The following is a 990,018-nucleotide window of genomic DNA, read 5'->3' as shown; positions in this document are numbered from 1 at the left end:
AATGATGACTTGCCTTTGAATACTGGCATAACTCAGGCTCCTCAGGATGTGTACGAACAGGTGCAAATGGGAGAATGGGTCCAGGTCCAATTTCATGAACCTTGTTCTACTCTGGGAAAGGAGGAAGCACCAGCCCAAAAAGTTTAAAATTCCACTGGCAGACACTACCTGCCAAGGAAATATCTCTACCCTCAAGATGATTTGCAGTGAGCATTCTTTCTAGTGGCACAGTAACTGCCTCACATAATTGCTATGGAGATTAAATAAGGTAGAGCTTGAGAAAGGCCCCATTAAACCGTAACGTGCTATTCCCTTTTAGGTATTGTTATCTTCAGAGTCATCAAATAAAATTTGATTTGTATAAAAAATATTTACTGTGGTCCTACCAACACGCCAGGTACCTTAAAGTTGTGAGTTTATTTAATCCTTAGGATGACCCTACAAAGCAGGTATTGGTCCTTGATTTTGTTTTTAAGTGAAGGTAACTTATAGCCTGTCTATAAAAGATGTGCTTGCAAGTGTTTAGAGTTTGGGTGAGATTTTCTGTGCATGCAAAGTAGCTCTAAATGGAACCCTTGAATACCACGAGAAGAATACGCATGTAGAGTTTGGATTTAGCTGGACTGCGTCGCTAAGCCTGGAGTTGAGTATCCAACACATACGCCCTTGGACCCTTATGGCAGGAAGGGAGTTTGGGGTCAGCAGACATTCATTCTCCAAGAAGAAAATACAGAAAAACAAGAGTGCACGATGGAAAAGAGAGAAAGGGCACATTTCTCAGATTACCTTAGCTGCTAGCTCCCACCTAATTGGCATTAATGAGAGAAGGTTAGCTAGGTCTTCCCACGGTTTTCTCAGTCGCTGGTCTGGGAGAATGGGAAGACAGGCTTACAGCGGGGGTGGCATTGAGTGAAAATGCGGTGGGGACAAGTTCAAGGTGAAACCAGACTCTTCAGAGGAGCCGCAGGCACTGTGACTCCAAGTGCTGAAGAACTTGGGTCACACCCTAACAGATTCATTTACTGGCTGCGTAGGTGGGCCAGGAGCTGTTCGAGGTGCTGAGAAAGGGCAGTGGGTGGATCCCAGCACCTGCCCTCACGTTGGTCCCTAAAGGCAGGGAGTCAGACGGGTAAGGGTAGGTTGTGAGACAAAGGACAGAGCTTCAACAAGGAAGATAAAGACCCCGAGGGCCCCAACAGCCCAGACTTAGCTTGGCGTGCAGCTGCCTGAGGAGCTGGGTCACTGACCCCGGATCCCACCCCTGTCCTTATTTTAAAAGCATGAGAGGTACGAAGATGACATACAAATGGTCAACAAATGTATGCAAAGATGCTCAACATCACCGATCATTAGGGAAATGCAAATCAAAACAAACAAACCAACCCCAGAAAATAACCAGTATTTGTGAGGATGTAGGGAAATTCAAACTTTTGTGCACTGTTGGTGGGAATGTAAAATAGTGCAGCCACAAATTAAAAATAGAATTCCCATATGATCCAGCAATCTCATTTCTGAGTATATATCCAAAAGAACTGAGGCCGGGTGTGGTGGCTTATGCATGTAGTGCTAGAACTTTGGGAGGCCAAGGTGGGAGGATCGCTTGAGGCCAGGAGTTTGAGACCAGCCTGAGCAAGAGTGAGACCTCATCTCTCCAAAAAATAGAAAAATGAGCTGGGTGTGGTGGTTCAAACCTATATTCCCACCTACTTGGGAGACTGAGGCAGGAGGATCACATGAGCCCAGAAGTTTGTGGTTGTAAGGAGCTATGACAATGCCACTGCACTCCAGCCTGGGCAACAGAGCAAGACTCTGTTTCAGGAAAAAAAAAAAAAAAAAAGGCAAATGCTAGAAACTCAAGAAATTGGGGATATAGGAAGAGATGTCTTTGCTCACAGTGCCACGCTGTCTCCCCTTCTCCAGGGAGAAGCCCCACCACCACCCACTGTGGGTTTGTCCCCCTCCTGAAGTCTGGGGACAGCACTTTGGGGAGTGCTGTCGGGGTTCATGTTAACCTATTTTTCACATGGATAAAAATGTTCTCCAAAGAGAGGTGGGCCACACAGAATGATCTAGCAGGATCTGGCACCCTCAGCCCAAAGGAATAACAAAGACAGTTCTGTGCTGATGGCTCCTCTGGCTCCTGCTGGGGGCCTGCAGCCTGCAGTCAGGAACGGTGGCATCACAGACTAGGAGAACCCGGGTGACCCTTTCCTTAACCTCCTCCATTCCAGCTCTTTGGGGGTGTTGGAGATCCAGGGCTTTCATTACTCAGAGGGGGAAATGAACCCTGTCATTATTATATTTTGGTAATGACATGTCAGACTTCTGAAAAGTCCTTGCTAGAGGACTTGTGATAGACTACAATGTTATTACATGCGAAGAAAGACCACTTAGTTTCTCCTGTGCTGGAGACAGACATGTTCTAATATTAGCCTTTGGAGGCCTTTGACACTGAGACACAAACATGGTGCCCTCATCCCCACCCTCCAGATGAAATTAAATCACAAAATTGAAAAAAAAAAACAGAACTAGAATAAGAAAATCCACCAAATTCTTATTTTTTCCCATGATAACTGCTTAGAGGAGCTTTTTTAAAGAAGAATTTTTGTTTACATTAACAGACTTTATTTTTTAGCGCAGTTCCGGGTTTATAGAAACGTGTAGTGAAAAGTTCCTGTCCATTCCTATGGCCGCAGGCACACAGTTTCCTGTTAACGTCCTGTGCTGGCCACATTTGTAACAGCTGATGAGACAATACTGATACATTGTTATTAACTAAATACCACAGTTTACATTAGGTTGCGTGCTTTGTGTTGTACATTCTATGGATTTGGACAAATGCGTAAGGAAATGTATCCGCCACTGCGGGATCATACAGAGTAGTTCCACCACCCTAAAAACCCCCGTCCTCCCCTTAGTCGTCTCCCACTTTCTCCCCCAAACCCCTGGAAACCACTGAGCCTTTTACTGTCTCCATAGTCCTGCCTTTCCCAGGATGTCTTAGGGTTGGAACCATAGCAGTATGTAGCCTTTTCAGACTAGCTTCTTTCACCTACCCTGGGATTCCCGGCTGCTGTCATCAGCACTCACAAAAGATGGAGTCGCTGAATTAGAGGATGATGAAGCTGTTCACAGAATCCAGAGCCATCGGGCCCAGCCCTCTCCCCTCCGGCAAAATTGCACTTAAATGAGCCTAGGAAGAGAGTTATCTATTCATTCTTAAGGAGCTTTCTGAGAATAAAATCCCACAACCTCCCTTGGCAACAGTCATCCTTAAAATTCTTACCTGTTACAAATTTCTCTGGATCTCACACGTGTAGAAATGTCAGTTCACAGGGTCCTGGGATCCCCACATAGAAATGCTAAACAGGACCTTAAGGGTCAGCTGGTCTTGCCTCAAATTTGACAAATTAGAGGCTAAGACCTAAAGAGGTTGAAGAATGTGACTGAAGTCACACGGCTAATAAGGGCAGGGCAGAAGGTCTCCCAGAGGCTACTTTCTGCCTGTTCTCTGTCCCCTCCGGATCTCCCTGGCCCTGCTGCTCTGTGTGTTGACTTTGAGCAAATGTTAGCAAAGCGGGTAACAGAAGCACGGTATTTCCCTGCCCTGCCTGGGGCCTCGAGCATTGGCTCAGGCTCTCCCCGGGACCAAGCCTGGTTCATTCCCTCCTGCTGTATGTCAGTATTAACGTAACACACATCTGCACACGGCTCTGTGTTCCACCCTGAGTGGCAACGACACTATTACTATCCTCTGGGTGACTCCACCCAGATGTCAACTGAGTCCCCTACCCCTTGCCTCTGACCCACATCCAGGGCAGGGAGAGCCAAAAGCTGAAGCGAATCTCCACTTTCTCCTCCTCCTCCACGTCCTCTCCCTCCTCTTCCTCTTCTTCCTTTTCCTCTTTCTCATGCGCCACTGCCATTCCGGTTCTGCCCTACAGTCCTTTGGAGCTGGGCATTTCAGGGACACAGGCTCTTCCCTGAGAGCTGCTGGTGACCAGGAAGGGCTCCCACATGGGCAGCTCCTCACCCCCTCCACCCCACAAGTCTGTGCTCCCAGCCGCCTGGGCACTGCTTTGGGAAGGGAAACGTAGGCTAATCCTGAATCTTTTATATCTGCAAGCTGCAAATCACAGTGAGAACCTTGAATTCTGCCTGGGGAGTATGGGGGTAGGGTATGTGTTTGGGGTGGGGAGACGGTTCCCCTCTAGATTCTATTCCACAAACTGAGATATGGATTGTGAGATTTAAGGAATAGCAGGAGAGAATCAGGCTGAATGTTTCAACCCCATGAATAACTAGAAAGCCACTCAAGTTGTGCAGGCTGAATATCTCTTATCCAGAATGCTTGGGACCAGCAGTGTGTCAGATGCAGGTTTTTTTCACATTTTGAAATAGTTGCACATACATGATGAGACATCTTAGGGATAGGACCCAAGTATTAATAAGAAATTCATTAATGTTTCATATATACCTTATACACATAGCCTGAAGGTAATTTTATAGTGTTTTTTAACCACTTTGTGCATGAAACAAAACTTTGACTTCCTTGTGATTGTGACCTGTCACATGAGGTCAGGTGTGGAATTTTCTACATGTGGCGTCATGTCAGTGCTCACAAAGTTTGGGATTTTGGCGCATTTCAGATTTTCAAATTTTGGATTAGGGATGGTCGGCCTGTATTTTCTTCCTGTTGGAGGTCAAAGGTCCTGATGAGAATGCTGTGCCCCTGCCTGAAGTGACACGTGACTCCAGTTTCTACTCACTTTCCTTCTGCCTCTTTCTCCTCCTCCCTCCCCTCCTGGGGAGTTTGACCCCTCCCAGCTGCTGCCCTCCCAGCCTCCCCAGCTCAGCACCCCCCGTGCAGGCGCCCCAGTGGCTGGTTGCAGCTGCTTCTCCGCCCAGCCACAGAGCAGGGTCCCCCCGAGTGCCACTTCTCCGCACAAACCCCAACAGTAGACATTTCCTGTCACTCACAGAGCAGGACCAAACCCCTCCTCTTGGCCTGGCCTCTGCCTCCTGCCCGCCTCACCCTCCAGTGGCCTCCCCTGCTTTGGCCACACGTGCCCACCCTGGTTCCCAAGCTCGCTCCCACAGAGGGCTCCTGTCCCCTTCCTCTCGGGGAGCCGCTGCGTGCCCTGTGCCCTCCTGCCCTCTGCTGTGCTCAGCTGCTGCCCTGCCCGACCACCCTGTCTACGCAGCCTCGTACACACACAGGTATGTGCGCATATGCCTGTCCCCACAGGTTTTTAAAATTAATGTATTATATCAAAACCACTAAATTGTATGCTTTAAAATGAATGAATTGTATGGAATGTGAATTACATCTCGATAAAGCTGTTTAGAAAAAACAAAGCAAGGATTCTTATTCTACTGAGGGTCGTGTCAGCTCCATGAGAATGTTAGGGTTCTTGGTTTGTCCTTTGAAAGGAAGGTAGAGAACTGCCCGGGCTCTCTATGCTCCTCTGTCTCTGGGTGGCACATCTGCGTCCCACCCCGCTGGAGTGCTCTGGCCATGTGATGCGCTTATGGCTCTGCCGGGGCTGGGCATGCCAGCCACCCTGCCAGCCCCCCAGGAGCCGGGTCGGTGGGGCCCAGAGGCCAGCGCCAGCCAGTAGACCCCGCAAGCTGAAGCTCAGGCAGCCCGCGGGGGCAAGGCTATTTTACAAACATGATTTCATTTCCGTGTTAATCCGGGGATTAGACACAGCTGTGTTCCTTCTGCTGGTTCTTTCATTTCAAAGCGGCTTCACGCACTTTGATCTACAAAAGTCCAGTTTGTCAAGGTGGGAATTGTTCCTCTTAATTAATCATTTGCTCCTTCATTGCAATTTGTTCTAGATTTGTTCACTTTCAAGAAGCTACTTGGGCACCTTGTCTATTTCCAGCACCGACGAAAGGAAAGCACGGGTTATGTAACGTGGTTTCTAGGCACACGTGACCAGTGACTTCTCCTGACTTGCACCTTTCGTCTCTTTCTAAAGCTCTCCAGGGAGCGGGAAATGTGTCCTAGGGGGAGGGGAGGACAATGTGCTCTGTGGACAGGAGGGCGATTGACTGGGTGTCTACGTGCTTTGCAAGTCCGACGTGGGCCTTTAGGGAAAGTCCCCTTCCCAAGAGCGTGCTTAGGCAGGAGTGACCTACAGCTCAGCTCACCTGCTCTTCCTCTAAAGAGTTACTAAAGCTGGTAGAGCCGATTTTTTACTAAGATATTTGCCCTTACTCTAAAACACTCATTCCAGGGACAAACAGCCATTTCTGGAGAACTTCCAATTCTTGACAGTGTCATACGTCTCCAGTGCAACACTCATGTGGACACACTCACACATACCACGTGCAGGTGTGCACACACACAAACTGTCTTCCAGTTTCGTCTTTTGTTCTTCCGAGATTGTCTCCCCCAAACCATCAATCAATCACAATGAGCCCCCTGGAAGTGGAAAAATCTCTACACCTGATTGAATTTAGAACCCTTACAACCAACGGTACAGCAGGCGGCACCAGGCCCATTTGACAGGTGAAGACACTGATGCTCAAAGAGGATGAGGAACTTACTCAAGGCCACCGGCCTTTGATCTGTGTACAGCCCTACGGCACACGCTCTTTCCATGAAACCGAAATGCCTTTCCAGTGGTGCAGTGAGGGACGGGAACCACAGGGGACAAAGTACCTCTCCTCATAGGGCTGATAGTAAGACACACAAGCATCCAACACCCAGCCTCTTGGCACAGAAATTAAAGTTCTGTTACTATATGCCTGTGTGTCGTCTCGTGTACAAAGCAAAGGTACACTTGGTCAAGTGGGAAGATTAGCAACACTCTGATGTCACGCCATTGTCACTGTGAACCATTGTTTCATCATGGGAACAGATGAAAGAAACACCATCCACAGAAACACCAGCCATCAAGGACAAAAGTATTGTTTTCTGGGCTCATGCCATGATCTTGGCAATTGGACACGCTATGTCTGCTTGTCACATAGGTTATTACACACAGTAGTGTGCACGTGTGTGTGCATGTGTGTGCACATGCATGTGCTGTGTTGCTACTGACCGGAACACTTGTATGTCTGCACCTACCAGTCCCCTCCTGCTTGGCAAATGCTGATTGTTTGACTATTGAGGACCTATCCCAAGTGATAGATCAGTTGTTGAAGGCATGACCCTGTCTAAATACCTGTTTGTAACCTCAACATGTAGGATGCCTTCTTCCACACAGACATCGACAATGTGCCAAATTCACCCTCCTCCATATTGAAGCTTTAGTTGAGGATCTGGGTGAATGTGACCCAGGGAGGATCTTCCACTGTGCCTCCATTTCCCTGTGCTCAGCACGCTGGGCTCGGGCCCATCCTGCCTTCTGGAGGCCCTGGCTGAGTCAGTCTGCTGGGCACCCCCAATCCTCCCTGGCGCAGGGCCCTGAGCTTCCAGCAGGCCAGGGGCCAGGAAGCTAGACCGTGGCCCCAGGTGCCAGCTGAGGTCTCCAGGCCAGCTTTCACAATGGACAGCTTGATTTATCACGTCTCCCTTCCTGAACCCTGTGTCTGTCCTCCAACTGGCTTGTGATCTGACATGAGCTAAATTGGAAAAGTGGCATATGGGGACTAGAATTCATGTGTGGAGAGGGCAGCTCGTGGCTGAGGCAGGGCAGTGGCTTTGAGCTTTGCTGCCCCTTGACCTTGGTGGTGTCAGAGGGACAGTGCTGGGGGTCACCAGTGACAGGCGAAGACATGAGTAAGAATCCTGCCCAGGCCTCACTTTGGCCTGACTTACCCAGGTCCGACTGTGCCACAGCAGGGACTAGAGAACCAAGAAGAGTCTCTGTGGCCTGGCCAAGCAGAGCTGCCAGGCATGGGCTGTCGGGCAGTGGCGGGCGGGTGCTTTTATTAGTTCTCCTGGTTTCATAGCCAGGCCATTATTTATACTAGGAGATATTTTGGTATTTTTCTCTTCATCGTGTCTGACCTTTCTCTAAGGTGAAGAGGGATTTATCTGCCATGATGCAGCTTCTCCTCATTCGCCCTGACATCCAGAAATGTGTTCACTATGATTCTGGGTTTTGGCAATGAGAGTGCGGCTTTACCCACGGGATGCAGATTTTACTGATGAACAAATGGAGCTGTGCAAAGAGCCGTACTGGAGGGAAATGGGGACGAGTAGAGTTGAGTGACATTCACGTAAATCTAAAGGCTCAGATGATGCTTACCTGAGACTCGCATCTGGAAGCCCCAAGCGTGGGAAGGGGACGGTGCAGGCACCAGGAGTCCTAGGATGGCCGTTAGAAAAACTTCTCAGGTGGTGCTGAGAACAGGCAGAGTTTGGGGGAAGAGCAGACGGCAGAAGCATCGGTCCCACCAGGTCACTGGCACGTCACAGTCAACAACAGCAGCTGCTATTCAGGAATCTGCTGTGGGTGATTCTCCTGTCAAAATAGATGCCGAGGAGAAGAGATAAATTAGCCTCCAAGAGTCGGATTTCACCGGCTAGTGCAATTCTGCAGCAAGAGGCAGTGGTAGTGGCAGCATGGCCCCAGGTGCTGTCACCAAACAGCCCATGCTCAATGCTGCACCCAGGTGCCAGGGGCACAACGCTCAAAGAGAAGTGGGAATTACATGTATTTATATACTCAGAATGTGCAAAACAGAACCCGAATGAAGCTAAGACCTAGTGACTGGCGTGTCATCACAGCTCCCTAAATTTTGCATGAAAACAGGTATATCTCAGATGTTACTCTTTAATAGAGGAAACACCTATGTTTGGCTTTTGTTCTTGGTATAAGACAGCTATTGCTGCAAAAATGCTGCTTAACAAACAAGACCGGAACCTCAGTTCATATTTCTTAATCAGAGCTGTGTGCAGGTTTTGGCTCAGCTGGGCTGGGCTGGGCTGGGCCTGGCTCAGGGCAGTGGCCTTGGCTCAGGTCCGCTCACTGAATCTCCTCATTCTGCTTAGAACAGCGGCTAATGGGGCATGTCTCTTTTATGGCAGAAGGGCAGGAAGCCAAGACAAACCACGCAGGCACTTGGGAGGCCTCTATTAGCATCTTGTTTACTAACATTCCATTGGCCAACAAAGCAAGTCATGTGGCAAAGCTTTCAATCAACTGGAGATAAGTTATCCCCCACATATTCCGCCGGGGGCACCCACCAATCACGTGGAAAAAGTTCCAGACGTATAGTCTATTTCGGAGAGGGGGTAAACGGTAATCCAATCTACCACTTTCCCAGTAGATTTTTCCAAGCCAGTGGGGGACTGTAGGCTCTGGTTATGCACACCTGGTTATGCATATCTGGCACAAATGCCTGGCAAGAGCCAAGTCAAGAGCTTTCTTTCACATTCCCTCTGTCTGGCCGCCTTCTTTCCGGTCCACGAGCCTCAGGACAGCCTTTGCAAGTGCTGCTGGCTTTGCATGTTTGGAGTATCTTGGCACAGTCTTCTGATCATAGGACGGAGTCTCTGGGGAGCTCTGTCGAACGTCTACCTAGCTGGACATAATGGAATAGAGAGTGTATTTTCAGTCTAGAGCACAGTATGTCATGGGGCAAATTTGATTAATGCACTGTTCTGCACCATGTCAAAGCCATGCTGGGGAAGAGGCTAGACTGATCGCCATCAGTCCCTGGAGGATACACAAAGGAGAGTGGTTCAAATTAGGGAGTGGCCTTGTGAAGACGAGAGGGCACTGGTCTCTTCAGTGGCTCTTCTCTCCTGGAGGGTCCAGCCACAATGTCCTGGTGGGCCACAAGTCATATCGTTAAGCCCAACAGGCTGAGAACACAGCACGCAGGGTGAATGCCTGTTCTTCGCACACGTTTTCACAGAGGGGAGATGCATCGGTCAGTGTGGCCTGGGGTATGCTGCAGTAACAAACAAGTACGAAATCTCAGGCTTGAAACAACACGGGTTCATGTCTCACTTCCTCTGCATGCCAGGCCAGGCGGCTGCTCTGTTCCACCTTGCCCTCACCCAGGGGCCCAGGATATGAATATTTCGGGGTGTGTCTTTGGTGAACGTTCACATGTGTTTCTGCTGGGTGCCTACCTGAGAGTGTGGTACTGCCAGGGAATGAGGTGTAACTGGGCATGTGGACATTCAGTTTCCACAGTGGTCACGTCCACTTACACTCCCACTGGCAGTGCTCGAGAGGTTTAACAGCGCCAAACTCTCACCAGCGCTTAGTCTCTTACCTCTCGTTTTTGTTTTAGCCCCTCTGTGGGTGTCTTGTGGTTCCTCGAGGACCAACAAGGATGTGCACCTTCTAGTGTATGTATTGGCCTCTTTTGTGACAAGCTTGGTCATGTCTTTTGCCCACTTTTAATTGGTTTTTCTCTTTTTCTTATTGATATGTAATAGTTCTTCATATTTTTTATGAGTTCTACATCAGATACACATCTTGCAAAGGCTTCTTCTACTCCATGGCTTACTCTTCTCCTGTCATCCTTTGCTTTCCTGTTTTAGCCAATGATATCTCAGACAGAGCTACCTCCTCATGCCCTGGGAATGGCCTCTACGCATAGGTCTCTGTGCAGCAGCTGTGGTTTAATTCCCTGGCCCTGACTTTTCCGGTTGTTACCCAGCACCCTACAGATGGGTTTGCAGACAGGTGGCGCAGCCTCGCACTCCTCCTGCCTCATTAGTTAATGCTCGCAATTCGGTAAAATGTGTAACTTCCCAGACGGGACCCTGATGGGAAATAGACTTTTACTCAAAGGCATCATCCACAGTTCATATCAATCTGCCGTAATCCAGGCATTTTTAAAGATAATTCCATCGAAATGACTGTTTGTGTCATGAGAGGCTGTGAGCAATCTGGATCAACGGGAAGAAGGGAAAACATTCTGCCTCATTTGGAAACTTCTTCAAGGTTCCCAGCTCACCCACGGGACCCTGAAGTCACTTGCACAGCGAAAATGGGACAATTTTGGTTCTATAAGAAAGGGGCAAAAGAAGATCATTTCCCTTATTTTAACACAAGGCGGGAGTCACACAGGCTATTCAAATGCAGAGTGGGCGTTTGAACAGGGAGCACTTTTCACCCTGAGCGTGGGACAGGGAGCAGTTCCAGTCTGAGACCACTGCAGAGTCCACCCGAGCGGCGTGTCAATTTGGAAGGTGACAACCAAGACAGCAACAAATAACAAATAGGCTTGTGAGGAGAGTGTGTGAACAAGCTGCTCCTTGGGGACGGCTGGGGGAGGAGAGCCCTCACGGGGCAAGCCCGGAGGGCCATGGAGCCCACCCGGGGCCTCCTCCCCAGCAGCTGCAGAAAACCAGCCTCAGCTCCCGGGGCCCAAGAGCACCCTTGGAGACTGCTGTTCTGACAAAGCCCACAGCCGTCCCGGGAATGTCAACCGGAGGGGACACCAAGCAGATGTGGTGTCTCGGCCTTGGGAACTTCTGAGGCTCTTGTTTCTCTCCCAGGAAGCCCGCGATGCCCTGCCTGGGTTGTGGGTGCACGGGCATTCCCTGAGAGACGGGGCGCTCCGCCCGGCCAGATCAAGGACACTTGAAAGAGGTGGGTGACGGGGCTGGTGCCACGCCTAAAGCTGCCCACAAAACCCTGCTTAGAATAAAACAAAAGCTGACTGAAAATCGTAAGATGGCAATACTCTAAGTGCACATGTGGTTTTAAGGAGAGGGGTTTTCGCCTCCTACGAAGACCTGGAGGAAATAAATAAACACGTTAAATTGCCAAGTGTGAGGAAGTGGCTTTTGAAGAACTCTCAAAGCAAGTCAGTGAGGCCTGGATGGAAAACGGCCTCTGACTCTATGACGCCGGAGGCGCCTCCCGTTGCCTGCACACGCGACCCCGGGTCAGCGCGAGCCTTCCCGGGATGGAGCAAGAGTTGCGCTAACTGGAGGCCCCCAGGAAACTCCAGGAAAGTGGCAAACTGAAGCGGTTGTGCCCTGGGTTCCTGGGCCTGGAGCCACTGTGCAAATCAAAGGAGAGAGAAGGAAGTCCCCAGGGTGCTCGACCAATGGGTTGCTTAACGGCACGGCTCAGAAACACAGTGGGGAGGAGGACAAACTTCGACAGGTGTGGCAGCCGTCCTTGGCCAGTGCGCAGACGTGTTCTCGCGGGTGCGTGTTTGTGTTCTGTCCGGCAGGGCTTCAACCAGCTCGAGTCGGGCCTCGCTGACGGTTGCCCTCTGCGGGGGCTGCATCCCCAGGGCAGGGGACCTCCGAGGGCAGGGGACCCCAGGCTGTCAATGCTGCGCAGCCCTGCCTCAGACCCAGCTCTGCCCACGGCTCCCTCCACGGACGCTGCCGGCAGCCTCACCAGAAGTCCCTCCAGAGTGCCGTGCCTTGTAAATCCAGATGCAATTGTAAATGGACACTGGCCTGGTTTTATACAGAATTTGCAAATCCCCAATTAAGATTCTATCATGGGGTTACAAATGACATTTACTAGAGCAAGAAAATAAGGAGACTAGATTTCCTTTGCAGATTTTGCACTTGGTGGGAGCTGAGTAGCAGGGGGAAAATTACATTTTTGTCTAATCTAATAAATGTCTTGATCCAATAATCTAGACCGTCTCTACGGTAGCTCAGTCTCTTTCGTGCCACGTGATCTTCGATGGCCCCTCTCTCCCTGACGCCCGAAGGTTGTTTCTGAGTATAAGGGTGTGAATGATACGGCAGCGTTGGCAGAAATGGCAGCCTAGGGCCTGGAGTGCGTTGTCGGGTGGTCCGTGATGTGCGGTCAGTCTGGGTTTGTCCCTAGATGTCCTAACAAATGCTGTTGCTGAAGTCTCTGGATGACACAACTCATGGTCTGTTCCCAGCTTGGTCACAGCCCAGTGGCTCTCTCTGCAGATGGTGCCACCTTAGCTTCCCTGGCATGTTCCCCTGAGTCTGATGATGGGGTACGTTGTCTTTAGTTCAGGTGTTCGGCCCCGTGTCTGCCCACAAGGTCCTTTTACCCCACTCTGGCCGCTCCTCTGGGAAACTTTAGTGACCTCTGAGTGCCCCACAGGTGTCAACAGAAATTTCTAACTGCCTTCCACACCTGGAGGGAGCCAAGGGCATCTCGGAAGTGTTGGTCTAGGATCTTTCTCAATGTGCCCAAACAGTCTCCTCCCAAGTCCTTAGCGGGGAGTGACAGGAAAGATCCTCTGCTTGCTGCTGCTTGCTTTATCCTCACTCTTCACTCTCCTCCATTTCTCTCTCTCTCTCTTTTTTCCTTTGAGACAGGGTCTCACTCTGTTGCCCTAGGCTGAAGTGCAGTGGTGTCATTGTAGCTCACTGCAGCCTCGAACTCCTGGGCTCAAGCAATCCTCCAGCCTCAGCCTCCCAAGTAGCTGGGACTACAGGTGTGCACCATCACACGTGGCTAATTTTTCTATCTTTAGTAGAGATGGGGTCTTGTTCTTGCTCACGCTGGTCTCAAACTCCTGAGCTCAAGTGATCTCCCTCCTCAGCCTCCCAGAGTGCTAGGATTACAGGCGTGAGCCACTGTGCCTGGCCTGATTATTAATTCTGATCCCATTACAAAGATTGTAGTTCTAGGCCCTATTTTACGTGCCTGTTAATTTCTTTTATGTTTTTGTGTTGCTTTTAATTAAATTATGCAAATTACAGATTTACTTGTGCTTTTAGTTAAAATTCACACAATATGGAAGCATAAAAGTGAAACTCTTCCTTCTCCTGTCAGTATTAACGTATTTATAATGTTCTTTTCCTTGACTATGTAGCAATAGTTGTCAAATACACGTATTATAGTTCATTCAAGCATTTCCCAATGAATGGACATTTACATGATTCCTGGTTTTATACACTTACAGAGTTGCATTGTACATTTCTGTGCATGTATTATTTCACACACGTGAGCATTTCTATAGGAAATTTTCCTAGAAGAATTACAGAGCCAAAGGGCATACGTCTTTAAAACGTTAGCAGATAATACTAAATCACCCTTCAAAAATTCTGTGCCAATTTATAGTCCCCAAACTAGAGTGCTTATTTCTTATATTCTGTTGGCTGTCATTGGGTAAAACCAAATCAGATGAGCAAAAATGTTATCTTTATTCACATTCTTATTTCTTAATAAATTTCCAGTTTTTGAATATTTTTCTCTATTTTTATTTTTCGTGTTGCTTGTTTAATGTGCCGAAGTGCCGTTTCTCTTTTAATTTCTTCCAACAATGATAATGTTAATTTTATTAGATGCTTTATTCTCCCCTTGAATGATCGTAGTTTTATTTAAAAGATGGCATATCTTTTTATCTCCTCAAAAATAGAAAACTACCCCTTTATAAGATTTTCCTTTGCTCCATGAAAGAAATTTCAGGGAGAAGGGTGAACAGTTTCCTCTCGGTTGTCACAGCAATGACTCTGGTACATTTCAAATATTTATTCTCCTATTGCTGTTCTCTGCTTGCCTCATTCTTGAAACATGGATGTTTTCATTCATTACTGTAACTTAAGAATATGGAAGGCCTGCTTGTTTTGTTATGAAAAGTATCAAAAGTCACAAAAGTGTCTCCACAAAGACCCCATTTACCATCACCCAGACTCAAATATTATTAGGAAATTGCCATAATTCATTTATTCATTTTCCTTCCTCCCTTCCACTTTTCCTCCTTTTTCTTCCTCCTTTCTGAAATATTTTAAAGCAAATTCTAGATATCAGACCATTTCATCCTTACCCTCTTCAATATGCATTTCTTTGTTAAAAATGGGCATTTTCTTACATAATTAATAATAATTCCTTAATATCATCCAATACCCATTTCAAATGTCCCTAATTGCCTCAAACGTGACTATTACAAAGTTGGTTTGAAAGGCTCTGCTTTGAAAACCTGTTCTCAGTTGCCTGTTTGAGTACTGTGGGCTCTGCTTGCTGGTCCAGGACCGGGGAAGAAATTAAACAGGTGGACAGTCCCGCCCCGATTCCAGCCCGGTCAGCTGCCCCACCTCCCTTCCTGTGAGTGAACTGCAGAATAGCACTAAGAATGGTGCCAAGTACTCAGGGACAGTTTCTAGGATGAATATCCCATTTGCCAGCTTCGTTGACTGAGTGATCCCAGGAAGCCGCGTCTGTCACGGCTGCCCTTCAGCCCCAGCAAAACCCAGCCACGTGGCAAGCCCAGCGCTTAGGCTGGTGAGGATAAAGCATCTTTTTTTTAAGTTTATATCACCTTCACTTAAGAAATTTCTGAAGGCTGGAAAACACTTTCATTGTGCAAAAGGTTAAGAATAAAGAATTCGGGCGTAGTAGCATTTTTCTAAGGAAAAAACAATCCGGCAGATCAAAGGGCAGATTATGCAAATTGTAGTAATGGATTTGGTATTTCCCACAGTGATCACAGAAGCCTGGATACGGAGAAAGGCGACTATATGTCTGAAAATACCCTGATTAAGGACCGACAGTGTCCACACAAGTGGAAAGGCATTACCTCCCTTGACCCGCCGAGGTCCTTTGAAGATACCACTGCCGTCCGCAGCCGCCATGCTGTGGAGGAGAGCGCTGGCGAGGGCAGGAGCTGGGCAGGGTCTCGCGGCTTTTCAGAAGCCTCGGACACAGCTCTAGCTAAGAACCAGCAGCTGAAACCAGTTGCACTGAGGACCAATTCCCACACCAGGAGTTGAGAGTTCAAGGTTCATTCTAGGCTCGCCCCAGCCCCCATTTTGGTTTCAGACACATTATTGGAGTTCCCTCTGTGAGCACGATCCTTCTGACTCTACTTCCCACCTATGCATCCATTGGTCACTCAGCAGGTACAATGCCATCACATCCGCACAACAGAGGGACCATGGCAGCACTTTTGTGAGTCTCAGGAAGTCACCCTAACTTGTTAAAATGCCGCTCTCTCTTTCCTCCATCTCTGCCTAATTAATTCCAGCAGATCTAATGGGATAAAGAAAGAACAAGCTTTTCCTGGGCAAGTCATAGAATTTCTCCAAGTCCTTGCTCCCTTTTCTGCACAGCAGGGTAACGGTGCCTACCTTCCAATTGTTCTGATGAGTAAATGAAATCCTACTGGGGGCTTGGTAATAAGACCTGGTTCCCTCATTAGTTTGGTTTCTCTCATTTAACCTATACTGCTCATAGCTCATGAATCTCATGAATCATTTAATTTCCTTACACGCAGGTGCTCTGCGGTTCAACATCTCTGTGGCCTTACAGCAGGGAAGCCAGGCCACCTGGGTGATGTCCCGGAGGGGACTTTCTCTTATACTTGTTCCTGATCCCACTTCACCAGCCCTGCAAAGCCAGGGCCTCGCCTGACTCGGAGGTTTAAAAACACCTGCTGCCCTGACACTGCCCAGTGCCCCACCTGGTGCCCATGGGACAGCCAGTTCCATCAGTAACGACTGTCCCCTCTTGGTTCTCTCTTCCCAGAGGCTTTAGGCTGGGTTGGACCCACAAACCGAGATTGGGGGGAACAGGTGGATGTCCCTCAAAGGTTGGAGCAGGGGAGACTGTAGTCTTGATTCAAGACTCTTTGTTCCCCTCCTGCCTTGAACAGCGTCCTGTGGGAGGAATGCGCCTCCCTCCCCACTAGTTGGGCTCAGCCACGGGACTCGCTGTGACCAGTGGATGTGGGCAGAGGTGACGGTGTGTCCACTCTGAGCAGAAGCTGTGGGAGCGTGGGGTGGAGCACTGGCTTTCTTGCACCCCCACCGTCCTCCTGGCCAAAATTCTCATGCTGAAGAAAGAGCTCTCTGCCTTTGTTCAGATGACAGTTGCCACTTACAAATTATCTGACCCAAATTTGGCACCAACCCCCTCTTTTTCGTGCCCCTTGGCATGGGTGGGCCCCACTAAGGCACCTCTGGAGTGGCTGGAACATGAGCCTGAGGCCACCCCCCCAAAGCCCTGTCTTTCTCCTTGCCTCATCTCTGAGGCTGTAAGTGACCGTATGAGTGACCTTATGATCTGAGACGAGGCCTGAGATATGACGGCTCTTCCACAGTCCCGTGAGGTTTCAACACCCACGGCCTCCTTCCAGTGGGCCACTCCTCCCCTGACCTCCTTTCAGTCGCAGACTTTCATGGAGGGAGCCGGGTGACGCCTTTGCCTCATGAGGGGAGCGGGGGGTACTCTGGGGCGGCAGAGTCTGGGTGTCTGAAGCTGGTCCTGCCAGGCTCAGGCAAGGGTGACTCCCAAGACCCAGGTCCCCGTCTCGGCTCTGCACTGAGCTGGCTCTGAGGAGCTCCGGGCAGGGCCCCCTAATTCCTGCTCACTTATCCTGCCCACCTGGTCGCCCCACCCAGGTGCAGCCCTGATTTCAGCACGGCCCTTTCAGAAGCAGGTGCCAAGTGTCTGTTTTTCCAGCACCGAGACAGTGAGGGCAGCGTGGGCACCGCAGCGCTGAGAGCATCCCATGCCAGGCTGCCCAGGCTCCAGGCCGCCTCCTCCACTCACTGGCGGGGTGACCTTGGCCCCCTGACCTCTCTCTGCTTCAGTTTTCTCATGAGTCCCACGGGAATCGTGATCGCAGGTAGAGCGAGCACCTGCCGGGTGGGCGGGGCTGTCCTGCTTTCTGCCCGTTGTCCGGGCACAGTCACTGGAAACCCCTTCACACTCAAGTGCACCCGCAGTTGTCAGCAGCCGTCGGATGACAGAGTCGAGGCCCCTGAAACTGTCTCTGGCTCGCAGGAAGGGCTACTTCCCTAACCAACGACACCTTCACAGAGCCGTCCGAGGCCAGGCTTGTCGGGGCGAGGTTGCACAGCTCCCCCGGAGGACGGGAGGTGGTGCCCTGTCCCCTGTTTGCTTTTGTGAGGCATTTTAATTATTTCCTCCATAAATCCTAATTAAGGGAGCTTAATTGGGTCTGTGTTTGGAGGTAAGTGGGCAGAAGAGGGACAGATTATTTGGGGCGTAAGAAGGCGGGCAGAGGGGGCAGGGTTGGGGACTGGAGGGGACAGAGGGGCGGGAAGGGAGAAAGGCAGGTAAGCAGCAGGCTGAGGACACACGAAATGCCATCGACAACCCATGAAAGACGACTTGAAAATCACACCCCAAGTCACTTCTTTTGTTTGTAAAACTGTCGTAAAAATTGCCTGAAAGGAGCTTGTGTCTAAATTGGTGCCCAGTGCCCAGCCACGAGGTAGGACCCAGGAGGCACAACTGATGACATTCTCAGTCCGGCCAGGGTCACCCTGGGAGAGGAGGGAGGCCAAGGACCACCTGCCAGGCCGCTGAGCAGGCGAGGACATTAGGGACTTTGGGAAGCACAACCCTGGAACCAGGCTGACGATTCGAGGACACAGACGTGTCTCTGCTCCCCAAAAGAGATGGCTTTGGTCTGCGGAGACACAGCCAATCAGGAAATGAGATTTATGTTCTGTTAGTAAGATCGATCATTGTCCACCTGGCGATGAAGATGGAGAAACTCGTGCTCCAGGGCGAACGAGGGGTCCAGGCTCCGGACCAGCCACTGCCGGGTAGCACTGGCGACTCTCACGGGGTGGGGAACCAGGGCTTTCTCCAAAGCCACATGTTAGCGAGGACAGGACAGAAGACGTTAAATATATTTTTAAACGATCTGTAGTTAATAATATTATTTTAACCCTTCAAAAGAAAGACAAAATATAAAGGAAAAATGCTCAATGTGTCTGTCAAAATAGGTTTATTGCAATGTTCAGATCATGTCTTTATTTCTTATCTCTGGCAAATTCTGAGTTGCATTAATGTCTTGCATTGTTACTGTGTTTTGAAATTTTCTCCTAGCAATTCTAACAATTTGCAGCTATACATATTTCAGTGCTGTTTTGCTGTGTAGCAAAAGGTTCATGACTTTCCACAAACCATAGCATTTTTATGGAGTATGAAGACAAGGGCTAACGAGCAGCATTAGCTTTTCCTTACTTGTAGAAGGAAAAGCTGCGGGACAACCGCCTGGACTCCAGTGCAATGTCCTTAACCACCAAATTTGACCAAACCACACGAGATGCACAGGTATCAATTTGCTCAGTGATTTCACTGATGTTTTCAGAAATTCAGCCAGCATCATTTCCCTGAATGTAATTCAGTCATTTTGTGGAGCTCATTAAATCTTCCAAGATATTAGCTGACAATTTCTTAAATGAGGAGCTCCCCATACAACAGGCACAGGGGCTCATTTATACCCAGACAAGCGTTTCTCCTCTTGGCGAGGCTTGCTCTTGTTCTTCCCAGAAAATTTACCATAAAGACTAAAAACTCAACCACAGTTGGGATAGTTTCAAACGAGGTCAAATCAAGCTGCAAATTCACTTTTTGCCTTGCTAAATAACACTTCATCCCACACAACAGGGGGGAAATTTAAACACATTTCAAAGTCTGGGTTCATATGTATCCATATTTGGAATTTGATATTTTATGGAATTTGGAGAGATAATAAAAGGGATTTTTTTTTTCCTTTTGACATCCCTTTTCCAGCAAAATCTTTTTTTTGAGACAGAGTTTCACTCTCTTGCCCAGGCTAGAGTGCCGGGGCGTCAGCCTAGCTCACAGCAACCTCAAACTCCTGGGCTCAAGCAATCCTCCTGCCTCAACCTTCCAAGTAGCTGGGACTACAGGCATGCGCCTGCCATGCCCAGCTAATTTTTTTAATATATATTTTTAGTTGTCCAGCTAATTTCTTTCTATTTTTTTAGTAGAGACGGGGTCTTGCTCTTGCTCAGGCTGGTCTCGAACTCCTGAGCTCAAATGATCCTCCCGCCTCGGCCTCCCAGAGTGCTAGGATTACAGGTGTGAGCCACGGAGCCACCACACCCAGCCCCAGCAAAATCTTTTTAAAAATATCCTTATATATACTTTTATGCACTTGAGCTACCATTTCATAACCACAAACTCCTAGAAGTGGAATTCTATTGACAAGTGAGAAACTTTAAGTTTTTAAAAATAAAACATAATTTGAAATTGCTCTTTGAAAAGCTTATTTCAATGCACACGTTTAGTGTGTAATAGTGTCTATTCCCCACACCCTCACTGCACCGGATATTATCAATGTCTTACATTTCCAGTCTGGCAGAAAAAGGTTTCCTCATTTTAATTGGAATTTCTTTAATTGCTAATAAGCTTAATATTTTTCTAAATTTAATAGTCATTTGTATTAGTATTTCTTCTGTCAATTGCTTGTTCATATGCATTGCTCATTTTTCTCTTGTTATTTGTTTTTTTTAAGAGCTGTGTATAAGAATATTAATTTTTGTCATATTGATGAGGTTTTTAAAACATTCTATATTTCGTGCATTCTGTATTCCTTATGCATGCATGACCTGTCTGAGTTTTTCTTACCAATGGTTTCTCAATACAAAAAGACACTGCAAAGTAGGTTGGTATTGTTGTTCTCACTTCACAAATGATAAGAATGGAACTCAAGGAGGTTAAGTGCACGTAAACCAACATAAAAAACCAGGATCATGTTCTGAAATTCCATCCATATTTTGTCTTCAGTCCCCCAAAGCCTTGCTGCACAGCTTTGTCACCAGAGCTCCTATTGCTTTTTGCCACTGACTTTGATTTAACCCAAAAAATCTGCTGCCTCAAGAGGCCTGAACTCCTGAAATCCTAATCTAGGACCAACTTAGTTTAAAGTCCTGCCGCCTTAAATTCATGGAGTTTCAGTTTTCAAGACTATCTATGTTCAATCTTAGAGGAAAGTATATGATTTTGTTTCGGTTTGGTTTGTATTGGAGAAACCAGAGCACAGTTAAGTGCTGCGGGTTGGGCTCGTCGAATGACCCCCGTTTGGCGTTTGCCGTGAACACTGGTGAGCTCTGATCTTAATCACGGAGCCTTCACTGCAAATTTCCCTCCAGAGACTGAGGCTGACCAGATACGCGTATCTTGTTATTAACAGTCCTTTCCCGATGCCAGCCTGCTGCACCGAGCAGCCGGGGAAAGCCAAAACACACACGGTGTCCCGTTTCACTGCTGCGGCACAAACCCGGCGTCTCTCCTTTGGAACCACCACGTCTCTTTGGTGAGTGGACGTTTGTGGACTGGGGCAAGCTGCCTCGCCCTGTCATAGAAGCCAAGGCCAACAGCCCAGTAAAATTGCAGGGTGGCCGCGCTTGTCTAGCACCATAGTGCTACCGTAGGGCCACGGAGGCGCTTTGTCCAAGTGCCCCGTCTGCGGACATCCCTGTCCCATCTCCAGTTATAGGTGGTTTGGACGGTTCACCACGGGTGATTTCTAGACCACTGAAGTTCTCGATTACATTTCGTTTATTTGTATTGCTGTGGTCGTTAGAGACTCGAGGAAGTGGCCACAGTGAAGCAAGAGAGACTCCGGGCAACGTGAACTTCTGTACCGCGAATGCCTTGAGTGCAGGGAGGAGTTGCTTGCTAAGGGAGTGGCCGCCCGAGACACGTTTGCTGAATTCAGTTGACTCCATATAAGGCTCACGTAAGAGGCAACAGCATAAGCTCGTGAATTAGAGAGGGGCGTGGGAGCAGAGATAGAGGCGTGCGTGTGCAAACCTGGAATCCGGGCACCGGCTCGACACGCGGACTACACACCACACGGCAACCCTGGGCAAGACGCCTTGGCTCCTCTGTGTACCTCAGTTTCCCCATCCATCACAGATCCCACCCCGAGGGTTATTCTGAGGATCAAACTGGATAGCACACTCAGCCCTGCCTGTGCCTAGCAAGCGTCAAAGACAGGCTGCTGTCACCACCGTCACTGCAGTGCTCGCCCCTCACTGGCACCCACTCCCTGGCATGGTCCCTGCCTCGCCAGGGCCTCTGCCCGTGTCTGCCCTGCCCGGTCCTCTGCTGGCCCAGCGTCCTTCAGCTCCGGTTTCAGGGGCAATCAGACCCCCTCTCTGTTTTGCTTACAATCCAAGTATAAACATTGGGTTTGTGAGTTTAAATTACACAAATTTGAAATTGCGCACCACTTATATATTCATAAAATTTAACCATATGCAAAGATTTGAAACAATACAATTCATTAAAGCACAAACATGCATGAGTCACCTAATTCCAAGGCTGGCAAGCTGGACTTTGAAGGCACGTTCTTGCCATCGCTGCACGGTGGCGCTGTGGGCTGGTGGCAGCCGCCTGCACTCTGCGCAGGTCACCAAGTCGGGCAGATTTTAATCATTCCATAGCTCAGCATCCTTTCCACAAAGGCTTCTTTCTGGCCTGTGTCACTACGGCTGCTCCCGGTCATGCTCCTATTCCTGCTACCGAGGCTTAGTGCGAGTCACGGCGCTTACGGAACAATTACTTTGCACCAGGTCCTTCGCTGGTTGCTGGAGGTATGACACGCAGACAGACCTCAGTGGAGAGCTTGTGCTCCCAGGTGAAGAGCGGCCATAAATAGATGGCCCCGCAATGTGGCAGGTGTCAGCAGGAAGCCCGCGGGTGGGTGCGTGGAGGGTGACCCACAGGGGCTGCAGGGGCTTCCTGAGAAAATAACCCGAGTCGCTAAGGACCAAAAGGGATTACCCAGGTAAAAAGGGGGAGAGGAGGGAGGGCCGAGAAAAAAAAAATTCAAGGCAGGTCTGATGAAGAAAACAAGCTTTTTCCTATCCTTACACTCAACCCAGAACACTTCACCTCTGGGCCCCAAACTGTGTGTGGGGATTTTTCTCCACCAAAACCAGTTCTGCAGCAGACACCAACTGGCCGTCCTATGATTCAGTTCACTTCTGACAGCGTCCACCTGGAGCCAGCATCAGATCCCGCAGGTTGAGGGCTCAGTCCCACAGGACTGTCCCCTTTCATCCGCCAGTCACAGGCAGTAGGTTGTCACCTGTGCTTCTGACAGACCAGCTATACATCAGGGTTCCCACGCCCCCCGCCGCTGTCTGGGAGCTCTCAGTCCTTTGGGGTTCGTGGGGGCTTTCTTCTCGCAAACTCGGGAAGTCAAGGATATGTTCAGCTCCCACTATATGAACAAATGTTGCCTTCCAAGGTTTGAGTTTTGTTGGTTTTTTTTGAAAAAGATTTTTAGCCCTGTCTTTCTTATTCCATGTAGGGCCATTTTAAGAACATGTATTTAAAAGCACAAAAACTCAGCTGCCTGAGTCTTTAGGCAGCCACTGCGTCCCATGCCACAGTGAGTCCCACGGGTAGCCTTCGTCTGCTGCGCCTGGTACCCGGGCCCCACGTGAGATCCTCCTTGAGCTTCAGCTGCAAAATAAAGATGAATCTCCTGTCACAGATTTATAAATCTGAGATAACATCTGTAAAACATATAGCATAGTTCTTGGCACATAGTACATGTAACGGGAGCTGCGATGATTATAAATAATACTTTTGTGTGTTTAAAAAATACTAAATATTTATATTTACAACCTCTTCTTTTTCATATGGTGCAGAGAATTTTTTTACAAGATTGTGAATCATCTTTAAAAGAGTCATAGTGACCCTGGCCGCCATGGAGCTCCGTCTCCTGGCCACGAGAAGTCCACTTTGATCATCTGGGTGTCAGCACTCGCTGTCAGCATTCTTGCTGCATCATATGTGAACTGAAAACACTGCAGATGCTTTTAGTGTGCTTATTAATAGGTTTTGCTAGAATCCCACAGAGGCTGGTTTCTGGCCCTGACCGCCACAGAGCCCACGGGGTCTGGGCCGAATTCAGCCTCTTTCTCCCCAACACACAAGCTGTAGGTGACAGTCATTTTAGTCATTAGAGGGGCTTTTCAATGCTTTCAGATTAGTAAATCAAAACCACTTCCTATCCATTTTAGGGTTTTCACATGTGCAATTTCCTTTGAGTCTCTGAAATAAATAGGACAGGTTCGTTCTCACTAACAGACAAAGAAATCGAGGCAGAAGGGAGGTGTGAAGGACCACCAAGCTGGGCAGGGGAGGATTCAGGTGAGGCGGTTCCTGCTCTCTCGCTCTGTCCAGGTGTCGGTGAGGGGCTGTGGCTGCCTGGAGGTGAAGCTGGTCTCTGTCCTATGTGACTCCACCCACACAGCCACACCTGGGCCAGATTTTGACCTCAGGAATATGAGGTGAAATGCAGTTTGGCTAGCGATGCACCTCGTGAAGGTGGGAGTGTTGTATTCCCCTCAGGTGGACCGGGGAAGCAAAGCAAGCCGTCTGCAAGAGAAAGCAGAGGCGGCCAGCGGCCCGAGAGCAGCAGAGAAGGGCCAGGGAGAGGGTTCTCCCTCGCAGAATCCCAGTCCTGCACCGGCTCATCCCAGCTCTCAGCTCCCAGAGACACCCCAGAATCCATATGATGTAACCCCACCTTTCTATTAGCCTATCTAAATTTTACTTCTGATCCATATAACTTAAGACCCTTCCACTTTTCCCTTAATCTACCTAAATGTTATTTCTGTTGCTTATAATTTAAGAACCTTAACAGAGATACTATATTAGTTCTATGTGATTTGCATGCCCAAATCTCCAAATATTCCATGGAGACTTTTCTAGTGCCCCTTTGGTGATGAGGAACATCTGAGGTTGCAACAAACAGGTCAGGCTTAGCTGATTTCATTACCTCAAAGATTTACAAAGTGAAGCATTCCCTTTTCCCTATAGCACAAAAATGCAGACACCTAACACTTAGTAAATGATAATTACGAAGGAAAAATGGGGTCTCAGATGGCACCACCCCAGCACATACAAGAAAACAAACAAAACCAAATCCTGCCTTGTCCTGTAAGTGAAGCAAAGTTTCAATTACACACAACTAAATATACAGTACTGAGCATTCTAGAATGATCTGATTTCCGGTCTATAGCAGAGACCTGAAGCTGAGCCTGGTGGGAGGTGTAGGATTTGGGAGGGGGTAGGTGCCACGTGGGTGTATTTGGGGCCAGCACAGAGGCAGGACCTGCCCTGGGGATTAGGAGAACCCGCAGGCCTGGAGAGCTTTATCTGCTGTTTGTTTTTTAATTTGCTGAATGCACAAATAAGGACACAAGAATGTAAACCCTGTCTCACTGATTACCTAAGTCATTATTATTGCTACTTAATTTTCCAGGGTTGCTCACTCTATTTTAAACCATGGAAATGCCAGGTGAGAGGGGGCGAGGCCTCACCAAGGGGGGCCGGCTCCCTGCCAGATGCTGACAGCCTTCTCCCAACACAGTCTGAGACATTGCGGCAGAGTCCCCTGTGGTCCCCGCTGGAGATGGCCTTTTGTCATGACGTCAGCATTTCAGGACGTGTGGACTCGGATTTGGGAAACTCTGCTCAGGAGTTGCAGTCCGAGTTCACCCACATCACGAGGCACCTGCAACACTGGGCAGCTGCTCAGGGTTAGGAGGAGACGAAGACGGGAGGAAGGAAGAAATGGAAAGGGGTGGGGGAGACGGAAGGCTGGAAGGGGAGGACGGGGAGCCGAGGAAACAGGACAGCAAGGCAGGGAGGAGGCACGGAGGCTCCCAGGACACCCAAGCCCCGGGAATCCTCCTGGGAACCTCGGAAGCAAAGCCTTTTCTCTTCTCTTCTCTTTCCTTTCTTTCTCTCTCTTTTTCCCTCCCTTCCTTCCTTTCTTTCTTCTTTCTTTCTTTTTTTTCTATTTTTTTCCTTCTTCAGATCCTCAAGGAAGAGTTGGTAATGCTTCATCCTAAGGAATTATGATAAAGAATTTATCTATTTTCAAAACAAGGCAATAATTAGATCACTCCAGATAACTAATATCATGTTTTCAGAAGCTCTGAGTAGATGATAAACTAATATTTGTACCATTGACCTTAAAAATGTGACAGTTCAGAAGATCTTGGAGAGATGCCCAGAAAGGCACCGATTATTAAAGGATTTAGCCATGCTGTGTGGAAAGGAACTTTCAGAGTTCTTTTAAAGATACATTTTCAGTTTTGTAAATCACTATGCTAGAGTAACTATGAAATTATTCTATGACGGTATAATTATGTTTTAATTGTATAGCAATTATGTGTTCAATAGTCATTAAGGGGAAATCCAGCACTTACTGTCCCGAGATATAAAGGCTTTGAGGTTCACGTGGTGGAAAACTTCCGTGTCCTGTGGCTGCGCCAATCTTAGCTGTACTCGAGCATTCACAGAGTTGGTGAGGACTCTCTCAAAGGCATTTGAACACTCAAATACCCACAAAGAAACAGCCATTGTCCATCAAAAATATAGCTAGAGGCTATTTTACAAAATGTTCCGAAGACAGTTTTAGGAAAATATTCCTTGTTATGCAACCAGCTCCCATGGGACAACTCCGTCTACAGGGACAAAAGGAAGCATTTTGTAGGGGGCCGGGCTGGGTGCAGGAACCTCATCCAAGATTCTCCCTGGATGGTCCCATTTAGAACTGTTCCTCCTTTCTTTCTGCTCTAAATGTTAAGTAATTCAGACTGGAAACCGCGTCTGGCACTAATGAGCGATGAAATGGTCCTTAATCGCAAGGATCTGTGTATTATTCACCCCCCCTACCCATTTTTTCACATTTTGTGTTTTCCTCACAGATCTGCTGTCTGGGCTCTGAGGACTATAAAAATGACAGACAAACCTTTTCACTATAAGCTATTTTCCAAAACACTAAGTTTCTCAAATACTAAATGTTTTATCTCCATGATAACTTTTAACCCATGTTAAACCCACGTATAGGGATGTTCATTGCACCTAACACAATAGTCGTGGCATGTGGACAAACGGGAAACTATTAGAAAACTCGAGTCTGTTTTTAATGTGGATCTGGATAGTTACTATGAAAAATTAAATACTAACTGATCTATATTCTTAAGGGGAAGAGAAACAAGTCATTTCTGAACTTGAAGGTAGGACCAAACTAAACCCAATCAGATGCAAGAGAAGGGAAAGGAATTAGCTGAGGAGGATGTAGGTAAACTTGACCTCTTAGGGTGATTTCAGCAAGTCCAGAGGAGGGACCTTCTCATTGCTGAAAATGTTTAACAAGCCAGCTGTCTGGGGCAGGGGGGCGGGTGAGGGGACGTGTTTGCCAATTTCTGTGGTGTAAATACTCCTGCCATGGCCATTTTCCAACTCCCAAGGTGACACCACTGAGTGCTCAGGAGGAGAGAGATGTACCAGTTTCCTTTCACAACACACACTCTCTCTCTCTCTCTCTCTCTCTCTGTCTCATTTCTGGATTATCTGAGAGTAAGGGGAGAGTTTGTGTCCCCCTAAATATTTTAGATCACCCTGTCCGATGAATGTTAACAACAGACAGACAGACATAATGGGGTCTTCAGGTTTGCACTGCATGGGCTCGGGGACTCAGCTCCTGCCCTTAGGATGTCCCTGTGGTTACCGTGGCCACGTGGTCTTATGTTGCTATGCACAGCAGCGGCTCAGGTCATCTAACAGCTGTTTGTAGAGAAGCAGCATGTTTATCCTGTAACACAAACTACACTTTACAAAGGCAAGTTTTGGGATTTTCACAATTGAGTGGTGGACCCCCCCAAAGCCCCCTGGTGTCTGTGGACCTCGAGTGAGAGCCCATTCTGCAAGGAGTTAACGAGATCCGGATAGGTTAACTGCAACGAGGGGCGTCTGAACTCTCCCACCTGTGGCCTTCCCCAGGGAGGGGAGTAGCGTTTATTGCGTGGTTGTTAAACGTGGCCGCCACGAGAAAGGAACGCCAAGGACCCAAGAAGTTGTGTGACTGGCAACTTGTAGTCGTAGAGCCTGAGTTAAACCCGGATGCCGGGGCTGAAAGTCTGTGCCATTTCCTCTCCTGCAGCAGACGACTAGCAGGACTTTTCCAGACTCTGTGTGTGTGGCGTTGGTGGGGAGGGGACAGTTGGGGGGAAGGGTGCTTTCTTGTGCACAGAGAATGAGATTATAAACTAGGACAGTTTCTATAAAAAGTGATGAGGTAAGATGCCACAAGGGCCCTCAGATTATCCACAATCTTTGTCCACTTCTGCTTCCAGGAACCCACCAATGGGACCCAAGCAGAGATACGGTCAAAGCTTTTAACTTCAAGGTTGTTTATTTCAGCTTTATTTATAAAAGCAAAAATTGGAAACAACCTAGATAACTGAAAGGGTGGAGATGATTGGAAAACTATAATGTACACCTCTGTGCAGCCACCAAAATCCATGTTAGTGGCAGGAGAAATTGCTCACCAGACAATGTTAAGTGAAAAAAAGGACATAAAACTATATTCAGTGTATCAGTTTTGTGTGAAACAAAAAAAACGTTAAGAATGACTCTATCTGGCTAGAGGGATCATCGGCAATTTGCAGTGTTTTCCAAAATCTCTGCAATGAGATTTTGTAGAGAATCTATGAAATTATCTTGTGCACATTTTAATGTGTTAAAATAAAAATGAATGTGTGTAGTGATGAATCTATGTAGTCTGGATCCCAATATTGAAAAATAAAATGTTCTGATAAGATTGGCTTAAAAGCAAAAATAAAAAACAAATTCTGACGAGAGCCCTAATGACCAGAGATGCTGGGTAGAAGCCGCGGAAAGCAGAAGGAAGCAGATGTCGAATACACATAGAGGACAAAGTGGCAATCTGTTCAGAAGAGGAATCTTATTGTGAGAAATCTTGTCATTTTAAAGGAATGAATATAGAATTAACCAGGGCAGGACATCTTCGGACCTGTGCTCGAGGCACCATGGCGGCAAGCCTGGAGTTGTGGAAAACCGGGTGTGAATTTGAGCAGGAACACTGACCTGCTACCAGCCAGAGGAGTCTGGGGACACCAGCACGTCCCTGCACCATGTTCTCGTCCCTGACAATGGAAATTCCACCAGCAACACCACACGGCTGTTGTGGAATTCAGTGAGCCGTATGTGAAGGCACTCACACGGCAGTGGTTGTAAATAGCAGCTCAATAAATTTCCTTTATTTCATGTGCTGAACAACATGGCAACAAAATATGTAAAGAAAAATTTATTAGCCATACGAGGGCAATGGACAGAAATGCAATCATCACACGAGACTGTGACTCGCTGATGTCCAAATCAGACAATAGCAACCACTCAAATTGCCGTCTGGGGATCACGAGGGATGCAAAAGGGTTCTGCAAACTGTGAGGCGGCATAAAAGTGTTAGTTATTTTGCCAGATGCAACATAATATTTATGGGAAGTGATTACATTTTTTCCCAAGGTCATAAAGAAATTCTCAATAAATTTTAAAGCAGAAATACATCGATCCATATTTATGACTTCAATATAACATATTTTAATATTGGTCATTTGTATTTAAAGTAGAGAAATTCCATTTTCTCTAACATTTTCAAGCGCTCTCTTGAATAATACACAACAAATGAAATAAAGAATTTAATAGTAAATTATTGGGAAAACATAGAAAATAAACCACTATCTATTGAAACAAAATTATAATAATAAATCAAATTACACCTGAACAAATGGATTTGAATATTAGAATTTGGATGCAGGATTAATTTATGAGCTTTGATGTAATAAAAAGATCACAAAGGGGATGTTCCAAAGATTTGGTAATAAAAAATGTTTAAAATATACAAATGAAGAAAAGGCTGAGAAAAAGTACTATCAGAAAATATTAAGCCCATAAAGAACTCACAGAATTGATGAGAATTAAAGACTCAAGAGATAAGTGGACAAAGGATTTCACCCCACAGAGCATACCGTGTGACTAACAGATGCAAAAGCAAACAAAAATACTGACTTACGTATTATGAAAGTTGTCAGAATCAACACAGAGTCACTAATGTTAAGAAAACCCTGACAAATAGAGCCAGGGAAGGCCAGGAAGAGAGTTCTCACGCATGTACGCCTGGTAACAAAAAAAAGACTACAAAAACCACAACCTTGCACAAAGCTCACCACCAACTTACACAAAAAATACTTCTACAAGGACCTCTGCCCAGCAACTGCCTGTCCAATCTCGGGCTGGTGCCACCCTTGTTATTGGTCTTTGTAGCCGAGGATGATTATTTCAAAATAATTATGTAATTTTCATTTTATCTAAAAGCCTTTGTTTTCCTTTATCTCCCTGAATGCACACATGGTTTGCTAGGCAGGTGTATTCCCATTGCAATGCCGCATTCCTCCATAAACACCTTTGCTTTCAGAGAGCCTCTCTCTGCTATTTAGGTTGACAACAGTAACATGTTCTCCCACGTGCTGGGCAACATTCTAAGCACTGGTGTGTTAGCTCCTCTCACCCTCACAACAGCCCTCTAAGGTAGGATAATGCGATTGCTCTTTTTTTTTTTGAGACAGAGTCTCACTCTGTCACCCAGGCTAGAGCGCAGTGGCATCATCATGCCTCACTGCAACCTCAAACTCCTGGGCTCAAGCAATCCTCCTGCCTCAGCCTCCCAAGTAGCTGGGACTACAGGCATGCACCACCATGCCCGGCTAATTTTTCTGTTTTTTGTAGGTACATACGGGGTCTCGCTCTTGCTCAGGCTGGTCTTGAATTCCTGGCCTCAAGCCATCTGGGGAAGTTAAATGGTTCATCTATAGTCACACAGCCCGGAAATAGCAAACCCAGGATTCGAGGCCAGGGTCTATTTTCTCTTGGACACTTTATTACACAACCAAAGTTGATGGTTGTGTAACAGCTGTGTCCATAAATATGTGAATACAGCAAGATTTATAGTGGTTAAAACAATAGGAACAACCAAAAATGTAGGAATCCTGAAATAAGTTACACCAACTGCAGAACGTTTATACTGTCCCTAAAGTTATAATTAAGCCAACTTTGACCGACATGGCGGATAAGATGTTAAGTGAAAAGAACACAACTTGCATACGCAATATGTTTGCAATAACGTAAAACACGCATGCATATAGAACGGGGACAGGAAGGACGCGTGGAAAGTGAAAACAGTCCATGTGATAAATTGTTCCCATGTAATGTCAAATAGGGGGAGTGGTTGGGGAGGAAAGGTTAAACAGTGTTTGCCACTCTGCATTTTCCCCAAAACAGCACCCCCCCTCTCATTTCAGGGGTTTAGGAACCACTGCTTGTCCCCCTCTTTGAGGCTACCTGCTACCCATGTCTCCTTCGGGGCGACTTGCCTGGCCGTCCTCAGCGGCTCTGCGGCTTCCCGCTCCTGCCCATGGTAGGGAGCCACACCGCGCGGGGCAGGCCCTTCCCCTGCCTGCAGCGCCCGGTAGACCCTGGAGGCCGCGTCTTCTCACTGTGTAGCCTCAGCACCTGCCACGGTGCCCAGCCCAGAGTCAGAGCCCAGGGTATATTTGTTGAAGGATGCAGCCATCTAGGTCCCGCAGATGAAGTTCTAATAACTGCATAACATTCATGGGGAAATGCACAGTTTCCCTCCCAGAATACTGCAGATTTCAACCCAGAATTTTGTATTACAAATTAACCATTCCAGAGCATCATAAATGGGAAGATTGTAGGTCATCTTTTCATACTGAAGGTGACGAAAGACAGTACCTGCCTGTTAAAATTGAGATGTCAGATCATTTTGAATCTTAATTATAAGAGTTCCACTGTAATAACAACACTTATAACATTTGCACACTTTTCTAAATAGCAAATTTTGATATAAAACATTTTAATGGGACTTCGCTCTGTTAAATGGCCCTGGGAAGTACGTGTTTTTATCTGTCTCATTTTACCGCTGTGGTGCTGGAGGCTCGGGATGCTGTTGTGGGTGATGTCACCGGCCTCAGGTTGCTCAGCTTCAGAAAAATAAAAAAAAATTAGTATATACCAAATGGCACTTAGGAAAAGCATTTAAAAGTGAATTAAGCAGAACGCAGACTACTCCAGCTTTTGAATGATAGTAACAAAATCAGTGGTGGTTCACACATGCATGGTACTTGGTCATTTTCAAAGCAACGTCATGTGTCCGCTGGGTTTCCATGTGTAGCCTCTGCAGTGGGGGGCTGTTTTCACCTTATTTGACTTGGCTCTAATGAGGCCAAGAGGTTGAGAGCTACGCCCAGTCACAGTAAGAAGCCTTCCACGTGTCAACCATGGCACTCTCAGCTGTCCTGCGTCCTCTCATCTCACAATAGCACCTTGAGTGGGGTGTGTTAAGATGCCAATTTTATAGATGCAGGAAGTGAAGATGAGAGAATTTAAGTAGTATTCCTAATATTGCAAAGCTGGTGAATGTAAAAACCAAGACTTGAACTCAACAGTTCCGGGTCTGAATCCACAACCAGCTGCTTAGCCACGAAGGCAGGGGTTCCAAAGTGGGATCCCTGCCCCAGCAACATCAGTATCATTTAGGAACTTGCCAGAGGTGCAGATTCTGGAACCCCACCTCACACTGCTGTACCAGGACTGCTGGAGGTAGAGCTCAGACATCTGGTGATTTTGTTGTTCTCATCCACATATTTATCTAAATACGAATGTATATCTATCTCTGGCTCTTAACTGGTGGGATGAGACTCTAACCCAGGTGTTTGGATTCCTGAGTCCACATACTCTTTCAACGGACTGTATCAGCTACTCTCAGTCCCACCTGAACATTGAATCACTTGGAGAGTTTAAAAGCAACTCATCAACAACAAAAACAATAAACACAAAGAAACAAACCAAACACATTGTCCAGGCCCCACCCCAGGACAATTATGTCAGCATCTCTGGGGGAGGCCCTGGGCGCTGCCTTTGTGGAAAGCTCCCAGATGCCAAGCAGCTGTTTCCCCCAGGCTGTCTGATAATCCTCGGCAACCGGTTTCTATGGAAGAGCCAGGCCTTGAAAGCAGACTGCAGGCTCTAAGCGCAGTGTGTGGGGGGGGGCTTCCAGCTGTGGGGTCACTGTAGGGATCAGTCTTCTCTGTAGGGTTATGGGCTGGGCTGTATCCTCGGGGAAATTCCAATGTTTGCATTCTGAGTGTTCTCTCTTGGCGTTGGTAGCCTAAGATGAGCATTCTAAGTATTCACCTCTGGCTGACCAGAGTCCCTGAAGAAGGTTCCCCCAGTCTCCTTCCTGGAGCAGGTGTCAGGGGTCAAGTGAGGAATGAACCCGGGGCCTGGGGCTATGAGCAACCTGCATGGAGCCTTTGGGGCTGCAGTGGGCATCATATTGCTTCTCTGTGTCTCCAGTATAGGTTCACCTGCTTATACAATTCTATTGCTGTTCTCTCTTCTTTCACATTATCCTTGTGGGTTTATGATTTTTGAAAACAAAACACCTTTTTTATTGTTTCAGTGGTATTTCAAAAAGGAGGGTTATTTAATGCATGGGCCACTTCTAACTAGAGGTCTGTACAAAACTTACTACCGGAGTCCCCCTTGATCCCCTTACGCTCTAGACAGATACCTCCTACTCTCATACACTTACATTGTCCTCTCCTGCCACAGGGCCTTTGCACATGCTCCCTCTCTGCCAGGAAGATCTTGCTTTGCATTCTGCTTGCTTAACTCCACTAATCCTTCAGAGTTTGTTCCAAGATTTATTCCCTGATTGGAGCCTTCCCTGCAGCATCTGGAGCTGTGCTTGCTGCACAATGTAGTGTGATTTAATTATTTGATTAATGTCTGTTTTCCCAAACAAACCATAAGTTCATGAGGCCACAAGTCTGGCTCACTGTGTGTGCCATTGTATCTATCTCCTCTATCCAATAAATAGAGGAGAATGAATGAATAAATGAATGAATGGGCAGGCGGGAGCTTGAAGGTAACCCAATTTGGGCAGTCGTGTGAGTGCAACGTGAACTGCCTTCACAGGCTGGCGAAGTTGGCACATCCCAGAACTCTCTCAGCAGTACAAGAGCTGCTCAGAGCTACCTTGACCTACAGTCAGAAACTGAAAGCAAACTAAACCAGAGTTTTAATGAAAATATCTCTAAAGCTAGAAAAGCATGAGTAATCACACCCTCCCCTTACACTCCTATTTAATAGCTAATTTCTACCATTAGCATCCCAGATACAGCAGAAAGTCAGGCCACCTACGTGTGATCCATTCTTTTACTTCTTACCAATAGTATGGCCATCTGCCGTGTCCAGACCTCAATGAAAAAAGAAACCAAATCCACGGGCTGTTGATGAGTTGATTTTTGCGGCAAACTTTAGGAACATTCATAGCCATAAAACAAATGAAGCTGAAGCTGTCATGGATGGAAAAAGTGCTGCCACGTGCAGTGATGAGCTGTGGGTGGTTGAACACCCTTCTCTGAGTTGAGTTCCCCCCGAACAGCATCCTGTCTAGGAAACAGTGGATGCAAGTGACGGCCCTGTCTTTGCCATGGACCGTTAAGGATTCCTCAGTCTGCTACCACATGACACGCGCATGGCCCCGGGGCCAGGGCCCCACTGCCAGCCTTCCTCTGGACTGCGCCCTGCCTCACGCCCACACCTCCCAAACCGACAGTCTGAATCTGAACCTTTCCCTAACCAAGGCTTCCTAGTCTTCTACTTAGCAGCTAAATGTGGACTGGACAGGAATCCAAAAACCTGAAATTTTACATCATGACAATATAAGGAGTATGTATTGGTTTCCTATTTCTGCATAACAAATTACCCTAAAACTTAGTGTTTTAAAACAACACGCGCCCATTTCACGGTGTCTGTGGAGCATGAGTCTGAGCACAGCTGTACCAAGTCCTCCTCTGCAGGGTCTCTAACCAGGTGCCAGCGAGATGTTCGGCAGTGAACCGAGGGCTCGGGAAGGACCTGCTTCCAAGCTCACGTGGTTGTTGGCGGGACAACCTGGTGCCTGACGCCACAAGGTCGGTTCATCTGATCCCAGCAGCTTCGCCACATCCCGCTGGCCAGGAGCCATCGCTAGGTTCAGCCCACTCAAGTGGAGGGGGGACCAACACATTTCTCCATCCTCCTGGGGGGGCATCTCCCAGGGACAGTCAGGCTTTGCGTGGCGCCAGCTGACACACTGAGAGGCCACTAGAGCTATAGCAGTTTCCCGGGCTGCCCCAAGAGAGTACCGCAAACTAGGTGGCTCAAACAACATAAATTCATCACCTCACAGTTCTGGAGGTCGGAAGTCCAATCTGACAGGGTTTGTTCCTTCTGAGTGCTGCAAGGGACAGTCAGGTATCCTTGGGCATTCCTCACGTGTCTTCTCCCTGCGTCTGCGAGTTGCTGTCTCTGCATCCAAATTTCCCCCGTGGATAAGGCCACTGGCGGTACTGGATCAGGACCCATCCCAAAGACCTCACCTTAACTTGCCCATCCTCAGAGACCTTATTTCCAAATCAGGTCACATCCACAGGTTCTGAGGGTGGCGAGGGGCAGGATTCACCCACGCCAGCCGCTAACACAAGTATTTGTTTGTCTTCTGACTTCAACCATACTTACCCAGGGTTTTGACTTTTTTAAATTGTTTTGAGGGTTTTGTTTTTGTTTTGTTTTTCCCAAAACATTTCACACTTTTTAAAAACACTGGGGTGAAATTCACATCCCATAAAGTTAACAATTGAAAAGCGAACAATTCAGTGATGCTTAGTGCATCATAATGTCATGCATCCACCATGCCTACCTGGTTCCCAAACGTTTTCATCACCCCAAAAGGAAAGTCTGCAGCCATGAAGCAGCTGCTCCTGTCCCCTGCCCCAATCTCAGCCGCTGCTGTTGAGGGACAGTTGTAAGTCCCCTGGGCTGACTCTGGCCCTCACTGTTATGGGCCCAGATGGAGACAGCTCTAGCTGGTTGGTAACAATGTTACCCCCTTTTCAGAGGGGAGAAGACTTAGTTACAGGGACGTTAAAGTCACACGTCCCTGGAGAGGTGGAGGAGCCATTTGAACTGGGCCATCTGGCTCCTTGGTCCACACTCCTGCTCCATCTCAGAGGCCTGTCGACACTCCAGCCTCGAGTAAACTGGAGACGACGGCTTCCGTGACGACGGCTTCCGCGGTGACCACTGGTCCCTTCAGGCCGGTGAAAGAGACGTGCTATTCAAGGACGACATGCCCCCACCCGTCCCTCTGACCTCACAGCCTCGCCCACCTCCTTTCTCCTCTTTGACCAGCCACTGGGGTCTCTTCCCAGCTGCTGGGTGGCAGGGAACTTGCAGGAAGTCCCTCCGTGTCTCCCGTCAGGGACCCCGGTGGGTTCTGCCTGTCTTGACTGCTACCACCCACAGCGCACTGTAGCGCTGTATTTCACCTCTGTCCCTACCTTCCTGGTGTCACCCTGCTCTCTGGCTGTGCCCTGTGCTCTGCCTGGCATCTCCCAACCACACACCCTCTGAAGTCAGCCACATCGGGGTCACCGACAAGCCTAGCTGAGACCACCCGGCTGACAGAGCCCGGAGAACTCACTCCCTTTCCCAGGTCTCTGGGAATGGCGTCAGTCTGGCCGGTCCTCCCCCCTTGCCCCTCGTCCCCCAACAGCCCACAGCATCCCTCCGTGCCCTGCAATGCCTGCCTCCAGTCCCCACGGCTGTCCAGGCATGTGGAAGCCAGTGGCAGGAAACCCCCCTCCAAACCTGCCCGAGGCCTGGACACTCCACATTGGCTGCCCCGCGGCTGGAGCAGGGCCACCTGCTCAGTAACCACCATTCACGTCTCTACATGCCGTCCTGCCATGCCGGAGAATGACCACGTGGGATTTTCAGGGGTCTTAACCAAATGGCTCCAGAGAGGAGGTTTCAGACGGACCCCCTGCTCTGACGTAAACTCCATCTCCAAAGCCTCGATGTGACACTTAGGAAGTGACATGAGGGGACTGTGGAGAGAGCTCGCGTCCCCTGGAGTGCAGGTCATCCCTCAGTGAATGAAGCCACGGTGGTGAGAAGGAAATGGAGTTAGAAATCGAGAGCCGAAAGGCACCTTTGGGACCGCCTCATCTTATATTCCTGTTACGGGTGAAGTCAAGGGCCTGAGAAACGAGCGTGTCTGTCCCGGCCGCCGTCTGGCCTGCCCACCCGGCCTCCTCGATGGCCCAGAGCCCAGGCCTCGGGCGGGAGCTCGTCGCCCCCGACACACTGTCCACAGGGGACAAGGAGGCAGCAAACAGAGACGCTGCCGGTCCAACAAACAGCGACTTTCCCTGGTCCCGACAGCTCAGATCCGCAAGGATATTTCCGGACGTGTTAGTTAAGCGTCTCACAACACAGAGTGCTTTTCAAAGGCGAATTTCACAAAAATGCCAGTCCAGGAGGAGACAATAGAGGGTTTTCAGAAAAAGAGGAAACCAGAATGGCTGAACATTTCTGCTCTCTTTGAAAAACCACAGAAACCGCAGCAGGAACAAATGTGACACATGAAGGCTTTCTGCCAGACGAGGAGGGGGACAGAACTCTTCCCTTTACAGCCGAGACAGAGACCAGGCCTCTCCCAGGAACAGGCTATTCCCACGGTCACAGAGCACACCCATCTTCCACGAGACGACTGGGGCGACCCGCCAGCCTTCAGCCGTGGGGTACTGCGGCTCAGTGCTCGCGAGGCCGTGCAGCAAAGGGTGACTAAAAGCGGGAGCTCAGTTCCGTGTGACGTCATCCCGAGAACCACTCACTCAGCTGTGACCATAGACAAGTGACAGCAAGAAATGGCATCTATTTACTAAAAACTAAACAGAGAGTTTGTTTTTTCTTATCAAGCTTTACATTAAATTCAGTCTTGTAGGAGATTTAAAATATCTCAGGAGCCACAAATTTGCTTCTAGCTCCTGATGGATGGGTTTTGGTTGCAGCCAACTGTCCCAGCCAGCGGCTCAGCCGTGGTTTTGGCTGCTTGAAGGGAGGAATCCCAGGTACAGTCCTTGTTGGGTAGCAACAACGTCTTCCAGCCCTACAGCTGATGAGCTCAATTTATGAGCTGATTACCATGGCTGAAGGAGACCCAAAGGATATTTTGAGAAATGGCTCATAAAACACATTCAGATAAACTAGAAATAAAAAGATCCCAGGAACCACATTTTTGGAAACGCCAGCAGGAGGAAGGGGAGCTGAGCTGACATTTTGCACAGGCACCCCTAATTATATCTCACCCCGGTTTTTTCTTTGCAGCTTTTTTTTTTTTTTGTTCATACGAACTGTAATAATTGCTACAGTGATCTCAGACAGAGAGATAATGATGCAGTTGTTTTAAAATGACAATAGTTAAGAGAACTTCAAGAGCATTTTATCCAGGGTAGACTGTAATTCTGAAGAGCCCTCTTTGGAACATGAGTTTAACATTGCAACTTTGGGGGAAAAAATAAAAAGTTTGGAATAGTTAGCCAAATTAGCTAAGAGAATTCTAAGAGCATTTTTATCCAGGTTGTACTACAATCTTGAAGAGCCCTCTTTTGAGCACCAGTTTAATGCTGCAGGCTTGGAGGAAAAATGAAAAGTTTGGAACAGTGGACCAAATTGTTTGTCCAAATCTCTCCCAAAGAAAACACACTTCCATACTCAGCACCCCCATATAGTCATGGAATTACCTTCAGACAGTAGCATAGAGCAACAATAGATTAAAGAAGAAAAAATATGTGATTATCTCGACTGATATGGAAAAAGTATTTAGTAATGTTCAATACCTATTAATGAAAAAAAATTCCTAGCAGTCTGGGAGAAGAACTGAACTTCATTAACTTGATAAAGTTTTACACCAAACACTTGCAGCCAATCTTATTCACGACGGAGAAACTTTAGACATGTTTCTTGCTAAGATAACAATACAAAAATGCCCATTTTTACTGCTACTGTTGAAGCTATTGTCAGAGGCCCTAGCCGACAATACACAGAAAGAAAACAAATAAACAATCTAAGAATTACAGAGGAAGAGCTAAAACCGTCATTACTGAATGATCATCTACCTAGAAAACCTAACGGGTGCTGCAGACAAAGTATTATCGCTAAAAAGATTGATCATCAAATTTTTGATTGCTTGATTAACCTTCAAAAACCAATATCATTTCTCTGTTACTGAGCAATACAACAAAAATTATAATAACAAAAAAAGTCCATTCACAAGGACAACACATTCTTAAGTATTTAGAAATTAGCTTAACCAAAGTTTCTGTGGTGAAACTTCAAAATTATGATGAAGGAAATAGAAGATGACATAAATAAATGGAGATATGTCCTACTTTTGGGTGAGATCATTTAATGTTATGAAAATGTCAAGTATCATCAAACTAATACATAAATTCAATGCCATTCCAATCAAAATTTGTCCGTTTTTTTTTAAGAAACTCATTAACTTACTTAAAAATTATGTGGAGAAATAAAAGTCCATCAATATTTAAGTCAATCTTACAAAGGAGAAACAAAGGATTTGCCTTAACAGATATTAAAACATACTTCAAGTTCGCAGGAATGTGGCATTGGCTCTAGAGCAGACAGATGTGGGAAACAGAGAGCTCAGGGAAACACAGTGCTGTGGGGATTCAGTGCATGTTAATGACACATATCTGCGGAGAAAGGACAAATTCAGCAGAGGATCCTGGGAAAAACTGGCTCACTATATGGAGAAAAACTAAAGTGGGTACCTAGATCAAACCACATTGGAGAATGGACTCTATTCAGATTAAAAACCAAGTGTGACAGGTAAAATGATCAAGTAAATAGAAGAAAATGTAGCATGATATTTTTGTGACTTGGGTTAGAAAAGCACTTCTGCAACAAAACTCCAAGAGCACACATTGTATGGCTAAACTGATAAATTTGAGTACATCAAAAGTAAGGGTTTATCTTCAAAGAAAGACAAAGTTATTTGACAGCAGAATTGCAATGTCTAAAACTGACAAGGGAGGCACATGTACAGCGTACAAGGAATTCTTACAAATCTAGTAAGAAAATGTGCGAATAAATAATAAAATGGCAAAAATGTGAACAAGTAAATTACGAGGAGAAAACTCAAAAAGCTAAACAAAAAAGATGATTGTTCAAATTCATTAGCTTGTATCAGAAAAATGCAAATTCAAACAACTGTAAGAAATCACTCTACAGCGACATGTAGATGAGCACAACCTAAAACCTGAAAATGTGGGGTGGTAGGGCCCCTGATCCACTGCAGAGAGAGGGCAGAGTATCCTCCGCCAGCCAGCTCAAATCACCGGGCATTACCTGGCCAAATTAGATAACACCACACCACACGAGTCAGAAATTCTGTGCCTGGGTAGGTATCACCAAGAAGCCTTACACAGCTGTGTGGGAGTGTGCGTGAAGATACTCACTGTAGCGTTATGTACAGGGTAGGGCATAGGAGGCACATTATGCTTCAGTGGGGTGGATAAAAAGAATTAGGAGAATATTTGCTAATATAAATGAATCTTACAAACACGAATGCTTGTGAAAAATAAGAAACAAAATAAAAGGCACATGCACATTACATCACAGTACCATTTACATAGAGAGTTGGCGCTCCGTGTCCACGGATTCCTCATCCATGGGTTCAACCAACCACAGACGGAAAATATTCAGGAAAAAAACAAAGAAGGTCTGTACTGAACATATTCGGACATGGTGTTTTTGTCATCATTCCCTAAGCAATACAGTGTAACAGCTATTAATATTAACATGCCATTCACACTGTATTGGGTATTATAAGTAACCTAGAGATGATTCAAAGTACATGGGAGGAAGGGCATAGGTCATACATAAATGTTATACCATTTTATATCAGGGACTTGAGCATCCACAGGTTCTGGTTTCAGCAGGGAATCCTAGAACCAGTCCTCCAAGGATACCGAGGGGTGACTGTGTTAAAAGATGCATCCACAGAGTTCACCTTCCAGCATATTCTCATTAAGTTGTTTCGGGTCAACCATCCCACTGAGAAAAACTTTAACAGTTGAAGAAATACAGACAGCATTTTTTGAAGAAGGATCCAGAAGAACGAAGCCAAGAGCACTGAGCCTAGCACCTGCGCTGCATTTGGCCCGCCCAGTGAGGGCCAAAAGCTGAGACTGCAGAAGAGCTTTTAGAAGTCCCTCCCGTGTGGGGACACAAAAACTGGTGTTCTGGGCCTAACCACAGGGAGGGATGCTTTTGAATGCACCAAGCTTTCAGCTGGGACCCAGGACTGCCCCCAGCAGGAGAAGTGAGTGGACAATAGTTGAGTTCACACAGGTACCGACCACTCTCCAGCACACAGGCATCTTAATGCCTTGACCAGCTGAGGGAAGGTGCTTCTTCTAGAAGCAAATCAATCAGTCAATCAATACAGCCATCTCTCTGTTACGAGACAACATTGTTAAGAATTTAGGAATACGGTTTGTGGCCAGGTGTGGTGGCTCAGGCCTGTGATCTCAGCCAAGGTGGGAGGATCACTTGAGGCCAGGAGTTTGAGATCAGCCTGGGCAACATAGTGAGATCCAGTCTGTACAAAAAATTTAGAAATTAGCTGGCCTGATGGTGCATGCCTGTAGTCCTAGCTACTCTGGAGGGTGAGGCAGGAGGATGGCATGAGTCCACAAGTTCCAGGTTATAGTAAGCTTTGATGGCATCACTGTACTCCAGCCTGGGTGACAGAGCAAGAACAGGGAGACTCTGTCTCTAAAAATAAATAAATAAACACCCTTTGTTCTTTTTTCTCAGATTTTGTTCATCTGGAAATATCTTTGTCTTCACTTTTAAGGGATATTTATTCTATTCGAAGAAATTCCACTACACGTAATCTTTATAGCATGTCCCTTCTTTTTCTCAAAACATTTCTTTAATGTTTTCAACCCTTTAACATCTATGTGCTTGTTCTAAATATTTTCCTCCAATCTGTCTTCCAATTTGCTAATTCTTTCCCCACAGTACCTAATCTGCCCTTCAACCTTATATATGGAATTCCAGTTGGCAGTTACCATCCTACTGCACTTGGAAGGTGTTCCATTGTCTTCTGGCTTTCAGTATCAGTGGAGGAAGGATGAGTTAGCAGCAGTCCTACTTTCTGTTGAGAAGTTAACAGTCTCATTTTTGCTTCTTTGAAGCAAGTTTGTCATTTTTCTGGCTGTCTTCGTGCTTAAGGCAGAAGGTAAATAATTCCATACAGAACTCAGAAATGCAGGCGGAGACGCAGAACAATGGAAACGGTGAATAAGCCGGTAGATGCAAGATGAATACTGACCGCATAAGAAAAAGTGATTATGGGTTTTAAAACAGATGTAGAATAAAATACAGGACAGCAACAGCACATAGGGGAGGGTGGTAAATAAATTAGAGTATTCCATGGTCCTCACGTTGTTTTGAAAGCACTAAAAATACTAATTTATGTTATACACTAAAAAGTCAAGGATGTATGTTGAAATCTCTGGGGTAACTTTAGAGTACAAGAGTGTATAAACAGCAAGCTAACAGAAAAGAAAAAGAAAAATTTTTAAATACTTAAAAAAAGAGAAAAAAGAAAAGAAAAAGGATCGTAGAACATGTGGAACAAATAGAAATACAATAGTAAGAGGTAGAGTTAAAATGAAATACATTAGTAATTTATTGCATGTACACAAATTAAATACTACAATTAACAAAGATGTTGAAGAGGGAGGGAGGGATGAGTAAATGGAACATACAGGAATTTTAGGTCAGTGAAACTGCCCTGTATGATCCTGTGATGGTGGATACATGTCATTACACATTTTATACAACACAAAGACTGAACCTTATTTCAGCCTATAGATTTTAGTTCATAATACTGTATTAATGTTGGCTCACCGATTATAACAGATGTAGCACACTAATGCAAAGTGTTAATAATAGAGCATACTAGGGCAGGGCGGGGGTTGATGGGGGTACACAGGAACTCTCTATACTTTCCATTCAATTTTTCTGTAAACTTAAAACTTCCCTCAAAGAATAAAGTCTATTAAGACAAAGCTGTTAAACTGGATAAAATAGCAAATGCTAACTATACGTTTCTGACAAGAGACACATTTAATACAAAAACACAGAAATATTGAAATTAAAAGGATGAGAAAAGATATAACATGCAGGCACCAATCAAAAGTAGGCTGATGTCGTTACCAGACAAAATAAGCCATAATATAGGAAGCATTACTAGAGGAAGGTAGAGATAGTTCATAATGAGGAAATGTTAGTCCACTAGGAAGATATAAGAATCCTAAATTTGAATACATCAAATAGTATAGATTCAAAATGTTAAAAGCAAAAAGTGACAGACCGAAAGGCGATACACACAATCCCAGTGGAACACTATAAAAAACCTTGCTCAGTATCTACAATCAGACACACCCTTTAAAAATCTGTAAGGATATTGATTTGAACAATATTGGTAACAAACTGGAACTAATTTATGGCAACTGTGGAATATGTATTCTTTTCAAGTTCATGTGGAACATTTCCCAAAATTGACAATTAGTTAGTCCATAAAGAAAGGTTTCAATTTTCAAATGAATTAACTCATATTCTCTGTCCACAGTGGGTTTAGGCTGGAAAATGGTAGTGAGAAGATAGCTGGACTCCTACAAGTTTATAAAACAAGCAGTCCACTTGCAAATAATCCATCAGTCAAAACAGAAGTTAAAATCAATATCAGAAAATATTTTAAACTGAAGGTGGTGAAAATACTACAGATCAAAACTTATGGCATGCAACAAAAGATGATCTTTGTGAGAAATTTATAGCTTTAATGCATGTATTAGAAAATAAGAAGGGTTTAAAATCAGTGCCACCACTCATCTGAAGAAGTTTGAAAAAGGAGAACAAACTAAACCCAAAGAAAGTAGAAAGAAGGGAATAATAAAATCTATAGACATTAACCAACTAGGAAATAAGTGGGCAACAGAGAATTGATAAAGCCAAAACTAATTCTTTGAAAATATTGATAAAGTTGAGAATCCCTGACCAATACTGTTTCAGAAAGAATAGAGGGGTGGGGGGAGAGTGAGCGACACACACACACACACACACACACACACACACACAGTGGAGGACGTCACTACAGCATCTCCAGACATTAAAAAGATCTTAAGAGTATATTTTAAAGCAACTTTATGTCAATACCTTTAAAAATTCAGAAAAAAATTGACAAATTTCTAGGGGGGAATAATTCCAAAGCTACCCAAATCAATAGAAGGTAGAAAAAATAGAAATAATTTTTTATTCACTTAAGAAATTTAATCCATAATTTTTAAACAATCTACAAAGAAAATTCCATTTTCAGTTGGTTTTGCCAGTGAATTCTTCCAGACATTAAGGAAGAAATAATACTGTTCCTCTACAAATTCTTCCAGAGAACAGAAAAAGAGAGATTTTTAATTCATTTATGGGTCCAGCATAACCTTGATACCAAAATCTGACAACGGGATGACAAAAGTAATATTGCAGGTCAATCTCACTCAAGTATACAGAAACAAAAATACTTCTAAAAAAGTTTTCGCACCAAATACAGTGATTTTCAAAAGGGTGATGTATCATGGCCAAGTTGCTTATTCCAGGGATGAATTTTAAAACCTATTGCAGTGTTTCACTCCACAAACAGAGTAAAGGAGCACAATCACGTGATCATCTCACTTGAAAAGATCTGACATTCATTCGTGTTAAAAGCTGGCATAAACCGAAAATAAAGGGAACCTCCTCAATTTTATAATCTACGCACAAAAAATTAAAAAAGAAAAGAAAAAAAAACCTTGTGGTTAAAGGTGAATTGTTGAAAGCTTTTCTTCTGGATCAGGAGCAAGACAAGGATGGCACTTGCCTCTCTCCTATTCAACATCGTACTGAAGCTCTCACCGATGCAATGAAACGGGGGACATGAGGACATAGAGATTGGAAAGGAAGGTATAAAAGTGCCATTGCTTGTGGACAACATGATGTTATTTAGAAAAACTAGACTAAATGTTAAAACTAATAAGCAAATTTATCAAAGTCACTGGGCACAAAGTCAATATTTAAAACCTAATTTTATGTCTTTATATCAATAGCACTTAATTAGAAAATTATATTTTAAAACATTTTCAGTGACATCAAAAGTAATAAGTAACTAGGAATGGATCTTACAAAAGATATTCAAGGCATTTATAATTTAAACTAATAAATCTTAATGAGATACGTTTAATAAAACAAATAAATGGGGGGATATACCATGTTCATGTATTGGAAGGCTCACTATTATAATGATGTTGGTTTAATTCAAACCGATCTGTAGATTCAGTGCCATCCCACTCCAAAGTCTAACAGGGTGTGTGTGTGTGTGTGTGTGTGTAAATTGGCAAGTAAGTGTTTTTAAATATATATAAATATAAAGGGCCAGGAATAGGCAGAATTATCTAGACTAAGGACAGCATTGGTAGATAAACTCTACTGTACTGAAGTAAGGAGAGGCAGAAAGAAAAATGGAACCAAATAAAGAGTCCAAAAACAGATCCACACATAAGAAGATATTTCATTTGTGGCAAAGGTGGTCTTACAGAGCAACAGGAAAGTGGGGGTCTTTTCACTAAATGTGCTGGATCTGTTAGAAGCCTGTATGGAGAATAATGACTCTCCATTCTTTAACCATAACTTCCATTTCAAGGAGTGTAACTCTAAATGCGAAAGGTAAACAATAAAACTTCTGAAAGAAAACAGAGAATATCTTCATGATCTTGAGATTGCAGAAGATTTATTAAACAGAAACCAAGCAGCATTAACCATAAAGGAAAAGATAAATTATACTATAGTATAATCCAGACTATTATAATTCAACAAATGTCACCATTAACAGATTAAAGAGGCAAACCACCCAGTGAGATAAAATGTTTGCAAGACATATAACTGGCAAAGGGCTTGTATCCATGATAATACAAAGTATTCTTACAAATAAATAAGAAAAAGACAAACCAAAAGAAAAATGACAAGAATTTCAACAAGCACTTCACAAAATGAATTATCAAAATGGCCAGTGAACACAACTAGGTTCTCATTCTCATTGGTTATCAGGGAAATGCAATTAAAACAATGAAATTTCACTCGGCACCCCACAGAATGGATATAATTTAAAAGATTGACAGAACTGTTGATGACAAAGACGTGAAGTGATAGGAGCTCTCATACATTGCCAGCGAGACATATAAATTCTACAACCACTTGGAAATCTATTTGACCCCACCTAACAGCAGTGACCATAACCTGTGATTGCACTGCTAGGTTTATACCCAACAGAAATCCATCTATATGTGCATAAACAGACATTTTTAAGAATCTCCATAGCAGTATTATTTGTAATTGCCACAAACAGGTAACAACCCAAATGGCCATCAAAAATAGAATTGATAAATAAATTGTGGTATAGTAATACAGTAGAACAGTACACAGCCAGGAAAACAAATTAATCTATGTGCATCAAGATGGATGATTCTCAGAAATATATTACTGACCTAAAGAAGCCAGCCACAAAAGAATGCATATTGTATGACTTCATTTATATGAAATGTAAAAGCAGGCAAACTAACCTTCTGGTATTGGAAATCAGGATTGCAGTTACCTTTGAGGACAAACTAGGGAAGAGCTATTCAGGGGATGCACCAGGGAGCTTGCGGGGTCAGGTGATGTTGCACCTCCCGACATTGTGCCTACCGCTTCACAAAGGTTGATTAAGCTGCGTTACACACTAATGACTTTCGTAGCAACAAACTGGAGGAAGATGTTTGCAGTCCACATATACATAATGGAGCAGAGTCTAGAATATATATTTAAAATAAACCCAACGAATCACTTTGGAAAAAATATCAACAACCAAAGAAAAAAGGGGAAAAAATAGAAACAGACATTTCATAGGAGAGAAAATGTAATAAAATACAAGAATATAAAAATGTGAAAAGATGTTCAACTTTGCTAAAAAGTGCACTCAAAACAAAAATGTACATTTTTAGGAATACATATGAACAAGAAGGTAGATATTAAATACATTAGAATGGTTGCTTATAGGAGGAGGAAAATGGGAGATTTGGAATGGGAATAAAAGGATAATAAAAGAAGCACTTTGCATGAAATAATAACAAAAATGTGCCACCATAAACCAAGAAGTGTTATTAACACTCTTACCCTTTACTTAAAAAGACTAAAAGGTTAAAAAACAAAAAGAAATGAAATGATAACAAAGGACCTCACTGTATCTGCACAATCTGAGCATCTAGCAGACACCTCAACGTCAGCAACTTGGTTTCCGCATCTGTCACGTGCCACACGGATGGTCGCAGACTTCCCCGGTCTCGTTCCCAAACAGTCGCATCTTACTTTAGTGAGTGCAATTTTTCATGTATTTCTTGCTCTCCTCTTCCAAAAAATGAATTGAGGTGATTTACCAACTACTTATGATACAAAAGATAAGAATAAATATTTGCAGAAGTTAAAGTGATTGTAAAATATATACAGGAAGAAAATATAGATTATTGCACAAAAATATCATCATTTACTTGTATGTTGGTGAAGGTGGTCACGGATTTGGCCCTGAGCTTTTGGCAAAGAAAAGAGGAAACTCTGCCACTGTATATACCATAAAAATACAACTGTTATTCAGGGCAAGTCCAATGAGGTTTTTAGGTAGTTGTAACTCTAAGAGATGGAAATATGAAATTAATTTTAAAAAACCCACTTAGAACTGTATATTGTTGAATATCCCTTTCCTTTTCAGTTCTTAATGATGTCTTCGACAGAACCCAAAACTTCCCAGTTGCTTTTGGGTATGAAAACTCAATCCAGTTTAAAGCCTCAGTCTCTGGCGTGATTTACATCTTCTCCCCTCCCCAGAGCAAGTGTTTGAGCCCACACTCTGCGTGTCTGGATAGGGGGGCAGGATGTGCTGGTGCAGAACAGGAAGAAGTGACTCCTTCCCAGCTGCTGAGTTGATGTTGGTTGGCTGGCTGTCTCTGCTGTTCTGCTAGTCACCGTGGCTGGTATACCATCTGTGGGGCAGGGATGTGAATCCGGCTCTCTCTTGGGGTCCACAGCCTTCCTACACCATCACCCCCTCAGGCAGGAGAGCCGGCTCCCACCCAGCCCCTTCCCCACTAACTAGCACCCCCCAGCACCCTGCGGGGCTCCCCTCACTCCACGGCCATGGCTGTCCCATGGATGAAACAAAAGCCCTGCGTGCTGGTAAGTGCTGAACACTCAGTCTCAAAAAAAATGTCTGAATACACACACATACATCAATAATACATAAGGTTATTATAAATTTTACTAATACAAATGAGTAACACACAATTTATAAATAATAATACAATATACAATACTCTACTGTAAAACCTATGTGGCCAGTTGACTCAGACAGAATGCTTTCTTGGTTTTTGGTGAACTCTTGTATCCACGGCCGGCTGATCCATAGTTCAAGTGACAAAGCAAAATGTAGTTTGGAGATAAATGTTGGTTGATATTTTCCTGCACATTAAAGGATAAGACAACAAGACAACAATGCAGTTGTATGTTGAAACTTAGCTTGTCTGTCAATGGCTTGAGCAACCTTTCTAGCATTAAACACTGAAAGAATATTTCCTCAATTTTTTGTGCTCTTCATAATACAATGGCAACAGACACACCACACGTTTAAATTTAATCTATACTATTAGCATTTTATCCATCAATTTCTTAAGTCTAGACAATCAACAAAATAGTAAATTAAGCCCTGGTGTGTAGCATTTGACAATTTCTGTGGTGTAAATATCCCAACATGGCCAATGTCAGGGTACCAACCTGACATAGTAAATGCATTATTGGGAATAGAGACGCCAATACATGGGATTTCTACCATCGGGATAGGTAATATCTATCATTAGGCATAGCTAACAGTAAAATGTAGTAAAATAATTAGAAAATGATGAGTTTTGTATATTTATTACCTTTGTTTTTAATATAATTTATTTTATTGCAAATTTACATAATTTAATTTTTAATCATGGCCATAGTTAATAATTGGCTCACAAAATTTCTGACAATTTCACAGTTGGTTCTCATGAGCAGAACCAAGCCAGTTCCAGCCCTCCACTGGATTAAGCAACTGAGCAAAATGCTTCCTGGCGTGCCAGCCTGCCCACACCCCTCTAGAGGCACTGGTCTCATCCACAGCCCTGCTACCAATGGGGCCTGAGGGTGTGTTGGGGCCCGGTGACACCCCCCATCCAGAGCTGCTTGGATCAGATAGACACTGAGAAAGATTCTCTGCTCCTCTGGATTAGAACCAATCTAACCGAAGGGAACTATATCATCCCAGGTCAGAGAAACTATCAGCATAGAAAGTAAATGTAGGCCAACATATGCATTTATACAATATGTGTCTGTTTCCTTCTCTGTAAAATAAGGATACCTCGCAGGGATGTTGCCAGGCTCATATAAGATCATGGGTTCATTCATTCATTTATTCATTCGCTCATTCAATACTCAGTGAGGATGTACTGATGTGGCAAAAAGCCCGTGGCAGCTGCTGGGCTCCTGGCTACAGGCGTGAAGAAGTTCTGTTAACCGTACATCACGATGCCTGTACAAGGTATTGCTTCTCATTATTGTTTTACATAGAAACAGGCAGTTTATAAAGAATGTGATTAGAGAATAAAGACAATTTAGAACTTAACTGTGCAAAATTGCATCAACCCCATGGCCCAGGGCCTAAAAAAAATATGCCTTGCTTGAAAGCGACCCCCTCTGAGTCTGGGGCACTTCCTGGAGCCCCCACGCTGGGGGTCTCAAGTCTTGCCCCAGAGAGGCACTTGCCACTTCCCACACTCCCATCTCCATGGACACAGGGAAACCACATTTTTTGCAAAGGTTGGACTCTGGAAGGCCTTGCATAATTCAAGACCAATTTTCTCACAAAAATAATTTAAAGAAGAGGTCTGCATTTTGGCAAATTTTGTGCATAAGGTGAAACTAGACTTAATAATCTTACATTGTGCTACTTCAAAAAATATCACATAATTAAATTTACATAAAAAGTCTCTGCACTGTGCATTGTCTGGTGCAGCCTCCCTGATACCGACCTCAGGGGTGAGGACCTTAGATGCTGCACTACCCACCCCCCACCTGACACCCCCCCCACCTCTGCGGGCAGGTCCTGCCTCTCCCAGGTGGACAGCCAGCTCCTTCCACCAACACAGCCCCTCGCCCTTGGGTGAAGGAGAGCTTCCCACCGAGCCCCACAACGCACTTTCTGGCCACTTTTAGAACTCCTTGAGAAAATGAAGTAAACATTTTATTTAAAAAATAAATTCTGAGGTTTGAAAATAAAAGTAGATAATTTTCTTGGGGTAAAGAAAGGACAATTTCTAAGATATTGAAATTTAAACTTTGGAATCATCATTTCAAAGAGCAGAGAATCAAATAAAATATGTGTGAAAGAAAAGTGCTTTGAAAATATAAATTATATTTCAATATTAATTTGCTAGTATCACTCACTTATTTGCTTGTCAAAATAACTTTCCCAAGGCGGAGACTTTCATACAAGGTTCGAACTTATTACAATGCCCTAGTTTGATGTATTGGTGGATTCAATATAACAGAATCCGCAAAGGTAATGCCCATGATTTAATCATGCCACAGCTTGGTGAATAAATTCACTCTCCTATGACACGCATAATTTACAGTGGTTATCAGGCAACGTTTGCTGGAAAAAAATTTACAGTTGGAAGTTAATAAATGCAGACCTCCACATTAAGCATTTTAACAACATGCAGTTTCTATAATATTCCTACACAGGCTGGAGTTTACCAGCCGGCTCTACTTTGAAGACAAGTATACATGCAAACCTTGAAATCCTGCAGGGTAGTTCCTTGCCCCTTTTGTTATACAAATGCAGACATTTTTGATGGCAAAATAGAGTACAAGCACATATTTAATTTAAATTTTATGGTTTATGTTTATAAATATTCTCCTCATTCCCTTATTTTTCTAAAGTAGGGATGTTGCTAACCAAAGGCTTCATGTTCTCAAAAGCATTTGTGAATATCATAAAAAGCTTCTCATCGAGTTGTGTCTATACTTGTAGCCCGAGTTTATACAACTTTTAGACTAAGTCTCGATTTCGGCATTCGAGGCTGATGAATCTATCCCACACACAAATCTCACTCTGATGTCCAAAGCCATTGGGGTCGCCAAGGTGACAAGCCCAGGGTGCCTAAGAGCCGTTGACTCCGCAGCTTTGCCCCTTAGACGCTTCTCCGCCTGCTGGCTTCTCTGACGCCCCTTCTTTCCCCTCGGCCTTGCTCATGTTTTGCTTTGCTTCCTCCTCCTTACCTCCGCCCCACATCACATGCAGCGGAACAAGGAAGCAGCGCACTCCAAAGTTGTAGAGTCCCGGCTTACCCTACGGCTCTCTGGGCGGCCAAGAGGGCGTTTTGGTGGATTCCCGGTATTTGCGGTAGTTATGGGCTATAAAGCCACCGTGAATACTGAATTAGTGAATACTGAACCATTGCTCCTAGGGAAGATGCAGCGTTAGGTTCCTGGGAGCCTCTGGTCACATTTTAGTCAACCGATCAATATATAACCTTGTTTTATGTTTCTGTTTAAAAGACACCTTGTTGCATATGTGCTGTGGATTCACGAATGCTGAACGCACAGCCAGCAGCACTGCAATGCGCCACCTCAGCAAAGCTTACCTCACACACACAGATTTTCTCTGTGAGGCACATCACAGCCCAGTGCGTAGGAACATGAGACAGCATTTCAGCTACACCTGTGGGCCATTTTAAACAGCAAAATCACCAACAAAAAGGACAAAGTGTTAAAAACAAGGCACTGCCAGCTGAGTGGTACATGCCTGTACTCCCAGATACTCAGGAGGCTGAGGCAGGAGGACCTCCTGAGGCCAGGTGATCGAGGCCAGCCTGGGCAACACAGCGAGAGATCCTGTCTCCAATTTTTTTTTTTTTTTAATTTAAAAAAGGCGCTAAGTAGACTGTGAAAGGGACACTTATTTCCAGTATGAGAGCTGAAACAAGAAGGCAGTGTTGCCTCATTCGCCCTTAGCTGGGAAAATGTGTGTTGGACGACTCAAATTTGTCACTGCTCAGTGCCTGTCTGCCAATTACCACAAAAGTGCTGAAGTAATTGATTTTAGGGTTACAAATAAATTTTAACGAGCAGGCAGATTTCACAAACATGGAACCAGTGAATGATGAGGATCAACAACTACATTTCAGTCTCCTTATCTGCAAAATACACTGGGGGAGAAGGGAGCGGGGTGTGGCACTGGATGGTTTTCAAACCATGGTCTGGGGTCCCTGGGATGAGGGCAGGGGCCTCGGGAGCCGGGAAGTGGGGGAGCCTGCGCACTCCTCCCTTTCTTCCCGGGGCAGCCCCTCCTTCCTGGCAGAACTGCTCCTCACCTATGCTAACCACGTGTTGCTGCAGAACAGAGATTTGCTGCACAAACCTCCTGCCAGCAGTGGGCATTTGACCCAATTTGCACCTATCTGAGAAGCTCGCCTCCCTCTGCTGCCTTGTAATTAGCCCAGGGGAGCACAAATGGCTGCAAACAGGGGCAGAGAGGGGCCCTGGGAAGGAAATGCACTGTCGTTTTTTGTCTGGATCTTACCACAAGGACACTGGGAGCCTAGCATCGCTGTCAGCCACCTCCTGCCTGGGAACGATGCCATCGAGGGGAAACACGGAGCCAATTGACGGGGCGAGGGAGAGGGGGAGAGGGAGAGAAAGGGGGAGCCCGCACAGGCTGACAGCAGGGTCCAGTCCCAGCTCCGCTGTGCTGAAGCCAGTCAACCCTTCAGATTGCCCAGTAAATACATTTAAAAGAATGTTTTTCCTTGCTTAAGTTAGTTTGGGACGGATTTCTGCACTTGGAGAAAAGCAGACACCCTGTTTGCCCAAGGGGCTGGACAAGTTGGAGCTCACTTAGGTGGTGGTGATTTCATGATTCTTTCTCTCTATAGTTTTATATTTTGCCTCTTTTTCCCCGGTTGCCCTCCTCCCCTTTACACGCCCACAGCATGGGGTTGCAGAAGTCAGTCCATTATGTGTCATGTTTCTGCAGCCGAGTTTCAAGTCTATTTTTACCATTTTGAAAAGCAGAGGGACAAATGATTTCTCTAACTCTTTTATTAAAACCATGGGAAACTGATTTCTCCCTGAAAGTCATGATTGATTTCTCCCCCCACTGCCACCACCATAGGCGATTGTCCTTTAATTTTTAAGCAGGCGTACAACAGCTATTTACCCTGTGATTAAAAAGAAAAACAATTTCCTGGCTCTAAAGGGCAGTCAGGGTGGGCTCCGGAAAGCAGCGGGCGTCCACGGTGGGAGAGCAGGATCCCAGTGTCCCCGCGTGTCCAAGGGGGCAGATGACTGTTGTACGCCTCGGCTCGCTCCTGACTCATCCTTCCTGTAGCTCTCACTCCTCTGATCCCCGAGTGGCATCCTCCAGGCGGTGTCTTTCTGATACAGAAGCCACAGATCTGGCGCAGAGCTTGGCAGCCACTGTCGCCACTCGCTCCCCCAGAGCTGTCATGAGACCTGTGATTCATCAGAGTGGCGAGCCGTCCCTCTCAAACTGCTCCATCATTTTTAAACCAAGGACTTTTTCTCATCCACCAAAGCTATTTGACATCATGTGTTTGACCTGCCAGACCTGGAGGATCTATACTTATCCTCAGCAGACAGAAGCACTAGGTCTAATACACACTTTACCTATTTGTAATTGTCTGATCTGCTTCTCACCAACGTAGAACAATTGTTACCATCTGCTGCGTTCATACTATGCGTGTGTGGCACATTAAATATATAAATTCAATTAATTATCACAAACCACATAAAGAGTAGGTATGTTTCTGGTACTTTAAAGACTAAGGTATTGAAACTCAGAGAAGTTAAGTAATTTTCTCAGGATCACACAGCTAGAGATGACAGAGCTGGGACTGGAACCCAGTCCTGCCTGACTCCAAGCATACTAGGTTGGACGCTGCCACTGGTGACCCCCGGCTGTGGACTACAGAGAGAATAATTGCCCTTTCACTTTGAATGAAGAGGATGGAAAACTTGTAGGGATGCAAAGAATTAATCTCCTAATTACATTTTCCCCTCAAAGAGGGAGAACTCAATGTGTCCCTGTTTTCACCCTAGCTGAGCTGCTTGGGTTCCAGAGCAGCCGGTGCTGCAGGTTCGAGTCTCAGATAGGTCTATTTTGTTGTCATTTGGTGCTGCAGGCAGGGATGGGGGCTCTTGGCAAGGAGGCCGCTTTGAGAGTCGCGTGAGCAGAGGGAACAGCAAGGAGGGGAAGTGTGCAGTGAGAGCAGGAACAGAGCTGTGCCGGGGTGTCCAGTGCAGCAGCCACCGGCCGCCTGGGGAGGCTGGACGCCGGAAGGCGGCACGTCCAGGCTGCACACACAGCGGGCCCTGAAGACTTAGTACAAAAGAGAGAATGTAAAATATCTCATCAACAACTTCTTTACGTTGATTATATGTTGAAATGATATGTTGGATATATGGGGTTAAATAAAATGTATCATTAAAATGAATTCCACCTGTTCCTTTTCAATTTTAATGTGGCTCTCGCCAAATGTTAAATGACATGTGTGGCCTCCATCTGAGCCTCCCTTTACGTTTCTATAGGACGGCCTTGAACTAGACAGATAAACATGCCAGAGCAAGGTAGCATGACAGCACCAGAACCTTCCGAGGCTTAGAGGGTTACAGGCTGTGGGAAGAGCAAAATTCAGAAGAAAGAACCCTCAGGATAGAATAGGGTACTTTTATGAAATCCTTAAATAATTAGACGGTATTAAATTTATAACGCTCATAAGGCTATGATGAAGAATCTGTAGCAAGTTAGAATGAAATGCATGATTAACGTCGGAACCTAATTAAAGCTGTAGAATAATTGGATCGATGGCGTAGCCTTGAAGGCTGTGCTGGTCTTCTCCCTGGTCCAGCCCCAATCTCCACGCTGACTCTGCCCCGGCAGGCACGGGGGCCTTGTCTCGCTGGGCCGGATCCCCAAGACCACAGCTCCTGGCAGATGGCCTCTCCTAGAGCCACAGCCAGCTCTCCAGGCCAGTTCCATTCTTCAGCCCAGGGACCTCTGCCACACCTTGCTGCCTTCCCTGAATCCCGCCTGCTTCTCTTACGCTCCCCTCACTGGCCCCTTCTGAGCAGAGCACCACCCCGATGGATGCAGAGCGGAAGACGAGAGCACACATTTTGTCTGGGGATGGATTCAACCACGCCCCGAACAGACGGGAGGCGAAGCAGGCAAAGACAAAGCGTGAAACCCACAAGCAACTAAAGAGACCCCGAGCAGAGTGAGGGGAGGGGGCATGGAATGCACCAGAAAGGAGAGGGTGGGTGCTTCTCAGCCCAGCACACTGGGGTCTGGGCTGTACCAGCTGGGGCCACCTGTGTGACCATTTCTACTGCCCTGCTCTGGCCCTATTTCCCTCAGTTGCAAGATGGGGACCGTCACCTGACACTCATGATGTGCTGATGTCCCCATCAACTCCCCGTCAGAATGTTCTCAGCACCGTATCCCTAACTCTCTTCCCTGGGCCCACCAGAGCCCTGCAGCCACACCATGTGGGCACTGTCTGATGTCTCATAAGTCCCTTCTCTCGGGGTTGAGACCTGGGGTCTGTGCCCCTTCACCTTGACACAGCCAGCCCAGCGTCCCTCCGGCCTCGGTGGGGTGGGAAGCGGCACAGCTGGAGTCTGCTTGAAAGCGGCAAGGACTCTGCATCTCCCTCCCTGGTCGCTGCTATCGTCTGGGTTGGCTGCGGCCCTGACACGGCGCCCCGTCTCCTCGCCTCCACGAGCCCCTCACCTCCAACGACCTTCCCTCTGTGTCTCACTCTCAACAGACGACCCCACCTCCTGCTTCACAGAGGAGCCATGAGCTGGGGCCGCTGTGGACATCCTGCTGCAAACCTACAGACCCCCGGCTTCTCCAGCCCCTTCCACCCCGTGTCTGCACCCCAGGAGGGCCCTGCCCCCACGCCCTGCCCCTGCCCCTGCCTTCCAGAGCTCGCCCCTAATCTGTCTCTCTCCGTGTCTTCGCCTTCCCCACTGCGCTCTCTCCTGGGTTGTCTTAATCAGGGTATTACGCTCAAATCTCTCCGATCTTAACACAAAACTGCCGCGGCCCCGGCTCCTGCTCCAGCCCGGCTCCCGAGGAAGCTATCAAGGGTCACCCGACCGTATGACATTTGGGCAGAGCTGGAGGCTCCCCCGGGCCCCCCAGAGCCCACCTGGGCAGCTCTCTGTGGTCTCGCTGCAGGTCGTCACCCGAAATTTCGCTTCTCTCCACCACCACCTGCCTCCACCGCCCAAAGCACCGCCAACGTGAGGCTCACAGGTGTGATCCACCCCCAAATTCCAGAATCCCGTGCTTCCTCACCAGAGGACGTCTCTCCTGACCACGTCCTCTGATGTTTTGGGTAGGCCTTTTCCCTCCCCTCCCTCCTCTCCTCCTCACCCTGGACCTCCTCCCACCTGCGAACCCCAGTCTCCCCGAATGCGGGAGTCCAAGCACAGAGCCCGAGGCACTGGAGGACAGGGTTTCAGCGTGGAATTCCGGTGGACACAATTCAGCTCATACCGGATATAGTGTCATTCCCTACTGTGGCTTCAAATACGGGTCGTGTCACTTTCTAATTGTGTATCCCTGGGCAAGTTCTTTACCCTCCCTGAACCTCAGGTCCCACATCTGCCAAGTGCTGGTGACGACAGCCATCCTACAGGGCACAGGGAGGACGAAACGAGACAACGTGGGTGAAATGCCGGTGCCGTCACTGCAGGTTCCCTCCCTGCGACCCCCGTCCCTGTGTGTGCAGACTCGAGCCTGCCTTCAGTTTCACAGGAGAAGCGTCCCTTGTCACCACAGTGACAGGTTGCTAAGGCACACACGCCCTCCCCCAGGCCTCTAATCCAGCTAATGACCCAGCAGCTTCCCTGAGGGTTCGGTCCGAATTGCGGAAGGTCAGAGGGAAGTTGCTACACTTTGTTAGGGCAGAAACCCTCGTTTATGTCTGGAGCTAACGAGGAACATACAGGCATTATTTTAAGTTCCTGTTACAAAATCCATGATACCAAAAATTCCTGCCTACTCAGAAGTCACTGAAGGGTTACAGACAGGCCTCCTGTTGTTCTGCTTTTCCATTTCTCAGCTACTATTTTTGAGGTGACTTTTCTATGCTTTCAGATTTTTCTTCTTCTCTTGGCTAAACATGTATCCATAATTAACATATTGTCACTGAGCAGACTTATGTTTATCATCATTATTTATGTCCCTCTCCTCTTCTGCTTTTACGAACTGAGAAATGAGATATTTTTTCAACTGGTTAAAAATTACTTTAAGATTTTATTTCAACCATAATTTAATTTTTAAAATGTTTACCCTATCTTCTCCAATTCTCCTGCTTTGTTTTCAGTTTTCTTTAAATGGACAGAGGACTTTGAGAAAATCAAAATATATTTTACAAATAATACAGTTTCTCCTCTACCCTTAACTACATATTAATGGTATAGCTTGCTTCTCAGAATCTAACTACTCTGATATGTTTAATCTTATTTCTACCTTTTAATAAATCCATTCTGCCTGGGCTCATAAGAATTTCATTAGTTCAGCACAGTGTCTACAACACCCCACCTAGAAGTGCTGTTGCAGTCCTGCTCTTGCGTGTGTGAGTCCAATTTGGGTCACTACTAAGTAGAGACACCTGCTAAATGGTCACCGTCTCTTTCCAGTGGCACCCACCAAAGACTCGCCATAGAGATCTGTGAAGGGGACTGATTCATGCGTCCAGGAGTACTTTGCACTAAAGGGCGAGGGAAGCTCTTTTCAGTCCTGGGGTTTTAACAGTCTATAAAATGCCTCACTATCTAAATTAAACTGATGTTTTTCTTTGCCGTGTCAACAATCCATTCTCTTATGGTCCAATACTGTCACCTTTTTAAGGTATTCAGCACCAAACCTTTCTTCCAGGAAGAGTAAGAAAATAACCTTAACTAAAAATGGAAAAATTCAGCTTTAAAATGAAGAAATATTGCTTCCTAGGGCTGGGTAAATCCAGTGAGATAAATCATACAATTGAAAAATAGGCCATCGGGAGTTTTGCCCACGACTTGAGCAATGCTCAGACTGCTGCGGTGGAATCTGGAGGACGTGGTTTATCTCGTCCTACCAGACAGGATGGGAGCGCACCTCACAGCACCCAACACGTGGTCTCCACGACCTCATGGTCAGTGACTTGCAGTCTAGTTCTGATGGCCTAAATGTAGTAAGTGAGGCCGGGTGCGGTGACTCACGCCTGTAATGCCAGCACTCTGGGAGGCCAAAGTGGGAGGACAGCTTGAGGCCAGGAGTTCGAGACCAGCCTGAGGGAGAGTGAGACCCTATCTCTACTAAAAAAAAAAAAAAAGTATTATGCGAATAGATGTACCTGGGTCTGGACCTCCACCGGACAGCATCCGAGCATCTATATCTTCTCCCTCTTTGGGAGACAAAGAAACTGAGACTGAAAAAGATCGTGTAACTTGGCTGATGTCTCACAGTGGCAAGATTCTATTTTCTGACCCACAAGGTTTCTCAACAACTCTATTCCCCGCTGAGGAGAAGGGGGCACAGATCAGATGCGGAGCCCCAGCTCTGCCCTATTCTGTCCGGCCAACCCCTTCCTCATCCACAGACGGGACGAGCTGCCTGCCTCGCCCCTGCCTCTCTACAGATGGGGGCGAGGGGTCGGCCAAGGAGACCCTGGGGAGGCTTTGAAACAGTAAAGCAACATTAAACCCCAGCTGCCCACATTATTTTACTGGCAGCTTCTTTTGTGTCTACTTGAAGCTACTGAAGGTGATATTTCCTTCCTAATTTTAGTACAACTGGGTATTTGTTAGGAAAACTTCCTCCTGGATGTCTCTGAATTATTTGTTTCATGTTTAAAGACCTAAGCATGGAAAGAATGTAGACTGACCAGTGAATGTGAACTTCCAGCGGCACCGTACCATAACCTGGAATGCCAGGGAAGTTACGAAACAAAGGCTGTGGGTGGCTGGGACACCACACAACCTCAGTGGCCCCCGCAGAAACGTAAAGTCTTGGAGGAAGTTAGATTTTGGTTACACGTAACCACAAGGAACTTGGTATCACAAGTTGCCACATGGTTGTCCTACATCTATTAAGAGGCAGATTTTCTCTGGGACTCATGAGTCATTGTCCAAAATCTTTGTTCTCCTCTTGATGGCATGTGAAATGAGATTATCTGTTTATGTGTTATTCTTTTTTCTCTCTTTTCTTTCTTCTTTTCATTTATATTTTTTGTTTATTTGTATTATTCTTAAAACTCTAGTATAATGGAGCCCATGGGAGGCATGTGCTTCATTCCCAAGCTTTTGGATTCCTTTGTCTGAGCTCATTGCTGCCAACTCATTAGTTCAGAAAGCCTGAGCCCTTCCATGGGATTGTGTAAGCCCCTGAACTCACGTCTCACCTATCAGATTGGCCAAAATTCACAAACTTGACAATTCACTTTGTTTACAAGGCTGTGGGGAAACAAACACCCTCATGCACTGCTGGTAGGAATGCCAATGTGGTGTGACCCGTATGAAGAAGAATTGGGCAATATGCAAAAAAAACTACCTATGCATTTGGCTTTCGACACAGCAATCCCTAGGAATTTACCCTGATACACCTCCAACAATGTGAAAATACAGATGCAAAAGTTTATTCATTGAAGCGTTGGTTTATAATGGCAAGATATTGGAAACTACCAAAATGTCCAAGCAAAGAAAAAAAAAAAATCTAATGAACCAAGGAAATTGGTTCAGTAAACTCTGGCATATATATGCAATGGAATAATATGCGGTTGTTACTCAGTTGTAAAAGGAATATATATATGCATGTATTTCCTTGCTCTTTTAGCTGAGAGAGCCCAGAAGCAATGACACCCCCATAACAATGAGCACCCCCTATTGTCAGATCTTGGTTTATAATACTGGTATCCAGTAAAAGGAAGCCGCGCTCCTTGGAGAAATGGCTGATTCCAGGACTGGGGCAAGAAATGTAGAAGCCAAGCCTGAAACATCTTATAGTGCCAGAAAGTAAGGAAGTGCTCAAAACCAACCAAACAACACACACGCAGAAATCCACCACAACAGGACATGTCAAAGGAACCAGGAGTCCAGTGAAAGAGCTCCCAATGGCTAAAACTGGCATAATTTAGGACTGAACTATAGTAAGTAGTGCTGGAGTATAACCCAAGTATAAAATAAATATCCATGAATCCATGATGGTTAAATAAATGATGGAATAAATAAATAAATGGGGGAGTAGACAAATCTGTGGAGATGAATTCCAAATAATTTTTATAAATATCCACCCCTAAGTGGGGGAAGCATAACTCCCCAGTTCTTAAGTTTGGGCCACACAGGTGACTTCCTTCTGCAGAGTCCAGTATGAAAAGGGGGGAGTAACTTCACGGTGGAGGAACATGACAAACATTAGCTCAACAAGGTGATCGAGGCCAACATCATCAATAAGGCGTATTGATCGCAGGTACTCTTGATTGATGGGAAGAGAATGGCACTTTATCTGTGTAATGTCCTCCCCAAAAGTCATAACCCCAGTCTAATCATGAGCAAAACATCAGAAAAAAACAAAAAAACAATTGAGGGACCTTCCCATAAAACACGTAACCAGTACTCATCAAAACCCTCAAGGTCACAGCCAAGAGGAGCACATGGAGGCACGATGGGCAAATGTAATATGGTATCCTAGATTAGATCCTGGAAGAGAAAAAGGACCTTGGGTAAAAACTAAAGAAATATGAATCAAGTATGTACCTTTGTTAATAACAAAGTATCAATAATGGTTCACTAATTATGACAAACGTGGCATCCTAACGTAAGATGTTAATGATAGTTGTGATATTAGTTAATTTTATGTGTCACCTTGGCTGGGCTGTGCAGGGAATTTGGTCAAACATTATTCCGGGCATTACTACAGGGATATCTCTGGATGAGATAAACATTAAAATCAGTGGGCTTGAAGTACAGCAGATTGCTGTCCACAATGTGGGTGGGCCTCATTTAATCAGCTGAAGGTCTAAATAAAACAAAAGACCAGCTCTCCCCCAGCAAGTGAGAGAGGTTTTCTCCAGGAGCAGCCTTTGGACTCAAACTGGGACATTGGCTTTTCCTGCCTTTGGGCTCAAACTGCGACATCAATTCTTCCTGGGTCTCAAGCCTGTGGGACTTTGGGCTGGAACTACAGTGTTAGCTCTCCTGAGTCTCCAGCTTCCTGTCCCACCCTGCAGATCTGGGGACTTTCTAAATCTCTTTCTATATATATACATGCTATCAGTTCTGGTTCTCTGGAGAACCCTAAGACAATAGGGGAAACTGGGTGTCAGGTATATGGGAAGTTCCTGCACTATCTTTGTAATGTTTCTGTAAATCTAAACTATTCTAAAATTAAAAGACTATTTTTTAAAAGTCCAGAAAAAATAAATTAAAAAAACAAAAGAATTAGGAAGATCTCTTTGAACTAATATGGAGAGATTTCCAAAAGACATTATTAAATGTGGGGTGGGAGGGAGGAAACAACAGCATTTAGGCGGAAGTTTATAGCACTAAACACCAATATTAGAAAAGAGGAAAGATCTCACATCAATGAGCTCAGCTTCCATCTCAAGAAACTAGGAGGAAGAAACCAAATTAAACCCACATAATAAAGGTCAGAGGGGAATCAAATAAACAAATTAACTGAAAAAATAAAGTAAAACCAAAGCTGTTTGTTCAAGAATCTCAATAAAATTGGTAAACCTCTGGGTGAAGTGCTCAGAAAAACAGAGAGAAGCCGTAATCTACCAACATTGATAACGAGCAAGGTGACATCACTACAAACTCTACAGCTATGAAAGGTACGTTAATGGATTATTATGAACAATAATGTATATTTCTATAACATTGCATTCTCTCTCCAGGCAGACCTGCATCATAAACCAACTAGAACAGAATGAAGGGAGGGAGGAGGCTCTTCTCTCGCTGCACCTGTGACAAGCCACACCCAAGCCAGTCTGCAGTTCAGCCAGAAGAGGCTCCACAAAAGAAAGCCTGGTGACAGGAAGGGAGACATGTTCTGGGAACTTAGTGTACCCCTGTCATAAATCCAACGGCCCAAAACAGCCACCCTGGAAAGTGCGTGTGAACCAGGGGCAAGGCTTTTCCTACCCTGGGGTCCACAGACCCTGAAGTTTACAGAAACCACAAACAGGTTAAGAAATTCATTGCAAAAACTGTGCCCGGGAGAACATGCCTGCATCTGGAGGGGGTGTCTATAGCTCCCTTCAGTGATCAGCGGGGTTCCCAAGACCCCGCATTTACCTCTGCTTCATTCGTGGACTTGTAGGTAAACAACCAAATCCCTACTCACAGATTCATCCCATGACAGCCACAGCCTGTGGAAACCTCATGGCCAGCCACAGCACCCGTCGGAAGTGCAAGAAGGGCTCAAAAGTTATGTCTGGGCCTTTTCCCGTATGCACGGAAGTAACCTGGGGCGACTCACATAACTCTTTAGCAGAGAGAATGTGGCTGATCTGTGGATGTCGACCCCGAGCAGCGTCAGGATGTCACACGACACTCACTGCCCCACGCGGACAGACACCAGCCCCACCACACTCCTTCCTGCCCCACGCGGACACCTCTCTCCAGAACCAAGGTCTGGTGTTCTGAGCTCACCTTTTCTCATTTTTAATTCTTGCCAAGAATGAAAACTTTTGAAATGACAGTTTCGATGTTGAAATTGAGTTATTTTTAGGAATTGGGTTATAGATTTATTTTTAATCTGGGATGTTTCATGAAAATTGTAGTGTTTTAATTTCTCAAAGATCTTTGGGAAGCCACCCTTTTCTGAGAAATGCATACATTTCAGAAAAGGGATTAACTATTTTCTAGGCAAAGATATACTTTGGATAAAACAATGCCAAAGAATTGTCTAGACACATGTGAGTCACTTTCCTTTGCTCTGAGATTTTAAGGAGTCTGGCCTGTTTTATGCCTCCAGCTTTGCTGACAAAAGTCAACTTTGCTGTTTCTCTACACACTCCCCCTGTGGAGCAGCCTTTCTGCCTTAGTGGAACATGTGCCAAGTGTGACTAATTAACAAAGAGTCTTAGCAGGATTTACTTCTGATCCTATTTTGCATTTGTTCCTAGAACTCCAGTACGATAACAAGGACATTTGCTTTGCATAATTATTTGGATACCCAATGATTAACTCTATGTTGCATACAAAAGTGTTTGTTAGAATCAGGGCTGGGCCTCATGCTCCTAAAGTGGGAGGGGTTTGAAAACCTTCCCCCAACATATCCAGGGAATTCAGGGTTTAAATGCTACGGTCAAAGGTTGACCAAGGCCCTCTGTTTGTTATCCATGGTGGTATTGCAAATTATCACAAATTTAGTAGCTCAAAACAACATACATCTATCATCTCATACTCTCTGTGGCCAGGAGTCTGGGCGTGGCTTAACTGGGTCCTCTGCTCAGGGTCTTACAAGGCTGCAGTCAAAGTGTCAGCCCAGGCTGAGGTCTCATCTGAAGGCTCAATGGCGGGAGGACACTCTTCCAGGCTGGCATGTTGGTGGCAGGAATCAGTTGGTGGCAGGTTGTTGGACTGAGGACCCCGGGGTTTTGCTGGCTGTTGGCTGCTCTCAGGTCCTGGCCACGTGGGCCTGTCCATATGGTGCTTCATCAAAGCCAGCAAGGAAAAGTTTAAATAGAGCAAAACTGCTAGCAAGACAAAAGTCATAGTCTATTGTAACCTAGTCACAAAAGTAACATCCTGTCATTCTAGCTATATTCCACTGGTTGGAAGCAAGTCAAAAGGTCCAGCCCACACTGGTGAGGAGGGGATCACACAGGGTGTGAACATCAGCAGGTGGGAATCCTCACTTAGTGGCCGCCTGCCACACCCTCCAAAGTTGTGTCTATCTGCAGTCTCTTTACAAGGAACCCGCAAGGTTGCAAGTTCTTAAAACTTACCTGTGGACTGGGATGGCTCTGTCCAGAGTCCGGATGTGAGAAAGAGCAGCAAGGGTTGTGGCAGTGGTGGAAATAAGATCTGCTGCAGGGAGGGTGACTGCCCACGTGCCACGCCTCTGACCCACCACCACATTCTTGTAGAAGCCACACATCCTATGGCTGCTCCCGGTCAGGGCCTGAGCACTGTGGGGGTCCTAATGCAAGCACGTTCCTGCCAGATGCACGACTCTTACAACAGGTCACTGTTGGCTCAAGGAGTCCCCATCAGCCTGGCCATGCAGTTCTTAGGATGGCACCGCAGTCTGAGGCTGTCCCCACCCTGTCCTCCCTCCTGCCTTCTCCTTCCTTGGGGTCGGATCTTCACAGTGGCCAGTTATATTTGGAGATCTTGAAAGAACTTGCTAATACATATTAATATTTCCTCTAAGCATACTTTTTAGATTGTAGTAATTAACATTTTTGTTGATGCAAGAGACTTCCAAACATCACACACAATAGGAAGGGTCTACTGTGTTCACAGTCTTATTTTGTTTTAAATATTCTATGCAAAATTAACTTTTCACCTCCTCCTCAGTTTTATTTCCACATAAAACAAGTAAGGCTGAAAATATCAGGCTAGTGTTAAGGAATTGCTAACACTGTTTTTTCAGACAGTCCAGATCCTTGCATCTTTGTGCTCTCAGAGTTGGCACCACGGTCAACAAACGCAGGCGCTCGCTGTGCTGCCCTGTCCGGCGGCTGTGGTTCCTGCCGAAATCCAGCGTGATGAAAAGCCTTTCATCCATGTGACATGTCAGCAGAAACCACGGGTTGGCAGAGCTGACAGCTATGCCCCTCCTCTTCCTCCCTTGCCAGCCTCTACTCTAGAGGCCACAGCAGGGCTGGCTTCCTGGGCGTGTGCCAGCGCAGTCACGCAGTGCCGTGCCCTCAGAAGGGACCCCTGTGTGGGGTTTAACCCTCTGTGGCCATCATCTTAAAATGCTTAATAATTTTCTCTTTGAATTTGTGTTTTGTGAATGACATCCAATGGGACCATGGAATGTGTGGCTGGGGCTTAGAGGAGTCTCGGCTCCCGGGCTGCCCTGCCTTCCCCTCCCCCCTGCCCCATCACCAGTCCTCAGCACCTTCTCCCCACCCCACCCAGCAACTGCAGCCGGGCAGCGGGGCTTAGGTGTGGGGAGGGCCGGGCAGGTATGCCCCACACTGAGTCAGGAGGCAGGCCTCGGGCACCGGGAGTGGCCGCACTCACTCCGTGAGCGTCCCCATCTGCAAGGTGGCACGGCATTAACTAGCAAACAGAATCACCATGGCAGGTGGAGAGAGACTGAGGAAGACAGGAAAACTCTTCCCTTGCTTTTTGAGCACAAAGCCCTGGATTTTCATTTGGCATCAGAGCCTGCAAATTCTGTGGCCAGCCCTGGCCATGGGCAACGAAAACTCTATATCCCAGCCTCCCGCACAGCTCAGCGGGGGCCGAGTGAGGCAGGTCTGCCCAAAACAGCCCACGTGCCGAACGTAGCTTCCTGAGAGCTAGAAATGTTTGTCTTCTTCATTGCTAGTTTCCCAGTGTAGAACAAAGAGCAGGTGTTGAGTATCATTTGATGGAACATTCGCATTATATGTTTGTGTGCTTGCGAATATATTTATTCAAGTGTTCCCATCACCTTTTCTGTTGGATGTGTCCTATCTTGACAATGAGCTGTTATCTCTCAGTGTGATAAACTTTCAGCAGGCTCTCCTTCTAATTCTCATTATGCTTTCTACGTGAGACAGCTATGTTCAGTAGATAAAAATTTATATGCAAAGTGCTTTTGGATTGTACCTTTTATTAATATAAAAATTCCTTTATCCTTTTAATGATTTTTTTCCTTAAATTCTCCTTTGATGAATTGTGCAATATTAGCATCAAAGTAGAATTTAGGGTAAAAAGTCTTAAATTCTGAGTAAAATATATCAAACTAGGATACACACACACACACACACGTGTATATGCACTCCCATGTGTGTATTTAGCTCATTTATCTTTGTCCATTCTTCACTGACAACTTCTTATAATTTTGATGGGTCACTTATCAATAGCATATAGCAGAATTTTTTTTTTGTACCCACTGTAAAACTCTTTATCTTTCAACAAGGCAATTTATCCAATTTGCATTTATTGTGGATACAGTTTTGTATGTGCTTCCTATTTGCTGAGTTTTTAAAAATTGCCTCTTTTTCCTTTCCTGACTTCTGATGAATTAAAATTTTTTTATATCGAACTTTGCTTGTTCTTCCTTGGGTTTTACGGAAGTGTTAGGTCCTATGTTTGTGTTTGCAACTTAATTTTTTACAAGTATGTACACAAAGTCCATCTTTCTCTTTCAGTGTCAAGGATTAAGTACCAATAACCTCCTCTCTTAGAAAGACAAGTGTGTTGTCAAGTTTTCCCTTTCTGTTTTCCCGCCAGCCATATCCTTACTGCCCCGTTCTGGGTTCTGTGGCAATCGTCTCATTTTTACTGCAAGGCTGATCTTTTTTTATTAAGAATTCTTCCTTAAAAATTGCATTAAACCATCACTACATTATCAAATATTATTTAGGCATTTATCAGTTAGATTAGTTTCCTTTTTTATACTGTTTCTTTCATATTATCTCCCCTTTTGTGACATTTTTATTCTGATTTATTTTTCAACTGCTTTACTACTTCCTTTGATAGTCTTTTCATAATGAGAACAACTGTGGTGTATTTTCTGAGCCCCTAAATATTTAAGGATAACTGGACCTTCCATATGAACAATAATTAGATGGGGAATAAAATCCCAAGGTCACAATGTTTCTCCAGAGTGCTATAAAAGTCACTACGTTTCAATTTGTGCTGCAATTGAGAAGCTTAACAAAAATTTCACTCCTTTCATTCCAAACAACCTCTTTTTCACTAACTGAAATCAAGACGGACTGTGTCCCTGTAATGGAGATACAGACACGTCACCAGGATGTGGCCGAGTGGGACGCGTTTTTCAATAACCCTCACTAGAAACCTCTTTTATATGGACCTTGCAGTTCCCAGATCGCTCCCTACATTAGTTCAATCTTTTCTTTGATAATTTTTTTGTCCTTTTATCTTTCATATTTTATGTTTTTAAGGGAATTTCTCCACTTACTCTTCCAAATTCTTCATTTGGTTTTGAACGGTGCCCACCCCACCTACACTCTCTCTATTGAGACCTCGTCCTGCTTGTAGTAACCACCTTTCATTGTGTGACTGTGATAAGCAGTGAGCTTGGACACGTGACTCATCACCATTTTGTCACCTCCAGGCTTCCCACCTGTGGGAACGCACCAAACGCTGGAAGAAACAGACCAAGAGTAAGTTTACCTTTCCAAAGGTGTGGGTGGGCTGGGAAAGGACACCAGGGTGTGTCACCATGGACCAATAAGACAGGTGAGTTCAGGGGCGGTTGGGTTATCAAGGTTCCTGCAAACCTGGTTGGCTAGCTATGCTGAGTTAAGAATGTCCATGGGGCGAATGTTTTTATGTGGGGATTTAGGGGAACCCCAGAGGCTTTTTTCTTACTTAGCCAACCACACCCATCCCAGCCATTCCTCCAGCTTCCAATGGAGGAAGTTTGGGTGCCTGGGTCCACCCACAGTGGGACTCACCAGGAGGAGAAACTTAAGAGGGTGCATTAGGGCGGGGGCATGCCATTCCTTGCTCTTCCTCGTATTTGCTCATTGAAGCCAGGGTGAGTGGAAGCAGCTGCCCTTATTTTCTGTCTGACCCCATATTACAAATCTTTGCCGTAGACTCCTAAGACCAAGCTCCACCTCCCCTTCCTTTACTTAGCAAATAGTCCACACAAAAATTAATTTCGAGATCCTCAGCTTCTAGTATGGGGCATTGAGGCTGTTCTCAACCTGAATCTCTCAGTGTCCCCTTCCAGCCCCTCTACCGCCCCACCTTTGGCAAAAGGCTCGCTTTCCTGGACTGGAGGTTCTCTGGGGGCTAACCCCTCACCTCTTAGGCAGGCGCTTCGCGGTTTGGTGCCTTCTCTATCCTGGAACATGCTTGCTATTTTATGTCATTCATTTCTTCATTGGGCGACTGATGGACACTGTCCCATGACAAGTGGCCGGCACACGTGCTGCAACTAACTCTCCAGTTTGGGACCCTTGGCAGACATCACTAATCAATCACGGCTTACTTGGTCTGAGTCTAAACCTGGCCTTGTTTTAGTTTTCTATTACTGCAATAACAAATTTCCACAAACTTATAACTTAAACAGCATAAATGTATGAGCTGACGGTTCTGTAGGTCTGAGGTCCGGCACAGGACTCACTAGGCTAAAATCTAGGTGTCGACAGGGCTGTGTTCCTCTCTGGGAACTCAGGGGGGGTGGTTCCCTGCTTATTCTGGCAGCACAGAATTTAATTCCATGCTGTTGCAAGACTGCAGTCCCCATCTCCTTGCTGGCTCTCAGCCGGGTGCCACCTTTATCACTCAGTGGCCTCTCCTGGGTCCTCGCACGCAACCCCCCACAACTCAGCATCAGTCTTTCTTGCCCTGCCCTCTCTCTGACCTCTTTTGCCCCCTCTCCCACTTTTAAGGTCTCATGTGATTAGATTGGGCTACCTGAATAATCCAGGAAAATCTCCCATCTCAAGGTCCTTATCCTTAGTCACATCTGCAAAGTCCTTTTTGCCATGTCAGATAATAATGGTCACAAGTTCCAGGGGGCTAGAGTGTGGACATCTTTGGGGGCCATTACTCTGGCTACCACACACCAAATCTAAATCCTTTTCAAACTGCACTCCAGGAGGTCATTGCAAATCGAATGATGCTGGCACTGAAATGAAATCTACTGGCCATATTTGAATACATAGATGGGTATGTCCAACTAATCGGCACCCTCCACCCAGCATGAACTTCTATATGTTCGTTCCTCCTGGAGTGAATTGTAAGAAGACTGACACTACCAGGAAAGAAGACGGTAATTAGATGGCCCTGTCACCACTGCAGCGCCTTCCTGGGTTGCATCTGAGCCTTCTTGATTGGTGCCACCCCAGCTGGGAGCATGTGACTCCCGCAGCACCAGCTGCAGCTGCCAAGCTCCGCTGACACCACTTGACTTCAAGCCATTTAGGGATTCTGAGACCATAGCTACCTGACATCAAAATGGCCCATCAGTTTCAAAAACTAATAAGCAAAACAATTATAAACAAAACAGCTGTTTGAGCAACTGTGCTTTTTTATCCTTTAACGGATTGCTTTGTCCACTGACAACCTAGAAACAGCCTTTGCGAATGAAAGATGCTAGTTAAATAATGGATTTTTTGTGCTGGGAATAACTTCGTGGATAAGTGTGATTGACACCTCCATGGCTCTTGGATAGGCAAGGACGTAACTAAGAAGCAGCTGATGTGGCTGACAAATCTCCCTCGCTTGGGAGCACTGATGCTGGAATGAAGTTTATTCTTGGCAATCAAACCAGCTTCCAAATGAACCATCTCCTTCGCTTTTCCTCTGTCAGTGTTGATTTCCTTTCCTTACATTTTTAGACATGATTCCTAGTACTTAGGCTTTAATGGTTTAGCTATGAAGGGATTATGTATGACTACTAATCTGTATTTCTAGAACTTTATGTCTTTAACTCGTTTGTTGTTTGACAAAATAAAACCTGTGCTTTGGTTTAAAGAAATCAAAAATTTCTACAGGAGTTCTAATGACAGGCAACAAACTCCTGCTCCATTCCTTCCTCCCCAACTCTTACTCTGGAAGAAACTTTGTTTAGTTTTTGTTCTTTTTTCCTGATGGCCACTCCACGTCTAGATACTGTGCACGTACCACTCAGTCCTGCTTCATCAACTCTATTTGCTGGTGGCTTTCTGTTATGATGTAGCTCCTAACATCAGCACCGTCTCCTTCCCCCCCCCAACCCGTAAAGTTGCATCACTACCTTCCGTCACTTTTATAAGTATGACCCCCCCCCATGACCTCTTCCACTCCTACTTCTGTCTCTTAATTCTGTCTCAGCCTCTGCTTCCCATCTAGCAGAGGTGGTGTCTGAGAAAGCAGGTAGTAAGATGAGCTTTGGATAGGATGATTCAACATCCTGAAAATCTCAGTTCTCCCCAAAGCTAATTTGTAAATTTAACAAAATTCCAATAAAAATATCAACAAATAGTTTTATGACACTAGAAAAGTTGACACTGAAGTACATATGGAAAATTAAACACGCAAGAATAGCTAGGGAAACGGAGGAAAAAAATACTATGATGAAGCCTTGTTTTTCCAGATATGAAAACATTCTAGGAGGCCTCTTTAAGTAAAACAGTGTAGCCTGGGGCACAAATAAGCAGCCAGACAGGTGGAATAAAAGTCCAGAAACAGACCCAAGTATAGATGGAAATTTAGTATATGATCAAGATGGTATTTTGAATCACCAGAGCAAAGATGAACTTTTCAATAAATGGTGCTAGAGCAGTAAGATTCTATTTTTTTTCCATTTGGGAAAAGCTAGAATTAGATCCATACCTCACACCATATTCGAGAATAAACTCCAAATGGATCAGAGATCTGAATGTAAAATTTGAAGCCATACACGTACATGTGTAAGCATGTGAACGTGTTAACTTTAGTGTAGGAAAAAGCTTTCAAGCTATAACACAAATTGAAAAAGCAATAAAAGGAAACAAGGATAAATTTGACTCCACAAACATAAAAAAATCTTTTGCATAGCAAAATCATCAGAAATAAATTCAAAAGATAAATGACAATCAGGAAAATATTCACAACATCTATCAGAGTCAAAGGGTAATTTCCCTAGTATAAATAATTCTTTAAAATTGACAGGAAAATTACCAAAAAACTGATGGAAAAATGAACAAAAGACATGAACAATTTACAAAAAGATATAAAAATGACCCACAAACATGAGACTATTTTCATTGTCAATCATAATAAGAGAATGCAGATTAGAAGTAAACGGAGAGGGTATCAAGGATGCATATGTCCAAACTCATCAAAATGTATACATTAAATATGTGCATTTTTGTATACCAATAATACCTCAATAAAGCTTACAAAAGAAAGCAAATTTTCCCCCGAAATAAAAAATAAATAAAATTCCCTAATTAGTAGAGAGATATTAATATATCATGATCATGCATTGAAAACTCAACATAGAAAAGTTCTTAATTATCTCCAAATTCATCCATAAAATGTCAAAACTATATAGAAAGAGATTTAGGAAAACGTAAATAAAAAGAAGAGACACAATGTTTAAGGATTTGAAGATTTTATATTGTATATATGTCTACTATTTCTCTGTTGATCTGTGGATTCAATATAACTATAAGTGAAATGCAACAATAAAAAAAAGAAATAGCATAAGTTGATACTAGAACTCATGGAATGATTTTTCTGGTAAATGCAGAGTTCTTTAAATTTGTCTGAAAGGGTAAAGAAGTCAAAGTCAGATATTTTGGTAGAATAGTAATATTCACACAGTGAGAACTAAGGTTGTATTGGAAAGGGATAGTAGCCAATTAAAGAATTGGAGCTGGTGTCCCATAGCCCTAAATGCATAACAGGAATGAATATTTGGGGGAAAAACACTTTTTAATTTGGGAGAAAACCTGATGGATTCCCCACACGATTGTGCAGGGACTAAAGGGAAAACTGCTGAACTGCTTTCTTCAAAACATGTGTCTAACGCCCTACAGCTCATAAATAGGGGAAAAGTGGAAATCTCCCAAAACATAAAGAGGAGGAAATAAATGCTTTGTGATAAATTTAACAAAATATGTGCAAAACTTGTATACTTCAAACTACAATTGCTATGAGAAATTAAAGATCTAAATAAATAGATATATACCCTCCCAAAATAAAAATAAATGAATAAAACCACACTGAGATTCCACTCCTCACACATCAGATTGACAAAATTTCAAAAGCATGACATCGTGTTCTATTGGCAAAACTGAAGAAACAGGCTCCATCCTGTATTGGTAACGAGAACACAAATTGGTACAACCCTTACGGAGGGGAATTTGGCAATATCTGACAAAACCACATGTGTGTTTACCTTTTGATCTGTAAATCTGAGACACGGTTATTCATTACAGCACTGTTTGTAATGCCCAAATGTTACCACCTAAAGGCCCATAGCGAAGACTGTGGATGCTAAACCATGGTCCAGCCACATAACAAAGCACTATGAAGCTGTGCAAAAGGAAGACAGAGATTTCCATATCTGGGATATGGAGGGATTTCCAGAAAAAAACATTATTAAGTTAAAAAAAAAAAGGTGAAGTTCAAAAGAGGACAAAGGGAGAATAAAATATATGTATATCGGCTCATTTGTGCAAAAATAAACACAGGAAGGAAAAACCAGAAACTATCGGCTTTGGTCACCTCCAGGGAGTGGGGTGAAAGGGCAGGGAAGAGAGTTTGCCTTCCAGAGTTTAGTTCTGACTTTTGGAACCATATTAATTTTTCATATATTTAAAAATAATTAAGAATGAGAAAAATGAAGGTAACAGTGAAACACACACAGAAACAATCAACTTAACTATTACGTGATTTCAAATGAATAACATCACCACCTTGAAGGATGAGGAGGAGGAGCAGACCCAGATGACATCTGCACCCAGTATTTGGTCCATGCTTAGGCTCAGGACAGAAAGAACAGTAAGCAGACACCGAGCTCGAGCTGGAAGTTTGTTTTTTCTCATTGGTATGGATTAGTGCTGCTCAAACGACTGTCTATATTCCAGCATCGTGGGGCCACAGTTCTCATTATCTGAGAAGGAAATTGTAAGTATGGAGAGAGGGAAAGTTAGAGCGAACCCTGAAGGAATGTATTGGAGGTATCAGTAACATGGTTTTTAATATAAATACGTAGCTAGAAAGATAGACGTTGATATAAATATTTCTGTTTTTCTGTCTGTTAAGAGAACCTAGTGAGCAAATCCTAGATCTTGGTTTCTAAACCCCCCAAAACAAAAACAAAACAAAACAAAAATAGCAGAATTTCTTAGAGAAATGGCTGGTTTCTGTTCTGAAGATGAAAAACTAAGCTCAGCCTGGAAGGCCTGGTGCCTACGGGTAAGGGTGCGCTCTGAGGACAATGGGAACCTGTGAAAGGACAGGAGACTGACTACCTTGAAGGCTCTCACTAGCCAGATCTGGGACAATTTGACCATCAAAACAAATAATGATAAAATACTAACATAAGCAAATAAAGGGAGAAGAAAAAAAAATCTCCTCCCTACTGTAGAATACTGACTCATACATGTGAAAAAATCATGAAATTAGAAAACCGCCATCTGGCTACCATCATCCTAAATCCTGATTCAGGATGTGACCAGTTATTTAATAGCCATGTGTCACTGCAGACAGAAACACCGCCTAACCCGATGGGAGGGGATGACTTACAGGACAGCTACCGGAACCAGAAGGCTCTTCCACTGGGAAAACCCAAGCTGGGATGGAGCGCGGGCCTGATGGCTGATCAGAGAAGAGCTTTCTTTGTTCCCTGTACTACTGTTGGGTTTCCCTCGGGCCCCATCACAGTCAGGCACAGGAGATGAGATGCCCGACGTGGGTCTGAGGGAGGTTGGGGGTGTGTTCACCTACGAGCCGCTTTCAAGGACGCCCAGGTAGCAAGCTGGTGTGGAGGAAGCCCACATTCTTCTGCAAGCCAGTAGGTCGATGATGCTGATGCAGATGCCAGACCTTCTCCCCTTTGGAAATAGTCGCAGGGATGCGTTAGCACCAGCAACCTCGCCTCTCCAGAAGCACGCGGTTGTAATTCTCAAGTCACAGGCTTCCATGCCTGCGTGCGCAGTATCCGGTGACTTGCAGTGTCTTTCTTACACTGGGTGTTCCTTGCGGCTGCTCAAAGGAAACGCATCAAGACAGTCATGGGGTGGGCACCGCATGCGTAGCCCCCTGTCTCTGGCAGGCCTCCTGAATGACACTAAGGAGAGTAATGACATTCTCCCAGACCTGGCTAAATCATTTTAATCACATAAACCATAAGCACCCCTGCTGCTAATCCCAGCTCGGGGCTTCCCGGCTTCTGAAGTCAGCCTGGTAGGGAATTCAATTAATGATCCACCCTGGCGGAATGATTTCCTCAGTTGCTACATCTGGGACAGAGATTCACAGCAGAGAGAAAGGGAAATTGTAGGTTTCCACCCAGCCCCTTTGTGTCTCCTAACCAGCGGCACTGCCTCTTCGAGGAAGGATGGAGGTTTTGTTTTGGTTCATTTCTCAAATCGGAATTTCCATTTTCTTGTCTATTCACTGGTTACCATCTGTTTAGCAAAGGGACTATGAAGACTCTAATCCCATGTTTAGTTTTTTGGAATGTTTATGTGTCTACTTAAAGAGTTTTGCTTCTTAACGTTTTTTAAAGGAGAAGGAAAACCGTATCCAATGTGTGACAGCAGCACTTTCTTCCTAAACCGTAGAAAGAACAGCAATTCAAAACTTAAAAGCTTTTGTTTTAATTTAATATGAATATAGTTTAGAGGTAGTATCCAAATAGACTTTCTTTTATTTAATGTTCTGAAATCCTTTATCTTAATACTTTTTGAAACTGCCAGTTTTACGAATCTCATTTATTTCAGAACAATTAAAAATGCTGGGGATATTTCCTTCTCTTTTGTAAGTGAATGTATGGCCTTCTTGGAGCAGTTGCATATAAGCACACTGGAGGAAACAGAGAAAATAGAAAATATTATCCACAGCCCCAATGTCAGAACACAAATGTTCGATATTTGTTAGAACTATTTTGCTCCAGTCTGTTGTTTTGCATTTTGATTTTTACACTTTTTTACATTTGCAGGTTTTTATTTTTATTTATTTAGATATCACTTTTAAGCTTAGGAAGGGTTAATGAAAAATCAGAGACATGATAAAATTTTGAGTAAGAAGCAATTCATGAATTGGAAAGCACTAGACTGAAAGAGGTTTCATGTTCCAACGATAAATTGTCAGGGGCAAGTATTTATGGGATAAATGTGGAAGCAAAATAAAGAAATTATTTGATTGGCTCACAATCACAAAATTGCCCTTTTTTGGGTACATCATTGGAAAGTCCCTAGTCGTCTAATCAAGCTAGTGGCTGTAGTGGCTGTTTATGATTAGTTGGGGTCATGTTTGGTTCTAACATAAGCACTTTTTAGAAAGACCCAAGTTATGTTTCACTTATGTTTGCAATCTAAGCAAAGTTATGGTTATTTTTAAAGCCTATTTGGTTTTGTTTGCTCAGGAATTTTTCAGGCCAAGTCTCCATTTTAATTTTTTTTTTAAACAATTCTCCCTTTTTGGTCATCCTCCCAGTGAGCTGAGAGTATGACCAAATAGCCCAGCATTACTCTCAGTTACCACTGCTGAGGGAGCCACTGGGACCAAAAGTCGGGTGGATGTCATCCTTATTGTTAAAAGATACGCTGGAGTCACCCGGCTGCTGCCAGGAATGACACAGTCAGTGTGATTTCCTCGAGTTGCCTGAGCCCCGCGGAAACCACACGACATGCCAGTGGCTGCTGGACAGTGTTTAAAACATTTGCGAGAATGCAGTGCCCCGGGGGTGCCCACAAGAGCCATGAGGGGAAGGACTGTCAGAGACGAAGATGCTCCATCTGAGCAGAGACTTCCAGTGGTCAAGATTTACCCAACTGAATAAATCCATGGAGGAGGCAGTAAAAAAAAAAAAAAAAAAAAAAAAAAACCTCATAATTACTCTTTAAGATCTTTTAGATTTAGGACAATTTCTAATTTATTAACATAGAAACAAGATATTTTATCAATACGAGAACAAACTTCTCCTTATTAAGTTGTGAAGGTATCAAGAACTTCTAGTTTGGAGTACCATTGAGAAAAAAATAAAAATGAACTTGGTGTTCAATTCAGATTGTATCGCTGGAAGGGAATTCAAACTTTGTTGTATAAAAACAAAAGAAAAACAAAGGTTAACATTTGGAGCAAATTATGATCTTTCTCAGGCTTTGAGTGTGAAGGGCATCTCATAAAGATTTTGAGTCTGAGTTTGAAGCATCGTTAGATGGTGGAATGAAGAGGGCAGTTGAATATTTCTAGATTCAATCCAGTTTACAGGGAAGTAAAATCTCAAAGCAAATGATCAGGACTAGAATTTGGTAATGAGTACACTGTAGTTTTGGAATGCAGTCTTCTTTATAGTTACTTTCATTTTTACCAAAAATAATCCAGTTAATCCTCTGTGAAAAGCCAGGCATGGTGGCTCTCATCTGTAATCCCAGCACTTTGGGAGGCTGATGTGGGAGGATCACTTGAAGCTGAGAGTTCACGACCAGTCTGGGCAACATAGCAAGACTCCATCTCTACAAAAAAAGTTGAAAAATTAGCTGGGCGTGGTGGAGTACACCTGTAGTCCCAGCTTCCCCAGGAGGCTGAGGTAGGAGGATCCCTTGAGCCCAGGAGTGTGAGGCTGCAGTGAGCTATGATCATACCTCTGCATTCCAGCCTGGGGAACAGAGCAAAACCTTGTCTCTAAAAAAAAATGTTTTAAATAAAAGTCTCTGTAATATTGGTTTCCCTCTTACCAGCATGTTCCTGAGGCCTTGGGGAACAGTGTGTCCTCGTGCCTTCCCATGGAACATGGAACGTAACACTCCAGTGAGTCTTCTGGCGTCTGCAACCCAACAGGGAGCTTGTTAAAAGAGTCCTACATTGGGAAGAAATCGACAGACTCTGGTGTCGCAGCATGCTGAGTCGTTGGCTGAGGGCTGTCCAAGAAGAACACGGCCTTTTCTCCAACACCAATGCAGGCCCGGAAGACGCTAACTGCCGGCGTCCATCAGCCAACTGCACATTAATGGCGAGTTCTTTCTTGAAGCAAAATTAAAGCCACACGCCTCTAGAGTTGCCACATCTCTGGTGTGATTACAGGTGTTCTCATAATTATCTTTATTCTTTTTGTAGTTTTCATGTGTTCTCAAAGAATATGTGTTACTTGTATATTCAGAAAACCTTACAAGCGCATTTTATAAAAATCAATTGATCAGTTTGGTGCATTTCCCACTGTACTTTGCATTCGTTGGTGACCTTGGAATTGAAGGCAAATTGAAGGCAGTGGCTGGGTATCAATTCCTTGATCAGTGACATGGCTGTGCCATTACCTCCTCACAGAGTTTGTGCGACGGCCATGTGAGACATCCTGCGTTATCTTCCAGGGCCGGGACTGACACGCGGCAGGTTTGCAGTGTGGGGTCACGGTGCTTGGACACCCACACAGGAGGGGACCGGGGCACTGGTGAGGAGTCATCCGCTATGACAAGAGGGAAAGCCGAAAGGGTGGGCACACGGATGGCACTGAGGTCGCCAGCAACTGAGGTTAGATGGGGAGATCTTTGCAGATGCCCCTTGGGAGATGGAAACAACATGAACTACTGAAAATAATCATTATCACCCTGCAGCTAAGTCCCCCACTTGCCCTCCCTGCTCTGGAGGGCTTGTCTGCAGGGCGTCACGCTGGGAACCCTCTGGTATTCCCGTTACTGACCTTCTGCACACTCTGGGAAGGGGCATCACACACCCCGACCTTCGTTCTATGAACGGATAAACCAAGGGAGAAACACCAGGTTATTTGCTTACGAGCAGGTGTTGAATAAGCCCCCGTGTTCCTTCCACGGCCACGTTCGTCTCAGGCACACGAGTGGACAATGAAAACCACGTGTCCTTTTTGCTTTGTGCTTAGGAATCTTCACGCCAAATTCAGCACCCAGTCGTGGTGATTGATGCATCTCAGCTTTTTATCTCCTGTTAAATATATTTTTAAATTTCTTTCTAGGTATTTATTTTGCTTTATGACTTTTAACTCTTAAGATGCCTTAAATCTAATGGATATAGGAGAAGTGTAATTCTCAGTAAAAAAATAATGGTCTCATCCAAGGAATATAAAGATTAACGACTTAATATTTACATAAAACTTTGAGAACATTGGATATAGTATTCTGTAATACCAAGTCATCACCAGAAGTATTATAATATCCTCTTCCACTCTGCAAGCTGGAGAATCTGGTTTACTCATTAATTCCCAGTTAAGGAGAGCATGGTTTACAGCTGTCACCTGGCTCTGAGGCAAATTAAGTTTCCCTGGGAAGCTTCCAGTGGGCTCTTTTTCAAACACACACACACACAATGATGAGGGAAAGAGCGATCTGACTGAGGTTTTGTCCCTCCCCAGGCGTTGTGATCACCTGCCCACAGCAACGTCACCCAAACTGCGTCCTCCTCCTGCCTCAATCTCCTCAAGCCCAGTGAGTGGGCTGGGGAGCAGATTTTAACTGGTTTAAGGTCACACGTCCTGGAACTGCCTGACCAAAGCCACAGATCTTGTCCCGAGAGAAGCGCGATGTACGGCATTTCATGGACAACGTGACGGAGCCCGTGGAGGGAGGAGACCCGCCCCGCAATGCTGGCTAAAGAGCCCAGTGATAGCTCGGGTCCCTCCCAGCTCTTAAGTCTTGAAATTCCAAGAAGAACGTGCTCCTTTGGAGGAAGAGGAGGAAAACCAACAGGCGTGTCTCAAGCTGCCAGCTTTCCCCGAGGTGCAGCTGCCCTTTTCACACCTCTCTGGGTTTCATTCAAGTTAGACGCTGGGCACACTTTATGTTTTTCTCTAAGAACACACATATTCCCACGCTTTGAAATTGTTATTCCTTTTTCCTAGTAAAAGCTCGAAGTGTCCCCTGTAAGTTATGCCACCCGTCATTATATTCACTTCAGTTTCACATCTAAGGCTTCCTGGTGGTCACAACCCTCGTTCTACGCTTGAGTCCTTCACTGACCGCATGGGTGCAAAGGGCACTCACTGGAGACAAGTTTTAGCCAATGGCTTTACATTCCTTGTTGGTGTAGGACAATGTCATCCCTTGAGTGTAAATGACACAGGGACACCTTGACTCTAAAAGGGATGTGTCTGCTCAGGCATTCTGGTGACAGACAGAAGCAGACAGCTCTGGTGTCTGGGGGCTGTGCTCTGGGTCGAGGTTCCCCGCACTGGCAAGACTCCTGGGATTATTCTCCTAACCTCCCTTTTAGGCAAGACGGCCCACCCACTCCTGGCCTTTGGCACCTCCAATTTTCTTGTAACATCCTCAACGATCCCGACCTCACAGGTGTACCCCACGGGGCCCCGTCACCTGCCCTGGTGAGCAGTACTCCTCTCGGTGGGGCTGGGTCCTGCCCCAGACTGACATGACGTTGAATGTTTTGAAGTTTTGAAAGTGAAAATTCTGTGTTTGCAAGTAACAGAAACCCAGCTCAAAGACGTATAAGCAAACAGGGGGATGTAGTTAAAGAATCCTGGGGTATCTCAAGAACACAACAGTAAGAATCCATGTAGACTCCAGAACTAAATGTGTCTCGAGGGAAACATGCTCTCGGGAGTCTCTCCGTCCCTCATCCCCGCGCCCGGCTCCCTTCCCTTCTTCAGCCCACGTGGCAGAGGCCACAGTTGCATGTTGAAGCTCTGGGCACCTGAAGGAGGCTGCCTTCTCCACCTCAATTCCAAGTCCAAAAGCCCACAAAGCACTCTTGCCCACCTGAGTCAGGTGATCCAGGTGGACGCATGAGCCAGTCCACGCAGTCCATGGTGCCATCGTGGCAGGTGACACGGGGAGTGAGAAAGGGCACAGAGGACAGAGGAGCAACGTTCCCAAACACGGGGTGGGAAGGTGCTGGAGGGGGAGAACTCCCTCTTCCTCCTCCTCCCCCTCCTCCTCCTCTTCCTCGTGCCCCGTAATCACCAACCCACTGTTCTTCCAACCCCCTCTTTGTAAATACTTATATTTATGTAACTCTCTTAAAAGAGGTTTAGTTCCCCCAAATTTGTCTAACTAGGACATCCCCACATAGACTATGTAATGGGCACTAAATAGAAAATTGAGGTCATGTACCTCTCCCAAGCAATGTCTTCGTGTGTGGTGGCAGGCAGGTGGCCCCACAGAGTGGGCTCTGCCACCTGAGCCCGTTCCTTTTTCCCAGCCCGCTGCTGTCAGCTGGAAGCAGAAGTTTAGCAAAGGCCACCAGTGTCGGAATGAAGGAATTCACAAAGCCAGTGAAGGAAACAAATTCAAATTGCCATCGGCAGAACATCCTTGCACGTCTCCATGCTGAGCAGGTCATACTGTCCCTGTCACTGCCCAGTGCACAGCAGCAAAAGTCCGTCCTGCCCCCTGACCACACCACCGCCCCAGGGAGCCGGCAAACAGTGCGCCCCTAAAGATGCATGTGTGCTCAACGCCGCTCTGACTTCTGCTCTAGACAATGAAGTTGCCCTGACTGCGAGGCAGTTTACAGTTTCTCTGAGCAACAGAGAGTTTCCACACGTAGCCCCTCTCCAGTGCTGGAAAAGCCCCTCCAGGGTGGCAGCTCTTAATGTGGGATCTTTGCCCCACGAGGCCTCTGGATGGTGCCCAGGGGAACCACGACACTGTGGCTGTTATGTTCAAAAATGCACGTGTGTCTCTCTAGGACATTCTTAGCTGATTCTCAAAGTGATCCGTGCACCGTGGGATTGGTGTTGGCTGGGACGACCACAGCCACCCTGGCCAAGCCCCAATTCTAATGTGAGAGGAAGGACAAGGAAACAGACTCACACAAGGAATAAGGGGGTAGGATGGGGGATTAGAGGCAGCGCCTATTTCCGGAAGCCTCTCTGAGAAGAACATTCCAGACAGAGCGGAAGCTGGTGGGTAGGTGCGGCAGGAATGCTCCGCAGGGCAGCGTTTGGGCGGATGTCAGTGCTCAGTCCCCTCTGGCTGCTGGTGGGACCTGACTGGTGCAGGCTGGTGCTGTGGCCCAGGCCACAGCCGGGGCAGCCAGTCTAGTCCTGGGCTCCGGCCAGGCTGAAAACCGGCTCCCTCCCTCACTCACTCCTCCTGACATCCCAGCACTCTTCCTTTAAAACCTGTCTCCCTGTGACAGCTTCTCCCCCATCACAGCGGCCAGCCTGCTCCAGACACCTGAAGGAAAGGGTTAGCATTTTGGGAAGCAGAATCCGGTTTCAAAGAAATCAGCTCCACAACGCCAGGCTGCCCTGCACCCACCCACTGCTGTCAGCACCTACTGACCCCCATGGCCAACTCCTTGTCCCCAAGGAGCACCCCCATGGGACATTTCTCTTTCCAAAACCTTCAGTGACTCAGTCTCTCTCCCGTTCTCTTTCTGTCTCTCTCCACCGTCTCTCCATACACATATATTTGAGGACAAACTAGAGAGCATTTAAGGGAAGATTTTAATTGTTTTTAATCATCTGCGGCAGGTTTCATTTGTTAGCAATAATGCAAAAATTGAGAAGGCAGAATACAGACGCAAGAGGGACAGTGTTTTCAAAAGATGTTTTGTGAATTTAAAATCAATTTAAAAATAGATCCGTTTAAGTAAGATCCCTCAGGCTGTATTTATGCACCAAATCCTTCATCTACGTGTCATTTGATACCGACAGCGTAACTGTCATCGCCAGGAATTCTGCAGGATAAGTGAAGAGAATTTCTTTCCTCCTCTTTTACTGTATATTGTTCTGTTCCAGTCTGTAAGCACTGGAATATTGCATCACAGATGAAAAATGAACAGAATGACTTGCTTGTTTCTAGGGAGCAAACCTGCGCATGAAACGGCAGCGCCCAGCTCTGCACCAGAGGATGACAGGAGAAGCTGCTTTCTCAGCCAACGGCCTCTCTCCTCAACCAAAAACTGCGAAGCTTTAAAAGATTTTGTGTCTGATATTAATAAGCTCTTTTGGCATTCAAAACGAGCACAAAATACCCTGATCTACCAATGTAACAGGATGAGAAAATACCGTCTTGGAGTGCAAATATGTTAGTTACATAAAAAACTTAGGTTCAGATACCGAGCCATACGCTCTAATTACACAATTTTTCTAGTAACTCTCCAAAAATTAATTTCTCAAATTATCCTAAAGTTATGCATATTTTTCATATCTCCTAAGCCAATTCTTCCCCCCTCAATCTACATTTCCTGGAGTTCTAGTGAAACAACAATTTAGAAAAACACTTAACTAAGTTAAACATAATTAGCTAACTAATCTAACCAGGTTGAACACGAAGTTTTCTAGAGTTTGAATTCCCTGTCTTCTTGGACACGAAGTGTCACTCTCACTCACCAATGGGCATTTCTTTTTGGCCCTGTGAGCTGTGCCCCGGGATGCTGGGCCCTGTCCAGTACTCAAAAATTAACTCGGCCTCTATTAAAGAAAAGGCAAAGTGCTTCGGGAAGGGTGGACTGTGTGATTTCCAAACTCAGATGACGTAATGTCAGCAAGGCGAGGTTTGATGACTGGGGTGTGCTGATCAGGACGGGGACGCTACGCAGTCCACAGCTGCCCTCCAGCCTGGCGAGGGGCTGCCCGCAAGCTGGGGACATCTGCATTCTTGCCTTTGCTGGCCAGTGACAGCAATCTTTCCAGCCTCCATCTTCCAGGCCACCTTGGTTTTCAGAGCCAGCGAGGGTCTGTGAACAGTCCACACAGGGCTGCTGTGGGGTCTGGTCTCCTCAGCAGAGCCTTGTCCAAGGCCTTGGCCACCCCTCTCCCTTGTGGCCCCTCCGTGGCTGGTACGGTTCGTGCTGGTGACCACTGGTTCGTGCTGGAAGGATTTGCGGAGAGGGGGCTCTGAAGCTCAGGTCCCAGAGAGCAGTGCTGTGTCGGACAGCTTGCCACAGCTCTTGAGAGCCAATTCGCACATTTTCAGGAATTTTGCAAGCCAGTTGTTAAACCATTGGTAGCTTGAAATCAGGCACAGTGGAAACATTTACACCACCAAAATCAGCAAATGCTAACAATTAGGGCTTTGGTTGCTCCTTATTGTTTTTTCCCCTCCCACGGAACCCACCGTTGCACCATTGTTAAACATTTACCAGCATACCACTGGGGCTGGGCCCTGTTTTGGCTAAGGGAGAACCTGACACAAACGCCCTAATTGCTTTCTCAGGCTACTGGAGAGCCCAAGATGGTGCTGAAAGGGAGCAGATTTCCCAGAAGCCAGGTTATACCAGAGATGCTCTTCCATTTGGCACCTGAAAACAGAGTCCCTTCTGCTGCCTTTCACGGAGTAAGGTTGCACAGTAGTTGTCTGGGACAACTTGAAACACCTTCCTTTTCTCTCATTTTCAGTATTGCTTCTCTGAGAATCTATGGGATGGCCTTGAAGGTAAAGGTGCCATTGAAGTAAATGACTAATAAGGTCACTCTGCATTCCATTTCCTGGGAAAGAGGTGAACTTCTGGGTGAATGCTTAAATGACACCCAAGGTTAATTGCAGGACAGGAGGATGGTGAAAATGCATTAAAGGCGACGTACTTTATGCTGCATACTCTCACTGCAGGGATGCCCTCCTCCTGCCCCCATACAGCCTTGGGCCTTACATTGTGGTGAATGCCCGCCTTACCTTCAGCCCTGCACCTGCAACTGTTTGCCTGGAAGCTTTCTGCTGGAAAACTTAAGCCCCCAGGGATCAACCCTCTACCAAAGACTGATGGGAGTTGGTGTGTAAATATCCCAGCACCTAGGTTAGCATATCTCTGAGGAACATTCCATGCTGTCACTCAGGGTTTCTCAGCACATTGAAGGTCCAATAAGGTTTCGAGATACAAGATCAATATTAAAAGATCAATTATGTTTCTCTATATTAGCAATGAATAATCCCAACATGAAATTATGAAAGATAATTCCATGTACAATAGCATAGAAATTAATAAAATATTAAGGAATAAATTTAACAAAAGAAGTGCAAGACTTGAACACCAAAAACCATAAAATATTGCAAGAAATTAAAGAAGACCTGAATAAATGGAAAGGTAATCCTATGTTCATGAATTGGAAGATTTACTATTGTTTAGATGGCAGTACTCCCCAAAGCAATCTACAAATTCAGTGCAAATCTTATCAAAATCCCAGCTTCCTTCTTTTGCAGAAATAAAAAAGCTGATCCCAAAATTCATATAGAAATTCAAGGATCTAGAATAGCTAAAATAATCTTTACAAATAAGAACAAAGTTGGAAGACTCACACTTCCCATTTTTCAAAATATACTACAAAGGGTTAGTAATCAAAATAGTGTGTTTCTGGCATAAATATAGACATATAGATCAATGGAATAGACTTGAGAGTCCAGAAATAAACCCCTACATTATGATGTATTGATTTTTGACAAGGATGACAAAATATTCAATGGAGAAAGTCTTGTATTTTCAACAAATGGTGCTAGGACAACTAGATATTTACAGGCAAAAGAATTAAGTTGGACCCCTATCTCATATCATACATACAAAAGTTAACTCAATATGGATCATAGACTTTAATGTAAGAGCTAAAATTATAAAACTCTTAAAAGAAAATATAGGACTAAATCTTCATAACTTCCAGTTAGACAAAGAGTTCTTAGATAAACATAGGCATAAGCAACCAAAAGAAAAACTAGATATATTGGATTTCATCAAAATGAAAAACTTTTGTGTTTCAAAGGTCACTGTCAAGAAAGAGAAAACACCACCCACGGAATCAGAGAAAATATTTGCAAATCAAATATCTGATAAGGTTCTAGTCTCCAGAATATATGAAGAACTTTTATAACTCAACAATAAAAAGAAAAATAATCCAATTTAAAAATGGGCAAAAGGTTAAAATAGACAATTCTTTTAAAAAGATATACAAATGCCCAATAAGCACATGAAAAATGTTCAATATCATTAGTCATCAAGAAAGTGCATATCAAAAATGACATACCACTTCACACTCACTAGACAGTTAAAATCAAAAGGATAATGACAACTGTTGGTGAAGAAATTTGAACCCTCATACATTGTTGGAGGAAATATGAAGTGATGCAGTTGTAGCATTTGACCCAGCTATTTCATTCCTAAGTATACACCTAAAAGAAATGCAAACATACATTCATACAAAAACTTATACCTGGATGTTTATAGCAGCATTACTCACATCAATCAATGAATGGGTAAACAAATACGGTATAGCCATTCAGTGGAATATTATTTGGCAATAAAGAATGAAGTACTGGTCCATGCTACAACATAGATGAACCTTGAAAACATTGTGCTACACAAAAGCAGCAAGTCACAAAAGACCACATCTCATAGGATTCCATTTATGGAAATGTCCAGAATAGGCAAATCCATGGAGAGAGAAAATAGATCAGTGGCTGCCTAGAGTTGAAGACCGGGGTGAAATGCAGAATGACTAATAATGGGGTGTGGGGTTTCTTTTGCCGGTGATAAAAATGTTCCAATATTAGATTGTGGTGATGATTACATAATTGTGCAAACATACTGAAAAACATTAAATTCTACACTTTAAAGGGATGAATCATATGGTATGCGGATTACATATTGATAAAGCTGTGCTTAGAAGTGGAGGGACTGGGCTGCCCTTGGGGAGAGAGGTTCAGAGCACGAGAGGGGCTCATTGCTGGTGTTGAAGGCAGGAGGAAGCCACCGAGAAGGAAGGAGCTCTAGGAGCAGAAGGCAACACAGTCAGCAAGGAAACAGGAACCTCGGTCCTACAACCGCAAGGATAACCCCAGTGATCCCAGAAGCAGATTCTTCTCCAGAACCTCCGGAGAGGAATGCAGCCCCAGTGATGCCCTGATTTCTGCCTCACCAGCCCCTGAGCAGAGAACCCAGCCAGGCCCCCCAGACCTCCGACCTACAGAACTGTGAGTTAATAAACGAGCAGCTGTTTTAAGCTGCTGCGTGTGCGGAAAGTTGCTCTGCAGAGACAGAAAAGGACGACAACCTGCTGGTTTATGACGTGGGTTGTCCCTTTTCCTGCAACACGTGTCTGCAAACCTGTAGACAAAGAGTTTTTACAAAGATGACGCTGATCAGCTCAGAAAATGCAATTTTAAGGGATTATCTAGATTTGCCAATTTAAAAAGACATAAAAGGACATGAGAGAAAAACAAAATTGGAATTGATAAAAAATAACGTCATCAAAAGATAAGAAGTGTTATAGTAAATGGGGTAAAGGACAAGGCAGTAAAATGAAATTTGAATATTTTATCAGCCAATATAAAAATAATAAATTATGATATGAAAATCAAACACACAATATTATAAAGAATAATGTAGCATACCAAAAGGCATTTTTTTAATTTAAAAGGTATAAAAATTGACATTAAAAAAGATGACAAGTGAAAATATAAAAGAAGTGCTTAAAACTTTAAAGTAGACCCCTTTTAAAGGGAAGAACAGGAGCTCTAAAACTTCTTAATTCAAAAATAATTAGAAGTTCAGTGAAGCGAGCAGTACCAAACAATCAAAATCATTCAACGTCGGTGGAACAGTACGAACACCCCAGAGGCCACTCAAGACTAAGGTCATTGAAATCTACGATCCCCAGAGGACAAGGGAAGGAGATGAAACCGAGGCAGGTAAAGCCTGCAGCGCGCCCGGCCCTCAGCCTGGGGACCAGCCTGAGTGACACCCAGTAGGACCCTGATACCCAAATCCCCGGCTGTTTCCCTTTCCGGCACGTTCCTGCCTGCTAGTGCAGGGTCGTCCAGGAGAGCAGGTGCCTTGATGAGCCCTAAGCCCTCCGAAGAGTAGCTTTTGTCTTTAGCCACCCTGGGCCCAGGAAGGCCCTCACCGTCCCGGCCTCCACCGTAGCCTGGGGTCTGTGTTCTGCAGGTGGGGAGCCGGGAGCTGTAGCTGTAGAGCACGTCTGTGCCCTGCACTGGGGGGTGGTCCCCCAGCCCCAGGCAGGAATCTGGAGTCTGGCCGGCATCTGTCATCTGCCCTCACCCAGACTTCTCTGCTGAGGCCTCTCCTGCGTGCAGTCTTCCCTGCACACTGCCTGCCCTGGCATCAAAATCCTTCGTAGGACTCCGACTCCCCTGGACACAAAATGCCCATTACTGACCATGGCCTAACCCCGACCCCAGGGAGACTCAGACCATGCCCTCCACAGGCAGGAGGAGATGGCGACTCAGAGACTTAACATGACCCCGAACCCCACAGTGAGCAGAATTTGGTTAGTTTCCACGGTGTAAGACAGGACAAAGTGAGTCCACAACTCTCAGTTCATTGTCACTGGGGCAGTCACTCTAGGGGAGCCCAAATCGCACGAGTCACACATGAAAATGAGCATGCATGTGCGTTCCCTCCCCACCCAGACGTCCATGTCCAAAGCACTGCTGGGCGCTCACTTAGGCTCTCTTGGCGCCCGCCCACCACCGGGCAGTGCCTGCAGTGGGCCCCGCTCCCTGCTCTCGTGCAATCGTCTGCGGCTTCCTCTTTGCAGGATCACCATGAGCAGTGGCGGAGGAAGTGGAGGAGCCATTCTGCAAGGTTTCCAAGGTCACAGTCAGACAGAGACTCAGCTTCTCCTGCAAACGTGCTGGATCATTAACAACCAGCATGGATCAGTCAGGGCGCAGGAATTGCCCAGCCCTGCCAGGCTCAGATTCTGCTGCTCAGGGCCATCGTCATCAGACGCCACCAAGCCCTGAGCCAAAGGAAGATAAAACTATAGTCCAAGGCAAGGCAGGGATAAAAGAGCCACCCTTCTCTCAGCTGAGTCTGAGGCCCTGTATACATCCAGATAGCGAGAGCTCAGCCACCTCCGAGGGGAGGCACACAGGGTCCCAGCCTTGGAATGGGGCATAATTCCCAAGGAGGGGGGAGAAATTGGATCCAGAACAAAAGAACATAATCATGGGAAACACCTACACTAAGAGATGCATTCTAAAATATACATGTAATTAAAAAGCAAACAAATGAAGGCATCCCCAGCTCAGCAGCCAGCTGCCAGCCCCCAAAAGTCAAATCATTTTTGTCTTCATCTCTGTCTCCCTAGTTCTTCAGACAAATAAAAACTGGGTCAAGGCCTCGTGGCTGCGGGATGCGACTATATCACCATCGTGTCTAAAGACAGAGTCACCTTATCCAAGATGGGCCCACGTGAGCCTGGGGTGGCAGAGACGCAGGACAGAATGAAAGACAAGTTGGCACTTCGAACGAGGTTACCGTGCCCTGCAGTTAAGGAAACCATGGCGACTGGATCAGTCAGAGTCTTGGCAGGACACGGAGTCCAACTCAGATGGTTTAGGAGCAAAAGGAATGAAGTTCCCATTCACAGAGCTGTGGGCAGAGTACGCAGGAGCATCAAAGGACGCTGTGGCACCCACACCCATCCATGGTGGGAGTTGTTACCATACACCTGGGACAAAGGGTCAGGGGAGAGGACAGCCCAGGTGTGGTACTGGCCCAAGAAAACCCCAGCAAGAGTTGGAGCTGCAGGGAAGGGGCTGCCTGAGAGGAACTGTAACCCTGCAGGACCACTACCAAAGTAAGGCAGCCTGGAGCAGCGGGGAGAGAGAGCCAGACGCTGCTGGAGTGCAGTGGTGTGATCATAGCTCACAGCAACCTGCAACTCTGGGGCCAAAGCGATCCTCCTGCCTCAGCCTCCCGTGTAGCTGGGACTATAGGTGCGAGCCACCCTGCCTGGCTGGATTATGCATCTTTTAATAATTGCATTCACACTTTCATGTTTATTGCAATGATTGATATATTGTGGACTTATTTCTTCTATATTGTTCTCTATTTTTTAACCATGCTTTTTTTTCATTCTAGATAACTGAATCTCCTCTACATCTCCAAGTTTCTCCCCAAGCCTAGTTTCTGCTTAAACATCTCCAGCTTAAGGCCACAAACCTCACATGTAGCGGTTAGCTATTATATTGGTAAATAATCAAATTCCCCTTAATTTCCACCTGGTGGTCTCCGAGTTATATCCCACAGAACAAGTCCCACCTACCATCTACCTGACAACACTGCAGGTGCTTGATGAGCCAGCATGCTCTTCCTCTGTAACACCTTCCGTTACTCCACATCTTTCCCCAGGACATAGTTTCAAGCAAGAACCATTACTCCATTCTGGCAGTCCCTTTAAAGTGTGGTGCCCACATCTGAAGAATTATCCCTAGAGATCTGTTCCAAGAAAAATGAAATGGCCTGCCCCTGCATTTCAGACAAAACCCCACCATGGCAGGGGCTTGGCTTGCCGCGGCCCCAGGGGAGCTGAGAGGCACAAACGCGCTGTCACCCAAAGCCTCTGGCTTCCCTGTGCTGCAAAGCCGCATCTCCTTCATCTTGCGGGTTACAGCCGAATCGTCTTAACGCAAGGACCCCACTGAGCAATTATCCCCAATCAGATCTCGTCTTGTTAGAGTCCATCCACTGCTCAAGGCTGTCAAGATATCTTTGGATTTCCCCCAACACTGTGTCACCCACAGGAGTAGATGTTTTCTTTGTTCAGATTTTCTCTCTGCAATTTCTGTGGCCCCAGTTCAGTAATTCCTCATATTCCTTGTCTTATTTATAAGAAATAGTCATCTCTGTTGGCAGTTTGTGGAGGGGGGAGGGGAGGAGAGAAAGGTGCCCCCAAGAATTTGCACAGGGGTCCTCCCTCTGGGCTCAGTCAGCAAAGCTCTCGCACGAGGGGTGTGACCAGCCGTCTGCAGAACAACAGAGGCTACTAGCGTGTGATGGGACAGTTTGGGGACACTCAGAGTACCCAGGGGAAGGCATCCTGGGAAGGCAGGACTCACTCGTCTGTATCAGAGCGCGTTTGCATAAGCAGAGGGCAGACCAGCTATGGCCGTGTGCGGGGAAAGTCTCGGATTCTTAGAACAAAGGCTATCGGCGTCCTGGATTCAATCATGGTATGGGCTGAATTGTATGCTGCCCCCCCAAATCCATATGCTAAAGTCCTCCCCCCTGGGGCCTCAGAATGTGACTGTATGTGGAGTTAAGATCTCTAAAGAGGTGATTAAGGTTGAACAAGGCCACTGGGTGGGCTTTACGCCAGTACGGCTGGTGCGCTTACAGGAAGGGGAGGTCAGGACACACGGACAGAGGAGGGACCAGGTGAGGACACGGGCGAAGGCGGAGTCTACCAGCCACAGAGAGAGGCCTGAGGAGAACCCGCCCCTGCCAACACCTTGATCTCGCGCTTCCAGACTCCAGAACCGTGAGAGAGCGAGCGTCTGCAGTTTGAGCCACCTGGTCTGAGCTACTGTGTGATGGCGGCCCCAGCGCACTGACACACACCCTGACGACGGTGTGGTGGACCCTCCCCCGAGCTGGGTGGCAGCGACTCGGCACCTTCCTGAGGGCAACAGCTTCCTTCGTGCTGACTCCAGGCTCCTGGGAAGCCGTCTGCTCTAGCACAACCCCTGCGGCGGGACAGGACGGGCACTGTGCTTGGCGGACCGTCCCAAGCATTGACCCCGCAGGCACATTTCCCCTGACACGGGACGGATCGGCTAAGGTTTGTTCACGTAGGCACACGTGCACACGGATGTACTGGTGGGCATACCTACGTCTGCATCCACGGCCTTAGCAGCCTCGGAGGGACAGCCAGACCCGCCGCTAAGGAAACTCACCCCCAGTGCATTGGCAAAACCGAGTCTCTGTGTAAGTGAAGTTAAGGACCAGCCCTGGACATTAGTGAACAAGGCAAGAATCGTTTGCCATTTTATGGGACCGTCTAAATGGCCAGAAGGTGATCCCAAGCAACAGCCTTCATCTCGTCACCTATGAGCTTCGAATGGCAACAACACTACTGCAACCTGGAGGCTTGCTTCGTTTTTTAAAAGCAAGAAGATGTGACAATTTAAAAATTCAGATGGACATAAAGGAAAGGAGGGAGGGGGCCAGTGATCCGTGGCCTGTGGGTCTGTCTCGACATCTGGGTCCACACTGAGTCCTGCCTGTGGCTTCATGCAATTGGCCCAGCGAGAGAAACTCCTAGTCACAAGGGTCCTGGGTGACAGGGCTCTTATTCGCTTGGTCCTGCTTTGTTTTACACAATGAATTAGAGGCACAATTGAGGTCAGTCGGTTCAGTACTTTCCCGCTGGCTCCCCTCAGCCTCTGGGTGCTACAAGGAGGGTCAGGTGACCAGAGAGGCCCTGTCCCCAGCACGGGGCCTGAACTCGGGGCCTTCGAGGAACTTGGGCACTCTCTACTCGGTACAACATCAGGTGCCCCCGGGCTCCTTCCTCCCTCTGGCTCTTCCTGCACGGGTGCTTGGAGGCCTGGCAAAACGCAAAGTGAGTACATTGATCTCGCTGCCACCATGCTTGTGTAGACACACAAGACCTTCCAGGGGCTTCCAACTCCTCCCTGTGGTCTGTGGTGCCCTACACAGTCTGGCCCGAGGCAGACCCCCGTTCCTAAATGGCTGTGGGTAGAAGCATCGTATTAGTCCTCTAACAGAGCAGTTAGGACATTTCAAGGCCGGTGTAAGTGGCAGCAGCAAGAATCAAGGCTAATAGCCTGACAGTAAGAAAAACAATATTAAAATAAGCAAAGAAAAAAATGATTCTCTTGATGGCTTAGGACTGTCACTTTGAGCATGGCACACAGCGATGTCCTCAGGGCTCCGGCAGCATGAGGATGTTCATCTCTGCGCTGCACGGCCGGTGGCTGCTGCTTTTCTTGTAAGTCAAATGTTGTCCCTGTACCCTCACCTTACAAAGACAACGTAGGCAGTGCACTCTGAAAGGATTTCCACCTCGAATCATTACAGTGTTTTGGTGCTTCAGTGATCTAGAACAGGACCTGGCAAACCTTTTCTTTGTGGGCTATTCGACTCAACACTGCCACCGCAGCGTGAAAGCAGCCACAAACTAAGTAAAGGAGCGCGGCTGCGTTCCAATAAAATTGTATTTACAGGCAGTGGGCCAGATCTGGCCCCTGGTTATAGTTTCCCAGCCCCCATCTGGAGCATTCATACTGGGGGGCCCTCACTTCCTGACAGCGGCAGGTGAAGGAGTGAGGGGCATCTTAGTCTCAGGGCCTGTGGGCAGGAAAGGGCCTCGGCTGTCATCTCACCACCCCCTGGGCGGTCCTTGCCCTCCGCACTCGATGGGAGCCGGAGGTGAGGTCGGAGACTCCCCCTCGGCCCCAGCACCTTCCCAGTCCCAGTCCCGCCAGGCCACGTGGGGTCCTCGTGAGTCATTTGGATGAGGATATACAGGCTGCAGACTCCGTCCTCTCCCAGAGGAAGCCCTGTGACCATGAATCGTGCACTAATGAGTCTCGCTGCCTAATGAAGAGCGCTGCTCAGCTCTTAATAACACTGCTAATTAAAGGCAATGCCTCAGTCCACCAGAAGAAGCTTGTTTTGCCACTTTAACCACGGGACTTAGTCTAAACGAAAGCTCCTCTCACAGAGAAGTGATATGAAATATTCCTGCATGAACTCCTCATGCTCACCCTTGCGAGTCCCACAGCTGTTCTTGTCCTTTGCCGTGATAAGCCTCTTCCTCCTCCTCCTCTTTCCCCTCTTTAAACTTCAAGCATCGTTGCCAAGCCCAAGCTGAGGTGGTTAACACCAGAATTAATTAACCATAAGTTAATTGCCATCCTAAATAGTTCTGGAAATGACTCTGGTGGCCGTTAATTTAGACTTCAGCGGGGCTCATCGAAGGCTGCATTTTAGGAGGGGATCGGAGGACTTGGGACTGCCATCAACACAGGACACTGAAGGGGCAGTGTCCCTCTTTGGGGCTCTCTGCTTGAGGACACAGTGAAGTAATTTGTGCTTTAACACCAGAGAAAACATCGTTCAGAGAAAATTGCCGGGAGAAGCAATTTTCTACTACAGAACAGGAGCCCTGGCTTTGGAATTCCGGAACCGCCAGGTCAGTGAGGCCTCACTGATGGTGCTTTCTGGGTAGTTAATTTTGGTCTAGGTTTCCCAGAATATCTCTAGCTCCAAGAGGACCTATTTAGGCAATAAAAGTAGGACTATTTTGTATGAGCTGGGGACCGGCACGAAGGAGGACAATTTCAGATATTTGTTAATCAGATCTTGTCACAACGAGGCAATAAAATAGGTCAAACCAATCTATAGAGTTTAAAAGAAATTTAGGGTCATCCCAAGGCCTCTCATTACAAGGTTCAATTTGCTATAGATGTTAAGAAATTAAACAGCCATAGGGGCTTCTCTCTCTTCAGCGCAGAGACTCGGAGGCCTGCAAAACTGACACTGCTCGGCCAACTCCGCTCTCCCCAGCCCTGCACACTGGAAACACTTCCTCTGGATTGGAAATCAAATTTGGAAGGAAATCGAGATTTTTTTTTCAGAACTATTTAGAGGAAAATCCCAAAAAAGACTAAAGTTGAATAGAGAATAAAATGTGGCTCTCTGCTTCCATCTGAGATGCAGAATGGTATAGTGTCCCGCCCACCCTTATGATGAAAAAGTCCAGGCCAGTTACACAATCATGGCATTGCTGGACCTGTCAGAGACCTGTGGGTGCCAGTAACCGGGTATCCTGAAATCCAAAGAAATGCAGGTAGCTCCAAGCTGGGACACAGCATGTGCTCACCTGTGGCACACACGAGGGGAGGAGATGCTGGGCACCATGCAGGCAGGTAAGAAGGATTCAGGAAATTCTAAGGTTGCATATGGGTTTGCATGAGAATATGGAGCCTCAGCAGACACAGGGGAGTTCATGCCCAGTTGAAGGCTCTTTTCCACTGACCTCTGGCAGATACTTAAAGATCCGGGGTTGGGGAGATGGAAATAGCTTCCTCAGTGGTACAGGCCTGGAGAAAGGGAGCAACCACAGACACAGGAAAGACTTGCCTCTAGAAGAAGATTGCTGCTTCTTGCACCGGGACCTCATTCCACTAGTAACAACAACAACAAAAGGCTTAAGCCTTTGGAGGAGGCACAGCAAAGACCATCTCCCATACAGTGCAACAGAGGACCCACAGGGGCTAGGAGAAAGGTAAAAATAAAAGTCCTCTACTCCTCTCCTTCTAAGGAAGAGAACCGTGCTGGGCCCATGACCCTATACCAATACCATTGAAGACTCCCCCATAAAAGTCTCACCAAAGACACAAAGCAGAGTTTGGCCACCATGGGGTGAAGGGGCAGCATCACTTTGAAAGCCACAGACTAAAAACACTGGCACATAGGCCTGCCTAAGATGAGGCTTGGCCAGGACAACAGAGAACCCAATCACCACAATCACCAGGCTACCAAGCACCAAGAAACAAGAGTCTACCCTGAGAGAAAGCTGAGGGCCTGGAGAAAGACCCTGTCTGTAACAGAGGCACACAGAGAAGGCCTACAGCCGAATGCAGAGCAGAAACATTGAGAAAAACCCTCCAGCCCCCAAGACCCCTCCATAAGTAGAAAATAAAACCTAAGTAATTTAATGAGGATGATGGTACATTGAACATAACCACACCAAGAAGAAAACTCAAACCCAGCTCAACTTCTGACCACTGTGACTCAATCCCACGCTAACAGTATAGGAGGAAAAGTTTGCCCAATCCAGGCATAATACCATTTGCCTCAGTCTCTACTAGTCCACACATGATGTCCAGCATTAACACAAAAATTCTGAGACACAATAAAGCAAGAAGAGGCCATCTTTTTCCAAGAAAAAAGGAGATCAACAAAACCAGATACAGAGATGACTCAGATATTGTTATGATTGTATAGGAAATTTAAAATAATTATAATTAATAAATCAAAGCTCTAGTATATGAGCAGATATCAAAATTTAATAGAAAGATGAAAACTAGAGGAAAATGTTATAAATTAAAAACAAAAAATAAAAAACTTCATGATGCGTTTGTCAGACTCATCAGTAGACCTGACAAAGGTAAGGAAAGAATCATTGAAATTGAAGACAGAGCAATAGAAACTACCCAACCAATGCACAAGAAAAAAAAGTTAGAAAATAAGAAGAACAGAACACTCAAAAATTGTGGGACAATATCAAGAAGCTTTATGTATAAATAACTGCAATCCTTGAAAGATAAAAGAGAGAAAATAAGGCAAAAGAAATATTTGAAGAGAAGATAGCTGAGAATTTTCCAAAGATAATGAAAGACTGTAAGCCACAGATTCAAGAATCTTAGAGAACTCCAAGCAGTTTCACTTCCTTCTCTCATGAACTACCTGGTCATATCCATGGAGTAAGGCAGAAAGGATGTGTTGATGCTCACACTGCTCAGTGTATGGACAGAAGACCAGACTCCAGACCCTGCAGCCTGAAGGTCCACAACCATACTGGAAGTGCCTAAATGTTAAACAAGCCTCTTGACAAACATGTAAAAGCAACAGAAGGTCAAATTCAAGTGCAAAAGACATTACATTTTAAACCAGTAAGAGCTGGGTCAAAACTCTGGAAAAAGTTCACAACTGCATTACATAAAATATTTATTCATTCAACAAGTATTTTACATTTTTTCTGTGTCTTTGGTATATGGTCTTTTTCAATCCTTTGTCCATGTCATGTAAAGCTGTCAAATCCATTATTTATAAAATTTATTTATAGTATCATAATAGCTTATTATCCATTAAATGTCAGGATTTATAGTAATTGTCCCCTTTTTCATCCCTAATCATGGTAATCATATTTTCTATCTTCCTTTTCATGCTCACTCTTACTAGAAATATATCTATGAATATTTCTAAAAGATCCAACATTTGACCTCATTGTTTTCTTAATTATAAGTCTATCTCCTATTTCACCAATTTCTTCTGTCTTTACTCTTATCATTTCTTTCACTTTCTTTTTTCTTTTGCTTTAGTTTTCTCTTTTATATTTTCTTGAGAGGAAAGCTTTAAAAATTGCCTTTTAAACTTTCTTGTTTACTTATATTTAAAGCTGTAAGTTTCCCTGTAAATCCTTCTTTTGTTACCCCCTCTCTCTCTGCCCCCCACCAGCCCCTCTCAGCTTTCCAGCCCCTCCCTCAGTTTCTGAACCACCAGGCACCCAGGAGTCCCATGACAGCAAATGGGTGAGGATTATTAGCCTGCTTTGGGGTCTTCTCCCAACTTCCGCCCACATGACCAGCCCACGTGGCCATTAAAGTGCCCCTGGCTCGCTCTTTCCCACAGCAACGGTCCCTGTCTGCTGGTCCTCAAATGTACCTGCTGCCCTCAGTGGGCAAAATGCTTGCTGATGTCCACTCCCACAGGAATGGTTTGTCTTTGTCTGGAATTTTGTTCCTTTAGACGTCTTTTCAACCTCCTAGATAGCCTTTTAAAATAGACTCTTTTTTGTGTGTGTGTGTTTTTTTTGTTTGTTTGTTTTAGACTTTTCTAGTTTCCATGTTGCAGGGAATGGCCTGTTGTGAACTTCTGCATCCTAATCTAATCAACCCACAAACAAATACTGATTGATCGCCCATGGCTCAGGATACAGTGCTGAATAAGACAGAAGATCAAACTCTAGACCAGAACATCAGGATGCCACAGCACTGTTTCCAGAACAATCAAGAGCTGTGCTTAAGAAGAACTGCTACTTCCCAGGACAAGTTGTTATGAATCTAAGGAACCTGATTTGTGTTAAAAGTGGGTGATTTTTTTAACATATGCATTCAACGCCATTTTTATTGTTTCTTTCCTAACCCCCTATTTTTATGCAACCTTAAACTTGCTACCTATGCAAGTGTGCAAAACTGCACACTTCTTCCCTTTATTTTCCCCATATCTTCTCTGCCCTTAAAAAACCTCAGTTAAAGCCAACCCAATCATATCACTCTTCATAAAATATAGATAGCTGTTGAAAAGAACAAATATTAAATGTGTAAAAATATTAGCAATAAACCCTATTTCTAGATAATTTTGCCTCTCTAAACCTATCATTTGTTTGGTTTTGCATTTTTTTCACTCTTAAATAAGATAAAACACATCAACTGAGAGTTAATATTTATATCACCACCACTAAATGATTGGTAGGACTGTACAAATGCCAGGTGGCTGCGTGTTAAATAAACATCATCGAGGTGGTGCCTGTAAATTGAAAACTTCGGTCTGTTTGCTTTGTTGGACATAACAGTGCAAATGCTTGGGCTGCTGCTGCAGAATCAATCGGATGTTCTACCATGATCAATTACCCAGGAAACTCTCCCAGGGCGGAGGTACCCCACACCACCCTGGTGGCTCCCACAGAGCAAGCGGGAACAGCATGCTGGATTTGGAATTGCACACCTAGTTTTCCTCCAGGTCCGCCACTCAGAGCCGTATATCCCAGGCAAGTTACTTCCCCCCACTCAGACTCCACGTCCTCATCTGTCAAATGAGGAGGTGGACTACTCAAACATCTCCACGCCTGCCATCTGCTGCATTCCACAATGTTGGTGACTGGCCATTAGTTGTTTTGGATATGTACACGTTCATTCTGGGTTAGCTCAAAAGTGAAATGAGGAGAGCTTGCCTTTGGCTTCCCCGGTCTCTGCATGTGGGCTCCGGTGACTCCCCGAGTCTCCAGCCCAGAACCCTTCCCTCCTCTTTCCCACCATAACCTCTCTAGAGAGAGAAAGGAGAGGAGACTACTGAGCAGTGTCGGGGGCAGGGCTTGGAAATCAGAAGTGCCTGGGTCCCCTCTGCTTCTTCCAGCTTGTGCTGCAGCAAGTGCCTTACACACTGCAGCAACTTCACGGGGTGTTAAGGAGGATTAAATGAGAACATAGAGCCCACAGAGCTATGTTTGACATTAATGAGGACTCAACAAATGTTAAATATTGTTACTGTGATTCCTCTTCGGCAGGAAATCACCAAAACATTAAGATAATAGAATTAAGTTATTTGATAGCCTGAATTATTGTTCAGAAATTGTTCTCTCTTCTCCCTTCATGCTGTGGATGGTGTACGCTGCCCACTGAGGTTGAACGTGGCCACGCGCCTTTCTCTGGTCAGTGGGTGTTAGTGGACACGACGTGTGCGGAAGCTTGAAACGTGCTTTCGCAGTGTGGCTTGGCCTCTGCCTCTAATCTCTGCCAGGGGAAGAACGAGCCCCAGTGGCCACCACCCATTCAGTCTGGGAGCCGGAATGAGAACAGATCTGAGCTCAGCCTGCAAACTGTAGGAAAAAGTCCAGCCTAGTCCAGCTGAGTTGCAGTCAGCCCAGGAGTGTAAGAGTAAATGATTGTTGTTTTAAGCTGCTGAGTCCTGGGGTAGCTTATTACACAGCATTACTGAGCAGTTGCTAACTGACACATGTCACAATGAATCAAAGTCTGAAAATAAGGGAAGGTTTCAGGTGTCAGTTATGCTTCCTGTCCTTATTTTCCATGCATCTACTTCCTTTCCAGTTCTCTGAGCTTGGGTGCACCCCCCCCCAAAAAGTCTTCATTGAGTACCTCTGCCAAGCCCTAGGAATACAATGTAAATGATACATTATCTTTGCCCTCTTACTGTCTAATGAGAGCCATGGGTAAGTTAACAAGAAATAATAATTCAGTGAATTAAGGTCCATTATAGAAAAATGTCAGAATGCTAGGGGGCCAAACAGAAGGGACATTTATCCCTAGGCTAGGAGGTCAGAGAAAGTGGCAAAGGATGAACGGAAACCCAGAGAATGAGTAGGAGTAAGGAGGCTCAGAGTGGGAGGAAGCATCTCACTCTGGGAGGCACGTAACTGGTCCCAAGCCCGCCAAGATGGAGTTCCTGCCCCGAATCCCTGCTTTGCTCCCCTGGTGAGCCGGGTCAACCACAGAGAAACCTGAAGACAGATTCGTGCTTGCGTCACTCTCCCTTGGGGAGCTGTGTGGAAATACCCGTGCTGGGACCCACTTCTGGAAAGTCTGAGTTTGCACATCTTGGAAATGGCTCGGGTAATCTGCTTTTTAAATAAGCTCATGGATGACGCCAGGGGTCGCCCAGTGTGGGAATCACCGATGAGTGGCCCCCTCCATCTCTCCCGCCCCGGGGGCTTCCCTCTCCTGTGAGCCTGGGGGCCCAGAGGAGGCTCCCGACGCCCATCGCTCCAGGCCAGCGCCAGGGAGGAGGCGAACGGACAGGGAGGCTGGGGACCCAGCGCTTCTCTGTGCTTTTTCCCCCAGCACAAAGCTTCCTCCCCACAAACCAGAGAGCCCCTGGAGGCCCTGGGGTGGGAGTGACCCTCTGCTCTTCCCACTGAAAGCTCCCAGCAGGGGCGACGGAAGTTTCTGCCGCTGCCAAGATGCCCACTTCCACAGGGGCCGTTTGCAGCTGGTATTTGTGGCTCCCACACGCAGAGCCTAAAAACAGAGTCTGGACAGGAAAGATTCTGAATTGGGCTCGAGGGTGTGGGAAGATGCTAAATCTGGAAATCTGATATCATGCTGCCTCTGGGCTTTTAAACCCAGATTTTCATAGAGAACGTGCATTTGCCGCATTTACTCAGACACATTCCTGGAAACCAAAGAGTTTCGCTAAATCATTTAGGAAGCTGACTGTACTCAGCTCTGTTCCCACATGTGTGATTACTGCCTCTCCCCACCCCTTCATCCGCCCGCACACTCACACACTCACACACACCCTGCACACTCACGCTCATGCTCACACAGCTGCGGAACCATGAGGAAGAGACAGAGGTCAAAGCTACCACTGAGCTTCAGCAAACACAACATCCATTCGCACCTTGGTGCCGTCAGGATGGGTGGCCCTGTGGGGGCTGCACGGGGACCTGGAAGTCAGTGATCTGCGGGGGCTCATACAGCCTCCTCCGGGTCATTCCTCCTCTAGTAGAGAACAGTCACTCAACTCTATGCTGGACGTCTGATTGCCATGGGGCGTCTGGCTTAAGGGAACAGGGGAGTGGGGGCAGCAGGGACGTGGTGGCTGTGTGTGGTGTATTGTGTGATTGTGTGTGTTTTGATACATATGCATGTGGCATGGTATGCATGCATATGGTATGATAGGCGTGGTGTGGTGTGTGTGCATACATGTGACTCTGTGTGTGGTTGTATTGCGTGCTGTGTATGCGTGTGATTATGTGTATGTGATTATGTGTGTGTTTAATGTATATGCCTATGGTATGGTGTGTGTGCCTGTAGTAGGGTGTGTGTGGTGTGATGCTTTGTGTGTGGTTGTATGTATGCGATTGTATGTATCTGTGGTTGTGTGTGAGATTGTGTTTGATATATATGTATGTGGTATGATGTGTGTGTATGTGATATGGTGTGTGTGGTGTGGTGCCTTGTGTGTGTGCGTGCATGTGGTTGCACATGTATGCTTGTGTTTGTGGTTTTGTGTGTGTGTACATATGGACAACAGTGTCCAGAGCAGCTGTGCGTCACTGAGAAGGGAATTTCTCCCTAAAACCCTATTGTCCATGTTTTCCCATGTTTTCCAATTTTCTTTCTGACTGTCATTTTCCCAGCTTGGCCCTAACTTTAAGGTGAACTTTTTTTCTGGAAATAGAAATTATCCAATGAACATGCTTCTGAGCAACATTAGCAAATGCAATTACAGGGCAGATTAAAGTTCAAAATTTCTCAGCAATTTCCACGAACACGTTAGATTCTGAAACACCAACACAGCTCCCTTCCCCGTGAGAAGCTCCTCCCCTTGCTGGAGCGGAGTCTCGGAGCCCGGCCACGTGGAGGCTGCGGGGACCTCGGCCGTTCTCTTCCCACACACCTGCCTTCAGGCCAAATAGTGCCCATCGGGGTTTTCCTTCTCCCAAACAAACCCCAGTTTGCCAGTCCGGCGGGTCTCTGGAGCCCCTGCGTGCGAACACCTCTGCGCGGGGAAGCGGAGAGCGACACACAGCTGTGCCCGTCCCACGGGAGCACCGGGCACATCACCGACCGCGCAGGGCAGGGAAGGGCAGGACCGCGCCCTGGGACGGCACAGTGGCCTCCTTCACTTCCCGCTCTCATTTGGGGGCAACCAAGAGGGTGGCAGGGCACAGGCCATGGAGGACCCCCGACCCCAAGTTAGGTGACAGCCCAGGAAGGAAAAGCAGAGCCGTCTCCAGGCAAAATTTCCAGGGAGGAGGACGAGGAGGGTGGACGATGGTCACCCCCAAACAGCCCAGCAGATGCTTCAGCTCAGCCCCTGTTCCCGCCCCCACGTCCAGTCTGTGCCTTTGCCCAACACCGTCTGCCCCAAGGGCGGATGGGCTGGGCCACAGTGGGGGCCTTGCCTCTGGACACAGTGGGGCTGGCAGGGGGGGCCAGGGCAGGAGGCGGGTGTGGACTCTGCTCTCCAGGGTGGTGACACAAGGGCTGGCTGCCTCCCTCACCTTCAGAAGTAGCCCCTTAGCAAATTCCTCCAGCCACCCAACCTGAGCACACACCATCCCTGTCTCGCCAGCACCCTCCTGATCCATCCAGGCTGCACAAACACCTCCTCTCTCATTTTCTCCATTTTTAAAGTTCGATCTTGTCCAACCTTCAGGAAAAACATGCTCACTGAACTAACTCCCAGGAGCGTCCCTACACCTGTAACCCCCCAAACGTGCAAGGCGGCTGGTCACAGCACAGCTGTCACCTTGGCCGCCACCCCCCATGCCAGTGTCTCCAGCCGACTCCTCCCTTTCTGCTCTGTCTCTGCTCCCCCAACACCCCTCCCCTCCAAGACTTTCCCATTTGCCTTCTGAAACCTTGTTCCATTGAGAACACGTACTTCAATATCACCGTTCCCCACAGACGCTCCTACCTTCCGGCTTTGGTGAAACCCGGCTCCATAGGACACGCGGGCCACCAGCCGGACCAGGAGTGTTGGTGTCCGGGTCTCCACCTCCCCAGCACACGGAACAGCTCATGGGAACCCCATGCCCCAACCCACACCACTGTGTCCAAAGCCCAACATCCTCTGTTAAGGCAAGTCCCCAACCCCCAGCAGTCTCACTGATCCTAGACTTCATAGCCAAGCTTCAGTCTATCTTTGACAAACTCTCCTTTCTCTCTTTATTTTATAGAAAAACCTCATCAACTTGTGTCCTTGAGGGTGATGAGTCACCAGGGCCCCAAACATTACCAAGGTCTGTGACTCACAGCCCAGCCAGGGAGCTCTAAAACGATCATCATTCAGCACCAAAAGCACCAGCTAAGACACTATTTAAGAATTAAATCAGAAGAAAATATTTTATCAATGGACTCTAGACAATGTCAAAGGCTTGCTCCATACCAGGAAATGAGACACGCATTAGAGTTTGAGAAAGAGATTGGCCATTTCGGCTAACAGCATTTTGCCAATTCTAGACAGTCATTATGAATTTGATTTAAAGTAAATGCTTTTCCTTTTATTAGGAATGGTGCTGCATTTAAGAAGATCTAAAAATAAGATAAAAGAATAGAAGTTCCTGGTTTTATTGCTGGGACTGGAGACTGCTATGATTTATTATGACATTATTAATAAAACAATGCTTTGCCTTAGGAAAGCAATTTTTCTCCTCGTTCACGGAAGGGTGGCACGGAGGAAGAGAAGGTTGTACTGTCAATAAATAAGGAAGAGGAAGAAGTCTCCAGAGCCGGCCTTGGCTGCTGGCGGTTTGGATTGGGTCGTCACGAGCAAATCCTGGCAGGCGTGTGGCGGAGGAAGCGCGGAGCCCCTCAGCTCCTCTTCACTTTGCGCTCGCCATTGAGTTCGGGTCGTAAGGGCTGCTTGTCTTCTCATGGGTTTTGGTTTTGGACGGAAGTTAAAGATAGTAATATTAATAATTACCGTTTACTGAGCACTTTCCACATGCCACATACTGTGCTGAAGGCCTTGCTTGCCTCTTCTCACAAAAACTCTTCAAGAGAGTTATTATCTTTAAGGAGCTGAGGCGCAGAGAGGTTAAGTAACTTTTGCAAGATCACACAGCTGGTGACACGGCAAGTACCTAAACTCAAGTCTGTCTGACTGTAAAACTTATGTCCTTAACTACAACCTGAAGCACTCAAAGATCTCAAGACACAATCCCCACAATGTCAAAGGTGCTCCACAGCAATTATTTGACATTCGTTCATGTGACAAATATTTCTGAGGCCTACACTCTGTGACACGTGATGCACGTGACCCAGTGAGTTAAGCAGTCTTTGGCGCATAAACACCTGGAGCAGAGGTAGTACCTGTGAGTGTGTGGGCTGAGAAGTCCTAGGGGGAGGGGAGATCTCTGCAGCAGGGTGCTTGGGGAGTGGGAACAGGGGAGATGGGATGAGACCCACGGTCAGGGCGCCAGGCACCCCAGGCGGATGGGAGACGGACGACAGTGGAGATGTGTGGGGTGTGCACAGGAGCAACTGAGCTCTCAGCTGGCGCAAGGGCAGCGTGGGCGGAGCAGGACACTCAACGTGGAAGGAGCAAACCCTCACCAGACCCTACCAAGCTAAGAAACGGGAATTTCATGTTACTGGCAAGACATCTATGAGCAGGGGAAACAGCATGGTCTGAGCCGGCCTCTGTGCAAAACTCCAGCCAGGGAGTCTTCAAGAAGCACAATTGGCCCATCCTGACTTCCCCACACTCATCCTAGAAAACCAGCCAGATCATTTGGACCTCAGTAAAGAGGGGTGACGATAGATGAAGTACAGTCGAGGGTTAAAGATGGCACCGTGAAGTCTCTGATCCAGCCCCAGAGCTACCCTGAGAGTCTGGACAATAGCCTAAGGCCTACGAGACAGGGAAGACAGCAGAGACCGGACATGGGCGGCCGAGGATCCAACCACTGCAGGCTAGGAGGGCAGCTTCCCAGCACCCGGCTACCTCTCTCTCCTACAGGTCTGCCCCTTCTATAAAAAATTGATTGGCTGTTTAATAGTTAAGGAGAAGTGTAATCAGTCCAACATTTCCCTCTTCCTCCTGAAGTGATTGAAAGATGAGAGCACAGCGACCTCAACGGTTTCCAATAGAGCCCATCTCAGCCACTAATCCCAAACAAGCGTCAACAGAGAAAAATGATGACTAAACGTATTAAAAGACTTTGCCAGTTCCAAAGAAAAGATCAAGTCCATCAAATTTAAGCCCAGTAAAAAGACTTCTTGCAAGTACAAGAACAAATTTTTTTTAAACTCTAGTATATTCATGATATGATTTGAAAGGACTTTACATCCTTACAATCAAAGCAGGCTATCTTGAAGAAAGAGTTACCTCAAGTCAAAAAGAAGCCTACATGAAAAATGTGATAACCGAACATTTTCACTTCATCGTGGTGGCAAACAATTGATTGCATATATCAGAAAACAAACAGCAGCCTGAAAGGGCAGATGGAAAAATGCTTCCAGAACTGGAAAGAGAGAGAAAAGATGGGAATTGGGAGAGAAGAAATGAGAGATTTCATTTATTCACGCACATGCAGGTAACAAACACCTAGGTGAGCACCTGATGTGTCCCAGCCTCCGAGCTGGGCACTTTGACACATCAGTGAGCACAAGAGACAAAGACACCCCCCCCTGACAGTTCCCAGTCTAGCTGGAGGGACAGCCCAGGAAGAGGGGCTACAGTCTGTTAGAAGTTGTTGACTGTTACAGGAAGAGGAATGAGCAGGACAGGTGAAGGGATTGGGAGTCCCAAGGATGAGGGAGACAGGTTGAAGTCGTAAATATGGTGGCCAGGTTGGACCAAATTGGGAAGATGCTTTTTGAGCAATGACTGGGTGAACATGGGTGTATCTGGGCACGAGCATCCCAGGCAGGGGAATGGCAAGTACAAAGGCCCGGGAACAGTAAGGCACCAGGGTGGTAGTGATGAGGGGCCAGGTAGCTGACAAAGCCTGGGGATTTGTGGGGGAGAGATTCATGTTGGATTTTGGGGAGCATCATGAGAGTTTTGGCCTATTTTCTAATGAAATGGGAAACCACCACTATGAGTTCATTTTTGAGCCAAGGAGCGTTGTGATCGTATTTAATTTTTAAAGATCACTCTGTCTACTGTGTTGAGAAAAGACTAGGGAGGGGAGGAGATGGGGGCAGGAAAGGGCAGAGAGGCCAGCCTAGTAATTGAGGAGAAAGATGGCAACATGGGGCCGTGACTAGGGAGCAATGGGAAGTGGTCAGGTTCTGGGCCTACTCTGAAGCCAGTCAGCCACCAGTAGGATTTCCCGATGGTTTGGATGTGCATGGAGGGTGACAGAAAAAGAGAAGTGAAGGAGGTATCCAAGCTTTGTGGCAGGAGCCTCTGGAAGTTGCCATCCACTGAGAAGGGAGGACACTGGCAGAGTGGGCTGTAAGGGCTGCATCCCATTCAGTCTTGCACATGATCAGGTTGCGTTGGCTATTGGATGACCAAGTGGGAATGTCAGGTTGGAAGCCTGCAATTCAGGAAAGAGGTTGAGGCTAGCCATATACACTTGGGAGTCTCAGCCTCTAGACAGACTTCAAACACCCACCTGTCTTAAATCTAGAATGTTGTACTCTATGCTGTATTATAGGACTATGTTATATTAATGAAAACATAGTATACACAAATGCACAATTGGAGTCATGTTGTGCTTTGGAAATTTCATTTGTAGTCTTCTTATGATTAGTGCCATATATTAACAAAAACCAATTATGAGTTATGTAAAATGTTTTAAATGCCCACAGATAGCATCACCTCACTGCAAGAGTGGCAACTGCAATCTACCATCTAAATTTGCATCTGGCCAGGTGTGGCCCACCACGCCTGTAATCTCAGCACTTTGAGAGGCCAAGGCAGGAGGCTCACTTGAAGCCAGGACTTCGAGACCAGCCTGGGCAACCTAGTGAGTCCCCTTCTCTACAAAAAATTAGAAAAACTAGCCAGGTGTGGTGGCACATGCCTGTGGTCCCAGCTACTGGGGAGGCCAAGGCAGGAGGATCCCTTGAGCCCAGGAGTTAGAGGTTACAGTGAGCAATGATGACACCACTGCACTCTAGCCTGGGCAACAGAGTGAGACCCTATCTCAAAAATACAATAAAATAAAATAAAGTAACAAAATAAATAAATTTGTGTCTCCCATCAATACTCAGAGCTTTGGTACCACAAAGAGAAGCACCTAAGCCATGTCCTGGTGACAAACGAATGCTCCGTTTTAGCCAGCCCAACTACTGAAACTTCGAAAGAAAACTTCAGAAGAAACATATCTGTCAGACAGTGACTAACAACCAAAAGAATAACAAAAACATCACTAAGTGGGGAAGAAGGTGACGAAAACGGAACATTCCTATCAAGTCACACAATAGGACATCGCACAGGCTGGGTGGTTTGTGCCCATGACTGTCAGTGCTCGAGCCCCGCCCGCCTGTGATCACAGGATGCGCCGTCGTGAGCCATCAGGACAGAGACCGTCGCTTCCAGGTAACGCCACGTCCTGGATGGAATTACACTGACTCTGCACAGGCTGGGAAGGTGGACCAGACTCAGCCCCCACCGTGTCCCAAAAACCATGTGTGGTGCCACAGACATGAACATAAATCATGGCCCATCTCTCCCCTTGTCCCCCGCCTCCCTCCCTGGCTCCACTCTGACCTTTTAGCCCTGGAAGACTGAGAACAGATTCTCCAAGACGGGTCACACGGATCCCACATCACCCCTAAAGATGGGGAGGAGAGTTACACACACCCTCCCTCTGTCTTTGGTTACCCCCCTCGCACTGTTCCCATCTAAATCCTGCAAAAATGACCCCAATGGATTGGCCCTATTGACCCTGAAACCTCTCTTTCAAGGGGAAGGGAAGGGAGAGTGTCCTCCAAGAGCAGGTGGCCGCTGGGGTCCAAAGCCAAGGTTCTGATCACAACCCCCTTTCCCCAGGGCATTTGGCAATATCTCAACTGGGGGTAGTGGGTGCAACCAGTGGGTAGAGGTCAGGGATGCTGCTAAACATCCCACAAAGCACAGGACAGCCCCTATGACAAAGCCCAAAGCCCAAAAAGTCACTAGTGCCGAGATCTGAAGAACCTTGGTCCAAAGAGATTAAGCTGGATAAGAGATCAAGACAAACCCACACTGTCCCTGGGGAAAAATTCAAGCAAATGCTAATTCACCAATACTATATTTTCGAATTAACTAACTCAACAATGCTACTACATGTGCGTTACTCAGGCCTATTCCCAGAGTCGCGGCATCACTTACATGTGTTGGATGCCCTTCCGCCTTGGCAATGACCTTGGTGGAACAGAGGTCAGAATCAGGGGCGGGAAGGAGAGCCTGGCATACCTTAAGCAGAGCTTTTTCTAACCCAGCCGCACGAATGCACTAGATTTTTATACAGACCTTCTGCCTCGTCAACTTCCATCTCGTCTCGTTCAGGCTGTTCTAGAAACAATTCTGCTCCCCAAACACAAGCCCTGCCCGAGATCCGTACTGATTTAAAAGGAAAACAGCAATGAAAGCTGGCCAATTAAATTCTTTAAAGGATTAGTAAAAAAAAAAATACAGGCACACATTTTACATAGAATAATGAGTAGAGAAATTGGTTGGACATTTTAATCAGATGTCAAGCTTGATTTTTCTGAGTATTTTATTGCTTCCATAATAAATGGAATCTAAATTAGAGTAGATATAAAGCCAGAGTTGATTTTTACATTAAAACTGCCTCATGTGTTCAAAAAGCTCTCTGTGAAGGCTCCTGCCCCCCCAAGATATCAATAATGCAGAAAAATATTAAGAGCTTTTGACTGCAGGGTTATTTCTCCTCTGTTCATCCTGCTGCCGTCACAGTAGCCTGGCCACACTGTTCAGACGCTACGGGTTATAATCCGTGCCTGGTAGTCTGAGGATTTTTTTTTTTTTTTAGGTTTATGGGTTGTACGTGCTTGGTTTTGTCTTTTGATTTTGTCAGCCATAAGAAATAATGTGAATAGAAACATAAAAGGAAGCATTTCCTTTGGCACTGTCGGGGAGTGCCGTGTGCCCAGTAAACATTATTTAATGAACCGCTTTCCCTGGCCTGGGCTTCACCGAGGGCGGGATCTCAGAGAAGCCATAGTGAGGTCCCACCAGGAGCTCCCCCAGCATCACTCAGGTGTGTGTAACGTCAGCCCAGACACAGAGTGGGGGGCGTTTGCTGACAAGAGACATCCCACGGAGACGATGCAGTCAGCTGCCGAAGCCTCACACTTCTTCGTTCAGACTTGGATCTCTGAGTCACTGAGTAATCGACACCTTTGCACTTGCCTCAAACCAGGTAGGTGTGATGTAGGCCAGGACATCAGCAAGACATCCAGAGTGGGAAAAGAGGCCCGACTGGTGGCTCATGCCTGTAATCCTAGCACTTTGGGAGGTGAAGGCAGGAGTTCAAAACCAGCCTGAGCGAGAGTGAGACCCTGTCTCTACTGCATGGTGGCACGTGCCTGTCGTCCCAGCTACTCAGGAGGCTTGAGGCAGGAGGATGGCTTAAGCCCAGGAGGTTGAGGTTTGAGGTTGCAGTGACCTATGATGATGCCACTGTACTCCAGCCTGGGTGACAGAGCGAGACCCTGTCTCAGAAAACAAACAAACAAACAACAACAACAAAAAAAAAAAACAGTGGGAAAAGATTGACGATGACCCACTTAATGGTCACAGGTGACACAGACGGATGCTTAGAAGACTGAATTTTCCTGCAATTAGAGTCCTAATTTCCAAATGCACAAGACAAACTGATTTTAATTTAATATTTTTCTGTGACATTGCCTTAAGGGCTAAGAGTGTGTTGTCAAGGGAAGTGACAAGAGGCACTCAGCATTTTCTGTTTGGTATAATAGTGCTCCTGAGGGGGAAAGAAGAAAAAGAACCACTACTGCGTCCCTTAGGTGCAGACCCTGTAGAAGGAGCCTCACCGACGTTCCTTCTGTCCCCACTGCCCCTCGACAGCCCTGCGGGGTGGGAGTTGCCGCTAGATTATGACTTGCACAAAGTCACCACAAGGTGTAGGTGGTGGAGAAAGAGGCCGAGCCCAGGTTTGCCTCGCTCCGAAGCTGCTCCAAAGCCCGTTGCGTGACGTTTGAGACATTCCAACAAGCGCCCGTGCAGGTTGGGGAGGAGAGAAGCGTACCTGCCCGTGTCCCCCAGGGGCAAATTCACCTGTGGGGGGCGGCTCCTTCCCCGCATGTCCCAGTGGCACACGGGTGGGCTGAGTGAGGGCCGTGGCCTTCACACCTCAGCCACGAGAGCGAGCACGGAGCAAGAGGCGTGTGACCGCAGGCGAGGCGCTGTAGCGTTTTTCCTGCCAGCGACACGAGGGACTGGAGCTGCCACCACAGGCCGCAGTCTCGCTCCATGACTGTAGCCCCACCCTACCCCCACGCCCTTGCTACTGCTGGGGGTAGCACATGATCCGAGTCCCACCAGGCCCAGGTGCTTCCGCGTGGCACTCAGCACGGTCATGACGTTTACTGCGCGTATCAGAGAACGGATGACAGGGCTCGGCCAGCTCGGGAGGGGCCCGTCCGCAGCATCTCCCCGGAGGCTGAGGAGCAGCACCAGTCCGGGTGGGCGGCCCCGGAGCCCCATGAGCTGAGTGGATTTGGACTGGAAGCTGGCTGAGGGCCTTTCCCACTGCGGTGGCCTCTGCCCACCTGTCCTTGAGTGCTGTCTTAGCCTCCTGTGCCGCCGGAACAAGTCACCACAAACGGGTGGCTGAGAACAGCAGAGGTCTGTTCTTCCACACGGAGGAGGCCGGAAGTCCACAGTCAAGTGTGGCGGAGCCAGGCTCTCCCTGGGGGCCCTGGGAAGGATCCTTCCATGCCAGCGGTGGCCGGGGATCCTTAGCACCCTTGACTGACTTGCAGCTGTGTCACCCCAGTCCCTGTCTCCGTCAACATGCGGCCTTTTCCCTATGTCTCTGTATCCAAATCTCCCCTTCTCGCAGGGACACTAGTCACTGGATTTAGGGCCCACCCTAATCCAGAGTGACCTCATCTTAACTTGGGCACATCTGCAAAGACTCTATTTCCACATAAGGTGCTCCACTCCTGGGCACCTGCTTGGGAAACAGCCACCTCTGTCTGGCATGACTGACCCCACAGCTGCCCTTGACCCAGGGGTGGGACCAGTACTCACTGCACATGAACCGCGTTCCTGTCTACGTCCGAGCTATAGGCACTGTGGCTGCGGTTATCAGCAAAGAAATCACGGGCAAAGGAAATGAGTTGCCAGAGGTCTGATCTGAGTATTGCTTTCCTCTCTCCAAACAGAGATGACAAGTATTTAATATTATACACGAGAGAAGACGTAGGAAAGGCCCGACTGTGGGCTTCAAACCCTTGAAGGCCTTTGGCTCTCACAGGAGGCCCTAGCCCTGTCTGTGTGCCCAGGAGGCTGAGATGAGGTACCAGGAGCAGATACAGGGGGGGAGTTGCTTAAGGCAGGTAGACAGGCTGGCATTGAACCCCAATACCCCACTTCCCAGCGCACAGCCCTGAGCCATTCCCTTAGCCTCGCTAAACCTCAGTGATTTTATCTGCAACCTGGGGTAACAGTGGCGTTTACTTCAAACGCTTGTTGCAAGGACTGGATGAAATAATTCCTGCTGGGTGCTTAGCATCCTGCCGGGCCAGCTGTATCCCAGGAGGCAGCTTGGCGTCAGTAAGCACCGGGAGTGAGGAGGAAGGAGGCGTCCCGTGAGGGAACCACTGTGACCACAAGCTCTGCTGCCACCTTCTCAGAGATGCTTGTCCGGCATCGAGGGCATCAAAAGACATGGAAGGTAAAAGTGGAAGGGCAGCACACCACCAGGGTCATAGGACCAGGGTGAAGGCCCCACTAGTCAAGGATCAGACAGAGCTGCGCTGGCCGATGGGCAGCCACTTGCCCCAGGGGGCTAGTACACACTTGAATGTTGGCTGGTCCGAGAGCCCAATATGTACCAGATTTTGATGAGTTGGTAGGGAAAAATATAAATATTAATAGTTTTATGTTGATTATATTTTGAAATGATATTTTAGATATAATGGATGGCATATAATATATAATTGTATTATACATAATTTTATAATATATAATAAAATATAGTATTAGATTTCATTTCACCTGTTTTGCTTTATCTTTTTTAAATGCGGCTACTGGAAGATTAAAATTACAAACGTGGCTCACGTTTGTGGCTTACAATGCCTTGCTATTGGACATCGTGAGGTCGCGATCATTCCTTCTGCGGCAGCACTTCCCAAAACGTGATCCCGAGATGAGGAGTCCGCGGGGTGTTCTCCACCACAGGCTTCCTTGGCAGGTAAGTTTGAGAAGCGCCGTGTGTCCCCTCCCTCCTTGGAAGATGCACGTGCATCCGCACACAGTGAGGGCCCTGGGTAGTCCTGTGATGACACCTGCTGAACCTGTAGGTCCCAGGTAACTGCATTTTCCTCTCTGCCCACGAACAGCCCCCGGAACCGTGGGACGCTCTGTGCTTGGAGAAACGCTCAGCCAGCCCTCGGGGAACGAGGCACCGTGGCAGCGGAGACCTCTGTGTGGAATCCGTGAGGCTCCATGGGACAGGCACAGAGGAGAAGGCGATTTTGCTGTTCCGGGTCAGTAACGCCCAAGCTCGGAGTTAACGTCCATGGAAGGATTGATGGCAGCAGGACGGACGCTCCAGCTCTTCAGTCACCGAGTGAATGGCCTGAATGTCTTAATCGCAGCCCGCTTTCCACGGGCAGGGAAATTGCTTTGGAGGGAGCCAGCGTGATAAACATTCAACACCCTATGCTAGAAACATCCACCTGTGTGGTTACAGGCGTAACATTGTGACTATTTCTGCTCATTTAGTAAAATACTATTTGCTCTCGGCATCCATCGGCTGCTCTCGGGCAGGGTAGGGGGTCTGTGACTTAAATGGTTTGTAAAGCCCTCGAAATTGTCAACTGACGGTAGGAGAGTTACCAATATTCCACTCTCTGCTGCCTCTTTTAGCGGGGTCCGGGTTGGCAGGAGAGGACCGCCGTTAGCACCACTGCGGCTTCCCTGACTTGGTGGACAGCAGCCACCTTGGTCACCCCAGACTGACTTCTTTGTCCTGGGAAGAACACTCGGGTGACCTCTCCCTTGCCCTGGAAATAGTGTCATCAACTAGCCATGGCCTTGGGGAAGGGGTGGTGGGACCCTTCTGGGTGGCTTGATCGAGGCTGGGAGGAAGGGTCCTGAGACCTGGGCCTCTTCCCTCTGACACATTGAGACAGTCACCAGTCACAGCATCTGCCCGGCAAGGCGCTGTCCCCTCTCGGAGCACCCGTCACATCTCACATTGTCACAGTGGTGGTCTTGATTGCAGCAAAACAGACATTTCTGGACGCCACAGACAGAATCAGTTAAAGGATCTTCTCTGTCCTCCTTACCTATCTGATGTGACTTCATGCTCTCCCCAGAGGCTGCCAACCCGCCCGACCTCTGCCCAAAGATGCTGGGGGTGGCCTAAGCCCCAAAGAGTGTCTCTGAGGGTCAGAGGTTGTCGCACAGCAACCGAGGAGGGATGAGCCACCTGTGAGCCCTGCGGGACGGCGAAGGTCCCCTCCAGCATACGGGTAGGGGGGTCCCGAAACTTCCCACCCGGCCCTGGCACAGAAGGCACAGGGACACAGTTACAGGGCCGATGCTAACTTCCTGGGTCCCTCTTTGGGATGCAAAAGGTAAGGTTTTTCATAACCTGTGCGTGGAGGCACCCATGTAGAAGAGAGGAAGGAAAGAAGGAAGGGAAGGAAGGAGGGAGGGAAGGAGGGAGGGAAGAAAGGAAGCAGGATGTTTAAACACAGTTCTCTGCTTGAAGCACCTGAGTTCTGGGATGTGCTTGTCTTTCCTCACTTGGGATCCAAGCAGCTAGTCTGAGCGGCATGCAAGCTGGACGTCACTTAGTCAAGACAGTGTTCCCACTGTTAGTCTCACCTGTCCCAGTCAGAGGGTAAAATGGTCTCCTAAGGACACCCCTAGGGCCCTCCCGAGGCTCCCCAGCAGGAGCCGGGGAGGGGTCCACTGTGGGCAGGGGTCTGGGCCCGCAGTCCCATCTTGCAAGGAAGAGCTGTCTGGGAGGGCAGCACTAATGCTGGAAGGTGCTCCCACCCCAGCCACCAGGCAGGACAAGGGAGTGTGACATACAGAAAGGTGGACCCTCACAGGCCCAGGGCTGGGCCCCACCACGCTGGGCAGGGGTCTGGGCCACACCAGCCAGACACGCCGCAGGAGGCAGGGCTGCTTCCCGGCCATGCAGGAGCTCCGTAGCCACAGCCAGGGTGTGCCCAGGGCCCAGACCACCCAGCTGCCCTCCCTGGAGGTGTTTAGAAGCAAAACTGGCTGCTCAGCAAAGAAAGCCCCAAGATTCTTGGCCAACACAAGGTGGAGGTCTTTTTCATTGGTAATATAAGGATTTCTCAACTTCATCTTCAAGGCAAGTAGGGCTATAATTATTTCCCATTAATTATTATAGGTGGCTCCTGCCTGTAATCCCAGCACTTTGGGAGGCTGAGACAGGAGGATCGCTTGAGGTCTGGAGTTTGAGACTGGCCTGGGTAACATAGTGAGACCCCATCTCTACAAAAAATTTAAAAATTAGCTGGGTGTGGTAGCACATACCTGTCATCTTAGCTACTTGGGAGGCTGAGGCAGGAGGATACTTGAGCCCAGAAATTGGAGGCCACAGTGAGCTATGATCATGTCACTGCACTCTAGCCTGGGTGACAGAGTAAGGCCCATCTTGGAACGAGAAGAGAAGAGAAGAGAAGGGAAGGGAAGGGAAGGGAAGGGAAGGGAAGGGAAGGGAAGGGAAGGGAAGAGAAGAGAAGAGAAAAGAACCTAGGTAAATACTAACAGTGCTATGAAACTCCTTTTTATTCAGGGGAGAGTTCCCCCCAGAAGGGTGGGATGGTGTCCAATTTGTGCTCCAAATGTTCTCTTCTCTTGCTGTCCACCAGCCACGGACTTGCCCACTGAGGGCACTGAGCTCTCGGCTAGCCTGGAGCAGCAGCTCTTTCCTCTTGAACTGTAACCCAGGCTCCTGCGCTGCAGGGAAAGGAAGGAAAGTCCAGGAGGGACTCGGCGGTTGGGGAAATCAGCCTGGGCTGCCCAGGTGCCCCTTGCCATTCACAGCCCTGCCACTGGAAAGCCACTCAAAACCCTTCTTTAGAACATTTTGTTTTAGAACAAGATGGAAGAGCAATCGAATGTATGAACTTTTAAAAAGGGCAACCAAGCTCACCCTTTGGCCTTATTAGAAAGTGATGGCTTGGGTGGGAGTGGGAAAGGACGAGCAGAGGGGCTGGAATATGCCAAGCACGCTCACACCCCCAGCTCCCAGCTGACACTGTTGCCATTCCACTTGGCCCTGTCACTGAACGAAGCTTTCTGATTCTTCGTGGCTTCAACTCACACCCCTGGATCTGGCTCCTGCAACTCTCTGCTCCCAGGATGTTGAAGCACCTTCTGGCTCCCCATGTAAGGACAGCTTTGTGACCACCCAGCCCGAAACAGAACAGGGACAGGGGCCACCCCAAGCAGCCATCAGCAAGTTGGGAAAGGGGCTCACAGCTGGCTTTGCAAGTCCAGTGAAAATCCAGGGCGCCCTTGGCACATTAGCCGAGACCCCTGCATTTCCTCACCTAGGAGCTTGCCGCAGGGAGGGAGGAGCCACGGAAAGCAAAGCCATTAAGGGGCACGAATGAGCTCATTAGCTGGCAAAGTGCTGAGCAAGGGTTTCACGGCGTTATTTTAGTCAGGGGTTTTGACGGTGATGTGGGCACCATTACAGAGGGGTGTGTCAGCTTTCACAAGCTGCCTCATTTAAGCCCAACAGTGCTAATTAGCACCGTCCCAGGTCAGGCTTCCTCAGGCAGGAGCCAGCACAGGCCACCAGGGTAAACCAGCAGCGGACAGGGCTGGGGGGGGCGGGGGGCATGGGCTTAGAGACCACAGGCTTGATGACCTGCCAGCCCACTCCGCCCCAGCCAGTGTCCCTGCCCTGTGTGACAAAGCTCTCGAAAGGAGTTATCCAACCAAGGGCCTCCACAGCCTCACCTTCCACCCACTCTCCACCCCATTCCAATGAGGTCTTCTCCCCATCATGCCACCAAATCCAACCTCCCAGGCCACCAAGACCTCCATGTCACCAAATCCCATGGGCGGCTGAGTACCACACAGGTGTGTCCCCTGGGCTTCCTTCCACGTATCTCCAACAGTCCACTCAGGAGCATCGCAGACCCCCTGGGCCCAACACAGACTCTTATCCTCACTCCTCTCACCTGCGTCTCCACCGGCCCAGCCCACAGCAGCAACCAACCAATCAGGCCCAAAATGGTCTCCTTCTTAACTGTCTCTTTCCTCCCACTTCTGCGTCCAATCTGTCAGCAAAGCATCCAGCTCTCCCTTCACATTCACCCAGACTCTGAACAACTCTCACTCCCCCGCCTCCACCACACAGTCCAAGGCACCCTCACCTCTCCAGGGAAGTTTCAAATACAGACAATCCCTGACTTAATGCTGGTTGGACTTGCAATTTTTTGACTTTACGGTGGGTTCATCAGGATATTAAATGCATTTTCAACTTCCAGTAGGTTTGTCAGCACGAAGCCCCACCACAGGTCGGGGGGCATCCGCACAGATCTCCAGATGGGTTGGAGCCTGGGGATCACTTCTATCCCAAGTACCTGTCTGATTCTGACCTGCGGTCAAGTGTGGGCACGCTGCCCTCCTATGGACCCTGGCTGCCAGGCCCTGTGCCCTCCGGTGTGGCCGGGAACTGCGGGGTGACCTGCATCCTCATTTCTCCAGCACTGCGGATGAGTTCTTTCTGTGGGCCAGGAGTGTGCTGGGGCAGAGAGGTGGGGAGGCAGGGGAGGGAATTTATGAGAAATTAGTAAGACAGGGTGCCTGCAATGAAAAAGCTCATTGCCAACTGCAAATAACAGAAATATGAATAAATCACGATTGCACCCAGTGCACAGGTCTCCATGAACGTACTGCTAGAGTTCCATTAGAACTCAGCAAGGGAGAGGCTAGTTCTGCCTGAAGGTCAGAGGTGGCACCCAGAGCTGCATCCTGAAGGACAGGCTGACCACACAGACAAGGAGAAGGGCCAGCCGCTGGCACCGGCCCGGTTTCTCCTACTGTCACTTTGCGGGGCTGTAAGGGAGGCCATTGCCAGGCTAGTTCACAATTTCTAAAATCAATTTCCTGTGATCGTATATTTAGGTTGCTTCTGATTTTTTCCTATTCTGAACCTACTGCAAACTTTCAGAATTAAAAATAATATTTCCCTCTGGAAAATTCCACATCATACAACTGCCAGGTCAGAGTGCTGTACTTGGTTTTAACATTTTTCCTAATCTGTGTCAGTTTCAAAGGTGAAAATTTAAATACTGCTTTGATTTCTATCCACGAGATGATTAATAAATACATAATTTTAGAAATATTTATTAGCAATTTTTATTTCTTCATCTGAGAATTTTCCTAGTCGGTTGATCATTTGTCCATTGCCACGTTTGTCATTTTCTTACTAATTTCGAAGAGTTTTATTTAATCTTATGAAGATATTGGCCCTTTATTGCATATATGTAATACACATTTTTAAATATTTTTAAATTTGTATACAATGTGTTTATTTTTACTGTTGTATATGATGTGTTTGGGGATCTAAAGTTTTTTGTGTGTAATAAAATCTGCCAATATTTCTGCTTTATGGTTTCTGCTTTGGTTGGCAGTACCTCATTGCTAAATTACATTTTTAAACTGCTGTGCATTTAATAGCTTCTGCTATGTTGTGCTGTATTATATGCCTTATCAGTATATGTTATCATTAAATATTGATTGAATCCATTCTTAATGGACCATTTTAGTGCATCAAAATTTTTGTCACTGTATAAGCAGCACTAGTTGCTCAAAGGAATCAATCAACCTACAAATATGAAAAACCTACCTTACGGATGGGTTTAAGTCAAATGTCCTTTCTAATAGCTACAACAATCATCATTAAAGAACGTATGCTTAAACACATCAGTCTAGCAGAAATCTTTTTTTTCCTTCTATAACTGTCTTGCGGAAGTGTAGTCACCATTCAGTGTAGCACGCAATCGAGAAAAGAGAACAAATTAGAGAGAATCCTTGCTCCGCAGCTAACCTCTTGCCCCTTGGTGTCAGACCAGCCTCTCCTGCACTTCCTGGCTGAGAACTACTTTCTTCCCACTCTCAAATCCCAAACCGCTAAAATAGCTTTCCAGTGACCAGACTCAGCAGGCGCGTCTCTGATCCATCTGCCGCGTGTTTAGCTCTGTCATCCAGTCGTCCTTTCCCATTTCCCAGGCCCTCCCTCCTGGGCGTCTGGGAGCCGCTCCTGCTGGTCCCCTCCCTGCACCCCCACCCGACTGCATCGAAAGCCCTCCCCACCCTCTTCCTCCCCACCCTCTCCCTTCCTCTGATGAGCTCAGCTCCTCTGCTCTGCCCCAGTTGTTCTCAAAGTAAGGACCAGCAGCAGCAATTGGGAGCTTCAGAGAAATGCAAATTCTCAGGCCTCACCCCAAACCTACTGAATCAGGAATTCTGGAGTTGGAGCCCAAGTACACTAAAGTCTGGAAACTGTTGCTGTACGTAATCTCATCGAAATTTCCAAACCATTTTCTCCAGGCCAAATATGTCTTGCGAGCTCCAGACCAACAAGTTAACACTCCCCACAGGACGTCTCCTTTCCTGACGCCTAAGGGGGAACGTGCCTGTGGAATCACGCCATCATGTCACCCCCAGCCCGCCACCCCTCCCGTTGTTACCTCCATTGTCACCTTTCTGGGTGGCACCCACAGCCTCACTCCTTCCCGTCTGCTCGTACCCCACCTCTCCTGAGTCCTGCCCTATCACTGCTGTTAAGCCCGCAACCTGCCACCCACCTGCTTCCCGAACCCCCCTACCCTGCCCATCCTTCCCCCCACAGCACTCGCCACCTCTCTACACAGTCCCCCTTCATCATGTCCACTGTCCCTTGTTGAGAACAGAAGCTCTGTGAGGGCGAGATCTTTCAACGTTTTGTTCACTGTGTACCCCAGAAGCCCAGAACAATGCCGACGCTCAGGGAGGCCTCGTTATCTGCGTAAACGAGGAAGGAATCTGTCCGATTCAGACGACTTCTACCAAGTGCTTATTGCCGTAAGTCAGACTTAGAAAGATGACTGAGACATGACTTCACGAGTTTCACAACATATTGCTGAGTGGGAAAAGCAGATTACAGGACACTCTGCTTAATGTGACACATTCCTTTGCAATGTGTGCACAGGCAGGCTACACGTGGGCAGCCTTAGAGCCATGTCCAGGAGGAGAGTCACCAAAACATGATCTCATTCTCACTCCACCTCCCGCACGCGGCCTTCAAAGCCCACCGTGCCACGGGCCACGGATGAGCCCCTCACCTCCAGCCCCCGACGCCATGGATGAGCTCCTCACCTCCAGCCCTTGATGAGATGCCCAGTCGTTATCTCCAGAATCTCAGCTGCTTGGCATTGTCACCTCCTCTTAGAAACCCCTCCGCACACTCGTCTTCTACACGTTGCTCTTTCTTGGTCCTCTCCCTCCCTCTCTGGTGCCTGTGCTCCTCCGCCCCCAGCTCCCTAATCACCACCTGCCGACACCAGCTTTAAACGCTGGTTCGTCCTAGGGCCTCGCCCACCCCGTGACCCTTCTGGGAAGGCCCACCTGCTCCCAGTTCTACCCCACCTGCGCGGGTCCATCAGGATTCCTGGCTGCAGCCTTGCGTATCCGATTCCTGGCAGCACAGGTTTCACCTGGCCTCTCAAAGCCGTGGGCACGTAAAAAAACATTTCTACAACTAAAATCATTTTCAGGATGTTCCTGACTGTTCTCGTTTGTTTGTTCTTCCCAGTGAACTTTATAATCAACTGATGTAACTCTGGGTCCGGGGGAGAAGCTATGGGCATTTTTATTGGGATTGTGTTAAATGTATAAATTAATAGGTAGAATTTTTATCTTTAAGTTGTCAAGTTTTTCTATCTAAGCAAATGTATATCTTTCCATTCATCTAAGTTCTACTTTTGTGTTTTCCAGGAGGGTTTCAGGGCTCTCTTCCTGCAGGTTGTAGATATTTCCTAAGTTTATTCCTGGCTGTTTTATGTTCCGACTTGCAGTCACAACGTGGGTCTTTCTCCGGTTACATCTTCTGCCTTGTTCTGTTTGTGTATACAAAGGGATTGATACTTACATGTGAATTTCAGAACTGGCCACTTCACTAAATTCTCTTTTTTATAGTTTTACCATCAATTATTTTGGGTTTCCCAGATATAAAAGCATATCATTTTATATGTTCTGGAAGCTTTTTCTTCCAGTACTGATGCCTTTTATTGCTTGCCCTTGTCAAACACATGGGTTAATCATTTGACGCGTTGTCAAATAGTAGTTGAAATAAGGCAGACTTGTCTTACTGTTCTCTTTAATGGGAAAGGCTTTAGTGTTTCCTAATTAAGTAAGGTGCTACTTTGGGATACACACACACACACACACACACACACACACACACACATAATCATATTACGAAAATATCTCTCAAGTCCTGTTTATTGAGAGGGTATTGGCTTTCGTCAAATGCTTTGGCTTTGGTTTTGGTTTTGCATCTTTTGAGATGATTTTGTGACATTTCTCCTCATTTCTCTTAGTATGATGGATTATGTTAACGGATTTCCTAATATTGATTCAACATTGCTGTACTAGTTATTTATTGCAACACAACAAATAATCTCAAAACTTACTGTCTTAAAATAACAATAAACATTTATTTTCTCATAGTTTCTGAGGATCCGGAACTTCGGAGCAGGTTGTCCGGGTCATGGACGGCTGTCAATGTCACCAAAGCAGACCATCAGCACTGTGTGCCTCCCGGCGGGACAGCACAGCACCACGGAGGAGGGGGTTTGTTAAAAAGCTGAACTCAGGTCTGATTAAGCCCTGACCCAGCCACCACTTTGTGGGAAACACGAAGGAAGGACAGAAGGACGTGTGAACAACACCGTGGGGAAGCAGTCAGCAAATGCCAGACCACAGGAGACAGATAATTTAACTTTCCAGCACATAAGTATAAAGGAAAAAGAGAAAGGGGTATAGGGAAAAACCTGTAAATATTATAAAAAAGAGGTTTGAGAGACATATGATTCAATCACAATATATGGATCATATTTGGATCCTGACTCAAAGAAATCACAAGAAAAAAATCATGAGACAATTGCAAGTTTGATCACTGGCTGAATATCAGGTCATATTAAGGAATCATTGTAAATTTTTTTAGCTATGATAACAGCATTTTATAATAACAGCTTTTTTTTATTAATTCATCATCTTTTAGAGACTAAACTATTAATGGATGGCAGGCTTTGATGTCTGGGATTCGTGTTCAAACGCTATGGAAGCGGGAGGTGGACAGAGTGTAGCAGAAGCAGGTTGGCCGTGACTGGTCATTGCTGAAGTCAGGTAATGTGTTCGTGGGGCTTCCTCGCCTGCCCAGGGTTTCGCACGTGTGACATTTCGCCTTATAAATAGCTTCCTAAACATCTGCACACACCGTGCTCTTCTCCCATTCTGACCTGCTCCTTTCCCTGAAAGTTTTATTGCAGTGAATGGCGTCAGCTTCCACCCAGGTGCCTCAACCAGAAAGCTGAAACACACCCAGTTCTCCCCTCATAAAGTCTGCCAAATCCTGCATTCTATGTTTTGTATCTTCTATGTTTTTCAATTGAGGTGAAATTCAGATAACACACAATTAACTATTTTGCAGTGTGCAACTCGGCATCATCTAGTGTTTTCGCAATGTTGTCCATCCACCACCTGTCTTAGTTGCTAAACTTGTCATCGCACCAGAAAAATACCCTGAGCCCACTAAGTAATTGCTCCCGTTCCTCATTCTCCCCATTCCCCCGTGACCGTGACTGTGCCTTCCAGCCCCACGGATTTGTCTACTACGCATTTGTCACATAAAAGGGGTCATGCAGCCTGTAGTCTTTTGTAACTGGCTTCCTTCACTTAGCATCATGTTTCTAAGGTTCACCAAAATTGTAGCATGTGTCAGTACTTTTCCTAAATTTTCTTAATTGTTCCCTTTATTTTTGTCTCTGCCCCTCTGCTCTGTTTACACCAGGCCCTATCCTCTCTGCCCTCGTTCTCTCTTCCCTCTGCCCTCACCGTCCCCTGAACTGCCAGGCGGGCTCCCTGCCTCCTGTCTTTGCCCTCCAGCCTGGATTCCAGGTGTGAGCCACCGCACCTGGTCCACTCTAACTGTTGTGACATTTGTGACGCTCCTTGCCACCTTCCTTGCAGTGTTGATTTCATTAGCCCATCAACAGGGGCAGGGTTGGAGCAATGACATTCCATCCGCAGGATGGAACGTGACAACTATGCAGCTGTGAAAGGGAAAGAGGCCGGAAGAGAGTGACTTCAGGAGCCTCCTGACGTGCGGCACCGGGAAGAACGCAGCATCGCTCACGCAGACTCCTGCCGAAATGAATTACCTGCCTCTAACAATGAGGAAACAGTCAGATGAGCTCAAGTCAAGAGACATTCTACAAATGTCTGTATGCCTTAGAAGACATCAGTGTCATCAGACACAGAGAGAGGATGAGTGACAGCTCCAGACTGAAGGACTAAAGAGATATGACAACCAAATGCAATGAATGACCCTGGATTGCATCCTGAATTGGAAAAATAAATTGCAGTTTGAAACATTATTGGGACAACTGGCAAAATATCAGTATGCACCATATTATTAGATAGTGGTATTACGTGGATGCTAAATTCCCTGAAAACGGTCTGTACTCTGCACGTGTAAGAGGATGTCTCTGCTCTCTGGAGCTCCACACTGAGATATTTAGGGTAAAACAAGATGATGTCCCCAACTTGCTCCCAATCCTTGCTGTATAAACCCCACAGCTGTTTGTGTGGGGCGGCTGGTCAGCTGGTTGGTTGGCTGGTGTGTTGTTTGGGTGACTGGAATGTTTATTTTCTCAAAACCATGACTAGAATTTCTGTCCATCCCTCCCCCTTTGGCTTCTGCTCTCCGTATTAGAAATTTGGAATTTTCACTGGACCCTTTCCCCTCCCTCTGCTTTCACATCAGAATAAGGTCTTGGATGGTCTACACATCAGGGGAGAGCACCCTGCAGTCAGACCTTTTCCTTAATGCATCTGGAAACTGTGCTGAGTTATTCTAGGAGTAAAGAAGAGCCCAGTGTTTCAGCCTTTGGCTGACATTGCTCAGAGCAGGCAGAGAGGGTGAGCATAATCGCAGGATACAGAACACGTCTTGGGCCAGGCTGTTGTGGTGGTGGATTTCACACGTCACTCGACTGGGCCATAGGGTGCCCAGACTTTGGTCAAATGTTATCCTGGATGTGTGTGAGGGTGTTTCTGAACGAGATCAGCATCACACTCGGTAGACCAAGTAAAGCAGATGGCCCTCCCGAGGTGGGTGGCCTCGTCCAATCAGGCGACGTCCTGAACAGAGCAAACAGCCTGACGCCCCTCAAGTAGGGGGGTTCCTCCTGCCTGGCTGCCTTCCAGCTGGGACATTTAGACTCAAACTAAAACATCAGCTCTTCCTGGGTCCAAGCCTGCCGCTGTGGGGCTGGAACTGCACTCTCAGCTCCCTGGCTCTCCCGGGCTCCAGCTCGCCAGCGGCAGACCCAGGACCTTGTCAGACTCCACAGTCACATGAGCCAGTTCATTACACACACACACAAACATGCACCCTTTTGCTCTGTTTCTCAGAAAAACCTGGGCTAACAAGAGTAAACAAATGCACTCATTCTACAGAAGAGATCTACGGTCTAGAAATGCAAAGGGGACTTGGCAGAACTCACAGTCCGTGTCAGGATGGGATTCGGGACCAGGTTTCCCCCTGCAGGGTGTGGACTTCCCCTCCGTGCTCGTTCACCACGTCACACTGCTGTCACCTCCTTGTCTGCCGTGGTGAAGGATCGAAGTAAGGTGATCACTGGAAATGGTTGACTATAGGTGACAACAGACCCAGTGAGAGAATGTCAATTTCCTTAATGGCGAAAGGTCCCCCCACATCCGGAGGTGTCCTGATGTGCTCCAGATGCTGCCGCTCCCCACACCTGGCAGAGCCCTCACTGCTCGTGGGGGGCTAGCCACTCGCCCAGCCCAGGGTGTGCAGCTCTGGCTTCTAGAAAGCACATGCTGGGCTATCTCCTGCCTCCGGCACACCTGGTTGCCTGTCCTCCTCTACGGACTGTGTCTGTGCTGTCCTGTCCTTGAATCACAGTGCCCAGGACCATAGTGCACTCAGCTATTCAGCTAGAAAAGAAGAGGACCTGAGGTCTTGATGATGAGGGGCTGGAATCTCTTCCACCATGTGCGTCTCTGCAAGACATGCCACGTTAAAGCCCTCAAGGAAGGGCAGCAGTCCAGGGTCCCGCTGTGCTGAGACCCTCCTCCTGCCACATGCCAAGAGAAGTCACTGAGAATTGAACCCTAAGGATCCCCCAGCATTGGAGAAAACGCTAGCATTTGTCCTCTGAAGCTGCAGCTGCACGAATGTGCCACTGCTGGTTGAGTTCCATGGCTGAGGCGGGACCCCTGCCGGACAGGGGCTGGTCAGTACCGGGTATAAGCAGCGGAGACATGGACAGTCTCAGGTCGGGCGGTCAGAGCAGCGATGGGCCGTCTCAGAGAGGAGCCACATCTGGGAAGAAAGATTCCTGCCTGCCCCGGGGAGAGGGAGGGGGAGAGGGACCGAGCCACACAGGTGGGCTGTCAGCAGACAGTGATCTGAAAAGGAATTGCTTCTGAGACCAGGGCAAATCCTGGGGCAAGCTCCCCAGAAGGGGTAGAATTTTCAGTTGGGTAAACTATTGGGACATAGAGAAGACACATTATTGACAGGAGAAGAATCAATGAACTCGGTGATAAAAGATCTGCCAGTTGCTGTAGGTTGGTGAGCATGGTACCTGAACTCTCTGAGTTCCAATGTCTTCAACGGTGACATGGGCTAATGGCACCAAACCACCAGTGTTGTTGTTGGGATTAAAGATGAAAATTCATTCTGTAAACTATTATTAGATTGTTTCCATCAATATTAAGGTCTAATAGTCTGGCCCGTGGTAGAGTTCTGGGGAAGTGTCTGTTGAAGGATTCCCAACCACCATTTTATTGAGGGCTACTATGTGCCGGATGGAATTTACTTCTGTAGCTATCCTGTGAGGGGAACGCTGTGAGCCCCCGTTACAGCTGAGGGGACAGTCTCTGAGAGCATCCAGAACCCACCCCCAGGAGCTCTGGTCCATGCCAAGGGACGATGGAGCCCTGGGCCTGCACCCAGCCATCCTGCCCACCCCGCTACCTGGCTTCACCTTAGGCTGCTGTCTGCCATTCCTGCCCCTTCCTTGGGGAAGTGTGAAAGGAAACAGCCTCACCCTGCTGATTCCTGCTCACAGGGGGCGTTTGTGTGCACGGCCAGGCCAGGCGCAGCACGAGACCCGCGTGGCAATCGGGACCTTCCCAGCCCGCGCCTTGCCCGGTCTCATTAGGGCCCCTCTGAGCTCCCTCCTCTTCTTTCTCAGCATTGTCCGAGGCCGTGCGGAAGAGAGGCTTCCCTGAGCTTCCTGCAGTCAGGGCACGTGTGTGAAGTCACCAGCCTGCGAAGAAAAGGCCTCTGTTTCCCTGGGCGATGGGGCTCTATTCCGGGACGTGCACTGTGCAGCTCTGGTCTTCACAGATAAAGTCGCAACTGTTTGGTGCATGTCATCTGGCCTGGCAGCTCTGAGAGGGGACATTGCATTTCCGCACTGCGAGTTCCCTCCTGCCCTCTGAGTGGCTCTGAGGCTGTGTGGCCACACGATGACCCGGCTGCCTTGCTGCCAGGATGGCGTGAGCCACCAGAACGAAAAGCCCTGATTAGCACTTTCCCACGCAAACCACATCGTGGTGGGGTGTCCGCTGTGGCAGAGGCGTTCCTGGCGGCCATCTGGGTCCACAGTGGCTCTCACCGAGGCCCAGATGACACACTCTTGCTTGCAGGGAGACCAGAGACGTTGCCCCGTCTTGGCTCCTGGGGCTGAGGCCGTGGGAGCTGTAAGCGCGGACCTGGGGTGCCGGCCATGGCGGGGCCAGAGAGGCAGACGGAGGGTCCAAGTGTCCGCCAAGTGGCCAGCTGTTGGGTCGGCACAGAGCAGACGGCAGATCCCAGTGGGACAAGACTGAGACCACTCGGCCCACACCACGGCCAAGTCCAACAGCAACGAGCAAAGGGAAGTGTCCACACCAGGGGAGGAAACCGAGGCCTGTCTTGATCAGCTTCCCGAATGGGCTAAGGGCCACCTGGTCAGAATCGCAAAGCAAGTCTGTTAAGAATCCACAGTCCTGGTTCCCAGCCCAGACCAACCTAAAAGAAGCCTCAGAGCTCTGGCTCGTAACCAGCGTCATATGAAGAGCTCTGGTGGGACGGCTGAGCTTGCTGACATTCAAGTCTACAGAAGTGGGTGCAAACAAGTTCATGGGCTGCTTTTGCTAGACAGTAGAGAGACCAGAACCTGACAAAGTATTAAGAAACTATCTCCCTTCGCTCATTTGATTTATTTATTTTGTCCCCTTTTCACTTTTCATGACTTTAAGGATGAGTGCCTCGAGATGGCAACTCTGGTTTCATTGTCACAAATGTCCATGCCCTGCTCCCAGGCCCCTGACACCAGGCTGGGCCCTGGGCTCCTGGGTGTCCCCAGGTGCTGTGGACAGGAAGGGGCAGAGGACACGGTGTGTGTGGATGGTGGCAGGCCCTTGGGAGTGATCTCGCATGACCTGTCTCTTTGCAGATGAGGTCCCTGCGCGCTGGGAAGGCCCTGGAGGGCAGGTCAGTATGACACACCCCTCTCAGCCTGCAAGCTTGTGAAAATACTGCTCTCTACAATTGTCTAGTATGGTCTATTTTTAAAAGGACATTTGCTCATTATTGCATTAGACCCTGAGTACCTTCCGATGAAGTATTCGAGGACCCCACCATTAGTTCCATTCTAAATCGCAGAGGTGACATGTGGTGCCCATCACCCCATGGCCCGTGAGTGACAGGCAGAACTGGACAAAGACCTCAGGTCTCTGACCTACAGCAGGGAACCATATCAGTCCGCTGGGTCTCCCATAACAAAACACGACAGACAGGTTGGCTTAAACAACAGAAACTTATTTCTCGAAGTTCTGAGGGCGGGAAATCCCTGACCAGGGTGTGGCAGGGGTGGTTTCTGATGAGGGCCGTCGTCCTGGCTCACAGCAGCCAGAGACGCTAGAGAAAGAATCCTTTACAGAGCTGTGGGCGGGATAGGAGACCACAGAAGAGACAGTGGAACCCAGAGACGTCCACAGTGGGCAGCGCTACCGTCCCTATGGCCAAAGGGACAAGGGAAGACAGGTGCAAGCTGGAATGCAATGGGGAGGGCTGCCGTCACGAAGGGCCAGAGCTGCTATCAGAGACCGGATGTCAAGGAGGGGACGAGGGGGAAGCAGCACCCCGGCCTCCCTCTACCTGCCCTCCCACCGATGGCAGGTCTCTCACCCCCGACCAGAAGCTGATGGGAAAGGGAGGCAGGAGACGCGACTGCAGGGGTTGGTCTCGGGGGCACAGAGCAGGCAGAGAAGGGGGATGGATGCTGCTAGGTGACCAGGTGTACCTCCTGCTCTACGGCCTGCCTCTGTCGCCGGAGAACCGCCGTGCTTCCCTGGACAAGTCATGAGGTTTTTGTTTTCCTCACCTAAAAATGAACTGCAAAATGGAAATCTTCTAGAGGATGATCTCTACCATCTACTTCAACTTTAATAATCTATGGTTTTGGAGAGAGACATAAAAATAGAAACACCAGGATAGGATATAGATATATAAAATATATTCAACACACGGCAGAGCCATATGTTTGTTTTCTGTAAATATATGTAGTACTGTAAAGTGGCGTCTTCCTAGGCATCCTTGTGTATAAATATAACGACTGGGTTTCCCTCGGTGCACATAAATCAAAGCCGACTTCCACAGCGTGAGAGGAAAATCGGCCAACCACGGTGTGTCCCAGCATGCGGTCAGGCCAGACTTCTTCGGTGGGGGGACACTTACGTGAACAGCTGTCATAAAAAAATAATGAAGCCCGTGAAGCGAACTGCACTCCAAGATGACAGTGTGCTCCGCTGACAGGCCATGAATTTACTGCAGGGGAAACAGACAATTGCCAACCTCCGCACGAGGCAGGGTTTTTGCAAAGATCAGTGGTGGCGTGTGTCTCCCCGGGGAAAGGGAGTGAAATGAAGCCTCTCAGCGCGGGTCCCAGACGGGCCGTGGAGTCTGACAGTCGCTAGCCCGGTGCTATTTCCATCTGTGTGATCGTCTAACAATACCTTTGAACAGAGATTGACAGCCATCCGCACCAAATGAAAATGCCATGATGCATTCGAGGGCGTAATGGAAGCTGGCTTTCTGCTGTCGGATGACGTCCTCAGTCGTTAACCCTGTGGCCCTGGAGCTCCGGGCTGCTCCCTTGTCAGAGACGCCTTTTGGACTCGTGCCATTTGGACATTGTCTTCCTCACCGTTGCAGCTGTGGTGTGTTCATCCCTCCCAGCCCAACACATGCAGTCTGCCGTGCCGGAAACAGAGGGATTGAACCCTCGGAGCTGGGACTTTGCTCTTACTCTAGGAGGAAGCACTCGAGTGCATCTCTAAGAAAAAGAAGTTCTGGCCAGGCGAGGTGGCTCATGCCTGTAATCCTAGCACTCTGGGAGGCCAAGGCTGGAGGATTGCTTGAGGTCAGGAGTTCTAGACCAGCCTGAGCAAGAGCGAGACCCCGTCTCTACTAAAAATAGAAAGAAATTAGCTGGACAACTAAAAAATATATAGAAAAAATTAGCAGGCATGGTGGTGTGCACCTGCAGTCCCAGCTACTCAGAAGGCTGAGGCAGGAGGATCGCTTGAGCCCAGGAGTTTGAGGTTGTTGTGAGCTATGATGACACTACTGCACTCTAGCCCAGGCAACAGAGCAAAACTGTTTCAAAAAAAAAAAAAAAAAAAAACAAAGAAAAGTAAATGAAGGTCCCCATCTGTGAGAGTCTAAGTCCTCAGCAGAACAGAAATACACATGGGGAAGCCAGGCTAAGTCCCCCAGAGAAGCATATGGCTGGAGAAAATGAATTTTAAATATTTGGAAAGCAGTATTATGGTTTAATGACTGGCAGCCACGTCAGTGCTGACCACTGCAGTCAGAGAAGGTAACAGATTCGGAGAGAAAATCAGCCCACAAGAGGAAGAATGGAATTTTCAAAAGGGTCCCTGGCAAGGATGGTCCGCAAAAGGCTCTTTGCACTATAGAGAACGTGACAGTCATGGTGGGCACCATGGCCAGGTTTCAAGGTAGTTACCAGAGGAAAATAACAACTGATTGAAAGGGGCCGGTTGTTAGTTTAAAAAATGAATATATGCATGGAAATTTCTGGAAGGATACACAGGCAGCAGCATATCCCCTGGGAAATGACAGTCTTTCCCAGGGGAAGGAAAATTGAGGTCTTGAGGTAGGAGGAAGAATTTTGTCTTCATTTTATATCTTAGTCCTGTCTAAATTTTTGACACGTGTGTGTATGACTTTTTCAATCACACACACTCTTCTGAGACATCCGACCATTCCACAGGCTCTAGTCCTCAGGTTTGCAATGAGAAGATATTTGCTACAGAATAGTTTTTAGAGAATCTGCCATGTGTTTGCACATAGCACACAGCCCTGGTGAAGGTTTGATGAATGAGTTGGCTCAGAATTTATAAAATCAAAATAAATAAAATCAGAAGACTGTACAACATCCAAAGAAAGGCCTTTCTCCATGTGCTGAAAGGCACAGCTTGGGGCATCCGACAAGCTCAGCTTGCAGTGGCAACTAATGACATCAAACAGAATAGACGGTCCACCATCAGTGAGCTGCACAGGAGAGTGGATTTTCTCTTGCAGAAGAAGACATTATTGCAGGCACAGTGGCCTCTGCCAGCTCATCCTTATATACATGAGATTTCCGCTGGTGGATCCCTTCTGCTGTCAAAGCCTTCCATCAGCCCCTGGCATTCTTCCAAAGAGCAGAAGGATAGCAGAGGCGACCTCTGAAAGCCTGTACTCACCTTGGATTTGGATACTGTCAGGCATTCTCTCCGCCACCTTATGACTCAGGGATGCCACCCCTGGGGCGGAATTTAAGGTTTCCAAAAGCCATGATTTTGGAAATACTGAATCTTGCCCATTTGACCTGTGGCCCCAGCCCATGACGACCTGTGCTCTGAGGTGCTTCTGACCCTTTAATTTCAGGCCCAGTGGCCCTCTGTTTCATTCTTATTCCGACATCCTGACTCCATCCTCTTTTCCAAGCTCGCAGACTCTAGCTCATGACATAACGCTGGCATTTGATCACTTTCTCTCTCTCCCTGTTTTCAGATGCTACAACTCCTTGGAACGAAAGTTCTAGGTCACCTGTCTTCCTCCATCTCCAGGTAATCTAGCCAAGAAAACTCACTGGATATGAATTAGAAATTTTAAGTGAATTGAATGAGGAAAAAATTCTGAAAAAAAAAAAACTGGTGCAAAACCATCTTCATGGTGCATGAAAATTACCAATACTCAAAATATCGCAGGCTTTCATTGCTAACAAACCGTTGTCTCCACCGATTGACCAATTTGCCTTCTGCCAAACAGCATTGAAGCAGGTTGCTTCCCGCTATATCATTTGTTATCCTGCCCCTCAGCCTAATCTGCACACAACTGGATAAATCACACTTCCACCCAGAACGCTGCCTCCCCACCTACCCAACTGTCCACTCCTGCATCTTCCCGTCACAAAGCACCCATCAACACCCGCCCTGCCTCAGGCCGGTAAGGGACGCCCGACTGCAGCCCTTCCTGTGGCCTATAGTCCCGCACAGCCCGGGAATAAAAACACTGTTAAGTCTCCACCAAGCTCCCTACACCAACGCCTGTCCTCCCACCACTCTATTCCATGAGTTATTTGATTTCTCTCATTTTGGGACCTTAACACCCTCGTTCAGCTGTACAGTTCTGAAGGCGGCCATCAAGGAACCACAGCACCTGGGATACCCGTGCGGGGGCCCACACCCAACACCTCCATCCTACAGAACCTTCCCCAATGTGGAGGGCAGGTCCCAGGATCAAGACTTTCTGAAATGACATTGAGGACAATCCTGTGGGTCATCACCATGTCATGGAGGGTTCTTCCCTCTGGTCTGTGATTTTTATTGGGGTTTAGAATCCCTCTAACATGACTTGAAGCTAGAGAGTGAAACTCATAGAGAAAGAGAGAAAGGGAGATAGAAACCTGGATCATTGGAGTATGTTTGTCACGGGATTTCAGACACACAAATGACCTGAAGCATCACGTCCAGCTGCTGCTGACGTACAATTTTCCTTACGTCGGCTGCTACGTGAAGACCTGTGAGTGCAGGAACTGTTTTCCCATTTCAGCACTTCCTGCTCTTTGATTCTTCATGTCTTACTTATTCTTCTCTATTTTACACTCAAAATGTCTTGGTTTTCTGTTGCAGTTTTTTCCCCTCCTTTTAACAAATACCTTTTTTATTAACGATAGTTTCCTTTTACGCATTTAGTTTTTTTTTTTTTTTTTTTTTTTGTAGACAGAGTCTCACTCTGTTGCCCGGGCTAGAGTGAGTGCCGTGGTGTCAGCCTAGCTCACAGCAACCTCAAACTCCTGGGCTCAAGCGATCCTCCTGCCTCAGCCTCCCAAGTAGCTGGGACTACAGGCATGTGCCACCATGCCCAGATAATTTTTCTATATATATTTTTAGCTGTCCATATAATTTCTTTCTATTTTTAGTAGAGACAGGGTCTCGCTCTTGCTCAGGCTGGTCTCGAACTCCTGAGCTCAAACGATCCGCCCGCCTCAGCCTCCCAGAGTGCTAGGATTACAGGGATGAGCCACAGCGCCTGGCCGCATTTGGTCTTTATTTCTACACATTACTGAAGATTATTTTACTTGTTAGCTGCAAAAGCCTACTAGCTGAGAACAAAAGGGAGAATTTATGGGAAGAACGCTGTGATAGTTCACGCAATGGAAGGAGAGGTTGACGAGCCCGAGCTTAGGAAAGTCAGGGTGCACCGGAAACCACCAGAACCCAAACCCACATGGTGCGTGCCTTTCTCACTCACCTCTCATCTCAGCCTCATCTCTGCTTCCCAGTTTCATTCCCTTGGTCCAGCCTGGCTTTCCCCGTGTGGCTAGAAATACAGTGGCCAGCGCCTACCAAGGCTGACTTCTTGGGTCTCCCACCGTCAGAGACTCACCTTACAGGTGCAGTATGGAAAGTCCTAGGGAGGCGTGCTGAGCGGCCCGGCTTGGGTCAGGTTCTCGGACGAGGTCAGTCAGCCTTGGCCTGAGCTCTTGGCCCTGACTCCACTAACTGTAGGGGCTCAAGCCCACTCACACACAGGAAGGGAAGTGCTATCGCCAGGAGAGAGTTGGGCAGACAAAACAATAGGTCTTCCCTACACAGATGCACATTTCATGTAATAATCATGAGAATAGCTAGGACCACAGTAGGGAATATTGTCTGCCTAAAGTGGGCCAGATTCCTAGTGCAGACAATAGAGCCTTCTACCAGTATTACTGGCATCTGGAATTACACTTGTATAGTATGAAAGGAAGAATAATAGTCCCCCAAAGATGTCCATGCCCTCACTCCCAGGACCTGGGAGTAGGTTACATTACACGGCAAGGAGGAATTAAGGTTGCTCTTCAGCCGACCTTAAAGTAGAGAGATTATCCTGGATCATCTGAGTGGGTCTAATGTAATCACCAGAGTCTGGAATTGAGTGAAATTGCAAGTGTGAAATTGAGAGGCAGAGGAGTCAGGGTCAACATGACGTGATGTGAGAAAGATTGGACATCGCTGACTTGGAAGACAGAAGAGGACCACGAGGCGAGGAATGCCGACGTGCTCTAGGAGCTGGGGACAAGGCAAGAAATTGATTCTCCCCTGGGGGCTCATAAGGAAAGCAGCCCCAGCCCTCCCAACACCCTGATCCTAGTCGGTGGGGCCCATTTGGGAACCCGTCTGCGTAACTTCTGACCTGTAAGAGCTGTAAGGTAATAAGCTTGTACTGCCTTAAGCCTCTGAGTTTGTGATCATCTGTGACAGCAGCAATAGGAAACTAACACAAGCCACTCCACAATGTATACCTGTTTCAAAAGTCACGTTGTACACCATAAATTTATACAATTTTCATTTGTCAATTAAAAACATACAAAGGATACAAAAAAAGGAATTAGTGCGTGCAGTAGTAGGGTTACAGAGGGAAGATTCTGGTTCAGGGAAGAAGGTCTTCGTGGCAGATACAGTTTCCTTCTGCAGCCCTGCTCTTTGGGGCCCTGTGCTCAGAGGGTTTGGGCTGGGAGCTGATAGAACTGCTCTCATGAAAGGACCCTGTGGGCCTGTGGGCAGAGCAGGGTGTTGAGGAGCTACGAGATAAAGCATGGTGCCCAATGGGGAGAAAGGCCCTTCTCCCCACAGCAGCTCTGAACCCAGTTCCACTCCTGGCCCACAAAGAGCCATCAGCTCTGGAAACATCTGAGGCAGCACCTGGGCATGTTCCAGTCTCCCACGTGACGGAAGCCCTCAGCTAAGGGAGCTGAGAGGTTGCACAGGCAGCAGGAGCCACTGGGTGGGCGCCAGAGCAGAGCAGGAGAACAAAGGAGGTGGATGCACGCACACAAAGCACTGCAAACAATCTCAGGAGGTACCCATGGAGTCCTTCCATGAAGCCAGCCCAAGACCCCAGACTAAGAACCACTAGGACTGTCCTTCCTTGAATTTTCCCATCAGACTTGCTCAGTTCCGTAGGATAGACACAGCAGCCAAAGAAGGAAAGCTGTGAGCGTGCTGAGCCCACCACGGCACCCACTCTGATGTTCTTTGCTTATCATGGCCTTGATCTCATGCTGAAGTCCTGTACTCTTGGTATTTTAACGCTGTCTCTCAACATTTATGCATAGGGTTTAATTACTTGACCACTTATCATTTTAATCTCAGTTTTCTATAGTGTCTCCAGCGAGATTCTCCCCCCTCTCTCATACACTTCCCTGTCCTCAGACCCTGGACTGGTGCCCCAGTTCCAGGCAAGCCCAGCCCTCCCAGGAGATGGGCACTTGCAGTAATGAGTAGGCTCTGACCCAGATACTTGCCACTAACTCAATTCCTGGAGCCATTAGAAGCAATGGGAAAAATAAAATCGCCCAAATTTAAAACAGTCCACAACTTTCTTCTTCTCCAATAATGACTGATAGTATTAAAATGTCTAATTTTAATTTGGTACATTTATCAGTATTTCTTAACTCTGATGAACCTATTCCAACCCTATTATGCAGACACATAGATTAAAATACATCTCTGTAATTTATAACAGTTAATCCCTTCCTGAATCCAGTGCACCAAGGCTAAACCTGACTTTGTGATGTCAGAACCAATTAATGACAGAAGGCTAATGCTTGCTGAGTATGAATATTTCAGTTCATTCCTGCAACTGCTCTCCTTGCCATTTTTATCGGAAATCATCCCCCAACGATTTTCCATTCCTCTCGGAGGAGGACTAGCACAGTGAGAAACCACAATCTTTGGCATCAGACAGACGTGGATTTGAATCCCAGGCCTGCAGTAACAGCTGTAGGGTCTGGGCAAACAAATTACCGTTTCTGAGCTTCCTTATCTGTCAATGAGAATGTGGTTATTTACCTCTCAGGACAGTAGCGAGACTTACGTATCTGTGTCTTCATTGTGCCAAGTTCGGGGCCCCGTGTGCTTCCCCATGGTGTCTGGTCTATTCCCCACCACCACTGGCCCCAGTCCCACCCACTGCCTTTCCAAAAGCTCAAGCAGACTCCTGAAGGGGAACCCTGAACTCTGCCTGGATCGCTTCCAATCAGAAGGAAAGAATGTTCTCCTACCCATTAAAGGAATGTGGCATTTTCTTGCACCCATCGATCACAGCTCGGTAGGTTCTATTAGAAACTTGATGTTCCTTAGCAACCCCCTAGCAACGGAAGCTTACCTGACATTTCATGAGGCTTTCCAGAAACTGTTTTCTAAAAGGACATTTATACCTTCCCAACATTTTTGTTTTGCCCTCAAGAAAATAATTTCTCTTTATTGCTTTTCTTGATTACCAAAGTAATACAAACTTGCTTTAGAAAATTCAAGCAATACACAGAGAAAGTAAAAATTCCTGATGGATACTACTCTCCTCCTCCCACCCCACCCCACCCCACCCCAAACACTATTAAACAAGTTGGGGGGGGTTGTTTGTGTGTTTGCTTGTTTTAGTAGTTTAATTACTTTCATGGGCAATAGGTAACAAAACTTTTTTTTAGGTATCAAAAACAGAAAACAACGTCTCTTTCTTTTTGAGGAAGTTACTACCAGAATGCCTGAATTCTAGGTTCTGTTATTGTCATTGTTTTCCTTTCTTTCCTAGACTCTAAATATTTCCTTTGAACTGAATTTCAATTATCTATCCACCAGAAATTTTATTTAATAAGAACAGATCAGAATGAGACCCACAAAAGCGCAGACTATGTTGAACGGCTGTGAATAAGTTTGCCCAGTTCGGGAAGCCGCGTTTGAGTGTGTGGCAGAAAGGCCAGCGTGAATTCACGTGAAGGCCAAGACGGCTGCCACTCAGCAGCTCTCATGCCAAGATGAGCTGGAAGCTTCTGGACCTGAGAATAAAAAAGCTGCTTTTTAAACCATAACGAGAGTCTAAATGGTTGCAATTAAAGCTGGAAGGAAAATAGTTCCTCTCTACCTCACATACCTCGTAAAACACTCCAGAGTTATTCTCTTTCAAGCTGCAGGAAGACTGAGCTAGTGGAATTTCATATCAACTGGCACAAAGGAAATTTGTATCATCTATTAAGGTCTGGACTCTGACTTTACAAAAACAGCATCTTAACTCCAATTTTTTGTGTCCAAAATAAGTCATTTTGACAGATAGCTCCACTGGGAGAAAAGAGATAAATTTAAAAAAATAAGTCAATATTAAAGGTCATTTATCCTATATGGGTATAGACAAGATTGAAGTCATGTTGAAATCATCATGACGGCAGTGAGATTTCCGGAATTTCCAGAAAATCAAAGCTCTGGAGCCCTGTTCCTGCAGGTAGCACCCACCCTGTCTCAGACCCGGAATGTTATCATGTCCGAGGTTCATTTCTTTTGGATCTTAAAGGCAACCAAGGTTTGAAACGCTCCTCAGTGCAAATGACCCTGGGAGTTGCAAGCCCTGAGGTTGTGAGCTGCAGCCTTGGGCTGCCCAGGGCTCGGACTACAAAAGGCCCTACGGGAACCAGCAGAGGGATGGAGGGCATGAAACTCAAAGGTTTTAGATAAAGTCTAGAAGTACAGATTCTAATGTATAAAACATATAAAACACAGGCCTGTCTTATCGAAGCAGGTGGAAGAGTTTGTAAACCCCCCATATGGAAGAGAATAGATAGCATTTTTATATCACATCCTGGCTCTGGCACTCATATCTCAGGGCAGGCAAGTCACGTAATCTCTCTGGGCCTCAGTTTCCTCAACTGAAAAATGAGAAAAATAATCTGTGCCTCCCAGACCCATAGGGTTGGCACAAAGCATGTTGGGTGCGCTGAATCTCGAAGGCACGATTTAAATAGAATGTGTTGTTACAAGAAAGGACAGAGGAAACTTTATCTACTCTGCTGTCCACCTGCAGCAGGGTCAGAATGGGAAATCAGTTCGACAACTTCAGAAACTCAATCCTGCTGCCTCCAGCCTGCCTCACAGTTCTGAAATTGTAGCTTCCTTCCCTGGTTGGAAATATCCTTGTAATACCTACATCGTGTTTAAGGCTTTAAACACTATGAAAGCTTACGTGGGAGCCCCTCGTCGCTTCTTTCCTTCCCAATCCCCTCTGGGAATTCCCCTCACAAGGACGGAAACTTCGCTGGCCCAACACTGAGTCAAAGTCATGCTTTGAGAATTGGTCAGTATTAGTACATATAAAAAGGACTGTTTGCCTCAGCAGTATTTTGGTCTATAGAATCTGAAAGACCTAACATTTCTTCCAGGGCCCCCTAAGATGAGAAGGTGTATTCACATGACAGAACACTATGTAGTCATTTTAAAAATAGATCTTCATGGCAAGATATTCAAAGTCTATTTTCAGAGTTAAATGGCAAATGATTGAAGAATATATTTAGGGTAATCTCAATTGTGTTTTGTGGTTTTTTTTCCTAAAAGTGCTTATAACTGAAGAGAAGATCTACAAGGAGAACTATCTCAGGAATAGGGCTGTGTTTACGAGGGGAGGGTCATTTCTACTTTTCAGGTTATACCCTTCCACACTCTAAAATGTTTCTACCCTAAGCGTGTGTTCATTTTACAACATGAAGACTAGTATGAAACAATCCTCAAGCCTAGAGCATTAACTGTAGAAAACATATCCACTGTTGGTTGGTACACTGCACATGTTCTGTGTGTTTCACGCTTCCCCAAGTGGATCTCTGTAAGCAAGAAGCTGCTTTAGTGTCATCTGAATGTGGGGCTTTTTGTTTGTTTTTTTGTTTGTTTAGATAACACTTGAGGAGTTTCAAAGCACCTGAATTAGTCAGGACAGACTCAGCTACGCTGCAGTAACAAACTCCAATAAAGGCTGATTTCTCACATGCTGGTTAGGCAGCCCCCTTTCTCTGTGGCTCCTAAGGTCATTATGGCAGAGGAAGGGAGAGAACTGGAGGATGTTCTTAAAGTCAGGCTTAGAGGTGGCGCACGTAACTTCTGCCTACTGCCCACGAGCTGGAACCCAGCCACCACCTAACATCAAGGGAGACCAGAAAGGTCTGGAAGAAGGATATTGGGCAACCACTGACAGTCACAGCTAGGGCATCCTAGTGGGTGTCAGGCCATTTGCACCACTAAGATCCCTGCGAAGTAAAAGGGGAAGGTATCATTATCCCCTTTTATAAGGAAGGAGCTGGATGGTGTATTCAGCACACAGAGAAGCCCAGGGGCAGGGAAGTGACAGTGACTGGCTTGCCACATGCCAGAGGGTCTGTGCCAGGGGCTTGAAGTCTGGGATCTTGCTGAAAGTCTCACAGGAGGCATTTTTCTTCTTCCTGCTTTACAGGGGAGGAGGTGGGAATTCCCTCGAGAGCAGCATCTGGCAAGGAGAGAGCTCTCACGAGAGCTCAGAGCCCTGGACCTGGGTGTGATCTGCCACTCTGAGTGGCCAGCCCCCACCTTCCCCAGTCACCTTGCAGTGGCAGTCTCAGCCCTTCCAATCCTGGCAGAGAAGAAATTATTAGGAGCCTCAACCCTGCCAGTGTGTGGGGAAGACACCTCTTCCCTGTCCCCTTCAGCCTTGTGACTAAGCAGCAGTTGATCTTGGTTTCCTGCTGGGTCCTGAGACCATCTCTGAATCCCTCCCAGGCTGAGGGCCTAGAAGCCTATAAAAATCTGCCTGCCCTGACCCCTCTGCACACTCCCCCCATAACTGCCATCTCTGGACAGGCCGATGGCCAGACCCCTGGAGTCCCTGGCCCAGCAGTCCCCCACTCTTGAGCTCTGGGTACGAAAGTCCCACCTCCCTCAACCTCAGCCCACAGGCAAGCAGGGGCTGTGATCTTTCCTGGGTGTGATCTATATCCCATAACCGCCTAAGCCTGGGCTCCAGTGAACCAGCTCTACATGCTTATGGAAGCAGTGAAATGCCTCCTTCTTTTCCTCCTGTCTTGTTGACTAAACATCCAGGTGTACTCCTGGCTCCATGTCAGCCTGCCGTGGGGGATGCAGGCCAACCTTGGACATGGTCTGAGATCTGAGATCTTAACACCCCACCTGCTGTGTCCCATCACTATTTAGCCCTGCACCTCCAGAGGGTCTCCGTGGAAGTTCAGCTTTTCCATGTGTTGCCTATAAAGTAATCTATATTGCAACAGAGGAATTTGTAAATTACTAGGGAACAAAACACCTTTTTTAAGGATACAGAATGCAAAAGGAGTTTAGGGAAATTTGGTCAGAATAGTAAATGATTTTTTACTGTTACTGAGCTGCTTGGAAAAGAGTCTGGGGAAATTCTGGCGTGGTTGTGGAGAAGCAGTGTCCAAGGTGGGTGCTGAGAAGGAGCCGGGCACTCTGTCCCTGCAGAGAGGACCTTACTGTCTTGTCTGCTCACTGCTGGGGCGAACCCTGCGTTGTCCATCTGCACGGCCCACTGGGAGGCCCGGCTTTGTGTGTCTTGATGCTGCGCACCTGACCCAAGCCAGACCGAGAGCTCTTTGTGTGGGGAGGGAGGCCGCACTTGTGCACTTAATCTCTGGCATTAAGGAGGGTGTGTTTAATCTGAAATTTACCAGGATTAAGTCTACATGTGCATGGAATTTGGAGGTGAGACTGTTGCCCTGTCAGCCTGACTCTCGCCCTGAACGGAGCCACCTTGGGGGCTGTTGGGGGCGCCATTTGGGGTCGTGTTCACCGGGATGCTGGGGTGGCCTTTCTGCAGCAGAGGAAAGGCTGATGCAGGGACCAGGAAGAGAAACCAGAGTCCCTGGTGGTCGTCGTCCTCAGGGTCCCATCGAGCCCCAAGGCCTGACTCCATTCCTCTCTGAAGCTCAGTAGCCTCCCCGGCCTTGGGCTCCTAGAAACCCCTACGTCTTTAGCGAATTTCTCCTCTTGCTTAAGCAGTCCACACAACTTTCTGTGCTGTGCAACCCAAATTCCTACGTAATACAAACTGTAACTGAGGCAGGCCGCCACTGACCAATCTGCCATCAGAATTTCCCACCAATACTCTCGAGAACATTTACAGCAGTGGTCCCCATCCCTTCTGGCACCAGGGGCTGGTTTCATAGAAGACAATTTTTCTATGAACTAGGGATGGGGGGGTGTCATTGTCGGGGGTGGGGGGGATGGTACAGAGCTCAGGTGATGACAAGTGGCCTGTGTCCTAACAGTCCATGGACCAGTAACAGGCCACGGCCCTGGGGGTTGGGGACTACAACTTTATAGAATGTTCCTAAACTGTGAACAAAATAATTCTTCACTTAGGCAGCAAATATTTATATTCCATGAAATTATTTACTACTCTGACCAAGCTTTCTTGGAATTGGCTAACGAATTATTCCATTAAATCAATTTCACTTACTGTACACAAGGCAAATATATCGGTAGCACAAGCTAAGTCGCTGTTTTTAAGGTAATTGCCTTGATATCTCCGAGTAACATTTGGGTCAGTAACTGCAGTTTTCACCACTGTCCTCAGCCTCCTATATGCATCTGTGACTTAAGGCATCGCCCATCGACCTGCAGGGTGATCTCACTGGAAGGCCGTGATGGCATTGGCACTAGGTGACAGAAACAACTATTGTACAGGTTAGAAATGACCATGAGGGAGAAGGCAGAAGAATTCCTATGGCCACTTATAATTATAATATTTTATCTTCTTTTAAAAAAGTAAGTAAAGGAGAAATATTTTCCTGCAAGAGTACTGACTTTCAGGAATTGGGATAGAGCTTCCGACCAACGTACCCTGTCAAGGATAACATACAGCTGACCTGCCAACAGCACCACACGGAGAGCGTCTTTGCTCAGCTGACACCTCTCCATTTTAAGGTAATTGCCTTTGACTTTTTGGCATTCTACATTTTTTTTTTCTTTAGCAGAACCTGCCAGTCAGCCTTGGTTAGTACAATCTCCAGTTTCCTGAATTTCAAACTTGAAGATTATTTTTACCACAATGGGAACATGCACACCTGATCGCTTGCCCAACACCTAACAGGAAGGAGGAAATTGGCTAACAACAAATTCAGTGAATCCTGCCCTGGCCCTTCCCCAGGGATGTGTGTTTCCGGAATGTGTTCGGTGGCTGCGTGCAGTTCCCCTCCGCAGGTGCTTACCTCTCCCTGCCGCCTGCCGGGCTCTGTGCCAGCCGCAGGGACGCGAAGATGAGTGCAGTCGTGCCCTGGCCCTCCCTGGGCCACACAGGGTCGTCAGGAAGAGGGACAGGTGGCCAGGAACCGTGATGCCACGCGACGGGCCCAGAAGAGCTCAGTCTCCGGGCACACAGATAAGAGAGTGCGGCAACCTGCCAGGCCGCTCGGTGCAAACCACAGAGAAGAGTGGGCGTGGGGGGCTGGGCCTGCTGGCGGAAGGGCAGGTCTGCCAAGCGGACAGAAGTCGGAAGAGCCTTCCAGTGAGAACGTGGGCAATGGAAGGACCGTGCTGGGAAAGTGCCTGGGAACTTGAGAAATGGCTGGAGGACCTGTCTCCTGAATGACCTCAACCCCTGCGCCCCATAAGGACAGGAGCTAGAAATGCCCGCCTGCCTTTCTTCCCTTCCATTCTTTTTTCATTTCTTTTTTTGTTTAATAACTGTTTTATTGAGATACAGTTCACACAACATAAAATTCATCCCCATTTCAGTGCACAATTCCGTGATTTTTTAGTATATTCACAGTGTTGTGCGACCATCAGCACTACCTAATTTAAAAATATTCCATCATCCCACAAAGAAAATGCGCACCCAGCAGAGTGAGAGTCACTCCACTCCAGCCCCTGGAAACCACTCATCTATCCCATCTCTATAGGTTTACCTATTTTAGACATTTCATATAAATGGGATTCTATAATATGCAGCCCTTTGTGGTGACTGGCTTTTTTCACTTAACATAATGTGTTCAAGTTTCATCCATGTTGAGCATGTGTCTGCACTTTATTTATTTTTATCAAATAATATTCCATTGTTTGTATGGATCACATTTTGTTTTTCCACTCCTCCGTTGATGGACATTGGGCTGGTTTCACTTCTTATGTACTTATGTACTTATGTACTTATGTATTATGTATGTGCTGCTATGTGCAAGTTGCTGTGTGGACGTATGTTTTTCTTTCTCTTAGATACCTGGGAGTGAAATTGCTATGTCATGTGATAACTCTATTTAACATTTTCAGGAACTGCCAGACTATTTTCCAAAGCAGGTGCACCACTTTACATTCCCACCAGCAATGAACGAGGGTTCCATTTCTGCCACATATTTCCCAATACTTAATATTTTATTATTATTTTACTATTACAGCCATCCTAGTGGATGTGAGGGGCTATCTCATTGTGGTCCTGATTTGCATTTCCCTGATGACTACTAACATCGAGCTTCTTTTCATGTGCTTTTTCTTTTTAAAGTTCCTCCTTCAGTTCAGTAAGATTTTGACTTAAGGAGCTAAGGGGCATTCAAAGATTGGGCAGGTGAGTCCTCACCGAGAAATTACCTGAGTGTTGATCACAGATGTCAAGCTGTGTGAAGACCCGCTGCACAATGTGAAGGAGAGAAGCTCTGAGAACCCATTAATGTCTCTAATTCCTAGTATTAAGGGGGATTTTTTAATCTGAAATTTACTGAGATTAAATATATTATATCTGCCAATGTATAATGTGTTGGAAGGCCCTTTAATACAGAAAAAAAGGCTGGATATGGTGGCTCACGTCTGTAATCACAGCACTTTGGGAGGCCAAGGCAGGAGGCTCGCTTCAAGACCAGCCTGGACAACATAGTGAGACTCTGTCTCTACAAAAAAAAGCATAGATCAAACCTAAATTTTATTACGATTCTTCCATTTGTCCATTATATGACTTTGGGCAAGTTACATAATCTCCATAAAGCTCAGCTGCCTCGTCTATAATACAGGGAAACAGACACTTAATTCACAGACTTATTGTAAAACGTAAATTAAATAATATATTAAAAGGACCTGTCACTTTGTAATCACCTAATAAATGTGGTCCCTTTCTCTTTTTTCTAATTCTTGACTAGGGACAGTTTTGCTGCAGCACACTGTCATGAATTTCACATTTGTTACATGTTTCATAACAAGGAAAGACTCCCTAGATCTAGGAGAGGAATTTCCTATCGTATTTGCTTAATTGTTTGTCGAGGGCTGATGCTGGGGGAGGGAGGGCCGATCCAATCAGCAAACATTCCCGAGCCTCCCCCTAGCCTGGCTCTCAGCAGCTGGGCAAGGTCAAGGAAGAATCTAATTGCATTTTCCCCTGACCTTAAGGACCTCAAAATCGTAGTGTTGACAACACAAGGAGTGGGTGAGATGGCTCAGATGGTACAGGGAACACGTGCTGCGTGCTGGGGGAGGAGCTCCCTGGAAGCCCGAGTTTCCGGGAAGGTTGAGGAGAAGCTGGGAAGAGGATGGAGAACCGGATGGTTGATGAGGGGCAGCATTGCTTCCCCCAAAGAGAAACCGCTGTGTGACCGGGGCGTGGGCTGGGAAAGCGGTAGGAGGTTGAGCGCACAGTACATTGGAACAGAGTGGGAGATCCATGGTGGCAAGCAGCCTCTTCCACCGTTTGTGGCTCCCTTTGATGAAATGTGGCTGTCAGGGGTCTCCTGGGTGGCCCTGCTGGTGTTCCCAGTGACTGTCTGGGAACCGTGCTAGGCAGGTCTGCGGGATAAGACAGGGACTCCCAAAGCTGGCCCTGCAGTCGGTGCCAGCCAACATCCACTGGCAAGCCAGGACAAAAGGTCTTTGTCACTTCTGCTCCCCCCGCCCCTCTCTGCAGCCCCCTCGCTCTGGCTGGGTGTTCCTGACTTTCCTGCCCACTGGATTTTAGGCAATAGTCGAAAAAACACAGCTTTTGAGTAAATATATATATACAAAATGTATGGTATGAACTGAATGTGTGTGTCCGTCCAAAACCCGTACACTGAAGCCCTGACCCCCAGTGCGATGGTAGTTGGAGATGGGGCCTTTGGGAAGGGAGTAGGATTAGGTGAGGGTGGGGCCCTATGGTGGGGTAAGTGTCCTTATAGCAGAGACAGGGAAGAGCCAGCTGCCTCTCTCCAGGCTCATGAGGAGGTCCCGCGAGCACACGGCAGGACGGCAGCTGCCTACAAGCGAGGGAAGAGAACTTGGAGTAAAACCCAGCTCTCAGCACCTTAATTTTGGACTTCTCAGCCTTCGGAACTGTCAGAAATAAATTTCTGTTGCTTTTATAATTAATTTATCAGCTTTTAAAGTAACAGTTAATTTTTTAAGTTGCTTTTCAAGAAACCCATATAGCATATGACAAATGGCCTCTTCTGGGACCGGGGCATTGAGCGAGTTGATGTCACACGTTCACATCACGGCTCTTTGCATCTCAAGTCTTCTTGCTCTTCCACGTGACTCAACTCCCTGACAGAACGTTACCCTGAGCTCTCTCTCCGTGCGAAGCACTGTGCTTGTACTTACCTATCTATAAGAAGACTTCAACTTGTTTTTAAATTTCAAAATATTAAAGAGGTGCAAAACACGGACACACTCTGCGGTGCTGAAGTCGGGGTTTTCGGAGCCCACAACCAGGAGGGTCTCGCTGTGCCCAACAGGCAAGTTTTCATCCCTCTCCCCGTCCCAGCCGCCCCCTAGAATACTTCAGCTGTTACTAGTTTCCTTTTTCTGTTTTTCAACTGCTTGCTAACTCCCAAAATGCTATATTAATTTTATGGCATTTTGGGACATGTGTTTTTCCGAATAGCATAAATTTTTAAGTCTCCAGGAAAAAAAAAAAAGTTTCTCAGCTGAGTCTGTTTGCTGCCCAGCATGCCGGGGAAATGCTGAGCTGGAGACCTGCTCGGCTCACGCCTGGCGGAGAAAATTTACCAGGTGGGAACAGAGGGTGGTGGAACGAGCCGTGCCTCTCTGCAGCTATTCACGCAAAATAGCGTTTCCCGACAGGCACTGCCTGTTATTTGAGTGTGAACGATACCGTCCGCCTAGATCCAACCCGTCTTATCGCCTGGCTCTATTTTGATAGCAAGTCACCTTTATCAGGCCACGCACAGTTCACATCTTTCTTTTCCAGGTATGTGAAGGTGCTAAAGACTAAACAAACTTCAATGTCAAAGTCTTTGGCCTGTTGCTGGTATATAAGGAGATTTTCATAAATGTCTTCAATAGCTATGTCATTAAAAATTAGAAAAATTATATAATTAGCCACCCTGATGGCTTGAGAATTGTGGGGTGCCGAGGGACTGGTTGTCCCTTCATTTGCGCCTCTCTGCCGAGCCAAAACCGTTTTGCCACTGCCAGCCTGACTGTGCCACGTCTGGGCGCAGCGTCAGAATCTGCACCTTGTTCCCTCGCTGTTCCCGCCCTCTCAGCCATAGAGCGTCAGAACCCAGAGGAAATCCCAGACTCAAAGTGTCTGCGATGAAAGGGACCTCGGGGGTCATCTGTCCAACACTTTTACAGGACATTTTTACAGGATGAGGACATTGAATTGCAGAAACGTGAAGTGACCTGCCAAGGTCATTCAGCAAGTGTGAGACTGATCCCGGATCCCTCCTGCATCTCCTGACTTCCAATCTACCGCCCTCCCACCACCCTGAGTGGCCAGGTGGTGACTTTCCTCTTCCCGTCATGGCGCGGCACAGGGAGAGTGACAGCGGTCAGGTGCAGCCACGGCACCCTCAGCAGCCCAACCCTGGAGCTCCTGTTACTCTCCGTGCAGCCAGCCCAGGTGGGGGCATCCTCCCCATGAAGTTCCATTTAGCTAATAACCACATTACTCACTTAATTAAGTGGGAAAACACAGCCGCCACCCCTGCCTTTCAATTATTTCAATGCATCCTGTTCCCATGGTGTTTTCACACCTCCTCCCTCCCCCTGCTCCACCCAACACCCACACCTACCTCTTCTGCAAGGAATAAATGTACACACTGGAGCTGTCTTCGCAGTAAGAAGGCAAGCTTCGGAATGGGGGGTGCAGCTATTAAAAAAAAAATGCTTTTGCCACATAAGAACAGCCAGAGCTAACATGGACTCAGGATTCAAGTAGGTGATCAGGGCACAGCTCTTGAATGAGATTTTAAAAGCAAAAGGAACAGTCCATTGTGAGAAATAAGAGCATTTCACTTTGGCTTTCCAGTTCAATCTAACAAATATTTAATTAGCACCTCCTGTGTACAAGTCTCTGGCTGTTTTGGGGAAATAAAAGATGAAGATATATTAATATTATCTCTGGCTTCAAAAGATCATTTAGTTTTGTGTAGGAAGAAAGCATATAAAACAACAACTCAAGGTACTGCTAAAAATAAAAAAGAAGCACGTACCCAAATAAAGTGTGTTCACACCGTGCTCATTATTAATGTAAGTCAGGAAGAATTCTCAAGCAAGCCAAGCGGTAGAGACGATGCTTTATCTGCAGGATGGAATCCATGTCTGCGAAGGGTGAGACAAGGCCCCTCACCTGGGGGACACACACAGCATCCTCAGCACAGTGCTGGCCCTGGGTGCAAGTCCCTGGCCAAAGGCTCAGGTGTGGCTTCTATGTTACTGGAGTACCTTTGTCTTCCACACACTTTCACTGTGACAAAGACGTTACGGTTCCAAGCACGTGGGATTGGACACATCACTAGGGGCCTCAGCCAGAAATCCTGCCTGTTTTGAGTGTGTGTTTTCCATTCTGATCATTCGGGGAAACTATGGGGATAACTTGGGACGCTCCTTTGGGGTCAGATTTAGGGACTGTGGGTGTCCTGAAGCCCCACTTGCATAAGAAGCCCAAAATTCCACGAAGAGCACCTTAGAAGATTTAGACCTCAGGTGAGGTCACCTGCATCTAGGTGAAGACCCTCTGGTTTTGACAACCAGCAGGAGGAGATGGGCAGCTCACAGCAGGCCCGGGTGGGACACCTGGAGAAAGAAGGGGCTCACTCTGAGCGGGAGAAAGTCAGAGACCCACGTGCTGAGCAGCAGAAGCCCAGCGCCAGCTCTGAGGCCTGATACGGTCCACCAGTCTCTCTCTGACCAGCTGGTCTGTCCCTCCCCCACTGTGCCCAGTGCCACATCGACCCGGCCTCTGGTGCCCTCCTCCATTCACAGACTCCACCTCTGTCCCTCCCGAGCCGATCTGCTTGGTGCTCCCGACTTGCTCCAAGTGCTCCGAGCACCAGCCTTGTGATTCACGTCCCCACTGTGCCCTCCCGCCCTCCTCCCCTGAAGACACTCCGGCTCGAGTGCTGACTCTCAGGCGTGACTCCTCTGCTCTGCTTTAACATATTTCAGTGGTTGCAAGCGTCAGGCTATTTTTGCATCCTCATAGCATATCAAACCCTACACATGTTGATTTCTAGAGAAATAAAAGATCAGCACCTTGAGGCATAAGTGACCTGCAGGTGTTTCCCTTGATGAAGGAAAAGCCTAAATATAGAAAATTCGGCTGTGGGCACGAACTCACCCCGGTCGGTGATGTGAGCGTGAGCAGGTTTTTCTTCCTGTGCTGGTTTCCACGTGACCTGCGCGTGCGGTGCAGTTGTTTGGGAGGATGTCGGGCTGCGGGGTAGTTTTCCAGTCTGCGCTCAGCCGCTGCCTCTGTTTCTGGGTCACTTGGCGCCCGCATGCCCACACCATCCTGTTGGCAGGCGCCCAAGGGAAAGACCACAGTGGTTAGGCGCACAAAAGCGAGTTCGTGCCAAGAACAACGTTCGCACCGTTCCCACTTCACAGGACGTGACTTGACCCAAGGAGACAGGCTTTCTCCCCTCGGAGAACACAGCCGAGAAAAGCGCGTCTTGCCCAGGACACACTGAGACATTCCTGGGACTCCCAAAAATAACTCCCCTGAAGTTGGAAGGGACGTTATTCACACGCGTGTCCTACTCCCAACTGAAAATTGAATCACAGCCCAGTATATAGTCTCCACAGTGACCTTGAAAGGCTTCCTCGTACATTTACGACCTTTTTGCAGGTTAAGTGGTTACAGGGGAAATGATTTTGTAATTTCAAAAAGAAAGGGTTTAAGTTCAGTAGTATAATTCAGTTCTAAATAGTTTGCCATAGTTTAAATAAGAATTATTCTCATTTTCCACCCCAATGGGAGCTGCTCTAAGCTTGCATGGAAACTGTTGGCTGAGTCAGGCAGAACTGGGCGCTTGCAGAAGTGCTGTGAAGAAGGAGAGGAATCCCATTTGGAGAGGGGAGCAGGGACGGGGGAGAAGGCTGGTTCCAGGAAGGGAAAGGGAAGGGAAAGTGCCTCAGGAGGCCTGGCCTTTCCAGGTAGGTGTATGATTCCATCATATACCGAAGTTACCCCACATTATACGTCCTAAGTCATCCTACATCTTACTTTCTAAATCACAAACCTGTCACAAAAGCAAAGTGTGCTATGAAATACAGGGGGCAGCTCAGTGTCCCCCAGGAAGAGTCTCTGAGAACATCTTAGCTAGTTCCAACAGCAAGCTCACTGCTGAGCAGGTAGCCAAGGCCACGAGAGGAGCCGACACTGCTGGCGACAGGCTGAGCAGCGTGGACGGGCTGGCGAGTGACGTGGCAATGGCAGGGCTGGGGAGTCAGGCCGCCCCGTGTCTACCACAGCCCAGAGGGACCTGCACAAAGCCGGTTCCACAGCGGACCTAAGCTGAGCAACCGTGAGGAGGACAAAAGTCCCCAACCAGGGACAGACTCCTACTAATGAGTAAGGAGGCTTCAGATTTTTACATGCTGACCAGGACAGGGAGAAGCACTGTGGGAAACCCTCCTTCGTGTGGATGTTGTGCGAGTAACTGACATTCTGCGGGTACCACTTCCCAGCAGCTCTGTGCGATCGTGTGAACTACAGCCAGCCACAGTGTGAGCTCTGTGCATAACGACATCATGAAGATTGTAGGGACCTCCTGGGGATGTGTTTGGGATCCCATGTTCTCCTCAGCTGCCCCCAGTCTCCCTATCGGGTGTGCACAGAGGCCCTGCTTGAAGAACACTCGCTGCTTCCTAGTGTCTGTCTCACAAATAACTCTTTAAAAATAAGATCTTAAGTTTTTCAGAAAGCATGCTAAAGTTTCTACTAGTCCACACCCCTTCTCTATTTCAGATGTCTTCATTTTGTACCTTCTTTTGTCTTTGGGCACACACCTCATTGTCATCGCCACCTCCAGCACTGGCCAGAACAGTTCATCCTCACTGCTCTGCAATGCAGCACTTCATTCTGTTTCATTCACCTCCACAGACACTGCACTGAGTACCCACCATACCGTCTGGTGCTCAGCTGGAATCTGAAGACAGAGGAATATACAGTCAGGAGGCCCTGTTCTCACTAAACTTACAGGAGAGAGAAATTCTCCATGTACCCTGGTAGGTTGTTGTCAGAGACGTGAGTTACTGAACATCACCTGACATCTGGTCTTGGGGGCACATGCCCCGTGGGGGACAGACTCCAAGACAGTGGCCATGATCTCAGCCTCCTGGTATTGGCATTGGAGTGAAAAATGGCACCTGATGTGGTCCCCTCTGCTTGAGTGTGGACAGGACCTGTGACTTGCTTCCAACTAACAGAGTATGGCCAAGGTTATGGGATGTCACCCCTCGATGACACAGCATTGTATAAGGCTCCATCTCAGCAGCCTGGAGCTGGAGACTCTCGTGAAGTGTTGGTAAAGTGAGTGGCCACGCTGGTAAAGTCCACACTGCTGGGAACTTCGAGTGGGCCTCTAGACATGAGAGTGGCCTCTAGGAGCCGAGCACAGCCTCCAGCTGACAGCCAGCTCTCTACAAAGCCAGAACCTCAGTCCTACAACCACAAGGAAATGAATTCTGCCAACAACACGAATGACTTGGAAGAGGATTCCTCACCAGCCACAACTCCGGATGGAAACACAGCCCAACCAGCCCGGCCGATATCTTGATTGAGCCTTGTAGAACCAAAGCAGAGAAACCAGCAAAGTCCTGCCAGGATTCCTGATCCACAGAAACTGTGAGATAGTAAGCGTGAGCTGTTTTAAGTTACCAAGTCTGTGGGAATTTGTTATGCAGGAGATAACTGATACACACGCCTGGCCAGCATGAGGTGGTGACAGCTGGAGTCTGATGATGGTATTGTCCTTCCGTTGAGCTCTTCTGTTGGATAGTCAGGAATAGAAAAGCCCTGGTAAAAGGCCACCTCAGTCTACACACACGCTACACACACAAACTCTTCCGTGAATCATTCCCTTTTTACAGTGGGGAGGCAGAAGGGAACTACAGTAAAATCCTAAGTCCCCCAGCTGACTAAATGGACCCCCTCTTGGCCAAGTGGATACCTAGCTAAAGCCGAGCTGCTGGCCCTGAGAAGAGAGGCCAGACAGGCCTGGTCATGCCCTCTCCCTTCTTGGAGATGTCCTTTGTAATTCATTAACAGGCCTAAGGCTATGCAAGACAGAGCTTAAACCACACCTACAGTTCATCAATTTACTTAACAGATCACTTGAGTCTATGTACCATGACTTATCTCTGATTAACAGACTTCCTTATCTTCACTTAAAACATTCAAGCCTTTAGGCAAAGCTTCATTTCTTTAATCAATTACAAATTAAAGAATCTTTAAACTCACCAATAACCGTAATGCCAGCTTCTAGATATCCTGCCTTTTGGGGCCAAACCAATGTACACCTGCCATGTATTGATTTATGACTTTACAAGTAATTCCTCTCTCCCTGAAAATTATAGAACCAAACCGTAACCCAACCATGGGGAGTCCACTTGCTCAAGATGTCTTGCGGGTGGCTCTCTGAGCCATGGTCACATGCATTTGGCTTGGAATAAACCTCTTTAAATTATTTTGCAGAGCTTGGGTTCTTTTCTATTGTCAGGGTCAACACTTAACCATCGATCCAGTGCTATGGCATTTGCTCCAGGCTGCATATGGAATTAGGACTGCAGTTTCATGAAGCTCGGTTAGAATAAATCAACTGTGAGAGCACAGTTCTTTACCCAGGAGCCAGAAGATCTGCTTTGACGCTAAACATGGGGTTTTACATTTCTCTTGCTTGGATTTTTTTTTATTCCACCCATTGTCCTAGTTTATTTAAATAATTTTAACCCTGGTCATTCAACCAACCTATCTTTCTCAGATCTGTGTCATTAGCAATGTCCAACTGCAAGTTTTCAAATCACCTCCACGAGTACAAGGAGCATGACTTAGCAGCAGATTATGTTGGAGGTGACAAGTTCAAAGACAGGGCTGCCATGTATCCAAGTATTATCTTAGGCTGTAACGATCGGAGTCCAGCATTCATCTCAAAGCAGGTAACAGTGTTCGGTGTGGTCAGACCATGCCTGTTCTGTGGGGCCTGTTCTGGGGAGCATGTTTGAAAGGAGACTTTGAAAGAGACCAGGAGCGTGTGCAAGGGAAATCTGGCCCAGACATGCGAAGCCTCCTTCAAATGGAAAATGACAGTTGGAACTTGTAAGAAACCAGGAAAGGACAGAATAGCTCTCTTTAAATACTTGAAGGGCTGCTCTTAAAGATGGAATTCCAATCACAGGGAAGAGACTGCCCCGTCTAGCCACATCCCACCCCCAGCCATTGCAGGTGCTCCCCTTGCCTGGAGCGTCCTCCCTCACCTCCTCCACACTCTGACCCAATGTCACCTCTTACTGAAGCCTTTTCTGACCGCCCAGCCTCACACCCTCCCAGTCTGGTACTCCCTGTCCCTCCCCTACTGTAAGACGTAGCCCCAGCTGACATATCAGTGTTTTACGTGTATATTTGTGTCTTACCTGTTTCTCCTGAGCACAGTGCTAATCCCACAGGGGCAAGTGTTGCAGCAAGTGTTACATCGGGTGGTCCTAAGAACAAACCGAGTGGCACACGGAGACACAGAGAGTCGGAGAATCAAGGTTTATTCGCCAGCAGGCTCAGAGGGGTCTCGCCACCAAATTCTGAGCTGGTCTACCCAGGTTTTTCCCACCTTTATTAAGTTGGGGTGGTCCGAGGGGTGGGGTCTCAGGTGTCTAAGGTAATAGGTTAGTTGATGTGTCAGGAAATGGGTTAGTATTATGTTGATGCGCCAGGTAATAGATTAGTTGATGGGTCAGGTAATAGGTTTAGTGTTATGTTGATGTGCCAGGTAATAGGTTAGTATTATGCTGATGCGGGTCTTCCTTGAGGGGTGGGGGTCTCAGGTGGCTGATGGGGGTTTTCCTCATCACAAGGACTTTGCCTTGTTCACTGACATTTCCCCAGTACCTCCATTTGTTCTTTGAGAGGACGTCGTAGTCATTCAATAAATATTTACAGAATTACTAGGCTAACTAATTGATTAATCAATATTATTAATGTTATCCTGCCCTCCAATGGAGCCATTTGTCATCCTCATCTCTAGACTACAGCTTCTTGAGGGCAGAGGCTTTGAGGAACCTTTCAGATTCCCTAAGAAATTAGAAAACTGATGAAGGACTGAATGAATGAATGTGCAAAGAAATAAACCATCCAGGGCCCAAAAGGCAAACAGCTTATTAGAAGAAGTGGGGACCCATTTGGAAGATTTTGAATAGAGGCTCAGAATTTCTTCTTAAAGCCAGCACGGTGGCTCACACCTGTAATCCTAGCACTCTGGGAGGCCGAGGCAGGAGGATTGCTTGAGGCCAAGTGTTTGAGACCAGCCTGAGCAAGAGCGAAACACTGTCTCTACAAAAAATAGAAAAAATTAGCCAAGTGTGGTGGCATGAGCCTGTAGTCCCAACTACTTGGGAGGCTGAGACAGGAGGGTCACTCAAGCCCAGGAGTTTGAGGTTGCTGTGAGCTATGGTGACTTCACCACACTCTAGCCCAGGTGACAGAGCAAGTCACTGTCTAAAAAAAAAAGAAAAAAAAATTTCTTCTTAAAGCAGCAACTCAAGCCTAGCAAAAGGTCTTTTCCCTTCCAGCTGGTCATGAAACAAACAAACAACAAAAAAGAAAACAACCAAGGTTCAAAGTCACCGCACATTTTTTCTGATTTCTCCAGGGAAGGCATTTTTGCAAAGCTGTTTCACTTCCGGCACGTGGCACAGCGCTGGCACTGCCACCCTGCTTCCTTCCAGAGGGGTTTGAAATATCAAAGTCTGCCACCTCTATTGGGAAAGGCAGGCTTGGCTGAGTTCTTCTATCAAAAGCTTTAATCAAAATAGCACATTCAAGTTACATAAGCATATATATCCAGAGAGTTTTGGGGAAATGTAAACCAAAATGCTTGTATTTTGGTGATAAGTCTAAAACCCTTTGGTGGTAAAAGCTTGTCAGGAGCAAAGGTACAGGGGAAGGTACGCAGGCAGCAGGCCCCTCGGGCTAGGTTGTGTCGGGGAGTGGGGGGGGGCATTGGAAGTGGGAAAGGCAGGCTGAATCCAAACCACAAGATTTTCGCTATTAGGCAAAAAAATTCGATTCTGTAATTTTTCCTTCTATCTCCTCTCCACACTCTCCACGTTTTTGACAATGTGCATAGATTGTTCCTGTATTTAGGGAGAAAAGAAAATAAGTGCTTTTTTTTTAATTGGGAGGCTCAAACATATCCTTTGTACAATAATAAAATAATATTTTTAAAATAATATATATACCATTACATTACTTACATTCATTAGTTGCATAGTAAGCTCAGGAAAATTGACCCAGTTATGGAAGCCAAAAGAAATGCAATAATTACTTGTATTTAATGGGTTTCTCTTATGCATCCTTGGCATCTGGGCTCATCTGTGGAGAATAATTGAAGTGCATAGTCACGTCAGTAGTGTTTTCAGTGGCATAGAAAAGACCTAAGGCACGAGCCTGTGTGCACGTGATCTCTCCCAAAGAACGGAACTTCCCCTGAAAAGCAGAAGGCTGAGAAATGGGAGTGACGTCAGGGTCATGAGTCTTCCACCTGCAGGGGCAGAGGTCGTGAGGAGGAGCGCCGGGGGTCCCCAGAGAGATTGCAGGTGCCTGAGAAAAGGAACACTGATCTCGTTCCCTCTCTGTACGCCTGCTGGTGAAGCAGACCTGCCGGTCTCGCCCTGTCCACCAGGAGGACAGGAGTATCACAGCGGGCGGGAGGGCAGAGAGGGAGCAGCCATTCTCCCACCATGTCTCCTGGCCGGGATGCCCGAGCTTCTTGAGAACCAGGTGGCCGGCCGTCACCTGGGTCCTGTCGAGAGAGCTGCCTGCCCGAGAGGGTGTGAGGTGTATGGCCCGGGTAGCCTCTGAGTGGGAAGAGAGCAAGCAGGAGTCCTGCGATCTGGGCAGTGACAGGCTGCAGCCAAGCAACCCCAAACGTCCCATGTGTGTCCCAGGAGAGCAGTGGCCTCTGGAGACACACGGGGTATCCACAGACACCAGGGCGCCCAGGGCGGACCACGGCAGCACCAGTGAGTAGAGAGACTCCTCCCTCCCTCCTCCCAGACTCCCACACTGGAAGGGAAAGAGAGACCCGGGAGACGTTCCCCTTGCAGGTGGCTCAGGACAGTGCCTGGCTGGCGCTGGAGCTGGCCATGAGATGGCAGCTCAGCCCGGATATCGGCCAGTCTGGAAGGGTGTAGGCTCTTCCCCAAAGCTGCAGACGGATACAAAAGGGTAAGTCAACGCAGGAATACAGTGACCAAAAATCATACAAAATCGAGTCTTACCCTCAATATCACGCTTCTTGATGTGTGGAGTGTGAACCTTGCAGCAGAAAGTCCCAATTCCTCTGTCCCGTCCCTCTGCTTCTGTGTCGTTCACTGTACTTTTTCCACGCTCCAGAAATACACAGCTACCTTGCTGCCATTTTCGCTTCAGACAGTCAATTGTCTTTTAGTGATGAAAGATAAGAACCAAATGTTCTTCTTACTTCCATGTGTATTACTTTAGCACCCTTTGTTTCCTCGCAGATCCGAGTTTCTATCCCTTCACAATCCTGCTTCTGCCTGAAGAATTTCCTTCAACATTTCTTTTGGTAGAGGTCTCCTTTTAACAAGTTCCCTCAGTTTTTGCTTTTCTGAAAAAAGTGTTTCTATCTTCTTCATTTTTGAAAGATATTTTCTTAGGTACAGAATTCAAGATTGACAGGTTTGGTTTTTTGGGGTTTTTTCCTTCAACACTATAAAGATGTCACTTCATCATCTTCTGGCTTTCTTATTTCTGGAGAGAATTCTGCCACAATTCTACGCTCTGTATGTGCCTCTCGCCCCGTGGCCGCCTTCACTATCTACTCTGTAGTTTTCAGTAGTTTGAATATAACGAGTCTAGGTGTGGTTTTTTTGTGGGTTGTTTTTTTTCTTTTTCTCATTTATCCTGCTTGGTATTGACTCTGAGATTCTTTGATATTTAGATCATTGATTATTTTTGGAAAGTTCTCAGCTGTTCTCTCTTTCCATATTTCTTCTGCTCATTCTCTCCTCTCTTTTCTTGCTGGGATTCCAGTAACACATATGTTAGGCCATGTGATACTGTCCTACAGCCCTTGCATGTTCTCTTCTATTTGATTTTTTTCTGCCTGTGTTTCAGTTTAGGTTAATTTTTCTTAACTTGAAAACGTACCTAACCGTTACAATGAACACCATCTGGGTGATGGGCACACTTAGAACCCTGACTCAAGCATAACAAAATAGATACATGTAACCAAAAACATTTGTACCCCTGTAATATTTATAAATAAATTTTTTTAAAAAAAAAACAAAAAAAAATTTTTTCTTAGTTTATCTTCATGTTTACTGGGGTTTTTTTCTGAGCTATATCAAGCTGTCTGATGAAACTGTCAAAGACAATCTTCATCTCTGTTACCATGGCTGGTTTTCCCCTGACATTTCTATTGGATTCTCTCTTTATAGTTTCTATCTCTGTGCTGAAATACCACGTCTGTTCATGTATGTTGTGTACTGTTTCCACTAGAGGTTTTATGTATTAATCATAGTTATTTTAAATTCCCTCTATATTAGTCCCACCCAACTTCTGGGGTCATCTCTAAGTCTCACTCTATCAATTGCTTAGACTCTTAACAGTGAGCTTTTCTTAACTTTTTATATGTCTTGTAACTTTTGGTTGCAAAGTGAGCCTCGTCAGTAGCCAATAGAGACCCAGGCAAATCTTATGTAGGCCTTGGAATAGACACGCCCCTTCTTCTAGGCCTTTGGTGCAGGATGCTGAGCCCGTCTAGTCAGTTGAACTGGGTTTGAGCTTTCTTGTTGCTGTGGTCACCCTCGGTGCACCATCAGCTTCGAGCTCCTCCGGGGTTACCCGATGCCCGGGTGTAGGCCAGAGAGTTTGACCCGATGTTCCTGCTCTGTCCTCAGCGTCAGGATTCTCCTGCGAATGTGCCTGGAAGGATGTCCCCCTTCCTCCTGCTCGTTCCTGCCTCATGGAGATGGCTATCCTGTGTTAGTCCTGGTCATTACAGCCTGGGAAGGGAAAGGTGTTTTTGTTGCCTTGGTTCAGCCTCAGCCTTGGGCAGACCCTGTGCCCCCCCAGTCTGCGGGTGGGCTGGGGGGTTCTTTGCGTTCCTACCTTTGCCCCACCTACTGCCAGGAAAGATCTCTTCTGTTCTGGGTCTTTGTCCCTGCCCCTTTCCTCCAGACAAAATGCTCTCCACCTGTGCCCCAGGGAGCAGCAGGGTGTGCTGCTCTTCCCCGCAGTTTAAGGCTCTGTTTTCCGTGTGAGAAGGTCCTAGAAGGGAAGCGGGGAGTCTTTGGGCCTTTCTCTCAGCAGCAGCTGCCCCTCCTACAGGCCCACACCTGATCCCCTCCCTCAGTCCGTCCTGTGAGCGGCTGTAAGGTCTGCAGAGAACCCGCGTGGGCGCACACCGGCCCACGTGTTCTACGCCGCAGAAGGGCCCACACTCAGCCTCAGAGGATCAGTTAGAAGTTTTGGCTGGAGTCTTCTGCCTGCTGGCGGGTTGGCGCTGCCCTCCCGCGCTCTGATTCAGGTAAGCCGGTGCTCACGCCCGGGTCTGTCCTTAGATTCCGGATCGCTGTTTGCATGTTGACCTCAGCACTCTGATGGGTGTGAGAAAAGCTACCTTTTGTAGATTTACCTGTTGCTAGGGAGAGAGCACTGCTCTTCCTACTTTTCATCATCCTAAGCAGAACGTGGAAGTTTCTCTACCTTTTACTGAAAGAAAAAAGAAGTTTATTAAAAGGATTCAATGTAACACATTTCTGTGAGCGCCCTCTGAGTTTCTTTGGTTTAGTTTTCTTTTTCATGAACGTGACAGGATTTGGGGGTTGTGCAGTTCGTTTCATATGATGCCTTCACACATCTCAAACAAAAATTCCAAACTCCTGTGTAGTGTTTTACCACTTACAAGAGGCCTTCCCTCGAGAACATCATCAGCTGATCTTCCCAGCAACCCGGGCGTCTGCTTTCTCCACCTCACACACAGGTGAGCGGCGGAGTGGCGCTGGTGACCCGGCTGTCTGAGGCCAAGTCCTGTGACTGCTGACTTGTAGCGTGCTGGTCCTTGTAACAGTCCCACACGTTATACAAGCCACATGCTATTTTTCTTATGTTACTGTAATTAAAAAGAAACCTAAAGCAGCTAAGGTACTTGCTGAAAGAGCAGAACTGAGTTCAAGGCTGGCTCTGGATCCTCACTCTTGGATCAGTAATGACACATTGTGTGCCCCATGCCCAGCATGGCATTACGTTCAGAATTAGTGTTCACTGAGCCCAGCTTGAAGTCGGGCATTGGCTACACTCTTCCATTGCCAATCCATTTGATTCTTAAAACAGCCCTATGTGACAGAGACCATTATATCCATTTCAACCAAAACTTTTTGTTTTTTAATTTCTTAAGTAATACCTATTCATCCTCCATTCCAATTCTTATGTTCCATAGGTAACCACAAATAGGTTATTTATCCTACATGGGTCTCTTATATATTCTTCAAGATGTCTACACACACAGAAGCATACCCACACATGAATATATTCGTATTTAGTATATTTGTGGGCTGATACTATTTTGCCACTGATTTTCTCCCCTAATAATATATACAGGATATTTTCCTTCTCATGCTAATAAGCATCTATGTTATTCTTCCAAGTAGCTATGTAGGATTCTATTGAATGACTGTTCAAAAATTTATTTAGCCATTTCCCTAATTGACTGATGAGTTATCTCCAGATGTTGCGATTACCTCCAGTAATGTAATAAATTAGCTTTGTGATTTATGGGCAAGATATCAATCCCTCTCTATCTCAGTGTGCTCATCTGTATAATGGGAATAAACATAGTACCTCCCAAAGGTGGTTGTGAGGATGAATTGAGATCATGTAAAGCACTCAGAACAGTGCCTGGCATGTTGTAAACACTCAGTAATTGTCAAATATTATTATTATAAACCCTTGTGTTCTTTTGCAAGAATAAACAAAACATTTCTGTAAGTAAAATTTATATGTAAAGGAATATGTGTAGTTTTAATAAATGTAGTCAAATTGCTTTCCTAAACATTTACTCTAAAGATGTTCAACCTCACTCATAAGTAAATGCAAATCAAAACAACAATACAATACCATTTGCTACCTACCTGCCCTCAATCTTTATCAAGCAGTTGGAAGATAACCAGTGTTGGTGAGGATTTGGGGGAAGGCATTCTCATACTAAGTGGTGGCGTTTCTAAGATACTCCCTTGCTAATTTGGTCAGGCTGTTCTTGATATATCTACATGGTTTCAAAAAATAAAAAAACAATTGTGCAAAGTCTAGTCTGGCTTCCAGTGGTCCAGCAGCTGAGGGGGTCACGGGTAGTGTCTCTCCGGTGAGAAAGCCCCTCCCAGGTGCCTTGGGCTCATTCCTGGAGCCAGGTGGTTCCCAGTGAGAGGGTCTCACGTGATTTCAGCTCCTGTAAAGCATGGATTTTCCCTTCCAGCCACATATAGGTGCACATGCTGTAACGTGAAAAGTCCACATGCAGTAACATGAAAGATCTACATGCAGTAACATGAAAGGCCCAGCTCTAGCACCGTGGCGCTTATGCCTTAACAAGGCTGAACAATTTGTTTTTATTTATTTATTTATTTTTCTTCTTTTTTATTTTGTTTTTTTAAATTTTTTAATTTTTTTTCTTTTATGCTAAAGAAGCAAGTTCTGAAGGGCTGAACAATTTGAATGTGACCCTTGCCTGTGCCATGGAGTTATTGGGGACATTTGGTGGGATAATGTGCTGTGATCCTGGCACCTGGTATGAGTTAACCAGCAGTTATGAATATGGTCATGACAGACGTGAACTCTTGGTGTAGAACAGAGACTAACAATCCTGGTGGGAGGACGTGCTCAGTCTTCCTCCCTTTCTAGTTTCCAGGGGGAATAATTCTTGTTTGCAGCACCTTGAAGAGAAAAGCCAAGGAAGCTAGAGAGTCAAAGGCAATGCCGCAAAGTGGAACTGGAACAGAACGGGTGGGAAGCGGGGACAGAAAGGCTGGCTGGCCACATGCTGGGAGGAGACAGCGTGGGGACGAGGGACTGGAAGTGACAGAGCACCCTGGTTTCAAAAAAATCTCAGTTTGTGGTTGAAGGGGGAAGCCAGAGGCTGACAGGGCGAAGGTCAAGCCTGTTGGCTTCAGGGGCCCCTTCCAAGACCCTGGGAGGGGCCAGGTAACATGTTGACAGGGTCATATGTGTTTCTGAAAATTTTGCAAAAAGTTTTAAAAGCAGCTAATTACGACCACTCTCTCTCCCCACTCCCCTCCCTCTGTCAAATTCTCCTTGTGACAGTGGCATTAGAGTGCCGTGGGCAGATTCGAGATCTGAGAGGAAGTTGCCTTGGTGATATACTTAGTTGGGCTTTGATGGATATATTAATCTGGGTTGTGGTTACTTTTGTGTATAGCTATAATACTTCCAGCCATCTCAGCATCGGGATGGCTGCCAGGAATAATCCTATCACCCCTTCGTGACTCACCTGATGGATTGACTGGGCGATTACCTTGAGGAATGGAGGTTTCCTTGGTTTCCAGCACCACGAGTACGTGGGCAGAAGAGTAAACACAAGTTTAAAGTAAGAAGCCGGTAGCTACCTGTGGCAAATCCGGTCATTGCAGGAGTGAAATTATAAGCTGGGGGATTCCGTTCGCAGGGATGTCTAAAGTGGCGGTGCTCACTCATAAGGAATATACCCCGTCACGCCGCATGGACAGCTGTCAACAGACCATATTTTTCTTTACTTGGGAATCATGTAAACAGAGCTTATCAGAGTTTGTGTAAGTAGGCACCAACCTGCAGCAGTAATACAAACAGTAGGCATGTCTCTGTGTAAAGATGCAGTTGGGGAACTTTGGAATCGTGTTTTCACACATCTGACACATCCTGTCCTTACAAAGTCTACGGCTCCAGATGAAGCTGCATGCAGAATCGCTGCCCACTCAGCAAAACGGCTGCAGTAAATAAGGTTTTCACTGAAAACATGGTAGTTTTCTATAAGTCAGTATTGGTGGTATGAGAGCAATTCAATTATAAAACTATGTATAATCAAAAATCTATTGCAATTTGCTCTTTAAAATATCTATTTTTAACCTAATTTTATATTCATAGTATTGTATTCTTCTTAAAAAGGCCCTCTAAAATCATATAACCTTCAGGCTCCACAAATCGGGATTTGCCCCTGAGTGAAGTCATGGGGAGAGGAAATATTTTCCTTTAAATGTTTTATTTTGAATTAATTTTAGACATAAAACAAAGTTGTAAAAGTAGTATGTATGCTGTGCTTCCAACTAATGCTAACAAAACCATAGTTTGATCAAGAACAGGAAATTAATATTGCTATGATATTAACTAAACTGCAGTCCTTATTAGAATCTCACAAATTTTTCATGAACGTCCCTTTTCTGCCCCAAGATCTTACCCAGGAGCCCATGTTGCAGTTAAGTTAGTTCTCACTAGTCCCCTGCAGTGTGTAAAAGTCTTTTCCTGCCTTTCACAGACTCGGCACTCCGGGAGAATATTGGTCAGTTATTCTATAGAATGTTCCTCAGTTCAGGTTTGCCCAATATTTTCTCATGATTCGAGCAAGGTTTAGCAGGAATGTGGCAAAACGACACTGCATCCTTCCAGTGCACCTTAGCCAGGGGTTCACGATGCCAATGTGTGTGACACTCACCTTGATCTTTTGGGTAAGTCTGAGGCGCTCTCTAACGTGAAGTTACTATTTTTCTCTTCTTGGCAGTGGAGATACTTTGAGGGAGATATGTTGAGACTATGCAAACCCTATTTCTCCTCAAACTTTCTAATTTTAGTTTAAAACTACTTAGTTCAGAAGTTTCTAAGTTTAGTAGCTTCTAAAACTACTAATTTTATCATCAGTGGATCTTATCTGCAACAATTATTAATATTACTGAGATGTTTGCTTAATGGTTTTCCTCTGTTTCCTTCTTTTTCTCTTAGTAATCAAAATTCTATTTCTTCCCCATTTATTTACTTATTTATTCAATTATTTATTTATACCAGCATGAACTCATGATGACTTTTTATTTTATTCTATATATTAAAATTTAGTAATATCATCATTTGTTTTGTTGCTCAAATGTTTCAGCTTGGGCTACTAGCGGTTCCTTTGGGTTCACTCCAGCATTGTTTTGACAAGCTCCATCTTTTCTTGAGCACTTTCTTACTTTCTGGCATCACAAGATGTTCTGGGCTCATCTTGTATTTTCCCTGCCCCAGCACCACTTCCCCTGCTGCCTTTTATTGGAGAATGGTGTATAGAGACCAAGATATAGGGACAGGTGTGCTCACTGTTACTGGGATGTCACCAATTCTAGGCTCTCTCAGTGGACAAAGATAGGAAATATATGCATGTATACTAACCCGTGCCTATGCACACATCTATATTTCTCTATCCATCTATTATCTAGCTAGCTAGCTCTACAAAATCATGATTTTTGTGCTGACACCTCTGATTCTAATCCAACACCACAGGGTTCATTAAGACTTCTCTAGGTAAGTACACGGGGGAGCTACCAGTGTTATGGAAGTCACAGCAAAACCAATCCTCCAGAAACCTGCAGTCCACCCTCTAGCCCCAGGGGCTCATGGACACCCCGCAGGGGTACACCTCACTTGACCTGCTGCTCTGGTGCCATAGCTTAAGATAGATGTGGGGGCTCAGCCTCAATTGGAAACAAATATACAACCTTTGCCTTTTATTTTCATTTTATTTTCATCATAGAGCCAGGGACACAAAGTAGAATGACAGTGATCCCATTACAATTGCCAGTTCTCCAGATGTTATGACTGACAAACAGTCAAAGAAATTAAGATATTTGTATCATGCTGAGCTGAATTTTATCTCTAAAATTATACTTTCAGTGGACATTAGAGCTCTACCAATCCATAGCAATTCATTGTGTTTCAGGGAAAGAGTTCTATATAATTTGAGTTAACACTTCGATAAGGGTGATTGGAAACCCAAAGGCTTAGATGGTCATGTGATGCTTACTGCTTGCAAGCTATTATAAGACTTGTCAACGATGACCCCAAAATAGTGCTAAAACTCCTCCTTGATAATAAAAATAGCATTTGGAATCTTCCTCATTGCTACACTGGTTTCCATGAGAGGAGCTCTCCCTACACACTCTGGTTCCTTGTCCTACCCCTTACTTTTCCCAAGGGAGTTGGGGTCAGTGACTTGACAGAGAAGTCAGGGAAAGAGATGGGCATTCATAGCTCAGCCCCACCCCTCCTGCCAGCAAGAGCTGATCTTTGATCTGCACCTCCAGCCTGGAGCTTTCCTGGTTGCTGTTCTTTGTCTTTGCCTGTGGTTAAACGGATAGGTCTAATTTCCAGCCTGGTGCTGCAACACACCTGAGCCATGATTTGGTACAGGAGTCCTTTTTTGGATTGCAAAGGGCACATGTCAACTGAGGCTTTAGTGAGGACAGGCCTTGCAGATTTGGGATATTAATGGTTTCTAATAACTTCTGCATCCTAGACAAGCAGATTTAAGAGCATTCAAGAGAGATTTGATTTTGGAGAGTCACTGCAGCTTTGGGTAGTTTTATTTTTAAACTGGAAGGGCAGTGAGCCCTGACCTTGACCAAGTACAGGCTACCCACACCTTAGCAAATGCTCCCAGTCTGTCACAGCCTAAGCAAACTTGGGCGGGTGGTATGAGCCACAGGGAAGCTGCACAGACCCGGGGACGTAGTGAAGGAGTGTGCCACAGGGACCAAGCAGGTGCATTAGCCAAACATGAGCTGCGTGGGTGGCCTTGGCGTGCCAGCTGCTAGGGCTTGACTTTGAGCTATGCTGTGAAGACACGCTGAGACATGTACACGGCATTGCAGGTGAGGCTAAGGCTAGAGGAAGTCCTCCTTGACCTTGGTGGATAGAACATTTTCTGCTTTTAAACTGTGAGGCAGCCGAGTTCTGCCTTCACTGAAGAGAGATAGTTCTAGCTTTTTAAATGTGCCAAGGTACCAGGTACCAAGCCTGGGGAGATGGGCAGTAACAGACATGCTGCCTGATTCCACTCTGCATGCGTGGCCAAGGAGAAAACCGCAGGAGTTAAGCTGAATCGTGGACCCCTCCACAGGGTCTCAAGTTGGCTGTGTTCATTGCAAAAGTTCTAATCTTGGCATTAGACTTCAGAGACCCAAACTGACTCACTCTCAGGAGGTGGTGGATTTTTAGTAACAAACAAATTTTCAAAAGCCAAGGGTCTGTGATATATACACTACCATTTTGGGTTAACGTAAAGAAACAACTGGTGAAACTGTTGCCAAACCAAAAGCTAGAAAGGCCTTGCCTATAATGTGATGTCTCTAGGAATCATATTTGCTCAAAAATCAAGAAGAAATCAGTGTGATATTTAAGGAAACAAAAACGCTTTAAGCTTCAAGTCAGAACAGCAGCTTTGGAGAAATGAAAATAAAATAAGGCCGACGACTGAGAGGATTCAACTAGAGAAAGAAATTTCTTTATGAGACAGGAGAAAAGGTGGGATTTTAGCCAGACATCCAAAAAACAGTACTGAAGGAAGAATCGAGGTCTAAGGTCTAGGAAAGACAGGCACAAACAGGAAAGAGCAGGTGTGACTGCAGTTACAGGGGAAACGGGAGATGCTGTTGTCAACAACACGATCTTCGTCACTAACAGATCAGAAACAGTGATGGTGAACACTGCATGAAATCTGACAGCTGTTCACTCTCGGGAGCTGTGCTGGAAGCACCTCCTTTCCCGGGGGGCCCACTTGGGGCATCAGAGTCTATGGTAAGAGCAACTGGAACTGCCATTAAAGTTTGGACAGCTGCTCCACGTGGTTGCAGAAAGTCTGACCAGACTGGAGGGAAGGCCGCCTCTAAGATGAGCATGGAACTCACACAGCACCGTCCGTAGGTGCATTTCAAGATGACACAGTCAGCGTGGTACAAGTCCTGTGCCCTGTGAGAAGAAGCCCCAGGAAGAAGGACTCTCAGAGGAGGAACAGCCAAGATGTCCTGAGCCAAGCAGGACCTTAGGACTCCTTGCCTGGCTTCAATAGTCACCTTATGGGAGAACATCACCTGGGTGGAATTAGCCCACTCAGGGAGTTGTAAGAGGACTAGAACTTTTTGAACAACGGGTGGTGGTAACAGACTCAGAACATTTTCATTTTATTTTTCACTACGGCAGCCTCACAGGGCAGAGTATGAACGAATAAGTTAGAAAAACCAGCGCCACAAGGAAATAGAAGGAGGGAAGGCACTTAGACTAGGCAAAAGAGACTATCCTTACATGCTTAATTTGGAAAGTAAAAAAGAAATTAAGAAAAAAAGAACAATTAAGAAATAAGAAAAATTACATGCTTAATTTAGGAAGTAACTAGCAATTCTAGAAAATCAAGGGTGCCCCCCTGCAGGAACAGGACAGCAGCGGGAAACCCCCACCAGCCAAACACTGGGAAGCCAGGCCCTTGCAAAGGGAGCATGCGCAGTGGAGCCTGGGTGCAAGGAGAAGGCAAAATCAGAGCTTCCTTATGCAGAACGGGGAAAAGAGCTGTCTCAAATAACAGTGGAAATGGGGGGTACACCTGCTGTAAATGTGTTAGCTTTGCAGGAAGGCAGCAAAATCTCAGATGTGCAGATGAGACAAACACAGCATCATAAAACTGCTTTGATGCAGGTTTCCTCAGGGGTCAAGGAAGGACTTGTGCCAAGTGCCAGAGACTGATGGGCATCGCCAGAGGTGAAAGCAAGGTTCTCCCCATCGCTACCCCTCATTCACACGCCCCTGTGTGGCTGCGAGGCTGCCACTAGCCTGTGTCCTTAAGGCAGTGGGTCTGACCAGGGTGCTCTGTTATTCTTGTCCTTTTAACTCGTGGACTCCTTAATGAAGGTGCACATGAGAAACCCACTCAACTTCTTGAGACCTAAATCTGTTTCTCAGCCATGACTGCACATTGGAATCATCCAAGGAGCCTTGAAAAAGTGCAATGCCAGAGAGGGCATCACTCCAGAGATTCTGAATCGATGGGGGGATGGGGGTGGGACATGGCCTGGGCACAGGGAGTCATGGACACTCCCCAAGTGTAGTGGGACAGAAATTTGGGTCCACCTAGAAGCTCAGAATGTGACCTTATTTAGAAATAGGGTCTTTGCAGATGTAATTAGTTAAGGATTGAGATGAGACCATACTGAATTTAGGTGGGCGCTGAATCCAATAGTAGTGTCCTTATGTAAGAAACAGAAAAGACACACAGAAAGGTGTGGGGAAACCGAGGCAGAGGTTGGCAGCGTGTCTACACGCTGAGGAACACCAACAGTGGCCAGCGACCACCAGAGGCTGGAGAGAGACCTAGGACGGTTTCTCCCTCGGAGTCTCCAGGAGGAACCAACCCTGATGACATCTTGATTTTGAACTTCTGGCCTCCAGAGCTACGAGGGAATAAACTTCAGTTGTTTCAATCCACCCACTTGGTGGCCCTTTGTCACGACAGCCCTAGGAAGCGAACACACCCGGTGCCTGCCCTCCGGGCTGGGGTTGGAACCCTGCCCTTTCCTGCAGAGGACAACCCACCTGCACGAAGGACTCTGGGTCCACCCAGGCATCCAGCACGAGTGTTTCTGGCTGAGCCAGAGAGAGATTAGAAACCGGGGAGCCTGATGTTTGGTCTTTAATTTCTTTGACTTTTAACTCACAAGGGCAAAAAAAAAAATTGAATTCCAACTTCGATTCCCTTGGACTTTCACTTCTTTGAACTTTAACTTGCAAGGCAACTTAATCTTCTGGTTTTAATTTGTCCCCAGGAACTTCTTAATGAAGAAATGGTTTATATTCAACTATGAGGTGACTTGTTACTGCCTCTTAAATTTCGGAGCATCTTCAGGATGTCATGTGATCGCTTTGCAGAGCCTCTGAGGAGTGACGTCAAACAGCATGGTGAGCTATGGTTCGAGATGAGACACAGAAGACAGAGTGAGTGTTCCGCCCTGGGGGAGAAGTGACCTTGAGTTGATTTAGCTCATGTGATGTTCCGCCTGACTTCAGAGCTCACTGGGCGAATCCATGAAATCCCAGTGCTGGTGCTGGGTGGCATCACGTGAAGGTGGGGGCACATCTGCCCCGACACACTGCGGGTCCGTTCGCTCCGAGAGGTGGGGCTCGCCCTTGGCCGACCACTGGCTTGACAGGAAGCCCAGTGGGTGAAGAGGACAGGAAACCGGGAGGAGGGAAGCCACCCCTCCGGCTTTCTTCAGGAGGGTTTTCCCAGAACGCTCCAGGCCCGCTGCCCACCCCCAGCAGCAGGGCGATCTCTCCCCACACAAAGCCCCAGCCCTGCTGCTCCGCCTCATGGAGCTAACCTGTCTCGGCCTAAGGCCCGAGAGTCATCTTGCCCCTTCTCTTCCACTCAGACCAGTGTGAGGGGGGACGGGGTACAGGTGTCGGCAGAGTACAGACTCAAACTCTCCCCCCGAGGCCTGTGCTGAGTCCGGACTACGGGCAGGGAGCTAGTGGGCTGTTCCTTGGAGCAGACCTGGAGCTCCCATCTGCTGACTTAGTTTACTGTTGTTCAGAAGCTGGGGGGAAGGGGAGCACCGTTTATTGACCCTGAAAGCCACACTACAGACCCGTACCAAGGGCCGGCTCTGTGCTGGGCTGTGCCAGGGACATTACAGGCATTGTCCTGAATCTTCCCACTGTCTGAGAGATGGGCAACCCATCAGGGCCATTTCACAGATGAGTAGACTGAGGTCCAGGCTGAGTGAAATCACACCAACGGTGAGTGGAAGAGCTGAGAGTTGAACTCAAGCAGTCTGACCCCCAAACGCCAAAGTTAATGAAAGAAGGCCCTATCTGGATAGCACCAAAACCATTTTTTGGCAATATGTATCATATATATCTAGAATATATATATCATATGTGTGTTATGAGTACATGTATACTCATAAGTCTTTTGATACATATATAATACATAGTAAATAGGTGTGTGTTTGTGTATCCAGCAATTTCTCTTTCAATAATTTATTCTAAGAAACAAAGAGCTATGTAAACAAAAATGTACAAGGCTGTTCAATTCAGCTTTGTTATAACAAAGAAGGAAATAATTTAAATATCTAAAACAATAGTTGATCAATTGAATGTATTACAGTAGAGGCACACCATGGTAAAAGGATTGTTTTAAGGCGTATAAATAAATGAAACGGAAGACTAGACAACAGCAGTACAATGTGAAGTTGGAAAACAGCCCGGTGAGTGACGAAGACCCAGCAGCGCTGGGAAAACGTTTGCAATGAGAACGCTCAGATCCGAGGTGCAGAGTCACCTAAAGGTCTAGGGACCGAGGGCACCAGGTGCCCCTGGACGTGGGGTGAGCGGGGGCGGGACATATGGAGCTAAACCAAGGGGAACTGGGTGTGAGTTGGTGTAACCACCACTCAGCTGAGAGATCCCTCTCCCCACCCTGCAAGTGGAACCCCAGACTGGGCGCAACAGGGTGCCTGGTGGGCAGGGCCCCTACTGCAGTTTGTTTGCTGGATGCAGAGACCCCGCCCCTTCCTCTAACAGCGCCTGCGCACGGCTGCAGGACCCCCCCCCCACCCCCACCCCCACTTCAAGTGGAATGTTAGAGGCTTCTCTTCTGAATACGGCCCAAGGATGCCAACATCAGGGCTTCCAACCAAACCGCGCCGTCTGGAGAGCTGAGTGGAGGTTGGGATTGAATTATGCCGAAGGGAAGAAGAGGTGAGCCTGAAGGGACGGCTACCTGCCTGTGCGGGGCTCTTGGGTCACACCTACCTCTGTGTTCACCAAAACTGGCCTGTTGCAAGTTCTCAAACTGAACACGATGAGAGTCAGACAGACGAGCTGGGGTAGGCGGAAGGTTCCATAAACACTGGTGGAAATTACACCCTCTCTGAAGACACAGCTCAGAGTCACGCTGCTGGGGAGCAAGGGTAGGAGAGAAGCTGTTGGTCTGTTCGCCCAGGAAATGGGAAGGGTGCCAGTACCAAAGGACCAGGATTAAAGGGAACAGAACTCAGAAGAAACAGGCATGTGCTTTCATGGAGAAATAAGTTTCGGATTTATTTCATAAGGAAATAAATACAGCAAGGGAACAAGTATCATAACTCAAGTGGACCAAACGCCAGTGGTTAGAAAGAATTTGAGACTGTGGAGAGGAGATTAAAATAGATCTTACTCATTTGGGCCAGGCTTGGTGGCTCACACCTGTAATCCCAGCACTTTGGGAGGCCGAGGCTGGAGGATGGCTTGAGCCTAGGAATTCTCAACCAGCCTGGGCAACATAGCAAGACCCTGTCTTTACAAAAAAAATTTTAAAAATTAGCCACCATCATGGCATGTGCCTATAGTCCTAGCTACCTGGAAGGCTGAGCCAGGAGGATCGTTTGTTTGAGCCTGGGAGTTGGAGGTTGCAGTGAGCTGTGATTATGCCACTGCACTCCAGCCTGGGCGACAGAGCAAAGCCCTGTCTCTGAAAAAAAAAAAAAAAAAAAAAGATAGGTTGAAGTCCTAATCCCTGCTACCTGTGAATATGACTTGAATTGGAAATAGGGTCTTTGCAGATGTAATTAAGATGTAAGTCAAGATGAGGTCATACCGGCATAGGGTGGACCTTTAATCCAATATGACCGATGTCCTTATAAGAAGAAAAGATGCAGAGACAGACACAGGGCGGACACCCTGTGTCAACAGATGCAGAGCCTGGAGTGATGCATCTACAAACCAAAGACCACCAAGGATCACTAGCAAAGCTGAGAGAGACATGGAACAGATTCAACATCTGAGCCCCCAAGAAGGAACCAACCCTGCTGACACCTTTGATGTTGGACTTGCGACCTCCATAACTGTGAGACAATGGAGTTCTGTTGTTTTAAGTCACCTGGTTTGTGGTACTTTGCAGACCGAGGACACTAACACGAAAGGGTTCAGAGTGGGACCCAGGCTTGGAACCCACTTCCCCAGCCCCCCCTCCCTCCATCTGCCTCTGCTCACCTAGGAGCCCCTTACCAATGCTTCTCAGGTGGGCTGGGTCACACAAAACGATTGCTCCACTCGAGAGAAAATGCTGAAGCACATGGATTAAGAGAATTGGATGTAAACAGAGCCATGCTCGGGCATTCCAGCGTTGACAAGGCAGCCAGGCCAGCTCTAGTTACAGATTTATATTTCTGGTACTTAAATAAAAGACCAGAAGGCCTCTAGCCTGATTTTCAAAATCCAGTATTGGCAGAGGGAAATTATCCCTTGTGCTTTATTTCATGGAAGATTTCTCTGTTCACAAGCAATTCAAAATGAATGTGGAACTGGCTGGTACCTACTTCTCAAAGCCCCATTTCTGACTCTAACTGTGCTCTACTGCTGTTCAATAAAGGACAGTTAGGCCGTTATGACCCTGTGGTCCCTGAGTAGCCACGGGTCTATGGGACTCACTGTGGGGCACAAACTGGGCCTTCTTTAAATTTCTTATTGATTAGATACCTCTTATCGGAACACCTGTCCCCGTGGGAAGCCCTAACAGCTGTGCTAAGCATCTCAGGGGTCTCTGCTGCCTGTGCCTGCATTCTGCGGGGGCCCCGCCCAGGTGCAGCCGCAGCCGGGCAGGATTCCTGCCACACGCTCATGGGGACAGGGAGCTGCAACGGCTGGTGCGAAGTCTGCCTCTGCCAAAGAGGGGAAACTGTCCCAGTAGCGCTGCAAACTGAAAGAAAGAACTTCAACATGAGACTGAACACCTGCCAACTTCATTTTTTTTTATTATTTCTCTTTTTATTTTACTAACTATTGTTCCAGTGTTTTGTTCTAAAACAATCTCAGAAACTCTGGGGAAAGAACTAGGATGCGTTAAAAGGACGAGAGGAAGAAAGGAAAGAAATTAGGGACAATTCAAAAGCAGGTCCATTCTTTGAGCGGATGGAGGGGCTTCTGGCCACACATGCATGATTTTTTTTCTCTATTGTCTAAGAATTTCAGGGACAATAGGAAATCAATATCTCAAGGTTCTAAAGTAAAGCTTCAAGACACATCCCCATGGGACTCAACCTGTGTCAACCAGGTAGGTTCTGCAGCCCTCAAACCACTCCCGCAAGCCGGCTGTCTAGGCAGACGCTTGAGTGTATTATTCAGAGATAGTTGGTAGGAATAAAGAACAAACTGCGGGGGGGGGGGGGGGGGTGCTGCGAAAAAGTGCTTTCCCATGACTCCCACTGCAAAGCCCAGAAGTCTCCAAGGGAACCCTCCTTAGCAATGGCTGGGGCCTCCGCCTCACTCCCACCGAGCAGTGGCTGAGCTGCAGAAGCTCGGGCCATCCTGGTGCACTGGGATGGGGCTTAGGCGGGCAGCCTGGGAGAGCTGGAGCCTTCTCCCCCTGGAGGGCTCCGATGGTGGGGCCGGCTGGGGCTCCGTGATGGGCGAGGGGGGAGGGCGGCTGCACACATGCACAGACCCCCGACATTTGTCCTAGTGTGAATGCATGAGTTTTGGGGGTGAGGAGGCGAGTGGATGCTGAAAAGATAGCCTGACTAGAGATGATGTAATGGGAACCCACCCAAGAGGGCAGCCCTACAAGGGCGTGGGGACCTCAGCTGGGAGAGGCTGGGGGTGGCGCCCTGGGGCAGGAGCTGAGGAGAGCAGCAGTAAGTTAGAGAACTGGCCCTTCTAAGAGCCACACCTGAACATGGTGGAAGAGCCAGCATTTGGACCCCTGCCAGGGCCAAGGGCTTTGCAAGCCAAGAGAGAACTGCCAGAGAACACCTGCAAAGCTGGAGGACTTAGCTGCTTTCTGCCAGACCCTCCTCTCCCAGCCCTGACCCAGAAGGCTCAGAGAGGAGAGCCCGTCTTGAGAAAGGAGCAGGAGGGCAGATGGGGCAGGGTTCGGCTGAGGGAGCCAGATGGAAGTTCTGATATTGGGCTGGCCTGGATCATGCAACCTTAGAAAGGGAATCAGTGTTACCTAAATGAGGCTGTGACAGCTGGGATGGCCAGAAAGCTGTGGCTCCGCCCAGAGCAGTCATCGAGGGTGGGGAGATGCCATGGAGCAGGGCTGGGACAATAGAGACAGTTAGTTCCCAATGCTCCCCTTGGAGTTCGCCCCTTCCACACGCTAGGTACGACCTCCTTGGCAGACAAGGGTGGCTTAACGCCCCCAACTATTGGTCGCTTCTCAGTGGTGGTACCAGAAATTCTGCAGCAATTTGTCTTTATCATTATCATTATTATTATTATGATAAACCCGAGATTTTCTCCCCTTTGAAAATGCAGGTCACTGTGGGAGGGACCCCTGGGGCTTTCCTGTGATGAGCAGCTGACTCAGTCCTTTCCCGGAGTGAGGGGGGAGGGCAGGCGTGGGAGGCTCAGGGTGGGTGAGAGTAACTGCGGTCTGTGATGGGGTGGGCAGGTGCCCGGGGGACGGTGCCAAAGCTGACCTCAACCCCAGCCCCGTTTGCCTGGAGCTGGCTCCCCACGAAACCTTTGGAAAAATCTGTGTGTATGTAACGTGTGTGTGTGTGTGTGTGTGTGTGTGTGTGTGTGTGTGTGTGTGAGAATATGTGTTTAGTTCTAAAAATCACACATGCCAATCCTTCAACTGTCTTTCTATGTCCTCTGCCATCATTGTTAATTTAAGTTAAATATTAAGGTCAAAAATAGAATGGGAAACAACAAGGACCCAATTGCCATCTTCTGTGCTAAGGTTAACGAATAGATGCTTCTGCTAAGTAATCCTGAAGCTCTGAGACACTGTAACTAGAGAATTCTCTAAAAGCTCTCATAAAGATATAGTTTCCCTACAATCTATGGAGCTCAGCAAAGCATTCAGAAATAGACCCAAAGGTACATGGGAATTGAACACATGGTAACGGTGACATTTCAAATCTAGGGCGAAAGATGCGTTCAGCAGATGCTGTTGGGACACCAGGTATTGGGGGCACAGGGGAAGGGAGCCTCACCAATCTCACCACCCAAATAAACTCAAGATGTGTGGTGTGCAATATCATAGCTGCTAGTCTCGTGTGGTTCTTTAAACTTAAATTAACTAAAGACGAATAAAAGTAAAAACTCATTTATTCAGTTGCATTAGCCACAGTTCAAGTGCTCAAGAGCCACATGTGGCTGGTGACTGGCATATTGGACAACACAGGACATTTCCATTGTCACAGGAAGTTCTACTCAGTGAAGCTGCTCGAGATGATTCAAATGTTTAAATGTAAAAATGTACCTTATTAAAGCACTAGAAGAAAAATAAACATGAATTTTAAAATCTTGGAATGGAAAAGTAGCTAAAAATAACTCAATAACCTAGAAACTAGAGAAAAGGCATTCAAATTGCTAAATAAAAATTTTAAATGTTCTCTATGTGAAAAATAATCTAATAAACAGTTTCCAATCATGAAAAACCAGAATATGTATAACCTACACACAGATTAAGTACTAATTTCCTTAATAACATAAAAAAGGACAAAAATCCAACAGAAAAATGTGTCAAGGACTAGACATTTTATGGAACCAAAGATATAAATGGCCAAAAAATATATTAAGAGATGTTTAACCTCACTCATAATTAAGAAAATGCAAATTGAATAATGATAGTACCACCACTAAATAATGGAGGAGACCACTTTTCAACTATCATTGGCAAAATTAAACAGTTTGCATGCATCATTAGCTAGAATGTGGAAAATCTGGTGGCTCATACATTGTTAGTAGAAGAATAAACTAGAGAAACCTCTTTGGAGGCAGTTTGTCAGCAGAAATCAAAATTTTAAATGCATATTACCTTTGACCCAGCATTTCCATCATTAAGAATTTACCCTACAAATATACTTGCAAATGTGCAGAAAGTTATGTGCATAAAATGGTCACTTGCAGCTTCATTGGTTACAGCAAAACAAAAGAAAAAAACCTGAAACGTCTATTAAAGAATCTATTTAAATAAATTATGCTACAGTCATAAGTGAGATATTTATGCACCCATTAAAAATATATGTGCTGATAAGTAAGATCCCCAAGATATATAATTAAGTAAAAAATGTAAGGCTGGAACAGTGCATAGGATGCTCCTAACTTGGTCTTGTTTTTAGGGTATACAGAATATTCATATAGATTCTGCATATATGCAAATACTATAAACACAGGGGTACACAAGAATTTGCTAACAATTACTCCCAGGGTAGAGGCATAGTTTTGTTTTTCTCTTTAGATCTTTTTGTGCTTTTTGCCATATGCATTCATTGGTTTATCTTTAAAAGAAAATAGATTCAAACAATAAATAAAGACGTTATATAAATAGAAAATATTCATCACTTCCTTTTCAAATTTAATTCCAAAAGGATGGTGTGCCCCTAAGGAATGTAGACAAATAGAGAGACTGTATGAGTTTAGGGGCCGTGAGAGGGACCTCTGCCCCAGTGCACATTGAAAGCAGGAGTTGCTGCTGCCAGGCCCCGGGGAAGCAGCAGCAACCCTGCTCCTGACGTCTCAATGTCAAAGCCGCCAGGCCAGGTATCACCTAACTGCAGTCACTGCAGACGCAGAGAGAGGATTCAGCTCTGATTCAGAGAAGGATCTGGTTCCAGGAAATTTTGTCATGAAGAGCAAATCGAGCGACACCTCGATGGGAGAAATGCTGCCCGGTGCAAAGCTGTGGAAAATTGACGTTGGTCTTGGCTCCCGGCTTCACAGAGGTTTTTCCATCAACCAGAGGTGAGCTCAGGTGCGAGGTTAATGGAAAGGTGCAGAGCAGGCTGCCAGGGACTGCAGCGACAGTTCACGCTCTGTGTAGGAAGCAGCTCCTGTGACAAGTGGATGTTCTCTTCCGTTATCAAACAGCCCCTGGGACCCAGGCATCAAAGGCCTCTTGTGGGCCTGGGGACGCTCGGCCCGGAGGCGACAGGCTCTGTGAGGACGGAGCCCGCCAGGCTAAGCCGCGTTTTGTTCTCTGCAGAAACAAGGAAACTTCAGTGCTCAGGAAATAATGTTTAAATTCCCTAACATCCCACCACCCTAAGTTAATTAATTTTATTTTGACACATTCTCTTCCTATCCTCCTTTACATGGGTACATACTTCTAATTAAAATACCCACAAAATGTAGCATTTTGCCTTTTTAAACCAAATAATATAAAATATATTTTTCACATCTCCATATGACCTCCTACTTATGGTTTTACTGCAGCATAATTTCACCACGTTGACATACTGTTCCCCGTTGTTGGGGACACTTCTGATCGGGCAACTGAACTGTGGGACACTTCTGATCGGGCAACCTGAAAAGATATTACTCCAGTGAGCAGCTCTTCAATGTATACATTTTTTTCCTCTCCTGTTAAATCACTTCCTAAAAATACTCAGAACTGAAGTCACAAGGCCAAAGGCATAAACATTTTTGCAACGTGTTCCCACGTTGCTTTCCAGCTGGGTTATAACAGTATTTGGTGCCTATGAGTTGCTGGGAGAAATTGCTCAGACACAGCTGGAGCCTCAAAGCCAGGAAGACAGGTAGCTATTTTAGTGAGCTTGGGCTGCTCTAACAAAATACTATAGACTGGGTGGCTTAAAACACAGAAATGTATTTCTCACGGTCTGGAGGCTGGAAGTCCGAGATCGGGCTGCTGGTGTGGGCGGGTTCTGGTGAGGGCTCTGTTCTTGGCTTGCGGATGGCAGCCTTCTTGCTGTGTCTTCACGTGGCCTGTCCTGGTGTGTGCACGCAGAGGGACAGCAAGGTCTCGTGTGAGGCCACCAGTCCTGTCAAATTAGGGCCACATTCTTGTGACCTCATTTAACTTTAATTACCTCCTAAAAGTCCTTTCTCCAAATTGGGGGTTTGGGCTTCAAGATATGAATTTGGGGGGACATGATTCAATCCACAGTAGTAGTCCTGCCCACAAGGGAAGTTTCCAGACCATTTGAGCCCAGCTCCATCCAAGAATACACCACTGTACCAGAAAAGCCAGTGTAATGTGTGAAGAGGGAACATGAGCTCTGCACCTTTCACAGAGTTTAGGGGAAAATCAACAAAACAGAGGGGTGGGCAAGGTCGGATTTCCATATTAAGACCAGGAGACTGGTTTCAACCTAGGTTGTTTGTAATCGATGACCACAGGATATGAGCTCAGCTGAAGCACATTGGGGGTGATGTGATTCCATTCTAGACCTAAATCTGCGACTCAGCAATCACCTCCTAAGCTCCTGCCACCTCCAGTCTTTTTAGATCTTAGTTCAACCTGATACCATCACCAGCCTCCCTGGGATCCTGGGGCAGGGTAGCGCAACGAAGACAGGTTTGTTTGCTTTAGAGAATCTCTAAGAGCGTTACTGGCCTCTTGACATCTCCAGCACCTTGGAGACAGGTGATGCAACCCCTGAGGCTGAGCTCCGAGGAGCAGGCTTCACACAGGCTGGTTTGCGTTGCATCACCTGCTGCAAATTGCCCCCAGCTCAGTCCTCACCCCCTCCCATCACCGTGACCAAACAACCCGTTACCAGCAAGACGCTCTTGTCTCGAGGCAGGACGGGGAAGTCTGCCTGCCAACGTGCCCCTCACCCATGTTCTTGGCCTCTGCAGTGTTGGGCTGCTCCAAGTGGGTCAGCACTTTGGCCATAGGGATTCTTCCAGAGAGCAAACATACTGCACTTGAGACCAGAATTGGCACATGAGGCTGCTCGAGCAGCATGGCCAGGCTGGGAACCCCTGCTCTGACCCAACCTACACACCCGCACCGGGGAGGCCGGACCTGTGAGCGGTGCTGCCTGGTCTGCCACTCAGCCTCAGCCTCCTCCCATCCAGAATACAAAATACACATCCAGGTCCAATGCATCTGCAAGCAATGCAGATTTTATTGATTTTCTATAGAAAGAAAAGAATGCCATATTTTTTATTAAAAAGGATCACATGCCATACAGTAAAATTTAATGAAATTTCCCCATTAGTCAAATTGCTTCTCTCTCTAGGTTCTAGACCCAACTACCCATTACTAGGTCTCTTCTCTCCCTATCGCTTCCACAGAGCCTTCAAACCCCACCTCTTAGCATCTGAGTCTTTTTAACGCCTTTCTTCTGCAAGCATTTATTCCCTGTCTCCAAAACAAACAAAACCCGTGTCATTTGCCAAAACTCGACCAGCTTCTCCTCTTCTAGCCTGTTCCTGGAGCCTCAAGTCATCACATCCATGAAGTTCAAGGTCAGAGGGAAGTTCAGGTGCCACAGGGTAATAAATGCATGAACCAGAGAGAAAGGAAAACAAATCTGGCCTCAGACCCTTGGGCTATAGACACCAAAGCAGAGGTAAAGGGTGACTTACCTCAAGTCCCTGGGGCACACCCTTCATGTTAGTTAATTAATGATGAGAGGGTATTAGCTTCCTCTCCATCTGCCCTGGCAGCTCTGAGCAGGAAGTGACTTTCTGTCTCTTTTGTCATGGTCCCCGAGTCTCTGTGCCTCGCATAGAGCAGGGCTCAGGAAACATGGGGCAGTTAGTTGACTGGCCCCATTGTTATCCCACTGCAACGCAGCCTAATAATGTGCATACCTTGAAAAACAGAATAAGATTCCAGAGGGCGTATTTAACCTAAGTTTAGTTAGATATACTTTGCGAATAAGTGTGAAAGGACATTAAACATTGTAATTTCACGTGTGTAAAGTTACTAATGTCGCTAATAAGATTGTGGGTGGGAGTGATTCCTAGAGACACAATCTTACTTCTGCATGGGGTGGGTGTGTTAGTGGCTCGATGCTGCAGATGAGGAAATCAGGGCCTGAAGGAGAGAATGAATCTGCCCTGAGACCACAGCTGACCATGGCAGAGCCAGGTTTTGAATCAGGGGAACTAGCGCATGCAACATTCTGTTTGTGGCTGGACTTAGGGGTTCCCCAGAGAGGGGGCAGAGCAGTCATCTTGTCCTGCTCCCACCTCTGCCACTGACCTTGGGGTGACCTGAGGCCAGCTCTGAGCCTCATCTGGAAGTGCTGCACAGGTCTGGCCGTGCGGGACGTCACAGCATCCGACGGGTTGGGGCGACTTCACTTCAGGAAGAGCCAGCCCTCGCTGCAGCCCAGGCTAAGCGACTCAGAAAGCCAGAAGCCAAGGACCCCGAGGCTCTGCTCCAGGGCTGGGGGAAGAGAACCGGCTGGCGTTCACCTCACCCCCGCGAGGACATTTCACTCCATAAACCTGGGAAGACTTTCTGCTTCTACCAACCAGGCAGCCCGTGTGGGGCAATAGCACAATCAGGACGCTGGATCCCGGAGAAATGCCTTTCAAGGGAAAGAAACAGGGGGTGTGCTCATTTCTGTGAAATTCTGGGAACTGCTTTGGTTTTCAGGAAGACAGTTAGCTTCCTCCAACAGGGCTGTGGTCTCAAACATTTTAGAGAGAAATTTAATAGCAAGGATTAGGACAGAAAAACCTTTTCCACTGGCAGTTATGTAAGTCATAAAGGCCCGGTATCATCCTGCCTGACCGGAGATTTCCCATGGACTGGCACCTACAGCCTGGCTGCCCGAGAGCCACACACTGCCACCAACAGCCTCGCTGGGAGCCTGTTAGAGGTGTGGAATCTCAGACCTTACCAAGACCCACTGAGTTAGAATCTGCATTTTTAAATAAGCCTCCAGGTGGCTTGTGTGCTCATTAAAGTCTGAGGAGTGTGGTCTACAGGTTCTCTGGTCCAGCTCACACTTTCCAATTGAGGAAACTGAGGCCCAGAGAGGAAGTCATTTACCCCAGGTGACAGGAAGTTGGTGGCTGTGGCAGTGTAGTCCCTCACCCACCATGCCCCCACCAAGGCAAAGACCCCTGCCCCTGCCATCACCCCAGCACCCCCTTTGCAGTTACAAGACTCTTCTCCTGCCTGCAGCCCCGGAGACGGAGGGGCTGGGCTGGCTGGCAGCCTCCCAGAGCAGCGGTCTGCGAGGGACACGAAACACCTTTGTCACTTGGGCTTGGGGAAAGGCTGGACAGAGGCCAGAAGGAGGAGGCTGGGCCTGGACAGGAGAGAAGGAGGGAAGGAAAATGGCATTGGAGAGAGGTGTCAAAGTGGAAAACAAAAGAGGAGTCTTCCTCACCAATTCCCTCTGTGCCCTGTCATTCCTCTACTCTGTCACCTTATGCTACCAGGTCAGCAAAATGCCCCAGGTGGATAATGAAGAAGTGTCACGGGGGTCAAAGTATTTAAATACCTAGGAAGTAGTTTAACACCCAGTACTGGATTCACTTTCTCCCCAGGTGAATCTAATGGGGAGCCTCATATATTAAAAAGGCAAAAGTGGAGCTTTTATGTAAAGGGTGTCAGGGTTGGGGGCTGGGAGCAGTCGAGTGGCCCAGCTGTAGGTACCAGCCCGCCGGAAATCTCTACCGAGGCAGGATGATGCAGGGCTGGGGTCTTACAACCTACACAGCTGCCAGTGGGGAAAGGTTTATAAAATCCCCCCCGCCCCGTTTGTGCAGGCTCCCAGGGGTGAGGAGCTCCAGGGAACACAGTCTGATGACCGTGGTTCTGAGAAAAGGAGGAGGGAAGCCCAAACAAACGGCTGCAGTTCCTTTCCCAAAGGCACGCACGTTCCTGGGCTCTTGGAGAAAGTCGGCCAGCCTGCCACGTGACGAGCGTGGCCGTGGCTCCCGGCGGGGCAGGCGTGGTGGGCCTGCCGTGGTGTGTACTCACAGTCTGAGCAGAGGGACGTGGTGCGCTGGCACGCTGCGCTGCGGGGGCCGTACTGCTCAGTCAAAATCTTTGCCTGTGAGATGAGAGAGCAAACCTGTGGGAGTAGAAGTGCTCCTCAGTGATACAGGAAACTGCACACATTAATCTAGATACGCTTCCTGGTGGGCTCGTCTTCCACAGCACAGAAAATGCCTCTGCGATTATACTGATGAAATATTCCATTGTGTTTTTAAAATTAGGAAAGACGCTTCACTTATGGTGGAAGATGCATGTGCCCACACTCAAAAAATCGGGTTTTAAATTCTAGGTGTGTCTTTCTGGCTGTAGCCTTGGGCAAATCTCGGCCTTCCTGACCTCCAAGGCCTCATCTGTGGACAGTATTGGTCCCTTGCAAGGTCTGAGAAGGTTAAATGAGGTAATGTTGAAAGCCCAGCATAGTAGTACTTCGTGGCAGTTCAATAAATATTTAAACTGAATCTATTTTTGGAAACCAGGTGAAAATTGAAGAACAGAAGAGCAATCCTTTGCGGTGGTGGTTGTTTTGTGTGTATTCTACTCAGAGGGTCCATCAAAAAAACACAGCTTATCAAATGCGTTAAATCCTAAAGTTTAACAATAACTCCAAAGATATTATAGCAGATGACATACAAAGCAAATGAAAGCTCAAGTGCAAGGATTCTTACAAAAATATATGACAAACGCGATGAGAAAAATAAAGGTGATAAACATTACAGAACCCCCCCCTTTTAGCTGCCTCAGTAGATCCTTTCTAAATCAGTTTCTTGGTTTTCACATGATCTGGGAGATGATTATACAATTTCAAAAGTGTCTGTAAACTACTCATTTGCATCTGATTTCTCAATGTCTAATTTGTTCATCAGCCAAAGCTATGTGTATAAAACCAGCTTTTTAATCAGCTCACAGAATGTGTATAAGCAAATTAATCTTCCATTTTATGGGAGAAGAATTCATACACTCAGAATTATCATGCATTTTGCACTCGATGCACAGAGGAAATGATCTACACAATTGTGTTAGCGTGTGTCTCTATAAATACCCACTTTAAACACTGCTGCAAAGGCAAGGCGCGTGTGCAAACTACTCATGTATTTTAAGTTGCCTAGTAGATGGTGTCAACATGGACTGGTGTTTTCACGGCACATGCAGAAAGTGGCTTGAGGAGGCTGAAGATTAAGGCATCTTTGCCCATGACCTTGAAAAGAGAAAAAGAAGCAGCGTCTGCCTCAGTGGGAACATTGTAGGGAAACAGTCCTTGCGTGGCCGTATTCCTATCTGACAAGGGACAGGGGCATTTCCTCCCCCCCAGGTGGAATTTCTTCATCACTTTTTCCTCTTCCTCATCACCGAGGAGGCTAGCCCCACCCTCTGCGCTTGGTGATTGGACACCACAAGCCTTTGGGGTCCGCAGCCAGCTGATTTCCACCCTTGGTGGCTTCTCAGGCTCAGTTCTGCTCCTGGGTCTGTGTCTGACGAGCAATGTGATGTTAGACACACCAGTGGGGACCCAGTTCCCTCACTGGTTTAGAAGAGGAACTCGGAGGTCCCTTTCATGGTGTCGATTCTGCGACACTCCTTAACTGAACACATCCTTCTACTCTCGGGCACAGATCTTAGGAGCTGTTACCCTGGGCCGAATGGAGACAATTCGGTGAAGCTGAGCTCTGACGTGCCACTAAAAGGACTTGTCCTATCCAGCAATGTCACTTCTGGGTATATACTCAAAACAATCGGAAGCAGGATCTCAAAAAGATATCTGTACACACATGTTCACAGCAGCATTACTGACAACAGCCAAAAGGTGGAAGCAACTCATGTGTTCATAGACAGATGAATAGATAAGCAAAATATGGCATATATATATATATATATATATATATACACACACATAATGGAATATTATTGAGCCTTCAAAAAGAAGGAAATTCTGACACACGCTACAACATGAATGAATCGTGAAGACGTTATAATCAATGAAATAACCCAATCACAAAAGAGCAAATACAGCATGATTCTATGTATATGAAGTACCTAGAAGAGTCAGATTTATAGAAACAGAAGGTAGAACGGTGGTTGCTAGGGGCTGGAAATGGGAGTTGTTTCATGCGTGTAGAGTTTCAGTTTTGCAAGCTGAAAAGAGTTCTGGAGATGGCTGCATAACAATGTGAACACACTTAACATTACTGAATTATGCACTAATAAATGATTAAGATGGTAAATTTTATGTTATGTTTATTTTGCCACAATTTAAAAAAAAAGACTTGCCTTAGAAGACCCTAACCCTCTGCTTGGGCTGGGCACCCTCCTCTCTGCTGTGGCCTTAAAGCAAGTGGTCTGTGAACTTGAATGAGAAAACATTTACATCTCTAGTTTCACTCAACTCTTATCGAAATGTAGCATTTCCTTCCATCAAGAATGTAACAAACAAATCATAGTATTAGTAATACCTGCAACTTTGTCACCAAGAGGAATCAGATATTTTCTTATCATATTCAAATATTGCAAATATCTTAAAACATTGTTTAAGCTCATTAATAATTCAAAGTTACAGTAGATAGAACAGCTGCTACATCTTGTTAATTAGTTATTAAAGAAGCACATATATTCCTGTATCACAAATGGCTAAATATCTTGATAACTGCATTTCAGTATAACTGGTTTCCTTAATAATCCTATGCATTATATTAAATACATTTTAAAACACTAAATTAAATTAAATCCCTTACTTTAAATGAAAACAAAGAAATTCCCCCCGTGCTTGCATTTTCCACAGACAGGCTGGTTTTTGATTAGTCTGTCACCAGGTATGTGCTGGTGTGGCTATGTCCAAGGAACATCCCATGATGACTTTCGGTGAAATATGCAAAGCCCATGTCTGTTCCCTTGTGTTCTCAGCATGAGTGCTAGGCAGAGTAAAGGCTCCCCAAAGATGTCTATGTCTTCATGCCCAGAACCTCTGAAAATTCACCTTATATGGCAAAAGGGACTTTGCAGATGTGATTACATTAGGACTCTTGAGATTATCCTGGGTTATCCGAGTGGCTCATTGTAACCACAGGGTCCTTGTGAGTGGAAGAGGGAGCAGGTGGGCCGGAGGGAGATCTGAAGTTGCCACGACGCTGTACAGGTGGAAGGAGGGGACATGAACTAAGCACTGTGGGCAGCCTCTAAACGCTGGAAAGTAAAACAGATTCCCCTCTAGAGCCTCCAGAAAGGAACAAAGCCCTGCCCGACACCTTGGTTTTAGCTCAGTGAGACCCACTTTGGACGCTGTCTTCCAGATCTTTAAGATGATTAAATATGTATTAAGTAACTAAGTTTTCAGTAATTTGCGACAGCAGCCACAGAAATCTGATCTACCATGGGAACTCCAGAATAGTTATCCTTAGGCAAAAACACCCAGGGAGAAGGCAGGGCGGAGGTTTAGCTCATATGCTCGTCCTCTGAGAAGCAGTAATTCTTCTCTGTCTCGCTCAACAATGAGGTTTCACAGAACAATTGTTACTCCGGACTGTCCTGGCCCCTACGACCAGCGACACACTGCCAGCCCAGCCTGACCTATGTCTTGATAGGATGGGTTCTCACCCTATTAAAAAATTCTGACCCACAGAAGTCATCTCTGAGTAATTCTCCTTAATTTAGGAAAATATGTGAGTATCATAAGATATCACGGTTTGGAGCAAATTCCTTCCTGGTAAGTCAAGAGGAGGAAACTGGGGAAAGAGGTGACTGCCCTCAGGAAAAGGGAGGGGACAGGTGGGGGTGGGGTAGGAGCTGGGTCCTTGGGGCAAAGGTCCTTGAGGCATGAGATAGCTGCTACCAGATGGCCATGACTAAGGAACTTTCCAGAAAAGCTGTGTCTAGTATTCGGTTTTCATTTGCCCCTTCCATCATGAACTCTGATTTACCCTCGTCCTACCTTCTGTTACCCGTAAGGCTTTCTAAGGGTCTTTAAGATCCACACCCTCATTTTAATGGCACTTAAAGGAATAAAACTTGGATTTCATCCAGGCATCATTTGCATTTTCAGTGAGATTTTGAAAATCTTGATAAAAGCTACATATAGTCCATTAAATTGATTTTAAAAGATATCCAATAAATATGAAAATCTTTTAAAAAGTGACCTTGGGCCATATGGTACTACTGCTCACTTTGTTTACTTTGTGCATCAGGAAGACATTCTTTTAACCCACACATGAGGACTGGCTGACCTAAAAAGCTAAGTGCAAAAGAAATCCAAGCACAGAGGCTTTTAAAGCTCGTCGTGCTCACCTGTGTTTCCGTTGCCATCACTTTGGGCTGGGTCCTCGAGGTCCTGCTGTGGGGTTCAGAACACATGGGTGGAAGGTGACTTATCAGGTCACACAGAGAATACGAGTTCCGAAGAGCTGCCTGGCAGCAAGGCGGGGGGGGGGGGGTGTCCAAGCCTGATTCTGGCAACCAAGGTTTCTTTTGAACATTCTTCTAGTTATGCGTAGATGTGGATTGAAATGCAACTACTGTCACACTGGACAACACCAGACAGTCAACAGGAAGTGCATATTGGACAGTGGCAAGAGTTTACCAGTGTGTCATAGGCAGAATAACACCCCTCCCCCAAAGATGTCTACGTCCTCATCCCTAGAACCCGGGGGCACGTGACCCTCCACGACCAGGGGAATTAAGGTTCCCAATCAGATGACCTTGCCGAGGGGAGACCCCCCTGGATTATTAGGTGGGCTCTGTTTAATCACAAAGGGTCCTGAAAAGTGGGAAAGGGTGGCAAAGGAGGGGTCAGAGTGACGTGATGTGACAAAGACTCAACACACCTTTGCTGGCTTTGAAATGGACGGAGGAAGGGGCCACAGCCAAGGAGCGCAGGCGGCCTCTAGAAGCTGGGATGGCTGGGAAACAGGTCCCCCAGAGCCTACAGAAAGGAATGCAGCCCTGTCACACCTTGGTTTTAGCATGTGAGCCTCGTGACAGGTTTCTGACCCACAGAACTGCAGGATACAGACCTACAGAGTTTAAGCCACTTCGTCTGTGGCAGCAACAGAAAACTAATAATACCATTTCAGAAGATGAGGATGGGCATGGTGGCTCACTCACGCCTGTAATCCTACCACTCCGGGAGGCTGAGGCAGGAGGATCACTTGAGCTCAGGAGTTTGAAGTTGCAGTGAGCTATGATGATGCCACTGCACTCTAGCCTGGGTGACAGAGTGAGACGCTGTCTCAGGAAAAAAGAAGAAGAAGAAGAAGAAGAAAGAAGAAAGAAGAAGAAAGAAGAAGAAGAAGGGAAGAAGGAAGAAGAAGAAAGAAGGGTCGTGGCCGTTGGAAAAGGGCTGCCTAGAGATGCCAAGCAGAGCCAGTGTAGGAAATGGATTCTCTCTCAAGGAGTCCCTTATTTGGGGCAAACCTGTGGCCTATTACAACATGCGATGCTTGATAAGTCAAGAAGTAAAGATGTCTTACACTTGTAAATACTCTCACACATAGCCCACAATTTTCACAAGTTTTCACAGGGTTGCAGGAACACTATTAGTATCTATTACTGTAGAACAACAATTATTCCAACAACTAGTGGCTTAAAATAATGATAATCACTTGTATCTCAGAATTTCTGTGGGTTGGGAATTCAGACAAGTCCCAGAGGGGACAGTTCATCTCATTACACCACATCTGGGGTATCAGCTGGAAGACTCGAGGCTTGGAAGTTAGAACCACCTGAAGGAACTGTTACATACAGCCTCTCACATGGCTTGGGCTTCCTCACAACATGGTGGACAAGGGCAAGTACAGAGAGAGGAGAAGGGAGGGAGGGAAGGAGATCGGGGAATTGAAGCTGTACTGTTTCATATGCCCCAGACTCGGAAATCCCACATCCTTGCTTTTGCTGCATTCTATGGTTGGAGAAGATACATGCATAGAAAATATGGACACCATTGCTCTACTGCTTCCCATAAACCATAAAGAAGTGGAATAAAACAGGGAATCAAATCCTAGTTCAGGCACTTGTTAGCTATGTGAGTAGGGAGAGTTGATAGCAGCTCTCTGAGCAGCAATAATTGAATGTTTTAGGTATTATACTCTTATCTTTTACACGTCAGAAAACTGAGGCTTAAAGAGCTCTGTGGCTCCGGTGCTGGGATAACATCTCCAGTCTACAAAGCATCAGCACACACGTCTTGTTTGGTGTCTAACGCCACCTGTGAGACATCATTGTGCTTTTCAGTGGGCCAAAGTACTGAGTGAGGAACACAGTGGCAGCTTAATGGCTTACGTACACGGCCAAGGATGGTGCAACAGCCTGGACCAGCAGCCGGTTCTGTGCTACCTCCTAGAAACAGGATTATGCACCCATGCCTTTGCCGTGTCCCTTTGCAGGTCCCTTTGCCATACTGGGATGTGCTCCCCTTCCCCTGACCCTGGGCTCCCTCTTGTGACTTGCTTTGGCCAAGGGGACATGGGCTGACACAAAGGGTGCAGACACACTGAGACGTGTTCTCTTGCACTCCTGCCACTGCTAAGAGACGTGCATGCCTGGCGTAGCCTGGGGGTGCCAGGTGCAGAATGAGGGCTCCGTGAGGTACAGCTGAGAAGCCCAGCAGAGCCCAGCCCGGATCAGCTGACTCCCAGCTGGCCCTGGAAGTGTGAGCAAAATGAATGCTTAAAGCTGTGTGCTGCTGAGATTTTGTGGGTGTTATGTGGCATTTTGGGGGGGGGAATGCTAAGTGATACAGACGGCTTGTGATACCAATACGTAGTCAAATGCCCAAACCACAAACTGCAAACACAGTCTGAGTGTGTCTGTCTTCACTGCAAAGTCATTTCAGCAAACAGGGGCAAAATGCGAGAGAAGGAAATTTTCTCTGTGGCACTTTCTGAATTCTTCCTCCTTGCTCCTGCTCTCTCTGCTGCCCCCACATGAACCCCTCCCCTTTACCAAGAGCCCAGAGCCTTGATGAGACCCTGGTTAACCAAAGCTCCCACCTCCGGGCTTCCCCGACACCTGCTGATGAGCCTGTGTTATGAATCAAGCTGTGTCATGTGACAGTCTACACCCATGTCAAGTAAAAGTCTCACGGAGCTCTTCAAGTGTGGAAAGGAGTCTAAGGAAATTAGTGCAAGCTTGGTCAAACAGACAAAGCACACAGAAGTCCACACACTCATAATGTTTCATATGTTTTCTAAAGCACTTCTTAGAGACCGTTTAGGTGGAATAGCTATGTAGCTGTGTGTAAGAGCAGCTCTGCAGCTTTGGGGAATGGGGAGCATTTTGATGTTTAAAGTAATGGCCTTAGAGTATTCCTATGAAGGACCCAACTCACACTGCTGTGGTTTAAGTCCCCACCTCCAGGTCGCAGACTGCTACCAGTCCGAGGCCTGTTAGGAACCGGGCTGCACAGTAGGAGGTAGGCAGTGGGCAGGTGAGCAAATGAAGCTTCACCTGTATTCACAGCCACTCCCCATCGCTCGCATCACCGCCTGAGCTCTGCCTCCTGTCAGATCAGCGGTGGCATTACATTAAATTCTCACAGGATCTTGAACCCTGCTGTACTGCACATACAAAGGATCTAGGTTGCTCCTTACGAGAATCTAATGCCTGAGGATCTGAGCTGGAGCTGAGGCAGTGATGCTAGCACCGGGGAGCAGCTACAAATGATTGGCAGAGAGGTTTGACTGCACAGAGACCATAATAAATCAATTGCTTGCAGACCCATATCAAGCCCGATCAGTGAGTGGCAAGTGACAATTAAGCTGCCTCTGGTGGGGGGTTTTATAGTGGCAAGTGAGCATCTTACATCAATTGTACAGCTGCATCTGGTGGCGGCTTTAGGTCAGAATCTGACACTTATTTTAGTCCGAGCATGGCCCACCCATTATTTTACTTATCACTTCCATCCGCACCTCTTTCTCGCACTGTGCACTTATCTCAGTCTCAGTTTCGATAAGCCCAATAGCTAACTCTAGCAAAAATGTGTGAAAAACAAACGTCGCTGGAGAGCTTCTTTGAGGAGGGAAAATGACCTAATGATGAGACAGCAGAAGACTCTAAGACTGCCAACAAAATAAAAGCTGCATTTAAAAGAAAATACCAAGAATCCTACTTAAATTATGGGTTTATTGCAGCAGGTGATTCACATTCTCCAAGCCCATTTTGTATAATATGTGGCGACTGGTTATCCAACAAAGCCATGAAGGTTTCAAAACTGCTTCGCCACATGGAGACCAAGCATCCTGCTTTAAAAGATAAGCCTTTGAAGTTTTTCAAAAGAAAAAACATGAACACGAAGAACGGAAGCAATTATTGAAAGCCACCACTTCATCAAATGTGTCTGTACTGGGAGCATCATTCTTAGTAGCTAACCGCATTGCTAAAGCTAAGAAGCCTTTTACTGTTGGTGAAGCATTGATCCTGCCTGCTGCTAAGGACATTTGTCATGAACTTTTAGAAGAGGCTGCAGTTCAAACGGTGGCACGTGTTCTTCTTTCGGCCAGCACCATAACTAGACGAACTGGTAAAATAGCAGAGGATATTGAGGCACAATTGTTAGAGAGGATTAATGAGTCACCATGGTACGCAATCCAGGTGGACAATTCCGCTGATGTTGACAACAAGGCAACAATGCTTGTTTTTGTGTGATATATTTTTCAGGAGGCTGTGCATGAGGGTATGTTATGTGCACTTTTGTTGCCAGCCAACACCACAGCCACAGAACTATTCAAGTCTTTGAATGATTATGTATCAGGAAAACTGAATTGCTCATTTTTGTGTCAGTATGTGCACGGACAGAGTGGCTTTCTGGTTTCACTACTCAGATCAAGGAGGTTGCTTCTGAATGTGGGTCTATGCACTGTGTCATCCATAGAGAAAGGCTGGCTACGTGAAAAATCTCACCTGAACTAAAAAATGTTTTGCAGGATGTGATTAAAAGTATCAACAACATTAAAGTACATGCCTTTAACTCACGTCTGTTCATGCAGCTCTGTGAGGAGACAGTCACAGAGCACACACGCCTTCTCTTATACACAGAAGTGAGACGGCTTTCTAAAGGTAGATCACTGGCCAGCGTTTTTGAGTTATCAGAGGCACTCCAGAGATTCTTCTAGAAAAAAGTCATCACTGGCAACACATTTCAGTGACACAGAATGGGTTGCAAAACTTGCTTACTTGTGTGACATATTCAACCTGCTCAACGAACTCAATCTGTCACTTACTTCAGGGGAGAACGACAACTGTGTTCAAGTCAGCAGATAAAGTGGCTGCATTTAAAGCCAAACTGGAATTACGGGGGCGACGAGTGAACACTGGGATTTTTGACATCTTTCAAACATTAGCAGAGAGTTTGAAAGAGACTGAGCTATGGCCTTCTTTCCCCCAGCTGGTGCATGATCACCATCTCAGCTTTCCAAAGAGTTCCAGCATTTCTTCCCCACCACAAAAGACCCCGAACTGGGAAGGAATGGATCTGCGACCCATTTGTGAATAAGTCAGGTGAATCAATTTTGTGCTAGAAGAGGATCAACTGCTTGAGACTGCAAAAGACAGTGGCCTTAAAAGTGTGTTTAGGACAACTGCAAATCTCTATATGTTCTGGATTAAAGTCAAGGGAGTGGAATATCCTGAGATTGCCACAAAAGAACTGAAAAGCCTGCTTCCATTTCCAACATCCTATCTTTGTGAAGCAGGGTTTTCTGCAGCGACAGCAACCTAAATGAGACTATGGAGTAGACTAGACATAAGCAACACACTTCGGGTGTCACTGTCTCCCATCACCCCAAGATGGGACTGTCTCGTTGTAGGAAAACAAGCTCAGGGTTCCCACTGATTATGTATTATGGTGAGTTGTATGATTTTTTCATTATGTATTACAATGTAATAATAATAATAGAAATAAAGTGCATAATAAATGTAATGCGATTGAATCATCCCAAATCCATCTCCTCCCGTCTGCCCCATCCATGGAAAAACTGTCTTCCATGAAACCAGTCCCTGGTGCCAAAAAGGTTGGGGACCTTTTTGCTGCCTATCAGAGGAGATCAGGACACAGATACATACAGAGGAAGGACCCCGTGAGGACACAATGAGAAGACAGACATCTACAAGCCAAGGAAAAGACACCATCCCTGTCGAAACCTTGCTCTTGGACTTCCAGCCTCCAGCATTGTGAGCAGTTTATTTCTGTTGTTCAAGCCACACAGTCTGTGAAACCTGGTTATGGCAGCTGGAGCTGATTAACCCAGTACCCAGGAGTTGTGAAAGGCAAACCTACATTGGTCTCTCACACTTCTGCACACCTGTGAGCAGAGGCACTGGCTGCCTTCGTTCTGGGCTATCTTCCCAAGCATGTGTGTAGAGCAAACAGCCTTGGAAGATAGAGATAGTGTCTCCTGCCACAGGTAAGGGCAGACACTTTTACCGCCCATATGAAAGATTTCAGCTCTCTAAGCTCAGGGTTCCTCTCCTATAGGGCAACCTACTCCAAGTACAGGTGTTACCTGGGCCTCATATTGTCCTGTGGGAATTGGGGCTCGGTGAACTGGTGCATGAAAATGCTGTTACTTGGGCTACTGTTACTGCTATGAATAATAAAGTCCTTTGTTTCTGACCCAGGAGTCTCCTGTCTTCTGCCAGCACACATGAAATTGTGACAGGCTAACTTGCTAGCTTAGGAGGGGGAAAGCTGAGACCCTGCACAGCTCTTGATAGGAACTGACGCCTGCAGGGTTTTGGAGGCCAGATGAGATGGAAGTCATTGGAGGGTTTTGAGCAAAGGCATGACATGCCCTGACATGTGTCTTGTAAGCGTCACCAGGGCTGTCTTATTGAGAACAGAACAGGTAGGAAGGGAGAGATCAATTGTTAGATCACTTATCTAGAAAAGACCCAAGGGCAGAGTGGTGAGAAGTCCCAGGATCCCAGATCTTTTGAAGGTGGGGCTGACATTATTACAGATATGACAGAATGAGAGGGAAAAAGGATGGCACCAGATTTTCGCCCTGAGCAAACGGAGGCCTGAAGTTGTCCATGACTGGGATGGAGAAGACTTTCAGGAGAGGCAGGTGGAGTGGACAGCAGGAGTTCAGCCTGAGACATGCTGGACGTAAATCACAGCTGGGCATCCGGGAGAAGATGTGAAGGAGGCAGGTGGGTATGACTTGGTTATTCAGGCATCAGGTCTGAGCTGGAGATAGAAATTTGAAGTTTAGTAACCTGTATATGATATTCAAAGCCATAGGACAGAGAAGATCACAGCAAATAGCAAAGACAAGAGGGCAAACGATGAGCCCCAGGACTTTCTGTAGTTAGAGGTTAGAGGGGTAGGACAGAACCACAAAAGAGACTGAGAAGGCAAAAGTGGAGCTGGAGGGCCTGGTGAGCACGTTATCACAGCGACCAGGAGAAGGAGGGGTTTCAAGGAGGAGGAGTGATCAGTTGCTGCTAATAGGGCACGTAAAATGAGGCCACCTGCCTGCATCTCGGTCACTGCAGTCACTTACAAGTGCAAAGCCAGAGGCACATCACAGGGTGCCTGTGTGTGAAGGGGGATGCGAGGAGAGTCCCAGAATGCTATTATAAAAATGTCAGCACATCTCTCTGGGAAATTGTGGACCCCAGGGCAGGAATTCCACGAGGCTGGATCCCAGAGAGTCTAGGCCATAAGCAAGCTGCGTGAGAACCAGGTGAAGACTCAGCAGGCTTTAAACAGGGATGCCCCCAGTGTTTCAAAAAGACCACTCAGTTCACGTCCTTTGCCCACTTTTTAATGTGGCTGTTTGATTTTTTTCTTGTTGATTTTCCTGAGTTCTATTAATATATAGATTGTGGTTATCAGCCCTTTATCGGATGTGTAGCGTGCAAATATTTTCTCCCATTCTGTAGGTTGTTCGGTTTGTACCTCCGTAATATTCTGAAATTAAGAAAAGAAAGACCACTGTGATGGCTGGGGGCAGGAATTCGGCCAGTGCGCACAACCAGGGCCCTGCAGGGCTACCCTGGTGCTTCTGCAAATCTGCGGGTCCCATTCGCCCCTAGGCTGCGGGATGGGCCCTCCGCTGCAGTGCGGTCCAGCTCTGCGGGGTCCCCGGGGCTGAGCTGGCGCAGGCATCGGCGTGGGGCGGTGGGCAGGGTCTCTGGACCCCGCAGAGCAGGCGGCGGCGCTCAGGACGCAGCAGCTTGAGATCCACAGCTTAGGGTTTTTTTTTTTTTTTTTTAAATATTAAAGGACGCCTACGAAGCCTCCGTGGCATTTTGTCGCACCTCGCACCCCTGTCTCAACTTCAGTTCACGCGTGGAGCGTGAAGCCCCACGCCACATGGGCTCAGGGGGCTCTTCGCCTTCGGGAAGAAATTTATTAAGAGCAAGCGCGCGTGCCGCTTTCAGAAAAGGAGGCCGAAAGTTAACAAACGGGGGAGGGGAGACCCCGCCACCGAGGAGAGGTCGCAGGGCACTGGCCAGTCGCAGAGGCTCCTCGAGCCAGCCGCCCGGAAACGAACGGAAACGCCGGCGGGCGACGCGCACACCGCCTCCCGATTGCCGCGCGGGGTCCGGCCGGCGGGAGGGTCCGCGCCCTCTCCCCGCGTGCCCGCCCGCGCGGGGGCTGCAGCGCCGAGCGCACCCCTCGCGCGGCCCGGCGGGCGCCGACGCGGCGCGGACTACAAGTCCCAGGAAACCCAGGGGCAGGCGCGGGGCGGGGCCTGGCGCAATTCCCCGGGATCTGGCGCGCCGGGAAGCGCCGCGGAGGACGCAGCGGCGGCGGCCGGGGCGCGGGCGCGGGCGCAGGCGAGGGCGGGGCCGACGTGGGCCGGAGTCCTGCGTGCCAGGGAGGGGGCCGGCCGGGCAGGCGGCGGGCGGCGCTCGGAGCGGGCTCCGCGGCTTGCACGGCGCCTGCGGCTCGGTCCCGGCTCGGCGGGCGTCGCACGGCGGGCACGGAGCGGGGGCCCCGCCGCGCCGGGCGGCACAGGACGCAGCGCGCGGACCCACGCCGCGGCCGGGCGCCCGGAGCGGCGCGGCCACTGCCCGGGGGCCGGCCTTCGGCCCCGGCGCTCGGAGCGCGGCGGCTGCCTGGGCTTTAATGGCTGCTCGGCGGAGCAGCGCCTAGGGTGGAAGGCGGCTGCTGCGGAGGAAGGCGCCCGAGCTAGCCGCCTCCCGGGCCGGCCGCGCCCGCCGCGGCGCGCTCCATGGGGGCGCGCTCCCCCTGGGCGGCCCGCTGACCCGGGGCGCCGGGGCCCGCTCGCTCGCCCGCCGCGCGTCCCGGCCATGAACTGAGCCCGCGGGCCAGCCCCGCGCCTGCTCCGCCCGCGCCTTTCTTCTCGCGCCTCCTCTGCCCGTCGCGGGCGGGCCCGGCTCCCCGGGGGCGGCGTTGCCCCGGGCTCGGCGGCCCGCGGGCTCCGGGGCGCGGGGCGGCGGCGGCGGCGGCGGCGGGGGGCGCGCGGCTCCGGGCGCGGCGCCTGCACCATGAACTACCAGCAGCAGCTGGCCAACTCGGCTGCCATCCGGGCCGAGATCCAGCGCTTCGAGTCGGTCCACCCCAACATCTACTCCATCTACGAGCTGCTGGAGCGCGTGGAGGAGCCGGTGCTGCAGAACCAGATCCGGGAGCACGTCATCGCCATCGAAGGTGAGGGCCGGGTCGCCGCGGGGCTTCTGGAAGGCACAGGGGAGCGGGCGCCCCCGGCGCGGCGGGGGTGTGCGCGTGTGTGCGTGCGTGTGTACACACGCGCCGGGCCCGGGTGCGCGGCTGCCCCGCCGGGGGAGCACTGCGGTGCTTCTTGCCCTGTAAGGCCGGGCGAGTGTCGCCTGCGCCCGGCGCGCCGCGAGTTCTGCCAGGAAGATGGATCTTCAGCGTTAATTTGATAATGGACAATAGAGTCTCTCCTGTGAGAAAGTGGCTCCGAGCCGCCGCGTCCTGGGCCACCCAGTGTCCCGGGCTTGGGCCCAGCTGCCGCCTGGGGCACATGGAAGGGGTGGGCGCCACCGGACCCGTGACAGGTTGCCAGGCCAGGCCCTGAGCGTCTTGCTGGACGTTGAAGGTGTGTTTTGAGAAGTGCTGCTGCGGGGGCTGAGGCTCTGGCCAGCGTGTCAAGGCGGTGCAGGGCTGCTCTCCTTAGTGTCTTTGCCCAGTTCAGGGGAACGGCGGGGGGCAGTTGAAGTTAGCACGCACACACAGCCAGTTAGGGCGGCAGGAAGCATCGTGTCCAGGTGCAGGTCCACCTGTCCCTGTGCAAACGCTGGCCTCCATAGCGTGTTTTGTGTCAAAGTCCTGGCTCAGATTAGAAGAACCCTACCAGGAGGGCAGGGCCTCCAGTTTAAGGGTCTCACTTTCATAAGCCTGGCACTTGGGGACCTTGGTTGTAAGCGTTTGGGGAGTGGGGAGGGAATGAGGAGGGTTCGGGTAGAACAGCCCACTTCCCCCCATGTCAGGCAGGGCTGTAGCTCTGCAGGAGAGGGGCAGTCACAGTCTGCCTTTCCTGGGCTGTGTCGGCTCTGCATTAGCAGTGGCTCTCATTTCTCTGCTTCTGTATTGTTTGCCAGCTTTGTCCCTTTGGTCCTGCCAAGACTCACCTGGGGGGCTAGGTGGCAGGTAAATGGGCAGTGTGGAGTCGTACCCTAGACACTGTTGATCAGCACTCTTCCAGCATCACCGTTGGCCAGTTGACAGTACAGGCTTGCAGGGTGGCTTGTCCAGGATACACACTGTCCCACCCAAACGCCAGTAAGACCTCTACTGAAGAACATTGAGAACGTTCCAAGGCCGCAGGGCTGTGTCCAAAAGCCTGGTGTGGGCGTTGCCCAGCTCCCCTCCACCTGCGAGTGAGGGCGTCAGCCCACAGGATGGCTTTGGCTTGGCACTTTGCAGTCTGAACTACTAACCCCAAAGTGTTTTGGTTTGAAACTTGGCCAGTTAGGTGGAGAAGGTGGATGTAGTGTTGCTGATCCCTTTGGCATTTGGCACCCTGTAGACTTGAACCATGTCCCAGCCAGGCGGGCTGGCTGGTGGATTATAACCATAGGGGACTTGCTAATTCCAGGGGACAATCTAAGCAGAGCTCCAGCCTTACAAGGGACTAGCTCTTAGCGTAACTCACCCCCGAACCCCCAGTACACCAGGTTGCCCTGTTGGTGACTTAAGATGCTTCTAGATTCCTCAAGAGGCAGGGCCTCTATGTGCCTCTGACAAGACAGTGAGACCTGCACCCATCTGATGGTTGGGACATTCCTCCAGGGCTTCAGCTCTGGGTCTGCGGTAGCAGTGAAAGGTGCACCGTGCTCATTTCAGATGTTTCTTCCCAGCTCTCCGGTTGCATCCACAGAAGTCTGATGAAACACTTTGACAGCCGGTGCCAGGCATTGAAGGCACCTGGCTGAGAGCCTTTTTGCTGTATGGAGACTGCAGGCTGAGTGCGATTCCCGTTCTTGAAGCCGAAGCCGAGCTCTGGGGTCTCGAGCACTTCCAGCAAAGCAATGTGACTTCTAGCAAGAGGATGTGATTGCATCCATCCATCTTTCTTTCCTTTCTTCCTTTCCTTTCCTTCCCTTTTCCATTTTCCCATTTCCCTTTCCTCTTTCCTTCAGTATTTGCGTGGCTCCTAGATGATGCTTTTTTGATAGTTTGATGCCTATCTTTGGGTGAGACTTGAGGCCCCTTCTTGGGTAGAACCCTTGTCATTTTTAATAAGGCTGCAAATCAGTGGATGAATCCTGTTTGGGGCTTTGATGATGCTGTTGTTTTTCTGTTAGGAATAGAAATGTCTATATTGTGTAAGGGCTGTGGTTACTTTAGTGAGGCTTAAGAACCATTCAGATATGCTTCTGTGCTTTGCACTGTTACCAACAAGGATACCACCTTTCATTTGTATAGAGCTTTAACAGAAATACTTCTGCGTTCACAATCTCATTGTGTGGCTGTGAGAGAGGCTGGGCCAGCTTCATTACCCTCATTTTATAAAGGAGGGGGTGGAGGTTCAGGAAGGGATGATGACCCCCTGAACGTTTGGCTGGGATTGTTTAAAGTCTGGTCGGAACCAGGGGATCATTGAGTGGCGTCCAGGTCTCCAGACTGCCCGTGCATTGGAGGAACCCAGTGCTGGTGACTAAGCCTGTGTCTGCAACGTCACATCGCCTAACTGAGGTGGGCTCCACCCCGAGAAACATACCCAGATCTGCCCCTGCCTGTGAGTGAAGCTTGGAGGTATGGATGATATGCAGCAAAATATAAACCTTTCCAAATTTTAAAATAGAACCATTTCCAATCAGGAAAAGTATATGCACATGATACCAAATAGTTTAAAAATCACTTGTTCCACCAGAGAAAACTGCCCTAATTTTAGAGGATACCCAGCAAGGGTTTCCCCCCATCTGTCTGTACATACACAAAATTGGGGTCCTACTTACAAAGCTTCTTGATTACTCTAATGTGAGCGCTTTTTAGTGTTTTGAAAAACTTTTGAAGATATGATTTCTCTTGTTGGCACAATATTCCAGCATTTGGTTGTACCATAATTTATTTAAATTTCCCTGTCTTCTAGCATCTTCAGGAATTTTTGCTGTTCGAGCAAAAGGAGAGGTTGTTTTGGCTAATGCTCATTTCACAGTGGGTTGATGTGGGTCTGGGTTGGAAAAACCTCTTAATGTTGGACTACATTTAATTTATTTTAGTTGAAAGAGCCCACCAGGATTCCCAAAGAAAAATAGGTTGGTAATCCTGTTTGTAGGCATGGGATACACGTGATTTTGCTCTCAGTCTTGTTTTAAAATATTAGCTTCTCAAAAGAGAAGTGTTTTTTTTTTTTTTTTTTAAATCTTTATTTCATACTTTGAGGGATTTATTTTTTTTTTCTCCAGTTCTCTGGAGTTTTAAGGAAGCATTGCTGATCATTTCAGATTTACCTGATCGGATCCCTGGGATGTCCCACAGGGCGTGGCGTGCTGTGAAAGGCAGCCACGCAGCTGGAGCCGTCTCCTGGGCCTTCCCTGCCACCATGCCCAGAAGGGAGCCTGGGACCCACCCTGCTGCCAGTTTGAACAGTGCGTCTGAGTCTTCCCCTCCAGTTCTCCTTTAACAAGTCTGCCTGGGGTTGATGGGTTTGAGGTAAATGAGTCAACTGCCTTTCTTCTTCTTAAATAAAGCTTGTTCTTCTTTCAAGGATAAAGCCTCTGTTAGCAATCGCACATTGTAATCCAGCTCGCTGGCAGCAGAACTGTGATGCGATCACCCAGCCAGCTCCTGCAGCCAAGGCAGGGTGATTCCCAGATTCCCAGGCACCACCGTGGAGTTTGGCCTTTCCCCGAGGCTGAGCCCCCAGCCTGAGCCCCCAGCCAGTTTCATGCCTTTACCCTCACCTGCTGGCTGGAGAGGAAACCCAGGCTCTCCACTGGCCTGGCCTGGTCCCTGGCAGAACTGGGCCCCATACCTCTTAAGGGCATTTTCACTGGGGAATGTGGGGGCTCCTTAGTAGCGTGGGGCCTGGGAAGATGGGATGGGGGCCACTTAATCCCTTGATGTAGCTGCTTTGTTGAGCCTCTGTGCCTGGCAGAGTGCCACGTGTTCAACCTACATCATCTCAGTGGTGATCCTGTACGTAGGTGCCACGGCTGAGGTCCAGAGAGCATAGAAAACCTGCCCAAGATGGGTGAGCTGGGCCCATCCAACCTTGTGCTGGCTCTCTAGCACCCCATGAGATAGAAATGGGGACCCCGTTATTCATAGTTCCCACAAGCCGTATGTGCAAATCATCCCAAGCTTGTGTTTCCTCAGCCCAAGATGAGAAGGGTTCGAGAATGTCCCAAATAACCCAAAGTGTCTTGTTCTCTGTAGAGTTGCTTACCTTGGCCAAACTTTTATAAGAGTTTGTTTTCATATAGGAATTTATTTAGTCTGCTTTCTGCAGGTGTGTATGTTTAGAGAAACAAATATCTTCTTCCTGCCATGGATGAGTGTCATTTTTCTTTGTCACTGTCAACTATGTTCATAATATTTCAAGTTTACTCAGAGGTTGCCGGCTTGCGGTCTCCTCCTTAAAAATGAGGCTTGGTTGGCTGTGAGTTGTTTCCATGTGAGATCCCATACCTTACTGGCATCCAAGGCCCTCCATTGTCTGGCTGTGCCTTACCAGTCCAGCTTCGTGCCTGTTAGTTGTGGCTTGTGTGCCCCTTTGAAATGCCGCCTTTTCTGCCTGCTGCTCGTCCTGCAAGGCCTGGCTGTGTCGCATCACCTGGGAGGAGTCTCACCCCATCAGCATTAGGCCTTCTGCCCCCCCGACCCCCTTCTTACCCCACCCCAGCTGGAGGACTGGTGGCTCTTTGTGGGCAGAAATCAGGTCTCATTCATTTTTATATCCTCAGTAGTTCAATGGATCATGTCTGGCTCTTGAAGGATGCCCAGGAGTCGTTTGTTGATGATTTAACTTGCCGGAGGGGCTAAGGTTTTCTCCTGAGTGTAGGTTCTTTTGCTCCTCACCGTTATTGGTAGTTGAAGCAGTGTTTATCCTGTGGCAGAAGTGAGGGCATTTTGAAACTTGTGTCCTGGGCACAGAAGTTAGGGCTGGGCTCCTTTTGCGTTTGGTGGGTTAGCTTGGATAGAAACTCCGTGTCACATGGTATTTGGGGTGGAAGTGACATTTTCTTTAGTGTAGGTAGAGGAAGAAAAAGATCTGCTTGCTAAATCTTGGCAACTCTTTCACATCAGCTATCTGCAAAAGGTTGGCGTTTCTTTGTGTTGGGTGCAAGTGAATTTCAGACATAGAATCAGTATCATTGAGAGGAGCGAGTGAGTGACAGACTGTGTTGCTGCCATAATATAGTACCTTCAGTGTCATGCCGAGAGCAGTGATTCTCAGACTTGAGTGTGCAATCAAAGCATGTCGAGGGCTCACGGAAACAGATTGCTGCCCCTTGCCCCCCGAGTTTCTAGTTCTGTAGGTCTGGAGTGGGGCCTCAGAATGTGCATCTCTAACAAGCATCCCCAGGATGCTGCTGCTGAGGTCCGGGGACCACACTTTGAGAAGCATTGCTGTAGAGGGAAGGGCGCAGTGTCTTCTCTGGGTGATCGCTCATTCTTCTTGCATGCTCACAGTCAGAGAGGGTCTCCCGCTCTCAGCCTTCTCTGCAGGTTATGGGTGAAGACACCAAGGACCAGTGGCTCAGGGAGTTGGTTATGGTCACAGTTTAAACATAGTGGAGGAGGGATTTAAACACACGCACGAATGGCTTCAAGTCCTTGTTCACGCCACCTCCGCAGTGCTGTTTGCAAAGGAGCTGAGCACCTGTGAGGGACAGTGTTTCTGGAAAGTGATCAACTGGCAGGTGGACATTGCCAGGGGGTCCAGGCGGGAGGTGGAACCAGCTCCGAAGTCTCAGTCTGCGGTCCTGAGGCTTTTCCTTCCCGTCTTTTTTGGAGATTGTTGATAGTGTAGTCTCATGTGTACTTAGATGGGGTCCAATATTCACTTATAATGATAACTTGGCAGATGACACGTTTGGCTACTGACGCTTCCAGGCTAACAGCGTTTCTGTAAGGGAGGAGCTAGAAGTTACTGGTAGCTTAAAAGAACTGCTGGAGGAGCCCGAAGGAAGTGACTCAGGAGGGAGAGAAGCGGCAACAGCAGCTGCAGAAACCTTCAAAACAAAATCTGTGTCCCTGTTGCTACCACCTCTGTTTTTTGTCCAAGCCAGAGTTTTTATTTTGTTAAGACTAAAATCCCTCATTTTGCATCCTACCTTTTTTTTCCCCTGTAGACCCTGCAGGTGTTTATAGTTTGTGAGTCTTGCTCTGGCTTGTTTTAACCACTGACTTGGTTTTATCTCATGTTTCTCGACACCCAAACCTGTGTCCCCCTCCCTGCCCCCCACCCAATCCTCCAGAACCTCCCAGTCCTCAGCTTCAGTGATTGAGTTGGCAAAGCGGATGAGGCTTAGCTATTTTTAAAATCCAGGGTTTGAGGTTCTGATCTGGTGCTTAGCTACATAATTCCTTCCCTTTGTTAAGTACCTTTCTGTGAGAAACAAAATGCACTCTACAGATGTTAATCTCTAATCTTTGCGGCATCTGTTATTTTTGTTCAAGGGTACGCGTGCAAGGCTTTGTGTGTGCTGTGGTGAGCCCTGGCCTTCCGGAAGCTCTGTGCCTCTGAGGGTCTGTGGTCCCATATGATAGTGTGGGAAGCCTGTACCCAGGCTTGTGCCTTTCCCAAGATGCAGTGATGTGACCCATCTGGGAGCAGGGCTGGCATTATTCTTTGGGTCCAGTCCTTCCATCTTCTAGAGCTGTTTACTTGCAACTGACCAAGGTCCAAAGTGGGTATCTTGGCTGTGTCTGGGGGCTGGGGAGGGAAAGAAAACAAATACCACCCCCTGCAGAAGAGATTGTTAATGGATCCTTTGAATAACCAGCCAAATAGCTTGTTTGTGTGTGAGGTCGGGACATTTTCCATAAAGAGCAGACTAAATATAGGCTTGAGGGTGGGGCCCAGGCCCCAAGAGGGGGCTGTCACCGCACCAGTATTGTTTCTTCCATTGGTAATCAGAACTTGCCACCAGCCCAGAACAGGTGGCCACCCTGAGCTCTCTGGGAACAGATTGGTGTTTTTGTTTAACCAGGGGCTCATTTGCAAATTTCACACTTCTCCCGCTGTTTGATAGGGATTGTCTTTTTTTGGGCTGCAGTGTTGGAGTATTTGTACAGTGTTTCTACACAAGCAACTGTCTAATCTTTAAAACTGCTCTTGCCGTCTGGTTGTCATTAGCATCATGGTTAGAAGCGCTTTTTTTTTTTAATTTTTATTTTTTTTTTGAGGGTGGGAAAAGACTTTTCATGGTTCTGGGAGAAGAATTTCAAATAATTACCGGCCATGTTACAAATGATTTATGTTTGGTCTTAGAAATGTCAACATTCAACAGGCTCTAGCAAACAGAACCATGTTGGTTTCCAGCTTAGGACACGGCCTCACGGAAGCTACTGTTACCAGATTCTCAGATAATAGTCTTAAAGGGAGAACAGTATCTTTAGGAAGTGAATTAAGTTCTAATTCTATGAGTTTTAGTTTTCGTTGTTACAGACTTGCACTATTGAGGATACTTGAAAGGAAGAAGCTAGAATTTTTTTATTTTTATTTTTGTGAATGCCTACAGGAAATAACCACAAGAACTACCTTCATTTCATGAAAGGGTTTTTACTTCTTAAATGTAAGCCGGGGGCATGCTCTCTGTGTGATGGTGGCCTTCAGCAGGTTGGTATTACTGGTAACTGCTTGCTAGCATTTGTAATGAAAAAGAAATTGATTTGGGAAGAGCTGATTCTCTGAACTTCCATGCTGCTTGTATGTTACGCTGCCCTTTTCTGGGACGGAGGATCTAGTGTGTTTTCCGGGAAGGCCCTTCCGGAAGGCCGGCTGCCCACCCTTTGTTGTTGCTTGCAGAGGTCGGGGTGCTGCTGGGAGCTGCGATGCACTCTCTGCTCCTGTTCTGACACTGCTGCTGTTGGGAGTTCAGGGTGGTGAACCTGATTTAAAAGAAAACATGGTTTTAATTTTAGCTTCAACAGACAAGCCTGGATCTCTGAGTATCCAGGTATCGTTTGAAGTTTGGGTTTGGAATTGGTGGGATTGAGGCCACTTACAATGCCCTCATTTTTTGGGAACTCTTTTTTGATGTATATTGTAAATGGGGAAAGATACCCAAGTCCTAAAGGAGGAAGTTTTCACAAACCAACCGTGTGTGTAACCAGCATCCGGATCAAGAAATAAAACACAGCCACACGGCGAGAGACTGGTCTGTAGCATGTGCAGTTAGAAATTACTGCCTTTGTCTATTCATCTCGGCTGCTGGTGATGGGCGTCAGTGTCGTGGCCTGTTTGGGCCGTCACGAGTAGCGCTGCTGTGCACCTTCTAGTTCGTGCCTCTTGGTGCCCAAGTGGCCTTGTTCCTGCTGGGCCTGCCGGGCGTGGAGTGCTAGGTTGTGTTGCTTTTTCTCTCCTGGTTAGACGTAGCCGCTCATGAAACCGCTCCACCAGGCCAGCGGCCTTTATCTGGAAAGACTTTTCGTTGCTATTCAAGGTTCACTTTATGACAGTCAGGGTGGCCGTTTAATATGTTGCCTTTCTCTGATTTTCATTCTTTCAGTTGTTTGTTTGTAAACAAATATTTGAGTGGCTAATACATCTCTGGCACTGTCTTAGAGATTAGGTTTTTTGACTTTAGGCTTGTCTGCAGACTGTTAATTCCTTGTTAGTGGAGCTCTGTTCCATGAATGGAGCTGTGTGAGTATAATCCCTCACCAGGAAGTCCTTTCCTTTAAAATGTGGATGGTACAGGTCCCCTGAGACTGGAGCTAGGGCCCCCCTCGGCTGTCCCTGGCTCCTGGCAGACATCAGTAGTCACTGGGAGACTCTTTCTGGCTGAGCCATCTCTGTGCTGGGTTTTAGATAACCCTTTACTTTGCCTTGGTATTTGAAAGTAAACTGTTGGATGGTCTTAATAGTTACATATTAGCACTATTCAGTTTCTGTTGTTTGTAGCAATTATGCAGAAGACACAAAAGGAAGAAAGAAAAGCTAAGCGTTGCCAACTCTGTTATTCTCAAGGGGTTATTGTCTTTGTTCCTGCTGCTGTGTCCTGGGAGCTGCCCATCCCCCTCCACAGAGGCCAGTGCCAAACAAGGCCAAACCCAGGAAGGACATGCAGGGCGAGGTTTGGGGGCTGTGTGTGCTTGTGTGAGTTTCTCTGGTGGCTTTGCAAAGGCAGGTGTTTATTTTGAGGGATGGTGGTGGGAGGCCCGAGTTTATAGCCACTTTGTTTGGTGTGGGAAGTGGCTAACTTGAGACCCAATACATGATTTTTTTGAGCCCTGCACTGGGCAGAGCTGGAAGGACAGGCAGATGTGTGGAACATTCAGGGCCCTTCAGATCTCACCCCAGGAGGCCACCAATACACAGAGACCAGCAGCCCTGCAAGGCGGTATGGGGAGGGCCTGAGGGGTGAGGTTAACCAGATGGGGTGGAGGTTGGAAGGGTCAGAGTGGGTTCAGAGGGTTTTCGAGGCCAGTGCGTAATGGGAGCGGAGCATCCCTGGGAGTGGAGCATCCTGAACAGACTCTCCTCGGCCCGAGGGGAACAGGGGAGGGGAGGCCAGAATGATGGGGAGAGCACCACAACCTCATGGGAGCCCTTTTATTGGGCAGAGCAGTGGGAATTATTGATTATTGATTGCTGCTTGGAGAGGGGGTGCTTTGATGCTCAGCTGTTCCCGTGTGGGATACAGAGGTGGTGGCTGAGGGGCTGGGTGTGGTAAAGGGGAGGGGCAGGGAGTGTTTAAAACCAGGAACAGCATCAGGGCTGCTGTAAGGGGGTTGGGAGGGGGTGGGAGCCTGAGCAGGGGACTGGGAAAAGAGGCGGCCCCAAAAGATCACAGGGAGGTGCAGGCCAGATTGCGGGTGAGCCTCAGGGTGGAGGAAGGAGGGGCTGAGGTTTTATCCTGGGAACACAGGAGTGGGGGCCATGCAGGGGATTCCACCTTTTGATGCCCTGAGGTTCGGGTGGAAATGCTTGGCAGGATTTGTGGAGGTGCCCCCAGTCCCTGTGGGATGGGCCTGAATGTGTAGGTTCAGGAGTTACCCTGCCTGTTGAACAGACTGAGAAGCAGGCACATCAGGAACCCTATGACAACCTCTTCCTCATTTGCAAATTCTTAAATGGGTGTCTGAGGTATACATCAGTCTCTTATGAGTGTGGCTAGTGTGTATCCATCTCCAGGGCTGAGTCAGCCCAGAGGGGACTTACGTGATTTGAGATTCTGCATGCAGACCCTGGGCTGATGGCCCCTGAGCTCCTGCTTGTATAGCCAGGTCATCTCCTGGCCAACTCTGCCTCTTTCAGAGCAGTGCAGAGCGCACGCTACATAATGCGTGATCGATGTTTCTGTCTCTGTAGCCATCTGTTAGGTATGTGTATATTTTCACATAATGGCTTTAATCCACAGAATCATTGAACCAGGTGCTGGGACTGCAGAAGTGAACAGGCATTTGCTCTGCAAGGATAGGGCAAGTGCACGCTTCGTGCCAGGTGCGTAGTGGGCTAGGAGAGCGGCAGGGGGTGTGGAGTGAAGAGGCCCAGGGGCCTCCGGGAGGAAGCCCTTGGGCCCCAGAAGATGGGAAGCTTATATTATCATGGGGTCTTGACAGGCACCATGCCACCTTGCCTCTGAGGGAGGGCTTGGAAAACTCAGCTCTGCCCAAGGAAAGGCCACTGTCTTCACCCAAAAAAAGTCAGTTTTCATTTTTCCACTTAGAAGTTTGAGTTTTACCCAGGCTTCTCAGTCTGTACTTATCTTTCTGGTCATCTTATACTGGGGAATGAAAAATTATACAATATATTGCTTTCTGCCCACAGTCTAAATCTAGACGTTTTTTTCCATCCCCTGAACTCCCCAACCCCGCACTGTTTCCCAGACTTTTGGCTTGCCAGGAGGGTCTGCGGTGGTGCTGGGATCATGGGCATTTGCGTTTTGTGCATCTCCGTGTGTGTCTTTGTGTCCAAGTCCACCTGCCTGGAGGGTGAGCTGGGCTTCGACTTAGTGGCAGTGCTGCTTTTCCTGAAAGCAGTTCAGAATTTGGACTGAGACAATGTAGCCGATGTGTTTTTCTAGAATCTCAACTTCCACTACTTCTGATGGAATACGGGCTGTAGTGATGCACCTCAGATTTTAAATTTTCGGGTTGCTTGTTTGGAGATTAAAGAATCTTAGAGTGATGCACAGTCTTCTTATTCATCTGAGAAGATGGGGTTCCTCCACTCACTGACACAAACATTGGGGTGCTTAGTGCTGGTTGGGGTGTGTTCAGGGTGCACTGCTCACCTGAGCCAGCGGAGCCCTCACCCACCTGCATGGAACTTGAGGCACCTTTCCCAGCGCTTGTGTCTGGGCTGGCCTGGGGGGTAGTGTTGCCACGCGCCTATGCTTTGGGAATTGTGTGAACTAGAAAGTTACTACTAAAAAGAGGTTAAATTTGCTGGTTAATCCAACTTGAGGGGATCTTTTTCCCTCAAAATTTTATGATGAAAAATTTCAGACATACTGAAGATCGAAAGAATGTATAGAGTGAACCCTTAAATACCTACCACTTGGAGTCTGCATGTCAGTGTGTTGTATATTTCCTTGTCCATCCAGAGGATAATTTAACTAGCATTTTCAATAAAACGCAAAAGTCTCTAAGGCTGATCCAGTTTTGGGTTGGAATTCAAAGGGTTTCTAGAGATGGTGCAGTTCAAGGCGTTGTTAGATTCCAGGTGCAGTGTGAGCAGAGTGGGGACAAGGTACTTATTTAGTGTCTGTTGAGTGCCACGATGTCTCATTCTGTAGGAGATGAGGGTTTAACTTGCACTTTGGAAGGACAGTTTTTGTCTGTTAATCTTGATACAGTTCAAAAGAAAACTCATGGAAATATCTGACTTGATTTTTCTGGCCCTGAATGTGTGTATGTTTGGGAGGGCAGCCCCTCACTTGGGCGTTAGTGGTTTTGGAGTTGGGGGCAGAAAGCCCTGTGTCCCAGGACTTTGTTTTTAGGAAAGATATATTGATACGGAACCTAGATATTTTCTTGTCATGCTAAGACTGATTTCTGGAAGCAGAATGATGTAAGATAGGATTGCAGCCATGCTGACTGTGTGTCCTGTAGGGACAGAAAACCCTGGCCTGGGATTCGAGACAGGTCCCTGCCTCACTGACTTGCCACAGGACCCTTGGGGAAAGTGCTTGTCCCTTTGGGCCTAGAATTGGTAGGGTTGAACTTTGGTCTCAAGGGTCCTCCTGACTCTAAAGTGACTGTCACTGCTCCATCCATTACTCCTCAGTTCCTGAACTCAGGACCAAACTGACCTGGTCTGGTCAAGGAGGAGAGTAGCAGTCAAGGTCAGCAGAGGCCAGATTGCCTCAGTGTATTTTATTATTTCACTCACAGTCCTCTTCCCCCAACACACACCCGCCAGAGAGCAAGATTCCATTCAGCAGAGTGATATTCATAAGAGGAAGGAAGCACATTGTGTGTCTGTAATTTGTGTAGTGTGTGGCTGTTCTGGTACTGTGTGTCTTACGTGACGTGCACACACTTTGAAGGCCTCGCCACAGCACCTGAGTGTATGAACAGGTCTCCAGGAGGAAATTGCTGGATGATCGTTGCCAACACCTCCGTAACACACTGGTCCCGCCCAGACGTAACCATGGATGGTAAGAAATGGGTGTGAACCTGTCCGTGACCCTGGCGATGTGTGTTTATGTTATCGTTGCAGGGAACACATGGCAAATACTGCATATGCAGATGCTCCTTGACTCACAACGAGGTTATGTCCTGTTAACCCTTTGTAAGTTGGTAGTATTGTAAGTTGATAGTGGATTTAATACTGTTAACCTATGGGACATCATAGCTTAGCCTAGCCTACCTTAAATGGGCTCAGAACACTTAGGTTAGTCTACAGTTGGGCAAAATCATCTAGCACAAAGCCTATTTTATAATAAAGTGTTGAATGTCTCATGTAATTTACAGACCACTATGCTGAAAGTAAAAAACAGAAGGGTCATATAGGGAGTGGAAGTACGGTTTCTACTGAGTGCTCATTGCTTTTGCACCAATGTAAAGACAAAAAAATAAAAAAATTGTAAGTCAAGGACTGTCTGTATCATCAATGAATCTGCGTTGTATATGTGTGTGGCGTGGATGGGTTTGTAAGGCAGACCCTAGAAGTCTAATTCAGCTCCGAATCGTATCTGTGGTTCATGAGTTTTAGAGCATCGGCCTCCCCTCCACAGCTGGGGCTGGAGTCTGGTGTCTCTGCGGTTGTCATTCCAGGGTTAATTATGGAACCTGGTAAGGCCCTAGTTCCTGTACCCATACCTGACCCAGATGGGGGCCCTTGAGCTGGTGATGACCCCACCACAGGATGATAGTCCCTCACCTGACCCCTACAGCTCTGCCCATCCTGGCCAGCGAAGGCCTGTGACCAGACAGCCTTTCTTAGGGATGGGGGTTGGGGGGACTTAATTGGCAGCATCATCTTGCATGTCTTTGCCATGCTCTGTGCTGCTGTCAGAGCACATCTCCGGGACCTCCGGCTGTGCGCCCTGTCATGGGGCCAGTGGGACCCTGTTCCCCACAGCCCAGCCCTTGCTTCAGCACCGAATTTCCATTTGAATAAGCTTGTGGGTCTAAAATTTTTAGCCAAAGCCAGGGCTTTTAATTTGCATTTTGTCATGATTATCTCTTCAAAGTCCAAGCAGGCTTTTTAGCTGAGGGGCATCTATGGGAAAATCCTTTCAGTTGTCACCTCTTTAATTGCAGTTAGGGTTCCCATCTGTTCCTAACAGGTCCTGCCTCACAGTGTCTTCCCTCTCCCCACCCTGCCCTCTCACTTTCACACAATTGACTGCCCCTCCCCAAGGTGAGAAAAGCTTAATTTTTGATCCCGTCATCTGCTTTTGGGACAGGATTCTTTCGTACCCACAGTTCACTTTACATGAATATAAAGCGTTCCAGCCTCGTCATGCATTTTCATGGTAGAAGGAGTAATCGGATGACTTGCGTGTCCTCAGATAATTTCAGTGATAGGCAACCAAAATTCTCCTGACTTTCTCCAAGTTGTGAAAGTCCCCTGTTCTTCCCCAGGGAGGGCACCTGGGCGTTAGCCACCCCACCTAGCTGGATCCCCGTTCGTTCCCATTCATTCCCCACCCAAGCGCCCATAGAAGCTTACCGTGTTGATAATCACACGTGTGCACGTGTTAGGATGTCTTCCCCATGAGGGAGGCACGTCTCTCTTGTTCTCAATTTTATCCCTCGAGCCTGCCCCAGAAGTCTTGGCAGATGCTTGTTAGCACGTGAAGAAATGCATGGCCCCGTGTCTTGGTTGGGGTTTGCACCGCCTAGTGTTAGGAGTAAGATTCTCCATCCTGCTGCAACCACATGTTGATTCACGTTGACTCTTAACACGGCCCCTCCCCAAGGATTCTGTAGGAAGACACCATGCAAAGCTAATTGCAGTGAACTTTTTCAGCAACTTGTGTTTAGAAGATCTATTTTCCATGGTTACTGTTACCTTGGCTCTTATTACATAACCCATGTCAGATACTGGGTTTTTTTTTTTTTTTTTAATCTTGGGTTCCAATATTTAAAAAAATTTGAAACCATGATGACTCTGCTATTATCTTTTTGAGGCATTCTGGACATAAAAACATGAATTTTACTTAGAAACTTGAGTTTATTTGACCAGGATTTCCTCTCTTGGTTTGACAATATGATGTCACTGGGAACATTCTTGGTCAGGAACCTCCAGAAACTGCATTTATATGAGCAGGGCCACTGGGACTTAAAGCCCGGCATGTTTTTGTTTTCTTCAACCCAAATCCATGCTAATCTTCTTTCCTCTGTGGACAGTTTACAAAAGTGAGAGGAAATGAGGGCTGGGGTGGGTGGGCAAGGGAAACAGCAGAGACGGAACAGTGTGCACGGCCTCCCTGCAGGGTATGCCGGGTAGGGTGCCCGCTGTTTTCCTCCAGTCCTTCTGCATGAAGCTCTCTAGCAGGACTCCAGCCCTCCTGAGCTTGGAGGAAGCTGGCGTTGCAGTGGCTGCTTGCCGATCTTTCTCCCTGAAGCCGTGAGGGCAGCAGGCCACACTTGTGCTGGACCGACCCTTCCTTAAAACTTCCTGCTCTTTCCTTGGGGGATGCTTTGCAACACTACCGGTCTGTGTCTTTTTTTTTTTTTTTTTTTTTAATGCTGAGCTGCTGTACCTGGGCAGCTCTGAATGAAGCAGCTGCTCAGAATTGGTCTTGTCATCGATAGAGGGACAGCTGCCGAGTGTCCTGTGTGCCGGGCCCAGTGGCTGATGCTGAGCCGTTGAGGAGTCGTGTCCCCTACCCGCCCGCTCCCCTGTGCTTCCATTCAGATTTTAGTTTCGAATTCACGTTTAGGGGGAGAGGACACGCACACTGAGGAGAGTAAGTGGAAGCCAGCAAAGGCCTTGGTGGTGACGGGTGGGGACTGCTGGCCGGGAAGTCTGGGGCACCCGCTGGGCTGGAGAACAGCTCTGTCCCAGCAGCCCCTGTGGTTTTGCCTTGTAAATGACACCATTGCCTGCAGGCATCTCTGACAGCTGCTCCTGCTCCAGATTCCAGAAATTTCTGTTAAACACTTCATGAACCATCCTTTTTGGTTTCTCCCCTTCCTGCCTTTGATAAAATCCATAATAGCACCTACTGTTTATTGAGTGTCTGCCAGATGTAGGATCTCATGTTCCGGGCTGGGCATACTTTGTGTCATTTTATCATCCTGGTCTCCCTAGGGCAGAGGTGGTAAACTCCTCTTTTGCAGGTCGGGAGCCTGAGTTTAAAGCCTTGCCCACATCCACTTACTGGTGGCTGAGTCAGGATCTGAACTCAGGACCCACAGACATTAGCCTCTTACTGTTTTGATGTTCTCAGCAAAAAAGGAAGCCTCTGGGATCAGCACGAGAGTCTGCTGAGTACGTGGAGAGTTCTCTCTGCTGTGTGCCGCTCTCCTGTGGATTTCATTTTGTGACTTGAAACTCGCATTCACACTCAGTCTTTTACTCACCGAGGTTACAAAGAAAGTAACAGCTGTTGGTTCCCTTTTATCGCATTGCTGAGGGCCGGTGGCGGCTGGGATGCTGACTGCGGTTTGGGTTGTGCGGCGTGGCGGCTCGGGGCACGTTGGCTGCTCGCAGTGGCAGGTTCGCTGCCTGGGAGGAGGGAGACTTTCCAGGCAACGTGACTTTGAAAATTCACCCGAGTTTGAAAAATCTGCAACACCTTTAATCCTAGCTGGCTGAAAATGTAGCTCTTAAATTTAAGCCACACAAATTCTGTGACGTTTTAATAATGGAGATGTGAGCAAGCAGTTAATTTTTTACACATATAAATAGAAGTTACTTTCCCCCTATGCTATAATTAGCATAGTAGGGAGAAATTGATGCTCTGAGACTCTAAGTGATTTGCCTGAGGGTCACACAAAGGACGGTGGCAGAGATGGGAGTGGCAGAATCCCAGTGCATGGTCCTGATGCCAAGTGTGGGCCGTCAAACCGTGCACTACGTTAGTGGGAAGAGGAGGAGGTGGCTGCACTACCTTATCCTCACCTACTGGCATCTTAGCCGTGTCGGGAGTGTGGGTGCTACCCAAGAGTGCCCACCTGGAGCAGTCCTCACCTTACCTGCTTGAAGCAGGATTTGCCTGGAACGTGGTGTGAACTCCTGTGATGCGAACGGTTACCAGCAGTCACCATCTAAAGTGTTGGTGAGTTTTGTAGTTGCAGTGCTCTTCTTACACTCACTTGATTTCTTTCCCTGCAGCTTTATAGAGGTATGGTTTGCACAAGGTAAACTGCAACGATGGAGAGTTTACAGTTTGATGAGGTTTGATGGACGTGTGCACCCATGAAACCACGACTGTGCCCATCACCCCCCGACATGTCTTTGTGACCCTTTGCAACCTCTTCTGTCCCTGTCTAGTTGCACTGGTCTGTTGCCTCTCGCTGTGGATTGGCTTGCATTTTCCAGAATTATGTAAAATGAGATCATGCAGTAGAGGACCCTTTCTTTGTCTGGCTTCATTCCCTCACATCATGGTTTTGAGATTTCATCCAGGTTGTGTGTCTGTCAGTAGCTTGTTCTTTTTCATTGCTGAGTAATATTCCATTGATGGACTTACCATCATTTGTGTCTCCTGTTGATAGACATTGAGGGAGTTGTTTCCAGTTTGGGGCTTTTACAGGCAAAGTTGCTGTGAACATCCACATTCAAGTCTTTGCACAGGCATGAGCTTGCATGTCTCTCAGGTAGATACCTAGGAGTGGAGTGGCCTGGAAATGTGATCAGTTTATGTTTAACTTTTTAAAAAACTGTTGAACTGTTTTCCAAATCAGTTGTTTGATTTTACACTCTTGGGGGCAATGTGTGAGAGTCTCTACTTTGGGTTTCAGTTCAGCAGAGCAGGCTTTTGGCAGAGGCTGTTTGGGAGCGGGTGGCACCTGTCCTTGGGAAAGAGGGTTTGCCGTGTTTCCTGGGCTGTGAAGTGTCTTGTACTAACAGGGGAGGGAAGTGGGGGGCTGTAGGGGTGAGGCTGAGGAGGGGAAGAGGTACAGACTGAAGACCAGCTCAGGGTTGCAAAGCCCAAGGGAGAGTAGCCAGTGCGCCTCTCAGTGTGACCCCTGGCCTCAGTTTCCCTGTCTGTAAATCCAGGTGCTTGGCCAAAATCAGTGGTTTTCAACAAAGTGTGGTTGAGGGGAGTGCAATCACTGTTGTCCCCCGAAGGACATTTGGCAGAGTCTGGAGAAAATTTCCGTTTGTTCCAACTTTGAGGGAGGTGGGGTGGTTGTTACTGGCATCTGGTGGGTGGAGGCCAGGGATGCTGCTACCGCCCGGCAATGCCCAGGGCAGCCCCGAGTCTCAGCAGTGCAGAGGCTGAGGGGTGCTGGTGTGATGGGCTCTGCGGCCCCTCAGCCTCCGTTCTGCGGCCCAGAGCTCTGTGCTCACCGAGGGCTTCTCTGGCGTACTTTCTGTTTCCGGGGGAGCTGGTGGAATTAGGAGGTGTGTCTGCCTGGGTGCCCCAAGGGACAGAGCCCTTCTCAGTGAGCAAGGATGCCCCTTCCCCTCAGGGAGGGGACGCCAGGGGCTGCATGGGGCTCAGTCAGCTCTGCCTCCCCCAAGTTCTCTAGGAAACTGGCTCCTCCTCGGTGGGGATGTGACCTCACTTCTTTCTCTCCTCCAATGGCCCGAGTAGGCAAATTCCACCTAGCTCTTTATGACTAACCGCCCGCCTGGCAGCCTGAGCTCAGGGCAGTTCTTAACGAACTTCTTTGATTATTAACCTTTGTGTGGTGCAGGGAAATTACTTACTTATTCTCTGGCCAAGAGAAAACCTCCTGGAAACTTCTATATATAAATCTTTTTTGACAACCCCACATTCAAGAGAGTTCCTCTGGCTGTTCTTTTACTTACAGGGTGGGGTGAAAAGCCCCATGTAATTTCCCCAAATTGTGGATTTTGTTCCTGCAAAGCTTTCCATAGCTGTGCTCACAGTGGGGTCGAGGATGTGTGTGTGTGTGTGTGTGTGTGTGTGTGTGAGAGAGAGAGAGCGTGTGTGTGAGTGTGTGCGTGGCCGTCAGCGTCCGCATCACATCAGGGGCCACTTCTCGACCTGACTCTGCATCAGTGAAATGCTGGGGAGCTGACTTGTGTCTTGGTTGGGAGTTCAGGTACCTGGGTTTTTATTTTTGGGTGGGGGTTGGGGAGAATACCAAGGATGGGAAACGCTGGTTTTGTTGACATAAGAAAATCTAGAACAGGCTAGGCTGGTTTTAATTAAAAAAAGAAAAGAAAAGAGAGATTAAGAAAATAATTCATACACTTTCTCCCCCATTCCTGCCTCAGTTTCCCTGTTAGGACTGGCCATAGTGTGCACGGCTGAACCAAAAAGACATAGATGACGCATTCGCTGGTCCTCCTGTCCTGCCAGCCCCTGCCCAGTGGCCAGTGTGCCCCGCAGGCTGCGTGACCTTTGCACCGGCCGGAGAACCTGCCCTTTGCCGTCCTCTCCAGGAAATTGTTAAGATACACGAGTGAAAATGTTATTCTTTTAAGTGCTTTGGATGGTACCAAAAAGCATGCTGTGCTGTTAATAAGCACGCAGGCTGCTGACGGATGGCAGCGATTGTTCAGAGTTGAGCGTGCCTCGTTCTGGTCAAGGTTATTCCTCAGTTCACTTTGTGTCAATTCTGGTCACTTTTCAGAAAATCTAGTTTGCTGTTTTATTGGGTCCATTTTTGCTTTTCTAGTTCAAATGTGACTTCGTTAGCTTTTTTTTGATATCTGATGGTCTTGAAGGTTTGAGATCAGTGGTTCTCTGACTCCAGCCTGCCTCGGGGTCACCCGGAGGGTGTGTTAACACAGATTGCTGGGCCCCACCCCCAGAAGTTGTACTTGGTGGGGCTCGGCTGGGGCCTGAGGACTTCCCTTCCTGGTACGCCCCCCGGTGCTGATGCTGGTTTGGGTACTGCACTTTTGGGAACTGTTGCTCTAGGGTCTCCCAATCTAGGTGTCATGGCATGAGGAGTGGGGAGTGAACTGAGTCCTGGAACCTGGACGATTCCTGGATGGCGGAGAGACGATCACCCAGCGAGTGCCCGGCAGGGTTGGGAAGCGTCAAAACGGATCTGTTGTCACGATGCCCCTGAGTTTGGATCCCTCTTGGAGCTTTTCTTAATTAAAAGACCAAAAATACCCAACAAGACACGGCCCTCTCCCCTACCCCATGCTCAGCTTTCTTGGGAATGGTTGAGTGCTTCCAAATAAGTGGTGATTTTGTAGCTTTTCAAGTTTTAACAGTTTGATCACCTCTAGGATCCTGTTGAGCTGTTTTATGACGAGCATCCTAGGTTGTGCGTCTCCCCTGTATCTTTGATTCGGGTGCTTCCTAAATGTGGATGTGTTTATGGGACGCAGCGCAGGTGACCCTGAGTCTCACCTTGGTGTGTGTCAGCGTGGCCTGCACACGCACACATGGACGTCTCCTCTTGGGGAACACTGATGTGCCAATTTGTGTTTGACAGCTTGGTTAACCCATAAACGGATTCCAAAACATAAATCTGGCCAGGACTCGCCCTGCTTAAGCCTTTGAATGGCTCACTGGGTCTTTCAGAATGAAGTTGAAATTTCTCCATCTTACCCCTGAGCCTTTTTAGAATGAGTCATGGAGTAGATAAAGAAATGGAATGGGAGTTCTTTTTTTTAGCTCCCCAGCTCCTGGCGATGGGCCTGCAGCTCTGCAGCCTGGTCTTGCCCACCGGTGGGTACCTTGGCTGCGGAGGGCACTAGGCACCACTGACCCACGGTTCCTGGCAGGCCCCTCATCTGCCGGGGGCTCCGCCTTGAGCTCTCGGTGGGCTGAGTCCTGCTTCTTCTCTTAACCCAACTGACACCTTCTCAACGCTTCCTTGAGGCCATTCCCATGGCTCCTGGTGGTGATACCAGTGTGGGGCCTTTTTCCCATGGCTCCTGGTGGTGATGCCAGGGCTGGTTCTTTGGCCCTGTGCTCTCTGCACTAACTGTGGACTCACATGTCTCTCCCCTGCATGTGCTCCAAGTGCTCAGGGACTGTGGTTTTGAGACCAGACCCAGTATCTCATCCAGGACTGGATGTGCGCTGCGAGTTCCATGGAGCTTGGCTGTGTGAGAGCGGATGGCTGAGCTCTGGTCTTGAAGGCATCTTCCCTTGAATGAGTCTGTGTGTAGCAATAAGGAACATACCAGATGTTTAATGGAGATATTAAAGGACTCATATCCTGGGGAAGAGGCCCACAGCTGTGACAATCAGCTGGCGAGGCCGTTTGATTGGCCGTTGCGATTGCCCCGGCCACCATCTTGGGAATCTTTTTTTTGGAAATTACCATCAGAATTGGAGACACTAAAAAAGTCCTTCAATTTAGGTGATCTTTGCCATAAGCAGGTGGTCTTTACCTTTTAGAACTGTCAGAATTTGTTTGCCATTCAAGCTGGAGGTGGTGGTAGGTCAACTGGGTCCTTAGTTGAAAACATCAGAATCCCGTTCTGGCCAACTCCAGCAGACACGGAATTCATCAGAAGGATGTGGCGGTGGCTTTGAGTGTGGTAGTGTGGGGACAGATGGAACCCAGGGGTCCAGGGCACAGGCACAAGTTGCCCCTGTCTTCAGGGCACCACTTGGGTTCCCTGGATAGTGTCTGATTGGCTCATATTCTGTCACCTCTTGGCCAGGGCGGGCAGGTCACTTAGATTGACAGCCCCATCAGGATGGTAGCAGAGAGGAGAGGGGCAGGCCCTCAAAGGAAAATTGAAATGGTTCTCGGAAAGACAGGGATGTAGGTCCTGGGTGGGCCAGGACGGCGCCGGCCCACTGTGGTGGGGAAGGGACACAGGCTGTTCTGTCGAGGGTGAACGTTCATCGGGAGTCCTGAGTTTCATTTTATGCGCCTGCCCCCGTCCAGTCTTTCCTTGTAACTCTGTGTGAAAAAGTCTGGTTATTGTTGAGCCAGACATTGTGCAGTACTTAAAAGATAATGTGATGCAGTCGTTGGTGACTTTTGCCACAGATGCCAGTCTTTAAGATGTGCAGATACCATGTGCAAACTGTAAGATACTTCTAACATTTTGAATGACTTCTTGCAGATATGGAGGATGGAAATGAAATGCACAGACAGCTGGGAAAATGCCAGAGGATGGTGTTGCCTTTTGAGTCTTAGTGGAAATGAGATCCTTTTTTGGGGGGATGGGGTCAGTGACAGAGTGACATAAGGGCCGGCTACGGGCAGGAGAAGTTGCTGGGCTGAGTGTGGCCTCTGTAGCCCAGTCGTGTTGTGGACCCTGCCGGCCCATGGACCCTGCCGTTGCCGACGCAAGCCTGGTGGTTCCCACGGGCTCCCCCTTGCTGACCCTGCGGGGCAGAGATCGCAGCCTGGCAGGCTGATTGGCAGGGGGTGCTGTGGGCAGCAGAAGGGGGTGCTGCCCGTGCCAGTTGGCTCAGGCAGCCATCACAAATAATGCAGCGCGGGGGCTGAGACGACAGAAGTGTTTTTCTCACGGTTCTGGAGGCTGGAAGTCCAAGATCAAGGTCTAGGCAGGTTGGTTTCTTCTGAGGCCTCTGTCTGTGGCTTGCAGGTGGCGCCTTCTCACGGTGTCCTCACCTGCTCTTTTCCCTGTGCCTGCGCATCTCTGGTGTGTCTCCCCCTTTGTGTGAGGACGCCAGTCACGTTGAACTAGGTCCCACCCTTGTGACCCGATTTAACCGTAATTGCCTCCTTAAAGGCTCTGTCTCCAATTGCAGTCACTTTGGGGTGTTAGAGCTTCAACATAGGAATTTGGGGGGGTGCAATTCAGTCCATACAGTGTCCCCCACCCCTCCATATCACCTGTCACTGACATGGCATCATGAGTGTTTCATTGTTCACCCAGGCTGGGGCTTGACTACATGGCTGCGTCGGATGCCGCCAGTGCCAGGCGGGAGTTCAGCCACTGAATTCCGACGTGAGTGGAGATAGGGGATAGCGAATTTCTGACCCTGAACTGAACTATTTTCTTTATTTTCTATGTTGTAACTTATATTTATTTCTCTGTATCATTTTCATATATATTTATTTTATAATATCTGTATTTTTATATCTTTATTATAATTTTACTTTAATTGAGTTTGCAGAGACTAAGTTTTACTGGGAAAAAAGGATTAGCCATGAGGTTACTGCTTTGTAAAAAATTGAAAGGAATGTGTGTTTACAGCAATGTTTTTATAATATACAATAGATTGTGAAACTGTATAAAATTTGGTTTAAAGAAAGAAGCCTGATGAAAAGTAGAAATAATAGTTGACATTGAGACTTAAGTCGCAATGCCTCACTCTGTGCTCACGCCCCGACTCACGGATGAGGACAGGGACCCCCAGGCAGGCCGACACCCCAAAGTCACAGAGTGGGGACTTCTATCCAAGAGCTGGCCTGGAAATACCGTCCTGGAAGAGGCAGGAAGGGGTGTGACCATCTTCCCTGTGCCTTAAGGCGACTGTTCTGCCACATTCCTTTCTCTGTGATCGGTTCTTTTTGTAACTCTGGTATTTAATCTAAGTAGAAACAATTTAAATGTTTATACCATTTGATTGATGGACAGGTAGTATCCAGAGTCTCCAAACACAGCTCTGGGCTATCTGATGACCTTGACTTCTCCTTCGTCCACCAACAGCGATCTTTGAATGCTCTTTACAAAGGTTTTAGATAAAGGATATATGAAGTGACAGAAATAAAATTGGCAATCAGGCAAATCCCACACCTCCAAAACGACCTCCCCTGAGGCTTTTTGTGATTATGTGCACCCCTCCCCAGCTTGGCAGTCGGCTTCGTAGAGTTTACTTTGATTTCCTCTTTTTCTGACATGAGAGCCAGGATGGCAGTTGCAGGTCAACTGTGTCAGCTGCTCCCCACGGTCAACCTTGGGAGCCTCGGGAGTGGTGCTGAGCTGTGAGCGTGTCTCTCCAGCTGGTGTTTTCTGCTGCAGTACAGAGAGAAAGAACGAGCATGTAAAATTTGGAATGTTTTTATAGGAAAGCAGCCTCCACTTACACACAAACCAAGAACAGAAATTAACAGTTGGACATCACTTTTTAATCCTCAAAATCATGTTAACTTTCTGTATCATAAACCAGAGTCCGACATCTCGAGTACACTTGGTGCATGCCTGAAGCTCCTTCAGCGGACGGGTCTCCTGTCCCTGGGCCTCCACGATGGGGCAGCAACAGGAGGCTGTGCCTAGCTGTCCCCAGCTGTCCCCACACTGTTCTAGGAGAGCAGAATTGTCAACAAACATTGATACCATTGAAATTAGAACCATGTATGACAGCAATTTGCAGGTTATGTGATAAGAATCATGTTAGTTTATATTTATTCTTTGGTTTAATCCTTGCAGTAATTTATATAATTCCCAATTTATAGGCCTCAGAATTTGCGACAAAGAGTATTGACTGATAAAACAGTGTATTCCTCACCTCTCCAGAAAAAGTTCTAAGAATAAGCATAGAAAATGCAGAATTTTATGTATGTATGTTCATGTGTATGTGTAGATGTACTTTATGTGTGTAGAAAGTGAAGGCAGAAGAAACATTGAAGCTTGAATTTTTTAAGTTAAGAATTATTTTCTGAAAGTTACAAAAAAAAAAAACAAAAAAACCAAACATGTATCTTTATAGAACAGTGTATTGACCTCCTGGTACACATCACCCAGCCAGCTTCAACAATTATCAGCCCAAACCAATCTTGTTTCCTTTATACACCCTGCCACTTACCAGTATTATTTTGAAGTGAATTCCACTCTGTCTTTTCATCTATAAATCTTTCAGTATCTATTCTCAAAGATGGGAACTTAAAAAAAAACACACATGACCACATTACCATTATCACTCTTAAAAAAATTTAACAGTTCTTTAATATCATCAAATATCCATTCTGTGTCCAAATTTCCAGCTGTCTCATGATTATCATAATTTTTCTCTTGAGTTTGTCTGTTAGAGTCAAGATCCAAATAATGTCCACATGTTGCAATTGGTTGATACTTCTAAATCTCTCCTAATGAATAGGTTCCACAGCCATTGTTCTTTTCTTCCCAGGTAATCTATTTGTTAACAAAGCTGGATTGTGTTCTTGTAGTGTGTCCCGTCTGGTTTTCTTTTCTACTGTATCTCCTTGGAGTCATTTAGCATGCTCCTTTGTCTTCTGTATTTTCCTATAAATTGGTGGTTATTTGGAGGCTTGTTTAGATTCCAGGTTTTGTTTGGTTTGGTTCGACTGCTTCCTGGGTGGTGGCGTGTGCTTGGTCAGGAGCAGCGTACCCTGTGTTTGTCTTTCCCTCGATGTTAGCAGTCTCTGACGATCGTGATCTGGACCAGTTAGTGCGTTTGCAGAATGAGGATTTTGTAATTCTGTTGTTTATTGTTTTTTGTCATTTGTTTAAGATGAAATACTTCTATAAAGAATACCTTTCAGGTTATGTAGGAAAGGCAAGGTAACTCCCTTTATTTGCTAATTTTAAAAACAACAAGTTTTGGTTTAGTAGAATCCTCCTAAGAGTCACTAGTTCATTCTATATCGTTATGAACTCACACAGTTAAACATTTGATGCCTTTTAAATGAAGTTATTGTCAGATTGTCCCATCTTTGGCCCATGGAAGCCTTTTCAAGAAGGCTCCTGTGTTTTCTTGCTGTGACATTGACAGCTTCCTCACTTTCTGATGCTCTGGGAGGGCTGGAAAGATGTTCCAGGCTCATTTGGTACATTGGCCACTTCTCTCCGGAAGTCAGGATCTTCAAGGACACTGACGTAATTCCTCATTTGCTTTGGCCACAGACAGTCTCAGAATAACAACACCAGCACAACTACCAACAGTGTGATTACCAGCACTAGTTTACACTTTTTTTCCATTTCTTTTCATCTTTGAGGTGTATCTCACTTTGGGTTATAAACTGCAGTTATCGTGTTTAAAGTCACCTGTCATTGGTCTTCTCTGTGATCATGCTGTCCTGGTGGGTGCATACTTAGGTTCATTTCCTTAATTTGTTCTCAATTTTTAGGGATTATTTTTAAAACAGTCATATAATTAGGTAACCTGTTTGTATGATATCAATGTCAAATCACCAAAAGGAATTCTAAGAATCCAGGCTTTGATTTTTAAAGATAAATCCAAAGACTCCATCTTTGTCACCTCTCCACCCTGTTTTCTTCCCTTCACCTACAAATAAAATATTTTTAAAAAGTATTGTTTATACTTATCTCTTAAAATAAGCAAATATGTGTGTATGGGTAGTCATATAACCTCTTCTTAGATGAACGTAGCTTTCCATGCACTTTTTTTTCATTTGCCTTTCTTACGTAGGAGCGTGTTCTGGGGACCCCTGTGGTGCAGGCTCCAGGGCCACATGTGGCCTCCGGATCCCCAGATGTGGCCCCTCGACCAAACCCAAACTTCACAGGACAAACCCCTTATTATTAAAAGGATTTGTTCTGTAAAATTTGGATTCAGTCAAAAGGCCTCAGTCCAGGGTCCAATAGGCCACGTGTGGCCCCAAGGCCGCAGGTTCCCCACCCCTGCTCTAGAACATGCCTCGTGGTGAGACTGGTCCCAATTTATTAACAGGTCCCTTATTGATAGACTTTGGGATATATCTAGTTTTCTGGTTTTTTTTTTTGTTTTTTTTTCCAACTGCTTAAAAGTAGTGCTGTATAGGGTACATTAGTCTTTTTCTTATTTCTTATCAATACGCTTTTGAGATAGATGCCCAGGAGGTAGGATTGTTAGGGCGGAAGGGTAACAAACATGTCATTTTGCTGGAGGCGGCCGAGTCCCACCCCTGAGTGTGCCGCAGCGACGTACGTGAGCGCCTGCTTCCCCGCAGCAGGGTGTTGTCAAACTGCTGGGTGTTTGCCAGTCTGAGAGGCTCACAGCTTGGTTTTTGAATGTGCTGGATAAAATCAGGGTGTGTGATCTTTTCAGTTCCTGGAGGTAGGCTGAGCTCCAAGCAGCCTACGACGTTTCTTCAAGAAGCCTGCCTCTTTAGAGGAGATGAGTCTCTGGCAGTAGACATTGTTCTGTGCTCACCTTGTGCCTGGCTCCGGGATAGAAGCCGGAGATGTCTACAGGGAGCCTGGATGGGGTGTTGAGGGTGTCAGGGTGGGTGAGGATTTGAAGTGGCCTTGGTGAGGGCAGGCGCAGTGGCTTTTGGAGAGGGGTGCCAGCCAAGCGCGGCTTGTGCCCGCGTAGCAGGGTATAGCATCAAGGAGTGAGGGCTCTGCGGTCAGACCTCCTGGGCTTCTGGCTGACGTGACCTGGTCAAGGCCTCTCTGCCTGGCAAGATGTCAGCCTGTCTGTGCTGGAGGGGGTGGGGTGTCGATAGTGCAGCCAGGGCCAGCCTTGCTTTGGCCCACGAGAGGCGCCATGTTGATGGTGGTGAGGGTCGTGATGGTGGCAGTGAGAATGAGAGGTGAGGAAGCAGAGACTCGAGAGCAGCCGAGACCCCTGAAGAAGCCAAGCTGGGGAGGAAGGAAGGTGTCTCAGATGGGGGAGACCGGAGCATGGTGGGTCCTTGGTGAACTCCGGCCTCAGCGAGGGAGAGATTGCGGGGCTGGGGGATGCTTGACCATTGAACAATGTGAAGGTCTCAGGAAGCTGGCCACAGGGGAGAGGGGCACACCGCGCTGGGAGGGGGCCGAGAGGGGTGTGCAAAGAAGGCCAAGGAAAGCAAGCGGAGTGTCTCTGCAAGGCTGGAATGGCGAAGGTTATGGGCTATCTGCCCGGTGTTGCTGGGCGATTTGTCCTGCATCCCTGGGCAGCTGGTGGGCAGAGGAGGAGGAGGATGGAGCTTCCTGGTTTCTTTTGGGATTGGCGGTCGGCATGGTGGATGGCATGTGGGAACAGGAGGGTGTCCTAGCTCATACTGCTGTAACAAAATACCGAAGACTGAGTGGATTAAGCAACAGACATTTATTTCTCCCGGTTCTGGAGGCTGGGGACCTGGGGTCAGGGTGCTGGCATGGTCAGTCTCTGGCGAGGGCTCTCTTCCTGGCTTGCAGACGACCGCCTTCTTGTGTCTTCACGTGGTGGAGAGAGAAAGAGCTCTGGTCTCTTCCTCTTCATGTAAGGACACTGATCCCATCGTGGGGGCCCCATCCCATGCCCTCATCTAAACCTAATCAACTCCCAGAGGCCCCACCTCCTAATACCATCACACTGGGCATTGGGCTTCAGCACGTGGATGTGGGGGGACACAAGCACTCAGTCCCTAGGGGGTAAGGGTGTGGTACTTCAGGTGGAGCCTTCCCAGGAGACTTTTGGGAAGAAATCTTTTATTTCCCTTTGCTGGCCTAGTCTTTTTGCACCTTTGGAGTGCTGTGGTTGTTGGTGCATTTTGGGGGAGGGACGGTCTCCTGCCAGCACCTGAGACAAGGGCTGAATTTGATGGACAGCACAATGGGGGTGGCTCCTTCAGGATGCAGGCTGTCTGGGGTGCTCCCTCGCAGCCCTCCATCACCCCACCGTGATGAGCCAGTTCTGAGAAATGCTTTTTCCCCACCCAGGGACAAAAGAACAAGTGTTTGTCTAGTCATGCATCAGGGAGGACTGGACGTCTGCAGGGGAGGCTCCACGTTGGCACAAGGCTGTGAGCAGCCGTCACACGGCCCTGGGTTGGATGGCCCACTGACCACTGTGTGACCTGGCCAGGGTGTGGGATCATGTTCTACTTCCCCATTGTCCATCCAGAGGGGACGTTGACACTTACTTGCTCTGAGTACTGTGGTGAGGTTGAAAGGGTGAGTCACTGTAGATACTTAACCAGTGTTTCTGATTAACGTCGTTACTGCAGACGTCCGTGGAGCACCAGCCTCACATGGCCTGGCCGAACTTGGGTCCCTGTGGCGAGTACTGTGGACCCCAAACCCAGTGACACCTAGGAACTCTAGCTCTGATGGGAAGTCCTGCCCAGAACGAGCTGGGTCATGTTGGGGTGAGGTGGTGGCGGGGATGGGGGGTGGTGCACAGGCCTAGTGTGGCCCAAGTGTAACTTTAAGTCCCTTCTCACTTTCCGGTTTGGCAAGACAAATACAGGGTGGTTAGCAAACTGCAGTGTTGTGGGAGGTAAAGTATCCATTTGTAGCCAACATTTCTGAGCTGGGCTGCTGGTGGGGGAAGGTTTAGAGCTTTTGGGCTGAGACTCTGCAGAGAACAGTGGGTGCAGGAGGGCAGTCGCTCATAGTTGGTGTTAGAAGACAGGGGCTCCAGCCAGCTGCCACGTGTAAGTACAAGCCCCAACCCCATTACCTTCCTGTAAGGCCCGCGAGTGGACGAGTTGGGCTGCACACACAGCCTCACACTGTCTTCCGGTAAAAGTACTCATCCTGTAAAGTGGGAAAACAGAAATGTCATAACTGGAGAGAATGTTTAACAACAGTTCTTGCTCCTGGAGTCAGAGAGGGATGCTGTATCCAAGAGAAAGCCTGGTGGCAGGTACATGCTACCCCTCCTTTTTAGGGACCTTGTTGGTTTGCCTTGGATGGGAACATGATGAGTGGAGGTGGCAGGTGGGGAGGGGGAGCCCTTCAGGGAACAGCTGTGTTGAGCTGATTCTTGGGTGTTGTTGGTCAACTAGTTATTTAATTCTAGAAAAACTAATTACAAATTCTAGATAAAATGTCTCTGCTGCAATAGGAGTTTTCATTAAAAAAAGTTTTAAAATGTATCATGTGCTCCTTAGTCTGCAATCACCTTATAATGTCAGGGTTCAATTTCTTACGGTTAATGGATGAGGCAGTCATGAAATTTAGCAAAGAAAATTGAGATTGATTTATTTACTTTCCCTTTTTTGGGGTGGTGACTGTCCATTGCTAAATTTGTATTTTAGGTCAGTGCCTCCTTTGAAACTCGAGAGATTGATGTGATTTTGAGCAGATGTCTCTGTTATGAGACAATGGGCTATAGACTGAAAGGCAGTTATCTCTGGATGGCTATTTTTCAAAGTCAAGGCCACTCAGGCAAATGAACCCAGAGGCATAGCTGGGTTCTCTTGACTGATGGGAACCTGTGGACCTGCTGTGTGCTCCTGGCCGGTGGCGTCTGTGGGGAAGGATGTGGGAAGGGCTTTGGTGCCTCACACATGTCTGGACCCATCTTCTCCCGTGGGAAGGTCGGGCATGGCTGTTGCCTTTGCTTATGATTCATCCCTGTTTACTTGGAGATTGTGAATTAGATTTTTTTTTTTGCAGCAAGAAAATCATTTGAAATTGTAGACTATCCCTTGCAATCCTGTTACATAAAAAGATTTAACAAGCCTCTTGTGAATAAGTTCAGGTGACAAGGAATGAATTATTTGGAGATGAAAAAAGCCTTAAAAAAAAAAAAACCTTACAAGCAAAAGGAGTTTTACAAGATTACTGTGCATAAATTAATGTCAAAAAGGGATACAGATGAGGACTTGAACAGTGTGGATGATGTGTAAAAGGTCATTGCTGTCCTGAGGTTGGAAATTGGAGGCACTTGTTTCTTTAGGTTCAGAATAATTATGATTTATAATAAACCTAAAAGTTGAAGTAACACTATTTTCTCTCAAATCATAGGTGAAAGTGGGTGAATTGTGTCCAAAAACCTTCAGGCAAACTTCCACAGATGAAATGAAACAGGGGAATAGATACTGTGGTTTTTGTTTTAGGAAGCATTTATCTCTGTCTACACTTTGGGGTGGAGGTATTCTGGTCTTGTTTTTCTCCTGAAATGGAAATACCGTCAGACTTGGAGTCTTCCATGAAACTGTATCAAGCAAAAGTGAAACAGTGGTGGTTCTGTGTCCAGTTAGTATTTATCCCTGACAAACAGTGATCAGTAGAAATAGATACAGGATGAGATATTGGAAAATCCCTTGGAAACAGGAAATGGTGGGTGCTGTGTGATTAGAGGAGGAGGATTTGGGAGGAACGCAAGCCATCACCCAGGCATTGCTTCTCAGTGTGGGGGTGTGGCTGCTTGTACATTTAAATGGACCTAAATCAAGGAGTTATTACTAAGTGGGGATAATGCCTGAAAAAACAGCCCTCACTTACTGTTGTCTATAAGGGCTACCCTATTATTTTAAAACAGACTTTACTTACTTTAAACATCTATAATTTGTATTCATCGTAGGTTTATTCAAAGTAGACAGGGAAAAAAAACGCCCGTAGCCTGGCATTTCGAGATGCAGTATTTAGGTTTTTGTGTGTGTCACTTTAGATGTTCTTTACTTCTATTCACATCTTACAACAAAGCGGCTCCTTTGCGTAAAGGTATGCAGAGAGCCTCGTCTAGAGCATCTTCACCAAACTCTGCCTGTCATCATTTTGAGTGAATGGATGTTGGACATTTGAGTTGCTTCTCAGTTTTTGCTATTGTGAATCCTGCAATGAGGGCATTTTCATCATAACCTCACTGAGCCCTTCTTTGTGATGTTGTCCTAGTGGGTAACTGATCTGTCAAAAATTTGTTTTTAATAAAAACAACATTGTCGCATTAGCTCCAAAACGTTTGTACCAGTGGACCCCTTCCCTGTGCCCCCGCACTTCAGAGGGAAGCTGGCCGGGTGGTCTGTACTCCTGCTCCGTGCCAGGCACCTGGGGGGGTGGTCATTCTTTACCAAGCTGGGGTCGATCCGCCATCTGTGCACTCAGCCCCCTACCTCTGCCACTTCCTGCCTTCCCCTGGTGTTTTTTATTTCTTAGGTTTCATAAGGATATTGGTTATGGACTTTCAGCTGATTTCGGATCTAGAATTAGAGAGTGGGATGGAAAAATGCCAAAAACACTGGGAAAAGTTGAAGCGCAATGTGTGGGAGTTGTATACGGAGAGATGCCTGAGAGATTGTCATTTTTTAGACGGTTAAAAGACATGGCTTCTCAACAAATTATATTTGTCAGACTTACATCATGCAGTAGCTTTGGAAGAACACACCTTTCCAGCCTTTTGTTGTGAACCTTGGTGTATGTGATTTATTTTTTTTTAATCATTGTTTGGCCGTTGGTTATTACTTGATTATCCTACTGTGTTCTTTCCTTTCTTTCCTTATCTGCAGTGCTGGTTGTTTTTGAGGGCCACAAAACACCCAGTCCCCCTGTTCAGGAAGCTGTGTATGGGGAGTGGCCCCCAACTCATAGCTCTGCTGCCTGGTGACTTTTCTCGCTGTTCTGTGGGAAAGCTTCTGTGTCCATGCACGTGTTACCTTGGCATAGGTATGGCACCTGCATATGGTAGAAAGCAGATTTTTCTAAGTCCTGTCAGGGAACTGGTCATTCTGTAGTGTATTCCAGAGGCCATTCTGTGCTGGTGGACATCTACTATGTGCTGAGAATTTCATGTACATTGGTCACCTCTCATAGTAGTCTGCAAAATCCATGCCATCATTGTCATTATAGGGATTAAGAGACTCACAATGTGGGCCTCACTTAAGGTCTTGCAGGTGGCAAATGGTGAATCCAGGTGTGGTGTCCAGGTATGCCTGACCCCAGAGCCCGTGGATGGAGATTAAACTGGCAGGCGCTGCAGATCATGTAAGCATGTTGCGTGTCTACGGGGCAGGGGACAGAGGGGTGTATCCAGCGTAAGGCTGGCCAGCTCTAGGGAGTTAATGCAGAACACTAGAGGGCTCAGGCTCCCCACATCACAAAATCCAAGACTTGGAAGGGAGCGATGAGTCTCTATGCTTAGGTTATCTTCGTCACTGTGTTAATCTGTCCCCACATGGGTGATCCCCCATGTGAGGTGCACATGTTCATTTGCATGTGAGTGCTCTTTGGGACCGCTGTGCATTCCGTCCCCTTGGCCTAACCTGTGAGCCAGGGCTCCTGGGCAGTTTGGAAGCAGTGGTCAGGCAGAGGGGGAGAGAAGAGAAGCCCAGTAGGCAGAACTCCGGCCCCCAGCCTGTTTGCACGGCTGGGAGGAGGGCAGGGCACTGGCCTTGTGCAGTAAGTACCTGGCCTGGGCAAAGGCCGTGTCCGCCTTATTGGGGATGGGCAGGAAATTCAAGAAATACCTCAGTGTGGTTTTGAGTCAAAGCTGGGCTGGAGAGGCAAGAATGAGCCCACAGACACTGAGAAGAGAAGACACAGGGCGACCTCCGTCCCCCGCTGTCCTGAAACTGACAGCACCGGCGAGTCTTGCACCACTGACCACCACAGTGCCACCCGGAGGAGGTGTCCAGAAGATGCAGTTACCTCAAATGCAGGTCATGTTATCGCCAGGTTAGCAGACTGACCGGAGCAAACTGCTGCTGAGGCTGAGCTCGTTCCCAGTCTTCGTTATTGACCAGTTGCGATGCACTGTGGATTTGCTACATGCCAAATATCCCATGAGATTGTGCTTGTACTTTATGTCCGAAGATGTTCACAGGGTCCCTTGCGATTTTGGTTTCTGTGTCAGTTTCTTATTGCTGCTATAATAAGTTATCCCAGATTTAGTGGCTCATAACAACACATGTGTTCAGTGCTAGAGGTCAGAAGTCCTAAAATCAAGGTGTCAGCAGGGCTGCATCCCTCCTGGGGGCTCCAGGGGAGGATTTGTTTCCTCACCTTTTCCAGCTTCCTGGCTCACGGCCCTTCCTCCGTCTCCCAAGCCAGTGGGGCAGCATCCTCCAGGCTCTCCCTGACTTTGTTTCCATCCTCACGTCTGCTTTTCTGACTGTTCTTCTTCCTTCTTCCACTTTCTAAGGACATTTGTGTTTACATGGGGCCCACCTGGATGATCCAGAACTGTCTCCCTATTTCAAAATCCTTGGCTTCATCACATCTCCCAGGCCCCCTTGATTTCTTAAGGTCACATAGTCACAGGCTCTGGGGATTAGGATGTGGGCATCTTTGGGGGGGCCCTTGTTCTGCCCATCTCAGTCCCCTTCCTCTGTGTTTCTCCCAGGGCCGATGCTTCTCTCGCCATGGGAGGCCGTGCACACTTGTCACTGGGTCTGAGCCAGCCCACGTTGGTGGGGGCCAGGGGGGCCCGGGTGAACCTGAAGCTGTCTGGTGGTCCTCACCTTCTTGCACTTCAGTTCAGGAAGTGCAGTTAGAAAACCAGTAGCTGAATAAAGAGCTGGGGTATTTGGCACAGCTCTGCTAATGCACGTGTACACAAATCTAGACTCAGCGTGAGGGGCCGACTTTGGGATCACAGCTTGTTCTCTGGTCAGTGATGCCTCTGGGCACTGTCCTTCACTGGCTGGAGCTCCCCTTCGTGCGGCGAGGCATTGCACCATCCTGAGAATCATGGGATCGCCGGCCCTTTTGCAGCCAGCCTCATGCCACTGAGAGGTCTCGCTCCTTCCTGCAGCTTTTCTAGCTGGGCAGACTCTTGCTCTGGCCCCTCACCCCTTGCCTGGGAACACGGTCTATCCTTTTGGCCCTGCATGGTGGCTGCAGTCCTCATCTCCCACATGGGCTTCTCTTTTCAAGTCCATAGCTCATGAGTCCCCTCTCCCATGTCACCTGCCACTCCAGCCTCGAAATTTGGTAATGATTCATGCGTGTGTCCTTGTTTGTGCACATCCACCGTGGGACGAGGGCATTGGGAGACCCCTGGCTCTCTGCTAGCTTTGCCTCTAGCTTTGCCTCTAAACTGCAGGCAGGAGCCCCAGCCCTGAAAAGGGGCTGCCTCCGCTGGACCAGACGCTGGGCAGATGCTCGTCAAAGTTTTAGAATTTTAAAAAGCAAAAAGAATATGGGAGAAAAGGTGGAGTTGATCATAAAAAGTAGATTTTTCAGGAAATGAGTTCAGCTGTTTTTAAATTATTATTAATGTTTTATATACTAATATAGAGAAATGGGAGACTATAAAGAAGAAAACAGTCACCCATAATTCTTTCATCTGGGGACAACTGCTGTTACTCTTGGGGTGTTTGCTGTTTTTCCGCCTTTGTGTTTTATGAGGGTTGGGTGCGGACACACATACACAATGGTTTGTCCAGATTTTTTCCTACTTAATCATTGTAATAGTGACATTTTCCTGTGTCTTCACCTTTTCATAAACTTTTTTTTTTAATGGCTGAATAATACTTAATCATATGGATGTTGGGATTGACTCATCCCAAACTAGATTTTTTAAAAAAACTTTTGGAATGTTTTAAATAAAAATGACAGAAGTTAATGTTTTAAAAGAAATGAAAAGAAAAACAAGTGCCCCTGCCTCAGCTTACCCGTTATTTTGTACCTAGGTACAGCATGGCTGTGGGTGTGGTGGCCTGTGTGCTGTGCTGGTCCCCCCGGCAGCTGGTGTCTGTCTGGCCAGAACCCTTGGTATTAACTGTGCACAGCCGTAGTCTCCGATGCACCACCTGATGCTGCTTCTGTAGGTTAGCGAACACGGGTTCTGCTTTCCTTGGTTTGATTCTGTCCTTGATGTTTCAGACTAGTCATGGGATTATCTTCAAATAACAAATACATGTCAATAAATTGCTATTGATTTTTAGAAAGAAGAATACCCCAGCCCATAGCCATGTAGTTGGTGTTAGCCATCGTGGGAGTGAGTTGGTGTAGAACAAGCCGCAACTGTGGTCAGGCAGGAGCATCAAGGATGTATATAGACTTACAGCCCTGCTGTGGGTGTTTTTAAGAAAAAGAAAGTTTTTTTTTCTCCCTAGTAATAGCTCATTAAAATCCAGAAATGATCAAGCTCACTAAAAACCACACTCAGCCACGTTCTGATGGAAGAGGGTTTTGACTTCCTTCTTGTTAGTATTAATGAAGATTCAAATGTTTGTGGCAGGCAGGAAATCCAGCAGATTTTAATAGGAAATTATGTAAGAAAGCTTAATGACTAATTTTTCTGGATCAGACAAGTGGAGAACGGTCTTGGGGAAATGTGTACATCCAAGACTCGTTAGTTTACTGTATTATAATTACCATTGTATAGAAGTGTATTAGATAATTAGAAACTGGGTGGCATTTTGTGCAAAGCATCAAAACAAAGATCTTACTTGGAATGTTGAGTGAAATTATGCTCTGGCTGAGATGAAATGCGTGGCAAGCATCCTACTCCAGTTTTTAAAACCATCATCTAGGCTTTATTGTACTCTGTTGGTCTTTTTTCTTTTGTCTTTTGCGCTAATGAAAAGGAATGCTTAGAAAATGGCATTGGGAGGCCAGCAGGAAATCAGTGTTGGGATTTTCTCATGTGTGAGGAACTGTTACTGCTCCTGTCCCCTTGGGTCCCTCCTCTGCTCTGCACATAGGGGACCGTCCCCACCTGCCCCTCTGTATTGGAGGCATCCTTTTCGGGTTTGGGGCCAGTGATGAGAGTTGGTTGGTTTGGGCTGTGGGCTGGGCAAGAGCGAGCTGCTTAAACTGTGTTAATGGTGGCTTCTTACGTGCTGGACCAAACCAACATTTCATGCAAAGAACTTCTCCGGGGCGCGAGTGGGCGGGGTCCAGGTGGGCTGCATGGGCAGTACCCTAACTGACATTTCTGTAGCCCTTGCCCGGAGCCTAAGGTTCTCCCTCCATACATCATTGCCATCTGCGCCGTAGCGGTCCCATGGACTGCAGAACGGGCACTGTGTGTTCTCAGTGATTTTCCATATTCCTGTGAGAAGCAGCGTAGTATGTTCAGATTCCAGCCCTCCCTGACCCCCTGGGTGGCTCGAGCAGAGGGCTTAACAGATGCTCAGTATTTGCAAAATGAGACAGATTCGAGCCAGTTGTGGAGAGTGAAGGTGAGGAAGTAAAAAAAAGTACCTGCTGCCAAAGTACCTGCGCACAGTAAGTGTTTAATATTAACAAAAGGTAGCTGCTCTGATCGTAATAGGGGGTTGGCAAGGCATTTCTACTCTTCCAGAAGCAGCGTCCCTCTGAGGGCTCGTCTGATGAAATGTGCACCTAGAAACTACCGTGGTACCTGCGTGCAGCGCCCGAGGCTGTGCTGTTGCCAGATCTGTGTTTTCTGAAGATGCACTTTTGGTGGTTCATCGCTGGGCGGATATTTTTGTCTCTGTAATCTATTTCAGCTTCAAGGTCATTTACCTTCTCTGATCAATGCTTGAAGCTTGATCTAATCAGAAGTTTACTTATATGTACGTGTTCATTTATTAACTGTATTACTTAGTTTGATCATAATATGTGTCCACTGGAAGTCATTTCATTTAATGTCAGGGATGTGTTGTGCCTCAGTTTCCGCATTCAGTAACATGGGGGTAGTAATAGTACCTCTTCAGAGCAGCGCTGGGAAATTGAAATGCAGAAATCCACGGACGTGCTAACAGCAGCCCGGTGCACGGATAAGTGCCTAAGGAATAGTAGCGGTCTTTTATTTTCCTTTAATTGTCAGGGCATTTTGTTTTAGCCTCACTCTGCCCTCTTTGGGGCTCCTTGGATGAGTTGACAGTTGTACTGACATTTTCTTCAGAAGTGTCACTGAAGTGAGTGACAGTGGGAAGCAAACACCAGGCCCTCGGGAGCACCCCAGGAAGGGTTTTCCTGCCCATTTCCCTGTCCTGCCCCACTGGAATCCCAGCGCTGTATCGGAGACGTAGCAGGGCCTGCCACCAGGTGCACAGATTTCCGCCGGGGTGTGTGCGGGAGCCGAGGGCAGCCTCCTACTGCCGGTGCCCTGGCCGGGTGGCTCTCCGTCCTTGGTGGCAGCGAGGAGCCTCCGGAGAGCCTGTTGGCGCCCTGGCGGCTGCTCCCGTTTCATCTGAGCCGCTGTCGCGGAGAGCGTGCGCGCGGACTGCCAGGCGGAACTGAGTTCGGGAGAGTGGAGTCCTGTGCCTGACGGGCAAGTGTATGAAGAGGGTGTGGAGGTCGCGGAGCCCGACCCTCATTATGTGAGTCGCTACCAAATGAAATTAGAACTGCACTGTCCCTCTGCCCCTGCGGAGACACAGGAGGAATTGATCTTAGGATAGCATTTTGGATTTAAAAAAACACATGAAATGAAACCTCTGTCCTCTTTATCCTCCCTCTCTCTGTTCTGCACGGCGGGGTGGTAAGGAGCGGTGTGGTGGCGAAAGGTTTGCTCAAAGGCCCTGGGGGCCGGGCGGGGCTGAGAAGGCGCCGGCCCTTTAATGCGCTTTGCCATTCAAGCCCCTCACTTTCATTTCTGCAGAAAAGCCTTTCTGCCGCCTTTCACTAAACTTGTATTTTCATGCCTAATAAGTGAGCGTGTGACATGCAGTGGGCTCAGACAGTCTCCACATGCCCGCTTTCCAGAACCTTCTGGGAGTGGGAGGCACGCACTTGGAGCCCACGCCCGGCCCTGCCCGGCCTGTGCCACTCTCCAGGGTTTGGCCGCGGAGGCCCTTCCTGCCTTGACCTGCAGACGTGGTGGCCTCTGCGTCCCTCTCCGTGCCGGGTGCGACCCGAGCCGGCCTGGCCTTTTCCAGCTTACATTGCTGAGCTGTGTTTCATTTCTCCTTGCTCGTGACGTTTTATCCTTCGACCAGAATAATCTCCCTTTCCATTAGTTGAAGTCCTGATAATCTTTTAAGGACAGATCAAATATTAACTTTTCCACGAAAACCTTCTCCGTTAGCCCTGGGGGAGGGTGTCGGCCTTCTGGTTCTTTCCTGTGATTTCCCCGCAGTCCACACCGCGGGGACCCTGGTGGGAAACCCACAGCCACCAGGACTGTTTCCAGTTCCTCCTTGTCCCCCACACTGTACACACCTTGGAGGTGTCACTATGCAGTGAACGGGGAGCTGGGCTGCAGATGACAGGGGAGAATCCGTGTGAGCGTCACATAAACTCTGAGGCTGGTGGGTCCAGTTTGAGTGTCATCTTTTCTTAGTTCCCAATGATGGTTTCCTCTCTCCTTCTGCTCCTGCGTCTCTGCTCCCACCTCCTGTTGAATGGACCAGCAGGTTCTAGGTCCCATGACAGGCAGGGTGGGAGCCTGGCCAGCCCCTCCGTCTGTCTGTCTCAGTCATTCATTCCTCCGCAGCTCGGCAGGTCCCTGCACTCTCTGTGCCGTCTGGGCCAGGTGTTGGGGTTGCAGCAGTGACCAAGACGACACAGACCTGGCTTCTCCGAGCAAATGCTTTTGGAGACACGTGGAGGATATAAACAATAAACGATTCAGCAAGATGTATGGTATGAAAGCTAGCAAAACCTGACAAGGAAAGAAATGCAGCAGGGAAGGGGTGTGGGCGCGCATGTGTGTGTATCTTGAAAATACGGGGGGGGGGGGGGACCATAGGAGGGCTGGCCGAGAAGGGGACTCCAGACTGCAGACTTGCAGAAGGGGAGGGTGCCAAGGATGGAGCCGTCCTGGACGGCCTGGGTGGGGCTTCCAGGCCAAAGAAGAGGGAGGCAGAGGCCTTGGGGAAGAAGGGAGTGTGCAGGCAGAGGGCTGGCGATGGCTCAGGGAAGCAGTGCAACCAGGCTGTGGGGCTGGGGGAGGCTGGGAGCCTAGGATGCTGGCTGCTTGGACTGCGGGGAGAGAATAGCACCCAGTTGACCTTGCACTTGGGCTCACGCACAGCTCAGCAGCCCCATTGCTGGGCACGTGTGAAATAGAAGGAATCTTAGAAGGTTGCAGCTGTCCGTGTGAAAATTATCCATTTGATTCTTACTACTGCTATTAATATTGCTGAACCTGTAGTGATTTTGCGTCCAATCGTTGAGCTCTGAACCCTGCCCAGTAATTATCTCAGCAATTGAGATACCACTGGCTGTGGGTCATGGATGTTTTCAGGCTAAAGTCACCAAGTGATGTGAGGGACTCGTTGTTGGCAGTCACTTGGTGTTTTTTTGTTTTTCTGTTTTCTTGTCTTTTGCCCTCCATTTTTCTGCACAGTATTAAGTCAGCTGCATTTTAAATTTTGTGCTTCTGTCATCAGAGTGTCTGGCATGCTTTCCCCTAAATAGCAGGCCCAAAGTCTTTTTCTAACATTTTGTACCAGCCATACTAAGTGGCTTCATGTTAGCTGCTAATTCGTATTTTCTAGAGCTGCTAATATGCCTGATGCCGTCATAGCTGTTGCATATTCAAGATAAAAGCTAATCTCAGCTTATACCCTGTTCTCCCAGGATATATTCAGAGAATGACTATAAACTCTAATCCATATTGTGATGTTGTTGAAAAGAAAATAGGGTTATAGGCTTATTTGGAGCCTTTGAGTGTTGATGGTTGTACAAGTTGGGTGTTACTGACTTATAATGTACAATTTTGAATTTCCAGGGCAAGGACAAGATTATGTTTTTTGCTGAGGCATGTTGTTGCTGTGAGACTGTTGAAGGAAAAAAGAGCATCTGATTTTTATGTGGTTAGCGTTATTGGATCCCAGAATCCACTGGATTGTCTGAGGATATGCTTGCCGCTCCTGGGATTTTGAGGCAGCTCCTTAGCCTGTGTGTGTGTGTGTGTGCGTGTGTGTGTGTGTGTATGCATGCATGCATGCATGTGCATGCCGGTGCACCTGTGTACAGATGGTGGGGAGGGGGCTGCGCCAGGGGTCTTGTTCTCTGAAGAGTTCTCTGCATAGGCGTCCACATGCCTGCTATCTGCCTTCTGAGGGCGTGGAGCACATTACCACCTGGTGGTCCTTCCCTCTGCGGGAGACCACACTCTTCCTCTTCCGTCCAGACTGAACCGGCTTTACTCATCTCGCAGAGCTTCTGTTCCTGTCTCCTCAGCAGAGTCCCTGCTTTCCATGGGTCTTCCTTGCTGAGGACATTTAGAAGTGTGTTGTCCAAGACAGAATTTAGTATTCCAGAGCAGGGCTTGGAATCCCAGTGTGGGAAAATTGGATTACCAAAGGGAAAAACTAAGAGGAAAGATGATGTTTTAAAAACTTAGTTTATCATAGCATCTTAAAACCATTTTTTCAAGTAAGTGGAAAAATGTTTTTTGAACCTGTTATTACTTTATTATAGCATTTAGAACCTTTTTTTTTTCTTGGTGGGAGGCAGAAAGAAAAACTTGGTCCTGTCTCATTTGCTCCTTCTTTTAAGTGAGAGTTTTATATCATGCTTTATTGTCCACAGCAAAGTAGCAGCTCCATTTTTACCTATAGACTTTCAGACAGAGTAAGAAACCACAGAGAAGCAGTGCTTACACCTGCCTTCTCCTAATTTAAAATGGTGATCGGTGTTGCTCTGGAAGACCCTGGGCAGCATTGCAGAGATGGGTATGTCAACATCCGCTTGCATCGAATAACTACTTTTTCTGCAACCTCTGCTCATAGGAAAATTTCCATTAGGAATGCTATCTTCTACGACCGGACTTTAATGACACACTGGATTGTCTCTGTCTTGGAGATATCTTTAAGGGTGTAGAGCAGTAACAGTGCTTTGGAGTCTTACAATGTGCCAGGTAGCTGATCTCTTAGGGAGTTTGCTGATTGCACCTGTGCCTGTTCTTGAGGTTTGGGGATAGGCAGTGGGGCTTGTCCCTGCCCAGTGCTGCCGCCTGAGGGCCTTCTGGCCCGATGAGAATGAGGGATGCTGGTCTCCTGCCTCCCGGTTCCTGCTCCTTTTTAGGGAGCCACGCTGCCTCCTTCAAGTTGTGTCTGTTCAGTAATTTTTCTCTTCCACCCGCTCCCCCATGTTTCCCTCTAAGGTGGGAGGGAGGAGACTCAGGTGTGAGGTGGTGCAGTTTGCCAGTGACCCAGTGTCCCACGGGTCCTGATGAAAGAGGGATCGACTTCTCTTCCCATCAGTCGCTTGTTTCTGAGAGGAGAGGCTTAGAGCGAAGCTGCGTCAGGGAGGGCTTGCTTGGGGACCACATTAGTTCTGGGTGCCAGGGTTGGGGACGAGGGAGGCAGGGTGGATGGGAATGAAAGTGAAGACGTATTACGGGAAATTTAGGTTTCCTTTCCACTAGTGTTTTGGGCATAGGAGATTAAGCCCTTTTAGTCTGGGGCAAGGAAGTATTTGTGCCTCCCCTTGGTGACCCACCTGGGTCCCCTTGGGTCTCTGTTTTGGCCGATGGGACTGTGGACCATGAAATCCTGTCCAGGGAACTATGCTCAGCTCTACTTCTGTCCTTAGGAAGTGGGGGGTGGGGGTGGGGCAGGCAAGGGATGGGCAGCAGCAGCTGGATGGATGGATAGTAGCAGGTGGGGACACTTCCATTCTCATTGTCTTCCCTGTCAATCCATTTCTTATTTATTTATTCATTTTTTAGAGACAGGGTCTCACTTTGTCACTCAGGCTAGAGTGCGGTAGCACAATCATAGTTCACTGTAACCTCGAACTCCTGGGATCAAGTGATCTTCCTGACTCGGCCTCCAGAGTAGCTGGGACAGCAGGTGTGCGCCACTGCACCTGGCTAATTTTATTCATACTATTTTCTTTTATAGTGATGGAGTCTTGCTATGTTTCCCAGATTGGTTTTGAACTCCTGGCCTCAAGTAGACCCTCCTACCTCAGCCTGCCAGAGTGCTGGGATTACAGGTTTGAGCCACCATGCCTGGCCTCAATCCATTTTTTATTCTTGTTCAGGAGAGAACACTTTTTTTTTTATTTAATAGGATCAAAAAAGGGAAAAGAGCCTGACTGTCAGAAATGCAAAAGAACTGAAGTTTTTGAAGATGCTAGAAGGCTCTGCTTACTCCTTGGTACTCTCTCTTTGGAGGGTGAAGACTGGAGAAAATCTTTAGAAAATCTTCTTACAGTGGCTGGGAGAGAGCAGACGGTAAACAAATGTGTGTTGAGTTAAAATGGGATGAAGAGGCCATTGTGGAGGGAGGAAGCACTCGGGGATACGGGGTTATAGGCGCCCACCTCGCCCCCCACACCTGGGCGGCATAAGACGCGAGGAGGAGGCAGTTCAGGGCTGCCGCGTAAACTTCATGTTGGAGAAGGAAAGGATTTCCTGTGTTTGGAGGACATGGAATTAAAAAGTTGCAGATTCGGGGGGATGTTTGCTATGGTTTTTTGTCCAACGTAGTTCTTTATGTGGTCATTTAGTTGCTTGCACAAAGTCTAGGTAGGCACAAACTTGAAGAGAATTTATCTTTTTTTAAGTAAAAGTAATATTTGCTTATAGTAAAAAAAAAAAAAAAGGGAATATCAACATCAACAATAATTACAGCTAATGATTTGGGAACATTCCAGAAATTTTCTGTTCTTACGTGAGCGTGTATTTTGCCTGCTCTGAGACAGTGAAACAGTCATTCTGTTTAATGGTAACCAGTGGGCGTGGCCCTGCGTCCGTGAGCGTGGGTGCACGTCACACAGGCAGGAGGGGACGCAGGGCACAGACCGAGGGGTAGCCCAGGTGAGTGTGCTGCACACCCACCGTCCAGCTGACCCCTGGAGGAGCCCACCTGCTTCCCCACCGAACGTGCCGCCACCTCCCTCCACAGAGGAAGCCGCCTTCCCGTATCTTCTGTTCATTATTCCTTTTTTTCACTTACAGTTTTAACACTTAATATATGTGTGCCTGAAATACATATTGCTCAGTTTTGCCTGTTTCTGTCAACTTTACATAAATGTAATTTACCTGTCTATGGCTCCATGAGTCACTTTTTTGGCTAAACAGGATTCTGCATAGTGAGACACGATAATGCACACAGCCTGTAGTTCATTCCTTTTCACTGCTGTGTAATATTCTACCTAATGCATTATACGGGATGACCACCCTTAGTACTGTCTTGTTCTTTCCAATGGCTGCAGTATTTATTTTTTCTGTTAACGCTGGGTATTATTTGACATTTTTAGATGGGTAAGGGCCTGCATTGTGAATGATCAGTTTGTTCCAGGAATGAAGTTGGTATTCTTTGTGAAAGCAGAATTATTGCCCTTAATGCTGGAACTGTTTGTGTGCTGGGTCTCTTTGGCTTTCATTTATGGCAACAAGACTTCAGAGCAGGACCCAGGAAGCAAAGTGCAATCGAAACAGTGGGCCCTGGGGGGCAGTTGTCAGAGAGCCTGGGGTTCAGTGTTTGAGGCGCGGGCAGAGACCCCCCCTGAGCACTGGGCTGGGCCGGGCCGGGGCCCGGGCGGGACTCTTGGCCGTGGCCTTCAGGGGGCCCTCCCTTGAGTGCACAAGTGGAAGTGGATCCTTAGATGAAAAGGAAGCACTCAATGGTGCTCGTTTCCTCCTAGTTTCGAGGCAGCACCCTCTCTGTCAGATCAAAAGAGCTCATCAGCTCACAGCCTCCCTCTCCGAAAAATAAAACCTCGCTTCTTTCAGATACCAGGAAAAATCCCAAATCTGTAAATCCTCCTTACCCACCTGATATAGTTTATAAAACTGTATATTTTACATACAGAATCATTTTTAAAAAGTAGTGTTCTGAGAATTTTTTTCAACATGATTTTAGAAAGATGATTTTGAGACTTTTAAAAACCAGTTTATTACATTTGCTTTATCTGTCTTTATGGACATAAATTTATATGTTTTTGCTAAACTGTTTGAGACGCTTGCAGGTACCTCGACACCTCAGCCTCAGGTGCTGCTGCAGCGTCTCTTGGGAACGAGCCCTTCTCCGTAGCCGCTGACCGTGGGGCGCCAGGCCGGGGCCACTGACTCCTTGGCTGGCCCAGTTCACACCCCTGGTTTTCCCTATAATGGTCCTAGTGGCTTTTAAAAGAGACTTTGAATCTTTCACCTGTGTGACTGGGACCATCAAAGTGGAAGGGCCCACTGCAGTTGGGATTTTGTGCTTTTTTGTGATTGGGGATGTTCTGGAGTCCTCACCTGGACATCCTGTGTGCTGAGGGCTGGCTTCCTCCGGGACCTGCTGGGCGAGTTCCCTGGGTATCTCCGACCTGCCTGCTGTGTGTCCAGTAGCCCAGGCTGCTCCTTCCCCGCTGGGGTGCAGGCCAGTTGTCATGACAGCCAGAGTCACTCAGTGTCACCTGCAGGTTCCTAGTGGGGACTTGACTGAGCCGGGCCCCTGTGTGCTGAGGCAGCAGTAAGACATCCCTGCGGTGGAAATGTAGCCATGCATCAGGACGAAAGTCACCTCCTTCGCTGTTCAGTTTCCACTCCCGGGAGCGTGGAGTCTGCTCGGTAGGAAGTCGTTACTTCCGAGTCTGGAATCTTGGCGATGTTCTCTGTCACAGTTTTGGGAAGAGCTGCTGGCTTTGAATCTTAACCTGGGGACAGAGGACATGCCGGAGCATCCTGACAAGAAGCTGGGGCTTGGCCTGGTCACGCAGGAGGAAGGATGGTGCTGGGTTGGGCTCCACGGCAAGGGTTGCCTGTGGTGTTTTCTGGGCCTCTCCCCAGACCTGTGCTCTGGCCCAGGTGCCTGAGGAGAGGGGAGGGAGGAGGTCGGCCTCACCCTCCACAGGGCTCTTTGTGTCTCCTGGAGCCCTAATTCACGGACCTGGGAGGCTGGACCAAAACCACCCCGTTGGTGGGAAGCCTTGCTTATACGTCTGCAGGGGCAACGGTGGGAGCCTTGGTGTGAGGGTGTGGAGGAGGCAGCCACTCTGAGCCCACGCTGTCTGAGGGGTGTACCTCCAGGTATCCAGAGGCGGGATGCACCCTCTGAAAGCGCAGACTCAGAGGGAGTTGCAGGACGATTCTGCAGTGACAGCTGGCTGGGGGCTTGCTGCAGATGGCAAGACCCCTGTCTGCCACCGACAAATAGCTCAGACGTGACTTTCTCTGGTTTTCAGGAGGGAGGGGTCCCCCTGTCCAGCGGTGCAACTGGGGAGGATGGGGCAGTGTGGCAGGAAGCAGCCAGCAGACTTCCTTTTGTTAAAAATGTGTGAGAACCACACCGCTTGGGTTTGTGCCGCCTGGCATTGCCTTACAAGGTCCTGAATTCCGCAGGGATTGACTTTCTTCCCCTCTGGACGTGCCTCTGTTCAGTCTCTGCTGTGTAAGTTTCAGGAGGAAAAGGATCCTCTCTGGGACTCGACCCTCCCCTCGGGGTGAACACATGATCCTTCCCCAGTCTTTGTGGCCGAGTTGCTCAGTCTCCTAAAGTCCAGTTCCCAGCGCCTGGTGCCTGCCAGGCCGACCACGTGAGCCCCTTCCTCTGTTAGTTCTGGGTGAGGTAACCCAGGCATCTGTGGCCCACCAGGGCGGGACAGCGGGTCCCGGGCTGGGTCGGGGTGGAAAGGCTGGTTGGACATCCTCCCCCGTTGTAGGAGCCCAAAACATGAGGGCTCCTTTTCACCCTGAGCCCTGTGCTTGAGGCCCTCCCACACTGCAACTGTTAAACTTGAATTTCCAGTTGATTGAACGGGAAAATCTATCTCCTTACTGGAATGTTGACTTGAGGGAACCTTTTGTCTCAGTTTTCAGAAGTGCTTTGTTTCCTCGTGGTTAAGGCTGGTCCAACGTCACACTGCGTCTTCTCAATTGTCTAGTATTCTGTGGGTGGAAGTTTTTAAAATAAATTTTAAACAGTTTTTAAATTTTGGCTTGCTTTAAACAACATTCTGACGAGGTAAGCTGTCATTTCGACATATTGGTAGGTCTCTTACGCCTTTTATGGTGGAGCTACCGATTTTCTAAACCTTCCCTCTCTCACCCTGGTCATCGCCACTTTGCTGCTCAGATCACAGTGTGTTGCGGGAACTGGGACTCCATGCAGGGCATGGACACTTGCAAAGCTGTTCTAGATGACAGCACTTAGGGTCAAAGGGCATGTTAATAACAGTGCTGTTGGTTAAAATAGCCCTGGCTGTCACTTCCTTTTCATGTTGGAAACAGTGCAGGTATTAAAGAATGCTGTCAGGAAAACAACTTGAACCATATAACCTGGGTGTGAGTTTGCTGCCCTGGAAAGGAAGGGGTGATTATTGCAAGGCTGTAAAGTTCGAGAAAACCATGATCCATCCCGGCTACGGTTCTGCAGGGCCAGCGTATGAAACCTTAGCTAAAGTTTATTTAAGTTTGAGCCAAAACCTTTCTGGGTCTCTTGCAACTGCAGAGAATGAAGCAGGGGAAACTGTGTGACGTTCTCTGAGTCTAGCACATGGTCAGATTCGGTCAGACTCCACCACTGTTTCCTGAAGCCATTTGCTTCCCCCAAATGCTGGGTGTCCTGCTGCCCCATCGTGTGTGTCACCTCCCCTGGTGGGGTTCTTTCCCGGCAGCTCTCCCTGCTGCGTTGGTGCCCCTATGCTCCTGTCACCTGCAGTGATGCTCTTACTCTGGGCCTGCCGGATGTGGCTTTATGGTGGATGGAGCTGGACTCTGCTTTGGCTCTGCTGGTCCCGCAAGTGCTCGAGGCCCAGGACCACCGTTTACATACCTCATTATCTGCCGGAGCACCCAGCATCACTTGGCACTTGCTGAGTACGTGTTGGACCACTGACTGCTGGGCACAAAGCAGGGGAGGGTCCCCATACAGGCGGGGCAGGCAGGGCCCATAGGGAGGCAGCTCCTGGGCCCAGAGGACAGCCAGGCCGTAGATGGCGGGCACCCCCCTGTTGGCAGAGTGAGCCTGCGCTTGCTGCCTCAGCCACTCCAACTGCTTGTTCCTTTATAGCGCCCATTCCCAGCGGGGCGGTATTGCTCCTGAGCAGGCAGAGCTTAGTTCTTGGCACAGACAGAGGGAGGGGAAAAAATCCTAGGTATTATAACAGTTTGTGGCCCTCCGAAGGGCCAAAGACATAAACAGGTGTACAATATATCTGTGCTATTAAAATTTCACAGGGTGGGGGGAGGAGAACAATTAGGAAGAAAGTCTGCAAAGGCTCCTTAGGGCAGGTGGTAATGAGAAATAGGTTGAGAAGTTTGCTTGAGACCAAGTGAGTTTCTCACCTGTAGGCTGTTTCTTATGGGATGCCACCCCCTCCAGTCGCCCCAGGGCACCTGCCCTTCCACCCTCATTCTTCAAGATTGGGCCCAGGCCTCACCTTCTGTAGGGAGCAAGGTAGGTTCTGCTGTGTCCAGTTCAGCTGTGTGCTTCACACACTGGGCTGTAACTGTCTCGGGGGGCGGGCAGAGGGCAGAAATTCAGGGACATGGGAACAGCTGTCACCAAAGCAGATCAAACCAACCTGGGCTGTTCCACCAGAACTCAGTTGATTTCTCATCGTTGGGTGTGAATACCGCTCATCTGAGCCAAGAGTGGAGTTGCAGGAACCCCACGTCCGAGTGCCCAGCGGGCCCTCAGCTGCCCTGGTGGAGGCCATCCTGCTTCTTCAGGGCCTTGGCTATCCCTCGAAGAGAAATGGGTGGCTTAAGTCTTTTTTAGAGTCAGAGGGGACAAGAGAAGTGGAGGTTGCAGCCTGGAAGCAGCCTGGTTTTTAGTTAGCCAGGCTGAACTGGTGGTTCCTGGTGTCCCGTGGAGAGGGAATGGTGGCCCCAGAGCCACACCTGGGGTCAGCACACCTGCTGCAGAGCTCGCTGGGAGGCGAGGCTGGGGCCCTCCCAGGTGCCCCTGGTTTCCTCCCAGGGTTCAGGTTCTTCAGCAGCTGGTGGTGGTTGGGGGGGGCGAGTGTGAGAGGGCCGTCAGCTTGTCTTCTCCCCGGCGGTCCTGGAGCCCAGAACCACGCGTGTAGCCTCAGCGTGGGTCGGAACGAGGAACTGTTGGTCTGAGGCCTCTCAGCTAGCAAGTTGTTTTACCTCTGTCGTCTTCAGTTTCTTCTTTGACAAAATGAACAGATTTCATCTAGATGCTGCTGTGAATCTTGAAGCAGATTAAAAGAAGGTTAAAGAAAGCCAGGCAGTTTGTGGAAGCAGACTGAGAAGGCAGCTTTTTGCAGTATTCAGCTCGCGATCCGCGTGGACCTGCTGTGCCAGCCGTGCCGCTGTGCAGAGGTGAACCACTTAAGCAGAAAGATGCTACCCACAGAGATCTAGGAGCCTTTGACTATTTATGTAACAGAAAAACCCCACACTTTTAGGACCGTGGTGTAAGGCCCTGAGGCAGAGAGATGCTCTCTCCCCTCCCACACAGAGCAGGGGGTGGCAGTGGACTTGGGACATTGTCGCATGCAAGGAGATGGATTTGCCACCTGGTACCCACTTAGAGTTACACACTTTCTTCCGATGATTGTTAAAGGCTTTAAGAAATCTTCAGCAAGTCTTTGCCTCTTTTAGTATTGTTTTTTCCTCCTCCCAATACCTGAATAAAACTCCAGGCAGCAGTACACTACTTATATTGACTTTTTTGAACAGTTTCCCAAACTCTTGTCACTCAAGAGAATGTGCCTGGGCTCCTCCCCGCCCCCCCGCTGGGGCTTGGTTAAGTGAACATTGTTTTATTGCCTGGAGCGTCTATAAAATAATAAGAGAAACAAGTCACATGCTTTCTGCATTTTCCTTCGGCCACCCTAGGGAAACTGAACAAAGATGAAGGAGATGCCAGAGCTCATGAAGTCATATTTTCAACCTAGCACGGCCAAACCTGTGGCTGCTGTGAAAATCTATTACCATGTAGATTAGCTAACTTTCACTGAGCATGTCCGATGGAAGGGAATGGGCCTAAAATGTTCCGTCTCCTCTGTTCCCTTTGCCTCCCTTACTATGATTTATATGTCTCCCTCCGCTCCCCCCCCCCCCCCCCCCCGCTTCTTTGCAAAAGCATGTTGGATGTGCTGAGATTCTGCACGGTGCTCGCTTGAAGGGATGTCACGGTGAACATGCGTCTCGTGGTGTTCTGTTTAGAAAGGAATCTGCTTCCTCCAGGAATTGCACAAGTCTCCATGATGCCAACCCTCTGACACCTCCTCTCCTCTCTCTACCGTGGGCTGACCCTCTTTCCCCTTGCCCCCGTAGGAAGCTGCATTTGCAGGTGTGGGCTGCACTTGGTGGTGGAGGTGGCAGGCGGGTGCTTAGTGTCTGTGCATCGACCGGAAAAGAGCCCGGTGAGATTCCACGCCCATCTGTGTTTAACACACTGTTCTTGAAAGGGCTTGAGAATGTGTATGCAGTGGCAACAGAACAGGTACGGTAAATATTGGTTAGCCAAGCCCTGGGGAAGTTAGCCTGTGGCTGCCGTTTCTGCCCAAATGTCAAGAGAAACAGATATGTTCGTTTTAGAGCATGAAAGCAAACAGCATGATTGCTCCACGGTTCCTGTAGTTCTAGAGCAAAGTCAAGCCCTTTGGGACTAGTTCAGTGCTCAGTGGACTGACTCTCGTCTCCCCGGGAATGGTGATGACGGGTGCTGCCCTGTCCCTGGGATGGGCCGTCTTCCCGCAGTCCTGCTGTTCCAGAATTGTGATGAGTGTCGTAAAACTCCCTGATAGCTGGTGCCTGCTGGGCTCGCTTTCTCCTGTTTCCTTCTCCACTTTAAGATTTCTTTCACCTGCCCCAGCTTACTTTCAGAAACACTGATACATGAAATGCTCCCAGCCCCTTATTGGGAATTTGAAAACTCAAAAGCTTCTCATTTCCCAGCACATGTATTTGGCATCAAAATCTAAGATGCGTGTGGGGAGGCTGCTTGTCGTCTTCACGTGTCATGCATGTGAAGGTGCACATTTGCCTGCAGAAGTGTCCGTGTGTTTGGTTAAGGAGCGCTCTAGAACGGTGGTTCCCACCCTTTTTAGCACTAGGGACCGTTTTCATGGAAGACAATTTTTCCATGGACTGCGGGGGGTGGGGGTGGGAGTTGAGGGGATGCTTTCGGGATGATTCAAGCGCATTACACTTATCGTGCACTTGATCATTATTACGTTGTAATGTTAATGAAATAATTATACAGCTCACCATAGGTTGGGGACCCCCGCTCTAGAGTGCGGATCAGCAAACTTGGGCCCAGGGCCCCCTGCTTTTGTACATAAAAACACGGGAACACAGGCACCGTCTGTTGAATGCACATTGCCTGTGGCTGCTTTCGAATCTGGCCCTTTACAGAAAAAGTGCCTCCACCCCTGCCCTAGAGAGAAACCACCCTGTTTGCAAGGCGGTCCAAGTTTGCGAGGAAAGTGGCGTGGTGGGACTTGTGCAGAAATGTGACTTTTCTCTATAGAGAAACAGCCTCGGGGTACTTGGAGCGCATGCTGGTGGCTATAAATATTTCAAGGCTTCCTTTTCTTCTTGCATTTTATACCTCACAGCTCTTTGAGGACGGTGTGCCACGTAAATGGGATTTTCCAGACCGTTGGTGTTTAGGGAATGTGGAGTTAGACGAGGCTGGCTCCTGTGGATGTTAACGCGGCGAGGATGGGGCAGCACCAGGGAGTGCATCCTGCGGAAGGGCGTGCAGGTTTGCAGACTGCTTACGCCTCCTGCCCTCAGGGACCCCGGAGAGCATCCCCAGCCACTCAGAGGTTTAGAGCAGATGCAGGGTATTATTCACTGGCCAGCATGACACCCTCCACGTGCAGCCTGCATTTTTAGTTGCCTTTCTGTTCTGTTTCCTGGGAGGCCTGTCATTGTATGGAGTTGCATTGCTGGTCAGCCCTCCACATGTCTGCAGACAGCGTTTGTTCCTTTGGATTTTTTTTTTTAAAAAAACCCTTTCTACCATCTAATTAAAAAAATGAGCCTGATACTGTTTACATTTTGGCACATATTGATATACATATTGATATTTCTGAGCACTCACAAGTCCATTTTATGAAAGCCCTTAAGCAGTTCCTGTTCTATATAGAACCATTTTTTAAACCACTCAGAATTGTTAATTCAGGCAACAAGGTAGGAAATGCGGACAACACCCTAGTGCAGCTCACAGCAGCCCCAGCGTTCCCTGGGAGTGTGGGGGTTGGTGGAGCGAACATCCTGCCCAGGTGATTAGGGCTAGGGTGGGGGAGGTTCTCGGGTGACCACAGGTTGAAGTGGGCCTCAGTGATGGAGGAACAGGGTGGGCGTTGGCGCTCGGCTTGGCTCTCGTGGACGCAGCAAACTCTGGTTGACCCACAGCGGCAGAGATTGATGAATGTCCTTGTATTTGTCTCTGTGATGCTGTGTAAATTTTTAGGGAGGACTGGTAGGGTTGCTGCCCTAGAGATCTGGTGGCATGACCCTGGAGGGGGCAGGACCAGCTTCCTGACCGCAGCCCTGCACCCGCTCAGCCCGTGTTCGTGGCAGGTGTTGCAAATGGATTATGACTGAGCACACAGGTGGCCCACAGTGTTCTGGGCAGCCCTGGGGTAGGTGGGTGAGTCTCCACATTTATGCCCCGAGGTGGGGTCTGCTCCGGCATTCTTTTCATGTGCTCTGTGGTTCCGTTGCCTTTGAGCCCTTTGTAAAGTTGCTGGTGACTCCTCACCAGCTGGTCATCAGTAGGAGTCAGCTGAGCGTGCACACTCGCCGCTCAGCTCGTGGTCCAGCTCTGCCTTCTTCGCCCCACCAGTGCCCCTGGGAGAGCGTTGGGAATGCAGTTCACGGGCCCCACCCCAGGCCTGCCGCCTCGGGGCTCTGCATGCTGAAGCTGCGCACGCTCACGCCGTAGCTGCACACACAGGGGCCGCAGTGGTGGGGTCTTCTTCCTTCCGGCACCTGAGCGGGGAGCTTGGGCACGGTGCTGAGTGGGTGGTGAACCGTGAGCCTTGGGGCTGAAGAGTGAGCTCTTTGATGCAGGTGAAATAGTGTTTCTTAAAAGCGAGTTTACGTCCACAGGAAGAGAAGTGGCAGGCTCAGGGTCCTGGACCGGGGCTTCCAGGCCTCGGGGTCTCCGGAGTTGATTCTCTGGGGGTGAAGAGAGGAGCTGGACAAGTTCTAAGGACCCTATGTGAGATGAGTTACAATGTGTTTTCTTTCCAAGGCACAGGGCAGGTGGTTGCTGTTTACTTCCTGGAGGGCCCATGCCAAGGTGGGCCCCTTTAGGGAAAGCAGGACATACTGCTGGGGGTTTCTCTGGTGTTGCCTTCGCTCTTCACCTTGGCCTGTGGGGCTGGGAGGTGTAGAAGGGGGTCTCTGGGGAGTCCAGGTGAGCTTTGCCAAGTACCTGGAGCTTCAGGGGACGACAGAGGGGGGCCGAGCAGTCCCCAGCTGTGAGGAGCCAGGCAGTGCCCTCCTGGTTTGTTTTACCCGCTTTTAAAAAGATACAGGTAGTTTGCAAAGTTTCTTGAAAGAAAGCTAGAGTTGTGCAACTAATGGTTTTTCTCTGGCCGCTGCCACCCACTGAGACAGGACTGTGAGAAGCTGTTTAAGTCACCACCACTCTGGCCACGCTCCTCTGGAGGTGGCTCCCGGGTCCACTGGAGGTTCTGTGCTTGCTGGCGTTGAGAAATACACTTTGTGCAGGAAGGAGAGAGAAGTTGGTGCAAAGAAATTCTATCGGGGGCATTTTGTAACTTGGAACACTTCACTGGTGTCCCTGTAATGCAAGTGGGATTTCCTTGTGTACTGCAGGCTTGGCGTTGTTGGAGGTCAGGAAGACCACCTGGGTCAAGTGGAGCCGTGGGCTGCTTGAGGGCAGCGCAGAGCACTGGGAAGTGTGGAATTGTCCCCATCGCTCCTGCATTCACACCTTCATCCAGTTACAGTCATCAGCATCCTGGCAGCGGTGGAGGTGCCACTCCCGCTTGCCAGGTGGTGGGGACGGGCAGGTGTGCACACCGGGCAGAGGTTTGGAGATGGGCGTTGCTGACAGGTGCGGAGCTGCTGTGGGTGTAGAGAGGCTCAACCCTGTGAATGGGGGACGGTGACACCAGGAGGGTTCAGAGAGGTGGGGGGAGAAGCAGAAGAGGGCAGTGGCCAAAATCGTGAGGCATTTCGGGAACCCAGCTGCAGAACGGAGTGCCCGATGGGCAGCGTGACGGGCCCTGTCCCTCTCACCTGAGCCGGGTTCTGGCTCTGCAGAGCATCGGGGGCTTGCTGTGGGCACAGAGAGGCAGCTCCCCCCTCAGTACTAACTGCTCACACACACACACACACACACACACACACACACACACACACACACACACACACACACACACACACACACACGAGCGTCCGACTGTGTGACCACAGCGAAGATCACACAGCCTCCTCTGGGTTTCAGTTTTCAATCGGTCCCTACCCCTGTGTCGTTCCTCTGAGCCTCTGTTTTATTTAATCTGCAAGTGGTGTTAATACCTGTCTTGCAGCTTTGTTAGGATTAGTTCAGAGGCTGATCTGAGGTCACTGGCACGTGGTCAGTACTTAGTGATGGCCTTTGCTGGAATCGCTGTCGTCATCACCAGTGTTAAGAAGGCAGGTTGAGTCCTCAGCGTCTCCGAGCGTCTCCCTGCCTTCTTGGTTGACATTTGGAAGCAGTGGGTTCTGCGTGTGAACTGCTGGAGCCGGTTCCACTTTACACCTGGAGTCACCGCGGGACTGTAGGTCAGACAGTCGTGTCTCGGGGCTTTGGATTTGGAGGGAGCCAAGGGTAAGATCTCTGGCAGGTGTGGTGGCCTGCAGGAGCGGAGCCACTCAGGGCATCTGTGAGCACGGTGACATCTGTAAGTGATGTAGTATTTCCTTTTGATAATGGCTTAGCTTTGGTCACTTGATGTGTGAAAGGAACTTCACTTTAGGGATCCGAGACGGACTGCGTCATCCACCTCCCACCCCAGCTGCTGGGGCCCGGCCGAGGCCGGCCCTCCGGGGCCCCTTAACTGGGTGGACACAGGCTTTTTTCCTCTGAGTCACCTCTGGCCGGAAACTCAGGGAAGCTTATTTGTAACTAACACCTCGGAGTCGCTGCAGGAGACCTGCGGAAGGCTCTGGGGAAGGTGATCTTCAGAAATAGAAAGGTGTGTTGAAGGCAGGGCTTTGGGGAGGAGGAGGAGGAAGGAGCCTGTAAGACAGCACGCTAATTTGGCAGGTAATTAGGAACCCTGATCGTGAGCATCTCATTTTAATTAGCACGGCCCTGCCTGCTGCGCAGTGTCCACGCTGAGGCTGAGAGTGTGGCCTGCTTCGTGGCTCCACACCATTTATTCACCGTTTATTCGGGTTTCTTATTCAGGAAGTTGGGGTGTGACTGGGGCGTGTGACATTTGTTCCCGGATCCATCCCCAGGGCACCTGGGTGTCAGGAAGCCCAAGCTGAGCGCTGGCTGGATTTCAGCCCCAGGTGGGGTGGGGCACCAGGGCTCTGGGAAGGAAAGACCCCCCCCCCCCCGCCCCCCCATCTGGAAGGCTCCAGCTCCAGCTTTAGGGAGGGAGCAGCCTGTGGTGGGAAGTTCCAAGTGCCTCATAAAACCCTGATGCCATTTGGAACTTTCTCGAGTTTTCCAAACAATGCCTTCTCTCCAGCCAGTAAAATAGTAGAGGGTTCCTGGAGGGGTGGTGGGGCTGTTGGCGTCTCTGTGTCCTGGAGCTGGAGAGCCACAGCGGGCGGGTGTGAAGGTGAGGGTCACAGCCGGGTGTGAAGGTCAGGGTGCTGCGGCAGGCACGGGAGCCCCGGTGCCCTGGGCAGAGCTGCGGGGGCTGCTGTGGTCATTGTCCCCATGCGGGTGTTTCCTTAGCTGTCTGAGCCAACAGGAGCAGTATTTCCTAAAGGAGCCAGAGGTGCGCCTGCTCTGAAAGGCCACTCTTCTCGCTGTCCCCGCCCTTCTGGGATGCAGAGAGCCCACTGTCCTGCTCACAGCTCCCGTGTCCTTGTGCCCACTGGACTCCGTCTCTGGTGTCTGGACGAGGGCCGGCCCCAGTCCAGTGTGTACCGCCTGGCCACGCGCACAGGAAGGTGCTCGCAGATGTTTGGCCTCTGCCGTGACTCACCTGCGCCAGGGCACAGGCACTCGCGGGCGGGTCGCTCCACAGGAGCATTCAGGGCCGGAGCCGGAGGGCTCGCCAGTTGCAAGGAAAGAAAGACACCCCCATGCAGAGGCTGGGCCGTGCGTGAGCTGTTCATCCTTGGCTCTTTTTGTCAGATTACTTTTGGCAAAATGTGAGGAGTTGACCCAAACCACATCTGTGAACTTCTGCTTTGATCTTGGCCGTCTCCCGGTGTGATTCACGCCAGAGTGAGGAGCGGAGTGGGGCTGGCTGGAGGGTGCAGGGGCAGAGAGCGGGGAGCACCCTGGTCGGGCACGTGCCGTGTGTCTGAGGGCCAGAGCTGGCCGGCTTGTCGAGGAGACGGTTGGTTGGTTATGTTATGGTGCATTTGGGGCACCCACTCTGTGCACCTGCCCCAACGAGGCAAAGCAACACAGGCCTAAACAACAAAGCCACAAGGCCCTGCCGCTGCATCCTCATGTTTCTGCCCGTGGCTCAGTGGGAGCTGCGAGGAAGAATGGTGTGCCGCAAGAGCCTGGGTGACGGGCTGTGGCTTTGCTTCTGGAAGTTTCCCAAAGGATGGGCAGGTGGACTGAGACTTGGAGGAAGGTACATGTGTGAAGGTGGCTGGAGGGCAGTCTGGTGGGGCCGCCCCAGCACACCTGCTGCTGACCAGCTCCTTGGAGCTGCCTCCCGGTGAACTTGACCCATCGTGGGGAACTCCTCCTGTCCAGCCTGGATCCAAGAACAGGCCTGTGACAGCTGGGCCCCCTTTGTCCTTGACCTACACCTACCGTCTGCACTCTAGGGCTCAACCGCTGTTCCAGGGGCTGCAGAAGGGGGTGGGGCAGGCTGACCCCAGGGCCCACACTGGTCTCTTCCCAGTGCCCCTCCTAGGCCTGCAGGCCCCAGACTCCTTCTGCAGATGAGCTTTGGGGGAATCTGTGGCCACACAAACCAGAGATGGGCTTCAATAGAGAGGCCATGAGTGCCTGGACTCTTCTTACCCATCCCCTGGGCAGACCGGGCACCTGGGCCCGCCCTGACCTCTGGCTGGGGGGCAGCTTCTTGGGCCTCTGGCTGAGTTCAGTGGGAGGTGGTCTTTGTTTCCAGTGCTTTGGTCCCCCCTCCCTCATGTGTGTTTAGATTAATACAAACCAATATGTATTAGTTATATTAATACATATTAGTGCACCAACTGCCTGAGAAAGTGCAGTAAGGTGAGTATTGCAGGTTGCTCTACTGGACTGTAAGGTCCAGAAGCCTCGAGTTTAGAAGTCATTTCTTGTTCAGTCAGGCAGTGGCACTTGTTTACCCCTGAGTGAATGTGTTTCTGGAAGTTTGTATTGGCTGGAACCTGGACACAAGCTGGTGTGGTCTTTTGCTCTTCTTCACTGGGAACGTAGACGTTAACTTTGAACTGAGGGCTGTGTAATTTTGGATCTGGGCTTGACCGTTTCTGAGGACAGTGAGCATTTAGTGGGACTGTTGTTGCCCCGGGGCCGTCTGGAGATCCAGGGTGAGTGGAGAAGGGCGGGCTCGTCTTCCTGGCTGGTGCCCTGACCTGGGTTCTGTCTGCTGGGGGAGGGTCTGCCTCCTGCTGTCAGAGCAGAGCCTCAGGACATGAAGCCCACCTGTTCCTGGTCCTGTGAGGCGAAGCCCTGAGGACGTTCCCACTCGGGGAACTAGCCAGGAAGGTGGGAACCGGCGGTCATGGGGACACCCAGACGCTCCCCAGACCCTCTCTCTTTCTGTGATTCCCAGACATCTCTCCTCTTGGAAGCTGCTGTTCGCTGTGTGCTGCTCTTATTCAGGGCTGGAAAGCCCTGCTCACCTACCGCAGCTGGGAAGGCCAGTGGTGGAGCTACAGGAGTTAGGAAGTAACTGAAGACCATGATGCCAGGTACAGTCTCGAGGTCACTTTGATTTGGTAAAGGCATCGAGTCTGAATTCATCCCCCAAATTCTGGCATTTGAAAACTTATAAAAAGAGAACTTATGGAAAATGAGAAATGATGATGATGATGTCAGTGAAGATTTATTGGCTTTTTCTCTCTGCCAAGAACTCTAAGTGCTTGACCTAAACAAGCCAACTTAATCCTCCCAGCATCCTGTCCTAGAACTTTCTCTGCTACCTGAATAAGGAAACTGAGGCACAGAGGGTTCATGAACTTGCCGGGGTCCACCCAGACAGGCCCCAGAGTGGGCCCCCAGGTTCTGCCTGGCCTGTGTGTGCCTTCGTGGTGTGTGTTGGGTTGTACCTTGTGGAAATGACTGACCTGGCTGCATTTCCCAAAGGGCAGAACGTAGATTTGCAGTTAACTGTTGACGGCTGATTGCCCTTTGAGAAGCCTGTGGGGCTTTCCTCCAGCCTTTCCTCATGAGAGTGAGGTTTTGTGGCCCTGGGTGGCCTAACTCCCCTCCACAGGCCACCTGTTTGTAAAGTGACAGGTTTGGACTAATAGCGGGGTCCTCAGGGACAGATGTGCCCGGGGCAGAGTCCTGGCTTTGCCTGTTTGTGACCGTAGGCTGCATACTCAGCCTGGCCGAGCTCAGGCCTCGGGTCTGTAGGAGGGTGGGGTTGCGGGGAGGGGTGGTGAGGAGGAGGAGGAGGCTGGAGGCCTTCCCTGCGGGGAGAGGCCTAGCTCTGTGCCTGGTCCACCAGGGTGTGCAGTGAACGCCCCCGTTGATGGGGCCCCTTCAGTTCTGCGGGGGCTGCGTGCACCTGTGTGTGTGTCTGTGTGTGGAGGGGTGTGTGGCGCCCAGTGGAGATGGGCCAGGGCCGTCCCCTCCTGTCACCTCTTCCTTGTTGCCATGAATACACATTTGCTGTCTGTCAGTCTCTGGCAGCAGAGTTCTCTCTGGACCTCTGTGTGTCTCCCTGGCTTTGGTTTCCCTCCGTCCCAGTATCTCTGATGCATAGGATTGATTCTAAGAATAAAGTGTGACCAGGAAAACCACATGTTTTGAAATCTGACCTTTTAAGCCCTTGAAAATACTCAGAGCCCTTCCAGAATGTTCTCACGTCTCCCTCAACTTCCTCTCCCTTTTTGCTTAACCTAGCTACCCTCCAGCCTTCGCCTTCTGGAGAAACGAAAGACCCCGGAGAGTCCAGCCCACTCTCCCCCACGCTGAGTTCCAGGAAGCCTGGTCTGGTTTTCCCATAGGAACGGTGTTATGTTGGGATGGGGCTGCATTCCTGGCCAGGGACTCCGCTCGCAGCGTTTGATCAGAATGACGCAGCCACTTGCTACCGCGGTAACTTGCAATAATGCAATTACGCTCTAAGCCGTAAATATACTGTGCAAATTGATCTCACAAGGAGCCACGAGGTGCTGTGGGTAGGAGCAGAGCATACACACATTGGAGCTCTGAAATAATGACCAGAGTCTTGAACAGGTCTGTTTTTAATAAGGGGAAAAATATTCATTACACATTTCATTGAGGATTTTTTTTTTTTAAATTTGCTGTTTAGACTTTATAAGAAATGATGGGGTGATTTGGGTGTCCCGAGGTGGGAACGTTGTTCAGGGGAGCAAGCGCTGGTGTGTCGTGTCCTGACCCATTGCCCTCCAGCAGGCTAAGAGGCCTTGCACTGAGCACACCTTCCGGTTGCTGGTGGGTGATGACGTTGGTGCCAGTGTCTCCCTCATTGTAAGCATTATTCTCTAAGATTTTAAATCACTTTCTCATTACTAACATATGTATACTCACTGTTCAAAAAAAAAAATTAGATAGCACAGGAAATGCAAAGCTAAAGGATATGCCTTGTCCAAATCCCCAGACGAACCACAGTTGTGTGGTTGTGAGTAATGTTAGCTCCTTCCAGAAATTTCCTATGCCCATGAAATTTAATATGTAATTTTCTACTCTTAAATTTTTTTAATTGAAATGTAATTAATATAGCATAAAATTCACTTCTTTAAGGTGTACAGTTCAGTGTTTTGGTTTTTTTTTAGAATATTCACAAATCGGGCAACCATCATCACTATCTAATTTCAGAACATTTTTGTCACCCTCCCCGCAAAGAATCCTGTATCCCTTAGTAGCAGACGCTCTTAATGTCTTCCTCCCCCCAGCCTTCGCAACTTCTAATTTAATTTCTGTCTCTATGGATTTGCTTATTCTGGTCATTTCACATAAATGGAATCATAGAATATGTGGTCTCTTGTGACTGGCTTCATTCGTATTGCAGCGTGTGTTAGAATTTCCTACCTTTTTAAGACTGAATGATGTTGCATTGTACGTATACATTGCATTTTGCTCATCCATCATGTGTGGATGGACACTTGGGTTGTTTCCACCTTTTGGCTGTTGTGCAGAAGTCCCCACGGGCCGAGTATGAGGGTTCCGATTTCCCCACGTCCTTGCCAGTCTTTGTGCTTATAGCCGACTTAGAAGGTGTGAAGTGGTGTCTCATTGTGGTTTTGGTTTGCATTTCCCTGATGACTAAGGGTGTTGAACATTTTTTTAATGTGCTTGTTAGCTGTTTGTATATTTTCTTAGAGAAATGCCTATTCACATCTTTTGCCCATTTTTAAATTGAGTCGTCTTTTTATTGTGATATGTAAGAGTTATTTATGTATCTTGGATAACAGACGTGTCTCAGATACATAATTGGCAAATACATTCTTTCATTCTATCGTTTGTGTTTTCATATTCTTGATAGTGTTTTTTGATGTACTACAGTTTTTAATTTTATTGAAATCTAATTTACCTATTTTTTCCTTCGGTAGGTTGGGCTTTTGGTGTCATATTTAAGAAATCACTGCCTAATCCAAGGTTTATGAGGATATAGTCCTCTTACGTTTTATTCTTAGAGTCTTATGGAATTTTATGTTTAGGTCTTTGATCTATTTTAAGTTAATTTTTGTGTATGGTGTGAGATGGGGTAGTTCTTCACTTTTTAAAAGAAAAATGAAATCCTTCTAATATTGTTTTACAGTTTGGTTTTTCCCATTCACAATATGTTTGTGCATCTTCCACATGTGTATGCTTAGATTTCTTTTCTTTTTTTTTTTTTTTTATAGAACCTGTGCCTTTCGGTCCTATGGCTATGCCATTTGTTTAACTAGACCCCCGTTCAGAGCTACTTGGTCCGTCTCTTTCTTCAGTTACAAGGAGCATAACAGGACTTGAGCATATGTCAAGAAGTATTTTTAGGTGTAAGAGTTAACCTGCTTTCTCCTCTCCCCTTCCCCTCCTGTGGCAGAACAATGGCCCACAGAGATGCCCATGCCCCAGTGCCCAGAACCTGTGATTACGTTTCATGGCAAAAACTTTGCAGGTGTGATTGGGGTTAAGAACTTTGAGATGGACCACCTCGTGGGCCCAATGTAGTCATGAGAGTACTTAGGAGTAGAAGAGGGAAGGGGGGAGGAGAGGCAGAGAGGAGCCGTGACTGTGGAAGACCCATGTTGGACTCGTGAGCTCCAGAACCGAAAGACAGTAAATTGGCACTGTTCTGAGCCACTGGGTTTGTGGTACTTGATTGCAGCGGCGATGGGAGATGAATGCATGTCCTTTTCAGGTGCTTTCAACTGCAGGTGTGGACTTCTCCACTAGGCCAGGCGATGCTCCAGGAGACCTCTGGTCACCACTGGATGCTCCACCCCGTCAGTTTCTCATGTTCTGTTGCAAAGTCATAAAAAGTGTTGATCAGACTGTCAGCACAGACAAAAGATGTGAGAGTGTTTCTTTGAAGTGTGTGCTGCTGCCTTGTGTTTGGGCTGTGTGGAAAAGGCCCGTGGAAGGAAGGGGACCCTGGAAGGTGAGAGGTGACCGCTGTCTCCCGGGGTTGGTGCTGGGGCGGCCCCACCCGCAGTCCTTATTCTGAGCTCCTGCGTGGGGTCAGTTTTCTGAGTCTCACCTGGCTCCGCCTCTCAGTCTGTGTTCTTTATGTGAACATGGTATTTCTGCATCTTTGTGGGTGAAGGGGTTCAGTGAGCTGTCTAGGACCCGTGTTTCCAGTATTAATATTTCCTTGGGAAAAGTATTCTGAATTCCCAACCACCAACAAACAAATGACCTGTAGAAACTCTACAGGTGGGGGCTGCCAGGATGTGTGGGGGAAGAGCAGGGGTTTAGGAGGCTCTGCCACTGATTCAGGGATGGGGTTGGGGGGCGGGAGATGTTTCCTGACATGGTAGAATTTTTCTTAGTTCCTGCCAGTTGATTCAGGTGTGCAGCTAGTTACACCTTTTACCTGGGGCTTCCACTGGCTGCTGACCTGCAGGGCTGCTGCAGGAGGGGAGGCTGGGGGCCGGGCATGGGTGGGCCTGGCTTCCTTCTCGGGCTGAGGGCCTGACCCACAGGCACGGCCCCAGGCAGGGATTCTTCAGCTCATCCCGATCTGCCTGGCTGGCGAGGACGTTGACAGGACTACACAGCTAATTCAGGATTTGGGAAACGTATCTGTAAACTTAAATAAAGGCCCATTAAATACCTTTTTGGATTAGAACTGTAATTGACTTCGTGTTTAAGGCAGAATCGAAGGCCTTTGATTTAAAAACTGTTGACAGATTTGAGCCTAAGCTGCTTCTGTTTGTAGAAGAAAGCCACTGACTTCCAGTCAAGTTGAAACATAACTTCCTTTCTTCCCTCCCAAGTTTGACTTTTGGCATATTTTACAGAATATCAGGCTTTTAATTTCAACTTATATTTATGGCTTTTCCACGGACTAGCTTAAGGTTTTTCTCCAAAGCAAACTAATACCTTGATGTTGTCAAAATGAGCAAAAACACAAATCTCAACAAATGATGATAAAATATTTGAGCTGAGAGATTGGGGTATATATAGTACTTACATTTTTGCATATAACAGATTATGTCATGCAATGTTTTTAAAGGAAATCAGTGTTTAATTAAGCTTTAAGGCTATTCACATGATCTAAAGTGATTCCTTTATTCATCTGTTACATTAAGAGTGATTGAAACTGTGCCTTGATGATCCCATGTCCTAGTGAGCAGCAGTGTGGTTGAATCCTCACACATTAGGACTGTAATCGAGGGATCATAGTGTGCGGTGACCACTGTGGGGCTGAGGGACGGTGAGGGATGGTAGGTCTTCTCTTACCCTCTGGCCACTCACCGTGGGGAGGGGCGTTCCCTGCAGCTCTCTCCCTTCTGCATTTTGGAGCAGAGCTCACTGCTGTCCAGCAGCACGGATTGCACGGACCCAGGGCCTGGTGGCACGCGAGCATCAGCCTTCCCCCTCCTACAGTCATCCCCTGTTGCTGTCCCCCTAGGTCCCTTTCCACACCTCAGTTCTTTTTCCCTGCCCCTCTTTTTTTCTGTCTCTGGTTGTTTTCTTTTTTTTGAGATAAGGCCTTGCTCTTTCTCCCTGGCTAGACTGTAGTGGTGTTGTCATAGCTCACTGGCCAGAGCCACCATACCTGGCCTATCTCTGGTTCTTTTGTCGCTTGCCCCGTCTTGAATCTGCTGCCGCTCCCGGGCCCTCCTCTCTGGGCAGCAGCTTTCGTTCACACTTGCTGTGACTCTTGCCCAGATGACTGCGGCGGCCCCGAAGGAGCTTCCCGAGCCCGTGCTAGTCAGTCCTGGTATCCTCCACCCCGGCAGAAACTAAGATGCTTTGGGAGGAAATTCATGCATTAATTGGATCCAGGGTCCTTAATGAACACTGTTCTACTTTTATAATCGGACAAGAAGTTGTAGTTTTATAACTTTCTCTTGTGTAAATTATAGCCCCGGGACTTGGATTGTTAATAAAGCAATCATCCTGTTTTTGGGTAGAGTGATTTTTGCTTTCTGGGTATATTCTAGGAATTTGCCACATTCACTGGATTGTAATTAACTTTGCTGCAGCTTTGGAAGGAGCCTCTGAATGGAGCACGAGAGAAGGAAACTAGCATTTATTGAGTGTCTGGTATGTGCTAGGCACTGTGCCGGCTGCTTAATTGTGTTGTTTGATTTAGTCCTTGTCACGACCCCTGTGAGGTCGGTATTGTTACCCTCTCTTACGCATGAGGAAACTGAGGCTCCTGTGGGTTAAACAGGGGCTCCAGGTCGCATGGCTGTAACCGGGAAGCCGGGCCATGGGTGGGAGTCTCTGATTCCCAAACCCCCGGTCTCGGTGCCTCCTGTAGCTAGGCCTCTTGGTGCGTGTGTCGTTGCTACTCTAGCCCTCCATTTAGAGGAAATTATCTCTGGAGGAGTCGATAGGTCTTCCTCTTCGCAATTACTTTTTGTTATGCACATTTTTTTCCAGCCCACACAACCTTTTAAAATCTATTTATGATCATGACCCTGGCCTGTATCCATTGAATCTTAAAGTGGTCCAGCTACTAATGACCAACATGTGACAGCATGTGATGCTTTCCTTGAACCGATAGACCTGATTTAAATTAAGACCGTGAGCCTTGCTTTTGAGCGGTCAGACTCCCGGGGGATGCTGTTACTATGACTGAGCACTGTTTTCCACGGATATTGATTTTGTCTGACATACAGTAGGCCAGGGAGGCCTCAAGGTGCCTCACATGGGGGAAGGATCTCAGTCCAGTTGCTCAGGCTAAGATACCTGCGACCAGCTCCCAGCTCTCTGCAAATTCTGTGCAAGCATTGCTACCTCTGAGTACAGCTTCAGGTGCTACTCTGCAGTTTAAGGTTCTTGCATTTTCTACCCATTTAACACGTAGTTGAGGACTTGTCTGCCTGGAACCAGACACAGGGCCCAGTGTGCGCCTGGCGCTGGTCCCAGGCTGTGCGGAGCTCTGTGCCCCTCGCCAGCATTTTAAATGAAGGTGAAGGGGTTACTTAGCTTTGCAATGTCTGTTTTATGGGAATCAAGATACTTTAAAAGTTCATCTTCTGTGTGTTCTCTTCACTTTGCGTGTGTGGTTGCACAGCTCCTGCCTCCCCAGCATGATTCACAGTGCGACGTACAAAAGGGGTAGTTGATAGGAACTAACCAGGGATCCTTTCTTGTGTTTGAATGTTATTAGGGAGATACTTTGCCTATTTATTTGTGATGAGAATATCCTAAAAAGTCCTGTTTTAAAGTGTAAATCACAGAAGTTTCTCATGTTATTGGTATTTAAAAATGCTGTGGGTTCCTGTAGTCCCAGCTACGTGGGAGGCGGAGGCAGGAGCAGCTCTTGAGGGACAGGAGTTCGAGACCAGCCTGGGCAATATAGTGAGACCCATCTCTAAAAAAACTTTAAAAGGATGTTTTGCCGGTGAAGTATTTTTTATAACATTTTATTATGAAACATTTCAAACATACAGAAAAGTGGGAAGAATTTTATAGTGCGCACTTGTACCCTGACTACCTACGTTCTACAAGCAACATCTGACTGCTTGCATTGTCTCTTATCTGTCCATCCCTCAATTGTTTTATTTTTTTAATGCTTTCTAAAGTCACTTGCTGACTTAAGTACTGCTGAATGCATATCACCCGTCTATTATTAGCTGGGATCAATACTGATTTACGGTTATGTGTTTTTCCCCCAAGCTAAGCATTCATAAACAGTGAAATGCACAGACCAAGAGCGCCGTGAGTTTTGACCAGCACTTTACTTTATGAAACAGGCCTGGATTCTCCGTGTCTCGAGTGAGTAGGTGCCGTCTCCTGCGTCTCATATTTATGTCATGTGCCCGGCGCTTCCTCATCTGGCGGGGCCCAGCAGACCTTCTGGGAGGGATGCGGTGTGTGTCCAGGCAGGAAGTTGTTATGATTAAACACGAGTGAGCCCTGGAATTCCCTGCCCACAGGGCCCCGTGTTAGTGTCCTGTGGCTGCCACAGACTGGGAGGTGCAGGCCCCTTTATTCACTCACAGTTCTGGAGGCCAGAAGTCCAAGGTCAAAGTGTGCATAGTGCCGTGCTCCCTCCAGAAGCCCCTTTCTTGCCTCTTCTGGCTTCCGGTGGCTCCCAGCAATGCTGGGCATCCCTTGGCTTGTGGCTGCATCACTCCCACCTCTGCCTCTGCTGTCACATGGCCTTCGTCCCTGTGTGTCTTCTGGACGGGCATGAATTTTGGGAGGAACCACACTGCCAGTGTGCCCACCCCCAGGGCAGCGGGCAGCTGTTGGCACAGGGTGCGCACACAGCTTGGATGCGCAGGCTAGACGTCTTTGCTTCTCTGCTTTCCTGTTACGGGTTGAGGCAGAAGGATGTTCAGAAATGGAGATCCAGGAAAAAGGTGGGGAAGTGATCTGGAGAGGCCTGCCCTGCCAGGTGCCCTCAGCTGACCCACGGCCCTTTCCTTTGGAGACTTGTGGCTTCCGCCCTCAGCTAGGCGATGGTCATCATTTAGCTCCATCCCTACTCCTCCCACCCACACCTGTGCCCTTGCTTTTCCTCCCGTGGGCGTTCTCACACTGCACGTCCCTACGGGGCTTTGTGAGAGGAAACTGAGATGCAGAGAGACCCTTGGTGGCCCCCAAGGAAGTAAAGGGCAAAACAGAAAGTGAGCTTGGCATCTCCTGTCTCTGAGCCTGGAGTTCTGCCCTCCTGCCTCCTGAGCACAGCCTGTGAACAAACCTCTCTGTGGACACGCTCGGGGGTCCTCAGGGGAGGGCAGCCCTGGAGGAGCTGTGCACAGGTGGGTGTGTTTGCTGTGCCCGCGGGTGCGGGTTTGCTGTCTCACCTTAGCACAGGCCTTCTGGGTTTCACCCATCACAGGACATGCAGGTCTGTTTGTGGAGCCTGTTGGTTCTGAGACTTGCACCATGGGTAGTTGTAATTTCTCAGGCTGTCTGGAATTCTCTAGAAGTCCCATTGCTAATCAGTAGCTGAAAGTGCATGCTATCATTTTGCAGATTGAGAGATCCTTTACTTCATCCAACAGTGAAAGTTTATCAATGTTTATGGAATTGAACATTAAATCCAGATTGTGTGTCTAAGGGAAGAACGGTTGACTGGCCCATGATGAAAGATACTTGGAGCCTGTCGTCCTGGCTCTAGTCTCTCTCAGTCCTCTTCTCCTTTCTGTCCTTGTCTCCGAGCCTGTTAGTTTTTTTGCTTTTTAAAGAGAAATCCAGTGGGAGACTCTTTTATTTTTGTCCAGAACGAGTCCCCAAGGCTGTGCTTCTATTCAGTCTTTTCTTTTCCTTGCTGGGCTGAGCCCGATCAGCAGGAACTTTTGTTTTCTTCCTGAAGGAGTAATCCTGCTTTCGTCCTGGTGGGGAAGGCTCAGGCTGCCTCTAGCCAGCAGCTGTTGCCACCGACCAGCCCCTTTATTTATAGGGCCTGGGTGGGGACTGGAGGTTCCTTTCAAGAAAACAACAGCTTCCTTAATGCTGCTCTCTCCCTTGCGGGCCAAAAAGGAACCTGAAAACTAGATTTTATATTATAGTTGTAATGCATGAGAGAGTCTGCTTCTTGAAAGGGGACAAGGACTTACACTAACAGCTTGGTGGCTTTAATGTGAAAAGTACATTCCATGTGAGCTCGCCCTCCGTTCTGTCTCTCTCTGCGGAAACTGAGGAAGAAGCCGTGTGCTACCTGGGCAGTGTTTGGTTCCTTTTCGGGTATCACAGTTTGAGGGTTGTTTTAGCACTGACCTTTGGTTGATGCATTATAAACTATTCAGTAGTTTCTTTTCAAATTAATTTTCTTTCCCATGATTCTTTTAAAATAGCTCAGAACGTTTTTATCGGGATGAAGTGTGATAATGCACAGGGATCAGGGCAGTGCCTGGCAGGTGGTGCTGCTCAGGAGATCCTAGGTATCTCATCATTGCTAGGAAACGCTTCCAACATGATTACCAATGTTTTCTAGCTCTGTACCCTCCAGTATGGCAGCCACTAGCCACGCGTGGCTATTGGGCGATTGAGTTCTTCCAGCCAGCCACGTTTTTCAGGTCCAACAGCCAGGTGTTGCTGGTGGCTGCTTTGCTGGACAGTGTGGGTAGGAGACATTTCTGTCCCTACTGAGAGTTCTGCTGGCTAGCGCTGGTCTAGCTAAGGTCAAAATATTAACTGCCTGCACTTCCTTTTTATCTAAACCCATTTCTTTGGCTCTTTTCCAATACTTACTCTGCTTGTATAGCTCTGTGTGTTATAGGGAAATTGGGACTTTTTGTTTTAAAGGCAGCTTTTCTGGAAGATGTGGATTGCTTGAAGGGAAGAGGCAAAAACATGCCCTACTGTATTGCCAGCACTCAGGGAGGGAAAAGGGGCTTTCTCTCCGTCCTGCAAGTTCACGGGTCTGAGTTCTGCTCATGGTTCTGCTGCTTCTGGCTTTGTGGGGTTTAGCCTCAGTTTGGGTTTGAACTTCATTGCGCTTTGCTTGACAAGTGCAGTGGAGAAGCATTAGCCACATAGCACTGCCAAGACCCCCTGCGGGTAAGGAAGAGTGTGTGCTGTGCCCCATGCGTGTGTCAGCCGGCCCCAGCGTGTGCTGTGTGGCTCAGGACTTTCCATAGTCACATAAGTCCAGGAGTGACGTTTGTTGTGCATGGAGCTCCCTCATGGACCACAGCCTGGGGGCCTCCCTGGGCCCTGTTCCCTGGAGGGCTGGGGTAGTTCCCCAGACAGTGGGGGTCCCGCCAGCCAGGTTCTGCCACTGGGTCCAGCTGCCCGGCTGGTGCTCCTGTGCCCTCCAGATGTCCTGCACCTGCTCGTGTACCTCCCCACCCTGGGGCTTCCTGCCCTCTTCTCTGCACCTGGGGTTCTGCCCACGGCTCATCTCACCCCTGTGGGAAATGGTGACCTTCCTCATCTCCTTGACCAGAAGTCACATCTCAGCCTTTGAAATGCCATAGCACCTGCCCCTGGAGCTTCCACGTCCCCACCTGGTTGGCTGCTGTGTGCCACTTCATTGACATCAGCCCCACCAGCAAGGACTGGCTGTGTGCCCAGCACGTGCTGGACCCTAAGGCTACAAAAATGAACAGGACCGAAGCCCGGTTTGAGGGAGCTCCTAGGACTCAGGGGTTGAGGGAAGGCTAGCAGATGCTCTGCCTGATTCTTCTCTTGGAACATGAGTAATTACATGTAAATAAATAAGAAACGGAGCATAACGGCTGCTGTTAGACACTCCCTCATCTTTGAAGTTGTCTCGGCCCACAGTTTCCTAAACTTTTTTTTTTTTTTAAAAAGCAACTTCATTGAGGCTTCCCAAAACATTTAACTTGATTTTCATAGGAAAAAACCCTCTTATTTAAGTTCTTATTTAATCAATGTGTGTAATGTTTAATCAAATGATGTAATTATAGTTACTCTTATTAAAACTCCCATTTAATCGATTTATGCGATATTTAATTAAGTGATGTAATTACAGTTACAAGTAAGCGGGTGGAAGGTAGTTTGGAAACCACACCGCTGGCACTTGAGGACCGAGTTCCCTGCTGGTCGGTGTGGAGGGGCGTGGGTGAGCCCCCTACCAGCTCCAGTGTGGACGGCGGGCGTGACAGGTGTGTTTTAGGAGAAAAAGAGAGCCTCCGCTGATCTGGAGAGTCGGGTGAGGGGGTGGTTGGTCAGGACAGCTTTACCATATAGAGTGTGCATTGCTGAAATCTGAACACTTCCCTCACCCCTGTCCTGACACCGGCCAGCGGAGGCTGGAGGCCCCGTGTGTTCTCATGGCTGTCGCCGTCTCTGGGCAGGACCTTCTGGCCGGTTGGCCTCCTGCTCCGTTGTCCTCGCCGCCGGCACCATCTCTTCCTTGCTCAACCCTTCCTGTGCTGGCCAGGAGCACTCTGAGTTCCCCAGCCCCGGACTGTTGGCTTCTCGTGAAGGCAGGGCCTGGCCTGGTAGAGGCCCGTGACCTGCAGGGACATCGTGTGAAAGTCGCTGTCATCTTTGCAGCACTCAGTCTGAGCTGGGCAATCAGTCTATGAATGGATTCTGCAACCCGAAGTGTTTGGGGCTGCGTGAACTTCAGATTCTCAAATGTATGTAACTGGTAGGATAATTATTCTAAAAGTACCTATTAAATTCCCACTCCCAACTCTTGCTAACAGGTATTAAAATCTTCTGAAGAGAAAAGCTAAAAATGTCCCCTTACCTTAATGGAAAGGCCTCAATAGATTGATTTAATTATATGAGCATTTTTTTTTTTCTTAGCTCAACACATAAACTGTTTAACAAAATATGATTAGTCAAGGTGTATTATCTGAAAAAGTAAATTTCAGCCACTGGTTAAGAACCCTTTATGGCAATGTGGGTTCTCATTTTAATAGCAATGATCAGATCATACCTTTAAATCTCTTTAAACGTTTCCCACCACTGAAGTCTTTGGTTTCCTTAATTTGAAAGTTCTTATCAGGCTGTTGAGAAAGTCAAGCAACATCCTTTTGGGTCCTTTCTGGTTCTGGGTGACAGTCGTGTGTGTGCAAGAGAGGGCCTTTTGCTCCCTAAAGAGACTGTATCAGGAGCAATAGTGGGCTAAGTAAACCAAGAAGGAAGGAACAGGAAAAATCAAACAAGTCCGAATAACTAATTTTGAATGTTTTCTGAGATCTTTGGTTTAGACTGTAAACTTTAGATAAGTGAGAGAGAATAAAGAGATGGTTTGGATTTTTGGATTTGTTGTTTTTCCAACTGCCTAATAGTTCTATAAAACGTAGCTTGGTGTGATTGGGTTTTCCTCAATGGGTGTTACATGTGATGTTTGTTGATTATTTGTTTATGTTTTAATATGTATTTGGACGACATTAAAGGTGTGAGTTTGTAAGTATTATTGCTTAGGATAAACTTAAGGTTTAGAAGAACTTAAAGTTGCTCTGAAGAGAGATTGATTAAGCAGGTGATACTATAGTATCTATCTGTCTGTGCTGCTCCGAGGACTAGTACAGGTTGGGGGCCTGTGAGGAACTGGGCTGCACAGCAGGAGGTGAGCAGGCGAACAAGTGAAGCTTGTCTGTATTTACAGCCGCTCCCCCGTCGCTGGCATCACCGCATAGGCTGCGCCTCCTGTCAGATCAGCGGCAGCGTCAGATTCTCATAGGAGCTCGGACCCTACTGTAAACTGCGCATGCAAGGGAGCTAGGTTGCGCACTCTTTATGAGACCCTAATGCCTGACAATCTGCAGTGGAGCTGAGGCGGTGATGCTGGCTCTGGGGAGCAGCTGCAAATACAGATTATCATTAGCAGAGAGGTTTGAGTGCACAATAAATGTAATGCGCTTGAATCATCCGAAACCAACCCTCCTCCTCCCCCTGGAAAAAATTGCCTTCCTTGAAACTAGTGCCTGGTGCCAAGCAGGTTGGGGACCACTGAAATAGGTGGTATTTGAATGTGGCAGAAGTGACAAAGGTGGTACATGAGTGCTTGAAGTCTGGGAAGCGGATCCAGGACACTTGATTAAGGCTTGGCCCTTTAAGGACCAGTGTGATTGTAAGCTGTGGAGGGCAGTGTCCTGTAGCTCTGTCCCCTGGTGAGCTGTGCTTGCTGGTGGCCGGGTGTTTGATACCAGCAACCCTCAGACGTGCTCAGACACACACCCTCACGTCTGTTCATACAGCCTGGGAGACAGGGCTGCGGACAGGTGCACAGATTTGTATGTTTAAAATCATAGAAGTTTTCTTTATCAGAAAGGTTCTCTTTAGCTTTTTTCTTTTCAAATGTAGATTTATCTTTTATTTTGTTTTGAGCTAGGGTCTCACTCTGTTGCCTGGGCTGGAGTGCCATGGTATCATCATAGCTCACAGCAACCTCAAACTCCTGGGCTCAGGTGATCCTCCTGCCTCAGCCTCCGGAGTAGCTGGGACTATAGGCGTGCACGACCACGCCTGGATAATTTTTAAAATTTTTTGTAGAGACAGGGTCTCACTATGTTGCCCAGGCTGTCTCAAACTCCTGGCCTCAAGTGATTCTCCCACCTTGGCTCCCAGAGTGCTTGGATTACAGACATCAGCCATTGCACCCAGCCTTAAATGTAGATGTATCTTGGTTTTATTCTGTTTCTGGTTTCCTGTTTCTTTCTGTAAAATAACTCTTTCCTGAGATTGAGAAGCAGAGTCTGTCTCCTTGGAGTTATCTCCTGTTGACATAAGATGAAACATTCCCTTCTTTCTGTTCTCTTTTCAAAAGAGAAGAAGAGGTAGGAAAATGGCATTTTTTATAAGACAAGTTGTACCCTCAAGTAGCTCCTTGGGCACCTTCCCTTTGTCCGAGGGACCTAAGTGTCTTTGATTGTCACTGTGCTCAACCTGTGATAAGCCGCTGTAATGCAGAGACCAGCAGTGGGTGATCTGCTCCCTGAGCCTTGCTGTGGCAGGCAGAGCGCCAGGTGTGCATCTAGCATGACCTGGGCCTCAGGTCCCCACTGGCAAGGGCAGGATGGGGGCTTTGGTTGCTTCTGTGCTGTGAGTCTTTTCCGGTTTGTCAGTTGCCATATTTATTTTATTCTGCTGTTTGGGGGCCAGGAAGTGGAAACTGGGTTTACTGGGCGTTTATCAAGTGCTGTGCCTGCGTTTGCAGTTTCCCCTGAGGTTTGGCGACCATGGTGTATTCTATTAGGGAGGCAGACAGTGCTTGGGGAGTGTTTGCTCTCTGCATGGGCTGGAAGTAATGCCTGGTATTACTGAGTTGACTTAGCATCTGGTTTTAAGAACTTTGCTGAATGTGTCATTGGCTGCAACGTTCACAGTGGTCACACTGTGTGCTAAAGGTTGCTAGAATCTCACAGGCCGTTGAGGGCTGGCTTGAGTACTGGGGATGTCGAGGTGGAACTCTAGAGAGGGGAGGGACACCCCGCCAGGCCCCCTCCGAGGAAGGACTGTTGCCCCAGCTGCATCTAGCACCATGGGCTACGGCCCCTTCCAGGAGAGATGCCCAGCTCAAGGGCACATCCTCTCATGCCCTCGTGCAGTGACTGATTCTGCCAGGGTGTGACGGCCATGCAGGGGGCTGGGGGGCGGATTTCAGCCCACCTTGGGATGATTCCGATGGCCATGCATGCTCCAGAGCTCCCGGTGAGGTGTCCTGGGCCTGCAGCTCAGCCTCTCCGGCCAGTGCTGCTCCCTCCCTCCTTGCGCAGGGATCCGCCTCCCGTTCATACTCGGAATGCCAGCCTCCACCTCTGCATCTGCACCCAGGAAGGAATTTCTGTTGTCATGAAATACTGTCAGGACCTTCTCGAGGTCCCCCAGCACCTCTGTCCAGTGGAAATGGAATATAAGCCAACATAGGTCATTTAAAATGTTCTAGTAGCTACATTAAAAAGGTAAAAAGAAAGAGGGGAAGTTTAGTCCAACATAGCTGCACTGTTATCCTCTCAATTGCAGTTACGTGGCATTTGTTGGTGAGGTGTGTTACATTCCTTTTTGGTACTACATCTTTGGATGGTGACGTGTAATGTACACTCATAGCCAAATGTGGACCAGCCATGTGTGAAGTGCTCAGTAGCCACATGTGGTAGCGGCTACTGGACTGGACAGCACGGCCTTAGGGTTTTAATTTAAACCCGATTCTGTTCTCTTGACCTCCTGCCCAGAGCCTTTGTCAGACGAGACGTTGCCTTTCGTTAAGTGCCTGCGTGAAGTGGGGTCTGTGTTTTTTGGGGAATCGTCTGAAGTTCCGGTGTCCCTGGCCGCTTGCTGGGTTTGGTGGTGACCAAGAGTCCCTTGCTGCCCAGAGCATGGCTGCGTGGCTGGTGGGCAGGTGGCGATTTTCCATCCCCTCTTCCCGTAGTTGTTTTTGTTTGCCCGGTTAACTCTGAGCATTCTGAACATTCGCTGAGTGCAGAGTGCGTGTCTGTCGTCATCCCCTCGAAGGCTCTGCTAATTGAGCTGGTAAACAAAAAGTGCATTCAACACCGGCGTGTCTGCTGCCCGCCCCCAGGAGAGAGAGTAGGTTTGCTATTCCTGAAATGTAATCCCTCTTTCAGCCCTGCACAAAAGCCCCATGTCTGCGGGCTTGGACCTGATAGATTGCCTTTGTGCTGATGAAAAAAACCAAAAACCGAGCCTGGTCTGAGCAGGGCTGTTTGAGGAGGCTCCGGCTGCAGAGAAGGGGTGCAGCGTCTGCAAAGGGGGGGGACTGCACCTGAGTCCGTCTAGGTGCCTGCTTGTGGTGGTCATATCAGCCAGGACCGTCCTTTGTGAGAAGCAGGGTGCTGCTGTTAGCTTGCCCCAGAGGTCAGGGGGCCTGAGCATGACGGGGGTGCAGCAAAGAGCTCCAGAGGAAGCCTCAGTTGTGGGACTGCTGTCGGTTGCTGGAGCTGTAAAGGACACCTCGTCCAGCCAGGACTTTGTCCCCCCAGTCACGACGCTGCCACTGTCAGAGCCAGACGGGGCCATGCAGTGCCCATCTCCTGCCTCCTGCACTGTGCCCCGTGCCTCCCTCGATGAGGATGGGCCCTCTGCTTCCTGTCCTGTCACCCAAGAACAATGCCTGTTCTCCTCACCAGCCCCAGGTGCTGGGGGAGACATCAGTGACATGATTAAGACCTTTACAAATTACAGGAAGCATACAACAGTGTGAATGCACGTACTGCCACTGAACTGTACAGTTAAAAAATGGCCAGAATGGTAAATTTATTGTTACATGTATGTTATCATAATTTAAAAAATTATAGTAAACTATTTAACTAAACATTTGTGTTATAGCCCAATAGTTTTTCAACGTTTAGGGTCAGAATTACACATCTGTCTACTACCTATCCATCTGTCAGTCGTAGAGATGGATGCAGTGTAATTTAAATAATCTTTTTCTTTCCTTTGATAGTCTAAGCCTTAGAAGAATTAAGGGTTTTATTATTACTGGCTAACGTTGAAAGGTGCCCTCTTTAATAATCTTGGAAAGAAAATCAGGAAACAAAATTATCATCATGAAACAGCCTTCCTCAGCGCTCGTCACAGCAGAGCACTCGTTTTCACGGTTGTTTACCGTTACAAAACTTCGTGTAAAGGCGCGCTGTGTCCGAGTGGCTCGGGGAGGACTTCAGGAATGAAAGGTCCTTCTGTTCACGCCCAGCTGGCTTCTGCTGAACCGGGCTCCATTCTTCCCCCTGGGGCAGCATCTGGGAAGGCCCTGAGGGTCCAGCTCTGGTGCCAGATGAGGAGCCTCCCAGGGCAGTCGGGCCGCTCGCTGAAGCAGCCCTTGTCCCTCCTGGAGGGTTTGCCAGGTGGCCCTGGCGGACACCGGTTAGTCCTTCCTGGCAAGGTGACCTTGCACTGTCTTTCCCAGGCCCCACGGTCACCAGCCTTTTCATTTAAAATATCTCCTTTGGGCACAGCCGGTCTTCATGGCCTTCAGTGTAGCTGTGGGCTGGGATCGCGGGGGTGAAGGGACCCTTTTGTTGTTGCCATTTTTAAGAAAATTATTATTGAGGCAAAATTCATATAACATGAAATTAACCATCTTGAACACTTTACCGGGTTTTAGTCCATTACGGTATTGTGTAACCACCACCTCTGTCTGGTTCTCAAACAGTTTCATCACCCCAGAAGGAAACCAGGTACCCTTGAGCAGTCGTTCGCTGCTTGCCCTCTCCCCGGCCCCTGGCAGCCACCAGTCTGCTTTCCCGCTCTGGAGTTCCCTATTCTGGACATTTCATATGAATGGAACCATACGGCATGTGGCCTTTTGGACTGGCTTCTGTCACCTGCTGTCCAGGCAAAGGTAGCTTCATCAGTGCTCCAGTCCTCTCGGTGGCTGACCGCCGTTGCATTGTGTGGAGGGACCACATTGAGCTTCTCCGTTCCCGGGTTGATGGGCATGTGGGCTGTGTCCATGTCTCGGCTACTGTGAACGTTACTGCAGTGAACACAGGTGTTGAGTCACCTTTGTTCAGTTCCTTGGAGTGTGTCCTTAGGAGCCCATGGTTGGGTCACGTGGTAATTCTGTGTTTGACTGTTTGAGGAGTCGCCACACTGTTCTGCTCATTGTTTTTGTCAGTGGTGAGGATATATTAACAGATGCTGGCCTTTTGCCGGGTTGATTTCTTTCTTTGTTTTGTTTTGTCTCCTTCATGGTGGCAGCAGCTTCTCCACTGGTGCCGGTTAGCAGTTAGCGGCGGTGCTGGGGCAGGTGCGCTTTCCACTCGGGCTCTCTGGGTGTGTTCTGGAGGCAGAGTGAGTGGGACCAAGGGTGCGTCCCTCTTGGAATAAATGGCTTTGCGTTTTAGAGAACAGATACTTGTGTGCTTGCGTCGATGGGCATTTTCAAGTACAGGAATCATTTTGGTGAGCTCATCTAGAACGGTTTTATTAATTGATGATAGCTATCATTTTGTGTTGATTTCTTTTTGACTTCTTTGGCCTTTAATATTTTGACAGTGGTACTTAGATAACAACCAACAGTTGCAACAGCAAAGGAAACCACATAGCTCAACTACTAAACAAATCCAGAGAGAAGCTTGGAGTCTGCCTTGGTGTGGGAGGAGCACCACCTTATTTCTGAGCAGTGGGTTCTTGCTCTAGATTTTTTATTTTTAACATTTTTCTTGGTCTAGATCTTATGGAGTAATAGTCCCACTGCTTTCATGGTGACTCACAACTACTAACTGCCGGTGACAACATGACTTTCCACTTTGCAAAGCACTTTGTGCATATTGTTGTGTCCTTTGATCCTTACAATATGCCTGTGAGGTGGGAGTGAGGATTTCCTATTAAGAAACTGGTGCTCAAGGAGATGGAGACTTTGTCACACACTCTAAATGCAGGTGCTAGGACTGAAAGCTTGTTCTTGGTCCCCAACTTTATAAGAATTTGATTGTGCAGTAAGATTGGCAGCACTATTCTGTTTTTAATGGATCCAGTGTGAAACTAATGGAAATACAGCAGTGGAGGCCATTTAAAGAGAAAATAGGTTACCATGGACGTCCTGCAGTCACACTATGTTCTGAAACATGACAATGATTGGCGTCAAAACTGGAAACGTGTAAGAAGAAAACTGTGGACTGTGACTGAGTAGCATGCCAGGGAGGTTTTATTGTCCAGTGTCCACCCCAGGAGATCTCCAAGGCCTGAGATCTTTAAAGCAGCCTTGAGGAGACATGAAATGTTCGTCCCACTCAAGGAAGACACGATCATGGCAGCTGGTTGTGATGCCATGGGCTGTCAGCCCTGTATGGGGAGTGGAGACACCGGTCCCCAGTGGTTGCTGCTGGTCACCAGATGTGGGCCCAGAGCTTTCCATTGTGGTTTTGATCCATTCGGCCCCACCCTGAGCCTGACCTTGGACAGGTGGAGGAGTGAGCTGCATTTTGCAGCTCGGCTGGGTGGTGCTGCCCTCAGAGGCAGCGTGGCAATGCCAGGATTGCCCAGCCCTCGCCGTGTGCTGCACAGGCCACACATGGTGTGGAATTTTCTTGCCCGAAATGCCAGTGGTGCCTCTTTGAGAAACCTGGGGTGTCTCCTTAGGCACCCTGGCAGCTCACTGCACTGACAGAGCCCTCTAAGGCCACGTCATGGGGTCAGTCAGGTGTGTAATTACGCAGTCAGGTTTCAGGTGGTGTTTTGTGATTAAAAGGACACTGAATTCCGAGCTATTCAAATAGAAGAGAAGGATCCTTTTGGGAGGACCTGTGCATATTTCTCAAGTGTGATTTATCACAGAGGCGTGGAGTGGACTTCAGGAGGAGGAATTTAGCTGCCGGAGTGATGGGCTGACCGAGCCCCAGAGATGCCAGGAAGCGGTGACTCATGGTCCTTAGCTCATCTCGCCATTGCTGTTAGCAGGGGCTGGTGCCTTGTCCTGCCCCCCAGCTCCTGCGATCCCAGCCCTGCCTCCGAGTCCCTTTCCTACATTTGCTTTCGAACACTGATGACCCCGGGAGGCGGCTGGCAAGGATCTGGGTAAGTCTTTTGATGGAATGTGTTTCTGGAATTGGGTGGAAACATTTCAAACAGCTTTCTGTTCATTTTACATGGTTGGGGATTTGGCTCTGAACCTGCCAAGTGCCTATGTGATTGTAAGTTGAAATGGTTCTCTAGTGAACTGGCCATCTCCAGAACCACTTGTATGTTTTCTGGAATAATCCGTGTTTATCCTTGATTCATAGGGGGAAAGGCCACAAGCCGAGGGCCCTGGGGCACCCCACGTGGGCCAAGGTCAGGCGGGCGGCCCCAGCCTGGATGTCGCATGTCTGTCCTGAGCCTCACTGTTGCAAAGCCCTGGCCAGAGAGGCGTGTTTGGACCCATGTGACTGTTGCAGGCTGGTGGTTATCAGCCTGGAAGAGGGCAGGGCGGTGTCACGCTGACTTCTTGCCTGTGAAAGGGGCCAGGTGGCATCAGCTGTCCCCGCCCCCTGCCACGTCCCCCTGGGGACTGAGCGGAGCTGAGGATTTGTCCTCCCAGTTTTCTCTAAGTCCCCTGGTGGCTCCTTTTCCATCCCAGAAAATCCAGTGCTGGGTTTTATGCAGGGCCCTGGTTTTAACTGTCGTGTTCTCCACGCCGTGTTACGGGCATTGGGAACCCAGCCAGTAGCACAGCATCCTGGAGGGTGTGAACACAGATCATGACACACTCTGGTCCAGCCCTGCCTTGTCCCCTAAAAATGAGCGACACGACCTCAATAAGCTATTTCTTTTCTGTGGATCTCTGTGAGGGGTTGGAAAGGCCAAGTGTCCGGGCTGTCCTCGCAGGTAGGAATTAGTCACAAGTGAGTGCTTTAAGCACGAGTTCTTCCTGCACCCTTTGTTCCTGTCAGTACAGGGGAGAGAGACTATGTTGTGGGTTGAACCGTGTCCCCCCAAGAAGCTACGTTCTGGCCCTAACCCCTGGTAGCCGTGTGTGTGACCTTACTCAGAAGTGGAGCCTTTGTAGGTATTGTTAGTGAAGATGGGGCCACGCTAGACTAGTGTGGGTCCCAGCCAGTGGTCAGTGTTCACATAAGGGAAGCAAATTTGTACAGGGACACGGTGGGAAGGGCCAGGTGGTGATGGAGGCGGAGTTTGAAGCCAGGGACTGCCAGGTAGGTGCCAGGGAGGACCCTCCCCGATAGCCTTTGTGAAGAGCACCGCCCTGCAGATGCCTTGGTTTTGGACTTTGACCTCCAGAACCGTGAGGGGGTGCATGTCTGTTGCTTTAAGCCCCCTGGTTTGTGGAGCTTTTGACAGCAGCTGTGAAACTCCCCGAAGTCACCACAACCTCTGAGTCTGCATCCTGGCCACTCCCTCCTCCCATTGCCTTGTGGTCTCTGCTTTTATCACTTTTCCCAGTGGAAACTTTGAGGTCATTGGCTGTGTGGTTACCACGTCCACCCCGGCTTGGCCATGACCTTTTTTTAAAAAACTCCTTGTAGACATTTTTTTACCCCCATAAGTCTGGTGCTTCTGCTAATCCCTCTGGCTTCTTGGAAACTTCTTTCCGGTCCTTTGGTGGAGCTGCTGATGGGTTTCTGGAGCTCTGGCCTTTTTCCGTTCTGGTTTTTCTCTTCTTTGGCTGTGTGTGTGTTTCCTATGGCTGCTGTACCAAATTCTCACACACTTAGTGGCTTAAAACAACACAAATTTATTATCTTACAGTCCTGGAGCTCAGAAGCCCAATGTGGGTCTTGCAGAGCTAAAATCAAAGGCTGCGCTTCTTCCAGGGGCTCTGGGGGAGAATCTGTTCCTTGCCTTTTCCGGCTTCTAGTGGCCGCCTGCATCCCTTGGCACCAAGCTCTGCTTCCCTCTGCCCTGCCACCTCCTTAGAAGGATCCTGTGGTCACGTTGGGCCCACCTGTGTCATCCGGAATCATCTTAAAACCCTCGTCACAAAATCTTTAACTTACTTGCACGTAGGAAACGTCTTTGCCATGTGAAGTCTCAGTCACCGGTGCCAGGAATTAGGGCTTGGACATCTTTGGGAGGCCATTGTGCAGCCTGTACTCACACCCCAGGTCTCAGTATTTTGTCCTGTCTTGTATTTCTACATTCAGTTTGATTCTTAGGTCATGACCTGGAGGGAATGGGTAGGTGATTTTCGGTTTAGGGTTTGAAGGAGTAGCTTAGAAGGATACCACAGAAATTTGAGTCCCGTTTTTACTTGAATGTACTTTTAGCTTTCTAAAACCTTGTAGGTGGAAATCAACAGGTGCATTCCTGCTGCTCACACACCTACTTTGAATGTCCATGGTGTTCTGACTTTGTTGTTGAATTGGCTCGTTAATTTTGTGCAGGCCCGAAATAAAGCCAATCTCTTTTCTGTTTCATTGGAGAGTGTCTTGAGATCACAGGTGAGTTGTTAAAAAGCTGCCACCGAATGCTGCACGGATTTGCAAACCAAACTTAGAGGGATTGGTTAAACTCTCAGGTTGTGGGATAGCAGCTGCCTCTGGAGGGGCGTATTTAGACAGGTTCTGCAAAGGATTAGGTGTGGGCTTGAGTGGGAAGGCGGGTTCCAAGCTTAATCAGCTAGTCAGAGGCAGGTTGTGGAAGTGGCAGCTGAAGAAATACCTCCTGGAAAAAGCAGTGGAAGTGAGGGTTTTAGCCGACGCTTGGCTCAGTGTGAGTTGACACTGCAGCGTGGGTGTGTACCCGTAAGTACGCACATGGAGTTGGATGAGCATTCTGCTGCCTTAGGGGCGTGTTATCTGGGAGAGAGAGGGAGAGAGGGAGACCCTCTGCAGCCCCAGGCCCAGACCACCCACAATGCCCTCTGCAAACTCACTCCAGGAAGGATGCAGGCAGGCAGGGATGGCAGGCTCAGCCCATGCAACCCGGTGGGTGTGGAATTGGGAACAGGATGTTGAGGCTGAAGGAGAGGCTGTGACCTCCCCAAATACTTGGACTCTCCCGTGGGAGGCAGATGCCGTGTGGTGCCTGGGCCTTGAATTCACAGCAGTCAGGGCTGCCTGACACGGGCGTCTTGTGCTCTCTGTGTGTCCTTGGGGAGTCTGGACGCCAGAGGATGCTGCGCAGGACAGCATGGCCCACAGGCCCTTCCAGGCTGAGGTTTCTCGGTGCTACATGCTGCCCTGAGTCCTGGCTTTGCAGCCTTCCTGTTTTGTGTTGTCCGAGTGAGGCTGTGCAGGACTCTTCATGTAGAGCATGATTTTTATATGGGAATAAAACAGACCACTAGGAAATGTGACAAAGGTGTTCCAAAATTGGCCTGGGGCGGGGGGAGTGCAGGTCCTCCCATCCCTAATAGGAAAGGAGGGAGCAGTTGGCAAGGGATGACCCAAATACTGCAGCTTTTCTTGGGGACGTGTTTTGTTGGAGTGTAATTCACATAGGGTTCATACAATGCCCAGCTCATCAACATACAGCTGAGTGAACTCACACGTGTAACACATGTGTACCTAGCATCCAGAGCAAGATGCAGGGAATGACCGGGTGACAGTCATGTTGACCGTGTTGTGCTCTGTCGCTAGTTCATCCTTGTGCAGTGCGGCGTGACAGCGCTCACTAAATCCTTTCTTGAATGGATGAGTCAGTGGCTTGAATTGAATTATTTTTGAGCCGTTTGTAGGGAGAAGGTAGTACCCAAATATAAACACGGTGAAAATGATAGACTCACTTTCACTTGTTAACTAAGCAGACACCCGTTAGCCCCTCATTCTGTGCAGAGCATTCTAGGCAGAAAAGTAGGAAAGAGTTTCTGAAGGAAGGAGGAGCCCACGTGGCTGGAGAGTGAAGGAAAACCAGAGAGGGCGGGTTGCCTTCAGGCGCGCCCCTGCCTTGTAAGGGTCACGGGTGCAAAGTTGAGATTCTGGGCTGAGGTCAGTGGGTGCTCACCGTGTGCTTCAAGGAACAGTGAATGCAGCATTTACTTTCTCTCAAACTGTTTGACCAGAGTGGGGGCCTGAGGCTTGGGGGAAGGCCACACACCCCGCCACCCTGCTTCCCAGGAAATGAGGGGTCATGTGCTGCTGGGTGTTAGAAACGCTCCTTTTGCTTCAGCATTTTGTTCTACCTCTTTTTTTGGTAAAATTTAGCAAGCATTTATTTTCATCTCACACATTTTATTAATGAGTTTTGGGGCTCGGTATTGGGTTCGGGTGTTGCAGTTGGCTGTGAATGAGAGACAGAAGTGCAGCTTTAGAATTGGCTGTAGACGACTCCAGAAGTACCTGCAAGTGTAGGTGGGGCCTCAGTACAGGTCACCTAAGATTGCTTCTCTGAGTCCTATTTTATGTGTATGCTTGGAATATTTACCATAAATGGTTTTCATTATGAAGTCATTTAATCTATCCAGAGTCAACTTTCTAAACAATACACACAGCACACACTGGTGCCTGAGGGCAGGTGTTAAGGGGACAGCACCTTCACTGTTAGGTGGGACGCACGGGGTGGCCCACGAGTTCTCCAGGGTGGATGCCTTCTCTCTCCCTAGGCTGACGGTGCATCAGTCCCGTGCCAGGCCCCTTACCCTATGTGGTAAGAAATATTCTTTTTTTATTAAAAAAATTTTTTTTCCATTTATTTTTATATATTCATGGGGTACAAGTGCAATTTTGTTACATTGATAAGTTGCATTATGGTGAAGTCCCGGCCTTTAGTGCATCCATCACTGACAAATGCACATTGTATCCACCAAGCAGCCTCCCATCATCCGCCCCCCCACACCATACTTTCTACCACTGTTAAATGCACATGGTTAGGCGGAGAGTAGTTCTCAGGATTCATCATGTGTAGAATACCGTAGTACAGAAGGGAGACTGGCCTTTCTTCTCCTTCCACCACTCCTCTACAGTTCACCCCTCCACCCTTTCTTTGTTGAGTGCCAGCCTCGCCCCTGCACCAGTGACCTTCCCGACCCTTGATGCTGACATGTTGGGGCCTCCTGAGAACCCATGAATCGCTATGGCCGATGCACCCTGGCCCGATCTGGCCTCTAATGGTTAACCTCTCTGAATAGTAAAATCTGGGTAAAAAATAATTGGCTTTTTGTAGAGCCATTAACAGCCCTCTGTAGCTGAATTATTAATATTAGGAAATTATACTGTGTTTTGATTCCTAAATTCTTTTTGGGGACAATTTCTGGATTCCCTTAAATTCACAGAGTGACACAGTAGTTATTTTTTTGTTCCTTTTAAATCCACCTTTTATTTGGAGATTAGCAGTGTTAATTATAGAGCAGGAATACCATAAGCTGGGCTTGGTGATGCACACCTGTAGTCCCAGCTGCTCAGGAGGCCGAGGCAGAAGGATCGCTTGATCCCAGGAGCATGAGACTAGCCTGGGCAACATAGTGAGACTTTGTCTCTTTTTTAAAAAAAAAAAAAAAATTACCAAAATGTTATTAACCAAAATTAACTGCTAGACTCTGCAGACACAGTTGTGCCCCCTGTACTCAGTACGTTGGGGATTTGTCACTACTGACGAGAGCTTTAAGGAGTGGTCCAGCTGAGAAGGGTCTCAGGTGGCTCGTTTTCCTAGCTCATTCCAGAACTTTAACTGGCCCTGGGTTTATCAGCAGTTTGGGTTTCCTACTGTTCGTGCTCGTGCTTGCTTGTTTTCCTGTTGAAATACAGCTGTGTCTTACTGACCTCGACTACACCTCCCAGCCACACTTCCCCAGTGCTGCTTCCTCTGGGAGGCCCTTCCCCGGCCCCTCTTGGGGAGGTTGGGCAGAAAACCCGCTGTGAGATTTTGAGCAACACCTTTCCATCGTGGCTTGTTTCCGAATTTTCTTTTTCAGCCCAGCTGAACTTTTCAAGTGTAACTCCTGGCTCTTCTGCACGGGCAAGAGGACCTGCCTGCCCTTGGTGGCGTGCTCTCTTTGGGAAGCCTTTCTGTTTTGAAGTTATTTTAGAACGGGGATGATGGAAAGTGATGGTCATTTTCGTGTTTGTGTAGCGGGACGGAGGAGGGCAGGGTGCAAGCTGGGCACCCTCACGTTGGGGGCAGACGGGATTCCCGAGCGTCTGGGGCAGGGAAGAGGCCGAGTCGTAGGGAAAGGTTTGGGAATGGGTAGGAAGTATTCCTTCCTTCCTCTCACGGTTACCAGCTCTCCAGTTTTTACTCAGTGGTAACTTTTTTAAGGTTCTGGCTTTAGAAACTAGTTTGCCTCGGTTTTCTCATAATACAAACATAACTAGAAACATCCATAATGTCTGTGCCCAAGGATGATGGTTATTAACCCTTTGGTGCCCATCCTTTACGTGGGGCACTGGGTTGGCCAGGGAGTGTCCTGACTCCTGGGTGATAAGGAAGGAGCCCTGAGCCCCGAGGGTGGGGCGTGGTTGAAGCCTGCAGGGAACAGTCTTGGATAAAAAGCAGCATAAGGCTAGCACTGACCAGTGCTGGTGTCAGGAAAGCTGAGCCTGGCTGAGAAGCTAGGAATGATTTTAGGACCAGGACGTTATCTGTTGTTTTTGGAATAAGGTGCAAAGAAAGGGCAGCCTCCCTGCACGGGGCTGCTGGTGGGTGATGAAGTGGCAGCCGGTGCCCCCGCCCCTCACTCTCCAGGGCGTTGGAGTCCCCTCTATGTCTCCTCGAGGTGACGTTGGAGGCAGGGACCAAGCCTGGAGTCACCGCAAAGCCCAGTGCTGCACCCTCAGCCACAGCCTGCCCACCGAGTTGAAAGGTTGCAGCCCCTGCCAGGGTAGGCCACGCTTTTTAAAATTAATGCCATGAACAGCCACAGGAGTGAATTGACTCAACGAGATGGAACGGAGTAGCGAGTAATGTGCCGCCTGGTCTCGGGTCTAGAACCCAGTGGCCCATGTGACAAAGGCGCGTGGGTTTGGGTTTGGGTTTAGAAAGTTAATCACTTTTTCTTAGCATGATGTGGTTCTGAAGAAGCAAACGTGCCCAGGCCGTGCCGTTGTGGTTGGCCTCGAGTCTAAAACGAGAGTCTGGCTGATCGAACCGAGGTGGCTCCGATTCCCAGGGGTCCAGGCCTGGCCGACGGGGCGCTGTGTGGAGGGCGGGTGGCCAGGAGCTGCGCTCAGCAGCCCCGCTCTGGAGCCAGGGAGGCCCTGCCGTCACCGCTCAGGCCACTTGGTGTTGCATTTAATTCTGGACACCACGCTGCCAGAGGAGAAGGAGACTCGCTATAGTTCTGAGGGGAAATGAGCACGATGGGAACCCCGAGGAGAAGATTCCGCCTTCCCATGCTTTCGGGGGGCCGGCCTCCAGGAGGGGCTGCCTCTAGGGCTGAGAGGGGACTGGGGGGACACATGCTCTGAGGGCTCTCCGGAAGGAAGGAATGTGTCGACAAGGTGATTGCAAGCAGGCTCCCCCGGTTTACAGGTACAACAAGCCTGCGAGGGGTGTTGAAGGTAGAGGCAGCAGACACCCTTCACTGCTGCACCCGAACGGTGAGTCTGGGCTGGGACGTCAGTCCTGAAGCCTGCGTCTGGCTGAGGTCATTGGGGGACGTGATGGCAGGAGAGGCTGTGCCCTCGCAGGGTGAAGGTGCTGGGGAGGCTGCTCACCCAGGAGAGGGTGGGCGTCTCCCGCTCGGCCTTCAAGAACAGCGACCTCCCAGGGAGGCACATTTTGTCTCAGCAAGAGGAGAGGCTGTCTGACAGCTCCAGCTAAGGATGATCAGATGTGCGTGAGGGTGCTCTTGAGGGCTGCTGAGCTAGAATAAGCCTCAGGTGAACCCATTCTGCTGCGGGGCCCTGTTCACCTGGGCAGGTGTGAGATGGCTGGGAAGTGATGGGGGCATCCTGTGTCGAGATCAGCCACCCTCAGCCTGCAGCGTAAATCAGAAGTACCTGTGACTCCCACGCTGGTGCCCGGATCAGCAGCTCTTCCTGAGCGCTCTAGGAGAGTGTGTTGTGCACCGGATGGGAAGTGTCGGACGTACAGACCGTCTGTCCTTGTACGTGGATGGATGGCGTCTTCCAAAGACATAAGACCCATCACAGTAATCAAACACTGGAGCAGAACAACAGCCTGGTTTCAAAAGCAGTGGCTTAAAATTTGTTTTAGAATGAGTTACAGTGGTATTAATGAACTTTCCAGGAAAGGCAGAATTTATTTTAGATCATAGAATTTTTTCTTAACTTGGTTTACATGTTAAATGTTTCTGATGAAGTTTGCTTAAAAAAAGTCTTGAAGGTTTTTGCTTCATTTAAGCAAATGATGTATGCTCACTATACAAGATAAATACGGTTTTCTGCGTATATGGACATATACTGAAATATACATATTGTGTTTTGGCTTTGAGGTTTTCAAACAATGTGTTCAAATTGTGTCGGAAAGCAGGAGGCTCATTACAAGATGAATCAGAGTCCACGGTGAATTGGAGTTTACATAAATTAAACCTCTTTTGTAACAATCATAGACTCACATACAGGAAGGATATTTTTCCAGTGACACAAAAGAAGTGGAGATTGAGATGTTTACATGGAAATTTTCAGGTTTTGAGCTTTTGGACGGACTTCTAGCACTTGATCTAAGAGACAGAATGTCCTTACATGGCCTTTAGGATGCCGCCCCCTTCTGGTGATTAGCATGATTCTAATATTTTCTGTTCTTCGTAGCAAACAGGCATTCTGGATTTGGTTTTCATATTTAAATATTATTTTTATTATTTAACCAGAAAAGCAAAACGAGGATCCAAGGTGGTCCCTTTCCTTTCCCCTTTCTAATCTGAAACTCAGGAATAACTTTCAGGTCTCCCTGATGCTCTGGGTTTTTAAGTGACGTTTCCTTTCTTCCTTTGGCTGGTGAATGGAGCAACTCAGGGTGCCAGGCACCGTGTTTGGCATTTTGTGAGATTTAGAAATTTTGCTATCTTAAAGAAGAATTGAAAATATGATGTGTAATCTTCCAGATTGACATTTTTTTCCATGATGTAAACATGATTATAAAAGTATCAACCTATTTTTTAAAGAAAATCTAATCTCACCCTCTCCAGAGGAGGTAGCTGGAGCCAGGACACCAGGTGGGCACTGACCAAGAGGAGAGTGTTGCATCCTGGGTCATGGAGGGGGACAGCCCAGGTGAGGCAGGTGTGGAGCCAGAGGGGGCACCTATTCCAGGCCTGAAGAACCCGCTCTGATTTCTCCAGGAAGGGGGCAGCCTTTAACAGGAGGCTCTGGAGAGAGAGGAAAGTGCAACCTGGCATCCGGGGGAGGAGGTGGAAACCGAGGGAGTGTGAGGGACCTGGCCGGCGTGGTTGTGACGCTTGGTGACACCTGCTCTGCTCAGCATTCAGCACTGATGCTCCGAACAGCAGGCTTCTCGGGGCACTTGCCCCTGCAGGGCCAGAAATGGTGAGATGAACCCACAGCACCCCAGGTCTAGCGTCCACGGAAATACATCTCAGAAAGTGAATGTTACTGACGTCTCGAATTCACCTTACTCTCCCACGCGGGTCTGCGACTGCCTTCGTGTGCCTGCTCTTGTGGCTGTGACTTTGACAACTAAGCGTAGCACGTTAAATCACGCTGTTATTTATAACTAAGTAAGGCTGCGTCAATTTGTCAGTGCCAATTATTTAAAAACTGAAGCCTGGAGTTTTTGGGGGACTCATTTTCAGCAGCCGCCAGCAGGTGGAGGGAGTGAGTCGTGTAAACAAACTGACCGTCACTCCTGCGTGGTGTTTGTGTAAATCCATCGCTAAAGCTAGCTGGCTCACTAATAAATCCCCTGCTGATACGGCACAAATATTTATAGCTGATGATTTATGTGAAATTAATAAAAACTAGCTGTTGACAGCAGCGTGAGGTGGCGAGGGCTGTTTAAGAGTGTTTCAGTTGCCTTTGAAAATTAAGAAAAATTTATACATTTACTCTCTTAAGAACCATTTAAGAATAAGTCAACATAAACTAGGGTAGGCCATTAAAATATGATGGAAAACCACAAGGTCAAAATGTTTGCTTTTCAGAAGGAAGCAGTTCCGTGTTGCTTTGCGTACGTTGTGCAGTGGACGGCAGGTGTTTCTCATGCTCATGAGGTCATGTTCTTGGAAGTGGTCGTGAAAATCGCAGTGATGTGGCCTCATCTCCCGCTGTGCTCTCCATGGGAGCGTGAAGGTTCCGGACTCCAGGTCTGGAGTTGGGTAGGATGCCCCTCCAACCACCAAGGCGGGGGCCACCTTGGGTGTTCCCTGTCAGGCCTGTCGCCAGCCTGCAGCACAGAGCTGGGGGCGAGCAGGTGCTCAGAGCAGGCGGAGCAGAGCTGGAGAGAGCAGGGCTCCGTCCTGCCTGCACGCGCAGCTCCCAGAGACGAGGACCGGGCTGGCTCCATCCAGAGCCACACACCTTGACCACCCAGCAAGTGCCCCTTGCTTTGCTGCTCTTTTGGTCACTTTCGTTCCTTTTACTCCGTCACCTGGGATGAGAGTCCCGAACCCTGGAATACTCAGGATCCAGAGCGGCGGCTGAAAGTTGCAACAGTGTCCGTTCCAACGCACCTTGTCACACAGTTGACCCATGTTGTTTTATGGTGACTTAAAAATGTCCAGCAGGTCCCCTGATAATGCTGTTTTGTTAAAACATTGAAGAGGAAAAAAAATCAATTCCCAGCGGGGGCCCATGTCTGTGTGGGTTTTCTCTGTTTCTTGGGTCCTCGCCTTCTTCCACGTCCCAAAACTGTGCCCGTTGGGCTACGTTCCTTGGTGTGTCTGATTGTCCTGCGTGTGCGTGGGGGTGTGTGGGAGTGTGCCCTGCGACGTGTCCCAGCCAGGGCGGGTTCCTGCCTGGGGCCCTGAGCTGCCAGGTGGGCTCCAGCCACCCGAGACCCTGCCCTGGAATAAGTAAATAACTGTCTTGCTAGTTCTTATTAATCTTTCCTAAATGTGTCTATAGCTCACATTTATTTCAATGTTGAGTATTAGAAGTGTTTCGGGTCTTTATTTAGAAGTTTCATGATGTTTTTGTGACCAGAAATCTGCCATAGGAACTTAATTCTTGTTTATCTCAATGAGGCTGCGGTAAAATTGGTTTTGTTCTATGTTTTGCTTAAAGTTAACAGTTGCCAAGAACCTATCAACAGTGTTCAGTGAGGACTTAACTGTACTACGTAAAATTAGTTTTAAGTTTCTTATGCTCATCACTGTTGGATTACTCAGTTAAAAACTTAAATTTGCCAGATTAAATGCAATGACATGAAAAGGAACTGCTTTGAAATGTGACAGGTGTGTTTTGCTGTCCCAAATCCGCCCTCTGGGTCGTGGCTGTGGCACTCAGTGTGGTGACCCGGGTTGTGTGTTTGGTGCACTGTGGGACGTCTTAGTTCCATGCTACCTCTGTTAGACTCGTGGCAGAGTCTTTAGTTTTTTAAGATATATATTTTTTAAGATTCTAATCAAAATGAGAACATATTTAAAAACACACATGACCCCTAAAGGTTGTTGAGACGAATTCTGCCGACCCTGTTTTGAGAAACTTTCTTTAGGGAACTTCCTGGGGAGAGTTGATGAGTCTCTGAGCGTTGCCCCTTAAGAACAGGCACATGTTGCAAAAGTAAAGTTACAGGGAGTTGGGTGTGGTGGTCAGAGACCTTGCATTCGAACAGCCGTGGAGTGTGAAGCCCCTAAGGATGTGAGTGACTTGCTCCTGGTAGTTAGGAGGACGCCCACGTGCATGACAGGGCTTTTGGGGTGTCACCTCGTGCAGATGTGTCTGGGCTGGTCTGGGTGGGTCTCAGTGCAGCTGAGGAGTTGGGGCGTTTTCCTGGGAGACATCAGGAACCGTTTGCTCACATCGGGAGGCAGGTGTGTGGTGGTCCGGGGCAGATGGGAGAGACACGTCAGAGTCCCTTCGTCGTCCCTAAAGAGCAGCTCTCCCTTGGTGAGATGCACGTGCCTGGGGAGAGAGGAGTGATTTGGTTATTTCTCACTGATGGTCAGAGACATGAGCTGGGCCCTATTCCCCGCTCGCTTGCTGTGTGCACCAGAGTAATGGCGTTATTTAGAAAGCACACGAGAAACTAATTCTTCACTCACTGATCTAAATATTTAGGGCTGTGGATGGGCTCAGCTGCTTTAAATATTTGGCTGGGCGGAGTGAGTGGGAGCCTGTCTTCCTCTTGTTGATGTTTGCCTGTGTGGTGGTGACACAGACGAGCTCGCTGTTTTCCTCGGCGCAGGTAAAAGTGCACTCACTGGATGCCTTTGGCTGCACGTGCTGAATCAGTTTGAAGTGCTGCTCTGGTCTCACTGCAGCACCTACTTAGGCCAGCGTGGGAATTTCTGGCCGCCTATGGAGGGCGCCCCAGTGCACCACGGCTGCGGGTGCCGCGAGAACCCACGCAGGGGCCTGTTTGCAGAGACCGTGGGTCTGCGGGCTGGAGTGCGCTATGCCCTGTGCCCAGGAGGAGTCAGGTGATGGAGAAGGGGGGTAGGCAGGGGGAGGCTGGGGAAGCAGGCCCTGCGGTGGGCTGTGGGGGGCCCAGCGGGTGGTGTCGACTGGAATGGATCCGGCAGACGTGGAGGGCAGTAACGTGTGCCATGGGAAGTGACCACGAAGTCACGTTACTGTTCTCCTTGGCTACAGAGATAAATTTAGAAACAGCCTCCACCAAGTCAGGTCTGTACAGAGTGGTCCTGCTTTGGAAACCACACGTGACTGCGGATGCCCTACCGTGGCTCATGTGCCCCCAGAACCTTCCAGGAATGGCTCTTGAAGTCTGTTTACCATCCTTACGAGGGGCACTTTCAGGCCATGCAGGCATCGCTCCTGCCGTCTCCCTGCTTGAACCCCACTTGATTCCTCCTGATCACATACGTGCTTCCTGGGCAGACTCGGCTCAGAACCAGTCAGGCTCTTCCCCAGGACGCGGCTGAGTGGAGAGAGCACCCGCCAGGGCTGGCAGAAGCCTCTGTGCACAGACCTGCGGGAGTCAGGCCGCGAGGACGAGCAGGGGTCCCAGGACCCGACGACACCTTTACCACAACGTGGGGCCGTGAAGGACAAGGAAAATAGTTCTGTGTAACTGACTTGGGGAAGCCCGTGTGTTCAGGGTGAGGGTTAACTGTCATCTGAAAACACATCATTCCCCCAGACAACTTGGAGGACCAGGAGGTGCAAATTGCGGCCACAGTGAACTTGGGGTTGCCAACTTCAGAGGAGCATGAACAGCTTGGGGATCTCCCCCATCCCCCACCTTTGTGGTCCTTCAGTTATTCATCCTGCAAGTGCAGTTCAAGTTGCTCAAAGTACAAAAAGCTGTGACCATGGAATATTCTGTAACTCATTCGGCTGCAAGCCAGCACGGGTGATCTACCACTTAACGACCACTGTTTACCCACCTTGATGTGAACATTGACATTTCCCTGCTATCACGTACTTGAGTCCGGGGGCTCCCTTTCTGTCTTCGTGCGACTCTGCAAAACGTTTAGCAGCAGCTCAACGAGCCCCCACCTGAAGCCCCCACGCCCCACCCCATGGGTTCCACCTGCAGCCTCCCCCGTCTCAGGTGTCGGTCTCTTCATTTTTACGCTCAGGAGTTCATGCCCCAGATGTCAGGGTCATCCTTAACGCCTCTCCTTTTCTCACTGCCTCCCGTGTGCGGCCACGCCGGGAGGTGCTGCTGGTCTGGCCTTGGTACCTGAGGGATCCTGCCAGCTCCTGCCACCTCCACTGCACCCCACTGTCCTATTCCACCTGGCGGCCACAACAGGAGACCGGAGACTGGGAGGCTTAAGCAATAGAAATTTATTTTCTCACAGTTACAGAAGTTGAAAGTCCAAGACCAAGGTGTTGTTTCTGGGGAGGCCGCTGCTGCTGGCTTGCAGACAGCTCCTCCGTGTGTCCTCACACGGCCTTTCCTCCGTGCACGTGGGCGAGGGAGCGGGAAGGAGAAGATAAATCTGCTGTCTCTTCCTCTCCATACAAGACTGCCACCAGCCCTGCCAGGTCGGAGCCCCACCCTGATGGCCTCATCTAACCTTGTTTACCTCCGTAAAGTCCCCGTCTCCAGTGCAGCCACACCAGGGGCCCGGCACGGTTCAGTCCCTGGCAGCCACTGCATCTCACCTCCGAGCTGGTCTCCCTGCTTTCCTCCCCACCCCCGACGGTCCCTTCTCAAAGGAGATTCCAGGGTGACTCCTAGAGCCCAAGTCCGATCACGGTGGCTCTCTGTAACACTCAGAACAAACACCGAGGGCCTTCCCATGGCCTCCAAGGCCCCAAAGCAGGCGTCAGCAAACTACGGCCCACGGGCCAGATGTGTCCGGCCACCTGCAATGTGTGGCTCTCTAGCTAAGAACAGTTTCTATAGTTTAAATAGTTGGGGAAGAAAATAAAAAATATAGTTTGTAGTGCATGAAAATTATATGAAATTCAAATTTCAGTGTCCGTAAATAAAGTTTGGTTGGATAACATCCATGCGTGTTTGCTCACCTTGATGGCTGCTTTCGTGCTACATGAGCAGAGTTGAGTAGTTGCGACAGAGACCTACATAATTCCCTTGTTGTGTCTCTAGGCCTGTGCAACCTAAACTGTTTACTCTCTGGCTCTTGACAGTACAGCTTTGCCAACCCCTGCTCAGGCGCCTTTCCCCCCTCACTCCCTCTACTCCAGCCTCGCTCACCTCCCTGCTGCTCCCCCAACAAGCCAACCTCGGGGCCTTTGCACTAGCTGCACCTGGGCCTGGAGTGCCCGTCCTCCTCCTGCATCTTCCATTTCTTTCAAGCTCAAATTTCAGCTTCTCAACAGGGCCATCCTGTTCAGCACTGCGATGCATCTTCCCCCCTCCCCCACGGTTCCTCTTACCCTATCTCTATTTTCTATGGCGGTTATGGGCGTCTAACATACTTCTTACTGTATTGGTTTCTTGTCTGCCCGCCACTGCCAGAGCATAAGCTCCCAGGGGGTACTGATGTGTACCAAACACTGAGATCAGGATGGGGTGCGCTCCAGTGCTCCCTACAGGTTTGTTGGATGACTTACTGTAGAATAAATAATCACACAATTTAGGTGCTTAGAGGCAGCATAAAAATCAGAGCAAACTCTTTAAAAAACTCTATACACTAAATAATGTAGTTTTTGTGAGATACCTTCTCTTGGTTTGTAAAAAACATGGTAGATGCTGTAAGTATGAAACTTTCAGTGATTTGCTTTTTTAAAAGAAGTGGTTTTTTATCTTTTCCTCTTAACGGTGAGTGTTTCTCTGTGAAGTATTGTCTTCTCTCATACTGTGAAGTCTTGCTTGTGTACGTTTTGGCTGTGAAATGTTTCATGGGCGTTTGGGCACTAGAATTCTTGGTAGTTGCTGGGGTCGGTTTTATCCTCGTTTGTCAGAAAGAAGTGCATCCGGTTGGTGTCTGTCTCTGAGCCACAGGTGGGTGTGCAGAGCCTCGGCGCGCATATCCGTCAGAACAACACACTCTGGTGCTCCGGTTCTTTCTGGCATGCATGAGATGAAGGCTGTGTTTCAGTGCTCATTCCCATGTTGATTTTTCTTTTGCTTTTGGAAAACTTAATAGATCCCTAATCTAAGAATTTAGATGAAAAAAACCATTGCATGACAGGTGGATCTTGTTAGAAGCTCTCTAGCCATGCAGTTAGTTCATCTGTTCATTTTGCTTTTTCCTTTAAGATAAATATAATTATGGCCCTCAGAACTGATGCAATTTCTGCAGCATCAGGAATGGAATTTAAAAACTTCCTTTGGTTTACATGTATCATTCCTGCTCCGGTTGGTATGTGTAAAATGAATATTGCTTGCCCCTGCACTTTTTATGCTGGTTCTTTTAGTTTACACATTAATATCTCTTCTGGCAGCTAATATTTGATAATAATAAATCAGTGGGGCTAACACTGAGTGCTTTCCATGTGCCAGGCGCTGTGCTGTTATGCATTTCACATTTATCATCTTCATTAATATCCTACTATCCCCATTTCATAGATGAGGAAAGTCGGGCTCTGGGAGTCTGTGACTGTCCCAAGGTTGCACAAGTAATAGCCAAAAGAGCAGAATTTCTGCACATGCAATCTAATCCCAGAACCTGTTCTTGTCCAGATGATGCCAGCCCTCCTGCCCATCTTTCCGTGCTGTGTCATCGGGCCCCCTGTCACTTATATCACTGTATCATTTATCTTCTCCGTGCCTTGTTGCCAAGTAAGGTGTGGATGCATAACAGGGGGAAACACCAAATATTCCAGACCCCGTAAGGGAGAACATAAGGAAAGCAACATTTAGGAATTATAAGCTCATGTACAATAATTTAAAAATTTTAGACTCGATTCTCCATCAGAAATAGGGAGGTCTTTGAAGATGCTGCTTTTGTAAACATTGCCAGCTCTACCCGATCCGCACATTTCTGTTGTCTAACATTTCTTCTCAACCAGCAATTAGTCAACGACGCTAGAATTTCAGGCACAGATCTGAAGCCTACAGAGGATGCGGTGCACACCCTGTGTTGCCATGGCAACAGAGGCACGCAGCATCATCTTCCTCCCGCAGCTTCAGTGTGGTGGTTCACAGAGCTCCGATTGTTTAAACGTTGTCTACAGACAAAAAAAGATGTGTTTTCCTGGTGGAACTGCAATGTTTTTCTTTCTTCTTTTAAGAATTTTCTGGACTTTCTCCAATAAGTGTGTGTTTCAGAATGAAAACAACAAAATAGGCAAACTTGTTTGTGTGTCTGCAGAGAAGAGGGGTTCTTGTGGACGTGATGAATGTTCCTGAATTCCCAAGGTTGGCCATTCCTCAGCCTTTCGTAGGTGTGAGGTGAGGCTTCTGCTCTGGCGGCGGCTCACTTGCCGTTTATCACCCTTGGCGTTGCCATCCAGATGTGTTTGCAGCTGCTCTGCCAACTCCTTTTTTTAACCTCTTGGTGAACCTGGTGTAGGAGGCAGGAGAGAGGGCTGCTGCTCTCCCCCACGGCACAGGCAGATGCTGGAGCTGGAACGTCTCCGTTTTTAAGGAAGGCACAACCTGTTTGCCTAATGCAAACATGATTCACTCTCTGGCCAGCCGCCGGCGGGTTTGGGGGTTTGGGAGGCAGGGGTGCACCTCTGACAGGGAGGTAGCTCTCAGCAGTTCAGACAGCAGTACCGGCTCTGGTTCAGCCATTGTGGGGCTTATGCTTGGAACGTCTAGCATCAATCTGGAAGGAGCCTTTTTATGAAAAAGTAATCAGGCATCACAGTGAATCCTGCACTCCACCAAATGAATCTGGAAGCAGTCCTGAGTAACAGAAGCAATGAGTGGTGCCACGGAATGTAAAGCAAGAGGCAGTGCTTCCTCCCTTGAGTTATGATGATTTACAAACTTACATCACACACATTTCCTTATCTGCCTGATGAGACTGGCCGGTGAGAGAAATGGGTATCATATTCTTGTCTACACCATGTGGACAGAAAACTGGGTCAGATGGGTGAGGCAGGGTCGGGACCAGTGTGAGTTCTTGTGTCTTTAAATCCAGAACCATCCTCCCTATCCTGACCTGGGGCTGCCCCCAAACTGGGCAGAGGTGTCTTAGGTGGGAATTGGAGGACTTTGTAGAAGACCAGTGCATGGTGTAGCCCATCGATACTTGGATTCTAATATTCCAATGTGTGCTCAAAGCAGTCTGCTTGGATGGGACATCACCTTATCACTCATGCAGTCTAGCTGTTATATGGGAACAGGGCTTCTGTTTTATGGGATCGTGTTTGTCCACCTTTGTTGCTCCCTGCAGCAATGAGTGAGCACACACAGCCGGGAGAGAGCAGTCCTGGTGCCAGGCGGCCTCTCTGGGAGCCTGTGGGCCTGGCCGTTCACTGTCGGGGGGACAGAGAATGACCCAGGACCTCCCTCAGCCTTTTCTTTGCTGCATTCCAACCCTTGCAGGACCCCTTCAGCCTGCACGCTGGGGAGGACAGTTTGGAGTCCCCAAGGGGACTCCGTGGACCCTGCTTTGAGCACAGGTTTGGGTGTGGGAAGCTCCAGGCCAGCCTCCCGGCAGCTTCCTGGAGATGGAAGGGCGGGGGCGGGGGGGCTGCTGTGTTGGGGGAGGTTTGGGTTCCCAGGCCCCAAGACACTATAGTGGGAACATTTTTTGAGGGTTTATTATCAATAGTATTTTATAATTTTTTAAGGATAGATAACATCTAGATGTTACATTCCACCAAAACAAATATTGTTCTTTTGAAAATATGTTAGACTAGAAAAATGCACTTAGATCTTCTCATTTTGACTGGGAAGTGCATGGAGTGAATGCCCACTGTGTCCGAGACAGGAGGTGGCCGATAACGAGCTGCCCCTGTACTTGTAGGATGCCCTGTTGTGGAGCGTGGGCAGGTTGGCATCTGCTGCACGTAGACTTTGTAGTTTTTAACTTTGCTCACTTTTTATATTGGGCTTCCTGGCTCTGCTCCTCTGGAACGTCCCCTTGCCGAGCCTCGGCGTCCCTCCACTGCCTGGTACACCTCTGGCGTGCCTGTTCCTTCTTGTTCTCACAGGGAAAGAGTGTTGGCAGACGGTACCGGAGACTGTCCGAGTCGGAGCGGGCTGGACTCGTGGCTATATTCTGTAAAATTCCGTTGTGTCTTTTTTTCCCCCTTGTAATCTGGCTCTGGAAAGAAACCTGCTGGGTGCAGACCAGCCGAGAGGGCTTGGCGGGGATTCCGAAGGGTGGGGCCTTCGGGAGGTAGAGCTGTCTAGGCCTCAGAGACCTAGAGGTGGTCAGGGAAGGGCTGGTCTGGCCCTGGGTCCCTCTGCCTCTCCGTGTGGCCGGCCCTGCCCTTTGCACGGACGGGGAGGATGTGTCAAAGCCGATGAGGCTCGGAGAGGTTACGTGGACAGGGGACTCGTCTGGGGCTGTGGACCCAGAAAACGAGCCAGGAGGGGAAAGGGGGTCCCCTTGATTCCTGAGGCTCTGCTGCTACTTGGCCTTAAGCCAAAAAAATTGTTGTACTTATATTTTTAGTGGGAGAGAGAAGAGTGATTTTCCATGATATGTAACTGATGGGAGGCCTTAGGGTCCATCTCTTGGAGGCCTGGGGGAGCAGGGACAAGGATTAGACCAGCAGAATGTCAGGGAAGGCTTGGCCTGATGTAACCCACCCTCGTTCATAAAACCTTTCAACTTCAGCTTTGTTTCCCCTCCGTCCTGAAACCCCCAGCTACGCAAATGATAGTGATGGCAGTGGTGCTGGTGGTAGTGATGACATTAATAATCACAGAAGAGCTAATGGAAGAGACCAGGGAGGAAGGAGGCGGGGGGGTGAGTTCTGCGTGGAGGTGGGTTTTGCACAGAACTGTGTCGTTTTGGAAGATGCTTATGACGGAGTTTCTTTCTTTCTTGCCTTACTTTTGGTGGTTTTCTTTCCTGATGGACGGGGAGAGAATTTGTGACCAGGCCCTAGTGAGGAAGTTCTCCGAGCACTTTTTCTTGATCTCAGATTATTACCAGAAAACAAGCTGTGGGGGAGAGGGAAGGAAAAATCCAAGTGATCAGCGGCACTCGGAAGGGAAGATAATGGACTTGAGTCCCCAGAGAGAAGCCTGTGTTGAAACGGTGGAGGGATCGGGACACGGGGCAGGAGGAGCTTTGGAAGGAGCAGGAAGCCCCAGCTACAGGTGGAAAAATACAAGGGTTGCTGGGTCCCATCATTTGGGATTTAGAGAAGTAAGAAGAAATAGGGGCTGGGGGTTGGGTGGGGCAGTGACGTGGGAGAGGCTGTGAGGGAGGGCGGGCTGGGTGGCTGCAGGGACAGGCCGTCTCCACGCCTGGGCTGGGCGGCGTGGGGTCTGCCTCCTGCCCTGACCCCAGGTCTGCATGTGCGTGTGTGCTGAGGACAGCAGAGGGGCTTCTGCTGGCCTTGGTCCCTCGGGGTCTTTATTTTAAACATTCCTGGTGCTGTGCCAGGGGAACGGGAGCTGCAGAGGGCCTCGTGTTTGCAGTTGGGAGGGTTTGGAAATTTGGAGCATGGCAAAGTTGAAGGCATGATTCCTGGCTGCCTGTTTCAGACGTGGTAAATGGGGACTTGCTCCCTGGTTGCACGAGGTGAATCCACTGGGCTGGGGGCAGGAAATAACTGGCCAGCTACCTTAGTGTAACTGGACATCTCCTCCTTTGGGTGCAGGTGGGCATTGGGTGATACCGCCATTTGCCGCAGGGTAGAGTAAGTGTTACGGTGTTAGCAGGAGCCCTGCCTTTCCTGCTTCTCCCTGACTGCGCAGGGCCAGCACCTTGAGCTCTTGGTCACAGATAGACAGCAAGAAAGATAGGGTGACAAGCTCATCCCCACCTGTGGAATAAGCCTCAGCCTGGCCCCTGATCTGTGTTGACTTCCCTGCCTCATGGGACCACGCTAACCCTCTGTGCCCTGTGAGAGTTGGCACTGTTTTCCACGTTCACGGAACACCATGCAGACTCCCTGGTCAAGCGGGATCTGCCCTGCCCTGATGCCCAATCGGCTCAAGTCTGCCTTGTCTTAGCTTGGGCTGCTGTCACAAAATGTCATAGACTGGGTGGCTTAAATAGCAGAAATATATTTTCTCGCAGTTCTAGAGGCCGCAGGTCCGAGATTGTGATGTAGCACGACTGGGTTCTGGTGGATGCCCCAGTCCTGGCCCCTGGACGCCCACCTTCTTGCTGCGTCCTCACGTGGTGGGGGGAGGGTGAGAGAATGAGGAGTGCACACATGCCCTCTGGCATCTCTTCTTTTTTTTCCTTTTTTAAAATTTACATTTAATGCATTATTTTATTTTATTTTTTCCCCTACCAAGGATGGTATCCCTTCTTATAAGGGCGCCAGTCCCATCACGAGGGGCTCACCCTCATGACATCATTTAATCCTAGTTATCACCCAAAGACTCCATCTCAGCTGCCATCGCATTGGGGGTTAGGGCTTCAACACACAAATTTTGGGAGGACCCGATTCAGTCTAGAGCACAGCAATTCCCGACACATCCACTCAGCAGGTCTGACTTCTCCGGTGCACGCTGGGCTTGCCTGGGCTGCCTGCCCCGGAGCCGAGACCAGGGTCTGGGAGGAGGTGCCCTGGCCAGGGCTGCAGGTGTCCTCTGGCTCGGAATATTCTTGCAGGTCCTACTTCCTGTCCTGGCCTCTCCCCCTCCAGCCTTCCCATTCTTGTCCTGTTGCCTAGTCTTGCCTCACCTGCCCCACCTGCCTCACGCCTGGTGTCCCCTTCTCTGCAGCCCCTCTAAGAGCCGCTCGATAGGGTGGTTGACTGACTTTCCCTTGGATTTCTTCCCAAGGCCGTCTTACGGCTCTGAACCCAACATCACCTCCTGCGGCCTGCGGCCCCACCTTCCTTTGGTCCTGTAGCCAGGTCAGCTCGCTGGACGTTGTGTCCCCTGTGGCCTAGTGTGTTGACCCTCTGTTGCCCCAAGGGGAGGACTCTGCCCTTACTTGGGCCTCTGCCTCTCACTTCTTTTTGCCCATTTAAATGTTTCCACACCCAGCTCAGGGACCACCACTTTCATGCTGTCTTCCCAGAACACCTTCTCGGGCAGCTGCAAAGGTAGTCTTGGTTTGGTTCCCTGGTGACCCATGTCTCACTTGGTCTGGAGATGAAGTTTCTCCCTTTCAGATTGCAAGCCCTTTGAGGGCAGGACACTGCAGTGAATGCAGGACTAAAATGATGGTCGTATGTCAAGGTCATGGTCATCTTCAAGGCAGCCTTAAGCATTTTCGTAATGGATAGCTGTCTTTAAGGAGCTGATCTTTGCAGGAGGGGTTTGCCTGCAGTTGCACATGTGCGTGACAGCACGGGGGGTGGGCCAAGGGGGTCCTGATTCTTGTTCCGAGGCTGTGATTTATGATGCCCGTGTGCTTAGCTGTGGTGCTCAGGCCTGCAGATGCAGACTGGAGTATAATTAGAGAATCCCTCTCCATATGCGTTTCCTGAGCAAGGAGCCCGAGGGTGCATGGGTCTCCCGATTCATAAGCAGGGTGCTGAGCCAGTTGTGAGTAACATCTGTATGTACATTACAGTGAGAATAAAAAAATACAATCTTGAGTTTCTGCTGAAATCTCAATTTGGTATAAATGTCTTCATTTCTTTAAAGAGCATTCATAAATTATAAATATGATTCAACGTTCATACCTGTGTAGGAGCTTTCACATGAATATGTTTACATACAAGACAAAGACATCCTTCGCTGTTCCAGTTTTGGAACATATGGCCACCGTTCCATGTCTGGAAGCGTTGCCGTCTCACGTGTTTGTGGCTACACCTTCGGGGGCTGAGACCACATCTTCGGCCACGGGTCCCCCTCCCAGGCAGTCCAACATCAATATTGATGTTAATAATTATGTAAAATTATTCCAGTCTGCAGCCTCCAGCCTCATTGGAGAACAATCAGACTTGCTTTATTTTCTAATTGTAGTCTTAATCTGAGCACGATTTCAGGACTTTGTTTTCCAAATTGCTTATTGTTTCATACATTTTCTTTTCTTGGTGAAGCCCGAGTGGTCTGCGTCTGGCGTGTGTGCTGGGCGGCTTTGCTGTGCTGGAAGGGAGGTTGTGCAGATTTAAGACCAACATTTATTTCCTCTTATCTCAGCAGGGGCTTGTTAATTGATTGCACCTCTCGTGGGGCGCAGGGGTGGTGCCTCTGGATTAGGTGGCCTGGTTAAAGTGGGGCTCAGATGCCCCTTCTGCACAGACAATGCGAGTGCGTAATCAGAGGGCCAGGACTGCAGTGAATAATTCATGTCAGCTGGGGCTCTTGGCGCTGGTAATGAGCTCTCGGGGGCAACGCCTTGAGTGCCCGGACCCTTCCAGATGATCTATGAATTGGTCTTTGCCTTTGTGCTTATTCAAACTGACAAATAAATACATCCTTAACAGCTAATTGCATTCAGGTACTAAGGGGAAAGCATGACTTTGCGTGGGTTTCCCTCTGACTCTTTAGAACCTACAAATGCACAAAATTAGTGTGAGAAGAGTCGTGGTTCAGATGGACAGAATCTGGGAGTTCTTGGCCAGTACATTCAGGGTCACATGGGGGTTGTGGCCACCCTGCAGGTTTGCAGCGGGGACACACACCCAGCCTCTACTTCTGGGTTGTCCAGCCACCAACATTGCAATCTTGTGGAAGGTGTGACCCAACATCCCCAGATCCCTGTGCCTGCCTCCCTGAGAGACCCTGAGCTCAGGCCGTCTTTGTGAACTCTCACCTTTCACAGGTGAGGCATCTCTGTGGCTAAAGGTGTTCTTCTGCTGTGCAATTGACTGTTTCACGAGGTGAGGTTAGCAAATGAATATAAATTGTAATGAAACAGTGTTGCATTTAATACTCTTTATATGAGATTTTTGAGGCAAGCAGCCCTAGAGTTCTAAGTACCTTATAATTTAGCAGCTTATTTTATAAGAAAATGGGCTCTACCTTGTAATCTAAACTTGTTTACACTTAATGCATATGTTCAGAGCCCTGTATCCAAACAGTGTGGCTTCCTTTAATTGAAGTGTTGTGTCTGTTTGAGTAGAAACTGTGAATTCAGAAACCAGCGGAACACTCTGTTCCCTTTAAGGAGGTAAAGGCCTGGGCAGGAACTCTCAGCTAAATGCTAAAGTGTTCCTGCCTCTGGGCATCCCCTTTCTCTCCCTGTTCTCCCTAAAACCTGCTGGAGATTGTGAGGAAGGGGAAATTAAATCCCAGGTAAATAGAATCACTTTAGTGCTTATTATTCCAGGTGATCTGCTGATATATTAAAAGAAGGATTAAAATAAACTGGTAATTACTTTAAAATATTCCTTTGTGAGTGTGCCTAATTGGTGCAGCCCTCCCTGTAGGGCGGTGCTCCTCCTGCAGCTCTGAGGGGCGGCTGTAATTAACAGTGAATTAGCATATAGCCAGGCTGGGCGGTCTGTGGGGTGGCCTTGTCCATCTGCTGTGTGGGGAACTTAGGTGACACCTGGCTACCAGTGGTGGCCTGCAAGCATCCGTTGTTAATTGGGAATGTTACGGATGAGTCAGAATCTTTGGTATGGTTTTTTTTTTTCTTGCATGTGTATGTATTCTGGCCAAATAATCATAAAAGCACCTAAGTTTTTTCTCTTGGTGCCTGTTCATTTATTCACTCATCAGATACTTATTGAACATCTGCGAATGTGCTATGGACCCTACTGGTGCACGAAAGCAAGTGAGGTCTTTGGCCTCAGGGTACTTGGAGTCTGGGAGGGAAGGTAGCACTGACCTGAGTCACCGCAGTAGCTGTAAAGTTAGCAGTGGTCAGTGTCGCTTAGAGGGGAGGTGGCTGGTGCCGGGCTGTGTTATAACAAGTGGCTGGGAAGGGGCTGCAGGGAGGTGCGAGTTACCTGGTGAGCTGCTGCTCTTCCTTCAGCACTCCACGGGGGTAGGAAGGTGTGTCATCTCCGAAGGGGAACAGCATGTGCAAAGGCCCTGTGATAGGATGGATGTATCTGGGGAGATGCAGCTCGGGGGAGAGAGAGAAAGGAGAAGCATGGTGACGGATGAGGGGCTTTGCTGTGTAGCCCACAAGCAGTGAGAGCTCACTGAAGGACGTCTGGTGTGTAATCTTTTGTAAGTTTCACTTACCTCCAGAGCACACAGGGTGCCTGCAGGAATGTGGCTCAGCTCCCCCACCCCTGTGGCAAACTGGCTTGGGATGTGCCAGACTCATAGGCAGACACCTGTCTACCTGGTTGGGGAAGAGGCTAGGCTGGTTAGGTCAGTAGGCACCATGAGTTCTTTCTTGTGAAATAGAACAAAACATTGGGTGCCAAGAGGTGTTATCTTGTCACATTTTCTTTGCCTCTTAGGGAATGTATTTGATTCTGTGGCTAATAATTGTTTAGTTCAGATGTCTTCTCTGCTTGGAGCACAATGCCACGTGTAATATTTTACAACAAATTTGGTTCACTAGGGCTGACTTGGAAATAGTCAAAGCCCAAGTGAACATCTGCCTGTGCGTAGTGTGCTCACATAAAGAGTGCAATTTGAGGAAAGTGGTCTTTCTGTTTTTTAAAGGTTAATTTCTAATCAAATGCAAATGATCTGAGCCTCTTCTGTGAAGAGTATTAGTGGCTCCTCCGTGCGGGGACCTCGTCGCCTCTGCTCCTGCCTTGGGTTATCACAGTGGCCCACAGAGGCTGGTTTTGTCACTTCCACTCTGTCTAGCTTGCATGGTCCAGGGACATTCCAGCTTTGGTTGGGTTGTCCAAGGTCACAGGGCTGGGACTTGGAGACCCAGACTTCAAAGGGCATCCGACTGCAACGTAGATCCTCTCTCCTCTGCCTCGCACCGCCTTTTAAACGGGCCCCACGGAGGAGCTTGCCAATATTGTTAAAAGTGGAATGATCTAATATGACCAAAAGTTGGAACGATCCCATTCTTTTCTCACAGCCTGAGATATTTTTTCAAAGCATTATCTCTCTAGTGTTTCTAGGCAGAGAATTTATTACATTTTGCCTAAATTTATCTGTAAGCGTGGATCAAACGTACATCTGGCACTATTCTCAACTCTGAGCCATTGTAGCCTATTTTCTATGCCAAGAGAAAGTATTTTAAGGAAGCGGGGTCAGCCCCCCTGCTCCCCTGACTTCACAGGATAGCTATGCGTTCTGCCTCTTGGGGAGCTGGGTTATTGTGAAACTAGGTCAAATTATTGTTTTCTCTTTTTGCCTATAACCATTCCAAAGACAGAATTCTTCCCTCAAAAAAAAAAAATGAATCTTTTTGGATGTTCATATATTCTTGGGGTGGACATTAAAGGCAGAAAATAAATGAAAGAGGTTGCTTTGACAGCATCTGAACGACTTCTGAACAGCACACTTTTTAAGCAAAATTAAAAGACCAATAAAAAATACTTATGTGATGGAGGATTGTCTTTTATATGTAAACAGTCCTTATAAAACAAGAAAAACATTCCTCAACAAATGGAGATGGGCACAAAATTCATAAAAGAAGAAATAAAAGGGTAATTAAGATGTAAATATATTTGGCTTCATTGATTAAAGAACAATTAAAATGATGAGGTGTGATATCTTTCTTTTTACCTAGTTAAGTTCAACATTAAAAACTAAGACTGCATATTGGCAAAGGTATATGGGAATAGTTCTGCTTTTATATTAGTAGAAAGAATGTAAATTGGGATAGACCTCTGGAGAGAAATTTGGCAAACTGTAATAAAAGCCTTAAAAAGGTGTTTGGCCTTTGACCTAGCAGTTCCATTTCTGCCTGTCTACTCATAACCTTAGATTAATTCTACTCATTAAAGAAAGCGTGTATATGGCTTCCTGACCCACCTGAGGTCTCATCCTGTCCAGTTGTGTTCAACTTGAAGATACTCAGTGGTTTAGGTGCCTGGCACAGAGTAGATCTTTAATAAATGTTTTTGTCCTCAATAGATTTTTAAAAATTAATAGTGAAAAAAGAATTCTGAATGTATAATTTAGAAAATTATTTTGTAGCTTAAAAGCTTGGGAAAGATGTACTTTTTGTTGCATGGTTGAAGTGAGCGGGATATATTGTGTAACTTCTAAATGCCATTATTAACTTCCCTAGAGATGCTTGTAAAATGAACACATGTGAATCTTTATTTATTTTTTTGTTAGCTTCGAATGAATTGAAAAGTCAAAGTCACATCAGCTCTCCAGGGATTGGGCTGGGCTCACATTTTATGAATTTGCAGTAAAGAAGGGAAACATTTGCTTTCATTTTTGGCGTGCTGAAGTGGCCTTACCAGGGGATTGTAACTTTAAGGATGAATTGTAATGTAGGGGGGAAAAACATTCTTAGGGAACAAATATGTTTGAGTGGACGAGGAACAGCAGTTAGAAGAATAATTTTTAAAAACTAGGTTAAAATGTCCAGAGAATTAGATTTTGTTCTAGCCAAAGCACAGCAAAGAAACACTACTTTCTACAAACGTTTCTGAAAATGCTAGATTTTAAGAGGAAGGTGAGGATAGTGGTTGAAATTATTAAGCCCTAAAACAGCAGTGTGCTTGCTGCTACTTTTGTTTTTGTAAAGGACATTTGCTTTTCAGGTATAATCTCTGTTTCTGTGACCTGGCTAAAAGTTTGGGTAAAAATCCATTCAAGAGGTGTTTTGTTTTGTTTGTTTGTTTTGTTTTTTTTAACAATCAAAACAGATTTCTTTTAGTAAGTAATGAAGCAATGCAGTGAATGCAATGGATAGTTTTAGAATATGCATGCACTTACTTTTGAATTTAAATACACAGTAAGTTGGGGATTGGGGGACCCTTTGTGGTGTGTGGGTTGTGAGGGGGAGAGAGACTTTAGTGACATTAGTTAAGTAACCAGCATTTCATGGAGCATCAACTGAGAGCAGGCAGGTTATCTGGTTTGAGAAGATCGGCCTTTGGAAGGTTCCAGTCTGTATGTAATCATACATACGTGTTTTGGGTGGTTGTATGCAGTTGGTCCTGGATGGACACGATCTTTGCTCCCTTTTGCTGGTACCACAGTTGTGATTTGTAACCCATTATATCCATGAGTTACTGGGATTTTGGGGTTCTGTTCTGGTTGGAACTCAGAGCTCCAAATACACGGGATGCTAATTATTGTTGTCTTATTGTTACTAAACCACAGGAGCCGAAAAATTCCAGTAGGTTTTTGCGGGTGATTTTTGGGAGCAGTGGGCTTTTGTGGCCTCCACACCTGCTCTGCTGAGTGAATGTGGATAGTTGTGCTGTCATGGGACACCTGGTCTGTTCTTGCAATTGGAAGCCTGTATCTGTGCCTGCCCAGTGTAATTGGCCTCCTGCAGGGCTGGTCCCCTCCCCGCCTCCCTCTCTTCCTTCCTTGTTTTCTTCTAACCTTTACTTTCTGGTAGACTCATTCTACTTTTGCATTAGCAAAAATTTTCAGGCTCAATTCAGGGACAAAGCTTCAAAGTTAAGGATTTATAGACTAAAATAGCTTTAATTATTTTATCATTTCATTAATAAGATCCACTGTTAACCTTATATTTAGATGACGTACCATAAAAGCTTAAAATTAGAAGACTTTAAATTTTAATAGTGACTGTTAATCACTATTGGTAATAAGCTCTTGATCGTAATATTTAAAGTTCACTGAGCTCTTGTTATGTGGCATATATAATCTTACTTAATCCTCAGAACAAAAGCAAAAAACCTGGGTGGGTAGATACGGGAGACAGAATAATGGCCCCCAAAGATGTCCACGTCCTTATCCCTGAGCCCTGTGGCTATGTTACCTTGCATGGCGAAAGGGATTACATTAAGGGCCTTGGGGAGGAAGATTATCCCGGATTATCTGGGTGGACCCAAGGTAATCACGAGAGTCCTTGTTGGGGGAGGCATGAGAGTCAGATTTGGGTGGGACTCAGGGGAGAGATGTGAAGCTGGAAGCAGAGGTGCGGTGAAGGGGCCGCGAGCCCAGGTGCGGGAGCCCCGGTGCGGGAGCAAGTCTCCAGGAGCCGGAGAAGGCGAGGAAGTGGATCCCCCCGTGAGCCTCCGGAAGGGTCACAGCCCTGAGACACCGATTTTGATTTTAGACTTTGGATGTCAGTTGAGAGATTTGTGTTTTAAGCTGCCCAGTTTGTGGCGATTTGCTGGAGCAGCAGTGGGAAAGTGACACAGTAAGCACAGGTGTCACCCCCTTTGCTACGAAAGAAACCAGCACTGGGAGAAGGTAAGTGACGTGCCTGAGGTCACCTGCTGCATTGCGGGGTGGAGCTGGGATTCAGACCAGGGCTGAGCGACCCTGGGGGCGGGAGTCACACTCTGTCTCGGAGGAGGGGAGAGGCTCAAGGCCAAGGCAGTCCTCTCCCCAGTGCCCACCCCTTAATTTCGTGGGTGTCCCAGCTCGGCTGCTGGAAGCGCACCAGACTGCGGAGAGGCAGCCAGCACCTCCGTCTGCTGCTGCTGAGACAGTGCACGAGTCCCGTCAGCTCCGGTGTCCCCTCTCCTCAGAGCTCAGACGTGCAGGCAGTTCTTTCTCCAGTGCAACCAGGGCCCCTGCTCTGTTTTTTCTGTGGGGTTTGTCCGGGATGTGTTGCTGGAGTCTGTGCTGGACTTGGCTTTCCTGAGATTTGGCGGCTGCTGGGCCCCCCGTCCTGGGCTAGTTGCCCTATGTGGCGCGTCTCAGGGGAGAGCTGGTGCCCCCAGCTGTGGTACTGCCCTCCTGGGCCTCTGCAGCACCTGCCCTGGGCCCTGGGCACCTTATCTGACGCGTCTGAAGCCCTTCTACGCTGGAGACTTGTCCCTTTCTGTGCTGGCGACAGAATCACCTTCTAGGAACCAGCAAACCTCCAACTCTGCCCTCGAAGCATATCCTGAATGCGATGGCTTCACGGCGCCTGGGCTGTTAGCACCCTGGCCCCGGCAGCAGCGTTGCCGGGTGGGTCACTGCTCTTGTCTTCTAGGTGATGCTGCTGCCCTCTCCGACAGTCTGCAGCCAGGGGGTCCTCAAAACCCAAGTCAGGACTGGACGCCGTCTGCCAAAACCTCCCCCAGCTCTGAAGGTGTGCTGTGGCATCGGGCCTTGGCACTCACTTCTGGCCACTGTCCTCTTGCTCATTGTCCTCCTAGTCCTTCAGCAGGCCACAAGCTCCTGCCCATCGTGTCTGTGCCCCGTTTCCTCTCCCTGGTCAACCCTCCCCGGGATGTCCCCCACCTTACAGCTCAGCCCTCACTTCCTCTGGCCTTGGCTCCAGTGTCATCGCAGAAGCGTCCCCCACACCCAGCACCGCTCCCCACGCCCCTCCTTACCTGCTTCCTCTTTCTCCATTGCACTTACCGGCTGGACCTCGTTTGGACCATAGTAGCTAATGTTTGTTGAGCACTCACGTGTGCCAGACTCTGTTCTTAGCATGAAGCCATTTATCCCAGACCCTGTCACACAGTGAGATTTCAAGGAATCTCACATGTTGCTTCCTGCACACACACACTGGACAGTCATTGTAGGAAGTAAGTTGTGGTGTTTATAGTCTCTTCTTGCAGTCAGCATTGCTTCAAGGAAGAGGATGGGATGTAGGACCATTGAATGCCTAAAGTCATGGTGGCCTGGGACCCATGCTCCAAGCCCTTCCCACCTGTACCCAGAGGGAAGTGGGAGCCGAATAAAGAGAGCCTCAACTACAGTGACCATCCCTGGATTTGAGCATATTCAGGGGTTGAAAAGTAGAAGAGGTTAGAAGCCAACGTGGACATCCTTTTGTGGGTAACAAATGTCTTTCTTGCAGCCGGTTTTCCTGTTGATTGCCTGATGTTCCCCAGGCTGCCACAGCTCTGATATTTTAAAATAAATGAGCCTTTCCTTTCCTTTGGAACTTTCAACGCAGCTGCAGAAACAATGCGTCTGAATGGATGGGCTGCTCTGGGCATTCGTGCACGTTCTGCAGGGTGACCTCTGCGTGGAGATTGCAGCGTGTTGAGCACAACAAAGGAATCCATGGGCGTCAGCCTGCAGATCCGGGTTTGCTTTGCTTCATCGTGTAAACATTAGCAGAACGTATTTTGGGGATGGAAAATTAGTTAATTTGGAAATGGTGGGTTATTAGACTTCGCTTGTTCTGCAGGCGGTGGCTCTGAGATTTGCTGCTTCAGGGTTTCAGGATGAAACGAGCCGTTTGGTGCCGTACGTTTGCCTTTGCTCCTTGCTCGTTCCTCTGTTCTCCCTGCGCCACCGGCTCCCCTGCCAGCTGCCGGTGCCGGGGGCCCTGGAGCCGGGCTGGAGTGAGTGGGAGGGTAGGGTGCCGGCCACAGGCCTGTGATGAAATTGCGATGCATGTCTGGACTTTTAAATCTTGACTCCTCCCCTCATTTTAGACGTTTTCTCAGAATGAATGACACATTTTTGCTTTCAGCCACCCTGTGCCATTAGTTTCCATGTCAGATTTTTTTTTGAATCTTGTAACTTTTTTTATTATACAACACTTAGTCTTTGTAATGTAACAAAAGATGATATTTAATAAGGTATAGTGCCCAAGAGGAATATTTTTGTTTCCGTTTTAAAGATGATTTCAATCTGAGCTGTCTCATGGATAAGTTAGATCACACCAAGTGTGCCTGTAAGCGGTCTTGGGGGACCCATGCCTGCTAATTACTAACAGAAGGACGCCTGAGTGCGGCCAGCCTGCTCCCAGGTGGGATCCAGGAGAGCCGATGGCCAAGTGTCAGCTCTGCACCCACCATCCCAAGTGGTGCTTTGCTGAATGAACCTTTTACCTTAATTGTTGAATGTATAAAATGGTTCAAATGCTAAAAATCAGAGAGAAGACCATGATGAATGTCATTTCTCCCTGATAACATTTGACCATATTTGCTTCATCTGTATGTTGTGTGTGTGTGTGTGTGTGTGTGTGTGTGTGTGTGTGTGTGTGTGTGTGTGTGTGATGTTTATGAAGGGAAACGTTGCAGGTGAGTGGGAGGCCCGGTACTGCCTCCTCAATCCTGTTGAAGATGGCTTGTGTCTTTCCCATCAAGATGACTTGAGTGTGTGTCCTTAGGCAATACATGTTTGAGAGGTCAGAGCCTACAGTGGTGACATACTGGAGAGGTCCTTCTGCAGTCTGAATGGAAAGAAACATTGTTACATGTTGCTCTGGTTCTTTCTTTTTTACCTGCTCCAGAGTATTCCAATTAGAACTTAAAATGTTTCTAAGTTTAAATATTGTGTTTTCTGCTGTATGTGTATGCCGTGCAGTGTACACGTGTGTGCACGTGTGCTAGTGAGAGTGGTACTGTTTGTGCCTGCGTGTTGTGGGGAAGGGGCAGGGGGCTCCGCTGTAGCCCCTCAGGTGGCAGCGGGGGTGACCATTTGAAGGGAAATGCTGGCAGAATCGCTCCCGGTGCTTGATCCAGACTTGACGTTGCTGCCTTTTCCTCCATGACCTTGAAGTCTCTGACTGCGGCAGACAGCTCTACACGGATACCACGCGGGTCACTCAGGTCTCCAAGTCTGGGGATGACGCCTTTGAGTGGAGGGTGACTTGAGCTCTGACGCGGAAGAGGCGTGAAGACCTGCAGGCCATGCACAGTGAAAGTCTGGTTGACACAACCGCAAGAAACTCGTGGGGGTCCCAAGTTGCTCAGGTCAGGGCTGGCTGCAGGTGTGGGGAGAAAGGTGCGTTTCCTGTGGAGGGAACGGCGGGCTCGGATGGTCTGAAAGAGGGAACTGTGCTTTGTGAATTCACTGTTATTAACCCGACTGGACTGCTGATTTTGCAAGTCCAAGTTGCCAAATTTTAGTTCTTTATGAACTTCAACTTTAAAAGGGAGTTAAAAAATGACAGCATACGTGAGGGCGGGTGTGTGTTTAGGAAGTCTTCAAACTGTGTTTCTAACACAATTGGCTGTGACTCGTTCTGCTGGAGATGAAATAGTAGTCTGACAGACATCACGAGGTTTGTTTTTAGCTTCAGCTGAGTCTTTTCATTGTAATCATGGCTTAATGAGGTTTCCAATAGAAGATTACAATAATTTAGGAGGTTGTCACATACTATTGGTAGGATTATATGTTGCCCAGTCCATCTGGAAGGCATTGTGACAACATGTGACCAAAACATGAACACTGTTCACATATTCAATCTAGAAATTCCACACAGAGAAAGGTTTAATGGGAAAGTAGAGTATTAGCAGAGGTGTTTGCAAAGAGAATGCACAGGTATTTGTTGCTGCATTGCATAAGAGCAAAAGATTGGGAAAATGTAAATAACCCTGTTGGTTTCCATACTGTGTAGTGAGCAGGAATCACTGAATTTGGCTAGCATTCTTTCTCGTAAGTTGGTTTGGTAGATTATTGGGGAGACCCAGGGAGGCCTGCGGTGCAGTGCCTGGCACGTAGCAAGTTTGTGGCACAAGTTAATGCTAGTGTTTTTTAAAAACTGTCTATGTATATATTAATAGAAACCTGGAAAGACGTATACCAGGATATTTGTGATGTGACAGTGAATTTTATGGGTGATTCCCCCTCCTCTCTTTTCCCCTCCCCTCCTCTTCTCTTCCCACAGGGTCTTGTTCTCTTATGCAAGCTGGAGTGCAGTGCCATCATCATAGCTCACTGTAGCCTCCCTCTCCTGTGCTCAAGTGATCCTCCTGCCTCAGCCTCCTAAGTAGCTGGGACTATAGGTACATGTCACCACACCTGGCCAATTTTTTGTAAAGGCGGGGTCTTGCTATGTTTCCCAGGCTGTCTCAAACTCCTTTCCTCAAGTGATCCTCCCACCCTGGCCTCCCGAAATGCTGGGATTACAGGTGTGAGCCACTGCGCCTGGCCCTTTAAATTTTTTTCATATGTATGTATATATTTCTCTTTTCCTTGCTGAACACATACTACTTATATAAACAAAGTTATTTAAATAGAAGTAACTTGAGTGATATTAAAAGTCTATTTTCTGAGGGGAAAGTGGAGTTGAAGTAAAAGGTTTTTGTGTAGAGGTCAGCACACACTTTCTGGAAGGGCCAGGTGGTGACTATTTTAGGCTTTAGGGGTGGTACAGTCTCTGGCAACCTCTGGACTGCGGTGCAGGGAGAAACCCACAAATTGGCCTGGATGCGTTTTAGTAAAACCTTATTTGCAGAAAGCACATGGTGGGCTGGATTGGCCCCCAGGCCACACTTCTGACCTCGGTTGTCCCACGGTGGACTGTAATATTTGAAATCCCACAGTATTGGGCCAAACTAGCACGTTTGTTGTTTTGTTGGGTTTATTTTCATTGTCTACATAAAGTAAATTTGAAACTAAACTGTTGAAAAGTAAGAAATAATGTGGATCGTTGTTATTTTTGTTATTTCATTTGACACTGTGGCGTCCTTTTGTCCCTAAGGGACAGTGGCGCCACCCTCTGGTCTTTGCGCACCGGCCGGGACTGTTCTGAGTTCTGTGTTGGGCGCTGCCCCCCGAAGCCCTCAGGTTCTGGTGGTCTCGGTTCCGAGTCCAGTGCTGTGGGTCTGTCTTGGTGGCGTGAGGGAAGTGGCAGCATTCATTGCTTTTGTGGTCCCTGTCCCCAGATTTCCCAGCGTGGTCACAGTCCAGTGCTCTGTCCCCGGCAGAGCCTTCGGTCTCCCGTCGTGGTATTCCCATTTAAAATGGCTCAATATTGGGGCTCACGTTTATTTCAGAGAAAGGGAAATGGCTTTTCTTGGCTGTTTTTCTCAGTGGTTTGAATGTTGTTTTTGAGTTCTGGCCAGAGGGAGATGGGACGAGGTCAGAACTGGAAAAATGTGTCCTGGAATCTTATCGACTGGAGAGAGGAAGAGGTTCACGAGGAGCGTGAACTTAGGAAAGGAAATGGAGAGTTTGGTGGAAGGGAAGCGGGGTAGGCTGGGCAGGCAGGGGGCTCTGGACAGATGCAGGGAGAGGGTCCTGGCCCCCTACTCGCTTACTGGGCAGTTCTCCCAGGCAAGGCAGGTCTGCATGTGGCGGGAGGCGAGGGGACGCTCAAGACCCACAGGGAGCCAGACCCAGCCGCTGCACTGGGGTAGCTCAGTCGCCCAGTGTGGGGAAGGCAGAGCCAGCCTCGCCTCCATGCAGTGGACGCAGTCCTGGGCACCTCTGCGTATCACCTGTGGTCCTTTCAAAGGCACGGGACCGGTGGCGAGCCCTTCACTGGCCCGTGGCAGAGCAGCTGTTGGAGCAGAGGACGTTGAGCCTGGCCACCACCCAGTGCTTGTGCCTGTGTTCCCAGGGACGCCGAGCAGGGATGCGGGGAGCAGGGTGGGGCTGGAAAGGGGGAGTTCTTTGTGTGGATTTCTGGCAATGGGCTTGGCAGAAGGGAGGCCTACAGAGGAGCTCCAGGCATAAGAGCAAGCAGCTGGAAGTGCCCGGGGCCTGGAGAGCCCAGTGGAATCTTTGAGGGAAGATGGAGACGAGATTGGGTGGGGCCTTGGATGCTCTGGAAAGATGAGGGAGCTGCGATGTGATCACACTTTCAAGGGAGTGAGGAGGAAGGTGGTGGTTGGGCTGTGGCTGTACTCAGATGCTATAGACCAAGAAAGGAACAGGGCAGACATTATAGATCAGCAGGTGAGCACCACTGTCCAGTGTGGGGACCAGGTGTCCAGCCTGGGACCATGTGAGGGTTTTCAAGAGTAAGAAATCATCATTGGGGGGGCTGACGCCTGTGATCCCAGCACTGTAGGGAGGCGAAGGCGGGAGGATCACTTGAGCCCAGAAGTTTGAAGTTATAATGAACTATATGACTGTGCCGCTGGATTCCAGCCTGGGCGACAGAGTGAGACCTTGTCTCTAAAAAAAAGAAAAAAATCACTGTTGATAATGTGACATCAATAGGCTTCATAGAAGGCAAGAAATGACCATTCCGCAGGGGATTTTTATGACGTCTTATTAATTAAAAGGATTATATTCCAAAGCAGATATTAACCACTTCATCACTGTATAAAAAATATCTGATTGCATTTAATTTTTTTCCAGCAGGATAGTAATGCATGCATATGAACCTTCAAAATACATAACTGTACAAAGATTTTGTGCCAAATAAAACACATATTGAGGGGGAAAAGTGATTTTTTGAAAACTTGGGAGTCTTATCACACATCCTTATTAATGTTTTGGTGGAATTTCTCCTAAATATTTTCTGTACATTATTTTTTAAGATGTTTGAGATAGAGTTTGTTGTAGCCTGATGGCACGAGCACTTTCCCATGTTGTGTTACAATATAGCAAAGCCATGTTATTCGTAAACTGTAGCGGCTGGTGCGAGCTTCGACTCTTGCAGCCATGACTGCATCCTCCGCTGTTGAGGTGCGCTGTGCCGCTCAGCACGGCTCAGGTGCGGGTTTGTCCTTCATTGGAACATGACCACCTTGCCTTGCTGCCGCCATGGCAACGCTCAGCCCCGCCGCTTCTGTTCATCGTTCCTCCTAATTATTTGAACCAAGGTCCGTGTGCTGGCCCAGCCCATTGCGGGTCTGCATAATGTATGAACGCGAGTGACAGCCAGCCGTAGCCCGATCAAAACAAAGAGCCGCCGTTGCGATGGGCAGATTGCGGAAACATATTGTGAACGCGTTCTCTGGTAACTGTGAATCACATCGCAAAACGCATCTTTGGCCTGTCAGAAAATATTTTGACAGGGCCCGCAGTCTAGCTCCTTCTTATGCAAATGTGCCGGGAAAGCCTGGATACCCGGGTGACAAACCCAGGGGAAATCCACTGGGCCGGGCGGGTGACGTTACCAGGGTTCATTACTCCTGCAGACAGACACGTTGGAAATGCTGCTTCCAGTGGGAGAGAGCACACTGGGGGATCCTAATGCTGCCAGCTCCCGGGGCAGTAAATGGGTGACCCGGGAGGACTTGGAAGGGCTGGTTAGGAGAGTTAATCGGAAAAGTGGAGTGTAGCACATGGAAGGGTGATGGGTTGGCCAACCCTGACCGCCGGGCAGGAGAGAAGGCAGACCCCGGGAGAAAGGTGTCCCGCTGGCCGGGCGCTGTTGGTGGAGAGGGAACCCAGGTACAGTGTGGGCTGGGTTGTGCCTGTAAGGTCGGTCTGCCAAGCCCCTCTTTGAGAAGAAGCACTCACAGGGCACCCCCCTCCCCCAGGACCTGTCTTCTGCTCTCTGCTGTTTCCCAGGGGGGCCAGCCCAGCTGGGCTTGATTTCTGTGTGAGCCTGGACGAGTCACTCAACCTCTCTGTGCTTTGCTGCCCTCAGATGGAAAAGGGGGTGGTAATAGCTGCTCCACATGGTTGCCGTGGAAATTCAGTGTGGCGACGCCTGTGGCAGGTGGGAATGCTGATGAAGTTCAGGTTGTCGTGAGTGCGGCTCCGCAGCTACTGTTAGCCGTGGCCACTCCCGTGAGATGCACCTGTAGGTGTTTGCAGCAGCTTCTGGAAGATCTCATTAAAAGCTGATGGGTCCCTTCGTCCCTCCCCCCTGCTGCTCCATCTGTTCCAGCACGCATGGTGATGGCAGCCACCGTCCCAGACCACGGCAGTGAGGGCCACGCTGGCATTGGAAGGGGTCTGAGTTTATGGCGTCACCAGCCTCCAGGGACAGCCCACCTGGAGATTTTATTAATGTGTGAGGGAAATACCTTCTGTCTTGTTTAAACCGCTGTTTAGGGGTTTTGGTTGTATGTGGCCAAATGATCCTAATTAATACCCAAAGCGAGAAGGTGTTATCTGCAAGACCCGAGAGCTTAGCCGCTCTGGCAGTTAAATGACTTAAGGGGAATTAACAAACTGGCTTTCTGACTTCATATCCCACCACCCGAGCAGGGTCCCCGGAGGCAGCCCAGCCAGCCGCCCCCACAGGCTAAAGAAGTCAGTTTCTGAGTTTCAGAGCCGCTGGCCATCCTCTGGGGTGTGGAATTGTGTCGGGGCAGAGCCCCAGCCTTCCCTCCACCTATGCTTTCTCGATTGCTGTTGCAGCAGTGAGCAGTTGCAGCAGTGAGCTTTGCATGCCTCGTGGGCTTTGGTGAGCCGGCAAATCTGAGATACACCTGGGGTCATCTAACGACCATCTGCTGATGGCCAAGTTTGATACGGTTTCTTTCCTGAGCTGAAATCAGGTGGGGGTCATGGCTGCAAGTGGGGGACGTGGGTTGCATCAGGAGCTCAGTTTGTCTAGTTCCACCTGGCCTCTCTCTGGGGATCTCTGCTCTGTCCTCTCTCCTGCTGTTTCAGTGGTCGTGTTTCCCATGCGAAGCAGTGCTGGCTGATTTAATCAAGACCCGCTAGCCGCCACGGTGTTCAGCTGCCCAGTTTTGCATGTGTGGCACCTGGTGCTGTGTTGGTGTGTGGTTTATAAACGTGCTCTGTCGCTTTGATTTTCCTGGTTAGATTTATGTAACTGTCTCCAGCGAGGTGTGGGAGCTTTGCTGCTGGGAAAAGGGAGGTAGCCGCCTTGGCCCTAGCTTTGTGGGAGGGGGGTCTTAGCCTTTTTAAAAACCAGAAACCTAGTTTGCAGCCTCTGAACCCCTTGCTCTGGGGAGCTCGGTAGGCTTTTGAGTTCTGCTTTTGCTTGAGCTTATAGGGGCAGAGGGAGTGACCCTTTTCCTCCCCATTGTACAGGTCACGGCTGGCACCCCATAACAAAAGACAGGTTAGCAAGAGAAGAGCGTAACAGATTTATTTGATCATAATTTAACGTGGCACAGAAGCCTGCAGAACGAAGGCCCAGAGATGCAGGGGAGCTGTCTGTGCAGCGGTTCCGTGAAGCAGGGCCAGCCGTGCAGACCTGCGGTTGCACAGAAGGGGATGCGCAAACGGTGGCAGATTGAGAAGGGGACCCCTCAAGGTCCCCCTCCTGCAGTGTTTCTTCCTCCTGGGTACAGGGTAGGACCCTCTGGAATGAGGGTCTTAATTTCTTCATGGCCGGCTGTTAACACAGGAAGGTGGGGGAAGGTTAATATTTTAGGCTTTATGACTGGCTTTGCAGAAAAGAGGTTCCGGTTTCCATGACCTGCCTTGGGGAAGAGGAATCCCAGTTTCCATGGCTTATACATCAGGGGAGCATGAGGGGCCAGAGACGGGGGCGGGAGATGGTCAGAAAGAGACTTTGCTCTAAGGCTGCATCTGAGTGAGGCCTTTACTTTGGGGTACGTTTCCTGAGCCCCACTAAGCCGCTCCCTGCGAAGCTGCACCCCGTGCCCTGACTTTCTGGAAGCCTTGGGTGGGCAGACCCGTGGGTGTGGGAGGGAAGGCTGGAGCCCGGCTTTAAGGCGAGTTGTGGGGCCTCTCACTTGATTTTCCCACAGTCATGTCTGTCTCCTGAGTTTCTTCTTTGGGTCCTGGTAATCACTTACTGTGTATTTTCCAAAACACACGTTTGAGTTTGTATTGGTGCATTGCTAAGTGAAAGCTCTGCTTTGGAGAGCTCTGTGCGTAAACAAGTCAACTGTTTATCTGTGTGTGTTTACACTTCGTCTGCACATCTTTTGGAGTCTTCCACATGAGCATTGTAGTAATTACATACCCCGTGTGTGGTGCTGTTTACGCCCAGACGTAGGATTCCCTGGAGCCTCCCTGAGATGGCGCTGGGTCCTACCACAGGCAGCGTCAATCAGAAAACCAGTTTTTGTGTCAAAACGGAGTCTCTCGGGCTGTGAATTAAACACGTCTCTCGTCACTTCAGCCACCCATGTTGCCAACCGGTTGTGTCCAAGGCACTGCAAATCATCCAGCAGAGGCCGAGCCTCTGGGGGATTTGGAGACATCGGCACGTTCTTCCTCAGCACTGCGTTTTAGCATGAGGTTTGTGTTCCATGTTTTCGTAGCTTTTTCCTCCTCGGATTTCTCCACGTTCTTGCTTTAGTTCAATTCAGAACTGAGCACGCTGTTTTTTTTTTTTTTTTTTTTTTTTTTTTTTTGGTCAAAATAATATCATCTTTTCAAAGTGTTGAAAAGTTTAATTTTCAGCAAGAATTGAGTTTATGTCCAATGAAGGAGGCTTTGTTTTGTTCAGAAACACCTTTTGGCTGGTTGTGGGTGCTCAGCGTGTGTGTTGTATGACACGTGGGTGGAGTGGACGGCCCCTTGTTCACCTGCACCCCGCACCCTAAGCTCCACCCCCTTGTGGTGGTGGCCAACCGTATGTCCTTGGATCCACGGGGGATTTTCTGTGGCACTTCCTCAGCTTGGGGACCGGTTTCCCTTGTGAAGCATGAACATTTCTTCTCCAGCTGGGAATCTTGCAGAAGGTTCTGCTCCAGGGCCTGGTGGTCATGAGGTGCCTTGGTAGCAGGACGTGGAGACAGGTGTCCTGAGTTGGAATGCGACCCTGACCCTGCGGTGTGGCAGTGGGTAGGGTGGTCAGACCTCTCCAAGCCTCCGTTTCCTTGTCTGCACATGGGGATGAGGATGTCTACCAGGGAGAACCTGGGAAGGAAGTGCTGTTGGTCCACGAGCAAGGTGTGCACGCTGCCATCTCCTTGCGATTGTCCTTGCGGGACGTTTCTTCCATTTCTCTTTCCCACTGTCTCATAGGATCGACTTTCATCTTGCTTCTGTCATCCACCTGGGAAAACACGTTGCTCTGAAAATTTATTATCTAGGTCTGTCTAATAGATTTATTCTTTTATCCATCATTGAACAAGTTCCATTGTCTGAGACCAGTTAAAATGATCTGAAAGCCATGGGGTAAGTCTCTGAGAAACAAGACAGAAGAAAGAATGCACTTTGGTTTTACTTTGGAAATCTCCTAGATCAATCTGCGAGATCGATGACTTTTCTAGGGCAGAAATCAATTATCCGTGGGGTCGTCTCCAAAGCCGAGCCGTAGAGAGCCGTGGTTGCCGAGAAGTGTCATCGCGTGAGGCCGGGAAGGTTGAAAATGGGGGGTTTCGAAGGTTTATCGATAGATTGTTCTGGGTGGGACAAATGTTTTCTTTTCAGTGCTTTAAAAGTCTCATCTTATGGGCAGAGGAGTCTAAAGAAAAAAGCTGGCCCTGAAATTTCATCTACCTCAGTTCTGTGTTCTTGTGTTGTCCCCCCACCCCTCTGGACACCTTTCCAGGAGTTTACCTGGCCATGTGCAGAGAGACAGGATAGTGTCCCCTACACGGTGGTTTTTTGGGGAGACTTTATTAAAAAATGAACACACCCCTTCAATGAGTTTTTGTGGGATCACTGAACTCAAAGCATTCACACCAAGGAGAAAGCTCTTGGCTTGTGGAAGTGATCTTGGCTGTGGGAAGTGAAGTTGGACATCCCGTCTCAGGCTCTCTGGATAAATGTCGGGGATGTCAGGAGCCAAGAGATGTCATCGAGCCTTCCCCCGTGGAGGCCCCAGTGCCCACTCCTAGACATTTCTCACCTCCGGGACCCTCCATGTCAGCTTGCAGTGACATCGGGCCAGACTCTAGCTCTTCCAGGACTCCGCCGGCTGGAAGGGGAGTCGGCCTGAATGCTGTGTCATAATTTGTGTTGAATTATCCCCCCCTCCAAATTAACATGTCGCAGTCCTAACATCCAGGACCTCAGAGTGTGACCTTGGGCTATGATCCTCAGAGTGGAAATGAGGTTGTTGCAGATGCAGTTAGTTAGGATGAGGTCATGCTAGAGTAGGGTGGTTCCCTAATCTGTGCCCTTATAAAAGGAAATTTAGCTGGGCGTGGTGGCTCATGCTTGTAATCCTAGCAACTTGGGACGCTGAGATGCTAGCCCAGGAATTCAAGACCTGCCTGGACAACACAGCAACCCACTGTCTTTAAAAAAAAATTAGCCGGGTTTGGTGGCTCATGCCTGTAGTCCCAGCTACTCAGGAGGCTGAGGCAGGAGGATTGTGTGAGCCCAGGAGTTTGAGGCTGCAGCGAGCTATGGTTGTGCCACTGCACTCCAGCCTGGGAGGCAGCACGAGACCCCCATCTCCTTAAAAAAAAAGTTGGGGGTGGAATTTAGACACAGATACACACAGGGAGAGCGTCATGTGAAGTTGAGGCAGAGACTGGGGCTGTGCTTCCACAGGCCAAGGGTGTCCAGGATTACCAGCAAACCACCCAAAGCTAGGACAGAGGCCTGCAGCAGCCTCCCTCGCAGCCTCGGGAAGAACCAGCCCCGCTGACACCTGGATTTTGGAGTTGTGGCCTCCAGAACTGTGAGAAAATACATTTCTGTTTTTGAAGCCACTCGGGTTGTCGTATTTTGTTACAGCAGCCCAGGAAGCTGAAACACCCCCGACTCACTGATGGAGTCAGCGTGTCGTACGTGGCAGTTCCCCAGATCTCAGTTTCTCTATCCGTGAATTGAGGATAAGGACCTGCCCTGTAGGGTGGTTGTGACAGTGTGCCCACTACCCTGTGGTTATTGTTTTTAGGAGGAAGGTGAAGGTGGACAGTCCGGGCTGAGGGCAGTCCATCTCAGACCTTTCCAAACTGGCAGAGGAGGTACCAGGTTATAGGAGGAAACGAGCGTTGCCTTGGTCAGGTTCTCCAGGCGCTCAGAACCGAGAGGAGACGGGTGTATGTGAGAGGAGATCTGTATGGGAACCGGCTCATCTGATGATGTGGCTTGAGAAGTCTCGCGGTCTGCGGTCTGGCCTGGAGACCTGGGAGAGCTGTGGTGTGATTCCGTCTGAGCTCGAAGGCCCAAGAACCAGGAGCGCTGACGTGTGAGGGCAGCAGGAGATGGATGTCCCTGCTCAAACAGCGAATTCGCTCTCCCGCCACCTTTTTGCACCTTTGGGTGCTCACTGGTTTGGATGAGGCCCACCCACGTTGGTGAGGGAGGTCTCCTTTATTCAGTCTGATTGAAATGTGCATTTCTCTCTTCCGGAAACACCCTCACAGGCACATCTAGAAATAGTGTTTTACCAGCTACCTGGGCATCCCTTAGCTCAATCAAGTTGACACACAATGTTAGCCATCACAGGTGTGGACAGACAGGAGGTCGAGATTCTAGTTGGTTTGGTCACGTACTGCAGCAGCTTTATGGCCTGGGGACAGTCCTCTCATCGCCCTGGGCCGCAGTGTCCTTGGCCGTGAAACAGGAGGTTAGACCAGATGACCCTGTACAGCCCCAAATGTTACGGCTCTGAGAGGTGAGTGCGGCCCCATCACAGCCACAGCTCTTGAAAGGGGAGCAGCCTGGAGGTCCCGGGCCTTAGTCGGGCCAGTGTCTCTGCACAGAGTGGTGTTCCATAAACATGAGCTGAAACAGCGAAGAAAACTGGAGTGTGCCTAAAGAAAAAGTTGTAAATAGAGACCAGTTAAAAATAAACATCAAAATGATGATGGAAAATATTAAGTTAAAACAAATTACAAAATAGGTTGAATATCATCTCAATTTTGTAGGAAAAAAAGTACATTTTTTTTTTAAATAAAAAACTATCACTATATATGTGCCTAGAAAAAAGGAAGACAGCACAGTGTTGATGGTGGTTGTCAGTGAGTGTGGGTGTTGCGAGTCACTGCCCTGCTTTCCAGGATCGAGGGAGGAATACCATCTGGAGTCCAGTGATTGCTCTGGCTCCCCGGTGGAGAGCAGGCGGGAACCTGCCTCAGACAGGGCGTTTCAGCTTCGGCACTGTTCGTGTTTTTTCCAGATAGTTCTTTGTTCCGGGGAGCTGTCCTGGGCACTGGCAGATGTTGAAGAGCATCTCTGGCCTCCGTCCACTGGATGCCAGGGTCCAATGTCCTGATGAAATCTCCACCGTGGGCAAAGTTGCCTATTGAGAACTACTGGCTAAGATAGTGGCTGTAGGATGGAGAGAAGGGGGCGGATTCTTAGAGCGATTTGAGAGGAGGCTTCTGTGGGGCTTGGGGCTTGGATTTGGTCGAGGCCAGATGGGGGTGGGGCTTGGGGCGGATGGTGGGGCTGCTCCGGTCGAGGTGGCACCGGGATGAGCTCAGCGTTGGCCGTGCTGCTGTTGAGAGGTTCCTGTCGTTTGGGGGGCTGCGGGTGACTGGCTGCCAAGCTGGGGCCTCCCTTTGAGGGTGATCTGGAGAAGGAAAGCACCGTGGGGGGCGCTGAACATCCCCTGGTGTGTGGCAGGGGCGTCGGCTGGGGAGTCCCAGCGTTTCCAGGGTGGGCAGAGGAAGAGGAGGCTGAGAAGGGATTTTATTCCCTGGCCAGAGCTGTTGCTCAGCGGTTCCTGGCCAGCGAGGACGAGGCTCTCGAGCAGATGTGGAAACTTGCCGCGGGTGATCTCATTTGGGTGGCACTTGCCCCGTTACCCGCCCAGCGCGCCCCCAGCCTTTACTGGTGGGGCTGTCTGCTGTAGTTCTGGGGGGGGTTTCGTCTGAGGAAGAATCGCAGGGAATCTCTCTCACTCTTCGGAAGCGGCAGAACTTGGCTCGCCACATCTCATTCTGTCGAACAAAAATCTACACGTGGCGTCCACTTCTGCGTCTCAGAACTGTGAGAGAGACTTCAGGGCAGGTTAACCTGTTCTAGGACTTCCTTTTTGGATTATTTGCAAGGACTTGAGGGCTCCAGGAACTGTGATAAGGTCATCAGGAATACAGTTTCTCTTTTGGGAAATCTGCATCTTTGTAGCTGTGATTTGTCCGTTGTGGGAGTCAGAGACCCACAGGTGGTCAAAAACGGTCCTTGTTTTCCTTGGCAGAGGGATCTCCACTGGTTTTTGGTTTCCCCTTAGATGTTGGTTTTTAGCTCCCAGGGCAACCTGATTGCATTACTCTGTTTGTAAGCACTTAAGCTCGTCCCTCTCAGGGACACACTAATGCCATCAGTCACTGATACTGTCCGTCTCTGGGCGCTTGTAGTCAGAGACTCACCTTGCTGTTTTCAGCTAGATTCCCAGATAGGGAAGGACATTGTGCTGTGTAGGCTGAAGGCCCTATCACATCTCCTGCCCTCTGATTCAGACCGGCCCATCTCTCTAGCTCTGGCTGTTTACCCTGCGGTTAAAAAAACAAAAGTGATAGCAAACATCCATACGGCCAAGGCCGGGAGGGAAGGTGCTGGCCCAGCACAGGGCAGGACTGTCTTCCAGAAAAGGAATGAACTATGCATTACCCATCTCAGAACTAAGGAACAAGGAAATCCTAAAACTCCAAAGTACCATATTTTTCCACTGACAGGCCCAGCTTAATTAGAGACCAGTGAGGAGTTGCGTTTCCTGGTTGTTTACTGGCTGTTCTAGTCCATAAACAGCTTCACTCTGTAATTAGGCTGTCTGGGAGTGACTGCTGGAAAAGCCATGAATGGGACAGGCTGGCCGTCCTCTCTTTAACCCTTCTGTCTGCTCTATTACCTGCCACCGGTTTTTTTAGTCCCCTGTCATCTTTTAAGAATGTCTTGGGGTCAAATTCCAAAGCATAGTGGCAGACAAACCCTTTGAACTTCACGTTGGTAAAACCTGCCTGAGAGTGAGTCTGGGAGGCAGGTTTCTTTTCTTTCCACGTGAAGGAGAAGTGTCAGGAGCTTGGTGGATTGGAAAAGATTGGAGAGAGAAGTCCAGAAGTCCTGATCTGTTTAACTCAATTGAGGTGGGCTGTCAAGCAGTTCTGACCACTTCCACGTGTTCTCCTGCCTAGCAACAGCAGCTCCAACTCTGCCTTTTTGCAATGACTGGCCTTACGCCTTTGCCTACAATAGTTCTTTTTTCTTCTGGGAGTTTAACTCGGGTTATGATTGGAGGGTGTTTCCCATAAATCACCCAGGCACATGTCCTGCCCACCAGCCCATTACAGAAGCCCAGTCGGGCAGACCTACACGTTCTCTGAAACAATGTATAATGGGAGTTTTGAACTCTAAAAGGATAATCTCTAATCTGACAGATATAATTCAGGCAAATAAAACCATGCGGAAATATGTATAGGTCCCCAAATAATATGGAATAATTCTTTTTCTAAGAAAATGTGTCCTGGCTGTATTTTAGAGAAATCTGTGATTATAAAAGAAATGCCTCCACCCCACCCCCTTTTTGGGTAGAACGCCTGCCTTTCCAGTCCAAGGCAGTACTTCAAGCAGCACTTTGGTAAATGTCAGAAAGTTGGAGCCGCAGAGCCGGTTGCATCACTGCCCGTCTGTGCTCGTGGGGCTCCTCTCCTGCCCACGCGGCAGCCTGTCTCCCTCGGAGCCTGCTCTTCCCGTCCTTGTCCAAAGGCTTTCTGACGTTGTCTCTTAAAGAGCATACTTTTTATTTATATCACAAACAGTTACTGTTGCAATATGTTTACCGCACTGTAGGAAATAAGCATGAAAGAATGATTTCCCTTGATCCAATTTCAACAAATTACCTGTTTCCTTGTTCTGTGTCCTCTTCCAACCTTGTTTTTCTTTGTGCGTAGATATGACCGTGATCAATGCCTTTTAGGAATTGTGGTTAGCGTTTTCTATGTTGCTACTTATCCTTCACAATTGTTGTAATAGTGGCACAAGATTCTCTCAAACTGTTCCTTTGTCTTCATTCTCCTTTTGTGAGCATTTATGTTGTTTACTGTTGAGCATCCATTTTTTAAGGTATCTTCTTATATCTTGATTTTTTTACTCAGCATAAAGCCCGCGAGTTGATTCCTGGGTCTGAGGCGACGTACGTTCCTGAGTTTTTATGTTACTTCCTGGTGGGTCGTCCAAAGGGCAGCCATCCGTGGTGTGTGCCTTGCCCATGTGACATGGCCTTCCTGCCACTGGAGAGTTGCCTCGTACATCTTGCTAGCTCCTTGCAGGAGCAGTGAGATCTGTTTCCTAAGTCTGCACTGGTTTCATCGCTGAGGTTTAAGGGCATGCAGTGGGGATGATGTGCAAAGAACTTGACACTGGGGGCCTTCTGCACCCTCCTGGGGCCTTAGGGCTGTGACCACTGGCATTGATTAGAAGAGAGCCTGGTCTCAGCGTAAAGAGCCTTCTGCATTTATCTGCAGGGACCGTCCCTAGTGGGTCCAGGAGAGCCTTTGGACGGCAGCCGTCCTCCAGGGCGGGGGTTTGGATCTTGGTCACACCGAGGCTCCCAGTGGACAGTGTGCCTAGACCTGCGCCCCCCCCACCCCGTCCGGACTCTGTTTGTCCTGACAGCTGTTGGGAAAGGCATCCGCAGGGCCAGCTGTTTGAAGGCAGACCCACCCTCGAAGGTGGGCTGGTCCCTGGCCACCACTCCAGCCTGGGGGTGAATCATCGGGTGCCCCAGCTGCCACTTTCCCAGGGTCATTTTACTTCAGGACGTCACAACAGTGGTTGAGGACTGTGTTTTTGAGAGAAATGCAGCTATAATTCCTGCTTTTAGAAGGAGGGAAAAAAAAACCAGGAAGCCCCTAGAGAGGTAGTCACCTCACTGTCTTGGAATAAAATCATTTTGCTTTGCAAAGACCAGGCGAATCCCAAGTTACTGGGGTTTGGCAGCATCTCTCGTGGCCCAGACTGTGGTGTCTGGGGCTGCCCGGATGTGACGTGCCGTGGTGGTGGGGCCTGGTGAGCGGCAGGGTGTGGGGGTGGGACTGGGCGCTTGGCCTCAGCTGTCCACCAGGCTCCTTCGGGGGACTTGGAAAGACACAGAGTTGGGACAGGCCTTCTGCCGCAGAGCAGGAAACTGAGGCTCAGGGAGAGTGACTGGCCAGGAATATGTGGGTTCTTGGAAAGTTTAAAGGACACTAACGGTTTCCCCACATTATCTCTCAGTGTTTGTCAAGGAGCAGTGATTGTTGGGGCACAGGGGAGCTGGAAGAAACGGAAACCCTCCCTTGGTTTGACATAAAGGATTACGTCTAACAGTTCAGTGTTGCCAAAGGAGACTGGGAACATCTCCACTGGGAAAGTTGTTAGGATCTACCATATCCATCTCTGGGGGCCCAGGGAGAGAGCGTTATCTTGTATATCCATCTCAGCAAAACCCTGTTTCTCTTTCTTTGAATAGGAAGCCAGAAATTGAGCTACACACTGTTGAAACATAGCTTAGAAATACTTTGTTTTAAAAAAAACTATTTATCTTTCCCATTATGCTATCTCTTAACAGGGTCCCTGGTATCTGAGCCAGCACACACATTTGGTTCTTCTGTGTCCTATGATCTTCCTCTGAGGGAAAACTGATTATCTAATCAAAGGAAGCAGATGACAGAGCCCCGTGATGTGTGCTGCCCTCGTTTCTTGCCTCTGTAGTGAGGGAGGTCTGGGAGGAGCAGAACGATGGCTCCCCTGGCCACAAAGGGGGTGGCCACAGGATCGCAGAGCAGCCTCGCAGTCTGGAAATAGGGAACTGTTTGAGCCACAGAAGGTCAGACCTGCAGACTCGCAGATGTACAGGATTATTTGAGCTGCTTCCGCTGCAGGTGGTTGGGAAGTACTGGATGGAATCCTTGGAGGCAAGATGAGAGGATGGGAGAAGGTCTGGAGGAACAGTTAGATTTCTTCGTGATTAGATAATAGTGAGAGTGGGAAGGAGGGAGTGGAGCCTCTTGCCAGTACGGTCTCTTCCCCGGTTCACCGTCACGTGGCCTGCTCACAGATGCGTGTCTCTGGGGCTCCTCTGAGAATTGTTGATGTTTGTCCCTTGGACATGCTGGTGCTTACACGTGTGTTTCCAAGGAGTCTGTCCCCTGAAACCACAGAGGAGCGAGCGTTCCTGCTCATCTGAGAGTAGCTCGTTGTCCTTCTCTGCTCTGGAATAAACAGCCGCTTGCAGAATCTTAATCCCCAGAATTGGCGATCCACCGTGTGTCTCCACTGGGAGGGAATCATTCAAACATCCCCGTTGAATTAGCACGAGGAAAAGCTGTCAGAGGCTCCAGCCACAGAGGAAGTGGGCTGAAGGGGCTGTGGGCTGCGTGACTTAGTTGACGGGCATCACAGGGCACCATGGTGGTGCAGTTCCACCAGCCGGGGTCGTGTGCATTGGTACACTGCAGACTGCTGATGGAGAACGCCTGTTTCTCATGTGTCGACTTATGTGGAAATACTTTGAGTGTTTGTCAGCTTTACTCTCTTGCAAGCATGATTTGCATAGAACACATTGAAGTCTGATGGGGCAACACCCATCCAGGCACGAGACTCCCAATCTTAGACCTGTGTCCTGCTATAAACAAGCAAAGTTAGAATTAAAGTTGAAAAGTAATTAACTGTACATGAAATAAAAAATAAAAGGCGGGCTCACATGACAGTTTCAGAGATGCTCAAGAAGGTGGATTTAGCCTCTGTAAAGGAGGTTAGGTGACACGATTCACGAGACGTGAAATCTCTGGCTTTGTATTTATTAGGGCACTATTGTTAGTAACAGATAAAACCCAAAATCTCAGGGATTTAACCAAATAGGTGCTTATTGCACTTTCACATTAAGTTTGAAAGAGACGTTCTTGTTTGGTAGGGGCTTCCTCTTTGACGGGACTCAACCGTCGGGGTCACCTTGAAAGGAGAAGAGCTGGGGGGACGGTGCACTGGAGGGTTTTATGCCTCGGGCCTGAGGCGCACACAGCACACACCCCGTTCCATGGGTGGGACTCAGCCAGGTGACCCCCTCCCCCTGCAGAGGGAGGCGGGGAAACACTCTGAGGGTCTAGGGGAAACAGGAAGTGGGTGCAGGAACACCTAGCCAGTCTCTGCTTCCTATTTATTCCCTTTATTATGTCAGAAACGTCAGAATTTATAGGACGGTGACTTTTTAACTGGCTTCAAGAGCTTTTATAATTTTGGGGTGATGGTCTGGCCTGAAAACAACAGCTCAGGGTAAGGACTTCAAAATCCAACAATTCTTTGCTCCATTGCTACAATTTCCCCAAGCCAGAAGTGATGCTCTCGAGCTTTTGGGTTGACGTCATGAAGATTGCTCTGTTTGGCAAACAGAAAAGGATTCATCGTAAGGTAATGAGTCTTTATTTAAAAATTGTGAATAGACGCTATCAAGATGCAAGATTAATCTATTAAAAGAACTAGATGTGTTTTCTCTACCAACCTTATTAGCAGAACTTGAGATACAGGTGATTGAAATGCGAGTGATGCTAAATTGTGCCTTGGGAATAATTTTATTGACCGAAACCAGGCGTCAACTTGCACTCTGGTTGATTAAGTCTTTCTCTCCAGTTTGGAATGGGGAGCATTTCAGTTAGTGCTCGCTTCTCCTGCGTGGGGGTTTGCTCAATTTTATCATTGAGCAAACATCCTAGAGTGTACTTACGCAAGCCTAGATGATTTAGCCTACTACACACCTGGGCTATATGGTGTAACCTATTGCTCATAGACTGTAAGTCTGTACAGCATGTTACTGTACTGAATACTGTAAGCAACTGTAATATAATGGTAAGTATTTGTGCATCTAAACATATCTAAACACAGAAAAGGCACAGTAAAAGTACAGTACACCCAGACTTTTCTCCCTGCTCTGTGACGTCTCCATCTGTCATTCTCCTAAACCATGACGAGAGATGTGTTTGGAATTGGTGCTGAAACTGGGTGAACGGCCACCCTCACACCTTGGGAGCCGCAGACTGAGGCTTTGCACACACACCCCTGGCAGTGTGGAGGGGCTGGGCTCCCAGGTGGGCAGGATAAGGCCAAGTTCACCCTCATCCCGGTGAGTCCAGGGTCCTGACTCTGGCTGTTGCCCAGTAATGGGAATGGCAGCTTTTTGTTTGCTTTTTTAAGGTGCCAGTGAATTGTCTGATCGAAAAGGTTTTGTAATTATCATGTTTACAGTTGATCACAGTCTGCTCGCTGTTAAGGTATTTAAGTGACCCGCTGACCCTCTACCTGAGGGCACCTGTGAAATGGGACTGGCTCGTATCTCACCGAGGCCTTTGAACTTGCCTTATAGAGGTTTCCAGTTAAGGAATCACGTTCGTAGCCTAACAAAGAAATCCCAGTTTAACATTATAGACTTTTAGGTGTGCAGTGAACTTCTGTGATAGTTCCAGTCTGATTTCACTGTTATTTTATTGTCCAGGCTCATGGCTGACCAGGACTTGGGGACTGGGGTGGGAGCCTGGGGGGTCCCCTCTTTGCCTTGTAGACCACTACCCCGCCACTCACCTCCCCCGTCAGTCTGGATTAGAACTCACTGTTGTCATTTCAGGGAAATTTAAACCAATCATAGAAGGAAGTCAGGAGTATTGGGGTGATTGAGATGAGTACACGTGACTTCTTATCTTGGGGACTCCCCTCCCCCGTTATTAGCGAGCTGCACGGAAGCCAGGCAGCTGTGGGCTAGTGCTGAAGTCTTTGCCTTTAAATAGCGACACCATGGGAGAGACTGCAGCCGCTGGTGATGTCGATCCTGTTTGTTCAGTGCAGTTCAGTGCTGCACCCCTCTCCTCCTCCCTCTCTTCTGGGCAACTTGCTCCAACACCTGCCCCTCGACCTCCTCTTTTTGTCCTGCTGTTGTTTAGGGTTGTGAACTGGTGATACTCCAGCCATCCCTGCACTTGGCTCCGGGGTGGCCTGGATCCAGCTTGTGTTCCCTCCCTCATCAATGGAGAGGTACACAGCAAGGGCCACCCCCCACCCCACCCCTTGCACCGTGAGGTCTGTAGATGACAGTTCCAAATTTGCTGAAGTTCGACTGCCTTCAGTCAGAGGCTCCCTGTCCGGCTTTATGTTCCTCCTGTGGAAAGAGGACTTTCCATCCACATTGTGCATTCAGCCATGGCTGGAAAAGCACACCGTCCTCTTTGGGTTAAGATGGTCTTATAATTGTGATCTCAGTTCCCAGGACTTGAGAACCAGGGCACCCTCTCCTGCACCCTTGCTAAGGCCGCCACAGTGGCCTCCTAGTTGGATCTTGGAGGACACAGAACAGTTTTATCCCGAGGATGAGACTTGTGAGTGTCCTAAATGAGGGTGGCTAGACATCTCTAGAAGGTGTATTTAAAACCCTAGAACGTGCCTTGTGTTGGAGTTCGGCTGTGTTGCTCTCTGCAGGGACAGGCGGGCAGCACTCGGGAGGGGTGGGTGTCCTCACTGAGCCAAGCTCTCCAGGGCGGGTGGGAATATCCATCCTCCCAAGCCCGGGAGCGAGTCTAGAGGAGATGTTTATTTTCATACTAGAAGATAAGTCTAGGTGACATTTTGGGTGCAGTCTTGCCTCTACTTCCATTATTCCATCATTGACTTTGCCACAGTCTGAAAGCTTCTCACACTTGTACATGTCTCTTTAAAATGCGCTACTTTAATGATACTTTGAATGATGTGCTGTCTTCCAAAGTGTGGGGGGAATGAGGAAGGCTGGGGAAAAGAGAATCTTTGTTTTTTTACTAAATCAGCCGTTTTAAGACATTTGAGTAAGGTGTTTATCTAAAATGTATGTGCTATATCTGCAGTGTCAGAAAATACACTGGCACGGAGATGCACAAGAAGCCTCTGGAGCCGGAACACAGATTCCCGGCCCCACCCGGGAGGTTCTGATTCTGTGGGGCTGGGTGGGTGGACCCTGAGACTCCGTGTTTCTATCACGTCCCGGGCTATGCCGATGCTGCAGTGCGGGGACTGTCCCTGGAGGAACGCTGTGCTGTATGTCCTATAATCGTAAAGGGACTGTGAACCAGACAGTGCATCAGGTGTCACGCATTTAAAGATCTGGATGTGCCTAGTTGTCCTGGAGTTGATGAAAATGAAATCAATTAGAAATAACTTGGGCTTCTCCATTCAAGCATGAGCTGGCTGCTCATATTTTTACTGTGGAGTGTCTCTTACATCAAAGCAGTGGCTTTTTAGCATCTACTTTGGGTTAATTTATGGGATTTCCCGGGCAACAGAATTCCGTAAATCATACTGGATGAACATGCCATGTGTGATCAGAGAAATATCTTCTTGATTGGAGGGTGATCTTTGGATGGGAAAGATAAAAATAAGAATGGGTTAGCCCTAGGGCAGTGAGGACCCTGGGAGGTAGCCCCTTGCAGTTGGGAGTTAGGTCTGCTTGTTGATTTCTTCGTCCTTCCATCCTTTCACCTGCCCACACATCCCTCCTTCCTCTCTTCCCTCCACCCACGTATCCACCCGTTAGCTGTTAGTTGAGCTTGTTCTCTGGTTCGGTCCTAGGCACTGGGGATGCAGCAGAGAGGAACGAACGGGAAACTCTGCACTCTCTGCGTGTCATGCCATGGCACGCGGTGCCTTCTCAGGTCCTGGGTCTTGCAAGTGAGCTTGCCCGCCCCTACCCTGTTCTGCTGAGGAAACAAACCTGGGCAAATGGGGCACAGAAACTCAACGTGAAATAATGTACCAATTTTCAGGGTAGGAAAAAGTGTGGTTTTTGCAAATTATAAACCTATGAGCTAGGCTTCTACTAAGTTAAAAGCCTAGAAAGACTTAATTAAGGAACGTTCCATGGAAAGAGCTAGCGTGTGCTCTGGAAGAACTGGGCCTGGCAGTCCAGCCTCTGCAATGTGTCGCAGCGTGGAGGGACGTTGCAGGCACCGATGCCTTTGCGGGGCAGTGCTTACAGCCGAGGAATCTGGTGGGCGAGATGGAAACGACTTGGTGGCTGGTGCCAAATGGGAAGAGGATCTGGCACCACTGACAAACCACGCTGCAGACACCTGCATCCGTAGTCTCATAGTGCTCTGGTGCTGATGTACTCTGACCCCCATTTTGACGAGTTTAAGGGAAACACATTTGCAGTGAATATTAATAGGCAAATGGCTATTCCTGGTGTTTAAAGAGCTCATACAAATAGATTACCAAAACACAGAGATTCCCACAGGCAAATAGACAAAAACCAGTTAATCCACAATGCTGTTATTGAACAAATAAGCAAAGATTAATAAGTGATGATGGTGACGTAGAAATATCCAGTCCTGTGGCCACAGGGTGCGGATGGGGTGGGCTGTTAGCAGAAGCCTATGCGCTGGTGGGTGGGCAGGGGGTGGGCAACAGTGAGCACCCCCTCTCCCCAGTAATGACAGTGGGAATGGAAACCGTTGACCTTTTCTAAAAAGCAGCTTGGAAATATGAACATACTGAAGGTTCACGTACTGTGACCAGGAATTATGCTTCTAGGAATCTAAGCTAAAGCGATTTCCACGGTGGTGGATGGATTGATTTACATCTATACCTGGCCTCATTTCAGAAAGAGTATAAAGCAGGCCACAGGGGTAGATGGGTATCGAAAAGAAGATGCTATCTGTGAAAGCGTTTTCTGTTAATGAATGGAAAGTAGCCACATGTCACACAAAGTGTCTTATAGTGTGAAATTCTTAGGGCTTGGGGCAGCCCTTACGTTTTTGGAACTCTTAGTTTTTTTGATGGTTGTTTAATTGAGAGAGAAATACAGACTGTTGCTAACCATGGCTTGTACTGGGGGGGTTGGGCTTACTGTCATTGGAAGGGCCACCTGGATTTTCGGGAGACGAGCTGACTGGCTTTCCAGATGGTGTGGAAGCCTCCGGACTGACTGTCCCGATTGCCGTGCTGTCCGCGTGATCCAGCCTACAGCGTCCCTCTGGGAGCAGCCTACCTGGCACTGCTGTGGCCCCTCCGACAGGGCCCTGGCTCCCATGGCTATCAGGGGACACAACCATGGTCCCATGGCTACCCTCCAACCTTCTGCCCAGCCAGCCCCGAGACCCTTCTGGGCCACCGTGTCCCTGGAGGCTCCCTGTCTGCTGTACTCGTGTCCCTGGTGGCCTCCTCAGCCTCAAGGAACCACCCTAAGCAAGTTACCTGGTCACCTGTCTGGGGTGACAACACTGATTCCCTGGTAAGAGAACAGTGCACTGCTGGGGGATGCGGGAGGAGTGTCCATGTGATGTAGGAGACCCCAAAACGTCATTTCTTAGAAATCACCGAAACATCAGGGAAGAGAACTCAAGGCTGGAGTGGAACGGGGGCACGAAAGGTACCAGTGGGTGCTCTTTGATCCCTTGACGGCCTGGGAGGGAGCAGAGCACTGACGAGGGGAAGGGGTGGGCTCTGAGTCCCTCCTCAGCCTTGCGTTAGCCTGGGCACGTCCCTCAACCTCTCACAACTTGTTTCCTCCTCTGTAAGAAGGAAGTGTAATACCCCACCGTCGCGGAGCGGGTCACCCTCTGGCCTTGCTCTGCGACCTAAGAAAAGGTGTGTAGACTCACGGGTGTCGCTCTGGTCTCTTCTGCCCGGTTCATCCCAACTCTTTTTATTACTGGACGGATTGAGTAGTGATGGGGAAACTTTCCAAGACAGATTTAAACATGGTCAGTTTGAGCAAACCACAGAGAGAGATGTGAAGATAGGTTTAAAAACATCATTTACGTTTTGCTGGGAACATAAACAAAATTGTTGAAAAGCCAGTCTACATGCAAGTTTAAAAATTAAAATAGCCTCTCTTATTAAAACCAATGCATGTGAATTTTAGGAAATACAGATGAAGAACCCAAAGAAATATCTCAGTCATTTCATGGCGATTATAATCGGTGTCTTTGGGTCCGTTGGTTGCATGTGTCAGCCTGGCCTGTGCTAAGGGGTTGACAGCCAGTGGGAGGGATGTCACCGGTAACCATGGATTTAATGTAATCTGGGTGTTTGCTTTCCCACCGCCTCTGCAGCATGTGAAGCCTTTGAGAGGAACCCCAGTGGATCTTCTCCACTCAGTAATGTGTTCACTGCCGTGGTATTTCCTGGACAGCTGGGGTTGCTTAACCATGTAACTACAATAGCAAGATAAAGGAAACAGATTTTCCAATCGACCATTTTAATAAATGATGGATTGGGAAAGGTCACAATATTGCACGTCATGGGTGCCGCTGATGGAATGATGACAAGAAGTATTTTAATAGGGGCATCATTGTGGGACCATAAAGGAGAGTGGTCCGTCAAGGTGAAGGTCATCGCAGATATCCCTGGGTGTCTGTTAGTGGAGATGAAGTGATCTCAAGACGGTGACACATTTAAAGTGACATGAGCTAGATCATTAGTAGTCAGTAGTCCCCCCGGCCACTCCTAAAGAGGACATGCTTCTAATCATACCCACAGGATTTTTTAAGACCCCTTTTTTCCTCTTTACAAATGACAGTGCTTGACGATAATTCCGTCGGAAAAGTCTCCGTCTTGGCTCCCAGCTTCCTTCATGTAGGCAAGTGGTCTCAAGAAAATCAGAATCAGAATCTCTGAATTGTTTGTTCTTCTCAGGTATGGGTGGACCAAAATTAAACAATTACAAGGAGTCAGCGGTATGTTTTCAATCCCTGTGTTGTCTTTGTTTCTGTGATTTGCATTCATATGGGACGCCCAGCAAACCCAGAAAGAAAATGACTTTCTGATTGAATCATATCATTTCAAACAAAGCTCTTTCACGAATAAAGAATATTAATTACTACATCCAGAGTGATCCTCATTTTTTTTTTTTTTTTTGAGTTGTGTGTTAACAGAAACATTTGTGCGTTTGCTCCAAGGTCAGCGTAGATTTAAAAGCAGACGTGAGCTTTGAAAATGTATCCCTGCTGGAATTGAGAACATGGAGTTAATTAAACGTACCGAAGCTGGAAGGTAGATGGGTTGTCATCTCCATCTTTAAAGCACTTTATTGGGAGATCACAATTTGGTAGCCTGGTATATGCATTTTTTGTGGTGTATGTTAATAAATTGAGTAGGTAAAAAAAATAACAGATATAAAGTTGGAAAGTGCTGTGACCTAATTTCTTTCTAGGTAATTTTAATATTAATGATGCCCAGGGATATCTTTCAGAGTTACAGAGTGATACCTGGACAGCCCGGTCGCCAGTCCTTAATTGCGTGATGGTCTCCCATGTCTGTAAATTTTGATCTTTTTCCCTGTATTTTACCATTATTATATTTCCTACACCCAATTTCCACAGTGAACGTTGGTGGGGATATCGGGCCTGTGTTGAGTGCTTTCGTCTGGTCAGTTAGTAGCGCTGAGAGTGTTTCTCTGGCAAGGCTGCCTGTGCCTTGGATCCTGAGTGGAGCTGTTGCGTTCCGGCAACGCAGGCGCTGTGTGTGCTGCTCTGCAAGTCGCCTTGGAGCGGGGCTCCGTATTTTGTGAGGGAGGAATCTGTAGTATCATGCATGTATTTTTAACACATTTCCCAAAGTGTGATTTTTTTCATGCTTAAATTTATTCAGTGCGGATTTCTAAGTTTTTTTTTAAAGTGAGGCACCCTGTCCTGGATGCCATGTGCGGGTGTCTGGGTTGGAATGAGACCCTGGTTTTTGATCTGGAGATTTATAGAAAAGGGAGGGGACAGGGACAATGCATGGCGCAGCAAGGCGGTTGGAGGTCTGATACTTCCAAAGGTGACTAGCAGGGCTGCACAGACCCTACCAGGAAAGCCAGGAAAATGTGGAGTCCAGGGAAGGCAGTCCATTGTGCTTCTCTTCCTTCTCTGCAAGGACATAGCACTGTCCCTCACCCAGGACACTGCAACCCCCATCCAATTGGCCTGGGGGCTGCTCCTGCCGGTGATTGCTAATGAGGACAAGCAGTAGAGAATATTGCACTCGTTCATTCCGGTGCTTTATACCGCTGTGGAAGCAGATACCCGGGTTTCAAGAAGACAACCTTTTTTGCAGGGCAGACATTATGTGCTTGTTTTAACGCTACTCTAAGAAGAAAAAGAACAAGAAATACCAGTTTTAGTCCTGAGGTATTGATTTACATGAAACTAATGATGCAGTTCTTTAACATAATAGTTATAAAGGAAAAAGAGAAGCATCCCATTCAGTTTGCATTAGGGGTCTTAGTTGAAATTGACCACAATCTATGATTTAGTATTTGAGCAAGACACGCGTGGTTCTAAATGAATCTAATACATATTCCATGGAAATGTGGAAACGAGAGAACAGATAAACTGACCCCAACCTGCACGTGTGCAATTAATTGTCCTGCTTTCCCCAAGAGTAGAACAGTGAGATTAAGCCATGAGGGACTCCGCTTTTCCCAGTGGGAGGAAGCTGGACTTCATCCTTAGAGGTCGGAAATCTCATGTCTCAGTCCTGCGTGTCTTTCCAGCTAGTAATCGTCATTCCGGTTGCAGGGCGCTGGGTAGCCCAGGAGTTGAGCTGTGCAGGGCAGGACCTTGTTTATGTTGCTGTTTCTTTTCTACTGAGACATGGGCCTTTTGTGAATCCAGATGTGACAGGTAAACACCGAATGCTCCATTACTTTAAGAATAGCTACTGTTACTCGACAACCTGTGAAGATGACTCCAGTTGGCTAAATTTGTGTCCCCCAGAACTCAAGCGTTGAAGTTCTAACCCCCAGTAAGTACCTTAGCACGTGAGTGTACGTGGAGATGGGGTCTTTAAAGACGGAATGGAGTTAAAATGAGTTTATTAAGGTGAGCCCTAATCCAACATGACTAGTGTCCTTATAAGAAGAGGTTAAGACACAAACACACAGAGGGAAAACAGCCATCTACACTCCGAGAGAGGCCTTCCAACAACAGGGTTGACCAGCCCTGCCAACAACACCTTGATCTCAGCCTCCAGAATTGTGAAAAACTGTTTAAACCCCCCAGCCATCCAGCAAACTCATATAGTGATGGCTTCAAATATTACTGTGAACGTTAAAGTGTTTCTCTTGATAGTCAAAGTCATTAAAACCTTGGTGGCCAATTAAATATTTATGGAAATTTTTGTTTCACTTTTCTTGATCCCTTTTAAAAGCATTTTTTCTTACTTGTGTGCATCTTTTCCTATTAGCCAAATGTCTTCCGTTACCAGAAACGACTAGACCTCGACTTAGAAATAACACCCCAGGAAGGTCTGGATGTCATGTAAGAAAAAAGCAATTTTTCTAATGCCCAGGCCTTTGTACTTACCTCATTATATCCGGAATGCTCCTGACGGTAAGAATTTATGGCTGTATAAGTGAGTATTTCCGCTTTAGGAAGGGAAGTCTACAGTTGAAAGACTTCCCTGCTGCCTTCCAGGGTCAAGGTCAGGATCCTGGGAGGAGGTGTGGAGCAAGGTAGCTGGTGGGGCAGGGGGCTGGGGGCAGGCACTGGGCAGGCTGGGGCTGGGCGCAGAGACTGGGCCATGGACTTGGCCACTTGGGGCCACTGTTGGGCTTCCTGGGAGTCGTGGGGAGGGGCAGAGCCAGCCCGGAGTCAGCGTGGGCCAGGGGGAGCCCGGGTTTTGCTCAGCCTTTGGGGGAACTCTGGGAGGACAGGGGAGAGGACTGAGTCTTAAGGGTGGGTTTGGGGGGTAATCCTAGTCTCTGGGCTGATGCTTTGTCCTTTGAGATTCAAATGAAATGGGAGCCTGTTTTACCCCAATCATCCTTGAGCTTTCAGCACCCCACCCCTTGGATTTTCTGTGAGGGGCCTTCTGTTTTTGCTGATTGCCCCCCCTCCTATTTAACCACCATTTCTGCCCAAAGCTCCTGGACCACTTCGCTCTTCTCCCTTGCCCCTTCCTCGCGACTCCTTCCCTCTCCAGACGCTCTGTGCTTTTGCCCAGGCCTCCCTTGTCCCCTCCCAGCCCCAGCTTCCACTCCAGCCTCCCTCTGCCCATCCTGGGCAGGTGCTGGGCTCTCCCTCCGGAAGGCCCTGGGGCTGCCCCCACCACACCCCCCTGGGCAAAGTCTCTGCTTTTCTGTGGCTCTGCCCGGTGGGTTACGGGCTGCAATCCAGCCCCTCTCTCTCCTGTGAGATCCAGGCACCCTTTCAACCTGGGACTTACTGTCTGTGTCTGTAAAGTAGGATGATAATGGTACCTACCTCACTGGGACATTTTGGGGATAAAGTGGGTTAACTGAAGTGTGCCCCGTGCTGTGCCTGGCCGTGGCACGTCCTCCTCAAGCTTTGGCCTTGGTTGCAGTAGGAAGGGAGCCTTGGACTGGTCAGGCTATTCACCTTTTACATCCCCAAATTTCTGAGAAGTGTGTGTTGAGTTCTCAGTCAAGGCTGGGCCTCTGTAGATAAGCCCTGCACCCTAAATCTGAGTGAATCAGCCAACCGCCTCCGATCGTGGGCCGGTCAGGGACTCTTGGGTGAGTCAGCATCTGCCTTGTTTCACATGGGGGGCCTGGCAGGGGCCCAGGCCAGCAGGGTGGGCAGGGAGGAAGCAGCCCCTCTGGGGACCCCTCCACCAAGGGCTTTCCTGAGGCGCTGGGCCACCCCCCTTCTCACCCACACCCCGTTCCCTGAAAGGAACCGACTGCCTTCGGGCCGTCCTCCCCAGGGAGTCACACTCCGGGGAGCCCCCCAGTCCCCCCGCATGCACAGCAAGCCCGTTTTCATGTTTTCCACTGAGGGAGGGAAGCACAGGCTTTCTCAGGGGGCGGCCACCCAAGATCAGCTGCAGCTGAGGATTTTTGTGGCCAGGGGAAGAGATGAATCACCCTCTTCGCTGTGTCTTTCCCTGACCGCCGGAGACTTCGTAGATAAACTGGCGGGGAGGTGTGGGCGGCACTTTGTGGTGTGGAGCAGTGTAAACGGGCATTTTGGGGGGTTAGCGCAAGTCAGACCTCGTTATCTGTGACTCGACTGGGGCACCACTCCTGTCTTCCAGAATCAATCTCAGATCAACTACCTGGATTGATAGTCAACCACTGGCAGCATTTATTAAGCAGAAGAGTGATAAGGGCTTGGGGTTCAGAGATAGCAGTTGCCATCTACTGGGGGAGGTGGTTTTGTAGATGGAAGTGTCAGGCAGGGTGATTGATGCTGAGGAGGAGTGCCCAGGTGTGCACAGGTGTGTGCAGGTAGGGGGGCAGGGCTGAGGCCAGCAGGCAGAACATCAGCCTCCAGTGATTTGTGGGGTTTAGTTTCCTCCTGCTGGTTCCAGCAGGAGACAGAGGTGAGACTGGGCATGGCCTGGTGGGAGCCGGAGAGGAGGTTGGTGTGTCCCAGTGAAGCATCTGGGATACGGCAGACAGCACACGTTTGTTTTAATCACTGGAGCAGTTCATATATGCCGTCACATTTGCTTGTCACAACGACCTTGCCATTGTCTCCTTATTGCAGAAGCAATAAACCTGACACACAGGCTCAAGGTGACTCTCCTGAGGTCATTTCCTGAGGTCACGTGGGGTTTGCATCCTTCAGGCGGCAGGGAGCGTGTCGGGGGCCTTGAATGCTTGTTAAGGAAATGGGCATTTTAGCCTACCCGTGACGGGGACTTACCGAGGGGTCTGATTATTTGTACCCTAAAACTCCATTGCAGGGTAAGGGGGTGGTTTCCTGGGAGCAGGCCATACCTGGGGGTGCAGCCAGGACAGTCTGCTCTGGAGATCCAGGTGAAGGGTGAAGAGGGCAGGAAGTAGAGGAAGGAGGTGGGCTCTTGAGGAAGTTAAGAAGGTGGGGGTGGGAGATAGGTCTTGCAGGTAGAAGAGAGGCTTGTTACTAGTTTTTATTAAATGGGACATAATCAAGTGTTTTCATACACTGGTCAAAGGAGAGGAGATGATTGTGATTGATGGTGCAGGGTCCATTTGCCAACTGTGAGTGGGATGTGGGCAAGAGACCTTGAGGGCTCTGAACGCAGGGTGCGAGGTTATCCTTACGGGGAGTGGGGCAGTGGCAGTTTCAGGGAGGCAGCAGCTCCGGGCAGCAGGATGGGAAACGTCGGCAGGGGCTGCAGCGGGGCCTGCGGGCTGCAGAGCCAGTCCCAGCATGTGAGCCCCACACCTGTGCCTACCCGAGAGTCTCCAGAGTGTGGGGTCAGGCTTCTAGGTGGTGGCCGTGCTGTGGGTCCACGGACTGTGTGTGTCGAGCACTGATCCAGTGGGCCGGAGCTTGGATGGACCCAGCTACAGGGGGTGCCCAGATGTGGGGGCTTAGAGGAGCTGGGATGGGTGGGGCAGTGTCTGGAGTAGACAGGGACGTCCCTCGGTCTTTGTTGGACAGAAAAGGAAGAGCCAGGAGGCGGACCGGGATTGGGATGGAAAAGATGCTTGAGAGTGAGCCTCCCAACAGCTGTAGGGGAAGTTCTGGAAAGAAAGGACGGCCAGCCAGGGAGCTTGTGGGCAGAGAACAGGCTGTTGGAGGCCAAGACTGAGGGGTGACGTTAGTCCTGGGTAAGTCAGGGTGTGGCACTGGGACGAGGCCCTAGGAACTTGGTGAGAAAAGACCACTGGAGTCAAGGCTAGTGTGGCTGAGAAGGGGGGTAATCAGGAAAGAGGGGACCCCGGGGCGATGGCACATGAGCCCTGGCTTTGTGCATTCGCTCATTGCTAAGCCAAGTAGCAACATCTTACATCATGACAGGGCTTTCTAGTTTAGAGTCTTTTCAGACAGCCCCGGTCCCCTGACCATGCTCAGAGCTGGGAGATTAGCAGTTGACCCATTTCCAGATTTGGACAGTTTTGTCTCGGTATGTGACCAACCAGGTCACCACCTTAAACCACACTCCTAGGGGCAGAACGCAGCCTTGGAGGGGAGGCTCTGTGCAGATTTTGAAGTACTGCGAACTTTGTGGCCGTCACAACTGAGTTCGTTGTACCCCACTTGGTGGACGATGCTGGTGTTGGTTGTGATTTTGAAAGGAGGCAAGGATAGCCCAGCACGATAGCTCGGTGAAGATGCCCAGCAGCTGCGGGGGTTGCCTGGGCTTCAGACTGAGCCTGTGTCCCCCACCACAACCTCATCTGGCTGCAGGAACACCACACCCTGCTCTCTGCATGCTGGTGGCGGCCGACCGGTGCGTGGCGAGCGGGGAAGAAGACACGGAGCTTTTATTCCATTTATTGTCTGTCAGATGTGATCCTGGCGTCCCGGCTTGCTCCTTTCCCAAAAGCTCCTATGCAGATTGGAGCTACTGAGCGCCATGGCACCAGCATCCCGTGGTGTGTTTATCCTCAGCCTGGGGAACACCACGCAGGTGACAGGCTGGCTCCTAGAGGCAGGGGAGCGATCACGTGCCTCCCTGCGCTGAGACAGGAAAGGAGGGTGGGGTTGGGCTTTGAACAGGCATCGTAGACATTTTGTTTTTGACATTTAGAGGGGGGAAAAATCACATATTCAAGTCTCTGGGCACAGATAAAAGATTTTCAGATATCTCTGCAACCAAGTCCCGAATGGATGCGGAAGTGACAACGACGAAACAATATGCTTTTCCAGCTGCTGGGCTTTGTAACGGGGCCCATAAAGATTCCCAGGGCAGCATTTGTGGCCTTGATTTTTGATTTTCATGTAAGTCTTGCATTTCCTAAATCTTTGGGGTCAGTGGATCTAAAGAAAAGCTTGGTAAACAGCGAGATGTTGTCAAACACACTTAAAGTCATTGTTCTCTGACAGTCCGTGGTATTAGTTTCTACTCTGGGAAACTGTCAGGAGAACCCGAACCAGGCTCTTCCTTCCCTGTGCTTTGACGGGAATGTCTGTGTGGGGACGATCTTGGAGATGTGATTATCAGAAGAGACTCCTCCATCACATCCTGCAGAGGGAAATGTTGCCAGATAAGCCTGGTCCCCACGCACTGGAAGACGAGGAACATTAGGTAATTCATGGGAATTTCATGGCTTTTCTACACGCAAACTCTGGGGCTGCTTTGCAGCTGTCTAAAGGACAGATGCAAAATTGTGTGTTATCCTTGACCCAATCCCTCCAATTCCTGAATCTTCCCTGGGTTGAGGTCGAAGGCTGGGTGGAGGAAGGGAGGCATTCTTTGGGGACACTCTGGCTGTGGCCAGTGCCCGGCACCCAGCGAGGGGCTATACGTGGGAGCTGCCACGGTGTGTAACGTGGCTGCTAAGTGTTGGTATTTATTTCTGTAAAGTGATGGTTAATAGAACTGATTTTAATATCTTAAGTCACTTTTGTCTGACACTTACCAAGAAAAAACACCAAGGAATTTCTGACATTTTCCTTTGGGAGTGAGAATCTATTCGCAATGGACACTTGTTGGCGTATTTTAAAGCCGAGACTTAGACTGGCTTCTCATTGACCCGCTGAAGAGGATGTGGAGTTTCAGCGCAGGGCGAGACACTTCTGTTGGTGCATCCTTCCCAGGCTGTGTGGCGGGACGGCGTCTCTCTTGTTGCTCATGCAAGCGTCAGACTAAAGTCTCTCCCGCTGTGACTCGGCGTTTCCCCTTCGCAGAGGTGCAGTCTGTGGGAGTGATGCCACCGTGACCTCGGCCAGGTGCGGGAGTAACATGGGAGCAGACGTGGGCAGGACCACGCCCACGGGGTCCAAGGGCAAGCCGGGAGACCTGGCTGAGCTGCCACTGGGTCTCGGGTGCTCTTGTTGCCGGTCGGTGTTGGCCACATTCTCTCCTTCACTGGTGTCACATGGCACCTTCACGTACCTCACTTACACATTTTCTCTTTAAAACTAATGCAGCGTTGCTTTAGAGGTAGGCATTTTCCACCACACTTCCAGCCTTTTGATCATGTCCATGAGGTTGGCTCATTTAAAATAATTTTCACCGATGACTTGTCTATCCCAGAATGACGACTGACAGGTGGCCTCATCTATAACTCTTGCTGTTCTTTCTATTTTGGGAAGGATTACTGGAAATAATTGCTTCTCTTCTTATGGAGAGACCTTCTGGAGCTTTTCATTACTTTATACAGAGGCGGGAGGGGATGGTTGAATTTAAAGAAATAGTGAAATGAAAAATTGGGTAAATGGCTTTTCATTCCCATATTTTGACTGTGCCTTTGGAGCAGGCATTCTCCATCTGTGGCAGTCTTGCCCCCCAGGGAGCATTTGGCAAAGTCTGGAGACAGTTTTGGTTGTCACAACTGGGGAGGGTGCTACTGGCATCTAGTGGGTAGAGGCCAGGGATGCTGCTGGACATCCCACAGTGCACAGGACAGACTCCACCGCAAAGAATTATCCAGCCCCAAACGTCAATGGCACCGAGGGTGAGGCAGCCTGCTCCCAAACACTCCCTCCCTTTTTTGCCTCCTTCTTACATGGTAACCCTTTCTTCTGGTTGTTGGCTGTTTATGGCACGGTCAATCCCCAACCACCCTGCTCCCCGCCGGCTCCCCCTTATCTGTGAACAGAGAGATCTGGGCATGGTTGGTGCTTCACACCCCTGCTTACCTGCTGGACACCAGAAAATGGCAAATGTGGGTGGACTTCTTGTTGAAATACTGAAGTCAACGAAATATTAGGATTCACATTCCTGCTTTGCCCCAAAGACGAATCCTCTGCAGGCAAAGTGTGAGGGCCCCACGCTGCTGCTCTACACAGGTGTGTTTGCTGATTGTCAACACCGTGTAGCATTTATCTGTCATCTAGGAATTTGTGGGAGGGCCTCCCAGAGGAGCCGTCTGACGGCAGGATCCTGAGCTAGACTCAGGGTACCGCTGGGGGGCTGAGGCAGTGGGTCCCTCACTCCCTGCCTGCCCTGCCTGCAAGGGCACCCGGCTTATCCCTCCTAGATCCCTGGATGCCTGAAGATAGGATCTGCACGAAGACACCCCCTCTTCAAGTTCATACCGCATTCAGTTTCGATAAGTAGTCCTGACCTGTTATCCTTATTGTTCAATGTCTAAAATGTGGTGTGAACAGTGGTGCCCATTAAATAGATGACATCGTGGAGCCTCTTATTAAAAGTGAAAAGAGCGTGGAGGGCAGGCGCTCCCTCATTGTCGTCATGCCTGTGTGTGGTGTGTTCTCACGCACGCGACTGCTCCAGCGCTCTGTTGGCAGGGCTTGCGTTCCTTATTGGTCCTTGGGGAAAAGCAGAGGAAGGATGCAGGTGTTCAGAGGACCTTCTGGGGTCTGTCTTCTTGCTGGGTCAGAAGGACAGCAGAGTCATCCTGCTCTAGGGGAGGTACAGAGTATACTTGTCCTTCCTCGACTGGCAGATGAGGGTCAAGTCCTCATCTCTTTTATAGCTCCACTTTTCATCTTCAGCTTTTAAAATAAGAAAAACAGAGTCCCCAGTGAGTTAGACTGGAGTGTCTCAGGCAGGAGTGCAGAGTTGTCAGTGTGTAGAAGCTGTGTATTGTGATAAATCTTAGATCAGAAACCATCTCAAGCTTAATGACCTGATTTGAGTCTCACACGAAAAGGTAAAATATAAAATTATTAATAAAACATAACTGTGGTGTCTTTTTGGTTCTTACACGTGTCTGTCAGTCAACTGGCCACCAGAAAGAGCCCTTGGAGTACCCCCGGTGGGCTTCCCGTTTGGCTCCTGGGTGGGCATGGTTGGGCCAGGGCAGGATCAGTGGTTGGCTAGTTTCAGTTGTCAGCAGATGTGGTTCTGCTAAGATACCGGGAACGTGATTACTAGCTGTCAAGTTCTGTTATTTGGAAAGTCAGCTTTCATAGCAGATGGCTCTGCTGACTGACTACCAGAAGTTTCCTTTAAGTAAGGCTTATCAGCTCTAGTAACACTTGTGAAATAATATTCTCATGGAGCATGTTTGATTTATGGGTAGCTAGAAGTGGTCCAGGATGGAGGAGTCGTGGGAGGGTGGCCAAAGGATCTCATAAACTTGGAACTAAGGGAGCGAAGCCAGCTGCGGAGGTGGGTCGATGGGGGTGAGGGGGGACTGACCCTGCACCCACCTCTGCAGTCCTTCCCTGGAGGGCGGTAGGAGGCCCTGCAGCACGGAGGCGCTGCCTGGCTGCTGCTTGTTCTGATGTAGCAGTGAGATCAGCCACAGGCTTTTTGTTTGTTTGTTTAAAGCCATAATGGTGATATACTCCATGGCATGGAAAAATTCAAGAAACGATGGTCTTAGTGGGATCAGTTTTAAGAAGCCACAGGAAAATAAAAGCTTAATGCTACCTGAAGATAGATAGTATTATTTTTTTCTTTTTTAGAAAAGGCAGGGCTGGCTTTGTAAAGGGATTTGGATTTTGGAGTGACAGATTCTGGGGCATGTGTCTCCTTTGCATGGTAGAGCCCATGTCGCCAGGGCAGTGGGGAGAGGCAGTTTTCTGCCACCAGGGTTTTCAACCCTGACAATCAGGCCTGACTCAGAATCACGATGATTGGCGTGGAAAGTAAGTGCTTCCTTCTGAGGCCGAGAGTGCTGAAAGATGGCAAACACACTGGCTATGCCTGAAAGAGGTTCCCTGGAAGATTCAGTGTCATCTAAGGTAGATCAAATGGATTCTTCTACTCTGCAGCCTGCATCCTCGTATGGCAAAGCGCAAAACCTGGGGTGGATTTTAGACAAAGGTACAGCAATCAGGAGATACTAACAGTCCAGTGTTTGAGTTCTAAAGGAATGCTGTTTTATTATTTTTTTTTTAACTTTGGGCTCTATGAGTGCCTCAGATAACAAGATAAATTTACATATCTTAATTATAGACCAGTTACTTTCATGTTACAGTTTATCTCAGTATTTGAAAGTTGCTGTAGTCTCAGATAGGGAGACTAGACCCCCACCTAAGTTAAGGAGCCCTGGGACTGGTCCCACCGTTGCCCCTAGCAAAGATCTCTGTCTCTACATGGGGCTGAGTTTCCGTTTCTCAGCTTACCGACCTGGTGACCTTTAAGACTATACAGCTTCAGCTGTAAAGCTTTAGGCTTTTGCCAAATTTTATTGGTGCTCGTTCATTAGACAGAATGCTGGACACTCTAGCCATTTCTGGGATTGTCACCAAATGCTTTTATCTCCCTTACTGTCTTTTTGTTGTAAAATTACAACCTTTAGTGGTTTTTCGAGAGTTTGTGAATTCTTTGAGGACAGAGACCCTGCCTTGTCACTGTATAGCATTGCAGTAAATACACAATATATATTTGATGTCTAAATGGACCAATAGGAGAATGAATAATCAGTGCAAGTTTGCTAAGAATGCTACCTGGTAGTGACGGGATATCATTTGTGCTTGACCAGCGTCCAGTTAAGTAATATTCACATATTTGCCTTTGCTCTTCATTGTCAACAAAGCAGAATGCTGATGCTTACTAAGATAAAAGAAATGATGTTGTGGTGCAGGAACGGGCACAGGCATTGTGACCCCCAAGACCCCAGGTTTCGCTCTCACTGATGGGCTGTGTAGCCTTGGGGGAAGCACTCACCCTCTCTGAGCGTCTGCATCCCCCTAACCCAATGGGCTATAGAAATGTCACTCTGATAGATGACTTTAGAGGTTGGTGGTTCTCGGGTCTCATCAAAGAGGGCTTCTTTATTGAAACTCAAAAGGTAAGACAGTTATGTCATGGGACCCCTCCTTTCAATGAGAATATACCATATAGTCCCAAAGCCCTGAAGTTTCAGGAGCAGGTGGACTGAGCTTGTGACCCTGTGATGGTGGACATCATGTTGTTGAGGTGGACACCACTGAGGGTGGTCAGGTGTGTTTTAAAGTATTTTTAAAAAATAAAAAATGAATCACCTATCAGTCTGATTTATTTCTGAATATTTAATTTTACTCAGAGGTAAAATCCAGAATTCCCAGGCTATAACCTCTTTCAAGAGGCCTTACCTGATTCATCTTTATGCCACTTTCTGTGCTGTGCTCACAGTGGGCACCCTATAATATTTGTTACGAGATTAAAGGAGGGAGAACTGGCACTTGACCATCTCTGCCTGCAAACGGCGGCTACTAGCACCTTGCCTAGAAACAGCCTTTGGCAATCTCTGGCAGTTCCAGGCCTGGAAAAGGCTGTGTAAGCATCTGGCTTGATTAGTGGACATTGTATTTATTATATTTTCCTTCTGAAACTTTTAATCAAGCGATCTCTGAAACAGTACATCTATGTTCAGGACAGCATGAGGAGCCAATGTGTTGATCAGCTTATGTACAAGGATTTTCTGCATCAGATAATATCTAAGCCCAGTATATGCCAGGGTCATAGAGGTAGCAAGTCGGGAAATTTGATGGAAAAGAAATTGACCTTTCATTACAAATGGTGAATATTTAGTGCTTACATAGAATGCCTGGCATGTTGTATTTTAACTGATTTTCTCCTTACTAAGAATGGTTAAAGTTTAGGTGCTGTTATCTTTATCCCTGTTTTACAGGTTGAAAAACAAGTGGGTTAGTAAGTGGACAAGCCTGGCTTGGACGGGCAAGTCTATCCTCCTGCACTTAGCAGTTGTACTTTCCTGCCTGCTGCCATGGGTAGCAAGTGCTTATCCGGAAGGAACCTTTCCCCACACATTGAGAAAATACCCCTGATAAATTATCTTGGGAGAGAAACTGTGGTCCTCCCCTGGGAAGGCATTGATTGGCATGCACGGCATCCGCTATCCCGTCCCTTCTTTGTTCTTTTCTTCCTGGAAGGCCACGTGTTCCTATGTGAAGTTGGGGGGAACAGGTACCAAAGATACCTTGTTTTTTAAATGAGTCATTTGTTTGAGTTGCATCTTCAAGGCTGCATAGTTAGGAAAGATGCCCCTGCTAAACCCACAGCAGGTGAGAGATGCCCCTTGTTCTGCTTTTGCAGGCCAGGCCTTGGAGTGTGTGTAGGCTTAGGGTGCAGGCGGGCGCCTGGCTAGGCCCCTGGAGGCTCCGGTCCGCGCACCGGCGATCCATTCACGGCGCTTGGACCTGCCCGCCGGCCGCGCTCGCCGCCGCCGCCGCGCTCCCGGGACTCGGCCAGCCGGGCTGGGCGCGCGGCCCGCTGTCCCCACACGTCGGCCCCCGCCCGTCCGCCCCGCCCCGCCCCGCCCCGGCGCGCATTTCCATTTTAAACCACCGCCCGCCCGTCCCTCGGCCGCAGCCGGCGCAGCTGCCCGCGCGTCCCTGGCCCGGAGGGTGGCGGAGGCTGCGGAACCGCCGAACTGTGCAGGAAGGGCCCGAAGATGGGAACGGGCCCCGCACCGTAGACAATGAAGCCGCGGGCGCCGCCGCCCGCCCTGGACCCTGCGCGCCGCAGCCGCACCTGCCTGCGAGACCGCCCCAGCGCCTGACTGCCCGCCCGCCCACCCGCCTCCCCACCTGGCCCCAGCCCCGCCGGCCCATGGCTTGGCGCCCCGTGCCCAGACCCTGGCACTCGGGTCGCGCGGCGCACGGGCCGGCGGGTGCCAGGGGCGCCGTCCCCGCTGCCTGAGCGCCGTCCTTGCTGCGAGTGGGGGGCGTGGGCCACATTCCCGGCCTGCCTGCTGTCCCCGTCTTGCACCGCGACCGGCTCGGTCGCGGGCTTGCTGGATGCGGCGGGGCCACAGTGGGCGGCGCGGTGGCTGCGGCCACGACCCCGGGCGACATGTACTTGTTGGACGGCAGCGGCGAGCCCGCGTCGCCGCCTGCAGACGCGATGCCGCGCGGGACGCCCCCCAGGAAGACCGTCTACCGCATTTCCGTGACCATGGTCAGGAAGGAGCAGCTGGCAGTGCCAGGCCCCGGAGGCACCGACCTGCGTCCAGCTCGGCGGCCCCGGCCCGCGCGCTCCCCGGACGCGCCCGGGCGGCTGGAGGAGGAGGCCGAGGAGGCATCGGACCCTGAGGACCCGGAGGGTCGCCAGCCCCACGCCTGGGACGTCCGCACTTTCCGCACGCGCAGCACCGGACAGCTGGAGCTTGGGCGGCTCCGGCCGTGCGCACGCGGCCGGGAGCCCGGGGACCCGGCCGGCAGTCCCCCAGCTATGGAGGAGGGATGCGGCTTGCCCGCGCCAGGCAGCCCCGACATGGAGGGGGCCCGGGCCGCGCCCCTGCGGCGAAGCCTCAGCTTCAGGCATTGGAGTGAGTCCGAGGCGCCGCGAGGCCCGGCGCTGGGCGGTGGGAGGCGCCACAGCAGCGCCGGGAGACTGGCCTGCGCTGCGGGCGACGAGGCCGCGGCTGGCCCCGGGGCCGCCGTGGAGCCCGGGGCTGCCGCGCAGCCAGCCTCGGAGAAGCGCAACACCCTGGACGTGGGCGAGGTGCTCAGCAAGAACGACGCGCTCTCGGACCTGGAGCGCTGGGAGCGCAGCAAGAGCAAGAACCGCACGCTGGACAACAGCGACCTGCAGCGGCTGGAGCGCGCCCGGGCCGCGGCCGCCGGTTCCAGCGCGGCCTCGGAGCACCGGCTGCTGCGCTTCTTCAGCGGCATCTTCGCTCGCAGGGACGGCGTGCCCGGCGGCGGGCCCTCCCCTCGGAGCGGCGCTTCGCGGCCGCGCGGCTACTTCAGCCTGCGGCGTGCCCCGGCCGACACGCAGTCGTCCAGTGCCGAGAGCATCGACGGGTCCCCGCGCAGAGGTGGGCAGCGCGGCCGGTGGGCCCCGGGGAGGGGGAGGTGGGCACCGGCCCGGCTCCGCGGGCGCCTACTCGGCAGGGCATGCTGGGGCTTGGGAGCATTTAAGGGACACGCCCTCCCAGGTCACAAGTGGCCCCGATGGCTGTGAGCTCGGTACTACGGCTTTCCCCAGCGATGCGCAGCGATCTTGAAGTTCCTCGCTGCTCCTGTGCCCCCCCCCCCCCCGCCACCCCGCCGTGTGCGGGTGTGCCCCTTGGGTCCGCCGTCACCTCTGCCGTGGCGAGCTTGACTGGCAGAGGTGGCTTGCCAGACCGTCCTTTTCCCCCGCGGGTGCTGGCCTGGCCTTCTCCAAAAGCAGGACGTGAGCTCGGGGCAGCCCAAGGGAGCCGGTCTTGGGCCCGGAAGCCGCCGCACAGGTGCCGCTGCCCGGTGGGGAGAAGCCAGCGTCCATCCTGGTTTCTCTTCCTGCCCAAGTCCGGTCTCCCTGCTGGCGCTACCGTCCGTGAGTGCTGTGGTGTGGCCTCAGCCCACGGTAAAGGCAGTTCACTGCGGTGGGAATGGAGGGCGAGGGGCAGGGAATGGGCCTTTCTCCCCACAGCTTCCCTGCCAGGTGGTATCTTCGTGAGGAAAGCACGTCTGGGAGAGAATTCTGTTTCCTAGTAACGTATGCCAGCAAACAGGCAGGAGAATCACAGCACCGCTGCCCATTCTGAAATCTCAGTTCCCTGTTCTCTTGTGTCCTCTGACAGGGACCTTGCAGGGAAGGTTCCAGAGGCTGTTATGATATTCTCCTGCAGGAATCAGTTAACCTTCTGGCAGCATTTGGTGATTAGAGCCTCCAGAAACTGCAAAACATGGCCCCCGTCTCTCCACATCACCCCAAAGGGAAAAGGCTGGGGGTGGGCAGTGGGGCTAGATCTTACATCCTACTCACATGGGAGGAGGGGGGTGTATGCTTAAAGAGACTGTAGCCACAGAAGTGTGGCCATGTATTTTACCACCGAAAAATCATTAACCATATTTCTTACCCTAATAACCCAACTCTGCTGCTGAGTAGGTAGTTGAAGCAGGGTTTCAGGCTTTTGATTAGCATTTCTCACCTGCTATTTAACCACCCCTGGAGAGAGGATTCTTCCCAAGTGGACTTAACAAGTTAGCTGATTGCCCTATTTATGTTAAAACCAACCAGTGCAGAGAAATCACTGCCCTTATTTTTAAGGTAAACTGAAGACAAAATGGTCTTGTTCTAATGTGCTTCTAATGATCCTCAGAATGTGAAAGAGAATGGTTGAAACCAAGCAGTTGAATGTGCAGTAATGTTAAAATTTGAATTTTTGTTTTTACCAGTGAGGCTGTGAAGTTACCTGTTGACAGGCTTGTGCTGGTTTAGCTTGCCATACACATCTTGTTTTAACCTGCTTTGGAGCACTTGTTTTAGAAGGCACTTGACTCCAGCCATCATCCCATCCCTGCCTGCATGCTTTGAAAATATTACAAAATGAAGTGAGTTATTTTGTTAAAACAGTTGGTTTGCGCAGAGTTGCTCCTGTCATCATTTGTGATCAGAGGAAGTTCCAATCTAAAAGACCCAGTTCTCCCTCTAATAACAGGCTTGCATCTTTGTTCTTGTGGACTTGGTAGAAAATAGTAATTAGCTGCCTGGGTTCCAGACAAGTACACATCATGGAGAGCCATCCACAGACACGGTTTACAACAAGCGAGTTGCACCGTGGCACCTACTGATGCGAGTTGAAAGTGTTTGGGGTTGGAGTAGTCCCTGGTCAAATAGAATGATAGTAGATTTGGAATAGTGAAGGTGTGAAGTGTGCTGGCATTTTTCCCTCTAGGGCTGTATAAAATAATAGCAGTAATGGTGATAGTAATGCTTGGTTTATTTGTCCCTGTGGTCATTCATTCTCAGGGCTGATACTTTGGTCTGAGACATAACAATACTACTAGCATTGTGGGTTGTACAGAAAAATGGAAATTTGATGAACTAGGTTACAGCACCCAGGGTAAGAACTCTAGGGCCTCACTTTATTCTGAAGTTCCAGGTAATCACACAAAAACAGCTATATGTTTCACCTGGATAAAATCTTTGTTTTTGGCTACAATGTCTGAAATGTCAGTGTTTGTAGGATTTTGGTAAGGCCAGTATCTGTTACAGGTAAAAGGTGCAGTCCCACAGCTTTTACAACTTCTCATTTGATTATACTCCTTCAGTTTTTATGTATTTGCTTCCTATGACATAAATTATTCAGAATTTAGGTACTATTTAAATGAGGTTTTGAATTTTTATAAAAGTCTCTGAGGTAACATTCAGATGGAGTGGAGCCTGAGGTTGGTTTCCCTATAAATGTCCAGGGGTTGCAGGTCCACAAAGCACTGCCCAGACCACTGGGGCCAGGTGGGTTTGTAGGACTCAGAAATTTTGGATTTTAGGAGGGTGAGATGGTGTGTGTTGTAGAATAGCACTTGTGAGGTTGGGCAGCACCCTGTAATTACACACTAGAATTTTGCAGCAAAGCCTGGAACATTTACACTCAGCGAAATAAATAGTGATTAAAAATAGCCTCATGCCAGTTCAAGTCTAGTTTTGTCACCAAAAGAATTTGCTAAACATTCTCAGACCTTTTGGGAGTTCAGAATTACGATAAGGAGTTATAGACCTGAAATGTGATACACATCCTGGGGAGCATCACTGGCTCTCTTTAATCTTGGCCATAATATTTTAAAATTTGGAGTTCTTGAAAATATAAAGGAAATTAGAAGTGACATCAGCTTGAGCAGGTTTTCTTTGTTAGAATCTTTCTGTCTTTTAAAACAGCTATTATTACATGAAATAGTCTATTTGGCTTGTTAAAGTTAAATGCTTACTCTTAGACAAGGTATCTCTGTTAGCATCGGGAAGCAAGATGGCTAGAGTCTTTTTCTTTTTTGAGATGCAGTCTCACTCTGTTGCCTGGAGTTCAGTGGCATGATTACATTATAGTTGACTGCAGTGTCAAACTCCTGGGCTCAAGCAGTCCTCTTGCCTCAGCCTCCGAAGTAGCTGGGACTACAGGTGTGTACTACTATGCTGGGCTAATTTTTCTTATTTCTTTTGTAGAGATGGGCCTTTCTGTGTTGCCCAGGCTGGTCTCAAACTTCTAGCCTCAAAGAATCCTCTGTCCGTGGCCTCCCAAGGAACTGGGATTACCATGTCCAGCCACAGGCTCCCATGGTTGTGCACCTTTGGTTTTCCTGTATTCTTAACTCAAGGCATTTAGGGAGAAAGGATTGAAACAACTACCTTTGTCAAATGATTCTCTTGTGCATTCTAATCCTTGTTGGAACTTGTCTACTTAGGCTCTTCCCAGTTCTTCCCCTAATGAGTAACAGTCGCCTCCCAGGGTTCCAGGGCTGATCCTTCTCTGTAAGGCTCACAGTTATTAGCGAACCAGCAAACATTTCAGAAAGACCTGGTGTCAGATGAAGGGCAGTTCGTTTGACCTGATACACATGTATTATGGCAGAGTCTGTTGACACAAGTATAATTTAATACAAGAACAGATCACATAATAAATGATTAATGACATTGTAAGGTGTCACTTTCCCATAGCGCATGTTCTTTGCATCCCAGTGGATGCTGTCTGAGCTGGCCAGCTAACATTCTTGGAACCAGCCGCTGGGTGAGTGAAGCCAATACCACCAGCATTGCCAGTCCAGAGCTTTCCTGTCTTTAGGGTATTCTCTTGCTGTCTGGGAGGATTGATTACAGCAATAAAGTGATTCATTGGTACCTCTTACTGAGGGTAACTTTAAATTAGTAATTTACAACTGATTTTTGACAGCACATTTTATGAGTGGCTTTGTTCTTTAATTTTCAACTCCCTTGATTTGTATCACTCAATTAGTGTAGGGTGGTGGACTTTTTTTAAAAAATATATATAGTTTAAAATAAAACCTTCAGTGGAGAAAATGAGGAAACAGCAATTAGATGAAATAAAATCACTGAAATAACTTGATACATTTTTATTTTTAAACTTGGCTTGTTACTGAAAAGGATATGTAAGTTGTAAAGAAACTATGTAACTTCATTTCTCATTTGAAACATTTTGAACTGACACATGCTGTCAGTTCAATAATAACAAAATAAACAATTCCTCCAGGGGTGGTGGCTCAGGCCTGCAATTCTAGCACTTTGGGAGACCCAGGCAGGAAGATCACTTAAGCCCAGGAGTTGGAGACCAGCCTGGACAATAGTGAGACCCTGTCTCTACAAAAAATAAAAATTCACCGGATGTGGTGGCATGCACCTGTAGTCTCAGCTGCTCAGGAGGCTGAGGCAGGAGGATGACTTGAGCCCAGGAGTTTGAGGCTGCAGTGAACTATGATGATGCCATTGCACTCTAGCCTGGGCGACAGAGCAAGACCCTGTCTCAGGAAAAAAAAAAAAAAAAAAAAAAGTCCTAGATAGAGTTCACTTGCTTTTTATAAGCGACTCCAGATAGCAATTTAGGAAAGTCGCCATTGTTTTTGTGGGCTTAAGTGGCTCTCCTGGAGATAGAGCAATTACACTGGAGTACAAGAAAGATCTGCCCTGAAAGTCAGCCAGGGAACCTTTCAAGGAACCACTGGGGGCTCAGCTCTGTCTTGCTGTGTTTTTTTCCTCGGGTTGGAGCCCAAGTTTCAGCACAGGTCACCCATTATCTAATCTTTCTTCATGATGAGCCAGGCTGGAGTATCCTGTATTCAGAAGTACATCTGCTGCAGAGGTCCTCCAGTTTTAATAGCACCTTGCAGCAAATAGTTTGCTTATATAATTAGCAAATACCTTTGTTTGGAAGTGTAAGTCCCAGTTATAAAGCACTGGAAGTATTTTTTTAAAGTCATCTTACTGATTTTCTAATGCATTAACAAACACTTACTTTCTCTGGTGTGTTCTGCATTTACTAGGCAGCAGGGAGCTAGAGCTAACTAAAGCACAGTTCTCGTCTTCAGAGGTCAGTAGCTGCTGGGGGAGATGGAAAAGTTCCAGTGAATCACAACCTCACGGGGTACCTGGGGGAAGATATGACTGTATTTCCCTGCACAATGTAGCTCCATTAGAGCACTGATTCCTGTGTGTAATAACAGCCTCCTTTATGTGTCTGCCAATTCTAACAGTCCTTCCTGGGCATGGAGTATGTGTTATTTCTCTATGTACCACAGAGTTAAGGGCGCTGTGTTTGGCACTGGACTCTTTGTAAATTTTTATGGGCAGAATTAGTGAAAAAAACTAGGGTGACACAGAAGAGAGAGCAAATGTTCTTGAGTTAATGGGAAAGAATTAATGAGAGCCTCACAACGGGGTAAATGAGCTGGATCTTGCAGGATCAGTAGGAGTTTACCAGGTAGAGAAGACTCTCCACCAGCAAGTTGGTTGGGATTTCTAGAGTTAATTGCTACGAACTCATTTCTGTTCTCTAAATCTATGTGACTAAGGCCAACAGTAAGCATAAAACAGGATGTTACTATTTCCACAATGAGCTTTTTTTTTTTCCTCCCTGAGAAAAAAAATATTTTTAGCATAAGGCTTTTGTTTCTAATAGGAATTCTCCTTTAGGGTAGTGTAAATTTTTGTTTGTAGTGATCTGAAACAGTTACATTAATTTGAAATGATGTCACAGTGAGTAAAATAATGAAAGAAAAGGTTTTATTTGTTGAGAGTAGTCTCCTGATGGAGATAAAGCACGTTCAGCTGTGGTGATATCTCCAGGTGATTAAGAGCAGAATTGGTATTAAGGTCAACAGATTAGCAAAAAGAGGAGAGATTATTGTCTTTTCATTATTTTGAAAGAAGTACCATCTGCCCACGATAGTTTTGGCTTAGGTTTCATTGAGTCCAAATTAGAATCCACTGTGGTGTTGATTTTTACTTGTTTTTGTAGGTGACAGCTTTAGAATTCTGTTTCTTTTTATAGGTTTAAGTTGATACATGTATTCATCTCTGTTCTCTTTTCTCCTGTTAACTTAAGGCATTAATGTAGATGTTCCTGTCATTTAAAAAATGTTAGTGCACGCATATTCATTCGGCTAGTTTTAATTCAAAGAGAGTCTTGGCTCTTTATTTTCTTATAATCTCTTATTATTGTCATTTTCCTACTTGATTTTCAATTGTAACATCACTAACAGATCTAAAGACACAGCTCACCAAAGAGTAGGCTTCCCTGGCTCAGAGGGCGGGAATACTCTGCTCACTCATTCAGTAACAGGGCGTACCAGTGAGAGGCTTGCGGAGAGATCATTTTGCCTTCTCCTTATCTAACAAATGAAGATAATTTTACGATGTGCATTTTGACGTGCAGGAGTGAAAGGGAAAACAACGTTTGCTTTCTGTACTGTCCTTTGTTGTGAATGGCTAAGAATTATTGAATCCATTCCTGGTGCGATCCTTACATTGAAGATTTTACATGATGTAATGTGCTGGTTGTTTTGGTCAACACACAGGAACGCTCCTTTGTTCAGTGGACTGCCTTTGGGGACCAGCAGAATACCAATTCATTTGAGTGGATGTTCATTTGTTTGAGATGGTTGTCAAAGGGAATCTTGTGTTCCCTCTTGCTCTCTGTGCCTGTCGTTGCAAGGGCTTCCTTGAGCTGGTCTTCTGACTGTCAGACACTTGAGGACTGACTCTGTGAACAATGCCACCAGCCTTTCGGGCGCAGCCCCTGCCCTCTCTTCTTGCACAAGGTCAGAACTACTCGGATGCCACTTCTGTTGGTGGCGACGAGGGAGGGATATTTATCCAGTTTTTGCCTTTGTGCCGTAATTAGCTCAAAAAGCAAAACCAGTTCTGTGAAATACGCAAAACAAGATTTTGATCTTAAGGATGCATATTTGTAACTTGCTTTCCTGCCACTTAAGTCCTGCTGCCTTTAGCAATGGGCACAGTTGCTTGTGCTGCTAGTGGCCTGTGCAACGCTGGTTCTCTCTCCTCTGGTGCCGCACAGCTCATCAGTAGCTCCAGGACACGTGGGTATTTCATAGAATTCTGGTTATTCCAGTTTCCAGACTAGAACCCCAACTCTCTGAGGGTCTGCTCTCTTTTGGATTTACGAATAGGTACCTATTCTCCTTCCCTGATCTGGTTCACAGGAGACTCTGGAAGCCAAGTTCATAGAGGACACGGGGCTTTATGATTTTGGAAGAGAACACTGGGAACACGGGGGACTTCCCTCCCTGTATTTGAGAAGCAGGTTGTAAAAAGGACACAGTAGTTAGCACTGACTAATGAAACTTAAAGGGAAAGGGATTTTGACTCAAAATTAGGAAGTCATTTCTCGCAAGCAAAGCCTCACCCACTTTGGAATAGGCTGTCGTCTTGGGTGGAGGGTTCCTGAGCATGGGGGGCTTCCAGGCACAGGTGAGTCAAGGGGTGTTGAGAGGGGCACAGTGGTGGTTGTCTTGGGGGGGGAAATTTGATGGTCTTCAATCCTAGCTCAGTTTTCAAGGTCTAGAATCTTTTCCTAGGACTAGGAAATTGATTTCTCCTATAGACTTAAAGGAAGATACATTTGTCTAGAATTTCTTTGGACTGTCCTCGGGCCTGCCCCCTTCTCAGCCCCACTTTTGGATGCTGTTTTATTCTGCTGGCTAATCTGGGACTTAGGGTTCTGCTGTCAGCTGGAAGGTGGGAACCTTTTAAATTGCCACATGGAGAAGTGGAGCATCTTGATTTGGTGGAGTGGGTTTAGTTTTGGCTGCAACACGTAGGGTTAGCAAGGTGACCCTGACAAATCGTTTCTCCTCCCCAAGTCCTGTCTACCTCATGCATTTAAATAGGTGTTTCACTGTGCACCTGGGCGGATTCCCCAGAAGGTGCAGGAAGGACGCAAAACCAAGTGCTAACCTATGCAGGCCAACGTTGTGTCTTTGCTTTACTTTATTTACCTATAATGTGTTTTGCAAGAGACCTAAAGCTAGAAACATCTCATCGGTGGTTGTGCTTGTTCTTATAACTACTATGAGGTATACCTTGCCCAGGTGGGTATCTTATATCCTGAAGCTACAAGTATAAGTTAACCTTGTATTTCGTTTTCACTACTTTAACCTGTATTTTATCATGATCTTTGGTTTTACTACTTCTTTTAAAATTGTTGATCATTATACCTTAAAATTATAAATGGGGAGAACAGAGTCATCTTTTTTCCTTTGGCTTAGGCCCCTGTGTTCATGTAACTCGAGCCGTGGCTGTTACCTTGCAGTATATATGGATCCATTTCATTCCTGGTGCGAGCCCAATATGTGTGTATTTCAGAAAGCTAGTCTGAGTGCTGCGTCCTGACGTTACCTTTCCTAATCCCCGCCGTGCTTTCTTCCCGGAAGGACGGCAGCCAGAAAGCTGGCTGCCTGAAAAGCACAGTAATCAGTATTCTTCAGATTTTGGTGAACAGTGATTGATGCTCCTTGTTGGGAATGACTTGCAGTATTCAGAGTAATAAACGACCCCCTATACAGTGTACTTATCAAGTTTGTTTAGTGAAGTAAAGTGTAATGAAGATCATTTGGTGAATTCCATATTGTCAGATATTTAGGTTTTCTGATATAGTGATGCAAGTGGTGTCACTTGGATCTGTGTTTTACGGAGGCTGAAATTTGACCATCGTTTGTATGTAAAGTACTGCGTTGGATAAAAGCACCCTTGAAGATAATGTTATAAACCCCTGGGCATCGTTACACCAGCCAGTAACCCGAGTGGGGGGAACTTGAGGTTTACACGTGAGAGGTCAGAGCCTAGGGAGCTGGCCCCATGACTGGGCTTCCTTGTGGGGACCCACAGCCTAAGACTGAAGAGTGACAATTAAATGTATTCACAGAAGATTGATGAAATCTGCATTGTCATTGGAAAGGAGCTCAAATATTAAGAACTGAGCATCTTTGGGCAGGACTTGGGCTTTGATCTGGCTGCAGGAGAAGTGCTGGGTCTGAGCTCCATGGGAGTGGGATGGGGCGGGGGTCTGAGTGTGAATGCTGGTGTCCAGAGGGGTCGGGTCCCCACATCCCCTTCTGGAAGCTGCAACTTGGGAAGTGCCCTCAGGTCAATTTGGACCAGTCTTGTGTAATTTGGTAAGTGATCTTCTTACCTCTTTTCCATGGCTCTCCGTGGGCCACTGAAAGCGGACCCAGGCAGCCTCCTGAAGCCATGTAGGGAGGCACGGAGGCTGGCTTCCCCTGGCTCCTTATCTTTGGAGCGGGGCAAGTGATGTCCATGTTGGCTGATACTGACGTGTGCAGCGTGCCTAGATCGGTGCATGCAGCTGGCTGTACCTGCAAGCAGCATCCCCATGTGTGGCACGTGTCCCCCACTGCCCAAGCTGCAGCTTATTGGGAATGTTGTCCTTGCACAAACCCTCATCCTCAGGCATCATCAGGAAAAGTCCCTGCCCTGCTGGGAAGAGAGTGGCTGTGGACTGCCAGAGGCTGGGCTCAGAGTCACAAGCTCCCCGTCCATGCCCTGGGCTGAGAGTGGGATTGTGAGCCCGGACGGGATGAGCCGTGCCCACGGCTGCGGTTCAGGCGCAGCTGCCATGTTTCCCACCCTCCTTTCAGCCGGGCAGTTTGTTGGCCTCTGCGCACTTCAGTCCCTTCACCACTTACCGCGCACTTTGACAGGTGGCCTCGGTGGCAAGCACGTGCTGGGGCAGGAGAGAGTTATTTCAGCCCGATGCTTTGGTCCTAAGCTCGTCTTTACTCCATGCTAGTTAACTGCCTTGTCTGTCCCCTTCCCCCGAGACGGCCAGGCACACAGACAGCTGGACACAGCTACTGTCAGTGCCGGCCAGTGCTCACCGGCTAACTCGCCTCGTGACTCCAATGTGCTCTCTGACTTTGAAGACTAGATTGTTCCTAGATGAGTAGGTCAGGAATTTCGGTCTTGTTGAAGTTACTGTTTTCCTCCACACGTGTGCACATTAAGTCGTGTCCTAGAGAGGGACTCAATTAGTTTGCGTATTTTACACTGATACCGCATTGCTGTTTTGTGTTGGTTTTAATATGGAAATAACAATAAATACATCGTGAACTCCTTTCAAGGGGATCATAATTCCTTTTCACTCTGAAAAGCCCATGTAGCTTGTTGGCTAAGAATGAGGCATCTGGAGCCGGAATCCTAGTTTTGCCATTTTCTAGGTGTGTGACCTTGAACAAGTTATTTAACCTCTGTGCCTCGGTTTCCTCATCTGAAAAACTGGGATCAATTATAGCACTTAGCCTTGGATGTGACATGTGTGTGTGTGCTGGAGTGTGCATGTGTGTACGTGTGGCCCACGTCAGCACGGCACACAAAGGAAGTGTTCTGTGCACATTGCCTGCCGTGCGGTTCTACATTCCTTCTTGCTGGTGGACTCATCCCACCCCCTCCAACAGCAGGAAATGTTCTGGAAGGAAGTGCTGCTGCCCCGGCTGGCTTGGAAAGCTAGGTCCTGTGTATGGGAAATCCTACTCTCCTGGAAAGTGAAAAATAACTTATTCCCTTTCAGGTGGAATGGGGAAAAATAATGATCCCTTGGAGAGAAGTAACTATTTTGGATTCCATTAGTTATTTTTTCTTTTTTGAAATGTACTTGCCTCTCTCCCCGAATAGATATATTTTTTAAAAATTCAATATATTAAAATTCAGTATTTAATCTGTATTGTATTTCATATTTATAAATGATATAAATATATAAAATTTATAGATTATAAAATAAGTTTAGTATTTTTAATATTTAAATTTGCTAAAGTTTTAAAATTCACAAACAGCATGTTAGGTGCAGAAGCTCTGAACGGAAGGTGGCGTGTGCGCTGAGGCTGAGCGTCTGCCTGCTTTCTTCACAGCCCCCATGATGCTACCTCCACCTGGGCCTGGTGAAGAAGAGGTCCTAGGATTCGCTCTCAGCTGGGTAGAAATAACAGTGGCCGGGACATCTCTTCCACGTATTCTTAAACCTAATTATGGGGAGCACTGTGTTTAGTAACAGAATTTGTTCAGGAGTTTGTCCTTGTCCATGGTTTGGGAAGCTGTAAGTTCTGTATTGGAAAATCTTTGCTTGCAAGAATAAAAATTTTGATGCCCCCTGTATTATATCATGGGGATTAAAATCACTACACTTGTGGCTAGACCGAGGTGCTCATGCTTGGACACAACTGTTGACGTATTCAGATTCGACTTCCAAATGCTAATGTAGAGGAAGGCATTTTGAGTAAGTATCTTCCTGTTTTTCCTTCTGCTCAGTCCCCATGCAATCCCGATGAAACCCTCCGGACTTTACCACATATGAGATTGCTCGTGACGTGCAGATTGAGGGCCAGGTTGGTGAGGGCTGTTGACACTCTCTCTTGGCCTCAGTTTCCTCGTGTGTTCAATGAAGGGCTGCACTCTGGTTCTAAAAGTGAACGTTTTCTCAGCAGAAGAATCTGGGCGTGTGCTGTCAGATTCACACCCTTAAGGCAGTTAATTTTCCACATTGCAGGAGATACTTGTGGTATTTCCCTTTGCTTTAAAGTCTAAGATGGATATTGATCCTTTGGAAGGAGGTTAAGTTCTCAGGTTCCGTCGGGTGTAAGGATTTCAGTTTTAATGTTCCTAGGTGGGAAGTGTGAACCAAGACCTTTCATACCTGGGCATTTCATCCCCATGCAGAACTTGGGAACTTTATTTGTAGCTAACATACCTTTGGGGGTGACAGTCTGATTTGTGTACATAATGCCAAGTACATCGTGACATTTATTCATCTTAGATATCCGTTTAGAATCCATTTTAGGTGAGTTTCCAGGTAGATTTATTGGACGTATATCAGTTTAATACGATAAAACATGCAGATAAAAATGTGTTACGTTTGGTGTCTTTTTTTCCATACGAGGTCCACTGTTTGAGACGAAGGTTCTTTATGTGACCTGCCAGCTTTCCATTTCATCTGTTCCGTTAAACAGGACCACTCCCCTCCTGCAGATCAGCTCTATCTTCATTCACAGGACATGGCCAGAGATCAGTCTGAGATAGTGGCAGGCGTGAGGCAGTCAGGTGACGCAGGGCATTCAGCATCTCTTCTGAGGGGAAAGCACAGGTTCCCTGGGAACCCGGGCGCTCCGGGAGAAGGTTGCTTCCTGGACTTTCCCTCTTCACCTCTGTCTCGCTCTTGGGCAGTCCAGCCTGAGCCTTCTGTGTGCCTGCTGATCTGTGGACGGGCAGAGGCGCCGGTATTGTAGGTTTCCAACTGCTCATTTTGCTTCCTGGTGTTTGGGGTCCTGAGTGTTTGTGGAGCTTGTGTGCAGGGAAGAATCTGCTCCTCCCTCTGTTCCCATCCCAGCCTCGTCCCTTCATTCTCTCTAGGAGGTCACCAGGCTCCCCTCAGCTCACATTTCCAGAACTTTCTGCCTCTCCCTGGGTCCTTCGTGTGTCCTGCAGATGCAGGCTGCTTTCAGAAGAGACCAGATCCCGCCACGTCAAACGCCCAGCCCTGCCGGAATCTGTTGATCCAGTGTTTCTGGTTGCAGGTGGGAAGGGACGTGGGAATTGGCCTTTTTCCCTTTTGTGGAGATTCTTGTCATGAACGTGTGCACACCCGTTACGACTAGACAGGGGAGTCGCCACCGAGGTAGAAATCATTGTTTATTTTGTTGTGCGTTGGAGGAAATGGGTTCTGGAGAGCTTTGGTGACAGCTTGGGGGAGCATAGTGGGGCAATGGCAGGGCCAGGCCTGGGTCCCTTGTCCTGCCCCTCTGTCACCATGGTGCCATTGAGGAGTGGAGCCTTCGGTGGCTGTGTGTAGACTGGCTTGTTGTGGCGCCACAGTAATGCAGTCACAGCAGCAGCCACACTGTGATGCTTCCCGGGCCAGGCACCGTTGGAAACGCTTAGCACACATTGGTGCGTTGGTTCCAGCAGCAGCAACCCCGTGTGGCGGGTTATTGTTCCATAGATCAGCGGGATTGAGTGGTCGTGTGTAGAGAGAGATCTACATTGACATGCGTGTATAGAGAAGGCAAGAAGTGAGCCCCAGGCTCCCCCGTCAGCCAGGAGCTCCGAGGCTCCTGCTCTGCCCCGGACGCTCCTCTTCCCTGCCTGGCCTGAGACTGTCCTGGGCGCTCGGAATAGAGAAGTGAGGTGCCGTGCGCCCACGCCGCTGCAGGGCTCATCGCCAGCCTGGCTGCAGCTCGCTGCACTTCACGACCTTTGGAGTCTCCAAGACGATATCTGGCACCTTCATTAATGAGCAGAAATTAGTGAACTGGTTATGTTTCCGAACAGCCACAGAGCATGGCGGGTTTGCGCGTGGGGGCCGCTGTCCTGTCGTTTCCAGGTTCTGAAGGTCTTAAGTCTGTTTCTCTGCTGCCTCTCGCCTTCCGTTGGCATTTCTGACCCATGGTTTCCCAGGGACTCACCGTGGGGTAGGGCCTTCCCTAACCATACCCCTCTGTGTCCTCAAGCCCGAGTACTGACAGCCCTGCGGCATTTCCACCCAGGGAGACCCCCACTTTCCAGAACAGCGTGCACGTGCGCCTGCGGCAGGGCCCAGGCGGTTCCGAGAGAGCAGCTGGACTGCGAGTGGGCTGGGGTCTGGCGCCCCCTTCCTGAAAGTTCCTGTGCCGTATCAAGGACCTTTAGTGGCAGTCACTGTTGTTTAAACAATGCTTCTCCTTTATTTTCCTTGGAATGATTTCTTTCTGATGGTAGATTTCTCGCTGTTGCACGTACTTGATGAAAACGGTGTTACGGTAAATGCAGGAGTGAGTGGGAACCCTGAGCCAGGGCCTCGCTCCTCGCGGGTTTTCACACAGTGTTGATGGTGACTCTTCTCAGTCACTGGTGGGTCAGAGGTTCCCTCTGTCCCTCTCTTCTACCACGCAGAGGACTCGGTTCACATTTCTCACCAACAGCCCGGAATGTCGAGACTCCCTGACCCTCCCCACCTGCCGCTTTAGGAGGGCTGCCTGGGGTGGGCTGGGCGGCCGCAGGCAGGGGCAGGAGGGAACCCGTCCCAGGCACCCTCACCCCAGGTCTGGCTCTTCAGGTTAAATTTTGTTCCAGAGGCAGAGCCCACACTGGAGCATTGGATGTTGTGCATTGGAAACATTTAGATACAGCTTCCAGTTTAAAATAAAAGTGATGACCAAGAGCAACAGTGTGGTGTGATCCTAGCTTCCTGGTGAGGAGGACCAACTCAGACACCTAAGCCTCAGCATACACGTGGGGTGCAGATTCTAAGGCAGGAGAGTTGTTAAAATCCAGGATCTCAGCAGAGTGCTTGTCAGAGGAGCTGTGCTTGGCCGGATGCCCCTGGGGGCGGAGCTCTCCCGGGAGAAGTGCAGCCTTCCGGGGCTGTCTGTAGACTCAGGTCTGCTGGGGATGGGTGGTTGATCTTGACTCTGTTCTTCTTCAGTATCTTTGGGTGAAGTCATTATGTTTCTTCGTGATTTATTTTTTCCTCCAGTCTGGTTGTAGTATTGGTTTTGAGAAGTCGAAATCAATGGTTTTATTTTCAGAATTCTAAACCCAGCCATATAAATACTTTGGGTCTGGGCTGAGGGTTTGGCACAGATCTGTGGCTGCTATTTTAGATGTGCCAGAAGCCGCCTTGGAAGTTGCTCACCACCGGGTTTTCTCCAATTAGGCTGTGAGTTTTGGGTTCTAAGAACACTCAGATTAGCGCCCCAGGAGCACTGGGTGGTAGTTGTGGACAAGAAGATTCTACCCCCACCCGGATTCTGTTGCCCGGGCAGGAGCAGGACCCAGTAAGGAGGTGATTCTGTGGCCTGTCCCTTTCTGAGAGACCCTGGCTCTGCGATGCAGGGTGCTGGGTGCCTTCCTCCCCTTCCACGCAGCAACACTGGTCTAAGATGATCACATGACCATGGTCATTTGCGAATGTGACCACAGCAAGGTCACATGTTGACAGGTGCTGGACAAGGGCCTACCAGGGAAGCCGCAGTATGAGTTACCTGTTGCTCTGGGCTCACACAGTGCAAGGGCTCCAAGGGGACAGAGCCACGGGTCCCCTTCCCTTCCTTCTCTGTCCTGGATGGGGGCTCTGTCTTGTTGACCCTTCCACTCCTGCCCTGTCTCCCATTCGCCCACAAGGATGAAGCCCTGGTTTAGGGATAAACTTGGGGACGACGGCTGGTGACATCTAGGAGAGGGCACCTCTGGGCAAGGTGGGGATGCAAAAGTAAACTGGTAGAAACTCACCTGCCGTGTATTGTGAAACTTCCCGGAGATGAGCACCATCAGGACAGCTCCTTACCCGCTTGCTAGTTATCAAGGTAGTTCTTGGTAAGGTCAAGCAAGTTACCAAAAATCATAAAGCCTTCTCCAGAGGATGTAGATCAAGTAAACCAAATAAATCTGGACCCCAAGTGTGCGTATTGAGCTTGATTTTGAATATCCATCTAAGCAGCTCTTGTATATGTTTTATGTGTCCACAGCCAAAACCAAGGGGGGTCCCTGCAGATGCTCCTGTGTGCCCGGCAGTCATCTCCTGTAGGTGTGGACACCCCACGTAGTTACGGCTGCTGCCCTGCCCCTGCTCCTCTGGCCTTGCCCCCATAGCAGAATGTGGTGCCAGCGGACACCTGGTTGCCACCTCTGGCATCTGGTCCTCCCGCGGTTCTGGGACTGCCTCCTCCCCCCATGCCATCTTCCCCATCCCGGTCCACATGGAGTCTTCTCTCGCTAAGCAGGAGGGCCTCCCACACCAGCCAGAAAGTGTGACGCATGTCACCTCCCTCCAACCCTTAAAAGCCACCAGGTGACTTTGCTGTCATTGTAATAAAGCCTAAACTCTGTACCCGTGTCAAACTGCTCTCTTCCTGCGCCCTCTCCTGCCCTCCTCGGCCGGCCGTCCTTTCTGCCTCAGTGCTGACCATCACCCCCCAGGTCCCAGCTTCTAAAGGACAGCCCCTCGGAGAAGCCCCCCGACTAACACGTGACACCCCCCCCACCTCCCCCACTTATCCTTTACCGCCATCGCCCTGAGTTTCTTGCATGGCATTCGCCAGTCTGTAGTCTCAGATCTGGCTGTGGACTTGGCCATGTGCTCCGGACAGACGCTCTGGAAGGCGGGGATCAGGCTGTGCAGGTCATGGATATCTTGCTGGTGGGTAGTGCAGCGCCCGGCCCCAGAGATGCCGAGTGAGTGAGTGAATACCGTCTGCCGCTGTGGGCGGTTGTGTCAGTGGAGTTGGCAGGTGCTATGAATGGCAGAGATGCTGTTACCTGTGGGTCGGTGGCTGAGACCCTGTAGTCTGTGGACTATCGGATATAGATGCTCTCCAATTTGGGCTTCTTAGGCTTCCTGTTCTGGGAGCCTTCCTGACGGGGGTGGGGTGGGGGGGAGGTGTGCTCTGCAAATGCTATTCGGCAGTTACTTTTGGAAAAGGTCCTGCTGGAGGTCAGCTCCTCCTCGGGAAGCAAGCTCTAGAAGGACAGTGTTGGGGGCCCCACGGGAGGGTGCATGCGGGACGTTTCCTGACGCAGGACTGGGAGGGGGGTGGTTCTGGGTTGCAGTGCAGTCTCCACAAAGGGTGAGGGACCCTGAGGTGGCGGTGGGGACTCAGGGGCCAGGTGAGCTCTTAGAGCCATCCCCGATTAAGCAAGAGGGGAGGGGTGGGCCTTTATGCCATTGCCTGTCCTCCACTGGAGGTGGTCTGCCCTCCAGGGCTCTTGTCCTTGGGCTACACCACTCCCCAGCCAGGGCAGTCACTGGGAGGGGACTCTGCTTAGAGGGCCAGTCACCGGCACTGCCTGCAGCCAGGCCCGAGGGCTTTAGCCGAGCCCACCGACCTGGGAGGGGAAGGCATTGTTTAAAGCTGACATTGAGGGAGCTTTAGGAGCAGCAGTACTTGCCATTCCAGTAGGAGGATGTAGAAATTGAATGAAAGAGTTAACTGAGAATGGATCTTAATTAGCTTTTATTCACACGCAGAAAATCATATTTCTGCTGGAAATAAACTTGATTCCTCTGATGTAAGTGCAGGTCCTATGCGTTGGTCCCTGGCACTTTGTAGTTAATGGTGTTTCCCTTGGAAAAATGTGGCAGTTTCAGTGATGGCTAATTTTACAGAGCGTATCATGCACATTTTATAAAAAGTAACAGAAATCACCGTCTGATTTTGGGGGCCTTGTGTTACCGTTAACGGTCTGTTTAAGTTTGGTGATATAAAGAATAACGAATAAGAACACTGGGAAGTTCCTAACTTCTTCCTTCCCAGGGGCATTTGTTCCTCTTTATTTGTCTCAGGAATCTCCTCGGGACTTCAGGGAGCGTGTCCTGGGTCCCTGTGTGCCTCACTTTGTAAATACAGGGGACGCTGTTCTCCCTGCTGAGAAGCTGTGCGTGATTAGAAAGCAAACTGGTCTCAGACGTGGAGAACAAATTCCTGGAGGTTAAGGAGGCACCAGGACATGCGGGAAACTCAGGTTTCACCTTCTGGTTTGGTCTGAGTGGTGGTGACAAGGACGCTTGGTGGGAGGTGGGAGATGCTGGCCCCTCCCCCATAGATGGGGAACATACATGTGTCAAAAAGCATATGCCTGTTATTTTACTGTGAAATAGACCCTGTAATTTCAAAACCAGGTAAGACTCTTTGACATGCATGATATGTGGAATGAGAAGTAGGGAGATGATGGGAACATTTTCCTTGTGTTTCCTCCTTAATTATGCTCTTCAGTGTTTTTAACATCCAGGCTGACCTCTGCAGGCATCACGGTCTGCAGCCTGATCACCAGGTGCGTGAGTCATCTCACACCATCCTAGTTCTTAGAGCCATAAAAAGGAACCACTTTTGTCCATGAAAGTACCTTTATTGCCTTTTCTTATTATAAAAATAGTAGATGCTCATCGTAAAGACTTAAAACAGGACGGAAATTGATAAAAGAGAAAAAGAAAATCCCCCGGCATCCTCCTGCTCAGAGATAGCCGCTGCGGTGAGGTCAGTTGGATGTTCTTCCAGCTTCCCTGTGGTTGTTTATACACTAATTACTTACTTACTTGGTGTACAGACATGGACTCAGGTTACACGTGGTCTCCAACCCAGTTTTTGTGCTCAGTATATTATACTGAATCTTTTGTGGAACTTTTCCATGAACAGACAGCTTTTGCTCGGGGTGTGGTGTTTTGCGGGGCGAGGTCTCCACCTGGGTGTAACCTACCGGCAGAGCCTAGTGCCGGTGAGGCGGGCGCACCCTGCTGGGTGAGGGAGACAGCAGGCGGGTGGCAGGTCAGGCAGGGCACAGAGACCACGTGTCTGCGTGGGAGCATTCGAGCACCATGCCTGGGGGAACAGGTGAGATGAGCTGAGGGGAGTGGCTGTCCTTCCCAGGGGCTTGAAGAGCCGTGGACCGAGGTGGAGGCTTCTCTGGACGCTGTGCAGTGTGGTCGGGGAGGTGCTAATGGTGGCTGATCCTTGCCAACCCCTCTTTTGTGCACTTTAGGTTTTACCTGTTTCCCTTCCGTGAACCACAGGCAATTCTGTGCGAGAACAGAGGCGGCTGAGGAGGGACTGGCGTGGGACAGTCAGGGGTGAATGGCTGTTGCCCTGACAGCAGCCCGCAGGGCTGTGTTTTCCAGTTTGCACTGTGACTCTTGTCTACCCTGAGCAGTGGTAGACTCTTGTCTACCCCCAGTGATGGGGACCCCAAGAGTTCTGTGAGGCCATGGAGTGCACAGTGGACATCTCATGTGAAGGACGGAATCGGTGTCTTGGCTTCTGCCAACTCCCACCTGGATCACTATGTCTTGTGAGGCCACAGGCCGACCCCGTGGGAGGAAGGGTGGCTGTGTGTGTGTCAGCCGGCCCGGCAGAAGCCACTGCGAGGAGGCGGATTAGATTTGCTGGGCATCACAGCCTGATGGGCAGTATTTGTTTCAATCATGGAACGCAGCCAAAATTGCCAGTGGCACCGTGAAATCACCGCCCATTTCCTGTGCACGGGCTGCAGATTTATTCCCTGACTCCAAAAGTGATCTCCATCTTCACCCTATAAAGGAAAATATCCTAACATTTTCTGTTTTGATTTGCATATATCTACATTAAGTCAAGGGCTATTTGGCTGAAGGCCATTATGAGGCCGTGTGAAGGATCCAGGGTCCCTGAAGCCCTCTGGGCAGCACCAGCCCATTAACCAGAGAGAAGCTGGGACTCCCCCAAGCACCAGCCGGAAGTGTGTTCCTGCTAAGAGGGACCAAATGCAGCCCTCCCATTTCACAGATGAAGAGACTGAGGCCCCAAAAGAGTAAATGACTTGTGGAAGGTTGCCCAGGTGTTCCATGCAGAGCATGGATTGGAACAAGCATTGCCACATTGAGAGGGGGAAGTTTGGTTTGCATATTAACTGTTGTATTTACATGTAGTTAGTTCCCATTTGAGGTCTGCAGAAGTAGTTCAGCCACACTGGTACTCACCTGCCCACAGGGCCCCTTGCAATCCCAGATGAAACAATTCTCTGTGATAGACGGCAAGGTGACTGAGACCTAGTGGACTCTCTGTACCTGTCACCCCTGCATCTGGGATGCATGACCCAGGGGTCCTACGGACCACGCTGCCTCTACACTCTCCCACCCCACTATCTTCTTAACACATTGACTGCCACTCAAAAACACCAGAAACTTTTCCTTGGTTCCGCAGTGTTTTATTACAAAAATAGAATAAAAACTTCGAGTGTAATTTAAAGGTTAAACATAAATAGAAAAACAAAATTTATTGACTTCTATTCATTTAATCCACATTTTTAGAATTAAATTGTTACAATTACAATAAGAACATCAACAAGTAAGATTTTACACAGAACTAGAGTGAGTTACATACAACTCTCATGGCAGTTAATCTGCTGTTTTGGCCTAAATTCTGGGGCAGCGGGGAACAAGTTAATGCTGATTGCTGTTTCTGTAGTAATCTTCTGGATTTATTTTCCTCTATTATTAAGCCATCCCTTATTATAAACATTAATTTCACCATGAATTAAAAAATATTACTGACAGTGTTTATAATTCTGTATGGAATGGAAACTGTCAGGCCCAATTAATATCTAGCACATGATGGACAGAAGTTGGGCACATGAATTGTAAATATCTTCTGTCCTATTTTCTCCAGTATTTGTTTTAACCGGGGAAATTTTTCTTGTGTATTTTAGCCTTGTCTTAACTTTGACAAAGTGGCTCTTACATACCACTGGCATCTAAGCTGTATGGCAGAAATTACTTTTTAATGTATATCTCCACTCAAACTTCAGTAAGACAAGTGGCTGTCTACTTTCATATCTCAGAAAAAATGGCTGTGAATTTAACCTACAGATTTTGTTTTCTCTAGCAATTTCTAACTCATTCTGTTTCATAAATGTTTTTATTTTAACATTTTTGTTTTTAAGAACTGCACAATTTTCATTTTAGATGTTAAAATGTTTTGAAGAATCCTCAAGATTTGTTTAGAATTTTAAGTCTTATAAAATTTAGGATTCTGGCTTTGGTCTAAGGTGACAGTGTTCTGCTTCGTAGAGGTGGCAGGAACCCCTGGCAGGAGGCTGTGTGTCTCCTTAGCCGTGACAACTGGTGGTGGGGCTTGACGAGGACTGCATTTTCTCCAGCATGTCACGGTGAGGGTGTCCACACTCTGCCCGGCTGTCAAGGCTCAGAAATTAAAACTGGAAGTGAGACCTGTGGTGTAACAAGGAAGCGGTGAGGTGTGAGGCTTTGTCAGAAGTGCCAAGGGGTCACAGAAAGTACTTTGGAGGCCTGCTCGAGGGCGGTTCTTCCCAGGACCTCGGTGTTGGGAGACGGTCGCTGTTTGGGGCTTGGGGTCTGGCCTGCGTGTGCAAAAGTGCTCGTGTCCCGTCACTTGGCTGACAAGCCCGGGCTGGAAGGTCATGCTGCGTGTGGATCCAAAACCTGCCCTGGGAAGATACTTGCAACAAAACCCATTATCGCCTTGGTTTTATCACAATGAGATGGAAATTGGATGGAATTAGGACACAGGTTTCAGGGCTCTCAAGTTATTATTTATGAGTAAATTATTCTGAAACAGCCTCAGCTAACGAAACGCACGTCCTTGAAGGACTGTGGGGCAGAAAAGCACCAGCGCTGCACGGGAGAGTGAGTCAACGTGGGGTGTCCTCCCCTCAAGGCTGTGGGTGGCCCGTGTCCACACTGTAAGAGAGAAAGGGGAATTTGCTTCCTTTTTCACTGTCAAATCCTCACACCGCCTACTTTGCTTCTCTCACACATGAATCCTTCAAACTATGCTTTCCACACCCACAACAAGAAGGGTGTTTCAGGGAACACCATGGTTCTAGAGCAAGGGGTATTGTGAAGCTCTTAGGAACGATCTTGAATAAAATGCAGTGAAAAGGAATCCCGCATCCTCTAAGAAGTTTCACCTTGCAGATCCTTCAGGGCTCATCTGGGTTAGCAACCGTCTGCCTTGGGATTTCCTTAGGGGAGGAGAGAAAGGACCCAGTTTAAACACTGGCGGTGTTGTGAAGGATTCTGAGTTTCGTCAGTGCTCAGGGGAAGGACACTTGGGATTGCAGGGCGGGCATGGTGGCATCTGGGTGGCCTGGTGTTCGTCACTCTGCACTGAGAGGGCCTTGTGAATGTGAGGGGAGGGGGGTATGCCGTCAGGGGGTGTAGGGTAGGAAGACACCTTGTATGTGGATCTTTGGGGCCCACTGAGAAGCAACCTGAACTTCCAGGGAAGACTGAAACTGATCTGGAATCCCAAAGGTTTATGCTGTACTTCATTTATCCTAGAAATCCAAGGATTTTCAAATAAGAAATTAAGTCATACCATTGGAAACTGTGCCAATGAGCTTCTGTTAAGTCCTCCTTTTGAAAGTCCTCACCGTGCTGTGTAGTAACCGGTTTGCAACGTGCTCTTCTGCTGCTGCACTGAAATGGATTTATCTGTTCTGTACGGCCGTCCACTTCCTGCCTCAGCACAGAACTGCTATGGCCACCGGAGCCCACTTGCCCTGTCTCTGTGCGGACATGCTTTTTTCCACTGTTGTTTTATATTTGGGGACTTCAGAGTGCTTTAAACTAAAAATAAGTGCTGCTTCACTTTTCTGTTGCTAAAAAGAACAGTTTTTTTTCCTCCCAAGGGAGCCTTGTGGAAGTTAAGGTTTTCAAAGAATTGTCCCAATTCCTGAGATAATAATATGTTGTCTTAAAAATTTCACCTGTGATTTCAAGTTCCGTTTTGACCCTTGTGTATCATTTCGTGTGTTTTGTCTGGAGCGTGTGTTCGTGGTCAGTGGAGCCAAACAAGGTTGGAGCGTTGTGAACGGTGCTGCGGGAGGCGGGAAGTCGTCCTAATTGTGGCCGCGCTGCGCGGCTGGTTGATGACTTGGAGGAGGGAATTAGAGCCCGTAGCTCTCTCGGGGAGTCAGCCCCACCGGCGGATGATGGCGGGTTCCACATGAGGAAGATGCGGTTTCGGTGCCCTCTCCTAACGGAGGATGCGGAGAGCCTTTAGCTGAGGGTTCTGAGGCCCTGCGCGGGGACGCCGTGGAGCTGGGGTCTGACTGGAAGGACACCTCCCCGGGCCTTTCACAGCAGGGACCCTGCAGGCTGGGAAGGTGGAGTTCTGTCTTCGCAGTTCAAGTCCTCTGAAAGATCTTTTCACTTGTCATAGTCCGCTGGCCCCCGTCCTTTGATGCTGCCATTTTTTGGCTGAGGTAGGATACTAAGATAGGGTTGGTGGAGGCATTTTCAGGATTATTCTCAACTCCATAGAATTTCTGATCTATATTAGTAATCAAACCACACGGATCACTTTTTTCTACGTATACTTATGTGCTGTAGGTTGAACCATATGAAATTGCTGTTATTCAACCACTTACCACCTTCAAAACAGTGAGTCCATGTGGTTCAGTGTAATAAATTGGCCTCAGGTGAAAACTAACTCCAGTAATACCTTCTATTAATAGCTTGTTTTGCTCGCTTTGGAGTTAATGGGTCTCTTTGAACTGATTTTCTCCCTCTCTCCGTTTTTTTTTTTCTGAGACAGAGTTTTGGTCTGCCCCGGTTAGAGTGCAGTGGTGTGATCATAGCTCACTACAGCCTTGAACTCCTAGGCTCAAGTGATCCTCCTGCCTCAGTCTCCCAAGTAGCTGGGGCTACAGGCATGTGCTACCATACTTGGCTAATGTTTTTTATTTTTTATTTTTTTAGAGACCGGCTCTCCATATGTTACCCAGGCTGGTCTAGAACTCCTGGCCTTAAGGGATACTCCCACTGCGGCCTCTTAAAGTGCTGGGATTACAGGTGTGAGCCTCCACATCCAGCCAGAACTGTGATTTTCCATGGCTGTGATGTGATTCCTTGATCAGGACTTCTTGAGTGTGTGTTATTAAATGATTAAATAATTCAGTCTTCCTGTGGCCCGTTGTTACCTGTGGCCCCAGCCCCACAGTGAGTTCAGGTAGCCTGTGTCCATGTGTCTCCAAGCAGGTTGCATTCCCTACCTGGAGACGTGTGGCCAGAGCACCCAGGAACCAGGGCATCAGACGCCTTGCTCTTTAATCACACCCCCAAAGGCAGTAGGGAGGCTGCCCCCATGCATGGTCCGGCCCTGTCCTAGGCCCCCGGCCACGTTATCTTGAAACATCCCAGCATCCCTAGGAGAGAAATACTTCAGTTTTGTGGGTGAGGAAATTGAGTGTTAGAGAGATCAGGAAAGTTGCCCGAGGTCACTGTCAAACCCGTGGCTCCCGGCTCCCAGGTCCCTCGCACAGGTCCCCTCTGTCTGCTCTTGGCCTTCCTGGGCCGTGGGCCTGTGGACACTGGGCGGAGAAGCCCGGCGCACGTGTGTGGTCCGTGTAACAGTCCCCATAACTACAGCACTGTTTATGACAGCCTGCGCTCCTTTTCACACTTCCTGAGAAATTCCTGCTCTCCAGATTGCACTTCTGTGACATCCACTTAGCGAATTTTGAAACACCGAAGACATAGAGTAATAGGGTGTGGGCAAAGGCATTCTATGGTGGTTCATTAGAAGTGCATATTCCGAGGTTCTCATCTCTGGAGTCCTGGCTGACGCTCACCTGTTGCCAGCTCTGCCTGGTGTCCCAGGTGAGTGTGAGGCCTGCACACTTGGAGGAGCACAGCGGGCAATGAGGGAGGGAGGGATTTGGAATTGGCACTGCTGGGGGGACCTCTCCCAAGTGGCCCACCCTGTCCAGCTCCACTCCCGGGCTGTGGTGGTGGTGGCTGGGCTGGCCCACGTGCGCTCTCAGGAGATGATCGTTAGTGTCACCAGGGTCTGTCATTAGACACAGTGAAACACTTCTGAACGTGGGGGCGTTGTCTGTGACATTTTATTGTGGCTGGTCCTGTCCTGGAACACACACACGCATGTACATACTCAGGCTTGTGTACTCACACTGGTACACACACATTCACACGCATGCCCAGAGTGTTCCCTGAAGCACGTGTGTACTTCAAGTGTTGCTGCCCCCTGGAGCTCAAAATGCAATAGGGCACTGGCCCGGCTGGGTCCCTGGCGGTCTCTCCCCTCGTGGTGTGATGCGCTGGCCTGCGGAGGGGCTGTGCATTGTGTCCAGCCTACGGAAAGGGTAGGGTGGAGGAATATTCTGGTATGTAAGTCTGTTACTGAATTTTTTGTTGTGTTTCACTTACTCTGTGTGAGGCAGCATTCCATTCTAACTGGGTGATGACGGAGGAGTGAAACTTTTTAAAATATATGGTCTTTAATGGAAGACGAAACACTTTTCTTGCCAATTAAGTCAAGCATTTATTTTATTAATCTAGTTGCCCTAAACACAAATATATTCCATTCAATTGAGGATGTATTTGAAAGTAAAAAGATGTCACACGTTCTTCCAATGTTTCTGTAATCATGCATCTTTGTTTAACGGAGGCCTGTTTCATTTACAATGGATAGTTAATATTTGTTGTTATAAACTTAATATTTCGGTGATATATGTTTAAAAATCAGCAGTGCATTAATGAATTGAGCTCATTTTAATTCACACTTTACTTTCTGTGTTTTACTATTAAGGTTCATTTTTAAAACTACATCATTTAATTTCTTACATGGCAAATGGTATATAATTTAAAAGGTACCAAAAGGTAACAGTGACAGGAAAGTCGTCTCATCACCCTGTCCTCAGCCATCTACTTCCCTAACCCTAAATCAGTGACTTAAGTTTTTAATCTTACCAGAAATGTTCTCAGCCTCAACAAGCGTGTGTGTATTTTACACATACGCCTTCCCCCCACCATACCCTTAAAAAATGTGTGTGTTAGGATCCTGTTTGTCTGCGTCACACCTCACTGTCATCACTTGGTGTTAGCTTGGGGATCTCCGAGGGATGGTTCCACTTCACACGATGAGACCTCAGTCGGTTTTATTGACTGTTTAGTGTTCTGTTATATAGATATATACAACTTTACTTCACCAGGGTTAGAGTTTGTTAAAAGTGCCACAGCAGGGTGACCTCCTGAGAAGCTGGATGTTGTCGAGACATGGATTTGGGAGGGTCACTGTGATTGACCTTTCCGTCTCCCTGGGACCAGCAGGCTTACCCTGCAGACCCAAGGGCCACATTCCCATTTTCTCTAGAGAGCAATTGGTGACAGAAGACCAGTTGTTTGTGACTTGATTGGTAAGCTTACCACTAACATTAGAAAACGATGTTAGTTACCATTTACTGAGCATCTACTGAGTGTCTGGCCTGTGCCTGACAGTGGTCTGAGCTTCATCTCATCTGTTCATGGGGATGTTTTTAGGTGGGTTTGTCTGGCCAAAGGGTGGAGGTTCAGGTGCACAACTTACCTTGTACCCCCCCGTATTCAGCCCCGAGGAGGAGTGGGGAGGAATAATGACCGGAAGTCTTTGAGGGCAGTGCAGGGAGACCCCGTCTCTTGGCTCTGCTCAGAGCCCTTGATCTTGCTCCCAAGCCCCTGTAGATGGGCCTCTGCAGCTGGGCAGGAGTTCGTTTCGTGCCCCAGATGTGCAGTGCTCTGCTGTGGAACACCACTCCCTAGCAGCTTGCAACTGACCTTTCACGATTACTCCAGACGTCTTACCGCCTTGTGTCACTCCCAGCTTCTTAAGGCCAGCTGGTCTGGCCTACCCAGGCGTCCCTTCTGGTAGCAGGAGCTTCCTCTGCTGGGGCATCTCACCTCCTCAGCATCTGGAGACCTCGTCTTGGACATTGCGGGGTCCCTGGCATCTGGTGGGCCGTGGTTGCCCATCCTGTTTTGTGTCCCCGTGGACTGTGGTCCCCTAGCCTGCCTGGCCTCCTGAATGTGTTTGTTGTCCTCCTGCATCATGTGCGTGATGGAGCCACGTGGCCAGGCTGTTGGCTTTTGTTCCCACGTCCCACGCCCGATTTGAGTACCATGCACCTGTTTGAAGGTGACGGTTTTTCTTGACTCTTAGATGTTGTGTGAATCTCTGTACTTCTTGGACATAACGGAAACAAGTGTCAGCATTTGAGGGAAACGCGTTAGAAAGGGAATGCCATTTGGAAAAGGTATTTGCCCTCTGTGGGCGGATTCACTGCCCCCCTCTGCCCAGCCCACACTCTCCGTGCTGACGGGGCTGCTGTGTGGTCGTCAGGACGTCTAATGGGTGTCATTGTGGGGTCTCATTTTTGATAAGAAATGGCACATGGGGGGTGTGGAAAATCAGGGGGTGAGTAAAGCCATGGTTGTTTGGGGCATCTGAACCGGTGGGTGCCCTGGGGACGGCTGGTCAGCGGAGGTGGGGGCAGGTGCCCGCCCAGGGCCAGGCTGTGTACACAGCCCCACGGTGCCTGGGACCCTCATCTTTCCCACATACCCTGCTCTGTCTTGGCTGGATCTTCAGTGTTTAATATCTTTGTGAGGATTAAATTCCAGTGCCAAGTCTGTCTTCTAAACCTTAGTTGCTTGTCTCGTGACCAGTTAGATTTTCAGAATCCAATCATCATTTCTTATACATTTTTCGTGGGATTTCAGAAAAATGGCTATTTTGGCGGTGGGGGGGGAGGGGAGACCAACTGAAAGTTGACCAACTGGCTCTAACAGGGTCACTTCCAGGAGAGCCAGGCGCCTCCTTCAAGACCCCATGCTTGTGAGCGGGTGCAGTCAGGAGGGTCTGAACATACACGCTGGGCAGTAGGACGGCCTGTGGCCTGAGCCGGGAAACGGGCAGTTAGGCCTTTCACAGTCGCTGGACGGAGTGTGTCACAGACCAGACTTGGAGTCGGAGCGCCAGGCTGGCCTCTGGTGAGCTGCGTGAACTTGGGCAAATGGTGGCATCTCAGGTGGGAGTGACACAGGGAGGCTGGTCTGCACCGTCTTCAGTGGCCTTTCTGTTGGAAACATGGTGCGGTGGGGGCATTTTGACATGGCCTTTTGGTGAGCTGTGACATCTGACTGCTTTTGCCCTCCTCTTTTACAGACGCCTTTGTGAACAGCCAGGAATGGACGTTGAGTCGCTCTGTCCCGGAGCTCAAAGTGGTGAGTGCCTCCTTCTGGCCTTGGCGGTTGTTGTCCTCCACCTGCGGGGAGGGAGGGGCTCTGCAAGGGGCAGATGTGACCACGTGAGAGCACCCAACCCCCCATACCTGGGCACTGGTCATCCCCTGGGGCCCAGAGGTGATGTGTGACTCTGGGTTTGTCCCTGGGAAGGTTCAGATGTAGCTGACAGTTTGGGGCTAGAGCCCTGAGTGTACCTGTGACAACCACAGCAGCCACCCAGCTAGGGTGGCGTCTGTCCATGTGCCGGGCAAGAGCCATGGTCATCCTCTTGTGTCCTCCCTGTGTGTGTGTGTCTGTCTCTCTCACTTACACACAGACACACACACACACACACACTCACTCACACAGCCACAGGTTTATTTGCTCTGTGCAGGATGTCATGGAAGGTTTCTGTAATGAGCCATTGAGCTTTGAAAAAGTGACTATTTACCTGTTACGAAGTATTATTGGCATAAAATTAAAACAGGAGTTTTGTCTTTTATTATAAAATTTACCTTTTCAATTAAATTATTTAAACCTTAAAGTGGGTGTAAGTAAAAAGTGGTTTAGCACAGCCGCCCCTTTGAGCCCCTCCCGACTGCACTACCCCACCTTAGGATGGAAGGAAGGGAAAAATGTAACTTAAATAATCGTGTTCTTTGTCATGAAATATGTGGCATTTGTGTGTGTGCATGTGTATGCCTATATATGTGCATGTCTCTGTACATGTGTATGTGTGTCTTTGTGTGTATTTTTATGTGTGTATGTATATAAGACTATATATCTGTGTATATGTGCATGTATATGCATATGTGCACATATTTATGCATGCCTATGTGTGTATGTCTATATGTGTATGTATGTCTCTGCATATGTCTATATGTATGTATGTATACATGTCTCTGTGCCTCTTTGTGTATATATGTGTGTATATGCCTGTGTGTATGTATGTCTGTGTCTCTATATGTGTATGCCTCTGTATGTATGTGCATATATGTCTATATGTGTGTCTCCATGTGTAAGGTTGTGTATGTATATGTGTGTATATACACAAGTCTCTGTATATGTCTATATGTATGTGTATGTCTCTGTGTGTATATGTCTCTATATGCATATGTGTATGTGTGATTGTGTATATACACATGTATATTCCTCTGTGTGTGCATGTCTATATGTGTGTATGCATGTCTGTATGTCTATGTATGTGTGTATGTGTCTCTATTTGTATGTATGTATGTGTGTGCATGTCTGCATATGGCCATATGTGTATCATTTGTATATGTGTATGTTTATATGTATGTGTGTATATGCCTATATGTGTGTATGTGTATGTATGCATATGTCTCTATGTGTGTGTATATGTCTCTATATGTGTGTATCCATATGGCTGTATGTGTGTGCATGTCTATATGTGCGTATGTCTATGTGTATGCGTGTCTGTATTCATGTATGTGCATGTCTATATGTGCATGCATGTGTCTCTGTGTGCATGTCTATGTGTGTGCATATATCTGTATGTGTTTGTATATATCACTGTGTGGTGTGCATGTCTGTGTGTGCATGTGTCCATATGTGTATATGCGTATGTCTGTGCATATGTTAGTGTGTGTGGTGTGTGTGTCTGTGTGTCCATATGTGTATATGCATGTCTGTGTGTGTATATGTCAGTATGTGTGTGGTGTGTCTCTGTGTGCATGTGTCCATATGTGTGTATGCATGTCAGCATGTGTCTGTACATATGTCAATATGTATGTGTGCATATGTCTGTGCGTGTCAATATGTGTGCATATGTCTGTATCTGCATGCATGTTTGTGGGTGTGCATGTCAATATATATGCATGTGTATGTGTGTGTATATGTGTTCATGTGTGTCTGTATGTCTCTATATGTACTTGTGTGTAGATTTATTTTCTAATTTGCTGAGTGATGGGCCCTGACTGTGAAAGGACGGCAGATGAGCTCTTGTCTTGCAGCAGATATTGATGGAACGTGGCTCCAGTGTCTCTGTCCCCTGCATTTATGTTCACGGCTCCAGTCTGTCTTCCCAGCAACCCAGCCGGGCCCCCAGGCCTGTGGACTTCTCCTTCCCTTGGCCCCAGCCTCGTGGGTGCTTAGAGAATGGAACAGGGGCCTGGGGACGACCCTCAGGTTTCTCATGTCGGAGATGGAGATAGAACTTTCAGGTTTTTGAAGAGAGCTTATAGGACTTTTCTCACCAGGACTTTTCTCACCAGACTTAGGAGGTACAGGATGATGAGTGGGAGGTGTCCTGAGACGGGAGGGCGCTGGTCCCCACACTGTCTCTCCGCCAGCCTCTGACAGGCCCCATCCCCCCTGCGATCAATGGGCCCTCCTCCTTCCTGCTCCCCCTGCTCCTCCCTCTATGTTGCCACCCTTTCTCTGCGGTGCCTCCCGGAGGGCTCCTTTCCTCGTGGGAGACAAAGTGCCCGTCAGTGCCCCTGCCCCAGCCAGGGTTCCGCAAGACTGGCCTTGAGACAGCACCTCTTTCTGTCTTTCGTGTGCGCCGTAACCACTGTGCCGGTGCAGTATTAATCCCACGGGAAACATTCAGGAAACACTTGTCCAGTGGATGATATGAGGTTGGCAGTGCTGTTACCAGGAGGTTTTCACAAGATTTGCCAGTTTCAGATACGCTCTGCTGAGACAATTCGAGTGCCACTCAGGTTCTGCATCCAGCGTGGAGCAGCAGGAATAGTGTTTCACGGATGGTGACGATGTTTATGAAACACTGACTTTGTTCAGGGCATGTTCTGAGTGTTTTACAAAATTATCTCATTTAACCCTGACAGCCACCCCACAGGTGGGGTTTGGTGGGGACCGTTATTATCCCCATTTCACAGATGAGAAAACAGGCTTGGAGACATTCAGAACTTGCCCAGAGAGCCGCAGCCTGTAAGTGGCGGAGCTGGGGTTGGACCTGGGGTTGGTGCTTCCACCCAGCACTGCCGCGAGACCTTTCTCAGCAGTGGAAACCTGTATGCACCTCCCAGTGTGGCAGCTGCTGGCCCCGTGTGGCTGTGGAGGGGTTGAAATGTGGCCAGTGTGACTGAGGAGCTGAATCTTAGTTTTTATTTAAGTTTAGTTTTTTTAAGTTCAGACAGCCCTGGGGGCCAGTGGCCACCCATTGACAGGGTGTTGCAGACTGACTGTCCATGTGGAACCATCTGATCTAGACCAGGTTGTGGCCATTCAAGGTGTCAAGTGTTCTGAGAGGGCCCATGTGATCGTACCAGCCCATAACTGAGGGTGCTTACTAGCTTCTCTGCAAGTATTTCAAAAGCACCTAATTTTCCAGAGTATCTGCCCAGAGGTGCAAGAGCAATTTTGTGAAAAGGCAGCGTGGGCTCTCGTCCTGCAAACCTGACCGTCTCAGGCTTGCTTGAATTTGTGAAGGGGTTAACTCCACTCACGGACAGGTCAGCGTTAATGGTTCTGCGGTTCGATAGGAGGAAGAGTCCTATCTCCTGACCTGTGTGTGGAGGTACCCGACCCCGGCAGGACCGCCAGCTCGGCTCTGGGCCGGGCACCGTCCGGACATGGCGCCCGCAGGCGGCTCATCCTCATCGCCACCCTCTGCCCATCCCTCGTGTGCCGGGGAGCGCCGGGCTCTGAAGAAAGTGCTCCTTTGTTCTGCAGGGCAGCCCCCGAGCACCCACAGGGCTGCGATTGTTTCCCCCAGCGCAGCACCCCCGGGACAGGTGGCCCCTTAGGTCAGCGCCTTAGGAGCCCCTGCCCCTGCTTCGCAAGTGCGGCAGTGAAGTGAGGTCATAGCCAGCCTCCAATGGACTCTTTATGTAACATTTTGCAGTAAATCTCCTGGAACCCATCAGAAAAAAAGAAGTTCAATGTTTGCTTTCTTTTCAAGAGTGGTAGTGCCATCCTTGTTTTGTGGAGTTGAGTTGTGGCCCGATCATCCGGGACCAGTTAGTTGCCTTTGGTGCTGCAGGGGGCCCCAGTGATGGGCGCTGCAGCTGGGTCCGGCAGCGCAGGCTCCGTGCGTCCGTCTGCTGGAAAGAGTAAACGTACCTTAGACGTCTTGCCTTGGAGGGGACATCAGGCGCCAATGCCTCACGTCCTGGGTGTGTGTTTCCATTGAACTCCCAAGTGGGATTTTTACCAAAAGCCTCAATTTCCTTTTCAGCAACGCTCAGGTTTAGCAGGTAAGTGGTGGGGTGTGGGGTGTTGGAGAGAGGACTCCACGCTCCCTTCCATCTCGTGACACAAAGGTGCTAGGCTCCGACCCTGGCTGTTCGTAGCCCTGCACGGATGATTTGGGGTCCACGGTGAGCTCTGTCACCCGAGCCCGCGCAGTTCTGCAGTTTTCAGGACACCTCAGTTTCCCCCGACAGAGCCCTGGGCCTGCCCTGGGTCTGTTCTCTCCTCTCTGGTTGACGTCCAGCGATGGTTCTCAGCTTCACGGGAGCCACATCACAGTTTAAGGGACGTTTTGGTCCCATATTTTATCTCTTCCTCACAGTCAGTTGTTAGCTTCCACCAATGTTTCAAATAAAACAATGCTCATGATGTACGAACATGATGTAAGATGGTTGTTCAGACCAAATAAAGCCCCTTCCCGCTCCGTCCCCAAGGCCGATGCTGTCCTGAGGGTGACTCACGTCCTTGCCTGCCGTTCACACAGCAGAAGGGAGGAATGTTGCTCCCAGAGAAAGCACAGGCTGAGCAGTGTTTGATTTCTGAGCATTTTCTTCTTCAGGAGAGAGAAACTCTAATCTTAATTAAAAATTTAATTTTGTGGCATACTGTTGTGGATTTTCTCAGCACGAAGCTGACACATAGCAGGTGCCCTTGAGCAAAAGAATAATTAGTAGGTAGAAGTTCTCAGATTATAGAGGCCCAAGGTAAAAGAAGACATAAGTCAAATCAGGAGGAGAAATGGCTTTATTTAGGATCTGTCCACGTAGTCTGGCTCTGAGCCCTGGTAGTGAAGCATCTCATTCGTCCTCACTGGGCTGGCACTAGTCACTCACTCACTCTGCCATGCTGTTGAGCGTCACCCGGGGCTGGGGGATGCACTGGGGTACAGGGAGCAAGATGAACAGGACACAGTCCCTACCCTTGGGGAACTGTGAGCGCTGGAGAGGGTCAGACCCACGTGCTGGTGCTGATGAAGTAACATGTCAGTCTCAGCGTAACCTGGTGAGCAGAGGACGAGGGTGGCTTTGAGGAGAGGCATCCATCTGAGACTGTGGCATTCGGAAGGGGCCTTGTTCTGTTCAGGCTGCTGTAACAGAATGCCATGAACCGGGTGGCTTACAAACAGCAGAAATGTATTTCTCACAGTTCTGGAGGCTGGGAGGGCCAGATTCAAGGAACTGGCAGATTCGATGTCAGGTGAGGACCTGCCTTCTGGTTAAGACAGCATCTTCTTGCTGTGTCTTCACACAGTGGGAGAGGAGAGAGGTCTTTCTCAGGCCTCTTATGAGAACACTAACCCTCTCCTAGGACCTCATCACCTCCCAGAGCCACCACCTCCTAATACCGTCACCTTGGGGGTTGAGTTTCAACATGTGCGTTTTGGGGAGACACAAATACTCAGACCGTAGCAGAAGGGGGCTCAGAGGAGGTGACCTCTGAGCTGGTTGCCGACCCACGGATAGAAGTAGGATTTCGGGCGGTGATTGAAGTGAAACGGTCCAGGCATCTGCAGAGAGCAGGGCCTCTGGGATGCGATTTGGTAGCTGGTTTATGGACAGCCAGGCCGGGGTGGGCGGCCGAGAGACTGAGCGCTGAGACTGATGTGAGGGGACAGGGCAGGCTGTGGGTGTTGGGAAGGGACTGGTGGAAGGACAGGTGATGCTGGTAAATAACCTAGAACTTTGATTTTCTGCAGTCTCACGCTGAGTTTGTCACCGTCTGTTTGGTCTTCTAGTTACTGGCACCATCGTCCACTCAACTAACCTTTCTTCCTCCTTTCTGTCTACACATTTCCTTCCTTCCACCCACCCATTCCGTGTTCCCAGGCACTTTGTTGGGACCAGGAACTATGATAAGTGTCCAGAGACGTAGACCTTGGCCTCTAGGGACCCGAGTGTGGTGGGAGATGGAACCAAGAATGTCACCCATCCCAGCGCAAGGCCTTGGGGGTGTGTGGGGTGGGGGGGGCAAGGAACCTCCCTGAGAGAAAGTAAACTCTCACCAGGTGAAGTGGGGAGGGGCACCGGCTGAAGGAAGAATGAGGTGTGGCGTGGGGAGTCCACGGACCTGCTGGGCCGGTGTGTCCCAGCAAGATTGTTTGTGAGGATGTGGAGGGAGGCAGCGTGTTTCTAAAACATTTGACCTTTGGCCTCGGGGCAGTCAGAGTCTCCTCGAGGGTCATGAGATGAGGGAGTACCATTTTCTCATTGTCTGTTTCCAAGGACCTCGCTGGTGCTTTCGGGGTGAACAGGGGACTCCTGGGCAGGGAGACGACACACAGGCCCCTCCTGCACCCTGGCAGCTACCAGAGTCTGCAGTGACGTGAGAGCCAGGGTGCTCAGAGGCAAAGGACTCTGGGACTGTGGGCTGGGGGGCTTCTGGGTTTCTGGTTGGAGAGGCTGGGTGGGGGTGTGGCCGTAGCAGGTGCTGGGCAGATTGGGGAGAGGGCCAAGGTGTGCGTGCGCGGAGGTTTGGGTACCGCTGCAGGTGGTGTACGGGTGTGTATGCAAAGCCTGTGTAGTTCTGGCGGGAGCTGGGTAGGAGCACCTGGAGCTGGGGCAGAGGAGAATGAGATTTTGGAATCTGGTTGCTTATTGATAGAAGGTGGATGTGTATGGCCGCCCTTGGGGACGTTAGAATTGAGGAGCACCTGGAGATGTGGGGGAGGAGCCAGGAGGGCACCTGTGCTGGGGAAGGTGGAGGAAGAGCCCATGTGGGCTGGGAGGGAGGTGGAGGGGGCCGCCAGGGCGAGAGTGGAAGAGAGAGAATCTTGTCAGTACCTTCCAGTGCCCGGGCTGGGTCAGGAGCTAGAAGGACCAGTAGTTTTAGAAATGGTAGTTGTGGGTGGTGACTTTGTGGGCAGCTTCTTTGTAGTGACAGGGTCAGGACCGCCGATTGTTTGGTGGAGGCAGGAGGTCGTCATGGGAACAAGAGCAGCAGAACTCTGGTGGGCAAAGGGAGGCGATGTCCACGGGGGTCTCTTCTCATGTTTTGTTTTTCCTAAAGGATTGACTGGATCTTGCTTAAATGCAGATAATGACGTTCTAGTGGGGGAGGAAAAGATGAAAATACGAGAGGGGATTTTTGAGGAGCTGCTCTCCAAAGAAGGCAGAGAGCGGGCATTGAGGTCTCAAGCACAGTCGAAGGGGAGGCTTCCTGCGGGGCTGGCCCACCTGGAGGCCAGGTGTCTCTGCTGTGTTAACAGGGAAGTTTCCTCGGAGGCGGCCCCTGTGGAGTCAGCCTTGCCTGCCAGGTTCTAGAACTCCTGAGGGTTATTTTCTAACCCAGTACAGACCTGCACCTCTGCCGCCTCTCGCACCAGCCCCGCGCTGCCCTCTTCTCTCAGTGGTGCTGCCGTGGACCGTGTGTTCCTGAGAGGCAGGTCGCCGTCCTCATCTGGCTGCCCCTGCCAAGCTCCCCCAGCCCGGTTCTCTCCAGCCCACTGTCCTGCTCCCCTAGCCCTGCCCCTCATCTGTCCCAGCCGCAGCCTCTCACGATGCAGCGTGCCAGGTTCTCGCCACTGCCCTGACGTTTCTCTGTACCGCCATCCTGTGCTGTCTCACCTGGTGCCTTGCTCAGCATGGGGATGGTCCACGGCGAATGTTGGTGGCCAACTCGGCATACACAGTCCGACGTACACCGCACCCTGGTCGTCTGGATGAATGCCAAACCGGGGTTTGCACCAGCAGTCTTGATGCCCTTGTAGCTGCCGAGGCTGGTGAAGACCTGAGATGCTAATTGAGGGTGGTGGACTCCCTCTTACCCCAGAAGTATTTAATGAGCTCATTTTTGGCCTTCCAGCCAACTTGGTTATGTTTATGTTTAGGGTTACTGTACATTTTAACCTCTATTTGCAGAATGCCAACTAGAGTGATCTAATTATCCTTAACGTTTGTCTGCTTCTTTGCTGCAGGGAATTGTGGGTAACCTGGCCAGCGGCAAGTCGGCGCTGGTGCACCGGTACCTGACCGGCACGTACGTGCAGGAGGAGTCTCCTGAAGGTATGCTGTTTGGCAGGCAGTTGCGGGCTCAGGAATGTAGCTTGTAAAATTTTTCCTTAGCATATTCTAATCATTGCTTTGATGTATCACATGTCAAGAAAGTAATAACACATACCAAGCAGTAAAAATCCTTAAGTATATTGTTTCTTCTGTAGTATTTTTAGCAAACCCATTATATTCACTTTGGCATTGGGAGTGAGTAGAACCCTGGAATGCTGTTGAATTGATTTCTTATCTAATATAGATGTTCTGTCCTCTCAAATGTCCTTTTTAATCCACTGTTAGTCCTTTAAATATTGGCTGGACATTTCTCTGATCGGGAAATTGACTTTAGACATAATACGTGTATAATGTTACTGAGTCATAGGTAAGAGCTGTTCTAGATGAGACTCTCAGATTACCACCACCATACGTTTGAGTATGTTTCCCCCTTATATTGTATTATAAACATTTAATAATCATTTTGCATGAGAATAAGATATTTCTTTTGCCATGAGGCATTTACTTCTTCAGTTAAACATATTCATGTTTTGTTTTTTGCTTTAAATAAAATTATGATGATAATGGCAGGAAACCATTGAGTTCCTGTGTCCCCTAATCAAGGTGTAATTCACCAGCAATTTTCTATATTATATTTTCTCTCCATGTAACCTTTTTAAATCCAACTTTGAGACACTGAATTTCTGGTTCCTTCTTTTTCTTACTGGCTGTTCCATTCTTTGCAGACATGGACGCAGGTAACTATACACTTTCTTCGTGGCGGCGCTTGTCTGTTTTGGAGAGAGAGGAGAGGCACGACTTTGTACTGTAGCGTTCCCTTCCCTCCTCGTTCTGTGTCTCATCGATTTTGTTTCATTTTATCTTTTTTTTTAAGTTAAACATTTCACCCTGTTTTGTCCCTTAGATGTCTTTTTAGCAGTAGTCCTGAGTAGCTTCACATGTTTCCTATAACACCTGTTCTGGTATTTAACTCTGTCCCGGATACCGTGGAACCATCCAGAAAAGTATGGAATTCTCTGGCGGGCTTTGCGTGGGGCTCTGTCACTGTTTTGCAGAATTTTGTAATCATGTAAGCTCCTCATGGTGATCACACCAGGGGAAGGCTTCCTTTTTTTGTTATCCATATTGCAGTGATGGTGTGGGAGGATTGGAGGTTACAATTAAGGGCTTGGATTTCCCATGAGAAATATATATATACGGGTGCAAGAAAATTGCATGGTTTGGAGAAGTGAGAAAAGGTGCCATTTCCCCCATTGTCTTTCCAGCTCCTTTCCCGAGATCGTCCCTGGTTTTTGCTGGTTTTGTTGGTTCCTTTGTGTCTGGGTATGAATTTTAGCCACAGCCAGTCTGCACCCAGAGAGTCAGAGCCTTTTCCATGGGTGTTTTACTTACAGCTCAGGGCTAACTATTGCAGAGGTTATGTAGAGGTTACTCAAGTGCAAGTGAAAGGATCTCCTTTTCCTAGTAAGTCTGCCTTCAGGCCCCATGATCTCTCTGGATTTCATTCTGAGGTTGCTGGAAGGTACGTGGCCAGGCCCCACTTAGGTTGCTGTCGCTCTGGCTTCTCTCGCCCTGGGGTTCAGGTGTCTGGTGTGGGCGGTGCTGGTATCACTGGCTCTCTGGAGTAAGAACAAGGACCGCATCTCACTCATGACATCCTTTCCCCTATGCGGCTGTTTTGTCATTGTGGTGGCTTTTTGCAATTTTCCCTTTGTGCACTCACAGTTTGTTCCGTCATATTTGGGCCCAGCTGTGATCTCTCTGTGACACATAATGGGCCCTTATGTTTTGATTAACACAAAAGCATTTCCCTTGAGTGCTCAGACATCAAAAGTAAGAACTGCATCCATTTTACTCTGCTGAAATTACATAGTATCACATACGGTTTTAAAACAGGTTATTTTTAAGGATAGGAGCATAGGTGAGTGCCACGAGGGACCACCCCCTTTTCTTCATCTGCAAAGTGGGACTGTCTCATCCCTTTGTGGGTCTGTGTGCCCCAGGCCTCCTGGGTGGGGGGAGGATCATCCGTGATCTTTCCTCACGCCCTGCCGGAGCTCACGCCAGGCACCTGTCCTCTCACCTTTGGACTCAAGTCGAGGGGATCGTCCTCAGGGGCGCAGGGAGCTCACACCAGGCACCTGTCCTCTCACCTTTGGACTCAAGTCGAGGGGATCGTCCTCGGGCGCAGGGAGCTCACAGCGGCACGGTGCCAGGGCGTGTGCAGTGGTATGCGCAGTGGCGTGCGTCAGGAGCCGCCGGTGCTGAAAGAGTTGTGAGTCCAGGCCCTGCCTGTGGCCGGTGCGCTCACGCTTCCCGGGCCCGGGCCTCCAGCCTGGAACTGAGCAGGTAGCCACTGTCTTTGCCTCTGTTAACAAGACCACTCCTTGTCCTCGTGACCTGTGAGTTTCGTGGCAGCAGCAGGAGGGAGCCATAACTGGCTGTTTTGGAAAGAGAACAAGTGAGAAAAGCCACCATGATCTTGCCCTCCTGAAATTCTTCCTCATGGTCAGGGAGCCCCGAGCTGGAATGTGATTTCACTGCTTGTCGAAAGAGTAGACGTGAATCAACTACCTGTGCTTGGTTAATTGCGAAGCCTTCTGTATGGAGCGTTGTGGATTTGGGATGTAATTTACTGTGTTGTCGTCTGGTGCATGGAGACTATCAGAGAGATGTGAGCCATCCCGGGCTGCACCCCAGCCTCACCTGTGCTGGTCACCCACGAGGACGTGAGGGCACGGCTGATGGGGGCTGTGGTTGGTGCCTGGCTGAGGGATGGGGTTTTGAGTGAGCTGTGCGAGCTTTCCGTTTCCTGGTGGTATTGTTACCTTGTGATTCCTCCTCCGTTTCTCTGACAACTGCTGGAGTGACTGGGGGCAGCTACTTCCAGGGAAAGGCATTTTGCTGCCCTGCCTATCCAAACAGTTTATTGGCTCCCGCCTGCCTTAATTAACATCTGTGCAGAATTGTTCTTCTGACTTAATGGCTGTGCAGGTACCCCCCCTCCACCACCGTCCTGATCCTGACCGCGGCTGCGACTCTGAGATGGCAGGGAGGGCGTGCTTGCCTTCAGAGGAGAATTCTCTCTGGGTGGAAGCACTGCTGGTGCGGAACCATCTCCAGATCTGAGCCTACTTTGTATCAGACACATCAGATGAATTTTAGCTCCATCCCAGAGGGCAACATCTGTTGTCTTTTAATTGTGTGATATGTTTTGGCTGATATTTTATCCTTGTAGGGAAGAGAGCCAACTCACAAGATTTAGATAGTTTTAAAGATGCAGTTCAAATGATGGAAGGGTTTAAATATTACGTGTTTTTCAATTAGTGAATTAACAACGCAAAAGTGGGTAACTCAGTGGGGAGCCTGCGATTCCATGAAAAGGCAGGTAACCTCTTAACTGTGCATGCTGTGTACGTACATACGTATGTGTGTGCTGTGTGTGTACGTGTGTGTGTGTGTGTGTGTGTGTGTGTGTGTGTGTGTGTGTGAGAGAGAGAGAGAGAGAGAGGCCTAGGGGGTGCTGGAACAAAGTACCACAAAACTGGGTGGCTTAAAACAGGGATTTGTTGTCTCCCGGTTCTGGAGGCCGGAAGTCTGAGCTCAAGGTGCTGACGGGGCTGGCTCTTAGAAGAGTCTGTTCCGCACCTCTCCCAGCTTCTGGTGAGTGTCAGCCTTGGCGTGAAGACATCTGACCCTGGTCTCGGTGTTGCACTTAGAACTGGTGGCATTGGCTCCATCACTTCTTGGCGGTCAGGGCTCTCACTGGCGATGGCTCCGCTGGTGTTTCAGAGCCTCGCGAGGACGGCATCGGCTCGCATGTGACCTTCCGAGTGCCGAGGAAATTTCACAGCTGCCGTTCAACGTCCCATAAAGAGAATCAGAGGAAAATTACTCGTTTGCCATTAGTGCCCCGTAATGGCTGCGATTAGAGTCGGGAATGACGTTATGGGCATGTAATTTGAGTTTCCCCTTCGTGTGTTTATGAGCTTAACATCCACTGTGTGCCCCACCTGCCCCCACACAGACCCCACGGGCACCCCTTAGTTTGTAACTTTCCCTTCAGATAAACAAAAGTAAGTCGAAGGAAGGAAAGCCAGGCTGTGGAGGGTTAGTGTGTGGGAATTGGATAGGAAATGTAGACCTGCCCTAGATGCTGCCCCTTGCAGGGGGCACCGTGGAGTCCTCCAGAGAGTTTTCGGCTGCAGTGCTGAGGCATTGCTTCTAGACCTTATTCCCCGGACATCTCTTCCCGTGTTAACACCTGTCTCCCTCGCACCGCGGGTTGTCGGCCCTGCTGAGCTGTGCACAGCAGCCCGTGTGGCCACAGGACCTGGGGACCAGCACAGCTGAAAGCCAGCAGCTGCCTTGACGGTGGCCATGTGTGTAAATTCAGTGGAAAGGCAGCCCCCCCCAGCGTTCTAAGACGTCTTTCCCAGACGAGACTGGGCTGTGCAGTGGATTGAGTGCAAGACTGCAGGGTTGGTTGAGATAAACTTGAGAATATTCATAGACCGTCTTTCCAGTGTTTATAAAATGAATTCGTATCTCATTTTTAAAGCAACTACAGGCTACCAAATGGGGCTAAAAGTGCCAGGATGAGGTTGTGCTGTCTGACAGTCTCCCTTCACCCCGAAGTGGAAGTAAACCCACATCCAGGTGTGGAAGAGGTGAGAGGTGGGCAGGGGCCTGCCTGCCACCAAGGCCCAAAGGCCGTCCGGGAAAGTCAGCGAGGGAGTGAGGAACAGCGAGGGTCAGTGGTGTCACCTGCTGCAGCCACTCGAAGGGATTTGCAGGGAGAGGCCTTAGCCAGGCGTGGCTTTGGAGCCATTGATTCTGTCATTCCCGGGTCCTCCTGAACTTAATTCCTCAGGGCCTCATTCCTTCAGTGACGGAATCTTGAGTTTCTCTTTGGCTCTTATCCAGCTCAAAGTTTGGGGCAAACAGCTAGCTCCAAGACCATGGCAGCCCTGAATCTGTGTAGGCCAGCAACCAGCAGGTCCCTGGCCAAGAGCCTGGGTGCCTGTGAAGGCTGCACTGGGCCTGCCCCTTCCCCCTGGAGGGTGACACTCCAGCCCTGTGGCCAGGCCCTCCCTTCTTCCCAGTGGCAGCAGCACCCTCTCTCCCGGAAGTGGAAGATACTGACCGTAACTAGGAAGTGTGCTGGTCCTCATTCATTCTGCCAGTGGAACAGCCTAAGACAGCTCGAAGAGTATGGACGAAGAATTAAGGCAGACCTTGCCCTAGGAACTTGCTGGAGTACAGAGGGGAAGCCAGCGTCTTCCCAAGTGGAAAAGGTACATGGGAGTTTTTCCCGTATGAGAGAAACATCTGAAATAGATAAGAAAACCTGAATATTCCATGTTAGGTAGGAAAAGTTTTAGGAGAAAATGTCAGGTGCTAAGAGTAACTGTTACTGCCAGGTGAGGACAGGTTTGGTGTGTGGGAGGAGATGGGTGAGGTGGTAAGGTAGGCAATTCGTGTAACTCGAGATAGGAAAGTGGGATTTTTGAGCAAATGTCATGGGGAATTCTAAAATGCACTTTGGTTTTGTACCTGGGTAGCACAAAAGTACAGTGGACACATCTCGTCTTATGTCTCTCCAAGAGAAGCCTAGTGCTTGCCTGTTTTGTTTATCTGGTTTGCGTCAGAGCTTGATGAAGACTTGGGGTTCTGTGGGAAAGCGGGGGGCTGCACGCTCTAGAGGAAGGCGCTGTCACGCAGAGCCTGCTCTTTGTGGACTGTGGAAGAGCTGACTGGTTCCAGGAGCTGGGCCTGGCAGGAGGGAGGCAGAGTGGTGCATGGTGAGCTGGGAGCAGCCTTCCAGAAGGTTCCAGAATGCTGGGGTGCAGGTTCTCAGGGCTGGAGGGGCTACCCCCACCCCCAAATCACCACCAAGGCTTTTCCTGCCTGCACTTTTGGGGTCCCTGTGATGGACTCAGGCTGGCCTGGGCCTGTCGGAAGTCGGGGCTCCCAGCCTGCCTCAGGGACTGACTAGTCTTGTGACCCCGGACAAGTCACCCTCCTCCTACACTTCGGCTTACTGTTCTCTGCCTCGCAGTTGTTGCAAGGGCTAAGTACCATAGTATGTGTAAAAGATGTGGCGTTAGCTCCAGGCAGCGAGGAAGGGCTCAGTGAGTAACACCTTTTGAAACATTGCTCCGACCTGTCAGTCTCTGAGGAGCAAAAGGTGTCCCCTCCCACGTGTGGGCCTGCCGACGTGGCCGTGTGGCCGCCAGCGCGAGTCCTGCTCTTTGCTGCTTCACATCGTCTCCGCCCTCGGCTGTTCCCAAAGGTGCAGTGTCAGCTCCTGATTCCTCACTCTGACCGTGCTGCAGGTGTCTGTTCCAGGACCTAACGTAGAAAAATCAGCGCACGTGAGGCCGCCTCTCTCCATCAGCGTGGCTGTTCCCGCTGCCCAGAGTAAAGGTCGTGTCAGTGAGAGCAGAGCCCTGTACAAGTTGCCCAGGACGTAATCGTATGGTTTGCAAACTAGAGAAAAGAATAGATCGTAAAGTGGGCCGACCACCCCTCTGACCAGTCATCCTAGCCTGGGGCTGAGCTCTGTGGGGTTCTTCTCACACCCGTGGGGGCTGGGGGTGCTGTGGTCCTCACCGATGTGTGCGGTCAGGCGGTGCTCTGGCTGGAAGGATGCTGAAGGCCGGGTACCGGTCAGTCGGGGTGAGTCAGCAGGACCCCACTGTCTCTGAGGGGAGACTGTGCCCCACCCGGGCTAAAGGGCTCCGGCTTGTCCACTGTGCTGATTCCTGCAGCCTGTCCTGGCCCCGCAGCCCTGTGCTGGAGGATGCGCTGCAGGAGAGCCCTAGTGGGCACTCGCTCCTCGCGCCAGGGCCTGCTGGCTGGGCAGACCCCGCCCCCGTCAGCCTTGTTCTCTGCCAGGACCCGGCCCGGAACTGGTAGTGAATGCATTCTCAGAAGCATGTGTGTCTTAAATATTTTGTTAAAGAATGTTTGTTTAGCTTCCTAGAAACAAACCATGTGGTAAACACCCAGCCTTATTTTCAAAGACACGTGAAATGCATTTAAGCTGTCAGCTCCAAAAACCCTTTCCAAATCAAATAAGCTTAAAAAAATTTTTGTCAGCTACCACTGCTTCGCAGATGTTAAGGCTTATTTCTAAAACCGTTCGTTCTTGGGTGCTGTTTAATGTTTCAGTGAAAAAAAAAAATCTGTAAGACTCTAATAAAATCTGATGAGTTTTGAAATTTAGCTGTTTAAATTTTTCAACATGAATTTTACCATGTTATTTGCAACCAAGTGATTGTAACCACATGATAATTTTTTAATGAGGAGAATCTGTAAACTTTGAGATGATGAGCCTGCTGGTAGGTTGGTTTCACAGATAAGGCGGAAGTCCAGTGATTTCAGGTGCGAACCGGACCCCTACCCTGGAGATACCCTCTGTCTTCATCTGCGTGACCTCACTAGCTCTACCTCTTGACTTGGAAGCTGTGTGAGGATCAGGTGATATCGTCTGAAATAGGTGAAGGATACTAAAATTATTACTAGGACTTCAAAGAAGTAATAAAAGGGAAGCATGTTCTATTTCATTTTGAACGGGGGGAAAAGCTGTAAAACCAGAATAAGGAGGTTGTCATGTTTTTGGCATTGACAAAATTGGCAGGACAAAATGTGTTTTTGAGTTGGTTGTTTGGAACTCAGAACACATCGTCCCATATTGTTATAATTAATCCAACAGGAAGTCCAGGGCTTACTGAGAGCCAGGCACCGGGCCTGCGGTGGAGCGTGCGTTCCAGAGAGAAGAAGTTTCTGGATAAATAGCTGTAATTCAAGGTAGCGACTTCCACCTGGTGCACACCCTGACGAGGGCAGGCACAGTGGCTTCTGCCCGGGCACCCCAGCTTCTCAGGGCAGCCCACGGTGCTCATTGGTGTCCCAGAGACAGACAGCGCATGCTGTTGACACAGCTGTAGCTTTGCTAAGAAACCCTGTGATGTCAGAGGTTTTAACAAAACCATTCTTTAATGGGAAAAAGGAGACTAGCGTCTCAGTTTCACATTTGCCATTCACAAGTCATTTTTCCTGGAGAAATCTTACTCTGAAGGTGTTTTAGAGCTATACATGCATCACCTTTTTATCGCAGATTAACAAATAGTCATTCGATCTGTCTCAGCTGAACCCTCACTGGGTGCTGTCTCCTGGGTCCATGGCTCGGTCTGCTCGTGTCTTTTGGCCTTGATGGTGCCGTCTTCTCTGGAAGCCCGGATCCAGCTTCATTCTGCAGCTTGCCAGGTAGCTCCTGCTCTGACCTGGAAGCCCCAGGGCCTTGTTCATTGTGCAGACTAACACAAGGGTTGTCAGGAAGAGCTGACCAACTCAAATCAGCTTAAATAGAAAGGAGGGAGGATTTATTAACTTGCATCCCTGGAACAGTCCGAGGGGATGGGATGGATTTAGCTTTGGAAAGACCGTAATCCCCTGATGCACTCGAGCTCACGAGGAACCCTCTCTCCCGCTTCCTGCCTGTGTTGGGCTTTGTGCTCAGCTAGGCTTCCCCAGTTGGTGGCAACCCCTTCATGGTGGCTTCATGACCACATGGATGGTCCTTAGTGCTCACATTTGATGCAGAGGAAAAGTTGCATGTTTTTCTCAGTAGCTTTGCAGAAGACTCACAGGCAGCTCCCGTTGGCCTCCCTTGAGTCACACCCTCCTCCCTGAAACAGTCAGGGTCTGGGGGGATATTCTGATTGTCTGGTCCCTTGGGTGGGGTAATGAGGTCAGCCTAATTGTTATGGACTAGGGCTGGGGAGAAGGTGGACCGCAGAAAAGGAATGGGGGCCAGGTCCAAACCCTGTGTCTGCAACATTCTTTCACTGTTGTGTGTTAACCAGCAGGGGGCTATGTGCTGCAGATCTTTCCCCTAATGGACAGAGCCCGGCAGACTCTTGCACTGCGGGATTTGGGCTGCTGTAGGAGACGGGCCTGGGGCACTGTCCGAACTCTCCCCAAAGCTGCCCCGGGTAAATGTCTCTCTGTGACTTTTGCAATTTCACTTGGGCTGTGGACCTCTGACTTTTTTAGACAATTTTTCCCTTCTTAATCTTCAAGGGTAGAAAGCTTGGTCTTTGGAATGTTCTGCATCATTTGGATCCGAAAATGTCAGCTCACAAAATTACTTTTCTGCATCCTCCACCAGCATCATGTTTGCTCACCACCACTGCTTTCCCCGCACCCCCCACCCGGCCTAGTTTATTGGTCCCAGGGCCTAGTTTATTGGTGCCAGGGATGGGGAAAGACCAGCTGCTCGCAAGGCACCTGGATCGATCCTAATATAGCCATTTCTAGACTGGGACAATGCAGCCAGCAGGGGGAGAGGTTTTCTGTGGAGGGCAGTGCGGAAAGGAGGGAACCGGCCTCTGGGCAAGCCCCGGGCAAAGGCAGGGTGGGGATCCTGAGCCGGTGGTGAGATTTATATTTCAGAGGAGGCCAGAAATTAATTTGAATGTTTGGAGTACACATTCTAGTCATGCCTGGTTAGAGGCGGAATTGCCAAAGTTCTGCGAAGAAAATGCTACGCCCTCTAAGATCATGCCACACTATAGATGCCCGGATACTAAGTGCAGCTTCCACTTGGCTCATGGCAAACTCCCAAGGGCGGGGACATGGAAACAGGAGGTAGAAGTTGAAAGAAAGCACTGACAGCAAATTAGGTCAAGTGCCAGAAGGAATTACATAAGCAGAATCTGAGATGTGAGGAAAGGGCCCTCCTCCGTCCCACATGTTCCTGCAGGAGTCGGCTGCCACTGCCGGACAGCAAGGCCTTGGTGGCTCCCCACCGCGGGGTCTGAGATCTGGGCCAGACTCTGTGTGTGTGTGTGTGTGTGTGTGTGTGTGTGTGTGTGTGTAATCTCTTAAACCGGTACAGATTAAGCCATATACAGCTGCCAGTATCTACAAAAGATGACAATTTCATATGGTCCAAGTGATTTAACTTAATAAATTCATTAATGCTTGACCCAGACCAGAAATGGAAACCAGATCCAACGCACAGTGTGGTCCTCTATCCGTCCTGGTGGCTTCCTGTACATGCTGTGTTAGGAAGGATTCTGAGGCAGGTCTGGGTGCAGGGGACACCAGTGTGCTGTGTTGCTAACGCCAGCCGAGTCTGGAAGCTGCTGGTGCTCTGTTCGTGTAGCCCGAGGGCACAGCATTTCTTACCATTTTCTGAGCTCCATTTCTTACTGTTTTGCTAATTTTTTAAAAATTGTGACCACCACAAACAAAAGAAGAAAAAAGCCCAGCACTTGGTCTTTGAGGGCCAGATAACGTTGCAATGAAGACCCATGCAGTGGGGCCGCTGGGGCCCGGGAGGGGAAGCCGGCCGCGGTGCGCCTTCGCCTCTGGACCCCAGGAGAAGAGGAGAGGGTTTCGGGTGGGTGAAGAAGGGAGGTTTGGAGCCTGGGCGAGAATGGGGTGTGTGCAAGAGCTGTCAGAACCAGGCGTGGTGTGACTATGGCTTCTGGAAGTGGGGCAGAGAGAGGAGGAGGAGGCCTGTCCGGGGATCGTAGGGGAGGCTAGGCTCCTGGGCTCTGGCCACGCCAGCGCTGGCTTTGGAGGGGACTTGAGAGGACAAATACGAGGGATCCCAGGCCACCTCTGGACCCTGGAACTGACTTCCACAGTGGTGGGAATGAGCTGCTGGAACCTGTCACTACCGAACCCTCCACACCCGGCTCTCGTGCCCCATTGGGAGTGGCAGGTGCTTATTAGGTCTAAGAAAAATTGGCTGCAGGGAGTGTTTGGGCTGTCCAGGGCCCTGTGCTGGGGGGTCTTGGCCTGGAGGCCTCAGGGAGCCCAGCAGTGCATCAGCAGCAGATGCAGGAGGTTCCTGGAGGACCAGTAACCCCTTGCCCTGGGGGGAGGAGGCCAGGGGGCCTTTCTGGCCCCTGCCAGTTGTGGATGGGAGGAGGATGGGGTCTTGGTGCTTTCCAGCTCAGGGCGCTGGTCCACTCGGGGGTATTCTTGGGGACTAAAATCCCCACTAGGATGGAGATAGGGCCCTGGAAACAAAACCTGCAGGACTCCTTCCAGTAAAGTCATTACACGGTTACCATAGTTTTGTAACAGTTACAGGTGAGCCCTGGGAGAAAATGGAATATGGCAATGAGAACAGTAATGTGCAGTGTTGACAAAAGAAATATCAAAGGGGAGACCACGGCCCGGATCTGTCACCTCACCTGTGTCATTACTGCCTATGAGCTAAGGAAGGTTTTCACATTTTTTAAAAGGGTTGTAAAAATAAATAAATACAAAGAAAAAGGCAACCCACGAAGCCTAAAATATTTACTCTCTGGCCTTTAACAGAACAGTTTGCTGACTCCCACTGCAGTATATAAAACAACATAGAATAGTAAAATTGCACAGGATTTCTTGGTTTCTCCACAGGCTCTAATAGCAACTACCCTGTTCTAGTTTCTTGAAACAAACACCTTATTTATAGTCAGAGAACTGTATGTGAACAAACAGCTTGTAAGCCGGCACTTTTACATAGTCACTTGCAGAATTACAGATCCAAAAATAGCGTTTATGTAAAACCCATTATTTTTTAATATGAAGTTATTTTTACACAGGGAGCACTGGTTTAGAACAATAAAATCGAAGGGAGTAAAAGCCATTTGCCCTCATGTTGGCAGCTGAATAGCTGGCCAGGGGCTCCTGGTGGGCGCCTTGCAGACTCGCTCTCACACGCTCGCTCCTGTCCCCGGCTGTGGGTCTCCTGGGCGTGCGTCCCCGGCCATGGTGGTCGCTGGGCAAGGAGGCCTTCTTCAAATACCCTTGATGAGGAGTTAGGCTCTTTCTCCCAATTCTGCAATACTCTTTAGTTTACTTTTTTTTTTAATGCTTAAAATAAATGTGCAAAATATTAAAAATAAACAAATAACCTTAAGTACATTTTCCCTGAAGAACCAAATGTGCAAGACTAAATATATTAAGTTTGCCATGCAGGCTATTTCAGAGACAGTGGCAGATGCTGAAATATTCAAGCACAACCACAGTGGTAGGTACTGGAAGATTTTCAATCAGCAGTTTATTTATCTGGTTGTAAGTTAGATTTTATTGGGTGGGGCCCATCGTTTTGTGGTGATTGAAAACCAGCCCCCGCTGCACTCTCGGTCCAGTGGGTTCTGGGGCACAGGCTGCGCCTGCCCAGGGCTCCCCAGCACCACCCCCACAACCAACCCCACCAGCCCAGCCCTCCTGTCTAATGTGAGTCCCTTTCCTCCTTCCCCTGCTGCCCCTGACACTAAGCCGAATTGGGGCAGAGATTCACCCTGTTGCTAACTGTTGTGTGGTGGTTCAGATGAACAAGATTTTCTTGGCCCAGTGTACGGTGGGACTAGGGAGAAGTTAGCCATGGGCCTCATGGAAATAGTTGAAGTCAAGGAGCCCACATGCTAAATATTAATACTAATAAGAACTAAACTGTTTCATTGGTTGACTATGGAACAGATATGCCCCTTTGTTATTTTATCACTTACTTACCTGGAAGCTCTGGTCTGAGGTTAGAAACGTGCCATGCACTTGGATAAACACTGAGACTCCATTAATAGAGACTTTCAGCATCTTCTCCCTGGAGCCCTTTGAGAAGCACTTGTCCAAGTTTTCATAAGCTGTCTTGACTTGGGAGTGGGAGGAGAAGAAGGATCCTGTATCATCCAGAAAGCATGGAATTTGACTTTCAGTACCAGAAAAAGGCCTGGTTTTACTGTGGGAATTTGAATGTAAGACACCTATCTTTCATTATCTGGTTGTTGCGGTCTTGGTTCTTGTTGTTCATTGAATTTGGTGTTTTGAAACTCTCTTGTTATGTGTGAGTTTGCATTTGGAAGTGATAAAGTTGATCTTACAACATAGCAATCATTACTTGATTTTTTTATGAGCCTCTTGAAGCTGACATGGATTAGCACATTTTCACCTAAGGAAATTAAGGCACCAGAGGCCATGAAAGCCACACTGGGTCACACAGCCTGGAGGCGCGGGCCTGAGGTTGAGCCTCGGAAGGCAGCTCTCAGCCTGTTCCTCTCCACTGCCGCCCAAGACGGCCGCCACGTATTTTGTGGGTCAGCAGATGGTCTGAAGAGGCTCAGGAGGACCTCTGCTTGCCTGTGGGCCGGGGCCGGACTCAGGCACTGGGCTGTGCGAGACTCCAGGACAGCTGCTGAGTATTGAGAGAAGTGGGAGTCCTGTGGAGTGTAGTATGGGGGCTCTTTGGGAGTTGGGGGCTTCCTTCCATCAATGGATTTGCCCGAAGTTTGCAGCAGGTGAAGCTGGGGCACCTGAGTGGCCAGGGGCTCTCAAGGAGGCCTTGCAGGAGGCCAGGCAGGGGTGGGACCCCGTGGCAGGCAGCAGGCCTGGGCTGGGAGCCCAAGGAGGTGAGTGGTCATTCTCGGGCAGGATTCTCTTTCCAGAGGGCATTCCCTTGTTTTCAGGCCCTTACTCTCAAAGTGAAGTCCGTGCAACTTCACCAGAAAAACAAATGCTTTGGACTCCATGCACACTTCCTTCTAAGGGCTGATGCTGATGCAGGGTATGTTATATTCTTTGCCAGTACAGCCATGTGTCGCTTAAGAACAGGGACACATTCTGAGAAGTGTGTTGTTAGGCAATTTTGTCCTTGCGCAAACATCACAGAATGTACTCACAGGACCCTAGACAGTGCAGCCTGCTCCACACCTAGGCTGCACACCTGTGCAGCGTGTTACTGTGCTGAATACCGCAGGCAGTTGTAACAGTGGGAAGTTTTTGTGTGTCTAACACATCTGTACGTAGAAGAGGTACAGCAAAAAATACAGTATCACGATCTACAGGGCCACCGTCACCTATGCTGTCATTGACTAAAATGCCATGATGAGGCATGTGACTGTATCTGAGATTCCGCAGCTGTTGTTAGAGAATGTTTCGTTGAGATAATGCTATTTTATAGTAATTTTAGATAGTGTTTTTTTTTAGGGGGGAACCTAATAAAATGGAGTGAATTTGTTTTTGCTGACAGTGGCATGTCGTTGGACATTGATGTGGTTGTTGGCCCACGAGAACCAGCCTAAACCACTTAACTAGGGTTTTTGTTTTCATTTTAGTTTTAAGAAGACATTATTTGGAGAAGAGAGCTATTAACGCATTTTATGTGTTAAACTGCTTATGTATGTTTTCCTCAAAGTTCTTGGAAGTTAAGATAAAAAGAAATAGAATTTATTGGACAAGAAACCATTTCCTCAAACATCAGTTTTCTAGTTTCTTTTGAACAGCAATGTCATATATTTCAAAAATATTTTAAGTCAATCTCCAATACCTAATATATTTCATATAAAACTTCTGCAGGTTCCGATTTATACATTTCTGACTCATTTCTTATGAAGACAACAATGAAGCTATTTTTATGAACACAAAATAGGACCTTAGGGTCTCCCAAGTTTCTGTTTTATATCTGCTTTTCCATCTAATTGATTTTTATTTTGTTTACTTCGTATCAAGACTACCTGAGCTACTCAGGTGAGTCCCCCCCACCCCAAAGTGTCAACCTACTTGCAGTTTCCTGGTACTCTTCAATTAAATACAGCCAACGTGTTAAAGTAACAGGGATTGTGGGACTTCAGATATTCCAAGTTGAATGCAGCCACTCCCATTCCTCAGAAGTTTTTAAATAGAAGCCTTCTAAATCCCGGTAAGTGTTAAATCCACAGTAACATACTCCAAAGAGTCAGTTAGTTAACAGTTAGTGCTTACCTGACTGTGTCACTCACAGAAGCTGAGTTGTCACTCCTGGGAAGGTGGGATGCCTCCCGTAGCAGTGTACTTGTTTGCATAATTTTTAGGTGCAAACATGCAGGATGAGCTGGTTAAAAGGCCAGTTTAAAGCTGCAGCCTTCCCAGCAGTCTGGCCTAAGCCATAGCAGGTGGGTTCTGTTTGCACAAGAGTTTAATGACACAGCCGCACCCACGTGTTCTTGGTTTCTCATTTAGTGGGTAGGATACTTATGAGTACAGACTGGTTGCTCTTATGACACAATTTCAAAAACAGTTATACATATTTAAAAATAGCTTAAGGAGCCATTTTTTAATTCCCCGAAGCCTCCCTGGAGGAGTGTTCCTCTCCTTGGAGCACACGTGGGAAACCCTGCCTGCTCCACAGCCTGGGAGCTACGAGGAAGCCCCACCTTGGCCGGCAGGTGCAGTTTTCACCGGGCCTTGGTTTTCTCATCCGGAATATCACACGCGCTTTCGACCTGATTCAGATCTTTCTCATCTCAGGAATATTCCTTTGTCTTTTTTCTTTAAACAGTCTTTGAGTTCTTTTGTTGAGAGATAGCATTTATCCTTTTGTTTAGGTCCACGTGTCTGGCGATGAACTTCTCTCTTAAAATCTTCCTCTTTACTCTCCTTGACTATGCCCATTTCAAGCCATTCCTCTGTGTCAGAAACTCAGCTGTCAGCCTTGTTGCTTCTCCTCAGTGTTTCTGATGTTATTCATTCGTTCCCCAATGTCTGGGTCCTCAGTTCTGGAGGTTTCCTCTTCATCTCATGTTGTTTTAGACCCTCATCCTGGATGTCTTGTCGTGTCGAATGCCTGTTCTCTGTTAAGTGGCGTTGGGCGTGGTTGTGGGGGTTTCCTTCTGCTCGTTGGCTTCTGTTTTCTTCTCCATCGGCTCCTTGCCTCTTGTCTGTGCCCTTTGACCTGCCTCTTCCCCCGGTCCCCTTTCCCTCCTGTGGCAGCTTTGCATGATGTCCTCACCGTTTCTCTCCAGCTTTCTCCGCTTGGATGTCTCTTCCCAGACATCCTCCTCGCTGAGACTGTTGCTGGCCACCAGGAAGGTTTCACACTGGTCCTGAGTCACATCTGGGCAGGAGGGGGCTCCCCCCATCTTCCTATGGCAGGAGAAAGTGGGGTGGGGGAGCTGCCTGTCATCCTGGGCTTGCTGGAGCTGCAGGGCCGGGCTGTTCTGCACCATTGGCATTTGCTGCACCTTGACCACCAGCCCCGTCAGCTGTAGGGGGCACTTGGGCATCTGCTGGGCCTCGCCATCCGCCCCGTCAGCTGTAGGGGGCACTTGGGCATCTGCTGGGCCTCGCCATCCGCATTGCAGGACTGGGGCATGGTGTCCTCTCCCTGGGGAGTCTGCTGTCAAGTGAGTGTATCTTGTCCCTCTGTTGTCTGAGGCATTGGCTCCAAACGAAGGTGGTCGCTCTTGATTAGGGACCACTGACCGAATGTGTGTCACCCATCCTGGAGGGGAGGGGGTGCACATATTATTCCCCTTGGGGTGCCAGCTGCAGGGGGTCACTTCTCCAGCTTACCGGGTAAGGTGGGCACTTTCTTTGCCCCCAGAGAGCCCTCACTGGCTGCTCAATTCCAGGGCTTCATGGTTTCCACTTCCTGGTCAGGAGATGGAAAAAACAAGGCCATGTCTGCACCTTCTGTTTCTTCCCCGCACGCTTTGAGGTGACTCGACCCTGGGTGTGGTGGGCTCAGCGTGGGGGTGGGAAGGGCAAGTTCCCAGTTCCCATCTTCCCTTTTATTCCTGAGGGGTGGTGTTTTCTAGGTTGATTATGTAAAGCTATGCCCCTTTTTCTGTTGGATGGTGAGTTTTCTTCCTTCTGGTTTTTACTTTTCCCACCCCTCATTTTACTAGGAATAGAGGGCAGGAAATTCAATTATAGTGAAGTTACAATCTGCCATCTTAATTTGGAACTTTGACTTTTCCATCTTCCTTTTTGGTCTTACTTGGATCTGGGTTAAATGAAGCCAGGGAGACCATGGCCCAAGGAAATAGCGACTTAAACATTGTTTCACCTCAAGTCAGAGCCCTGGAATGTTTCACAGCGGAGATAGCAGTTTCCATGGGTTAGATCCTTACTCACCGTTAGAACATTGTTATAGTAGTTATATTTTATTTCACAATGTAAGTTTAAAAAAAAATTGGCGAAGGAAATGAAATCTGATTCAGTTAAATTTTGTAAACTAATATGTTACCAATAAAACCTTTTTCCCAGTGTAAAAATAATATGTGGTCCAAAATTCCTTTTAAATGTCACAATACAAAACTTTTCCAAAACCCCAGTGTTAATAAGTTACTGGCTTCAGTATTTTTTGCCAAAGTCTAAAAGGCCAAATTAATTTTTTAAAAAATTTCTGGCACATTGATGATTTCTTTTTTGTTTTTTAATTTTCTCTTAGGGAGAAATAAGGTTCATAGTCCTTTTCAATATATCTCTCTCCTTCCGCTTTTTAAAAATAATTAGGAAACAGTAAATTTTGCAGATATTCTTCCTGTTTTATCATGGCACCGTGTAAGAAAGAAGAAAAGTTCAGGTGAATTTTGAAAATGTTTTCATGGAAGGGAATCTAACCCATGACAGGAGGAGACCCCCACCTGCCTTTCAGTCCCCTCTGTCTCCCTCCCTGCGAGGCTGACCCCACAGTGCTGACCCCGGACAGGGCTGGCCCGGCCTGCACCTGCCCAGGGACGCCCAGCTGCACTGCGTCTGGGTCAGATGCGAAACTGATGCCCTCCCCTTTCTAATGGAGAAGGGAAATTGTGTGCTCTACAAATTCAGTTTTAAACTCAAGAATAATTGTTATCCTTTGCTTATACATGAAAAAGTAAAGGTAAAAATCCACAGTAAAAAAAAAAAAAATGAAAGTTCTAGGCAGGTGTCTTTCTTTTTGAGCACAGTGATGCTTTTTGGAGCTGAAGGTAGGGGCAGCCATTCCCCAGCTGCGGGTGGAGTAAGGACAAGCCAAACCCTGTGCATCTTCAGCGTCTGCCCTGTGAAAGCTAGAAGATGACCCACTGCGGCTGCTTGCTGGCCGGGGGGCGGGCGGATCTTGGTCAGCATCTGAACCTCTTTTCCTCCTGAGATTGGGATGTTGACAGTGAAGTTTGCATCGCAAGGTGTGGTGAGGGGTAACAGAGGTGATATGGGAAGGAGAGCACTTTGTAAAGTGTCATAGGTGTGCTAGCGTTGCCAGCACTGTTGCCTGGAGAACTGTTAATGATACGTTAATAGCTTTCAGTCCAATTAGCCAAAATGATAGAAACAGAAATGTCAAATATCTGTTGCAGTGTTTACTCCCAAAAGAGCTCTTTTTTTTTTGGAACAGGAAAATTCAATTTGCTCTTTTCCCTCCACCAAAACAGAAATGACAGCATAGACGAGCCACTTTCTGTCTGTCTCTGTGTAGACAGCACTTGTATTCTAGAGGGCTCCGTGTAGCCCCTGCCTAGCTTCAGTGGGAATACGTGAAGGTATCCAGCTGTGTTTGCCTTCTCCAGAGTCCCACATCTGAAGCTGGTTCCCCAAGCATGAGGCCAGGACTCAGAACAGCAGCCTTGACATTGCCTATGGATGGATTGTAAGGGACACCCTGAAGACTTCAAAAAAGATATTTTAAAAGCAGAAGAACATGACTTTATCCTTTTTTTCCTGGTGTGGTGTTGATGTTTGGTGAGCATGACCACTGCAGCGTCATGGTGGGCATGTTCAGTTCCACCTCTCACACACTTTTCTCTCTGCAATGTCAGCTTTAGAGAGAAATTAAGACCTTGACTCACTCAAAAATGCAAGCTCAAGGGCAACCCAGGCAACCAGGGCAGTTTTCAGGTTTTCCAGGAACCCTGAAAACTTGCCTTTGGGGTAAACTGGAAACCTAATAAATTGCACTTGAGGTTGAGTTCAAATAAGAAGTCTGCACCGCTCTGTGCTGAAGCAGCTCAAAAGAGATGAAAGCTCCTGATTCTGCTGTCCAGTGAGACCCAGTTCAGAAAGTCAAGCCCGGAGAGGGTGCTTAGTTCTGTCCTGCACTGACCTCTGCCCGCATGCGGGATGCTCATTGGGGGGCTGTTTGCCACCAATGACCTCACTGCGTCTTGGGGAAGCAAGGATTTACGTGAGGGAGCTGCTCCGTTTTCCCGTTCCTGGTACCACGTTAGGGTTGGGCAGCTGTGGCCCGTGTGTCCAGTTCCCCAGATGGGAGGCCAGCTGTACGGGGGAGGGGGGGCTCTGCATCTCTGGGGGCAGCCTGCCCAGCTCACCTCGCACCTGCACACAGGTGTGCTGAGCCGGATGCGTGTTCATGCTTCCGATACAGAGGCCAGGTTTGGGGAGACTGACAACCCCTTTGGAAAATAAAATTATCCCTGATGTAATTTAATGTTAAGTAATGATAACTGGCAGCGGAGAAGGGTGAACGTCACTCATGTGACAGGTTGACAGTACGGCCATAGGCAAGGCGGTGCATCAGGTGCTAGGAATACGTAGTTGGGTAAAACAGACCAGGAAAGTGATTGGCAGTTGGATATAAAATAGGCATTTTAAAATCTAATCTAAAAATGAAGTTGGATGTGGAGTTTGGTGATGTCCTATAAAATTTTGGTAGAAAAAAAGATAATGACTGGGATAAGATGGTGGGTTTGAATTTAAAGCAAGTGGTGGCACCTGCTGAATACCAGCTTGGTGCTAGCCACGCTGCATCCTAAGGGTTCTCCTTTTGTGTTCAACGTAAACTCTAGAAAATGAATTTTAAATATTACTTTGTTCACCTGCTAGTCCATGTCTCTCCAGAGCCTAACAGTGCTGTTCCAGCCGAGCCTGCTGCCTGGAGCTTTTATCTAATTATTAAACCTTTGGGTTCTTGGCAAATGCATATGAGTATTTACTTTTTGTTTGCTGTTTTCAGCGTAATACCAGAAAAATCATACAAGCTGATGGCCAGTGTCTAGTGTTTGAAATTGCAAAACATTGAAAAGAAATACTAATTATAGCCTGTATCTTAGTGGGGGGATGTAAGGTTATTTGAGAATTGGAAGAGGCCTTTTCTCTGGAAGAAGGAATCACCCCCCTCCTTTCAGAGGTGACGCAGGTTAGGTCTGGAGTCCTTTGCTCAAAGTCACAAAGCCAGAGACCACAGGAGAGAGCGAGTGAGCAGAGCTTGGTGCCTTCCTAGGAAACCTGTCCTGACTTCAGTGCTGTGATTCGACCATCGAGAAGTACCATTTATGTAGAGGATTCTGCAGAAACATGCTAGAGGAGACAGACATGTGAAATTCATCCAACTCATGCTTGCCCGACACCCATAAGACGGGTGGGGGTGCAGCGATGCATGCGAGGAGGAGGGCCACCCCACATGGTGTCATTGTCGTTCCAGGAGAGCTGGGGCAGCCGAGGATTCCTCAGAGGTTCAGGGAACTTGGGTGGCTACAGGGCCAGGCTCCCGCCTCCCCTCTTGATTTGGAGGTGACCCAGTCTAGCGATTGAGGGATGGGGCATGGGACCAGCACAGCCTCATCGAGGGGGAGCCCCAGAGTCCCTCAGGCAGGGACGGCCTCCACGTGTACTTGTGTTTGGGGACCTGCGGGGAGGGCAGGGCTGAGCGGGGGCTGTCGGAGACACGGTGTCTCGGGGCACAAGTGTGTGTGTGCGGCCCAGGACACGGGTCAGGATGGTGTCTGGCTGTTGGGGGCATGCGGAGGGACCGAGGCTGGGAGTGGGTGCAGGGCAGGAGGAAAACCTGTGCAGAAACCTGCTGGAGAGATGTGGTTGGTTTCACTGAACACAAGTAGGAGGGAGAGAAAAGGGAGATCTGAAAACGTCCTGGATGTCAGATAGTGGGGGTGGGGGCGGGGCTGGCGGTGGGGACTGTGACGATCTGAGTGTGCTGCGTCCTCGGTGTCCTGGGCAGGGTTCTGAGCTTTGTGTGTGAACCCATTAAAGACAGCTGGATGCGTCATCCCCGTTTCCCGGGTGGGGAGACAGGCACCGCGCAGTCCGGTAACTCGGCAGAGGTCACCGAGCTAGGAAGGGCTCGGCAGGGCCTCGCACCTGGTGCACTGAGGCCCATGCAGCGCTGTGCTCGCCGCATTGCCTGTGAGAGCAAAGAAAGGGTGAAGCCCCCTCCTCCCCCAGCCACCGGCTGTCCTCGTCCTCCAGGCTGGTCCCTCGCCCCTGGCCCCCCTCCAGCCTCACCTGGCTCAGCCACTCAGTTCCGTCACTGCCCCCCACCCAGTGCCCCCTTTTCTGACGGCTGATTTTTCCAAACATCTCCCCCAGTGAAGCATTTCCAAATAGGCCTTCCAGGTGGAACTCACTCCTGTGCGCCCATCCCCTCTTTTCCTGGGGATATCGAAACTTCTGTCTCCCCTTTGGGACTTGGAAGATGGTGGGAGTGGGGCAGGAGCCCATTTTCCTGCATACAGCAGGCACTCACGAAGGGGGTGAATGTGTGCACAGAGCTGCAGGCCTGGCTACCGTCTGGGTGGGTGGTTGAGAGGTCAGGATGGCCAGAGTCTGGGCCAGAGATGAGGCTACTCCTCTGGTGCCACAGAGGACGTCCAGGGGGTCCCCCCGTGTGGGTGCCCAGGCGTGGGGTCTGGCCGCGGTGCTGACTTGGGAGCCGAGGGCCGCACGGCTGGGTGGAAGCTGCTTCCCAGGCAGGTGCGCCGTGGCCGTCACCGGACTCGGGTTCCCGTCAGAGGTAGAACTCTTAGACTGAGGCACTGAGAATGGCAGGAAACATTTTTAAACCTTTGCACAAATTCCTGTGGCTTTCTCGTTGCTGCTGGTGGGTGTGACTAATCAGACCTCTAGGAACAAAGTGTGAAGGGAAAGATTTTCCCCAAAATAAAGAGTAACAGATTTCCTTTTCAAACGTTATTTTTCCTAAAAGGTTGAATCCAGTCCATCTCGCCAAGAAAGAGCTCTCAAAGAGCTTTTAGAAAAGGATAATAATATCGGTCACTGTCCTAGCTTTTGCACGGTTTCCCGTTTTAAGCAGGTTTGTTAAACGTTAAGTGTATCTTTTATAAAAGCAGAAGTTGTGACTAGCACTAGAAATCCCCGCCAGCGAGGCTCCCGTGGGCTGGGCACTGCTCGGGGGCTCTGTCAGCTCATCCTCCTCATCCCCACTCACGCGGGGACACAGGTGGGGGAGGCCACACAGCTGTGCACCCACATTACTCATTCAGACAGAGCTGGGCCAACGTCAGGGGACGACTGTCCCAAGGCTGTCACACCACAGGGCCACGTCTGCTGCGTGTCAGATGTTTCCTAGCTTATTTTGTAATCACAGTGGCTCTGCTGGAAAACGGGGGTCATCCCCTTTTACCGGCGAGGGGTCTGCGATTCAGGGACCTTAAGTCATTTTCTGGTCCTCCTGCCGCTGGGGCCGGGCTGGCACGGAGTGTGTGGCTCAGCGTGTCTGGGTCCGGTGACCCGGCCGGCCCGTCCAGTGGATCCACCTGACCATTTTCTATGGACTCTGCCCTCTCTTTTCGTTGATGGGGGACATTAGAATGAGAGTTTATCTGCTTCATCGTAACATTGGAAGGTTTTCTGTTTTTATTATTGAGCAAACTGAACACCAGCTAAACCAAATGCAGGTACCTGTCACCATCGTTGTAGGAGCGAGTGTGAACACGCGTGTGCGTGTGGGAGATCGCAGGGAAAGGTCGATTTCCCAGCACTCTCTGGCCGCAGAGGGTAGCCGCCCATCTGTCGGGCCTCCGACACGTCTTCAGGTTGGGAAAGGTTGGGCTGAGGACTCGAGTTTCTGTTTCTTGGCCATTAACGTGGCCCAGAGCCAGGATTCTAGGATGGGAGGTTCCCGTCGCAGGGGAAGGTATCAAATGTGGCTCTGGGCGGCAGAGGGCCAGCAGGCAGCCTCTGGGGTGGGTGGGGAGGTCCCAACGGCACCGTCCTCCGGAGTCCAGTTATTTGGGGGTTAGATGGGGTTCCTGGAAGGCGTTTGCATAGAGGAACTGAAAGTCAGGGTAGGAACTTGTGCGTTCTCTCAAAAATAAGAATTGCAAGTCACGTGAGGGTTAACTAGCATGGACTTGGAGTCCAGACTCTGGACAGGTAGTTTGTCTTTGGAGATGGCAGGGGACCCCAGAGCGGAATCTTTCTCGCTGTGCAGGAAGGAGGGGGTCCGGCGGTCCTGCCCGGGGTGCCGCGGCAGCTGTGTGTCCTTGGACCCCTCGATGGCCGCCCACCGTCCTCTCTGTCCCCGTTCCAGCAGGGTCCCGGTGGTTTCTCGCTAACCCCGTGTGGTCTCTAACGCCTCTCGTCAGCCGCTGCACCGCTCTGTCCCGCCCTGTGCCGCGATCCCATCCAGTAGTCTCTGTGTAACACGTGTGTAGTAGTTGCGCATCCTTCCCTTACTCGTGACCTGTGACTGCAGAAACACCATCCTCATGATGTTCCATGTTTGCCTTTCAAGAACTGGGTTTCTCTTGAGGAGAATACAGGTCTCGGCCCTTTAATTTGCCAAGCGGTTGTAGACGAGGCACCTGTGAAGCTTGAAAAATTTGTTCCAGTTTTGTGAACGCAACAAGAGAATGACAATTTCGGCGTTCTCTGTTTCCCAACTAGGGAGAATTCCTGAATTTGCACTTAAAGCCTACTTGAAAATTCCACACTTCTTGGCCATGAGCCCCTGGCATTGCGTGGGCGGCGGTGCCTGCTAACTGGAAGTGAACATGGGTCTTAAAGACAAATACTTAAATCTGAGTTCAGTTCTTGTAAAATTCAGTGTTTGCGGGAGACATGGAAATCCACGCTAGATACTCACAGTTGGCTCCCTCCAGGGCGACAGCCCAGGGTGTATTTTTCCACAAGCGAAGCCCACGTCTGTTTGCTCTCTCTACGCTCTGTTTTTCTTCTGTAACAAGGTTTTTTCTGTGTGTGGCAGGTGGCAGGTTCAAGAAAGAGATTGTCGTTGATGGACAGAGCTACCTGCTGCTGATCAGAGATGAAGGGGGCCCCCCGGAGGCACAGGTGGGTATGACGTGTATGCTGGTAGCCGGCTTTTGCCTTTGTTTTCTTTTTAACGTTCCGATAAAACAAGTGGTTCTAGAAGTCATTGAAGTGCTTTCCAAACAAAAGGGGAAATCCCATAAAAGTCCTTTCTATAACTGCAGTTTTTCTCATCTCTAAGAAACAAATGCTATTGCTTTTTTCAGACAAAATCCTAGAGAGAAGCTGGGTCTGTGTGGCTGATTTTTTTCACTTTTTTGTGTGTTTTTAAGAAGAAAGGTAAAAGCAGACTCTGCCCTGATTTGTCAATGCAGTTTTTGTTTTTTGGTTTTTTCCTTTAAGTAGTTTGCTCCCTAGAGCGCCGTGCCCACTTAGGAAGTGTGCGGGTGGCATTTGGAACCGCGGGCAATGGCCGCCTCGGCCCGAGGAAGTCTCCGCTGCAGACTGTGTGCAGCCTGCTGCCATTGCTTTGGGAATTCCTTAAACAAAGGGCATTCTGGAAATAAAAAGCATGAGTGTGGAAAACCTCTTTCTTTGGTTTACTTAATCCAGTTCATTGTTCCACTTACAACGTAATCTGCTAGCCAAACACTTGGAAGAAGCCGAGAGCTAGTAATAGCCAGTGATCCTTAATGCAGACTCAATATTACACATTTCCTTGGCATTCTTTCTTGAACTTACCTTTTTGTGGAAGCAAAGCATAGAATTGTAAGATGGCAAAAGGAAAAGATAGTGCATATAGGGATTGTTAAGTGTCTAGTGCTCCTCACATGGGCGGACTAGGCAGCTATTCAGGAAATGTCATGGATTTGCCATGTTTTGTTGGATCTGAAACACCACTGATTGTACCAATATTTACATGAAAAATGCTGCCAGTTAAACTATGAGACATCAGTAGTAAGGTGTTCTGATTTCAAAGATGTTAAAGTGTGAAAAATTTTTTTCTTAGCATTGACAATACCATATACTTTATCGTAATAAGGAAAGATATTGAAGACACGTTAAAAGGGGAAAAAGTTGCTTACAAAGTAGTTTGAGCCCGGAGAAATGCATCTTTTATAGAGCTTAAGATGCTGAGAATAGGTAATGTCATTTGATAAAAAGAACATTTTCCTTCCTTTTAATCATTATAATTAAGGAATTGTTTTAAGAAAAACAAAACAAAACATTAAGTCCTGTGACAAGCAGTCGCCCCTTGCTTGTTCTCATGCCTCGGAAGCACCCACATTGTGAGCTGAGTCCCATAACGGTGACATTGGGTGAGTGCCCTGTGCCGCAGGTCACTGCGACCTTCCCGTTTAATCCCTGAGGTGCCCTGGGGCAAGGTCGTTCCTTGTTCCCTTGAGGATGCTGGCACCCCAGACATCTTACCCAGGTGTGGACGGCTGGGACGTGGTGATGGGGGTGCAGACCCAGTGGCCTGCCTGGGATCCCCCGCAGCGCTGGGGGTGCAGCCAGGACCCCCAGGAGCTCTGCCTGGCCTCTGGCTGGGAGAAGGTGTTTACTCCGTTTCCCAGATGATGAGCCCATTGTTCTTGCAGAAGCTTGCTTGTAGTGACAGGACAGATTTCTGTTAAATACTTTGGGGAGTATCAAGATGGAGCCTTTCGAAATTATGGACAGGATTTCTTTCTCTTCATTATTATCAATCATTTAATACAGTCTACCTAAAGATACTGACTTCACAAAGGAAATTGCAAGACTTATGGCTACCAGTGTCATTTTAGCGTAGTGTAAAACTCTGCCAACTAACCAACTAACCGGCAGTTTTTTTCTTTCAAAGCTTTGATTTTCTAATGAGGAAGCCATGGGGGTATATTTATTGATGCCACCACACACGAGGTGCTGGGGAGGTCAAATGCACTCTCAGGAGAACGTGCTCCGAGTTTCCTCTGTGGGGTCAGATGTGTCCCAGCTTCCGTCTTGGCAGTTGAGTTCCGGCTCTGGGACGGGACAGCCAGTGCCCTTCACGTGCTGGTGCTTGGGGAAGCTGATTCCCTCCTTTCTTGGAAGAGAGGGGAAAACATCCCTCGAGGTAGAGAAAAGGAAGAGGAGATCCCTGCTGTGGCCTGGGCCCTGTGCTCCCTGGGGGAGCCCTCTGGTTTCCACCGGTCTGCCCCAGGCTTCTCGTCTCTGAGTTCTCTTCCTCACTTAGTTTTATATTTCTCATTAGAACTTCAGGTTTTTAAAAGTTTTATCATATAATGTTTTATGTATAACTGAATGCCCTTTTCGGTTACATGGGGAAGTCAGAGTTTAAGCCGTAAAAAATTTGCCCACATGTATTCGTGATACCTTGGACATAACTTATCTAGGAACTGCAGCTTCTTTTAGGGAAAGCAAGCAGATTCATGTTTTTTCCATTTCCAGTTGGAAAGAGAAGGGTCGTTGGTGCCAGACAGATCCGATCTCGCGTCTGCTATGCCAGTTGTAGGGAGAGTGCAGGAAGCTACTGACCTGCAAGGAGCTTCCGTTCGCTGAGCTCCGGCTCTGCAAGCTGGTTATTAGTACCATTAATAAATGAGATCACACACGCCTGACAGCATCAGTCCTTGTCAGATAGGATTTGATGTAGGTTATGCTGAGCGCTGGCAAAACAAGAGTAGGATGGCAAGAGCCAGGCCATTGTGAGGTTTCCCCCTAATTTTTGTTAACTTCCCTAAGAATAAGCAGACTGCCCTCGCAGGGGAGCTGCAGGAGTTTGTCCACCACTGGGGACACTCTGACAGCGAGGGCCGGAGCTGTGGTGGTGGTGGGAAGGACGGTGGTGGGTTTCGGCTCAGGCCTGGGGGCCCAGCAGCGTTCCTGGAGTGTCTGAAGAGGAGGCTGCTTGTAAAACAGAAGGTTTCTGGGGGCTGAGAGGCTCTGGCGGGAGGGGAGTTGGCCTGCTCTCTGCAGGGCTGCCGTCGCCTGGGTCAGGACAGCGGCTGTATGTTCTAGGAACGTAAAGACAGTGGCTTGGGTGGGGCAGGACAAGGGCTGTTCCCGAGGGCAACGCGGAGGCCTGCGGGGCTTGGGAGGAGGGTCAGTGATGCCGCAATGCGTAATAACCAAAGTCAAAGGACAGCATGAGACGGCGACTGAGGGGTATTCCCGGGCCCCCACCGGCCATGCTGGGCTCTTGGAAGTGGTCCAAGCCCTGCCACTCCAAGCCCAGTCTCACTCGGCTCCTCTCCTTCTCCTCTCCCCAGTTTGCCATGTGGGTGGACGCTGTCGTGTTCGTCTTCAGCTTGGAGGATGAGATAAGCTTCCAGACCGTTTACCACTACTACAGCCGGATGGCCAACTACCGGAACACGAGCGAGGTCCCGCTTGTCCTGGTGGGGACCCAGGGTGAGTTGACGTCTGCGCACGGATTGCTCCTGAAGGACTCAGACAGTTGGGCAGTAACCGGATTCGTGGTCTGTATTTTTGGTATGGAGGAATTTAAAAAGGGCTAAAGAAAGAATAATTGCCTACTGAAGGCTCCCTTTTTATGAGAATTTATGAAACTGAGATTAACTGTCACATTGCCTGATCTGATTCTATGGAGAAAGAACTCAACAACCTGGAAACACACACACACACACACACACACACACCCACCCAAGTACTTTAGAAAAGTAAAATCTATTTTCTCTTGTTTTCTGTGTTACAATATTTTAATTCTCTGTGGTATAAAATTATAAGCAATCAAAAAGCTTATTTTTTAACTATTGGTGCATCTTTAAAATAATGTTGATTTCTGACATAGCAGTTTTGTTTTATTCTGTTCTATTTGTCAATGTCTTATAATCTATATCTTATTTTAAATCTAGCAGGTCCCTCAGTATAGAACCACACTGGGCACATTTCTTGTTTTCTTCTAGGTCACTTAAAACTTGTTCTCAGTAAAGGGACCGTCACATGGGATCAGACACAGCATCCTTGTTCTTGGTTACAGAGTCATTGTTGTACTGGGTGGGTGTACCACTGGGGTCTCACTAAGATGTCACATGGGATGTTTTAAAAAATCAGGTGAATGGTAACCTTAAAACCGCTTTGTCAGAAACATGGGTAACTTAACAAATAATCATGTCAAGAAAAATTGTATTATCTCTCTTTTTTTTTTTTGGTTAACAGAGTGGAATTAGCATATCTAGTATGCTCTTCCTGACGTTAGCCTTTTCTCACTGAGAATTAGCTATGTGGGGCCGGGCGCGGTGGCTCATGCCTGTAATCCTAGCACTCTGGAAGCCCAGGGTGGGAGGATCACTTGAGGCCAGGAGTTCGAGACTAGCCTGAGCAAGAGCGAGACCCATCTCTACAAAAATTAGAAAAAATTAGCCGGGCGCAGAGGAGTTTGAGGTTGCAGTGAGCTATGATGATGCCATGCACTTTAGCTGGGGCGACAGAGTGAGACTCGGGGGTGGGAGGTGACACAGGCATCGCACTAGTCGATTCGGGATGTCGTAAGAAAGAGGGCTCAGGCTGGGCAGTTGGCTGCCGAAGCCCCGGCCATGGAGGTGGGCATGTGTGTTGAGGGAAATAAAGTAGCCTGAAGTAAACAGAAAGCATGTTCTCAGTGTGCTAGATGTAAGATTGTTAGAGTTGGGTTTTCATGGATAGCACCCGTGTCCCCCTGCTCCCCCCGCAAGATTCCCGATTTTGAAATCAGACAGGTGTCAGGTGTCCTGGGATCTCTCTCTCCTGCAGCCTTCAGAGCGGGAGGCCTGAACAGGTTGGTGCTAACCTGGGCTGGGCAGAGATTCTTTGTGCCTAGAGCGCCCTCTGGCGGTCACCAGGCGGCAAGGCCACACAATAAAAAGTCCTCGGTTTCTTGTTACCAATATACAGAATTGTCATATTTGCGGTGGCGTCTTGAAAATGCCTAATAAGTCATGTTTTAAAGTGGGTACTTCTCTCAGGTGGATTCTGCTTAAAGCTGCCTTGAAGTTGTAGAAATTAATTCTGAATAAGCACCTCTTGCTGTGGCTTGGCCGAGACGTTCCTGAGCGGAGTCAGTCGCTGTGGACTCACCGTGGGGAGTGGCAGTTCTGTCCCCAGCTGGGCAGGAAAGATCCGCTTTGACCAGTGTGTTCCAGCGCACACCTGCGTTGTCAGTAGGCAGTGAGGTGGCGGGGACCCCAGGTGTTGGGGCCACCTGCGCCTGGGTGTGGCTGGTGCTGGCCGTGTGACCTTGACCTCTGCCTCTCTGGGCGCTGGCAGGTTACACAGAGGAGCTCGTGGGGGCCTCCGTGCATCACGGGGCACATGAGGGTGTCTGACGCGAGTTGCTCTTGCTCCTCACCTTTCAACGTGTGCTTCACTGAGGTCCTGCTCCGGATCCAGAGCACGGCTTTCCCTGTCCCTGCCCCAGGTGAGGAGGGTGGCTTGTGTGTCTGTGGAGAGGAGGCCGTGAGCGGCTACTCAGAGACTTTGGGGAAACACTAACGAAACCGACATCCCTGAGTTAAAAGAAATGACTCCCTTTTATTTCCACTAATTCTCTGAACATCTGTCTATCAGCTGTCGAATCCCCAGGAAGGCCACAGGTGAGGCTCTGAGTCTGGGCACAAGGATGGCCCTCCGGGGGAGCTGGCAGGCCTCCCCAGTGCCTTGTAGACTCCTCATACTCCGGCTGTTCACTGTAGCCCGGCCACGCCCCAGGTGAACAGGGAAGGGGTGTTTCAGTTAGGGGTGCCCTCCCCACCCACGGGACTGTCTGGGTCCTTAACTAGACCTGCAGAACACCCTGGAACCCCAGGGGGCAGGAAGGTGGGGTGAGCGTGGGCCTTGGGGTTGGGGGCTCCACGTGCAGGTGCAGACCTGCATCCCCGAAGCCCATGCATTCTCGCTGCTGTTGCACTTGCGCCTCAGGATGCCGGAGACAAAGGGCAGGTTGTAGAGGGGACCTGCGGTTGCCCTCCCTGCTGGGAGGGGTGGGTGGCTTTAGAGGTCAGAGGTTTTGGAGTGAGAAGGAACTGAAGAAGGGGTTAAGTTTCTTCCTTAAGGACACCTGGCGTGGGGCCGGGTCTCAGCCCATGGTGGGGAGCGGCCCACAGGGGCGAGCGCTCGTTCCCGGCAGTCCTCACGGAGCTGCCTGAACGTTCATACCTGGACGGGCTGTGACTGGTGAGCCAGCTGTCTAGTGTTTGTTAACCAGGCTCTGTTTTAAAGACTTGCAGATTAAATTGATTTGAGGGGAAAACAGTATCTATAGAAAGCCGCAGAGTTAAAGGTGAAATGAAAAATGAGACTGGTATAGAACTGAAACTTAGAGCACAAGTCTAAAAGTCTGTCTCCTTGCGCTGACAGAAGCCAGCTTGGTGCACCTTGAAGCCGAGATTTGACAAGAGCTAAGTAGGATCCCACTGAGGACAGAGGGCCTACGGGATTGCTGGCCCAGGTTGGATAAAGTGGGTGCTCTGGCCCTGGAGTCTCCACACTGTACTAAAGCATTGACAATTTACAGATGTTTAATTGTTTTACTATATTTTCTTTAAAAATGTTCATACCTTCTTATTTTCCTTAAGTGTTGTGAAATGCAAGTCAGATTTACTAATCGGTAAGACAAGAAGACAGGAGGGGGTGCTCTTTGACTCTGTCCCCGGGTAAGGGGACAGAATGTGGAGGCCGTGGCACCGTCAGTGAGAGCCCTGATCACAGGTAGTTTACCTGAGGGTCATCAGGAAACATCAGTTCAGACCCATTCCACAGGGCTGACGGGGAAAAAAGATAGGAGAAGAGAGAATGATGGAGGGAAAAAATGAACCAGTTATTTCGTCAAGACGTCACTTTTTCAATATAGTTCAGAAACTGGAGTGCCAAATGCGCTTCCCACACAGAAGTAAACAAAATCTAAAAGGCTGTTGCTATCTCGTGTAACTCGTGTTGCTCTTCCTTTGAGTAGCAGGGGAATCTGTTGGATTTTTGTTTAAAGAGTTGCCGATTGTTTTTTTCTGCATGAGCTCCTCAAGCCCTCTGAACAGCTTCGGGTTAGAAAGTCCGTGACAGGTGCGTGGGCGTAGCACTGTTGACATTCCTGTGAGCGCAGTTGGGATCGCGTGCACAGGCAGGGGCTGGTGCCGAGACGTCTCTGCACAGATGCATCCAAGTCACCTGTGACCCCAGGAGTTCTGTCATAACCTCAGCGGCTCACTCCACACGTGCTTGTGGCCCTCGGGGGCTCCCCCTCCACACACCTCACTCCTACCCTCCCCCTGCATCTCCCCGAGACACACCTGTTGCCCTGCGTCCCCTGCCTCAGGTGCTCTGCCCAGGTAGTGCCCAGCCGCCCTCACCTGCTGCAAGTGGGGGGGCTCCCTGAGCCCTTCCTGTAAAGCCAGAGCCACCCCAGCCTTCTGAACGCCTTCCCTGCCTCCCTTAGCACCACGCAGCTCACACCCCTAGTCCTTCCTCACACGCTGCTTACCTGGGCTCTGCCCCCTCTCTGGGCAGCAGGAACGCGCATTCCCTGAGAACACGGTTCTGTCTGTTGTGTTCACGGGGCGTCCTTGTGCACAGAGCGGGCCCAGACACCTGTTGGGGGCTCGGTGAGCATTTGTTGAATGGGTGACTGGATAAGAGACCACACCTGGAAGCATATGCCCATACAAGGAGTGCATTTAGCAAGGTGCTCTGCACAGAAGGTGACCTGGTGACCTGCAAATAGTGACTGTGGTTTCTTTCTTTCTATTTTATTTAATTAGTTTCCTCTAGAGCCCTGTGTAGCTCTTACTCCTTCTGATCTTTCTGGACATTGTTTTATTTCCGTTTCAGAAGCTCTCCTGTAAGACAAATTTCCGCTAATGAGTGAATGACTATTCTGGTGTTTGAGACTATTCTTTGGGAGGTAAACTATGTCTTAAAAACTCCAGATTTATAAAGGAATTGCATCTCTACTGAGAAGGGGACGAGGTTTGAGCGACCTGGGGACCTTAAGTTGTAGGAAGTAATCAGAGCCGTTTATTGTCACCGTGTTGTGACTTCTTGGTCTTCTCTTCCAGATGCCATAAGTTCCAGCAACCCGAGGGTCATCGACGACGCCCGGGCGCGGAAGCTGTCCAACGACCTGAAGCGCTGCACGTACTACGAGACGTGCGCCACGTACGGGCTGAACGTGGAGAGGGTCTTCCAGGACGGTAAATGCTCGTTGCTGCGAATTTATTGTCACTTTATGATACGGGAGGCACTTCAAGGGAACCGTCCTGCCTGCAGGGCATCACTTGTGCGCGTGAGTGGCAGGAAAGTCATTTGACAGGCGGGCTTGGGATCGAGAGGTGAGCACTCCACTGGAGGGGCGCTTGTCAGCTCTGTTCCGTGTAAATGACGTGCTTAGTGGAGACGGCAGCCATCTGCCCAGAATGACCCTGCCTGTCGCATTACACGACCTTTCTGTGTACGGGATGAAAATTCTAGAGTATTTATTCGCCTGCTCCGTGAGACCTGCACGTGGCTGTTTCTTAATCATCATTTATCCAGTCCTGTCTTTAAGAAGCATTTAAACATCTGATGTTAGGCTTTGAGGGAATAAACTGAAGGGAGAGCTAAGTGGGGACCGAAAAAGAAAGAATCCCAGGACAGGAGAGAGCAGCGAGGACCAGCACTTGGGAACTGGTTTATGTTGTTATGTCCCTTATCGGCCACCCTCTCCGAGCACAGCCGTACCTCCGACGGGGACTGTCCCAGAGGCGCGTGAGGCTCCGCAGTGGGGATGACGTAGGGTGCAGGGTTGCGATGCCACATGCCAGGCTGTGGGGGGCTTGCCAAGGGGTGTGGGGTGGGTTGTGGGGGGGGTCGCACCTGGGGCAGGAAGGTCTGGGATAAAGTGGCTCTTTCAGAGTTGGACACTTGGGAGAAGCCTGCCTGTGGCAGAGGGTCCCGTTTCTGATGGCAGTCACGGTAAGTCAACCCTAGGCCCCTCTCCCCTTCTGGGTTAAATCCATGAGGACAGAGCCACTTCTGTGCCCCCTGCTCTGGTGCCAGGTTTGTTGTCAGGGAGCAGAGCAGACAGCCAGGCAGGGACTCTTCAGAGACTGCCTAAACCCCTCCCCTGCACTGATCCCAAAGGCAGTTTGTTAATATTAATAAAAACACTGGCTATACAGTTGTTCCTGGTGGGACTTGGGCAACCTGTGCTTTTCTTTTAAATAATTAAGTTAGTTTTCTGGCGAAATCATAGGAATTCCACGCTTTCACTATTTTACTAACGATTGTGTCGGTTTGCAGACTTTGCATTTCCTCCCCCTCCTCTAACAGCCGGGTCCCTTCCTCAGCTCATCTCTTCCCTGTTGACCCCCTCACAGCTCACCTGTCTTCTCACCTGTCCCAAAGCCGGTTCTGAAGCAGCATGAAGTTGCTGGGCCCCTGTAGCCTCTTCTCCCTCCCGCTCAGCCTGTGTCCTGGGCCCCTCGTGCCGGCGGCACTGGGAGCACTTCCTGTGGGTAGCACACCTGCCTTGCGAACCGCGGCACGGGCCACGCCGGTGTGCGCAGCTCCTTGAGCGTTGCTGAGACTTGTGCAGTCACGTGTGAGGAAGCACCTGGGGCTCCTCTAGGAGGGGCCTGACAGGGCAAGGTCACTGTTCGCCATTGCGTAGCCCAAACCCGTGTGGAAGTTACTGTGAATGTTGTAGACGAAGGGTCCCCAAGCTGGGGACCGGCGACCCGATCTGGCCCTGCCTGTTGCTGTGAATACACCTTCCTTGAAGCACAGCGGTGCCTGTTGATGGGCTACAGCTGGGTTCAGGCCGCTCCCCGGTGACAGCGGCAGAGTCGAGTGTTGTAACAAACTTTACGGCCTGTGAAGCCTGCAATGGGCTTCTGGCCCTTCACAGAGCTTGCCGGCCCCTGATGCAGGTGGTCGAGCTGAGCTGTAGGTGTGAGTTTATTCCCCACACTGATTGCTTTGCTTTTACCTTTATCATGGTCGGCAAATACGAATTTTCCATAATTAAACGAATTCATCTTGTCAAAATAATCATGTAAATTAATTAATACGGGGGGCCCGCCAGGGTATGGCACCTTCCTGTGATCGTCCTGTCCTGGCCCATTCTGGCTGCTGTGACGCGTGGCCGTGGACTGAGTGGCTTCAGCAGCGTTCATTCATTCCTCACAGTGCTGGAGGTTGGGGAGCCCAGGATCAAGGTGCAGATCTGGGGTCTGGTGAAGTCCCCCTTCCTGGTTTGCTGTGTGCCTCGTGGTGGGGAGCAGAGGGAGGAAGGTCCCCCTGTCTCCTGTCTGCTCTCGTAAGGGCCCTGATCCCCCTCATGGGGGCTGCACCCTCGTGACCTAATCACCTTCCTGCGCTACCACCTCCGAACACCATTGCACCCAACCCACTGGGGGTCAGGACCTCAGCATGCGATTTGGGGGACGAAGGAGAGGCGACACAGATGTTCAGTCCATAGCACATCCAGAATGTTCCAGGCAGTGATCAGGAGGTCAACTGTGTATTGGAAGCGTTTCCTTGTCCTCTTCAATTAGGGTGTTGGCAAGAGGAGAAAAGGCAACGATACTTCCAAATGTCATTCTTTTAAAATATTAAAGTATTTCCCTTGCCGGGATAGCTCATGGGGTGATGCTGTGATTAGTGTCGGTTTTCACAGGCTTGGGAGATACCCATTTGTTTTATTTCTTATTTTTAGAAATAATACATTCCTGTTAAATATTTGGATTTTATAGAATCTGAAAGGGACACAACACCTGTGATGCTACAAACTTCTGCGATTCTTGTGATTTTATTTCTTCTTAAAATATTTATATTTATATGAAGATACTTTTCAAAATAAGAGTTACCCTATATGTTTTATGTATTTCCCTTTTTTAAAAAAATTTAAACCACAGATTCTTTCATTGTCAGTGATCAAAGTAGCTGGTAACGAGGTAGGGGCTGTGACCGGGACTCAGCCATCCTTAACAATGAGCATCCTCAAGGGGAAAAACTGTAGGGTTTATAGTTGAAGAATCGAGGCTCAGAAAAGTTCTGTGACTGGACAGGGTGCAGAGGCTGGATTGTGTCCTCCATCCGCGACCGAGAGCCTGGACTTGGCCGCAGCACTGGGCCGTTTTGTCATTAACACAGAAGCAACCCGGGTCCTTGGGCCCGGAGGATGCACCGGCCCCACCTGCAGGCCTGGGGATGGCCGGGCGGAGGGTGCGTCCAGCCGCAACGTCACTACTGCTCACGGTTCAGTTTGTTTAGATTTTGACTTTGACTTTGGCTTCTTTTATGCCCGAGGGCTTATTTGTACTTACTTTTATATCTTTATTTCTCTGTAGGAAGAGAAAATAAAAGGCATATCATTTTCGTGTAATATTTAGCTTATAAATAAGAAAGCAAGCCAGGTGGCCCTTGGGGAATCCGAGCTCCTGGTTGCTGGCTACCCAGGTTTACTTAATGAGACAGGGACCTCATTCTTTGCTGCTTTAACTTTTGACTTCTTAGTGTCTGACAACAGAAGGAAAATTGTAAAATTCACAGAGAATCATAGCATCTGTTTGCTTTTCTTTCATCCCTGTAGTTGTCAAACAGCTACTAGCACGTGGCTTTTGGGTATTCCCAGGTGGATGTCTGTTCAGTGTCCTGGGTATGGAGCAGACGGGCAGGCTGGTTCATTCATCCACTCACTGTGTCTGCTCGTTTGAGCACCAGCCGCCCCCACACGCGTGTCTGGTCGGGAGGTAGAGGCAGAGCGGGAAGCACAGGTGAGCTCTCAACTTCCATGAAGTTACGGTCCACTCCGTTAACCTGGAACCGTCACACACAAACGTGAACTGTGTCCTGCCCAAGGGTGCAGAAACAGCATGCTGGACCCGGCTGCTTTCTGGTGGTCCTTCCCGGCAGTCTGGGGGCGTCCTCCCTCCTGCCCGCTGCGAGTTTGTTGGCTCGCAGGACAGGACAGTCTGGTCTCCACGAGGAAGTTCCTTCAAATAAGATTGACCTTTAGAGAATTAACAGACTCCCAGTTTCTCCTTGACCTGGGCAGCAGGCTCTGACTGGGGACGTGGTCACCATCTGTTTGTCTGGGTGCCCGGCAGAGCCCTGGGGGCGGTGGCAGGCTGGACGTGGGACTGGGCACCGGGGGCTGCAGGCACCCTCGTTCCGAGACCCACCCCCAGCCGCTGTCTCCGTCCGTCAGATTCCGCGTGGTGCTGCTTGGGGTGTCTGGGAGATTAGCTACACACAGGCTTCTGTATTTTCAAAGATAAAATGGTGGTTCCTGTGTTCAGCATTACATTTTTTGAAAGTCCCTGGTCATTTGTCCTCTTAGGCCCTGGATTCGGGAAGATACAGGATTACGGAAAATAAAGTTCATTCTTGTGGATGTTGTTTCTCTGGTGCTGCAATTTTTTTAAAGACAAATTTCTCCCACTTTCTATAAAGGAACCAACTTTTTGAGTGGCAGAAGCTTTTCTGGGAAGCATGTGTCTGTGGTAGCGTCATAGTGAGGTCTCTGGGAAGGTCAGGAAGGGTAGTGTTGCTGAGGGTATTTTGCATCCTACCTGTCCAACAGTGACCTAAAATAGTTATAACTTCGCGACAAAACTCAGTTCTTCCCAAGACCCAGGCAGTGTGAAAGGCGGAAAGCCACCCGGTGCCTTGGAGCCCTGCACTCGCCCGCCTGGGAGGGGGACAGTGGGCCCTGTCCGTGGTCTCCTGCTGGCGCGCTCAGGATTTTAGTTCCCTGCAGTTAGATTTTTAGAGATTGCAAATTTATTTTCAAATGCTTTAGAATTTCTCACCGGACTGAGCACCCGTGTCGGTAGCTTGTTTGCTGCAGGTGACAGTGCTGTACAAGGGACACAGGGTGAACGCAGTGATTTGTGTCACAGTGTCTTATTCAACCCTATGATGAGACAGAATCAGTTTTTTGTATATTTTGACATTTTGTGGAATAGAGCCAATAGACCCTCGGTTTTATTGGGCATACTTTGTGATTTTGAAACTGTGGTGTATTTGTGGTAGCTGAGGGGTCTGTGGTACCCGGATGCCTGAAGCACAGTGGGCTCCCCTTCACGGGGGGCATGTGAGGAGAGCCAGAGAGGGGTGGGAAGAGTAGTTGTCAACTTGGTGTCCTTCCCTCCCCCGCTCCCCGCGTGGGTTGACGTAGATTTATCTGAATTGTAAGCAGCATTGTTTAGTTTATGGGTTGTTTTATTAAGCCTCCCAACATCAGTTTTGTATACAAGGTTTAATAATCTTATGTGCATGTTTTAAAAATTCTAGTTATTTGTTAAATCCCAATTCACAGCATCACATTATACATGTGACAGGCATACTCCCCACTAACACTTTAACTTGGTAGCTTCTTAAGCTTATATTCGTAGGACAGTAGGAAAACCTACATGTAGAATTTTGGTCTGATAATAGTTGTTAGATCACAGGACAGGCCTGTGTTATTCACGTTGGGAGGGATAGTTGGGTTCTAGGTATGTGGGGGCAGCCAGCCGCAGTGTCACGGTTCTGTGTGCCCCTTGCTAGTGGGGCCACAGCCTTACTGATTATTAGGGTTTCCTCTGACGACTGCACGCCACGTGCATCACCCTGCAGGGTGGGCGCTTCTCTGGTGGAGCAGTCCCTGTTCTAGGAAGATCTGTCTGTGCCAGTCCTTTGACACCATCACCTTGGCTCTTTGTTTGTGTTGCAATTAACGTTCTGGAAAGCACTTTTTCAGAAGCCATTCCATTTGGTTCTCACCCCTGCCTGGTGAGGGCTCACCTGGGCATCTCTAACCCCTGGCAAGAGCCTGAGCTGGGGCGAGGTCATGCGGGAAGTCAGAGAGCCTCAGCTCGCTTCCATCCTTGCTTTCCGAAGGTTGAAATCCTGGTGTACAAAGACTTGCATTTCCCATTAAATGTCTGCAGCTGCTTGGTGCTAATTACAGGAGTGCCCAGAACAAGGGTGGCTATATTAATGGGCCCGTTTGTACAACCTAATTGCATGTGCTAGAGCATCATTAAATGTGAACCGTCTTCTGGGATTTTTCTCCTGAGTGCTGCATCATCTTGTACCATTTAGTTTTGCTGACACCACAGTCTTTTGTTGGTGCCGTTAAAAGATATGTCAATTAGGCCTATTCTATTCTTTCCTGAAACCAGCTTAATTTTCATTGTTGGGGTGACCTTTTTTATTTGTTTTCATTGCTGTTCTTTTTTTCCTTTATTATGTTAGAGATTAGCTTGGAGCTAATGTGTGTGTGTGTGTGTGTTTGACAAAGGAGTGCTACCAAAAATGAGATTTTTCACCTTTGAAAGCAAGTCATATATATGTGTACAATCAGGCATTGGATGTATATTGAAAAGGCAAACTAATGAGTCATTAAGTGTTAATTTTTTTATCATTTGTAGTAATGACTAATAATTATATCGTAGTTTAAGAGCTTATGATGTAGGACAGTAGATCTTATTGGGCCAGTTTGCAGCTGGGCACCACATTGTTGGACATGTTTGCTTCCAAAGTCACGTAGTGCGGCTGGTGTCAGGTGAAACCAGCATTTCTAGTTTCCACTGTGCATCTGTCCCTATCACTGTCACCATATTCTACATCCTCTGTCCCTTCTATGTTGAAAAGTCACATTTCTATGACCTCCTGGGACAGATGGGTGGTTCGTTTGTATTAGGACAGTGCAAAAAAGGCTTGGCTGCTTAAATTATATTTTGTTAAAGGAGTTTTATATTTTAAAACTTTCTAAGAACAAAGAATACATAAAGTAAGGTTCTCATCTATGTAAGGCTCAAGTAGCACTTGTGTGGTGGCTATGCTAACACACAGAGAGAAAAACAGTGAGCACTCCTTGGCCTGGTGCGGTGGCTCAGGCCTGTAATCCGAGCACTCTAGGAGGCTGAGGTGGGAGGACAGCTTGAGGCCAGGAGTTGAACACCAGCCTGAGCAAGAGCGAGACCCTGTCTCTACAAAAAACAGAAAAATTAGCCAAGCATGGTGGCATGTGCCTGTAGTTCCAGCTACTCCAGAGGCTGAGGCAGGAGGATCACTGGGGCCCGGAAGTTTGAGGTTTCAGTGAGCTATGATGATGCTACTGTACTCCCGCCTTGGTGACAGAGCAAGACTCTGTCTCAGGGTGGGGGCGGGGAGAAGTAAGCATTTTTCAAGTTTCTCTGAAGTTAATTGATTGTCTTATAAGGCCTGGTCTGAAGGCCACCCTGGTGTCAGCATTAACTTTAGGGTCATTGGCTGTCATTGCCCATTAGCTTTTAACGTAGTGTGATCCAATGGAAATTAGAATGTGCAAGTTGCCTCCAAAAGGCCCACATCTGGCCCCTGGTTTATAATCTCTCACTAAATGGGAAAGATACCTATCTGGTGTTGACGTCAAGTAACTTTTGATTCAGCCTGTTGGTGAGGGAGTGTGTGTGATGAAGAAGGGTTTGTGTGGTTCTCTTTGTGCTGGAGTCCTGGCTCATGTTTGTATGGGAGTGTGCATAAATGTATTAAAGCCATTATTTTTATAAAGCATGACATTGCCAATACTGCTTGCATGTGCGTTTTCAAATTCACTCAATTTCTTAACCAAACAAGCTGCTTCTATAACAGGGTTAAGTCACAAATTGAAATAATACCAAAACTAAAATAAAGCTTTTTGTATAGTAGACTATATATTCAGAAGTTTTTTTTTTTTAAAAGGCACAATGAATTGAAAACACTTTTGAGTTAGTATTTTTAGAAAAACATTAGTTTGGGTTCAAAAATTCCTATAGTTGTGAAGCTGCAAAAGCACGTGTTTTACAGACGAGCCACACATCTGGCACAGAAGCTGGGGCAAACTCTTTCACACACACTCACTAAATACAGATGTATTAAGATGAAATTAGTTACTGGGCTGCACCAAACATTTTCAGGACTAATTTGAGAATGTGTTTGAGGTGATTGTCCTTGAATAGTCCAAGTGTTTCTTAATAATAGTTCAATTATTTCATATTACAAATATGATTTAAGATTCACTTAAAATCACCCATCCAAAATAAATTTTTAGGTTGGGGCGAGTCTGAACTATCCTTGTGCTCCGTATTCCACAGACTGCAGCGGCCTTCACAATGTGGATCAGGTATGAAACCTGATAATGTTTAAAATAGCCTATGATACAGATACAAGGAATGTTTAAGGAAAGGCATTTTGATTCTTTCAGAAATGATGGGAAGAAGTCATCTTAAACTTGTAATCAAGGTGATACTACAAACACCCAGAGACAATAAGTAATCTTTTACTTAGTAGTGTTGTAGAATAATATGTTAATAGAGGCTTTGATCTTTTCTGGCAGTTTCTTACCCTAAGTCTAGAGTTTTTCATGCTGTGCTTCTCGTACTGGAAGCATTAAGTGTGCGTGGATTCTCGTACATGTGCACAGAAATGCCCGCGTTAACCCTCACACTGCCAGAATTCGATCCGTAAACACACTATTAGCAAATTCTCTCTGTTTTGATGTTCGTGTTAAGACTCATCTCTTTTGCTCATAGAATTAATTTTATCAATGACACAGAAAATGGTTATTTTAATACTTTTCTGCACTGTGGCATCATGGCAGTGTTTTGCCCCAGGATTCCTCTCTAATGAGTTTAGCCAGCTTGAATTAGCTTGATGTATCATTAATGCATACAAATGGCTTTTATTTTTGTTCATAATCTGTTCATAATGCCATGGCATTCTGCTCTTCCTAATGTTTTTAAAATGATTAAATGGTGATGTACTTTTTGACCTATTTAACCCTCCATGGAGCCTTTGCTCAAAAGAATAAGATGATATTACTTAACTAGGATAGTCGGAAGTTGTCACAGTCTGTAGCTGGTGTTTCCCAGTTATTTTGAAGTCTTCTATAATTTTTTCCCCTTAGACAATACGGACATAGCCATATTTTGAGTAACCTTCATTCATTGTTAAGGAGCTACCCACAGACCACTAGGTGAGCAGCACTGAATTTGTTCCGTTCATGAAAGATTAGTAAAGGTAATCTTGTTAAGTTCTTTGACCTGAGAAAGGGTGGCTTTGCCCCGTGGACTTGGATATTTTTCACATGGTTCTTGCAGGGGCGCCTGGCCAGGCCTTTGCTCCCAGAGCACGTTGGGGAGTGAGGCTCGGGGCAGATCTGGGGCGTCCCTGGGATCTGGGGTCAGTTTGTGTACCTAGCGCAGTCACGGGAAATGGGGTGACAAGGGGAGCAATTATGCCAGCAGCCTTATCCGTCTTCCCTGATGTAGGTAAAAGTAAACTGTGAAGAGTAGATTTCAAAATCATTTGTCTAAAAGAAGAGTATATCGTAAAAACTTTGAGTTAGTTGGATTTTTTGAAATTTGCCAAAGAGAAGAGAGAGATGATTTTTAAAGGATATGAAATATGGAAATAAAAACCACTCTTAACACACTACCACCCGGTGGCAATTAGTGTCAGGGCCTGGGGTGTGTGTGTGCCAGCCACATGCTTGAAAGTGACGGCTTGTCGTGCATCATGAGTTTAACAGCCTCCTCTTTGACATACAGGTGGAGCAACCCTCATGCAAAAAGCCAAAATTGGAAATGCTCCAGAATCTGAAACTTTTTGAGTGCTGACGTTATACTCAAAGGAAACGTTCCTGGGAGCATTCTGAATTTCAGATTTTCAGTTGAGGCACGCTCAGCCTGGAAGTAGCCTGAAAATATTCCAAAATCCAGAAAAATCCCAAATCCAAAACACCTCTGGTTTCAGGCGTTTCAAACAAGGGATACCCAACCTGTAAATACTTTTTCTGCACTATATAATTGCTGATGTTTGCATTTCATTTCACTGAGTAAGTGTAACAACTTTTTGGCTCAGTCTCCTATTAGACATTTAGTTGGATTCTTCCCCCATATGTTTCATTTAGGATCAGTGCTTCAGTGCATGGCTCTCTTTACAGAAATCTTTGTCTCAGTCCTTAATCATTTCCTTAGGTCTCTAGAAATGAGACTGTTGAGTCAAGGACTTGCCTAGTTTTAAGGCCTTGGATCCTTGGTGTCCAGTCGCTTCCTATGAAGCTGTTCCAATTCAGGGCTCCTGCAGTTCCTGGCCATGCTGGGTATTTTCATTTTGAAAACCTTTATCAGTCTATAGAGAGAAAAAAATCAAATATTATTTTAAGTAGGTCTTCCCTTACTATAAAAATAAGTTCACCGTCTGCAGTCAGTTGTTCTGTTAGGAAACACCGGTCTGTGTCAGGTGGGAAAAGTTGTGGCATGTTGAGGACACGTGGGGACCAGCAGGTCGTTGCTGCTCTTATAAACATGCCTTGTTGGGTTCGTCAGGTGGGTTTGCCAAGGCTGAAGAGCCCAGCTCCCCCTGTGCGAACGGCCCCGAGCGTGGGTCTTGGGGTCTGTGTGCAGCTGTGACCCTGGGAGGTGAGCCACATCAGAAGTGGCTTCCTTTCTTCAGCTCTTCCAGCTACTGGTGGGCGGTTTGATCAACACCCTGAGTGTCGCCTTAGACAAATATCTGGGGTGAAGTAAGTCCTGAGGGGAGCAGAGAGAAGGCGAAATTCCTAGTTACCCGAGTGTGGTGCTGCCCTGTAGCTGCGCATCCTGAAGCCCTCTGAACTCACGTTCATTTCCACATTCAGAAACTGAGTTCTGGAGAAGGGCCGTGGCCCGCTGTGGTCCCCGTGCATGTCAGTGGTGACCATGGCTTCAGCTTCCCCCGCTGGCTCACGTTTCTTCCTTCTCTGGGTCTCCATGTGGCCCATCTGGACAGGGGGGCCTAGAAGGTCGCCTAGACCCATGTTTCCCAGACACTTAAACACATCCCCTCTTTGGTGAACATACAAATCGCACTTTGTTATTCCACATGTGAACCATCTGGGTCACTGTTGCGTTATCAGCCCGGGTGCCGCGAGCACAGCAGAGCAGGTGGCATCCGGTGCGTCCCTTGTCCCTGGGCTGAGGGGTTGTGTCCCCGGTAGAGATGCTCAAGGTGCTGTCACTCGCACATGTCTGTGTCTGCAGGAGGGGCTGGGAATCGTCCCCAAGTGCAGCCATAGTTCAAGGGAATTTTTTTTGGTATGTGAATTTTGGAATTTCAGAAAACTGCATCTTATTTAATTTTGTGTGTAAACTGTAATAAAAAATGTTAAACACTGATGTAGTCATCTGGATGCTAGGAGATACTCCCATCCTTGCCCCAAGATTTTGTTATTAAATGAAAAATCAAGGTAGTGTCTGCATGTGTGCTGCTTTCTTGCCTGACCTACAGACTTAGAGAATTTCGGAGCTGGGAGGACTGAGACCGTCTGGCTCGACCCCTCCCTCCACAGAGGAGCAGGCCGGTTCTGGCAGGGAGCCGTTCAGTAGTGAGGCAGGTACTAGAAGTCAGGTCTGTGTCTCTTGACTGCACAGTCTTAGCTCTGTTTTGTAAATGTTATGCTTAAAAGGCATTGATTACATTTTAAAACCTGGTAGTGAACTAAAATGGTCTTTTAAGTTATACTTATTTTTCATAAAATGCAAGACATTTTAACACTGAGGGTTCTTGAGTAAAATGCAATACCTTAATCGACATATAGATTATTTCTGATAAACTACCTAATAAAAACTCGCACAGTTTTCTTCCTGTAATAAAATAAATACGTGGATCACAGAACCAGATTGTGTCCACGCGCCTCTGTAATTCAGTAAACTGCCACGAGGGGGCAGCGAAAGCACTCGTAAGGCGTATTCTCATTCCCGTATTTTTTCTTTTCGCTGTCACCATGGAGAATACAGATATAATAAAACTAACACCCTGGTTTAAGAGACCATTTAGACCTGTAATAAAATACACTCCATAAAGTGTGTGAAGTTACTGGATCAGCAGCACACGAAGGCAGAAGGAAAGTTTCGCTGGAATTGAGGGGGGCACAAAATTAAAATGATGAAATTACTGTGGTTAAAGGATTGTGGTCCAAATTCCTTCTTCCTTTTTGCTCTGCAGAAGAATGAAAATTTGGCCAAAGATATTTCGTTATGGACTATAATAAATAGATTTGTCATTGTTTAGTCCACCATTCTCCTGTAATAGAGCCCACCGAGCGTCCTGCGGGCGTGAGGGACGGCCCAGGCCTCTTGCTTCAGTGTCTGCGTCCTGGGATCCGAAGGCAGGTGGGCACAGGCCTCTGGTCCACGCCAGGGAGCACCCGGCCCGGGCAGGGAGGCCGGGGGTGGGCGTCAGCCATGTGTTCCCTCCACACGGGGCCGTGGGCTGGGGCCCAGCAGGGGTGAGACTCATATATATTGTATTTGTCTGGGTAGGGCATTCTAGTTTCTTGAAGGTTTTTTTCTTTTCCCTCCTAGTTTTGTTCCCCCTAGGATGGCTCCTCCCTGACACTTTCCATTTATTTTTTGTTTTCACCCGTTTTTTAAATACATGAAGTCCATTAAAATTTCAAAAATTGTAGCATCTCAGATCAGAAAAAAATTCAATTTATTTGTAAAGGGGGACTAATTATACTTTTGGTACCTCAAATGAAAAATATATCAAATCACAAACTATTCTTTTAAAATCAAGTTTTCTTTACTGGAATACTTAGAAATTGAGTGTCTAGATTCAGAATTTATAAGAAAAAATATATTTTTGGAGAGTTGTACAGTTTTCAATCCCTGGAATAGTGAAAGTTTGGCAGAAAATCATGAGAAGGAAGAGAAGTACAGTGGGAGGTTTCGTCAGAATAGAGAGTGACACCCCTTGTGGCAGGGTGGCTTTCGCAGAGCACTGTCTCAGTGCCACAGAAGAATGTTTTACTGGCCCCTGAAAATCAGGATGTGGGGGGGAGCCTGCCCAGGCAGAGCTGTGGCCCCAGCTCCGGGGTGACAGTTCAAGAACGTGCCAGGCGCTGAGAGGAGCACTCAGACCCGGCAGAAGGTGAGGTGCTTGGTGGTGAGGCTGGGCACAGCCGCTGTGGGCTGCACGCCTGCTCTCGGCACCGTGGATAGTCGACACCGTCCTCGGAGCACTTGCGGTGTGAGTGGGGACGAGGCCCAGCCGCGAGGGCCGGGCCCAGGTCAGCCAGAGCCGCTGGCTCCGCCTTTCCCATTAACCAGAGTTCCACGGGCCCTTTCTTATGGAAGAAGAAACACCTGCTGCTAAAATGGTTTGAAAAACATTGATTTCATACGTATGCTCCCTGATTACAGACCTCAGCAAATATCCTAATATTAATAATTATACTAAATGTACTGAAAACTCTAGTAATTCAGGATAAATATGAGTGAAAATTATCCTAAAATCAGATCGGAAATTGATAGCATTGGATCCTCTCCTGGACATTGTGTTTTGCTGAGTTTTTTCCCTCTGGGCTCTTGGTGTGGGGGTCTTTGTAGCTCCCGCCAGACTGTCTTGCTGCTGCCTGGGACGGGGTGGCGGGGGAGGGGGGAGCGACAGCGCACTTCCTGCTCACCTGTACACATGGAGGAGCCAGGTGTGTCCTTTGCACCAGGAAACCCAGCACCGTCCCGGGGCTGCTGAGCAGGGCGAGCCCAAGTCTTTGGGTTTTCTTTTTCCTTCTCTAACGGCAAGGTTTGCATTATCATCTCCCCTTTGCAGAAGATTGTTTGCATCGAGTCACCGTCTCATGCTACTAGCTGGTACTTAAACAGTAGAGCTGTGCGAGAGAGGTTGGGACGAGCCACACCCCCTCTCCTGTTTTCTGCCCCTTCCTTGGCAGGCTCTTTCCCCACGTGGTGGTTAAGGAGACACTGTGGTTCCAGTTCACGCTGTTGTGTGATATGAGAACAATTAGGAAGCTCTTGAAGAAATTTAATGATATACAAAGGAAATCTTTGCAACATAACATATAATTAACTTGATTGCCATAAAATATGGTCCAAATAGGGGAGTGGTGAGAAAAGCCAGTCCACGTGCCATCCCCCGGTCAGTCGGCCGGTCGCTGGGGAAGCTCGCTGCTGGTCCCTTTGTCCCGTGGTGTGGCCGGCGGGTCCGGGTGCGTGGCAGAGGCAGCCTGGCTTGTGCTTGGGTGAGTTCTGCCCTCGAACGCAGGAGGACGATGCCTGGGCCTGCTAAAATGTCACCCAGTCCTTTGCATGGACTTTCGTTTTTCAAAGTTATGCTTCACATCTGTTTGTTAAAATATGCACTTATGTATATTTTACATATTATCTACTTGCCTATATTTAAACATTCATATTTGATTAAAATAACTTTGTAAAAGTACAGAAGACTATCAAACCAGTAAAAATCACCTGTGATCCCACCTGCTAGTAATAACATTACAAATCTGATCAGTTTTCAAAACTTTTTAAGTAAAACTGGGTCTTTATATCCTTTTTAATAACTTGCTTTAAAAAGACACGAGACTACTTATTTACTGTTACTTAGTTTCCACTGGAACCTGTTTCTGCGACTTCACAGCGTTCCTTTCTAAGCTGGCGTCTGCCGGCCACGGCTGTTCCAGCCCCAGAGGCACCTTCGCTGGATTCCCCTGTGCATCTCTGCGAGCCTGCCGTGCAGCAGGGCCCTCCCCTGCTCAGGCTCTTAGCGTTTAGCTCAGGCAGGGCCAGCCGTGCACGTCCTGGGCCTGCCGGGAGCACCCGCCATGGGGAGGGGAGCTGGTCCACGGTGCCCCGCGCTGTGGGTGTGGATGGACAGTGGCCTCTCATGGCCTCTCTCCTGCACCCTGGTCACCAGGGAGCTTCCAGGTCGACTTTACTGCAAGGAGAAGTTCATAGCCAGAGGATGATGGGATTTCTCATTGGAAATAGTGGCGTCGATATGATTAAAATACACACATTTGATGAAAATCGCCAGGGACTAGGTAGGCTTTTATGGATTCCCCCTTTTGCTGGCAAATTACACAACTAAGCCAGATTTTGTAAGGACCCACTTTTAAATCCATGTGTGTATTTACCCGATAATAAAATTATCTGAAGTAGAAGATTTAAATAACATAGAAGCTTAAATTGAAGAACAAGTCTTTGAACACTCAAAATCATTTCAGAATTTTATTAAAACGACTGAGAAAACCTGATGGATTTAGAAAAGAAAATTGCCTTTGGTGGATTATCACAGTCAATGCCAGGATAATCAAAGTGACAGATTCCAGAGCTTCAAGGAATACTCGATCCCTGTACCAAGTTGGTGTGGTGGGTGGGAAAAGAGATAGCCATGTTCTAATCCCTGGACCCTGTGAATATAGTACTTTTAGGGCCAAAAGTAGGGTCTTTGCAGACATGATTAAGTATCCGGAATGTGTCAGCCCCTGCATGCAATCCCACATGTCCTTGTAAGTGGTGGCAGAGGAAGCTTTGTCACACAGGGCGACGTGGAGGTAGAGCAGAGAGATCAAAAGATGCCCTGGTGGGAGTAGGTGTGACGTGGCCGCAGGAGTACCAGCAACCACTGGAGCAGAGAGAGGCGAGACTAGGTTGTCCCTGAGGCCTTTGGTGGGAGCGTGGTGCTGCCGGCACCTTGATTTCAGCCAAACGAGAGAGATTTTTGACTTCAGCCTCCAGAACTGTGAGGACATTGTTTGTAGCCGCTGGTTTTGCAGGAACTTGTTAGAGCAGCCTCAGGAAGCTAACGCAGACAGAGGCAGGGTGGTTCAGGAAGGCTTCAGGAGAATGCTGGTCTGTGGGCTGGACTGCAGGTGCAGGAGGACACCTGAGCAGCTATGCACGGCACACCAGGGAGCAGCCACACGACTGCAGCCAGGGGTCCGAGGGCTGCAAGTCAGGTTGAGGGTCTCTGCCCAGTGGAGCTGGTGGCCGGTGCTCACGGAGACCAGGGGGCAGCAGGAGAGCTCCCTTTGGTCTGTCTCATCTTCCCAGAGGCACGAGCCCAGCCCAGAAAGCTGAAGCAACCTGGGGGGCTGTGAGGCCACTGGCTTCTTTCTGGCCATTTCTGTTGATCCCCTCATCTGGGCCAGTTCCCTCTTCTGGAATCAAGGAAGGGTCTCCCTGTCCCGATTCCTGCCTCCCTCTCCCTGCCTTGCTCCCCCCTCCAGCACTACCCATCTATCCCAGCCTCACCAGGGACCTTCCTCCCTGAATCCAGTGGCTGTCCCTCCTATTGCCCTCACCCGCTCAGGAGACCTTGTCACACTCCTTCTCCCTCCGAGTCGTCTTGTTCTTCTAAACCCAGGGCAGCTGCTTTTTCTCTCCCTTTGTAGGTTTCTCCTTCTCTTCCTGGCCCTTTCAGGATGGAATTTCTTAAGATCTGGTTGTAGGCATGAAATCTTATCCCTCTCCAGTGGTCTCAAACAGAATCCAAATTCATTTCAGTGATTTAATACATTTTGTGTTGACCGAACTGCATGAGGTGCTTCTGCTGCGCGGTGCAGAGAAATGCGGTAAGCCCGGCCCCTCGGCACGTGTCCGCCGCCCTCCTCCACCCGGCAAGCATGTGCAGCTGTGTGTGTGCCCGCGGCCTGACGCTGCACTCTCGTCCGCAGCCCAGAGAGGGCAGTCAAAGGACTTAGGCTCAGGGGCACCTGGCACTGCCCCTGACCGACACGCTCAGCCTTCCTGGTGCCCAGCAGCTGAGCCTCTGCCCCTCCAGCCTTTGCAAAACAGGGAAGAAGACATGTTGAAACCAGAGCAGCTGGTTTGAGGTCTCTTGTAGCCCACTACACAAATACTTGACTGAGAGTCCAGGAGGCAGAACTTTTCCTCATTTTAGCCTTACATTTCGTATTTCATTCAGTCTTTCTACTTGATTCAAAATAAGTGTGATAAATTGAAACAGATGCATCCAAGTTTTCAAAAATGAAACTCAGGTGGAATGATTTAGCTATTCTAGTTAGAAAATGAAGTAAATGAAACCCCCCAAAGCCCAGGTGATTCTTGTAACTTTGCTAATGACAAGGCAAGCTGAGCCAATGCTAATGACGTGACGCAGAGAAACTGTGATTTCTGTTGAGAAACTTCCATACAGACAGCTGTGCTCCAGTAGCAGCTACTCCCCGGGAGGCCTGGGAACTCGATACACACCGGATCTTCATCTCGGACGTCGCTCGGTAGCCAAGAAGCCAGCACGCCCAGATCGTGGCCCACGGGCGAACAAATGCTGGATGACAGAATCACCATTCGTGATGATTCAGCGTCTCACTTCCTCAGTTTACCCAGCTGTGAAATGGAGGTGCCTTCTATTTCCTCCTTCTGGGAATGCCCATGGTAGCAGAAATGCAGCCGTCACCTGGGCCGGGAAGGTGGTGTGAGCACAGAGACTGCGTCATCACGGGATGCAGCAAATCCGAGCACTTGTGCTGGGCCTCACGCTGGCGCCAGCTGTGGGCAGACAGGCAGAGGCGCCCGCGGGGAGCAGCCCCCCGGGGGGGTGCGCTGGCCTTGCTCTGCCCCTGGGGAGGTCCCCGGGTCCTTCTGGGCCCCAGGCATTCTTCCGCTGTTAAACGGAGATGTTGGAATGGCTGTGCCTGGTTCCAATGGGATACGGGATGGAAAGCACCACGTCCTTTGAGCCACTTTTTCCCTCTACTTTAGGAGCCTATTAACTTATTATGAAGTCTGATCCTTTCAAGTAACAACACTGGCTCATTTATTAAAAACAGCTGTTGGACCTGTTAAGCGACCAGAGTGGTTAATCGTGTTCTCCTGTGTCAACGTTCCCTGCATGGCAGGGCACATGCTCTGTGCGTAGCCACGGTTTGTCTGCTAATTACTTGAGTGCCCTTTGTTTTCCTTCCCTATCATCGCACCTAAAAAAGAAATTAAATTCTTCTTGAAAATATTACCAACATTCATTGATGAGATAATTTTTTTCCTGCTTGAAGAGGTATTTTATGTTTGAAGACAGCCATTTCTTCGTCTAGCCTGCTGAACAATTCAGCCACTCTTCCCCCAGGATTTTTAGTAAAAAGAAACAAGACCAATCGATAGCAGTTATTAATTACTACTGTTGTGACTGCTGTGAACTGATCACGCTCACATTGTTTTAATGTCCAGAGCCACAAGCAAACTATGTTGTAGAAAGTCTGGGAAGTTCAAATAGTAGATAAATGTTTTCATTCTTAATATCATAGACATTTCCCCCTCCAAATATGGCGCATGTCTAGTTAAGAACCCACGTCGGGAAAACGCGGAAGGTGGAAATACCGGCTGCCCTGTGCACAGCCTTGGAGCAGTCCTGGCTCCCACTGTCTGAACCGTGTACGAAGGGGGCTCCCGAAACTCGCCTGCCGTGGCACTGAGAAGATGCGAACCCACTTCCTTCCAGTTTTTAAAAACTGGATCTGTGGGATCCAGTGCTTCCCTTCAGTTAGCGCAGTCGGTCCCCCCGAAGCAGTGTGGATTCAGGCACAAGTAGGCTAATGGGAAAATAAGAATCAGAAATCAAAACCTTCAAGTGTAGTAGCCTAAAAATTGCTGATAGCAAAGCGATTGAGGGCTGAGAAATGTAGCGTTTAAAATGGGATGAAGCCCAGGCTCTGAAGCAGAGCTCGGTATAAACGCAGTAATTAAAACAGTTGTCGGCTGCTCTCAATCCCTGAGCTAGCCGGCCTTTATCTTCACGATTCCAATCAGGTTTCAAATGAACTTATCTTGGTATTTCCGGTGGAGTCTCGGAGTAGAAAACAGATGCAGTCCTAGAGTAATTACTAACCATTTTTCATCTTGCGAGAGAGAATTCAGATGAGAGAGAGGCGTGTGGAATGAGAAAAACCCCGGCGAGATGATCTGAATGCAGGGACGCATCCGTCCATTCACCCACCTCCTGGGCTTGTCCCTGGCTGCAGGGTGACGCCACCGCCGCTTGCTGGGGGCCTGTTGACACTTAACAGTGACAGTCTGGGGGGAAATTCAGAGCTGCTCTGAGAGTCAAATTTATTTTTTCATGGAAGGGTTTCCCTGGTGAATTCTGAGGAAGGTTGAGAGAAAGTTCCAGGAGTAGTGAGAACAATAAAAAGGGGTTAGGTGGAATGTTTGTGCTTAAGGGGCGTCCGGGTCTGTCTTGCCTGCCTGCAGCCCGGGGGGTGCGGTGGGACCAGAGCCCACAGAGCTGCAGGTGTCTGAGGATGCCCCAGTGGTGAATGGGGACTCGGCGTAAATACATGTTCCCATCTCACACCGCGACGTGCCATTGTGCTCGGGACAGGTCTGGGCTGGGTCACCCTCAGCGAGAGGAGGTTGTCGTCGATGTAGCCGTGTTTGGTGCACTGATGACTGAAAGAATTGTTGTGAGAGCATTCTAAGCCAGCAAAGAGATAACTTTATTAGGGGGGAGAATAAAAGCAGTTCTCTTAAATCACGCCCGTAATGACCTTGTTTCCGATGCAGTGAGAACATCCTCCTTAGGGTGTGAGCACGGAACAGGACGAGTTGCCGTGGAAAGCTTAATAAAATGTACTTTCCCCATCTCGTCAGCCTGGGTTTCCCTGTCGGGAGATAGATGCTTAGTAATGTGTGGCCACTGGGAAGTGTCACAGGCCCACTCCCTACCCTGCCATGCAGGGCCTTAATCCCAGTGCGTTCCTGGTTATGCTCTAATTTAATAATGATCGTACTTTGCTATTACAAGTTTTCTCCGGGGATTGAAGAGCCTTTACTTTGTCTTAAATTCTATGTACATGCCATTAATCAAGACATTGATTAATACTCCTGGAAGTGTTTCAAAGATAGAAAAATGTTAGAATTTTAGTGGTTCAACTCAGTTTTTCTAGGAGGTACTGTCGTACCGGGCTGGCAGTAAGAATTGGATTTGAAGACAGCTATGGAGTCCCCTTACGCTTGTAAGTTTCACTGTGCCTGGGATAGCCTCGTGGGCGGCCACTAGCTTTCGTCCTCTGAAGATTTCGCTACGATATTTCCCTAGTTTCATAGAAGAGTGTAGACACAGGATGTTGTACAAATTAGGAGACTGTGTTTTGGTTTGAATATATATTAGATGGGAGACCCTCTCTCTTAAGAAATGGTTTTGCTTTGACTAGACCTACAAGGACCGAAGTGCATCTCTTTCAAACTTCTGGTCACACTGTCTGGCACGTGGTGAATTCTCCGTAAACGCAGTTTCATAAGAATGACAAAGGAGGAGGGGTCCCGAGGCCGTGTGTTGGGTGGGGAGGGTGGTCTTGCCTGCAGGCCACAGCCTGCCTCCCCCTGCTGTGTGCAGGCCCCGCTGGGAGCCTGTCAGTTGCACGGGCTTTCCTGCTCACTGGTGACACAGCTCAGGTAGGATTTGTTCTGCTCTGGAGCCTCTAATGACTCCCTAGCACCCGTCACAGTGGCTTCCAAACTTGTTTTTGGCCGTGAACCCCTGTTGCCAGGGTTTCCCAAGTGGAAGGCCAGGGTGTAGGGCAGCAGGCCTCAGGGGAGCTCGGGTTCCTGCCTGACTGCAGCTCCTCTCGCGCCGACGAGGGTCGTTCATGCGTTCACGCAGGGGCTCTCCCGGGCAGCCTGTGTCTGAGTGCCGTGCCCTCCTCGCCCCTCCCCATTGGGGCGACAACCACCTGCCTCCCATCCCTGTGCCCTTCCCTGTGCACACCTGGTGCTGCAGGCACACGCGGCGTAGCCCCTGTCACCTGCTCCGCCAAGTGAGGCCCTCCCCATGCCCCGGACATCAGCTCCAGCTCAGGGCCCTTCCCCAAACCCCGGGTTCCCCCAGCCTGTTGGCCCAGACCTCTCTCTGCCGTGGCCACTGAACCAGAAGCAGCCTCAGAGCAGAAGACCGGGCTGTGCTCACCTTGGCTCCCGTGGCCCGGCGCGTGGCAGGTTCTCAGCACGTTTTATTACGTGTCTGCTGTTGGGAGAGGATGGTCCGAGTCGCACAGAGGAACAGGGGAGTAAAGGCAAGAGTGATTTCCTGAGCGGCTCCCAGCTGAAGAGACGCGCAGCCGTGAGGAGCCCTGAGCGGGGGAAGGCCCCGTGCAGACACAGAGACCCCTGGGCACGGGTGGGAGTCACCACGTCAGGTGAGAAGCCGCCACTGCCCACCACCAGCCAGGCACCTGGTGTGTTCGCCTCATCCTGCCAGGTGGAGGACGCGTCCCCGCTGTCCTACCTGTGCCCCCCCTGGCCGCCATTCAGACCCTGACCCCAACACGACACGTTGTCCAGCTCGTCCAAGCCTCCCCTCCACTGTGCCGTTCCCTGGATGTCCCAGTCCCAGTGGCTACGTAGGAAAATGTCCTTGTGAAAGTACGTGTTCAAGTATTTAGGGCCGAAATGAAATGTCTGTGACTTAATTGGCTCAGTTAACGAGTACAGTGGTAAACATGGGAACATACTTGGGTTTTTGGAGGTAGGTGGTGGGGTTACAGCTGTTCTCTGCACCGTTCGTTACATTTTCATCTGTGTGAGGTGGTCGGGGGCAGGTGCTTCTGGACACCCCCTGGCTGTCCCCGGGGCCCAGGCGGACTCACAGGTGCGTTTCACCGAGGCTCTCGGGTTTCTGCCAGCTGAGATCCCTCTGAGCTTGAGCCGTAGGTATCAGCTGCCTAGTGGACGAGTCCGCTTGAGGTGGCCTTTGCGCCTGGCCCCGGCTGGGTGGGGAGCAGCTCCCGACTCCTCCCTCTACTTGCACACCGAGGCCCGTGACCTCGTATGACCCTTGTCCCAGCGCCCTGGCCTGAGCCGCCATCCCCGGCCTGGGTGTCTTTCTGTCTGTAGTGGGGGCCACTCAGCACAGTGCTAGTGACCACGAAGATTAAGGGGATGAAGATGTCCCACGTGTGAAGGCCCCTGAGCTTGTGGCGTTTACCGTCTAGGCCGAGGACAGGGACATCGGACCAGTCACCGCCCTGCCGTGCTGAGCCCTTACCTTGGGCCAGCACCTGTTCCAGGCATTCAGCGAGTGCTCTGGCGTCAGCCCAGCTCCCAGGTGGGGAACCTGGTGCTGCAGCCCTGGCCGCACTGGGGGTCTTTAAATTCAGGTCTAATCAGAAAACACCTCCTTAGGGTCTTTCCTAGCCCCCCGCTGTGCTCGGGTGGGGACCCCACTCTGAGTCCTGAGACGCCTTCCGGCTGCTGTGTCCCCACTGCATGGCCGCCACTCAGTTCTTAGAGTCCCTGTCCTCGTCCTTCCTGCTTGGTGCTCTTCCCTCCTCCCCAGACTTCTCAGTTGCTCTTCGTCCTTGAGGTTTCAGCTCCACGCCAGAGTCTCAGGACAAGGTTTCTTCCCTCCTCTCCTCCCAAGTTCAGTTCCTGGCTCTGACCTGCTGGCTGCCGTGCCGCCCCTCAGCCAGGGCTGTGGCACCAGGTTCCTCACCTGGGAGCCAGGCTGACGCCGGAGCACTCAGTGAATGCCTGGAACAGGTACTGACACCAGGTACGGCTCAGCACGGCTTGGCGATGACCTGTCCGATGTCCCTGGCCTCGGCCTAGACGGTAAACCCCACAAGCTCAGGGACCCTCGTACGCGGCACCACGTCTTCATCACCTTCATCTTCGTCATTACCTGCACCGTGCTGGGTGGTCCTCACTGCACGAGGCCAGCACGCTCTCTGTGCCTCCCCCTCCCACACGTCTCCTGCATGTAGCGATTACAGACAAGGAAACTGAGGCACAGAAAAGGCAGGTAACCGGCTGAAGACCCCACAGGGCATCCCCTGCAGAGCTGAGGTGGGAACCCAGGCGCTCGGCTGCTGCGTTCACACCCCTCCTTCCTGCACCCCGCCCTGGGTTAGCGGACAGAGGTGGAGTCATCTGCTAAAATCCTCAGCAACATGAGAAACAGGAGCCAAAGCACTTGAGAAAGAAAGTCCTTATGGGAACGTTGATGGAATTTTGCCTTGTTTTGTTTCTTAAATAACAGCTTTACCGAGATATAATTCACATACCATCAAACTTTATGATTTAATTCTGCTTTTGAGGTTTGTGTTTGGCTTTTTTTTATCCCTTGCCTCAACTTTTCTTGGGTTACTTGTAATCTGAAAATACTTTGCGATTAATACCGTTTACGTGTCATACCATATGGAGCAAATACTCTTCTTTAAATGTCATATTTGGCTGTTCCGGAATATGTCAGAACCCAGCAGTTTGCTGTGGTTCTCCTGAACGTTGCCCTTTAACTCGCGAGTTCTGCTGCAGGTCTCAGGAATCCTGCCCGGCGCCCCAGCCGCTCTGGGGCGAGCCCGGAGATGACAGCGGAGCCACTAGATGGCAGTGCTGTCGTGGCTGGCGGTGCCCTTGGGCCGACGTTCCCGCCGCGGTTTCCTTCAGGTGAGATAATCAGTAACCTATAGGCTTGGCGACTGAAGGTGGTAGCGAGTTAATGTGCTACATCAATTTTAATTTGAAAGATACAATTAATTAAATTAGGCATAAAGTGGATGTGATGGAAACCTAGAAGCTCACGGCTGAAGCACAGTCAGCGGATGAAATAGCACAGCCTGAAGCTCTGGCTGCGGTAGCTGCTTTGTAACCTGCAGCCGCAAAACCTCGCCGGCTGCTGTCTGTGCAACATAAAGTTTGCACCGCTAGAAAAATGCATAAGGAGTCTGCGTTTCATTAAAAAAAATTGGGCTGCACAATCTCCTTAGAGAAAATTTGATAAAGCTGTTCATGTGGGACTCAGAGTGATATTATCGCCATGGTAGCCTTAAAAAAAATTGTTTGAAATAGAGGGGAACATTCCTGGAGGGGCGTCCCTCCCACACCCCCGTTTCTGCCGTCTCTTGATACAGTTGTGCCCAATCTCATTTCAAGAAGAATAATAGTTTGTTGGCTTTTTTTTTTTTTTGGTACAGCTTTAAAAAATAAGTTGAGGAATTTAGGTTTAAAAAAATTAATAGCTACAGGTAACTGCGAAAGATATTGGCAGATGCAGCAAAAAAATATATTTCCACAGAAAATTGGATTTTGCACATAAAACTTAGTAATACTAATAAAGACAGGTCATTACCAGTTTTAAGCCAAATAAGCAAACTCAAAGAGATCTGCTGTCAGTGTGATTCTCGGTGGCGTTTTATTTTTTTGAGACGTGTAAATCAGCTTTAGTGTAGCAAGTGCACCGCGGATTTGCTCAAATCATTCCTGCCCCTTCCGCCGGTGGGTAGAGTTGCCCAGCCGAGTAATTTACGGTCCTGTGGCAAGGTGTGTTTATGTTTGAGCTGTGCAACGGTGTAGCTAATGAGAAAGATAAGAAATTTATAGTCGTTGGTGATTGATAGGATTACTGCCTGGGCATTAATTGAAATCTGAGGGCTCACAGCTGTGGGTTTAGGTTGGGGGAAAAATTACTTCAAGTGAAGGAAAACTTCTAGATTTGTTCTTAACGTTTTAGAGACAGTTTTCCTGCTGACAATCTGGTTGGTGGTGGAAACAGTTGATCGTCACCAGGGCTGGGGTAATGACACTAAGATAATTATGATATTTGCTCTGTAACCTCCCCATGGTAGGTGGTTTATAAGTGTGGAAAAAAATTAAATACCATGGGGTTTTTAAATGGCTTTAAAATTTTACATGTATAATATTATGATAAAATTCTCTATGGCTACTCTTTGCTAAATATTCTCTGGACTAGTATTTAAGACATTTAAGAAAGGAAACCCAAACTAATAATGACAGAGGCAAGCCTGTGATAATAGTGATTGCCTTAAAATTTCCGCTGATTGCATTTAATCTGGGTATGTCTACAGCAATCTCAAAGACCTTTCCCTACCTGTCATTTTTTAAATGTACCATTCTTGTTGAAGCTCAGCCTTGTGAAAATGTCTAAATTTTCCCATTAAGTGCTTAAAAAGTAATAAAACTAAAGTCATTAGACTTCACTCATCAGAGCTATATCAGGAGAAATATTCTTTGGTGCAATAAATCTGAGCAAGGGTTCGACATTCATATCCCTTGGATTCATTCCCTGGAAATGGACGTTTGAAGGTAAATTGCTTAAGTAGGGCAGTTTAAATTTTTAATACAATCTTATTGTAACTGTTAGCACATGATTAAAGTGCAAAGGGGCCTTATATGTTTTGTAAGATTTATAATAAACGTTCTGTGATGCCTTTTCTATGCTGAGTTATAGATGTTATGACAGTTAAATGCTTATAGAGGCCAGAAAGGCACAAATGAAGAGTTGAGTCTTTATTGGAGACTAAATCACGCTTTCTGCGTGCAGACGTTTTTTTCATTGGACACCTGTTCATTCCTGTGTTCGTAATCTCTTGGGCATCTAGAAGCTTTAATAAGCCAAGTGGTATCTGATGCCTCTTTGTTCTGATGCAGTGGGCTCTGGAAAGGGAAGGCCTGAGACAGTGGAAGCTGTTTTGAAAAATACCCAAGGAGCAATATACTGTTTCCATCACCAGTTGGCTGTTTTAGGATGTAAATAATCTTCTCATCAGATAACTTTTCTCTGATGGAGTGCCTCTAGTGTGCGAGGTGTTCCGGCATTCCTTTCATAGGGTCAAGGAGACTGTGTCTTTGTGAGTCAGGACAGCTGTGATGCTTTTTCACTTTCTAGACCCAGTGAGACAGTGTGTGATCCCTTTGGTCGTCTACTCTGGCCCTAGTTGATTGGATTTGTTGTTTTAAGGCCTGTACCTGGGCAGCAGGCCTGGCTCTTCGCTGGGGAGGGCGGGCGGGCCTGCCGCCCAGGCGATGGAGTTGGACAGCTGCCGTCCTCACGGGAGGCTGCAGGTGACACGCAGAACACCAAGAGCATCAGCTTCTGCTTCAAAGCCATGGTCGGGTAAATTTTTAATATATGTGAAGGATAACTTTAACTACTGTACGATACTTATACTCTTGCCCATTTTTTTTTTGTATTTTTTCCATCATAAGAGAAATCCGTTTTGAAAACAAAGGCAATACCTTTTGTCTTCTTTTCTTGTTTATATTTCTTTTTTTTTTTTTGAGGGAGGACATAAATACCCAATTTTCTAAATTTTGACAGTGTGGTCACTTGCCACAGTAAATTTTCCAAGCTGTAATCTGCCTTTTACTAGTGTGACTCACCCACAGACAGACTTTGAGTGTCTATAGTATAGCATCACTTCCAGACTGCTTCCTTTAATCATTAAGATAGATGCTAATGATTTGGGTTATTAACTAGAAAAAATTTGGGTCCTTTTTATCTACCCACATTGGTTTTTTGCCTCCACATGAGTTCCCAAAAGCTTCACTAGGAAAGCTTATATATAAACATATATATTACTAATAGATAAAATGTGATGTATAGCAGTATACATCACATGTGTATGAACTCCAAACTCCAGAAGAAAAGTCTACCTTCTTTGAATAACTTAATTACAAGTCATAATCAGCTGTTACTTCTTTGCCTTTAAGTTTCACCCTCGAATGGTGTTAAAGTAATGGCATCACATGCTTAATTTTCACAGTGTTTGACGTCGAGGTAAACCTAGTGGTGTGTTGGAGCTGAGGTGTACCTGGCAGTGATAGGATAGTCATCTGTTGGTATACAAACGATATCGTTGTGACCTGTAGAGGTGTGCTTCTGTGTTTGTGTGTAGGTTGTGGTGTGAGGATCTTCATCTGTGATTCTATGACTCGTTTTTAAATTGTCCACCATGGAATTTTTTTAGTATCATTTTTTGCAGTGAGTTTGAACCATGATGTCACAATATATACAACATATATTCCTTAGTTGTTGTTAATGAAGGATATTTTCTTAGGGTAGATTAAAGCAAGATTTTTAGGTAAAGAAGAAAGGATTTTGAACTTTTGCTCTGAAGAGTCGTCATAACCTTATATCTACAGCTAACACTTATATACCCCAGGTCAAATAAATTTAGAAATAGCCTTAATGTTCTAAAAATATGAGCACTTTGTTCCTTTCTCATCCGTGGCAGGACCAGAGAAGTTATTGGTAATCAAGTAGTACTTTCTTCCTGGTAGATCACCATGTTCTCATAGAGTCCTGTTAAGGAGATGAAGGACTGCGGTGTTTCACTGGGAAGAGAAAAAGACATTGCACTGTCCCTTTCATCATGTAATTGTAGTATCTCGGTATGCCAGTGGTGAAGTTAGTTTGAAAACTCATTATTATGGGTGTATGTACGACATGCTATGCTGAGTGAGAAGCATACGCAGAAAAGAGAGATTCCATTTCTATGAAGTTCTGCCATGGGCAAAACTAACCTGTGGTGAACACAATCAGAGGAGTGAGGGGTGGAGAGGGGTGGGAATGGTCTGTATTGTCATTGTGGTTTGGGTCACACAGTATTTGTCAAAATCCATGCACTGGTACAACTAAGATTTTAGCATTTCATAGTGTGTACATTTAATCTGAAAAAAAGAACCTTCAACAGTTTAATGGACTCCGTTAATCCTGTGCATGCTGGAATGTGTGTGGGTGAACTGATGCCTGCACCATGTTTGAATTGCATCAGACAATGAGCTGGATGGATGGGTAGTAACACAGCAAGTGCATAACAACATGGTAAAAGTATAAAATCTAGGCGGAATGAAAAGGAATGTTCACTCTCAACTTTTATGTATGGTTAAAATATTGTGTTATTAAAATTTAGGGGGAAATCAAAATAATTGTTACTGGATTTAAAATTTCATTGTAAGTTTCTTACATTAAGATGGGTCCTGATAAACTCAATTTAATGTGAAGTACTTTCTCACCCACAGGTGGAAGTGTATAGAATTATTGTGAGCCACAATTTTTAAAAAATGAGACTAACTAGAATTAAAAGGCACATACATGGTTCCTTGAAGAATTTCACTAATTCGTAGAAACTGCAGTAATAGAAAAGGACCTTTGACTTCCTCACTACTCCTAAATCACAGCAGATTACAAATTCAAAATCAATCAGTATTCTTTCCTGAACTGTAATTAACACTTAAACATTATTAGTCACGAATGTGAAATCTTGATCGGAGATGACCTCAGGTATTCTAAATGTAAATAAAATTAGATTTAGATCCTTTTTAATTACCTGAGGTGCTGTGAGTAATTACAATGGCAATTGATAAACTTAATTTCTTATTAAAGGAAAAAAAAAACTTAACAGAGTTTCTCCCCACTATGTACTTAACTCTTCGGTAGCCATGGCGTGTGCAAAAGAATATTATCTAGATTTATATGTTAATTATTTAGAATTAAAGGTCATTTTAAAAATTTTATTTGGGCCCTCAAATTCATCATGTATCTCATAACTTAAATGGCTGTTGTTACTGTAATATCACAAAAGGCAAAACTTCTCCAAAGGCATTTGTGCATTAGAAAAGGTAGGTTTCTGGGAGGTAGTGCCAGTTAAATAATAATGGATGGGTGGTGGGGAGAGTATTACAATGACTTAATGCACAAAGCCCTCTTGAAGACCAAGTGGAAATCTGTTTTGTCATCTCATCCTTCTTCCTAATTGCATCACAATACATTGTATAATTCAACCTGTGTGTCACTGTCACTTCTTCCAGAGGCCTCCGTGCAAGGGGCCACCGCTGCTAGCTCATTATTAACAGAGCCCGGAGGAGAGGGATAATTTCCTCAGGTCCAACCAAGACATCTTCCCCCTACTTTAAGAGGAAAATGTCTTTTTTATGGAGATTGTTGTAAGGATAATTATTTCTGGGAATAGGAAAACAGCTTCGGTTGTGATAGATAAGTCCATTTCTCTTGAAAGCTAAAAGGTATCCGAAGGAAACTATGCTTGTGACAAATGGGAAGATTAGAGAAGTTTTTAAACTCCCCTTTTTTCTGTTAGCATGTATATCTTAAAACAGGAAGCAAATTAGACCTGATAAATTTGGTTAAGCCTGTATTAATCAAACTATATTAATTTTTTAAAAAGAAAACCAATTACTGTACTTAACTATATCTGTCTCAAGGTTTCTGATTTCAAAATCTACTTATGGCTATTATGTCTTTTGTATTCTCTTGTTTAGGAAACTTGCCATCTTCTGTTCCTCATTTATCTTCATCTTCTCATCTATTTTTCTTTAAAATTTAGTTCAATTTCTTTAGCTTGAATAGTTTAGCATAATCAGTGTGGTGCTCTATCTTTTTTGTGATATCTTTTCTTTTTGTGTTTTAAAATCCTTATTGCAGTCGCTTTTTCTCTATATTGTCTTTATAGTGTATTTTATTCCTCTGATATCACTATATTTACCTGTATTTATCTTAGGTATTTCTTTCTTTTCACTGGTAAACTGTGTTAATTTATTTTGTAACCCATAATTTGGCCTTTTAAAAAAAACAGTGGGTCAAAGACATAAGTCCTGTAGCCTTCCCAGGTGCAGAAAGAATGGTGAGGGGCCTTGCCATGCAGATTAAAGAATCACTGGCTGAGCCTTCACCTTCAGGGGGTGTCAGAAACATTTCTGCTCCGGAATCATCAACTTTCTCTGCGAAGACAGCTTGATGAGTTGAGAAGAAGTGACAGGTTCATTTTTCCCCTCTTTGGTTAAGCCATTTATCTTTTAGATCCTTGCCTGCCATCTAAATTGTATTGCCAATTTATTGGGATATTCACTTGCCTCGTCTTAGAAGACGCTGATTTGCATCCAAGTTGAGAATAAGTGAGAGAGAAGGTTAATCATCTCCTGGCCTTTTGAGCAGATTTGTACTGGGTTTAATTGTAGCATTTGAAATGTTACATGTTTTGCAATGAGAGTCTCTATTCCACTCCATGTTAACCTGTATCACAGTGAGAATGTGTCCTAGTCCGTAAAGCTTTGCTCTTTGGAAGATCTTTAATCTATATTTTTTTGCATGTCTTTACACTTTAGGTTAATCTAAGCTATGTTAGCTGCTTTTAAACCCTGCCTACATGTTTTAATGATTTATTCAATGAAGTAGAATAATTAATAATGAATGCTAGCTGGACATTGAGTGAAACGATACCCTCAGCCTTCTTATTTTACCATATGATGGGAAGAGTGAAGCTTTTTTACTCCTGAGCAGATGAGGTCGTGAAGGAGAAGCCCATTTGTCCATGAGATCCAGGAGACCCTCCGGAGTTCCAGGCCGTGGCAGGAAAACATGTGTCCCCCTGAGTGCCGTGCCCTGGTCCTGCTGGGCTTCAACACCAAGCACGCCATTTGCTACCTTCCTTGTCTTGTCTTTCTTATTCTCTTTGACATCTTTCCCCAACATATTTTTCTATATCAAACATCTTTTGAGGGACCCATTGCCCCATTGTCAGAGGCTTGGCATCTATCAGAAGTTCCAGCTCCTGCCACCTCCACGTACACTTGGGCAGTGCGCAGCGTTGAGCTGGCCTAGCGCCCATGGCCACCTCGGCTTGTGACCAGTGGTCAGCAACAGCTTTCTACTTCTTGCTTTTAAATTTAAGTGAGTTTTTCCTTCTGTGTCTGTGCAATATTCATAATTTCTCAGTATTTCCCTCATGAAAATTACTGTTTTGTTTCTATCTTAAAATTTGTACCTTTTGTTATAGCACTTTTTGTACTGCCACAGGTTGTCACTTATCTGACACATTGGGAGGGGAAAAAGCCAGTACCTGGAATGAAGCATTGAATTCTAAAACAGGTGAAGAAGAGTGAGAGATTTGGGGGTTCTGGGCCAAGATTGATGAGTGCTGCTTCTTGATACCTTCTCCGGGACAGTATGTGAAATGTCTGTTGCATAGGATGCTTTGACAGCGAGGGTGGGAGGTGTACTTAACATTCTCATTGTTTGCAGCTGGCAGATTTGTCTGGATTTCACAATCTCTTCCATCTGGCAGGTTGCCTGGCACATACTAGTTGCTCATTGAAGTAATGAAAGAATCAGTGAATAAGTGAGTGACAGATGCTGTAAAGGAGCCTCCCTTGACACATTAAAGGGAAAAGCAGCAAATTTCACATCTTAAACATGGAATGGGCAGCAATTTGCTTGTTTGCTTTGAGGCCTTGCTTAAGTCTGGTCACTGACCAAGAGCATTCTGGGACCAAGAACGTGACCGAGAGCATTCTGGGACCAAGGACATGACCATGAGCATTCTGGGACCAAGAACATGACCAAGAGCATTCTGGGACCTAGGACATTACCAAGAGCATTCTGGGACCAGGATCATGACCAAGAGCATTCTGGGACCTAGGACATTACCAAGAGCATTCTGGGACCAGGAGCATGACCGAGAACAGTTTGGAACCAGGAGCATGGCCAAGAGCATTCTGGGATCAAGAGCATGACCATGAACATTCTGGGATCAAGAATATGACCAAGAGCATTGTGGAACCAAGAGCATGACCAAGAGCATGCTGGGACCAAGAATATGATGTATGACCAAGAGCATTCTGGGACCTTCCTGAATCATTGGCGTCAGTGCTGTACCCTCTGGGTCGTGCATGCCTTGTAGATATCATCCTGACCTAACCTGCACCTGAGGGGTAGGACTTGAGTAGGACGAGAAGTTTGGAAATGACACGATCATACACAGTACTTGGCTCAGTAAATGGAGCACCACTCTGGGACCCTACTGGACAGCAACCCAGAGATACAGGCTTTCAGACACAAAATAAAGTCCCTCAGGCTGGAGTTCCACTTAGATAAACAAACTTCTTATCCTTAAGGATAGTAGAAGACCTGGAAGATTTGAAGACTATTATTATTATTATTATTATCTTAGAGACCGGGACTCTCTATGTTGCCAAGGGTGGCCTTGAACTTCTGGACTCAAGCTATCCTCCTGCCTCAGCCTCCTGAGTAGTTGGGACTACACGTGCACAACACTACACTCAGCAGATTTGAAGATTTTCAACTGGGGAAGTATGTTGAGAGGAAAACCAGCTAGGAGATAGTTGGGTTGGAAAACTGGAGAAGGCATGGATGCGAGTGATGCTGACAGAGGTGAGGTGAGGAGAGGAGAGTTGATGGGGACTGACCCTCTAGTGGACGTCCTGTTGGCGTGTGGGGTGGCCTGGAGATCTGGAGAGGACTTGGGACAGTATCGATTGCAATGCCCTCTTCCCTCCCCGCCCTGCAAGTGGTAGAGGAGAATTGCTGATGGCAGCAGAGTGGAGCCCACGGAAGCCCACGTTCAGACTAGCGTCAGACAAAACCCCTGAAGGGCAATACCACGTTAGGGTATCGTGAAGCTCCTTTTTCAGAGAAGTGAATGTTTGCAGTTTGGTAGGTCTGGACATGGGATCTGGCGTCTGGGAGGACTGTGCCAATCCAACATTCCTGATTTCTGGCAGCCCAACTTTGGGATTCAATTTTAAGGAACCATCGTGCTGTGAAGAGATGCATAAAAGCGAGAGGGATGCGCGTTTCCTGCAGTGTGATTTGATGTCCCCCTTGCCGCGAATCATAACTTTATATCAGAATTGGACACACGTATAAAAAATGTCGACTAGACCATATTTGCTTTGGCACCTTTTTTTTTTTTTTTAACATTTTATGTTCTTTCCCTTTTTCTCTGAAAGGAAAAGGGAAGTCCAGCTGCCTTGGACACGGTAGAAATTTCCCCTCATTCTAAAATTCTGAAATTAATGTCAGCAGCCTTGACTTTGCTCCGTCCTGAAGGTAACTGTTTATTACAGTCGGCATTTAAATCCCCCGATTAATAGGAGCAATTAAACAATAGCTTCATTTCCAGCAAATTAACAACCCTAATAGGTAATTGCGACATAAATGAAGATAAATTTGTTTTAATACAATGAGATAAAAAGAATACAGACAAGAACTGAATCTCAGATGAAGAACTCAGACTTCATTATTTCAGGAAAAACCTGAAAGCTTCACTAGAAGAAATTAAGGCAAGCTTGGGTTTTTTAACTATGACCTGTCTTAGATTAGGGGGTTGCTTTAAAAATATATATATGTATATATATGTAATAGGAATATTGTTATGTTTTATGCTAAAATACACAGAGGGTAAGTCATTGAAGGACTGCCACCCACCAAAACCTTTCTCTAATGACTTGCTTGGGGCACGGCGAGTCCTAATGACTTGCTTGGGCAGTTGATCCTTGGCCAAGGCCTCTCATTAAGTTTTCACTGACAAGGAACCAAAAAGCAAGTGCACACGAGAGCGTTTCCTGTTTGCACACCCCTAAATTAATTTTATGACCTGTTCAGTTGCAGGATGTCTTACCTTCCTTATTAGTATTTGTTCTAATTGGGAAATTATTCTGATGGTTGGTAGTTTGTTCTGTTGAAATGTGGAAGTGATTGGGCCAGACCTGATTTTAGAATGATAAACGTGGTGTCTGTGCAAAGGATGGTTTGGAAAGGGATGAGACTAGATTCAGGGTGAATAACTAAGTGCTGATTTTAAGGTAGTGGCAAGAAAAAGGATGAAAGCGTGTTCTAGAACAAGGATAATGAATTTCTCCTTGTGGGGTCACTGTGCCCAGGGGAAGATCAAACACATGTTAAAGAAACTGTTGGGGTTTAGCTAAAACCATGTCCCGGAGCTTATATCACCTTATAAGAACTCTTTGGTAGCTTTGAACCATCAAATGATGTGTAATCAGCCTAGAATTCTATACCCCGCCAAAATATTAACAAGCAATAAGGGTTGGGTAACAGCAGTTTTAGATACAGGAATCTCAAAATAAAATACCTGTGTGCTCTCCGGGTGCTGTGGGAGCCGGCTCCTGAGTCTACACCTGCAACTCTGTCTCAGCCCTCCCCCAACCCGTCCCACACGCCCGTTCTCAACCATCCGGGGAGACGTGATCTGCATCTTGCTAACCACACCAGGTATTTTTCCAAAGCCTAGACCTTGTCACTTGTCCTTGAACAATTTTGATGGCCCCCTGTTGCCTTAGGGATGTCACTGTTTGCATCCCAAGTCCTTAAAAATGTGTTTCTAGTTGTCCTTTTCAGCTTCTCCTCCCCCATCTTCTTACAGCCTCGCCTGGTCCCCATGGGTGATTCATCCGTTCTCTCATCAACCCAGTTGGTGTGTGCTTGTCCAGGGCCCCAGGAAGGTAAACCGTGTGGCCTCTGGCATTTCCAGAATAGTTCCAAGCTCCATGGAATTGCCCTGTTGTCTTGGAACATGCACTGACTGTATTTCCCAATTGACAGCAGGATTTGGCAGGACCTCCATGGGTGTTTCGGTGCTGGGCCATGCTGTGGGTCCCGGGGTTCACAGATTGTCATTCAGCAACATGTTGTAGCCAGGGAACCCAAGAGACCTCCGAGAATGCGTGTGCTTCCCCCACATTCTTTCTCTCTCTCTCTCTCTCTCTCTCTCTCTCTCTCTGATTTTATTTAGTTTTTCTGGTTCAGTTTCCTTGATACCCAAAATATAGATAATATGCAGACACATCTAGGAGATGAGTTTGGATTACTAACAGTACAGCGTACACCTCCTTTAACATTTATTAACTTTGGGATTTTCATGATGAGAAAAATTTCCACTTCAGAGTTCTTTTCATTCCTAAGTCACACATTCTGAACCACATAGATAATTTAGTAATTAATTTCTTCTTAATTAATACGATAGTTTAATGATCACTGTACTGTAATTTAAAACTGAGTTGAGACATTAGAGGATCTTTTATTTGTTACTGGAAGATTTACGTCTGTAGCGGTTTCATTATTTATGGGAGTCCTGCGGGTAAGCCCCCGCGGTTCTCACACAAGAGCCTTTCGGCGAAAGGTGCAGGAATGTTACCTTCGGGTGGTCACGCCAGAGATAAAGACAAAATGTGTAATGACTGTCACCTTCATAAACCGTGCTTTTAAAGTATTTTTGAGCAGATTAGTGTTTTTATAAGTGTGTCTGTCATAAACATTTTAAGGACTGTTGTAGGGGTTCCCATCACGCTATTGTTCCTCCCCTACCTGCTCACTCAGCACAGCCCCTCCTCCCCAGCTGCTGCCTCCCCTCCACTCCAGCTTTCTCCTGAGCAGAACAATGGTCTTCCTCAAATTTGGCTTGATTTACGCTAAATCACCAGTTGGCATCTAATTGTGGCTCTTCACGGTCACTCAGATCTGGGCACTCTCACAACGTTGCCCCCACTCTGCCCGACACGTCATCTGGTCCCCCACGCAGCTTGCACGTGGGACTTACCTGAGCTCTCTGCTTACCGAGCAGGGACTGCGGTGCTCACACCGTAGTGCTAACGTGGGTGACCCCGGGAGTGGGGAGACCGTCCTTCACAAACACGGAAGAGCCCCGTGTTGCTGAGGAATTGCGGGTCTAGAGTTTGTACGACCAGAGCTGGTGAAGAGCTGCAAGCGGAACAATGCCGTGGTCGGCTCTGCCTTAGCTAAGGTCACCCTGCCGCGTGTTCGGGGCCTTTAGGCTGCAGTCCCGGGACTTCTTCGGAAGCTGCTTTGGTCACCAGCCGTGGAAGGATAAGTTCTTGGGTCAAGGCAGCGGCAGTGAAGATGAATGCAAGAGAAATCCTGGTCGTGGAGTCAATGATCTGCTGTGTCCGTGCCCAGGGGATAGGTTGTAGCATCGACTGAGAAGGTTTGGGAGAGGCGGGGCGGCTCAGTCCAGCCAGCGCGGCCGTGGACGTGCCTGTGGCCGTGGACGTACATCTCCCCTTATGTCCGCGGACGTACATCTCCCCTTATGTCCGCAGGGAGATGCCAAGGCGGTCACGGGATGTGTAGCTCCGGGATGCAGGAAGGATACACGGCAGGGCTGTTTAGGGCCGTGCTGGGAGCCCTGAGCGTTGAGATGGTGACCAAGACATCGACAGGGACAAGCTCGCGGTAGCCGCTGGGCTGGGCCCTCCTGGTGTGGCCAAAGGCCGTCCTCCTCCTCGTTTAGTGTGAACAGTTTAGAAACAAAGTGAAAGTAGGAACTGAGCATCCTGTCAGGATTTAACGAAGTCTTATATTGGGAGCTGGGAGTCTTATTGGGAGTCTTATCCACTAATTAAAGGTGCCGTTTATCTTCTATCCAATAGAAAATCTAAAATTTGTGGAGACAATAAATACATAACGTACTTTTTTAGTTGTATAAGTTCTTAAACTTCTTTTTCATTGAAGAATGGAAACACATGCATGAAAGTGTAGTTCGGCTTTAAAAAGTGTCACAAAATCCTCCCCATGTCAAGAAGGGGCCATTTCCTGCCCCTGGAAGCCCCTCGAGCCCTCCCCGGGCACCAGCCCACCTTCCTCCCTGAAGATTGATGCCCTTCTCACTCTGACGCCAGCGACTGGGCTTGTGTTTGAACTTTGTGCAGCATGATTGTACATGTACACACACTCTCTCTCCATTAAAGGGGCTAATTAAAAGGTATCTTTCATGTTATCCAAATACTATTTTTAAATTGTAGAGAAAGTGACTTTTAAAACAGCACTATGGAAGTGCCAGGAGGGTAATTAAATCGGAACCATCAACGGTAAAAGAGCAAACATTTCGGTACCTACTCGTGACACCATTGTAGATTTAGGAGTAGCTCCTGTGACAGTTTCATAGGAAAGCATGCCACCAAATTGAGAATATGTCAAATCTCAATAATAACATTCCAGATTTTTCCAAGTGAGTTCAGGTGATTGTGTTTCTGATACATTTACATTAAACATATATGTGTTTCCATATGCATTTATATAAAATATGTAGCAAATTCATATTTGAATGATCAAATGTAGATAAAACCTAAATGGTTATAAAAATTGCCCAGCCAGCATAGTATGGGGTAATATTCATGTTTTAAACCCATTGACATTTAAATGTTCTAAATATCGTGAGCAATTAACGATTGTAGTTACAGAAGAACAGCTCCCTTCCCCCTTCCCTCCCTGACATTCCATTTCCTTTGCATTGTTTTTTGGGGGATGTGGGGGTGGTTCATCTGCCCACACAGACCTTCCCAGTTCTCCTGGCCAGGAATTCTGAATTCACCCAGACGTTTGCATACTGGTGTGAGGCATGGGCCATGGTACTTTCTTGGATGGCAGTTGTCACTTTAGTTTTCCTCCTCCAAACCTATTCATTTAGGGTTGTCTTCAGTGAGGCCTCCAGAGATACCCGCCCCCCCAGGACATAAGTAACAGCAGCAGTTAGCAAGTTTGTGGCTATCAGTGAGCAGTGGGCTCTGTAGTAGATTTGCGTTTTCATGGCAGGGAGAGATGGGCACAGCTTCCAAAACAGTCCCTCACCCCCTTTCCTCTTCCTCCTCAAGTCAGATACTTTTTGTTTTTCATTAAATAAGTTTTCCCTTATTCTTACGGAGTATACTGTAGTTTAAAGCAGTCTATATATTTTTGAATAAAATATTTATAAATCATTTTCTTTCATTTGTGTAACAGAGTAGGAAAGACGTAAAAGTTATGAACATGCTTTGTACATCTTGTCTATGGTTTAATGAGGGGCTTTATTGTAAAAATATTCACTTTACTCATGAATTTGCTCTTCCTGGTCTCCAAGTAGGAAGGATAGAACATTCACTTGCATTGGAAGTTTCATAACATGAGGATTTAATAACATATTTAACTTGTCTTTGGGAGTTTCTCAGATCTACCCCTCGCATGGGAAACATTTATAGAAAATGTCTACAAAGCTCTCAAAGCATGCATCCTAGCCCTGTTTAGTTCTGACATTTGTGCATTTCTTATGAGTTTAAAGATTAAAGTCAGTGTGACCATCGAGCTGAACAGGAACTCTGAGGCTGGGGGCAAATGAGAATGCAGTATAGTTGATAATCAGAAGTCCCTTTTTGCTATTTTTTCAGAAAAAAACAGAAATAAATTGGCAATCACCAGGCAGTCAAGATTTTTGGTTATAAGTTTCCCTTGGTCTTTGGAATTTCAGTACACCTGTGTGACACCCTTTGCAGCTGTTGAAATCTGATCTTAGATTTTATTTTTGAGTTCACATAATGATTTTTAAAATATTCTAATATATGTCTTCAAAGACCCCGGATCAATATGCCAATGGTTTTGAAATGACAGAGTGCTGCGATATTCCTCTGTAATTTAAACATGATTAGCTGATGAAGGTTATGATCAATACACTACGGGAAGATAAATTAATTGATATCATCCTTTCAGGATGATAAGAGGCCTATTGGAGGTGGGGTGTAACTAATGAAGCTGCTGCTTCGTCTCTGTGAGCCATTTTTTACATATTGCATTTTCACTTAATCATATTTATACTATCATTCATTTACATGGAAACCATAAGCTGTGGACAAACCAGTTCCTTAGTAAAATTGTGTTCATTTGTAAAAGGAATTATCTGCAAACACGACGTGGGCCCCTTCCATGTTGTAGCCTATTGCTGGGGAGAGACGATGTGTCCCTTTCATGGGCATCTTTGAAAATAGCAGCAATTTGGGCAAAGGCAAGGATTGAATATCACTGCACTTAATTACAGCTAGTCCCCAAAGACACACATCTATTCAAATAAAAACTGTAGTTATTCTGCTGTAGTGACACCTATTGGTGTAGGAAGAGTTTTCTAATCGTTGACTTCCTTTCCAATTAAATTCAATATGCTTTATCAGCCAGCCTATTTGCCAAGAGAAGTTATGGCTGGTTGAATTTAGCTTTGTATTGATTAAGATAAACTTCCAATGTGTGTAGCAATATATTTAAATAAGAAAAGGCCTTTGATATAATTACACGTCCCTGAATATAATTCCACACGATAGCTTGTATAAGAGTGAAGAGTAGTTCTTTAGGCTTTGCTATAAAAAGATTTTTGGCTTTCAGAGGGGTTTAGTTAAATTGCCCTGTCTTATTTAGGATTATTTTTCCTCCAAGTAACTGGGACAAACATCATTGTATAAGAATAACTTAAAGGAGATGGGTGTGTATTTTTGGTTTCCCATTCCTCTGAGGTCTCCGTGGAGTCAGGGGCTGGCTCCTTCCGTCCGTCTCACCCAACATGGCCTCTACTACCAGCGTCACCTCCTGGCCCGAGGTGGCTGCAGGGACTGCAGACGACATATGTGCATTTCAGGCAGCAAGTAGGAAAAAGAAGAAACGGGCAAAGGGCAGCCTCTCAAGGAAGGGTCCAAGAAGGTGTGAGCGGTCCTTCTGCTGGCATCCGGCCGGCAGGAGCTTGCTCACATAGCCAGTTAGCTGCGGTGGGGTAGGGGTGGGGGGCAGGAGGAGGGTCTGGGAAATGTCATGTTTATTGCCATGGTCATGTGCCCAACTGAAAATCAGGAGTTCGATTTTACTATGAAAGAAGGGAATAATGGCCTTCAGGAATGACCAGTGGTCTCTGCTACATTCCTTGTGTCTGGAAATCGCTTCACACTGATTTCTTTTGTCTCTCTGCCCACTAGTTGCCCAGAAGATTGTCGCCACGAGGAAGAAGCAGCAGCTGTCCATAGGACCCTGCAAGTCCTTGCCCAATTCTCCAAGCCATTCCTCTGTCTGTTCCGCCCAGGTGTCCGCTGTGCACATTAGCCAGGTATGTCAGGTGATGTGAGAAGCTGGGCTGACAGGCACATTGGAACCAAGAAGCAGGTGTAGGTGATGTTCACAGACAATGCCGAAGTTGATTTTTTTTTGTTTTCAACTTAATAAGTAACAGCATGTTGTAATTGACTTAACATTTCCTTCAGAAACTGCTGTGGCCAAGTAGTTTTTATGGGAATCCTTCTGTAATGTTTTCTGTCTTCATGCTGCCTGTGCTGTGGGCGTGCTGGCTCTGGTGGCCAGCCAGGGTGTGTGCCGACTCCGCTGGAGATTTAAACCACCCTGCTCTGGGCCTGTCCTAGTCTGCTTGTAGATTGAACAGTCGTGAGTAAATTTTAATGGCTAATCCCACTATATGCTTAAATTTGGCGGCAGCACTCAATTATAATTACCATCTCCCTTAGGTCCCATAGAAACTGCTGTCTTTCTATAATAGCATTTTGCTAAATTATTTATTCAGAAGCAAACGAAATAATTGTCACTTTGAAGAACCTAACCCAAAGCCTGGTAAAGAAAGAGTGGCTTTGTTTTGCCCATATTTGTTTTGCGATGAATGTTTCTTGGGCGTAGTCTATTGGAACTTTTTTTTTAAGCATACAGAGAAAAGGTTTGGTGTCACGCTTTCAGTTTGATTGGGAAGTCAATAAGTTTTTTATTTATTTATTGTCAGGGCCTATGCAGTCAAGAATGTTAATGTCTTCACTGTTGGTATCTTTAATTTTCTGTGACTCTTGAGATATTTTCCAGTAGCACTCACATTTTCAAGGTGTCGTTTTTCAGGATGGTCGTTGTGGCTCTACTGGGTGAAGCTGTCCTCTCTCCGCACCTGCTCTAGAGCAGTGAAGGGACCAGAGAATCTATCTGGTTTAACCAACCCCTTTGTTTTTCAGAGGAAATAGAAAATGATTACATTTTAACATAGATTTTTATGTTAAATCGCAGAGACTTCATTTCCTTAAGTCCCTTTTCATAGGCAGAACAACTAGAGGAGATGCTGGGTCTTCTAGAATGAGACGGTGTACTTGATGCTAATGCAACTGGTAGTCAGAGAAGCTGCCTCGCTTGTCCCCACGAATCTCTCCTTGTGACTTTCTAACTTATTGGTTATGACCCTGCTGAAGTGGTGGCCTTCCGTTCCCGGAGTGTGTCGCTAATAAAACCTTGGTTTTTGATCGTTACAGACAAGCAATGGAGGTGGGAGTTTAAGCGACTATTCCTCCTCCGTTCCGTCGACTCCGAGCACCAGCCAGAAGGAACTGCGGATCGACGTCCCCCCCACTGCCAACACGCCGACGCCCGTCCGTAAGCAGTCCAAGCGCCGGTCCAACCTCTTCACCGTGAGTGTCCGCCAGGCGGGATCTCAGTGTGATTCTGAGGGGTTTCGGTTAATGCCAGTCTGGGGCCAGACGGTTCGATGATACTTGCAGAATTCAAACTAAGTGAATGTGAATAGCATTGATTTCTGTGGAAGTCTAAGAAAATTATGAGAAGCAAAGATTATTGAGTAGAATGGGAATTTCTCAGTGTGGACAAGTACTGACACGTGTCAAAAATGAAGAGGAAGGGGTATGTTTAAAGATATTTATAATCCTGTGACTTCCGTGGTCTCTCGCTGAAGATGTGTTGCCTCGGATACTGAGAGATGACACAGCTCTGCCAAGATGCCCACGTGTATGTGTCTGACCCTTCAGAGGAAACACACAAGCCGTTACGGCCCACGGGCCTCGCTGCTATCTGAGGACTTAGCTCAGGGGCTGGAGGTGGATGTGGCTTTCGGCACCACCAGCCTCTCAGGCCTCGTAGAGGCTCACCGTTCACGGAAGCTTTCTCCTGGGCTTTCTTCAGAATCACCTGTGGAGCATTTTAAAACCAGAGATGGGGTATCTGGGCTCAGATTTATGAACTCAGACCTGTGGCTGCAGCCCAGGCTTGTGCAGGTTTTAAAGCTTCCTGGCAACTGAGATGCAGAGAATCCCCGAACAGCAGAGGCAGCCCTTCCCTTACGCACAGCAGACATTACCAGTCAGTCATGGGGTCTTCAAGGTTGAGCCCAGAGCTCCAGGTAAAGCCGCTGTCCCGAGCCTGAAGTCATTTGACAAGAACAATGCTCCCCCCGACCCGGCGACCAGCTCTGTGTATTATAAGTACGTGCCTTTAAACAGTGGTGCTCAACCACGGTGGTTTTGCTTCCTAAGGACACTAGGCAGTTTCTGGAGAAATTTTGGGTTGTCACAACAGGACGATACAGTACTGCAAGCATCTAGTCATGGGCAGCAGCCAGGGTGCTGCCAACATCCTGCAGTGCACAGATGAGCCCCGGGGTGTCAGCGGTGCCCTGTTCCGTTGACCACTGCTGACTTAGACACAAGGGAGTTTGATATTTTCTGTCTTGAACTAAAGGAGGACTCCGAGGGGGTGGCCGGGAGTCTTTTATCTGATCCACTGCCCTATTTGATGATGGTGTTCTTGATGCTGTGGCTCCCACCTTCCCCCCAGCCTTTCCCGCCATGCTCGTGGCAGTCTCCCATGGGACAGCCATTACGTCAAGGCCTGTTGCCAACAGCACACTCCCTCCCCACCCTCCCCTTTGCTGATTGCCCACGGCCACGTCAGCCCCCACAGATGCTGAGTCAGTGGGGTCCACTCAGACACACTGGGCTCAGACCCTGACCCCCACCACTGTCTGCTGCTGTTTGATCTTAGACAAGTTACTTAACCTCTCTGAGCTGGAAACCATAGTACTTCTGTGGTAGGACTGCTGGGAAGATGCCCTGTGAGGGCTGGAGGAGACTGGTGCTTCCATTATGAAAATGATTTCTGCTAGTGTTAGGCAAAAGTAGTTGTAGGACTACTCGAAAGATTGAGAGGTGAGTATTTAGGTTTCTGCAAAATACAGGTGAAAGTCTGATACGCTTAAATGTGTACATGAATCAGATGTTTCGTTGTGAAACTTCTTCAGGCACACGGAGACTGACAGCAGCAGCCTGCATAGCTATTACACTCCCCGGCTCTGCCGAACACCTGCGGCCCCCTCTGCACCCAGGCCGGCGGCTGTCGCTGGACAGGGCCAGCTCGCAGAACAGGTTGCGCACTCACTCATGACTCAGTGGGCTCGGGAAACTAATTCCCAAAGATGCCGCGGGGAGTGGAGGGGGCCTCAGAGAGGGTGAGTGGCCTGCAGGTGGTTAGTGCCGTGGGAGGCAGGAGGGCTTGTTATCGTGGTGACGAGATTGTCCTCTGTGTCATTGCCACCCCATCCCAGCATCTTTCAGGGGCCACTTTTACTGCTCCTTGACTTTGGTTTCTATTCTAAGGAGATAAATAATAAACCAGGCAGTGTTTTTAGAATGGGACTATTTAGAGGGAAACCACCGGCACACCCTTGTCCCCACCCTTTGTAAGGGCAGCGCTGGAGTTGAACCGTGCCAGGACACTGTACCCCGTACCCTGCCCGCTGTACTGCTGACACCCCAGGTGGCTTACAGAGAACACTTTATTTGAGGCAGAGAGAATCAAAATAACAGCTCGGTTAATAAATAAATATTTGCTTAACCTCTGCTGCCCGCAGAGCCCTGGTTTTGCTCAGTGTCCGGGAGGAACACTTGCTGCCGGAGCCAACCCGTACTCAAGAGAGAGTGGTTTAAAGGGAAAGGAGAGGGGCTCTGCTGAGAGGGGAGCAGGGGACTGGGAGGTTAAGGGCCCTTCTTCCTGCTGACTCAGCCGCAGACACGCCCACACGTGCACACGGCGTCCCCCAGGAAGAGGCCGGGAAGCCACACTCGCCGGGGCAGGGCAGGTGCAGAGCCAGCAAAAACTCGTTGTGGTGATCACGTTCACCATTAATTACATCCTCATTAATGTATCTTATGATATGATGGCCTGCCTGTGAGTGAGTGTGTTACCAGTGTTTGTTCTCTTTCTCCATAATCTTGGAGAACAATCTGAGAGTAAACCATGGCGGAAATGGATTCCAGCTGCTCAGATACCATTGGCGGGAACGGAAATGAGGGTCAGGAAAGAAGCTGATGCTACAGTAGATTTGCATCGTGGCCTGTAAGGGAAAGACGGCCACAGTCCCGGGCAGGGACCCGTGTGTTGGTCATTCCCGGGTTTGACGTTGCACAGAATGACGGTGGTGGTGGTGGTGGTGGTGGTGGTGGTGGGGCTGATGCATGAGGTGTGATTGTAAGTTGAAGAGCTTGGAAACATTAACTCCACTAGATGTCAGTGTCATCCAAGGAATGAAAAGAAGGCAAATTAATTTTGAAATCATAGCAATTAAGAAATTAAATTCTTTTCATTACCAGTTTGCTCCTATTCTTAAACATGTAGAATTTCAAAGACTCTTTGTCCCTGGTGACTGTTGGTGATTATTGTCTTAAATTGTCAAAATGTGTATTTATTTAGGAGTGTCTAGTAGGAAGACAGATGCACCATGTTCTGACAATCTTAGTGAATAAGAATTCACGCAGACTAGGATTGTGGCACCCAGATACATAGGGCACCATCCACCTGGTTTATTAGACCATCATAAAGAGGCCATAGTTAATTAAGTAGTACACACATCATTTTTCAAATACCATGCCTATACATTTATAACGTAGACCTGTAAAAAATGTCTGGGCTGACATTTTTAACTCCAAATGTCTGTTTATATATATATATATATTTGTAAATTAAAAAAATCACATATACTTTTTACAGAATTATACTTTACTAATCAAAAGCTGAATTACATCTTCACTTATTTGAAAAATCATTGTTTTGAGCAAATATACATTAAAAGACTATATCCATGTAATTCCTGGTTTTGTAATATGGGTTCTGAGAACTGTTAGTTTAGTAGCCCTAGTTTACATGTGGTTAAAACATTTTATTAGAAAATATTTTCAAACATACAGAAATAGAAAACACATGCACACGTGCTGTGCACTGCATCACATGCAGGCCTTTTCCTGCCACGCCACGGCCGTGACTGCTTGTTGGAGAAAGAAGCAAATTGTCAGTAAAAGTCGCAGCCTCTCCATGAGCCTCCCGAGTACATTCTCCTGTCCATGTCCAGGGGCCTGCGTTCGCCTGAATTTCATGCATACTCTCTGCATCCGTGTTTTAAACTTAACTCTAGCATGTGTCCTTGAATTGTGCATTGCATTGCTTTGCCCATTTTCAAGCTAGATAATAACAATATCATTTACATGATATTTTTAGAAAGCTTACCATGTAACGCTGATACCATTAAATAGAGCCAAACATACCCAGCACCCAAATCATGCTGGGTGTTATTGTGAATAAACCTTGTCCAATTCACAGAAACTCATTATAAAAGTAAGGCAGCAAAGATGATAGTACAAATGGAATTGTTGGATGGTGTTTTGGTTTTCTCCAGAGAAGGGTGCCTGAATGCCTGTTGCAGTGTGTTCCAGCAGCCCTGGGTTAAAGGGGAAGAAGCAGGTTTCTGTTGACAGTGAGGGCTCTTGGCAATGGTACTTCTGTCCCTGTGAGCAGGTAGTTGGTGGGGGTGTCCTTATGGCTTCTTTCTACATGTGGGGGGAGTTAAACATTTTCATAAAGAAGCAGGTGATAATTAGATTATTTTAAGCTTTCCTTCCTCTGTGTTCGGTGTTTGTGGAGGCTAAGCAGTCACTCATGTGGTGTGTTGTGCACGGACTTTGTAGGATCAACTCTTGCTGCATGTCTAGCCGTGCATGGCAGGGTGGGCACCGCGGACATCACGCCTGATGTTCTCGGTGAGTACTGAGGGCTGCTCCATATCTGATGATTTCACGGGGCTGTTTCAGCTGTAACAGGAGGATGCGCTGTTAGTGATGAAGTCTCCAAAGTTGGCAGAAAAACAAGGAGACGCCCCTGGGAATTCCATACGTGCTGCAGTGTCTTATGTCCAATGGGTTTGTTTTAGTCTGGTTTTTGGATTTCAATTTTATTGGTACAGCCTGTTGTAGACCTAGTAATTGTGAGGCTGAGATACAGAAACCCTTTCCCCCACGGCTCACGGCTGCTCTTTCCCTGGTATTTTAGTTTCATGACTCTCTCCACCAAATTGTTATGGTTGTCAGGAAATTTTTGCTCTATTTTTGCAGTGAAGTCTTACCTAACTTTCGGTCTCATTTATCTCAGAGTGTGTGGCCAGATACTGAGCTCGCTTCTCTGTGGTCCATTCCGTGGTGTTTACAGCAATACCGTGGCCATTTCTTCCCGTCTCCCGTGGAATCCGAATCTCTGCTCTGAGATCAGGGCGACTGTGGGGACGGATGTGCTGCCTTGAGGAAGACGTTAATTTTTTTAATGTTTGTTTTGTTAATTATTCTGGTTAATAGAGAATAATGAAGATGGATCTTCAAATTTAGAAATTTAGAATTCGTAAAATTCCCAAAGTACCATTGATAGTCTTTGTCGATTTAAAAAATTTTCAAATGTTATCACTGTGAGCTTTGAAGTTTATTTCACAACTAGGAACTTCAAGTGCCAGGTTTCTCGTGCATTGAGATATGAGGAAAAGAGAATTTAAGGCTACTGTGTGGCTCTTACAATACATTATTAATTTAAGAATTAATTAAAGAGAAAAGTAAGCCCCCAAGCCCTAGCTAAAATTCATGACAAGAAGTTGATAAATACCTCTATTTCCCTCCTCGCCCAGAGGGATAAACCTTATGTTTTATATTCTTCTACAACTTCTTGTCTGTTGCTTGTTTTATTTCCTGTCATCTCATTTCGGCCTTCTACCTCATAAAGGAAAACAGTACACCTGGCACATAGTAGGTGTTCAGTAAACGTCGGCTCTCGTAAGCATCGGCGAAGCGTGTTTTCTCATGAGCGCACCTGTTCAGAAGAATAAGACCATTTGAAGTCCTAGTTCTGAGTTTACATTGTGGGGACTGTTCTTGCCCTCCTCCCTAATTTGGGGGGGACAGCTGCTTCTGGAAGCCTAAATCTGCCCCATAAGGCCTTGTTTCTATTACGTCCCATGACATTGCCCCTTTTAATACTAAAAAACAAAAATCAGCTGCTCCATCCCACATCCCTTTGAATCTGATTTCATTAGCTTTTCATTGCAGCCCTGGACACCACAAAGTCTATTCATTTCATATATCATCTCAGATTTGAAAAGCACATGAAAATGTTTCTCCATTTTCAATATTGCGTGAGTAATGTTCCCATTGAAAAGTAATGGAGTGAAGTTGTCACTTGTCAGCACAGTTATTAAGGAGGACGAGTCTCAGATCTTTCTCTCATAATAAAATAAATCTGTCAGAAAATCATTGTGCTCACACTTTCTCATGCCATCAAGAGATGGAGGCTTAGACGCTGGAGCTCCTTCCATTTTCCCAGGTCGAGGTCCTTCTGCTTGGGGCTTCCCTGGTCAAACGTCATCACCCTTCCCGCCGACTGCCAGCTTCTGGGTGGGTCACACGATGCCAACAGCGCATCCAAGATGATTGTTTGAGGAACTTGGCAAAGAAAGCTGCTCACTATTTCCCAAATACTGACATTTTGTCAAAAGGATATTTTCAGTTTCTCCCTTTATTATTTTTTCTTATTGTATACTATTTTAACTTTGAATTTGCTATTTCCTATCCATCCAGAAGCAATAAAAGCAATCTATTAACTGCACCTTGATACTAATCAAGGGTATACCGTTAAATCACACAGCTGACTTAGTTAACAGAATTTTTTAAATCATTCAGATATTAATTAAATATATACATTCATGTAGTAGGTTTCCAAATAAACGTTGAGGATTCCTTTTGTCCTCGGCTACATCAACTGCAGCTTTAGAATGTGTTTTCCTGTTGGGCGTTACTTTCCTGTATGGTCCATTGGTTTCTAGTAATTGAATTTTGAACCCTTTAAAAAAGAATTAAAAGATAATTTTGCAGTGGAAAAGTCAGAGAAAGTTTAGAAAATTTTCTTTAAAATGATGAGTCAGTGGAGACAAACCACTTAGCAGTCTGCTTGCAGGACGTGTGTGTGTGTGAGTGTGTGTGTGAGTGAGTGAGTGAGAGTGTGTGTGTGTGTGTGTGTATGAGCCCACACATATATGTGGCTTCTAAATACGCCTTGGCAGGAGCTGTGCAAATGGGCAGGGCCCTCGTCTGTGAACTGCAGCCCTCACCCCAATGCCAACTTTCCTTTTGCTTTGCAGTCTCGGAAAGGGAGCGACCCAGACAAAGAAAAGAAAGGCCTGGAGAGTCGCGCGGACAGCATCGGGAGCGGCCGAGCCATCCCAATTAAACAGGTACGCTGCCCCCCTCCGCCCTCCCCCGTCGCAGGAGACACACCTCGGGTCCTCCTGGAGATGCCGCAGGCTCGCGCGCCAAGGTTTGTTTGATGTGCTCTGTTGATGAATGTAGAAGTCACTCACTTGACATCAATTAGAAGAGGTTCCTGTGTGTATTAAAATGGGATCATTAGAATAAGAAGCGGGAGCGGTGACAACAGATCTAATGAAGTGCGGGCTGCCCGCCTGCAGATGGAGTGTGTTTCGAGGCTGAGCTGGCTTCAAAGGCTGCCTTTGTGGCACAGCTTTGATTGGGCCGCTGGCCGCCAGGCGACAGGGGTGAATCAGATCCCGCACGAGCGCCTCTCGTGATCACGGGAGTAGCCCCACGTGGCCCTAATTTGCTCTCACAGACGGACATCTGAACACCGTTCCAGGCTGGTCTGTAACAACGAGGCAATTAGTTGTGATAATCATGGCCGGTGTGTCAGCTGCGCGCTCTTGTTTGTAATTTGCTAATGAAGGAATTGTAACTTTGATTAGGTTCAGTTTCATTTAGACCTTATTATATAAAGGAACATTTACAGCTGTAATGTGGGGCCTTAATTAAACTTCCTCATTACACAACAGGACTTGAATTCAAGCATTTGTTTTGGCCTATGTTGCTAGCCTGGAATAGGTTTTCATTAGCCCTGAAACTGGATATTAAATTACTTTATGTCGCAAGTAAAAAACGCTGGAATTCACAAGTGACGTATTTTGCTGTTATATTTCCAAGGAGAATAAAAATAAAGAGTTCATCCCTGCACAGTAGCTTCTGGAAATGTCATCTTTTGGTGTGTTAAAGAACGCCAATTGATTCAGCGTGCATTCTACCTGAGAAAAAGCAACGCTGTGGGCAGGATAATGGCTCTGCCTCTTAAGGACACGGCTCAGGACCGACGAGCTTCTCGGGCTCATCTTGCTTCTCCGCTCTCTCATGCAGGCACCTGGACTCCATAGGTGCTAGCTACCCCTAAAGAGGGTAGTCTTTCCGCAAATACAGTTGGATTATTTCATCCATGCACATTTCACCCATTTGAGACATAAGAGTGCAGCTTTAGCAGGGGCTGGGCCATTTGGGCGTGCAGCTATGGGAGAGGAACGGGTTTAAATAGGGCCACGTGTCTCCGGTAAGACCAGAGCAGGAAGTCCACAGGTTTCCTGGGAAGTTGGGGGACTGTTGCAAAGACCACACCTGCTCCGGCAGCATAACTGAGCCTGCCTGGGAGTGAGTTTCCTACCTCCTTGCCCGCAGGTCGGTCACGCCTCTGCCAGGCAGAGGAGAGACTGGTCTGAAAGTAGTGACCACAGCCATCGTGCCTCTATATAAGACACGCATTCAGCTGCCAGGCCACAAATGTGTGCATTGGCATGGGGCATCTTTTGGAGACATTCTCCTCCTGCCGTATATTTTAAAACAAAACAACAATAAATAAACAACTTTCCCCTTTGCAGGTGGGTGGTGTTTTCACTATAAAACTGTTTCTTTACTTTAGAGGTCCATGCACATAATTGTTCATTCTTCCTCTGTGCCCTTATTTATAACCTCTCTACATAAGTAATGTAATGTATAATTTTTATGCTGTTGATGCTATTTCAACTAGAATTATAAAAATTAACCGTTTTTTTTTTTTCATTAAACAAACTGCTGTCAGGACATTTACTTTTTGGAATATTAAAACTTAATAATAGACTGTTGCCTGAATTCATGTCTGTTGTTGATTTGGGTGGGAGTGCTAGCATGAGCCCCCCTGTGCCAACCAGGCAGACCCCCAGTATAATTGAAACCTTCACTCAATTTGTACCCTGCTCATCTGTGGAGGGGGCTAGCTTTACAGGCTGGATTTTCAATATGTGCGCAGATTGGAGTTGACCATCAAGCGTAAAATGAGTATTATCCAGTCCTTGGAAGCCTTTCGATTGTGAATGTTCAAAATAAGCTCGCTGAAATCTAAATCATGCTCTCATTTCCCAGTGACTCCTAGGCACAGCGAGCGACCTGTCCCTCAAAATTGCTCCCCCCCCACCCCACGTGCAGCTGCAGGCCAGCGCCTTCCTGGGGTCCACGCCCGGCCCAGCGAAGTCCCACTGTGGCAGGCTGTTCTGGGCCTCAGGTTCCTCATCTGTAAAATGGGAACCTGGGTGACGTCTGAATCCCTTGAAACACTTAGAAGTGAAGGTTCCACAGAGCATTTTTAAATTCTGGCAAAACTAGATTTTTAAATTAGAAATGTTCAGGGAACTTTCGGGTGGATGTGGGTTGATAGATGGCAGCATCGATTTATCTCGCGTCCCTGTGTGTGCCGTGCTTCTAAAGGAACGTGGATTGCTGGACACAGTCTGAATCTCTGACCCTCCTGGGGTGATGACGTCAACGTGGAAACGAGTTGAGAGGATTGCAGGAGACGGAGCCTGACAGGGCACTCCCTGCACGGCATATTCCAGAAACTCAACAGGTTTATTTGTTGACTGGATAAACAGTCACATGCGTACTTCTGATGTAAGTGCTTTGCGTGCAGCCTCCCTGTGAATCCTCAGTGTTGCTGCAGTTGACGCAAGCAGCTGTGTCATCCTTGTTCTAAATCGAGGCCAGGCAGGGAGAGGGTTCTAGACCAGGCAGCTTGGCAGTGACGGGGCCGGCGTTCAGATCAGGCCCCTTGGCCCCAGTGGGTCTGCTCTTCCCACTGCCGTCGACAAAAAGCCTCCAGAAAGCTTAGGAAGCAAAGTTATGTGCTTTAAATTAAATGTGAGCCCTGACAAATATCTTAAGACCGTGTAAAGAAACTTCTGAGGCTGTGCTTGCGGCGACTTGTTTCTCGGGGATCACACAGCCGTGCTCAGCCGCTCTCTGAGTGGGAGGGGCCATTTCACGCGCACCCGGGTATCGGCGGCCACATCCGTGTCCCCTGCCCCTCCCACCAGCGCAGAGGACTGTGTCCTAGCGCTCAGACCATGTTGGAGACCCGCTCTGCGTGATCGAAGCCCACACACTGGCTGACACTTTGCCTGAAGGCAGAGGAATCGTTTTAGAACCTCAGCCTTCGTGGAGTTGGTGATGGCCGTGGTTTTTGGACTGCCCCCTGTTGATCACTGCGGACGGCCCCCACCCCCCACAGGGGTCTCGTGAGGGGCGGCTTAGGACCCCGGCAAGGCAGTCTCCAACACTGCCTGCAGCCCAACTCCCGTTCTTACAGACTGCACCTGCCCACGGATAGTCTCGACCGGGTTGCCCCAGTCCTCTCCCCTGTCGCTGTGAGCACCGAGGCTCTCTCCGCGGGGGAGCTGGCCGGACCAGGATGGTCAATGACCCTATCTTTCTTTTTCCCCCTAATTAGAGATCTCTCACCAAGAATTTGACTCATTTCCTGCAATGTAACTTCATTTCTTGTGGACCTGGGTCCCCCGCGCCTTTTTTGTCCTTTCTGGGTTCTTGGGGAGGAGATTGGTTCAGAGAGTTCTGTTTCTTTTTTTACTAATAAGATAAGGTCTATTTGAATAAAAATTAAAAAGCAAAGCAAGAAAAATAAAAGCCAGAGGCCCGGCTCAGCGGCGAGTGGGCTTGTCACGTATTAATTTTTCATTGCTGTGGAGAGTTGTACATACATAATCACTTGATTGCGGTGGGAGTTAGGGAGCTCCTATGGTGTCATTTGCATAAATCTTGTTAAGTCAATGGCAGTTAATGAAGTACAAATGAGCCCGGAGAAGGTGACATGCAAATCGTGGGTGGCAGATGGGAGGTCTGTTTGGGGGACGGCAGCTGTGTGCTCTCCTTTCTTTCTTTCCTTTTAGCATTTTTAATCTCTATATTTGAGTGCAGATACACAGCCACAGGCCTTGGCCTCTCCCCCTCGCAGACTCCTGGCCGGGCCCTCTCCTCCTGCCCTCATGCCCACGCTGCAGGAACAGAGACCGTCCGGCCTCGCCTGGCACTTGGTGGTCTACGCTAGAGCATATCTGAATTTTTTAAAAAATCTCAGTCAGTTTATCTTGTCATACTTGCACAACTGGAAATGGCTTATTTTTATTTGATGGGGACAAACAGAAAAAGCCCTTGGTGGCTAAGTCTTTTGAGACAGTGTTTTCTCATAAGGTTTCTGAGGGTAGAAGAGTAAGAAGTGCCATCCTTGCTTTGCTGTGCTTTGGTTTGGGGATCTCCTCTTCCCTCTCTGACAGCCAGCTGTGTTTAGCCGTCTTCCTCCACCCGACTCATGTCGGCCCGCTGGGGGTGGCGCTCCCAGGGCTGGAGAGGAACGAGAAATACTGAGTGTCCTGGGCTCGCTGTCCACGCCAGGCTGCAGCAGAGACCCCTCCCCATCCGTGCAGACCCCTCGGAAGGGCCCCCCGGCCTGGCTCAGCTTCGACCAGGGTGTCCAGTGCTGGTGGTTTTGTGCTTAAGGATTAAAGCGCAGTCGGACTCAGACCTCTTAGAGATCCACAAGCAAAGCGTCGCCTCTGCCTACAACTTTGGAAGTTTCGTATTTGTTTATCTGATCAACGGGTTATTTTCAGAGAAACACGTCTCTGTTCCCAGAGGCGTGAGCCCTCACGACTGCCACGACGGTGATGTGCTAGGGGTCCCCCCGCCTCCCGAGCCACCCGCTCCGTGTGGTTCTTACTGCGCGGGTGCCGGCCGGGGCACCGGTTCTCAGCGCCCGCGGCTGCGCGGTGCTTCCGGAGCCTGTAGGTCAGGCTCGCTGACTTCTGTGATTCTTGGTGGACGCGCCACGGGAGCAAAGTGTCTTCATATAAAACTTTTTTAAGTCTTAATTTTGACCTTGAACCTAGATGTCATTCATGGCCACCTCGAGAGTCAGCCGGTGAGAGCCGCTGTTTTTCAGCAGCCATCTGAAGCCGCGGAAGACCCTTCCCAAGCTCTCAGAGGAGGAGCCGGCTGCCTGCAGCATGCGCGTCACACCCACCATTGGGCCGTGAACTGGTTTTGAGGCAGTGCGTGTTTTGATTCTCAGTTGAGTAGAAAGAGGCAATTGTCAAGTGGAAGGAACTTTTGGTGTTAGTCCCCTGGCCCAGCCTGCGGCAGGCCGCTGGCCTCTGCTGCCTGGTGCCTGCGGTGGGCACGAGGGGTGTGTTGTGTGGCGTGGGCAGGGTGGAAGCAACCTGATGCCGCCTGCTCTAACAGCTCCGGAAAGTTGGACGCTATTCACCGCCGTCCTGTGCTGCTTTCATGGGGGAAACAAATTTGAAGATCGTGCTGGAACTTTACAGAGACTGGGAGAGAAGGAAAGGAATGGCCGTGTTCTTGCTTCAGAAACGTGGAAGGAGTGGATTCTGCAGGTGGGCGCCCCTCTCTGCTTCCTCCGCAGAGCTGCGATGGTGGCGGCGCATGTTCGTTCAGCCCAACAACACTGGAGCCACGGTGAGGCGTGCGGAGAAGGCCATGTTCGCCCATGTGGCAAATCAGCTCTGCCTGGGCACCCGGGGACTGGTTAGTCCCCAGAAGCAGATAATTTACTGGCATGGACCCGGGTGCCCTGAAAGCTAGTTTCCCTCACTTGGGTGAACAACTCCCTGAGAGTGTTGCATTCAGCCTGGTCCACAGCAGACTCGGCCCAATGACAATTCTTCATTTAGCAGGTCAGGTGGGTGTAACACGTATTTTTCTTTGACTCCTCAAATATTATAACATCATTGGCAAAGCAACCCAGGATGTCTAGATGCCTCCATGAGAATTTATGGTCTTATTCTTTGAATGCACAGGGCCCACCCTCCCTACTCCCTGGCACCTTTGGCCGTGCAGGTGGGTGGCAGCATATTCCATACAAAACACTCAAAATGCTTAATGAAATGACTTTGGCCAAAATACAAAGTCCATCACTTAAATACAAATCTGGGAAGCCATTTAAAATACTGCTTCCCTTGGTCTCGGTGGCAGGCAATAAGGTGTGCCAAGGTGCTCTGTATGCTACAAATGCCACACCAACGTAATGTTATTTCCGAGAATGGAAGTTAGTTTTAAGACTCAGTGTGTCCTCTGTGTATGCATAATCCAGGAGCTGGGATAATATCTAAGTGATTTGTTTCAGCAAAATATTTATTTTCTTTGAAAGTTCCACAGTGATGTTGAAGTCTGACTCCCTCTGAGCCTAGAAATATAAAACAACATACAAATAGAGGAAAGTTTCTGGAAACTAATGTTAACATGTATTGCCAGAATTTGTTTTTGTCTTGATGAATTAATAAGATATTTATTTCTGGCATTATTTCTTATCAGACTTGCTCGGCTTGTAACAACTGTGGGCTGATCCTTGTATAGACATGTTGTGGACCCTCTGCTAGGGCTGGGGAGGCAGGAGATGGCCGTGGTCCAGGCTGGGCTCAGACATGGGCTGAAGACCCCGTCCGGTGACCTCTGAGGATGGTGGACAGGTGTCTAAGGGAGGTGTGTTTGAAGGACGCTGGGAGCCCCGCAGCCAAGGAATGGTGTCTTCTTCTGGGCTAGAAGGTGGGGGAGGGAGGAGTGGGGTGGAAGCCATCTCGCTGGACTCAGAAGTATGAACGGGCAGTGGCAGCCGGGGACCGGGAGCAGGGCCTCAGGGACAGGAAGGGGACCTAAAGGCTGGGGGTGTCCAGCTGCCAAGGGCCCCGGCTGCGCTGCAGAGGGGTGTTGATCTCCCTGCGTCAGTAGTGGGGAGTTGGGCAGTGTTTTCCAGAAAGTGGTGTGAGTTGTGAGGCTAGTGACCACACAGAGCCTGGGCTCCAGGCTCCCGGAGCAGAGGCACTCCGGTAGTGTCCCTGAGAGCCAGGCCGGGCAGCCTTTTCCTTTCCATGCAGTCTCCCTTCTTCTTCTTTCTTACTCTGTCCCCGTAGGGTTTATGATGAGGGTAGTTATGATCTGTCAGAGTACTAGTGGTGACCAGCATTAAGTGACCACTTTCTGGGGACCAGGCACTGTGCTAGAGCTTTTTACTGCCGTCCTTTCTACCCAGGAGCAATGATGGTCCCCAGTCACAGACGAGAAAAGGAGGGCTGGGAGGTGATGGGACACGCACAGTGTGTTTGCTTGCTAGGGCTACCATGATAAAATCCCACAGAGTGAGTGATGGAAACAACGGAAATATACTTCTCTCAGTTCTGGAGGCTGGAGGTCCAAGATCAAGCTGCCAGCTGATGTGATGTCTGGTGAGGGTTCTCTTCTGGCTGGTGGACGGCCACCTTCTACTGTGTCCTCACGTGGCCCTTTTTACTCTGTACATACTCCTGGTGTCTCCCTGGTCCTAGAAGGACATCAGTCCTGTTGGATTAGAGCCCCGCTTAGGACTTCCTTTAACCTTATATCCCTCCGTGAAGACCCTATCTCCAAATACAGTCACACTGCGGGTTAGGCTTCAGCCCTCAGTGGGGGGCACAATTTCAGCCCCGTAACACACAGCTAGTTAATGGCAGAGCTGGGACAGGAAGTCAGGTCCATGTGGCCCTGCAGGCCATCGGTAACGTTCTCTGCATCTGCGATGTTCTTCTGTCTTGGCCTTCCCGGTGTTACAAGGGAAGGCTACTTTATTCATGTCCAACATGTTTGAGAATCAGGAGAACCTGTTTTAAGAGGCTGCATGTGCTAAAGGGGAAAGGTTCAAGATTTGAAGTATCCTGATGTGAGGGTTTAGGGAAAGCCTCCTACGTTGCGGTAAACTATTACCATTTGAAGTAAGACTGTTGCTGGAACAAATCCTCCTGTGAAGCGCGTGGCTGGCACTCTGCGCGGTGCATTTTGTAAATGAAGGCATTTCAGTCCCGCTCAGAGGAGACCTCCTTCAGGTTGGCTTTGGAAAGAAAACCAAAACTCCTTTCCCAAACAAAGGTAGCTCCTCAGGGCTGTGGCCAAATGCCAGGTCTGCAGCTGGGGAAGACGAGGAAGAAGCATTTTCATTCAGCAGGTGCCCAACAATTCCATCAACTGTGCCCCAGGTTACTATGATAATGGCCATAGTGCTGTGTGTGTATTATTTATCCTGAGTATAAATGATGACGCCCAGATAAATACATCCTTCCTTACTGAGAGAAAGATACGGCGGAGCTCAGAGACCCTGTGTCCAGCTCGTGAGGCCTTTCACCTTGAAGATTACAGTCCCAACACGTGGTGACTAGCTGTAAATACTTACCATAGTCTGCACACGTTTGCAGATACTGCATGGAAACATGTTAACCAAGACTCCTGAGCAAATTGTATAATTAAAGTCTTACTTCATTTTTGCATTAACAGTTCCCGATAGAAGACTCAGTTTCTCCTCACTGAAGAGCGCAGACTTTGTAGAGTCTTCCTTCCCTCCGGCAGGAAGAATCCTACTGGCTGCCACGGTTTCCTGTTTTCTTTGGAACCAGCAGCAAGGGAGCTCCCCAGGGCATTTGGTGTGGCTCGTGCACGGGACACTTTCTCCCAAAGGTGGTCGGGAGCCCGGACCGTGCCCTCCGCGGTGCAGAGACCGAGGCTCCAGCCGTGCGTGCTGCGGGCTCTGTCGCTGCCATCCGTGCACCCTCTGTGAACGCGGATCCGCTTGTCTGCTCAGAGCCTTTCGCTGCAGAAGCAGTAAGGAAAGTGGCATCTTAACGAGTCTTCACAGTCCTCTTTCTAGGCTCTTCAGGATAGTCATCAGACGGTGACATTTTTATCAGATAGTTTTGAGTAGCAAAAACACATTTTCCTGTCCTGTATCTCACTGAGGGAATTTATTTTCAACTCACTGATGGCCAAGTTTTAAAACCAAAGACACTATAGTCCCTTGGTATCAAAGCTGATGGCTGTAATTAAATTTGTAGAAATTTGGTGTAATATAAAATAGGCATAAAAGACTCTCTTGTTTGGGAAATATATTCACAGACGTTTTCTATAAAATACCTAATATTATAGTTTGCAGACTGGTGAAAATGGAAACATTAAAAAAATACTATTAACATCTTAGGGTAATCCCGAATCTAGTCTTCCCAATACAATCAGACCTGTATCCTGTTACATTCACTTCTTAACATTTCCCTCGGCTTAAAAAGTCATTAAATTAACCAAGGTATTGTGTGAGCTTTATAAAAAGAATGGTGAAAGTTATGTGCTGAGTGCTTGTTCATTCCATTAGATGCTTTGGTAATAGGACTTCATTTAATTCTTTACCAATCTGAGATACAACTCATGCCCTTTTATGGAAGAAGTGTCTGAGGTGGGGGGGTTAAGTCACAAGGGCAATGTTAAAGAGCTAGTAAGTGGATGACCTGGAATTCAAATCCAGGAGTCCTCTAGAGTATGTTCCAGAAGTCTTCCCTGTTGCATTTTCAATCTGTACTCACCATGACTGTCTTTTCTATATAAGATTAAACAGCAGGGACATGGGACACTCTCCTTGTGGGGTACCAGGGGGACATGTGTTTTATGTGGGGGCTGTCCTGGAGAACCCTGCTGTCTGGCACCTGGACCAAATGAAGTCTTTGAGCTTTGGCGTGCACCAGGGTCCCCTTGGGCCCAGAGGTTGACTGAATATGTAAGTGTTGTCTCATGAAATTGCATTCCTATGTTCCCAGAAGATGCCGTCGCTGCGGTCTGGGAGCCATACTTTGAGATCCCCTTTCTAGGCTCATGGGGTCGCTTGGGGCGTCTTCCCTTTCCTACCTCATGCACAGATGGCTCCTAACCTTGGTTGGTACTGGTCCCTTTAATCTGTGCCTGTCAAAAGCTTCCTGTCCTCAAGGCACATGTGAAATACCTTCTGTGCAGGAAAACCTACCTATGCCTGACAGATACAGTGTCTTCCCTACTCCCTCCTCTGGTGCCTTGTCTGGTCTTGGGGTCTTGCTCGTCTTCCCTGTTGTACAGACGTGTGCATCCTTCATGCGTCTCCCCTTCTGCGTGCTTCCTGATGGTGCACATGCTTAGATCGTGTTCTCTGTTCCAACGTGTCCACAGAGCAGGGAAGGTCAGTGAGACGTGGGGACGTAGGGAGGCAGGCGGTGGTGGTGATGATGGTCGAGGTAGTAGTTACTGGTGGGCTAGGTTAATAGTGTAAAATATTTCCTTCACTAAAACAAGTTTTATGTTTAAAAGAATATGCTATATTGGAGAAGTTGCACTCTAAGTTACAGTTTAAGGAACAGTATAATTTTAAATTTAGTAGTCCCTAAAGTTAACTGTTTCATGTATATAAGGTACCTATATTTAGGTTACACAAAAGTAGTTACTTTTTTTAAATTTGTAAAGAGTAAAACCTTTATCAATGACCCAAAATCATTTCAGAAAACTGATTTCTTCTAAAACTTCTACTTTTCAGTATTTCATAGGAAATACATTTCATCTAAATAACATTGGACTGTTTTTGTAATTGCCAAATTTTTACTCCATTATTCAATCTGCATCAACCACAGTCTCTATGATTGTAATTAGCACTAAAAACAAGAATATATGTATTGTCAAGAAATTTTGTAGAAAAAATTGTTTATATTTTTCGTGTACAAATTAATTTAACACAAATATATAAATACCAGACCAGCAACACAGAAATATCAGTGGAGATGTGAGTAATACACAAAGAGATGGTTGGAGATAAAGAACCAAATAAACGCAGGTGGACATCTGGCCTTCTTTTGCTCGTATCTAAAGTAGTGGAAATTTAAGACAATGAGAAATCATTTTACACTAAGGTTTGCCATTAACAGAGAATGATAAAATCCTTCTCTAAGAAGTTAGGAGAAACAGTTTTAGAAATGTACTGCTTTAGTACTGAAAATTGACCCAGTCCTCTTAGTGGATAATCTAGCAGGAATACAGAGAGGACATAAAAAATTTGATTCTCTTTGTCCCACTAATCTGTCTTCTAGAGGTTTATACCCAAGGGAATAATTCACTAGGAGAAAGGGGAAAAAAAAAAACCTTAACTGTAGAAAAATGTTCATCTGAGTGATTTATAATACTAAAATTCTGGGAGCTACAAATTTTCAGCAAGCAAGGAGTTAAATTAGTGATTACTAACTGAATGGTATCAGGATGTACAGCAATTAAAATGGTCAATTTGAATACTCTTTAGAGATGTGAAAGTGTTTATAAAATAGTATGTGAATGCATAAAACATAAAACAGTATATTTATAATAATTAGAACATGAAAATATGTGTACATTTGGTTTAAAATTGTATAAATAGGAACACAAGTGAACTGGGGTAGGATTACAGGAGAACTTTAAAAAATTTAACTTTTTGTTTTGAAATAACTTTAGACTTGAAGGAAAGTTACAAAAAGTAATAGAGTCCCTATATACCCTTTCCCCAGCTTTCTCTAATGTGAACATTTTTACCTAACGGCAGTACAGTTATCAAAACCAGGAGATTAATATTGGTACACTGCTAATAACTAAACTGCAGGCCTTACTCAGATTTCCCCAGTTTTTCTCCTAATGCTCTTTTTCTTCTCGGGGTCCAACCTAGGGTCCCTCCTTTCATTTCATGGCTTTGTTTACTTCATCACCTCTGCTCTGAGAGAGTTTCTCAGTCTCTCTTACCTTTCATGAGCTTGGTACTATTTTAGGAATATTGATAAGTTATTTTGTAGGAAGGCCTTCAATTTGGATCATGTGATGTTTTCTCCAGAGTAGACTGAGGTTATGCATTTCTGGCAGAAACACACAGACGCGTTGTGCCCTTGGCACCCTCAGCCGGAGGCTGGTGAAACCCACCTGTCTTACTATTGGTGGCTCAGCCTTGGTTATCCAGTTAAGGGGAGGTCTCCGGATTTCTCCCTTGAGTTATTATTTTCCCTTTGATGAAGATAGTGATGGATATCTTGGGGGAGATACTTTGAGACTACGCTGATATTCTGTAAATCATCTTTAATGATATAAATTGTATTCAATAATAAGTAGGCTTAAAAATTGGAAATGATTTCCTTCTGATAAATGTGCATAGTCTTAAATAAAATGCCCTGGGTACCCTGTGTGTGCATGCATGCGTGTGTGTGTGTGTGTTTGTGTGTGTGTGTGTGTGTGTGTGTGTTTGTGTTTGTTTTCAGTAGAGCAGAGCTTATTTTCTCCTCTTCTATGCTGGGTAAATAGAAGTCTCCATACAATGAAATGCCCCTCTCATCAAGGGAATCTCAAAAGTAGTTGTGATACATAAACTAGTATTTTTAAGTATTGATCAGGTAACATATGCAACTCAAAAAGATTTCATAGCCTGATTGTCCCAATGTTGTTTTTTATTTCATGGATCTTCCATTGAGTTATAGTCAGAGAACATTTAATTAAGTGCTTGTTTAGCCCCTCCTGTATTGGACGGAAGGGGTGAGAGAATGATTTTGAAGCTTGCTGGGTTTTTAGGAGGAGCTGGGGAAACCGAGGAGTGAGGAAGAGCCGGGTAAGCCCGGGCCAAGGAGGACCTCGGAGTGTCGTGGATGTGAGTGTGAATGGCCTGTGCCTGATAGACCGGCCAGGATGGAGTGGCAGGTCCAGAAGGGAAGGACCAGAGGCCTCTGGCCAAGGGCCTTGGAGGTTGGGTACGGGCTAGATACGCAGCAGATCCTAAGGGATGATTAATAGCTATCAACTTTCTTTCACTTAAAAACATGCCAATGTGCTTATCAAACAACAAGTGTATTAATAGCTCGAGTGCGGCTGCGATCCAGGCGTTGTGCTCCACGGGAAGATAGCTTTACAGAGCTGCTGCCGCAGAGCAAAGTCTGTTCTCTGGGTTTTCTCCCATATAATTTTATGCATGAAGATGGGAAATTCTACTACTTAGGATTTTATGTATTTTTCCTAAGTAATTTATCTCAGGGAATAAAAAAATATATGTGTATGTATATATACATGTATATTTATGTAATATACATGTACTCCTAATTCTATAGATTAACCATAAGATTTATTTTTCCCTGTGGTCTTCCCATGTTTGACCAAATAACCGAATGCTCTCCTCTTGTGTTCATGATAGAATTACGGTGTATTTAGCCCAAGAAGTGTGTCACTTTTAAAGCTGCAAGGGATCCTCAGTTTATTCATAGGGAACCTAGTACCAGGAAGGTGGAAGAACTTGCCAGAGGTCCTCACTGGGTGGCAGGATCCAGACCCCATCCTTGCCGGTGCACATTCCAATGTTCTGTGACACTACTTGGGCATTTTCTTCTTCCTTGTGCACTTTAAAAATAAAAATAGCAAATAATGTTTGTTTCTTGTTTCAACCCCGATATTTTGATTGTATTGTGAGTGGTCAGTTTTTTCTAAGTTGAATCTTTAAGCTTCATGCTGTTTTATCTGTTTTTTAAACAGAAGGAAGGGAATGATAAAAAGCATTACGTTTGAGAGGATCTGGTTCCTAAGAGTGGACACAACCGTCCTTTGTGTGTTTATTTATCTGGCAGCCTCACTGATCTGCCAGCAGCCTGTGAGGCCGGGTGGCATCATTCTTCACATGATACAGACGAGACAGCTGCGGCTTGCATGATGTCATGGAGTCTGGAAGAGGCAAAGATGAGATTCAAACCCAGGTTTACTTGTTCCCTAAACCTGTGGTGTGCACATTGAAGGGCCTCATCTACTGCTGAGCTCCCAGTTTGACTTAAAATATGTCAATGTTTTAAAGATATATTAAACATTCAGGCACAAGCCAACACCCAGAGACTGCTGCAGAAATGTTTTCTGAATAGCGCCAGTGCTGAGGGGTCTTCGGTTGGTGGCATCCGTGTTCCACGGTACAGCTAGACCTTCTGCAGGATCTCCTTCCCCTTAATGCAGAAATCCTCTAAGTGTGTTTCGACAGCAGTTGTTTGTAATTGGAGTATCTGGAATTCACTGTGGTTTTAATTAGTTGATTACTAGTTCTTTAAAATGTACTGTACTCACTGTGGGTCTTGCAAATTGGTAACTGGTAGCTACCAGTATAATTAAATATTTCAGAGCACTTGGCTACAGTAGCATTGAACTGTGAAAAAATAATGTTGTATAGCCAATCAAAAAGAGATACTTGTAAACTCATTTACAGCGTCAGTGTGTGTTAGGACCATCATAGAGATGCTTATTGCAGGAGAAATTAAAGATACAATTTTGTGCTAAGAGGCAATATAGAAATTAGTTCCTGAATTACTTGTTAATTGATTTGGTAATTCCCTGGGGTGTGCATGCTCTTTTTTCCCGTTTTTGTTGTTGCATTCAGTTAACAGTGACTATTCCCAGAGCAATAAAAATATTTTCCACACTTAGATTGGATGTGCCCTTACATCAGACTGCCCACATGCATATTTGCAGCACCAGGAAGCACCTGCCTTAAACACAGCTGTTCTTCTCAGGCATATTGTTGTTTTATGTCCACCCATCAAGGTAACCAGGGCGTTCATGGGATCAGATAATTTCAGCAAAAGGAAAAAATGTTTTTATGTCTCATGTTTACAAGCACTTTCCTGATTTTTTCTTTTTCTAATGGAAACCCTCCTTTTTATCAACAATGGAGGAGATTCAGTAGACTTGATTTATGGAAGTCTTTTCTTATTGTTTGCAATTCAGCAAGAATAACCATACAAAAGACCATTTGTAGAAAAGTGCAAATTGCTACTGGAAATGATATTGGAAGAAAATGAGACCTGTTTCTCCTCGTTGAAATTGAGTGTGGATAAGAGAAGCCACAGTGAGCCACAGGCTGGTCCCAGAGAGCCCCCGGGCTTGGCCTCCCGGCCTTGTTGCCCTCTTCCCCTCCCCTCCCTGCCAGGTGGCTGAGGGGAAGTGACACTGAGTTTATGCACACCTTGGTGCTACTTATGTGAAGGACAGAAACTGTTAGCCTTTTGAACTTTTGAAGGAAGATCAAACTACCCTTTGGACAGCGTAGTGGCCTTGGTGTCATTTTGAGGAAGACATTTCTCATATCTTGTTGGCTGTGCTTGTGGCCTGAAAAGCAACATGAAAGACTTTTTGAAAAATGTTATTACATTAATTTTAGGCCACCCTGTTATTTTTTTCTACTGGCCTCCCTGTGATCACTTCCATGTATAAAATCATTATGTTTTTGGCTAATTAAGGCACTTGATGTGCATTATTTCAATGTCCACTGTTAAAACTAGATGGTGATATTTTATTTGCAGAAAATGTATTTAGCAATGTCTATTAAAAAGTATAAGGTTATGACTAGAACGAATTCTTTATAAATTTGACACAATTATTCATTTATGTATCGAGTGAATATCAAATATTAAGCACCCGGGAATGGAGGAAGATGCTCGTCGTGCTCCAGGCCCTTTGGTGGAAGAGTTTTGTGGCTGGTTGTTGGCTTGGGCCATAGGGAAGGGACGTGCCGCTGGCTGGCAGAGGTTGGTGGTGCTTTATTCCAGACGATTCCTCACCGCTGCCCCGAGTTTTCCTCATTAGCCTGGGTTATTAAGAGCCGGTGGAGCCCAGCCTGTGCCGGTTCAGGGACGCTGCCTGGGCAGGTGCGGCGTCCGACCAGGGTGAAGGGGAGTGTCGCCTCACCGTGCGTTTTGTTTTTATTACTCTGCTGCTCCACTTCCTTATATCTTTTTAAAATGTCTTTTTCACGGAACTAGCTATCCAGAAAGCTACTTCCCAGAGTTCCTGTGGAGGGACCTTTCTTCATCACTGTCCCCTACGGAAGGACTCTAGGAGATCAGAATTTAGCTGAACAACCCAAAAGCAATGGTTTTATAACCCTCCCCCACCCAGTTTCACTGGCCCTGATTACATTAGGTCTGTGTTCCTTCAGTTTTCCGGTGACAGGGATGGTGGGGCCCCTTCTTGGGGACTTCACACCAGACCTAACCTGAAGGGGCCAGGAACAGGGTTTTGTAGTTTGGGCTTATGCTTCTCCCCAGTTTACAGAGGAGAAGAAACACAGCCCCTTTCAAGATTTGAAGGACACGGCTGTAAACATCTATTTCAAAAATATATTGACTTTTACTTTCTGCGCCATAAACATAGTTAGTGTTTGAACACCCTTTTTGTCATTTGTCAGTTAAGTTGCTGATTGTTTTTCTCTGAATGTTTGAGGGGAATTGGGTCTCCAGGACGCCTTGCTTAGGCCGTGGTTTCAGGGCTTAGACCGCAGGGCACGTCTCCCGCCCCCACGGCCGAGGGGCTTGGAGCAGGAGGTGAGGTTTGCCATTGGAGCTCCAAGGTGATGAATATGTCTACTTGGTATTTCTCATGATATTTCTGCACTTTAATGACTATTTCTACTAATACTTGTACTAATAATTTTTAATGGTTCACATTGAGTAGGTGACATTTTGATACATTAATGAGCCTTATCAATGACTTCTAAAAGTTCTTTGGTGTGCCAGGATACTTTGCCACAGCCCCCCAAAGGAAGGGGAGAGGGTGTGGCTGTGGCCATCATCCCTCCCCTGCTCTGTCTCTGAGCGTCCGTCAGGGGTGTCCTTCCAGAGAGGACCGTCCATGGCTGATTCATGTCACAGGCTTTGGTGACACTGCCAAGGTTTGCTGTGGAGGATTTCCCTTAAAATGGTTTGTCTGCACTAAAAATCTGTCAGAATCCTTGAGAAATGTGAGCCTGGCAGATGGAAGGGTGTTTCTCAGCGGTGGCCGTATCCCACGGGATGCAGAGGACATTGCGAGCGTGGCTGGGGCAGAGGCTGTAAAGGAAGAGTTGGAGGGAGCTGCCCTGGCTGATGGGCAACGCTGCCTTCCGGACGGAGCAAGCACCTGGCAGGGCCCCTGCTGGCAGCCACGCCTGCCGGACCGCAGCCTGCCCAGGCCTCTGAGGGTCCCGCGAAGGGGCAAATGCACGAAGGATGTGGATTTTGACAGAATTACCGCAAGTATCCCCAAGACAGATCAGAGTGGATCGAGGTCCTAAGATTTGGTTTCTTAGGGACAGGTGTTTTCTGGGTTATTCTCAGGTTTCTGGGAAATAATGGGCTTAATTCAGGTATCTTTCTCAGGTGCAGGAATTAATAGGAGAGGAAGCATTTTGAAAACAGTGAAATAAATGCTAATAATTTATGCTACGTTACTGTGTGCCGGGCCCTGGGCTGATCCCCTGTAGTGTTGGCCCACTGACATGTAAGCATCACAAGGTCAGGGTTTGTTTTTCTTTCTTTCTTTCTTTTTTTTTTTTTTTTTAATCTTTTTGGCTGCTGGTATATCCTAAGCCCCTAGAGCAGCTCTAAGTATTTTTAAAATGAAAAATCTCAGTTCTCAGAACCACCTTAAGAGGGATAATGGTATTATATCATCCCTATTTGACTGACAGAATGAATGCTCAGAGAAGTCAAGCCACTCATTCAGCGTCACACAGCGTGGAATGGTGAAGCTAACACTTAAGCATCATGTGGGACTGCCTGAGAGTCACATTTATTCTGGGAGAATAGTAGAAAATACCTGGGGAGGTGTTGCGAGTGGAGTCTGTGTCTTAAATGATAAACTCTGAAATTGGAAACCTAGACAATAGGCTAGAGTAGAATTTAGGCACAGATTTACTTTGAGGTCATATTGTCCTAAGAGTGGAAGGTCAAGGAGAAAATTCCAGAAGCTTACACTCACCCGGCATTTCTCAAGTACATTCCAAGACTGTCAGGTCCACACGTGACTTGGACGTCACTCGGTGTCCCTGGTCAAGGACATGCTGGGCCGCACAAAGATAACAGGTGTCTTTTTGCAGGACTCATGGAATGTTTTCCATTCTAACGTGCGGTGGAACCTCCAAGAAAGGACAGAGCTCATGTTCTCTTTCACGAGACGCGTCTCTAGATACTCTTACTCCAAAGCGCTGATCCTCAATTTGGGGGATCAGGTGTCGTTGTCTTAAGCTGCAGTTTCATAGCCTGGTGGAGAGGTCAGTCTAAGGCAAGTACCTCCAGTTTGTTCCCTGCAGTTGTTCACTATCCGGGCCACTGGGTGCATTGTCTGTCCTGCCGCGGGGCTGGGAGCAGAGCTGGGCCGTGCTTGGCTAACCTTGTCCGGAGGCCTTGCGGAGGCCCTCGCTCTGCGTCCCGCCTGCCCCGGCCTTGCTGTTGGTGACGGTACATTTCATTCTCTGAGGACAGCGAGCTGGACCACTGTGGCCTTGGTCAGAATTTCAGTTTATGGATCCAGGATTCATTTCTTCCTGCCTGTTACATGGTGGGTGGCGCTGGCAGTCCCCACCCGGGTTTCCTGAGGGAGAAGCAGTGTTCCGGTGGCCATACTGTGCTTGTGCTGACCAAGTTCTAACTTCAGTAAGAACTTTGAGACCTTGTGAGCAAGAAAGGGCACAGCGTTTGACACCCGAGTTAATGTTGGCCAAATACATGCAGAACCGCTCCTGGACAATGCGTTAATATTCCAGGTGAAGCCAGTTTCAGAGTTTTTCCCCACTTCTGAGACATTAATCCTGATTTTAGCTTATTGTATATTGTGAAGAGATTTTTTTTTAATGCTGATGATAAATGCTTTTTTAATCGTTTTAGAGTCTCTATGTATTTCCACGTTTTTCTTTGTGGGAAATCCTTAAAACTACACAATGGTTTGTTCTCTTTGCATGGCGGTGAATCTGTCCTTGCATTTAGGACGGCCACTTTGTCCTGGGCTGTGTGGCGGACACAGGTGGACAGGAGGCTCCCCTAGCCCCTTTGAGTTTGCCGCGCAGCGGGTAGTAATGATGTGCTGAGAGCCAGAGACACGTGGGCGGGTGGGAGGGGAGGCAGCCACATCTCCCCGCGGGGATCAGAGAGGGCTTCGTGAAGAACTGGCCGTAGAGAATGGGTGGGACTGGGCTGGGGCAGAAGGAGCTTCAGGAAGTGACAAGCAGTTTGTGGGGACAGGCACGTCTGGGCTGGAAGGACAGGAAGAAAGATCAGGGGCTGTGGTTAGGGCAGTGTCATACAGGGCTTCGGCGGCTGGCAGAGTGGTGCCCATTTTTGAAGACGTTGTTCAGGGCCAAGGCCATAATTTGCAATTAGGGGCCACTGTGACCCGAGACGGCGGGTCCACAGAAGACGTGGACAGGGACAGACTCGATGCCATAGGATTTCTCCATGACACGCAGTGGACCAGACCCGACTACAGTCGCCATTTGGGTGCCTGTGGTGGATTGGTTTGCTTAATCAGTTTTATTTAAAAAGTCTGCTTAATCATCTAACAGATTGATTTTTCTTTGCACTTCGGTAATCTCAACGAGGAAATACATGCTGCTGTCAGTTACCAGCCAGTTGCCTTTCCTCAAATCAAAGCCGGCCCAGTGAGTTTTCTGACTGCAAGCACTTTGAAGCAGTCCGTTCCAGTCATTGTTTTTCTTTCAAAGTATCCGTTTTATTAAACATCCAGTAATTCAGAAAGCCACTGGTAAAGTGTCCTTTGCTCAGGTTCATGCACGTCGGGGAATTGTCCAGGTCAGAGGTGCTACGTGCTGGAAGCTCTCTGTGAGATACTTTGGGGGCTCAGGAGGCTCAGAATTCATTTCTTGGGAAAAGTGACGTGGAGGGGGGAGGGGGGCGTCTAGGTTCCGGGGGAGCCTGGGCAGGTGTGCTGCCCCCGTCACTAACAGGGACTCCCAAATGTGCCTTACCGCAGGTTGGAAAAGCCATTTACAGAACATTTCTCCCTTGAAATGTTGTAATCACTTTACTTCTGTCGGAGGGTGTTAAAGCCTCGTTGCTCTCGGGCTCACCTCAGCGAGTCGGTGGTCAGCCCCGAGCAGGGCAGTTATTAGCTGGTTAGTTGTGGGAGGAAAGTTCCAATTCTTCTTTAGTTAGGTACTCAGGTACAAGGAGCTGCGCTGGTTGTGCGGCGAGTTTCTCAACGTCCCTCTCTATAGGGTGAGGGGCGGGTTTCATTTCATAGGGACAGGCCAGTGTCAGACCACAGGGGCAGGGTGCCACACCCTGCGGTTTCAGACAGGCCTCCTCCTGCTCTCGTAGATGGCTTGTCCTGGTCCCTTGACATCCGCTGGAGTAACGGCTTTCCCCTCCCGCGTCTTGTGGCAGGTTTCACTCAGGAGCCAGGTGCACCCACCCAAGTCACAGCCAGGCAACCTCCCTGAGTGGCGCCATGTGGATGAACATGGGGAGGGCAGAGCCCACCACTCCCCGCAGCCTAACGTGTGGCTCCAACTCTGAATTCGCATATTCGGTGCCTGCCTTGAGAAAGTATTTTATCTGGAATGTCAGTTTTTTGGGTACCATCCTCTGAAGTCAGAATTCATTTTTACCAATGATTCACTGAACAGACTATTACAAAGTAGGTCCCCAAGAGAGGATAGGAAAATGCCATTTAAATAACAAGTCACCCAAGAATGAGAGGCTCTGACATCAGGCAGCCAGAGAGAAGGCTGCTGTGACAGGAGGGCTCGCTTTCTGGGGACCTCTGGGAACGTCCAGGCCTTGCGAGGAGCCCTGGAGGACGTGGCTTCTGGCCATGGAGAGAGCCCGTCTTAATCCCGCTGAGCAAGCCGGGCAGACTCAACTCGGAAAACTGTAAGAATCGTTTATGTAGCCTCAGAAGAGCGTTTGATTCCTAAGTTGAACACTAATGACCTTCAGAAACTGGAGGGGAAAGAGCCTTGCAAAGCCTTGGTGACGCCCCTCCCCGACTGCACCCCTCCCTCCTGCGCACGCCTGCTGCACCCCTGCCTGGATGGACGCTGCCCTTCCGCGCAGTTCCCACACTGAGGTCAAAGGTCGCTTTCAGTAAATGCCAGCTGGATCCTGTCACCACCCAGCTTAGACTCTTTAGTGGCTGCCCACTGCCTGCATGGGAATGTCCAAAGCCTTTGGCAGGCACAGGGCCCTCCGCAGGCCGGCCCTGGTCTGGTTTCAGACAACCGCCCTGAGCTCCCAGCCACCCCAGGACGTTTCTTGGTTTCCAAACGCTGGGTTCTGGTGCTGCCACACCTTCCGCAGAGAGGTCCTTCAGCTTCCAGCATGTTCTTGCCTTCTACCTCTCATCTGTCCTATGAACTTATCATCGTTTCAGATGCTGCTCATGCAAGCCTTCCCCAGTTATCTGAGTCGTGGACCCCTCCCACACCCCACCCAGCGTGGCCCTCTAGGCTTTGTCCATCCCTTCGCTAGTTACTCAGCCTGTCGTATGACCTTCTCAGGGAGGAGGAGAGGCTCACGTCTGCCCCTCTGCACGGACAGTGAGTTCCTGGAGCTCTCTGGGTCCTTGACGTTTAGCTGTGTGCTGGGAACGTCGAAACGAGATCACATCTCCATTACAGAAAGTTTGCATCACGTTAAACGTTGTCAGTGGGGTTTACTAATCAGTATGTGTAGAAAATTAAGGTAGAAAGTAATGACTTTGACACTGCTTCTCGGTAAGACGAAGGAGGCGGCTGAGAACAGCCGGCCAGAGGCTGGAGAGGCTGGGCTGTCGCTGTGATTATTAATACAGAGTGAAGACGTTTTGGGGATTCCGCCATATTTTGTATGGTTGCCAACAAAATGTTGACAGTTGTATTGTGGTTAATAAATTCATTTAGATTTATAAGCATTGTTTACAGAACCTGTTCGCCTGCTGAAACTCTAACAGCATCTGTTCCTTCTTACTAATTAACTGCTAATTACGAATGAGCTTTGTGTGTTTGTCAGTATAACTGGCTCATGCATTTTGTAAGGAACATTAACAAATTGATTTACATAGTGGCAAAGCAATCAGAAGAGTAAACTGAACAGCACGCATCTCGAGCCCTTTAGCCGGTTTTTGAATGAAGCAAACTTTTGACGCTGTAAATATTGTCATAAATCTTCCATTACCTCGATTCCTTGGTGAAGGTACAGTGATCAAAAGCAGTATTGAAGGAGCAGTAGTCAAATTAGAGCGATGCAGCAGGTGGCTAGGAGCGCTAGCGACAGCAACCTTTGGAATCCTTGAGGGGTTGACGGAGGAGAAAGATCCCAGAGAAATTGTCCCTCGGGAAATGCGCCAGTCCCTGTGGGAATCTTCCTGATTTCTTAAGAACTTCATTCTTGAAAGAGATCATTGCACTAGTGCCTGGGATTGCTTACATTTCTGTTTGGATTATAACACCAACGTAAATGTTTCAGCCAGGGGGCTGCTAGGTGCTTGGCTAGAGCGTTGAAATCTGGTGTCCATCACACTGTTTTTCCCCTCTTGTGTTCTCAGATTTTAAACTATGTTAATATGCATCATACTTTTAAGGGCAGGCATTTAAAATTAACCAGTTTAGAGGAGCATTTCCAAAAGTCAGTGCTCAAGACTTTGCAGGGAGAAGGAGGCAGGTCCCTGCCTGGCTGGGCCTGTGTGTGCCTCCTAACAGCCCCAGGAGTCCAGCCCTCGGGGTGTTTTCTAAAGCTGCCTGTTGGAGAAATGTAATCGAGGCAAGAGAGACTAGAGCACACAAAGAAGGGAAAAACACGTTGCATTGATACACGTTTATATTCATGGTTGGCTGCAGGTATTTCTGAACGCTGGTGTACAGCTGGAGATCACGACCCAGGCAGGGGGATGGATGGTTCAAGGGTCTTGAGATGGCTCAGGTTCAATACGGTTAACAGCGGTTACAGTAAAGAAAGTACTACTAAGTGTTTACTGAGGTGCAGCGCCTACTGGGAAGGACCCAAGTCCATAGTGCTGGCCTTGACACCAGTGTGCAGGGTGGAAGGGGGCTGCTGGTTTCAAAACCCTGAGCCTTGGAATGGGACCCCTACGCACCAGCTCTAACCTTGCACCAACCCCCCACCTCTCAGGGCCTCAGTTAATTCATCTGTAGAGTAAGAACGATAGAGCAACCCTCTTCTCCAGGACGGCGGGTGGATTAATAAGATAATAGATAACAACTGTGAAGCAGGTACACGTAATACCAGCTCAGTAATGCAGTCACTGCTGTCGTCATCTCTGTATTCCTGTGAAAATAGCCACATGTAAACACTGTATATTGAACTTTAGACCACAGAACTCCATGAGGGAGGGAGTCTCCTCATCAATGAATGTATTACTCTTAATTCAAGATAAATGTAAAAAAATTAAGCATAAAAATGGTGTAGATAGGGAGTGCAGGCACAAATAAAGTGTTAGGAGGGAATGTCAGTTATTTACAAAGCTGTGTGTTTGGTTAGCACGTTTAACTGGCAGATGCGCCATCTGATGAGTTAATTAAATTGTACTGTTGATGAAGAACAGGCTGACATTGGTGAATATTTACTTTTTAAATAATTTTGATAAAAAAATTATTTCCTGTAACATTTCATATAGTAGGAGGAAGAGGAAGAGCCGTGCTCTCTGAAGTATTTATTCTTCCTTGGAATTTTTCCTAGGAGTAAGTGTTCAGAAAATTTAATGAATTCACAATAGTTTGTCCCAAAATATCAAGAAATGATTAAGTTTACTACAAATTGTATCATTTGCTGACTGTGTGAGCCACCATCACCAGTTATAAAAAAGTTGATTTGGATGAGATACGGTCTACACCCTGGGAACTCACAGCCTGGCAAGAAATCGGACATGTCCCAGTGACTACAGTAGGTGTGGACTGGATAGCACCAGGGAGCCCAGAAGGGAACAGCACTCCGGTTCTGTGTGTCGTGTCCTCTCCTCAGCTTTTGATTGTTTTCCTTAGGAGGCATTTAGTAAACAGAAAGAGTTTTTCTTGGACCCTGACTGCTTAAAGACTTAAAAGAAAAAATAAAAAAGCATAAAATTAGAAGTGAATATAATTTTTTGTACTTGTAATGAAAATCCTGTTTCTAAGACTTTCTGGTTATTTTGCCACTAGGGAATTAAAGTTTGAGACATAAAGCCCTTCTTTAAGGCAACTCAGGTGAATGTTGGATTTATTCGAGAGACTGTTGATGTTTCAGTATTTAGCAAATTAAACCCGTGGCATATTTAATGAGAACAGAGGTCTCGCCATCTGAAGATGTGCCCCTGGTACTTCTCCCCCCCGGGACCTGAGTCTCCATTTAGTATGAAGCAATCTTTTATGCAAAAAGCTTAACAGCAGTAGAATGAATTTGAAATAAAACGTTTGAGAACACAAGGCGGTGCTTCTCCCTTTAAATGTTGCAAAAGCCTTTGGACCAGTGGTTTCCAACCTTGGGGGTTCCCCATGTGCACACACGTGTGTGTGCACACAGAGATACATGCTCCATCCGTGGAGGGTCAGGTTCAGATTCATGTGGCCTGGGTGGGGTCTGGACACCTCTTTAGGTGTTTCTTAGTCAAAGGTGTTTCTCAGAATCACCTGCAGTGCGTAAAGAAACAAAACCGAAACATGCTGCTGGAGGAGCAGCCCCCAGGCTTTGAACGGGCCCTCCCGCATGGGGCAGGTTTGTATAGAACCGATTCCCCAGCGAGTCCAGCTCCACGCCACGCCGTTAAGAGCCACGACTTTGGGGGAACATTAGACGCGTGTGAGGGGGCTGCTGTCGCTTCCCATCCGGGAGTCAGGGGAAAGAAAGGCATCTTTGTCTTTTCATACATGAGATAGTTCCTTATTTGCAGATTATTATCATTTGAAAGACATTTTTGTAGCTTGATTTCCACTCAGAAATAGATGTCACCAACACAGGGTGAGAGAAACTTATAAAGAATTATGAACTTCTTTTAAAATGAGAAAGTCAATGAAGGGAGGCGGCATACCCAGAAAAGGGGAAAATTAAAATCTGAAATAATTTATGAGCAAAATAATTTTCTAGCTAAGAGTATATTAGCTGTTTACTCAAAACATTTGAGAGGAATGTTTGTGATTGGGTCGCACTGTGATCTTTGGGGGAGTCACTGTCTCCCTGCGGCCCGCGGTTTCCGTCTTTCCCTTCCGGGACCTACGGTTAGGGCCCATCGGGCGGTTCCCCCCACAGGCCACACACCCGCTGATAGCCAGTCTCTATGACAGCAGGGCGCTCTCCAGGGGCAGCCGTTCTGATGGCTTCAGCCATTGGGATGGCCGTTTAAGAGGCGGCTTAGAGACATAGCCCAGTGACAGTTACGTGGGGGAGAGAACGTGCACTGTTCCCTTCCCGTATTTTCACCTTTGCCCGGAAGGAACTGGACACACTCCTCTCTTCCAGCCCCCTTCCCAGCCCCCTGTTCTAAGCCCTCCCTGTCGAGCTGGGCCCTGTGGTGGGTCAGACCTCAGCACGAGCTGGGCCCTGTGGTCCTAGTCGCATTCAGGCGTGATGTTTCAGAGCTGTCCCGTGGCTGGTCAGAGGCAGGAGCCGGTCGGAGGAGGTCAGGAGAGGAGCACCCCAGGGAGAGCCTTCCGGGCTGTCGAGGATGGTGGCTGCAGGAACAGGGAGAAGAAGGCACATCTGGGAAGGTCTAAGCACGTAGAGTGGACAGGACTGATGGGAGGTTGAGGGCGAGGGAGGAGGAAGGCGGAACGACTGTGGTTTGGGTTGGTCAGCTTCATGGAAATTGGTCCCTGTCTCGAGATGAGAAGCCAGCACAGGAGGGGCCGCGGGGGAAGACTGCCGGGTGCTGGCCCACATCCTCCCTCGGAAGAGCCCGCAGAATCTCCAAAGCAGGCCGTCTGCTGGATATTTTTATAGATCAGGGAAGCCTGGGCTGGAGGTGTATGTTTGGGGCCATTAGTATAGAAATGGGCATTGAAGACACGAGAGTTTGTGAGATCCAGGGGTCACACAGAATGACAGCCAGGACTGAAGAGCACTGACGTTCTAGGAGGGGAAGGAGGAAGCAACTAAAAACAGAGCCAGGACCAGAGCGGCAGGGCACCTAGGAGACCGCTCTCAGGGGAGTTAAAAACAAAGAACTGGCCTCTTTAAAGAGGGAGATCAAAGAGGGAAAGGATAAGAAGCATCGGTTGGTTTGGGGGACGGCGAGGTCACTGTGACGTCAGCGAAGTGATGGAGAGGAAGAGAGAAGAGAGGCGGCCGGTGGCTGTGGACTAGCGGGCAGGAGGGAGCCCGGGGACAGCAAGGGCAGACACCACCCACGCCATCCTGACCGTGGTGGGAAAGAGGAGAACAGGTCTAGACGTTACTGGCTGACATGTGATAATAGATGACACAATGACCATTGTGAGTTCCTGTCCACCAGCCCTCTCACTCATTATGAAACCCTTGAATAGACAGACATTTGTTTTAAGACTAGTAATGTAGCTTGCTTATCATTTAGCAATTTGTAAATGATTACCGGTATTGATGGAGCACTTGGCTACATGTGAGATGTTGTAATTTGGCTTTATGTCTGTGAATGCACTCAGTTTTCACCGAGGGCTGACTCCTTCCAGACAGCTCTGGGTTTCCGTTGTCTTCCGCAGTTGCTGAAAGAGTGAATTATTTCAGGCATACGTCCCCGCTGACAGGCTCAGCCAGGTATCATTTCCTCACAATTACCTGCCTCCACCCAGATGCCCACTGCTCTCCTCCTTCCTCAGAAGCTCTGGGAACTCTTCCCTACACGCTCGTGTGAGCTAAGGAGCTTTCATGCATCTCCATGTTTAAAAGAAGTCTTAGGGTCCCCACTCCATGTTGATGCCTGGATGCTAATGCTTTTATCCGCCCCTGTCTACGAGGTGTGGCCGGAGTGGCGTACGACCTCTTGTTGGACACCCAAGCTCACCCCATGGGTGTCCTTCTCCCACCTGCTAGTGTTGGGCTTTTCTCCTGTTCTTGATTTCTTCGTCCAGAGCATAGACCACATATTCTAGAACAAGAGTTCTTCACAGGGATTCTGTAGGTACAATTCAGGGATCCATGAATATGACGAAGGGAAATCCACTTGCATTTCCACTAACCTCAACTGAAATTTAACATTTCCTTCAAATACGAATGTAGGCAACAATCCACAGTAGTGTTAGCAGAACCTGTGACTTTGCCACCCACAGAAATCAGATATTTTCACAGTACATTGCGATTGTCACAGATAATTTAATAGGTGGCTTTTACTTCACTATTTGGAAATATGCTGGGTATTAAATTTGCCGTTAGGTCTGACTGTGTTAATAAGTGAGTTTATTACTCTACACGGGTATGTCTTATATTTTGATTATTCTATTTCAATATAATTGGTCCTTTTGTAATCCTGTGAATGTAAAGACAATATTCTGAGAAGGAATCCTTTGGGAAGTAGCAAAAAAAATACCCAGCTGTAGCAAGCCTCCCCATGGATTTGCATTTCCTACCCTATCAATTCTATTAACTGAATGATTTCATCTCATACATAAGATTTTATATAAAATTGAGGACGTGGGTCTTCAAAACTGAGTAGAAATGAGTATTGTCCTGTTGTCACCTTCTCAGGTTTTCACCACGGAGCCCTTCAAAGCCAGACACGTCTGCCAAGTCACTGTTGACCCCCCCCAGGCTCTCTGCTCCCCTCAGCTCCTGGAGCCAATCAGCAGGCTCCTCCTCTTGGGGCACAGTCGGGGAAGACCCGAGCTGTGGGCCAGCACCTGCCAGCCCCCAGGTCTCACCGCCTGCTGCTGCCCCCGATTTCTCTTGACAGTTCTGTCTCCTTCCTCTGTCCCATGCTGCCCTCCATTCAGAATTCCTCCCACCCTCCACCTCTTCCATGTCTCCTGCATACCAGCGCGCTGCCATCAGATCGGTCCTACTGTCTTAGTGGAACCATATTTTCTGGGGCCAGTGAGTGACGTTCCCTTTTCCAAAAAGGCAATGCCCCTTCTTCCTCACGCTGCAGGCTGTCTCTGCAGCAAGCAATGCTGTTGCAGCTCCTGTGTGACCCCCTTCCTGCCCCAGGTCCCTCCGTTCTCCACCCGGAACCTCCAGGTGCCACATCTCTGCCAGCATCACCTTCTCCTGTTCTCTTGCCTCGTAAACGTCATCACCTCTGGGCTTTCTGCACACAGGCTTCCCTTGGCCCTGTCTCTGAGATCTCAGTTTTTAGGGCTTCTGATTCTTTCTAGATCTGTAGCCATTTGGGATCCTTTTTAATCTCTTATTCCCTATAGGACTTTCCATCCGACTTTCCAGGATGTCGGTAGACAGCGTAGACTAGGACTTGGGCTGCTGTGGCCAACAAGAAGTGGCCGTCGGGAATCACTGCTGCTCTTTGTTTCCCTTTTGTGTCCACACTTGGCCAGAATCCTCTTCCAGGAAGCCTTCTGGGCTGCTGCTACCAGTGCTGTGAAGTTGCAGAGGAGTGGAACCTGCTTTCCAGCATGGCCTCGTGTTTGTCATCACTGTCACTCAGGACCTTGCCCGTCAAGTGGCCTTCCTCCACACCTCTCCCCCTTGCCCACTGCCCTGGCTCAGAGCTTGAGCCTCCCCTTCCGAGAATTTGGCAGGAGTCCCCAAATGCCACACGGCCTCAGTCTTAGTCTCTTCTCTGCGCTGCTAAGGGCGTCTCTCTCCTGCTGAAACTGCTTCTGAGGCCACGTGCTGTCTGCACACAGAGGCCTGCCCAGCTGGTCTGGTGCTCCAGGTCCAGGTTCCCCATAAGCTGACTGCTCCGTGCTGTGGTTTTTAACTAGTGCCATTCTCTCACCCCCAGTCCATCTTGAATGTTCTAAAGAATAAACTAAAATGTATGGTTTTAATGCAGGAGTTGCAAACACATGCCTTATAAGGTGCCAAGCAGGTGCTTGTAAGGAGTGGAGTTAGGGAGATGAGGGTTTTGGTTATCAGGGAGGGCAGCCCCCACCCGCAGAGGCAGCTGTCACTCACTTCCATGCTCCTCGCGCTCAGTGGCTCCCATGTTCCCGGATGGTCCTACTGTTTGATGAAAGCCAGGAATCTGGAATTGCATATAAAATCTTACCATTTTTTAATCTGTCCCTTTGGTGACTGCGCTTTGCATCCTTTTGCTGTTGTAAATCCTAGCTGCGAGGACAGGTGTGTGCTGAAACCTCGGCATCCTCCTAGCAAATTACAGACTGGGAGTGGTTTGGGGGAGGCCCCCAACACACCAACTCTGTCAAGACGTAAGATCAGCTTTCTGTTTTCTAGCAGCTTTTTCTTTATGCTACTGTGTTCTCAAACTTCTCGCCATTGCACTTACCACGTTTTTTTTGAGAGCGTATATTTAGGCGTCTTTCTTTCTATAAACTGGTGAGTTTGAAAGAGACATCCTGTTAAATAGTTTACCAGATAGTGGAAATTTGGATCTAGGACTCAGCAGTTACAGGAGAGTTTGAAGAAAGCCATTTGTAAGTTCTTGCCCTGAAGTGACAATCCTCCTTGCAACCCAAAAAAGAATGTAAATGTTCACATGTACATCTGCTCAGAAGAGGTCCCAGTTTGGAAAAGGGCTCTCGGCCTTCCCCTCCTCCCCACCCTAAGAGGTTAAGAACCGTGGATTATTTTACATTTCCTGGCAGAGTGACAGGAAGCTCTTGCAGAGGCAGGTGGGAATCAAGCAGGTAGACCACCACTCCGAGACCCAGCGGAGTTTTGGATACGGGGGTTGAAGGTGGAACGTATTATGAGATGTTAGGTTTGAGAATAGGTGTCTGTACGAATGGTGGTTTCATTATCGGAACAGGAAACCAAGGAAGAAAAGATGGTTTGGTTCAGGAAAAACATTGCTTTAGAAAGGAAACTGGAATTGGAAAGTGATCGTCTTTTTCTTCTAGAATGTGGCCATTCTGGCTTCTGACAATATCCCAAAATACAGAATGCTGTTTCCATTCACATGGCTCTTGCTTTCAGTTTTGTCCAAAAGAAAAATGATTCACAGTGAAAACGATGTTGTTGCACAACGTACATACTCTATATTAAATTCATAAGTAATGTGAACCACTTCATAAATTATTTAGCTTGAAGTTCATTTTGTACAGAAAATTACATCTTTGAAAAGATATGACAGGGTTAAAATGAATCAAGTTTATCGTAAAACTGTTCTAGCCGTAGTAATTTAATCTGTGTCATTTTATCAAACACGAAGAATTTTCAATATTTTGAATACTCATCACTCAAGTAGATCAGCTGGTATTGCTGAAGAGATCATTTCTACCATTTCAGTTACGTTCGTAGGTCCTGAAACATGTGCTTCTCTGTGCGGGTTTTCCATGACAGTGGCTCTCGTACCCTACCCCTGACCTGTCGTGTCTCACGCGGAGGTGCCCCTGGTGCCAGGTGTCACTATGGCTCTGCCTGCTGTTTCTTCTGCTCAGGGCAGCAAAAACCCCACGACGCAATCTTGTTCTTAGCGTGTGTTCTCCAGGATGGATGTGACCAGGGGGCCTTTCAAGTCACTCCCCACCCCCGGATTGTAAAGTCCTGTATTTTCACAGCCTGATCAGTACAATAGGGAAAAATTGTTAAAACCTTTAGCATAAAACAATTTTTGGTCACTCCTGTAAACAAATGCCACACACAGACTCCTGAGTGATAACTGTTTCCAGGCAGCCCATAGCTTCCGGGTGTCCTGCTGGTCACGCTGTTTGTTATTCGTGCTCATCCTGAGATGTGCATTTTGACAAGCCATGGCTCACACAGCCGTCCCCATGGTGGGTTAAGGGCCCTTGCCAGGCTCCTCCCAGCACTCTGGGCATGACCTGTCCTGGCCTTGCTTCCATAAACTGCACGTGTCTGTCCACCTATCAGAGTTGCCCACCCAGTGTCCAGCCTCTCTGGGGGACGGCCCGTGTCACCAGGTCTCTTCCCCACCCAGCACAGCACCTGGACAGAGTCCACCCTGGTAAATAAATATCAGATGAAGTTATACTCAGAGAAAATGGCTTCTTTCTAATGCTGGGAGCTATTAAACTGCCTGTGCAATATCAGAACATGGCTAACAAAAAGAGGGCAATAATTATGGTCTAACAAAGATTTGGATTTAGCAAAAAGTGGAAATAATTCACAGCAAAACTGATAATCCATTGATTGTGATGTCCATGGTGAGATCGTTACTCTTGAGAATAATACTGTAATTTAGTTCACTTGTAAGGTACCATTTTCAAAGTGCTTTTACATTTTCCAAATCCTGCTGTGTCAAAGTGTACAATCACACACAGCACCCAGACACTCAGAGGATTTTCATGATCCTCTTAACAAAAAAGAGCAAATGAGAAGACACAGTTGCACCTTGATAATTTATTTCTTTAACTTTTTCCCCAAGCCTGTGAGTGTTTGAGGAGTTTCTCTCATTTGAGCTGTCAGTGGTTTTTCTGCATCAGGGAAGGTTTTGGGACCTGCACCTATGGCTGTCTCCCCGCTCTTCCACCTCCCAGGGTTTGGGGGCTGCAGCATCCTGGGACCGACTTCCCTGCCCATCCTGGGCCTTCCAGGTATCCTGGCCATGTTGTTCCTTAAAGCTCTAAGTAAAAATGACTTTGTTCCATGGCACTATGTTAAATTGGCTGGTTAATTCTGGTGTTATTTACCCTGTAATTCATTAGTTTCACCCCACCATTGGCAGCTGACAGGCTGTAATTTCACGCCTTGCAATAAAAGATGTCTCATAATCTGCTTCATTTAGCAGCAAGAGAATTTAATGAAATTAACTGCAGTCCTAATTATGCCAGTGAATACTAAAGACTGCCATCAAGTTTTCTCAGAAAAGGACGAGGTCCACCTCGTGAAGGATTTAGAATATAATTTCCTGGGAAAAGTTGCAAATGTCTTCCTTCTATTGGCCAACATGGGCCAATTATGAGTACACATATGACTATAATTAACTTTTTTTTCTCAGTATTTCTGCAAGTATTCATTGTTTCCAATCAAATTTAAAAGCGATTCCTCTATCGGAGTGGTGTAGATCTGCGGTCCCCAAGCCCTGGGCCGCAGCCCGGTACCGGGCCATGGCCTGTTAGGAACTGGGCCGTGCGTCACCCCTTGGCCTGCACCCCCTCACCCTCCTCCGTGGAAAACTTGTCTTGCATGAAACTTAGGAACCTGGCCGCACAGCAGGAGGTGGACGGCGGGTGGCTGAGCCTTCATCTGTATTTTCAGCCACTCCCCATCACTCGCATCACCGCCTGAGCTCCCCCTCCCTGTCCCCTTCCCTGTCCCTGGAAAAATTGTTCCAAGCAACCAGTCCCTTGTGCCAAAAAGGTTGGGGGTCGCTGGTGTAGATAACACAAACAAGCCAAAGTTGGGTTTTCAGTCAGTGATCTTCCTCCCATGGTGGCCCTGTGTGTGCAACATCACAGTCTGGGAGCAGGTTTTCCCCGTGTGGCTCTGGAAGGCTTTCAGGGCTCGGCCTCTGTGGCCACGACTTCTCCCTGCTGTGGGGGCCCCTGCCCTGGTGGGGGCGCTGCCCGGCTGCAGGTTGCTGCCTGTTGGGCCTGGCATTTCCAGCCTCTCCTGACCCCTCGCCCAACCCTTGTCCATTCCCAGGGCTGCTAGGCCAGGCCCACCCTTCTCCAGGACAAATTGTCTTTCCCTGCTTCACCTCCCGGCCCTGTCCCTGGAGGGGAAGAAGACAGGTGTGTTGCAGGCACCCGGCGTCCCTGCCCTCATCCCACACACGTGTCCCCAACCCTCTCCCCTCGACGTGCTCCTCACTCTCCCTCTCGGGGTGGCCTTTTCTGGTCCTGCCTTTCTCGCTGCCCCCCGGTCTCCGTGGGGGGCGTTGATGCCCCCGAGAAGGCCCAGCCCAGCGCCCGCCCACTCCCCTAGTCTCCTGGAAACTGGCCCTGCCATCCGCAGCACCTCTCACCAGGCAGTGGACAGCAAGCAAGGCTGGGTTAATAACGCCACCGAGTAAGGAAACACAGACTGCGGCAATGAGCCAAAGGAACAGAGACTTGGGAAAGAGGAGATGCGTGTTCTGACCCTGGGCAGAAAAACAGCTGGACTCTGGCCGGGGCGGGGGAGTCGTCGCTGTTTTATTTAGGTACTATAAGAATCTCAATAGCCACAAGTTACAGACTGCTCTCTGTCTTGTGAACCTCTCTTTACAAATGAGTGGCCCTTCTTGAGTTCTAAAAATAGTCACTTCCCCAGAGGCAGTGCCTGGCCCCTGTACCTCTGCGTCATGCCCGGCAGACGTCAGCTGACTGGCTCTGCCGCACGCCTCAGCGTCTGCGGACGCTCTGATGTTGGAGGCCGCGTTAGGAAATGGTGGCATGGTGTTTCTTCTTCACTCCTTGAGGCTGCTGGCCAGTAGGGCTTTAGGAAAGAAACGCTTTGGGACAATTTGGATTAGCCACTGTGTATTCTTACAAAAATAGCTTCTTTGCAAAGAATATTCCTGTTCCTGGTCACCCTTAATCTCCATGCTGTCCTACATGGTGGGGGTGATGACTTCACAGACATTTTAGATTTGAAAGAATGATGATTGTACTTTGAAGGTGGGGAGTTCCGTGGCCCACCCCAGCCACTCATGTAAGTCCACTCCAGGGATCAGTGGATTTCCAAGTCCATTTGGGGGACTGTGGCCTGCTGGGGGGAGGGCCTGACTGACCAGCCAGGGGGTTCAGCAAGGTGACAGAAGCATCAGAACCTGGCCCAGGGTCCTCCCTCTGTACACAGGCTCCCTGCACAGCCTATAGAGGGGGCTCCCAGGCCGGTGTTCACTGGGTGGTCATTCATAGGGGTCTCCCAGAAGAAGATGCTGGGCTGGGAAGGAGCCAGGAGACTTGGTTTCTAGGCACAACCCAGTGTCCCAGACCTCTGAGCTCACGGTCTGGCCTCCATTGCAAGGAGCCAGAGGTCCTCAGAAGCACCCGTCTCGGTCATCAGTGCTGAATACGTACCGTAGACACCCGCCTGGCGCTCCCGCCGCTCCGCCAGGGCCAGGAGTCTGCCAGAGCCAGGAGGGAAAGGTGGATCTGCTACAGCTGTGGGGCTTGGGCCAGGAGGCCGCGGAGCCGTGAGCACACCAGGGAAGGCCAACTCCTGGGAGTGGCACAAGCAGCTAGACCTCAGCCCCCGTGCCCCGGGTGTCCCCACCATCACCCCCTTTTCCTTAAACATTATCCCTCTAACCGTGTGTGGAGGGTGGGTAGTGGGGGATGGCATTGGCTTCGGAAATGTTTTTGAAGACAAGGTGTGTTGTATGTCCTTGCAGTTACTCAGCTGCCGGTATCGCTCAGTCTCCCCGCCTTGGAGAAGGTGCGGCTGGAGGCGGACGCGCTCTGGGCTGGTCTCTGTGTGTGGCTCCGAACCCGGTGCCCGGACACTGCCTGGAAACACAAGTGCAAGGGGCCTGCGAACAGAAGGAAGGGGATGGGGAAGCGCTTCCCGAGTGCTCGCCATAAAAATAATTGCGCTGATATTAAATCTGGGGGTTTTGGTAACCTCCTGTTAGGAGAGGAAATAAACCTCAGTGTTTTGATGCACAACCCGCACATCTCATCTGCACTACGCCAGAGGTAATTTTGGCGACAAGCAGTAAGGAAACCTGAAGTATTTCTCTTCCAGACCCTCCCAGCTTATTAAAAGAACTTATAGACATGAAAATACATTAAAGTGGGCAAAGCGGAGAGAGGGTGAAAGAGATTAACAACCTTCCCTGAATAGAGCCTATTGATGAAACAGGCCTGTGAGCTGCTGCCGACTCTGAAACAAGGTGCTGGGAACTGAAAAAGAAGGTCAGGCCTGTCCAGAATTTAGGGGGGAAATGGAAATTGATGTTTAAAAATAATATATGCCAGAGTGCTCATGTCTTCCCTTTTTCTGATTGGAAAAATTTACTCGGGAAGAGGAAAGAAGGTTCTGCAGCCGATTACCCAATTTGAGCACCCAAATTAAAAGATTCACTTAAAATGCGGCAGTTACGAGCACAGCAGCGGAAAGGGGCGCGCGTGCATAATGTCTATTGTCTGCGTTTGCTTTTTAGTGCCAGGGCGCAGCGTGGGAGCAGGGCCTCCTAGCGTGCGCAGAGGGGGCTTTGGGGGGAAGGGGGGACCCTGAAACAGGCCATGTTTTGATGGGCGCCTGGCAGGTATGGGTGCCTTTGCAGATCAGTTTAGGAAATTGGGTGTTGGTGAGTGTGAATCGAAGCGAGCGAGCGCGCTGTGTGTGTATGTGTGTAAGAGAAAGTTAGCCGTCAGTCAAGTTTTATCTCTTAATGAATAGAGACTGCTGAAGTAAGGGTTAGGTAATTGAGTTTATAATTAATTAGCCATAACCCTCATCAGATAAAGCAGTTGTGAGGAATTTTTTTTATCTCCTTTCTCTCCCCAGGGCCTGCCCTTCTTTGTCCTTGCACTGACAGCCAGCACTTATCTCGGGCTGCGGAGCCCGTGCCCGTCAGCCCTCCCCCTGGCCGGGCCGCGGGGTGGTCAGCGCACCGCATTGTGCCGCGGCGCCCACAATCAGCCCAGCTGTCCGGGCCATGATGAATTAGCGGTGGGAGTTAACACAGAGGTGAAGCGCAGATGTCCCGATAGCTGGCAGGCGCTGCCGTTTGTCCTGACTTCAGCGCCTCTCCGACAGACCTTTGACACCTTCCGACAAAGAGGTTAAGGGAGGTAGAGCCGGAAACGGAGCTCCTCAAGAAAGTTGGGCAACTTACAAAAGACCCCTTAATTTCTATAGCGGGCAATTCACTCGACAAAGGACTGAAATCAATGAGAGTTTGCACTCTTTCTTGGAGCAACCTTCTTTAAAGAAAACACTATTTACTGGAGCTTTGCATGCTGCGGATACAAGCAGTGGTAAATACGGAAGGCATTAAAATCAAAGATTGTTCGAGGAGATGGGTCTTGGCTGCATTTGACAGAGTGAGTGAGGCTCCCCCTGCTCTGTTTAAAGGTTTGAAATCTGATTTAGGTAGGTTCAGTGAGGAATTATTTTAGGGACAAGGTTGTGACTTTATTACTTGTGACTTACAATAGTGAACTGGAAAAATTCTGGACTTACAATGTCAGCTTCCTTGTGATTTTAGTTGTTTCTTTCTAATTAACCCCCAGGCAGGTACCGATAAATCTCTCAGTACCCTAGGGATGTGGGAGAGAGTGTGTCTTTCTTCTCTTCTGCAGTTGGTATCTTAGATAGAGTAAATGACAGTTTTGTTTCTTCTTTGTTAGCAAGTCTAGATACCACTTTTCGAGACCCTATGGTAATTTTGGGGGACTCAGAGCCAGAATGTTTTATCAGACAATATGACTGAATAATGATTTTGAATGTTAATGAAAATTTAATCACAAATGTATTATTCAACTTCATTTAGGGAGTAAAGTATTGATAAGTGCATTTACAAGTGCTGGAATTTGCAGGGCAAACTGGTTCATTGTTGTGGGGAGTAAAATGAGAAACCAGCAGGCACATGTGTTGTGATGGGGGAAGGATGGTGGTTGGTTTGTTTTGGTTTGGATTAAAAGTTAAGTGTAGACTATGCTCAGAGTAATTTGGGAAGAACAGTTATTAGCGAAAGTTCCTAGTAATTGCAGACTCTCTTCATCAGCTTCTAGTACAGAGATACTGATGCTGTAATTGAGCCGTACCTAATGACTCCAAGTTTTTAATGAAGCAAATACAGTAAATTTACTGGTTCTGGGCTTCCTTCGAGTGTAGAGAAAGGAGGTAGCTGTGCAGGCCCATAGAATGGTGGAGCCTAGACTCAGCTGCAGAAAGTGAAATTGCAGCTTCTCTACCCACTTGGCCTCCCCTTGCCTTCCAGGGCTCGTGGGGCCAACTTCTGCAAACCCAATTTGAAAACCAGTGTCACAGCTGGGAAAATTCAGGCTCAGTTTGCTGCTAAAGGTCACACGGGTAGAGAGTATTGGGTGGAGGAGACGCTGCTCCTCCTCTGCGTCCCACTGGAAGGCACACTGCAGTGTCACTGCCACTCCATGCCTTGTTCTCACTCCCTTTGGGTGGGATACACGAGGCTGGTCTCTACGCGGTGCAGACAGGCCACTCCGCTGCTCACGTGATAGGATGCTGCGGAGGACATCCTCCCCTAAGGTCTACTTTCTGTATTTGTTACTTCCGAAATCTTTTTTTTTTTTTTTTGAGACAGAGTCTCATTCTGTTGCCCGGGCTAGAGTGAGTGCCGTGGCATCAGCCTAGCTCACAGCAACCTCAAACTCCTGGGCTTAAGTGATCCTTCTGCCTCAGCCTCCCGAGTAGCTGGGACTACAGACATGCGCCACTAATTGCCGGCTAATTTTTTTTCTATATATATATTTTAGTAGGCCAGATAATTTCTTTCTATTTTTTTTTTTTAGTAGAGACGGGGTCTCGCTCTTGCTCAGGCTGGTCTCGAACTCCTGACCTTGAGCGATCCACCCGCCTCGGCCTCCCAGAGTGCTAGGATTACAGGCGTGAGCCACCGCGCCCAGCCCGAAATCTTAATGTCAGTTATTTTAAACTAGGATGACTAATGGACTCGAGTTTTATGAAAGAAAAGTAGAAAAGATTTAAAGGAAGAAAAGATGGAGGTATTTGCAGGTGATGTTTATTTAACAAACCAGTGTTTTGGGGCCCCAGATAGAAACTTAACGTGGCTGACACGTGTGCGGCCGTCCCTTGGGGTGCCACGTGGATGTGGGAAGGTGGGATGATCCCTGTGGTAGACAGCACAGGGCTACCTGGAAAATGGTTACTGTGATTTTTCAGGGAGTTAGTATGTGACAAGCATTTCACAATCATTAGTAGATTGATTCAAAATTAAATGTCAACTAAAATGTTACGTTCTCTTTCCTATATTGTATTTAAATAGCCCCATAATTTTTTAGGTATACTTATTAAATCAGTTACAGGTTTAGCATTTTTTTCAAAGCAAATTCTAAACTTATGTTACTTTGGGTATGTTTTTGAAGTCATGAAAGAGTTATACTAAATTACAAATAGAGCCATTCCTGGTGTAAATGCAAGTTTCAGTCTTTCTTTCCTGTAGATTCAGTGCTGAACTTCTGATTGTCGTACTGTAAATACACACCTCCCCGTACCTCCTTCTCTCCTGTCTGGAGCGCTAGAAAGACGTGGCAACCCAAGCAGCCTCCCCTCGTTCAAATCAGAGGGTGTTTGTTGGAACTGGAGGCCCTGTGTTATAAATGGGTGACAATAACAGCTGAGGAGGGCAGGACACATCCTTGATCTCCTGCCTTGGGGGAATATCTTGTTTGCCCTTTGGGGTCTCTAGATGCACAGAGGCACTGCATTCCCAGGGAGCCTTGTCTCAGAAGTGCCAAGAATATTTTTATTTTAATTTAGCGTCACTGAGGCCATCGCTCCTCTTCATAGGTTTGTTCTGATACCTGTGGTTCACCCAGAATTTGTGTTTTCCATATGAGAAGGCGTGCCTGGCCTGGTGTCAGGAAGGAAGGGTTCTCTGGTCCAAGGAAGCCGAGGGGTGGTGCCGAACAGTAGCATCAGGAGGCATCTCTGGAGTCAGATCTCCCAGGTTGGGGCTACTGTCGAGATGTGCACATTCTCATGATCTGTGTGCCTCCACTTGAGCCCTCGAGGTTTGTGTCCTTCCTGCATCTAAGCGATAGACTCAAACCAAAGTCCTAGAAATGGTTCCGATTAGTTGTGAGCAGCCACATGTGGACCACCTGCCTGTCCAGTACTGACCCGGCCCCTGGGACTGGGGACGAAATGGCCTCATTGCTTTGGCCTGGGCCACATGTTGACGCAGAGTATACAGGCCAAGGTGGGAAGACCAGCTTCCCACACAAAATCAGACACTTGTGACCAAGAGGCACAGGGGTTGGATGCAGGATAGTCACCAATAAGTATCCTCTGCCCAGTTACCATTAAATTTCAAAACTTCAGACAGTGCTGCCTGCTGGGCACCGGACCCTGAAGACCCCCTGCAAGCACTGGCGCGTGCTGACCACCGTCATGAGCTCAGACATCTGAAAACACACTTGGTTCCTGTGGTCTCTGCTGGCTGAACATGGTTGATGTGAGAATAGTGCCCAAAGAACACTTCCGTAGAGAAACAGAAACATACACAAACTCTGCCATACTGTATTTAACGGGCCCAGATTTGCTTATGTGGGAGCCAGACGTTCCCATGTGAAAGATCCTGGCTGGGGCCCACCCAGATTATGATTAAGGAGATGGTCGCTCAGACATACCCAGGGGTGCTGCACTTGGAGCTTGACATGAGCGTCTCCAGGGGACCTCAGACATGAGTCCCTCCCCTTCCTGTGCCTGACTCTCCCAGTTTGCTCAAAGCATGTCCATCCACCGAGGAGCATTCCACCCTTACTGCAGCTGTGACTTTTAAAACAGAAACTGCTGAAATTGATACACACAAAAACATGGATGCGTTGTGGCACACGTACTTTGTTCCACGTATACACTACACAGAGATGATGCAGAAGACCACCTCCTAGGCTTGCCAACTTGCTGTTGGGGAGTAGCAAATTCAGGGTCGATTAACGAGAAGGAAAGACTGGAAGCAGCTAATAGACAAGTGTTTTCTGTGTGTTTCTGTAGCTGATCTCCAAGAATGTAGCACAGTCAGCATTTGAGAATTGGTCATCAAGAAAGGGTTTCCGGTTAAAAGCACTTGAAGAACCCAGAGTATGTTGAAATACACTCTTCACTCTGTGCCAAGTGTTTTGCCAGACTGTTCGAATGTATCAGGTGCGTGAGCTGCACTTAGCCCTGCTGCCTGGTGATCTCAGGGAATTTTCACGGCTCTGGCACAGGACTGGAGAGTTTATGAGACACTGTGACTGTGCAGCATTTAATTTAGCGTCGCCGCTTTGGGAAAATGTGTGTATCTTAATTGCTAAAACCTTTAACTTTGTATAAATTCAAATCGAACATAATCCGGGCTATACAGCAATCTTTAACGAATTCCATCATCAGCATTACTACAGAAAGGGAAGTTAAGCTGCGCATATAAAATTGTAATTCATTAAATTTTTTCTTAGTTGGTAAGCAAATTACTATTCATTGCTAAGATGCATTTTATCCAGGGTTTTGGTAGCATTAGTTAAAAAATGTAAAGATAGTGCTATAGAACAGGAACATAACATTTTTAGAGAAATCATTGATCAAACTTTTTAGTTGCAAAGTTCAGAAGGGCTTTTTACTGATTAAAAGCATTTTTTTCTTATAAAAAGTAAGGCTTATCATTTTAAAAATAAGACACTGAGCTTTCAAGGTAGTAAATTGATGAACAGAATATATATATCCTATAAATCTCTACTTGAATTTCTTTAAGATACAGTAGTTTCAGGGTAAATTATTTTTAAACTGTATAAAATTTAGGAAACAGACCTTTTAAGTAATTATGACCGTTATCCAAAGATGATAAAAATATGAATTAGTTCACAATGAATTATATTTTGTGTGCATGATTGTCTGTAATCATTGCTTGCTGTGTACTTCCCCTTTGTCAAAAGTTGTAATGTATCCATCCACCCCGAGAAAGGTCTGTAGGACATGAAAGGTGGTTTCCCTGCATGCCTATGAAATTGATGACCTGATGAGCTGGGAGAGACTTACTCATATTTTAGTGCCAGCGGTAACAGTGCTCACACCCAGAGAACAGGGGCATCAAAGTTTGTGGTAGCAAGGAGTATTTGCCGCTATAATTGACAAATAATACCCCTCATAAATACTGCCAGTCTTTTCAATTAGTTTTCATCTAAAATTCGGGCTACAAAATGATGGCCTGTCAACTGACAATGAATGGCAAAAATTAATAAATTGTCTTCTAAATAGAACGGACACTTAAGAAAAATTGGGCAGCCAATTTAGCACAGCATGAAGCGAGGGGAACCTTTTGTACTGGTGCCGGGCACTAATGTTGTCTCGATCTTTATTAATGGTGCTCGGCGGCTGCTGACAGTTTTGTTGCTACTGGCAACTTTCTTCATTAAAATTAAAGCCAGCATCAAATTCCATTAGCCGTACTCTGGGCACCTTGCATTTTTTTATACATATTGTTTCTTTTATTAACTCCCTCTCCACCTATAAGAAGTTTTAAAAGAAGTTGAATGGGAGGAATTATTTGCTAATAAGGCCAGAGAACCATTCTCTGTTGTTGGGGGGAATGGCGGTTGCTGTCTGTGTGAGAGCCCCCATCCTGAAATCTGCAAACCCCTCTTGCTGTCCCCTCCCCTTGCAAAATGGGAGCAAATCACCTCTAAAAACTATATACTATTTTGAGTCTGCCAGCTTTCAGATAGGAACAACTAATTGGTATCAAGCCTTCTAGTTTCTTATTTTTTCTGACCAGTTAAAAAAAAAAAAGAAAGTTCTGGCTTCTAACTGTATTTTCATAGCTGACTGTACCTTAACACAATAGTAACTTGATGCTCAGAGAGACTTGCATTTGTCAGGAAGGCCTTAGAGTTATTTTCCCAAAGGCATTACTTTTATCTGTAGAACAAATTTCAACCTTTGAAGGAAAAAAATCGAGCTTTGCTGAATAAGTTCTGAACTATTGTCTGAAAAGCTGTTGCCTGCCCTTCACAGCACTGTACGTGGTTCAAAAGACTCTGAAATGCCTCAGGCCCGGAGCGGCTCTGCTTTTGGCAGTGAGAGGCAACAAACAGCTCGGATTCTAGGACAACTCAGTTCTTGCCTGTGAGCAGCACCGTCCGCCGGCGAGCGCAGGTTGCATGCCTGCTACGGGGTCTCTTGAAAAGGAGCCGGGCTGGGGTCCCATCCCCACGGGTCGCCTTCCCTTCCCAGCCCACTCTCATAATTGCTTCCTTACGTCCTCAGTAATGCTAAGTTTAGGGGCTAAACCTTATCTCGGTTTTCTTTCTCCTTCTCCTTTCAACCTTGTATCTTACACTGAAAGAAACCCACATGCCCATTGAAACGATAACAAGTTCAGTGTCCAGCAGCAAAGGAAGGGGCATTATACCAAAAACATGCACTCGGAAATTAAGATACAACTCAGCTCTGAGCATCCTAGCACTCAAGGCAAAAAGGAAAATACTAGTCCTGAGCTCTGCTGAAGTTACTTCGTAGGTGCTTTCTGTATTGCCTTTCACTAACTTGAAACCAGGACTTGTAATTGCTTTTTTTTTTTTGGCCTGAACAAGGTGGTTTATGGATTCAATATATGAGAGTTACCTTTTCCCAACTGCACAGGTTTCCAGTGACCATTGTCTCCTCATACCTTCTGGTCTCACACCACAGAGAAGTATTTTATGAATATTATAGTATCTAGGATATTATTAAATAAAAAGGAATCCAACAAGTGAAATATCCTTCTCATTCATCTTATTTTGAATTTTGGAATTTTTTATATATAACAAGTGACTGAGATTCTAAATAGCTCATAATTAAAGACTACAGTTTTTGGCTTTGCAGAGAGGTGGTAGTAGTGCAGCTTCTGTTTTTTCTAATAAATGTTTCTGACATTTTAATGGTGATGTGAATCAATCAAATAATTGCAGGAAGGGCCTGCTATCTAGTCATCCTTTTGAATAATCTTAAATGATTAAACAAAGAACAACATACCAAGTGAAGGTTCAATTAGCTGTGTATAAAAAATAAGTATTTACTAAGACCACATTGCTTGCTAAAGTAGAGATGTGTGATTATTTAATATTGTTGACGGGCCCATAAAACGAAGAGACCAGGTCTCTCCGCGTGTACGGCGACAACCTTCAAGGGCTGTTCTCCCGCTGCAGCTGCCCCTCCCCCTGCAATATCGGAACCAGGCGAGGGGACAATTGTTACTTGATGACTGAACCCACTAATATGTTACAGTAAATGGGGCATGAAATACAATACTTTGTATATAGTATATACCAAGTGATTCTTATACTGAAACAACAAGGCCATTTTTAACTTGCTGACACAATATTTGCAGTGTTTCATCATTAAATTGTCCTGATTAACAATCAACTTCTATAGAGGGACCATTCCAGTAGTTTTTTAAAAATGTGATGAATCAGAGGATTTGTTAGATACTTCATCCTCTTTTTTAAATGGATATTGGCATTTGAAGACTTCGGGTGAAATAAGGTGTGGTCTGTTTTATGTGGTCATTTCCAGAAGTGCATTTTTGCTGCTGAGCATTTAGATTTTCTTTAATTAGTGAAGTGTCACAGGCACCGTTTCCCTGTACTCCATGGTTAGGGAGCACGTTTCTTGTGGTGGCAACAGCATGCAGTCCCTGTCACAGCCTCTGAGCTGAAGCAAAGGTTTTCATAGACATTTGGTACAAATGGAGCACATCCAAGCTGTCCCATGTTAACTGTCACCTGCATTGCCCACACGCACTGCTTATGTTTGGCAGGGTAGCCTCTGCCCGCAGTTGGCAGGGCATGCGAGCTGCCGGCTCCCTTCCCTCTCCTTAGTTCCAGGAAACTCCAGACAGATGAGCTGATGACTTGTCCGTAAGCAAGACCCAGCCGTGTCCCCAGTAGGCAGCTGGTGGAGCGTGGGTACCTTGGTTCCCTCTCATCAGCGAGTGATTCTAGATGCAATCCTTCACCTTCTTCATACATATCTATCTTTATTAGCACTTATATCCATTTGATCGCCAATTCCGGCAACTTGGCATTTCCTCCAATGAAATGTTGGACTCTGTAGAAAAGATCTCTCTTATATTTTAGATGTAACACAACTTACAAAGTCCCATGTGGGAGGAAGAGAACCATTAGGGACCCTGCCCGGGAGGTTCCTAGTGTCCTGGGGACCTTTTGAGCTCATTACCTTCTTCAGAAACCAAAAGCAGGAGTCACCTCTGACTACCTGATGACTTAGCACCTGGCAGGTGACCATCTCCAAGGGAAAAGGATACAGTAGCGGGTTAGACCACACAGGGCCCTGCTGTCCTGGATGTTTGTTGATAGCTTCATGTACACACTGCCCAGGAACGCCACACTGATTAGATTCACTTTTGTTTTCCAGAAGCACAATCTCATTTGTTTTTTTTCACTTCTCATCAGTTCATGGGAGTATTTAAATTTTTAAGAAATTTAGTAGTAGTAGTAGCAGCAGTGGTGGTAGTGGTAGTATAAGGAAATATTTGTGCTGATTGTTTAAAAGAAAATATCACATGTGATATGTCTGGAGATTGGGCTTAGTGCTGTCAGGGTCAGGTGTGGGTTTCACTTTCAGTGCCAGTTCTGCTCCGTGGCAGAGGCTGCCTGGAGTGCCGTGTTGAGAAGGCTTCCGAGGGTCAGCTCTGGCAGGTGCCGTCTGTTGTTGGTGCAGGGAGGAACCAGGAGCCCACTTCCCGCGTGTGCCAGGTACCTTTTAGCTATCCCTGGTTTAGGTCTTTAAGTCTAAAGGTAACACATGGCTGATTGTCTGCACAAACTTTTTTCTTTTCTTAACCAGGAGGAAAGTGAGTAATCTTCCCTCTGTGGATTTCTCTGGTGTAACCTCTAATCCACATTTGAATCGCCTTCATCTAGCTGTATACACATCTTAACTTCCATAGCAGACAGGAGAGCCCTGGGGGGCAGGCTGGGTGTTGTTTCTCTTTATGCCCCTGCATCCCAGCCAGCGTACACTCAAATACATGCGTCAGGACGGGTTGGATCGATTTGGTCTCTGGTGACATCTCGGTGTGCCTGCTCTTTCTAACCTGCTTTGCCGAGTAGTGCAAGGCATGTGTACGTGGTTTCCATAATGGGATTTGGGGCCACAGACTGCGTGGATTCAAACCCGGTCTTATTACCTTGCCACAGTTATGTAACTTCCATGAAACTTTTTACCATTCATGGTAATCATTCAGTAACGCATTTGTCAAATACTTTCTGAGCGCTTGTTATTTGCCAGATTGTGGAGATACCAAAACGGGCCAGATAGGAGTGGTCCCTGCCGTTCTGCAGCCGGTGATCCAGAAATGGCGAAGCCCATGGTAGGGAATCCATATGGTTTGACAGCTGGAAACATGACGTAAACCACATGTAATTTCCATGTTTCTGATAGGCACATTAATAAACTTAAGAAGAAACAAGTGAAAGTAAATTTAATATGTTTTACTTAACCCAGTATATCCAATATTTGATCGTTTCATCATGTAATCAGCATAAAATGTTATAGTTTGTCCTAACAAACTTCGAAATCTGGTGTGTAGTTTATACATACAGCACATCTCAGGACTGGCCACGCTTGGCGTCCTCGGTAGTCACAGGTGGCCTGTGGGGCCCCATTGGTCAGTGCAGGTGCGGGGACAGCCTCCTGTCTGAGCGAGGGGGTGTTTAAGCTGACCCGGAGATGCCAGCTGAGGAGGTGGGGGAGGCAGCGTGAGGCGGGTCTCCGGCGGGTGAGAGTGCCGTGGTGTCTGGCGGCAGCTTGCTCACGGACACCAGGTGGCAACACAGGAAGAAGCTGTGTGTGGGCAGGACGAGGGTCTCCATGTGGACAAGCTGGGGATGAGCGACTTAAGGGCCACCAGGTAGTGATGTCTGCAGACATGGATGAGATCTTCTAGGGGAAGAGTCAACTTGAAATGAAACAAACTCCGAGCACTGAAAAGTCAGGTGGATGAGAAATTGCCAAAAATGGAAAAGAGAAACCAGAGGGAAGCAAGAATAGAGCGTATTCTAAGAGCACACGTCAAGTGTGTGTTGGGAAGAAAGGACGCATCTCCCTTGCAGAAGATGCCTCAGTGTTTTGTGTAGATATCAAAATCCCCCTCGTAGCCCACCTGACGTCTTGGCTTTTGGCTCCTGGCAGACCTGGCTCGAGCGCACAGGCACGCCGTTCACGCAGAGTTGAACAGACAGTTGCTACAGCGCGGGGAGTGCTTGCAATGGTGGCTGTATGGGGGACCATTTGCTAGAATAAAGCAGCAGCAGGTTGTGACTGCTGCTTCTACAGGAATTCTTCTCTGCCATGTCCGTGTGCCATTGTGTAGTCCGGGGAACTGTTTGCATTTTTGCGAAGTGCCCGCATCACATGCAGGGGTTGGGCCCCTCCATCCTTGGCCTCGCCTGGGTGCGCTCCCCAGGCAGGCGATTGCATTCAGTTTAATTTTCTTTAGCTACAGGAGAAATGGAGTCCATTTCCAGACCACGGTAAGTGCCCGTTGGTTTTGTTTGCGGTTCTCGCCTCCGGGGCGGCCTGGGTGGGGGGGAGGGCGGGCAGGCAGGAGGTGATTGAGCGGTTCTGCTCCGCTGCGTGGCCCCCGGAGCCCCCGGACGCCGGTCAGCATTGAGGGGCGGCCCACAGAGGTATCACCCAGCAGCCATTAAGCGCAGATATTGTTGTCCCTGGTGTCCTCCCTGAAAAGCCTGTGACAGCGAGAGACAGAATGAAGGGAAAGAAAAACGAGGCGATCAAGAGATATTAACTAGAAAAAAATCAAGAAGGGTTCTGTCAGTCCTGGTGGAAAAAAATGTTTTTCTTAGTTTCTTTTTCCTTGCTTTTCTTTCCTTTGGATAGTAGAGGTTTCGTTTGGATTTTTTTCAGTATCCCAACATATAGTGTTATTAGCTTCAGTGGTTTTGTTTTTTTTTTTTTCCTGCCCATATTTAAAATTCCTTTGATTAGCATTTGGTTGTGGCTGGGACTTAATAATGCTAGCCAGACCGAATGTGAAGTGTAAATCTCTTCAGGGTTACTCGTAGTCAACACGGTTTGTAAAAAGGGAAGGAAAAATACAACAAACTTTTTTTTTTCTTCCCTGTCATTGTTCTTGGTCTTGTTATTCCGTTGACGCTGTATTAAATTGGATTCTGTGTCCATCATTATTAAAATGTGAAGTGTGTCGGTCACAAAACATACATTTCGGGGCAGTTAGCTGAATAATTCTTTTCTTTATTATCCCAAATTACTGCTGAGCTCTGGAGAGGGGAGCAGTTTAGCCAATTATTGCCATTTGAGCTGGATTTGTGGGTGATTAGCTCCTGGCCGAATCCAGTCCCGGCCGGTGCTTTGAAGCCCGTGCTGTGTGATTTTCTCAGCAGTGAGGTAGGAATAGACGCGGCTAATGACAGGAAGGTCGCGCGGGTGAGCTGACCTGTGTGTGGCACAGGTTTGGGTTTCGCAAATAGGGCATCCACAATAACACGTGTGTCACTAACCCCGCCGTGCATAATCGGGGCTTTATAGGATTGTTGGAGATGCTGACAGCTCAATTAAAGTGTAACCCTTTGTACCCTGCAACCTGGCAGAATGACAGAAATATTACTAACCAGAAAGGGGAGGGGTCACCAGGGAGCTGGTTAAAGATCCAGAATCTTCTCCTTATCCCTGTGCCCCTCCCCCAGCTCCCTCCACTGTGCAGAACGAGCTGGGAGAAGAACCTCTGTGTGTGAAATAATAGGTCCTGTGGAGGAGGGGCAGGTGGCAAATATTACTATTTTTAAAAAGCTCAGTTAAGGGGGGATTCCTGCTGTTTCTATGGAAACACTTTAAACTAGATAGCAAGTGAAAAGGTTTAGTAGTGGCAGCGCTCGTGTCTACTGGTCAAATTTTCTGGCCCATTTCCTTTTACCAAAATCTACATCCCAGCATCATCAGGTGAATGTGCCGGAAGTTTTGCAGTTGAGGAGGATCTAGGGAAGCCAGTTAATTGGGATTATTTTCTGGCCCGCAGTGAATGGTTTCTATGTTACCGATTCACTTCTTTCACTAAAGAGCGTTTGCTACACCTTGAATGAAAGGCGTCTCGGTCCACGGTAAGTCTGTGGTCGCGTCATTTTTGTCAGAGTCCCGCACCCTGTGATATGTGGGTCACTCATCCTGATTTGCTCAATGCCGTTTTAAATAATTGCTCCCTCCCCTCTTTATTTTTGCTTTTAGGTTTTTAACAGTTGGCTTTGATTGTTTTGAGAACCAGGGATGTCTATAAATTGGTAGGATCCTTGTTTCAGGGTGAGCCACGTGCCAGCTGCTGACGTGGGAACTGGGAGCCAGAGCCGCCTCAGTCCTGACCCTCAGAACCTGCAGCCCGTGGGGGACCACGGTCCCTGTGCCCGTCAGGGTGTGCTGGGTGTGAGGGGCCTGACAGGTACTCAGAGGAGGGTGCCCAGCAGGGAATGAGAATCGAGACCGGGGGACGTGAAAGCTCAAACGTCGTGTGACACGGGGCCTGCAGCGCAGATATGCTGCGGTGGGTGAGGCTCTGTGCACGCCGGGCTGGGTACTGTGGCTGTGCCGACAGGGGACACCATTTCTCTGTCCTAGAGCAGCTCACATCCTGTTCATACCCCTGTGTTAGTCTGCTCAGGCCACTGTAACTACCGCAGACCATGTGGCTTAAACAAAAACTGTACTTTCTTGTAGCTCTGGGGGCTGGCAGTCCTGGATCAAGGTGTCCTCTGAGTCTTGTCTCCGTTGCTTGGAAGTGGCTTTCTTCTCCCTGTGTCTTCACCTGGTCTTTCTTTGTGAATGTTTGTGTCCTAGTCTCTTCTTACAAGGGCTACAGTCATACTGGGTTAGGGCCCATCCTGACAGCGTCATTTTCACGTGATTAGCTCTGGAAAGGCCTGTCTCCAGACACAGTCACCGTCTGAGGTTAGGACTGCAACCCCCGAATTTGGGGGTGGGCACAGTTGGGCCTGTCACAGCCATCGTACAAAGGACAGGGTGCGCTTGTTTCAGCAGAGGCTGTGGAAGCCCAGAGCCTGTGACCCCACAGCTCAGTGTCACAGGCTAAAGGGGGATTGACCAGGATGGCCGGGAGGAAGGGGGAGGATGCGAGAAGGATGTTTGAGGGAGAAAGAATAGAATTTGCCAATTTAAAACAAAGTTGATGGCTACTGATGGATCCTATGTGGTTTCATATCCCATAGCAGAATTCAGAAATCTTTTCTTATAACAGGCCAGAGAGTAGGTATTTTAGGCTTCACAGGTCATAGGGTCTTTCCTGAGCTACTTACCTCTACCAGTGCAGGGAGAAAGCAGCCACTCAGGCACATGAACTTGGTTGTGTTCTGAGAAAACTTTATTTACAAAAAGAGGCAGGAGATCAGATTTGGCCTACAGGCAGGAGCTTGCGGGCCTCAGTCCCGTAGGGTCCCCTGGGCTAGCGTCTGTATTGGGGTACAGGCATTGGGAGTTCCTGTTAGGACAGGAATGTGTCGACTGCGGGGATCATACGTCTGACCCCGGCGTGGCGGCGCGAGAGTGCTGGCGTCGGTGCTAGTGCTGAGTGTGAACGAGGCCGGGCGTCCAGGAGCTGGGCCCACGCCGATGTCACCCAACACACAGCTCGGGGCCAGGGATTGCCACTCGGTCGGGTCCAGATCTATTCTGCAGGGTACAGCTTAGCGTGATGAGAGGCAAGAATGGGGTGGATGAGTTTTCATTCCGGAAGTGTGGGCTGGCGGGAGAGGCTCAGCAGGGAGCGTCCCCAGATGGGGCCCTTGCGCATGGAGCTGGTGCCACGGGAGACGAGCCCCGGCTCCCTGGACGTCCCCTTTGCTGCTTCGGTTCCTAGTGATGAAACTCTTTCCGCCTACCACCCACCCAAATGCGCTTTTCTAGTTTTTTAAAAAGTCAGTTTGGTGTGAATCAGTCACAATTTTAATACATGTTACAGGAAAACGCTTAATTAGAATAAAAGTACTAAGTGTTCGTGAAAATTGATTGATTGGTGTTCGTACTCTTTGGATCTCAGTTAAGGATGCCAGCTCTTCTGTGAGACATTGTAGAAATTCATAGAGACCTACCTTTAGCTGACACAAGTCTCTGTTCTGCAGAATAACGAATGCAAACAGTGAAACACTAAGGGAGTGATTAACAGGTGTTCACTGGAGAACCACGGAAGTACTCAACGTCATTGTTTTTTAGAACAAACATTAAACATTTCTGAGCTTGTGTGGATTTTTTTAAGCCAGGAAAAACCATTGTCTTTTTAAACTTGGTAATGAGGAAACTGTCGGCAACCCCTCCGGTGCGGGACAATTCGATTACACGTCGCCGCTGAATCACACACATGTACCGGCCTGTACTTGCGGTCAGATGCACATGTGGCCTGCAGTGTGTGTTAAAGCAGGTGAGAAATTTGGCCTCCAGATACGAGATCGTGGTTGCGGACGTGTGTGTTGAGAATCTGGTCTTTCCGTGGAACAGCCGTGTCACGGCGCTGCCCATTGCCACGCAGGGGCCCAGCCTCTAAATGTCACCTCTGTGTCACGATGGTCCCTGTGTGAGCAGAGCCCGTCCCCGTTCGGTTCCTCACACTCAAAACAAGGACTGATTTGCCTGGGTGAGACCCCCAGTTTCTAATGCAGTCAATAAATCTTTGTTGGTAAATAATTGCTATCGAGCAGAGTTTTAATATAAATTTATGAGTGGTGTTTTATCACAGCTTGAGGCCGCAGCAAACACTGAGTGATGGATTTCAGATAGCACTTACATTCATTATGTTAACTTTGTAAGTTATTTAAAGCTTGTACACTTAACATTGCTTTTGGCTTTCAGTGACCTCTTGGGACCAGACAAAGAATGCACATGACAGATAAAGAGATTGCGGCCAAAAGATAATTCTGCACTTTGTTCCCCTGTCGAAAAGGTTCCTTGAGCAAAAAGCAAGACATGCCTGCCTGGCATCCTGATATTTTGGTTGTAGATCATTAAAATCACAGTCTTTCTGATGTGTCAGTAAATTAACTAAGTGGTAGCAATTAGAGCAACAGTTGCCATTTCCAAGTAAGATAAGAAGAATAATTTGAGGTGCCACAAAGTCCTTTAAATTTCTCACTATGCAGACAAGCAAAAGATGTTAAAGTTTTAAAATTGGTCTGGTGGATGAAAGGATTCACAGAGGAGCATCGTAGCATCTGTAACAAGTGCCATCCAGTGCTTCCAGTTCTGCCACTTACTGCTGTTTGGTATCTGTTGCTAGGTAACTAACCCAAATCATAGTGGTTTAAAAGAGTACCATCTTGTTATTTATCATGATTCTGTGGGTCAGGAATTTGGGCCAGGCATATTGGCGACAGTTCGTTACTGTTCCATAAGATACCTTCTAGGCTTAGAGCGTCTAAGATCATTTCTTTGCTAACATATCTGGTGCCTCAGCACAAACAGCTCAAGTTGGCTGAGCACCGACATGAAGAGGTCACTGGAGGTCGCAGATCTGACACCTCAGTTCTCGCTCATGCTGTCTCAGCATCTCTCCCTGGTCACATGGTCTCCCCAGCGGGACGGCCTGGCATCCTACACGGCAGCTCAGCGTTCCGGGGGCCTGAAGGCAGGGGCTGCCAGGCCTTCTTCAGGCTTAGGCCAGAACGGGCACCGTGTAATTTCCAGCACATTCTATGAGTTAAATTGAGTCCGAGGGCCCACCACACAGGGCATGAACAGCAGGGGGACTGGTTTTTGTGGGTCATCTTTGGAGACTGGCTGCTTCATTCCACCCCCTCACTTGCGGATTACCCACAGCCTGCCCCAGACCCCCAAAGGCTCACCTCATTATGGCATCAGGCTCAGGCTTGAAGTTCATGATCTTGTCGTCTATGCTAAGTACACATGTAGATAAGGCTGCTTGGATACTGTCCTTTCCATCTGAAGACCAGGGACAGGAGAACTATAACAGATGTCCTTATCCTAAAAAGGTGGAGGGGGCACAAGAGACGTGGAGAAGTCACCGATCCATAGCAATTCTGAGATCCAGCCAGGCACTGTTGCTGACTCACCCTGCTCCGGGCATGAGAATTGTGCATCTTCTGCCCTGGAAGTATCCTCCTTGGCCCTTGGCTCTGCTCTCTTCCTTTCCCATAGGAATTGGCCTGCGTTTGCCACTGTGTAGCTTTCCCAGGCTGCTTCCTGCTGTACTGAAGGTGGAGAGCCCAGAGACCGTTTTCATTTTGAACTTTGTCTATGCATTTTAGACCAAGGTGGTGAAATTCCTTTAAAAATCTTATGGGTGTCCTTTTTGTCACATTGTAATTCATTCCATTAGACAAAAGCCAATGCACAGATATCTCTCTCTCTCTTTGTCTCTCTTTCTCTCCCATCCACAGATCTGTAATGGGGAGGGTCTGTGGGGCACTCTGCCTTAAATCTGGGTTCTCCAGGAAAGGGTCTGACTGCCACCCCCTGGGAGGGAGCCTCATTCTGAGGTCACAGCTACTGGCATGCCCTGGATTTGATCTTGGTTCTGAGGCCAGTTCTTACCGTGCGAGTTTTTTGCTGTCAGGAGAAGCTGGGAATGAGAAATTGTTTTATGACCAATCCGGCAAGGTTTTGAGTTGGAAGTATTTTCTCTAATTCAGCTTAAAAACTCTCTGTAGCTCCTCTTTCTCCTGACGTACTCAGCAGAGCCGGCAGCACTTCTAGCACGCAGCGTGGCACCTGTGCGGGCAGGTGCCAGGCTCACGAGGCCCCCTTGCTACAGTGCACGTCCCCGTGGCAGCAGGTAGGTGGTCGTCCTACCGCTGTGTGTCCTGCACCCCCGTCCCCATCCTTGAAGAGCATTTTCCTCCCTGTCCTCACAGCCCCCACTAGTGTCTGTCAGTCCCTGCCACCCTTGGCCAACTGCCTGGTCCCAAAGCCACTGCCACGTGTTTTTTCTTATCTGTGGCTTCATGAGAATCCACCCATCCTAAAGCTCAGTACTGTGTGAAGACACTCACTGGGTTATTTCTCATAGCGCTGTGGCTGAGCACTGCAGACAGGGCACAGTGGGGCCGGCTTGTCTGTCAGAGGTCCCCACGGCAGAAGCCACCAAGCTTACCTGAAGCTACGTGAAGGGTAGATGGTGTCACTCCCATTGATGCCGTTGGTTAAAGTGAGTCTCAGGCAGCCCTGGGTCGGTGTGCGATGATTTATTAACAGGTCACCAACGCCATGAAGTGTGGATCCTGTGCAATCTCGGGAGATCAGTTACCGTGCACGTCGGGAGTTACGTACCCTCTCTGCGCTCCAGTGTCCTCGACTGTAAAACGAGGACGATCACAGTAACTGCCATCGGGCTGTCGTGAGCTTGCAGTGGGTTAATAGTCATAAGTCACTTAGAGCAGCACCTGGCTCTGAGCGAGCCCGATATTGTTTTGAAATCAAAAAGCTTTAAAATAAATGTGAGAGCCATCTAAGTCGAATAAAACGTGAACTGTAGTGGACGCCTGCACTGTCACAGCTGGTCAGCAAGAACAGTCTTAAGCAGACATTGGTTTTACATGTGCAAAAGTGGCATCCGAGAGAGACGGAGCACACGTGTCGGCATTCTGCCGTGCAGTTTTGTCCTGGGTGGCGTGGGACCAGAGCCGAGTAAAACCCCAAGGCCCATTTGCGCCCACCGGTGGGAACATCTGCCTGTGTGTCTCACAGAGCCTTCCGGCCTCTGTCATCTTCTAGCTAGTGGGGTCATGGCTTCGTGTCCTCTAAAAGTTTCACATGAACTGTTTTTAGGGTTTTCCACATCTTTGGCACTTAGAGAAGTGTGTGAGTTTGGGCTGACAGGAGCACGGGAGACGCCGTCCGAGGGTTCGGCGTGACGCAGGGGGGCTGCCGGGAGGTCGGAGTGGGTGGGTCCCAGGGAGCTCCTCCTAAAGGAGGGTGACGGGCTCACTCTCTTCCCCAGTTGGTTTCCGGGGATACCGAGTGTGCAGTGGGGCGTCCCACAGTGCAGAGTACCTGGGACATTTTGCTTTGGGAAGAGTCTGGACTGAGGAGGGTGTTGGCTTGCGTGGCCAGGGGAGGAGGCGGCTCACTGGGGCTTCGTGGCAGCTCCCCGTGCTCTAGAGTTGAGAACGGACGCGCCCCTGCAGGGCATCCGACCCCGGCTCCACAAGGAAGGTCACGCAGGCAGCCCTAGCTGGCGAGACCCAGGGGCTCCCTGTTCCCGGAGAGGCATCCACAGGGGCTGGGGACCCCAGGTAGGGCCACCCAGCAGTATTTCTGCAGCAGGTTCAGCGAGTTAAGCTAAATGGCTTAACTTCTGCAGTCGCTTTAGACTCTGAAATTCTGTGATTCTCACTTGGTACAAACACTCTCTAAAAATCAGTGTTCAGAATTAATTTAAGCAAAAAAAAAGAAAAACACATTTTTAATCCACAGAAGCTGTTTCCTGAGTCTCCTCATTTGTAGTTCAATTGAACCTCTGATTACGGAAGCTCATCTCGCCCGCCGCCTGCCACTCTGGAAGCCTCTGCCACCCGCCTTGGCCCATCAGAGAGCTCCTGTCTAATCATACTGTTGAGGAAAGGCCTTTTAAAATTATTTATAGAGAGATGATACAGAGTTCTGTAGTTCCTCCTAGTGTTTTAGTGAACCACTTTTTAAGGGTTTACGTGTGTGAGTGCAGAAGCAAACTCTGACGTCCGCCATCTGTGGGCCTGGAGTCCACAGCCCGGGCGTCCTGGGCTTCCCTGGGGCTGGGACCCTTCCAGGAAGGGCCCCGGAGTCTGGGTAATCAGGGGGGGTCCGAGTGGCCCAGCTATGGGAAGGCCAGTGCCTTTGTCTGGTCCCCATCTTGGGGGACATTGATGTCAACCCAGAACCGCGTTCTAGAGCTGAGTTTCTGAGGGCACCTTGTGATACAGGAAGAAGGTCGCTTGACCGGGGGCCACAGCAGCTTCTCAGATGTGGCTGCCCTCACCCCGTCCCAAGGGATGCGGGGTGGGGGGGGGCTACAATTGCCCTCCATCACTCTGGGGGCTTCCTCCTATGCAGAGAGACTAGTGTGCGCTTTGCAAAGCCCTTAGGTACCTGGGGGCAGCCGCCTAACAGCAGGTGGGCTTGGGTGGGGCAGGGGTGCGCCCCGAGATGCTGTGGGGTCACCTGCTCTTACCCAGAGGTCAGGCCAGGACTCACTGGTGTCGCATGACTCTGTCTTCATCTACTCTGGGAATTGTCAGGAGAACCTGGAAACGTGAAAGCAAAAGAACTAAAGTGTAGAACTCATTACAAAGATAGCATCATCGCTCTTAGAAACAGGATATTGTGTGTGTGTGTGTGTGTGTGTGTGTGTGTGTGTGTGTGTGTGTGTGTGTGTGTTTGTAGATCACGGCAGATAGGATGGGTTTAGACAAAATTGTGGTACTGAAATACCCACTTCCCAGAGAAAATCTCAGCAATTGAGCCTGGGTTTCCATCCGATGAGCAGCAGCCTGGTGAGATAGAGGCACGCTAGGAATGGCGGTTCCGGGTGTGGAGCAAAAAGGGAAAACTAGAACTTGTTGGCAACTGCATCCCTGAGGAAGACCCTGGTGGTCCCGGGATGGAGGACCCCTTTCGGCCCCTCTCCTCCAGCTGCCCTCACTGCAAGGTCCCCTCTGTTTACAATTGTGGCCACGTCTCAGCCTCGCTGCTCGTCTGCAAACCAGGGAGCAGCTCACTGTTTGCTTTTGCTTCTTGGAATTCCCGGTGCTGGCAGTCGTCAGAGTAGGAATAGCTGGTGTTCTCAGTGTCTGGGCTGAACAGGCACTGTCTGTTCTTGCGTGTGGCCATTGTGCCTCCACTGCGTGACCTGATGCCCAGATCGAGCAGCCTTCCCACGTGACGTTTGCCACGGCTAAGACCTGCCAGCACAGGTCTGTTACGCCCTCAAGGCTGTGCTGTTTAGGAACAGGTAGTTTTGTTGTTTTTTTTTTAATCAGAGTGATGTGCTTATTGTGTGGAGTACCTGTGTTATGGTGGCTGCCATTGAGATGTGACTCCTGGAGTGTCTCCTGTGGTTCCACCATGCAGCCTTGCCTGGAGACGGAGCTGGCCTGCTCTGCTGAGCATCCCTGGGAGTGTGTGGTCTCGAGTTTCCATCTGTGTCTGCTCACCCGGCTGCAAGAAGCCAGCACAGGGAGAGCCTGAGACTGTCGTGCTAGCTGTGGACAGATGAACACACATCGCATTGCCCGACAACATGTGCAGTTATTTTTATGGCTTTCTGATTATCCCGACTAATCAGACCAAAAATATCTTCTAAAATACATTATAATTGCACTAGGGACTTCCCAATTTTTATTCAAATGCTAAATATCTTTTTATTTCATTTTAAAAACTCAATACATTTTTTGTCTATATTTAACAGGGATTCATTTAAGGAGAATTAAATGTTCCCATATTGTGGACTGTCAGACCCATGACGAGATCCCATCGCTTGTTTCCAGAGTCAGCGCCTCACATGCAGATAATTTCTCACCTGCAGTGGGGTGTGGGGTGCTCTCTCTCGACTTCCTTACCGCCGCGTGTCCTCCTCATCTGAGATGGCAAATACTTCTGTCTGTCGTTTTCCTAAAGTGAACAGGCTGCTTTTTACTATCAATTTATATAATTTTAGAAATATTTAAAACATTTTAATTTGTTTTTAAAGGAGAATGAATTAGTCAACCTGTTACAATATTGCATCATGATTTTAATGATTTTCAGGAAAATTTTGCTGCCCCTTGGATGATAATTCTGCACAGTGGGATTCTGGTTCTGTTTTGGGTGATCAGATTATAGCCCAGCCCTTGAGCACTAAACCGTAGGTGTGGTCCTTCCTCCCCTTAAGCTTCTTCCTGTCCCTGGGCTCCCCTAAGCTGCACCTCCTGTCCCAGCTCCCTCCGAGGGCATGACGCTCCTCACAGTCTTGCTGGTGGCCACCAGCACCTCCCATGCTGTCTGGCTGATCCCTGGTCTTCCTTCCCTTCCCCTGCCCTCCCCTCCTGGCCACCATCTCCTGTGTCCCATAGCTCAGCGACTGACACCGCAGGGCCACTACCACAGCAGCCTGGCTTCTCCCAGGTGGGGCTCTGCCCCTCCCTTGCCAACCCCATCTCATCCAGCCCCTCGTCCCTATTTCATCTCCAGGGTATTTCTCAGACCGCCTTGTCCTTCCCACCCTTCCCACGCCTCTCTGCCCAGGTGCCTCTCTGCTCCTGTCTGCTCTAGACCAGTCTTTCCCAGACATGAGCAGCGCAGAACCCTTTAAAAGAACAGAAATCTCACGGATCCTCCCAACACTGACTTACATTGTTTCCGTGATAATAATACACAATTATGTACAAGCACAAAGCTAAATTTCAACTCACTGAGTTTATAGCTCTGAAATAAATATAAAACCAAAAAATAACTGAGTTAACTACAACTGATGTTTTTTTAAGAATAAAATTTAAATGACCAGCATTAAATGAGTTTAACGTGCAGGATGCTGTTCTGTTGGGGAGACGATTGCCACCGTCACATGACGGTGGGGACCCACGGTTACTGTGCGGTGTTTTGTTTTCAGCTCACCTCGTGGCTTTGGGGTAGCGACCCCTGTCCCTCCCGTTTCTTCGTTCGTACTGAGAAACCGTTTTGTTTGTACAGCGTGCAAAGCCGTCATCTGGGTTTTACTTGGTCAAAGTGAGTTATTTACATGTTGTGTCTCCCCCTGTGCTTTCCTCGGCAGCACCACCTGTGACCTGCGAAGTTGTAAGTGTCAACTCAGGCCGTGAAATCCCATAGCAGTTCTCAGATCACTTTTTAGATACAGTCATTAAAATAAAAACTCAAAATTTAAAAAATTTCTTCAGAGAAGTTATGGTTCTTGAGAAAACGTCAGGTTTCCAGGGCTTCTCAGACGGGAATGTGTGCTCAGATCACCTGGGCAGCTCACCAGGCTCTCCCGAAACGGAGCCCCTGTCCGTTCATGTTCTGCAAGCGAATCGGAGTTTCCTGGGAGTTGGAAAACATCCTCTGTGAACTGTGCAGCGCGGTGTGAACACGAAATGTGAGCAGCCGTGGGCTCTCACTTCCCTCTGGGCAGGGGACACAGGGTACAAAGGTCCTTCCAGACATATCCTGTGCGAGCCACCCCTTGGTGTTTGTGCTTTGGAACTAGGAGCTCGTGGTTCAAGACTGAAGGCGTTGGGTCAGGCAGTGGCTAGGGTGCCCGGAAGTTCCGTCTGGGGAGCAGGTCACTGCCCACGAGTAGGAACTGAAGAATTTAGCAGCCCGGTGTCATGGCAGGAGTGAGGGAGACAGGAGGGCTGTCCTGCCACTTCCCATTAGCTGACAGGTCACTTGACTTCTGTGGCTCAGAGTTTTGTTAGTAAGTCAAAACTCTGGCACCCCAGCCACTGCCTGACCCAACGCCTTCAGTCTTGAGCCACGAGACAGCCATAGCCCTGTTGCTAAGGGGACACAGGGACATGGTGAGCGTGAGCAAGGGGTAGTGCTCAGAGCACTTCAAGAAGAGTGCACCTTCCGCGGCCTGGCTGGGCCCCTGCCGGGAGGTGGGGAGCAGGGCATGGGGTGCTCAGATAATAAACTCAGCTGAGGCTGAGGCTGCAGGGCAGAAACACGGCTCCTAGGACGCCAGGGCGCTCTGCGGGCCCCCTGACTTTTGCAGCATTTGAATGCTGCATGTAATCCAAGATTATCCTCCTAGCTGAGCCATGGGGTTTTATTTAAGATTGTCAAGATTTGGATTTTTGCTTCACCAAGACATTAAGATTTCTTACCATCAGGATAAATCAGCCTGATTTATTAATAGTTCCTCAGAAAGCTATGAAGCCGTCTCTTCACAGGCTTCCTGATTGGACTGTTTCCCTTGTTTCCTGATAAACAAGTCCTAGTGGCCTTCACTGGGGGAAGGGTGATTTCATAAAAGTACCCACAAGCCAACCAGAAGAGCTGCCTAAGTCCCTCTCGAGGGCCCCAGGGTGTGAGCTGGGGCTGGGGCTGGCCCGAGTGGGCAGGGGCAGAGCTTTCTGAACGGAGCCGGGAGTGGTTCTGATCTACCAGTGAGTGACACCAGTGCCCCCAGCCCTGGCATTGTTGGCATTCCATCTGAAATGGAAGATGGGAAATATGAGCCCATAGGATAACCGTGTGGGGTTTTGTTAGGCTAAGTTCTAAAGTCTGTGAATCTCACTGGGGAAGGCTATTTGATAATTTGAAGCAATTGCTTATTTATGATTGTATCACTAGTGGTAACTGTCCCTGTCCCACTAATTCATACCAGGCCACAAAGCTTTGAAGCTTTTATTGCCTTAATTTGTAACTTAGTAACATTTCCCTATGGGCTTGGTTCAGTGCCATGTTTGGTTCACATTTGTTTAGGTTCCAAGACATCAAGGTATGCTGCATTTTGCCACATTTACCTTCAATAATAAGAATTTGCAGAGAAAGCATCTTCCAAAGGCTCATCTGTGAGTTGTTTCAAACTATCAAATATTTTCCTCGCAGCAACAATGTCTCAGGTGGTCAGAGCCCCAAGCTGGCTCATGATCTGTTGTATTTGTGAAATGTGGTTGTGATTTGAGTAAATAAAAAACAGTATTGTCACAATATTGGTAACGAATTGAAACTTGAACTCAATTATAGCGCATGATAACACTTAGTTTTTTCTCCTATTGTGATTGTTGAGGGATAACAGGATTTTGGAGGTTGGGGAAGGCGACTCACGGGGGTCTCTGCTTTCTCAAGGTGTCGGGTTGTAGTTCAGCATTTGGAACTTTCCTTCTGCCTCAGCCCGGGGAACTAACTGCCATTAGTCTGAGGCTCTCTCAGTCACTGTTGTGATCATGGAAGCTCGTAGACGGACAGCAGCTAGAGGAAGAGCAAGGGAGAGTCTTGCCTTGTCCTTGTCCTGCATGGACAGGAGTGAAGAGATGACAGCAGCGAGCAGAGCAGATGCTCCTGGGGTGAAACTGCATTTGGGAGGGACTCGGCTGGGATGCCGGAGCCAGGCGGGGAAGGAGAGAGGGCCAGACAGGTGTCAGGCCTCCATGTCGGCCACCAGGTGCCTTAACCCTGGAGAGCCCACGGACGAGGAGGAAGGCTTGCTGGGAACTGGTGGCTAAAACAAGAAGAAATTCTCACCAGCCATTTAAAAACAACTGGATTAAACATGGCTTCAAAAATGTATCGGTTTCAAATTCTGAGTGGTTTTCAAGGAGCCCTAATATGTCATTAAAAATGGATTAGAGCACGTTACACACAATTCTTGTATTAAATAATGTCACTAAAATTTGTCAATGGAATTTCAGGTTTAATAAGTTAAAAATAGGAAATGAAAGAAGCTATAAAATAAAATATTCTTATCTATAAATATAAGGTGAGAATACAGTTAATGTGCTATTTTCAGGAAAGGAAACTGAGGTTTCTGTCTTTAAAACATTATATCTTCAGGTGTTTCCTATGTGCTTATAACATAGCTATGGAAAAGGGCTGACGTAGCGTATCATGATGTTTTGTGTTACATTTGTTGAACTAATGGGCACATCTTTTAGCATTCAGCTGTATCACAGAGTTAAGTTCTACACACACACACACACACACACACGCGCGCGCAGCGTGCGCGCGCGCACGGAAGTTTGTTGTATGTGTATGTTGTATGTGAAAGGGAGGAGAAACCCAAATTAACAACCTAAAAATAGGTGTAATTTACTGAAGATGGCAAAGATACAAAGAAATTTTAAAAATGTAAAAATTACCTGTGTACCTACTTTCTCTTTTTTTTTATTTACATGAGACTTTATATTTGGCTGTTTTTCTCGTAGGGCATGCTGTTGAAGCGAAGTGGCAAATCATTGAATAAAGAGTGGAAAAAGAAATATGTCACCCTGTGTGACAATGGCGTGCTGACCTACCATCCGAGTTTGCATGTGAGTATAGCCCCCTCGGCGCGGTTAGCAGGCCGCGGGCCTCAGCCACGCACTGGGGGAGGGACCCTGACAGCAGCCCAGCGCTCGTCTCTGTTTGACGTTAAAGGCATGTCTGGTGTCTGCCCAGTCCCTCACGCTCCGTGAGACCACATGCCTGTCTCTTTCCTCTCCTCCGTAACAATCTGCGACTTACTGATTCTACAAATTACAATAAAAGGCACAGATGAAGTAAATTTTTAAATGAGAGCTAAAAGACAGGGGCAAGTATTAATAGAAAGTAGAAACAAGAGTGATCTGTCTGAAAATCTGGAATAAGGAAACAGTTACACTGGAACCTAGGATTCAGCTTTGAAAAGCTGAGAACAAACACAAGATGTTAAATGCAATTCATGACTCAATCTTTATTACCAGATAAGAACACGTTCCTGTTCACATAAGGCAGGAGAAACTTTTCTCACTGTTAATAAAATTTGTTATGTCGGTCATTTATGTTTATGAGATAGGTTTTTAAAACAGGATTAACTTTATTCTTGAGGGAAAGTGTAGACACCCTACCCGCAGTTACTTCTTTTTGCAAGCCTTGATAAAATTTAAAGTTGAGGTATTAATTATAGTTCCATAGCAACAGATTCTGTGAATCTTGCTTGATGCAGAGAAATGTGTAGATTAGAACATACAGTGTTTGCTGGTGATAATCACAGTCATCCCTTGGTATTGGCAGGGGACTGGTTCCAGGACTCCTTTCAGATACCAAAATCCAAGCACACTCAAGTGTAAAATGGCCTGGTATTTGCATATAACCTATGCACATTCCCCGATATACTTCAAATCATCTCTAGGTTACTTATAATGCCTCATATAATGTAAATGCTATGTAAGTAGGTGTTATACTGTTTTTTTAAATCTGTATTATTTTTATTGTTGTATTGTTATTTTTTATTGTTTTTTTCTTTTGAATATTTTCAACCCACAGTTGGTTGAATCTCTAGATGCAGAACCACAGATACGGAGGGCCAACCATATATCACTGTTGATTTTTAAAAGTTTGAAATGCTTTTTAGATTTGCACAGTCATTGACAAGAAGTTAGAAATAAGCATATTGGAGAAAATTAACATCACTCCTACAATACCCCCTAGAAAACACTCCTGTTAACATTTTGGGGTACGTATTCCCAGCTATTTCTGTGCATAAGTAAATGCTTTTTCCTTCCACAAGCACGTGGTCTCCCTGCATACTCTGCCTGCAACCTGCTTTTTTCACTAATGGTTGGTCTTTCCACATCAGCAGATTTACCTGCACACCGCCATTTTTAATGGCTGTATAATATTCCATGGTGCAGATATGCCATAAGTGATTCGACAGTATCTCAAAAATGGACATTTGGCAAATAAATTTACTTCGAATTCTTTCACTGTTACTCTCATCAGTGTCCCTCTATTTATGTCTCTGTCTGTGCCCTTGTCCATTTCCCTAGGATAAATTCCTAGCAGTCAGCTTCCTGAATTGAAGATGATGTGTGCTTTTATGGCTTTTGGTGTATGTTGTCAAATTCCCAGAAGGATTGTCTCAGTTCATCTCCTCCAGCAGTGTACACAAGAGGGCTTTTTCCCTGCACTCTCCCGTACACTTATCTTTAAAAAAAAAATCTTTTTTAATATTATAGATAACAAATGGTATCCTTGGTGTTGAATTTGCTTGCTGGTGTGAATCACCCTTTGTCTTATAGCAGTAGCTACACCTTTCAGAACCATGTCAAAAAAACAGGTGTTTCATTAGGCATCTCTGACTTGTTTCTGATGTTAATGGAAATACCTCCCTGCCTTACTGTTCAGTAGGCATTTGAGATATATGTGTATAGATGTAGGCAGATACATTCTTATATAGAAACAGATATTCTTTATTGTAGTGACCAAATCTCTTTGTGCTCGGAGTACTGCTAGTTTATTTTTGGAATAGAGTCAGGCTGGGTCACCAGGTGGCCTCCATGTGAGAGAGACATAATACCGGTTCCAGGAGGCCCACCTGTGACCAGACCGCACACCTTTCCAGGACTGCCACTCGTTTAGGTCTTTCTAGTTCTGCACCCCTGCCCCCCTCGCACCCCCCCAGCTTCTATCAGAACACCAAAGCACTCGGAGTTCTGCTGGGGTCTCTCTCCAAAGCTGCCCATCAGCAGGGGAGGTTGCCCTATTGGTGACTTAGTTCTTCCTAAGACCTGTCAGAGAGCAAAAGTCTAATTATTAACCCAGTTGCTTTATGTAACTTAGAGAGAGAAGTGTAATCAAAATATTCTTCTTACTAGGACTCCCCATTAAAAAGTGAGATCTGATTGATGATACACTTCAAGTCCCCGCATACTTACCTGCTGAGCCTAGACTCAGTCAGAGGGACGTTTGCTGCTTCTTGCCAAGGGGCTAAGATGGTGACAACAGTGTGTACTGGAAAATTCCTGTAGGAGGGCTGATGCCTGCTTGCTTTTCATCCCAACCTCTTGATTATGTAATCATAATCAGTTCTTCAAAAATTCTTCTGTTCCTGGGCCTTTTCTTGTGTTTACCAATTCCATCTTTTTTTTTTTTTAAGCATGCATGTATATTATTGGAGCACAGAAGGGGGCTAGTGGGGCTTTGTTATATATTAATAATTGTTTAGCAAGCAAGAGCCGATGTCATTTTCAAATGCAATTCATTTCAAATGCAAGCCAGTCTCCTGGGAACTGAAATTCTTGATGCAGGTACATAGTTCCCTAAGGGAGTAGCTTAATCCAAGAATGGATTTGAATTACTAGAGCCTGGAGAGATGTTATGACCTTCAATGTAATCCTTCGCTGATTTTATTTTCACACACAGCCAAGCTTTGGGGCTTTGGATAAGTTTGGAGGGTCAGTGAGTCCCAGGTATATTCTCTGAGCGGTGTCTGGAGTGGGTCTGTTCTGAGCTGTTGGGGGAGCTGCAGACCCATAACGGCCGAGTTGGTCTGGCATTCTCAGTTCAGAATGGGAAGAGGGGTTCAAGGGGACACCTGTGGGTGGAATCCAGAGGTTCCTTAATAAGAAAGTTGGGAGTATACAGATGTGCTGCTAGTTCAAGTCCTAAAATTCTGCACCATAGAGAGTGGCCCAGTTATTTCAGTCTGGGAAGGTTTGAAAGGTGATAGAACCAAATCATCCCAGTTAAACACCCACTCACTGTAACGCCCACACCCCAGGTTCCCTCCAAGGTGTACTACGGCAGGGAGACCACTAAGGTGACTACACGAGTCATTGGCCACATGTGATGATGGCATAAATGGTTAAATATTGGGGAAATTTGCCAAAAGTGGTGGCTTTGGTGTTTCAGAGTCATTGTTATTGGCCATAACCACATTGCTGGCCGCATGGTATGGTGCGGGCTCTCCCAGCTCACCCTGATAGCACTGTGTTGTCTGACCGTCGGACGCTGCTGCCCTTTCTGTTCCCTGGGGTTAAGGCCTCTGTCTAGCCTCCCTAGGCCTACTCAGGTCGGTAAAGGTAGATGTTAACCTGTCAGGGGACCAGAATGACTCCCCCTTTTGTACTACAGGAAGGGGTCAGTCTAGCTAGTGAGAACACCGTCCTCGCCCACCGTTTCTCTCCAGGGCAGGGTGGGTGCAGGTTCTGTAGGTGCTCCTGGAGCAGGGTCTGCGTTGATCTCACACAGCTTAGCCTGCAGCCCATTTCTTTCCATGGAACCAGGGAAAAAGACTGGACTAAACCATCTGATATCTTTAAATAGAGTTTTCTGCAGATACGTGTTTATCAATAGTGGGATAACTGTGCCAGCTCCTGGTATATACAACTAATTTAAGAAACTTAGGTCATTAAATTACCAAAAAGGAAATTAGCATGGTTTTTTGGGGATGGGATCCTGAAAAGCTAATACTTCTATTATGGGGTGGGGGTGAGGGCTTGAGAGTCCCTGGCTTGAGGATACATCAAAGACTAAAGACTCGGACAGAGATTAGGTGCGGCCACGCAGCAGCCCCGTTGAAACCAGCATTCACTCGTGGCCACGTGGCCATCTTCGTGCTGGCACAGATGTTTATTTCCTGTCTACACATGTGCCACTCACAGTCCCATCAGTTGGACCCTGACGCCGTCACTAGCCACCTTCCAGCAGTCATGTTAAACTCGGGGAGCTGCAGGGAGGGTCTTGCACACAAGGATTGGAGCAAGAGCAAACAACCGAGTCGAGTTTAGAGGGAAACAGGCCAGTGTGGCAGGGAACGGGGCCAGTAGTTTATCGCAGTCACTCCACTGTGGCCCCTTCACTAACGGTGCGGAGGAATCCCTGGGTGGTTTCTCAGCTGTCCCGGATCCAGCCCAGGAAGTGGCATCATAGGGTCTTTGCCACCTTGTCCTTCTCCCTCTGTGGCACAAGGATGCTCGGGAGCAGTGGCCAGTGTCAGAAGGTGGCCCGTGTGGGACAGCAGGGGCTGCCCTGCGCTGCTCCCGTGTGGGCCGGGTCAGATTCCCAGGTGAGCTCCTCAGCCAGTGCTCCGAGGACAGATGGGCAGGCCAGGCCAGGGGTTGATGGGGCGGGTCCAGACGCGCTGCGGTTGGGCGGAGCAGCCACCCCGGCCACTCCCTGCAGCAGCCTCCCCGTGGCCGCCGCACCCCCCGCGGCCCGGCGTTGTCCTGCATTTGCCCGAGCAGCAGTGGGCTTGAGCCGTGACTTCTTCCGGGCACTGTGGAAGCAGGAGGTGACCATTTCCCAACTTGCTGGAAACTCCTGGGGAGGATTTTACATGTCTTCTTTGGCTGCCCTTGGGAAAAGCTCTCCCAGAAGAGGTCAGATGGATTCCTCAGGTAAATGGCTATGGTCTGCTTCTTACACAGGTGTCCGTGGGAGCGTTTATGTAAAAGGTCATCGTTGGACACGAACCCTGAGTTTCAATCCCAGACAGATGTTTTCTATATATTGGTGTGTTAGAAAATACACCCGGCCTCATATCAAAACACACAGTCTGTGTGTGGCCCCAACTCGTGGAATCCTAGCAGGATGACGTGCTCTTTGAAACTGGCTTCAGAAACAAACAGCCAGTCACAAAACTGGGGACACCTGGCATTGCAGGACACAGTGGGGTTGGTGTGAGGCTGAAAGGCTTCCCGGGTGCTTAGAACGGGTCGGATGCCTTGGGAGGCTCTCGGATGCCGGTCCCCACGGACTGCCCGTCTCCCCCAGAACTCAGGCAGCTTTCTGCACACAGAAGGTGGTGGCAAGGGACCTTGGCTGGCGGGTGGCCCCTGGTGGCACTGCCTGCACATCGCGGTTCCTTCACATTCATCATCCTCTCCCCTGGTCACATCTCCTTCCTGAGCCCTCAGAGTCTGCCCACTGTGTGGCATCATCCGCTGGAAGAGTCTCTCTGTCCTGTTCCCCTGAGCCCCGAGTTGCGCTCTTACAAAGACTGTCCTTTGATGGTGGCTCAGCCTCCCTCTGTCCTGTCCTTGTCCCAAGCAAACCTGTGCCCGCCCTAGACCACAGGTGGAAGGTATGGAAAGAAACCTCCCACCCCAGGTCTGTTTGCTGTTGAAAACCTTAAATCTTTTTCTTATGGAGGCGAGAACCGCTGTTTGTAAGCAGTGGAGTAGAATTGCCTGTGAGCGGCGGGATTATAAGAAGTGACAATTTCTCTGGAAATCAGAGGGGAAAATGGGCAAAACATTGAGCCAACCCAGACTTAGAAAGGTCTCCAGAAGTTTATGTTCGTGACACCTCCATTCCCCACATCTACTCGGCTTGGGTTCCGTGGGGTCGTGATCCCTACCCTCCACTCTGCCACGTCCCCAGCCTCCTCTGGCTCTTCCCCAGGCTGAGGTGGCAGGGCACTGGCTGCCTCGGGTGACGGGGTCCCTGTACCTCCTTGCTCTGGAGGTGGAGAGGGGGAGGTGTGGGCACGAGGAAGGATGTGATGGTGGGTTTCCACTCTAGGGGTTCCTCAAGGCCTGTGGTTCCCAAACTGGGTGCCCACGACAGTCACAGGGACCTGCTGGTGGGCAGGATAGCAAGGACAGTGGCCAGAACCAGCAGTGTGAATGAACTTACAGGATCCACAGCGCTGTCCCTATAGCGGGGGACATCCAGCAGCAGTTTATGGGGGACCTGGGCTGCCCATCCTGACCGGAATTTGGAACGTGTCCGGGCAGCTTTCATGTCATACATAGGCACCCTGGAACCATCAGGCCACATGTCATTCTGGTTGGTACGTTTGAAGGTAGACATTGAGAAACTAGCTGGAAGATACCTGTTCTGGAAATCTGGAGAAAGAATTCTTTCACTGGGTAGGAAGTTTGATGATACTGTCTTCTAGATCACTTCAGACTAGGAAGTGTGTGCTCTGAAATTTTCACCAGAAACTCTTAGCAAACTAAAGCCAATGGAGTGAGTTGGACTTTTAAGTGAAAACCTGTCCTGGGCTTGAAGTTGCTAAGTGGTTCCTAAGACTCGGGCCCAGACAAACCCAGTCCAGGTAACTCATTTTTCTCAAGGTGCTGTTTTATGAAATTAAGTGACTCCTGTAACAGTTTAGATACCAGATGGGAAGCCCAACCAAAACAAGGAATGAAACTGCTTTAATAGGGTGCTTTACCCAGGACTGAGGGGCTTCCCAGGGCACAAGACTTTCACTGCTACAAGCAGGGAGGTCCCTGGCAACCTGCGCCCAACTGGTCACCCTTGTGCCAGGACTGACCCACTTAACTGCTCCTGTATCTCCGCCTGGCATTTTGCAAAGATGACTCTACACATTTAAATAAGACTGAAATAATACCAAGTAAGCGTGTTGGCATCTGCTGCTACTCTGTGGTCTGTGGTTTTGTTTCTTTGAAAAATTGTGTATCTCCAAGACCTCTGAAAAGCCCTAACTGCTTAGCTTTCTCGGGGGGACCCGTGTGAGTATGTGGATCCCGCCTGGGGCGAGGGAGGGTGGCCTGTGCCATGATCCTGAGATTCCCTTTCTATGCACTTAAAATATGAGCCTCAGGGAGCACCTTGGTAGAAAAATGAAGGGGATAATGAGAAAGAACTTGGACCTCAGGGCTTCACAGTTCAGCGTAGCTACCTATTCATCTTCCGTGTCGAGAGTGTGGCCGTCCAGGGCACGGCTGAAGTTCCTGCTGACAAGGACGTGCACGGTGGGACTCCTAAGTCCCATATGGTCGGGCCAGGGACTTTACAGTGGCCCTGCCCAGGAGGGCTCACTCTGCATCCTGGCCCTGGCTCTCTGAGCTCCCTGCAGGGACATTGGCAGGTCTGGTGGCCCTCCTCTAGGGCCTCGCCTGGCGGTGTCTGTGCACGGGTGGCTCCTGCTTTTATGAGCCTCCTCCTCAGGACTGTGTCCCCCTCTGCATGTCACCCACACGGAAACAGCTATGGCTCTGTCATTTCTCCCTGAGACACGAACTGGAACTCTCCTTCTTGAAGGACATTCGTTTCTAGGCAGATCTATTTCGAATCGAGCAGCTTGGACTCTCCTGCCGCACACAGGGCCTTCGATTCTGTGTGTTGCTGGGCGTGGTTTTCTTCTTTTGGAGTCAGTAGAGTCAAACTTGGACTCTCTAAAATTGACATCAGAATGCAGATTTCAGAAAGTTTGTAGTTTCTAAATCAGACAGAAAGTCTACTTCTTTACTGATATAAAAATAACAAAAAGATCTCAGATGATTCCTAAGTAGGTATTTGCCTCGGAAGAAATCATTCAAGAAAAAGAAGATACTTACGTATGAGAACAGTGGCGCTTAACTAGACTCACTGGTAGCAATTGCCATTGCAAATACACGTGAAATGGGGACATTTTACGTGAGGACCGAGGGGTCACTGAGAATCTGATCAGTCCCCTCACCCAGCTTCACATGTCTGCTAGGGGGGACCTCAAATGTCTCTCGGTGATGAACGTTGAGATACACTCGGAGAAGCTTTCCAGTGGCTTCCCCAGAACGTTGAAGGTGGCAGAAAGCTCTGTCCAGGTGGTTAGACGGACACATGCAAAGCCCAGTTTCCAGATGGAAAGCTGACTGAACCCTGGAATGACTAACAGCCCTAAAAAGACAGGCCTCCTTTCTTACTGAGAAGAGTGTAGTCAGTCATTTCATGTTTGTGGCGTGCTGCCGTGGTGAGCATATTTCACCTTGCAATCAACAGTTATTTTATCTTGCTCCCCGTGAGTGAGCCGCACTGCTGGAAGCCGTCCTCTGGTCTTTCCAGCCAGTGCCTGTGTTTGCATGTGCTGTATCTGTGGTGCAGGTGGGCCATGTCCCCTGCAGGCAGGCGTGCTGTGTCCGTCCTGCAGGTGTGCCGCCATGGCCTTCTGCAATAGCCCTTCTGAATCCCAGGCCCCATCTAGTGGACCTAATTGAGGTCAAAGGCTATGTTCCCCCACCCCACCCCCCTTTGCCCAGGGGCTGGCACGTGCTTGGCACATAGGTATTGCTGAGCACTTACTGGTCACATTGACTTGAGCACAGCCTCACTGGAGCATCAGGTCACGTGACTCCCGTGGTATCCTTGCTCCTAGACCACCTGGACAATGAACCTCACCATCAACAGTGCCCTGCCCGTGAAGTGCTCCCAGACCTGCCAGTGGCACAGAGCAGCAGTTGTTCCCGTGCTGCTTTGTACTGTCACCTCCTAATTCTCGTGTTTGTGTCTCCCTCCATGTAATTCTTTCCAGTGTTTGGATGTTGGAGGAGGGTCCCACTTTGCCTTCAGATGAAGTCCTTGCTCCTTGAAGTGACGTGTCAGGCTCTGCCTGCCACCCACATCCTGAGACTCAGCCCACACCCACTGTCTCAGTTTTCTTTCAGTTTCTCCCGCTTGCCGTATCCTCGGGCCCCAGGTCTTCATGGGGTGGTTGCCTCTGCTGACCCTGTTCCTTCCTGTCCCGCTTCTTACCATGCTAGCTTCTCTTCCCAGGCCCATCTTTAGTGTCACTTCCTCTCAGGAGCTCCCTCCACGAGGCCTGTCGGGCCCCTGCCTGCTGTGTGAGCCTTCACCTCACTCTGTGGGTCATTCCTCCCTGTTCTTGGCTCATCTCAAGGCCTGATTCTCCCACGAGACTGAGAACAAAGCGCCAGAGACCGTGTGCATCTTGCACCAATATATCCCTAGCATCTGGGACATCGTCTTGCCAGTTGAATGAATGAATGAATGAATGAATGAATGAATGAGGGCACAATTAGCCCAGACGCTTGGGCTGCCCTTAAATCTGTAGGGCCAGAATTCCCGAAACCACGGGAAAAGACTCTACCAGGTGATGCTCTTAAGGCACAGAAACACATCCCAGTTGTGTCCAGGCTCCATTTGCTACAAATTGAAGAAAGGATCTCCATGGTGTGGGAGGAGCTTTGCGGGGCGGGGTTGTTGTTTTGGGGGCTTTGTGGCGTTTTTTTGGTTTGTGTTTTGCTTTTTAATTGTGGTAAAATATACATAACATAAAATTTGCCATCTTAACCATTTTAAATGTTTAATTCAGTAGTATTAAGTATATATTCACATTGTTGTCTAAGCAATCTCCAGAAGTTTTTCATCTTGTGAAACTGAAATTCTCTACCTGTAAACACCAATTCCCCTTCCCCTCCTCTCAGCCCCCGGCAGCCAACGTTTCACTTTCTGTCTCTATGAATTTGTCTACTCTAGGGACCTCACGGAAGTGGAATCAGACCATATTTTTCTTTTTTACAACTGGCTTCTTTCACGTAGCATTATTCCCTCAAGGTTCATGCGTGCTATAGTAGACGTCAGAATGTCTTTCCTTTGTAAGGCTGCATAATAGTCCCTTGTATGTACGTATCGCGTTTTGTTTATTCATCTGTGGGTGGATGCTTGAGTTGCTTCTTGGCTCTTGTGAATGAGGCTGTTGTGAACATACGTGTACAGACACCTCTTCAGAGCTTGAGGTTTTAAATGTAAAAACAATGACATGGGAGAGCTATAGAGGAGGGCTAAATTTTAAAGCTGCCCAACCTCACCAGGGCCCTGGTTGAGAGAAGCCCCTGGAACATTTGCTGGGCCCAGTCATGAATATGGTCAATGCGGAAGCTTAATAGCCTGAATGATGGTCTGGAACCCGTGTGGCCTGAAAACAGCCACCCAGCAGCAACCGTGTGGTCACATGGGCTCTCCCAGAGTTCGCCGAGCTCCTGTCTCTGGCTGACTTGGGATGTATTTTTGTCATTCACCCAGCCTGTTTGAGAGAGCATGATAAATTGTTTCTCCCATATGTCAACACTTCCAAAGCCATGGTATGATTCTGCCACGATAGTAGAAATATTTTCAGGGAATCTCTACAGCTTTTGTTGGAAAAAGTGACTACTCAAAAACTCATTCCTTTTGCACAGACACACAATAAGTTAGATTCTTTATCAAAGTCTTATTTCTGTCTAAGGAATTCCTTGTTTGTTCTATAGAGCCTCCAGGGTTTGGAAAGTGTTTAGGATTTAGAAATAAATAGCCAAAATGTGTCCTCACTACATTTCAAGTTGTCTTGCTGTAGATAACACAGAGTGAGTGGAAGTAGGGCGAGACTAGTCAAGTAATGTCCTCATGCTTCTGTAAAAATTAAAACGCCAAACAGCCTAGCTAACATTTTCTTCATTGGAACACTCTGCCTTCCTGCATTTCTAAATGAAATGAAAAAAATAGAGCATATGTGTGTATATGTCTGTTTCCATAAATATACAGATTTAACAGCATGGCTTATGGGCTGAGTCTTTAAGCTTCTGGTGGAGTCCGTGTGACACGGCCCTATCAGTACACAGCACGGCGTTTCTGAGAGTCACTGGCCATCCTGTGTGCCCAATTTATGTCATTTTGTTTTCCATTCTCAGCCTTTTAGTGATACTAATTGAAGCCAAAAATTCCTGCAAAAGGTAAATAAATCAAAACCCTCTGCTCTCCTCAGTGACAGTAAGTCACAACACAGGACTCTGTGGGAGAGGACGGCTGTGGGGGGTGGTGAGGCATATTTTTTCACTTCTACCAAGAAATGGAATTTCATTATTGTATTTTATAAATATTTTCTCCTGTGGCTCGTAACCTGATTGCCGGCTTGTTGCTGAGGTCTTGCAAGGTAGGGAGAGGCGGAGCTGGGGAGGCCTGTTTCTTCTCAGGTGTGCCTGTGGCCCCAAATGGAAACCAATCAAGGTGCGATTTATGTTCATTAAGTGCTTGTCAAAACTGAAAAATTTTCTAATCAACGGCAATCTAGCTGCGGCCCCCTCAATGGCTGGGAGGGCCGCCTCTGCTGCATCGGCTATTTGCCTGTTACAACTCTAGGCTAAAAATCCGCTGATGATTACATTAGGCTAAGCTGCGAAGTAAATGAACCATGTCTTATTTAGGTGCCACTAGCTTCAGAGTAGTCCTGCCCCGCAGGGCACTTGATAGCGTTTTATGGCTTTAAAATTAGTGTAGCTTCCCATTTGCTGCAGGGTGCTGCATGTTATGCCTTTGAACTCAATAAGCAAAGGGAAGGGGGCCTTTTGTTTTTCCCCCCTTATTTTTTTCCTTGCATTTTAGCAATTTTGTTTTGCATCTTTTCCAGACGGCATTTTGCAATAAAAATGTCTGACTACCATATACATGCCTCCCCCACCAAAAACAAAAAAAAAAAAGAAGAATAAGAAGAGGAGGAGGAGAAGAAAAAGGAGAAAATGTCATGCATTTGCAGAGGGCCATTTTTTTCCTATGCTGCAAAGTGAAAAATAGCTTTGCAGGTCACCCTTAATGGCTCATCATGTCAGAATTGCTACCTCAAGTGGGAACAACACCTTTAGCTCATGAAATAGCCACATAAAGTCAGAGGAAAAATACTTCAGTATTTTTATTGGACAAGAGTAGTAAGAGCTAACATTTATGGAGGGCTCTGGTGCTCTCTTAAGCACTTTATATGTTATCTCAGTTAATCTTCACAACAATAGCATGAAGCAAGAACTATTATTCTTCCTACTTTTAAAGATGTGGAAACAGAGACCCCAAAAGAATGAAATAACTTACCCCAAGCATGCGGCTGGTAAGGGAGTGGAGATTGAACCCCAGGCTCTCTGACTTTGAGGCTCACTCTTGGACCAGAGTTTGGTCTTTGAAGACTTTTTTAGAAAATCAGAAAGTCACCGTTATCAGTGAACTGGCTGCTATACATTTGAACCACATCTCATACAAGGCGGCAGATGTTAGATTTAAGAAAATAGAATAATTCCTGTAAAGGCAGTGCATGGAGGGAAAAATATAGGAAATTTCTAAATAGGCCTAGGTGAAAGTTTAAAAATTAGAAGTACTTAAAATTTGAGATAGGCAACAACCGAAGTGGGAGTTTTTTTGTGCTTCCTGAGGTCGAAGGGCAGAAGGCCAGGCGCAGCTGTCTTCAGTGCCCCCAGAGAACAGATGTGTCTGCTCTGCTGTCTTAAAAATCTGTTTCTTTTAGTGATACTTATTGTAGCAAATTCATTCCAAGAAATCTGAAGTTTTAAAGAGATACAGACAGGTAATGTCACTTTGATGAACATTTCTACATAATTCAAATATTTCCAGGGTCTAGTCATTTCAAGCCATATTTAAATATTAAATTACTAGGATAGCAATGGAATGGTGCCGGCTCCTTGAAGTCGCTTGTGGTGAAATTCCACTCATGCCTTTGGAAGAGGCCTACAGTGACTGAAGACAGGCATTCATTTTGTATGGGCTAGGTTTGAGCACACATGGGTTGCAACTGGGTAATATTCAATTTAACCTAAAATGAAAAAAATCTTGCAGGGTAAAAGCTCAATATATAACAGTAGGTCAATCAAGACAGATACAATCAAGAAGAAAAAGATATATCCATAATTTGATTTGGAATTTTCTGCTATTTTGATTTATATTTTAATAACCTATCCCCCTGGGCTGATGTTGGACCATAGCCCACAGATGTTGGATGTGAGCCCCCACGGCACGTGGGCTGGAGATTTCGGCTTCTGTTGTGGTGTTGCAGCTCCCTGTTGCATGTGAAGCTACCACGGGTCCCAGACAAGGCTTCCCCAGCCTTCTCTTTTACCACGTGTTCCATAATTACCCAGACCGAGTAAAGCACTTACTAAGTAAAGAGTAAAGTCTCCTAACCATTACCTGTTCCTCTGTCACCATTAGACCTTCTCCCTCCGATGGCCAGTGGTCACTTTCACAGGCACTAGTCAACTGGTCTTTCCCAAGGCAGTTCTGAACGTGAAACACTGGGATTCTGTTGGCTGTCTTGGGAAACAAAATTATTTCTCATAGGACTTTGTGCTTTGAAGCTGCCTCCTACCTTGCTATTGTAGCTGTGATCCTTTGGAGAGAAGGAGAAATTGTCTTCTTTGAGTTTTGTGATCTGAAAGGATGTGGCCAGAAGATTTTTCATAGTTTTACAGTATTTTCAGGAGTGTGACTTTCTTCTGTGCCCGTGACTATGTATGAGGCTATTGTTTATTATTCATAAATGTTGGGCTTGAACATTTGCTTGATCTTTTTGAATGGATGGTACTATATGTATCTTTATAGATTAGTTTCCTTTGAAAATAATGTTAAATGGAGTTTGGGAATAGCAATGCATCTTAACAATGGCTTCTCTTACATACTTTTTTTTTTTTTGAGCCCAAAAGTGAGACTTTTTAAAAATAGAACTTAAACTACTGCTTCCTTTTTGAGCTCAGACATTCATGAAGTACAGTGAAAATGGGGAATAATGCATCATTCTTCTCCACTGGAAGACAAACAAATGTGAAAAACATTTACAATATCGTTGCAAGGTCCAACGCTTGCGTTCTTCCCCCAGTTATGTGCATGCAGTCACACACGTTAAGATAGACTAGTGGTTCTCAAATCTTGTGGGCTCAGGACCCCTTTACCTTCTTAAAAGCTACTGTGGAACCCCAAAAAGCTTTTGCTTATGTGGCTTTTATCTATTGATATTCATCATGTTAGAAATACAAATGGAAAAAATCTTTAAATATTCATATAATCCATTTAAAGTAACAGTAATAAATCACCCATTACATGTTAATGTAAATAATATTTTTATGGAAAGTATAGTTTCCAGAACAAAGTCATGAGAAGAGACAGCATTGTTTTATGTGTTTTCAGATCTTTCTGATACCTGGCTTAATAAGAGAGTTGAATTCTCCTATCTGCTTCCATCTGTTGCAATATGTTGTTTTGGTGAAAGTATGTGAAGAAAATCTTACCTCATACACGTGTGCAGTTGGAAGAGGGAGGAGCATTTTAAGAGACGTTTCTGATAATGGTGGATATTCCCCTTGCACACTTCACCAAAACTCAACATGTGATAGTTTCTTAAAGCTTTGTAATACAATGTGGAATCATATGTTTTTTCCTTCTCTGCTACATTAAAATCCATCAAACTGACCTGTACTTTGAATGACATTTCATTCATGTTTTATCCATGCGTGTGACATCATAGGTCTGTCATTTCAAAAATACTGTGTTTTGGCCAGGTGTGATTGCTCACACCTGTAATCCTAGCACCTTGCAAGGTTGAGGTGGGAAGATCACTTGAGACCAGGAGTTCAAGACCAGCCTGGGCAGAGCAAGACCCCCATCTTTACAAAAACTAAAAAAGTTAGCCAGGTGTGGTGGCTCACACCTGTAGTCCCAGCTGCTCCGGAGGCTAAGGCAGGAGAATACCTTGAGGCTAGAAGTTTGAGGTTCCAGTGAGCTGTGATCGGGCCAGTTCATTCTAGCCTGGGTGACAGAACGAGAACCTGTCTCTAAAAAATTAAATAAATATATAAAATACTGTGTTTTGAAATGAAGTATGCAGATTTCAAAATGGCGACACTTTTCTTCATATGATACCCAAAAATTCCATTCATTAACATCACCACCAATCTTGTCAGAAAAGTTGCTAAGTCTTTGGAAGATGTCAAACTCACGGAAAGAGATACAAATTTTTTAAATTCTCATTTTCTCCAGAAAGCTCAGATTTCATCTGGCCACAAACACTGTCAGGTGTTTCCCCGAAAGTGCTTGCTTTGTTCATTTTCAAGACAATATCTGTCAGATACCCAAGACTGAGTTACCATAGTTGGTCTACGTCTGGCGTAGTCTCTCTTTGAAGTAAAAATATTGTCCTACCAAAAAAGTGGCATACTTTCCATGTTATAACTCAGAAAATTAAAGAGATGCGTACTCAGTTGTTGAAATTTTTAAAAATATCTTGTTTGGGTTTATTAAAAATTTGTAAGTGAAACTGGTTTTGTTTTTACTTGGAGAGCATGGCAATGAATGATTTAATGGCAACCAATGCAGTTTGGGGCCACCGCCTCGATTCATGCTAAGGTGTCAGCATTTTTATCCATGATCACTGTTGCACCAACAAAACAAATCTCAACACAGTGATAAAGAGGCAAATAATGCTTTAGAATTGTTTTGAAAATTTTATGGAATCAAACTCCCTGACCGGGTGCCAAGGACCACACTCTGAAGATTGGTTAAGCTATTTTATACAAAGAGGAAAAACTCAATTAGATTGGCCATGTCAAAAACTCTAACAAATTTCAGTATGTCTGAAGAGTTATCTTGGTCAAAATATTAAATATTAAAATAAGTATTAAATTTTTTAGCATATATGTGTAGTCAGAAACCAGAACTTACTGGGAAAACCTAACTGGAACAAAGATTTGCAATGTTTTTTCCATCACTGAATTATGGAAATTAAGAGTCTTAGTACTTTTTAGAAGTTTATGTAGAAATGGAGTATGTTGATTACATTATCTGTACTTGAAGAAAGTGGGGCTTACGCGTTGTCAGATTTCCAAAGCCTTGTGCTTTTTTTCGGATGGTCTAATTTTGAGATGCCGATCATATCATTTATGCATTTCAGCTTAGCTTTAAGATCTTGTTAACTGCTTTTGGTACCCCTATGAACACATCAGCAAACCATCTTTCACCAGACAGCCAAAGGTAACCTCTGGACACAGGCGGTGAGAATCAATATACTAGGAGTATTTTTAGGGACTGTTGATGGATTGCTGTATTTTGAGCTTAACTTCAAGTGCCAAATGCCCCAGAGCTGACTAAGATGAACTCACCATTTACTGAGAACTGTATAGGCCATCAGGCACGGAGAGGGCTCCGGGATTGCCAAGACAAAATGCCCGCACCTTTCCCTTTGTGGTTTTGGGGAGAATTCTTGTGTGTTTTTCAGTAGCCTAATACGGATTTGGATGAGGACTTTGTACCACTCCTTGCTGGAGCAAAGTGTTACCCATTTGACAACCTCACAGTCCTGGGAACACATAACTGAGATTCTAGGACAACTTTGTACAGCAGCAAATCAATTAATTCTGCGTATCAGGAGTGATCTGGTACACCGAGGCACTAATGACTCCGCGTCCTTCGCGGAAGGCAGCCCCACGGAAGGCGGGAGCCCTGGCACGCTGTGCTGCTGTCAGCAAGTGAAAGCTGTGGGTCTCTGACATGGCTCTCAATTGCTAGCAGGTTTCTCTCATTGCACCTCATTTGCATCTGGGACATCAATTAGCATGTTTGTTGAGGCTAATTGAATGAAACTCAATCATAGCTCTTAATTGCTTGACTATGTGAAAAGAAATCACATTAATGCAGCTAATTAAGTGTACGGCAATAGATGCAACATAATTAGGAGCGAAATGTAAAAAACAAGGGATGGCAAAGGTGCCTGCGCGGGGTGGCAGGGGGACGGTGAGGCACAGTTACCGAGCGATTGGCGCGTTCGAGAACGGGTCCCTCTGCTCCGGCGCCCGCTTGGAAAAAATAATGCGCATGATGAGCATGGACAACTTGAGAAGAAAAATGCAAATAGGTTTGCAATTACTACTTTTTCAAGCTGTTGAGGGGCAGGAGATGGCACCTCTGGGGGGCTTGGCTCCTGAGTGGGCCCCGGGGACTTGTTAAGTGCTGTTTAAAAGTACTTGGCTTTGAATTACCCTCATGCCTTGTTAAAGGGTTTTTGCCTCTTTTATCTTCCATCAGCATTTTCCACAAGAAACATGGAGAAGGGTAGTGCCCGTAACATTTGCATATCAAAATCCAGCTTGCTGTCTTAATTTCACACGGGTCCCTGTCTCGGGCCCATCAAGGGGCTACACATCCCACTTCTGAGGAGGTGACATTGTTTCGTGGTTGTAACTTTAATGCCTCAATAACCAGGCTGAGGAGGATGAAAAGGTTGGGTTCTTTGAAAACCAGAAGGCTCAGTGTAGCTTCTCACGGGAGAAACTGGAAGCCGCAGACCCTTGTGTCTTTGCACCCACCTGTGTAGAAAGCCCTGGTTGGAGGGCTTGTAGTGGCTAAGAGACATGTTTTGCAAAGTTTTAAAAATTTTTAGTGGCTTGAAATACAGGAATTGCCAAATTTATATTCTGATTTTTTTAGAGCTAGTTCTTCTGAAGTTTCGGCGCCTAACTCAGGCAAGAAAACAGATCCCCGGCCCATGCTGCGCTGAAGATAAATGTGTTCCCTTGCCACATTCAAATCCAGAGAGCAGACACTTGGTACATTTCTATAATAATTTTAAATAAAATATCCTGGTTATTGTATGTTAAAACATGCCTATTAAAAGAGCCCATGCTGAGGCTTAGTCACTATCTGATTAGCCTCATTTTAGAGCCCATAAGCAATAAATGCTCAATTACACTCCTGTTATTGTATTTTAATTTGTTAAGAATTGGCATTAAAGAAGAAAGTTATAGCAAGTTGATATTTTTAAAGGAGTAACTATGCAAGAAGGAATTCATTATTTACAAGCGTTAACTTTGGTTTTGAAACTTGGGTTTGCTTATTTTCAGTGGGTATTAGTGGAAGGAAATTCAAGATGTCTAAGAACAACTCCTTTTAAAAAATGGCCTGCGCTAACCAGAGATCACTTTCTTCTTCCATGTGCTTTCATCTGCCATCCGCAACACGTAGCGCAGTCCCGAGAGTCCATCTCTTCCAGCCCACCTCTTCCTTCGCTCGAATGTAGTATAGTTAATTAATTTAACAATAACTTTCTGTCGTCTTTGGCCCACATCCTTTCAGAACCACAGCTTGTGTCATAGTGGATCATATTTCGGGGAGTTCACCATGTTGATTTGCATGTGGAGTCTTCTGTCAGGGACGTGCGAAGTCACATTTGCTGTTCCCGGCCTGAATACAGCCTTCCCCTTCCCCAAAGCCACCACGACAGCCCCAGCAGCGACAGCCCCAGCCAGGGACAGCCCTGCGTACATCAGTGGCATCCTCTCCAAGCCACCCTGGGAGATAACGCGGACAGTTGCCAGCCCACGGTGGCTCCGGGCCCCTGCCGCTGGCCTCCAGGCTAATGTCAGATGCCGGCGTGCTGGGGTTTTCTTTGCCCACGGTTATCCTCTGCTGAGGAGGGGCCAGCCTCGCCCCTGCTCCGAATCCGCCCCCCTGGGGCAGCTGCTGGGCCTTTCTCCTTTTGCCCTCAGCTGGTTGCTCTCCCTCCTGGTCTGACCTCAGATTTTAAGCTTCCATGCCGCGCCAAGAGCTGGCGCTTGAGGTCTGTCCTCAGGGAGTCATGGGGACCCTGAAGCAGCATATGCTCCTGGGGCTGGTGTCGGCGACCCTTCTGGGGCTTGTGTATCTCTCTGTCAGAATGTCTCCCCGGCATGGCTGTGCCCTCACGTTGTGGACTTTCTCCTCCTGCCCTCCCTTCCCTGTTGAGAATTCCTACACCCTTTGTCCTGGAGTCTGGATTGACTCCCGTGTGGCCCCCTCTAAATTGCTTGGGTCAGGCTGTTGACACCCCATCCCTACCTCCCCATCCCCCCGCACGCGCTCTCCCTTCTACGGGTGGATGGGCGAGGGCAGCCCTCTCACCCTCTGCCCTGCGGAGCCACGTGTCCATCCCCTGAATTGGAATCTTGTGCTTCTGGTTCCTTGTATGGTTCCTTTTGTCTGTGCACTTCCTGCTTGTTGATACACCCGTGACTCCTTCTCAGCCCCTGCACCTGCTGGAGTGCGGACACTGCCCTGCAGTTTAAAGATGAATGGCCTGTTTCCCAGGAGCCACTGGGGTCCTTCTTTGGATCCCCTGCAACTCTCTGTGTCCCCTGCAGCTCCCTCGGTGCCCTTTGGCGCTTCCCTCGCCCCACAGACGGGCCTCCAGCACTTGCACTTTGCTTCTAGAACTTCATCTCCTTCTCTCTCCGCACCGCTAGCTCTGCTGGTCGGCAGTTACAAGCAAGCATCTCACTTCTCCAGCCTGCCTGGGTCCCTTGCATAGGACATGCAGGTGTGTTCGGCAGTTCTTCTAAAGCTACGTAGACCTGGACTTAATCACTTACAACAAATACAAATTTATTCATTTTAGAATCTAAAGGGAATTCACAAGATACTGCCAAGGAAAGAATGTGTTTATTCCCACTTCCTGCTTATCGTTAAAACCCTAAAATGTGGTTTATCCAAGAGTGATATTGTATACAGTCGTCCCTCGGTACCCTTGGTGGCTTGGATATTATATACAGTTGTCCCTCGGTACCCATGGTGGCTTGGCTCCGGGACCACTGAGAATACCAAAATTCTCCAATGCTCAAGTTCCTTGTATAAAACGGCACAGTATTTGCCTGTAACCTATGCACATCCTTTCATATACTGTAAATTATCTCTGGATTACATGTAATACCTAATGCAATGCAAATGCTATATAAAATAGTTGTTACGTTGCATTTTTATTTGTATTATAATTTTTTGTTGGTTTTTCTTTTTTGGTTTCAATCTGTTAGTTGGATCTGCAGGTGTGGAACACGCGGCTATAGAAGGCAGACTGTATATTCTGTCTTAATGTGCAATATCAATTAATGTGTATGCAGAGTCCTTAGAATACTGTACTGGCAGACAAGGAAGGTTGCTACCGAAAAAAAAAACAAAACAGTGCATTAAAGGGTCAGTAACTCTCAACTGGTCTGCAGGCCCCTCCCCCTGGCTCTCCGTGCCTTTTGCCTTCCCCCTTCCCTGCCCATCAGTCAAGTCTTAGGTGTCATTTTACTCCACAGTGAGTTGTTAAGTGACCTGTGCAAAGAACTTCACTGTCAACCTCGGCTTCCCTATAGTTCCCTGATAACTGCTGGTCGTTTGCCTCCAAGAGGAGAAAGAAGCACATTCTGTTCAGGAGTGCAGTGAACCTACTTGGGAAACATATTTGAGCACCAAGTAACACACTTTCTTTTTAACGTTGTGCTTTTGTACACCCATCCCGGAGCTCCATATTTTTTCAGTGCCACACCACGAGCCTCCCAGACATTGTCCTGGTCCTTAACAAAGCACTTGACCTTTGCCTACGGTTTTCAACAGTATTCCCACCAGACAGCTTCAGTCTTGTCTAGATGTTTCATGGTATTCCCATCTGAGACAGAAAGGTTTTTACAAAATAGTTTCCTACTCTATGTATGGAATTTTACCTGGCATTTACAGAAGTCCAGGTTCCTCACGTGCCATGTAATAAGCAAGAGTTCAAAAAATAGGATTTTATTTGTATACTTATTTTCTAATGCCCTGTGAAGGAAATATCTACTGTGTCTCCTGTTTCTAGTGCCTGGGTTAGTTCAGGACACAGAAGCAAACTCTGATTTAAATATGATGATGATGATGATGATGCCACCGATACTATACACATCAAAATCTTACTGTGTTTAACGTGATTTCCACAGTGGAAGGGTCATAGGATTACAACCCATGATGTCTGATAGAACCTTTTGTCCTAGGTTGTAAAAGGTCTTCCTGTTAATCTCTCTTGGATGTTTAACGTTTTAAACAGGATTACATGCAGAATGTTCATGGTAAAGAGATTGATCTGCTGAGAACCACTGTGAAAGTCCCAGGGAAGAGGCCACCCCGAGCCACGTCGGCCTGCGCACCCATCTCCAGCCCTAAAACCAATGGCCTGTCCAAGGACATGAGCAGTTTACACATCTCGCCCAATTCAGGTAAGCTGACAGCACACAAGCCAGGAAATCAAGTTCAACAGCAGTAGGGGGTACTGGCTTGAGGACGGTGTTGAACTCTTAAGGTCAAGTGGCGATGTTAAGTATCACATTGTAGATTAAAGTTTAGAAACCTCATCCCTTCTGTGGCTGATGATTTCCGCTACACTTTTGGGTCCCGTGAATGCCAACAAACAAATGGTGGTGCTTTGAGTTGCAGCTACACAAACCAAGCATCTAGGCTGTCCCAGGGCTGGGGAGTTGAAAGTAGAGTTTTACACGTGAATGGACATTTAAGGGCCTTATAAAAAACACAAATTAACTGTTAAAGTATCAAGAAGTAACTGATTTCTCATAACTATGTATGTGAAAGTGGGAAAACTACTCAGAACAAGACTCAGAGGAAACCATTTGACCTATCTAAAATTGAAATCCTGGGCTGGGTATGGTGGCTATGACTGTAGTCTCAGCACTTTGGGAGGCCGAGGCAGGGGAGTCACTTGAGCCCAAGAGTTCAAGGCTGCAGTGAGCTAGGATCACACCCCTGCACTCCAGCCTGGGTGAGACCCCCATCTCTAAAAAAAACAAAAATAAAAATGTAAATCCTCTCAGTCTTAAATTTTAACTATCATCTGCCATTTTTTAATGCAACTTTAGTTGTTATTCTCTTTTAAAGGAGAATTTTTTCATTCAGGATTAAAGAAAGAGTATTTTCTCAAAATTTGATGTGTTTAGAAATCCTTGGCCTCTGTGTCCAGTGCAAGCCATTCAGAGTGTCATCGGTCACTTGCTTAAGAGTCTTTGCAAATGATGGCACTGTGGCCTCAACATTTCCGTGACTACTTTATCAGAGAAAAGGTATTAGAGACCCATTTGAGTCCTCCCACTGACAATCAGACTCCTTCACATATGGAATCCCTTCAAGAATTTTTGTTGTTTTTTCCAGTAAGAAAAGTCGCTTTCTTCTCTCCCACCTACATCCAGTCTTCTCACAACATTTCTTTTCTTCAGTAGTTTCTAGCATATGTCTCTGCCTCTCAAAGATGCTACGTTTTCCCTCTTCTGAAACGTTAAGTGCTTTTAAAGAGGGATGGTTCTGACTGCACGATTCTGTGGCGTAAATGATTTTGGTTGGCAAAAGTGGGGTGAGGAGAAAAAGTGAGAGTCTGGGGTCCTCTGTGCTGGGCTCCGCCGGGCGGTGTTAGGTCACGAGCTGGTTCTTCACCGCTGCGTTAGGCCCATTCTGCCCGTCTGTGTTGCAGGGCGTGGTGTCGGGTAAGGTAACGTCGAAGTGCTGGGAAAACGTGAAGTGTGACACAAATGCAAGCTGCAGCTACCAATTGAAATAAAAATCGTCTTTCTGCTGAAGGCAGCGTCAGTTCCTTCCCAAAAGGTTAGCAGGTGCTTTTGCGTGGTCTCCTGTGACCTGCTAGGCTTCATTCTAAGACTTCCCTGCAATCGCCCTCGCCAGGGTGGTGCTGGCGCTGGGGTGGGAGCAGAGGAAAGAAGTGCCCAAGAAAGAAAAAAAAAAATCTGTAGTGAATAAAAAGCTGAAGTCTTCTTTACTTTATTATGTTACATTATTTATTCATTTTTTCAAAAAATATCTATTGAGCACTGATTTTGTGCCAGGCAGTGTGCTGTGGACACGGAACCCCTGACCTCTGAGTTCCTGTGCAGGGCAGTCACCAGCTGATGTTCCACCTCCCCTTCTAGCCCGTCACATCACATCTACTCGTTTATTTATTTAGTGAGTTTCTTTTTTAATTGACAAATAAAAATAGTACATATTTATCATCACACCATGTTGTTTTAAAATATGTACACTTTGCAGAATGGCTACATTGAGCCATTTATGGAGCTTCTGAGCTTCTAATGTGTGCCAGCCACTGCCCTGAGCCCTGGGCTCACAGATGGGCAAGATGTGATTCCTACCCGCAAGAACCTTACCCTCCGGAGGGGCAGAAACAATGAGACACCTGCAGTGTGAGTGGCGGGCTGCAGCGGGCGGGCTTGGGGGAGTGTGAAGACCCAGCAATGATGTGGTTGATGGTGGATGGTGTGGTCGAGGGTCGGACCTGGCTCTAGCCCAGGAGGTGGGGCCAGGCCTCAGGGAACGGGGATGTCTGTGCTGAGTTTGAGAAGAGGATGAGGGAAGAGCTGCATATGTGAAAAAGTGTTGAATATGCAAGATTAGGATTTTGAACTTCCTAATCTTAAGATTTACGTTCTTTGGTGCTGAATGCCACTTGTCCTAAGGAAAATACAATGCGTGGTTATAAATAGAAAATACAACAGGCCCTGTAAACCGCAAGGGCCTCTCCATCGAGGGGGTGAGTTTTGTGTGCAGTGCTCGGTTTTGTTCTCTTTAAGACCCTTACTGTTGGGCAAATGAGAGAGTTTGGGACAGGGTTGAAATCCCTTTCCCATGGTCACACCGCTCGGTAGAGGACAGCACAGCTTTCCAACCCTCAGCCAGGTTAATGCCATGTCGGGAGCCTGTTTGATTGTCCCTTTTCTTTGGATGCTGAGCAGGGGTGTGGGCTAGGGGTGTGACATTAGCAGGACCAAGAGCAACTGTGGGAGAAGAAAATGCCTCATGGTCACAGCAGTGCTCGGGGACGTGGCACCCTGACTAAGCGCGCGGCGAGGTCATGGCAGGTGTCGGGAAGAGCGCACAGACCCTCAGATACCCGCTCCCTGTTGGTTTCTCAGCTTAATCCTCAGGTTATGTGGCTGAGCCGTGGGGGAGTTGCTTCCGTAAGGGGTGGTACTTCATTACAATATTGTGGGATTTAATCTGCATTGACCTCCCCTAAACATGAACATTAATCTATAAAATGACATGTTCTTTCTTGCTTAAGAAATTAAAGCTTTTGGGGATTTGAGGTTTTATCCTCTAAATTACTCTTTGGAAATTGAGTTTCCTGTATTTAAAATCATTATTCATAAAATGCTCTGTCATGTGAAGAATTCAGACACAGCAAATTTAACTGAAATAAGTCGATGCTACATTTAAGTGATGGACGTTTAGCTAAAAATAAGGTGTTAGTTATTTTAGAGCTATTTGCCAAAAAATTTAATATGCAACTTAACCTTATTCTTCACTCTCAACTGATTTGAATTCTCTGATTTTGTTTAGAGTTCTGGGTTAACTGGAGGCATTTGTTTCTTTTTATGTTTCCTTTTTGTAATTCATTATCTTTTTGTGATTGAATTAGATAAGTGTTTCATGCCTTCCCTTCTAGTAACTTTTTCATTCTCATAGACCTGGTATATGTATGTACCTGAATCTTTGTACGAAACACTTACTATGGCCTTAGAATCAATGTCCATAAGTGGAGTGACTCTATCAGTAGATAGAATCATTTGTAAGGTTCTTGATATATATTTCCAAATTAACTTCTAGAAAGGCTTTATATAAAATGCTCTTCCATCCATAAAGCAAGTGCCCATTTCACCACACACATTTGCTAGTGCTGTTATTAAGTAGTATTTTTAGAAGCTGTGCTAATCTGTGGAGCAATAAAAATACATCGAACTTTGTTTATTTGGAGATTTCTTCAATGAGTAGTGAAGGTGAACATCCCATGTGTATTGGCCATGTGTATTTCTCATGTTGTGATTGTTCAGAAGTATCCTTGGCCCATTTTTATGCTAGGATCCTATCTTTTTCTTATTGATATGTAAGAATTCTTTGTATATTTAGGATGTTAATACTTTATAATTTATTTTGTAGATAATCCCCCAGTTTATTATTTGCTTTTTAAATTTTGTGGTCTTATTTACAAGTCTAAGTTTCCCTCCTTTTTATTTATGATCAAATCATGCCTTTTACTTCTATGGTTTCTACTTTAAGCTATTTACAAAGTTTTTAATAATTCAGAAATTAGATCACAGTTCATATGCGCATATTTATAATTTTTACAGTATTTTTATTGTTCTTTTTTTTTTAATATATTTAACCACTACTCCACCTTTAATTTGTTTGGGCCTATTGTGTGTGACAGGACATCTAGTTAAATTTTTATTCAAGTAAATAACCAATTGTCCTTTTGCTCCTTCTTTTTTTCTTTCCCTGTTAATTCCATATGTCTCCTTTGTTGTACAACTAAATCATTTAATCAAACTGGCTGTTTCTGGGCTCTTGAATCTATTCCATTGAGCCGCTGTCACTGCATGGCCTCACCTTGTGTAGAGTATGGCTCAATTTATATCTGGTAGTATAACACGGTTTAATACTTATCTTCCAGCTTTTCTTGACTATTGCTACCCGCTTATTTTTTTCAAATGAACTTAAGAATAACTTGAAACGTGCTCCTGCCTGTCGTGACCTTAGTTGGCCTTGGTCTCAAGCTGTCAGTTAATTGTGTTGGAACTGACACCTTCACTGTGCTGAGCTCATCATGGGACACTATTCCTTCTCAGTTTATTCAAAGTTATTTTATACCCGCAGTAAAGTTTAGAGTTTTTCTTCATGTAGATCCTGGATGTGTCTTGTTAATCCACTCTGTTATGATTTTGGTGCATTGTGAGCCTAATCTTTTTGGAGGGTTGGGGTCTATTATCTCATTTAATTGGTAAGAAATAAGAAAGCTCCTAATTTTTATATTTTGTGTATCCAGCCGTCTGACCGAACTCTATTTGTTGTAATAGCTATTTGGATGTTTCTCTTGATTTTCTAGTATGCAGTCATAATGCATTGCATATTTCAAGTACTGTAATGCCTAACTGTATGTCAGCGGGGACTTTTCATTTCTGCCAACCAGTTCACTGACTCGGATACCTCATTGCGTTGCCTCTCATGCTGTTCATTTCCCGTGGTCGCTGAGTCCCCCATGCACCCATCCCTGATTAATACTCTGGAGGTTTGGGAGGGGGAGGAGCAGTGCAAAACTGTCCCTGTAGGAGCCTGACGCTCCAGTGAGGGTGGAGGAGTCAGAAGATAAACACACAAATAAGATCACTGTAGATTGTGATAAGTGCCAAAGGGACAAGTGGGGCAATTGGATAGGAAATTACCATGTGTGGAGGTGTTTTCTTATTCCTAGAATTGGGAAGTGGTTTGCCAGTATTGAAATAATGACTACATTTTACAGGTTAAAATGCTAAAAATGTGGTGATCTTAATGTCAGTTTTTGCCATGGGCTTTGGAAAGAGGAAGAAAAATGCATTGTCAAAGTTTGTGCCTTGTGTCGTACTGATAACTAAGCTCATGTCTCAATTCTGGATCAGTGCAGAGGAGCTGCGGGGCGGGGACTGGGGTATTGGCATCAGCCTACCCACAACCCCCTACATTGTCACATTGTCGGTCTAAACTGGAACCTACCGATCAGCATGGGCCACACACCTGCTCAGAGCACACAACCAGCCTTCTCATTCAGGAAGGAGTTGTCCAAGGCTGCAGAGAAGACCCCTTCATCTGCCTCATGGACCGACATGCTCTTATTCATAAATGTGAGTGGACAACCAAGATGAACAAAAAGGACAGTTGATTTCAGGAGAGGAAGTGTGACAATTTGGGGAGAGCAAATTTAAGAGGAACTTACAACTACCACCAGAAAGATTTAAAAGGTTACTTATCATACTAATAAAATGAAGCAAAGCAAAAAAGATTATATGAAAAGATTCTAGAAGAAAGAGTTCTTGGAAATTAAAGAAAAAAGACTGCAAAAATAAAAAATTCAATAGGTTAAATACCATGAAGGTGGCTAAAGACAATGCTGGTGATCAAAGATACAACAAAAGAAAATATACTAGAGGTGAACAAGGACATCTGAAGAGTCAAGTGTCAAGTTGGATGGGAGAAGGAAGCTCTGTAAAAATAAAAAGAAAATCCTAAAAAGCATCCACGATAAAAGAACAAGGTTACATACAGAGAAAGAAACCTGACAAACTGTAGATTTCTCAAGAGCAACACGGCATGCTTAAAGATAATGGAAATATTCCCTTCTAAGGACAAGTAATTTTGAACCTAGAAGCCTGTGCAAAACCTATTATCAATCAGATGAAGGTGAGAAAAAAAGGCGTCTTTAGATGACATACGGGGCTATGGGACATTTCCCTCTTAAGGGGTCTTTGAAAAAATTACTTAAGGATCTACTCCAGAAAAAAAAAAGACTACTCCAAAATATGTTTCTTTATGCAGGCCTGGTTAAATGCTGCCTTCCTCATCGAAGGTCACTCACTCCTTAGAACGTCCATGGCATTGTGCATTTCCACTCTTTTGGCACGGAAGCTACGTTGTCTTAACGTTGCCATTCTAATGGGGATCCACCAGAAGCCACATTTTGGAGAATCTACCCAACTTGAATTTCAAGTGTACTTCCAGAAAAGGAAGCAAAATGCCCAAGAGTATTTTCTGACACAAGTTTTTGGCAAGTCTGGCTTGGAAAAACTGTATCTACATATAACAGAATGCAGAATTGTATTAGCTCTGACAGTTATTTCAACATACTTGTATACTGCAGAAAATCATAATGGCCAAAGAGTAGGGGCTTCACAGTCAGAAACACTAAATTAATTTCCACCTCCCCCATCTTGGGGTCTTACGCATTTGTCCCTCTAAACCTCAGCTTCCCTATCTTTAAAGTGGGGAAATGGTGTCTACCTCTGTGTTCCAGTGAGAATAGCACACTGCACGCCTCTTAAAAGCTTGGCCCAGGATGACTTTTCAGAATTACATCATTAATGCATCATCATAGTTATGATAAAAGCAAGGAAGGGGGACAGAAATTATGTTTTGAATTAATTTTTCAAATGCAATAAAGCATCTCTATAGCCTTTGAGTAGACATGACAAACTCATATGGCTTAGAATCCATAAACCTGTGTTCCGCAGCAAACAGCATCGACTGTCATGGCAGTGGGGGGGGGCAGGCAGAAGAAACGCCCTTCGGGACTTTCGTGGATCTCCATGGAGCTGTCTGCTCCAGTTCTGTGTCCTGTGGTCACTTGATTCTATTAACTCCCGACTGTGACATTTTTGTTTTAGGATGAGAGAGATCTTCTCGTCTCTAAAGTGTGTCTTTGTTGGGTTTTTGCAACTATGGGCATGTTTTTATCCTAACCAGATTGATGCTTGGATCTTTGTAAAAGAAAACCTTTCCCCTTCTCCTCCACATCCCCCTCCCGCTGTAGGCCCCCCAGTGGTTGCGAAATATTAAAGCCTTCAGGAGGGTTGGAGCTGATTTTCCATGGGGGGGGTGGAGAGGCGGGGATGGCAAATGTGTTTGGAGTATTGAACTGCCGTTGACATCTAAAGCCTCAACCATGCTGTTTTCTCCACACTTCAGCAATCAGGACATCCAGCAAACCCATAAAAAAACCAAACTAATAGCATGAATATTCAGTGACCTAGAATACTAATTATTGTCATGAATATTAATGTGATCGGACTTGCCTTTTCCTCTCTTCTTTCTCCCTCGTCCTCTTTCTCCCTCTCTCCCTCTCTCTTTTTTTCCACTTAGCCAGCTCTAAAGATGGGTCATAATGAGAGCATTTAAGAGGGAGCGCTCTCCGCCGTGACAGGGACCGGGGTAATAAGGAGAGCTTGATTAACGCGGTGCACTTGGGGGAGAGATGAGAGGCTTCACGTGGGCCTGTTCGGGGGAGGCAATGAGGCACCGGCGGCTCTGTTGCTGCTCCCGGAGATTAATGAGGCCTAAGAGTGCATTAGGAACAGTGACAAAGGTTTGATCTAATGGGCTCAGTCATTTTTCCTTTGAGTGACAGACGCACAGAAGTAATTGGCTGTGCAGAATGGCAGCTCATTGGCGGTACTTAAGGATACATTATCCCCGTTGTGTGGCCCGCAGAGGCTGTTTATCAAAACTGCTCACACTGCACACGCAGAGTCGCGAAGCTGCTGTTACAGTGGTAATAGCTATTAAAAAAAAATAACGCGACATCAAAACTAGATCCGTTGTTGTCTCGTGGAAACAAAGTTTTTCTTTGTTTAGTTTCAAATGGTCTAGAAAACATTTTAATAACTCCGGAGTCTGTTCCGTGTCCAGGATGTGTGCTGCCAGTCCACGTGTGCTCGGTGGAACATGGTGGAACACCCGTGTCGGCCGTGGTCATCCGGGAAATTTCCCACACTTCGGACTTTGTTTACAACATTTAATTCTCTGATGTGTAAATTGGGTGCTTTTACTGAACACTCTTCTAGCAACTTGGTAGAATACTTGCAGAGAGAAGCCTTACTGGTTGAGAATTATTTTTCTGAAAAAAATCCCAAAATTAGTATCATGTGATATCTGCTTTTGCAAACCAAGTTTTATTGGAATCAATTGTGATAGCCATTTAATAATTGTCTTAGGAAAAAAATTAGTGGTTTGTGAGGTTCCTCTTAGACTAAAATTTCAGGAAGTTAGCTAAATCTGAAGTTAAAAGACACTGAAGCTAATATTTTATTGTATGTAAGAGCTGTATCATCTTCAGCTCCGATGAGAAATGCATTCTTAGACTGTTAGTTGTTTCGGTGTTTTTACATTTCTCCCACTGAGGGTTAGGCAAGTTTGTTTTCTCTTGTTTCCATCATTAAATTGTAAACTCTCCAAAGCATAGACCACTATTTCTATTTCTTTGTTATCCTCTTTCAGTTTCTTGACCTGGCAATTATTTTTTCATTAGGGAAATATTACCAAGTGTTACCCACTATATGAAATGTAAGTGGTAGATACTGAGGGTGAGATCAGTCGGCTTCCTTGAGAGCAATTCCTCCCTGGTCGCATGGGGGTCCGGATCCTTGGACAGTTCAAAAATAAGTGAGAATCATACTTCCAATTTAAGGAACCCTTCATGTATTTGAACTCTAAATGGAGTGTTGTTTTCTGTAAGAACTTAACAAAAGCAGCTTGATTCTCGATGATTTCGGCTCAAGACACAAGAGGGTGGTGCGGACACTGAGCCGCGCATCTCTGTGGCAGCAGGTGCACCTGGAAGTAAAAAGAGTTGCTTTGAGAACTTTTTCTTTTCCTCTCAAAAATGTGTGTGTTTGGTGAAGAACAGTGTTTCTGCTGTTGACACGGTGCTTTCGAGACAGTGGCCGGTCAGCAGGGGAGGAGCTGTAGGAAAGCAGCAGCGCTGGAAGGATCTCAGCTTTCGTCCCTGCCCTCAGCATGCGCCAGACCTAACCGAGCTCGGGCAAGCGCTCCGCCCTTCCGGGCTAGGGCCGGGTCTGCGACGTGCCCGCTTCCTACTGTCCCTTCCCACTTTCTACTGTCCCTTCCCACAGTGGCAGAGGAGAATGCTTCAGGGTGGTCATGATGTTTTTCCATCCCCAAACCTGTGGCCAATTGCCTGGTAGTGACCACTCAGGCTATGAACGTTTGTCTTTCTGGAATATTTCTAACAAGCGACAAAACCCAGAAACATTCTGACCGGCAAACAAGTAACCCACTTTGTGTCATCAGACTTCTGAGCAGGGGCTTCCTTAGTGCTCCATATTTTCTACGTCATTGCTCTATGCCGTCGTGTGAGATCATTTTGTAAGAGCTGGGAGGGAGAGAAAGAAGCAGAAGTGAGGACTTCTGAGGGTAGAGCCATGTGGCCACTGTGGCCTCCTGCCTGAAAGGGACCATAAAATGCAGTGACGACCAGAGAAGGCACCCCTGAAAACACTATGGAATCAAAATGGAATTTGTGTAAAAAGCATCTATTGTGTTTATCATATAAAGGAGAAAGAATGTTTTAAGGATGGAACCGTTGTGCATGGCAAATGAAGAGGCTGAACAAACAAAAAATCCTTAGTTTTATTCTCCATGTTTATAATGTTGCCATACGTCGTCATCACTGTACTGCGTATCACCAGTCCACGCAGCTCATACAAAGACATGGGTTGTGGCTGAGTGTGACACAGTGATGGTCTCTCCGTGAGCACCTTCAGGGTCAGTGGTAGCGAGTGTTCCTTAAGCAGATAAAAATGGGAAGGTAAGACGTCACTGTGCAAAACTCATTATTACAAAATCAGAATGAAATTAGTTATTTTCACATTTTAGGAAGTGACCGTGAACTGTCTAGTTCCAGGATTTTGAATTCTGAGCATGGCCACTTGGCTGTATGCAGTGGTGACTACATTTGCCATTGGTTCTGGGCTCTGTACTTTCTTTTTCTGTTCGGTGTTGAACTGTGTGGTTGGAAAAAGCAGACTGGCCTCTTGAGTAAATACTTAAACTTATTTCTACCTGTAATCACTTAAGTGAGAACTTACCTTCTGGTGTGCTTAGTATTTTATCTTGAATTGTGTCAAATGCCACATTGTGTCCATCCCCAAAATAGAGCAGCAACCCAGTGATGGGCTGTGAGCCGCGATTCTCGTTCTCCGGCTCATTGCCACCTGCTGCCAGGTGACGTCCTTCAGCTACTGCACGCGTCATATCCCCAGCACGTGGTTCCTTTGCTACCTCTCCTCCTTTCCTTTTATAAACTGTACCTTTAACATTGGCATGGCTCTAATCATCAGACCTTTAGAATTTTGGAAGACTGGGTGTTGTGGAGTCGGCCACAGCCCTAGAGCTTCACCGGCTGACATTAGGTTCTCCGCAAGCACTCACTGAGTGGAGGCCTGAGCCCCTGCGAAGCCATGGCAACGCCAGAACAAACAGACAGGAGGCAGACGACATGAGCGATTCACACATGAAAAGGCCCCATTACAAGAAAAACGTAAGGAAAATATTCAGACTCTAGATTTTAAAGACAAACAAAATTAGCAATATTCCATTTTAAGCGTTTGCTAAAAAATAAACTATAGAGAAAAGGAAAACCCACTGTTGATGAGATGAATAACAACTGGTATCTGCAGAGGCTTTGCGGTTTGCAGAGTGCTTTACATAATTTGATCATTATATTAACCACATGGGGCATATTATTATCATCATTATTATCACCATTTCTTTATTATTATCCATTTTACAAATTATGGACTGAATTGCTTTAAAGATGCCCAGGTTCCATCTTCTTTTAGCCACTGGTCATTAAGAAAGTTAATTGGCAACATTTATTATGAATCAGAAAGATACATATGCTGTTTGTCCCAGTAGTAACTTTTCTGAGAATTTATGCTAAGGAAAATTTAAAAGTAGAAGATGTCCTTTGCAGTGTTGTTTATGATAATGAGAAGTTAGAAACGACCAAAACTATATAAAAGTAGGAAAATGTTAGTATAAATTATCTACATTAAATCAATAAAATGTTACATATTTAAAATTATTTTGAAGATTATGTAACACGATAAGAGAATGGCAAGGAAGTTATCTTAACGAAGTGTAATATAAAATTACATCTTTTCTATGGTTATAACGAAGAAAAATATAAGCAAATATTCAATAACGAACTGATCTATCAGATGGGATTTTGTCATAATTGACATTATTGTTTATCTGTATAATTTTGCAAAATAAGTTTTAAGAAATTTATACAACAAAATAGAGTCCTGTTATTTTTTTCCTTGACATGATAATGAAAACAGGGAAAAATCAGAATAAAATGAACTATTTCCACATTTTAGGAAATAACCATGAACTATCTAAGTCCAGGATTTTGAATTCTGCACTTAGCCACATGCTGTATTTAGCAATAGTTGTTACATTTGTCATCGTGATTGGGTCTGGGCTCTACAGTCTTTTATCTTTGATAAACATAATGTGGAAAATACATAACCCCCAAAAAGTACAATGTAGGGAAACACCAGATTCGGGTCTCAGCAGCAGATGTGTTGAATTGTGCTGTTTACAGAGCACATATCACGGACGCAGGTCCTGCAGGCCTGCACGTTTAAGGTGCCGGATGTGTCCTTGGAAAAGATCCTCTTGGCCTGAAATCCTGGATGCCAAAAGCGGGGCAGATTTCCGGTGCAAACACTGACACAAGTGGGCCCTGCTCACGGGCCATCACTTGTATCTCACTCTTTATGATAGTGTTGTGAATTACATTCTTTTCGGGTTTATAATTAGAGGGCGGAACAGACAGCAAAGGCCTGGTCTGGAGAGACGTGACCATTCGGGTAGCCTCCCCCCCCTCCAGTTGCGATTCTGGGGAACCGGGTTTTCTCCACACACTCAGAACGGGGTGTGGCACAGCTGTGGGTTTGCAAGGCCGCTGCTCAGGCTGAGTTTTTGTAAGATTTGAAGCTATATGTGAACGCGACTGGACCTAAAAATCCGGATGTTTCTAGATTTTTCTCTGGATGTTTCTAAAGGTGAGGCCTCTGCGAGGAGAAGGGTGAGCTCCTATCGATCATGTTCGCATCATTATGATTTTTTTAAAGTTATATACAGTTCCACAATGGGGATAAATGTCTGTTTTACAGTCAGGTTCTCATAGAATTTTGGGGGGGTCCCCCCACAGTGTTTATGAAAGTTCAGTGTCACCTATTGCCAATAGTTCTGCACTTTCCAGGCTTATTTAACCAGCAAGGCAAATGCCAGGTCTCATTTTCCTACTTCAACCCTTTGCTGCAGTTAAGTCCATTTGTGAAGACAGACCAAAATTAGAAGGTGCCGTGAACAAAATTTTGTATTTTAAAGGAAATTATTGTTGAATCTTTATTTGAATGCTACGAAAAGTCATTTCAGAGTATGTTTTAAAAAATCAGAACAGGCTATTTTTAATGTAATAAGCCTATAGCTTAAAAGAGGAATTCTGTCTTTGATGTCATTTGGTGGATGAAAACATTCTTGTTCAATAGAAAACCAGCATCTTTTTCATGCTCATTTGAGATCAGATCAGGCAACATACTGATGCGCATTCAGATATAAATGCCATAGTCACTTTGAAATGCAAATTGTTTAAAGAAAAATAGCATATGGTGGAGGTAAGTACCTTTTCAAATCAACTCTTACACTTTAGGGATGTAAGTACAGCTAAAATTATTCTTTGGAAAGATCTGGCGCTTTTGACACATGGAAGCTTGCACTAATCAAGGCGGCCCAGTAAGCACACGCGCATATCCATATCAAGGAAGTGGCGCTGGGAGGACGTGGATTAGCATGGTAATGCGGCGCCCCCCGCCAGTCTGGGCGAGTGCCAGCTGATCCATGCATGCCGCACTGGAGGAAACGCTCGTTCGGAGTTCGCCAGGGGCCAGGTCGTCAACTGTGTATTTCATGGTATTGCAGATAATATTTGGGGGAAAACACCAGGACAAATGCCAAATAGGTCCTTTTGTGACTGCCTTTCTATGGAAGCTGGCATCCTGCCCTGTTTAGGGTTGAGCCACTCTTTAAGGACAATAAAACTGTAGACTTGCCCAAACCGATTCCATCTCTTATACTTCCTGACCTGACCTCTGCATTTAAAACCATTGAAATGACATTTTGTATCTTTTTTGGGTAAATTTTATTGATATACACGTAGAAAGTGCAAAATCCTAAGTTATAGCCAAGTGGACAGGTGGCCAGCAGCCCCCCAGGAAGCCCCCAGAGTCCCCTTCCCATTGCTGCCCACCGCCAACCCCACACACAGGTGTGATCCTCTGATTTCTCACTCTGGAAACAGTTCTGCCTGTTCCTGAGCGGGGTGCTAACAGTTGGGGCTCTCGTGTTCATCTTCTCTTGCTCTCTGTTCTGTTTGTGATGGTCATTGCTGTGGTGGCCCACGTCAGGAATCCGTCCCTGCTGGTGTGTGACTGTACCACGGCGCACCTGTGGCGGGTGGACATTTCCGTCATTCCCAGCCAGCGTGGAGCTGGCATGAACAATGCTGCTGTGGACATCCTTGCACATGCTTTTTGATGGATATGTTTATGTGCATCTGTCTGATTATCATCTGGAGGGTTGTGAAAGGCAAAGAATCTTGAGGGAGGAGAAATAGATTGGACTGGAAATGTCTAATGAAAGCTTTACGTCCCATGAGTCAATGAGAAGAGCAGTCTAGGTTGTCCTGGGAGAGTATAAGGTAGTATCTCCTCTTTCTACCTATCTTTGTCTGGATGGGTCTAGTTGCAATGTCTAAAATAAATCTGCAGTGTCCATGGAGTGTCTCCTGCACCTTCCAGCAGGGTGGGCTTCCTGCCCCTCATACTTTCTTGCAGTTCTTGCATTTTGGCTACATGTGGACCTGCCTGCTACCGTCTACCAGACCAGATTGTAGGTGTGCTGAGGCAAACCTTGGTTGTGCCCAGCACAGTAAGGGCTCAAGGCCGTGGGGCAGGGCACTCTGGAGGATCACTGTTGTAACAGATGGCAAGCCCTGGGCAGGGTTCAATTCTCCCTGTGAGCTAACAGGTCAGCCTGCCACAGGTTCGTGGGCGATGAGACTCTTGGGTCAAGACGAAGGACGGTTTATTGCAGCAGTAGCAGCCAGAGTATCGGCATCGTCATGTACTGCTTCCCCAAGCACCAGTTACTGCATGGTGACACCAGCACACAGTGGCTTCCATCGTAGGAGAAGAACCCCGAGCTTAGGAAAGCCCAGCCTCTTATAATGGGATGTCAGCAAGCCTGCCCTACCCCTGCCATGGACACTGACAGTCCCTTTATTATCCCAGACAGCAAAGGTCTGCCCTCCTCTGCAGGAAGACGCTATCCCTGTCATCCAAGTCTATCACTCTCTCGACATCTCTGAAAAGATGACAGAGAAAAAAAGGGTGCCATTGCCTGGACTCGGAAGCCGTGAAGAAGCTGAGACCTGTGCAGAGCTGTCTGCGGGCAGGAGGGTGGGGGGATGCACCGGCCGCAGGGAGACTGGAAGAGAGGCGGAGGGAAGGAGAGCGTGGAAGGACCCACCGCAAGGAGGCCGCTGCCGTGTCCTCATCCCCGGGGCAGGCAAGTGTCCCCTCGGCTCCTGTGAGCAACAGCTTCCTTTCAGGGCCTCTTGTCCACTGCCCCAACTTGAGTTTGGTGAGTTAGAATCAATTGTCAGACCCACTTCCTCCGCACCAGGAAAGAGGCGTGCTTGCAGAGAAAGAAATTCCCGCTATGGCACTAAGAGTTTTTCCACATCTAAAAGATCCCAGCTTTGTAGTTTATTCCTCAGACTCGCAAATGAAATTCTAAAGCAAAACAGGCATGTGTTTAGGGGGTCCCTAGCTGGGGACAGAATCAAGAGGCATTCTGTCTGGGCATTACTAGAGCCGGGGTCGGGGCAGGCTTGTCACAGACCCTGGCATTTCTGGTCTGTAGCTCCAGTGCTACTTACTAGCCATCGTGTACTTGAAACTCTTGTGGCTGGGTGGCAAGAGCTGGGATCTTCTCTTCAATGCACCTTTAGCTGTCAGGGGTAGGTGTAGGAATTCGACTTAGCTAACTAATACAGCAGCGGCAGAGCCAGGTGTCTTCACTGACGGTTGGTGGCCAGGTGGGCGTGGATCCCCAGCCCGTCAGCCTGACTGCGGGCACGGTGGCCCCCACGCAGGCGGGGCTGTCTCCAGCGGAGCCAGGCCTGGCCTCGTGGGTCTGGTGTGCTTCGGGCCGACCTTGACCGTGTCCGGAGCCGTGCTCAAGCGCACTTGAGTCCTGCCTGGGTGGTCTCCATGTCAAGATCTGCACCTCTCAGGCAATCAGACAAAGTCGTCGGCTTCTCCACAAGTGAGAGCTTGAGCTCCTCAGTCTTAATTAATAACTCCTTCACGTGAGAGGAATCACCATTCAGTGGAAACCGAGGCCCTCAAGTACTGTGAGCGAGGAGGAAGTGATTTTAAACAAAGCATCTCCCTTTTATGCTTAAAGATATTTTCAACAGTGTTGGAAACTCCTTGTGCAGCAGGTATTGTAGACACTCACGGAGAAAACACTGGCAGCAGGGACAGTATACTTGGCCAGTGAATTAGTGACAGTCATTCAAGAACAGTAATGAAATTACATGTTAGACTGTGTGTGTGTGTAAAGATAAGCATTAGAAATTATGACCTACTGTAATAAGACATGAAATGTATGCCATTATTAAAAATATTCCCTAAACTTTCGAGGGTTGCTTATTCCTTTGACTGATGGAGTTACCGAAACTAAGCGTAGACTGCCGGGACGTGGGAGCCCGGCCGGCACCGCTCACGCTGGGGGGGCTCCACGGCCCTGTGAAGCCCACATGACTGTCCCTTGTGCCGTGGTTCTGCCTCTGGGCCACTGGTTTGCCTCAGAGTCGAAGCGCATGTCTTCACGCATTTACATTCAAAGGCGAGTACCTGTTTCTGATCCCTCAACTGTATGTTTAGGGCGGAAACAATATTTCTTACCCTTCTTAACTTTTTTGCTTTCAGTTAAGCGGATATATGTGTGAATTGTCACAGAAAATACTTTTGTTTCCTTACATCAGGATTAGTTTGGTTTTTCCAGAAGAAAAATTTAACAGATAGAAAATAGAGTGAATGAGTATATGTGAAAGAGATTTGCTCTGTTAAAGGAAAACTGGAAATATTTTGTTTCTGAAATGAGACTCTTCCTATACATGTTTTTGAGAGGTTTTGTAACTCAAAATAAGCAAAGATCAGAAGCAGGGTGGGTGGGTTGCTGAGTGCGGTGGGTACAGGTAGAGGGCAGGTGTGAGCCCTGGAGACAGGGCTGTGGGTTCAGATCCCACAGAAAGATTGGGAGGTAGAGATGTCAACTCATGGTTTCCTAGCACACACAGAGGCCTGCGGTGCCAAATAGTCTCATTTTCCAAGTGATGCCAGAAACCATGGATTTTTAGATGAACTCTCCCAATTTAATTTGTCAACTAAGCGAAAATGCCGTCTGTGAGCTCAACCCAGACTCCAGGCTACGAGTCTGTGGATCTTATTTAACATTTTACTTTTATAACTGTGTGTCCATGTACACACCCTGATTTGGCCAGAATTCACTGGTGTAGTTTCTGTTTATTCCCACAATTGGGAATCGAGTGTGGCTGGGATAAGGGGACCCTCACAAGCTGTAGGGGTCAAAGCATCTGCTCTCTGTGGGAACCATGCACAGCTGTTTTAGATTCTTCCATCTGGACAGCAGGAGCGTGTGGTCCTCCCAGGAGGTTCTTCACCCCAGAGGTCCTAGTTTGGCTCCTTGGGGACCCTCCCAGAAGGCAGAAGGCAGGCTCTGAGCCATACCCCAGAGCTGCCCCACCAGCATCTTAACATATTGGACTCGTGTTTGAATTTCACTGGACAAACAGCCACAAATTCGGGAACCAGTGGACCAGCCACGTATCCATTAGCAGCAATAACCTGTTGTCTCTCAGTGCGTACGTTTTGAGGACTCCACCCCTTCCTTCTGCCTCGGTGTGATGTGTGGCCTTGAGGTGAAGAACTTACAAAAGTAAGATGAGTTCTTTATCACTTATCTCCCTCCGAACATTTTGCATGCCCCCTGCTTGAGTTTAGATGGATTTGGACATAACTACGTGCATGTTGATACTTGCTTCTAGAGTTTTATTTCAAGCAGTGAGTGATAGATGCACTACAGTGACTTCCTCTGCCTTTTAAAGGAAATTGTTTTAGAAGGTTTTTAGACTGGTTGTCCTCAGGGAACCACTCTCTAAGGGGAATGAGGATGGGAAGTGGCACTGTATTAAGTGACATATTGTCATCATCAAACCAAAGATGGATGGATGGATGGACAGAGAAATTATTTTTTGCTTTTCAGGTATTTGGACCTTATGTGCCAAAAGCTGGTATAAGATGAAGTTTGTGGACAGATTCCATAGTTGATAATGACTTGTCAGAGGTCGAAATGGGCATTATAGTGAGGAAGGAATTATCTCCTTGACATTCTAGCCACATGGCATGTGTCCCTGGAGGTGGGATGGGCTCAGAGGAGCCTGGCGTAGCGGTTGGTCACAGCAAAGGCAGTGTCTCATGTGTCTTGCATGTATCATCTCATTGTTCTTTTCCACGATTCTTTTTCCGCCTTTCCCATACTTTCACCCATAAACATGTTAGCAATGTCCTGAAGCCTCATTTGCCTGGAATTCAGGTGATGAAAGCAGGAACGGGCCAAGGGAGCTGGGAGCCACTCTTGGGAGGCACCAATTCCCCAAATGCTGCTTCAGTGGATGGGTATGTGGGGTCAGAGTCCCATGGGGAAGGGAAGATACGGAACAGTGCAGCAGCAGGGCTGGTGGAGGTAGTGCTGAGACCACCCAAGAGAGTGGGGGCACTCGAGCAAGGCTGCTGCTCAGGGAGGGAGCCCCGGCACAAACCCCCATCTCACTGCATTCCCACTGTGCTCCCTGTTGCTTGAGCCCAGTAAGAAGCCAGAAGGCGCTGGAGCTGTTGGGTGAATGCCGCTCATCTGGGTGCCTGCCCGGGAGGGAAGCGGGCCAGAGAAGGGGTGCAGCAGGGACACGGGGGGCACAGGCTGCAGGAGGAGACCCAGCCGTGCCCCTGCGGGTGGGAGCGTCTCGTGTGCTCTGCAGGGCTGCTGCCCACTGTGGGGTCTGAATGCCCTGTCATGATACGGACCTGGCCAAGGTGCCCCAGACCTATAGGACAGCTACGGGTTGGCCTCCATGGTGTCGCGTGGAGAATCTGGGAGGAACATGTAGTGCTCGCCTAGTGCCAGGCGCCTAGCCCACCTCCCACGGCTGCTGGAGGCTTGGTCCAGGCACAGGGGTGGGAGCATCAGCGCAGCCCTGTCACGCTGCGGTGGGACTCGGAGCAGCCCTGTGCGTTTCTAGGGTTCGGGCTCGTCCGAGCACTCAAATCAAGCTCTTAAAACATCAGAGCTGTGTGGGGTGTGGAAGGTGTGATGGGGGATAAGCGAACACCTGAGCTGGGGGCCGAGCCCTGAGCACCTTTGGTGACAGTGGTCCGTGGCGGTGCAGAGCTTTGGTTAGTTTCTGTTTCGTTTCAGTAGTTATTTTCTGGTTTGGGTACTCATTGTTTTCATTAACCTGAGCTCTGTAGCACGTCCACTCAAACTCCGACGTGCACACGGATTCCCTGGGGTCTCACGAAAAGGCAGGTGCTGGGATTCTGCATTTCTAACGCGCCCTGGCCACGCGCTGCTGGTGGTCCAAGGACCGCTCTCCGGCTGGGAAGATCTGTGGCCTTCCTGGGTGTCACTTGTGGCTCTTTTCTGGAACCAGCTAGACCATCTAGGAATCATTCCCCTCGTGACATTCAGAATGTACCCAGTCAGGCAGCAGCATAAAACAGGGATCTTTTTTTTTTAAGGTAGGAATGTATTTTTAAAAGCTAAACCCTTCCTTCTCATTAATCACTTATTTGTTGTACGGCTCGCACACCGCGCGTCGGGACGTGGTTTTGTGGCTCTCGATGCCGCACGGGACCACAATGAGGTCGCCTGTGTGAGGGGAGCCCTGGTTCCTACCCCTGGCTGCTCGCCGAACCACCTGAGTGCTTTTGAAAATGCATATTCTCCCCAGCCCCAGAGCTTCTGAATCAAAATCTGTAGTTTTTGAAGCCTCTATTTTTAAAAAGCTCCACGGGAAATTCTGGTAATTGGCCACATTTAGGAACGACTAATATGGCTGTGTATTTAAAATCCTGCAGTATGAAAAACTTCTGTTGAAACCGTTTAGAACTTAATTAGTTCTGAACTAAAACAATCGGAAGAAAGTTAAAAAAAAGTAAATAAAAAGCCCTAATACCTGTGAAGATCTGCATGTGGATCTTACTAACTAATTCCCCGGCAGCAAGGTGTGACTGGCTGGGCTTTAGAGAAAGGCACTTAATTATGTTTTTCAGTCTAAAATTGGTGTGACCAGATAATAATTCATTTTGATGCTGAGCAACTGATTCAAATCATTAAGTATACAATGGAATCATTTTTCATCACAGCCCATGTGCGCCATGAAGTCGCTGAGGTTATTTTTCCTCTGCTTAGTCTTTTCAAGGTTAAGAGTAAACTTACTGGTTTAAGGGTCTGTGTCCCCTCTGTGTGGTGTCTAGGGACTTTGATTAGTGTTGATCGTAAAGTATAGCTTCACCATGAAAATAATCCGCGGGCACTAGGCAGTGGACTCCCAATTGGTGATCGTTTCCAGTGCCATTGATAAGGTAACAGCGCCGGGCTCCTGTCTCGCCCTCTTGCCACCTGCCGGATGCTTTTCCCAGGACTGACGGGGTCTTTTGTCTTCACCTCCACGTGGTTTAGAGGTCACGGCTGGGCTGCGTGTCTTTGTTTGGGGTTGTTTTTTGTGCAGTCACCTGAGCATCAGCTTCCTTCACTTCGCTCTGTCAGGCACCGTCAAGATCGGCGTCACCCTTTTATTCCTCTTGAATGTTTTCTGTCTGTGGCTTCCACCGTCCGGGTAGGCAGGATGAGGGCGGCTCTCGGTGGTAAGGTACGTTGTGTGCCAGCACACAGGCCCCTAGACTGACGCGTGCTGGCTTCTGCGGTCCGCAGTCCGTCGTGGTGTTCACCTGACTTGTTTATTCCTAGGGAATGTCACTAGTGCATCTGGGTCTCAGATGGCAAGCGGCATCAGCCTGGTCTCCTTCAACAGCCGACCCGACGGCATGCACCAGCGCTCCTACTCAGTCTCCAGTGCCGACCAGTGGAGTGAGGCTACGGTCATTGCAAACTCGGCCATCAGCAGTGGTAAGAGGGGGCACAGCCCCACGGACCCGCGGCCACTTGAGCGTCCTCTGTTGTCAGCCAGGGGCTGGACGTGGTGCCCCACGCTCTCGTGCTCCACTCGGGGCACAGCACCTGCAGGGCCTCTGCAGCAGTGGGCACGTCTCGTCTTTCATCTGTGGAGCTGTCTCCCCACGTTATCTCATGTGTGTCTCTTTAGTGCAGGCGATAGACATTCCTCCCCATCTGACAGATCTGGAAATTGAGGCTGTGGACAGGGCAAGTGGCTTACCCAGAGTCACATGATACGGAGGTGGTGGAGCTGAGAAGTAACATCCAGTTTTATGTCCCTGATCACACTGCCCTGCACGGCGTGGCCTGTACTTACACTATTAGCGCACATTTTATATCGTTAGGGTTAATTCGTTCTCCTTGTCCATTTTCCAGAATCCCTGGCAGACCCTCTAAATTCCAGAGAGTCTCCTCTATAATCCCTCGGCCCTAGACTTCCTTCAGCATTTTTTTTTTCTCCGAAAAGTGTGGCCAGCTCCTTGGGAAACGAACGTGCACACTGGCAACTGTCTCGAAGTGTGTGCGAGAACATGAATTATGCAGCGTGGAGGGCACACTGGCAGGCTGCGGCGTGCTTTGCCTGTGGCATTTTGTCTATGGCCTGTTCACCGGTATTTAAAGGAATTCCCACTGTTGTATGTAATCCATCAGACAGGGTTTGAGAGTAATCTTAGCATAATTTGTTCTAATTAAAAGATTCAGCATCAGGTCTTCCCTGTAGACCCACCAGCTGCGGCAGCAGGACGTTTGCTTTGGGTAAACATCATCCTTATTTCCAGCTACTCCGCGCTCCTACGGCAGATGCTGCCACGCGAGAGCCTTAGAGGAAGACGTCCCTCGACCAAGCGAGCAGTGCGGTCAGGGCGGTGGCTCTAAGGCCGCCAGGGTAGCGCGGTGCTGGAGCAGCCTGCGGCTGGGGGCGAACCTCAGCGTCGCCTGCTGCGCCGGGCCCGGCCTGTTCCCATTTCCAGCCCCAGGGCTCCTGCCTCACCCAAAAGAAGACGCTTTGGCAGATAGCAAAGGTCTGCCTGCAGCCTCCTCTCTGCCTTTCATCTGCAATCGTGGGGATACCTTGGGAACCCCAGTGAAGGGGATTTCAAGTCATTGTAAATTAACCTGCTACAGTTTACGCCCTTCGTAACCTTGCCTGCCCCAGAAGGCCTGGTCCACCTTTCCTCAGCCCCCGTGTGCTTCAGCCACAGCCCGCACCAGCCGACCCGGCAGCCGTGAGCGGCAGCCCTTACCTCCGCGACCTCTGTTTTCTCATCTGTTCAGTGGACACGTTCTCCCTCCCTTGAGTAGTCATTAGCCATGTGGCACGACATGTGGTATGTGGCTTTCTTTACCGAATATCAACTATTAACATTATCAAGGTTACTTTTTTAGGAAGAGCAAGTAGTTCACATATTTAATTATTTTGTTATCAAATACTTTAAAATACTGATTATGAATCAGTATTGCTAGTAAGGTTTATTTCTGTCACCGCCTTCCTGTGAAGGTGCCACACACACAGCCAGGTTTGAGGGCGTGGGGAGCTCCAGGCCCGGCCTCCTAGAGCTGGTGCGTGTGTGACATGGACGAGTCCCTGCCTTGCCAGGCAGCTTCTGTGTTCTAAGGCTTTCCTCCTTGCAGAACCACTGAGGCACCACACAGTCTGATCAGAGTGACGGCAGTTGGGTTCTATGCCTTTTGTGCTACAGGAATTACATCCAGGAAGGGGGACTTGAAGAACAAGTTCCTAAAAGCAATGGTTACCCCGAATCCTTGCCTCCTACTCTCAGAATGTTTTTATAGAAAAGGCATTTGAAGTAGCATATTAATCTAAAATCCATTTATACAAATTTTCCTTTTGCACACTTCTCTCTCTCTGATAAAGACTCATTGGGTAACTTTTCCTCTACAGCTCTTTGTGTCTGGCGCTACATGTATACAGTAGGCGTTTCTACACCACCAAATCTTGACTCCTTTATTTCTAGACCCTCGGTTGGGTGGGAAGTCTCCTTCCACGGAAGTGGACTGCGTCGGTCTGTCCTCGAGTATTTCTGCAGTGCCCGTATGAGAGTGAAGTCACCTACATTTGGATGCTGTTTTTATATTTACAAAGCAAGTTCTTGTCTGTTAACACACATGGGTGTCCATTAAAGACCAGGGTGTGCCCTGACCTCACAGATCTTGAACCCTGAACGCAAGAGAAAAGGAACACGAGTGCGTGCAGGAGTGTGTGCCCACCCCGACCCCACCCCAGGAGTCAGCCCGCCAGCACCCTGGGTGGGGCCGTAGGGAAAGCCCAGGGCTAACTGCGCAGGGAGCTTAGGACTGATAGAGTTAATCAAGGAAAACTTCCCTAAGAGAATCAAACTTGAGCAGTGGTTAAAGAACCAGATGGATTTTTTTGTGCAAAACAGCAGGAGGAAGTTATTATAAGCACTGGGGCAACGTGGACAAAGACTCGAAGAGGAGGGAAGGCAAGTGGAGCAGCGGAGGATCCTCGGCGCGGTGGACGGTGTTGGCTGGGGCACCGCACAGCGCGGAGAGACGAGAAGAGATGAGCATGGAGAGGCCAACATGGCCAAACTGGCATCTTATTTTAAGACTCAGAGCTGACATTTTAAAGAACAAAGATCCGGAAAGACAATAGAGTGGCGCACGGACGGACGTATGATTCCTGCGGTTGTGCAGGGAACTTCCTTGATGCCTCCATTTCCTGAGGACTGATTCACGTCATACCCAAAATATTTTGGAAAAGGGAAACGATGATAGTAATATTAATAATAGTGAGTTAGTATTTACTGAGGGCTTGACGTGGATGATCTCATCCTGTCATCATACAGGCGATCCTGCCGTTAGCTCCATTTCACAGGTGAGGAGATTCCGGCACAGAAGGGTTGGATGTTGCTCGTCCAAAGTCACGTCCTGGTAACTTGCCTGACTCCAGGCCTCACTCTCCATCGCTGCTTCTCAGGGTGTGCTTCTTGGACGGCAGCGGCAGCCCCTGGGAACTGCTTGGAAATGCACATTCTTGGGCCCCATTCCAGACCCAGAATCCAAAGCTCAGGTGACAGGACCCAGCAGCCGTGAATTACCAAGCCCCCTGTGGGATCACGTTGCACGTCAAGGTTTGAGAACTGCTCCTCTAAATCCTGCTTCCCAGAGTGTGGCCCGCAGACCCGAGGGCATCTGACAGCTCCTGAGACTCGGCTAGAAATGCAGAGCCCCAGGCTCCAGCCCGGCCTGCTGGATACAGCCCGTCTGCCCGAGCCAAGGTGCTGTCCCAGCCTCCCTCTGTTAGCACCAGCCTTGCCTTCAGCGCGTGGACCTGGCAAGTGGCCCCAGACGTTTCCAGTGAACGCCAGGGCACGGGATCTGATGGACAACTTCAAGAAAACGTGTTTACGCACGGATTTCAAGACCTCAACTTTGGCATAAACATTCCCTACAGTGCTTGGAAAATAATCACAAAAGAAGCAAACATGATTAAGGGCTTTCTGTCACGCTTTTTCTTTTTAAGTGGCAGTTGATACATGCTCCCTCCCTTCTTTTTTTAATCATTTTGTCTCCGCCCCCCACCCAGTCTCTGGTTTGGATTTCAGAATTGTACAAGGCTTGCTCTGCGCCAGCAGCGGGACTGGGGGAGGCCAGGCAGCCTCTGTGAATAGAGTGCCCACGTATTGGCGTGCAGGCCTTCCCGTTGCCGCTCACTTCCATGGTGAAGCATAGTAATAACAACAACATTAGGATTCAGTGTTTCTTCGCCCCCTTGTCCACCCTAAATTAAGACTTTGGCTCCATAGAAGTCTTCAAAGTCTTCCTCTCTAGACACACTGGTACCCCCAGGGTTTCTGTCTTTCAAGCCGCCATGAGCGACTCCTAATTAGATAAATTCCTTTGTAGTGGGCAACCTACAAAACAGGAGGTGCTGGTTAAATTAAGGGGTGAAGAAAAGAAGACCCCACTCTGTGAAACGGAGTGCCCCCTGCTTTATGACTACTACTGTTGTAAGGTTTTACATCTGAGTACCTGAGGTTTAAAATTAAATGTCTAATGTAATTTGGCGTTGCTAACATGAGACCCACATCTGCCCTTAGAGAAAATCCAGACAGCTCGGTTCAGGGTTTCAAATTGCCGTCTGCCAGCTCGCGAGCCGCACTGAGGATTAGATCCCTCTTACGCTGAGTACCACATGCTGCTCGGCGTAATTTTTTAAATGCAGAAACATATTCATCTTGAGCTTCTGCATTGAAAAAGGCTGTTCCAGGAATACATGAAAAATTAATTTTTTTACATTTTTTCTCACTCTCCTAAGTGTTTGACAGAAGTAATTTTTGCAGCAAGAGAGAATAAAAACTGGTGGCTGTAAATTCCTGTCCTGGAACCTCTTGTGTAGATTCTTTATGGACCCAGAATTGATCTACATGTCAGATCCTGTTGTGGTTTAAACTGTTTATCACTGTAATGGCAGCGGTGAGCCCGTGAACACCAACTTATAATCCCGGTGAAAGAAATTGGTGTGTGCAGTCAATGAAGGGGCAGCTTAGGTTTATTGATAGATTCAGAACAATTATCTCTGCAACAACTATTGGCTGAGGGTTTTCCTGAATCTTATTGGAAGACTGCAATTTTTTTTTGATTAATCATTTTCTCTATAGGTAATTTTCTCCAGAAGTGTTAGCCAAGAGTTAGCATCACTGTGAGTAGCAGAGGCTCTAGGGGGTCATTTGTAGCATACCTGGTTGTCATACCTCACTTCAAGGCAGGATGCATTTTTAGACGCATCACACCTGTGCTGAGGGACAAAGCTGATGCCGCGGCCCGTGCATTTGTCTGCCTGCCGACCTGAGTGTCTGGGCGAGCCTGGCCAGCCCCCCCCCCCACTGTCTCCTACAAGGGCCAGCCTTGGCTGCGGCCTCAGCCGTGGCTGTTGCTGTTGTCGTGGCAGCCACCTCCCTCCACCTCTGGACTGTCAAGTTGTTCTGATGGCTCCACCCCTTCCCTGATTGCTTCAATCCAGCCGTTTATCTTCTGCCACGCTGACCAGCCATCACTGTTAATATTGCATCTCTTCACATGACTCTTCCGTGAGCTCTTCAACCTCCCCTCACCCTGCCTCCCCCAGGCCACCATGCGGCCTCGTCAGCACCGAGCACTGACACCGTATTCATCCTTCACTCTTCCACATGGAAGATGTGCGTCACACCTACACGTGTGTGAGTGTATGTGCATGCGCACACATGTGCTTCGGTCCATGTTTCCTTCTAACCATCTCATCGTGTGTCTTCCCACTAGACACTGTGGTTATGGGACAGCCAATCCCGAATTGAAAGCATTTGAGTTTTTGCTGTCAGATATTTTTTCCCATTAAAAATTTTTGCATGGCTGTTTTAGTGATGGGGGTTAGAAACATGAGTTTCCATCTTGGAAGCTGTCTGTCCTGCACTTCCTTTCATTGCTCCCATCCCAGAGCCAACCCAAGAAGGGTCGGCAGCCCTGCGTTTGAGACCAAAAAATTTCCAGCCAACACGCCGTAGCTGTGGTTTCCCAGGATACTGACTGTCAGTTCATCAGTTTTAGTTTTTATATTTTGAGCATTTTTTGCTCTCCTTGGATGTTATGCTGACAATTTTAGGACATGACCAGGAGGTGGTAGTAGTGTGACACTACTGGTCTCTGACCAGGAGGCTTAATTTATAGGAGGATTTTAATTGGCTGGGGGTGGGGGGCGGGGAAGTACCTGTGCCTCCTGCCTCCCTTGTCATGGGCTTCCTGTCTCATGCTCGTGCCCCGAGAATCATCATCTCTGTCTGATGACTGCGGTTCAAAAAGGCTGAGAAACTGAGACCACACTTGTAATAATTAGCCGCAATTCAGACCCAGGTCTTTCTGGTTTCAAAGCGTATAGTCTTCGCCTCTGCTGTTTTTTCAAAGGAGACATGGATGCTTAGTATTAAAACATTGTATCATACAATTTATTTGTCTTTTTATAGCACTTGCTTTTCAAGGAAATACATTATAATATGGATGTGCATTCTCTCCCCTCACCGATCCCGAAGTTTCCTTTATCAGTTCCTCCCAAATCTTGGCCGGCCTTCAAAGCACATTCCCTGGGGTTTGTCCTCACCCTCAGCTCAGCCTGGTGTTAAAGGGCCCTGGGCTCTCATCTCTCAAAGCCGGGCCTCCTTGTCTCGCCGCCGGGGGCTGGTCCGCTCTCCAGGCTGGCCGGCCTAATTAAAAGAGTGGCCCCGGTTCCCTCTGTGCGCAGAGCCTGCTTTCCTCTCTCTGCGTGAGGCCAGGAGGAAGCAGGAGCGTCCTAGGGTGACTGGACACGGGGGGTGAAAGGTGGTTTTTTCCTCCCAATCAGAACATTGTAACTCTGCTTCGCTCCTTCCGATCGGCTATTTTCAGCAGCAGCTGCTGACCAGGAGAAACTGCCGTCAGGGCTGCCTGGCGAGCAGAGCGGGGCCGTGGCTGGCGTGACTGAAGGCAGCCACCCTCTCGTCACTGAGGCAGGGATCTGGACATCGTTGTGAACAGATGGCAGAGCAGGGCTGCTGCCGGGGCACCTGGGCCGGCTTCTTTGCCTCCCGGCCCTCAGTGTGTCTTCACCTGGACCAGTGCGTCTCAACCAGTGGGGACTCTGTCCTCCAAGGGGACATTTGTGACACTTCTGTTTGTCACATGGGGGAAGAGAATGCTACTGGCATCTGGTGGGGAGAAGCCACGGTTGCTGCTGAGTATCCCGCAGTGCAGAGAAGAGCCCGCTGCAACCGAGAGTTATTCGGCCCCAAATGTCAGGAGTGCCGCAGCCAGGAAGCCCTGATCTAGACTGTGGCCCTGTGGCCCCTTCCAGCTGCCCCTGCTGCCTTGCTCCATGAACTAAATGAGGACCCTTCCCAAAGAAATGGAAACCGGTTTCCTTTTCCAAGAAAGTTACTGGGGCCACCCCAAGTCCATGCCTTGTCCACAGGGTGCTTTCAACACGGCTCCCCAGACCGTCCACCCCGGCTTGGGGGCACAGCCAGCCCCAGGCAGTCCTGTGCTGCTACCAGTGATGACAGTCGTGGCAGTCGTTGAACACTTGCTGCTTGCTGGGCAAGGGACCCCACAAGATGAGGGCTAATGTGACTCCCGTTTTATGCAAGCACACGGAGGTAGAGGGCAGTTATGCTTAGCGCACCAGGTCAGTGGTCAAGGCTGGATTCAAACAGGCTGTGTCTTAACTGTCACTCAGCTGTTCCCTCAGTCACTCTCCCAGCTGCCCCCAAGCGCGTGGCAGGGGTCAGACAAACCCTGCAGGGGATCTGTCTGCTGCTCCTGTGAGGACACGGAGGGTAAGGGCATCAGACGTGTGGACGACACACGTTGAGAGACATAATCTAAATCTAAATCTCCAGATTGAGAGACTACAAAATGGGTTGAAACTAACAAAGTGAAACCTGGAGATACAATCTCGAATTCAGGCTCAGCAAGCCAACCGTAGGAACAATGGGGCAGGACACTGAACCTTGCTGGGGAAGGCCCGGGTGCAGCTTGTCTGCAAAAGTGATGTCGAGGCTCAGTCTTCACCACGAGGGCGAGAAAGGCCTCTGAACGCCCCCCGTGCTCTGTGCTGACCGACACACCGGGCCTGCTGGCTGCGCTTGTGGGGCCACATTTTGAGAAAGGGAAAGACGTTGGCAAGTTGGGAAGTATCCACAGCAGAGGGTCGGGGTGTGGGGAAGGATCTGAAACACACGTCCAGAGAGATTGAGAGATTGGGGGGGCAGGAAGAGCCTCTGGGGAAGGGGCTCTCAAACTGGCTGTGCTTTGTATTAAATGCTCTTGAGGGTGAATTTTAAAAGTGCCAATTCCTGGGGTCTCCAGCTGGCAATGTGATTCATTTGGCTGGGATGGAGCCCAGCAGTGGCACGTTCCCCTGGGGTTTCGAATGTGCAGCCAGGGTTGAGGACCACTCTTTTAGAGGGACCTGAATGATATGTGCAAATGGTGGTCGTGAGTATAAAATATTAAGCTTATTTTTGTAAACCCAGAGACTTGAACTAGGAGCAACGGGTAGAAGTTGCAGGAAGGGACAGTCTTAGCACAAGGTAGCACACAGTAATGTGATGCAATGTAGTATTTCAAAATGCCTGTTTCCTGCTTTTTCCTCTGGCATCTTCTACTCTCCTGCTCACCTGACGGTCATCTTCGTCCTTCACCCAGGAAACAGGGGAGGCCCTCACTATCTCCCGCACCCGGACCCGCGGCGTCTGGGGCTATCACATTGCTCTGCTCTGGCTTGTACAAGGGGCGGGGACCCCTGCCCTTGAGGAATGTGTCCCTTCCACCTCTCAGCCCATCACCTCATCCTCCAGGGGACTCTGCTTCCACAGATACCCACTCTGTCCTGTCCCATCCGCTTCTCCCAGTCCCCAGATGGCCCCTTCCGTGCACACACCTGCCTGACAGTGCTCGTCCTGAGTCCTTGGCCCTCTGCAGCTTCCATCCCTTCCTTGTCTGTGCTCAGCGTCTCTGGTCACTCATCTCCCACGTCCTCCCTGAGCCCTCCACACTGGTCCTCCACGCCAGCCTCCATGAAGGCCACTCCCGTCCTCGTCAGCCCCGTGGGCCTGGGCACACCTCGGTTCCTTGGCAATCTGCTTCCTAGCAGCGGGGGCCCTGCTGACTGCCCAGCTCCCATGAAACCCTCCCTGCTCCAGGCTTCTCTGGGTTTCCCTGTTGTTCTCTGTCATCTTCCTTCACTTCCAGACCTCAGGTGACAGACATGGCCTAGAACACAGCTCCGTCCTCTGCTCTGTGGACTCCTCCTGGAGTAGGCCTGACCACCCATCTAAACTTGGGAGATTCCCAAGGTCACGTCCCCAGCCGTGACCTCTCTCCTCCCCGGCACACATGTAGCCAGATACCTACTTGGAAGGCAGCTGGGCAGCTCACACTCAGTGTATTCGAAGTAGAACTCAGCTTTCATCCTGAATACCTGTGTTCTCACCTGCCTTTCACCACCTGTCCTCCCGTGTTCAGGACACAAACAGGGAGAGTGGCTCATACATCCCTTAACCTCACCCCGCAGAAACAGTGCATTTGCTTGGTTTGCTCCGTTGACCTCCAAGAATACAAGCTGGGTCTGCCTGCCTACCTGCATCTCTTCCGTGTCCGCTCTGGTTCTGCTCCCTCTCTGCCTGCTGGTCCCAACGCCCCTCCTGGCTGGTATTCTTGCTTCTGTAAAGTCCTTCCTCACCGCAGCCAAATTCATCTTAAAAAAAAAAAAAAAGATGTGTGATGAACCAGTGACAAACCAGATTGCCACAGCCCCCCACCAACAGTAGGGCTTCCCAGTGCCCAGGGAGTATGTTCCTGATGCTTTATTCTGCCAGACAAGGCCCGGCTGGTCTGGCCCCTGCTTCCCTCTCCATGGCTCCAGCCAGCAGCTCTGCTGAGATCTGGGGTGAATCATCACCTGGATCATCCAGGCTTCTGCTCAGAAACGGCACCCACCTGTCCAGTCGCCTCAGATGGCCCCATCAGTCCCCTTCCTGATTCCCCAGACTTCGTTGTTTCCTCGGCATTTGTCGCGACTTGGCTCACTTGGGACACACTCTTGTTTGTCTCCTACCCGGTCAAAGCGGTCCCCTTACCCCTGCTGTATCGTCTTTTCCTAGTACCTGTCACTGTCTGAAATGATCCTGCTTTGTGTTCTTATCTGTCCTCTCCTGCACTAACGTAAACTCCACGAGAAGCGAGGCTTCAGGTCTTGTTTGTTTCCATGTTCCTGAGCACCCAGAGCCGTGCCCGGCGCATTGTCACAGTGTCCTCGCTCAGTAATTCTGCTGGGTCGGCGAATGAGCATAGCTGGGCAGTCGCTAATGCATCCCCAGAAAGGAAGGGGCCATTTGGTAAGCAGGGATTGGCTTGTCAGATGTGCAAAATGAGTGCCAAGACCTCTGCCAGTTTTATGTGATATGATTCTTTGAATTTTTAGGAGTATCTTAATGCCTTGTGTGCTGCTCTGGAAACTTGCTCAGCCGAGCTGGTGGCCCTTATGCAGAACAGACTTTGCTGACCCAGTGTCGGCAGTTTCTGGCAGAAAACTCTGACCATGGAGTACGGGCAGCATGTTCTTAAGATCAGTACTGGTGGTTGGAGTTGAAACTGAGTTTCCTACGTTAGCTTATCTCAACCCATTTCTGAATCATAGATAAAATCAGTGCGAAATTAAGTGGGATTATCTAGATTAGGTGCATTTCACAGCAGTGATTTGACTTCATGTGTAACTTCATTTATTCCACAAGTATTTGTTGACCACCTACTGTGCGCCACCTGCTGCCCTGGCCCTGGGAGTGGAGCAGGGACCCAGACGGACCCAGGTGCGAAAGAAGAGGCAGATAATCGAAAACTAAATACATTGAAATGTACTTTGTCAAGTAGTGAGAAGTAAAACGAGGGTGAGAGTAGCCAAGACATACGTGTTTGTGTTCCGAGATCAAGTTGTGCACAAATGTGTGAATCGCTAAGCATGTTTTCAGCTGAGACCATCACAGCAACTTCTCTGTTCATTCATTTGTTCATCTGATAAATGTACAGTAAGCACTTTATCATGTGCAGTGGTGCCCCGTGTACATGTGGACACGTGGCCCCAGAGAAGACAGACACACTAGTTGGGCCTTAAATGCTGCCAGGAACTCGGTAGACTAAAGGTCACGTGGCATCCACGGAAAGGGACGAGTGTGTGCGAAGGCCGAGCCATACTTGTGCACCCATGGAGCTTTGTAGGAGATTGAGAAACTCCAGTCATACTATCTCCCTGGTCACTTTGTCAACTATCAGAATAAAGCTGGCAAATCTTTTTCAATCCCTCCCTTGCTTCCTATTGTAGAAATTATAAATACATGCAAAAAGGGAAAGACCTCAAGGGCTTTAAAAAAAGTTGAGGTGCCAAGAAGAAAGAAAGGTGTAGACGTGGGCACTGGGGAAGATGGTGTATGGAATGGACCAGTCCTTATGGGATGGTTTGAAGGAGCTGACAGAGAAAGACACACATCCGGAGACGGGTGACAGGTTCTTGGGATGCTGGCTGGACCTTCCTCACTCACACGGTCCAGTTTCTCCTGTAGTTTTTGTATATTACTTTGGTTTTGCATCTTAAGCTTCTTTCAATGAACGTATCTTATGTTACATCTTTGCTTTATTATCTGACAGATAAGGTTATTAACAGAAAGTGATATTAATATTAATTATACAATGATACTAAAAATTTTATATCACGCAGAAGCAGATGGTTATTTTAAATGACTTAAAATTTTACTCTTTTATGTGAAGAAACATTTTAAACATATTTAGTTATAAATGCTATTTTAATTGCAACATTATTTCTGCAGTGGGATTTTCAGAATCTTATTACATTTGCAGGGGAATGTTTCTGTGTGTATTTCAGAGTCTCTTAAAATATGTTCTTATTTACAAGTAAACAGTTATAATTACATTTAAAAAACAGAACTGGAGGGGGTTTAAAATTATGGATAAATACATCGTTCACTTCTCATGCCCAGTCTTTTCATCTGGTTGTAGTTCAGGAGTTCAGCTCTAACAGGAGAGTTGCTCTGTGTTATGTTTGTCAAGTGCCGACTGTTTAGGTAGGCGCTCTGTTTGTCACAGTGTTTGTAAATAAACAGTCCTCTGCCAGACTCTGAAATTATAACGGGCATAAGCATACTACTTTAGAATTACTTCCTGTATGTATATAATTCCAGTAAAATTAGAAAACAGAATTACTTTATGTACTTCCAGATTTTAAGCTTAATTTCCCGAGATTGGCAACTTAACTTTAAACCAGCTATTGACCCATTCTTTGTTTTATATCAAGCTTTGCATTAATGCAAAAAGTAAAATACGCATCTCTGCTCCCCAGAGCCACACCTCTGATATCATCTGGCTAGCTGTTCCTTTCCTTTAACATCAAAATGTCCAGCAAAGCCTGGGTCCAGAAGCGTCTCTGTGCAAGGCGCCTTTATGGTGGTGGTAGGAGGGGAATTGGAGTCTGGGGGCACGTCAGGCCCCCATCAATCAGGGGGCAGTGGCAGCCACGGAGAGACAGGCGGGTCAGGCCCCCAGATGAGATTTGCAAGGCTGTGGCATCCATTCAGACCACACGTTCTAGAAAAATTATCACTGGACGCCACAATCTGGAGCGGTCAAGGTTTAGGTTATTACTTCAGCCGGTGCCCAACTTTTATACACGCCTTTCTTCTGGCGGACATGGCAAGATCATGCTAATCCACGTTCCTGGACAATTATTTTTTTAAAAACTTATTTTTCCTTTTAAATGATTTTCCTTAAAATTGTGTGAGTTTTTCATTTTTAAAATTCTTTCATTTTTAGAAGCATGGATAATTGTACCGTAGTGTGCGTGTCCTACCGGGAAAGAGACACCACACCCTTTGGAGCTCAGCGTGGCGCTGGTGTCAGTTATGCATACTTTGACCTGTTTTAGTAAGTCTGACTTCTTCCTCCTAGCAAGTGGGTTAACTACCATTTCCCTTTGCTAAGTTTTACAATAATATCTTTGCTTTTTCTCCTAGTAACAAAAATTGCATTTTAGAAAAATTAAAAATGCAAATAAGCTTCTTTTTAGAAGAGACAGTCTACACAAAACTATTAGTTTTGGAGGTATGCACCCTTCCAATTGGTGTGTGCTTGGTTATTTATTTATTTCCCCAAATTGCATTGTGGCATAATGGGCTTTTTTTCACTTAAATATGTATACATTTAAAGTTTCCATGGCATGGAATATTATTCCCATGTACTTATTTAATGTTATTTAAAAGGAAGTAACTATAAATGTATTAAATTTCCACACTCTCTGCAAACAGTTCAGAAACTAGAACCAACTTACATGACCACAATCAGGGCATTGATGACCCCTGAAGGGCATATGCAGCCATTAAAACGTTGCTTTTTAGGTGCTAACTTGGAAAGATGCCCATAGAAATCCCCAGGCAGCATTGTCCTGTGAACCAGCTTCAGCAGCACTGTTATGTGATCTCACCCCTCTGACGTGGCAGGCGTGTCCCTGTCACCCCAGGGCCTTTTCACCTGCTGTGTTTGGGGACCTCTCCCCATACACATGTGTCCCCCTCTGTCCTTATGTTCGACCAGATATCACCTTCCCAGTGAAGCCGTTTTGAGCCCCAGCTTAGACTTGGTCACGTTCCTCTTCCCTGCTTTACTTTCTGCAAACCACTGATCACCTCCTTACAACCTTTGTCATTTACTCATTTCTGTTATTACCTGTTGTCTCCCACACACACCAGAATTCAGGGTACTTAAAGGGAGAGGGCTCCGTGTTGTTTACTCTGTTCTCCAGGCCTAGAACAGGGTCTCCTAGTAGGGCATGGTGGGTGTCCGCCGAGTGAATTTTCCAAGTGTTATATGATGGTATGAAGAGCTGGATGTCACTTGCCCTGTGCTGAACCCCAGATTAAATGCTTTATATGCATCACATGTGAGATCTATGCCATTATCCTCACTTCTAAATGAGAAAACTGAGTCCTAGAGCACTTGAGTAGCTTGTGCAAGGTTGCGTAGCTGATGAGGATCACGTGTGGTGTGTGTAGCGTGAAGCCTGAGCTGTGAGCTGGGCCCCCCATGTCCCCCCGCATGCAGGTGCTCGTGTGAAAGCACACAAATGAAAAGGGCAGGGAATTATGGGAGATTGTACCTTCTTTCAGCCATGAGTACGTATTTGTCTAAAAATGTTTTGAATTTGTTATTTTCAAATATGAATTCCATAGTTAGAGCACAAATTAAGAGGTGAACATTTGAGAATTTCCATTTGCACTTTGGCAGTAGAGATATTCAGTTTGAAACTTTAATTTATCAAAAAAGTAAATACAGCAAGTCTTCCTTTGTGATGCTGGAAGGCGCTCCTCGACTGGCCGGGACGGAGTCGGGATGGATGGGGCAAAGGCAGGCGTTCGAGGCTCGCAGTGGGTGGCAGGGAAGGGGATGGCGGGGAGCAGATGCCTGAGTCAGGGCAGAGTCAGGACATTGGGTCCCTGCCCCCGTTCTGCCACTTGCCACAGTGGAGAAAATTACAGGTGTACATTAAGGCCCGATTCGATGCAGAGCAGCCAGGTAAAATCACAGTGCAGTTCTGGCCCACGTGGGGTAAAGCGTGCAGCATCCCAGTGCTACATGGAATCACTTACAAACACGCTGTGTCCACAGTCGAGTGACTCACAGCTTAGAGTTGGAGTGGACTGGGCACACTAATACCTGGCTGAAGAGCAAAGCTCTGGATCCAGGTGTGCCCCAGCCCCTTCCCACAGGGCATACTAATACACTTGAACAAATAGGTCTGGTTTTGAGAAGTACTAGCTCCCCACTTTGATATATACAGGTTGAATATTCCAAATCCAAACATCCAAAGTCTACAGTGTTCCAATGAGCATTTCCTTTGAGCGTCATGTTGGCACTCAGAACATTTTGGATTTGGGAGCATTTTGGATTTTTGCATTAGACCTACACAACCTGTCATTCCATTTATACTTTTCCATGGAAATGTGTATAAAGTTGAATTCATAAGAAGTGCAGCCACACCATTTAAAAGGGGCTGATGGCAGGGCTGTGCTCTTCCAGAGGAGCTAAAAAATACCTTGAAATTGCTAATTATGCCTCATCTTGGCCTGCTCTTCTGCACTGTGTCTCCACATCATCATCTTGTTCTCTTTCTTCACAATTGAGCAAATCTGCTTAAATCCCTGGAGTACCCAAAGCTATATGGATTTGCCACTTTGAGCATGCCTAGCAAATTCCATTTTTGTGTCCATTTTGCATATTAAGCTTATGAGCACCACACTCTTTTCACCAATATCAGCATCTTTTTTCCATTTTCCACACGTCCTCATAAAACAAGAGCAAAATGCAATGAGTCACTGCAGCCATCACGCTGGCAGGACGGAGCGCAACCCAGCCACACTCCGCCCCAGCACCGGGGTGCTCCGCTCGTTCCCCGGACCACCGCGGGGCCAACGGTCAAGTTCCGCCCAAAGAACAGAGACCCTTCACCTAGGAAAAAGCATCCTGAGATCTAGAAATGAGAAACTAACTAGAATTTCATGGAAGAAAATACACCTATTTCTTCCTTTTCTGTAGCCAAAGCCTGGGGACCTAGGAGGACACTAAAAACAGGGATGAAACTGTGGGAGATGGAGGGCAAGGGAGTTGATGGTAAAAGCCAGCCGGGACGAGGAAGGGTCTGTGCTGGAGTGTGGGGAACAGGGAGCATGCGAGTGTCTGGCCGGGGTTATGGCCCCAGTGGGCCCAGGTAGATGGAGTAAGAAATGCCTTCGAGTCTCGTGTCCGGAATAGCTTGCGAAAGGCCTCTCTCCCCGTAGCGACTCCAGGGTTCCTCCAGCCCAGCGAGGGATTAGCTGGCAAACTGCAGCATCCCAAAGACGAGCAAAAGCCAGCCAGCCGGTCCCGGCCACGGCTGTGCTATAGGACACGGAGGGGTGTGCGGGCAGGAACACGAGAGCGGATGCGAGAGAAGGTTCGGGTTGTAGGAAGCCTGCGGGAACGGGAAGATGCAAGAGCGATATGTTCCTGAGGCCGGGCGGCAGAGCTGCTGGAGGCAGGGAGGGCCCCTGTTCTGGCTGGGAGGCAGGTGGGTAGTCGCTGCTTTTAACCTCACCCCGGGGGATCAAAGGCAGCTGTGGGGAGGAAGAATAGCAATGAGCTGGTCTTTGATGAATCCAGGCAGGCTCCCACTTCTCTGCACCCACCGCTGACCCTCCCGCAGCCACGGGGGGCTGGGGGCTCTGCTCGAGGAAAAAGGGAAAAATGTCAGTTATTATGTTTTGGAACACAATCTTATCTTTCATTTTATTTTAAAGCAATTTTCCCCAAGGCTCCGCCATAGTATCTGACTGAACTATATTGACAAAATTTTAGCAGTGTTAAAGAAAAGGCTTTAAGCTCACCACAAATCCAACTCGGAAGCTTCAAATAATTTTTTTTTTTTAAACTAGGACAAAGCTCAAATTCCAAGACAGTGGTAGAAATATTATATGGTAAAACTTTGGTGGTATAAACAAAATTCTTTTTTAAAGAGCGTTCTAACATTAATGCCAAATTATTGATTGCTTTTTGGCGGAAGTGTAATCCTGGTTTTTAAACGTCATTGTTAATTCTAGAGATTACCCTCTAAATGGTTTCTCATCTTTGTCGAAAAGTCAAGATAGGGAAGACACATTTGGTCAATATTATTAGACTATGTTAAAAGGCTGTCCTTTAGAGGACACTTCAGAGATGAAATGATCTTTGGTCTGCAGTTGTGAAGATGTTATTTGCGGTGTCTTGGTGGAGACGCTTATCCCAAGCACAGCGCTTGACAGATGTCCAGGCAAGTTCAAATAAACTATCTGCCGTGTTGCAGACGTTTCCATCATTCCCCAGTCTCGGGCGTGTTTGTTGACAATGCTCTCTGGGCCATCGTGAGATGCAGTAGCCTCAGAAATTTAGAGCAGGTTCTCAGAGGGGCCTTTCCATTTTTATGAAACCTCTTACTTGCCCAAAGCTTAAATAGTCAAAATTGAACTTTGCTCTTCTCATCATTTTTGGAGTGATTATACAGTCAGATTAAGATTGCAGTGACTACATGTTAATAATTACACTGGGATACAGGCATAGACTGGGATTGTCCCAGGCGAGACAGAAAGAATGTCACCCTAGTGAAGGTGACTTGTCTAAGTACCCTTAGATACAGCGTTTGTTTCTCATGGGTGGCCTCCCCAGGAATTGCTCGTTTTTGCTGGTACAAAATAAACATTTCCTGATACCCTGGAGGGTCCGAATCCTGGGCTGCAGCTACATCTCACCACGGCCGCCTGCCAGCCCCTTCACGGATGGGTCAGTTTTTACACTAGCAGGACACAGAGCTTGACAGATGCAGGAAACTCAGTCTCCTTTCCAAGAAGTCTTAGCTACAGATTTTTGGTGGAAACAGAGCGTCCGCTCTGATCTACTCATTTAGCACCTGGTTTGGGGAACTTTCCTTCATCCTACCTCCTATGTGTCACCTGGTAAATTATTTTAAATACAGTTATTTAATAGCATAGTCAAAAATGAAAGGTCATCAGCCTCATTTTCTTATTAACACCACACCAAATTGATTCCAGTATTCGATGCATAGACGACCTCAGTGTTTCACCTTCTTTATTCAGATGAAGGTACTGAGCAGAACTCGCCTGCTACTAGTCAGAGACATGAATGGGTTGGTAATATTGGTTTCCAGGCAGAGGAAGTTAGAGGTTAACCCCAGCCTTGAGATCTACATAAAATATGTAGCACAGTCATTAGTCATTAGCAGCAGGTTAGCAAAATTCTAAAACAGCAGGAGAGAAAAATATTCTTTTTGATAGCTGTCAAAGAAGTCATCTCACACTTTTTTTTTAATTTCATAGGACAAATCCTTAAGTTGAAATGTGGGGTTTTTTTCTATATTTTTATCAAAAATGTTTATATTATTAAAAGGTTATGCAGATACAAAACAGGTACCCAAGGCAGCTCATGATGCAAAGTTACGCAAATGTATTTTGAATATCTTTGTGCCTACATGTCGATCTGTAGCAATATAGAATTAGGATTGTGTTAGTTTGTTAGGTTTTTGTGCTGTGAATTTTATCTGTTTTTTAAACCTGAAGTATGATTGTTTTGTTCCACTACTGTTTTCCCAGGGCCTGTAACAGTTCCACCCACTGAGTGGCACCGGGTAGTTATTTGTCAAATCATTAATATGTGGTGTTTTTACACACACAGTTCTTGAATGTGTTGTGTCCCCGACATTGGGCCTCACTGTCCTGGGGGTCCTGAGTGGTTGCTGGTCTCCACTTCAGCTCTAGGGCTTTCTGTTCAGGGTCACTGTGGATGAATTACCAGTGGAACTCAACCCCCCAAAGCATCCCTAGGGGCTGGGGGGTCCGGGAGCTGGAGTCCTGCTGAGCGACCTCCAGCCCTTTGACTGGGGCACCTGCTGGAGCCAGGTGTGGTGGAAGGACTGGCGGGGCCTGCTTTCAAGTGGCTGGGCCTTCCTTGTGAGGCACCTGATACTAGATGCTATCAGTCCCCGCAGACGGGGCCAGCCAGACGGGGCCAGCCAGCCACCACCAGGAAAGGCTGAGGAGCCGCAAGGATCCATTTTCAGAGTCAAACCTCCTACCCCAGGGTTAGGAGAAAGTCATGAAATCATATTGAACAAGAAGTTTTTCAAACATTTTAAATGTTTACAAGATACTATTTCTATGAGGACAGACCAAAAAAAGGGAGGAGTGGACTTTGCAAATTAGCATTTGATTTTACCCCACAAAAAAGAAAAAAAAAAACCTTGATGTTTTCCACAGGTGACTTAAAACGTAACAAAAGGTTGCACGTGATGCCCAAGAAAAAAGAAGGTATAATTTATCATCATAATATGTTGATCATTTACTCTCCGAAATGCTCAAGCTGTAAGGATACATAATGCAGAGTTTACAGCCGGTGTTTAAATAGTATTTAAAACTCCTAGGTCTTAAATATACAATTACAGGGATGGTGGACTTTTTTTCCCCCTTCAGCACTTCAGAGGCTTCACTGAAACTTAGTTCTTTTTCTTTGTACTGCAGTGGTCTTGGCTTGGCATGTTCTTTTTTTGACTTTTTTTACCGAGATTGGTGCCTGCCTGCCAGGGGGCATATGTAAACAGGTTAGAAAAAACACAGGGACACGACCACATAAAGGAAATGGCCACAGGACCAAATCAGAGTGCACTGAAGGCCACGAGGGGGTGCAGTGTTTGGGGGAGCTGGCAAGAGGGGTGTCCTCCTCCAGCGTGGGCGGGGGCAGTCCCCGTGCGCCGTGGCTGCAGGGATGTCCGAGCTGTCCGTCACTCACACTGGTCTGTCCACCTTTCACCGTGGCATATCTAAAAGTACATTTCCCAAGATCTTCTCTGTTAGTAATCAGGACTTTTTCCCTTAAATGCCTCATTTTCTCTTGGTATTAGTAAATGTATGTTTTTTGTGTTACAGTTCTCTGCTGAAAGCCCTTAGTTTTGACCATGTTGGGTGATTGTTGTTTGGAAAATCCAGGTTACCCTTTGCAGCCGCACGTGCGTGGCCTTCAGGAGTAAGGGAGGCCTCTCGTGCCAGCCCCCCGCACGCCCCCGCTGTGCTTCAGTGCGGCCCACGGTTGTTATGATCCCTCCAATACGTGCATGTGTCTCTGATGTTGAGTCTGTCCCCTTGCCAGACGTAAGGGCTGTGGGGCAGGAGATTGGTTTTATTTACTGCTGTTTATGGCTCCTAGGAGAGAGCCTGGCTGGTGGCTGGGCCTGTCTGTGCATTTGTTCGTCTGGACGTTGTCCAGCCCCCGCTGAGCAGTAGAAGGTAGAAGGAGGGCCTGGCACCACATGGTCTTGGATCCATGTGCAGGGCAGAGGAACCTTGGTCAGTCCTTAGTTTAACAGGGGCTTGGACACCTTAGTTGGCCAAGGCAGAGAAGAGAGCAGGTTTGGGGTGAGGCGTGTCCAGAGTGGGGGTTCAGGGTGCTGTTTTGCCGGTGAAGAAATTGAAGTTAAAATAGATGACATACCCGAGGTCGAGTGGCCCGGTGGCTGGGCTGGGATTGAGGCTGCTTTTCTGATTCTACGCTCCGTGGCTCCTTGTCATGGAACCCACCGTGTTGCTCTGTCCCGGGCCTGGCTCTGCTTCCTGCACGCACCTCTGGCTGTGATCGTCCTGGGGGCCAGGGACTCCCTCCCCGGGGGGTGGGCAGGGTGGGAGCCGGCCTGTGAGTCAGCCAGTAGACCATGTCCAGGCTCCAAGAACAGGACGGTTTGTGCGTCCTCACCCGCTGTGGGCGGGAGAAGCACAGCACCTCCGGGAGTGGTTCTCAGCATGTATCCAGAGCCCTGTAAGTGCTCATTTTCTCACACCCTTGTCTTGAAAACTGCCTGAAAGTACTAATTCCTAATATAGAAAATAAACAGTAGGGAAATAATTAAGCAAACCAAACACATCCTGTTCTTTATGACATTAAAAAACGAAAGAATGCCTTTACTTACTTTTTTATGACATTTAACCCTGGATCGATGGGACGATACGTCACAACGAAATTAGCTCCGTGTCAAGTCGGGGCTTCTGCATATCAGGTTTTCTGAAGGCTGAAGACACCGTCGCTCTGCTCGTTCAAACCACACGATGTCAGTAGATTAAGACCAGGGCTGTGCCAGGAAGCAGCATCCTGGCGTCCGTGTATTTCCGTGCCTTGAGCAGAGTGAAACGGCCAAACGCATTCAGGACCCTGGACAAAGCCCGCCGTGGCCTGGCCTCGCGAAGGCCAGCCTTTCTACCTTGGGCGGGCCACCCTCCTGTGCAGCTGCTGGTGATCTGACTGCATGTGACTTCTCATAGAAACAGCGAAGTTTCTAGAGATGGGAAATTTATGTTATCAGGGACGGATCGTACATCTAATTAACTTCTTGATTTAATTGATTTTCTACAAGGCATGCTCAGTCTTTCCGCAGCCTGCTCAGTGTGGCCTTCCACGTGAAACAGAATCTCTGTAATTTAGTAGCTCTGAGCACCAAACTTGAGGAATGGCTGTGGCTGATTATGTAAAAAGAGATGAGGCCAGAGAGAGAAACGGGAGTCTCTTGAAATGATTTCATTTCCACCTAGCAGTACTGCTCAGCGTGCCTTTACATTTTTTGAAGTACACTGGGTTAATTTAAAACTTCACGCAGCTTGCATTCAGCTAAAAATCAACTAGAGAACAATTTGGTTTTTGACCCTTCAACATAAAATCCCTACTTGCATTCCTGAGTACGTTCCTCTCTGGCACGTTCTCCCACCGGCGACCCCAGGCTTTCCGCCTCCCCTGACCACGCCACCTTCTTCTGCCGCTCCCTGAAACCGGATGATGGTGTTCGGTGCCAGCTGCCAGGAGCGATTGAGGATGCCTTTCCAGAGCCTGTCACAGCGGACACGCAAGAAGAGAGACCAGGGAGCTGATGGGGGCAAAGAGAGTGACCAAGAGGTCGGAGAGCAGGGGACACTCCCTCAGCAGCGGCTCCCTGAGAACTGCCATCGGTCTGCTGTGCAGAGCCAGTTCCCGGCAGGTGGCTGGGGGCCAGGCCACCACCTCTGTCCCCCAACCCCACACTCAGCTGGTGGCCCGAGTCCTGTGGGGGCCTTTGGCGTCAACCCTGTGTGGTCCCCTGGCCACTGCTGCCCTGTCTCTGTCCCCTCCTCTCCTTGCCAGGCTGCCCAGTGGACTGACTTGTCGCCTTTGTTTAGTTGCTTTGTAGCATTTAACACAATGATCTTGCCCTTTTTCTCTTTTTTTGTTAAAATAGCTTTATTGACGTAAAATTCATATAACACACACTTCACCCATTTAAAGCGTGCAATTCGATCATTTTTAATACCGCCATAGATACGGGCAACCATCGCCAGTCAAGTTTAGAATATTTTCATCACCTCAAAAAAGAAACCCTGCACCCTAATTAGTGGTCAGAACGTGTGCTCGTTTGGTAAGGCTTTACGTATGTTTATATGGTAAGGTGGATTTCAGGAATCAAGGGCTTCGTCTAAATGAAGATCAGATTTCCTAAATCCCAACTTATCCAGCTTAATTGTTAGAGGTCTCTTGGTGTCGCTGAAAATGGCCCAAGTAGGAAATTCTTCTCCCTGGTGTTTTCCCTCAGTTCTGGCCCCTCCTGTTGTGTTCCTTTCCTCCCCGTTTTTGTAACTCAGTCTAGCGCTGTGTTGTCTTTTCCTTTCCCTCACACCTGTCATCTTCCCCGGCCCCCCGCCGCGTCCCCGCTGCCCCTTCTGACATTGTGTACCTCCGTGTGAGCGGCAAAGGGAAAGGGACAATAATGCCAGTCTCTGAAACATCTTCAGAGATCGGGATTCAAGTAAACCTCCTCCCGCTGAAAGCTCCCGTCAAAAGAACTGTGAGAAGGGGTGAGGTTTTGAACTTCACTTCACACTCACCTTTCAACAGAGACCCAGGATGTTGTGATTTCCTTGGATGGCAAAGGTGGCCTGTTCTTTATTTACCAGCCTACACATCTCTGGAAGCTTCAGAAAGAACAGAGCCCTTATTAAAGATCCAAATTAGCTTTATATTGTTGGCCTTGTATCAAAGGAAGTGTGTTTTAATTTATTAGTTCCTGCAATGACTTCATCTTGAGTTTATAGAAGGTCTTAGCCCTCAACTGATTTCCTCCTGGCACCTACAAATGGCCCTGTCTTTGATAATTTTGAATTCCTTTAATACCAAAAAAGGGGGGCTCTTTAGTAACGTATTGTACCTGACACTGCCAGATAGGTAAGTTAAGGTGCGTGTGAAAGCGGGAGAGGAGGGCTGATATGCATATGCCCGGCCCCTTCCTTTTCCTTTCCTTTGTCTTTCCTTTTTTTTTTGTCCACATAGATGCATGCTTCTTAGAAACATGTGTTGTAAAGCATTTTGTATCTTTAAAGAAGACACAGAAAATTAACAGGCAGCCAACCCTTCAGAAACCCTTGGCAGCTCTTCCCAAGTGTGGATGGCTCCTTGTAGCAAAGCCTTGGTGTCTCCTCCACAAACCAGGCCCACCGAGGAAGAGTGGTTGGAGGGGAGGGGTCCCTCTGGACGGCCCAGCGTTCCCGGAAACACAGGTGCCAGGGTCGGGGGAGGACCTTGCCTCACAGGGGATGGTGGCCATCGCCACAGCGATGCTTGCGAAGGTCAATGTGCCTCCCCCTGGGGACACATCAGAGACCCTCGGGGGCAGGAGGGACGTGGGAATCACAGGCACAGAGCCTGGTCTGTGTGAATATCGCCGGATGTCAGGAACCGATCCGCGCACCTGGCGCCGACTCTCCCCGAGACGAGCTCCCTGCACCAGTTCATCAGGAATTGCCCGGCTAATGATCGGCTGGGCAGATAATCGGGGGAGAGTTAATTGTAAGGTTCGATATGGCATCTTGTCAGCAGAGATAAGTTGTCACGTTTTCCACTTGAGCTGAAACTAAATGATTGTAAAATAAGTTATGAGTGTCCTTGGGCCTGTCTGCCGGAATGATAGCTAAGAATACATTCCTGGCCCATCAGTCTCAGGCAGGCTGCTTGATATTTATGCGGACGGAATGTTATTTTATTCCCCCTCTAGTCACGCTTGTCAGCTCTGCGAGTGAAAAGTGGAACTGCTTCTTTGACTCATACTTCACGTACCGAGGCTCGGAGAGACTGCAGATTGTGATCATTATTGCTCGTATTATATATTTTTTGGGGTGTGCGTTGAACATTGATGCCCGATTGGGAAGAACTAATGGCTGACATTGAATGTGCGGGATGGCGGCCGGCCCAGCCCGGCCCCCCGCACCGCGAGTCTCGGGACCCCGGGTCCCTCCGTCAAAGCTGCTCTGGATGTGGAGTAATGAGGCGCGTGCGTTTTTAATTTGGCGTGCCTTTTTTCTCTTCGCTTCTCCCCTCCCACATCTGACACTGTCGACAGTAGTCGTCCGCCCGGTGCCCAGTAATTGATACAAAATAAAACTCGTTTTCCGCATTCTGGCGGGAGGAGCGGCTTGCGTCGGGGGATCGTTTGCAGTGTCTCGGGCGGGGCTCAGGGGCCTCTTCCATTTGAGGGACACCTTGTCAGGCGAGAGGAGTATGGGAAATGGAAAAGCGCAGCGTGGAAGCCTGGTGCGTTTTGATTGCTCATATTTTAAACCCGGGGAATGTTAAACAACTCCTCTCGGAAGGGAGGTCTCAAGATCTCGAAGCCGGGCATTAATATCCTGGCGGCGCAGCTCAGCGCCCCGTCTGGAAACCCGTGGCTCTCTCCCCGCGACCCCCGCGGGCTGCAGGGCGGTCAGGCCAGGCCACTCTGCTGTGGAGCCCTAGACCACCGTCCCTGCCACCACCCCTGCACCAAGGCCCTGCCCCTCCTCGACCCTTACCCGAACCCACCACCACTGTCGCCTTCTCTGCCCCATGGCTGCTGCCCCGTCGTGCAGTTGGCACTCCTGCTGCCGGGCACGGGCCTGGCCCTGGCCGCAGGGCCTCCTCCTGCTGAAGGAGGGCTGCCTGCCTTGCAGACGCCCACTCCCACCCACCCCCGCCCAGGGCCTTTGGTTTCTCCAAGTGCTGTGTGCCTCACCTCCTTAGCCCACGGTAGACGCCTGACCCCTAAACGGTCACGGTGCCGCTGGCTGGGCCCCTCCAGCAAGAAAGTGCGGGTAAAATTTCCAGAGCCTGGGCCATAGCGTGCTGGAGTGTCCCCGTGGCTGGGGGAACTGTAACAGGGGTGGCCCCACCCTCCCCTGCAGGCTGACCCGGAAAGCCACTTACTGCCTCAACTTGTATCTCTAAGCTGGGGCCAGGACGATTCTCCCTACCCCCTTGGAGGACCTGGGCCCGTGAGCAGCACATCAGAGCATGGGCAGGCCGTGCCACGGGGACCCCGAGCGCTCTGTGCACTCCGTATCTCAGAACAGGTGCCGGCCTTGCTTTCTGTGTTCATTCTGGAGATCACCATTGTTTTTATTAGTAGTGACAAACCTGTGTCCTCTTAAAAGCTCGTCTCCTTGCCCTCCTCGTCCTCCAGCGGCCGGGACGAGGCTCACAACTTCCTGTTCTCTCTCCCCAACCCCGCTGCTGGGCCTTCTCCCGACACCTCAGTGACACCAGCATCTCCCTGTTGGTCCGTTTCTCCCGGTGGCCACAGGCCACCTGCATGCGCTCGACCTGGTGACGGTGGCCATGCGTGAGGCACCCTGCCTTCTGCCCCCATCTGTAGATCCGGGCCGTTGGCACGCTTGCCGCAGATGTGACTCCCACTGGTTCCATAGCAGGGCCCACGGGAAGCAGTCTCTTACTGAAGGCGTCAGGCAGGAAATTAGGTGGGCATTCTTTTCACCCCTTAGAGCCAGCCCAGTGCATGTGTGGGGTGGACGTGGGGGGACTTTCTCAGCGTCAGTCGGCTTCATCCATGGACTTAGTTGTTTACCTAAAAATAGATCCCAAACAGCTGGATACTTACAGGACAGCGGTTTGGCACAAAAGCGTGCTTGTGGCTAGTTTTAAAACTAAGCCGCCAAGTTGACAGCATTCCTCTATTATACACCAAAACGCGGGTCCGTCCACCTGTGTAAGCACCTCTCGGATGAGCAGAGGTCAGCTCTTCAATAAAACTGAAATGTGTATCGAGCCGCCTTTCTTCACCCCGAACATGTCTCAGGACGTGCCCTGGTGAAGAGGATAAAGGAGCTCTCCCTTCAGAGAGCTCATACTCTCGCCGGGAAGGGGTCCAGGTGCACGGGTAACGAGGTGTCACCCAAGGAGCGGGGACACCCAGTGGAGCAGGGCTTCTCCTGGGGTCCCTCCTCCGGCTTCTGCGGCCCAGAGCTTCCTAATTTCCCTGCACCTGTCCAGCATCGCGCCTCCCCACGGCTCCCCTCGGGGGCTGGGGCTGGGCCGTGTGGGTGCTGCCGAGACTGAGGCGACCCCCACCAAGACTGTTTCACTGACGGGCCCCGTGGAGGGCACAAGTGGCCTCAGCCAGGACACGCCGGCGGCTGGCGGGATGTGAGCTGGAGTGAGGAGGGGCAGGTTTGGGGAGTTGGGCTTTAAGGAAGGGCAGAAACCTCCCGGTGCAGGGTGGGGACGTGGGGTCAGGGAGGGTTTTGCTGAAAATGGGAGATGATACAGCATGTCTGGTGCCAGCGGAGAGGGTATGGGATACCGGGGCCAGAGGCCCTGTCCGAGCAGGGAAGTGGGATCCAGCCCAGGGGGCATGGGCTTGGCGGTGGGGGGGCTGCGCCCTACTGAGGGATGCTTTTGTGGGTTTTTTATCTTCAGTGAAGTGAAAAGTGAGGTCACCATGGGGGTAGAGGGAGGTGTGTGATGTTTGGAGAGGGAGGAGCAGCTGGGAGACACCCTCCTGGAAAGAACGGAAGGGCAGGCCCATCCCTGAGAGGTACGACCTCGTCCAGAGGGGGCCTCGGCGTGGTGCTGCCCCCAGCCCTGCCGGTTCCAGGCGCAGGGCAGGCGCAGGGTTGGAGTGAAGCCGGGGCCTCCGGACCAGGCGAGATGGAGGGAGAAGGGAGCAGGTGCGAAGCTCTGTCTTCACCCCCCTGGTCAATATCCTTTTTATTGACGTGGGTGCGTGTACAGAGGTGCATGCTCAGAACAGCCGAGAATAGCTGAGACTGTTGTGAAAAGTAACAAAGTGTAGCCCTAGGACACAGATGGACAAAAGAATAATGGGTTAGAACAGAGCACCGAGCGCTAGACCCAGCACACGTGTGTGGAACCTGTCATACGGACAGCATGTGCATGTGTTCTCAGTGTCTTCAAGGGAAATACTGGTACACACTGACTTTAAAAAGCCCACTGGGCGATGGCAATGGCAGGGGGTTTACGTCACAACGCAGCCGCTGTGTCCTTAGCTTCGCACCAGTTCGCGCAGAGGACATGAGCGCCAGGGACAGCCACGCCAGTGAGATTAGATGACGACAGGCGAATGCAGAGGTCCCTGCTGTGGGATCGGCGGGAGCGCAGGATGAGACATGCTAGTCTGGGACAGACCTTTAGAACATGAGCCACAAGGAAAGTTGGGAATTACCAAGGACACTCAAGGGACAGAGTGAAATGATGAACGGGCAGCCCCAGGGCCGCAAGCGGTTGTGTGTGCCTGTCCTGGCGTCTGCCTCCAGGGCTGGGCCTGCACCTTCTGAGCACAGGGACAGTCACGGGACATTGCTTTCCCATGTCCTGGCCCCGTGCCTGGCACTGAACGGCTTCTGAATGCTTACAGAGAGGGTGGGGCCGAGAGGGTGAAGACTCGAAACCTGGGCAGGAAATACTTAAAAGGAGAAAAATATTCAGTATGGGGTTTGAGCCTTGACTGACACATAGAAGGGCTGTTGTAGGAACAGGTGATGATCTTGGGGTCTCTAGACCACCTCCCCCCGGAACATTACGTAGCTTCTGAATGCTGTGAGATCATACCTAAAATTTGATTCGTCTAGCCTTTTTTTCCAGGATATCTATAGCTTTTATATGATATTCAGTGGGATCTAGTATTTTTAAGATATATATGAGAAGTACCACCCTAAAAAAATAAGTGTAACCTCAGGCCAAAGCAGGGAGGAGCCAAGACTGGGGACCGGACTGTGGCCTCGGTGTCGTGCACATTGAGAAGGCCCCTCGGGCGCTGGGGAGGAGATAGCATCGCGGGGTCAGGACAAGGAAGAAGTTCAGGGAAAGGGAAGATAAAAAGGGCTTTGGCCATGGCACAGAGGACATAACGGTAAAGCAGTGATGAGGGACCCAGGTTTTGGGGAGTCAGGAAGAAAACGAATGTGTGACCCACCTGTCCAGACAGAAACCTCGTCTGGAGCAGGCTAGAGGCTGTGAGCAGGCTCGGGAGCCAGACTCTTGCTTTGTGACTTGGATGAGTTTCTTACCCTCCCTGTGTGCCTCGGTTTCCTTGTTTGTAATATGCAGGTGATGATAATAACACATACTTGAGTGGGTTGTTTAGAGACTAAGTTAACCTGTGTGAAGAGCTTAGAACAGTACCTGACTGGTAGTGACTTCTGTAAGAGGCTTTGCTATTAGCACTACAGTTTCCAGTTAGGAAATAACCCTTTGAAGACTAATGGGGTTAAGGAAAGGGTGTGGGGAGGGGGATGGATGGATGTGAGTGACCTTGGGACACCCCCACCCCCAGACAGAAAGGACGCTGGTGGAGAGGGAGGACCCAGTGGAAGTAACTGGCCAGGATCCCTTAGAGGACAGGGTGGGGCCAGGCCAGGCTGGAAGGTGAGTGTGGCCGGAGAGGGGCTGTTCCTTGAGGAGTGGGGGAGAGGACTGCTCGAGCAAGGTGGTCGTGGGGGACCTCCATGGGGGCACACGAGGACGCGCACGGCCAAATCCCTGCTGTCCACAGCGCCTCCTGTCCTGCCGCCAGGACAGTAGCCCCTCTGCCTGGGCACTTGCATCTGAGGACAGAGGTCACACATGTGCACGAAGCCCAGTCCAGCCTGGTAGGAGGGAAGTCACTAGACACCAGATTGCCACAGTTCCTGCAGCTCCTTAAAATAGCCGTCAGCACTTGCACCTTTTGTGAGCAAGCGTCCACCCACACGGAGTGCGCCTGGCTGACACGGTCTCGGGGTCTTGCCCCATCACCCGCTGCCCAGGGCATCCCAAGGAGCTCCGGGGCTCCCTGAGGTCCTCTGTGTGTGTCGGGCACAGAGAATGAAGAGTGACCCTTCCCGCTGTGCAGAGGGGCAAGGAGCTCTGGTCTTGGGATGGCCAAGGAGGTGCATCTGGGGCGTTCTGGAAACCATATACATGTCTCAGATACCTTAAGTTGTGCATTTTTACATTTCTCAGTATATGATGACATTTTCTAGAACTTCACAAAATAAAAATATTTTAAATTCAGTTTGGTTTCAAGTGGCTTTATATTTGAAATCACGTCACCCTTCTGCTCACAACCCTGCAGTGGTGCCCCCTTTCCTTCAGCGTTCGAGCCCACTCCTGTCTCCAGCACCATCTCCTGCCCCTGCCGCCCTCCCCCTCCCACCCCTGCCCCAGCCACCCTGGCCTTCACTCTGTTCTGGAACTCACTGGGCTTGCTGCCTCCCTAGGGACCTCCCTGGTGACCTTCTCACTCTTTTGTCATTGTCCTGTCTTGGTTCAAATGTCCGCTTCTCAGCAAGACCTACCCTGACCACCCTATTTAAAAAGGTCCCCCCATCCCTGCTACCTCCTGCCCAACTGCCCAGCCCCCCGTTCCGGGTGCCTGTTCTCCTTCTGTCACACTCACACCTTCCCGCGTGCTCGGGTCCTGGCCCGGCTGCAGCGTCCACACCCTCCCACGGGACTCTTTGTCTTTCCAGGCCAGTGATGGGTGCCAGGCATCTACATAGAAAAGCTGCCGGCCCACAGCAGGTGCTCAGAAAATCCCCGTGGAATGAATGCGACATACTGCATAGAACTCTGTGTTTTGAATTATAAAGATGCTGAATTGTTAGGTAAAGAATTTTCAGGGCTTTGGAGGCATTGACCACCCGTGTTTCATCATTTTTTCAGTGTACTTTTCTGTGCTGGTTGAATTGCAAGTTCATTCCTGGTCATTTAGTACCACTTCAGCCTTCTCTTTGATAAAAATAAAAGTAGACATAATAAATTGAGAGTTTCACTTGTAGTGAATAATCACATTTCTGTATACTGGTTTTGAAACTTTTATCAGTATCTTCAATGAATCAAAAATTGGCGGGTCTATGACTTCTAAACCCGGTTGCTGGACATGAGTGAGAGAAAGTGGTCCCGCATTGTCACCGGTAATGAAGTGAAATGCAGTTAGGGTCACGTGCGATGTTGCGAGGAGAATAATGGAATCGGGAGTGCGCTACCTGGGCACAGAATCAAACCCGTTTAAGATGACACTTCCCTCTCTATCCTTAAGTGTCTTTATTTTATTTCTAATATATCAAGGTAATTACGGGAAGAGAAAAATAAACAGCTAACAAGCATAAACTTACCCCTTTCCTTCCCCAGACTCCAGTCATGCAAAGTAGAGAATGTTAAATTCTCCGAGGCGAAAGGTGACATAGAAGTAAGTGCTGGCTTGACTGTCAGGTGGCATTAGAGCAAGGGGCGCGTGGTCTGCAGTGCAGCCATCTCACGACGGGATGTCACCTGCAGGCCCGTGTCATAAGGAGGAATGTTGCTTTGGTGTTTTTGCAAAATCTGCTTTTCTAAGTGCTCACCCTTTGCATTCTTTTGCCTTTTCCGGTCCGATGCAGACACGGGGCTGGGCGACTCCGTGTGCTCCAGCCCGAGTATCTCCAGCACCACCAGCCCCAAGCTCGACCCGCCCCCCTCCCCTCACGCCAACAGAAAGAAGCACCGAAGGAAGAAAAGTACCAGCAACTTCAAGGCCGACGGTCTCTCCGGCACCGCTGAAGGTAAGGTTTCCTGGGGCGCCCAGGGCGAGAGTCGGCACTTCTGAACGTGGGTTTTTATTTTTCACATTTGTGAAACCAGCCCCCGCTAGAGCCATGAATGCGCAGTGATGCAGGTCCCCTCATGTGTCTTCTGTTCCCACGGTGGCACTCGGGGCCCTTGGGGCCCTCTCATCACTGGCTGATTCTCAAATTACGCAACCAAATCTCTCATCTTACCCCTGGCAATTGCCGCTGGTGGACGGTGCTGCTGGTTTCCCGTCACGGGCCTGACCGGATCCTGCCGCCGTGCCCGGGCTCGGCAAGCTGGGCTGACGATGCCCACGCCAGCGAGGTGGGCCCTGTCGTATCGTATCACTCTGGTAAAGACCATCCCCGCTCCTCATTCGGGAGTCGTCTCTGGTGTTGGCTAGTCCTGACTCTAATAAGGTAGAGCCTCCACTCTGGCTTTTAGCAGCGTGTTATGCGAAACGCCTCTTCTGTGAATACCCGTCACCTGTTTTTGTCCCGTGTGCTCTGTTAGTATTCCGGCTGTCACAGTTTGTCTTTGTTCCCTTTGGACGTGGTGAGTCCTTTCTTAGTTTTTATTCCCAGTGATGGCTGGACGTGATCTTTCTGAAGTGGCTGCTTCAAATGACATCACTGTTTTTATGCCACAGTTACATGTGGGGATCCTCAAGTGCACTTGCACACACGCACCACGTTAAACTAACTGCATGAATGTTACCTCTCAGGTTAAAGAAATACTTCAAAGGAAAATTAAAATTTCAAGACACTGTTGTCATAACACGTTTTGTTACTCGTGAGACCAACAACAATGAGAGCGTAGCCTGTGTGAGAGTTCCACGTACTCAGGAACTACCTTTAGTAAATCATGTCCTTCTTCGTTCTCTCTTTCTGCCACGCTTTTTCTGAATACTGTGCTTGTCTGAGTGTTCAGAACTTAGGCTGCAAGTTGTGAGACGGCCGCGGTAGAGGAAGTGGCCTGTCCCCTGCTGATGTCCAGAGCCGCGTCCGTAAACCCCCAGTGCGTGGTGTGCTCGCCAGAAGGAGCGGAGCGCGTGGCGTGTTATGCGTGGTGTGTGAGTGTCTTCCATGCGCCGTGGCCGTGTGTTGTTCATCTCGAGGTGACGGAGGCTCAGAGCCCCGTGTAGCTCACCAGGAAAGCCCTTCTCCCCCACACTTCTTCCCATTTTGCATCCCGTAAGCTTCCTGCTAGGAGGTTTAGCCAGTAAAAACCGATTTTCTCACGTTGTGATAAATGAGGATGATTCTGTTATATCAGCAATAGCGGAAAAATAATGCTCCTGGGTCAGAGCACCCACCCACATGCCACTGACCTTCCCACTGAAAGAGGATCTGGCCACAGATGCTGAGCGTTGACGAGACGCCTGCAAAGCCACATCCCACCCTGACCAGAGCCCTGGGGCAGAGCTGGGCAGAGGTGTGGCCTGTCTGCAGGGTGGGCAGCGCGTGTCCTGCACGTGGCACGTGGCACACGCAGGGGTGGGGTGGGGATCCCTCTAGGGAAAGGCCACGTGCTTGTTTTCACAGATAAGTGTCTTTGGTAGATGTCCTGTGTGTCTAGCTGATGTCTGTGACTTTTTTTAAAAAAACACAACCTGGCAGAAACTGAGTACCAAGTCCACCTCTGACGCCTGTATGCATTTTAGTCATCCTGCCCACCTACCGACTGCCGTGTGAGGCACATGGACGAGGCACAGCCTGCCTGTAATTTGGTAGCATTTGCGTGTTTAGTTGGACAGCTGGTCACACGCTGTCACCTCCAGCCAACGGTGAGTTTGAAGGAACTTCGAGAGGTGACCATGAGTGTCTTGGACTCCTCAGGTGTTTGGAGTCTGCTTCCTGGGTGGATGGACTGTGTGTGGGCGCCTGGCGCTAGCATGTCACCAGGCTGCCACAGAGAGGATCTGTCTGAGTGACAGCCTTGGGCCCTCACTCAAGGGCTGGTTAGTCTTTCTGCTGAGGTGGTGACGCCAGCGGACAGCAGACTCCGGGCACCGTGCTGGCTCCCGAATTAGAAATCACAGCGTCTCCGACGTGGACAAGTACGTGGCTTATGTGTTTGGAAGTTCAAGGCAAAGGTCAGAAGGGAACTGCCTCACTCTCTAGTTAAGAGTCTCATCTCTGTAACGTTGTGGCTGTGACATCCTGGGGATAGAAAATAAGCTGTAAGTTCTTTTTAAAAAGAAAATGTGTCATTTTTCCCTCAGAAAAGTTACATATCGGACTATAAATGAGTCATTTTTGTGAGCCACTCTGTATTTCATTATGTCAAAGGCATAATTTTTCCCTACATGTTAACACTTCTAAAATCAGAATGTACCCTACCATTCATGTCATTTCAGATTCAATGGTATACAATATTGTTAATAATCTTAATAACTATTAATTCCTTAAAAGTACATTATATAAACCAGTGGTCCCCAACCTTCTTGGCACCAAAGAACAGTTTCATGGAAGACAGTTTTTCCATGGATTTGGGGGGTGGGGCGAGGAAAGAGCTCAGGCGGTGATGCGAGTGTTGGGGAGCAGCTGTCAATACAGACGAAGCTTCACTCCCTCGCCTGCCGCTCACCTCCTGCTGTGACCCCCCCCGAAGTTTCATGGAAGACAGTTTTTTCACGGGGTGGGGAGGAGCTCTGCATCCAGGGTTTGGGGACCCCAAACATCCAGATTAAACATTCTGTTCTTAAAATTAAAGCTAAGTGTTTATATTTTATTTTTTGAGGGTACTGCTTAGTGATAAGAAAATATTTCTGCTTCTCTCTCCTGCAAGGTACTCTGGTCACTACCAGTGTGTTCTCTGGGGTTTGACCAAGTGCTGGAAAGTCGTGGCTACAGATACTAATATAAAAAGTTCTGTACTGTAAAGTAGTTGAATTTTATAGCCTCGACATACCCTATTGGAAGAAATGACCAGATTCAGATCTCTTTAGGGTGTAAGAAAGTAAGATGCCGTTGAAGGTTAGCTAATCCAGTCAGTGTCCCCGGGACTCCGTGGTGCCCTCAGGCTGGGTCACAGAGGACAGTCTCTCCCAGGACTGTCCGCAGAGGTGCAGGGAGGGCCACGGGTCTGGTGTGGAACCCAGTGGTGTGACAGGGCGAAGAGACAGGCACTGTCTGGGGAAGGCCTCCCCTGGGGGCTGTGGCCTTCAACAGAGGGACACATCCAGCCATGGTGACCTGGCAGGTGGGGGCCCCAGGGAAGCACCCTGACCTCACTCTCCCCGCTCTGGTCTTCTGCTGCCCCTCCACCTGCCACCAGCCCCGGCCACCTCCAACCAGAAGCCAAAGGGCCCGAGAGCCCCGGATGCGGCTGCACAGTCTGTTCCCAGGGCGGAGACGGAGCCAGCAGCAGCCATGAGACGCTCGGCATTTCGTGGTGCAAAGCCTCTGAGCTCACCGCCGGCTCTGCTCGCGTTTCACAAGCACAGGCCAGAAGGCTCTTGAGGGCGGGGGTGTGCTGCCCACTGCTGTCCCCCTAGGCCCTACCCCAGCCTGTCAGTATCGGCCAAGCTTCCCGAGTGGACTTCGGTGTCCCCCGAGCTGCACGGGACGAGGAGCCTGCCCTGCGTCCTCCTGGACTCCCAGCCGAGCACAGAGGCTCCGACGCCAGCTGCTTCCTGGGCACACTCGTTCGGGAAGGAAAGGTGAAAGGGACATGTCAGTGCCGGTGCTGCTCAACCTGGGGACGCTCCCTCCGCACACCCGGAGGCTGATGCGGCCCGTGGAGGTCAAGTTGTCCCTTCTGTGGAGTCTCCCGCTGCGTGGCTCCTCGTCGCGCCCCGTCCTCGTGGCTCTACGTGCGGAAGAACGGTAGCTAAACTCTGCGCGGGACGGCAGAGGATGCCGGAAACTAGCTTAAAGAGATCATTTTCTTATGTTTCAATTTAAAATGAATTGGATGAATCTAGTCAATTACAGAAGCAGAGGCTATGACTGAAGAATTTCTTGTCTTTGGAAGTATCTCGGGTTCCAGCGTGGTGGCCTGACTGACGCACGTGTCTGATGAGGGACGGAGATGTTGGAGGATCCGGCCAGTCACGGCTCACTCTCACGTAACGAGGTCGGGGCGCTGCGCTTGGTGACGACTGTGGACCAGTGGGCGGGTTTCAGATGTGACCAGGAAGGGTGGTGCTGGGGCCGGAAGCCCACGCCACGGAGGGAACCAGAGGTGACAGGGAGAGGAGTGTGGTGAGGGCCCGAGCCACGGCGGTGCCGCTGGTGACCGGGCAGTGGAACGTCCGCCGAGTGACATGCGGGCCTCACTTGTCCTGGCTGGCACAGGTGGTTTCAGAGGAATGGACAGGTGGATGCTTCAGGGAGATGGATTTTGTTCAGGTTTTAAACGGAAAACTCGAAGAGCCAGAGCTGCCCCAAGAGGGAGTGACCCTGTCCCCACCGGGGTGCGGCACTGGTAGGGTCTTTTTAGGGGAATTCAGGTAACAGCACCACGGCTCTGGATTCCTGGCGGGACCAGGTTCAATTACACGAGCCAGGGACAGCTCTTGGGCAGTGAGGATTTTCCAGATCTTTAATGACTTGTCACCTTTTGGCATTGTCTTTGAATTGCAATGCTTTCTGGGAATCTTCTTATCCGGGGCCCAGCATTGAGGTCGTCATCGCTAAAATGAAGCAGCAGTCCCTGCAGCCCCATTCCGGGGCCCCGAATCTAGTGGTTCTCGTTAGTTTTCTAACATTCATGCAAGTTTGCATCAAGTGCTAATTTCCCTGTTTCCCCAGTGAAAAGGCTGAAGTAGGGAGAGGTTAAGTGGCTTTCTTGTCCAGGGTCATGTTGCTGGTAGGTGACAGAACTGTCTCTTAATTCTCTACCGCAAACTCTTTCCACCAGGCAAAAAGCAAGTCTTTGAGGTATGTGGAGCGGCTTTTGAATCTAGGAGTGGGGCAGACTGAATAGCTTCCTTGATATTTCTGAGATTCCATGTAAAGACACTGACTTTTATATGGCTCATAACATCTCGAAGTTGTGTAGCAAAGATCTTTCTTTTAAAGTGCAGGGCCAGTCCAGATTTACCCAATCTTATTCTGTAAAAAGGTATGCAGAAATACCGGTGTTTTCTCCCCCCACCTGGGTTCACGGTGCTTTGTTCTAAAGGTCTCCGAGGGGGATTTATTTTCTCTCTCTCATCTTGTTCCTTTGCTCGTTCATTCTGGGTCTTTACCAGACCATTGTGTGGTTGGTCCTGGACAGAGATTGGAAGATTATCTTGCGGATGGCAAGTCACGGCGGCCCTCTCTCTGTTATGGCAGAAAATGAATTGCGCGTCGTAGCTGCCCGGATGGCAGCAAGCTATAAAGTGTTGACAAATTTCCTTAACTCCAGAGTTGTAAAGGTCACCCAGGACTTAGGTTTCCTTCACTCTTTCAAAGGAGAACCTGAAATTGTGGATCATTTTTATTCTTTCATCAAATATTAAGCAGCCACCACAGGGAAAGCACGATGTATTTCGCTTTGTGGGAGGAACTGGGAAATAGAACTCAGTTCCCATCTCACCCCAAGACGTTGGTGCCTTAATGTGGAGAAGAGACGAGCATGAGAAACTACACCGTGGATGCCAGGCAGAATAGGTAGGACAAGCGTAGGTGTTCAGAAGAAGGACAAAAACACATTGAGTTGTAAACGTTAGGGAAAGGTAACCTGTGGTAGAGTTTAATTTTATATTCTGCAGATTTAGGACATAATGATTATCTTATTTAATAAAACTCTGCAGAAGGCATCACTTTTTCATTAAATGTGGTCTATTTACAACTTAAACACCAATGGTGGTGAATTAATTAGTCACAAAATGGAGTTTTGTTTTCACTTAGATGCTAAGAAACAGATGTTGCTATTCTTGATCAGTTACCTTTTACCTTAGGACATTTTTTTATTAATTAGTTGATGTTTTGGAAGACACTTTGGAGAGAAAATAAAGAATCGTGCATGCGTTAATGTACAGGTTTTATTTTTCCTGCATACTCATTATTACAAAAAAGCAATACCAAAGTAGGTGCACGCAAGCTCTCCGTTAATCTGGAACCATCCGGTTGTGTTGACTGTCACACAGTGTAAGCCATCTTTGGGTAATTTGGGGATTATGCATGCCATGCTTGGGAGGCCAGCATGTTTGCTTTTTTATTTAGACTATAATCAGGCCATAAGTGTCATATTACCGTGAAGTTCTCATCTCTCCTCACTCCTTGGGCACAGTCAGTATGTATGCGTGTGAGGGTGCCCACGTGCGTGTGTGTTAAAAGTCATGGCCCAGGAACTGCCATCTTCAGGGTTTATTTCCTGTCTGTAGGGCCTTTCTCATTTAATTCTGCATTACTTGGAGGTGGCTGGAGGGGAGGGGGAAGGAAGATTTATGAGAGTTGACTGTGCTCTTGTTCCTGTCACTCACCACTCCTGGACTTCCTCCTTCCATCTGTGGACATGCCACCAGCACCCCACATGTCCACTCCTTGTTTTAATTTTGGCCGCTACCCTGAAAAAGAAGTCTCCGCAAACAGCTCCATAGAAACTCCATAATCAACAGGAATTTTTGATACAATAAGGGCTTCTTAATTAAATTTCCTTATCATTGAACAGTTGGTTAGTACATCTGAATAGTTGCCTTGAGCAATTAATTATAGTGAATGTGCAAAACCAAGTATCAGAACATCTTCCTGAAAGATATACCTAAAGTGCAGTAATTTTGACTCTGTTGGGGGTGTCACAGAAACTGTCTGGGTTTTGTCATCCTTGAGCTGTCAGTGACAGGAGACCCCACGTATCCTGCCGGACTCACTCCCCACAAACCAGATCACTTTCCCAAAGAGACTGAGTTCTCAGGTTGTAACTCCAGCTTCCAAGAGAACGAACTTGCTGAAATTGAGTAGATCTGGGTTTACTCTAGACATTGACATTGTAGATTAGGCACAGTTGACTCAAAAGCCATCCTGCAGTGTACAGTCTGGCCGCCACAAACACACACAAGCTGTCAGCGCTCTCAGATCCTTTGTGGAAGTCGGCAGGTCGGAAATAAACAAAGATGAGTCGAAGGCAGCAGGGGCAGCCGGAACAGAGGATTCCCATCATGATGAACCGACGGACAAGAGGAGGATTTTGGTAGTTGTTTTTTTTTTTTTTTTTTTTTAAGTACACGCAAACTAAAGGGGTTGTACTCTGGTCCATGAAAGTGCATTAAGGACTTGTGCCTGGTTCTGCGTGTCAGAGCGATGGGTGGCCAGCCTTCAGGCTGCCCACGGTCCCGTAGAGAAGGCAAGTGGGTAACAGGCTGGTGCGGGGAGCACTGGCTCCCTGAGAGCCTCTCAGGGAGGCTCCAAAGAGGGGACAGAAAGCTCACACCTCATTCTATCAAGAACGAAGCATCTGCTGTTCCAGGAAAAAATCCAAAAAGTGAGTATGAGCTAAGTGTCATTACGAGGTGGCTTAGAGCTCTAGCCAGGGCCCTGAGGCAAACCCCGGTGCAACAGGACAAGCATTCAAGCTCCCTGGTCCTCCTGCCCTGCAGAAGTGTGGACCCACCTTTGAAAGATGCAGGCCACCTGCCAGGCTTTGGCATCCATCCACAGAGAACGTGGGGCAGCACGTTTTCCTCCACCCTGGGATCGGAATTCGGCCTCGCGTGCGGGACCCTGAGTCGGCTGACTTTCAGGAGAGTCTAGGATCTGTTTTGGACTCATTTTCTTGATGGCCTAAAAATGTTTGAGCTGTCAGGGTCTCTGAATATCACGTAAGCAGTGAAATTGTGACTGACTCAGATCAGGGTGCAAAGCTGTTAGCGACAGAACTGGCTCCGGTGGCCAGTGCTGGTCAGCTCCTGTCTGCCTTGCTGTTCTGATCCTCATCTGCTTTGTAGACTCACCCCTGCCGCGTGTCTTTCATCACAGAAAGAGCAGGGCTGCAAACTGAAACATAGCGTTGAGGAGAAAGGTGCAATGCCGTGTCCGAATCTCACGCAAGAGGGTGTTTTGTCTCGGCCTTGGCAGCCCTCGGATGTTGGTGTGCCCCGCTGGACACGTGTGGCCGGGGGCTTCGGGCAGCCTGGGAGGTTTATCTTTTCACATGCTCTGGCCGAGCACTTGTCATCTTTCCTCCCCGCCCTGGCAGTGATGAAACCGGGCAGTGTTTTATCATACGTGCGGCGGAGACTTCATGCCTCTTCCTAAAGATGTGAAACTAAAGGACATGTTGACAAAAACAAAACTTGGTCTATGTGAAAACAACTTTGCAAATAGAAAGGACAAAATAAAATTGCACGCACCTTTCCTCTTGGCTTAGGATGCCACATCCAAATCCCACAGCCTGGGTGGCTCGAGCAGCAGAAACATATTGCTCATGGCTCTGTAGGCTAGGAAGTCCAAGATCACGGGGCCGGCTATGTCCCCTCCTGGTAAGGGCTCTCTTCCTGGCTTGCAGGTGGCCTTTTCCTGCTGTGTCCTCACATGGCCTTTCTAAGGTGTGTGCACGCAGAGAACGAGAGGGATGATTAGAGGGGCCACCATCATGACCTCATCTAACCCTGATGACCTCCCAAGGGCCGGTCTCCAAATACCATCACACTGGGGGTTAGGGCTTCAACATGTGAATTTGTGGGGGGAGCCACCATTCAATTCATAAGACCATGGAACTTTCTGTTCCTGTCCGTGGGAGTTAATGTGCCTGTGGCCACCACCCACCCACACTGTGCCACCTAAGGAGAATATTTCCTGCACTTGCCCTGGTGAGAAACTACTGCACAGATCGAGACTGTTCTCTCCCCTCCACTCTTCCTTCCCCGGGTCTTGGATTCATTGTTAGGATATGTCATCAAACACAAGAAAGGAAACCAGGATTGGCTCGCCGTTCTTAAACGTCTGTTACCTTATTGCATCCTTCAGGCAACCCCGTAGCGTTGGCATGTGAGGGGTGGTGTTTCTGTACTCACAAATGAGGGGAAAGGTTGAGTGAAGTTGAGTAGTTTGGCTAAGCCCAGCAGGCGAGTGTGAGCTCAGGATCCCCACCAGGCCTCTGGTACTTGGAAGTCTGTGTTTCGCTTTGTATCCGCGCCGTCCACCTGGACAGGCTTCAGGGCCTGGGGCTTGCAGAGGAGCCATCTGCAGGCTGGCGGCTCTCAGTCCTGCAGCTCCCGGAGCTGCTCCTCCCTCCGCACCCCTGTGTTTCTGCCACGCAGCAGGGCCGCGCCCACGGCTCCCGCCACTGCCCTTGAGAACTGGCCAGCAGGCGTTCCTTCACTGGTGGGGTCTTGGCCCCCTTCTCAGGAGCGCTGTTGTGGTGTGGTGTGGTGGGCTTCCTTGCAGACAAATGTCTTTTTCTCTTGCGAGTGCGTGCACGCTCGATCATTCAAATAAAAGATGCAATTCTCTGCTTCAGCTGCTTTGCAGACAGTTAGAACATACAGGATTAGACAATAGACTGCGTTACAGAGGAACATTTTTCCTGAAATTTTTTGGGACTTGTGGACATTTAATTCAGATATAATAAACCCAGTTTTTGTGTTCATTCAAAGGCTGATATGCTTTCTCTTTCTTTTCTTTTCTTTTTTTTTTGGATGAGGGGAGTGAGGGTTTTTTTAGAGATGGGGATCTTGCTATGTTGCCCATGCTGGACTTGAACTCACAACCCTCCTGCCTCGGCCTCCATAGTAGCTGGGACTACAAGCGCACTCACGCCACCGCACCCAGCTAGAGTGAGCATTTTTGAGGGCAGTTTGAAGTTGGAAGGAGGAGGGTAGTGATTGATCAATCGCCATCGTTTATTTGAATCCTGCATTGCTGATCTAAGTATTCATCAAACATCCGACCCTCCAGGCTGCCGGGGCCGTTTGTGGTTCCCGGCTCGCTCTGGTTTTATTGAGATGTGTTATTAGTGCTCTGGAGAAGGTGTGGTTTGAGAGGTAAACGCTGTGTGTTTGTTTAGTAATCTTTGCTCATCCCCCCTGCCTTCAGAGAGACGGGAGGCGCCAGGTGTGCAGCCCGGGGTCCGCGCTCCGCAGGCATCGCCGGGCACACGTGCCAACTTCACGAGGGCCTCTTGTGCATGTGGGACGTGGAGAAAATTGGCCATTTGTCTGTGGGGTAATGGGCTTTGCTGCAATATGAAAATCTCTCAAATGGTTAAATTCAATGACATTATATCAGAGTTCATGAAAAGTGCCTACTGCACACAGTTTAATTCTATTTAATTTTTTTAAGGGGAAAAAAGCAAAGGGAAAATGTTTTAGTTTTCTCTTAAGCTGATTTCTCTCCGCTTTTTCTTAAAAGTGCCTTTCTAGTTGCCACACAGTGATGTGATCATTATCTGCCACCTCGTCGCCTTGCTGCCTCTACATGCAGTAAAATACAAAAAAAAAAAGAGAGAGAGAAACCAGGGGAGCTTGTGAAGTATGACTCCCCATCCCAAGACTCATTGCCTCGATTCGTACCGCTTGACAGTAATGATCTTATTACAGCACTGTGGACCTTGAAGAGATTTCATGAGGAGAGTGAAAGGACGAACCTCCGTGTAATCAAGTGGCGCTGAATATTCCACGCGTTTTTGATCACACACTGATTGGGCACAGTTTTAGCCCATCTTCTAGTCAATTATGCATGGCCCCTGCGCTCCTCCGATAGTCAGAAACAGTGATGGCTGTTGTCTGGGTTTTGGCAGGCGGCCAGGGGTTTGAAGTGCCTCGCACACCGTCCTCCCGGGATAAGTGCTTTTTAGTTGGAATTGATTACCTTGCTTTGGGTTTTGTTTAATGGCAAAACTGCATTTGGAGAGGGCTTCAGGTGAAAAATGGACATAGCAGCCATCGAGAACATCCGGACTCCTAAGTCAATTTTTAGGTTTTTCTTGTTTCCATCTAATTTCTACTTAATGACATAACGTGTGATAATATTTAAGATATTTCACCGCATTGGCCGCCGAGCACACATGTTGAGCGTCATGGACAGGTTCAATTATGTGGCCGCCGTGTTCAGATTCCCAGATTATCCGAGCTTTGAAGAGATCTGCCGGTTAGTTTCCGTCTTGGCAAAAAAGCTTTAATTATCTAAAGGTATTTTCATCTGCAGGAAAATAGTGAATTCTTCCCACCTTAAGTGCTGTGGAGCACGTGTCAGCGTTGCTGGGGTTGGGCTCACGCTGCTGCCGTGCACCCACAGGGACTGTCACCTCAGAGCTCGTCCCCTTGTCTACTGCCTACTCTGGGTCTCGAAGTTCCGACATTGGAAAGGACTGGCTCTTTCCTCCCAGAGTGGTGTGTGTGCATGATACTGCCCGTTATAAAGATCAGGCATTTAAGCAAATAACAACACATATCAGAGAAAACTGTTGTGAACCAGGATTTTTACTTCCTCTTAGTATGCTCAGATTCCTTTCTTACAGACTGTCTCAGAATCATTAGATAGGAAAATTTCAGAGTTCTTTCTTTTCTGCCATCGTGTGCAAGGCCAAGGAATTGGACGCTCCAGAGGAAGCGATGGCTGTGAGATGTTTCTGAGAATCTGTCTTGAGAGCGTGCGGTGCGGTGGCATCAAGCCACCAGGCGGACATGAGGGAGGGCAGCACTGGCATCTCCCCAGTGGCTGTTGCAGTGACCTGACTTGACTCTTCCTAATCAAATAAATCAGTACATTTGTTCTTTTACTTGGTTTTCCTTTGGGTCTTTCTTGCCTTCTGCAGGTAGGAGTAATTCTCCCCTTCACTTGGCTCTGCAGAAAACCTGGTCAGCTGTAGGCACGGTTGCCAAATAGCCCTGAGAAAACCAACCACAATTTCTAGCTTAGTGTTCCATAAACACGCACACTGTACACAGGGTTACTGTTTTCTCAATTTCATGAAAATAAAATATTTTCTAGCATATTTTAGGTTTAACAGTGCCTCTTTCAAAGAGGAAATCAATCTAAGACCATCTGTTAGCAATGATATTGCCACCAGGTGTTGACCCTTGCTACGTGTCAGGCTCTGTGATAAAACACTTTGCATAACCCTCGCAAGAACCTGCGAGGTGGGAGCCCTATCCCCATTTTTATAACTGAGGAAACTGAGGGCCATCAAGTTTAACTAACTTGCTCAAGGCCACAGACATAGGAAGCAGCAGATCCGGCCTCCATCCAAGCGAGGGGCACTGTCACGTGTCTCCACGGTGACCTTCCCTCCCTTGGAATGTTGTGTTTGTCTTTTCACTGATCTTGGCTCCAAATATTGGCTTATCTAGGACTTTTCTTGTGGACTAAGTTTATATAAAGGATTTTATAATAGGTTATCCAAAGGATATTTCTTAATTTTAATAAGTTAATATTTAAACCTTAAAAACTGTTGATGTTTTACCCATGGCTGCGCTTCAACAGATTGACAAAATGTATTTTTATGACACTTGGAGAACATCAAACCCACCATTAACAAATGATCAACGTTTGAAAGGCTGTAACTGTAGAAAGCTGGCGCATATGATGATGATGTGTTTACAGCCTGGTAATTTTACCTGAACAACTAAATCCATTTCTCACATTTAAAGAGAATCAAAGAGTCAGTAAACTTGAAGGAACAGTCTCATCAGTGAATGCAGAATAACTCACAGTTAACATATAACTATCCTGAACAGGCCTAGTCATTAAACAATTTAAGATCTGTAAGTTTATTGACTTTCCCCCAATATGACTTGGTCCCTGACAGGAGGGAGCATCAGCTGGGAAGACCGCAGCTAGGATGGGAGAAGGAGGGAGGGAGAAGCCTTCATCTGTCCCCACAAATCTTGGTCACACACTTGGATTAGTGGGAGCCACCACTGTGGTGTGGTGGTTTGAAGCAGTTTTCTTGGGCAACTTTCAAATGGTGAACATCACTTGTACTGTCATTGGCTCCAGGGGACTGCTGGAGATTGGTGTTCTCAACCTCCCTCACCCTCCTCTGCTGTCCCAGGCGTAGGGAAGGGACAGAGTGGGTTTGGGCCCCACTTCTCTTTGGACAGCACAGAAACACCCCACCGAATCTGCTGGTGGAAGGGTGGGGACAAAGCCAGCCCATGGCATCATCTCTTCCAGACTGGCACTGTTTTGCCCTGAGTGGTTCCAGAATGACATCGATGAGTAATTGATTTTCTTTCATTCCGGACATTTGAAGATTAAAATAAGGCCAGGCACAGTGGCTCACACCTGTAATCCCAGCACTTGTGGAGGCAGAAGGATTGCTTGAGGCCAGGAGCTCGAGACCAGCCTGGGAAATAGTGATATTCTCTGTCTACCAAAAAATAGAAAAATTAGCCAGTTGTGGTGGTGTGCACCTGTAGCCCCAGCTACCTGGGAGGCTGAGGCAGGAGGATCGCTTGAGCCTCGGAATTGGTGGTTGCAGTGAGCTTGGGCAACAGAGCAAGACCCTGTATCCAAAAAAAAATTTTTTTAATAAAAAATTAAAATGTTAGTATCAAAAGTGACTTGTTACATTCTATTTATAATTGACAGCTAATCAGCTGAGTTTGCCCGGGAGAGCTATTTTTTCAACGTTCTTTTACTTAAAGAGTTCTAAGGCAGGATTTGAAACCCATTAATTTATAGGCCAAATGTAAGTCTTGCTTTACTTTTTGTCCCAGCCCCCAAAAAATATGTTGTGTGACCTTGACGGAACATTCCGTGAGCCATCCAGGTCTGGGTGGAGGTGCTCACTGAGGCAGGACCATCCACTCAGAGTCCGGTCCCTGGGATGCCGGGGCTTGGGGGTGACCCCAGGGAGGGCCAGGATGGGACCGCAGGACAGGGCTGCAGCAGGAGCTCAGCTGCTGGTGTTGCGGGGGCACCAGGGCCGCTGCAGGGGGCAAGGCTGGGCGGGGCCCACCTGGCCTTCTGCTCCGGCTCAGGCCCCCGCCAGCGCTGGTCCTCTCTCCGCTCCCTGAGACCTGGCCCCTTTCCTCAGTCTTTCTCTGTGGTTCTCCTTTTTTCTCTAAGACTTTGTCTTATTTTTTCTTCCCATCCATACCTTAATCTTTTTCTCCCTTTCTTATTCTCTTTCCTTATTTTTTTTTCTTTGCTGAACTTTTTTATTGTGGCAAAATGCAGTCGTGCACCACATAAAGATCTTTCAAAAGTGGACCACATATATGATGGTGGTCCCACGAGATTGCAAGTGTTTGTACTGTACCTTAGGTATGTTTAGATGCACAAATGCTGAGCCACTGTGTCACCGCTGTCTGCAGTATTCAGTACAGGGACGTGCCGTACAGGTGCGTAGCTGTAGTGTAGGAGCATGGACTATGCCATTTCGTTTGTGCGAGTACCTTCTGTGATGTTCACACCACGATGAAATCGTCTAAAGATGCGTTTCTCTCTATCCCCATCATGAAGTGACTTGTGACTGTATATAACATAACATTTGCCATTGTAGCCATGTTTTAGGGCGCAATTCGGTGACACTAATTATATTCACACGTTCACGGCATTGTATAACCATCACCACTATCTACTTCCAAAACATTCTCATCCCTCCAAACAGAAATTAACTTCCCAGTCTCCTCTTCTCCCAGCCACTGCAACCTCTAATCTACTTCCTGTCTGTGAACTTGCCAGTCTGGGCATTTCATGTAAGTAGAATCACACCGTATTTGTCCTTTTGTGCCTGGCTTCTTTTATTAGCACAGTGGTTTGTGTTGTAGAGTGTCTGAGGACGCCCTTCCTCTGTATGGCTGAATAGTATTCCACTGTGTGGATGTAACACATTCTGTCTGTTTATCTATTGGCAGACACTGGGGCTGTTTCCACCTCTGGGCTGTTGTGGGTGATGCTGCAATGAACACTGGCACACACATACCTATTTGAGTCCTTGTTTTCAGAGTATAGACCTAGGAGTGGAATTGCGGGTCGTGTGGTACTTCTGTGTTTAGCTTTTTGATGAACCGCCAGATTCTCTCTTTTCTTACATCGCTGTCTGACTTCACTTATTCCTCATCCATAATGTGGAATTAAAGAAGCTCTTATAATTGAGCGAATCAACTTTTAGGCTCCCTATTAGTTATAAAAATATGTGACCTAAACATGTTATGATTTCTTTTCAAAAAATAAAAACAGAAAGTCCTAAATATTTTTAGTTAAAACTCGTTTTTACAGGTATGTGAGTGACGACTGATCCCCTGTCCCTGCCCCCATGGACCAGTCAATAAGATGGTCCCTGCCGGAGACCCTGCTTAAGGTGCACCTCAGAATTCCCCGTCCTTAGCTGCTCTTCCCCGTCAGAAAGAGATTTCTACACTTGAAGGCAAACGTTCTCTGCGGAGCGCGGCTCTCTTCCCCGAGCGTTAGTTGCTTAGTCGGGGCACGTGGGCATTTCTCATTGTTTTAGTTTGTCTGCAGAGGTCAGCTTTTTCCATTGTCTCTGAAACACTTGCATTTTTCCTATAACTTGCCAGTAATGAGTGGCCCAGTGGCTAAATGGAATCTTAGAGACAAGAGATTATTATTTCTTTTTTATGCCGACTCCACTTTGGCCAAATGAGCTCCCAGATTTCACTTTGGAATCTGCAACTTGCATTCCTTCCCCAGGACCCCTGCCCCGCCTTTGTGCTGTGGTCAGCACGCATTTCCCAGATGGGGTGTCACTGTCACCACCCCAGTTTTGGTCACTCAGATGATTTTCCAAAGGGTGGTTGGTAGTCCACACTGCTTGTCGGGCGGTGGTGGTGCTCTCGTGCCTGTGCGTCTTTGCCTCGGGTCCTACAGGCTGTAGTGTGGGTGTCCTGAGGAACACGGACAGTCACAGTGACCATGTTCCATGGCTTCCTTGGCTGACGATTGTAGAGTTTTTCTAATTTTCCTGTTCCTGAGAGCCTGCATCCCCTGGGGATGTCCCTCAGATAGTGCTGTAAGGTTATTGTCATTCAAGACGCAGGCAACACTAGAGCCTCATAACTCGTTACTTCCAGTCTTTCCTTCTTCCTTAGAATTTAGGTATTTTTGATTCAAGCTGATAGCAAGCACCGTCCCTGCCCACTGACAGGTGCTGCTGTGTCCAGCCATGCGGACCAGCAGGTATGTGTCTGCCGTCTAGAGCAGAGCTCCCCAGAGATGAGCCTGCAGCCTCTGTGGGCTGGGACTTAGGACAGTACAGCTGGGAAGGGTTGTGTCTGCTTCGTGATACCGCAGCCTCCCCTGGAAGATTCAGAAGCCGCGAGCTGGCAGCGTGTAGAGTCTCAGTCACTCACGTGTCTGAGTATTGGTGCTGCCTGTTGGCTGGGACCTTAGCTGGGGCTGTCACCCAAAACACCTGCATCCGACCTCTGCATGTGGCCGGGGCTTCCTTCCAACCTGGTGACTGAGCTCCAAGGCTGGGCGTTGCATGGAGGAGACTCAAAGCTGGGTGGAAGTTACGTTTCCTCCGTGACCTGGCTCAGGAGGTGTCAGTTCACCTGTAGTCAACACAGTCACGGAGTCTGCCCAGGATCCAGGGTAGCAGAAATAGATTCTGCCTCTTGATGGAGAGTGGCAAGGTTTCAGGAGAGCGTGTGGGCCTGAAATATTGCCATGGCCATTTTTGGAAAATAGAATTTGCCAAAAATATAGTAAGAAAATATACAAATAGGTCAGATTATGATCAAGGCAGTAAAACAAAATAAAGCAGAGTGAGAGGACTTGGGACCACCAGGGTGGACAAGGTGATTTTCTGCACAGGCAGCCAAGAAGGGCTTACTGAGGACACCCTGGAGCAGAGACCCCAAAGAGGCGAGGCTGCAGCCAGGTGGGCCTCAGAGGGGGGGCACCTTCCTGCCAGGGGAACTGTGTTTTCCCTGTAGCTGTGATGGCCACATCACACGTGGCTCTTGTCCGTAGTCAATGTCATGTGCTATACACTCATTTATGTTCTCCTGTGTTGTTTAAAACAAGCTGATTTTACCTTGATTTCTGTGTTGCAGTTGTTCTCTGATAATGTAACTGGAGGAACATTATATTTTATTTTTGAAGAATTATTATTTCTTATTTCTTCATCTTTTAATTTAGAAGGGTCAGTATAAAAGTATTTCAATATCTTCTAGCTTGTTCTCCACATATAATTATATTCCAGTATTTATAGGATTTATTATATCCAAGCAGGGATGATGAATCAGAAAATTATATAATTTTAAAAGGGGTCCAGAGGACCATCAAAGACAACGGGGTGCTAAAGAAAAATGGGTGGTTTTATGGATACCACTGACAGTCTAAATGGAAGAAGGTCCGCTCAGCCGGCTGACAGGGGAGGGCCAACATAGTGAGACCCCGACTCTAAAAAAAAAAGTGAAGGTGAAATACAAAAAAGTTTTTTAATAATTTCACTCCATATAGAATTATTTTCAAAGGTTGGTGAATGGCATCAGAATTTTCCAAAAATTGGAAGAAGACATGAACAGTTATTACTGGGTATTCTCCTTTCTAGTGTACTGCCAAAATGAAGGCAATCACATAAGGCCATCCTGCTTCATGGGTAATTAAGGCATTTCCTTCTGCAGTCCCCGATTCTAATGAAGAAATCTCTCTTTTACTGAAATATTTCTTGTAAGGGTTTTATTTCTTCTCATTGCTCCGACTTTGGAAAATGTTCTTTTTACCTCTGATTGTCTCCTATAATGTCTTCTTGAATTGTGAGTCGGGAAAAAAAAAAAAGAAAGTAAAGGTTCTCCACAGATTCAGACTTTTAAAAAATGCCTGGAATCTTGCTGTCCATGAAAGTGAGACACCCAACCGTGCAAATGTGTGGATTTCTCTCTCATCTCTCAGGGTCCGGTGGGACTCTGCTCACCTGGTGTCTCCTCCATCCACAGGATATGGCAAATCCCAGGCAGGTGGCCGAGAGTGGACAAAAGCTGTGATGGCAGCAGGATATTAGCCAGGTGGAGGCAGGGTGGCTAGGCACAGAGGCTTCCAGGATTTGAATTGCAGCTTCTTGGACCTCCCCTGGACACTGGACAGGAGCCTGGCCATGTCGTCAAACTGGAAATGTCTTTGCACTACTGTGACAGCCTCTCACACTGAAAGTTCCCTGGTAAAATAGTCGCAAAAGTTAGTTACCATCCGTAAGTGAAAAAAATCTATTTTATTTTAAGGCATGATTTTTTTTCATCTGTGTGGCCTGAAAATGACTTTAGCAGAGGCTCTAGTTAATTTCTGAAGTTCTTTTTCCTAAATATTGATAGGATAAATAGGATATCCAACTGTTTATAGTTGTGCAGTAAAACACCTGGCTGTTTTTGGCAGGGGTGGTTGACAATGCAGTTGACAATTACTGCCTTGGGGCAGGTTGGTCTGCCTTGTCTTTTGACATGCTACAGTTGTTTGAAACATTTTGCTTGGGTTTTTCTTTACCTTTCAACTAGATTGAAAGCCCAAAAAAGCAAGAGACTAGTCTCATACTTCCTGGTGTCCCTGGAAGCTCAGCATGGCCTGACACACACATGGTGTGGGCTCTATGGATGCTAGTTCTCAGAGCAGAGGAGTAGGGTACCTCTGTGGGCCCACATGGGGGTACTGATTGGATTTCCAGTGTATTTCTTTTCTACAAGTATGGTTTTATGTAATAGAAACCAATATTTCCAAATGTTTGCATCATGGATGCTGTCAGCAAGGTGCTCTGAAAGAAAATGTTTGGAGAATGCTGCGGAGTCTGTCTCCCTCTGGGAGCTTTAGATGCACGTTACCAAACAAAAGGCTCCGAGAAGCTCTCCGTTAAAAAAAGCAACACTCGTTTACCTTACTTAAACTCCCTGTTACCAAACTGGTTTGCCAGTTTGCACTGTTGTGTTCTCAAACACACTTTGGAGAATGTCGGGGCCACCAAAGAATACCGTATTTTCGTCACTTACCAGCGTCCTGAAACCTCCTCACCTCTCATTTGGGAAAGAGTCAGAGAACAAGTGGGATTTTGCTAATATGAAGACCCGAAATATTGCAAATGTCTGTAGGTATGTAAGTCCTAGGTGGTGTTTCCAGCTTAGAAAGTTACGATGACCCTTAAGGCTGTACCACGGGACTGCTGTAGTGCCAACACATTCCTGGGACCCCAACCAGATACCTGCTCCCCAGCCTCCAGCTGCTGTAGAACTCCCGGCTCGAGTTAAGACGCCCTTTACTTATCTCCAGAGTTACGGGACACGGTTTCCATGTGTCCTTGTTAATAATCACATAGTTTCATTTTCTCATATCAGCAAAACATCATAATCTTAGAGAGTGCCTAAATCCATTTTTTTGGGAAATCCATCGTATTTAACATCTTTTTCCATACCTGTGCTTTACGCATGCCTGAAAGTTGGTTACATTTAGAGGTGTTCTCTGTCATTTTTGTGCTGCATGATAGTGGATGAAGACAACGTATTTTATGGGACACGCCTCCACGCCCCTTTCTTTTCATTAACTGAAGTCTTTTAGTGCTCACACTTGAGTCTGTCTTGAATCCACCTGTGGATACAACAGTAGTGTGAGTAGAAGCTTGTTCCTTTCTACTTTGAAAGTTGAGGAGTAGGTCCTTATAGCTGGTATACACCGAGAGTTTACTTTCTACCGAACTGTATCCTCACTGCCTGCACCCGTGCGTTGTCTTATTTAATCCTGACTTCTCCCCTGCCCCCTACCCGATGGCCTAGGGACCACGCAGGAATAAAGAGCTCAAATGCCAGGTTGCTTTGGTTTCCACATTGCGTGAACTTCCCAGGGGAAGAGCATGATGAATTTAATTGATTTCTTTTCTAAACCAAAACTAGAATAAGATCCAACATATAAGACCACAGTAGGAAATGTGTTATTTGGAGTATTGCTTATAAGTAAATCTTTAATTTACTTAAAGCTACACTACCCACCACGCTCCCACAGTAAAAAGGTCTACTTACAGAAAAAATACACTCTGTGCATCATGGGTGGACGGCAGATGTGCCGGCACAGCAGCCCTGAGCTGTGGTCTGACGGACAACCTCCAGGGGCACTTGGTGCAGAAGGTCAGATTTTGCCATCAGGAAAATCTGTAAGCCATGCAGAGCCAGCCCGAAGTCATTTCTGCTTTGCTCCTGTTGGTCATTCTTTCTCTCTGTCTTAGGACCATGTTCTGGATGCCTAACTGCAAGCTGTGGCCTCAGTGTCTTTGGTGTTGGCAGTAGTGGCAGTGGTGGTGGTGGTGGTTGTGGCGGTGGTGGCAGTGCTGGTGGCAGTGGTGGTAATGGCAGTGGCGGCAGTGGTGGCAGTGGTGATGGTGGCTCTTCTTTCCCTCACACATTGCCAAAAAAAAAAAAAGCAATCCATTGTGCACGTGGATTTGGAGACCAGCCTTGAAAGAATCCAGTTTTCAGCCCTCCCGCCCGCGTGTGGTGCGATCGGCTGTTGCTCACGGTCTGCACGTGCGAGTTGAAGCCGCCACAGCGGGCTCAGAGGTGTACAGAGATGAACTGGAGGCTTGCCAGCCGTTTGTCACCCAAACAGCAGTGCCAGTAAACTGAGCTACGATAAATCATTTTTCTCAAGATTGAAATCTTTTATCAGTGTGTCAGTTTCATTATTCAATAGACGATTAGCAGCAGCCATTGTCATTTAGTTACCCGTAGTTAACAACTCAGAGCTCCTGCTGGCAAAGCAACTGCTTGACACCTGCACCGAGGTGAAAGCCCCTCCGTTGCCCACCTCTCCAGGGAAATTACACTGGACTCCCCACCCCTGCCGCTCGGCAGGCTCGAGCTAGTGTCTGACAGGCATCTTTTTCTAAGTTATGCTTTGACACACAGTTAATTTCTACTGGAGTTGTAAGAAAAGTAAATGAGTGGGCATTTTTCTTTACCTCCTACTGGGCTTTTTATTAAAATATTTTTGCCCTTTAATTTAAATTCCAACTATCTTGATTAGAGAAGCACCTAATTCCTGTGGTCATCATGAGCTTGTGCGAGAGCCAAGCCCTGCCAGCCGTTCGGCCGCCTGCTGGGGACCTTCTGTTGATCATAAAGCCCAGCTCACCTGGACCAAGGGAGGAGGGTGGAGAGACAGCCCCCAGCTCCCAGGCAGCAGACCTCAGGAGAGGCCCAGGCCTGGAATCCATGTGTGTGTCTGTGTGGACAGAAGAGTATATTGGGATTGTGATTAGTGGGAAACAGTCATTTTAGAATGGTGCTGAATTGCGGTCATCAAAAGGGGCCTGCTTTTTTAAAATGTTTTTTTAGAGACAGGTCTCACTCTGTCACCCAGGCTGGAGTGCAGTGGCTGGGCTGACACAGCTCACTGCAGTCTTGAACTCCTGGCCTTCAGGGTTCTTCTGCCTCCGCCTCCTGAGTAGCTGGGACTACAGGGCACACACAAATGCTCAGCTAATTTGTGTGCGGGGTGTGTGTGCACATACATATGTACATGCCTATTGCCTTTAATGGAGACCTTTTAAAATATTATGACTCGTAATTTTAGAAATCATTCTGAATTGTATTTCTAATACTTTCAAACATATTTCTGTACTATCTTAAAATTAATCTTCTGTATTTTTTAGCTTGTAGTACATTCTCGTCAGGGCTTGGCCGTATCTTGTGCCTTCAGTCTGTGCAGCATTTTGTGCCGAGGGTGTCTCACTGCCACAGTGTGTGGGAGCGGGTTTGTCTGTGTCGGTCCTGCTAGGGTTCTGGTTTGTTGTTTAAGAAGAAATTGTTTCGAGAGCCACTGAGCCACCCCAGCTCCCCAGTGCAGTCAGTCTCCGGGGTAACTAATAAGGATCTATCTTCTTGCTAACTGAGAAATTTGAAGTTCATTCAAATGGAAGGTTCTGGTCTGCCCTTTTAATTGTAGTTGTTCAGTCCCTTCTGTAGGAATCCTCTTTTTTAAGGGAATCCCCCAGTGCATGTGTTTATGGGATCTTCCCTTTAAGCCGTCAGCCTGTGTCGTCTTTTCCACGTAGCATTCTGGGGTCTCTGGGGCCAGTGTTGTACATGACAAGCCAGCAGCTTGGGCACGATGACTTCATGATTGCTCATTATTAGCTAAAAGTGGACCCCAGGCATTTTTAAAATCAAGGATTAACAAATCCTGTTAATGAATTGGGGGACTATAAATTACCCAACTTTTAGTTTCGTGAGGTTATTTAAGATAATAACTGCCATCTACTGTCACCATCATTTCATAAAAGAAAGACTACATAAACACCAAAAGGGGAGGAGGGACATAAGCTCTGGCTAAAGTATGGTTGACAGACTGACAGGGACACTGCTCAGGAAACTTTATTTTTATTAGTATTTAGGAAGCTCTGCTCTGTTAACCGTGGTGGAGAAGGAGCTAAAGATTACTTGGGGCATGTGTAGAAGCTTCCGCGACTCCAGGGACAGGAACAAGAAGACAGACGTGTAGGAGTCGGGCCAACAGGCTCAGGAGTCCATCTGTCAGGGCCCTGCCCACCTTCAGCACGTGACAGCTGTGGGGCTTCACCTGAGTCCTTCGTCTCTGAAATGGAGATAGGATGAATGACCTTTCACTCGTGGGCAGGCTGGGAAGATGGGATGAGATAAAGCTGTGGTACGTCCTCAGCACAGTGCCTGGCTCAGCAGAAGTTAGGGGTGATGGTAGAGCTGGTGGTGGTGATGGTGGTGATGGTGATGGTGATGGTGATGGTGATGGTGGTGGAGCTGGTGGTGATGGTGGTGGTGATGGTGATGAAGATGGTGATGGTGATGATGGTGGAGCTGGTGGTGATGATGGTGGTGATGGTGATGGTGATGATGGTAGAGCTGGTGGTGATGGTGGTGGTGATGGTGGTGATGAAGATGGTGATGGTGATGATGGTGGAGCTGGTGGTGATGGTGGTGATGGTGGTACTGGTGGTGGTGATGGTGGTGATGGTGATGAAGATGGTGATGGTGATGGTGATGATGGTGGTGATGGTGATGAAGATGGTGATGAAGATGGTGATGGTGATGATGGTGGAGCTGGTGGTGATGGTGGTGATGGTGATGAAGATGGTGATGGTGATGGTGATGATGGTGGTACTGGTGGTGGTGATGGTGGTGATGGTAGAGCTGGTGGTGATGGTGGTGATGGTGATGAAGATGGTGATGATGGTGGTACTGGTGGTGGTGATGGTGGTGTGGTGATCATTGTGGTGTGGTGGTAATGCCAGTGATTATCATGTTCATGAGAGCAAGAGATTATATACAGCCTGCACCTTTATAGTTCCCTGAATATCGGGGTCAGGTCTGAGCTGGGTAGAGCTGGGAAGCTTTCTGATTTTCATTCACTTTAACTTGTATGTAATGATTTGAATCCACTTTTGAATGACCTTGATGCATGCCCAAAGTAAACTTCTACACCAAGAATATAGTTTTATAGTTGTGAATTAGGAATAGTCTTATATACCATTGTCCCTGCCTCTAATTGCCATCAGAAATAATGCATAAGCCAGCTTCTAAGTCAGTGTCACCACATGCAAATGTCCTCAAAAGTTAGTTTATAGCCATGAATTTATTGTGCCTGCCAGAAAGTAACACACGTCTAGGTCAGTTTTCATACCAGGATCACTGGAGAGTTGCATGTTACATTGTTTTTGTTTTTGTTTTCTTTCCAGTGATAGTAAGTCCTCGTTTAACATCAGTAGATTCTTGGAAACTTCAACTTTAAGCAAAATGACATATTAAACAAAACCAATTTTTTTTCTCATCAATGTTACCGCAAAACAATGTTTCAGGAAACTAAGTTGAATATCGTTTTGCTTAAAGTTGAAGTTTCCAAGAACCTATCAATGACATTAAGTTAGGACTTACTATATAACTTTTTTCCAAAGAGGTAAGAAAGAACATGAGAAAAACCTGAAATAATACATATGTGGTTTAGATTGATGTATTAGAACCAGCAGGTCCTGAACTCAGTGGTCCTGTGGAATCAGGCAGTTCAGTATTTCTTTTCCTTGCAATTTACTTGGGGGTTTTGTAGATGAAATGATCTTTGGTGGAAACAGTCGATGTACACTTCATATCTGGTACCCTAGTAAAATATTCCTCTTTCAGATAGTTTTTTTCTGGATGCGTTAGTAACTGTTAATAAAAACTTTTTCTTATTATATAATTTTATTAGTGTTCCTCTCTATTTAAGGAAAGATGCTCATTTTGTCCCTGACCCTGGCAGTTGGGGGTCTGGAGGCCATTCCTGAGGTCAGACCTTCCCAGAGGAGATAAGTTACCGCAGGTGTGTCTCAGGGCATTTCGTGAAGCCAGCTTAGCGTGACTCAAGGCTTCGATTCTGCTGAACTCTTGTCACAGTTATTAAAAAGATGGTTCTGTGCTGATTAGAAGCTGGAATCTAAATTCAGTGTCAGCACAAACATTTCTTTTCAGTGGGTCAAAGCTCATTTCTAATCATTAAAAGCTGATCCTGAAAATTAGCTGGAACTGTATTCAAGCGCAGTACATTTTGGTTAGATATACACTGTAATCTGTTAAAGAGGAAAAAATAATTTCAGGATCAACAATTTCAGATGAAACACAAAGAAATAGCACAGTGTTCAGAAGAATTGTCCTTGATAAATTATTGCGTCTAAAGAATATTAGTTTGCAAACGGGTCTTCACAATCACAAATTAAATAGTACATCTTCCAGTCACAAATAAATGCCAATCGGGGCTGCTGTTCTAACTACTTAACTGTTGTTAAGCAGTGCCGTCCATAGCATGTGATGTATACTGTGTATGCCATGGTAAGACTTCACATTGTCTTAGATTTGTAAAATTTTGTGAGTAGAAGAAATGATGCATTGTGACAAGATAGTAGTTTTTTCTGTGTATGTTCCAAGCTATAAAATGTTCCCAGCCTCTACTTTGCCGCTGTTACTCCTGGCCATTTATTCTATGGAAATGATTAAAATGAATGAGAGAAAAAATCATCTTCCTGTTTAAGATGCTTATTGTAGTATTTTTAGTAGACTTTATTTTCTAGAAAAGCTTTAGATTTATGGAAAGATTCGGGAGGTAGCACAGATAATTCCCATATGCTTCCTTCCCACACAGTTTCCCGTATTGTTTACATCTTTCAATAGAATGATACATTTCTGACAATTAATGAATCAGTATTGACACATTATTATTGATTAAAGTCCATGCATTATTTGGATTTCCGTAGTTTTTACCTAACGCCCTCTTTCTGTTCGGGGACCCTTATGGCAGTTAGTAGCCATGTCTCCTTACGCTCCTCTCTGCTGGGACGTTTTCTCAGACTTTCTGTGTTTTTGATGACCTCGACAGTTTTGAGGAATGCCAGCCAGGCATATTCTAGGATCCCCTCGACTAGAATTTGATGTTTTCCTCAGGGTTAGTCTTGGGTTGTGAGGTCTGGGGAGGAAGAGCACAGGGGAAAGTGCCACGTGCGTGACAGCACATCACGGTATGGACCGTCGGTGTGATTCAGGCTGCTGGTGTGGGCCTCGGTCACCTGGCTTCAGGTAGTGCCTGTCAGTTTCTGCACTGTGGAGCTATTCTGCCCCTCCTCACCCCACTGCACCTCCGGAAGGAAGTCACCATGGGCTTAGGGAGCGGGGAGTTTACTCTCTCCTTGAGGGTGGAGTCTTGTTCTGGGGAGAGTTGCTCTTCTCCCTCATTTATTAAATTAGTCCATCATTTGCTTATGTCTGTATGGGCTCATGGATATTTAGTGTATGCTTTGGGCTGTGGTCCGATACTGCTTTCTTTCGTTGTTCAAATCATTCTCGCAGTGGCACTGGGAGCTCTTTCCTTTGGTCCCTGTGGCCTTTCAACACGCCTCCGTCAGTGTGGGTTTTCTTTTGTTTATTTCAGCACTTCTTTACCTTCTGGCACAAGATGCTCCAAGCCCATGTCGTATCTTTCCTGCCATGGTCTAGAATTAGCCATCTCCTCAAGGAGCTCTGGTTCCTTTCACTGGGGAATGTCGATAGAAACCAAGATCCTGGGGCGAGGTGCGCTTGCTGCTGCCGGGGTTTCATGTCTTCTTGGCGCTCTCAGCAGGCAGTGAAGAAAGATTTATGTGTACGCTAACCTGTGTGCACACTCATATCCATAAATATTCTGATATGGAGCCATCTGTATCTGTATTAAACAGATTGCAGTGTTCTTACTTGCATAAAGTTGGAACTAATAGTTTTAACATAAGGATATCATATACTACCTCCACGGTGCAACTGTTAAAAGGGACAGTTTGGAAAACAATGGTAACACAACACCTTATACTGGAGTTACACTTACAAGATGATAATTAGATAAGAATTTTAAAGGAAAAGTGGAAAGATAGATTAGCCATGGTTTATTCTCAATATTGAAATAATGTGAAATTAACTTTGCTTCTGCAATAATATTAGTCTTCCACTTCTTCCAATTAAAGAGTTCTTGCTGAAACCTGAGTGATGTTGGTATATTTAATTTTAAATGAAAGAAATGAGATATAGTTTATTATTTTGCTGTGTCGGCACTGCAGTGCTTCTCCAGGCCCTGCCTAGTTAGTAATGACCTTGTGTAATCATTCGTAATAACCAGGGAGCTTGCTACAAAGTTGTGAAGTTAGGGCCAAAGCAGTTTTATGGGAAGAAATCTGTTAGTGTTTAAAGGAATGTGTTTCCATAATAGCAAGAAGAGTCTGAAGTTTAGAATTCTTCTATGGTTTTTCCACTGTGATCTTTGTACTTGATTGACTAAATAGATACTGTGTATCTTATGGTTTCCATGATTTCTTAAGTCACAGATCAGGACACTATTGGGAATTTCCCGGGAAGTCCTTAAATAGAAAAGGTAAAAATGTTTCTAGTAGACATTTCACCAGTCTTCTCAGGTTCAGATGACCGCATATAAGGGGAACATGATTGACTGAATACCCCTAAAGTGTATCATTTCCCCCGCCGTCGTTATCGAAACTCAACCACAAAGATGGCAGATCAAATGCTTCAAGAAGGGCGGTTTTTTGCCATTGTGGAGGCTGGTGGTCCAGTGATCACAGCCCCTCAATTACAGCCCTTCGTGAGCGCACAAGCAGCAGTCATTAAATAATTATGCCTTTGATTAGTTGCTTGAACTGGCCATTGCCTTTGAAATACGATAACACAATTTGAAGTTTTATTAAAAAACAATTTTTTTGGAATTGCTAAGAGATTTTGTGTTTTAGAAAAAAAAAAAATTCAAAAAAGGCCTGCAGTGTATTCTGTTGGAGGAGATTGAGAAGAAAAAAAGAAGGGAAGAGAGAAAAAAAGAAAAGCTTACTGTTTCCCATTATCACTCATTTCTGTCTGAGGACGGCCAGGGTGGTCCCAGAGCACCAGCCTCCTCCTCCCGGCATCACCAGCCCCCGCCTGCCACCCGCTTCACAGGGCAGGACGCCTGTCCTCAGAGCCGCCTCTGAGCAGGGGCAGGAGTCAGGGGACCTGCGGCCACCCCCAGGCACTGCGACTGCGAGGCACACACAATTGTGTGACCACAATTGAACAGATCTCAGTAAGGGTGCTTTTTACACACAGCATTCAGCTTGGAAAAACTGATTTGAACTTCATCTTCTTAAGTGAGAATTTGGTTTGCTGTGTGTGTATGTTTTAGTTTCGAATGCCGAGAATTCAGTCCTGCAACGTGAGGTGGTTAGAGGACATAGAACACCGTGCAGCGGAACGACCACACCTAGAGAAGGCAGTGCTCCTCCTGGGGCCGGGGGGGACCCGGGGAGCGAAGTCCTCATCAGTTTGTGTCCCCACACTGTCATCGTGCGCCCAGAAGAGAGTGAAGCCAGGACAGGGAGCCCCGATTTTAATTCCCTGAGAAGCCGTCCTCCAAAAAAGGCTTCTCTTCTCAAAATGGAACAAGCGCTCTATGAAAACATGGAGAGAAGTTTCCATTATTCACTGATGTGCTTCTAATCTCCATCTGAGGATGCACCAAACTAAAAATCTACATTATAAATTTGTCGTGGAGGTACGGTCTAGTTTAACTTATTATAATCCCTGTTAAAAGTTACACGCTTGGTGTTGTACTGAAATACCCAGTTGATCCAGGGTGTGTTTGAACCTTTGGTCTCCAACTCAGTATGTTTCTAGGCCAAAAGGAAAAACAACTTTCTACCTAATTGGAACTTCTGTTTTTATTGCACATCCTGGAGGTTTTGCTCTGTGTTTATTTTCACTGTTTTCTGAGGTTAGTGGTATTTCCTGTGTGTGTCTACATTAGCCCACTATGTAGAAGCCCTTGGCAATTTTCAAATTGTAAGACCTCCAAGGAGCCACCAGTGTGGAAACTGTATGTGCTGTAAAAAAAAAAGCCATAATGGGTTATTGGAAATTAGATTAAAATTTTGTAATTAAAGGTTGATTACTTATTTCATGGGTTTTATTTAGTTAGGTATTGTATCTTCTGTGTTCTGTAGCTTCAAATGACAAAAGACTACTGGTCTTGCTAGCAACTGGCAACGACAAAGTTATTTTGCTTCCTGAACATATGTCCTATATATTTGCTTGGCCTCGGGTTTTGTTTAATCCCTTCAAAGGCCCTTTGAACCAACGTTTCAACATGACTACTTCTCTGCGAGGCGGCCTCTAGGAAGCGGCCATGATGTCAAGCCCCTTCACAGCTAAAGTAGTGAGTTCACATAGTGGAAGAATCTTCTGGGTTGCATCTTATGGAAAAAAAAATCCACTGCCTTTTTATAAGAGAACAGAACATTTACACGGTCTTGTTGAGCAAATGAACGTTCAAATGGCCAGCACAAAAGAAATCCCCAATCTCTAACCTCACAGTGAAATCGCCACAGACAAAAGATCATGGGATGCCAGGCACACTAAACTGGAAGTGACACAAAACCACAGCGGAATCCGCTCACGCCCGCCGAGGTTCCTGGAGGAGGTTCTTTGTATAAAGGGTCCTGGTGCCACGGTCAGCCCAAAACCCTCTGGGGAGCAAAGGCGCTCCCCTCTGCACAAGTGGCATTTATACTGATGGCATCTTTAAAAATAAATTAATACACGTCTGATGTGGACAGGGAGTAATGCCATCTGACAAGGTTATCGTTTGACTTTTCTTAGAGGTACAAGTGTTCACTCGCGAGTATAAATGGAGAAGGCTATTTGTTTCATTCGGAGACAAGACGTTGTTCGAAATGAGTGGCACACCCCTCCAGCCCGGCCCCTTTCTCCATGTAGGTGGAAAGATCCTGTTAGTTCTGATAATTGATTCTGAGGGCTGCGGCGTGCCTCATTTAGCCAGCCCCGCTCGGCTCACGCCAGGGATGTAATTCATGCACACTTGAACGTCCAATGTGGCTGACGAGCCTTGGACACACAACCTCACGGCTGCATCATTTTTTAATCAGCTATCTGAAGAATATTTATCTAATCAACAAAGAGTGCTGTCAGAAGGAGACCAGAGGTGACATTAATAAGTCTACGGTTTCCTAGTACAATGATGGAGGAAGAGTTTGGGATAAAACCCTGCTCATTTGAGCATGCCCACAGACCGAGGAATATTTTTATTCTGCTTACAAGGAGCCGGTCAGAAGAGTCTCATGTTGGAAATCTGCTGTCTGTGATTAGTTCTTAGGCATTCGCATGCTATCGTGAAATAATTTTGTTTTGTTTAGAGAAACAAATGAACAGGAATTTTTCTTTAAAAAGTTAAGTCCCTCGTGATTACATGAACCCATGTGAAAAGCTGTCACTTCCAAAGATAAGAAGATATGTAATAATTGGGAGTTGTTGACTCTGAATGATTCCAGCTACTCTAACTTAGTAGAAAGTCACAATGTGCACATTTTCTTTCTCCCTGTCTCTCTTCAGAATGCTCACTCCTGCCTGTTAGTAATTATGGGGAGTTGGCAATGTTATGCCGTACCCGATTTGGACATCCAGACACAAAATTTGCTGTTTATAACTGTCAGACACCTTAAAGAACTTCTGTCAGCCTTTCTTCTTTCAAAGCGTGAGTCGGATGTGTGGCATTTCAGACACGCCTGGGCTGGGTGACATCCGCCCCATCTGCAGCCTGATGACCTACTACCGTTGACAATAAACAAACGTGGACAACACACTTGTGCATGTTAGTATTTTGGCACCACAAGGTGCCACAATGATCCCTCTCTGTAATTCAAAGACTTCCTTATAAATTCAGTTTACCAACACCTGCAGTGTTCATACGCGGGGGGAGGGGGGCTGTTAATTTTAAGGAAAATTAACAATATCATTGTTCTTTAATATTACATAGTAGTGAACTTTTTGTCTTCTTAGAGTTTGGGGGTGAGTCTGCATTGTCTTAACCTGAGTTTTGCAAAGTTTTGATCCTTCCAATTCTTAGAGAATACATTACAACCAGTACAATGATAAGTTTTATCCCTATTTCAAATTCTCGACCACTGTCTGTTTGCTGGTACCGCCTCTTGCTGTGGTATTCCTATGTAGCACGCTTGTCTTGAAGCTGCATTCACAGTTCACGTTTTGGCACCATCATGGGGACAGTGCTGTCCTGCTAATGGCCTCCCTTCCCCAGGCTCGCTGACTCTCCTGCCAACCCCAATCGGAGTTCAGAAAGTTCCATTTAATTTGCAGGCTAAAGTGAGAAGAGATCAGTCTCACCATCTGGACTTGAGCTGACGATTAGTTTGTGCCAGACCTGAACTCATACACCGTGGGACTTTATGTCCATCGAGGTTTGCGTTTAACATTGGAGATGGTGCTGAGATATCATGCCGTCTAAGTAGCTGTATGAGGCATCGTGAAAACCTATTTACAGAAGAGACTTTTGCTGATGCAGTAAAGCACAATGCAGAATGGAAAACACTCATGGAATGCTCAGACCCTCCTGCCTTTTTATTCAATAGTAGGTGAAATCCTGATATCAAAATAATGGTTTTGTGAGAAATAACATTAATGACAAAATCAAAATGTTTAGCCTGTGTTTAAAAGGAAGAAACTATATTCCTGAAAGTAAAACAAAACAAAACACCTAAAAATTTTAACTAAAGATCACCCAGAAAATTTAGCCTTTTGAGCTAGTCCCTGTGAGGTCCTCAGGAATCCCTTCCTAGTCCAAAGGCCTGAGACCAGAGGGACACTGCCCTGGTGGGTGACGGTTGGCACAAAGCATCGGGCTGGAGCACTCCCGGTTCCGTTTGACACGGGGTCTCTGCATCCCCTGCAAGTGAATCCAGGCAGCAGCATTGGACCCAGCCTGGGATGTTATTGATGATAATATGATTGTATTTTCTCGTTGAGAAGCTTCTAAACAAGGAGACTTAGAGCAATCAATGCCCCAGGAGATGGATGCATGTATCAGGGCCTTGGTATCAGCCAGAAAACATCCATTTGTTTAAGAGGAAGAAAAAGCATGACATTTCACACATTAAAATTGATTATTTCATCAATAGGTTAATAGAAAACCAGGCTGCAAGTTCACTTCCTGCTTATACATCCCTATGGTAATGGGAGACTCGAGTATGAAAAATGCAAGGCATAGAGCAGGTGGGGAAAGAGGTTTTCTGCACTCAGCATCCCTTCCAGAGGGGCCCAGCCTCGATCATGCCTATTTATATGGAAATGTTTTAGAAAGAGGTAAGTTTTACGCTGAGGAGTGCAGCCCCTTAGTGACTGCTTCTGTCTGGAACTTGGGAAATAGGGACCAAGATGCCAGAGCTTCAGCTGTTGAAAAATTGAGCACGTGATTAATTCTACAAATATGTTGTTATACCTAAGGAACCTGGTAAATACCCATCAGACATTTCTAAAGTAAACATTTGAAAACTGTGACCAGTTTGGTTTCCTTCATTTCTAATGCACGATTTTGTACTGGTAGGTACCTGAAGATCCCTTTCCCAGGTTTGGTGTTACCTGGGACAGATGCTTAGGTAGGACCTGTAGGTAGTTAAGAGCTTGAAGATAAGGGAAACTTCTCCACCCATGAAAAATTAAATGTAGACCCATGTGCTATAGAAGAAGGGCCTGTCTCCAGCCTTAGATGCCTACTAGTTTAGAGATGACATTTGTTTTTTTGAGACAGAGTCTCCCTCCATCGCCCCAGGTAGAATGCAGTGGCGTCATCTTAGCTCACTGCAACCTCCAGCTCCTGGGCTGAAGCTATCCTCCTGCCTCGGTCTCCCAAGTAGCTGAGACTACAGGTGCACACCACAATGCCTGACTAATTTTTCTATTTTTAATAGAGACGGGGTCTCACTCTGGCTCAGGCTAGTCTCAAATAGAGATTACATTTCTTATTAAAATTATTTGTTGATTTTCACACTGTAAAGTAATGGTTAGATGTTTAATAGTTATAACAACTTTTTATCATTTCAAGAGAAGGTAAATCACAGCTAGTTTTTACTCTTGTGATTAATATAAAATTTGTATCTCAAATACACAGTGCTAGATTTCAGGATTGTGTTTGTCCTTAAAGGTTCAGATTTCTCACATGTATTTTATGTTGTCACAAAAGAAATCCAATTTTCACAGAAGCACCCGTGATTCATTTCTGCAGCAAAACTCATCATGAGAACTGGGTCCTTTGTGGGCCAGAACTTAGTGCACATGCAGAGCCTACAGCCAGGGCCTGAACTGTACTGCTTGGGGTTATTTCAGCCCTAACCCTGCAGCAGGCAAGAGGAGTGAGCCCGTCATAAGTGAGGGCTGTGTTGGGGTTAGAGAGCTGACCGTTCTCCAGGTCATGCCTTGGGAGCCAAAGGGTCAGCCTGGCTTCCTGCTTGTGAGCTTCAGCCCTGCCTGTGGAAGCGTAAAGGCTGCCTGCCCCTAGGTGAGCCCTGCTCACCTGCATTGAACAGGTGGTCATCCCAGCAGAGCCTGGTGGAAGCTTGGACTAGTTTTCCTTCCTGGCCATGGAAGTTGAGAGAGACAGATGGTGCCGTGCAGCCCCTTCAGGAACGTGAGTGGCTGTGACCATCACGAGACATGTTGCCATGTCTGCCTACGTGGCAGGCCTGCCCATCCGGCCCTTTGACCTGGGGCTGTGTCTTCAGCCATGTGTGCCTGAAGACTGGCTCCACACGAGCCACCTGCTTGACTCCTCAGTTTTTATAAAGTGTCTCCTGCGGGTGGCGAGAACGCCCAGGTGGACCTCGTCTCTGCCACAGGTGTCAGCCTTCCTGAGTTGATGGTTCGGGGGGTGGCACGGAGGGGGGCCGTGGAGAATGTGTTCCTGGGGAGGCGTGTCTGGGAGGGTGGGGGTCCCAGCGTGGGCGTTGGGCCTGCTCTGCCCATGTTAAATTGGTTCTCCTCTGTGGGTGACTTGGTATTTGTCTTTTTTGCTGAGAGCATCAGGGGGCTTGACTTTTTGGGTTCCTAGGAGCTGCATTCAGAGCCCACAACACGCCCAGGTGTGAGAGAGAGCAGACTCTGCCCTTCAAGATGGCAACATGGTACTAGGGCTTTGCTGCTGTAGGTTACTGCCCAGATCAGAATCTGTCTGAGGAAAACAGCTTCCAGTTTTAACAGCTCTTGGTTTTAAAGGCCTCCCCTCTACAACATACAGACATGAACTCTGCTAATAATTAGCGTCCCTTTTGCTTTGACCTGCTCCTAATATTTTGCCAGATCTAAAGGCTTACGGTGCTGCCGTGCCCTGAGGCAGAGGCCAATTTCTGCACCGTTCAGTGGCCCCTTGTCAGACCAGCAGGGCGAAGGCAGGGGATGCGTGGACTACTCTGCCTGGGCATCTCTTTGACTGTGCAAAACTAACAACAGTGGCACAGTGGCATGCCTCCGCCCTCCCTGAGCTCCTCTGTGTTCACAGTGGCAAGCGGAGGGCCCGGGCCAGGGGGCCCCGGGGTGCCTACCCGCTTCACGCAAACGGATGGCTCGGAGGGGAGTTCAGTGGTACTTTGACATTTCTTTTCTCCCCTTTTCATTTGTTTTCTTTTCCTTTTTGTTTTCTCTCTTTTTCCCCCTCTCCCCTTTCTGCTCTCGGGATGCAGCCAAACGCAAAGCATGGAAACTAAACCGTGTTGGTAGCCTGCGAAATATATACAGCAGCAGCAGCACCAACACCGAAGGTAACACCTCCACCTCCACCGCCCCCAGCCCTCCTTCCTTTCCCATGCAGACATGGAAATGCGATGCCCGGCCGCATGCTCCCTGATTGTGTTTGCAGAGTCATTCCTGTGGTCTTTCCATCTTTTTGTTTGTGTGTTTTATTTTCCCATTCATGTTCCTTTCAGCTTACTTAAATTTTGACCTTTCCCTTCAGTCGTAGAGTAGTGATGTTTAAATTACTTCAGAAACCTATTTTCTCCTCTTTTTTCTTTTCCTTTATACATGTGGGCACTCAGTGTAATATTTCCCAAGTTATTACAGTTTTTAAAAGTGTTAGTATCAGGTGTAATGATCTGTAGCCAAATACAATAGTGTGCCGTGACATTTAAGTAACAGTCTTAATTTGTTTTGTGGAAGCATTCTCCATAATGCTCTCTGCAGCTCTAATCCAGAGGCAAGCAGGCCCGGGCCATTTGCATGGGCTGCTACTGCTTGTAAATTCAGTATATTGTTGTGTTTCTAAAGGTCGTCTGGTGCCAAAGTTCACAAATTGACTTGCGTTGCTTTCTTCACCGAAGACAGCCGTCATTGCTTTCGTATAATAGCAGATTGAATTTTTTCCCCCACCTTCATTTGAACAACACAATTATAAATTGCCTTTTTTTTTATGATTACAAATGTCAAGGGTCAGAATTATTTTGATGCCAGGCAAGGGAAAGCCACCACCGTCAGCCCAGGCATACGAAAGGGAGGCTGGTGTGTAATACGTACGATGCAAAATAGGTCACAATCCAGCAATCTCGGTATAATAGGGGGAAATTTTTTTTCACTTAAGTGCAAGCCAAATGGGTCAAGTAATCGCAAGCTCGTGCCCTAACACTAATTGACTTATTTGGGGATGATTATAACTGTAATATTTTTCTTAATGTCACTGTTTTCTGGGCTGTTGATTTTAGCGATTGCCAAGCAGTGGCATTAAATCTCTTGTAAATTTTAAATTGCACGCTATTTCTGTAAACAAGTCCCTCTCTTCACATCCCGGTCATTAACCTTTGTTGATTTATATCACCATCCTCTTTTTCTCCCTTTCACAATTATTCCTGTCTCGCTGCTGAAAGCCCTGCTCTCAGCCCGGGGGAAAAAAAAAATGAATCTGGAAAACAAATCTACATTTTCACTATGCCTTGTTAAAGAGCCATTTTTTAATCATAATTTTGTTTTCATTCCTCAAGAGGAAATGGTTGTCTGTTAAGGTACCAGCGGAGCTTGGCCTCTTCTTTCAAAGCATTCAAGAAATACCAAACTCAAGAGGGAAAAGAATAGAATTTAAGAAAGGGTCACGTTCAATATCATATTTTGTTGCATTTTAAAGGCTACTAATATACTCTTCCACTATTTTTTTGAAATGTTTTTCAGCTTATGGTGCATATCATTTCTCTTCCTTTATCAAATATGTTTTTCTTTTGTATGCATGGAGGTTTTGTCACAACAGATTTCTTTATTGACTTCCAGCCTTTAAAAAACAAAAAAGACATGAAGTCTGGTTTGAAATGCAGTTGTGTACAAAATCGGGGGACAGTAAGGAGGCATACATGTTGGTTCCCTAAGCTTGAGGGCAGGCAGCTCCCACCCCAGACCTGCTGCCAGGCCTTCCTGGCATCGCTGGTGGGGACATGGGACCCGACAGTGGCAAGTGAGGATTTGCAGAAGCACAAACTTCTCAGCCGTAACTAAGCAGGTCACTCGCAGCACTGCTCCGCCCAGGGCCCCGAGGGAGGGGTGACGGTCCCCTCTGGAATCTTCACTTACTAGAGAGCATTGAGAATGGGGGCTCCCCCAGTCGGCTGTCAGTAGGTACCAAGGGCAGTCTGGGATGTCGGGGTAAATAACGACGGCACAGCCAGGCCTCCCTCACATTTTCATTCATCTTCTCAGTCATAGTCAGTTTCTGTTCAGTGTTCAGTTACATGTATGAATGTTCAGTTAAGTGACATCATTCTTCATTTACTTTGGGTTTAAGATTAACATCTGTATGCTTACAATCTCATTTCATATGACTTTAAATACCATGTTATGGAATTCATATAATTATAGAAAATGAATTATCAAAATGCCTTTCTGATTTCCAGCCTTTTGATGTATGATGTTACCACATATTCACTGTCCATAAAATGACCCTTTATGGAAATTTGTGTCCTGAACATTCTAAATTGTGTTTTAACCTGAGGTATTGAATGTCACATTAAATGTACCCATCCCCAAATGGAGTATTGTTTAAAGTGGTCCACTTTGGTGGTTTATCCAGAGGCACCAAAAACATACCACCAAAATAAAGTTGACTCCAGAGTTCCCCGTGGACAGAGCTGGGGCCTGAGCTTTATAGGGGAAAGCCACCCCGTAGTAGCCGGGCGTGCGGCTCAGCCGTTCTGGGATCCCCCGGAGATTCGGGTTTGTGGGAATCGGACAGGGCCGAGACTTGAGCCCGAGGATCTCTTTCTAGAGCCTGTTTTCTTCTAAATCTGCTCTCTTTGGCCCCGGACCACATTATCTCAGTAATCCTCACCATACCTGCCAGGTAGGTCCTATGTCACAAAGGGGGGAGTTGGCATTTTGATAAGTCAGGCGACTTTCTGCAGAACAAGCCAGCATACTGTGGAGGCAGGACCTGTGCTTGGATCTCTTGGTTCTGGGACCTTCTCCTGGGTCCGTGTAGAAGGGTTGGTGGATGGAGATCAGGAGTGAATAAAAATAATTCACCAAAACACACATACAAGATTAGAAAACAAGCAAAAATTGTATCTTCTTTTGTCTGTCCATAAGGGCTAATTATCTCTGATACCACGATGGAGACTTATGTACATATATTGCACTAAATTTTAAACCTTTGTTGCTTCTTAATAATTAAACTCTTTCTCAATATTGGTGAAATGTCATCTCCTTGAACAAGAATGCAACTTTAACTTCTCCATCTCAGAAGCCTGGTGACAGTGTGGTCTTTCCATTAGCAGCTGCTTCCCAACCTAAGAGGGGAAAATCTAAATATCTGGTGACTGAGACTAGGCTTAAAAATGTTCAACTCTAAAGTAAATTTTTGTTTGAGAAAGAACAAAGAGAACTGAGTAGGAGAAGGGAGGCCTGTCGGGTGTCCGAGCTGTATGCCTTCCGAGGCCCGGGCCCTGCCTTCGGGCACCACCGAAAACCGCTGTGCGGGAGGGAGTAGGTGGGCTTTCCCAGGGGTGTTGAAGCTGTCTCTGTTCTGCAGAAGAAAAGTACTTCCAGGACCCGTGATAAAGGATAAACAGGTAAAGGAGAGAGGTGCTGGGGCACAAAGGGGCATTTCTTGGGGTACCAGGCCCACCCACATTATAGGAGCTGTACTGCCCACTCACGGACAGCAAAATAAAGACTTAGGACAGGGCCACTTTGCACAATAAATGATGCACAGACATATTTAACAGAAAAGTGACTCAGGCTCCATGGACAATGTCCATGGGACAGTTTGGTGGCCTGTCTGAGGTGTCGGTACAGGGTGGAACAGGCCAAAGCAGGCAGTCCGAAGTGGTGAAGGGCACAGATGAAGAACTGATGCAGATAAATTCAGACTTGGGAACCCCCTTCCTGGGAAATAAGTCTTGAATTGGCATCTTGGGGAGAGAAGCGAGGTTGCTTGTTTTCCTAGCCCCTGACTGGAGAGAATGACAGCGCTTGGGACCACCTGAGTGCTGGGCAGCAGCTGGGCGGGGGAAGCACCTGTTGGCAGGGAAGGCCCCGCTGGACCTGGGTGGCCGGGCCTTCCGCTGTCCGGCTGGGCCCTGCACAGGGGAGGCCGCCTGGGCCTGCCTGGCCTGGCGGTGCTCACTTATTTCCGTAATTGGGAGCCCGAGGGGCCTTGAGAAGTGGACACCTTGTCAGAATGAGGAACAAACAGTAAATACAGGGCACGCTGCTTAGTAACCAGATAAATTACGACACGTGCCTCTGGTTTTTCTTTCTCTTTCTGAACCAAACACTTGAGCCAGGAGCTTTCCCAGGGCGTCTGGGATGCCAGCAAGCGTGAGGGACGTTAACACCCGTCTTCTGCATCCCAAAATGTTTTCCGTTTGTGGTCCGTCTGGCAACTAGTTTTTCTTAGGAGCTTTGTTTTAGACACTTTCTTTGATTTAAGAAACGCATGGCACCCTGCAGTGGGCGCTGGGCTGTGCCCCAGCTCTTTATAATGTGTTTGGGAGATAAAAACTTGTGTTTCAGTGAGAACCTTCAGTGGCAATATTAGCAGTGAACGTTCCTAACTGTGGTTTCCCTCTGGGAATTTGCTTCTTCCTGGAATTAATCATGTTCTTGTCCTAAATGAAGCCACAGTGCAACACTTCCATTGGGCTCTCTTGCTTAAACAAAAAGGTATTCACCAAATTCAGAGTTTCTGAAATTACCCAAGACCCATGAACTGCATGTGTTTATAATGATCTTTTTCTTTTTGTTTAAAATTAATAACTTCTCAAGCATGTTGGTGGGGTGTTTTATATGTATTATTTTTCCCATAATCCTTGCTTCTGCACAAGCCTGGGCCATATTCTGCAGTCTTTCTTTAACATCAAGTTTTTCCTACAAAAATGGGAGAAAAATAGAAAATAAAAACTGACTTATTTTAGTGGGTTTTGGCTGACATCGTAAATGTGGTTTTCTTAATTGGGTAAAATATCTAAACCACATGCCTATTTCATATGTGTTTTTAAAGCAGAAATATCGAATTATTTTACAAAATGGCGGGGCTGCGTATGACATTGCACCACGTAATCTCACGGGGCACAGGTCACGGTGGATCTACAGACCCTACCGAGTAGCCAGTGCATTCCAGCTCCCATAACTTGATAGTGGCTACTTGGAGGATTGTGTTAAGTGGGATTCTGAAGCTGCCAGTTAGGAACATCTTTCCTTGCAAACGAAGGAGACACAGCCTACCTTTGTCATCCCTGGTCCAGCCCGCTGCCTGCCCTGCAGGTAAAGCTGAGATCAGAAAGATGGAATGGCCTGCTCATGGGCTCCAGGAGGGAGATGGCAGAGCAGGAAGTAGGTTCCAGGAGAGAGAAGCCCAAAAGTGGGGAGTCCCAGTTCAGAGAGAAACTGGGAAAAATCCGTCACTAACACTCACTTATTAACGGGGGGAAAAACGGCTTGGCCAAAGGTTAGAGTCTGTTAACGTATTAGCCAGGGTATTGTGGTGTATCCTAGAACAAAAGTCCCGATTCTTATGCTACAGAAGGCAAGAGCAGAGAGGATGGTCACTTTCCCTGTGGGTCTTGGCTATTTTATCGTCCGATCATTTTTCAGTGGTGCCATCTGGAAGCCACAGGGCTTCGTGGACCCCGGACTCCTGTCGGCAGAGTCTGCAGTGAACGTGCCCGTGCCCCGCACTGAACGTTGTCATCTCTGCACCGTTTCAGTAACACATTTCATTTTCATCCTGTGTTTGTCATTAACTGTGTCAGGAAGGACACTTAGCCTTGTGGACAGAACAGTGGCTGGGCATTAGGGGGCTGGATTCCGTGCTGGAGGGGACCCTGGGAGAGTCACCTCTGTCTCCAGGACTCAGACTCATCCAGCAGGCAAGAACCTGGAGCAAGTGACCTCTGTGTCCTTCTGAGCCTTTCTCAATGCAGAAGAGACCCGGATCCCGGCGGCATCATACTCATCTTGCCTGCACCCACAGACGTTTGAGCCATTCTGTATCTCAGTTTGGGACAAGGACCCAGATCTTGTCCCCTCCCTGAGACGTGCATGTGCCGCTGTCCCTCTCTCCTCCCCTCACCCACGGCCCCAAGTGCGTCCTTGCCAGGTGTCTCCCGTTGGAGACAACCTCCAAATGTAAAACCGCTTTCAGCTGCTTTTAGCCCTTTAACCCTTTGTCTGCTAGGATTCCGCAAAAATAATTGATGACTGATTGGCCCATTAACCTTTAAGAAAAAAAAAAAGTTTGACAGCCCAGACTTGTGTAATGAGGAGGGATTCCTTGTGAAATCAGTCTGATGGCTGAGTTGCTTGCCCCTGAGGAGGCAAAATTAGCCCCATGGGGCCTCGTCTGCATAGAAACTGGACGCAATTAGTGTAATATCCGGTGTTATTAATGTCGTTTGGAATAATTGGGCAGGTTGATTTCGACAGGTTCATGGTGCTAAAATACTATTATAGTGGACCTTTCCACAGCTAACCGTTAAGCACAGAAAACTGTTTAAATCCCTGTGAGCCCAATCACAAAACTTTATTAAACAGCCAAGCCCTGGAATGTCGCGCCGTGAAACAACACGTCGCCTGTTACTTCGGGCTCTGGGTGTGGTGGCATTTTGATTTTTCATGAGCTGGGGATTGATTTTCCTGTTTGTGTGCGTCTGCGTGTGTGTGTGTGTGTGTGTGTGTCTACAACTGAGAACACACTTTTAATATCCACTCCGTCAGGAATCTCTACAACCTGAGTTCTGTTTTTACAGGATGAATTAAATATAAGCCACTACAGTTGTCACTAATGGTAGGTTTGTATTAGGGAAATGACACCACTTGAGTTGAGGCCCGGGCATGGCACGTCCTCGCTGTTCAACCACTTGCTCCGCACATCTCAAACGAGGGTGACAGTGAAGAGTAATGCTCAGCTCTGTCTCTCTGACTGATGGGCCCACACTGCCAATTACTGTTTTTATCATTTTTTATCTAGTTGCTGATAACTAAAATATCATCAGAGTGTCACTTCATAATGTGCTGCAGTCCTCTGGGCCATTGGTGATTGGAATAAGGCTCTGTCATCTGATAAAGATTCCTCTTTGAACATTAGGAGGAGCCTGTTCGTGTTCTCCCCACACAAAGGAAGGGAGAACATTTGGGTCCAGAAATCTGTTCACTGTTTGTTTAATGAGTGTGAGCAGCCACTGCAACACTGCAGAAGTGTCAACACGGATTAAGTGTGTCGATTTACTAGGTGTTGACCTAAGAGGGTGACCAGAGCAGCACCTGGGAGATACCCACGAGGTTAGGTTTCCTTCACTGGACTGGTCGGGGCTGGGTTTAGTAGTAACGGGAACCCAATTTAAAGGAGAGAACAGGTTGTGTCATGGAACCAACTGCAGGACAGGCGGGTCAAGCTGGCTGCAGGGACCTGGCTCTTCCCCTTCCCGGCTCTGCCGTGCTGGTCGCCAGCATCCTTACCTGTCCACGGGTTTTCCTTCCTGTGGTGTGGCTAAAGCCACCTGCACCTGTGGGCCACGTCCTGACAGGTCCCAAATAAGGTGGGAAGGGGCTCTGTGGCCCCAACTCATACGTGAAACCTGGAGAAAGACACGTGGATCACGCGTCCCCCACCAGATCTGAAAAGAGCGGGAGTGTCACATACTCGGATTGGCCCGGCGTAGATGGGACCCTCCCTGCCCCCACGCTGACCTGTCACTGGCCAGGGAGCCAGACGCCCAGGCACATGGCACCTGGAAAGTCCCCAGCTTGTGACCACCACACCTGTGCTCTCTGCCCCCCAGTGTTCTCCAGGCTGGCCTGACCGGGTGGCCTGATGGCGGTTAGAAGCAGGACGCTAGTGACTAGCAGGTTAGGGACTTCCGGGAAAACTGCTTCTAAAAGACCCAGCGTTGCTCTCACGTGAGAGTTTGGGAAGTAACAGGAACCCCACCGGGAACCCTCTGGCTCCCACTCGACCCCCGCGGAGCGCTCCCTTTTAGGGGTTCCTTTGTTTTTAGGAAATGGGGGTGGAATGTGGGGACCCAGTGGTATTGTTCTGTGCGTATTACACCATGCGGTAGGTTTGTCACAGAGAAGCAAATCACTCCTTCGTGGAAGTCGTATCTAATGTGACTGAATACGCCCTGGCTCTGCAATCCTTATGCTTAGTTTTTTAATCTCAGAGGCAGAGAAAAGTCCTATGACAGGTAGAATTCAGTTCTGAAACTCTAACCATGGGTGTTCACGTACTCTCCTCCCTTAAAAAAAAAAAAAAAAAAGCCACATGGAGACAGTGTCCTGGAAAGCACGTGGCCCTGGCGTAGCTGGACGCCCCTTGGTGACCTCGGTGCAGAGGGATCGCAGTTAGGCTCTGTGCTCGGCTGTCAGTCCTTACTCGGGAAGGGAGTCCCAGCTGTCCAGCCCCTTGTCATAGACTTCAGGGCCTGAAATCCAAAAGCGGACTTAGGTCGCACCCCTGCCGGGGCCTGCCTCTGTACCAGGTGCACAGGGCTCCCTCCCCTCCTCCCTGTCCCCCCACAGGGGACTGCCGCGCTCCCTGCGGGTGGCACGGGGGCTTGCACTGCAGTTCTGCCCCAGAGCCCCTTCAGCACGGACAGCCTCTCTGGGCCGTTGCCTCTTGATGGGGAGCTGTCGCAGGACCCTGCGTGGACCAGACAGCGTTGTTCTCGGCCTCTCTGGGACTGGGCTGAACCATTCAGTTTTTAACAAAATAAAAAATTCCAAAAGAACGGCTCTTCGGTGTTTCACCACACAGTCAGCTGCTACTCAGACTGAAAAGCTTGGCATTCAGACCTGTCCTGTGACCACAGGGCCTTTGTACGTGCTTCATACGCATCCCAGACAGCACACACAGCGATCACAGTGGGCACAGAACCTGCTGTTGTGCCACACGTCACCACAGAGGGGTTGGGACTGTTGGTTTTGATTCCTGTCTTCATTCGTTTCTTCCTTATTTCTGTAATTTTGTGCCTGTCCACGTTTAGAGTCATCCCACAGGAATCTCCCTCAAAAAAGAAAGGGGTCTCAAATTAGCTGAATCATAGGGGTTTCCGAAGTTGGTTCTGAACTGGGACGTGAAACTTAGCTGTGCTTCCCAGGGTCACTGGGCTCCCTTTCCCAGTCCAACCTGGTGTCTGTCAGCTGGGTCACAGGTGTGTCCTGTGTCTGTCTGCTCTTTACTCTGTTGGGACTTACTGGCATTTCACCATAATTGGCCAATTCAGCCAGGGTTTCATTCTCCAGGAGACGAGGCCTGAACCTACTCAGGCCACTCTCAGACTCGGGGGGGGGGGGGTCTGTCTCTACCACCTGCTGTGAGTAGCTGCGGGCTGAGTGGTCCTTTATGTCATTATAGTCACAGATCTTTGTATCTGTCCTTCTCTGCCTCACAGATGGAGAGAAATGTATGTCCATTATTTGTAAAGGCATACTTAAGTGTGATTTTTGTTTGCTAGTACACAGAAATGCAATTAATATTTCCATATTAGTCTTATATTTTGACCATTTACTAACTACCGTTGTTATTTATTTTTAACAATTTGTAGGTTATTTATTACTTAGTTTTACTACCCTGGCTAGCAGCATTGAAGGAAGGCAGTTACAGTAAGTGTTCTTGTCTTAGACATCCTGCAACTGCATGTTCAAAGGAATGCTTCTAACGTTGCACCCTGAAGAATAATGGTACTATGGGGTTTAGGGATAGATCCCTCTTTGTCCAGGGTAAGGGAGTTTCCGTCTATTCCTAGTTGGCTAAGAAGTTTTAATCATGTTTCTTTTCTTTATTAATCGATCTTCCTCTTCTGGATGGGAAATTGCACACTCTGTTTTCTTGCAGAGGTTTACCGTGTGGACGTAACCAAAGTCTGACATTAGTTCTTACCTCCCCCAGGAAACAGAACAAGACCTGCTGGACATCTTAACTCCGGTGTCACCTCCACCCTCACGTTCTCTATCATTTTGTACCTTCCGCATGTTAGACGTCATTATTAGAAGTCATAGTTAATATAACATTTCTTTAGCTTTATTTATATGTTTATCAGTTCGTTTGCCCACCAGCCCTGCTCTCTCAAGCCTTCCCTCTGGGATCTTCCTGAAGCGTAAAGTGTAGTAGTTCCTCTAGTGAAGGTCTGTTAGTAATAAGCACTTTTGATCCTTTTGTATGAAAATACCTTTATTCCACTCTTGGTTTTGAAAGAGAGTTTTTTCCTGGATCTCAATTCTGGCTGGTGTTATTTTCTCTTAAGGATATTATTCCCCTGCCTTGCGGTCTGATTGTTACTCTTAATGCCTCTGTCATTCCTACTGATACTTGTTTAAGGGCGATCTGTCTTTTCTTGCTGGCTATTCTTAAGATTCTCTGACTTTGTCTTCGGTTTTCCATAGTTTTATAAACTTTTAATGTGGTTTTCTTTGTTGTAATCTTTCTGGGTAAAGAATGCACTTCCTACATCCATAACCCCGTGTCTTTCAACAGTCCTGTAAAATTCTCCCTGTGCTGTCGGGCAGTTAGACGCATGTTGCACCTTCCAGCTGTTCTGCACATCGCAGCCTTTCTCTGTCACAGCACCCGCCCTCCTTGTCGCTTCTCCCGATCTCTCCACGCCCGCCCATCTGACAGCTCACCAGTTTTGTCCCCGGCTCCTCTTCTAACCCATCCATGGAGGGTTTTGATTTGTTTTATAAACAACTATAATTTATATTTCCATTCTCTCAAAGTGAGGTTTCAATAGGGTGGATAGTGGGGCAGGCATCAGAGAGGGTGGCGGAGCGCTGCACGCACCCATTCACGTCACTGCTCTGCAGACTGTGCCAGTGACAGGTGAAGACAGAAGTGATCTCTCGAGGACGGAGTGAGGCCAGGAAATCTGTAGAAGGGACCATCAAGTTTGGGGTAGAGTGAGGAAGTCATTGCCCCAGCCAGGTCCCAAGAAGGTGTGCGGGGGACTCAGCAGAGGAAGCAGAGAGATACAGGGGAAGAAAAGGACCAGGAACTGAAAGGAGAGACAGAAATGTTTAGTGACAGGGAAGTTACTAGAAAAGGGAATTCGTGTCAAGTATAAGGAGAAGCCAGGTGGTGGATAGATTTTGAGGTGCGTGGTGAAGCTGTAGATATTTTAGTGTTGTACACTTGCAAGAAATGGATTCTGATGTTCCTGTGAACAATTAAATGTATTTGTTCTGTTAAGTGGATTTGGCATGCATGGGTAAATTTTGTTTATATAATTTAATAGGGTAAAGCCAAACTGTACTTTAGCGATTTAATTTGAAAGTTTTGTCTTTGCATGAAATACTGAGAGGATCACAGTGGAAGATGGCCAGTAGCAGCTACTGCATTGGAAGGAGGCGAAAAATGCAGGTGTCCCCGTGGCGCTTTTCAGGTCTCCATTGTTGTGTTCATCGCCCTGTGTTCAGTCATCCGCGTGTACGTGTGTGCCTGTCCCCACCATGTAGAGGCGTTTAGGGAGCACAGACTGTCTCCTGCAGGCTGGAACCCCTTCCACCCGGCCAGTGCCTGGCACGGGAGGGGGGAGGACGGCTGAGGACCAGGGCCTGCACCTCACCCGTGCAAAGCAAGTTCGGCTCTTCCCCTTTAGTTCCAAGAGTGTAGCTCGTGACTGGCCAGACGTTTGCACAGGAAGGTTCTATGGTGGACCAGTTGTGCAGAAATTTAACAGGGAAGCTAATCGTTGTAATTTTTTTCACTTGAAGATCCAATAAATCCTGATCAGAGGGAGCTTTCACATGTGCATTTGAATTTCACAGATTTTAAAAAGCATGAGCCTGTTCAGTAGATCTTCTAATGAAGAAGTGCCACATTCTACCCAGGAATTACGAAGTTTTCCATATGGTCTGATTGTGAATTGGGTAGTTCTTTCCTGCCTCACCTACCAGTTCACTAGGATAGTTTTGCATAAAATACATGAATTGGGGCACTATCTTACAAGAATCCATGCGGAAAAGGTTGTAATTCATACGATTCGGACATAAAAGTCCGGGGATCAAGAAGGCGGACCCTTTAAACCACAGGTGCAGTGGCTCAGCCAGTAACTGCAAGGTGTAATTGTAGGTCAACCATGGAGAGAGAGACCTATGTGTAAATCACAGGGACTTTTTTTTTTCCCTTCTGAAAAGCCCAACAAGTCCCCGACTGTCCAAGGGCATTACTGGGGTGGGGGAGGGGCCTACAGACACCCCCAACCCCCACCTTCCTTTCCACAGCAGGTGGAGCTTTTGCTTCTGCTTAAATACAGGGGTCGTTTGTTCTCTAAACTCAAGAGCTCAATAGATTGCAGTAAAATTCCTGATAAATCCTCACTTTCTGGCCTCTTATCGCCACTCTCCAGAATCAGGAAGCAGGGAGGTTCAGAGCTCGCAGGGCCTACACACCTGCAGTCGCGCTGAGCACATGCGAATGGGCGTGCCGTCTGCCCTACCTCCTGGGCGCTGTTCAGAGTGGGCTCCACGGGTTTAGGTCCCACTCAGCAGGCAGTTCAATCCCAAAGGAGCCACACAGCTACTCGACACAGAACACGATGCACTCAGTCCTCCGTATCCACGGCTCCACGTCTTCAAATCTAACCAACTGTGCATCTAAAATAGTGAAAAGCATTGTTAAATAACTATAACAATAACAGTACAAATAAAAAATATAGCATAACAGCTATTTACATAGCATTCACATTGCATTAGGTATTATAAGTAGCGATGACTTCAAGTGTACAGGAAGATGGGCGTAGGTTATATGCAAATGCTGCACCATTTTATAGCAGGGACTTGAGCATCTATGAACTTTGGTATCTGGGGGGAGTCATGCAACCTATCCTGCCTGAAAAGTGGTGGTTGGCTGGACCGTTGCTTTCAGAATCCGTTAAGCTGCCACAGGAAGGTGGCATGGCCTGTGTCTGGTAATCAGCGGTGGTTATTTACAGAAATGGTGCACTAAGAAGGACGTGAGCATCCGTTCCTAGACACTGTCCCCACATCCCGGGCGTGGGGCTTGCCAGCATCAGTGGGATTGGGTGTGCGGGGTCTCTCTCTGCCATGGGCTGGGGGGCTGTGTGTCTAGCAGGACTGAAGGGAATCAGCAGAGGATGGCCGGAGGGGGTTGCGGCTGCCTCGGAGACAGGAAGCGGGAGATGGGACGAGCGAGTGTCGAGTAAGGGCCTCCGGAGAGCCGGCCTAGGGCAGGGGTATGTGGCACCTGGAAGCTGGGCTGGGGGTGCTGAGCCTGGAAGATCAGAGGTTTGTGCTGTGGACGGGAGCCAGAGGGTGCCTGCAGATGACTGAGATGATAAGTAAAATGGGGGGGAGGAGATGATTATCATTATCGGTAACAGTTGCTCGACAGGTGATTGCAGTGCCGCGAGTTCACAGGCCAGTGCCTGGAAACTGCTAATCAAATGAGCTGCATCTAGAATCCAGCTTAAGATGTCTCACAGGTGATCTGTAACTGGTTAGGCTTTCTGTAAGTGGCCGGGCTGGGGGCTAGGAGTGGAGACAGGAGTACAGGACGAAGCCCGACATACATTTACGGGCCATGTTCCTCGGACCAGGCCGCATGTCAACATGAGTCACACACTTCGCTTAACTGGCAGGAAAGCACTGTGAAGTAGGTGCCTTCTCCTCCATCTTAAGGGTGAGAAACACGAGGCTCAGAGTCGAGGGTCCTGTCCAAAGACTCAGATGTGGCAAGTGGGGCCGTGGGATGTAAACCCAAGTCCCCCTCTTCCCGTTCCAGACAGTGGCCCCCAGTAGCTGTCAAGTCCAGGGCCTGCAAATCTCCGTCCAGGCCCTTCTGAGTCTCCTGGGATCCCCTGTGCTCTCTCCGTGTGAAGATGGTGGGAATCAAAGCTTTCCTACTGTAACAGAGACCTTCCGGCATCCTCTCTGCCACGGTGTGTCCGTGGACCTGCATACGGGCACTTACGCGGATGTTAGAGCTGCGTCCTGAGATGTACAGTACTACCTTACTCTTCATCCCGCGGATGAGGATGGGCAGCTCTAAGTCACACAGTTATTTTCCTGAGTTGCTTTGTCTGTGGCCAACACAGAGACACTGTCACCACATGCTGATTGTCATTTTCCCTTGGTCCCTGAGCATTGATTGAAACCTGGCTAAGCTGTGGTGGCTTCAGGAGCATAGGGAGGAGTGTGGATTCGGATCTCTGCCGCTGTAGCCGTCCGGTCCCCATGTGCCACCAGCCCCATGCAGGTGTGGTTGAACCCAAGGGCACGTTCGTGACAGGACCGGCAGAGGGGCCACCGTGTCAACAGAGCTAAACTCTTCATCCCCACCACTCTGTGTTTCAGAACAAGAAGAAAACTTCGAGTTTATCATTGTGTCCCTCACTGGTCAGACGTGGCACTTCGAAGCCACCACCTATGAAGAGCGAGACGCGTGGGTCCAGGCCATCGAGAGCCAGATCCTAGCCAGCCTGCAATCCTGCGAGAGCAGCAAGAACAAGGTGAGCCCCCACGGGTCGTGCGAGGGGAGTGGGGACCCGAGTGACACCTCTGGAGACGACAGTACATGATACGTGTGAATAACGATGAGGCCCAGCTGTTCTTTGTGAGAGAAAGCGCAGTGATTGGAAAGATGCACACGCTTTGTTTGTGTGCATCACGCCCCGTGCCTGAGTGTCCTGGCTTGACCGTGTTTGTGGGACAGGACAGCCAACGGTAAATCTTTACTTAGTGTTAGGTCTCACTCAGCTAATCCCAGATAGAAAGCACTGGCCTCTTGTTGCAGGTGATGGAATCTTTTGGGCCTTTGTGTCTTATGTGTCCACATTTATTTTTGTACTGGACAGGATACACTCAGGAAAGAGATTAAGACTTAGACGATGCACTCTTATGAACAGCTCTCATAGATGCCCCAAGTTCAAATCCACGCCGTGTTGGAAAACCTGCTCTTGGCAGAGACTTGGATGAGAAGGAGACGCACGTGTATGAGCACGCAGGGAGTGTGGGGAAGATAAAGCTGCCATTCTCTAAACTACCAACAAAACCTAGTCTGGTTTACTCAATAATTAGAGGTATTAATAATTCTGTTGCAGATGATTAGCCAGAAAAAAAAGGAGATTTTAACCTGCATTTTCTACTACCCAGTGATATTTCCTTATACAAAAGTCATTTTTCCCTTCAAGGATTTCTTCAATTTTATTATTTTAATGCTTGCATGTTTTTAATCCCTTTGCTGGGACAGTTTAGACTTTCGGAGAACATTTTGATTTTTCCAACTAGAAACCAAGGGAAAGGACATTGCCCACCAACCTGAAATTTCATGTGTGACCATTTAAAGAAATTTCTGGCAATGATTTACGTTCAGCCTTGTCATTAAGAAGGGAGTCTGTCTTCCAGAAAGATAGAGTGTCTTATTTTATTACCCTCTTTAACCAGGGTAAACCCGACCACAGTCGTTATTATTATAATGTAATTTGCTTCCCTTTTTAAAAGATGTTTTATACCGAAGGTGGGGAGAGCCACAGCCTTTCATGCTGAGCACCCTGGCTTTACAGGGTCACGTCCCCATGCAGCCAGGGCGTGGCTCCTGAGGAAAACACGTGGCCCTTTCGGGGCTCTCTGTCGATGGGAAGCAACAACACATGCCATCATCAAAGCGGGGACCTCACTTCTGATCGGGGGTGGGGCCACATGTTGCTGAACAGACTGTGGGAAAACCACGGTCTCTCACATCAGACTAAACCACCGAGGCCACCTGGGCCTGCAGAGGATGAGCTGGGACAGTGTCAGAGTTGCCCACTCCTTACCCTTGCCGGGCTCTTCCCAGCTCCAGTCTCAGCTGATGCGAACACTGGCCTTCGAATGCCACCCCGTGGCTCTCACTAGACAAGTACTAGACAGGTGCTGCTTCTCCTGGGACACCTGGTCACCGTGGGCACCTGCTGACAGGTGTGAGGGCATAAAGCACGTAAACATTGTCCGCCAGGAGTGGCAGGAGGGCAGAACACGGGCTCACTTGAGCGCCAGCTCAACGGTATTTTCAGCCGCCTGTGGATAATTCGGAATTGATAGCAGGTGTAGACCTAGATAGACCAACCAACCAGCCAACCACAGAAGTTACACAGGTACACAGAGCAGAGGTGGAGCAGACAGACATATCTCTGTGTATGTGCATGTGTGTGTACACACGAGTGCACTCCAGACCAATATCCGTCGTCAAACATACTTTGAATACTTGGGTATCTAACTAAAAGGAATTAAAACCCAATAATGCCTGATGCTAAGTAGACGGTAGTAATTAATAAGTGTGCTGCTAGGTAGTAAATAATAAATTGTTTCCCATCAAATAATTTGATGAGATAGTTCAGTTTAGGAAGAATTCTTACATAAAAATCAAGCTTATTCTAAGTGTCCTCTGAAATTGATCAATTTTTGTTTTGATCATAATATTAAATTCATATTTAATAAATAAACCTTAAAAACTGTACCTATCCTTTCACCTAGCACCTCTCCTTCCAAGGATCCATCCTTAGTAAATAAGCATGAATGTGTGTGAAAGTAGAGCAGTTCCTTACTATTTATGATAGAGGAAAATTGGAAGCGACCTAAATGCCCATCAGAGAGAGCTTGGCCAGTAGGTCATCACCAAGTGGAATACTATGCAGCCATCTAAAATGATGCAGCCAGACACTGCGATGGCATTGAGTGATAAACAGATACTATTGGACGAAAAGGGCAGATTCCCAAGCAGCAATATACGTCATGCTGGTTTTTTTAAAATACATGTATATGTGTAGATGTGCTTAGAAAAAGACTAAAAGAACAGATATCAAAATTTTAATAATGCTCTACTAGGGATGGCCATATCATAGTTTTTAAATTTTTATGTTCTTTTTCCCTCTGTTTTCTAAACCTACTGCAATAACCATGTGTTTTTAAAATCCTTTTTAAAGACCGTGAAGTCTAAGTTTAAGAATCAGTGCCCCCAGCCCACTCACATTTCTTTCTGCCCCCACTCCCGCGAGTGACTTTGTTGCTGTGGCAACTGAGATAGTCTTCAAATGACAAGTGACTCTCCTGGCCGAGATGTGTGGTGTGAGTAGGGTTTTCTGACGAGGAGCCATGAGATATGTCTTGCATTGCTGATTAAGCCCTGACCCTTGACTTATAAACAGATTATTTCTTTCTCATTCTTTAATCTTCATACCAAGTAGACACGTGGCAGTAAAGGGACGTTAACCAATTACCTTCTCCAGGTGGCGGTGGGTCTCCTGTTCATTCACAAATCATCCAGAACCTACCTCTCTGCCCATTTCTGGCAGAGTCCGTCTCAGCTGATGGATCCTGACACGTGACATTCCCCGGTGCGGGATGAGCTCTCCCTCGGTTACGCTCCGCCCTGAAGGCAGCAGGAGGCGTGACTGAGAAGCGCCCTCACCCTGCATTTGCTCACGACCTGCTTGATCTTTCCCTGACGTTATTAATAGCTATGTACGTTTCTCCCGGGGTTCTCAGACCTTACATTTGTGTGTCTTGCTCTATGCCCAGTCCCGACTGACAAGCCAGAGTGAGGCCATGGCCCTGCAGTCGATCCGAAACATCCGCGGGAACTCCCACTGCGTGGACTGCGAGACCCAGAGTAAGTGCGTGGCAGCAGGGCACGGGCTCGGGGCGGGAGAGGGATGGCCCCACCTGGCCACTATCCCAGCGGGTCCACGTCTGTCTTGTTTGGCGGATGAGGGTTAACGCCTTTTAAGGAATTAAAGTATTTTTGTTTGAATTTATGGTAACGTAGTAGCCTCCGCGCAAGCCGCATCTGCAGCATGCAGCCTACAGCCCACTGGGCACGCACTGGCCCTGTGACCGTGAGGCCAGGCACCGCCCAGAAGGCCCATCGGGGCACGTGTGTGCGGCATGACTCCGAGCAGGGTTCACGTGGGGCTGAGCTGGGAGTGGGGCCCCGGAGGCGGGTAGGACAGTGCAGCGGGTGGCTGGAGGCCCCGTCCTGAGTAAGGGAGCAGATGCTCGGGCGGGAAACCGGTTGAAGCCAATGGGCTGCAGGTGCGAAGCGAAGGGTGTTGAAGTTTGTTCCTCCCCTGTAAGCACAGGGAAGTCCTTAGCGTCTCAGAGCAAGGAGGAGCTTCTGAGCTGTGCTCAGGGAGAGCCTGGCAGGGAGAGGCAGGGAGAGGAGGGCTGGTCCCCCCAGGAGGGAGGCTTCCCAGGTAAGGGAGGGAGGGAAGCGCCGCTCCAAGCCCGCTCAGGGGCAGGGCAGGGGGCAGGGGAGAGACCCAGAGTCCATCTGCGGCCCCCACAGAGGTCTGTCCTGCGGGCCGGGGACGGGTTTTATCTCCCAGGATCTTGAGGTACTTCTTTAAAGTATCTTCTTTTGTTTGAATTTCTAAATTTTACTCCAAATGTGTGGCGGAATGGAGTTAGAAGAGAGAAGCAGTTATTTGAAGTGTGTGTTTATCAAAAAGTTTTCAAAGTAAGAGCTTTCTTAGAAGCACAAAATCTGAGACATATTAGGACCTCCATCAAGGGAAACATCTGCAATTTTTTCCACCGTGCGTCCGAAGATTCCTTTAAAAGGAACGAGTCCGTGGCTTACAGGGACCACGGTATGTGGCAAATTGGAGGTCGCAGGTCCTGTCTGGGGTGAGGGTGGAGAGGAGGCCGTGGGACAGGGAGGCCCGTTCAGGGGAGGCTGTGGGGACGGTTTGTTTAGCATGAGACCACATCACATGGACAGGTGTACGGGGTCAAGGGCGGAGTTTGACAATTCGGGAGAAAAAGGAGATGACAAGGTTCCATTCGTTACACACATTGTCTGTGTCAGGCCGTGGGCCCCAAGCCTGACACAGGCGGGGACTGGCACCCCACCTCCACGGCAGCCCCGCAAAGCCTACAGTAGGAGCACGTCCAGCCTCTCATTTCTTCAGCCCGACCCATAGGTGTGATCTCCGTCCCAATATCCTCGGGGTCCCTGCCCCAGTGCCACCTCTCAGAGCCTTCCCTGGCTGCCAGGTGTGACATTGCACATCCCTGTGTTCTGCTCCCCGGTGGCCCCAGGCTTTGATGTATCGTAAGGTTTTCTTCTTTCTTGTTGCTCTGCCCCTGTAGGGCCCTTATCCTGCATTTCCGTGGGCTGCGATTTCTGCGTTTCTGTTCGCTGCTGTATCCCCAGAAGCTGGTGCGTTGACACTGGCTGAACACGTGAAGGAACAGGTGTAATTACGGCCAACACCTAACACTGTACTTCCCGTGTGACAGTCGCTGCTCTAAGTGCCTCGTAGCTTTTAGTCCTCGTGACAAGCCCTTGAGGGGGAGTTATTGGCCTCATTTCTCAGGGGGAGCTGAGGCCCAGAGAGGGAGGGAGACTTGCAAGGGGTAGGCAGAGGCAGAAAGGCAGGTGACAGCACACGCCCCGCATGGAGGCCCCAGGGGGCAGGGCCCCCAGGGCTGTGGGGTCACTGCACAGGAGAGGGGCTGGAGCCAGAGAGGGAGACAGGAGACGCTCCAGAGCTTTGGGGCCGTGCTAGGGGGCTGGGGCCAGCCAGGCTGAGGTTCTCAGCCCCGGTGCCGAGACACGACGGAGCATCCCAAATTCGAGGTGTGGAGGGGAAATTGCTGCTGGTGAGGCTTAGGTAACGCAGTGGTGACATGGCAGCGCTGCCCTCCCCTCCACACATTTGCTTTCTTGGGCAGCTGAGTCCTGTCACTCGAGCACGTCCCATGCATGAGTGTCCACCTTCACATCTGGGCCAGGACCGTCGAGGCCTGCACTGAGCTCTGAACAAGGGTCCGCGTGACTGGGCCGCCGTGTCCGGACCATAACCCACAGCTGCGTGGAGCCTGGGGGTGGGGGTCGGAACCAAATGAGAGGTTCTTGCAGCAGTTCAGAGGAACGGCAGTAGGATCCCGGTGTAAGCAGTGACAGTGGGGACAGCGTGTGCGAGCGTTCACCACAGCACTCCACGATGGGCTGCAGTGGGGACGTCAGGGAGGAGACGGGGTGCAGGGGGGGTGCGGGGCGGTGGAGGACACTGAGTTCAGCATTGACTTAGCTGAAAGTACACAGGCCCCATGTCCCCTGTGTCTGTACTGATACCTCTCGGGAATTCTCATGTGACACGTGGGCCTCCCCACACCTCGAACACCAGCACCAACCACAGGGCCCACACCCCTCTTAGAAGGTCGGTCCCCCAGTGTAGGTCTGAGCGCTTCCAGGTGTTGGCGCGAGTGGACACGTGGCCTTGGCTGATGGCGCTGACATCGCGGGGACAGCCCCACGGTCAGACAGACGCCCTTTGCCGCTTCCCAGTAAGCCTTGCCCCACGCTGGCCACCCTGGCTTCCCACTGGCCCCTTGCGTGTGTCCCCCGCCTTAGTCAAGCCACTCTTTCAGGCACCTGAAAACCACGTGCCGTGGCAGGTCCTGAGGAGACAGAGCAAACGGGAGCACGGCCTCACAGCCGGGCTGCCCTCCTCAGGGAGCACAGCACGTCGGGTCTCCCGGGCAGAGCACGGCTGCCAAGGGACCATCAGCAGGGGACCTTGCTGCTCTGCGTGGGGCAGGCGGCGGGCGAGGAGGACGTTGTAGGGAGGAAGACTTCAGCTGAGGCCAGGAGACGAGTAGAAGTGGGCCGGGCAGAGGGCCGGGGTCCAGACAGAGGAGGGGCATCGTGCACAGGGGGGTCGAGGGACTGCCGGTGCTCACATGAGGCAAGGTGAGGAAGGGGTTTGGTTCCAGTCTTGCCGGGAGGCATTTTGGACTGGATCTGAATGGTATATGGCAGCCATGGGTGGCTTTTGAGCAGGGACATGATATGGTCAGATGTACTGTGTGTGACAGGCCCCTGGCCGCTGTGTGGAGAGTGGTCTGCAGGGAGGTGGGAGGTGAGGCTTTTGCACCCCTGTTGTGAAAGTGGCGAGGACCAGGGAGGGCGCAGTAGGTGCAAGACGAAAGGGTTGGATTTGAGAGAGAGAGAGCGCTGTGGTCGGACGTGGGAAGACGGAAGAACTCAGGTGGGTTCCCAGGGCCCTGGCTGGACTAGCTGGGTGAGCGCTGGTGCCGTTTGCTGGCAGGAGAGTGCAGGGCGAAGTGTGGACGGGCATCTGCGAGGTGCCCAGACAGAAACGCATGTGACAGTTATTGTAGCTCGGGAGTGAGGAGGAGCTGGAGCAACGGGCAGCTGTTAGCACTGGGGGAGTGAGCAAAGCTGGGGGTGGGTGGAGTGTGCCTGCAAGGAAGTATGGAGGCAGAAGACAGGACCCTGCAGGACCCTGAGTAAGGGGCAGATTCCGGAGGAAGAGCTGGGGGAGAGATCAGGATGGAGCAACCAGAAGAGGGAGAAAGAGCCAGAGAGGCCGTGGGCCTCAGAGGGGTCAAGTCAGTGTTGTGAGGAGGGAGGGAGGCAGCAGGCACCACCAGAGGCCAAGTGACATGACGGCCAGAGGGTGCCCCGGGTTTGGCCCTGGAGGGGCTGGTGCCTCGCTGCCCGTGTCTCTGTGTCTGTGGTCGGGTGGAGGTGGGGGCCAGGCTGTGTGTGACCACAAGGGGCAGCAGCAGGGGGCTGGAGGAGAAGCTGGCTGTGCGGGGTGTGGACGCCAGGCGAGAGCCGTAGGAAGGAGGGGTTCGTGCAAGCTGTTTGCCACGCCTCCCTCCTCCTTAAATATTTCTCAGATGTTAAATGATGGCTGGTTTTCTGATTTCTGATGAACTGGCATTAGGCTATTCCCAGTCATCTGCCATTTGTGGAACAAAGGATGTCTCTCCCAGTGAGTCACATGTGACATCAGCTACCTGGTGTTTTGTGGACTCAAGTGCGCCTGGAGTCAGCACTGACTGCCCCTGCAGGGTAAGCCTTGTTCGCTCCTGTCCGTGGGCAAAGCCACTGACTGTCGAGGGCAACCCCATCTTTGCAGATCAGCTGTAGATTCTAGCACGGGGTCAGCCCTGAGCCCCAGTTCTTGGTCCTCTGATGATGCCAGCTGGTTTCACACAGGAAATGGTCCAGTTCCAGGTTCCCGATGACATTCTCTCAACTCCTTTGTCGTCCTGCACAGTCGTGGGCCTGTCTAATACGACAGCCTGAACCACAGCACCACTCATTCTGCGAGTCGGGGTTGGGGGACCCCGCCCACCATTGCCAGCAGGGAAGGATGGAGAGCTGGGCATGAGTTCCTCAAATAAGAGCGCTGAAAACCATGTTCTTCATTGCGCCGTGCCTCCTCTGCCTTTGAAATTCGCGGACATGCCCATTGTGCGCCTCATAAAAACTTGGATGTGCTCATGGCTGTGGAGGTGGTTTTGAGGGACACTATGGCTTGGGGAACGGCCAGAGCCAGGGTGTCACCCAGCTGCCCTCAGCACCCCTTCCCGCTCTCTCCCACCAGCAGCTGCCCACGATAGATGCTGAGTCCCATGGGGCTGTTTTCACATGCATCGGCGCTGTCGAGGCAAATGCTGCTGTCGGGGTGTGGGAAGTGCACCTTTCTACCCAAACCCACACCTGCAGCTGTTTGCTGGGTGGCAAATCCCAAGGCTCTGGCTTAAGCCACACTCTTTTTTTTACATTACTACCAACCGCCAAATCTTTCAAGATACCTCGAACAGCACTGAGTGCTGGCCGTGCGGTTCTGGGGAGGGCTCGCCAGATGTGGAGTTGGACTGAGGGGTGGTTTTGTTTCTGGGGACAGCTGGAATGAGTGATGATGGTCTGATGGCATTGTGCCTTCCGTTCCTCTTCCCGTAGATCCCAACTGGGCCAGTCTGAACTTGGGAGCCCTCATGTGCATCGAGTGCTCGGGGATCCACCGGAATCTCGGCACCCACCTTTCCCGAGTGCGATCTCTGGACCTCGACGACTGGCCGATCGAGCTCATCAAGGTGATGTCGTCCATCGGGAATGAGCTGGCGAACAGCGTCTGGGAAGAGGGCAGCCAGGGGCGGACGAAGCCCTCCTTAGACTCCACAAGGTAGGAACACTGGAAGATGTGTCACTCCAGATGCGTTTTGCCACCAGTTAGACAACTAGGAATGACCTTAATGGACAGCCACAGTGGGAGTGGCCCTGGCAACCTGTAGCAATGCCGATTAGCCCAGCGTGGAAATGTCTATATTTAAAATGGGTCGTAAGCAGACGTGGATAATTCAAAGTCCTTAATTTTTTATGTTTGTTTTTAGGCCTTGGGGATTTCTTTCCCCCTCTTAGAAATGTATTAAGCTTCTAACCTTATGAATATATTGCTTTAATTAATACATTTCTAATAGGCATAAGCTGTGCTGTTAACACTAATTATGAATTTTTGATTCTTTAATTTTGTTATTCTTATATCTTTGATAAGCATCTGTTCCGTTGGTTCCACACCCCCCAACAAGTGATTTTTATGGTAACAAAATATATTTTATTTTGTAAAATATATCTCTAACACATTTAATCAACCAAGTTCGGCATAATGTATGGTGACTCCTCATTAATGTTAATTGTTACCCAGTGTAAAAAACGCATTTATTTTGAGGCCATTTAGTTTCTCATTTTTCATTTACAGCTATTATAAACCGTTTTTGAGTACACATACATATTTAATGCTCCTAAGAGGTGATAAAATGGCGTGTCTTCGGAGAAGGCGTATTTCATAGCGGCGGGACGGGCTGTTTCATCTCTGTAGTTGTCTAAGGCACGCGGCTCCCGGGCCGCTCAGGTGCTGCGTGTGCTCTGTCTCCCACGCAGGAGGGGGTTTGAGGTTTGCTTTCGTGTTCACCTCCCAGGTGTGTGAAGAGATGAAGGGAGAGGAGATGTCTCCCATCATTAGCACGTTTTAAAATGGCCCTGGTTTGTTTTGCTGGGGATGGGATCAAATGCAAGTTCAGTGGTGATGTTCTGGCTAAGCCACGGAAACCGGTCTCTGCCGCTGAGAAGAGTTGGTGGACTCTAATTCATTAACACTGAAAAATGAATTTGTGGTGCCACCTTTGGTTCACTTCAGAGAATGAGGCTGATGGATTATTAATCTTGCTCTTTATTAGGTACCTTGTAGGGAGAGGTGCACAGAGTGTATTTGTTTAAAATTGTGTGGGTTTTATGTGCAAGCTCTTTACAAGTTATACTGTATAATGGAAATATGGGTCACTTTCTCACAAACTGACTTTAGAAGCGATACACTTTAAAAATTATTTCTCTTGATTTGTTTAACACTAACATAGAAATCAGCTGAGTCATCAACTATGAGCATTCTGAAAAGGTGAATTCATATTTTAATATCTTTCCTTCATAGATGTAGCCTCGCTGAAGGATGTTTGGGTCTGAAAATGAAAAATGATTGGAGATTACATTGATTTTAATGTAGGAATGCAAGAAACACTGAAATAAGTTAGAAAAAATTAATTTTATGTATCTTATTATTTATGTACAAAAGAAACACATACCTTATTTTTAATGTCATGAATTAGAAAAGCTTGTTCAATCTATTAGAAACTAGAACGATTAAAAACGATGATGTAGGTTAATTTTTTAACTATCTGATAGATATTTTATGTTAATTTCATCTTCATTCATAAGTGAAGATTGTGCACAGGGATTTTACGGTGCTAATTTGTATGTTTGAGTTAAGCTCTTGGGTGCACAACTTTCTCTTCCATCTGGTCTTACGTACATCACATATTTACATTTAAGAGACATATTTCAGAGTCTGGCTTTCTCACGGATGGAGGGATTGCGGTTATATTCCGTCCTTTCTCTGTCACACTGGCCTTCCTAAACAGCAGTTCTGAGTGGTCATTCCCCTCCCAGTGGTGGTGGTGATGTGGTTACCAGCCATTTCCAAAGGTCACTGTTGGGTTTCCGAATTCCCTCCTCTTTTAAGAAGGTAAACACATATAAGAATCGAATGTTTCTTTGCGCCCTTCAGTAATTCTCTCAGGGAGTTTTGTTTTTAATTAAAATCAGCAAATATTCTTTGAGCGATTTATCATAGGGAAGAAACGAGAAGTGATGATTATAAACTCTACAGTGATTGGTGAACGTTCTCAGGGCCAGAGGAGGCTGCCAGGGCTTGGTAGAATTCAGAGAGCGGAGGGACGCTTACGGTGGGTATGTGTCACTGCAGAAGTGGCGTCCGAGCTGGACTCTGCAATAGGGGGTGATTTCCAAGGTGCGGGGAGCGGAAGCATCCTGAAGGATGGGCACGGCCTAGGCAAAGACAGGAACATAGTGGAACAGCTGGGGGGAACGTAGGCACGTCAGCAAGTCCCTCACTGTGGGGCTGGACCCTCTGTGAATGAGGAGCAGCTGGGCTGGGTGAGGCCCTGGGAGGGCCTTTGAGCCTGGGGTGGGTGGAGGGGGAGTGGCTTGGTCTGTTGATGTGTCCTGATCGCTGCCTGTTCGCTAGAGGACTAAAGGCAGCCAGCAAGGTCGCTGCAAGGGACAGAGACAAGAGGCAGGAGACCAGTTTGAGAGGCTGTGGTCCTGGTGGAACATATGGGAGCCCTGGATACACTGTCAACAGCCAAAAGCAACTCGGCCTAATTGTATAGTAGTAATTCACGCACTGTCACCTTCACCACCTCCCTCACTCTCCTTAAACAGAAACGAAGAACGGAAAGTCCAGGCCGGCATTGCCGTGAGGAATTGCGTCCGTGGTGTGAGAATGGATCTCCAGTCGGATGGGGCCTCTCTGAGCACTCCCACCCCTCCCCCACCCTCTGGTCTCGCTGCAGAACCTGGGATTGTTAGTAGAAACAGCTGGAAGTTTCTTTTAATGTGGCCCTGAGGTAATACCAAAGAGAAATATTTTAATAAATTTTTATCTCTATCGAAGGAAAAGCCAAGTGCAGTATATTCAGTCTAATTCTTGGGAAAAAGGCCCAGCTGTTTTCCCAAGGAGCTCTAGCCCATTCCATCTTGTTCAGAAGATTCATTCTGACAGTGGAATATAATTAGAGATGTGCCATGCCCCCAAACACACACTCACTCACACACACACACACACACACACACACACACACACGACCATGGGGAAGTAGAACACAGCAGATCTTCGTCCAAAGAAACAACCAGTTCCCCCAAACCGCCATGTATTGGAGTCACCCAGACCTGCAGGCCAGTTAGGGAGACGGGCGCCTTTGAACAGCTGGCTGGCCTTCTGCCTGTTGTCCCTGCACCCCTGATTAGGGCAGCCTCGGACGGCTTATAATTGGTTCCAGCGATTCTCAGCCACCCTGAGAACTGCCGTTCAAACTTGAGCAGCGCTGTGATCAATGGAAGCTGACGGCGGCTGAAGCAGTATTGACTTCCCATTCCTAAACAGGGGAATCATTAGTCAAGAAAAGCATCTTTTAATTACTCCTAGGAAGAGGAAAAAAAAAAAAACTTTTTGGATGGATTCTGCAACAACTGCCATTTTTTTTCAGCACATTCGATATGAAATTTATTGTCGCAGGAGGAGGGGAGAGGGTGCCCTTCGCGCCCCCCCCCCGCTGTAATGGGGGTTTAATTTGGAGAAAGAAGCACGTTAGGGGAGAGATCGATGCCGTAACAATTAACTACATCTGGGGTGGAATCAGAATTCCCCTGTCTAATTGCTATTGATACTATTTAAGCACACACTTAAAATATTGATTTGAAGGGAGGATGTAGAAGTGGTGTAGAGGTAGTGACGGTGGACAGAATTAACTAGATTTTAGGGGTTTAAGGAGGGGGCATTTTGCTGTCAGTGGGATCAGGACCTGGCGACACGCAGCGTGTGCGTTTGTGTATTGCGTGTTCCATACCATAGCGTGCTGTAGAAAGTCCAGCAGCTGGGCCTGGCAGCACCTGTGGGTTCCAGAGTCAGGACACACGGTGTCCCTGTAGGGAGAAGTCGCCGAACTCCTTGGTGACCCTTTCAAATGCGAGAATAATCAGCTCAGAGGTAAAGACGGTAAAACGGTCAAGGGAATGTGGCTTGAGTGAATGACTGATCGGACAAGCGATGAGTGAAAGCGGGAACTGGAACCCATGTTAGGTGCTCTGGTAATATCAGGGCATCGGAATCCCTGACGTGTTCATGAGCGAAACTGGGGCTCTGACATGTGCAGCACCAGCGAAGCCATCTCAGCAAACCTGGTGTGTGTCCTCCCCACCTTGCCACACTGCGGTGTTGCCAGGCTCCGTGGCAGCCCTGCGGCCATTGTTCCTTATCGTCATCCCGCTTCGCTCAGAAGCTTTTTGGATCGACTGTGCAGAACACAATGTCCCACAGGACGGGCAGAGCCCTCTGGTGCCGCCCATGTGCCTCTTGGCGGAAACCGCACCCTCCTAGCTGTGCTGTTCTCCCTTCGTCCCCCACCTCTGAGTCCCAGGGTCAAGGCATCCGGCCTGCCGGGTGCTGCAAGGACTAGCCGCTGTTTGCGTTTCCGTGCGTGCAGCCTGTTTACGTGGCGGCTCGGGAGCCTGCTGAGGTGGGCCAGGCAATCAAAGGAGCCGGGAGTGGGGAACTGTGTTTCCAATTCCGTGAAAGGGCTCTCGAGAGAAGCTCTAAGCACAACTGAAGTCACCCATTCCCTCTTTGATGCCTCTTGGAAGGGAACCGAGTTTGCTGATTTAGTACACATTCTTTCCCCTTTTTTAGCATCCTTTTTCTTTTTTCTTCTTTATTTGTAAGTTCATCTCCATGCCTAAACTCCCTTCTTGCCTCCAACCTATAAAAAGATGTCGCCTCCGATAGGAAGATGTGGGGCCGACATCAGAAACCTGCGTGGGAGAGACTGGCTGCGCACTTCCAGATGGAGCAAGTCTGCCCAGTGATGTGAGTTCCGTCCCTTTTTGATTCCGGAACTCCACTTTCATCTTATTTATGCACATGGAGATATTGATAAAGGGGAAATGTATCCAAACTGAAAATAATTGGATCCCTACAGCTATCTCTGAGATATTAAAAGCAGTACCACTTGGCTGTGTCTTTGTCTTGTTAGGTTTGATCATAAGATCACAATATAGTAATCTCAGGCTCAAATTTCTGGCATAAAGATGCACTGTTCCAAATGTGGCCTCAGGGGACATGACTGCCCACACAGCCCCAGGATTGTCTCATCTTATTATTTTTCAACAGTTCTTGGCCTGCTGAGGTCAATGTTTTGTCTCTTTTGAGTGTTCCTCTATGCTTGACACCTTTTCCTATTTTCTTTCTTTAAAAAAAAAAAACGGGGAGGGGGAGAAATAGGGGAAAAAAATAAAAAAGGGCTTTGCTGTGATGACCAGTCCATCTGCAGTTGGGTGGCATCTGCTCCCCACATGTCACTTCCCTCATTAACAAGCAATTGAATTAATTAAATGCTACTCAGAACACGCATAACAAGCTACCGGCAGTGTCCAAATTAGCACTGATAATCAAGGATGATTTCCTTTATTATCCTGCTAAGTGGTGTGCAGACTCTGATCTCCCTGTCTGCCCTCATCTATTTACATACCCCCAGCTCCTGCCTTTGGAAGCGGAGGTTATCTTACCTAGTTAATTTGCCACGATCACCGAGCATGGCGGATTGATGCCCTGCCCCCGCCGCCACCGCCAAGCGCGGCCCCCTCCCCGCCAGCCCTCCCCCAGCCCCAGCCTTTGTATCTCAAGCTCACTGATAAATTAAAGGCCACCCCTGTGGTCTCTCAAGTGAGTAATAGAGGCAGAAATTTCATTTTGCAACTGGCTGATTTAATGATCCAAAGGGTAATTAATGGCCTGATTATCTTAATGTTAAATATGTCCGGCAGCAATTACTGTGACCTCCCGCTTGTCAAGGTCCGGGCTGTGCTCTTCTTTCAATTAAGTTCTCTGGGGCTTAATGGTATGAATAAACTCCTCTGATTCTATCATCCCGGACGCAGAGGGTTCAGGGAGCTGGGGGCTCGTTTGGAGTTTTAATCAGCCTGTCTTCTACTCTGGCGATCAGAGTTAACAATTATAACAAGGACAGTTTAACTTTCTTCTTCTCTGTGCAGCGCCACCCCCCCAACACCCACACGTACACTTTTTGTTAGGTTTTATTTATGTCCATGTGTGTGTTTGAGTGCTCTGAGGGTGAATTCTGTTTGTGGAGGGAGCCGTGTGCTCCGTGAGGCTCGTCTCTTCCAATATAAATTATCATGTGAACGCTGTGGTTTTTCTGTTTGACAGGCTTAATTAATTGGCAGGAGCACCCGAAAATGACAGTGCCACTAATTGCAACTCAAAGTGAATTTCTGTCACCGTGGCATGCCTGTCAACGGGCATGCCCTGGACCCAGCTACAGAGCGGGTCCACCCTCCTGGTTTCCCGTCCGGGCGGGGCCTGTGTCCTGCCCAAGCCACGGCAGTGGCAGACTCCTCCAAGGAGCTGTGGGTTTGCAGGCAGGCCGTGTGCTCACAACACAGGAGTGACATTTACTGCCAATAAAGTTTATACATCCTCGGCTCTGCAAACGCAACAGCTGCTCGGGGACCTCGGCTTTTACTTAAGATATTTTAGCAACTTCTCTTAGCACGCCAAGCTGGAATCAGACTGAGAGAACCATAACTCACTTAGCAACCTTTCATGACTGGATGGTCCTCATTAGCACATTGCTAAATATGCGTGCGTTTACTAGAGCTCTGGGCCCAGATCAGAAATATTCTACCATAAATATTAAGCCAATTAGGAAAATGTACAAATGAGAAGTACATTAGCACTGCCTTAAAAATAATACCTATAGATTACAGCTGACAACGGATACAGCAATTCATCTAGTAAACCGTAGTCGGCAAGCTTGGTGGGAATTCACGCTCAGCTGCGACACTTTTGGATTAAGTTCTCCGTATAGACCAGCTCTAATTATAAGAAAGGTGATTTTAAGAAGACTCTCCATAAGGTTAAGCATAATGGGACCCTCTTTTTAAAGGATAACTGTACTTACACGTGCCTTTGAACCAGGTGGGCAAAATGGTGCTAGCAGTTGTTATGCTGCCTGCCGCACACGAACTCCGGGTGTTTATTTGATCCTGCAGGAAACCGGTGTGTGCTGGGAGCCAGCATTGCTGCCAGAGAGCTGTCTCGGGTTGAAGATCATTTACTCGCTGAAATGTAGCCATGCTGACAATTAAGGAGTTTCTGATTTTTAAGAATTTTTATTGCCACTGGTGGAGGAGAGTGCAGGTCCTCAGCAAGTATCAGCTGTCTGCTAGGTGCCCTGAACCGTGTTAGAGCCTGTTCCTGCTTGTGAGAGTATATGGAGGAATGGAATAGAAAGATTAACCTTTTCCGGCTTGAATTATATAATATGGGCCCATAAGTGCTGCCTCTATTTTGATTTCTCCAACAGTAGAGCACTTTCCAAAGCGCCATTTCTTTAGGTGGTGTTTTGATTATTTCGAAACTCTCTCTCCTCTAAGGAACCTTCCTCTTTGTCCTTCACAGTGAAGGAGAGGGAGATGCAGACAGGTTCGTAGTGTGCTTTTCCTTAGCACGGAGCCGGCCCACGGTCGTGGTTGTCCCCACTTTCCAGAGGAGGAGGAGGAGGAGTTGAGATCCTCCGGTCGTGTGCCAGGGCCACACGGGAGCATGGGACAGACTGCGGGAACCAGGGTCTGAGTCTAGATGCCCCTCGGCCGCCTGCTGCTCCTGGCCCGTCTCAGCGCAGCGTGTCGTGGCCAAAGGCCGTGTCAGTCGCCACGGCTGGAGAACGGTTATGTTCGTCAGTGTCCCTTCCCTCTCCTCCCGGCCCACTCTCACCTGGTTTTTATTGCCTTGGCCATTGTGTATCTGCGTGTATATTAGTGTGAACTTATTATGTGCAATGATACAACCACAGTGTCTTTCCACTTACAAAGTCTCGTAGGCGCACTCATAGTAACTTAAATAGGAATAATAAAGCATCATTTGTTTTAGTTTGCATTCATGTGGCAAACCCTCTTTTAGGTCACACAGCCATGATTCTAAAGTCTTAATTCTCTGCCCTGGGTGCTAATCCTAACACCTTCTACAGAAAACAGGCCCAGGGTTCGAGCCCCAGCTTCCCACATAACCTCGTGCGCCTGCTCCTGCCCAAGCCTCCCCGGCTCGTGTCACTGGCCTGTCACTGCTTCTTGAAAACGTGGGGCCTGCACTTCAGAGACCTCACGGTCATATTTGCTACCTGCAGGACGAAACATGGAGCCTGCCAGAGCGTTTCTGGTTCTGGTTCCATGGCAGCGTCAGCTGTGATTTTGATTTTAAAAACAGGGTAATTTCTCATTTGTAAGATGAAACTAGTCATTATTTCCACCCCCTTAATCATGTAGAGTTAATGCTAAAAGAAAATAATATTTGTGAAGTTTCCTGGGCTCCTTTTTATCTGGAAAATGCAGTCAGTTTCGTACCTGGTCACACATGCTGGTAGTAAGAGGGCCAAGCGGCCCATGCCCTCCCAGCGGCTGGGGAGGTCCTGCTGACATAGGAGATGTGGTGTGTGTTTATTTTGCTTCGTGTGGATATAGAGGTTAGTTACAGCATCAGGGTCACATGGGAAGGCGTATTCTTGAGCCCACCCCAAGCGTACCCAATCAGCTGGCGTAGGGCCCTGTGATGTGTTTCAACTCTCTAGACCAGGAGTCCCCAACCTACGGTGAGTTGTATAATTATTTCATTATATATTACAGTATAATAATAATAGAAGTAAAGTGCACAATAAACGTAGTGCACTTGAATCATCCCCTCCCTCCCTGGTCCATGGGAAAATTGTCTTCCATGAAAACAGTCCCTGGTGCCAGAAAGGTTGAGGACCACTGTTCTAGATGATCCTTTTTTATTATTATTTAAACAGATTGAGGGGGTACAAATGGTTTTTCGTTACATGGATGAATTGCACAGTGGAGAAGTCTAGGCTTTTGGTGCACCTGTCACCCAAATAGTGTACATTGTACCCAGTTGGTAATTTTTCATCCCGTACCCACCTCATACCCTCCCTATTCTGTCTCCAGTGCCTATTATGTCACTCTGTATGACCATGCATGTCCACTGCTTAGCTCCCACTTATATGTGAGAACATGCAGGGTTTGGTGATTTTGTTCCTTGGTTACGTTTCGGGTGCTTTATATGCATGTTAAAGATCGAAGAGCTCTGGTCTACACCACGTATAAACCAATGTCCACACCTCTGCCTGTGGACTTCCTGCCTCATCCCAAGTCCCTGGACTTCATTCCTCACTTCTTGAGACCCAAGTTTTCTGTATTCTTCCTTTACCAGACTCTAGTCTGGCCTGGTAAATCCAGTATACCATCCTAGGTGTTACAGCCAGAAAGCATCTCTTTGGCCTCATTGCAAAAGGATTATACTCTATACTCTTATACTCTATGATCAAGTGACAATTTCCCAGAAATGCAAGGTTGGTTCAACACACAAAAATCAATCAATGTGATGCACCACATTAATAGCATAAAGAGGTCAAGAAAAGACATGATCTTCCCAAGAGATGCAAAAAATGCACTTGACAAAATCCAATACCCTTTCATGATACAACCACTCAGAAAATTAGAAATAAAAGGAAATTTGCGGAACCTGATAAAGGACATCTATGGAAAACCCACAGCTAACATCATACTTTATGAAATTCTCAAGCTTCCCCACTAAGTTCAGGAAGACAAGAATGTCGCCACTTCTATTTCGTATTGCAATGGAGATTCAAGCCAGGGAATTAGGCAAGAAAAAGAAACCAAAGGCAGAAGTAAAACTATCCCTTTGCAGGTGACATAATCTTCTATGTAGAAAATCCTGAGGAACCCACAAGAAGCAATTGGAGCTGATAAACAAGTTCAACAAGATTGAAGGATACAAGTCAATATACAAAACTCAGTTGTATTTCTATACACTAGCAGTTAACAATCAAAATAAAATTAAGGACAATTCCATTGACAATGGCATCAAAAAGAATAACATACTTAGGAATACATTTAACCTGTACACTGAAAACTAGAAAGCATCATTGAGAGAAATTAAAGGAGACCTAAATAAATGCAAAGATGCTGTGTTCATGGATTGGAACACTCATTGCTAGGATACCAGTACTCCCCAAATCGATGTACAGACACAACAATATCCTTTTCAGAATCTCAGCTTTTTCTTTTTCTTTTTTTTTTTTTTTTGCAAAAATGGAGAAGCTGGTCCTAATTCACTAATTCATAGGGAAATGTAGGAGACTCTGAAATAGGCAAAACAATGTTGAAACAGAAAAGCAAAGTTGGAGGACTCATACTTCCTGACAAAACAAAACCACAGTAATGCCAGACTGTGTGATACTGACATGAGAATAGACACATGGATCAATGGAGTAGGACGGAGAGTCCGGAATTGAGTCCCTACATCTGTGGTCAGTTGATTTCCAACAAAGATACCAAGACAATTCAATGTGGAGGAATAGTCCTTCCAACAAACAGTGCTGAGACAACTGGACATCCACATGGAAAAGAGTGAAGTTAGACCCCTACCTCACACCATGTGTAAAAATTGACTCCAAAAATGATCAAAGGCCTAAGTACAAAAACAAAATATAAAACTTTTAGAAGAAAAGATGGAAGTAAATCTTTGTAACCTTGGATTAGGTGATGGTTTCTTAGATAGGATACCTAAAGTACAAGCAGTAAAAGAAAAAAATAGATAAATTGGACTTAATCAAAATTAAAATTTTTATTGCTTCAAAGAAACATTTAAAAATCATATCTAATAAGGGTCTAGCTATCTAGAATATATAAAGAACACTTACAACTCAATAATAGAAGACAAATAATCCAATTTAAAAATGACCAAGAATCTGAATAGGTAATTCACCAAAGAAGATACAGAAATGGCCAATAAGCACATGAAAAGATGCCTAATACCATTACTTTTTAGGGAAATATGGATCAGAGACACCTAGAGATACCATTTCACACCCTCTAGGATGGCTGTGGCAGGTGTTGGTGAGGATGTGGAGAAATTGGAGCTCTCAGACACTGCTAGTGGGAATGCTCAGTGGTGCAACCACTTTGGGAAACAGTCTGGCACTTCCTCGAAAAGGTAAACCCAGAGTTACCATCTAACCCAGCAGTTCCTCTCCTATGTCTATACCTAAGAGAAATGAAAACACCCATACAAAAATTTGCAGGACTTTTCACAGCAACATTATTCATAAGAACCAAAAAGTGGAAACCCAAGTGCCCATTTATAGATTTATAGATACACAAAACATGGTCTGTGCATACAGCAGAGTATTATTTAGCACAGAAAGGAGCAGAGTGTTGATAAAGGTTGCAACGTGGATGAACCCTCCAAACCCTGTACTGGGTGAGCGGAGCCAGGCACAAAAGGCCCCGTACTATGTGACTCCACTGTATGCAATGGCGGGCAAAGCCCTAGTGACAGGAAGCAGATTAGTGCCTGCCCGGCCTGGGGAGGAGGGTGCTGGGGTGCAGGGGGCGACTGCTTAATGGGCACAGGTTTCTTCTGGAAATAATGAAAATGGTCTAGATTTATACAGCAGTGATGGTGACACAACCTTGTAAATAAATGTACTCAAATCTACTGAATTGTACACTTTAAAGTGTGAATTTTATGGCATATGAATTATGTCAAATTAAAAAAGAGAAGACAAGGGGGAATTTCCCAAGGAGAACAGCAGGGACAGGGCCTTCCCCGAGAAAGCCGCTGGGAAGCACCGGAGCGCATGCAGGGGGCCAAGGCCTGGGAGGCGGGTGAGGGCAGCCCTGCCAGCCTGTCCACCCCTCCTTGGGCCTGGGAAGCCAGGGAGGGGTTCACCGAGCATTGCTCTGAGTGGGATGTGCACTGCGGCCAACCCCCCGCCCTGTGGGCTTTGACCCAGAGGAGGGTAAGAGCCGGTGCAAGGCAGTGCCTGTGTCGGTGATCATTGCCACCAGATCCTGGGGGCCTTTGAGGGCCCTGGGAGAGGCCAGGCACGTGGCAGGCCCTGCCTCGTGGAATCCGCACAGCAGACCGCACTATTCCCCCCTTCGCCAGACTAGGGAACGGGCTGAGTGTCACTCAGCCTTGAATGTAGGAGCCGAAGTCGCTCCAGGTCTGCTCTCCCTGAGGGCAGCCGCAGCCGGGGCAGTGGGGAGAAGCAGCTTCGGGCTACCGGGACCCTAGCGGCGCACTCAGGACTCTGCCCCAAACAAAACACGGGCTGTGGGCAAAGGCGAGCCTCCGTGATGGTATTGTGCATGCTTTCTTGAGCCATTGGGCTGATGGTGAGCCTTTAAATGGCAAGTGAAACAAAAGGGAATTCTAGTCTTAAAATCCTGACGTGATTTTCACGTTAATAAAGGTAGATGTTGTGCACTTCTGTGCCAGGGATTTTGACAAGATGTGTAAGCACAAGCACTCACCCAGCATAGCCCAGGCCCGGCCTTGCCTGTGTCGTCATGGCTTTGTGGTGGGGTCACTGATTTCAGCAGCAGATTATCCGGGGCCAGTGGGACAAGGCAGGCCACCCCCGGCTGCAGAGCCCTGACTTCTTCACAGAATTATCTGAGGCCTCAGAGAGTGGGAACAGCAGTGGTAACACGATTAAAGCTTCAAATAATTAAATGTCATTTGCAACTGATCCAGAACTTCATCAACCTGGGGTCCAGAGTACACATCACTCCGTCTCAGGGTTCCACTCTTACAGAAATCGTCTCTAATGTACATGATCTAATGCAAGTGACCCCGGAGGACAAATACTTAATCATGATGACTTACCTGCAGGCTTCTCCTCAAGGACCTCCGGGGGCTGCCACGGTGTCTTCACGCTGATCCTGGCCGTCTTAATGAAATTAGGAGATAACTGTTTAAAATCAGTTATCTGATCTGAAGATGACACCCAGACAGGGAAAATGACTTGCCTGTAATTTAACTCGGTGGCTTGGACCAGGCCTGAGTTAGCCTGTGGCCCTGTCGCCGGAAGCTCCTGAGAGAAGCTGACAGCATGGCTTCGGGACGCAGAACTACGGCTGCAAATGCTGGGCCTTCTCTCGCCTCCAGTGGTTTTCAGCCTGGGATGCCAACGTCCTGGGCACTCCTACACAATGAAAACTTACTTTGTCTACAATGCCAGTAGCACCCCTGCTGAGGAGCATGGAGAAAGCCCACCGGAAACTAAACCCACACTGCTGCGGAGCCATCCAGCACCGGCGATCTGCTAGCACAAAGACCTGGAAAAGCCCTGGAGCCGGCCCGGGAGATTTCTGTCAGGGCGTGGGATGGTTGAACTGACAACGAGAAATATGTTTTCATTCTAAATTGCCAAACTATGCCTCTATAAATACAAAAATGAAATGAAGAATAATCACATACTCTATAACATTACAGAGATACCATAGTAGATGCTCAATAAATATTTGAGAGATATTACTTAATTGCTTTTTCCCCAAAAACTAAAGTTAGGGCCAGGACACACTATTGATTGAGAAAAAGAAAGTGGTGGCCAGCCAAAGGCTCCGCGGAGTGTAGAAGACTCTATATACAAAATACAGCAAATGTCAACACTAAAGCGAGTGCGATGTCTCATGATCTGAAAAAGCCGTATGCACAAGCTGCTTCCCACTGTGTAAAACCAGAGCTCATTTAAAAGGTCATAAGACAGTTCAGATAACTTTAAGGCACAGGGCACTCTGGGGCTCTCTGTGTGTCAAGCAGTGTTCCCAGGACTGTGGGAGATAAAAGTCGGATTCCTGTTCTATCAAAGGCCTCTAATCTAGCGGGAAGGCAGACCCCACGCGGCTGAAATAACACAAGACTGATGAGGATGGCACTACAGCAAAAATACAGACAAAACAACAGTGGGGATAGAATGTAACGCTCTGTCTCAGGTAACCTGATTGTTGTTTTTTTAAAAATTACTTGTGATTTTAAAATTCTCACTCCTGCCATTGCAGTCATGTCTATAGGCAATTTTGTTTCATTTTTTTAATGATGTTTCATCTTGATGAAGCATATGTGAGGTTTTTTTTTAAACCACTGGAAGCGACCCTGTTTTCCGAAGAGCAACAAAAACCAGTGACTGTGCCACGCAGTAAAGTGACAACTGGGGGTTATTTCACCACCAGTCCTGACAGGCAGCATCTCCACCAGTGCAAATAGGACGTTTATTCCTCAAATTCCTGGGACAAAGCAGGAGGGCCCTTTCCCGCGAGTGACATCCCAGAGGATCAGGGCTCCGTGGCAAGGCAGGTGGTGGGAGGGGTGCCGGTGCAGTCCTGTTGCTGTCAGGAGGCTCTTGCAGAGACAGCAAAGCACCAAGAGCCAAGAAGCAGTGGGAGGAAACATCCACAAGATAGGAAGAGCTAGAATGTTCCATGAAGTCAGGTAATGTCCTGCAGTCAGAAGATATAAAATGCCCTGGTTGAATCCACATGTTTGGTGACAGCCGTGAATTTGCAGTGATACGTGAAGGCCACTGATTCGTACTGGGGCTGTGACCAGAGGCTCTTTACAGCTAAAGACCCTGTCTGTGCCCCACGGCACCTGCAGGGTGGAGCTGGCCCTGGTCTCCATCAGCTCAGGCTGCCGATAACAAGGTCCCCCAGACGGGGCAAGGTCAACCACAGGCGTTTATTGGCCTCAGTTCTGGAGGCTGGAAGTCCAGGATCAAGGTGCCGGCCGATTCAGTTCCCGGTTAGGGCTCCCTTCCTGGCTTCTTGCTGTGCTCTCACGTGGTGGAGAGAGAGTTCCAGTGTCTTCCTCTTCTGTAAGGACAGCAGCCCCATCGGATCCGAGCCCCACCCATAATACCTCATTTAACCTCCCTTGCCTCCTCCCAGCCCCTGTCTCCAAACACAGCCGCATGGGGGTTATCAGGGCTCCAGCACACGAATGCAGGGCACCCAAACATTCAGTGCACAACGCCCCCCTCTGCATCCTGGGCACCACCTCGTGAAGCTGGGGCCCCTCACATCCGTAGCAGTAAAGACATCAAGGCCAGAAACAAACCAGCAGGCCTAGAGGTCTACGGCTACAGGAAGCGCTGCCCTAAATACACTGCAAAGGCCAGTGGTTGCTGCGCGACACTGAGAGTGCAGCCCCTGGGACCGGCGTGACCGTGGGTGGGCCAGACCGTCCAGCAGCCCTCCCACCGCCCGCCAGCCCTGCACGTCAGTCGTGAAGTCTTGTGGAGCCCTTTTGGAAAGGTGCAGGTACTGTCCCTGTGTCACAGCTGAGGACACGGTGGTCGCTCAGCAGGCACGTGGTGACATGGAGTTTGTCCTGGGAGCCTGTCCCCAAAGGCCACACTCTGAGCGTTGGTGCTTTGCTGCTGGGCTGCTGTGGGGTCAGTAGTGGGAGGGTCACTGTGTGATGCTGGACAGTGGTGACGAGACCCTTCAGAGGCGGTCGGGTCGGCAGGACTCAGGCTGCCCGGCGGGGGGCAGGGGGGGCTGTGGATCTGCGCCTGTCTCCCCTACGTCTCGCCCTCCCCCCTGGCATTTTGTCTTCTTTCCGATGCCCGGTGACCATAATGCCATCTGAGCACCGTGGGGAACCGACGGCTAAAACCCTGTTCGCCGAAATTTTTATTTTACTTTTCAGGCTTACCAAACACTTGGAAAGATAACTCGTTATTCTCCTAAGTCCCCATCATGCTGCATCAGGTTCTGTCCCCAGCATCAGGTAGCTTATACCAACCCATTCCCGACACCCCGAGAGGCTGGTTCACCCGCCTTCCCCCGGTCCCAAGCGGCGTGTGGGCCGCTCCCTTCTGTGTGCCGGTGGCCGAGAGGGCTCCGTGGGGGACCTCTGCGGAGTGGCTGCTGGGGTTCAGGGCGTGGCCACAGAACTGGACAGATGGAGTCACCACTTTGTCGGTGTGGGGGGGCTGACCTCTGGCCTTGCCCGCCCTCATCTGTAAACGCTAATGACTCCCCCTTCCCTGAGGCTCCTCGGGCTCAGACTTAAGCTCACCTGAACTCACTGAGCCTGTCAGCCGCAGGAAGGAGCCTCAGCTGGAACCAGCCAAGGGTTGGTCCCAACACAGTCCTCCAGGTGACCAGGGAGCCCACTGAGGGCGCCTCGGGCCCAGGGGGAGCACAGGCCGCCAGACCCCAGAGGGGCATTCGGCCTCCGTGGCAGCCTCTCCAGGGGCCTTTGCAGGCTTCGGTCTTGTCATTTTTGCAGACTGGAATCAGGAGAGTTGTGTCCAGCGAGGTGCTGGCGTGCAGGTGAGGCAGTCGCGGGGCAGTCGCGGGCGCCGCTGATCAGAGGTCAGAGGTTCGCATCCTGACTGCATCACCGGTTCGCAAAAGCCTCCTGGCTTCCACACCACGTTGAAAAAGGCTCTGTTCCTGATGTTCCCACTTGTGGTTTTGAAATTGCCAGGCCCGGGGAAGTTGAATAACTTATTCAAACGCCGGGAACACGTCCGTGGGCTTTGAGTTAGGCATGTTGGTGGCAGCGGCTTCTGCTTCTTGGTCCCCCATTGTTGCTGCCTGCTTGTTACCGTGCATTCGACTGGGTGCATTTTATTTCTGAAATGCACTCCCCCCGTGGCTGGTTTTCATCTGGCTGTGAAGCCGCCATCAAAGAAAGCTACCCTGAATGTTCTGTTCGCAGGCAGCCTAGAAACCTTTCTGACACGTCGCTAACACTCCGTCAGGCTCTCTCCGGAACAGCAGCGGTGTTCGGCCAGCCGGTGGACAGTAGGGCGATGATGGAAAGGGAGGCTCGCTGGGGCCGGAGAGCACATAGAAAAAGGAACAACGCTTCTGAATGTGCGTGTTTACAACAAAATCCTGTTCCTGAGGCACGGGAGTGGGGTCCGATTGTCGTTGGAGCAGTTCATCTCCCTGGTCCTTTTAAAACCGGGGATCTTTGACGGCTGCCTCGTGCTACACTCGGGCTCTGTGATGCCCAGTGGGCTGCATGGAAAATGAAGCTGTAGGACCCACGTTCTAGCACTGGTTTCTACAAGGCCTTCCAAAGCCCTTCCTGCTGTCAAACTCCTCATCTGCAGCAAAACTCATTGTGCTGTTAAATGTGAAGTTTCAAGTCACTGGGGAAGAGCTTGTCTCCACAGCTCTTCTGCTGAGATTCCAGGGAGCAGCTGTCTGGTGGCCAGGGTGGCACTGTGATCAGCGTGCATCCAGCAGCGTCAGAGTCACTACTCGGCCCTTGCTGGGATGTGCTCTCGGGCACGGCTTGACTGTGCAGCCTGAGCACCCTGCACCCACTGCTTGTCCCACGAGGGCCACCCTCTGCGAGCCCTGGAGGGGCCACTGGCTTTGCAAATCCATTCGCTACAACGTGGGCCTCAAGAACCTCTGACTTGCAGGCTAAAGTGAAGGTGCAAAGGCCATTACCAGAAATTCAAATACTGTGTTCTAAAAATCCAAATACAATGTCCTCCTTTTGCGATTGTTGAGATAAATCATGAACTCTTAACAACTGTTGGATGATCCAGGGAAGGTGGTATATTTTTCTTCTAGATTTTCAAAAAATTTATATGGAGGTATAACTTGCACACATTATACGCTCAAGATGTTTTGACAATTGCATGCACCTGTCAGTCACATTTCCATCCCCCCAGGAAGTTCCCTGGACCGCTTCTGTGTATTCTCCCTGTTTAGAAGCAGCCATGGATCTGTCAGGACAGGTTAGTTTTGCATCTTGTAAAATTCATATAAATGGGATTATATGGTATGTACATTTTTGTGCCTGGCTTCTACCACTCAAAAAATATACATGAAAAGGATTGTGTATCTACCAATGATACCTTTTCTGCATTTTTTATTCTTACAAGGGACTAGCTGAAACATACCAAGTCTCACCAACCAACTTTTTACCACCCTAAGGCCTGAGAGGTCACCATGTGTCAGATGCCCTCTGTGTGCATCTGGTTCTGGAGTGGGGGTTCAAAGTGCCAGCTCAGGTCGGACTGGCAGGGTCAGATCTGGTCTTGCCGTTGACTGCTGTGTGGCCTGGGCGGGCAGTGGGACTTCTCTGTGCCTCGTTCCCCAATCGGCAAAGTAAGGGGCAAGTACAGTACCTGCCTCATTAGGATGGCTTTGAGAATTACACAAACAACGTACGTCACACAGTGTTGAATACCACTCTTCCAAGTAAAGGTCTAAATTCTAAATAAAAGTCATCTATTAATTTTTTAAGGAAAAATCACCAACCTTGCCAAGGGGAAAAATTTCAAAGAGTCAGACACTTTGGGCAAGTTCAGAAACTTCATTTAAAAATTAAGATGAAAAAAAATCATAGTGTCCACACATCCTGTTTGCTATAATGTTCTAAATCAAGTGACCACATTTCAACAGCACCTACAGAAATACCTAGTACTGAGCTAGCCCTTTTGGGAAAGACAGGAAGGATGTCTCTGGGAAGACAATTCAGTTATTTCTTATGAAGTAGTGTGAGATAATGTGTATGTTACACTGCGTTGAAGTACGTGACTAAGGCTGGGAGTAGCATCTGTCTGAAGAAGAGAATGAGGTCGTATTTATTCTCCGATTCTGGGGAGAAACCTTGTCTCTGTTTTAACAGAGACATTGTGCACACCCTTTGCAACATGCGTGCTATGTTCACACGAGCTGTGACTCGGGAATAGTCAGTGTTTTTTGCTTGGGACTCCTGGAAGCCAAAGGGGAGCAACCGTTCCTGGGCATTTTGCACTGTGGTCTAAGTCGCAGCCGCCGCACTTCCAGGGTCAGCGACCGGTCCTTTGCTTGCTGTCCTGGCAAAGAGAAGGCTGTGTCACGTATGTTCCTGTAAAACGGGTGGCTCTTACCGAAATCAAATAAGTAGTTGCAAATCAGTGCAAAACATTTGATGGGTAAATTAGATAGTTTTGTTTCATAAAATGATATTCCTTAGTGCTGGCCAGGGTTTCACGGAAATGTGTTTGTGGCCCCCTCCCCGTTCCCCCAACACTGCTGGTAAAAGTTGGAAAAACCTTCCTGGAAAGAACTTTGCCATATTTATAAACAGCCTTTAAAATGACGTGCTTTTTGACACAGCAATTCTTCTCTTAATATTTTTCTAAAAAGTGAATGACATATGCAGATTTACTTGCAAAGGTATTCAATTGCATCGTTTATAATTGTTAAAAATTTTAAATAAAGCAAAAATGCCAAAATAATCATTTAATTCCATATAGGAATAATGTATATTCTTACATTATATAAAATGTATATATGATTTTTACATAGGATCATGCATAATATATACATCATAAAATCATATTTGTACATTTCATATAGTGTAATTATAATATATACATTTTATGAGTATATGCATTATTTATATATATAATTGGAGTATAGACACTGCAGTATTTAGAAGCCATTAATTATGTTGCAGCTGAAAACGTAATAACATGGAAAGACAGCCATAGCATATTAAATAATCTTATAAATTAGAATATATCCCACATTGTTAATTATGACTATTTGTAGGGAATAGGGTTCTAATTTATTCTTACTTATTGCTTACCTTTATTTTCTAATTTTCTACCATTTAAAAATTTTGGTTAGTTTTTTTATGTCTATGAGATCAAAGCCTTAGAGGGATGGGGGCTCTGTCACTGACATGAATGGCGTGACCTGCCTTTCACCCAGTGTGACGATGGCGGATTGGCGCCACCCCAGGGGCACACTTGTCAACTGTCAGTGGCGCCTGGAGCCCTGGCGTCCGCGGGGTGTGGCCCTGTGCCAAGAACATTGAAGTTGGAGGAGGCATGGCACTCGGGAGTGAGCCCTGTGCAGCCTCCAAACATGCCCTCCCCAGGCCTCAGTTTCCTCATTTGTAAGAGGACCTGGTCGTTCTCCTTTTGTTCCCACAGGCTGGATGTGGGTGGGGGACAACCAGCGGTTATGGGCAAAGTGTGTGCTCAGCCCCTATGATACAGGGAGTGAGCTGTGTTTGCATTGTCAGGCTGACTCTGAAGGACTCTTGGCAGGTGAGGAACAGCTGTGAAATCACGAGTTCCTCAGCAGGTCGCATATACGGATAGAGTTACCGTGTGACCGAGCAAATCCACTCCTAGCTGTAAACACAAGAGAAATGAAAATACATATCCACAGAGAAACTCGTACATGAATGTTCGCAGTGGCATTATTCATATTAGCCAAACAGGGGAAACTAACTAACGTGTCCATCAACCAAGGAACGAACAAGCACATGAGGTCTGTCCACCCAGGGAGTATTATTCAGCCATAAAAAGGAAAGGAGCACTGGTACATGCCACAACAAGAACCTTCAACACACGCCGAGTGAAAGAAGCCAGTCACGCAGACTTCATACTGTACGATTACATGCAATGTTCAGAACAGGCAAATTCATAGACAGAGACCAGGTCCATGGTTGCCAGGGCCTGGGCAGGTGGCCGGGGAGGCTTCGGGGAAACGGGCAGTGACTGCTAAGGGACGTGGGGGTTCTTTCTGGGGTGATGAGAATGTCCTGAAATTGATTGTCATAATGGCTACCTGACTCTGTGAAAAATACTGAAACCATTGAATTATACACCTCGAGTGAATTGCAGGGTATGTGAATTATATCTCAATAAAGCTGTTAGAAAAAAAGAAAAACTATGCTACACATTTTAAGTGGTGAGAAAAATGAAAGACAGCGTGTTCTGAAATTTTAAATAAAGCTGTAGAAAATCGTGTTTCCTAGACCAATGGTAGCTGTTATGGAAACCCAAGGTTTTGCCAGCATGGAAAGAGAAGATGGGACAGGTCTGTCCCCATCAGGCTTGGGAGGCAGCACTGTTTTATTTCTGTGACATGTGTGGCCTTATCTGCAGAAGCCTTTCTAGAAGATCAAAGAATCACTCAAGCTAAACATGCAGGATTTCTGAAGTGTCCCAAAGATTTGGGTTGAGACCACAGGAGAGGCTGTGGGGCAGAGTCAGAGCCAGCTTGCCCATGAGAAGCGTCCTGGCGTCTTTGGGAGGGGTGGTCCTGGCACAGAACAGACTGGGGCTGTCCAAGGCAGTCTGAGGGCAGGGCCCGGCCACAAGGATATGTACCTTCTGGAACATTTGTTCCACAGTAAGTCTCCCAGATCCATACCAGGCCGTGTGATCTGCAGGCCCTCGTGTGTGTCGTGTCTACCGAGGGGACACGTGTTAACCAGTCTGGCAGCAGGTGACTCTGCAGCTGAGGGATGGCGCAGGGGTGCGCTGGGGCTCGTTTACGTGGAAGAGCTGAATCAAAGCTGAGAGTTTCAGTAAGTGATGGAAATAAAGAAGAAAACACAGCCGGAGCAGGCGTGTTCCCCGGCGTTGCCGTGGAGCTCCGCTGCTGCTCAGCCTGCGCAGAGCTTTCTGGAAGCCGCAGCAGCCTCCGGGGACAGAGCAGGCTGGGCCACTGCAGGCGGTATGTGGCCGGCACCCAGAGTCGTAATCATTCTCAGTTTTAAAAACCAAGCCAGATTTTGGAGTTATCCACCATTGTTGAAAACTGAGACTTGTCCCTAGACACCAGGTGTTGTCCCTGGCCACCACTGGGAAAGACCCGAATGTTTTTAGAGACTCAGATACCCTGTGGGATTTTCATTGCTCAAAAACTGTTTTCAGGAGCACATTCTATTTTATAGGGTGAAGCGTTGCCCAGTTAAAATAATAAAATATTAAATTTTTTAAATGTTTTCTTCTTTTCAGTAAGAGCCTTTGCCTACATTTCCCCTCAAATGTCTGCACCTGCCGTATCCAGCCAACCTGGATAACGCAAGCCACGTGTGTGGTTTTAAATTTTCTAATACTTGTTAAAAAGTCAAAAGAATCTGGTGGAAGTCTTTTTAATAATATAATTAATTAACGCAATATATCCAAAATGTTATTTCAACCCATTGATCAATATAAAAAAAAATTAAGGTGATCTTTTTTTATAGCAAGCCTTTGATATCAGTGCTATTTCACATGACACATCTCAATTGGGATGAGCCACATGTCATGTCCAGTGGCCATGTGTGGCCCACAACTACCATTTTGGCCATCCTGGGTACAGACGGCTTGTCAAGGACAGGAGTGGCCTTTGGCCTGGCTGGGGAGTGGGGGTGTCAGATGGTCCATCTTGGTGTTAGTGGTCTTTGGCAGGCACCTTACACTGATGCTCACATATGACATAACGTATAAATACAGAATGACCTGGGAATGGTTGTTCAGTAAACTGGTCTCAATTCCAGGGTCCACCGCAGCAGCTGTGAGCACAGAAGCCACTTAATCTTTTGGAACTTGCCTGTCTTCACCGGCAAGTGGGGCAGGTCAGGCTTTTTACGTGGGCAGCAAACACGGCTTTGCCTTCCAGGCACCCAGGGGCCTTTTCAAACTGGGGCTCAGCTTCTCAGCCCTGGCCACGCAGTCTGTGGGGGGCCTGGACGCCCCCCACCCAAGGCGTTCCCACCGCACAGCCCAGGTGGAGAACACTCTGGATGCCAGGGCCTTGCTCTTGAGCACAGATTCTCTCCTGGGCTGACTCTGTCCTCCAGGGGACACTTGGAAACATCTGGAGACATTTGGAATTGTCACAGCATGGTGGGGAACGGCGCTGTTACTGACTTGCAGTGGCTGGATGCCTGGGGTGCAGCTCAACAGCCTATAATGCACAGGGAAGCTTCCCCACAACGGAGAATTATCCCACCCAAAATGTCAACAGCGCAAAGGGTGAGAAACCCCCCTTAAGTCTGCGATCCTCATCGGAATCACCTGGAAGGCTTATTTACTACCCAGACAGCTGGGCCCCACCCCAGAGGCTCTGATTCTCTAGGCCTGGGGGATTTGCATGTTCAGTGGGTTCCAGGGCTGGCGGAGGCTGCGGGTCCAGAACCACATTTGAGAATGACTGCTCACTAGAATGTCCTGAAAACTCTGAGAAATACCAGTGCCCACCCCAGCCCCAGAGACTGTAATTGGACAGAGGTGAGGGTTGGACTTCAGGAGTCACCTGAGTTCCCCAGGTGATGACTGTAGAGCTGAGTTGGGGAAGCTGCACCTGGCACAGGGTGAATAAAAGTATGAGGAGGTGGGGCAGGGAGCTGAGGTCCAGAAAGAGGCTGCACAGGCGAGTGGCAAACCACGCCTGGCTGGGAAACAGCAGGAAGTGCCTGAAACCCTTGTGGGCACAGCCTCGCCTGTGGCTCCTCCCGAGATCAGTCAGCCCACCGTGGGGAGCCTGCACAGTGGGTGTGAATGACGGGGAGGGGAAAGTCAAAGTTGGGCATGGGTCCCAGGCTTGGCCCCCACTGGGCCCTGCCAAGCTCCTCCCACTTCTCACCTGGGATGAAACCAGACGCTGGTAAGGAGGGGTTGGAAGAGCCCTGGGCCAACACTCCAGCACTTGCTTTTGCTGCCTGGGATGGTCCATGTCCTGTTACTGCAGACTCTGACTCTGCCTGGGTTTGAACTCCGGCTGCCCGGCATCAGAGAAGGCAGGGGAAGCCGTGGAGAAGGTTACTGGCTTCCCCAGGAACAGATACCCATGATTTTTTGACTTCCAGACAGTCCTTTATCGTAGACCCTCCTCCTCATTAAAGAAGCAGTGACAGTTTTCATTAGAGGTTTGTCCTGAAGTCCTTCATCATAGTCCTTTCCAAACTCGTCCTTTGCATACCAGCTGACTGCGAGAGGGAGCAGCTTGACATCACGGGGACCCCAGTGAGAAACCGTGGATTCTGGGCTCCTTTGGGCCACAAGTCAGTGTCAGTTAGCGTCTCATGACATCGGTACCCTCTGCAAAGGGTGAGGCTGGGCAAGGAGGCCACCCTCTTGCTGGTCCCTTCGAGCTTGGGAAGTGTGTGATTCTCCTCGTTTATATTATACACACACACACAATCAGCTGCAAAAGCTTTCGCCATTCCTTTGGTGCGGGGCACACTGAGCACAGACTAAAGACGCCGTATTGTAGGAGACACCACTTCTGCGTGTAATCACCCAAGACACTCTTCAGACTGGGATGGCTTTGGGTTCGCACGTAAAGATTCCGAGGGGTTAATGCCCAGTGTGCTCTCTGGGAAGTTAATGATCAGTTTTTGTCTGGCATGGCACAGGCTGTTCTTAATTTTCATAAGTTTAAACTCAGCAATTTCAGGTTCATTTTAACCACCAAAAGAGTCCATTTGCTCTTATTAAATAATGGTCTCCATAAAACCTAACACCTAAATACAGCAGGTGTTCCTGAACCACTCTGAACCAAAATAGATGCGTATAAATGTGATGAAACATTTATTGAATTGGTTGGACAGTGACCAAAAATTTCAATTCAAAGTACTCTCGGATTTGTTTTTTGTTTCTGATTCTTGTTTTCATTTATTTAATAGCCTATAGAATAAACACAAAGGCTGAGTTCTCAGTGGAAGAAGCCAGACACAAAGACCCACGTGTCACGTGACTGTTTATGTGGAATAGCCAGCAAAGGCAAGGCTGCCAAGACGGAAAGCTGGGTGGGGAAATCGGAATCTTTTAGGGATGATAGAAATGTTCTAGAACCAGACTCCAGCAGTGGTCGCCCAGCTCTGTGGATTTACTATTAAATAAAAGTTGTTGAAGTATATCCCTAAAAACGGGTGATTTTCATGGTATGTAAATTATACTGCAAGCTGTGGGGGTGCGGGGGGACTTAGGACTGCCTGTCCCCACCACAGGGACTCCCACTTTATTAAGAAAACTAAACCCTACCCAACATGCTAACACATTTCCCACTATCGCTGAAGACTGACACACAAGGCAGGGGTTAGCATGGGGTTAGAAATTTTAACAGGTCTCAGATTTTACCTAATTAGGAATTGGCCGGTTTCATGGAGCTGGTTGAAGACATGAGACTCCGGGGTCAGAGACAAAGAAGCATTTGTTACTCACATCAGTGGCGGCAGCCAGAGTGTTAGCATTTGTGTCAGTTTCCAGCCTCTGGCGCCCATAGCTGTGATGCAGCCAGGGCCCTGTGACATGTGCAGACGTTGTGGGCTGCACTGCAGGAGAGCAGCCCTGAGCTTGGAGAACCAAATCTTCCATAATGGGCAGAAAGCACATTTGCCCCGTGCCCTGAAGGAAGATGCTGTCTGTCATCCAAGGCTGTTTGCTGTGCACATTCTTGTAAAGACTGTTGGGGACAAAGGCAGTCAGAGCCTCTGCCGGGAGGGCGTGGAGACATGGGAGAGGCCACTGAAGAATCGTTTCCCACCAAGAGGAAGGAAGGTGGGGTCAGGTGGCCTCTTTGACCAAGTCTCCAGTCTAGACTCTGTGAGAGTCTGGAACCCCCTGCTCAGTCTAGGAGGAACTGTGGGGAGGAAATAAGGACATCAGTTTGCGATTTGACAAGTTTGGAGGCCTGTGGAATTCCCAGGCCAAGGGAATAGGTTTACAGAGACTATATGGCCAAGGGGGACTGATGCTGCCAGACATCAAGTTCGGTAGATGCCACCAAGACCACCAGCTACTGTGTCTTGAACATGTTTCTTCCACCCCAGTTTTGGCCTTCTCAGTCCTTCTCTTCCTGCTAGTGTGGGTAGGAGACTCCTATTGCTGCTGGGACACATTGCCACATACTCAGTGGTTCAAAGTAACACAAATTTATCATCTTACAGTTCTGGAGGTCACAAGTCCAAACCGGGTCTACATGGTGTGTTCCTCCTACAGGTTCTAGGGGAGTCCATTCCCTGGTCTTTTCCAGCTTCTACAAGCTGCCCACTTATCTTGGCCATGGCCTTGCATGGCTCTGACCTCTGTTTCCGTCATCACATCTGCTCTGACTCTGACCCCCCTACTTTTATAAGTCCCTCTCGCAAGGACCCTTGTACATTGGCCCAGCCCACTTGCATCACTTGGTATAATCTCCCTCTTTGTGTCATCACATCTGCAGTGACATTTCCAGATAAGGTCCCATAGTCACAGGTTCTGGGGATCAGGACATGCACATCTTTGGGAGCCAGCCACATTATTCTGTCTTCTCTAGATGCTGTGGCCCTCGTCATCAAACCCCCATGACAGTCACAGCCCTGTGCACTTATTTCTTCCACCCAGAGGTGGTGCTTCTGGGTACATCTCAGTCTAGGGTATAGATGGAGTGGTTGGAAGGAAGACCACATCGAATCAGGAAGGGAGGGTCCTGGCTAGAGTGAGAATGCGACAGGAGAGTGGGGTCCTATCCTGCCACACGGTTGACCACCCCCAGCATCAACTTTCTTATTAAAAAAAAAAAAATGAGAATAAACGTACTTGCCCCATCTATGTCCTTGCTTGTTGTGAAGCTCAGTGGAGAAAACTCCCCGGGGTGCATGCCGTGCCTGAACTACACCACAGGGATTGCTGATGCTCTTTGTGTCACATTTTAGCAGCTGCAGTGTTTCCTGCACTTGACTGAGAGCTGCTCTGTGTGTCAAGATTGGGGTAAATTATTATTGACCAGTTGCAGACAGGAGCCACACCTCCTGGTCCAAAGCCACCAAATCATTACTTTTCAAAGCTTTTCTTGTAGAGATGCATGACTTTTGCCTTGAAACAACTTACTAGTGAAAATATGTGGATGGTAGAAAAAAGTAATGTTTCTGTCTGCTGGAAGTTCTGCAGTTTTTTTGCAGGGCAATTATCTGTATAAAATACTTTTTTTTCTTTTAAGTAGAATCCTATTGCTAATGAAACCATATTTTGAACATGAAATTGTTACAAAGACCAAAAAATGTCATTATCCAGAAAAGCAGCAATAGCTCATGCATTTGATGGTCTAAATAGAACATTTTTCTTCTCAGGGAGATGAAAGCAGTCCCCTCCTATTAGCCTATGAAATTATTTTAGAATTGGGTTTTAATCCCTGGAACGAGAAAGGGGGATGGAACCCTAACACAGGTTCCATGCATGGGAAGTCAAACCTGAAATTTAGAGACAGGATGTATAGGATAGCACGCCTAGTCACTAATCCAAAAGAAATATGAAAAAAGGGTTGTTTTAATGTTGGAAAAAGGCAGCTTGAAAGGTAAGGCTTCCTTCCTGCAGTTTCCTCTGGTGCCCTTTTCCCCTGATCACATTTGCTAGATGTCCATTTCTGTAAGTTTTCCCTCTAGAACAAACCTATCATTTTTCACCACAGGATATTTACAGCTTCAATCAGTGCCAAATTCAACTGGCTTCTGATCTCATCGCTGGAAGTTATAGATGCAGATATTATTTGCACTGCGGTTAATTATGGAGCAATCAAACTTTGGCTTTTCCACTGTAATTTCCTCTGCCAGCTAATTTAATTAATCACCCCCAGCTCAGCTCTTCCAGCTGCGACCGGCAGGGTCATTAATTAGGCATGTGGCGGAGCTCACCGACCAGGTCCTGCTAGGGGCTGCTGCCCATTTGATCTCGCAGGGAGGGAGAGCTTTTCCTAAGCTTCGAGCCCCTCCAGAAAGGAAGATGGTTCCCCAAAGGCCTATCAGGGGCAAACAGCTTACCTGCGGTGGAGATTGGTTTATGAAACTCACATAAAGAAAAGAGGCCTCACCCTCCGTTCGGACCGGCTCCTGGACTCGCAGAAGAAGCGGCCATTGTTGGTCGCCGCGGCTGCGGTCTTGGGTTTTTCAGGTCAGCCTATGTGTTCCGAATAACACAAATGTCCATGTGAATTTGTTACAAGGAAGTGCTGTTTTCCTTATGGGCTCGTTGCATTGACACTGGGACTTGGAGGCTGATGTTTTCTCTACGGGAAAGATTAAAGGATTGTTTTCATTTTGTTAAACAGATTTTTTTTTATCTGAATCCATTGAAAATTGGTGCCTAAATGCTGCAAGTGATTCTCCCACTGCATTATTTTGAAAAGCCCGTATATTTTCAAGCAGTTACCAGCTTAACTTATTAAGAAATCATCCTTGGAATTCCATGTAAATGTGTGTGTGCGCACACATACGTAGAGAAATAATCACTCCAAATTTGAGAGGCTTTTTTTATGATCATTCTTAAATAGAATTTCTTGCCTTAGACTAACGTGAGGCTTTTTTACTTAACATAGGAAGATCTTTTAAAATACTTTAAAGAAACTGGATATTAAGTCTGGGTTTTTTACAAAAGGATAAATTGATGAACAGGTGTTTTTAAGAGCTGCAATAAATCATCCTAGAACAAGGAATGCCTCTTCTGAGATCCTATCCAATGCCCTGCCCTCAATTAAATGAATCAAAGAGATGGATGTGGGTGTGCAGACACACACACAGGCACACACACAGGCACACACAAAGGTTCTAGGTGAGAGGGAGCAGAGCGGCCCAGCGCAGTAATTAAAGGGATAATAAGGACACATTGTGTTCCAGGTGGAGGAAAATGTGCAGGAGGCCTCACGGAGCCTGCAGGATTGGCGCTCTCTGTTCAGCCGGGCAGGAAGCACCCCCATCATAAAACCCCCATGGCCTGTAAACACCGAAGTTCCCTCCCACCTTGGAATGGGGCTGGGGAGGCCCCGGTGGGTAATGGCTCTAATGGTGGTTGGCTTTAGTTGTGGCTTCCTGAAGAGGAGGGGTCTCCGAGGCCACCTTAAACTTAAACAAGTGTATTCAGTCTTGACGGCCAGCCCTGTGACCTGCTGGCATATTAAAATTTAAATGCACGGTACATTCATTCATTTCACGCTGTAAGGATCATTCTGGAATGAATTGTAAGTGGAGGTTTTTCCCTAACATTCCTACTCTGCTGTTGGAAACATGGGAGATTCTTGAGAATTGCAAAATAGCCATAATGCAAAGGGGTTCTGCATATTTCTATTCCCTAAAGAAAATGTAACATGCAAAAAAAAAAATCCTTTTTCAGCCATTTTCTTTCAGGAAAAATTCCTGTTTGGATTTAAATGATTGAAACCCTGAAATGGATCTTTCTATTCGTAACTCAAATATCAATTACAAGACTTTGCATCTGCCCGATTCCATTGCAGCCTGGACTGGCCAGTGCTAACACAGAAGGGATAGAAACTCGGGTTCTTTCAGGAGCACACGGTCGGTCCTCGGCTTCAGAACGCTGAAGAGCAAACCAGAAAGTTCCTTTATTGCTGCAGCTCCCCCAGGTGTCTGGATGGATCTGCTGGGGAGGGGAGCCCTCTCCAGGGTGTTTTGTTCCTGTTGAGATGGTTTTCTCTGGTGCCCACCTCTCTTCCCTCAGTTTCCTCACGCAGAGAGCCCCAGGGCCTCCGGGAGCCGTGAGCTGGTCCCGTCACCCACAGGGTCTGGGCTGCAGCCAGGCCTGGGAGGCTCATGACTTCACTTCTTCTTTCTCATTTCTCTCCTCCTCAACTCCAGACAGCCTTCACTGTCAATAAAAAGAAATGCAGCCCCAAAGAGAGCTGGGGACTAGAAGAGGGGTAGGCAGGGTCCCACTGCCTAGGGCATGAGCTGGGCTTCCATGGTGGCCCCTGAGGGCACCCTGTGGCTCTCCTGGCCAGGAGCTGCCCTGCTCCCTGGGCCTCCCCAGGATGTGGCCCAGCCGGTGGTGGCTTTTGTGAAGGCATGCCAGCCCAGGGAGGAGGCTCCTGGGGGGATTGTTTGGGTTGCTGGCGGGGACAATGGTTGTCAGTCAGAGCGTCCTGGCCCTGGGTTCACTGGGCCGGTGGGGTGGGCTGATGGCAGAAACGCTGATCCACTTGTCACCTCTCTGCTGTTACCACAGCCTTGGAGCAGGAGAGGGTCCATTTCATTTACTGCATTTTTAAAAGCTGCCCTAATTTTCCTTCTTGCCCTCATCTTCCTTTTCCTAATGCCCTTTTTTCCTCCTCCTGCTTTGAAACAGGCTCTGACAGTCCGAATGTTGGAAATAATTGGATTCTAAATTCTAATTCATCTGTAAAGTATTCGGTGATTAAATTAGCCTAATAGATATTATTTCTTACTTGACTGCATAATTTTCTCCTGATTGGATCTCAGTGGCACTAACGTGCCCCCCAATTTACTATTGACTTGAAATTCTCGGAAGGCGAGACATAACTCTCTGTCTTCCCCAGTCTGTTTTCCCAGGTTAAAAGTTAAACTGATTTATGTTTAAAGGAGATGGCCTCACTGCTCAGCTGCAGTTGCTCAGTGTATATTATTCTTTAAGAAGAGCAGTGGAAGAAAAATATTATTTTATGTAATTTTGAATCCTCTTTTTTTGTTCAAAAACTGAAAGATATACTGACGTTTTAAAGTCTTTCGGCAGCAATTTGATTGTAGGTTGCATGGGTTTTTTAAATAGTTGGAAATTTTATCCAAGCAAAACTCTGATCGTCACTCATAACACAGACCTTATAAGTGTTGTGAATACACTCAAAAATTTTTTAATGTTCTTAGGGTAAAATTTGAACCAGGGCGTCTTTAGCCACTTATTATAGAGCTGGTCAATTCTTGGTCGGGAATGAGACAGAAAAGGCAGGCAGGCGTGGGGGAAGGGCATGGACCCGGAGTGGCGCATCAGAGGGGCATCCCCTGGCATTTACTCCTCAGCCTCATTTCTTTCTTTCTTTGCATTAATTTAATTTCTTTGAGTATGTGCCTCTCCCCTCCCCCACCCACTGCCCTGCCCCCCTCCCAAAATCTGCAAATAAAATTCCCCGCTCCCTCCCTGGTTCAGTAGCTGGAAACAGCTGGTGGGTTTTGTGTAGCAACTGAACAGTAGGGGAAAAAAGTTTTGGCAAACACTCGGGAAACCCAGGACAGAGGAGGTAGGTAAACTCAGGAAACTGTTTTCATGAGTAAATGAAGGAAACAAAGGCCGCCCAGCAGGAACAGAAGGGACACACACTCCCTCTGAATAGCTCCCTAAAAACGGAGCTGAAAAGGAAGAAGGCCCATTTGCTTCTGGGAATCCAATAAATTGTTTCAGGAAGTGAAAGTCTGTCCAGGCTAATGGAGCTGTGATTGACAGCACTTCTCATTATGGAGCCCATCAGGGGACAGGGCATTCCAGCGTGTTTAGGGGCAGGTGGGAATGAGAGGAAGCCTGAGCCCACGGTGGGGGGAGGGTGGGGGGTGTCATCCTGTGTTCACTGAAAGAGTCTGGGTCCCCCACACTCCCCCTCCAAGAAAAGAGACTCTCGTCTTTCAGGAGCATTTACCTTGTAGATTATGACCTGTCTGTTTCTCATGACTCTACGGAGCCATCTTCCCAAGAGAGCCTGTCCCTGAACCTCAACACACACTTCCCCAGGGACGGCCACTTTTACAGCTTATACCCACCTGCCACCAGTCTGATGTCCTGAACAGGGACCCTTCCATAAGCATGATAGCATGATTACTCAGCATTTGTGAAAGAGTTTTTCTGTTTACATATGGTGCTGTGGATGGTCTGTTAAGGCCAGTAGATGACAGCCAGGGACATACCCACTTTCTTTGTCCATGAAGCACCAAATAAGAGGAAGTTGGCTTCACTTACATTAGACTCACTAATTATTACCACAAGGCTCTAGAATGGGCAGTGAGGGTAGGTGGTAGTCAGAGGTCTTGGAGAGGAGGGGATATTCCGATGGTCCTCTGTGGTTGAGACCTGCCATCTGCTTGAGGGTGTGTGAAGACCCAGAAGACTGTTCGTCCTGTTCTTCTGGGAAGGCACAGAGGAAGGTGACCATGTGTAGTAAGTCAGATTAAACATCAGCGACTGGCACAGCCAGGGGCAGGGAAGGGATGAGGCGTGTTTGGTGCCCCTGGCTCAAGGGACAGGTTATTCAGTTTGTTGTGTGCTGATCTGGCAAAACTCCCCTCTGGGACAGAAAAGACCTCAGTCTCCTTGATGGTCACTTCCAGAAAGGGGGGGACCTTCACCAGGGTGCCTCCCATTTTGAACCTCACCTGCTGCATTCCAGGACACCTGGCCAGAACACTTCTCACCATCCCCAGCCTTGTCAGGTGTCCTTGGTCAGTGGTGTCCTTCCTTAACCTTACTGAGAGGCCACCACTATTTTCACTTCAAAATTGGCAAAAGAAAAGCCTTGTCATGCAGTGCTTTGACGGGTTTAATGCACACTGAAGAAACAGCTAGATGGCTCAGCTCTGCTGGGCAGTGCACAGGCCCATTAAGCTATGACAGCATCTGGAGTTTGGGTCTTGGGTTGCCACTCTCTGTAACCAGCATCTTGGAGAGTAAGACGCTGCAGTAGGCATGTCCGTTGGCTGGCATTTGTAAAAAGTTGTCTTTACTGTTGTGCTGGTGGATGGTAGCTGTATCATGAGGTTGGTACCCCGGTGAATATAACGCTTGTCTCAGTGATTGACAGCCTCTCTGCAAATTTGTAGATGCTCTAACGTTTCCTGATGCATTGTGTGTGCTTAAGCTGCAGGAAACAGTGTTAATTCTTTGTTTAACTACACTTTAATTTTGTAAACTAAATCCAGGACGGTCTACATAGTAAAAGCTGGGATCACCTGGGTTCTCTCAGTTTGTTTCATGCCCCTGAATTACAGCTGCTTATGCCACAAACGTAGCTCTTCTTTCATTCTCACGAGTTTGTTCATCCCTCCTCACTATTCACCTGTGTCCCGGAACCTGCCACAGGATGGTGGGGTACCTGGCTCCTCCTGAGTGCTCAGTTGCTATTTCTCGAAAGCGTGAATACCTAACAGGGCATTAGACGACAATCCGGATTGTAGTAAAGACATACAGGGCTGAAATCAAATTCACCGAACTCACTTCAACTAAGAGAAAGAAAAAGGAAAAAGCAGGTTTGTATGTTTCAAAGCACAGAAGTGGCAGGTACGTCACCGCCCCTCACTTGGAGGGGTAGAAAGAGTAGGAAGGGGTGGGACACCACGCCCAGACAGAAGACATCTGAAAGGGAAGGGTCCAAGCCAGACTGCTCACGTGGGTGGCAGCGGCCGCGTCCAGTTTGTACATTTGTACATGGGTGGCTTTTTTCCAAAGAGCGTGCACTTCAATTGTGATTTTTGTTTTTCCAAAGAACAAAAGTGAAAGTGAGCCCAGTCTATTGCTTTAACAGAAAGAGCAAACTCGCACAGTTCCCCTGGGCAGCTCTGCTGTTCCTTAGAGGATATGTTAACCTCGGGCCTCTCCGTCTCCCGGTTGCCAAGATGCCATCTCTGCTCAAGCAGAGGTCCTTGCAGATGACCGTGTGCTGGAGATAAAGCGCCTGCCGGGCTGCCGGGCACCAGCAGAAGTGTGGAGTCAGACCGAACGTAGGGACGTCAGACGGCTCTCTGACGGCTGCGCCGGCTGCTGTTGATGAGACGCTAAGCCGGAATGAACCTGGTTCCATATTGATTCGTGCGCATCTCACAGCCCTTCTTTACCCCTGCAGAGCAAAGAGGGTTTGCACAGAAGAAAAGGGAGGTTGCTTAACCAGAAAGGCCCTCTGCGAATGTTCGGATTCCTGTACTGCCAGTGTGAATAAGCTGCTCTTCAGACTTGCACGTGGGGGGTGCACCTCGAGAGCGGGCAGTAAAGAGTGCATGCGTGGACCGGTAGCCCGACTGGCACCCCTGCCTCTCCGATGGCTGAGAGGTCTAATTGGCATAGAATGCCCTATAAATTTATTAGCATGCCTCACTTCTCATTGGTGGACTTTCTACTGTTAACCACCAAGAAATTACCAATTTTCAGGAGTTAGTCACTCAAGTCGCACTATAACTAGGTTAGAAAAAATATTCACACTGCTGCTGTTATAAATCAGGCTGCTGCCTGCATAGCAGCTCTCCAGCTGCAAATGAGTCATTGGATGGAGAAGTTTGGGGTGAGTGGAGTTGCTGGGAGGAGCTGGTGTTTACCGGGAAGCCCACCACTCACTCCCCCTCACCCGGCACCCTGAGCCCTTCACAGCCGGGCGACCCGTCCTCGCCTCTCGCCTGCCAGCCTGGCTCCAGCTGCACAGGCCCCGCACGGCTGGGGAGAGATGGCAGTTTTGTGGCCGTTCACGTCCAGGGCTTTGATGTCCATATTGATACATTCAACCCTCGGGCACATCATGCAAAGAGGACGTACCCACCCTCTTATTTCAAGAGCGTAATAGAAATATTCAGGAGCAGACATAATTATTTCAATTACTCTGGTTTTTGAGACGTACACTCAAGAGTCACAAATTAGAAAATAATATTCACATGTTTCTTCTAATTGGTAACAGATTAGAGGCATTTTATCTTTTTAAATAATTTCCAAATGTGCCCCAAAGAGACTGCAAAGGGAGGGAGGGGGTGGGAAAGAGTAGACACCTCGCCAAGCGAGCCAGGGGCCCACGTCGGTGTGCAGGACACCCTCCTCCTGCCGCATGTCTTCAGTTCAGATTTTTGTGTTATTTTCATCACTTTTTGTGTTGAAAGCTAGCAGAGGTGGGGCTTCACGTTTCTGCTGACCAACTTGCAACTCGATCCTTCCTTGTGAGGATCCCTCGTGTGAGCACGTGAGTCGGATGGCTGCATGCCGTCTCCAGCCACGTCTTCTGCACACAGTCTGCATGTCTGTTTTCATTTTATGTCCTGTCTACTTCCAAAAATGCATTTGAAGTCATCTGTGCCTCTCCGCCCCGTCCAGGAGTTTTGGAGGGATGAAGACGGAGGCTGCTGCTAGTTCAGGTGGCTCAGCAGACCGTGGTGTCGTTTAAATGCAGGGAATAACACATCCTTCTAAATCCTAAGGGCCCTTTTTCATATCACAGTGCCTTTTTCATACTGCAATTTGGTTTTGTCAAATACTATTTTTAAAAATTGGTTGCTTCTTGTCTGGAAAGCAGTTCAACAGTTTCTTACAAAACTAAACATGTGACTCCCTTATGCCCCAGCAACTGCAATCTTGGGCATTTATCCCGGGGAAATAAAAACTTAGCTTTGCACAAAAATCTGTGTACAAACATTCTTAGTGGCATCATTCATAACAGCCAAAAACCGGAAACAACTCAGATGTCCCTCAAGGAATAAATAAACAAGTTATAGTGCATCCGTATCGTGGAAAACTACTCAGCAATGAAAAGGAATGAACTGTTGATACACACAACTACTTGGGGGAATCTACAGGAAATTATGTCGAGTGAAAAAAGACAATCCCAAAAGATTACATGGTGTAGGATCCCATTTATGTCACATTGCTGAAATTACAAAATTACAGAGATAGAGAACAGGTTGGTGGTTGTCAGGGGTTAGGGATGGAGAGCATGGGTGGTGAGGAGGTGGGTGTAGTTACAAAAGGGCAGGTAAACCTGTGTTGGAAATGTCCAGGATCTTTGGTGGTAGATGCAGGAACTTACATGCGATAAAATTGCATAGAATTAAATACATGGGCATACAGACACACCCAAATACAAAGGACCACAAGTAAAACTGGGGAACTATAGACAAAACAAGTAGATTGTACCACTATCTTGATTGTGATAATGTACTATAGTTTTTTAAGATGTTACATTTGGAGGAAACTAGGTAAGGGGTATTGGGGATCTCCCTGTATTATCTATTTATTTTATTTTATTATGATTATTTTTTTGAGCTACAGTCTTGCCCTGTCACCTGGGCTAGAGTGCAGTGGTATCAGCCTAGCTCACAGCAACCTCAAACTCCTGGGCTCAAGGGATCCTCCTGCCTCCACCTCCCAAGTAGCTGGGACTACAGGCATGTGCCACCACACCTGGCTAATTTTTCTATTTTTTGTAGAGACAGGTTCTCACTATGTTGCTAAGGCTGAACTCAAACTCCTGGGCTCATGCAATCCTCCCACCTGGGCCTCTTCCCAAAGAGCTAGGATTACAGGCGTGAGCCACCATGCCCAGCCAATTACATGTGACTCTACAATTACTTCAAAAAATTTTACTAAACACTGTAAGTGAAAAAATAAAGCAAAATAAAAGGCAGCTTCACTTAAAAGAATCAGGGCTCCTGGGAGAAAGGACTCGTCCCAGATCTGGCCCGAGGATGCTCAGGCTGGCCCCGGAGCGGCTGCTGTGCCAGGAGGAAAGCACAGAACTGTCAGGGACCAAGGGAGACTCAGCACATGGATGCGGGAGCAGCTCCAAGGGCTCCCGCTGACCAAACCTGGAGCAATTTAAGCTTCAAAGAGAATAATAATCTTGGTAATAGTTTACATGACACATTTAATTTTTAAATGTCCATAGGTCCACAGTGGTACTCCAAAAAGGCAGAGGGGGAGAAGCTCCCTGTTACAGAAAATGTCAACTAATAAGCAGAGAGTTGGAAAATCTCCATCTCACAAGCAAGAATCTAAAAGCTGGCTCAGCCAGTGATCACTGTCGCTGCTGCAGTTCTCGAGGGGAAGGGGCAAGATAGTCACCAGCTCTCACGGTACCAGGTGTGGGTCACTTGGCCATTATGAAGAGAAAAGGTGCCTGGCCAGAGATCCGGCCCGGCGACCGCTGCTTTGTGCACTCAGACGCAGTGGAGGGACAGCCCACAGTCTACCTGCTGACGTGCTACAAGGGAGGCATGTGGCTCCTCTGTAGTAATATCTTCACCCAAATGAAGTCAGATAAACCCAACTGGGGGACATTCTACCATACAAATAGCTTGAACTCTTCCAAATAGCAGTGTACAAAAAGACCAGAAACGGGGTGGGGTTTGGAAGGGACTCGTAGATCGAAGGAGGTAAAACAGACAGGTGGCCAGACGCAGCCTGTGTCCTCAGTGAGTGTCCGGGCTTGGTAGGAAATTTCAGCTCTAGAGCACACTTTTGGATGATTTAGAGAAAACTGAATATGGACCACATATTACTGATGGAAACCAGTCATAATCCCAGAAGATACAATCCCAAATGCTATAACCCCAAATATTGAAATCCTAAAAGATCAAAATCCAGAAAACATAATTCTGGAAAAAAATCTTAAAAATTATTTAAAATATATTTATAAACAGTTTGAAAAGGGGATGTATTTGAGAAACATAAAAACACAACAGAACACTTCATAGGCCACTTTACACAATAAAACAGGCAATAATAACATACATATTTTGCAAGCATAGAAACTCAAGTATACTAATGACAATCATATGAGTATGACAGCTATGAGCAGACAAACCGTATTCATGAAGAAATGGGTCAGAAAAGGAAATACATAAACACATATCACCATGGTTGGTAATTGTGTACACCCAGCTTTGTAACTGCCATCATCTAAAATACCGTGACCAACAACCTAAGTCTTTTGAAAAGATCAAAAACCTCAATAGGTCCAGGGGCAGTGGCAATGTGCCTTTAGTCCTAGCTATTTGGGAGGCTGAGGCAGAAGGATCACTTGAGCCCAGGAGTTCAAGGCCAGCCTAGGCAACATACCAAGATCCTCTCTAAAAAAAAAAAAAAAAAAAAAAAAAAACAAAAAACTTGATGGGCCACCACTGCATATGAAGTCACCCAAAGAACTGAAATCTCAAGAAATTTTATCTTTCACAAATGCAGATGTACAAAAAGGACATCTCTTGATTTATTGAGTCAGTTTCAACATTTTTGCCTGTAATGCTTATACACAAAGTCAACGTTGTGATAATGCACTTGCATGGAGTCACATTTGCAAAAAAATGCATAAAGTGAATTAGAACTCTCTAAAAACCTGTACCCAATTTATACCTCCAGTATTGGAAATGAATTGTAAAAAACAATGCTGTTGATTTAAAACTGTGTGGGGAAAAACTAAAAAAAAAGAAAAAGAAACACCCCCAAAAAACTAAAAAAAATTCAGCATAAGAAAAATGTGTTACAGGGATAGATTATGGACAGTTGCACGGAGATAGTCCGTAAGAGCTGGACAGCTTCATGATTAAGTATATTTTGAAGTCTTACATCACAATGAAAAGCTGCCTTTTTACTTTTAGGATGTGGCTCTCCTTGGAGATTACTGTCACGTTCATTTTCTACATTGCACTGCTATTTTGAAATTCTTCTATGATTTGATATACACCAACATGAGCATTTCCTGCTGAAGTCCATCTTCCGTGCCATGCTTCCATGTTGTTTGGGTATTTGCAAGTCCATTCCACATGCCCTCGTATACAGGGCACAGATTTGGCAGGAACAGCGCTGGTGATCAAACAGTGACATCGTTGTGTGTCTCTCTTCTCCTGCCACGCACGTAATTACTTTTGAACCAGTCAGTAACTTCACTGGCTTCTTCAGGCAAATACTGCTTTAATTCATTAAAAGCTCCTGGAATGCCCGCGCTGGAAGGAATGCCAGTGCAGACAAATGACGCATTTGTAAACTGAGGTTTTTGTCGCTGCCATATTAGGTGGCCGATCCACTCATCTGAATTTTCCAACAAATGCATTGGGCTGAATGGAAAAAACAGACCTTACTGTAACATCTTGAAATTCAGTTTCAGAAGCTGGATCACACCCAATTCCAAAGCTGTCATTATGTTTTGGGAGTTCAGTTGAAATCCATTTTCTTCCACGTTTATAAAGTGCTTCACTTTTTTCAGCATTCAGGGTTGTGGTAGGGATTGTGTCTCTCAGGATTAAGATCCAAACCCACTGTCGATAATAATATTGTGTCAGTTTTAAGTTCCTTGTGTATAATAATGTGGGCCATCAAAATGCTGGCTTGGAACTTCAGAAACACACAGTGGTGTCTGTTTGAGGGAACAAAAGCGTGCTCAGATTCTGAGTTTTTTTAAAAATTGTGGTAAAGTATACACAACTTAAAATTTATCATCTTAGCCATTTTTAAGTGTACAGTTCAGTGGATTAAGTACTTTCACATTGTTGTGCAACCATCACCACCATCCACCTCCAGGACTCTTGAATCTGAAACTCCGTACCTAATACATAGAGCCTCCCCACCAGCCCCCTCCCCTAGACCCTGGCAGCCACTGCTCCGCTTCTGTCTCTGTGGATTTGACTACGTAACTCATATGAGTGGAATCTTACAGTGTTTGTCTTTTTGTGTCTGCCTTACTTCATTAGCATAATGTCCTCAAGGTTTATCCATGCTGTAGCATGTGTCAGAATTTCTTTCCTTTTTAATAAGGCTGAATGGTATTCCATCGTATGGACATACCGCATTTTGTTTCTCCACGCAGCTGTCAGAGCACACTTGGGCGCGTCCATATTTCAGCCATTGTGAATAACGCCGCTGTGAGCATGGATGTGCAAATACCTATTCAAGTGTCTGCTTGCAGTTCTTTCATGTGTATACTTACAGGTGGGGTTGCTGGATCATATGATAATTCCATGTTTAATTATTTGCAGAAACATCATAGTTTTCCCAGATTCTGGATTTTTGATTCATTTAAAATAGTGTTGACTTTCTTGATGAAGTCCTTTTTTCTAAAAACCTTTTTTGAAAGCTTTCAGACATCCTAGTGCTGCAGTCCCCAACCCCTGGGCTTGGGACCACAGCACCAGGACCATGCCAGTCCACGGCCTATTAGGAGCTGGGCCGCACAGCGAGAGGTGAGTGGTGGAGAGTGGGCAAAGCTTCATCTGTATTTACAGCCGCTGCCCATCACTGGCAACACCTCCTGAGCTCCGCCTCCTGTCAGATCAGCGGCAGCATTAGATTCCCATAGGAGTGCAAACCCTACTGTAAACTGTGCATGGAAGGGATCGAGGTTGCAATGAGAACCTAATGCCTGATGATCTGAGGTGGAGCTGAGGCAGTGACGCTAGCACTGAGGGAGTGGCCGCAAATACAGGTTATCATTAGCAGAGAGGTTTGACTGCACAATAAATAAAATGTGCTTGAATCATCCCGAAACCAGCACCCCCCCCATTGCACCCCCAGTCCGTGGAAAAATTTGTCTTCCATTACACAGGTCCCTGGTGCCAAAAAGGCTGGGGACCTCTGCATTACATCATGGGACAGAGAGGAGGGAGCCTGGGCTTAGGACAGGGACTAGCCCCCATCTCTGCTTGGGCAGAACCCTCTCTGCAGGAGTAGGGTGGGCGGGGCTTCTCAGTTAAGTCAGGTTTTAGAATATATTTGGGTGGCTGGTTCTTCATTTTGCCAAGACCATTAAATAAATCATTTACTGTCACCATCATTTCATAAAAGGACATTTTAACATAGAGAAGTCAGGGAGGACATAACATCAGAAGAACTGCCCTACAAATTGAAAATTTTAGCTTTACGAAAACCTCATTACATGGTTTGTGTTTCTGCCATTTCTCAGCCGACTGGCCATAGCTTTGCCACACGATACTTGAAAGCAACTGGGATATCCAGGACCAGCTGGAGGATTTGTGGGGCCCCTGTTCAAGAATTATCAAGAATTTCAAGTTGACAACAACAGGACATTAAAATGAGCTCGAGGCCCTGTGCAACCACGGAGATTGCACGCCCGTGCCTTGGGCTAGCGGACTCCAGAGGCCACTCTGTGCCGGCCTTCTAGGACTCCTTCTCCAAAAAGCTCAGCACAGAGTTTTCATCCTGCATTATCAAAGTCAATGACACTGGGCAAGTTACACTCCGTGTCGATTGTGGAAAATCAAACCTCTGACCATTGTCTGCTTCCTGGTCCCGTCAGTTAGAGGTCTGGTGATTTTAGTGAAAAAATTTCACTCAAGTTGTTGAATAATAATGGTCTCCTTACTCTAGAGCATGAATCTATGTCCTCGCCGTGAGTCATTCGCACGACCAGCTCCGCCACCACACAGCCAGACTTAGAAAAAAGCACCTGATGGACGTGTAGATTTGAGTCCAATATTTTCAACATTTAAGGTTAGCTGAGAAAGACAAACCAGGTATTCATTTGTTAGGTTTTCTCTAAAAAAGGTTTCTGATCTTTCATAAAATTCCAGTTGTCGTTACCTTGGAATGGAATTCCTCTGGGCTGTGTGAATGGCTGCTCAGGGGCCGTTCCCACCGTGAGGATGTGTCAGTCGGGCTGCCGTGCAGGGCTCTACTGCAGGCCTACTCCGTTAGCTTCTGGGTTGGCTGTTTTGGAGATAGGGTCTCGCTCTGTTGCCTGGGCTGCAGTATAGTGGCGTCATTGTAGCTCACCGCAGCCTCAAACTCCTAGGCTCAAGCGATCCTCCCACCTCGGCCTCCCAAAGTGCTAGGATTACAGGCGTGAACCACTGCACCTGGTCTCCCGTTAGCTTTTTTCAACACCTTTCCATGCTTTCACATTTTGAGAAAAGTTAAAATGCAAATTAATTTTAAATGTCATTGCCATTTGCATACACCCCTACCCCCAGTGGCTTTCTCCTCTCACAATCTAAGATCTTGTTTTGTTTGGCCATTGTGACTATTCTAATCCCCTCCCACTCCCAGATTAAAAGGAAAACTATATTAAGAAAATTCCTTATCATTCAAAATCCATAGTTTTTTATGCCTTTAAAAAATAACGTTGCCAAGGACTGTGTGGTCCTTAAAGCCACTTGGCCATTTTTACTGGAAACCGTTGCCCTCTGTGGCCTGCGACCTTCTCTCCCTCCCGGTTAGTGACCAGTCGGCCAGCCCGTCTCTGAGAAGCCGCCAGGTTGTGCGTGGGCCTCTGCAGTCCTCCGTCTCGTCCCTGGCTTCTGCGTGTACAGAGAGGCCTTAGCCGTTCCTCTCCCCGGCGATCAAAGGGCATCGGTGCACTCACGGCGAGGGCATCCGTTTTACAGCATCCCAAGCGGAGGAAAAGGGCCATTTCTCTTCCCTGATCTGTTTATGATGCGATATGTTCCAAAGCCGATCACATCAGCCGCTGTTAGGGTGAACTTAATTCACTGTGATAGGGGCTCTGCCACCGGGGCAGCCGGGAGTGCCACTGCGGTGCCACCGCGCTTCATGCCACATTACGCTGAATCTGGGACCGCCTCACCCCACTAGCTCCGGTGCTCTCTCCCCACACAGAGTTACCGGGATTTATGCTTTGGTTCTCCGCATTTTTCCTAACGTTGAAGTATAGAAACATCCACTGCTTATGGTTAGTGTAGCTTAGCTTAGTTACTGTGCAAACAACATGCTATTTGCTATGAATTCGCAAACTTGACTTACAAAACTAGCTCTGAGCAGAATAATAAAGGCGTCTGTGCTAAAATTCCAAGTGAGTAAAATACGTCTGCAAGTGGAAGATGGTAGGAACGGGGCTTGGAGACACTAAGAGAGCTCGTGAGTGAAGGGGCTGTGACTCTGGCGGCCTTTAAAAATTTCCCTTGTTTTGTCATGTTGGTTTACAATGAATTAGAAAATGGGGAGAAATATTTAAAAATATCTTGGCTGCTTCTGGAATAATCTGGATGTTTTGCCTTCTCTAATAGGATAACCTTTTTTCAAAAGTCATTTTCTTGGAAGTTAGACTTCTAAATTGCTGCAGTCCCCCCAAGCCCCTCCCCACCTCGCACGTGGGCCTGTCCTCCCGGGCCCCTGTCTGCAGGGACAGCTCCTGCTACTGCCCTCGCTCTGACCATGGTGCCCAGGGGATACAGCCCGCTCTGTTCTGAGAGCAGAGGGGTCTCCCACACCACGAACCCCGGCCTCTGTCCCTTTCCGTTCCCAACTCCACCTGCGAAGGTCAGTGTTCGGTCACCCCAGGTGCCAAACTCCATGCTGTTCCCAAGGGCGTGGTGCCACCTGCCCGTCCGAAGCCCCGAGCACCCAGCCCGTGCGTGTGGCCCCAGGAGGACAGCTGTGCTTCCCAGTCCTCCCTGCTCTCGGCCTGTGCAGTCTGACCCAGCTGGTTGGCCCCCTGGCTTCAGCCTTGATCCTTCTTTTTCTCCTCATCCCCCTGTAGGCACCCCCATGCCCTGTGGCTCCTGTCCCCACCCTGCTCGTGTGTTACTCAGGGCTGACCAGGCATCACACCACATGCACGACCTCCTCTGGTCCTCGACATATCCTGAGATGTGGGTGACCTTATCCCCGTTTCTCAGATAAGGAAATCAAGGCCCAGATGCCCGAGATCACCCTGCAGTGCCTGAGGGAGAAATCGAACCTGGGCCTGTGGCAATCAAACACCTTAAGCACTTCCAGTTGCACTGAAGCGGAGGGCCTTGGGCAGTGCCCGCAGGAGCTCTGAGGCAGGGCTTCTGGGGAAGAGGCTTCCCTGCGAGTTTGCCACGTGCCTGCTCCAGCCCCGCCCTGGGGCCTCCGTGACATGATTCCCAACCCGGCCAGTCTGACACGAGCGGGGTGCCAGCTCCCCAAGGCAGTCCAGCCTGCAGCACCCAGGCTGTTCCATCCCCAGGGCCCGAGCTGTGCTCCTGACAGGCTGGGACCTCACTCCGTCAGCCTCACCGGGCGACTCCCCAGCAGGGGTGGATCGGGGCCCTCACCAGTACCTGAGGTGTCTGCCTCTCACAGAATCACCCTCTGCACGCACCCCATCCCTTCTCTGACCATCCCTTCTCTGCCTCCCAGGGGACAGGGCTGTGAGGGTCAGGCCCACCACCAGAATCCCATGAAGCCACCGTACTTTGGCCACTTAGAAACTCCAACTCAGGCCACAAAGATTCAGGCTACAAAGGCTAATGGGGGAGCCCTGGTGGGGCCAGAGCAGAGCCCGTTGGTGCCCGTCTCAGCCGGTACCTGCTGCTCTGCCAGGATCCCACTGCGCCCTGCCCAGCACCGCAGCGTCAGGAGAGGCAGACAGGCCTTCTGGCTGCTGGGCAGGAAGATGCGGCTGCCTCCCCGCCCCCGCGTCTAGGTGAGGGAAGACAGGCTCTCACCTGAGGAACCAGAGATGGGGGCTCGCTTCCTAAGCCCCCAGGCCGGCCGGAAGGTGTCGTCCACCAGGGCCACCTACAAGGAAAAGAAGTTAGAGTCATGCAAAGTGGTTGATTGGTCTGAATGGAGAAGTATAAAAATCCCACTTACCCGTTTTAAAATTAAGAACAGGGCCACACAAACATTCATGATCAACCTCACTTTTAACGTGATAGCCAGGTAAGGGGGAAAGACAGGTGGGGCAGGGAGACTAAGGACAGGGAGGAGGACAGCCTGGCCTTGGCACTTCGTCTCAGTCAGTTCTGGCTGCTGTAACAAGATGCCGTAGGCTGGGTGTCTTGCACAACAGACATGTTTTCCTCACACTTCGGAAGCCTGGGAAGGCCAGGGTCAAGGTGCCGGCTGATCCGCTTCTGGTACGGGCCCCTCGTCCTGGCTCGCAGACAGTGCCTCTTGCCGAATCTTCACGTGGAAGGGAGAGAGATCACCTCTCCTGCGTCTCTTCTTAGAAGGGCACAGATCCCTTCCTGAGGGCTCAGCCCAGGACCCAGTCATCTCCCAAGTCTGCGTCTCCAGGTACCATCACATCAGGGGTTAAAGCTTCAACATAAGAATTGGGGCGGGGGAGAGACACAAACGTTCAGTCCACAGCACTTCTTGTCCGCACTCCGCGCACCTTCCACTGTAGCAAGTCGTTGTCTCCTCCCTGCCCTTCTGCTTGCGGGTGCAGCCTCGTGGGTGCTGAGCTTCAGGACATCTGCTCTGTTCCGTTTCCAGGTGTAATCACGTAGTGCAGCAGGGCACAGGGCTCTGGGCCACCGGGCACCTGTGTGCCACCAGATCTAGCCAGTGTGATCCAGCCAGACCCTGTGCTCTGTGTGCCAGGGATGCTCCCAGCCTTCCAACCTGGTGGCTTCCCAAGGGGACAGTTTAAGGGTTTGAGAAGGTTGGGCTCTGGGGGCTGTGCTGTGATTCTAGGGTCGAGAGAATTAATGTAAGCAAATTCTTTCATTCTGGGGCAAATTTCCCGTGAGTGGAGTCAGAGCAAGCAGTTGGGGTCACCACGGCAGGCTGGTGGGTGAGACTCTTGGAGGGCAGGTGCTGGTCCTTCCACCTACACTTGTCATGGTGCTAATGGCAGCAGGATGGCATCTGCAGGTCACTCAGGATTAGACCGGAGGACCAAAGTCTAGCTGGGACCCAGGAGGGAGGACTATGGGGGTCGGGGTGGCTGCCCTGGTGTGTCACACGTTTTACAGGTTTATCAAACGGGAAAGTCAGGGAGGCCTTCCTTTGAGTGTGCCCAGGGAGAGGAAGGCCACCCACCTGCCCCAGCAGCTCGGACCTCACGCTGACAAGAGCGCTCTTGTCCCCCAGGGGCAGCAGGTGCCTCCTGTTCTGTCGTCACCTCCCGAGCGGATCCTCCTATGGGACCTGAGATGTCAGAGGCGGTGGGTACTTGGCTCATCTGGCCTCTCTAAAAGGGGAAACCAAGGCCCAAGAGAGGTTGGGTGCCCTGCCCAGGGCCCCGCGGCCGGCCGTGTCCCTGCCCAGAGAGTCCTGGGCCCCTTCTCTGTGCGCAGGGTGCTTTGCGAGCCCTTGGCGGGGTTCGAGCTGCTGAGCCAGGGGGGTGTCTCGTCACTCCCAGGCCAGCGTGGGCTGGTGGCCCGGCCTGGCCCAGCCTCTCCTCACACTGCTCTCTGCTTGCCAGTAACATCCCCGTAGGCTGCCTCAAAACTTCAGCCGAATGACGTTGCGTTTGCATTATTGCTTGTATCTGGGGACACTTTTCTGCTTGGCCTGGTCAGTACTGACCAGGCAGGTGTTGGGAGGGGCCCAGTGCTAACGACAGCAAAGCCACTAGGGCCCCACGTCTCACCTGAGCCTGAGGCTGCGGTGAGGGGCGAGACCACGCTCGGCTCAGGTGATGAGCCTCTCACCCAGATACCTGCTGGGTGGCCCAGGCTGAGCGGGCGGGCTAGGGCAGTGCGGCAATGAAAACCTCGCTGAGCCGGCGCACCTGAGCATCCTCAACCCTCGGGGCTGCAGGGGCCCCCACACCTGCGGCCGGGCACGGTTAACTGCAACTCTCAGAAGTAATAAGCCTAATATGGTTGACTTTATTTAATTAATAATGATCCTGTTCTGTTCCTCCGTGCTCATAAAACACCCTGCAGGTTGGCAAAAACACTCATAGTATTGATCAGGAGTCAGGCGGGATATTTATTTTATCTTTGCCCCATGAGCATAAATCCTTGTCCGTTGCCTCCCGCTCCCTTGCACGCGGGATTTACAGTGGCCAGCTTCTTAAAAGCTTTCAGTAATTAAGGAATAAATATCCATTGGTCTTTGTTGGCCGCGCTCTGTCCCGAGGCCTGACCCCCTAGCAACGCGGCGGGAGAAGGCATGCGTGCGAGGCGGGGTCAGCCCCGGCGCTCAGCTTGCAGCGGGCTGGGGTCTTCCCCTGCCGAGAGAGGAAGCCCCTCTCTTTCCCTGACATATTGTTCCAGCGCCCTCTTCCATGCCTCCCCTCCCAGTTCCTGTTTTGCTTGAGGCAGGAAGCACTTTGGAAATTCCTTGCTGCTAGCTTTCTTTTCTCTCCTCCTTCTGCCTTCCTGTCCTCCTCTCTCTCTCTTTCAAAACCTGCGTGTCTCCTCCAGTTTCTCCGGGCCCCAAGGGTGTTCCCCTCTCCCATGTATTTCGATGCAGAATCATCTTTTAAAATCGGGTTGAAAAATCCTCTCCAATGTGTGGGAGGGGGGGAAAAAGATATTTCCAAAAGGAACAATGTGACAAGTGACAGGCACAAAAAACAAATTTCTTCTTGGCCTTTTAACATTTGAGGGGGAGGGGTTCCCATAAAAATGAGCACATCATACGGGACTCGGAGTGGACTTTCGGGAAAGGCTGTGGCTTATTGCTCAGGATTTTATAAAAGTGTTCAGAAAGCTGCATTTGCGGTGATTTGAGAGTCAATGACAAAACCACTGAGAGGCAGTTTTCACGCCACCCCAAAATGTCCTTGGCTCTGCCACAGACAGTGGGCCCCCGAGGACTGAGTGGGTGTCTGGGCGTCCACTCCCGGGTCCGTGTCCCTGCCGGCTGGTCTCCTGGGTTGCCATGAGATAGTGCTGAAAGCCAGTCAGAAGCTTTGTGGTTACTCGTTAAAAACTTCCTTTCTGGGAATCCACCCCATTAGCCTTATCGCCCCCTGGCAGGGTGCTGAGCCCGCCTGCCAGACCCCAACTCGGCCAACGGCGTTCAGTGTGCCCACGTCCTCGCAGCTCTCAGTGCAGGGACCACGAAGAAAGGGCCTTGCATGGAGATGGCATTTCTCTCTGGAAGGTGGTGGTATCAAGGTGGGACTCTCCCTCTGCCCCCAGGTGTCCCCGGGGGTCATGCTTTACACTTTGCTGGTCACTGATGACAGGATTTGCCAGGGCACACATGATGATGCCACCAGCAGTGACCAAGGTTTGCTCTAGGACCGGCTGCCCGGCAAACCTTGGCTCCCGGGGACCGCCTACCTTCTGCCTGTTCACCTTTTCCCTCAGTTTCCCACCCCCCACCTTAGTGATTTCCTTTCTCTTCATTCTGTAATTCTTTGATCATTATTATTATTTATCATTAGTCTACAAGTCATCTTTGTAAGGAAGAAAAGCGGAGGTAGGGACTGTCAGGTCATCTGGATCTGGGCAGCCCAGGGTGGCAGCTGCCAGCCACGTGTTTGTGTTGAGCACTTGGAATGTGTGAGACGTGTCTAAAGGAGCTGAGGTTTTGTCCTACTTTATTTCACTTAATTTGAACTCAATCAAAGTTTAATTCATGGCTGCCCCATTGGTGGTGCAGCTCTATCTAGGTTCTCACTCAGATGCCAGTCACACCTGACCCTTCGCCAGGGACGAGAGCCAAGGGTTGCGATGGCCAGAAGGAGAGAGTGGGCAGAATGGTGCGTGGACCCACCTGGATCCCGCAGTCCGTGTGTTGGCCGTGCACACGGGCATGAGCTTCTTGCTTTGGGGGGGGCAGCAGAGCCCTGAGGGAGAAGTCAGACAATGCCACGGTGGCCGGTCACTCGGCTGTCACCTCCTTACAACTCATCTGCTAAATGGGGGTAACAGTAGGACCTACCTCACTAGGTGTTGTCAAAATTAAACAAGATGATTGTGCAACAGACTCAGCCCAATAGCTGGTCCATCACAAGTGCTTAGTGAGCATTAGCTATGAGCATTATTGATATTTTCCTAGTCCGAATAACAGAGTCTGGCTATTTTAGTAGTGACTGTTCTTTTATATAAACAATGTCCGTGGATCGTTGTAAATAAAGGTGCACGAATGATACAGGACGGCTTAGCTTTATTATTGCCTCAGTCCTGTGGGGCTGCTATAAAAAAATACCTTAGACGGGTGATTTCTAAAGCATAGAGATGCACTACTCGCAGTTCAGAGGCCGAGAAGTACAGGGTCAAGGCACCAGCAGGTTCGGTGTCTGGTGGGACTTGGCCTCTGCTTCACATGGTGCCGTGTCCCTGCGTCCTCCCCTGCGGGGAAGGGCCCATGAAGCTGTGTCTGTCAATGTCAGATTCTCTTCCCCTCTTCTGAAACTTGGAATATGACTGGCCCACCTCTCCTTCCTGCAGCCTTAGCTTTCTTGCCGTGACTTCCCAAAATAGGGTCACAGCTCTGCTGTCGCAGATACATCTTGCCCTGCATTTGATACATGGTTTGTTTATTTAAAAGTATACGTGCTCGAGGGTCCCTTTAAGAGTCTGGTGTTAATCAGGAAAGATCAGGAAAGCCAGTTGCTGTCGTCACACCAAGCATTCCTGTCACGTAGAGGTTGTACCTTGTCTTGTCAGCTGGCCCCGTGGTATCTCCTGGTGCCCACAGTTGGCAAGCACTAAATCTGCAGGTGTCAGATGGGGTGTGTCCAAGGCAATAGTCTTTGCGGTGGGCACATGGAGCCCACCTTGGCCAAGTTACCAGCTCTTAGGGTCAGGTGTGGCACAGCCCATCAGGCTGCAGTGCCAGAGCGTCCGTCTCCAAGCCCAGCGGACCGCAGAAAACCCAGAGGGCTCCCAGCTCCTGTGCCCTGGGCCCCCTGCTGTTGGACCCCAAGTCTGGTGCTCAGCCCCGAGCTGGCCCTGTGCCTGCGCCAGGCGGTTTCCTGCCGTGGCCCGGAGGAGGTGAGGACCTCCCACACAAGGGGTTTCATCTTAGGCAGGAGGAGAAAAAAGTATTTACTGTGGCACCTTTGGATGTATCTTTTCCTTTTATTTGGGGGGACTGGGTCCGAGTCTTTCTTCTGATTAGCTGCCCGTGCCCGGTTTTCCCTCACTGTCCTGCGGCTGATTTATTTAAAGGTGTGTCAGCACCGAATCAGAGGGGGAGCGGGGCCCCTCCTTTCTGCTGACGGCAGGCCGTGCCAATAATTCATTTTTTAGCTCATTAGCTAACAGAGGCTGTGAACAGTGGTCCTCCAGGGGATTGGAATGAGGTGAGGTGATCTACTGCCGGCTCCGCTGCTCTTGAACTGGCCTTCCTTGGGGAAATGGAAGCCCCGGCCAAGACTAGCCGGGATCCCGGAAGTGAAGCTGGGACACCACGGTGACAGTCTGGGTGTTGGTGCTTTGGTGTCCGGGTTGCTTGGGGCGAATGGTCTTAGACAGGGTGTTCTCATCGTGGGAAACAAACCGTTGTCAGAGTGTCCGTCTTTCACACGGTACCTGTGTGTGCAGAAGCCAGGTGGGAATGAGGAAGGATGCAGCTGTCCTGTGTGTCAGTCAGCTCGGCTGCCACCCCGAAATGTCACGTGCTGGGTGGCGTACGTGAGGGAAATTGATTTCTCACAGATCTGGAGGCTGGAGGTCCAAGATTAAGGTGCCAACAGGGTTGGTTTCTGGTGCGCCCTCTCTTCCTGGCTCGCAGATGGTGGCTTCTCACCGTGTCCTCGTGTCCTCGTGTACACGCAGAGAGAGATCTGTGTCTCTTCTGCTTATATGGACGCCTGGCCTGATTGAATTAGGGGCTCCCTTTATGGACTCCTTTAGGCTTAATTACCTCCCTGGAGACCCCATCTCTGCATCCAGCCTCACTGGGGTTAGGGCCTCAGCCTGTGGATTTTGCGGGACACAATTCGGTCCATAACATGCAAGAAGCCTTCGGACATCTCAAGGCTGAGGGCAGGAGCTGACCGGACCAGCAGCTCTGACAGCCGTGGTCATTTAAACCAGACATGCCCCATTTACTGCAGTGTCCTGGTGCCCTCTGCACCCTTAGCGGGGCACGCAAGAGGCCAGTGGTTTTGTCAAGGCCCCTGGCCAAGGGCGACCCACTTCGCCATGCTGAGCACAGAGCCCTGCAAAGATTGTATCTCCATACGGCCATGGTTTGGAAACCTCCGGCACCCAGCGGGTGTTTTGGCACCCAGCCCCGTGCCACCAGCACCTCTGGCACACATGCCACCCCCTGGTGGTCTGTTACACACATGACAATGATGTTGAATTATTAGAGATGTTACTCTCTTCAGTCATAACACCAACAGCTCCTATGTACAGAGGAACTGCTGTGGCCAGCCCATCATCCAAATGCATGGTCTCAAATCCCAAAACAGCCCTGGGTGCTGTGGATGTTGCTGTACCCAGTTTACAGATGAGGAGAAGAGAGGTCCAAGAAGTTATTAGAAAGGTGAAGTCAGCTGTGTGTGGTGGCACACACCTGTAGTCCCAGCAACTTGGGAGGCTGAAATGGGAGGCTTGCTTGACAATTCGAGGCTGCTGCAAGCTATGATTGCACCACTACTCTCCAGCCTGAGTGACAGAGCGAGACCCTGTCTCTAAAAAAAAAAAAAACAGTGAAAGTCCACCACCAAGGAGGAAAAAGCAGACACGTAAACCCCAATCTCTCTAACGCTGAACACCGCAGCCTTTAGCCCAGCATCCGTGGGAGAGTTTATTTTCTTTCCCTCCCTCTGGCCCCTGCAGAAAGTGCACAGAGCTAACCTGCCCCACCCCATTTGTCAGGGTGAGCACCGGCCACAGGAGAGATGGGCTCTAAGTCATGGCAAGTGGTTGAACATGGATGGGGGTGGCTGAGTTAGCACCCCAAAACCCCAGTGCCCATGTCTGAGTCCTGCTTCCATACTAGTTGGATTTCAGCTGTGAAAAAGGGGTCACCTCTGATACAGACATGAAGCCCAGGGGCCGCCCGGAGCTTTCTGGCCACGTCCTAGTGTCTGAAAACACACTGAAATATTGCAGCCCCAAAGGACCCGGAAGTCTGCGTTGAGAGCTTCTGTTTTTAAGTAGCACATGAAGTTTGGGTGAAGAGCCATGGCTCTGTCAGATAATAAAAGCCACAGGAACAGACCTGGGGACGACCTGGGGAAACGTGGGGGGTCATGTGGATGTGGGGCCGGGGAGGCCCTACCAAGAAGCCTGCCCAGGGACTTGGCCCTTGTCTCTTATCCCCACAGAATTCCCGGGTAACAGGTACCGACGCCAAGCCCGTTCCTATATCTGAGTTGCTAGACCTGGGTTTTCAAACCCTTGTAAACACTCTGTTCCTTCTCTTACCGGGAGCCATGAGGCTAAGGAAGCCCAGGCCTGGGCCCCTCCTGTTGTCCCACCTTCTCCCAGGCCCTCTTTTTAATTTCATGTACATAATATTTGAATTTTCCTGTTAAAGAAGGCTCCCAAAATAGTATACATTTTCAGCTCCACAAAACCTAGACCCAGCTTTATTACGTACTGTAAACAGCACTGATTTCTGAAAGCAAAGAACAGCTCATTCAGACGGGTGTGGTTTCAGTCCGTTCAGATGAGCTTGCCCCTGGGTGACCAGACCCGGACAGGGTCCCCAGAGCACACGTGGGTGACAGCAAAGGGTGCAAGAGCTGTGGGTTCCTACTCATTCTTTGGCCGGAGTATTTGAATAATAAAAAGAAAATTGAATAATTGCAGTTAGGACTGTAGTTACTATGTAAATTCTCGGGTTTATCCCTGGATGATTTAGCAATGACTATTAAAATCAATCGGAGCAGAATAAAACAGTTGTGATTTTAATGCCTACCAAAAAATGAGAGTTAGCTAATCGGAACTCGAAAATCTGGACATACCCTTCACCACCATCCCTTTTCATTTAATTCATGTTTTGCTCTTTCTCTCCTGTGATTTATGGGATGCATTAACAAATATCTAATACATTTTAGATAAGGTTTTAAAAATATCATCAAAACCACTTTTTGGTTTCTTGGGGTCTTTTGGTCTTTCTCCTTAACTGGCATTTCTCAGACATCACCAGCACTTTGGTGCACATGTTTTTGCCCGAGGGGGTGCGAGGGCTGTACCCACCCTGCATTTGTGGGTGCCCTGGTGTCAGCTCTCAGCTGTAGCCCGGTGTTTGTCCTGGAAATCTCCGGATGAAAAGAGTCGAGGGTCACTCTGGGGTCACTCGCATGTACCAGGAAGTGAAGCAAAACTAATGCAGATTTACTCCTGGAAGAATCTGTTTGCCTAAGTATTTAAAAACAGATTAGGGCTAACCCGACACTAGATCACCAGGAGCAGTGTAAACACTGGTAAAAGGTGTACACAACGCTTTTCCTCTGTGCTTTGGAAGCAGAAATGTCAGGGGTAATGAGTTTTCTTTCTCGACTTTCGTGGAAGCCCTAAGTGATCTCTCCGTGCCGTTTGTAGCTGTGTACCCTGATTATTCCCCTGGAGAAAACTCTGGATTTTAGGAGAGGGCAACTGAGAATCAGTGTATTATTTCAGTCTCTGTGGGTAATCACAGCCGCTTCTCGCGTGGCGGGCTTTTCTCTCTTTTCTTCATCCTGCTCATCAGAAAGCATCTGCCCGGCCGAGGAGCACACCCTGCCGGCTCTGCTCCCTGGCCGCTTGCAAAATTTCAAGAGCTACTTGTAAAATCTCACGTTGTTCTTTTTAAATTTCTTGCTCCCCCGTGCCCCCTTTTTCCTAGCAGTGCTGCAGAGTCTGGGGAGTGCTGAGTTTTCAGTCCCTCTCACACCCCTTTTTTGAGAAACTAAAACCAAAGCCGTCATGAGCAGCCCCATAGCCTAGGAGCAGCTTGCCCGGGGTCCCTGCTCTGGGTCAACGTAAACACGCCTTGCTGTCGGTTTCTCTTCCTCTCTTTCTTGAGTTTCTCATCCCATCCTGGCTCCCCTTTCTCCTCAGCCCTCCCTCCAGATGCCATATGCGGGGTCCCGTTCCCTTTAGACCCCCAGGGGGCCCAGTGGTTATCACACCCACTGACCAGTGCATGCTCAGTCCCAGCTGGGCCATGCGGGGGGAAGGGGGGCGTCTGCCATCATCTCTGCTGTCCACACCCCTGCCCCCGCCTCTGTGCCCCTGCTCAGCCCTGGCCTCGGGGGCCACCTGCCTCGTTTCCTACACCCTGGAACAATTTCCCTCAGAAAACCGGGCTGTTCTTTGTCATTTGAGGGCTTCCTGACATCCTGCCACCTGCGCTTAAGCCTTTCCCAGGTATCCTGAGAGATTGCAGAAGTGCACACAGTGGCTGAGCTTAGCTTGTGTCTCTTTTCTAAACCTCCCCGTTGGAGTCTCTGCCTTTTCCAGGATGGGTCTCTGGCCATGTTTTCTTCAACTGAAAGTGTTTGGAGATGCTGGGGAGATCGCACACCCTCCCATCCCAGGCGGATGAGCTAAAAGCACACGTTGCCCCCAGGTGGGGGGAGCCCTCCGACTGTCCTGCCCCCAGACTCTAGCCAAGTGTCCTTTAATCCTGACTCACAATTTTTCTTGCTTACAGTAGAACTGAGCTCTTGGCCTCCGGAGACTGACCTTGCGCCCAGCCTCTCAGATGCATCGCGAGGTGCGAGAGCCACTGACCCAAGGCCACAGCTTCTGCACTGAAAGCAAAAGAAATCGAGAGCTCCGAGGCTGTGACCCTTAGATCAGTGGTTCTCCTACGTTGGGTATCAGAAGCCTCTGCAGGACTTTTTTTTGCTGTTTTTTTTTTTGTTGGTTGGTTTTTTTGTTTGTTGGTTTTTTGTTTTTTGAGATAGAATCTTGCTCTGTCGCCCTGGGTAGAGTGCAGTGGCATCATCATAGCTCACTGCAACCTCAAACTCCTGGGCTCAAGCGATCCTCCTGCCTCAGCCTCCTGAGTAGCTGGAACTACAGGCATGCGCCACCACAGCCAGCTAATTTTTCTATTTTTAGGAAAGATGGGGTGCCGCTCTTGCTCAAGCTGGTCTCGAACTCCTGAGCTCAAGCAACCCTCCCACCTTGGCCTTCCAGAGTGCTAGGATTACAGGCGTGAGCCACCACTCCAGCCTGAAGGGCTTTTTAAAACACCCCCTGAGGTTATGATTTTGCTGGGGGGTGGGGAAGGTCGGGGCCTGGTGGAGAATCTGCATTTCTGGTTAGTTCCCAGGCGGTGAGGACGCCGCTTTGAGAGCATGGATTAGCCGCGTCCCTGGGGGCTCCCTGGTGCCAGCGAAGACGCTTGTCTCCAGTTCCATGCTCCCTCTGAGTGCCTCCTGCCCTCGCAGGCAGGGGCTGTGGCCCGGGTTGTCCTGCTGATTGTGACCGCACCTGTCTGGTGGCTCTTGCAGGGAAGAGAAGGAGCGGTGGATCCGGGCCAAGTACGAGCAGAAGCTCTTCCTGGCCCCACTGCCATGCACGGAGCTGTCCCTGGGCCAGCACCTGCTGCGAGCCACTGCCGACGAGGACCTGCGGACGGTCATCCTGCTGCTGGCGCACGGCTCCCGGGACGAGGTGAACGAGACCTGCGGGGAGGGAGACGGCCGCACGGCGCTGCACCTGGCCTGCCGCAAGGGGAACGTGGTCCTGGCGCAGCTCCTGATCTGGGTATGTGGCCCACGTGGGCGCACTAGTAATGCACGTGACGCAGTACAGAGTAAATACCAACTGCGTTCAGTTTGCTAGGACTGCCATAGCCAAATCCCATAGACCAGGTGGCTTAAACAACAGACGTTTATCTTCTCACAGTTCTGGAGGCTGGAAGGTCAAGGTCAAGGTGCTGGCAGGGTTGGTGTCTTGGAGGTGGCACCTCGCCCTGTGCCCTCACACGGCCTTTCCCACCTCTCCCCTGCTCTCACTCCCGTGCCTCTTGCTCTTCTTACATGGATGCTAGCCCTGTAGGATCCGGGCCTCGTGGGACCTTACCTACTGCCCTAAAGGCCCCATCGCCAAACACAATCGCGTTCTAAAGGGCTGGGTGTGAGGCTTCACATGTGAATGGGGGGCGCACAGTTCTGCCTGGGACAAATCACTGGCCCGTCCTTCCTTATCACATTGGTGGAGAGTTCCTTTGACGGCTGGGGCTGTAGAGCGTGCGCTCAGACTCCCCTGCGGTGGCAGCGGGTGGAGATGGAGGTGAGTCCACCCTTTTCCACGAGCAAGAAACTTGAAAACGTTGTGTACTTTAACTGCCTGTTTCCTCCTTCTAATCATCTCTCTGATCGTCAGAGATCCTGAGAAAGATTTGATGTGAGGGTATATATCAGGGCACTGTTTCTACCAATGACAATTTTTGGAGAAAATATGTAGCATTTGAGGACAGAGTGACTGAATTATGTTCGTGTGGTGGGATACTATATAGCTATTATGTGTCACGCTTTCGAGTCATTTTTAATGATGTAAGAAAATGATCGGAGTACGGTGTTCAGTGAAAGAAAGGAAAGGTTAAAATGACTTGTATAGTTCTATCTCAATTATGCACACATACATTTAGATTCAGAGAAACCCATTAAAAGAAAACACACTAAAATATTAACAAAGGTTATCTCTGAATGGCAACATTATAGGTGATTTTTCCCTCTTATGCTTTTATGCATTACTTATGTATTTTCTACAAAAAAATGAACTGTCTCTGAGATCAAAAAAGTGATTTTTTTAATAGCAAAACTAAAATTATCTTTGATTCATTGGTATTGCACAAAGGAGGGGCTTTCAGTTGAGAAAAGCACATTCTTCCTTAAGAGAATGCCCTGGCTGGGGGCCAGGCTGTGCCTCCAGCACGGGATGGTCCTGGCTCCCCACCCGGTCCTACTGTAGCTGTCCCCTGGCAGTCCCTGTCGGAGCACAGGCCACCAGGTGTGGGGGCCCAGACAAAGCTCCCTGCCCCTCCCTCCATCAGACCCCGTGATGCTAACGTGGGCTCTGTTGCCTCCGCAGTATGGGGTGGACGTCATGGCCCGCGACGCCCACGGGAACACGGCGCTGGCCTACGCCCGGCAGGCCTCCAGCCAGGAGTGCATCGACGTCCTGCTGCAGTACGGCTGCCCCGACGAGCGCTTCGTGCTCATGGCCACCCCCAACCTGTCCCGGAAGAACAATAACCGGAACAACAGCAGCGGGAGGGTGCCCACCATCATCTGAGGAGCGGCCGTGCCCACCCACCGCCCCGCCACGCCTGGGACGCGGCAGCCTCGCCACCGTGCACGTGAAGTCGCAGCACGTGAGTCCCGTCGCGTCCCCTCACTGTTCCCGGTGGTCACCTCCCACCCACCCGCCCACTCTCACCCAAAACGAAATCACAAAACCTGGACATCCTCAGAGGGCGAAGAGGAGGCCAGGAGGCTGCAGAATCGATTCCTTTTCATAAACTCCCCTAAACAACAAGCAGGAGAGACCGACGGGGCCTTGGTTCTTTGATGATAGCACACGGTGCGGGACCCTTGTCCTGGTGGCACAAGGGACGGGGACTCGAGGGGGAGGGGAGGTGAGGAACAAGAAGGGGCAACTTTCCTTAACTGGCAGTTAAGCACATCAGTACATTTCACCTCTACCAAACGGAACACTTGGATTTCATCTCTTCTCCGAGGAGCTTGACGGCATAAATCAGAGGCAAGCACAGAGTTTGTCAGGTTTGAAGCCCCTATGATGGTATGTGTCAAATCAGTTGTAGCTAATCTGTCCAGGGAGAATACTGGCTTCATTACACTTGTATAGTTGAGTTCTTCCAGCATTACCGCTGTTTAATAGAACATGATTAGTCATCACCGAGAAGAAAGCATATTAGCCGAGGAGGTAGTTACGCGGCACGCTCCGGTGATTGCCACGATGTGATTGCAATACTCTTAGAAGCATCATATTATCCCAGACATGTTCTTTCAAGCCCTTGGAGCCCTCCTTTCTAAATTCACTGTCATAATTTAGTATCTGTTTAATTTTTCAGTCCAAAGAGAGGAAATCAGTTGCTGAGTATTATTTGACTGCAGTCTCCTTGGTGCAAAAAACAAAATGGAAAAAATAAATAAGAATAACTCAGAAATTCAAAAGGAAATCACAAATTCAGCTAATAATAGCATTTTGAGTACATTTGGTAAACCGAGTAAATACATAAAAGGCTATTTTTTCCAAACATAAGAGATATTTTATGTCCTTTTGCCAAGGTGGATGTGTTGGGTCTCAGCCACTCCTGGGCCGTGTTGCCCGAGTCACGCAGGCTTCTGTATTGTGTCTTTAGATAAGATGTGTGAAAATCTATTTGAATAAAAGAAGTTCATAAATATGCATTGATTTTTGTACAGACAAATGGCACCTCTGTTAATTTATAAATTGAACTGGATGTGAACTAATAATGTGCAACTAGTTGAGATAAGAGGGTTACAGATCGTTGTACATGGAAAATATTCCCAGCAGTAAACACTTCCATTAACGTGATATACAGCTTTTAAAAAGGAACATATCAGAATAAGATGGTGGTACAATTTGCTTATTAAAATTGAGAAGGGAAAAAAAAGACCCTGGCGCATATTAGAAAGGGAAAAAGAGGCATGTGATTTCTCGTGACTGAAAGCATGATTTAGTTCGGACACTACTTTTACTAACCCAGACCAAGGGGCTCTGGCAAGACGGGGCCAGACCGGGGTGCTTTACAGAGGCAGCTGCTGGTGGTTCTGAGTCACCCGCTGGCTCCCGAGATCCCACGCCACCTGGACGTAGCAGCCAGGCCCGCGGGCTGGCACCTCACCTGATGTGGTGTCGTCAGCCACCATCACTGTGGCAGTCAAACGCAATAAACCAAATCATGGCATTCCTGAGGTCCAAAAGAAAAGGGGGCAGCTTTGCCCCTGGCAGTGTGACGGGGAGGAAGGGTTGTCGTCACGGAAGACGAGGACGCCCGCCTGACATAGCACAGAAACACAAAGGCACATGGCCGGGCAGCCCCCGGGAAGTTCCTTGCTCTCGTATATTAAACCTTATATTTTGTAAGAGTTTTTTCCTCTTCTTTCACTTTTTAAAAAAATAATCAAAGTAGGTGGGGAGAGAAATAAAGCTTTACAGAGACTTTATATGTGGGTAAGTGTTTCATGGAAATTTTTAATCTGAATTAAGCTCAGTGGAAGTCACCAGAACCCAAGAATACATACAACAAGTGCAGAAGCCACAAGTCTGAGAACCGTGACGACAGTCCCATAGCCCATCCATTCGAGTTTTAATTCTGCGTTTCATCCCTGTGTAGTTATTTTCAATGTGAATAGAGAAAGATAAAGTCACTGCCTATTTTTGAAGAGCGCATTAGTGTTCTCATCCAGCTAAACACATTCAGCTCCACGCAGCCTTTACCGTAGACTTTCTGTAGTGAACACAGATAGAGTATAAATGAAATTCTTAAATTATTTCACTGTAGTTAATTCCCACTATAGGAATGCTTTATCATAGTGAAGCCTTCTTTTGAAAAGAAACGGAATTCCTTGTAAGGCTTCTCTTTGGGATGTATATGAGTGTGTACATATTATTCTATGTGTTTATAATATAATATTTTCCCAAATGACTTCTTGTTTCAATTCGCCTTCCACAACCCGAATGCTAGATTGGTTTTTCCCCTTCCCTGCCTCCAGCATGGGGATGCCCTTGACTCCTCCTTAGAAAACACAGCCGCTCCCCTGCTATTTTCAGCCACGTCGATTTGCTCCCAGACAGACCCCACTTTCTTGAGCCCAAGTTTTGGCAGCAGCAGGAGAGGCGGTAGTGGGGTTTCAAGGGTTTTCTTTTCAAATAAAACTGGTGGCTAATCTGTTCATATTTCCGCGTCAAACCGGAAATCCTTTCTTTGCTGACAAGGCTCTCATTCCCATTTTCAAGCTAACTAACGCCAAGGCTGGGAGAAGCAAGGCCCAAGAGCAGTGTTAGAGAGAACCAGTTTGGGAAGCGGGTTGAGTTTCCTTGTTCATTGTTCTATGAAATGATGAAGACAGGAGAAGTCACCACTGCAGAATCCACGTACCCCTTTTCTGTTCAGAATCCAGCCAGCGGGGGTAGCACAGGAGCGGGCTGTGCACACCCGATAACCACGTGGGTGGTCTGGACACCCCCACATCCCCACGTCGGGCGTCAGGCGTCATGGTTACTAAAGCAGGAAGTGTGTCGCAGAGCTAGCTGGGTTTCACTAGTGGCCAAGAAACCCCGACAGGGAAAGGACACTATGGTCCTGACCCTGCTGGAGCAGACCTCAAGCACTGGAGAGGGCAGGTGGTCTGAGCCCAACACACCAGTCCTGAGCCCTGGTCGCTCTTGGTCGTCCCAGGAAATGAGCAGCTGAAGGTTTGTGAGTGGCAAGTTCATGGGTCATTGGTCCTGAAACCAGATGCAGTGTCGTGTCTCCCAGGAAGCACTCACCATGTGTATGCACCCCAGAAATATAGGAGAAGGCAGTGGGCGCTTCTTGGTCACAGGGTTATGAGACAGAGAGAGTGTAATCGTACTGAATTGTCCTCTGCAGGGCTGCTGGTCTGCCAGCCAGTTCCGGGCTGTGGCTTTTCAGCACAGCGTCTTGCATTGAAGCTCGCTCTTCTGAGATTTTTCCCAGCTTAATGAGGTCTGTTTGGATCCCGCCTCTGCCCTCCAGTGTAGATACCAGCCTTGCCAGTTTTGTGACATCTGTGCACATTTGGGGTCTTTTCCTGTGTGTGCGTAGGAGCTGTTACTAACTTCATTAGGGAGAAACACGACCCAGTGAGAAAGACAGCCCTGGGGCCTAGCAGACCTGAGTTCACCTGGCTCTGCCCTCCACCAAAGGGTGCTGGCGTACCCTCGGGGAGCATCTGGCTCCTCAGACTCTTCCTTTGCTCGTCTGTGAAGCTTGCAGGGTACAGTGAGGTTTGGGACCAGTGTGATGAATGCCAGCCTAACGCCTGGCCAGGGACAGATGCTCAGGAAATGGGAGTGTTTATTAAGAACAGAGACACCGGTAGGACCGAAGCCAGAGCACACACCTGGAAACCTGTCCCCTAGCTGATGCCATGTCCTCCAGCCAGTGTCCTGGGGAGGCCGTGATGGGCACATTTGCCAGTCGTCCCCTCCTTTTAGCCCGTGGCCTCCTCTCTCTGCTGAGCCGCTGCTGCCCTTCCCCGGCCCCTGCGTGCCGGGAACAGCGTCAGAGGAGGATGGGCCTCCCTGGGGCCCCTGCTCCCCGAGAGCCCCTCTCAAACCTGCTCACGTACCGTCCCGTCAGCCCTTGCTTCTCACACGTGTCCTCCCTTCCTTTGGTCTGAGTGTGATTTTCCAGAGGCAAGAAAGGGTTGAATTCTGCCCTCGTGCCGGTGGTGTTGCTTGAGCCCAGGATGACCGTGTCTCTCTCCTACACCCTGTGGTGGTGTTGGCTTGGCCAAGCCTCCCTCCCGTCACCGTGGGCCGCTGCGACACATGCATGTGTTGGGCCTCACCTCCGTGTGCTTTTTCTCCTCCTTTTTGAGACCAGATCTTGCTGGAGAGCACCCTGGGCGGCCAAACATGGCCTTAGGCTCTCCTGCCTCTCTCCCCGGCCCCCTGAGCTTGTGCAACTGGACAGCAAATGTCCTCGCTGGAGCTGTCAGCCCTGTTGGGCTCCTGCCCTGCCTTCCAGCGCCTCTCACGCCTGAACTTGGGGAACTCGTCTTCCCCTGAGAGTGAGCTGCTCAGCCCCCCAGCCTGAGCTGTGCCCGTAGGTGCCAGGGCTCCCTGTGGCACCCACTCTGCCAACCCTGCATTTGGGACATTCTGGAAAGGAAAGGGGAGAACCCGCAGCAACCTGGCAACAGGGAGACTGAGCAGGTCTAACAAGTGCACGGGAGGCACAGATCCTTGGAAAGCCACTCACACGCCTCCCGCAGGGCTGCTCCCTCCCCGGCCCATCCGCTTCTTCCCCCCCCCCCCACAAGGTCGCTGAGACTCTTCTAGAACTCCCTGGGGTTGTATTTATGGCCTTCAAGCAAACAAATTGAAAAGCAGTCAGGAAGGAACTGAGACAGAAAAGTGCTGGAGACACACATCTTTCCTTCACAGGAAATATAATTTATTTCCAGCTGCCTCTTCCAACTTGGGTTTCACGTGTTGTGAAGTCTCGTCTCGAATGATTTTCACCCTCATCCTTCACCAAAACGCCACACAAGGGCGTTTGGCATCCAGACTTGCATCTTTCACTTTCCGTGTCCTTTTTTGGATTCCTGAGTGGCTTTCTTCGGGAAGCCCTGGGTGCATGCGTCTCTGACGTGGCCCCCACCCCAGCCAGGCCCGGCCAGCACACCCACTGTGCACCCGCCGGCCCGCCCGGGCCCCATCTGCCCCTGCCTGGCTCTGTACCCCAGACCATGGCCTTTGTCGTTCAAGCGTCTAAATCAGGTTGCCTTTCAGCCAAAATGTCAGATTCCTTGCAGAAGAGAGAAGGGGAGCAAGTATGTCTACTTGGAGTAGACGGGTTACTAAGAAACAGACTTTTATTTCCATCACTGCCAGGAAGTCACCTCTGGCCCCCGAGATGCTGTGACATCTTTGATTGGAAAAATAGTGAGTGCCCGTGTCAGACTCCTCATCTCACACTTCTGGAGAAAAAACTAACATTTAGCAATTTAGACATTAGTGTTTCCAAACAAAAATATTTTTTCCCCTTAGAGAAGAAATACTGTCCTTACATGGATTTTTTTTTTTTTAAATGTGAATGGATCCCCTGTTTAACTCGTATGTCTGGTGCTTTTTAAACATGGGTTTGCATCGTATGTCAGAGTTGAAATTAGAGGACATTCCGTCACTAGATGATTCTGGAAAGGGATTCTGTAAAACCAACAAGTGTTTATTCTGTGACTTTTTTGAAAGGCCAGATTTTAGAAGTATTTAAGTTTCACTGGTGTAATAAACACCCGCCCCAAAGCAGCGGTACAGCAAACATAAACTTGAAAACCTATCCTTATTGCCTTGCACTACGAGGTGCTGATTTTGCTATAAAACGACACAAAATCATTTTGCGGGGCTGCACCTGCTTGGTAGAACTCTCCTTGTGCGAGGCCCTCCCTCCGTGCGGCCGGGCCACAGGGCCTGGAGGTGAGCGGGTCCATTCAGGGGCGGCTGCAAAGACCTCCGAAGGCTCCAGGGCTCAGGCCAGAGGCTGCCCAGAAGAATGGAACAGCCGGCTCTGGCGTGCAGCCCCCGGTGCCCAGTGTGGGCAGCCACTTGACGTGGCCAAGGCACGATGCCTTCGTGAGCGTCAGAGAGGTCAGCCCAGGGCTCCTTTTTTATTTTGGCCTGGCACGGGCATCCGTAGAGGAGGACCCCTGACGGTCAATACACACTTGCCTGGTTAGGACCCACCCAGAATTCAGCGTGTGGAAGTGCAGGGCCTCTGACTGCGATGCAGGTGTAAGAAAGGAACCAGACAGGGTATGAGGGTGTTGGGGAATCTTCTGGACGAACAAACCCCTTAAGACACCAGCTGCTGGAAACAGCTTCCCCTAAATCAGGTTAAGCCCCCTGCTCCCTGGCGCTGGGTGGTGTCCACACTGGCTGGGAAAGCTCGTGTCTGCAAGCGCTGTCGGGCTGGAGGAAGGGCGTGGCAGGTAGACTCCTGAGAGGCCTGGGGCAGAGACGCCAGCAGGGCAGCCCCGCCGTGGCACTGTGCCCAGCTCTCCTGGGACGGCGAAGACGTAATCCTGCCTGGGTTTTTCAGGGCCGGGGACAAAGAAGGGCCCAAGGGTGTGGTCAGCCGAGGCCAGTCGGGGGGGTTGGCTCCCACATAGGACACCCCCTGCCCCCCTCACCCAGGGGTCCCCACAGTTTTCCCACCACGACTGGTTTGACGGTACACAAGCGACCTGAGTGGGGTCAGGGCTGTTGCAAGGCGGACAGGCGAAAGGAGTGTTGAGAAACTGCTTCGTGGCATTAAGAAGGGGGACAGAGACTGCACTGTAATGTCAGAAATAAGTCCTTCTCAAACACTTGAAAAGCATCACAATTTTTCCCTCTCAACTAAATTTTGGCGGCTGTTATATCAAATTCTTGAGATTGCAGGTCCCTCCCATCCCTGAGCTCCTGATGCCAGAAGGCTTGACCTGGGGAGGGGACGGTCTCGAGGGCCCCAGGCGCCGCTCAGCCTCCCGCCAGCTCTGAACTGGGGCCTCCGCTTGCCATGGGGTGTGTTCCCCAAAGGGGAGCTGGATAGGTCAAAGGTGAGGCTGAGACGCATTTCTAGGTGGGGTGGGAGGCCGGGAAGGCAAGCCACCGGCCAGCGTGGTTTCCATTTCTGTAAATAGCGATGTATAGAAGACGGAGGATCAGCAGGGGTTTATCCAGAGATGGTTTTTGGTTTTCGTTTTTGTTTTTTTTGTTTGTTTGTTTTTTTCTGTTACCTCATTCAGCAACTTTATGTTTCACAATGACTCAATGATGCTTTATTTATATTGTTTGTACTGTAATTAAAACCATTGACAGACATTTCACTTTGCTTGTTATTTCATATGATCTCGTTTTGATTCGATATGCCAGTTTGTATTTCCTGCCTGGGGATTTTTTGTGTCAGCTGTACAGTATTCTAAGGGAAAAAGAAAAAGAAAAATGTGTAAAGTAACGGAGAGAGGTGGCTATAGTGTAGAGGCCTCTTTCTAATAAAGAAATGAAAATATGTCTACGCTGCTGTCGTGGAGCTTTTTTTTTTTTTTCTGGTGGTGTCGGTCATTTGTCACAACTAATTGGGTTTCAATTCCCAGGCAAGGTAAATCAGAGAAAAGGGAGAAGGATCCCGGGCCCAGGCCTAGCCGAGGGAAGGGGCCCACCCGCTGCAGTCTCAGAATGGGGAGCTGGGAGGAGGACCTCTTCTGCCTTCTCCACTCACAAGGACAGAACCTCCAAGGGCTGATCTTTCCCCAGCCAGGGGCCGACCGGCCCAGATGGTCCAGATGCACCTGAGTGTCTTCGCACTGTCCGCCCGGCCCCAGGTGTGGCAGGTGGCCAGGAACAAAACCACTCCAGGACTCTATTATTAATACTATTAGGATTATCAATATGATTGTAATTTTCACATGTGAAATACAGTATGTCTTTACTCTCCCCAAATCAGAAAAGTATAAAGAAGGTAAAACTCACCCAAAATGCCACCACCCAGGCCCGACTGTAGCCAGCGATGTGGCGAATGCCTTTCGGACACCCCTCTCCGCAGACACAGGGCAGCCTCTACCCTACTCTTCCGTGTCAGTAAATATAGAGCCACGTGATCTGATGACATGTTCATACTGACATTTTCTCCTGAAACTTCTCCGTGGTGTGGGAAGCCACAGAGTGCCTTGGGGGCTGTCCCAACACAGAATGTGACGCCACACTCAGAGTCACAGGACACCCGGCTGCCAAATGCAGGATGCTAAAAGGTGACTTGTCTTCTAGGAAATAGCCAAGAAAAGGACAAAGAACGGTGCTTTTAGGAAGAGCCAGTGCCATTTAAATGCACATTGCCTATCTACCATATTTGGTAACACGTTTACAAAACAGTGCCTTAAATAAATTAAGGGATTATTTTTCCTCACAAAAAACCCAGGAGAAAGGAGCCTGGGTGGGGCTGATGTAGACAGTTGCAGAATGCCCCCAGCACAGCCACCTCGGCCTCTGGTCAGCCATCGTTCCTGGCACTTGCCACCTCCAGACACCTGCGAGAGGGCGGTTGCACTCCAGCACCTGCCTTCCGAGTGGGACTAGGCTGCCGAGCGGGCCCCTCTGAATCGGCCTTCCCCAAAGCCCCATCGTGTCGTGTACTGGCCAGACCGGGCCGGGTCACTCTGGGCTGCAAAGTAGGCTGCAAACGTGGGTGTCAGGTGGGGTGGGGCTCGCGGGCATGGAGCAGGAGTCCGTGGTGTCTGCCCGTCCACCTTTTTGGTTCCTCAGCATACCACGCACACTGTGTGGTGGACACACCCACCGAGTGCTCCCTCTCCAAGAGGGACGCGGGTGGGCAGGCTGCCCCAGGCTCCCCATCTGACCTTGGCTCCCCTGCCGTGACCTTGTCCCCACCTTCCCTGCAGTGCTCCGAGTCAAGCTCATTGCGTCTGTCACCCTCCCAAGAGATGGGTGGGGAACTGACTCACCTTCCCATGCAAGGTGCTTGAGCTGGAAGCTCTCTCAGGCTGGCACTAAAGCCCAGCTGAATACTTAAGATTTCATAGCCAAGGTCCTTACCGTGACCAGATGCAGTGCTGGCCAGGCCACTGTGGAACCGTGGCCTGGCCAGGCTGGACACAGTAAAACAGCATTTCTGCAAAGCCACAGGAGGTTGTGTACAAAGGCTCTGAAAACCTTCCCGCTGCCTCGGAGTCCAGCACCCAGACCACACCTTCATCCCAGCAGGGCCTCAGTGTTTGTTGGCCACATGAGTGAATGCGATGCCCAGCAATCTGGGCAAGGGATAGTGTGAATACACCGACATTTGCATAAAGATGTTCGTGACTAGGGGGTGTTTATAATAACAAAGTATTGGAAATAAGCTCAAAGTCCAACAAGATCGGGAGAGATAATTATGGTACATCTATAAAGAGTAAGATATTTAGCCACTTTGAACTGTGTTTATCGCATGGGGAAATTATATAAATAAAATGTGGGATACAGAAGTGTATATGAATGATCTCTATTAAATAAACATATTTTTATATCCAGAAAAAAAGTCCAAAATGTTAGCAATAATGTCTTGGGAAATTCTGGGTGGTTTTTATTTCCTTCTTTATACTTTACTGTTCACGTTTTCTCCATAATCACATAAGGGTGAGCTTCTCTAATCCAAAATTCCAAAATCTGAAATACTGCAAAATCCAAAACTTTTTGAGGACTGACATGGTGCTACAAGTGGGACATTCCACCCTGACTTCATGTGATGGGTTGCAGTCAAAGGGAGGCGGAAGTGGGAGGATCACTTGAGCTCAGGAGTTCGAGACCAGCCTGAGCAAGAGTGAGACCCTGTCTCTACTAAAAATAGAAAAATTAGCTAGGCATGGTGGCACATGCCTGTAGTCCCAGCTACTCAGGAGACTGAGGCAGGAGGATTGCTTGAGCCGAGGAGTTGGAGGTTATAGTGAGCTATGATGACACCATGGTACTCTAGCCTGTGCAACACGGTAAGACTCTGTCTCAAAAAAAAAAAAAAAAAAACTTTATTCCAGGCACAAAATTACTAAAAATAGTGTATAAAATTACCTTCAGTCTGTTCGTATAAGGTATATATGAAACACAAATGAGTTTTGTGTTTAAACTTGAGTGCTTTCCTCAAGATATCTCTTTGTATATATGCAAATATTCCAAAATCTGAAAAAACCCAAATCATTTCTGGTCCCAAGCATTTTGGATAAAAGATGCTCAACCTGTATTTTAAAAAGTCATGTTTCTGGGCTCAGTGGCTCATGTCTATAATCCTAGCACTGTGAGGGGCCGAGGGGAGAGGATCACTTGAAGCCAGGAGTTTGAGGCCAGCCTGACCAATGTAGCTAGACCCTGTCTCAACAAAAAATAAGAAAAACTAGCCTGGCATGGTGGCACCTAGTCTGGGTGACAAAGTGAGACCCTGTCCCTAAAATAAATAAACAATTTTTTTAAAACGAGTTATGTTGAGGTATATGTTGAAGCTCACAATTTGCCACTGACTTTGGAAAGTGGTTGGGTTTTTTATTAACATATTGTTCACTCATACTGAAATTGGAGAAACGATTGGTTAATTGATTGGTTAACCACTTTGATACTGAAACAAATTGATTAAAAATTAGGATGCATTCAGGTGAGAAGCAACCTGGAACTTATAGAATCTGAAGGAACAAAGTTTAAACTGACACCCCGACCCCAGACTCAACACACACAGTGGGGAACCTTCCAGAAGACCAGGCCTGCTCCCTCCACTGCCCCCCATTACCCCCCACCCCATTTTTTCTCCCACCCTCCTGGCCCCTCCCACCCCCTGGGGACCGTGCAGGCTCCACGCTGGTGCCCCAGTCCTCCTCTCCACTCCTCTGATCCTTCTTCCAGGGTTCCAGCCGTTCTGTCCCCTGCTGGGACTCCCCGCTGTGCTGACAGTACAGCCCAGACCCTACAGGTGGCCTGTGTGCCCTCCCCCCTCCCCAGCCCCAGCCACACTCCCAAGTCCTGGCCTCTCCCCGTTTGTTCACCTTTTCCTCCACCTGGGAAGTCCCCACTCTTTGTGGCTGGTTCCTTTTTGCCTCTGGGGGCTCGGATGCAATGCCCCTTCCTCAAAGAGGCTTCCCCAGCCTGGCCCTGCCCCGGCCCCGTAGGGCCTCCCTGCTCTTGCGTTTGACCCGCAGGTGCTCATCCCGGACGGTCAGGTGTTTCCGGTGGGGTAATTTACCCCTCCTGCGCCTCCCTGGGCTCCAAGGCCGTGGGTCTGAGCCACCCGCGGAGCCCAGGCCTAAATGTCCTCTCAAATGGGTGAACGAACAAGGACCAAGCTCTGGCCCGTCGATGGCTTTGCCGTCCCCGGAGCATTTGGGTGTCGAATATCCAGTTGCAGCGGCCATTTCCTTTGGGTTTCTCTACTTTCCAGGAAACCAGACCTCACCGTAACTGAGATAGGGCTGGGGAGGAAGCGCGTCTGCAGGCCGCGCCCAGGAGACCACCCCTGCCAGATGCCAGCCAGGCCGGGCCTGTCCCCCAGCAGGGCCACACTCGCTCGTCCTGCCCTCGCCCCTCTGGCCCCCAGCGCCTTGGTGGAAACTCAGCGGCCCGTGTCCCACTTGCAGTGTGCAGACTGTCCTGCAGCCTGGCCCCTGCAGCCCTGAGCTGCCCCTGCCCCGAGCGCGTGGGGACAGACAAAAGCCTGGCGTCCACACCGCATGAGTGGGGAAGAGTGGCGCACAGCCCCACCATCTCGGGCACATTCTGAGAAGCCACCGAGCCACAATTTATCACCACTTGAGTCCGGTAAGGCTCCTAATTGGCCCATAAATGTGGTCCAATAACCGCACCTGACACCCACAGACACTGCAGGCAATTAGCACTTATTTATTTGCATACGGTATTGACCAATCTCTAGCTGCACTCGCTCTCGAGATCTGTTTATTTTTAAAGCTGGAGGGAAAAAAAACTCATTTACTGCCTTACAGAGGAACTACCGCCACACACACACTACACACACACACACACACACACACACACACGCCATATACATACCCTGCACACACACCACACACACACACCCCCCCCACACACAAGCATGGATGCTGGGAACTTGGCATTGTGCTGCTCCTGGCTGAGGAGTCAGTGATAATTTGTGTGCAGGGCCCTCTCTGTATCTTGCGAAACACCCACAGACCGGCCCAGTGCAGCTGGCGGCCTGCCAGCCCGCAGGCTGGGAAGGCAGCAGCGAACAGCCCAGGATTGTGCCCGGTTTGTGGGCTTTCCACATGTGTGGCGACGTGGCTTTGCCAAACCACCCTCAGGAAAATGACTTCCCTGAAGATAAGGTGTTGTCCCCAGATGCCGAGTTCTCCAGAGAGCCGGGGCAGCGGCTTCTCCCAGCACCTGAGCTATTAGGTATGGAAAAAGTTAATGTTGCCTTTTGTCAACAGAATGTCATGCTCCTTGGCGAATCCGCGGTACTGTCTGTGCACTCACAAAGCTTGGGCTGTCCAGGTCCTCTGGGTGCTCCCCTGTGAAGTGGGGGCAGCACCTCAGGGTGTTGGGAAGGTTAAACGAGTTAACACCCGGAAGGAACTTAGAGCCGTGCTCAGCCCTCCGTGAGCTCAGTGTCAGGAGTCGCCATTATCATCATCGCTGGAAACGTGGACCATCCGAATAAGCAACACGGTAAGTAACATTGACACCTCCCCTAATCCATGTCTACATTTCATTATTTCTGTAACTATTTTTAAAAGAAGGAAAGAAGATGAAATTAACAATTACCAACCCCCCAGAGATAGGCAGTCTTAGCATTTGGATATGTGTTCTTACCTCCTTTTAAAAAACATGTACAGGCTGGGCGCGGTGGCTCACGCCTGTAATCCCAGCACTCTGGGAGGCCGAGGCAGATGGATTGTTTGAGCTCAGGAGTTCGAGACCAGCCTGAGCAAGAGTGAGACCCCATTGCTACTGAAAATAGAAAGAAATTAGCTGGACAACTAAAAATATGTATATAAAAAATTAGCCCGGCATGGTGGCACATGCCTGTAGTCCCAGCTACTTGGGAGGCTGAGGCAGGAGGATTGCTTCAGTCCAGGAGTTTGAGGTTGCTGTGAGCTGGCTGACACCACGGCACTCTAGCCTGGGCAACAGAGCGAGACTCTGTCTCAAAAAAAAATGTATATACTTTTATTTAAAGAAATAAAATAGCATTCTTCAAACTATCTTGCAGCCTGCACTTCCCTTCAAATTTTTGTTTTGAAAATTTGCAAGCCAACAGACAAGTTGAAGAATGAAATAGTTTAGTAAACACCCAAAGATGTCTCGTCTGTGTTCGACAATTGTTAACATGTTAACATACCAGCGATCTCTCTCTCTCCGCCCCTCTCCCTCTCCCTCCCTCTCCCTCCCTGTCTCCCTCTCCCTCTCCTCTGTATATACAGATATGGATAGATGGGGAGACAGACAGACATACCAGATAGATACATTTTCATATGCGAACCATTGGAAAGTAAATTAGCAACATAATGATTTTTCACCCTTGAATAAATAAATAAGCAGAAGGCCTTTCTCCTCCGTGACAACAGCGCCATTGTCACTCCTAGGATGGTTCCCACTGATGCCATATAATATGCAGTCCATATTCAAATCATCTCAATTTTCCCAATAATGTCTTTTATAGCAGATTTTCCCCCTTATCCAAGATCCAATCCATAATGACACAGAATCCTTAATTGTCGTGAAAACCTACTTCTCTAAACTTAAATGAGCACAAACAACTTTTCATGACAAAAAAAAAAAATAGGTAACATGATTTAAACGCGAACATCTGGAAATGAGGCTCTTGTTTCTCAGTACTTCCCCAATGTGGTGCTAACATTTCTTTTTTCCAATTTGAAAGGCCAAAAGGGGCTCTCTTAGATTATCTGCATTTTATCCCTATTAAGGTTAAAAATGTTCATGTTTAGTGGCAATTTGTATTTTGTCATCATGGTTGTTATTACCTCGCATATTCTTTGCTCACTTTTCTTTTGGAGTATTCATCTTTTTATTACCGACGTGTATAGAGGATATTAACCTTTTATGTAATATAGCCTGTTATAAAATTTTCTTATTGTTTCATTTCCTTTTTAATTTTATGATTTTTTATTTATTTAATTTTAATTTTTGATTATCATGGATACATAATAGTTGTCCGTGTGTATGGGGTACATGTGATACTTTGATACAAGCCTACAATGTGTCATGATCAAATCAGGGCAACTGGGGTCTCTGCACCTCAAGCATTTATCATTTCCCTGACTCCACCCTTAGTCATATTTTTTGTTGTTGTTGTTGTTGAGACAGAGTCTCGCTTTGTTGCCTGGGCTAGAGTGAGTGCCGTGGCATCAGCCTAGCTCACAGCAACCTCAAACTCCTGGGCTTAAGCGGTCCTACTGCCTCAGCCTCCCGAGTAGCTGGGACTACAGGCATGCGCCACCATGCCCGGCTAATTTTTTCTATATATATTTTAGTTGGCCAGATAATTTCTTTCTATTTTTAGTAGAGACGGGGTCTCGCTCTTGCTCAGGCTGGTCTCGAACTCCTGACCTTGAGCGATCCACCCGCCTCGGCCTCCCAGAGTGCTAGGATCAGACGTGAGCCACCGTGCCCAACCAACCCTTAGTCATTTTGAAATGTACAATACATTGTTGTTAACCATAGTCGCCCTATCGTGCTACTGAACACTGGATCTTACTCCTTCTATCTCACTGTATTTTTGCACCCGTTAACCATCCCCTCTTTATCCCAATTTTATGACTTTTAATGTACAGAACTTTAACACTATATTCTCAAATCAATCATGATTCTTGCCTTTGGTGCTGCGCTTAGAAAGTCCTCCTTGCCCAAGATCATACAAAAAGTTTCTCGTTAGCACAGTCAGTTATTTTATGGCACTTTATTACTTTTACATTTTGAATTCATTGTCCATTTGTGAAATCTTTATTTTTTCCAAATGGTTAGCTAATTGTACCATTTAGACAATAGGATGGAAGTCTTTTTTATCCATGACACATAAATGATGGAATATTCGTATTAGACCAGTGTTGGCCATTAAAAAGAATCACATAGACCTGTATGTCCTGACATGGGAAGATGTCCAGAATGTACTGTTATATAAACAATTCAAGTTGCTGAGGGTGGTATAGACATGTAGCATGTGACCCCTGCTGCAAAGGCCATGGGTGCTCACACGTGCACACACACACATAACACACACACATGCACACACAGAGAACATGCACACACATGCAGCATTCTGTTCTCCCTCTAGGTGTGCTTTCTGGCCACTCCTCCTCCTTTTCGACTTCTAAATGTTGGCGGCCCCAGGACTCCTTCCTCCATCTGTTAGTATGTTCTCTTTCTGCAGCACTTTCTACATGATCTCATCCAGTCCCAGGGTTCTCCTTTTTTTGTGCTAAATGGGGTTTTCAGTATTTGCCTTTGACTTTCAAATTTATTTCTCTAGCCTTGCTCCTCCCTTGGATTTTAGACTCTCATATCCAATGACAAGTAGGTATTGAATGTTGTATAGTTAGAAATGCTTTTGGCTGAAAATAATGGAATACTTAAGTAACAGAGACTTGTATTAAAGACATTTAATTATATCTCATAACAAAATATTGAGGGGTAGACAGTCCAGAGCTGGTCTGTGGCTCAGTAATGTTATTTTTTTTCTAGTGCAAATTTATAGGCACCTCCTCATATTAAAATAAAAATTCAAGTTCCTTTATTTTGCTCCACTATTGTTAGTGAGCCAGGTTGTCAAAATATAGCTGCCACAGCTCCAGACATTGCATTCATGTCCAAGGCATAAAAAATGAGATAAAGGGATGGCACTGGCCACATCTATCTTTTTTTGTCAGGAGAGAAAAGATATTCCCAGATTATCCACCATCCTCTAGCAAACTTTCCCCTTATGACTGTCATTGGCAGAACTTGGTCAGTTGGCCATGTTTAGTTGCAAGAAAGTCTGGAAAAGCAAGTATCTATCCCTTCCAGCCTCTGCTCTGTGGGTGGGAAAGAGGAAAAGGAGGCTGGGATAGGTGTTGGGGTAGCTGAAGAGTCAGTCGTGCCTCTGACAGTCACCTCACATGTAACTTTCCTGAAACAGAAATTCATTATTCCCCCCCAATCTGACCATCCCCAACATGCCCCGTCTCCGTACATAGCACCTCGCCCTGCCCAGGTGCTTGTGGAAGGCTTTGGAGCCACCTGGACCTCTTTCCTTCTCTCCCTCCTTGTCGGCCTGTTCTGTCATCTCCAAAGGCCCATCCCAGAGCCGACCCCATCTCACCCCCTCCGAATCACTCCCGTTGCCCCAGCTGGCTTTCCTGCGGCTTCTGCAGCCCCTTTCTTTAATCTCCACTTGGAAGCCAGGGCGACCCTTTTAAAATGAAATTCAGCTCATGAAACGCCTGCGCTCGCCACACGGAGGGCTTTCTGGCAACCCTAGAAAGAAAGCAAGAGGCTGACTTGTCCTGCAAAGTCCCACGTGACCTTGCCTCACTCCTGACCTCTCCGTGTAGACATGCTGCCTTTGCTGTGTCTTGAACGAGCCGGCCCAAGAACCAGGACACACGGACCTGCCGGTCCCCACACCTGGCACTCCTACTGCCCTCCGGGGCACGTGGTGCGTGCTGCCAGCACACTGTGGAAGAAGAGAAGAGGAGGTCAAGCTGTAGGGTGCCAGACGCTGCCCCCGAAGCCCCCATTACGTTCTGCTGCCAGAACCCAGTCGGGTGGCCACAACTGCAAAGGAGGCCGGACAGCATTTCTCCCAGCAAAAAAATTATACTATTGAAGATCAGCTGTTGGAGGACAGTTAACAGGCTGGGCCGTGGAGATCTCCTGCCCTGGGCACAGGCAGTATATCGGGCAGCCACGGGGCCTGGACGGGCCACCTCCTGGTGCCTAGGCCCACACCGCTTGGCTGTCAGTCCCTCATGCACTCGACAAAGCACAGGGGCCCCATCGGGCAAGTCAAGGCCAACCCCAGGCCTGGCCTTGCTCCCGCCGCACCCTTCATCTTCCGCCCCGTCAGAACATCGTGTCTCTGTGCCGTGTGACGGCTCTGGGCCACAGGCAGGTCCTCCTCGCTGAGCTCTGAGCTCTGCTCCAGCAGCCACCGTACCGTCCACCCTGCGTCTCCCACTCTGCCCAGAGGCTCCAGCAGCGCCCTCAGCATCCTCAGGGATCGCCTTGGCTTCCCTGGGGAGCCCCGTGAAGCCGGCTCCTAGGACGTGCTCTGGCAGGCACCCTCGGAGCACCTGGCCGTATAACATCACCACTCACTAAGCAATTAGAAATGTTCATGTAAAAAAGGTTCTGGGAGGCTGAGGAAGGAGGATTGTTTGAGCCTGGGAGTTTGAGGTTGCAGTGAGCTATGATGACACCACTGCACTCTAGCCACGGTGACAGAGCAATCACCTGCCAAAAAAAAGTTTCCATTTATAACAGAAACTGATATTTTAAAAATACCTAGGAATAATCTTATGTAAGGCACATGTGAAGCCTATGAAAATTCTAATTCTTTACAGAGAGACGGGCATGATTGTGCATCACAGGCTCAATGTTAGAAAGATGTTGCTTCTCCCCCAAAATAGCCTCTGATTTCGGTGCATTTGCAGTCACAGGTCCAAATGGGCGCTTCAAAATAACTCAAGTAGATGATTCTAAAACTCATCTGGAAGAGAAAAGGTGAAAAATTAGCTAAGAAAAAATTGAAAACAAAGAATAACGAGGAGGAACTCACTACACCAGATATCTAAATAACTGTAGAAATGAAAGTGTCCCGGTGTTGGAGCAGTAACAAATAGGCCAGAGTTTCATTGAAGTTCTACAAAATGGACCATAGATATATGGGAATTTAGAACATGATAAAAGTAGCACTTCATATCAATGGAAAAAATCAGTGATTTAATAAATGGGGAGGGACAATTGGCCATTTGGGGACAGGTATACTTAGACTCTTACCCCATCATATACAAAAATAAATTCCAAATAGATAAAAGAAAAATGTAGAAACCAAAACTATTAGAAAAATATAGACTGTTTTTATAATCCTGGGCTGGAGAAGGTTTGCCTCATCAAGATATAAAAGCAAAAAGCTTAGAAAAATGGACAGATTTAACTACATAAAAATTATACAATAAAATGCATCATTTGTGTGTTCCTAGGAGTCTTTCCCCTCAGCACTTTAATCAAGGGATCAAGCTTAGCATCACCAATAGGAAACACAAAGGCTGGAAGAAGGGAAAAACACTTTGACAAATCTAGTCCGGGGGCATTGTATAAGAATACTTGCACAGAACTTTCAAAAAGTCAATGTCATAAAAAGAGAAGGGGTATTCTAGAATAACAGAGACTAAAATTCCTAATAACCACATGCAGTTTATTAAACTTGATTGAATGCTGTTTTTTTTTTTAAAGAGCTACAAAATATGAGGCAATTGAGGAAATCCAAATATGGACTGAATGCCAGATGCTATTGTAGAATTACTGTTAATTTTCTTAGATGGTTGAGGATTTCAGAGAAACATAGTCAAGTGTCTTTATTCTCAGAAGATGCATGAAGGATTTACAGTGATTTGACAATAAACTATAATAAAATGTTAACAACCATAGAATGTCAATGAAGTGTACACAGATGTTTACCTTCTATTCTTTCTATATGTTTGAAATTTTTCTAAATAAAACTTGGGGAAATAATTCAATGTGATACTAGAATGGAATTTATGTGAGCTACGAAAGTGTACAACAAAATAACCCAACATCCCATTTAAGAACTAGAAAATCGCCAATGTCTCTGGGTATTTCTCCCCATAAAGGTAACCATTATCTTGAATTTTATGCTAATTGTTCCCTTGCTTTTTGAAAAATAACATAACATGTTAGTTTTGCTTATTTCTGAGCTTTTTACTTTCAACAGGTTTCCATGATTTGTCCATGTTGTGTGTTACTGAAGTTCATTCATTTGTACCATTCCAGAATGTACCACATATTCATTCTTCCTCTCAATTTAAGTTTCCAGTTTTTGCTATCACGGACCGGGCTGCTAAGAATATTCTCAGACACTTTTTCAGTGTGCAAGTTTCTCTAGGTCTATGGTCTTCCAACTTTCCCCTCATGTACTCCCTAAAAGAACTTGAAAAACTATGTATCCTCTCACATATTTTAAAGTTGAAATCACAATTTTATATCATAACTTTAATAGTCAAAAAGGATATAATTTAGGCACATTGTAAAGATGAATACTTTAAAATAAAATAATTACACTATCTTTTCTCTTTTTCAGATAATTTTATTGCTTTATATTCCAAATGCACTATATATAACATCATTTACATTGTTTAAAGAATACCAAAATATAAAGAAACTCTGTCAAATATATAAAGCAGAAATAGCGCTAATCTGATGGTTAATAGCTAATAAATATATTATCATTGGCCTCTCTTCCCAGTTAGCTCTTAGAGCTCTTCAAGTTACATCATTTTTAAAAATGTGTCCAGTGGAATACAAACACCACAGAAAACTTAGCATCCATATTATCCTATTTGAAACTACATGAGCAAGCTATTCAACACTCAGAAATCTTACACTGCTCCATTTTTTTTCTTGAAATCATATTTTTATTCCATTCTCCCCTAAAATTTTGTCCTAATATTTGTTTCCTTAAAGGTCATTTAAAGTTCATATTCTCTGCAATAGAAATATGTAGACAATATGAATTTTTAATTTATTTTAACTTTCTGTGACTTTATTTCTCCAATTAGTAAACATTATTTTTAATGAGATACCAGCCGATAACTCAATCAGCTCCTCTTCCATGTCACTGAGAACAGTGTATTGAAAACTACCTGACTTGCAATAGATTTAAGAGGCAATCATTAATCATTCACTTTTTCAACCCTGACATTGATATCTCTCACTGTACCTGTGTCTGACAGTCTAGAAGTTTCTACAACCTGCAGTATTACACCAAAGAAAATATTTGGGTGTGGGGAAGGGAAAGTACCAAACTTTTTTTTTTTCATTTTTTTTTTAAATAGAGACAGGAGTCTTACTCTTGCTCAGGCTGGTCTCTAACCCCTGACCTCAAGTGATCCTCCTGCCTCCGCCTCCCAGAGTGCTAGGATTACAGGCATGAGCCACCGCACCCAACCCCAGAAGTAGGAAAATTGTGACTTGTGAAAGGGGAATGTAGAAAAGAGGCCATTTGAAAGTTTATCTGAGTAGATTCCCTGAAAACCATCAGTTTCTTATAACTCCTTGGAAAGCCATTGCATGCACATTTGAGACCACTGTCCAGAATACCCACTTAGAAGTACACTTGTAATGTGGTAAGATATATACATGTTTGACTTAACAACATCACAAACTGTTTTCTTATGTGGTTGTGTGAACTTACACCCCCACCACCTATGCGTGGGAGTTCCAGGTGCTCCACATCTTTGCTATCACTTGGGATTGTCAGATTTTTTTAATCTTTGCCAATCCGATGGATGGAAAATGGAATCTCACTGTGGCTTTAATTTGAATTTCCCTAATTACAAATGCGGTCGAGCATATACTCATAAATGTACTTGCCAATGAGCAATCATGTTTCCTCCTCTATGAAATGGCTGTTTGTTTATTTTTTCTATTTTCTACTGATTAATCTGTTCCTTGGTCCATAATAGCAGTTCTTTTATCATACTTTATACCATTTCTTGTGAAGATTTTCTTCTAGTTTGTGGCTTCTTTTTTTTTTATGCTCTCATGCTAAGAAGGGTGCTTTTACATCCTGTAAGAAATCCTCTCCCTAAAAAATATATTCTTCTATGTTTTTTTCTAAAGTTTAAGCTATTTTATCTTTTACATTGATGTCTTTAATCTCTTTGTAATTAATTTATATATAGGTGTGAGGGAAGCATTTTATGTGTTTATTAACAATTTTTTAAAAATGTACTCCTCTGCTCTAACCCCTCCAGTGGCTTCCTGTATTGCTTGAAATGAAACTCAAAATTCTTCCCAGGGCCTCCAAGCCTCTCCATGGTCAAGTTCCTGGCCACCTCTGTGAGCTCATCATCCCTTCACTCTCCTCCTTGCCTAGTGTGCTCCAATCACATTCGTCTCACTGTCCGCCTGCCTGCAGTGTTCTTCCCCCGATATGTGCATGTCTTGCTCCTCTAATTCTTTTAGGGAGTTGCCCAAAAGCCGCCTTCCCAGCAAGGTGGTCCCTGACCTCCCCATGGAAAACGGCAGCTCTCAGTCCCTACCTCGTCACCCTGCCTCACTCTCCTGCCCATCACATACCTGTGTTCCCAACACCTGGCATTACATTACCTACCACGTGCGGGCTGTTCAGTGTCGTCTCACTCTGTGGAAGGCAAGCTCCCTGCCCAAGCCCAGAACAGTGTCTGTCCAGCAACAAGTGCCCAATAAATATTTGTGGAGTCAATGCGTTTGCTTTTCACCTTCCACGAGTTGTTCACCTATGCCCTTTCCCAACTTCTTTCTCCTTTTATTCCAGCTCTTTGTGTGGAAACATACTGATCCACCTTGCCGTGTTTCTGACAAGCATTTTCCCCAAATGCTCCTTATATCTTTGTTTTTTATCTTTTTAATGAACAGAAGCTTCCATATTCTATGTAGATGGCCTTGCTGTTCTTTCCTTGTGTCCTCTCCACTCAGCAGATAATTATTCAGCTAATCCTCTTTCATAGCTTTGAAGATTTCCTTTTATACATTGAATGCTTTAATCCATCTGTAATTGATCTGTGGCAAGGTGGGAGGTAAAGATCTGTTCTATCGTTCCCCCAATTAGCCAGTTTTCCCAAATACCGTGTATGAAACAATTCTTCCTTTTCCACAAATTTGTGGAGTTTTTTCATGTATTCTAGAGGCTATTTCTGAGTGATGTAATCTGTCAATTATATAACATAGTCTTACAGGGACAGGCCCTGCAGCCAACCTGTCTGGGTTTAAGTTCTGAATCTACCAACAGCTGTGTGTGGCCTTGAGCCAGTTCTTTCTCTATGTCTTGGTTTTCTCATCTGCAAAATGTGGATGACAATAGTATAAAATTGCCATTTTGTAGGTGTCAAAATCATCAAATACTAGCAATTTCATCTGGCTAAAGGTAATACCTACCTCCTAGGGTTATTCATAAGTGTCAAGTGCTAGGAAGAGTGTCCTTCACCCATGCGCATTAGGTGATGGCTCCTATTAAAGCAAGTACCCCCTGAGTTATGCTTTGCTTTAAAACCTGCCCAGCTACATTCATATGTTTGTTCCTCCAGATGTACTTTAGAGCCATTTGGTCAAGTTTCTAACATAAACCACTTGGATCTGATTGGAATTGCATGGAACTAACAAATTAATCTGGGAGGCGCTGACATGCCAGTCCTCATCCTCGCACCTAGCACATGCTGCTCTTATTGTTGACTCCAGTCTCCTCCAAGGTCTCAGCAGAGCTGGGTTCACCTGTCCTTGAAGGGGGAGGGAGGTGAGAGGGCGGTCAGGGCAAAGCATCTGTGTCTGGACAGGCGGACACCAGGCTGGACGGGGACAGGGCTCATCTTACTAAATTAGCATTTATTTCATAGGTGACCTGGCCAAGAAGAAACCATGTCAATGAAAAACTTCCCAGAAAGCATCATCTAACCCCTCCCTCCAAAGCCATAGAAGTGCAGGGAGCTGGCAGGCCACGGGCCCAATGTGCTGGGTTACTTAGAAGTTGTGGACTTGGCCTTACCAAGGACTGGGCTAAATGACACCCAGTTAGACTGTAAACCCCTGTTTCCTTGGCTGTCTGGTGGCTGGGGCTGGGTAATGTGGGGAGGAAGGATTACTATTATTTACTGTTACTTACTATGCATTCATTCATCATCTTAAAGCATTCCAAAGGCCAGGTGGGGAGCAGCGTCAGCACAGTCACCTCAAAAGCTCTGGGCCACCCGGGGAGACCCCTAGGAAGGCCCTCATGCCCCCAAGACATACTGCAGGGTCTCAAGCCTGAGGGAGTGGACCTTGCACCAAAAACTGCTGTCCAACCTCTGCAAAGCAGAGGTGCCCTGAGAAAGGAGAGTGCTCCCTGAGGTGGGCCCGGCCAGGCTCAATCCTGAGGAAATTCCCTGTGTTCAGGATCAATTCTGAAGCCCAGGTGCCCACGTCTGTGTGTGGCCCCTCACCCATGGCCCCAGCCGTGGCGACTGTGATTGCTGAGCTGGGACGGGCACAATTGCCCCCATAGCTTCAGAGGCAGAATGAGGCTCCCGGGGAGCAGGGACGCCAGAGCCAAGAGGGCATCTAAGGTAGGAACCAATGACCTTGCAGGCCTCTGGCCAGTGTGAGTGAGGACTGAACGCTAGCCCTGTTGTGCTGGCTCCAGGCCAAGGGGGCCCAGAGTGGCCTCCATGGCAATGTCATTCCGTGGGGCTCTGCGGGGACCCGCCCGGTCCCGGTGGGATAATGCCTGCTCATCTCTCAGCCTCCGCCCACAGCTTCCCTGCCCTGTGCAGCTTTCATGCCCATGCTGGCTGGGACGAGGCCCTTGCCATGAACCTCTGGAGACACGGGTCTCCCCACATTGGAATTACGTGTCTTCCCCTTTGGCTCTGAGCACCTGAGGGCGTGCACTGCACACAGGCACTGGTGGTATCCTATGCCTAGCATGGTGCCAGCAGAGGACACTCAACTGGGGAAATTCTGCTGTCCTCAGGGGCACTTTTGGCTGTCACGTGACTGGGGTACCCCTCTGGCATCCACAGGCAGTCCCACACTACAAAGAATCGTCATGTGCCCGTGCCCACAGCCTTGCCTGTGGGTGGTGCGGGGTAACCAGAAGACAGCCCCTGAGCAGCTGTGTGGCCGCCAGCCTCTCGGGACCAAGGGCCCCGCCACAGTCCACCCATCGTGTCCCCGAGGCCTCTAGTTCACTGCAGAACTGCCTTCTGGAGGGAGAGTAATTAGAGGGAAGAATGGAAACCTCCTGACTTTATAAATGTGACTTTGCAAAATGAGGCAGGAAGACAAATCTGTCTTCACTACTATTCATTAGAGAAAGTCCTTTATAAATCCCAAATTAACAATTTCTCATTTAAAGATGGGCGATTATCATTCTTTTCTGGCAATTTATAGCTTTCAAAATGCTAAAATATGAAAATTATTGGGGGAAAAATTCCAGCTGTGGTCATAGAAAATGGAAATCCACTTCAAAACCATTGATAAACATATTTAAATGATCAATAATCTGAAGCTCAGAAGCAATAATCACAGAACATGTATGCGAAACGACTGCTTTGGTACTAGAAATGTTCTGAATGGTCACATTAAGGCCGGCTTTCTGGATCCAGGTGGCACAGAGCCCCGTGTTACTGGAAAACCAAGTGATTAGTCTGGTTGGATTTCGCCCAGCTCAGAGATTCTTTGGCTGAGGATGGTGACAACACAGGGTTTAGATTCTCGTTTTAGTTTTTACAATGCTTGGGCTTCTGCCAGCCTTCTAAACAGTCCCACCAGCACCTCTGCAGGGAGATGGGTGAGTCTGAGTGAAGGAACAATTGTGCAAATATTAGGAATGATAAAAGCCTTTCTGAAAGGGGACCACTCCATTATTCATAACGTACACATACATCGAGACCGCCTCTGCCAGGCGAGGCCAAAGGCTAAGAGCCTGATCCCTCCCTGACACCATGCTGGCCCTGGGGACCTCTGCCTATGGGTCTAGGACAACAAAGTTGGCCTGATAAGCTAAAACATGAGGATGATTGAGGCCATTTACTTTTATGGGGGGAAAACTGAGTTGAGATGGTCTTCAGGGGTTAAAGAGGTAAGCAGCCATCCTACTGAGGCCTCTCAGCACCATGGTCACCAGCCCACACGGCCACCTCCTCCCATAGACCTCAGGCTCCCTGAAGGCTGAGGGCAGCAGTGCAGGACTTGAAACCTGTTTGCCAAGTGAGTGAAGAGGGTGCTCTGACTGGACTATCTCCACAAAGGATGGAATTGAATAACATGGCCTTAAAATGTGGCAAGACAAACCTGGCTTGGGCAGGCAGGATGGTTTTCATTGAAGAACTTGAACTACATACACAGCGGACCCTAAGCGAGCAGAGCTGCAGAGGAGGAACTGCCTCGGAGCCCTTGTCTCTGCTCAGCCTTCTGCAGAGGAGCCAGCCCCTGTGTGGCTAGTGATGGAAACAGTGGCTAATCTTGATGGGTACTCACTATGTGCCCACCTCTGCACAGCACCCTTTGCTTGCACTGGCCCAGCTGATGGGGAAACTGAGGCTCAGAGAGTCAGTGGCCCAAGGATGGGAACTCAGGTGGTCTAAGTCCAAAGCTGTGCACCTGGGCCCTGAGCAGGCTGCTCTGGTGGCTCTGATCTTATTATCCACTTCATTTGCATTACATCATTAACCTCCCCGGAAACCATGCCATCTCCAAGGATGGCCCCTGTGCTCATTCATCAGGTGAAGCAGCAAAGGTTCCGGGGAGTGAAGTGGTCTGATCAAGGCTAGCTAAGGGGATCACTATTAGGATCAGACTCCCCCTTTAGCCTCTTGACACTGCTGTGCTCCCTCTCCTGCAAGATCTACCCAATTTCAAATAGAGATGACAAACTCTGCTAAGAGGAGAAGAAAAAAGGAAAACTTGAAACAAGGGTCAAGTATGTGCACCCCCCTCTCACCCCCACCTCACATCTACCAGCAAGGGTGTGCAAAGCTCTGTCTCACCTTTTCCCACGGGAGGCCTCTCTCTCCCCTCCCTTCCTGGCCCCTGACCCTGGTGAAGAATTTGGTACCTGTGGCCTTGGTGTCAGAGCCTGAGGCTTGTAGAGGGGGTGAGGTCAGGCTTTGGAGGGATCCAGGCCCCTCTCCACAGACACTGCTGCAAGTGGGACTCTGCCCAAGTCCCCTGCCCAATTCTGGCTGCTACATCTGCAGCAAGAGAGCCTCACGCTTGCCCCCTCGCGCTGTGCAGTGTAAGAATGGGCAGGCCACGTGCTGGGAACACGGACGCCCCTCTCCTGATTCTGTTAGCATTCCCGGCCCCAACTGTCTGGCTGAGCCGGTGGGAGAGCTGCCTTGGAAGCCTCCTGGCAGGACCACCAAGCATGGTTTCCGACAGTCAGGACTGCACCCACCTCTGCATGCTTGCAGGCCCATCCAGGCGGGTGTGGGGACCGCCCCTCCCTTTTTTCCTTCCTGGTCCTGGCCGGGCTCGGGTTTTTGTAATTCAGAGCCTGGGCCACGCTCCCTTCCTGGGGTCAGGCGGCCACTTCCAAACCCCCATGGTGTTCAGCTCTCTGCCGGTCCGGCCGAGCCAGGTGCATCCTCAGAGTCCGGTCGGGGGCGGGGAGAGGGGCAACGGGAGGGGACAGAGTGGGAGTCGGCCAGGCTCAGGCCTGGGGGGCCAGCCGCTGGCGGGCAGGCTTAATAGGATCAGGTCGGTGTAATCCCATTTTGGCCATTGTCATTCGGGAGGCCGCGGGGCCCCAGCTGGGGGGCCGGGCCCTTTAAGACTACGCGCAGTCACATAGAAACTCACCAGCATGACAAAGGCCTCGAGGGGTCCAGTGGCGGGGGAAATAAAGAGATGAAGGCTTGGGGGTGGGCGCCCGGCATGACGTCCGCCTCCCGGGCCGGGCCCTGCCCCAGGTTTTTGCCTTCGGCCCAGTCAGGCCACAGCTCTCCGGCCGGCCGTGGGCGCGCCCTCAAGGGCGGGTCCCCCAATTTGGGGCTTGGGCCCCCCGAGTATTACCTGGAGCAAGGTCTCATGGGATGGGCCACCGCCCCACTCCCTGCCGCCCTCGAGCTCCGAGCCACCAGGCCCACGACGCGACCCGGCCTGCTGTCTGTTTCCCTCGAGGCCCACCGGGTGCGCGACGGTCCGGGCAGGACAGGGACTCTTCGTGGGCTGGCGGCCTCCCGGATCTTTCCCGGCCTCCGGTTTCCTCTTCCCCAGCGCAGCGAGTCACGCAGCTCCGGGGCGGGTGCCTGTTTCAGAGAGGGGATGGAGGGTGTGCTGGACCGCGCCGGCGAAGAGAGTGGACTGGGAGGGGGGACCAGGCGTCATGGACGCGCGTGGGTGTGGGGGAGCCTCGAGGTGAAGGCCGGGGTTTGATGGTGGGCTGCGGGGAGTGGGGAGCCAGAGCAGCCCAGAGGCCAGACTCAGGTAGTGCTCAAAGGTGGGAGACACAACGTGGGCTGCAGACGGGGTCGTCCTGGAGACCAGAGAGCGGGGTGTTCCGCGGGGTGGCGGTTGGAGGTGCGTGGAGAGAGCTCAGTGTGGTGGGAGCGGGGACTGCAGGATGGGTGCGGGGGCCAGAGACCAGCCTGGGGCCCCTACGCAGTGGGGAAAGAACGGGGGCGGGCTCCCCGCAGTAGCAGGGTTACACTGCGAGTGGGGGGTCCGGAGGAGTAGACTCGCGTGCACATTGGGGGCTCAAGTTTACTGGGTGCCTCGGGATGCGTTTTCGCTCCGCCAGTGGGGTCGAGCTGTGGGCTGTTGGGATCCAGCAACGGGAAGAGACGCGGCAAAGCGGGGTTAGACGTGAGGAATCGCACAGCCGCAGGCACCGGCACCACGTGCTCACGCGCTCGCAGGCCCCAGCGCTAGCACACCCGCCCGCACGGCACTCACACCCCTGCTCATCCCGGGGCCAACCCGGGGGAGGGAGGCGCTCACAGGGACCTTTGAGTCCAGGCTAGAAAATGGGACCGGCTTGCGGGGCAGCAGTACCAGGATCGCCCGGAGGGGCCTCCGTCAAGAGGCGGCCTCTCTGGGTGTGAGACTTGGGCCGAGCGCCCTGGCGACATTGGCTCCCCAGCCCAACAAGCGTGTTTCCTGCACCGCGTAGGAGCTTTGTGGGCCTCCCCTCGCACCCTCACCGACAGCCGCTCGGAGCCGGCCGTGTGCGTGTGCTTCCGCTCTAAGTGCGCTCTCCTCCTCGGCCCCGGCCCCAGCCAGGCCCCACCGCAGCGTGGACGGGAGACTCTGGGCCCGGTGACTCCAGTCTGCGACCTGTGAAGGGAAATGCACTGCCTGACCTTTTCCCAAAGCCAAGGAGGGCGAAAGTCAGCTTAGGTCCCCACTTCTGAACTGTTCAAATAGGCAATCAATTTTTATGATGTAATTTATAATTTATGCAGGTTGTCTTCATACATATGGTGTTGCTTTTGTGCGTGGGGGTTTCAGGTGCTTTATTACTCTGATGATATGATTTGCATTCATGTTGGCTTAGCAAGATCATATTTCTTCTGTTTACGCCATGAGGGCCTGAAATGAAGACTAATACCACTTCCCTTTCTCTGACTGGTCCCTGTGGACCCTAGGAGGAGGCTCCCCCTAAGACCCCAGAGCTTGGTTCCTGCAGGCCCTGAGCTGGCGGAAGGAGGCTGTGCTATCCTGGAGCCCTCTGGGTAGCCCTAGTGGATGAGAAGGTTGGAGCAGGCCATCTGCTCCAGCTGTGTGCCCAAGCCTGGGGAAAGTACAGGGTCTCCAGGGACAGAAATAGGTGTGTGTACACTGGAGTTTCCTTCCCGGGGAGGCCATGGCTGGGTGCAGGCGGGCCACTGGGCTGTAGCCCAAGTCCAGCAGGCAAAAGGAGAGGCCACTGAGGCCGCCTGTGCTGCCAGGGCTGCCGACCTCTCAGGCTCCAGCCACTTTGAACAGCCCCAGGGAGCTAGGAAGGCCCTGAGGGGAGAACTAGGTGGTGACTGGATCTGTGGCTGGGAAGCCAGAATGTCCCTCCAAGCTTTGAGGGCATCCAGAAGCCCCTGCCAAAGGGGACAGCATGCAGTTCTGCGTGGGACAGGCTCAGGGCTGAAGGGAGCAGACTTAGAAGCCCTGTGAGAGGCTTGCCAGAAGCAGCTGAAATGATTAAGCCAATTAAGCTCAAACAAACAGAAACAAGATGGGGCGAGTGCTGACCCCAAGAGAAAGGGTGCCCTGGAATGCAGGTGCTTGCATCAGGTGTGTAGCAGAGAGCCACAGGATGGGCCTGCAAGGCAAACCAGGCCTTGAAAGGGCCTGGAGGCACCCCCCCCCACACACACACATTTAGCTGAAAAAGTGCCTGCAAAAGAACCACCCTGGGAGCTGAAGACTGGAAGGCGAAGGTTGGATTTGCAAGCATGCACTAAGTCTCAAAAATTCTAGTGTAGGTTGAGGTTGGAGAAGGCCCCAAGGCAGGTGCTCCAGGCTACTCCAAGGGTACCCCCAGCCTCTGCAAGGAGCTGGAAGAGGAGATTGCTTGAAGCCCAGGACCAAGCTAAGGAGGCCTGAGAACGTGGAGATGGCTGTGGATTTTCAAAGTACTCTCAATTCTCCAAAGGGGTGGGGGTGGGGCACCTGGCTTTCTGGGGAGCAAGGGGGGGGGTCGCTGGGTCAGGTGGCTGTTCCTGTGGCCCCGTTCGGACCTCTGCTTGGGTTGGTGGATGTGGGGTACAGGCAGCCCTGAGGCATCCCAGCGAATGGCTGGGGGTGAGGGTCCGAGGTGCTCCCAAGCGTAATTATTTGATCTGCAGATGTAAGTGGAATTTATTGTAACAACAAATATAGTGATGTCAAAACCCAACCTTGGATTAAAGCCGGCAGCCAAAGGGGAAGTGTATTAATTTCCAACAGCATCTCAGGCCAGAGCCTATTAGAACAAGCTATTCTTCAGGCCCCCCCATCAGAATTAATCATTGGGAGTTAATTTGAAGCTCAGACAAGTTGCTGTTAATTTAGTGCAGGGAGGATGGGATGGAATAAAAAGCTGAGGTGCTGGCCGAGCCTCGTGGGTCTCATTAATCAGCCAGCTGAGACGGCCTGGCTTGATTACAATTTGCAAAAAAATTCATTAGGGCCCGGGCGATTGACAATTTTTCTCTCTGCCTGTGATGTGACTCATTAGGCAGCCAAATGAAAGCCATGATGACGGCCATGATGACAGCGGCCATCAAGCGCCGCTTGTTTATCTTCCTCCCCTCGGCCTGTCTCCCGGGCCTCGGCCTCCCCGCCGGGCTCTCGGGGGCCCCGGCGCTCAGGGGCTGGGGAGTAAGGGGGTCAGCGCCCCCAGAGGGCAGGAGGGCCGGCAGTGGCGCCGTGTCCGCCGTGCTGGGGAGCTCTGGTCCTCTCCTCGTGCTTCCCAAGGGCAAAGACCGCGGGGCTGGAGAGGGCCCGGGAGCTTGGTCCGGGAGTGGGGCTCCCTGAAGGCGGCCTCCCACTCCAGGGAGCTTCGCTTCCCCGCGGGGTTTGTGTAGCCAAGGTTTCGGGTCCCTCTGTGCCCCTCATCCCTGCCACGGCTTTTGGAGAAGACGGGTAGGGGTTACACCTATTACGGTGGAAGGGCATATGGTGGGCACTCCAGGATCTGAGGGAGTACCTGGCTCTCAATGCTTAGGTTGGGGCTGGAGGCCACAGCTCCCCCATGTTCTCTGGCCCAACTCTGTGCCACCGGCCACAGTTCCCGCCGGGGGCGCACATGCGGCTCGGGGGCACACTGGCTCGGTGGGTGGGGGTCAGGGGAGGAACGGCGTCCCCGCGGGCCTCGAATGCCCCGGCCGCGGCGTGTGGCTAGTGGGGACCTGCCCCGAGCAGATGACGCCCACCGGCGACCAGTGCCTGCGCGCGTTGGCGCGCGGGATCGGGGAAGCGGTCGGGCCTTGTGGACCGGGCGCTGGGGCAGGGCGCGGCCAGGGCGCAGTCCGCCTCCTCCCGGGCTTCAGGGCGCCGGGTCGGAGACCGCAAGGAGCCGCTGCAGCTCTCCGCGTCCCGCAGAGCCTGCTGAGGCCCTCGGAGGAGCGGCCGCTCCGTTTTATTGTGTTCAAAAATCAAACCCGGGCCATTTTCCGCCACCGGAAATATTCGCAACGCGGCGGGAAAGGATGACTTGGTCACTCCCAGCCTTCACCCTGCGCCTCAAGTTTGGGCGAAGGTCTCGGTCCCCAAGCCCCTCTGCTGCAGGGAGGAGAAGGGCTGTAGGTGGTAAAAATTAAGTCAATATTAGTATCGACCCACGGCGACGCGTTTCCCCTTATTGGGCTGAGACCCGCGCCGAGGGCCGACGCGACTGCTTCGCAGCCTGCTCCCCGGCCTCCCCTCCCTTCGCTCGGAAGGCTGAGCTTTGACGAAGCCCCCGGCTTGTCTCGCTCTTCAGACTGCTGGTTTGGTGGCCCCAAGGGCTATGGCACCGCGATCACCCTCGTTCGACCTCTCTACGCCCAGGGGACCCCGGGCCTGTCCACCGCCGCCTCCGGCGGGCCAGGCCGCTAGCGTCCGGCGGGAGCTTCGTCGGGCAGGAGCTTCGGGGTCTGGAAAGCAGCGGCGAGGCCGGGGGCGCAGTGCTGGGGTGTGGCAGGAGCGGGCTTGGGGGTCCGGGCACGCCCCTCCCGCGCGCGGAGGCGGGGAGGCGCCCAGCTCTCAGGCCCCTGCGGACCGACCCTCAATTCGCTCGCGCCCTCTCCCCTTGCCCCTTTGTGGTGCAGAACCTCCCAGCGCCCTTGGGGTGGGGCGGTGGTCGGGTCCCGCCCCCCTCCGACCCCGCCCGGAGGGGGAGGTGCCGGGCCTGCTGGCGCTCCCGTTCGCCTCCGAGCCGAATGCTCCCGGGAAACCGGGCTGGGCTTGCTGGGCTTCTGTTCCTGTCGGAAGATAACGCCCGCAGCCTGATTTATGGACCCTCGGCTCTGCCGGCGAAGTAGCTCCGCTTCTTTTCAGGTCAGGCATGTTATAAGGAAAGGCGTTCCCTCCCTGCCTGTAGTCGATTTTGAGCACCAGGAGTTTGTGCAAACCCACCAATACCCGCACGCGCGTTCCCTCCCCTGGGCACACGCCGCCTCCTCCGGCTGAAGTTTGCCAGCCTAGTAGGTATTGATTAGGATGTGCAAAAGAGGGACATGTTAGATTTCTTAGGTGAAAATTAGGTTTTCTTAAATTCATTACCTTACTGGAGATCTTGCCCTCCTATTGAAAACCTGGTAAGGTGCTGTGTGGCCCAAGTCCAGCCAGCCTGGAGACCTGGCCAGGCGACGTTTATCCAGCACTGGTCTCAGACCAGTTGCCCGCCACACCCTGGCAGTGCCCCCAGGACAATCAAATTCTGGACACACTTATGAGGCCCAGGGATTGGTCTCTTTTTTCCCCCCTCTCTCCTTTTTATTATTCACAAGACTGAAATTGTTTAAATGTCATAACTTATAAGAAAATAAGCTACATTGAAATAAATTAAACACAACAGAGACGTGCTTCAGACATGGCTCAGATAGGATACGCAACCCCAGGGGAAAAAGCCAGGCAAAACCAAAGCAAAGCAAAGCAAATTTCCAGGCTCCCCAACAGTGTCTGCTTTTCAGTCAACTCAAAAAGCCAGAATAGAAACAAAAATAAGTTTAAACCCCAGTGTTTGTTCTTGTGTTTTATGTTTACCTTTGGAAAAGTATGGAAAGGTGGCTGCTAGCCGCGGCAGATTACAGCAGAGGTTTTGTTTTCTTCTGGAATAGTGAGTGGAGAATATCACTGGGTAATTTGGTCCTATAACTTTCCAAATACTGTAGCTGATATCCAGTCTATATAGATATCTATGTACAAAGTCGGATAGTATAATAAATATTTAGTGTGTTTCCGGTGTGGTTGTAGCCCCTTCAAAAGCAGTCTTTTAAGCTTGTTTAATGAATATATTCTCAATTTTCTTAGGATGTCCACAGTAGGGGTGTGACTTCGAGTTTTGCTTCAAACACAGTAGAGTCCACCACGAGTTCCCTCCGGTGCTGGGGCTTCTGCAGGTAGGTGCCGGCCCGGGCTTTCCCTGGGCCCTCAGGGTCGAGCCTGCTCCAGCTGCTGATGCTGACTTCTAATAGCGAACCTGCTGACGTGCACGGGGATGGGGACGACGATCTTAGGGTTCCGGGAGGGCTCCCCTGTCTTGGAATTGGCATTGCCCGCCTTCACCCGTTTCCACTTGGCCCGTCGGTTCTGGAACCAGATTTTCACCTGCACCTCGCTGAGTTTGAGGGCATGGGCGATCTGCGAGCGCTCGGTCAGGGAGAGGTACTTTTTGCAGTGGAACTCCTTCTCCAGCTCCAGTAGCTGCTCGCTGGTGAAGGCAGTCCGCCGCCGCCGGTTCTTGCCCGTGGACGTGGTGCTGCCCGCGGCGCTGCCGCTTGGCGGGGTCTCCTCCAGCGCGTGGCCGGGGTCTTCCTCCTTGTGAGCCGCCTGGCCAGTCAGATTGTCATCCGAGCTGTAGTCCACATCGCTCTCCAGTGAGAAGCTCTCCTCCTTGCCCTTCGGGTCGTCTTCCACCTTTGACTCGTCTTTCCCTTGCCCTCGGACAGCCCCGACTGAAAGCAAAACCAAACGGCGTTTTATTACATTTCGCACACTGGCCTTCCTTTCCTCTTCCCACCGTCGCTTGGGCATTCCACCCCCACGCCCCCCTTGGTGGATTGTCTTTCTATGACATTAACACATTGTGATTTCCTGGCCTTTGAGGAGCAGAGAAGGGGTGGGGAGAGCGTGAGAAAGCTCAAAGGAGAGGAGGCAGCTCAGGCGACGGCCCTTTGCCCAGAACCATCACTCAAGGGGCCGCCAGGCCTCCTCCGCACCCTCCCTGCCTCGGGAGCTTAAGGGGAAGTAGCAGGAGGCGTGAGGCCCAAGAGAGCATCCCCTACATCCCCGAGGTGAAGGTTGGGTGAGGACGGGGATGGGGGTTCACGATCCATCCTGCCCTCCCCACAGTGAAAATTTAGTGCATCTAAATTTCATCGCAGCAGGAGTGGGGGCTTAGGGACGTGCAGATGCCAGAGCGCATCTTTTCTGTGACAGATAATGTTGGTCAAAGTGTGGGGGGAGTGTTCCGTGGCCTTATAAGATCCCACCAGACACCCCACACACAGGCAGACACACCGTCTCCCAGAAATCCAGTTCTCCTGGGCAAGCTGCAAGCCCAGTGGTGAAGGGGTTTGGTTAAGTCTGGGCGCTCCTGGGCGCAGCCCAACCCGCCTTCCCTGAAGGCTGCAACTTACCCGGGACAGCCTAGGTCACAGCTAAGGGGGAGAGGTGGACTCTGCCAAACGCAAGGCCACACTGATATGCCGTCCTGAGCAGCAGCTGTGCCGGGGGCGCTAAATGCTCCCCCGGAGACCCCGCTTGTTGCGTGGTTCTAAATGCCCCCGGAGGCCCCGCGGCGCAGCCGGGCCGCGTCCTCCCGCTGCTCTGGCGGGGGTCTGGCGGGGGCGCGGCCTCGCCCCCTGGGCTCCCGCGGGAACCCGGAGCTGGCCCGCCCCCTCCCCTCCCGCCCCGCGTCCGGGCTGCGCGCGCCGCCGACTCACCGAGCGACGCCTGCACCGCCTCGGCCGCTGAGAAGGCGAGCAGCGAGCCCTCCTTGGCCAGGAAGCCTTTGCCATCCTCGGCGTCAGCTTGCAGCGCCTCCGCCTTGTCGAAGTTGCCGCCGCCGGGCAACGGCTGCGGCGCGAACTTGCGGGCTGCAGCCGCCTCCTGGTGCTGGGGCGACGCGGAGAAGCCGCTGGGCAGCGTAGCCATGAGCGTAGAGGTGAGCGCCATGCCCTGCGCCAGGCTGGAGCAGAAGCCGGTGGGCAGGCTGGGGATCTGGTGGTGTGGGTGCGCGGGCGGCAGCGCAGGCTGCAGCGCGGCCTGAGGCAGCGCGGGCGGCGGCGGCGGTGGCGGCGGCAGCACCACCGGCCGGTAGGGCATGAACATGGGATAGCCGGTGTAGACGAAATGGCCGGGGCTCGGTTGCGGCGGGCTGCCGATCAGCGAGTCTATGCTGAAGGCGGTGCTACTCCCCAGCGGGCGCTGCATCATCATCAGCGACGGCGGGAACGCTGCGCTCATAGACGCGCTCGGGAGAGGCCAGCGAGAGGCGAAAAGTCCCCGCGCCGCCGCCGGGAAGCCCGCCGGACGCCGGGAGCACCTCCAGGAGCGTCGGGCAGGGGCCGCGCGGGACCAGGAGAGCACGCGCCGCCGCACCTCAGTCCTGGGCCCGCTGCATGCCTGGCGCGCGCGGGTGCGGGCGCAGCGCGCGGTGAGGCTGTGCGCCCCGGAGTGGAGAGGGCGCCCGGGCCCCGCGGGTTCGCTGGAGCCGCCGCCCGCCGCCTGCCCGTCGGAGCCCGCGCGCGTTGCGTCTGCGGCCCTCGGCCCCGGCTAGCAGCGGTCCGTGCGTCCGTTTGTCTGTCCCGCCGTCCGTTGCCCGCCGCAGGCCGCTGGGGAGCGCGCGAAGCCGGCGCACTTGTCTCCGGCGGGCGCCGCCAGCACCTTTAAATCGCGCTCCTCTTTCTCATTCACATTTTGCCTGCTGCCAGGCCGGGCTCGCCTCACGTGGGGCTGGGCGCCGCTGCCCATTGGCTGCGCCGGGCGGGGGCGGGGCGACAGCGGAGCTCCGCCCCTCCACCCGAGCTGGCCGCTAGCAGACTGCGGGCGCCACCGCCGGAGCGCTCTGGCCACGGAGCCCGAGCCGGAGCGCGGGGTCCGCGCCGCGCAAAGTTCAGAGGGTCGGTTGCCACCTGCGAGGCTCAGACCCCGGGGCCTGGCAGCTTTGCGGAGGCTACCTCGAAGGGCAGCTTCCCGAGCTTGCACCCCCAAGGCTGGGCCGGAGGCGTTTTATTTCTTTTACAGTATTTGCAATGGAACAGACCTGCCTGGCTCACGCTAGCTCTGGGTGCTCCAGCTCCGCCGGGGGTCCGGGCGGGGTTCCTGGAGTTGGGGGCAGAGTCCTGCCCCTCCAGACCCGCCCCGAGGGCGACGGCTGGGAGCTGGCTGCCATTGCCCGCCGCGGGGAGCCCGCCAGGTTGCTAGCTGCACCCCTGTGTTCCTGGTGGGGCGGGGAGGCTGCTGGTTCCCCCATTCCGAGCTGGGCCCTCCCGTGAGCGATCCTGTCTCTCATTTTTCATGACATTCTTAATCATCACACCTATTTACACACTTTGCCAGCGCGCACCAAAATAACAACCACGATAATTATGATAATAAAGAGAGTCCTTTATCTGCTCCATCCTCGGGGAGGAAAGGGGGAGTTGCTGTGCCTCCAGATTGTATAACGTGAGATTATCCTGATGAAAGCTTTATGATGTTTGCTCAAATAAAAGCTGCGTTTTGTAAATAGGCGCTAATTAAGCACGTTGGGAACGGAGGGAGTGCTCACCCAGGCGCCGCCGCCCGGTTTCCAGCGCGAGGACTCGAGGGCTCGCGGTTCCCCTTTGCTGACTGCAGGATGGAGCCGATTCCCTCCAGATGTTCCCCTGTTCTCGACAATGGTAAAGACCCCGAAATTTGAGAGTAAAGGGATGGGGGGAGGAGAACTAGGGACCCGGGACCCCTCCTGCATGTTAAAACAAAAACTTTCAGGTCTTGTGTACCCTTTAAAAATGGAATCGTGTTTTGGCAAGGACAGACCGTCCAAAGCGCACCAGCGCCCGCGGGGCTTCCACGCGCCTCCAGGGCCTGGGTTTCAACTTCCCGGGTCTAGATGTCGGCCCTGAACAGCCGACAGCACCGGGCCGGGAGGAGAGAGGGCATTGTTACCTCGGTCATTAAAAATCAGCTCACGCCGAGGAGCTAGTGGTTGGGGAGTTGGCCCGTGTTGGACGTGTGTTATGTATCACTTACAAGCACATTTAATTGGGAGATAAAGATAAATCGATCTTTATGAATTTATCGACCCGATTCTTTAAAGCTCTTCTTTCTCGTTCTTCCTCTTTCTCTCACTCTAACCAAGGTCCCCCGGGGGACGTCTTAATCCCAGACCATCTCCGCAGGCTGGAGTCTGGCCGGAGACCCAGAGCCCCCCCCCCCAGCGGGCCCTGGAGGAAAGAGGGGAGGGTGCGTCCGCGGCGCCTGGGACGCTGAGAAAACTCTCTGGCCCCTCCGCCAGCCACTCTCCCCTCCTCCTCCTCCTCGCCTCCTCCCCGCTCTCCAGCACCACCCCGGACAAAGACGTCTGGAGCGCGTTTCCCCACTCCAGGCCGCAGTAATAGATAGCTCCGGCAGCAGGCGGTTTGAAAGGAATTCATTAGGACGGTGCCTGCACTGCCTCCGCACACTTCACGCCCAGACCCCGAGGTGGCTCAGGCGGTGTAAGGGGAGCAAATTCCCGTTGGAATCCACGGGGGAGGAGGTGTCTGTGGGGTCTCCAAGCTTTTTCCCTCCTTCCTCTACTCCCACAAGAGAAGAAAAAGAAAAGGAAAAAAAAAATCGAAGACCAGGGCAAAAGGCTGATTTCTTTATGGGCATAATAAATACTCCCTCCCATTATGAGATAGTTCCAGTAACACAGTCTGGGGTGCCATTACCTTGTTTTTTGAAGACTAAGAAAAAAAAAAACGCTCGACTCCTTCCTTGATTTACGTTGCTGCAGCCGGGTCCCTTCGCCGCTGGCCCGCCTGTGTAAGCTGTTACTCATTTTACCCAGGCGAGTTTGCCATCCACTTTGCTATTTTTGCCGCAAAAATATTGTTCTAGGGACTGATTACCCTCTGAGAGACAGGGATTCCTTTGATTATTTTGGTGATAATTCAACATTTAAAGTTCAGCAAGAAGATTTAGGTCCGTTGAATTATAGCTACACTTGAAATAATTTGATGGCATATTATTTGCATCCATAAATTGCGGTGGAAAGTATTGACTGCAGGGGTTATAATACTAATCTTCTTTTATTAGTGAGTTCAGATAATTCTCATCAATATGAATTTTATTTACTAGTGTGCTTTTTTCTCGAATGCAGTGCAGTAATACTTTCTCATCTAATGCTTAACTGCTTAGAAAACGACTGTTCGCGTCGTAAAAGGATCCTTGTGTTTCGGCGTGATTAACAAGATTCATTCGGGGCACCTCAGCTACCTGCAAAGCGTTCAGAGCGTGGGGACTGCGGATAATAAAAGGCTTTAGAGTTTTCTCTCTGCTCCTTGGGGAGATTTATGGGCAGGTACATGGCTTATCCATCCTCCAGACTCATACCTGCTTAGCTCGGAACTGCCTCAAACTGCAGCGTCCTCCGTGACTCAGCTCGGCCCAGGCCGCGCGGGAAAACTACCGGGCACAGATCTTTGCAAATATGCTTTGAGACCCCTCCCCCTCCGATTAGGAAAAACGGAGGGGGCGCCCGAAGATGGAGCTGGGTCCTCCAACTCCAGTTAACTTCGCAAACTTTTTCCCGCCCCAGGAACCTCCCGCCCGAATGAAGGTAGCTCAGCCCTTGGGCGCTTTACTTGACAGGTGCCAAGTTAGTGTCAGGATCATATTAAGCCACTTAAAACCTCAGGCACTCAGTAAAAGTGATGGTAATTAAGTTGGCTCCTCGCTTCGGGGCTGTCCCAGTCAGCGTTTGTATGCAGGTGTATGAAGGCTGAGTATAAAATAGGAAACGCACAAGTAAATGAATATTCATGCAGCACACTTGCGTTGGCCTGCCAAGCTCGGCCCGGAGGAGAAAACACCGCCAACCCGGCGCTTCCGTGCCGCCGCCAGGGTCGAGGTCGCGGGTGGTCGTGGAGAGGGAGCGGTGTGGGCGCCTCGGGTCTTGGTGGACGCGGGAAACCTGCGGGCCTCGCGGGCCTGGTACCCCCGCCAGCCGCCCAGTTCCAGGCGACAGGCTGGTTTCTCTGGCAACCGGGTTGTTTTTATTTACAGGGATTTTGAGCCTCCCGATCTTTCGGACATTGCCGCAGCTCTTGCTCCTGGCAATAGTTGGGAAATAACCTGGGATGGGTTTTATTTATGGAAGGGCAATTGGGATTCACACCCAGCTAACCCAGAACAGTCCTCTCGAGCCCAAGACGCACTTACAAAGGGGTGCTTGTGTAAAATTCCCCATCAGACACACCAATTTGCAAGTAGCAAAAAGCATTGAAGCCTCATCTTTTTAAACTATGTTATTCAGCTTTTTTTTTTTTTTTTTTTTAAATCTGAAAGCCCAAAATAGACTCCATGTGGTTCTAAGTGAAGTCAGCCTTTGGCTGGCTTTGAAATAGCTCCTGCAATTATGTAAAAGAGCCATTCACCAACAGGACGGAATTAAAAGGGATCTCGCCCGCTTCCCTTTCATTGCCAACCTCTCATGTTTGGCTTTTCAAAGCACTTCCAACACGATGTCTTTCTCCAGGACAAAAGGCAGAACAAAAAAAGTCCCCAAACTTGTAAATTGAACGTCAAGGGAACTTTAAACAATTTAAAGCCCATAAATAATGATAAAGGGGACTGGCAAAAAAGGCAAACCCATTCAATTAATAGAGTTTCCCAAGCAAAGATCAAGTGGTTTATAAAATAAAAGTCTTTGGTTTCATTATTCTGCTCCTTGACCATGCAGAAAGCAGGACAGGGGGTTTTTCTAAAGCGCCCTGAAGAAGAAACACTTTGCGGGACTGTGTGTGCCGCGACATTCTTATGTAGAAAGTTTGCTTTTTGTCCCCCACCCTCAAAGCAGAAACAAAACAACCGCAAACCAAAAACGTGAAGGGGAGGGGCCTCCATTTTTTTTTTCTTTTTTGGCATTTTCTCCCGGGAGTTGGAAAGTGTTCTCCGCAGGCCTGAAGGCCAGGAAACGTGACCCTTCGCACCTGTGCCACCCGCTCCACTCCACTCCTTTCCTCTCCTCTCTCGCGCCAGGGAACAGGCAGAGCCACAGCCTCGTGGCCCTCGAGGCGATCTCTGGTGGCATCCAGGGACCGGAGGGTGGGGGTGACACCCTGCACAGCCCGGGAGCGAGCGCCGTCGCCCACGGTGCACCCAGGCGCGCGCTTGGAGCCTAGGGTTCCCCCGCCCTCCACGCGGCTCGGCTTCCCAGATGGGTTTCCAGATGTCCCAGGACGCATGCGGGGGTCCTAGTTCTTTTCCCGAGCAGCCCTAAAGGTTGAGGCTGGGGAGTTCGAGACCAGGGGGTAAAGGATGGCTCACAGCCTTCGCCCACGAAGCCCACGCTCGCCGCGAATCTGCCCCGGAGCACCAGCGCGCGGCGCCCGCCCCAGGGCTCCCAGCCTGGGAGGAGGCGGCACTAGGCGGAGGAGGCTGGGGGCTCAGGCCCAAGGGCTGCAGTTGTGCGTGCGGAGGCCTGGGGTAGGGGCGAGGGGAAGCAGCAAGGGCTTAGGCTTGGGGGAGCTGCGGAAGTGGCGTTGACTCCTGTTCTGCCCTGTTCTGGCTCTGGCTGGAGTGTGGAAGGGCCCGTCCCGTGGGCGAACCCCACCTCCTGGGGTGTTGGAGAGGGAGATGCGGGCCGCAGGGCTTCTCACCTGGCCTTGTCTCCTCCTGTGTGCTCCCTGGACCCCCGAGGCCCCACCTTTCAGGGACTTCAAACACGCCCGGGTGGTAGGGCGCCCAGCTTTCATCTCCCGCACAGCAGGCATTGTTTGCGGGACTTCACAGAGATGCTAATCCCGGGGCCGCTTGAACTTCGGCCTGAGAGACTGGCAGAGGGCACAGAGGGGTGAGGGGGTGCGCTGGCCTGGGGTGGGGGCCTTGGGGACTGCCGCACCGGCAGCCCTCCTGGGGAGCCGGGGTCTGCACCGTGACACCGCCCGCACCCAGCCTGCCTTATCCTGGAAGACGGTGGGGCAAGTCCTGATGAGCTCTGCCGGACACAGCAGCCTCCAGTGCGTGCTGGAGGAAGAAGCGCAGGCCAGTGAGGATAGCCAGGGCCCAGCCTTGGGCCCGATGAAACTTCCACTTCTCATCAGGAGACCGTGCTGTCTGCTGACCGACAGGTTAAGGGCCTGGGTGCTCTTCCCTGGCGACTGGAGCCTCTTGGTAACCCTTGGACGCCCCAGACCAGGGCCTCAGCTGCTCCCTCCAATGGCACTACTCCCTGCAGAGGCGTTTTTTTTAAGAGGACTCTGCTGGCCTTGAGAGCATCCATTTAATCCTTTAGAAACTCTGCTGGAGGGAGCAAGAGCGTGTTGGTCAACAGGACCACATCAGGGGTGCCCCTCCAACTTTAACTTCTTTGGGGACCAAATGAGAAGCAGCAATGGCTGTTAGTGAGAACCAGTTTCTCCTTTCTCCAAAAATATCTACAAAGCAGGGCCCAAATTTCCTCTGGTCATTGCCTTGTCCCATAAGAAAAAGTGACCCAGAAAGCATGTAACAAGACAGGGGTAGGGCTTTGGGCATGAGTAGAAAGGAGAGATATTGGCTAAATGGGGGAGGAGAATTGGAAAGGGCTCTGTCTGTCCTAACATATGCTCCAGGTGAAATTTCTAGGGAGAGGTCACTGTAAAAAGTTCACTCAGAAATAAGCTCATCTGGAAAACTCCAGTAAGGATGTGGGGAACTGATCAACCTGGCCCCATTGAGGTTGCCCCAAAGGACTCCAGTGACTATCAGAGAAAGCTCCTTAGGGAGGTCACCCTAAGTGATGGGCTTGTCCCAGGAGAAAGTAGGAGGGGAGTATGTGCTGATGAGGGTGTGTCCATTGTATTAACAAGAAAATGAAGATAGCAACAGATGCTGGCCCCCTTTAAAAAGTAAACAGGAACACTTCACTTGGAGTAGAGTCAGAGAAAAAGAAGAGTGCTTACTCTGAAACCACCGGAGGTAGACACATTTTTATAGCAGAGGAAAACCTCAGGGTAGATCCTTACTCTTGTTTGAGGGGCTTGAAAGCCACCAAGAACCAGAGCCAAAGAGGACAGTCAGTCAAGACTGGCCACAGGATTCAACTCCTCCACCCCCTCTATGCTGTTGGAACCCTCACTTACCCTGGGCGCCAATGGTGGGACATAGGTCATGGTGTCACACCAGGCTGAGCCAGTTCCCTTCAGGGAGGCTTGAGAAATGCTGGGACACCCCAAATGGTTCCATGTTTCAATCATACACGTCCACTGTCCTGATCACTCCCTGCCACTGCCTGAGAACTGCAGTGGGTGCATAGGAAGGACAGCCTCTTTGTTTTTAGCTCTGTGATTGTTCCTACTGCCTCAGCTTTCTTAAATATATAGCCCCTTCTAGGTGGTGACTGCAGAAATAATTGGAAATGGTGACCTCCTAGGCCTTTGAAACAGAAGAATCTTTGAGTTTCTTCCACTTGTCATCTGAAAAAATATAGAGGACTTAATTTGCATGACTTTGAGGCAAACAATTACATCTCCCTATGGGCGTGGTCTGAAGTTCCCAAACTTTAAAAAAAAGCAACCAAGAGCAAACAAATCCTGAGATCCCAAAGTATTTTCAGCAAGTGGCCAACCTGCTAGAGTATATGTAAATTAAATAGGAAGCTGAGGAAGTACCGGAAAGAGTAGTTCTGAGTCACAATGGAAAGAATCCAGAAAATTTCAGAATGCCTCTCTTACACATTCCTAGGGGAAACTTCTAGGTTTTGTAGGAAATGAAAACGTTTTGCATGGGGCATGTTATGTGTGTGTGTGTGTGTGTGTGTGTGTGTGTGTGTGTGTGTGTGTGTGTTGAGGCAGTGTTTTTCTTTCTCTAAATGATGAACACAGAGTTAAAGAAAAGGTGTTCATACTTTGCTGTCTAGTATTTATTCTGCACAGTGACTTTAAAACACCCCTGCAGGGGGAAGTCATTCAGGAGGACTGTATGTCGTTTCCCTGCGGTTCCTTTACACCCACACACTGAGGCGGGCCACACTCAGGCAATTGCTACCTGCAGGAGACACAGCCATTGATACCAGAAGAGAGGTGGTGGGGAGGGGGCTGGTTCTGGGGGCTCTAGTGGGTGTGTGGGATGCCTGTTCTGACCAGGCCGCAGCACAGCAGCCATCGCTGGCAGTGATAGGCTGGGTAGCAGGACAGAGGCGGGCGCTTTGTGAATGGGCCTCTTCCAGGACTTCCGCCTTCCAGCTCTCCTTCTGGGAATGTGAGAAAAGCTAGTCTCTGCTGGAAATGAACCAAAGTCAGAGACAAACCTGTTCCCTGAAGTTTGTGGCAATAATGAACTTGAAGCTTTAGACAGAGCAAAATTGATCATGATGGCTCAGAAAATGAGAGCGATTGGATATCATGTGACCAAATTGGATGGATTTATTTCGTTTAGGGACTTTTTGCCTCCCCTATTGACCTAACCTCCTTCTCCCCTCCCCTGTATTTTTAGAAGTTGAGTGTTTTAGAATATAACTGTTACTGTGATGTTCCTAATCTGTCTCTTGGCTATTATAATTTTCCTTGTCCTCAAGTTTCTTGCAGACCCAATTAAACCACAAACTAAATAAGAAACCCCCAGAAACCTTAAGAGATGGGAGACTTCCTTCTTAAAGTTTAACTTTATTCTAACCAAAAAAGCTTCAAATGCAGTTCATTCTCTGTATTGTAAGTTATTTGGAAATTTATACTTTGTAACGAACTGAATAACTTTTTTCGAAAGCCAAATTTTACGTAGTTTTATTTTAATCATCTAACAAGATTATTTCATATCTGCAGACAAACTCAAATAAGTACTATACGTTTTAGTGAATTAGTGAGGGAATGACAAGAAATTATTTAAGGCTTCACAGTTTCTGAATGATTACCCTGAAAAGTCCCGCGGGTGTGCCCAAGGCTCAGAAACTAGAGCGCCCCCTAGGGACCACGTAAGTAATGGCATCTGCGTTAGAGCTCGCGGGGCTCTGCGGTTCCGGGCGTGGATGGATACGGACTCCCCTCTCCAGGAATCGAAGGGCTGAGACATCTGTCTTTTTCACGCCTATAGTTGCACTAGAAAAAGATCCCCAATTTATCCTCATTTTTAACGTCCAGGCCACAAGACAAGCCTTTGTCAAAAACGATGGAGAAAAAATATATCAGGCCTCCATGATTGGACAAGGTGTAAGAAAACGATCAGATTTTGGACGTGATAATGGAGAGCCCACCTCGGCTTCCTATAGAATCCACGTAGGTTCCCCTGGCTCTGACTCGGCCAGAGCAGGTCATGGAAGCGGTAGATAGGAAACCCTCTGACATCTGGGCCCAGGGCCCCGGGCGCACAGCTGAGCGCACACGGGCCTCTGCGGTTCCATCTGCTCAAGGGGCGGGAATCCCAGCTGCCGCCCACCAGCAGCCCGACCGCCAGGATAAAACCGGATAATTAACAGGCGCTTTCACGGGTTGTTGTGGGGACTGAACTGGGTGGCGCAGCAGCCTTGGCCAGGCACCCGGCCCGGAGCGGCCCGCGGGGCAACCGGGCCTCGGGAGCGCTCAGCGCGCGGGCAGGCTCGGGGCGGAAGCCTGTGCGCGCAGAGGGGAGCATCAGTTTGCGGGCAGCCTCTGAGCACGAGGCTGTCGAGCATTTAGAGACTGAAGCACAGGCCACCGCACGGAACCCGGTGCAGTTTGGCGTTTAACAGCACGCGCCGGCCCCCAGGGAGCGAGGGGTCCCGGGCGCCGCTCCTGGGTGGGCGCAGCGGGGAATGGGGCGCAGAGACGTCCCGCCCTGCGAGAGACCTCTGCTGTCTGCCTCATCACCAAGGCGAACGTCGCTAGGGCCAAGGCACTGCCTTCCTAGGGTTTATGTCATTTCAGATTATCTTAAATGAGAGATCTGTAACTCTGTGTGTTGAACCTCAAATGCATTCCTCCTGTGGGCAGACGCTAGGCCGCCTGCGCACTTTGGCCTCTCGCCTCCCCCGACCTTCTGATATTTGGACACAGGGGGAGGACGGGGGGCGCGAGGCGGAGTTGGGGGGGGTTGCGGCACCCGAGCTACTGGCCAAGGACCTAGGGCTGACCCGCCCCTCCCTCCACCCTGCCCGTCTGGCCCCAGGACCCTGGCTTGAGGGCGCCCCCTGCAGGCCGCGGGAGGCACCTGGCCCGCCGGGGCGCGACCCGAGGGCTCCCCATCAAGGTCCTCCAGGAGGGGCTCCGCGCCAGGGTTCCTGCGGGAACCTGTGCCGCGCACTCCCAGACTTCCAGCCTCTGACCAGCCCCGGCTTGGTTTCCACGCGTGCTTTGACTGCTCCCCTCCTCCCCCGGCTGTTTTTTTTTTTTCCGAAAGGCGCAAACATCCCCAGCTTTAATGCGGCCCAATTATCGCCTTCGCACGACTTAAGATGTTTCTCTTTAACTCATTTCAATCTAGTAAATATGCTTCAGCAAGTAGCTAATTTCTCAGGGATGGCTTCGCCTCGCTATTTGCATATAAAGCGCGTCAGGGGCCGGCCCCACCTCGGGGTGCGGGAGTGCCTTCTCCAGGTGCGCGGGTCGCAGGCAGCCGGACCTCCTCTTCCAGGGAGGGCTCCTAGGTTTGGCCTTGGGAAAGCGGAAGCCGGCGTCCGCGCTAGTGCCGGGAGCCGGGTGGGCAGAGGGGCAGGCCACCTGGGCCTCGGGGAGGGGCACGCCCTCCGCTGAGCGCGCCCCGCCCCCGTCGCCCCCACCCCCTGCCTACCCGAGCAGCGGCGCCCCGTGGGTGCGGCATCAGCGCGAGGGTCGGGGGCGCATTTATTCTCAAGCGCGTTTATTAAATCGCGTCTGGAGATGGATGGACGTGGGTACAGGAGAGTAAATCGCAGGGCTCAGTTGAGCAATCTTCTGGCTTTAAATTCCGAATAAAAGTCTCAAATATTCCCGGGTCAGGGGGGCACTGTCTCATTAAAACCGCTCTCGTCCTGAAACTGCAATGCAGACATTAAAGTGCAGTATTTTTCAATTAGAGCTGACGAATTCAATCAAAATTCCATAGATTAGGATGAAATGAGGCATGGGTCATTTACAGGGGAATTTAATTGCCGAGCCATTAGACAAATAGTATATTTGCCGTTCCCGCGTTATCCATCATTTTCGACATCAATACCGGGGCCGCATCGCCCCGTCCCGCGGCCGCCCGGCGTCGGCTGTAAACACTCCCTTCCCTGGATCCTCTGATTGTATCTGATTTCATTTAGGGCCATGGGGGATTATAAATGTTCACGCAATCAAGTTCATTAGGACTTCAAATCGCATTTCTGATTGGGATCGCTCTGCCGCCGTCCTCCGAGCGCCTTTCAAACCCCAGCGCGAGGCTTTCAAAACATCTTGAATTTAAAGCCTCGCATCCTTTTGTCTTCCGACGCCCCCTCTCTCCGCCCCCTGCGGCGCCCCGCGCTCCTCCGGCCCGCTTCCCGGAACCGCCCTGGGCCCCCATCGCCCTGGGAGCGGGGCTGGGGAGGCTGGGCCGGACCCCAGCCCCGGGCCGGTGCGGCGGGGGCTCCGCAGGCTGCGCACAGAACTCCCCCCGCCGATCCCGGCGCTGCCCTGAACCCCCGGCGCAGCCGCGGGGGCTCAGAACCCCGGGGCCTGAGCCCGGCGCGGAGGCCGGCCCGCGTGTTCGCGGGTCGCAGCGGGTGCGAGCGCCAAGTCTCCCGCCCCGGTGGGCGCCGCGGGGAGCGGGCCGAGCGCCTCGGGCCCTGGAGTCGCGGGGCCGAGGGCCTCTGGGCAGCGATTGGGCCCGGTTATGGGGACTGACGCCTGGGACTCCTTTTGGGCTGGTCCCTTTCACTCCAAAGACCTGGGTGGGGACGGTACCCAGCGGAGCAATTCGTTCTTCCTATTAGCAAACCCAAGAAACAAAGGAGGAGGCTCTTCCGGGGAGATGACAAGAAAGGCTCAAGACATCCCTTCCAGCACAGTTGAAAAATAATAGCTTAATATTAACTGCTTCTCATAAAAATATACTTTCACAGAGATACAGTTACTAGAAGAAAACCCTCATTTCATCCCCGTACTTTGCGCTCATCGCTGTTAGCTGCCTCAGTAATTTAATTGGAATGGAACGTGAGAAATGTGTCATTTTTGAAGAATTTATGCATCACTTCCTAGAAATCTCATTGTGTTAACTAGGAGCCTACTGCGTTCTGTTTAGAACCCATAATCACATTTTTATGTGTCTGTATTACGAGTTAATGTGACCTCCTGTCTTTAGCAGATAAAAAAAATGTTCTCTTGCCATAACATCTGTATCAAACTCCGGCTTTCATCAAATACACGGAAAGCCTGTTTTTCCAATGTTCTCCAAACTTACCAACTTTCTTAAGAGCAAGGAAAAGAAATGTGAATGGAAAAAGTGCCTACCAAATGAATAATTACACACCAAATTAAAACCCTGCATTAAACATAGTCGACAGCACATACTGCATTTTCAATCATGTTTATTGCTTACAAATTGCATTACAAAGAAATCTACTCTTTTTATTGGAGTGATTAAGCCAAGAGTGTTAGGACTGCAGAAATACCATTCTGGAAGATTAGATGTAGGCTGAAAACCCAGCTAGTTACATTGCAATGGTAAGTGTATAATTTTGCTAAAGAACACGTTTAACACACAAATGAGGTTTGGGCTGTCATTATGGCATCATAAAAGAGTCAACTGAAAATTATATTTATTTATAAACACATTGTCTATAAAATGCACATATTTAATACAAAGGAAGCAGGCAACTCCATAATCAATATTTTAATTACTGAATTTTTTATTATGGCAGCACAATTCTGTATGCTACTTGACGAATCTATAGTTTTCCTGTGCTCTCCTTCCCTTTATCATATGAGATAAAAATCTTTCTTCCTGTTTTCCTTCTCTTTTAATTCTGGGGAGAGCAGGTAGGTTGGTGGGCGAGGGTAAGACCGTTTGCCTATGGCGCCACCTGGAGGACTCTGTGAAAATGAATTTCAGTACTTGTGCAATATTCCACAGGGCTCTAGCTGCTCAATTTTATTAAATTTTGTTTTAACATAGGAAGATGTTAACAATTTCAAGACAAATCCTGGAGTTTGAAAAGTATTTTGATGCTCCCATACTATACGTAAATCCCAGAAGTAAAATGGAATATTGATCATGGTTGAAACTTTGGGGCCTCTGAATATCCTGGCTACACACAGAAAATTTGACTAAAGAATAATTTATCCTTGAAATGATGGAACGAAAGATACAATACTCCTGGTGTGCCACTTGGTCCCTGGCAGCCCTTAAAAGATGAAAAGCACTTGGCAAGATAATAGCGTTCAAAACTGTAGTGATTGAACTACTTCTTAGATGCTCCATGTGGACAGGAGGCTGGGGCACAGGAGTGGGACCAGCTCATTCTCCAAGCCTATATTTTACACCATTTCTGTAGAAGGTTAAGTGCTCTTTGCAAAGTTCAACAGCTTGCCCCATCCGCGTGTGTCTAAAAGGTTATTTCAGAAATTGGAAATTGACAATTATAAAGAGTTACTGGGATTAGCAAATGCTCCTTAGACTTAAAAGTGTCACTGGCTTTGATTTTCTTCAAACCATGCTAAATCCATAATTATCAAGTAATTTAGAATTAAACCAACACCAAAAAGACAGGCCCAATGCTGGGTTCAGAATTTTAAACATAACACGTCACCCAGTGCCTGGTCTGTGCCCCTACTGCCCTGTGCACTGTGGATTGGGCAGTCCAGCTGCGACCATTTCCTCCTGTCCCAGGGATGGTTGGTGTGGACAGAGGCCAGCCTTAGCCTTCCCAGGACCACTGTTGGTGGAGAACCTCATTTGGGTATTTTTGAATTCTCTTTTGGTCAGATGACAAATAATAAAGACATTCAATAAAAGCTGGAAGAAAAATATTCTGCTTTAAAAGTAGAAACAGCAGATAAGACCATAATTCACTCTTTTGTTACCTTCTGAATTTTGAGCTACGTGAATACACCATTAAAAACTAAATTTGAAATTGAAGGAAATGATTTAGGCCTCACAGAGTTGAGTTTATGTAATATACTCAATGAGAAAATGATGTTCAGTGTGAACTGTATATGAAAGGAAAACATTTTTAGATCCTTTAATAAAAAAAAAATACCAGGATATACATTGTTCAGTGGAAAAGTAAGCTGGGAGGATTCTAGTCTCAAAGTGGAATGCTTTTCCAGACATTCATCTCCACTAACCGACCCCCTTCCTCCTGCTTCCATCCCCTCTTAGTCTTGTCTTCCTGCTTCTCCTTCCTCTCCTCCTCCTTTCCTTTCTCTTTCTTTCTTATCTACGTGGAAATGTGCAAGTTCCTTAATTTCAGAACGTCCTAACACTTGTAGCATAGGGCACAGCTAGACATAGCCACTGAAACAATACAGTTTTTGGCAGTCATTTTGTTCTTTGCCTTTACAAAGCAAATTGCTCGCAGCAAATTCTACAAAACTATGAATGAATTCCATCCCATGTGATGATGAAAATAGGCCCAAACAACCACACTCGTCACTTTCCATCCCACAGTCACAGCTGTAATTCAGGAGCAGTATTCAGCACATCTCAACAGCCACCAGAACCCAGGTGACCCAGAAGTAATTTCTAGTGCCAACTTGTTCCTTACTAATTATCTTGCAGCCATGATGTCATGTTCCCAAGAAGCTGGGGGCAGGGTAAAGGCCTCGTGGCATCTTAGGAGGTTCAGCTTATTGTGATGCGACTTTTGCACCTGGGTCCATGTGGACCAAGAGTACTAGGCTGAAGGTCTGGGTACCATATTTCATATGGTGTTGACTCAGTGGAGTGGGGTGAAGGGAATAGTCATCGTGGAAGTCACAGGATTGCCTGTAGGAGGCTATGATGAGAACAATGGCCAGGGAAGCCTCACAATGTGCAAACTGCCACCTGCCCTGGGGATACGGGAGCCCACATTCAACACAGAGAGGTAGCCAGAGAGAACGTGCCCAAGGATGGGAGCCCTTCCTCTCCATGCCTCCCCGATGTGCCCAAGCTCCCCAGCAGCCTTGCGAGGAGTTGTCCTTCTTCGCTTGGCTGTGGGCTCCCTGAGGAGGGCGCACCGTCAAGTCTGTCTCATTGATGATGGGGCCCCAGCCCTGGACAGCTGACTTTCAAGAAAATTAAGTGAATGAACAAATGTCAAAAAAAAAAAAAAAAAAGACAAAAAACCAGAAAATAACAAGTGTTGATGAGGACATGGAGAAACTGGAATGCTCGTGTGTTGCTGGAGGGAATGTAAAACGGTGCAGCGGCTATGGCAGAGGGTATGGGGGTTCCGCAAAAAATTACAGATAGAACTACCTTATGATCCAGCAATCCCACGTCTGGGTATCTATCCAAAAGAAAGGAGATCAGTATACGGAGGAGATACCTGCAGCCCTCGGTTTATTGCAGTGCTGTTCCCAACAGCCAGGAGGAGGAACGGCCCAAACGCCCACGGGCAGGTGCGTTTATCAGCAGCATGTGGTACGCGTGTACAGTGGGTGTTACTCAGCCTTACAAAAGAAGGAAATCCTGTCACACGCTGTAGCACGGGAGAGGCCAGGCTGAGTGAAAGAAGCCAGTCATGAAAGGAAAATATCGTGATTCCACTTACGTGGGGCAGAGTCGTCAAAACCATGAAAACAGAAGTAAAGCAGTGGTTGCCAGGGGGTGGCGGAAGGGAAAACAGGGAGTCGTTTGTCCAGATGAGAAAGTTCTAGAGACACACAACTATGTGAATGGAGTTAACACTACTGACTGTGTACTTAAAAATAGTTAAGAGGGTAAATTTTGTTTTTACCACAATGCAAAATAAAAAATAAATGAACAAATCAGCAAATGGTTTATCTCTGAGGAACTTCACAGATTAGTTCTTCCCAGGAGCATCTGAATTTTAAAAGAAAATTCTTGGGGGTGAAGATAAGGACAAAGATGCCCCCACAGTGGTGAGATTTCAGGCAGCTACGTGGAGATTAGGGGCTTATTGTAAGAATCAAGATGCTGTTTTTAAGCTATAATTTGAGAAAAATATATATTGGAAACCTAACCCTCTCCAGCCCTGGCCTCCCAACCAAGGATTCTGAAGTTCATTGGACAGACTATGAGGAGCCACAGAGCAGGTAGCAGGTGTGGTCACCTGGCTCTGAACCCATCCCCAGGGTGTTACTGTGGGCTGCACTCACCTTCCAGTGTGCTGCATCCCTTTCCAGGACAAAGCAACCTTCCTTGAGCCCCATGGTGACCTCCACCACCCTCTCCAGCCCTGCCTCCTTCCAGCTGCCAAAGTATGGGGACCCTCCTCTCCAGGAGGATGAATCACCGCCTCTCCCCCGAGCCTTGCACTTTCCTACACCCCTGCCTTTGTTCAAGTTTTCCTCTGGATACAGGGGTGACCCCTCAAAGTCCATGTAGGAGGGGCTTGGGGAGAGTCGTGTGCCTGGGGTGCGGGTGTGTTGAAGCTGTGTTTACATAGCCCTTTTGTAGGACAGGTCAATGGTCCATCGCAAAGGGTGAGTGTGGGTGGCTCAGCTGGTGCTGGGGATGGTGTCACTCCCTTGGCAGATCCACTGTGCTGAAATCTGACCATCCCCAAGTACAGCCTGGCTTCCTCCTTTGTGACTCTCACCCTCACTGGGGGGGCCTTGCATGGGCCCCTTCCACTCCCACAGTGGGCTTCACTCATGGTGCACACAACATCCTGCCTCGTACTGCAGTTTTTGGCTGGGTCTGAGCTCCCCTTCTGGACTGCACCAACGGGAAGATGTGCCTGTCCCCTCTGAGGCTCATCCTGGGAGCACGTTGCACTGGAAAAAAGGGAGCCGCTGCTTATCCTCAGAGGATGGCCACAGAGAGTCCCTGCCACATAGCGTATTAACAGAGAAGCTGACGTCTAGTAGGGCCAACAGATCAGGAGATGACTGCCGCTGAAAAGGTAGTTTATCACTCACCAGTCCCAAGAGGAGGGGCACGTCATGCCACAGGGGGCACACGGGAAGGACCAGTGTTGACCAGGAGGTGGGGGAAGGAAGGGAAAGGCAGGATAAGGCTTAGGGTTGGCGAGTTTGAATAATGTCAGCAGGCTTTGGGGCACAGGGCTGTCCCAAGTTGTCTGGCACCTGGCTCTGGGGTGCACAGTGATCTCTAGTGTGACAGCCCCGTGAAAGAGCTGGCTGGGGTGTGGGCTCTGGGCTCTGGACTGGTTGGTTTACATGTGCAAAGCATGCCCTGTGTCGGGTTGTTTACTGCCTCTAAGAATTGGGTAGCTCGGGGAGGGGCAGTCCCTCCAGGGCCAGCAGGGCCCCAGGTAGCAAAGCGTCAGATAGAGACGGGAAGAGGCAGGGTTACTGCAGTCCGTGCTGTGCAGAACATCTCTCTGCCACGTGAGCTGACGGCACCGTCTATCAGCCCGTGTCTGTTCCTGCACCTGGCTCGCTGGCGAGGCTGTCAGAGAGAAGATGACTTGTACAGGAAGGGAATGCCCAGCTCACCGCCCCGCCCGTGCCTCCTGGGCAGCTCTAGACTGTACCGTGCTTGGAAGCACAGCAGGACTGGGAAGGCGCCCGTGCTGTGGACCAGGTGTCCTCTCCACACGCAGGCCCGGCAGCTCTGGGCACAGAGGCTCCCCAGGTGGCTGGGCCCCAGGAGGGGTGATAGGCCTCTTTGTGGGCAGAGGGCCTGAAGTGCCTATGTGCCCAGCAGGGCCTCAAATAACGTCATTTCTTTCAACCTCATTTTGTTATCACATTGACGAGAAACAAAATCGATTCCTGAGTCAGCCAATGAATCTGCTTCCCTGAAAGTGTTTCTGCAGAAATTTTTAAAAAGCTGGTAATAGTAAAGTCATGTTATGAGCCTTAAGGACAGTGAAGTTGTTAAGGTCCCCTGAAAATGGCTTTAACAACAAAATCGATTCCTGGCCAGGGACACTGTCTCTCCGGTACCTCCCACACCCGAGGCCGAGCATGTGAGGTGGACTGGCCTGTCAACGTGGTCCCAGTCTGAGTGTGGGCGTGTGTGAGTGTGCCCTGCGATGGAACAGCGTCCTGTCCAGGGGGGTTCCCACCTTGTGCCCTGAGCTGCCAGGATTGGTTCTAGCCACCCACACCCCCAAAGTGGGATAAGCGGGTTGGAAAATGAATGAATGAATGAATGAATGAATACAAATTATTATAAAATAAAAATTCCTATGATAGTCATCCAAATGCACGACAATACATGCTGCAGTCTGACAGTGCACTGTCTGTGACTGTGTTTGAGTGTGTGGAGGTGCTTCCAACAGGTTCCCTTTGCCAACATTTATTCCTTGATTTTACCCACCAACACCATGGCCATCATCACTCACCAATTCACTGAAAATTGGGCAAATAAGTTTACTTGTTGTTATTAATCTTTCTTAAATGCATGTGTAGCTCACATCTATTTCAATGTTTACTATCAGGAGTGTTTTGAGTCTTTATTTTACAAGTTTGGTGAGATGGCTTTGTGACCAGAAATATGCTGCAGGAGCTTAACTCCCTGTGTACAGTAACGTTGGTTTTGCTATACCCTGTTTTGCTTAAAGCCGCAGTTTGTTTCAAGGAGCCTATCGATGGTGACGAAGAGGCCTTACTGTGCCTTTTAGTTTAACCTTGGTCAAAATGCACTTTCCGAGACCAAGCACTCTGGTAGTCACGGTTTCACAGGACCCTCACAAGCACCCCGGGAGGGAGAAAAGGCTTTTATTACCAATTCCACCTCCAGGTGCACCTGAAGCTCAGTGAGGTTGGTGCTTCCGCCAGTCACACAGGAGCGCGAGGGGGTATGGGGGGGTCCCACCCTCATCCGTCCACACCCAGGGTGGGCTCCTCCGCACACAGCCTCCACGGACGGGCAGAGAAGAGAACAAGAGCCGTGGTTGCCACGTTCTGGTTTTCAGTGCAAGACACCTTCTGGCTCCAAAAGTAGATAATTTTGCAGAGACTTCGGCAAGGGTAACAGGGGTATGAGGTCAAAGCATTTTTTGCCAAACAATTTGCGAAGGGCGCAGCGGCAGAGATGCTGCAGGCAGCGCGGGGTGTGGGCCAAGGCGAACAGGGACTGGTAGAAAGGCTTGTGCATCTGGAAGGGAAGGCAGGCGGGTCATAGTCTGTGCACGTGGAGCCAACATGCGTTTCCTTCCTGGCCCGCCACTGCCCGGACAATCTGTCCTTCCCACGGCTGCCTGGTCCCAGTAACCACACTGGGGAGAGGCGCACCATCCTGTCCTCCACCAAAAGGGTCTGTAACTTTTCTAAAGCTCAGTTCCTGCCAGGTCAGAGGGGACTCTGTTTAGGGTCCCTTCAGGTAACACAGGTAGTCCTGGGATCCCACTGTGCCCCGCCCCCTTTGCCCAACAGCCCTGCAGCTGCGGGGGTGGCCCAGTCATGGCTCAAGTCAATGAAACAGGGGGGAAATTTTTCTAGAGGCTTCTGGAAAAAAGCGTTCTCACTCTTTTTTAATGGACAGTCACTGTGGACTTTGCCGTGTGTAGATGTAATGCCCACAGCTGCCCTGGGCGTATCTTGAGCCAGGAGAAGAGGACGCTACACACAGGACCAGGCTGGTGCGTCCTGAAATGCAGCCAGAACCGTGGATTCGGGTGGCTCCGACGCCCACCTGTCTCTGGACACCGGTTGGGGAGCCCTGACCTTCCTCAGGCCAGCACGGGGCAGCTTTCTGCAGCCTGCAGCCGACAGCACCCCAACTATAGAGACGGGCCCCCGGATGGGTGACTATTCAGCCCTCTATGCAAATACGCCCCAGCTTCCCTTTCTCCTTCTCTCCCTCAGATGTTTTATACTTACCCAGATATCAGTAGTTTCCTCACCTGAAATACTTCTTCCGGAATCACCTCCCTCCAGGACTCTGACACGCGCAGCTGAGGGTAGGAGTTGAAGAGAACCTCAATGACCGCGGGGGATGGGGCACAGGTCTTCAGCACCTGGTTGGAAGAGGCGAAGGACGTTGTAGGGTGACTGGGTTTTGGGTGTAAGGGGGGGAGGGTGGGCAGAGATGGGGGTCTGTACTCTCTAGCTGTGTGACCTCACCATGACCAAGTCACACAGGGCACAGCAACAGCCACAGTACAACAGGGTTGCCGTAGGGGTCGAATGAGTTCATGCACAAAAGGACACAGGTAACAGCTCTGCAAGGGGGCCCTTCTTGTCACCAAGGTGGCTCCTATGAAAAGTCTGGGCAAAGTGCTTCAACATTCTAGCTCCCAAGGGGATATGCTGAGGGCTGGGCAGGCCCTCTTTGTGCTCCGAGGGCTGTTCAGAGAAAAGGGAAGAAGTTCTGCTGGGAGTAAGTCTGGCCCGAGGATGGTGTTCCCAATTTCTTACCTCAATTTTCTAATATGTCAGGAAATTGAGACTTGGGGGAAAAGAATTGTTTTGCTGCTGAATTTCCTTTTGACTTGGTCTTTACATTTTATTTTTGCAGTCCCCACTGGCAAAGATTCCAATTTTCTTTTATTTTTTAGAGACAGGGTCTTGCTCTGTCACCCTGGCTGGAGTGCACTGGCACAATCATAGCTCACTGCAGCCTCCAACTCCTGGGCTCAAGCAATCCTCCTGCCTCAGTCTCCCGAGTAGCTGGGACTACAGGCATGTGCCACCACGCCCGACTAACCTTTTCTATTTTTTGTAGAGATGAGGTCTCCTATGTTATCCAGGCTGGTCTCAAACTCCTGTCTTCAATCTATCCTCCCACCTCGGCCTCCCAAAATGCTAGGATTATAAGCGTGAGCCACTGTGCCCAGCCTGATTCCTATTTTCTTATTTGCAAATTTATAATTCAAGTCTATCAGCTTCATCACAAAGATGGGAGCACTATTTGCTTTTGTAAAAAAAAAAACTTTTTTATTATGGAGAAATTTGAACACACACAAAAGTAAACTGAATAGCACAATAAACCCCCATGTGCCCACCATCAACCCATAGGCAATCCTGCCATATCCACTCCCCCAATATTATTTTAAAGCAAATTCCATGTATCCTATAATTTCATCTGTAAATAGTTCAGTGCATCTCTTATAGGACCTTTAGAAGAAACATAAAGACAATATCATTATAACACCTGAGAAATTAATAGTTTCTAAATATATCTAATATAGTCAGGGTTTAAATTCACAAATTTCTCTTAAATGCCAGTATATTAACAAAATATTTTGTTTGTTTGAATAACAATCCAGATAGGCTGACACAGCGAGATTGGCTGCTACGATGGAGTTTTAGGTTTCTCTCTTTTGTTTCATGTGATTGATGTGCTGTAGAAACCGGGCTGTTTGTGCCACAGAGGTCTCCCTGTTGGGGTTTTGTTGATCTGATTCCTGTGGGGTTTGTGAACATGCTGCTCTCCCTCTGTTTCTGTAAATTTGTAGTTAGATTTAGAAGCTTGACCAAATTCAAATTTGATTTTAGAGAGGGGCAGGGCAACTTCATGGCAATTTTTTTTTTTTTCCTGAGACAAGGTCTTGCTGTCACCCAGGCTGAAGTGCAGTGTTGTGACCATAGCTCACTGCAGCCTCCAATTTGTGGGCTCAAGCAATCCTCCTGCCTCAGCCTCCCAAAGTGCCAAGATTACAGGAGTGAGCCACCGTGCCCAGCCTCTTTTTTAAGTCTAACATTTGCCAAGTGTTATAAAATTGTTTTTCCTATTTCTTGATTGAGAAAGCTGAAGTTATGGCAAATTTCTAAGAGCAGCCACCATATATCTGGGGCAGATGATGACCACAGCCAGGAGTGAGCTGGGCTCTCCGAACACGGAGTCACAGGGAAGGAGGTATTGAAACCACTCGCGGCCGCTCACTTTACCTCGCGCCTGCCTGCTTCACAGTTTCAGATTGAAACCCCTTTAAAATACAGAAAGACAAAATAAAAAATATTCATATTTCTTTGTTCAGAGATAACCACTATTAACATTTTGTGTATGCTGACGTTTTATACATTTAGACAAAAAATTAATGTCCAGTACATAGCAAAAATGGGTGAACACTGCAAATACTTTTGAAAATTGATCTTTTTTCCACTCAGAATAGATTGTGAACAATTAAAAAATGAGCATTTCAAGATCATTTTTGTAGCTATATTTTATTTTATGAAGGTATCATAAGGTGTTCAATGAATTAACTACTGTAAATTGCCTTAGCACTTTTTGACATAACAATGGACATCCTAGAACAAAATCCTAGCTCCGCCTGCCCCCAACCATTCTTATTTAAATATCTACTTGAATTCCTGGAAATACAATCGCAAGGTCAAAGAGTATGTACATTTTAAAGCTTTTCAAACAAACCACTGAATTATATGTGCATAAATTGGTGCACTTTTTGAATAACTGAGTATGAGAGTGACTCTCTCTCCCCACCCAAAGTATCTCACTAATTAATTATTTAAATTTGATGGGTACAGTATAGAATACTTACTTTTGCTGTGGTTGACCATTGCTTTTCTTCCTTTGTGAGCTGCTAAATTATATCTTTTGCTCATTTTTCTATTGGTGTGTTCATCTTTTTCACTGATTTATAAGTATACTTTATTTATTAAAATTATTTTTCAGGTAGATAATCATTTTGCAAATCATGCTCTTTTTTTCTCCTCAATTTTCATATATCTTATCTTATTACATTGGCACTTTTAAGTTCAATATTAAATAACAACATTAATAGCAAGCATAATCATCTTATTCCTAATTTTAGTAGGATTGTCTCTAATGTTTTGCCATAAACATAGTCTTGGATATTATTAATAGTTTCAGATAGATACTCTGTTCTATGTCAGAGAAATATCCTTTAATTCCTAGGTTACTACAAAGTTTAGGATTTGATTTTATTTTTTGCCTTTTTCTAACCAAGTCGATACAAAAACATTTTCCAATATTGACCCATTTTTGCCTTCATAAAACAGACCCTATTTGGCTATTCTTTTGTATATAACTTACATATTGTAAATTTAAAAAATATAATTATTATATCATTATATATCATAGATATACATACCATGCAAATACTATATAATTATTATATATAATATACTGCCAGATTCAATTTGCTAAGATTTTTGCATCTCTTTTAATAACTAAATTTGGCTTATGGTTTTACTTTTGAGCTATTTTTGTCAGGTTTTAATATCACTTTATGCTATGTTAGTAAAACTATCTGAGAAAATTTCTGGGTTTTTTAATACTTGGAAAGATTGATGTTTTCTTTTTTAGAGAAGGGATCTGGCTATGTTGCCCAGGCTGGAGTGCAGTGGCTAATTCACAGACATGATCATCATAGCTCACTGCGGCCGTGAATTCACAGGCTCAACTGACCCTCCTGCCTCAGCCTCCTGGGTAGCTGGGATTTCAGGCATGTGCCACTGCACCTGCCTAATACTAGGTAGGATTTTAAAAAGTAGATAATTATTGGAATTGAGAAGGCACAATAGATCCTGCATTTGACATTGTCTAAGCCTGGCATTTAGTTGCAGGTAATAATTTGATATTTTCAATTTCTTTTATGGTTATTGGCATATTGTTTTGATTTCTTCTTGAATCAATTTTGTTAATCTACATTTTCCTGGAAAACGATCTTCATTTTAAAGAAATTTAGCATTGCATATGTATCAATAAGGGTCCAATAGGAAATAGAAATTAAGTTCAACATAGGATTATTCCAGAAGCGTTTACTGATACAGGGCCTATTTAACCAGGTGTGTGTGCAGGGGAACCGACAAAGGTCAGGGCAGTAATGTGAAGCTGGTGGCAGAGTGATCACCACCGCTGAGCCTGAAGGATGAGTCGGGGGGTCTTACCAGATGCAGCAATCCTTGGTTGGGGACACATAGCCAGCCTGAGGCAGAGAGAGTGCCAAGAGAATAAATCCTCTGACCTCACTCTCCTTTCCTCCCTCCTACTGCGTGGACACCCCACTGGCTAAACCCAGCTGGAAGGCAGAGGGCCAGGAGCTTGTAGAATGAGGTCCATGAGGGCAGAGAGTAAATCCGGAAGGAGAGATCTCCACCATATCTATGAATAAGCACCCTCTTCTCATTTGAACTGCACTGTAATTGTATTTTCAATGTTTCTTTCTTGTTTAATCATGCTGGAGGTTTGTCTATTTTAATTTTTTTTTCAAGAAATTAGTTATTGGATTCTGTTGATCAGTTCTCTTTTAAAATATTCTAACCCATTACTTTTTGCCTTTATCATTATTAATTCTTTTCTCCCATCTCCTTAAGTATGTTCTGTTTCTCTTTCCAACTCCTTGGATTGACTGCTCAGTTAATTTAGTAACATTTTTTCCCTCGTATCATAATAAAAGGAACTTTTAAAATGGTACAGATTTTCCTTCCTTTGAACATAGTTATGGTCATAGCCACAAGTTTTAAGGCACAGTTCTTGCTGTCTTTATTAAATAGTCTGCAATTACATAACTATTGATGCAGTAGTTATTTGGGAGTGTGCTGTAACATTTTTAGATGGCTAAGTTATTTTTAAAAATGAACAACTTTTCACTACTAATTTTCACATGTGTTGCAATGTGGCTCTAGGCAATGTCTGTTGGGCGGGCATTAGAAGAAGCTGTATTTTGTTTAAAGTTCAATACATATTTGTCACATTTATGATTTGGAGCTTCTGCACTTTTTTTGCCTACTTGATCTGTGAAAGACTGAGATATGAATTAAAAATCACCTAGAATTATTTTTTCAGTCAATTTCTCCATTTTAACATAATATTTTTTGGCACATAAAGTTCCTAATGGTTATCGCTTCACTACAGCCTATGTCCTTTGTCAGTGTCAAAGGAATTTTTTCCCTCATTTTGTGTATTTCCCTGGACTTCTTCTATTTGCATATTGATATAAAAACACATGTTTTTGGTTTGTTTTTGCCAGAATTACCTCTGCTCATTTTAAAATTTTAACCTTTTTTTTTTTTACTTTATTTTAAATGTGTTTGAGAGTCTCTGTATCGATAAAAGGGTAGTTTAAGCAACTTACATTTATTGTTATAAATAATTTATTTGGTCTTCCTTCTATCTCATTTTATTATTTTTTACATTTCTTGTTTCCTTTGTTTTCTGGTTCTATTATATAGGTTTGTGTAATTTCTTTGCATTCATCTTCTGGATTTTGGTAGTATGTATTTTCTTTAAAATTCTACTGGTGATTACCTTCAAAATAAAAAATATGAGCCTATAGTTCTCTTTAAAATCTAAATAGTATCTTTTGTGTTCCAGAGATGCCATTACCCTTTGTCTCGTTTCTCTCTCTTAACCAGTTCTTCTCCTTCCTTCCTAACATCTGGAGTTTTGGTTCCAGGTTATGATTATCACATGACCATATTTTATGTTATGCATAGCTTTCAGTAATCATTTTGGTATCTGCATTTAGTTTTATAACCGGCTTTACAATGACCTAAGTTGTCTCTGTTGTAGCTGGGCTGCATGCTCACCGCCCGTCCTGTGAGCCATTCATTCCACAGATACTTACTGGGCTCCTAGAAGCTGGGGGTTGCGTCGTGTCTGCACGTTAGGACGGCAAGCTCCGCCTGCAGGGAACATTCTGGTCCCAAACAACAACAACAATACAGGTGCTACGGTCATAGGAGGGGGGGACTGCAAGGTGTTGGAAACGGCCCTAACCTCAGCCCTAGACTTCGGTGGGTGGTGGGTTGGCCCGGGAAGGGTTTCTGGAGGAAGTGACGTCCCAGCCGGGACCTGGCTGTGGAGGAGGCGCCAGGGCAGACAAAAGGCACGGAGAGGGCCCGGGATTCGAGTGTTCTGGGCGGAGAGAACACTGTGCCCAGTGTGGGAGGAGGAGACGAGCAAACGGTGTGGGCTGGGCGTGCAGTGTGACACAGGGGGTGGCCGAAAGTGCAACTGGAGCGGAAGCAGGGCGACCATGGAGAGCCTTATCTGCCGGGTAAGGAGGCTTGTGTCTTGTCCACGGGGAGACTTGGAGGGTTACGAAGGGAGGGTGATGGGATGGCTTTTAATTCGGAAATGCCACGGTGGCTGAATGTGCAGAAGAGTCTAGAGGAGACAGAGGCCAGTGAAGATGTTTCCACAATGCAGGGCAGAGATGGCGGTGGCCTGGCCTCAGGTGGCGGCAGTCAGGATGGGAACAGATCGAGAGCCACGAGGGAGGCAGAGCTGAGAGATTCTAGGGCCGATCTCCCATTCCTGAGCTCGTCTGAAATGTCGTCTCTGTCAGCCGGAGGACACCCAGCCCAATTAGCCGCTGTCCCCACCTGCCCCTGCCCAGAGCACCGGTGAGGGGGCTGCAGCCGGTGGACATGTCCGCCCCGCCCCTCTTGCTGTGTGGCCCCATCTGACACGGCTAATGGCTCTTCCACCTGACACCTCTTCCACCTGACACCTCTTCCACCTGATACCTCTTCACGTGGCTTCCAGGGAGGCTCCGCTTATTTCTTCTCTTACTCAGCTCCTACTCAGCTTCCCGGCTGTGTTATCTCTCTGTCTTCCTGATGCTGGAATGACCCCGCATTCAGTCCCTGTCCCTCTTCTTTTCCCTGTTTACTCTCACTCCCTGGTGATCGTCTCTGTTTCCCAGCCGTAAGTACCACCCATGGGCCACTGACCCTCAGAAGTTTATCTGCAGGTCAGTCAAACCTCTCTCAGACTCCAGGCTTGAATGTCCAACCGCTGACTCACAGCTCCCCTAGGCTGTGTCTCACGCTCAGCACATCAAAGACCAAACGCTCACTGGTCCAACCCGCTGCTCTGCGCACAACGTTCCCATCTCGGGTGACTCAACCCAACCTTCCAGGCTCTCATCTGATGCCTCGCAGTCATCCTTCACTCCTCCTCTTCTCTCACACTCCACACCAATCTGTTAAGGAATCCTGTTGGCTCTACCTGCAAAATACATCCAGAATCTGGTCACCCCCCCCCCCGGTCCACACCACCGTCACCCCTCGCATGGGTCACAGCAACACCCTCCTGACTTGTCTCTCCACTTCTGTCCTCCGGCTCAGGTGTTTTCCTACCACAGCAGCCAGAAGGATCCTTACAAAACATCATTTGGGTTCTGCCACCCCTATGTTCCAACCCCGCAGTGGCCAGAGTCATCACACTGTCCTACGAGACCCCACACGACCTGCGCTCCCTCTCCTACCACCTCTGATTTCATCTCCTTCTATCGTCCCACTAGCTCGTTCCACTTTCAGCCATGCTGGTCCCCTGACTCTGAGCACAGGACAGGCCCGTTCCAGCCGTAGGCCCCAGACCGGCTGCTCCGCTGCACCCTCACCTCTCTCAAGTCTTGCTCAAAAGTCACTGACCTGACTACTCTATTTAGAATTGCAACTGCCTCCCACCCTCTGCTTTCTCCATAGTCCTTATCACTTTATTGGCCTATTTATTATGCTCCATTGTTTTTGAACAGAAGAAAACCCTGTTTTATGACACAATTAAAGCAGAATATGATATGCATCTCAGGCAATCTGCTAAGAGACTGCAAAGACAGAAAGGAAAGTTACCACATTTAGTCCTCAAGTAGACAACATGACAGCACCATTTGTCTTAAACAGCTCATCCTAAATTCACCCAGTAACTGGGGAGGACGTCTGTGTCTGCTGATTGGCTATATTCAAAGGGAAAATAACCCCCCCACATTTTCATGGCAGGAAGTAGTTCTGCAATTTGGACCAGGTGCCTGCTGAAGGCAAGCTCTCACTCCCCAGTAGAAACTGGGGCAGGGCACTACTGTCTTCGCAATTTACATTTCAGTGTGATGGTTCCCAAGTCCTAGAGAAAGACAATCCTGAGTCAAAAAGAAAAAAGAAAAAAAAAAAAGACAAAGACCTATTTAGCCATTAAAACGATTTACCTGTATTTCAAAGAGGCAGAAAAAATTTACATATAAAAGTTTCCTTGGCCGGGCGCGGTGGCTCACGCCTGTAATCCTAGCACTCTGGGAGGCCGAGGCAGGTGGATCGCTCGAGGTCAGGAGTTCGAGACCAGCCTGAGCAAGAGTGAGACCTCGTCTCTACTAAAAATAGAAAGAAATTATCTGGCCAACTAAAAATATATATAGAAAAAAAAAATTAGCCGGGCATGGTGGCGCATGCCTGTAGTCCCAGCTACTCAGGAGGCTGAGGCAGTAGGATCGCTTAAGCCCAGGAGTTTGAGGTTGCTGTGAGCTAGGCTGACGCCACGGCACTCACTCTAGCCCGGGCAACAAAGTGAGACTCTGTCTCAAAAAAAAAAAAAAAAAAAGTTTTCTACATTAAATCTTTAAGAAAATGAAGAGAACAAAATCTCTCTCCTTATTTTCCAGTTGGAGGATTAAGTTTCATATTTCTCATTTGTATTTGCTCTTACAACCACCAGGTCTAGGGCCCTGGTCTTGAACTCATGGACATCAGAGTTCAGAAGGATGGTGCCTGGATTCAGGCAGCTGAGGGGTGGCCTTGGGCACACTGTGTGCACATGAAGAAGGGTTTGTGGGGAAGCAAAAGGCAGAAGAGAGAAGGGTGCTATCCAGGGCCCATCGGTGGGGGCAGTACAGGGATGCTGGAAGGACGGGTTTGTGCTGCAGGTGCTGGCCTGGGTGGGCTCAGCTCTGGCTCACTCCTGTGTCCATGCAGGTAGGTGAGATGATGATCAGGTGGTCCAGAAACCTGGGTTGATGGAGGGGCCAGGTTGCTGCTGCAGATTCAGTGTCTGGGTGTGGGGATAGTCCAGGAATCCTCTAGGTACCTATGTAGGTTTTTGGAGGGAAACTCCAGGAGCAAAGGTGCTGTGGGTGCAATTCCTGAGTGTTGGCCCTAGTCTTGGGAGGGGCATGGACATGTCATTACCTAGTGTGCATGTGGTGATGGGCAGGAATCACGTGGTTGCAGCAGGGTGGGGGTAGGAGTCTGCCCTCAGAACTTATTCCCTCTGTGTCCTGAGAAAAGAAAAATAGCTCAGAGCTATCCAAGCTGTGTGAGGTATTATTATGCTCCATGTTTAGTGTCTGTCTTCCCCATTCGAATGTAAGCTCCGTGTGGGCAGGAGTACTGTTTTTCCTCTCATCAGTTCACCCATGTGTCCCGAGGGCCTAGTAAGTTGCTGGTACATGACTGGTGCTCAATAAATAGTTGTTCAATAAGTAATTTAATACAAGTATGCTTTTTTCCTTTTCAAAAAATTGCATTAGAAAGGCATGATTGGGCATGGTGGCATGTGCCTATAATCTTGGCTAGTCAGGAGGCTGAGGTGGGAGGATCCCTTGAACCCAGAGGTTCCAGGCTGCAGTGAGCTATGATCGCACCACTGCACTTCAGCCTGGGCAACAGAGCAAGACCCTGTTTCCAATAAAAAAAAAAGGCACGTTTTATAAGCCCTTGATATCTAAAAGCGTCTTTCTTTCATTATCAAAATAAAACTATTTTAGCTGAGTATAAAATTCTAGTGTTCAAACTTTTCCTTTCAAAATCCACAGGTGATATTTCATTGTATTTTATGCTAATATTGCAGCAGAGAAATTAGTCCAGCCTGATTTTTATTCCTTTATGAATAGCCTGTTTTCTGCTTAAATACTCTGCAAGGTTTTTCCATGTCTTTTTAGAACATTTTCGCTAGAATGTATGTATAGGTATGTGCCTCCTGTCATTGATTTGCAGAGAACACCCATTCAACTTCTACCTAAAAGTTAAGACTTAAGTGCAGCTAAGTTCTGTTCTGTTATGTCTTTGGTTATTATTTCTGATTCATTTGTTCCAGGATCTTCTGCAGTCACATCACTTAACTGTGGGTCGGCGTTCTACTCTCTGTCCTTCATGACCATCACTTTCTCTTCTAGTTTCTTAGTTTTGTTCTCTTCTTTTGCACTTAAGAAGACCTTTTAACATTAGTCCTTCTTTACAGTGAACACTGAGGTCGACTTCTTAACAATCCAGATGATTAGTTTGATCCAATCATGGTAATTCCATCTGCCTTGCTAGTTATTGGTGCAGGAAAGGGCAGGTTTAAACCAATTGGGGACACTCCCTCAGGGCTTTTAGAAAACTGGATATGAACAGGAAACTGGCTGGCCCAATTGTTGCTGGAAGCCATCCTGTCCGTGACGGAGAGAGCAGCCATCCTGAGGACAGAGCTGACTCACCAAGGATGGCAGAGCAGAGAGTTACAAAGCACCTGGCTCTTTGATGACAACATGGGGACACTAAAACAGCCAATCCTGAAGCCTGTTACTTCTGTACTTCTTGTTGCATGAAATATCAAGATAACTTTCCTTCTTTAAAACTGTTTGAATTTGGTTTTCTGCCACTTGTGGCTGAAACCATCTGTATCAGAGTCCAATCAGGCAAAAGACATCATTCTAGATATTTCAACCAGAGACAGTTTAACACATGGAATTGATTATACATGTTATTAAACAGCTGAGATGTCCACAAGGGGAAGGTGAGGTAGCCTAGAGATAAGCCAAACAGAAAGCTGTCACTCTCAGAGCTGGTGGGACAAGGGGACGAGGTGGTCTTATCACAGTCCAGAGAGCAGGGCCACCTGGGGAGGTGGAACCCAGTCCAGTCAGGGGCTGCAGGGGCTGCCCACGGGGGGCTGGAGCCGTGAGGGGAGGAGCTTTCTGGTGGGTGTAGGGGTCACAGAGGAGATGCAGATGCTACACAAGGCAGAGAAAGAGGCGGCTTCTTTTTTCCTCCACACTCGAATTTCCCATGGTGCCTGCCATTGGCCGAACCCAGCCAGAAGCCCTGCTGATAAGGGAGTCTGTGTTCAGCCTGAAGGGGCCAGCTCTCTCCCTCGACCCCCAGGATGCGGAACAGAACACAGAACAGCAGGGAAGGATCTGCGGGGACAACAGCAAATTGTCAGCGCCCTAATGCATGTCATCAATTTGATTCTTTACCTATGAATCAATTCTGACTTTTCCTTCTTTAACGTACAATTTAACCTATGGCTGTTTTTACTTTCTTGGTATAACTGTATCTCCTCCATCTTCCTCTTCATGTCATTCTATTGACTTTTTGTCTTAACGTGTTAACTCTATGGATCACAGGGGCTATGTCTTCTTGCACTCATATGGCACTCGATTTCTGAGATATTCTTCTGCATTGTATGATGAGAGATTTGGGTTTCCTCTCTATTTTTGGACACTGTCCCATTTTTCTTTTTTTGTCCCTTTTCACTATGGATCCACTAATTTTTCTGTTTATTTTTCTTTGATTAAGGCAAGAACCAGACATGAAGTTTGTCAATACAGGGGAAGTCCGTGGTCCTGCTCTCCGTCCAACTCGGAAGACCGGAGAGGCAGAGTGGACAGAAGGGGACGAGGGCTGGGCTCAGCTTCATCCCCAGGTGGAGGGTTCCCCTGCTGGACCGAGCTCTGGCCTGGAGGCCTCTTGCTGCCACCGTCTTCCTAGCAGAGTTAGGAGGGGCCTCCAGGTTCCACCTCTGCCCCTCACTCCATCTCCTCGAATGCATGTCCACAGGCAGCCCCCACTGCCCGGCCACTCTTCTGGTAACATCCGCCTAGTTGCCGAAAGCTTACAGCAGTGCTGCAGCGGGACACTGGGCCTTCCTAGACTTAGACACAGGTTACCTTGTTGTTCCCGTGTTTTCTTTCTCTTCCCTCCTCTTGTCCATGTCTTCATAGATATTTTTAAGAGAACAGGATCAGCTGCTCTTTTTAAACTGGGCATCACATTGATATTTTAAGAATTATCACCTCTGGTCTCCTCCCACCCCAAATTTGTTTGTTTGTTTCCCAATTCATTACTGTCACCAGGTCAGGCTTAAGCAGGCCTTGGGGAAGGAGAGAGGCCACCCTGCAGAGGGAGCGCCCAGTGGGCAGGTCCAGGCTGGCACAGTCAACCATGTGTCCTCCCAGCCCAGCCTCGCCAACCCTTGCCCCTCACTACCTACAACGAGCTCTTGACGCTTGGTATTTCTGGCTTACGCAAGCCCCACTAACGTGCCGTTTCCTCCTGCATGGCAGTCTCTGATTTCAATCATCTCCCTTATGTGTTGGGAGAAAATCACGCCATTAAGAGCAGCTCACAACAGGCCCCTCTGGAAGGAGTCTGGTTGCATTTATATGGTACCCTAGGCAATTTCTGCTTCCTCAGGCCATGACCCTCCAGCGACCCTCCGACCAGCTCTGCCACTTCTCTGCAAAATGTTAAATGGCTCCCAGTGACTGCACAATGCAGAGGTGCCTCCACCCCTGGAAGAGCTGCTCTTCCTCAGAGCAAAAGCACCGCCTCCTCCTCTGCCCCACCCCCCAGGTCACAGACTGTGACAAAGTCTTATTGCCTGTCTCTGGGAATTCATTTTCTGTCTCTCCTCTGTTCCACCTCTCTGGGGCTTCCTGCCCCTCCCCGATCCCTCTGCTCTGTGCCCCTCACGTCTGCCAGGCAGCTGGCCGCCTTCATTATTTTTACGCCAACACAGTTTAAAAATCTCCGCTGCCTCCTTGCTGTCTGCCGGGAAGCGGCTGCCACATTACTCTGACATGCTGATGTCATTAGTGTCCACGCGCACTCTCTTCAGCTAATGAGGCGGCAGAAAGAAAATTAAGGGGAAATATCACACAGGCACATTGCTTTCTATGTAGATGGAGAAATAAAACAAGAGCAAGAAAAACAGAAGCACGCTACTCATGAGCTCTCATCTCCTCCTCCCGCTGGGGACAGGGGACTCACGCTGCGCTGTGAAGACAGCAAATGGAGCCCTGGGTTTTGACTACTGGTACCCCAGGATTCTCCCACCAAAAATCCGGTGAAATTGGGATAAATGTGTGAAGTCACTTTACCTAATTCTGTAATTAGATAAAAAGAAAAAAATGAACTTTAGGTCCCTATTTTCAGCATGGTTAATGCCCAGAAGGTGAGGCAAGACCAGGGATTTGCAGATGTTTCTAGAATGTGTCATTCTTGCCATCAACCTCCAGCCCCCTGTTCGAGCTGTCTGCACCCCTCACCTGGACTGCCACAACAACCTGGGGTTTCCCATCAGCCCCCACTCTGGCGTTTCTCTACCCTTGAGCAGACAAATCATTTCAAAACGCTCATTTGATTATGTCATCTCCTTCCCTTAAAATGACGTAACAGGTCCTCACTGTTCCCAAAGCAAAGGCCCAACCCCTTGGCACGGCCCTGGCTGGCCGTCCAGTCTCAGCTGGCTCCTCTTGCTGCTTCCTCTCCAGTGACCGGGTCATTTTTCCGGCCACACAGTGCTTGTTCTGCCCCAGGACACTTGCCCACACTGTTCCTTCTGTCTGGAATGTTTGTCCCCCCTCTTCAGCCTTCAGGTTGGGGCTCACTCATGACACACACTTAGGGGAACCTCCAACCACTTCCCCCCAGCAGGTAAAACCCCCCATTTGGCACCTTCCGGGAGAGGTTAGCCTTGGCTTTGCAGGGCTTCTCACCAGGCAACTTCACACTGGTGTCTGTGCTTGTCCCACCCACGGGACAGGTGGCTGCACTACGAATGCTCCTGTTCCTCACTGTAATCTCAGTACCAGGTACAGGAGGTCCCAAGGAACGTTTTTGGAATGAATAAATAAGCACCTAAGGGATGTCCAGGGAAGCCCAGCCAACACCTGTGTGCTTTGGGGGAAACCGTCATGGCTGGTGTCGTCCCTGCACTTCCCCAACTCATGGGCAAGTCTGAATTTGAATTATTTACGACCACCTGCAGGTACATCTGCACCGCTTGCCCTGACCTCTGCTCCGGAGGTAACAGAAGTGCCTTTGGGAAATATCACAAAATAGGGACAAGGTGGGAGAGGCTGGAATGTGTCAGCTACACACATTGCACATGAAAAGTGCTCATGGAAGGGGGTCAGGTGGTATCAGGGGACACCAAATGAACACCTGTGGAGGAGGCAGGGGAGGGCAGTGATGTGAGTCCCATCTGGTGCCACTTCCTTCCAGCCCTGTGACTGGGGCGGTCATGTCCCATCTTGGAGTGGGGGCTGGACGCAGTGCCCTGGCACACTTTGCGGTGCTCCAGCATTTCCAGAAATGCACTCTCCAAAGAGTTGGGGTGAGCAAAGTCGTGCTTCCTTACCGTTGCCCAAATTGTCTTCTAGGAACAGGAGGGGCAGGAGACACCTGAGCGAAGCCCTTTATTCCAGATCAAGCATCCAGCCCACAAAGTCCACTTGCGGCAGGTGCCAAACAAGCGTCCTCCGCCTGCTCCCCCGAGGGGCGGCCCCTCAGGGTCCCGACACCTCCAGACTCCGGTCCTGGCTGCAGCTGCCGCCGCGCCTGCCCTCGGGCCGCGTCTCTGCCCCTGGTGCCGACTCGCCGGGCACAGAGGCCTGGCACCGTCAACACGCGGCGTCCCGACCCTGACGCCCTTGGATTTTCGCGGCGCAGCGCGCGCGCGGCTCACATGGACACCGCCTGTCCGCCCGCCGCTGGGACGGCGCCTTTTTTGGGCACGGGGACCGTGATTTATGCCCAAGCTCGCGGTGACACCTTTGCCTCAGTGACCCCGCGCCCCGCGGGCGTCTCTTCGCATCTGTGTGCGGCACGGCCGCTGCCCACGGGCGGCGCGCGCCGGCCTGAGCCTCCCCGGGGCGGCGCAGGGGTCGGCGGAGGGGCCGGCGGAGGGGCGGGCTGCCGGGGAGTCCGGGCGCCCTCTGGGTTCGCCGGGCCAGGCCGGCGCCGCGCAGACGCCGCCACCTCCGCCGAGCGGCCCGCGTGTCCCTACCCGCCGTCTGCTCCCGCGGCGGGGGCGCCCCTGGAGGGCTGGGGGAGCTCAGCGCACCGAGGTCGCATCCTCACTTCCGAAGGTTTAAGGCAGGCACAGGAATCCCTTTCTTTCACTCAACGAGCACGGGTGGAAAGTCTGCACCGGCGGGTGTGTAGTGGTGGGCACCGCTTTTTGGTGAAAGCCTCAAGGAATTACGATTTTTCAAGGAAACTTCAATTCTTTCCACAATAGTGCGGAACTCACTGGAAGTTGGTTGATAAGAACTTCTCCTGGCCTCTTGGCAACCCACCCCCGATTCTGCTATATAACAAAATACCCCCCAAACCCAAACCTACCCCCAATCTGAACAGAGGATGAGCTGCACCACTGACTGCAGCGCATTCCTGTGTGCCCGACACAGTATTGGGGGTCCCAGAACAGGGCCCCTGAAGACCCAGAGGGAGGCACGGTGCCTTGTCCTGCATCTCCTGGGCACGGTGGGGTAATTCCCACCGCCACGGAGGCAGGCGTTCAGGAGTTCCAGGTTTTGTTCCCAGAAATGATGCTGTGGGGCTGCCCCTGGGACTTGAAAACCTGGGCAAAGATCACTCAAATTGAAATGGTATCAAGGCTAACTAAGGATTGTTCTAGCCACTACTGAAATATACTGATTCCTTTTTTCTTTAAAAGAAATTGCCCCAGATATTTTCTACTTGAGGCCCATCCTGTAACGTCTGTTACTCTTTTCATTTTTTTTTTCCCTTAAGAGACAGGGTCTTGGCCGGGCACGCTGGCTCGCGCCTGTAATCCTAGCACTCTGGGAGGCCAAGGCGGGTGGATCGCTCAAGGTCGGGAGTTCGAGACCAGCCTGAGCGAGACCCCGTCTCTACTAAAAAAATAGAAATAAAAAAATTATCTGGACAACTAAAAATATCTATAGAAAAAATTAGCCGGGCATGGTGGCACATGCCTGTAAGTCCCAGCTACTCGGGAGGCTGAGGCAGTAGGATCGCTTAAGCCCAGGAGTTTGAGGTTACTGTGAGCTAGGCTGACACCATGGCACTCACTCTAGCCTGGGCAACAAAGTGAGACTCTGTATCAAAAGAAAAAAAAAAAAAAGAGACAGAGCCTTGCCCTATTGCCCAGAATGGAGTGCAGTGGCACAGTCATAGCTCACTGCAACCTTAAACTCCTGGGCTCAAGTGATCCTCCCACCTCACCCTCCAAAAGAGCTAGGACTACAGGCATGCACCACGACCCCCGGATAAATAAAAAAAAAATTTTTAGAGACAGGGTCTTGTTTTGTTGACCAGGCTGTTCTCAAACTCCTGGCCTCAAGCGACTCTCCCGCCTTGGTCTTCTGAAGTACTGGGATTATAGACATGAGTTGCCATACGTAGTTTCATGACGAGGGATGAGGTGTGCGTTTTGGTTTAATGCAGACACTATGTGAATTGGAGGGCAGTGGGTGAGTCTTATTTCCATGTTATAGGATGATCAACCAAGCCTGCTAATAATGAGAAACATTAAAATGTTATGAACATAAAAAGTAAGTGTTACAGAATGTAAAAATACTGGCACTTCTCCCCTTTGAAGAGTCACCATATTGAAATTACTGCATTAATAAAGCGCCAAAAAGAATACTGAAAGACAGGGCGAGAGAGCAACAGAAAAGTGTCATCGTGTATGTCAAGTAAGGAAACACTTTGGGAATCGTCTCGGTGGATGTTCCATGTTCACTTAACCTTTTGAGGACGCGATCTGTACTTTGAATGCATCTAAAGCGAAAAGTTAGCATTTGAGAGAAATGTGTGAATCTCATTCTTTCAGACCACCTAGAATATTGTCCTTTTGAATATTAGCTTTTTAGCTATTTGTTCAAAACATGTTCTTGCCTATGACTGGTGAATCTTGGTTAATGGGAATAATTTTAAAATTAAACACACCCAAATTTTACATCAAATGGGATGTCTTCCCTTCAGTGATGTCTTTCTGGAGAACAGTGTCTTATTCCAACCAATATTTTGGGAACTTTTCTTCTGAAAACATTTCCAGTCTTTTGGGTATTTTCTCTAATGAGAAAATTTTCTTCATCATAATTATTTCTGGGTAGATCTGACAGGTGGCAAAGTGACAACTTGCTCAGAGTCAAGTCTGCAAGGGCAAGCCAGCAGAACAGGGGTGAAGTCCCAATACAATGGTGACCTGGACAGGGCACTTCACCTGGTTGAAACCCAGGTAGAATAAGAACATTTGCCTGGCAAATTTTGCAGCAGTGTGGGGAAGACTGAATGAGAGAAATTTGCAAAAGTACAAAGTGTTATCATTAATAGGGTGGCTGATCAGATTGGGTAATTTTGTTTCAGATCAAATGCCAGATACAACAAGAGACTGATTTTCATCGTTCTGAAAAGTATGCCAAAAGATGAGCTGCCAAAATATTTTGGGCCATAATGGCATCAGCGAAATCAACTGCTTGGCGTTTCCAGGTGACTGCTTTGAAAGGGTACATTCTGGTATGCTCACTGACATCCAACGTCTTAATTTTCTGGTGACTCTAACCAGAAGGCCTCTAGGCCCTTGCTCCTCAAAGTGGGCTCACCCAGGCAGTAGCCTAGGCCTCACCCAGGAGCTTCTTAGGAATGCAGAATCTCCCACCCCGACCCCCTGGATCCTGATTTGCATTTTAACAGGTGCTCAAGGGGCGCTGAGAGCAGCATGCATCCCGGGCCCCACAGGCCGAGTCCCTGCGCTGTCAAGCTCCGGGGCGCTCCTCGGCCACCTGTGGCGCATGCCAGCCCGCGGGGTCCCGCCTTACCTTGGCGAAGGCGTCGGGCCACACGGTGGGGGAGCCGTGGTTGAGCAGCGCCTGCACGGTGCGCTGCGGCGCGTTCTCGGGCGCGCAGGCGGCCGTCTGCAGCGCGCGGGCCAGCGGCGAGGCGCCCCCGTAGTCGAGCGCGCTCGCGTCGGCGCCGTGCCGCAGCAGGAGGCGCGCCAGGCCGTGCCGCGCGTGGCCGCAAGCCTTGTGCAGCGGGCTGCGCTCGTCCTCGTCGCGCGCGTCCGCCGCCGCGCCCCGCCGCAGCAGCAGCGCGCACAGGCGCAGGCAGCGCGTGTGCTCGTCGGGCCGCAGGGCCGCGCCGCACGCCGCGCTCAGGGCCGTCTCGCCGCGGCCGTTCCTCGCGTCCACTAGCGCTCCGTGGCCCAAGTAGAGGCGCGCGTGCTCGTCCAGGCCGCGCTGCGCCGCCACGTGCAGCGGCGTGTCCCGGCCCGCGCCGCCCGCGCGCTGCACCGAGGCGCCGTGCTCCAGCAGCGCCTGCGCGCACCTGCGGGGAGGCCAAGGGTCACCGCGCGCCTGGGGACAACCTGCACCCCGCATCCCGCACCCCCGACGGCTGCGCCGTGGCTGGCGTTTATCGGGCGAGTGGGCTTCCTAAAAGGTCGAGGGTGACCCCGAGTGAAAGCACACGAGTTCGGGTCTCCGTGTCAAGGCTGGAAAGTGACTTGGCGTGTTCTCATGTGGGAGCTAAAAATGGGCATCTCATGAAGATAGATTGGTGGTTACCAGAGGGCGGGGGATCGAAGGGAAGTTGATTAATAGGCACGAATATAGGGTTTGATAGAAGAAATAAGACCTAGTGTTAGATCAGTAGGGTGACTATAGTTTACAGTAGCCCATTGTACATTCCAAAACAGCTAGACTCATGCAAATGTTTAAAGCGACGGCTGTCCCAAGTACACTGATTTTATGTTTACAAATTATATCAATGTATTAAATTATCTCGTGCACCTTGAAACTGTGTACATCTTAAAAAGAAAAACCTCAATAAAGATTAGAAGAAGAAAAACACTAAGTTAAGAATGAGATTATGGCAAACACTGAGGCCACGAGCCCCACTGGTTACCAAATGGTGGAAACAGCCAGCGACCTGCCGTAAGAATCCACATGCAGAGTCATAACTTATGACAAAATTGTAACTGTTCGGTGCTCCTTGGGAAGGTGATGTGGTCCAAATGGTAGTGCTCCAGGCACTGGTGACCTGGGCGCTTTGTCGTGCCTGGAGGTTAAGGGTCTGGCAGGCATGGTTTAGGGAGAGGCCCTTAGAGGGTCAGGCTGTTTCCAGCCGCTTGTACCTCTCCTGGAAACCGCTCAGCTTTGGTGAGACGGGGAGGCAAGCCTTGCTTATTCGTCCTTGGTCACCTCTGCTTCACTGCCATCAGCTTTGGAGTCTGACTTCAGACCACAGCCTCCTTCCCCTCGAGCTCACCCACACCTGTTGGTTACTGGTCATCTCTGCTCCTTGGAGACCTGAGTCTTTGACCCCTTATCCGTCTCAGCCCTTCCTGGCTTCATTCCCCACCTGGGCAGTGGGGCAGTCACTTTCTCATCCACACCCTCAGTCTCCTGGAGTGGAGAGGACAATGGGCAACCCCTACTCAAATGGCCAAGTCTTCCCCTGGAATCCAGCTGTCGTCTGCCCCTCTTCTCCATGTGCCCGCAGAGCCCTGTTGGAGGCAGCACCATTCACGAGGCTGGCTGGGCCTCAGGGCCCTTCAGCGGAGACTGTGCAGCTGTAGGCCAGCTCTGCATCCTTGGTGTTTAGTGAGTAGCCACTCCTGATGCTGAGCGTGGTCCTCATGCTCCCTCCAGTGTCTACTCTCCTCCCTCCCAGCAATCTACTCCTGCTGGATAAAGCCACGTCCCTTTCCCTAGGACACAGGACACAGGACACAGCATGATCCAGCTCCCATGGGCCCACCAGTTTCACCTCCTGAGGCCCCACCCCTATGCTTCAATCCTACCTGACCAGGTGTGGTTTTTAGAACACACTTGCTATTTCATGCCCCCTTGCCTTGGGTGTGCCCCTTCCTGGGACACCCTGTCTCACACGATAGCCTGGACGTTTCTATCTTTCCTTCCTCTAGGAAGCGTCCCCAGTGCCACCAGGCAGAGGGCTCACACCTCTGTTGTCACATGCCTTGTACACACGTGCCTGGGTGCAATGTTTGTCATGGTGTATTTCAAATGTTTGTTGGCACCTTTGACTCCTGTCTTAGACCGTTGGCTCCTTGAGCATAGAAATGGGAGTTTATCTATCTCTGATTCTCAGCGCCTGGCCCACTACTGCTATTGTCTAAAAGTATGCTGAACAAACGCATTTCCTTAATTAACATCTTTCTGCTTTCCTCCCTGTTGCTGTTGTTTTCCTGATTATTTACCTAACTGGGGCTCTGATAGAGTTCATCCACTGAGGCTTTCAGAGCTGACAGCAGCTGTCCTTAAATCCATTTATATTTTTACCTAGCAGCTGTCAGTATTTTTATTTCTTTCTTTGTGTTTCTCTAGCTTATATGTCAGCAGTATCTTGAGAAGTAGTCTGCCTTGGGTGAAAGATCTTTACAAACAAGTACAGTTTGATGTGAAATGTCCTTTGGGACAATAACCAGCTAAGAGAGAATGCAAATTTTACAATCAGAGTGCTTCACTTTGCTTCCCACTTGCCTCTCTGGGAGAAATTTTGAACAGTGCAGCAGGAGGTTAGAAATCAAGGGTTCCGTCTCATTTTGCCACCGAGCCTGTGTGCGCTTGCAAACAATTACCAAACATCTTCTTCTACTTTCTTTCTTTCTTTTTTTTGTAAGCAGCTCAGCCTCTGTAAAGAAGTCCACAGGGAAATACAGCCAGTCCTCTCTGCCACGTGTACAGCCTAACTGGCTAATGGCCAGGTTGCTGTTTGCAACACGGACACTTTTCAGAAGAATGAGGATGCTGGCCCACCCTCTGGAGGGCTGCAGATGCCCTTTTCATTTTTAATGAAGAGCTTCTAATTGGCTAAACCTTGGCACTTTCTTACAGTGGGCAATGGTTTGAGTTGCAGGACCACAGGCGTGAGAAAGAAACAGCACAACAAGCTGACTGGGGCATGTCTGGCGGGCACACGCTGGCGGTCATTAAAGACGAAGGTGCAAGAGCTTATTTAATGGCATGGAAAGGTATTTACAGTGGGTCTGTGAAAAGACCAGGTTGCAAAACAGCACTATATGGCCCTATTTAGAAAAAGCACAAATATATCTATATGCATAGAAAGAAAGCCTAGGAACTGATAGGGCAATGTGTGTTTATCTCTGGATGATGGGATGTGGGGGGCTTTTATTTCTTTTTTGCCTGCCTGTATTTTCAAATTTTCCAGACTAAGTTGAGTTATAGTTTGATATAAGAACACCAAGAGAGGTTATTAGTAACAAAACCATCCCCCACCAGCCCCAGCAACAGCTCATGGATGCTAAGAATGTCCCCTTAGCTTTCTGGGTTCCCAGAATACTCTCGAGTTTCCCGTTGATCGGTTCAGGCGTAAGCAGTGGTCTTGGAAAGGGTGTACGGCCAGGCCCACGAGAAGGTGAGTAGAGGAGAAGGCTGGGCTGGGTACGAGTCACCAGTGATAAGCAGGGAAATGAATAACAGCCTTGGGGACTCTCAGACTGGGACCCAGGACCCAGGCCCATCCTTGAAGCACTGTTCATCATTTCAGTGATCTGTATGTGTCAGTATCCTCAGTCCGAGGAGAAATGGCCCAGTCTTTGCAGGCCTGTGCAGGGGAACCTAGCCTTGGCTGAGCCCTTTATAACCTCCTAGGTGAGACTTCGTGAGCTGGTTTCCTGCAACCCTGATCACAGGCAAAAGTCAGGAAGGCCCAGGGTCAGTGTAGAGCAGTCGCCGTCGGGAACCAAGGGTAGAATTCCCATCTGAAGATGTCAGAACGACTTTGTCTCTGTCTCATAGCGATTAAGGAGACATCGTGTTGTCTCAACAGCCTCTGATATGAAGCAACTTGGACAGACACACCCCCAGATCCCTCATCCCTGTCTTTGATAATGACTGTGGTGACAGGCTGCTACAGGAGCCCAAGGTTGACAGTACAAAGAAGAGTAACTTGAGCCAAAAGGCAGGAGTTAATAGAGATGAGCCCATCAAGGGCTGTTGAATCAATGTCATTTTAATTCATTTCTAAAGGGGGAAGTAGGACTCGGGCCACCGCCCCCTCCCTCGCCCCCCACTGCTCCCGTCCACCCTCCAGCATCTTCCGGAGCATAGTCGTGCCTGGAGCGAGGTCCGAAGGCCTCAGTCTGGGCTTCCCAACGTTCGCCTCTCCCTTTACCCACCTGCTCCTACCTGTGCCCCACCCGCCTGCCAAGCTTCATGCTCCCTGTGCGCCCCCCCCAGACGCCCTTCTCCAGGTTTCCTCATCCCATCTTCCCTGCCGCCCATTCACCCTATTTATACAGAGCCCTCAAACTGGTACTTCACTGTCTCCTGGGTCTGGGCTGGAAGGTCTTTTGGATTCCCCAGTACTTGGTATTTTTTTTTTTTTTCTAACAAATGTTATTGTTATCTTTAGTCCTTGCAACAACTCCGCATTGTAGGTGGAATTTATAGTTGGAGAAACTGAGGTCTAAAAGAAGACCAACAACTGGCATAAGGCCATACGGCCAGGAAGTGGCAAAGCAGAGGCCTTGACTGTGCTGTGTGGCTTCCAAGCCTCTGTCGTACCACCCACCTGCTGCCCCTTCCACTGGTGTTGTTTGTCGAGCACCTACTATGAGCCAGGCACTGTTCTAGGCATTTCCACAGGTCATTGCTGCACTTTTTTCATTCATTCATCCATTCGCCCCATGCTCCTTTCAAGGCAGAGAGGAGTGTTTACTCTGTTAGCGCTCCACGGGAGCTCCTGGCCAGACTCACTGACCCTGCACTGAGGGCTGGACAAGGGAGGGGTCAGCCTGCCCGTGGACCTCGTGATGGGGTGGCACCGTATCCCCGTTCTTACCCAGTCCTCCCAGCTACCCTGCACGGTGGAGTCCGCTCTCCCTGGTTTTTGGTGAGGACTTAGTCTTTGAGTTTAAGTAGTGGTCTAACAGGTAGGGACCGGGAAGATGCTGGTGGCCTCACTGTCAGCACATCCTGCTTGGGATCTGAACTCCAGCCACCACTGGGTAATACGATGAGTCAACAACCACCAGCAAACGATACTGTACAAGCAATGTCACAACAATGACAAAGAACTACTAAAAAGAAGGCTAAATTCAAGATTCAAACATCACTTAATTTTTGTGTGGGGGGAGAAAAGGACGTTGCTTTATGTCCACTTTGTTGGAGATGTTCAGCATTTGTCTCTGAGCAGCGGTGGCTCTCGCTGGACGTCGCCCGAGTCCTTGGACGCTGCCGACATGCCCTTTACCATTCTGCTCACATGACTGCTGCTACAATCCCTTCTGACAGACAGAAGGGCTTTAACGCTGAACAATGTGCTCAGTGAGGGTAATGGGTGTTATGAGCTCGTCTTGTTGAATCACTGTTACTGCGACTTTGCCTGTGTGGAGTTGACACAGAGGCAGATGGGCTGGAGACACATCCCAGGGGAAGGGTGGCTGGAGCCTCAAGGCTGGGTGCTGGGTGGGGGCAGAAGGGCCGTTGGGAGCTGGGTATGTGCCAGCCCGGGGTGGGCAGAGGCAGGGGGAAAGACCTGGGAGACAAACACAGCCTCGTTTTCTAATGAAGCTGCTGCAGGAAGGTTCCCTCCTGTGGACCGATTCCCCAGCTGGCTCCGAATGAAGGACGGGGGAGCTGCAGCCCCGAGACTTTGATCTTGGGGAGGAGGAGCAGTTCCACTTTATTTCCCAGGACCTTCTGCTGAGGTTCTCCTTTGGGGACCTGCCATCCGCCCCCTTTCTGTTCCGTGCCTTCTTCTCCCTCCCTTTCTCCCAGGACACTAAGCTATGAAACTGTGGTGCATAGACGTTTACAACTGAAATGAAATGGCTGATGTGAATGGACACACCCTTCAGGGTGGTGGGGACACTGAGAGACTGGTTCACCATTTCTACCATCACAACTTCCCCTGGAGCAATGGCTGCCATTTTATGGTTTTCTGAAGTGTTGGATGATTGTGGTAGATGATGATAATTTGGGCAAATTCTCCCTTGATTTTGAATGGAACGCTGCACCTTGGCAAGCTGAAAAATGATTTAGTAACCAAGATGGGCAACGCTAGTTCCACCGTTTGCCCCACATGCCCAGTAAGCAGCATCTGACTTTCTGGAAGCTTCACTGGTGTCCCTTCCTCACCTTCTCTCCTCCCCTGGTCCCAGACACTGGATGAACAGGAAGACCCAGGAGCAACAGAGTGAGAGGGGAGAAAAAGGACAGAAAGGGAAAGAAAAGACTCTACCCTCTTCTTGGGCAGGGTAGGGGTAAGGTGGGGGGAGCTGTGAATTGGATGAGAGAAAAGTTGTATGTATGTATTTTTAAGGTCAAATTTACATACAAAGAAATGTGCAGATCTTAAGAGTACAAATAAATGAATTTTGACAAAGGAATATACCTGTGTAACCAATGCCCCACTCAAGATATAGAATATTTCCATCTCGCCAAGAAGTTCTCTTGTGTTTACTACCAGTCAGTCATCACCCAGGCAACCACTGTTCTGACTTCTTTCACTGTAGGTTAGTTTTACCTTTTCTGAAATTTTCTACTTTTTTGTGTCTGGCTTCTTTTTCTCAAAGAATGGTTTTTGGCATCCATCCATACTGCTGCATGTACAGGGTAACTCATTCTTTTCTTATTGCTGAGTCGCACTCAGTTGTGTGGATATACCACATTTCAAATCCATTTCCCCATTGATACTGATGGACAGTTGGGTGTATCCATTTTTTGACTATTATGGGTAAAGCTGCTATGAACATTTTTGCATAAGTCTTCTTGTGGACGTAAGTTTTCATCTTTCTTAGCTAAATACCTAGAAGTAGAATTGCTTATAGGTATATATTTAAGAAACTGCCAGTTTTCCAAAGAGATTATATCATTTTACCCAACAACAATGTATGAGAGTTCTAGTTGCTCCACATTTTTGCCAACATTTGGTGTTGTCAGATTTTGTTGTTTTGAGCCATTCTAATGAGTGAGAAATGGTGAACATTTCATTGTGGTTTAATTTGCCATTCCTTGATGATTAATGATGTTAAGCACCTTTTCATTTGCTTATTGGCCATCTGTGTATCTTTCATGAAGTGTCTGATCAAGGCTTTTGCCCAGAGGATAACATTTTGATTTGGCCTGGACTGGCATTTCAGTGTTAAAATGGGACTTGGCAAGTGATCGGAAAGCTGAGGAATCTGCTGGGAGGCCACCAAGGGGCAGGGAAGGGGGCACACCTGTAATGGAACATGTTTAGAAGGAGGTGATTAGAGATAAGTGGAGCTACTTCCTGATTATAGACAGATTTGGGGGGGAAATTCGGTTAACAAAGGAGAGACAGTTTATCACAGCCCTTGGCTTTGGGTCCTGGCTTTGCCCATTTCCATGTGTGCCACTTTACTGGAAAAACATTGGTTTTTCCTCAGAGATGAGCCTCAGTTTTCTAATCTGTAGACTGAAAGTGACCAGGCCCTGCAGGCCTGGGAGGACTGTAGGAAAAAGCCATTCACAAATGCTCGGGTGTGTGGGAAGTTGTGCAAATACATCATCCAGTGGGGGCCTCCCCTCTCCGACTCCTTGTTCTTCAATAAACCTCAAGATGCCTTAAACTCCTGTTGAACAAGACTATGTTTTTTTTCTTCTCTCTGCTTGAACGATGAATCAGTCACTTATCTGGGACGTGGAGAGAGCAGACTGTCTTCTGGATTACGTATCGATGCCTGTGAGCCTGGCATCTCCGGCAGGTGAGCCTCCTGTTATTGGGTGGAGTCTGCAGGGTCCCTCCACCCCAGGACAATCAGCTGCCCTCACAGGTCCGACTCGAGCATATAAATTATTTTTTATGTAGTCAAATCGACACAACAGGGACAAAAGAGTAGACTTGCATGCTTTTTACTAACATGCTCCATGAAGGAAGCAAGTCACCCTCACTTTTTTTTAAATCGAGACGGCTACAGACAAGAAAAAGAATAGGGCCTCAACAAATGCTTTCTTCATTTTAATTATCTCAGAGTAAAAAGAAGAGCCGAGGAGAGAGAGCTGGTAATAAACAGGGCGAGGCTGGCATGCGGGCCGCTAATGTGGTGAACACAGTAACTTTACTGGAACTTTTCTTTTTGGGAAAATCTCTTCAAAAAGCTCCTAGATTAAAGCTCTGATATCCCTTTTTGTGTGTTGAATTCTGAATCCTGAAGCTTGCTGGTTGGAAGGAAGCACAGATAATTTTTTTTTTTTTTAATCCCAGGAACTCAGAGACTCAAAGGTTTTCAAGTCCTGTGCCCACGGTGAATCGCCAGCTAAAAGGGGATGGAGCAGAACGGGGTCCCCAGGTGTGGAGACCATTGTCATCAGGAGTAGGAAAATGAAATGGCTCTGTATGTAGGTCAACGACCCCCTCTCTACTGTGAGGTAAAAAAATTAAGGATGACCTAAAATCTACTATGTATAAAAAGATTCTGGAGAAAGTAGCTCTTTCTTGTCAAAGTGATAATGTTTATACTACCCGAAGCCAGACCTCCTCAGAGTCTAACTTTAGGGGGACTCTTTGGAGCTGAAAAGCCCTGGTCGGAGCCTCAAGCCCTTTCTGACATCTATTAACTTTTTATCCTTCAAGGTAGTTGGCCGTGTTATTGTAGAGGTGTTCAGTGGCTCCGCCAGCGTGTTCCGTGACAATCACTGACAGTGGAGGGGCTCTAAGTCAGCTGTCGCACAGTTCCGCCTGAACTTCTGGTCTGTTCATCAGTCATCTTCAACTTTCCCCCAATCACCAGGATTTAAATAAGCCAGGACCGTCAAATTAAACAGCCAAAGAGAAGGAGTCCCGTAGAGACACAAAGAAGAGAAAAATGAGACAAAAAAGAAGAAAGAGAAGGAGGAAGACGAAGACAGAAGAAAAGAGATTTGAAAAAAATCCCTACTTTAATACAAATACATTTAAAAAAGTCCTTATTAAACAATGTCCTGTATCTGTATGATTTTTTAAAAATCAGCTGAAGCCAGGAAATTGGTTTCTACGGACATCATCGTATAAGCTGAGTAGCCTGACGGTCTGCACGTGGGCCCGGCGCCTCACCGTGCCAGATGGAAGCTTGGTGGGTATCTTAAGGGTTATTGTCAGGATTTGCCGTATTTTGTGTTTATTTTGTGCTCTGAGTACGTGCTGCATTCTCATTTCTTAGTAAAAAGCAATATATATATATATACACATATACACACACACATATATATATATATAAAATACTGTAATGTGGGGGATTGGGGCCCAAGGTATGAAGCAAACTTGATTTTTTAAAACCTTTTTATTTTAAAATTATTTTAGATTTTCAGAAAAGTTGCAAAGATAGTACAGAGAGTTCCTGAATACCCTTTACCCGTTTCCTCTAAGGTTAACATATAATTACGGTTCATTTGTCAGAGTTAAGAAATTACTATCATTACAAGTCGGTTAACAAGGCTGCAGACTTTTATTGTACTTTACCAGTTTTCCCACTCGTGTTCATGTTCTTTTCTAGGATCCAATCCAGAATACCATGTTGCATGCAGAGAACTTAACTTTGAACGAAAGTAAATACAGGGATGCCTTTTTGGGGGTGGGGGACAAAGGTATATACTTAGAAATAGAATATCATTAAATGGGTTATATTTTCCATGGGAATATGCTATAATTGGGACTTATATTCTTGACTAAGCACATTACAGCAAATAAATCATAGTTGATCAGCAAATATGGAGATAAAGAAAAGAAACAACAAGCTCCCAAATTAACTCAAAATGGTGAAATATTGTTTCAATTCCCATAAAACAAATGCAGTGATTATACACGAGGCTCCCACAATTGCAGTCGGCACCTACATAATTCTTACTATCTGCCAGGTGCTCCTGGAAGCATTTAACCTATATTAATTCCTTTAATCCTCACAACTATCCTATGTACTATGCTCAGTTATTAGCCCTATTTTACAAATAAGAGCACGGAGACACAGAAAAATTAAATAATTTGCCCAGTGTTGCACAGCTAGTAAGTGTTGGACTTGAGATTCAACTCAGGTTTCAATGTGGCAAAATTTGCAGAGATGTAAAATTCTTTGGTATAAAAATATGATCAAAACTGAATGCAATCAATGTACAATTGATTAATAATTTTGCCTGCTGTATTAGTATATAGAAAGACTTTTGCAAATAATTGTTTGGCTTATGTCCTTTAATAAAGCTGATGTGTCTTTCTGTCCTAGAAATTTTTCAGTAGAAATCCACCAGTCCTCGCTCTCACCCCATGCACATAGTATATTCTATGCATTTCTGGCCCAGTGTTTAGAACGCTGCTGTACCTTCCTGTCCCCTGAAACTGCAAGCACGTTGAGGGCAGCACAGCCTCAGCACCTTCCAGGGTTCAATAACTGGTGATTTAATGCTTGCAGGAACGGAGTCATTACTGATTGAGCTTGGAGCTGTGTATGTCAAAAGTAGATGGAATTTCTATAACCTTCTCACAAGACAACATCTTTGTATACCTCAGCAAATCATCCACCAAATGAGTCAAGAACAAAAATTGGAAGTGAATACAAGAAATTAACTCCATGTTTAATTAATATTAGAAAGAAAACCTCCCAGTGGAGAGTAAAGAATGCTTGCAGCTAAGGACAGAAACAATTTGAGACCCTGGGTCACAAAGTTTGAGCTCGCTCCCTACTATGATTGGCAAAATTGAATTTCTCAACCTCCCAAAGGACCTCTGGGCTCCCAGACTGGAGTGCTATGAAGAGGACCCAGGCAGAGCCTGGTGAACTCTCTGAGTTGAGGCGATGGAGCTGGATGTCCAGGGAGGCCAAGGCAGCTGGGTTTGTGGGGCAGGGTGGAGTGGTGAGAGCTCCACACAGAAAGAACTTTGCAGAGGGCCCCCTTGGGTATCCAGCTGAGTACTAACAAGTATATACATATGAGGAAACTAGTTAAGGCTGTAGGAAGAACCACCTGAAAGGATTCGGGAGAACAGTGCCCATAGTGTGCACAGGTCCAGGAATAGTGCCTGTCCTCAGCAGCCAAAGCGTAAAACTTCATAAATAATGAGGCATGGATTAGAGTACTAAGAAGAGTGTTGTCTCAGTAGTGGAGGAAAAAATTAATCTTAGACTAAATACTGCTTGAATTCTGACTAACAAAGCTCAAAAGCGGGACCCAAAAGGATCAAACTATTTCCAAGTAACTTTACATCCCAGAGCAGAGATGAAGAATATTGATAGGAATAGAAAAAAAAAAAAATATCCAGCACACAGTGAAATAAAGAGAAAACACAATCAAACAAATCTGACCCAGAAATGACACACATGTTAGATTTAGTAGACAGGGATGTTCAAAGAGTTGTTATAACCGTATTCCATATGTTTGAGAAGCTGGAGGAAAGACTGAGCATGTTAAATAAAAATATGGAAACTATAAAAAAGACCTAAGATTGGACTTCTAAAGTTGAAAACTATAATGTCTGAGATGAAAAATACACTGTATGGGGTTCATGGTAGATCAGGTATTTCAGAAGAAAAGATAAATAGATCACAGAAAAAAATCTGAACAAATTGAGCAGCGGGAGCATCACTGAACTGTGGAACAACTGCAAGTGGTATAATGTATATGCAGTTGGCGTCCCTGCAGGAGAGAAAGAGTTGTACAGAAAAAGATGTGAAGAAATAATTGCCAACATTTTTCCAAATTTGATTAAAAGTATAAATCTCCACAGATCCAAGATACTCAATAAATCCTGTGCACATGAAACACAAAGAAAATTACACTGAGGCATATCATTATCAAATTGCTTAAAAGCAGTGATAAAGGGGAAATCTTAAAGCCAGAAGAAGGCATACTTTAGGTACAAAAGAACAAAGAAAAAGAGGATAGTAAATTTCTCACTTAAAAAATGCATGTTGGAAGACAGTTGAGTCGTGTCTAAGAAGGAGGTTGGGGGGGGGGGCAGAGGATGAAAAACTGTCAACCCAAAATTCTTTACCCAGCAAAAATACCTTTCAAACACTAAAGTTTAATAAATATTTTTTTCAAACATACAAATACTGAAAGCATTCATCACCAGCAGACCTACAGTACAAGAAATATTACAGAACATCCTTTAAGTAGGAAGAAAAATGATACCAAATGGAGTCTTAGATCTACACAAAGGAATGAAGGGAACTGAAAATAATAACAGCATGGGTAAATATAACATTTTTTCTTAGTATTTCAGTATATTTAAAAGATAACTGATGGTTTAAACAAGAATAATAACAATATATTATGGGACAAATATTAACATGTATGTGTATATGTAAAATGTATGATACCAATAGCACAAAGGCCAGAGGAGAGAAATGGAAAATACTGTTATATGGTTTTTATAATGCGCATGAAGTACTGTAATATTACTTGAAGGTACACTGTGCTAAAGTAAAGATATATACTATAAACCCTAAAGGTACCAATAGAATAATACAACAAAATGTTATATCTAATAAGTCCCCCAAAAGGAGAAAAATGGGATTTTGAAAAATATTAAGTATAGAAGAAAAAAGAAAAAGAAGATAAGGAGAACAAAGAACAGATGTGCCAAATAGAAAAAGATAGCAAGATATTTGCTGTGAACCTAACCATATAAAATCACATTAAATATAAATTATCTAAACACCAAATTAAAAGGCAGAGACTGTCAGACTGGATTAAAAAAGCAAGACCCAATTATAATCTGTCCACAAGAAATTCACTTAAAAAATAGAGACATAAATAAGTTAAAAGTGAAAGGTTAATGGGTAGGCAGCCCCTAGCATGGTCCCCCAATAATTCCCACCTTCTGGTATTCATGCTCTTATTCCTTCCCCTTGAGCGTGAATGGGAACTTTGATTTGATTCTAACCAATAAACTACGGCAAAGGTGATAGAAGGTTATTTCAATGAATAGATTACAAAAGATTGTAGCTTCCATCTTGCTAGCAGACATTCTCTATTGTCTTCCTAACTTACACACTTTGATGATGTAAGCTGCCACATTAGAGGTCCATGTGGCAAGTGCTATGGTCTGAATGTTTGTGTTTCCCCAAAATTCATGTTGAAACATAATAGCTAATGCAGTAGTATTAAGAGGTGGGGCCTTTAGGAAGTGATTAGGCCACAAGGGTTCCACCATCGTTGACAGTAGTCATGCCCTTAGACATTGGCTTAAGGCAGCGAGTTTGTCCCTTCCATCTCTCCTGCCCCTTCTGCCATGTGAGGATACAACAGGTGCAATCTTGGAAGCAGAGAGCAAGCTCTCACCAGACAATGTATTCGGTTGGCACTTTGATCTTGAACTTCTTAGCCTCCAGACTCTGAGAAATAAATTTTCATTATTTATGAATATCCCAGTCTCAGGTATTTTGTTATAGTAGCAGGAATGGACTAAGACAACAAGGAACTGAGGATAGCCTTCCACCAGTAGTTAGCAAGGAACTGAGACCCTCAGTCTAATAGTCCTAGAGGAATTGAATTCTGACAATAACCATATGAGTTTGGCAGCAGATTCTTCCTCAGATGATCCTTTGGATGAGACCCTAGGTGCCGTTGTCACCTAGATTGTGGTCTTGTGAAAGACCCAGATGCAGAAGACCTAGCTAAGCCATGCCCAAACTTCTGAGTCACAGAAACTGTGAGATAATAAGTGTGTTGTTTTAAGTCTCCAAATTTGTGCTGATTTGTTACACAGCAATGGATAACTAATGCAGATAGGAAAAGTATACCATGCTAAGACTAATCAAAACAAAGCCATATTGATACTAGACTGGCTATTTTAATATCAAAGTAGAATTTAGACCAGAGAATATTACCAGAGATAAAAAGGTCATTTAACAATGGCAAAGGGGTCAGCTTGCTTCAAGAGGACATAACAATGCTAAACATTTATGTACCTTATAATAGAGCATCAAAATACCTGATCCCCAAACTGATAAAACTGCAAGGAAAAATAGGCAAATCCACAATTATAGTCAGAGAATGTAATACCTTTCTTTCAAGGATTTGTAAAACAAGTACAAACAAAATCAGCAAGGATACAGAAGCCAAACAGCACTATCAGGCAACTTGACTTAATTGTTATTTATAGAACACTCTGCCCAACACCACAGAATACACACTCTTTTTTAGTGCACACAGAACATTAACCAAGGTGGAACATACTTTGGATCATAAAACAAGTCTCAGTACATTTAAAAGGAGTAAGTTTTCTAACCACAATGGAATTAAATTAGAAATCAATAATAGAAAGATAGCTGGAAAATCCCCACATATTTTAAAACTAAATAACATACCTCTGTATAACCCATGATTCAAAGAAAAAAATCAAAAGGAAAATTAGGAAGTATTTTAAATTGAAAGTAAAAATACAACATATTATCAATAAAATGTGGGATTCAACTAAAATAGTATGCAGGGGGACATGTGTAGCACTAAAGGCCTATATTAGAAAATAAAATTATCAAATCAATGACATTAGCTTCTACCTTAAGAAACTAGACAAGAACCAATGAAACCCCATATAAGCAAAGAAAGGAGGATAATGGAGAACATCGTGGAAATCAATGAAGTAAAAAACAGGAAAACAATAGAGAAAATCAATGAAACCAAAAGCAAGACTGATAAGGTCCCAAATTCCAGTATCGTGAATGAGAGAGGTGATACTATTATAGATTCTACAGCTATTAAAAGGATAATAAGGAACAATATTATGCCAATAAATTCAACAACTTAGCTGAAAGAGATCCATCTCTTAAAAGAGCCAAACTATTAAAGCTCACTCAAAAAGAAAGAAATAACCTGAGTAACTCTATATCTAGTAAAGAAATTGAATTCATAGTTAAAAACCTTCTCACAAAACTCCATAACTCAGATAACCTCACTGATAAATTCTACCAAACATTTAAAAAATATATTAACAATTTTACACATGGTTTTCTATAAAACAGAAAAGGAGGGAACACTTCCCAAATCATTTTTGAGGACAGCATTACTCTGATGCCAAAACTAGACAATGACATTACCAGAAAAGAAAACTACACATCAATATCTTTCATGAACATAGGGGCAGATACTAAATTTTTTTTTTCAGCAATTCAAACCCAACTATATACAAAAAAGGATAATATCTCACAATCAAGTGTGGTTTATCCCAGGAATGCAAGATTGGTTTAACATTTGAAAATCAATCAATGTAAATCATTATATTAACAGATAAAAAAATATCATATGATCATCTCCATATATGTAGAAAAAGCATTTGAAAAATTCAATATCCATTCAGAGAAACTCTCAGCAAACTAAGAATAGAAAGGAGCTCTATATCTCTGAAAGAGGAAATCTACAAAAATTCTACATCTAATATCAGACTTAATGATGAAAGACTTAATGTTTTCATCTAAGATCAGGAATAAGAAAAATTGTCTGCTTTCACCACTTTTATTCAACATTGCACTGGAGGTTCTAGCCAGTGCAATAAAACAAGAAAAAGTAACAGCAAGCATCCAGATTGCAAAAAATAAAATAAAATTGCGTTTATTTGCAGATGACATGATTGCCTACGTAGAAAGCCTATGGAATTTACAAAAAACTACTAGAACAATTAGTGAGTTCAGCAAGGTTGCAGGATACAAGATAAATATACAAAATAAATTATTATCAATTTTATATGGTAGCTATACACAATCAGAAATTAAAATTTAAAAATACTATTTATAACATCATCAAAAATATGAAATAATAAGGGATAAATCTTATAAAATAGGTGCAAGCTCTGTCCACTGAAAACTATAAAACATAGCTGATGGAAATTAAAGTAGACCTAAATAAATGGAGGGGTATACCGTGTTCATGGGTTGGAAGCCTCAATATTTTTATCATGTCATTTTCTCTAAATTGATCTACAGATTCATGGCAATCCCAGTAGAAACCCTGCAGGCCATTTTGTAGAAATCGACAAACTGAATATAAAATTCATATGGGCATGCAAGGGAGCTAGAATAGCCAAAACAACTTTGAAAAAGAAGAACAATGTTTGAGAACTTATACTGCCTGACTTCAAAATTTATTATAATGTTACAGTATTCAAGACAGTGTGGCATAAGTGTTAAAACAGACAAATAGAACAATGAGATAGAATAGAGACAGAGGGGGTGGCTCTGCCATGCCATGCTGCTGGCCTTGCACATAGGCCACACAGGCAAAATTGGACCCATTGCTGAACTGAAGTCTTGGCAGAACAGCCTGTTATCCTCCTGGATTGGAAGCTTGTAAGGAGTTGCTACAGGGCCATTTCCCATTTGCCTTCCTATGTCTCCTTGGAGGCTGCCATGAGACAGTTTCTTATCACTCCTGCGTTCTGCTAAGGTATGGGGCTTCCTGTCTCACCCTGCGCCCCGAGAATAGAGCTGCAGAGCATAAAACTGCTCAGCTCAAGTCTAGATCGGACTGCTTATCAATGGGGTATCCTTCAAGTCATGTTGATGTCATCCAGCTCCTTATGTGTAAGCGTCATCCTTTTCAGCATGTGGGATGCGGAGCTAGCACCACTGGCTGTTCTTCCTCTCACTATTTATGTAATAATGTGGTTCTTGTGTCTTCACCAGTTGAACCAGTCAGACCTTACCCTGTCTTGTGCATACTTGACAAAAGAGTCCAGGAAAAAACCCACACATATGCAGTCAACTGATTTTTGACAAAGATGCGAAGATGATTCAGTAGAGAAAGAAAAGGCTTTTGACAAACAGTGCTGTAGCAGTTGGACATCCATATATTTCTCAAAAAGCTTTAATCCATACCTCACAGCATATTCAGAATTTAACTCAAAATGGATTAGATTTAAATGTAAAATGTCAAATTAAAAAAATTCTAGAAGAAAACATAAGAGAAAATATTTGTGATCTTGGGTTAGGCAAAAATGTTTTAGATGCAATAACCCAACACTATCTCTAAAAGAAAAGAAATTGATATATTGGACTCTATCAAAATTAAGAACTTCTCTTCTTCAAAAGACACTGTTAAGAGAAGAAAATATAAGGCAGAGACTGGAGTATGATATTTATAAATCACTTATCTGACCAGGGACTTGTATCTAATAATAGCATATGTAAAGATGGTCAAAATTTAATAAGAAAACAAACAACCCAATTTTAAAAATGGGTAAAGATTTGAACAAACACTTCACCAAAGAAGATGCAGGCATGCACCTTACAGTGTTTCAGTCAACAAGGGACTGCATATACAATGGAATCTCACAAGATTATATAGTATTTTTACTGTATCTTTTCTATGTTTAGATACACAAATATTTACCATTGTATTACAATTGTCTACAGTATTCAGTACAGTAACATGCCGTACAGGTTTGTAGCCTAGGAGCAACAGGCTGTACCACAGAGCCTAACTGTGTAGTAAGCTATCCTGTCTACATTTGTGTAAGTATACCCTGTGAGGTTCAACAATGACAATGATGCATTTCTGAGAATGTATCTCCTTTGTTAAGTGACGCGTGACTGTATATGTATGGCCAAAAGTACATGAAAAGATGCTCAATATCACCAGTCACTAAGGATGTGTAAATCAAAACTATAATGAGATACTTCTACACACCTATTAGAATGTGTACAAGTAAAGACTGACCCTACCTAGTATTGGTGAGGATGTAGGCAACTAAACACTGAGACATTGCTGGTGGGAATGTAAAATGCTACAATTTTACATACTGAGGACATTGCTGGTGGGAATGTAAAATGCTATAATTTTGGAAACCAATTTGGTAATTTCTTAAAAGGTTATCTTCTTAATCTTACCATATGATTTAGCCATTCCAATCCTAGGTATTTGTCCAAAAGAAATAAAAGTATATGTCCATGCAAAGGCTGGTAAACAAATGTTCATAGGAACTTTATTTGTAATAGACCCAACCTGAAAGCAATCACATTTGTTTCAACATATGAATGAATAAACACACTGTGTCACATCCACACCATGGAATACTACTCAGCAATACAAAGGAATGAACTATGGGTACACACGACAACATAGATGAAGCTCAGAAGAATTATCTCAAAAGAAAGAAGCCAGACAGAAGAGAGAACATTCCATTTCTAGAAAATTCTGGAAAATTCAGACTAAGCTCTAGCGGTAGAAAGCAGGTCGATGCCAGGGAGGGAGAAGGAGGAAGGGTCTGTAGCAGAGATACCGACCGGCCACTGGATGCTCCTTCTGGGAGCCACGGCTATGTTCACCCCATGGACCGTGAGGAGGGTTCATGAGTGTACCTGTACCCCAATTTCTCAAAGTGTACACTTTAAACACGTGCAGCCTGTTACATGTCAACCACACCTCGACAAAGCTGCTTTCTAAAAAGTACTGCTAGAGCCTTGTTTCCGCCAGTTTCTCCCAAGGTGGCGGGGGGAGCCTGAGCCTCTTAGAGCGGCCCTGGGACTCGGGGGGCCTTGGTTGCGGGAGCCCAGTGCCTGCCGGCGGCCCCGGCCACCCTGGAGCAGGGGACACCAGGCATCTGGAGCAGCTGCTGCAAAAGCCGCCAGGGCCCACCATGTTCCAAGCGGTTTACACGGGCGATTTTATTCCATCCTCCCCACAGAGGTAGACGGCCCAGCAATCAGAACCCCGACGGCGGCGACTGGAACCTTCTGACTAAACGAAATGTCAAGATGCCACCACGCAAGCTGAGAAGTCAGAGCACTAATCCTGCGCGATGACACGCGGCCCCGCGAGGGAGGCTGCTCTCTGGGGACGGGGACGGGGACGGGGACAGCGGCGGGACGTGCAGGACCCCGCGCCCAGGCGCTTGGGGTCCCCGAAGAAGCCGCGACAGCTCGTATTCCGCGCGGGCGTAGAAGCCCCCGCCCAAGGAGCCAGCCATTTATGTCACACTGTGACAATTATTCTGCATAAAATTATCATTAAAAACCCTAATTTTTCAGCCACCAACCCCGCCAGTGGCCTTTTAGCATCCCCGGCGCCGGCGTCCGCGCCGCGACCGGCGCGCTCATTACCGCGGCGTGGCGCCGCCCCCCGCGCTCGCAATCAAGCGCTAATTAGGCCCGCGCGGGCCCGGGCAAGGGGCGGGCGCCGCGGAGGGTCCGGTACCCGCCCGCGGTGTGTCGGGGCCCGGGTCCGGGGTCTAGGGTCGGGGTCCTGGATCCGGGTCCCGAGGCAGGGGCCGGGGTAGGGGCGGAGGCGGGTCCCGGCCCGGGTCCGGGTCTGGCGGCCAAGGGCGGGTCTGGGATCCAGGGTCGGGGGTTCGGGGTCCGGGGCCGGAGGCGGGGCCGGGGCAGGGGCCGAGACTGGCTCCAGGGTCCGGGTGGGGTCGGGGGCGGGCCCGGCGGGCGCTTACCCGAGCGAGGCGGCCGTGCGGCAGAGGTGCAGGGGCGCCAGGCCGTCGGCGCCGGGCAGGTCGGGGTCGGCGCGGTGCTGCAGCAGCAGCTGGGCGCAGGCTGTGTGGCCCCCGAGGCAGGCCTCGTGCAGGGCGCCGCGGCCACCGGGGCTGGCGTCGGGGTCTGCGCCGCGGCCGAGCAGGTGTCGCACGCAGGCCGTGTGGCCGTGGGCCGCTGCGAGGCACAGGGGCGTGGTGAGCTCACGCTTGTACTCCAGGGTCCAGAGGCCTGGGGGCGAGGGAGGGACGGTGTAAGGAGGGGACAAGGGCGGTGGCAGTGTTCATTAAGGCTGAAAGAGGGTGAAACCATCTCTTGGAAGGTACCTGGCACATGGCCATACATGAGGATGTGGAGTCGGGGACGCACACAGAGACGGAGACAGAGAGGGAGAGAAGAAATGAAAAGGAGAGAAGAAATGAAAAGGAGAGATTGAACAGCTAAAACTGAGCCGGAGAGATGCATGGTGGGGTATTGAGAAGTGAGAAGGTTTTGCCAACTGTGGGGGTGACTGGGGAATGGGGCCAGTTAAAAGCTGACCAAGACGAGTGGGCCGTGGGGGAATTTAAGTGAGGAATTCACATTTTCCAGGCTGGGAATTAGGGGCAGTTTGTGGGAGGAAAGTGGGCTGTGGAATTTTCCAGAACCCAGCCCGTTCTTGGCTGAGCCCCAAACTTATCCTTTTATGGTTAAGAGGAGACAACAGACAAAACAAACTGACCCACACATCCCCAAGGTTGTTCAAGAAAAGGACTCAGAGAAAGTTTAGCTCTCTTGCAAGCGGCTGAGTTTTAGAAGCACGCTTTGATGTGGCCGTCCACATTCAGCACAGTTCTGGTTTGTTTCTTTCGCTTTTTAGGGTTGTGTGTGTGTGCGCCATGTGTATAGGGTTGCTCTTTCTTGAGGGATGAATGGAGCAGGTGCTATACATTTTACTTCTCTGAAAACTTTGGCACTTTCAAAAAGCCCGTGGAAGGTTGTTAGCGGCCAGGAGCGCTCGTGGAGATGGGGGAAGCAGTCCCTGGTGAATACACTTCAAGGGGCAGGATTTCACATGGCAGGAAGGCCTTCTGATAATGATGGAAGAATCGATACCGTGGCTGTAATGAGCTGCAGAGGAGACCCTTTTCACGGGCCACCTCCTTCCTGGGACCCATGCTGAGCGGTCTTGAAAGACCATTCATTAATGACCTACCTGCACGTGGTGCAGAGTTCCAGGCTGCTCCCAGTCCCAAAGGCCCAGCCTGGGGCTTGCTTGCTGCACACTTGGTGGGGGACCCAGGGTCGTCCCTGGTGTGCAGTGGTGGTGGCCAGAGGCCCTGGGGACGTGGGCCTGCATGAATGGGGGCTGCCCTGTCGGTGCAGACCGGGTCTGATTTGGAGGGGAGGATGGATGCTGTCCTTAATGGTAACAGTAGCCCACATTCCCGCAGGGGCCCACTCTTGCTGCTTTCATTCTGTTCATTTTCCCGAGATATGAAGTCTACTTACTGCCTTCTCCAGGCCATGCTACGTTCTCAACCCAACCCTCCCCCAGTGGCTCTGTCCATCCACCCTGGATTCCCGAGTCTCCCCATGGACTGATGGGGTGGGGCTGGGGGTGGGCATCTTGCTCAGCCACAGCGTAGGGCCGGCACCGTCTCCAGGTCCTGGGAGATGCCGATGAGCTTGTGTCAGGCCTTCAAGCGAAGGCGGCTTCTGAGGCAGCTCTCTTGGTCAGAAAGCCTGCATCACCTTCCTGTCACTCCAGCCCCTGGTCCCGGTTCTGCCACCAGGAGGACCGTGGATTAAGGCTTGTCGCCATGTGATAAACCCCTCTGAATGTCAGCTCCCCCTGTGCCAGTGCTCCCTTGGAGTGTGAGCTGGATGGATCAGCATGCCACCATGGAGGGCACCGAGGCGCTGGCCCCTGGGAACCTGCAAGGCACACTTGGACTGCTCCCTCCCCCACGGCCCCTGTCGGGGGAGCTGGAATTGGCTGCCAGGAAGTCTTTACATGGGAGAGGGCAGAGCACTTGGGGCCGAGGTTCTCAAACAGAGTTGGGTTGTTCCTGCTGCTGGCCTGGTGCAGGGAAGTCAGGCTGAGCCGACAGGCACAGAGCCCAGGCAGCCCTGAGCGCTGCCCACCCTCTCCCCAGCCCGCACCGAGGCCTTGGGCCAGTGCTGCTGTCGGGCTGCCCTGTCCTCAGGACCGGCTCACAGCCCATCCCTGTGGCACGCTCTAAGTCTGGCATATGGATGTGCCATAGGAGAGCGGCAGGACTTGGGTGGGAAGGTTGAGGAGGGAGAAAGGAACTAGGCTTTGCATCCAGACGATGTGCAAAAGGTGGGGTAACATTAATATCCTTTTGAAATGGCCACATTTGAGCATGTGTGAGTGTGTCCAAGGCTGAGAAGCATGTGAGTTTTAAAAAAGCAAACATCAATTGAGCATCCAAGCAGTTGGCCTTTTTGGTCTGGGACAGGTGTAGCCCAGACTGGAACTGACACTCGCCTTCCTGCAGCCCTGCCGCCTCACTGGTTGCTAGGAGCCGCTTAGCCCTGTAGCAGTGTTTTGGGTTTATTCCCTTCCCCTGGTGTGAGGTGTAAACAGAACTGTGTCGGTTCTTTGGAAGTTGGCCTTCCGCATTCTTTGCCTGCCAGAGCTCATGAGTCAGGGACGTGGGCCACTGGCTCTTGGCCCACTGACCTCAGATTCTCAAATCCTCACGGTCTGGCGGAGCCGCTGCAGATTCCGACTCATGAACCCTGTTGGTAAATGTGTTGCATCTGAGCCCGTGGCGGTGGGTGCCCATGCGGAGTGCCAGCCAAGAAAGCCCTGGATGCAGCCTGGTGGTCTGCAAGTGTCTGCACATCCTGGGTGGGGCTCGGGGGGGTCTCTCCAATGGGGGTTCTGCCCGCAGGCCCAGCACATAGTGACCATTGTCAGGCAGCAAATGTCCACTCAGACATATACGGCACAAGGACCTCTGCTTCCGTTCCCTGTCCTTCCTGTTCTCAGGCTTGCCTAGACTCCGGGGGGCGGGGGGGGGGATCTGCTGAGAGCCCCGTGGTCCTCCCTCTGTGAAGGCTGCAGCGCCCCAGTCACCCGCTGTGGCTGTGGCAGTCACGGATTCACAGAAGGACCTCGCACAGAGACTTTCCTTCTTAGCTCCCGCCGCCCTGGCTGCCAAGTGCAGCACAGGCAGAGCAGCACCCAAACCCGCGCCGCTCTCTAAAGACAGGAGCCGCGTCCAGCACCAGCGGATGGGCACGCCCACTAACCAGGTTGCCTTTCCAGTTTGCTCTCTCGCAGTCCATCACCTAAAACCTACGTATTAAAACTACTGTAGACCAAAGCTCATTTATAGATGTCCTTTCCTCGCCTATGTTAGACACAGTGCCTATGTAGCGAGTCTACACGCGGAACCCCACATGTCAAGTGTTAGTAACCCTGTGAGAACAAGTAACTGAGCTTTAAAGGAGCAAGGGTACCTGACAGTCCAAACGTGGCCGGGGACTTCACCTGCCATTCCATCTCGCCCCCGTTGATCTCAAACACCACATTGGCATCCTGGAAGAACTGGTCCATGAGGGGCTTAAGCTGGTCCAAGTCTCCTGTGACCAAGGCAGCGTGGTACTCGAGCACTGGGGACCCTGCTCTAACCTGAGCCTCCTTTTCCATCTTCTGATAGATTTGAAGTTTTCCTCTCACCGGCTCTGGCCGTCTCTTCATTCTAATGCAGTTGATTTCAGAAAAGTTCTTCAGGAGTGAGAAGGATGGTCTTAGGGAGTGAGAGCTATTTCTATTGTCATTACTCAATTGTCATCCAGGGTATTTATAACTCCTGTGGACTCCGATGTGATAATGGTTACTTGATATGGCCAAGATCATGTGACCACTGGGTCACATCACCGTGCTCAGTCCCTTGTGATTATATAGATGCTAACTCCAGAGGCGGACACATCTGTCTGTCTCCCAAACAGCTCTGTGCGCACCCGGGGCCGACACCCGGCACACACGTGGCATTGGGATGGGCTCTTCTCTTTTATCCTGCTGTTTGTCTGGGCAGGTGATTCCTCCGCCTCAAATAGCATTGCATTTACCTGTTTGTGTAGGTTAAGTGACTAACGTCTAAATATGATGTTAGTTACCACAATATCTAGTGTGTAAGTAATATCCTTTCAGGTTTTAAAAAAAATGTGCTATGTTTAGAGTTAGGGAAGGAAAGTCTTAAACTCAGAGGAAAGAAACAAACATTTGAGAGGCACCAGATGTGCACCAGTTGTTTTTTAATGTGTTATTATATTTTTTCCTGGTAGCAGCCACGTGAAGGCAGCAGCATGGCCGAGGCCTCCCGGCTGGTTAGCGGCTGAGCTGTGATTGGAACCCAAGTGTGTCTGTCTCCAGAACCCGCCCTCTGTCCACCACGCCACGCTGCCGTGATTCCAGCTGCATCAGGTAGGACCTGCTCAGAACTGGGCCAGCACTGTCGGGAGCCACTTTCCAGAGAGGTTCTTTGCTGCCAGAATTCAGGGTCTCTCCCAGGGAAGGTGGTGCCAGGCTAGTGGGACCAGCTCTCAGGATAGAGCTGAAAGGGTGTCTGTCTGCTGTCACTAGTTGGCGCCCCCCACTCCCAGTTCTCGCAGGACTTGGGAGCTATGGATGGTTTCTACATTTGTAAATGGTTGGGAAAAAACAAAAGAAGAAGAATATTTTGTGACATGTGAAAGTGACATGAATTCAAATTTCAGTGTCCATCAATAGTTTATTGGAACTGTACCACGCTCACTCATTTACGTATTGTCTGCTGCTGCTTTTGAACGTGTAGTGGCAGAGTTGAGTCCTCCCAACAGTGACCACATGGCCTGGAAATGTTCATTATCCAGCCCTTTACGGACAAAGGTGACCTTGGTCTCGAAGTCCAGAGGCTTAGACGTGGCAAATTCTTATTAATAAGTGATTATTACCCCAAATAAGTTAGATTTCTCTTTCTTGCTGTGAAGAGTGTTGTTATTTTCTGTCCCCTCCACATTCCCTGTGGCTGTGCCCAGGGGTGACTGGGGTGTGTTCTGAGGGCTGCGGTAGCCCTGGGGATGTGTGAGGGGGTCCCAGCTGGCCGCTGCTCAGGAGCAAGTTCTGCGTGAGTGTCCCTGGAGGGAGCCTCCCTAGGACAGACCGCGGTTCCCAAAGACATCACCTGGGGCTGCGATGGCCTGTGAGTTTCTGCCGGTGGCTGAGAACCGAACCCCAAATATGCATCCTTGCTGAAGATGAGAAATGTCACAAGTTTTGAAAAATGAATGGCAACAGTTCTTTGTTAGTAACTTACTAGTTATTTACTACAATTTAGTTTAGGGCTTTATCATGTAAAAATTAATAAGCTAATTTTTTTCTTGTGACATAAATAATATATAATTCTCCGCTCCCCCCTTTTGGTTTTTAACAATTCTGATTTTCCCCCTGCCAGGACGTTGGAACGGGCCAGCGAGGGTGGGCTATGGGGTCCTTTGTTCTGTGCACACAAGTTATAGTAAGAATTATGTGACCAGGGGCTGGAGGGAGGCAGAGGGTCTGAGGGCTTTGCCTGGAAGGGCGGAGGGAAGGGCAGTGGAGCACACATCCAGCAGGTTAAACACAGGCCCTGGCCCCAGGAGGTGAACTAACCGTGGCCACCATCCAGGTGCCACCAATGTTAGACCGGGGGACTCACGTCCGTGTGCGGTGTTGCAGTCAACAGACAGTAGGAAAGCATCAGGAAAAAAGATGTGAAGTCATGGAATAGACTCTGTTGAGGCAGTACATCCTTGGTCACAGCTGAACTTGTTTAGCCTCTTCTTACCCCGCATCCTCCTCTCTTGGTCTCCTCTGCACACAAAGGCTGCCTGTGACACTCCACCCCCTCTCCTTAACTACCCCCCCCCAGAGCTGTTGGTGTCCAGCCTGAGCAGGCTCTTTGTGTCATGTCTTTATTTCCAAGGGTGACTTGGCCTCTGGGATGCTCCCTTCACCAAGATTTTCTACAACTAAGGGGAACCCGGCAAAGCACCTTCTGTCTTCCTTAGAAGGGGCCGTGGAGACCGCATGCATTTGTAGTTCACTGGGGCTGTGTTCTGACCCGAGCTGCAGACCTGAGTTACAGGCAGAGGTGTGTGTGCACAGACTGACCCAAGGCCTGGGGTTCCCCCCAAGTGATAAAAACCACGTCTTCACTAGAGAGGAGGGCTGCATGGGTACTGGGCGGGGACCGAGGTGTCTGGCTGTCCAGGGCCTTCACGCAGGCAGATAAGGGGCGTGGGCTGTGCCCTGAAAGCATTGTGCCCTCACTGCCGTCTCCTGAGCAGGCTACACCTTAGTGTGGGGATCTGCAGTCCCCGCACATGCTGTCCCCTCTGTCCTCATTTCCCCTGCTCACCTGGCCAGCTCCTCCCCCGGCACTCAGCTCAGCCTCCCTTAGCCTCCGAGGCCAGTCCCGACGGTGGCCCTCGGCACGCTGCTCTTGCTGCCGGTTCCTCTCTGTGCCCCACCTGACCATGAGCTTCTGGGTTGCAGGACCCAATGGATCAGTCTCTTTGAAATTTGCTTAACCACATTGAAATTCCTCAGCAGTTCTTTCTCTTATTCTTGGCCCTCTGCTACCTTTTCCTTCAGGGAAGAACACTGTAGTACCCCGGGCCCTTGGCTGGCCTGGGGCAGGTCTCAGCTGCTCGAGGTGGGGCAGCTTTTCTACCTGAGATCTGTGGGCTTCGCTGCACAGCCCACCTTGCCCCACGTGCAGAGATACCACTCCAGGTTTCCTAAGAAGACCTTGGCTATTGTATGTCCCATGAGGACTCTATTATATTTTGAGACAGGGTCTTGTTCTGTCTCCCAGGCTGGAGTGGAGTGGCATAATCATAGTTCACTGGAACCTCAAACTCCTGGGGGTGAGGATTCTTTAAAATCTCATTTCAGGCAGGGTGTGGTGGCTCATGCCTGTAATGCTAGCTGTTGGGGAGGCTAAGGTGGGAGAATTGCTTGAGGCCAGGAGTTCAAGACCAGCCTGGTAGACCCTGTCTCTAAAAAAAATTATCCAGGAGCTGTGGTGTGTGCCAGTAGTCCCAGCTACTGGAGGGGCTGAGACAGGAGGATCGCTTGAGCCCAGGAGTTGAGCTTGTGGTGAGCTCTGATGATGCCATTGTACTCTAGCCCAGGAAACAGAGCCAGACCCTATCTAAAAAAAAAAAAAAAAAAGAAACCCAAACCAAAAAAACCCCAGCAAAACCAACAACAACAAAAACCTCCTCATTTCATGTGTTTTGAAGTTTATCTCCCCCATCCATATCATCAGTAGCAAAAGCTGCATCCACATCATCAATGAAAACAGCAGAGTTTTTTAAGGCCCCACTATGTGCCTAGGACCCCAGGGCGCTGTGGCAAAGGCAGCAGTTAAGAGGGGTAGACCATGTTTGCAAGGAACTCGCAGCCTCCACCGGAGGTAAAACGCACTTGCATACATCAGCGCAATGGAGACCGTTTCCCTCCTCAGACGTGCACCAGAGTGGAATTATGAGCTTCTGTCTCATCTACTCCTGCCCCCGTCGTTATCATATTCTGTCGTTGCTCTACTCATTTCAACAGCAGTATTAAGCTCTTGGACAGTTCATTTCTCTAAGCATAGCTATTTTTCCATCTTATTTTTCTCAGACTGATTGTAATTAGATAAATTTCTGAAGGACTCACTCATGCACAGCTATAATATGATCCCACTTGAGCTTGTATTTCACTTGAAACTGGAGAATTTATCTGTACCTGATATATTTGTCATGGGTTATTTTTACAAGGGGTGGGACACTGGAGGTAAGTCCAGGGATGAAAGCCACTCCACACTGCGCGCCGTACGCTAAATTTAGCTTTCCAAGTGTTATTTGTCAACAGCTCCCTAAATATCCCAGCTCGATTTCGGTAGGTAGGGAGTAGTAGTCAAGAAACAGACTTGGCTTTCTGGGAGAGCTTTAAAAATAGCTCATGGTAGATGGCGTTAGTTCATAAACAGGACTTGTAGGTTGCTTCATGAGCATGGTGGAGAGCTGTCTTTTCTTTCTTTTTTTTTTTAGAACAAGAAAAGCCACATTGTTGACTGTGGCATTAAAACAACCTGAAAACCAACCCATTCATTCATTTATTCATTCAATAAACATCTATGTAATCTTTATTATGTCTTAGGGTGTGGTGTAAGGTTTTGGGGATTCAGAGACAAAAAACAGCAACACCCCTGCCTGCAGGGATCACGCAGGAAGAAGCAATGAGCAGAGGACCCCAACAGTCTTTAGTCTTCTTTCCCACCAGCTGAACCACGTCCTGTGGTTATAACTCTGTTTTCTTACCCAGTGCTCTTGACTGGGCTCCTTCCTGCCTGCTACATGCAGCTATTCTAGACCCCTCCATAACTTGCTTGAGTCAAGACATTTTTATCTCATTTTTGTCAGCCTCACCCTTCTCAGCTCAGTCAAGGCCAATGCACAGACTCAACATGCAGCTCACGTTTTATCTTCTCTGCCAACTTTCATACATAGAAACGTCCCACTTCTTTCAAGAGTGAATTTGTGTATGAGGTTGCTGAACAATCGTTCAAAATCTTTGAGGAACTGTGATAAAACAGAAGAAGGATGAGAAGACTAGAGTTTTAGTTTTCAGTTGGGAAAAGAATCTGGATTCCTCAGACTCATGTACTTGATGTAAGTCCTGGGCAAGATGCCTAAATGGATGTTGAAAACAATGGTTTGGGAATATTTAGAAAAAGATCTGTGAGTCACAGGAACAAGTCACAGTGCACTAGGAGAATTTTCTTCTGTGACAAGGTTATTCATTAAAATGCAGAGATGTAGGCAACAAGTATGCATATGGCAACCCGTAGTGGAAGGTTTCACGAAAACCTTTTGGGGAAGGTGGAAACAACATGGGTCTTTCAGTATGAAAATCTGGCTCTATAACTCAAACTGGAGAAATAATACCTGTGATGCTTCTAAAGCAATAGTTCAGGGCTGGGTGCAGTTGCTCACGCCTATAATCCTAGCACTTTGGGAGGTCGAGGCAGGAGGATCACTTGAGGCCAGGAGTTCAAGACCAGCCTGAGCAAGAGAGAGACCCCACCTCTACAAAAAATAGAAAAATTAGCCAGCTGTGGTGGCATGTGCCTGTAGATCTAGCTACGTGGGAGGCTGAGGCAGGAGGATCACTTGAGCCCAGGAGTTTGAGGTTTGGGGCTGCAGTGAGCTATGATGATACCACTGCACTCTAGCCTGGGTGACAGAGCAAGACCCTGTCTCAAAAAAAAAAAAAAGAAACAAAATCAGTAGTTCAAACCTTGGCTGCAAAAATGAATCACCTGAGGAGCTTTAAAAACTATGCTGCCTGGATCCCACCCTGAGAGTTTCTGGTGTAATGGGGTTTGGGGTGTGGCACAGGCATCAGGATTGTAAGAGACTTCCCAGGTACTTCTAACAAGCAGCCAAAGTTGAGAACCTCTGCTCTAAAAGGAAGCCATGGAATCTGCCTCCAGCCTCATGTTGTACAATACACTTATTGGCGGCCTGAGTGAACACATGTATGGAAGGGTGGCCATCAAATGCATGGCACGGAGCACAGCGCAATCAGGATTCCAAAAGGTCTCAACAGGCCAGAACAGGGGGCTGCTTTAGTCAACACCTTGAGCCAACATTAAAACCCCAGGCACATGGGATCCTGCTGTCCTTGTGAATCATGTGGCTTAAACTGCCACTCACTGCTGTGGGTTCCCGTTTTGGGCACTAGAGGTTTCTTTTCCTTGTTTTTAAGTTCAGAGGCTGTTGGCTCTATGGATTCTTTGATATTTATACCCAAATTTAGGTGGCATAAATGCAGCCAATAATCTGAAGTTATTTTAAAACATTCAGAGCATGTCTGTACGGTAAGAGTGTGTCAGTTTCCCTTCCTCACGAGAGCCCTTGGCTTTGTGGAACCCAGAGTCCTCCCAGAATTCCCTGGAGCACCCGAGCTTTGCCTCTTGGGGTTCCCTTTGACCCCTGTCTTTGCTCAGACCGCGTGTGTTCTGCCTGCCCCCATGTTGGCGCACACAATTAGCTTGTTTGATTTTTCTTGGTTGATTTGTTTGTTTTCAAGCTAGCTCACTAACAACATCACTTAGCGAGTTTGGTAATTATACTGAAGATGTGAAGGGGTCTATCATAGTTTGCACGGCTTCATTCCACCTTCTTCCTCCCTCTCTGCTTCCTTTCTCTCTGGTGCAACCATTAAAATCCTCCCCCTTTCCCTTTCGGTGTGGTTCCGTGCACTTGCAGGCCCTGCCAGGTTTTAGCTTCCGCTCCAGGGAGCTGGCCGAGGAAAAGCTTCTGAACTAATACAATGCCGTTTTTGAAAGAGAGGGATTGTGACAAATATAATTTTCTCCAAATCAGTATATCCAATATTTTTAGTTTTTCAACTGAACTAAAAAATGGCACCCATGTGGTGGAGGAACCTCATTTGTAAGGGTGCACCATGAATACTAGACAAACGTTACTAGCTGTGGCCTCTTATTGCAGAGCATGGAGTGAATTTAGGAAAAGGAAGATAAAAATCCAAGCAGGAGAGGATTCTCAGCTTTTGTCTGAATGACTGAGTGAATAGACTAAATTTCTCCAATACTAGCCAGGTAGTCAGTTGGATTTAAATATAATTTTGCAAAGAATATTTTTGAGACTTTAATAAGCATAGTGTTTTGTCTGCGGGAGACAGAAAAACTGGTCCTTAATAACTGAATCCTGTAGTGTAGGTAGCTAATGAGAGGGAGTTTTTGCCTCCAGATCAAATGAGATGAAAAAGGTAAAAGCCACCTTAAAATTATAGTGGGATATACAAATGGTAGTGTTTGAATGGTAATTATTATTTTTGCATAGTATTGGGATCGTTTCTTCCTGCCGCTGAGTTTACAAATGATTAAATTCTCCTAGAAGCCTCTGAGGACTAACTCTGCTGTTGCTGGAATAATCCAGTGGCGACTGACCCGTGGGGCTGGTGGGTTCCACTGCAGGGCCAGCCCTCTCCCCACAGCCACACCCTCCCATGAGTTCAGGGAGCGTTTCCAAGGCTGCAAGATGCCCCTGCCCTTTTCTCATGTTCTTGGGGAAGCGCAAACATTTGATTCTTTCCTGGGTCATTGGCAAATGTCTGGCTTCCTTCTGGGGTCAAGTGTCCAAGTTAAAGGACAGACTCAGGCATGAAGTCATTGCCCTTGTGAGCACTGTGAGGTTCTGTGCACACTTTCTCAAATATGCCAATGTATGTTGTTGACCTGGTCAATTCCCTGCTTCCAGGTGAACTCGCTCTGCACAGGTGAACTCTAGGATAACAGTGTTACTACCAGCTGGCACAACAGCCCCAGCTTTCATGGTGGGTTTACTTCAACACCCTTTTTTGGTCCTCATTCTCCTCATTTCATTTCTAAAGGCTGCCCTCCCTTCATCCCCATTCCCTGCAGGATTTTTTTTTAACTTTAATTTTTTTTTTTTTAAATAAGAAGCTGGGCAGGTGTTTAAGGTTTTGTTTTTAAGAGTTCCAGGACACATCCACCCATCCACCAGTTAGTCACACAGACATTAATATCAAAAATGTTAAAGTATCTTAACCTCCTCTCTGAATAACAATGTTAGCACAGCACACCTCATTTAACAAAACATTAAAACATTTTACTTCCTCAGATCAAGTGTATCTATTAATAATGACTTAAATTGTCTGTACTGATTTCACATTATTAAGAAATCTCATTCCCATCATGTGGAAGAACACAGTTAGGGGGGAAACCACCTCACTAACTTATTTTCCCGACATCGCTACTGAGCCCAGTGCAGATAATGCAAAACAACAAAGTTACTTCTCATTATTAATGTGATCTTATCCAAAGGTCAAGTGCTGCTTCATTGACAGCCCAGGAGGGCTTTTGTGGAAGCTCAGAAAGAAAGGTGCCCTTGAATGTTCACTATCTACTGCAGTTGAGTGTGAAACACAACAGCCAACCCGTGCGCCGGCACAGCCGCGAGTAAACAGCCCTGGAAGGACATTTATAGACTCTGGGGACATTGCTGGAAAGCATATCACTGAAGCTTTCCCTGATAAAGGTGACGAAGTTTCTTTACAACTGTCATGGGGATTTAATTACATGATAAAATTGCAGCTCCTGCCTCTTGAGACAAATTGCATGTTCAGATTGATTGTTTTTTATGAATCTCACACAGGGAGCAAAATACTTCTCTCTCCGAGTTGGTTTGGTCTGATTGTCATGCCCTGTCATCCTTTATATTTCCTCCAGAAACAAGAAGTTTACTACCGATCCTGCAGCTGAGGAGGGCCGTCTCCTGGTGGACAATTTCGGTCCCTCTGAGACTCTGCAGAGAGCAAAGTGAGGCCAGAGTTGTCCGATGGAGTTAAAGTTTGTTGTATTTATTTTTTCATATTGGCAAAGAATCAGAACTTTGAACTTCCAACAGAAAAATACACAAAATTATAAGAAATATGAATGACTATTAAATGTAAACATAATGTCCAATTTTACTAACTTAAAATGCGAGTTAAAATAACAAGAGATCTTTCTTGCTTATCAAATTGTGAAAGATTTTTTAAAAATCAAGTTTAGGAAGAGTTCAGTGATGCTGATGCTCTCACAGTTTGCAAGTGGGAGGGTAGACTTCTATTCAACTTGGAAATACTCTAGATTGAGTTTGCACGTACAGAGCATCTTTCAGGTATTAGAAAGCGTAAAGGGATAAGGGCAAATCCTTGCCTTTTACGAGTGTTACATTTAGCGGGAGAGGTAGACATGGCAACCGTTAACTAGCAGGTGGAATTAAATCACTGCTCTAGGGAGGTACAGTTGTTATGATGGGGAGGCATCAAATAAGGGACCAGAGTGACAGGCAGTAGGGATTGGACAGGCTTCCTCCAAAGGTGGCATCTGAGCAAAGCAGAGAGAGAAGGTGGGACAAGAAAGGCGCATTTCTTCCCCAGGGTGTCTGAGTCCTCCTCTCAACCTGTCACTGGGGAGAACTGTATCCTATTCTGGGCTGAGCAAGAGGCCGGTGGCACTAGGCACAGTGCTAAGAACCTCAGCAGGCCTGAGGTTCAGAGCTGAGGGGAGGGCAGGGCGGACTCTGAGATGTGCCACCCAGACCCCACCTTTAGAGAGGACTTGTCACCCGGCGGTCAGCTCCTTCAGGTTTGCCTGGCTGCAGAGAGCTGCCTCATTCAAGAACACCCTGCCCCATGCAGCCGGAGTCAATGATGGGTCCAGGTGCGGGTTGAGAGGTCCTGCCATTTTGACCCAATGCAGGAAAACCGTGACAGGTCATATCAGCTCCAAAGCTGCCTTAGGGCTGGCCAAGACATGGTCACGCCTGTGTCACGGATCCGCTTGTATCTCTGCCCATTGGGCTTTCTAGGTATTGATCCTAGGACGTGACCCTGCAAGGCAAACTCTGCTCAACATCCATCTGTGCACCCCTGGCTCTCAAGCCACCTGGAGAGGAGGGAGCCGCCACGCTGGCTGTGCAAAAGTCGGAGGGGGATAGGGATTGAGGCTGTTGTGGTTTAGACCAGAGTTTCTCAACAAACTGAGGAGAGGCACCAGGGATTTTCTTTTTCTTTTTCTTTTTTTTTTTTGGTCCTAAATTTGTTGCAGACTGATTCTCTTTCAAAATACAATGAAAATTAATTACTGGAAAAAATAAAATCGAAAAAAGACATATAATTAAAAGTCCTGGAATCACACATGTGGATGTTATGTTAATGTGTCAGATTGCTATAAATATGTCTAAATGCTTCCTGTTAATTTAGGTGACAAACACTTCCCAGAGCAGCACCTGCCTCCCACCACACACAGGTAGCGCTGTGGCTGCTCTGAGTCGCTGGAGTGCGGGCAGTGCGGGGAGGCTGCAGACAATGGCAGGGCCATGTAGCTCAGGGCACAGCTCTGGGCCCTTGAACGCCTGCTATAAAATTTAAACTGTGTATTGTTGGAGAGGAGTGGCCATGCTTTTCCTGTAAGCTGCCAGATAGTAAACATTTTAGGTTTTGCAGGTCAAATGGTCTCTAAGGCAACTACTCAACTCTGCCACTGTTGCTAAACGAAGGAGCGTGGCTGTGTTCCAGTAAAACTTTATTCATAAAAATAGGCAGCCAGGTCTCAGCCCACAGTTTGCCAAAGTTTGCCGTGAACCACTGCGGGTTTTTGAGATGGACACGACTCATTTCCAAATATCAAGCTTGGTGCATCCTCCTCTCTGCGCACTTCTCAGCCTTCACCCCGGTGAAACCTGCCCTTCCTTCTCCAGGTGAACTTCACTCAGCAGCAACTGAGCAGCCAGCGTCCAGGCACACGTTTGACTCCGTTCCTGCAAGTCTGCCCGGCGTCGGGCTTGCTGAACCTCTTGAATCTGTAAATTTATGTCTTTCACCTTCACGTGTGGGGAATGTTTGCTAGTTGTTTCTTTAATCATTTTTTCTGCCCTGTTACCTTTCTCTTCTCTCCAGGTGAGCATGATACACCTTTTATCTTGTCCCACGGTCCCTATTCATTTTATTTCCCGCCATTCTGCTTTCTGTTCTTTGCATCGGATCCTTCCTACTGATCTGCTTTCAAATGTGCTGGCCTTCTGTCGTCTTTGACCTGCTGTAAGCCCACTGATGACCGGAACAAGACCAGCCGCATCTGCAAGGGAGGTGGCGAAGTGTTTTTTCCAGGTGGGCACGTCATATTGCTACAGAAATTCTACTAGAGGAGGGGACTGTGCCAGCGAGACAGCTGGCAGCGTCCCCTGGCACCGATCTCTTCTCCTTTTTCTTCCCTAGCTACGTAAACAAGTGTTATCATCTTTCCCAAATTAGACCTTCTCATTCCTGAGTGGCCCCTCACTGCCTTTCCAAGTAAGCGTAAACACCTCTGTCGAGAGTTATGGCCTCACATGATGCCGTCCCAACTTCTTTGCCTGGGTTTTCCTCTCTCCTCTGATTCACACACCCCGAGTTCTGGCTGGGTCCCACCTCCCCATGCCATGGGCCGTGGCCCCTGAGCTCTGTGTTTGCTGCTCGGCCCCTTCACCTGGGTCCTCTCCTTTCCATTACGGACTCTCGGGAGCAGGTTTGTCTCTCCGGGCCAGCCCCGGAGTTTTCTACGGTGTCCTCCTTATGCTATTGGGTCCGTAAATCCTTATTATATGCCTACTAGGCACCAAGATGTGGTGAGTGAGACAAGCCCAGTCCCTGCTCAGTACCCAGGTGTGGAAGTCGGTATTAGGAGACAGTGGGAAGCCGGGCTGGGAGGGTAGAAGCAGGCTACAGACAGGGCGCCTGCCATTTCCAGTTAGCGCCTTCGGAATGTTTATTTCCCACGTAGAACACTCGGCTGCAGAACCACCGTCATCTTGGAAAGGTGGAGCAGCCTCTTCACTGTTATTCTCATTTCTTTTTGTTCTTTCAAAACTCTCCAGTGTGCTTGGGAGTGATGCTAATAGAAGTATGTCATCAGCATACATTATTTCTTTATTAGCCTGTTTCTCAATTTTGATTCTGAAAATATCCTGATTTAGTCTAATTGCAATTTCACTGTGTTCCACCGGCAGTGATGGTTCGTACGGGGGGAGCTGAGACGCGACCCTGTAGGATTTGTCTTCCTGCCCATATGCCTTTGAAGCTGGACCATTAGCTCCAAGGCATGCATCTCATCTCCTCACAGTGTGATCCAGCCTGCTTCTGGGAAAAAGGAGAGCCTAGCGTGTGCGTCTTGTAGAAAGCAAAGAAATACTTTAATTTTAGGTGGTAGGAGATATTTTTCTGTATCTAAAGCAAGGGCTGCTACTGCAGCCATTTTATTCCTAAATAATTTAACTATATTCAAAGATAATCTGATGTTATTGTAGGAAAGTGTATTTCTAATAAATTCCACTTGATCTGGGTGAATCAATTCAGGCAGCGCATAATTGAGTCTGTTAGCAAGGACTTTAGCAAGAATTTTGCAATCAGCGTTAATTAAGAAGATGGGACAATAATTTGTGCATAATTCCGGATCTTTTCCTGGCTTGTGAATCAAAGTAATAAGAGCAATGCTCAGGCTGGTGGTGGGATAGTGTCATTAGGTGCTGATTTATAAGTACTTAGAAAGGTTTAATTTCATTTTGCTTCGAGCAGGGTCTCCCTGCCCCCACTTGCTCTGGCAGGGCGAGCAGCCGAGATGGCAGAGCGCTTGCCTCTTTCCCTCCCTGCGACGGGTGACCTCCTGCCTCCCATTTCTGTTTTTATTCTCCAGCCACGCACCCCACTCACACGGCCATTTTTTTTATTCCTTTTGCTGAATTATTTGAAGCCAAGGACTTCAGCCTGTAGATATTGTGTGTGTGCATGTGCATGTGTGTTCGTGTGCATGTGTATGTGTGTTCATGTGCATGTGCATGTGTGTTCATGTGCATGTGTGTACATGTGCATGTGTGTGCATAATATCAAGCCAAAGGGTTGTACACAGCTTTAGTGGGGAAATTTTTTCGTGGATCTCCCTGCGAAATGTCTCTTGGTGGCTCAGCAGCAAAAGCCCTTGACTACAAGTCAGGAAACATACCTGGTTTCTATTCTGCTCCCAACTGGCTATTGACTGCTAAGTGAACACACGTGAGCCTCGGTGCTCCTGTCTGCAAAACGCAGTCATAGGATGAACTATAGGCGTCATGGAACGCTGGGAAGAGCATTAGATTGGTATCACCTATTGTCTGTGGGACCTCAGAAGTGTAATGCAACCTCTCTGAGCCTCATTTTCCCCAGCTGGAAAAGTGGGAAAAGTGAGAAAGGTAATAGCCCCTGGGAACAGGGACAGCAGGTCCCTGCTGCACCATAGACTCCTCTCTCTTTGCCTCCACATGGGGCCAGATTCAGTTCTAACGTGCTCTGTTTTGGGGACTTCCTCTTCCTAAGCCCCGAGCGAAGCTTCTGTTTATTCCATGCACGTGAGCCCCTAAACCAGTCCCTACCAGCCTGCCGGGCAATACTCAGCCCACCTGACCTGAAACCGGCCGCGGGAGCCCTTCCTCTGAAGGCAGGCCCCTGTGAGGATGCGGCCCGGCTGCAAAGGTGGCGGGGGGCTGGGGAGTGTTCTTCGCCTCCTCCACAAAATCAAGCTGTTGGTCTCAGAGCCCTAGTTCGTCCCATTTGTAAAGATGCTTAGAGATAATCCAGACCAATCCCATTTTTTTTAAACGAGGAAATTAAGGTTCAGAAGTTGGCCTGACATGTCCAAGGTTACACAGGTAGTGGTGGAGCTACTATATCAGCAGCCAAATCAGTAAGGCAAGAGCCTGGTTGCCTTTCTGTTAGTCTCTGGCCCTTCCCATCACGCCACGTGTCTCAGAGCCACCGTCTAGGCACACGCTCTTGTCGTTGTGTTGGAATATGATTTCCCTAAGGCAGGAGCTGTGCTCATTTAACTTACAGCTGTTTGGTTTGTCCCGAGTGATGTTCCTCTCCATGCGTCCTCTCCAGGAAGGACGACTGGCTTGGAGGAGCAGTGGCTACAGCCCGTGTGTCATGGTGTGCCCTGCATCAAGCCTCGGATGACAAGTCTAATTCTGCAAACGGACCCCATGTTCATGTGTGTGCACATGTCCATTGCCTGTTTACCCACATTAATTCCCCACCTATACATGCTGCTGGTGAGATCTCTTAATAAAAACCCAATTAGTATTTCCTTAACTTTCCTCTGGATGCTTAAATACCATTACCCCAAACACAACATAAAGCCTCTATTTTTCCATTTCAATCAGGAATTCAAGTAGCATCTTGACTTGTATATAATATATCAGCAGCAAAATCATGGAATGCTGACATCCTTAATAATAGCAATTAGTAATCAGTTGTTTCTTAAGTCGTTTGATTACACCAGTTACCAAATTGTACAGTTGATGCATTTGAGAGTGAGGTGGGTCTTGCCGCCCCTCCCGCAGCCGTCCTTCCTCCCTCTGTGTTCTCGGTGGCTGGTGAACCAATGGTGCGGAAAAGGGCAAGGACAAATAATGCCATCGTGGCTAATATTGAGCAGTAGAGACTGGGCTTTAGCAGAACGTAGCATTGAATATTTTTTTGCAGAAATACCAATCCCAGTGTTGTCTGTGGAAATGCAGTCTGTGTCCACCCAGCCGAAGGTGACAAAGGAGCAGGGCCCACCCGTGCCAGTCACTGCACTCAGAGTTTGAGCTGCTTCTCAGGGCTAAGACCCCATGCCGGGGTCTGATACAAACCAGTGTTAGGAAGCTTCTTGTCCTGGAGGAGGTTGCATTTGTTTGGTTTGAGATGTCCAGTGGGTCTATAAAAACCAGCCCAGCAAGGCCGTGTGTTTCAGCAACGAGTGGAGACTAAGGGCATTTTGCTTTCATGGAGGGAGGAGGGGAGGTAGCTGCCCAGGTGGGCAGGGGTGGCCTTATGGAGCAAGTGGCCTCCTCTGCACAGGGTCTGGGAGGGAGGGATGGTGAGGGCGAGCAGAGGAGGTGTGGCCTGGCCGGGTGGCCTGGCCGGAAGGCTCCTGCTGGGATGAGGGCCCTGAGGGCTCAGCCTCACCCGTGCCCCGCCTGCTGCTGGGCCTCCCAGTCCATCCCTGCAGGACAGCAGGTGTGTCCCCTTTAATGGCATCCCGATGGGCACCCATTCTCCTGCCGAATGCCTGACTCGGGAGGGTACATCCTGCACTTCGCCCCATTATCTGCTGGGACTAAATTTTCCAGTTCCTTTGACCTCTGCCTGTACCAAGGAACACATGTGCCCCCGAGGGACTTCTCCAGAAAGAGCCGTTTCCACCATTTTCTCAGCGAGTGACTCTTTTTCTCTGTGCTTTTTTGTGATGCTGACATGGATGCATCAAAAATAAATTATGTTTCCTTCTGTTCTGTTTGTGGGAGTGATAGGTCCACAGGCCAGTGAGCGTGGTGGCTCTGCTGCACGATGCCAGGTCCTGTTGTTATGGTCATGTCAACAAGTAGAGAGAATGGTTACTTTTCTTTTTCTTATTTTTGCACAATGTCATCTTTTAAACAATATCCGGAATTCTGTCAACTAGGATTGTCCTTGGGATGGAAGCTTCTTCTGTCTTCTTTCCCCAGCTGCTTTGGCCAACATGACACGTGGCTCCGGCTTTCTCCTGACCTGGGTGGCCATTCCCGCCTCTGCCCCTCCCCTGACTCAGCTTGCTTTTGTTTGTGTCACCATTCACATTCCTTCAATTCCAGGCAGTGTCCATTCCCAACACAGGCTGCACGTCAAGGTTATTCCCATAAATTCCAACCACTCTGCAAAGATTTTAAAGACCCACGTGTGCATTTGAGTCCAGACAGCTCTGCTCCGTCAGGTGTGCTCCCCAGGGACCTGCGCTCACCCTGAGAAAGGCACCATTTGCTCTCTCGCTCAGAGTGAAGGAAGCTGCGCCCACCTGAGGCTGCGACAGCGAGTCTTCGGGACCACGGCCTCAGAGAAGGGTGGAGGAGGAAGGAACCCAATGATCCGACCCAGCCGTTCCCAAAGAGCATCTGCAAATCACCGGTTCTACATGCTGTCAGCAGACGGGACAGTTCTGGGGTCAGATGAGGAAGCATCCCAAATGCAATTACAACCCTTAAGTCCCTCTTTGATATGTCCTTGTGCCAGTCTCTGAGTGGGGATTCAGCAAGGGGCGTTTCCTAAGCTCATCCCACCAGGCAGCTCTCCTCAGGAAGCTTGTGGACCTGTCTGGAAAGCACCAGTCTAATCGGAGACATTGGTACAGAGAGGGAAAGTGACTTTCCTGAGGTCACACAGTTCAGTGGAGTAGAGGCTCAATACGTTGTCACAATCACAGACCCCTCCATTTTCTTTCTCTGCTGGTGGCACTATCCTCTAATCATCATCACGACCTTCCCATCCAGCCTCCTACGTATTTCTCATCTTCATCCCTACCTTTGTGTCCATCCTCCTGTCTTGGACCCTGGTCATCTCTCCCCAGGGCAGCTACCTTCACTTACCTCCCAGCTAGACTCACTCTCCTACCCTCTCTTTTGGTCTCCTTCATGTCCTCGATTCCCATTTTAGCCGGAGTGGCACGCCCAGTGTGCAGGTCTGCTCCCTCTTTGGCCTAAAGTGCAGCCGCTTTCTCGGTGATGAAGTCGTTGGTAACAAGATGTGCCCTAAGGATCACACGCTTGTTCATTTAGGAACAACCATCCTGACGTGAAACCACCGGGAACAGACTCAAGCACTGAAGGTATGTCATCAGCATCCGATTGTCCCTGTCCCCCTGAGCCGTACCATTTGGTAGGAGAATGTGCAATGGATCCATTGTGGACGGGAGTGTAACTTTCCTAACAGATATTTCATGTAGTAAAGTGATGGGGACAGGAAAGATTTTTCAGAGCAATTAGTAATATGAAGCGAATCGATATTTTAACTCAAGGATTCCAAGTACACAAATCTTCAACCGGCCGGGCCAGGTTGCAAAGGGAGACTGTGGAGGGACACTTGCCCCAGGCAGAACCCCGCAGAGCAGAGGCAGGGCCACAGGTAAGGCAGGCAAGGTTGAGGGACACCAACTAGGGTGGCAGCAGGTGTCGGAGGCCTTTCCCGTCCCTGCACCTGAGGGGCCGGCGAGGAGGGGGCTCGCTAGCCAGGACCTGAGCCTTCAGCAGAAGGGGCCGCCAAACTGCAGCAGCGACCCGGCAGGGAGGGGTCCCGCCCGTCCCCTCTTCTCCTTTCAGTGACTGCACCCAGCACAGGAGTTGGAGGCCGGGGTGGACTGACGCAGTTCCTCGAGATCAGCCTCTTGGGGCTGCCAGGCAGGGTGGGTCTAGAGGAGATGCAAAATGCATAGCTCAGTGCTCTCGGGCAAGTCACCCTTCGTGATTACAGAGTCTCCCCTCCCACCCCCAGAGAGGTCTCCTGGAGACGAGGCAGGTACCAAGTCTGGGATCACAGCTCCTGGGCTCATGGACCTCAGATATTAGGAAAATCAAGGTAAAGAAGAAGCGGGAGATGGTTTCTCCCCAAAGCCTGAAGCAAATCATTTAAGTCCCCTAGTGAGAGGCAGCCCAGGAAGTACACCCAGCCCACAGGGAGGCAGGGGCGGAGCCCCCTGGAAGCCCCAGTCGTAGACTGCTCTCTTCGTCACCTTGAAAGCTCTGTTCCCTAGAATCAACGTCCCACGCACGTTCCCTTTCAGTGCTCCTTCTGCGTGTTGTACACACATGTGCATATGCACACGTGCATGTGTGTGTGCAGGAGTGTGCATGCCTGCTCATGTATTGGGAGGGAGTCTGTGGGGGGCAGTAGCCCTGAGCATCCCGCAGGGGCCAAGACCAACACTGGGGGGCACCTCTGACAAGCTGGAAAATGGCACAGAGCAGGGAAAACACCTCCAGCAAACATGACAAAGGGATTTTATCTACGGTACGTGAAGAAGTCCCACAAAATGGCAAAAAAAGATTCAAAGACATGGGGAGACCCATGGGACCCCAGAGGCCTACAAAGAAGCACAAACTCCTACGGGCAGGACTTCATGCTGAGCAGCAAGCAGGGGACGGACAGGCAGGCGGTTGTGCTGAGGAACCGCCGGTGGACGCTTGTCACACCTGCCACCTGATCAGGGACACTCACAGCCAGCAACGCGCGCTGCTGGTTGGTGCGGTTGTGCTGAAACATCCTCCTGCCGTCACAGGGAATAGGAATCCCTTTGGAAAACAATTTGGAAACACACTTCCAGAAAACTTTATATTCTTGTCTCAGTAATTCTGCTCCCAGAAATGTATCCTGAGGATATAACCCCAAACACGAGAGAAGCCGTATGACGCTAATAAATAGACGCTCATCCCGACACTGTTTATGGCAGTAAAGATGTAAACAGATACTCTCCCCTTGTAAGCATTTGGTTTAAGTATTTTGTGATTAATCACCTCCATAGGTGATTGAAATTAGGAAGACTATGTAGCAACATGGAAAATACTTTAGACTTTTTAGATCTCAAGAGAGCAGAGCACAAAATCATGCCTGTGACTGGTTATAAGTAGATGAAATTTACACATGCAAATGGATGAACTTGGAAATAAATGGAGCCACGAGAGCAGCCACTGTTAGAATGCTGGTGCAAGCGTTCATGTTTTGCATTGTGTAGCACACACACAGATACACAATACGTGCAGTGTGTGTGTCTGCACATAGGCCCAAAAGTCAGATGTCCAAGTACACGTCATGTGCCTTTTCCAGCCATCTGCCCCCTGCCTCCAGGAATGCCCGTCCCCCCCACTCTCATCAATGTGATTTAGTAATTTAGTTCCAGACTCAGCAGATGCGGCCCGGTTACCTAGCAGCACGCCGGGGGGCAGCTGGACGGCGGGGTCCTTCATCCAGTCGTCATTGGCCAGCTCTATCACGGCGTCCACGGGCTGCACTTCAGTGCAGATCACAGTCCTCACTGTCTCCTCATCCTTGGCGTCCAGGGCAGACTTTAATCTCCTCACCAAATCTGAGTCCAGCGGGTAGTCGGGAAGGTAATCAGAGGTGGACATTGTGAAGTCGCTTGTGGACAGTCCAGCCCTTCTCCCCTCTTCTAAAGCCAGTCCAAGTCAGCAGCTGGCCCGGCAGTGGTGCCGGGCGGCTATAAATAGAGGACACTCGGCTCCTGTTACAGGCCGGGCGAGGCCACCTGCCAACAGCCCTGCCACCCTTCGTCACCGGGAGATGTGAAGGAATCTTTCCAGCGGCTGCAGTGAGGGATTATTCTAGAGACGGGGCATTAGGCATGTTTGTGAGCAGGGCAAGGGGGGGCAGTATTTTCAAAGGAAGCTCTCATAGGTATTGTTGAATAATGTCTTCTTTTATCACAAGCGAGGCTCGATTCGGAAACTTTAAAAACCTTTCCCCGAGTCTGTTCTGTTGAAAGCGACATTTCTGATATCCTACACGTCGCACTCCTTCGCTTCATGGGAAAGCAGAGCTGGTCGCCTGCAAATTGGACGTGCCTTGAACTGAGCAGAACGGAACAAGTCTTTGGTTTCCAAACTCGGGGATGGACTGTCTGGTCGCAGGAAGACAAAAGCATCACAAAAGTGAAAAAAAAAGTAACCTAAGTGTCAGCTGCAGCCTCCCCGCCCCTCAAGGCCGGTAGACGTGGCTCAAAGCGCATCATTCCGTGACAAGTGGAGGCACAGAGCCCCCTGTGTGGATTTCTGGGTGCTCTGGAGGGCGGGAGGCTTTTTTCTCACGGTGACCTCTGTCTTCAGTGTCCCGGGGTCACCCATGTCAGCCTGTACATGGGGGCAGCTCTGTGAGCACTTTCCCTGCTAACGCCACGTGTGCCCGGGTCTCGGGGGGCCCAGGGCTGGCCGTGCAGCTTTCGCAGGGTCTCCCGGCTGTGCCGCCCGTCTTGCCGCCTTTTCACTTTTTCATCCTCTCTCTTCTCCTGTGATTCATTTTATGTGTCAATCTGGTTGGGTGACGGCGCCCAGATACTTGGTCAAACATTATTCTAGATGTTTCTGTAAGGGTGTTTTTGGATCACATTAACATTTTTTAAGTCAGAGGACTTGGAGTGAAGCAGACGGGGCTCCCTCGTGTGGGTGGGCCTTGTCCAATCAGAAGACGGACCTCCCCCAGCGAGAGGGACTTCTGCCCGCAGCAACTCCGACTGCAGCTCTTCCTGGCTCTCCAGCCGACCCGCCCACCCTGCGGAGCTTGGATTTACCCAGTCTCTATGATCATGTGAGCCAGTTCCTTAAGATAAATCCTTCTCTCCCCCCACTCCCCTTTATCCTCTCTCTCCACATCTGTTGGTTCTGTTTCTGGAGAACCCTGACTAATACACCCCTCCTCCCCTCTGCTCTTGTGTGTGATTTTGCAGGTTCTGTTCCATCTGCATTTGAGGTGCCAGACACTGTAATTCCTGCCCCAAATCCATTCCTCTTCCACCTGCCCAAGAGAGCCTGGATTTTCTTAGCTGTGGCACTGTGCCAAGGTCCTGGGATGAATCTTGCTGATTTAAGTCAATAAGATCAGCCCTTGTCTCCTTTGCCAGCTACTCAACATCCCAACCTGCCTTGCAGCCCAGTTCTGGCCAGAGAGAGCAGGTGTGGTCTGTGCTGCTGTGTCTGGGAAGTTACTTGCTTTCCTGATTGAAAGAGACAAAAGTGGCTGGCACTTCTCTTTCTTCTTCTTCTTTCCTGGAACATGGACATGATGTCTGGAGCTGTGGCAGCCACATCATAGTCATGAGGTAACAGACATGAGAGGAAGGATCAACCCACTAAGGGGAGTGGAACAGAAAGAGGGAAAGGGACTGGAGATGGCATTTCTGAACTTCTGCTCCATCTCTGGGGTGCCAACCTCCAGACTTCTTGTCTTTTTGCCTGAAACACTTGTTGTGTATCTTCTGTTACTTGCAGCTGAAGGCATTCATGTATTCAATCTGCCTTTACATCATGGAGAAGTCCTGGGTTCAGGCTGCAGAGATATACCAGGAATGGCCTAGCCAGTGACGAAGAACTTGAGTTAATCTCCCCAAGCCTTCTATTCTTCCCCAATATTAGCTGCCTGCCTTCTACGATAAAACCCCAGTGGATTTTGCAGTGACGGCAGCCAACTCCCGACTGCCTGAGTGAAGGAACCATGGTGTCATGGGCTGGGCTCATGGATGAGCAAGCAGGCAGAGCCACTGCCGTGACTGCCCTCCAGTGTCACAGACACTGAGAAACAGACCCGGCGGAGACATTCTTGGGATCACTGGCAATGGAGTCTGCCCAGAGAGGAGATACGATCCCAGTGGATCTGTCTTCAGTTTAGATGTCTGGCCAAAGTGCAGAGCACGACTGGTCTCTGGTTCATTCTTGGCCAAAGGGCTAGGGGTTTGGAGAGAGCTTTTTGAGCTTAAATTTCCTAGCACAAATGCTTCGCAGCACCAAATGCCTTACATTTAGAAAGAAATCCAGCACTTGCACATTTGTGTAAATACAGTGAGAGGGAGGGTAGTGACCACAGGAAAATTATCAGCATTGGGGTAAAAAACAGAACGAGAATTATTAGAGACTGCTATCAAACTTCAAATCAGAAGGGAGGTAAAGATGAGGCACTTGTTAGGCAGATAATAAGATGACAAAGCCTCGAAATACGGCACTCACTGATCTTAATTACCACGCTGTCTGCTGGGGGCTTAATCAGTGGCACATACACTATGCTAATTATTCCAGCTAATTTTGTTATAATGTAATTCTTTATCAACCCTGCTATGTATAAATTAGGAATTGAAATGTAACTAACACCAATTATATTTAAGGCAACATGAATTTCTTTATTTCAGTATGAAATCTTCTGATCTCTATTTCTTTATCTTTCTTATTTTGATGAGCTATTGTGACCCCCCCCCCCCCGCCCCGTCCCTCACAGCCTGAACCTGTGGAGAAGGGAACTCGACACCAATACTTCCCCCTTAACTTCTTGCAGATTGTGTACTTGGCTTTCTCCTTCAGCCAGTGTCCTTGAAAGGTGCGGGATGTATTTAAGCAATCAGTGGTAGACAGATCCCGGCTTCCTCCAAATCAGATAAAGGTCGTTTCATTGTTCTCTTTTAATTATTAAATAATCATTGGAGGGTACCATAATTCATGCATTTTTAGTGATATATTGTCTGTGACTTACATCGAGTTATGTTTACAAATGTGTTTAGATGAGGACTAATGACACACCTTATAGAGAAGCATCAATATTACCCGGAAATTTCTGTCACGTGTGTTTGCATCCGGCGAGGCCAGGCTGGCGCAGAGGCTTGGCGTCGTGGCCCGGAGGCCACCAGCATGGGAACTTCTTCTCTACCAAGACTTTTGGTTTTGAACAAATGTGAAGCAAAATAACAACGCCTAATGAGTAACTGGATACAACTAGGGTCTAATTTAGGCTCAGCACCAAGTCAGCCACCAAGGGAAGATCACGGTCTGGGAGAATCGGGCAGTCCCACGTGTGACCTCAGAGCACTGCACCTGTCCTGACTCACTCACGGGGACCCTGGCACAGTTCTGTAAATGGACCCACTTCTGGACTCAGTTCTTTCAGTCTGAAATGTCTCTGCTTTTCCTGGAGTGTCTGGAGTGATGCTCCATCACCTCACTGGTTCCCCTGGGTACTGTTGGGTCATTCTCACCTCCAGATCCACTGCTGGACCCTCCCAGCTGGGGCTGAAACGGGGGCTTTGTTCCCAGGCCAGGGGCTTCCCTCGCCCCTCACTGCTCTCTCTAACGCTCAGGGTCTTGTTTTTGCTTCTCCTAATTCCCAGCTCCAGTGACACATGTTTCTCCCTGTGGTCGGAAGCTTTTCAGCTTGGCTGAAGATTCCTTTGGATTCCTTTCTGATGAGTCTCTTACAGCTTTTCTGTCTCGACGGTTTCAACCAAGACATTTGTGTGAATGTATTTACCGTTCTGTGGTGGGGCTGGCTCACCTGTCACCCTGCCTTGCCACGGGAGCCACCTTGTGAGGCCCTGGGACTCTGTCTTGATGGGCAGCTCTTTGTGCAACCAGAGAGCAGGGCTGTGCTCATTTTCTCTGTGTGTCTGTGTCCACATGGAGGGATGTGGGTATAAACTATATACGGTGCAAGGCCTTGACAATTCTTGCACGATGTTTTTTTTGTTTTTTCCTGTTGGGGGGATGATTTGTGATGGCACACGCATGGAGTTGTAGTATTGGAAATGCAGACATTTCCCATTAATATGACTATCAAAGGCAAAATAACAAACAAATGAATTTCATTTGGTAAACACTCTTTGAGCCCTAGTTTATGCCAGGCGCTTCCTCTTGGTGTCTGATACCCACTCTGGGCCCAGTCCTGCCTTCTCCAAGTCAGCGTCTTCCTCCTCCTTCCCTTCTGTGCTTTTCGGTCTTTTTGAGATGCCGTATTTTGGGAAAAGATGAGGGAGGGGTGGGCGGGAAAGAAGAGGGGCAAAGGCAGGGACCAGGAGTGTTTGGGAGATGTTACGAGAAAAATCCCCGGAGTGTGTGGGAATTGGATCAACAAAGAAGGAGAAAAGTCCCTGAGTGTGTGGGAATTGGATCAGTCAGTCTGATGTAATCTCTGGTTGCCAGATGGTGTTTTCTAATCTCAACACTGTTTTGACACTGGACCACCAGGGTCACAGCTTTTTCCGAGTCACGCAGCTAATATGTGCATCCCCGTCCGTGACCGGGGAAGCGCGAAGCCCTGATCAGGCACAGGGGTGCAAGGTGAACATCTGCCTTCCCAGAATTCAGCATGAAAATCAGCCTGATCCATCCAAGCAGGACTGGGTGAAGTCACCTGAGGGATGAAGAAGAACAATTTGAGACAGTCGTCTGCTTTCAGGTTTTTAATCTCTCCCATCACAAATAATCTTTGAAATAAAGAAAACTGAGAAAAATGGAGAAAATCTGTGTCAGTGACTGAACTTGCGGCAAAATGCATCCCTGTGACAAAATGTTTGAGGCATTTCTGTGAGAAATAGGGCAGGCGAGATGGAGGGAGGGCGACCAGCTCGCTGAATGGCAGGAAATGCGGAGAGGGGGTCCCGGGCAGGGCTGGGGCAGATCTGGCCCCACCAGCAGGTTCCGGAATGGCCCTAAGTGCCACCAGGTGCCCAGAGCCTGAGCACCCCCTGTCACACTCAGCCCCTGGTGGCTGGCGCACGCAGAGCAGTGTGTAGCCCCGGCAGGGGCGCGGCAGTCTCCGGGGGCCGTCGCGCACGGCTCAGGGAGGGGTATTGCCTTATATACAGTTATATATTAAAAACAAAACAAACAGGCAAATACCAAACAGGAAAGAAACACCTTGCCCCCCTGCTGAAGCCCCCTGGCCATCTCTGTTGCTAATTCTTTCCAATTTTCTACACCTTTGTTCCAGAAAAATACAATGTCTGTAAAGCTAGAGTCTGTCCTCTTCTCTTAGTCTGGGTCTGAAAATATTTGCCCGCCGCCACACACAATCCACGACCTAACCCAGCTGTGGCGGGCAGCGCCCCGCGCCCCCGCCTGGTGTTCACCCCCTGGTGCTGTCTTCTCCCTCCGGCGTGGGACAGCCGCCCGCCACAGCTGGGCCGGGTAGGACGATGTGACTTCCCTCCCACGGATACTGTCCCCTGAAGCAGAAGGGGCGGACGGCCACTTTGCGGATCGGGTTGTAAGAAGACTGTGGCTGCTGTCTCAGGTCCCTCTTCAGCTCTCCCTGGAGCCGCTCACCCCGGGGGCAGCCCGTGAAGGGTCCCACGGGGGGACTTGGGAGTGGGTGCTCTGAGGCTGCCAGCAGCTGGCTGGGGGCTCGGCGGTGCAACCTTCAGCTCCTGGGAGACTGAGCCGGAACCACCCGCCACTGCCATGCCCAGTTTCCTGACTCGCAGAAACTGTGAAATCATAAATGTTTGCTGCTTTAAGCCATTAGGTTTTGGGGGTAATTTGAGGTAATTTGTTATGCAACAATAGATAATTAACACATCACCTTAATTACCATTTGAAGAAAGCCACAGACCTTATCCTTCCCCATTTTAGAGTAAAAGTGCAGACTCTGATTCAGTAGAACAACAGAATGGACTATTTTGCATCATCAGAGCAAATGTCTTTTTACCAAACAGCTTCTGTGAGAAACCAGAGAAAATCTGAGAAAAATTCTCTACTAATTCATAGCATTGGTGAGAATCCAGGTAAACATTAGGCTGAAAAAGGAATGGTTGGAGATCAAAGAAGAGTCCTCTGAGATAAAAATCATATTTCAAATAAAATTGATACAGGGATTGGAGGCTGCAGAAAATCAAACCAGTGATTTAAAAGATCAGACATAGAAATTCTCTCAACCTCAGAGTATAAAAGGGACAAAATGATGCCCATAAAGAAAAGTAACATTGAAGACAGATTTGGGCAATTCATGTGTATCTAAGGAGAGATAAGAGCACAGAGAAGATAATAAGTAAACGAAGAAATACAGGTACAAGATCCCTTTTGCTGGGGACTGAATTGTGTCCTCTAGCCTACATTTGAGGCCCCTCCCCATGTGACTGTATTGGGGACAGGGCCTCAAGGAGGTGATCAAAGTTAAATAAAGTCATGAGACTGGAGTCCTGGTCCTGTAGAACTGATGTCCTCATAAAAGAGGAAGTGACATCAGATCTCTCTGATGAGGGCATCTAAAGCCCAAGCTGAGCACGAAAGTACGGAGCACCCCAGTTCCAGGTTCAGAGAGCTGCCAGCAGTTGGGGGTCAGCCTCTTCCTGCTGGGGAGGGCTGAGGGCTGCCCCAGCTGGCCCTAAGATCCCGTCCCTTGAGAGGGGAGAGGAAGTTGACTTTTCACAGAGTTTGGAGTTCAAGGAGGGAGATTACCGATTATTCTTCCTATAGAGGAGGGGAGTGGATGGGTGGCTGTGGGTCCCAAAGCAAAGGGAGGGTTTTCAAGAGTATCAGTCAAAGATTTTGGGGACCTGCAGGATGTGGGGACTGACACTTGCTCCCTGGTTATACATCTTTTTGGCCGGTTATTTGCTGATCTGCCCTTCTGTCACCTGAGAAGAGGTAAAGGGGGTAGAGAAGGTGTGTCACCCTGTCATCAGCCTGGCCGAGGTGGTGAGCATCCTCCAAGTGAGGGGCACGGTGGGCGGCGTGGGAGGAGGATTCCGGGTGAAGCTGCACACACACCGACTACAGAAATAGTCACCAATGTTTCAAGAATAGTAAAACCACACTTGACACAAACCAAGATGCGAGAACTAACTCTACAGGAAATTAAGAGTCATTGCAAAGCCATGTTTATTAAGGCCATGTGGTCCCGGCAGAAGAATAGGCAAGGAGAACGGTGAACAGCCTTGTGGCCCAGCTAGACCGAGGCACATAAGGTGCCCCTGAGACTGAGGAGGAGAGAACTTTCTGAAGCAAACTGTGCTGAGATAATGTTATATCCTCATGTTAAAAACAAACAAAGAAAGAAACTAACAAACAAATAAATTTGGCCTCTATCTCAAACCCTATGCAAACGACTTTTCCCCCAGGTAGATTATAGTAAGAAGCTATGAAAGAGAAAAAAAAGCTTATAGGTGATAAAGGTGACAAGTGAACATCTTCGTTACCTTGGATGGGGAATGACATTTTTAAGCAGAACACAATAATTGACTAATCGTGTTCTATTTAAATTAATAACTTCTATTCATGAAAAGATACCATTAAGAGAGGAAAAGAGCAAGCCATGGTGGGGGGAAGATATTTGCAACATATCAAACTGACAAGGCTCACATTCAGATCATAGAAAGAATCCTACAAATCAATAAGGAAAAGAGAACTCCATAAAAAAAGGGCCAGAGACTTGAGTGCATACTCCACAAAAGAAGACATACAAATAACTGTTCCAAAAGGGCTTAATCTCATTAGTCATCAGAGAAATACAAATTAATGCTACACTAAAATGACACTGTATTCAAGGCACCATCCTGCAAGTGGGGGCTCGGCCCTCACCGGACAATGTACCTGCCAGCACTTGGCCTTGGACTCCAGCCTCCAGAACTGTGAGAAGTACATTTCTGTCATTTTTAAACTACCCAGTCTCGGGTATTTTGTTATAGCAGCACAAATGACTAAGACAGTGACATGCAAGTCATCAGAAAAGGAAGAATTTTCAATAAGTGAAGTTAGCATAACTGAAAAAATAAAAATCTGTCATACTATGCACCAAAAGAAATCCCGGATGATTTAAAGATGTAAACAATGAAAATGAGATCATACTACCACAAAAGGAGACTATAGACACATATTTTCATCACTGTGCTGTAAAGAAGGGCTTCCTAAACTTTAAAACAAAGGCAGAAGCTAGAAGAAGGTAGACTTGCCCATACAACCACTTTTAAACTTCCAGCTCGTGAAATCCCACCCCAAAACCAGGTTGGAATAACGTCTGTGAGACGCAGGGCAGGAGGTCAAACCTCCACGTGTGCAGGGCTTGCTCATACTCTCCCTCCACGTCTCCAGTGGCAAAAGGGACTGAGGACAATTACAGCCAATCCACAAAAAAGAGTTAAAATGTCAACAAATCTCTTTATGCGTAGTCTCACTCATATTCAAAGAAGTGCAAGTTAAAAGAAGATGTTAGATTGACAAAGCTTTTACAGTGTGTGTGTCTGTGTGTGGAGGTGACCGCAGGGCAAGGGGCACTTGCACCCATTTCTGGTGGGTGGGACGTTTCTGGAGGGCAGAAAGTGTAGCCCGATTTTACTTTTGGTGGAGAATATACAAAATTCTGCTCACAGAAAGATGGGAAGGACAGGCTGCACCTACTAACAGTGCTTACTCTAAAAGAGTATTTTAAATTTTTATCTTTACGTTCTCAGTTTTCTACAATAAAATGGTAGTATTTTTGTAATCACACCGAAAACTAATTTTTTAAAAGAATACATTTGTGGGGCTAGTTTAGAGAACTCTGGGGAATGAGGGGGGACGGGGCTCCCTGGACGGCCCAAAGCAGCAGTGATCGTGCGTGGGAGGGGGCGGGAATTCACAGAGTAACGGGGCAGAAGACGTGGTCTAGAAACAGTCCTCGGAGGATGTTAGACCTCAAGATCGTTGAAGCTGAACAACTGTCATTTGGAAGATTTCAAGCCGTTTCCATGGTGGGATTTTTCTCTGGGAGGGGCCCCTTGAACCCTGCAAATTGGAAACAACCCAAATATCCAACAATAGGGAATTGGCACTAAATAAATTCCGGTACGTTGATTCGACGGAGTTCTGCACAGCCGTAAAATGCTGTGTTGGTAGAACATTTAATGGCACGGAAATTTGTTTACAGTTTATTGTTAAGTGAAAATCTGGTTTCAAAATTGGATGCATGTTCCGATCAATATTTGTAAAAGACATGTATTTATGTAGAGAACATACCTGAAGGATGTATTCTATTTTATTCTGTTGACTTATCTACATTGTATTTTTTTCTAGAATGAGCGTCTATTTCTTTCATAAGAGAGCACACCACAGATGGACTTTACACACAGGTTATAGAAAAATGTAACAAGGGAGAGAATGGTTTTCGGGTCAGTAAGACTCGGCTCTAAAATGACTGAACGGATCGATATGCCCAGGAATGTGTCAATCAGAAAGGGCCTGGTCGGCAGACGGCGGGAGGGGCGGACGCTGTCGGGGCCTCCCAAGTCCTGTCTGCGGGAGGAGGCCCCGAGCCTCTGCACCCCAGAGAGTGAAATCCGCAGGCAAACCCGTCTGTCGTGTGAGGTGGGAGCTTGAAGCCACCGTCTCGGGAGTCGTGAGACGCCGGCATAACCTTGCCAGCTCCCAGCGCGGACTCCGTGCATGTGCTAGCTGCTGGCCCTGCTGCTTCCCTTTGGCTGCGCAGAGGGGTTAACGGGACATCGTCGGGGCAGGACACCAGCCGAGCTGTGCTTCTCCAGAGAGAGCTGAGCAAGGACGGCAGAAATAGAGATGATGCTGGTGGGAGGAGTCGAGAGCCACAGAGCCGCGTGGCTGGGGGTGACGGGCAGAGGGGGACACCCGCGAGAAGAGGGGACCTGCCCCGAGGGGGAGGGGCGAGCCCAGGTGTGAACATGCAGAACTTGAGGACCTGCAGGGCACACACATGGGGCTTCCTTGTGTGTGGCTGGATGTCCGTGTCTGGGAGGTTCTGGACGGGAAGGACAAACAGGGCACCAGCAGGTGGGGTTCCTGAAAGACATCACCCCGGAACACGAGCGGGCGAGGGGGATGGGGGAGGGCAGAGCGGACTCACTGCCACTGGGGGCGTGGGGAGCAGGGAGCAGGCACAGGAAAGGGGGCACCGGGCCACATCGGCTGCATCGGATGGCGCAGAGCGGGCCTGAAGGACCAAGGATGCAGGGAGACAACTCCAGCCAAACCCCAGGGGCAGAAGACAGGCTGCACTTGCCCGAGGAGGGAACGGGTAGGTGTGCACTGTCACAAGAAGGCTGGATTTGAAGGTAAGAGGATGGACCCGCACTTGCATGAGATCACAGAGATTTGAGCGTGTTTAAATCCCAAGAGGCAGAAGACCATTGAGAGGGACGTCATTATATCGAAGGTCCTGCAGACAGAGGAAATTTGGAAATGGGGCCGAGAGGCTGGTGGCCCAGCGGGTCAGGGCCCTGGAGGAGCAACCGCGGGTGTGGACACCCAGGAGTGGACATGTGAGAGTTTGTCCCGGAGTCCAGGTCAGTGAGAGGTGGTCTGGTGGTGTCTTTTCTTTCGGTGAAATACGGGTCTGAGTCATTTGCTGGGAGGGAGGCGGCTACGACAGGGTACAGAGCTTGGAGACAGCAGCAAAATGAGAAGTGGCTGCTGTGGTAGTGGGAGAAGCAGCTGTTAGGAGCAAAGAGGAGATTGGGGGATGGCACTGAGAGACCGTGAATTTCAGTGGCACCAGCAGTAAGGAAAGCTTCCTGCATTGAGCCCGTCACACGTCTTATTCTTCTCTGATCTGTTGCAAAAGGAGAGACATAGTCTATCTTTCAGTCACTCTTAATCCCAAAGAATCATTCTAGGCTACAAAAGCTGGTATTGTAGAGCCAGTTTGCTGGTCCATAGGGGCATCTAGCCTGGGGGCGGAGAGAGAGAAGAACATAGAACAAGGAACTTGATCGCTCCAGTAAGTGGTGGTGGTGGCGGGAAGGTGACTTCTTGCTATAGTGACCAGAGAATTCATGAGCAGGTGGCTTTTGAGTTGGGTCTTAAGGAACGGGCAGGGTTTTGGAAGGTCGAAAGTTTCCACCCAGCAGGAGGGAAGAGAGTGAGCAGAGGCATCACCAGGCTTGCAGGCCAGGCCGGCCCAGGGGGCGGAGGTGGGTGGGATGGGGGTGGAGCCAGGTGGCCAAGCCCTGGGAAGGGGTGGGCAGCTGGTGAGTCCTGAATGCCAGGAATTGGCTTTTAATGAGCGACTATTTAATTCTTTGGAGGAAGCTTAGTGAAATGACCAGAGTCTTGTCTTAGGAAGGTTAATCTGGCATAACTCATAGGATGGGGAGGGAGGGGGCAGCTGGGGATGGGGAGAGGGCTGCAGTGTCACAGATACCTAAGAGTGGCTAATGAGTGGCAAAACAATGGGATTAAACAATCCATGTGATTATGCATTTAAACTTCTAATTTTAAATCCAGCACCCTAATTAAGCATAAATTATTTTGCCATTCAAATGTATTCTGGCTTGAAGCTTCCTCTCTGTTGGTGGTGAGAGGGAGGAGGGCAGAGGGGAAATAAGCACAAGTCAACAATCAGAGTTACCTGGAGTCTCTACTGAAGTCCCGAAGGCCACACAGCCCTCCCCAGACAGCGCTGGCCGCGTGCCAGTCTGGCCTGGCTGTGCCTGCTTGGAGAGGGGGCCGTTCCTGGAGGTGGGTCGTGTTCTCAGGCTGTGACCGTCCTTACGGCCACTCCTCTGGCCTCCCAAGTCTTTGGCCTGTGAAGGGCATCTGAAGTGTGGTGTGGGAGGGTCCAGTCGCCTCCATATCTAGAATAAATTAGGAGCCCAGTTGTCACCAAGAAGAACTTCCAGGCACCAAACAAGGCTGAGTAGGACACCAGACATTCCCTCTGTGGCAGTCAAGGGGGTGGCTGTCCAAGCCCAGCGGGGCAGGAGACGCACAGCACATTCAAACCTCCGTGGTGGGACAGATGTCCACAGGGGCCGTCTCCACTCTAGGACCCTGAAAATGGCTGGGGCGCCCAGGCGAGGGGAGCCTGGGGCCGCGCACAGTGGACTGGCAGGGGCAGCAGCATGCAGGCGTCTCCCCGCTAACCAGGGGGCCTGGCCTCTGCTCACTCCGTGCTCGGTGCACATGGAGCTAAGGCCTGGAGGACAACTCTGGAGGTGCTGTCAGGGCACATCCTTCGGATGCCCATTCTGCGAGCAGGACTGGAGACCACCCTAGGAGTTGGGACCACAGGGACCTGGGATTTAAATTCAATCAGCTTGGGGCGGGTAAAACCCCTTACCACCTTAGTCGTCGGAACTAGTCTGGGCTAACGTCTTACCAGCCGTGGCCCTTGGGGTGTTAACTGATCTTTCTGTGCCTTCATTGTCTCATCCATAAAATGGGAGGAATATGACACTTGCATATGCATCAATGCACAAATCGTGCTGACCCGTGGCAAGGACTCAATCAATGCTCCTTTTATGATTATGTGCATGTTGTTCAGTGAGGCATGAACGTGGCACCTTTGCCAGTAGTTCAGCCAGGACCCTGCAACCATGCACGTGCCCTTGTGAGGAAGGGGTTTCTCCCTCATCCTGGCAGAGGAAAATGGATCTGTTCAGCTGACAGCCCTGCGTACACAATAGCGTTCAATAATTATCCCTGGGTGGCCACAGCCAAGCAGTTGAGGCATTTTTCTCCAAGGAGCATTTGACTACAACAACCACCCCGTGGGGGAAAGGGGGTCGATGATAAAACAGATGAAGCACAAAAATCCCAAGACTGGAGGTCCTGGATCTGTCCCTCCCTGCCATGATGGGTGGTCTCAGTTTCCCCATGTGGCCCTTGATGGGCTTGGATTTAATTATCTCTAGGGTCTGTTCTAGCTCCGAAGCCCTTGATCTCTGAACAAAGTCAGCGCTTAGACTCTCCCAAGGCAGAATCCGCCAAGCATCTTCAGGATATGAATATTAACAAGTATCTCCTCTACCAGCAAGATCTGAATGTCCCTTAAACGCCTGCTCCGAAGCCAGTTTCCCCGGCGGCTCTGCAGGGCAGAGGAACGTTGCCAGGTGAGTCTCCTCAGGCTGGACCCAGCTGCTGGCAAGCAGGAGAACATTCTCAGCGTCGTACGGTAATGGGAATCAGTTGCCGGGTCGTTAAACTCTGCTCTTTCCGGAGGTTTGGGAGCCAAAACAAGGCTGTCTCTGCGCGGACCCGGCGGGAGGCCAGACCTGAGCGTGTCACAGGTAAAGAGCCCGTCTTTTTACTTTCTTAGGTTGTGGTAATATAAGCATAACATAAAATGTGCCATTTTAGCCATTTTTGCGTGTATAGTGCGGGGGCTTTAAGCGCATTCACGCTATCGGGAAACCATCACCCCCGTCCATCTCCGGGGCTTTTTCATCTTCCCAAACTGAAACCCCACAGCCATTGACAGCTCCCGGTCGTACCCCCCACCCTGCCCCTGCAGCCACCGTTCTACTGTTTGTCCCTGTGATTCTGAGTGCTCTAAATACCACGTAGGAGTGGAATCAACAGTGCTTGTCCTTTTGTGACCTGTTTGTCTCACTGAGCACGATGTCATCAAGGTTCATCCACGTGGTCCCGTGTGCCAGGGTCTCCTTCCTTTCCAGTCTGAATAACGCTTCACTGCGTTGTGTAACCCCTGCTTATCTGTCACCTGCCAGTGCCACATGGGTGGCTTCCACTTTTACCTGCCGTGGATAACGTTGCGTGAACGTGGTGTCCCAGTGCAGAGAGCACTTCCTGTGCCTCGTCTCGTCGTGGGTCCTGTCCCAGCTCAGAGGGGCTGCACACGCGCCTCCCCCCAGAGCTGGGACTTCTCTCCCACAAAGCAACTCCAGCCTGTTTGTTTTCTCAAGTGCCCGAGGGTCTTTCATGATGCTGTAGCACAGAGCAGAGAACTGACAGCCGCCTGGAGCACCGGAGGCCACGAGCTCCTTAATGTCCATTTCTACCCAAATAGGATCTTAATGTGATGCTCATGGCACGGCGAGTTAGGATTAGGACTGCATCCTAATGCAGCCTCCAGGACACATTAGCCACACTGCAAACACGCCCACCTCCCCTTCAAATAAGCAGGGACATTAACCTGTGGAAGAGCATTGCATGGACATTTTCTCCTGGTGTCTTCGGAGAATCTGGCAGAAACAACTGCGGCTTTGGTGCACATTGTCCACATGCCTTCCTGACAATTGTTCAGCACCATCAGTGATTCTTCTGGCCGTTTCTGCAGGTCATGGTGTGATTGTTTGAGGAAACACATCTTCTGATTTTTTCTGCCAGGGATTCATGCTTCTTGTTCCTCGTAAAGTGGCACTGAATTTTTTAGTTAATTAAATTTAGTTAAAGGAGGGGAAGTGGGGAGAAGACACGAGAAGACGCTTCACTGCGGAGGGCATACAGGTGGCAAATAAGCACATGGACAGGTGTCCACATTGTCAGCCATCAGGGAAAGGGGAATTGAAATGACAATGACATATCGCTGCACACGGATCGGACTAGCTGAAATAACAAATTGTGGCAACATCATACGCTGGTGAGGATGCAGGGAAGCTGCCTTGCTCATCCCTTGCTGGCGAGTACATAAGATGGTCCCGTCCCTCTGGAAAAACGGTTTGGCGATGTCTCGTAAAACATGAGATTCCATAGACCCAGCAATTTCACTCCTGGGCATTTGTCCCAGGGAAACGAAAATGTATGTTCACACAAAAACCTGTACATGAATATTCACGACAGCTTTATTTCTAATAACCCCAAAGTGAAAATAACCCAATGTCCTCTGATGGTGAATGGCTGGACAAACTGTGGTGTGACGTCCCGTGGTTGCTACTCTGCTGTAGAAAGGAGCTGTTGATACGTACAATAGCCTTCGTGGAGCCCAAGGGCATGATGCTGAGTGAAAAAGTCAATCCTCAACGGTAACAAACTGCACGAGTTCAGTTATAGAACATCCTTGAAATAGCAAAATGGTAGAGCTGGAGAGCAGAGGGTAGTTGCGGGGAGTTAGGGATGGAGGGGGGCAGGTGGGAGGGGGTGTGCTCATAAAAGGGTAACAAGAGGGACCCTTTTGACAGAAATGTACTGTGTGTTGGCCATGGTGGTGGATACGGGAACCTACATATGATGACATTGCATAGAGCTAAGCACATACACAAACACACACACACACACACACACACACACGAATACACGTAGAACTGGGGTGACCTGAATAAGATTGCTGCACTGTATCTTTGCCAATATTTTTGCGAATTGCACTATAGTTTTCCAAGATGTTACCATTGGGGGAAACTGGGTAAAGAGTTCACAGGAGCTCTCATCTCTCTTGCATTATTTATTACAACTACATTTAATTCAAAACAAAGGGAACGGGCCACACCAGGAGGTACCTTCCACTCCATTTGAGATGGATGATTGCTCTGCCAGAGGGCAGTGCCCTGAATCCTGATTCTCCAGGCACCCATAAGGTCACTAAGAATCGGGATGAGCCTGGTCACCGTGAGCATTTGACTCAGCGGACAAGGACGTGCCCGGGCAGGCTGTGCCGGATGCTTGAGTCACGCCGGGGCATAGCCCTTTCCCTCTGGCGACGCGCAGCTCTGGATCTGCCCCTTCACGGACAGGAGACGGGCAACTGGGGGGTCCTGGGGGGTCTGTAAAGGGCTGATGGAAATTCTGCAGGTGTGACAAACTCATGTGTTTTCTCCTTGAGGAAAACGAAAATTATGTATTAGTACCATTCAGGTCCACTTTATACTTTGCTAAGGAGGCTCGAGGCCGAATCCGCGGCTCCACTTGAACAGTGTGTGAGGCCCCAGGAGCTGCAGGTGGCATTCTGAGTTTTCTCTCCCAGGTCTAATTTGCAAGTTTCCTAGTTACTATTATTTATACCTTCCTATATCAGCATATGTATTCTTACAAGTTATTGCAAATCTTTCTTAAATGAGGCGACATAGAAATGAGTTAACAAGTAAACAGAATAAATGCATAACTGCAGTGCTGGGTGACCCCAGATGGGGGCAGGGGCTTCTTCCTGTGGAGGGCTGGGACGTAAGAGCTGCGCGTCTTGGTTTGGAGTCCAGCTCTGCCACTTGTTACTGTGCGCAGCGGGACAAGTTGCTGCAGCTCTCCCGGCCTTAGCCTCCTCCTCTGTAAACGGGACACCAATGTCACCTACTGCAGAGGCTGCCATGAGAGTAAGCGATGTGACACTTGGGAAGTGTTTGGAGTGGTGCCCAGTGTCACCAGAGCATGACATTTGTTGGCCATAACTAGCAACCACTCTTCCCTTCCAGGTCTCCGTTTATAAGTGACACGGGCCAAGTTAGTCAGTCTTCACTCCCCTCTCCCTGGCAACCACTAACCCACTTCTGTCTCTATAAATTTGCCTGTTCTGGATAATTTCATATAAATGGAATCATACGTGGCCTTTTTTGTCTGACTCCTTTAAGTTTGCATGATGTGTTTAAGATTCATCCATACTGTGGCGTGTATTAGTACTTCATATTATGGTCAAATAATTTCCGCTAAATAGATACACCACATTTTATCCATCCATTTATCAGTTGAGAGACATTTGTGTTGTTTTGCTTTTAATAATATGATACTATAATATTATAAGTATATGATATAAAATATAATAATTCTATGAGCATAAGCGTACAAGTGTTTGGGTGGACGTATGTGTTCATTTCTCTTGGGTATGTACAGGAGTGGAATTGCTGGTTATACGGTAGCTGCATGTTTAAGTTTTTGAGGAAGTGCCAGATGGTTTCCCAAGGTGGCTGCACTATTTTCCACTCCCTGCAGCAGCGTGTGAGGGTCCCACTTTCTCCGCACCCTTGCCGGGCTCGTCACTGCCTGTCTGTGTGTTACGGCCTCCTAGTGGGTGTGCAGTGGTGTCTCGCTGTGGTTTTGGTTTGCATTTCCCTGATGACTAATGACGTGGAGCATCTTTTCATGTGCTTATTGGCTATTTGCATATCCTCTTTGGAGAAATGTCCATTTAAATTCTTTGCCCATTTTTAAATTGGGTCATTTGCCTTTTTGTTATTGGGTTTTAAGTGTTCTTCAGACAGTCTTTTATATATTCTAAACATAAGTCCCTTATCAGATGTGTGCTTTACAAATATTTTCTTCTGTTCTGTGGGTCATCTTTTCACTTTCCTTTTTAAAGAAATGATAGTCTAAGTGTGTTTGTTTATGACAACTTTGAAAGCAACAGAAAAGCACCAAAATAAAAATTGATAATGTCATAAATTTTGAAAGTTCGGATTCTCAGACCTGGGATGAGTTTCAGACTAGCCAGACGCCCGGTTGTAGAGACCAAGAGGCGGAGGGTCGGGCAGCTTGGCCTTGCCCCCGCTGCACGAGCCTGCTGGTGGCAAGGCTGGGATCCCTGTCCTGTCTTCCTCCCCCTCACTCTCCTTATAGTTTCTTCTCTTTGTTGCTTTGGATAAAACATATGCCCCTTTCATTTCTTATGAGTTTCGGGATTTCCTTTTGCTGATAATCTTTAGGGCTTTACTCAGACTGACCAGTAGGAAGGTTAAGAAACTTTTTCCTGGGTCTCTGCGTTGCATCCTGCCTGACTGCTTCCCGCAAGACGTAAACCAAAGCCTCCAAACTGTTTTAGGTTTTTTTTTTCCAGCATATTTTTTGAGTCTTCACATAAATGCAGATGAATTTGACTTGTCAGAATGAATTCCCGGAACTTCGTGTCACCATGTTCTGGGACATCTATATTTTAACAAAAGACCCTCTGATTTCTTGCCTTTTTGCCTTCATGTACCCCTGTTTTTTATTTATTATCCTCTTGCATGGCCAGGGGGAATGGCGGAGCCTTGTCTGAAGTCCATTTCTGACTCCGACCTCGGTTACTTCTGAGGAATGATGTGTCAGATGACAGCGTAGCTGATGGGGAAAGGGCACGGCTGGTTCTCTGGGCTCAAACTGTCCACCTGGCCTCCCAGATCACTCTGTCAGCGGCCAGCGTCAGTGCCTGTGCTCCATCCATGGTGGTGAGCGATGGGTGGGCAGCCACTCTCTGCATGCGCTGCTGTCTCCGTACTTATCAGGTGATCCAAGCACGGTGCCAGTCTCTTTGCCCTGGATATTCGGATCAGCAAGATGGTGCAACGTGGATAAATACAGGGTTGTACCGATGGAAACACAACTATAAAGTTGGGATCGATAGGAGAGTGAGGTTACCGCTGTTCAACAAGGTGGACTGAACGTCTGTGAATGGGGACAGTGAGCAAGTGTGGGATCGTGGTCTGTTGGGACTGAAGCTGTGATGATCCCAAAGGGTTGTAAACAGTTTTTCTGGAGCCACACGGCCAGTCGCCACTTAGGCCAGTGTCTTCTCTCAATTCTACAAACATGAACTGTACCCATGAGCTCCGGCGCTTGTCCTGCCTGTACATCTGCTGAGACATGAGGACAGACCGGTGAAAACCTGATCCCAGTCTTGGGGACTTTCTTCTGACACACTTGGCAGTGGCCAGTGGGACTTGTGCACCTAGGCGAGCCCAGGTGTTTGGACATGCGGACAAAGACACACACGTATGCGCATGTGCACACATAACACACACACACACACACACATACACATAAGCTATTAGAACTTGGAAACATAAACCTTAAACACAAATAAAAATTTAAACATATTATATATTCATGGTAGAGAATGAGAAAATATATAGAAACAGAAAATTATAAAACCACCATTAATGGCCTTACAATCCCATAGGAACCACATTAATGATTTTTACTTTATGATCTTTTTTTTTGCCTCCCAGAGACAGGGTCTCACTCTATTGCTCAGGCTGGAGTGCAATGAGTGCAACAATCTCTCCAAATCCTGGACTCAAGCTATCCTCCCATCAGCTTTCCGAGTAGCTGGGACTACAGGTGTGCACCACCACGCATGACTAACTGTTAAAATTTTGTGTAGATGCACGGTTTTGCTATGGTCTTGAACTCCTGACTTCAAGTGATCCTGCTGCCTTGGCCTCCCAAAGCACTGATAAATCATATATATCATACATATGATATCATATCTATATATGGCAGGAGACACTGCTCCTGGCCCTTTTATGATCTTTTCAAAGATGGCATCATACTCAGCATGTTCTATAACACGCCTTCTCATTGAATGATGTATCATGGAATTTAAAATCAGTGGGAGAAAGAATAGGTAATTCGGGAAACAGTATTTGGATGAATGACTGTTCACTGGGAAGAAATGAATTAGTTAGAGTCTTAACTAACAACACACACAGAAATACATTCCAGACATATTAACTAAATTTTAAACCAAAGTAATAAAGTAAACTGAAGGAGATTTATTTTTTAACCTTAGAGTGGGGAGGACTTTCAAAGCCCATTTTGGAAAATGAACAAATTTGACTGGGTAAAAATGACAGATGTTTGTAGCATGAAACAAACCATCTGCAGCGTCAGAAGACAAGAGACTCCGAGGGAATGTTTGCGTCACAAGCAATGGCCGGGAGGGTAACATGTTGAATATGTGAAGAGAGACCATAAACCAACAAGAAAAGGGAAAAATAGAAAAACAGGAGGGATATTCAGATAATATTCGCAGAGCACAGGGAAAATGCTCAACCTTAGTGAAAATAAACAAGAGCAAATTAAATTAAATTCTTGCTACGTCAGTTTCTCCTTGGGTCTGAAATCTGCGGGGAAGCAGCAAGGAACAGGTCATTCCAAAGACGAAGGTCCCACAGGCTTGCACTTTAAGGACTATTGCTTCATCATACGGCGTTTTTAAACAGTCAGTTTTGAGAATGTACTTGAACCGTAAGCACAGAAGTTGGCACAGACGTGCTGCAGGCGCAGGAAGGGCCCGCATGCTGGCTGCGGGAGGACCCGACCACTGTCTCTCAGGGCAGCTTTCCTGAGCAGAGCACCAGTTTCCCCCGGGTGCTGCTGACCCGTAAATGGGTTTTACATGGCAGGTGATACTAAGCTTTGCAGAACCCGCTTCCCCCTGACACGGCAGCTGATCATCTGTGTCGGTTCCAGGTACTGTGCCCGCTCTGGCAGACGCCTGGGCACCCGTGACTCGACACCTGCCATGAGCAGAGTAAGGGACCGTGTGGAATTTCAGCTGTCAGCACAAATGCATCGTGTTGTAGATGCCACCAGACGGATGGCTGTTGTCTTAGTCCGTTTTGTGCTGCAATATGGGAATGCCTGAGACTGGGTAGCCTGTGCAGAACAGGCATTTATTTCCACAGATCTGGAGCCTGGCAAGTGCACGTCGAGGTGCCGGCGTCCGGGGCCTGCTGAGGACCTTCTAGCTGCCTCCTCCCCTGGTGGGCAGTGGGAGGGGAAGTGAGACAAGCACCCTTGGCCAAGCCCTTTTTATAAGGACTGATCCGATGCACGAGGGAGGAGCCCCCATGGCCTAGTCACCTCGTACAGGACGACCTCTTAACACTGTCACATTGGCAGCACCCAAATTTTAGAAGGGACACATTCAAACCACAGCAGCCATCAGGCCATGGGCAGGCAATCGAGCCAGCAGGGCACACGGCTGTGAACTGTGTCCTGGCTACGCCTAGAGGTGGGCCACTGACAGGGGCCCTCTGGCCCTTTGTCTGGTGGCAGCAACGCCCACAACTTTATTAAGTTTGCCAGTGCACGAGGCTGCGTGTCTAGAACAGAACTTCTGCCATTTTAATGTGCACTTGAGTCACCCGGAGATGTCATGAACTGCAGGTTCCGAGACAGTTGTTCTGGTGCGGAACTCGTGATCCTGTATTTATTTCTAACAGTGTCTACAGGGACCAGCAGAGTCAGTACCACCCGAGAACTTGCTAGAAATGCAGACTCTTGGCTCCACCCCGGCCACTGATAGAGTCTGCAAATTAACAAGGCCCGGGAGGCTGGAGAGCATGCCCGACAGGAAGGGGGGATGCAGCGGTGCTGTCCCTGCAGGAGCCCGGGGCAGGCCACCATCTCACGGGTCCTGCCAGGTGCTCTCACACACACTGCCGCCCCGGGCAGGTGCTTCCAGCCCAATCTAGGGCTTCCAGGTGACATGGATGATCCACTGCTCCCTCCTCAAGGTCTGTTTCCCGATGGTGTCTACGCTGGTCCCCTGTGCTCTCTTTCTAGCTCACAGGTGTCTGTTTGGTGTCGTGGGCCGTCCTTGCCCCACTTACTCGCTGTGTCCTCTCTGCATTCCCAGGGACCCCGGACAAAGATGCGGTCTGGCGGGCAGGGTCTGAGGACATTTTACTGACCTCCGGCTGCCCGAAGGCGCTCTGGGAGGGGACCACGGGAGGCAGCATCATGTTGCAGCTGCCGCCCCTCCCCCCATAGCAGTCAGGCCCTGGGCTCCTGGGGTGATGTGCAGGGACAGAGAATCTTAGGAGTTTATTGACCTAATAATGCCAGCAGGACACCCCGGGTGAAAGCAGTGTGATGTCCCCACCTTGTCTCCAAGAAACCAAAGTTCAAGAAGATTTTATTGGCCCCATATACTCATCTGTCCCCCACTGTCCCAGCCTGGCCTCCCGTATCACACAGACCATCTCTGTTTCACGGGGCTCACCCAGGCCACACGAGGGGCTTCGGAAAACTGTCCTGTCTAAGGGGCCTGGGCTCTTCTTTCCACAGTCAATGGGAGTCATTAGGATTTCACAAATTATATTTGTCAAAAACACCACACCCCTAACAAAAACTAAATTATAGACATCACCTGCAGTGTGTGCGCCCTGGTTATGACGGTGGTGGGGGTTCTAGAGGTAAACACAGCCGTGCTATTCCGACATAATTGGTCAAGACAAAAAGACAGTTGCAGACAAACGCAGATATATTTGGCTGTGGGGAAGCATGTCAGAGCCCTGTTCTGATGAGGGAGAAGGAGAAGGGGCAGGTGTCAAGCTTTCAGTCATTTTGCTTTTCTCCAACTCCATTTGAAATTAAGCCTGTCTGGTTAACATGACACCTCTTGGCACATCGGCTCTTTGCTGCCTTGCTAATGTTATCCTGCGTGTAAATTACCATAGAGGCCAAAACAGGGCATGTCCCCCTTCCTACGGAGAACCCCTCCCATGCTGTACCCCTTTCTTACCATGATGACCCACACCCTGGCAGTAGAGCGGGGGCTTCCTTGGGAGTGGGCTCGCCCGTCAGTGGTGTTTGTGCCCTGAAGTCAGGTCCTGTCCTCAGGTGAGTCCTCCCACCTGTGCACGCATCGCTGCCTACACTAAGCAGTCGGGCTTCAGGGTGTCCAGTGTTCAAGGAGGAGCCATTGGATGGATGCGTCTGTTCCTGGATTCTCAGTGCTGAGGACTTGCCTCTTCCATACCCGGCATGAGAAGGGCCCCGTGGAGCACCCAGCTCCCACGTCCCCTGTCCACCCCCCAAAGGGCATGCAAGAAGGTGGAGCCGAGAGAAGCACTGTGCAGGGAGTGGGGGGCCGGAGGGGACACAGGCAGGGGCCAGGTACTGCAGACCTCTGCCCCTCGGCCAATTCTGCCTGAGAGACTCCTTTAAAATGCTATTTTTAGAGCTTACTTTTAAGCCTCACAGCGAATTGTCAAGGTGGTGACCTCTGGCTCCACTAGAGTGAGAAGGCCTCTCTCCATCACTCATTTTGATCTAAATTCTGGTGTTCTCCTGCAGCCCAGCTCAGCTTCCTAACAGGCACGCAGGGTGGCAGGAGCATCCTCCAAAACAGAGTGTGCAGAGACACCTCCCCTTTCCTGGAGCCCTTTCAGAAATGTTCTCCCCTCGGCCAGGGCTCCTCCGAGGGCATTTGCAGACACCGATGATTCAGGGAATGTCCCCTACCAGGTCTTGCTTCCCCGGCGTGGCACACACCTGCCTGTGGACAGTTTCTCTGACGGCAGAAATGACTGACAGGCATCCTCTGGGGTCCTTCAGCCAGGAGACCCCATGCCTGGAGGGCTGGCAGGAGGCTGTGTGCCCTAGTGTGCGACTTCCGTTCCCCACACTGCCTCATGTGTGCGTGAGCCTCCAACCCAGCTGTGCCAGCTGTGGCCAGCTGACACTAACACTGCCAGGTGACAATGGCCCCGCTGTGGCTGGTGTGGGGGCTCCGCCTGGCTCTCCCTTCCACAAGTACCACGCAGTATTTGTCCCGTGCCTGACTGACTTCACATAACGCCATGCCCTCTAGGCTCATCCATGTTTTTGCAAATGATAGGCTTCCATTCCTTTTTATGCTGACTGGTACTCCGTATTGGATACATACCACATTTAAAAAACCCATTTATCTGTTGACAGACACTTAGGTTGATGCCGTATCTGGGCTACTTGTGACTAGCTCTGCAATGAACACAGGAGAGCAGACATCAAACCACCACCCTGTACCCCATAAACATATACAATTATTAGGTGTTAATTAAAACAAAACTTAAAAAAAAGAAACGAACAAAAAAAGGAGGTACTTGTGGTTCTGCTGCCCGGGGAGCAGCGAGTGGCGCCTCCGGTTGCGGGTACCTTCAGGATCCTCCTTTTAAGCCAAAGTCATCCCTCCCTGGGCAGCGCCTGGCCAGTGATAATGGCCCAGTAGGAAACATTAGTGGCCGATGGCCAGATGAAACCGCAGGGGGACACTGGAACACATTGTCACTCGTTTCCTGTGGGACAGGCCAGGGCTGCGTGGGGGCAGCAGCAGCTCACACACAGCGGCAGACGCTCCCCCCGCGGAGCTCCCTGCTCCGGGCACACAGGCCCCGCCAGCCCACGCTCAGCCCACGCTGCCGCACGGGGCCAACAGCCACCTGGCCTTGCACAGAATAGGTGCACTGAGTGTGTGATTTAAAATGCTCGCCCTGCCCTCCCTTGTCTACCTTGTCAGCCCCTCCCCCAGGTGTTCCAACGCCCCGGGGAAGAGACACCCGTCTCCTGCAGTGCAGACGGGCGAGAGGGCAGGGGCAGGAGGCGCGGAGGAACCCCATTTAAAGACTGACACTCTTTAAATATTTTTCCAACATTTACTCATGGAGATGGCAAATACCTTATTTTCTATTAACAAATAAATACACTTATCCATAAAACGACATACCGCCATCTTTATGTTCAGAGCCAGAGATTTCCGACGTGCACTGGCCACCGTGGAGCACGTTCCTAATCTGGGACAGATGGGCAGCAGTGCTAGCAAATCTCCACTTGAGGGCACTGTGACCCCAGTGTTGTGTCCGTGTCCCTTTCCACTGGACCCCTGGGCAGGTGCCAGACGGTCCACCTCTTCCTCAAATTCTCCCTGTGCTCCTGGAGGAAGCAGGGACATTTCCATCCTGACCAAGGACGGAAGCCTTGAGCCCAGTGACTGCCCCTTCTCTGCTTGCTCTGTGCAGAGCCAGCGTTGGGTGTCCCTGGCCACCGGGGGAGCAGTGCTGGCGAGAAGAGCCGGTGCCAATCACCTCAGGGGCGGCAAGCTCTCCAGCACTGTGTGCACAGGTGCCGACCTCAGTTTGATCTGTTATTGGTGGGAGAGAGGCTGGTCCCCCTTCCCCACAGATCCCGTGGTCTGGGACAGCCTGGCCAGCAGCGAGGTCACCCCCGGGCCTGGAGAGCCAGCCCACAAAGCAGCAGGCGAGATCTTCTGCCGTCTGGTTGCCATGTTAGCACTGGTTGGCCTCTGACAGGTCTATCATTCCCCACTTTCCTGGGCCCAGCAGAAAAGGCAGGAATTGGCTTCACCACGGTCAAAAGTAGCCCAAATCCAGATATTGAGCTTTTGGAGGATGGCACAGACCAGTCTCTGCAGGAGCAAACTGACCTCGGCCGTCCAGAAGTTCCTCCCCAACTGGACGCGGCACCACCGCACTCCAGGGACAAACACGAAACCGTGATGATTCTGTTTTTCATCAGCTCGCTATTAGAAGCATCATTTAATCCTGGTAGAGCAATAATCCCTTTCCCTGTGTATGTGTGAGTGTGTATTATGCAAGATTCAAAGTCGCTTGATGTCATGAGGAAAATAAAAAGACTCTCCACGTAGAGCAAAAATAATTTGCACGGCCGACTTGGGGTAGAACGTTCTCAAATGAACTCCAGTGGGCCCCGGGCTTTCAGAGGGCCAGGCAGGCACCACCGTCGAAGGGCCGCGTAACAAAAGGCCCTGGCTGGGTGCATTATAATTTGCTCCAACCACTTCCAAAGTACTCATGTTTCCAGTGATGTGAAGAGCAATACTAATGTCACAGGATGTGGGCATTGTGCTTAATATAAATACACACACAAAAGCTAAGCGAGGGTATTTTGGATGTCTTGTTGGGGAGGACGTAATTAAATTTACCTTAGAGAACCCTTTGAAGTCTGCAGCTCACTGTTTTATATAAAAGTAATATTCCCCATCAGCTGATCTGTTGGTTGTAGAATTCTAGCAAATTGAGAAAGTTGCTGAGGCAGAATCAATTAGTTTCCGTGTGGAGCAAAATCTGTCTTTCAAGAGGGAGGATGTCACACCTGCTCTGTCGTTTGAGTCTGGCTCCTGTGTCACCTCTGGGACAGCATCCGCCCGGGACCGAGTGCGGGTTTCTGCACAGCCCCCCAGTGCCTCAGTTTCTGCCCAGAGCTACCCCCACCTCCCGCCATGCTAGGACGTCTCCCCACCCCCCTGAGCCCTGCAGATGCTGGAGCCTGGCCCGCAGGGGAAAAACGCCACATCTCACGGGCAGACGGCGTCAGAGGTGGCTGCTGCTCCCCAGTGTGGGAAGTGGCGGGCAGCTCTGGAACCCACTGTGAGTCTCCGTATCTGCTGGGCGTCCTGCGTCTCCCAGTTTCTCCCGATCCCAGGGAGGAGGCCTCAGAGGGGCCTCAAGGGTGAGCCCGCCTGCATCCTTCCTGTCCCACTCTCTACCCGCGACCTGACCGACTCCGCTCTGCATCCCTATTCCCACCCACCGGGGCTGTTGTGGCGGGAGAGGGTGGTGGCAGGGAAGTAGATACGAGGGTACTGGGCTCAGGGTCAGGGCAGCGCAGGGGACAGAAGGAACAGGCCAGGACTGTGGATTTGGCCAGCTGGCTAGGGAGGTGTGAATGGGGGTTACTGGGGTCACACTGGTCTCACTGGGTCTCCTCTTGGAGACGAGCTCGTGCCTGGACAGCCAACCACAAGCCTTGGCGTGTGACATGATGCTAAGCCAGGCCTGGAGGGGGCAGTGGCTACTAACGGGGATGCAGGGGCGTTCCTAGGGGATGGAACTGTGAGGCCACCTTCTCCCATGTCTCTCCTCCAGTGTTTGTACTCTACAGACGGGTTCAGGTGACGGTGTCCCTTCACTTCCTAGGCCATCGTGTAGCTAAGTGAATGCATGTTTTTTTCTATAATTTTTTTGGTCATTAATTGATTCCTTAAAACTCATAATTTCCATTGTTCGACAGGTTATCCGCTTTTTAAAAACTTATAGGATTCCAGATGTGCTCCCTAAGCACATACAGAGATAAAGTTTTAGTACAAAAGTTAAAATTAAAATGAGACACAACTGAACCTGCCATCCTACATCTATTAAATTTGTGCAATTTTTAAAGCCATTTTTTCATTCTACCCCATGTTTTCACACATAGCATTATAGTGGGTCAAACCTCCATTTTAAAATTGTGAACTAATTTCTTTTAATTTACACTTGTACATCATAGTTCTTTATGTATATGTATAAATAATTCTAATTGCAAAATTAGAATAGTGTGTATTAAATTGGAAAAACTTGACAAAAATTGGAAAGTGACAAAATAAGCATTAACCTCATTATCTGGAGATTGCTGCCAATCTTGATATATGCCCTTGTAATTCTATATGCATATATATATGCCCTAAAATGTATCATATTGATTATATTTCACATTTGGAGCTAATTTTTAGGCTTGGTAACTATCAAGAGATAGATTTTCAGAAAAAAATTTATAGTTCTAAATGTATATAGTGAAAATAAGAAAGACTAAAAATTAATAAGCTAACTATTCTCAAGAAGTTAGAAAAAGAACAGCAAATTAAATGGCAAGAAGTATAGGAAAGAAATGCTAAAGAACAGAAATTAATAAAGTAAAAAATTACAATATAAATGGCCGTCAAATCCAGAAACTGGGTCTTTGAAAATGTTTTTGAAGAAAAGATAAAGCCCTGATGAAACTGATCAAGAAAAAAGAGAAAAGGCATAAATAACTAACATCAAGAACTAAAACTAAGACACCATTTCAGGTCTTAGAGATATTAAAGATAAATAAGAGGATATTGTGAACAACTTTATGCTAATAAATTTGAAAGTCTAGATGAAATAGCCAAATTCCTTAAAAAATACAACTTACCAAAACTGACACTAGAAGAAATAGAAAACCTGAATAGTCTTATAATATGTTAAATTAGATAGGAAATTAAAATCCTTTCCACAAAGAAAACTCCAGATGGATTCACCTGTGAATGCTACCAAACCTTTAAAAAAGTATAATGCTAATCTTACACACACAAATTCTTGCTAAGAATAGAAAAATAAAAAATATTGCTGATTTTATGAGATCTTGATATGAAAACCTAATAAGAATGTTATGAGAGAAGAAAGTTATAGAATAGTCTTATTTAAGAATATAGGTGCAAATATTCTAAGCCACATATTACCAAAGAAAATAAAATGGTATATAAAAAAGATAATACATCAGAAATATAACCTTGTACTTGAAAATGCAGCACTGGTTTAACCCTTATAAATCAATCAATTATTGCACACTTGTAAGACGGTAAATAAAAAAAAGTGAAAACACAAATGCTAATGAAAATGTGGAGAAACTGGATCACTCATACACTGCAGTTGGGAATGTAAAACGGTACTGCCATTCTGGAAGTTTGATATTCTTGACAATTTCTTACAAAGCTAAACATCCATAGACCCAGCAATTGCATTCTTGGGTGCTTATTCCAGGTTTTCACTGGAAAACTTATGGTTATATAAAAAGCTGTATACATATCCTTATAGCAGCTTTATTTGTAATAGCTAAAAACTAGATTCATCCCAGATGTCCTTCAACAGGTGAATGGTTAGTAAACTATGGTGCATCCATACCATGGAAAACTATTAAGCAATAAAAAGCAATGAACCTTTGCTACATGCATCAACCTGGCCATTGTTCATGGGATTATGCTGAGTGAAAAGGCATGCAACCTCAGGAGTCATCAGCAGAAAGGAAAGGAAACCGCGTGTGATATCACTACACCCACTGCAGAGTGGGCACAGTTGGCACGGCCGACACACCAAGTTGGGGGGGATGTGGAGTAGCGGGAGTTTGCTTGTATTGCCGGCGTGGGTGACACAGGGACAGCTGTTTCAGCAAGCCACGTGGCACTGCTGACCACCTGTGATGGTCTCTGGGGTCGCGGCTGTTCTCCCAGGCGTATCCCTAACAGCACTGTGTGCACACGTGCAGACAGACACGCACAGGTGTGCATAGCAGCATCGTTCATATTAGCCCCACACTGAAGAAAAAAGACAGATGTTTGTTGACAGTAAAATAAAAAAAACCCAACTGTGGTTTCTACAAGGGACTGCGATACAGTGACGGAACTGAACGAACCGCTGCTACCTGCAAGGAAGCAGAAGAGACTCACGAGCAAAATGCTGATCAGAAGAAGCCAGACGTGAAAGAACACACTCTCCACTTCCACTTATATGAAGGTCAAGACCAGGTAAAATTCACCTGGGATGCTGGAAGGCAGGACAGTAGTCCCCTTTGGGAAAGGGAAGAGGCCTGAGAAGGGCTGGCCAGGAGGTGGTAGCATCTCCACTTCACGCCCTGCAGGCAAGCCCTCTGTGTGCTGGTGTCATGATTCAAGAAAAGCATAAATGTTTACACCCCTGTCATGGATATTTGCATTTTGATAACAGACTGTTGGAAAGTTTTATTTCAAAACAATGAGTCTGTAATGGCGTTTTCAGGCATAGTGCGTGCTATGGTTTGAATATTTGTCCCCTCCAAAACTCACGTTCCAACTTAATCCCCAACGAGGCAGTATTAACAGGTGGGGCCTTTAAGAGGCAGAGACCTCATGAATGTATGAATCCATTCATTGATTGAGGGATTAGTGGGTTATCGTGGGAGTGGGACTGGAGTCTTTGCAAGAGGAGGAAGAGAGACCTGCAGGCTCAGCCCCCTTTCCCAGTGAGTCCTGCGCCACCTCGGGACTCTGCAGAGGGTCCCCACCAGCAAGAAGGCTAAGAAAACAGGAAGCAAGGTCAAGGAGACAGACAGCTGCTGCTGGGGTCAGGTGCGACTGTGGAGGTAGAGTCAGTAAGATGTCGGCTTGGAAGCAGAGAGCTCGCAGCCTCCCGGGTGACGCAGAGGCCACCATCTCCCCCAGGCCAGGACTGCCTCCCGCGTGGCACCGCGGCAGCCTGACTCAGATGGCTGCGCAGGCAGCTGGCATAGACGGTCCCTGCTTTCTGAGATGGGGTGACCTCTGACCAGAGAGGGCTCTGGCTCGAACACTGTAACTCTTGGGCTTAAAACAGGCCACGGTGCTCAGAGAGCCACATGCCCCGTGGGAGCATCAGGCTGTGACCGCCAGCTGTTTGCGCTTTCATAAGCACCGGGTCTTGCGTCTCTCAGGAGAAAACCTCAGCACGGTAGTGACATTCGCTGTGTCTGGGCTGAACATTCTGTGGTGTGTGAGCACTTTGCCATGTGATGTTTTGGGTGCCGCCTCACAGGTGTATCGGAAGCCTGGTTGTTTGGAAGGCCCGGTTAGCCTGGCCACCGCTCCTCTTATCAGAAGTGGCCCCAAAGACCGTGAGCAGTTAAGGGTTTCCCGGTCCCTTGTATTGGGACTGCTCTGTCTGAAGGATAAGAGGAGCTTATAGCTAGAAGCTTCTTCATGGAGTTCACTCCAGGTCTTCTGTGGATGAGGAAGGAAACATGTCTCTCAGGTTCCCCAGGACGGGCCCCGGTCACCCCCTGTTTGGCCTCCCTCCTGCTGCTCTCAGGCAGACGCAGTTCTCGTGGTTGGGGGAGCCTCGCTGTGACCTGGGAAGTCCATTAGCTGGCAGAGCGGAGATGCACTCCAGCGTGGTGACCGTCCACGCTGCTCCCCAGCGTGCAGCCCTGGCCCTTCCTGCCCTTCTTGTGCTCAAGGCGCAGCTGGGCGCCCTGGGGGTCTGCGTCAGCCTTTCCTTTGCAGCTGGGGTCTCCTCTGACTCCCACGGGGAGCAGGAAGCCGATGTTTTCCTGGTGTGCTCGGTGCAAATGGTAAACACGCCCAGAGCACCTGCTCGGGCACCCCCTTAGCGGCTCCTGGCCCTGCTGCAGCCACGGGAAGAGGCCGAAGGCTCGGGGATGTGCCGGCCATGGGCACCTGCCGTCAGCCCTGCTGAGGAAATAATGGCGGCTGTAGGACTGCACGTGTATGCGTGTGTGTGCACATGGGTGGGTGTTTATGCATTTGCATGTGTGGGATATGTGTATGCATGTGTGTTTTTGTGCCTGGATGTGTATGTGTGTATAGGGAGGGGCATATTCGTGTGTGTGTCATGTGTTTGTGTGTATATGTACACATGTGTATGCGTGTAGTGTGTGATGTGTGTATATAGTTTGGCTCTATACACACATATAGTAGTGTGTGGTGTGTATGTGCATGCATGTGCATATGCTGCATATGTGTGTGTGTGTGTGTGGCTGGATTAACCCAAGGTCACTCAGAAGGTTGGTGAAATTGGACCCAGTGCAGCCAACGAGCTTTCCACGATGCCATGGCCCTTCCTTCCCGTGCAGGTTGGGGCAAGGCTGGTTGAGGGCTCCGGAGACGGAGCCAGGGGTATCCGAGAGTGGTGCAGAGAGGTGAGCCACAGCCCGAAGGGGCTCCAACAGGGCAAGCAGAGCTGAGTGAAAGGGCTTGAGGTGGGGGGCCTGCAGAGGGTCCCAGCAGGGCTCCCCCCAGAACCCTCTGCCCTGGCCCTGAGGAGGCAGGGAGCTGCCCCCTCCTCCCGTCACAGGGCTGCACTTCCATTTCAGGAAGGGAGAGGCCACCCCTGTGGCACCTCTGTGCTGGGCAGGGCCCACTTTGGGCACTCAGGGGTGACGGAGTAGCAGCGGTGCTCACTGAGAACTTACCTGTGGAGGCATCGTACCAGGAGTGCTGCTTGTCATAGCTCAGTTTCCTCCTCGCAATGGCCCAGCGGGGAAAAGACTAAGTTTATGCCCACGGAAAATGCTAGAGCTGGCTGAGATTCTGAGTTTGGGTCAGTCAGAGCCCTTGCTCTAAACCACTGGGATTGACTGCAGAGACTTTATTTCTAAGATGCTCAATCTCTCGGCCAAAAGAGCAAGGTGCTGTGTGTGTTTGCCACGTGGGGGAACTGGCTTAGCTGCCTGGGAAGCGAGTCAGGCATCTGAAGACAGAACTAGTTTGCAGTGGAGCAGCAGGAACTTCCTCGCACTCCTGGGTCCCCAGTCACCTCCCCAAAGCTCCATAGGAGAAGAGCTCTCCTGTTGAACATCTGTAAGGCAGTGTCTAGCGACTGCACCCCCTGGGCACGGACCTTAAATACACCGTCTTGGGTGATTACGTAGGTGCTCAGTGCAGCTGTTAGGAAGAGCTAAAGAATCAGGCAGACTTGGCATTTTGTCACAAAGTCTCAGATTCTCCACCAGAAAAGAGTTCTTGCAGGAATGAAGCTGGCACTGTTGAGCCTGATCCCTTGGACTAGGTTGGGCTCCCTGTTACACACGCCCCTGGCACCGACCTGGCCTTGCACATTCATTGGCATGGCCATGTTATCAGTGTCACCTCCCCTACTAGACACGGGGCGAGGCACACGGCGGGTGCTTGATGAAGGACTTGGGGAAGGAGCGGAGAGCACCGCTATGCGGCAACTGTGTGTTTCAGTGAGATGGAATCGTCAAGGCTGCCGCGTGTTAGCTTGGAGATTTCAGGTGCTTTGAGTCACATATCTTGGGTCCTTTTGATTTTCCACATCTCACAGTTTGGGTGGCTGCCAGCTTGGTTTTGAGTCACATCGACTCTTATTGCTTCATTGGCTTTTGTTAGCATCACCCAGGCCTCTCTTACACCAAATTCAAGGACATCAGAAGCCACTTATGTCAGTGGTTTGGGTCCCATAGTGTCATGCATGGCTAAAAATAGTGTCACTCTTGTGACCCCGACCATAATCACTGCCTTTGTATTAAATATGGGTATAAGTTTGGAAGAGTCTCAAAAGTAGATTATTTAGCATTAGAGTTTTAAACTTGCTACTTGTGCACACAGGTGTTTAAGCCCTGACATTCTCAGGAGCATCTTTTAAGCAACGTTGTGACATCAGGCAACGATTTCGGACCTGGGACCTGCGTACTCCTAAGTGCGGGTGGAGTGCGGAGCTCAAATTCCACTTTAATCAGACTCCATTCTGCAGAATGCTCCCTTAATGAGGGTTAATGACATTAATTACTGTCCCCTCCACTTAAGAACATGCTCAAGAGGAGCTAATTGTCACATAATGGCCCAAGAATGGCTGATGCCCTAGCAGAGCTGGAGGGGTCTGTGTCCCCTCCTTCCACGGATCCCCCCACCTGCCCACCCGTGATCGCCTCCTTTCCGTTTCCTCCCATGGGGCTGTCGCTTTCCTGTCTCTGTGTCAGTTAGAAGTGGGAGTTGCAGCTCAGGGATGCCCAGGCTTCCAGGGGGACTGTGGGGTTTCAGATCGCCACCAGGCTCAGCAAGTTTGGGGCCCGCTCTGTGGGGGAGCACTGGGCCCTCTCCTATGTGTGCAGGTAGTGTGCGGAGCGCCTCTTTAGAGGAGAGTCTGGCAATAGCTCCCAAATGCAAAATGCACAGGTAATTTGGCCCAGGAATTTCTAGGAAATGGGTACACGCTCATAAAGAATATATAAGGTCATCTATTGCAGCATGGATGGAATAGCAAAAAGGTGGAAATAATCTAAATGCCAAAGAGTGGACTGATTAAATAAATTACGGTGTATCCATAAAGTGGGATAACTATGTAGGGAATACAAAACAGGGCCAATCTAGATGGACTGATGTGAAACAATATCCCAGACATATTAAGTGAAAAGAGCAAGGGGGTGGAACAGTGTATATGGTATGTTACCATATTTGTAAAAGCAGTGGAATGTGTGCGTGGGTGTCTGCACACACGTGTATTCACCTCCCCTCCACACCCACCCCCATGCAAAGCAGGAGGTGGGGACGTAAGTGCCAGCATGTCCTCAGCTGTGGTGTGTTGGGCTCTGGGAGGGTTTGCAGGGACATGCAAAGGGTTTGGCCTGCGGGCAGCGTGCAAAACACTGCGCATCTGCAACCTGGGTCAGGGCTGTGGGGGCACGGCTGGCGGGGCAGCCAAGGTTCAGACAGGGCTCAGGCACCCTGCGGAACAAGGGCCCAAACCTGGCGCTGGGAAGGGCAGGACGTCATCGTCTGGGAGAAAACAGAGTGGCCAGTGGAAATTACGTCTCTGTGTCTGTGTGCTAGGAGAAGAGGAGTGAGCACGTTGAAGGGAGAGGCGGGCCATCTTTACCAATCAATTTTAAGACTCGAGTTACTCTGAAGCTGCGTGGTCCGATACATTAGTCACAGTAGCCACATGTGGCTATTTAAGATGAAATTAACATTGAATAACATTAAACTTCAGTTCTTCAGTTGCACTAGCCACATTTCAAGTGGTTGGTAGGCACAGGTAACTATTGGCTACTCCCATTAGGAGAGCACAGATCTAGAACTTTCTATCATTGCAGAAAGTTCTATTGGATAGTGGTCTAAAGCTGCAGTCCCCAATTCCCGGGCTGTGGACTGGTACCAGGCTGTGGCCTGTCAGGAACACTCGACGGGAACGATGCCTGAGCTCTGCCTCCGCCTCCACCCTGGGAACCCGGCCACACAGCAGAGGTGACCGTGGTGAGTGGCGGGCGAGCTCCCCATGGCTTGCATCACCGCCTGAGCTCCCAGCCAGCCCCCATCTGTGGAAAAACTGTCTTCCATGAAACTGGTCCCTGGTGTCAGAAACGTTGGGGACTGCTGCTCTAAAGCATATGTATCAAGTTTCCATCATTTAATTATTATTTTAAAACTTTATCAACATAAATTTGTATGAGTTCTGAAAAAGTGTGCTTGTTATTAAACTAAGACCAAGTTAAATGGTATTTTAAAAATTTGTTTACTTTCACCCTCACAATTGTCATTTGTTTACAGTGCAGATCCTGTTACTTTACAATGAACATCAAATCCCAGAGCCTTGAGTTCTCTTCTTGGGTCGTAGCTTCCTGGACATGTGCAGGGATCTTGGTGGAACCATCTTGGGGACATGAATGTCTCCGGAGGTCAGGGTAGGGGAGCCTGCCACCTCTCAGGCCACACTGGGCTTTGGCTGGATGTTGCCTGAAGTGGGTAAGTGGAGGCCAGGCCCAGTGTCTGTGGACAATGGGTTCCTTTGGGATGAGAAGGCAGGTCTCTGCAAGAACTCTGAGAAGACAGCAGCGTGTGTTCAAGAGGACAGATTCGGGGGACTCCCTGCTAGGGAGCGCAGGGCTGCTCAGGGCCCATCAGCCTGTGACCATCTGTCTGTCCCAATTTGTGTCAGTCTACTGTGTACAGACCCCAGTGTGGGGGGACATGTGGGTGGCCAGAAGACACCTGGAAACCACCAGTCTTCTTGGGCATCAATGATCCAAGTTACTGGGAATTCTGGGGAAACTTGGAGATCGAACTTGGACTGTGGGGTCAGAGAGCTTGCAAATTTCCGTGGTGTAACCCCAAACTGTCAGGTATTCTTAAAATTCTGTCCCATCCGTCTGCTTCCTCTGACTGTGGTCTCACCACAGTTCGGACGTGGGTTCCTGGCTATCTTCCACATTGACCTTTCATGTTCTTACAAAATTCGAATTTCTCTTTTGACCATTTTCTACTCTTTAATTTTTTTCTTAGTTACCATATTTTACTTCTTCACTTAGGCTTCCTTTTCCAGGCGCATTTACCCCAATTTGACATCGCAGTTTTCAGCCAGCCACGGGCTGGCAGGAGTGTCAGAGCTGGCCGTGAACGCTGGACGGGCCGGGGGCTCAGGGCCATTCCACGTGTGGGCAGCGCCACCCTGGACTTCGCTTACTTCCCCTTCAGAATTAGGATGTTGGAAAGGTTCATTTTTAAGGTTTTGTTTCAGCTCCGGCAACCAAATTACTAAGCTCAAGGACAAGAGCTTTATTCCATTGTATAGAATATATTACTCGAGCAAATAATTAATTTATTAGAACAGGTGCAAGACACTATACAGTGTATATGGATTAATAAGAAGCGAGTGTACCGACGATACAGTCATCACTCAATAGTTGTCAAAGTAGAATGTTCTTTGTCACATTTTCAATCTGACGACGAGTACTGGTGGGATGAAGCATCCAACTTGGAAAGGTTGTGGGTTTCAGTAATACGTAGATCACGTGACAGAAACGATTGTGACGGACGCGGGTGGTGCCAGGCTTGCTGGCACAACCGGGCACATGCGGTGGGGGTGAGGCCGCGTCGCCGCGCGTGTCTGCTTCTCCCCCCCGGGCTCCCTCAGGTGGCGGCGCTGAGTCCCCTCTCTGGAGAGCTGCACTGTCGCCCCCAGACAGACTCAGCGGTGGTCCTCAGAGAGGCACTACTTTCTCTTCTTCTCCTTTTTCCCCTTTTCGGTCTTTTTCTCTTTATCCTTTGGCTTTTCTTGGCCGCCTCCCGTTAAGGCCAAGGCTCGCCTCTTGCCCAGAGGGGTTTTGGCGTACCAGCTCTGAAACGGAACAGAGTGCAGGAGAGGATCAGAGCGGCATGAGTGCCCCGGGACCCTCTTAAAAATAAAGAAGAGCAGCTCAGAAGGAAGGGGCCGGCGGCCGCTGTCCTTTGGGCGTTTAATGTGTGTTCAACACAAACTCTTTCTCACTGGGGTTCCCACCTGTATTTCTGCGTGATTCGAAACTTCTCCCTCAGGGATTTGCAGGTGCCGAGAATCACAGGCTAAATGTCACCAACAATCCTTCCCCACTAAGCCACCTGTTTTCCCGGCTGGCTCGTGTCCTGACGGGGCTTTTCTTGGTAAAGCGAGTGGTCCCCATGGCTCACACACGGTCACCAAGAGCTGGACTGGTGGCCGCGTGTGGACAATGGGCGCCCGTTCAGATACTGGGACAGAGACGCTATGGAAAACGTGGCGGAAACACCAGCCCGGTGCTCAGTGCCTGTGACTGTGCCGTGAAACTGACATAACTTTGTTTCTAGCACTTGGGGATTTTCTCACCTGTGTTTTAGCCCTGGCTCTGTTTGTCATGTAAGGTGAGGTGGCCGAATACTTACAGTGATGAACTTCTAATTTATTGAGACACGGTCTAGAACATAGTTAACAAAATTGGCTTCGGAGTAAAGTATGAATTTCAGCTCTGTTACTTTTTTAGCCGTGTGACCTGCAACAAGTTACTTTGCCTCTTGTGTTGTTTATTCTATCGCTGCTATGGCAGTGGCCACAAACTCAGTAGCTTAAAACAGCACATTTATTAAGTTCTGTTTCTGCAGGTGAGATGTCTGGAACAGGGTTCACTGGGCTAAAGGTGTCTGAGGTGTGTGTTCCTCCTACAGCCTGGGTGAGGATCTGTCCCCTTGTCTTTTGCAGCTTCCAGAGACCCCCTGCTTTTCTGGCTGTGGTCCCTGGTGCATCTTCAGGTACCAACCCTGGGCTGCCTGGGGTAGGAATGAGTCCTTCTCATGCTGCTCTCTCCGGTTCTCTCTTCCGAGACCCTCTTCCACTTTTCATGATGACACTGAACTGCCCAGGACAATTCAGGGCACTCTGTCTGCGCTCAGGTCAGCTGATCAGCAACCTCACTCCGTCTGCACCCTCACTGCCTCTTTGCCTTGTAACCTGATGTAGTTACGGCTTTCAGAGATGAGGATGTGGATGTCTTTGAGGGGCCATCATCCTGCCTACCACGCCTGCCTGTGTCTGTTTCCTCACTTGCAAAACAGGGGGATTGTGTGGTCTGGATGAGTTAATAGTGGCAGGCACATAATAAGCAGTCAGTAAATATTAGCTAACATTTTAACCATTTTTATCATTACTATAGTTGAATATGTTCTCCATCATGTCCATGGAGGAGTGTAGAATGTGTTTGAAGAATCTGCAAGATCTTAGTCTGATACCTTGTTGGAAACACAATTAGGTAAAATTTCTCAAGGTTTGCCCCATTCCAAGCAACTACAGCAATAGTATCGCACTATTCCAGAGTGTGATGGTGTCACTCCATGTATCCATCTGCTCAATAAATGTGTCCCTAAACAAACTGATTGACCATTTACGGGGGCCAGGTGTGGTGCAGGGGTCAGCAAAATATGGCTGATGGGCCAAACTGGGCCTGCTGCCTGTTCTTTCAAGTCAAGTTTTATTGGAACCCAGCCATACTCATTCATTCATTTACATATTGCATGTGGATGCTTTTGTGTCGGGATGCAGAGTTGGATAGTTCTGAGAGAGACTGCCTGGCTCTCAAAACCTGAAATATTTACTATTTGGACCTTTATGGTAAAAGTTTGCCAATCCCGGTGCTAGACCATTATTGCTGGAATCATTATCATGACCAGTTTCCATCTTCTACTGAAGCACTGGGGGCAAACCAGGACAGAACCACAGTTTTTAGATTTGGTAGAAAAACGATATGCTATATAGAGAAATTTTCCTAATTCTAAGCTATGGTGGCCTTCAACCACATGGATGTAATTTTCCTCCCTTGCCTTTGGAGTTGGCCAAGGAAACTACCTTCAGCAGAGGGCACCACTGCATTCATTCTGATTTAGAGAAGAGCAGGTAGAGTCTGAGGAGGGCCCACTGCCCTGGGCATCAAGGCCTAGGGCTCCACTGTGCCCTGGGCCGGCTGTGTGCATGGATGAAGGATGTGACTCTCAGCAACTCTGTGCCTTCCCATAAGAGAGAGTTGGAAGAGATGATTCTTAAAGTTTCCTCCAGATCTAAAAATTTCTGTGAATATGTCAAATGTATTCAAAAATTGGAAAACTAAATTTTGGTGAATTCTCTCTGTGGTTTCCTAATGCAAGTGGAAGTGAAAACTGAAAAATAAAGTGTATCATGGCAAATATGGGACAAAAACAGCATAGGCATGAAATATACTATTTAGCGGGTGGTTTTATCTATGCAAAACTTGTTCTATAGTACGAAATATGAAGTAAAAACCATGATAAGAGCCTGTGTGTACATGTGCGTGTTCGGATCCAATGGTTTTGAAGCTGCTACTCAATTCTGCAATTTGGCTGTTAATTTATAAGGTCACAAATCATGATTTTCCTAAAATGTGAGAGACACATGCTTTACTGCTACAGCTCAAAAGATTTCATGATCTAAAAATATCAAGCTTCCAAATCTCACCACATACAGCTGAGTTCAAATTCATGATACCCAGGAGACCAGAGGGAGGAGGTGATGTGACCAGGGTTTGCTGCTGAGATTCGGCCGTGAGCCATTCCTTACCTTGAAGCTTTCTTCTTCCTCTTTGTACACCGGATTCATACTGGTTATCGCCGCCGTGAACTCGCCTGCTGTGAGTGGTTTGTGAGTTTGTTGCCGGATTCTCCGATCTGTGAGCACATCTTTAACCACTTTGACGATATGTCCTTGGGTGAAGCCATCGGTGACCTTTGCCAGGCAGCTGACATTCAGGGTCTTAGAAAGGACTCCTCCATGGCGTTGAATGATTTGTTTCCACAAAACTGTTGCATCCAAAGTGGCAGAAAAGACACAGAGAACAACGGTTACCACGGAGAAAGCAGAGTCAGTCTAGCTCTTGGTACGGAGCGACACGCATCTCATCCAGAAGGGATGCACAGGAAGTTTACTCCCATTTATTTGTAAATCAAATGAACACAAAGCCAGGTAACTAAATGTTTTCCTCTGGGGGATTTTCAACCATAAGACACATGTATTGATGACCCTGAGATCTGTAGATCTATAGGTCCCTGCAAATTAACAAGGAAAAAGTTAAACCACAGTCAGGACGGCTTTAATGTGGTGCCTGTGAAGATGCTTAAAATCTTTTAACATCAGAAACCACATAGGGTGTGTATGGCATCTCCGTTCATCAAAATAATTGGTTTCACTGATCATCACCTAAGAGCACATTCAGGAATAACATCAATCGGGTGTCAGGCAGATGTGGGGGCGGGGATGGGTGTATACATACATGAGTGCGATGCGCACTGTCTAGGCGATGGACATGCTTGAAGCTCTGATTCGGGGAGGGCAAGAGCAATATACATAACCTAAACTTTTGTACCCCCATAATATGTGGAAATAAAAAAAAAGAATATTATATTTTCCAAAGAATTTTGATAAGCAGCTTAACTTAATTATTCTATTTTAGTTATGAAGTTCATTTCTTACATAATTTTTACATCTAGAATTAGAATGCACATTCCAGTTTCCATTAGCTACGGCCAAGTTCCGTGCTTCTGGGTGTAAGACACTGCGCTATACAAATTAACTGAGCACTCTGACTCGATTCTGTCCCTCCACAACTGTAAACACGCATTGGTTGACCAAAATCCATCACATGGGTGCCTGGCAGTTCTCTATGTTTGCGGGACCTGGGTAAATGAGAGATTTCAGTAAGAACACAGAGATGTTGTGAAAATGAATTATGAAATAATTCTTGATGCTTTACTTTAGAGATAGAATGAACTCCTGTACAATATTTGAAATGACACTACATTTGGAGAACTCTGTCCATTCTCTACAGAGAGCTTCTCTCAAGAGAGCTTTGAGGGCAATACTGAGATTTGCTGTCGCTTATTCAGTGGTATCCAGACAGCGAGGAGCGTGAAGGACCACCCGTCTCAGTCCCACAGGTCGTCAGTCTCAGCACTGGGATGATCTCTTGAGCATTTTGACCTTATTTGAGGAATATTTGAAACAGTTTTTAAAAAATGGCCATCACTATTTGACCTGAGCATTGCCAGGTCTGGCAAAGGGTTAATTCTGGGTCTGTTAAATGACCACATCATCCGCATGCATTGATCCAAAAATGGTAGATAAAATGAAAAGCTCTACTTACTGTAAAGAAATAAAATAAAACTATGGCCCACATCGGAGAGTCTGGCTTTTGGGCCATGGGCTATTCTACCAGCTCACCTCCACTGTCCTCTTTGGTAGGGGTCCTTGTCCCGTGGGTGAGCTGAGTGGTTGGGAGAGGGTAAAGGGTAAGTTGTACCATGGAGTCTGAAACTTCTCTGAGCTCAGCACCAAGGGTTTGGAGACCTGCAGGGAGACCAACAAGGGCCATGGGGACCCCAAACTGGCCTAAAGCATCATCTAACCCCCTGGATCTACTCTGCTACTTCCTTGGCAAGTTTATTTAAGCTTGAGCCCAAATGAGTCTTAGTTGTAAAGTAGGAGGAAGATTTGCGTCTCAGTGCTGCTGTGAGTGTATACAACAGGGTGTACAACAGCGTATACAACAGTGTGTACAACAGCGTATACAACAGTGTGTACAACAATGTATCCTGGGAGAGCGCCATCCTAGCATGTGATGGGCGCTTTATTTTCTGTAGCTGAATTACTGTGTTATTACAATTATCATTGCGGTTATTCTTCATTCCATCTTGCACCGAGGTTTCCCAACCCTCAGTAAAACATCAATTATAAAAGATAACAAAAAATGCCCTGCAGAGTATTTCCAAGCCTGTTCGTGTAAAGACAGATTGGAACGGATGAGGATTATCCTTATCTAAATGCAACTGTGGTAGAGTCAGAATTCCGAAAATACAACCCATGGTAAAAATGACAAACAGCAACAACTAGACAACACCATCACTTGAGACCTTGTCTTCTGTCCAAATTTACAACGTCTAGAAAAAGTACCAGTGGGTCTGAGTGCTGAGTCTGGAAGCTGAGAAGGGAACAGGTTTTACGGGAGGGTCACAGGTGAGGCCCCTGAAGCTGAGTCGACACCCCAGGCTGGAGGCTCAGGATGGCTCCATCCTGGGCAGGCCTGGGCAAATTCCTGCCCGTGGAACGGCCAGTGGACAAGCAACGAGGGCCAAGCATTCCCCAGCAACGGACAGGAGCCCTCTCCTGCCTCCCTGCTATGCTACAACAATCATAGTCTCAGAAGTTTCGTGTCTAAATCATCCAACCTTCTAATAGGAGTAGACTCTCTAAATTCGAGATTCACTGGTGATGGGGTACAATTCCTCTGGAATAGTGTGTACATGTAAACACCGTGCTGACCATTTAAAATGCGTGATACTTGGTATTCATGTAGCATTTTGGTTGAGGGTCCTCAAAATACACAAATCATTGATTACTTTCCAGAGATCACCATTTTTCAATGGAGGCTCAGTAAGAGAGCTCTGTGAGGCAGTCCCAGCTACAGTGGGCCAGTTGTCCTGAGATGCAGAGGATGGGAACGAGAACCAGCCCAACTTCCTGCTCGTGGCCATGGGCTCTAGCTACACACCTTTCAAAGAACAGCTTCTACGCTTTCACGAAGCCGCCATTCACGGTTCCCGACACCCAGAGAGCTGTCTGGGGGCCTGAGGGGGAGCCAGGTGCAGAGTGAATCTCAGTGTGGTGGGCTTGGCTGAGACACTGGATCCCCAGCAGATGGCCGCATCTGTGCCCGGGGTGTGGGTGGGCAGCAACGCACAGCAGTCTTGGGGTCTGGCCATGCCGTGGTGGTGAGGACCGAGGTCGAGGACCTGGGGGTGCCAAAGGCAGAGCAGGGTCAGGGCCGAGTGCTGTATTATACTTTCCGCTCCTTGATGCAAAAGGTTCCTCATTTTTTCAGACTAGTTTGCATTCTCTTTTCCTTCTTAGACAAAAAAGAATGTGGTCTTTGGCTTCCCTTCATCTGCTTTTGACATTCCAATTGATTCTGTCCTGGCTCGTGCTCGAGATGATGTAGTATCTCGAAATTCATTTTTATTTGGGATTTTACAAAAGCCTGAAGGGTGAATATTGTGATTTGGGTGAGCTTCTGACCCTCTGAAGCCTAAAATTCCAGGTTAAATCTGCAGACATAACCTGGCCCCATCCAACTGGACACTGGGTCCGCCCAGACACGGGAAGGCCTGGGATGAATGGGGTTGTTCGTGGAACAGACCCCAGGGGACAGAGGCAAGAGGGGGAAGCATGAGGAACGCAGAGAGAAGGAAACCCTAAGGGACTCCAGGGACCAGCCAAGGCATTCGTCAGCCTGGGGTTGGATTTCTGTTGCAGAGACAGCTCGACGTGGAGCGAGGAAGGGGACACTGAACTGTATTTGGTGAACCCTAAGGACTGTTCCTCAGCTGGTCCCTCTTGGAGTCTCAGCACCGTCACTTCCCCACCCGCCTGGGGGAATTGAGAAGTGGGGCCGGGTGTGTCCCGCACACCCTGGGCGCTTGCTGCTGGTGGACAGACGGCCGGGCAACGGGCCGCGTTACGGATTCACAGCCCGTGATTTATGGGCTGGAAGAGACTACTTTCGATCACTGCAGAGACAGGAACAGCCTTTCTTTAAGACGGATGCTCCAGCCACTGTGGCTATGAAAACTTCAAGGTCACTGGAGGAAACGTCAGACGGTGTTTATGATGTCGGCAGGAATGGCGGCCTGAGCAAATCGCTCATCGAGGGAGAAATATGAGGGGCATGTGGTTTAGTGGCCAGAGCCCTGGGCCCCACAGAAGTGCTTTACGCAGGTCTGTCATCTGCCCGTAGGTGAGGGGACGCCTCCTGTCCTGCCTCTCCCATGACAGTGCTGCAGGGAGACTCGGGTAGGAGCCTGAGTGTGATCTGAATCCTGAGGGATGCCTGGTATTTTATCAAAAGAGCAAACTTGCCAGTGCTGTACATCAACAGCTTCCTTTTTAAAGGGCCTATAGTTTTGTCAAACAATAGGAACCATTCAATCCAAAGTCAAGAATAATGCTCCAGCCCCTTCAAATTAATAATACCCTACCTTATTCCCTTAAGATGGCTTAAAAATACATATAATACAAAGGAAAAAAAAAAGAGGAAAAGAAGAAGCGAGCATGAGAGGGGAGAGGAATAGCTCTGGGAGAGCCGGGAGCGTGGACTGCCCGGCACAGATGGCAGAGACTGGGGCTGAGACTGCTGTGCCCTCGTCTCCCTTCCTGGCAGGACGTCCCCACCCCTTGGCCCTCAGTGGGGCCATGGGACTCATTCTGGCCACTGCGGTACAGGCAGAAGAAATGTTGGCTTCTTCCAGGTCTAGTCCTTAAAATCCGCTGTGGCGTCCTCCGCCCTGGCCTCCTCTCTTCTGTTGATGTTGGCTGGATGCAAAGGACCTGGTGGCGCTTTGAGGCCCTAAAGGATGGAGAAGCCACTAGATGGGTGGAGAAATGGCTGGGCCCAAAGTCTTCCTGTACTTTGTGTAAAACATTGATTTAGGAAGCCAGGATCACGATTTATCAATATGGAAATAAGCACACACTTCCCATAGAGCAGCTGATAAGTTAGTGGTGTATCACACATGGGGAGTAGAGGATTGTTCTTTCAGCAAACAAAATTGATCAGGAACTTCAGGGCAACCAGATAGAACCGATATCCCCTCTGTTTTGGTGGTGCTCATGTGACTGGAGAAGGATTAATGGAGACCAAGTCTGACCTAATCATTGTGTGGTTACCATTAATGCGACCACTGCTGCCACCAGCACCACGGCCACCGGCACCTCCTACTGCCACTGTGACCACCAGCATCTCCGTTACTGCCATGCCACCACCGCCCACCACCACCGCCAGCCTCCTGGCACTGCTATGCACACCGCCAATGTTGGTACCACAGCTGCCACCTCCCTAGGGTCACCCCACACTGCCGTCATTGCCACTGTCATCTCCATCAGACTGCATGTCCACGGTCATCTCCGCTAGCACACACCGTGCCCCCAACACCTCCACCGTCTTAACACTGACAGTGCCATCGCCGTGTCAACACCAAACCTGTCGCCACTGCCACCACTGCAGTGCTGAGGATGCCCTTCTACAAGCCACACCCATGGTGCCCACACCCTCGTGTCGTCCGCTGCTTTTGGATCTGGCCTGGCCCTGTGGCTTCCACCTGGCCAGTAGAGTGTGGTGACAGTGGCTCTGTGTGACTTGTGAGGCTGGGTCAGCTGCTGCCCAACCTCTTGAAACGTGCGCTTGTGAGACCTGCCGTGTGTGGGACCCTGATGGGACCTGCTGCCGCCTGTGGAAAGCCACGTGGAACGGCCCCAGCTGAGTCCCCACTGACGGCCAGCAGCTCTGGTCACACGGGTGAGCCGGCTTGGGTGGGCACGCTGTCTGGTCTCCAGACCGCTCAGGCCCCAACTGACATTTGACTTGACACCATGAGGTACCTTGAGGAGAACGCCACCGCCGAGCCCAGTCAACCCTCGGAACCACCAGGGGGAGTAATTTGTTGTTCTGAGCCACTGGGGAGGCTTTCACAGGGGAATAGACGACAGAAACAGCCACCAGCGCCATCACCAGCTGCCTTTGCCACTCACCCCCACCCCACTTCCCCTCGTCCTCCAGCCACCCCCTGCTCTCCCTCCCCCTGCCTGGGCCACCCATACCCACACCCTCCTGGTGCCACCGCGGGGCTGGGTGCTCTGCTAACCACGCGGAGGAGGGTCACAGCAGCCCTGTGGCGCAGACGGCTCTCCTGCTTCACAGGGGAGAACACGGAGGCCCGGGTCGGTCGACTGACTTGTCAAGGTCACCAGCTATTAAGGGGCAGAGCTGGGACTCTGAGCCAGGTCTCCTGAGTGCCCCAATCTTGTGGCTTTTCCAATTTCATTGTGCTGCCTCAGAAGCACTTTTTTGTATTGTTCCCATTTAAAAATATGCTTCAAAAGAAGTGGATTTTGAATCTGTCTATTCAAGAAGAAAGAATTGTAAAAGTAAGCATTCGTATTTAATATTTATTTTAAGTAAGTCAACATGCAGCTGGACTTTGAGACTGGGGGGAAGAAACCAACCTGGTAAAAAGAAACGGTGCTCTATGGGAAAGACACTGTCACCACGGGCATGAGCTGAGTGATCCCGATCTACCTGCCGAAAGAGAACTTAGCACCCACAATTTTGTCACCATCAGGGCCAAAAATGATAATCTCCATCCACTTTCCTTTTTTCTTAGGGAAAGAGAAATATGTTAACAGCAGAACAAAGACATACGGCTTCCCTCCTGTGGCCAGGGGCTCGCATTTCTGGCGTGTGCTCCCTGTCTGGTCCAGGTGTGCATGCCCCCGCAGGGCACAGGCTGCCCTTGACTCATCTGATGCTCCCTGGGTCACGACGGCCACCCCAGCCCCACACGCCGGCAAGCAAACAACGGACGACCCAGGCTCAGTTACCACACGTGGGAAGGGCAAGCAAACAACGGACGACCCAGGCTCAGTTACCACACGTGGGAAGGGCAAGCAAACAACGGACGACCCAGGCTCAGTTACCACACGTGGGAAGGGCAAGCAAACAACGGACGACTCAGACTCAGTTACCATACGTGGGAAGGGGCTGGGGGTACTTGCCGTATCTGGAAGCGTAGTCGGGTCTGGGAACCAAAATAATTTTTTGGTAAACTTTGCAAAAAGATTGGAGTTCGGCATCAAAAGGACGCTGTGTTGTCCCCACAATCAGAATCCTGTCATCTGGTTTCAGGAGTTTCAGAATTTTTGGAAGCTGTTTTTTCAGGCGTTTAGGTTCATTCTGGGAGAAAGAGAGAGGGAAAAAAATTGGCCCATGTATAGAAAAAGGAATGACAAACTAAAGAAATCTACTCTTAGAAATAGAATGTGCTTCAGCATACATTTGTTAAAGTGATTTCAAAGCTCTGGGAAACACAATTTCTTCAAGTTTGTCCTGGGACGAGTCTTGGAATGTGCTTCCTACATTGACCGGGTCATTTTTAATTGTCAGCATTTCCTTTCCTCAACCTCTGGCACCCAGATTTGGAGATTGGGAAGGAAGGAAGCACCTGACTGGACATTTGAGCACCTTGACCCTGAGAATGGGAAATAGTGGCTGATTCCCAAGCAGAAGGAAGCTCGTTGGGACTTATAATTAGTTTGTGGTGCTCCTTTTTCCTGAGTGGCTTGGAAGGTGAACCAAGGTTTCCTTTGCTGACGGCTGTGACAGTGAAGAACTACAGCTTGGACCTCATGTCTGACACATACCTGGTTACAAAAGGTTGTGAAACTCCTCTCTCTGGAGGAGTCTGGAAATGATTTGAACCTGTACGATTTTAGTGTAATCTCAGCACTAATGAGGGAGAGAAGAAAGCTAGGACAGGCTCTCCGTTTGGTATCCTAGGGAGGATGACTTCCAGCCGTGGGAGTCAGAGCTGGCCATGTTGCCATGGGCAACAGCCTGGTTTTAAATTAACCTCGGTTGGCACAGATAAGGGAAGAGGAAGTGTGGGAAGAGGGGTGTTGGTGGGAGCCTCCATGGAGATGTTCCCAGAACAATCTTGGCCATTTTTGCTACCATTTGGTTGATGGTTAATGAGGTTCTGTGTCTTTTCATGTGCTTATTGGTCATTTGTATGTCACCTTTAGCGGAATGTATACTCAGATTGTTGGCCCATTTTACAAGTTGGGTTATTTGTCTCTTTATTATTGAGTTGTAAGAGTTCTTTATACGTTCTAGATACAAGTCCCTTATCAGTACATGGCTTGAAAATATTTCCTCCCGTTCTGTGGGTTGTCTGTTTACTTCCTTGATGGTGTCCTTTGCAGCCAAAAAGTTTCTAATTTTGATGAGGTGCAATTTAATTTTTCTTTTGTTGCCTGGGCTTTTGGTGTCATATCTAAGAAGCCACTGCATGAGCCAGTCACAAAGATTTAGGCCAATATTTTTGTTTTAAGAGTTTTATCATTTTAACTCTCAATTTTAGGTCTTTGATACATTATGGGTTGATTTTTGTATATGGTGTGAGGTAGGGTTCCAATTTAATTCTTTTGTAGGTGGCTATTCTGTTGTCCCAGCACCAACTGTTGAAAAGACTATTCTTTCTGCATTTGAATTGTCATGGCACCTTTGTCAAAATTGACTGTAAATGTAAGGGTTTATTTTTGGATTTTCTTTTTTTTTTTTTTTTTTTTTGAGACAGAGTCTCACTTTGTTGCCCGGGCTAGAGTGAGTGCCGTGGCATCAGCCTAGCTCACAGCAACCTCAGACTCCTGGGCTTAAAGCGATCCTACTGCCTCAGCCTCCCGAGTAGCTGGGACTACAGGCATGAGCCACCATGCCCGGCTAATTTTTTTTGTATATATATATTTTTAGTTGGCCAGACAATTTCTTTCTATTTTTGGTAGAGACGGGGTCTCACTCTTGCTCAGGCTGGTCTCGAACTCCTGACCTCAAGCGATCCACCCGCCTCGGCCTCCCAGAGCTAGGATTACAGGCGTGAGCCACCGCGCCCGGCCTATTTTTGGATTTTCAATTCTATTCCACTGATCTATATTTCTCTACTTATGCCTGTACCACACTGTCTTGATTGCTGTAGCTTTGTAGTAAGTTGGGAAGTGAAATTGGGAAATGTGAGCCTTCCAACTTTGTTTTTTCTTTTGAGGATTGTCTTGGCTGGGTCTCTTGAATTTCCATATGAACTTTAGCATCAGCTTATTAATTTCTGCAAATAAGCCCACTGGAAGGGGAGATTGCACTGAATCTACAAATCAATATTTTGATTTATCTTAACAATATTAAATCTTTCAACCCATGAATATAAAAAGACTTTCCATTTATTTAGGTCTTGTTTAAATTTTTTCAAAATTTTTAGTTTTCAGGGAAGTCTTATACCTCTTTTGTGTCAAAGAAGAACCTTGTGAGAATAATTTCTATGGAGCGGTGAGGGCAGCGAGCTGATGGTGGTGTTGAGGAGTGAGTGGTGATGGTGATGGTGAGGAGGAAGCTTGATGGAGAACAAGGCAGGTGGTGGGGGTGACTGGGATGTGTGAGGGGCACATGAGAGCTGCTCAAAGACTAGTGGAAGAAGGACTGATTCGAGGGTTTCGGTGAGGACAGAGATGGAGACCCAATGGGGTAGAGACATGCTTACATGGTCTGAGCCCATCCCTAGCAATCCAGTTGCCAAGGCGATGGCAGTGCGGTCCTTGCCCTCCCTAAGGCAGGAGATGATACTGCTACCTGCATACCCTGAAATGGCAGGGACATCTGAAATTAATTAGTCTATTTGGATAACAAATGTTGGTCCTGGGCTGCATCCAGAGCAACATCCTTGCTGATGGTGAGGTACAGTCCCACTAGTAGGGGATGGAAACAAGAGACATGTTCATTCAGTTAGTAGCTGCCCTGCACTCGGGCCACCTGTTCCAGTTCAGAGCTGCCCATTGTGCGTGGGGCCCGTACACTCATTGATCATGCCAGCAAACATCCTCACGGTCACCTGGCAGCCTCCGCAACTGCCGCCCTTACCGCTGGGCCTGCCAGCCCCTCACAACTGTATTACTGTGGGCAATTTCCAATTAGTGGCTAGCATCCGCACTGCAATTTCAATTTGCTTTTCTGCAGTTGGCGCCACAAAACCACCACCGCGGCCAGCCCCGACAGAGCATGCCGTTTGTTCCCTTGTGGAGGGAACTGTGGTGTCCGGGAAGGCGCTTGCTAGATGGAGTAAGAAAGGGTAATGGTGCAGAAAATGCAGGAGCAGACTGTGTCGCCTCAGTCTCTGCTGCCTTCGCCTCACGCACAGACAACTGACCGACCGCCTTCCAGCTGCAGACGGGAGAAGACGACCGCTCCCCGCCTGGGAGGAGGAGAAGGCGAGGGGCGCTGCCCAGGCGTCTGCCAGGGGCAGGGCTGTGTTTGTAAGAGTGGCAGGGGTTGGACTTTGCTGCCATTCTGGAGGAATAAAAGCTCCTCAGGGGTTGCTGAGGACAGTGAGGGGAATGGGAGTGAGGACAGGAATGGAGGATTCCAGATGGGTGCACATACGGTTCTAAGACAAGATGCCCTGAAGACAGTTTTCAGGATGGCCTGGGGTGGCCCTGGGGTTGAGGAGGGCTGGCGGGGGCGACGGGTGGTTTCAGCACGCCAGGCGGGCTGACCTTATGGGCAGAAGGGGAAGCTGGTAGTTCACCCTCAGTGTCTTCCAGCCTCAGCACGGCACCCAGGCGGGGAGAAGGACCTGGCCCCTGCATCCACACCGACCTGCCTCTGAATCCCAGCACGAGCCTGACCAGCTGTGTGCACTCCTGGAGCCTTTGTCCTTTTCCGCGAGACACGGAAAACAATGCCTTCCTCCCAGGGTTGTTGGGAGTTTCCCTGACGTATGTATTGTGCCTGGGAAAAAGGTGTCCGATCAGTCCCTCCCCACCCCTGCTGCCAGGGTGCCAGGGGTCAGGGCACCGTGTCCCTGCACCCGGGAAACTCAGCTCCTGACGTAGGCTCTGTGCTTGGGAGCCATCGTGGCCACCCTGGCCTTCTCTGTTGCCTCGTTGCTTTTGACTGGATGAGCTTCATGCCTTTCGCCATGGGAGGAGCCTTAACCCCAAGGCAGAGGAGCTGGAGGGTAGACTCGGTCACTGTGGATTTCCAAGGGGCCTTCCCGGAGCCCCTCAAATCCAGCAGGCAGCCGCCCCAGGGCCAGAGCAGCCCTGCTGTTTGCACTGTGTCTAGAGCTGGTGGAACACCTGGCCTCATGGTGTCTTTGCAGGTGGACGTTCTTCTCTGTGCCTCAGTGCCTTTGGGACTGGGGAGCCTGTGGGACAGAAGCTGGGGCAGGTGGGAGAAAGAACGCTGAGTGCCCCAGGTGCCTGAGTGATGCAACGAGGGCTGGTTACGATGCTTCCTGGTTCCTGTCAACTGCTGATGTAGCTGCTGCCGTCAGCTTTTGGTCATCACCTTCAGAACGTGGATGTCCCCTGCTCGTGACTACCCAGGGCCCTGTGGCTGAGGAACGTGGGTGAGACTCAGAAGTCTTGGAGGCTGGGAGGCTGGGCAGGAGCACAGAGCTGGCCCATGCCCGCCCGGGCACCCAGTTCCTGCTGCGGCCCCTGCGCTCCGGGGTGCAGGCCCAGTAACGCCATCAGCGCACGGTGCAGGACTGCGTGGAGACCGGGGTTCCCGTGTGGAGCCTGGCCACGCACAGGCCAGGGCGCTGGAGCTGGGGGCCGGGACGCGAGGTGGGGTGTTTGCGCCTCTTGCTGCTCTGCCTGGGCCTGGGGTGGCTCAGGACCCCTGGCCGGCCCTGTGGATGTTCAGGGACCCAGGGAGCCTTCTCCCGTCTTCCCTGGGGACTGATGTCAGCGCCTGATTCCTGGTCTCCAACGCAGCTCCCGCCCCAGACAGACAACGGACTCTCCCAAAGCGGAAGAGAACAGAGGAAAGGTCTGACCTGTCCAGGCCGCCACGGCCTTCCCTTCCTACAGGAACAAGCCTAGTCGTGGATGGTATTTGTGGGCATCGGGATGGTGCTGAGAGGATGCCTCTGTGCTAGACAGAAAAGGGCTGATTTGGGGGGTTCTGGGGAGACCACCCACCGTCCTGCTTTTCGTCTCCCTCCTCTGCCGGTCTCCGGGCCCTTCACTGCAGGAGACTTAAAAGCCCTGAGCCCACGTTTCATTCCTGCCACCAGCTCTCTGGCCCCCACTCAGCCCTTCCCGGGGCTCCTCTGGCTCTTGCAAGTGATCGCTCGCGTCCCTCCTGCTCTCCAGCGACGTGTGCAGGTGAGGAGACAGCTGTCATCGCTGATGCCAAACCGACAGCTCGGGGGCATTATGGGAGAGAACTCGAGGGTGGCTTCATGACGCAGAGGCTGTTCTGGCTGGGACTTTTTAGTTTGATAGTTAAGGAAGTGGAGGCTCAGAGAGGTTCAGTCATTACTCAAAGTCACACAGCCAGCTATGGTGAGTCCCAGGCCAGGATCTCCCCACGAGCCAGGCCGATGTCCGGTGGGAGACGGAGTAGCCCCTGCCCATTAAGGAGCCAGACTTCATTGACTTGAGGTGTGGGACACCGTGGACTAACCACCACCCGGCATGTCCCTCTGGGCCTGTGGGCTGGGTTAGGGCCCTGTCATTCCTGCCATCCCCCTTGCACATACGCGCCAACGTCTCCGCGTCTGTGTCAATGAGGCAGCGTCGCCAGCAGAGGGCGCTAACTGCCAGAGTCCCAGATTAAATAATAAATGAGTCCTCGTAAAGAGTTTCCGAAATGACAGGGCAATCAAGGCTCATTTGGGGAAGAAAAGATTGAGCTTTCATTCTTCATCCAAATCATCACTACCTGCTAAAAATGATGTATAATACATAAGGATCAAAAGTGATTAAAATCCTTATGAATTTAATCAGAAATTCACAGTTAACCACTATTTGCTTTGGTGCAAATTGATGTGGAATAACAATCATGTGTATCTGCAAATTTTTTTTAACTTGTGGGAAATTTGCTGGTGATTTGCGGGGGGAAGTGCGGGGAGAGGGGGCCATTGAAAGGAGAGAAAAGGAGGAAGGAAGCGCTGCGGCCGGGGTCCCCGGAGGCTCCGAGGGCCACATACTTAGCAGTTGTGTTGACGGTCTTTGTTCATAAATTTCAGGCCTTTTGCTATTTATTACTATGAACAATAGGAACTCCTAATAATAACTCCAGTGTGTGCCCTTTGCTTTAACTGATCAGAGTTCTCCAAACTGTTTCTCACCCTCGAATCCTACGTTTGGGTGGAAAATCTCCCTTCTTCTGCACTTTCTTTCATTTTCTTCTAAATTATGCCCCATAAAATCAGACCACTGGATCCTTTCAAATACAGGCAAGTGTTCAGGGCAGAGCGAGACTGCTGCAGGAGATTTAAAAGCCCCGATGTTCCCTCCCTCCCTGGTAAGGGCCCCCCTTGGAGGACAGAAAAGGCCAAAGGAAGGAACGACGGAGAAGCTCTCACCATCTTTTCCGCATTGGGAACTTTTTTGTAAAAGGTTTTTTCTGTGTCATCGATCCACACCACGGAGGGCTGGAGCTCTCGAGCCACCTGCAGAGAAAAGAGCATTGGCTGTGAGCGTGTTTCCCGCTGGGTGCGCATCTGACGCCCAACCAACAGCAGGACCGAGGCTCCCACGATGGGTGCCGGGGTGGCAGTGCTGCCACCCGTCCACGGGCTCTGCTGCACGTGGGCATGAGCGCATTCTGCAGCTCAGAACCTGCCCTGGCCGGGTCCCCTCCACGGCAGGGTGGGCCTAGCCCTGGCCCCCCGTCTGCTCCGAGGCCTGTCCTGGTGGGCAGGACACGGCTCGAGGACAAACATTCTGCTCTAGGACCCTGGGCCTCCACTTGGTTTGGCTCGAAAGAAGCCCGTAGTTTCCTGCTGAATGGGGAACTGAGCCACGAGTTTTAATTGCAGCCTCTCGCCGTCCCCAGGTCGATTCAAGTTACCACGAGGAAAACCATTTCAGCACAAGGCCGCGCGACGCTATTTGTTCGTCTCGGTTTGGCTGTGCCTTTGAGGCTGCGGCTCCCCCTGGAAGGCGGCTCCGAGCCCCTCCGGGCGAGCAGGGCCTCGCGACAGAGCTGGGACGGGACTTACCGTGGGCCCATGAATAATTGCCACACACCTAACAATCTCTTCAAAGCACCCCCATGATAGCAAAGTGCAGGTATTTCTGCAACAATTTGTGCTTTGTGTGAAATCGTGACAGATGAAAGCCGCAGCGATGCAGTGTTATGTACTCTTATTTTTACATTTCTCGAAACATCATTAAGGCAGCAGGCGTGATTTTCAACCAAGACAGGCATTCAGCGAGCGGTGGACACGTCACTGGGAGGACTGCGGCTGGGCCGTTTCCCCGCGTTCTGTGTGAAGGGGCGAGTTGCGGCTCTGAAGCAGATTACACACCTTCAAAGACAAAAGCGGACGCTGATTGAACTCGATCCTTCTGCTGGTCCAACACCCGGGCTGGCCGCATTCACAGTCCCCACACACAAGGACCTTCAGAGAGCAAACAGTAGTAGCCAAGCGCTGTTTGGTAGGTGTTATTTTTTTAGACCCAGAGCCACAGAGTTTAAGAATTGAGAATCCCAAATTTTAACCCCAGGCATGTGGAGTGATCACAGCAGTTAGCGGAGGGCAGGCGTGTGCCAGGCATTGGCACATGCGTTGCACCCGGAGTTACACGGGGTCGGGGCCGGCACGCACCCAGCAGCAGCTCCTCCCCGAGGGCTTCACGTGCAAGCAATGACTCGTGCATCCTCATCTCAGCCCTGGAGTGGGCACCATCATCATCATCCCTGTTTACAGATGGGGAGGCAAGGACATTAAGCGATGGCCTGCGTCACACAGCTACATGGTGGCAGAAGCAGGACTCCAGGCCAGGCTGATGGCTAGGGAGCCTGTGCTGGGAGCAGAGGCCACCCGTGGCTCCTCTGTCTACTCTGCCCCACGGGTGTGAGGGCCAGCCCCGTGCCTCTGCTCCGGAGGTGACAGCACCAAGGCCTGGAGAGCTGAGTAAATGGCTAAGACCCAAACCCTTATATTTGGATCCCAAAGGCCTTACCCTCTTCCTTCATGGGACATCCCTGCTCCTACGTCAGACCTGTGCACCAGACCTTCCACCCCTACTCCCAACCGAATTTGCGGGTGGCCTGCATTTGTGGGTGTCTTATTTTGAGCTTGCCATTGGGAGCTTAGTTTTTGGCTCCAGAATCTGAACAGATAGTGACTCTTTCCTGGTTGTGGATCACTGGAGGAAAAGACTAATACATTCAATCGGACTTGGCAGTAATGGATTCAAACAACTTTTGTCATACCTGCCCCTGCCCTGCACACAGCGGTCTTGTTTCTCCAGACCCCAAGCACATGTCCTGGAATTTGGAGAAACGACGCTGGCTGGTTCTCTTGCCCTGGGCTGGGGTGCGTTTCCCACGGCTTCCCGGCTGGGGCCGCCACTGCTCAGGCAGGTGGGCCCTGACCCTCTCATGTCCCCCCAGCCTAGAAGAGGGCCCCAAATCTCCAATCAACACACAGATTATTAACTATGACACCTGCTAGTGGAATGGAGAAGCTGTTACGTTTGAAATCCTAGCTGAGACGACTGCTAGGACACCAGGCGCAGCCACTGGCCCCGAGCTCCCGTGGATGAGACGGGTGGGATGCCGCGCGTGGCTGAAGGAGCCCTCCCTCTCTGCTGCTCTCTCCCTCATCTCTGATTTTTCTATTTAATAAAGTCAGCTCTCTGGTAGGGTGAAGCAATGTACTAAGTGGCTCTCCAGCTGAATACACTTTTCTGCAGAGAAAGCTTGGGTGCACAACGCAGACTGAAAGGGGTCTGGAGCTCTGGTCTAGGAGGAAGTCCAGGCTGGAGAAATCCAAGAGGAAATGCAGGGCCTGCTCCACGGCCTTGGGATGGAGCTCCGCTTCGCTCATGGAGCTGATCCATGCTGATCGTGGCTGGCACCAACCCTCTGCTGGAGTGGCCAGGACAGGAAGAGGGATGGGTGGGCCTGTCCCTGCAGGGTCCCCTGCAACCGGGAAACCAAGCAAAACGCAGCCCAGCCTGAGGGCAATGGTACCAGGTAGTGCTGGCGACAACAGGTGCTTGGAATTGGGAGACAAGAGACTGCTGTGTGGGGGCCGGCAGCAGGTGAGGGAGGAGGGGGCGTTGGACTTCCCAGAGGAGGAAGCAGCCTCTTTCCTTCCCCAACAGTTCCGTGGCTCTCATTAGGGTCCCAGGGAGCTTTGACAGCTATGATGTCGGGGTCCCAGCCCTGGAGATTCTGTCGAAGGATCTGAGTGTGTGAAGGACGGCACGGTGGCGGCTGTGCTGGCACTTGGGGACTGGGCGGGTGTGTGGGTGGTGGGCCGGATGAGAGGAGGCCGAGGCAGGGAGGACGTGGGAGCCATGCAGAGACGCGCCAGGGAGGGCAGGGGTGGACGCTGAGGACGCTTAGAACCAGCCCGACTCAGTGACAGTGGGACATGGGGTGCGCGTGCAGTCTTGCTGGGTGCCTGGAGGGTGGGGGATGGGAAGCTGGCAACGGTCATGTCAGCGTCGGCCACATGAGCCTGCGGGCAGCGGGGCAGGCAGAGGGCTGCGGGCCGGGGAGTAGGAGAGGCCTCAGCAGCCAGCAGTGGAAGCCACGATGAGAGTGGATGGAAGGGAGGAATCCTAGAGTAAAGGGGGACAATGGGGTGAAGCCGTACGAGGGCTTCAGAGAGAGCCCAGGGCCTACTCGGGGAAGACGATGACGGAGGAGGAGTGGTAGTGTCGAGAAAGAAGGCACAGAAGAGAGTGCCATCCTGAAACCAGGAGGGGACGCAGGGAGCGGCCAGCGGCGGCCAGTGCTGGCCAGAGGTTTGGTAATGGGGAGGCCACTGGGGGCCTTGGCAGGGAGTGGAGGGGACACAGCAAGACAGGGAGCGTCCTTTCAGAAAGACAGGCAGACTGTGAGCTCCAGGCAGCAGGTGTGCTCCAGGGCGGGGCAGGGCAGGGAGGAGACTGGAGAAGGCCGGGATGGGAGGGCAGGTGGGGGAGGAGGAGCTTGGAGGGAGAAGGGCTTCCTCGCACCCGTCGGAGGGCGCACAGGTGAGACCAGAGATGTCTGCTGATGGGTCGCGCAAACGTGTCTGCTGGAAGAAGGTCTTTTCTTACAGTTGTCGGGAAAGCATACAAATTAGAATACACAGACGGCATAAACAACAGCTTTTCTCTCTCCATCTAGTCGATCGTCAGAGCCTTTGGGCATCCACAGGTACAAACGTGGGCTTGTTCCGCAGGCCCTGCTTTACGGACGGCTGCGCTCACTTAATATGAGATTCACTTCCCAACGTCATTGCAATGTGAAGCACCATGATTTATGGTTCTGCTTCCCGGTTTTGAACATTTAGATGGTTTCCGCCTTTTTACTGCACCATAGTCAGATGGGCACTTTGGGCACGGGGCTGAGAATTTCCTTAGCACGACACGGCCAGAGAGAAGCTTCCAGGTCGAAGGGACTGGACTCTCTTCACGTTCTTACACGTGTTGCCACACCGCACCCCTGAAGTGCCGTCTGTTTACGCTCCCTCCGGCGATGAATGTGGGGCCTGGTTTTCCACACTTTTCTCCTCGACAATGATTAACAATAAATAACCCTCTGCCAATTTGCTAATGAAAAATAGTATCCTTTGCACTTTTAATTTTCATTTAGCTATGAAAAGGCTTCATTTAAATTACCCACAGATAGTCTGAGGTCATGGGCAATTAAGTGTAATTAATTCATAATTGAACTTTCCGGAAGTCCTACAGGATGGTTTACTGCAGTTGCCAGCAGAGGGCTCTTCAGTCCCATCGAATCTCGCTGTGGGTTTTTGTTCTGTGTCAATTACGGAACAAAGACAAATTTCCATCGATTTGTACTTTTTCCAATTCCAGGACGTTGTAGCAAACGATTAAGGACTTCTCCACCATGTGCATTTGCGGATTTGTTCTTTGTCTTCTCCAGAGAAACACTGTCAAACATTCTCCGTCAGAACCAGGTTCTCCGGGTATGATGGTTCAACAGCTGAAACCCGTTTGTGTCCCGCTGTGCTTGGGTTACTACCACAATCTGCCCAAAGGACCCCTGGAGGCTTTGGCAGTTCTCTCTGAAAGGGTTCTGTTTTCCTGCAGGGAGAACTGCAAGAAAAAAACCAGCTGCTGTTGTTTTCAGCTGTTGTGTCTCAGTTTACCAACCTGAAAAGGACCACCCATTCATTCACTCACACATAGGTACGGAGCATCTGAGAGCTGCGTGGTGGGGGCAGGGGACACGAGCTGGGAGGCCTGGTCCCTGCCTGTGGCGTGTGCCGATTCTGGTGTCGGCACGGGCGTCGCCGAGCAGTCAGGCAGCTGCTGGCGAGGGGCTGCCCTGCTGGGGAGGTTTGGGGGGGTGTGGGTGATCGGGGAGGGGCCTCACTTTCCCTTCCTGTGGTCACTTGGATTCTGTTTGAACACTGAATATGTGAAGGCGTTTTGGTCTGCATTTTCACTATTTTAAAATCGTATTTTAAATTTCTACTTCCTCGTATTATCTTTTATGTAGATGCAGAAGTGACTTCAAGCCCTCACTGGACGTTAGCTGGGTATGGACTGTCAGTGATGACCAAGAGCAGAGCACAGGTGTGCTACAATCAAGAGCTGGCTGCACTGACCTGGGCAGAGTGGAAGGTAAACTGAGGCAGAGGGGAGGGCCAGAAAGGAGCTGGGATGCAGGAATCTGTAGGAAAGACAGCATGTCACTCTGATGGCAAGTGTGTGCGTGGGGGTGGTGGTGGGGGGACAGGACAGCGCTAGGAACGGGAACACGTTGATGCAATTATTGACCGTCCAGACTGCATTCAAGGGGAAGGTGTTTGGATGGCGACAGCCGTCGGGCTTACAAACCATCTGAACTTTCCTCCTGAAGCCCCTTCTCTTCCCAGCCCAGTCCCAATGGCACTGGGGCTAATGAATTCACGTCACGTTGCAGTGACTCTGGGCCGACTTGCAGAAGTGCAGGGTACTGCCTCTGTGCACAGCTTCCCAGGGCACATTTTAGCCACATTTAAGCGCCACCCCCCCCCCACCATGCCCTCCGAGTGTTTCCAGGTTGGCTAAAGAGTCTTTAATGCCCACAGCAGTAAACCCTGATTCCAGGCTGTCCCCGTCACCACTCTGCAGAACACCTGCAGATGCCGCTCTGTGTTTATGGTGATTGGCAGCCCACAGAACGTTTTCACTTACCCTACTGCCGGATGCCACCCGGGGCAGTCTGACGCCCTCCCTCCCTGGGTGCTCTCTGGTTAAACTTTGTCCTCCCAGGACTGATGCTGACATTCCAGACAGTGGAGGCAAAGGCAGAGGCCTCCTTAGCCACGCGAGGCTGCACCTCCGCCCCCTACACGCCTTGACAGACTGTGGACTTGCGGATACGACGTGTCAGTGTACGTCCGTCAGCTGTAGCACAGCCCTCACTCACCCTGGTCTTGCCCTCCACGGCCAGGTCACCATGCAGGGGGAGGAAGAGGAGAACCCAAGGACCTCCAGGGGAAGGGAGGACAGGCTCCCAGTGCACAGGTGAAGTGCCCGCTCTCTGCTCCAGCCTCCTTCCCTGCCCTGGGCCCTGGCTTCCCCTTGCCTTTCCAACGAGGGGTCTGGAGGGTCAGGGCCATTCTTCCTGGGAAGAGGGGTGCTCAGAAGGGAATTCAGGAGGACTCGGGATCCTGGGGGTGCACGCCAAAGGGACTGAATACCTTTCAGGTGTTTCACCTGCTCGCACTGGGATGTTCCCACGCTGAGACTTTGGCTGGGGAACCGCCTTGCCCTTGAGTTGTTGTGAAGGAACAAACTCCTACAGGGCGGGGCTCGAGGAGCCGACGCTCCCCCAGAGGCCAGTGGTGGGGGGCAATGTGATGGCTCAAATCCAGATTTCAGCCCTCTAGTTCTTTTGTATTTTTGGTCAATTTCAGCACTCTGAGTCTCAGTTTTCCTATCTGTAAAATGGAAACGTTAATTCCCACCTTATCAGGGCTTTGGCACAATTAAAGGGAAAGTATGTGTAAAATTCTTAGCATGTGCCTAACTTCTCATTAAACTTCACCTTTACTAGGGGCCAACAGAAGCCCTTCCTGCTTCTCTGTCTCCTGACCTATTGTTATAAAAACTTGACGATGCTGGTACTGGGGGCGAGTTATCGGGTAATAGCCCTGCCTTAAATCTTCTTTTGCCCAGGAAATGATTATTAAATAGTCATCATTTGTCAAATATTTCTTACTTGTTTAGACAAATATATTTCTAGTATTTCCAAGAGATGTACATTATTTTCTACATGTAGCTTTAGTGGTATAGAGAATTTGAAATAACAGCTGTTTACTTGGACAATAAACACCGTTCTTAAAGGAAACACTTCCCCTCCTCCCTCAGTTGTTATTCTATCGGAGTTACTATGTGTAAAATAAAGAAATCCTCCAAAAATAATGGTCACAAAATGGATCTGAATTTATGGTTGTGAAACAAATCAGAGACTCATTTTCCTGGTGTGTTTTCAGGGCACCACGGGGGAAGCAAATGCCACCAGCCAGATGTGAAATTATGAGCAGTTTCGAACAGTTGCCCTATTTCCTCGCTAGAGATTAATTCAGTAACAGGAATTCTTTACGAGAAGACTCGACGAGCAATCAGGACCTTCTGTTATTTCATCTTCTCCAGCAAATGCCACGGCCCACATTTGCTGCACACAGGCCGCGGCCTGTGTCCTGTGTCTCACTTAACTCAGCAACACACCCCCGGTTCCCGCCGCCGACTTGCCAGCGCAAGCGTAATATCCCACTTGCCTTCGGTTAATTAAAAGCAAATACCTCTTTGCAATGCAGATAGCTGTGCTGTCAGTCACGCTGGGACACAGTGGCCTCACTGCACACGATTTTTTAATTGATTGACTCCCACTCCTGAGACCTCTGGGTTTTTCATTAATCAGTTATATATACAATAAAGGTGAAGCTTAATGAGGTGTGTGTCAGGCACTCTGACACGAAGCGGCTTAGGTGGATAAATGTGCTGTTCCACATTTTAATAATTTGACACCCAGCATTTTGTGGTCCACATAATGTCAGTTTATGATAATTCTAATAAATGCAAAGCTTGCTTATCTGATATCAAGACAAAGCCTCTCAGCAGCAGAAACAAATAATCTCCTAGAGTGAGAACATAATGATCGTGTCACTGGCTCTGCCCTGGGTTCACATCAGGAGCTGCTGAGCCCTTTGGTGAGTAGGAAACGAGGTTCTTAACTCAGCCCTGCTTCACTCAGGGGCTGCAGAGTGCAGTGACGACAGTGGATGCTTTGGAGCCAGACCATGTGAGGTCACATTGCAGTATGACAACAAAGGAAAATTACTTAAATGCTTTGTGTCTCTGTTTCTTTATTAGTAAAGTGGATGTAATGATAGCACCTACCTCATAGAGTTGTTGTGAAGATTGAATGAGTTATATAAATACATAGTGATGTACAGAAAGGTCTGGGATATAGATTGCTTACAAACTACTAATATTTTTATATTTACATGCTTCTGTTATTTGACAATATCAAGTGTCAACAAAATTTGATGCTTAGAATGAACAAATTTAGATATTCTTTTGGGCAAGAGCATGGGCTTATTTTACTTTTCCTCTGAAGAACTTAGTGCTTACAGCTTGGCAATTAAGCATGTGGAGGCCACAGGTCAGGCTGCCTGGCTTCCAATTCCAGCTCACCTTCCAATCACTGGCTAACTTCAGGAGTGTGCATGCCTGGGGGAAGGCTCCAAGAAGCTCAGTGAAACGCAATAGCTGGAAAATTAAAAGAACTGAGCAGCCACTCCACCTACTGCCAAGTTAGAGGAGTTTGGGAAGTAGATTTTCCACTGAAGCCCTGAAGTAAAGACCATGTCTCAGGACTAAGGGCCTTGGACTAAGGACAAAATCAAAACAAAACAGAAAACAAAGCCTCTGCAAATTTAAGCTGTTCAGCCAGCAATTTAATTGTCTGTTGGAAGGAAGCCAGCCTGCTCCAGAGTCTCTACAACATAGCATCCACAAAGTCTAACATGTAATAAAAAATTATTTCCTTGACACAGAGTCAAGGAAAAAGCAGTCAAATAGAAATAGGCCTCATAATAACTAAGTACTGGAATTAGCATGTAAGAACATAAGGCAATTATCAAGTTTGAAGATTTAAAGGAAAAGATGGTCATATTAAATGCACAGATGGAGAATCACAATAGAGAAATGAAAACCAATAGTGGTCAGTGAATGTAAATTCTAGAACTGAAACGCAAAATATCAGAAATGAAATTCACAAGGTGGGTTTAATAGCAGATTGGAAATGGCAGAAGACAGGGCAGGTAAACTTGAGTGCAGATTAACATCCAATGTGGGAACCGCAGAGAACAAAACCTCAGTGACTTGTGTGAACAATATCATGCAGCCAAACATGCATGTACCTGAAGCCTCAGAAGAAGAGGAGAGAGAGAATGAAGTAAAAAAAATTGAGAAAGTAAACACAAAACCTTCCCAAATTTGTTTTAAAACGTATTTTTACAGATTCAATGAGCAGAGTGAACCACAAGTAGTATAAATAAACAAACGAGAATGCTTATACACGTCATAGTCAAACTGATACTCAGAAGATGATGGAATAATATCTTTATTTTTTATTTTATTTTTTATTTTTGAGACAGAGTCTCACTATGTTGCCTGGGCTAGAGTACCATGGCATCAGCCTAGCTCACAGCAACCTCAAACTTCTGAGCTCAAGCAATTCTTCTGCCTCAGCCTCCCGAGTAGCTGGGATTACAGGCATGTGCCACCATGCCCGGCTAATTATATATATATATATATTTAGTTGTCCATATAATTTCTTTCTATTTTTAGTAGAGACGGGGTCTCGCTCTTGCTCAGGCTGGTCTTGAACTCCTGAGCTCAAACAATCCGCCTGCCTCGGCCTCCCAGGAATAATATCTTTAAAGTGCTGAAAAAATAAGTCAATTCATAATTGTATAGCCAGCAATCATATCCTTCAAAAATGGAGGCAATGTAAAGATACCTTAAAGATCAATGAAATGAAGGCTGAGAAGATCTGTTCCCAGCAGACCTGCACTGAGAGAAAAGGAAGTTCTTCAGCTGAAAGAAATGACAGCGGGTGGACACTTGAACTGACAGAAACAGAAGTACCGAAAATAGTAAATATATGGGTATGTGTAAAAGACTATCTTTCTCTTTTAATTTTTTAAAAAGACAAATGACTGTTAAATGCAAAAATAACATTATACTGTGGTATTTATAACATTTCTAGATGTAAAATGTATGATAAAAACATGAAGGACAGAGGATAATAAATGCATTATACAGTTGCAAGCTTCCCTTATTTTATGTAAAATGCTATATTACTTTACATAGACTGTGATAAATTAAGAATGACTATTGTAATCCATAGAATGACCACTAAAAATAAAAAAAGAAGTATTGCTAAAACCAAAAGAAGGCAGGAAAAGAGATATAGAATTTAAAAAAAGAAATGGGACAAATGGAGAACAAATAGCAAAATAAGTAGGCAGACCTAACTCAACCATGTAAATAACTGACTTTAATATAAATGGAGCAAACACTCCAATTAAACATCATATATTGTCAGATTGAATAAAAAAGCAAAACCCAACCACTTGCTATCTATAAGAAAGGCACTTTAACCAGAAAGACATAGGTACATTGAACCTAAAAGACATTTCATCATGATAAAATAATCAGGAAGAAAGACATAATAATCCTAAATGTGTATGTATCTCAAAACAGTGCTTCAACATACATGAAACAAGTGACAGAACTTAAAGGAAGAAATACAGAAATCCACATAGTTGGAGGTTTTAACACCACTTTTCAGTAATTGACAGAGCAATTAAACAAGAAAAAAATCAGTAAGAAAATGAAAAGGCGAGTCACAGAATGAGAGGAAACATTTGCAGTGCCTGTGTCTGATAAACACTAGTATCTAAAATCCACTGATATAAAAAGAGCTCTTATAAATCACAAGACCAACAATCCAATGAAAGTAGGCAAATGACCAGAACAGACATTTCAAACAAGAAGTCCTGCAAGGACCAAAAGGTACATGAAAGTGGTGGTTACATAGTTGTATACAGTTTTCAAAGCTCATGAAAATGTACACTTTAAGACCTTTACCTCATTGTTTGGCTTAATAAAAATATTATAGGAGAAAAAGGAAGGGAAGGGTCTGGGTTTGAATCCCAGCTCAGCCACTGGACCATGGTGGCCTCGGCCGGTTACTCAGCCTGGCAGAGCCCCAGTTTCTTTACCCGAAAGACAGAGGCACTGAGGAACTGTTCACTGGGCTGTTGGGAAGATTAAACACAACAACAGAAGATGCGAAATGCCTACGGCACTCTGTAAAGTGTAATGGCCTTTCTTTGTTCCCTACCTAGCTTCTTCCTCTTCTGCCTTCCAGCTCTTCAAAATTCTAAGAAATTTTGAAATACTAAGAAATGCTGAATTAACCTAAACAATGAAATGAACCAATGAAACCAGCAATCCAGTGAAAAGTACAGTTGACCCTTGAAGAAGGGTTGGAGCTGCACAGGTGCACTTGTACGTGGCTTTTCTTCCACCTCTGCCACCCCTGACACGGCAAGACCCCCCTCCCTCCTCCTCCTCAGCCCACTCAACGTGAAGATGAGGATGAAGACTTTATGGTGGTCCACTTCCACTTAATGAATAGTAAATATATTTTCTCTTCCTTATGATTCTCTTAATCACACATTCTTTTCTCTAGTTTACTTTATTGTAAGGATACAGTATATAACACACACGACATACAAAGTATGTGTTAATTGTTTACGTTATTGGTGAGGCTTTTGGTCAACAGTAGGCTGTTAGTAGTTAAGTTTCTGGGGGAGTCAAAAATTATACTTGGATTTTTGACTGTGTCGGGGGTCAGTGCCCCAACCCCTGCATCGTTCTAGGGTTAATTGTAGGTAAATGACTTGAATGGACATTTCAAAAATGAAGTTATACAATGACCAAAATGCATGAAAACGGTGGTTACACACATGTATACTCCACGGACTCCTCTGCGTGTTTCTCCGTCACAGGCGGGGAGAAGAGGAGAGAGGGGATGGGAGTGTCCTAAGCCGTGGCAGCGGGAGGGACCACGTGGCTGAGGGAAGAAATCCCACTGCTGTCACCTCCTCATTTTGGCATATCAGCATGACACTGAAAGGGGCCATTCCTATCAGCTTATCATTCCTATAAACCATTTCGTTGGAAGCACCTCTCATGCTTTGGAGCCCCTTAGGAAGCAGACAGAGCCAATGTCTAGCTGCAGGTATAGGACAGTGTTTGCAGCCATGTAGGTTTTGATATAGCAGAAGCCGGCATTCTAGCAATTAAAGTGAATTGACTATTATAAGGATAACCTTGAGGTCTTCAACCAGATAAAAATTAAATTCTGTAAAGTCTTAATATTAAATATAAAATATCCTCTATCAAAGTTCTTTAAAACTCATTCATTTTGGTGATGGTAAAATGGAGACCCAGGGAAGTTAAGAGCTTCGCTAAAATCACAGAGCTGGGTAGCGGGTTCAGCCTTAAGGACACCTGTCTCTGACCCTGTGGTCGTGTGTATTTACATGGCTGCAGGCTCCTCCGTCACACCCGTGCCAGGAGTACACAGAGCGCAGGGCCGTAGCTGGGCAATGCACGCATGTGAGAAAGAATACCCAAAATGCAAATAACTCTACCTGATGCCAATTATTAAAGCAAGGTGGGCTAAAAAAAAGAAATTGTGGACTTCATTTTCAATAAGACGTGCAAGCATTTCAGGAAGGATTTTTGTGGCGGAAGGAGGGTGATCTGGATGGCACAGTAGGGTGTGTATGCAAAGAAAGAAGCCATTTCTAATTGTTGCATGTTCAGCCAGATGCGATAATGAAGTAATTTACAGGAGGATCCAATGGGGAAGCTTAAGAGAAACGTGCTTGTCGGCCTAAGCAAATTATCTGCAGGATTTGAAAATGTAATTTGCAAGAGGGAGGAGAATTGGGAACCAAGAAATGTAATAAGTACCTTGAAGACCACATGCAGCATCATTTGGAGGCCACTTTTGCCGGGGTATTTCCCTGCAATGTTATGTGAGGACAGGTTGAAGAGGTTGGCTCCAGTTTCGGTACAGATGGCGTGGACCAGCATTTTCTTCCCTACCCCGGACGGCCCGACCAGCAGCAGCGATTTCACCAAAGGGGCTTTTTCATGCACTGCTGCAGAACCTATGAAAGGCAGAGGCAAAAGCTCTAACATCCTGCTGGGAGAATCAGTGGTTCTCAGACTGGGGTATCTCCAGGCCATTCCTGCATTGTGCCACCCCAGTTTCTGCAACAGCGATAAATGAGTGGAAAGCATTTCAAACCAGAGGCATGCCTCCACCGCCTCCACCGCAGCTGGCTTGTGACACCTTTAATTTGGACGTCAGGGCTCTCAGCGGAGCCACAGGGTCTCAATACCCTCTTCCCCGCCCCACACCAATATTTCCCCCAACCTCGTAATTTTAAAGTGCATTCCTGAAATAGTTTAGCTCTAGCTTTTTTTTTTTTTTTTTTTGGAGGCATTTTCTCTGCCTGTCAGCAACAGAATTAAATTCTTTGTAAACTTGGGAAGGGGAACGTGGAGACCCAGACAGCAACGTTGGCTGAGAAGTGTTTTTTTCCCTAAACCCTCTTTTTAGCATTTAGCCATTGTCATGAGATGGAGGGGAAGACCACGCTCCAGGGAGGAGGGGGGGCAGAAACCGGAGCGTTCTCCCATCCTGGTTCCTAGCCAGCCAGGAGCGGCAGAGTTAATCTGACACTTGATAATAAAGTGCCTTGAATTATTACAGTCATTCAGAGGTTTGTGCCTCCTGCTCCCAACCACACTGTCAATTTCCTTAGCGCCCAGGATGGGCCTCAGGCTTGGGTGTTCTCCATCGTGAGAACACAGGCAGAGCAGAATTAGGCACTGATTATGAAGTGAATGGAATTAAATCCTGGAAAGGTTGAGACTGAAACATCTATTAATACTATCACGCTAGTGTGCTTTTGGTCGCCTGCTGGGCTCTTTTTGATCAGCTCTAAATAGGTCAATATAATTATGATCATGCTTTTCTTTTGTAATTGAAAGGATTTTGGAAACTTAAGGGATTGTTAGAAACATAAGTTTTATGGTTACCTACCATTCTCCACCCAGACGTGGAAAATAGTTTTGAGCAAGTTCTCTTTAAAATGTAATTACACAAGCACGTGTTTTTTGGTTAGGGAGGGATACAGCCATGTAATGTGATACAGGAGATACTGTTTGCCACGATGGGAGAAAGATGCCATTTGCTCCTCGTCCATTCAGCACCTGGTTGTTGGAGGCTGTTCTGTGCATGGCCCTGGCTGGGGCCATGCTGGGGGGCAGGTCAAATATGGAAAAGGTGCAGGATTTGCTGTCAAGAGTTCATGGCCAGCAGTGGAGCTAAGCCCTGAGTCGATATAGCTAGAATGGGAAGCAAACAGGGCCAAGATCCTTGAGAGCCACAGAGCGTTCAGAGAAGAAAGTAGTTGCAGGAGGAGGGGGCAGGACAGGAGCAGCAGCGGAGGGGGTGTGAGCAGGCTCCAGGTGAGGGGCACAGTGATGCAGGCCCGCAGTGGGAGATCAGGCTGCTACCGGGGTGTGGCAAGGTGGCAGGAGACAGCGAGGGGTGGGGAGTGAGTTCGGTGGATCGCAGGGTGCCAAGGGTGCTGGCTGAAACGGGGGCTGGGAGAGGTTCCCGGGAGAGGGGAGGAGAACAGCACTGAGAAGCCCAGGGAGAGGCAGCAGGATGGAAGAGGAGCAAGGCGGGTGAGCAGGAGACGCAGGAGAAAGCCAGGCAGGCACACAGGGAAGTGGCCTCCCAGGGGACGGGGTGGTTGCCAGGGGCGCTCAGAGAGGTGTAGAGGGTGGTCCAGGAGGGTGATGGCGGGTAGAGATCCTGGAGCCAGCAGGACACATGGGCCCCAGCATCCACAGCTCATCCCGCGCCTGTCCTAGAGTCACCAAGAGACACAGCACCTTTCCAGCTCTCGTTCAACTTTCAGAGGATTAAAAAGTAAAAGAGGCCAGTGTTCTGTGTCCTAAACCAGTGTCGCCTCTTCCTAACCCCGTGACTCTGAGGAAGGTCCTCTGCAACCTGGACGGGTCCTGGCGGTGCCCATGAAACCTCGGAGGATGCGGTTTCTGCTCCGCCAGTGTCTCCTCCCTTCCCTTCCTCCCTGATCTTTTGGGGTGGTAACATTTCCAGCAGGGTGGGTGAGTGCTGACCAGATACTCCCTGGGTTTTCTCTTATCTACCAAGGGGGCTTTGGAGACTAAGCCCTAGTCCTGGGAGCCCAGGATGCACTGAGGTCTCCTGGCCAGGTGTGGAAAGTGGTGATGTGAAGATGTTCCCAAGGTCCTCTGCTGAGTGGCTGGGTTTGTTAGTCTGGGCAGTGGCCACCACTGCCAAAAACATTCCTTTCTGCAACAGGATGCTATTTTAATGAAGGAAATTTAAATTGGGCACCCAGAAGCTTACCTGTGCATACACTTCATCTGCCCAACTTGTCGATGCGTTCCAAACACACGACCCAAAATCTCTGTCATGAGAACAAACGCCCTAGCTAGCTCTACTCCAGAGGACTCCTCAATGAAAAAGGGAGGGTCCAGATGGGGTGCTTCCTGGGGGCCCTTTGGTGATATTTTCAAAGCCAGCTTGGACAGCTCACACACCACCTTGTATCCACAAGCCCAGGTAACCTACCATCCTCATTTGTTAGGAAGTCCCTTAAAAACTTGTTGACTCTTGGAGCTTTCTGCTACTCTGCCTTCCATGGTACTGTGATGGGGTTTGAGGTCTAATCTATTTTATTTACATTGATTTCACAAATATTATATATTTATTTTGTTGACTTCAAATTATGTTGCCTCCAAAATATATCTATACTATATAATATAAATTATATTATATATTACATATTATTATGTAAAATACATGTATTATATGTACAATATATATAAAATTTATGTTGACCTCAAATCCCATTTACTACTTATGATATTAAGTTAGAAGAATTAACTATTTCTTGCCAATAGGCTTAAGCTTAAGTTCTTATTTAAGTCAAAGTGGAACATTATAAGTGCTTGAACTACTCCCATCTCCTTTTATTTTATTATTTTATTTTATTTATTTATTTATTGAGGTAGGGTCTCACTCTGTTGCCCAGGCTGGAGTGCAGTGGTGCCATCATAGTAATAGCAACCTCCAACTTCCAGGCTCAAGTAATCCTCCTAGCTCACCTCTTGAGTAGCTAGGACTACAGGTATCTACCACCATACCTGGCTAATTAAAAACAAATTTTTTTTAAAATTTCAGAATATTACTGGAGTGCAAAGGTTTTGGTTACATGGATTGCTTTTGCACAGTTTGAGTCAAAGTTATAAGTGTGCCTATCACCCAGATAGTGTGCATTGTACCTGTCAGGTGTGATTTTACCCATTCCCTCATCCCCCCCTCCTTCCTGTTTGGTTTCTGTTGAGTTTTACTCCCATATGTTAACATAAGTGTTGAATGATTAGTTCCAATTTAATAGTGGATACATGTGGTGTTTGTTTTTCCATTCTTGCAATACGTCACTTAGAAGAATGGTCTCTAGTTCCATCCAGGTTGTTACAAAAGGTATTAGTTCACCATTTTTTTATGGCTGAGTAGTACTCCACGGTATACATATACCACATTTTATTAATCCACTCATGTATTGATGGGCACTTGGGTTGATTCCACATCTTTGCGATTACGAATTGTGCTGTAATAAACATTCAAGTGCAAGTGTCTTTTTTTGATAAAATGACTTTTTTTCCTTTGGGTGAACCCCCAGCAGTGGGATTACTGGATCAAATGGTAGGTCTACCTTTAGTTCTTTGGGTTATCTCCATAAATTCAGCAAAGTCTCAGGTTACAAAATCAATGTACACAAATCAGTAGCATTCCTGTACACCAACAACAGTCAAGCTGAGAATCAAATCAAAGGCTCAATACCTTTTGCAATAGAAACAAAGAAAATAAAATACCTAGGAATATATTTAACTAAGGGGGTGAAAGACTCTACACAGAGCACTATGAAACATTGAAGAAGGAAACTGCAGATGATGTAAACAGATGAAAAAACATATCATGCTAAGGGATCAGCAGAATCAACATTGTTAAAATGTCCATACTACCCAAAGTGATTTACAGATTCAATACAATCCCCATTAAAATACCAATGTCATTTTTTGCAGATCTAGAAAAAATGGTTCTATGCTTTGTATGGAACTGTAAAAGACAAAAAATAGCCAAAACAATCTTAAGCAAAAAGAACAAATAAGGAGGCATCAATTTACCAGATTTTAAGCTATACTACAAGGCTATAGTAGCCAAAACAGCATGGTACTGGCACAAAAACAGAGACATAGACCTATGGAGCACAGCAGAGAACCCAGATATAAAACCATCCACATATTGCCATCTGCTATTTGACAAAACAGACAAAACATACAATGAGGAAAAGAATCCTGATTCAATAAATGGTGCTGGGATCATTGGACGGCCACATGCAATAGACTGAAACAGGATTCACACCTCTCACCACCACTCACAAAAATTAATTCACAATGGATAACACACTTACACCTAAGACATGAAACTATAAGAATTCTAGAATAAAATATTGGAAAAACTCTTATAGATATTGGCCTAGGCAAAGAATTTATGAAGAAGACCACAAAGGCAATCACAGCAACAACAAAAATTAACAAATGGGACTTGATTAAATTAAGAAGCTTCTGCACAGTGAAGGAAATAATCAATAGAGTGAATAAACAACCTACACAATGGGAGAAAATATTTGCATGCTCTACATCTGATAAAGGGCTGATAACCAGAATCTACAAAGAACTCGAGCAAATCAGCAAGAAAAAAACCAAACAACTCCATAAAAATGTGGGCAAAAGACATGAATGGAAGCTTTTCAAAAGAAGATAGACTAATGGCCAATAAACATATGAAAAAATGCTCAAAGTCCCCAATCATCAGGGAAATGCAAATCAAAATCACAATGAGATATCACCTAACCCCAGTAAGAATGGCTTTTATCAAAAAGTTCCAAAACAGCAGATGCTGGCGTGATGTGGAGAGAAAGGAACACTTACACACTGCAGGTGGGACTGCAAACCAGTACAAAAGTTTTTGTAGCGGCAGGGTAGTCCCGAACTCCAGGCCTCAAGCAATCCTCCTGTGTAGGCCTCCCAGAGTGCCGGGAGTATAGACGTGAGCCGCTGCGCAGGCTCCACCTCATTTTAAAGCAAATTAAACAAACCAAATGTGATTTCTATTTCAGAATTGTGAGGGCACAGGCCAGCTGGAGTTACTGTCCTTGCCGCAGGTGATTCAGCCTTTAATTCACAGGTCAAAGCCCTAAAAAACCAAAGTGAGGGAGAGCAGCCCACCTTTCCTGCATCACTCGGCTCTCCGCAGAGCTCTGCTGCATCTGTGTGTAAAATCACAAGTGAACCTTATTTAGCAGTGAGGGTGGATTTCAGTGAAAGCTGACAGAGCCTTACAGGTGATTCTTTAGATCCATGAAATATACTTTCACTGACTCCTGAAAGGCTACCTCTGTTTAGGATCTAGTACTAGAAGCCTGTGTGTAAAAGGCAAGTGGAAACCCCAGCCCTTTCTCTAATCTGATGAATTTTAATTGCAGGTACTTGATGTACCTATTATCTCTCCAGCTCATTACCTGTAAGTCCTTCAGCCCAGGACTGTGAAACAGGCACCCAGAGATGGCACAGAAGTGTGCTCCCTGGTGGTACCTTTGTGTGCTTGTGGATGACTATCGAAGTGACACTGCTCACTCAAAATTCCTGACAGGAAGAGTTAAGCTGTCATGCACCTTTGGTGACAGACAGCAAGTGGTGCATGCCTGCCTGCAGAAAAGGCACCCGGTGCGTGTGGGGTCTTTACCTAACGGCAAGATTCCGTACAAGGTGATGAGCTGCCTGACGTCCAGCAGGGAAGGCATGGGCTCTATGGATACCTGGCGAAGAGTCGTCCCCAGGTAGCTGTACTCACCTGGAGGGAAAAGAAACAGAGGATGAGTGAGTGGGAAACGATGCGGGTCTGAGTGGCATAATTTTGGCACTTGCAAAATCATCACAGAATACACATTTAACATTTCAGAGTAAACCTGGTCATAGTAGGGAGAGTGATAAAGAACACATCTTTCCTCAGATAAAGATTAGAAGAAAAACCATTGAGGCAAGAAACCATTGCTATGCTAGCTGTAGGAAACTGGGAATTACGTTGACTATTACATTAACCTTCTAACATTTTTAAAAATAACATTTGAATATTGAGTTATGTGAAACGGGACAAAGTTCTAAAATGAGGGACATAAAAGGATGCTAAAATATAGTAGATTTTGCTTTACTTATATTCCAAGAGATTATGTATAACATTTGCACAAACTTTAAAAATAAGTGATTTAAGATGGATGTGGAATTTGTATTGGAGCAGTTTAAATCTGAATCTAAAATACAGTCATTTGAAAGGAAGGGTATGAGTCTAATTTAGGATAAATAGAAACATCTCTTTTTGAGGGTAATATTAATTTACATTTTTATCATTTTTAAAGGATTACCAGAGGAATAATACAGAAATAAATCTTTACAGGTTTAATTAGAAGATATCAAAGGGCTTAATTGTAACTAGTCATAAATCTGAAGTGTTATTTTCTAACTAATTTAGATAAGGTCACCAAGAAAATTAGTTTGGCTGTCTCCATTTGTCATGAGGATGGACCCTTACATGCTCATACGATTCTCTCTTGATTTGTATCTGAATCTCCAGTAAAAATATTCGATGAATGAATCAGTGTCTTGATTTTTTCCCCCCCGACGCTTTCTTCCTGTAGCAAGTCCTGACATTGCAGAGCTTTGAATGTGATACACATACGACAAGTACGATATGCACATTTACGTGTGTATGAAATACGGAAAATATAAAAAGCTTTTAAGCATTTTCAAATGCTAAGAAAACAAGAGTTAAAATGCAGACAGTGAGCACTGTTTTGTTGCGGGGTGCAGCCTTTCAGAGCCTCCCCGTGAAAAAAAAAGTCCTTGGCAAGGACAATGGGTATTGGTTGGGAGAATGAGTGATAATGAAAGCTTTCATTATGGCTTCAGATACCACACTTTTTAATGAGCAGGTAATAAATAGAAGAGTGGTTAATTTAGCCTCCGCTAGAATAGAAAGAGATCCTGTAGCAACCGTTAAATGCAGCGTTCCCTGCAGTAAACATGCCAGTAGAGGTGATATGAAAGTGACTCCAATTTTCCTGCTTATGTAAACCCACATTAATATCCAGATGTACCATATTTCCTAGAACCTAACAGATTTTATTTAAACAAATTATATTCAGTTGAATTAGTGGGTGTTGGTTCCAATAGAGCGAAGGGCACAACTAGCCCGGGCTGTTTGCCAAGTTCTGAGACTTGGTCTGAAAGCACGTTACTGTTTGCTGCCGCCCGCGTGGAAGCCATCCCCTCCCCGTCCACTCATGTGGAGCTCAGAGAGTTCAGGGTTCCCTGTACAGACACCAGATCTTCCACAAGGGAGGGAAGAAGAAAACGGAGTTGAGAAAGGTATTTGAGATAGAGGGCAGGGAAGGGGGCCAGGAAGCCTAGAACGATGGGAAGAACACAGAGCAGGGAATGCATGAGGGGTTCAGCCGTGCCCCCTGCGATGCTGTGTAAGTATGCCCAGTGTCTCAGAACGAGCCTTCTTTAGAAATGGGCTTGCTGCAGATGCATTTAGTTAAGATAGGATCATTAGGGTGGGCCCTAAATCCAACAGGACGGGTGTCCTCACACATGGGGAATTTGGGCACAGGGGAGACAGGCACAGTGGGAGAACATCATGTGAAGATGAGGGCAGAGACGGGGGCGCTTCCACACCAAGACCCACCAAGGCTGCCAGCAAACCGCAGCCTCGGAGGAGAGGCCTGGGACGGCCCTCGGAAGGAGCAGTCCCGCCCACACCTTGATTTTGCACTTGTGGCCTGCAGAGCCCTGTGCCCAGCAGTTCCTGTTGTTTCAGCTACTCAGTGTGTGGCACTCGTTACAGCAGCCCCAGAAAACTAATACAGAATGAGCAAAATAATTAAAGAGAATAAGAACATAAGAGCACAATTAAAAAGCAATGAGAAATAAAAAATAGTTGAGAAATAAAGATGAAATCAGCCTCTTACATTTCCATTCTACCCCACACAGCCTTAAATACCTCGTGTGTTGAAACTGACATTTTCAGTTAAAATTTAGGATTATGGGTTTTACTTAAGTCCTGTATTACATCTACGCCTCCTTTCTTCCATACTGAGAATTTCAGTCTCCAAGGACATAGGCGATGACAGATTATTCGTAATTTCTCATTTGCGTTATTCCTCATTGCACTAGGCACACACACATACACTGTGCACAAACCCACACACATAGTCTCATTATAACACAACCAATACTATCAACACTACTTAGGATAACCGAACATGGTTAAATTCTTTGTATGTGCTAATTCTCCTTTCTCCATTTTTTGGGGTGCACTGTCGCCATACGTCGGGGCACACAGCCCTCGTGTACTGCACTCTCCTTGCAGCCCTCATGTGGTCTTAGTTTTGCAAGTATGTATTGCATGCTCACCACCAGGCCCTGTGCCAAGGTCTCTAGTCATTTTTGGTCATTGGTGGACCATTCCTAATACCTTCTTCAGGAAGGGCTCACGGGGAGTGTATTCTAAGTTCTTGCATGTTTATAAGTTTGCGTCCTGCATTTGAAAATAAATTTGGCGCAAAGTCCTTGGACCTTATTTCCTTTCCTTGAACATCTGGGATTTGTCACTCCATTTACTTCTGGTACAAAATGTTGCTGTTGAAAAGTCAGATGATAATCTAATTTTCTTTTCTTTATAAATCATGTGGTCTTTTTCACATAGATGCCCAAAGGTATTTTTATTCAAATATGTCTTGGTGTGGGTCAATCTGAGTCAATATTCTCAGGTACACTGTGTGATCCTTTATTATGTGGTTTTAATGTTTTTTAAACAAAGTTTTCCTGAATTAAAATTCTCAGTATTTGCTCTGTTCCTTTGCTTTTTTTTTTTTTTTTTTCCTTTAGGGACTTGTATTATCTGTGTCTTGGATCTTCTTTTTCTATCTTCAACATTTGCTATGTTCTTTTGAATTCTTTTAATCTCTTCATTTATAGTTTTATTTTTAAAAATTTGTGTCTTTTCACCTGTTATTTCTCTTGAAGCCTTATTTATTGTCTTTATTTGTTCTCATTTTCATTGTAAATTAGTTTTTTCTAAAATAATTTTTCCCTTTATTTATAATATTTCTTGAGTTTTGTCACCTCATTTCTGAGTTTTTCTAATTCTATCTTATGCTGTTCTTATATGTCTCCTATAATTTTCTTAATATATATATTAGTGTATTTTGAAATAATAGGTTCCAGTATAGGGATGACTTTTTGAGATGTTAATTCTTTTTTTCTTATGATAGTTGTGTGGGCTTTGACCTTGGATCTTCCATTGCTCAGATTTAGGTGAGTTAATAGTTCTATACTTTGAGTGGAAAGTGTGGTTCAGGATAGCTTGTCTAGTTTCACAGAGCTCCCTCTTCTGTTGCTTTCATTCATGTTAAAAATGTGGTGGCTTGCGTTCTGAGATGTTCTGGCTCTGTTCCCTCCTTTAATTTCTTGTGGGCCTTCTCTCCGTGTCATCTTTATTTTCTCCATCCTGTTCACTTTTGATTCCACTGCCAAGAGTTTCTTCTCAGTGTGTGGCCCTGGCTAGGAAGGGAACCGGAGCAGGTCACCTCCAAGGTCTAAACTGCCCCAGCCCTTCACGCTTCCTCACTCGGCCCTCCGTGCTCATCCGCTACTGAAGTAGGCAAACCCTTCTCAGCTGCCGCTTCAGTTCTCACCTCGGTCCACTGCTCTTTCCAGCAAGCGCTTGCTGGTTATTTTGGGGGAGGGGGTGTCTCCTGTTCTCAGGTCCTTCCGTGTCCCCAGTGGCTTGTACTTTGGGGCTCAAGAGGGAAAACTTGTCACTTAGTTTTGGTGTCACCAAGTGTTGCCTGTGGGCTTTGGCTTTGCTACCGAGTTGCTCCATATTTTATGCAGGGATCTGGGAAGGTGCACTGCCATCGTGCAAGCTGAGGATCTTAACTGGAGAAAACTAAGGAAAATATGGACAGGGTCAAACTGTGCCAGCCTGGGGAAATTTGACCAACTGTGGTAGATTGGGTCATTTGCACTTAGAGTCACTCGTGGGTGGCTGAGCCCATCTACTTTGACCTTAGGCACGGCAGGTCACTGGAAAAGTCCTGAATGGATAAGAAATTACTAAGTTAAGAAAATAGGTAATGAGAATCCACCATGTGCCAGGCACGGTACTTAGCATGAGGGTCTTCGGTTCAGAAATGCAGACCACAAATAAGAGATGGTTCTGCTAGAAACAGTTATTTTAAAAATGTTAACAGAATTAACTAACAGAATCAACTCTCTAGCACTTGAACAAGAAACACATAAAATAAAATAAATAGAAATCCAATGCATATCCCGATCTATCTTCTGGTAAAATTCTGATTCTGTTAGGAAATGTGAAGGCCCCTCCAAGCTCTCAAGAGGAAAACAGGCTGTCTTTTGAAGGGATTAAACAATCGTCTTCTGATCAGAGGAACACGTGGGCCTCCTTGCTCTCACGGGCAAAGACTGGGTCAATGTAAACATCAGCAGGAATAATGACAGGGACAGATTATAATACACCCAATAAAAGGAGAATCTATGTGTCCACAGTCCTGATACCATGACAATGTTAAAAGATTCCACACTTCCTTACAGAAGATTGGTATCTATTAAACACAGAAGGAACGATGGAGAAAATCCCGTTTTACAGCCACTACGGCAATAATTGATGCAGGCAAACATCACCAGTGGATGCTAAAACCCATGGGAAAGGCTACTGGGAGCAGGAACACCACGGCCTCAAAGTGCCACCCCTTAGGTTATCCATTAATTGTAACCTTAGATTATCCACTAATTATAACCTTAGATTATCCATTAATTATAAAGGGAAAGATGAAGCTTCACAGTGGAGACATCTGGGGACTGCACTTTTGCCACAAGATCAAACTTAACGTCACCAGTGATGGGACAAGGTGGACCACGTGCCCCGATGGGGAACACTGAGAAGAACACACAACATCACCTGGGTAGTCTTCCTGGCAAAAATGTCTGACCTGAATCAAGCAATGAGGAAACCGTCAAGCAAATCCAGCTGAGGGGCAGTCTGTAAAACAGCTCAGGTTCAAAAATGTCAGTGGTGTGGAGGCTTCAGACAGGTGGGAAACTGTTCTAGATGGAAGGAATTAAGGAGACTAAAGAGATGTGATAATCCACGCGTGACTCTCGACTGGATTTTGGATTGAGAAGGACAAACAGTTATAAAGGGCATTTTCAGGGCCTTTGGGGAAACTGAGTATCAGCCATACGTTAGGTACGAGTATTGCATTAGGGTTAAATTTTCCGAGTGTGACTGTCCCTTTGTGGTTATGCAGGAGCGTGTCCTCAATCATTGAAGATACTTGTTTCATAAAAGTGAAAATAAGAACTGCATTAGGGGGGTCGAGTTATGAGGAATTTTGAGCTGTGTGTTTTCAGGTCATCATATAGTTTTTTAAAAATTAAGAGAAAAACTTAGTAGATGATGTGATAACAAACGAACCCATCTCCTTCCTCCCAACTACTGACTCCCAACTTTTGGAAGGAATCCTCCGTAAGGATTGTTTACCGCGGAGGCAGCAGGTGCTGCCCTCTGAGGGCGCTTCATTTAAACACGACAGTGTGAACAGTTCCTCATGTCCTTAAGTCAGGTAATGCCAGAAATAATGCCCACAGAACCTTGCTGGCAGGTCAAAAGACCTGCTTCTACCACGTTAGGGGAGAGAGCTGGACCCAGTTTACTACAGGACCTATCAGTTCACAGCATCCACTTAGGTTATTCAAATCTATTCAATCGGACAAACGTTTGCCAGAAGCCACCATGAGCCAGGCTTTGGCTCGGACAAAACAGAATGAAACATACTTCCAGCTATTGGGACCTCAAAACACAAGGGGTGACATGTGACACATATATGCATTATTCTTCATGTACTTTACCGATGTAATCAGAGAGCTTGACTTTCAGAGCCTGGATCAGTAATCCCTCTTCCACCAGCTCCTTGTACAGAGACTCGATGCTCCTGGGGGAAAGCAGCAGCACACACGTAAAACCTCGGCATCTCTATTAATCATCACGTATGCACAGAACAAACCAGATCTATTTCAAAGTACGTTTGTATATGCGCAAATACATGGAGTTTTGAAGTGTTTCCACAATTTGGGGATAAATTAGGCTTTTTAAAAACAATACTTTCACTCATCCATGTGCATATCTGATGTTTCCCATTAATAAGAATGATATCTCTGGGCGTCTGAGACCAGCTATAACTCCTGCAGTCTGCCCTTCCATCAGTCTTCGTGACGGCACAAATACGAATTAGAAATTACCCAATAATAGTAATGCAATGGGCCTATAATTACATATTCAGTTAGCATCTGCAAGCTGTAGTAGATCATTAATCCTTTGTGAAATTTATGTTTCCTTTTAACTCAATAGCATAATAGTTTAAAAGAAATATCTACAAAGGACAAAGGCTTATACTGGAGATAATTCTTACATGGAAGATAAAATGTCTCGAGTAATGAGTGTGATGATTTTTTAGGAGGGTGTTATACTTTTTTGCAGTGTTTACAGATGTCAAAACCACTTCTCTAAGAGGACCTTGGGCATATAGTCAGCACACTGGTAATTTATACTAATTGAGAAAAACTGGATATAGTATCCCACATAATGGATGAAACCCCCAATGATATTAGCTGGGGTTTGGCTGGCAGGCATTCAGATAGGTTAAGCCCAAATATTATTCAATATAACCCTTTGAGATACTTTGTCTCTTCCTTTTCTTTATTCTTCCATCCTCCCTAGTCTTTCTTTATGTTGAGAATTCTAAATACAACCATATTTAGACAGTTCTTCAACTGTACTATGATTCAAGTTAGTGTGATTAAAAGAGATCCAAGAACATTATTTAGACTCAAGCCAAATACTATTAGAATAAATGTTAATCCAATGACCTCAGTCTTTGGTTGACTGAAACTGTATTCCAGCAAATGTATTAAAAAAAGTATGCTCTCTGCTGAAAATTAACAAAAGTTCAATATATATATATATATATATATTTTTTTTTTTTTTGGCAGGGTCTTGCTCTGTGGCCCAGGCTAGAGGGCAGTGCTGTCATCAGAGCTCACGGCAACCTCCAACTCCTGGGCTCAAGTGATTCTCTTGCCTTAACCACTTGAGTAGCTGGGACTACAGGCACCCACCACCATGCCCAGAACATTTTTCTGTTTTTTGTATAGATGGGGTCTTGCTGTTGCTCAGGCTGGTCTCAAACTCCTGGCCTCAAGGGATCCTCCTGCCTCGGCCTCCCAAAGTGCTAGGATCACAGGCTTGTGGCACCATGCCCAGCCTAAGAAAGGTTTAATTGTGATAAAATTTGGGATAAGAGTATCTGACCTATATCAAGGAAGTATCAATTTAGTGTTTTAACTTGAATACTTATTTAATATAAACACATACCATAGGCATAAAATATTAACATAAAATTAAAGAAGATTCTCTAACATAATCAAAACAAAATATATTAAGAAGGCCTAAACACAAACCCATATTTGGATTTTCCAGTGAAATGAACTTTTGTTGCGGAATAAAACATTTTCAACCTTAAAACAACTTTAAACTATGATAAAAATACTGTCTTAAGGGTTATTAGTTTAATGAGAGAAACAGAAGTTGTCTTACAGATCATGGCAGAACTAATCTTACTCTAGTGGCATAGGGTCTTTAAAATTAACATGAAAAGTCTTTCAGGAATATGATGACCAGATATATCTGTATTTCTGGGCATAAAAATGAATGAAATAACAGTCACTCTGCATTTCACTGGAGAATTATTCCCAGCTCACTTCTGTTTGTTTCGGCGGTAAAGAGGCACATGCCGAGAACACGCTCGACGTCTAACGGGCATTGGCCATGAGGCAATGTGCTCTACATTTTCAAGCAGCATTTTATTCAGTAAAGCAATACTTTACATGCCAGAGAATGTGAGTGAAGCATTTTAAGTTAGTGGCAGGGTCATACTGTAGATTTGATTTCAGCTCTTGGTTTGTCACTGGATAAGGCACTTAACCTGATCTCCACTTGAAACTTCACCCCATTTTGGGACTAATGTAAGAACAAAGGAGAAAAGTGGCAACTAAAAGCTACTAAGAGACGCCGGTGGCCCTGTGTGTAGGTGTGGGCTGGACCCTCCTCACGGGAGGGACTGCGATGCTCCCTCTGTCCCCAGGAGCTGCCCCCAGAGGCCTCAGTGTTGGTGCGTGCAGAGACGCGGGCCTCCCCAGGAACCGGGGCACCTGAGTCTCGAGCGCTGACCAGGCCCCCGTAGGAAGCAGTCGGCCGCGGCATCTTGGCCCTGAGCCATTCCCCAAACAGTGGAACCCCAAGTGGGGAAACCTGCGGCCCCTCCTTCTAGGGGATCCCGTGGGAGCTGTTTCTCTGAAGAGTCCAGAGGCTGCTGGCCAGGGCTCCGTGCACACGTGCAGGCTCTGTGTGCCCCGGTCTCACTGGAGGTGTCTGCAGACGCACGTGCTGGGTTCTGGGCTGACCTGGCCTTCCCTTCCCCTCGAGATAGTTCTAAGCTGGCCTTCCTGTCTCCTGTCTTCTGTCCAGCAGACTTTGGGAAGAACAATGCTGATCCAAGGGAGAGCTAGGGAACACCCCCAAGTACGGGAGCAACAGGTGTTGGCCCATTAACAAAACCCATGAGGAGGAAGGGACATGTTCAAACTGATGTCTGACATCTGCTTATCAGGGATTTTAACTAAATTCCTTAATAATATTTGAAAACCTAGGTACTATTTATTTTCAATGTTAAAGCACTTAAGGGCCATTTTAATGTAAAAAACGAGCGTTTAAAGTTACTCGTTAGTCCTGTGTTGAAGCTGTGCCAGCGAAGCTCAAGGAAGTGGGAAGGTCCCTTACAAGACTCAGCCTCATCCTGCGAACTTGTCCCTAGGACAAGCAGGACCAAGTGCCTCGAGGCTGGGCCAGCGCTGTGCAGGGGGACAGGACATGCCTCTGCCTGAGGGAACGCAGAATCTCGGCATTTCCTCAAAAGTTTCATCCGGGTGTTATTTCTTAAACAATTTTTCAAGAACTACCCCCAGCCATGAATTTTAAAACCTAAAGTGCTACATGAGCTCAGATGCGACAAGGACCCGCGTTTGCCTCCCAGCCCACCAGGCACCTCTGCGACCTGGGATCTGCAGGACTCGAGGCGGCGCCTGCCACCGGCAGGGTGCTCTGGGAGGGAGGGGGGGTGCCGTGTGGCAGAGGTGCCACCCAGCACGGCCAGCGCCCAGCCGCCTCTCAGGGCTTCCTGCACCCTGCTGGGCTGCGCCCGTCCACCTGCCCCGCGACAGCGCGAGCCGATCCCCACCTGTCAGCTGTCAGGTCTTTGTCCTTCTTTTTCCCTCTTTTGCCTTTCTTCCCTTTATTTTTCTGAAAAAGAAAAAAAAAAAAAAAAAAAAAGGAAACAACCAGCAATTTAGTCAAAACCGGCAAGCAAATAAGCCCAGAAATGAGCTACGCAAACTGCTTTCGGAGGTGGCGGGAGGTGAAAAGTGAGTGACAATTGAACAGGGAGCCGCAGTGTTTTCACGGACATCGGGTTTGGCGGGGAAAACCCCGAGCTGCTTACGTGGCCGGAAGGCGAGGTCGCAGGCCGAGTTCCCAACAGGTCCATCTTCCTGTTCTGTGTCACCTTCTGCCCCTGGCCCCTCAGGGGACCCGCGCTCCCCACGCACGACGCACGCCACGCACCTTCTCTCCTTCCTCTCGCTCATCCCAACACGCCCATCTACTCGTTCATTCATTCCTCTCTATGGCAGTGTGATTCACGTGATGTGCACCTGTGCGCAGGCTGACTGGCTCTTACATTTAATTTCTATGTATAACCACACAACCAGCACCCAGTGCAAACTATACGGCATATTTCTCCCCTCTGAGCGCTCTGTCATGCTGCTTCCCATCCGTAGGCGACGCCGTTCCCACTTCACCGCAGATTCACGGTGCCCGTTCCTGTGAGTGGACTCACACTGTTGATACATAAATGCTTTTCATGTCTGGCTTCTTTCGAACAGCATTATGACTGCAAGATTCACGTCTATGGCTGCACGTAGCCTAACTTCATCCATGTTTTTCAGTTTTTTAAAGCTTAATTTTCTGTTTTGAGATAATGGTAGGTTCACGCGCAGTTGTGAGAAACAGCACAGAGAGATGGCGTGTGCCTCCACCAGGGTTCTCCCCGTGCCACGCCTCGCAGAGCTGTCTCGCAAGGTCACGGTCAGGATGTCGGCATGGACGTGGTCAAGGCACAGAACATCTTCATCCCCACAAGGACCCTCGTGTCACCCTTTTACAGTGACAGCCGCTTCCCTCCCAAGGCCACCCCGTCTTTAACCCCTGGAAACCACCGATCTGGTCTCCATTTCTGTAACTGTGTCCTTTCGAGAGTGCTGCCTAAACGGAATCTCACAGCGTGCAGCCTTTGGGGACTGGCTTTTCTCAGGCAGCACAATTCTCAAGGAACTCACCCAGGTCGTTGTGTGTATCAATAGCTCGTTCCTTCGTATTGCTCTTTCCAGTTTCAGGCTGTTATGAATTAAGCAAGTGGCTATAAGTGTGTGTCGCACATGTGTGTGTGTGTATGTGTGTGTGTGAGAATGTTGAATTTTTCTCTGATTTGGCCTTGAGGCCCCTCTCTGGAGAGTGGTTATAGAGTCCTGCCCTGCCTTGACGGGGCTCGGGGAGTGGGAGTTCGGTGTGCCTTCTACGGGCCACTTCTTTACCCGGGTGGACGGCCCAGTGCCTGAGTGTCTGCCCTGAGACCAGATGATTCTCTCACGGGACACCTGTTTATAGTGGCAGACGCCCCTGTGGCTCCGGTCTGACCTGTGTCCGGTTTATTCCAAAACAGCCACCCACTAGGACAGCCCTAGGGGGAGAGGCGGCTGGGTGTGCTGACCAGGCGACACACAGAGCGGGCAGCCCAGCAGAGCACACGAAGTAACAGATGCGGTTTTGTTACTTCCAGATCCCAGAGAGAAGAGGGCAGCCCCTCGCAGGGCCAGCGCGGGTGGTGGCAGGTGGGGGCGCCATCTGGGACACGTGTGCTGAGCGTGGGACCTATGGACTGAGGCCTTTACTGGGGTCTAGGGAGTTACCCGGGTGACTTGCTTTCCCACAGGGAGTTCCAACTGGGGAGTCTACAGCAAGCAGGCGTGAGGTCCATGGCATCGTGCTGTGACACACGGGTGTCACTGTGGCGTATGTGTGCTGTCCGTGTGGGGTGTGGGGGTCAGCGGGGCCAGCTGGGGAGGCTGTATCTAGCCGTCCCATAGGGCGGTGGGTGCCAGGAGGCGGTTGTTTAAGGAGGCAGTTGTCATCTGGGCCAATGACACTGAGGAGTCGGAGGAGGTGGAGAACTGGGGACTGTGACAGGGGTGACTAAGCCGCGCTTCTAGCACGAGAAAGTTAAACTTAGATTCAGCACGGATGCTGAGGCAATGTAAGATTTTAAGAATTCACCGCAGGGAACGTAAGTCTTCATTTCCCTGGCACGCGTGTCATGAGTGCAGCGGCCGGGCTGTACCGGACGTGCACGTTCGCCTTTTTAAAACAACGGCCCAGCCGGGATGCGCGGTGGCTGTGCCACTTCACACTCCCACCAGTAGCGTGCACGTGTCTAGCTTCTCCCGCCCTCCCCAGCGCTCGGGGAGTCCCCGGTGCTTATTCCAGCCACACTAACGGGGGGCGGTGCTGTCATCACGGCTCCGTGTGCGTCTCCCTGGCGGCCGTGGTGCTGAGCTTCTGTTCACGCGCTTCTTGCCGTCTCTGCGTCCCCTTCAGTGAAACGTCTCTTCCTGCCTTTCATCCATTCTCTCACTGGGTTGCTTGTTTTCAAGCTTTCGAGTTTTGAGGGTTCTTTCTGTGTTCTGAATACTAGCTCTTTGTCGGATATGTGGTTTGCAAATATTTCCTCTCAGTCTGTAGCTTGTCTTTTCATCCTCTTAAGAGCGTCTTTCACAGGGCAAAAATTTTAATTTTGATGAAGTCCAATATTTCCTTTTATGAATTGTGCTTTTGGTATTAAATCTAAGAACTCTTTGTCTAGCCTTAGATCCCAAAAATCTTCTATATTGTTTTCCTAAAAGTCTGTGACCCATTTTGAATTAATTTTTGGACAATGTGAGAGACTTAGGTTCATTTCTTTTTGCTTATGGATGTCCAGTTGCTCCGGTGCTGTTTATCCAAGGGGGTGTCTTCCCCCCTTTGAAGAACTTTTGTACCTTTGTCAAAATCACCCCTGGGCGGGCTGCTCTGGGTTCTCTGTCCCGTTCCGTTGTTCCGTGTGTCTGTCTATCCGCTACCAAGAGCACACAGCCTTGGGCACTGTAGCTACACAATAAGCCATAAAACTGGGTGAATTGATCCGTCTCACTTTATTCCTTTTTCAAAATTGCTTTAGTTATTCTAGTTCCATTGTCTCTCCAGATAAATTTTAGAATAATTTTGTCTATGTCTACAAATTATTTTGATAGAACTGCATTAAACCTATATATCAATGTGGAGAGAACTGACATTTTTACTATGTTGACTTCTATGTTGCAAAGACTCAACTTCTCTTTATTTAATCTCTGTATTTGTTATTGGTTTGTTGAGTACCAATACCGTATATGTGCCTGGTGTGTCTATTTAGCGCTTCTTTCATTTTTTTCATCAGATTTGCGTAGTTTTAACATTTAAGTCTTGCACCTGTTTTGTTAGATTTACACCTACATTTTTTGAGTGATTTAAAATGATTTTACATTTAATTTTGGTGTCCATGTGTCCATTGCTGGTATATAGAAATACAGGTTTATCCTGTATCCTGCAACCTTGCTGAACTCACTTATTGTTTCTAAAACTTTCTTTGTAGATTCCTTGGGATTTTCTACATAGACAATCATGTCATCTGTAAATGAAATCTTTTAATTTTACAATAGTTTTATATTTGCAGACAAGTTACAAAAATAGTACACAGAGGTCCTGTATGCCCCTCACAGAGCTTTCCCTATTAACATCTTACATTACTATGGTACATTTATCACAGCTTAGGAACCAACACTGGCACAATATTATCAATGAAAATGCACAGTTTATTAGGTTTCCACTGATTTTTCCCTAATGTCCTTTTGTGTTCCAGGATCCCAAGAAGGTTTTTGATTACTGATTTAATCTCTTTATTTGTTACTGGTTTGTTGGAACTTTCTATTTCTTCTTGATTCAGTCTTGGCAAGTTGTATGTTTCTAGGAATTTATCTCTTTCTTCTAGGTTGTCCATTTAGTGTGTAATTGTTGATAATAGTTTTTTATCATCTTTTAAATTTTTGTGACATTGGTTATAATGTCTCCTCTTCCACTGCTGAATTTATTTGAGCTTTCTCTCTGTTTTTCTTAGTCTAGCATAAAGTTTGCCATTTTTTACAATCTTTTCAGAAAACCAACTCTTAGTTTCATCAACCTTTTTTAATTCTCTATTTCATTTATTTCTGCTCTAATCTCTATTTTTTCCTTCCTTGCACTGGCTTTGGGTTTACTGTTCCTCTCTTCTTCTGGCTCACTGAGGTATGTTAGATTGTTTATTTGAGATCTTTCTTCTTTTTTAATGTAGGCATTTATGTAAATTTCCCTCTTAGTACTGCTCTTGCTATAAAGTTTGGCATGTTGTGCTTTCATTTTTGCTTTGAGATATTTTCTAATTCTCCTTTAGATTTTGGTTCAGTGTGTTGTTTAATTTCCACGTTATTTGTGAATTTTCCATATTCCTTTTGTTACTGATTTCTAGTTTCATCTCATTGTGATTGGAGGTTATCTGGAATGTTTTTAATCTTCTTAAACTTATTAAGACTTGTTTTGTGACCCAGCATGTGGAAAGCGTCCTGGAGAATGTTCTACGTGTACCTGAGAACGATGTGTCCTCTGCTGCTGCCGGGTAGAGTAACCGTTAGGACCATTGGTCTACAGCGGTATTCAAGTCTGCTGTGTCTCCCTACTGATCTTCTGTCTGGATGGTATATCCATTATAGAAGTAGGATATTGAAGTCTCCTGCTATTGTATTGCTGTTCCTCCCTTCAGATTTGTCAATATTCACTTTATATGTTTAGGTGCTTTGATGAAGGGTGCAAAGACTCCCTGTGAGAAGCAGTCTTAGCTCTCTACCTTGGAGACGCTGGCCCGGATGGCAAGCAAGGCTGTCTCTAGGATGGAGGCAGAGGCAGGGGCCCGAGTAAATGAACTTGGAATGCTCTGAACTTTGAATGCTGTTCTAACCCACTGTGAGGATGGAACTGGCGGGCATTATCCTAAGTGAAGTAACGCAGGAACACAAATCCAAGCCCGCAGGTTCTCACTTACAAGTGGGGGCTAAGCTACAGGTATGCACGGTCACACAGGGTGACATAATGGACGCTGGAGACTCAGGAGGAGGGAGGGTGGGGAAGGAGGGATGAAAAGTTCCCTGTTGGGTACAATGTACACTAGTCGGGTGATGGGAACCCTAAAAGCCCAGACTTCACCACTATACAACATATCCATGTAACAAAACTCCACCTGTACCCCCTAAATCTATTGAAATAAAAATAAAGTAAAATAAAACCAAACTATCACTCCCAACACCTCTAAGAAAAAATAAACCACTGTGAGATGGCTTGGTGGCAACTTATGATTCAGTTCATCTCATTCCTTTCTCTACCATCCATGTACGGAACCTGCTCATTGCCACGGCCCCCCTAGACCACCTCCAGCACGGATGAGGGGCGTGTGCTCTGGCTTCTTTAATAGTTTTTGTCCTACCCATGGGGCTTCGGTGATCAGAATCCATGGCCGATGGGGGTTGGGGGAGGAGACTGTCAGATGGTTGGATCTGACCCATTTATGAGGCCACACCCTGAGGGCTAAATGGTGGACCAAGTAAATTTACCAAAGGAAGGTGTGTTTCCTCATGAGGCGTCCACAGGCAGCCCTCCTGGACCTGCCGCTGCATGGGTAGGGGCCCCTTGTCATGACTGAACCTGCCCCCTCCCCACGCTCATTCACTACTCACCTTCCCTTTCTTCTTTCCTGGTTTGACTGGGTATTCCTTTTCTCTGTTCACAGCTAGTTTCAAGTTTTTTAGTTCTTGTCTCATCAATTCATCAACCTGGGTAAATACAAAACATACTACTTTTAGGTGACTTTGCATGCCCTGCATTTTCTATGTGAAATTATGAGATAGGTCATTAATAGGAAATTGTAAAGAAGCACAATCACTGTGGTAGATGACTTGTCATTACTACGACAGAAATGCAGCTATACCTGCACCCTTAGCTCCGACTCTAATTCTCTCCGTTTCTCCTCTTTGATCAGTTCTGGATCATAGTCTTGAAGGAAATTCCAAGATTCATCTTTATTCATCCACATGTCTATACTCCAGAAAGAGAAAGAAAAAGAAAATTAAAAAGCTTTTTTCAATATGTAGGTTAATGAAAGCAGTTATTACAATATAAACATGAGTCTAACTTTATATCTTATTGCATAGAATAAAAGTTGGAATAAAGTAAGTGATGAGATTCATATATGTGCTTGTATAATATCTTAAAAAAAGAAAATTGCCAATGTGAAAATATTAAGTAAAAAAGTGTTATGCAAATAGTATCCTACTCTATGATTACAACCATGTAAAAACAACATGTTAATGGTGGGATTATAGAATTATAGGTTACTATTTTTCTAATGTGTCTTATATTACTTTTATTATTCAAATGATCCACTAAAATATGAAAGATTTTGTTTGTTGAACTCTCACCAGTAATTTACCCTCGCCCCCCTATTATAAAACAGACAAAACTAAACACACAAATACCCATGACTTTCCCTTAATTCAACAGCTATATTTTTGAATTACTTTTTGGATGTTTTTGCAATCACATATTTTAAATTTCCCTTTTGTCTTATCTTGGTGGTTAGGAGGATGGACCTAGAAAAAGCTGACCTTAGAGAAAATAAGAATAATTTCCTATCACTAAAATAAACTGCAATAGAGCTCATTTCTCAGAGGGGAATTCCACACGGAGGCTGAGGTTTGGAACAATGGGGTCCTTGAAGCGGGGCTTGGGAAGGATCTCCCACGGGAAGACGAGACTTGCCAGTTTGGGAAACGGGGTCTCTTCCTGGAATCTATATTCAGAATGTGAAGGAAATTTGCTGGAATTCACCAAACTGACAACTGCCACCCAGTTTGGCCATTTCCCTGAGAACTCACTTTAGGGCTGTGATGACCTCCAACTTGGGAAGGCACCGGAGGGCCCCGGGAAGGCACAGGCAGAGGTGCCCCAACCCTTGCCAGACGGTGGCTACAACTTGGGAGGAAGAAGAGTCTGTGGGGCCTCCACGGCAGGTGGTGTCATGAATGGATGGACGGAGGTTCCTCCACCTGGCCTCCCCCACCAGCACAACACGGGGGCCCGGGGCCAGTGCGAGTGACCGGGAGAGAAGAGGGCAGTGCTTACACTCAAAAGTCACAGTGAGACAGAAGCATGAGTCTGGCTGCTGCCGAGAACCAGGGTAATCAGATGTGAAGGCCGAGAGTAGAGACGGTCCCTGGAGAATCACATGGGCAAACCAGCGAGAAAAGAGAGGTTGAGTCTCTGGATAAACCACAGGGACCAGGAACTAGCAAAAGGGGCGAGCAACGAAAGGGGAGGACGAGATACGCTGTGATCCGGGGAAAGCCAGACTCCAGGGAGAGACAGGAAAATGGTGACAAGATTGTGACGCACAACTCAGAGCTGGCAAATGGGCAAGACAGTCGTCCCGAGGGCTTTGGCCACCTGATGCCTGCCTGGGCAGCACAGCCAGTGCCAGGGCCACAGTCTGGGATCAGGTGGAACCCCTGTCCTACCACCTACCAGCTGTTGACCTAGCACATGACAGCCTTGATGAGCCTGTTTCCTGAGAAATAAAAATACTCCCTTCCTCATACTGCTAGGAGAGGGTAAGTGGAATAAGACACATAGAGTTCCCAGTTTAGCCCAAACAGTTGCTGCCATCCCCCGCAGCAGCGTCTCACAGGGTCTCAGCTTGCCTTATTGACAGTCTACCTCCCTGGAGCAGAGGAACCAGCAGGTCGGCTGCTGCACTGGGAACAGCTGTGCCAAAGCAGACATGTGTCAGCAAAGAGAAAGCCGTGGGCCCCAGGGGGCCACTGACTGTCCATCTTAGAGTGGTCAGCAAGGACCCCAAGGGACAAGACAACTACAGGAAGATGGGACAGGGAAATGCAATTCCAGTTCTCAAAAAGTGTGGGTCGGGTCCACCAGCTGCCAATGCTGACACTAGTGTCTAACATGGGGTTTCTGGGCAGAAACGGCTGTCTTCCACTCACAGGGAATGCGGGCCCACGCTCCTGCCTGGAGAGGCTGTGGGCAGCTCGGCTCAGCAGGTGTCGGCCAGAGCAGAGCCTGCCTGGATTCCCGCGGGTCCGAAGGAGCTGTGCTCTGGGCAGGGCTGACCTCAGCCTCTGCCACAAAGCCATGAAGGCTCAGCCTACCGTGAGGCAAGGTTGGGCGAGCAGGTTTTTTAAAACAATGATGCTGAAAGGACCCAAATTTCATCTAGAACGCTTAATGTGGACTTATAAGAAAGAGACAACAAATAAACCACAAAGGTGGTAAATTTTTCATAGAATCAATGCACTTATGTGTCCTTCCCCAGACAGGGAGGCCACATGAGAGGCGGCCCGGGGATTGGGGCACAGAGCACAGGGCGGATGCTGGGGGTGGGGAGAGGGCACGGATCGTGTCCCCTGGAAATGAGTCGGACAGCCGCAGAGGTGAGCCTAAGTCCAGGTGACCAGCCAGAACTGAGGTGTGAGGACAGAAGGGGAGAAGAACTGAAGAAGGCTGGTGGGCTGGAGTGGGCACACTGGAGCTGGCTGGAGAGCCCGGCTGGGTTCCTCTCCTGTCACATAATCCTCCTGGCGAGTGCCAGCCCGAGAGCCAGGGCACAGAACACACGCGTCGCGTAGACTGCCCGTGTCCTCTGGCTGATGTGAAAAATACCTTAAGCCACTGATATCTGAAAGTTCTCTCTTTGCCCTGAACCCCCACGGAAGGTGGATTTTGTGGTTAGCTTGTACGATGTGTGTACACCAAGGGCCCAGCTAGTTTATGATTTCCTCATTTGAAGACAATTGCTCTTTTTTAATACATTTTCTGAAAGGTACCTAAGCTTAAATTGAAAAACTTCAAAATATAGGAATAACATATAGAAATAAAATGTAAGAAAAGGAATAAATGCTTCCTTTTATGTGTTTAAAACTTTAAGCTTTCCCCCTTGAAAATACTGGAAAAGGTTCGGACGTGTTATAACGTACTATTTATTAATAACTCTTTCCAGAGTTCCCCCTTGTAGGATTATTAAATCTTCAACAACACTTACCTGTTACAGTAGGATATTTTAAACAAAACAGCTTTGTTATTTCAGAAAGCTACTTTTCTTTTTTTTCACTAGATAGATTCACTAAATTCGAGAAACAAAGAATTTAATAAGAAAAGGAATGCAGAGTGCTTAACAGAAAGGAAACCGTGACGTGACTATGTGCGTACAAACACTTGTGTGCTGGAACATTCTCATTCTGGGGTTGCAACTATATTTTAAAACGAAACACTGGGGAGCAGCTTTGCCCATTTCCCCCGTAGATGGTTTAAATGGATTGAGTTTTCCTACAAAACTTTGCTTTTCTCATGACACTTCTGCGCAGGGCACTTTCCAATCCCTTCAAGAATTTCATGGACATTTATAAATGCAGGAAGCTATTCATGGCCCTCAAAGGGCAACAACTGCCCCACTCTCTCGCAAAGCGGAGAAAGAGCTTTTATCCCGAGAATGTGAAAAGCGAGGCCAGGCAGTTTCACACGTGGGGGGGGGGGTGACGAAAGGGGCGGGTGGCGGGGTAATCTCAGCGATTAAAATGCTAATGTTTTATTTGCAAAGGAAAACCTTTGATTTTTAAGCAAAGAATTCTAAGACTAAGACATTTCATTTCTTTAAGTGACCAAAGACCTGGCAGATAACACACCCAGCGCCACAACATCCGACTAGGAAAGTGACACTCCGGGTTGGCTGCTCTGGAGGGACGCTGCTTGGGGTTTCAGCCTTAATGGAAACTGATATTATGTCAAAGGCGTGGATAGTTTTAAGAGCTTTTGGGTGGGGTGGCAGGTGGCAAGCCTTGGCTTCCCATGGGAACCTTCGATTTTCCCCAAATTAATCTTTGCTTTTATCAAAATAATACACATCATTTTATACAGAGTATGAAAAGGATTATAATAAAAACACTGTCCCACCTGTCTACCTGCCAGTTAGATTGCCCAATGGCATTCTTTCCTAAATTCATTCATTCATTAAAAATACACAGAATGAATTCAGTTATTAAATTTTGACTTCTTGAGCCCAAGGACAGCCAGGCACTGCTCTGGGAGTGAACCGATGGGGAGCTCTGCCCTCGGGGTCTCGGCATCCCGAGGCGAGAAACACCGAGAACACGGGCTCACAGCCACGTGGTAAGTGCAGCGGGACAGGCTGGGTGAGGGACTCGGTGCTGCAGGAAGTGCAGCACCCACTAGGGTGTGTGGAATGGTCTAGCCTCACAGGAGCGCTCCCAGCCGGTTTCTGTGTGCTTCTCCCAGCGGCCACACAACACGCTCATGTGCTTTCGCGATGCATCACTTTCGGGCACCAGTTCCTGACATGCTGCCTTGTGGAGCAGGCTCTCTCCCTGCTTTCTTCCTGTGCCCGCACTGTGTTCACGCAGTGTTATCAGAAGAGCAGGGGCCATGCCTTCCAAATGCCCAGGAAACTGTGGTCCAAGCGTGAGAGCAGGATGGCATGCAGATGTCCGTGGTGGGATGTCTCAGGACAAGCCCCACGGAAACGAGGGAGTGGCAACCAGTCAGCAAAGGCCAAGAAAGCCCAAGGACCGGAGCTGACTGGGCAGGGTGCAGGAGGGAGGTTTTACAGGAGACAATGAACTGGTAGGTTATCTGACGTGTTTGAAGGCTGGGGAATTATCTTGAAGGTTGATGACAGACATGCAGAATACGAAGCAAATGAGGGTTGCAGTAAAGACCACAGGGTGCCATACGGAGCAGGGTCTTAAGTGGCATTGCTGTCGCAGACACACACAGAGTTCCAGGGGTGCCCCCACCCGGACCCATGGCCCGTGGATTACTGCAACTCCCAGCTGTCATCCTAATTTGTATACACTACCCAGTTTGTGCCACTATCCCCACCCCATCCGCTGCTGTGACACCCAGTGTACCCTGAGCTGTTGGTGGCAGGTATCATCCCTGTGTCATTGCACCTGACACACTGGAGACACTCAATGTTTGTTGAATGACTATGGAAGTGAATGAATGTTTCTGATAGCGACTGCTCTGCACTGCGGTGTCAGAGTTGATGAACTGCCACGTCTGGAGGACAGCAGGCCTTGTCTCAGCGTCTGCCGACGCCAGGAGAGCAGCAGCTACGTCTCCCGGTGGTTGTGAACATTAAATGAGATGAGCATGGAAAACAATGCGCCTTGCACGTCTTGGGCACTCGATAAATGTGAGTTTAGCCCTTTGACCGCCTTTCTCCCCAGTGCAATCAGCTGACAAATCCTGCCAAAGTCATCATTTCCTCTGGGCTCCCGGCCTAGTCCAGCGTCCAGTGCACTGTGGGACCCTTGCCACCAGGGGTGTGTAAGAGAGTTTTCAGTGGTGCACAGACATTTTTATCTTCCATGATTAGCGTATCAAACCTATAGCTACACTGATATTGTTGCTTAGGATGAGAATTTACTAGTGTGAAAACTGTAGTGAATTTAAAAACTATATAAAGCCCAGAACAGTACCGGCGTTGTCTAGAGAAGACCAGGATGGGAATGGAGGCAGGTGAATGACTGGCACTGGGAAACATTCTACCTCACATCCTCACTGCAGTTTTCAGGAACTTACACAATAGCACTCAGGGCCAGGGTCGTCTTGGCAGGTCATTCTGTGTTGGGATTTATCCTGAGGGTGGAGTAGAACCAAAGGAATTGGATAATAGTTCCAGGAAATTATAATGGAAATATCTGAAAGACCAGTTCACACGCTTGCAGATCCAGCCAGATTATAGCTATGCTAATTATGCTGAACAACCCACAAAGGGAGAATGTGTCAGAATTCAGGCACATGCCTCAGTCTAATAGGATTAAGACATTTTACTGTACATAAGGTATCAATTTTCTTAATCTAAACAATCTAGGAAATAACCTTCTTCCCTGTCACTAAGCTGAGAATGTTCAGTGGAGGTCTCAGGGGTTCAAAAGGAGGATGCAGGTTTCGATTATGTTCTCATCCTATATGTGTCCTGCTCTTTCACCAATTATATACTTGTGGCCTTTCATGATGGGGCATCTAACCCTTCCCCACATGTGGCGGGTAGACAGAGTGACGTCTTGCTGACCACGCAAGTCCTCCTAACTGACCTTTGTATAAGTTATTTTCTTCCTCCATTGTGTGAAGGAAAACACTCGGTGACATTTTCCACTCCACTTCTTCTTCCTGTCCAAAGCAGAATAATATTTTTGTTAATTACAGGCACAGTTTATCTGCCAAGACCAGACAGTAACAGGCGTGCGCTGCGATGACCAGGACGATGGTTTATGTCCCGCAGGCCCAGGCCCTGTCCCCTGGGCAGCTTGCCCTGGGCTGTCTGCGCAGGGAGGGCCGTCCACCGAGCAGGTGTGGGTGGTCTAGGCTCACGGAGGCGTCTTCTACTGGTGCCGGCTTTCCCTTCCCAGTGGCCTCCCTGTGGTACCTTGCATCTCCTTCCTGGAACCGGGGTCTAGCTGGCCTGTCCCAGCCCCCTGCCTCCCCATGACAGAGATGCCTGACCATGTCGTCCTCAGCTGCCAACTCTGTGTGCACCAAGACGGGAGACTGCAGTGCCACCCACCACCTGCACAGGCCACAGCTCTGCGCTGAGCCCCGGCACAACACCCCTCTACCCCTAGGCCACCAGGGTCCACCTGCTCCCATAGTGAGAGCCCGGCCTCGCAAACTCTCATCTTATGTTTCCAGGCAACAATGTTTATAGCGTATCGACGGTCAGGTTTCTGATGACCAACGTCTTGGCCATTGCTACCCTCGGTAAGGACAAAAGGAACGACGCTGGTCTGCATCACGTCCACGAGTTTCCAAAGCATTCTACGTCCTCCCTGCGCAGCTTACAGGGAAGCAGACAGTGAGATAACGCGAGCGTCTCTCCACTGGGTGGCTTCCGGAGCACCCCACGGCTCCGGCACGTGACGTGACCCTCCTATTCTGGGCTCCAGTGTCAGGCTCTGGGATGTGGCGGCCAAACACCATGCGCCCTCATGCCCTGGTGTTGTGCAGCATCTGCGCCTTGGATCCTGACGTCTTTCTCCTGTTTCTTCACTCCCCACGGCCGAGCAAGCCCCAAACCCCGCCTGTTTCACCCTCTCAGCTTTCCTGGCATTCCCCCTCCCCCAACCCCCAGGCCCGCTGCTCTGGCCCTTGCCCAGGTTGTCCAGCTCAGGGCCACCCGCCTCCTGCCAGCAGGGGCTCATGGCAGACCCGGCCTCATGACCTCCTCCCTTGAAGCCCCACGGAGGGGTCTGTTTGGAGCTTCCCAGAGGCTCCATCCCCCACAGGATGAAGGCCAAGCCCCTCAGCAGGCCATGCACGGCCCTCCAGGTGTGCCCCCTGGACTAGGCCCCCACCTGCCTCTGCAGCCCTCGCACCTGCCACTGCCCACCTCCCCTGATTCCTCACCACACGGAGAGGCACTGACAGCAAGCACAACCCCGTAGGGCCCCAAACCTGGCACCTTTGCCTATGTGCAACAGGCGTTTAGAAAACATTTGTTGGATGAAACAAGGATAGAGAAAGTGCACGTTCAATCCATCCATCATCGCTGAGAAGGTAAACAACACGTGGTCTATCCACACAGTGGAATATTTGGTTCTCCCACAGAAAGGAACGCAGCGCTGATACGTGCGGTAGCACGCACACACCTTGAAAGCATCAAGCTGAGTGAGAGAGCAGCCCTACCCGTACGACCCCATGTGTGTGAAAACCAGACAGGGCCACAGGGACAGAAGCAGATCCGTGGTTGCCAGGGGGTGGGGGGGTGGGGAAGAGGGGAGTGAGGACAGGGTCTCCTTTGGGGGAGATGAAAACGTTCTGGAACTACATGCATGTGATGGTTGCACAGCAGTGTAAATGTACTAAATGCCACTGAGTTGCCCACTTTAAAATGGTTAATTTTATGTTATGTGAATTTTACCTCAATTAAAAAAATCACACATTCAATCTGCGAATTGCCACTCCCAGCCCGATTCTTTGCTTTGGTGTCTGGCAGTGAATCTACAGCCCAGGGACACCTGTCACAGCACAAGGGCCATGCGCTTCTGCCCAAGTCTGCGCTGTGTCACCACTCCTCCCTGCATCCTTCACGGAGAATTGTGCCAGGTCTGAGCTCCCCGACCATCAGAACTATTGTTTCTTTATATAGACTCACTTTTAAATTTATACTCTTTGTTTATTTATGTTTTTGGAAGCATGACTATCATTAACATAATTTATGCTCTTTAAAGAGTAAGCTCTAATACTATGGTGAAAGCACAGTTGATAGGTTGTTGGTTTTCTAACACACATTAGAATAAAACACAACTATTGAAGTCGAAGAGGTCTGTCTCAAGCCATCCAGACGATGCCCAGTGCCTGCCCATGTGCAGAGAAGCGGCGCCCCCGGCACAGTCACGGCTGCAGGGGAGATGCCACTGTGCAGCACGTGGCTGCGAGCTCGCACGCCCTCAGAGCGGTCCCAGCCCGAGGGAGCCCTGAGTGTCACCCCACCCAAGCATCTCTGGGGCTCCCCACGGCCTCCTGAGCTCATCATTTGCCAGCTCTCCTCCCTGTCCCTGCCTGAGTCTCATCTGTGTCAGCCACGCTGGCCTCCCGGGCCACCTTCGAGCCTGTGCCGTGTCCTTGGGCTTTGCTTTTGCGGAGGTGGTTTAGTCCTTCGGACAGGTATTTGCCAGGTGGCAGGCACTGGGATGTCCTTGCTCTCCTGGAGCTCCCGGAGGAGCAGGAAGACCGAGAAAGGAGAGATGCAAGAGCTGCAAGGGAGGCCCAGGCTGCCCGGGGACCAGGGACTCTCACTCTGCGTGGAGGTGGGCACCACGGAAGGCTGGAAACCGCAGCTCATGGGACACGTGGGGGGCTGCAGCTAGCAGGGAAGCCCCCTGCCTTACAGAACCCGGGAGGGAACCTGGACCCAGAAATGCCAGGAGGATCAAAGCCTATGGAACAATTAACCCACTTGCCAGGACTTACGTTAAACCAAAACTCACTGGCTCAGTGTCCCACCTAGGACACGATGCTCAGGGTTGGTGACTGCCCCACTCTTAGCTACCAAGAGACCCAGTTATTGAGAAAAGCCTGCAAGAGAAGAAGACCACTACTGGAAAAAGCACGTCCCAGAGGAAAGAGATAATTCATGGATAGAAGAGAAATTTAAAACAACTCTAATTAGGATTCTCAGAAATATGATTTATTGTCGGGCATATTCTCATATTCTCTCTCTCTCCATGTATCACTAGGGACTTAAGCACTCATGAATCTTCATTACTTTTTAGTCAATGTGTTGCTATCCATTATTGTTTTGGATTGTACTGTATTTAGCCTCTGGGAGCCCCTGCAGGTGGATGGGGGAGGGGGGCTGCAGGGAAGGGGAGGGTGGCAGGGTGGTGTTTGCAGCGGAGGGACACTGTGCGTGAAGTCTAGTGGAGGAGGCTGTTCCATCCAGACGACTGAAAGTAGTTCAGGAGCCAGGTGTACCATGTGGGGGTGGCACAGACATAGGCTGGAGTGGGGGCAGAGGGGGAGGGGGTTGGGGGAGGAGGAGAGGAGGAGAGGGAGAGGGAGAGGGAGGGCTGGCCTTGGAAGAGCCATGCGCTGTGCTCTGCAGAGAGCTTGAACTTGGTTTAGGAGCAGGGCAGCTACAGCAGGAGCCTGGTGTGAACAGAGTGGCCCTCTGGGACATCTCTCTGGCTGGAACGGGGGTTGGGGGGGAGGCTGGACAGGGGACTGGGTGCCTGTGTTCTCTCTGACCACAATTGCCTTCTCCCGTCCTCTTTGGAGGAAAATTCCTCTGAGGCCCAAGGCCAATGTGCCCTTCTCTGTGAATGGGTCCCGGGCTTTCCCGGTGAAAAAGACTCCTTGCTCTGCAGGACTTGCTTGTACTTCCTGGCACCTGTTTCTCTGTACACGTGACCGGCTATTTGTGTGACTGTCTTACCTGCTTTCTCGGCTACGAGACCCCCCTCCTGGAGAGGGTTCCACCTGGCTGATGTTCTTAACCCTACGCAGAACCAGCACAGAGCCGTGCGTGCAACAGGTGTTTAAGGCGTGTAAGGAAAAGTAAAATTTATACGTCTATTTGTACAACTTCATTTCTATAATAAATATAAAGTTTCTCAAGGGGAAAGGCATTGCAAGGCTGGTTCTGGAGAAAGCTATTCTTGCTAATATAGACTAGCAAATGCTACACACTCCCGTGACTCTTATGGTGCAGTCGTCCATGGGTGACGACAGCGGTGGCAGTCACTTTTTAACTGCAGGAGAAAGCACAGAGGAAACTTTGTTTTCCCTTTTAAATACATTTTTCTTTGATAAACAGTCTTGAAGTTTATTTGATGTATCTCTTTCTTTGGTTGCTGTTTCAAACATTTTATATTTTACCCATTTTGACAATTATTGGTGGAGAAAAATTCCACAAGGAAGATTGAATTCACTATTTCAATCCCACAGTCCTTTTTTTTTCCTGTTTTTTTCTAAATCTTTGACTGTGCCGGGGCCAGACAAGTACCCTGGGCACTCCGCCGCGGTGCCTGCCCTTCCTCATGGAAACTTCTCCACCACCACGCCCGCCAGTCCCAGCTCAGCCAAGTGGCCGCAGGCTGTTCTGAACAGAGGGAGGCACTGTCGAGGGGCCGGACTGGCCACCCTGCTCGGCAGACAGGCGGCCGCAGTCACGCTGACTCTCCGAATCACCAGCCAGTGGGAGTGAGGCAGATGCCGGCCACCCACATGGTCTTCAGAGAAGGAGATGGCAGAGGAGCTGGCCCCAGGGGACCTCTTCCTGAGGACCCCCTCCTCCAGCCCTGCCTGCTGGGCTTCTTGGCCTTGAACCCTCCATGCTCCCGACCCCGCTGCATCGCAGCTGACCTAAGCAAGCCTGTGTTCTTGCCACCGAGCAAGTCCAGAGTCCCAGTAAGGACCCCAAGCCCAGACACGTCCCAGCCCCTCCACCCACTCAGCCCTCTGCACACGTGACAGGGACGCCCAGATGGGGACAGCAGCTCCTCCAAGCCCACTCTCTGGACCCTCCTGCTGGCCAATGGCAGAGCCACACTGCATGTTTTGCAAAAACAAACAAACAAACAAAACCCAAAACAAACCAATGCTTATTAATTGCCCAAATGACACCATCACAATAACAGAGAAAATTTTAAAACCAAAGGGAAAAATCAGCCGTATCACCATCACTGCCACCTTTATTCAATGAACTCTTCATTCTCCTCTTTCCTTGTCTGCATGCATACGTGATGTCTGTCGGTTACAGCACAGCACAATTATATGATTTAAAAGTTTTGCCAGACGTATGGGTGTAACATGGTACTTATTTTAAATTTATATTTCTTTAGTTGGTGTGGCTGAACTTCCTTTTGTTTGTTTGGTTTTTTTTGTTTTTTGCTTGTTTACTAACTTTAAGACTTTGTCTTGATTTTTGCAAATGAATATGTATGAGCTCACCTGTGTCCCCGCAGAGGTTTCCTGAGCACGTACTAGGTGTGGGACTCGCTAGGTGCTGGAGCTATAAGCTTCAGGCTCTGCCTTCAGGGTCTGCCTGTGGGGTCCCTGGGTCCTCCTGCACCCAGATTGTTGCTGACCAGGCCTTGGGGCCCCATTACATCACCTCTCCCCGATGCCTGCCAGAGTCACTTGCACCAGGTGGCTCCTGGGGTGTGGGCTGCCCCGTGACTGTCATATACATTTCCCCCATAAGCACTGGGGTCACCTGCCCAGACCCCACGCCTCCTGCTGCACCTGGCCTTTCTGCCCTGGCCTGCTTGCTCAGGTGAGGAAGGCCAAGGGCAGTGGTGACTCGTGTCCTGACACTCGCTTCTACAGGGCAGTGGCCTCTCCACTGTTAGAAAACTCTTTATACTTAACCAAGGAGAGCTGAACAAACAATCGCAATGCCCTACTCTGCCCCAGCCCAGTTAAGTGAGAATCTCTCCCAAAGGGGCATGGACACTGGGAGTTCTTTTTTCTTAAAACCACCGGAGGCAACTGGAGTGAGTGGCTAGAGTGAGGGCCACGGATTCACTGAGGTGGCCCTTCCATCAGCCGAGGCCCAGTTCCTGGAGCCTCAGAGTCCACACCCTCTTCATGCCCAAAGTCTGCTCCAGCTGAAGGCTTCCTGAATCATCACCCACTGCTCAAGAGGAGGTTTCCAGATTGTTCTCCCTGCTATCTCCCATGCATGTGATCCAGCCCGCCAGGCTCCCTGCTGAGGAACAATGCCACAGTTGAAGGTGGTCTGCGGCCTTCTGGGCATTTCCATCACACCACGAGTCCGAGAATTGACAGAGTCCTCCTGCCTTTTTCGTGCATGTGCCATGCAGACAGATTTCTCCTGCCTTGAAATTGTACTAATTTCAATTAGTTTTGTACGTTTATTCCTAATGTCTTGGTCGGCTTGGGCTGCTGTAATAACACATCATAAACTGGGTGGCTTATAAACAACAGAAATTTATTTCTCATAGTTTTGAAGGCTGAGAAGTCCTAGGTCACGGTGTCAGCAGATTCCGTGCTTGGTGAGGGCTGTTCTCTGCTTCACAGACAGGGACTTTTAGCCACATCTTCACATGGAGGAAGGGCCACAGCAGCCCTCGGGTCCTCTCCCATAGGGTCACTGGTCACAGCCACAAGGCTCCACCCTCATGGCCTGATCACCTCCAGAGGCCTCAAAATTCTTATATTGAAACCTAATCACCTCCTAATACCATCTCATTGGTGATTAGGTTTCAACATAGGAATTTCGGGAGACACAAACATTCAGAACATAGACCGTAATAGACGCCAGTTTCTTATGTCTGGTCCTCTAATTGACTTTATGCTCCTGGAGTGCAGCGTTTATTCACGTCCCACTCATACCTCCATGGCTTTCCATGCCTCTGGCTGACTAACGAGCAAGTGAGAGGGGTGTGTTATCTGTCCTCTGCCGGGCCACACCAGCATGCCGTGACCTGTGGTTTGTAGCACTTAACTCTTCTCTTTTTTGCAAATTGAGTCATTTCCACAGCTCCAGTCATCTGAGCCTCGCTTTCCCCAGGACACGTCAAACACCACAATTACCAGCAGCGAGACCCGGCCCGCTGGGTCCTTGGTGCTGCTAAGATGCTCAGCCACTCAGACAGCTTCTCTGGAGTGACCAGTTGCTTTCCGATCGGCTCCCTGCTTTCGCTCCATGGCCCGATCAATTACAAGTCACTCAGGACAGAACAGTTGTTCAGTAAGAATAAGCTGATGGAGGCCTTCCTGTTCACTCTGCAGATTACAGTACATCCCGTTTATTCACAAAGGATATGCTCCGAGACCCCCAGTGCATGCCTGAAACCGCGGACAGTACCGAACCCCACATATACTTTGTGGATACACTGGACAAAGGGATGATTCACATCCTGGGCAGGGTGAAGTAGGATGGTCGAGATTTCATCATGCTACTCAGAATGCCTCAAAATTTAAAACTGATGAATTGTTTATTTCTGGAATTTTTTCATTTAATATTTTTAGGCCACACTTGACTGCAGGTAACTGAAACCTTGCAAAGTGAAACCACAGATAAGGGGGGCTATGTATATTTATAAAGCCAATGTACTGAAATCGACCATTTCCAGTAGGTCTACTGTGTAAAACTTGTCCTTACACAACACAGATGAATGCTGCATCCAGAATATTTTTAACTTTTCTTACTCAGAGTTCAATGAGCTATACCGAGAAATGCAGAGATGACAATGCAGAGGAATGTTTCAAAAAGAGGTTTCATGGTCACATATTTTATCCTTGGTATTTGTCTTAGTGAAATTAGGAGGGCAGTCAGAGATAAACTGTTCCTTCTCAAGTTTTAACTATTAAGATAATTTCCTGCCTGGCTTAAAGAGTGACTCAAACGCATGGAGGTTCTGTTGAAAATATTCTATTGCCAAATACGTGTGTCTGAAGTACGCTGTTGAGGGACAGTTGACATCTCACATTGGTAGGCATGTGGAAAGATTCAAACAGGGCTGAGACGGTTACATTTCCAGAAATGAGGGTATACATTTTGGCACATATCTGTTAACACGCAAGTTCAGATGTCAACCTGATCACTCAGCGCCTGCAGATTACCTGCTCTTGCCCTCGAGGTCTGTCCTGGAGGTGGGCAGGGGTCGACCAGTGATTTCGAACAGACTGATCATTTCTCACCGAACTTATGAAAGAGGAACAATAATCTCCTTCTCTAGATTAGGAGTGAAAGCCAGTCCAGAAACTCTCATGGCCAAAAACTCCATTTTAAAATGAAAACACACCCAACAACATGATAGCTCATGGAATTTAACTTGGAAAAAAAATCAAGATCTCATAACTGTTTTTGAGCTTGCATTTAGAATATCACTTTAGTTTTCTGCTCATACATTTCCGTCAACACTGGGGAATCAATGCTGGAGAATCAGAGCTCTTCCTGTCTTTTAGGGCTTCAGAGTGCTTTTCTTCCCACACAAAAGAAATACGACGGATCTGAGAGAATCTATGATGTGAAGTCTCAAAGTGTGTAGCCGTGTCCTGATCACGTCCGTCCCACTTTCCCTCGATGGTATTTGTGTTTAAGGAATAAACCACGTTTCTCACATGAGCCAGCGAGACCCAGCTGGCTGCTGCCTCAGCTCCCAGGCCTTCGTCCGTGGGCAGGAACCCACGCCACCGGCTCCCGGGCTCTCATGCTTGGAACTACACCTGCGGCTCTCCCCGGTCTCCAGCTCCCGGATGGCAGACGAGGACTGCTCAGCCTGCATGAGCGCGTGGGCCCTGCCTTGTAATGAATCCTCTTACATACAACTACAAAAGGACACATAGGACATAGATACCGAGCATGCACACATGCTATTGGTTCTGTTTCTCTGGAAAACCGGACCACTCTGGTTTCTCAAGCATCTCCTTGACTGTTCTGCAGCAGTTGACACCAGGGGTCGCCTCTCTTTAAAGAATCTCCTTACTGCCTCCGTCATATTCTTAGTTCTCTCTTGCAGTGGACGGACTGAGAAGTCAGTCCTTCCAGAAATGCATGTAGTTGGGAGACTCAATAGGAACTTCGCTTGCTGAATTCCTTCCTGCCTTCCATGCTGTTCCCGCCCCCTTGCTGGTTTCACCCCTTTCTCCTGCCATGAGCAGTGAACCCAGACTCTGCACCTGACCCCCCGACTGTTTCCCTGCATCTCACCACAGCCCTGCACAGCAAGGGCTCGCCTGTGCAGGGTAAGTCCTACCCACCATACCAGGCTTCATCTCGCCCAAGTTTATCCTGAAGAGACAATGGTTAGACAAAGTAGCTCTAAAGCCGGCCTTCTGTCCTCATTCTTCCCACTGGTCCACTCCAGACACTTGGCAGCCACCTTGACTCCTTGGTCTCTCCTGTTCCTTCCACACCCAGTCAGCCAGGCCAGTCGTCCTTGTTGTCTCTGGCATCTGTTCCGTCTTTTTACAGCCAGTACTTCCACTCCAGGGCAGGCCTTCACCTGAGCATTTATTCATTCCTTCAGAAATACTTATTGGATAGCTCTGGAGTCCCCATGCTGTCAGAGGTGGGCTGACCAGAGTTTAGGGTCACCCTGGCTGCTGTGGGGAACAGACGGTAGAATGCAGGAGAGGAGGTGGGGGCAATTGTCCCCGAGAGGCCATGAGGCCACGAGGTCACATGGTCAGGTGGTAGCTGTGCAGATGGGGAGAAGTGGTAGACTTGGGCCGTAAGTGTAGACTCCTGAAGGAGTCCCCCAACGGACACCCACATCCTCCGTGAAGCCTCCCCTGTGGCCTCCAGCACTTAGACATCACGGTTCCCTCCTGGTCTACAGGGCTCCTGCTGGCCCAGCGCCTGGGCAACCAGACACGTCCTTCGCTAAGCAGTGGTTTTTGAGCTTTTTTACGGAGAAGGACCCCTTGAAAACATGATGAAAATTCACACGCCACTGGAAAGTGCAGGAGAATGCACTTTCCCATAAAAGTTTACGTACAAGTTCAGGGGGTCTAACCACAGGGTCCCTGTTCCCCAGGCTGGGGACCTCCATTCTCTCCACAGCCCAGCAGCCCAGCCTCATGTCTTCACATCTTCTTCCCTTTCTGCATTTCGGTGGACCCCGAATCTGCTCAATATCTACCTGTCCATGATGGCATCCTCTTTCCCAATAGCATCCTTTGGAAATGATGACACTCACGTTCCCATCTTTGTGAAGTTGTGCAAAATTTGGCTTGAAATGCTCTAAAATAGTTTAAGAATGAGGTTTGCTCAATAGGTCAGTAGGGAGCACCTCTCTGGGCCAAGGGATTGGAGAGGAGGCGCTGTGGTCAGAGGTATGTCTGGTGGCTCTGCAGATAAATAAATGCTTTGAAAGGGAATTGTGCTGGATATAGGTCCAAGGATCTTTCCAGAATTTATCACTAAGTTTAGTCATTTTATGGCTGGAGTGAATTTAAAGAAGACTCTTTAGTGTTCATGTGACCATGTGTATGACAGGTCAAAACCACTTTAAATAGTTCCAAATGGTTTAACATGTGGCTTGGAAAATAACAGAGAAGACAGTGGTAAAGATGGATTGCATAGTGTTCCATGTCTGTTATTTTTGTTTCTAAAGCCAGCGTGAGGTCTATGCAACTGTGAGGCAAATGAGATCACTTCAGTATTGAAAGCACATTTGCAGGACTGCTATGGGTTTGCGGAAAATACCGGCACTAGCTTTCTCCTCCATTAAAGTGTTTCCGGCAGGGGCACTCCCCACCAGCAATCCTCCACAGTTTGGGATTTAAAACCAAGGATTCAAAAGAAAGACTATTTTTTAAACTGTTACATTTAGCATTCTTTATATACTCTAGGTACTAGTCCTTTGTCAGACAGATAAATTTGGAAATATTTTCTTGTCTTTCCATCCTCTTCACTGGATCTTCGCAGAATAAAATTTTTGGTTTTGATGAGGTCCAATTTATTAATGTTTCATTTTATGGATCCTGCTTTTGGTGTCTCTAGTCCAACTCGTCGCCTAGCCCTAGATCCTGAAGGTTTTTCTCCTATGTTTTAATCTCAAGGTTTCATAGTTCTGTATGTAAGTCCATGACCCATTTGAGTTAATCCTTGTATAAGGTGTGAGGTTTGGGTAGAGATTCATTTTCTTGCCTACGGATAAGACTACTTTTTGGAAGCTCACCTTTGAATGTGCTTATTGTGTTTTTATATTTTCCCTTCCATTAGCCCTAAACTGAAGATGAAAATTCCTGGACTGATCTATTTTCTTTTGTCTTTCACATCTCAGGATGGAGGGGCTCCAGATGGATCTGTATAAGGAATTAAAAACTTCCGTATTTTTAGTGTTAAACTGCTTGGCAAAATTTCTTGATGGTCAAATGTATGCAAGATCTTTAATCACAAATATTTTATTTTAAAAATGCCTGTGTACAATTGCAGAGATCTGCCATGACAACCCTGCTAGCCCTATAATAAACTGGAAATTCAAGCAGAGACACTCATCCATTGTGAAATTCAACTAAAACACCCAGTAGCTCTCATGACTGTTTTCGCACTTATATTGTTTTCATATTTATGTTAATTTGTAACTATCTCATGGATTGAGAAGCTTTCAACTTTCTATGTGTATGATATTTTCAAAAGAGTCTATTTTCCATTTAAAGAGGTTAGTTGAAATATTCAGATAATCCTATTTGTTTTTTTATGTGAGGTCTTTCTCAAGTTTTCTGGGATTGTATATATGGACTGGCAACTAACTGATAAATGATCAATTATAAAAATATCCAAAGAATAATCACTCAGGTGGGCCATTGTGAGAGGGTTAGGGGTAAGTCAGCATCTACCCAAGTTAAATAGATGTACCTTCCTCTCTCCCCTGCCCTGTCCTCTAGCCATGATGAATATAGATGTTTTTTCCTACAGATCAAAATACTGATTCTCACACAAGGATTTGAATAGCTGGCCTCAGAAAGGATTTGAGATGCTCTAAGCTTAATTCCAGAAGAAGACTTCCATGGAAAAGATAATCTGATCTCTAAGAAGTGTGGCACATAATTTAAATATATCCATTTTTATTACAGATTACCATTTCTTTTTCTAATAATCACATTGTCACTTTATAGATCCATGCTTTTCATGAATAAGTTCATTTCTAAGTCATTCTGAAGGATTTTCCCCTTCATTTGCAAGAACTTCATAAATGCTGATGTTCTCAGACTTTGCTTTTTGTTCAAAACTATTCATTGCTAAGTGACTTTTTAATAGCTAGTTCATAAAATACCTTCACTCAACAAAGAACATACTGTGTAGCTGGTAATTGCAGAGTTATATGGAGCAAGCTTCACCAACAGTGAGTTCTTAATTTGCAAGTGTAAAGCTCCCTCATGCATATTTAGGGGAAGAGATGCTTAGAATAAAATTAAAATTCTTCCAATTCTCCTCATTCTTGGGCACTTATTCAAATTATCTTGCGGAGTAAGAGGAAAATTTTAAAAATTAACTGTATTAAGTTTTTTTTTTCTTGAACAAGTTAGAACTTTTGGGGTACAGGCAGAACAATAAGGCAGCAGGTGGCCTCATGGGCTGGGTTCCCCGGAAACGCTCAGATGGAGACCGTGCAGGGGTCTGTTGGGAACACCACCAGTAAGGCAGGAAGCAGGGGAAGCAGCCCTGCGCAGAGGGAGAAGCTGACTTGTGAGGCAATTGCAAGAAAGCCGTCAGCTGACCCTGCAGCGAGAACCCTTCCGAGTTGCCCCGGCAAGGTGAGGGGCTGGGTTTTGGTACTAACACGTGACCATCCTTGGATGTGGGCTGCCCCAGGAGGGTGTAACCTCATCTGAGATGCACCCTTAGAACACAGCCATTCTGGGGAGGGACTTAGCTGTGAGCTGCCAGCACTGACATCCTGGGTAGCTGGGTGATTGAGTGCCTGGGTCTTGAGGGGGCATCTGGGGGGCCCAGCTCAGCATCACGGCCAGTGGACTGGGGTGTGCTCTGAATGAACTGCAGAGGGTCTCCCTTCTTTTGTTCATGCACTTATATTTTTTCATATTTATGTTAATTTGTAACTGTCTCATGGACTTGGGAAGCTTTCAACTTTCTACCTGTATGATATTTTAAAAAGAATCTATTTTCCACTTAAAGAGGTTAGTTGAAATGTTCTGACAATCCTATTTTTTTTTTATTTTTATTTTTTTTGAGACAGAGTCTTGCTCTATTGCCCGGACTAGAGTGAGTGCTGTGGCATCAGCCTCGCTCACAGCAACCTCAATCTCCTGGGCTTAAGCGATCCTACTGCCTCAGCCTCCCGAGTAGCTGGGACTACAGGCATGCGCCATCATGCCCGGCTAATTTTTTTCTATATATATTTTTAGTTGGCCAGATAATTTCTTTCTATTTTTAGTAGAGACGGGGTCTCGCTCAGGCTGGTCTCGAACTCCTGACCTCAAGCAATCCACCCGCCTCGGCCTCCCAGAGTGCTAGGATTACAGGCGTGAGCCACCGCGCCCGGCCCTATTTATTTTTTTATCTGAGATCTTTCCCAAGTTTTCTGGGATTGTATATACGAGACTGGCAACTGATTGATAAGTGATCAATTATAAAAATACCCAAACGATGAACAACAACGGACGCGGCTAAAGACACGGACGGAAGACAAACGGAAGCAGCGGGAGGTTTGCTGCTGCTCACGGCGCAGGAGAGAGCGAGGCGAGAGGAATAATCACCTCCAGCTGGCCAGCGCCATCATGCCGAGGGATTTTAAACAAAATGCTGGCTTTTACCACCATTGCCGACACCTTGCATTTACGTCGACTTTGGGTGTTGTCATTTCCTATTCACCATCACCCTTTCTCCCTTGCTCACGACTTCCGACTCAAGTAGCTCACCCTGCCTGAGTGCACAGTCTGTGCCATTGCTCTCTCAGCGTGACGTGGCACCAGAGTTCCCCGACACAGTCTGCCGCGCCCCATCGAGTTGCTTCTCCCACAGAGAGTTGCGAGTCTGAGTGTTGGTCAGGACCCTGCCTTGCACCGTGAGGCATGTGGCTGTTGCCACCTGAGCTAGAGCTGGGTCTCTGCCTCTGGGCAGAGTCACGGTGGCCTGTAACCTGCAGGGGTCCACCCCGAGAGCTGATTCAGATTAGAGTCACAGCAGGGTCAGGATCTTTAAGGGTCCGCTCTTCAGAGTTGATTCGGATTAGATTTTGTGCAGCGCACAATGGTATCTGACTGCAACTCTAAACCTAGTCACGTTCTAGGATGGTGCTGTCTCCAGGCCCGCGCTCCACTCCCCACAGAAAGAGTTTACGCTGAGAGCACCCGGCAGCCCTGAGGGTGCAGTTCTCCTCCCCTCCCATGGGGCACCCGGATAAAGGCATCTGGGAAGCCCACCCCACCTCAGCTTCAACCCCACCACACAAGGGAGGGCCTGGTCCAAAGTGACACTGTGCGAACGCTGGTGTCCTTTGGAAAAAAAAAATACTTCTGTTAAAATATATCCCAGATGTCAGTGTTAAATGATAAATTTGAATGAACACATGTTGTTTAAATTAGATACGGTCATTTTGACTTTCCAGTGGTTACGTGGTTTGTCAAACATTTTTCTTCTCTCTACCCTTGAGGAAACACAAGTGGGATAATTTATTTTGAGGAATGAAGATTCAAAGTATCCCCTATAAATATACACAACTATTATGTACTCATAATAATTGAAAGCAAAAAGTAAAAAAAAAAAAAAAAAGGGTTGTAATCTCTCCAGTTTTCCACAGTCCCCACCACTCCCTATTGTACTCCCAGCCAGCTTTTTTCACATGATTTACAAGGTTGTTCTCAATATCAATTAAACATGTCCATTGCCTGCTAGTCTGGTAGGGTCTGTGTGGCCCCTGTTTAAGATCTATCTATAACTTATCCCCCTGTTCTCCAGATCTGCCCGTTAGGTGAATTAAATAAAAATTACTTGCTCTCTCTCAAAGAAAATGAAAGTGTCACATATGCCAATAAATATGTAAAGTATCCGAGTTGTTGAAACCATGATGCATTCTAATAGATATTTATAAAGCATAGAAAAGATGGCAATACATTGTCGATCAACATAAAAAATCAAAAAACTGTTGGTAGATAGAATGGTTCCCTAGGAAATAAATGACGGCAAATATTCCATTGATTCAAAGCAAAAAAAAAAAAAAGAAATCACTAACAAGAAAATAAAATCAAATTTCTAAAATTCCACATAAATTCTTTACCTTAGACTTTTCCTTTGTTACTTTCCTTTCCTTCTCTTTTGTGGCTTTGTTGGGTTTTTTTCCCTTTTCCTTCTTTTTCTTTCTGCTTTTTTCCTCCTCTTCTTGGTTGGCAATAATCTCATCAATCACCTGGTAAGAAACACAATAATCATCATATTGAAATAGATCCTGATCAAGAGGAGGACTGTCTTTCCTGTCTGAAAGGAAGTATTTGTGCTGGTCCGTGTCACACTGCTGCCCTGCTCTGGCCCCTGGAGGCTGTCCCCTTCTGCGCAAGGCGGGGGTCCCTGCCTGCCCCCCCACCTGCAGTCGGATTCATCCGAGGGAGGCAGCTCCTGGCTGTCAGGGGCAGATGGAGACAGGCTGGACATTTCCGAGCCCCGTTTCCTCCCTGAGTCCAAGCTTCTCCTCCACAGACACTCGGGGAGGTCACGGCTTCCGCGACATCTCAGCAGCAGTTGGATGTGCCAGCCCTGCCCACAGCTCGTCAAAATCCACGCTAAGGATGTTTCCGTTTCCTGCCTGGACTCTGATGGCAACAGCTGCTCTTGTGATATTAATAACTTTCCTGCTCCGTGAATGACCACACGTCTCTTCTCAGAGTCGGTTTCTTTCACCTGTGATTTAATTTCTATTTCCTACAGTTACAAAAGACCATTTATTCTCCTAAAATTTAAGATATTTGTTAAGAAGTACCTGGTTCACGTAGGATTAGCACCTGGATTGGAGAATTAGTATAGATTTGTAAAAAAGCATAAAGTTCAGTTTGATACAACAGGTGCTTACTGGGCACTCACTGCCGCACAGAGCTGTGAATTCTGGGAGGTGGAAAGGTGACCCTGACAGCCAAACTTGCTGTGTGGCCCCAGGGCTCTGCTCCTCACTGGTCCTGTGACTGCGACAAGCTGCATAACCTACTGAGACTCAGTTTCCTCTGCTTTGCCTCGTTGTGGCTAAGGGAAGTAGGCACAGAGTTCAGGAACTTGGCCAAGGACACATAGCAGGTAGGTAGCTAAGCTGGGATTTAAACCAGCATGAATCTCATAGTGTAGAAAGAAAAGAGACAAGACGCAAAAGAATATGTGCCAATTTATTCTACTGTATGAGCAGCCTACAGTCAAATTAACAATTCGTACGCCACGGTCTCAGGTACGCACACATGTAGTCCAAGCATAAAGGAATGTGAGGGCACAAGCTCCAAATTCAGGGCAGCCATTACCTCTGAAGACACGGCAAGGACTGCAATGAAAAATGGGGGTGGGAGACAAGGCTAATATCATTTGACCTCCAGTGTGTTGTGATCAACCTTCTTCCTGTGGAAACCCTACTTAGTTACGCCTTCTTAGGGACTTCCCAAGATGCTCAAGTTTATTTTCTAGTTTTATATTTTTGATATTTATACCTATGTTGTTCTTAAGAGCTTAGTTTATAATGTTAAAAGCATAAAAAATAGCTTCATCATGAACAAAGCAGGGTATTCTAGCACCATCTGGACTTTAACAAAGAAAACTGTAGTCGTGTGCCCAGAAGACAGTAGCTTCACACTGTCCAGGGGCTCGCGTGCCCCTGGTGCTAGTGAAGAGTTTGGTGAGTGAGGCTCAGAAAGGAGGTATTAGGGAAGCTGAGAGGTGACGTGTGTGTTGTGCACATTATTTGGGAATAAAAAGGGTGTGTTTAGACTGAAGTAAAGTTCCCTTGTTGTCCAAATAGCAATGTTTTCCCTGGGGATCAGTCTCCCTTGGACTCTTGGAATCAAGGCATGGCTGCTCAGGTCTGTGACGTTCTGGAACACCTATGGCACATGGACATTTTTTGGTCCTTAGAAGATTGGAAATTTTCAAAAATGCAAAGGCTTTTTAAAAATAGCCTGATATATAAAATGTGAACAGCTGAAAAAAAGAGGAAATCCTTAGTTGTGGAGTATACATGTCAACTGCCTTATCAGTTTTAAGCCTTTTAAAGCCTTATCAATTATATGATTTATTTCCTCTATATTCTTTCTTACTTCATTAATTTAATTTTTGAATAGGCATTTACATGACTCATAGCTCAAAAATTATGAAAGAGTAATTACACATACATATAGTGAGAGGGTTTCTCCCCATGTTATTAACCAACCAACAAGATCCACTTTCTTTTTCTTTTTTTAAGGTATAAATGACAAAAATTTTATGCAACGTGCAACATGATGTTTTGATATATGTATACACTGTGGGATGAAATCAAGCGAATTCACATATCCATCATCTCATGTACCTGCCATTTTTTGTTATGAGAACATTTACAATCTATTCTCTGAGTAATTTAAAAATAAACAATACATTATTATTAATTATAGTCAGTTCTGTACAATATGTCTCCAGAACTCTTTCCTCCTGTCTACCTGAAACTACGTACCCTCTGACCAACACATGCCCACTCCCCTATCCTCGCTCCAGGCCCTGGTAATCACCATTCTACTCTTTGCTTCTGTAAAGTTAAATTTTTTGATATTCTACATGTGAGATGCAGTATTTGTCTTTCTGTGCCGAGCTTATTTCACTTAGCATGATGTCCTCCAGGGTCATGACTGTTGTCACAAATGACAGAATCTCCTTCTTTTTAAAGGCTGAATAGTATTTCACTGGGTATATACACCACATTATCTTTATCCATTCATCCACTGAAGGACACTTAAGTTGTTTCATACCTCGGCTATTGTGATAATGCTGCAATGAACATGGGAGTGCAGACATCTCTTTGACATGCTGATTTCAAATCCTTTGGATTTCAATTCCTTTGGAAATGTACCCAGTAGTGGCATTGTTGGATCATATGATAGTTCTGCTTTTAGTTTTTTGAGGAAACTAAAAGTGTAAAAGGGTTTCCTTTTCTCCACATCCTTGCCAACACTTGTTATCGTTCATCTTTTTGATCACAGCTATTCTAACAAGAGTGAGATGGTATTTCACTGTGGTTTTGATTTGCAATTTTCTGTGGTCTTGAACAAAAATGTTGATGTGGAAGAAAAATCCATATAACTGTTGGTCATTAGTATGTCTCCTTTTGAGAGATGTTTATTTAGGTCCCTTGCCCATTTCTTAAAATCATGTTATTAATATTTGTTTGCTTGCTATTGAGTTGTTTGAAGTCCTTACATATTTTGCATAATAACCCCTTATCAGATGTATGGTTTACAAATATTTTCTTCTAATCCATAGGTTGTTTCTTCACTCTGTTAATTGTTTCCTTGGCTGTGTAAAAGCTTTTTAGTTTCATGCAATCCTATTCATCTATTTTTACATTTGTTTCCCGGGCTTCTGTGGTCATATCCAGAAAATCACTGCCCAGACCAATGTCACAGAGCTTCCCCCTATGTTTTCTTCTAGTAGTTTTCCTAGATATATGTCCACTTTCTAGTAAAACGACTAGAAATACACTAACTATACTATACTAACATATAATTGAGCTAATTATATGTTCCATTCCACAATGTATACATATATCAAAACATCATGTTATACATTGCATAAAAATTCAGTTTCAGGTCTTATACTCAAGTCTTTAACTCATTTTGAGTTGATTTTTGTATATGGTATTAGATAAGAATCCAATTTCACTGGTCTGCATGTGGATATCCAGTATTCCTAACACCATTTATTGAAGAGACTGTCCTTTCCCCATTGTGTATTCTTGGTATTTTGTCAAAAATCAATTTAATGTAATGTGTGGGTTTATTTCTGGGCTCTCTATTCTGTTTCAATGGGTTTTGTGTCTGTATTTATGCCAGTACCATGCTGTTTTGATTACAATAGCTTTGTAATATATTTTAAAATCAGGAAGTGTGATGTCTCCAGCTTTGTTCTTTTTGCTCAGGATTTCTTTGGCTATTCAAGGTCTTTTGTGGTTCCATATGAATTTTAGAGTTGCTTTTTCTATTTCTGTGAAAAAATGTCATTGGAATTTTGATAGGAATTGCATTGAATCTGCATATTGCTTTGGGTAGTATGGTCATTTTAACAATATTGGTCCTTCTGGATCCATGAGCATGAGATGTTTTTCCATTTGTTTGTGTTATCAATGATTTCTTTCTCTTTGTAGAGATCTTTTGCCTCCTTGGCTAAGTATTAATATATTCCCAGGTATTTTTCTTTTTTTCAGCTATTGTAAATGGTATTGAGTTCTTGATTTGATTCTCAGCTTGGCTATTATTACTGTGTAGAAATGCTACTGATTTGTGTACAGTAATTTTGTAACCCAAGACTTTACTGAATTTATTTATGTATTCTAGGGGTCTTTGGAGGAGTCAGACCTCCTCTTTTCTGATTTGGATGTCCTTTATTTCTTTCCCTTGCCAGACTGTTCTGGCTAGACCATGCAGTACTATGTTGAATAGAAGTGGTGAAAGTGGCCATTCTTGTCTTGTTCCAGTTCTTAAAGGAAATGCTTTCAACTTTACCTCATTCAGTATGATGTTAGCTGTGGGTTTGTTATATATGGCTTTTATTATTTTGAGGTATGTTCCTTCTATGCCTACTTGGTAAAGAGTTTTTATCATGAAGTGATGCTGGATTTTACTGAATACTTTTTATGCATCCATTGAGATGATCACATGATTTTTGTTTTTAATTTGGTTTATGTGGTGAATCACATTTATTGATTTGCATATGTTGAGCCATGCTTGTATCCATAGGAAGAAACCTACATGATCATGGTGAATTATTTTTTTGGTGTGTTGTTGGATTCAGTTTGCTAGTATTTTGTTGAGGATTTTTGTGTCTATGTTCATAAGGAATATTGGTCTGTAGTTTTCTTTTTGTTGCGTTCTTTCTGGGCTTTGGTATCAGAGTTACACTTGCTAGAACTAGCCCAATCATCGAGGCAGAAGATCAATAAAGAAACACTGGACTTAAAAGGGATTCTAGAACAAATGGACCTACCAGGCATTCACAGAAAGTGACAGGGAGGATTCTTTTCTTGATGTTATGCAATAGTTTCCATAGGATGGGGATTAATTCTTCTTTGTAGGTTTGGTAGAATTTGGCTATGAATCTGTCTGGTCCTGTATTTTGTTGCTGTTCTTGTTGGGAGATTTTTTTTTATCACTGCCTCAATCTTGCTATTCATTCTTGGTCTGGATTTCTATTTTTTCCTAATTCAAATTTGGGAGGTTGTGTGTTTCCAAAAGTTTATCCATATCCTCTAGATATTCTAGTTTGTGTGCAAAGAGGTGTTCCTAGTAGTCTCAGATGATATTTTGTATTTTTGTGGTATCAGTTGTAATGTCTCCTTTTTCATTTTTGATTGAGCTTATTTGAATCCTCTCTCTTCTTTTCTTGGTTAATCTAGCTAGTGGTTTATCTATATTGTTTATCTTTTCAAAGAGCCAACTTTATATTGGTTTTCTGGTATAAATTTTGCTTAGTTCTGCTCTGATTTTTGTTCTTTCTTGTTTTCTGCTAGCTTTTGGTTTAGTTTATTATTGTTTTTCTAGTTACTTGAGGTGTGACAGGTTGTTAACTTGTGATCTTTCTGTCATTTTTATGTAGGTATTTAGTGTTATGAACTTACCTCTTAGCTCTGCTTTTGGAGTATCCCAGAGGTTTGGGTAGCTTGTATTGCCATTGTCATTCAATTCAAAAGTTTTTTATTTGTATCTTGATTTGGCCATTGACACAAAGGTTGTTTAGAGGCAGGTTGTTTAATTTCCATGTATTTGTATAGTTTTGTGGGTTCCTCTTGGAACTGATTTCTAGTTTTATTCCACTGTGAAGATACATGGTATGATTCTGATTTTTTAACATTTGCTGAGACTTGTTTTAAGCCCTAACATATGGTCTATCTTGGAAAATCTTCCATGTGCTGATGAGAAGAATGTATTAATATATTTTGTATTTGTTGGGTAGAATGTTCTGTAAATGTCTGGTAGGTCCATTGGTTCTAGAGTGCCAGTTAAGTCCAGTGTTTTTTGTTGATTTTCTGCCTCAATGATCTGTCTACTTCTGTCAGTGGAGTATTGAAGTACCCCACAACTATTATATTTCTGTTTATTTCATTTCTTAGGTCTAGTAGTGTTTGTTTTATGAATCTGGGAGCTCTGGTGTTAGATGCATATATTAGGTTATGAAGTATGAAATGTCCGATTTCCTTAAGAACTAAGTTTGACAGTTGCTATCTCTGACATTTCACTGTGACATCTCTTGTTTTATTTATTTTTTTATTGTGAAGGTATACCTGTAGTCTTTCATATGGACATTTTGGTTTGTGATTATCTTTTAAACTTTTTTTACAGCAATTTTTGTAAAACCATGGATAAGTAAAAAATTCATGTTCTTTTTGAGTATGAATTCCATCATAGAACCAATGCAGTGCAGACAGCTTGAAATATCAACGAGGTCTTTGGGAAGAATGTGGCTAATAAATGCACAGTATGTTGGTGGTTTGAGAAGTTCCATTGCGGTGATTTGAATCTTGAAAACGAGCCACGCGGGCAACCTGAGACCAAGGTGAATAATATGAGCTGAAAGCTGTAGCAGAAGTGAATCCATCTCAACCTATGCATGAATTAGCAGCAAGGTTTGATGTCACTATTTCAACAATATTGGACCATTTGAAACAAATTGACAAGGTAAAGAAGCTGGATAGATGGGTTCCATATGAATTAAATAAGCGCCAGCAGAGACATCATCTTGAAGCTTGCCATATTTCTACACTGTATTGTTATGTGTGATGAAAAATGTATTCTTTTTGACAACTGCAAGCATTCAGCACAATGGTTGGATAAAGATGAAGTGCCAAAACACATTCCAAAACTGAATATTCATCAAAAAAAGCTAATGGTGTCTGTTTGGTGGTCCAGTGCTGGTATTATCCACTACAGCTTCATGAAACCTGGTCAATCAATTATATGTCTATTGCAACCAACTGGATGAAGTAATGAGGGTGCTTGTGATTAAGTAACCAAGACTGGTCAACAGAGACAGGCCAATCCTCTTGCAACACAACACTCAACCACATGTCACATAAACAATGCTGCTCAAACTATGGAAGCTGGACTTGGAAACTCTCTGTCATCCACCATATTCATCAGACCTTGCACCAATTGACTACCACTTCTTCCAGGCTTTGGACCATTTCTTGCAAGGAAAATTATTCAATTCTCAACAAGCTGTGGAAACACCTTTTGAGATTTCATTGCCTCTCACTCTCCAGCCTTTTTTGCTGCTGGCATAAACAAGCTACCATTAAGATGGCAAAACTGTGTCCATAGTTTAGGTTAATTGTACTGCTTCTTGTTTGAGATATAATAAACTACACTTTTGATTCAAAATCAGACATTTCATATTTAATTACCTAATAGATTTAGGATTGTTATGTCTTCTTGTTGAATTGATCCCTTTATCACTACACAAGGACCATCTTTGTCTTTTTTTTTCACTGTTGTTGATTTAAACTCTGTTTTGTCTGATATAAGAATAACTACTCCTGCTTTCTCTTGGCTTCCACTTGTGTGGAATATTTTTTTCTCAAGCTGTGCATCACCACAATAAATCAGTTTGAAAACATTTCCACTATCCCAATAAGACCCACTCATGTCCATTAATTATTAACACCTTTGCTCTCTCCTCTGCTCCTTCTGAGGCAGGCACTAATCTACTTTCTGTATCTACAGATTTACTTTTTCTAGACATTTCATATAAAGGGAATCATATAATACATAGTCTATTGTATCCAGTTTCTTTCACTTTGTATGATGTTTTTAAGGTTCATTCATATTGTAGCCTGTGTCAGTTGTCTGTTCCTTTTTTAATTGTCAAATAATATTCCATTGCATGGATGTACCACATTTTGCCTATCCATTAATGAATATTTAGGTTGTTTCAAATTTTTGGCTTTATGAGTAATGCTGCTAAGAGTTTTCATGTACAATTTTTTTTGTGTGTGGACATATGTCAAGGGTGGAATTACTGAGTCCTTTGGTAAACTTATGTTTAATTTTTCAGAAACTGACAAACTGTTTTCCAAAGTGGCTGCACCATTTTGCATTCCCACCAGCAATGCATGAAGGTTTCTTTTTCTCCACATCCTTAACATTTGTTATTGCCTTCTTTTTGATTATAGCCATCCTAGTGGGTGTGAAACAGTATTCCATTGTGGTTTTAATTTTCATTCCCCTAATGACTAATGAAGTTGAGCATCTTTTTGTGTTATTATTAGCTATTCATATATCTTCCTTTGTGAATTGTCCATTCAAGTCTTTTGCTCATTCTTGGATTGAATTGCTTGTCTTCTTATTATTGAAGTGTGAGGGTACTTTGTATATTCTGCATATAAGTCCTTTAGCAGGTATATGTCTTGCAAATATCTTCTCCCAGTCTTTTCATTTTCTTAATGGTGTCTTTCGAAATGCAAAAGTTTTAAATTTGGTGAGGTTCAATTGATCGATTTTGTCTGTTAGCACAGTTTTAATTTGCATTTCTTTTATATGTGTGAGGTTGATCATCTTTTCACATGTTGAACATCTTTTATTATGTTTCAGATCCACTTGGGTTTTCTTTTCTGAAAAGGGGATGTTCCTATCCTTTTGCTATTTTTTTGTATTAGGTTTTAACTTACAGAGCTGTAGGCGTTCTTTCTGTTTTAGAAAAATGATCTCTTGTCTGTGATACTTATTACAAATAATTCTCCCAGTATGTCATCTGTCATTTGCCTACTCAAGGTCATTGTTTCCATGCAGATTTAAATTTTTTTTGTGTGTGTGTAGTTGAACTTATCAGTTTTTTCTTCTTTTACAACTGGGTTTGCACCATAGTTAGGTCTTTCCCATTGTGAGGTTATAACATATTTCTTTCTTGGCTGCTTCTAGTCCTTTTGTGTTTTTGTTTTGTTTTACATTTAAATCTTTGATCCATTTGGAATCATTGCAAAGTAAAGTATAAAGAGATAGGAATTTAATTTTCTTCTTTTTCAGATGACAACCTGGCTATTCTAATACCATTTATTTCCTTTTTTCTCATACATTTGAGATGCCACCTTTATTATATATTAAATTTCCACATGAATTTGGGTATATTACTTGATGTTCTATTCTTTGCCATTGATGTGTCTTTTTAGCCCTTTGCCCATAGCAATGGGCTCATAAGAATATGTTTTAATACCTGGCAGGAATAGTTCTTCCTCATTAGGCTTCACTTTCAGAATTCTATTGGTTATTCTTCGTTATTTGCTTTCTACTTACAGTTTAGGGTGGTCACCCTTCCCTGTCTCTCCTCCGGCAGTACCCCAACACAGTGCTGTTGGTATTTTTATCTGGATCATATTCCATTTGTAGATGATGTTTGGGAGAACTGAGTGTTCATGGTGTCGAGCACTCCCACCTAGAAACAAGGTGTGCGTTCCCATTTCCTTGTTTGCATTCCTTAGAAGCACTTTAAGCATTTCTTCACGTGGAACACACATCAATTATTAAGTTTATTCCTGGGCATTTGACCTTTGTGTTGTTGCTGTTGTAAATGAACTCTTCCATGATATTTTCTATCTAGCTGCTGTTTGTAGATATAGCAGCTATTGGTTTCTGCATATTAATTTTGTAATCTCATCTTACGTCTCATTTTATTTAAAGGAGTTTTTCAGTTTATTCTCTTTGCTTTTCTAAGCATAGAATGTATGTGAAAACAGTGATCATTTGTCTCTTCCATTCCACTTTCTGTATCTCTCTGTTCTTTTTCTTGCCTGATAGCCTTTGGTAGTTCCTACGTTGCAATGCTAAATAATACCAGTGATAGTGGCCATTGTGGTATTTTCCCTGCTATTAGTGGAAATGTTTCAAGTGAATTTAATGAAGCATGACATTGGGTTCTGAACTAAGAAACATTTTGTCATGTTCAGTAAGTATCCACATATTCCAGTTTTGTTGAGATTTATTTTTAAATATCAAGAATGGATGATGAATTTGTAAAACGCCCTTGCAGCATCCACATAGATGAGTTGAGGGTTTTTTCCTTTTGGATCTCTTTACATCATGCAGGGTATTCACAGACATCCTAAACTCGAACTGCTTTTGCATTCTAGAATGACTGCTACTTGATTGTGGTGTTTTACTTATTTAATATGTTGCTTGTTTTAGTGTGCTAGTATTTTAGTTTAAATTTTTATGTTTCATAAGGAAGACTGATCTGTGGGATTTTGTGATGTTCAGTTTTTTCTGGGGGTTGGTATCAATGTTATGCTCATTTCCTAAAAAGTATTTGTATTATTTTTGTTTTATAAATATCAATGTAACCATTTATGTACATTGTTATAATGATTATGCTTGGTCTACTATTTCTTCATACTACTACTACTACAGCTGCTATTACTACCACCACTAACAGTAGTAACAATTGCTAAGATTTTCTGAAAGATTTCAACGTGCCAAGCTCTGTTCTAAGGATGTCACATGTATCATCGCATCTAATTATTACATCAGCCCAGGGAGGTAGGTATTGCTAGGATCTCCATTTACAGATGAGAAAACCGAATTAGAGAGGACAAAGTAGCTTATCTAAGGCTGCAGATCCAGTGTGTGGCGCAACTGTGATCTCTAATCACTGTGCCATTCTGACTCTTCAATCATCTGCCTTTTAAGGTTAAGCTGTCTTGTGGTTCCCTTTGTTTTACTTTAACGTATTAACCAGGCATCCTCAGTTTTCTTTTGTTTTTAGTTTGACTAAAATGACTCTACTTTTTAATGTTTCTCATGGACAATTTAGACATTCCACCAGCGTTCTTAATCCTATAATCGCCACCTTTCTAAACTGGCACAAAACGTGTTTGACTGCTTTCCACGGACTCTCAAGACACAACTTGTGCCTGGTGATTTAGCTGGAGGGACAACACCTACACATGCAAAAAACTGAAATAACAGCAAATTAAAATGACAATCACTCAAGGCAGGGCTTGATGAACTGTCAGATAAAAAGGTTGCTATTTAGTGCTCACGGAGCTCACGGAGCTCACGGAGAAGGCAGGAGTCCTCTGGAGGGCAGAGGCCAGGCTTTGGGAGCCCAGGTTGGCTTCTGATGCACAAGTGGAGGGAAGGGGGGCCCTGTGCCCGTGATCCTGAAGGCCCACGCAGGGGAGCACGGGGCACAGGGAGGCCAACTCTGGGTCAGTAGCGCTGAGGTCCTGAAATGCTGATCTACAACTTGGTGTTTCCTGCAGCATAGTCCTTCACGTTGCCTACCTAATTCCCTATTAAAAAGCATTAGCTGTTTTCTTCTTTGTCAATGCTATCAACAATGGCAGACATGAACAGCTTTTCAATCATCCATGGCAGGGGTCTGCAAATTACGGCACATGAGCCAGATCTGGCCGGCTGCCATTTTCGAGATGAAGTTTTACTGGAACGCAGCCACGCCCATTCACTTGTGTACTGTCTATGGCTGCTTTCACACCGTAACGGCAGAGCTGACTAGTTGTGGCAGAGAATGTATGTGCCACAGTCTAAAATATTTACTATTTGGTCCTTTATGAAAGAAGTGTGTTGACCTCAGGTCTATGACAACTTATCTTATTATTCCTTTAGTATACATACCTTAAATAGCATTTATGAGTCAAAGGGAATACACATTAAAACTTTTGATATTTATTTGGTCCATGTCCCTTAAAAAACATCATGCTAATTTACGTATCCAGCAGCAATGTATGCGAGTGACCTTTTCCCACATGCACACCAATTCCAGTTATCACAATTTAAAAATTTTATCAGTCTGATAGGTGAAAAGAGATATAGCAATGTTACTTTATATTTAAATTTCTTTGCTAGTGAGTTTAAAAAAATTCTTTTATTAAATTCCTGGTCATATTCTTTGCTTTCTTTTCTATTGGGGTGTTCTGATTTTTCTTATTATTTTCTAAGAGCTCTTTATATAGGAAAGATACCTGTGATCACATATGGTGCAAATATTTTCCTCGGTTCATTCTATAACTTTAGCTTCATTTATGATTTTTTTTTTTTGCCATTTGAGTTTAATGTAGTTAAATATATCAGCCCATTCTCTTCATGATGTCTGCTTATGGTGACATGCTTAAAATTATTCCCCACCCTCTGATTATTAAAAATTTAAATAATTTCTTTTGGTAATTTGTGGTTTAATGTTTTTACATGTAAATATTTAATTTATGTGAAATTTATTTTGTATAATAAGGGAGGATCTGCTTAATTTTGCCGAATGGTGAGTCGGCAAATAATGTTATTTATCACATAGTCCATCCTTCCCCACTTATTTGAAAGGTCATTGGTATATTACTTAAGTTCAGTTTATATCTGCCTCAGTTTCAGAGCACACTATTTTAAAGTCAGACTACCTGGGAATGAATCTCAGCTCTACAACTTATTAACAATGAACTTGGCCAAATGGTTTGATCTTCATAGTTTGGGAGAATTAAATAAGTTGATTTACATAAAGTGTTTTGCTTAGTATCTGGCACAGAATATTTGTCCAATAAATGTTACTTGTTATTTTTGTTTTTGTTGTTATCTGTCTATTTTTTCTCCGATATTATGATGTTTTAATTATTTTATCTTTATAATTTGTTTTATGTGAATATGGCAAGTTCTCCATCATTATAGCTCTTTTACAAAAATTTTTTGGATATTTCCATGCACTCATCCTTCCTGACAAACTTGAAAATAACCATGTCAATATCTCGACTGGAATTGTATTAACTGCACAGAATAATGGAAGGACAACGGGTATTTGTACTTTATTGAGTACAAAATAGGGAAACAATCCTTCAGTCTATTTGTTCAAGTCTTCTTTCATTTTTCTCAGTAAAGTTTTGTCAGTATAATTTTGTACAATTCCGTATAATTTGTCAATATAATTTTTTGTTAAGTTTATTGAGTTTTCTAGAAAAATAATCATATAATCTTAAAACAATTATAAATTTATCACTTTTGAAATATTTATAACTTTTCTTCTTCTATCTTATTGCATTTGTTAGGATGTCCAGGGAAATATTAACTAATAATTCTGGTAGAAACTATTCTTTTCCTGATTTTCACTATTAATGGCAATGTCTCTAATGCCTTATCTCTGAGTTTGATGCAAAGCTTCCCTTGGTTTCTATGGTAAATACAGTGAGGCTAAGAAGAGCTTTCTTATTTCTAGTTTATTAAGACATTAAAAAAACTGCATCAGATTTCAATCTCATCAATACCACTGGAGCATCTACAGAGATGGTCCAAGGTGTTTCTGATATGGCAGGGAGCTGGGGCTTGGCAGGTGTGCAGGAACTAAGCAGAAGGACGCCTAGTGCTAAGGAAGAGTGTGACATGCCAAAGGCACTGAGGGAACAGCCCCACGAGCTGAGGAGGACAGAGAGAAGGAGCAAAGCAGGGAGTAGCACACAAACGGCTCCTGCAATCAAGCTGCTCAGAATTTACTAAGAAAATTACCTCCACACATCATCACATCTCTTTTGAAGGTAAGACAGGAAAAAGGATGAATTCATTTTGAAATAAAGTTAAAGGATCTACACTAATGAACACCCAAGAGTATTTTCCTATAAATATTTGTAGGAAAATAACCAAGGCCCAACAATACCATGAACCCATTAGCTTTAAAATTTAAAGCAATGTGATTATGATATATTTACATTTCATTTCTCAAACATATTTGTACCTGCTGTGGCGTCTTGTTAGAAAAAATAATAGCTGAGCCACCTTCTTCTTCATCAGGGTAGTCAGGAAATGTGCCAGTTAAATTCCTGCAGGGGAAAAAAAAAAGAAAATTAAAATAGAAATGAATGAAGTCCTGTCTGTTGTATACTCCATTAATTGATTTGCTTTGTTATATACTCCATTAAAATATACTCCATTATGTCCACTTAAATGAGCGATGGTTATTAAGCCTGGGGTTCCCTGTAGATGGAGGCCGACATGACATCTTTAAAGAGCAAAAGGAACTGGAGACATTCAGTAGCAGGTTTCCTTCCTCTAGAGACAAACATCTCCCTTTAAAACAGATTGTATTTTTCTTCCTCCTTTTATTTTATAAACATCGAGAGGCTCTGTGCTTGAGTTAAGAATGAAGACAGAAGCACAAATCATTTCTTCCTGTTTAAAATTTAGGATAAACACAAGATCGTGAAACTAAACAGAAGGATGGGGTTGTACAAATTACAAAGTTCATAATAGTGAATGAAATACACGCCCGTGCTTTAGGTTTTAGTTAAGCTGAGGCCTATATTTTATGGGTTCCAAATAGTATTATTTTTCTGTAACCATATAACTCCTATATTTTAAAAAGCAGACTTTGAAATTCAATGTTGAGAATTTCAGAAAGAATATGTACTTAATGTTTCTAAGAGAGATTGACTTTGACATGAATGTTATATTTATTGTACCATAGAAAGAAAAGACTACCTGCCAAGTTGGTTCCATTAATTTCACAGAGGTGTAGAATCTAAGGTTTGGAAAGGACCACCATGTTTAAAATGACCCTACAAAAGTGGTTCTCAAACTTTTGGCCTTAAGAATCTTTTACACCCTTAATATTTGAGGATCCCAAAGAACGTTTTTATATGAGTTATAGTTATTGATATTTACTGCAGTAAATACTAAAACTTAGAAATTTCTACAATATGCATTTTAGCTCATTAAAAATAGTAAAGCCATTATATGTTAACACAAAAAACATTTTAATTAGTAATAAATATATTTTCTAAAACAAAAAAAATTAGTGAGAAGAATGTTACTGTTTTGTGCATTTTCAAGTGTCTATAATGCATGGCTTAATGAGAGTGGGCAGATGCTCACACCTGCTCCTGTATTCAGTTTGTGGCACCATGTTGTTTTGGATGAAGTACAGGAAGAAATTAGGGCATCACACAGATGTGAATGGAAAAGGGAGAAATATTTTAATAGCTTTTTAGATAACGGTGAATATTCTGCTTTGCTTTTACACCCCACTAGACAAGTGGCAGCTTCCCGAAGGCTAGTTATGATGTGGAATCTAAAGTCCATGGGTCTCTCTCATGCTCTGAATAGACCTCTCTTTACCCAGGCATGATTGTAACCTCACGTCTTGGTCCTGGGAAAATAATGGTTCATGGAATTACGTGGCTCTTCCCAGCGCTGGCGCATTTCACCACATGGTGAAGTCACATTCGCCGACAAGACCACGGATCTCACAACCAAGAGTCTAAGTGACAGGAACCTCTCAAACTCTCAGGGGTGAATACAAACTTCCAAAACTGTAACTTTTACTAGAAAGTTCAAATTTTACCATTGGCAACAAATAATGTCAATTATTTTTCTTCAGGTTCATTTGATTTACTTTCGAGAAAATATCTCCCAAAGCCCAAGTCCAAATAACCAGAGTTTGTCAGATGTTTTGTGGCCAGTTGGGCTTGAGACTAACCTCACAGGTGTTTCTCCCGGAGGCAGGCATCATCCGCTGGTGCGCAGAAGAGGTTTATGAGCACTTCTGATTTTGTCACATAGAATATTAAAAAGCTATGTCTTTCAGGGGTCTAGTCTTAATAAAATTAGTTATCTTTTACTGCATCCTCAAAAACATTGTCAAATGGAACTTCTTTTTTTTAAAGGCGGGTGCTTGGCGGTGAAGCCCACGAAGACTTTGTCCTGGGGCCGCTGCCTCCATCCCTGCCAAGGCGCCGGCAGCTGTGGCCCTTGTCAGAGTGAACGTCAGCAAGGGAAGAAAGGCAAGTGATGCCTTAGCATTCATTCGCATAATAATTATTTAAACTACAGTTTTCCCTCAGTGATACTTTGCATCTCAATTCCAAAGCCACTTGATTATCTTCAAACTTTTATCATTTTGCTGATTTACAAAGTTAATGTGCAGCGCTGGATCTAGAGTGTCATTCCTGAATCCCACCCTGCCCCCGCCCTCCTTCCCCGCCCCTCCCCCAACTCCCATTTGCCCTCAAACTGCCGCAACAGGCAGGGTCAAAGCGGCTCTTCCACTGGGCGTCTCAACCACCAAATGGAACCAGCGATGCAGAAAATGGAACTCATCACAAGGTTGCTTGAAAAATAACCTGGGCCGTCTGCAGGCGCCTCTCTCACTCCCCCCAGACCCGCGGAACAAGACAGAGAAGGAGCAACCAGAAAGGCAAAAGTCGCCCAGAACACAGAGTTTGAGAGATGGATGCTGACTTGCTATGACGGTGGATTTGCCAGGTATTTCTGAGCTGTTCGTCAGCATTTAGTCACCTACGAGCACGGAGATTACAATTTTTAAAAGCAAGGATTCAGCTTTTTGGGAGAATATTTAATTTGTATTAAACCAAGTACTAATTTTGAAAGGACAGACTTTAAATTATTCATTTAGTTCACTTCCTAAAAAGTATTTTAAAAATTTAAATATGAACACCGATTATCCACAAACTTTAGAGATTGTTTAATATTTTTCAAAAACAGACAGCACTCCCTATCACTAAGTCCCAGACTGCCCCTAGAGTATTACAGAAGAAAAACGCCCGGGAGCTGCCACTCAGTCCCATCCCTGCAGGAGAGTTGATCTTCTAAGTGATGGGTGTTCGAGTTATCCCCCGGTGGACAGCTCTCGTCCTTTGACATTTCTTTCTGCTTCTGTGGATCCTAGTTCTTGACTCAGTGAGCATCACCTCAAATGGCACCACCTAGCATGTTGGCTCCGAATCTAGGCCTGCACCCTGTCCCGGCCTGCCTTTCCTCAGTGAGCTTCCACGTGGGGGTTCCAACGTGCAAAGCAATGTCCCTTTATCCCCAGGCATCGCGCCCTTCCTCCTTAGATCCCAACCTGTTCTCACCTAGTCCTGCCCCCTCTACCTCCATCCAAGTTCTGGGCGGCACCACCCGGCTTTCTGTCCCTGTCTTGGGTCCCACAGCTCCGGCACTCGTCCCGAGCCTTCCTCAGCCCCAGACAAGCACACCTGCCGGGGCACCGCTCTGGCACGTCTCTGCAGGGAGATCTTATTTTGTCCAAGGGGTGTTTGCCTGTCAGCTGAGTAATTCAGGTAGCGTTGCTGCCATTTCCTTATTGTCCCTGAAGTTTTCCTCCCAAGTTTCACCATCTAGAAGCTGGGGCTGAGACTCCCTCGGGCAGAGAAACTCCCTCTGCACTCACAGAGGCAGTGGTGCCAGCTGGTGGCCCGTCTAGACCTGCCGTGTGCTGCCACTCTGTTCAGTTCAGGTCCCTTCAGTGCATACCTTGCAGGCATCTTGCTAACAGCAGCAACCTGTTCTTGAAAATCAGATGCTCTGTGCCAGAAACACCCTTCAGGAGCCCATTTCTCATTATTTTAAATGGGAAGAATTAAGATGCATTATACATTAACTATACTGCCCTGCCCCAACCCAATGTTTGGTGGGAGGATGGAAGTTCCCTGGGAAACACCCGGTCACTTCCTCAAGCAATGATACAATGTTAAGAGGAAAGACCAGGCTGTGATGAGATATGAGTTATCATTACGCTGTCGTTTAAAGGAAAAAGAGATCGGAGGAGAAACCCTGTGAGTGTATTTATGTCTGCAGGTGCTCGAAGACAGGCGAGAAAGCCGCCCACCTGGGCTAGCTTGGAGGCAGGGGATGGGAGCAAGACTGTTAAGTTTTTAACACATTTCTGTATTATTTTCCTTGCTATGGCAAATAGGAATTGTGTTTGTAATTAAATAAAACAATAAAGTAAAATAATTTATAATAAAAATAAATTTCATGTTTGGTTGGTTTCCTTTTATGTCTTAGTTTTAGGGTTGGATTATTATATAGACCTTTTAATTTTTACTGTGGAATTAGTCCAATTTTCTTTTAAAATTTCTTGTTTCTATAGTCAGAAAATTGTGACCTCTCGTTAGGGGAGTTAATATTACTTGTTGGCCTTAACAATTAAAGCAATCTAGTTATTACACTATTATTTCCACTCTTATTACTTGTTTTGAACTTCATTTATCATACATTACTCATTTCCATCTATTTTTGTCAGCTCCTGGGCTATCCACTTTGATCTATGTTTATGCTTTTATATTACTATAATGCATTTACCTTATTTTTCTCTGTAATATACTTGAAAACACAGAGCCATTTGTCCTTCCTTATTGCTCTTATTTTCTTATTTTAATCCTAATGACTTTAATAATTATGTTTTCAAGTTCAATATATAATCCTGTTGGGATTTTAATTGAAATTGCATTATCTCTATAAATTACCTACAGCAGATTTATCATCTTCCTATTTAACCAGAAACATGGTATATTTCTCCTGTTATTCAAGTCTTTTTTCATTTCTTCCTTTTAACACTCAGATTTAAATTTTCATATAGCTCTTATATTTTCATTCCATATTTAGTTCATCACTGACTATAAAAGGAATACATTTTGTTGCTTTCTTTAAAATATCCATTTCTTATTTCCTTTTCATGTCATTATATCAACAATAATTTATATTGTGCCACTAGTTACTTGTAGGGGCAAAGGTCATCCACACTGTCGGTTCCCTTCCCGGGAAGGGCCGCTCCAGTGTTTCTCCACTGAGCGTGCAGCTGTCTGTGTCCCATCCATCCATTAACAGCATTTCACCGAGTGCCTACTATGTGCCAGACACTGCTCTAGGCTCTGGGAAAAACCAGCAAACAGAAGACATAAAAATTCTGTCTTTATTGAGCTTATATTTATTATACTAAGAATTAACCCTTTTCTTTCTGTTTTTAAATTTTTAAATTAAGACACGGGTATTTAATTTTATCAAATGCCTTTTCTGCCTGAACTGAAATGACCGTTTTGCTTTCATTAACGTATATAATTTTGAATTTCCTACTATATGACTGTTTATGTTTCTGGGAATAAACACTCGTGGTCTAATTTTAAACCACTTGGAAATCTAAAGGTGCCTTCCAAAATAACAGTTGAGTCCAAAAGAAAAATCAAAGCACAAACAAGTTGGAAATGAATGACCAAAAAAACAAAAAAAGTCACGACATATAATTTTTTCTTTAATCCTGAAGAATAGGAATTCAGTAAGATGAGCACAAGCCTCTAACTTGCCTTCTCCCAGATTACCGCTAGAATGAACAACAAGACACATGCTTGCAGGACAGTTCTGGAAGCTGGAAGCCTGGACCTGCATCCGGGATGCCTGCGGAGGAGGCCCAGGGTGGAGGCACGGCTCCCCCTCTGAAGGGCGCGTCCCAGGCTGATGGGAACGCGGGCTATTCAGGAGCGCCGGGCTCGCTCAGCCGCCAGAGGACAGTGAGCTCAGCCTCGCCTTCCGGGGGTCTTCAGCAGCGCGGCGTGTGACCTGCTTTAGGCTCCTAGGGATGATGCCGGCTCTCCCTGGCAGACGGACTCTCAGACGGCCCTGTGCCCCCTGCCTCTGGGCAGCACGTCACACCACTGTGCATTTTCTTCCCCTGAGTGTGGGCGGGACCTGTGACTTGCTTTTACGCTGTAGAATTCAGCCAGGGTGCAGGATGTCCCCTCTGGGATTGTGATACATGACACTGTAGCTTCCACCTTGTTTCCAGACTCACTCAAGCTGCCACACTGAGAAGCCCACCTGGTGGGATCTGGGGGTGACCTCCAGCCAGCAGCCAGTGAGGAACTGAGAGGCCCTCGGTTTGACAGCCCGCGAGGAACTGAAGGCTGCCGCCACCCACCAGAGCTTGGACGCAGACGAGACCTCAGCCCCAGCTGACACCTGAGTGGGGCCTGTGACACCCTAAGGAGAGGACCCAGCTATGCAGTGCCCAGACTCCTGACCTACGGATGCTGTGAAATAACAAATGTGCTTTGTGTAAAGCAACTAAGCGTGCAGTAGTATGAGCGCCAGATAGCTAATACACTGCCCTGCCGAAAACAGGCTCCAGGGAGCAAGGGTCGGGACAGGGAGATGGTTAGGAGGCTGCCGCAGTCCTGTCCGGGGGTGACGCGGCTCAGCCCCAGCGGCAGGGAAGGGGGAGGCGTGAGAAGTGGGTGCACTGGGGCATCTTTTGAAGGTGGAGCCACTGGATGTCTGGCTGGGAGAAGGAGAGGAGTCAGCACCGAGGGTCTTGGCCTGAGGGACAGGAAGGGTGGATTTACCACCACTGGGTGGGAGCACGGTGGGTGGAGCAGGTTTAGGGGTAAGCTCCCAAGTGGGTTTTGGACGTCCAGCCTGAGATGACCGCCGCGCATCTAAGTGCAGATGTTGAGTGGGCAGCTGATCTACACGCCTGCAGTTTAAGTGAGGGCCCTGGGTGGAGAGTCACGTTTGGGAGTCAGCAAAACATACATGGAATTTAAAGCCATGTGCCTGGATGAGGTTATCATGGGGAGAGAGAAAGGAAGGGGACCAGGAGGGCCAGGCCTGGCCCCATCTGGCATGAGGGGAGGGCAAGAAGAGGAGGGACCGGCAATGGATCTGTGTCCTTTCTGCCATGTATTTTGTGTCTGAGGATCTTTCTTGTCACGGCCTTGCACTAACACTTATACGATGGAACCAAAGTCAGCCTCAATGACAGCGGATTTGTCAGACAACGTTGATGATTTCGTGAAGGTACTAGAGAGCACTTCAGGTGTGGCCGCCTTTCCATGTCCTGAGCCCCCAGCGGGGTCCTGTTCTCCACACCGGGCTGCTGGTTCTCTCCTGCAAACTGAACGCTGCTTAAGCTAGACGACCTGGGGTAATTTGAAATACAATTTCATTTTTGGATAGCTAGCTTTAGTAGATTTGTTTGAATAATCTACCAAACAGAACCCTCCATGATAACATACTCATTTGTTAAGCACTGATGTGCTCAGAACTTGGTATCACTGTCTCATTGAGACCCTCTAATAATCCTAGGAGATAGTTATTATTCTTGTCATTGACATTTTTGGGATGAGGAAATGGAGGCTTAGCAGGACTTGCCCAAGCAGAGTCAAACTTGAACCAGAAAGAGCCATGCAGAACCTACAGGCTCAGCTGTCTGACCCTCCACACATGGCTGAGCCCAATGGCCTAGGACTTTCTAACCAGAAAGCTTAAAATAGGGCTTTACACCTGATAAAGAAGCAGTTGGGAGGCTAGATGTATAAGGAAAATTGTATTTTACTGGAAATGAAGAAACCCCGGCAGCTGCCACTAATTAGCTGAGTGATTTGTGCAAATCACTGCATCGCTGTGAGAACCTGGTTAGTTTTCCTCTCTGCAAATGGTGCAGCTGAACTAGGTTTATCCATTTCGTTATTAAAATATAAGTATGTATGCCTATTAGACAATCTCTACAGTTCCTTTCTGCTCTAGAAACTGCCACTTACATGTGACAAATGCTGGGGGGGGCACTGTTACCCTCTTACAGAATTTATTCAGTGATTAATGTTACTTAATAAAGATACGTTCAACATAACTACCTGTCTTTCTATTCTTCTATCTGAGGAACCTGGAGAAGAAAAATACTCCTGCCTCGTATCTTTCGGTTAGCAAACGTGAGGCGACGAGCATTTGGTAAAGTTAGGGCCTATTAAAAATGTATGCATATTGTCAAAAATTCTTGCACAGATGTGAAAATGACCAGCTCTAGAGTTTGCAGTGATTTAGAAAGCAGAACTACTAAAATGATAAATTTCCCCCCTGAGGTCTGACACTGAGCTTCAACGGGTCTCACCATTTCAGACTCACAGGACAGAGATTTATCTGTGTTTCATCAAGTATGAAAAATATATGGATGGAGGGGTTTCCGGCCGATCCCCCCCAAGTTATCCAGCCACCTCCATTAATGTCAGCAGGCTCATAAATTTTTCCTGCGTTCTAAAGAAAGCAGCTTGTGCCACTGCACAGAAGCCTCCAAAGGTGTCAGTTGCTGCCTATAAATTCACTTACACTCAATAAAGACAATTGACTGCACATGGACTCAATTACCAGGACCCTCCTTGGGAAACTGAGGGGCTCACCATTCCTCAAAGGAGAGGAGGAAAAAGTTGTATGCAAAGCAAGGCAATTTCTTAGTGGCACATGTCAAAATCTGATTTATGCATAGATGTTTCTACTTATTAGTGGGATATTATTAGCAGTTATCACCCAAGACTAAAGCTTCCCTCTTGGTTTGGAATTATTATCTTGAATCATACTCAGGCTTGAATTCTACAGGAACCTCCCTACCCAACCTCACCTTTTAATTTTATTAAAAGCAACAATATATTACTGATTATATAATTGGCTATTTTGGTTTTGGTTACTCTTCTGTTGAGAAAATGATACAAATGCTTAATTTTCACCTATCTTAAATATTTATTTGCATGGAAAAATTAATACCCAGGCAAGAACAGAACACTTTAGGAAGGAATGGAAAGATTTTCCCATTCAAAGACACTGCAACCCTTTCTGTTCACTGACCCACCATTCAAAACCCTAAAACTCACAAAGGCAATCACAGCAACAACAAAAATAAATAAATGGGACCTGATTAAATTAAAAAGCTTCTGCACAGCCAAAGAAACTGTCACGAGAGCAAACAGACAACCTACAGAATGGGAAAAAATTTTCGCATGCTACACATCCGATAAAGGGCTGATAACTAGAATCTATCTAGAACTCAGGAAAATCAGCAAGAAAAAAATCAAACAACCCTATCAAAAAGTGGGCAAAGGACATGAACAGAAACTTTTCAAAAGAAGACAGAAGAATGGCCAACAAACATACGAAAAAATTCTCAACATCTCTAATCATCAGGGAAATGCAAATCAAAACCACAATGAGATATCACTTATCTCCAGTGAGAATGGCCATTATCAAAAAGTCCCCAAACAATAAATGTTGGCGTGAATGCAGAGAGACAGGAATACTCATACACTGCTGGTGGGACTGCAAACTAGTGTAACCTCTGTGGAAAGCAATATGGAGATACCTTAAACAGATACAAGTAGACCTACCATTTGATCCAGCAATCCCATTACTGGGCATCTACCCAAAAGAACAAAAGACATTCTATAAAAAAGACATCTGTACTCTAATGTTTATAGCAGCACAATTCACAATTGCAAAGATGTGGAAACAACCTAAGTGCCCATCAATACATGAGTGGATTAATAAGATGTGGTATATGTATACCATGGAGTATTACTCAGCTATAAGAAACAATGGTGATATACAGCACCTCTTACATTATCCTGGATAGAGCTGGAACCCATTCTACTAAGTGAAGTATCCCAAGAATGGAAAAATAAGCACCACATGTACTCACCATCAAATTGGTTTCACTGATCAACACCTAAGAGCACATTTAGGAATAACATTACTCGGGTGTTAGGCAGATGTGGGGGGCAGGGGGGGAGGGGATGGGTACATACATACATAACGAGTGTGATGTGCACTGTCTAGGGGATGGACACGCTTGAAGCTCTGACTCGGGGTGGGGGAGGCAAGGGCAATATACGTAACCTAAACTTTTGTACCCCCATAATATGGTGAAATAAAAAAACAAACCCTAAAACCCTAGCCATCGTGCACCCAGCAGCCCTTCCTCATTGAAAGAAGCAGGTTGTTTCCTTTTCTAACTCAAGAATCCAGAAAACTTTGGAAAATAAACATAGGAAAAAAAGCATAAGTTAGCAACATGTCCAACCATTCTCATTTTAAATTCGCTCCTTATGCATACTTTTGAAAATAAGTCATCTTTTATAAGCAACACAAAGAGTGAATTGCAGAAAAGAGCAGCTTTAGAGTCTAAAGGTTAATTTTGAAGATCCTCCAACCTTGTGTGATCAAGCAGTAAATGAATACTTACCATATTTATGAAACACAAAGGCATGATCCTTTCTGTTCAAAGCAACACACCGATGTTGACATTCATCACCAAATGACACAGAAATTAAGAGCTGCTGAAACAAACTGAAAGCCTCTATATCCAAAGAACAGCTCTGCCTCTGCTGCCGATGTGCTAAGTACTGAGAAAGGTGTGACTCCAAAGTCATCTTGCTTCCCCAGGTACGGTGACTGCAGCAGAGATGCAGTAGGTTTGAGGTATTCTACATCCCCGGATGCTGTTTTTAGTGGTGTTCTCCTGCTCTTTAGAGTGAATCCCTGCCCTAGAAGGCATGCAGAGGGGAGCAGTGACTCTAGCCCATGGCTACTCAAGGTCATGCCACACCAGCCTCACATGGACGCCTGTTCACACTTGCAGTCCAGTGGAATGGACAGAGAGGCACAAATCACAGTATGCTGGGGCCTGAGGGTGTGACCCAGAACAGCCCACCAGCCCATGGAAAAGAAATCCATTCCGTGCATTTGCCAAAGAGCCTCGAGTCTGCCTTTCATCACGACCTGGCACCTGGACAAACCACGCGAGCCTGTAGCTGCTGGGTGTTCTTAATTTGATTTACTGTGACGACTGACATCAAAACCTGTGATTTCACGCGAGCTGTGCACCTGTCCCTACAGCCTCAGTGAATAATGCCGGGGCCTTAAGTTCTCATCCCACCTCTTCTTATGTCTCCCATTCAACCTAATATATTTTAGGTTCAAAGCAAACGGTAGAAAAAAGTTATTTGCCTTTTCACATGAGAAACCTACACATGTGTGCATCTTCTCTACAGACCACAGCTGCTTTGAGAATTTACTAAAACTATAATTAACACAAGGAATTCAAAATAATGAGCCCCTAACTCACCTCCCCGTCTGTGACCATCACTCTCCCCTCATCTTTCTAAAACCTCCTTTTTCATTCTGAAAGTAATTCATGCTCCATGCAGAAAGCTTGGAATGCAGAGGAAAAGAATACACACAGCCGGGATCCTACTACTCAGAAGTGATCTATTGTGAACATTCGGGTGGCTTCTTTTTGATGTCCTTAGGAGTCCGCAGGGAGAACAGTCCTGCACTCTCCCTTGAGAAACAATTCTGGTTTTACACAATGCTTGTGTTCCAGAAAGTCTTGGCTCACCTGGGCGTTAGTTCCCAATCTGACAGTAACTAGGCAGGTTTGCTGCTGAGTTGCCTGACTTCTCTGCGTCGCTTTGTCATCTGTGAAATAACTGGGGCAAGCCACAGCCGGCTCTCTCCAAGCCCATGATTCGTCCCCTCTTCTTTTTCTCCCCTTCTCCCCTCCCCTCTCTTTTTCCCTGTGTCTCTCTTTTCCTTTTAGCCAGAACCATCACTCTGCTCTGCATGAAGACACTAAGAAGCGGGAGAAAGAGAAGGAATGAGCAGCAGGAAAGCCCTGGGTTCCCAGGTGGCACCTAGTAAGCCACGTGACCTTGGGCAACCACCATTTTTTCCAACAAGATGACACCGACTACTTAGCACTCCTCTGCACCACGGAGTCAAGGACACTCAAGATGAGGTTTCTGCTCCTCGATGCTCAGGAGGAGGAGACACGCCTGGAGTTGTGCGAATCAAGAGACCTGAGTGTGAATTGCAGCCCTGCCTCTTCCGAGCATGAACCCTGGGGAAGCCACTCGACATGCCCCAGCCTCAGGTTCCCACGAGGGCATGCACGGGCAGCACCAGGGACCTAGTAGGAGCAGTAAAGAGATACACAGGGTCGCTGGAAAGAAAGGACAGCTTCTAAAAGCAGGACTAGTGATGGAAACTGGTGTAGGCCTGGGGCCTCGGAGACGCGGGCAGGGAGAGCGTCGGGCTGGAGCAGAGGGAGAAAAGTGAGGACAGGACTTTGGATATTTCCCAGGCCGATGGAAACTGAAGTTTCGCCTCGCTCCAAACAACATCACCCTGAGAAAATCTCTGTTCACTGCCTGAAGCTCTTCTGGACAACAGTACTGTCACTCTCTCCATTTGTGGGGTAGTTCTAGGGTTCCAAAGGCATCTGCAGGGGATGGAGAGATGAGGAGTCTGTCTGTAGGTGGTCCCACAAGCCTAAAAATGACAGATTAACTCATAGAACCGTGCACTGAAAAGGGTGAATTTTACTGCATTTAAAGTGTGTCTTAACTTTTAAAATGAAAAAAAAAATTAACAAAGCCTTCCAAGACCTGCTCTGGAAAGAAAGTGCATTTGCTGGGGATCTGGAGACAGGCTGGTGGCCTGCCCTGGGGACAGGAACACATTCCATGCTGCCTGCCCTGTTATTACCCCTCAGCCGATGCCCGCCCCCAGCACTTGCAGCCCTTTCGGTCCCCGCCTCCACCGGCAGCCAGCCAGTCCTTCTGTGGAGTGGCACTCAGCGTCGTGACAGAGGCAGCCACAAAAGTTACATAGAGCTATGAATACGAAGGTCCCAGACTCAGGAATGCAATCATGGGGAATGATGGATATGCGAACGTTCCAAACTGAAGTGTGGATCTTCCTGCAGGACTTCCTGTAGGTTTAAGATCCTGTAGGTTTAAGATCATTCTTGAGGGTGTACCAAGTGCTGCACATTGTTCTTAGGGTTTTATATTTATGAATCTCTATCATCCTACCTGTGAGGTAGGCGCTATTAATACTCCCCAGCTTCCATTTTAAGATGACGAAATGAAGGCACAGAGAAGTTAAGTAACTGGCTCAAGACGACACAGCCTGTAAATGGTAGAGCTGGGATTTGAACCTTGGCAGCCTGGCTCTAGGGCCTCTGCTCCTCTGTGTGTGTGTGTGTGTGTGTGTGTGTGTGTGTGTGTGAGAGAGAGAGAGAGAGAGAGAGAGAGAGAGAGAGAGAGAGAGTGCATGTGCACGGCATTCGCTATGTGTGTGTTTATGACAGATGCACAGGACACACCATCACAGCATCAGAGTGAAAGCAGTGGCTGGTCTACATCTACATCCAGGCTCAGCCTGCTGAGCACTCGGACAACCTCAAGCCCTGAGGTTTTCCCACTTGACCTCTGCTGCTGACTGATCACATGTTGATATAAGAAATGAAATGAGGTCACCTGATTTGCATCACTTTCAGAGTGCTTAAGCTCACATAATTAAAAACAGTGTGCTAAAATCTGACTAGACGTGCTCCTGGGCCAATCCTAGAGCCAGAATCCTACTGGGAGGGGGGTGTTACCTCTCTCTGCATTAAAAAATGAGCTGGAATCAGGTATATTTTCAGCAAGATAAGTAACAAATGTAGGTGGCAGAGAAATGTCAATGCTCCATAACAGGACACTAATTAAAATATATATGTGAGACAAAGGAACAGGAAGAAAATTTATCAACAATTTTCACAGTAGCTATATCTCTATATACTAAAATCATAGATGATTTAAATTTCCCTCTTTAAACTCTATCTTGCAAATTTTCTACAATAAGCTTGCATCACTTTTAACATTAGAAAAAAATACTTCATGTAAACTAACTTAAAATTGACTTAAAAGCAATTTTTGGCAAGTATAAGTTCTGATTAAAATGAGATAAGTGTTCTGAATTGTGGGAATATATATAATTAATAATTGAAATTTTCAATAATTTGTTGAGTTGTCATTGTGTGTCCTACTGGAATTTATCCTGAGGACTGATTATATTTCATGTTGCAAAAGACAATATTTGCTTTTTATTTGCCTTTGATTTAAAAAAGCACGAAAAAGGATTTTATCAAAGTCAATCAGACAAATGTAATCCAATTATGAAAATAAATTCACCCTCGACCTTGTATGACTTCAAAAAAAGGAATTTTTGTATCTTTGTGAGTTCATAAGCACAGCCATAAGCATGACTAACTGGCCTCCACAGTGTCAGGGCAGTGCTCCCCAGGGGACTGGCCATGGAGGGCTGGATCTTCAAAGGAAGCTCATAAACCCTGTAACCTCGGAGCAGGCTCCCGGGATGACATCCAGGCACGCCCAAGTCTCCCACGGCCCTGCAGGGACCTCAGGTGGGAAAACACCTCCCACTCACCGCCAGCCCCAGGTCTCCCTGCACTTCTGTCAAAAGACCATTTCCAAGAGTGTCCAAGTTATCGCATTCATCTACTTTCCTAAAATTAGGGGGTTTTAAAAATTTAAAATCAACCCAAATTGATTACCTTTCTTTCTTTTTCTTCTAATATATTTTGTAACTTAGGTTTTTATTATAAAGATAATACTCATCGGAAAAAAAGGCTTCATACAGCAGAATATAAAATAAAAATAAAAAGTAACCCCACCCCCCACTTCAGCTCCTAGAGGTAGCTATGCTAAGAGTTTCTGGTGTATCCTTCCAGAAATTTTCCATGCATGTACAAACATATATTTAATAAGTTAAATGTGTTTTTGAATATATGTATTAATATATGTATATTTTAACTTATTTGGGATTATAATTGTACATAGTGCTTTCAACTTGGTTCGATCACTTAATAAATTGAATTTTAAAATGTCTATATAAAAGTAAAGAATCATTTCACTTATAGGAAATATATTTTTGAATACCTATTCTGTGACACATGAGAAAAGAGGGGAAGTTCATGAACATAGGGCATATAATCCTCATTAACTATGAAAATGAAGGTTTTAGTATGAAGCAAAGTGATTTAATCAGAAGACTTAATTCTTTTGAAACAATGCCTACATTTCTGTGACTGCAGTTGTGCAAAATCATTACAACTAATATATTTTCTCCAGACACAACTATGCAATTGGATAAGAATGAAAAACTGCAATACCATTAGGTTGCACCATTCACTGCTTCTTCCTGAAATTTATACACCAATTTCTTCTCAGCACCAGCACAGGCCTAACTGGACTTGCAGTTTACACGTGGAGGGCACTGGAGGCAGATGGTTCCAGAACGGTGGAAATGACCGTGGCCCACACTCAGGTCAAGCACATGAAATGGGGCTGATTTTTGTCCTTGTATCACAGATGAGGAAACTGACCCGCAGAGAAGTTAAAGGATTCGTCCAGGGTTTCACAGGGATTTTGCAGGAAGCAATGGCTCCAGTTTGCCTCTTAATCATTGCACAGTACACCACCACCCGGAGGAGGAAAGGGGCCGGCTCCTCAGAGCTCCAGGAGGAGACAGGAGGACTCACAGGGTCACTCTCAGCTTGAACAAGGTGGTGGGCAAAGTGGTGAGAAAGGGAAGAGAGGAGGTGAGAGTGGGGACACCAATAAGTCCGTGAGCCCCCCCACCAAGGGTCTCAGTGAAAGGGGGCGTGAATGTTGAGACCCCAATAGAAACCCCAGAGTATCTGAGGAGGGTCTGTGGACACCCAGGTGGCACTGAGGAGGGTCTGTGGACACCTGGGCAGTGCTGAGGAGGGTCTATGAACTTGTGAGTGGTGCCCGTCTCCCCACCTGCACAGCCTGGCGTGGGGTTGATGGCAGTGAGGTGGAGGGGACCTGTGAATGGTTCCCTGAGACCTGGGCCTGCACCACTGATGCTCGGGGGACGTGGAGGTCCCGAGAGAGCCAGCAGCCAGCAGGGCAGGGCTCAGACACGAGAGGCCTGGACCGCGGGTGCTGGTGTCTGTGGGCGGACGGCAGAAACCAGGGCTGCAGAGGGGCCCCCACGGACGGCTGGGCGGCCCAGAGCTGCTGCCCACATACCTGCGGAAACCGCCAGGGCACGGTAAACAGGACGTCTGGACACCGCGCACGCCTCACCCCAGCCCCCGGGGGTGGGGATGGGGACCCTCCTTCCTAGACACATGCCATAGGAACAGGAAAATGGGGCAAGATTCTTGAGAGTCGGAGAACAAGGTCAGCAACCGGAAAATTAGTCTTTGGGACCCCAGATGACAGAATAACACACTACTCTTAAGAAATAAAGCACTGGCATTTTTGCCGACATCCTGCCATTGCCATGATGCTCTAACGGCTTTGTGGAGACATAATCGACATACAAAAAACTGCTAATATTTTGTAAGTTTTGACAAATGTATACACTCCTAAAACCAACACAAAGAGGAAACTAATGAAAAACAAAGAGGATAAGAGCACGTCTATGCCTCCTTTCCTGTCAACGGCTTTCCTCGGTCTTATCATTATTATTGGCATGGATTTATGCAATGTCAGATATCCCTCCCATTCAAAATACCCCCTGTTGTGCTATAAAATATCCCTGATAAGTAAGATATAAAAAGAAAAACTTACAAATTTAATCAATTTTGAATTTTTAAAAATCATTAGTATCTTAAAATTATATTTGTAGGAAAGGACAGAACTCTCCAAATCAAAAGGATGTACCTGTATCATCAAACATTCATAAAGAAACCTTGTTATAAAATATTGGTATTGAGGAAATAGTGCATTAAGATCCCACATAAAGTTACCACAAGAGCACTCTGTAGTAGTGTAGATTTTTCTAAATCATTCTAAAAGTAATTGATAGATACTAAATATCTATTGTTGCATACCAAGTGACCCTAAGCTTAGTGGCTTGAAACGTCAAACATTCATTGTGTCACAGCTTCTTCAGGTAGGGTACCAGATGTCACTCAGCTGGTGCCTCTGCCTCAAGGGCTCTCACAAGGCTGCAATCAAAGTGTCGGTGGCACTGTGGTCTCATGTGATGGCCCACCCGGGGGAGGGTCTGCTTCCAAATCGGCACATGTGGTTGGGGCAGGGTTTACTTCTTCCCAGGCAGCTGGAATGAAGCACTCCGTGTCTCGCTGGCTGTTGCCTGGGAGCCCCTCTCCGCTCCTTGCCACGTGGGCCTCTCCACGGGCAGCTGACACCGTGACGGCTGAGTCCTCCGAGCCAGCGAAGGAGAAAGTGCGCAAGAGACTGGGGCGGCGATGGCAGAAGCAATATCCCATCACTTTTGCCATGCCCTTTCCTTTAGGAGGGAATTACTAGGGGTAGGTCACACTCTGGCGGCAGGGGGATCATTGGAGGTCAGCTTAGAGGCTGCCTACCACAGACATAAAACCTAACAGAATTTTTCGAGAGGAAGTTTGAGTTTTCTATTGCCAACAGTTAAATTCTCTGGTCCTGATGAGCTAACAGAGAAGGCGTCTGTGCGTCTTGGGACTGGATGTGACAGGGCACGGTACCCACTCGAGGAAACAGATGGCTCCTAGACTGCTCACAACATTCTGCCACTCTTGAAATAAAATCGATTTAAAAGCTGCTCTAATTAGGTTACCTATAAAATGTTTATTCTACTGTGTGGAAAAATGCTCTAATAAAGAATATCTTTAAAAACCGTCTTTTGTAAACAAGTTTTAAATCATTTAACATTTCATTTAAGAGTGTTAAAGAAGGCCCTTAATATACGAACAGGCCTGGAGCCTCGTCCCCAGAACTCCTCCATGCTTGTCATTTCAGGGAGACCTGGGGGCCAGGTGTTAAGACCCGGGAATCAGCAGCTGCCTCAAAGGCTACGACAGAGATGAACTGTGATCAAGAATCTCAAGCCTCTTACAAACAGAGAGGACAGTCAGGTCCCAGAAGGGGCTGCTGGGTCCCCTGGCTTTCAGACAGACCTGGCCTGTGAAGTTCAACCATCGGGGGCTGTCATCCACCCATTATGTTCCATTCCATGTGGTCACAGAAGCACTGTGTGGACCATATTTCCATATTTTTTAAAAAACAAGACAAAGAGCAATTTTGTCAAAAAATTAATTTCTGAATTCTTAGCTTTGGCATTTCACTTTTCTAAAATGAAGCCAAGAAACATCGTGACTCTATATCAATACGCTTTTGTGCTTAAACACATACAATAAACTCAACTGCTAAAGAAGAGACTGTGTGGATATACCACTGTGCAGCTCACGGTCACCTGCATTCGATGAACCAGTGCCGGATCTGGTCCTGAAGGCTCTCCTTGATGTCTGGACCTTCTGTTAATTTCAGGTTATCCTTGATTGTAACCAAGGCTTCCTTGTAGTTCTCTTCATGCTTTATCTGCAACTCCTCCCGCAGACGGTTCACCCTTTCGGCCTGGATTATTGTAGTGCTGACTTCATTAAAGAGAGGAGGTGGATCCTGAAAATATAGGCAACAAGGTTTCAAATCATATAAGTTACAGAGCTGGTAAAAAAATATTACAGACTAATCAGAGATGTCAATATCTCCAATGGTGTCCTACCAAAGGCACATAAGAAATACAAAGATACAGAAGGAGCAAAGCTAAATGGGTGTGTTTACTCTGCCTGTTTAACCAAAAGTCCCTTACACAACTCTTTATGTTCCTTTGTGTTGAATTTTTTAGCATCAATATGTTTGCGGTTTCTCTCTTGCCAACAGTATATAACTGGATTTTTAAAAACTCACTCTGAGAATTATAGAAAAGAAAAATTTTATTCATTGTATGGAAGAAACATCTGGAGCTAATCCTGCCATATTAAGTCTTCTATCACTTTGTTGTTTGTTTTTCCTTTTCTACCTTCTGTTGGGTGCGTGGAGTTAGCTTTGTTCATTCTTGTCGCCTAATAGTTTGAACATTATACATCTTATTTTAATCTTCTAACAGTTATTCTTAAAATTTTAACATGTTAATTAACACCTATATTTCTATCTTTGTCTAGAATTTATCATTATCTAGAGGTTCTTTGAACAAGTCTAGACCTCTGCATCTGATCTCTCCTCTTCCCTCAATCTCTCATTTTATAATCATAGACTGTGATTAATTTTTTTAATAAGAACTGTTTAAATTTAACTATAAGTTGTGCTGGACTCTCTGTTTATTTTTCTTCCTCTTTCTTGTATTTAGTTTTCATTTTGCTGAAGCATGTTCTTGAGTGTAACTTTCAGAATGGATATGTCTACCTGTAAATATTTTAAGTACTTGCATTTCTAAAAATGTCTTTATTTGGCCCTCCCAATTTAATGCAGTTTTGACAGTTCCCTTGGAGAATACTTCTGATATGTAGAGCCGACAGTGACTAACTTGTTGCAAATTCAATTGCTGTTCCTTTGTAGATAAGCTGTTTTTCCCTCTGAAAGCTCTTATGATGCTTTACCCTTTGAGTTTTGGAAGTTCATCAAAATGTATCTAGAAAGTTCATCAAAATGTTTCTAGGTATAGGCATTTCTTCATTCATCATATTCTATTTTGGTGGGTCCCTTCATTATAAAGAATTATGTGTTCAATTCTGTAAATTTTCCTTCTATTATTTCTTTTTCTCCATTTCTCTCTCTACAACAAATATTAGATAAATGCCAGACCACCAGATTGATTTTTCATGACTCTGAACATTTATATTTTCTATCTCCTTTGTCTATTTGTACTACATTATAGGACATTTCTTTAATTTTACCTTCCAGACCTAATTTGACTTTTGTTATGTGTATTTGTTATTTAGATTTATTTATAAATTTGGGGGTGGTTATTGTTATTGTTTTACTTTTATTGGCATGCTTTTATTTTATCAGAATTATTTTTTATTTTGCATTTGCTCCTTTTTTATTTTTAGAAGCCACTATGGGGAAATTTTTTTACAATATTTCTGAATATACCAGTGAGGAACTTTTCCCAAGTTCTCTTTCTCCTTGAAATTCTAGAGGCCTTATGAAATACAGATTCCCAGTTCTAAGATAGAACCAAGAAATTAGTAGTTTTGGAAAATCTTCAGGTGATTCTGATAATTACCCAGGTTTGGGAAATATTAACTGTGCTAGAGCAGTGGTTGGCAACCTACAGCTCATGAGCCAAAATGGTCTGCTGCGTATTTCTGTAAATAATATTTTATTGAAACACAGCCACAACTATTCATTAATGGTCTGTGTCTATGTTCACACTATGATGGCATTCACGTTGTGACAGAGATTGCATGGCCTGCAAAGACTAAAATGATGATGATCACCAAGATGATGTAGGAGGAGGAATTGTTTAAAAGAGGAATCAAAGAAGAAAACGTGGGCATCACTTCCCAAGCTCCTACTGGGCATGACTCACTCTAAAGAAATAATCTCCTAGGCCTTACAGCAATCCAGCTAGGCAGGTATTATTATCATATAAGGAAATGAACTAGAGAAGCTAATTAACTTTTCCAAATTCACACAGCTGGCAAATGGAAAAGGCAGGAAACAATCCTTAGTTTATCTGATCCAAAGCCTTGCTGTAGGATTTTGGGACAGAATGTCTGTTTAAATCTTGGCTACATCCGTGATTTTGTGCAAGGCACTTCATCTCCTAAGTCTCAGTTTCCTCTCCTTTAATCTAAGAACAGCATTAGGCTCTGAAGATTGAATACACACTCTATAAAGCCCTGCTACAGAGCCTGGCGCTGAGTGCTCAGTGGCCATTTCCTGTGGTTCCTACTTTGACTGTCGTCATTTGACACCAGGCTGTGCCAACAACTAAGTGTGTGAAACCCGGGAATGCTAGGGAGCTGCAGTGTAAAGAAACTTCCGGGGATAAGAGAACAACATTAAAGTCCATTTCAAAAGCTGTGAAAGATGAGTATGACAAAATTCAAGACCTTATTTATAATAGACATTAGCAAAACTATAAATTTAAATCAACTAGGAAAAAATTATTACCTTAAAGATTCAACTAATGTCATATACCAAAATAAGTTTTGAATGGATTAAATAGTTAAATGTAACAGGCAGACACACACACACACACACACACACACAATCTCTAAGAAACACCTATGAACTTCTGGAGTTGGGAGGGATTTCACAATGGAGATGTTAGAATACTGTGTCCACTTAATGCCATAAAGCCAGTGGGGAAAATACGGAAATCACACATCTAATGCTTCATAAATATATGCATTAGAAAACCTAAGGTAAGCCAATTTCCTATGTTTAGTAAAATGAGAACATACAGCTTTTATGATAGGGACAAAACCCCCTACAATTACTTTAAAAGTAAATAAAGAATGAGAATTACAGAATCATTTTAAAGAACATTGTTAAAAACAAATGACCTAATTGAGTATACAGGTACTCAAAGGCACGACTTTTCTTTATATTATGTATTTTGTGTCAAAATTAAAAGATAGAAATTTCCTTTATTTAACTATTAAAAAATCCAATTCTTCTATCTTCCAAGTAATATTTTTCATTTTAAATGTATAAAATAGAAGTTCATGATTCATATAGAGGCATCAATTTCTCCAACGGCTATTTTAAAGGCAATTGTTTTCATGGAGACGTTGACATGGATCTCTACAACAATTGATCCAATTTCTTTGTCTCTGATGAATGTGTAAAATTGTGCTGAAGTCTTGCATTAATGTTTTGATTCTCTACTGTCCGATGAGTTACCCCCAATTACATTGTTCCTGTTGTTGTTTGTAGATTTCCTTCGTAGATGTATACAAGCTATATTTTAGCGGGGCCCTTTCTCCTTTCATCCCTAAACATGAGTAAGTAGGTGGCTCTGATTTGTGTGTGTCAATAGCTTTCTGAGAAGAGTCCAGCAAACTTCCCAACACGTTCATGGTCTGCCAGTGAGTGAAACAGAAGAGGCTCAGCTCTCACTGCACTTTCACAACAAGCCCGTCGGCAGGGCACTCTGTCCTGCTGCTCCCTCACTGCCTTTCTTTATGCATGTCCACAGCTGTTTTTGAGGTAGAAATGAGGACATGATTACCCCATTGAACAGATGAGGAAACTGAGGCTCAGATCTAAATGACTTTACCGTCACTGCATGTTCATGGAGCAGCCGGCAATAAGTTCTCCTGGTTCTCTCAGTCCGGCATTTCTCTTCTCACACCATGCTGTGCTGTTAATATGTGTGCATTCATGCATGTTTCTTGATATAGACTTTCTCTGACAAAAATGCATTTGGGTCATTTGTAGCTCCTTTCTCTAGTTGCTTTCAAATTTAAAGGTTATAACATATTTAGGTTCTATGTTAATGAGCAGCTTTTCCTTTGGGCTAAAACATCTTTTCCTCTTTAGCAACTTTGGTCATATGGAATTCAAATTTGTTAACTTGCTGCATAAACAGCAACTCATTTAAAAATAAATTACGAATATTAAAGAGAGATAGAGAACACGATAGTACACTATATATTGAAATACATCAGCTGTAGAATAATGCATCTTAATGAAGGCTTCCCATGTGAATAAACCATTATATTTACAAGCCTTCTGCAGTTAATGACCCAGAACGGGATAACGAAACCTACATTTATAGCAAGGTCCTCTGTCAGCAAAAATATACATATTAATAATTGATGTTGCTGTAAAAATAGGACATAATATGATGCTTCCTGAGTTTGTGGGGAAATAGGACTACATGGTCCATTAACTTAAAATGCTTATCTAATGTTTGATGGGCTTTGTCTTTAAAAATCCTTGTTCAAATTAGTAAGAGAAAATGGACATTTGTCCACATGAAAGTCTGTTCCATTTATCAGTCACAAATATACTTGCAAATCAGTGATTTAATGCTGGTAACTTTCTGGGGATGCTCATTGTCTTGGGGTGGGTGTTGTTCTTCATGATTCTTTGTTGTCACCGAAGGGGAAGACAGAGCAGCCAGGGAGAGGAAAGACATCTATTCCCACCAATGACCGTCTTGTAAAATGTCTTGCCATCGTCACTGCAGAGATTAATTAGCTCCGTGGCCGTCCTGGAACCACACGCGCCAGCGTTCATCAGGAAGCACTGAGAGGCGCTCGCTGGGTCAGATCACTGGGCTCGCCGCACGCCCGGGCTCTAATTTTGCACATGGAAGACCTCACGCTGCGGAACGTTCTCTCATTTCAAGATCGTGTGGAGAGGGAAGTATTCCTCAGTTTATTAAAATCAGTCATTTTGTTTTATCATTTCATTTCAGAGTAATATATCTATATTTATGTATCTGTGTTTATACAATATACCTACTCATAGAGATGAACCCAGCAGGAGAAGTGGGAAAAAAGATAGTACAGTGAGCTGGAGCTCGTGATTTTCTTTTGCTCTCTGCTCAGAGTAAATCTTTATTTTAGATGCCACACTTTTAGTGGGTACAAAACTATTAAAGAATAAACAATTTGCTAGCCTGTTAAGCCTAATTTCTAAAAGAAAATTGGTTAGTATTTTAAAAATTTGCTTAATTAGGGACTGGGTTAGAAGAGGGTTTAGTTGAGCTTATAACTGATAGTGGTTGACTCTTAATCTGGTACTTTTGTGCTCTTTCATTAAAAATATTTTAAAATAAACACTTTGATGGCACATAGAATTTCCTAGGCACTATTTTTTTTTTTTTTTGAGACAGAGTCTCGCTCTGTTGCCTGGGCTAGAGTGCAGTGGCATCAGCCTAGTTCATAGCAACCTCCAACTCCTGGGCTCAAGCGATCCTTCTGTCTCAGCCTCCCGAGTAACTGGGACTACAGGCATGCGCCACCATGCCCAGCTAATTTTTTTAAAATATATTTTTAGTTGTCTGCCGAATTTATTGCTATTTTTAGTAGAGACAGGGTCTTGTTCTTGCCCAAGCTGGTCTTGAAATCCTGACCTCAAGTGATCCTCCTGCCTTGGCCTCCCAGAGTGCTAGGATTACAGGTGTGAGCCACCGTGCCCAGGCCTAGGCACTATTTTAAGTGCTTTAAAAGTATTAACTCATTTGCTCCGCATCATAGCCTTATGCTACTAGGTAGCATTATTATCATCATTTTATCCATGAGGAGACTGAGGCACAGAGAGGTCAAGGGACTTTCCCGAGGTCATACAGCTGGGAAGTGGCAGACAGGGGCTGTGGCCTGAGGCATCTCTCTCTGGAGTCCCTGTTGTGACTCTCTGTGCTTTGCTGCCTCTCTCTAATAGGTTTCCTCTGGCTTAAAAATGCTTTCTATGGGTTTGATAGATCTTACTTTTTAAAATGTGCATTTGTAATTTTAGTAGATAATGCTGAATGGCCTTACAAAAAGGTTGCATAACCTACTCTCCCCACCAACAGTGAATGACAATGTCTGTGTTTCTATACCTCGCCAGCACTGAGACATTAGACTTTTTGATCTCTCCTAACTTAAATAGGTAAAAGATAGTAATTTAATAAGCATTTTTGAATTATGAATGAGGTCAGCATCTAAACCCATGATTATAAGCTATTTGGAAAAAAATGATAAACCTAACACTTACGTAGTGTTTACTGTGTGCTACTGCCAGGCACCAGTTTAAATGCCTTACAGATATCAATTTCCTTAATACTTAACCCAAATCTATGAGCTAGGTCCTATTGGTATCTTCATTTTCCACACACAGAAACTGCGGCATAAAGAGTCAAGGCGCCAGCCCAAGTCCACATAGCTAGTAAACAGCAGAACTGGAATCTGAACCCAGGAAGGCTGGCGCCGAAGTTCTTAGCCTTAACCACTCTGCTATGCTGCATTAAAGGTCTTTGCCATGGGACCCCATACGAGATAAATAAAGGCAGATGTCCTGCCCTAGAATGCAGACAAAGGAATCCTGGGCTCAGGGGATAAAACAGAGGGTAAGGAAGATAATTCTTTTTGTCATTTAGTCTCTGATGACCTAGAGAACCGGGACAAGAATAAAACAGAATAATAAGAAGGAAAAACTTGAAATCAAACCAAAGGCTCCCAAGTAACTCAATTGTAAAATCTCACTTAATAGAAAAGAAAATGGTAACTTTTCCTTCTTGTTCAAAGCCTCTTGAAGTGGACTTTTGAAATCACAAAGATTCTTTGGGCATCCTACCTCACATCCCCATGTTCTCACTCCGGGCATCTGACAGCTTCGCAGGCACAGCTTTGCCAGGGAACCCCGCTTGTCGTGTTTGCAAACCTTTTTCTGGTGCAACAACACGGGCTGTGTGTGTGGGCAGCAACTACTGTCTTAGGTATCTCCAGAATTTTCCCCCTTGCCGCTAGATAAGGCAGCTGCAGGTTACACTCAAACCCTGTGGGCTGCTCCAAATCCATTGCTTTTCAAGATCATACTTTTAACAAATTTCCAGTTCACAAATTTAGTAGCATATAATCACAAAGGCCAAGACATTTTATATTTTGAAACTGGTTGCACATTTATTTTATGCAACAACTTATTTTGAAAAATTTTGTTTTGTTGCATGAAAAAGTTATCCTACTTCTTGATAGTTTTCTACTGTATGATATCAGTCAGTTATGACAACGTACTATAATTTTTCAAGATAATGAATATCAGCCAGCATTTCTTGAAGGCATATCCTATTCCAAGCACAGGTGAGGCTTCCCCTACAATGTAATAGCCCTGTGCAATGGGCAGCACCAGCCTGCTCTCATGCAAGAAGAAACTGAGGCTCCCCGGGAGGGTAAATGCGTCACTCAAAGTCCCTTCATTGGCACATTGCAGGGCTGGGCTTTGCACCTAGGTCTGTCCTCCACTAAAGGACATGCTCCCAGCTGACCCCCCAGCCCTTCAAAGCTGGTGCCCTGAGACTTACACTCATTTCTAGGATACTGCTTCCCCACAGGGCACTCAGGGAACAGCTCATCTGCGGTTAAAGAGTGCAACAAAACTAAAGCAAAGCCAAACAAAACCCCATAAATCACAGCAAATCTATTTTTTGAGAATACATTTATTTCTTGGAAACAATCAGAGATCACCGGGAACCAAATATGATGAATAGTACACATGACCAAGCTGGACCACACGGTTTTGGTTGAAATTAAAGTGTGATCATAAAAGAGCATTTCATTTCGATTCTTGGCTCACTTTGGCTCTGACAGCAATGCCCAAAGAGGCGCCCGCTGTTCTGAGGGCGACAGAAGTGCAGTTACAACACGCAGAGCTTTTCCACATGGATCCTGGGAAGGGAGTCCTGCTATTTGGGTGCCCAAGCTCGTACTTGGGGTTATTTGTTAATAAGAAAGAAGTCTAATTTATTGGGCAAAAAATAATTTAGAATATAGCTTGCTTCATGTTAGAATGTGAAAGTGAACAGGGTTTTATGGTGCTTTCAGGATTTAGTTGATGCATTTAAAAGTGGCAGGTCTTCCTCTTTAATAAGTGTTCCCCCAGTGTTCTTTATTATAATGCAGACATGATAGCTTCAGGGTAACATAAAATATATGATGGTCATGACTGCAGGACAAATTATTTCAAAGGGATCCACAGAATGAAATGTATTACATTCATTAAGTTTCCCTCTCCTTGATCCACTCCATTGGCTCTGCCAATTAAAATAACTGCACATGAATTTTTAGAGAGCTATTTATTTTTCTTTGTAGATTTTAGAATATAAATATTTAAAATGGCAATATCCAAAAAAATAATTTATATGACAATGCTAAAAGAGACATTTAATGAGGAATTGAAGGCATAATGATGTCTCTTGCTCTAATTCTGGCTTCAGTTACTAAATAGTCACTCCTGGAAACATGCCAACCTTCTCATAAAGATACAAATACAGTTTTGATCAGATAAGTCAATGGTTTATACATTGGTATAATGCAACAAAATGAAATAATGAAAAAAGGAAATTTTAAAATGAGTAGGCAGTATCTTAATCAGTGATATAGTGGAAAATACATTCAATCACAAACATTTCTTAGATTTAGGGTAATGTATTTTTTTATGGTTATCAGCCAGTGAACAGAAGATAACATTCTTTTACAAATTGAATCCATTATTTCTCAATGGTGTAAAATTTCAGTAGAACATGTAATAGCGAGCAAAGACATCCTTATAACAAAAGCAGACAGGGGCAAGATGGTGGCCCAGAAGCAGTGCACATGCGTTTTGAAAGTGGGGAGTGGATATCACCTTCAGATCCCTCTTCTAAGAGAGAGCATTGTGAACCCATAGAGAGGTGACAGGAGGCACCCAATGTGCAGGAGAAGGTAGAGAGGAGACCTGCTCTGCGGTTGGTTTGGAGGTGCACAGGGAAGATGAGCGCACACGTGGGGAATGCACAGAGCAGAGAGTCCTGGGGCTCCGACCCGCAGGGGACCCTCAACTGCAGAGGGCCACAGGACTGACATAGGGAGCTACCTGGAGACAGTGCAGAGACACTGCTGCAGAGAAAGCGCACAGGGGGAACCACCAGCTCACAAACACTGGGTGCTGCGTCTGGTGCCATTTAAAACCCTAGACCTTGTAGTATAGTTTGAAGTCTGGTAAATTAATACCTCCCATTTTGTTCTTATTGCCTAAAATTGCTTTTGCTAAACGGGGTCTTCTCTGGTTCCATACAAAGCGTAAAATTATTTTTTCTATATCTGTGAAAAATGATGTTGGTAATTTAATAGGGATTGCATTGAATCTGTAGATCACTTTGGGTAGTATAGACATTTACCAGACTTCAAACTATACTACAAGGCTGTGGTTATTAAAACTGCATGGTATTGGCACAAGTATAGGGACACAGACCAGTGGAACAGAACAGAAAATCCAGATATAAAACCATCCTCATATAGCCATCTAATCTTTGACAAAGCAGACAAAAACATACCTTGGGGAAAAGAATCCTTATTCAATAAATGGTGCTGGGAAAACTAGATAGCCACATGTAGAAGACTGAAACAGGACCCACATCTTTCACCTCTCACAAAAATCAAATCACGGTGGATAACAGATTCAAACCTAAGGTGTGAAACTATTAGAATTCTAGAAGAAAATGTGGGAAAGACTCTTATAGACATTGCCTAGGCAAAGAATTTATGAAGAAGACCCCAAAGGCAATCACAGCAACAACAAAAATAAATAAATGGGACCTGATTAAATTAAAAAGCATCTGCACAGCCAAAGAAACAGTCATGAGAGCAAACAGACAACCTACAGAATGGGAAAAAATTTTCGCGTGCTACACATCCAATAAAGGGCTGATAACTAGAATCTATTTAGAACTCAGGAAAATCAGCAAGAAAAAATCAAACAACCCTATCAAAAAGTGGGCAAAGGACATGAATAGAAAATTTTCAAAAGAAGACAGAAGAATGGTCAACAAACATATGAAAAAATGCTCGGCATTTCTAATTATCAGGGAAATGCAAATCAAAACCACAATGAGATATCACTTAACTCCAGTGAGAATGGCCTTTATCAAAAAGTCCCAAAACAATAAATGCTGACGTGAATGCAGAGAGACAGGAACACTTATATGCTGCTGGTGGGACTGCAAACTAGTGCAACCTCTGTGGAAAGCAATATGGAGATACCTTAAACAGATTCAAGTAGACCTACCATTTGATCCAGCAATCCCATTATTGGGCATCTACCCAAAAGAACAAAAGTCATTTTATAAAAAAGACATCTGCACCTGAATGTTTACAGCAGCACAATTCACAGTCGCAAAGATGTGGAAACAACCCAGTACCCATCAATACATGAGTGGATTAATAAGATGTGGTATATGTATACCATGGAGTATTACTCAGCTATAAGAAATAATGGTGATATAGAATCTCTTATGTTCTCCTGGACAGAGTTAGAACCCATTCTACTAAGTGAAGTATCCTCAAAATGGAAAAAGCACCACTTGTGGTCACCATCAAATTGGTTTCCCTGATCATCACCTAAGTACACATTTGGGAATAATACTAATTGGGTGTCGGGCAGATGAGGGGGAGGGGATGGGTGTATACCTACATAATGAGTGTGATGCACCTAACACAGGACTTCCCAGATTCATAAAGCAAAGTTTACTAGAACTAAGGAAAGAAATAAATAGTAGCATTGTAATTGCTAGGGACTTCAACAGCCCACTGACAGAGCTGGACACATCATTGAAGCAGAAAATGAATAAAGAAACACTGGACTTAAATGAGACTCTAGAACAAATGGAACTAACAGACATTTAAAGAACATTCTACCAAAAAAACTACTGAATATATTCTTTTTCATCAGCACATGGGAAATGTTCCAAGATTGATCATATCTTATGCCACAAAACAAGTCTCAGCAAATTCAAAAAAATAAAATTCATACTATGTACCTTCTCAGACCACAGTAGAATAAACCTAGAAAATCAATTCCAAGAGAACACTCAAATCTACACAAAGTCATGGAAATTAAACAATGTGCTGATGAATGATCATTGGGTCAATGATGAAATTAAAATGGAAATCAAAACATTTCTCAAACTGAACAACAAAGGAGATACAGCTTTCAAACTGTATGGGATACAGCAAAAATAGTTCTAAGGGGAAAATTCATAGCCTTAAATGTCTATATCAAAAAGACAGAAAGATAACACATTAAAAAGCTACTGTCGCATCTCAAGGAACAAGAAAAGGGAAAGCAAACCAAACCTAAAGCCAGCAAAAGAAAAGAAATGGCAAACCTCAGAGCAGAACTAAATGAAATGGAAACAATAACAACAACAAAACAATATGAAGAATCAACAAAACAAAAAGTTGGTTCCTTGAAAAGATAAATAATATCAATAAACCACTAGCCAGATTAACTGGAAATAGAAAAGAAAGGATTCAGATAAGCTCAATCAGAACTAAAAAAGGAGACATTACAACTGATATCATAGAAATACAAAATATCATCATCTATGAATACTACCAAAACCTCTATGCACACAAACTAGAAAATGTACAGGAAATCGATAAATTCCTGGAAACACACAACCTTCCAAGCCTGAATCAGGTAGAAATAGAAATCCTGAAGAGATCAATAATGAGTAGCAAGATTGAAGCAATAATAAAAAAATCTCCCAACAAAAAAATGCCCCAGACCAGATGGATTCACAGTTGAATTCTACCAGATCTACAAAGAAGAACTGGCACTTGTACTACAGAAATTATTCCATAGCATTGAGAAGGTGGGAATCCTCCCTAAATCCTAAATGTGCTTCTGCCTAAAGCAATTTACAGATTCAATGCAATCCCCATTAAAATACCAAAGGCATATTTCACAGATCTAGAAAAAAAATAATTCTATGCTTTATTTTGAACCACAAAAGAGCCTGAATAGCTAAAGTAATGTCAAGCTAGAAGAACAAATCTGGAGGCATCACAATACCTGACTTCAAATTATATTACATGGCTATAGTAATCCAAACAGCATGGCACTGGTGTAAAAGTAGAGACACAGGCGAATTGAACAGAACAGAGAACCCACAAATAAAATTATCTACCTACAACCAACCAATCTTCAACAAACAGAGAACAAACACTGGGGAAAGGAAGCCCTATTCAATAAATGGTGCTTGGAAAACTGGATAGTCACATGCAGAAGAATGAAACAGGACCCCTATATCTTGCCATATACAAAAATTAGTTCAAGATGGATAAAAGACTTAAGGCATGAAACCATAAGAATTATACAATAAAATGTAAAGAAAACTCTTCTAGACATTGGCCTAGTCAAAGAATTTATGACTAAGACCCCAAAGGCAAATACAGCAACAACAAAAATAAATAAATGGGACTTAAATCAAAAGCTTCTGCACAGCAAAGGAAATAATTAACACAGTTAACAGACAACTAACAGATCAACACAGTTAACAGACAACCTACAGAATATGTGCGAACCATATATCTGATAAAGGGCTAATATCAAGAATCTACAAAGAACTCAAACAAATCAGCAAAAAACCCCAAACAACTCCATTAAAAAGAAGTTTGAACAGAAGTTTTTCAAAAGAAGATAGAAAAATGGCCATCAAATATATGAAAAAAATGCTTAACATCACTAATCATCAGAGAAATGCAAATTAAAATCACAGTGAGATACTACCTTACCCCTGTCAGAGTGACCATTACTAAAAAGTAAAAACAACAATAGATGTGCTGGTGTGGATGTAGAGAGATAAGAACCCTTATACATTGTTGGTGAGACTGCAGGTTAGTGCAGCCTCTATGGAAAGCAATATGGGGATACCTTAAACAGATATAAGTAGACCTACCATTTGATTCAGCAATCCCATTATTGGGCATCTACCCAAAAGAACAAAAGACATTCTATAACAAAGACATCTGCACCCGAATGTTTATTGCAGCACAATTTATCATTGCAAAGATGTCAACCCAAGTGCCCTTCAATAAGGATAAAGAACACACACACACACACACACACACACACACACACAAACACACACACACCATGGAGTACTAGTCAGCTATAAAAAGGAATGAAATAGTCTTTTACAGCAACTTGGATGGAACTGGAGACCATTACCCTAACAGAAAAATCTCAGGTATGGAAAAACAAACACCATATGTACTCTCTAATAATTGGGAGCTAAATGATGGGCACATATGGGCCCAAAGAGATGTAAAGGACATTGGAAAACAAGAAGGGGGGAGAGTGGGAGGGTGAGAGGGGTAAAAATTTACCTATCTGGTACAACGAATACCATTCTGGTGATGGGTACACTAAAAGCCCTGATGTAAGCCTTACACAAGGTATCCTTGTAACAAAAACATTTGTACTTTGAATTTTTTGAAATAAAAAATTTAAAAAAGCAAACTGAAGAAAGTCACACTGAATACAGAACAGATAAGTCACTCTCTTTATACCATTCAAATTATGTACTGTTGAAAAAATTAGTACTTCCTTCTTCCACATATGAATGAGAACATGTTATATTTGTCTTTCTGTGCCTGGATTATTTTGCTTAACATAATGACCTCCAGTTCTATGCATGCTGCTGCAAATGACAGGATTTTCTTCTTTTTATGGCTGAATAATATTCAATTGTGTATAAATACCATACTTTCTTCATGTATTCATCCATAGATAGGTTGATTCCATATTTTGGCCATTGTGAATAATGCTGCAATAAACATGGGCGTGCACATATCTCTTCAATATACTGATTTTCTTTCTTTTGGATATATACATAGTAAGTGGGACTGCTGGATCATAAGGTAGTTCTATTGTTAGACTTTTGAGGAACCTTCGTGTAGTTTTCCATAGTGGCTGTACTAATTTACATTCCCACCAACAATGTACAAGTGTTCCCTTTTCTCCACATTCTTGCCAATATCCTTTATTTTTTGTCTTTTTTTTTTTTTTTTTGAGACAGAGTCTCACTTTGTTGCCTGGGCTAGAGTGAGTGCCGTGGCGTCAGCCTAACTCACAGTAACCTCAAACTCCTGGGCTTAAGCGATCCTCCTGCCTCAGCCTCCCGAGTAGCTGGGACTACAGGCATGAGCCACAATGCCCAGCTAATTTTTTCTATATATATTTTTAGTTGTCCAGATAATTTTTATTTCTATTTTTAGTAGAGACGGGGTCTCGCTCAGGCTGGTCTCGAACTCCTGACCTCGAGCGATCCACCCGCCTCGGTCTCCCAGAGGGCTAGGATTACAGGCGTGAGCCACCGCGCCCGGCCTATTTTTTGTCTTTTTGATAAAGCAATTTTAACTGGGTTGAAATGATATCTTATTGTGGTTTTAATTTGAATTTCCCTTATAATTAGGTATATATTGAACATTTTTCCATATACTAGTTGACCATTTATATATCTTCTTTTGAGAAATGGCTATTCAGATCTTTAGCCCATTTTAAAATAAGATTAATATTATTTATTTTTTGCTGTTGAGTTGTTTAAAATTCTTATATATTCTGGTTATTAATTCCTTGTCAGATTTTCAAACATTTTCTCCCATTCTGTAGGTTGTCTCTTCCCTTTGTTAATGTTTCCTTTGCTGTGCAAAAGTTTTTTGCTTGATCTAATCCCAGTTGTCCATTTTTGCTTTTGTTGCCTGTGCTTTTGAGGTCTTACCCAAAAAAAATCTTTGCCTAGACCAATGTCCTGGAGTGTTTCCCCAAATGTTTTCTTCTACCAGTTTCATAGTTTCAGGTTTTAGATTTAAAAATTTAATCTATTTTGATTTGATGTTTGTATACGGTGAGAGATAGAGGTCTAGTTTCATTCTGCATATGGTTATCAGTTTTCCCAGAATTATTTATTGAAGAGACTGTCCTTTCCTCAATGTATGTTCTTGGAGCCTTTGTCTAAAAACAGTTGGCTATAATGTAAATGCATGGATTTATTTCAGGGTTCTCTATTCTGTTCAGTTGGTCTATGTGTCTGTTTTTATGCCAGTATCATAGTATTACGCTCTTTTTGTTACTGCAGATTTGTAGTATATTTCGAAGTCACTGTGATGTCTCTAGATTTGTTCTTTTTGCTCAGAATGGCTTTGGTTATTTGGAATCTTTTGTGGTTCCCTACAAATTTTAGGATTCTTTTTTCAATTTCTGTGAAGAATGTTATTGATACATTGTTAGAGATTGCATTGAATCTCTAAATTGCTTGGGTAGTATTCACTATTCACTATTAATTCTTTCAATCTATAAGCATGGAATATCTTTTCATTTTTTGGTGTCCTCTTCACTTTTTTCACCAATTTTTTACAGTTTTCCATACAGAGATATTTCACTTCTTTGGTTAAATTTATTCATAGGTATTTTATATGTTTTATAGCTATTATAAATGGGACTGCTTTCTTGATTTTTTTTTCAGATTGTTCCCCTTTTCAAATTGATGCTACTAATTTTTGCATGTTGATTTTGTATCCTGCAACTTTACTGAATTTGTTTATCAGTTATAACAGTTTTTTGGTGGAGCTTTTAGGTTTTTCTAAATATGAGATCATGTCATCTGTGAACAAGGCTAATTTGACATCTTCCTTTCCAACTTGGATGCCCTTTATTTCTTTCTCTTGCCTAATTACCCTGACTAGGGCTTCCAGTGTTATGTTGAATGAAATTGGTAAGAAGTGAGAATTCCTGTCTTGTTCTAGAGGAAATGCTTTCATTTTTTTCCTGTTCAGTATGATGTTAGCTGTAGGTGTGTCAGACACAACCTTTATTGTTTTGAGGTACTGCATATGTCTGTTTTGCACTGCTATAACAGAATGCCTGAGGCTGGGTAATTTATAAAGAAAAGAGGTTTATTTGGCTCATGGTTCTGAAGACTGTACAAGAAGCAATTCACGACCATCTGCTTCTGGTGAGGGCTTAATCAAGCTTCCAATCAAGGCAGAAGGCAAAAGGGGAGCAGGAGTGTCACACGGTGAGAGAAGGAGCAAAATAGAGGTAGGAGGTGGTGCCAGGCTCTTTTAAACAACCAGCTGTTGGCCGGGCGCGGTGGCTCACGCCTGTAATCCTAGCACTCTGGGAGGCCGAGGCGGGTGGATCGCTCGAGGTCAGGAGTTCGAGACCAGCCTGAGCAAGAGCGAGACCCCGTCTCTACTAAAAATAGAAAGAAATTATCTGGCCAACTAAAAATATATATAGCAAAAAAAAATTAGCCGGGCATGGTGGCACATGCCTGTAGTCCCAGCTACTCGGGAGGCTGAGGCAGTAGGATCGCTTAAGCCCAGGAGTGTGAGGTTGCTGTGAGCTAGGCTGACGCCACGGCACTCACTCTAGCCTGGGCAACAAAGTGAGACTCTGTCTCAAAAAAAAAAAAAAAAAAAAAAACAAAAAAAACAACCAGCTGTTATGTGAACTAATAAAGTGAGAACTCACTCATTATCGTAGGGAGGGCAGCAAGCCATTCATGAGGGATCTGCCTTCCTGACCCAAACATCTCCTACCAGGCCCCACATTCAACACTAGGGATCAAATTTCAAGATGAGGTTTGAAGGGGCCAACAATATAAACCACATCAGGTATGTTATTTCTATACTGAGTTTGTTGAGAGTTTTTATTACAAACAATGTTAAATTTTATCAAGTATGTTTTCATTATCTATTGAAATGATCATATGGTTTTTGTTCTTGGTTCTGTTAATGTGACGTTTCCTGTTTATTGATTTGCATTTGTTGCCATCCTTGCATTGCTGGGATGAATCCCACTCGATTGTGGTGATCAAGTTTAATTTTGATGTTTCTTTGTTGATTTTCTGTTTGGACGACCTTCCCATTACTGAGAATGGGGTATTGAAATCTGTACTATTATTATTTGCAGATTCTCTCTCATTTTAGACCTATTAATGTTTGTTTTATATATGTGGGTGCTCCAGTGTGGGGTGCATATGTATTTATAATTGTTATACTCTTTCTGAATTGACCCCTTTAATATTATATAGTGACCTTTTTTGTCTCTTTACAGTCTTTGATTTGTAGTCTATTTTATCTAATAGAAATATAGCTACTCTTACTATTTTAAAATTTCCATTTGCATGAAATATCTTTTTCCATCCCTTCACTTTCAGCCTATGTGTGTTTTTATAAGCAAAATAGGTTTCTTGCAGGCAGCATATGGTTAGGTCTTGTTTTTACATCCATTCAGCCACTCTGTCTTTTAATTGGAGAATTTAGTCCATTTACATTCAACATCATCATTGATAGGTAAGGATTTACTACTGCCATTTTGTTACCTGTTTTCTAATTGTTTTGTAACTTCTCTCCTCCTTTCTTCCCTTATACTATCTTCCTTTGTGATTAAGTGATTTTCCCTGGGAGAATGTTTTAATTTATTGCTTTTTATTTTTGGTGTATAGGTTTTTGCTTTGTGTTTACCATGAAGCTTACACAAAATATCTCATAAAAATTATTTTAAATAGATGACAACTTATCTTTTACCACAAAGAAAGGAATAGAAACAAACAAAAACCAAAAAAACTCTACATTTTAACTCCATTCCCCCCACCACATAAAGACTTCTGTTGTCTCAATTTGCATTTTTTTATATTGCCAATCATTAACAAGTTGCTGTAGTTACTATTTTTGAAAGATTTGTCTTTTAGTCTTCATACTAGAGATATGAGTGGATTACATACCACAATTATAGTATTATGAGTTTGTCTGTGTGCTTACTTTTACCAGTAGGTTTTATACCTTCAAATGTTTTATTTTTTCATGTTAGTGTCTTTTTTCTTTCAGATTGAAGAACTCCCATTAGCATTTCTTGTAAGGTGGGTCTTTCAGTGATGAATTCCCTCAGTTTTTGTTTTCTGGGAAAGACTTCTCTCTCCTTCATGTTTTAAGGATAGCTTTGCAGGGTAGTATTCTTGGTTGCCAGTTTTTTCTTTCAGCACTTTGAACATGTTATCCCACTCCCTCCTGAACTGTATGATTTCCATTGAGAAGTCTGTTGCCAGACAAATTGGAGCTCCTTTATATGTTATTTGCTTCCCTTCTCTTATTGCGTTTAGGACCTTCTCTTTGCCCTTGACCTTTGAGAGTTTGATTATTATATGATTTAGGATAGTCTTATTTGGGTTTAATCTATTTGGTGATCTCTGATCTTCCTCTACCTGGATATTTATATCATTCCCTAGGTTTGGAAAGTTTTCAGTTATTATTCTTTAAACAAGCCATCTAGCCCTTGCTTATTCTCAACTCCCTTTTGAACACCAAGTATTCTTAGATTTTCTCTTTTGAGGTATTTTCTGTATCTTGCAGGCATTCTTCATTCCTTTTCATTCTTTTTATTTTTCCTCCTCTAACTGTATATTTTCAAGTAGCCTGTCTTTGAGCTCACTGATTCTTTCCTCTGCTTGATCTATTCTGATGTTAAGAGTGTCTAATACACTTTTTAGTTCAGCAAATGTATTTCTTGGTTCCAGGATTTTTTTTTATTATTTCTATTTATTTGTTAAATTTCTCTGATAAATTTCTGAATTGTTTTTCTCTGTTACCTTGAAGTTTGCTGAGTTTCCTTAAAACTGCTATTTCAAATTCTCTAAGAGCTCACATGCTGCTGTCTTGTTAGGATTGGTCACTTTTTTCTTGTTTTGTCTCTTTGGAGAGGTCATGGTTTTCTCTTTGCTCTTTCTTGTGGCCATATGCCTATGTCTTTACACTGAAGAATTAGTTATTTACTCCAGTTTTCTTTGCCTGGCTTGTGCATGTGTGTGTGTGTGTGTGTGTGTTTGGATTTGTTTGTTTAGAGGTTCTTTGCAATTTACCTGTTGAATTTCTTTTATGCTAGGTCACTACCTCCTCTTCAGCACTAGATGGCACTGTAAGTCCAGATTTGCCTTGGCTCTAGCAAATGCTTAGAGCGCTGCCCTTCCCAATGGGAGGCATCCCAAAGGGGATACTTCAGCTGTGTGGGAAGGCTGGCCAGTGGTTTGTGCCCAGGGGACCTGTGAAACATGCCTCCTACAGTGTGGTGCTGAACAGCCACTCTGATTTGGCATCTCCTTTGGCTGACAGAGAAGAGCTTTGTGGGCTGGGGGTGCTAGTCCTGCCTCCCTGTCTCTGGCTCCCTTAGGGGTTTTCTCCCCATAGGCACTGACAGTGCTTCCTGTGCGTTGACACTGGGTTAGTTCTCCTGCAAGGGAACTCAAGATGGTGGGGAAGCCGGCTGTCCACCTTGATCTCAGTTTTCTCAGTGTAGAAACTGTGACTCTAAGCAAAATTTTCCATGCATGTGGTGGCAGATTGGGGGAGGGGCATTGTGGATATAGACGTCTGGTTCTCTATCTGCTCATAGTTTTTTCACTTCTCTGTGGACCTGGAGATTGTCTCATCCACAAATTTGAGTTCTGGGATATTGCTGGTGATAATCTTGGTGCTGGATATTGGTTTTCTCCGGTGGGGAGTGAAGCCAGATTGCTTCTGTTCTGCCATTTTGGTGAGCTGCTTTTACTTTTAAATATGTATTTTTTCTAATTAACAAAGTAAAATTTGACCATTTTAGAAACTACAATTACAAACAAAAATATCTTCCCAAATTCACACATTAAAACATGAGCTGTATTCAAACTTGGTGTATTTTCTTTCTTTCTTTTCTATGTGCATGGATGTGTCTATATACTTAGTTGAAGGCACATTATTAATATATGTATAATATAATTCCAAATCCTGAATTTTCACCCTGAGCATTTTCATATCATCAATTAGTCATAAACATACTTTTTAATGTTGGCATATAACTACATTATGTAGGGTCACTATAAATTATTTAACTATATACCTACTCTAGAATACTAGAAAATGTTATTTCCAATTTTTCATTATTAACAAAAACATTTTTGGGAACCTCCATGCACACAAATCTCTATTTCTGATGATTACCTTAAGACAGAAAAGAATTTGAAGAATATAAATATGTTACGAATCTTATTGTATCTTGCTAACTGGCTCTCAGAAAGGCTGAGTCAATTTAACTCCTTATGTATGACAATGAGCCACTCATTGCAACCTTGTCAATAAGTATAGTAGTATGTCATTTAATTTTTAATTTTGACCACTAGTGAGTAGCCTGATTTATATATAACCATCTCAGTATACGTTTCAATATCCCAGTGAATTTTTAAAAACATTTTTAATTGTGTAACCCCCTCCCACAGAACATAAAATTTACCATCCTAACAATTTTTAGCATGCAGTTAAATAGTGTTAACTATATTCACATTGCTGTGCAACAAATCTCTAGAACTTTTTCATCTTTTAAACTGAAACTCTGTCCCCATTAAACAACAACTCCCCATTTCCCCTGTCCCCAGCCCCTGACACCCTCCATCTACATTCTGTTTCTATGAGTTTGACTACTTTAGATAACTCATATAAGTGGGATCATACAATAGCTGTCTTTTTGTGACTGGCTTATTTCACTTAGTATAATGTCCTCAAGGTTCATCCATGCTGTAGCATGTGTCAGAATTTCCTCCTTTTCTATGGCTGAATAATATTCCACCCAGTGAAATCATAAAAATCCATAACAACTAGCAGAAATTGCTGACCCTTTTGATTCTTATAGCACACCTAAACAACTACAAAGCAAAGTAAGGGCTGGGGCCCCTAGGGGTTCTCAATTTCCAAAAATACATGTGGACTTCTTTTTGAAATACAAAGACCAAAGCGAAACCAAGAACATAGGTGATAAAATCAAGATACTTCTTAAATCATATATGCTGTCCTGGTATGATTTCCCACATTTTTAAGGCAGACTTCATAAACACAGGTGTGGTGATGTCATGCCCCTTCCCCAGGAAACTAGGCAGTTTCAAGTTTCTGGAATATGGAGTTAAATTCCCGCTTCAAGAAAAATAACTGTGTGCTGACATCAAAGGTGCAGCGTGGAGGCCGTAACTGCACGTGGAACAGTCGGGATGAGGAGCCACAGTAAAATGTGAACTATTCTAAAACCAAATGTACTGACCGTGTCATTTGTCATTTAAAATGTGCCATTATAAAATTGATGAAAATTATATGGCAATACCCTGAAGAGGGAACTAAATTGCATTGTAGCTATACTTAACACCATTGGCAAGATCTTCTAATTTATTTTAAATCCTAAAATCCCAGAAAAGAAAATTTAATATTTATACAGGAAGACCTAATTAAAACTTGGCTCAAAGGGTCATGTTTATGGTTGATCACAGAATAAATGGATCTGATGTCTCAACACTATCATGGTGGGCACTTGATTTATTTTCTCTAAAAGTGAGAAGAGAAATACAGTATTAGGAATAATACTTAAACATAGAAGGAAAAGAATAATATAAAGAAAACCATATCTCCGCATTGGTTAAAAATCATAAAATACAATTATTATTTTTACTTCTTGTTCTCTGAGCATGTCTACTGTTAAAAATAGAAACAAAAGGAAAGATTCTAAGTCCTAATTTTTGTCCTACTGAGATATACATCTGATAAGTACACAGAATTGGGAAAATGAGTTGGAAACTATTTCAGTTTCAATTTTTAGAGCTACATATTATTGAAGCCATGATTCACATCTTTTTCTTCTCTGATATAATTTTGAACGTGCATTTTATCTGTAAACTTTTTAGACATAAAATACATGTTTATTGTAGAAAGATGTAAGATAAACGAAAGAATAAAAGACCATGGTGTTCATGTTTTACATTTCATAAAATATTATGAAACTCCAAAACATCACTTCTAACGATATACAATGGGATATTTTAACTATATTAACCACTTCTGGCCACCAATTTCTTACAATTAGTATAAAACTACACTAATATGAACATCTACATATTGTAAAATTTGCTCATATTCTTATTTTCTCATAGCAAAGAAGTTCCAAAGGTGGGTGAAGCTGGGCACAAGGGTAAAACTGTTTTTTAATGTTTTTCAATGAGATCAACGGGGCTCTGAAAGGTGGCAATTAAACACTCATGAGCAGTCGCTTAGATTACACTTGCCCCAGGTCCTTGCCCAAACTGAGTGTCTTTTTTTGAGTTTTGCTTCTTTTTTCTTTTGTTAGCACAGATTTTTAAAAGCAATTTGAATTTCTTTATTGGAACTGTGCTGCACTCTGAGTCTCTTCCTTCTCAGCCCTCCTGCCTGTCCCTCCTGCCCAGTCTGAAGTGTCACGACCTGAAGCCCCTCTCAGCCCTCGCTGGCCCTTCCTTTATCCTTCACAGTTATTCTCCTAATGCATCCCCTGCGCGTCTAATTCCATCCTGGCATCTGCTCTCCTGGGACCCACCTAACACAGGGACTTGGGAAATCTTTTCAGTATTTGTTACAGGGATTGGTTTATTTAGGTTTCTTCCCCTTTGGCCAGTTTTGATATTTATACTTCCCCAGACAATCTTCTCTGCTCAGTATTTCATATTTTATGACCATAGTTGTTCACGACATCATCTAATAGTTTTTAACTTGCTAGGGTCTTTAGTTAATGCTGCATATTTTACATGCTTTTCTTCTTTCCTTGATTAGCCCCACCAGAGCTTTATGTGTTTTTGGATTTCCAAAGACTTAGTCACTGTATTTATATCGATGTTACTGCTTTAATACTTTTATCTGGGCATTAAATAGGGCGCACGAAGCAATGCAGCTCACTACAATATACCTTAAGTCAATGCTGGAACAGGTCTCCAAAGGCTTTTGTTCTTTTCTCTTTTAAAATTACAACATCCTTTAATGAAAACGGAGCAGGTCAACAAATAAGTCCTCACTAGAAGTGGTCCCCATCTCTGGTGATAATTTGCTTTGCAAAGAGTTGGCTTAGTGGGGCTTAAGAGCTGCCTCCAAATACTCGAGGGGTTATCATGTGAAAGGGAAATAAGTCACATTCTGAGCTACCGCAGGGGACAGAGCCCCAGCCAGTCAGTGGGATCTCTAGGGAGGCAGATTTCAGTTAAAGGACAGGAAGAAGCTTTGAAAATGTGACAGAATGGGCTGTCCTGGGAGGCAGCGGGGTGGGGGCTGCTGTCTGAGTTCAGGAGGGGCTCAGCTAGAGGACAAGCCAGCTTCCTCCAGGCCTCACCCTTGATGATGCAGCTGGTGCAGGAAAGCCTTCAGCGGCAGACAGATTCTGAGATGGCCCCAATGACCCTGCCTCCTCGTCCTCACACCCTCATGTGATCCCCTCTCCCTGAGTGTGGGTGGGCCCTATAACTTGCTTCTGACCTGTGTAGGGAAAAGGTGATGGGGTGCCACTTCACTGATCATTTGCCTAAGATTCTAAGCACCGCCCCCCACCCCCTGCTGGCTTTGATAAAACACACTGCCGCATGGAAAGGGCCACAGGGCAAGGAGCTAGGGGCAGCCTCCTGCTAACAGCTGGCATAGAAACTGCAACCCATGATCTGACAGCCCACAAGGAACCACACAAGCTTGGAAGCAGATCCTTTCTCACTGAGCCTCGGAGGAGACCACAGCCCCAGCCGACACCCTGACTGCAGCCTTGTGAGATCCCGAGCAGAGGACTCAGTTAAACGGTGCCCAGATTCCTGACCCACAGGGAGAGCAAACAGGTGCTGTTTTTACCTGCTAAGTTGGTGGGAACATTGTTATAAGGCCACAGATAATTAATACACCCTTCTAACTCCATGATTCAGTAATCACTGCAGAGACTCCCCACCACCAAAAAAAACCCCCAAAAACCAAAAAGCCTGTGTCAATGCAAACTCAGTCTCATGACCATCAGATATAAAAAGTAGTCCTGTTGACATTAGACAGGAATAGCCGATTGGATTGTTTATAGCCTGTTTCCACACTGGGAGCACTCTGCACCTTGCACAGAGATGTATACATGGATACAACCCTGATCTCTTCCAGTCTCCCTGCAGGCTTCTGTAAAATACAGGCCACTCCATTCCCTTGGGTCATTTATTTTTCCTTCCTTTTTTCCCTCAAAAACTCACTAGCAAAGATGCAAGTTTCAGATATTCTATTGTCTTTAAGACAACCAGATCCTGTCAGTAAGAAAACTTACCATACCCAGGAATATCATCTCCTCTTCTCTCTCTTTTTCGGTTCTCCTATATTGATGGAAACCTCGCCAAACCTAAAAACAAACACACAATTACTTGTTTAATACATAATTATCAATAATCTTTAGCAATATTTGAATAAAATGCCTTGCGTTTAATACCTATTTAGAATAAGAATTTTTAAAATGTGACCAAGCTTGGTTAATGATTTCCCCAGAGTAAGTTAATACATCTTTCCGGAATTTAATCCAGTTCTACCAAAGGTGGGATTTGGGGGCTTTGAGTTTGAAGCTCACCCCTGAAGCACATGTGCATGTCTAGTGTGGAGCACACCTTGTCCCCAACTCCAAGAGCCCCGTGTTTGTACCTTCTGAATACAGAGTGCGGCAGCTCTGGTGTCTGTCACCTTCTTGCCAGCTACCTTGGATAGCTTTGCCCTGTATTCTTGCAGATAGATCTGCTTCATGAATAGCGCTCTTAGGCGACCTTGCCGTGCCCTCTCAGCAATCTGGATCCATTTGACAGCCTCTTCTATGGGGATACTCTTTACTGAATATTTCTGCAAAAAACAAACAAAAACCCTAAACACAGTGATCCAGTTAAGATAAATCAATGTTTAAACATGCTAACCACATCAGCTGATTCCAGACACATCACGTGCTTACTTACAACACAACCCTGCTTAGAGTCCCTGCGGTTGACAGAGTGTGAGTGCCGCACGACACTATTCATTTTTCTAATGAATTATGTGTATTTTGATAGCATGCCATGCTCACGCAGCGATCACAAGTTTGAGGACTCCATAGCTTTCCTCTGCCCTTGTGAACAAAATACCAACTAGCTCCACGATATTTTAGGCTGGCAGCAAATTACACTAGACATCTCAATAAAATGGATTTAGTAAAACTTGAAATTGCTATCCATATTTCCTTAGCTTGATAGTAGAAACACAGAAATTAAAAGCGTGTCTCTGATACAAGAATTTAAAATGTAAAATATATGCGAAATGAAGTGCTGAGTTTAAAGTCCACCGTGGAACGCCTGGTAAACAGGACTGATGCTGAGATCGTCCCGGAAACATTGAATCGCACATGTGAAACGCTCTCTGGCATCTCTAAATCTGCACGTTTAACATCCAGCATGGTAAGTACTATTAAAAAACAGGGATTGTGCAGTAAAATGCTGTTTTGGGGGCTCTCAGGTGGGGTATGTGGTGACTCAGTTGGGCGAGGGGCTGTGTCCATTTTTGAGGAGAGGGGACAAGAGCAGGGGCTCTGGGTGCATCCTGGGCTGCGTGAGCTCTGGCTGAGGCCCTGCGGTTGTTCCCGGATGAGGGAGAAGCAGCGCACCGGGCCTGGCTCCGGGGAGGTCGAGGCACCAAAGCACAGGCGGAGTCCATTTCCAGGCCCCAGAGGGCAGCCACGGCCGTGAGGGGGTGGGGCCTGGAGTGTCGGGGGCTATCACCTGGGCCACTGCTTCCCCGTGTAATGAGGGGTGGTGGGGCACAGGAAGGGGTGGGATGGAGAGGGAAGGGACATTAACTGAGAACCTAAGGATGCCAAGTGCTTTTCCTACATATGCTCATCAAATTCACACGAGCAAACTCCAAGGCAGGTGTTACTGTGACCACTTAAGAATTAAAACTGAAGATGAAAGAAGTCAGGTCACTCACACAGGTTCCCGTGGGTAGAGAGGTAGAGCCAGTGTGAACAGAGACGGGCCCTCTTCCCACCGACACCTGCACCACCGCCCCAGTACGGCACCTCAGTATGGCACGTGGAACACGCTGGCTTTTGAGGAAACTCTTGCTCATACCCATCCCTCTGGGGTTTGTTTTCAGTAAGATTTCATGGCTTCAAACTTGCAGTGAGCACACATTTTCAATAATGTGCTTTGCACGTTAAAGTAAAATGAGTATTATTCTGGTATTAAATCAGATGATGTATGTGAAAGCACTTACACATATAGTGCCCAGCAAACGTTAGTTAGTATCATACTTATTTCCTTTATATTCTATGCAATCATTATGGAAATAATCACAGCTATCATGGAATAATTCCAAGGGATCTAGAGTAGTGTACTCAACATTACAAAGATTTTCGAGCACCTAAGGAGGCCCCAATAGTGGATATTAAGCATTACTTGTAGGAAATGGACAATAATTTTCACTTGTCAAAATTCTTCTTGGCATATATATTATGTGTATCTTTAAGGAATTAGCAGCTTAAGGTAAGGAGGGGGGTTTAGTGAGACACCAAGCGGCACGGGACAGTCACAGTGGATGCCCAGGGTGGCCAGCTGGAAACCCTCGTGCTTCGCTGAGCGCCTGGCACATCTGAAATGAGGCTGGGGTGGAGACGAATCGCTCTACCCAACAGAGGTGGGAGGAACCGGCCACGGCTGGGTGGTGGGTGAGGAAGGAGGAGAGAAAGCCCCCTATGGCTGACCCAGCACAACTGAAGAGGGGCAGTGGGCAGGAGAAACCACCAAGAGGAATTTTTAGGATTTTACCATAGCGCGTGCAATGTAACCTCCCTTCTCCATTTTCCCCTATAAAATCCTCAGGGAATTCTGCAGTGCTCAGCACTGCCTGGTGAGAAGGGAAGAGACGAAGTCGGAGTGCTTCTTTCTGACCGATGCATGGACAGAGAGCACAGACACAGGAGCCCAGGGGTGAAAGGATGGCTGATGACCCCGAGCAAGTTGGCGTTGGAGTCGGCACCAAGGAATTCACGATGCAGAAGAGAGGCAGCAGTTTGTTGGGGGAGGCATGGGAAGGAGAGGTTGCCTCAAGTTAGGTGGGTGCTGTGGTTTCAATGTATCCACCAAAGTCTGTGTGTTGGAAACTTAATCCCCAATGCCACAGTGCTGAGAGGGGACCTTTAAGAGGTGCTATGGTCCTCTGCTCTCAGGAGTGGAGTCCGGCTGTAATCCCAGGAGCAGGTTTCTGATACAAGGATGCATTTGGCCCCCTTATTTCTTGCTCTCTCACGTTGTCTCTCACCATGTGACGCCTTCCCCACCATGTTATGACGCAGCAAGAAGGCCCTCACCAGATGCGACTCCTCAATCTCAGACTTCCCAGCCTCCAGAACCAAGTGCAAAATAAACTTCTATCACCTATAAATTATCCAGTCTGTTATTCTGTTATAGCAACACAAATGGACTAAGACACTGGGTCAGGAAAGGTTCCCTGAAGGAAGCCATGCCAAGCTGGGCTCTGCAGAATGCGTACCACTTTGTAGGTGAGAAGAGCAAGGCCCCTGACCAGCACGAAGCATGCCCGTGCACGCGGGAGACAGCACCAGGCTGGCTGATGCCCGGCATGTACTTCCCCTGTCTTCTGAGCTGGGCAGACGGGGCACTTTCTTCTCCTGCCATCCCCAGCATACACCTGGAATCTTTCTTAACACCACGGCCCAGGCTGGCAATACCCATGGGGACTGTTTGTGGACAGACCACATGGCCTGCCACCCTGTGGGCCCTGGTCCTCGGTCTCAGCACAGTTGCCCAAGGTGCCTCCCTCCACTCTGCAGGGTCCCACTTCGGGGGTCAGCTGCCTGCTTACTGCTTGCGCCATGAAGACCAGCCAGAGGAGGGAGGCACCGATTTCATAGGCAGTGAGTTACCAAAATGCCCAAGTGGACCAGTCAGAGGTGGACAGGACGGGGAGACGATGACTGCCTGCCAGGAGGCTGCGTGGAGATCACTGTAAGGGTCAGGACTAAGATGCTGTGAACACGGGAGGAAGGTGGAGCTGCACAAACGCTGGGGACACAGAAGGCAGTGGGGAAAGGAACAAATGGGATTATGCTCCTTGCTCTCCAGACAGATCTTTAAGAATTTTTCTTTCCCCATCTCCAAAGATAGTCCATTTGAGGTGATCCAAGTGTCATCCAACTTTAAGTTATAAAAGGTCAATCATCATTTTAGATTTCCAAGTTCCCAGTAAGTTATACCAGCATTTAATTATTTTATATGAACCACATTTAGCTTCTGACTTCAGCTAGATGAATTTGAGATGGAAAATTAAACTGAGTTGATAATCAACTTAGTCTTAGAGATAGTGACTTAAGTAGCAAAGCATTACATTTTGATCTCTATTTCTAAGCTCTTGAAATATAATGATTATATATCACCAAAAACGTCCAAAAGTTACACAACTTCTTATATACCATATAATAAGGGGGAAGGGGCGACTCTCTCCTTAAATCAAAAATAACCCAGTTGTTTCCCACACAGTTAGGGGCAGCAGAAAGAGGAGGTTATACAGATTATGGAATAACGTCTGTTAAAATGATATACAGACCGGGTCAGTCACAGCTAATCCACTCTCGGCCAATATCTGAGCGAGGATTTTCTCTCTTCCTTTTATCACTTCCAACTTCTCCTTCAAAAAGTATCTGGGTATGGGAATGTCTAACTGTTGCTAGAGAAGAGAAAGAATAAACAAAAGAGCATTTTTGTCACAGGTCCAAGACTCAAATCCATTTAAAACATACGGCGAGGACGTGCACACCAGAGACTCACTCTGCTTCCCGTCCCCATTGGGAGACGGTGAGCCGGCAGAGGGAAGAAAATGCATGTCCGCCAGGGAGACAGAAACACTCAAAAGGAAAATCATAACCGTGACCTTGTTTTAATCACTAAAGTAAAATCTCAGGAATTCTTATCATTTAGGCCTCCACTAAGGATGCCTTGATGAATTTCTTTAAAGAAATACAGTATCATCTCATACTACCTAAAATAATGATTCAAATTGGGATAGCAAAGTATTGAGCTGCAGAGGTCATTAGCACATCCACTATTGGTATTTAAATGGTCACAGTTTTTTCTAATAATTTGGAAAACCATATTTTTTTTTACCAAAATTACCCCATTACAAAAATTATTTGCAAAAGTAATTTGCTTTATTATGAAACATTTTATACAATAAATATAAACTTCTATCCTTCACTTGTGCATATGACCAAATATTTCAAATTAGTGGTCAGATGAATGTTTACCAGTCCCAGTTCAGGAATCAGGATTGCGGATGTGCTACTAAAGGCCTGGCCAGTCCCATTGAGAGATATTATTCTAGACGCTCAGTCAGACCTGCCCGGTCACTATCTGGTAGACCAGCTGACCAGGCAGCAAAGGGTTTTGTCTCTGGGATCAGCTCCCCTTTCCTCCACTTCCAGGTGTGACTCCCCACACCCTGCCTCCAGCCTGGGGAATTCTGGATAGGACTTCCCTAACCAAGCATTACAGCCTGAGGGGGTATCATTTTTACGACTTGGTGGGATAGTATCCCCATGATTTATGGGAGGTGGAAATGGCCTTTGAATACCAAAACTTTCAGCTAATGGTGGTTTTTGGGTGATCTGAGAGTGAACTGCCAGGGCCCAGTAGGTGAGTATGGCTGGGGATGGAGGGCAGTCAGAGAAGAATGATTATACTTTTATCTAATGTGATTTTATTTATAAATCAGCACATTCAATTGTACTTTCACAATGTTTAAGACAAAACTTTATTGGTGTGGCTCTGTCTGGTCTATTTGGTGCCATAAAATTAAAGTTAGGATTTTGAGGGTGAGGAAGAAGCAACTGAGAAGGGAAGACAGATGCCGGCTGCTGGACCTCATCCATGGCATGCTTTATGTCCACCCCAGATACCCCGGGGTTTCCAGTGCTCTAGGGAGCAGAGAAACTCCCTCTCATCCACTACATGTTTCTCTATATTAGGAGGACCCATTAGGAAAGGTTCCTTATGTGGCAAGTTACAAAATTGGTCTTCTGGCTCGTTTGGTTAAGGGAGGATTTGGGGGACACCTCAGGAACCAAGGGCAGGAACACGGTTGGGTGCTTGTCAGCGACAGAGGTGTGCCCAGGGGTGAAGGTGCCTTCAGGATTCTGCATATTTCTGCTTCTCTTGATGAATCTGTTTTGTTTTCTCTTTCTCTTTCTCTCTGAAGAGTGGCTTCCTCCATTCTTCACAGCATCTGGTTAACAATGTTTCCAACTACCGACAAGTTTGGGAGACCAAGTTCAGACTCTGAGACAGAAAGTGGTCTCCCTTTCTCTGTCCTGGCTTCAGAATCCCTCAGGGGAAGGACTGCCGGGCACATCTGTGAACCAATCCTGTCCCTGAACCAATCCACTGTGGTCAGAGCACAGGGTCCTACATGCCAATGGCTGGGTGCTGGCCAACAAACCTTGAGGAGATGTGGGCTACACGGTAATGGCCACAGAGGCCGAGAGACAGAGGGCGTGGGTTGGTCATGGCTTCCCCTGAAATGCCACTGCTGTTGGGTTAACCCCCTGACCACGTGGACTTTGGTGACATCACATGGTTCAATCACTACTTCCAGGATTAGCAGAAATCACTGTGGACAGTCCCCTACAATGAAGGCTTCTTGGATGACGTCTGCTCATCCATCGCTCCTCTCGGAGCTTGGTGGCTGTCACTTCAGCAACTGTGGCCTGGCCCTTACAAAGACGAAGCGGCCAAGTGGAGGGCTGGAAAAGCAGGGTGAAGAGCGTGGAAACTGAAGGAGCCACCACACAAAACCCAGGAACGCATTATCCCTTAGCTTTAGGGATGCTACTCAGTGTCCTTGGAGTTAAATTAATACATTCAAAACTCTTTTATTAATTAAATTTAGGAATATGATTTCATGGCTATTTGTTTCCCATTTGTCCTAAGTTACTCTTTATATTTTCACTTGAATGAGGTGCACCTGATTATATCTGGTGACTTCATCCACGCTCTTACAAACAAATGCAATAAACAAAAATTTTTGGAATGATCTTCAACATTTTCATTCATTTCAGTTATTCTCATTAGTCTGTTCTAATAAAATGAAATAACAATGCTAGGAAAGTCTATCTCAGAAAGAAACATAACCGTTATAAATGCCCAAATGTTTTCAAAGTGAGAAAATACTAAACTCTCATGTGGAAAATTAAACGCTTTTTCCTTTTGATTTTATTTTAAGAAAACAGTCCTTTCAAAATGAAGGGTGAGCTCACAGGACCATGACAATGACCCAGCCAGACATAGCAGAGAAAAGATCCCGGGTGCCTGAAAGCAGAAGTCCAAATGCTCACAGGAGGGCACTGTGGTTGCCAGGTGCCAACAGGGAGACAGGAGAGAGCAGAGAAGGAAAAAGAGAGAGAGAAAGTGCAAGCTCTTCTATGGTGTCCGAGGCTCAAAGGCTCATAGCCATACAAGCCACAGACCCCCTGGGTCACGACTGACCCAAAGCAAAGGTGGAGAAGCACCCATCTGGGAATAAGGAACCCACCACCAACAGGCTGGTGAGAGAGACTTCCCGTGGAAACAGAGTAGGGGCACTGCTGTTGGACGTCAGGAGGGTTTTGCTATGGATATTCATGAAAGGGCCACCCTACTCCATCCCAACAGTCCCAGGTAGACACCATGATGTCAGGTAAGACCACAACAACCTCAGTGCCTAACAGTCCCAAGAACTGTGCAAAGATTCGTGTGCACCAAAAACAAAGGGAGCCCAGTCCTTGTCCACGACCTATGGCGTAATTGAAGGGAAATGTTTAGATTTTTAACACATCAAACAACTAGTAAATATGTCTAAAAGTCTGTAGAGTATTGGGTACCAGCCTGCTTATCTTATTTACAATAAAAAGAAACCAATAAGAAAAAAACAAGAGTACTTACAGGTGCCAACTTTAGATCCTGTAAGATGTCATCAAAATAATGAAACTCGGTTAATTCCAATTCAACCATTTCATTCTTCAGTTCCAGGATGCGACCCATCACTCCATCCAGTATTTTCCGGATCAGTGTTCGTTTCTGTGGATGGACTATCTGGTCATAGGCAGTCTCCATATTTCTAAAGATCTGCACATATTTTATGTAGAAGGTGGCTAACATTTGGAAGAAGAAAACTTGACTTTTTTGTGGTTCTGTCATCTTCTGAGACTCTTTATCAAGCAAAGAATTGAGGGCTTCTTGGGTCTGATGCCACATCTTATTATATGTTCTGAGGGAAGACAGGGAATTTAGAAAATATAGTATGTAAAAATAACTTTGTAAGACAACACATATTAGGCATCTGGTATAACAAAATATAACATATAATCAAGTGTGAGCTAAGAATATCATATGTACTTGCAAAACTCTTTATACAAGTTATGTCCCGTTTTGATATACATGTGATTTCTGAGTATGACCACTGCCACTATTATCAAATAGTTTTAAAAGCCTTTTGCCTAAATGATCTAAAGTTGCTCCTCACTATATCCATAATACCAGTATTATAATATCCATTTAAAGATGAAGTAGTTGATATCCAGAACAGTTAACAGATTGGTCCATATACACAGCTGGTGGAGTGTAAGTTGGAACAATCACTTTGGAAAATAACTCAGCATTATCTTATAAAGTTGAACATGTGCATATCCTATGAATGAACAATTACATACTAGAGAAACTGTTGTAAATATGCACCAAGAATGATTGCAGTAGCATTTCTTATAATGGTAACAAGAGAATGGATAAATAAACTACAGTGTATTCACCAATGGACACTTACACAGCAGTGAAAAATGAATGGATGAACTACAGATAAGGCAACAGCTATGACTCTTAGAACTATGATGTAGAGCATAAGAAGTGAGGTGCAGACTGTGGCTGGGAGGAGGCCTCAACGGCCCGCATGAGCGGGGTTCCTTGGATCTTGTTCCAGAGAGCAGGGTCAGTGGAACAAATAGGAAGCCAGAGAGTGGGAGAAGAGCCTAACAGAGGTAGGCGCTCTCCTGCTCCCTGCCTGCAAGGCAGCGAGGGTTGGTACACCTTCCACATCACGGAGGCCTAGGGTGGTGACGGCTCTGCCATGACTGCCCCAGGACACTGCACCACCACTTGCTAGTGTCCCTAGACTCTGTCCACACCAGTACATTCATGGCAGGACATTTTCCCCCAAATTTTGGGTGGTTTTTGGCTCTGCTTTTGCATTCAAGAACCAGGAATGCAAAGTGAACTAGACGTTCAGCGTGTCTTGGAAGGGGCTTCACCATGGGGGTGAACGTGCAGGGCCCTGACCTTTGATTTCCCTGTGACAAGGGAGAAACCCGCAAATGTTGGTGTCTGAGGGTCTTTCTCTATGCTGAGGGGGGAGGGTGGCCCCAAACCTCTGATGGAAAAGCAAGCAGGGCAAGGGGCCCAGGACAATCGCCTCCCCTTTGCTGTCAGCCAGCCTGGCTCTTGTTCCCACGCTTTCCTGTGCCTGGCAACCCCGAGTCCCGGTTGCCTGCATGTGCCATTCTCTGCCAGGCTGGGAGCGGCTTAGCCCCCACTTACACAGCTCGGGGTGCATAGTGATCAGCGGCCTAGCTATACCATACACGAGTCTGCAAGCAGCCCTCCAAGTGCAGCCCCACCGCAGAAGGCCCAGGCCCCTGCCCTCTTCCCAGGGCGCTGCTGGCTTTTTGTCCCCGTCTGCTGGCCCTCAGGTCCTTGTTCTCCGTCCTTCCTCTATTTCCTCTCCTCTGTGTCTACTTTCCCTCCTGCATTTCTTGATATCTCTTGTCAAATGCTCAAATGTGCTCTTTGCTCGCCTGCGTTCATAGCCTCTTAAGTCCTTTATTGCCATTGTAGAGACAATGTCAGAGGAAGTGGGAGGAAGTGGAGTTAAGTACACATGTTCAACCTACCCTGTTTAGCTAGGAGTCCCTCCCCTACCTCCCAAGGTCATTACTAAGCATTCCCCTCCAGGCACCCTCTGCTCCAGGCCACCACCTGACATTCCTCAGATGTGCCGCAGATTTCCCCACGAAGGACCACTGTAACCGTCACTTATTGAAGCACCGACCACATGTGCTTCTTTTCATCTTTCTGGCCAAAAGTTAAAAGCGTAGCTAAAAGTCTTTTCAGTTCAGACGATGATGATGATGACGACAACGGTAATAGCTTATATATAATAACTCAGGTGATCCTCACATAACCCTATGAGGAGGTATAATTGTTACCCCTGTTCACAAATGAGGAAACTGAGGCACAGAGAAGTTATTGTGCAAAGTCATAGGATCTGAATGTAGGATCTGTGCATTCAACTCTGGCTCCAGAGTTCGTGCTCTGAACCGCCAAACTTTATCGCTCCCATTCGCTGGAAGAAAGCTAATGAGGAACGAGTCATGTGGCACAGATGTGATGACACAGAAAACCAAGACTGAGTTCATAAATAAACCAGAACTCTTCTTTCCCCACCGAGTTGGGAGACTGAATTCTGCCTCTGGAATTCCATCCCCAGTGCGTTCAAGGACCAGATTTCTCAAAACTTAGCAATATTTAAAATATATTGCTAGTGAAAAAGCACTCTGCCAGACAGCTTTATTATAAAAGAGAAGGTTATTATCAGAAAATTAGAACTCCATTTAGCACAGGGCATTCACTCCTTGCATAATTAGTGACTAATAAATAATGTTATTGACCATGAACAACAACAATGACCATCTCCCAAAAGAAGAACAACAAAAGCAATATCTTATGCCTGCTCAAAGCACTTGGCACGTTCTGGCATTTCACTTGTCAGCCTCAGAGAGACAAGCCGAGAGGAGGCAAGGGATCGAGGGAATGTACGGGCTTCGTATAACAGTAAACAGCAGCCATCAGATACCTGCTTGGAGAATTTAAAATCGGGAATGGTATGAAGAAGTTGAGCATGGTGTTGGTTTGCCAAATCCCAAACTCCTAGAATCCGAGAAGGGTCAGTAACTCAAAGCATTCATGGGCCTGAGCGGAGACACAGCCTGAACATATAACAGGCTAACACGCTAACACACTAACACAACTGTTGACATAAAACATGGGAACAGTGCTCAATTTGTTCTGTGGACTAAATAGGGTTTGGGGCCTAAATCTGCCCGGACAACATGAAAGGGGAAAATTACAGGCTGATTTTGTTTAGAACTCAGATCTGAAATTCCACTTAGAAAGCAGAACTCAGTCCCTCTCACCCAGGAGGGGTCATTGCGGGAATGCTTGCCTGTTCACCCTAAAAGGAAGCTTAACCGAATACAGCAGCAGATGAGTAAAAATCAGAGCTTATTTCCATAGATGCCAAGAAGATGCTTGAAAATTTCAACTTACATCACAGGCCTGATTAAATGCACCCCCCCAAGGAATCGGCGATGAGGACGTCTTCCAAATGCCAAACACCAGAGAACACAGGTATCTTCAGTGGAGAACTGTTAGAAATATGCCCTCAAAAACGAGCAGTAAAAAAGGTTGAAGGAGATACATAACGGATTAACATAAAAGATGTTTAATACCATAGCTTGTAAATGGCATGAGTGCAAAATACAAGGAAATCAGTGACAAAAAATAATAACTCAGTTAGGACAGCAAAGTCTCGAGACTTAGGTAACACCCACAACAACTAAATGCAGAGGAAAAAACGAAAAAAGAAACTCCACTCACACTATCAATAAAGAATATTAAATATTTAGGAAAAAACATGGTATGAGCCACATACAATCTAGCTGAAGAAAATTCTAGAATGCCAGCTATAGAAGATCGGAACAAGTAGAAGGCAACATCCGTTCCTGCCTCAAGAGACAAGCCATAAAGACAGGAAGCTCTTTGGGCTGACGTATACCCTATTATTACCAAGAATTCAGCAATAATATATAGAACACTATAAATAAATCCAGTCATTTTTAAATGTGGGGCTGGCATAGGCGGTAAAAGATAAAAGGCATCGTATGCTTCCAAACATGTGCCATGCCAGCAAGCATGAAGTCTGTACAGCACCCGAGAAGGCTGAGAGCGTGCAGGTAGGTGACTTGAACCTGTAAGGGATCCGGGTTGGGGAGGCTCCTGTTCCCACCAGGGGGAAACACCTGGGGCCTGGCCCTGCTGTGGGACAGAGCCAGCCGGGGGAGCCTCGTTGGCCCCGTAAGTGCCCCTGGTGGCTTCAATCAGGGCTGAAGAAGAAAGACTCCTCTGGGGCCATCCAGAGCTGTCCCCTAACTGGAACTTGTGGCCAAAGACAGTCCTGGTGGCTTGAGCCTTCCAGGTCCTGCCATTTGGACTACAGCCTCTTTCTCCCTCATCTGTTGTCTTTCCGGGGACCCTGGTCTGGAGACCCTGGGCAAGGATTGCCGGGCTGATCCCTGCACCTTTGCCTGTTTTCCTCAGTGCTGAGAGATGGCACTGTCTCTTTCTGCCAGGACCTCCTCCCTAGAGATTCTCTCTGGCTTCCTGCCTTCCAGTTCCCGGGCTGCCTGCCGCCCCTCCACACGACCACACCCCCATCACTGGCGGGACTGCCAGGGACCTGGGCACCGTGCCTTGGCCACGCCAGCCTGTGGAGCCCCCGCCTCCCTCTCAGCCCGTCTGGGCTTGCGTCTCGCCCCACCTTGCTGCCCTGAGGTCCTGGCAGCCTCTGCCTGAGCTGGTGCCCGGGAAGACGTGAGACAAGAGATGTGGCAAGATGGTTTTTAATCAGAGCGTTATTGAGATATAATCCACATAGCATAAAATTCACTCTTTTCAAGTGTACAATTCAGTGGTTTTTAGTTTATTCAGAATTATGCAACCATCACCACTACCTAATTCCAAAACATTTCCATCACTCCAAAAGAAACCCAGACCAGTAAGCAGTCACTGTCTGTTCCACATTCCTCCCAGCCCTTGGCAACCACTAATCTAATTTCTGTCTCTATTTGCCTATTCTGGATGCTGCACATGGATGGCATCATACAACAGGTGGCCCTTTGTGCCTGGTTCTTTTCACTTAGCACAATGTTTTCAAAGTTCATTCACATTGCAGCATGAAATCAGTCCTTCGTTTCTTTATATTGCCAAATAATTTTCCATTGGATGGATACACCACGTTTTGTTTACACTTTTATCAGCTGATGGATATTGGGTTGTTTCCTTGGTTTTTTTGCTATTGTAAATAATGGTGCTGTGAGCGTTCCTGCACAAGCTTTTGTGTGGACATGTGGTTTTGTTTCTCTTGGGTATGGCAAGGAGGTTTGTAAAGGTAAAAGTGCTGTAAGTTTGAAATCAGAACCTCTCTCCTGAGGCAGCTGGTCTCGGGCAGGTCACTTGGCCTCCTTGTGCCCACGCTTTCTCAACTGGCATGTCTGGGTAATGACACCTACTCGGGACACCTCAGAGGATTATTGTGGGATGGAATAACAGATGTGAAAGTATTCTTGAAACTTTAAATGTACCTTGTAAACAGAAGGTAGTATTTTATCTACATGACTACTTATCATTGTTTAAAAGTAGACGCTTGCTTTCAGGGCTGAGCATGCGACCTAGAACTGTTACAGATTTTGAAGTCAGGAGCATTGTGGGTGGAGATGACTGAATATGAAAGTTCCAAAAGACCATATTGTTATTTCTACAGCTTGGCAGTTTTCCTATAACTGGGGAGTGGGGTGGGAGAGAAAAACTTGAATATTTAGACATATCATGTACCTCCCTAGGAAATCTAAATATTGCAAAATGGGAATTCTCTCCCAGTTATTTACACATAATAGAACCTTCTAATTCTTCCAACACTATCCAGTTGTCATATTCTTCCCTGAATAATTCCTTTGCCTTCTTGCTTTAAGGAAGGCCTGGCCTGCTCTGAAGCTCTTTCAGTGGAGGCTCCCTTCCCCCAGAGCCTTTCTGCCCTGGCTGTGCAGCCAGGTCAAGGGCGTCCTTCCCTTCATTGCAGCTCCGACCATCGTCCCGCCCTCCCCAACACTCCCAGCTTTGAGTCCCGTTCATCACACGCTGTCAGCACAGCCCCTCAATCGCCATCATCTTCCGTCTACCATCATCTGCCCAGGCCCCCACCAGGGCATCCTCCCACCTGTTCCTGTTGCTCAATGTTGAGCCTCTGTATCTAAAGCCATCACTGAGGACGTCACCTACTTCTCCCTCCTCCTCCTGTATCATCAGTCCAGGTTTCATTACCACTGGGCCAGCCCTTCGGCATACAAACGTGCTATTGTGTCCCTACTGTAAAAGTAAATCTGTCTCCGGACCCACTTCCCCTGCCACTAGCTACCAACCTATTTCCTTTCCTGTGCAGCAAACTCCTTTAGAAAGTTAGCTATGCTCACTGTCTACGATCTCTCTGTTCCTATGCTCACGCAAATGAATCTTCCTGTCCCATCACTTCACTGAACCAGTTCCTGTCAGGGTCACTGCTGGACCCCACGGTGCCCAATAGGCCCTTCAAACTCAACAGGTCCCAGACTGACATCCTGATCTCCCTTCCCTCCCCAAATGTGGCAAACTCTTAACCTCTCTGCTCCTATTTCCTCGCCTAGAAAATAGGGTTAGTAATAGTGAGAGTGTAGGCTGGAGCTACAGTGCCTGGCTTGGCACCATCCACTTGCTGTATGAGCTACTTCACCTCCTTGGACCTGCTTCCTCATCTGTGACATGGAAATAACAATAGTAACAGCCCCTACGCTATACGGTTGCTGTGAAGACTAAAAGAGCTGTTAGGACAGTGCCCACACAGAGGCGGCACCATGATTCGTGTTTGGAATTACTATTGTGAAGACCGAGTGAGAGGACTGTGAGTCAGTGCTGTGTACACGGCACAGTGCTAGGTCCATACCCTTTTCAGTATCACCTCACCTGACTGTCCTTGGTGAAAAGCAAAGACAATAATGCTTCCTCAAGATCTTTCTAGACTGAAATTTTGGGACCTGGCTGTTCTCACAAAGCAATCCATTTATTACTGGGAAAGAGTAACAAAAAAGCAGACAAAATGGACATGCTGCTTCCTGAGCAAGACATCACTAAGGGCTCACGGGGCATAAGTAGTGGGCCTGGCCGGAGCGCATCTCCATGGGTGGCAGGAATGCGTGGGGGAGGGGAGACCTAAGCGTATTCTATTCCTGACCACCAGAAGCTCATACGCCATCCTGCGGCATATCTGAATTTGCGAAAGGGTAAAAAGAAGGAGGGGAGGGGAAGGCAGACGAAAGGGAGAGGAGACGATTAAAACCGAAAGAAGAGAAGCAGAGCAAGCCACCTCTGGCTCAGAGAAGCCCACCCCATGGCTATGGCTGGGAGCCACCACTTACTTGTTCGACATGGCTGGCTACTTTCCCTCTTTCCTGCGCCCGCTGGGAAGCTCTTCCGCTGTCCTCCGAAGGGCAGCTGTCTGTAGAAATGGGGCACCACCAGGGGCGCCCAGGGGCTGAGGAGGACTCTTCTGGAGGGAGGGCGGGGACTGGGGATATCCTCTCAGGGAGAGGCGACAGTCGCGGGTGCTTCGCCAGCCCGGAGCGCGCAGGGACTGAGAAAAGGGTTCTATCGTTCGCGTCGCGCCCGGGTTCAGACTGCACCTCTTTGGCGTCTCAGGTGGGCGCCAGGCGTCCCTAGCAACGGAGACGCCGCGCCTGCGCAGTGCCGTTCTGCTCCGGCGCCGCGCTCCCCCCCCCCCACGCGCTACACGCCTGCGCCTCCGCCCCCTGTTTCCGTGGCAACCGCGCCGCCGGCGGAGGGAGGAGGCCGCGGGGTCCCGCGGCGCAGGCGGGAGCGGACTCCGGGGCTGCGGTCCCTGGGCCCGTCAGCTAGTTCTGCTGTCGGCCCCGTGTTCGTCCGCTTCTGCTCTGGGGCCTTGGACAAGGCCCTTGGCGGTTCCAGTCTCGGTCTTCCCGTCTGTGAAGCGGGCCCAGCGGCCGTCCCTTCGCGCAGAGCCGTCCTGGGCCAACCAGGCTCCGGGGACGCCGCCTCCGGGGCTGGACGGACTTGGGAGTCGCGCGGTGCCTGCGCCCATCGCTTTGCCTGTCGCCGTCCGCAGCTGCGGTTCCCGGGGACGTGTCCAGGCGCCGTCAGAGGAGCATGGGGAGGACGTCGCACGCAGATGACAGCGACTCTGGGCCACAAACCCGCCCCCGTCGTTACTAACGACACGAGCAAAGAACAGTCACGGCCGGACCGCCTGCCCCAATGGGGGAGCAGTCGGGTTAAACACCCCAGGCAGTTCGTCTGTGTAGACCCGGGCCCAGGACGGCGCAG

At 47.7% G+C, this 990,018-nt stretch overlaps 4 protein-coding genes, 1 long non-coding RNA gene and 1 other non-coding gene across 13 annotated transcripts; 3 read left to right on the top strand and 3 right to left on the bottom strand.

Annotated features, from left to right (window-relative positions):
• The first annotated feature begins 189,928 nt into the window (after positions 1 to 189,928).
• Positions 189,929 to 697,603, top strand: AGAP1 (ArfGAP with GTPase domain, ankyrin repeat and PH domain 1). 5 transcript variants are annotated; one of them, XM_045560336.1, is made up of 18 exons: positions 190,554 to 190,742; positions 364,991 to 365,049; positions 373,139 to 373,226; positions 396,952 to 397,037; positions 400,208 to 400,349; positions 404,984 to 405,118; positions 444,002 to 444,129; positions 445,319 to 445,474; positions 452,299 to 452,391; positions 512,424 to 512,528; positions 533,318 to 533,486; positions 553,798 to 553,956; positions 583,848 to 584,009; positions 631,982 to 632,136; positions 635,183 to 635,273; positions 640,389 to 640,611; positions 694,674 to 694,929; positions 696,259 to 697,603. In XM_045560336.1, the coding sequence occupies exons 1-18, from the start codon at positions 190,580 to 190,582 to the stop codon at positions 696,460 to 696,462; spliced, it is 2,574 nt and encodes an 857-aa protein (XP_045416292.1). In that variant the 5' UTR covers positions 190,554 to 190,579; the 3' UTR covers positions 696,463 to 697,603. The 5 variants fall into 5 exon arrangements, with proteins under 5 accessions (XP_045416296.1, XP_045416293.1, XP_045416292.1 ...); XM_045560337.1 differs by lacking the exon at positions 553,798 to 553,956 and having other exon boundaries at positions 190,001 to 190,742; XM_045560338.1 differs by lacking the exon at positions 583,848 to 584,009.
• Positions 697,604 to 728,568: 30,965 nt separating this feature from the next.
• Positions 728,569 to 731,716, bottom strand: GBX2 (gastrulation brain homeobox 2). 2 transcript variants are annotated; one of them, XM_045558925.1, is made up of 2 exons: positions 730,770 to 731,716; positions 728,569 to 729,779 (listed from the first exon to the last, which is right to left on the bottom strand). In XM_045558925.1, the coding sequence occupies exons 1-2, from the start codon at positions 731,290 to 731,292 to the stop codon at positions 729,256 to 729,258; spliced, it is 1,047 nt and encodes a 348-aa protein (XP_045414881.1). In that variant the 5' UTR covers positions 731,293 to 731,716; the 3' UTR covers positions 728,569 to 729,255. The 2 variants fall into 2 exon arrangements, with proteins under 2 accessions (XP_045414881.1, XP_045414882.1); XM_045558926.1 differs by having other exon boundaries at positions 729,671 to 729,779; positions 730,718 to 731,292.
• Positions 731,717 to 748,816: 17,100 nt separating this feature from the next.
• Positions 748,817 to 748,947, top strand: LOC123644255. Its single transcript, XR_006737072.1, has one exon. It is a non-coding gene; the product is annotated as a small nucleolar RNA SNORA33 (small nucleolar RNA).
• A 911-nt stretch (positions 748,948 to 749,858) lies between these two features.
• Positions 749,859 to 810,716, bottom strand: ASB18 (ankyrin repeat and SOCS box containing 18). The gene is made up of 6 exons (XM_045559278.1): positions 810,456 to 810,716; positions 791,587 to 791,709; positions 788,076 to 788,343; positions 768,542 to 769,046; positions 750,893 to 751,006; positions 749,859 to 750,144 (listed from the first exon to the last, which is right to left on the bottom strand). Exons 1-6 carry the CDS (start codon positions 810,658 to 810,660, stop codon positions 749,959 to 749,961), a joined length of 1,401 nt encoding a protein of 466 aa, XP_045415234.1. The 5' UTR covers positions 810,661 to 810,716; the 3' UTR covers positions 749,859 to 749,958.
• LOC123643650 lies at positions 792,095 to 800,612 on the top strand. Its single transcript, XR_006736863.1, has 4 exons — positions 792,095 to 792,164; positions 792,415 to 792,553; positions 800,013 to 800,226; positions 800,418 to 800,612. It is a non-coding gene; the product is annotated as an uncharacterized LOC123643650 (long non-coding RNA).
• Positions 810,717 to 844,955: 34,239 nt separating the features above from the next.
• IQCA1 (IQ motif containing with AAA domain 1) lies at positions 844,956 to 989,350 on the bottom strand. 3 transcript variants are annotated; one of them, XM_045558704.1, is made up of 19 exons: positions 989,079 to 989,350; positions 981,691 to 982,015; positions 978,323 to 978,442; positions 974,381 to 974,572; positions 974,016 to 974,087; positions 949,855 to 950,060; positions 931,955 to 932,039; positions 918,309 to 918,437; positions 903,186 to 903,261; positions 896,990 to 897,096; positions 896,739 to 896,834; positions 891,032 to 891,093; positions 887,589 to 887,671; positions 881,341 to 881,448; positions 875,373 to 875,572; positions 862,712 to 862,798; positions 856,347 to 856,524; positions 849,309 to 849,547; positions 844,956 to 846,569 (listed from the first exon to the last, which is right to left on the bottom strand). In XM_045558704.1, the coding sequence occupies exons 1-19, from the start codon at positions 989,087 to 989,089 to the stop codon at positions 846,444 to 846,446; spliced, it is 2,502 nt and encodes an 833-aa protein (XP_045414660.1). In that variant the 5' UTR covers positions 989,090 to 989,350; the 3' UTR covers positions 844,956 to 846,443. The 3 variants fall into 3 exon arrangements, with proteins under 3 accessions (XP_045414660.1, XP_045414661.1, XP_045414662.1); XM_045558705.1 differs by having other exon boundaries at positions 974,435 to 974,572; XM_045558706.1 differs by lacking the exon at positions 978,323 to 978,442.
• Positions 989,351 to 990,018: the final 668 nt, after the last annotated feature.

The sequence above is a fragment of the Lemur catta genome, chromosome 8 (assembly GCF_020740605.2).
Source record: "Lemur catta isolate mLemCat1 chromosome 8, mLemCat1.pri, whole genome shotgun sequence".
Classification (NCBI taxonomy): Eukaryota; Metazoa; Chordata; class Mammalia; order Primates; family Lemuridae; genus Lemur; species Lemur catta.
Note: the sequence above shows the minus strand (reverse complement) of the source record. Positions and strands in the feature narration are given on the sequence as shown.

Coding starts and splice junctions, on each gene's coding strand:
- AGAP1 (XM_045560336.1), top strand. CDS start 190,580: ATGAACTACCAGCAGCAGCTGGCCAACTCGGCTGCCATCCGGGCCGAG. Junction 373,227..396,951: donor GCAGGAGGAGTCTCCTGAAG/GTATGCTGTTTG, acceptor TGTGTGTGGCAG/GTGGCAGGTTCAAGAAAGAG. Junction 640,612..694,673: donor CCCTCCTTAGACTCCACAAG/GTAGGAACACTG, acceptor TGGCTCTTGCAG/GGAAGAGAAGGAGCGGTGGA.
- IQCA1 (XM_045558704.1), bottom strand. Junction 974,573..978,322: donor GATTAGCTGTGACTGACCCG/GTCTGTATATCA, acceptor TGTTTTTTGCAG/AAATATTCAGTAAAGAGTAT. Junction 903,262..918,308: donor TAACAAAGGAAAAGTCTAAG/GTAAAGAATTTA, acceptor TGCTTTGGACAG/GAAGAAGAAGTGGAGTGGAA.
- ASB18 (XM_045559278.1), bottom strand. CDS start 810,660: ATGTCCACCTCTGATTACCTTCCCGACTACCCGCTGGACTCAGATTTG. Junction 791,710..810,455: donor GCCCCCCGGCGTGCTGCTAG/GTAACCGGGCCG, acceptor CCTTGGTCACAG/GAGACTTGGACCAGCTTAAG. Junction 750,145..750,892: donor TTCCGGAAGAAGTATTTCAG/GTGAGGAAACTA, acceptor CTTCCCTTCCAG/ATGCACAAGCCTTTCTACCA.
- GBX2 (XM_045558925.1), bottom strand. CDS start 731,292: ATGAGCGCAGCGTTCCCGCCGTCGCTGATGATGATGCAGCGCCCGCTG. Junction 729,780..730,769: donor GGCGGTGCAGGCGTCGCTCG/GTGAGTCGGCGG, acceptor TTTTGCTTTCAG/TCGGGGCTGTCCGAGGGCAA.